Here is a 1,037,489-nt window from a genome sequence, read left to right on the forward strand (position 1 = left end):
AATGGGGCTGCCAGAGATGTACAGCACAGGCATCATCTAAATCGTAAATGAAGCCATCACCACTTCAAAAGATACGTACCTCTTCATCCCGATCATTCCCCACTTTATGACCGATCAATCATGTCAATCTAACCTCGGCCCGTCTCTTCCCCGATCTGCGTCACTTCCTCTATCAATTCGCCATCGCATTCTCAATACCATACTCAATATCACCAAACAACCACTCACCCCTCAAACTACACGCAAAAACAACGAAAATGTCACGCCTTCTCCCCCGCCGCATGCTCTTGACGCCCCTCCGCACAACACGCCTCTCCTCAACCTTCCAAACCCGCCCCTCACCACCCAAACTGCCCGCCGACCAACAAGCGGAATTCGAGCGTCTCCAGCGCGCAGCCTCTGTATCATCCGCCTTCCAGCCCGAAGAAACACCCGCTGCCACCACACCTGCCACATCGCAAGTTCGTCACACGACTACGCCTGAGAAGACAGATGATGTAAACGTTGGCTTGTTCCGTGGCGCGCCGCCTGAGTTTGAGGGTGATACGAATCCCAAGACCGGAGAGGTTGGAGGGCCCAAGAATGAGCCTTTGAGATGGGGCGGAGAGGGCGATTGGTCTTACAACGGACGAGTTACAGATTTCTAGAAGCATTGGCGAAGCTTTGCCTACAAAATGGGAATTGGTTCAACATATGGTGGTAACTGTACAAAATTGTATCAAAACTAGACGAGGCGACATAGACTCAAAGGCCAACGCCTTCTGATTAAACTTGTTATTATCATAAGAGGGGTATTCTAGTGCTACAAGACCTTGGTTTCTCTGCCCTGCAATGCAATGACACCAACGCCTTTTAATGAACATGTGACAAATCGTGACGATCAGGTCATTGATCCGTCTTCTCCTCTGTAGCTGAAGTTTCGGCAGCATCATCCATCTCCACGTCCTGAGCCTTTTCCTCGCTCTTTTCTTTGACTCCTTCGTCGTTTGCAGAGGACTGGTTCTCCTTGTCGCCTTCTGCCACGGGGTCATTATTCTTCGATGTGGATGATTCAGGCTCCTTTTTTCTCCATGTGGCAGATATTCCTCCTCTTATTTGTCCCTCTTTGTCTTTGTCAAGATCAATGCCGTTGATGTTGTCGAGGCCTCCTTTGACCTCGCGCATAGCTTTACGCATGCGCTCACGTCGGGCTTTGCCTCGAAGTCGAGCCTGTGGTTGTGCGCCGTTCTCAACCCATCGTACACTCTTAATCATGTAACTGATTCCGTCGTGAACCGAGTGGCGATGGCCGTAGTCTCCACCGAATTCTCGACTGGAGATCCCGTGTCGCGTAGAAGCATAATATTTGACCAATCGAGGAAGGATTAGAACGTTGACGTGCAGATCGCGTTGCGCAGGGATCGACATGGGTCCGCTGGGGGGAGGGGTGGTGATGAGGTCTTCGGATTCTAGGTCGACAGTCGAATTCACTGGCTTCTTACGTCGCTTGTCGCTGGCTCCCTGATCGATATCCAAAACTGAGTTGTCAACATCCTCAGCCCATTCTCCCTTGATCCAACCACTGTGGATGCAGGCCGCAACTACATCGGAATCGTCCGTGTAAACGTCAGTGCCCCATAGATAGCCTCGTGACGTTATCTCTTCTCTTGCGATTGACGAGAGATGAATTCTTGCGACCTTGACTGTTAGGATACAATTCTCCTTGTTCTTAATCATATCCCATGGCAACGGTTTGGGGTTGGAAGCAAAAGCCCGGTGTGTAGAGGTACTTGGTACTAATCGTCCAGGTTTCAGTCCAGGATCGTAGATAAAATCTCCAAGATGGTGCCTGGGTCGGTCTGAGACGGATTCCAATACAGCCTTCGATGATATAATTGTTTTCGATTTCGGGGGGATGATCGGAGCCGAGTTCGTCACAGCTTGTTTCGCTGGCTGGTGCTGGTGTGTATGCATAGGTCGAGGAGGGTGGTGGTGATGAGGAACAGGTAGGCCCTTTTCGCCAGGGGGAGCACCAGTCTTGAAGTTCTTGAAAGGCGCAGCACCAGTCAATGGCGCGGAGTCGGCTGGATGATGATGGTGGTGGTGCGGATGACTATTACGGTCAGCGAAATCAAGAGAAAACGGCAAGCCAACGTACTGATGATGATGGTGATGCTGGTGAGTCTTGGGACGCTTTGCCCTGTTTGCTGGAGTCGCTCGTCCTGAGCTATCATCATCGCCCTTTCCATCATCGTCCTTCAGCTTTCTCCTCCTGCCTTTGGTGCCCTTGCCTGCCGCCTCTGTACCTGAATCGGGTGTTATGTTCTCCGAGTCCTCGCGCTTAGCGAGACTTGCATTTGTAAAAGGCATGGCTGTAGAGGCGATGGGACTTGAAACTCCCATGACTCCATTACCAATACCTGCAAACATGCGACCGAATTCGCTCTTGATTCCAGGTTCACCAGTTGGTCCAGGTTGTTGCAATTGCGCACCCTGTACAGCTTGTGGGAGTGGTGAAATTCTGCCCTTTCGATTCATCTCCTGAATGGCTAACAAGTTACGCTGGCCGTTTGGGGCTGAAGCGTCGTCGCTATTCCGATGTCGGGGGGAGTCATATGGTCCAGGACCATGAGCTCCATTGTAGGCAATTGTTGGTGGTGGTGGCCCTTCCTCTGGTCTTCGATGGGGATGTTGTTGTGGTTGCGTAGGAATTAAACTCATACGCGCTCGGTCGGGGGACTCATAAGGTGCCGGTCCAGGTGGCATATTTTGAGGTGGTGGATGTGAGGAGGGCGCATATCGATCGGGTGGGGGCCCTTGATAAGAGTGGCCATGAGGAGGATAAGGCGCGCCAGGGGGATAATCGGGATGTCGCTGATGATCCATGGGTGCTCGATAGCTGGGATCAGGGCCTGGGCGACCCCATTGCGCATCTCTAGGATCTCGCTCGCGCATGTCTCTAGGGTCACGATTTTGAGGATCCCGATGGTCGCGGGGATCTCTGATGTCCCTCGGGTCACGATCAGGCGGTCGACCGTACGGTAGAGGATTCCGAGGTGGTTCGCGGTGCCCATAGTCGCCAGGGTGTATCGAGTGTCTTCCTGAATCGCTGCCAGAGTATGCGCGCTCTCTTCTTTCGCGTTCGCGTTGCTCTACTTCACCCATTCGCTCGCGTTCTGCCCTATATCGATCCTCGTACGGGTTAGGTCGCAAACCAACTCTTTCAGGGTTGTATTCCATGCCAGGCGGAGGTCGGCCCATATCATCTCGTCGCCCATATGCTTCTTCCGGTCCCGGTGGTCGTCCCATCTCCATCGGTCGAGGCATTCCCGGATACTTAGGCTGGCTGCTCGGCCTTGGAGGGGGTCCCGGTGGTAACCTGCCAGGTTCTCTTGCATGATCTGCAGAGCCTGAGGGGTGCCTTGAATAGGTAGAAGGTGTGCTGTAGCGCGGGACTTCGGATGTGGGGTAGTGTCCAGGCGGTGAGTTTCTGGGCTCGTAAGGTCGCTGATGATCGGGAGTATGGGGTCGACGAAAAGGCGGGTAGTTGGAAGTAGCAGAGTGCATTCGCGGTGAAGCATGTACTGCAGTCGCGAACCCAGGGCCAGAGACGGGTGGCCCAGAATGAGGAGGATAATGCGATGGCGGAGGTTGCGATTCGCGCATGGCTGGAGGTGGACCGCCCAACATTGACGATATCGACATGGAGCTGTTACTGCTGCCTGATCTTGCCAGCGCGCCGAGAGCAGGAAGTTCGCGACCTGAAGGAAAAGACATCGGGGGACCGACAGCAACAGGAGGACCAGGTTGCGGAGGAGGTGGACCATAGCCCATCATGCTGTGCGCCTGTTGAGTTTGCGGCGGTTTCGCCCCCGGTTGAGGAGGCGACGTCGGAGGGGGCATTTCGCGATTGAGAGTTCGAAGAGAGTTAATGGCCGTAGAGTTTTGGAAACGCGCGTGATTTGATTCGTGGCTTGTATGGTGGATCGTTTGAGTATATATGGAGGTGTCGGAGGGTCGTGGTTGGGCCAAACTATGAGGAGCGGCATACGCAAGGTTTTGATCGGGGCTCAAATTCTCAGCATGAGGATGATGATAAGGTTCGGCGCGCGCGACTCGATAAGAATGAGGAGGAGGTGAGACGATGGGATAGAATACGGCTGCTGTCGCGCTGGCCGAGGCGCTACCGGCAGAAGGGATCGTGATGACGCCGTTGAGTGTTGACGATGGTTGTTTTGTTGTTGTTGGAGAAGCGGAAACTGGAGCTGGATTTGGAACTGGAACTTGAGGGAAAGGAGAAACAATAGTGTATGGCGACGGCGAAAAGGGAAGCTTGGGCGGATGCCGTGGATCCATGGCGCCAATTTTTTAGCTCCAAAATTCCCTTTCGCTTTAGCAAGGAGCTTTTCCTCTTTGGCTTGAATCCACCCAATCCTGTTCCCACCCCAGGAAATCTCCAAAGAAAAAAAATGCCAGTCAGTGGAGGTCGAATCCACTAACTCTAGTCAAGTAATTCAGCGTTTTGAGTTGTCAGTCGTGTCGGTCTGCGATAATTGGGTTTGCGCTGAAGGGAAAACAAAGCCTGTGCCTCGGGAAGGTGAAGTAAAATGCGCAACTGATGATGTATGCGCAGTGAATCAGATCGCACAAGAGCGCGCGCAATGTTCAGAAGCAAGAAAGCAAAACGTCTGTGATTATGCGACAAAAACGCGGCGGTAAGTAAAAGATGTACGGTACCATACACGAACACGCAAAAAGCAAGGGACACACCCATACGACACGTGCCAGATATGCGAACAACGTGATACTGACGAGACACACAAAAATGGTCGAAATGTTGGAAATATCGATGTTTATCTTGAAGGAGTAAAGGTAGATGGCTTCACGAGGTGACAATCCACCCATCCACTCATCCACTCACTCACTCTACCACACACAGTTGAAACTGAGGTGTTGTGCTGGCTGGCTCAAAGCAGGACAGAGGCGTGATCAGAAACAATCACATCACCCAATGGATCGACTTTGTTGTTACACTGCTGTGCCCCAGCTGGGGTGTAATAAGAATCTGATTTCGTACTAAGATCGAGACTAACAGAGAAGAATAGCAGGGTTATAAGTTGATATCATGACAAGTATGAGCTCAGGCCTTCTTCTCTTATCTGTCTACCACAAAATCGAAGATATCTCCTCTACTCACTCACGTTCACTTCGTCTTCACGATAATACTGTATGAATACAGTGTCTAGCTCATCATGGCTTGAACGCCCAGGGCCCGCGCCGAAAAGATGGACAGGGATCGGGGCATGGGGAGTATGGGCCAGGGGGAAGGGGGGGTACTTGGGAAGCGGTGGGCGCTAAGTGGACAGTGAGACATGGGTGGGCGAGTGACACACACAGCACACACAAGATGGGCAAAAGACCCTGTTGGTGGTCTTTTTAACTTGAATCAGGTTCAATTCGATGGTTGGTAGGTACAGTACTTGAGAGTCAAGAGGGGGAGGGGGGGGGCTGTCTGTCAGAAAGGCTATGCACAGTGAGTAAGCAGAACGGCAGACAGGAAGCTTGATGTGATGCGACATTGAACCCAGCGACAGCTGACTCGGAGCTGGAGCTGGAGTTGGAGCTCTTATTGTCACAAGCAAACTCGAGTCTCTCGTATATTTTAAGTTCAGGGAATATCCGCTGCATGCCCCTCAGTATGGTACTCGATTAGAGTGCTCCGAGTGCTCAGCTTCGACTCCAGCTCGCTCTTGAGTCTCTTCATGATCACCATCTCATCTCATCTCATCATGCCCATGACGCCAGAGAATGAAAATCTCCAACAAAAAGCTTTCAAGCTAAACTAGTCCCAGTTCGCCCCAAGCCTTGTCTGCCGTGGCCGCGGTCCATCTGACGAATGAGACGACACTTGAAATACCCTCCCATAACAGGGGTCATGTGTTCCACTGTCTGTCTGTTGTTCATCTGTTTATCCTCACATTCCCGAGACTGGTCTTAGTATAATTGACAAGGAATAGAAAAGAATGGAGGAGATAGACATAGCTCACGAATGTGTTGACTTTCACCAGGTGAGATGCCCCGTTAGATCGACGAGCACGACTGTCAGACAGTAAATACAGGGCTGGTTTTGCTCTTCTCTGCCATGACTTGTAGTGACGTTACCCCATATCTTTTGGTTGAGAGCTGGCATCTCGGCATCCAATCACCCCTGACCTGTTTCCATTTATGGCACACCCGACCTCAGCGAAATGAGCGGAGCAAACCCTTTCCTTTCTCTTCTTTTTCTTTTTCTTTTTTTGTTGTTATTTTTCACCGCCTTACGATTCACGGCAACATCATCCGTCGTTCCGTCATGCCAGGTTCTTACTCAAGAACAAGACCAACAATATTCTTTTTTTTCTCTTTCCAGCGGAAATCTCAGTTCTCATGCATCTACCCGCCTTTTTCTCATCGTATTTTCATGCTGTGCGCTTTGTGGTGTTTGTGTGGTGTCGATCCCATGCAGCTGTGCCTGCGGCTATCCCGTTCTGATTCTGATTGACGAACCATCACCGACCGTGCTTGATTCAGATACTGACAGGGTTTCGCGACGAGATTGTTTGTTGATCAGCCGAGGCGTTTACCGGCAATTGGAAACAAAATGATTGCTCGACTTGTGAGTATCCCTTTGGCAGATCGCGTACAAACAAATCCATCATTGTTCATCTATGACAATTTACAAGTGAATGTTCCTGTCAATCTCAGAATGCAAAATTCGTTGATCATGTGTCATAGCTCGATCTTCTATATATAGCTTGATTGGTGAATATCCCTGTTCAGCATCACGGTCCTACCATCTCAATGTGCTTACCCTAGAGAATATCGCAACACCTGAAAAAGGAACTCTCACGATTCCTGATTTCATTTTATGCGCTTGTTCATAAATAAATCATTGCTCAAATCTAGCACGTTAAATTATGTGTGCGCGTACCTCGATTATTACCTGTTCCCTCCTGGTGTACGGAAGTGTCATGTCATAAACACCATTTCGTTGAGAGACCACGGGTTTGAACAGTCATTTAAGCACCGCAAGCAATAGCTCGCTCCAATGTATATATAAACTGTCGAATGGACTGAGTAACAATAAATCAAATCATCTCTCGACATTGTTTTCACGACAGTCACCACGCTTTTCCACTAGCACATACAATTCCATCGTGGGTTACACTAACATTAACAAAATTACACCGAATTGGTTGGAAGAGCAAGAGGGACGACTCAAACTTCTAGTTCAAGAAGTTTTGCTCATTATAAGTGTGTCTATAAAATAATTATTCAAGTCAGCCGTCATACTTCATACTCTGTGCGCAGGCCACAGCTGTGAATCACAGTACCTGCCATCAGCGCGTTCATTTGAACAGCCGACCATACTCCTACATAAAGGTATCTCACACTGACTCCCTTCGTCATGAGTTCTTCCTCTTCCACAAACCCTCAACCAACTTCTCAAGACGCAACTATGGCTCCCCGACGTCTTGCAGACTATATCGAGCGCATCAATGAGACTGACCAGACTTCATCGCAGACTACCGCTCGCCCCTTCAACAACAACACGGCAACACAGCATCCTCTTATTCGAGGTCGAGTCAACCGCATCCTCCTCTTCCCTGGCTCTTTCAACCCACCTCACCAAGGTCACCTTAATCTCCTTAAGCATGTCTTCTATAATGCAGGACAAGATCTCAACATCATTGCAGCTATCATCATCAACACTGATGATGAGAGACTGAAGATGAAGATGGATAAGAGGGAGACCGGTATCGTCCTTTCTCGTGAGCAGCGAGCTGACCTCTGGCGTGGCGACGGCATCCCTGTCGACTGGGCATGGGTCTACGACAACTCTGAAGCCAGCTGGGCGGGGTTCAGAACCAAGCTTGTCAATGAGTTGAAGAGGGATGGTATAGACCTCAAGTTCGTTCTTCTATTTGGTCCAGATGCCATTACTGCAGCGGGCGGGTATAACCCTGTGTGTTGGGACTGCGGCGATGCTATCACCAGTGACATCTCTCGCCCCGTCGACTTCCGCTATCCCAACACTCTCCGACAACTTGCGGGCTGCACGCCCTGGGTAAATCTCCAGGATGGCCGAGCTCGGTTTGACAACAAAATCTCGATCTGTCGCCAGAACCGGGTCCGACCCAGGGGCACTGTCCGATTCATACCATGTGATTTGGATCGACGGCCTGAAGATGCGCCTAGCTCCACTAAGATTCGAGAAATCATTGAGAACTTGCCCCAGGAAGAATGGGAGGAGAAGTTGAATGGTGTCGCACTCCACCCGAAGACTTTGGTTAAGTACCTTAAGGAGCTTCCTCTGCCCACAAAGCCTACCGAGTCAAAGGAGGACCTTGCGAAGAAGCAGTGGGAGAGCATTATTTGGTAAACACCAACGTTGATAGATTTGTACTGAAAGGATTAGCTGGCAATTGACGGCCATGTCTTGTGATATATGATGGAGTTGGTCTGGAACTGATCATGAAGAGATTCATACTGAAACAGAAGTATATGTAAGGAATTGGGAGTTCCCAGAGCGAATACATAGATAGAACAAAATACAAAACACAAAAACACGAAACTCATATCCCAATCCGTAGCGATGTCCCTAGTAAAGTCAGAAGCCGGATCCCTCATCACCCTGCACCGTTCCTCCATGTCGTAGTAAGATACAGCTATTTCTTAAGCCCCAACTTAACACGGCATGAAGGTGACCGTGAAAGATGACGAGGAATACGATCCTTTCTACTAAAATATTTCCCACAAGCTTCACAAGTTCCACTAGGATCAGGGATCTGGTTCGCTTGAGCATATTCTTTGTGAGATACCCAGTAGTGACGATGAAGTTCCTTCTTATCTGCTCCTAGATAGTTGCAGCTATTTTGGAAGACACATTTGAGGCGACGGTTATGTTTACGGTTGTAATGCTTCCTGTTATAAAGTTAGATGGCTTGGAAGTTTATTGAGGGATGAGGTGTTCTGACCTGTAGCTGGCTCCTTGCTTCCAAGATCTTCCGCAACATATTACCTCCCCAGTGCCTGACACTAATTAGTCTTTGCTGAGATGACGATGGAAGAGATTCAACTTGCCCGTCCCATACTCGTCTTCACTCCGACTCTCAGATCTATCATCCTCGGAACCACTACTATCCAACGACAATCCCGCTTGTAGACCGGCCAGTCCACTGACGTGTGGATCAAAGCCGTAAATACGTGCATGATTCCCAGACTACATCTGAGGCCTGGGAGTGCTGTAGGAAGTGTTGGCTGACGTTTGCTCATTATTGCCATAGTAGGTTGAGTTGTAAGAGTCAAAAGTATTGACATCTTGGGTTGGGTACTGGTGATAGTTCTGAGCAGAATTGCCAGGAAAGTTGTCCTGATGCTGTTGAACTGCCCACTCAGAACTCGTCACCATAGACTTGACCTCTAATACCGTGTCAGCTTCGTTTCATGTGACTGGAATACTAAAGAGAACTCTTACTATGGTCCGGAAAATCTCGCTCAATGTCAATGTCGTTGAAAAGCCCCATCGCGACGATGATGGAAAGATCACCAATTTAAAACGCCCGCATAAGAATCGCAGCCTGACGTGACCACAACAGCGGTTATTGCTTCCGACAGCTTATATCAAGCGAAGCAATGAAAACTGACACCATTGAAGGAGTGCAGTGCGCGCGACTGAGTGAAGTTTATATACTTCCCTCTCATCAAGCAACTCTGCAATGTCCAGTTCAAATATCTTATCACCGCCCAACCACAGCCTCACTTTCAACCCGGGGGCCGGCCATTTCATCATCCAAGCCGGCCAATCTTCCAATGCGAAACACGCCTCGCGGGCTGGCATAACAGGCCAACACGCGCTGGCTGTATGCATGATTGGCGAGATACTACAAGTTGGTGGGAAGACCCTGGGCCTGCACATGACGGCCCCCGTTCTTTTCTCTTCGAACATGTTCGCTTGATCTATGCTTTTTTGAAGTTGAAATTTAACTCAAGGGACCTATAGAGGCCCCAATATGACAGAAGAAATAACCAGATAACCAGATAACCAGTATAAAGAGTTTTATAATACTATTGTTACTTTGTGATTCTAAGAGGCTGAGCCTATCATCTGCTCAGGGCCTTGACTGTAAATCCATATCAGCGATAGCCATTTTAGCAAGAGCCTCCCACGCCGCATCTTGCACTACTGGAATCTCGTGAACCGTGAGCGCAACCCATAGACTCTTGTGTTTCTCCCATTTCTCCTGGGGCTGCTCAAAAAGTCCAGAGATAGGCCAAGGACAATTCTTCGTTTGGCGAGGCGCATGTATAGCAATCTGCGAGGCGACTTGAGTGAAGTCTTCGGGTCGCACGCTCGTACCATCAACTACGAGCTCTAGTAATCTCATTGCGTCTTGTCGATATGCAGCGAATGCCCCAAGAAAGGCATTGTGGCCTACCTCCTCAGCGAGTCGAGCTACGAATATGTTGACGTTGACACGGGCTTGTTGGCGAGGAAAATGAACCCCTAAGCCCAGAGGATCGCCCTGTACAGGGTCGTAATCCTTATAGTAGTCTGTAAGTTGAGTATGTCAGCAAGTTGGACACATGGTAGTCAGTACACGTACATGCGTTCAAGGTATTCCAGACTTGGTGCTAGCAGCTGAAATTGCGCCAACAAGTTTCAGAGCTAAGGATGTCCTGGCCGTACTCCCAGTTGTCGTTTTGTCGACGCTCCTCGAGCTCCTTTTCTCGTTCTTGAATGGCGAGTATAAGCTTGATGATGGCAGATTGACGCTTGGGTTTGAAAACGGCGAGGTTATTGAGGTGGTACTAAAAGCCGCGAAGCCTGCGCTCCAAGTCATTAGGGGTCAATAGAGTCGATGCTGTGAATCGTGTGATGCCTGATAAATCGAAGGCACTGCCGGACTCGTAAGCGAGATAAAGATCCAGAAATTGGCGCCGAACGTCTGTGACGGGGTCCATGTGGAGCATGAGGTCTTGCATGGAATCGAAGATGATTTGTGGCATGTTGCGCTTTATGTGATTCGGAGAATGATGTTGTTTGAGAAGAGACTAGTTGGTCGATGGTTGCCTTTTTAATGCAAAATGTCCTTGCACTTTCTGCCTCAGATAAGGACGCTCTCCGTAGAGAGAAGATAGGAAGCCATGCCCTTGTTTTACTAGAAGAATTACCCTAGTCGATATATTACAGAGTATTGAGTATGCTGATAATTACTTAGTAAATACATGAAATAAGTGAAACTACGTAAAGATATTCCAAAGAAACAGAAGTTTGTTTTATACAGGCTATTTTTGTTGTCATCTTGGGGCCGCTACAGTTCACTTAAGTTAAAGTTTAATCCCCCGGAAGGTGGACCCTCGCTAAATGCCCCGAAAACACCAACTACCGGCGGAGGATCGGCGAAGCTCCACGTGACGGCGCCGAGCCATCGGGCTGGTCTAATTTAAGGAGTTTCTATTTATTTACCTTGCACCATCAACAGCATCAAATCATCATTATCTCTCCTCACATTCGCCGAGCATGTGTGAAGATGGAGACCCAGGATCTGATCACGATCGCCTTCCGGGGAAGCCGTGGTGTGCTAGCACTACATTTAAACTGACCCTTCCGCTCGTTGTTGTTCTGACGATTGTTATGCTTGCGCCTCAGGTTCATTTTCTTTTTAACCTTGGGGCAACGGATATGAAGCTTACAAGTTCGATTGCTGTTTGTCCGGCGTTGGCTATGGCGAGGAACGTTACGTTTTATACGGATGATGCCCTGGTTCCGACTCCACTACCTCCGGCTCATGCAGCCTCAGATGGACCGGATATTATACACGTTTTTCAGTTATTGAGCCGCTCGACTGTATGGAAGAGTATTGCAAACATTACTTTTGAGGGCGACATGTTTGAGCCTGAGGGAATGGTACGTTTGGGCGATGATCGTTACGTGGTCAGTTCAGGGCATTGGACCGTGCCGACTGAAAAGTACGGCAAGATCATCAATGGAACAGACCGAACAGCTGGTGCTGGGCTAGCTCATTTGTTGGTGTACAATGGAGAAGGAAAGCTCCTAGCTGATGCGACCATTACGGAAGAGGGGAGTGATGAGTATCATAATGGAGGAATTGACTTTGATGGACAGTATATCTGGGGAACCATCGCGCAGTACCGACCCAATAGTACTGCGTATGTATATCGGACAGATCCAGCGATCTTGGTACCGGAGCGCGTACTCAATTATAATGATCACCTTGGCGGCATTGTTCACGACACTCGCGACAACCTTATTACAGCCCTTAATTGGGGCGCACGAGACGCTGCAACATGGGATCTCAAGAGCGCCGAAACAGGATGTGATGCAGCACCGAAACCTGAAAGAGTCGTACGAAATCCAAGTTATTTCATCGACTACCAAGACTGCAAATGGCTGGGCCACAGTGGTTTCTACGGCGGAAAGAGTGTCATGCTGTGTTCAGGTGCCGCGACAATTGGCGGTTACAACCTTGGCGGTATTGCTCTCGTGGACGTCAAAACGATGATTCCTCTAGCTGAAGTTCCAATTGAGCTGGAGAGTAAGCTTGGGGTGAGATTGACTCAGAATCCAATGGATGTTAGCGTCAGGGATGGTAAGCTGAGGCTCTACCTACTACCGGATCAGCATAACAGCACTCTATACATTTATGAAGCTCAGCCTTGATCGATACAAACATATATTAATGATATAAACTAAATGGGTAACCTTGTTTGAGGGTCGCGCTGGTATTTTGATGCCTATCGAGGTGACGATAATGCTGACGAAGCCGATTGGACTAGCTTAAGGCAGACTCGCATTCTCGTATCACCGAATTCGGGTGCCTGACGCCCGTTTATAAAACATGCTCCTTTCACCAACAACTATTCCGAGACACATCAGTATTTCACGTTTCATCCAAAATTGCAAACAACCATGGCTTCTACTGAGGATTCGAGCTCAAGTCACTTTCGACTGGAAGGTCTACCACCTGAGCTTAGAGATCTCATCTGGAAGTTCACTCTCCCTGACTGTCGTCTATTTCACGTAAAGAAGACCTCAAAACAAGAACCTTCAACCAACCCAACAGTCGACGAACTGTTCTTTCTCTTTCACATCCATTACGCACCTCCGATAGCTCTTCGAGTATGTCGGGAATCTCGCGCTGTCGCACAGCGTGAAGGCTTCTTTCTCTCACCTCACGGAGACAACCCAGGCGTGTGGTTCAGACCAGAAACAGACATCCTCTACTTTGACCGGAACCAACGGGTCACCCTAAAGACCAAACCACATAACTCAATAATCACAATCCATGGTTATGATAAAGTTCTCAACGTCGGCATTGAGTGGCGCGCTTTCTTTCGAGATGTTCCCCGTCCAGCTGCTAATGAGACCATGGCTGAATACTGGAGAGCTTCTATAGAGTCGTTGTACGACTTCATGCCGGGCATGCGGACTTTGAACTACATTCTTCCTGAGCTGCGCCATAGAGGCGGTATGGTCTGGGGGCGTGAGCCGTACCAGGCACAGAGTTACACGGCTGTGCTTCTACCGCTACCAGAGAGGGTCAAGATTCCCTGGGAGACAACGCGAAATCGGGGAAATGATCGGGCAGCCATGTTGAGTGAGTTTCTGGTTAATGCTTCACATGGGAACAGAGATACGACACCGCTTATGGTGACCTGGGGAGAGGTCAAGAGTGATATTGAAAAGGGTATTCAGGAGGATCCCGAGCGAGAGTGTGTAGGGCATTATCCACTCGAGGTCATTGGATGGTGGTTGATAAGGAATGGCATTCCTGAAACGCAGGAGAACCCACAGGTTCAAAGATTTAAGTCTTAGGCACTGTGACGAAGAGAACAATTGGATAGGGAGATTGATCAAGGCAACACTTTTATAACTATCACTTTGTTCACTGACCTCGCTTCCATTCAGTTCTTCCCCCCACACGCCAACGCCAACCCATTCACACCCAATACACCGCTTTAAGACATGTGAAGTACTTCAATGTTGTTCCCAACAGGATCAAGAACAAACGCCGCATAATACCCGGGTCTATACTCCCTCAGTCCGGGCTTTCCATTATCAACAGCCCCAGCCTTACTACACCAACCCAGTTAGCATCTTCATCATATCTTCAAATTGACAGTTGACTCACATGGCAGCATCATACCACTCATCAACATGCTTCTGATTCTCACCATCAAAAGCGATATGAACTGGTGCAGTTCTGTTCTCAAGATTCCCGTCATATTTCTTCAAGTCAGGGCCACCGCCGCCAAGCCAAAAGTCTGGAGCGCCATTCTTGACACCAAAACTGCAGTACTGAGCTCCTTTGGTGCCTGTTCCTTCGAACTTGAATTCATAGCCAAGAGGAGCGAGGATGGCCTTGTAGAAGTCGCGCATTTCGACGTAGTGTTCGCCAACGGGGAGGGCAACGTGGCTGAAAGGCATGATGAGAGTTATTGACTATTTCTTGAAGGTTGTTATTTTGAAGGTATGAGTTGATGAATCAATTGAAAGATATTAGGAGTTTTCAGCTCTTATATACTTATTTCTTACATATTCCTAATTCACGGTCCAACTACACATTTCCCCTCCTCAGCGTGAACCCCCCTCACGTTCGTGGCGTTTTACAGCGATGATCCGACCCGGACTTGAGATAAAGTCCGCAATCTATCCGAATGCCAATGTACAAGTGTTTCATGAAATGCACGGATCGTTGTACCGTGACTCACACGGTAATGAAGATTACAGAAGCAAGATTGAGCTAAAGGGTTTTTGGTAATGTTTTCGAAGCTGTCTGAACGAATTGACGAGTGGTGAGGTTCATGTTAAGGTTGGAATGATCCACATTTAGCTTGGTTGCTTATTTTCCTATTTGGGAAAATGAGAAGTTCACGGCCAGGGTTCGTATTGTACGAGAACCGAGAATGGGTGTAAGCCGGAATTTGTTCGAGTTCCGTGGAGGAAGTGATTTTATGAACCCAGCTGGGTTTTTGTTTCTGTCAAGCTATGAATGAGCTCATTCGCAGACTGGTGTAAGTGAAACCAACAATAGATCAACTGGACCAGTATTTCACCAAGAATAGAGTCGTTGCCCAAGCTTTAACCACCACGATACATAGCAACCAATGTTCAGATCACACAAGGCGTTTGCGATGAATCCAGAAGCCGTGTTTATGGCTACAGGAATCACCTCGAAGAGATTTCCTCTTACAGTTACGCTGGCACGATATAGAAAGCGCATCGCTACACCGGCATGGACGCAAAACGCAAACCCATAGCATGAGGAAACAGGAAGAAATGAAGAGCCGCCACTATCTATTGTCGATGCTATGTTTATCATTACTGAGCACGCCCTCCACAGACATCGAACGAAAACAACGAGACATCCGAGGAGCAACTAGCACGCGAAGAACGTGCCTAGGCTCGCTGCGTTGTAAAGCGAAGGGAAGCATACAGAGGAGTTGATGACATTTATGGATGGGGCCAGAAGTATGGCTATGTCTGTTACACGTCTACTGAAGCTGAGCAGTGACTGCCGCAGCAAAGGATACGTGGCTGGCTGTGTTCAATGGCGAATTTCTTTGGGAACAACGTCCATCTGGGGGATATGAATGGGGTGCGCACATGACGATAGGAAATTTTACCGACAAGAGCACGGAGGAATGTGTGACTCCTTTGTGGAAGTAGTCTTGTCCAGTACATGGAGTCCCTTCTCAAGACCAGCCGTCTGCATTTAGAAAGTGAGTTCATACCTGTCAGACTTCAGAATCTGTCCCAAGTTTATTAATCTCCTTTAGGCATGTCAGAAAGATAGCAGCACCAAGTCACAGGAGCCCATGTATGCCACTGAACACATTTCTTGTGCTTCACAGCGACTGTATCTGACCTGAGCTTGACACGATACCTGAAGATATTAACCCACCTCCTCCGCCTTTCCCTTTGAATTGGCCTCATGAAGAAGATTTCGAGAACCCTCCCCGACTACCCTTGGCCTTTCATCCGGGTTTATGACTCCAAATGCTGCAACTCGGGAGCAAAGTAACTAAGGTAACTTAGGGATCCACATGTCAGGGAACTTTTGCAGAAGGTTACGGTGGTGCTGACGCAGACGGTTATCAAGGTCGAAGTCAACATCCTATTCAGCCGGCTCTATTGGGCAAGATAGATCTACGATGATCTAGATGACTTGATGGATATCTGGCGTAAGACCCAAGACATGGGAGATCAGATCTGGACTTGTGGTTTGGACGGATTGATGCTTTCAAGCCTGACAAGAGGATGCCTAGACAGCCACCGGATCCGATAGAAACTTTTGGCCATTGATGACTAGTAGTAAGCGCTGCATATGAGGCTGGCTTGCGTGCCAATGGACGACTAAGATGGGCAATAGGGTCAGCTCTAAAGCAATTCCGGCATATCTAGAGATTTACTATCCTATGACATGCATATATGATTAGTCTGAGCTGATATCACCACCAAGTGAGTCCGAAATGGACACGGAAAGCAGGTCTCCCGTTCAAATCGTTTTCTACAACATCGATATTTACGGAAATTGAAGGGAATCATGCCCCGTCTTCATCCGAGACAAAAACTAGATAACTTGTTATACCCTTCTGTATCATCGTGGGTTCAAAACAAGTTATCGGAATCTCGGAATTGGGGGCCATATAACTTTGATCATCTTATCCTGGCCCTCAAGCATTCGGCCAATCAGTTAATGATGCTGAAGCTAGCCTCTCAAAATAACCTTAAGGATTGGCTGTTGATTCAGACCAAGTCATTTGTAGATGCTGACAGCCAAGCTTATTAGTAGCCAAATCAAGGCCTCAAAACATGTCAGCCTTACCAAATTATCGGTGAACTATTCCAAGTTTACCGAACAAGCTTCACATTCAATCATTGTTTCAATCGAGTTGACCGAATGTTTTAATATAACGGTTTTGGGCAGAACCGCACCTCATGATTCCCATTGAAGCCGTAGTGTCTAAGAACTGTCCTCTTATACAGCAATGCTTGAACCAACATCGACAACTTGACGGCAATTGCACCCGCTTATCTCAGCCAACGTACATCGCATGCTATCCAACCATATCTTGACAGTTTTCGAGACTCATCCCAAGTGCTATACCTAGCGCTGACCGAATTTGCGAAAATATGCTTATTCTGGTGCCAACTCCGTGGTATGGCACAGAGCTGAGAGTGTCCGCCTTGGTATAGCCCCCAATCTTGTGCAAGTCCAAGTAAAGCCAACAATTGGAGCTACTGATTGGCTTCAGTCGTGATGTTTAGGGAATCACAATGTAACTTTGTGGCGTAGAGGGTTTGTCATGTAAGATGATGTTGTTGTAGTGTGCATTCACCGTCGGATGGATATTGTGGGAATAGGAAGTCTCCGAGTACAGTATATTACAGCGCCGGAACCCGAGTACCTTCGTCACGATGAAGACATATATTCGGCCGTCGATCCTTTCGTTTATTTGATTGGAACTTGAGTGCAGGTTCTGCCCCAGTACTTGCAATATGTACCTCTCACTTTCTTCTCTGATATTTCTCCCCTTGCTCCTCCAATCGTTCATCACATCAGTATCAGCGACTTACTGGAACAACACCAAGAAGTTTGATCTTACTATAACATGGGAGAACTACGCCCCAGATGGCTTCTCACGAAAGATGCTGCTCGTCAATGGGCAGTCTCCTGGGCCTGTGCTTGAGATCAACCAGGATGATTTGGTGATAGTAAAGGTTCATAATCAGTCCCCAGAAGAACTCACTATTCATTATCACGGTATGCCCCTCTTCTAACCTAAAGTGAGAGGTACTGACAAGCCAGGGCTGGAAATGAAGGGTACGCCATGGACTGACGGTGTTCCCGGCGTTACACAACATCCCATCAAACCGGGATGCAGTTTCACATACAAGTTCCACGCCACACAATACGGAAGTTTCTGGTATCACTCTCATCATCGAGGCCAAATTGAAGATGGTCTCTACGGAGCTATCATCATCCATCCACGACCCCACGAGCCGAACCCGTTTCACCTAATCTCAGATGATAAAGAAACATTGTATGAGATCGAAAAGGCAACGAAACATGTCAAGCCTATCGTTGTGTCTGACTTTGTGCATCTTACTTCGACGGATAAGTGGGATATGACGGTTGCCGCTGGAATTGAAGATTCATGCTATGATTCCATCCTCTTCAATGGCAAGGGAAGAGTCGAGTGTCTATCCAAGGATGTTGTGGAAGCCAATCTGAATGAGATTCAGAAGAGTTATCTTCAGTTGGTACCAGGCGGTGCTGAGTTCACAGACAAAGCGTAAGTCCCCAAAACAATCAGTATTACTCGTCACTGACATTTGCAGATGCCTTCCTGCTTCTGCTCTTAACGCCATTGCTGGTGGTCAAGGCAACGAAAAAGCTCTCCTCCCAGGAACATTCTCCGGATGCAGAGAAACAAAAGGCCAAATCGAAGTCGTAACAGTCTCCAACAAACATCACTCTTCGTCAAAATGGGTCGCTTTCGACATAGTTGCTGCAGTCAACTTTGTTAACGGTGTCTTCTCCATTGACGGCCACGATATGTGGGTATACGCCATGGACGGCTCCTACATTGAACCTCAGAAAGTCCAAGCCATTGCCGTCACAAACGGAGATCGATACTCAGTTCTTATCAAGGTTGAAAAGTCTGGAGAGTTTAAAATGAGGTTTAATTCAAATAGTGCACCGCAGATCATCACTGGTCATGCTATTCTCTCAGTTGAGGGATTCGGTTACGCACAAGAGGTTGAACCTTGGATCAACCTCGTGGGTGTTCCCGTTTCCAAGGATGTCGTGGTGTTCAACCAAATGGTGGCATTTCCTTATCCCCCAGTGTCGATTTCGCCAACTGCTGATGTCACCTTTAATCTAAGCATGGAGATCAAAGGTGCTTCATATCTATGGGCTTTGAACAGCACAGGTCTTTTGTCAAAGGATCTCGACGAGCAACGACCTACACTCTTCAACCCTCAGCCCGACATTCAGAACAACGTTACCATCTCAACGAAACTCGGGCAATGGGTCGATCTTGTCTTCGTGGCAGCTATGTTTCCTCAACCTCCACACCCAATCCACAAACACGGTTCAAAGATGTACATGCTAGGCACAGGAACTGGTCCTTTCAGGTGGAGTTCTGTTGAAGAAGCTGCGAAGGAGATTCCTGATCAGTTCAATCTTGTTAATCCACCTCGAAGAGATGCGTTTCTGTCGGCACCGGCGGATACGGAGCCGAGTTGGGTTGTTGTTCGATATCATGCTGCTGATCCCGGACCTTGGTTGTTGCACTGTCATATTAATAATCATATGGTTGGAGGTATGATGATGGTTATTCAGGATGGTGTTGATGCTTGGCCGGAAGTTCCTGAGGAGTATGCTGAGGGTGGTGATGGAGAGTGATATGGTAGAGTCGAGCAGTGGTATAATCTTTGACTTCGTATCGAGACTAGGTCTCACCATTTAACTATTGATTTGTTAATAAACACCTTTCGCCTATAATCCCTGCCTGAAAAGGATTGAAGCTTGGATCGCGATGGCCACGCTCATGCGCCCATGTAGGTCTGTAAATCACTAGATTGAGAGAGGGATTAGGAAATTCATCAAATTGCAATGCATCATGGTATCCTAACAAGTCATATCGCGTTACCCTAAAACAACCAAGTAACCACACTCTTAACCTTGGCCTTCCACCCAGTCTCCTCAGTAACCTTCTCCTCAATCGTATAAACATCCGTCTCCAGATCCATCTCACTCAGCCCCACGAACTTTGTCTTCTTGACAAGCTTCCACACCACAAACATAAGCAGCATGACGGGTAGCTCAATGTAAAAGCTGACGAAGCTGACACCGTCGAATTTGGGACTGAAACAGCTCCAGCCTTGAACAAGAACAAGGAAGCTGTTGAGAATGACGCAGATCCAGGGACCGTAGGGATATGTCCAGTTCTTGAAGGGTAGGAGATGAGTTTTGCCTTGTAAGGCGAGGGCTTGGCGGAAGCGGATTGATGTGATACCGATGGAGATCCAGCTGAGTTGATTCGATACACCGACAATGCTGTGACTGTTAGCTGTGATCGAGATGTACATGTCGGTGCTTGACTTACTTCTGAAGCCAATTCCACAAATCTCCTGCTCCAATGAAACTCGAGCCGAAGCAAAGGCCAGCTACAAATCCTGTCACTAGGACAGCAACCCAAGGTACTCTGTTCCTGTTGAGCTTTCCAAGAACCTTGGGCGCATGGCCCTCGATAGCAAGAGTGTACATCAACCTCACACCAGCGAACAGCGCATGGTTTCCAGCAGAGAGAACACTAGTGAGAATGACAGCGTTGATGACACTTCCAGCAGCTTTGGCGCCCGTCATCTCAAAAACGATGGTGAAAGGAGAGGTGCGGGTCTCTTTGGAGTTGAGATCGGGATAGTTGTATGGGACGTTGAGACCGATGAGAAGGATTGAAAGGAGGCTGGTTTTGTTAGTGAGGTGAGTGGGTGCGAGTTGAGTGAGACGTACTAGAAGAGAATGATACGCCAAAAGACGTTCTTGACGACCTTGGGGATGTTTCTCGTGGGATCCTTTGTCTCACCGGCCGTGATGGCAATACTCTCAGTTCCACCATCTACGCCCGTTAGTTTCATTCCAAATGAGATTCACATGACGACTTACAAGCAAAAGAAGCCGTGACAAAAACAGAGGCAAAGCCACCAATGCCTCCAACAAACGGCGCACCAGGGATATGCCAATTCTTCCCGCCAATATACTCTCCCGTCTCATTTCCACCACAATTAACAACGATGCCCATGACGATGAAAACAACAATGGTGATGACCTTTAGTAAACTCAGCCAATACTCAAGTTCGCCATATGCTTTGACGGAAATAATGTTGACGCCGATGAGAACAACCCAGAAAATGAGACTGAGTGCCCAGCCGGGGAAGTTGTCGGTCCAGTATTGAAGAACGAGTTGGAGAGCGACGAGATCTGAGGCTGTGGATACGGCGTCGTTGAACCAGTAATTCCAAGTGAGAGCGAAGCCAAACGCATCATCAACAAAGCGTCTATTCTCATTAGTAACTCAAGTCACCCATCCATAGACACTGCAAAACTCACCCTGCAAAAGTACAAAAACTTCCAGCAACGGGTATAAACGCCGCCATCTCTCCCAAAGCCAACATGGTCGTAAACACAATAGCACCCACGATAGCATAGGCGATCAGTATCGACGCTGGCCCACCCGTGGCAAGGGACTTTCCAGTACCGAGAAACAGACCTGTCCCGATCGTACCGCCAATGGCAATCATCTGCACCTGGCGCGCTGAGAGCGAACGCTGCAACAGATCTTGTTGCGTGGGTCGAGGGACATCGCTGTGCGGTAGATTCTCGACGTCATCGTCAGGAGATTTGCGATGTTCTTTTTCTGGCGGGAACTCCATTGTGAACTTGTTTTAATCACAAATTGTAATAGAAAAGTCAAGACATGTAAGTCAGAATTCTATAGAGATACAGGTTTCATCTCCTGGATAGATGTACTTGATTCGAGATCCGCAAAAACGAGGCACGAGGAATTGCGTGCTCAGAGGCAAATCCACTCTCAAATGTCAACGAGTTGCAGTTACGTACTGTAAAAGTGTATTTGGGTGGTATTCTACTCTATCCCTTCCTTACTGAACCATGTCGATGGGATCTTCAGAGTGACAAACTTGAACCCGCTAAGGGAAGGTCGCTAAGTTTGGATCTAGCTAAGCACTAAAATTCTGTGGTAACGTCGCATGAACCCACATCTCGACTGAATTCAGCCTGTTGATAGGAAGAGATGTTCTCAAACAGGTAGGTAGGTAATAAGATATGATATCTATCTACTATTTCTCTAGTTCTTGACCTCTTCCCCAACATCTCTAGATACCTTTCAACTTCATATCTGTTGATGTTGAACGGAAATACAGATATCAAGATTATACATAACCCACCAAAGGTCACTACGGCGATTTAGAGGGTCACTCTCGGCTCCATCATGCCGACGGTTTTTATATACAAGTTAGGTTACCTTGCCGAATATGCCAGAAAATCTCTGCTTATTATCTGAAGGATTCCAATGGCATGGTTCAGTGGTATGTTGAAGGCAACCAACAACATCTTACATCTGACTACCTCTATATAACTTTCAATGTCGCAATTCCTTTCTCAATGGCAACACTGCCCATGTCGACCTCTTGAAGATGTTGAAGAGCCTCTCGTGATGTTCGGCATGGGTCGAGTCTAGTCTGGCCAAGCCGGAAATTAACATCTGAGCCAAGAATCGCCAAGATCTCTTTTTTCGCTTTCGTCCTCTTCTAGAAGCTTGCTCGGGTTAATAAGCAGAAAGCAGCTCCGAGATCAGGCAACTTATTCCCGTGTGATTGCCTCTCTATCACTCCATGACTCTGCCTATATCGCCACTGTAAAAGGACCCTCTCACTTGGTGCCTTTGTTGTTGTATTTAATGCTGCTGAAGATGTCACCTCGTAGGTCACACAGACTTTTTGTCGCATGAACACCATTTTTCTACAGACTGTTCCTCTGTATTAACATCATTTCCACATGGCATGAAGCCATAGACAGGTCGCAATTATCATCATCTTTCGCTCCTCTTGTTTCAATCTTTAAGCCCGACTTGCTACCACGAAATGCCCAGACCAATTTCTGGCTTATTCAATCCAAGCTAGACTGAAACATTTGACCAAGCGAAATGTACTATGGGTAATAAACTATAGGCATGTGCCAGTGCACACCTTTTGATGTGATGTGTTTTCAGAGTTCATGGTTGGGCTATATTCTTCCAGCTCATCAACATATGACTATGAGAATCTGCCCAAGTTAGTATGAATCTGAAGCCAAGCCCAAGTAATAGCCACATATCCGTATTTCAACGGACCTAGCTATCACAATCCATGCCAAATGTGTCTTCTAATCTTTTAGCCTTGGCTGGCGCAATTTGATCTCGTCGGTTGTCAGGCTGCAGGCTCCAAGTTGCAACTGACCCAGGCTAACTGGATCCTTCAAGGCTACCAAATTAACATCACAGCCCAACCAAGCATCACTATCACCAATCTGTCCTCAATTCAGTAGCCTAACACTACCTCACATTAATCGATACTCTGTTCTCATCGTAAAAGCCTAGCTGTCACCGGCGTAGGACTTGTGGTGGCTGGATCTCTACACAGCCACTCCCTCCCATCCCAGCTCATAGGCAGCAACACCAGCAATAAAAACAACAACATATTGTCATAAAACTGTCCTTTTTAGAAAGATCTACTTAATAGGCATCAATATTCCTCTCCCAAGAAATTCCATACTTCAAATCCTTCTCAAGATACCCCTGTTACAGTGCTTACTTATAAAATGCTATCCAACATTGCCGCAAAACTAGGCCTCACCTCCAAACCCGCACCCCAATCCTTCCTCAAACCACGCGACCCTTCAAAAAACATGCTTACCAAAGTAGAATACACATCAAACGACATTCTCATCCCCGATACTTTCCTCTCTGCTCCACCTGAAACACCAATAACTTCTTACCCCATCGACTTTGCAAACTCACCTCTTCCTCAATACGACGGTCACACCGCTATCGTGCTAGACAACGTCCTCTCGCCAGAAGAATGCAAAGAACTTCTCGCACTAGCAGAGGCGTCGGTTCCAAGACCTGATGAGAGTGCGCCGGCTTGGAAACCTGCTTTGATAAGCGCCGGTCCTGGATGGGAGGCTCCGGCACCGGGGTATAGGGAGAGTGATAGGATTATATGGAATCAGCAGACTGTCGTTGATAGGCTCTGGGAGCGTTGTTTACTCTCTGAAGGTTTGCGGGAGCTTTTGGCTGTTGTGCCGCCGCAGCCTTATATGAAGGGTGGGAATTGGGTGTTTAGTCGGTTTAACGAGAGGATGCGATTCTTGAAGTATTCACCTGGGCAATTCTTCAAACGTGAGTCAAACTACCTGCTATTATTGCATAGCTAACATATTCCAGCTCACTGTGACGGTCCCTTTTACTATACTGAAGGTCCTGGTAAAGAGTTTGAGACTTTCTACACTGTTCATCTTTACCTCAATGACTCTATTGAGAATGATCCAGCATCACAGCTTGAAGGCGGTGCAACTTCGTTCCTTGACAGAAGGGGAGAGAAAAGAGTCGATGTGAACCCCAAAGCTGGAAGCGTTCTCATCTTCCAACATAGAGGACTCTTCCATGAGGGAGCAACAGTACGCAAGGGGATCAAATACACCATGAGGACAGACATTCTCTACGAGTGGGTGCCTGATAAGGAAACAGAAGAAAAATCTGAAGAGGCCAACTAGGAGAGGTAAGAAACCTAAACTTAGGACATCATCCTAAGCGACAGAAAGATTTAGGCAAGCTTAAGAAAACTTAGGACATGTATCCTAAGTAATAAAAAACTTGGGTAAATTAAGTAAATTTAGCAAATTCAGTACAAGTTGAGAGGCCTTTAGACTAATTATGTTTATTACTCGGGATGAAAATCCTAAGTTTTCGTAAATGTTATAAATTACATGACTAGAATGTACCGCCGTAATGAGAATATGTACTCCGTGCCCGCAATAACTACATTATCGTTGCCTTTGTTTTGGCATTTTCTTCTCCTCCATCGCCTCAATATCCGCCTTTTTGTGAAAATGTGGTGCTAATTCAGTTAGCCACCTTGGCTCGATCGGCATCACACTGCGCATATATTCCTTGGTCGTCTGCACAAGCTCAAAGTACACCACCATCTTCTCCGGGGGGTCAACGGCCATCAAGACGCTGCTAGGATGGATCCACACAGACGTGTTGTTTTTGACTGTCCTGTAACCATCGCCGCTCTTCTGTAGCCGTGCAGCATTGGGGAAGAAGCCAGCTGTGATGGCTCGTTTAATGGGGCGAAGGTTGGAGGCACCGGACGTAGAGGGCGCGACTTCGACTCGCTCGCACAGCTTGGCCAGTTGGTCGCGGACGTCGCGTGCCCTTGTGAGAGAGCGTTGCTGAAGGAAATTCTCTTTCGCCCAGATGGGGGAGAAGTCGCTGTCAACCCATTGGTTCCAGATGTTGAGGAGTGTTATGTGGTCACCACCGTCCTTGATTGTGAATCGGTTTCGGGCGCTGTCTGCGTGAATCTTCTTGTCCTTGGGTCGGAAGAAAAGCGCAGAAGCTTCACCAAGCATCGAAACAATAGACAGAACCTCCTCGACGCAACCCTCCTTGTCCGCAGCTAACACCGCCTTGGCCAGCATGGGATCTGTAGGAAATTCTGCCATTTGTCGGCCAACCTTGGTCAACTCTCCGCGATGGTTCAACGCTTGCAAAGCAAATAACTGATTCAGCGCGCCAATAAGGGCTTCTGTTGGCGGGGGATCCATGAATTCGAAATCGAGTAGTTCATTAATACCTAGGGACTTCAGTTGAAGCACAACACCGTTCAGGTTTGTTCGCTGGATTTCTGGTGTAGTGGATTCGTCCATTTCATTCATGTATGCGAATTTGGTGTATAGACGGAAACACTTTCCTGGGCCAACACGACCTGCTCGACCACTTCGCTGGTTTGCGGAAGCTCTCGAGCAAGGAACAACAACCAGGTTCGACATGCCGGTGGCGGGGTTGTAAACGTTTTCCTTCACATAGCCTGGATCAATAACATAGACAATGCCATCAATGGTCAAACTAGTTTCAGCAATGTTGGTAGCCAGCACTACCTTTCGAGCCCCGTCTGGTGTAGGTTCGAAGATCTTAGATTGTAATTCTGAGGGAAGGTTTGCATAAATTGGGCAGATGACAAGTTCTTTGATGCGATTGCCGAGCTTTTTCGCTGTTTGAGCAATTTCAAGCTCAGCGGCTTCAATCTCGTCTTGACCGGTCAAGAAGATTAGAATATCACCCTTGGGTTGGGTTGTATGAATCTGGAATGTTGTCGTGATGGCCGCAGCCAGGTAATTCGCTTCGGGAGCAGGTGTGTAGTAAATATCAACTGGATATCGTCGACCAGGAATATTGAAGATGGGTGCATCGTCGAAATACTGTGCGAACCTCTCGGCGTTCATGGTAGCTGACGAAATCAGCAGCTTCAAATCAGGTCGCGATCTCGATAGATCCTTGATTAACGACAAGAGGATATCGGTATGCACTGTGCGTTCGTGGGCTTCGTCGATCATCAGCGCTGAATAGCCTGAGAGCTCTGGGTCTGTCATAAATTCTCGTAATAACATTCCATCAGTCATATACTTGAGGATGGTCTTGTCGCTGGTGCAGTCTTCAAACCGAATCGTATATCCGACCTCATTACCGACTTTGACGCCTACTTCGTCAGCCACACGAGCTGCTACACTCATAGCGGCCACTCGTCGAGGTTGTGTACATCCCACCTTCATGCCGTTCTTGGTATAACCCGCCTCGTGAAGATATTGGGGTAGCTGAGTCGTCTTTCCACTACCAGTCTCTCCCACAATAACGAGAACCTGATACTGCTCCAGCGCAGCGAGGAATTCATCTCGATATTGGTAAATGGGCAAACTCTTTCGTGTCTCTTGAATTGATAGGGCCTTCTTCTCAGCTGCGTCGATCTGCGCCTCGAGGAATTGTTGTTCTTTGGTCAATTTTCGACCGTCGCCAGGCATTCGCGCATCTAGATTCCACTGGATATATTGCGAATCATCCATAACATAATCGTAATCGTCGTTCTCCAATTCGGCGCGCTGGATTTGGGCTTTTGCCTTCGTCGCTTGTTCCCGTTCCCATTCTTCATGCTCCGTAACGAATTTCTCCCGCCCGAACTGGTCTTTTTCAACATGTCGCTTGTAGAGTGCCTCTTCTTTCTTCTTGCGATCTAGCCTTCCCTTCTCGGTGATGTAGTCTTCGGGCATGTAGTATCCATCTCGATGGTCGTCAATATTGAGTCGTTCCTCGGCCAGGCGCAGGATCTCTCTGTTCTTGGCAAACTCCGCCTTCTCCTTCTCCGACAGCCGCACGCCGCTCCTCAATTCAGCCGTTTCCTCTGCAACTTGCTTTCGCAGGAGAGCAAGTCGTTCGGCCTCTCTTTTCTTGAGATATTCTTGTCGCGATCGTTCTCGAATATCGGGTAGCGCCGCCTTGTTCCGTGCAGCAGCATCTTCGGTCTTCCTCTTTTTCGAAGGCTGCTTCGAGGACTCCCCCGTGTCCTCTCCCGCTTCTTCCATAGGAAGAAAAGCGTAGCGTTTGGCGCTCATGATGTGTTGTTGTCGGGTTGAAGTGAAATAGGTGGGTCTTGGTGCCTTTAGATGTAGCGGGTCACGTGAATCAGTCACAGCCCAGGATGTAGTGACAGTGAATGAATGGAACGGGAAGAATCACTGTTAAAGACCGGAAGCAAAGCGTCTTATCTACCTGTGGATATCTAAAGTTGGATGCCTTGATTAAACTATGAAAAGAAAGTTGACGTGTCTGAGGTGATGACTGTTAATAACTATCTACTTAGTCTAAAGGCCTAAAAGTTATACTTAACTTGCCTAAATCTTTATATCGCTTAGGCACTCGATCCCAGGGGACAAAGAGGTGTAGGTAAATTACTAAGAACTTATGACATCTTTTGATGGGTTTATTTTGGCATCCTATGTCAGGTCTCGAGTTTTCTTGCTTCTCGAGGGGAGTCGTGTATCTGCACCTTGGACCATGAATGCTTCAAGCGCAAGTTATTCCCTGTTTGCCCCTGGGGCTGTGGGGCCAAGAGACTCGAGATGAATGCAAGAGCTGGGTGCGACATTAGACTTGACAACGGAGAAAGCATAATCCGGCAATGAATCAATCCTCACGGCCAGTCACAAGCTCTCGATAAGACGCCACTTTGCAGGGGTTTGCTGATAAGCTTGCTACCGTCCCAAAAAGTGTAGCAAGCACTTGATAACACGCTGGTGTTTCGAGGTTCAGGCGACTTCTTTGTTCGTTCTCTATCGAGTCAACTCACCCTCTTTTGTCCTTCGCAACTATCTTGACGTCTGTCCTTCTTTACCCCTCAGGTCGGCAGTTTGTTTATATAAAGTCTCTTTCAATTTTTCTTTTTCTTTTTTTATATCTGCAGGAAGAGACAAGATGTTATTCCATACAGCGGCCCTCGTGGTCCTTCTAGCTCTGGTCCAGCTAGCTGTATGCGCCCAGGACTATTACAAGGTACGCCAATTTTCATATGCTTTTAAATATGCAGATTCTAACAGTTGCGCAGGTTCTCGGTGTAAACAAACAAGCAGGCAAGAAGGAATTGAAGCAAGCATATCGTCAATTGTCGAAGAAGTTCCATCCAGACAAGAATCCGTATGCCCCTCCATCCACCATCTGCTTGATTTCTAATACTGACCTTTTCCAGTGGCGATGATACAGCACACGATAAGTTTGTCGAAGTTTCCGAAGCCTACGATGTCTTGAGCGATGAGGAAATGCGCAAAGTCTACGACCAATACGGCCACGAGGGTGTTCAACAGCGCCGCCAAGGAGGTGGAGGTGGTGGTGGTCATGATCCCTTCGATCTCTTCAGCCGCTTCTTCGGTGGTCATGGTCACTTCGGACGAGCATCCAGCGAACCTCGAGGTCACAATGTCGAAGTCCGTGTCGAAATCTCCCTCCGCGACTTTTATAACGGCGCCACTACCGAGTTCTCCTGGCAAAAGCAACACATTTGTGAGGCTTGCGAAGGTACAGGAAGTGCAGATGGACAGGTCGATACTTGCCACGCTTGTAGCGGTCACGGTGTACGCATCGTGAAGCGCCAGCTCGCCCCTGGAATGTTCCAGCAGTTCCAGCAAAGATGCGATGCCTGTGGTGGTAGGGGCAAGAACATCAAGCATAAGTGCAAGGTCTGCCAGGGTGAACGGGTTGAGAGGAAGGCGACGACTGTTCAACTCAACGTCCAGCGTGGAGCTGCTCGCGACTCTCGTGTTGTCTACGAGAACGAAGCTGATGAGAGTCCTGATTGGGTCCCTGGTGACTTGCTGGTGACATTATCTGAAAGGGCTCCATCATATGACAACAATCCCGATAAGGCCGATGGCGCATTCTTCCGTCGCAAGGGTGATGATCTGTACTGGACCGAGGTTCTCTCTCTTCGGGAAGCCTGGATGGGCGGCTGGACTCGCAACCTCACTCATCTCGATAACCACGTCGTGCGGTTAAGTCGACCCCGCGGTAAGGTCATTCAACCCGGCCATGTCGAGACTGTCGCTGGAGAGGGTATGCCCATCTGGCACGAGGATGGCGACAGCGTGTACCACAAGACCGAGTTCGGAAACCTATACGTCGAGTACGCGGTTGTACTGCCCGATCAGATGGATACCAACATGGAGAGCGATTTCTGGAGCCTCTGGGAGAAGTGGCGACTCAAGAACGGTGTCGATCTACATAAAGACAGCGGACGACCAGAGCCAGCACACGCTAGAGACGAGTTATAACGAGAAAAAGGTGATCGGCGTCGAGGATGAGGAGTTAGTTGTATGATTTATAAAGAGGGGGCTATATATATTAGTGTCGATACGAAAGGATACCAATGGCATGTTTCGGAATATTATAGACGTTATGAAAATGTGTTTAAAGTATCGGGTACAGGAAGCTTAAGGGTCCGTTGGTGTGAGATCCAGGACACCGGAACAAAACCTCCATTAACTCATCCTGGTAATGATCTGACCCACAGAATGCAACATCAACTTACAAGGAAACACCCAGAACAATCTAACAATCTCACAAAAGTCAGAACCTCATATCATACTATCACATACCGAAAAGAACTAATCCTCCAATCAACTATATCTCGAACCTTAAGCGAAACTTCTACAACATCCTTGTTCCAACTAATGTGGCTTAGACCTCTCCATAAATGAAGCTATCACAGCCCAACAGCAGCACCTATCAGATAACTTTATAAATCTCAATGTAATCAATCACATCTCGCCTTTTCTTCTTTTTCCCTCTCTCTTCTTTTCCTTTTTCCTTTTTTCTCCTTGATAATCATGACAGTAACTACTCCTTAGAACATGTCAAGTTCAGACTCAACCACCGCAACCACTCCTTCAGACAACACCCCCGGCACGTCGACTCCAGACGTGATAGAAGTTCCCCGCTCAGACCTTGTCGCTGTTAAGGACACGGACTACCACACGGACAAGTATCTTATCCTCTGCGGGAAATGTGGCGGCATTCTAAACGTCGCTAAATACAGCTGCATGTGCGAGCATGGTTCTGATGTTGCTCGCGCTGCTTGATTGGTTTATAACATTCGATGTCTGCGAAAGGCGTTACATCTGAAGGAGACCCTTTTTTCGAAACAAGCGATATGCATATACGGTCCTTGCAAAATAATATGCTTGTCTCATTAAAGCATTCGTCCCAATCCGCTCGAGGTAATACAAAGGATCGAGCTTCAGCTCTCCTACAAACAACACTCTGAATAATGCATAAAAAAAAACACTTCAGTCACAAGCAATACTCACTCAATCAACATTGCTATACAGCTGCAGTGCGGCTCCATTATCACGTCTGCTTATAGAGCATCACCTTTCGCAAGGCATATAGAGGATTACAATTTGGAAAGGTTAGAGACAAATATAGACGGAATTGGGACATCATATAAAAAGACATCAAACCGTGTTTCTCTATATCGGCCGTAATGTATAATAGTCATAACATCATATCATAAAGCTCGACTTGAAAAGCAGACCATTAATCATATCCATCCAAAGAAATCGTTCCCAAAATCACAGTCATCAAGTCGTTAATCTCTGTGTCTCCTTCTGTGTCTTCTTCTTTCGTGACCTCCATCTTCAATTGCCCCTCGTTGTTCTGGTTCTTGTAGTCCTCCAAGAATATTTCCAATTAGACCAAGCCATCCGCTTCTGCCTTCAAGTGCACCAGTTACACCGCGAACGAGCTGATCTACAGCTTGGCTATCCGTTCCAGCTACTTGCCAAGCACCTTTGATATCCCAATCATCTCGATGTCTGGGTTTATACTGAAAGTCACCTTGTCTGCGTTTCCAGCCGCGGTTCCTACTCGATCGTTCATCCAGGGGCCTACCCTGTCTGTCAAATCGGTCAGGTAGTTCTTCGATAGATTCATCCGAACTAGAGTCATCATCTCGGTGACGGCGTCTCCCAAAGTAATCGTCCATTTCCATAGCAGGGGGGGTAGACTTCGAACGTGGCCTAGCAGGCACAAGACCTTGAAGTAGGTCATGAGCCTCTTGTTCTTGTCTCTCCTTTTCTTCTTTGGCTGCTGTTTCCTCACGGTGTCGCTTCATGGTCATAAAGCTCTTCGGTGACAAAGGACCAAACACCACCGACTTGGCCGGTTGACCCTCATCAGACGAGTCTAGACTATCTGTTGCAGAGTCAGCTTCCGTTCCTTCTCCTGTGCCAACAACCCTCCCAGTACAGTCGGACGCACCCTCATCAAGGCCTCTTGAGCCAAGGTTGTGGACAGGATTACTCACATTGTCAGGCGCTCTTGGACCGCCAGCCGGTGGAGGTCCCGGAGGTCCAGGAGGGGGCGGTGGTGGCCCAGGAGGTCCTGGCGGTGGGTAGTTGGCGGGTCCTGTCGAAAGTCCTCGAGGAGGTCCAGGAGGTGGCGGAGGATAGCCCGTGTAGTCTTGAGGAACGTAAGGCTGGAAGTCAGAAGAACGGTCCGGAATATTGGTGTAATGGTTTCCAGGCGGAGGAGTAGGATCCATGGGATAAGGTGGGAAGCCAGCGCCACCAGAAGCCATAGGTGGTGAGCGAGAGCGAGGGCGACGATCATCATAGTCATCAAATCCTATTTCATAGTGGTCAGTCAACACAGTCACGGTCACTCAAGGACTGCTCACGTTTCCTGGAACGACTTCGAGATCGTGATCGTGAAGGAGATCTGGTAGCTCGACCACGACGGTCTCGCTCATCTTCTCGCTCGCGTTCTCGTTCAAGTTCGAGTCGTCGTTCCCTAGAGCGCTGCTCTCTTTTCTCCCTATCCTTCTTATCCTTGTATTCCTTAATACCAAGGGCTGCAGCTCCTGCGGCTGCGGCGGCCCCGAGTCGGCTTCTGCTGCGTTTACGGTTATGGTCAGATCCCGCAGACGACGCGGATCGACTACGGTCGCGTCGTCTACGGCGTCGACGTCTTGCCTCCGCTTCGGATTCGTAGCCTCGCGACGTTGAGGCTGGCGGTTGCGTCGCGAGGGGATCGTTGCCGTATTCAACTACGGGGCCTAGCTCAGGATCAGTCCCGCCCTCTGAACGAATGGATCTGGCCTTGGACCTGCTCCTGCTCCGGCTTCTCGAGGGGCCTCGGCGGTAGTACTCATCATCGCTGCTATTGTCACTGCCATCCTTCTTTTCCTTGCGCTTCTTCCAAACGTGGTGTGCAGCCTTGGCTGCTACAGCTGCACCAGCGATCTCGGCACCGCGGCGAAGTCTAGACTTGCTGCGGCTCCTCGATCGGCTGCGGCTGCGCGAGCTGCTTGACCTACTGCTGCTGCGGCCTCGAGACGACTTGGACTTGGACCTGTTACGAAGGTGTTTGGCAAGACCTGCAGCAGCAACAGTTCCCAGAGCAGCCTTGGCTGCCGTCGACACACTGCGACGACGGCTGCCGCGGCTAGTGCTCTTTGTCGTCGTGGTTCTTCGAATGATGGATCGCGAGCGAGAGCGCGAGTAGTCATCAGAGTAATAACCACGACGACGGCTTCTGCCTCGAATCGCCTCCTCCTTTTCAATTTTATTGGACTGGTAGTATTTGGCGGCACCAGCAGCAGCTAGAGCAACAGCAGCGATTCCGAGACCCTGCTTAAGCCGAGAGGAGCGGTCGGGAGATTCATCGTCGCCATGCCAGCGGTCACCATAAGCGCTACGAGCTCGGCGGAAAGCCTCAGTGCCAAGAGCGCCAAGAGCAGCTCCAGCAATGACCTTGCGGCCGCGGTTTTCGGGCAGTTCACCGTAGCTGTCGCGGCGACTGTTGAGAAGAGCTGTGACACCCGCGCCAGCGAGAGCGCCCTCGGCCAGGTGTCGCTTGTGGTGGGGACTTTCGCTGCCCTCACGGCGACGAATAACCTTGCGTCGGACGTAGTAATCATCGTCATCACTGTGATAGCCATGATCGCGGCGTCTACGGTCATATCGCTCAATGGCGTAGTCACGATCTCCACGGGAGTCGCGATGCTCATGGCGATAGTAATACTCTTCCTCCGAAGGGCGATGTCGGTGCTCGTGTCGGTGCTCTCGATGCTCCCTTCTAACTACAACCTGTTGCCTTTCAGGCTCTCTCTCACGAATGACAACTACACCAGGCTGCTGTTGCTGGCGGGGAGAAACGATAACTGGAGCTGGAGGAGGAGCTTCTTGAACAATGATCTTCTGCGGTTCAGGCGCGCGCTGTCGAATGATGACGGGAGCTGGAGGAGGCGGTGGGTCGTAAGGGGTGTAATATTCCGTTTCCTTGCGGTATCGCTCAACGTCGCATCCATGAGTGTCGTCGATGTGTTCCTCAACACGCTTCTCAACGCGGTACTCGCCGTTATCTCGGCGTTCAGTCTTGACCATTTGGTTTTCAACCTTGACATCATCGTCGAACAAAGCGTCAAAGCGAGATCGTCGGTCCCAGTCACGCTCAACTTCCTTGGTCTCTACGAAGACTGGCGCACGAGATCGATCTCCCACCTGAGAAGGCGCAGGCATTGGCATAGGCGGGGGTGGAGGAGGATAAGTCTCTCGTTCAGTTTCCTTTTCGTAAACGTAAGATCGAGGAGCCGTGTCTCGACCACGGTCCTCGTGAAAACTAGCATGAGAAGGGGCTCCTTCAAAAGCAGAGCGAGGGCGATCCGGGACGAAAGAGCGTCGGTCGTGTTCAGCTAAGTCGCCAGAAGAGCGACCATAGCGGGAGAAATGAGAACGTCCATCATCAAATTCGGAACCTCGTTCGAAGCGATCAGACCTGCTTGGTGCGACTTTGTATCGTCTGATTGTGGTTTTACGATAGCGCTCGTCGTCTGAAGAGCCATCGTCTCGCTCCCAGTCCCTCTCACGATAGACGCGAGACTCTCTGTAGACGTCACCCATCGCGGGGTGTGACAGGTGGGGTATAAGGCTATGCGATAAAGTTATGCGGATCCAAAAGAGGGAATTTCGTCAAAAATGGAAGTAAATCCAGAGGTTTAGTAGAAAACGCCTAACGAGAAATCAACAGCGAAATCTAGGTTTGTTTGTTTGTATGAGGAAGAAGGGGACGGGAGAAATGGTTTGGTGGAGGGGGAAAAGCTGGGAAGTAACCAAGACGAGCTATGACGGAACCTGCTGAGGGAAGAAAAGAACTGGGCACCCGGAACGAATGGCTGGGCTTTGATTCTGATTCATCCAGGCGCAGTTAGCGTGGACATGGACATGGACATCAGTGCCCAGCTCCAGAGTGTGAGTGTGCGTGGAGCCCTTAAACTTCAGTGGACGGCTTTTTGACAGGGGTTGGGAGAGAAAGCCTGCTGTGGCTATGATGGAAGATGATGCTGCTTGTGCAGTAGAACATGGCACGGGATTGGGCGAGATATCGTGATGGGTGGCAGAAGGTCTCTTGTTCTGCCCGGCTGATGCTGGGCGTTCTGGGACCGAAGCCAATCAAGTCTTAGGTAGAGCAAACTTCAATGCAACCTCAGATAGAATCTGCTGTAGTCTTGGGGAGAAGAGAATGGTTCTTTTCTGGGCTGTCTCGGGCAGTTTCTTGAATCTTGAAAGGCTCAACTGTCAGGGATCGTTTATGCCCGAAATACGATTCCAAGATCCACAGATCATACCAAGAATATCGAGTCCATCCAGTCCAGTTGGGCACAGAGCCTCGCCAAACGCTTTGACTCAAAGTGCCAAACAAACATCCAATACCTAGGTAGTTATCCAATAGTTCAATTACTTCTTTGTGTCGTCTCAATTAAACCCCCAACAAACTTGAAAAGTCCAAGGACAAAGGCAAAGGCCAACTCATACGGGTCACCCTCCACCTCGGGACCAAGGCCCAGTTCTTCATCGACAGGGACATTTCCTAGAACTCAAAGAAGAAAAAGAATGAGGCGACGAAGCTTTCCTTTTCCCTAAGTTATGAGAGACTGGACGTGCCGAACCGTGAACCTTGGTCGATCTCGTACGAATAACTATGCTCATGCATCATCATGAACAAGGTCTCCACTCGGACTGGGCTGTTGCTGGTGTCGTCATAGGCATTTAATGGAAGAACCCCACCTCTTAAAACCCTTGACCCATTAACGATCAACATCTTGGTTCTTATTCTTACCAGCGGAGTCACCTCACCTCAGCCAAGATCCATCCCATTTTTAACAGTAATAAAAAAGAAATCATAGATAAAAATAATTAGGAGAGACAATTCCAGTTTCATCAGGCTCCGCTTTTCAAGGTCAATTGATTACGCGGTCTCTTGAGGTTTGAGTCACCAGACTCTCTTTGTCAAGACCACATGCACAATCAGATGCTGACAGCCTTATTCCACGCACTACAATCGTCGAGAAGGGTCTCCGTCTGGTGGGCTTTTCCGTGGTTCCGTTATGTTCTCATGACTGGAATGTTCTATGCTTCAGAAGCCTTTTCCCATATCAGCATGGCGGCATTTTCAATACGACCGTCTTATGAAATCGGGCAAAAGCACTTTAAGTCCAGGGATGGGGAGTAAAAGTATTGGTTCCTTGTTATAGAGATGAGGCGTTTGGCTTTGCGCTCTCTAAGCCGCATTTCATTATGCATCCTTGCTACGAGCAGACGAATGATGGCCCGGTGCTTTACAGGGTAGTCAACCTGAACATCTTGGCAAATTCACAAACATTGGCTAATGCTTTATGCAAATCCGTTATCAATTCTCTTATGCTAAACCCGAATTCCCATGTTTTAACCTAAACTCCATAAATCAGTTGTATATAACTCCAAGCCCTAACTCCTTCTGCTTGGCTCTGTACCAGCGCTGTATGATACATGCTTGTGTTCCCATCGTACGTCCTTTCATCTACTGATCAAAACCCTCCTTAGTTCCCAACACACCAACACCGCCGTTGCTGCGTCGTCGTCGGCCGATCACATCGTGGATCCAATCGCTGATTGTGAAGCCCCAGTGTCCAGCGACGAGGACACCGCTCATGATGTTGATAATCTTGACCAACAGGCTAATGATACCGTCGCGGCTCTCGTGAACGGTCAACAGGATCGGCTCGATGTCATACTTGAAGAAGATACCAGGGATGTATCGCTCGTCGACCGCCTTGCTCTGCTCGGTAACGGCATATTGGTTGGTGAGGATAGACTTTGAGTTGACGCTATACACGGTAGGCACAACCGAGAGGTAGTATTGGAACTTGTGGAAGTTACCAGGAGCTGTGTTGACAGTTCCGTCGAGAGGGTTGACCAGCGAGGGGTAGAATGGGCCGTATGAAAGCTCCGAGATGATGTGTGAGAAGTTGAACTCTGTGACTGGTTAGCACACGACATGGATTACCATTCGCTGGACTTACTGCTGTGGTCGAGATGCTCGCCATTGCCCCTATAACCATGGCCTCGCGCAGTGATATGGAAATCACCCTGCACCTTGTTCAAGTCCAGGCTTCCATAAATACGACAGCTGTCGGCATTGCCCCTGAACTTGGGTGTCTTTGCCCACTTGGCTCTCTTCTTACCAAGCGCAACAATATCGTGAACGTGCTCCTCGCCGAAACCCTCATCCTCATATCCCAACTCGTTATATCCAGAGCCAGTGTTGACGCGACCTTGGCTATCCCGTCCAAGCTTGTGCATGCCCTTGTTGTCGACCCATTGGCTCCAGAGTGTCCTGTCGGCTTTGAGACGCTTAGCAGCCAGGATATGATCGCCAGACGCATCCTGGACGTTAACATGGATATCGTCACAGTTCATCTTAACCACGATGTCCAAGTTGATTTGAAGTTCTCGCGAAACACCAGCCTCGACTTCGAAGTTGTGAGACTCTGCGCCGCGCCACCAGCGACCGAGTTCGCCCCAGATGAGGATAAGTGAGATAATAGACACCGCGACTGTCCATTTTCCACCTCCCGATGTTCGTTGAATGTATTGCGGTTTCGATTTGGCTATCGAGAGTTAGCGCACATGAACCTAGCAGCAATGAGAGACATACGGAATGCATCAAAAGCGCTGACCAAGCTTCCCTCCTTAGGACCAAACCTGTCCTCGTCATAATCCGACTTTTCCGTTCCGTTCATCATTGTGGCAAAGTTCTTCTAGTCCCGCTAGCTCGAATAGATACAATGAAAACTGTCTCGATGTCGTGGGCAGTCGAAATCGGTCCCGTCGCAAATAATGGTCTAGAGCCGCTTGATCGACAGCAAATGCGCAAAGGTGTTTGGGCCTACTGCCGCATGCCTCGGTGAAAAAGGTCGAAGGACTGGAAACCAATTGGAACCGGTTTCAGTGGTCTTGGGTAATTCGTTTGAAAGTCGACCAGGATTTTGTTAGTGAACGAAATTGGGAATTATCGATGTCGTCGCTTCGTTGCGCTGACAGCCGCAATCAGAAAGGACAGCTATCTGTAACTAAACTCATCCCCTGAAGCAGCGTCGTCAGGGTCCAGTCGCTGATTGGTTGACAAGGCCAAGATGGGATAAAGTGTCGCCGAACCGAGCTTGTTCCTGAACCAAGACCGGCTTTAACGCGGATTTACGTGGTTCCACTACAAGCACAAATGGCGACATCGCTGCGTCTATTCAAACCCTACTTATTAGCTTGAGATCATCAGTCCTCGTGATGATCTATCAAATCAGTAGTTGCCTCTAATCAGCCTGGTAAAGAGCTTCGAGACATCAGCTAGGAAAATGGGTGCACCGTACAACACAATAGAACGCACCTGTATCCAGTGAAAGGCAAGGGAAATTCATGTATGAAATTTCAAACCAACAAACCAGATATTAGTCCGAAGTTCATACTCGAAGATTGGTATTTTCTTCGAGGAGTGGTCGCGAGATTGTGTTTGAACTGCTTTGGATTACTGGCATGGTGGCCGTTTCAGTGTACGGATCTTTCTCTTATCAATATCCGTCACTCATCATTGCTGCGATCGGAACAGAGGCCAGTCCTTGAAATTGGCATGAATTGATTTCAGATAATACATGTCTTGATATTCCTTAATATGATCCAAGTACAGATACCATGCAACCTGTCGAATCTTGTACCGAAGCTATGTTTTTCCAACATCGGACTCATGATATGTAGATAGTGTTATGTCGTAACAAACTGGCAATTGAATGAACAGAGCCAGTTTTTATAACCAATTACTTTGCTATGTATCTCAAAGATCATGTTGCGAGATTATACGCAGCTCTATTGTGAGATCTCAAGATTCAATAGGCAAATACTTGACAGTCACAAGCACGTACACTAAGACTGTCTTCCTCGGCCATTTGCAGAAAGGCCGCATTTGAAAAGGTAGCAATTTACTACTCTAGCACGAGATATCTAATATCTTGAAATAAAGATCATCTTTATGTTGTACTTGGTAAGCACTTCCTTAAAGGTTGAGCTGCACTCTCTCGACTCATGCGAAGCTCAGAAAGTATTTAGACCTAGATTTTCAAAGAATCGAGCATATTTAAGTACCTGTAACCTCGACCAGTTTCTGAGGAATATGACACTTAGCTGTCACGTTTATGACAGAACAAAAAGTCTAGAGAAATAATGCGACAACGATTTGAGTGGCGAGAATGCCATAATGTTCTTCACAATCATCATATACATCAATTGAAGGGGGTAAAGCATTCCAAGAAGCATCGCTAGTTGGAACTACTCGGTCCGACTATCTCGACAAAGTCGATCATCTCAGCACTGTTGAATGAATACTGGGTCCGTCATCCATTTTCTGGGGGATTTTCAAGGGCAGAGTTGGTTCGGACCAATTCCCCACCATCTCGATCCTCTGAGATAAAGTAAATGGAGAATATGGAGTAGTAAATGGGTCGAGCGTTGATGTGCATGGATGTCAATTGCTTAAATCGAGTTCACATCTTTAGATGTCTATGGTTCCAAGAAATGAAGTCTGTTCAACCCGATTATCGGGAATACGAATCACGTGCTCTCCCTACCTGTAGTCAATCATCTCGGCGCCGAGACGGGAGGCCACGCGAACGACAACGGGACAAGGGAAACTTGGCTTCTGGGCATCTTGGCATACCAGACCCTGGGTCGCGAATCGGTAAAGTGTGCCGATAAGCGCCTTGGCATTGAACAAAGATATCGACGACATGTTTGTGTTTGAAGCATTACAACACCAAAAGCGCGCTCAAGAATGAGAAAGATATCATGGAGATGGGTATTTAGGAGAGGCAAATAATGATCAATTAGGTTTCCGGCAGAAGTGAAAGAGATGGGTGAATCGGGGAGCAACCTTGCAAGGCGGGCTCCTCCATTCAGGCAAGGTACGGTAAGTCTGGATTCCTGGCGTCGTACGTTGGTTGTAATGGAGACCATTCTTTGCAACGGCATAAACCTTTCCAGAATTCTCAACGGTCAGTCTCCATCTTGAGTGTCGTACGCAACAATATGGAGTACAGTACTACGTAGTATAACGTAAAGAATACGGAGGGTCGAGCATCTGTAGCTGCAGCGCAAGATCAAAACAAGAGCCATCGATTCAAACCATTCCCAACCCCTGATTACCTTCCTTCGTATCAATGCGTAATCATGCCCCCCGCCGCAGCAAAAATAGGTACCTGACGCCGCTAATGTGACGGTTCCCGGGTCTCGCTCACTCCGTTTTAGCCACTCAACAGCTCGTGTCACCCTCCTTCTTCCCGATCCACCGTCAATCTCATTGGTTCTAGCCTCTGTTTCTCCCTCCCTCTTTCGCTCCCTTTTAATTGCATTGCGCTGCTGCATGTACCACGCACGCATTAACCCCCGTCGCCCGTTTCCATTTCTTTTCCTTGGCACTTTGAATTCTTCAACAACATCGATTCATCACAGACTTTACGTCGACCTTTTGTCCTTTTGATCTATTAGATCGGCTCACACTCTTTGACTGCTCGGTCAGTTCACGATAGAAATCAGCTTTATCGACAATTTTATCAATATTTTCGACCGAGCCCTCGCTGGGCGCGTCTACCGCTCGTTCCTGTTGATTCCAATCGCTCGCTCTCAACTTCGCTCGCTTCATTTTAATCGCATCCGCCCACGATGAAGTCCCTTTTTCCAACTGGCGCCGTTGCGCTTTTGGCCTCGACGGGCTTTGTTAACGCCCAGTCGCCTTATAGCATTGCATCCACAGGTGCGATCCCCCAACCGTTGGCTCAGAGGTAAACAGACATTAACTTTAGCAACAGCCGACATCAAGAAGTCAGCCAAGCAACTCGCCGCTGACTTGATCACATACTACCATGGAAACGACCCTGGCGGTATTCCTGGTATTCTGCCTGGCCCCCCTCCCAATGGTGACTACTACTGGTGGGAAGGTGGTGCTATGTGGGGGACGTATATGGATTACTGGAAGTGCACCGGCGATTCTACCTACAACAAATTGGTGATGCAGGCTATGCAGTTCCAGGTCGGTGATGATCAGGACTACCAACCCGCCAACGTTACGCTATCTCTCGGAAACGACGATCAAGGTTTCTGGGGAATGTCTGCTATGTTGGCTGCTGAGCTGGACTTCCCCAACCCTGCTTCAGACCAGCCTGGATGGCTTGCCCTCGCTCAGGCTGTTTTCAACACTCAAGCCAACCCCGATCGACACGACAGCACTTGCAACGGTGGTCTTCGATGGCAAATTCCTCGAACTAACAACGGTTACGATTACAAGAACAGTCAGCCCTCCTCTTGAGATATTTATCATGATGGACTCTATACTAACTTCTGAAAGGTATTGCTAACGGCTGCTTCTTCAACTTGGGTGCCAGACTTGCACGCTACACTGGCAACAAGACTTATTCCGACTGGGCTGAGAAGACCTGGGACTGGATTGAGGGCGTTGGGTTCCTTGACCCTACCACTTATAAGATTTATGACGGTGCTCATGTCGGAACTAACTGTACCGATATCAACAAGGCTCAGTTCTCTTATAACTCGGGCGTCTTTCTCCAGGGCGCTGCTTTCATGTACAACCACGTAAGTCGACCTAGAGCATGATACTGATGGCAACTCGCTGACTTCTCCAGACCAATGGTGAGCAGAAATGGAAGGACCGTGTGAGCAAGTTGGTCGACGCTACTATCAGCAACTTCTTCCCCAAGGATATCGCTGTCGAGATTGCCTGCGAGAACCACGGCACCTGCACCACCGATATGTACTCATTCAAGGGCTACGTCCACCGCTGGATGTCTCAGGCAACACATCTCGCTCCCTTTATCAAACCCAAGATTCTTCCCGTTCTCCAGACATCAACCGAGGCTGCCATCAAGCAATGTACTGGAGGAGACACAAAGCGTGCTTGCGGCTTTAAGTGGGCCAGCGGTGTCTACGATGGCAAGACAGGTGCCGGTCAGCAGATGAACGTCCTTGCTGCCGTGTCGTCTCTGCTCATGGAGGACACTCCTCCTCCTGTCACGGCCAAGACTGGAGGTACCTCCAAGGGTAACCCCAACGCCGGCAATGTCGGAGACGGCAAGATTGACAGGACCTACAAGCCTTTGACCACTGCCGACAGGGCTGGTGCCGGTATCATCACTTTCTTGGTTCTGTCCTTTGCATGCGGCATCTTCGGCTGGATGAGCATGGGCAAATAGAGGATCTTTCTTGATTTCTGATTATGCCTAAAGACGAAGTCCGGCATGCACAATTGTGCTTCTTTTTCAGCCTTGTATTTTGGAATCTGAAGAAATGATCTTCTGGGCGTTGGATGGAGTATACTTGACCTAAATAGCCTGGCAGGCTGGATATTTATTCTTCTAAATGTTATAATGTTTTACCATTTACTTTATGACTTGCAGCTAGTGAGAACTTTGATACAAATTCTACTAATGTTGACAGGTCCAAACACTTTGCCATATGATAGCAACTTCCACAGGTACATCAATAACATGGTCTAACTTCCCGTCAGTTCACTCATTGACCGAATTGAGCATTTATTGGAACGTTGATGGATTTTCGTCATGAACACGCGGCTCCAATTTGAGAGACTGGGTCATAGACTCGATATCACAACACAATAGAGTTTGACAGAAGTCGGTGTGTTTTGCACCGTGCTTGCGCAGATCCTGAAAATCTCCATATAATATCTCGCTTTCTGGATACTCGGCAACTTGATCATTGCTGTGAAACGGAGGCGGTATGAAATGTTGGCTTGATGCTTTCAACGGTCACCTTGAAACGTCAATGGTTCGGGGTTAGTATGATTGGTGATGGGGTTGTGCCATTGTGGGACTGAGACAAGCAGTCTTTTTCTTAACAGGCCTTATAACACCCAGGAGAAGCCTTGAAAGAATGACGACTGCATCTTCGAGCGCCAGCTGTCGTTGTAAAGCATCGTCGCGAGGTCCAATAGTGGGGTGAGACTTTCTTTCTAGAAAATCTCCAGAGGCGCTGACAAACTGGCACATGACCGACTACGCAGTCTCCAGCGCCACTGCGGAACGACAAGCAACATGCCACATCAAGAGAACGTCCATTTTATGCTGAAAGATGGAATGGCATGAGGTGAACGTACTATAGTAGACGCTGTGTACTTACGAAACACCTCGAAATTGGACAGTGTATAACCGACATTTTCGGAATACTCGGAAGGTCGGAAAGTTCGGTGTTGATGAACTACCCTCTTACTCGCTATGTCTATTTTTACTACAGAATAGTCTACGGTATTCAAATGGAGCATATCCGTTTTGGAACAAGATCTGGGGAAGAGACGTAGGCCAAGCAGGGCTCAGATCTGATAACATGGGCAGCTTCGAGTTCTCGGTCAGAGTATAGCACAGTTGGTAAGACGATAGGATATCAACGTTTCTATCTCGTAAAAGATGGGAATTGGCTTTCGAAAATGAGAAAGACCATTGTTGAGTTAAAGATTTGAGGGACACAAACTAGATCTAAGGCGGGAGTGGCCGTTGCTAGCTTGTTGTCTTTAAAGATCTTGAATGTAGATGTGGTAGCTTTCCTTGGGTATTTACGCATCAGAATGTGGTCATGTTTGTGTTTCTGAGGTGGAGAGTTGTTTCAGCCAACTGTTCCATAGACTCTGAACTCACGATACATGGCTTGGAGTCTATTGATCACTCTAATCGACTTGTCTCAGAGTCTCAAGGTCTCACCACCAAAAGGCTCGCTCCATTCAATTACAGAGTCCCGTTGACAACGTGTTCTGTTACACTTCCCCTCATGACGACGACATCACAAGGCAAAATTGCATGGAATTATCTGGTCTGGGGTTGCCATATCCAATATCCAAAGCACGTCGTCGTCTTCCAAGATGGAGCTAATGCAAAGACGTCCTAGTCGTGGATCCCTACATCCCTGCATTAGCCAATAGTTTCGGGGGAGCTCATTTCTATGGGGTAATTTTTACATACTAAAAACTCTAGACATCCAGGAACAAATTTGGTAAAATCTGGGGGGACCGCGTGACAGCGCCATTTCTCTGGGCAAGGAACAGCTTAGATCACACGCACAGCAATGGTTGCCGTTAACTGCAAAGCGTAATTGACCCAAAAATGTCAGGAGACGAGAAAAGCTCTGACTTTTCGCCTTGCTACACTGGCGGAGTATCAACATGTTGGGTGATGAGTCTCCTGTTTGGCGGCTATGGGATGGCGGGTATTGACATGACGATCTAAAATGCGGGGAGAAGCGAAGGAACAAGAGAGAAAAGAAGAAGAAAAAAGTCAAACATGGGTCCATTTGTGGGGTGAGCTCAAAAGTATCAGGAATTGCGTTGTTGTGCTGTGTTTGTTTGGCTTGGGCTTGGCTTGGCTGAAGGTAGGTCACCTTGCCTAAGGTAAGGTTGTGTGTTGTGGCCCCCTTGAATAAGCTTGAGTCGTGGTATAACTACCAAGCTCTTCCCATCATGACAACCTCTCTTTTTCTCCCCAAGCTCTACTTACTCTTGACAATCCAATCTACAACTTGACATTGAATCAATTATATATTCTTCTCATCCTCAACACTGAGAAACTATCACAACCTACAACCACCTCACTTACACAACCACAATGCCCAGCTACATCCTCACTGAGCCCTCCCCCTCCACAAACGTCTTCGTACGTTCCGGCCGCGGCGGTTACGGCAACATCTCCCGCGCGTCAAAAGACACAACATCATCCTCAACCCGCACCGTCGTGACCCCCAGCACAACCACAACCACAACTACTACCCCGTCACGCCGCTTCTTCAGCGGCATTGGTGGAGCGGGCAACGTCCACCGCGCAAGCGAGCAACCCTCTGTGTCTCTTGACGACGAGTACGACCGCATTGCTGCTCGTGACCAAATGGCAGCTGGACATGTCGGCATTGGCGGCGCGGGCAATGTGTTTCATCGCAAGGATAGCGATGCCGGCTCTGATGCTAGTGACAGTAGCTCTATGAGCTCTAAGACCAAGCTTTGGGCTCGTGTTAGCAGCACTTTCAGCCGAGACTGAACGACAAAGCAAACAAAACAAAAGAGAAGAAAAGAACGACAGGAGGTGTTTGTACGAAAAAGATATGAATTAGCGATTGGCGTTGTTGGGATTTGATATTTGGATGAAAATATTGGCGGGGACCTCAGAGCAAATGGGTTAACGACATGCCCTGGATGTACGGTTGGCACTGACAGTTGAGAGGGGCGATATGAAACTGCCCTTCTACTCTTGCTTTGCCTGTATGATGTTTGTTCTGGTGAAGATTTATATACCCCCGAGCGCAACTCTCTTCTATTATAAAAGCATCATCACTTATTACTCATTTACTTCTTACCTTGTGACTTGTATCATGATGCTCAAAGACTCTTTGTTTGATAAATTACAACTTCACAGAGACAAACACTTTTCAACACATCAGGGTATCATTAGGCTTCCTCTATCTGGCAAAGGTTGTCTACAACTGCACTGGTATCTCTACACACCAAACAGCACTAAATCTTCCATTCCATGCAAGGCTTCTGCATCGCTCTATCAACAACAGCAGCGCGTCAAAGGGGGTTGGTTTGGGTTGTGAGGGCTTGCGATCACAAAAGGTCAAGGTCATCTCGATCATAAAGGTCCAGACGGCGAAAAATCAGGGTCGATGAGCTGAGGCATGTTCATGTCCGACTGTTTCGTCGTTATGGTCTGCATCACAAAGATGCAAAGTCAAAGGGTGACAGGGATACGCCGTTCTTATGTGAACTTGGTATGGATAATGTCGGGGTTCTCATGCCAGTCGTCAATGCTCACCCACATCTGTTACACGTTAGTAAAGTAATGAAAGTAATCACGATAACATCACTGACCTTTCGGAAAGTACTCAATCCAGCCAGAATACTGCCTCCAATCCAAGTAGAGTACTTTCTCTCTGGTGGCGCAAAGATCTTGATTCTCATATCCTTAACGGCCAGTTTTTGCAACTCTGTCAAAAGACGATCACCAAAGCCCTTTGTCAATGTGCTGCCTCCAGAGAGCACAATGTTGCTGTAGAGGGATTTTCGTAGGTCGAGATCTGTTCGGTTGATAGCATCAACGACAATCTGGTGTACACCAGGATATTCGAGGCCGATAATCTCGGGGTCAAAGAGAATCTCGGGTGCTCTAAAGCGTTCTGCGCCAATCTTCAATATGTTAGCTTGTTCAAACATTGAGCAGAGAACAAAGAATCTCACCTTGAGCTTGAAGCCATCTGGAAGCACGTATTCGGCAAACCTGCTCTCATTGGGCTTCACGCCGACCCAATCCCTTTCCTCTTTCCGTGGATCATGAGCAACATAAGAAACGTTCTCCTTAATCAACCTCACGACTTCCTTCTCAGCACTCGTGTGAAAGACATAACCACTCTTCCGTAGCAACGTCTGCATGTACTCAGTCACGTCTCGGCCTGCCACGTCGATTCGGCGAATACTGCTAGGCATAGCGAAACCCTCGTAGACGGGTACAGCATGAGAAACACCGTCACCAGAGTCGAGAACAATACCGGTCGTTCGGCCACTGGCATATAGTGATAACACGGCTTGGATAGATGTGTGGAGTGCGGGGACGTTGAATGTCTCGAAGAGGATCTGGGCAGCCGTGTCGCGATTGCTTCGGGGGTTCAAGGGAGGTTCTGTCAATAGAACGGGATGCTATAACATGTCAGTACAGTTGAACAGCTAGTTTCTTCGGCAACAAACCTCTTCGCTGAGAGTCTTCAATCCTTCACCGTAAACATACTCCCAGATCCTCTCCATATCGTCCCAGTCGGTGACAATACCATGCTCGAGGGGATACCGAATCTTGAGTAACCCTCTCAATTCCGTGGACGCCTTTTGTCCTATGAATACCTCGCCCTCGAGGGCACCCGCGAGAACTCTCAGATGCTTTGGTCGACCAACCCACGAAGGGAAGTAACATTTTGGTAGATCATCTCCTGCAAAACCAGCTCGAATAGTGCCAGATCCGTTGTCGAGGACTATAGGCGCATTATGTAAAGAGTCTGCCATGTTGTGTTGGTTTTAGAGTATCTCTCTGAGTGTTGTATGTTGTCGCTATCATATATCGTTCCCGACTTCTTTGTTGTTACCATATGGGTCCCTTCTGAGCTCCCCAATGTTTGGTCGTTTTGAGCTCACAGCGAGTAATAGCGTCGAGACTTCGAGTATTAACTAACAGACAAAGAATCCCACAGTGCGTCTGCAGCTCGTGGTATCCATAAAGTGTCCTTCAAGAAAGTTCCGAGTGTTGGTTGGTATTGTCTAGGTATTTGTTTGTTGTACCCCTGCCAATCAATCGAGGCCAATGCCTCGCCCACTAATCTGCCAGCTTCAGGAGACGCCCCGTGGCAGTACTCGGGTCACGTGAGCCCGAGGGACCAATTCAACGCCTCAGGCAGCAGCACTTTAAGTGCTTCGCGTGAAGGCGCGTCTTGTCAACCGTGGACCGCGTCTTTGACGTGCACTCATATTACCTAGGCAACTTGAACCTTGGGAAGAGCTTTCGGCGATACTGCAAAGTCCATTTGCAACGTTCAATTCGGCCTCTGTTTTGCCGCTGATGCTTATTACGAGCTCTATCTTGCCCTGCTAACCCTACCGATCAATCCTCTCCGCCCTCGTCTCATCACCATCGCGCATGGTTCCAGAATTGCTTCATCTTAGCCGCCCACATGGTCAAGGCCAATGCTAATGCAGCAGCTGCTGCTGCTTCTGGACCTGGCGTCTACAGCGCAGTATATAGTGGTGTAAGTTTTTTTCAGTAATGCTGAGACCTCATTTCTGTGGCTTTATCGGTGCATTCTTCTCGACAGCTTCGCTCGTGGATGGAGTGTCATGAGCATAAGATGTCGTCGATGGAGTTTGCCCCTAATACTACCACCCCCACCAGTACTATCGATGCAATTCTTTTACTAATCAATTCTCCCTAGATACCTGTGTACGAATTCCAGTTTGGTGGTGACCTCAAGGAACATGTGATGCGAAGGAGACACGATAACTGGATCAATGCGACACATATTCTGAAGGCTGCTGGATTCGACAAGCCAGCACGAACCAGGATTCTCGAACGAGATGTGCAAAAAGACGTTCACGAGAAGATTCAAGGTGGCTATGGAAAATATCAAGGTTCGCCATCTCCTCAAATACGCCGTTTCTCGACTAACACCGTTACACAGGCACTTGGATACCACTCGAGAGCGGACAAGCATTGGCAGAACGGCACAGTGTAATCGATCGATTGCGACCCATCTTCGAATATGTCGCTGGTGCGGAGAGCCCACCTCCTGCTCCCAGGCATGCTAGTAAACCCAAGGGACCAAAGTCAAAGCCTCCGCTACCGAAATGGAACAGTATGTCGACTTTGATACCAGACTGGGTTGTCCCACTGACAGTTATTAGATCCTCCCCCTCCTCCTGCTCCTGCGCCCGTGATTCACGATGACCCCGATACGGTAATGGGTGACGAAGATACACCAGATAATCTCACAGTGGCATCAGCATCGTACATGGCCGAAGACGAACGTTTTGAGATGCCCCAAGTGCCAGGCACAGGACGGAAACGCAGAAGAGACGACAGCAACTTGCAAGACCTTACCGAGCAACAGCATGCGCTATATGGCGACGAACTTCTCGACTACTTCCTCCTCAGTAAAACAGATCAACCAGCAGTGAAGCCTGATCCACCCGCCAACTTCCAACCTAACTGGCCGATCGATGCGGAGGATCATACGGCGCTTCACTGGGCGTCCGCAATGGGAGACGTTGATGTTGTCAAACAACTAAAGCGATTTAACGCATCATCCACTGTCAAAAACATACGCGGCGAAACACCGTTCATGCACTCAGTAAACTTTACGAACTGTTACGAGAAGCAGAGCTTTCCCGTCGTAATGAAGGAGCTATTCGAAACATTCGATGCTCGTGACAATATGGGCTGTACAGTGATACATCATGCGGCTGTTATGAAGAACGGCAGAGTATTCAACTCATCATGCTCACGATATTACTTGGACAACATTCTCAACAAACTGCAGGAGACCCTGGAACCAAGCGCATTCCAGCAATTGCTCGATATTCAAGATAACGACGGAAATACAGCATTGCATCTTGCGGCGCAGCGGAACGCTAGGAAGTGCATAAGGGCATTATTAGGACGCAACGCTTCATCGGATCTTACGAATAACGACGGAGTCAGGGCAGAGGATCTTATTATGGATTTGAATGCGACGAAGAAGGATCGTGGACCTCAACGGTCGTCGTCTCCTTTTGCCCCTGAGTCCCAACGGCATGCTTCTTTCAAGGACGCACTGCTCGAGAAGGCGAATCGACAACCCCCGGTGGCTTTCCAGTCTGCCGCAGCAAACACTGTACAGTCTCGGATCACACCCCTGATTATGGAGAAGTTCCAGGATCTAGCTAAGAGCTACGAAGAGGAATGGCGAGAGAAGGATGTAGCAGAGGCAGAGGCGAAGCGGATCTTAGCGAACACCCAGGCAGATCTAAATGCTCTCCGACAAAACATAACAGACGTTGAGGGGCAGCTAGAATCAGAAGAAGCAGCATCCAAAAACAACCAAGAAGCCAACCTAGCTAAGCATCAGGTGCTATCACTCATCACACACCAAAACCGCTTACATGTTCAGCGGTCAGTGGACAGTGAACTCAGCCGCATCAATGGCGATGGAGGGGTGCAGGAAGAGTCATACGAAGAGAGGCTGAGTCTCGCCCGCCAACTAAGCACATTGCTTGCTGAGCAACGGACAGCTGAGACGGATTATGTCGAGGCGTTGAGCATGGTGGGCACGGGCGAGAAGATTGAAAAGTATAGGAAACTTCTCAAGAGGTGTCTCGACCCGAAGGAGGGCGAGAGCCTGGACACGAATCTCGACAGCTTGATCGAGATGATGGAGGAGGAGCGGGACGAGGATGGTATGGTTGGCGCTATGGAGCCCGAACCAATGGAGCTGTCAGGTGGCATCTAGGGAACATCATTGGGCTCTCCGTTGCGGATCTAGCCCCTTTATTCTCTTTCTTTTGTTTTGACGAAGGTACTTATATATATCCTTATTGGTTGGGGGCGCGCAAAGTTATGGGCTTGGTTAATCCTTTACTAGTCTTAGGAAGGATTCAGCAGAAGCAGACTTTCTACGAAGGAACGGGCGATGGGTGTATGCAATTTTGCACGATAGACCTAAGCGCAAGCGAGGTGATAGTTGCCTATGAAATATACTTGCTCTTGAACTCAGAACTAGCTTTTTCCGGGGAAGTCGGTCAGTGACACTTGAGAACCAACCACCGGGTCAACGGTCAGAGTTAGTTAATCAAACTAAGATGCACTGCCGGAGACGGCTTGACGCCAAGGCATTCGATAGAGGGGAAATTCCAAGTTATCGGAACCGAGGCACTCACTAATTTCCAAGTTGTGAAGATGGCGCCAAGGCTTGTCAGCCAGCCTCATGCTTCTGTGCCTTACCGATTTGCTCAACTTGGCTATACTGCACCGACAAGAGGGGCTCTAGCTCCGATGTTGCGGCTGATATTGATGTCCACGAGCGGTGATCCGTGAGTTGTATTCTCAAAGAGGCTTGGTCATGCGCAAGCCATGTTCTTCTTTCCACCTAAGAGAAATATGTTGGGGACAAAACTTCCTCGAATCAGATGGTTCGCGTAATGTGTAAGAGGACCACTCGATATCCTATGATGGGAAGATAATTTCGGGGCAGTCAGAGCACCTGCATTCTTCTGTAGGGCAGTCTCTTCCGGTTCTCTTGCATAAGACGTCTCTCATAAACCAGCAAAAAGGTAGTTCACTCGTCAGAGTGATCGTTGCAATGCGTAATCTGGGAATCGAACCCAGGGCTCCCCGACGCTGCTCGAATGGCAACGGAGAATTTTACCACTAAACCAATTACGCTGTGGTATTCGATGCCTGGTATGTTGTTGTTGAGCCTCATAGTCCCGCTTTGCTGATCTTGGTCGAAGTCGCTGTACTTGCATCCAGTTCTCCAGTACAAGGATGTTGAGGTTTGTTTGCTTTTCATTAGGCAAGAAATTCGGCTACTGTGGCTGACCGCATGAGTCTAAATCATGTGAGTTCATCAATTCATGTGAGTCGATACACAACCTAAGTGTTCAATTCAGCCAAGGTTGAGTTTTTCTGAAATAAGCATAATTAACGGCCATGAGGATCGGGCGCTGCGGAGTCAATGATGAAGTTCAATATCCGAGTTTTAGTGGCATGAGGTATCAAGAGGTTGGTTAGATCCGCGCTTAGGCCAAGCGGTGAGATGTAATGGCTGGTTCATGGTTGGGCATATCAGGTGGAGCGAATGTCATTGTTGATCGCAAACCATTGCTTGTGACGATGATGATTGGGATGTTGCTAGACGCGCCCGAATTATCTGGAACTGGACACGAATGCGAGTAATTGACTTGTGAGAGTGGCAAGAGTCGTCGCGTATCTTGCGCAATCAATGAGGCCGAGCAATCCGTTGCTGTCGAATTGCGCCGAGCTCGTTCTCCGTAAGTGTTTTTGTTGTGCTGCGCCAGTCAGACTTGTGTAAGTCTTTTCCTTGTCAGCAAGGCCTCGAAACACGAGGCTGGAGGCAACAATTTGCCCACTCTCAAAGGGGCAATTTGAGCGATGGCGATGGATGACTCGAGGCCAAGAAGTGGAATAAGACAAGTATTATACCCCGGATGCATGAAGCATTGGTTCGAAAAAAGTCCTAGACAAGGTATATATCGGTGATGCTTGATATGATTTGAAGGAGCTTTCCGTATCCGTAGGAGGTTCTCCGCCAGTATTTGTTTGTTTTACAGGGTTGGCGAGGATTGACTGGACTTGAATGTGACGTTGACAAGGATACTGACCAAGGTGGTGGGGACAGGCTCGTAAGGCTGAACAGGGTGCTATTTTTGAACATTGACCAGTGAGTGGTTAGTTCATGTTAGTCCCAAAGCCAGGCCAGGACGAAATGGCGGAGTTTGGATCCCCGTGTCAGAATATCGGCGTGGATCCACGGAGGAAAGGATTCTGTCTGATCCAAGTTGCAGAGCGGCCGATATTTCTGTTAGAGGCACTTGCCGAGACCAGGGTTGTATGAGAGGAAGACTTGCTGTTACACATTGCGAAAATCGACGTTGTGTTGAGATGCGGCGTATGTTGCCATCCACCACCAGTAAGACAGCCACAACTATGCTGTTGAAAACGCAAGACAGCCACCCACATGTAGAGAAAATATGGAACTCGCATTACACCCTTGTCTTGTCATGATCAAATCGCAGGCGATAATCATCGTATCAAAAACGTTAGAAATCTCAGCCACCACCCCAGACAGCCCAATGAAGACGCTACTGATGCGCATCTGAAGATCGTTGCTTGATGTGTACTATGGCCAAGCAAGCATGATGATGTAGGAAACGGATCCCATCACGGCTGAAAACCCATTCAGAGTAGGATTCCTGCATGCACATGAGGTCCCTTGGATGAATGGGGTTCTCGGAACGCGCGGGGTTGTCTTATTAATGTTTGTAAAGACGGGTTCATCCTCGTATTTTCACTGGCCTCAAGGGCAACCTTTTTTATTTGGTCTAAACCTTGGTTGCGACAGAGATTGCGTTGCATGCGGCGCAGCCGCATCTCCTACAATACGAAAAGACGCCCTAATTTGCCTTCTAGAAGGCAGTAGGGTAGTCGGTTTACCCTGGGGTGGGTGCATGTCGTAGTCACGACTGACTCGGTGGGAATTTGATGAATCCGAGTTTCTGCGGAGGATAAAAGGAGCCTGAATAAAATTTATTGTTAGCGATTTACCCGCGACTTTCTTTAATGGCAACTGACAGTTCACTGCCTCGGCCCTTGACAAAAGCCCAGACCCCATCGTATTGACAGTGATTCCAGCTGGGCAAGGTTACCGCCGTCGCCGATCCTTAGCCTATGATTGGCTACCGAAACGCTGGAGAAGGTCTACAGCGCCAGCAGGGGAAAGGAGAGACATTGGCTTGGACCGAGACTGATAAATTGTTGTCGTCGATGTTATATTGACGGTCAACCTGAACCACGCGTCTGTGTGGCTTGTTTGATGTCATGAACTAGTATGCGATGGCCCGTCCGGCCTTGCAAATAATCAAACATGGTTCGAACTGCTTCAACTGAATGTTAGAACCTAGCTGAGTTGAGAGAGGGCATTCGGAGACGGACACAACCAACCGCCGCGTTGCAATGCAATGAGACGCTTGGCAATAATGCGCGGCGATATCATAGTTGCGAATCCTTGTCATAATAGTACAGATGCATCATGCATCATGCAATACATTGACGAACCGAGTCACGTCTTTGGTTGAGTTTTTCGATAAAGAAAGATCTAAGCGGCATCCTTTAACTTGGTACAATGTGGGATGTTGGATCTGAGTGTCTCCTTCCTTCCGTGGTTGGGTGTGAACGTCAAGTTTCAGGCGCCCCTTGCAAGCCCGGCGCCAAACAAGGGAAGGCGCCCCCCATTCCTTTCATTTTTGTATCCAATCACGTGTCGTAATCCCATCGTTTCAGCTGAGTCTGTTCTTTCCAGTGTCACAATCGAGACTGCACTGGACGATCCCCAAGAGCAGAGCATCCACCACAGAGCAACGATATCGGTTGGACGGGAATATCTATCGATGGATGCATTGACAAAAACCGAACATTCTAGTTCGGAAGCAAGCACTTCCAGCTGCAATGACATGCTGTCCCGCGTCGTGCCGTGTCATGTACAGCGGCAGGCATCGATCTCTGCGTGGCATGGGTGGTATACAGCCACGCGACACGTCTTTTGATGCATCAAATCGGGCAGAAATGCTCATTAATCATCACTCAGCATAGGCATAATCGAACTAACAAACCTATCAAACCAACAGATTCCACAATACGAGACCCCTTCAGCCTTCAAAGCAACCCCCGAAATGACGCAGAAACCCATGATGAGGCGCTTCACCAGTCAAAAGGAATTCGAGTTGCATATACTCTTCCGGCCTAACAAAAGTTCATGGCAACCATCGTGGTTAGCTCCACATGCAATATCACTTACGCCTTTTCCACCGAATGCAGAGGCAATCGAATAATGACAATAGCCCCGCCATTGATGCTCTTGTGATGACTTCCAATGGGCTTGGCTGGCTAGAGTATTGATTACAGTACGCGGAGGCGGGCTCGCTTGTCTCTCCTTGGGGAGAGACCAGTTTCGTCAAGCGCCCTACACTGACACTGGACAGGGTAATTGTGCAATAAGCAGAAGGATTCCTGATAACCTTTATGACCGCGACCGTTACTACTACTCTACGGATATCGCTTGTTCAAGGTTGCATTGGAAGCGCCTCATGCAGGGACATAGTCGACGCCATTACACCAGTATTGAAAAAAAGTACCACACCGCTCAGCCTGACGATCCAGATTCGCAGGGCTTCTTTAGAAACCCTATCGCGATGTGAGCACTTTCGTCGATCCCGTGCGCCAATACAGTACGTGTCAGACCAAGCCAATTGTTGCCGCCTTAGATCGTTCGAAAACGGTTCGATAGATGCAGTACGGATTCCTTCTCTACAGAGGCCTGAGACTTGCCCGATTCCCATGCCACTAACGTAGCCTTGTCTTGCCCAAAAGGCCAAAGGCTCGACATCGTCCCATCTAGCTTGACCAATAGCCGCTTAGACACATCCCTGGTCTGGAACAAGCTCGCGACAAGGGTCTGTCTCTAGCCCATGGCGTTGCTACAAGTAGGGCTCACCTCAGCTGAAATGCTCAATTTAGCCCAACTTCTGGCGTCACTCCCTCACCAAACTGGTCAGATTTGGGTTTGGTCAGTAAACTAATCTGTAGGGTTCGGGCCCTGGGGGCTCGAAGCAGATTGCAGTGCGATCGTGGGGCATCATGGCCCAGGGACGCCCGGCTTGGCCAAGCGACTTTTGTGCCTCTGACGCCTTCTTTGAAAATCTCGGGCTGAAAACAGGGATGCCAATCTTGTGCAGACTGCAGCAAACGACTCTTACAGCACGCCCTAGGGGTCTGGTACGACCCATTAACCAATTTGCTCTGACTTTATTCGATGACCCCATGGCCAGCTGCAACTTGATGGTTGGAGACTTTTTCGAGCACGCGGTTCATCGAGTTCCCTTGATCAACTTTGGTTGAGACGATCCAGCCCGGCTCAGCTTGCGATGACATTGCAATCTCACGCTTGCTTCTAGGATCTCATTCCCTGCCCCCGATTAATGTTTCATCATGAAAACCCCAGTCATTTTTGAATTACACATGAGATCATGCCAAAAATGTCGCAAGGAACGATCGACAAAAGACTCGTCCCACTGGCAGCTCTTGTCGAAGTCTCTTCAGTGACAACTTCTTAGAACTCGGGCAACCTTAGCCAGAGCCACACTTATTCGGTCATTTTCAAATCCTTCCAACGCCTCCAGAAATCAATACTCCACTTGTCAAAGCCACCCCTACAAGTCAAACGTCGTACCCACGTCCCGGGACAGAAGCCACAGCTAGTCTTGATTAGTAGCCCCTTCGAAAGAGGCTGTCTGAAGCATTTCTTTCCGCTCCTCTACAAAGAGAATCCATGTATTTTCTCCATATTCCTAGCCCAGACCCTCGAATTGCAGGGTGTGGTCGAAGGGGGGTGTCGTGCTATCCTTCGACATTTGGCCCGAAGTTCATCAAGTGATGCTCTTGGCTTGGCTTGCTACATTGACCTTACTCGAGAGTTTCCATCAGTTCATGAACAACCATCATATAAGACTCAGTACCCCCAGCTAGGTAACCTTACTCAGATAGTCGGTATTGCTTTTGCACTTTGATCCTTTGACTTCTCTTATATGCATCTCATATAACAGGCTTCACGCTACGCCCTATCTACTCAATCACGACTCAAGCATCGCTTTGGTGATCCAAGACAACCAACAGGCCATACCATATTCGTATTGCTGGGAAATAACCCGACGACGATCCTCTGGTACAAGTCGATATAATCGGCTCCAGCAATACTGAGCGTTGAGATTTGCGACGGGAGTTATTTCGTGATCGAGTCATCAACCAGATAATCTATCTGATACAAGCCACCACCAAAGTCTGGAGACACACAAGGCTTACTCAGGCGCCCTTTTCTCCAAACGAACATACCTCGTTTTCTCTTTCTGACAAAGCTCCCTTAAACGCGGGTGTTTGAAGCATAGCCTTGGATCGACCGGATTCACGACCAACAACCCTGTCTATTCAGCCCAGCCCAGCCTTCTTGTCTACAGAGTCGACTCCGCCCAGCCAACCCAGACGAGGATTGTCAACGCAACGGGCAAGCATACCCCCAGAAAGTCACCGTCTGACCGCAGAAAGTAGAGTGACCTTTGGCCCCGCAAAGTGACCGACGGCGCCAAAATTAAGTTTCCGCGAACATATCAATCAATCACTGACATAAACGACGCACCATGCCCGTAACTAATCGAGGTGTAACACAACTTACACCTGACACCACCACCTCAACGTCAACTCACAGCAACTACTTGAACAAGTCGTCTTCCTCCTTTCAGACTCTTCAAGCTGGCCTCGCAATCTTTGCAGTTGTTGTCATCGCACGCTTTTGCGTTTTGCGACTCTACCTATGGTTGCGACAGATGCGCGGCTTGGATCAGCAAACCCTACCCATCTCATCGTTGTCGCATACTCGACGACTTCAGTCGCAACCCTTTTGGGCTATGAACGAGAAGACTATGACACCGCCTGCTAACCAGGAGGATATGGCCCCTGAAAATATGTTGCACGCCAAGCAAACAGACAAGAAACTGGCCATCGACCCCAACTGGCAGAGTACAGACAATTTCATGTCCAAACATGTCATGTCGCGACCACCTCCTGCACCACCTCTGACGCCGCCTGAGCTGAGCACTGCCGTCTTCACTTTTGATGACCGCCCACGACCAGGCGAGGATAGTTTTATTCGTCAGCCTAACCCCGATTACATGTCGTCGACAGCCAACGCTGTTCTGCCTGACAACTCAGCATCAACCTCGGTCACCCGCCGGCGCTCTTACAACAAGACTCTTCCTATCGGAGTGCCCGTGTCTCAGTCATCCCAAGGGATGTCGGATGCTGCCGATCTCACCTTTTCGCCCAGTTCCTACCCACCTGCAAGCCCGTTGCTTCCACCGGCCCCACCAAACGCAGGAACCGTGGAGATCGGCGTCCAGGGCGAGATTATTGGTGTTCTCGACTCCGAAGGCGCCGGATGGACGAGACATACGCGTGTCTATGGCGGCGGTGTCTGCCTTGCGTGTGCGGCCTCCGGTGGCAACCACGGGGGCGGTTTCTATGGAGCAACGGTCCGGCCTGAGGAGATGCGATGACGGGTTGGCAGTTTCGTAATGACCATGTGTACTACTGTCAGTTGACTTTTCTGACCGAACATAATTGGTACTTTTGGTCCGGCATAGGGGTCCATGTGTAACGACCGTTTACGACTTATGTTAGAGGTGGACGTGGTGCAACAACTGCGCTTCTGGGCAAAATTTCCTTTTCTTCTGTCTTACTTCAATGATCCACGGCCTGCGCCGTTGTTTTGAAGCGACGCAATGTCTCACTTGTTTTGATTTTGGATTTGGGCTGGATATTTGTTTTGCACTGCTCAGTATAATATACCCCTTAAGGTACTCATCTACTTTATTGGCTATTAGGCTAAGGGCGCATGGAACTGAATATGTATTTCATAAAGTTTTTTATGTCGAGGTTTAGATCTTGGCTCATGATGATATAATGACCTGTTTTTTCTCAATTTTGTCTTACTCTTGTTTTCTCTGCCAGACATAGACATCGTAGCATGATCACTCAATCCTTTTCAACATCTATCTACACATGCAAAGCCCCACATTGATCTCATCCCCCAAGCCACTCGCGAATACCTTCAACAAAGCCCCATAATTGATGGAGACTTTAACTCGGACTGCTCGGGTCGCTGTTCGAACACGTCTTCAACTCCTTGTGAATGTAAGCAGCCTCGAGGACATATCACGAGTTTTGTACCATGAAGCTCTCGTCAGCCTTACAGAGGAGTCTGCCAAAGTCCATACCTTGCAAGTGCTTATCGTAGGACTAAGCCCCGGACATATCCCAGTGAAGATACCCGATGCCCGAATGGATCACCAAATGCAGAAACAACCTAGAAGATCACCAAAGACTAAACACTGTTGCAAAGCCTCATGCGGGAGCGGAGCACCCGCGCGTCATACAGCCTATGCAGGTCTAGGGCCGAAGATCAAACCAACGACTTATACACCTTTCACCGAGTTCAGGTGATTACCCGCCCGCCCTTAAGCTTACCTTGGGTGTATGATCGGCGATGTGTGCCGAGTTCTCTTGGCCTATAATACTCCCGCAGAGTAAGCTATTGAGGGAATAGGGGGGCTTCGTTCTGCTTGGGATAGGCGAGTATAAAGGCGGCTGGGAAGAATTTAGAGATCTCACGTCAGACGCGAGGACATTATCTCGAGGGTCGTGTGCGGCGAGCGGGTGATCACGGGGGGGGTAGGACATGTGCTCGTGAGAAGAGGGGGTTTAAAGGGCTGATATCGAGAGATTGAGTTGTCACATGGAGTGAGAGCTAGGTACGGGATACGATCAGATGAAGTCTCAGTCCTAGTCTACGTAGTTAGTTCTGTCAGAAACAAGAACAGACTATTTCCCCCGTGCTGGTGGCTTTTGTGGGGAGAGATACGCTTGGGCTAAGATAGAAAGGTTTATAACAAATTCCGGCTGTGGGACTTTTGCAACATGTCCGCATGACGTGTTTCGTGCATCTGCATATGTTATAGGGCCTGGGATATTGAAACACTTTTTTGATATGGTCGCAGATTTGGCCTGGCTTTGTAAGTGGATGACTAGGATGGTCGAAAGATGATGCCCCTTTTGGATGCTTCTAGCGTGTATGCTTTAGGTGTTTGCAGATTCGAAGGGGCAAGTGTCATTGGGGGATGTCGTGAGAGGTTGAGCATGGATGTGGTGTCACTGACAACTTGCAGCTTGTATACATTACATATGGCCGCTTTGTGTTCCTTTCCCTGTTTTGTGAGAGGACCTTATTGGTTCAGAGGTATTGAGGTTTGTGTATCTGTTTAGTGTGCGTTGTAGTGCATCTTTTTGAGGTTCTGCAGGATTCATCTCTCTCCGTCGACCAAGGTTCGGTCCGAGTTGATACGGAGTTTATGATATGACTTGATTAGTACCTTGATAGCAAGCCACGTGGTGATGAGCAGGGACAGCGAACCGGGAACTTAGCATCCTCTTCCTAGTGTATATCACATCAAGTCATTCGTATACTTGTCGTCATCGTTGAAGAGTTTGCAGCTAGATGAGGGAGGGTTACTTGTTTATTGTCCAGTTCAAGATGGAACTTGAAATGGCCAAGGTCGATCTCGCCAAGGTTCTAGTCATGCTTGGCGGCCTAGGGCTGAACTGGGGGTTAGCTATCTAAGAGCAAGCGAGCCAGTATGAGGTGACTAGACATGGTCACTACATTCTAGTAGGTATAGATACAAACTATGTATTGAAGAGAACTTTAGTTGTCACGTGTTTCTCATTCTATGGGAATCCTTGTATCAACGAAATCCTTTCTAGTGGCCATCATGCCGGTTCGATGCTGGCCATTATCCCACACCAACGTTCTGCTCGATGCTACACATTCACTTCACATTACTTCGCTCTCTAAGCTTAGTTACCTCGCTCGAAGAGGTATATACTTCTGAGCCTAATAGCATGACTGTGTTGAACTTGTCTCCTCAAACTCAACAACACAACAGTGATAGCCCGTTGGTAGCCAACCATGAATATGTTGGTTTTTAAAGATGGCCACTTACTCAATTATCCCACTCATCAAACGAGGTTCTCGTTTTAATTTATGGCTTCTTCCTTATCTGGTCAGAATGTAGTCCCTGAGATCCCAGGCTGAGATCGTCATGTTGCTATAAGCTATTATGACGAGTCCCCGTTGATCTTTCAAATTTACAGATAACAAACCCCTTCTCAACGGTTTCATCTTACAGTTCTCTCCATTTCGTCCATCTGTACACTTTCTAATCATTCTAATAACTGGTGGTGTGAGTATCTTCTAGACTCTGGATGATCTTTCTCAAGCAACATCGTTGGAATCGTCAAAGGTTCAGCGACGCTCCAGAACATATCTTGCAAAAGGCTGAACGATACTCTGGTGAACATATGCTGCTTCATAAGATGGATAGTTGGGGCTTTACAATATATATAGGGTATATGCCGAGCTTATGGTAACTTCAATTGCCGATGTGAACTAAGTCCATGTTCGCCCAAGACACAACTCTTACAAAAGTGCAACCCCATTTCCACTTGAGTACTTTATTTCTGTATATTTCGGCCTCAAGTGAGCTATACATCACAATGATGTCGTTGAGCTTCCAGTGTTGCATGTCAGTCCGCTGGTTTGATATGTCACATCACAGAGTTACTTGCCGAGTCTATCACAATCTTAAGGACAATCAAAACTCAATATTGGTACATGGCGAACTACTGGACGTCTTTGTATCAAGATCCTGAGTCCCACCATGTGGTTGAGGTGATAGACGAAGCTCATCGACCCCACTTCCAGATAGGTCATGGCCAAGTATAGAGTTCACGACAACACAGAATAATAGTCATGACCTTGTCGAAACTCGGAATTTTCCAGCAGAATCGTTCACATTCCTTGGTCACATATTTCTCAAGCGCTCTCGATAGCTTCTCAACCTCCCACGAACCCAGCCACGGGAAGACCAGTCGAAACTCATCTCATTCACATCTAAAGACATACCCGACGATCTGGTCTAAACTTTACCGAACTGCCGGTATCCGCTTTGTTTGATTGAAGTACTAGTTCACAAAAGTTTGACTTGTGACAACGTGTCAATCCGATCTGCCGAGTGAGGCTCCTTGTCAAATTATACAGAGTTTACTAGGGATATGGAACTTGCATGTGTCTGGTGCAGTTACGACAGAACTATTACAAGTCGTCGACGTACGAGTAATGCGAAGCAGGTAATGTCACAGAGTCGAAAGAGAATTGGTAATTTGGACTTAATAAGATTTCCAATAAAATTTTATGTTGAAGTCGTGACACATCGCGGACTTAAAGTCATCCTGATGCAGGGTAGGTTGATTGACTCGGGATGTGCCGCAACTGACCTTGGAGGGGATCAGAAGAGACGACGGAGTAATTTTACCAACTCAACGGTCAAAAGCATAATTAACTCTTGCAATTAAAGATTGCCCCTCTAATTATGAAAATAATTGGGTTAATTCAATAGCTTCTACGCTATCGATTCGACTACTCGGGCATAACCGCGACGGCGGCTGCAAGGTCTCAGACAAGCAAATCACAGCAAGCAAAAGCTCTAGGCCTTCGGTTACACGCACTTCACGCTAAATACTACATACGGTATGTAAACAGTGCATGAGCCCCTTTTGTAAGCGCCGTGAGCTTTACATGATGGCTGCATATCTGCATGCGGTTGCACATTGTGATGTTGTGCTTCTTGCGTCTCATGGTGATTTATTGGTGCTGCGCCGTTGGCAACCGCGTAAAGGGCGGCTGGAAGCTTATGATATTGGTTGTTAGACGCGATCTGCAAGAAATACTGTACAATTGAAAAATTGTACTGTACGAAGAAGGAGGTCTGCAAGTAAGCGCGAGGATGAGGAGATGCATATGCGGCAATAAATGAATGGTTCGTGATGTGGGTTGAGAGACGAAAACATTATGGTTGAAGCCAGTGTTGGTTGCGCTCAGGCGCCAATATGCATACTAGATACATGGTAAGAGCATGGTATTTGTCAAAAATATGCAGAGAACCAAGAGAACGGACGGTAGCCTGTAGCTCAAAACTGCATGTTTAGCCAACAGCTTATACCACTGAAACAACACAGAACCAACACACATGCCCGTATCGGCGCCAGTGAAGAATGACGGATGGGTTTCGGTATCTCCCCGTGTAGAATAAGGGAGATCAAAACATGTCTATGTCTCTGGTAAACCCAGCTAGGGCTCAAGACATGGAGCGGGTAAATAACCTAGTTCGTTTTTGGGTTATGTTGTCTTGTTCGTGATCGCGTCTTGCAAGCTGTCTCCTATCATCAAAGCCCCTGCATAGAATGAGACGAACACGACCACGTATCGCATTAGGGTTCAAGTTAACCTACACTGACACAAACCCGAAAGTTTCTTTGTGTGTGTTTGTGTGTGTGTGCGTACGGTTGCATGTACCTGCGTTTGGACAGGCTGCAGGCAGTACCCTCGCTTGTCCCATCGACTTATTTGGTGGCTACGGTGCCGTAGTGTTTCGTTTCTCAATGGCTCAAGACAAGGTTCCAGTCCACGGTGCGTCAAAGCTCATTCCAAAACTTGCGCCATGTCTCTCAAGCTGCAGCTCGACCAGAATGAAGAAACAAGGGGGAAAGCCACTGAGCTATTCATAACAAAAACAAATACTTGCATCCGCTGAAGATGCAGATACTAATTTAGTAGCAAATAAACAAAAAATCCATCACCTCGGTTCGTCTGAGAAATAGGCAGCGCGTCACCTTTTCAAGGCACGTGTCGCGTTGAGCCAGGGTCTTCTTAGTGCTGGGCCTAGCATCGAACTTAGCCCCCAAAGTGGACAGGGTAAGGTAGGGCAGGACGATGGATCGAAATGGGAAATGGACAAGGAGTTCTGCGGTGATGAAACATCTCGAGACGTGGGGAAAATACGAATCGAGTTGGACACCGACAAGGGGCCTCGGGCGTTGTTGACCACGATGGGCATAAAGCTGCCGAACTGATAGCCCAAACAAGGAGAACGGATGTGCTACAACACTGATACTCATGTTTATGCTTTTTCAAGCAAGACGGGATGGTCCGTTCCCCAAGATTCAGGTATAGGTGGCCGAGGCCCTGTGCTGTGCTGTTGGGATGAATTGAGCAGCAGCTGTCGGTGCTAGGGCAGGGCTAACGGTCACTCCGGTAGAACGACTGCCTGCGAGATACGGGCTCTGGGCAAGCTGAGGCAGGCGTCAAAGAATAACAAGACCGTGCTATAAGCAAAGCCACGATAAACAACAACAACCGCCCTGTTGGATGAGTCCGGGCATGACGACAAAAGCAAGCAGACATGCTTTGCATGGACGAAGCCCACTGCGGGCGATCCGTGACAGGGTTTGAATTTGACATTGATGTTGACACTGACAGGAAAGAGATTCCCAACGCGCCAGGTATTTCCCTGTCGCTCACCGGGATTCTTAATTGCGACTGGCAGTCTGGCACTCCTTCTTGGCTATTTGACGATTGTGTTCCTCGGGACCCGGTTCATTCCTCAAAGCGCTGAATATATCAACCTGTGGCTGTTGTCATCTCCGGTGTCTCGCTTCCTATAATATTTCGTTTATGGAGTAAAGAAGTGACGCTCAGACCTTTCTGCGTGCGTGCGTGTCTGTATGCTATCGTGACAATTCACGAATCCTCCATCAACGTGTCGTGATCTCTTTGATCTTGTCAGCCAGATATAGCAACAATCAAACCAAGAAAGAGGCACAGCTTCAACGAGACTGGCCCTTGGAAAGAATGGATGGATGCCGATCAGGCCGTTACGAAAAGCGGCAAGGATCCATTGTCCCATCACATCCGATGCTTCAATCCCCTGAAAGGCCTCGTATGATTGGCGGCATCAGACGCCAAAACGCCGCCTTGAGACTGTATCCCCCTGTCATCTACCCCTTGGAGGCTGCCTCATGTCGGTCGCGGCGCCCGCAGCCTCCTCTGATTGGAGATGATGAGTCTTCGAGGACCCCTTGTCACTTGCATGTAAGCTCCAGGGGGGCGTCTTTGTGGATGAGCTGTCCAGTCCTACCCACCAGAAGGAGGTCCTTCTCAGGTCCTTACTGGATTGTCACGCGCTATCTCGTCAGAGACTACTGCGCGACCAAGTTAGTATCTTCAGGTGTTATTTCGAGCCACAATTGGCCACCACCAGAAGGTGGGAGGTTTTGCCTTCTGTCGAAGCTTTCCTTTTTGGTATTTCAAATGAGCTGCTCCGTTTAGTTATTCGTATTAAAAATAATCTTGCTTTTGTGTGCATACGTACCCTAACATCGTCCCCTGCGAACAAACGTTTGATGGGGTCAACTTCGTCATCAATATATCTTTTTGTGAGTCAGTGCCCGAAACCAAATACATGGATTAACTCAACCGAGCGTGCGAGCATCAAGAAGAAATCCATGTTCCCCAGGCATAAATGAGGTGATCGATCTCGTACTGTGTTCAGGCACTGTCGATACAGGCCATGGCCCCCTTGCCTGGCTTGTTAGTGAGCAACTGGGCTCTCAGTAGCGCGTTGGCCGCTAAGTGAACGTGCCTTAGCCCTGTAGCTTTCATTCCATCCATCCAACAGCATCGTTTAGACTGCTACCGGGCGCCTCTACCGTCGTGTCGACTCTGGAGATGGAGGGAGAGAAATGATGGAATAGGGAATATCCAAAATTGGCCCAAGGGGCTGGCACGTATTCTCACTGGCTAAGATGGCCTCTAATCTGCGTGTGATGCACTGTATGCTTTCTGTCCATTCACAGTCTTTGAAACGAACGTCGCTCATGGCGGTGGGAAGGCACACCTACGGAGTACAGTAGGTCCCTAAAGATCTACTGTATCGTGGCAGGCTTCATCGGGTCATCGCACAGTGAGCATACAGTATCGCCTCCGTTCCTTCCTTTCCCCAGCACGCCCAAGCACACCCGCCCGCCAAGCAAAGGGCTTCTGTAGTCTCCACATTTCTCACTCTTGCTCGTTCTCCATTTGACACTCGCTCATCCTCTCCATTCTCCACTCCTTCCTTCCTTCCTCTCCTCTAGTATCCGTGTTAGACTTAAACTCCACCACTTACTTCCTTTTTTCCTCCTTCCTTCCTCTCCCCTTCGCCTACTATTTTGCGCCCTTCCTTCATTTCCATCTCTCTCCTCTTTCCCTCCTCCCTCTTTCCCGCGTCGTTTCGGCTGCATCGCAATTCCTCAAAGAAAGCTTTACGCTTCCGCGTTTGCGAGACAAGTCAACTCCATTCTCACTCAATTTACCGCACGCATTCGCTCTCGTCCATCCGTCCGTTTGCCCGCTTTGCACACCACAAAGAGAAAAGAAAAACCACAACGACACCACGGAAATTTGTAGGAACAAGACCAAACTTTGAGGCTCTGGAAGGCGCATCCATCTACTGGTGATTGATACCTGAAAACTCCCATTTTAATCTCTGTATTATTCTTTTGTCGATTCTTTGCCTTATCGCCTATTCCGCCTTTGGTATTCGGATACATCATCATCACCACCACAGCTTAATCTCGACACACCGTCATCGAAATCAGACTGCGAACAGAATTTCCACTCAGAATAATCGAAAACATCAAAAAGTTTTATCAAAATCCCACACGACGAGGCTTCGATAGAAGGCAACACCTGGACCATTCACATCTGGATAGGCATCGTTTGGAGGACGTTGTCTGCTGAACTGTCTTGGAAAGACAACAACCAGCTGGTGCTCGCGTTTCAGGTCGTGTGTTAATCACCCGACTCGCCGCTTGAGTGTGAATAAACTTGAAATCGACCACATTCCCTGGCCCTTTTGTCACCTGATCACGGTCTGAGCAAGTACTCAACCTCTGTTGAAGCTTGCTTCCCTCGATCCTTTTCAACAACTCTTCGCTGAGGGATCTACCGCTCGACATTTCGATATCTTTTCACTGATCACGTATTCGCATCGCCCTTTCATTCATCAATTTTCACTTGTTTACTCTATCGACTACTCTGGATTTAATCTTTGACAAGCTTTCGACTCGTCATTTGACACTGTCGACTTTCTTCTGTTCGATACGCCCGGCTTCTTGGATTTGCCTCTTTTGGCTTCTCGCGACGCTTCCTCGGCATACGTTCTGCATCGACAATTCATCGGAATCCAATATTTTGTCGATTTTATCGATATACCCACATCGCTTAATTTGTTCGGCTTGATTTATACAAACGCTACCTTCTAATCCGACCGGCTACTTTCTTGAACGCAAGAATTAGTCGAACCACGTTCTCTGTCTATTTTTCTTATCTCTCAAATCTTTAGATCTACGAATCCCGCTTTGAGCCAAGGACGCAGGCGGTCTCGCTCAAAATGTCTTCCAACGGTTTCGCTAACGGCCTCTCCATGCCCACTGGTGGCCTTGCTGCCCGCCGCGGCGGCCAAAACCCCAAACCTCTCTCGGTTGAACTCATCAACCAGACAAAGGACAAGGACCCTGGTGCTCCCACCCCTCGCACCAGCCGTTCCCATCTCCTTGCTGGTCTCAGAACGGCCCCCAAGTCCGCTACTGCTGCGTCCTTCGGCCCTCAATCACCCACGACTGCCGGTCCCACGCAGCAGTATGCCCGGAACTCCATGGCTGGAAATGCCTATGGCATGGGCCAGGACAACACCTACAACGCCCCCAAGACGGCCTACCCCCAATACGCTGCTCAGAACAACTACAACTCAATGGTAGGCCAACATTACACCGTTGAACAGGTTTTGGCGCCCCCTGAGCTCCCCATGGATGAGCAGAATCAGGAGGATCCCGGCCTGTATGCCCAGCTTCTTGCTACCAACATGTACCTGGCTCAGCAGCAGCAGCGCCTTCAGCAGCAGCTTAGGAATGTCCAGGCAGCTGCTCAGCAATTTCAACAGCTGAACCTGAACAACTCTCAATTCACACAACAGCAGATTGCTCTGTATGAGCAGCAGCAGCAGCTCCAGAACATGCAGCAACAGCTTAATGTTCAGGCTGCTCTTACCCAGCAGGCTCAACAGCAACAAGCTCAGCAGCAGGCTCAACAGCAGCAGCAGATTTACTACAACCCCATGACTGGCCAGTATTTCGTTGGAGACCCTCAGCCTTCTGTTCAGGTCACCTCGCCTTACAACGAGCAGCCTTCGACCCCTGGCTTTGGCGGCTTCCACCACCAGCAGAACACACCCTCAGTGCAGGTTTCTCCTCCTGTTGAGTCTCAGCCTTTCTCGTTCCGCAGCAACTCGCCTCCCAAGCGTTACGAGTCCCCCACTGAGGTTGCCCCTCTTCCTCCTCCCTCTGCTAATGCTTTCCGTCGTGGACATAAGAAGGCCTCATCTCTGGCTCCCGTCAACAGTGCTCTGGCTGCTTCTTTGTCTTCTGACGCTCCTAAGTCTGCCGGACCCAAAACTTCTACTTTCCCTATCACCCCCCTGACTGGTGGATACGGACCTGGTCAGGCCCGTGCTGGAGAACATCCTATCCGTCAGCCCCGTGGACCTCCTTCTCTGGACGAGCTTAAGGCTAAGCCCACCGCTAAGCACGAGGGAAGCAAAAACTTCTCTGCTCGCACTCGTCGTTCTGCTGTGCACAACCTTGTTCGTGCCGGCCTTGAGCGTCGCAAGGGAACTGGTAGTTCTTGCGGCAGCATGAGCCCCGTTTCCGAGACTGCCGAGGAGTCTTCGACACCTATTACCGATAACGAGTCCGATTCCGGCCGCAGTGGATCCGGTAGCCTGGCTGGTGATATGGAGTGCCCTAGCTCGCGCACTTCTGCTAGTGGAAGCTGGGGAGCTATTGGCTCTGATCGTCCCAGCTCACGACAGAAGGCTCGCAAGAGTGTGGACAGCGTGGAGAGTGTTGCCTCAAACACGGAGAGTGAGAACAGCTCTTTTGCCAATGTGTTTAAGAACGGCGCTCTGCGAGCCGCCAAGGCACAAGACTCGGCTGATAGCCAGCGCAAGGCACCTAGACTGGTGCTCACCAAGAGCACTCCCGCTGCTTAAAAGGTGACGCTTCGGCTTGAGCCCTTATCACTGTCACGATTTAACGCGCCCGGACTTTTTCTTTCTGTTCACACGACTGCTTGGACTGGCGGACTGCATTTTGATGGTTGTCGTTTAGTCTTTTTCTGATCACGTTGGGAGTCCTGTTACCATCTGCATGGGGTGGATGAAACACGGTTTCCTTATCTATTTCCGCGAATTTTACCATTACAGAAGTTTTATAATTCACTTCACAGTCTCTCCTTCAGACTTTTCTTCTTCTTCATCACGACATTGGGGGGGGATTGCCCGGGGATAATCTTGTCTCAGCCTAGATGAACGAATGGGTTATTTGGGGGGTTTGATGAGGAATCTTTATACCAATGAGGATGAGAAACCATCACCGGGGAACAAAGTCTGGACTGGTGGCCTCTGTGAGGCAATCAGCCAGCCCCTGATGTGATTTACGGCCGGCGTTCCCACGGGGACATTGTTTCGGCAAATTTGACATTTGCTTTCTTGCATTCGTTAAGGTACCACATGCTGTCTTTTCCCTGCTGGTCATGGCCCAGGTCCTAGGAGACTGGGTTCTTTTGACGTCGAGGGGTACATATGCAGTCAGGAGACCTGGTATGCTATCATGGACCGATATATCAACTGGCAAGGGATAGGCATATTCATAGATTAGTTTTACAATGGCACAATCACAATTTGAAAGCCACTTGATATTTGTTTTCATATATCGACATGTCTTTGTGATACAAAACGCCAACCATTCGTGTAACAGGCACATGGTGATTATATCCATCATATGACACATCTTCAGAGATGAGTCCAAGGAATCCTGGTCTAAACTCCTCACATTTAACCTAAGCATTTGTCAAACTCTTCATAAGTTTAGGATACTTTATGATGAGCAGTCGTGATTTCATCTCTTCTTTCTCTCGCTTATTCTCGATTGGTTCAAGTTCCCCAATCCCACATCGCCCTTCAACAATCACATCTGGACGGCTTCCGTAGCTCAGTTGGTTAGAGCGTCGTACTAATACCTCAATCCGAGTGTTCGGTAATGCGAAGGTCTCAGGTTCAAGCCCTGGCGGGAGCAATCCCAACAGCCCTCCAGATTCATTTTTTGCTGTTTCTAATGATAATGTGATATCTTTTCTCTGGCTGTGTTGGGATATCGTGAGGTTGCGTTGTGGTGTTGAGGTTGTGTGGATATTTGGAAGCAGGAGCGGAATAGGAATGAACAAAATGAAAATGAGTGGGTAGGGTAGTATTGACAAAGTGAATTGCTTCATGATCTCTTCTTTCATTTATTTATGGTCTTTTCTCTTGTTTGTTTGTTTCTCATGCAATCGCAGTTTCACTGCGTCTTTGTCCATTCTCATGTCTATCATGTACAGCCCCTGAAGTATCATATCGTGCTCTTCATGCATTCCGCTCATCTCTCATCTCTCATCTCCATCCCGTCGTTGCCTCTTAATTCGTCATGTCCATTTGGGCTCTCCAGGCATTCGACTCCGTCTCTTACTTATGCCCACTCGTTCTGCTACCTCCGGTAACCCTGGAGATGCCATGCTGCCATCTCTACTGCCGAGCCCGTCTCTACTACTCAATCCATCTCTACTGCTCAACCCATCTCTGCTTCTGAGTCCATCGCGACTGCTCGGCGCGCGGCCTACGTTCTCCTTATTGCTCAAGCTGCTATCGCTTCGGGCACTCATAGTAATATCGCTGCGGGAGCTGAGGGCTGGACTGTTGCCGTTGGCACTGATCCCAATGGCTGATCTGGAGCTACTCGACGTAGCCAGCGAAGTCCGAGGGAGCCGACTCTTTGCAGATACAAATTCGCCGCTGACACGTCGGGGGATACCTGTTGGCCCATCCCTACTCCGGGGCCTGTATAGTGCTCCCTCTCGTTCTCGTTCGACAGCAGCTGTTCGACGCGGACTCGCTGCTACTTCGATATAAGTATTACTCGCAAGACTACCACGGCTCCTATGCGTAGGTGTCTGCGGAACTGATGCCGACGAGTGTAAGCCAGGGGGTGTATAGCTTGCACCCCGTCGGGATCCTGGTCTTCTGGATGATGATGAACTTGGTACAGCACTGGACGCACCCTCGCCGGATCTTCCGCTTGGCTCGATGTTGGACCGCACCAGTTCGGACGCGAGGTTTCGCACGAGGACAGCCGAGTCCTTCTCTGATAGAGTCTGAATGGCAGCCATGAGAGATCGCACTTGAGAGCTGTTGAGGGATCTCGTTCCATCGCCACTGCCCAAGCCAGGCTCACAAGCATCCATGATAGTCCTCACTAATCTCAGGAGGTTAAGTCGCACAACCGCCTTCTTGTGAGTCAAACGCTGCGCAATGCCTGCAAACATTTCGGGCTTCGCCAGCGAGGCCGCAACTGACGGGCTGAGGCGTAGCAGTTTGAGTAGTGGTTCCAATAAGTTGGAATCAAAGGCGTTCACCCTATTGGTACTAAAGCAACTAATAATCGCTCGTGTGAAGTTACCATCAGCAAGATGAGTCTCTACATTAGCTGTTTCCTCCTGCAGCCAGACCAAGATGGCATCGAGCGCAGTAACCTGCCAGTACTGGTCTGTAAGTAATGATACGTAAAAGTTGAGACCCTTGTTCTGCCACAAGTATCTGCGGCCCTTGGACCCTGAGTGCGCCATATCACAGAGTATTGGGAGGGCAAACTCTTTCGGGGGCCGGTCGGTCTGCATGATTCTCAGGAGTAGAGGAATAATACCACCAACAGCAGCGTCCTCCTGGCGTTCCTTGCTCAGGCGGCAGAGGTTAAATAATGTGTTGAGAACCTGATTAGATATTTCGCGAAAATGTGTTTGGCCCTTCTTCATGCTGTAACTCAGAAGGTCAATCAAGAATTCGATAGCATCGGCTGAGTGCAGCGACTCAATCGTTGTCGAAAGCATCGAAAGGTTCTTGATGAACTTGAGCATTGTGATCTGATGTATTGGCGTCATGCGCCGTAGATCTTTTAGTACACTCTTCAGTACTTGCCGATCTGCTACGACCTCCTTGACGTAGTTCTCTGCTTGACTGAAGAGATAGAAAATGTTGACGATTCGTCCTTCCACTAGCTCACCAAGCTCGTCCTCGCCCTCTTCATCAAGGACTCGGTGCAAGACAAGTGCCAACGGATATAGAATCTTGCTTCGTGAGAAGATTCTGCAAAAGTCGTTCTTGGGGGTTGGTCCTTGAAGCTCAAATACGTTCCAGATACCGTTGACCCCAATAAGAACAAGGTCTCGAGTAACGTCGTAATCCTCGTCGAGGAACTCGACCAGCACGTTCAGACCACCCGCAGATACAAACATCTGGAGGGTCAATGTCGATGTTTGATACATCTGACGGACAAAAGCAGCTGCTTCCAGGCGAATCTCATCTGAGTATTGTCGTGCAGCAAACTTGGTAATGATGGGTATGCCACCAACGAAACATAAGTTTTCTTGAATTTCAACGTCGTCCAGGATGATCTGAAATATTAGCAGGCCGCGGGTATATTGCAGACGCTAGAACTTACTGCGTTGACGACCTTGAGGAGCTGCAGGATCATGTATTGCCTGCTTTTGACAGTACAAGGCTCCAAAATTTCAAGAATCGGTAACAATCCATGAGCGCTGATGATTAGATTCTTCACCTCATTGTTCTCCCAAAGTAAGGCAAGCTGTGATGTATCAGTCACTCGTTTCTGGGTGTCAAGTATGACAAGAACTTACCAAATCTTCCGAGAACTCAGCCAGGGCATCCTCACCCTCAGTCGTTTTGAGAGATCTCACCAAGTCCTCTACCCTCTCTGCTAATCTGGCATGTCGGTCTCTGGCAATGTTGGCCTCCAGATCCATCTCATCCCATCCTGGATCCATCGATGCGAAGGGATCATCTTCGTCTTCGTCGTCCCCTAACCAGGAATTGCTCGACACACGAGACATGAGCATCAAACCGCCATCCTCGGATCCCTTTTCGCTCTCCTCCTTCTCCGCTATTGATGATTCAGGTCCGAAAACATCGCTAAAATCTTCGTCGTCATCTTCTGCGAATTTCTGGATTTCTATTGATGATCGTGTCCGTCGCATTGGCCTGTCGGGAAGAACTGACGGTCGAGACAAAGGCTTCTTCTTCATATTACCAGAGCCAGATTCCTGCATTGACCTCGGTAATGATGTAAGATCGGATGGGTGAAAGAGTTGTGGTGCATCAGCCTGTCGTGAGTTCTGTAGACTTGTGAGCCTTGGGCGCATGAGGTCCAGAGATATGTAACTTACTCTTCTGACAGCTTGATTCACATTGTGGGTGAAGACGTTGTCGTTATCCACAAAGAGATCTGAGAAGTCTTCCATACTTTGTTCCCGGTAGATAATATCTGGTCTTGGTGGAAGCTCGAACTTGTTATTGAGATTTGATTTCGTGGGCGATCTGGTCCGGCCTGCGCCAGCGACCTTACTTGAGCTCGATTTATTTCGACTGTGCGTTTTCACAGGTTCTGAGGATTTCGTGGACTTCTTCGGCAATGGTCTGATTGTCTGCTCTTGTGGATCGATGTCTTGCCAGTGGCCTAGCCCCTTTATCGTCATCAACTCGCCCTCAAAGTCGTCATCGTACGAATTACTGTCATTTCTTCCATCATTCACTGAAGCAAAGGCTTTGAGGCGATCACTCGATAATAGACCGCCGAAGTTGTCTTGTGGCTTGAGGTGTGGTAGTTGTAATGCGCTTGGTGAAATAGCTGTCGCAAAATCATCGTCCCAGTTGTCATCATCTGTGATACGGTTAGGGTTAGGCAGAATACTCAGACATCGAGACTTTAACGTACCAGCTAGTTCAGGCTTACTGAAAGCTCCTGCACCAGGACGTAGTTTTGCAAGTGATAGACCTCCCTTGGCAGGAGTTCCACCAAGAAATCTTGACGAAGGCCCGGCATCAGAGCCAGTCGATTGTCGAAGTCTTGGCCCGGAGGATTTTAGAGCTTTGTTCCATTGCTTCACTTCCTCCACGGCATCGCTGAAATTGGCTGGTGTTTTTGATACAGGTGCTTCAGTTCGGCGACAACCTGTAATCCAGGCATGACGAAGTAGTTTTCGGGCAGTGACACGAAGATTGGGGTCTTTTTGGAAACATTGCATGAGAAAATCACGGGCGGCCTGGCAAGATCAGCAAAAATAACCCCAAATACAATCGGGGAGACTCACAGCGGAGATGCCTTCAGGCAGTGGGGGGTGATCGTCGTTGACAATTGCGAACAGAGCAGGCATAGCAGCCAAGTTGTGATAGGGCGGTTTCCCTTGAAGAAGCTCGATAACAGTGCAGCCAACACTCCAGATATCCGATGCGGAACTTGCTCCAGAAAGCTGAATGATCTCAGGGGCCATCCAATATGGTGTGCCGACAACCTGTGCCTCCTTATCCTGACCACCAGCAAGGGTGCTGGTTGAAACGCCGAAGTCTGCGAGCTTGACCGTGCCGTCTTTTGTGGTGAGAATGTTGGCGCCTTTGATATCTCTATGTATGACACCCTGGTCGTGGAGGTATTGAAGTCCCTGCAGGACCTGCGTCATGTAGACCCCAACCAGATTTTCGGGGAACTTGCCATATGCCTTGCATATTGAGTGCAGAGAACCATTCTCGCAGTATCTAGATTTGTTAGTTCCCGGGCATCAAGAGTAAAATCGAATCGCATACTCTAGGATAATGTTGAGGGCGTCAACGGACTTGACAAAGCCAATGTACTTGACAATGTTATCATGCTACTGCTTGTCAGCCTTCACATATGATACTATTTCAGACCAGGATTCCTACATGAAGATTCTTGAGCAGATCGATTTCACTCTAAACAGCACTCACTCATGTCAGTTCGTCCGAATCACAACCATTGAGCTTTAGGGTAGAGCTCAGAAACAACCCACCTCGATCATGCGCAACTCGCTCTTGGGAAGATCTGCGAGCTTGATCTGCTTCACAGCAACCGCCTCGCCATTTCCCCAGTTAAAAGCCTTGTACACAGATCCAAAAGCACCTTTTCCGAGGCATTCACCTAAACGCTAAAAGCAGAAAAGGTAAACATTAGCGACAACTTTCACTAAACCCTGCTGCTACTCTCGCTTATCATGATATCCGACTTTCCAGGGATCGGGATCAAGCACCGGTGATATCGGTAGTTGGAAATACGCACGTAGTCCTTGAGCCCTGGATCTTGAAGGGCAGAGCTTTCTCGTATCTTGTCTTTTCGTGAGGGCGTTCCTGGTGTATAGGGTCGTTCGCGGGAGGCCACGGCGGCGCGGCCATTGGCGTGGTACTGCCGCTCGGGCATTATCTCTCAGGCGCTCTCTAACTCAATGATGCTCTGATTTGGTCGTGACAAGCTGGGTTATGCCTCCTCGGTGAAAGCAGAGGCAGTTCGGCGGAGGAAGGACAAGGTTCAGACCAAGACGGAGATATCATTCCCGGCGAATATCGAAGGAAGGGAGCGGAGCGGCGCAGTGTAATTCGTTTCTACATACGAGATCGGGTTCGGTAAAGAGCTGTCGTCGTCGAGTTTGGCGAATGTAGTTGAGCTCGTTGAAAGCTTGGTCGACGTCGTCAGCGTGATCGAGGAGGAGAATGGATGGACAAGGTCCGTTCGTTCATTCGTTTCGTTTCGTGCGGTCGCTAATAGAACAGCCCAGGGTTAAAGGAGGGACAGGATGAATAACCCGGGTGGGCAAGGGATCGAATTGCGTGAGAGTTTGTTGTTAAGAGAGGGAGTGAGTAGAAGGGTCGTAAGTAAGTAAGTAAAAAAAAAAAAAAAATTAAAAAAAATGAAGTGAACTGGAAAAAAAAAAGTAAGGTAAGAAACTGGGTGGAAATTCGGAGCTGGACCAAAAAGCCACTGATCTCCAATCAATCATGCGCTGGACTGGACTCGACTGAAGGTGTTGTTTCTCGTCTCAGATTCACCTCTAGTCTACCTAAGTAGGTAGTCACTCACTACTACGTAGTAACTGATCAGGCAGGCTCGCAACCCAACCCAAATCAGCCCAGGGCCTGGGGCAGCCCCGTAAGGTAATGGTCGGTACATCCATTGATGGTCGAGGTACCTTGCGCTGCGTGACGGGGTGCCCGGGGGGCCCGTGCCGCCCTGCAAGTCCAGCGCTCTTCAACGCCCAGCTTCAACTTGCAGGGCCATTCCCCACTAGCTCGCTATTCAGTTCTCCACCTCGAGACCAATTGACAAGCAACAACACGATGACTTGTAAAAACAATTTATTGTTAGGACCCGATGATGATGTCAACATCGATTCTCAGCACCAGTTTCAAGAGACAAGTTCTTAGCATGTTTTAGAGTTCTTCACTTACAAGGAAAAGTCCACATTTTGAAACAGTTCATGTTCCTGCCATGCTATGCCATGCCATGTAAGCCAAGGTAGTGGATGCATTCAGACACAGGCACCAATGCTGGCATTCTTTTCCAAGTCAACAACATATCTCATCTCCGCTTATTATTAGACAAAAGTACCAAGTTCATAAAAAAAAAAGCATAACTACATCCTTCAAATTCCAACAATGGACGAATATGCTTACCACACTTCAAAACAAGCCTCACCGTCAACGATCAACTTGGAAACTCATCCGTCACACAAACTCTATAGCCATCCGGGTTATTCTCTTTCAGCCAGCTCCTCCGACGCCTCAAATACTAGTCAAGTTATGTCTTTCCCTGTCAGCAACAACCAACAACCCAATCGAAATACCCTGCTCTCGAGGACGACGCCGATCTAACCCTCGAAGCCACTAATGCGTCTCATATCATCCCAGCTCTTTAGACCCAGGTAACTCAACTTAACTTGACTTGCTTGATAAAGTTAAGTTACAAGGCGTCAATGCCAAGCAGGGAAAGATATCGTATCTCACCGTCGATCGATATCGTGCACGGAGATTTTCTTTTCTTGTTTTCGTTGTGAGCTGAACCGTAAACTAAACTGAGATTGCAATCTCATTTTTGTTCAAAGCGCCTCTGCTTGGCTCGGCATTACGTGACGCTGTCATGACGATACTTTACGCCCTCCACGGACATTGGAGTTGGCACATTCGCCAATACTATATATCTCAATTTATGAGTTATAACATTTCATTTTACCCTCGATCAATAGTTCGGCTGCAGGGCCATCTTTGAGTTTGAAATATCATGTCAAGAGCCGTGCTCAACAACCCCTTATACAGTCTCAGGAGAGGCTTATGCCGGCAAATGGTGTGTGCTTTCACCAGGTGAACAGCAAGTATTGGACGACAAAAGAAAATCATATCATCTTGATGCCTTATGTTCTCGTATTTCTTCACCGTAGCTGTACATATTGCAGTTGGCAGCACGTAGCCGTCCCGAAGACAAGGCCCTTCAAGCCACATCAAGATAGATCTACCAGGATCTCAAGATGATGTGCGTCTAAGCGTGGCCGCTTCATGGACCATAGATCCCGGCAGTTATCCATCATATCAGTCTGTGGTAGCATAAGCAACGGTCCAGAAGAGTGAGTTCGTTCAACATCAACTTTCATTAGATATTCTCCCTGCTCACTATCGAGCCAAAATGTTAACAACCGTACAATTATGATACAAATCATTGCCGACACTGCTCGGTTTTCCGTTTTAACGCCATCTGACCAAATCTGTAGCAAGCAATCCTGTTCTTTTATATCCCGCTTCAAATCGAATTCAAACTGGTTCCATGTGCCCTCTTTATTCTGTCCCGTCCCCTGGCAGTGTTCGACTGAGGCCAGCCTCAGCCCACCATTCATCGGGAATATCTTCACGTCGTGCTAGGCTACGCACGATGCGCTGCATTCCCATCCAGTCATCTTCAACGTTCGTGTTGCTTCCCGATGTCGTTGAGCTCTCTCGGTTCTGTCTGTTTCGTTCCGGTCCTTGCTCGTCGTCCGAGTTGCCCACGGACAAGTGTCCCACCCAGGCGGAACGTGATCGAAGTGAGCGCTCTCGGCCCCATCTCCTGAGCCTGTGGCGATCATCACTGGGCACTAGCCCATCCGGGGATCTTCGTTGTCTAGAATCGGACCTGACCGCGTCGTTATCTCGAATGGCGCCTCCATCAACTGGGCCGTCTAGGCCAGCTTCAGGTATTCTTACGTGAACACGTCGCATCTCTGCTCGGCGTCTTCTAATTCGATCTAGGACGCTAAGAGTTTGATCAGGGCCTTCAGTTTCGGAGCCTTCGCAACCCGACTCACAGGCCTGGTCAACTAGGGCGTCAGGGTCTTGGTCGGGCGTGGTGAAAGAGGTGCCTGATGTGGCACCGGCACTCTGAGATGCAACATTTGATGCAAAAGAGGAACCTGCGCTAGGTGGTTGAGGGTCAGGGGTAAGTGTAGATAGAAGAGTATCCCACACCTCTGGACTGAGGCTCCTATCACGGTCGCCAAGCCCGTCTACACGTTGCATAGGTGCGAATCGCTGATGCCTGTTTGACGCACGGAGAGCTTCGCGCATTGCCGAGTGGTGAGCTCGGCGCTGGCCCATTTCTTCAGAGTCATCTGTGCTAATCAAGGGGTACGTTACAAGAGAAGGAAGTCTTTGCGGTTGAACTCCATTCTCTTCAGGAGCTTGTCTGGGAGGCACCGGCACCACCTGAGTTAGTTGTTAGTAAAAGCATACAAATTGGACACTTGGTCCAAAACATCATGGATGATAGAACTTACCACTGCAGGGCGAGAAGGTCGAGGACCCTCATGCCAACCCAAGTCCAAATCCTCATATGAGAGATGTGAGTTGGATGTGTTTCGATCTTGTGAGTTGCTGCCATCCCTAAACAGCGAGTTTATGCGCTCTTCAAGCATGTCCCTTCTGCGATCATCCGATCTAGCCATCTCTCTCAGAACATCGCGAAACGGTCTGGCTCGGCGCAGCCCATCGGGACCTCTCGTAGTCTCAAGATCAGGTGGGAATCCAGCTTCAGCCCATGGTACAGAGCGACCATCTCGGCCGGTCAAAGTACCGGACTGTTGTAGCGAGCCGTCATTTAAGCGGTCGCGAATTGAGAAAATACGGCGATGCGCGGCGCGGCGTTCAATTCGTTCAGTGCGTATATTGCGACGAATGGCGGAGCGGGGTGGCGACGTTGCACTGCTCTTCTCTGCAGCTTTAGAAGGGAGATCTGACTCAACGGGGGCAACAAACAATCTGCAAGACAAGGTTAACAAGTGCACGATATTGAGAGAACGAGGCCGTCACTACTGCGACGAATATGCAAAGCACGAAGCGCGCAATATCAAGCAACGACTGTGCGCATTCGCGATGTTTGCAGCATGCCTTTGCGTTGATATAGTGAAGCGATGGCGACAACGACAATATCGATCGACCGGGGCATCACTACGTTGGCGCGATGGCAACAAAGGTAACGGACGGGGTAGAAAAAACAAGGATGCGCTTACGGGAGGCCCATGGCTGATTTAGTACAAAGTGAATGACGAAAATGAGCGAAAACAGCGATATAAGGAATCAAAGAATTAAGTCGTAATGATTGCAAAGTCCAAAATTGTTGTCATTGATGAAAAGTTGATGAACAGTGATGACGATGCTGCCTAGAGTAGCAAGGTTGATAAAAGCCAGACGACAAATGCGTGAAGCGTGAAGCGGGTAATTAACCAGTGGAGAGGATGAAAGAACGGAGTGGCAACGGGCAAAGGGGGTGCGGGGGGTTCAAGATGCAGCTCCAGGGCAGGGAAGACTGCGACGAAATTAGGTGACCAATCAGAGGATCCAAAGCTCTTGAGGCTTAAAGTCCAAGGCGTTCAGTTCGCGTGCGCGTCTGATAGTGCCCTCTACCGTGTCGCGATAAGGACTGTTAGTGGATGACCAGCTTCAGCCAATCAACACTAACAAACCACATCTGATCATCCACTGAACAGATTAAAGACTGCACAGCCACAGAGCCACATCAGACCACTTTCATCGGCTTTCGGCGAGTGTGGCTTTCAACACCCCACCCCATGCCGACATGAATTGCCCCAAAGTGAAAAATAATGGACGAAGTAGTCTCGCTCATGTCGTGACGTCTATAACGAAACTCAACTCATAATCATCACCAAATACGCCAATTCGCCCTGGGGCTGACTCAATCAGCATCTCAGGAGCCTCACACGGCACTTTCCATCCCCAGCGCCGGGCTCCGATGAGATGCCGTCTCACCTAAATCTTCATCATGTCTTCCACTCAGGAAATCCAGTTCGCCCTTAACCGCATTAATCGGGTCTTGGCCAGCAAGAGGACGCCAGGTTACAGAGATATTCGACTAGGCCTGGATCGTATCAATCGTGTCATACCAGACAAGCAAGAGTGGAAGGGTATTCATGTTGCTGGCACCAATGGTAAAGGCTCAATATGCACCTTTCTTGCTGGTATGTTCAAGCTCGCTGGTCTCGGTTATGGAAGCTTCACATCTCCCGCCTTTCCAGAGAGGCACAACGGAGTCACAATTAATGGTCTTTATGTGAATCCGCGCATGTACGACATGGAAATGAAGCATGTTGAGGAAAAGTACAGTCGTATTGCTGCTGGTTGGAAATACAAACATGGAGAGGAACCTCAAAGTTTATCGCCTTTCGAGACCGAAACAGCAACAGCATTCCGAGTATTCAACAAAATGCACGTTCCCTATGGCATCGTCGAAGTTGGTATGGGCGGTGCTACCGATGCGACCAATGCCATGAAGCAAAAGTCTGTCACTATCATTTCCAAGATCGGCCTCGACCACCAAGAGTACCTTGGAAATACCCTCGAACACATTGCCAAGGTTAAAGCTGGCATCATGCGAAAGAACGTCCCTTGTATTGTTGACCACACTAACAAGCCTTCTGTCGTCCATGTTCTACGAAAACATGCTCGAGAGGTAGGAACAGACATCATCCTCACATGGAAAGGCGAGCCTTTACTGTTAACTCTCGACAACTCGAAATGGATGCTTGAGAGCTACCAAGTCCAGAATCTTTTGTGTGCAGCCATGGCCTTCCGTCAACTCTTCCCATTACAGGAGATCAACTTGGATAAGCTCTTGGAAACCGATCCTTTCTTACCTGGTCGATTGGAAACAGTTCAAGTCAACGCGCCGCTTTCTGGTATTGAGCCACGAGAAATTCTGGTCGATGGTGCTCACAACATGTTGGGAGTCAAAGAATTGAGTAAATATGTCAACAAACGCCTACGAAAAGATGACCAGCCAGTGACTTGGGTCATGGGTATGTCATCGAGCAAGGACAAACCTTTCTTTAAGATGATGGACAAGCTTGTAGAGCCTCAGGACAACTTTGCTATGGTTGAATTTACTCAAGGTCCCAATGATCCTCAGCCTTTGCCCGCCTCATTCGGTGCCGAGTACGCCAAAACGAAGCAACTCGGTCCTGGCAATGTATACTCTGGAACGCCCGACATTGCGAGTGCTCTTCCATGGGCTTGCAAGAAGAGCGACGGTGGTCCTTTAGTGGTCACAGGAAGTCTTTACCTGATTCGACAATTATTCAGCCTCAAAGGCATTCATCGAACAAGAGAACTAGGTACGAGAAGACCTGGCAGAGCTCAACTCTACCGATATTCCAAGATTGCTCGAGAGAGAAATCTGACAGACGAGGAGGCACGGGAGTTCAAGCAGGCGAGACGACATCACCACCTATCACCGAAACGAAATAAGGTCTTTGCCCAAGTACGCGCCGGCGGCCCTATCCAACCACTACAAGTACCCATTAAGACAAGAGAGTTGCAAAGGAGGGCTGCGTTTCATAAGAAACAGGCAGAGGGGTATCGGATATCTATCGTTGCTGTGAAGAGGGATATGGAGAGCCCAAAGAAGGAAACAGATAAGCCTGAAACGTCTGTGGAGAACATTGCCTCCCGCCTCGAAGACTTGGAGGCACAGGCTGCGAAGCACAAGGCAGAGTATGAAGATGCCATGTTCAAAATCAGGGGACGACGTGCACTACCGCACATGAAGTACAAGAGTCACCGGCAGGTGTTTGGGTATCCGAAGACACCCAAGCCTCCAACAAAGTCCCCTTTCCAACCAACAGAGGAGCCAAAGAAGCGCAAGAGCAAGTCTAATATAGCATGGAAAGACCCTAAAGGGAGTTTCAGCGATCAACTCGCTGCGGCTGAGAAGCAAAGGGCACAGGAGATAAAACAGGCTAAGACGAGGGAGAACAGTGACCCTTTTGAAGCAAAGCTGGCTGCTAACAGGAAAACGGTGGGAAACTTATGATGACTTGGAATGTTTGAATATCTATAACGCGAATGTACTATCACAAAGCGATTTATGCATTGGAAGGGGAAATGGAATGGGGAGATTCAGTAGGATCTATATGTACAATACCAGGGTAGAGGGGCAAAGTCTATCTCAATTTATCATGAAGCTTCAGTCCTTCAATGTGAACACTGTAAAGCCCACTTCATCTATTGTATCTCACATTTTGACAGCCTCAATTCTTTTGTTTCCTTAATTTTCTTCCAGACTAGTTATCACATGATCAGTCCCTTACTTTACATCCAGCCTGTCCAACTTCTGAATCCCCTCATCTTCCATCTCACCGCCATGCCACCGTCACATCTCATCATTGTCTGCTGCCACGGAGTTTGGCTCAGTGGCCCAACCCTCGGCCAGAATGAAAGCGAATGGTTAATCGCCGACTTTCAACGTGGTGAAACCCCGACTTTTGTTCAGCATATCAAAGCTGGCGTAGAGGCCCTCACTCAGGATCGTCCTGGCTCTGTTTTGATGATTTCTGGGTATGTGACCTGGCTAACATTTTTGTGCGTGTACTGACCATGATAGAGGACCGACGCGCAAAGAGTCAAGAATTTCCGAAGCAGCTGGCTACAAAAACATCGCAACCAAGAACAACTACTGGGGACTGTTACAGGACGAAGATATCAACAATGCAGTATTGTTAGAAGAGCGCGCGCTTGATTCGTATCATAACGTCCTCTTTTCCCTAACGCTTTTCTACTCTCACCACAAAACATGGCCAACTCGCATCACCATAGTAAGCCATGGTTTTAAGAAAGAGAGACTTGTCGATGGGCACTGCGCAGCTATTGGCTTCCCTCTCGACCGAGTCACATTCATCGGTATAGATCCGCCCGGTATGGCAACTTCTTCAAAAAATCAAGATAAAGAAGAAGCGATGAAGGGTGCCACGTTGGCCATGGGTGAGTGGAAGGATGACCCTCATGGACGAGGGGAGAGTCTTGCTGGGAAGAGAGTGAAGAGGAGCCCTTGGGGTGTATGGCAGGGCGTGTTTCCAAGTAGAGATTGCGATCGCGGTGGTTTAGTCGTCAAAATGAATAATGGGAGCGAGGTTATAGACGAAGAGGCACCACGGCCTTGGTGATGCCTATCATATCTATGTCTATACCACAAATCTATAGAACACTTTTCTCCCCCTCTCTAACATGTGCCTTGCCTCTCGGTCCCTTTCCCACTGCATTAACCAAGAACCACACAGCATCTTCCACCATCTTAGGACTGAACTTATGTCCAATACCCTCATAAACTCTATCATCCACCTCCAACCCGCCATCACGATACCAGCCTTTCTCACTCACAGCTTCCTTCAACAACGTCGCAAACTCCTTGGTGTTTGCGTACGGGACCAACTCATCGTCACCGCCCGAGCACAGGAGCAGCTTCTTGCCTTTGGCGCGTTCGTCCAGGATAGCCCTCAGGCGAGTCTGTTCGGCAGAGGAAAGTGAAGATGGGATAGGTGAAGTACCGAAGCAGATAGCTTTGGGGTCATGTTTGCTGCAAATCTCGATAAGATCCTTGGGGAAATACTTGCTTCCGATAAAATCAGCGCCACAGTCGAGTTTCGCTCCCGCAGCGCGACCAGACATGAGTCCTATTTTGATCAGTTCATATTCCTCGCATTTGGCCAGAATAACTCACCTGTAAAGTCAGGGCATCCGATGATCACTACAGCCGCATCAATCCTCTTCTCTCCAAAGAAAGCCTGCCAGGCACCATGTCCGCCCAGACTCCAACCAAGGCACACATGACCATCAATTTCACGGCCAAGATACCCCGAAACAAGATCCATGAGACCGCTCATATCTGATACTCCACCCTTAACCATACCAAACATATCAAGCGCATGTGTCGCATTTCCTTTACTCCAAGGATGGTTCGCTGACTCGCTAACCATTCTAGTTCCGTGGTTAGGCATATCAAATGTCAAGGCGATGAGGCCTCGCTTGGGATTGGCTCCAGCTTGTGCGCCCCATGCTCCTATAGTGCGTCTGGCGATATCATTCATAGTTTCTCGTGATCTGGTACGAGGGTGGAGAAGCCATAGGCATGACACAGGGACATTGGGAGGGAGTTCATCAAGACCATAAATATCGACAAGCAAGCCTGCCATGGGGATGGTCTTGAGAGAGATTTCTGGGGCGGCCGGAAGGCCTTGCGTGACGTATTTGTTAGCCATATCGAGAGAATGATCCGTATGAGGAAAATGAGTAGAGACTGAAGTTGCTGGTTTGAAGTTATGTCCACGGATATCCATTATATCCGATCTTCCCCAGGATCGCCGGTGGGTCTAGGGTAGCGAAGCCGGTGTCGGCCCCATGATTTCGGAGAAGTATCATATCATAGACAAGGATTGAGAGCACTAACATGTAAATGGTTATTCGTATTCTGAATATTTCTCATGGATATTTATGCCTTAGAAAGTACAGTATGTGGTTATGGAAACGTTGTGTGTGGTGAACGTGTGAAAACCTCTCATTTGAGGTTGAAGTTGAAGTTGAATAACTAACACATGGAAACTTTGCTAACGAATTCAGACTCAAGACTCGATTCAGTAATTTTGACGAAGTGACTAAGGATTCACTACACTCATTCATATTTAATTGCTCCATTTCTCAAAGTTTCAAAAAGTATTATTAATTCACGCCGTGCTGCTATTGCTTCACGCAAACTAACTTATATAAAAAAGGGGGTAAATAAAACCAACATCATCATCCATCGCCATGCTGCTATAAAGCAGAAAACAAAGAAACAAAAACCTGCCAAGCCCTTCCTCAACGCCATGTGCGGTATCGTGCCAGTCCCGTTGCCCACTGCCCTATCCCAGTCCAGCCCAGTCCAGTTCCGTATGCTGCCTGCGAAAAATAATGTGTGCTGATTCGAAAAGAAAATCCATATCCTCCATCTTCTAAGTCCGTTCTACGGTTCAGTACTTCCTGAGAAGTACATCGAAGTCGTGTGTAATGGTCTGCTGAGCAGACTTCTGTAGTTTTGTAGTTCTAGAGTCTGTGACTCTTAGTCAACCTTCCAGTGGTCATGCTCGTCGGAGCCCAGATAGAGTTCGACACCATACAAAACCATAGTCAGGCCGATATTGGCCCACTGCCAGTTGCTGCCCTCAACATCACCACCTCGGAGAGTCCAACCGTCTGGACCGTCGCTGGTGGAGAAATGTTGTAGGAGCAGACTGGTGTAGACTGCTATTAAAATTGACGGCGAGAACCAGCTGAGGAATCCCAAGAATTTACTTGCAGTCTCAGAGTCCTCCCAATCAGGTTCTTGCATCATGGCTCGCGCGCCCGACTCGCGGATTGAGGGGATGATCCGTGTAGCGCAGTAGAATACCAAAGAGCGGTATGTTAGCGAAATGATGACTGATGGCGTGATAGTCTGGAAGGCGGCATATAGTAGCGCCAATGACGAGTGAACAGCGGAGGGCAGTGAGCCCAGCATGTGGAGGAAAGTCGAGTAAGATGCCATGATGACAGGCGGTAAAGGTGGAATATCAGACTCTGAGCCATCCTGATCTTGTGTGTGGTCTGCATTTCCTGATGGCAGATAATCGGTGAAGATCTGGTAGATGCAGAGTACAATATAGGCAAATAGAAGCGACGACTCAATAGGATTGCCGCGACCACTGCCGATACCAAAAGCGCACAGAAACACGGCAGTTGTCATTGCGATGCCAATAAGCGTAGCATCAAGGTTGCCGATTTGAGGGAATTGTGCTACCCTCCAGAGGAAGTAGACGGCGCTAGCCATGATAGAGCTGGAGAGAACCAGAAGAACGATCTGCGCCCGGGTTAGCATTTGCCAGATTTGAAGATTTGATATAGACCTTACCAACCAAGTGTCACTTCTTCCACGGTTGACAAGCCATCTTGTGAGCTGCCCCGCTGCCTGGATGACTAGCAAGGTACAGAAGCCCTCCAAGAGCTGGAACACGGGCCCCGAATACCGCAGCACATTATCCCATCCACCCAACGTGACCGTCTCTACCAATCCGTCTTTGCCAAACATCCATTCCCTCCAACTCGTGCTCTTGGAGTTGAACAGACTACCGACTGTTCGCTCCACCCAATTTGTGTTGTCGGCATCGACAGCGAACTGTCCCAGCGCCCAGATGAGGAGGGCGGGGATGATGATCCACTGCGATAAACGTAAAAATCCAGAAAGGAAATACCGCGAGCGTGACTTTTCGGGCGTCAACAACTCGAGGCTAGAGTATGTAAAGTAGAAAAGGAACAGGGCTAGACTGTAAGCCAGCCCACTATCGCGACCGCCAACATCGAAAGCGACGGGGATAGAGAGGACGATGCTGAGCAGGAAGATAGAGCTGAATAGCGCCCTGAATAACCACCACATCGGAGCGAAGAGATGGCAGGCGTAGGCCGCGCCGAGGGGAGGGTATCGAGGTCGTTCGTTGCGTTCAGCAGGTGGGCATCCAAGTGCGATACGTCAGGCGATAGCGAAGAATATCGTGACAGCTGAGATCTCGCCCGGTGTGCGGAGTAGGTAGTTTCAAGGGGAGAATTTACCCATCGATAAGGCTCGTTCGTCTCGATTTCGTGAAAGTGCGTGCGATATATCGAAGGTCGGTGAATAGCGGCAGAGCTAAAGCGGGACAAGATGAAGCAGTCTGAGGTTGAAGAGTTTAGGACCAAGATAAATGGCCAGTTCTCCAAAGTTGGCGGTTGGTCGGTCTAAAATTCACGGTAGGGTAAAGGTACGTAGTAATTTGGAGCTCCCGTCTGTCAAATTTGGGCTCGGCTGTTGCTTGATGTTTGAGTGTGACTTGCGCACACAGCAATGCAATGTGGCTAATCGAAGTAGCGGCCAATTTTTGCTTATCGTCTGCTATCTTCACGTGGCAGAGGCAGCTCAGGCCTAAGGTGGTCACTTGGCCGCTAAAATCAAGTTAAGTTTGGTGGGGGGGAAGCATTTCATTTGATTATTGGCACGTGTCAATCACCCCGATATTCTCTTATTTTATGTGTTAATTTAATATACCAAGTTTCATGTTTCAAGAAAGTCAGGTTTATGCGTTCTGTTTTTTTGACTGATCGACCAAACAGATGCTGCTAGGATGACCTGGGTTGGGTGGTGCATAGCATCACATCAACATGATAGGTTAGCAGGGCAAGATCTGGGACAATGACAGCATCAAAGGGTAACCTCAGCACTGAAAACCTTACGGTCTAAGTGTTATCACCAAAGCCTGCAGGTTCTAAATGTGTAATGCATCACCATGCATGCAAAATCCTAAATCAACGAAATCAAGGTCATGAAACTCAACTCAACTCAAGAACAGGTTAATTATTTCCAGCCTGAAGATAAGACTCATTCAGCTTAGCTTGCTTGTCCTGCTCAGCGCAAGTGGCGTCTTGTACTTATCCGTATATGCCTATAACCGACCCCACCTCGTGATCTGCAAAACACGGCCAAAACCCTACGCATCTCCACTTCAGGTAAGAGTTTGTCTCCACGTCGTGTTTGAGCCTCCTCATTCCTACTCCTTCATCATCACAACCATCCACCCGTCGACAATCGCCCTTTTCTTCCGATCGCCGTCTCAAACAATCTTCTCTTCGATCCTTTGCCGTCTTGACAACCTTTTCGTGTTCTTGCGCTAGTGCCTTGATACTCGTGTCTTGTTATTTTCTCCCCGATTTAACCACAGCCCTTGCATCCATCCATTAATTACCTTGCTTGCCCATGATTTGAAAATGAAATGAAAATGCCGCTCAAGTGGTGCTGAAATGTCCTTGCTTCTATCGCCCTCCTTCTTGCGCGAAATGATTTGGAACGCAAACGCCGACTCCTTACCCTCCTACCGATCGAGAACCCGACGCGACACCGATAAAATATTCAGAACAATTGTAGCAAGTGTTGCCATTGTAATGAAGAGGAAACTGTAAGTTGGACCTGATGTGCGGAAGAACAATCTTGAACAACGGGAAATCTTGGTGTCTGTTGTATCAAGTCAAGACTACACGATGTTGTTGGGGCATACAGCTGTACAAGTGCTGTGATGCTGGAAGTTTTATCATATATAATGCAAGCGCATATATTTTAATTCCCCGTTTCTCAATAGCTTGAGAATTATTCCATTCGCATGTCTGCTGTCTTATGTTTTGTTGTCGCTCTATGGTTGTGGTGATCACTACGGTCGTGATCATATTGGATGGTGGCGATAGCCTCAACATGCTGTGAGAAGTAATTTGGGCGTGGGGATGCATCGCGATAACTTCAAAACACCTTGGAATCATCACGGCGCTGTGCTGGGCGGGGTATCAAGAGCTTCACGTCGCCAATGGCCCACGATGCCGCTGAAGGCTGCCCACCAGTTGGCAAAGCCCCAGCCGCCCAGCAACACGCCGGCAACCCCGCTGGCCTCACCAGAGCTCACAGCACCACCACCCAAACTCGCACCGGGATAGACATGACATGAGGAGGGTATATAGCTTGTTCTAATTCACCTCTTTTCCAAGGGGGAGCAGGAGGCGCCGGGGTAACCGGTCAGGACAAACTGCTCTCGCCTGGTGGATAAGGAATTCGAAAATCCGACGACACCCCGAGTTCGAAACCCGACGACAAAGAAAAAACGACGAATGGGGGAGCAGACGGCGCCGGGGTAACCGGTCAGGTCAAACTGCTCCCGCCAGGAGGAGAAGGCTCGACGACAACCCCGACGACAAGAGATGTAGGAGGCTTAACACCAGCCTCCGAACTCTTTTGCCAATTTGGCATATTTTATTTTTGCATATGAGCTCTATGTATATTTTTATATTTTCCTTTTTGTAAGACTTTAAGACAGACTGAATTGAATTTATTGAAATGAAACTACTAACTAAGTTGGATTTAACTTCATTGGAATCAAATTGCTGGCTAAGCTGGAGCAGACAATATATGTTGGTGCTGCGCTGCCTGAGTTGTCCAGAATGAAGTGGGCGAAACGATATGGCATGTGAATTCGATGTGCGAAAATCATACTGAGTAATTGAAATATTGTTGAATATCAATTCTTGAATGCTTCTCTCTATATCTGATATTGACAAGAATTGACTGACGTTGAATGCGATGCTTCATTATTGGCTGGAGACTCGATCGCCCAGAGATCGCCCAGCCCTTGGCACTAGCTTGGCGATAACCTCGCTGGCTGTGGATATCAATCACCTCAGACAACACCACAGACGCTCACGAATTGCTTCGCGAAATAAGCTTAAAAGCCCCACATGCGCACAGGACATTGCGCTCTCGCGTTCTTGAGAGGAATCCCCGAACTCCCCGAGACTGATGAAATGAGAGCAAAACAGGGCAATGGGCAAATGGCGGAACGCTTTTACGTGAGAGAATGACAAGACGATATGGCATCAATTTCACGACCCAAGAAAGCCCGATGAGCCGCAATTCTTTTCTCCTAGCCTAAATGACGCCTTTTAAGGATTCGATGATGTGACAGCAGGGTCTAAAGTGAAAGACCAAGACGGGAATGGCACCACTCTTATTTCCATCGAGAGGGGGTAAACGCTCCGGACCCTCGGGACGTGGTTCGTTGGTCGTCGCAAACTTCAAGCCCGTTGCCATTTTTGGTTTCCTTCGACACTAGCGATTGCATCATTCCTGGAGAGTCGGGCCATTCTTGATCATCTCCCCGTGAGCAACGGTGATGAAGATTAGGGCTCAACGGCTAACGAAAGATAGTTCGATCGAAACATTCAGGGACTCTTCATCAAGAAACGGGTTCACGGACATCACCCTCTGATGAATTGACATCGATGTGACGTTGGGCCTGCATAAGCCTGTAGCGAAGATTAGAACCTCAATTGCTTCTTGTTGGTTTGTTTCAAGCACCCTTTTCTCTTGAGCTTAGATCAATGTTATCACAGCTGACCACAATCACATCCGATCATCCACCTGGTCAACGCCTCATCAATAGTTGATTATTGCTCAGTATCCGGCCGAATTGCGTGCGATGTATCAGTATCAACTTGCAGGAACAGGCTTGCAAAGTCGGACTCGCCTCCATGGCTCATGTACGTAAAAGCTACGTTACGCATGCACCACAGCTAAAGACCCCACGCGTTGGAAGACAGTGATCCAGTCAGGAATGTTGAAATCACCTTGTTTTGAGCCCCTGCCCAGGCAGCAGGGAATACATCTGGGATCGACCTGACGGAGATTCCGGTGGATTTGCAGCTTGGACGATGATGCGACCCAAATGGGCCTTTACTGGCTGACGTGCAGCTTCAGTCTGGGTCGTCGGGGTTGTTAGAGGTCTGATACGGATGTTCGGCACATGGCGTGGACCGAGTGGGGGCCCCGTTCGCCGCTCCGGATAGATTTGCGGCCTATGGCTTCACTTCATTTGTCTGCTCATATCTAACGTTGATAGGCATTTGGCGACACTCCGGTGTGTGGAACATCTGATCCATCGTGAGTGGTGTGCTGTGTTGCAGTTTGTCGTTTATTACTATCCTAGCGTGAGCTTTGATAGATGAGAGGGCCAAAGAGGATCGATATGGGCGACGTCCGAGGGGCTCGATGAAGAGACTGACGACTAAAAGACCCCATTTCTAGTTTAGTAGTGAGCTTCTACGCCGAGGATGGAAGCAGGCCCTGAACCTTGTTTGTGTGACCAACAGCCAAGTTGGTAGGGATCGTAGGATCGCAGCCTCGGTGTGGTATTATGTCTGTGAGTTGAGATCTTCGCCCTCTTTAAATGCAGCTCGTTTCCCAGCATTTTCTTTCGCTCACACCTAGCACTCGCCTAGTTTGTGATTTGTGCCTGGCCCACCTTTCTTCTTTTGTTCTTGTTGCGATACCGTGACATCTTGAACTTGGTCAACATCGTGGTGTTTCAATTCAACACAACACACCTTCAGCCCCGACAAGCTCACACTCTCCCCTTACGCTGTCATAATGGCTGAAAAGACATCTCTCGGTTCTGCGGGTGGAAGCCCTGATCCAGAGCGCCGCCAATCTGAACTCCAAACTCCTTCGTCACGATGGGCGTCTCTGTTTGGTGGCGAGGGTGTCACTGCCGGACCTCGAATTGCCCAATTGCCCGAATTTGTGAGGCGTGATCTTTCAGACTCTGAGGATTCAAGCTCTGCCATTCTCAACAAACAGCTGGCTGCCGAACAAGGAGAACAGATCCAGTACCGCACTTGCTCATGGCAGAAAACTGCTGGTTTGCTTTTCAGCGAGTACATTTGTCTTGCCATTATGAGTTTCCCCTGGTCGTACAGTGTCCTCGGATTGGTGCCTGGCATTATCCTGACGATTGTGGTTGCTCTCATCGTTCTTTACACCAGTCTCGTTCTCTGGGAATTCTGCCTCCGCCACCCAGAGATGCGCGATGTTTGCGATATTGGACAGATGCTATTCTGGGATAAGAAGTGGGCTTGGTGGGCAACTGCTGTGTGCTTCATTCTCAACAACACCTTCATTCAAGGTCTTCACGTTTTGGTTGGTGCCAAGTACCTCAACACCATGACCGAAGCCGATGATGTTGGTAGCTGCCGGACCGTTATGTTTTCGGTTATTGTTGCTGTCATCAGCTGGGTCTGCTCCCTGCCCAGGACGTTTGATATGATGGCCAAGCTCGGAACAGCATCGGCCTTCTTTACCTTCATTTCCGTTCTGCTTGCTGCCATCTTTGCCGGTATTCAGGATCACCCATTCGGATACGATCCCGCGAAGCTGGGCGAGCCTATTGTTACAGCTATCCCAGTTAAGGGCACGACATTTGTCAACGGAATGTCCGCTTTTCTCAACATCAGCTACACCTTCATCGGCCAGATCACCCTGCCCAGCTTCATTGCGGAGATGCGAGATCCTCGGGACTTCCCCAAGGCTCTTTGGGCGTGTACGATTGCTGAGATCATCGTTTTCAGTCTCGTTGGAGCCATAGTATATGCTTATACCGGCAACCAATATGTGACCGCGCCGGCTTTTGGTTCGCTCGAGAATGTGTACAAGAAAGCGGCCTTCTCGTTCATGATTCCTACCATCATCTTCCTTGGCACCCTTTACGCCTCAGTATCGGCTCGCTTCGTCTTTTTCCGACTTTTCCGAAACTCTAAGCACTTGAACAGTCACACTCTTGTTGGTTGGGGATCTTGGAGTGGAATCCTTCTTGTGACCTGGATCTTTGCCTTCATCATTGCCATGGTCATCCCATTCTTTAACTCTCGTAAGTATTTGAAGCGGAATTATTACATCGATCGTTGCTGACCATTGCCTTCCAGTGCTTTCCGTCATGTCGTCTCTCTTCGATAGTTGGTTTGGTTTCATTTTCTGGGGAGTTGCCTATTTCCGAATGCGCAAAGCTGATAAGGAGATTGGTCGACGGCATGGCAAGATTGCTGATCTTACTGGAAACATTGTTAACCTCATCTTGATTGCGATTGGTATCATGTTCCTTACTGTTGGTACATATGCCAGTGTACAGGGCATCATTGACCAGTACGAGGCTGGCACCGTGGCTGGTGTATTCTCGTGTGCGTCTAACGGTCTTTAAATGAAGAGGAGAGAAGGGAGAAGTTGTAGAGAAATACGTTATGCAATGATACCCGAGCTGGAATAATACACGCGGAGTTGGTCTTTCTTGATCGAGACGGTCATGGGCTGCTTTCAGTCACGATCGGTCCCGTTACGGAACATACGAAGTTGTAGAACTGGATCCACTATGTCGAATCGTTGAAGTAGCCGCTGACATGTCGTAGATGTTGAAGTAAAGTTGAAGTGGAGGCTGAGGCTCTGCCTGAGCTTAACCTTAGCTCGACACCCACGCCAACCAATTCTTGCTAAGAACGCCCAGAACTCGTTGTCACATGCACTTTCCCCTTCTGATGCATTTCCTTTTAAGCACGTTCATATCATAAATTATCAATCAAAATCGATTTTGATTAGATTCTAATGAGGCAAAGTTGCTGCAGACCGTGACGTGCATATATAGATGTCGATTATAGGCATTTGACAGCATTGACCTATCGTTAGATCTGGTACATTCGGATGGATCTTTACCTAACTTCTAAACTATCTTGGATGTCAAATTGATAGGAACACTTAAAGAAGCCTTCTTCATATATTCACTATACATACAATCAAGTTGAGCACTTCGGAAAGACACGTTGACAATCTAGTATTCGTATTCGCACATTCATTAGTATCACGAACCGTTTGCTGTTTATCCTGATCATATTGGTCCACCTATTAGGGGAACAGCCCTACCAGATTGCCGCAATTACGCATCTCGTAAATAGAACTGAGAGAGTCAGAACCAGGGAGTTTCCAACAAATACCGAATAATCGTATGGTCTTGGTGTTTACCAACGGAAATTGACGGTCCCGAATGGCACCACTCGAACCATTTCCCCTCTTCTCGTTCGACAACTTTATTCATAGAATAAGGATTGTTTTCCTCTCTTTCTTTTTGTTATTGAGGTAAGAAGTAATAGTGATCGAGCCAGCTCAGCGCAGTGCACACCAAATTTGATCTTGCACAGCAATCGATCACTGCTGGGCAATGCTGCTCAATTGCTCATGATACACACAAATAAAGCTGATCTCAAATGCCACGCCATACAATTCGCCTCTCTGAGTGGTCTGAACATGCCCCGCCTTCTTGAACCCCTCAAAAACCATCCCCCACCCGCCAAATCTAGCCCCTAACTAAGCCATCATTGGCCAAATTCCCCCAATTAACATTTGGACCTGGATTTTCACCGCCTTCCACGTAGCTTTCTCTGCCCCCTGTTTCTGTCTCCCGCGCCGCAGCTACAAGGAGGCAAATGTACCACATTCTTTTTTAATTCAACCGTCCTTGCACTTTTGTTCTTCGGGGGGTTTTAACTTTCTTTCACTTTTTCAAACTATCGAAGGAAAGATGCCTGCGACGAATTCATCTACGGTCACTTCGAGGGCAAAGGGCGATAGCCCTTCCCCAGCTCCTGCGGCAGCTGAAGGTGCTGATAAGAGCCACGATTTCTTCTGGACATACACAGAGGAGCCTCATCGAACTCGTCGTCTCGCTATTATCAAGGCTCACCCCGAGGTTCGTGCTCTAACCGATTGGCCCCGCTGTGTCATGACATATCGCTAATCTAGCCTTCATCTACAGATCACCAAGCTCTGCGGTCCTGAGCCTCTCACGAAATGGGTCGTCCTCGGTGTCGTCTCTCTTCAGGTCTTCCTCGCATGGATGCTCCAGTCGACTCCTTTCTTCTCATGGAAGTTCTGGGCTGTCGCCTATGTCTTTGGCGCCACTGCCAACCAGAACCTTTTCCTCGCCATCCACGAGATCTCCCATAACCTGGCTTTCCGAAGTGCTCGTCTCAACCGTCTGATCGCTATTTTTGCCAACCTTCCCATTGGTATTCCTTACAGTGCTTCGTTCCGAGTATGTGACCCAGATCGCATTTCGATGTCTGAAATAATGCTAACTCGATACAGCCATACCATCTTACCCACCACAAGTCCCTCGGCGTTGATGGCCTCGATACCGATCTTCCCACTGCCTTCGAGGCCTTCGTTCTGGATTCGATTCTCGGAAAGGCCTTCTTCTGCACTTTCCAGATCTTCTTCTACGCCCTGCGACCCATGGCCGTCTACCGCATTCCTTTGACTGGAGTCCACGCCCTCAACATCGCTGTCCAGGTCGCCTTCGATCTCGTTCTTCTCAAGTACGCCTCTATCAACTCTTTCCTCTACCTGCTGCTCTCCTCCTTCTTGGCCGGTAGTCTTCACCCTCTGGCTGGCCACTTCATCGCCGAGCACTACGTGTACGAGACCGTTGCTCCCTCCGCTCGCGACCCGGAGAACAAGATCCCCGTCCCTGAGACCTTCTCTTACTATGGGCCTCTCAACTGGTTCACCTACAATGTCGGTCTTCACAACGAGCACCACGACTTCCCCGCAGTGCCCTGGACTCGTCTCCACAAGGTGCGTGAGATTGCTCACGAATTCTATGATGACTTGCCCCGCCACGAGAGCTGGTGCTATGCCATCTGGCGCTTCATCTTCGATGAGAACGTTGGCATGAGTTGCCGCGTCAAGCGTAAGCAGGGTGGCCGTCTTGTCGGCGGCGGTGCTGTTGCCGACTGGAAGCAGTCTGAGATCGAGTCGATTTAGAAGCAACGCAAAAGTACATAGAATTCCTTGTAATGCAGCTGTTTTGATATTTTGATACTGGGTGTGGCATATCAAGGCCAAGGTCAACTCACATTTTTGCTACTTTTGGTAACCTCTTGGCTGAGCTACACAGCATAGATTCAGACAAAAGCACCATAGAATACAGATCTTGCATGGCGTTTTAGGGTATGGACAAATAAACAAATACAGTCTTTTGAGCGATCACAACACTCCAAGAGTCCTACTCTGACATAACGATTTATCACCTTCGGTACCTGTGTAACGACTCCAGACTTTCAGTCGGTAATATGTAAATGATGGAGCGGTTAAGGTTGCAAATGATCGGGAGACGTAAAAGATGAAAAGGAGAGTCAACGTAAGGTACAAGTTAGAACTCCAAATTTATCAGTTAACGCAAACAGAATAATACGACACAAGAAAATACGAGAGCCATGAAAGGCTCAAGGTAAGAGTGTACAGTCAAAGCTTCCGCCTCGGAAGCCACATCCTCCTCCCATCGCTTTTAAACTCCTCAGCGCAACTTTCAATTCCAGCCGCAAGGCGTTCGTAACCCTGCTGACCGAAGCCACATTCTCCTGGCGACACGGTTCGCTGTCTCAAAGGTATCCTTAAAGTGGTTTTCGAATCATGTTGAGCCGTGAATCCTGCAGTGTTCCGCCGATCGTATGATATGCTTCCTGATCCTATGCTTTGTCCTCGCCGTACTTTGAAGATTTATGCATCCGGGGATCCCAAGTCTCCGGCTGATTTCTCATGAGCGTCGTCAAGCCTGTCTATTAATTTCGTTTGTCGAAAAGATCCAAGGACTGCCACTTCCTCCTTATCTCTAGAAGAAGAAGTAGGCAAGCAGGAAGCTGACCAAGCAAAGAATGGCCGCCATCTGCACAGGGACACCTTCGACGGTTTGGGTGACAGCTTGGGCGGTCTGCGCGAGAGGTCGTTTGTCATCATCGCTAGAGGCGGACTTGACGTTGCGCTGTCGAAGACCGCTATCCTTGAGAGCCACAAGCTGCTGTTCCGCCTGGGCAAGCTTAGCCTTAAGCTCCTCGTAGGTCAGCTCTGCAGTCTCCTTGATGGCTGTTGTAGCTTGAGCAATGGTGCTCTTGACTTCGGAATCCTCGTAGGTAGATTTGGGTTTCTCGTCCTCGTAGGAGGATTCCTTGGGTGATTGGTAAGGAGGGGGCGCTGCCGAGGATGAGGGCGACTCATCTCGAACGCCAGGTGAAGAAAATGTACGCGAAACGTCGGGAGTGTCGTTGATCTAGATTATACGATTAATTGTCAAATTCCGAATCCGAGTCGGTGAGACTTACGCCGTTAGCAATAGCCTGCTTGTTAGGTGTGGACAAAGGTCGGTTAGGAGCTTGGTCGGCGTCGCCAGCCGCGAGCCAGTTGACTCGAATCTTGCGCTCGATAAGGTGGGCTTTGTCGGTTGTTTCAAGCTGGTAATTTTGTCAGTTTATCCCAGTCTGGAGTTTGAAGGCGATTGGCCACGTACGACATTGGCAACGCTGGCAAACTCCTTATCGGCGGTAATGGGGGCGGATTGGACAAGGAACTTGTCACGGCACTTCGCGTCAGGAGCGGGATCCTGCTTCATAGCTTGAAGGAGGACTATGTGATTGTTAACGGCCGTCGGAATGCGCTTTGAAGAGCAGACTCACCAGAGACATCGAAGCTCTGGCCGGCCTCGATGCGGCCTGCATTTGGTCGTACACAGTATCTAATGAGGTGTCAGGTATGCGATCGGAAGGGCTCAGTTAGAGGGGCAAGCATACTGTTTGGGGGCGGTGGTCTTGACCTATACTTCTTGTTAGTAAAGCCGCCGTATGGGAATCGCCGATCGACTGACCTTGAAAGCTACGGGGGTAGGGTTGGGATTCTTCAGAGTCAAGGTCTGGGAGACCTCGGTGGTAAAAGGGCCTAGCAATCATGTCAATCCTCGGAGGCCCGTCATCGTTCATCGCAGATCACGCACGTCTAAAGGACAGCTCAAACGGCTCGATATCAACCGACATGTTGACTTGTTATCGTGGTAGCGGTAAGAAAATGCTGAAGTTGTTGTGGTTTGTGGTATCGCGCGATGGCTCCTCGGCGGTAACCAAGTGGAAACGTGGCAACGGGAGGTAGAGTACAGTATGAATGTCGTTGATTAGCAAAGGGGGGAAGTTTGATTAAAGGTAAGTTAAAAGTATAGCGACACGAGGCAGCACCGAATCGATAAGATTTGAGGAAGTTGGTCGCGTGGGAGAAGGAAGAAATTGGTGACGAAATGAAAGATTAGTAGCAGTGGAGTGGAGTGTGGTGAGTTGAGTTGAGTATACCTAGGACTCGACGGGAAGGGGAATGGAAGGCAGGTTGACGTTGGTTTGTGTCTTGGTATCTCCTACGACGTAATTGCTTCTGCTATGGCGCCCTATTCCTATTCCCAGTTGAGTCGGCTCAACTTCAGGTGGTTGCTACAGGGCGCACGAGCCATCAGGGGGCTTAAACTCCGCTATCAGTCACTATTGGATCTCGTCCATGCTCCAAAAACTGTCATTGATTTCATAGATATCCATCGATTGAACGTTGATGAAGCCACCACATACCTTATTCTCATTCAAACGTCATCTTTGCATTTTACCTTTGCTGTTTACTCCATTGACCTGCCGTTGCCCACTATCTTTTCAAGTCTCCGTTTGCTGTCCACAAAAAAGGGTCCAGCTGGTCCATGATATGCAGGTCCTTGTATTGGTAAGCACCTGAACGGTGAAGCGTCTCAAATCAGGGAAGTGAGGGCATCATGGCACATGGTATGAGAACAGATGTGGAGGGCCGAGGCAAACGTGAGGTAGCGTCAGTGCTTGGCAGGTCTGTTAGCGCAGCCGTCATGAACTCTCTATTCTTTGTTGAGCATTGACAAACATTCTCGAACGGTTTTGATACCCACCTCCATATAGATTGAAACAATAAACGACAAGGAATGAGCATAGTGATATCTTGTGTGGAGAATAGGTAAGTTTCGTTAACTGGTCTGAAGTAAATGAGGTCTGCGAATGAGTTGAGTTGATTTGAGTTAACACTGCAGACCAAAAAGACTTGACACGAGGACTATATATAACAACTGGTTAGCAAGCCTCCTAGGTTTATTTAAACTTGACCAAGTACTTTTCTTACTTGTAATCGAAGTCTCGAGTTTTCCTACATTCTATTCTTGAGCCTAGGTATGTGAAAACGTTTCTTCAGAAGTCAGCGTGTGGGGGTTGTAATAATCCTTGGATGAGTGAGTTCTTCAATGACTTCAGTTGCTGCCCAAGCAAACTTCGTTGAATATTCTCGAACTGATGAGACTCGACAGGCTGTGCAACTCTAGAACGAAAAATTCTTCCAAGTGGTGAAACCTCCAGTGCATTTTATTGACTCTAAATGCTGACAAGAACGTGGTCAGCTCGTGGGTGGTGGCAGTCGGTAGTTATAAAGGCTGAGTTGCGTTGCAAACATCACCAAACGATGCTCAACTCAGGCACAAGAGGCTTCAATTAATGAGCAGTTGGCGGCTGGAGCGATGAACGACTTGACTAAATATCACGACATCTTAACCAACCGCTCACACTTAAAACTAGCAACTGTTCGAGGGATAAGCCGTCTAAAAATATCCTAAACATTGAATTCCGACGCTACGGATAAGTCAGACTCAGCCTACCACAGTCCCCCAAACTGAACAAAAAGGTGGATAGCAAGGCTCACAAGAACGCCATCTGCGGGTAGGACCCTCGTATTTGATCGACACGAGGCGGTGCCACGGGCGGTTACTCCATTTCTCTGCTCCTACGTTACAGTAGGAGTAGAGAATCGTCCTACGACTGACTGAATTCTTCTGGAACAACCGCTTATGGCGCAAATATGTGTGTCCTACTCCTGTCTTAAAGGGTGCAGTAGGGCTTCTCGGCACTTGGCTTTGGTATTTATACGAACAGATCTCCAGAGTCAGGTGGACTGAATCCGAGAAGATCAGCTCTTTATACGATATCTAGATAGATCTCTCGTATCTCTTGCAGTATAATACTCGATATTAACCCAATATTGTTTCAACCTACCCTTGCACAACTCTCACCACTTTCATTATGGGCTGCAACAACTCTCGCCACATCCTCGAGATGGAGTCTCGACCTATCCGTCCTGTCACCCTCTCAAGCCATTCAGTTGGCTCTGTCATGACTCCCTCGTCCATCTTTCAAGATTTTCCCGAAACCTCAGAACTGAGTCGACAACAAATCATCGACGCCTTCCAACACATGGCCGAGTACCTGAACGAATGCGGTACATATGTAAAGTGTGCTGTCGTCGGCGGTGTTGTGAACACACTCTATCTACGTCACAGAGAGACAAGTCCCGACGTCGAGTTTCTTCTTCACGATCCTGCCTCGAAAGAGTACATCACCCTCAGCAATGCTGCCAGTTTCGCCAACAAGAAGGCTCAGGGAACTCTCGGAGAGCAGTGGTTCAACAACTCGATGCAATTCTTCGTGCCTCGAAATGTTCAAGTTGATATTCTTCAATGGGCAAAGGACCAGCGTGAGGTCATCTTCGAGCATCGCGGAAACTACGGCGGCTTGACAGTCTATGCTGCCCCGTGGGACTATGCGCTGTGCAGCAAACTCAACAGTCTCTACGACAACATCCGAGCCGATGATATGGAAGATGCAGTTGCATACCTACATCGATATCTGACTCTTACTCAACAAGAGTCTCTCAATGGAAACCAAGTCAACGACTGGTGCAGGAAGTACCATCAAGATGTTTCGCGAGAGGTGCTGAATCGTCTTGGAGAGGCATATGCTCGAAAGCACGGCAGCTGGCCGCTTCAGTGGTGAAGACGGTTGCGAGAGGACTAAGAATTTGTCTGAATGCTATATAGACGGCATGAACTTATGATGATACCCAAGGCTCATTAGCGAGCCCACTTAATGATAATAGCTTGTTTGAATCGGTAGATACTGGTTGCATAGATATGAAGTGTGACTGTTTGGTTTTGTAGACTTTGTTCTATGAAGCTTGTCTCTTGCAAATGTTCGTGTTTGATTGTGTTTTTCCCGGCTTCTAGTTTGTCAACCTGGAGGAAATAAAGTCTTAAGCTGTAATATCCATCATGAGAAGAGTGAGAAATTACTATATCGGAATTTCAGTCATGATTACGCCCGTGCTTAACCGTAGTAAACCCGGCGACGTCACTGAGGCAGCGGCTTGAATGACGTTCTTAGGCTTCACTTTACCTAAGCTTTGGTTCTAGCATCAAAGGACAACTCAGTGCATAAAGCATATTCCGCTTCAATTTATTCTGGACTGGGAATCTTTGTCTATTCCACCAACTTACTGATACTCAATAACCAAGATCTCGTCTCTTTTTGTTCTTTCCAACTTCATCTACTCATCAATAGTTGCCCCTCATCCAACCCCACTACCACCAACTGTAATTAAACAACACCGCCAACATGCCTTCCGATCTCGATACCTTGCTCGATATGGGCTTTGACAAGGAACGTGCTGAGATTGCCGTCAAGAAGACTGGAGGCCGTAAGTTACAATATTCCATGACTCGTTTCACGCTGACTTTAGTAGTTCAGGGCGCTCTTCAGTGGCTTGAGGATAACCAGGACAAGCCTATTGATGAGATCAAGGCTGCTGCCGCTGCGAAGGAAGAGGATGATGACGACGAGGATACGGAAGCCAAGATCGCAGAGCTCGAGACTGGCACTGCCAAGTCCTTGATCTGCAATGATTGTGGAAAGCGATTCAAGAACCATGATCTGGCTACCTATCACGCGACCAAGACGTATGTCAACCTTGCATAAACATCTGTCGGAGAACATTTGACTGATTGAGACTGTAGCGAGCACACTGACTTCTCGGAGTCAACAGAGGAGATTGCCCCTCTAACTGAAGACGAGAAGAAGGCCAAGCTTGAGCAACTTCGCGAGCGTCTCGCCGCCAAGAGAGCTCTTCAATCTGTCAAGGACAAGGAAGATCACAAGCGCAACGAGGTAACAAACTCATCCAGTCGCACCATTCGCTAAATTCTAACCTGTCGTAGCAAATTCGCCAAAAGTCTACCAAGGAGAGCCAGGAGGCCAAGGAAGAGCTGGCCCGTAAGCAGGCAGCCAAGGAAGCAGCCCAAAAGCGTCAAGAGAAGCTCGAGGATCAGGAGGCCAAAAAGCGCATCAAGGCAAAGATCGAGGCCGACAAAGCTGAGCGACGCCGAAAGGCAGAGGAGGCCAAGGCAGCCCGTGAGGGTCGAGCTCCTCAAGCCGAGGCTGCTGCTCCTGGTGGCGCTGCTGGTGTCGCTGCCGCATCCAAGCCCAAGAGCAACCACAACGAGGCCCGACTTCGACTACAGACCGATGGTGGAAACATCACCAAGACCCTGCCCGCTGAGACAACATTGTTCGAGCTGGCGCAGCAGCTACAGAGCGAGACAGGGAATGCTGTGTCAAGCTTTACGACTACGTTTCCCCGCAAGACCTTTGAGGGTGACGTCGATTTCTCCAAGACCCTGAAGGAGGCGGGATTGGTTCCGTCATCCGTCCTGATCGTCAAATAAATCTCTGACGTAGACATGAAAGATTGTGCATGGCGCGGCGTTGGTGGGGACATGGGAGATGAATCTGTAGTACTACGAAGAACAGAAAAAGTCCTTTAGGTAGAAATAGAACAGATGAAAGACGGCAATGATTCGTCTTGGTCACAATCACAATCGCTGGCACTCTGGCGAGATAGTCACGCTTTGAAGAAAACCCAGTTGAACTCAAACCACCCATGGCGGGACTTTTTTTTATCAGAGCCGTATGAATTGACCAATTCTCCCTCCGCGAAACTCCGTTGAGTGCGTTCCTCATAGCATCGTATGAAAGAAGCTACTCTGTCCAGGGCGCAGGTTACAGTGCCCGCTCTCCATCCTGTATGATCGATCGATTGGAAACCCCGAAGCCATGCAGTCGAAGTACAAAGAACAAGGAAACAGTCGTAGCGGCGTAACTTCTTAGTCGAAGAGACCGAAGCCCATGTCCTCGTCAGACTCCTCCTTCTCTGTAGTGGTTGTCAGCAATCCGCAGTCATTTGTCGAGCTTCGTGGGTAGACATACCCTCCTCCTTGGCCTCCTCAGGGGCAGCCTCCTCAGCGGCACCACCAGCAGCGGCGGCACCACCGGCAGCAGGGGCAGCACCGCCACCGGAGCCGACGTTCACGAGAAGGTCCTTGACATCCTTGCCCTCGAGAGCCTATTCAAATAAAATCCGTCAGAAAATCGTAGTCCTGGATATGGGCGCATAAAATCGCTGGAATTATCGGTTCGTACCTTGGCGAAGATGGAGGTCCAGATGGGCTCAACCTCCTCGACCTTGGCGGCCTTGATGAGGGTCTGGAGCTTGTCGGCCTGAAGAGTCGCGATGACGATGTTAGCTATCAATCACCTCACGCACACACAAACGTCGACAGAATCGCGGGGTTAAAACGTACGGTGATCTCAACACCGTCGTCGGCGAGGATCAGGGCCGCGTAGGACGAAGCGAGCTCGGCGTGAGACATTGTGAATGATTTTGACGTGCGGGTGGGAGATTGTAAAGTCTGCACGAAGTCGAGTCGGTTGTAGTTTGAAGTCGGAATATCACCAAATGGATGCTTACCACAGAAAATCCTGGTCGAAATTCGGTTGGAGGGCTTCAAGACCTAAAGGAAAAGTGGAGGTTCCTATCGATTTGAATTAATCCGCTCCGTGGGTGCAGAGTGAGTGAGTCACGCCTTTGATTGGGTGGTGAGTAACGAACCAATGAGGATTGTTTCCAGGAATGTTGTTTGTGAAGGCGCTTTTTACCCCACCTTTGGGAAACAGACAGAGACATCATGAGAGAAGATGTTGTCTATGAAGACATGATCATAAGAGGATGATTACAGTTTAATATCATATATTGTATAAACTACAGGCCTATAGTTCTCTGAGTGCATGGCATTCAACCCCCACTGACGTCTGATAAACAATCAATGGTAAAGACTAATCCTCTATCAACTCCTCTCCTTTGCCCACCATCGCTTGTTGGGAACCCCCACTAGCAAACAGCTTAGCCGTTGTCGTCTGGCTCAATGCCGCAGAGTGCAGACGTAGGGCGTACCGAGTACGGTAATAGGTGAAGTGACTGCAGGACCTGATGGAGGGGTCGGTCTAGGCCTTCCAGTTGCCATGATTAAGTGACAACATCCATTCTTGGTCGAGGCAAAGAAGATCAGGTCCAGCTGAAATGAACTGAACTGGACTGGCCTGTAACCGTGATATCTTTTCTCCACGATCTACCATCCACTAGTCAACTTCTTCCGTCATCAACTATTTTATCTTCCATTGCATTCTCATCTCCGCATTCTCCCTCCAGACTAAGGGACGATTCTTCATCCATCGCTTAGTTAATATCTTGTGACTTGTATCGCGCCTACGTTAGTTAGTTCACCACGACCTCCCCACCAAAAGCCGACTCAACTTCCCTGGATCTTGAGCCCCGCCGCCACTCGTCGACTTTCGTCACTCCTCGGAGCCTCGGAGACGTTGCGCAAGGCACAAACAACAAGCCAATACACTTCCAAGCTCAATAGCGAAAAACTACTACTCTTTCAATCCTTTACATCACATAAATCTCTGCGATACACCCATAGGGAGCTCGGAAACAGCATCTATCAACATGGAGACTCCAGCAATCCCAATGCCGCGGGACCCCCGGGAGCAAGCTATCCTCGAGAAGCTACAGCTGGTCCGAGATCGCCTACTGCTTCTTAAGCAGGATCGCACAAACTACATTCGAACGCAGGATGTCATGCCATTGTTTGATGAGACCATGGATCAGGTCAAGGAGTTGGCGGTTGTGCGCGCCGAAAGAGGCGATAAGGAGGAGAACAGATGTATGTCACCGTCTTTGTCGCATCCAAATGCGAACATGCTAACGATGTTATTCCAGTGGACAAGGTCTTGGAGAGCTGTTTCCAGCTGCTATCCCTCTTCTATCTCACGATCGGACGAAACAATGAGGCACCAGCAACATACGCTATGACCTCAACTGTCAAGCGACTACTCGATCACCTCACCGAAGCCGAGCTCTACTCAGCCAAGGATCTCGGAAGCATCAAGTCTACACTCGAGGATCTGTCTAAGAGCATCCATGATGCCGCCACTGATCCATCACCCGATAAGCGACACCCTCCATACATGCTCGCACTACTTGAGAACCGCGTTGCGCTCTGCAACTCAACCTTGTCGCGACTTCAGAAGAGGTTAGAGCGATTGCCAGATTACCTGCTGGAGGCTCATGAGAAGCTCATTTCGATCTTGCGATCGATCTCGTTGGCCAACACCAAGTCCAAGGTGAGCGAGACTGGAATGGAATGGAATGTTCCGAGATGTGCTAACGTTACTAGTTCTCCACATCCGAGGTCAAGAAGCTACGGAACCAAATCTTGGAAATTGGCGAAAAGCACAATGGGGGCACGTTTACCGCAGAGGATGGAACTTTAGAGGAGGGAGGTGAAGTGCTTCGAGACTTGTACCACCGCTGCGTCCGCTGGTCGGACATGGTTCTTGAGAGGTGAGATTGGCGATATTTTACATGAAGATTTACTGACCATTTAAAGACAAGGAGAGGTAGCTGAGCAATGGCGACCAATCTATGACCAGCTTATCCAAATTCGCAATGACCTCGAGAAGCTTTCTCTTACACAAGCATGGTCGCTCCGAGAGACGGATCTGTACGATTTCCAACGGCAACTTGACAGAATTGATGAGAGTCGACAGAACGGGAACTGGGTAGACGAGCGGGGGCGACCAGCTGATCTGTGGACTCAGCGAACTTTGCTGTACCTGATCCGACGGTCGTATGCGTACATCTACTCATTTATGCTGGCATCCGAACCAGTGTCTGAAGCTCTGTTGCCAGTTTACAACCAACTGCAGACACTGAAGCGTTGCCTCGTTGAGGTCAAGAAGAACGGGGGTGTCTCCTCTGTGCGGGAACTCTACCCCTACAGCATGAAGGTATGTGGATGCATCGTAGCATAGCCTGGATCTCTCTAACATGAAACAGCTCAACTCCCTTGATAACATGAAAGTTGACGGCAAGTTTGTGGTAAATGGCGACATTCCCGAAGGACAAGGCAGTGTTACCGAATTGTTGGCCGAATGCTTTGATCTCAACTACGAATTGAGAGTTGCAGCCGAAGAAGCAGCAGAGAGCGGTTCAAACGGCAACGAAGCTTAGACCACGCACGACTTGGTGGCAGGCCATACCAAAGGAGCATGGATATGTCAGTGTACGATGGCGTTACTATTACTTGAATTGGAATCGGAATTTTATAGGTCAGATAGCTCTTCCTCGCGGTTTTTGATAATGGCTTGAGCTCGCTTTCGTTGAGCTGGTAATGGCACTGGTATGCAGGGGTTATTGAGGGTCGGTATTAGCAGGCGGTAGGGAATGACTGATCACAAAGATTCGAGGTTTCAGCAATTGACGGATGGACAACAGGAACATCATGGTGATGTGTCATGATAACTAGCAGAAATGGTATCAGTTCACTGTTCTGAATAGGGGCTCTATCGTGAGTCTATGGTAATGGTATTGACTTTGTGCATTAGTTCATTCTGAAGGCAGCCTTGAAGGGGTAGATTTGGACCTGCATATCACATTAGCAAATTGTTCTCTAATGGATTCACGTTTCGTTTACCTTGTCCATGTCCCAGACGCCTGATGTAGCATAGATATCTTTGCTAAGTTGCTCTCGGACCTCTTCTACGGATTCAGCAATACAGACAAGGGTGCTGCCAGCAAAGTCTAGGCTGTCGACACTATCGTCTTTGGGAACACTGTTTAGAATGGCACCTAGACACAGCATTAGTCTCATTGTTAGGATCCAGCTCCTAGGCCTGTTTGGAGGAATACACACCTCCCATCTTCCAGCTTCCATTCTCAACGTTGGGAACCATGTTCTTAAAGTGGGTTCTTCGGCCTGTTAGCTCAAGCCACATGTAATACAAAATTAAAAACTCACCCTCGAACCTCGAGTCTCTTCTCCCGAACATTGGGCTTGTCATGGACGACTACGAGAAACTCGTACTTTCCGGGAGGAACGGTAACAGATGAAGAAGCCATTGTTCGGATAGTAGTGAAGCGAGGCGCAATTCTAGCTCTAGAGAGTGAGAATGCAAGACGAGAGTTCATGTTTGGGTTATGGTGATGTTGTATTTATATATCGAACGAAGGATGAGGTGATATGGAGATGGCTCCGAGTTGCGGGGTGGTGATTGCCGTGATTGGTGGGGTAAGCTTTGAAGGGCGTAGGAATTGATGATGATAGTGCGCCTTTGGGTTGATATAGTGGATTATCGTGTCTTGGCCTTTAATTTCAATACTGGGATCTATTCTTCGTGCTATCATTACTTGAATTGGCACGTATAATGAGTTCAATGGCTAATTTTGAGGTACTAGGTGATCTACGTCAAGGTTAAAACATCCCGAGAATACTAAAGAAGACTACCCGGCTCAAGGGTCAGACGTACTAGCAAATATATATCCATTGTTAGATATGCTGTTAGATCAGCCTTGTTGATCTTCAACTCATCTGATTGGGAAGTTTCCGATGTGGCAACTATACCACGAAAATGGCGGAATATAACGTTTCTGATCCTTACGGGATTGCACTTTGTGGCTTTGTTCCTGCAGTGTCGACGTATAATATCAACCAACTAACGGTTGGTTCCAGTTATAACCTAGTAATGGATGTGCCGATGTGGGAACTACCATCGATACGAGGGATAAGTGAAGGTTGTTCTCAACATACTTCTTATTTGTAGACCTCGGTTGACCCTCTTCGCAAAAGCAACTGATTGGACAGAGGATTGCAAGTAAATTAATAACTAATCTGATCTTGGGATGGTCCATGCGAAAAAGTGAGACGAAGCAAAGTTTCCCATATCTTTAGGGTAGGATCGTCACTTGCAGCCATAACTCGCTCGCTTTCTGTCGACTTATCGTACCCAGCTCTGTGAATTAAACTGCCTACTACTAATACAATACTTCACTTAAATCAAATCTCATCGATCATCGGCAGCTAGTGCATCTAAATACTAAGGTAGCTCCAGATCGGAAAGTGGAATGAGCTGGCGGAATCTCCTTCAGCTCTCCCTAGTTATCGTTTATAACAGCTCAGATTCCCATTGATTCTTAATCTCGATATTAAAATTCGATGTCTCTATTCAAAAGCCATTACCTCGACATGGAAGACACTGAGCTGCCATGCAAACGTGCACCAAAGTTGTTCCACAAAAAGTCCCGTACAGGGTGCCAGCAATGCCGAGGTCGTCGTGTAAAGGTAAATACATACTCGCCTCAGTTATAAGTAATTGCATACATTCCATAATTAACTTGGTACTCTCAAGTGCGATGAATCAAAACCTACATGCTCGCATTGCGATCGTCTCAGCTTGCGATGCATCTATGATCGAAGCCCCCCATCACCATAGAGCACCAGATCGTCAGGTTCAAGCCCGACCAACACAGCCATTGAGTCTCCAGAATCAGATTCTCGAAGAAGACAGGAGCTCAAGCTTTTCCATCAGTATATCACTGATACGGGTCCTTCACTCGCTTTCGATGAAAGCGCGAAACACTTCTGGGTGACCGCTCTGAGTCGTCTGGCCTCGAATCCGATGCCCTGCTTTACTGCATGTACATGGTTGCTGCGCTGCATACCGAGAAGCGCAGCACCTTTACTGATCTTGAAGCTAACGATATATGTGCCAAGTATCTGAGCTTAGCGATTCAAGAACACCATAAAGACTTAACGGAGCTAAGTATACAGAATGTCGACTGCGCATGCCTGGCTTCTAGCATGCTTCGCATCCACAGCTTTGCTCGCCTACAAGCTCGTCCTCTAGAACCACATACTCCTCCTCTCAACTGGCTACGTATGTCTAACAGTATCAGAGATCTATTCCTACGAGCTTTGGATCTTGTCCAAGACAACCCCGAATCTGTCGCGTACGTCATGATTGATAGTGTGTCCGAATTCCTTAACGACAACCAAAGCGAAGAAATGCGTCGGGATTGGAAACACTTACTCAGTCGTGAGGAACCTCACAAGTTAGAGGAACCGTGGGACTCTGAGACGGAAGTCGCATATGCTGGAGCATTGAGTGTATTAGGGGGACGTGGAAGACCATGGGAAGTAAGAAGCATAGTGCAAGGAGCGTTTGCCGCAAACTCATCGTTTTTCCTATGCTTCTACATAAGCGCTTCGCCGATATGGTAGAAGAGCTTCGGCCAAGGGCCCTCGTCATACTCGCACATTACTTCGCGCTTCTATCAACGGTCAGTAAGCACTGGTGGATAGGCGACTCCGGGTTTAGGGAGGTTCGAGCAATTTGCCTGATTGTGCCTGAAGAATGGCAGAGTTTACTTGATTGGCCAAAGAGGATTTTGCTGGAGCAAGATGTAACTATGGACGAAATATAACAGCGGCAGTTGAAGATGTAGCCTGATATGAGATTACGTGAGAACCTTAAGCTGTTAGTCGTGATCGTCAACACTAGTGTAACTCAGCCACTACATTACCATCATCGCTTACACTTGTTCTTAGTTACTTATGATTGGCTGAGAGATGATTTCGTCGAATTCGTTTCCTCATTGGGATTCGACGTCGAAAATGCTTTCCATAATGAAGAAAGGCAGTGTTGAAGACGCAGCCAGAAATGGAGTCACGGTAATAGGTATAATAACGTAGAAATATTCGTGCTCTTGGCAGTCTTTATCGAGACAGACATCACAACTCACAACGATTTCAACCCTTTTCCTCCTTCGAAATGACAGACTCTACCTCAGCGGCTAAACTAGCCATTTACATTATTCTCCTCCAACCTGCTCTGTACTGCCTCTTCAAGCATGGAAAGACTGGATTTATAGGATGGCTTTACGTCCAGATATTCTGTGTCCTCAGAATTGTTACTGGTGGCATTGGCCTTCATGAAACAGACAGCTCAACTGGATCAATTATACTCAACAGTATTGGTCTTTCTCCCTTGCTGTTGGCTGCTTCTGGAATCTTGCACGAGGCGTAAGTACCGACCTCCAATAGTTTCTTGCACTCCATTGACCATTGGTTAGTCGACGTGGAACGAACCCTAGACTCAACAGAAAACTTGATGTTATTCTCGAGATCAAGTATCATGGTCTAGTTGGAGCAGCTATGGCCCTCATCATCGTGTCTGTTGTCGGTTTACAAAATGGTGACTCTATTTCCACCAACAAGACCTTGCTCAAGGTTGCCTCTGCACTCATTGCATTGGCATGGTTCCTTCTCGCGATCTGGGCTTTGTGGTCTCTCGGAAAGTGTCAAAGATCATCTACAAACAACCGTGTATCTTCCTTTCGCGGTGGTAAGCTAGTAAGCCAAATCCTTTACCATCGCCAAAATCGAGACGCGGATACTGACACTTCCAAGCTTATGTATGTAGTCTTTATAAATCTTCCCCTCCTTGGGTTGCGCCTTGCATATGGTATCGCATATCTCCAGCTTAAGATCTCACACCCAACTTCAGGTTTCTTGACCTCGAAAGCAGTTCAGGTCTGCCTGAGTGTTGTACCAGAGATGCTGATCACGACGATTTTCCTCTTGGTTGGAGTTATGACTCGAAATCTGAAGCATGAGATCAAGAAACTTGACTCTGCTCTTCCAGTTGGCGACGAGTACGAGATCCAAAGGTGACTAATAGAGGCCTAGTCATGAGCGCACTGTTTATCATACTGGTCAAGATTTGGCATTTTGATAGATTTGTTTGCAATGGAAACTCTGGTCTGGAGACTTCAATCAAGGATATCGATGTAAGTGGGAGGAGATTATTCTTGTATACTTGTATATTGTAGAGTTTATTACATATTTGTTAGTAATAAATTGCAGTTTCTTTTGTCGAGTATAAACCGTCATCATTTTCGCATCTCCGAAGGCTCCGATATTTCTCATTAGAAACAGACATCCTATGGTTCCGTTTTCATGAGCAATTGACTCAAGATGGAAAAACAGAAGATCGCCGATATACGGAGGATGGGACGCGATGTCAAAAAGCTAAGCCGTGCCCCATCGATGAGGTCAAATGATGATGTATTTATTTTCAGGGGTAGCTCTGCTAAGCGAGCGAATACCTGCTTGGACCCTGACCCAACAACGAGACCCTGTTTTTAAGCAGTCAATGCCATCGGGAAACTCGGCGAATCTGATTCTGTCTTGTTCCCGAGATTATAAACTTTCCGAAAACTCAACGTCACTGTAATGAACCTGTAGCATTTCTAGGGCCTGAGCATTATGATGAGATCTCTTTCGTTTTGTTGAGGTCGTCTGCATCGTATGTCATCATGCTGTGTATCATCCTTGCTAGTAAGATGGATATGGTGGATATATCGTGCCATGATGGATTTCTGGGGTCACTGTATCTGGGGATGAAGACTACAATGAAAGAAGAGGTTCTATCTATGCCTCAGCTCGCAACTTGGCGGTACAGAATTTTTCATATCATGGGTTCAAAACTTACATCATAACTTGATTCAATCGGCGACTACCGGACGGACCGGAGTCGTTAAACCCGGGCTGGCTCCGCTTCAGCTCCGAAGCTTCGGCGTTGGTTCTCCGTACTGCGCAATTCGCCCCCCACGGGGATCTCAGGCCTCGAGATGAAGCAAGTGAATTCGGCCGCAACGGACTCGAGAAGAACTGAATAGGTAATATGCCTTGCTTGCTAAACCTGGTCATACTCTCGCCTCATGAGCAGTCACACCACTTATGACAAGCCAGAAGTCGCGCAATTGCTGGCGGGGGAGGGGTCTAAGATAGATGCGTCTGTACCTTAGTAGATGCTGGTTAGGTCACCTGGCAATTGGATTGTGTCAGTGGAGGCTCGTGCACGCATGAGGTGGGATCTGAATGTGATATAATATCTCAGCTTCACTCTCTTTCTTTTCCCAACCATACTCACACAATTGAACAAACATACCACTACTACTCAACAATTACACACAATTACACACAACAACTTATGCCATACATTCTACCCGGAAACCACACTTACCTCCCATCCCCATACAAACTACGGAACCAGCCTATCATGGCTCCCTCAGTCTACATCCTCCTGCAGCGCGACACAGAGTCCAACGTGACAATCACCTCTGTATTTCTTGATCTTCAAGACGCCAACGCTGCACTTCTTCACCAAGCACAAGAAGCAGGCGTTGACCCTGCGAGCGCCAAGCCCGTGGACGGAGACGCCAAGGACTCACTTACCAAGGCACCGCTGCGATGGGAGGCAGCTGATGGCACAGCGGCTTGGGTTGAGCGACATACTGTGACGAACAGAAAGGTTCATGCACCGGGTGCTGAGAAGCCCGGATTGAAGAGGAATGATAGTCGGCTGTACATCAACGATGACGATGATGTTATTGAGGTTGCGGATCATGATGGACAATACGATTAAGGGAAAAGATATCGGATATGAGATTAATGTGGAGGAGTTTGTCGGCATCTTACGGGACGGGATATAAAACGAGGGGAATGGTGGAGGTCATTGGTCACGATCATGACCAGGGAATAAACATGCTAGACAGCGTGGGATAAATCGATTTTAGCCGCATTTAAATAGCGATGCTTTATCAATTTTGGAAACAATTTCTATCCAACTTCTTCTAGACTCTCTTCCTGTAATCTTCTAAACTTGAAATCTATGCGACTGTAAAACAAACAGCACATTTACAGCTTCGCCTTGGGAGCGCTCATCATGGTCTCGGCAACGATTCTTCGCTGGATCTTGCCAGTTGCGGTCTTGGGCATGATCTCGGTGAAGTAGATCTAAATCACTGTTAGCACTTGCGCCCTCTATGAGTTGAGCGTATTTCAGAGAAACTCACCTTCTTGGGCACCTTGAACTTGGCAGATCGCTCAGCGACCCAAGCCTTGAGCTCCTCAGCAGTCAACTTCTCGCCATTCTTGAGGACAACAGCAACACCAATGTCCTGACCGTAGACCTCATCGGGAATGGCGAAGCTGACAGCCTCGCTGATCTTGGGGTGACGGGTCAAGACATTGTCCAACTCAATGGGGCTGATCTTCTCGCCGCCCTTGTTGATAAGCTCCTTGATACGGCCGGTGATGATGATATAGCCATCCTCGTCCTTCTTACCCTGGTCGCCTGTTCGGAAGAAACCGTTCTTGTGGTAGGAAGAAGCATTGGCGGAAGGGTTGTTGAGGTATCCCTTGGTAACGTTCTCGCCAATGATGCATATCTCACCCTCGGAGCCTTGAGGAACCTCCTCACCCTGCTCATTGAGAATCCTAACCTCAACACCCTGGCCAATACCAACAGTTCCGGCCTTTCTCTTGGCGGGAGGAAGAGGGTTGGATGTCATCTGATGAGCAGCCTCAGTCATGGCGTAGGCCTCAAGAACAGGGGCGTTGTATGTCTCCTCAAGCTGCTGGAAGACGGTAGGTGACAGAGGGCTGGAGCATGATCGGATGAAGCGAATCTCGGGCTTGGGGCTTGGAGGAGGGTTCTTAAGCAGGATCTGGTGGATCGTGGGAACGGCAGTGTACCAGTTAGCCTTGTGGGTGTTGAAATCTGTCCAGAATTCCGAGGCGGAGAACTTGGTGGGAACGACCATGGAGCCACCGGTGAAGAGAGGAGCGAGGAGACCACAGAGAAGGCCGTGGACATGGAACAGAGGCATGACCAGCATGGTTCGGTCCTTGGATGTGAGTTGGTATGTGTTCTTGATGTTGTCTATGGCAGAGTCAGTAAATGGGGTGAAAGGAGGTGTAGTATAGCGTACTCATGGTTCGGGTCAGGTTACGGTGAGTGAGGGGGACCTATTCATGTGAGTATAGACTGTCAACGAGAATCACAAGTAAGTCTACTTACCACCTTGGGTCGCGAGGTAGTACCGCTATCAAATTGTTAGTTATGGGCTTATATCATAGTTATCATGAGAACTTACCTGGTGTGAAGGATAAGAGCAACATCATCAGGCTCAGCTGTGAGGACCTTCTCCTTCTTACCCTTCAGAAGACCATAATCCTTGACATCGAGCACAACCTCGCCCTTGGCAGCGTCCCAATAACACTCAGCGACAGCAGCGTTAAACTTCTTAGCAGCCTTCACACTGGCCGCACCAGCAGCCCAAGCACCCTTAGGAACAAGCACAATAGCGCTCTTGACATCTTGGATGTAGAACTCAAACTCATCCTGCTTATAAGCCGGGTTAAGAGGCGCCGCGATACCGCGCTGCCACGAAGCAGCAAGGAAAGAGACAATGAACTCGTACGAGTTGACAAGCGCGATAGATACGGGCGCGGCTTTTGTGATGCCGAGATCGGCGAGCTTGCGCTGGAAGGCGGACACGTCGGTCTCGAGGTTGGAGTAGCTAATGGTGAGAGCCTCGGGCTTAGATGGCACGATAATGGCCGCTGCGAGCGGATTGCTCTTGTCAATGGCTGTTTGGAGTGTGAGTGCCATGGTGATTAAGTGAGATTGAGGTTTGTCTTGGCAAGGGGTATCGCTGATAAGAAAAGACACGATAATGACTGAAAGGACAACAACTGACGATGAAGAAGTAGAGTTGAGAGAACGGTTTTAGATAGTAATAACGGTCTGATAGTTTTAGTTTCGCATAGGCGAATTTTAGGAATAAGGCACGTGGAAGAATACGCCAACCCGGATTTGTGTAAGAGAGACGCTATCCTTGTATTAAGCTATGTATAAATCCATCTCTCCCTGGTACTTTAATAGAGACACCCTGGTGTGTCATAGTAGCGCTCATATTTAATCGCTATTGTATAGTAAAACCGTAGTGTTTGCTGAAAAGAGGAGTAGAGTGTGTCTGGGATGCTAGATGAACTTATAATAAGTTATATAGGAACTCCCAGACTGTCCAGAACTTTGCTGCTATGGGTTCCTGAACGTGTATCTAAACCGACTAAAATAAAATTAGGATCATATTGATATGTCTATACCAAGAAACTTACCCAGATACCGCAAGCCGAGCTGACATATTGGAGCATCTCCTAGATGGGATGGCGGAACATTCTTCTATACCAGGGCATATTGGCAACTAGATAGTGAGTTACTGGCTTGCTATAGTAAGGAAAAAGACTTACTAGCGGCATCTTTGGCAATAGCTCTATCGTACAAGTGTCGCTGCATCTGCTCAGTAGAGGGGTATTGGCCCCGGAGATGAGAGTCTGCTGGAGGCGCCAGGAGCTTTGGAGGCGGCGATCGTCGAAATAGTGAGGTAAAGATTGAGCGAGAGAATCTTGGAAGCATTTTGATATTGGGATGTCGAGAGACAGAATGGTGAATAGTAAGTGATTAAATGAGCTGATATGGTTGGTGCTGTTATGATGGAGTTGTGAAGTTGAAATGAGCGAGCAAGCTTAATGAAAATGCGCGGCGCCTGGCAAGACCAATGGCCGACTGTGGGGCGCTTTATCGAACCTACATGAATGCGACTCTGACAAAGTGTCATGCGGCTCAGACAGGAAATCGGCAAAGTCTTCCCAAGCCTAAATTGAAAGGTCTTGGGCTTGCTCAAAAAGTCAATGAAACCCTCCTCGTCTTCTCTCCATCAATTCCTAGACTGGCGTCGAGCTGGGGCGCATGATGGGGGCGCCCCCAATATTTCTTCATCGGCGGGGTTTTAGGCTCTGAATGCTGCAAATTAGGGGCGCTAGAGCCTAAACTGACCACCTACTCCATACCTGCAGGGTCGGGCGTTCTATCGGCTGCCCACGCGGCGCGGTGCGGCGGCGCCTTCTTCCTTCTTCATTAGTCTACTCTTCAATTGTAGTTAACTACCTTTTAGTTATTGTATCCTCATAAGCTGCGCCTTATCTTCCCCCGCTATCGCTGGCTGTCATTGTCCATTATAACCTCACTTTTACAAATAACCACCAATTCTAAGCTTATTTCATAACTCAGGCTATTACCTCTCGACACATCTTCGGCCTCGATTCTGCGATCTCGTACATGTCTCCGTCTCATCCGCGCCGACCGATTACCCCTCGCTCCTGAGATCGATTTGAATACATACGTTGCCCATCATGGCTGAGGTGGACGCGATGCCCACATTTGGCTCAGAGCTCAAGGTTGGTTGCCTACTTGGCTAACGGTAGCCTGTTGTTGATAATTCATCATCGCGGCCTCCTTTTTGTCTTGCGCCTGCATTGGAAGCTCCTTTCACCTGCTCTCTCAACATTCGCATGGCTAACAGACAGCTTCCTAGGATGGCTTCAAACCCGCGAACGCATGGCTCGGTCATGGTATCGCCTGGCTTGAAGATATACAGCAATTCTACCGCGAGCGCGCAGCCATCGAGAAGGAATATAGCGCAAAGCTTACAGCACTTGCTAAGAAGTACTTTGACAAGAAGAACAAGAAGACGGCCCAGCTTAGTGTAGGAGACACTCCTGCCATGACGCCCGGCTCCCTCGAGAGGTACGAACGTAATCCCCCATGAGTTGGCTTGAAAACACGCTGATCACTGTGCGACAACTACAGTGCTTCTTTGACCACATGGACAACCCAGCTTACGACGCTCGAATCCCGCGCCAACGAACATGACCGTTACGCCAACAATCTTATTTCCCAGGTCGCCGAGCCGCTCAAGTTCTTTGGCGGCCGTTTCGAAGAATTGCGCAAACGACACTCCGACTATGCCACCAAGCTCGAGCAGGAGCGCGATGCTTCATATGCCTCACTCGCCAAGACAAAGGGTAAATACGACACTGTCTGCCAAGAGGTCGAGTCTAAGCGTAAGAAGACCGAGTCGCATTATGACAAGGCCAAGGCTCAGAATGCCTACCAACAACAGCTATTCGAGATGAACAACGCCAAGAACACCTATATCATTGCGATCAATGTTACGAACAAGCAGAAGGAGAAATATTACCACGAATATGTACCTGAGGTTATGGATAGTCTACAGGATCTTAGCGAGTTTCGAACGACGAAGCTGAACAGTCTCTGGACAGTCGCGACCAACCTCGAGTCTGACATGTTGCAACAGAGCAACGGTATGGTCCAACACCAGGGTACCGAGATCCAGAGGAACTTGCCGCATCTCGACTCCATGATGTATATTCAACACAATATGGGAGCGTTCAACGAACCGCCCGATAAGCATTTCGAAGCCAGCCCGGTTTGGCACGATGATGGTACCATGGTAGTTGACGAGACCGCAAAGGTCTTCTTGCGCAATGTCTTGGGCAAGTCCAAGTCACAACTAGGAGAACTACGGAGGGAGGTTGATAAGAAGCGAAGAGAGGTTGAAAGTCTCAAACAACTCAAGCAACGAGTAAGGGAAGGAAAAGAGAAGAAGGACGAGGTGGAAGTTGTTCGCATACTCTTCTCAATGCAGGAAAATCTGCATTCTATTGACCGACAACGACTGACGGCTGAAGTCGAAACATCGACAATCACATCTGTGGTGGGTGATGTGACGTTAGGTGCGAAAAACCACAACTTCAAGAGTCAAACGTTCAAGATTCCCACAAATTGTGACCTGTGCGGGGAGAGAATTTGGGGACTGAGCGCAAAGGGATTCGATTGTCGAGACTGCGGCTACACATGTCATAGCAAGTGTGAGATGAAGGTTCCCCCTGACTGTCCTGGCGAACAGTCCAAAGATGAGCGCAAGAAACTCAAGGCCGAACGCCAGGATGCCGCGAATAAGCTCCTCAAGCCCAGCGCTACGATGACATCGGTGCATTCTAATGCCTCAGATGGACCCGAACTCACCCGTTCCAATACCATGACGTCTCTAAGCTCTCACTCAGCGCGCCCATCTCTATCGGGGTCCATATCTGGGCAGCTTAGCCCATCAGAGGAGACACCACCAGACGCAGGACGACCAAGCATATCTTCGGCCAAGTCATCTGGCACCTTGCGCAAGAACAGAATCATGGCTCCTCCGCCAGCAGCTTATGTCACAGGTTCGGGCGCTGGTGAGACAAATGGTGGCGCGAAGGAGGAGAAGAAGGGCAAGATGCTGTATGCATTCGAAGCTAGTGGTGACGGTGAACTTACAGTACAAGACGGCCGGGATGTGGTACTGCTGGAACCTGACGGTAAGTCTATAGCTTGAGCGATTCAGTGACATATCTAATTGTACCATAGACGGCTCCGGCTGGGTCAAGGTCCGCGCAGGCTACAAGGAAGGCCTTGTTCCATCATCATACGTCGAATTTACCACCGTCACTACACCGGCTGCTCCCGCTCCTGCAGCCCGACCATCATCTACTTATTCCACCTCAACAACATCCTCCCTAGCACCATCAACGAAGAAGAAGGGCCCCGCAGTAGCGCCCAAGCGCGGCGCAAAGAAGCTCCGTTACGTAGAAGCTTTATACGAATACACAGCACAGGCTGAGTCAGAGCACTCCATGGCCGAAGGCGAACGCTTCGTCCTTGTGCAGGATGACCCCGGTGATGGCTGGGTCGAGGTCGAGAAGGCGGGCGTCACGGGAAGTGTGCCTGCGAGTTACGTGCAGGCCGTCTAGAGAACGAGCAGGGGTTGCAGATGCGGGTTTTGTCGGCGCACGATGAAGTCTACTTGAAAGTAGTTCCAACTTTACCTTGTACCGATTTGGTTTCTCAGCATGAGACCTGGTTCGAATGTATATATGAAGCGGGCAAAGCGGAGCTGCATGATTCTTCCCAAAAGAAAGAGAAGGGAAGACAGGAGCTATGTATATTTTGGGTTAAGGATGCGTTCATGGGGAAGAGGTACATAGTGCATAAACTCGGGGTTCAAAATGGAAGACATGCTGAGCTGTATTGGTATGAGCTTACGAAGCAATTTGCGGTGTCTTTGCCACTCTACCGAAGTTTCCGGAAATAAGAGTCATAGCATCACGAGCACAGAAAAAAGCCAAGGAGAGAGTTTAGAGGACGAAGAGCTTGATTTGAAACATGAGAACGCCAATAGCGTTCGATATGAGAAGAAAAAGGATGTGTACAGCATCCGTCTAGCATATATTACAGGGATATTACAGATAAAGAAGCTCAACCGTCCGACACCATTGGTTCATTTCTCATGCATACTTTCAGGTATACGATCCCGTTTCCTAGCCCCTAATCCATCTGCCATTCTTTCATTGATCATATAAATTTTGCGTGTGCATTGCGGTTGTGTATCAAATAGGAGGGGGATATCATTTCTTTCAGTTCCAGTACCTTGGAATAAACGCCGTGCCAAAAAAAAATTGAGAGTAAAAGTGCAAAGAGTCAAATCAGGACTCATACTTGATGTGAAACCATGAGCCCCATGCATAGAGCCGAACGCCGAGTGGAGTGTGTATAAGTTGAGAGTGAAAGGAAAAGGAATTGTGAAGAAAGAAACTTCGCGGGAATACCAGGGATTTGTCTGATCCAGACCGCGTGTGATCATGTTCATCAGATCTTGATCTTCTGCTCATGGTAAATTCAAGTTGGGGACTGCCAGGCGCAAGATTGGATTCTAGATCATCTGTGCAGTGGGAGCTCCCAGGGAATGTCCGAGACCTTCACGCAGAGCGTCCTGCAACTCAGCGATCTGGGCCATCATAGACAGAGAATGCTGGGAGTTTTGGTTCATCTCAGCCCTCAGCTTCTCATTCTCCTCTTTCAGGCGTTTGACTTCTTCTCTGAGCTCGGTCAGCTCCTCGGTGGCCTGCTCGCTCGAGTGACGCTTGCGCTTCATGCCCGTCTTTTCGCTGTCGTTATCGCCAGGTGATTGAACGATTTCGGTAGGAGTAGATCCATCAGGATTGGTGTGAACCCGACGTAGGTGCTCGTTCAGGTTCTCCTGTCTTGAGAATCCCTTGCCGGTGTGTCGCTTGCAGTTAGGATGAGGACAGTTGACCGTGTTCTTGGGCCCTCCATGTTTGCCATGAACCTCGCGTTCATGCCGAAGCAAACCGCCAGAGTAGGTGAAACCAGGGAGATTCTCGCATCCTTCGGCAGGGCATCGATACGGTCGCTCATGCTTGTCCATGTGCTTGCTGCAAAATAGTTAGCAAAATATTATGAAGTGCGGATACGGGAAACTTACTTCCACTCGCATTTACGCGAAAATACTCGGACTTCTTCCTTACAGTCGTCCAAGGTACAGTGAAATTTGCCGTCCGCGCCCTTGATTGCTTCTCTCTCGGGCTTTGGAATGGATTTCACTCGAGAAGAAGAAGGAGGAGGAGATTCGATACTCGGGGAAAGATCTTTGTCGTCGGGTAGAGGATCGAGTGATGGTGCTTGCATAGCGGCCTCGATCGGAGATGGGAACGTGTGGGGTCCTAGGTCGAGCCGGGTTGCTTCTTGTACAGCAGCAGCGTCCTCTGGCATCATCCCTCTGTCATCTCCAAGAACGCCTGTGGAATCCGGAAGCATCGACGCCTCAGTTGTGTAATGACTGAGTTGCTCGGCTACATCACTGTCTGTAAATCGTTGGTCCGCACCATGATCGTGGTCGTCGCCGATGGGAGGATAGCTCCCATCATGGATGAAGTTTCGAGGCTCGAATGCGACACTCATGGTGCCTGTGGGTGACTGATGTTGCTTTGCGACAATCGGAGGCGACGCAGAAATCGCGGTCGCAGGAGTTTGTAATCGGGGGGCGCGTGAATTAAAAGCGGTGCTTGTGGTCGAAGGCGAGGCTGTGCTTTATAAAGAAAGGGTCGTATGCGAGAGTTGGTGTTGAGTGGTAGGCGTAATAGTAAATCGTTATGCCGATGACTACTCGCTCGGTTCGGGTTGGTTATGGTGAATGAAGCTTGAAGGTTGGAGGCCTGAAAATTCTGGTATGAAAAAGCGGGAGGCTACGGGTAGAACAAGGTGGAGTAAAATATGACGAGAAGGTAGGATTAGTCAAAGCTACCACGTGACATCGCGTATGCGTGGCTCAGCAAAAGCAAGTATTGTGGCGCCGACAGATCCGAATTGTTGAGCTAAAGTTTGTTGCGAACACGACTTTATTAGTATTTGACTGTACTCCAGGCAGACAACGGGGTAACGATGACTCGATACGGCAGGTCCCATAATAAGCAAAGTCCTTGGACTTATGCGGAAGCGTTAAAATCGTGACTCACGCGCCGTGCCTCTTTTAGTGGCGTCGCATAATGGAGGCGTGGAGAAATGCAAGGCTACGACGACGACCAACAGCACGCAAGTAGACTTTCTTGTGTGTCCGCCCATTAATCGTATTCGTTGCCTTTTCTGATCTTCGCTCGAAGATAGTATAGTTAGACATGAGGCTGTGCGGGCCGCGTCTATGGATCCTTTGTAGATGCATTCCGATAGGATCTCGTGATCTTATTCACAGTCTCTGGATTTAAGCCAACTTTGCTTATTGGAGGATTCGTATCATCTGCCAGGATTTTCCAGGTTCAAGTCCGTGACGTGCACTTAGAAGTGACTTGTGTGACCCTGGCTCTTAGGACTCAATAGGCGTCAGGCTGCTATCCGTGAAGTCGCTAACAGTTCCAGTGAAGGATCTCTGTTTCCGAATAGTGCTTATTGGGCATGAGAAAATCAGATAAATCAAGGCAGCTACGATGACTGGCCGGCCTTGTCCAAGTTAGTCTCTCATAGGTGCCTGACTCATCGTGCCAGGTTGGTGTTGGTCCTTTTGGTTGTGAGGCCTCACAACCTTATTTTCCAGGTGGCAACAGTCGAGCATAAAGTGGACAGCTTTGTCCAACGGGAACAATATCAAAGGGGATGAATGTATCAACGTCTAGACCACTGAGTCTTGGACGCGACATATCGCGGCTTGCTAGACTGGTAGTCTAAATCAATGCTAGTTTGCGACAGGCTTGCGACTTCCAGCGTATCGCGGTGTTTGGCGTGGAGTTGTTGCGTATGTATCAGAGCACCAGCATGTGGGTGGCACAAGCAGATGACGCTGGTGGTGACGACGATAATCCCCAGTGAGGCATTGGCGAGCTAAAGATGAAAGTCAGTCCGTAACGATAAACGAGTAAAGATTCTGTTGATTCGAGAACATTTGAGTCGCAAATGTTCCCTGGTGATAACGGTTTTGAGTGTTGAGAGAGGGGAAATTGAAAACGGGTGAGAATTTGGAGATTCGGGCGCCTTGTTGTTTAGGTAGACTAGATTAGGGGACGGGAAGGAACGATCTGAGTTCTAAGGCATTTGTGCATTTACACCAGAAATATGAGGTTGAACCTCAGGTTCAACGATACAACCTGACCAGGGCCAGGCCTGAAGCAGCTAATGCTTGAGCTTGCGAGGATGAGCGATGAGCCACACGAACTATGCGTATCGTTATTGGTTTATTACGACGATCAGAGCTGATCTCAAGAACCTTGTCAGAGTCTATCAATTGAAGAAATAAAAAGGCTCGTATTTGAAGGTTTCTTTTAACCTTCGCCCTTGAGCAATTTCAACCCCACGAATTCATCATCTTTTCTGCCCACATAATGGTTTGAAGGGTTGAGGTCCAAGAGGATGGAATGCTATCTGTATAACACCAATAATCTCATGTCGGACATTTGTCTTCCGTCTTATGCTGAAGCTGAAGCTTTCCCCGCTCTCAGTCCTCAGACCCAACAGAGACAATTGGCTTGACAATGCGATAACTAACGCCTCTAGATGAAGTGGCTTACAGCAAATGCCTTTGTTCACGGTGCTCCAACAGTTTGCTGTGTTATGTTGTGAAAGCCTTCATCTGTGCATTTCCTGTATTTTGCTAACCCTTGATGATTATTGACCCAAGTCTTACGCCTCAATATGTGAACAATACTTCTGACACAAGCCACTGGAGTTCACGGTGTTGGTTTGATTAACGACACAGGTCTATAAAGAAGATGTGATTTCTTCCTCTTGTCCTCAAGATCATACCCACACCCTATTCAATACTCTGTCATATAGTCGATCATCACTAAACACCATGTCTTTCGGAAAACTCACTACTTGCCTCTGGTTCGAGGACCAAGGCGAAGAAGCAGCAAACCACTACGTCTCAATCTTTGCCCCTGATTCCAAGATCACCACCATCCAACGCTACACTCCGGCCGGCCAAGACCAACACGGCCAAGAACCTGGAAGGGTCATGGTCGTCGAATTTGAGCTCCGAGGCCGTTCCTTTGTCGCTCTCAATGGCGGTCCAGCGAAGTGGAAATTCAGCGAAGCCATTTCCCTCATGATCGACTGCAAGGATCAGGCTGAAGTTGATCACTTTTGGGAGAAGCTCGGTGAAGGTGGTGATGAGGCCCGCCAACAATGCGGATGGTTGGCCGACAAGTTTGGCGTTGCTTGGCAAGTTGTGCCTTCAGCTCTCAAGGAAATGATGGGATCTGAGGACAAAGGTGCTGCTGGAAGAGCGACTATGGCTATGATGAAGATGAAGAAGTTTGATATTGCCGAGTTGGAAAAGGCGTTCAAGGGCTGAAGCACACCAGGCGAAGTTGTCAGTAGTCAGTTTGATGTACTCCATTCCTAGCAGTGATATTTATCATAGTATCCATTCATTGAGTTTCATAAGATGTCTCCAGGTCTTATAATATGATATTATCATTTGGAAAGTGTGTGAAGATTGAGCCTATGATTGGACTTAACTGTCTTGGTCAAAAGATTCTTTGGACCCTAGCTGCAGGCACTTTGCCTTCCCCCAGACATCAGATCAACGGCTGCAAAGCCGAGAGTACTCCGGACTGCACCGAGCATTTCTAGAATACCAGACGTTGCCTTTCAGCCGAAGATAGGCTAACAGAGATCACGCTGTCATTTTATACAAGTTTCAATGACTATTGCTGTTCCGATCGTCGGTGTTGGACTCGGTAGATTGCCGAAGAAGCTCTTATACGGTGGTAATACCGAAGCGGCTCTTACCGGGCCGTGTCGTATCCAGAGCATTGAAGCTCTATATCTACAATTGTTGAGACGTAGTTTTCACCTCTAAATCATTCACCTTCCTCTGATGTCTTCAGAACACCAATAATTCGATTGGTGCAAAATCATCTGTGTCTCTTCATATTCGGGTCCGGAGTGAGTAAAAACCAGCCGATCACGTTGGCAAAGCCTACGGTCAACAAGAAGGGTTGGGTTAAGGGTTGATAATTAGCTCTAAGTAGCCGCATTTAGTGGGCTATAGCTACCCCAACTTGCAAAAGCTATCCCCCAAAAGTAAATCTGCATCGGTTTTAGCGGCCTAGATCGGCTCACAAACCACGGATCTCATCCAATAATCGATTCGGACCCTCAACTTTTTTTCTTCCATTAATAAATCCCCTCCACCCTCTTCCTGTTTTCTCTTCCCCTCAACATCAGTTTCTTCTTCATCTTTACTTTTGTTTTTACTACTAAAACCCTCTCGACTGGCATTGCCTCTCTTCCTATTCAATCTGCTGCTGTCACTGTCACTCAAATCATCGCCAGACTTATAGCAAGCTCCTCCATTGCTTTCAAGTCTTGTACTTCCAATGGCAGAGTCAGCTCATAGCTCGCTCGCCAGTGGTGGCCAGCATGATGACCCCGCGTCCAAGCCCCATCTTGCTTCTACTGGGCTTGAGAATCAGGAAGAGGGAAATGCCCGAGAGGGTGATTATGACGTTGAGACGGTAGAGCGTATCTACAGGTTTGTGACCAGTCTCTTCCCAAATCGATATATACTTACCAATTAACTTATAGAAAGATTGATCGTCGTATCATTCCTGGTGAGTCCCCTCCTGTATTCTCTGTGAAACCATACACTAATAAGTTCTTAGCTTTCTGGGTCCTCTACTTCCTTTGCTCAGCCATCAGGTCCAACATTGGAATTGCTCAAACCATGAACAAGGACAAGGGACACGATCTCATGACTGTCCTTGGAATGACTCCAAAGGATGTCTCGACTGCTCTCGCCCTCTTCTACGTCGCATATGTCATCTTCGACTGTCCCTCCAACCTCATCATGAGCAAGCTCAGCCCTCGTCTTTGGATGGCACGCATTGTCTTTGCTACCAGTGTTATTGGTACTTGCTTTGCTGCTGTCAACGATCCTTGGAGCGTCAAGTTGCTGCGATTCTTGCTTGGACTCGTCATTGCTGGCATGTGGCCTGGTATGGCCTTCTATCTCACTTTGTTCTACCCTCCTTCGCGTACTGGACAGCGAATCGGCTATTACTTCACTGCTTCTCAAGTTTCTGCCGCCGTTGTTGGTCTCGTGTCTGCAGGATTCCAACTCATGGATGGAGAGAGAGGCATTGTGGGCTTCCGTTGGATGTTTATGGTTTATGGTCTTGTCGGTGTCGTTCTGAGCGTTATCCTCCTGTGGTGGCTCCCCGACCGTCCTCTTGCACCTGGCCAAACCAGACCCAAGACTGGTATCTTCAAGTGGCTCCCTGCTACCCCTGAAGTTCTCAAGGGTCAAGACGCTGTTATCCACTACCACGACCTTCGACGTGTTTACCACGCTCGACCCTGGAACTTTAGGGACTTAGGTCTTGTTCTGATCGATTGGCGTCTCTGGCCCCTGACTATGATGTATTTCGGTGTTGTCGGCGTCGGCATAGGTACCCAGATGTACGGATCCGTTATCATCGCATCCATCAGACCTGAGGCTAGCGGCGTCGAAGTGAGTCTGCTCTTTGCGCCAATCTGGATTATGGATCTCATCGCCATTCTCATCGTCACTCCTATCTCAGACCGCTTCCACCGATCTCGCCCTTACTTCTTCTCCGCTGCTGTCTGCATCCAGATTTCCGGTCTTCTTACAACCACTCTGGCAACTAACAACGGCTGGGCGCGATATGGAGGTCTTCTTATGGTCGGTTTCGGTCTTGGTCCTACTGTCCCCATCTGCATGGCCTGGAGCTCTGAGATCTTCCAAAAGCGCCATGGTGAAGTCGGAGTTGCTGCTGCGACTGCTCTCGTTTCTGGTCTCGGCAACTTGGGCAGTGTCATGACAACTTATGCTCTTTACACTGGCTGGCCTGAGGACGCCGCCCCCGGCCCTCACCAGTACCGCAAGAGCAACTATACCATGATTGGAATTCTGTGCATGAGCATTCTCAGCTCGTTCGCGATGAAGGCTCTTCTCACATACTTTGGTAACCCAGCCAGCAGCAAGCTTCAGTCAGACTCGGCTAGTGAGTTTGAAGATGGCGCAGCCCGACGAGAGGGTCAGGAGCGTGGTTTCCGATCTCTTCCTTGGAAGAAGTCGAGCCGCGTTTAAATCTACGGGACTCCTTGGATTCGCCCGCCTGGACTGCATCTTCAACAATTACCCTGGTTGACGACTCCCAATTGAGCAGCTGGCGGTAGCCCAACCTGCTGATTCAGCTGCCTGTATCAACATGGCTATTCACTCATGATTTGCCTTGACGACATTCACTTCTCACCTTCATCCGGTAGGGATCGATCGTTACGCCTCGAGGCGTTGCCACATCTTCAACCTGATATACATACCACTAATGTGACGGCCTCGACAACGATTTATGCTCGGAGGATCTCCTGGTCTCGCGAGCAGCTTGGTGACAATGCTTCAGCGCTATCATCCTGCTCCCCCCGCAAGTTCAGACCCTCCGAGCATTACCCCATCGGACTATTCTGACATTTTACTTTTATCTTTACGCTCTGTTTTGCTATTTATTATGATACCCCATCAGCGTTTGTACACGCTGTCCTACGAGTTTCCCCGTTTCCCTCGGCAGCGAAAGTGCTTCTACGCCATCGCTTTGCGGATAGTGTGTTGAACCAGAGCTCGCGGCGACAATGCTTGTTACGCTATCGTTTGGCGAGTTCTGTGGGCGTTTTGTGTTTTTTTGGTGGGAAGGGTTGTATATAGCTCCATGAGCTTGAATACGGAGACGGCATACTATTCGGTCTTTATTACAGTCTTGGTTAGCATATAATATGAACAAGATATAATGCTCTCCATCTTGATTTTGCTGTGTAATGGATGATTATTGAGCCCAGAAGCCATTAGGTTCATAATACTGATATGGTATCTCTATTCCCTACAAAAGGCTGTTGCACCTCACTCTTCTTCACATCATTCACTGGCAAGCGACTTAAAATCGCATGAAATGGCGTTCTGTATTCTCTAATCCAGGCGGTACGTACATCGTGTTACACGCCCGCAGGCAAAATCATAAGCACATGAAGATAACCAAAGGGACTCAAAAAAAAAAAAAGTTTCAACTCCAAATCTCAATATTTCTCATTCCTCTTCGTACCGTCATCCTCCCTAATCACAAAATTTCCAGTCACAGACCGAAGTGTGACCGCGGGAGGATGACAGTCGCCGCCCTTTGAAAAGAACTCCTCCCCCCAAATATCCTACACTCTAAAACCTTTGTGTGTTGTTTTTATCCCAAAGTTGTGTGAAGTTGAATCGAAAAATGAAAACTGTGGTCAAGCTGCACTTGTTTACCAGGAGAAGCCGAGCATGCGGCGGAAACGCTCGGGAGCGGGCACGTCGCTGTGAAGACGGGCGGCTTCGACGGTCGCGGTCACGTAGACTGTCTCGGGCTCAGGGGCACGGGTAGTGGCCAGGGTAGTGGAGGCAGGGCAGGCGGTGACCACTGAGGTGATGACCTTGGCGGTCTCCTTGCCGGCACCACAGGGGACAGTAACGGTCTCAGTGACCTGGTTGGTGAGGGTGACAGTCTCGACGCCAACGGTCATGGTGTTGACGCCAACGGTGACGTAGGACGTGATCTGGTTGGTGACAGTCTTGGTGATAACAGTCTCGCCAGCAGCAGGGACGGTAGTGTCCTGGCCGATGGCACCCTCAGAAGTCTCAGCGGGAGGAACCACAACGGTGGTCTTCTCACCCTCGCCTGGAACAGTGACGACACCAGTGCCAGTAGGGACACCGTTGGAGACCGTGATAGCAGTGGTGCTGATCTCACCATCAGACTTGGTCATGGTGATAACAACAACACCGGAGGAAGTAGCAGTGACAGTCTCATCAGCCTCAGAGGTCTCAGCGCCAAGGGCAGTAGAGCCAACGGCCTCAGAGTCACCAGAGGTCTCAGCAGCAGCGGTGGTCTCGGCGCCGAGAGCGGTAGAGCCGGCGGCCTCAGCATCGGAGGTAGTCTCAGCAGCACCGGTGGAGGTAGGGCCCTCGATGACGGGGGTACCATCAGAGATAGCGCAAGACTCAGAGACAGTGAGGGTTCGTGTGGAGATGACAACATGACCGCCAACACCAGGCTTGGTCTTGCCAGTGACCTCAGCGTCAGAAGGAAGAATGACGGAGGCGGTCTCAGTGGACTCCTTGGTGATGGGAGTAGGAGCCTTAGCAGTAGAAGAGGCATCAGCACGGCAGATCTCACGCTGCTTCTGGCAATCAGAGACCTCAAAGTTCTTTCCGGCGTTCTCAGAGCAGTCCTTGAACTGCTTGTCACAAGCATCAGTGAGAGCCTCGCCGAGCTCAGGGAAGGTCTTCTCGTCAGAGCCGGTACCGACAACGAAGTCACCCTTGTTGCCACGCTTGACAGGAGGGCAGGCGGCACCGATGACGACAGTGCGGTGGAAGATGGTAACTTCGCGGATTACAACGATGACAGGCTTGTTCACCTTGCTGACAACAGCGCTGCTGGTAGCGGCCTCAGAAGAAACGGCACCGGGGAGCTCGTCGGAGCCGGTGGTCTCGGCGCCAGCGGGAACAGTGGTGTTAGCAAAAGGACCGGGCTGAGTAGCGACAGTGCTCTGTCCCTTGCCAGTGGTGAGGATGATAGTAGTGGGGATAGGAGCCTCAGTCTCAGTGCTGGCCTCAGCCTCATCAGTGGCAGTGTTGGCAGTCTGAGTAGCGTTGTCAACATCGGTGGTCTCCTCAACAAGGGCAGAGGTCTCGGCAGAGGTCTCAACAGCGTCCTGGGTAGCTCCAGTAGTCTCAAGAGCAGCGGAGGTGTCAAGAGTGGTCTCGCCAACAACTCCTGTGGCAGCAGTCTTGGTCTTACCGCCAGCACACTTGGTGCAAGGGATGGTGATGGTCTGGTTGACGTAGCGGGTAGTACCACGGGTGATGAAAGAGGTAGGAACAACAGTGGTCACATCAGCAGTCTGCTCAGTGATGGAACCGGAGTCAGTGGCCTCAGCAGTGGAAAGAGTCTCGGCCTCAGTGGTAGCAGCCTCGGAAACGGTCTCGCTGGTAGCCTCAGAGACAGCCTCAGAAGTACCAGCAGCTTCGGCATCACCAGAAGTAGTGGCCTCAGCAGTGGAGAGAGCCTCGGACTCGGAGACGGTCTCAGAAACAGCCTCAGAGGTACCCTCAGCATCAGCGTCGCCGGCAGTGGAAGTAGCAGTGCACTTAGAGCAAGGGATGGTGACAGTCTCGTCAACGAAGATGGTGGTGCCGTCGGTGATGTAAGAGGTAGGAATGACAGTCACTTCAGCGGTCTGGTCAGAAACGTTGCCAGCATCGCTGGTGATGACAGTAGTGATGACCTCGGAAGTGACCTCAGCGTCGGCATCACCAGCAGTTGAAGCTGTGCATCGAGAGCAAGGAATAGTGACAGTCTCGTCAACGAAGATGGTAGTTCCGTCAGTGATGTAAGAGGTGGGAACAACGGTCACCTCAGGAACATCAGGCACCTCATAAGGGTTGCCAGCGGTAGTCTTTGGCTTCTGGCGAGTAACAGTCCTGGTGAGAGTGACCTTCTCCTGGGCAATGACACCTTCAACGAGAGCCTGCAGGCTGACAGCCGCGATAAGAACGTTGCGCATGAACATGGTGAAGCAAGTAAATCGGAAGGGCGTGAATTGGTTTGGTGTTTTGTTGATTTGGCAAAGAGTGAAAATGCTCTATCAAAGAGCAATGTTTTGTTAACTTGGAAAAAGGCGACCAAAGCACCTGTCGGAAGAGAACGACTGAGAAAAGAAGCCCAAACCTGGGAACAAAACGGAAAGAGAATGAATGAGAGTTGAATGTGAAGAATTGGACTCCAAAGAAGCAGCGAGAGCTTCGTCTTTAAGGAGGCATCTCGCCTGCCAGTATTAAGTCCCCCAGCGTCAAACTGTGACGGGTGGCGGAGTAAACGGACATCCTTGACATCGATCGGGACTTAATTAAAGTGGCCTCAACATGAGACGTGATGGATATGTAGGCGCCCCCTCATGTGCCTTGATTCAGCGAGATTCTAGGATCAGTATAGACGAGACGTGGTTTGGAAGCAAGTGGATAACTGAGCTTGGACAGACATTACCATATTTGGCTCGAGGCCGTAGAGCGAGTTGCCTTGTGGACTGGATGATAGACGTGGAATAGCATGGGCCCCAGATGCAAGGCTCGCGTCCTCAGCAGATAGTGGAGGGATTCAAGGCCCCTGTCACCGTCCATCTGGTCATGATGAATTATCCGGTAGCCAATGGCAGCCAAGACAAATAGTTCTCTCACGTTGGGGACTTGTTGATGGTTCTATTCGGTTGCCTCGGTACTTTTGGAATCAACAGGCGTTCACCGTTTGTTGGTATACGGCCGACTGTATAACGGTGAAACTATTCCCGCCAGATCCAAAAATAGGACGGGCCAGCACTTGCTGGCAGACAATATGGATGAGACAGCCATGATGATTATAGAGAAGAGCTAAGTTTGAAGTTGTTTATTCGGGCCAGTGCCGATCCTCCTAGTAATTTAATTTGCCGTTCAAACAGATTCGTTGTTTGTGATGTGACGAGATCCAAGGTTGGATGGAAATAAAATGAATGCGGAGTGGATGGATGAGGTGAGGTTCAACGGAAGAATAATTGTCAGGCTAAGGTCACTCTAGAAAGGATCGTATGCAGGGATGCGATGCATGGGAATATGCATAAAGTGGATGTTGCAAGGGGTGGGGTTTTAACGTCGCACGAGAGACATGGGGGAGACAAGGGTTTATCGTTTGCTTTTCCATATGACGGGAATATCAGAAATACGAGTAAACATTGTATTACAGTACTAAATCATGATATTGATAATATTACTTTCGGATCTCGGTTCAGTTGCATCGTTGTTTTGACGATCTCAACCTGAACCACTTACAACATTCTCGGCCTCTTTCAACTCACTTCTCATACAAAACAATGCCAAGTAACATATCGGACTTAGACTCCGCAAATATTTCCTTTTTAAAAACCTTTCCCTTGGACGACAGATGAAAAGATTGGTGATGTTTAAAAAGACCCTGGTCCAAGCGCTTCATCTCTTACTGTAGATGAATCAAAACCAAGTTTCATGGTTCCCCAACCTTGCCTCGCCCTTGTTTCAGAACCGACTCCACGACCCGAATTGAGGTGTAGAGTTCATGCGCTTTGTCTCTGTTTTCACACGAATAGCACTCTTTCGTCTACACTCAAAACAAGCATAATCTCTTCCTGAAGATGCTGCAATTGCGCCTCACCCTTTTCCCTGGAAACAAACACAGCCCCCGTCTCACATCGGGGACATGGTGTAGTAATAGGCATGTTCCGAGTGTTTGTATCAAAGAGTGTTATTTTAGTAGCATGGCCAGTCTGTTTCCGTCAACAAGGATTATAACTAACTTTCTTGGAAATCCTTTGAGGCTCATAGCGGCACACACATATACATACATACACACGGATGGATGCACTTCGGTGATGAGATGATTTTTCATATAAATTGATTCGAACCCAGGATTGAATCAATGCGTCAGCGCTACTCACCACGCTTGGATGACATTTACCTTGTCAGAGCCACTCGTGAGATCCCGCTATGATTACTGCACGACCGGATCGCCGCATTTTTAATTTACGTAGCTGCAGCTTCTCATCCTGTTTGCTATTTTTCTGAATCAGCTTGTTTCTGTTTCATGAAACGGGATGGGGGTTCATGATCCTTCGTAATCAATATCAACATGATTTCTGCTCTTGACGCGGCTCGATATGAATCGAATTACGGGAACTTGAGATTCTGATACCATTTGCCTTGGATGCGGATATCTCGGAAATTGCGTCACTATATGGGCCGTGTAGCAATGAAGTTTGTTTTGTTTGAATCCTACGTCTGCTCATATTGAGTTTGATCTTTGAGTTGATGCTTTCAACAACCATCTACTAACACCTGTAATCCCTGTTATAGAGCCGGCATAGCTTTTATCGGGAACGTCACCGTCGTCGTCATCCTCCAAATTATCAATCCAAGGATGCTCTCGAATTTCCTTTTCAGCCACAGGGAATCCATTCTCTCCCCGTAGCCATGTGAATATGTTCCGTGTTACCATCTCTGAGTCTTCATCCTCCGAATCAATATCGTCGTAATCAATATCAGCGATCCCGTCAAGCTTGATCGTTGGACTACACTTCAAGCGAAACGATGTCGCAGTTTGGGAGCCTTGCTTCCTCGTTGCTTGGTCCGTAGATACCCATGCAAATCTGATAAACACAAGACGGTGATCTTTTCCACAAAGCACATGCTCACGGACATCCAAGTTAGTATCACTCAGCCTTGTGAACCCAGATGGTTGAAAGGCAACAATGGGAGAGCTGGTATAGGAACTGCTGTGGCTCAGGTATAGTAAACGACATTCGTCTGCACGAGAAACTTGACCTTCCAGGCCTGCAGAAGCCGAGATCGGTTCTTGAATGAAAGACATGGACGTGTCCGTCCAGGCTGCTACGTTGAGGTCTATATCCCGCCAAGCTGCTTGAGCCCTTCGCAAACATTTGTGGTGGGCACCTGTCATAAAGGCACCGACCCAAAGGGCACCAATGCCCGGATCGCGTCTGATGAGGGTTCGTAAAAGAGCCTTGCCATCGCTTAACTGGTTCAAGAATGCAAAGGAACCTTGTGACCAAATACCACATACGTTGCATTCAACATCGGGTTCGTAAAAGATGCTGCATAGGAGTGCTTTCATCCCCCTTGGATTGCAGCTGAGGTAAGGAGCTTGTCGAGCTGAGACCCATCTATGAGATATGGCTTGCTGCAGCTGGATTCTCTCCTATCTTTCCCATAAGACAACACTGGCCTTGATAACTCGATAGACCTACCATCGTATTTAGCAACTGGTATTAGCAGAGCGGCCATCAAGGCTGCCTGCTTCTGATCTTCGATCCGATGGAGAGAACAGTAGTCAGACAAGTAACCACAGGCGGCAGCTGATGATGTAGGAGTACGCACTGTTGCACAGCTTTTGGTTATGATCTCCGCAGCGATAGTAAATGGCCCGTCCAGCGGTCGTATGGACCACGGAGAATACAGGAGTTTGCCGTTAAGGCCCTGGATAGTTGCGTCCCAGCCGCCATCGTTTGACAGAATAGCACTCCACCATTGAGCAGCATCGTCTTCAACTTCGCCAATATTAGCCACTGTGGAAGAACCGCCAGGATTCAAGGATTTTTTCGAGCCCTGGTTGATGGGGTATGGTCCAGACTGAGACAGTTGTGCCCCGTGGATGGATCAACTCTGTCCAACGTGCTGAAAGGATGTATGCCCAGGCACGGATAAGAATTGAGATATGGTCTTTCTGCCCATCAAGAACATTCGCAGAAGCTGCATTCAAATTTTGAAGACTTGGGTCGATCTTGAGTTGTGTCGGTTTGTCCCAAACTACTTGAAATATGGCTTCTTGATCAAAATGCGGTATATGATTCATATCGCCTGTAGCAGCCCATATTGATATTCCTCGAATTATAGCAACATTGGCGAAGACTTGATCGATCTTGATGCCTTTGAGAAATTAAGGGTGCTTGGGAAATGCTGTTTGTATGCTTGATAGACAGTCGCTGATAAGCGGGTCATTGTCGGACGCCAGATCTCGAATATTGGACCATATTCGATATCCTCGTTCATACATGGCACGTACAGCCTGCTCGCTGGGGCGTACTGCATCTTGCATCTTCCAGGGAAATTATCCTCGCGTGAATGCGAGAATTCCGAGAGGTGTCATTACATGGTCAGTTGGATTGTTTGGTTATGGATCATACAAAAGTCCGTTTCCGATCGCCTGTTGGTTGAGGTCTATAATTGACATCTTGGTGAGCACTTCCCTAAGGACATTCAAAACCCACCAAGATCATTGTTCTTGGGGGCATATCTCGAAGCCAGTTTTGGGGGCGACATTTCAGATCTTTTTATGCCAAAAGAGTGGCAATAGCGCGACGAGAGTTGCGTGATACTAACGACACTTCCATTACTCGGGGTATATGACGCCGTAACCTTCTACTTACACGCACAATGCAAAAGAAATAACTCAGATCGAGAAAAGAACAACTCCTCTTTATTTCCGAATATCTCTTTGTCAAACAACTCCGCCCAACTATACCCAATAGGTCTCTAAATCATGATGGTATGGGGTAAGCCGCAGAGGAGATTAGATTGATAAGATGAGATTGTCATGGCCCCCGACACCGGAACGATCTAAACAGCCGTGTCGCAATTTTCTGCTCGCACATTGCAATGAAGCTCAGGCTAAACCTGTGTATTTTTCTAGAAAATATCGTTGTTGTACGTAACGAGATGCGTTGTTGGGAACTGAATGGTGAACCCCTGCATGATTGCCATGATGCAAACAAGTGAAATCTTCTCGTCTCATGACAGGTAAAAAAAAACACGTGGGGTACCCTCGTGACATTGCACAAGTTCCATAAAGAGCGAGTGGTATTTTTGTATTCGTTTGTTTATTCGGTGTAATAGTATTACATTGCAGCTCAGCACGACATAGCCGTCACCGCCGGATTATACCATAAGTATTATGCATGGATGTTTACATCGGTAAAAAAGTTGACAGCACTAGATCCACTTGAGCTTTCAGGAACAAAGAGGGGCAGACGAGACAAGACTCGCTTCCATGATAGGTTTGAATCGGCTCTGAACTCGAGGGACTTTGGGTTTGTTTATGCTATTCTTGGCAATTCTGACAAGCTTCAGGAATTGGTCCTGGACTTTACCGTAGATATACTAGTTTGGGGTCGTTATCTAACTTGATTTGAGTCTGGTCGAGCTGTGGCTGGTATCAAGTGACTGACGTATCATTGACGAATCTCATTGATGCAATCGATCTCACTGCCACTCTTCACTCACTCATTCGTTTACTCACTCACATTCCATTTCTTCAATCTCACTCACGATCTTCTGCTCAGATCCACTGAGAGCGACTCTGTTCTGCAGTTTCAATGGCTGCTCCTAAGCTCGTATCATAACTCATTCTTCTTTTTACCTCCGTGATTCTTTCGTCCCGCTTCGTCTCCCCGCTTCATCAACTCCCGGCCTCCGTTCGTAACATCGATAACATAACATAACCCACTTCTTTCTCACTCATCATAGCCCCAGTTCCAGTTCCAGTTCCAGTTCCAGTTTCCAATTCCCCTGCAGACAACATTAATCCTATTCTGTAACTAAACATCACCTTCTCTTTTCATACCTACTCTCTCTTCTTGCATACCTTTCTCTGCCGTGTCTAGCCCCCGATCAGTCAAAGTTCCGCATCCCGGGCCCTCTTCCGGCCTCCAACATCCGGTCTATCATTCTCGGACCCCCCTCTTACTGACTCGAGCCCCCGAAATTTGATACCCCCCTCCCATCCCCTCTGCTTATCAGATCCTGGGGATCGTGGCTCACACTGTACCTACTGTTTTTTATGTGCCAAGACGCAAGTCACTAGTAAAAGAAACAAAAGAAAGACCAATTCAGCCATGGCGCGTTTTGTGGATTTGGAGGATGATGAGGATGTTGGAGCGGGCCCTGGCGGCTTTACCGTCAACGATCCTCGTGCCGCTCATCATGAGGTCGTGCCGCCCATTCCGCCTCCTGGTCCTCTTCATCATGACGACCCCCAACAGAGCGAGCTTTCTCAAAAGGATCAGCATCTTCTTCTTCTCAGGAAGCTCCAGTTGTTGTCTGCCAACAGCCGGAATGGACCTTGGCCTCATTCATTGTATAACCCAGAGCCGCTAGGCACCATGGACTCTTCTACCTTTCAGGCGCCTATTACCAACGCCTTTCAGTGTTATCCGTGAGTGCAAACCCTTCTTAAATCAATTTTCAGTCCCAATGTTTAAAGTGATTCGTGGATGAAGCTGTTGGCCTTCATCATGATATCTGCTGCGTCGTTTAATACCGAATTTGACATGTCATGACAACTCTCGCTGACCCTCCACATAGTGTCGTCGAAGCCATTGCATCTTCTATCGATCTTAATACCCTCGACGCTCTTTCACGTACCTGTCGTCTCATCCATCATGGCCTCATTCAGTACCGTACTACTCTACTCAACTCTACCCTCCACTGCCGAAATGAAGAAGTCCCCGTTGATGGCTCCGAAACCTTTCGTTACCGCGCTCGCGCTGGCAATTGGTTCTACATGGAAGATGGGCGCAGTTACAATGGCAAATCAGGCGACTGCGCTCGCGATATGGTTGGCGAGTGCCGTAGATGCGGCGATGTGATATGCCGGGTATGTACAGCGATCTGCGAGCTGCCGAGTTTTGGCCCAATCGCGTGTTACTGACCATGAACTCTGCAGAACTGCGCCATCAAGCCACCGGCTTCCGTCGCCCTTAAGGAGAGGCATAGAAGACTCTGCAAACCTTGTGTTCACGCACCTATAGCCACTCTTATCAAAGCTCCTGTAGATCCAGATGTACCACTGTCATCTGAGTTGGTGTCGCGAGACGTCTGTAAGTGCGCCGACGAGGGCGTTTGGCTCTGTCAGCCATGTGGGCGAAGCATTCGTGCCGCAGATCATGACTACCAGCGGTATGTGCCAATTCCCAAGCAAACTTACTCTCTTACTGACCAGATGGCTTAGTATCTGGCGCTGGCGAAACCAATACGGTGAGGTCCTCGGCGGTCTTGGAACAGGCATTGGCGAGGGCGTCCGTGGCGTCGTCTGCGGCCGCGAAGCAGATTGCTGCGCCGCCAAAGAAGTCGAGCATCAAGTAGACTGCGACGCCGAAGACGCCCGGGACGGCAATGTCGCCCCGGCCCCGGCCCCGCAACAAGCTCCGGTTGATGCACTCATTGACCAGCTCCGTCTTACACATGAGCGTACACCGTCGCCGTCCCTCGGCCCCGGGTACCTTCGTCATGAGATCGAGGGCATTGGCGGCGTTGTGAAGCGCAAGCGTGTCCGCATGGTGCGTGTTGGCCATTGTGTTCCTGAGTGGGATGATGAACGTACCAGTGGCAGCCGTATCCTCGGCCGAGAGGTTAGAGGAGAACGTCGTTCGTGGTGCGGTTGGTGTAACCGTGTGATCCCTGGTGAAAAGGATCTCTTGAATGAGCCACCCTCTTCATCATCTTCAAGTGCTGGAGGAAGCCGTCGCACATCAACGTCGACTACTAGATCGACTGAGATGAAGTTGGATTAAAAGTTGCTTCGTATAGTTTTCCTTGGTTGATTTCACGAATGTTCATATATAGGTGTGTATCGACGTCTTGGGTTAGCTTTAATTGTTTGCTATCTGGAACAAGGGGTACATATGGGACACAATTGGAGACCTGTTGGTCATCGAATGTCATAAACTCGTTGGCATACACTATTCATGATACATGAGACATATGGAGACAGGGGTCATGAATACAAGAGGCTATTGTATTGAGGGAGTTTTTGGTATTTGGCAATTATACAGAATTTTTGCCCTCCCATTGGGCCGAAATCAATACTATTCGCATTTCACTTCATTCCCTATCATCATAATCCTACACAAGATCCAGACGATTTTCTATGTTTGTACAAGTCTGATAGACTGTGCCACACCGACACACCGGAGAATAAACTCCTTACAACTCGCCACGGTACAGCATTTCTGTCCTCCTCTTGCGGTCCTCTCTCGCAGCGGTTCGGATAGCACCCCATCGTGATTCCCTCCTCTCCTGCTTGCGCTTAAGACCCTCAACATGTGTCTTGGGTGCAGGGGCAGCCATCTTGACGAAAATAGGCGAGCAGCCAAACTTTTCAGCCAGCTTATTTACACTCCATGTAACGGGGTCGTCTGCCCTTAGTCGCTTCATCTCCCTGATATCCTCAGCCTTGAGGTTGTATACAGGATTGCGGCGAGGATAGTCCATCTTTGGGGCAAGTTTGCCGGGTGCGATAGGTTCCAGAGGAGAGCCGGGGGTGTGTCGCATTCGTGTGAGAGCGGCACGGCGAGGATCGTTATGTGGGAGGAAGATGAAAGGTGTGTGAAGAGGAGAGGCCTCGGAAGAAGGAGGGTTGTAGATAATGGAGTCGGAGGCGGGGAAAGCTGCCTTTCGGTCGGGGAGGAAGGACTCGTGAGGAGCAATCTTCAAAGAGCGTTTTGTTCGGCTTGTTGTCTTGTGGCCACGGCAAGGAACGATAGGAAGGGCAGCACGAGGGCTGAATAGCCTGGCGGCTGGCCGGACGAGGCTTCGAAACTCCATTGTGACCGATAGTTTGTCGTCGAGGATCCCGTGACGAGGAAATAGATGTAAAGGTGACCTGAGGTCTGATTCGACTTTGTATGGACCTCGAGTACCGGGTTGAAGGCGATTGGCCGCGGCAATTGGCGTATCGTGTGGTTACTGCTGGACCCTGCAAACCACCTGAAGTCGAAGATCTGAAGTTTCTGCCACTCACAGCTACGCTTACCTAAGGCATCTTACCTAATGGTTTAAGTCACGTGTTTATATCAGCTACAAAGTCACATGGTACCTTATGGACTGGCCGATGATCTTCCTCCCAGCTCTCTTCGCAGTTAGCTCCATACCTGTAAGCTGATGACGTCGGCCCCTCACCAGGAGGAATGCCCCTCAACATTGACCCCTCGTGGCTATTAACTCCCACTTACATACAGTAAGTACAATGAGATGAAACTTCAAGCTGACGAGTCCCTTGTTTCATTTCTTCATGGTCATGGAGATCTACAGAAAATTCTAGAGAAACTGGAGAAATTGTGGAAGATCTATCAGTCACCCTTATCAGTGGCAAATTATAACAGGGAAAAAGGGGTCAACGGGGTCGGCACATGGGGCCTGTCAGAGCTTAGAGTAGCCAAAACAGGGCTGAATTGGAAGCCCAATGATGCATCTCAGATTGGGTTTTTGGTGTTGTTGACGTTTGGAACCAAAAAGCAATCAACGTTGGATAAAGCAGGGCAGACTTTGTCTTCTTCTCCCTCGTTGGTCATCATTCTGATGCAGATACGCGCGGATCTTTATCCCTTATTAGCCTGTTCCGCCAGGGCAAGATGAAGAAAGTGCCCTGAAGGAGTCGTCACGAGGTCCATGTTGGTAGCGGGGCTGTAGCCAGGTTGGTGATTGACAGCAATGGGATGTGATAAGAGGTGACCAACTTGGTGACCATGGACACCCAACCGACCGTTCCAAGGCAGAGCGCTGTATAGAGCTGCAGGCTGAAGGGGAAATGGAGTGATGAAGGCTGATATAGCATCACATGTTATCAAGGCTGTGACTGTACGAGGGAGAGAGCGAGAGCAATATCATGTCATCTCAAGGTGAAGGGATATTTTGAACCCATCGGATCAGTCCCTCAGCATCTGAGATAGGCAGCACAGGGCTGACCTTGGTATTATTGGGAGAAAGTCCCTTGGATACAGGCTCTGGTGCCTGACTTGCATTGACGAGAGTCCCATGTCGAGTGCATGCATATGGATGGATTGGTGCTGCACGATACTAGACAGACGTAACATTAAATGTAGGATCACAACATAGAGACCCAACAGAGAGAGCATCTGGGAGGACGAGATACTAAAAAGTGGTCACAGTCTCGGGCCCTTGTATCGCATTTACGGCATGGCATCTCGATGTCTGCCGTTTCAAGCAGGTTTTGCTAATAATGCCTCTCTCGTCCATCGTCCGTTGGCCAAGTTGGCAAAGGTCCCGTGGTCAAAACCATTTCCCATCTTCCATCGTTTACATTGGATCCATAGAATTAAATCTCTCGTCCCTGCAGACGGTGGAGGCTTTCATCTGTGCGACTCACATAAATTGCCCCATAAATGCCCTGGATAGTGCAATCATCCCGCCTACAGTTGGTCCCGTGCCTTGATCAAAGTGCGCTGATCTTGTAAAAAGTTGAAGCTTGACTTGACCTCTAAAACGAATTGTAAGCCACCTACGCCGCCGTCAGCCCCCCCAATCATTATCAATTCCATTTACTTTTTTAACCCTTCGAAGCTCATCCCATCTCATCCATCCCCTCTTCTCGAGTTCTGACTTTTGCCTCCCTTTCATTGTTCATTTCGGCAGACAATAAATAGAAGATCCATCTCGAAATAACCCTTGCAATTACCTTTAACGGGCAACGAGGCGAGCGACATCCGACAAAAGCAATAAACTTATTTTAGTTTATTGTCTTCGTACCCGCACCTGGACTTACGCCTTCAGGCAGAGCTCTCTCCCTCCCTTGGCACCTACGAATACGCTCCAGCCATAGCCATAGCGCGCCCAAAGTCTCAGCCCGCTCTGCCCTGCCGTGCATTGTACCTAACTTATCTACAATCTATCTCCGACTCTTTTTGTCTCTCCTCAACTCATTCAGCATCGACCAAATCTTGGAATCATTGTCTCGACCACTCTCATCAGCCACAAAAACTCAAGTGCATCACGCAGACCCTCAGACCGAGACGGCGTCAAGCGGACAACGGCATTGCCGCGATTAGCAGGTCCCTAAGAGTTAGCGCTGGCCGTTGCGGGTCTTTGTTTACGGAGTCCCCAGTATTGTACCGGGAGCTACGGACTGTTTTACAGGGCAGAAATACCTAGGTAAGTTCCATGAGGTGCTCTATCTAATCCAATATTCAATGTTTCTCCCATCCAAAGGGCAGCGGAACATCGACCAAAGTCAAACTCAAAGTCTCAATTCCACAACGTCACATCACATCTGACTTTGTTTTTTTCTTCTCTTCCCGACTTTCTCATCCGATACCTCACGCCCGCTACTTAAATATCTCCCCTGCCTGTCTGTCATCCGTCGTTGCTCCTCCCACTTGACATAGACCTGCATTCCACGACTTTCGTTACTGACTCAACCTTATTGAGCAGTCCCATACAATCTTTTGCATCTGCAAACGTTCTCCGTATATAGTTTATCAACAAAAACCGTTGGCAACGCCTAACCTCGAACCCTCAACATCTGGGCTCATCTGTCAACATGAGTCTCGCAGAAGCTGCCCCCATCACTCGTGATGACCGTTTTGCCAACCCCGAGTCGGTCGATGACCAGCGGTTAGGTGACTCAACCCCTCGAGCCAGCGATTTCAACAACGAGACAGATCAAAGAGAAGATACAAAGAAGGACGGAAAGAGCAAGATGCGTAGCTTGTTCGGACTCGGCAAGAAGAAGCCCTCAGCGCTTACGAAGTCTGACTCCAAACCCGACACAAACGACTCCAAGCCTGAAGCCCAACCCGGATCTCGTTCTGAGTCACAAACTCCTTCCAACGCGAACTCCAACCCTGCCAGCCCACCTCTATCTCGAGATGCTTCCAAGCTGTCCTCGAACCAGCCATCATGGCCTCCTACTGGCGAGCAGAGCTTTGCCCTTCCCTCATCTCCAGGCCACGGCTTCACCGGCTCTCCACGACTTTCTTCGCCAGCCACGTCACAGATCTTTGAGCGTGATGTCCAGGATAGCACTGTGCTCAAGCCCAACTCTCCAGCCATCCCAACACATATTCAGACCGAAAACTATATTCCTCCCGTCCTTGACGATGCGTCCGAGGCCATCACGAACGAAAAGCTTGACCCTGACACAGTCGAGATTGTAACTCACAGCTCGCATCAACCCGCCGCTGTGACAGTTACAGGAGCCAGCAATGTTCTTCCCTCGTACGACCTTGGAGCCAGCGAGTGGGCAGCCGAGCTCGCTTCCTTTGCTGACCGAGAGGCTGTGTCGGCCGACAACGCTTCCAACTACGGTTCCTTGGATTCTTCCGATGTCCGCCGGTTATCATTCATTTCGTTTGCCGACGTTGTACAGGCTGAACACAACCCTCTCTCGGGTGTTGCGAGCTCCCGCGACAGCATCCATCTTGCAGGGCTTACGTCTCTCCCAGCAGCGGTCAACCGTTCGCCTTCGCCCATTCGATCACCCGTGTCGAGCCAAGGACCCGAGACAAGCCCTCCCACAAGCAACCCTGGCAGCATGAAGGGTATCGAGTTGAGTCCAACTCGAAGACCCCTAGGTAGCCCAACAAGCACAAACAACCTCAAACTCAACCCTTCAGGGGGTGATCTGAACATCGAGACAATGAGCCAGGCCCTACGACGAACCGGCAGCAGTGATCTGAGCCATGTTCGCAGCGGCCCTGCAAGCCCAATTGAGGGAACTCACCTTCGTTAATTGCATTTTCAGCACGACAGGAGTACGCTATTCAAGAAGGAAACGATGATATCCACACAGCAAATGCAATATTTTTTACAATTTGGTGATTTTAGTTCACTTTTATTCAATTCGACTACGATGCCCCATGGGGATCGACATTTTTGGGAGGGATTGAGAACGAGGATACTGGGATCTGGCAATGGGAGTTGGAAGAGAGAGTTTTTACCAGGCGTCGAGACTTTGCGCGATACAGGCACCATGCACATATCATGCTTTCTTGGTCTTTTTCGTCTTCTTTTCTGACGCGAGAAAATACAAAGAAACTGCCCAAATTGGTAGTTCCGTATTCAACATATTTTGTTCGTTTCACTTTCGCCTGGGTGATTTCTTGCGGGTAAGGGACGTGGTGAATCATGATGTTGTGTCATAGTCATGGAAAGTTTGAACACCAGACGTTGAGAGAAGGAAGACGGCATATTAGCATGTTATGTGTAACTACTACCGCGTTTGTTGGCGATCAAGGGATTCTTGCTACACAGGATGAACACGAATATGACCTTTCTTGGCATGAGGAAGTTCTGAAACGATGACTGCAGCTGTTGTGGACCATGATGAAGAAGTCTGTAGCTCCCTTGGTGAAATCATAGTCTTCAGCATAGTGGGGCTTTCGTCTCATGAGCAGTGCCATAAGTTTCTAGAATATGATATGTAACCTATTGCTGGCCTCAAGAACCAACATGTCAATTCTAGATCCTGATCGACAGTCGTATATCTTGGAAGATTAGAACACTTCCTATTTTGAAATAAATCACTTCGATCGATTGCGTGGCACCACATGAGACAAGGATATAATATCATGACGAAGCCCTAAGAAGGCTATGCATGGAAACACATCTAGGCTCGTCAAATAGGCACTCATTAATAGAAGCGGTGTGATTCGGAAACTTGTGTAGCCTGAATTATTGCACTTTGTGAGCTGATGTTTCGAAAGAATCTTGGGTTAGGTCGAGAGATGGACTGTGCTTGATTACCCGGGGTCAAAGGAGGTCACAAATGGGGACATGTCAGGCAAGTTTTAAAGTTAAGAACCATGATATTGTCGAATGATTGGTTCCCGGCATTCGAAAATGGTTCTCTCACGCTGGAACACGTCGACACAATCAACTCGACCCCTGACTGACGTTGAAAAAGAAACAATTGCCTTGGAGGTAAGATGCGTCTTTCGTGTAAGCGAGGTTTGTATCAATGGATTAGATACATGGTAACATCGGTGACTCATGGAGAAGAAATAGCACAGACTCAAAAGACAGGGCTGTCCGATGACACGTAAGATTCATCTCAGAACCTACGGAGTAGACATTAACAAAAACAAAGAATATGGAGATGAGAGTTTTTCTAGATGCCACACGTGGGATCGTCCCACGCCAGCGGGACGGGACAGCGAACCCAGTGCTGTTAGAATCAACAGCCTCATGTTCTATGCATATCTTTCCTACATATGCTCAATATCAGCAGCGGGCGTTGCATCGTAAGCTCAGGGGTTTGAACGACAACCCAACATCAGTTATTCCCGATACCATAGACATTATCCGGATAAGATTTTCAGGAGAAAAGAGGAGTAAGTAGGTAACTATCGTGAACGGAGATACACCATGGAGAACGCTTTGACGGCCTTACTTGCTTTTGAGGAGACCTTGGGGGTTCCTTAGCCTTGCCAAGACCCGTTGGTCACAAGAGGAGATGTCTATGTGGGTAAGGCAGGCCTCAAATCTTGGTTTCTCTACGATAATGCCAGGAACATGAATTCCCATCATCTCATTGGAGTTTATCCGTTAGACTGAGGGTTTTGTCAGCTTGATCTTGCTTTTGGCTGTCATCACCCCCAGCATGCTTTTGATTGCAGATCTCGTACCCCTGAACCACTCAGAGATTGTCTTTAATGGGAGATGTGATGAATTCTCGTGCTAGGAAGCTAGTTCCGCGAGAGTTCTTGGACTAGCGGCGCTCAGGTTTGAGTTTCGTTGATGCTAAGTGCGTGGGATATCAGCCCGTCGTTGCGGGCGAAGGCTGATACTTGCTGGGTGACATTCTGACTATTCCCATGTTATGGCCGCATTATGGCTGACGCCTTGTCATGCTAGGAACTCAGATTCCCTGTCCCGCGTGTCTTTGAGGCACTCTTTTCTGCATCTTGACACCGAGAATCATCATCAGCTCGAGTCATTCACTGTTAGCTCTCTCCACGAAAACCTAACGAACGTTGAGATTGGATCGACTATCATTAATCATCTGAAGCCCTGCCCCCAGCTAGCGGGTCTGTAGCCAGGATAAGGGTTACTTGCACAATCGCAAGAAAAACCTTGACTGGAAAAGCTCATCCGAAAAATGACCTCTTTTGGGGAGGGAGGAAAGCATCTGAAGATCCTGGCTCGGCAGGACAGGGTGATTGTCCGGGATTTGATGGAAACACTGGAAACGCTGGACGACTTGGGATGAAACTTGAGAGCAGGGAATTTGATGTGACGCTGTGTGATGCTGTTGGTGTTGGATTGTGGGTTTATCAGATGGACAACTCATAACCAGTCTGACGGGTCCATGGTTCCATTCTGATGTTGGACAGAGTCTCAGTGCATGATACAAAGAAACTTTGAGGACAACAAGGTTTCTGAAATGAGAACCGGATCACTCAGAAGATATCCGGCGGCCTCAATACTAGTAATATCTCAGTTGACTATTGCTTTCCATAGATAGATACATACGTACATCATATGTCCTGATATTGTAATCATACAATCACGGTAAGGGAATTAGACCACTTCCTATTTTAGCATTGTAACTCTCTATCAAAGAGATCCGCTCTCTTCCATCAACCAACTCCACACTTGTCCTCCACTGTTGCGTGCTGCGTTGCGTGCCCGGGACAAGGCCAGGTCTTAGAGTGGGATCCAACTTGCAGGGCACATCTGTCAGGGAGACCCTGCTGCTTCCCCCACTGCGTCGGGTCTGAGTCTGAGATTCTGGAAAAAAGGAATGAAAGGAACTTGAAGAGGTCTATGCATTGTGTAGTTGAGACAAGCCACAGACAGACTCGTCAGCAGTTGAGATATCTTCAGAGAGTTAGGTAGGTAGGTAGTTATCGCCACAACCCGTCTTGTCTCGGCATCTCTTACAAAGTAAACGATTGGACATGATCCCTCGCCCGAATACTAAAGCCGAAAAGGCTGCATGGCGTTCCATTCTGCGCTGTGATCGGCAGCAAAAACCGTCCCTAGTTATCCCCCGCTTCTCGAAGCCGGATCCAAGACAGAAGAAGCAGGTCAATCGACTTGATTACAAAATGTGCCCATATGCAAACCGGAGAGAAAAAAAGCAGAACCCTGATGTTATCTCACGATATTATGGTTTAAACTTCCGGCAGTTGCAAAATACGTATTCCTTTCTAATATCACTGAAGCAAGGCAGACCCGGGCTGTTTTCATCCTGTCAAACCCTTTCAAGACCCCTACAGGTAAGTCAAGTCAAGTCTGGGACAGACAGCGTCAAGGGTGGTTGGAGAAACAAGGGCCAGTTGCGCTTAAGCCTGAGCTTAAGGACAGGCAAAGTCATTGGTTCTTCTGTGTAGGTGCTTGATTTACAGAAGACACAGAGAAGAGGCGTTCACTAACTTAAAGTGAGTGTGTCGCTGAGTTGAGCTGTGTTGCGTGTGTGGCAACGTTTAACTCGAATTTAGCCTTGTTAATTTCTCTTCCAATTCCCGCCATTGTCTCGTCTTGTCTCGACCTTGGCCTTGTCTAACTTGTCTTGCTTCTATAAGCAGCATAATTGAACTCACCGCAATTCGATTCTTGTTCTAAAACAACCGACGAGAGAGAGAACAGAGCCCATTGTCTGAGCGCACCTACGCTTATCGTCATCCCATTTACATCCTATTTTCTACTTATTCCTCTATTGGATTATTCCTACTCTTGGTTTCTACTTCATTTTTTTATCGGGTCGATTAGTGCATACCCAATCCAATTGTAGTGGACTTGTACTGGTACAGCTGCTGTGTAGTACTGTAGGTGTGTTCCCCTCCCAGCTTCCATTGCGATTCTCGCCCAGACTCTAGACTAACAAGCCCTCTCCCCGCAACCAGTCACTGACTGATTTGTGAGAGATCCCTCATCTCAACAATCAGATACAACATCTGACGATAACAAAGATAGTCGCACTATCTTGTTACAATCGACCGTCATATTCAAACGATTATTTGCTGAGGTCACCATAATCGAACCGATCACATCGATAATCCCCTCCCTTGACTAGTCTCCAACAAAGAAAGCCCTCGACGCCTCCACCCGTCAATCAATCACCAAAGCACCGACCTATTCACAAAAAAACAACTGCTATTGCTTTCTCTCTCCTCAATGCGGAACTGGCGCTTGTATGTGGACGTGGACACACAATGGCTTAGGCTTGCGACCGCCAAACATGGACGAACAAGACCACTCACGATCTGGCACCTCCAGTGATACCACATCCTGGAACCAGGCCTCCACCTCCGACCTCAACCTACCCCGGGACCCAAAGATGGAGCGCTCCAGCGCATCCAACCTGCGGTCAGCCTTTCGCCATACACTGATAAATGCCACCTCCACCGTTCGCGCTGTCACACCCGATCCCGTCGAGCCTCCAACTGTCAGTGTGACTGCTGAGTCTCAACAGTCCCAAAGAGGTGCTTCTTCACAGCAGAGTTCGCCCCGGACTATACCTCCGGGCCCTACAAGAAGACAAGGCATGGTTTTCAACGAAGTTTTCAGCGAGTCGTACGAGAGCAGCGAATCTAGCCCTCCGAGACAACATTTACGGCATACGAGCGGCAGCCTCCGGCCAAGGACGCGCACGATGGATACATCTATGCTGGCACAAAGAAGTGTACCACCGCCGACATCAGAACGACACCGGGTTGGCAGTGTGAGCTCATCGGGGTCATTGCATCCTTCAGATGAGCTAAGGCCACAGCTCAGCTCATTAGACTCACTACATCACGCTGTGATAACGGGGCGAGAATCATTAGTACCAACGAAAGACAAAAAGTCAAGAAGACTTATGAAGCGACAATCGTCCAGACCTACCTCACCTCTCATTTCTCCACCACCTACCGTCGACTCACTTCCATTACCTATAGCTACTGATGACGCAAACAAGGTCCTGCTTCTTATGAGAACTCTATGCGGTCGAATGCGTGGCGAGATCGAATATCAAGGCGAAACGGGCGGTCCTTGGCATAGTGGCGTAGCTTATATTGAAGAGGAGAAGGGCTGTCTCATGTTTGACTCGGGACAAAATGGACCCTTTCATATCCCTCTTGTTTCTGATCTGCGCGGCTGCAGGGTCCTCCCTGTCGATTATCCCGAACTAACCAAGGAATGTTTGGAGTTGGTGTGCCTGTCACCTCCAGTGGAAATTCTAATATGTCCTTTGGTGACAGAAGAGTTCGATTTGTGGCTGGCAGCTTTACTATGCTGGCAGCAATTACGCCCAACGGGTATTAAGCTTGCCAATGGAAAGCCAGCCAACCAGGTGACGCCGATGAGGCCGGAACTCAAGAGACATGGTTGGTCACAAGAGAAGAACAAACCTACGAATATTATCAAGGTCGGCAAGGTGATGCTTTGGGACAAGGGCTTAGCTGTTTCACCAAGGGCGATTGTCAAGAGACCGTCAACGAGAGACCTTCGATCACCTACGACATCCTGGAGGAGAGTTTCCTGCATTCTCCAGGACAGCGGCGAGTTCAAGCTCATGACAGAGAATGATGTTACGGTTCTTTCCATTATCGACCTTTCACAGCTCTCCCGATGTGCAGTTCAACAACTTGACCGTACAGTACTGGACGAGGAATACTGCATCGCCATATTTCCCATCTATTCTTCGACATCCACTCACCTCTCTATCTTCCGACCTGTTTACTTGGCACTCGACAGCAGAGTTCATTTTGAAGTTTGGCTATGTCTACTCCGAGCATTTGCGGTACCCGACATATACCGCCTTGACGACCCCAACACATCACAAATTGTGGAACTAGAGGATATTGAATCAGAGTATGAGGGCGAAGTTTTCCGGCTTGAAAAGACTATCAGCGTCAGGGTTACTGAAGCCAAGATTAAGGCTAGGCCGAGCGGTGGTGGAGGAACTGAGCCGACAATTCCAGAACGACCCGGACGACCGGAGCCCGATCCCTTGATTGGAAACTATCTTGCAGAAGTTATTTTAGATGGCGAAGTGAGAGCACGAACAACAACGAAGACAGCCACTAAGAACCCCTTTTGGAGAGAGGAGTGCGAGTTCACTGATCTACCGCCAACCACGCCATTATTATCCATCGTGTTGAAGAGAGTGGAAGGAAACTTGGACAGCTCGAGTAATCTTCTCCAAGCATCCGTTGGACTGCCTCGGACACGTAATCTGCAGGAGTTTGTGGTTGGTGCCGTCGACATTTCTCTCGACCAACTGGACCGCGGAAAGGACAGCGAGCAATGGCTTCAGATATTCGACGAGAAGCACCAGTCAGTTGGACAGATGCTGGTCAAAGTAAATCACGATGAACATGTTGTGCTTTTGTCGAAGGAATACCAACCTCTCACGGACTTATTACACCGATTCCCAGCAGGATTGACGAACCAGGTATCAGCGGTTCTACCCGGACAGCTACGTCGATTGGCAGAACTATTCCTCAATATTTTCCAAGTGTCGGGTTCCGCCAGCGAATGGCTCATGGCATTGGTTGAAGATGAGATTGATGGCATTGGAAATCAGACCACCATGAAGAAATATCGATTCAGCAGCCGGCTAAAGTCCAACGATTCTATTGACGCTGCAACTGATCGTGAACTCATTGTTCGAGATATGAGCAAGTCACTTGCTGGGGAAGCAAACCTACTCTTTCGAGGCAACTCTCTACTTACACAATCGCTCGAATTTCACATGCGCCGCTTGGGCAAAGAGTATCTAGAGGAGATCTTACAGGAGAAGCTGTTTGAGATTAATGAGATCAACCCCGACTGCGAAGTCGACCCCAGCAAGATTCCCCACGAATCGGATCTCGACCAACACTGGACTGTGCTCATCCACTACACCACCGAGGTGTGGAAGTGCATTGCCAACTCAGCCAACCGATTACCGCCAGAGCTAAGACATATCCTCAAGTATATCCGGGCAGTTGCTGAAGATCGCTACGGAGACTTCTTGCGTACTGTCACATATACCTCTGTCTCTGGTTTCTTGTTTCTCCGCTTCATCTGTCCAGCTATTCTATCGCCCAAGCTTTTCAATCTTCTACGCGACCACCCTCGACCTTATGCCCAACGAACATTCACACTTATCGCAAAAGCACTACAAAAGCTAGCGAACTTGTCCAACTTTGGAAAGCGAGAGGAGTGGATGGAGCCGATGAACCGATTCCTCAATGTGCAGCGGCAGTCTGTTCGTGACTACATCGACCAAGTGTGCAGTATTCCAGCGGACCGCAACGCCAATTTTGTTCCTGCCGGCTACAGCACACCAGTCACTATTCTCGGCCGGCTAAGTCCTACTTCCAAGGAGGGTTTCCCCAGCCTTCCATACTTGATTGACGACACGAGAAACTTGGCGAGTCTTGTTAAGCTATGGGTGGACGCTAGGCCGGTTGACGACAAGAAAGAGGAGGTGGATCAAGAGCTTCTTGCATTCAACGACGTCTGCTTCGCTTTACAACAACGCGCCGACGCCTGTCTCGCCAAGGTGGAATCTGAGCGTGCCAGTGAAACAGCAACCTGCGCCACTACAGAAGACATCGCCGAGTCCATCGAACAAGCATCACTGATCGAATCGCTCTCCATCTCCTACGGTGGCTCCTCAACAGCATGGAACGACGTCTACGAACCCACGCCCGGAAGCTCAGGCAGCGAAGTCAACGACGACAACACAATACGCAACCGAAGACGAAGCAAAGAGCGCCGTCGTCACCATCACCACCACAAAGAAGGCTGGGAACATCGAAAGCAGCGACATGCAAGCACAGGTGGAAGTGCGAGTGCGAGCAACACTGTCAAGTCTAAAAACGGCCGTGTTGGACGTACGATCCTCAGCGGTATCACGCGCATAGTTGGTCGCGGTGAGAGTCCTGAGGGAAAAGATTCTTCGAAGCATTTTAAGTGAAGAAGAAAAGCCATTTATATCCATCTATACTATACATATACACATTTTATATACCTTTTGATGACTAGATGGGAGACCTAGTTATTCATGATTGAATGAACAATACAACTTCTTTGAAATACCACTTTCATCTTTTCTCACACTCTCCTTATTTATACTTGTTTCTTCCTTTTGTCATTACTATCACGGATCTTGGAAATGGCGGGCCATTTCTTCGTGCTCGCATAGCAGACGGTTGGGTACATCTCGGTTCACTGGTTGTATTCTGTTTATCTGGATTTGTTTACTTCTTTGTTTTTATTTATCTCTATTTTCATCGAAAGTTACCTAGGAGAAGGCTTTTGGTCCGAGGTACCCTTCATGCTCGGCATGACCAATAGACATATAAACTCTGGAGGAAAGGAAGACATATGATCCATCAATTTCCCCCCAGAAACTCAAAACATAATTAGAATTATCCCCTTTTCACTGAAGCCATATATGATGTATGCGTGGACACCTTGTATGACTTACGAAGCATGTATGGGAACTGGAAAATGGCCACAGTCAGCCAATCACAAAGCTGATGTCCATGATGCGTCATCCCTTTATAGAGTATTGCAATATTTGCAATTAGATGGTATCTCATTCAGCGCCGACTCCTAAGTAACCCGCTTTTCCCTCGCATGGGTTATGTTACAAAAAGACTGACCATGTCCTCCGCCCTGATTCCATATGAAACATGGCTATAATTTTCAAATACAACTGGCGTTCTATCCCGCTCATAATGAGTAAAATGACGCTCTCTATTTTGCGCTGCGGTTTCTCTGCAGCCGCTTAGGCGAAGAACTTCTTATAGGCAGCCTTCTCCTTGGCGGCGCGAGCAGCAGCCTTGGTTCGGACTGCGTTGAGCTCTCGGGTGACAGCGCTATCGTTAGGCGCAAGAGTATTAGCCTCGCTCAAGTCACGCAGAGCAGCCTCCTCGTCCTTGAGGCGGATGTTGGCAAGGCCACGACGGTAGAAAGCCTTTGCGCGGTCGGCGTCCTTAACACCTTGGACGTCAAGGGCAGCAGAAGCGGAGCGAGCAGCGTCGTCCCAGGCCTCCAGTTTGATGTTCAAAAGGGCCGAATTATTGTTGAGGGAGAAGCGCAGAGCCTGGAGCTCGTCCTTGATGGACTGGGGTTGGTCCTCAAGCTCAGGGTCCTCGTTGATATAGCGCAGACCCTTCTGGTACTTATCGAGACCGAGAGAATAGTTGCCCGACTTGAAGGCAGTGTTGCCGTACTCCTTGCAGGCCTTGGCGATCTTGACGACGGCGACGGCGTCGAGAGTGTCGGTGCAGTCTTCCGGGAAGTCCTCGTAGGGGTCGCCAAGGGCGTCGGGCTGCTTCACGTCGGCAGCGACGGCGGCGTCACCCTTGAGCTCGCCGCAGTCGGCAATGAGAGCCTCCTTTGCGGGGCGGTCGCCGGACTGGGTGGTAAGGTTCTCGATTTGTCGAACGACGGACTTGCCGTTAAGGACCTCTCCGAAGACGACATGCTTGCCGTCGAGGTGAGGGGTAGGAACGGTGGTTATGAAGAACTGGGAGCCGTTGGTGTCTGGCGGGGTAATTCGTCAGCGTCATGACCCGAATTGAGGAGCATCATAGAACTTACTGGGACCAGCATTGGCCATGGACAAGAGGAAAGGCTTCTCATGCTTCATGGGGAAAGCTTCATCGTCAAACTTGTTGCCATAGATAGACTCTCCGCCGGTGCCATCACCAGCGGTAAAATCACCACCTTGGATCATGAACTGCTTGATGACGCGATGGAAGATGGAGCCCTTGTAGTGCAGGGGCTTTCCCGACTTGCCGATGCCCTTCTCACCGGTGCAGAGAGCACGGAAGTTCTCAGCGGTCTTAGGGACAAGGTCGGCATAAAGTTCCATGGTGATACGGCCGACGGGCTTGCCGCCGAGCGAGATATCGAAGTAGACGCGGGGTCGCGCGGGGGAGTTGCCTTCGGTAGCCATTGCGATGGGTTGTGAGGATAGATTGGGTGAGGAGAAGGAAAGGAGATTAAATCAAGGCGCTGGAAGAGAGAAGATGTGAGGTTTATTGCTTGAGAGAATTGAAGAGTAAGACGGGATCACAGTGTGGGGGTTTATTTGGGTGTTGCCAGTTGGAGGAGCAGAAGCAAACAGAAGGGAACAGAAGAGGGGAGCTACCCTGCCAATTGAGGAAAAGTCGCGATGCAAGTGAGCCCGAAGATCGTGCCGCTTATAAGTGGGTAGTCCAAGTAAGGATACCTATATAATGACAGCTGAATAGGTAATAGTACTTTATTACCGGGAACATCACTACCTATATATCTATACAAAAGGCTACTGTAGGTAGGCTATCCGTTCATGCAATTGACTCAATCAGATCATGCTTGATGATTCACTCGCAGACAAGGTACATTTCCGATATCCCTCGGACCAAGCCAAGCATGGATGTGAATATCATAACCAAAAGACAATTGCGTATGCGGGGTGTCTTTTCTTTTTCCTACACCGGTGATGAGCAAAAGAGATAAGACGGGCAAACTAGATACCATAACTAATCAGTTGATTACAATAAAAAACAACAAACATCATCAACTGAAACGAGACAGGTTCAGCCGAGAACTTTGAAGCCCAAACAGATACTGGTCTGCAGTGAGGCTCAACCTCGCCCTGCAGTTGAGGGTCAGATACGTGGCTTGTCATGCAGCAATTGTAGTTGTGTTTCAATTAAAGAGGACACATGGTAATTTGTGTAATGATAACTGCATGACTATGACCAAATTGTCTCTCTTGCAATCTAATCAACAAAAAGTGAGAAAAGAGAAAACTCTCATTAAGGCGGGGGAGGGGGGATATTTCATGAGAGAGACAGGGGTCAAGATGGCTTAAGCCTCCTTGCAATAACGCCTTCAGGGCATTGTAATCCGAGTCAACGAGTGCCGATATCAAAAGGAGAGTGAATCATGATTGGCAATGGTTACACAAATTATCAAAAACACTTACTGGTCTTATTACTGATCAAATCTCACCTTCTATATCCTACTCAACTATTGCCCGCCAACTCATACCCACCAACCAACGCACAACATCCATCTCACCTACTGTAGCGTCTACTAGGGATATCCCGATGCAAGAAATCGACGACCAATCCGATTTAATCGCCCGGATCAAACTCCCCCGTTCAACCCTGGCCTATATTGGATCCCTGTTAGAGAGGAGAGACACTTTTCGCTTTGACCACCTCTGAATTGCTTCTTTTTACCACAAACACGGAACTTTCACTTCACTTCAGCCCTCGGTTGCACAGCACATGATGCAGCCCATCCGCTAATGCATCCAATTAGAAACTGACAATACATGAAAATGGCTGTGTTGGCTGTTGTTTGCTGTAAGATAATTGCACTTTCGGATACAGTCCCGTCGACAATTGATCCTATCAGGTTGTGTGCTGCAACACAATTTGTCAGACAAGCTGAACTCTTCAAAATCATATCATGTTGATTATAGACGCCAGGGCTGATTTCGAAACATGTCTCTATTACCGAACCTATAGCAGATCCGTCAATGTAATATAATCACTTCGCTTCTCTTTTGTCTACCCGTCCGTCTATCTTCAAATAGCCTATCTCCCTATACTTCACATTTCTATAACAGCCACTCACCGTCTCTATTCCGTCTTGGCGCCGTTCTTCAATTCCAGAGTAACCTATGATGTATCCCGTGGTTAGCACAGACCCCTCCAATGTAGAAAAGAAGGCTTTCACCACTTACCGGCCCGTCGTTGACGAGAGCAACCTCCATCATGGCCTGGAACTGTCCATCCTTGACTCTCTCCTCCATGTAACCCGCCCTGACCTTCTGCACAAAGTAATGGTATAGCCGACGTGCTTCCTCCGGGTTGGCAGCACCGTGAAAGTCAGGCTTGGCTCCCTTCTTTGTGCTAGCCAGCAGCGTAAACTGCGACACTGTATCTGGTCTCAGCCACTGCTGCTACCCTCACACGACCGGCCGGGGAGAAGAGAAAACTCACCGCAGAGAACCTCGCCGCCAATGTCGCTGACGCTCTTCTTCCACTTGAGAAAGCCTGTCAGATTTGAAACCACAAATGAAATTATCGGCCCAGCCTCTTTATCTCCTTACCTTGCCGCCCTCTTCGTCATCCCACAGCTTCATCCTCAGAACCTTGGCCGCCATCAGATCAGCCTCTTTCTCCGTGTCCCCGGGGGCTACGGCTGCAAAGGCCAGGACGCCCTTGCCGATGGAAGAGATCATCTCCTTGTCGACTGTGACGGACGCCGACAGGACACGCTGCAATATGACTGTTTGAGTTGTTGGTGAGCTTATGTTTCATTTGTCTTTGTGTCGGTGATTACTCTGTACTGCACGTACCCTTCATATTTGTGATGTGTAAGTTTTTGTGACTGGAGATGCAAGTTGAGTGAGATATCAGACTGTTTTGACTGGCTTGAGTCAAGGTCTTTGTATGTAGACATTACTCCGTAGCCGGATCGGCATCGGTCCCGATTTACCGTGTATCACAGCAGACAAAGACAATCAAGATTAGAATTTTTTATGATACTATGTAGTAAAACACAAAAACTATTAAACGAATAGGCTTATATGGATTGAAAGCCACCAAGTTTAGAATTTTCCCTAGAGTTTTCAATATTTATGATATGATACTGGCGTCAGTTGTGATTGAGTTCCAAACTGGACTATCTAGGTATGGCCCATGGCCTAAACTACTATGCACTGAGGCAGGGCACTTAATTGCCAGCAAGGTACCTAGACGCTTAGCGAAAAAAACCACGTCATTGAGTGCATCCCACAATATTGCAATACCCTGAAATTTGTACCACTATTTGGCTTGCAATTTAAGATTACACAGAAATGCCATTATTGTTACAGATTGACTAATCATCTCCAACTATTACAGCCTTTTCAAGCCTGTAGATGCATGTTCAACCCTCAATTTCCACTGCAACACGTTTCAGCAGCTAACCGCGCCTCGCCCCAGTGAACCGCGGCCCCTCAGCCAATCACGACACCGCGGTTCTTTGGCCTCATTGGATGGCTGCACCTCCCACCTTGAACTAACCTTAACCACCAAATCAGTGCTCGCCAGCCTTACTTCTAGCAACCACATCTCATCTACCATCGGCTCCCGGCATTGACGCTCAGGACGACGGACACTGTATTATCACCCTATTATAATTAACGACGACTATCGGATTGCTCCCGCGACGCGCCGTTATATCATAATAACCCTTCCCTGCGCTGCCACATCTTCCTGATCGGTGCTGGCAGAGACGCACAACAACTGAATCGACAACAACAGTCGAACGAGAAGATCCATACGAGCGACTAGACACTGCGCCCCGAGTGGCTGCATTTTTCTACTCATAATGGCGGCGAGGAAACTGGCCCAAGAGGTCGACAAGTGCTTCAAAAAGGTCTCCGAGGGCGTGGCCGAATTCGAAGCTATTTACGAAAAGATCGAACAATCGAGTAATCCTGCCCAGAAGGACAAGCTAGAAGATAACCTGAAACGCGAGATCAAGAAGCTCCAGCGACTGAGGGATCAAATCAAAACATGGGCCGCCAGCAACGACATCAAGGACAAGGCTCCCTTGCTGGAGAATCGCAAGCTGATCGAGACGGTTGGTCCCCGCCACTGACAACGGAAAGCCATCCAGTATTTTATTGACGGTTATATCGGGTTTTAGCAAATGGAAAAGTTCAAGGCCGTGGAGAAGGCCATGAAGACGAAAGCATACTCCAAGGAAGGTCTGTCAGCTGCCGCTAAGCTCGATCCCAAGGAGCAGGCAAAGGTTGAAGCCAGCGAATTCTTAAGCAGTATGGTCGACGAGCTGGAGCAGCAGATTGAGACACTCGAGGCAGAGGGCGAATCGATACAAGCGACCATGAAGAAGGGCAAGAACAACACCGCCAAGGCCGAACGCATCGCCGAAATCGAACGCATTATCGAACGACATAAGTGGCACCAGGGGAAGCTGGAACTTATCAGGAGATCCTTGGAGAATGGCGGAGTTGAGCCCGAGCAAGTGACCGACCTGGAAGAGAGCATTCGATATTATGTGTCGGATGGCATGAACGAAGACTTTATGGAAGATGAGGAGATGTATGAGGAGCTCGACCTTGAGGACGAGGAAGGTACCTACGGCATGGGTGCGGATAACGAGAAGAACTCTTCCCTGGATGCGCAATCTGTGCAAGAGGACATTACGACCGACACTGACTTGCCAAAGACACTGACGAGAAAGGCGCAGAAAGAGGCTGACCCAGTACGGAGGACATCTTCCCAGACAAAGTCACCTTTACCTGCACTCGCGACACTCCATGCTCCGTTACCAACCATTAGCAATAGCAATTCGGGTACACCGGCTATGAAGCCTGCATCAGTACCTACAAGGCCTGCAGGAGAAGGACTCAAGTACGCATCAGCAGCCGCTGCCGCCGCCGCGAGCGATAAGAACAACGTTGGTATCGCTCCGTTACCTCCGCCGCCTGGTGCCGCATCATCAAGCATATCTCCATTGCCGCAAGCCCGAAGCAGTGCGACCAACTCTCCTGCGACATCCTCTGCCCAGCCCGCTTCTCAACAACCAGAGTCCAAGCAGCCCACGCCAGCTCCTGCTCCCTCCGAACCAGAACCTGTACCTGCACCAGCCCCTGTGCCTGTGCCTGTGCCTGTCACCACGAAACAGTCCAAGCGATCAAAGGCTGCTGGAAAACAAGCGGCAGTCCCCGAGGCTGCTCCATCTTCAAAGAGTATGTGTGTAAGGCAACTTTGTATGACTTGAATAACTGACTTTGATGTAGCTCCACGAACAAATGGTACAGCCAACGGTGTCAAGCAGACCGAGGAAGAGGAAGAATGCATCTACCACTTGCCAGCGTCGTTACAGGATCTTGTTGATACATACGAGACGTCGAGAAAGCGGCTATATCCTCCATCTGCGCCATCAGCTCTGCGCATGATGACTGCCAGCCAGGCCAGCTGCCCCGATATTGTGGATGCCGATGTTCCACGATCATACCGACCCGACCAGCCGGTACCCCCAACAGGGTCAGGTTTTCCCCGCGAGCCACTCGCTATCTTCGATGACCCGCGGTTGTACTCCCGTATGGACCCTGACACTCTGTTCTACGTATTCTACTATAAGCAGGGTACTGCCCAACAGTACATGGCAGCCAAGGCTCTGAAAGATCAAAGTTGGCGATTCCATAAGCAGTATCAGACTTGGTTTCAAAGACATGAGGAGCCTAAGAACATCACTGAAGATTTTGAGCAAGGCACATATCGATTTTTCGACTACGAGAGCACATGGTAAGTGGACTCAAGAATGCCAAAGTGAGGCGTGCTGACATGAATGTGCAGGATGAATCGACGCAAGGCTGACTTCAAGTTTGTCTACAAGTTCCTTGAAGATGAGGTCTAATCAACGGTGCTTCTCCACTGGACATTCAAGTCCATTGGCCGTGTATGAGAAATATGGGACGGAGCTATGGGTTTAGGTTGGACGCACCTTGGTTTTGTAAACTCTTGGAGAGGGCCTATCAAGAGCACAGAGGGAGTAAGAAAGGACTTGAGCGGCAACCTCATCTTGCTTTCATCATTTGCTTTTGATGTGCTTTCTGGAACAGGTAAATATGCAACATGCTACACGGGGCGTTATCAGCCTCATTGTTTGAGATATGAATACGAACCTTTCGAGTGCAGGGCACTGTCGCCCTGGACGACTATTCTGTTGAAGTATCTGGTCAAAATGTGTGTGGCTTGTTTGCCTCATTAAATCCATGGTCAATGTCCTTCCAAAAGGAACTGGTTCCTTGGGTGGTCTAGACCTTCCACAGCTCGACAGCCTCTCTTTCAGCCAGGGCAGCCTCAGATTTGGTAGGCGTTTGAGGCAAGGCTCTCTTAGTGACGTACAATGATGTGAGGTGTTCCATGTCTCCGTGACTGACTGTAGCGTGCCTGCGTCGACGTGGCACGTCCTGAATCATAGCCAAGGTGAAGCGTTCAGACTAGTGGAATTTCAGGTGAAATTGGGTGAAGAATCCAACATCTGATGGCTGCTGCATTGCTGCCCGAAGGCCGAGAAAAGAGTTAAGGGTTTTTTTTTATTTCTCGACTACTTGAATGTAGATAGACCCGATTTCCATGGGAAGACGGCGAGACACTCTTCGGGTTTATCAGGTTTCCTCTCTTGTTGTCTCAACGATTTATACACAACCGGCGTGGGCTGGTCGCGTTACCGCTATAGGGGCGATGCTACACCTGTAGCACATTTCAAGTCATTGCAGACAACGTGGCTTTCGGATATGGGAAAACAGTCGAGTGGACAAAGCACAAGATGAGGACCCTTGCCGCCCCAAGCGACACAATTGCAGTTTCGTTTGTCCTCTTAGCAACTCCCTTGGATTGTTGAACCCGAGCTGACATGTGTATGACTTGATCATTGATGACACACTAGTTTTCATTGCTCTTCATCAACGATAAGGTCGCCAAAATTGCGTCGTCAGTTGGATTCAAGGCTGGCAGAATGGGTGCTCCGATTGCCTTGTCGCCTGTGACGCGGGCGCCTTTTCCTGTGTCATCGTCATTATGCCTATCAGACTCTGCCGAGGCGACTTTCAGCAGCGTCCGTCTTCCAGCGCTCTTGTCGGTCGGTGAAGGATACCCTCTTTCAAATGACAAGCTTGCGGCACAGCTCTACGCTTGGTGCCATATCGTCGAAGGCACAAAGTTAAAGGTGGCCATTTGGGTAACAAGATCGTCGCCCCCAACTACATCGGCGTTCGCCGTGCAAGTTGACTAGGATTTGAAACGAAACCAATGCACGATGCAACAGGAAGGTTTCTAGAATGCTTCCATGCTTGTCAACTTCTCAAAGATTCGGATACGAGAACCCTGGCAAGCAAGTGTCAATTCGTGGTTCGGGTGGCATGGGTTGGCTTCCCGGCGAGCTTGTCACAGATGGGGAAACGGTCTTAGGGCGTGTGATGAGTACCTTGTCGAAAACGATCATGATCTCATAGCGGGCGAAACATTTTCAACTGCTTCTCTTGCACTTGACACTTGCTACTCCAGTCAGCCTCACTAACACTCCTCGAACTTTCCCCTGAGAGCTCAACTATACCATTCGGTGTGTTGACTTACCAGGCACAACACATTGGTAAGTTAGACACCTATCTCGGGGATTTCCCCAGCGTTGTCTTGCAGATGCCGGGTAGGGATCCGGTAGGACTACAGGTGAGACAAGGCCTTTTAGGGCGTCCAGGGTGGTTCTCGTTCAGGCGCTTGCTATTTTTGCTGATCATTTTAGGTGTTCTAAAGAACCGCCTCGTCAAATATTGAGACATGTCAGATTGACCATGAATACGCCAGGCTCTGATAGACGCAGCGAGTTACACAAGCCAGACCACCAACCTTGTAAGTCAAGCAGATAAGTGGCCGATTTGTGGGGATCAGAAAGGTGTGTGGGAGATGCTAGAATGACGATGCTGGGTTTAATTTTGTCTGTGCTCTGTTCTGCTGGAGACCTCGAAGGTCATTGTTGTTGGCCATTTGTCCCATGCTGCCAATTGAGCGCTGGTATGGCTCACAGGTGCCATGACCAAAGATCAGAATTCCTTTGCTGGTCCGAGCCTAGGCAGCAAAATATCGTTGTTGATTGAGTTAATTGATCGACACTGATGGCAAAGGGCTCTCTGCGTTATTGGTGCATCTGTTGGACTTCTCCATAGCGTTGAGGCTCGTGCTTGTGCTTGTGTTCGTGCTCGTGAGCATCGAGAAGTTGTTTGATGCTTTGCACCGCCAAGATCGACAAGCTACCATCCATAACCAGCGGTTGTCTTGGTGCTAATGCGAAGCATTACATTTAGGCCACCGCATAAAAGTGCATTTTGATGATGTGATGGATAAAGAAGGCAAAGTCAAGATGGCAGATGGCAGCTTGACCAATACGACGCCGACGTTTAGAAGGCGCAACCCTGGGCAGGGTTTTCCACTACCGTCGCAGGGGCCATCGACAAGGCAGGAGCAGGAGGGGTAAGGAGTGCGAGCGATGGATGTGACAGCTGGAGGCAGGTGCTGCCCTGGAATGGAATTCTACCTCCACTCTTTACCAGACCTTACAGTGCCTTCCCTCCATGTGTAAGGTGGTACCTACCTGATGAAAGCCCATTGCATAATTGCATTCTGCCTCGTTAACAGTCCTGAAGTCCTTTGTTCCATCTCATTTTCAACCCAATATCGTTGACCGATTGCCGATGAAACAGTATGGACGAATTCCTTGTCATGTTGATCGAATACCTCAATCCTCCCGTTACCGAACACCAAATTTGTCCTGTTCCGCTGCTGTCGACGACCCTTCAAGTGAGCTTCTAGCGGCACATGCACGCAAAAGCGCATTGGCCAAGCCAACTTTCCCTCTGGTATTGACCGAAATCTGCTGAGCTGGCCTAGCACAGCCCCTCTTAGTCCAGCCTTTGTGCGGGTTCTCGGTTATCTGTCGTCAAGGACAGCTCGTTGTTAGGGATGCGCATCATGTCAAATCATTCCCGCATCCACTGCCGCCAGCCCGTGCCAGAATCATTTGCTACATGATCTTCAGCCCCAGCGCATCGCCACGCCCTGTTGGAACTTGCCCACCCAGCAAGTATGATCATGACCACTGTAGCGAGCTACCAATACCGCACTTTTAGCTGTCAATTGCTGGGCGCAACCGCTTAGACTCATCGTTGTCTCTCTTACCGAAACAGGCACTTGGCCAGTTTCCTAGTTCCACACGAGCAGTCAAGGCTGGCTTTCTGGTTAGTTTCCAATCTGAAGTTTGCAGTTGAAAGCATCCTTCCACGGCTTATGGATACACATCCTGAACCGGCCAAATGCACACATTACACACCTCCCATTGGATTTGTCCCGGGCTTGTACCTCCATGCTGTTGCGACAATCACAGATCCCGGTTGAGCCGGTATTCTATAGGGCAACCACCAACTTGTAGCTTTTTATGCAAGCCAACTACTGCTGTTCCTGGGGACCTCGAGCTGACCTCAGAGTGAGCTATCTTAGCTGCCTACATTTGCTACTGTTGTATCGCCATCTATCTCCCCTTTCCCCCTTAGGACACCGGCCAGGACCACACCACTCTTGATAGGGTGTCTCCAGCCTTGACTCGCTTCTCCATGCTTGTTGTTGTTGTCTCCATCAAGCTTGACTTTACCCTAGTCTCCCACCCAAACAACAAGTGTCGATTCGCACATCACGAGCCAGCTTGCGCCAGATGCTGCTTCGCCTTAGACCCATGCCTGTCCGTTGTACTGCCACCCTTGCCTTTCTCCAGTCTTCGGTCTTAGAACTGGTTATCTCTTGGCTGTATTCTATCAAGCTACCTAACTATGTTTCTATCTGATCAAAGGTTGGCCCGGGTGGGATCCGCTGTGTTCCCCCCGACAGCTACCCTAGCCATGTCATTGACCCTGGAGCATTAGAGCTCTAGCAGTACAAGCTGGTACTCTCTTCCAATTCCGACCGCGGCTGTTTCTGGAAATCGGCGTCTCTACAGTTTCAAGTCTATACTGCCTTTTACCTTTGTGTATTACACGGATGACTCCTACCTTCGCCTCACTAATCAATGTGCGATTTGAGCCTCACCTTGACCAATATCACCCTGGACTGCACTAGTTGTCTGCCCCCCTTCACTCCTTTACTCTCCCAAGCATATAACCACCTCTCTGATCCCTTCCATTGCTTCGATTGTTAGACCATTATCATAACATCAAGTCTCATGCACCAAACTTCTTCCCTTCCCTTCCAGGACCGCCATCAAGATATTACTTTGGTTGCGGCCTATACTTGTTCTATCTTTACATCATCTACTTCCCTTCGTAAACTTATTCACAAGCCCTTGGCTCGTCCTCTTAAGCACCCGTGCTTGCCGCCTTCTCGTTGATTGACTTGTACTATAGTCAGCTTCTTTGCTCAAGTTTCCTCTACCATCAGACACAATGGGATCCAACTACTGGAACAACAACAGCTGGTATGATGCCTCGTCACCGCAGGACCAGGCCTCGTCGCCATCCGGATACTCCTTCGACTATTATCAGTCACAGCCTTTGGTCAGATATGGTAGTTCTGGCAGTAACTCTCAGGCTTCCACCAGGGGCCCCGAGTCACCTACAGACGGCAGCTACTACACTCTGCATGGCTCACCAACTATGGACGATGGTATGTACCAGCAAAGCTCTAGCTATCAACAACATTACACCTCTGGTCAGACAAGGACTGGAGAATCTTCTGTGCCACGGGGCGAATCGTAAGTCTAATTCCTATTATGCAATAGTGCATTGCTAACTCTTGTGTTTCTCAAGTGGAAATGACTGGCCAGTCTCTTGCCTTCACCCTGGTTGTACTGCTCGCCCTTTCAAGCGTACAGCCGACCTCATTCGTCACTATAAGAACACGCATGCTCCTGAATCGAGCAAGGATGTTTATCTCTGTGACTATCCTCGGTGCACTCGCTTCCGTGAGCCATTCCACCGTCGCGATCACTTCCGAGACCATCTCCGCGAGTACCACTGTGAAGATATCATGAAGCGCGGAGCCACTGTTAACGAAGAGTGGCTCGAAGGTCGCTATACTCCTTCAACTTGGTGGCGCTGTCCCCGATGCCTTGTCAGAGTCAACATCTCAAAGCACGGCTACGAATGCCCCGGGTGTAAGACATCGTGCGAATCTAAGCGCAAGGAGAAGCGCCGCAGTCGATCTTGAGGTGTGTGGACAGAGGTACAGGCCTTGCCCACACAATCAGCCAACCACAAGACACCAAGTATCGCATTGGATGGCTTGAAACTACAGTTCTGTTTCACTCTGGGCTTTCTTCTATCAGCAAGCTTACCCAGACAAATCAGTGACATAGTACTGATCGCCAGTTGTGCATTATTGCTTTGGCCAGCTCACCGACACTCAACACCATCTCGCCATCGACCCAGCTGAGCAGCCAGCAGCTCTTGTAAACATATTGTTACATCAAGGACAGAAAAACAACCTTCGCAAGGCATCTTTTTCTTTTGATGCATGGACACGCATCGAGGGAAGCATTTTCTGCAACCTCGTCTTCGATGCCAGGCTTTCTCAGCCTTGGCCTTTTCTCTCCTTCATTCCTGCCATCCACACTCACACTCTCTAAGACGTCCTCAATATCAGCAAAAACGCCTATGCGTTGCAGATCTTATCCCCACTAGGGGGTTGCATCACGCTGAGGCTGACTTGAGAGAATTGTTCTAGAAGCGGGGCGGTTTGCGGGGATTATTTCAGCGTGGCTGTGTGTGTCATGCACGATGCTTCTGTCATGCTTCCATTCCTTCTTTCGAGTTTCTTTTCTTGGCTAAGACTTCTGGGGTCTTACTGGGGTCCAAGACTACTGAAGGCACCGAGATAAGACGTCTTGGTTATTGGAGGGACGATCACGCAGTGACGTTTATGATGATATATGAGGTCAATCCTATTTCTTAGAGGTTGGTGTTCTTTACATAGACGGTGGGAGTTTTGTTCGCTCTACAGTTTTGTGTTTTCTGGCGCATTTACGGATAGAGGATTTCTTTTACTGTATACACCCCTGTTGTATTTTACATGTACATATGATCCCATGATAGCTACAGCGTCTTACCTCGGAAATGTTAGAATCTTTGTTATCTCTTTACCCTTCAATGTGACACACATCTACTGTGGTATTTTCCCCTGGCTTAAGCATGTGCGACGAGGCAAGAGACGAGTTGCAATCAAGAGGCTGATCGCTCCTAAACGACCCCTGTCTAAGATACTTAAGACGTTGAACCGTGTTCCCCGCCATACCTCAAATGTAGTGGATGCCTTCCACAGCATCCGGGTGTCTTCCCCAGGTAACATTGCGCGATATGGCGCACTACATTTCCAGCTCGTGACCACATACTTAGTTTGCGGCTTTTCTAGCATGGACGTCCTCTGACTCACTTTTGTTTTGATGCGCTAGAACAAAAGGAAAGGGACAACTTGCCTGAAGTCTTAAACGTTGCAATTGCTTTCACCTGGTCCAATGAACCGGGGTCGATCCATGTGAACTTAAAGCGCAGTAAGAAGTATCATGAACAAAAGAGCGAGCCTTCTCGATTTGGTTTGTTTACATACATCTTTCGAAAATTATAGGCTTGTGATTTTGGAGAAAGTGGCTGATATGAGAGTTCCAGCTAACTTCCCGTTAACCATCTTATCTCCGAATCCCTAACGCTAGTCCTCCTCAATTGGATCGTCATTGTAGTTTGGCATGATGCGGAAATCAGGCCGCCCCTTATCCCTGCGCCTTCTAGATCGTTGCCGTCTTCCCTTGCTCCGTGGCGCATCCAAGTAAACCGGCGATTTGGTGGAGGGGACGTCACTAGCTAATCTACCAACAAAGAGCTGCGGTTGATGGAATTTGAACTCGGCCTGTAACGGTTGAGGCGAGGCCGGTTGAGCAATGATAGAGTCGGCCGCGTCCGCGATATCTGCCCTTGCGGCGGCTTCCGATGACGGGACTTCCAATTCTGCGCCTGGTAGATCTTGGATTTGGTCATCTGCCAAAATAAAGTTGCGTTCTAAAGTTGAGGGTGCTTCTCCTCGGGATGCTGAAGGGGGTTCTGCGATATCGCTTGGCGGTGCTGTCGAACCTGAAGACAAGGATGATTCTATAAACATCCGGGGAACATTTGGCTTCTTCCAACCCAGTGCGCATTTCGTTTGTTCATGTGCCTCCTCTCGGGCCTTACGGCTGGTCTCAGCGCTATCGTTGTCAAGAACGAACTTCTTCCAAATTTCGTCTTCGTCGTCAGTATTTGGTGTTATTTCTTGTTGCGTTTGGTTCTCAATATTTGGCTCCTGCTGTTCCTCGCTAGCAATCAAGAGGTCTAGTAGGTCTTGAACATTGGGAATCACAGGCATGAAAGAGCCCATTGGGATAACCAAGTCGCTTCCAGTTTTGGGAGAGGTCTCACTTCTTTCGTAGCTTGAGCTTTTGGGTAGAGCGCAAGAACTTGTTGCTGGCAGGATACTAGGAAATGGATCTCTTGTTTGTAGCTCAGGTAGTTCTTGTTCGTCATCTAATGGCTCGTGTTGGCTCTCAGATGCAGGTATGCTAGATGGATACGTTTCCGAAGACCTGGGTTGTGGCTCTTCGTTCGCATGCGGTGAGTTCTGTCCTTGATTTTCGGTGCATATCAGACTTCCTATATGCGACTTGTCATTGGAGGTGTTCAAATAGTTGCTTAGACTAGGGCTGATGGGCCTTGAAGGCCCCTTATTTCGACTTGGCTGGGCGTGCTGCTGTTGTCTCGATTTAGTTCTTGATTCCAACCACATGTTCCATCGAATATCTTCAGCTGTGATCCGATCAGAAGGTCTTAGGGTACCGAGAACAGCTACGGCACTTGCACCTTCATCTAAGTCGGGAGACTGAGTTTCGATCACCCGGTGCCGTCGCCGTGTTGGCTGAGGTTGATGAATGATAGGCGTATGAGTTTGCACAATGTATCTCGGCTCATCGGCTTCTCTTGCTAACCATTCCTCTTGCCCTGGGGAACGTGTTGCAGAGGAAAGGCTCAGGAGTGGATTGCTTCGCTCGTCATGGGGTCGAGATCTATGAGAGCCGTGAGCTCTTGGTAGCCTCTCTTGATGACGAAGAGTTGGAGATTGTTGGTAGGAAGATACAGGCGCCTGACTCGTAACATTATTGGAGTTTGGAATCTCAAGACAGGGTAGAAGATCCTGTCGTGTAGCAAAGCTTCGTACTGAGTTGCTATCCCTGCTCCATCGCAGATTCTGACTCCCGATATTGATCTCGATGTCATTCTCGGAAAGACGACCTAGCGTTCTCTTGTTGGGTTGATCCTTCGGATAAGGACTGTACTTCCATCGGTGGTCTCTCCCGGAGGTTGATTTCGAAAGCAACTTAGTGGATCGATCCCTCTGTCGGAAGAATTCAACTGTTACAGGCTTTTGAGTAATGACGCCGGTCCAGTCTGCCTTCTCTAGTAGCCTGCGTCTTTTCGTTGCTATGTCCAACTCTTGCTTGTGTTTATCTGGGGATGTTGTCGAAGAGTTCTCGGCGTCTATCTCCTGATTTCCGATACACGATTCTCTTTCTCTTCCATGTCTTCTCCTGTGTGAATTCTCTGTCTCGGATTGTCTGTGCATAAGCTTTCCTTTTGGTGCTCTTTGCTTCCTCCGAGGGGTCGAGGAGTTCGACTGACGACCTTGAGATGATGCTGGCTTTGGAATATAATCAGGTACGAAGGATGAGATATCAAGGCCTTTGCTTGTAGCTGGAGCATTCTTTCTCACTCTGGCTTTAGCAAAGTATTGCTTTTGGCGTGCAGCGTCTTTATCCCAGCCTTTTCGACGAGAATGGCGGGCGAGAGCGCCTTCAGTCCAGTTCATCGTGGAGTATCAGATCAATCATTCAGTGTAAGATAAAGCTTGATGGTTACTGAAGATCGCTTGTTTTGATGGATGTTTTTATGGTGCTTGAGGGGCACGTGAAAAGTTGATGCAATATGGCAGTTATCATCAGTATCGCAGCTACCCTCTGCTCGCATTGGAAGCTCACTTGCCCAACTTGGATTACACAGGTAGGCGCCCAAGATTTGATGGTATCTTATGGCTGACAGGAAACCATAGCCCCAATCTATCGAAGACTTCGGTCGATCACAACTCGAGATAGACCAGTGCAACATTGTTGGACTCATCAAGCAAATACAATGGATTGTCATGCCGGATCCAACGTGCGGTGCCCTAGTGATCGTATGAAAAGGGCTCAATAAAATATGATTCTCTATAATTTTATCTCGAGAACCTCTTCAAAAGTATGATATTGCATATTGCATATACTCGTGACCTCATGTTAGGAAATGTGTTTTGCTCACTTACACGATCATCTACACAGTGCTAGTTGGAGGCAAATGACACATGCACGGTACATGCACAGGCCAGCTAAGCTTCAACGTGATGACGGAGCTCCCTTCAGTCAAGTCCCTGAACGTGGAGCTACATTTCCATTAGCATTTAGCGCCAAGACGACACATTTCAACAAGAACGACAACGCACCCCATACAGAATTGAATTCATATACACTGAACCCAAATAACACCTCATCATGGCCGACGCAGAAGAGAAGGCCCGCAAGGAGAAGATTGCTGCGGCCAAGAAGCGTGTTCGATTACCCCTCCCTTCTTATTCAGGTTACTTTCGCTAACATTGCGATCTCAGGTTGAGCAATTGAAGAAGAACAAGAATAAGAAGGCTACTCCAGCAGCAAAGCAGACAAAGCCAGAACCAGCCGAAACCGCCGCGCCCGAACCTGTCGCCGAACAGGCTGACGCTGCCCCAGCGAGCGAAGAGAAAGCTGTCGAAGAATCCAAGAAGAAAGCTCAAGAGAAGCCACCTGCTAAAGAGCCCGCGAAGCCACTTAAAGTAGAAACCCAGGAGAGCAGCGACGAAGACGACGATAGCGATGAAGACAGCAGCAGTGATGAAGAGACCTCGGCTTCAGCTACTCCCTCCCTGGCCCAACAGTCGAAACTGAGATCTACATCATTCCGCGCCGGCTCCATTACCTCAGGAGGTGCTGCGCCTGCCAGCCCTTTTAGTCCCGATGGCGAAACTGCACCAGATATCTACAGAAAGCACATGGCTAGGATCGAAGAATTAGAGAAGGAGAACAAACGATTATCCAAAGAGGCGGCGGACTCAGAAAAGCGATGGCAGAAGGCCGAAAACGAATTGGCCGACATACGAGAGGCTGATGGTGAAGATACTGGGAAAGCAGGCGGACACGAAGATGGGCTTTGGGATAGTTTGGTAGGTGACAACACATGCAGCCACAACCGCGCTCGATCTGCTAATTCTTTCACAGAAGAGCCAAGTCGCCTCGCTCCAACGTCAGAATACTCAGCTCCAACAACAGGTATCGCGAGGACCTGGTCATGGTCACCGTCCTTCCATGTCTGTGGCCTCACCTCCAGCAGATCTTAAGGCTGAGCTCGAGGCCAAGACAGCAACCATTGAGTCTATGGAAATTGAAATTTCAAAACTGAGAGCACAGGCAGAGCGACACGCCAGTGGATCATCGTCCGAAAAGGAACAAGTTACTGCTCTGGAGGACAAACTAGCCCGTGCTGAGGCTGCGGCGGGTAAGGCTCAGCGCGAACTACAGGACCTCAAGCATAATCTTGAGAGGACAGCTGAGAAGGCAGTCCGCGAAGGTAGCGAACGAACAAGTGCTGAGACCAAGATCAAGACTCTCGAGCATGAGCTCCAAGAGGTAAAGAGCGCTCGCGATGAGCTGGAGAAGAAGGCTGAGGCATTGGATAAGAAGGCGACAACCCTGACTACATTACATAAGGAGCAAGATTCTCGCTTACAGGCGATCAAGAAGGAGAAGGAGAAGGCAGAACACGATGTCACAGAGTTGAGGGCACAGGTCGAGAAGCTTGAGAACGAAAACGCAAAGCTCCGAAGCAGGAAGTCCATGGAGGGTGGCGGTGGATTGGACGATGAAGGTGTTGATGAACTTGAGGATGAGGAACGTCAGAAACTCAAGAGAAAGATCCGAGCGCTGGAAAGCGAAGTACATGAACTTCGAAGTGGAGCATGGATTGAGAAACGTCGCGAACTGGAGGCAACTAGTCCAGGCTTCCATGATGTCGACCTCTCTCCTGGGCAAGTAATGTCTCCAACTCAGCGTAGGAAATCCGGACCTGGAGGAGGAATTGGGGATTTCTTTACCAGTGGTCTCAATGCTCTTGCTGGTGGCAATGATGATGATTTCCTTGAGGACGATGATATGGACTTTGACGAGGATGCATTCCGCAAGGCGCAAGAGGAGGAGTCAAAGAGACGGATCGAGCGGATCAAGGAGATTAAGAGATCACTTAAGCATTGGGAAGGTTGGAGGTTGGATATAGTTGAGAACAGGAGGGGGGGAAACGAAGGAGTTGGTGAGATCTTCGACGTTTGAGCTGATGCTGGATGTTTGCAGTGTTGCTGGGTGGCCGAAGCTCAAGTAAGGAATGTATATTAGAATAGAAAGAGATTCCGGGACGGTAAACGGAAAGGACATTGATGATTGTTTTCAGCCACTATGGCATATCTGTTTCCGGTTTTGTTTCCGAGACTTCATAAAATGATTGATGATCTCCTACCCTGGGGCTGATAGACACAATAGGATGGAAAGGCGGCTGAGCTCTGCTACGATGGCACTTGGTTTTCAATAGGATGAGGTATTTAAATGCCTGTTCATTCCCTATTTGTCGGAGGGCCCGTGAACTCTGATGATTCCCGCGGGACCTTAAGTACGTATCCGATTCGAACAACGGAACGTTTACCAAACACACAACTGGTATGAAGCATGTTGGCAATGTGCTTACCCAGGCGATAATTAATAAGGAACCATATTCGGAAGCTCGCAATCACTACATATCCCGATTATAAAACCCGGCATCAAGTATCGGTATCTCATTCCCTTTGCTCGGACATCAACCGAATATCGTCCCCCGATGACGGCGCGGAGAGTGGATACTCTTACCGGAGATCCGAGTTGGAGAACGGAGATGCGCTCCGCGCCGAGATGCAAGAGGCCGGGAAGTGTTATTCCCGGTAGAGTGTGCCAAAAGGGTTTATATAAATCAATCATTATGAAGCTCAGAGCATCATCATGCTACCTGCACCAAATTGAGGTTCTGAGGCTTGCATCGGACCCGCTTACTTCCGGCTCATATTCTATGGTCTACCACCTGTAACCATATCACAATGCAACTGAAGCCTCTCGCACTCGGCGACAGTAACACCGAGATGAGGCAAAAAACGAGAGCAGCTGTCATGCACGAGATATAGCGCCTAATTTAAAGCCAAGCAACCATAGCGTCCGGCGGTAGTCGTCTTCCCCCACTGAGCGGGGGACCAAGTGCGGAACCCATCGACACTAGTGTTAACCGTCGAGGCTGGGACTGGCTGGGCGTTTTTTCTCTCTGCTTGCAGCTTTTGATGCGGTGCCCCAGCTCGGTCAGGTACCGAGCCTCATCCCCAAAAGAACCTGGCAAGAAGAGAAAAAGAATACTCGAGACACACCCTGAGAGTTGGGGGGATGTAATGGAGGTTACGAGGGGTCTAAAGACTCTTGAAAATCATCGTGAGATGGTCAATTGAGGTGAAGTTGAGCTTCACGTTGGACAAGAACGTCATATGTAGACACTTTAGATAGAGGGACTCGACCCCTGTCATATCACAGCATGCGATTGTCTAAAAAGATCATGTCAGCCACGTTTGATATCCCGCACTGCATCATCCGTCTTCGGCCTTGAACCCTACAAGGCTAAAAGGAAAAGAGAACAGTCCGTTGTCGGAAGAATTGGATTTGAATGTTCCTTTGTCCTTCCTATTTCTCTCTCTCTATTTCGGCTGAAATCCCATCTCTACATCATCAACATTGTTTCTCGTCAACAGCTTCAACACCAGAAGAAAACGACGTTTCGATCGAATCTTGTAAGTGCAGCTTTTATATGTCATGTCGTTGCTAGCTTCGCTAGTTGTCAGTGGTCAATTGTCAGCCACAATAGGTGTCATGATACAGTTGTATCGTCATTGACCAACGATATTCCTCATGAGCATTTTAGAAGACCACAGGTCTTTTTTCTAGATTCGCCTCATCTGAGGATTTTAGCAGCTAAATAAGATAGATCTGATCTCAGATTGGATCATACCTATTTCTGCTGAATCAAAGAATACACTACCAAAGCCTCGTGGTCTTCTAGACGTTTCCTAAAACTCACACCCCTCAAGAGTACAGTACAGAGGACAGAGGCAAAAGAAAACACTCAAAACATGAATCGCCTCATAAACCATTTCCCCTCTTCCCATTCTTGCTTACGCGCGCATCTGTAACTAACACCTGACGAAATTCCCCAGCTTCCAATCGACTAGCGGCGCCTCTTGATCAAATTCACCCCGTCTCATTGGGGGGAAACCACGCATCCATCACACCTGCCTACCTTACCTTACCCCATATTCTCTCGCATCGTCGGTTTTCCTCTCGGTCGCCGCCACATCAACCGACAACCTATCCTCGGTTGAAGTCTGAGAGTGCAAAACCACACCCTGAACCCGCTCCACTTCCGACCCCAAACCAACCGCTTGCCCGTCCGTGTTGCAGTTACACCCCGCGCTGGGCACTTGCACTTGCAGTTTGTAACGACTAGCGACTCAAGGAAGGTCCCAAGTCGAGCCAAACTTCCGGCGACGATTCCCGAGTCTGGTTCCCGTACCTGCCTGCCTTACCGTACCAGACCCTTTTTATACCTCTTTTATAAACTCCCAACTTCTTCCTCTTCTTTTTTTTCGCCCATCATGCCCGCCGCTGTCTTCGCCTCTTCCGTTCAGCGATCTCTTCTCTCGTCTTCGCTGCGCCGTGTCGCTATTACTTCATCCGCCGTCCGCCCTGTCCGAGCTTCCTTCGGTGCTATCCAAACCATCTCTCCCTTCGCCGTCCGCACAATGGCTTCCCACCAGAAGATCAAGGTCAAGAACCCCGTCGTCGAGCTTGACGGTGATGAGATGACCCGCATCATCTGGCAGGTCATCAAGGATAAGCTCATCCTTCCTTACCTCGACATCGACCTCAAGTACTATGATCTTGGTCTTGAGTACCGTGATGAGACCAACGATCAGGTCACCATCGATGCCGCCGAGGCTATCAAGAAGTACTCCGTCGGTGTCAAGTGTGCTACCATCACCCCCGATGAGGCTCGTGTCGAAGAGTTCAAGCTGAAGCAGAGTAAGTTCATTCCCATTCCGACCCTGTCTTAGTTCGCGTTGCGCCTCGATGTTCACCCCACCAATCGCAACCCCGCATACATGAGGCATGCAGGAAAAGCAACATGAGGGGAAACAAGCAGCAGTAAAGCGAATGAAACCTGCAGTAGTAAGCTTAACAAAATCGAATTCGGCTAACTTACATATCCAGTGTGGCTTTCCCCCAACGGAACCATCCGAAATGCCCTTGGTGGTACAGTCTTCCGTGAGCCCATTGTCATCCCCCGCATTCCCCGTCTTGTTCCTGGCTGGAAGAAGCCCATCATCATTGGCCGTCACGCCTTTGGTGACCAGTACCGCGCCAAGGACGCTGTCCTTCCCGGCCCTGGTAAGCTTTCCATGGTCTACACCCCTGAGGGTGGCCAGCCTCAAGAGATTGAGGTCTTCCAGTTTAAGAACGGCGGTGGTGTCGCTCAGACCCAGTACAACACCGACGAGTCCATCACTGGTTTCGCCCACGCTTCCTTCAAGCTTGCTCTTGACAAGGAGCTCCCTCTCTACATGAGCACCAAGAACACTATCCTCAAGAAGTACGATGGTCGATTCAAGGATATCTTCCAGGAGATCTACGAGTCCACCTACAAGAAGGACTTCGAGGCCAAGAAGATCTGGTACGAGCACCGTCTCATTGACGACATGGTCGCCCAGATGATCAAGAGCTCTGGTGGTTACATCATGGCCCTCAAGAGTAAGTCAATCCTTCTTCGCGATCTGAACGCTTGTTCAGGCTCTGTCTACTTGAAAACGCAGGAAAACTAACAACTACAGACTACGACGGTGATGTCCAGTCCGACATTGTCGCCCAGGGCTTCGGCTCTCTCGGTCTCATGACCTCCGTTCTCATCACTCCTGATGGCAAGACCTTCGAGTCTGAGGCTGCCCACGGTACTGTCACTCGCCACTACCGTGAGCACCAGAAGGGTAACGAGACCTCCACTAACCCCATTGCCTCAATCTTCGCCTGGACCCGTGGTCTCGTCCAGCGTGGCAAGCTCGACGACACCCCCGAGGTTGTCGCCTTTGCTGAGAGCCTTGAGAAGGCTTGCATTGACACTGTCGATATTGACGGTATCATGACCAAGGATCTTGCCCTTGCCACTGGCAAGTCTGAGCGCAAGGACTATGTCACCACCAACGAGTACATGGATGCCGTTGAGCGCCGCCTCAAGCGAACCCTCAAGGAGAAGCTGTAAACGCATTGTCATCTGTCGTTTTTCACAGCCTCCCTTTAGCCTCTATTCCGCTTCCACTTCCTGGCCTCTTATGCCTCTGCAAAGAGTAGCCACTATTTCATGAACTCTTAAGAATCGGCGTCGAATATGTTGTCACAGCCTGAATAGCATCTCACAGTCTTGAGAACCACAAGAGCGTCACCTCTTGCGATCTCTTGACCACTCATTTCCTCAGCAGAAAGGAAGTTGGCGTCGTCAAGAGCAATCATGAACCGGAACCTTCTGCACGGACACATGCAGTTGGCTAACGACTTATGAAAAGCATTCCTCCATCGTCATTGTGGTTGGATAGGATGTTGGGTTTCTGAATATGTAAAAGCAAAGATTTGAGGAGGAGACAGCATGTATCATGCTACCAAGTACTGGAAAGCAGATGTCATGTAGAAAGCAAGCTTGTTCTTCGCATATAGACAAGATGGGATACCCAGCCCTGCTTTATAGTTTTCTTCACCTAGATCTCCCCCGGCCATTCGCATTGTGACTACTCGTTCCCCATAGTGCATTCCTCCTAGTCCTTCTTTAGTCGCGGATCAATGGGTGGTAGAGTCATAAGATGTACTCAAATTGAGCTTAAAGCAAATCTATTGGACCTTGAAACATGTCCCTGCACCTCTTCTCACATGTACGATACATCAATGCACAGCTGCTCTTGGTAGATGCCGCTTCAGACGCCTCTTTTTGTCATATTGCTTGCTGTCAAACCTCGGTAGTTGTCCGTAGCTAGCGTAACCGACACCCAATCTCCAAAATAATTCCCTGTTTCAGAAAAGCAAGAATAACAACCAACTCCCTATTTCCCTTTTCCCCCCTTCCAAAGAAAACAGATGTGCATGTTCCTAGCTTCAGCGTCTCTATGCAGCCCCATGGTGGGGAATGCCTCGGCCTAAGCCCGCACGTGTATATAAAAATGAAAAGAATCGTATAAAAGGCTGACATTGAAGGCTGACAAGTACAGAGGATAAACACACCCGTAGGCCCGGGTTGACCCGATCGAGATGGCCTCGGTTGGCCGGAAGGAAAACCGCGGTTGTCGAGGCATGCGTTTCTGATGCCGGGGATTTTGCTTACATACGGATTCTGTCCGTAGTGCTCAGTTCTTCGATTTCGATAGTAATACAATTTTGCAAGCTTTGACCACACAGTCGAGAGCGGTTACTCTCGCTCTAACAGTAGCAAGTAGCACGTATCATGGTAAGGTCACGTATCTAGACACAGACGTATCTGATCAGTCCTATGCCGGACCTATTCCGCAGAGGCTGGAGGAGCCTCCTTGTCTTTCTTAGACTTGCGTGCGCTTGGTGTCCCTTCTGCTGCTTCGCTCTTGCGCTTCTTCTTCGTTGGCCTCGTTGATGAGCCGCGAGGCTTGTATCCCGTATCGTCTTCTGCATTCCTCTTGCGCTTGCCCCGACCAGCAGGTGTTGAGGCAAATTCTTGATCCTCGTCCATGCTCGCGTCCACATCGCGATCTGCGGCTGCTGCTGAGCGAGCTGCAGCGCTGACACGCTTGCCCCTTGTGCTGGCTCTTCCGCCGCGCTCACCTCGTGACCCACGCGTCTTACGCCCACCGGTATGACCACCTTCAGCATCGTCTGCGTCCCCATGTGCTTCTCCGTCCTGGAGGAAAATCTTGGGAGCATGTTTGCGCAGCCAATTTGTGACACTGGTAGGATTCTTGAGATGTGGGTGTGACTGGTGATGATTGCCAGGGTGAGCGCGGGGAGCGAGTGTGGGAAGCATATTCTCAGGGTCGAGGGCCATATCGATTTCGTAGATGTAGTTGTCGATGTCATCGGCAGATAAGAAATCGGCAGGATAGGTTTCGCCATCGACAGCCTTGAGATCGTTGACGATTTGTGGTAATGTCTCCTTAGCACTGCTATATGATGAATGTGGTACACTCTTGACGAGGTCTTCAAGCTTCTTCTTGGGTGTGTCTTTATGTAGCTCATGTTCTTCATCCAGGGGATGGACAAGCGCATCAGACTGGGATGGCGGCTCGAGGGATACATCGACCTGTTTCTCGGGAGGAATTTGGGGAGAATTGTTGATTTCGAGTAATAGATCCAATAGACGGCTATGGATAGTATGTCAGTATTGTATCTGTTGGTGGTTGATGGTTTGGAGATAGCCTACTCATTCTCTACAGCCAAGCGCTTGACCAATGCGGCAGCCTTGTCTTCTTGCTTGTGCAACTCCTCACCGTCATGCATCTTGTGATCAAACACGATGCGCATCTTTCTATACTTCTTCTTCCATGATTTGTATCCAGCGCGATGACGAGTGGCGCCCTCTGTTTTCACGGGGGACTCGTCCATTGCGAGGGAGGCTGTGATCGACGCGCGACCGGGCGAGAGATATCGTCAATGAAACGCGCTGGGGGTTGCGAATATAATCGAGATACGAAATTATTAATCGCGCGGTGTTTGTTGATGATATGGGTTGTCGATGCTGTCGATGCTGAGGGAAACAATGGAACAGGTAGAGAGTGACAGGGTTTGCCAATAAGATTTGATGTTTTGGCGCATTCAGTTCTGTTCAGGGCCAAACCAGGCCGTGACGGGACCTATGGGTCTCCTCAGGTGGTGTTGTTCTCACGTTAGATTGGTACGTACCTTACAGTAGCTCAGGCACCCTTGGCAGTTGCCCCAGATCAGCTTCTCCCACTCCCGGTTCTAAAATGTTCCGCGCATCGACTTCAAGGAGAGGCCTAGGGTAGCACGCGACAGTAAATGCAACTTTGAGGATATCATAAGAGGTGTAAGGTTGACGAAAGAAGGAAGTTGGAGAAAATTGTTCTTGTTAGATTGCTTGCTATTCTAGTAATTAATGTTGTTTTGGTAGATCCACATAGGTTCAGTCAGGGAAGGTAATTAATTACCTTAGTGATTCAGAAACACCTGAAGTCAGCGAACTATCACACAGTTGATGAGTTATGAGAGAAGACTTTGCAAATAATGGTTTGGAGCCAAGTTGTTAGCTTTTATTGTGCCTTTATGATTTGAAAATCTCATTATCTATTCTTAAAAGTCAGAGCATTATGATGCCACCTCCTTTCCTAGTGTGTCTAGTTCCTCCTTAATGAATTCCGCAGCATTCACCATCTCTGTGCTGCCATATACAACCCTCTTCTTGACCCTGTCGCCTCCAGCTCGGCTTACCCACTCTTGCAGGTTACCATACTCATCCATACTGCCACCGCCAACTGTGAACACGACTGCTTCACTGAAGCCTTGTCTTCTTTGACCAAAGCTAGCAGTCTGTCCAGGCACTTGAGAGCCAGGCATGCCGCCTGGTGTGGCTCCAGCGCCAGATCGCATGGCACTTGGTGGAGGCATGGTACCTCGAGCATTGGCGGATCGAGGATCGTAGTAGAGGTAGTGCTCTGTCTTGGCAATAGCTGAAGAGGAGGCTGATGAGGGGTCCATGATCGATTCGACGATCTTCGTAACAGTAAAATCGCGATCGGCAGGAAGGAAGTTTTTCACACCGCTGATGAGACTCTCAAAGTTTGATGACAGACCAGTGGGCACACCTGATTCTTTGAGGCGGTCAGTGAGACGAGATGACATCGATGAGAAGCGGCCGAAGAGATCTGAAGTTTGAGCGGGTTGAGCAGTGTTGTTGTTGATGGTAGTGAGTTGTGTCATCTTGGTCGTTGCGCGAACCCTGTCATAATCAGTATGCGTAAGACAAATCATTGCATCAAAAACTTACTGTCGAACATAGGGCAGACATGACACATCTGCGCCAGCTTCTGAGAGGGCCTTCTCGAAGCCCTCGAATTCTTGTCGGCTCACTTCTTGTTCTGTGCTCAAATACCAGATGATGAACAATCGCAGCTTATCAACGGGTTCAGAACCCTTGGTACTGTCACTAATAATTTCCATAATCTGAGGTTTGGTCTGCTTCACAACATTCTCCTCCAGTTGGAAATAGTTGTCAAGTTGGCGGTCCTTAATTCCTGTCAACAAAGCCGCCAGGATATTCATATGCATGTCGAGAATGCCTTTGCGCTCTCTCATTTCAGGAAGCAACGTTATCGCCTCCTTGAGATGCTGAGCGCTCGCGCTGGTATCGGCCTGCAAGTCCTCAAAATTTGTAACACCAGTCCTTTTCGTAATCGCAGCAGTTTCTTCTTTGTATTTGGTCAACTCAGCATCGATGTCCTCCGCTACCTGAGGGAAAGGACTGCCAGCGTTTTTGGCCCAGAAGAAGTCGTTTGTAGTCAAATCGTAACCCTTCTTCGTGGGTCCCTTGGCAGGGTTTCCTTCTTCCGCAGGGCTTTCGATGGTGATGCGATTGAGCTTCATGTTGAGAACATCGTGGACCAGACTTTGATATGTCCAAGAATGAGAAAGCATTGGCACCAAATCAATGTTTCGATCGAGAAGAATGAGTACGGGCCGGGAAGAGTGAGTACTGGATGATGCGTTCGTTCGGGGTCCTGAGAAGAGGTTGTCCTTTGAGTTGAGGATATGGTCTCGGAGTTTTCGGTCGAGTCGCGCGGCGACCATCTCTGCAGCAGCGCCTTTGGGGCATCGAATAATGGGAATGACTCCTGTAAGATGTATCAGCATAGTGAGCATGAATATAGAATGTCAGGCATACCCATAGTAGCGACCACACTAAAGAGACCGCTCACGATCTTGTCCACTACGCGATCAAGCTCCTCATCACTGGTGGCTGCACTGTTCAATGCCCAATACGTATGCTCTTTTTGCATGCCCAAACTGAACAGATCTGGTTCAGCGACAATGAAATTTAAATATTGGTCAAACAGTTGAGCAATGTGTTCGGATGTTCCAGCAGCAGCTGTTTGTGTAGCGAAGTCCTCGAGAAGGACACGGGGGAGGGAGGAGAGGAAGTTGATGTAAGCGGGAGTGTAAAGTCCCTTCTGCAAGTCGGACGTAATGGCTTGGAGGTTTTGCGCATTCGGTTCGAGGAGGTAGATGACTGGGACATCGGGGATAGGGTGCCTTGCACCGCCAATGTGCCTGCGCAGTTCATGTTAATGTTGTATATCTTCGCGGGGCTCGTCAACCTACATGTGCATGGTCACGCCCATTGACCGCAAGTCGCTGACGCGCATGACACTGCTGATAACATCACGACCGAGGTCATCAAAGACCAGTACCTTCCAGATAGGGTTGCCATCAGCATCGAGGATAGGCGCAACAGGAGCAAGTAGACCGTTGGCATGGGCTTCGTCGGCTTCGGACGATTCGACACTCTCGTTCAAGTTGAGGATTTTCTTTAGCGAAGCTGAGAAATACATTAGTCAAAGAACGAGCAGCGCTCTGAATGTTCAGCATCACAAACCTATTTGGCGATCGCGCAGAGAGTTTCCCTTGGTTGCCATACTGGCAGATGACGTCGGGGCGTCGAGAGCTTAAGATGGTGATAGTGGGATGTAATTCAGGAGAATGGCCAGGTCGCTTGTTCACAGCAGACTCGATTGTAAGAGGATACGTATGTCGAAGCAAGATATTGTAGCCTTGAAGGAACTTAGGTACAAAATCTTCAGCCAATCTTCAACTCAAGAAACTGTAGCGATTGATGGCAGCTTGAGGCCACGATCCAATACTAGTACGGTTGCTGGAAAGCTCCCCCAACGGCGCGCAAGCTGGAAGCACGGACCGATACAAGCGCCGACACGATTGGACATGGAAAGTGCCACGGTGCTGGGCCCGCTGGTTCCAAGGGGCACTTGCCAGTTCAGTTGCCCACCGTCATGATCGTGTTTGTGCCTGAAATATGGGGCCACATCATAGCCAAACACGTCCAGGTCCGTTCTCTGAGTTCCATGCGAAATCGCCAGGGACTTCTCTTCATTCTCTTCGATCCGACGAACTCTTCATCAACCACCATCAACCATCGCGACAAACGCTGACTGGCGCTCAGCAGGTCAAACGCGTTTATATATAAGCTGCGCTTGGTATTTTTAATTCCCATCTTTTCGTGTTCATCCTCCCGATCTGCGCCCACGTTAAACGCCTTGTCCTGGCGAACCAACGGGTCACCCTTGTGCTGCTCTCTTTGCCTCTCCAACAGGTCACACCTCCGTTCGATAATGTTGTAAACACCACGCGACTTGCGCAATATACAGATGGCATAGAGCTGCTCTGCATCTTTTGGTAGGAAGACGGACAGAGTTACTGTACTGAAGGAACCTTATCTGAATCAAAGGGTATGCCCAAACTTGACCCCATTCCCTTTTCCACCCTGCACCCATCAACCTCTTTACCTCTGTCGCGTCATTCTGCATGGCTCGGCCATATCGCCATCATGAACCAAAGCAGCAGCATTGTATCTGTGATTTCTCTATAACAATGGAACCAACCACTTGGACTCTCTGCAGCATTTAAATTGCAAGAGGAAGAGATGGTGACCGTCGTGGAGACTTGCTTGGAGATAAAGCTCCTCAGCATCGTCTTCTAGGGGCGAAGAGCTGTGGGCTGGGTAACCCAGAGAGAGAGCCAGGTGACGAAAACCAGGCATCTACAATCTGGCCAGTTTGCAGGCGAACGCGTACCTAAAAAGCCGCGGCACGAGTATTTGATGATATAAAGAGCATTCATTCATTCATTCATTCATACAGAGTCAAAAAGGGCGTCATGGCTGTTGATCATCGTCTTTGCGACGTTGCAGGCTTCTGTCTTTCGGGCGCTTGCTTGGTACAGGGGGCTGGAAATAACGCTGTCTTCAGCCCCAACTTCTGCTCAGCAGCACCCCAAGACAGCAACATCACAGGGACTACGCTACACTAAAATGCGGGTGCACACGCATCTGAAGGAACAGTGGCTCCACCACCAAAATCATTCCAGAATGCCACTATTTACCAACAAAGCAATTTGAATTGCTTCAGAGGCCAAATTATTGCGACAAAGCCAATCTGTTAAATCTGGCTCCCTGAGTTTATCATTCTCGAGTTTTTTTTTCTCGAGTTTCTTTGTCGACGAGCTTGTCGCACTCTCAATTCTTTGTCCAACCTTTAATCAACCAGCCATACACCCTTTTTTAACCAACGACCTCTTAATGGAAGATGGATGGATGCTCTTTATCAACGCTCTCTACGCCATAATTTTGCAGAACACTTACGGGAATCCCTTTATATTATTCTTTCACATCACTCATCACACTACTGACCTTCTAGTTCTTATTGCAGACTTTGCTGATGGTTTTTTTTCTTGCTCTAGACTTCAGATTCAATCACCTTGTCCCTTTCCCCAAGACCTGGACCCTTGTCAGTTTTCCGTTTATCGACTAGCGTATTTCTATGGTGGGCCACCTGCAGCTGCGATAGCCGAAAGCCTCTCCCTAACAGCGAGACACTTGCATAAAGTCTCTTGCCAGCTTAATTTCTGTATGTCAGTACGTTATTTTTCGCTTTCTTGATACATGAATGGTAGCTCCAATCAAGGCTACGTCAACCCCCAGCCACAATTTCCCACACCTTCACGTTGTTGCACGAGGCTCAACTACCTTACTTATTTCCTTCATCGAATCCTTCGCGTTTACACATTCGCACCTCATCTAAAGGTAGCAATGATTGCTAATACCATGCGCTAGCTCTTAAAGCTGTTCAAAGATAATTGATTCTTGGTCTCTGTGGTCGTATTGCTGTTGTAGCAGCTGCCTCTACTAAACACAGCATCAATCACAAGATGCAGTCTTGGTCAAACAATGGCCAAAACGGCGCCGATGAGGCACAACAACATCAATGGCACAATAACTATGCTTTTGCAGGCCAAAATGGCCAATTTGACCCTCATCAGCCCTGGTCGCAGTCTGTGAGCGACCAGGCTGCTTACTCACAACTTAATCCTCAAGATGCTTCCGCGTCAAACTTTTTCGACTCTGATCAAAGTCATTCCTTCCTGTCAAACACTCTGCATGGCTCTCAACAGGATCAAGCAGGCTACCACCCAAGCCATGACTCTCTCTCTATGAATCAACAATTTTCACAACAGTCACAAGATGTAATGGATACAGATTTTAGTGGAATTCATCCTGATATCTACGGCCAGCACAGAAAAATGAACCTGGATAACGCCATGGCTGGTCTTGGACAACTATCAAGTCATCATCATTCTACCAATTTTCCATATTCTATGGCACCATCGAACGAGTCATCCTTCGAACCTTCTATCCAGCAGTTTTCTCAGCAACATGTAATGCCACAGACAAGTAGGCAGCAGAGCCACACACCAGTCCAGCAGTTTGATGGTATCTCGCCTGCTTATGGCCAAGGTCATAATTTCAGTCAACCGCCCCAGCAATCCCCGGTTCAGAATCAGCAACAGTACAACCAAGCTGCCTTTTCACCTCCAGTGAATGGTCAGACGCCTCAACAGCGACCGAATGAACAGCTGAACTTCCAACAAGGTCATCCGCAAGCACGACAGCAACCTCCTCCTCAGTCTCAACAGCAGATCCAACAAAACCAACCACAACAACCACCACCGCAGCCTCAGTTCGCCCCCAAGCAAGCTGTGGTCTACCCCCAGACCTCGCAGCCGTTGTCTGGCCAGAATTTCCAGCAGTCGATACATCATCAGCAGCCACACCACTTCATCAACAACGCCTCATCACCATCCACAGCTAACACTCAATATCTCATGTCACAACCTGGCACGAATCAAGATACTGGGGTCCCTCAACCCGTAACGAACGAACCACCTCCTAAGAAGAGGAAGAGAGCAGCTAAGAGTGAAATCAACACTCCTACCCCCACTCCAGAGCCCACCTCAGCTTATATCGACTCGCCTGTTGGGTCTCCTGCTGTGAAAAAGATCGATGATCTCGATGGCCTCTCAGCTCCAACTCCCACGCCTGAAGAAGCCCAGTTAATCAATCAATTTAATAAGCGCACTAAGGCCGCCCAAGCCAAATTTCCTGCTATCAAGGGGCTTCCTCATTTGGTTCACGAGGGAACAATTAAGCTTCCCGCACCTAAGAGCTATGACAAGCTTGCCCCTCTCGTGGCACTGCCAGCTCGTAGTGGAAGACAGATGGTCCCCGAACTTGGTTACAGCCTCCCATGTGAAGTCCAGGGGCGTTTCACAAGCCAATACCGCCCCTCTCCAGACAAGGGTGGGCTTGATGAGAGGCGCATGGAGGCTAAGGTGCTTTTGGATGACTTTGATCGTTCCATGAAGGGCTTAGGCAAACGGCGTCCCAAATACACGGAATACCCACATGCTTTCAAAGAGCAACTTAAATCCGATGAGGCTTCGAAGAACAAAGCTGAGAAAAAGGCAAAAAAAGAGCTTGAGGAAGAACGTGGTAAGCCAGTAAGTTATTCGATATAGTCATTCCTAGGCCTTGTGACTAACCACGTCCAGATCCGCGCAGCTACCCGTCCAGCCGACCCTGCTGAAGCTGCTGCCTGGGATGCCATCGGGATGGTGCACATCGAGCAGTCTGTTGCGCGTACCAACACCCTAATTGCAACCCGCGTTCAACAAGCAGGCGAGTATTTCATCAAACTTCGCAGTGAAATGAACCGTGCCAAGCAGGAACTCGACCAAGCTATCAAGGATAAGAAGCCTGAAGTTGTGATTGCAAGGGAACGACAGGACTTCGAGCAGAAGAAGGAAATACTCTACCGAGCTTTGGACGCCACTATCGAGCATGCAGATGATGCGGTATTGGATAACCTTGGTGGTCACCAAAAGCTAGTTTTAAGTTTGGTGAATGCGCTCATCATGTGTATCAAAGCGAGTGACTTTTCGGGCAAGCTCCCTAAGATTGTCCTCGAGATGTTTACACATTTTCCTATGACGAAAAAGATCGCCGAGACAACAAACTTTGAAACAGTGAGGAAACGGTTTGCCGACAAGGGAGACTCGGAGGTCAAAGAGCTTGTATCAGAGATTACAGTCAAAGTCAAGAAGCTCAAGGCCAGCGAGCTCGAAAGCACAGGCTATCAGGGCACTTCCGCGTCGAGCAGAGCAAAGGCTAAACCGGGGATGGAGCCTTCAGCCAAGCGTGGGCGAGACGAGGAGGCTGACACAAGAACGGTTAAGAAGATTGCAGTAGAATCAAGCGGCAATGCTCTTAGCAGGAAACTTGCCCAGCCCAAGATTCAACTTCAATCAGCATCCAAGACCAGTGCAGCAAAGGCAGCAGCAGCTTCTATTCTGCCTGGCAAACCCAGACCAGTAGCCAAACCTGCACCAAAGCCTGAAGCCAAAGCAGACGTGAAGGTCATAAGTGACGACAAGATAAAAACAGAACCGAAGCCACCGCGAACTGAGACGAAACCACCGGCACCTCGAAATGGGACCACTGCCGCTCCGACCTCAAGCTCAGCCAGCGCCCTGTCCGGCATTGCTTCGCTCTTGGACTCGATCAACGCACCCAAAGCCGAGATTCCTGTTGCACCGAAGGAGACAAGTGGCCCTGAAACCTCCGAATCACCTGAAGAGAAGGCCAAGCGTCTCCGCAAAGAGGCTCGCCGCAAGCTTCGAGTTAGCTGGAAGCCTGAAACTGAGCTCGTTCAGATCAAGATCTTTCAGAAGGAAGAAGCCGAGGACGAAGGACGAGAGTCGAACATGATCCGAGATGCCGCCGACGACCGATCTGAAGGAATGGTACTGAAACAGCGTGCGAACGTAGAGGAAGAAGAGGATGACGAAGACGTTCCTTATCAACCTTGGATGGGACCTGTCGCAATCGACCTCTCTAGGCTACCAACAGACGTCCGAAACAAGAACTTTGTTACCCGAGGCGGAAATGTCACCTTTACAACAGACGAACAGCAGCGCATTGCAGATAGGGAGCAACGGGAGCTCATGGCTATCTATACTGACCCCGACGACATACCGCCATCACCCAAGTCACCATTGCCCGAGGCTGCTGGAACTGATCAACAGAAGACACAATATCTGCCTGATGATTCTAAGTTCCAAGAGATCCAGCTTCGATGGCGCGATGAGCAGCAAATGGGATCTGATGGAGCACTCTACACGGCCCTACAACGTATCGAGGCGAAGAACAATCCAGGAAACCGTCTCGATTCGATCTTGGGCAACCTCCGAGGCGCCTCTTCGGCGCCCCGCACATCCCCTCAACATGCCTCCCACTCACACCACCATCCAGCCCTGGCTAATGATACTCTGCCTCTTGTCGCTGGCCGTACCGTGTTGGAACAGGTCATTACGCTGCTCAAATCCGACAAGGTCAAGAACTGGCGAGACCCTAAAACAATGACGAACGATGTTTGGCGTGCTTTCCATTACTCTGACATACCTACTCGCCTCTGCGGAGGTGCCATTGAGGGTGTGGCCAAGTCTCTCTCAGGCATGCCATTTCCCAGCAATTCGCCTCCAGAATGGATTCTCCATGATCAAGAGAAGGTCCGTGAGTGGCAGATGGGCCACAACAAAGAACTGGCAACTCGACAGAAAAGGGCAGACGAAGAACGTGCGCGCGCAGAAGCGGAGGCCAACGCCCTGCAAGCAGCCGCAGCGGGTGCTTCGTCTGGTCAAGCACCAGCCAATCCCCAGGACTGGGCCGCCTATTATGCTCAGCAGCAACAGGCTTATGCCCCTTACATGGCCTTGTTGCAGCAAATCCAGCCCCAGACGACAGCTGCACCTCCACAGCAGCAGCCGCAAATTCCTGACAACCAGCTCCAGTCCATCCTGGCCGCTATCAACCAGCCATCACAGGCTTCAGGTCAAGCCTCGGCCTCGACTTCAAATGCCGCTTCTTATCTCAACCCCAACGATCCATCATACCAGCAGTACATGATGCTCAGCCAAATGACACAAGGGCAACAAGTTCCCCCTCCTCCGCCTCCACCACCCGCAGCGGAGCGAGAATGGGACAGAGACAGAGCATACAGCCGAGATAGAGACCAAGATCGAGGTTGGGACCGAGAACGGACGTATGACCGTGATGATCATCACGGGGGCAGAGGGGACCGTGATGGAAAAGATGGAAGAAAAAAGAAGCCTACTCTACCACCACATAAGCCTGCTAACAAAGCACTCATTGGCACCAAGCCTTGCACTTTCTGGCAGCAGGGCAAGTGTGCCAGAGGAGACAAGTGTACATTCCGACACGACTAACGATGAGCTATATAAAGCTTGTTTACTATATTGAACCTGACTTGGAGTTTAGAAGTGGGATATATCATGGTGTATTTTTACTGTAACCAAAAATTCGCATCAGCCAAGGTCAATCGGGGATCAAGACATTGAATTTCCTACACTGTGTGCCTGCGCGCGTATTCCGTGCCATTACATGAAGAACAAAGATATTTCATATTTCACGTCCTTTGCATAATTGTGATTCTAATTTGAACTGTCCATAGGCCTGATAACTGCGACCAGTTTTAATCATTGATTGATGCTCTCAGCTTTTAGATATCGGATATTCTACCTAGATAGACGACCTACTCGGCAGCAGCCATCTCTGTGTCACCCTCACCAGCCCTTTTGACAAGCCCACGCAGACTCAAGTCGTAGACAACATCCTCGACTCTCTTGACGTCATACTTGACGGCATCAGCTCGCTTGCGGAGGATGTCGTTCTTGAGGTTGAGAAGCTGGAACCCGGCAAAGAGATCCTTGATGAACCCACTAATAACGAGAGGAAGCTCGAAGTCTCCGAGGGTGACAGCGTTGGGGGCCAGACGGGCGAGCTCGTTGGTGAGGTCCGTCAGAGAGAGGAGATACTCTTCGATGGTGAAGTGGAAGGCATCGCGGTCCTTGAGGTTTGTAGGGACTGGGGCATATTAGCTTCAAGGTTTTAGATAGGTCTGAAGATGGCTCACGAACCCTGGAAGACCTCGCCGACTTGCTCGAGAGTGAGAAGGCGGCCGAGAGAAGCAGGCTGGGAGTCAGAGCCTAGACCGCCGAGCCAGGCAGTGTAGACAGTGGTGCCGATGGCATTTTGGACAGCTCTCGCCCACTTGCTGTTGTATCTATCACCGAATCAGATTTTGAAGCCTTTTGACATGGCTGCGTGAACGTACTTGTAGTATGGGTGCTTGCTAGCCACCTCATTCAGCTCCTTCACAATAGTAACCTCTTCCTTGATAGCATCCTCAACCTGTGACACAAGCGCAGGGTCTGCAATTTCCTTTAATCAGCTTTGTGCATCACGAACTAAGACATGAGAAAAAACTGACAGCGAGCGCGGGGCGTAGAGTGGACGCGAGAGAGAAGACCTTGAGCGGTGGCAACGGCGCGCTCGAGACGCTGGATTATCTGGGTGAGGTTATCGCGGACGGTGGTCTCTTCATCGAGCTTCTCTTGTAGGTGGGAAAAGATGGAGGGATCGAGGAGAGGAGTGTCGGAGGACATGATGGCGGGTTGAGGGAGGATAAATGAGGCTCTGCGGATGAAACTCTGGAAGAGATGGAGGTTGGAGCTACGCTAGGGTCGTTTATTATTTAGACGACGGATATTATTTGCCTAGCACGAGGTTACGAGATGATCACGAAAAGAATCCACGGCGATAAAATGGAGGTGCAGAGGCGCATCATTAATTTAGCTACGGGCATTTACATTCAACCATTACCATCAGGGATTTCGACAAGCACCAAGATCACGGAAATGGAGGGAGTTCTTCCTCACTGCCCAGGCAAGCCCGAGCAAGCAACGAAAAACAAGGAGGTCAAAAAGTGCATTCGCGTCACCTGGAGGCAGTGTAATACCAGGGACACTGTGGGCGGAATCATGTGCAAGCACAGCGGAGACCACCCGTAGACCAAAAATAGGAATAATCACGATTGATGTCCTTAGACATCTTTCAGAGATTAAACTGAAAAGAACAGATACTACACTTGATCTAAGCCAAAAGGCAAAGAGAGCTAAAGAGAAAAGAAGAAAGGAAAAGCGAAGCTTAGAGGGGTAGGGCGAGATTATATACTGGCTCTGAAGGCGGTGAGGAAGCGAGTGATCTTGAGAGCGGCAGAATCTGGGCCAATGAAAATTCGGGATTGAGGAGGCTGAGAGTGCTGCCTGTTGATTCACTGTGGGTAGGAGCGCTCCACTGAGCGAGCGAGGGTACAGGGCAGAGAAGCTTGGTGTTAGGCCTGAGGCTGCTTGCGCTTTGCGAATTGATGCCTCAGAAATGAATTGCATGGTGATACAAGAAGAAGCTTTCTATGAAGCTAAGGCGAGTTGCTCATTTATTTGTATGGGCAAACACAGATAAAAGAAAACGTGACTACAAGCTTGCTTTCGTACTGAAGTGCGTTCATTGCAAGCCGTCTCGAAGAACATGGTTGTGCAGGTACAAACCGAAAGTTTTGACAAAACAATACCGCATTTCACAACCTCATCTCCCCAACGTGACTCCTCACAAATGTCGGCTTATTTCGAAATCCAATATTCAGCCAAGGCGAAGCTTGTTCCGTCGATTCGAACTTCCTTTCCTGAAATGTTGCCCTGATGCAGCTTGCTTGCCCAAAGCTTGGGGCTATGCTCCTATCCATGCCAACAAGGATTCACATCCTGACCACTAGAGACGACTTCTACGTTCACGATCTGCAGCCAGCTTGTATTTGAAAAAGGTCTAAATGTGCTCCGAGTTCCAATGCTCGCCAAGCTTCGACACCGACTGTTGGTTGTGTTGTTCGAATGCCCATCGTGCGTTGCGCCGTTTCAAGAACTTTTCACGAGGAAACCGGCCAGTCCGATACATGCATGCCTAGCTTTCCCAATAGTTTCTGATACTGGATACTATCTGCTATGCTTCATGCGTCCTCGAAACGGATGGCCTGAAGACTCCCGATGCGGCCCGCGAGTGGTTTCCTGGCATGAGACACCGTTGGCTCTAAAAGTGATCAACCAGCACATTCCAATATTTAGGCGGCATCATTGGTCTTTGCCCTCAGCTAATGGTTTGGCTTTGACGCAAGCATGCATTTATCCCCCGCAAGATATAGACGAGCGACGCCCCGACCCCTTGCCAAGCAAATATTAAGCATCTAAGGACCAACAGTCGAAACATTGGTCAACTGACGATCTTCAAGCGGGAAGACACCGAATGAGTCGGCTTACAGGTCAAGCTTAGACAGCATTTGGCCACCAGAGTAACGCAAGGAGAGGCGCAACGACCAGCATGTGTTGCTTGTGAGCGCCTCACGTAGGGAATGAAAGACACGAGGTCAGGGTTCACACATCAAAGAACCTTCGATAGAGCCTGGTAAGACCCCTAAACTCGAAGTCTTGATCTTTCGATGGGGATGTAATTCACGAGGGTGTTGATATGGCACGCGACTGTCGCAGATGTTTGTCTGCAGTACAGGCTGCTCCCGTTCTTCTAGAATATATGGTTTTACCAGTTCCATGGCTGAGGGTTGCCAACGCCTCAAGCTCCGTGCTTCTTAATATGGCGAATGATATTCAGCATGAAGAAAGGGGACCACACTTTTAGAGATTAAAGGGCTGTTTAGGAAGGAGTAATACCCAGGACCCGCTCTGTCGGAACGGTTGGGAAGGATTGTGTAGGTGCTGGTTGGTGGTACCTGCCATGAACAATATGAAGTGGCTTAGTATTGTTCTTCAGCTCCCACCTCCAGAATTGGAACAGGAAGAATAGCCACAACTCCAACACCAACATGCTCACAATTGAAGTGGTGATATGTGATTGATATCTTGCTTTTGATGTCATAATGTGATATCCAAAACTTGATATAAAGACAGCCAGTTCCCTCCGATAATTGAGCATATCAGCAAGCTCTCAACCTCAACTTGACGAGCAAACCTGCAATCTTCACATCGAGATTTCTTTATAACTCAATTTCTGTCGCCATGTTGGTGAACAACTCCCTCAAAATATGGGGTCTACTCCTCAGTGCCACCTGTGTTCTGGCAAGCCCAATTGTCCTCGAATCTCTGGATGAGACCCCTGCCGACTGGCAGGAATCCGACTCACCAGACCCTGATCAGATCATTGACGTCTCCATTGGCCTCCATCCTGAAGATAGTCAGTTACTTGATACTGCTCTCTATGGAGTCTCAGATCCCGACCACCCCAATTATGGCAACTATCTCTCTCGGGAATCTGCCAAAGCCCTCCTCAACCCATCTGATGAAGCTACCGAATCTGTCAAGCGCTGGCTTACAGATGCTGGAATCCCTGAGCATCATGTTCGCGACGAAGGCGAATGGCTTCATGTACGTACCACAGTCGGTCAGGCTGAAGGCATGCTAAGCACTCGCTTCTCTGTCTTTGCTCGCGACAGTGAACGAATTGTCAGAACCAGGGAGTACTCAGTTCCTCATGAGATCGTCCACCATATTGCAACTATTCAGCCAACCACATTCTTTCCTATCTTCGACAAAGCTGGGAATGTTGAGGGACCTGGACTTAGACTCACGAAGCGGGACGACAAGAACGGAAAGAAGCCACCGAAGGACGGTAATAATGGCGGCCCGGGACTGATCAACTTGGAGAAGTGCAAGACGGAACTGACGCCTTCCTGCATTCGAGAGATCTACAAGATGCCAAAGAACTATCCAAAGGCGGAGAAGGGCTCCTTATTCACGGTCGTCAGCTTCCTCAACGTAAGTACATTTGGTATCCGGGTAGGCTATGTACTGATGAATCTTAGATGACTGCCCAAAACGCTCAACTCCAGGAGTTCTTCCGACGCTTCGCCCCTGACCTCGAGGGCGTCACTTTCCGCAATGCATCTGCTGCAGGTGGGGAGAACCCGCAGAGTGCCAGGATTCAAAGCAACGAGGGAAATTTGAATACCCAGTATGCCATCTCTTTGGCCCACCAAGTCCCAGTAGAACACCTTACTGTTGGAGGCTTCAACTACGATTTCAACCCAGACTTGGAGTAAGTATCTTTGGGTCTCCCAAGAAATGGCACCGCTAACTGATGTCGTAGCTTGCTCAAAGTCCCTGGAGACTTCACTCGGTCCGTTGAGAATTGGCTCGGATTGGCGGAGTATCTCTTGAACCTGCCAGACAAGAAGCTTCCACAAGTAGTTTCCATCTCGTGGGGAAACTACGAGCAACATATCCCCAAGAAATATGCCCGACAGGTCTGCAACAAATTTGGTCAGATCGGCACACGTGGTGTCTCGATCCTAGTTGCAGCTGGTAATTTTGGCGTTGGTGTCTCATGCCAGTCAAATGACGGAAAGAACACAACCAAGTTCCTCCCGACCTGGCCCAGCGTTTGCCCTTATGTGACCTCCGTTGGCGGAACAGAGAGCAACAGCCCCGAGAGAGCTTGGCTAGATACTGAATACGATCAATCTGGTGGCGGCGGCTTCTCAGATCTCTTCCCTCGCCCCGCGTACCAGGACAAGGTTATGAAAGACTATCTGAAGAAGAATGAGAAGAAGTGGAAGCAATGGAAGAATTATATCAACAAAGATGGAAGAGCATTCCCCGACGTCTCTGCTCTCGCAAGTGGCCATCAGGTTATGGTCAATGGTCAACAGTTCACTGCAGGCGGAACCAGGTAAGTTGCGTGTTCGTGCGTATGCAATATAGCTGACATGAGGAATCTAGTGCGGCAGCTCCTACAATCGGTGCGATCATTGCTTTGCTCAACAACGAAAGATTCAAGAAGGGCAAGTCTGCGATGGGATTCCTTAACCCCTGGCTCTACAAAACTGGCCAAGCAGGATTTACCGAGTAAGTACCCGAATAGTTGGTGCTGTTGAACATTCGCTGATCAAGGCTCTAGCATCTTGGAAGGAAAGACCTCAGGCTGCCCCGGTATTAGCCTGGAAGGATTCCCTTCTTCCGAAATTCCCAACGCGGGATGGGATGCGGTCAAAGGATGGGATCCCGCTACTGGTTTCGGAACCCCGCGATTTGACAAGTTGAAGAAGCTTGCCACTTAGGAAGAGCTGGTCCCCAAGAAAGATAGCGGATCGACCAAGAAGCGACCGGAGGTGGGGAGTGACTGTAGCGAAATGCTCTAAAAGGGAAGAAGTGATGTGAGGTGGCTACAATGTACAAGAGGAGGTCAAGGCGTATACATAATTCGATTCAAGCTGATCTCTACGAGATTTAACATAAGTAACAAGAACCTTTTCGCAACAACTATATCCACAGTCCATCTTCTGTAGTGATCGCAGTAGTATTTAGACAATACCTTTCAGGGGTTTTCTCTTAAGATCCGAAGACCTTGGTCCAGTCCTGCCTCTTGAAGTAGTCCTCAGCAGTACTGAGCTTAGGCGCAGACTTAAGCTGAGCTCAGGTTAGTGATTGCTTGAAAGTAAAGACAGTTGTGAACTTGCATGGCGAGGATGAACCACAGTAGGGTCATCTCGACCCTCGTAACCGAACTCATTAAAGTACCCAAAACAGTCAATCATCTCGCCCAACAGCTCATCGGATATACCGGGGGGGATTGCGCCATCGTCCTTGATGGCCTTTGACGGGATACCAGTAGCCTTTGTGAAGGCAGCAGCGATCTCATTGGCGGATAGCCACTCTCTGTAGCCGATGAGGTTGTGACCTGCGGGTTCGTCGATGATGAGTGCCTTGACCAATGGACCGGAGTCCTCTTCAGGGGCGATGTAGGGGAATTTTGTGTCGACGTCAAGAGTTGAGACGAACTGAGCAACTCCCTCGGCGTTCTAAACATGCGTTAGCTGGGTTCACATACTGTGAATAAAGCATGGATTGACCTTGAAAGGCTGGTTCGGCGGCAAGAGAATGAAGTTGCTTAGAAAAAGTCCAGCTTGGTAGACACTTGTCTTGGCCCACAGATGAGGATGCTCCTTTTGGGCATACTCTGTCGCACGAGCCTTACCGTCAAAGTGGTATACACGAGTATATTTACCCTTGGACCACTTCTCCGAATGAGATAAAGACGAGAGAATGAAGCGTTCAAGCGTGGGGATCTTGGCAGCAATGTCAATGACGTTCTTCAACTGCTGCTCCTCATGCTGAGAAGCCCAGTCATTGAGAGCCTGACCAGGCTTAGTTCTGAATCTGTTGGCCTCGTTATAGAGACCCCAGAAGTCGCTGACAGCGAAGATGGCGTGAGCACCTTCAAAAGCCGCATTGAGTGAAGAAGGGTCATCGAGATCGGCTTGGACCACTTCAGCGCCTTTGGAAGACAAGGCTTGGGCTTTGGCGCTGGAGGTGTTGCGGGTGAGGGCGCGGACTTTCCAGCCTGGTTCGGAGAGGAAGGCTTCGGCGACGGAACCGCCTTGGTTGCCTGTGGCTCCGAGGATAACGATGAGCTTTGAGGGCATGGTTGAAGTTGTGATAGAGAGTTGAAGTAAAGTGAATAGAACGTCGTTGAGTGAAGTTGATGAGTGCTGTCTAAGTCGAGCGAAGCCCTTCTTATATACCTAATCTTATGACAACGACTGCACATTTGTGATGATCAATCTGCAACTCTGCTTTATCAGCATCAACAGAGTCTCTTGCTGTTGCCATCGATGGTCATGCCGTTACTGAAGATGTCGGGAGCGAATGCCGCTCTTGGCCCCATAATTGTCCGCTCTGCCGCTCGGGATGTTCCAGGAAATAGGCCGGCTTGAGCGGGGAGTGGGTCCGGAGCCGGCGTAATAAACCCAATCTCATTATCGTTTTCGAATGACGGAGGAACCAGCCTCCGACTCTCCAATTCTTTTTCGTGAGCGTTCAGCTGTGGTTGATATGGGGAGTGATTGTGCGAAGTGCTGTTTACCTGGTTGATGGTATTCACAGATCTAGCTGATGGACTTGGTCACTCTAGCCGTCGATGACTTAGTGGTGAACATGGCAGTCTGCAATGGTCAATCACGGTCTTTTGAAGGCCAATTTCAGATATAATAAGGACCGCAATGGCGTTAAACACCAACTACCCAGCAACAGAGCAAGTATCTCCCACCGAACAGCAATACAAAGCCCCATCATGGAACCTGTGGAACCTGCTTACCAAAAAGTGTTTGACCCCAATCTTCCAATTCACAAACACTATATTCCAAAGAAGCTGGTGAAAGATGAGTCTAAGCTTGATAACGCAATTATTGGACTTTTTGGAGCCTGGGACTTTAGCTTCGTCAATCGCTACGACGCAAAAGAGGAAATGATCACAGTCGAAACAAACGATGATCAATCGATAAACGTGAAAGAGTACCTGCAAAAGCTGGGAGTTCTGGAACAAGACTAGACTGCTCGATAGTGAGAATTGAAGGCTTTCTTCACTGATATGAAGCTGCTGGATTCAGTAGTGCAGTTGAGATGATGGATATCATGCTTGTATGCGCGTCCCTGACTAGTGAAATTGATCACTATCAAGTCATATCGTGAAGATATTGGTAGCCATCGACAATTCAAGCTTAATGATTCAGTGTGCCTTGAATTGGGTATAAATATCGCGTCAGCGGTATACTTACTACCTTACAACATAAACTACCTCACCATCCTAGACCAAACCACCAAACTGAAAACAAACAATATCATCATGGCTCCCGAATACGAAACAACCTTTACCCGCACTCTTCCCTTCGCGACCCACAAGATTCCCCAAGAGCTAGTAAAGAATGAAGAAGAATTCTACAAAGCTCTCTGCGACAGATTCGGGGCTTGGACATGGGTATGCGAGAAGAAGGAGGGAAAGTATGTAGTCGAAACAAACAAGGATGCGCCGATAGACTTGAAGAAGGATCTGCAGGAGAAGGGGGTCTTGAAGGGTGACGAGCACCTGGTTGAAGCCGCCCCTTGATGCGGGAGTGAATATGAGTGTCGGGTGGGAGACAACAAAGAGCCTATGGCAATGATTTGTAATTCGGAACTTTTGTTCAACATGAATGATATCAATTAGTTTATTGCAAAGCCTTGAATTTAAAGCGCCGGTGTTTTGCTTGCCTCAGTGCGGGTGATATTGACATGAGCGGACTCGAGCGGCCCTTGTCCGCTCCGTCCGCCCCACCCGCTCCCGCTCCAGGGCCTCTCTCGTAAAATGGACCGGAGGTCTTCCTCCCAGATAGATGATACCTACCTGTAGGTACTCCCGGAAGAAGCCATTCCCCTTAATTCATGGTCATATGTCATCATCCGATATGTAATAGCCCTGATAGACTCTTGATCCTGTATGAACGGATTTGGTCATGCGTCTGTCGCAATGTTACCTATACTCGAATAGCATCATCTCTTATTGGGGTTTTCGTATCCACCCCCGCATCTTCAATAGCATATATCATGTAGGCGTTATGATATTTGACAACCTTTATGACCAAGCTGTTGCATCGTAGCTTTCAGACTGAAGCGCAAGCTGTCACAGACGTCTGCCGATGAGCTGGATTACAAGGCCAAGTTCGGAGATCAGACTTCCGCTCCAGAAATTATAGACAGCTTATTCTGACATAAACCTTTTGTAAAGGAACATTGTGATGTACAAAGTAGCACGAGCGATAGACCTCCAAGCGAGAAGAAAGATACCTGATCACGAGACGGGTATGCTTAAGAGTCATCTACTTTTATACACCTGTAGGCATATGGCGAATGTTGAGGCACGAGATACGCTGTGGAGGTTTGTTCAAGTCACTGATGATATATTCTTGGCCAGATTTCCCTGAATGTTTGAAGATATATATAAAAAAAACATTGAAGCCGTGTGTAGTGTTATACAGTAGGTAACCCCAATTTGCCCTGATCCTTTATGCCAATACACCTTTACTCCGTTAACCAACCTCATTACAATTTCATATTTTAGTGTCGAGGCTCAAGAATGTCTAAATAATCGCCGCATAGGGTCGAAAAGGGAATGTATGTCTCGTTCTTGAAGTCTGTCAAGATACCACCGAGTTGATCCTCAGGTGCTCCTGAATCTGGGTATACTGTCTTGTAAACCCACTTGCGTCCGTCAATGAGCTTCTCAGTAATGGGCTCATCTTGCTTGGTAGCTTTGAAACCAGCCTGTAGCAGGGGGACGGCGTAGGGATGGAACCAGTACTTTTTGAAGTCGGAGATGAGGTTTCGCTTGCTGCAGGTGGCGTGGTAGAAACCGAAAATGCTGCGTGTAGCGACATTTGTGTCGAGGTCTAGGCTGCCTACCCAGTCACGGGCAGACATTGTGGCCAGCTCGGCAGGGAGAGATTTGAAGACTTTTATGAGAGATCGGTATACATTCGCTGGCATCTGGATGCGATAGGGCTTGAAGTTTTTGCCCACGTCGAAGACATCCTTTGACATGGTTGCCGTATTGTCCGAGTTGTTGTAGTTGAGCTTGTTCATCCATCTATGGGCGAAGCATCCAGTCTGCACGAAATCCGACTCGAAATCGATGGCGGCATGGTACTCGGTGATATTCTTCGTTTCGATAGTGGTGGCGTTGTCGCCAAAGCTGGCCATCATCGACTCATTCTCAATCTGCTCAGCGCGCGAGAGTTCCTGGCGCGCATAAAGTCTGGCGAGGTAAATCTGATCCGACGTCTTGTATTTAAAGTTAGGGTCGAAAGTCTCCTCCAAACTGGCAATACCAGCGTTGATAAAGTTGCGCAAGTCGCCTACAGGTCCAATGACACTTCCTGAATTGAAGTACTTGGCATCGCGATATGTGACATCACCGCCGCCAGTCTTGGGACCATAGACATTGCGAGGGAGATGCGATCCGGGGATCTTGGTGCACTGCGCCTCATTTAGGGCTGGCCAACACATCTTGTCGGCGCCCCAAAATAGAGTTTGCTTCAGTCCGCGTTTGTGGGCTTCTTCAACGGTTATGCCAAAACGGTCAGCCAACCGGCGGTCGGCATCAGCAGCAACCTTAAAGTAGCGCTCAATAATAACCTCAACGGGTAGCTGGGCCATAACATCGTATCCATCGCCGAAGAAGACGAGGTCGTCATCGTCGCCGCCTTGGGGAAGTTCGTCGAGGTACTTTTTGATCGAGTACAGCTTAGCGGTATGCGCAGCGGAAGCGTTGTATTTACCCTCGCCCTTCCAGCCGACCATATACGGAGCGGGATATCGGTTGACAAGGGCGGAGGTAACGATGGCGCAGAACATGTCATTCGGATTCGAGGCGGGCAGCAAGAAATGCAGCTGCGACGTCTTGATCACCTTCTTCTTCGGTTTCGAGGGCGCATGGACCGATGGTGAAGCCCCGGTCGATTTGGATCCGGACGATAACCCATGTGTAGGTGTCCACTGCGGCAGTGTCAGTTTACGAGGCAGCAAATGAGAAAAGGCCGAAACCCACGGCATCTGAATAAAGATAATAAGTCTCAAATAGGATAAAAAAGACCAACACGCATACAGCCACCATAGCCGTTCGGCGGTATGGCGATGTTTTTTCCGACATGGCAGCGATGGCCAATTTTTTTTTTCTTTTCACAACCAAGAAGCGAATGAATGATGCAAGAAACGAGCGACCCAGATCAGAAGAGGAGACTTAAAACATTGTGTTAAGTAAGGATCTCCCCAGGTAAATATAGATAAAGATAGGGGTTGAGTGTTAAACTTGATCAGGGAGAGAAATCGATAGTACACTACGTAGTAAGGGGGATGGCGTACAAAACCCCACTTGTCCAATTTCAGATCTGAGGTAAGCTCTAAGATTCGCTGCGCAGCGGTCTTGTCAGCGTGCCATGGCGTCGTTAGCACGCCCGTTGGCGTTTTTTCAGTGCAACCGTTACAGGTACACGGTCTTCTTCACGTGATGATAGTGTCTGAGCCAAAGAGATTCATTCCAGAGAATAAAAGAACCGTTTTAAAAAGTGGACAAGTATGACGAGAGTGCAATTGATACGAAACTTCAGCCCTGTTTTGACGTTACAGTTACACTTTAATTTATAGCCTTGAGGGGTCCCGCACCCTGTAACAGACCCTATATGCCGATCAATCCTGGAACGAGATTGTCTATTCCTTCAAGTTTCAGACTCTTCCCTCATGTTGGACCCCACTGTCTTTCGGCCGATTCAGTGATGATGGTGCCTGAAAAAGTATCCACAGCGGGGTATTCCGCTATAATTGCATGATATCCGCGAAGAATTTGAAAGCAATTTCTATTGAGCTTCGAAACCTCCTAAGATAACAGAAATAGTTGATATGGTATCATTTCTTCCGGTGATAGAAGAATATTTCAACTATGACGATATAAAAACCGTTGACCATTACTGCCCTCTGGCCGAGATACCCGGTAGCCTTGTTGCGACGGCCGCTGGAATTCTAGGATAACTGGCTTTGGCGTGTACTGATCACAGGCAGGTCCTGAAGAATATGGCGGTGGAGGAATTGGATCGTTGTGTGATGCAGTTTTTAATTGATAAGAGCTTGCGTTCTTTTCAGATGGCGAGTAGTACTGATTCGGCGAGTTTGAAGATGAGTTTCCTGATAAGAAGCTCTTGATATGGTTCATGACGATCGACATGTTGTAAAGTCAGATTTGAGCAAGGTTTATTTTGAGATGATGAGAAGCGGTGATGCAAATGATGGAGTAGTAGTGACGAATACAATGGAATGACCTATTCGAATTACCATCTTCTCAATTGAAGATTGAGACTTTATATAAGACAAAATCGTTATTTTTGGAGTCGTTGTCTCTACTGATCAGCATGATCATCTACGTAGCGTCAATGTTAGTCGTCGTGGCTTAGCTCGCCCAATATTCCGATTCCGGCTTACCCGCCCCTTCACCACTCGCCAGTTCGCCAATCGCGAGGGGCGAGTGAGGCTTATCCTTTGATACGCGTATGGAATTGGTGTGCTGCGGAATGCCGATAAGGCTGACACCTGCGTAAGACGCGCCGCAATGGTCTTGATCCATAATGGATACTCTTTCGGGAAGCAGTTTCGACATTGAGGATGCAATTATTCTGTCAATTGCTCCGAAGCGGAGGCCGAGAGCTCCGCGGATCAAACCATTGATGTTTGAGACTTTGAGTTTATGTAGTGTTTAGACGTTATACTAATCAATGGAGATGAAACTCAAGATGAAGGTTACCTTCGGCAGTTTCAAAAGTTGCGTCATTCGAGATACACTTCAGTAAAGGTTCATGAACTTTCTGAGTACGATTATAATGGCTAACATGACCATTCAATTTCAAGCTAAGCATTAAAGCACCCTCTTCTTATGCCTTCACAGGACGATACACAAAATAGCCAAATTCTGCCGACTTGCCATTCCCGTTCAAGTCCGAACAAGCCATACCGACAAATGCACCAGTGAAAGAACCTCCAGAACCTCGAGGGCCACAACTGCACTCGTCTGAAAGTTGAGAAGCGTCCAAGACAGGCCCGTACTTCTCGAGCGGCTTATCGTCAACAGAGTAGTAGAACTGTAGCTCTGCCTCCCTTATAGTAAGCGCCAACTTGACTTTACCCGTGGCTGGTAACGTGACTGGATCCAGATGGTGGATTCCGAGTGACCCAGTTGGCCAAGATTCTTCCGAGCTCATGATAGATAAGAGTCTCTCGCCATCTTCATTAGCTGTGATGTGAAGATAGAAAAAATTGAAGCGGCTGTAATAGGCAGTGAGGCCTGCAAACTCGCGTTCGTTCTCAGGCTGGAAGTCGATGACTGCCTCGGCGTCATATGAGAAATGGGTTTGGCGACGAGCTACAAGGGCTTGTTCGAACCAGGAGCCGATAGCATCACGGCCGTAAAGAACCAGTTTTGCGTCAGTGGAGAAGATTCTGTCTGGCTCTGGGGTGCGAAGCCATTGAAAATCGAGAGGCAGCCCATTTTCGAAAGTGTATCGAACCTCTCGCCAATTGTCGTCCTCATTTCGAGTACCTGGTACATCGACGAGTGTTGAAGGAACCGGTCCATTTTTCACGTATAGCCAGCCATCATCTTTCCAAAATGCTTCTTGGATAGCTGTTTCTCGTCCGAGGACACTGCGGCGATTCTCTGTTATCGGTCGGCTGAGAAGATGAACAAGATAGGTTCTTCCGTCTGGTGTCGCGACTAGATCTCCATGCCCAGCACGTTGGAGTTCGGTTGATGGAGAGTCACGTGAGGAAAGGATGTACTTGTCCGGGTGTAGTTCGTAAGGACCCCAAATGCTTCGAGATCGAGCAAGAGTGCATGAGTGATCGTATGAAGTTCCACCTTCGGCTGTAAGAAGGTAGTACCACCCGTGCCGCTTGTAGATATGTGGCCCCTCTGTGATACCAATCTCAGTCCCATCAAAGATCTTCTTCTGCGGCCCAATAAGCTTCCCAGCTTTTGGGTCAAACTCCTGTAGCATAATGCCACAGAAATGTTCTCTGTTTGGAAAACGATGGTCTCTTCGCTGATTGACGAACCACTTTCTACCGTCATCATCGTGAAATAGTGAAGGATCGATGCCTGAAGAATTCGCATGAATGGGGTCTGCCCAAGGTCCATAGATGGACTCGGAAGAAGTGATATAGTTCTTCAAGTCCCAAAATGTGCCGTCTTTTCTCTTCACATCAGTATACACAAGCCAAAACTTTTGACCGTCGTATGAAAGACAAGGAGCCCAGATACCACCGCTATCTGGATCTCCTCTCATATCTAAAAGACCTTTGCGATCCAGAGGACGAGTGATGAGTTTCCAGTTTGCAAGGTCGGTAGAATGATGAATCTGGACGCCAGGGAACCATTCGAACGTCGACGTGGCGATATAATAATCAGTGCCAACTCTGATTATCGAAGGATCTGGATTGAATCCAGGCAGGACAGGATTGCGAATCGTAGGCATTTTGGTGGCTCTGTAAAGTTGAAATTCAAAAATAGTTCAGAGACCTGAAGAAGTGAACATGCTTTGGCTGACGCAAGAACTTATACTCTGACCCCGCATGCATTGTACCGACCTGTCTGCTTTACTAACAGACCAAGAGCGAGACGTTTAGCCAGACGAGTCTGATTTGATCATCGGATCCATGATATATGGGCGTAACGCAGATCCATCGGACCATCTCCCCACTCTCGCGGAGTATCGCTCCTAAGTCATGTACGCTAAGAAACTCGACGAGAAGTTGTGACAAGCATGATATTATGGAATATTCATTATTCCCTAATAATGACGCTTATTCGAAAGACTCTGATCGAATTCTATTATAGAACTCACTCTCGCCTTTTGATATTCTTTCTATCTTTCAAAAGACACCGATCATGTCCTTAGATTCCCCGCGTCAGTTTATCGCGGAATGTCGCTTGAAGTTGCAAGGTCACGACATGTTGAGAGTCTAAATGAAAAGAAGTCGAAACCACAACAGCTACGAGAACTGATAAAGTCTGGTTGAGGTACAACCATTTGGGCGCTGTCCACATTCCATCTATGAATTGCTATGCTCACAGTGACCTAGACATAATGACCAAAACTACCAATCAACTCCCCCCAAGTTCCTTCACATCCATCTAGAGTCTTATCTCATGTAAAACTTTGGACGAGAGATTATCAAGTCGAAAGTGGCAGAGATTATCGGTTTGTCACAGCTGCACTGAGACAGAAAGTGCATCTTCAGAGACAAGGCCAGGCTCACATCCCTGAACGCAGTTGGCTGAGACTAAAACTCAGGGATTACGTTGATCCCAGCAATCTGCTCGTACCAAAGGGCATCCAGGTACTTGTTTTGTAGTTACCATTAGCGTTGATATGCAGAACTGAGACATACTGCGCACTGAGACAAAATGAAATGCCGCGGATGCTTTTCAGCCCATGATTTTAGCGGCGGATCGGGACGGCTGGCCAAATCAACGATGTCAACGCGAATTACCTAGTCAAATTTGCTTGGGCTTTCAGCTTGACCCTCAATATTTTCACCAACCAGATGTTGCAAACGTGAAGGGCAGAAGGAATTCAGAGACAGTCTGATCCTTTTCTGTGTAGAGACAAGGACTTGCCTCAGATCGAGGGACGAAAAGATACAGCGTCCGAGACGGGATACCGTCACTTGTCTTGATATCTAGCATCTGGGGAGCCAAAAAGGTATCAACACGCATTTCCTGTGTCATACAGGGCCGCAGAAGATCAAACTGAGTTCGAATGGGAAGTTATAATTCGTTGTTACGCAAGGGATGTAAAAATTTGCCTTTATGTTACACGACAACCTGCAGCTGTGGATAAGTGGAAGAAACTGGTGCTGGTTCAAGTCCCCTGACACAGGTTTTCGGAATCTCATCTTGCTATCCTGCAGATGAGATAACCGAGGTCTTTGGGAAAGTGAGGTAAGACAATCCTGGTCTGCCTATCACCTACAACTTGCAAGCCATGGAGCGGGGTCTGAAACACGGCAGAGTCGGGCCATTCAGCTTAAAGGGACAAGAGCAGGGAATGGGTTCCATAGGAACACAAGGCAGTGACTGTGATACTGAGGAAGAACTGTAAGAGCTTTAGAATGACCAAGGGATACTTTAGGTTTCCATGCAGCTGGCTGAATCGAGTTGACAGAATGGGTTGCGAACTGGCGATAACACCGATAAGGGATGTATCTCACACTGGCAGCTGGCCAATTTCGGGGATCGTCTTGGAGAGTCTGGGACAATGAGAGGGTCCTCATGTACTTGTTGAGGTAGATCTCGAAAGTTGTGCTCTGGTTAACATGAACTATTGGCTCAGCCGTCTAAAACAATAAAGCAAAGGGAATTCCATTCATCCTTAGCGGCAATATGGATATGCAGGAAAGACTTCAGAGACCGTACATGCCCTTATTGCTCGGATTAAGAGAAAACAGAAAAGAGAATGTTGCCTAAGGCCGTCAACAAGATTTCAAAAGGGAATTGACAGAGATGGAACAAGTATTTAAACCCTCGCACCTTCAACCATGCTCAGAATCTCTCACCACCACCATCTCATCCTTTCTTCCCAAGTCTTTCTACTTAGGATTACCCTTTATTCCTTTGTTACACCGCCATTCCTCGAAATATTCTCTTAACTTTTATAACTCTGATACTGCACTATTCATCACTATGAAAGCCTCAGCTGCTCACCTCCTTCCCCCTTACTGAGTGTCACTCAAGTTCAGGCGACATGTGTCCCAGGAACTCGTGAGATGATTAGTCCTGGCTACGTCGTCGAGTACAAATGTAACTGGCTACGCATCGGAAAGAGCCACAGTGGTATCGACTCTCCCGCAGAGTGTACCGCCCTCGCCAGAGACGCTGGGTGCCTCCGCCTCTACCTGCCATCCCCCATCCAAGAAATGTGTCGTTGGTAGGGAGGGTGGTACAGAGAAGCCAAACGATGATGCCTACTATATGGTCAAGGTCGAGGAAGACGTAGAAGATCCCTTCAAGGAGGATAAGGATGAAGAAGAAGACCCCTTTGCTATGACTTGTGATGAAGAGAAAGACGCCTGTCTTGAGCAAGAGACTGCTTTGAAGGCCGAGCCGGCCGCTAGCAAAGCAGAGTGCGATAGCATTCTGGCTGACTCTGCTCTTCTCAAAGACTTCCAACAGTCTAGTTGTAAGAGCCAAGTCTTCCTGAACCTAGAGTCCCCATGAACTAACATGATACAAGGCACTGGCCAGCATTCAAAGTACAGTACGGTGGCAGGAACCAGGTACCGCTTCTGGTGCGGAAGATGTAAGCAAGCAGAGGCACGACCCAGTTGCCATACGCAGCAAAATGGCTGACAGAAAATACAGTCCATGGCCCTTCTAGCCAACGGGAAACGCACTATGTTGCCACGATGGAGGCTTGCGTCAAGCGTTGCGCCTCCAAGCCTTGGTGTACCATGGTCCTCCACGGAATCTTCCGGCAAGAGTGCCAGCTTTATGATCGTAAGGGTTCGAATCGACGTAACTCCTCCTCAGCATGGACCCCACTGGAACTGTGCTGTCAATGACAGGGGTTAATTTCGTCACTGAAGGAGCAAAACTCTCAACTGGTCGAGGTTAGAGAAACGTCAATAGTAGGCTTCACTTTCTTGTGGATGGAAAACCACCTCGGTCTCATTATTTTCCTATGGTTAAATCTTAGGTTCAATGTGTTAATGTTATGGACCATACTTTATCTACAGTACTGACCATGATCTACGTCCCTTGAAACAAAGTGAAGTGTTGAACTTAATTAGCCAGTTAATACCTTGCAGGATGAGACTGTTAGATATCGTAACCATTATCCATTGAGGCTGTATTAGCTTCACTTAGAACTTGGTTCCACTGTCCAATGAGCTGAGTAGCTAGCCCCTGCAACCATGCGGCTATTTATGGGATCCATCTCCTCAAGCTGACTCCCCTCATTTTCTTCTTCCTTTATTGCCCTTCGCGATTGACATAGTATATTTATCATCATGTATCTTATCAACGCTTCGACTTTGCAACTTGAAGAGTTCTATAGCAATATTCCCGAATATGCAATCCTGTCACACACGTGGGGTCACACTAGTGAGGAGGTCCTCTTTCAAGAGATACGCACCAACTCATCCGACGTGAAACTGAAAAAAGGGTACAAAAAGATCGAATTATGTGCCAAGCAGTCTAAGAAAGACGGCCTCGACTACTGCTGGGTAGATACTTGCTGCATCGATAAGTCAAGCAGTGCAGAACTCTCAGAAGCTATCAACTCCATGTTCTCGTGGTACCGAAACTCGGCCGTCTGCTATATATACCTAGAAGACGTGGTCCATGAGGAAGAATCAAATCAAATAGATGAGTCTCTCGGAGAAGCACGGTGGTTCACACGTGGCTGGACACTACAAGAGCTCTTGGCTCCTCGAGTTCGCCAATTCTTCGATGCAAACTGGACAATGATCGGAGAGATATCAAAGAATCGTTACAGAGAACACCTAGTCAATGGTTTCTTTCGCATGGATATGACCGCAGAAGAAGATGGAGATCCCCAAGAGCTTGAGCGGATGAGTCTTGCCAGTCAAGTTGCTCAGATCACTGGAATTCCCAGAAAGGTCCTTTATATCGGCGATCTTGGCTCCTTCTCAGCTGCCACGAGAATGTCATGGGCTGCAAGGCGTGAGACGACTCGCATCGAAGATCAGGCATACTGCTTGCTGGGAATTTTTGATGTTCACATGCCACTCCTCTACGGTGAAGGGAAGAATGCTTTTATACGACTGCAAGAGGAGATTATCAAGAAGCAGCCCGACCATACACTATTTGCATGGCGTTCTGAGCCAAGCTCGCCAGCTCGAACATTCAGCGGCCTGCTTGCTCCTTCACCAAGGAATTTCTACAGCGATCAATGCCGTGGTATATTACCAAAACAAGTCGACATACCATTTGAAATGACGAATAAGGGCCTGCATCTACAAGTCCGTCTTGTTGAGCATGATCCGGGATCTGATGAGTTCCACGCCATTTTGGATATTACTCACCAGTCAAATCCGAGGAAAGATATATGGTACGGCATCAAGCTTGGACGGCTGGATAGTTGTGGTCAATACGCTCGAATCAACACGGGTGAACAGTTGGTTCGTGAGGTTGAAACGACGCGTACGCTTTCGATCAAGCCAACACATATTTATGTTCAGCATTTCATCCGCCACAACTCTCCACTCTATGGAAGAAACCGACCGTCTACGGTTGTTCTTGGTTGCGCTATGGAGACGATGTCATTGACAATCCTCGAAGCATCAGGATCAAAGAGCTGGGATTCGGAATCGTTTACTTTTCTCCCCCCTAAAGATGGTCTCTTTTATGCTAGACTTGCATTCCAAAGCAAGCCGAACCTGAAGGGTTCATCTCCGTTGACTATTGGATGGATAGTCAGGAAGGATGATATAGAAGGTATCAAGTCTCATCTTGCCATTCTTAAGGAGAAGAATGATTTGTACCGGCCTAATACTCTTTGGGAGAATGGAATTCGATCAGGGATGGTTAAGATATATCCTCAGTCGACGTATCATATTCGTGATGGAGAAATGGTGGCTATGATATCTCTTCATGATCAGATAATTCTCAAAAACTAAGTTTAGGTATCTCGAAGCTTGATACCTCTACTTCTGAGCCAGAAGAACCCAACTCTCGAACTTGACCCCCCCATAAGTTTCAACTTCCTTCTTGAGTACCTCATCAACAGCCTCTGGCCATCTTCTCTCCTCATCACTAGTATATCCAGCACGAGCAGGACGCATCAAGTCTCCCAGCATAAACTTCTTCAAACCATCTTCCAGTTCAGGTCCACTAACAATAATACTGTCCTCCACAAGTTTAAACTTAGAAGAGTCAAATCCAGCTTCAACGGTCGTCTTTTCCAGAACACCAGGTTCAAAGAACTCTGGATGAGGCATTTTCAAAGGTGGAAGGTCTGGTCGGACAAGTGCTTGGGCAGCGTGAATGAGTCCGCCAACTCCAAAGCGCTTCCAGCATGAGATGACGGCGAGACCATCAGGCTGGAGCGTACGGTGGATTTCCTTGACGCCTTTGACAGGATCAGCCAGGGTGTAAACACTGAAATTGAGGATACTGTGTGTGAAGTGCTCGTCAGGAATCCCCTCCAAGTTCTGAGAATCGAGGATCTTTGACTCGATCTGTGGGAGCGAAGTGAAAGAATCTTGGGCGGCTTGGACCATTGGTGGTACATTATCCGTGACCAGAATCTGAGGCAGGCCATCAGCCGCGAGTCTGTCAACAAGAACCGAAGCGGCTATCCCTGGACCAGCGGCATTGTCATGAACCACCGAGCCCTTGGCGACAGGTTTTGTGGCTTGAATGTCATCAAAGGCCAAGTCAAGGACACGGTATGTGCTTCTTCCAGTTTGTTGGAGATAATTTGCTGCAAATGCAGAAAAGAATGAGGAAGAGGGGAGGTCTTTGCTTTGGGATGTTGCCATTTTGTAAAAACTTGACCTGATGAGCTGTCGAGTTATGGCTTGTGGTCACCGTAAGCTGACACTGGAAGCCTTTATATACCAAGAATGGCTCTACTACTGTACGTATGATGTTGAGGGGTTAGAAGAGCCTTGAGTGGGGTCATGACAGCGGATGGAATAAGCACTAGGACTCTTTTGCCACGCATTCAAGTCAAACAACATGACGAGAGTGAGGACAGGAGAGCTTTTACCGGCTGGTGGGGTTGGATGAGATATAAACCCAATGATCTAGTCAAGCCCCGAGTTCTATCACGCAAAGTTCACTGCAAGACTCCACACCAAACTTTGATTATATCCTCTGAAGTGGGTATACTCCTGAATAATGTATTAGAATATTATGTCGATCTCACCCAATGAGCCAGAGTAAAAGTTTCCACTGAAGTGTTCAGGTCCTTCCGCTCCTTGTACCGAGTCCTGTTCTGGACTTATAATGAAATTATCATTGAAAAGTGATGTCCCATCATTTGATATAAACTCACCCAATGAATGAAGATCTTTCCATGAGAAGCTATTAAATGGATCGGAGTTCATATTTCCTTCACTCGATTCAGCCTGCGACTGTAAAGCTCCGTGGCTAGTCAAGGCCAAACAGTCTGATGGTCCTTCAACTTCAGGGTTCCGTGATCTTGACTTTCCTAGCATCTTCAACCAGAGAAGCCTAAGAGATCTAGCGTAGCGCTGACCGAGGCCTTGTTGATTATTCGACGTTTTCTGTAGACGAGAAATAGTTTCGTAGATGGCACGGCGCACACCTCGTGCTTCTGATGGTTTGATAGCCCCAGCAAAAATGGCCTGTAGACGATTATTATCAGACTTGCTCAAGAATGAGGTGAAGAAATGCTCACCTTGAATAAAAATACTGCAGCATAGATAACATAAAGATAAAACTTGAGCGGCATATACTTGAAAGCTTCAGTGGGGTCTATAAAGCTATTGAGCGTGCATAAGATAGAATTTGCTGCGTCGATAGACTCGTAGATGAACCTTGCATCTGGGGCAGCGGCAAGTTCCGAGAACAAGGGACCAGACGGTCTCTTCTTTGACCGACGAACAATGCGATTGAGGTTTGCTTGAAAAGCAAATGCGTTGATATATAGACGAAGAAAATCATATGATAGCATAAGAGATGCTTTGACGCGGGGGATGAAGCTGAGACCGCCCCAGGAGAGTTTCCATCTGCGGAGAACGGAGGAGAAGTCATCCTATAGAGTTAGCTATACGACGCTATGAAAGTTGGAGAGACATTTGCTTACAATGTATCTCACGTACTCTCCTCCTATGTATAATTGCTCTCTATGACTTGTTGATGAGTATAGAATGTCATGTGCATTACTGAATAGCTGAGTAATTTCAAGATGTGCTTGAAAGAGTAAGGCTAGATTATCGTTTCCAAGCTTTTGAGTTTGGAGATATGGAAAGTCGGCGGCTCGAAGGTTGACGGATGGGCCTGGACCACGAGACCAGAACCCTTTTCCGAGACGGATCGAAACTTGACGATCGCTCATATAGCAAGCTGTCTTCCCGTCAGTCGCCGAAGAGCGCCACATGGCGGAGATAAAATTACTTACCAGCCCAAGCTATCCTCTTTCTACAGAGATTATCTTGCGCACCTTCAACTCTTTGCACAAGTCCAGTCTGCTCAAGGTTCTGCAGATACGCGAGACGGATAGCAACACCAACTAGCATCCATGAACCCTGGTCCTCTTTGCCACAACCGATCATGAGGTTCTCCTCCAGTGGCTGAGGTGCCCATTCTGCTAGTATCAATAAAGCTTCAACGGCACCGACTGTGGTCGAGCCGGTATATATCAGCTTGGAGATCTGTGTCTCCATATGCCTAGCGCAGGCGTTATGGGCTCTGGACCACGAGGGATCATCTTTTGTGGCGACGGTGAGGATGGCTGTAATTAGGTATGGTTCGTGTTCGACGAGTTCCAGGATGCGGCTGGAGTCGAAGGCGGCGCTGTATGCGATGGGGAAGAAGATGTGGAAGTTATCATGGTAGCTTTATCGCGTCAGCCTGCATCAGAAATATGTGTATATATGAACTTACTGTTCGATAAGAAAGGCTGCCTCAGAAAGAGTCAATGCTCCAGAGGTAATGGGTGGATAGGCACAAACACCCTGGGATGTGTTTGCCATCCTTGTCGAGTTTTCAGGGTCACCTTCTGCGTCTTGTGTTTGTGCATGCCCCTCAGGTTCCATATCAGCCACATGAGCCAACAGATCCAAAGCATCAGACGGGTTTAAAAGATCTGACGATGTGAAGTGACCTTTGAGTCGCACCGCATCACCTGTAGGCTCTTCATCATCCTCGAATTGTTGATCAAGAGGTGATCCAAGATTTGACGACAACCATTCACTATGTTGGTCTGGTTCACGGGGTTCTTGTGCTGGCACCTGATTCATTCGGTTGATGGGTCTGCTTGGCGATGGTTGATGAGAATCATTTGTTGATCTAGAGTAACCAAGACGTTGGCCCTTGATGCGACGACCACCGCGTCGAGATGTAGCGAGGATACATTCTTGGTTCTTCTCGATGCATCGCCGACATGGAGGGTCTCCAGGCACGCCACTAGAATCACTTCTCACACGTCAACTGATTTCTTAGCCAGTGGAGGCAATTGCCACGACTTACAGGTCGCATCGGGTCTTACGAGATCTGCAGCTCACGCAAGCTCTCGAAACCCTCTTCTCGGTCTCTGGTCCCGTCGGTGGTGTCATTATGCGTGGAGGTTTCAAACACCGAGAGGAGAGGGGAACGCGGCATTTGAATATGATGAGGGTCTTGGTTAACTAATCATACGACGACATCGGTCTAAGAGGCCCAGATTGGTATGGTTTGGGTTAAGCTTTGAGCTATGGACAAGTACCGATGTCACAGGGCTTGAAGATACTGAGCTAGGACGGAATATTCCGCTACGAAAAGTGACTAGGGGGTCTAGATTCTAGAAAATGACATGGAAGCTGAGAATTATTGGTGATGGCTATTGAAGCTGAGAACCCTGGTCGTCAATCGTCTCACACTAAAGCGCGAGCTACTCCGAGGGTATGGGTCGGCTAAGGGAATAAGTTGTGGAATTTCCTCTTGCTCGGAGTTTGAACCACCTGATATTGAAAAGGGATCGGGAATAAGAGGATAAACTCGCAGCCAAAATGTCTTGATTTAAATCTATACGAGTTACACTGTAAGAAATATCTATTCTAGCTAATTTTACAGTTGATGCATTGCCCTTGGCTCTTTAATTGTAATCTAGTAACCTATTTCAAACCGCCGCTCAACAGGATATCCTGTCCGGTCATGTATCCATTTCTTGCCAGCCTATCGAACCTATTAGACGAGTGAAGGCTATTTGCGCTCAACAGGACTTACATGATGATCGCTTCACAAACCTCATTAGGCGAGCCTAGGCGATGGACTGGAATAGATGCAGCAATGGCAAGACCAGGATCAGTCTTTTTCAGCTCTTCCAAATCACATCCTTTACTCCAGGTTCTACAGACAAAGATTAGCCAAGTTGCAATATTGAGATAGCCCGAGAATCTTACTCTGAGATGGGCGGAGGAATCATGCCCGTGAAGCCAATCATAGCTGGCGAGACCTACACAAATCGTTAGTTTCCACAGAATTCTGATAGACAGCTTGAAGAACTTGCGATGTTCACTGTAACGCCTTCGGGTGCCAACAAAGTGGCCAAGTTCTGACCCATTGAACTATGACTTGTCAGCGTGACCATACGAGGATTTCCGTGTTACTCACGTCAGAGCACCCTTTGATGCAGCATAATGGCATCCATTCAGCCCACTTCCTCGGGCAGCTATACTTCCAACCAGGATAACTCGCCCCCAACCTTGCTGTCTCATACCAGCAAGACAAGCCTTTGTGACGACAAACTGGCTTCGACTGTTGACTTCCATCATCTCATCCCAGTCATCTTCTCCAATCTCCGCAACATCGCGGATCCGTCTTCCCAAGCCAGCATTTGCAATCAGAATAGATACTGCCTTGTGCTTGGAGGATACAACATCTTGACTCAGCAAGTTTGAGACTAAGGCTCTCGTTGACTCTCTTTGTGAAAGATCTGCATGCACAGGCACAAACAGCTGAGATGGGTATGTCTCACTCAGCTCATGTGCAAGTTTGTCTGCCTTTCCTTTACTAGAAGAATAATGCAAGCCAACATCACAACCTTGAGCAGCAAAGGCTCTTGCAACAGCGGAACCTATTCCGCCACTACAATCGTTAGCCTGGCTGACAATACACCTCCAACAACAAATACCAAACTCACCTTGAACCCGTCACCAAAGCCAATCGGCCTTTGAGGTTATTGTCTATCGTCTGCAATCGAAGCGACATCCTTGTATGATTCGCATTATCAAGTTTAATTGTACCCAAGTGCTCATCATTGACTTTACTTGCTCATTTTATAAAGGGCGAGAGCTAAAACCTAGTAAACTTAGCTCTGCCGCTATTCCGAAGCCATTTACCATCGGCAACTCCTTTTTCAAACACCGACGGCAATTGAAATTAGCTCTAATGAATCCTGGAGAAAGTTTGGTAACCCTTTCCCCGCAAACATGGGGTCCCCACGGAGTAGAGTCGTATTAAGCTTGGAATGTGGGTTTGTCTTTATTAACCCATCTTCCGTCTCTGCCTTTTGAATTTGATTTTCGTTCTCCACGATACAAGGCATATCAACACTCTATTTTATTGTTTGTTACACGATCAATTGCTCATCATGGAGTTGCAGGGCCAGAGCCTCATCTTGACCGTCAGTGTCTTGACGTCGTTGGGTTTTATGCTCATCGGTTATGACAATGGCCTCATGGGTGGTCTTGTCAACACTTCGGCTTTCAAGGACACTTTTGATAGTCCCGATTCTGATATGATCGGCGTTATTGTCGCCATTTTCGAGAGTAAGTTCCACTTTGCCTATGAACTATGTTAGCCACTTACATGTAATAGTTGGATGCTTCTTTGGTGCCGTCTTCTCCTCTATCTGGGGTGAGAAGCTCGGTCGTCGACGCTCTGTCTTTGTGGGTTGCGTCTTCTTGATCATTGGTGCCGTCCTCCAAGCTGCTTCTTATACACGAGCTATGATGATCGTCGGCCGTATTGTTTCGGGCTTTGGTCTGGGTACTGTCAACTCTACTGTTCCTGTCATGCAGGCTGAGTTTAGTCCCAAGTCAAGCCGTGGTATCTGTAAGTTATTGTCCTCGATAATAAGTAATACCTTTCTAATGTCTTATAGACGTCTGCGCTCAGCTTTCGACTCTCAACTTCGGTATCTTCCTCGTTTACTGGATCGACTATGCCCTGTCATCGCATACCGGCAGCTATGCTTGGCGCGTTCCCGTCATTCTTCAGTGTTTTCCTATTCTGGTCATCATGGGTCTCCTGTTTGTTATTCCCGAGACACCACGTTGGTTGGCAGCACATGACAGGCCTGAGGAGTGCCTCAAAGTCCTTGCTCAAATCCAGGGCACTTCCATTGATGATCCTGAGGTTCAGGTTCTCCATAGCGTCATCACCCAGACTGTCGCCTATGAGACTTCCATTGGTTCAGGTTCTTGGAAGGATCTTCTCAAAGAAGATAGCATCAAGTCTCGCAAACGACTTCTTTTGGCTTGTTTTCTGCAAGCTGCGCAGCAACTCGGAGGTATCAACGCAATCATTTGTAAGTCTTTACCTTGCTTTATTACGTTGTTGAACTATACTGATGATATATAGACTACTCGAGCACCCTCTTTGAGAAGAGTGTCGGTTTCTCTGCTCACATGTCAGCCCTCATGTCCGGTTTCCTCCAGACTTGGTTCTTTGTTGCCTCTTTCATTCCTTGGGTCTTGATTGATCGCATTGGACGAAGACCTCTTGTAAGTACACCTCGAACTTGTCACTATATGCTAAGCTAACTTGAGAAGCTCTTGTCTATGATCAGCGTCATGGCTGCTACTATGGCCGTCCAGGCAGGTTTGATCTACCAGGTCGAGAACAATACCGCTACGGCACATGCCGCGGGTATTGCAGCTGCAGCTATGCTGTTTGTCTTCCAGGGTGCTTTCACTATTGGTTTCCAGGCGACCGTCTGGGTCTATCCGTAAGAACTTTCCACACCAAACTTCCTTGTCCAATACTGACAGATTGCAGCTCTGAGATCCTTCCTCTACGCCTCCGACAGCGCGGTTCATCTATCTCCACGGCCGCAAACTGGATCTTCAACTACGTATGTCACCCAGTTCTGTAACACATAGCTATGCTGATATCCTTCTAGATGATCGTCCAAATCACTCCCATCTCCATTGACAACATTGGCTGGAGGACATACATCATCTTCGCAGTCTTGAACAGTCTTTGGGTTCCTATCATCTTCCTCTTCTTCCCTGAGACCAAGGGTCTTGAGTTGGAGGATGTTGATCACCTTTTCGGTGGAGAGGATATTATTAGCCAGGTTGATGAGAAGACTAATGCTGCTGTTGTCATGATGGAGTCTGTTGGAAACAAGACTGCTGCTTAACCTATCCAGAAGTCATATTGAGAAGTGAGAGCTGAGGATGCACTATTCACATGTTGTAAGATAGTTCTGAAGATTTAGTTGACGGGCTTCAAAGAGGAGAAAGGGGCGAATAGTAATCAATACGATTGGCATATCTTTAATGATGTCATGTGAAAGTTACATGAAAGGCGCTTACTGCCGAATAATGCTTGGTTGGATATTCTATCGTCCGTATGCATAGAGTTTACGTATTCTCGCTGTGTGGCTTCGGCATATGAGCCACCCGCTGCAGACATTTCCAGATTGGGAACGGAATTATGTTTGGCATTAGCCGCTGAGGGGTAACGGCAGGTAACCCAGCTCAACCTCCAAATTCCAAAGCCCGATGCCCAATATTTGTTATGTTATCTTCCTCTTCATATCCCGCATTTCTAGCTACCCCAGCACTGCAACCCCGGATACAACCCTGACTACTCGGCACGATGTCATTTAAGATTTACAACAATGGTGCAAATGCCATCTTTGACGCTTCTTCAACGATCGAGGTGATTCATGAGAACGACCAATATCCCTTTGCCCACGAAGCTGGAGTCTTCATTCCAGAAGAAAATGCCCTGTTCATCACGAGCAACCAATTCCCAGATCCAACGACCGGCCAGAAGACGATCCAAATAAGCAAGGTCCAACTCTCTCCCGATGGAAAATTCATTAGCTGCGAAGAAGTCAACTCTCCTGATGTTATCATGGCGAATGGTGGTGTGAACTACAAGGGCGGCGTACTCTTCTGCTCCCAAGGATCCTTGACTACGCCAGGAGGTCTTGTATTCATGCAGCCTATCGCACCTTACAGATGTGCAGCACTTGTTACCTCCTTCTACGGACGTGATTTCAATTCTCTGAATGATGTGGTTGTTCATTCTGATGGCTCTGTCTGGTTCACGGATCCAATTTATGGATACGAGCAGGGTATAAGGCCAGCCCCCCAACTACGAAACCAGGTTTATAGATATGATCCGAAAGACGAGTCTGTGCGGGTCGTGGCAGATGGATTTGGCAGACCGAATGGCATCTCATTCAGTCCTGATGAGAAGGTTGTCTACATCACTGATACCGACTGGATTCATGGTGATGGAACTACTGATGACACTAGAGCAAGGACCATGTAAGTCGCCCAACGCCACAAGACCATGGAGATAACCTGCTAATAATTTACAATAGCTATGCCTTTGACCTATCAACCATCTCAGGTGAGCCATTCCTCACCAACAAGAGAGTTTTCGCAATGGCAGACACCGGTATCCCCGATGGCATCAAATGCGATACGAAGGGCAACGTTTACAGTGGCTGTGGCGATGGCGTAAACGTCTGGTCACCAGGCGGCGTGTTACTCGGAAAGATTCTCATTTCGGGAGGCATTGCGAACTTTTGTTTTGGTAGAAATGGGGAGTTGTTTATGCTGAACGAGCACAAGATTTGGAGAGCACAGCTAGCCAGCGGCGTCAAGGGGGCGCTGCTCGGCATCTGAAGACACGGCTTACTTGGAGGGACTACTAGCCTCATGAGGTCACAAAATTGTATTCACTATTTCTATTGATATTACGGCAAATGATTCTTCATTCCATGCATCGAGGGGCTGATGAGAGGCTTGGCTATTTATGGAAGCATTTGCCGCTTACCGACATTCGGCCTCTGCTTCGGCGTCTGGAGCTAAAGCCGGCCGTTCTCCAAATAGTCTCAGTCAATCATGGGAACAAAGCCATAGACTAATTCCTCGGCTCTTACATCATGCGGCGACTGAAGTTCGGTAAATGACATAGCTATAGAACCTACCCCAAGTCACCGCTCTGCATAAGCCGACGATACTTTCAATCTATACTATCTAGCTACCAACATCGCGACGAGGTCCAAATCAATCTTCCAGAATAAACCCAACATTGACTACACACACTTCACAATGCCCAGCCAAACAAAAAAGCAAACGAGCAAGCCTCGAGCTCGCAAGTCAAGAAGCTCAACAACCAAGCAGCAAAAGTCCAAAAGCACAATTCTATCATCATGTCTCTTCTGTCTCCGTAACCGCAGAAAATGCGTACGAGTAAACGGGCAAGCACGATGCTCTGAATGCACAGCTCTATGCCAAACTTGCCACTGGCCAAATCTCCAGCAAAACCGTAAGCTATCTAACCAGACCTCTTGCAACCCTTCTAACATCACTGGCAGTTCATCAACTATTACACGAGAAGCAACAACTATATCTCCAGCGACGGTCACTATCAAAAAGCTTACTAGAAGGCGTCAGAGACATGGAGTTCTGCTCGTCCACGATAGAAACACAACGGACTTTGAAGCGGTTACTAGATGATATGGTTCATGTGGAACAAAGGGCTTTTCAGCTCGAGTCGGAGGAATCAAGACTTTGGGGTTTGAGACTCAAGGCTCAATATAGCGACGATATAGATTCGGAGGACTCGTCTTCAAATGAGAGTCTATCTGAGCCATCTCAGAGTCTCGATTGCAACTTTGCTTTTCCTTGGGTAGATTAATATCAAGACCTATGAGCTCAGCATAAAGTTTATCAGTTGGTGTTGTCATAACCCTCTATAATTGCAACAAAACGAGTATACTGAGAACAGGAAATAACCGAGGAGAGTAAACGAAATTGAAAGAAATGACTCCTAAACTAAGTCCCCTGGGGGAAACTCTGATCACTCCACATTTGATCAAGCTCCGTCTCAAACATCCCTTGTCCACTGTACCAAGGAAGATCCCCTCCCGCGGGTCTCAAAAAGGGATCACTCCCAGTCTCTTCAAAGTTCACATTTCCAGTCACATTTCCAGCCACGTCTGAACAGAAAAGTCCGTAGGTATCAGTGGCTTCAAGACGACCATGAGTTTCCCCGACTCCGATTTCTGACTGGTCCGCAAATAGTTCTGGGATCGGAGTGGTGGTGTCGTCGACTTTTATCAAGAGGCCAGACTGAATTGTGGTGATTTCATTCTGATCATACCCGGTGCCCCTCGAATCAAGTGTGTATGAGTGATCAGGTATGCCGTTTTCCATAGTCGAAATGGGTTGTGCATGATCAACTGTTTCTTCTTCGGAAGCTATCCGAGCGTTCATCTCAATGACATTAGCATTGAGGGCGTCCAAAAACCATTGTACTAATCTTTCAAACACAAGCTCATCAAGCCTTCTCCATATACGATTGAGTTTAGACGCAAGTTGAGACTCGTGTATCATATGGCGAACTCTGCGCTGCACAGATGGCCGACAGAAGAGGTCGTCTACTTTACAAAGAACCAGCGCCATCTCATGATCGAGGGAGTGGCTTGAAGGAATCGGCTCGTAGCGTAAAACAATTTTGAAAAGTCTCTCCCATTTCTCTTTTTGACTCATTCTAGGGTCGGGTCTTTCTTTGATCGCAGTTTGCATATCCATCGTGATGAGTCCTGCCTCTGGACGTGGCGGAAGATCATATATTTCGACGCATGGGTGCGGAGGGGCGTCAGTTGTGTCTTCGGAGAACTTTCGAAAACACTCAGGACAGTGTTTACCAAATTGCTTCTCTTGAATGTGCTTTCTGAGGCCATGTATGTCCCTGAGTTTCTTGACACAAGAGTGTCTGTGCTCTCTGGGATCCCATTTCATGAAAGGACAAGCCCAGAAGAGGGTGTTTTCGACAGATGTATCAGTATCGGACGGGCTTTGCCTGTTGCCACTAGACTCCTCATCCTCACTTCCCCCATCCCCATCAATAGTCTGACCTTTGCGGCTTCCAGCTTTAGCACCTTTCCGTGCAACTGATGCTCGACTGCTCCTGGTCGAACTACTGGAGCTTCGATCAGCCTGCTTGCGCTTTGCTGCAAGAGTCCGTTTCTGTGGCGCATAGGATCTGTAGTAGTCGTCGACAAGTGTTTCCACTATGTTTTTGATGGTCTCCTGCATGGCAATTTCCACGTGAGCTGGCAATCCGGCTTCGATGAATTCTCCGCGAAAGACGGTTTCAGACTGGGCGAAACTTCCAATACCAGCAATTGCAGATATCTGAAACTCGTCATTGCCACGATCGAGCCCTCCTATATGAGGCAAGGACCTGTGAGATAACGAGAATGCGTGCTCTGAGTCAGGGCCGGCTCTGGAAGATTGGCCATCGCGTGTTTCTGGTAGCTCGAGTGGCTGATCATCAAAACAGAGGTGAGAGCCCTGCCATGAAAACTCAGGGGTCCAATACAATGAGTGGTTGATCCTTGGTCCATCAGTTGAAGTAAGCAGCACTTCCTTGTGGTGTGAATTGCTTGCGTGTGAGACGCTTTGGGTTGGAACAGTTTAAGAAGGCCCTGAGTGTGAAGGCTCAGAAGATGACATGACCTCTGTGGGCCCGGGCTGTGGCAATCTAAACAGAAGCGACGACAGTACACCTGCCTGTGGAACATAATTCTCCGTTGTTTCCCAGGTCAAATCAGTGTATGGGTCACCTTGCCCGTCACCGATGCCTAATAGTGAAGGACCATCGGCCAGGTCTTGCTCACGGCTAGTCACACCAGTGAGGGCCGCATCTGGGACCTAATTTTATGCATAAGTATCTCTTTGCTTCTGCACGTACGTCCGGTCCATATGGAAGCAACTCACTCTTAGCGAAGGCTTTGTTAGGGGTGCGTCACCAGCAGCACCGCCAGCCTTGGCGGAATCTACCGAGTCAGACATTTTCTAGGTAGTAATAGAAATGTATAGTATGGCGGAGGTAGAGAGTAGAGACATGTGCATGATTGAAATGAAAAGAAAGGTAAGAATCCATTGCGCGACTGTTCAGCTTTTTATGGTAAACTGAATTCAAAATTTGTCGATTTTTTTGCCCGTGTTTTGGACGGTTTTTTGAATTGAGAAACCCTGCAAAAAGCATTGGTTATCGTGACTCCAAATCATATCTCCATGCCAGAAAAAAGCAACGAGGCATACAGCTCATCATCTCATTGGAAGAGGAAAAGCAGGCTGTACAAAGTGCATGCGCACGGGCTGACCGCTTGGTACTTGAAACATCCATGAGAGAAGCACAGCTTGATGACAGTTACATCATGTATTCATTCTGTATATCATCGAAGAGTTGCAAGTTACAACAGAATCTGCCTGTATTTTCTCTTTACATTGGCACCGTAAATGTCTAATAAAAATCAAGTAAATGCAATGATAACACCAGTACCCATACCCGTGCTCACATAACCGACAATGGCCTTCAGCATTACTCATCGCGAAAACCATCGCAAGCTCCTCATCTGAGATGTTCTATGACCTCTACCGGGTCTTGAACTCTTCCTCCTTTCTCCAACTGAACAGCAAAACTTAAGTCCCTCCGCTCTGTCATCCAATCCATATCTAGCACTACTTGCGTTCTATCCTACCAGCATGTGAGAATCGAGTTCCGGCGGTTGCAAATGTGAACAAAATAATTGATGTTCCGTTCAGCTTTAGTTTGTTTGCTGATATCGTGGATAACAACTCAAATTATCATTGCGAATGATTTGGATAGCTCTCTGAATGTTCTCAAGTCGGGTTGTCGTGCCCTAGAAAAGAATATTACTGATTATTCTTACGCATTGTCGTTGGCTTTCCTCATTTCGCATGTCGAATGTTCCTACCGGACAGAAATGCTCACTGGTCTCATCCCACGCATAACTAAAAAAAGATAAAGGCTGTGTGCTGAATCAACACAAAGCTATACACAGAGCTATTGAGTCCTAGAACATGCCCTACATCATGATAGCCACGCTCTGCAAGGCGATGGCACAGTCTCTGGACCATTCTGACGCCGATTGAAGCGCCTTGAATACAGTTGGATACTGGTTCAGAAAAGCTTCCGCTTTGCTCGATACCGAGGTCACCAAATTTGACCACCAGAAAAGGATAGAAAAGATTTGTTCCATTGACAGCCTCTGCTTCTATTCTCGACCAGAGGGGTATTTCATGATTTTCGAGCAAATACTGTGGAGGAATCCATCCGTAGATAAAATCGGGTTGGGATGTCAGCTGTCGAATCTCGTCTGTTGATTCCTTTTCCACCACATATGTCTTCATGTGCCTGTGGTCTGTATTCTTCAGGACATGGGCCTCGCTAATACCAAGAGTATTGAACTCAATGTTTCTCAGAAACTTTTCTTTCCAAGAGCAATCTTCTGTAGCAATACAAGCCTTGAAAACTTCGTGAGCGTCCTTCAACACTGTCTGACGCGCAGGCATATTACTGACATGGTGGAAAAGGCCAGCGTTGAAGGGACCCATTTCTCCAAGCGCAGTACGGTCTGAAAAATGAATGAGAACCGAACAGAGTTTCTGCCCGGCAACAACATGTGGCGCAACCTGTGCCTGAGGGGGCAAGAAGCCAGATAGATGATAAGAACAACAACAGTTCAATACACAAGAATTCCCCTTAACCAGTTCAACATGTACTGACGACAAATGGTGGGTGACACAATGTTGGTGAACAGGCATGCTACAGGTTACTATGGTTGGTTCGCCCAAACAAACAACCCAGCGATAGGCCGGCATTGCTTCGGTGGGTGGCCTCAGAATGATCAGAACTTACCTACAATTGTGTGTGTTACATATTACATACACAGTTTGGCCAAATATACCTATTTCTCTTGGCTAACTGTGATAAGGTTAAGAGGTTAAAAGAGCCTTCAGCCCCAACACAAAGGTAAAGAACACAAATTAATATATATAGGCAATATACTCTTTGCCCTCGCTGGTGCCTAAGATATAACTTTTGGCTGAAAAGTTAGATATCCTGATGACTGTCTCTAATAGTGTATAAATGACGGCCTGCCTGCTGCTCTTCCGTCAAGACGATCCAACTCAAAGCATACAAAAACACACAAGGTAAGATACCGATGCAAGCAAGTCTGTCTCTTGGCTAACATTACCTTTCAGGCATTACCTCAGAGGCTCAAAGCCTGCATTCAACAAGAGCGTGATCGGAACTTCGTTTGCCCCATAATTTCGCTTCCTTCTCATTCCTTGAGCAAGCTCAATCATTTTCACCTCATCTCTAATTCTTTGTCCTGATATTACAGCCGACAAATAAATTCCAATTACCTCCAGCATGCAGCGAGCGGCCCAGGACGGCCTTGAATGGCAACAATCATGGCTGTATTTGCTGCCAGTATGGACGCGAGAGCCTTCCATAGGCGACATTGAAAGCGTATCCCGTCAACAGCTCAAGATACCGTCAGATAATCCCTGCACTGTCACATTTCACGCAGCAGGTGTCTTCAACAAGGTCTATCTCGTTCGTACTGAGGGGAGTACTTTCATCATGCGCGTCACCTTGCCTGTCTACCCGCGACATAAAACACGCGCCGAGGTCGTTACCTTGAAATGGGTGCGCGACAACACCAGTGTTCCCGTCCCCAAGGTCTTCGCTTTTGACGATAGTAACGACAACGAGATCGGCTTTGAGATGGATCTTGATGGAGTTTATGCAGGGCACATCTGCGGAAAAGCGATGGCGTACCATGTCGATGGAGCAGAAGATCGCGCTCACGAAGCGATTTGCGACATTCCAGTTTGAACTATCAGGTCTCGAGAAGCAAGAATCAGCGTTCAAAAGTATAGGGACATTGGATTCTCCTGAGATTAACCTCGAGGCCGACCCCGAGGCGCCTGAAGCTACGGCGGCACCTGGGCGCATGATATCCCATGAGTTCTTCGAGGGGGATCATCTTACATACGACATCCCGAGGGGGCCATTTCTCTCTACTCATGATTGGCTAAGCGCCGTATTGGCAATCATCATACGCCATCAGAACTTGGTTCTAGAGAAATCTAAGGATGAAGACGATATTGAAGACGCGGAAGAGATCTTGCCAATAGCGCAAAGCCTTCTGGCTTATCTTCCTAAAGTTTTCCCTCCGGATTTGAGCAGGCCAGAGCCATCAGCTCTCCATCACCATGATCTCCACCTCGACAACATTCTCGTTGACGAACAAGGAGAACTCACAGCTGTGATCGACTGGGAATGTGTGTCGGCACTACCTCTCTGGAAGGCGAGGCAAGTTCCCAAGTTCCTTGATGACAAACCTCGTGAAGATGAGCCGCAGCGCGACGTATATGCGGACGAGACACCAGAAGAGGCTGCCGAAGAAGCGGGGAGGCGCAACGACCCAGATTACCTGGACAACGAAGGCAAGAATGAACTGTACTGGATTCACAAGATGGAGTATGAGACTACGCAGTTACGGAAAGTCTACAAAGCCAAATTGGATGACCTGTGTCCGGACTGGGTCGAGGAGAACCCTTTGAAAGACGATTTCTACGAAGCAGTCTTGCAATGTGACGGATTGTGGACGAAAAAGGTTCGTAGATGGGCGGAGTGTACTGAGAAGGACGAGTCAATAAGGTTCAAGGACGTTTAGGTGAAAGACTCCAAAGAGAAAACGTGTCGTCTTGTTGGCAGGGGGGACGTCAGCTTCGACGATAACGGTCAAAGAATTATAACTTGCTCGCATCGCTCAGTGGCTTTCTTCCATATCGATATCGGTATTACAGTTAAATTCTAGTCTGAGAGAGACGTAATCGTGTGCTCTGTCGGATAGGTGAAGATGCATTTGTATTCATCTCGAAGTTGAGGACTAACTAGTCAATAAAGAGGAATACTCTGGGTGCCCTAAGTTTTTGAACTGTATATAGACAGGTGGCAGTGCCATTTTCAACTTTTAAATGGCTTCTGCTAATTCCACGGCTTGCTGTGTTGGAACGTTGATATTTGATATTTACTTCATCTGCAAACACAAATTCAAGCGGCTAGCCTACTTTCCATTCGATACCTTTCTTCTTAGTTGACAAACTGCATAATATACCGTCTCAACATCATGGCCAGCTCTGATAAGGTCCAAGAGAGCAACTGCATCCTCCCATGCTCCAGCATACAAGACCTCAGTAATGGCAATGTGCATCATGAGCTTCTGTTCCATGTATTTAATTCTCTCCTCAATCTCATCTATCCCTGGCTCCGTGGACTTTTGCGAATTCTCTGTGTCTCTTTGTTGGTGTGGCATCCTTGATCTGATGATGTTGCTGTTGGTGTGGTACTGGTAAACGGTGAGCAAAGAGACAAAAGGTGACAGCTCAGAGTCTGCTCTTAATCAACCCTAAGAATAGCTTCTCTGATCTGAGATCGCAGTGATCGTTGACGCGACTTTTAATAGATGTTTGTCTTACTTGCGTCCGGTCACTTGCATAAACGATAAGTAACGTAGAAGGTTCTCCAGTAGTCGGCTTGACCATGCAATAAAGACAGTGAGAGGTATCTAAGGAGTGCTTTGCACCAGAGTTTGTAAAAATATTAGATTTTGAGGCCTAGATGTCTCATCTGATGATTGAGAGGCGTAGTCCCAGGAAACTAAAGGCATAAGAGGAGACACTTTCTTAAAACAAAGAAATGCCCACAACCATAAAACGTGCAAAAGACCGCAATTAAAACAAACTCTCAGTACTTTAAGAGTGCCATCATTTATTTGTGGAGTTTACTGCTCCGAAGCTTATGATTAGACAACTCGCGTAGTATTTATGACGAATATTGTTGAAGAGAATAGCTCGAGCTGTGATTGGCTGACCATAGCGGAGAGTGCGCCGGGACTGTAGCCCAATGAGAGGTATAATAAAAATAAAAGGAACTTATTCAGAAAAATATTGAAACATGATATCTAATTCTAGGAAATGAACTAGGTTCTTCTTTTGTGTTCTTTCCTCTTTGTCGTCCTTTATTTTTGAACCACCTGAGTCTATGGACTTGTCAACTCCGGCGGATAGCTCCGCCCAGCGAACAAGGGATCAAATTGACGTCTTGACCTTCAACAATTCAACCGCCTAATTGGTTTAGTGGTAAAATTCTCCGTTGCCATTCGAGCAGCGTCGGGGAGCCCTGGGTTCGATTCCCAGATTACGCATTAAATCTTCATTGTTCTGAGTGATTCATCTTTTGGTTGTATCGCATTCATCATTTTTGGTTGTGTTGTGGTGTTGGTGTTGACTGGTTCCTCATGCTTGGCTTTGTTCTACGCCGCTCGTGATTTCTGCCAAGAGTCCAGTGGCAGCAGTGCAGTTACAAATCGCCTGTTCCTGCCTTGCCAAGACTTTTGCTTCGCCCACCTTGTGAGGCAATATCGCCGATCCCGAATGAAGTCACAGAGCAGGACCTTTGAGGCACGTGTATGAACATCCAAAGCAGATCCGATGGCTGTGGTCTTAATGAAACGGATATAAGCAGCACCAGAGAAAACTCAGCCACCTTCTGAGTTAGGAAACGGCCGACGGATGAGGAAACGATACGAATAGAGTTGCAGGTTTCCCGCCTTAAGCGATTGGTCACAACTGAGTCCCCATACGCCACATTAGCCTTGCCAGGCTAGGCCAGGCAGCTAAAGCCTAACAAGTGTGCTGCTGCACAGAAGGTTAATTTTAGCATTTTGTCTCCTGTTTGAGGTGACGAGCGGTGTATTGATTGATGTATGTGACGGTGAGATATGGCCCAGACTATCCATTCACGAGGAATGTTGCATAGAAGAAAGAGTCATAAGTGTAAGCATTTAACCTCTTCTTCATCTTTAGGCTAGACAACGCATTGACCTAGACCGCAATGAACCAACAACTCAGTGGAGATGCTCTGGACCCTCGCTTCGCTTCTGCGACGCGATCAACCTGTAGCGCCCACTCAGCCTTGCCAGGGGTGATCTTCTGAATCCTCTGCCAAGATGAATCCCATTCTCCTCATTGGATACTTCCGCGGTTCCCATTAACTGTGCCTCGCAAAACTTCCCTTAGACTGGCCGGTGACTCTTTTGCCCAGGCGGGAATGGCACGTTGTAGCGGCCATGTCCTAACTCATCACATCGTGGGCGTCTACTATAAGTAGCCTGTGTCCTCACACATTGTTCAAATCATAATTCTCAAAGCATCTCTCTCAGAACATCTCTCTCGTTCACTCCTGAATATCTCGCTCGCTTATAACAAACAAACCACCAACATGCAGACCAAGTACATCTCTCTCCTTGCCGCCGCGGCTGCTACCACCGTCTCTGCCGCTGAAGTCAAGCGCGTCGATGTCGTTCACATCTTCGAGACTCTCCACGTCGGCAAGCACATCCCCAGCTTCACTCCCAACAAGCGCGCTGTCAACGCCATCTTTGCGCGTGACGACAAGGAGGAGTGCCAAAGCTCTGCCATCTCTATCCTTCGAAGCGCACCCACTGCCAACAGGGAGCTCGAGTCCTGGGCTCTCACTGCTGAGACCACCGACCCTTGCACTCTCACTGCTCCCTCTTCGCTGTCTTCTGACCTCCTGAGCTATATGACCGCTGTGGTTGATTGGTCTAATGAGAAGGCCGATGATATGCAGGAGCTTGTTGACAAGTGTATTGATGAGGACGACGCCGACAACGCCGGCGGACTGGGTGTTTGCTCTACTCCTGGAAAGATCCTCTTCACTACTGGCACCAGCACAGAGACAGTCCAGCTCAGAACTGTTCTCGAGACTTTCGCTACTCCTGGTGCTTCTTCTACTGGCAGCGCTGGTGGCTCTGATGACACCGACAAGACCAACGCTGCTGCTCCTCGTGGCGCCAACTTATTCGCTGCTGTTGCCGCTGTCGGTGTCGCTGGTTTCATGATTGCCGCTTAAGGGCTTGGCTTCAAGCTTTAATGGATGGATGCTTAATGGATGAATATACACGTTACGGAATTCCCATGTTTAGATGATGGATAGAACGGATTGACTTCTGTATGATATCCCGTGCAGAATACTGCACTTTAGATTATATATTTTAATGGTTCATAGACTCTTTACTTTTACCATACCCTGACTTCCTCGGTGATTTTGTGAAATAGGTGTGTGTATCTTTGACGCAGCATGTCAGCTCAATCCTGTGGTTATGAACAGTCCGCGACAAGTGTTCTGCCTAGCTTCTGACATCCAATCTCTCGGCGATTTCCTCTCAGCGCCTTTCCCTCACAGGTAGTTAACTGTCTCTATAAAAGGCTCAGCTGCCACTCCACCTTCATCTCACAACTTCATCCAGACTTTGAGCCAACAACACCATGGCAGAACCAAAATGTCATCTCCTACGCCTCTCCACGGAGCTCATTCTTCAAATCATGGACTACAGTCCTCCCTCAGCATATCTTGATATGGCCCTCACTTGCACTTCCCTACACCGCCAATGCCACAATCTCCTGGATCTTCACCGCGATGCTCACGCCAAATACAGAATCACATCAGACCTTTCACCAGAGACTGTGATTGATCTGCTAAAAGATAACACAAAAGCCAGTATAGAGAGATGGCATATTCGTGGACTGGAGATCTGGGGTAGCCGAGAAGGTTGGCAAGATTGGAGGCCATGGGCTCCAAAACTACCCGGGACTTACGGCCTTGCTGAGGGCTTCCCTACAAGGTCTGAGCTGGATCTACGAGACATGCAGAGATATATCCACACTGGACAAGAATTATGGTCCTTTTCAGACGATGACTCTGATGAAATCCGACGAAATCTCGAGTCTGGCCACGATGCATTCCTTAAACTGCTCCTCATCGCATCATGTCCTCGTCTTGACAGTCTTCGATTCGTCAAAAGAGGTCTCGATCCTCACACAACTCTGAAATGGATGACAAAAGCTATTAAAGAGAACCGTCATACAGAAAACTGGCCACAAGGCTTTGCGTCTATACGCAGCATCTCAGTTGGTATCGAGACAGATCAACGTTCGTGGAACGACGAAAGTGTCCATCGCGACGGCCGCGACTTTGCAGCGCTTCTCTACATACCGAATCTCGAAAGCATTTACTTCAACGATTTGCATTACGACCGCGATGAAGAAGACGATGAGGACTTCGATATGAGTGATCATTATGACTTTCCATACCGCACTTCTAGCGTCAAGCACCTCTTTATCGATGGGGCTTCAGGTTTCTCTACCGACCTTTACCAAGGCATAGCAGGAGTATCAGAGAATTTGGAATCAGTGGTTCTAAGGGTTGGTACTGAATTTGGCCAAGATCTTGACGATGTGGATGCATTCGTGGGCTGGCTTGCGACTGAGAATGCGGCAACCCTACAGAAACTCATCATTTACAATCCCGGTGGTATGCACGGCTACCGATGTACCAACTATCGACCCGAAGAGCTAGAAAGGTTTGGTAACAAGCTGAGGCTGTTCACGATGGCAGCCTCTGATATAGAACTTGATGGGCTTTACCAGCTGCAGAGTGACCCTAATGCAGAGCAACTTGCGGAATACGTCTCTGAAGCATTCCCTGCTAGTACTGAAGCTATTTATATTTGGGGACGATCGGATGAGTTTGTGGATGGCTCGAAGCCCAATGGTATACCAACAAATACCCTCGACTCAGCACTTGCGTCACTCATCGAATCTGGCGTCTATGAGAACCTGAAGGTCATATACCTTGCGGACGTCGAGAAGCGACATGCTCAGGATGATAGAGAGATCGCTCTTGAGAGATCCATCGACGCGGGTCTAAAGAAACTCATTCTGCAAAAGTCTGTCGCTGCAGGGTGCAAGACTGGTGTGCATGTGTGTACGCTCATGAACAGAGATGATGGTGGTTATTGGAGGAACTTTCCTGCTAAGCCGGATAGGTTTGACTTGAAGACTGGTCCTTGCGGCGAAAGACCGACATCGTGGAGGCTAAATCTTCAGACTGGAGAATGGGGACCGGATTGTGAGGGTTGTGGAGAGTGTAAGGACTGCTTGGTTGTGTATCCTGCCGAGTTGTGGAAGAGTGGTCGTTCATGAGAAGGCTGGTGATAGCATGGCGACTGCCATCGATACCAACAAAGGTGGATGGCCTGAGGCTTGAGTAGTACATATAACACATGGATACCATGTCCATCAAGAGCCTCGAGATCGAACTGCCGACGAAGGCCTGTGCTTCGATGTTGCAAATGTGAGGTCAATGAAGCCGAAGATGATATCAACGATCAAGGGCTCGTCATGACTCGGATTCAGCTGAACAAGCATTAGTACTAGTCCATTACCAATCCATCGCCTCAACTCACCATCTTAGCCTCCATCATGATCCTCCAGGCCGCGCGTACGACGCGTCTCTCACCACCCTCAACCACTTAACAACTCTTCTCCTCTCCTCTCTCATGTCCCAATATGATCACAGCTGGGTAAACTGTATCAATCATTCCCCTTCATACCCCATCCCCCTCTTCCACCAACCCCCCAAGCCCTTCTCATCCATAACCCTACCAAACTCCCTCACCGACTCCGTCTCATCAAACCCCGTCTTTCCCCCAACGCCCTCAGCCCTCGCAGGCTTCGCAACACATTTAAAGTCTTTATACCGCAGCGCTTGCACCGTAGATACCCACTCTGTCAAGCCAGCCTCGTCACGTCCCTCTGCAAACATTATCCCAGGCGATCCGCCGCTTCGTACGTACAGCCAGTCCACGTTTAGCTGTTGTGCTGCGCGGCGAACGCGAGAGAGCTTTTTGCGTGATGTTATATGGTGGGTGCGGATTAGACAGTTGAAGAGTGAGGGTGTTCGTGACATGATGGTACAGGGTGGTGTTGAGAGACGTTAGTGAGAAGGTTCATGATATCACGATCGGACTTTTATGGATCCGATGAAAAACACAACCACATCACGAGAAAACAGAGGCAAAATGGTATAGAGCGTAGTTAACGTAAAATCCATCCTCGTATGTGCACATCTAAGGATATAAACCTAGCCTAAGCAAACCAAAACGCCTTCCTGGTATGTATCGTATCCTCCGCAGCCGAGTCAGAACATCATGATATGACCAACATCAAAGTTTGTTTACATACACGTACGTTATTCAACAACATCAAGTCCCTCAATCCCCAGGGACTCCTCGTCATAAATGGGTATAATGTGAAGAGCTAAAAGAACTTTCTCGTTCCCTGCACCTCAAAAGTTCGAGCTAAGTTGCGCTGCGCCTCTCAGCTTAGACACCTCGGAACATGCGCACCACCAAGAACCACATCGCACCGATAAACTTGAACGCGCTCAGACCAGCCACACTCCAAAGGACGATAGACATGTAGATGTTGGATCGGCTCAGCTGTTCCGCTTCATGGTCCTTATCCTTGTTCGGGCTGATTCGATCCAGACCTGCAGAGCTCAGAACAAGCGCCGCCAGACCAAAGTTTGTGACCATCCAGATAAGGACGACACCAGTACGAACACCTCTGTAGTAGTCCATTTGCCTCTCCTGAAGCTGGCTGGGAGTAGGAGCAGTCTTGACTTCAACGTGCTTCTGTGCAAAGACAGCAAGTTCTCGCTGGTATTGTGCGTTCAAATCTCCTTCGTCTGGGAGATCCGTTTTTCCAGTACCATCCTTGGTGTTGACCGAAGGGAGCTTCTCCACCTTGTCGTCACCCTTGGTACCCCAAGAAACATCGTGCGTGTTGCAGAAGGCGTAAACGTTCAGAACGTTTGTAAATGTGGGCGTGAGAAGCATGTACTGGACCAAAGAAGTAGCCATGTGCCAGGGATCCAACATGATTAGCGAAGCGATCAACCAGATACCGAATGTCGACATGACTGAGATGATAAGCATGTAAAAGACCTTGTTCTTGAAGATGTCTGCGAAATTAAAGCCGTTTGCGTCGTTAACGTCAGCTATGATGGCTTTGACAGCGATGAAAATAGCAGCAAACAATAGATAGCTAGTCGGTTGTTAGTGTCAGGCAGCAAAAACATGTCAGTTAACTCACATCATGATAACAGCCCAGAACCAACACATGGCGGTATAGAGCCTACCAGAACCTGCTGGTCGATTGCCCAGAGATAAAACGAAGCAAGTAATCAAGAATACACCGTAGAGCCAGGTGAACACGACACCCAGAATTTCTCCTGTCCGCCCAAGTAGAGTATCATCTCCCAAACTTGTTGTGAGAATCTTGAAAACCAGGAAGAAGTTACCAATAGCAAACCAAGCGAAGATCATGTTAATAGTGTTGAAGATAAATTCGATGAAGAAGGCAAACTTTCGCAGGAAAGTGTGATCAGATCGGAGAAAGTCGAGGAAGTGAACAATAGCGTAGATAGCAGCGAAGAAGGAACCGTTGAGCCAACGACGACGCTGAAGAACAAGCTCGGTAACCGTATCGGGAACATCAGTCTCGCCAGTAGCTGACTTGACGTACTGCAGAATCCAATGGCAATTGCGCTTGGTAACAAGTTCGAAACAGAGAATACGATCTTCGGCGAGATACATGTTGGACTCGAAAAGACCAGCATCGCTTCCACCGTGGAGCGTCTCACCCAAGAAGTACTTCTCAAGAGGTCCCTTTCCGTTCTTGTCGTTTTGAAGAGCTACATAGCGGTAGGCTGAGAAGGCACCGGGCAACACAGAGATGAAACCAAAAGCAGATTCCAATGGCTTATCGAGAATGTTGCTCATCTTGTACTCAAAGTTCTGAGCAGCGACAAGCGGGTTCAGAAGGTATTTTCCACCAGTACCCAACATGGCCTTGATCTCGCCACAGGCACCACCGCACATGGGCTCGAGATCAAAGGCCTTCCAGAGATGGTAAATTGAGCTTCCACCGGGTCGAGTACCTGCATCGAGAAGCACACAAATGTTAGGGTCCAGGACTCTACCAAAGGCCGTAAAAAACCATCTGTGTGAATTAATCTTCTTGGCGTTCTTCTCCTTCAAACAGAACAGCATTTGAACTGGCTGGCGTCGGTGGACGAGCTGAACAACGTCGTTCTTGATCTGAAGGTGAGTTTGTGTGGTGTATTCGTAAATATGGGCTGTGACATCCTTTCCGTTGACCTGCTGCTTGGCGATACCCTCTTGGTAAACGCCCATACCGGCCAGTAGAGCCTTGGTTCTGGGGTTGATCTTGGAACGACCATCACTGACTACACAGACGACGATCTTCTTCCACGCGTCTTTACCCCATGTCTTACTGTTAGGACGGTTACACATGTACTCGATGTTCTTGAAAACACCGGTCATGGTTCGGGCAAACAAAATATCGTCCTCGTTATACATTGTCACGACAATGAACAGCTCAGTGTGGCGGGGCTTTGTGAAGAGCCTCTGTCGCAGTGTAAAGTCGTGATCGTAGAAATCATTGGGATCGCAAGTCGCAGCAGAATATCGCATGTGTGTGAATTCATCACGCTCGCCGTGGGGATTCTGCTGCAAAAGGACTGGCGGAACGGGACAGTCCAGAACCAGGTTACCGCGGTACAAGAGAACTTGCTTGACGGTTTTCCAACGTTTAATTCCACCACCTTGTTGCGGTTGGTCTTGGTATGGTTCGCTTGGCGCATCTGATGGTTGGTGTTGCAGCATAGGCCTGTGGTCATCGTAGGGTTGGTCGTACTCTTGGTCATAACCCTGATCATAGGGTTGCTGCTGAGGACGAGGCTCGTAGGGTTGGTTGTAGTAGGCATCGTGATGCGCTTCAGGGTTTACGGCGTAATCACCAGGAGGGCCGTAGCCAGACAAATTGTCGACGGATTGCTGCGACAAAGTCAGTTCAATTCTTGATTCCACGTGCGCAACGTTCAATGTGGCGAAGAAGACTTACAGCCGCATTGAGGTTTAGATGATCGCTTGGAGTAGGTAATCGGTGCTGGTCGGGACCCGAGGGCATAGCAAGGTGCTGCTGAGAAGGGCCATACTGTCCATATCGGCCATCGTCGAAGGGATTATCGTCGAGCTGGTAGCCTTGCTGGAGCGGTTGTCCTGGCGAAGGGGTCCGGTGTGGGTGTGGATGTTGCTGAGGTTGTGCCCCATAACGAGGATCCATTTCGTTGTTATAGTAATCGTCGTCTGAAGGCAATTGCAGTTAGACTTATGTGTTCAAGAGTATGTTTGTTGATTGAGTTGGCAACTGGTGTGAAGAGCAATTCGAGTGGGCGCAGGTAAATAAACCTGCGAATGGTGCCTCGGTGATGGGCGGCGAGACGCAGCAGCAATAAACCTTATCACCACAACCGAAGCTTGTTGCTGGTGATGATGATAAGACTATGGCCACTTTTGCTTGTTTGCCGAGTATCAAGAGCAAAAAGTGAACAGATGCCGAGTCGCAATGTAATGCAATTCTAACCAGGGGTGTTTAAGAGGGAGGGGTATGTCTCGACTGTCTCATATTGAGGGAGAAAGGGGCAGATGACGATGATCAAAGAAACGGGAAGGGATGAGGTGCTGTACTTGCCTAGGCGATTATACGACATGATTGCGATTGTTTAGGCGCACAAGAGGCGCTATACACATATGATTTTGAAGTATTTGGTTGGGTCTTATTTTGAGAGCGCGGTTACAGCTGCGCAAAAGATGGTTAATGGTTGATTCTTTGTTGCGCTGGTGGTTGCCCCGGGTTTCGGTTCCCACCAGAGACCAAGGAACCACGGGCGGGAGAGAAGTGTTTGCGAGGCTTGAGTGACGTTATGCGACGATGCACAGACGCAGAAGAAGCGGTTATAAATGCACCAACGAATGATACTGTGAAACGAATGCACAGTAAATAAAGAGGAGAGAACAAAAAAAGTTGGACAAGAAAAAAAAGATCTTGGTCGGTTCCAAAGCTGACGAAAACCAATGTCAGTCACTGTCAATGTCTGACTGCAGCCGCAGAGACAGGGATCAGGCGCTAGCTACCTCCAACTCAAGATGCGAGAGAGCGAACAAGTCTGTAGGTGGCTAACAGTTGCGTTGGATCTGTGGCTCGGCTGCTCGATATGCGCGTCCCAGTCTGCGAATGAATGGCGAAAACCCTCGTCCTTGTCTTGGCAGATCCGTTTACTCCGTTAAATCCAAGGACCGAGGAGTTGGAGGGTCCAGCTTGGCGTGCTCGAGGGCAACGGTCCCTGTGTTTCAGACTCTCCCCGAGTGGGATAGTAGGGGATGATCCTCCACTGACCCAGTGACGGATAAGGATATGAATGAGCGAGTGACGTTGGTTTGGGGGGGCTCGGCTTGAACCGCCAGCGGGGATAGGACGTTGCAAGTGACAGGGGTTGGATCTGCCTGTCCAGTCCTGTTATCGTGGAGGAAATGATGAAGTGCAAGAGAGAAATGAGAATCAATATCGACGAGAGGCAGATCAAGTGGTTATACAGAGAGGCTGACTTTAGTCCTGCAGCTGAAGCTTCCAAGGTAAGCTAGCTACTGCACAATAGCTCCTTTCCTCTGACCTGTCTCATCACACCTCAGCCCGATTACTTTCTGTCAGCCCAGGCGCAGCTTAGATCCATCCTCCAATTCCTCTCACAGTCTAGTCTCAAGCCGCGCCTCCGCCAAATATCCAACCCAGAAACATCCAGCCAGGCCTAACCTCGCGCCTTTCAAGCCTCCAGATAGAAGGTGCCTTTCAGCTGCACCCACAAGGCTCTCTCGTGCAACACATCATCGCATCTTGCCGTTGAATTTCAGGTCATGAACCAATCGCCAATGCTGACTAGCCAAGCCTCCATCATCCTCTCTCGCCCGAACAGCGTTAACCTGCTTACAGACGCATGCAGCCCTAGATGGAGTAATCACATCTGTGTCCCGTCCCTCCACTGTTCTGTTACTGATGCAGCCAGTACCTGATCAGCAGAAATCCAAAAATATCTCCAACGGTACATGAATCGCCACAGTTTGAATGCTCTTGGCTCTTGGCTGGTTCATCAGTCAGGTTTAGAAATGCCGCAGTCTTACAGTAATTAACTGCGCCACGACCTGTCAATAAGAACCCCTGCGCCAAGGCCTCGGATTCAAATCGTTACGAATTCATTTGTATTTTCGGATTTGCCATCACCTCCTCATATTCCCTTTTGGCTTTCTCTCCGAACTGTTGGGCTGTGTGCTTCATTCCGTTCAACCTTGGCAAATACAGCACATGACTCTTCCTGTAATGCTTGCAGTGTAGCTGAAAAAATGACCCCCCTCCAGAGGTGGAGATGACCAACCTAACTCAAAAGAGGCTTAATCCAATAGGACAAACCTTTTGTCTTCTCCCACGACCGCCATGACAACCCTTCAATATAAGGGATGCGGGACAGGAACGGGAGAAAGTTAAATAAACAATTAGCAACGTAAGAACCCAATCATAAACAACAAAATTGTCATTTTCAATAAGCTCGGCACTTTCGTCAGCCATCAGCCCTAAATTTGGTTGCTCCGGGTACCGCTTCTTGTTTATACAGCGGGAAAGGTCTATGACTATAAATCTGGCTTGGCCTTTTAGTGTTCGTCAGTACCTATATTTTTTGGTACAGTTCTGAGGGCTTGTCGAGAAAAACAAGCTCGTTTACATTTATCAGAGGTACACCTCTTCGTGCGAGTTGTACCATATCTTGTAGTGCTTTTGATTTGAGGTTAGGGCCTGAAGTTGTACCCAGCATTCTCATGGTCACGCCTGTCCTTGACTGGGAACTTGGTGATAATCCAGGTATGTTTGGGCATCTCATTGCAGCCATCAACTTCATGCCAGAGAGTTGTGCTGCCAGGTTTAGAAATCCGACGTTATTGGTTCTTAGGCTTTATGTACCAGCATTGCACGTAAACTCGGCATTATTTATTGATGAGAGCTGTCCTTAGAGCTCCCACAGCCTCTTGTGCAGAGTTGTACTCAAAATGCCATAACTTCTGGCTAACACCCTTGACAGGATTACTGTTACCAACGTAAGGATACTCCCCATCCATAAGTTTCTGCTGGAGTTCCTCTATCTCGATTGGACCATAAGGAACAGTCCATTCTGTTATCTCACAGATTGCGGTACCGAGCGCAAATAACTCCTTTTCAAGTATACTTCTAGTAGCAGAGTCCTCTTCTCGTCCTGGCACCCAACAACGAGGTTCACATGTAAAGAGAAGCTCGGGGAATCTGTCCTTCAGAATGGATCCAGCAAAGTCGCAGAGCTTGATGTGAAGATCATCGAAGACAAGAACATTTCGAGGTGAGACATCACCCCAAATGACTCCGCGGTCGTGGATGTATTGCAATGTCTCCGCAAAGTCGATTGCTACTTGCAAGCGACGAACCATAGTCGGGGGTTCGTTCTTCCCAATATATTCCCGTAGGTTACCATGCGGCGCCCGCTCAAGACGCAAAGCCCAGGCTTCCTCTCCATCAGGCATCAATTCGACACCGATACACTTAAGGATGCATGGGTGTGAGCCCAGAGCTTCATAGATAGCAGCTTCACGCTTAAACAAGTTGCTCGTGTCTTCAGCAAATGCGGCGTGGTCGTACATTTCACCGTCTAGCCAAAACCCAGCTGCCTTCAAAGCAGACTTGGAATTGCCTTTCTCTGTGTACACGATGCTTAGACCTGTTCGGCCGAGCGGCTCGAGTCTGGCCCGGATAGCATACGCAGCTTCCCGGTCAGAGAGTCGCATTCTAATATAAGTAGGTCGATTCAAACAGGTTCAAGAGTGAAGCTAGAATAGGTAGTATAGAGGAGAACGAAATGTATCTCACTGAGTAGGCAGGCCACAATTGAACAGGTTCTAAGTGGTGCGGGGAAGTCTAAGCTTAATTCTTAATCCAGTCAGTGTCATATATCCAGCGAAAAATACGTAAGGTGCAAATATCCAGCACCAACTTAGATATGAATAGTAGCCGTTCAAAATTGAATCAATAATAGTATTTCTCAAAATAAAGCAATGTTTAGCTATTTTCGCCTGGCAGCCCTGCCAAGTAGTAACAGCAGCCTATTATTAAATGCCGCAGCGCCCTCCTCTTCACGTCCAGGCGACTAATTCCCGTCCAATATACGAATATCCTATAACGAATAATTAATCAACTAGGCAATAAACTAATGCAACCATTGGAAAACACTTAAATTAGCCAGGGTGCCACGGTCACGAGAGGTCTCAGAGACCCTCTCGTCAACCAATACAATGCGGTTTCGGTCCGTCCCTTGTTGACTGCGGCTGAACTTCTAGCATACCTAATCCTTGTGCCAAGATAACCTCTTCCGCACCAGAGTCGAACGTTGTCACTGCGTTAGCCAATGGAAGTTTAGCAGTCATGTAAGTTGCTTGTCCAGTTCCGCTCTCTCGAGTCTTGCCTTTGAGAGTTGATAACTTCAACAGTAACATTCTAGTGGATAATGGTAGGAAAGACTTTACTGTAAGGTCTATACATCATGTTTCTTATCTAAATACCCCTTGCATCTTGTCCAAATTCCCACCGCCATCTTTAAGTGCCACTCAAACATCCTCCCACTCGCTGAGGCACCTTGCAGACATGGCGGTTTCATCTTCCATCGTGACTTCACATATACCCGCCAACTCTATACAGCTTGTGCAGTTCACGGCCCTATCAGAGCTTTGCCTTCTCAGAAGAACCAATAGAAAGGGTCCACCCCTGGCATAAACATAAACGGACATGCATTGGCGTGTATGGCTTCGATGCAGATCTCCTCAAATTAGCTAGGCCAGTTCCCGAGGGCAAGCAGGGACGAGAATAGTTCAGATACGGTGTAAAGATATGCGGCAATTACGGTGGTCTCTTATAGAGTTGATGCCCTGCTGTCAGTTGTGCGAGTAGTCTTCGTTCTGTTAGTCAAGTCGGGTCCCATTGTTTTCACTTACACATTCTCCCGCAGTCTTGAGTTGGAGCAATGCCAGCAACTATGTCTCGACTTCTTTCAGTCATTCTCCTGTCTCTACCCCTTGCCCTCTCAGCAGACTTCGAAAGCGTGACCATCAGTGCCAATCTCGACAACGTTGGCCACACATGTATTAGCAAATGTCTCTACTACACTCTCCTGTCCGATATGGGCAGGGCCATGGGTTGCGATGACCCCTATGACAATAACTGCTATTGCGCTACAGCTGCTGCATCTGCCAACAAGGCCGATGGCTTCATGTCCAAGTGTGCCACCTCGTTGTGTTCAGCTGGTGATCGCTCTCGAGACTTGACTTCCATGCAATCCTACTACGCTTCTTACTGTATGGGTGCAGGCTTCACACAGCCTGGTGCTACTGAGTGGTACAACCCTGCTGAAGCTACAGAGGAGTCGACGAATGAGCCTACTGCAGAGAGCAGTGGTGGCAGCGATGCGAAACCCAGTCGAACTGCCAACTCAGGTGGTGATGCGACCTCAACTCACATGACCATCGTTACACAGACGGCAGAGGATGGTGCTTCCAGGACGCAGGGTAAGTTCCTGCTGCTCATGGTGATGGTGCCTTTGCTGTTGCTTCAGGTACTGTTCCTGTGCGTACTCTACCGAGATCTCTTGCTAACATTCTGGCCATTAGTAATCGTCGAAGCAACTTCCACTTACTGGGTTAACCCGGACGGGTCTCCAGCATCATCAAAGAACGAGGATGATGGCACCTCTGTTGTCAAGATTGGCGTGGGCGTCGCTGTACCAGTGGTGGTTATCGCTGCTGGCTTGTTTGCTTGGTGGTTCATTAGACGAAGAAAACAACAAAAGGCACAATACCCCCCTGCTACTCAACCCCTCGGCGAAGTTACAACTGGCGGCGGCCCTGCTGTCGTGGCCTCTGTTTCCCCTTCAACACCTGAGAGGAGAGACACCCTACCAAGAAAGCCTGTCGGCGCTTCAACAATTTCCTCTGTTTCTTCTTTATCCAAGACCAACGAATTATCCGGTATCGGCGTTCAGCGTGAACTTTCTGGTCGTGAAGTTCATCCCTTCCCAAACATGACACCCAGCCCGCCGATCCAAGTCGCAGGACAACATGAGATGTCGGGTGAAGGATGGAGGCCAAACTTGGAGATGGATGGCCGTGATGCTCGTGTGGAAATGTCTGGTGAAGCAAGGCCTCCTGAGCTCCCAGGCTATACCAATTCGGCGAATGCGTACACGCCTCATGAGACTGTGCAGCGTTGGGAACTGCCTGACAACTCACAACAGAGATAGACCGTGGGCTTGATGGCTGGTATATGTTGTCTTGTATTCTCTTCTTACTAGTTATCGTGTCATTAGGGCCAATGTTCTTTTTCGGGCGGTGGAGTTGGGCGAGGGAAGGGTGTATCTAGGGCCTGGTCAGTTGTGCTGGATGTTATTGATAGGTGTAGAGGAATAAATTAATTACTATGGTATGTGCTTGCTTATATTTGCTGCGTGTCTATTTAAGAATCAACATCGTGGTTTGTCACGGTAGCGGACGCTGTATTCATTCTCTTGCTTCTTGCCTCGTAGTAGGCCGTCCAGTATACTGATGGAACAACTCGAGCGTCCATTGGCTTTGAACGAGGGGAGCCGCTTAACTCGAGTGAATAGTTTAGGTGATTGAGCTAACACTCGTTTTTAACACCCAAAGGAGGAACGGAGTTTTGCTCTCAGACATTGCTATCCCCTGCAATTCGGAATATCAACGCAGTCAACCAACGCCTTTACTGACACACTTGTTCGAGATCAAGATGTCATGAACCACTCCGCACCGCCAACATTCCCAGGTTCACACCACAGCCACCAAGGAGAGCGCCAACACAAAAAGAAACATTCAGAAGCTATATCAACTGCCAAAAGTGCAAAAGAAAGGGTCTGGCCGGGGATTGAACCCGGGACCTCTCGCAAGCTGTGCTGTAGGGTTGTCCCTAAGCGAGAATCATACCACTAGACCACCAGACCAGTTTGAGAGCAGGACATTTGATGATGCTGTTAGTGAACACCAGGATCAATAATGCGGTCTAAGAGCAGAGGCTCCTGAGAATGAGGCCTCAGCTCAGCAGAATGATTATGTCTGAGCTGGAATACGGGGTGGTCAGCAATTGAAAGACAGCCGAGGTCATTCAGACATTACCATGAGATGTCCAGCCCTCAGTAATCCCCTCAGTATCCATTAGATAATAATCATCAGATCAATCTTCAGCCCATCTGTGCAAGTCCGCTCCTCCGCAAGAATCTCCCTTGTAAGTGTTTGAAGCGGAATTAATAATCACATCCACGCCCTACCAACACCGCACAAAGTGGGTGTCGTGCAAGCCACAGCCGCAAAGTAGTGCCAAGACAAATGATGAGAAACTCCAATTCCAGCCTGCTGTCCTCTGGTTGGTCAATTCGCTGTCACAGCTGCTGAAAATGGACAATCGGGGTAATACATATCTTCAATCGCCGACCCTTACGGTGGCCGCGTGCCCCGAGATCACTTATTCACAAAATTGTGACGACAATGGCATCGTGGGTTGCGGAGTTGTGTTTTGATGTCGAGGGTATCGTTCAGATATATAAGGATGGATCGTATCTGTGAAAATGAAAAATATCCCATCATCAGCACCCAGATCATCAACACTCAATCATAAGAAACAATACTTGAAACATACCCTTCTTCCCCCAACTAAATCAAAACCATGTCTTCTCCCAAGCTCATTACTGTCTTTGGTGCCACTGGCTCTCAAGGCGGCAGTGTGGTGCAGTCCTTGCTTCAGAACAAGTCCCAGTCCTTCAAGATCCGAGGAATCACTCGCAATCCTGATTCCGAAAAAGCCAGGTCTCTTTCTGAGCATGGCGTTGAGATCGTCAAGGCTGACGGTGTGGTCAAGGAAGAGGTGATTGAAGCTTTCAGGGGCAGCTGGGGAGTCTTTGCCAACACCAACTCGGATGATCCTGTGAGTTACCAAGATTAGTATTTGATTCTCCTCTGACACAGTTGCAGTCAATGAACCAAGAAGGTGGCCCTACTGAACTTGATGTAGGTAAGAGCCTTGTGGATGCGGCCGCAGAGGCAGGAGTTCGTCACTTTGTGTACAGCGGTATGGCCTCTGCATCTGAAACCACTGGAGGTGCGGTTCCCAACAAGGCTTTTGACAGTATGTTATCTTCTCTTCCTTTAACATCTGCATACTGACTTAAACCAGTAAAACATGCTGTTGGGGAGTATGCAAAGAGCAAGGGGTTTGAGACCGTCAACATTGTCAGCCCAGGCTGGTACATGGAGAACCATCTCGTTGAAGAATTTGCCCCAGCGTTAGGCGGTTTCCCTTTCACTTCTGATGAGGAGGACTACTACACTCTTCATGTTCCCCGCTGGGGCGGCAATGAAGAAATCCCCTTCATCTCCATTGGAGACGACTATGGTGATCTTGTTCATGGCATCTTCCTCGAACCCAAGAAGTACAACGGACGTCTCGTCCAAGGAATCAGCGCCAGCGAAACGGCTGAGAAGCTTGTTTCTGAGTTTGAAAATGGTGAGCGCCATGTGGTTTCAACTGTTGTGTTCTCCTGGCTAATATCTTGTCAGTGACGGGAAAGAAGGCTCGATTTATACCCATCGAGGACTGGAAGACCATGGAGACTTACGGCGATCAATCCTTTGAGACTGTCAAGTACATGTTCGGTTTCTGTCAGCACTCTGGCGGTTTGTACTATGGAGTACCTAATGACTTGAGCCCTGCTGCTGAGCTAAAGGCGAAGGCGGCTGAGGCTAAGGGGCAGTCGGGCGATGCCAAGTTGATGGCTCTTGGGGGCTTTTGGAAGAAGTATTTCGCTTCTTGATCGTCGGCAACTTAGATCAGCTGGGATGAAAGTGAACACGGTTTGACTCAGGAGAGCTTACTCCTTGATCTGTAGTAGTCCGTCGTAAGTCTTTGACCACAGGTAGTTTGTGCTGGTGCTCAAATTTAATATTCATCATTTGTCGATACCTTCATGACTTGTTGGTATATCATATCATGGCGGCCATAGCGCATTCTTTCATGCATGCTTGCTTGGTAGATAAAATTAAGGGTGCGAACTGCAGCTTCCCGTTAGGATGAGCCAGCTGTAAGGGTGGGTGCATCCGGTGGAACATCGTTATTGGATGAGTGAAGGGGGAACAAAGATGGATCATGCATATACCAGGAATCTGGGATGAAGATTTGGGATAGGAGAGGCAGGTTGGCTAAGCCACATCACTTGAGCATCACCCGCACACATATAGCAGCCCAAACACCTGCGGGTATGAATGGCCTCCCCTGAAACGAGGACTCACTCCCCTCTACACTGACATCATTTTTGTATAAATGATCCCTAAGCTACTAAAATACAGGCCATTACATTCTGTGGCCTCCCTAAAGCTCATTTGGCTGCCACTGCAGAGATTCACGGCCTAGCCACATTTCTGTGCATATAAATTGTACCCCCACCCACTTCTCGCCTTCTCTCCTTCAACACTCCTCCACAACACCAAGCAACAGAACTTGGGGAGGCAAAACTCAGCACTCTCTAGTTACAGAGTGTTTGTTCTTCTATTTTCCTTCTATTACCTTGTTTGCTTTCTTTTCTTGACTCAACTTAGAGTCGCTGCACTTTATCTGCTTTTACAGCGCCATCTGTCAACACGTCTCAGTTTCTTTCACACATCCATCGCGGCCCATCGTTGCATCAAGCGCTACGTGGAAACGCGAGTCCTTCTTCACCCTTCTACAACATATTCCAATCCGTTCTGTTCACGTTCATCAGAATGAGCGACAAGCCTGACCCAGATGCCGTCAAGGCGGCCCTAATGGTAAGACTTCCTTTTCACTTCTCAATGCCATATGGCGACGCTATAACTGACAAATCCTGATAGGTCGACCTCTCTCGTTTTCGCCAGGAAGAACTTCCTCTAAGCGTTGAATCGAAAAATGGAAAGAGCACGTACGCACCAAACAGAAAGAATGGAACCGACCACTATTCGGATGCTAAAAAGGCTATGCTCGAGAACAAATGGTCTGCCAAGATTAACGATGGAGAGTCCCAAAGTATGGAAGGCCTGGAGCCCGAAGATTCACGGCCTTGGGCAAAAGGCCAGACTAGAAAGAGACTCTCGAACATCATGATTGACAGGTAAGTCTTTCTGCCTACAACATTGAGTTCTTCTAACACTTTCGATAGAGCTGCTCCGGCTATCCCTGCTTCTCACGGAACATTTTCCTCTCATCAGTCCCAGAGAACTCGTGTTGAGTTCAAACCTACAACACCTGGTTAGAAGCCCTGTGTTACAAGTTTGATAAAACATTACAATATTAATATGGCCACAGCGAAATGGGGCCCACCACCTACACAGACAGCTTCTGCAGCCAATCGTCAAGAGCCCATACCTGCTGCTACTAACAATGGCAGTTCTTCCTCTGCGAATGCTGCTTCTGTGAACGGCAATTCTCGCACACCTTTGGTCGTCCAAAAGCAGGATGCGCACGATCAGGGCCTCAATGCATCGGAGCACCTCCTGTACAGCAACCAGTGCCACCTTGGGAAGACTGAGGCACTTAGTATCGTCACAACTGTCGCCATCAAGATCCGAATCGCATATAACGACGGCATTTTGGAGCTTCAAAACGACTCTAAGGGCCTCCGAAGCCATAATGCCCTTGACATTGAGACACCTGTCCGTGACAGCGTCTTCTGTACAATCAAAGTGAAATCTAGGCCCTGGTCTGATGATCTTCGATTCGCCACGGTTGACGACGCGCAGGAGTTCAAGACTTGCCTGGCGAAGCTCCAGAGGTGTCTACTGAAGCAACAAAAGGAACAAGACATCGGCGAGTCTCAGGTTGCTAACAAGACTGAGGAAAGCAACAAGGCGGAGGACGAAAACGACCTCTTAATGGCCGCCAGCCCCATTGCGAGCACGGCATCTAATGCTTCCATTCTCGACTCCAACGGTACATCTCAACAAGTGACCACCATGGACCAAGTGCCCCTAATCATGGCGGACGATGACTGGGGAACTACAGCTAATAACAATATCCCCGGCCTGGGACATGAGACCGAACACCTGGGTCAGTTGTTCCACCAGGTTCTGGAGCAATTCGGTGCCCTGAAGAGTCACTCTGGCGAGACAATGAATGGGGTCGAGTATGAAATCCTCGAGCAGTCTCTCAGCCACAGTCTTCTTCAGGAGTGCGATGAGAAAGTTCGCAACGATACCCTGAACATTATCCGTTCCATGTTCGACGTGGGGTGTAAGCTCGTCTCTCGTGAGCTTGGTCCAGGCCTCGCAGATGACAAGGCAATCGGGAATACTGGCAATGGCATTGATCTTGGTCTCCGTCAGGGAGCAACCGCCAAGCAGGCGGAGGTTTCGACCAACCGCTCCGAGCTCGGTATGCCTAAGGGCTTGGGCTCTTCACGTTTCGCCAAAAAGCAGGTGGCATACGAAGGCAACTTTACCGGCCCGATCAAGTACTGAAACTGATGCCTCTATGTATGAGAACAGAAAGCTTGGGGAAGGCTGGTGGCTTAGTTTGGTGTAAAGGATCTCTCTTTTGGGCCTGGTAATTGGGGCATTTGTTGCGATGAAGGTTCTTCAACAAGGACTTTCACAGGCAGTTTTGGGGAGTTACCTATCTACAGGCAATGAAAGCGACTAATGGGCATGTTTGTAGAAAGTGAGATAGTCCCAGCGTACCCAGCGTAATTAAGCAAACTGTCTGGATCCTTTTCACTGCTGGTTGTGTGAATGTGTTTAGAATTGTTCGTTCTTCTTGTGACATCTGTCTTTATATGTTTCCAACAACTGTCTAGAGTCACGGTCGAGTCCTTTGCCATCCCTCAAGGCATCGCCAGCAAGTTGTTCAGCTTCTCTATAGCGGTGGAAGAAGTAGTGTTCTTCAACGGCATGGATAACCTCCTGGATGTCCATCTTGGTAGCGTCAGGGCCCAGTGGGAGCTTAACTTTCTGGTAGATCTTTTCCAAGTCAGCAGGTATCCATGTCTACGCCCAAAGTCACTTACATCGCCGTTCTCGACTTTTGCCCTGTACTCCTTCTGGACTACTCGCCAAGCTTCTTCTGACTGTCCTGTGCGGCGGGACTTTGTCGCCTCTGCTTCATCGGCTTCATCTGACGATACATCTGCGAAGGCGAAGTTGGCGAGAGGATCTTCTTCATCCATCTTGTGGTTTAGTTTTGGCTGTGACTGACGATGAAGGAAAGAAAGTAAAGACTGAGTTTTTGGGTTGATGATAGGACCCACTTGGATTTGTGATGTTGTGGTTGGATGACAAAGGCCTTGACTGTTGTTGATCAAGCAATCTCTGTATAAATTCAGATTCTCTTTCCTTTTTATGGAGGAGGCCGCTATGACAATATATATGCTGTGCAACTGAGTACCATTTCTAGTCTTGTAAACAGGATGGGGTATGGGCCTCGTTGACACAATTCTAACAAAGGCCTGGACCAGAATGATCAGGACAGAAGACTATTAATCAATTACAGGCAACGGAATACCTTCAGCCAATCAACAACTCAAAGGTGACATATCATAGTCTGAGTAACGGGGAATAAGTATGAGATAAGTTACACTTCATTGTCAAGTACAGTACTGCTATTAATCCCTGGATTTACAGGGGTGGATAGCTGTGATGTAACGACGTGGGGCAACGTCTTTGACGCGGGGCATATTCCAACGACATTCGCTCTTGATCACTTCTTCAACTCAATCCATTTTCATTTTACAACATAATTCACAAAAATGGAGAGCCAGGTTGAAAGGCTCGTCGAAAAGGCGTGGAAGAAGTATGAGGAAACGCCAAAGGATAAGAGATTATGTGAGTACCCGTCAACACTCAACTTCTTTCAACAGAGCTCTCATGAGCTGAGACGTTACTCTTCTTGACATATATACTTCACTTTGAAACAAATGGATTATCTGGCTAAACTTCTTAGTGATTGGCGTTGCTGGTATCCCCGGCTCAGGTAAGTCAAACCATCCGACACAATACCTCGTTACTCACACTCTTCAGGCAAAACAACATTCTCACAAATCATCACCGATCGAATCAACGCCCGAGCTTCCTCTTCAGATCCCTCCTCTCCTCCTCCAGCAACATTCGTTCCCATGGACGGCTTCCATCTCACCCGCGCCGCCCTCTCCGCCATGCCAGATCCCGATACAGCCCATTTCCGCCGCGGCGCAGCCTTTACCTTCGATGCGCCCAAGTTCCTCACCCTTGTCCAAGCACTCTCCAAGAGACCAATTCCATCAGAGCCTATTCTTGCGCCATCCTTTGATCATGCGCTGAAGGATCCTCGAGATGGTGATATTGTCGTCAAGCCGGAGCATCGCGTCGTTGTACTTGAGGGGAACTATCTTGCGCTAGATCAGGATGTCTGGCGAGATGCAGCGAAGCTTCTGGATGAGGTGTGGTTCGTTGAGGTGGACTTTGAGGTTGCGAGGAGGCGGCTTAGGGAGAGGCATGTAAGAGCAGGCATCGTGAAGGATCTGGAAGAGGGAGATCGAAGAGCGATGGAGAATGATCTCGTCAATGGTAAAGAGATCATTGACTTTAGACTCAAGGTAGACGAGGTGATCCAAAGTCGTGAAGACGGAAGTTGGGTCCATGAATAGAAGACCTGAATAGAGAAGTGATAAATACTTTATGCATTCTATCGACCAATATCAAGGATATCTCATCTAAGTCTCTCTAACCATATCATCATAGTCTTTCCAAAACGCAAGCTATGCCAAATAATAACCAAAACCTACTCCAACGCTGTAACAAGAACCAGCAATGCTCCAATTCGCTCGAATCCGGTGGCACACTCAGATGATAATCGCATCATGTTTCGTTCGATGTCCTAGATCGTTCCGCGCTCAGCTTGCGAATCTCTTGCGCCATGCTATGTCCCTTGCCCTTGCGCGCTGAAGTGATTGAACCACGACTCACATCCCGTCCAGCGGTAGCGGTCTGATCCAGGCCCAGCACTTCAATGAGCTCAGGAATCTCAGCGTGATCGCGCGTCGTCTTCATGCGATGGCACCATGTGACTCTCTTCTCTTCGTTTCCATCGTGGTCTGGGCCTTGTTCTTCTGCCTCCTCAAATGCGCTAATGGGCTGCGCCTTTTCGTTTCGTGGTGTTGAGACGGGTGTGAGGATGTCTCGCGGTTCAAAGAGGAATTCGCCGCCAACTTGGCGCTGGTCGCCCATCTTGAGAACGTTTCCAGTTGGGATTTGCTTCACTCCTTGGACTATACTGCCCACAATGCTGTGCATCATGCTTCGGCGCATGTAGGCTGGCTTGGTGCCTAGTTGTAGCGTCTTTGACATGCCAAGGGCATCGAAAAGAGACCTTGTCGGATCGGTATATACAGGGAAGCGACATCCTGTCTCATTGACATACATGTCAATGAGCGCAGGATCACCACATCCAATGACCGCAATGAATGTGCTCACTGGTAGGCGCAAGAGAGCTTCGGGAGTTATAGCCTCGGACAGAGAGCGCAGAAACTCTTGGCAGTTCTAGAAGGATAATATCAGTAACTTGAAACGACCACGAGACGAAGGGGTCACGACATACGCCACAGAAGAAATGCCTGACAAAGATGATGAGCACGCGTCGTGCAACGTTGCTACCAGTGTAAAGTGTCTTGAAAGGGTGTGATTTTCCATGTCTGTCGAGAACGATGTAGTTTTCGATCTTCTTGAGGGTTTCGGCGGAGGGTAGATCGTTGTTGGTCGCAAGTTCGCCTTCAAAGTCTTCTGGTTGCGTCTTGTCGACCTTGATCGGTGTAGGAGGAGATTTGCTTCTGGTAGAGGCGGCTTTTTGAGGTACAGAGCAAGTATCGCATTTTGGAGCTTCAGAGGTCTTTTCGTCGGAGTCTTGCGCTGGTCGTGGTGGAAGAGTCGGGGCTCGTTCGACGGAAGGATTCTCAGGAGGGATGCCTCCCACGGGCTTGCGCTCAATGGGAGATTTCGTGGTGGTTGAGGCTTTAGCCTCTGTGTGATTATCCGTCATCTTGGTCCAGAAGAAGATCTTCAAAAACTAAGAGAAATCGCGAGTCGTGAAAGACCAAGGTTACAGTAGAAGTTGAGCTTAATCAAGTGAGGAAACCCAATCGCAGAGGGGCATACAAGCGGCCCGTGAGTGGCGCCGCTAAGAGAACGGTCTCCAGCTTATAAGGGACCGGCCGCAGTGGAGAAGGAGTTTCACTGCGTCGTAAGCGTAAACGGAATGGCAGTGGCTTAGATTTGTGAAGAGGGAGGTTTATGAAGTTATCACGAGATTCCTGGTTCTGAGATAAGAGGGGAGACGTGGCGTTTTAGGTCGGGTCAGGTTTCCTGTCCATGAAGCGGCAAACTGACTTATGACCTGGTGGCTACCCTTGTTTGGCTGACGATGCCCTGAATTTCAGCGGCAGGGTAGGTTTAGCTTGATTTTTTGGCTGCTTGTGAGGTCATACATTGGACCAGTCGCAAGGGGATTGGATACCCTAGAGATGTTGTAAAACCGTTGATTTTGTACTGAAGGCATGAAAAATATCTCCGTTTTTAGCAATTCTATTGTGGAATAAATTATGAGTGGTTCTAATGGTCCCTTGGTACAAATTGGGTACTGCAGGATCGCGGCGTGAGAAAGGATCAGCGTCTTGTCACAGGAATAGAAGTGCTTCTGAATTCACTGAAACACTTGACGGCCATGACTACTGCATCTACCTACGCCGATACAGTGAAACCAAGCCATGAGGTAACACAGATCATCAGCCATCATTCATATCCAATAAGTCGTCACAAGAAAAACTAGAGTTTGATGTCTGGTAAAGGTATGAGTGTAAGTGATGGCCGATTACGACAGCTTGAGCGTTATTTATAAACATCAACGGTAGCAATTGTGATCCAATCCATGTTCGAGGCACCACTTGTTCTCTGACAATTAACCGCCTCGCGTATCATTGGCATGGATGTCCAATCCACTTTCATCATGTCAAAAATCTGTCAGCGGGGACTAGACCAGACAGAAATGCTCGTCCCCATCAATGCAAAGAACTGTTCGAGTATTTCTGTCGATATAAGTCAGATTCTTGGTGGGGTGTGACATCTTCCCACTCATCCAACCCTCCCACCAAATTCTCTCTCTTTTTTGCAGCTCTCACTCATGCGCAGTTAGCCAAGATGGCAGCTCAAGTCCCCACTGAAGCTCTCAAGGAGCTCAACGGTAAGTTCCTACGTATATCGTTCACTCAGCGGTGAACTATCATGTGAAAACGTCTGAGCCAAAAAGACTGACAACGATTGCCCCGCAGTGGCCGATGCTTCTCAGAAGCCCGGCACAAACACACAGTCAAAGACCGACGCTGCCGGAGACGATCACGGCGAAGATGATTCCGAAGACGAAGCCAACGGCGCTGCTCCTGCCGAGGGAGCCGCCAAAAAGAAGAAGAAGAGAAAGCCCAAGAAGAAGAAGAAGAACCCTACCAGCCAGAGCGACCCTCCTCGAGTCCAGGTCAGCCAGTTGTTCCCTAACAAATCCTACCCTCACGGAGAGGAGGTTGAATACAAGGACGAGAACAACTACCGTACTACCGATGAGGAGAAGCGCCACCTCGACAACCTGAACAGCGACTTCCTTGCCGATTACCGTGAGGCCGCTGAGATTCATCGCCAAGTTCGACAGTGGACTCAGAAGAATGTCAAGCCCGGACAGACCTTGACTCAGATCGCCGAGGGTATTGAGGATGGTGTTCGTGCTCTTACCGGACATGCTGGACTGGAGGAGGGTGACAGCATCAAGGCTGGTATGGGTTTCCCTTGCGGTCTTAGTCTCAACCACTGCGCCGCGCATTACACTCCCAATGCCGGTAACAAGATGGTTCTTCAGCAGGAGGATGTCATGAAGGTTGATTTCGGTGTCCACGTCAACGGCCGCATTGTTGACTCTGCTTTTACTATGTCTTTCGACAACAAGTACGACAACCTTCTCAAAGCCGTCCAGGAGGCCACTAACGCAGGTATTCGCGAGGCCGGTATCGATGCCCGCGTTGGTGAAATTGGAGGTGTCATCCAGGAGACCATGGAGAGCTTCGAGGTTGAGATCGACGGAACCACCTACCCCGTCAAGAGTATTCGCAACCTTACAGGCCACAACATTCTGCCCTACAGCATCCACGGAACCAAGGCCGTGCCCATCGTCAAGAGTAACGATCAGACCAAGATGGAGGAAGGCGATGTCTTTGCCATTGAGACCTTTGGAAGCACTGGTAACGGATACGTCCGCGATGATATGGAGACGTCGCACTATGCTAAGCGAGGAGACTCGCAGCACGTTGATCTCCGTTTGAGCTCGGCCAAGTCGCTGCTCAACGTGATCAACAAGAACTTTGGCACTCTGCCGTTCTGCCGTCGATACCTGGACCGTCTTGGCCAGGACAAGTATCTACTTGGAGTATGTATTGGAGTTCACATTGAAATGAGCTATTGCTAACAGTTCAAAGCTCAATAATCTGGTCAACGCTGGTATCGTCGAAGCATACCCGCCCTTGTGTGACAAGAAGGGCTCGTACACTGCTCAGTTTGAGCATGTAAGTGAACCATTAATGCTTTACAGATGACAGTGACTAATAAATCTTAGACCATTCTGATTCGACCCACCGTGAAGGAGGTCATCAGTCGTGGAGATGACTACTAGACGAGTTTCTGGCATGTCATGGAGTGAATTGTGAGATGGACTCTGAAATACGACTCTCCTCTTTCGATGCGAACACGTCTGACTATGTAAATAAACTCAAAATATGATTTTACGTTAAGCATATGTGACCGTTATTGCATTGTTAACTATGTAGGTTTGTTGTTTGGTTCATGGCGTAAATGATCAAGCATTACAGCGGTCAATAGCCTGAATACCAGTAACATCATTATGCAAGAATCTGGCAAGTTATGCATTGCTACATTGATAAATTGCGTAGTTATGACCGCCAAATGCAACAACTGCCCATTTTGACGGCTGCAAGATGATCGATCGATCTATCTAATCTTGGAATACCACAGAAATGATTGATGCTATCTTGAGCTTCTGTATCGATTCTTGTACATTCCACAGACCAAGACCCTTGACACCCGCGTTAATCCCTTCCCCATATCGAGCCTCACGGTGACAAATTGACCAATGCTTGACATTTGATCACCAACGCTTAGCTTCATCGTTCTCCGGTTTTTCCCCATCATTGACGCACTCGCCACTCTGTGGCACAGTCACTCTTTCAGCAATGCACGAGACCAGAAATCGAGCTCCGACCTCCTCCTGCAGACCGAGCCAATCACAGCCTCTTAATAACCCGAGGCTTTATCGCGATCGAGAGGCTTTGCCGTGTAGAGTTAGTGCTGTGTCATATCGGGCTTAGTGGCTGAACGCGGATGTGCTCGGGCCCAGAGCCGATGGCCGGCGATAGCGAGTACCCTCCTTCACATGGAATATTTTTTTCTTAGAGGCTGTGGAAGGAGGAGTCAGGGCGGTGTCCCCAATTAAAAAGGCCGCATCCCATCCATCGCCATCCATCTCCATCGAGTGCTCATCTTTACCCTCACTTCCGTCACTCTCCATCGCCACTGGAGCATCTTGTATATCTTCGTTTTCTGCGACTGATATAATAAGAGAGGCGTCTACTTTCTTTCACATCTTTGATTTTTCGACTCTTCACATAAACGAGTCTCCTCTTTCTTTGAAAAGCTTTTAGCTTCTACACGTGAAAAAAAAAAAAAAGTTTCTGACTCCCACGCGAGCAACTTCTATCTTCCGCAACAACTTCCGACAAACCCGACGAGCCTTCAACCCATCAAAATGAAGGTCTTCAGCAACAAGGTCACATACAACTACTCCTGGGACGAGGTGTCCACAGCCAACTGGACAAAGTACGGCCCTTGGAACAACAAGTCAGAGCATGTCATTGCAGTCGACACCCTCTCCCGCGAAGTCGACCCCGCAACCGGTATCCTTCGCACTGAGCGTCTGATCACCTGCAAGCAAACCGTGCCCGATTGGATCAAGACAATTATCGGTGGTACTGGCGACGAGAGCTTCATGTATGAGGCTAGCTACGTCGACCCCGTCAACAAGACCGTTACGATGGTTAGCCAGAACTTGACATGGAGCAATCTCGTCAACGTTCAGGAGGAGGTCGTCTACAAGCCTCTCGGCGACCACCAAACACAATTCATCCAGAACGCCAACATCACTGCCCTCTGCGGTGGCTGGCAGCGAATCAAGAACAGCATCGAGGATACTATGGTGCATCGCTTCCGCGAGAACGCCGTTAAGGGCCGCGAGGGCTTTGAGCGCGTTCTGATGATGAGCCGCAAGGCTTTCGCCGAGGAGAAGGCGCGCCAGATTCTATGAATTTACCATCACGTATGAATTACGCCTTATCTCCGATCAGCAATCCTTATCTCCAAGGGTTGCACACGACACCAATCTCCACTACTCACCGCTACACTATTTAACGACGACACGGCATAAAATCGGGCGCGCGACATTAAAAAAGAGGAGTAGATGACACTTGCAGCATTTTATTGGCGTTTAGAAGGTTGTTCAAAAGTTATACATAAAAAGAGGATTTTGCTTATTTGGGCATGATACATTAATGCCTTGCGTTTTGGAGTTGTTCGGACTATACCCCCGGTCTATTAGACAGTCGAGAGCACATGGACCCCGAGGAATTGCCTCGGGTTCATCGCCTAGAACGGGCTTCTTGATAGAGTCACTGATTAGAATACTTAATCATCAAACCTATTACTAGAATGTACAATCCTACCGTGATGACTATTCAGCTACTATTTCTTATCCTTGGTACTAGAATCTAGCATAGCCGCTTCGGCTGAACCGATCTCACACACCATATGCACTCACCCACACTTGATCGCTTCTCAACGGCCTTTGCCCGGCATTCGCTATTTCTAGTGCCGAATGGCTCACACCTTTGCCTCTCCGTTCCCATCCGGCCGAGCTTCGGTGGTTCGTGACCCTTTTATCCCCGCAGCAGCCGTTTTGAGGGGGTGGGTGACTAGGGAAGTTTAAAGATGGGGTTGTCGGAAGTCGATGCTTCGTTCCATGATTAGATTGGGCTTGAATGAAACTCTATAGTTTGTGAGTTGAGTGTGGCTTGAAGAATAAAGACGGAATTCGGTGTTGGTCCGAGTACTGGGAAAGTAAATCATGGAAAGTTCCTGAGTGTCATGAAGTTCAGATCATAGAAACTTTTGAGGCTTGGGACTTCTTACTAGAGATGAATGAGATATCGCGATATTTATATTCAATGATCACTAAACTGCCTAATTTTCGGATCTCAAGTCAACACGTAGTGACAGTTTTTGTGTTTAATATACCCGTAGTCTTACACTGCAATTTACACGGCATCTTTGTTACTTTCTAAGAACCCAGGCTTGTTTCGAGTTCTTGTGGCTCAAAAGCATACATTCAAGGAGGCTGCCCAGCTCCAATGGCTGTCGCTGTCATGATATCAGAGGCGTTAAAGGATTGCGCCTAATGGGGATGATTAATTCATATAGCCAGCCCCCAGGGAACGAGAAAACTTCTGACCGTATCAGGGTGCCAAAATGGACTAGTCTAAAGGTCTACTAAATATATACTAAATTCACCCAAGTCTTTTTGTCACTTAGGATAGGTCTTACGTTTCTTGTCTCCCCTAGCCAGATTATCCATAACTCTCAAACTTGGGTATTAGATGCATTGGAACAAGACTTCCGTTTTGAAGAAGTGGTCTGAATGCGTGTTGAAAACAGAGTATTTAATCAACCGCATCTTGCCGAGAGGGTACTTCCTTTGATCACCCAATACTATTCGTTAGTCCTGGAACACATGGCGAAGTTGTTCAATTCTGGGAATATACTACGAAAACCATGAAAGTTCGCTAGCCAGTGTTGCCATCTATGATATAGCAACTAAATAAAATTTGCGCTCATCTGCCCCAATTCCAGAACCTTACTCTGTTCTTTGCCATCTGCTCTCAAATCCTTGTCGAAGTACTTTGTTGGACTTCAATATTGATCCCCTTTCAAGAAATGGATCACTCTTCAGTGACGTGCAATACAAATGAGACACCAAGACCAAGATACCGTAAAAGAATGAGTTCCTTAGTTTTCGTAGTGATCAAACATAGGAAGATCAGAATCATCAGATTCCTCAGACTCATCATCACTGTCATACTCGCTCTCACCATCGCTCCCCATGCCAACCTGACCTCCACGAGTATCTCCCAGAATGGCCTCAAGCTCCCTTCGCAGTTCCGCATTCTGCTTGCGGATCTCGTTCCTACGGCGTCGGAGCATGTCCTCACAGTACACAACCAGAATATTATCCGAAGATCCAGGTTGTCGAGGCTCCCAATTCGCAGCAGCCCGAGCTGCAACATGCAATAGCTGACGAGCCTGACGGTGCTGAATTTCTTCAACATCACCCTCCTGAAGCCCATATTCCGTGTCAAATGCGATCCTATCAGAAGTCTCGTGAAAGGATTCGACAGTCTTGATGCAGAGCTCTAGGGCAGACTCCTTTGTCATACCAAGGGATGTAGAGCTGGAGCATTCGAAAGTAGAGTTCTCAGTCACTTCCTGCCACACAGCGGACAGAACCTCACGTTCCTTGGCGACACGCTCGACTCGGTCGCGGTGATCTTGAGTAAGAACGTCGGTGACGTAGACGCCGTTCATGAATTGGTTGTGGTTCGCAATCTTGAAGTCCTCGGCATACTAAGCGGCGAGAGCATTGTTGAGCTGGTTGCGAAGAAGACGGACGTGCATACGGTAGAGAACAGTGTCGCGAAGAGTACCAGCCCAAGTACCCTGCTTGAAAACAAGAGGAATATCGTCAGGGATCTCAGGGCGAGAGTTGTAGACAAGGTTGAGGTCCCAGATACGGCGGATGACGCGGAGAGAAGTCTCTCCATACTTGATGACGATGGTCTTGGAGAGGCCGTACATCTCATTGTTGTCTTGCTTCTGATACTGGGCGATCTCCTCGCAGAGGGGACCGATGACGTCCTTGAGGGATCGGTTGTCGAGCTCTTCAGCGTAGCGAAGCTGGTTAAAGAGATGAGTGTTTCGGATGATGGCGTGGGGGACGGTTAGAGAGAAGGGGTCTGGAGATGGCTCGGATCTGCGCGAGTAGGCCTCGACGTTGAGGCCCTCGCACCAGGGGACGGTGACGAGCTTGGAGGGGAGCTCGGGGGGAGACATGATTGATAATCGATGAGGTAGTGATGCTGAGTGAGAAATCGTTGGTAGAGAATAATGGGATGTTGCTGAGATATATGTCCGGATGGAGTCGATGATGGGAGATGGAGGGGGGAGTGCGTAAATTCATATGCGGGTGAATAAACAAACGAGGCAGAAGAGTGAAACCCAAGCACTGCAGAAGGACAATAGGGGTATTGTCACTATTCAAACAGTATCGTCGTGGTCACGGCATGTGGTTCTTTATTGTTGACTGTTAGTCAAATGACGTTTGGGAAGAGCAAAACCGGAGCGTTGAAACAATAGAAGACAAAAACTACCAACAATAAAAGAAATACGTATAAAAGGGTATCATTGACATTTACCTAAATAACTAACTTAATCCTCCTTTGAATATCGCCCTGTTTGTCTAAATGCTCTGGCGGTCCAGGCGGCTTTTTGGAAGCCTGGCTTTAGCCATCAAGGTGAACAGAATGGCGACAGGTTCCTTTGATCCGATAATCGCTGAGGCTCAGGAATGAATCCTACCTAGGAGCATCATCCGCGTCGTCCTGAGTGTGGTAGAGTCGTAGGCATGTGCTGTGAATGATCTTGCTTTGTGATATGGCCCATTCCACCACGTCCTGCATCCCAACCTCGGGGCACCTCTTAACGTATAACGCATATGTTGCCCTCTGCCAATATACCGACCGCGTGTGCTCCCGTACAGCACTCGACTTGGTCGCGATACTCTCATGACGCTGGAGGATGAGGGTTATTTCCCACCGTCTTATACATATCCCTCAACTCGAACTCATCATAACCCCCCTCAGGAATCTCCCCAATAACCTTAGCCGGCTGTCCTGCAACAATAGAAAAGCTCGGAATGACCATACTCGGCGGCACAACCGTCCCATCCAACACCTTGACGTAGTCCTTTAAAATAGCAAACTCACCAATCGTACACCCCTTTCCGATCTGCACATGATTTCCCACAGCTGCAGCTTGCACTACTGTCCCTTGGCCAACAAAGACGTGGTCTCCTATGCGTAGTGGCATGTATGTAAAAGCGCCCTTGTATATGCGGCCCGGTGGACGCAGTAGGACGCCTCGAGCTAGGAAGCAGTATCGGCCTATTGCGACGGCTGTGTTGTTCGCTGGCGAGCTGCCAGAGGATGACGATGTGGCTGTTCGAGCGAGATCACCGCGGATCATGACTTCAGGTTGGATGACGGTTTTGCCGCCGAGCATGATGTTTTGGGTACCAACGAGGATTGCTTTGCGTGCGACTTTGTTACCTGTGTCCTATAACAGCATTAGCATTGAACCGTTTCAGAGGGAACAGGGAGCTTACGGTCTCGATGTACTCGCCTTTGGGAGGTCGGCGAGACATGATGGGCGGTTCTTGAAGCCGGTGGACGGCCGGAGCGGAGGCGGAGACGGAGATGGAGGAGAGATCGGGCGGTGTTGGAGTTGTTTTGGCGGTCGCTAGGCCGATGTCATGGACAAGTGGGGCCGCATTTACGCAGGCGACGGGGGCCTCAATTAGATGCAGTAAAGCCAAGGTAAGGCAACGCGTACCAAGTAAATAGAGGCTGTAATTATCGAATCATATGATATGCCGTGTAACATGAACTAATTTTTTGTTGAATGGTTGAGTAAAGAGATAACTGAGGGAGTAACTAGTAACTAGGTACTGTTGCCCAATCTTACCAACATGATGCTATTTCAGAACAAAGAAAGCCTTACTGAGCCTTGAAAAACGGTAGAACCAACACTGAATAGCCTTTCAAGCGCCGTCATGACCAACAACAGGTAAACCCAACAAGCGACGTGTTTGCCCACCGCAATCAGTAGATTACCGACCAATACATCACCAAGCATCTCCATATTTTACTACCTGCATATAACAAACATCCAGAGTGTGTCACAAGATTGTAATAATTTACACACTTATTCCAATTGAGTCTTGTCCTACACCAACCTCTCAACTCAACTCCTCGAATTGGACAGCCAATGATACTCTGACCATAAGCTAACCGTAAGCTAAGGAATTGAATCCTTTGAACTAAACGCAAACAGTTTAGTTTACAGACGATAAAAGAAACGGACTCCAACCTCCCGCTAAAAAAGTGCAGTTCTTCCCGTGCCGCAAGCCAAGGGAAGGGTGCGCGGAATGAGCCACTTATAACTCTCGAAGCGGTTGTGAGCGGTTAATTTCCCCAATTCGTCTCTATTCTCGTCTCTCCTCTGTATTCTCAACCATCTCCATGTTGCATTTTTAAATATTGGATTTAATTTAATTTTTTAACACGGATTCATGTGAGGAGAATGCAGTGGAAATGAGATATAAAGTGACTCGGTCGTTTCGTGCAGTAGCGTACACTAGAACATAGCTGAAACTGCCAGGGCCCGATGTTTGAGATAAATTAAATGGCTTTTTAGATTTCTCTCATTTTTTACTTTTTATCTGCGTTTCTCATCTTCAGGTGAGACTTGTAGAAACTATCGAATTCCTACCTAGATCCTACTCTGTATCTCCTGCATTACTCGTAGTCCGTACATGCTTTGATACTACATTCTAGATGCAGGTGGTTAACCCCGGACCTGAACCCGGACCTTGTTTATAATATTGGATAACTATGTTTGTTCTCTTACGATTCTTGCATCCTTGCCCTTCCCGCTTATAACATCGTGTCCTTGTCTTAGTAGCATACTACGTAGACGATAACTAAACGTCTTGGCCCGCGGGGCGCAGGGCGGAAGATGCTCTGTCCGATCTGAGCCAAGGATTACAAGAGTTGATACCTGAGAGGTTACAAGTTCAGACGACGGTGGGTGATTCTGCGTTTCATCGACAGCGACTGATCCTCTTGTCGTTATGGTAGTAATAGGATGAAGACAAAACAGACCAAATCAAACCAAACCGAACCAAACCAAACCGTAAACATCAAACAGTTTGTCTAATTAACCATTTTAGCCATTTCCTATTCATGCCTCTTCTGACATCTCAGACTCTCAGACTCTCAACTGAGACTCTTGCTGACGGCAACACCAAGTCGAATACAACTATGATCCCTGCTAATACACCTCCAGAAAACGACGCTTCCGCCTGCGCTAGGGTCGCCTCTCAACGCGGCCGCCCTTCCATTAGATTATTTCCCTCCCCCCCCAAAAGCGAAAAGCGTTGCATTGCACTAGATTTGATCCCTACACCCTCCACTTACAAGGATTGGAAGGGTCTCGCTCTCGCCTCCGCCCGCGTTTCGAGGCCTAGTCCATGTTTGCATCTCTTCGTCTGACTTTTTGGCGAGGGAAGAAACAGAAACGAAGGAGAAACTGTATTGTTCTGTTCTGTTTGTTGGGTTTCGTGTCTATCTCAAAATCTGCCTAGATAGGGCGCAGTAGAGTTTGAGCTGTTTTGTATATAAAGTCTATCACGACCTCCTCTCGTCAACCACAGTCAGCACCAACAATTCTAATTCCACTTCTCTCTGGTCTTCTTCTATTCTTGTTCGATAAGTCTTGTCTGGTTCTGGTAACCACTGCATTTCTTATCCCCGCTTCTTCTTCTGCACGCACCACACCAACTCTCAATATAAGCGCCCAGGTGGAAACGCCCCGTCCACTTAGACCCCTTGCTCGTTGCGTTTATTATTAGCATTGCCGCCCTTGTACTCGTTGTTGCCGCCGATTGTATACAAGACCGCGCTCTGCTCTTCCTCTACCACCCTTTCTGTTCTACTATCACTGCTTCTTTAGTCGTTGTTAGTGCTTAATTCCTATTACACACGATCGACACCATCTTTTACCTCTTTAAACGCATTGTCATAGTCCGGCGTCTCAGAAAGTTGCATTCGATCTCCTACATCAACACATTAACCATGCTCGCCAACTCCCTTCTCGTCCTTGCCTCTGCTACATTGGCTTTGGCTTCTCCTCTTGCTAGCTTTGGACCTGGTTCTAGCTGCAAACCCGGAAAGCCTGCTCCTGTCCTCCCAGTCAATGGTGGCCGTAAGTCTTAACTCAACCAACTTATAGATCCTCAGTTTCACTAACATTACTTAAAGCTTCTGAACTCCCTGCTCCTCCTCAAGGTGTAGCTCTCAAGCACATCGCTTTTGGCTTTGGTATTCAGAACTACACCTGCGCTGATGCCGCTGCTACTCCCGCGGCCGTTGGTGCTCTGGCTGTTCTCTACGATATCACTCATCTCTTCCCGGGCCAAAGTCCTTCATCTCTGACTCCCGATAAATGGGCATCTTTCACTGCCGACGTCCTCAGCACCGGAAAGGTCCCTCTCAACCTCAACACAAACGGCGTCGGAGCTTCTACCACCAAGCCCTTCCCCAAGAAGCAAGACCTCAAGGTTCAAGGTCTCCAGAAGAAGCTCCCTTACCTTGGACATCACTTCTTCAACGCTGCTGGAGTTCCTACCTTTGACCTCGATAAGGCCAACCAACTTCTCGTCTGCAAGAAACTCGACGGCATCAAGGCCCCTTCTACTGCCTCCGCTGGCCCTGATGGTACCGGTGCTGTTGACTGGCTTTACCTCGGTGACGCTGGTGGTAGCATCGGTGTCTCCTACGTCTACCGCGTCATGACTGCTGGTGGTGTTTCCCACGGCTGCAAGGCCAAGGGCACTGACAGCACCTCTTACACCACCCTCTACTGGTTCTACGGTTAAACCTAGCCAGTTACGACTTTTCATCTTTCACTTCTTAATCACATATTTTCTTAGTCAGATAGAACGGCGGTTCATCGGAGTTCATAAAAGGTCACAATCGCTTTACATAGGATACTCATACGTTTCACGACGATCGTTTACAGGTACAAAATCTCGGGTTTTGGGAACAGATACCATGGTTTATTATGGGTGTGAATGCATCATTGCCCCAGAGGACATTTAGGGAACAACATTTGGCGTTTTGCTTTTGATACGAAGGGATTGGACAGTGAAGATGAGTTGGAACGCAGACGGGTAGTTAGCCATTGTCAAATGGAAATATATTGCATGAAGTCCGTTAGGCAAATCTTGAATGCTCATATAACCGTGAATGATATGGCAAACTTGTGTGAACAACTAGTATGCACAAAGACGCTTCAAGTATATCAACTAACTCCCATCGCAAAGAACGCTAGACAATCCATCATCAAGAAGGCAAGATAGTACAAAACACGTCACTAAGCATCCTCCTTTCCGTCAACATGCTTCTCATGCTCTAGGCTTTCCCTCTCGCAAGCAATAACCACACTGTTCATATACTTGTGACACTTGTAAGTCAAAGCCGTACACCAGATGATCATGGCGATGCTAACAGCAATCATTGCCCACATGCCTCGCTAATAAAATGTCAGTACTCTGTCCAGGCTAGTCGATATTGGATGATGGAAACTTACAATGAACCACGGAGCCATTGAGGCACCGTAGAAGACGATACTCCACCAAGCATTGATGGTATTGCTGCCCGTGTTCATACCAGCCAATACGATACCTCGGAACATGGCTGATTCATGGCGCATGACATCGTTGCACCAGGCGAAGAAGGTAGCCTGGCACGCGTAGACAGAACCAGCCCAGTAATAAGCTGCAAATACAACGGTGGTAGAGTGTGGGTTTGTAGGATCCTTGGAAGCAACCAAGACCATGATAGCTGTGGCGATTCCAGTAATGCCAATGAAGTATCCAACAAGATATCGCTTTCCAGACAAAAAGTCGGTCAACGTTGCCCAGAACAGTGTAGATACAATGCCAACGGCTGGTACGCCACTGGGGTAGTTGTTCTTCTGGGCGACAGTGTACGTCTTGGTCGGGTGGTTTTGGAGGAAGAGAGCGAACAGAGCGTTGGTGCTGAACGACTCGGTCTCACCGGCGATGACCCAGAGAATAACAAATCCCCACCAGAACCACGATGTGAGAACCATCTTTCCATAGCCGAATGTGAGTTTGGGTCGTTCTTCAGCGGGAGGAACACGCGACCTGGCGAGGGCTCGCTCCTCTTCGGAGAGGTAAAAGGCGGTAGTCGTATGCGGTGTATCGGGGAACAGGAAGAAGCCGTAGATAGCAATGGGGATGGTGATGAGGCCATCAATAATGAAAAGCCATCGCCAACCAGTCAATCCATTTCTACCATCCATACTCGAGTGAATACCCGTCTGGATGAAACCTCCAATCATCGTTCCCGCCAGGCCAGAGGCAGTAAAGATACCACTTCGCTTGCCTAGTTCTCTCTCTGTATACCAAGATCCGAGAATGTAGTGTGTGCCGACAAAGGTTGACGCTTCGCAGATGCCCTGGAAGAAGCGAATTGCCATGATGGACTTGGGGCTTTGGACGGAGGCGGTGACCATGGTGAGGCAGCCCCAGAGAACCATCATGAGAGGGAACCAGATGCGAGGTTTGATGTATTGGAGGGAGAGGTTGGAGGGGACTTGGCCGATGACATAACTGTGAACTGTTAGAATGTGTACACGGTGAGAAGAAGATGGTAGCGTACCCAACAGTGAAGCAAGTAAAGATCTGGTTCAGTTGATCGCCCTCGAACCCAAGGTCCTCCTTCATACCGGAGACGTAGGCATTGTTGATGTTGTTTCGATCAAGCTATACAGAGTCAGTATATGAGTCAAACAGGCAGGGTATGACAACTTACGTAGTTGACAAGGTAACTCAAACAACAAAAGGTCAAGATGAAAAAATCAATCTTTTGAACAAGACGTCTCTCTCCGGGCTTGTAGTCAACATGAAGATACTCCTTCAGTTTCGACGACATATTGATGACTTGTAAGAAAGAGTCTGAAGTGGCGAGTATGATGATGATGAAGAGTGACAACCAAGGGGTCGAGACCTGGTCTACTTATACATGCCGAGTGAAGCTGCAGACAATGATAGTCATTGGCAGTATTAGTTTCTAGGAAAAGACAAGACTCAATTATACCAACCTTGGCAACGCTCCTATTCCGCTGCAGTATCAGAGTCAAGTCGCGTGTTGAGTGACAAGGTCAAACGATTTCGGCCAAGTTTAGTCTTAATCTGCCGAAACGATAAGCAACCACAAAATTGGGAATTTGCGGGGAAGCGATAGGCTAGGACGTGCAGGGCGTTGATCATCCCTGAAGATACGATTTCTCTCCGCAATTGATTGCTTGATTCGTTTCCCTTTTCGGAAATGTATCTATATGATCCTTGTAGATAAGTTCCTTGTTAGTGAGATAGGAGATGCCGGGCGAGTTTGGCGGATGTTACTGAGGTATCGGGATGGAGACGGGGGTTGATAAACAGCTGATATTAAAGATAGCTTAATTGGATAAGTGACGGGAGTAAGAGATGCCAAGAATTGTATTTCTCTGTTCCACGATAAACAAATAGTCAGTGTTACAGAAAGAAAGTCAGTTTATATTATTGGAGTTTAGAATAATTCATCATCTCTACTATAGTCAAGCGAATCCTCAACCGTTCACCGGACATATTCACCCAAAAAGGCCAAAACATGTCAAAGATACAGCTATCAACAAAGAATCCGGATCCTTGTTCTATTACCGAGTATCTGGTATTACCCCAGATATTCGTATCTAATTAGTGTGAACACCTCGTGATAAGCTGCATTTCCCCTCATACAACCACACTCTCCATTGATACCTCTCCCCATCAGGAAGGGAACCAAAATCACTAGTGCAACACAGTTAACTCCGGACCGGCAATAACCTAAATAGGAAAGATATCTATTACACTACTACAACCCTCAACTTACGCCTTAGACTAAGATATCTCAGACTAGATTTAAGCTGCCTCTATTCTCTATCTTCCCTTGGCTAACCCAAGATATTGCACACCAATAGTCTCACTCACCATGACTCTCACAACCACCACCACACAAACAGCCACCCTTGATACCACTCCTACGTGGAAGGATATCAGCGAGAAGAAGATAAAGGCTCTGAACTCTTCTATCCCTGAACAATGGCTCATTCCTAAAGATATCCTTCCTCCTGGGGATCAAGCCGATGTTACCACTTGGCCAGAGTCTTCAGGGTGGTTTACGAAAGAAGAGCTCGCTATCACATCTTTAACTGCTGCTGAACTCCTTGAGAAACTTGCTTCTGGGGAGTACAAGTCTGAGCATGTCACCAAGGCATTCTGTAAACGAGCATCTGCTGCTCATCAACTTGTAAGTCGGCCACATAGTGAATTTTACGTTAGACTAACACGATGCAAAGACAAACTGTCTTGCAGAGACTTGCTTTGAGCGCGCTCTCCAAACAGCCCGTCAACTAGACGAGCATCTCGCCAAAACTGGAACTCCCGTCGGTCCTCTCCACGGCCTTCCCATTTCTCTCAAAGACAACTTCAACCTTGAAGGTCTTGATTCAACAGTCGGATTCACAGCTCATGTTGGAGATCCGGCCAAGTCTGACTCTGCACTTGCAACAGTTCTTCAAAAGGCCGGTGCTGTCTTCTACGTCAAGACCAATGTACCTACAGCTATGATGATCGCAGAGTCTGTGAACAACACTTTTGGACGAACTGTGAATCCTAAGAATAGGAATACTACCAGTGGTGGAAGTTCAGGCGGAGAGTCAGCCCTTATTGCATTCAAGGGAAGTCCACTTGGTGTTGGCTCTGACATTGGTATGTTCTACGTTCTCAAATATGCAGCAATAAGCTCACACTGCTATAGGCGGATCATTGCGTATTCCTGCTGCTTGCACAGGCATCTTCACCATCCGCCCTTCAGCAGGTCGTTTCCCAGTGCGCAACTGTCGCTCCGGCATGCCCGGCCAAGAAGCCGTCCTCTCCGTTAACGGCCCCCTAGCACGGACTCTCCAAGATGTTGAACTCTACAGCAAAGCCGTCATTGACTCTCAACCCTGGCTCGTCGACCCCAAGTGTCTCCCCATTCCCTGGCGCCCAGCTCATCTCCCCGAAAAGCTAAAGATCGCATTCATGTGGCACGACGGCATGGTCCGACCAACACCACCTGTAACCCGAGCTCTCGAGATCGCAAAGAAGAAGCTCGAAGCGGCGGGACATACCATTGTTGAATGGGATCATGTTGATCAGAAGGAAGGCAGTGATCTTCTTCAGCGCATGTTCACTGCTGATGGTGGACAAACCATTCGAAAGGAACTTGAGCGTACAGATGAGCCTTGGAGGCCTGAGATGGAGGCCTATCGCGTTGCGAGAGATTTGAGTACATCTGAGATGTGGAAGCTTCAGCTCGAGCGAACAGCTTTCCAGAACCGTTATCTCGATCGTTGGAACAAGGCGGGCATTGATGCTATTATCAGTGCAACAACTCCCTACAGTACAGGAAAGCATGGAAGCCTAAGACATGGTAAGTCTCCAGGTCATTGATGAACGAGTTGACATTCTAACAATGAATAGTTGCTTATACTGGTGTTTTCAACGTCGTTGACTACTCAGCTGTCTCTTTCGCTACAAGTATCGACGTCGATAAGGATGTTGACAAGCTTGACGCTTCTTACGAGCCGTTGAGTCCGTTGTGCAAGTCTGTCAATGAAGAATGTGAGTAGCCCACGTCAGTCATATGGTCGAATAACACTAACACCATACAGACGACGCAGAGTTGGTCCATGGACTACCAGTCAGTCTTCAAATCGTTGCACGTAGGTTGGAAGAAGAAAAGGTCCTCGCTATGGCCAAGCTCGTACACGAGACTGTTGGATGAAGGGAAACACCGTAGAATAGATTTTACCACGTAGACACTGCCAGGTCCTGGGACTATCATATAAAGTAACGTTTAATATCAAGGACGGGCACAGATCTTGTAACAGATAAAGAAATATAGTATTCATCTTGTTTCTCGTTTGGAAAAACAGACATGGAAAATGAAGACGAGGGAATCGCTTCTCAACCCTCTCAACCCATGTAGAAGCATGCCTCATCAGCTTCTTGAGGCTGAATCCTCCTTCTCTCATCCTTCTCATATCAGGCATTAAATTCTTGAAATCACCAAGACTTGTCCTTGTTTCCCTTTCCTAAAGTAACTCTCTCATTTTGAACTTGAAGCCACGTCTTTGAACCTCCTCTAAGACACTATCCGACTCTTGTCATACGCGAATCCATTTCCTTATCTCCTGGAGGCGTCCAGTCCTCCCTGGAGATCCTGCTCAAGCCCCGTGTTTCCATGACCCTGATACTCCTGTGGTCGAGGGTCCTCCGCTGTCCATTGGCTGTTGCCCTGCGGCAGAGGAACGGGCACACCCTGCTGGTTCTGGAGACCAGCGGGGCCACCTTGACCGGGAACAGTGCGAACAGTCTGTCGGAATCGCGACACCTCATCCAAGATCATGCCTCTCATCTGGCCAACATCCTCAACGACCTCAAAGTCGAAGTTGAATGTGGTGGGGCAATCGGGCTCGTCTGAAGCATCGTGCCAGATGTGGAGGTAAGGGTGCTCGAGAGCTTGCTCTACACTGATACGAGATGAAGGGTCGAAGGCGAGCATCTTGTCGAGAAGGTCGAGAGCGTCAGGGTTGGCCTGAGGGAACAGGCTAGGGAATGGCTTCTTGGGCATGAAAGGTAGGTTGCGGACGTATTCCTGAGCACGGGGTGAGCCGATACGAGAGAGAGTCTCTTCATTAGGAGTTCCAAGAATGTGAAGAATCTGGTTGAGCTGGTCGACGTAGTCACGGCCCTTGAAGAAAGGTCGGCCACCCAACAACTCCGCAAGAATGCAACCAACAGACCAAACATCGACTATATCGGGTCAGTAAGATAATCCACTAATACTGTGATTTCGGGTCACACATACTCGCTTTGGTGTAGCTCTGGAAGCTCAACATGATCTCGGGCGCACGGTACCATCGGGTAGCAACGTACTCGGTCATGTATCCGGCATTCTCCTCGGGATCGACAGAGAAACCTCGGGCAAGACCGAAATCGCAAATTTTGAGCTCGCAGTCGGCGTTGACGAGCAAGTTTCCAGGCTTGAGATCTCGGTGGAGCACATTGGCGGAGTGAATGTACTTGAGACCACAAAGGATCTGGTAGATAAAGGATTGGAAATGGGCATCGGTAAGAGGCTGGCCAGATCGAATGATAGCAGCCAAATCACACTCCATCAGCTCTACGCTGTGTCAGCTTATGGTCATTGTTTCTTCTCGGCTCGTCACTGACCCTCGTACAGGTACGTCTCGTTGAAGTTATCGGGTCGAGGAATGTCCATGTCGTACAGACATGTGATCTATCGTGAGCATATTAGCATACGCGTCCTTGCTTGGCCCTGGTACTCGTTGCGCCGAGGTAGAACTCACGTTGCGGTGGCCTCGGAAGTGCTGAAGCAACTTGATCTCGCGCAGAGCGCGCTTGGCGAGAATCTTCTTGCTGAAGACATTGGTGACCTTCTTGATGGCGACGCCCTCGTTGGTTTGGTTGTTAACGGCGGCACTGAGAGGCGGGGTCATCGTCAGCAAATGCAGATGCGGCGGGGTAGAAGACGAGTTTGGAGTCGCAGCACGAGAGACGAGTGTCACGAGTAACAGGATGCGCACTCACCAGACGATACCGTAGGCTCCCTGTCCAAGCTCCTTGGTGACCGTATAGCGCTCGTCGACGATAAAGTCCTGGTTAAAGACCTTGAAGACCTTCCGTCCTTGAAGGTCCGACATGGTGTCTGATCTTGGATGCGGGGCAGATAGAAGCTTCGAATGCGACAAGGTTTGGTCAAGAGGAACGACCGTTTGCGTCGGTTGGGGAGTGAACTTTATAGGGAAAGACCAGGTATAAAGATGAAAAGTTAGAAATGCTGTGTAAGAATAAGACAAAGAAACAGTCAGCGCCGTCTTTGCGATATATGTACCTTATGTTGCTGGTTGGCTGGGTCCCGCGGATTGAACGAGTGGAATGGGAAATAGCTCCCTCAGCTGCTGAGCCCATCTCGGACTGCTACTGGACGAAGCATTGGGTTGCTGTTTTAGCAGGGGCTTTCAGGGCTGCTGGAACTGATCCACAGTGACCCGAAGCCGCTAAGGTATGAAAAAGGGACCCCGCAGCGAAGTCACCGCCTGATGATGTGGCTGATTTGCTCGGCTTGCGGCCCCCACACGCACTGGGCCAATGAGAGAACGAATCAAGTTCTTCACTTGATAGCCGCGCGACAACGACCCTTGTTCTCAAGTCGCAGTGATGCATGTAACGGCTCGGCCTCATCTACTGCAAAAAGGGGAACTTGCCGTGTTGAACTCTCAGAGGACACAGACTCAAATTTGATGATTCAAAAACACGCGTTCTTTTACCAAGTCCAAAGTTTATCTTCTCACAAGAGACAGCCTAACTATCTCGGCATTCACCTCCCGCTTCGCTAGGTCGTGTATCCAGCCGCACGCCGTCCTGTGCCACCAAGGGGCTGAGTCTGTTCAAGTCATCACCGATGGTCAGCATTCTCATCCAATCTCACCCGGCATCTGAGAGATCCGCCTCACGTAAAGCCTCCACTGAGAATTAGGATCCAATACCGTCAAGTTGCCAGGTGTACAATATGACCTCGTGTTGTTATCATAGTCTCTGGGTCCGGCGTCACCGATGCAACATGACAGAGATGAGAGACAGTCAGTGAAATCAACAAATTGAATGACGCCGTTCTTCAGCCCGAGTTCAAGGCCGCCCACTAGGCCGCTGCATCGTCAGCCCTGGGAGCATAGGGCTGAAGCTTGCCAAGTGGGACTGTCTGAACTATCAGGCTGCGACATTATGGTGTATTTGTTTCTGATGTCCTTGGCAATTCTCCTGGCCTCATTTGGCCATTGTTCAGGCAGTAGAAAAATTCAGCAAGCGTGTGATTATAGCATCTTGTGACAAGTGACCCAGAGGAAAGTTGGCCGAGTTTTCTTCTTTTCCTTGCTTCGAGACCAGCATCCATGGGTGTTAATCTGAAACCGACCTCATGGATTCTGAGACACATTCTGTAGGATCGGCATACAATAACCTACCCTCCAACTTAATCGAACCGTCTTGCTGGGAATCATTCAGCCAATAATCATCAACTTTGTTGAAATGTCAATAGTATTCTAATCTACCTAGTCCCCTCTAATATGTAACCTAGTTTCCCTTCATTGATCATCTGTATGTACAGGTATCGGGTATTAAATCCATCACCACCCCCCAACTCCATCCATATCATCCATTTACTCTTCTCCGAAAGTCTCCTTCAGGAAGTTCTTGGAGAACCGTGTGCACTGCTCATACGCCTTTGCGAAACCGTCGTCTCCGCCGTAGTAAGGATCGTTGACGATCTCGGGTCGCTTTGTTCCGCTGAATTCGCCGAATAGCATAACCTTGGCTTTGGAGTCTGGGGCGTTCTTCTGCAGTCTGTGAAGATCGGAGAGGTTCGATCTGTCCATGGCGAAAATGTAGTCAAAGGTGTTGAAATCACTCGGGTGGAACTGGATATCGTGTCAGCAAGATTGCGCCGCGGGTGAGATGGGAAACGTACGCGCCGCGCGAGATGGTCGTAATCATTTATACCATTGGCTTCGAGAGTAGCCATAGTTCGGTCATCCGGAGGTTCTCCGCTGTGATAGGCAGCTACAGCCAGAACGGTCAGTTGAATACTGGTAAGTTATTTTAATATTCATACCTGTACCGCAAGAGTCGATGCGCCCAATCTTATCCTTGAGATTCGGCTGCTTGGCAAGGCTCTGGAAGATACCCTCAGCCATGGGTGAGCGGCAAATATTACCGAGACACACAAAGAGGACGTTTATTTGGTCCGGCATGATTTCGACGATGATACAGTGATACGAAACAAAGTAGGTCGATCGCGAGAAGAGAAAAGAGTACTAATAAGCTTATTTATCGAGAAAGGAGGGAAAAATGAAAAGAACCGAAATACTGATGATCGCAATGGGAGTGAGTGACGTGACGGGCCGATGCGCATAATCTAATCTGCCCCGCCATCTCAGAATTCCAGGCTTTGGAGTGGAGAGATGGAGGGGCACGGGCACAGTATTAGAAGCCATGACCATCGAGAGCTGAACTAATGAAGAGGATAGATTATAATCAACAATATTTCCGGTGATATAGACAAGCTACCTATAGCACAACCAAACTTCACCTCTCAATCCCCAATTACCACCGTGTCTCAGTATCGCTTGACATTGTATCAGATCACTTACACAATCTGAAAAATAAACATGTTTCAGTGAACCAAGCACTGTATGGCCTTTACCAAGCAACACGTGCTCTCGTGCTCAGCTGGCGTCCAATACCCCTGTTAACATGGCTTCTCAAACGCGTTCCGATTGTCGAAAACGTGTAAGCATTGTCACTTAGCTCAAGCCATCGGCCCAAAGTCTTCCCATCTTCACCGCTAGCAATGTGACAGAGAAGCGTGAATGAGCGTGAATTCATTATGAAGGGACAGTAAGATGGGCTATAAAAAGGGCCTCGATACCTCAATGGCCTCAGGTTGAACTCTCCTCATCATCCTTCACTCTCAAACACTCTCCACTCTTCTCAATATCATCCAAATCGTCCAATATGTCTGAATGGAAGCCACCGGCCTTTGGTACTCCCGTCTGGATGAGCATCCCTGCCACCGATGTCAACCGTGGTATGTCCTAGCCAACTGCCAATTAGTCTTGCTCTTACACCTCTATAGCCGCAGAGTTCTACAAAGCTGTGTTCAACTTCACCTACAAGGGCCCCAATGACAAGCAACCTGAAGATGAACTCAGGAGATTCGACTTCAACCCCAGCCTTAGCTTGTCAGGTGGTATTCAAAAGGCCCCTGACCACACTGGAAACTTCCACCCCGGAAAAGGAGGTCTCTGTGTTTACTGGTTTGTCGAAAATGTTGACCAAATCGGGCCTATCATTGAAAAGGCTGGTGGTAGAATGTTGACTGAGAAGGAAAAGGAGGGCGAGTTTGGTCTGTATAGATTCTTTGAGGATACTGAGGGATCTGTTGGTGCCGTGTACCAGATGGCTTGAACATCTAGTTAGGGGCCAAGGCTTACAAACATTGTGATATTGAATCAACTATACTCCTTTATTGCTCATTGCTCTGATCTTCCCCTAGTATGTTGATACAGGTATTCAACGGCGATCACCAAAGAGACAGGGTGGTGTGTTAAAGGTCTCGGGAACAGTAATAAGGGGTCGAAGTATAGAGGCACTTGTAGGTGAAACACGAGGATTACAGAGCTAGTCAGAGGTATCAAAGTGATATCAATAGTAGTTTATATACATGAGGGTTAGGGAAGAAATGAGGGACCAAAGCCGAGATCCAGGGGGTGGTAAAATTGAAGGTAACAACTGGAAGGTCATAGAAGAAGGGCCCGTCGCTATGAGAGGGAGTTATTATGTGAGTGAACTGTATAATTGTTAGCTTGTGTGGAATATAGAATAGCAATGCCCGCTGATTACCGTCGAAATAGGAGTTGTTAGTGTACTGCACAGAGCCATCATCAAAAGTAACCATGACAAGGGCGACTTCAAAGCTTCCGCCATCTGCCTTGTTTCACAGTATGCTTTGTCAGTAGTACCACGATGGACAGCAAGTCTCCTCGTGGCAATCTCCCTCTTTCTCCCAGTCAAGAACCAGGCGGCCTTGATGTCCGTAGTTATCAACATCACCCATACGAGACCAGATGCGATTGTCAACCGACCAAGGATGACAACATAGCTTTATGGTGCGACATCCGTAACAGCTTGTCTAAGAGCTTTCGCAGGTAGCCCTCCTAATATCTGGCCGATATCACGCATGGAAAACCACATAGCGAAACGTACCACTGAAAGAAGCACTTAGTGTTTGGGGCAGGAGTGCATCACTGAGACCCAGAGTCTAAGATATAATAAAGGTCCCCATATGTATACATCTACCATGTAAGTCAGCGAACTCAAATATTCAGTGGCTGTCTAAGAGCTTGGGAACATACATGATCCAAGCTTGCGACCATAGCTGCCGGGCAAGCTGAAACCTCACATCAACGTGGTCAATCACTGTAGACAGAACAAATTTCTTTGAACTTTTGTTTCCATTCATTTTTCATACACAATACAAGAGAGGGGATGCCACATGTAGTAGAGGCGCCGTGTCATCGCATGTTATTCTGTCCCCTCATCCGCTCCGCTGGCCGATTCCAGCATCGCCGTCTCCAGATTTTCTCAGATTCCCCTACCCAAAAAAGACACATACGCCATGCTCAGGTGAAAAGCAATAATAATACACAGAGCGTGCACAGCCCATCAGGAACCTTTCCCTCCCGAGGTTGTGTTGCTCGAAGGCCGTTGTCGTTCATTGTTACAGTTGGTCGTATCGTTATGCGTTCAGGCGAGCTGTCGTTGACGTTCTCGCCGTATCGTCTCGAGGACTCCCATTACACCGTTGTTGCGTAGTCTCTCGAGGACGAGTTTCATGCCATCGCGGCTTTTACCCATTTGATCCTGCGTCTTGGTAGAGGCGATGCTCTCGATGCTGCGTTGAATACCCTTCGTGCCCCAGCCGCCAATGATGCCATTCTTGAACCAACCGTCCTCTTGAGCTTGTCCCAGTTTGCCCCTAATTTTATCCCCAAGTCTTGACCTGAACTGAACCATAGTCGTCACAGCAGTCTCGTTAGGATTCTGGGCAACGCCTTCGGTAGGAACGTTGAACTCCTGCTTCTCAATAACAGAGAGCACACCCGTGAAATTGAGGTTTCGGCTCTCCGTCTTCATCCAACCCTCCTTGATATCGACAACACTCGTCTCGAGGATGTACGAAGCCTTGTCTCCAGAGCCACCACCAGTAACACTGGCAGGAAGCAACTTGTATACAGCACCAGGCATTCGACTTTTCTTCAAATGGATGCGAGTTGTGTGAAGTCGACGGGTTTTTGGGTCGACATAGCTCTCAATGGTGTCGGTGCTGAGAACATGGGCTGCGAAGGGGTTCAGTTGAGGCGAGGAGTATCGGAGGAAGTAGGCGAGAGTGACAGTCGGGAACGGGTGGTTATAGTTATGGTTTGTCGTGTGAGTGAGAACCATTGTCGCGGGTTCGAGCAATACTGCTCGTCAAGAAAAAAGAATCGAAGTGAAGCGACGTAGAAGAAGAGGTTCAATTGATCGAGTGGCAATTGGTTTGACCTCTCAATCGTATGGAGAGGCTCTAAAACAAACTTGTAGAGCTATTTCAGTCCCCAGTTCCTATCCCAATGAGCCGTAAGCTCGATGATGCTCTTGGATCAAGTTGATCACTAAGAGGTTGGTGGTTGCGGAAAATTGAGCCGGCGCCTCGGCTTAAGCACCAGCACTTTCTTATCTCCGGGGCGCGGAGCCGGATATGGGAAATCGACAAGAGAGCAGTAAGACGGACTCAGGAGCGGAGCTCGCAGCTATGTCGGGCCGCGAGAGATTTTACACGAGGGAAGAATAATACAGTAAAAGAGCTGATGATGGAGTGATCAAGTTTAGATCTGGGGACCCTCGCGACCACGACAAGCAAAGCAGAGCAGAGCAGAGCACGAGACTTTGGCTGTAGCAGTCGGTACTCGACTGGTCTGGGCTTCTTTCTCCGCTGTGGAAGAAGAAAAGAGGAGGAACTTAAAGAGAGTGGAGGCAAAAGCACGAGCAATCGGCTGATTGAGCTCGTTTTAGCCAATCAAGAGCTTCTTGATCACCAAACTCACAAGTTTCCGATTGGGCCGTGATGAGGGGTCGGTTGATCTGGGGAGAGAATGTGGCGATTAACACGTGATGCTGTATCACAGCGTCATCAGATTGCAACACCAAAGCTTGGTGAGATGACGACAGTTTTGGAACTCACGATGCCACGGTGTAGGAGTATGACGAATCAATGTCACTTGGTCTGCACAATGACATAGCATATATAGCAGTTGCTATCTGAATGTTAGATCTACCTTTTGCCTAGAGATCGGTTATACAAAATAAATAAATCATCGTTATCCCATGCATTAATAAGTATTCTCGCTAAACTCGCCAACATGTCCCAAAGCTTTCCTTGCCTGTGTCTAATAAAAGGCATTTTGTAAAAACTCCAATTCTATCCCTATATCCCAACCGCATTAAAGGTATTCCCAACGCCTCGCAAATGCATCTCACATAAGTCCATTATAATCCATTGCAATAGAACATTCCCCTTACATGAGGAACTCACTTCCAGCAAAGTGCTTCAAAACAACCCAACCATCTGCGAAACTCTCCTTATCCATGCGCACAACAATAGCCGCGTGACTATGTCGGTGCTTCTGAATATGAACAGGAAACTTACGCCAACCAGCTGCATCCAAGTTCTCAATCATCTCGAACTGATCAGGAGTCAGCGCAAGCGTGGGCTGTCCTGGAGTCGACATCCTGCGCTCTTTCTTCAGCAACTTGCGATCCTCAGCATCATAGGCCAGATCGTCTTCTGAATCTGACGCTGCCAAGTATTGCTGGTTCTGTGAGCTGTTGAGAGCCTCGTAGGCCTGTTCGACTTCTTCTCGAATCTCCTTGATCCGTAGGGGCATGCGGTACTGCTCGATCTTTAATCCAGCCTCTCCTGACTCGTGCGCCTTGATTCGATTGGCACTTCGAACTGTTTGGACGGCAGAGTTGGCGAGGAAGACAACAACTCCGACCGGAATTATAACACCGACCGTCACCATGAACGGGATGCTCTTGACCCACTTCTTGAGAGCTTCGTAGTCTGTCAACAGCGTATCTTGTCGAACTTTCGGTCGAGGCGCAATAGGATGGTCAGGGTCAAGAATTACACCCTCGTATCCCTTGACGTAGTTGAGATTGACTTTTTCGATATCTGTATAAGGATCATGTTTGGTAATCGCAGATGTGTAGTGCACAACACTTCGATCGTTGACGATGTTTGTGTATAGTGTGCGGCGCTTAAACTTCTTGAGGCCAGACATGAAGATAGAATCTGGATCGGCGAGTACTGCGAGAAGAGGTCGATTGGTGTCGCGGAATTTATCGATGGTAAAAAGTTGGCGGCCGGACATTGATAGTGTTCGAGCGCCGAGGACGTTCCAGATGTTGTTGAGCCATCCTTTTAGTGGTGTTCTTACTCCGAGATGGGGGGATGCAAATGTGGTAAAGTTCTGACAGGATTGTTAGTTCATCCAATTTTTTCCTGTTACCTCTTCCCCTATTGTGCGACTTACCATGCATTCGAGATCATCGAGAATTCCCTTCGCATATAGCAAACCCACCGCATATCGCGAAACTAGACCACCGAGCGAATATCCTGCAATACTCAACTTGGTGATCTTGCCTCCTTGCTCTTCAATGTTGCGCAACTTCTCCTCGATCTCTGCGCACACGCGCTCGCCACCAAGCTCAATGCCGTCGTATGTGAAGCTACCGCAGTTCTTCTCGGCAGGCAAGATATATAATTCGTCTTCGGAGTATTCGTCGCGCAAAGCCTTAGCAACATTGCGCAAATGACTTGGGTTTCCCCAAAGCTATTATATGGTCAGCGATGCATGACGTATAAGGATTGATCGTCAGGGGTTGATGCTTACGCCGTGAACTAAAACACAAAGGTGAGTAGCCTTTGCGCTTCCGCCAGTAACGTCTTCAAGAGCGACAGGTTTAGACATGATGAAAGATGTGCGATAAAATTGCAATGGCTAAAAAAGAGACCGAGGCAGAAAAGTTGCCAGTCTTTTAAGAATAAATTAGTTGAGGTTTCTCAGGAGATGCAGCCCCCAACGGAGTTTCGGATTGCGTAAAGTCGGGTTGTCTGAAGTCCGCTCAACTGCAGAATTACGGAGGCAGCACGGAGTTAAGCCGTTAAAGTCCCCACCAGAATATCGATGGCAACTATCGACGTCGACCAAACACGCGACAGCATATGCCGTTTTAGGAATACAATGTGGTTGCTGTCAACGGTGTTTAACGAACATTAATACCGTGGGGCTGAGTTGAAGACGTGGTCGTCGAAGCCATAACAGCAGAGGCTTCATTCAGTCTTTATAGTTGCGGACTTATCGCATTATACAAGATATCTCGGATAGATGCGAATTCCGACTCCTGCCAATAGCTGGCTTTGGTTTATCTAGTTTACATGAACTAACTACCTAGTCTAAGGATCTTATTTCATCTGTTTAATCGATCCTCAAAAGTGGCGCTTTCCCACACCATCACAGGTTGGTTCTCGATTTGGGCGAGCTGAATTCCTATCATGACGCCTACAAAGGGGTGCGAAACCGAGTGCGAGCCGACTTTTAGGGTGTACTATGTAAGAGCACTCAAAGCAAGTTTGGCCTTGGTGCAAAGGAGCCAGATCTGTTAAAGTAGGTATGTGGTCAAACTAGTACACGTATCGTCAGCTGCATTCTTATAATTCTGTGACTATTACTAAGAACCAAAGTCCTTCCCTTTGTTCAAGTTGGTATGAAGCGTCATAGCTCATGAGCCTCTATAATCATGGTGGAGTTCAACACTGAAGTGCTTACTGCTAAGCTAAAGGTGGGTCTCATGATGAGAGCAACCGCTTGACAGCTGAACGCTTGGGCTAACTGCAGCTCTTTCTTCAAGCTCAGCCTCATTTGTACATCAAAGGCTTCAATTAATACAATCTCAATTGAATCAAAACGACGATAATTTGATACTTCGCTCTTTTTGTTCCTTTGGCCCTTCAAGAAACTCACGTGCGTTTATATAAGCACGGTCTTCCCTTCAACCTCTCCACAACAGCTCACCTCGCTGCAGTGGATAACCTCCTATTGTTTCGTCTCACCAAGCACAACCACCCTAAACCTGACTTCAACCTCCAACGTCGGTTCATCCATTCACACTCAACGATCTCTATAGCATCATTAGAAGTTCACATGATCACGAATGCCGACACAGAGCTCCCGTCGGAAAACCCTCAGCGTCACTTTAAGGTGTCGTCACCATGAGTTTATTTAAACACATCCCCTGTCCCAAGGGCGATGATTGCGCAGCGAGCCTCTGTCCTTTCAACCATCCAAAGGAGAAATATGAACCGCCATCACAAGGACTCTCATCAGATGATACAAGTAATGAGACCACCGCAGCAAACCAGGATGTACCACGCAAACGTGTGAGGACAGATCCCTTTCATCCACCTCCATCACCCAAAACTCCCCAGGATGTCGGACAGAGCTCTTCTGGAACATCTCGTGGGGGCTCAACGGATGATATTCCAAAACCAGTAGCCAAGAAGCTTGAAACAGCTGCTCGGCCAGTCTCTCCTCCACCACTAAAGCGGAAAATGGACACTCAGGATGACACTCCTAAAGCTTCTTCAAAAGTTGCCAAAATAAGTCGTTCTACCGCTGAATCACGTCCGTCTTCTGCTCGAAAACCTGTACCAGCAAAACCCAAGAAGGTCGAGACACTGAATCCGAGACTCCTTAAACGTTTACCTGCTGCTCATGACATCCGTCTCAGACTGGTCAAAATGCTTCACCAAGAACTTACCCGACTAAACAAAGAACTCAAAAGTAACGCCAAAAAAGACGAAACGAAACTTCTACTATCAGATCAAGACCTCATCGTCCGAACACTAGACGAAGAGGAATACGTTGCCGTTCACAAAACCGCTGTGTACTCTAATGTTATGAAAAACAGAGTCATGCAATACAAGCGAATGAAGGTTGATCAGTGGAAGGCTGAAAGAGAGGATGAAATGAAGAAGAAGGAACTCGAAGCAGCTGGAAAAGATCCTAATGACAAGCCCTCGGAAATAAAGACTGGCTTGACCCCCGCTCAAGAGGTTGAGCTTACGAAACGCATATTGACTTCTATCGACAAGCTATCAAATCATGGCTATGTTGCTAGCATACCTTCAGAAGCGGATGTCGAAAAGGCGAGACAAGGTGTAGCAACAGCCGCAGGATGGGAGAAATGTGACCGTTGTCAACAACGTTTCCAGGTCTTTCCTGGAAGACGTGAAGAAGACGGTGCACTCACTTCTGGCGGAACATGCACGTTCCACTGGGGAAAGACCTTCATCGCCCCTAAGGCTCCAGGTGACAACACCAGGCAGCCCAAGCGATATCAGTGTTGTGGTCAAGAAGTCGGAGACTCTGTTGGCTGCTTCACTCGCGATCACCACGTATTCAAGACCTCAGATCCCAAGAGACTTGCCTCTGTGCTTAACTTTGCAGAAACCCCTGATAATCCTCTCGTGCCTACGGACAGGGCAGTGGCTTTTGACTGCGAGATGGGTTATACAGTTTTCGGCATGGAACTTATCCGTCTAACTGCAACATCATGGCCGACAGGCGAGGAACTGCTAGATGTCCTGGTTCGACCGTTGGGAGAAATCTTGGATCTCAACTCGCGATACTCCGGTGTCTGGCCAGACGACCTCGCCCAAGCTGAATCATGGACCGCGAACAAATCGACGAAGCCAACTAAGAGTAGCGACGACGATGTGAGTGAAGATGGCGAGCTGAAGCCTAAGAAGAAGCAGCTCACGATCGTCTCATCTCCAGAAGTTGCTCGAGATCTATTATTTCAACTCATCTCTCCAACTACACCCCTGATCGGACATGGCCTCGAGAACGATCTCAACTCAGTCCGTATTGTGCATCCAACACTGATTGATACCGTGCTGCTCTTCCCCCACAAAGCTGGTTTACCATATCGGTATAGCCTGAAGATGCTTATGGATGTTCATCTCAACCGCAAGATTCAACAGGAGACAGGTCCCAAGATGCTAGGTCATGATTCTGCTGAAGATGCAAAGGCAGCAGGAGATCTTGTTCGTCTCAAGATTAGGAATGAGTGGATGGATATGCAGAGAGAGGGCTGGAAACTGGTGGACGGTAATTTTGTGGCACCTGGAAAAGCTGCTGGATTGACGGAGGCGTTCATTGAGGCATAGTTCTTGAGAGCCTAGGCATCATACGCAAGATAGATAGGCACGTGAATTTTCATGAGATTAGAGAGCATTGGGCATCATAGATCTTGAGGTGTTATGGACTTGGTCACAGGTTCAGCGTAGTTAATGTCGTTTTGGAACGGGAGAAGCCGTGAAGCCACCGGCGATTATACATTGTGAGATAGGGTTGATATTCCCCGTCTGGTCTCGTTCTAGAAATACATAGTTGGCGCTTATGAATAAATGTTTTCATCGCCAACGATAAGCGGGGATTTCCCAGTCATTTCCTCAACATCCTTCACATCATACAAAGTCCGTTATTTTAAGCCCTGCCCACTGACAACAGGTACTGGCCACCCTGCTTTCCGCTTCCACCAGGCAGGTAGGCAACGTTGGGGTTTGATGAAAGAGTAGCAGCAATCTCACGACTAGCCTCGATCTTTCGGATCTGGATGAGGCCGTCACCAGCCTTCTGGATGGCCTTGCTGATGGCCTCGGCGGACTCGGACTCACCCTCGGCACGGATGACGTTGGCTTGACGCTCCTGCTCAGCACGCTCGACGATGAAGCGTGCTCGCTCGGCATCTTGCTGGGCAATCTGCTTCTGCTCGACAGCCTTTGTGAACTCACGACCGAAGGTCATGTGGGTGATGGAAACATCCTCAAGAGCGATGTTGAACTCGGCAGCACGGAGAGTAAGGTCGTTTCGGATTCGTTCAGAGACAGCCTCTCGCTGAGTGATGAGCTCTGCGGCATCGAACTGGGCGACGATGGCCTTCAGGACTTCGTTACCAATGGAGGGGAGGACTCGCTCATCGTAATCGGCACCGAGGTTCTATCAGAGTCAGTCATATGATCTGAACCAAAGTTTACTTGTTCATCTTACCTGGTAAATCTTGGGGAGAGCCTTGACATTTGGTCGATGCAGCACTCTCAGTGTCAAGCTAACCATCTGCAAGTCTTTGCTGCCAGTGGTTGTTGCGATATTCCTGGGCTTGGTGCGGACATCGAAGATGATGCTCTTCTGCAGCCAAGGGATAAGGAAATGGGTTCCTTCGTTGACGACGGTCTCCTTAACACCAGACAATCTGTCAAAGATCACAGCCCGAGTTCCTCCTTTGACGTCGTATAGAGACTGACTGCCTAGGAAGACGACAGCTGAAGCGGGGACCGCCAGGCGGTACATGAAGTTGAGGGCTCTCGCAGCGGCCGCCATTTTGATATGATGTGATTAAGTCTTGCGTTGTGTATCGCTTCAAGACGTCGGTCAAAAATGGTGGTCGTAGAACCTAATTATCGATGGGAACTAAGACGTAGCTGAAGCTTTTCGGAGTCAACGGACGGTGATGATGATTTGAAGCTCTTAGTCCACCTTTGGACAAATTCACAGTACGATTCGTTGGTTGGCTGTTAGATTCCTTCGGGTGGGTGTTACTCGGAGCTAAGCTCGTTCGGGAACGCTCGGCTGATGGGGAAAGCCTGCATCTGCGCTTTCCTTTCTAACCCGAGAAATCCTCAAGTGGCCCTTTTCTGCCTTTCGCCTCCAAACCAACGACTCCAAAAACCACACGCGAGAGACTTCGACTTTTCGTGCCGAATCTGCCAAAATGAGACCGACTCAGATGCTCCGAAGCGGCGCTGCCGACCCCAAGAACGGACAGTACGTGAATTGCGATTGAAGGAGGGCAATTGGTGGTGCTATTGCATGCGGCTTTTCCAATGGTTAATGGTCGATCAAGCAACACCAGGCTCTCGAAATATCCCCATCGATATGGAAATCAATGCTAACGGACTTTCAATAGCTACATTGGTAACTGGGGTCACTTCGGTAAGTGATTGCTCCCACGATGTGCGAACGAGGAAACTGGATCGATGAACGCGACGGACCAACGGATTAATGACGATGCATGAGGAGGAAGCAATTGGGTCGACACAGCACCAAAACTCGATGCATGCGCATAATCGGTCTCGAAATTCATCAATGGGATATTCTCGGGGATTCATCAACGTCATCAACGAAACTGGACACTAACTCGATATCAGGTGGTGAGAAGCAGCGTGGTATCATCACTTACGGTCTGTCCGCCAACCGACAGAACCCTTGGGCCGGTGCCTTCCACGATGCCATCTTCAACACTTTCCGCCGAACCAAGGGCCAAATCTTCTACTGGCTTCCTCCCATGGTTGCTGGTTACTACATCATGAACTGGGCTGTCGAGCGGTACGTTAATACACAGCGTCCGACACAAGCAAAATACTAATTCCAGTTATAGAAGCGAGTACCTTAACTCCAAGGCTGGTCGTGCCGAGTTCGGTGATGAGGAGGAGTAAATTGGTTAAATTATTGGAGCAAAACCACGGCGGATGTGTTGGAGTAGGTCCTCTGGACTCATTGTACATCATCAATACCTAGACCAGGAGGTGCAATAGACAGCAGTCACACTATTTCTTTTTCATTTGATCTTTCCACGTTCAAACACTGCAATTGAATTGAAGTCTCTGACGCAGTGATCCCATTAATGTCATCTCTCTTGCTGATCCGAATCGCTATCGTACCCACTGGTAATAGTCATTGCCGAGAGCGTGATTGGACTCTTGATGAGGTCACGTGAACACATAAACTTCTTGCGGAACCGGCGGTACGTAACACCGAACCTCTTTGCGGTAGCTCTTCTTCTACTCGCCGAAGAAAAAAAAAAAGTTAGAAAATTTCGAGGTCAGTGGAGTGCTAACAGAAAACACGGTAACTTTGCGACCACCAACATTGCCGCGGAACCTTCAATTCGCACACACAATCTCCGTGCGACTCCAAAGAAGACACAAGTAATAACTTAAACGAAGCTTCCTCGAGAGAACCGCAGCAATGGCCGCCGAGAAGCCCGATAAGAAGGAGAAGAAGGACAAGAAGAGAAGCGACGAGTCCGGCGTCTCAAAGTCTAAGAAGGAGAAGAAGGATAAGAAGGATAAGAAGGAGAAGCTCGCCGCTGCCCTTGAGGAGAAGATTCAGCAGGATGCCCCCGTCGCTGCCGCTGCTGCTGCCAACATGGACGAGGACTCTGATGCTGAGGAGGACAAGGCTGCTGAGCTGCCTCTTGAGCGCACTGTCGTTCCTTTCGCCCTCCCCGTGGCGGATGAGAAGGGTATGAAGAAGGTCTACAAGACCATCCGAAAGGGTATGCGACTACAGAAAACGATGTGTTTCGGACAAATTGCTAACATTTCACAGCTGCCAAGAACAACACCCTGAAGCGCGGCGTCAAGGAGGTCGTCAAGACTCTCCGAAAGTCTCCCCCTTCCGCCCCCGGCAACACCTCTTTCCCCGGCGTTGTCATCATCGCCGGCGACATTTCTCCCATGGACGTCATCTCTCACCTCCCCGTGCTGTGCGAGGACCACAACGTGCCCTTCATTTTCGTCACGTCACGCGCTGAGCTCGGCGCTGCCGCCAAGACCAAGCGTCCTACATCCGTGGTCATGATCATGGAGAAGGCCGAGGGCAAGAAGTCAAAGGACAAGTCTGCTGACAAGGATGGCGAGGATGATGGTGAGGCGTTCGGCGAGAGCTACGCGTCGCTCGTCAAGTACGTGCAGAAGGAGTATGGCAAGCAGGCTTTCTGGGTCAAGGGTGGAACCAAATACTAGGGGCAGAAGGCCCATCGACGACGCGACAGTGCTGTCAGTATAGGAAAGGTCCCAAAGATCAAGAGAGAGCGAGGTTCCTCTGGGATGGATGGCGTGGTGTGTTAGAACAAGTACAAGTCTGGATGTATTATACCAGAACATCTAGCCGGAGAACCAACGGCTGGATGAGGGCTTTGGCGGCGTTCAGGTTTAGCTATTGCATTAAAATGGGACATGATTATCAAGGGCCCTTGAACTTGACACATGGCGGATCTTGAGCTTTGAGCTCGTGATGTTGATGCGTTCGCGAAATCCAGATCATTCGTCAAGCCACGGCACGCGATCCAATCCGCAACACCACCACAATATCCCCAAATGTGACAGCGCGGTACCTAAGCATTGTCACTGCCTAGCCCTTCTCAGAACACTTGCCTTAGTCTGGTTTCGTAATTCACAAACTTGAGGACGCATCGCAGCCTCGGCATACTATATGAGTCTTAGGATAACTTCAGCTCCATATTTACAAATAGCAGTCGCTGAAACTCTCTTCATAACAGGCACACCATCTCATAGCTTTCCAGTCGTCGAATTTCATGCATCTGAATAATTGACATCACATCATCGGGCGGCAGCTTTTGTTCATTTGTGTGGTATTACTTTGCCTTATTGGCTTTCTGTTATAGGTACATCGTCCCTATTCCTATCTCACACAGGCCCGAAGCCACGGTATAACAAATTCATCATGAAAACCCCATCCCGATCATGGGGAGATTAAGGAACCTTGGTCAAGAGAGGATTTACTCAAAAGGGTTGGTTCGGGTTCCCCACCAGGTGAGGAAGACGGAGAGACCGAGGGTCTCAACGAGCTTGGTAGCCAGGCTGACGCCGACGGTGTCGAGAGGTCGCTTCTCAACGAAGATCTGAGCAATGTACTGTAGAATGTTAGATACTGAATGGATACAGTAAGAGGGGGATGTGAAACATACGCCGGGAGCAGAGGTAGCGAAGAAGATGAGAGATCCGAGGTAAGCAGCGCCCTTGTAGCTCAGAGTACCAGTGGCGTTAATGAGAGCACCGACACCATAAGACTGGAGAGCAGAGCCGATGAGAGAAGAGCCCCAGGCGAGAGCAGCACCGGAAGCCTCCTTGGAGCGGATGAACTCCTCCTTGGTGTTGGCAGCCTTGGCGCGCTGGTAGGTCTGGCCGAAGATGGGAGCGAGGACGGCGAGCTCAATGCCGTGGTTGAAAGCTGTGCCGAGGGCGATGGCAGAGGGCTTGACGGGGGGGAGGTAGTGCAGAGACATTTTGAGTTGTGTTTGTTTTGTTGTGGTTGAGTTGAAGTATTAAGAGATGGGTATAGCTTCAATTGGTTGAGATGAGTTAAAGTGTGAAAGAATAAGGTGGTAGCTCTTTAGATTGGATCCTTCCCAGTATTTGTACTCTCGAGCTGGTCACAGATCTCGATCTCGCATCATTGAGAAAAGCGCTTCCGGGTGGCTTGCCTTGACTGTTTCTCGGTTCTCCCCTCCTCCTCTGCCCTTGTGTCGTCACCAGATGTGATGATGTCACCATTTGGTGAGACAAATTTCAACTCTGAGCCGTTTTCCTCCATGTTCCAGCCACTGCAGCTTCTCTACACTGCCACTAACCAAATGAATTCACTTCACTTCACTTATTGCGGGGTGCATTTCTTTCCTCCCCTGCCAACTTTGTACCTGATCTGACGTTTACATGTACGACTCAGACATGCCAAAGCAGAGCTCACTCTTACATACTACTCTAGGTACTCATAGCTGTAGTTGGAATCGGAGCTACAGCAGGAGCTTGATCTCCTGTGGGCGGGGCAAAAGATGGGGAAGCTTGGTCCAGGTCCAGGTCCAGGGCAAGTTTCTTGGTGACCAGGGTTTGTAGCTGCTCTAACTTCAGCAGAGTTCAGTTCCATGAAAGCAAGCAAGTCTTAGCGGGGAACAGCGCCATAACCAATCTCTAGCACAGTACCCAGACTTTCTCAGAAGTGACGAGTGACGGTGTCACGGCGTCATTTGCATCTATTCCTTTCCTTCCCCTCGGCTCTCTCTCACAGTGAACCACGGTAATATCAAACCCGGTCACTGACTTTCTTATGTGATTGTGTCCCTTTACAGCCGAATTCCCTTCAAGAAGCCCCCAGCTGAAAAGTTCCTGATGTGATCCGCGGAGCCGAGGCCGGTCCAAAGCTTGTTTTTTATTCCCCGTTTCCAAGTTCATACAAATTCCCATCCAAACCATCGTCAAAACTTCTAAAGCCGGTCCTGCCCTCCCGAAAACAGCCGGCCCGGCAACACACTCCGTTTCGAGCTAACCTACAACTCGTGTCTCAGACTTTCACCACATGCCTTTGACACCAGACCCTGTCCCTGAACATCACAATTCGAGTACAGAGGTTGGAATGCCATGACGGATTTGACGGGTGATTGTGGATGGACCCTTGTTCTTTGTTTGTGAATAGATTGTGTGTTGTAAATATTGGTTGGTGCATCACAAGACATCAGAAAACCAGCCTGAGCTAAGATGCCCCAAAACTCCAAGGTTATGGTAATCTTGCCAAATCTTAGGGTTATCCTAGAATTGAGAAGCATAGGGGAATTATGGATAACTACAACTATGTCATCATAAGCCTTACCCTAAATTAGATGATAGTCAAATAATATCATCATAAGTTTACCTCAACTACGTCAAGCCACCCGTCTAAGCTGGGGTAGCATGGCGGTTGCTCTCCCGCCACATCTAAGGTACTACCAACTTTATCCACGTGAACTACAGCAAAAACGAGAAATCAACTCCAGATTAAAATACCTTATCATAAGTTATGCCTAATAGATATCAAAAGTTATGCCATATGTTGACCATCTTCGCCACCCCTCAGGGCTAATAACGCCCTGACATCATGAACATACTGCAGGCCCTCCAACAGCGGCACCAAATGCATCAAGTCTGTATCCGTTGGATCATTGATCCAGCCCTGGATAGGAATCGCATTGTCTAGCAAACGAATGTTAACAATCTCTCCCCTGAATAACCCGACTGAGGCACCTTACCTTGATGAAACAGATAACTCAACGGACTATTGTCCAGAATCATCACCTTGCTCAGGTCTGACTCGACCGAGCTGAGGTCCTTGATGAAAGCGCCTTGCCGGAATGTGCAATGCTGACGATAGTATCGCGCTGAGAAATACTTCCTCTCCGCCTCTAGCCAGTCAATCACCGGATCTGCGTACTCCTGCACCGACGCAGTGAAAACAACCAGGTTGTACCACTTGCACACTCGCCTCAAAAACTCGTCGCAATACGGTCGCTTGTTAACCCAGTATAGAATCGGATGCTGCGGTCCAATCGATGTCTGTCCACCAACCCCCACATATGTTGTGTTCAAGCGCACCTCAACCATGTGTCCGGTACTCATCCTGCCGCCCTTGGACATGCTGTGTATCAAGGTTTCGTCTAGATCTAGAATTAAGGTCTTTTGCGGGCTCGTCGGCGGCTCGAGGTTGATGTAGGACGGCTGTCTGCGAGGGATCAAAGGTCGAGGTGGTGCCGGTGTCTTTGGGTACTTGGTGAGCGCTGCAATAGGGGAAGTGGGAGATTTAAGATGCGCCGAAAGGTCGCCGCTGCCCAAATCACTAGCCTTTGTTCGCGCGACTGCCGATTGCGTTTTCCTATGCTTCCGCTGCCTGAGATCTTCGTCGCTGTTCAGCTTAATTCGAATTGACCTTCTTGTCGGTCCGGTTTCCTCTGCAGGCTGTAGTGATTTCGATCGTGCGTGTCGACTGAGACTACCTGACCGTGATCCATCTGATTCCGACTCCGATGAGAGACCTGATGACGTCGAAGATGACGATACTGGCCTCGGTCTTGGTGCTAGCCTCCTATATCCTGTAGTCCTGCCGTAGTCCTTTTCAGAAACATTCTCAGGTTCTTCCATGGTCTTGTGTCGAGTTCCGTGTAATCCAAAAAGTTTCCCGAGCTGCGTAAAGGGTGCGAAGTTGCCGTACTCGTCATAGAAACAGGCAATGAGATAGACACCTGGGGATGCCAGTGTCGCAAGAACCCATCTAATAGAACCAATAATGCTAGAAGCAAGACGTCGAGGGATAGAGTGCCACCATGAGCTTCGTTTTTGATTGTCGCCTGTGTCGTTGAGCAGTGGTGTACTCTCGTCAGCCGGCTTTTCGGTATCGAATCGCGATTCGTCGATAGTATCCTGGGCAAAGGATTCAGTCTCGTGACCGGATGATCTATCGTCGCCGTGCTGGTCTTCCGAGGCCAACCCAATTGTGCCAATGGGACCTCCTATGCTGTTCGATCGGGATTGAGTTGGACTCGGGGGCGGCGATACGCGGGCCGTTAGGATGTTGAGGGAGTTCATCGCCACAGGCTATCGCATTCCATGAGGTAGAAGAAAGCAGTTCAGGGGATACGCTCGAGTCTTGAAGGCAGGTAGGTGTAAAGAAGAGTTCGGAATCGATCTGTGACGGCGGACGGAAAGAAGGGAAACGGTCCCGAGGAACGGATCGTCGGGCTATTGGCCGGCCTGGTTTCGCGGGAAGGAGAAGCCGTCGATACAAAAGCGATTCTGACAGAAAGTGAAACGAATGTCAAGAAGGCATCGAGTGCGGCCAAGCGAAAAAATAAGGATAGAGACAAGGACCAGGACAGGGGCGCAGTACAATCGCGATGGTAGGGCCAGGGAATGTACAAATGGCCTGGTTAATGGTAAAGAGCCCCAGGGAGGAAATAACAAGGGCACTTTTTTGAACGACAAAGCCCAAGCAGAAACAAATCCAATCCAAAAGTACAGATGTCTTGAGTGGTGAGACGATTAGGTTAGCCTGGTCTAGTAACCTGTAGGTTGGTTGTATGGACTGCTAGACAAGACAGGCAAAGCAAAGACAAGCCGCCCTCGCACGGTTATCAGCGAGTATTAACTGTTTCGTGGCGTTGAGAGGGGAGCTGGCTGCTGGACAGAGAGTTCTAAGGCTAGGGAACCTTTTGTTGGTCAACTAAGTTAGTATGGACCAAGATCGGATTCTTCCAAGCTAGAAATAAGCAGCCCTGCAGCGCTAGTTGTAAAACAGTAGCAAATAAGTAAGTACAGCGGGTTATCGACGGGTGAGGCGGGGAGTCTTTTTTTCTGGCTTGTGAGAAACAAGAACAAAGAAGCCCGTGGCGATTGATTGAGAGGAATAAAGATAAGATGAGGGGGCAAGTTTCCGAGCCGCTTTGAGCGCGCGCAAAGAGAGCGTGAGAGAGCTGGTCAAATCAGATCAATTCAAAAAGGAGTGAGTAGATCACAAAGGGAGTGAGATGTGAGAGAATTTGCTGATGGGTGGCTCGATTGACGACGGATGATGGTTGAGAGGGATGGCACGTGTTGGGGATTGAGGTGCCGAGATGCTGGGGAACTGCCAGGCTTTGGAGTGGAGGGGCTCCAGCCTACAAACTTGAGTTTCTAGGCTGTTTTCAGTGCATCTCTGGTCCCTGCTACAGTAGCGCTACAGGGGTTTTTGGATACCGCGGCTCGTATCAATTACATATGCTCTTACTGAATTCCTCCCGAGTATCATAAATCATCTATTACAATAAAAGACGTCTTCCACAATCAATTATAATCAGCGCAAGTATCACCCTAGTTTCCCAAACTCCTCATGTCACCTCAGTGACCATATTTCCTATCGATGACAGCTTCGTTATGAATCTTCCTTAGGTCCACTGGGCTCGGCTTCCACTGCCCAGGCCTCTTTTTGCAATATCCCTTCCTTGCGTATCTGCCTCAGCGATGTAGGATCAATCACACCATCAGGCAAACGGAGATGATGGATGGCATCGCCATGAGAGATGATCTCGCCCTCCACTCGCTCGATCCTGAATAGGAGTTGGCGAGAGTCGCATTGATCAAAATATCCTTGAAGAGAATTACATGCGCAGGCAACTTCCTGCCATGTCTCAACCACCTCTTTACTGAAATCGAAATCGCGTGTTCCTCGCCATGTCAGAGTCGCCGAACCATATCCCTTTCTGTCACCCTTGTCGTTCTTGTGAAAGATGACTGCGCAAGCATTGACCAGCAAATCAGATATACGGTCCCGAGACCCTTTCGTCATGAGCGGCGTTGTGAGTATCAGCGATCGGAGCCGAGGCCAGTCACTGAGCATCTTGCAAGATCTGAAGAAGTCTCGAGCATCGATCATAAACGACACAGAAAGATGTTCGAGGTCAGGGCTCTTCACAGCGAACGCTTTCCCCAGCTCAGGTTGTGTAAGTCGGCGGGTCTCTATTTGCATAAACATATTGATACTGGTCGGGTCCATGTCGTTACGAATAGCCTCCATGATCTGCTCGTTGAAATCTTCGAAAATAGTCACTGATCTGACGTGCTGGGGCAGCCGGTTAAGCATAGCCTGTGCCACTATTGCAAAAAGGATGTTAGATACGGGGATATGCCTATTATGTCTGTCGTCGACTTACAGAAGTCATGACGCCCGTAAATCGAGCCATGTAAATCCAGTGAGTGGCACAGAACCCGCCACGGCTCGTAGTTGATACTCTCTACATTTGGAAACTGCCTCAGCAGGCGGGAGAGCGTCAACGGATCGATTCTACGTCGCATCTGCCGGCGGATCACAATCCCCTTGACTGCAAGGACTTGTGGGGTTTTCACGCCGCCCGCGATTTCTGGATCGATTGTTTTGAATAGCTGCAGGATAGCTGCTGCGTTTGGAAGCGCTACCTGCTTCCCTTTGACCCAGCCGTGTTTTGGATCATCCCAAGTTTTCTGCTTCTCGAGGAGATGTCCATCATCTTCATTTTCGAATCCGTAAAGATGGTTCTTGAACCAATGGTCTGAGTCACTGGGTGAGTATACATTCAGTTCCAGCGTTATACGATTTGTGGGCTCCCAGGTTTCGAGCGCTCCAGAGAGCTTTCATAGCGCCTCTTTGATGAGCCTTGCAGGCTCCCTCGAATGAGAGGCTCGCTGACACCGGCGATAGGTATAGGTAGGGAGCTCAATGTTGAGGTAAAGTCGGTGAACGAGGTGCCTCTGCAGAATGATCGTTTTCAAGCCCTCGGCGGATGCTCTGTTCAACTCCAGTCGGTTGAGATTCTTCGGTGCAATAAGGGCATGCCATTGTTTGCAAACAGCGGAGGCGCAACCCCATCTCCTTTGACGAGAGATCTCCTCTAGGATTAGATGGCGGACCTCTTGGGGTAGAAAAGCCCAAGACGAGCGTCTGGTCTTGTCTCTTGTGTGGCTACGAAGCGTCACCATGATGAAAGATAAGGTTAGGGCATGAAGAGGAGAAGAAGAAGAAATGACAGCAGAAACTTTTGAAGGACCTCTATCTGAGTTTGTAGAAACATCGGATTTACTGTCTGCCTAAAGTTGGTACATTGAACAAAGTTCATCAAGTTGTGAGGCTATTGGTATATATTTCGCTGTGGTGCCAATATGTAAAGGCTGTCATCCCTTGTAGATGCTGCAAAGTTTCATGAAGAACCGAGAAAGGCAATATGAAACATTCAACTCCCAGGATGTGGCGCTTGTCGAAGGAAGAAGTAATAATATTGGTGAATGTTGATAGATTCAGTACTGCACTTACACGATGCACTTATATCCATATAAGGAACAAGATGAACTCAGCGAATGTCCCACTTAGATAAACCAATACAAGACTCAAAATATGACTAAAAAAGAAAACTATAAATAACCTATTAAGCTTGATCTTTCTTCCATATTCTGATTCTCTGATATATAAACAATATGCAGCGTTGTCGTGTCTTCCATAAAGCGGTCCTAGGTTCGTTGACAGCTGACATGGGTTGAGAGCAAGGGCAACTCGAACCTGGTCAATGCTGTGGATCTTTCGTTTTCGTATTCAATACTTACAAAACGATCGAATGGTTGAGGGCTCTTTGCATGTGAAGAGGAGTCACCTTGCTAATCTGGTGAATAGATGATGCCATTAGTAAAGAGTAGATACCAGCAAGGATGCTAGCCATAGCAATGTTTTTACCGATGAGCTTGAATATCCCTTCAACCTCATCGTAGCCCGTATTTTGGTATCGTTGATGAGCCGATGATTGCGGGAAAACAGTCTTCGAGACAAAGGCTGGGAAAAATTAGATTTCACCAACTGAGGTCTGAATAGCTTCATGGGGACTATTACAGCATCTTCGAGGATTTGCATTTCGGCAACTAAGCTTCGACACGCGTGTATCAGGCTCAATCTGATGTTGAGTAGATTTCCTCCCTGTACAGAGAGAAATAGCATCAGATCCAAACAGCTGGAAGCAACCCGATTTAGCCTTTTTCCCTGCCATATCCAGTAACATTAGCGATACAAGACAGCCCATCCAAACCCTTGCAACAAATCCACCATCAAGGAGGGCAGATTTTTAGTGTGAACTCTGACGATGATCTTCTCCACTAAAGAACGAGTTCTTAGCTCGGCATCAAAAAGCTGCAATGCTTCTTGAGCAAACTGTGGGTCTGCTTCAGTCAAGAGCGTAGAGGATTCCCCGGTGACTTGCATTTCTAATGTTTTTAGGTTGTTGCATTTTTCAGAAAGAAGACCTAGATTCTTCAAGCTATCTTGTCTGATATTGACCTCCTTGGTCTGACCTTGTGCGACTGGGAAACTGATTGATAGGTGGGAGAGTAAGTTGGCATTTGTGGAACCAATACAGCTTAGAAACGATCGCAGAAGGGCATCGTGTTGTTTCGGCTTGTCCATCATAAAAAGCGATTCTTGCTATAGAGGACCTCCGTAGCCTCGGTGTATATTTGCTTTTTGGTATACAATAGGGCGAGCCATTGTTTTGGCTTGTCGGGTGCGAATGTTTCTACCCGAGTTCCGATATCTTGGAAAAGATAGGGTGGTGACCTGAGTACGAGAAGTTGTTTGTATATTTCAAGACGAATGTCTTCGGTCAGGTCTAGGGAGTTGAGCGGGCCTGACTTTACAGGCTGCGAGACCTTTTTCGGGTTTCGAGACGAATATAGAAGAGAGGTCGGATATTGGGGAACCCATGATCGTCAACGGTACTGTACTGGCTGATGGCTTACAAGTCCTGTTGATGTGTGAGATAAAGAAGCCAAATCGGGTGTACAGACTTAACCCTTACAAGGTTAACTTTTAAAATGTGAAAAAGAGCATATAACAGGTTAATCTTTATTTCATGTTATCAATGGATATACATATAGGTATATATGTTCCGTCGAAGGAGAGGACGTATGTGCTGAAAGTGAACGCGGAGATATGGGGAATAACAGATGGGAATAGGATCTGGGGAAGATCGAGACACGGAGATGAGGGGTTGCACAGCTCAAATGTAAAATTTAAAGTGGTGTACAAGCTTACCTAACAATTTACAAGAACCAACAAGCAAACAAACAAACCAACAGACGCCAAGGTTGGTGATAGCATGGATGATATTACTATTGGTTAGATCTGTGGAGTACAGTAGGAGTTGTGAAGCATGTAGGAAATCGGATAGGATTTACGTATTGCTTTTTCTTGATGTAAAGCATGTTATACACCTTTGAGAAGATATTCAAATTGCGAACGAGTAACGAGATATATGATAAGACCTCTTCACTGTCCGAGAATAGATATAACAAGACAAATGATAGACACTCAGGAGTATTAGCCGTTGTAAACCTATCGCCGTTGGAGGCTGACTATCTCGGCTTGAGATCCGGAGAAGAATTGACCATCATCTTTAATCATGAAGAATTAGTCGACAGCTTACGAACAACCATAAGTTAGTTCACAATGGTCACTATAAGTTTGCAGCGATAATGGGAAGTTCAGGAGGACCCTTTCCATGTTTGTGCCGCTTGACACTTTACACGAGAAACCTCTGGCCTCAACTGCTGAGATGAATGGGTGTCATGCCAGCAACGACGAAAGGGATCAGAGACAAATGAATAAGAAACAATCATATCTGAAAGTGTGGATCTGCTGTATTTTCTATTTGCTTGGGAACTACCAACTGAAGATGCCAATGCAGAAAAATGAAGGACTGCATCCATTAATCTGGACCAAGCAGGTCTCTGTTGAATAATGGTGTATGTATGATGGCTGAAACTCGAACCAATTTGAACCTTTTCTTGGCAATAGGAAAGAATTGAATCGAGCCTCGGAAGATTACTCCGTAATGCCTTGAACGTTGCCAGCTCATCAATTGCCATTCTTGAAGTTAGTGACAGCTCATAGATGATGGCGGTGAGTCCAACTCTCAAGTTTGACAGCGAACATTGATAAGCTACATATATCCCGCCCTTCGTTGAAAATCTGTGATGTTCTCTCAAGGATTCTTTCGATAACCAAACTCATCTTATTAGTGCTACTTCTTAGTAGAATCTGCCCCTGTCCCATTGTCGTCATGGCTTGCAATCGGGGTGTAGCCCCACAGAGTGACAAGGCTGATGGCCCCCACCTGAAGCCTTGCACAAAAAAAGGCTCCGATGCGAGGAGGAATTGATTGACTCATATTCACAAACCGTACAATTCGATCAAAGCAGCACAATCGTTTGTCTGTTCAGCAACGTCGACGCTTCGCACAACGCCTGCGAAATCTCTCACTCAAGATTAAACAGAGAATATTTCAGTATCTACAGATCGAAATCATATTTCCTCTTGGCCGATATTTGTGTTTGACTCACAAATCACCCCTCCATTTCACCCCGCGAATCGCAGACATCCCACCCTGGCTTCACTACCTAGCAACGACCGCCCGCGACTGTGACTCCGACCGATACACCTCCTAGTAGATATGGCCCCTCTTTCTACAGGCTACGCGCCTGATCTTGAGAAATATCTCAGGTCTCTCAAGGGTCAAGCACTGGAATCTTCCGTTGAGAGCCTCATCTGGTGAGACACCCGCCAAGTCCTTTGCCAAGATGCTCGTTACTAAGTGTTCGCGATGCCTTTAGTCTCCTCAAGCGACGACAAATCAAGGGCTCTGAGCCCTGTGCCGTTGCTACAGCTCACATTCTACTCCAAGTCGTCGCCCGATCGAAATGGCTCAACGTTGACAGCTTGATCGACAACGTCTCTCGAATTGGTCGTCGCCTGGTCGAGGCTCAGCCCAAAGAACTCGTTATTGCCAACATTGTGCGCCGAGTCCTAGGTCTCATTCGCGACGAAGCTGCCGAGGATAGAAATGAGGGCGCGAGTGAAACCCCCAGTGACTCCCAGATCACACCAACCGATGCTGTCCCGAACCCAGATGCCCTTTCTCACCAATGGCCTCCTTCGACATATGGCAAGCAAGATTCTGCTGGAGACTATATCACCAACAGCGCCAAACCTCCTCCCGCTCGGCCTGGTCCACTGTCCTCCTACAGTTCCGTTAACGTGCCCAAGACTCTCTTCCACCTCCTCTCAGTGTCTACACCTGGCGAGCTCGCGCCCAGCAGCCAGGGATCACCTCTAGGTCTTTCAGGGGCATCTACTCCTTCATGGAGAGCTCCTTCGGCTCAGGTCCACGCTCTGAGATCAGAGGTCATTGACGGTATTGAGGAAATCAAGGATGAGATCAGCTCAGTGGACGATCAAATTGCGGCCTTGGCTGATGTCCAGATTCACCCTGGTGACTACGTGCTTATTCATCAGCCCTCACCTACAGTCGAGCGATTTATTCTTCGTGCAGCTTTGAAGCGCCGATTCACAGTTCTCATCGCGACCGAGCCACCGAAAAAACAGACCCCAGATGTCCCGCATGCCTCATTCCGTAAGAAACTCGCTTCCGCGGGGATTACAGTGATCAACATCATGAATGGAGGGTTGATGGCATACATGTCCCGAGTGGACAAGGTCATTCTGGGGGCGCACTCGATTGTCGCCAGCGGTGGTGTTATGGCCGATGCAGGTGCTGCAGCTATTGCTCGAGCTGCAAAAGAGCGAGGACGTGCTGTTATCGTCCTCGGCGGCGTTTATAAGCTCAGCCCTGTGAATCCTTTCAGTGGAGAGCTTCTGATTGAGTGGGGAGACTCTGCCAGCTTTGTCAACTTTGCGGACGGACACATGGTGAACAGCGTCGAGGTTCGGACTGCTCTTAATGAAATGGTTCCTCCAGAGTTGATCGACATATACATCACCAACCTGTAAGTCAAGAGGTCGTTGTGTAAGGCAATCCACTAATTCTTCATTTAGGGGGACACACTCAAGAGATCACTTGTCGAGTCTCATCGCAGATCATTACAAGACGGAAGATGTCGATTTTTTCCTCGACGGTGAATGATGGAGGAAAATCAAAAAATCAAAGGAAAAGAAAACGTCGCAAAAGTTGTGCCATTCATTCATTTCTCGGCGTTGAGCGAGACAGGGTTTCCACTATCCAGTCAAGGAGTGAAGGTACCATAGAATTTGCTTGATAGCACATATCACCAGCGTTTAAATTTCAGCCATATTGGGTTGAAATCAGCCTCACACAAATCATCAGATTACACCGTACCGTATGCATCGTATCGAGTCGTATGCGGTGTATGAAAGCAATGACGACGACGTCTCAAGTCAAGCATAACTTTAGAGTATTGCCAGAGTGATCAGAGGCCGGGAATGCGGCACCACAGCTGTCAGTTAGTCTAGGCTCCCTCGCTCGGCCGCGTAAGCACCAGCTCGGCCATTGGGCGCAGGGGATCCTGGGGAGTCATAGGGCTGCGAATGCGAGTTGCGTAACCCCCTGTAAGGCGCTGTAGGGCATTTTCGCAGTTCGGTGATTTGATCAGCCCGTTGAAAGCGTTTCCTGTTTGGTCATGATGTGAGGTGATGGCTGAAAAGTATTGACATAGGTTAAATAAAAGATAATACCCTTCTTTTCAGGCTATGATGCAGTCACATCCATATAGCTTTCATAGCTTAGGTTAATCAGTGTGCTGTTGTATCACACCATCAGCTCTTACCTATTCTCTCCCCATTAATACCCCTCCTCCTCCTCTCATCATGACAACTCCATCACCAGCCATGGACTCTACCAACAGAAACAATCCTCCATATCTCACAACTGGCCAAGCCCCAGCGACAGCTGACGATGCGCCACCGCCTCCATACTCAGAGACAGATATTTACTCTACCTCTTCTCAGCCCCCGCACTCACCACATGCTGCCTCCATCGCCGGCTCCGGGCACGGCCCCGCAGCTCCCGGTGACGATACCGCCTCCCGCATGTCTTCAACTTCAACTACAGAACCCATCTTCACTCCGCCACTTACGCCTCGCACCGAATCTAATGTCAACGCCACAACACCTACAACACACGAGATCCCTCTTTCTCCCAGTGTAGCTCTGTACTTTGAGACCCGGCCTGTTCCAACATCAGCGTCTCAATGGGAGCCTCAGATTCACAGCATCGCTGTGAAGCCGAACTCTGTGCCCGATGACATTCCTTATCCGGAAAATTGGGCGACTTCATACGATATCACAGCCCAAGATTGGGCGACTTTTGTTAACTTTCTCCTCCCTGATCACGATTCCGTACGGAATGAGGCTATCCTGGGTGAAAAGGGCAAATCGGAAGATGGCTCAGATATCAAATCATCTATTGGCGACGGCAGCGTCAAGTCAGAACGACACACAACTGATCCTAATGAACTACGTCGCAAACGCGCAGAGGTCGAAGCTATCGTGCAGCAGTGGAACTCTGGCTTTTTTGCTCCCCGAAATGTCATGGTAAGGCTTCAGCCCGAAGAGCGATCACACATGCCAGGAGGATGGGAGACCACATTCGATGATCCTCCAGTGCAACTCCCACCACAGGCCGGACCGTCTTTTCAGAGAGAGGCGATGCCTCAGCGCAGACCTAGCGGCTGGAACGGCTCTTGGGGCGGCTTCCAAGTCGACAATGACAGCGTCCGATGGGGAGACAGATTTGTTGCTGATAGCAATGGGCTTCGCATAGGAAACATTGTCATGGACAGTAGGGGAATTCGCATGAATGGGCAGCCTGTAGGGGCCCCTTTTGGCCCTGGACCATCACAACCACCACCCCCAAATGCTCGCAACATGCCCCCTTTTATGCCTGGAAACCCAGCTTGGCATCATGGCCCTCCTGAAGCCCGCGCCTTTCCCCCACGAGGACGAGCAGCTAGTCATGATCACCAAAGACGCCGCTCCCGGTCATCATCTTCATCTTCTTCCTCATCCTCAGATTCCTCTTCTGGCTCAGAATCCATCGGTTCTCTTCCTGACTACGACGATCTCAAGGACCAGCAGCTACCCGTCTACATCGCGCGTCTCCAACAATGGACAGCTAATCCTCTCGAAGTGCGCAGCAAGGCTGATGTCAAGCAATTGAAAGCTGAACTTAAAGCCTCAAATACAAATGGCGCTGCTCCCAATATCGACCGAAAGGCTCTCAAGGCGCAGGGCAAAGCCCTTTCACAACAATGGAGGACTTTAAAACGTCAGCAGAAGAAGGAACGGAGAGATCGAAAGAGAGATCTTAAGAAGAAGAAAAAGGCTGAGAAAAGGGAGAGGAGGCAGCAGAAGAGGGAGATGAAGGCTGCTCGCAGAGATCATAGGAGGGGCCAAGGAGGTCGAGGCCATGTTGAGCAGCCTCCTGCTCCCGTGGTGCCTCCTTTCCAAGTTTCCCCCGTTCATGTTCCAGAAGTCAATGTTCACGTTCCTCCTGTCAACGTTCCCGGTGTTAGAGTTCCTCCACCGGCTCTCGGTGGGTGGGGATGGTCAGGCAGAGGAGCCGGCCGAGGAGATCGAGGCCACCATGGTCGAGGCAGAGGTCGAGGTTGGGGTGGCTGTGAAAGCCAAGGTGCCTGGGGCAGAAATCGAGGAGGCTTCCAAGGAGGCTGGCCAAACCACTGTTCGTTTGGATCTCCAGGCCGAGGCGGTTTCGTCGGCGGCGGAGAGTGGCCATCTCGCTCAAGAGAAGGTCCTCCAGGCTCATGGCCAGCAGACGCCAACAAAGATGGCAGTATTCCACCGCCAGGTGCGGCATCAGCTGCAAAGTACAACACTGTCTCTGGAATAGAGACTGAGATTGAAACAAAGCAGAAGGATCTGGAGGTGAAAGAAATAACTTTGAGTGAGCGCAGGGCGCTAGAAAAGGAGATTGAGGCTCTGACGGAGACGATGGAGAGAACGAGGCTTGAAGCTGATGAGGCTTATGCTCGTGAGTTGGCTGAACAACTTGATGTATAATGATGGTTTTCAACTTCTTATGTATTTATATGGATAACGATTTCTTGAAACTTGTGTTAATATATGTCGTCAAAGCGACTGTCCGTCTCCAAATCAGCTATATCGAATTATCTGTGTTGTATACCTCATTTGTAGGGTCATTTGCACCACTGTTCAGTCTGTTTACCTTGCAGTCCTTTTGCCAGAATTATTCCTTTTTCTCGTTTTCATATTATATGAATCTTTATGCCTAGGCACAGTGCTTGTGATTTACGTTCCATTGTAATACTTGATACATCAAACCCTTCACTCCTCAGCTGTACAATAGTGTCCCAAGCGTAAACTCATCAACATCATAACTATCTTCCAACTACTCATGACATATCTCACCCGGACATCACAACTTTTTATCTATCCGTCTATTAAAACAAACATTCCCCCCTTTTTCATCTTCTCTTCTCCTTAATGCTTCGAGTCATCCTTTTCAACCAACGAACCAACGCCCAATCCCCTCCCCACAGCAACCTTCATCTTCTTCTTGTCCTTGTCCTTGCCCGCTTCAGGATCACGGCCAACCTCACCCACGGCTTCACCCTCGTCCTCGGCTTCAGCTTCTTCCTCTGCAGCAGCCTCGTCGACTTGCTTCTTGATGCCTCCGAGGTCTAGACGCATACAGAAAGCATCTTCACCGTCGGCGTAGTATTTGGACTCGGTCTTCTCGTTGGTGAAGCCGAGGGTGTTTTCGTAGAGGTGGCGAGCTGCGGCGTTGGAGACACGGACGTGGAGGGAGACGTATTTCGCCTGGAATGTCTCTACCATAGCCAATTCTACACATGTCAGTTTCTACTCGGAGAGCAGGATATCCATATACGTACGACTTTGGCGCATCAACTTCTCAGCAATACCCAGTCTTCGATGTGTTCGCATGACGCTCAGACTCGTAATGTGGCCATGCGGAATGCCGTCTGAAGGCTCCTCCTCCATCTTGGCAAGGACATATCCGACGATCTTGGGGTACTCGTAGGGATCCTTCTTGGGTCGCGAGACGTCAACGGCGACGTAGCTCAGTTGGGGCCATGAGAGGGCATGGTAGAGGTAGTATTTGAGGAAGTAGTTCTCGGGGAGGTTCTCGAGGTTTGCGTGCTGAATGAGGGGCAAGTCTGCGTTTGTGAGGAGGCGGATATCCATGGCTGCTGGGTGATTCTGTGGTGGTGATGAGGCTCAAAAGTATGTACGTAGTATGTCGACAGAGAATGGTATAGCTTCAGCCCACTTCAGTTCAATTCATCAAGCGGAATCGGCCCCTCAATTCACACGGCGGGTCAACAAGTTTGCGGTCAAAAGTCAGCCCGGAGGTCGGCAGTAAAGCCCCCCGCGCCGTAGAAGGACAACCCCACTACGATGCTCTGAAGAAGAAGACCTAGAACGCTAAGCCAGGCACCAATTGAGTGCCCCTCCACTGTAACACCCGAGAAATGTCCCCTCGTGGAAGCGCACCTGTCAAAGACAGCAATGGCCGCCACGGGACTTGGGCAGAAGGTGGATTATCGAGTTGGTGCTTTGTCTCTATTGGCGCGACAATTGCAGTGGACTCTTGAATTGTGTCAGTTGTGTAAACTAACATGTAAGAGGGCCACGACAAGAACGGTCTAAGGCTGTAGATAGATATAAATATAAGGAGATCATCGTCAGTTCTTGTTCTTCTAGACAATGTGTTCTTTTTCCTATTCAATTTGTGTTCTTCTGTTGTCTTGATACCCGGCTCATAGTGCCTCGCTTCACCACCGACTAACACATCACCATCATGGCTCTTCCTCTTACTGGCAAACTTGCCATTGTCACTGGTGCCTCTCGAGGTATGGTCTATTACCTTAATCTATGATCAATTGGGCTCTACTGATTTCAAAAGGCATTGGTCTGTCCATCACCAAGGCCCTTGCTGCCCGAGGCGCAAACCTCGTCCTCGCCTACACATCCGCCAGCTCTGCTGATTCAACAGCTAAGCTCGCTTCTGAACTGTCTTCCAAGCACTCTATCAAGGTTGTTCCCGTGCAAGCAGACCTCGGCACCGTGTCAGGTCCTGCCTCGCTCATTTCTCAAGCCGCCGATGCCTTCAGCCCCCTGCGCATCGACATCCTCGTCAACAATGCTGGTGTTGCTTTCAATGATAAGGTCCCCGACATCAAGCCTGAGGACTTCACAAAGAGCTACAACGTCAATGTACTTGGCCCTCTTCTTCTCGTCCAAGCCGCACACCCCTACCTGCCCACAGACCGCTCCGGCCGTATCATCAACCTCAGCAGTGTGAGCGCGAGCCTTGGTTTTGTTGGTCAAAGTGTCTACGGCGGCACAAAGGCTGCTCTCGAGGCTATGACACGTACCTGGGCCCGTGAGTTCAGCGAGAGAGCTACCGTTAATGCCATCAACCCTGGCCCTGTCCGCTCTGAGATGTACTCTCGAAACTCGGACGAGTTCAAGCGTCTCATCAAACCCTTCATCCAGAATGCGCCTCTCATGGCTGCTCGTCCTGGTATTGATGATCCCGAGGTCGTCGAGGAGGCCAAGACTGCTGGTGGACGCGCAGGTGAAGCTGATGAGATCGCTGGCATCGTCGCTATGCTTGCTAGCCCTGAGAGTGCTTGGTGCACTGGTCAAGTCATTTGTGCCAATGGCGGTATGATCTTTGGTATGCAATAGAAAGTTTCATCATGGAGTAAAGGAAAACAGAAGTCAGATGTTTGTCACGGGTATGTTCATTAGAAGGCATCTTTCGTAGTAAATTCTATGTCAGCCAGTAACTGTGTTGCAATCAAGGTTAACGTGATGGGCTGCTGTGATAAGTTCAAGTGCCCCGCCATTTGTTAGTGGGCGGTGGCGCAAATTCTGCCACTCACTCACTCACTCACTCACTCACTCACCTAAGTCTCAACTCACTTACAAATCAGTGAGTCAAGACTCAACCCAAAAGAACACACACAAGATATCATGGAAGCAAGACAAACAGACTCCTCTGATCCCTTTGAGGACGTCCTCAACCTCGAAGAGCGCTTCTACTCAGAAGGCTACCAACAAGGCATCAAAGACGGCGTTCAAGCGGGGCGAATTGAAGGGCGATCTTTTGGTATGCAAAAGGGCTTTGAAAAGTTTCTCGAAAGTGGTCGTCTTGCCAGCAAAGCTATCGTATGGGCGAACCGGATACCACCAAAGGACGGTACTGCTTCGGGAGAGACTTGCACTTTACCACCTTTGCCCAAGAATGCAAGACTGGAGAAGAACATCAACACTCTGTATGCTCTCGTAGAGCCAGATACACTTTCGACTGAGAACTCGGATGATGCAGTTCAAGACTTTGATGACCGTGTTAAGAGGGCACAAGGAAAGGCCAAGATTGTCGAAAAGATGGCGGGAAGTGGTGGACGAGAGGCATCGGGAGCATCACCAACATCTTGAGAACATCGGAAACGGATTTGGAGTTTGGTTTGGCGCTTGAAGGCTGAGATCAGGAACATCGATGTCAAAGACTTTCATATCTGAAAAAGGAAACTCATCTGCATTGTCAATGGAAATTCTATACCTCACTACCTCATAATTTGTATACACAACAACCCCCTTCGCTTCTAATTTATTTGAATGATCTGCAAGGGTATCTGTAGCAGTTAGCACACGTTCTCTTCGCGATTCCTCAGCGTTTGCAACCTACCCTTCACCATAAGATGTCTCTGTCACCTCATACTTGTGCACATCCCACTTTCCAGTTGCCAAGGTCTGGCCACTGGGCAGAGGAGGCAGACCGTTAACGAACACATCCTTGGTCGCATCGGTCGCCTTCTCAAGAGCCTTTGCCAGACCAGTCTCGGATTCCTGCTTAACAGCCACGAGCTGCTTCTCACCAGCCTCGCCAATGAGCTCAACCTTAGGAGCCGCCGCGCTGCCGACAGTGAGGAGCTGAGCGAACTGGGATTGGTTGACGACGCTGATCTGGGGGTAGTTTCGGCGGTTGTCGCGCTTCCAGTAGGGGTTGTCGGCGATGTCGCCGGCGGGCAGCGTAACGGGGTCGTCGTACTCGAGAGGAGGGTTGGCGCCGGGTGTAGGGTTTCGGAAGTGAGGGTTCAGAGGGACACCGTTGGATCGTTCAGGATCGATGGCCATGAAGCGACGGAAGGCCTCCCAGATGCCTGTCGACTGGAGGGTTTGCTTCTGTACGACAGAGGTTCTATTAGCGGGCTGTATGCCATGTATTGGCTTTCATGATGTGCGAGGTAATTCGAACGTAGAGGCTGCTGTCGAGGGGCCATTGGGAGGCATTGGGTTCGGGGAGATGTTCTCGAGTCGTACCTTGGCGATGCTGACCACGTTGCTGGCGGCTTTGGCCACTTGGGACGACATGATGGCTGTGGTAGGCTGATGAAGGCTGTCGTTGAGGTTCGGGTGATGGAATCGATTCCAAGTTGAAATGGCGTCGTGATTATTGGCTGACCAAGTTGGTTTAGCCGAGGCTCCACCGAGACATATCAGCTACCCTATAGATTAACAATTGGAGGAGCTGTTACTGTACATGAGTCTTCGTTCGCATAAACAACGATGGGCTTTATGGTAATATTATTTATAACGAGTTCAAGTATCTCTTCTGGTAGCAGGTGTGTTGTGACGATAAAAGTAAGCTGCTCTCTTTTAGTGGCTGCGTTTAGGACAACAACCCCATTGTCTTTGAAAGAGCTGCCTCACAGCTGTGTTTTCAAGTTTAGAGTCGAGATTGAAAAGCTTGTCTAAAAATAAAACTTGGGGTACGAGAAACAACTATGCCATCAGCTTGCTGTACGTACATGATTCAATGGGCTGGAAGTGCCATTAGAAGGCTTGGTGATCGAGGACTAAACCAATCCTCGAGTCAACACCAACACCAAATACAGACCAAGGTGGGAAACGTGAAGCATTGATATTACTCATGTTACTATTGGTCTATGAACCCTTTTAATTTGCAGAAAGATACGAAAACAAAAAGCCTGTAACACAGGCATATCAAAACCCCCGATTGTTCCCACTAATTACAATCACACTTATGTGTGCCATCAATCAGAGGCCTCATCCTTATTTGCTAGCCAGCTCTTCAACCAGTACCTGAACGCGATCAAGAGTGCCCTGGGGGCTTCCAGCCTCAGCGACCAGAATCTTGCCCTCCTTGCTAATGACAAAAACACCGCGCGTCGTTCCCTTAGGAGCCTTCTTGAGACCGATGGCCTCAATGAGTGTTGCCTTGGGGTCGCACAGCAGTGTGTAAGGGAGCTTTTGCTTCTCCTTGAAGGTTGTGTTGGCCTTGGGGGAGTCGGCGCTGAGACCGTAAATGGCAAGGCCGTCCTTGGTAAGAGGCTCATAAGAGTCGCGGAAGAAGCAGACTTGCTTGGTGCCTGTGGGAGAGTCAGATGAATACTCGGATGAGAAGGTTTTATCAACTTACAGCCGGGAGTAGATGCCTTGGGGTAGGTGAAGAGGACGACACCAGACTTGCTCTCATCAACAAGCTTCTTCAGTGTGGTCTTTTCACCATCATTGGTCTCAATTTCGCCTCCAAAGCCATCAAGGTCCACAACATCGCCAACCTCAGGCTTGCCACCGGTCTTCTTGGACTCCTCCGCCTTAGTTTCCTCAACCTTGGGCTCCTCCTCAGTCTTCTTCTCCTCCTTAGCCTCCTCAGGCTCTTCCTTCTTCTCCGTGACCTTGGCAGCGGCCTCCTTCACCTTAGCAGCCGCTTTGGGAGCCTTGGTAGTTGACTTCCGCTTCACGGGAGGAGGGGGAGGGGCAGTAGATGCCTTGCGCTTGCGAAGTTCCATAGGCATGGTGATATCTGGATGAAACGAGAGGATTTATGTGGTTTGCGATAATGCGATGCGATGCGCTGAATGCAACGAATGAAGAGCAATGCTGTATCCTGCAAAGCTCGCAGATGAATTTGTGATTAAAACCACGGCGTGAAGGCTACGAAACGCGTAAAGAAAAGGCGGATGAAGGAGACAAAAACAAAAGATGAGGTTGGGCGCTTGGGGGAAATGGGACTGCCCGTCCGTCGCAGTCGCATTCGAATGAGTGCCTCACCCCGGTTTGGGAGGTCTCGTCTGGGAACCAATAGAGACTGTTCCAGGCCCTTTCAAGCTTCCGGGAGCTTGGACCACAAGCTGCTCGGCAGCGGATGGCGCACGGGCCATGCCTTTTCGCTTAGATGATTGATAGTGGAGACTCTCTGCTCTGCGATTGCGGAGCTGAAAAAGACGTTGAAGAGATGCATCAATTGAAGTTATGCTTTTACTGCGCACCAATAGAATACCTGCCGAAATCATCCGTTTACTTTCAATAAGATGAGATGAGATGTTCACCATTTATCTTCAACTTTAAATTGTAATGCCAAGACTTATAATATGAATCCCCGAGTAAGTCCCGTTTTAGGTAAAAAAAAAAAAATCGTCTTATTCTAACCTAAATTTCTAGAATTTTATGGCCCCAGGGGCTGCTTTCACCATGGCCTGCGTCCTGCTCGTGTGAGTAAAGAAAGTGGCGTGTTCTTCAGAAGTGAAGATATCGCAACATATCCTTCTGTTTTCTCAATTTACTATGCATTCTCAAAAGAATGGTCGTTGGCCAAAAAGTCCGGCACAGTCTTGGACTTTTTCTTCGTTTCAGTGTTCTACACCAAGTGATATATACCCTGAATCTTGTGCTTAGCACTGGGGCTTGAATGCTGGGAAGTGTCACGGAGGAACATTCCTTCTTAGACAAGACTCTAAAGACTTGCGATATCACCGGAAAGCTGATGATTTACAGATACACCCGTTCATCCATTCACTCCGCTCGAGACCAAGCAGTACGTCCCTCCACTCAGCTTCATCAACATCAACTAACAAAACACTTTAGCAGAAATCTTCAAAACTACCAGGGAATGGAGAACATGCCCCAAGACGTGGTTCATCATGAGTTCGGAGCAGAGTAACTTGAAGCATATATCGGCGTATGGGAAGCAAATCGATTACCCCCTGTCACTAGACCTAAGCATCAATCATTCGGCAAAGCATATGAATTTGAACATATGGTATTTTTATGATTTATTGTCTAGTTTCTCAAACATACATCATGAAACAAACTCCATTTGAATGCCTGCGCTGCACCGATTTCGCCATGCCTCGACTCATCAGCCCCTTAATGTGACCCAGAAAGTCAAGCTCTCTGTTCTTCAGACAAGATAAGAAAGGGGTTGTGCAGCCATATGCGCCTGCTGTATACATTCCTCTGTGTATATGAAAAGTGGAAATGATAGGAACCATGTCGCCGCAACGTTCGCCCCATATGTCCCATTGTGAACCAGAAAATTGTCTAAGCCTTCAGCCGACTAAGGGTATTTTAGCCTTGCTTTATCTCCTATTCCTATACCTTCCATGAATCCATGTGTACAGTCCTTCTCCATGATCTTTCAACTCCTATGATTTCTGATGTTTTGCCCAAACTCAGGACCGTTGTTGAGCATTCATGGCTCCGCTGTAGGATCCAGCAATAAATGCCGTGCCTCAGCCCTGGCATGATATAATTGCCTCATGACATATTCGTAAGTCAGCATCGTTACTGTCGCTGCTGGGACAGCCCGCATCATATTAGTACCAAGACCGGCATAGAATGCTCGCCAACCTTCCTCCGCTAGAATGGTTCGGAAGGTATGGACAACGCCCTGGTACTTAGGCTTCTCCACGGGAGCCCTACTCCTGGGGCCTGTACTTGCCACACCCATCCCTTGAACGAACTCTTCGCCGGCAAGTGGGCGCCGTTGGGTTTGAAGACGGGTTCGGATGACTTCGTGAGGGTATGTGGCGGTGCTGGCGAGAATCTTGGACAGAATCGAGGCCCCTAATATTCCGAAAACGTGAGTTTTATCATCTTCCTCATTCGATTCACCCATTCCTTGGCCGGTAAACTTGGTCTTCAAGTACTCGTAGGTCGGGAACTGTACAGCAACATGTGTTAAACCGAGGAGTGCTGGTGTTAAGCCGGAATAAAATGAAATGAGGCCTTCTGAAGTGTACATCTTGCGAGCTGCATCTACTGTTGATCGGTAATGCCAGTCATGCAGTGTTGGCCGTGCTGTCGGTGTGCCCACGGCTTTCGGGTAGTATGTAGAGTGGTGGTCTTGTGTGTTGTGGCGGATATTGCTCTGTGACATGAGCCGAGTTTTAATGACCCATATTGGGTTGGTGACGATTGTACTGCTGGCGCCTGCTATGATAGACGACCAAAAGTTGACTATGTGACTGTTGTCTGTTTGGCGAAAACAAGGTCAATATGCCACTCTCACCCACGGGACTATGCGCACTTACCAGAATGCTGTGATATATACCCCTTGCTCTTGTTATAAACAGTAAACCATACAGCCCATGTTGGCAAATAACCCATTACAATAGGCCCTAGACCGCGGTAGAGACCTCTAATCCCTTCCTCTCTCCATATGACCTTTGCTGAACCAACGAGACCGTTGTATAACTGCGGGTGGCCGACATGTCGTCCCTTATTCAAGGCAGCGTAGCCACCCTGTGCCTGAAGCTTGGTCTTGATGACGTCGAGAGGGCATGTCACGACACCTGATGTGAAACCGCCCACTGCACCGGCGACAGCGTTGAACTGGGTATCTGAGGCGTTGAGTGCCCATCGGTGTAAGGGGGTGACCGTCGTGGAGTGCATTGGAGCGTCGGAGGATGCGTAACCGTAAGATGATGCAGCATAGTCTGAAGACGGCGACTGGGCAGCTTCGGGAGGGACCTGGTCAGTTGACGACATCCCAGTCGTCCTTTGTCAAGATTGTCTCACTGGTCGTATTTTTGATACTCGATGCTTGCGATACAAAGATTCGAGAATGAAATGTGGCAGAATTAGTATCTGCGTTATAGCTCAATCGTGTGAAATATCTCGGGCGCTCGTCTTGAAAAATCGTCTCGTCTCGATATATCTTTGTCTCCCGGTCCGGCGCAGACGTCAAGTCAATGTATTTCGGGAGCCGGGATTGACCCAACGACAAGTCCTACAGGCCGTAGATTGTTCGCAACCCAATATGTCGCTATCACAGTGGTCCCTCAATGTCCCAACCCGATTCTGCCCCCAAAAAATCAGAAAGTCCCGTCTGTCGAGAGAAACTGACGTCTGCCGCTGTTGGAACCTCGCAGCCGGTACGAAGGTACTGCGGGGGAACGCTCCCACGCGCCGTGACCGACCGCTTCCCGCTCAGCGAATGGCGCCGGCCATTGACTTTGGAACTCGAAAAAAGCGATAGCCTGGGGACCAGAGAAACCGGTGAGAGTTGAAGGCTGACGCTGAGAGTGAGGGCAGAAAAAGGACGAAAAAAGAGGTTGGGACGATAGAAGGAAAAGAGTTGTATGAAGTTGGAATAAGTGTGAGGAAGTCGAGGGAAGAAGAATCAAGTTTCCCCGATGGCGAAACGGAGCGGATGGAGAAAGCAGCGCGGGCGGCGGCGGAGGGAAAGTCAGGACCTGCACTGGACGGGGCGGGCGGTTGATCAACTGGAAGACGCCCTAAATGCACTATAACCCACTATAAATGCAGTACAACAGCACCTGCAGGGTTTGATTCCGTGATTTTTTGTTGATATGGAGTCCGCTGAATGCTTGTTCAACAAAACCCCGAACTATTATTCCAGGGCAGAAAACGCTATCATTTTGGGTATCTTACAGAATTTCTCTTCTAACACGGGCTTGTCACCTTTTTTTGCACCGCTGCAAGCCGGTATTAGCGGAGACGAGGGATAGCTTAACGGTCGAAATGAAAATGACGCAGTGTAAACTAACAGACACTAAAAAAAAGTAGACAGTTTTTATCTGTCAAAGGGAGATACACAAATGGGAAGGGTAATGTGATTGCATATGGTGTGAGAGAGAGCACAAGCGTTGGCGGCTGCAACTTGCGTGCAAGGCCCGGTATCTCTCGAGGACAAGCTCCGATACCGATCTTGAACCTTGCTTGACGTGGGATGACGACGTTGGGCGGTTGTATTCCGAGGCTTGAGGTGCAGGATGATATTATCCGAGGCATGAGACGAGTGTTACTACATATTCTGTGCATGATATCAAGTGTTAGTCTAACATGAAAGAGACTCTCACTGTCACAAACTCATGCTTCATTTACACATGTTCATTCAAGTTAACCGTTCCATCCCGAACCGGTTTCCCACGGGACAGGGACATTTGAGGTGACCCCCACATCGTCATTCTCCATGCATGGCATGCCATGTGCACCGCCCGCCACAGCCTGTGCCACACATCACAATCTAATCTCCAGCGCCACACAGGTCCTTAGTCATCGTTTTTTGGTGGTCCTTCTGCCCGATCGGAACCTTGTAAGCCAGCCAGAGAACGACAAAGGAATGGTCATCAAGACCACGTGACGTCCCGAGCTCTCCTAGGAAGTTTTGCAGTTGCTCGCTCAGCCCATCCCCAATTCGCGCCATTTCCGACGAAACGACGACGACGACAACCACGAATTCCAACCCAACCTCGGAACGTGTCAATCGATCCTCCTCCAAAATGAAGTACTCGCTCGCCCCCTTCATCCTCCGTAGGCCGTGGCTCGCCCGCCTCTTCAAGCCCGCCGCTACCTGGTACGTCAACGCCGCCGGCTACCGCCAGCTGGGCCTCAAGTATGCGATCTCCCTTCCCCTGCGAACGCCAATTGGACCTCGAATTGTTGGAATTGGCGATATTTCGGGATATTGTTGGCTGACCGGAGTCCTCAATTGGTTGAAATAGATACGATGATCTCCTCGAGGAGGAGAACGAAGTTGCCCAGCAGGCCCTTAAGCGTCTCTCCAACGTCGAGTCTTATGAGCGCATCTACCGCATCCGACGTGCTGTTCAGTGCAGTTACCAGCACAAGCTCCTCCCCAAGGACCAGTGGATCACCACCGCCACGGTATGAATGACACCCTGCGATCGAATCTCTCTGCCGGCCCCTCCTCGGCAAACAAGAGTTCACGATCCCGAGATATCACGAATAGATAGAATATCAACGACTAATTCACCACGCTCTATAGGATAAGCCTTACCTTCAGCCCCTGATGGAGGAGGTTGCCTCCGAGAAGGCCGAGAAGACCGAGCTCGACTCGATTGCTGTCGTCCGAAAGCACTAAATCATTATTGGGTCTCGGATTGGGAGATCAGAAGGGGAGGTTGAATAGTAGCAGGACGGTGGTTGAGAGGGAATTGGCGCCTCCTAGAAGAATGGTGGCCACACCTCAACGGACTAGACAGTTCCCGTGTATCCTATGTATAGACGTCGTCTGACTTGACTCATTTTGCACATATCGTCATGACTTTCAAATCTTTGTACGCATGTGAATATTTTATAAAACTATCTCATGCACAATTTTGTAATTTACAATGTACCCGCTGGGAATAACCTCGCGAGAAGTTCATCTCCAGGCAGCTCTTGTGTTGCTGTCCAAGGAACTCTAACAGAAGATGCTGATATACCGCTTCATCCAGAGGTCCTACCTAAGCTTCTTAACGGATCCCATATACGCTGGCTGATCAGCCTTTCACAGGCATCATCTCACCAGCGCCTCCTCTGTCCCAGTCCAATCAGTAGGTATCCCTTCCTCGACGCCATACGCCGAGCATCAAGCTGGATACTGAATATCACCGACATGCAGCTTTTCCCTAGTTTTTCACCTCCCAACATGCGACTCCGTCTGAAAATGCTGCTTTTCCCATCCAAATATGGCCGTTAAGCTCGTGTTAAGTCGTAACGCCCTCCATGACCAATGCTCGACATGGTGGCATAGTGAGTGTGATAGTTAGTGAATAGGTAAGGTGATGATAAATCCTTACACTCGCTGGTAGAAGAGCAGGTAGGCAACCTTGTTGTCCTTGATGTTGTCCTTGACCTGCTTGGCCTTGGTACTGCCGTTACTAGTACCGTTGGCAACGCTGCTCCATTTCTTCGCTCCTCCGGCAGGGCTGGTGACCTTGCTCCATCCGTCATCATCTCCAGCATCCTCGTCTAGAACCGCTCCAAATCGGTTTCCAGCAGAACCAGAAGAATGACCCTCCTTGCGATTGTCTTTGATTTCCTCCTCTTCGCCGCCCTCGGCAACATCCTCACTTCGGACCCTGCGAATGACGGTATCGTCAATGCGAATCCACTCGCGTCCTTCTTGACGCCGAACATCAACAGTATAATGCCCACCGCTGGCGTTCTTTCCGTGGTGGTATACCACGCTGATCAGCCTGTATTTGGGCATGCCGTCGTCACCGTACGTCTGGCGTTTCTGCCGCGACAGGGCTTCACGGGGAATCTCAAGCTCCAAGGGGTAGCCGATCTTCTTCCAAATTTTGATAGTCCCATTACCTTCTGCATCAAATTGGAAGCGCTTGAGATGAAGGATGAGGACAGGAGGTAGCGTGTCAATGAAAACTTGCTTGGTGGCCGTAACATCCTTGCCGCGGGGTGAGTTGAAGTCTCCCTGAAGACGCTCAGGACGAGTAAGGCCACGTAGAGCGTCTACTACATTGCGCACGTCAGGAGATCCAATATCCAGCTGAAGCGGCTGATAAGGCTCAGTGGTGATGGAGTCCTTCAAGCCTGGCACACGGAACTCCGACCTTAACGAACCACCAAAAATCCTCGAGATGGGGCTGAATGAATTAGGTCCTGAGGATCGAGAAACGGCGGCTTTTTGCTTTCTGCCTACTTCAAGCCAGTCATCACCAGCACCTGAACCAGAACTGGCCCTACGTTCTTGATCAGGCAGTGTGGAGTTCTTTAGGACTGCAGTGCACTCGTCATCAAGAGATTGCAACAGGAAGCCAAGGAATTCCTCAGCATCTTGCTGATGACCTCGCTGTAATCAGTTAGCAAATATTCGTGAATATTTCGAGTGGTCAAGAATAACATACCCTCATACTGGCGAATCTTGGAAGCTGCCTTATAGCTTCGTAAACGAATTCAGGTGTGAAAGGATCACCATAGCGCTCCAATTCCTCGTTCTTGAGAGTGGTTCGCAGAGAATCAATGCCAGCAGCGGACTTGATGGTCTTGAATTCATGCATAAACATAATCCTTCAGGAGCCTGTCAGTGTTTTGAGTCATAGAGCCTAGCTTGGATGCACAACTTACATGGCATCGATAAGAGGAGTATCGCTCTTAAAGCTGTGAACAGCACGCTTGCTGATCTGGCTTAGGAAATCATAGAAGGGAAGACAAAACATCAAAACTTGCAATACCTGCCATTGGTTAGCTTAGTATTGGGATCAATGAGGGCATTGAGACATACAGAATTCATATAACACATGTTCCCGGTGTTGATTAGGCCGCGAGGCTCGAGGAAAGAAACCTGATCGGCGAGACCAACATGGAATGAGTGAATAGCCTCCGCAACAGAGCTTGCGTTGGCTTTAGTAAAGCTGGAGGTAGAGCCATTGGTGGCTCCAACAACATTATCAGTACTATGGCCGTTGACCGGAGTACTAGAAGAGGCAGTACCATTAACCGGATTAGACTTTCCAGGAGCGGTAGCAGCAGGCTTCTTCAAGAGGTCCGCCCAGTTTGCGGGGGGAGGTTTGACTGCTGGGGCAGGTTCGGCGGCGGGCCCAGGCTCAGTAGGCTTCTCAAGGGCGTCCTTCTCGAGGACTTCAGCTTTCGTTGACCCCTCAGGGGCAGTCTCCGGGGCTACGTCGCCGTTTGCCGGCTTTTCAGCACGCACGGGCTTAGCCTCCTTAGGACTGGCCTTGGGGAGAGACGGAATAGCAGGGGCAGGGACGGCGGAGGAGCGTGCGGCAGGGCGGTTCGTCGCGGTCGAGGCAGCGCTGGTAGCAGTGTTGGTGCGTGATCGTTGCTGGACAGGAGAGACGGGAGAATCAGCAGTCTTTATTTCAGCAGTCTCAGAGGGAGCAGCCGAGGACGCGGGGGTGAGAGCTGAGTCCGAATGCCTGGGAGCATTAGCTTCAGGAGCATTGACATGCTCTGTGGCCGCCTGTTGTTGTTCAACTGGTAAAGATAAAGCTTCACTGTCAGCATTGAGCTGCCTCCTCCGTCTTCTCGACTTTGTGGCCCTGGGAGGGAACTTGAAATCGGGGTGGGATGACCATGGCAGCTGATAGGGTTAGTTTGAGCAAGATTTGCTATCGGTCGAACAACTTACAGGTGCACGGAATGTTTCCTTAGGAGCGGGAGGAGGCGAAGGTACTCGGGCAGGCTCGGCAGGCTCGACAGGCGCAGGAGGAGCGGAAGGGAGTGGCTCAGTCTCCTGGGGGACCGGGGGAGTCGGAGGAGGAATCATCTGCGACGAGTGGGTGGAGGTGGGAGTTTGGGGCGGGATTGGAGCCGCAGCCGGAGGTTGGTAGGGATTCGACAAAGCAGGTGACTGTTGCTGAGCTGGTCGAGGAGTGTAGCTCGGGGGAACGCTCACGCCAGACATGGGAATGTACTGAGGCATAGCAGGTGGTGATCGTGCGAAGTTCTGGTAAGGCACATATCCAGGAGAATGCATTCCAGCATTTTGATACTGTGCGGTTTGATATTGCCCATTCTGATACTGTCCAGCCTGATACTGTCCGCCTTGATACTGCGCGTTAGGATACTGTGCGTTCTGGTAATGCTGACCCTGGTAGTGTGGCTGATAGCCATAGTACTGCTGGTTGTAGGCCATGTAGTTGTTAGGATACATGACATTCATGTGCTGGTGATGGTGCTGGTACGGAACATAGGGAGGAGGCTGCCTCCGACGAGGCGCTCCAGGACCGCCGACCATATCAGCGCCGTGAGCTCCTCCCTGTATATTCTGCCCAGCCGGCAGATGGCGGTTACTCATCGTGCCGGCTTGGGGATTGAGTGAGGACGGGAGTCGCCCAGTTGATGCGACACCCGTGTAGACAGCGTTTGAGCCTCCTCTCGCGAACGGTGCAGGTTTCGAATGCGGCGGGCTTCAGTTTGACGAAGCTTCTCGGGTCGATACGGCGAGGAACCTTGCGACGCGACACGAGCTGTGGGCGGCCTACGTTGACCGCAAAAAAGTAAGTTGATGGGTGGATTTGTCAAGTCGGCACGGGCGAACAAAGGCGGCAGAATCAAGCCAATAAAGCCGCACAAACAAAGGATGGAAGACGAAACGCAACAAAGAATTCCGAAATAAAATTGAATAACTTGTTTCAATGAGCGCAGTCGAAGCCGAAGAGTAGACGCACTGAGAGAGAGGATGAGGGAGAGGGAGAGGATTTGCCGAGTTGCGTCAGGCAAAACGGGGGACGCTTGACGTTGCGTTGCGATGGGTTTGCGTAGGAGGTAGCGTAAAACGGAGGTCAGTCCGCTCAGTGTGGAATAATAAACTTATCCAAGGCGGGCTTCTGCAGCGGCAGGTATGGCTATGGCTGTGACCTATGAGCGCTGACAAACTCAAGCCGCAACGCACGCACGACAGCAAGCAATAGGTAAGTAAGCCCAGGGCCAGCACTGCACGAGCCAGTAACTAAAAGCACAAGGTTCATAGACTGGGGGCAAATGTTGCTGTCTGAGGCAGAAAACTGATTCCAAACGAGGGGACTCGGATCCACTCATTCAAGGCCAAGCCCCGGCATCGCTCGTCAATATCAACATCCTGGCTAAGATCAATAGATGGAAACTACAACACAACACAAGTCATGATGATAACGGATAAGTAATAAAATATTCAATTATGATTCAGTTTACTCCTTGTACCTGTACCAATGCTTCATATCCCACCCTGTAAACTTGATACCTGAACTCCCACAAAGACAAAAGATATACGCTCAATATCCTTACAATGATTCTCGTTCTCCCAAATCTACTCATCGCGGAACAGCCATCTACCACCAGGGCGCATAGCCTCCCGGTGTCTGTCTCGGACCGTCTGCTTTTCTCGCTGAGCAGCCTCTGATCTCTCCTGCTCCAGCTCCTGTGTGTTCGGAAAGTCTGCGTTCCAAAAGCCTGGAGGACTTCGCATTCTTGAGTAGTGGAATCGGTGCGTCCCATATCTATTGGCAAGCTCCTGTGTCTTGGCCTCAACCCACAACTCATCTCTTTCCTTCTTGTCCATGGTTCCCAAGCGGTATGCAGAATCACCCAGATACTCCTCCAGCAACTTCTGCTCCTCTTGTCGCTGAGCAGCTGTCAAAGGGGAATTTGGACGCTCAGAGACAGCGAGGGCCCGCCAATCCTTCCCGCAACAGTGCATGTCGGTACAGCCTTGCATGCGAGACCTCTCGTTTCTGTTGCGCACCACATCAGAAAAAGCAAAATCGTGACCCTCATTGGCTTGGGGATTGATCTTGAAGTCGTCAGGGCGTAGTTCCGATATTGGTTTGCGTCGCAGAGCCCCTTCCTTCGAGCCCAAAGGAGACCGCATATTCTGGGGTATAAACTTGGAGGCAGCGCCTGTATCGGTAGTTCGACTCGGAGTATTAAGCTGTTGGGCGGGAGTTCTGTCTCTAGCTCGACTCCCTTGTTCAAATGGTAATACTCGTCGTCCTGGAATTGCAAGGTCTTCTGCGGTTGTGCTTGGTCTTGATGCCGTTCTGGGGGTAAGTCGACCAGTAGGTGAGTTCTGGGCGGCAGGACTGTTCAACAATGTATCAAGTCTCCCCCTAGGAGTTGAATTTGCATCCTTGTCCTTTCTGTAGGCTTCGCCATCTTCAGCCAAAGTCGAGATACCACGTCCCAGCCCCTTGTTGAGGGGAGTGTCTGGTTTTTCTCGGGTTGACTGCACCACCCTTCGATTTACACTCAACGGCGTGAGTGCTGAGGTTCGCTCAATTGGTCGAGCCGTCTGAGGTACATGATCTGGTCGAACGAAGAGAGGCTTAGGGGTCGTGGCTGTAGCAAATGCTTCACTATGCATTTGTTCCAATTTTTGAGTCTCTTCTAGCTCCCGTCGTTTCCTGGGCGTCAACAATCTCTGTGCAACGTCTCCTAAATCTATACTCTCTTGTGCGAGGAGAGTAGCAGGCCCTAATGGTTGTATGGGGCTCGAAGATCGCTCATTGGGCTCAACTTTCACTTTTTGTAATGGCGATTCATTGGGGTCTGCATCGTTGCGTTTCCTCTTTCGCACTTCTCTTTCTGACACAACAAGTGGTGTGTCGGATGTCGGTTCTTGCTTAATTTTCACTTCGCAGACGTAACCCTGAAGTGGTAGCTCTGGTAGCTCCTCGTCGTGGTGCCTCGATTCCCCCTCGCTTTGTGTGGAATCTGAGCTAGGGTTGGCGGCTGTTGTGTCGGGAAGAGGCTGGTTATTGTCAGCATGGAGAGATGCTGCGGCCAGAGGTGGAAGTTCCAGATCTGCTTGCTCGAGGCCAGCCTCCGAAGTGAAACTGGTACTGGTACTGGGAGCAGCATCTTCTGTCCTCGCCACAGGGAGAGTGGTTGCTCGAGAGCTTCTATTTTGACGATCTGTGATGCTGATTCGATGCTCGTCCTCAGCTGACTTTATCCTTTTTTCCAGCATCGTCGCATGATTAATCCATCGATCTCGCTCCTCTTTTCTTTTTCTTAAGGCATCCTTTGCCTGTTTGAAGTTTGCCGAAAGTGCCTTAAACTTGTGGCTAACTTTGGCACACTCGAGCTTCCAGTCTGGTTCATTTTCTGATGTTTTGCTCTCTGTCGATTTTCGCTGGGCTGATGCCTGTGCGTTCTCTGCCGTCTTGGTTGTTGCTTGCTGTAGCTGTTGCTTTAATCTAGCGTTTTCATCCGCTAACTCGGACGCTCTAGACGCGTGATCATCCCGCTGCTGAAGAGCTTCGTTAAGTTCCTTCTTGACTATTTCAAGATCTAAAGCGTGTTAACCATCTTATTCACGGCATGTCATTCAAGTTAATGACGTACCTGATGCAATCTGCTGATCAATTAAGTCACACGCATTGTTGATGGCATCAAAAAGAGCCGGGCGACCAGTAGCGAACCAACTTGTCATTGTTTTACATAGAAATTGAAGACATTTCCGTTAAATCGTCTTTTGACTCTGCGTGTAACGGTTGAACTGTACCTTGGCTGATGCAACCTCGACGCGTCTCCACATTTTACCGACGCGGCGATTTCCACTTAAGGGACGCCCGTCGTCGGCGGGCACACGTGACCACCTTCTGAGGACTCATGATGAGATATCAAGACTTTGTACCACAAGATAATGGGAAAGCTAGCAGACTGGAGATTCTAATATTAATAATAAAGCACTGGCAAGTATATGATATTATAGACCGAAAAGTACAATTGTGGTCTTAACAATATCTTCCAAAACTTTCTATACCTCCAGCTGATTCTATTCCAACACCTAGTTTGTACGCCATGACTGTGACATGCATCTAAAAATACACTCGCTATAATTATACAACTGATATTATTCAGTAATCTTGGTCCTTAGCAAGTGTCCAGCACTTGCGCATTCCAGTACCCATGGACTCTTCATCAACAGCTTCAGGAGTCGCCCATCTCAATCGACTTGAAGTAAGAGACTTTGTGTCATTCAATTCACCATCTTCGAGGGTGAACAAGTGTACATGCATCGTTAGCTTCAAATGAGAGAATAGCCAAGGTACACTGCCCAATTCCTCCACGTGCTTGGGTTTCACTGCTTTGCCTCCGTGCTCACCTGCCAGCTTGGAAACGTATGACAATGCCTTCGATCTTCGTTTTGCGGGCGTGTTACCCTCTTTCGAGTCTTCGAGGATATAGCTGGGAAATTCCCACAGGCCAGCGAGAAGTCCTTTCTCTGGACGTTTCTGAATCAGATATTGCCCGTCTCCCCGGCGAATCACACAGACCAATGTCTCTTCTTCTCTGACTGCCTTTTTGATGACTTTGAGTGGAAATTTGCGTGCGTGATCGACAATAACCTCCATATCGCGAGGACTTGGGCCCGTTTCCGCTTTGGTTGGAGGCTTCTTATCTCCAGATGGTCCCTTGAAGGCAAATGCAGCCAAGGTCATCTGCTTGCCTGATACCCCATTTGCCTTGGCCTTTTTGGAGGTCTTGGCTTCCACCTTGACCTCTGGCTCATCTAAGGCCGTTGCTTCTTCGAAGGGCTCGCACAGGTCGCACAAATCTTCGATGTCCCCTATCTTTGTATCACGGCCTCTGCTTGGGATCAGTGTCTTTCCTTCAGCGTAGGCACGACAGGTCGAAGTAATGGGGCACTGAGAGCAATTTGGCTTCGGTGTACAGATTGTACTTCCGAGTTCCATGAGTGCTTGCCCCCATCGTCCAGGGCGATCGCTTGTTTCAACTTCTTGGTTATTTTGAGCATCAGTCCCATCGCGCGCGATAGCTTTGACTAGAGCGTCGGCAGCAGCCCAGAGTGTATCTATCACGACTTTGTTGGTTTTCACGTTGCCAAATAGCCCGAGTTGTCGGCTCAACACGCGTAAAACGTTTCCATCGACCATCGGCGCAGCTCGCCCAAAGACAATGGCTGAAATGGCACCGGCAGTGTATCGTCCAACACCAGGAACCTTTGCCTCGAGATCTTGAGTGCAGGAAGGCAACAGTCCTTCCATAGTCGAATCGTTCACCACAAGTTTTGCCGCCTCATGAATTCTTGTCGCTCTGCTGTAGTATCCCAAGCCACGCCAGGCACTGAGAACATCATCGGCACTTGCAGCAGCGAGATCGTGGATCGTAGGCCACTTTTCCATCCATCTGTTCCAGTAGTCGATAACCACAGCAACTCGCGTCTGCTGCAGCATGATCTCGCTGATCCAGACCTCATACGCTCGTCGTTCCAGGAGATTGCGAAGTTCAGTCTGACCGTGATCCTTTGGATTTATCCAAGCCTTGCGCCACGACATCGAACGTTTGGTACTCACACCGTCAAACCAACTGAGAAGTGCCTGGCGAGAGGAAGACTCTTTCAGCAATAGGGGTCGGTGATATGAGAGAGGATGATGCCTTGACGGAGGGGTGCATGGCTTTTGGCTTGTCTCCCCTTCAGATGAAAACAAAGTCTCATGAATCTTGGCGTTTGCATTTTTGCCTCTCGCGGGCTGCGTTTTCCGTCGCTTTGTTACAGGCTGCTTGACATCGTTTTCTGGCGTCGCGTCTCCTTCAGACGCGTCAAAGTCTTCGTCGTGAGAAGGTGAAGAGCGCTTAGCTGCGCGCTTCTTAGCTACAGAAGTCTTCTCATCTTCCGGCTCCAGCTGAGACAAGAACTTTTGCGATGCATTGATTGCACTTGAACGCGTTGCTCGCGCTTGTGTTTTCTGCAAGAATTTGTCCATGATGCCTTGTCTCTTTGACAGTCTCTGTGGTGAAAGTGAATGCGCTGTTAACGAAACAAAGTACAAAGATAACCTTGTTTAGTGATACATGATGAGATTAAGTTAAAACAAAAGTATTCATAGAAAAACTGGTAGAGAAAGATGTCAATAATCGTGGTGTTGCAGTATTCACGATCGAGGTTCGGTGGGTAAATTAATTAAACTTAGCGCTCCCGACGCCTAACAAATTAGCTGCCTGTGACCGAGACATCCATACCTCCCACCCAGAATTCTTCAATATTGGTGACCTCGACAGAACCTAAACTGCATTTGTTAATCTTTCCTCTGTAATTCATCACTTCTTATAAGTCGACTTCCGTCGCGGTTATAAAATACGGACTGCTCGGAGATGCTAGATGATGACCCTGGTCCAGGCCAGGCTAACAACCTGCAGCCTGCAGCCGCCCGACAGGCCTCATCATGCTCCCTATAAGCGCTCAAGTCGATATTCCCTCCTTGTCACCTCATCTCATCTCGACCTAAACTGTGTTGACAGCTTCTAATACTCGTCAACGATTGTACACTGAGCCATGCCCTTAACAGCCACACCCTCGAACTTTTGCAAAGCATGTTCTGGCATCTTTCAGGGGCATTATGTCCCAACAAATGTGCTGACCGAGAAAGACTTGGTTGATGTTCAGGACACTGATTTTGGAATTCCTGGCTTCACAAAAGTCGAGACTGAATGGAAAGTCAGACTGGATTACGTAACAGGACAAGACAAACCAACTCCTTATCTCCATCACAGCCTCCGTGACCTGGCCGAAAATGCGGACAAGTGTAGTCTATGTGCTATCATGTCGGAGAGGATACAGACGGATGAACAACCAGCGGCTATTCCTCAGAGGTTGAAAGAGATGAAGGAAAGGGGGGAGAATATAATCGGAATCCCCATCATCAGGCCAAAACCGGGAACATTTTCTGGCATGTTCACTCTTGGGTTTCTGTACGTCACTTGGGATGGAAAGAAGTGGCATGGCCATACCTTTCGAATATACCATGCCTTTTTGTCAATCGGTGAGCTGGTCTGTATTGTCCATACCAACACTTCTAATGAGTTCAGACACTTCGAAAGGGGACAATCGTTTCATATGGAAACCTAAGTACGATCGCCAAGAATCGTTACTACGAATCAAAAGTTGGCTTAGTTCGTCGCCGACGATATCAAGATTGACTCCTCGGCTGCCAACAAGGCTGCTTCACTGCCAGCCATCGACGGAACCAGGAGGAGACCCTACAGCCAAACTAGTAAATACGACTGGTTTTGACGTATCTACTCGCTACATCGCCCTCAGCCATCGCTGGGGAGCAGTACAACCACTCATGTTATTAAAGTCTTTGAGAGATGCATTTTTTAAGAACATCCCCTTTAATACGATCCCACCAACATTTCAAGACGCCATCAAATTGGCCAACGCGCTAGAAGTTGAGTATATTTGGATTGACTCACTCTGTATCATTCAAGATTCCAAGGATGATTGGCAGACCGAAGCTGCACACATGGCCTCTGTTTACTCCCTGGCCTATGTCACAATCTCCGCTACTGCTGCCCAAGATTCTGCAGCTGGCCTCAGAGAACAACATCCAATGCTCAAACATCCTTGTGAGATCATTCCGTCTTGGACAGGGTTTGAGAATCAGATTCCAGCTGTTCCTGTGAGGATCGTAAACAGGTCTGCTTTCTGCGACGAAGTTCTTGCCCAGCCTCTGTTTCGTAGGGGATGGGTCTTCCAAGAATGGATCCTATCACCAAGGACCATCCACGTTGCTCGAGACCAGCTCTGGTGGACCTCAGCCTCGGACATGACATCTGGAGGGTTTGCCGCAAACGAGACATGCGAAGGCTTTGACTTTGACGTTCATCGAGAATACATCTATACAATGGCTCCAGGAACCCTGTATTCCATAGAAGGCCAAAGCGAGGAGAGTCTCCAGCTCGTATGGCATACTCTACTGCAAGAATACATGTCACGATCCCTCACATTTGAGTCTGATCGCTTGGTTGCATTTGCCGGTATTGCCGGTTTCTATCAAAGCCATGCAAAGATCCCACCAAACTCATATTTGGCAGGAATATGGCGTCATGTTCTCCTTCAAGATCTATTATGGACTATAAGTGAGGGTAGAAAAGTCTCCCCGCCCCAGAATTATCGCGCCCCATCGTGGTCCTGGGCGTCAGTTGAGCCAGCGCCGGATACTAAAAAGAAGTTCCTGATCGGAAGCAATGACATAAATCTAGAATTGTCAGAGACGGAACTGCCTTGGGTCTCTACAGCCACTGTTATCGAGGCATCTGTTGAAACGATAGGGTCGGAATTTGGGTCTGTTTCTGGTGGGTACATTGTTCTCCAGGGGCCGCTGATCAAGGCTCGCCTTTCTATGAACATGATCGATCTATCGAATCGTCTCACAGAAGAGCAGGCTTTGGAGTTCGTACCAGGCGGGAAGTTGCGATATGTCCAAAATCGTGTTACGGTACCAGGGGGGCCAAGTGTGGCAACAATGGGGGCATATACAGATTTGTTGGGAACCATGGCTCAACTCGATGATGTTATCCCAACTGTGCTGGCTGAAGAGGTTGTCGATATTTACCTGTCTGCCTTCTACTGCCGCTTCAATCGTGATGGAAGCCCTGTTGGCCAAGCATTGGCTCTCGTTAGAGGCATCCAGAAAGGCGAGTTTCGTCGAATTGGCCAAGTTACCATGACTGGAGAGACCATAGAGCCCTGGGCTAAGAATAGGGAATTCAGTGAGTTTGCGCCTCTTGCGAATGATCAAGAATTTCTTAGTATGGGGGATCGACCTGGGATCTACAACTATCGAATTGTCTAGTCTATCGTTAAGCAGCCTCATTAAGATTCATCACCATCTCGTCCAGGCCAAAGAAGCTTCCTGCGAATCACCGCTGAGATCATTCCATATAACACAATCAACCACATAATCACGAGCAAAATCGTCATTATACTTGACACCCACTTAATCCCTTCACTCTGCAGTTCCTCACCAATGTATGCCGTAGCTAGTGTGAAACCAATATTTGGGAAGACAAAAGCCCACCAACTCATGCTGAACTTTAATTTCCATCTTAATGCAGAGGAGAGAACGGCGAAGAGGCTGAATCCAAGGAACCAGAAGCCGACACACCAGATCCATACGCCAGTCCAGAGTGCCAGCACTCGGAGGATTTCGTTCGCCATTGGATATGTCGCAAAGTAGCCGTAGCCTTCTGGAAGTGACCTCGACATACCGATGATGGCCACAGCTGTGTATCCTGCTGGGCCTACAGCGATAAACATGCCAGGTCGCATCGCTGGTGCTGGAAGACCATCCTGCATCAACCTGCCTAAGTATAACGGATACATGAACAGAGATACGGTCCATCCAAGACCCTGGAAAGTCAGACCAGCGACTAGCATCGACATCCGGTGTTCCGGACTCTGAGAGGACATGAGGGCAGAAGCGAGAGTCCCGGTGAGCATTGCCGGGAATACCGGTAGAATCCATGCTGGTGTCATAGAATGAATAGGCAGATGAGCACCAGTAAATAGGACGTAGAACTGGACTATGGCTGATAAGATTGAAAGACCTGCATACAGCCAGAAACACACTCGCAACGCAGTAGTCAGCCACGGCCCAGCAGCAGGAATCCCATACACAGTTGCATTCGCAATGATAGTAGCGACGCTGAGTAGAGAGCACGGGAAGAAAAGACTCTCAGTGGGATGCATCAAGCTATTCCTCAGCGCATACGGCGTCTTCGTGAAGCGAAAGATAAGACCGGATACGATAGTAACAAAAAGTACCAACGTAAGGATAAAGTAGATCTTGCCGATAACCTGCAGCCCTCGAAACTGATGTGGCGTTGAATGCAGCAGCAGCGCAATACCGCCTGTGCTCATGACAAATGTGAACCAAGCCCATGTTATATGCTTGAGGCGTTCCACGATTCGTACGTTGGCTGTAGACTTGAAGCGTTTTTGTCCTGCCACTCGTGTATGGCCTTCTTTCCAATTATCATTGTCCATGTCTTGGACGCGGCGTTTGAGGTCGAGCCGGCCATCGCCGTCTGCGGAAAAAGACATTCTGAGACCGATAGAGAGTGAGGAATCATGAAAGACGAAAGCTTGAAGGGTTCAGTAGAAAAGGGCTGAGCTCGTAACTGGAGAAGGTCCACTGTTTGATCAAGGTCGTGACGGAAGTTTAACTTGGTTGGGTCATCGTTAGTCATGATTAGGCCAGGAAGGCTGAAAGGCGAGGCTCTTGATAAGCCAGTTATTAAAACGCCTTCAGTGAGATTTTTAGAGATATTGAGCGTCGATCAAAGGTTATTTAATGGCGTTGTACTAACGTTAATTGAGGTTGATTAAAATAGCGTGAAGCAGCTGCCGTTTGAACGAGCGAATGGGATGATGTCAGCTCATGACGAGCAGACATCCACCATCCATCGAGATACCACACCATGTACAAATAATCTGCTTTCGTGACACTCCAGTTGAAGCTTAATGCAAATGCAGGTTTCGTATAAATCCCACTCAATCTGTCAATTTAACCCCTGTCAATAACCCATTTCTTATTCTTCGTGTGGAAATATGCCGGTATCATATCATCTAGAAGCGGGCGGATATGTTTCTCTGTCAGGTCTTCGAACTCTTTGTCGAAAGCAAAGTTTCTGATGTTGAGCACCACAGCAAAGTCAAAATCCCCATTGCTCTCTACGTGAGTGCGGGCGCCTTCGAGGTTACCTCTACGATAACCGTTTCTTCGACGCCCAATTCCGCTAACAGCTATATAACATTGTTAGTTCAGAGACAGCTATAAGGTAGAAACTTGGTGCTTACCGTGGGACCCAGCAAACTTGGTAATGGTGCTGGCGCTCGCTCTGAGAGAAAATGCAGCAGCGCATTCTTCCATAATAATACCGTATCCCCCGTACACTCCATCAACTAACCTATTCGACAATGGACGCAGCGGATCTAACCCAATCATGCGACTTTCCTGGATAATGTGATCATACCTGTGTTCGTATGGCGAAGCCCCGAATAACTATGCATCCAAGCCTTGAAGGATATTCTTTTCCAAGAAATCCATATATGGCATTCCTGTAACGTTGCTTACCAGATACCCAAGTAGCATAAGTCCATAATTTGAATACACTTTCTTTTCGCCCGGTGTGAACTGTAGAGGTTGAGTGAGCATATACTCAGTAACGTCGCGAACAGTGGCTGTTCTGTTTCCCTTTCTGGGGAGGGACATTGTAACTTTGTTAAAATTTATTGATATCCTCGCCGGCTTCGCCTCGATCATATCCTCCTTTATGGTCGAGCAGATGTTTGACAGTGATATTCTTAGCCCAGACGCTCATGACTTTAGTCTCGGGGGAGAGTTTGCCGCTGTTGATGAGGATGTCAACAGCAGCAAAAGTGAACATCTTGCTCACGCTTGCAAGAAGAAAGATATCGTTAGTTCTGGCGGTCTCGCGGTCGTCTTCGGCCCAGGTATAGGCCCGCTCGGTCTTGATTATGCCTTTCGATGCTATGGCCACTTGTGCTTGTCTGACACCATTCGTCTTCATGATCGAGTCCAGTTCTTCCTCGGCATCTTCGGTTGTCGGGGGGTGCCGTACGAACGGCAGCCTTGTATTTTCATTTGTAATCCTGCTTCGCTTTTCTAGAGGAACGGTACCCAATCCTTGATACCACAATCAAGTGTCCAGACGGTGTTGTTTCTGTCATATTCCATAACGCCAGCAAAGATAGCTTCCTCTTCAGGACCAGTAGCGGTAACATGGGTAAGCACATAACTTCTGTTTCGTAGCCTTTCGACCCATGAATCAAAGACCTCCTTGGGTACATCATGGATCACCTGGAAGTCTGGGCCAATTGGCTCAAAAACCCAGATTGCAGAGTAACGGGCGTCATGAGGAGACCCGTGAGAACTTAGCGATATTGGTCGATACCCGCTCTTTGTAAGATCTCTACGTCTCGCCGAGTGCTTAATTTTAGGGACACCATTGTAGTATTCAACCCGCGGATGGGAATGACGAGGGAGGATCGTGTTGGGATGTTTAGAAGCTTTCACTGAACTGTGGAATGATAGGAGGGTTGCCAAGAGGCGCCCTATCATTCGGAAATGCATGAGAGAAGATCAGCAACGAGACCTGTTGTGGTACTATCGGACTGATGGTTGCAAGGAATCTTGGTAGGAATAAAAGTGTGCGAAATGAAGTAATAAGTAATAAGTGGAACAGATGAGAGGGGATGGAAGGAGACATTCTCGCGTTGATTTCCCAAGAGGGGCTGTTGAAGCCAGTTTTTCATAAGGTTGGCGGCGTCTCGAGATATCTCATATCGCCCTGTAGATGTAGATGTAGATGTAGATGTAGATGTAGAGAGACTTATACCATATTTGGCCTCACCCTGTCCATTCATAAACGCCCTCGAACGTGATCTTCACGGCCCATTGGCGTATCAGAAATCCAGAGAGTTTCGGAAAGCATTCAATACTACCTTATGGCGAATAGCCTGGGACACGAAAGAGAACTCCATTAATTTCTTCCAATTTTAAACTTTGAAGATAAGCATTTACAGGGTTCATGAAGATGACTGGTCCAAAGCATGAGAATACTTTACTGAAATATTCTAATCTCATGGGCTTTAACCATGTTCTAGCCTGATTAGATCTCAACAGAATGGTGGGTATTCCCGGCAAGATGATTGATGGCCTCATACTAGTAGCTACTTCTCTCACAAGCCCAGTCACCAGGTGCTCGGCGAACTCAGCTTTGACCCCTGTTATACAGTATACGCCTGCCGAGATCCCGTGTAAGTATCTTCAAGGAACCATCATCCATTTCCCCTGGAACGAGATTCCAACAAGAGATTGGTGTTGACAGTGAAGACGCACTTCTCACATGGTCAGTGTGTATAAATGGACCGATAATAAGAATTAACAGGTAGTTTCGAAGCAAATCAAGTCAGTTGATGGATAATACCATATGGAAAAGCAGTTCTGAAATCATGGGCGATATTCTCCAATTCAAGGTCCAGTCTATAACGTCGTTTGATTTCTTCTCGTTGTCAGACATCCTGATGGCCAACTCTTCATAGAAAATCAGAACATCTGAGTCTTATTCAGAGGAGGCAAGAGCGATCTCATCATCTAAAACAAGTCGGCGCTTTAGACTGACCGAATTCGTCGTTGTCGAGGAGGCTACTCGAAGTTGCACAACAGCTTTGTGTCACACCCTGCTACCAAGTACGTACAATTCTCCGATTACAAGGTCGCACGGCATATATGCTGAGAATGAACACAAGTTCCAATCGGAGAACATCAGACAGCCGAGTTGTCTCCTTGAGAGAGACAACATTCTCTGACCTTGATCGTAAGCCCCCAGTAAGGCTCTTAGCCAGCAAAGGATCAAAGACTATTGAAGAATGAGGTTATCGGAACAAATGGCTCTGTTTTTTTTTTTTTTTTTTTTTTTTTTTTTTTTGAAAAGAACTGTCTCTCATGTATTCGACGTAGACTGAGGGCATCATGCGTGCCTCTGTTGATAAATCGTCTCATGATGTTGGCTGGTGTTGTTATGTTGCGTCGATCTGGATCTCAAATTATAGCTTCACAGACTATACCTGAAACAGCTAGAACCTCCACCTTGCCCCATCTGTGCGGTCCCGCCACGTCTTTGGCGATCTCGCCTGATTGTGCATGGTTAGGGCAACTGCATTTTATCACGTTACAGCGTTTGATGCAAGGTCATTTGACGACGTTGGCAAGTGTGTTAAAGAGTGATTTCTGGAAATATTTGCGATCGAGGTTTCAAAGTATCTCATCTGACATATCTTGGTACCTAAAAGGTCACAGCTGCTGTACCTATCTGCTTGGCTCGGCTCTGATAGATGGTTATGACCTATCACACTCAGCCTCATAAGCACAAGTCGAGTGATACAACGTGATGATAGCCATAATGTCGCATCTTAAACCCGACCTTGGCATCTTGCATCATCTTTGTACAACGTCGCCATATAGGGCTTGAGTACCAATAGAACAGCTGTAAACCTTGCGTAACAGCCAACTCAGACGACATCGATCCATCCATGATAAACGCCTTGTCAGACTGACATTGTACATCCTCGTTTGACTCGAAGTTTTCGAGAACAATGGCAAGCGAGCCAATGCCTGTTGAACACAATAACAAACCAATTTACTTAAAGCAATTTCTCGGGTAGTTACAGGTCAATTGGCGTTGGAATACGAATATCTGTAGTAAAATGTGATCGGGTGATTGCACAGTGCCCTGGCCAGATCCAAATCCACGATGTTAGCCCAGTGGATGTGCTCGCTGCAAGGGACGACTTGCAGCGGAAGGGCCAACGATTTGAGCCCTGAAGCGAGAAGTCAGGCCTCCACTGTGGATTGAGAAACGCACTGGGCCAGGGACGTTAGACTAGGTACCTTAGACGGCAGGGCAGGCGGGCAGTATGCAGCTTCGACCCGCACTTACTCAACCCGTCAAAGCGCGTGAAAACTCCCCTCAACTTTGAACTCGGCCTTGATTCTCTCTTTCACACATCACCACAAACTTTCCTCAAATTCTCGTTTGATCCTCTCCTCTTGCGACCGCAAGCAAATCAAAGATCTCGGTAAGTTTTTGAGTTCACATTTTCAGAAATCAACACGCAGCCTCTTTACCAGCAACTCCCACTTCACTGCCGTTCTTTCGCATCATCATCTCTCAGCGCTCGCCTGAAAAAAATCCTGGAGGAAAATTACCTAGGAAATCTCTGCACCCCGCCCCCGCCTACCACTTTCAGCTATCAGAACGTTGTGAGTGGGCTCAAGACTCACTGTCCACTGTCATGACAAGCTTTGGGACGAGCCGTTGGATTCCATTGTCGGCAGTCAATCACTATTTTAACGCGACTACAGCTCCAATTGCAAAGTTCAAGAGCCTCTGAATCACCCTCATGACTTTCTCACGCCTCTCAGCCATTTTGGTTCAAAGAGTCTGTGTTTTCACATCCGCAAAGGAAACCTTTCAAATTTCCTCCAGTCCCCCCTCTTCTTACTACAACTCCGTCACCACAAATCAGCCCCTCGCCAATCTCTTACCTCTATCGGATCTCGGAGGCGGGTGACCACTCTAGCTTTTACCTCAACACACTTTCATACTTTCACATCCGTGCCTCACTTCTTGGACTGACTTCGAGAATTCAGAAACCCTTTCACACAACCACTCAGTTTCTCAAAATGGATTCTTTCCAGCAGCAACAACAGCAGCAGCCCCGTGGCGCTTGCTACTCTTGTAAGTCTGATATATTTCATTCAGACTCGTTCATCAGCATATCACGCACCAAGACCTGTTTCCAGATCAACACGAGCTTCTGCGCTTAGTCTTGTTCCAAAGACGATCCAAAATAGTGCGCTGCTTCTTTAGGTTCTGAGCTTGGTGTTGTGGCTTGCCCTTGACGTGTTAATGCATGCTCCGGCTGGTCGCGTGCCATACACTCACCGCAGTCCCGGCTTGGCAATGGCTTTTGAATTCCATTGAGCCTCGGTTGCGATGTCTTGTTTCCACATAATTTTGCGTCCAAACTTGAATCAGCACTAACATGATTTTCAGGCGGTTCTACTGGTCACCAGGTATGATACGCGTTTCGACGTCTTCATCTCAATCCACTCACTGTTCTCTCTAGGCCCGTGACTGCCCTACCAAGGGTCCTGCTAAGTGGTAAGTGTTTTCTCAGAGCTTTTGAGTTTTTCTTTGCTAATTGAGACCCAGCTACAACTGCGGTGGTAAGACCTGAGTTTTTTTAATGCTGTAATTTTGCCGACTAACATGTCTTGCTATCAGGCGAGGGCCACATGAGTACGTTTCTCACCTCTCCTTGTTGACTTTTGCTAATCCATCACAGGCCGTGACTGCACTGAACCCATGAAGGACAACAAGTCCTGCTACAAGTGCGGCCAGCCCGGCCACATCTCCCGTGACTGCCCCATGAGCGGCGGCAGCGGCCAGGCTACCGAGTGCTACAAGGTGAGTTTCTTTCTCCTTCAGACTACGGCTCCTGACTAACAACCATCAAGTGTGGTGAGATTGGCCACATTGCCCGCAACTGCTCCAAATCCTCCTACGGTAACAACTATGGTGGTGGCTTCGGCGGTGGCGCTGGCAAGACCTGCTACTCTTGCGGTGGTTACGGCCATATGTCTCGTGAGTTGCACTTTTATTTGGGAAGCATTTGATCCCAGCTAACCAACTAACAGGCGAGTGTGTCAACGGCATGAAGTGCTACAACTGCGGCGAGTCTGGTCACTACTCCCGCGACTGCCCCAAGGAGTCCGCTGGTGGTGAGAAGATCTGCTACAAGTGCCAGCAGCCTGGACACGTCCAGTCTCAGTGCCCCAGCAACTAAAATGGGGCTCGTTACTCAGCATCGCGACTGAGACGAGGTGGACGTGGAGACCCGTTGATACCCACGGACGATTTATTTCCTAGTTCTTTTACGGCATTTTGACAAAAGTTCAATTTCTTCGCACGACTTCTTATGATCATCACGGCAGAATGGAGGCTCACAAAACAAACCGTGCGCAGTTCTCGACGACTGGCTGGCGGCGCCCAGCTTTGATTGGAACATATCGGCATTGGATTTCGTTACACAACAAACGAACGACTATGACCATGAAATCGACTCGACTTTGAGACAGACGGATGGTGATGGGTGGGGGGTGACGAGATCAAACTGAAAATATCTGGTGTCTTGCATGCAATGTTTCACAACACCTCTGGTGCTCTGCTTACTCGCTGCAAGTGGAGAGCCCAAGCTGGGGAGAGCTGGGTGTGCTCCTTTGGTAGTCAAGTCGAGATGAAATGCGTTGATCCCGACGTTGTGGAAACTCTAACCTGGTGTGACTGTTTGTGTGTTTCGATATTGCCGACCTATGCTTTGCGTTACTAGCAGAAGCAGGCGTGTAGAATGAAGGTGAACAAGGCTCAGAGGGTGGCCGGTTCCCCTTGGACGCTTCAGCGTGACCGGCCTGTTGCTATAGAGATAGTAACTGATTAGCAGCATGCTATTAGGATGATAGGCTGTTCAGTCGGCTTGGTATGAACAAATGGTGAGCGAGGTCACGCAGACGGAACTCGCCAGGGGTATCTGTGTGACCAAGGTCTAGATATAAAATGGTTCAAGGCTCCGATTACCCGAGGGCTTCTGGCGTGGCTTGATTACGTCTCATAATAAATCCACGGGCCAAGATATGAATCCGGCATGGTTGACCTTTTACAACAAGCTTGACCGAGTATTTGAATAACGAGCCGATCCAGGTGAAACCCAGCAAGAAATTTAAGGCTTTGCTACGGAATATACCTGCAAATCTAGAAGATGAATAAATACCTATACAGCTTCTGAAAAAGCTCTTTCTTTTCAACTCAAGCCAATCAAGTGCACCATAGGAAGCATTGTTTGATTTTGGTACCACAAGAATATCATTATGCAGACTTCTCTATCGAGCTGCGTTGAGCTAAGTTGTCTACTTTACGCTTATCCCCTGGCTGGGAATCATATCTAGAGTCATACCACACTTATTTTGACGCAGGTGGTTTCAAACTGCCAATATATAAATGCGATTTTGATTCAAGTTCGGTGTTTGTTCATGTCTTTTCTAAACCGCTGAAGATTCGAATATTGTCATTTTGATCTGTATATTGGAGAGCACTTACTGGTATCATTCGGTAGATAATGCCAGGTTCAGGCTTTTCAAAAAGCGAAAAAAGACTCAGGGGCTGGGATCACTGGATTGAGATCGAAGTTTTGGTTGTTTTGTGAGGACTGCATGGCTAAGCCCTACAGGATAAATCTATACTGCTCTATATTGTGTTTACAAGTCTCAATCGACTTGTTGACAGGGTTTGCCTGAACGTACTTTGTTACCAATACTTGGTTATAATTTCACCTTGGCCTTCGCGTCCTTCCCCTGGCCCCTGGAGAACGGTCAATCATCACGAGCGGCACCTACATTTGACCTATGATCTATATATGATTATTATTCATGTATGGAAGTTTGTATACATCCTGTTCACTCTTCAACTGACGATATAGGAAACACGAGGTCCAGTCTTAAGGCTCAACTAGCTTCGAGATGGGGCCCATGTACCCATCAGGCAAGTTTGAAAACGGTATCGTAAAAGAAATGCCGACTTCTAGTAGCTGCAATAGACTCCAAGTAGTTCAGCTGATCAAGTAGATCATGCTCAGCCACGATAGAGAGACATTAGCTTCAAAAAGCTGGAAGCTTACACCCTAACCAAACAAAGTTTCCTAAAATCAGCACATCAACTTATTTGCCGAATTCACGTTGACAGGTGACGACGATGAATACTAAAACACACAGAAGAAAGCCAACGGCTACAGTTCCAAGGGTATTAATGCAAGATTGTACCCAATGCGAAATGTTCAATAAGTTTGATCATGATATATATCAAAAAGGTTGCGTTATCGCAGCCTAGCAAGTAATTCATTATCACATTTCCTTCGCTTGAACAAGAAGAAATAAATTGCTGAATATTTTCCAATAATACATGGTTTAAACTATAGCCGTCTTGAAACACTGCACCGTAGTCTTACAACATAGCCTTGGGGAAGTTTCTCATGGCCTGTCTCACACCGAGATCTGCCAACACTTCCTCGGCACCACCAAGAATGGCATCAAACTTGTATGTTCGGTGGAACATCTCGATGAACTTGCCCATACCAGTCTGGGTAATACCACGGCCACCCCAGATCTGCACGGACTCGTCGGCAACTTCGTGGGCAGCGCGAGTGGCGCTCATCTTGAGCAGACCAATGGGGCCGGCAAGGTGCTGTGCTTGTTGTGAGTAGGGCATGTGGCACATTTGGTAGGTGACGGTTTCGAGCCATGACTGGTTGGCCTCGATGAGCGCGATCATCTTTGCGAGCCTGGAAGGCGTTAGCAATTGAGGAAATATGCAGAGTTTAGGAAAACTTACTTCTGACGGATGACGGGTTGGTCAATCAGTGACTTGCCGAACACTTGACGTTGGTTACTCCACTTGAGACACTCCTCAATGATGGATCGTGACAAACGAAGACTTCCGCCTATTGGATAGAGGTTAGTTCTGATCTACATGGTTATGCCGAGGCTGAGAAATGGTAACACTTACAAACCATGTACCATCGCTCGTGGTTGAAGTTGCTGAGAATGACCTGAATTCCCTTGTTCTCCTTGCCCAACAAATTCTCAGCGGGGACCTTGACGTTGTCGAATGTCACAAAAGCTGTACCAGCTGTTGTAGAGTAAGAGGTCTTGATCTGCTTGGTCTCAACACCCTCGCCACGCTCGATGAGGAAGACACTCAAGCCCTTGTCGGTTCGGGCACCTGTGACGAAGTAGTCGCACCATACACCGTTGGTGATCCACTTCTTGGTACCGTTGATGATCTAGCTTGTGTAAGCGCTTTGTCTTTAACCCTCAAGCAGCAATTGACTTACATAGTGCTTGCCATCGGGTGTCTTCTCAGCAGTTGTACGCAATCCAGCGACATCTGAACCAGCAAAGGCCTCGGTGATGGCGAGACAGATCTTCTTCTTGCCGCTGAAGACCTCGTTGGCAATCTTGTTCTTCCATGCCTCGTCGCGGGCGAAATTGAGAACCGCTGTCAGTCCAATAGTCATGCCCGCCATGTTTCCATCAGCGAAACCTCGAGCCATAGCTCGCGCAAGCTCCTGTGCCACGATCAAGTCATGGAAGTAGTCGAACTCCTCACCCTTGACGGCGCCTCCCATGAGATCAACACCGTGGAGATGCTTTCCCGGTCCAATACGCATATGCAAGATGCCCAGCTCGCTCATGCGATCAATCATCTTCTGGCTAATGTATCGTCCAGTCGCCTCGCACTCTTGCGCCTCCGCGTAAAGCTCACTATCGACAAACTCTCGGAGCTTGCGTTGCAATCGCCTGTGGCTGTCCTTGTAGTAGGGCGAACGGAAGGGCTCTGCAAGCCATAGAGGCTCGGCGTAGGGGACCTTGCTGAGGTCACCAGGCTGTGGGGTAATGACTTGAGGCTTCTCGCCCTCGATGGTGCCAACAGCGAGATCCTTGTACTTTGTCAGAACTTCATGTCGGTGGAGGTTGTAGAAAGCGGTCGTAGCATCTTGACCGGCGACTTGTTTTAGGACAGTCTCACCACCGGGATGAGCGTCGACGAAGTCTGTGAGATCGTAGACTGTGCTATCGATGATGCACCAGAGGGACTCGTCGGTTGTATGGGAGCGGACCTCCTCGCGGGAGAATGTATCTGTAGGAGAGCTCATGATTGATATAGGATATTACAGTGCAACGCGGTATCACAATATTAGAGGAGAACAAGTGAGAAACAGACTTGAATGAAATGGAATTCGGCTTGCTTTAGCTGTTCTCAAGCCCCAGACAAACATTACCCCAGACGATGATGACCTTGAACCTCGGCACCGACTAAGTGGGCCTGTTGTGATGAAATACAAAGTCTCCCATTGGCTTCAGCGGCATCACTTCCATTTTGTGGGGGCGGGGCCGACGCATTTGCACATGATGGAATGACTTGAATCTTGACCAAAAAAAGTGAGACATGAATGGAGGGTCACTCGAGTTGAACCTTTCCTCGGTAATAAACCTCGATAACTCATTAAGCGAGGTCTCTATCCGCGGCTTATTAAAAGCCCATTACCGTCCTCATCTCGAATGGCCTGATGCTATGGGTCTTGTACTTCATTGCATAAGGAACTGTTCATAACTAAATGCCTAACCAGTAGGATCTCCTTTATCCCAAGGACTTCCCCTGCAAGAATTCATGACAAAGGCCATACATGTTCCGCTCATCTGATTTTATTCGTGATTGGCTATCTACGGGTGAGGTCATAGACTGAAAGCAACGCAGGTAAAGCATTTGAGGTGCCTAAAACTGCTGTGAAGGATGGCTATCGAGGACGACGTTCAGCATCCAGTATAGAGCGATGCCCCGAGAGTCACTCATCGATACGCTTCTAATGGTACTTGTGCTCCTTCTCACTTGAGTGGCATTGAGTACAACACATTGACAATCCTTACAAAGACTGCACCTTTACCTACGCCCAATGTGAGGTTCACTCATTATAAGCTGCTCACTTCCATTCTTCGCAACCTGACCGACGCTTATATTTTTAACGTATGGTTACTTAGCATCTTCTCACTCGCTCTCTTAACTGCGCAAGCAACCTGGATTATCATCAAACACAACATTCTGTGTACTCCTGTCTCTGTATTCGTGAGCTCCGTACCGCTTAGTTCAACCTGTACCAGGGACTTTGAGCACTTGGACATGATGGCTTGACAGTCTCGTGGGTTCGTGGATAAGTCGTTGGAGAGCTCACTTTCTGCAATGTATTTAGCTCGAGATAGTATCAACCCTTCATCCAAAGACGCCAAAGATACGAAGCAGACAATCAAGTTTCTTTACTTTTGCGGTGAATCGCGTTAGTCATGGCCCCACGCCGCTAGAAGCCGATAAAGATAAAACTTGAGGATTGCCTCAGAATCTTTTCCTCTGAGCCTGAATCGATTCTTTTTATGTTTCATAAGCTCTTTGAAGAGTAATGCGATATTCCCTCTTTCGTCCTGCTCTATCTCATTTGCACCCTCGATTCTTACTAAAGTACGTATCAGTCTTCGTTCTCACCCCTCGTTTTCTCTTATCACTTTGCCTCGCTCTTACATAGCCCTGCTTGCGCTCGACTTGACAGCTATGAACCGTTTTTACAACCTCCGTTTCCTAGAACTAGTGTGGCTTGGCAAACGGGAGGATCCACGATTTGAATCTGGATCTGCACAGGCCTTTTGAGGGGCATCTTGGTTCTATATCAAACGACGGGCCTTGTCTTGTCCCCGTGTTCCCATGAGCAGCAGTTCAGAGCCGCCATTGGATTGGTTATTTGCGGGTTTTTCTTTGTGTATCTTTTTTTTTTCGGTATATTACTCTTTTTTGAACCCCGGACCTGCATCCGTGAGACAGCCATGTCCATATCCGCCTCACTTTGGTCTTTTACATACTGTCGAGCTTCCTTATCAAAGAGGTTGCTCCAATGGCGATGTTGCTAAGCTGAGTTAAAAGCTCATACTAAAGCACAGAGGCGTGCATGGCGGCGTTTGCCCCTGCGCCCGTTTTCTCATCAACGGTTTTGCAATTTAGCACCAGGGTCTTGTTCTTATTGATGTTTCGCGATTGGCCCTTCTTCGTTATCTGGGGTTTGTAAACCGCTCAGGTTGCCGCAACTATCTCCAACTTTGATCATTGGCTAGAAATTGCCTTGATCTAAACACCATAGGAGCTAACACACACCCGAGACACCACACGCTCATTTCCCTCCCTCCATTATGCGGTGGATATATTTCCCTCGTGATCGTCGTCATCACGGTATCTAGCTTGTTACGAGTTGTCATCTATGCTCCGGGAACCTTGGTGGCCAAAAGTCATGTCTTGTCTGACATGACTTTGACACCTGGTGACCTCCTTGTCAACCGTTGAGGCTTATATCCCTCCGTTCTGGGCTACACCTGTATCCCCCGCCCTATCATACCTTGTTATATCTTTCTATCTCGATCCTCTTTCCCTACTGGAAGTCCAGTTTTCCTTCTTTTACCATTGCTCTACACCCATCCCTAAACGCATATTTTTCGACCATACATCTTGAATATCTCAGCATGGATGCTTACTCGATATGTTGCACTAGTCCTGCCGCTAGGCATACATCCAAGATCTACCAGGATCTTTGGTCTACCCGTCCACATACTCGGGTTGGGTATGATCAAGATAAGATCTTGAGGAAATTTGTCACTATGGATAGTTTGAAACAGGTATGTACAAAATCTGCACCAAACCTGCCGTTGTTAAATGTCTCATATTGGACGCCACTTATGGGCTGGTCAATGGTGGCAGTTTCATTTTCAGCCTCTTACATACTTTGAAGACAATGCTGATTAACAAGCTTGCAGGGTTGGAGGGGTGATCTGACCTCAAAACCACATATTGGTGTAGTTGGTGCTGGTCTCGCTGGTCTACGGTGCGCAGATATTCTCATTCAGAATGGCTTCAAAGTCACTATCATTGAGGCCCGGAATCGAATTGGTGGCCGCTTACATCAAGAGGTCCTTCCAAATGGCCACTTGGCTGATGTTGGTCCTAATTGGATTCATGGAACCAACGATAACCCAATGCTAGATCTGGCCAAGCAAACGAATACTGCCATCGGTGATTGGGAGTCAACGTCTTGTGTCTTTACCGAGTCTGGCGAGCTCTTGTCCCTTAAGGAAGGTGAAAAGTACTCCACTATCATGTGGGATATTATTCAGGATGCCTTCAAGCACTCTAATAGCAACTCGGCAGACATCGATTCGAAAGAGAGTCTTCATGACTTCTTCGTCCAGAAGGTGACCGAGAGGGTACCTGATACTGAGGCCAACCACGAAAGGATACGAAGCATTGTCATGCAAATATCTGAGATGTGGGGTGCTTTTATCGGCAGTCCTGTCTACAGGCAGAGTCTGAAGTTCTTTTGGTTGGAAGAGTGTATAGAAGGAGGTATGTGGAATCCGAATTATATGAAAGCAATCGGCTAACTCGATCCAGAGAATCTGTTTTGCGCCGGCACATACAAGAGGGTTCTTGATGAAGTTGCGAAACCTGCTCTTGGGGGAGCTGAGATCAAGTTTCAGACGAAGGTCGACAGGATATCATATCGATCAAATCCTGAGGAAAAGGCCAAGGTTAGAACAGAGAGCGGCCAGACACTCGAGTTTGACGAAGTTGTTGTCACTGCACCCCTTGGCTGGCTAAAACGAAACCTCGATGCTTTTGAGCCTGCGCTACCTGCTCGAATGACCAAGGCAATTGATGCCATCGGTTACGGATGCCTTGAGAAGGTCTACATCAATTTTCCCAACCCTTACTGGCTCGGAAAAGAAGGTGACGACCGAAAAGCAGAGGGATTTGTGCAATGGCTCTCACCAAACTACGTTCCTGATCTGAACCCAAGACGATGGAATCAAGAAGTCGTGGAACTTGCGAGCCTGGGCCCAGAAGTTTCACATCCAACCCTTCTCTTCTACACATACGGCGAGCAGTCGCAGTATATCACGAGCGAGCTACTGAAAATATCGGATCCGCAGAAGAAGGACGAGTTTCTCCTCAACTTCTTCAAGCCATATTACTCACGACTCCCGCATTACTCGGAAAGCAACCCTGACTGCAAGCCGTCTGGCTTTAAGGCTACAGATTGGCTTCACGATGAGCTGTCAGGTTTCGGAAGCTATAGTAATTTCCAAGTCGGTTTGGAAGAGGGTGATGCTGATATCCGGACAATGCGAGATGGTTTGCCAGATCATGGATTGTGGCTGGCAGGCGAGCACACGGCGCCGTTTGTTGGTCTAGGCACAGCGACTGGAGCCTACTGGAGCGGTGAAGCTGTTGGTAAGAGAATAGCGGAGGCTTATTATGGACGATCCAAGTAAGGGACCTTTGAAGATTTGATGGATTCTACAGCGAGAAGAGACATGGTCGTTTGTTTGTGGTTAGAGTGACAATAGACAGCATGCCTAAAACGGCCGTTAAAGAAATCTTGGCAAGGGTATGCGCGTGATAAGCAGTGAATATGTCGTTGTCTCAGGCTATCAAGGGACTGCATAGAGATCGACGATGCATTTGTTTGAAGCTGCAGCTGCCTTGACTCACCAGATTTACCCAAAACAGCAAAGGCGATCTTTCGTAACAAATCGTGTCAGAGCAAACCACGTCACAGTTGATCAAGGCATTGTAGTATCCATGACGCAGGCAGCACAATGTGATGGTGTTGCGCGGTGAGTCGACCTTATCGATTGAGTTACCTAAGTTACAGTAAAGGTTGCGCGAGTCGTATCACCCACTAAAAGCGAAATTCACAGGTCAAATGACGCCCCTAGAGATGCCCTCGGGAGATACATTATGGACCAGCTGCTTTGGTGCACCGCTCGAAACGATCCTTGAAATTGAGTCACGAGCCTCATGTGTTAGTGTTTTAGCGCCTTGAGGGGCGATTGACAGGGTCTCTTCCAGGCCTTCTATCGCCTGGAGCTCGTATGGATTTGGCAGTACAGGGCCCCACTGAAGGTCTATCTCCCCCACTTGCCCGCGCGTTGCCGTCTCAGCCATCGTCCATGCCCATGCAAGTCGTGACTGTGTGACGCTGTCTGTGACGGTGACCCGACTCTTTGGGAAGTGTGCCTCGACACCTTTTGTCAACCTTAGTTACTTTACCTTTCTTGAACCCAAGTTTGTATCGATCAAACCTTTTCAGCCTCGCTGGTGCCTCGCCCTTACTGCCACGATTCACATCTCCAAACTTAATTAATTTATCCGATCTCAGGGCGAATTTCTTTCCTCTTACACCTTCTTCTCATGGCCTTCTCCCATTTCCTCTAAACATGTTCTACGGCCCCGCATCTGGCCGGGGTCCTCAAGCTACCGACTGATAGACGCCGACGTAGGCCTCTGCCTAGACAGCAACGATACTCTGTCGATAACTTACACCATTTCGATAGTCGATATCCATCTGTCGTCTTCTATCATCCCTCCCTCTTGGGCTGCGTGGGCAGTCATCGCCACTCCGCCCATCCACTCGATCGCATCCCACGAACGACGACATCATGGCGACCCTCTTCCAGTCATTCCGGAGCTCCTCGATGCCAAAGAGGCTGCTACGATATGCCCTTTCTCGACTGGAACTTCTCGATGCCGAGGCTCTCAATATTGATAATCTAGATTTGGCAATAGGAAGGAATACAGTCCTCGAATTTCGCGATGTCGGGATCAAGCTAAAGGTAGGTTTATTGACTGTGCATTCTTCAACGACTCAGAAGATCATGGTCACTGATGCTCCGTCGTAGAAACTCAACAAGCTGCTACAGCTTCCCGACACATTCAGATTGCAAAAAGCCAAGGTTCTGCTTCTGCGAGTCACCATCCCGATGGACTTTTATACGAGTCCTATAATAGTCGAGGTCGATGGTGTTGATATTGCACTGCAAGTCATAGGAACGGAATCCAAACCGACTCGCTCATCGGGCACAAGGACACCCGAAGAGACCGCCGCTGTACCGAACACCGTCGACCTTGCGCAATCATTCCTCGAAACGCAGCCACGATCAGAGCGAAGGAAACTCGAGGATGCTTTGGCCGCCGAAACCCAGGATCTTGGCGCTTCCGTCGCTATGAGCGATGATGGCAGTGAAGACGATTTGGCATACGGGACAGGCCAAGCCCTTTCCCTTCCAGCATTTTTGGCCGACTTTTTGCAGGGCATCGTCGACCGGACGCAGGTTAGGATAAAAGGTGTTAATTTTCAGCTGGATGTTGAGGTGCCTGTTGAGCCAAACTCCACTACGACCGAGATGGTGTCATTTCAAGTTGCACTTGAGGGTATCGATGTCGAGGGTGTTACCACTGCCTCTGATAACGCTGAAGGGTCCCCCATCATCGTACCAAAGGAGGGCAAGCGTCATGTTTCATTGTCAAACGTACGGGCGTACCTCATTTCAGAAGCAAATGTCTTTTCTGCTTTGGCGAGATCACCTTCTATCACTTCACCATCGCTTGCTTCTTCCCCAGCTATGACAAGGAATCCACCGTCACGCCAGGCTACTACACTCTCATTGAGTAGCCTTCATGAGGAATCCGTAACATCATCGCAGGCAAGCATACGATCAGAAGAGCGGATATCTTCACCACAACCACCTTTTCCGCAAGAGAAACCCCTAGTCCATTCGCAACATAGCATCGATCAACGACTCGTGGGCTCACGCCAGAGTCTTCAGTCCGATAATTCTTTGGCTGGCTCACAGCAGAGTCTTAGAGATGAATACTCCGTCGATCACGAGTCTCCAGAGCACGAATACCCTCTTGGCGACAGTGAGGATGCACTTGGAATCCCATATGAATTCTCAAGCCCTCAGGGCGATGACGCAGAAGACAGCCCAGTGACCCCCCGGGCATCGATGTATCACGATTTCAGTAACAGTCCCAACGACGAACCTGTATTTCACTCAACGTTTCTTCCTGGAGAACACGGCTCTCATTCAGCTGCGCTGGAGAACGAAAGACCTCAGTGGACGATAGCAGAACGGGAAGCCAGATCTGCACCGACACTCGAGACGCCGACGACACATGTTAATTTGGAAGCTTCTAGCAGGGGCATTTCCAACGAGCAGCTTAGCCGGACTTCTTCAAGTGAGAGTTTTGGTGCGAGATCGGCTGAAGATCTGGCAAAGTCTCATATGTACACACATGAAGAAGCAGAGAGTATGTACATGAGTGCTTTCTCACAGACTAACGCTCAATCAGCGACCTTTTTTTCACCAGTTGCTTCTCATAGCAATACACCTTCGCCAAAACTCCAAAATGAATTGACCGAAGAGGTGGAACAATTATCTGAGCCAACTAAACCTGTTGAGCCAGTTGAGACAGCGGTAACTCCACCTACGACTGCGCATACACCTGTGGCAAACGAAGAAACCAAGCCAGACACCATAGATGCAAAGCCCGACATGCCAGAAGTGACTCCTTCTCAGACATCGGATGTCAAGCCTTCGAGCCCCGAGTTACAAGAGGCTCCAGCCACTGTGCCAGTGGAACAACAGTCGAAGCCTTTCATTCCCGGCGCTTGGGAAGATGATGACGACGATGATGATCCTTCAGGGAATGTTATGGCACCATCCACTACCTTGAGACGCTCGATCTATCGGAAAGAGGATCAAGCAATATCATCAGATGCTTCAGATAGCGAATCTTCAGAGCCTGCGTTTTCAAGGGCATGTCTTACTGATGCTGACCCAGAGAATCCAAGTACGCCTATCAGACAACAGGAAGATGTTGCTACTCCCAAGGGACCGACGCGTCTTGTCAAGGAGATTTTGAATTTGAAAACCATCTCGATATATATCCCATCACAGCACCAGCATCTGCATGTTCAGCCTACATCGCCAGAATCTGTAGCCCAACTTCTGCAGCCAATGGGACGGTCTACATACCACCAAGCTCCAGGTGCCTTTTCGATGCATGGGGCGGCTTCCATGCACCAGAACAAGGCTACATCAGGAGCTTCGAAAATTGACGAAACACTAGAGGTGAATTTGTCACCCATAAGTCTTCAATTCGATGCCTCTTTGGGTTTCTTACTCGCGATGGTTGTTGGGAAGCTTCTGGATGCTGTGAAAGACAAGAAAGCACCCCCAGTTGAGAGCACGAAGCAGGAGACTAGCCCAAAGAAGATGCCTAACCTCAAGATAACATTGGAGGAGATCAAACTCGACTTTATCAATCGCTTGGGGGGATCTCAGATACACCTGAGCGTTATATGGATCCATCGGCATTCATTTTCGACCAGGAAGTTCTGCTCAACACAACTTTGCAAAACTTGGTTATTTTCATCTCCGAGACTGAGATATCAACACCGCCAGTTATTAAGGGCAAATTGGCGACACAGCCAGCTATTCTGACCAAGATAGACTTGCAGAAGTTCCGCTTCGGGTATGCAAACGGCGACATCATATCCTTCGACAAGGGCAAGCCGATGGGTTCATCAGTTAGAGAAACATTTCTATCAGCAGGCTCTGATATTGGAATTGAAATCCTTCAATCAGGCGGCAAAACTAAAACAGAGGTCCAGACGCTACCCCTTGTTTTCCAACTTGATCTGCGACGGCTCGATGAGACATTCAGCTGGTTCGGTGGCCTTAGCAGCTTCCTTAATATGAGTGCTTCGATGGCCTCGAGCCCTGCCCCAACACCCAAGCCAGCTGCTCCTACACCAAAGCCTAGAGGGGTTCGATTCGATACCCCAGTTGATCCGAATGACAAATCCATGGCATCACAAAATAAGATTAACGTGCGCTTTGGAGGCGCTTATGTGGAGCTCATCGGAAAAGACTGCAGCATGCTGGTTGAAACCAGTTCCATTAAGGCTGTGAGCCGTGATGAGGTCATAGGCTTGGGGTGCGGCATGATGCGAATATCAGGGCCATACTTAAAGAACTCAACAGCAGATCCTCCTATTAACACCGAGATCACCACAGTTCGAGTCGAGTTCTTGACGACCCCTAATGATTCAGATCTCGAGAAACTTCTAGAGCTTATCATCCCTTCAAAGCATCAATTCGATGGCGATAACGACGAGATCATGGTTGATACTTTGCTACGTCAGCGAAGAAAGGGCTCCGTATTGAGACTCTCGGTCGATGGTGTGAATGTTCGCGTTCAAAACATGACCCAGCTCTCAGTTCTACCGAACCTTGGTGAGGAAGTTGCAAAGCTTTCTACCGTCGCAAAATATTTGCCTGAGGATGACCGACCCGGCTTATTGACGTTGACAAAGATCCAAAAGGTTGCACTGAGTCTAGACTTTGGCGGCAAGCTTGGTCATCTCGGTGCGGACATCAAAGATCTTCATGTAGGCCATATCACGGTCCCTTCACTTGTTGCCATAGCTATACACGACCTTTCCGTGAAGAGGAATAGGTCAGAAGAGCTGGTTAGCACGTCAACATATGGAACCAAGGAAATCTCACTTCGTGGTCCAGTCTTGATGGCGCGGATGATCGGCGACGAGATCGAGCCAGTTATCAAGTTGAAGATGCAAGATCTGTGCATTGAGTACCGCGTCCCTACGATCATGGATATTCTCGAGCTTGGAGAAGACGCCACACCCCAAGATTTCGAAGCCAGCCTTGCTACCTCAGTAGCAAACCTCGGTGACCAGGCGCATCATGCTTTAGCTGGGCAGCCTGGCTCTCCCGGTGAGCAGAACAAGGGTGGGAAGCCGATGACTCTGGATATTGGGTTCCGAGATTGCCTTTTGGGACTTAACCCGCTGGGCCAACCCTCGAAGATGGTGATCGCTCTCACAGATGCTCATCTTGTCGCTGTATTGCCCAAGGACGTAGAAACCAATGCTCTCTTCACCATCAACAAGTCGTCCATCTTGCTGATCAACGACATTGCCGAAGTTGCAACAAGCGAACTTCCAGTAACTCAAAGACCGCGAGCCTCATCTTCGACATCTCGCCAGGTAGCGGACATGTGCGCGAGAGGATATGTGGACATTTGCTACATCTCATCCGCTAAGGTCGTAGTCGATGTGAAGGAACTTGATGATGGAGAGAAGCAGCTTTGTGTTGAGCTCAAGGATGACCTTCTTGTTCTGGAAACGTGCGCTGATTCAACACAAACACTGATCTCCTTGGCGAATGCGCTGAAACCTCCAACTCCACCAAGTAAGGAGAACAAGTACCTTACAGATGTAGTCCCCATGCAGGATCTACTCGCTTCTATTTCAGCTGAAGCTTTCGGTAGGCCCGAGGGAGAGTACGACTTTGACCAAGACTTTGCTGGTGCTCAGGAGATGGCGGGGAGCGATTCAGAGGCGGACTATAACACAGACAGTCCGCTGCAAGTTCAGTCACAATTCTACGACGAGGAGCCAGTGGCCGAGGAACTTTTCGACGCCACGAGTAGCTCTATTATCTCACATGGGACGCACCGCTCCGGGCCTCAGATGAAAGATACCAACGAGGGCGTATTGCTGACTGGGTTTGGATCAGCGAGCCAGCAAACAGTTGACTCTGACGATCTTGTGATCCAGGAAGACTACTATGGTAGCGGCGCTTCGAAGGACAGCAAAGCCAAGATCTGGAATTCGAAGAAGAACAGCTACGATCGAGCACCCAGCGACTTGGTGAAGCGCAGCCCTATTAAGGTATCTGTACGAGACGTACATGTTATATGGAACCTTTTTGATGGCTATGACTGGGTTCACACTCGAAATGTCATAACGAAGGCAGTTCAAGATGTTGAAGCCAAGGCATACGAACGACAGGCCCGTGCTGGTCAAGTCCACGTCTATGAGGAAGAGCTGGAGGATGAAGAGGCCATCGGAGACTTTCTCTTTAATTCTATCTACATCGGCATCCCAGCAAACCGTGATCCCCAAGAACTATCTCGAGCTATCAATGAAGGCTTGAACGACAATGCAACAGAGACTGAATCGGTTGCAACCACGGCTTTCACTTCTGCTACCAACAGGACAGCACGTGCTCGTCAACCAAAGTCGAAGCGACTTAAGCTCAAACGCAGCAAGCATCACAAGATCACTTTTGAGTTGCGAGGTGTTGATGCGGATTTGTTTGTTTTCCCACCAAATTCAGGGGAAACTCTCAACAGCACAGATATCCGCATTGACAACCTGGACATATTCGACCACGTCCCAACCTCAACATGGAAGAAGTTTGCAACCTATGATCAGGACATGGGAGAGCGAGAGATGGGCACCAGCATGGTTCATCTTGAACTGCTCAACGTCAAGCCGCAGCCCTCGCTGGAGGCGTCTGAGATTGTGCTAAGAGCGACCCTACTCCCTCTGAGGCTGCATGTAGATCAGGATGCTCTTGATTTCATCACACGCTTTTTCGAGTTCAAGGATGATCAAGTGCCTGTTCACACGTCAAAAAGTGATGTACCCTTCCTTCAGAGAGCTGAGGTCAACAACGTAGCAGTAAAGCTCGATTTCAAGCCCAAGAGAGTTGACTATGCTGGTCTTCGATCTGGACACACCACTGAATTCATGAACTTCATCGTTCTCGAAGAGGCGAGAATGGTTCTGCGCCATGTCATCATCTATGGTATCTCTGGATTTGAGAAGCTTGGTAAGACCCTCAACGATATCTGGATGCCTGATGTCAAGGCAAACCAGCTGCCTGGCATTCTAGCTGGTCTCGCACCTGTTCGTTCTCTCGTCAATGTGGGTAGCGGTTTCAGAGACCTCGTTGAGGTGCCTATTCGCGAGTACAAGAAGGATGGACGTGTGATCCGCAGTATATCGAAGGGTGCCACTGCCTTTGCTCGCACGACCGGTACCGAACTGGTTAAGTTGGGTGCCAAGCTTGCTGTTGGTACACAATACGCATTACAAGGTGCCGAGGGCATGCTTTCAGATCCTCAACAAGCATACGAAGGCTGGGATGAGGATGACATGGACCCAGAAGAACAGAGACAAATCTCTCTCTATGCAGATCAACCGACGGGTGTCATCTCGGGCATTCGAGGCGGATACCGATCTCTTGCCAGAGATGTGAACCTCGTGCGTGATGCCATCATTGCGGTTCCTGGCGAGGTCATGGAGAGCTCTTCAGCTACTGGCGCCGCAAAGGCTGTACTAAAGCGAGCACCGACGATTATTTTCAGACCTGCTGTCGGTGTCACCCGAGCAATCGGACAGACTCTAATGGGAGCGACCAACTCGATTGATCCCCACAACAGACGAAGGATTGAGGAGGTAAGTCAATATGGATTAATGCTAATGAGCTTGACTGACAAACTGCCAGAAATACAAACGATACTAAGTCGCTTCGTTGGCTCGGTGAATATATCTAGAACACGACAAGAATGTTGGCAACATATGATGGCGCAATGATTTTGAGATGCCAATCACATCGGAGTATCACAGGTGTCTCTGGTCTCCCATGTCCTCTTCATCTTCATCTCGGTGTTTTCTCACCGATTCTGCATATAGCGGTGCTCGGACCAAAGGGATGTTTTGTTCTTTAAGAAAGAGGCATGTTTTCTTCATGCACTCGTCTATGATAGATCGGCAAAAACAGGACATGCATTTAGATGCATAACATAGACCCTGGGGGGGACAGACATGCGTTAAATGATTTTTTCTTTTCACATTTAGCTAGGAGTTGGATTATGCCTTGGAAGGTTCTTTGTCTCATGGATGTTTCCTATTGTTGGGACTGGATTTGATACTATAGATACCTGTAACAGAATGAAAGAGTGATCGCCCAAAGTTTGTTGCTTATATTCTCTATTCAACCCATGTGCCTTCAGCTCAATCGCTTGAACTATCACCTAGCCACAAACGCCGTGCTCCTGATACTGTCACTTCCCCCAACTCTTTAGAAGCCATCATCAGGGACTCCCTTCTCCTTCTCCAACTCTTTTCTGACACGGTTCGCATCAACCCACCACTTGTGACTCTCCTCTTTGCCCGTCCACTCGCCCTTCTCGTTAATCTCATCCCAAGGTTTGGGGCTCAAGATGTAGTGAATGTTTTTGACACTCTCATCCCTCCAGATAGCATCATGGACTCCTTTCCACCGCAGTGTCTTCAGCGCATTATAAATGTACGGCAAAGGAACCCATCGGTCCCGATATAAGTCTGAAAGAAGTGACTGATCCGCAAAATCCATATTGGCGGCGTCGGCCTCCATATGTGCCAGAATTTGCGCATAGAGACCCTGAGAAGGGTTGACAACCTGCAAACCACCGTTCATAAAGCCCAAGGGTCCAACTGACGGATCCGCAGCCTCAGTTTGCGCGGCATCGGGATTTGAGTGTTGTGAGGTAAAGGCGCAATTCTCAGGAACCCAGTCCTTGGGATAGTGAGGCTTCTTGAGGGGATTACATACACAGGCATGACCGGCTGCAAAGACACGTTTGCTGATCGTCTTATCACCTGTCTCAGCAATCGAAGGAGGGTCTAGCTCGAGATCCATCAACTCGTCCATGTTGCGCAAAACAAGCATGTCGGAGTCGAGCTGGACGACGCGTTCATATTCAGTCAAAGAAAACGGCGCAAGCTTGCTCCAACAGTCGTAGAACCGTGGATCGTTGGAGTAGTCCCTGCCCTTAGTCGGTAGTAAGTACGGAATATGCTGGACGGGAATGCCACGAGCGCGGAGAGCTGCATGACCTTCAGGAGGGAATGAATCGGTATATAGTGCCACAAGAGGGTAACGAGATTTGGCGGCGCGAAGAGAGTGATCGAGCGTGAGAAGGCCAGGCAAGTAATCCAGGTTCGTGATGAGACTCGTCCATACTGAGGGATTGTACGTTAGAGCTTGTGCTACGCATGTTATGGGCCCCTTACCTTTGGGCGAATCAACGGCTCGTTTCCGGGGTTCTGAGTCTGCCATCTTGCGAAATCTAAAGATTTGTCCTGGAAGAGTCTGTTGTTGGGTATTTTGAAGCGATATCGCAAGAGTATTAGTTGAAGCGGGGGAGGGGTAATAATAGAATCCAAAATTGATAAGCAACAGTCTATTCTCTTTGGGAAAGCGAATAGGACACTGATTTTCTATGAAAGGATGAAAGAGCAGATTCTCTGATGTTTCTTCTACTTAGAAGTCACATTCTTCCACTGCTCTTCACAAAAAGGCGCATATCATGAGTCGTCGATGTCCAGATTTAGATGCTGTACCTGACGATGGCGGGGTATTTTTGGGGTTCTTGACACCATTGGCGATCTGGTCTGTAGCCTCGATTGGAGAAAAAAATGTATACTCATAGATCCTGCAGATACTCAGGAACCGGAGTCAACTGTCTGATGGGACTAACATTATCACCTCTTCACTTGAAGGTAGTAGTCCTTGTCAGTTTCAAAAGAATTGTAGAGAGTTTCGCATATGCAATGCAGATGCAAGGCACAAAGTTTGAATCTAATCGATCAATCAACCATGGGTAACCCAAGCTGCCACGTCTTGATCGAACCTCGGATACTTTCATCATACCCTGTGGGTCCAGTGCCATCTTGTCACATCCCATGAGCATCAGATATGACTCTTCCGTGATTTATCTTCCGAACCGGACATTATGTCCGTCATGTCCTTCTTCTTGAACTTTTCTTCCAAGGCCTTCGGCTAGAAGCCGAGGTCCTGGACTCCATTGACTGTATACCGAGATCAAAGAAAGCTGCCATATGTCCGATGAATGTTCAATGTCCTATGTCGGCCTGCCATATGACGGCAATAAGTTCTTGGTCACTCCAGTCCTTGCTGAAGCAATCATGGTCTGCAGCCTGCAATTAGGTGCAGCGATGACCTCCACCAACACAAGATAAGCCCGGTTCGCATTCAGATTCCGATGCTCAGAAAGTGATAGATTGTTGCCATGCAGCTGTTCGACGTCGAAAGACTGATATCGTATCCCGGCAACATCTAGTTGTTATCTCATATTTTGATCCAACCAATTTCTGACATTGACAACCAAAATCAAAATTTCGAGATAACACAGAGATGGATCATCATAGACATACAGCCACAGTTTGATTGGCGGATCTTGTTTCTGTTCAAGATATGATACTCTGTCTATTTTTGTTGCGCGTCGTCATAACCTTCTGGTATCAGCCCCTGAATCAACTCGTAATCGGGTATCTTAAGAACGGGAGGAAATCCGATCGCCGCTGTTTTCGGTCAAGCACATGGCGGTGTCAAGGTCACAGCTATCCAAGATGAACTAGGGGCCCTAGCTCTTACGGTGAGGACAAGGTGAGGAAGCTTTGAAGACAGGCCCCGTTCAACAATTTTTGTTGACCAGCGCCACCGTAATTCCAACAATAGCAATCGCCCCCTGGTTTAAGCCCCTATGGTTCGGTTCTAGCTCTGTCTCGTTTGGATTTGGCCAGGGATTTCCTTCTGGAATCTGAATCTGTGCAACTGAAATCAGCCGCCAGCGCAGCTCAACAATCTCAGACGCGCGCGAATCCCAATATTCACACGGTCCTCAGTTTATGCATGGGTCAGCCCAGGACCCAGGAGCCAGATTCGGTCTTGACTGTGCTTGCTCTTGGCCCCGATTAGTTCTCGTGACTTCCAGATCTTTCATCTGATAACATTGAATGCCGAATCTCTGACGTCGGAGGTTTTCCGTGCTCTGAGCCGAGGCAATTCAGAATCTCAGTTCGCAAGAAAGGGATCAAGTAATTGCCGGTAGAAAGCCCAATCGAGGTGTAGGAAACAGGGCCATCTGTGTACGGAGTCCGCTCTGTCTCCCCGGCCCAAGGGGGACTTCCCGCCTCCAAGCAACCGACCGAGCTGGCGGATTTCTAGAAGTGGACCGGGAGACGTTTGACTCCCTGTTCACTGACAGCTTTGGGGGTGTCACGGGTCCTCTCCCGCTCTTCAAACCTTGCTCAGTGCCGCGCTGCCATACACTAATCGCTACCATGCCGCTTTAAGCTGTACGATCGGCGTGATCTATAGTCAGAACCGCGAGATAGAAAGAAGTCAGTGGCTGGCTTCATTTCAAGAGATTGCAATGGTATCGTAGCCAAATAGGCTGGATTAGGCCTCGCGTAATCGGATTCCGAACTTGACAGCAGAGTGACCGACGCGTAAGAGGTGTCTTCAGAACGGTGTATCCAGTACAGCTGGCTTCTGACCGCCCTGTTAATGCTAGACCAATAATTGGTTCAAAGACTGGCGATCTCAAGAGCGACAGGCACAATCCACGTGCATCAGATCAGAGTCCCCTGCCGAGACTCGTCAGCAGCCATTGGCATTTGTTGGTGGCAAGCGAAAGGTTGAGTGTAAGGCAGGGGGTGCTAAAGCGGTGCTGTTCTGTTTGTACTGTAGACCCTTGTCTCACCTAAAGTTACAGTAGCTTCGAGCTCAACGAGTTCCGCTCACGCATCTGTTTCGATGTGGTGATGGTTTGAAGGCTGTGAGGATGGTGCCATGTCAATTCTTCCGGCGGCACATTGCGACACTCTTTGCATAGCGTTGGTATGCATTGCACACAGTATCTAAAGTTGTCGTAAGTTGGCGCCACTGTTTCTCTGATCTGATACTGTTATCTCTGGACGTTTGTGATGAAATAACCTGAGCCACGCACAGGGTAACTTTGGGATTGGCACCTCTAACTCTGGTTGCCTCAACCTCTACTTTGATAGCTTCATGTTTTCGGGCTTTGACGGCTCAAGCAAGCTGTGGTTCGATATAACGAGTGATCGAGCTCGAGATCTTAGTTTAGGACTTGGAGAAACCCCATAGTCGCCTCCTTTTCCAGCCCGGGAGTGGACCGTGGACCCAATTTCTCAGCAGAACGAAAACTGGAGAAGACTATCTTGAAGTTTGATGAGGAATCAGCAACGCAGTGATACCCTCCCTATCAGCTGGCCCGTACGGTGAGTGCTGTAAGTGCTGTAACTGTAGCCTGGGTCTTTTTTCAAGGCTGTTGATTGGATCTCAACATGTATTTATTAGCAACCATGGGTGTGTTTAATGATGTGCCACCTGCATGAGGGACCTTGTTTGCACTGGGCGGCATTCGGTATTTCGTCGCCGAGTCGGGGACTGCCATTATATTATGGTATGGTCATTGCTTCGTATCCTTGCTGATTCTGGTGCTGATGCTATTTGCTTGTTTGTTTGCAACGATCGAAAGAGATATTATTAGAGGTTTCTGATACTGTGATGTTTCGCAGGGAAAATAGCTGTTTGAAAGCTCATCAGTCGTTACAGTAGGATGGATATGCTGCAGGGTGAGAGTTGTTTGACACAACCCTTCCTTCTGTTTTGGTTCTATCAGAAGCACAGCTTCCGACTGTACCTGCTCTCCACACTCCATTACCTTTAGCGGGATCAACGCTGTTGTCGCTAAAATAAGGTGAGCTAACAGGGCGGGATCGGTACCGTACCTTCCAAGGATGTGGAGGCTGTGAGCGAGTGAAGTGAGTCTTTCCTCAACCCCGTTGCTGTTCCTGTTGCTGTTGCTCATTCCATCCCCAGATCACACGGGCCTCCCGGACAAGCATCCGCGCCTGCTTCACCTTGAGGTCAAGCTACCAGAAGTTCCCTCCCGCCTTCCCCCTCCTCTAGCTTATCTTACCTGGTGTCTCAGTCACACCCACCTCAGATACATAAACCCTCCTTCCCTCCCTCCAATTGAACCATCCAATTACTTCTACTTATACCTGTGCCTGCCTGTATCATCTATCCATTGCATCCGTGGACCCTCCACTCTTCTTCATCGCCTGATTGTAGACCGCTATCCATACACTACCTACCAACCACACTCCATCAGATCCATACCTACTACGCCAAACGTATAAGTAGCTGGACACCGCCAACACTTTGCTACCACCACAACAAACCTCTGTTTTTTTTTTGTCACATACAATCTCCTTCACAATGCCTAGAATCACCGCTCCCGTCTCAAAGCTCACTCGCTCTCTGGCCGAGTCCCAGCGCCATGCCGGTATCGCTCTCATGCCCAAGTATGCCGAGCTCCTCGGAGCTCCTTCAGAGCAGTCTCAGCACTCTGAGGTGAGTTTCTCGCTCTTCCAATTGGCCATTGCAGCTCTGATACTAACAATGCTTCCAGTCCCGTGGTCTAAAGACTACCCACCGACCTACTCCTCAGCCATCTCTTTCTGGTCGCCGAAGGCCTCTGATGCAGAGCTTCCACTCTTCCACACCTTCTCGTGCTCCTGTCAACCACGTCGACAGCACAGTCTTGCCCAAGATTCACGCTACCCCAAACTTCAACGAGCCTCTCCCTCGCATGCCTCTTCTCCCTGACAACTATGGCGCCTACCACAGCTCAATGTCCGATGCCGCCGACTTGTATAGCAAGCGGCCCGTCATCTTCGCTGTCGACCCTGATGTCGTCGTTCCCGGTGCTCCCATGGCTACCATGGATGCCGTCAACATGGACAGCGTCGACGTCAAGTTTGTTCATGAGCAGCCTGCTCAGGAAACCAAGGCAGATGACTCTGACCGAAGTACCTTTCTCAGAGACGTCTTCGGCGGTATGATTCAGGATATTCTTCCTGGACCTGCGCTCAGGAAAAACTAAGAGAATGAAGTGAAGACACGAAAGGGACGATAGAGTGGAGTCTGGTTATACCAGCTACTCATAAAGAGAGCTGATGATCTATTAAGCGTTTTAATCTGTTTATGCGAAGCAAGGTGCGGTTGTATCAATTAATAGCCCGTTACAAGAGGCTCCTGTGGCTAGGAACCATCCTTTTTTATACAACGATACACAATGATGAACTACAAGCCCAAGTGGCAGACTGGAATCAATACATATCCTTTGTTATCCTTCCAACTCAAACTTTGTAACTGTGAATAAATGTCTATGAGATCATCGACGTATTCGTCCACATGCCGACTGGCTCATCTCCTTGAGATACGATATGATAACACGAGCGAAGTTGAATGCCATTGGATACTATGCCAGGTTTGTGTTGATGTTTTGTTGCATATATGGTATCATCTCTCGTAAAACACCACCACCTGCATTGCCTTGCTCTTTTTGGTCGAAACTCAACGTTCCATCCTTTTCGGCCCTTTCCTGTCAATCTTGGAGTCTTCACCAATTGTGGTACAGTACGTAATCGCAAGAACGCAGCTAACTATTAATCAACCAACGAAATCCATTCCCTTCCTATAGCCCGTCTTCTTGATATTTGCGTGATTCTTTATCGCTTCTTGAGCGATGGTCTGGGCTTGCACTCGTCCTGGTTGACAGGGTGCAGCATTACCTTGATAGGATAGTTCTGAGTGTTGTGCTGGTAGCCCTTGGCCCAGTCGTAGCCCACAGCATAGGCGAAGATAGAACCGTTCTTGTTGAAGGTCGTGGAAGTGATGCTGCCACCAACGTTGGGGTAGCCCTTGAGACGGTGCTTGGCGTCCTTGTCCCAGAAGTGGAATGTTCCATCGGAACCGGCAGTGCTGAATGTGCCATGAACGGGGTGGAAGGAAATATCGTTGACGGCGTAGACATTGGTGACGCTGTTGGCTGGGGGGTCGCGATGACACTTGAAAGAGAAGTTGGAGCTGCAATATGTTAGTCTAAGCCGGTCAAGAGATGTGTACCCGAGGAGCTTCTTACCTTGCGTCCTTGTCCTCGACATATTGGATAGCGCAACGACCTTCGATACTACCGATAGCAAAACCAGCAGAGTCCGTAAAGCAGCTAACCACCCTGGTCTGCCATTTGAGAGGGCTCTGCAGGGTTTTATAGAATTTGGTAGGGTTCTTGAGATCGATGACATTGATGTATCGATCGGCGGTGCCGACAACGCAGAGATTATCGCGGACGTCCATCGTATAAACTCGCTCCTGGCATTGTACGGTTGCCGCAGGTCCCTGTTGTCTAAGATCCCAGTACTTGATCGTCTTATCCCACGAGCCCGAAACCACCATGTTGTTGCCCTCGCTCAGGAAGAATCGACATGTTCGCACTGGCTGGTCGTGTGTGCCGATAACGATGTCCTGCTGAGAGGCAAGATCGCAGACCTTGACGTTCTTGTCGGCGCCAGCAGAGGCGACCTTTGTTCCATCCTGGAAACCCAGTTAGTTGCTATTCTATTTCGCTCGATCGTCATAACTCCGTACCTTGGAAAAGTCGCAGTTCAACACAGGCTGACTGTGCTCGTAGGCGTGTCGCCCCTGGCTCTGGCCATTGGCGGCAATCTCGTAGATGCGGACCTTGTTATCCCAACTGGAGATGGCGAGAAAGTCAGGACCGTTTGGCGCAGGAGAGAAGGAAAGGTCGGAGATGGTATCGGTAGGGGGGTCGGAGAGCGCAACATCTTGCTTGAGATCGCCAACAGTGTTGCTTGTCGTCGCTGCGGCCGAGGCACCACCAAAAAGGGCCGACATGGTTGCGGTGAGTTGAAGGGGAGAAGTTGAAAGCCAGTCGGTGGCCCTTTTTTCTGCCTTTTTGACTTTGGATAACAACTCCTGAGGCTCAAAATAAGTGACTTCTCGGTGAACTTTCCAACTGACTAAGCGACGTATCTCAGGTTAAAAAACAGGTCTTTAGAGAATTTGATGTCTGCACTGTTGAAACTGGTTGCGCCGCGAGCTTTGTATTTCGAATGAATAAACAGGCACGAAGGCAGCGACCCAGCCTTCTCAACGCGAATTCGGATTGGCCAGCCCGCGTCAGACAAAAAAAGGCAGCTAGCTGAGGTACAGCCACATCTGGAAGCTCTGATCCATAGCGCCACACTTCAGCCCCATTTTGTGCATAAAAATTCAACTCGACCCGGATACAGTTTTTTTTTTCTTCTTCTTTCTTCTCTTCATCCGCGCCCCTCGCTCAATAAATCGCCATTCGAAGCTCACAAACAGAGACATTGCGATTTATCGCAGCGTCTCGCATTCTTTCTGGCTTTGGGAGAAAGTCCCCGGACGTCTTCGTTTCGACGGAGCTTGCGGAAACGCGCCGCCATAGAAGCACAGCGGCTGACTTCTGCACCCAGGCCCTCGCCCTGCGCCGGCCCTGCCCTCCGCTACATCAATTTGTTAAGGGCTCTGAATCACGTTCTCTGCCGCTCTCGGTCCTCTTGGATGAAGATATGAGTCCGCTGCCGAGAGATTGGTCGGTTTCGAGACAGACGGGTCGTCTGACAGGTTGATGGTTGGTAGACGCTTGGTGCTCGCGCGTGTGGTATCGGGTCGCAGAGGATTTGTTGTCGAGATTGATAGGTATGCGATTGCTCGGCGAAAGCTGGGTTACTCGATGGGGCTCATTCTTGGTGCGAGGGGCCGGCATCCCGTTGACCTTTGGGTGACGGTCTTCTCCTTTTTTACACTCTAAACTTCGCTGGAAGTTCCCCTATTTGGGAGAGACCTGAACCTGGATGAGATGGGTTGAAGTTTTTGTGATGATGACCAAACATAGAGTCAAGCACCGAGTCAGGAAAACCTGGCGTTGTGGACCACCAAATTATGTCAACTGAAAAACTTCAACTTTCTCGTTTTGGGGACGGATGTCGATGCCAGGATTGATAGTTAGCTAGACCTTTGACTGTTGATCCTTTGATCTGATATTGAACTTAATCCGGGTTGCGAGGGTTTTTCATCTTGTGTTCAACGGAGCCGACCTATCCAACTTTCCTTATGGGATGGTTGGATGATTTGCAAGGAAAGCTACTGGAATATCCCTTGTTCTACCTCCGTATATTTGACTGACGATGTATTGGGGCTGGAGTAACGATTGAAGAGATTTGTTCAAGATCTTGTACATCTTGATAGCCTTCGATACTGTCATCAAAACTCATATATTTATGAAAGGTTCATCTCGAGGAAGCACTCGAGATTGTGCCCTGATAGCTTTCCCAACTTTGACGATCCGTCTATTTAACGCCAATATCCAAGAACGGGTTGCTACCCATTTATATGTTCTACTTCTATTTATCCAACTTTGTCTTGTCTAACACATTCTATCACGCTTGATTTAGGGTGTGAACTTGCCAAGAGCGCCTTCATTGCCTCCATCAAACAAGTCATGCAAGTTGTCGAGCTCCTGGAAGTGCTTTGCGTACTCCATACCCTTACGTCGCTGCGCCTCAACACGTCGCCAGTCCCATTCTCCAGGAACATCCAAGTCCACATCAGAGATATCAGCAGAAAGATCGCCGAGTTGTTGTTCACCAGATGTCCAGCCTCCAGGTCGCTCGGGCAGAAGACCAGAGGCGCCTCCAAGCATGATAGCTGGGTTGACAGTGAAGCGACCCAACTTGAAAACGTACTTGCTGATGGCTGTAGCATAAATTTTCTTCTCCCATCCACCAGCAGCATCTTGGGGGCCTCGCGCAGAAACCTTCTTAAACGTGGGGTCGAGCCATGATGTTGGCTTAGCGGCTCCCTTGGGGATATAATGTGTCACGATGTACAACCACTTGCGGTCCCAGCATAGAATGCGGCTCCACATCTCGAAGCTTTTATACGCAGGGATCTCACGCTTGAAGCTACACTCGACAGCCCCAAGTATGATGCTCATCTGGCCCTTGATAGGCTTATCGGTCTTGGGGTCCAGGACAATCTTCGTCTTGGTGTTCTGGGCGAGGGTAATATAGGATGCGCGGCAGAGGTAGGTAACAAGGTGCGATCGCGAGACGTCGAGATCGGCAAAATAGGTCGAATTAGATTTGTGTAAGTTGTAGTCGATCTCGAGAAGAGGGGCGTGGGTGGTAGAGATCATGGGTTTGAAGAGAGCTTCGGGTCCAAGAGTTGGCGATTTGCGCCAGAAGGTATGGTAGAAGATCACGTAGAAGACTCGGTACTATATAGTGTCAGGGTGTTGTGCAGAAGCTAGAAGAGGCCGTCGATACTTACAGTCCAAGCAAAGGGCATGCTCTTCCAGTTGAACACAACGAACAGCAGCAACAGGATCCGCGACGTCCGGCCAGGTCCTGTAAGGAAAGCCTTGATCAGAGGACCCCAATTGACCCGATAGGCAGCATATCCAGCAGAACCTAGAGCGAGAGGCATGATGACAGGCACCACATGGGAAAGCCCGAACATTTTCTTATTTGCGCCAGCCATGATGAGCGATTGTGATGTTTGCGACAACCTTTGGTATGGATGACAAGGATGGAATTCACCCGGTATTTATCTCAACCGATTGCGGTTAATAAAAACCCGCGCAATCTCGTGCGACAGAAACTTGCCAATCAAGGAAGCCTGTGGTAAACGCCGAGGATGCCGTAGGTAGTGAGCGTCCAACCCTGAAGTTAGTTGCCCCTTGAAAAGTTCAAAGCTCTTTTGCGATATGCCACTATCGATTAGTGAAGGAGCCGAGGCACGGAGTCTTGGTGGGAACGCGACTCGGCCGAGTTGTGTAAGCGACGAAAGTGTTGGGAATATCAACGACAAATAGAATCATATTCTACCAGAGAACAACGGATAGAGAAAGGGAGCATAAGAGCGTTATAACAACGAGGTCTCGCCAGATTTATGCTGGTTTCCTTACAACATACATGCTGACTCAGTGAGCATTCAACAGGCAAGATACGGCAAGATATGGAATCTGACAGCGATTTTATCCATTTATCACACGTCAGCTTGCCGCACACCGAGAGGCATGCTTTCTATTGGAAGAACATGCATTGAACAACATCATAACAAGTAACTTGGACGTTATATGGACAAAAAGATTCAAGTTGCCTGGATTGCAAAAAGAGGATATATGGTGGAATCTAACCACCTGCAATGGACGAACAGGGAATCGAACCCTGGACCACTCCCAGATTATTCGGTCGAATCATGCTAAGGGAGTATTATACCACTAAACCATTCGCCCGGTTATTTGATGAGAGTTTAACTGTAGATCAGGGTTTATCAAGCTCAGTCACATCACTGCGAGTCTGGTTCTATACACAAGATGATGTGCAAGATCACACAGCTCTAGAGTTAGGTTGTGCACTGATTTTAGTCCTATGTTTGAAGTTTACATTCTTCTCATCCATTCTATACTTTTCAATGCTTATAGCGACTTCTCAACCTCATCAACAGCATCAATGACTCCCTTCCACTTCGCCCACTCAGCATCGCCACCGGGAATGCCACCCACGAGCGGCAATCTCGTACCGTCTGTATCTCCAAATCCTCTCAGTCTGCTAATAGCATCCTTGATACCCACAGTACCAAACTTTACCACAAGCTCCTCCATTGAGCTAACCTTGAACTGTAACAGTCTTCGCTCCTGGACCTCGGCATCTGTAGGTTGGGTCTTTGACGACAGCTCAAAGAGTCGTACTAGTGACTTGGGGAAGAAACCTGCTGAGCCGTCAATGGCACCGGCAAAGCCAACTGAGATAACAGGTAGGAGCTGTTGACCGAGACCTGTGAAACAGTGGAAGTGGGTGTGATCGATAGATGGGTTGGAAGCGACCTGCGTGGCTACGGAGATATCGCCATGAGAGAGCTTGCAACCGACGATGTTGGAATGCTTTGCAAGTGTAGCATAGGTCGAGGGCGCAACTTTGACGTTGTTTGAGACTCCGGGGTAATGGTAGCTGAGCCATATGTTTAGTCTGGGGTTATTGGTATAACTGGGTCGATACGACTTACATCATGACAGGAATGGGACTTTGGTCAGCAACAGCAGTGAACCATTGAATAATACCCTCTTGTGTAACTGCACCGGCATTGTACCCAGGAACGAGACACAATCCCCATTGAGAGCCCGACTTTTGAGCATCCTTGAGTTGTTCAACAGTCTCTTCGACGCTGTTTGTCGCTGTGCCCGCAATGATAGGGTAATCCTTGAAACCCTCCTTCTCAAGGCCAGCCTTTATACCACTGAGGATAGCGTGGCGATCCCTGGGATGAATATGAACAGCTTCGCCTGTGCTGCCGAGGACGACTAGACCCTTGATTCCATTCTTGGCCAGGTAAACAGAATGAGCGACCTGTGTTTCAATATCGATGGGTGGAGTAATAGCGTTGTAGTTGGCAGTCTTCTTAGAAGCGAAGAACGTGGGAACGGGCACGTAGATACCCTTGGGCGGAGGAGCAGACATTTTTCTGGCAGTAATTTCTATGTCACAGATGAATTGAGAAGTACAGAGGAATTATCAACTCGTGAGGGGTTCGCTGAGGACATTGTTTATTATAAGCACGCATTTGCCGTCTTGCAAGCCAGACCTCGGTTCTTCGGGGTAGTTTACAGCGAAACTATAGTCCTGTAGTTGGGGAACGGTAACGGTTCGGCCTATCGAGACTTAAAGATGGTAAGACCAGCCGAGATCGGTGGAAACCTTCCCCTCAATCTGGGACAGTACGGGATAATTTCCGGTTCAGTTGCCGGAATCATGAAGTCGTTGTGAATTGTTGCGTGCCAGCCAATGGTTGTATATGGACAGGAAGCCAACTCGCCTACACTGGCTTCTGAACATCGGATCAAGCAGAGCTCAGAGTATCTATTAAGTCAACAGAAATTCTTGTTACTCTGTGTAAACATCGATTTTCATCTCCTGGTCTTGAGCAGGTAGTATGTAATTAGGCAATAGAATGCCCAAGTGCAACGCTGTTCACAGATGCCGAAGTGGAACTAACCTAAAGCTACACGAGATACTCGGTCGATACCTTTCTTCAGAGAATGGAATATTAGCATCATAAGACCCTAATATTTGAAGGATTTCTGAGTTTATTCTGAAACTAAATATCTATCTCATAATGACGTTCAGTCCTCATTAACTGGAACTTCATAGTACAAGATTGCCAGTTTCATGGACCTCTGGTTCGACATATCATGCACACACGATACCTTAGTTAGCCACTCATTTTCCCTTGTTGAATTAAAATTTGTGTCTATATTTTCCTTTTATTGCGTTATTCTCATTGAATCGTTCTCACATACTCCGTGCCTGGGCGTGGCCCTCTATCCCCGTTTCCCAGAAGTTTGCCAGCCAAACATGAATTCCTCTAAAGTGGTCCACATGTCCATGCTTCCCAGTCATGATATTGATTGCAAGGGGGTATTTTAAGCATCATCATGGTTATTTTCTTCACTCTTGTATGCTCATGAGCGAATAACATGTGTACCCTCAGCCGGTTCAAGCACCATCCATTGGCACGGCAGATCCTTCTTCTCGTTGTGTTCCCGCAGCTTAGCAATAATCTTGGCGGCGATAGCCTCGAAGTTGTGCGTGGCAAGAGCCAGAATGGTAGGACCGGCGCCGGATAGACAAACACCGAGGAAGCCCTCGTCGGTCTTGGGAGACATTGTTTCGACGATCTCGGTCAGACCGGGGATGAGAGTCTGGCGGTAGGGTTGGTGAATCTTGTCTTGCATGGCAAGATGGATGAGCTCGGGATCGGGAGGGGACTGGCCCAGGGCGACGGGCAGAAGGGCAATTCGCTGCAGGTTGAAGACCTAAGGCCGTGTATTAGCTTCATCATGACCAGACATTCGGAGTTTGACATACCACATCGGGACGAGTGTAGTTCGCAGGCAGCACTCCTCGCGCAGCATGTGTAGCAACCTGGAAGTCAGGGATAATAGCAACAGCCTTGATCTCCTTGGCCCAGGGGAACTTGATATGGTGACCAATTCCGTAGGGAGGGTTCGGCGGCTTCTTGCCCGTGTCCTCACCTCCGGCTGGCGCAGGGAGAACTTCACTAAGCGGAATTTCGGTTCGGGCAACGTCCTCGGGGGTCAAGGGCTTGAGATATGTTCCGACGAAACCTCCGTAGAGGGCAGCTCCGACATTGTCAGGATGTCTCTCTAGAATTGCGGTTAGTTGGTAATTGAGAGTCGATCGCGGGGTTAGCTTTACCAATCATGAGACAGTAGTCGAATAGTCGGTCATTGTCAAGATGCTTCAATCCTCCAACTTCCTTGCCTAGAACAACACCAGCAACAACAGCGGCACCTGAGCTACCAAGGCCACGACCTAGAGGAATAGGGTTCTTGACATGCACGTGGGTCTCAACTGGGAACGCCCTCTGGTCGTTGCAGCGCAGAACATAGAGCGCTACACGTGTGATAAGGTTGACCTGGGGGTCAAGGCTAATCTCATCCTCGCCCTCTCCCTCGTATGTGATCTTGCAGTTGAGCGGGTGCTCGGACTTTGTCTTTGACCGATCGATGGTTACGTGAAGCTCAAGGTAGACGGACAGGGCAAGGCCAATGACATCAAAGCCAGGACCAATGTTTGCGCTGGAGCTGGGGGTCTTGATGATGAATGATTCCATGACTGCTGCTGCTGGTGGTTGCTGCGGTGTGTGCCGAAGTTCGGAACTGGAGCTTGTTACTTGGAGGAAAGTTTTGAGACAAGATAGCAAAGAGAGGGTCTAACGGCGCGAAGCAAATCGGGGCTAGTACAATTCCAACGCCTTTTTCTGACTTCTCACGACAGAGGAATTCGAATTGCAGATTCAAGATTGAAATGTCACGTTAGAGAAGATCTCGCCGATAGTGGAATTGTCTATTACTGTGACTGACATGATGGTCAAAATCTCCCCGATGACGGAGCTCTCCACCACATGAGCAAAAAAACATGCGGTTTGGGCGCCCTATCACTGAAAATTTGCTTTAATACCAGCAGAGTGAATGGCATTTGGCGGGGTAAAATACTCTGGCTCTTCAGTCCAGAACTGTTGCGGCGGGGTTGAGTTCATCTATCGAAAGGTTATCTATTGGTCGATAAGAGAGTTTCTTGAAGGGATTCTGATTGCTAAATTTGGACATTGAATGGTCTGAGCTGAGCTGGGATATCGGAGTGGTTTGCATCGGGCCATCGGGTTACTAGTCTGATGGTGATAATCTTATCTGAGCCATTATGCATATGGAATATGTTTGTTGCCTTGACGTAGCTTTTCGATACGAGAAGAGCCACTCTTTTAAATCCTTGGCTTCTTTTGTGAGGCTCAGCTTGATCCTCTATATCTGACGTTAACGGATACGATGTTGCACCGTTGTCTCTGCCCAACGTATTGTTTGTGACCTGTATGTGTGTTTGTGGGCCTCAATTTACATAGTAGAGAAATCTTGAAGCTTGTAGAAATCCGTGTATGCATTACTTGGCTCTAGTAAGTCCACTGCTATGCAAGCTGTCATACCCTGTCAAAGAGTAAACCAATTTTTAACGATCCCATCTCTGGGTGATTTATTTTTCATGATCTGACATTCTATCTAAAGTTATATGAACTACCCTAATTTTAATACAGTATCTGTAGATCATTTGTGTCATGGAGCTATTCAATTCCTACTCTTTGGCCATTTCAATGGTGTTTTCCGTGAACAAGTGACCGACCGTGCGACCCCAACCGGCAATGCCGACAGCCCACTACTCAGAGGCTTCCAGAACTTCCAAGCCTCATATCCCAAAATAGCACAGGACCTCAATTAGCATCTCACCACCATGATGTCAATACCAGTAGTGCATCACGGGTTCTCACGTCGGATTCACTTTTCGGGCACAAACAGAACAGGACCAGACCCTGGATCCGTCTCGTAACTGCACCAGTGCCGGAAATTCCGGCACTTGAACAATGGATCCTTGAGGTCTTTTTGTCCAGGAAGATCGCTGAGCCCATGACGTTCAAATTCTCGTGTTCTCTTGATGCCCCATGGGATCATCCATGTTGCTAAAACTCCCATTTGCGGAGTTTTTATCGATCCACAATCCGATGTTCTTGGCCTGGTGTTTTTGTTGCTTTCACGATGCAATACAACGTCAATAGCTCAGACCATCTTGTCAATTAATTCCTGTTCGGGGTTTCCCTTATTGACGGTTCTTTGATGCATCGACAACGCAGGGGAAGAATACGAGCAAGACTAGTCTGAGATAGACAGGTAGGACCCTTGAGATCAGTCATGCTTCTTGAAAAGACGTGACTAGTCGTGAATAGATAATGCAGCTATTCGGCGGTGAGGTCATGGGATCACTGGCTCGACACGTTGATCGAACGAGGTGTTGTCCTAATCCGTGACACTAATTATTCAACATTGAAGCTTCAATACTAAGGTATTTCCAAAGTAAAACTAGAGCTATGACCGGCGATTCCGCGACAAGGGCAGCATGATAAGCTCAGTGTAGCCTTACTATGATATTACAGATCTTAGTGAGCCTGAGCCTCTTCAATGCGCTGGAGCTACGTTACGTCGGGCTGTTCACAGGATGACACTAGCTTTAAGCTGAGCTCAAGAATACGAGATATTCCTCACCAAAAACAACCTAACGTTACCCCACAATGCCCCAAAATGGCGGCCATGACCGGCAGAACTCAACCCCTACACCCCTGTACGACGGGAAATATTCTGGATCTTAAGTCTGGGCCTGTCTATAGTCAACTGTAATGCGAGCAACCTTTCGGCACGCCACGTCCTTCCTTTAGGCTCTAGGTTCTGTATCCGCTCCTCGAAATAGCATACGGCGTAGCCTAGCCTTGCTCTGGCATCCGTTGCTAAAGTCAATTTTGGCAGCGATGGCACCTGGAGATGGTCAATACGATGGAGCTTGGGTAGCTTCTCGGCCGGGTTGTGATAGTCCATCTGCCATTCAATGCCAGCTATGACGCTATATGGAGAAAATCTAGGCTTGTCCAGCCTCCAGCCTCCCCGTTGTTTTCTCGATTTGGCTGTGGAAAGGCTGGTCACCCGAGGCTCGTGATGGGTAACGTTAGATGCATGGTTCGTTCGTTCGGTTTCTTAGAGAACATATGTGAGAACTCAAGTATAAGAAGAGCCCTTAGTCTCGTCCAGATATCTCCTCTCTTCTTGTATCATCACTCTCAACAACAATCAACCACTCTCATCCTCTTCGAGCTTCCAGCCAAACACTCCTCTCAACACCACCACCACTTTCCTCTTCACTTACACACAAACAACCCAACAACAACCGTCAACATGAAGCTGTCCGGTGTCCTCTCTGCTCTTGCTCTTACCTCCGCCGTCTCGGCTACCACTGGTGAGTCTATTCACACTATTCTCTGATATATCTTCACCCACTAACAATATTCAGTCTCCTACGACACCGGCTACGATGACAAGTCCCGCCCCATGACTGCTGTCTCTTGCTCTGATGGCAAGAACGGTCTCATCACCAAGTATGGCTGGAAGACTCAGGGCAACATCCCTACCAAGTACGTCGGTGGTGTCAACATCATTGAGGGCTGGAACTCCGCCAACTGTGGTGGCTGCTACCGCCTCGAGTACAAGGGCAAGAAGATCAACGTCCTCGCTATCGACCACGCTGCCTCTGGCTTCAACATCGGCCTCGATGCCATGAACGCCCTCACAAACGGCCAGGCTGTCAAGCTCGGCCGCATCAACGCCCAGGTCTACCACGCCAGCCCTTCTGACTGCGGTCTCAAGAAGTAAACGGCGCAGCTCTACGATTTTATGAGATGCATATGAGGCTTTTTCGATAGCGGATATTCTTATTCTTTCCCTCCTTGAACTATAGGTTTAATACTTGGCATTGGCTGGCGTTTAGACTACGATCTTACACATAATCTACCTAGATACTACACATGAATGAACATAGAGCTTAATTGCTTTCTCTTCAATTTTCTACTTTGCGATGCTACTAAGTAAAGTGAGTAAATGATAATTTGAGACCTTAAACTAGCCATGCGGTTTGCTCCTTTTGGTCAGATATTCTGGAGATAAAAGCAGCTTGAAGAAACCCCACTGACATGCTGTTACTGTCATCGAAAAGTGTCAAGCTGACTCTCCCACCGTAGTTCTTTTTGTACATGCGAAATCGCTCTTATCTCATCCCCTTCCTGATCCAGCAGCCTTTCTGTTTTGTTCCAACTGAGCTTGATAGCGACTTTTATTCCCACTCCCGCAGCGAAGGAGGGGTCTCCGCACCCTTAGACGAAGAAGACGACGACGCATCTAGATCGTCCCAGTTCTGCAATGAAATTTCATCAATATCAGAGGGAGGGTCAGATAGAGGAGATGATGGAGTGTGGATCAAAGGAGATGGTGGAGGGTCAGATAAAGGAGACGAAGCAACCGTCACTGGGCTCCTGGCGTTGGTCGAGTTTATGTTTGACAAGTCTTCATGACTGAAATTGTTGTCATTTGTGGCATAGACATAGTTGGGCGTTGGCATTCGTTTGGATGTGACAGGTTCGGGAAGTTGAGGCTCTGTAGCAAGCTCGGTGAAACGGCTTCCGCCTTCTTCCTGTTCTTTCAGCAAAGTTAGTATATAAGTGCGAACAGATCCCCAAGGCCTAATGGATATCATCAAAGTCGAGACTCGTTCCTGGGTGTAGAGAACAAGCGAAACAAGGAACGAGTAAGTTGAGTGGAACTTTCTCCGAGTGTTTCTGTCTCCCCAGTGCTTGAGAGCCTCAATTTTCCTGGTACAGGGGAGATGGGAGTACATACCGCTTGGTGAGTTTCCAATCCACATAGCGCACTCGAGAACTTCAACACGAGCCACAAAGTCCTCATACTCGAGGCCATGTTCCAGACCACCATGAGGCATCCGGATTTGTTCTGGGGCTTTCAGGATTATCTTGACTTCTTTTCCACCTGCGACTGACTCTGCGAAGTCTATGAAGTCGTCTATCAACCCTCTCTCACCCTTGAATACCACACATTTCTCTTCGGGGCAATATCCTATGAAGTTGTCCGCAAAGGTGTCCGATAGTTTGGTGATGTGCAGGTCGGTTGCAGCTTCGGTCTCAGGGCAGCGCGAAACTATGACAACAACCTCGGATGATGGAAGCAGGTATGTCGAAGAGGGACGGGGTGAGCCTTCGCGAAGATCTGTGGATATGAGATAAGATTCGTAAGCCGGCTCCAGAATAGCAGCTCGTTGCTGTGCAAAATCAGAAAGATCCCCTGTCAGCAGGGAATCCAGGTTGCCTTCGATAATCGTCGACATTTTGAGTGTTGGTAGATTAATGGAGAGAAGATGAGAGATTGTTCAGACATTTATAAGAAGGGTATTTATCGCGGACTTTGAGGCAGCAAAGAGTGACACTGCCATGTACCTGCCGAGGGCTGGCAATCGGAGGGAGGCAAGGAGAGAAAACAATAAGGGATTCAAACGGAAGGAGCAGATTGTTCGGAGAAACATTAACTTGCCTTTCCTGCCTTAACTCTCCTATTGCTAATCTTCTCTTCCCGCAGCTGAGGTAGCTCATCTCTTCACACTGCCGTGTTGACATCTGATATCGATTCGTATATGGTTTCCTTTGTATCGGTACGGACCGTACAAGAGCACAACATTGATGCCCCTATGCGCCGTGGCCCATACACCAAGGACTCGCTATGGCAGAAAGATATAAAGTGAGGGAACAACATAATGTCAGATTTTTAGACCTTCTGTGAGTTCTTCAATGACACCTTGAGTGTGGATATCATTCACCTTGCCATAGGAAATCTAGTATCCCTTTCATGCAAGCTCACGAGACAAACCATCGTGAGAATAATGTTAAGTGACAAGGTAAGGTGGAAGAAAGACGGGTACTTGCAATAACCAAGCTTCAAAAGTCGTTTACAGTTTCACAGTCCGCTGTTTGTATTCTAGCAGCCGTAGGGAGGGTATAAACAATTCCTTGTAGTCATTTACAGTTTACAGACACTTGATACGTCGGCCAGTATCCGTTTGGATTTCTTGCATTGATATGAAACAGTATATGCATATCCAGACTGGTTGATGTATGTGTTTTATAAAGCTCCAATCATATGTCTTGTGAAGCAACAAAGCTCAGTCTTCTTATAGGCTAGCTTATTTTATAAGTTGCATTCTAAACGCTTACAGCTTCCTTCAGACGCACAGTCTCGATCTACAAACACCCAATCAAATTATCATTATTCCCGGGATATCTAAGCGAATCCGAGTTGATGCACTGTACCCGAAGTTATTAGTGACCTGTGACGTGGGGTAATCCTAGTCCGTCATCAGATCGTCGTACTCCTTTCAAACAACGACTAGCAGAAACTCCTGTCTTTCCAAAATGCAACTCCAACCTGTTTTTGTTTTGGCCGCAATCAAACAAATCATGTCCCAGATCAAACCATGGCTTCGCTGAACATGCAGAATCTTCCAAACGAGCTCGTTGTTCACATCCTCAGCTTTCTTGACTCTGAATCTGATTTACAAAGGCGCATTTATCTGGACCCTGCAAAACTCACCAGGCCGGTACCATCCGGTCCAAATACACCACTCAAGAACGCTTCTTTAGTATGTCGTCTCTGGAGAAGTTCTGTAATAAAGATACTCTTCCGTCATGTTGTTTGGCCATTTCGGCGTTTTTACAAGCCAGTTGCACAAGATGCCGCATCACAAATCGAGGTTCTGAATTTCATCCGAAGAAACAACCTATCATCCTCCGTTGAGAACTTCACTATCATGATCGATCTTCCTCTCGGGTCAGGCCAGAATCGATATCCGGATGGCCAATTCTGGGGCGTTCTGCCTCCTGTATCTCATCAGCCGGAGACGCCAATGTCCTGGAATCTGTTATGGTCTGTTCTGAATCAAGAGGACCGAGACGCCGAGGGTAGTGACACAAGGACTGAGGAAGACAGGGCACAGTGTTTCTGGGATAACAACTGGCTCTGGCATACGATCTTTGATGTCATTGACCCCCTGAGAATCACCATGATCAGCTCAATAGACATTCTCGCTTCCCTTTTGAGCCGAACTGTCGATTTGTCGAGTCACTGGGCTTTCAACAGCACTTACTATGTTCTATCATTATCGCGACTATCACGAAGTATTGCCGAGTCTAAAAGAGTACAGATTCTGCCTTCACAAATTCCTGGACCAACGAATCGCATCCCTTGTGACTTGTTCCATATCAGAGACTGGAACTCAGTCCTCATCAATGAAGGATCCTTCGCCCCAGTCTATTCGACCTACGAATTCTTTCACTACTCAGCAGCTACTCTTCTTCCTGCAATCTTTGACTCGTCAGATCCTTCCTTCGATGCTCTATGTGTAAACCTTCATTCGTTGTCCTACATCGCCACATTCCCCCTTTCTCACCATATTTCCGACCATCTCATCCCTAATTGTCCGCCTGTGGAGCATCTCTATGTACAGCTGATGCCCAAGAATCATGATTTCTGGGAGAGCAGCAGTCTTTCACGGGTGAACCTTTCTGACTTGTGGCTTGAGTGCGATACATCTTACGCATTGCTTGTGCGTCAGATGCTGGAAACTGTTCCTCAACCGGGTTGGCAGAAGCTAAAGGTATTCGAAACAGGTGATACACCTGCAGAAGGAGTGTGGAAGATGAATACCTACGATGGCCATATCAATGGTTCAAATGGGTGGAGAGAAGAGAGCGAGGGTGTTTTTGTCAAGGATGATATTCAAAATAGTGATGAACAAACTACAGCAGAAGAATCATAGTTATGCGACCGAAAAATTGACAAAGCTAAGGTCAAGTTTATGATTAACAGGGTAGCATTTTATGATATTTAAGTTCACAGGTCGTCCAGCAATTCTATGATTACCTTGCAACTTTATGAGCACTCTTTAAAATAGTTCCCCGAGTCCAGTAAAGCCATAGAACCTGGGCTCCTTTTATGCTACGCAGGAAGAGCTCCGAGAGATAGCATACTGGCGCGGATGTTGTTGATCATCATTCATCTACATCATGCTTTATCTTGGTAGAATATGAAATCTATCACTCATCCACGACTATATTGATCCAAGTACCAGGATCTTGGTGAACCTTCAGCCTCCCAGGCTTCTTGTAGATGAACCCTAAATCCAGACACAAACGCCTCTAAATGATGCACAAAGCAGCCGGTAAAGTCTGTACACAATAGATACACCGCCAGAACCTAGTCCCCGGCCGTTCCCTAAAACCCAAAACGCCATGTTGAGTACACAAATTCTAATCTTCGTCACTATCGATGTCGCCATCCTTGTCGCTGTCTGAAAAGTCCGGGACAGGCTCCATCGCTGCATGCTCCTTCATCTCCCGATACGTGCTCCAAGTCAGGCCCAAGAATGCGACAATGATCATGGCGCCTCCAGCAATAGCGGCAAAGCTCAGAGGCTCACCAGTAATCATCCAGTCCACGATGGCAACAATGAAGATGGTGAGCAGCGCAGCGACCGATGACAGGACAGGGGAAGTCAGGGAGATGAGAACGAGGAACGAGCCGCTGAAAGTGGCATTGGAAAGCACCGCGAGGAGAATGAGCCAGCACGTAGAAGCAGCTGGGATCTCGAACTTTTCAATGTTGAGCCAGTCGAGAATTGGGAGAGGAAGCCAGAGCACCGTGAGAGTGAAAAGCCCAATCAAAGAACCGAAGGTGTTGGCAAAGATCATACCCCTGCCAGGTGAGCAGCCCTCGGGTGGGCAAGCATAGCGCTTGTACAACACCTCGTACAGACCATACAGAACTGAACCCACGCCAATGACGAGATTGCCAAGGAATCGGTTTCCAGCCTCGACACTCTCGCCCCCCTCCTTGGTGTCACCATAAGCAACGACGAGGACACCGCCAATAGCGATTAGAACAGCAATCGACTTGTCGAGGCGAAGGGGCTCGCGAAGAAGTGGAACGGAAAATACGTATGCGAAGAAGGCAGAGCAATTGTAGATGGCCGTCAGATCCGATGGCGTTGTCAGACTAACGGCAATGTACCAACTCAAACCAGCGACGGTCAGCGAGCAAGTAATGATGGCAGTGAATCGAACAAAATAAAGAACGGGTCGCGCGCGATGCTGAATCGATATATGAAATACATCCAGGGTCTGCTTTTCGATCATAATGGCGGTGGTGCGTAATTGTTGCTTATGTCGCTTCCAGAATACTGGCCATGGTACATCGCGCTTCTGGAAGCGCAGAATAAGGAGCTGAACTGGCCATAACACAATCCAAGAACCGTGGGTAAAGTACATCATACAGTAAGCCTTGTCCCAGCCAAGGTCGTGTTGGATGTATGCGCTCAGTTCTGTCTGAACGCAGAATGCGATCAGGCTGACGATGAGGAAGAATCCTGCGTACGTGTACCTCTTCTTGGTCGAATCTTCGGCAACAGCGGCGGCGGTTTGAGGGCTTCGACTGCGCATCGTGGATCGCCGACTGAGACTTGGTCCTCCCATTGATTCTCCGGGGTGATATGGGAGATCGTCTTCGCTAGACTCCCTTGACCCCTTTGATCCACCATTAGGAGGCGAGTAACCAGCGCGGCCACGCTCTGGGTCATCTTCCTTGTAAAGGAGAGGAGTTCCAGATTTACCATCGCCATGACGATGGTAATGAGGTCGGCGAAGGTCATTGGGATCCATATTGTCCAATTCCAACCACTCGCTGTCACTGTGGATGTTTGTGTTCTTGGGATCGTGGCGCTTCGTGTCAAGATCGGAAGCGTCGCTCGGATGGTCGGCGGTGCCACGGGCGCCAACAATGTTTGGTCTGGCAGTCGAAGATGGACCTGGTTCGCATGTGGTGTCGTCGCTAGATGATGTTGAAGAATCCGAGTCCGTAGACGATCGATTGTGACCTTGCAGAAGGCGGACTTCTTGGTCACTGGTATCACGCCGAGGCATGAAGGGAGAGGGAAGGGAAGGGGTACTTCTATATAAAGATAAAAACTTGACAAAATTACGAATACAATAGGCGAGGGGTGCGATAAAGGAGTGAAACGGCTTAGCTGATTTTGGGCCTGCACCGGGTTTGGTCTTTTTGGCAAATCGAGGCGTGGTATTGGATCCGTGGTATGTAAAGGTGGTGTTGAAAAACAGCCATGGATGGTCCGGGGCGGAGACAAGCGGGTCTCGAGACCCCGATTTTGCAGGGGGTTTACTCCGCTGTAGCGCAGGGGACCAACAGCGCGGGGAGTTGGATGACACAGGGCGGGGGGGTTTCCAGCAGGGTGCCGTCATTGTTGAACCTGGAATCCACTGGAGAACAGGCTAAGATTGTTGAACCATGAGGTGATTGTTTCGAATCATTACCGTTGATGAGTTTGTTACTAGCGACTCAGTGAGGTTATCGCGGTTACAGCTGAAAGGTTACGGCGAATAAGTTACCGTTAACCGTTGAAAGTATTCACTAACAGCAGAGATTAGGTAAACTCTCTGCTCTCCCACGTGCGGAAATAAGCTTATGCGTGGTACAAAAGCACAATCCTACTTTGCACAATAACAGGTTTTGACCTGTCTCTTGGATCTCTGTAAGATCTGATTGCATGCTACCTTGTCCTGCAAACAAATGACGCCTTCGGTCATGTGCCGTTCGCATTCTCTCCACGCGCCACAAAAACCAAGACAGCCTTTTTGAACGGTATGACCATGCCACCAACAGAAATGACTGACAGCACGTGAGTTTAGAGTCCAGTGTCTAAGGTAGTCTATACCAAGCTCTGTATTACTTCTTCTGCCTATTGCTATTTTACTTGGCCGATGCACCAAACAGAGCCTCGTGCACATTATATGTATACTCCAAATCCCCGTGCCAGTAGTTGGCCGTATCTGCCTTGGAGTACAGCCACGCCTGGTCAAGTGCCTTCACCACCTCGTCCGGCAGAGGTCCCTTTTCAACGAGCTCAAGGTTCTGCTCGAGCTGCTGAACGTTGGACATACCAATAATAATACCATCGTTGCCGTTTGTGACTTTTAGTCCCGAGTGGTGGATTATCCATCGCAGAGCTGTCTCAAGCATGCTCAGTCCATTCTTCTCAGTAGCTTCCTCAATAACCTTCAGAGCCTTGAATGTGCTCTCTCTGAAGTACCGCTGGCGATATGCGGTACCAATCTTGCTCTGATCAGAGAAACGGCCGCTCTCGGGCTTGATGTCCATCGACTTGATCTTGCCAGAAAGGAGACCACCAGCGATAGGGTTATACACAACGATGTCGAGGCCATATCTCCTGCAGGCTACAAAGAGCTCTGCCTCGATAGAACGGGTGAGACAGTTGTACATGCCCTGGTAGACCGTGGGCCGGACCCAGTTGTTGTACTTGCAGATCATGACCACTTCTGCGACCTCGTACGCGGTGAAGTTGCTGATACCGAACTTGACGAACTTTCCATCTTTGTGTAGCTTGTTGATAGCCTCGAGGGTTTCTTGGAAAGGAGTGCCGCGGTCAGGACGATGGAGGTAGAGCAGCTAATGGGCGTGTTAGTGCATGCAACTAAGCTTATCGGGACATGCCACTTACATCGATGCAGTCAGTTCCCAGCTCCTTCAGACTGGTCTCAACCGACTCGATGACCTTGTCGTATGTGTTCTCGCCAGGTTGGGTAGGATACTTGACCTTTGTGTCCACAGTAAGTCCTCTCTCTTTCCAGTTGGTCTGCGTGCCAGTCCAGCCCTCCTGTTTGCCGCCAACATAGATGCGGGCAGTGTCGACTTCGTTGTAACCCTTGCTTTGGAAGATATCAAGGGCCTTGTTGTAAGTTTCAGGGTCAAAGATACGCGCGTCAAGCTGTTCACTGCCAGGGGGTCCAAAGGTCATTAGACCCAGGATAACACGAGGCTTGACGTTCTGGGTTACGAGAGGCATTGCGGCGGTTGATGGTGTTTTTTGGTATATTAATGCAAGACTACACAAATAGATGGAAGATGGAGGGGTCAAGCTCTTTATAGTTCCTCGGAAATGATTTGCTTCGGAGATGTGACTCTTAAACTCCAGCTCTTATAGTCGTGCCTTTCCACGACCTCCAGCTCATCATAGCACCCCACCAACGTCTGCGGCTTCGGGCGGGGTATGATTTCGGTAGATAGTTACAGTCAAGAGCGCCATGAGAGTTTAATCGGATGATCATCCGAGACGCTTGATTACTGGCCAGGACAAGGCATTGGTGGAATAATAGTGCTGTGCGTTTCAGGCTTTGACCATCGATCACAATGCCGTGATAACGAAAGGAGCTGAAGGAGTTGAAGCTCCTATAAGCTGCTTATCAGGGTTAGCTTCATGACGTAGATCCACGATTGTGCTTTGATCCATAGCTTCATCGGACTTAAGCCCTGGTGGAACTCTACGGCCATTGAACTAGTCAGAACAGCAAAATATTGTCTTATGAATTCTGAGCCACCGCTGAATCCGAGGACCCATTATGTAGCTTACAGTGACTTGGTTTGTATCTCAACCCATGTTCTGGTGAAGTCGTTAAAACTTAAAATGCTGGATACCTAGGTAGGTAGAATATCCATCAGGGTCAAGGGTCTGTGAATCCGAACAAGTTTGAGCCTGCTTGGTTACTATGATTTTCCCATATAAGAAGATTAATGGTTTCGAAAAGACATCAAGAAATCATCTTATAAAAAAGCATCATTGAATAATGTATTGCGGAGGTGGATATGTAAACTTGATCGGATAAATATCGGCGACTGATATTCCGCACTTCAACTCCAAAATCCAAGTGTCGCGATCGGATTTTGAGCTTCCCAATTGCCGAGTCCATCTCCCGTCGTACCATTAGTGAATGTGCCGGTTCAAACATGCTTCTGTAAGGATCAATCGGTATCGCTCGTGTTAAGCATTGGCTAATTCCCTCAGGTTCTCCTTCTCATAGACTAATTCCATCATGAGGGCGCAATTGGCCCGCCATGCTCGACGGGTCCTTATCCAACAAGTCCGATCCCCGTCTTGCGCTGTCTATTCAGCTCCCCTTCGACGAAGATGCACACCTAGAGCAATAAACAATGGCTATTCAAGACGATTCTTCCTCGACGGTCTGTTCTCCAAGGCTCCCCGCGAGATTCGTCAACCCGAATTCGAACCAGGATGGCAGAAGATTATGATTTGGAGGAGTCGCATGCTCGATAATTTACGGCCTCCGCCTACAGAAGAGCTTATCCAAGCATGGAAATCTTTCTTTGAAGGAAAGCTGTCTAGTCGAATGGCATTGAACGGTACACAAGCGATGCAATGCCGTCGACTCCTCGAATATCTTGTTCAAGAACGCGAATTCCCGACCCAGGCCAAGATCGAGATCCCCGAGCTTTTAAAAGCCCTCACTGCTCTCGAGAGCCTCCGACCTCGCGAGAGAACCGAGCATCATCTAGATTTTGCCAGAACCCTTTGGTCCGCCATCAATAACCCGAAGCTGCAGAAACCAAACTGGGTGACTAGTGGTTCAATATGGTCACAGTACCTCACTGTGCTATGCACTTTTGGTGGATCGAAGGAAGCTCTCGAGATTGTCTACGCGAAATGGAACGATGTCATGGAATTCTGCAAAAAGAAGACAAAAAATCCGATATTATCCTTAGCGGATGGACTTGCCAGGGACGGCTGTGAAGAGGACCTTGTCGAGCTGATTAACTATGCCGAGAAAAACGGTTATCCCTATGATAAACATCTTCAGCGCGTTCTGGTCACTTATTATGCTCAGAACAACCGAGTCTCCGAGACAAGGCAATGGTTCGAGAAGCCACTTTCATCTGGAAGCCCGTCAAACAAGATCATACCCCTGATTGCTTCTTTTGCTGCCCGTAATAACCTGCAAGAATGGGCGGTTCCTTTTTTCCTTGAGATCGGCAACAAGCTCAACGAGAAACCGGAGCAGCATTACTGGGATAGCCTGTTGCAGGCGATCCTCATCATTGGTAAAGGCTTACCAGAGGTGGAAAAGATGATATCACACATGGACAGTTCTCAGCAAGTTATCAAGACGACCACCGCCACTATTAACAGTCTTCTCCGAGCTGCTCTGGGCATGAACGACTCCTTATTAGCTGAGGAGATTCTCTCGCTTGCCACAGATAGGGGTCTCCAGCTGGACGGTGAATCTCACCTTATCCTCATGGAGATGCGACTTCAAGCAGGCTATCTGCCGGGAGTTCATGCAGCATACAAGAAAGTCACACACCACGAGCCCTGGCATGTTCAACCTGATCTCTGGTGGGATTTCGGCCGACTGGTAAACGAGTATATGATGACTCTCACGACGCAATCAACACCAAATTTCAAGATCATCGGCGAGATCATCGAGATGTGTGAGGAGAATCAGGTACTCCTTGAGCCGGAGATAGTTGCTTCGCTGTGTATCCGATTCTTGGAGAATGAGCAGCACTACGAGGTTATGGATATATTATCTGTCCACTCATTCCAATTTAGCGCAGCGGAGCGAGAGGTTATTCAGGATGCATTCACCCAATTCTGTGTGAACCGCGGAACTAGCACTTCGCGAGCATGGAACGGGTATCAGATTTTACGGCAGTTCTTCCAAGATCTTAGCTTTGAGCATCGTGTACAGCTGATGGAGGCCTTTTTTGAGCGAAAACGTCCAGATATGGCATCCCATGTCTTTGGTCACATGCGACAGCACCGAAATAACGACTACCACCCCAAGCGTGAGACATATATCTCGTGTTTTGAGGGTTTATCACGATGTCCAGATGAAGAGCCTCTGGATATCGTTCACAACATGCTCAAAATGGATACGACAGTTGAGCCCAACACTCAGCTCTATACTTCTCTCTTATTAGCTCATGCGGCTTGCGGGAAGACTACTCAGGCGATGGACTTTTGGCAAGCGATCACAGCCTCCCAAGAAGGACCTTCTTATGCCAGTTTAGAAGCCGTGTTCTGGGCTCTTGAACGTACACCGAATGGCGCAAGGCAAGCACACATCATCTGGAAGCGGATAAAAAGTATGGACATTGATGTGCCACCGGCAGTATACAACGCATATGTTGGTGCCGTTGCTGGCAGTGGAGAGGAGGCGGGGGTTCAGGATCTTATTATGCGAATGAGCTTGGCGACTGGGGGTGAGCCAGATGCAATGACGTGAGCTCCAATCCTATCTCCTACTGATACAACAAATCGCTAACATGAAATAGACTGGGCATTGCTTTCAACGCTTTACCAGGACAGACGCTGCAGTCGAATTTCAAAAGCTGGGCTCAGACGAGGTATCCTGAAGCATGGGCTAGTCTTGAGTCCAAGGGCAAGCGACTCAACAAAGATTCGCTATGCCAATACAAGCTCAACAGGATAATAAGAGCTTGAATGTATCACAAAGATTTTGCATAAAACGAAGAGATGTTTGGATGTAGACAATTGTATCAATATGTTACATAGAGGTTGAGGCTGTTATACATATGACCAAAAATAATGACCATGACATCAATCATCCCAGACAACATAAACGCCGGCACAGACAAGTCGTTTCCCTTTCTACATACGACTGGTCTACTTTTGGCGTGAGAAGAATTGATCTCGGAGCATCTCGGGGTGAGCGTGCACGCTGGGGTAGATACCCATGCCCTGCACTCGGCGGACCATCTTGGCCACCTTGCGCTGGTTGACGGGTCGAAGACGTGTGAGTTTGGAGTGGTTGATCATTCCAGAGGAGGATGTGAAGTGCTCGATAAGAGAGAAGTTCTGGGTAAGATGTTAGTGTGTGTAACAATTGGTTGGCGATATGAACGCACCTTGTACATATCAAGAGGGCTAATTCCAAGAGCATCGATAACATCGTTGTTTCGCACAGTCTTCTTCCTCCATTTCTGCATCTCGACAGGACTCAAGTCATGCGGCGAGTAGACATCACCAGCCTCCCATCGTCTCGGCATCTGTTTGAGGAAATCGTTTGACATCTTCTGGTTCTTGAGGAACTCCATCTGTGCCGACTTCTCCATAGTGTACGTGTTTGTCCGCGACTTGAATCGCTCTAAAAGCCTCGAGGCAGCATCTCCGCGTACTCCTCGACCAACTCCACCCTTGCTACTGCTGGCGTTCAGACCGGCCAGACGGTTGGCATGTCCACCGGAGGGGGGGTGTCGGCCGGGAGCTGAAGTAGCTGCTGAGGTGGAAAAGGGACGGATGATGCTGCGCGCAATCGTTGAAGCCGTCGAGGCCGTCGGTAGTTGAGGAGGCATTTTGGGCGGTCGCAATTGAAGCCGTCGGTCGAATTGGCGGTTGCGAGGCTCTAGAGCTGATTTTGGTGATGTTCGACGTTGGAGGTTTTTCGACCAAGCGGAATGCGGCGGGGCAGATTCCGCGACTCCACTCAGATTTTATCGTTTTCTCATCCAACCTTGAACTTTTGTATAGCGGGACAGCAACGATTTCCTCTACCAACAACTGCGCCGCCGACACATAAAAAAGGCATCGAACGAGTGTCACGGGGTGCTTAATAGTTGGAGGCGAACAAATACCGCAATCATGGTCCGAAAACTCAAGCATCACGAGCAGAAGCTCCTCCGAAAGACAGACTTCATTACATACAAATCCGACAATGGCCATCGCGACAAGGCCGTCATGCGACGGTACATGATCCAGAAGCCCGAGGATTATCACAAGTATAACCGTCTTTGCGGCGTAAGTCACTTCTATCTCGGGCGCATATTCATTGTACTAACAATCGCAGTCTCTGCGCCAACTCGCTCATCGCCTTTCCCTCCTCCCTCCCGAGAACGCAACACGCCGCAAGCACGAAGAGCTTCTCCTCAACAAGCTCTACGATATGGGTGTTCTTTCCAGCGCCTCGAAGCTCTCCGCCGTCGAGAACAGCGTTACCGTTAGCGCCTTTGCGCGCCGTCGCTTGCCCGTGCTGATGACAAGGCTGCGCATGGCTGAGACCGTGCAAGCGGCGACGAAGATGATTGAGCAGGGCCATGTGCGTGTGGGTACAGAAACCGTTACGGATCCTGCGTATTTGGTCACAAGAGGCATGGAGGACTTTGTGACATGGACTGTGGGCAGCAAGATCAAGAGGAACATCATGAAGTATCGCGACCAGCTGGACGATTTCGAATTGCTGTGATCTGGCTGTTTGGATGCCAGAGGATGGAAAGGGGAAGGGGAGGGAAATGCATGGGCAATTGGGAGTTCGGGCGTCTTTGTATGTGCTCTTCTTTGGAGAACTCCACCATGATGGTTCAAAAGTTTGAGAATGACTCTCTCTCCGATAATAGACGTTTGGTCAAATCTCAAAGCTGTATCTCGGTTGTATGGGAAATACAAGTGTGGCAGATGATGTGGGCAACTCCTTTTCCTCCATCCCTGGCTTTCAGGTAGTGCTCTCCAAGTTTCTGCCTTGACATCCCCTTGGATCAACCAAAATCTTACATAGATGGCGTCATGGACGACCATGAGGGCAAGCCTGAATTATTGTTCAGGGATTTTCTCAGATAAGAACCATTGTCCCAGGCAGCTCAAATCTTGAAGAGAGTTTAGCTGAGACATCTGGGTATAAGATAAACCAGGATTATAATTCTGTTTTGGAGAGACGTGCCCAGGATCAGCATCTGCAAAGGCACCTCCACATTCTGCAGAAACAATATCATGCTACACCACACAATTCATAGGCTAAGAATAATACAGTGACAATCATGATTGCTGTGGCGCCTTCGGCCCCGCTCGGCTCCGTATCCGGGCGGCGGAGAACTTACAAAACGAGCCGAGTCCCGTGTGTGCGTCTAAGTCAAAAGTTCCCCATCCTACTCTATATAAAGCAATTCTTCCTCCTTATATAACACCCGCATACGCATGTTTCATGGTCTTGGTGCTTGGATCACTGTGACTCATTGCCCATCATGGCAGTTCTTTCAACCCTCAAGGAGCTCATAGAGTGCCTCACTGGCCCCTATCTTTTCATGGGAATAGCTATGCGTTTCCTTCCTGGCACTCTTTTCGAGGTTATCAGAAACAAGGACTTCCGAACTCTGTTCTCGCCAACCCGCTTCAAAGATGTTTGGTTCGGCAACTTTTGGGCTTTCATCGGGCCACAGGTAAAAGCCAACGCAGAGAACCGTGTCATTCCATTACTCGAAGGTCGTGTGAGAAATGGTCATATGGGAGACGAGGTTGTTGGAGAGCCCATTAACGGCGTCGTTCTTGAGATCGGTGCGGGGACCGGAATGTGGGCGGATGTGTTCGCAAAAGTCAACGTCGGAGTGAACACCCAAGGAGATGCTGATGGAGAATTGAGGCGAAGAAAAGGAGGCAATGGCTTGACTCGCGTGTACGGCATTGAACCAAATCCCAAGTCTGCGGCAACTCTGAGACAACGAGTGAAGGAGATTGGCCTTGATGATATTTATGAGGTTGTCCCAGTGGGCATTGAATCCCTCAACGATCCAAAGGCGTGGGATGGGCGCATTGAGCCAGAAAGTGTCGATTGCATTGTCACAATTTTGTGTCTCTGCAGTATTCCTGAGCCTGAGAAGAACATCAAGCTTCTGTATCAAAGTCTCAAGAAAGGGGGTCGATGGTATGCCTATGAGCATGTGCGCGTCAATGAGAACAGGGGGGTCCTCTTGCGTGCCTATCAATGTGAGTCAGTCATCCAGCCCAGAAAAGCAATTGCTGATAACGATAGGGGTTACTGGTCTTGTGTGGTCACAAGTCATGGGGTCGTGCCGCATTTGCCGATCAACAGGGAAATCGTTAAGAGAAGCCGGGCCATGGGAGAATATTGACCTAGCACAGCCTGAAGGAGAAGCAAGATTTGGAATTCTTCCCCATGTTGTTGGAACACTGACCAAATAAAGGGCTGTCCATAGTCTTTCACGCACATCGGAACAATGTCGCGGCTGGGAATCAAAATATGAGTCATGCATTATGGGTATCAAATCGAATGCGCCAACGCCCATCACAGCTCGTCGTCATCATCGTCATCTGAGAGAAATATCGAGGTCCTTACACTCGACCCCTGAGCCTCCGTCTTGATCTTCTTTTCATCCTCAATCTTGGTGTCAACAGTCTCCATTTTTGTAGTCTCCGTCTTCACCAAAGCATCCTTAGTATCATGCCTTTTGATGTCTTCTTCTGTCGGGGTCAGCTTAAGGTCCTTCTTCTCATCCTTGACCTCTTCTTTGGCATCAATGTCGTGCTTAGTCTTCACTTGAGCAGCATCTTTCACATCCTCCTCCTTGACAATGCCTTCTTGTATAAGCTTCGCAACTCTCCTCTTATAAAAAGTGTCCAGACAATTTCTCCTTGCCTCTTGACTCCAGCTCTCCACAACAAGTGCAAAGTCTGTTGCGTTCGCAAAGCCAAACTCTCTGGCCATTTCGCAGAAATGTCGGAGCATGACTTCTTCAGGGGGATTGTACATGCTGTGTAGGCCGTCCCCTTGTTCGTCATCACTCTCCGCGAAAAGGGCGCTCTGTCCATCAACATCTCCAGACGAGTACGTCGTCATGACAGCTCGTCGTGAGAGTTGTTCCTCGACTTTGGACGTTCCAACCACCTCACTATTGTCGTGTGTATACTCGACACCCGCAGAAGTGAGGATCGCTTGGATCGCGTCGCTTTTTGGCTTTTTGGCCTTTTTGGATTCGATCATTCGTTGCTGGTTCTCTGCTGTGAGCAGAGTGGCAAGTTGACTCATGCCACCATCTTCAGCATCTGTTTCTTCATTCTTCACTACGGCAAGGTCCTCTCCATCCTTGGCCGCCTGCTCCATGTTGACATCCACAAGATGCACACCCGCCTTTGCTTCGGCAATATTTGTCTTGTTTACAATTTCCTGCAATAGACCACTATCGTTATGGTAGGTAAAGATGTTGGCAAGACCAAATATTTCGCCCTTTCGATCAGTGTCCTGTTGGACACCCTTGAAGTAGCGACGTTCAGATGACGCAGTGTAGCCAATGTTTGCTTGCTGCTGTTTGTAAATCTGACGCGCGTACACAATCTCCTCGACTGTCCCGAGCGAGACAAGGCGGAAAACCTCAACATCGCGAGTTTGGCCGATACGATAGGCTCGATCCTGGGCTTGAAGGTCATAAGACGGATTCCAGTGAGGATCAACAATAACGACTTTATTCGCAGATGTGATGTTGAGTCCCACGCCGCCAGCTTTGGTTGAAATGAGGAAGACAAACTGCGTCGGGTCGGAGTTGAATGTGTCAACAACTTCCTGGCGCTGTTCATAACTCAAGGAGCCATCCAAATAGCTAACAGTGTAGCTCGTATTGGTGAATAGGTGCTGGAGAATACGAAGAAGTCGCACACTGTGAGAGAAGACAAGTACCTTGTCGCCATTTGAGTGCCAGAATTTGAGCAACTTCTTCAGAACTTTCCATTTTCCACAAAACTCGGGATTAACAAGATTCTTAATCCGATCCCGATTATCGTAAACGTATTTCCAGTCCTCAGGCAAGCAAGTTCGAAGAGTGTTCAAATCTGACTCGTGTTTACCCTCTAAGTCGGTGGTTTGTGGTACAAGGAGAGTGAGATGATTTGCCATCTTTTGCAGAACAATCATGCTTGGGAAAACAATGTTCTGCCAACGCACGCCGCTAGAAAGGAGGCGATCACAGCACCATCCTCTCTTCTTGTCTCCACAGCAGGGCTCAGAAAGACTGCGAAGAAGATCGATATCCGCACTTTCCAGAAAATTCTCGTATGCTTCCCTCTGGAGATCTGTAAGAGGACAGAAGACGACGCGGTCGGTTTTCTTGGGTAGTTGCTTCGCTATGATGGTCTTCATTCGCCGAAGGAAATACTGTGGTAGCAGGTTGTGAACGAGTTTGTCAGCGGTTGTTCTTGCCAGGCTGAGCTGAGCTTTCGTTGCGTCGTGAGACTGGCCAACAGTCAGGGGCTTGGTAACTCTTTGTGTCCATTCTGCCAGAGTCCCGAAGTGTCCAGGGTTAGTCCAGTCCAGTAGTGTCCAGAGCTCTTCGTATCGGTTTTGGATCGCGGTACCAGTGAGGCCAAGACGACAAAGCGCATTGATCTCATTGAGAGCCTTGGTAGTTTCTGAGTATCTGTCTTTCAGCCGGTGACATTCGTCAGCAATCACTGCGTCCCATTGAACCATGTTGATTGAGCTTCGGCTGTTTTTGTATGTGTCGTAAGTAGTGATCATAATTTCAACTAGCCCTGCACGAGCGGTACTCAAGGCATCGTCTTTGTGGGATCCGTGGAATAGGTCAGTATGCCACCAGCCCCAGCGATCTAGCTCGTTCTTCCAATTCACAATGAGAGACCCGGGGCAAATAATCAATATTCTTGGGTACCATCTGTCCGGATATTGGCGGATTTGCCTCAGCCGCTTGGCGTCACGCTCGTCGCCAGTCTTGCCAAATGCAACTGTTAGAAAGGCAGCAACTTGCACCGTCTTTCCAAGTCCCATGTCATCTCCCAGTATGCCGCCTTCTTGGTAGACAAACTTTCTGTGAAGAAATGAAACGCCGGCAACTTGATAGTCTCGAAGGTACTGGGCGATCGATGCTGGAATAAGCCCTGCTGACTGGGGCAACTCAATATCTTTGTACGGTCGTGACGGTTTTATGCCACTGCTTTCACTAAACTTGGGTCGCTCTTCCAGCTCTCTGAGTCTTCTCGTTTCTTCAAAGTGAATTCCCGAATAATCAGGAGGTACCATGAGAGCATTATCGTGGTGAAGTTTCCTCTTAGTGTCAAACTTGCGCCGTCGCTCGATCAGATAATCGGGTAAACCTGCCAGCTCATAATCATCTTTGGGTGCTTCATTCTCTGCGTGTACATCATCTCCTTTCTTTTTTCGAGTTGATTTTCGCCCACCACGACGTTTCTTGGGCTTTGCAGGTAGGTCGTCTTCGTCTCCAGTCCATTCAACCTTCTCTTCAATCTCAGTCTCGTGTTTTCTTTTCTGCGCAGACTTTGAAAAGTATGAGGTGTTGTCCTCGGACTCCGAAGCCGTGCCGTCATCGTCAGGTATTTCTATTACATCTGGTGGTGCTGGAGGCATATCGAGGAGTGAGGTCAATGGTGAAGTACACGATATGTTGAACGCGTGGCGACGCGTTGTAGCATCATAAGGAGCGAAAGCACGTGACTATATTTAAGCCTTAAGCATTATGTCATATTTTAGCGACTCCGACTGCCAAACTCTCAACCAACGGCTTAGGGTTAACTATGATGGAATCAACCTCAATTACAAAGTTGATACGCGTATTCGCGCTTCGAATTTTTGTCTTTTTGTGGACAGTCAAAAAGCCCAAGCTCCACCCTTGTTTCTATTTGAATCCATTGAACGCACAGCCACATCGATCGCCCCATGATGAACCCGCTCGACAATGCCAAATGATCCTGATGAGTCGGCAATCATGAGTTTAGTGATCCTCATCCCTTTCTTTCTTGGACTTGACGACGAGTTACAAAAATCCCAATGATACCAAAGTTCCAACACTAATGTAAGACAAGGCAAACACTTCCAAACATAACCAAGTTTGTACTTTGGTGCTACTGTTTTCATCTAATCAGTGGTTTGAGTTTGGCGTGTCTTGAAAAGTGTCCGCCTATGGATAGCGCATTGTCCGTCGAGAACAGGGGACCCATGTTACACACATCTGCCGATGCCAGTCTGTACAACGGGACGAAGACAGTCACTTGTTGTTTGCTTCAACTTCATGTCGCGGAGTAAATGTTGGGGTAACAATAACATTGACGTGTTAAGGGATTGTTGGATTGACGGGTATCGAATTAATTACTAAAAAGCCCAGTGCATCTTTGCCTTGAGAGCCAATCCAACATGCGCCTCCATCATGTCGTAACTAAACAAAGGAAAAGAAGAAACTTGAATCGCGCCCATGCCAGTCATAAAATCAGCATCCAGCGCCAAGCGCGGAACACCGGCGTAAGGTATCAAAGTGAGGAAAACAACCTGCACAGCTCGTCACAGCGTCGTCGGCAGACAGCATGCGCCCGGATTGCTCGGCAGTCATTGGTGTCTTGGCCGTCAGACAAGGTGTCGCATGGATAATGACAACCGATGGCTGACCAGTCTTTGGCGATTAGAAAGCGGGGCAGCCATCATTAAAGCGATCCGGGAGGCGCCGCATAGCTGAGAAGTAAGGTGCAAAGAGGCTTAGTACTTCAGAATGATGTACAGAGCGTGGATGATACCGGGGATGTAACCTGCAGCGGAACGTTAGTAAACTGCTGAGCAATGTTCAAGGGATGGATAAGCCCCAAACCACGGAGGGGTCGGATGCGGCTGGGTATAGGGGATTGGGATGAGAGACAAGAGGAACGTACCCAAGATGGTGAGGAGGATGTTGATGAAGAAGTCGGCACCGCAGCCACGCTCGAGGAAGACACCCACGGGAGGGAGGATGATGGCAAGGAGGATCTTGCAGATGTCGCTATTAAAAGTGTTAGTCTATAATCTTGTTGATTGTTCATATCGACCACAACGACTCGAGTGTGCCATCCTGAGCTACCATAGCAGTCATGTTGCGACAACCCTAACTGCGGATCTCTCGGGATGACGTCGCGAAGTCGAGTATGGTTGAAGAGGTCGAGCTTACCTAGCAGTGAAAGGCATGTTGTCGGTTGTGAAGGCGAGGTGTTACTCGGAAGATGTGTAAAGTAGTAGGTGGTGGTTGAGAGTGAGAAGATAGAATAGCTTCGTTGGACTGAGTTTGTATGAGATGGTAAGGACAAGTTCGTGGTTGAGAGGGAGATGGTTTGTCTTTTATACAAGGCTCCGTCATAAACGGGCGGGCCAAGGACGGGCATGGCATCACATCACTCATTACACACCCATTCAACATTAGAAGGCAATCACTGCCAAACCAATTTCGTTCCGTAGCTTCCAACTTTCCCTGTCCAAGTAACATCAAGCGTCCGCGCAACCTCAACCGCACCTTCTTTCTGGGCACTGCGTCATCGACTGACTAGGATGAGGCAAGCCACAGGGACGAAGAAGAAGAAGAGAGCGTGGGCCAAGCAAAATGGGCCCTGCTTTCTCTTCTTTCCCGCCTGACCTTGTAATTTGGCACATGAGTTTACAAGTTTGGCAGTTGGGTGACCCCGTGCGGAAAGAAAAACAGCGGGTTACCTCGCAGATATCACAATAACAAATGCTACGTTGAACTGTATTATACTCTCTAAACTGATTAAATTAAATACTGAAATAACTCTAGAAAGCTACATTTGTTCACATATAAGTTGTATATCAATCTCTATCAATATGTGCTTAATATGCCCCAGTGAGCAATGGTATAAGTGCCTTTGCTTTTCTTTCCATCACCCCAGCCAACTTGTCGCGGAATTGACAAGGTTACTCGGGCTACGTCATGAGGCGAATGCCGCAGTGTGGCTGGGGCGAGCCTCAATCAATGGCCAACTGGGCTTGATCTTAGCGAAGTGGTTGACGATGTAAAGGATTCGTTAATCGCTGTGGCTGAGTTATCGAAATCCTTCATTCTCGATGCCAAATTCAACCTCAAATCTTGATATAGATCTCTGTATCATGTGCTGTGGCCACTCTGAGCCTCTCTGATATCGTAACTGAGGGTTCATGGTTCGAGAATGGATGTTATGCAGTGTGCCTGACGAGCAAGATTACCTGACACCCAATTGTCGTAATCAGCACGTTACTGTGTGATTACCACTAAAAGATGCCGAGTCTACCGACTCCAAGCCCTTGCAACAGGGTCAATTAAAAATGCCCTGCCTGAAAAGGAAACATGATTGTTGCTAAAATTTTCTTTGGTCATGCCCTGGGAATAAGCGCCCGAGCTGGCCTGCAGTTTCTAGATTAACCTGATTTTGACTTGGCTTGTCATGGTCTCCGCTGGCTCAGCTTGGCTCTTGGCTGGTTAATCTCATGTTTCAGAAGATTCGAGCGCACGCGTCAGTGCCAAGCTTAAACTAAAGTTCCAAGCCCTCTATCACGGCCTCACCGGCACTTGAAGGTGGAGGGCCAAGAGAGGACGAGTCGCCAGCCCCATTTCGACAAGTCTGGCCCTCGCCTGTAATCTCTCTTCTTACGGTCCTTCCAAGGAAAGCGTCACGATAAGGATGAGTCCGTCAAAGTCTAACTTTAGGTCATGATCTCAGAAGATGATACGATGATATCAGTGTTAGCACATCAATAATCTGGGGTTGTAAAGTTTGAGCCCAGCTGTGCCGAATATGCAGGGTTGTGGAATACGGTTCGCCCAATGGCGATCAGTCCTAGAGGATTTTCGCACTGGCAGACGCAAGCCGAGCTATTATCGTTCGCTGTCCAGTCAATGTAGTCGAGTGTGAGAACGGCATTCATCAGACTATTGATATTGGTACTGAGATTACAAGTTCATCAATTATGAGACAATATCGTCCTCTCATATGTCAGGTAACTGTCCAACTATCAGCGTTTGCTCCACCAGTAATCTCTGAATATGGCCTTCTAAAAGCCGTTTGGCAAATGAACATGATGCCTTGATATACGTCCAATTCGTCCAACCATGTATACACCAATTACGTCTGAGCCAAGGTAACTAAACCGGCCGCCAAGAACCAGTCGATTTGGAGATGTTGAGGGAGAACTAGTCTTTACGTATGCTGAGACTTGATTTTTTTTAATAATCTCATAACTTGATCACATCCAGTGTAGTGCCAAGCTTGTTATAGACTATCCTCAGGGAGCAAGAAAACTTCTGACATTTGATTAAGGTCCCAAAAATAACTAGTCTAAGAACCTAGATAATTACACTAAATTTACCTACGTCTTTTTGTCACTTTGGATATAGGTCTCAAGTTTTGCCTCCCCTAGACTATCTATACTGGACAAGAAAGCATACCTAAACAGTGCCTGGATCAATGACCTAGCCATCGTTACTCTCAAAACAATTATATCAATATTCATAACATAAGTTCCACAGCATGATGAGAATTCGAATGACCTTGATCCCAAACAGGATGTTGCTAAGGTATAGGGTATTTCACATGCACTACCTGGCATGTCATCCCCGGACGACATGATGAGCATTACCATTAAAATAGAGTAATGAAGGAAGATAGCTCCGGTCAATGATACAGCATACATGTATCTGTCTGTCATGATCCTGAATTCGTATTTGGTCAGAGAAGTAATGGCAGGCCAATGCATTGTATTCATTATTATGTATTCTTATCGCTATGATGGTAGGCGATGTCATTATATCAAACTTTTTTACCATGGTACATTACAATGTATCCACAGCCATAAATATCTCTGTAAATCCCAGTCAATCTGCCATACAGGCATCTTACAACAGCGCTTGTCCTTGTCGTGAACCAATGGCTTATTCCTCCTTGATCTCAGGAGTGACTTCCCAGCGCTTTCCAAAGAAAACGGTGCCCAAGATCTGAGATCCAACGATGTATCCAATGTAAGCACCGACAACAATGGTGACGGGCCACTTCTGCCACTCGCGATCCCAGTCGAGAGGAATAGGAACAGCTCCAAGCCAAGCTCCAACCACTGTTCCAATAAAGCCGCCAAATGTCTGGTCAAATGGAGCTGATACACCAACCACGGCCTGAAGAGGCACGGGGTCGGAGCCACGAACGTAGAAGACAGGATAAATCGCGAGGACGGCGATATGCGCGCAGCACAAGAATGTATGAGGAACATGTGTAAGGAAAGGCGCGCCAAAGAGGACAAGGAGGAGATGAAGAGCCGGTGTCAGGATTAGAGCTAGGAGCAATGAAATAACTGCGGTCTATACCATTGACATTAGTTTTGTGGCTTTCACGCATAACATAAATACTTACAGGAATAGCCTTTGCCTCCCGTCCATCTGACTTCTTCTTCTCACCAGGACGAGGCTTCCTCGAAGAGCCCGAGGATCCCGCTGGCGGGAGACTCAGTATAAGATAGACAGCCTGAATGGCAGCAACAACTGGGAGGCCAGTCTGAAGAGTCGAGACGGGATCGGCCACCAGGGCATCGAAGCGCCAGTAGAACAGGCCAGCGAGCAACAGCTGATGAGCGACTGATGCGGGCAAAGCGGCAGGAGAATTGACGAGCGGAATCGCGGGCACGACGGCCTTGGGCGCGGGTTGTTGGGCGGCGGTCCCGCTCTTGATAAGTGTTGTCGACATGGTGACGGGGTCGACAAGTGGCATTGATGAGAATTGTAAAGGAGTGTATTGAGCAATTGCTCGTAGCTTGTCTCGTCGCGATCGCCAACAGGGTGGTTTAGCTTAGCTTGAGTTGACAGCTGTAGCTGGCCACGGAATCACGTTTTAGGTCACATGATGCTGACAACTAGCCGAATGTTCGGCACCGAAATTCTCTCCTCCGCGCCGTTGCCTCCTAAGTTCGCTTACAGCACCAACTGGGTGACTCCTTTGAGCTAGAATTCTCCGAAAGAGACCTACCATCGGCACGGGAATAGGCAGACTAAGAATAAACCATGGAAACGAATGAACCAGAATCGGCATCGGCGACAGCCACGGCAATCATGGCATGGTTATCATCATCTGGATCTCATGCGATCAAATCTGGGCTATCCTGTCAATCTGGACCAGAACCTAGAACTTGACTAGGTAGAAACGACAGGGCAGATACATTTTGGGGTAAGCATGAGAGCCTTGTGAGTGGTTGAATGACTATCATATCATGGCAAACCCTGGTGATATTTGCAATCCAGGCTCAGAAATGCAACCACTTGCTCTTCGCCGTTCCCCGGAAACAGCGCAGGTCATTGCTTCGTTTGGGATCCAGAAATTCTGAAATCCTTTTTTGGGATCCTTCAGAATCAGTCGATAACAACGAAGTGTTGACGGGAGAAACAGGGTGTAGGTAAGGATGTGCCAATTGACCAATCGCCAGCGTCACCGGTCCCCGCCGACCAAATCAGAATCGCACCACAACCGCCCTCGACGCCCTAGAAATCGTGCCATGCACCTCTGGGCTGTTGTGCTGACTGATAGTTTACGGTGAAACATGATTGGCCAGCTGTCAAAACACCCTCCAATACCCCAGGATCCAGGTCTCTACAGTGGCATGATGGTCGCCAAACCAGATGAAATCTGACCACAATGGATGTATCCGGCTGCACGGGTTCTGGGAGGTCGCCGTTTAAAGGAATCCTTGACCAAATTTGTGATCTTTAGTAAAAAATGATCGGCATCTTATTTCTGTATAAGAGGATGCCATATACCGTTCCAAAGATAGTCTCTTCTCTCATCATCAGCAGCATCTGAAGCATCAACAGAGCAATAACAACTCTCCACTCAACAAACGTCTTCACCACTCAATTCGATTCTTGAGTATATTACTACTGGGTTTCCTGCAAGGACAACTTCAAATCGATTCATCTCAAAGCAACTCAACTCAACCAAACCACTTACACCAACTCAACTCCTTAAAATCAATCAACATGTCTCCCATCGTTGTTCGATCTGCCGCCCGCGCTGTCCAGCGCCGCCAATTCTCTCTCCTCACTGCTATGCGAAACGCTGGCCGGGCCATGGAGTCTCACCCATTCGAGCGTCTTCCCATCACTCAGCAGCCTGCTAAGCCCGACTACGCCAAGATGTTCAAGCGAGTTGGAAGCCAAGCTCTCTTGTAAGTTCCTCTGACATCCAAGACTTAAAACAATATCAACTAACACCGTCCAGCTTCTTCCCTGGCTTCGCTGTCATCCTCGGCTGGCCCCTCGCTGCCCAGTATGCCTTCGACGGTAGACTGTAAAGGATAGATAGACAGAGACACCCCAATCTCTTGGACAGACTTCGACCGAGCAAGACTCGACGGTACCACTACTCGATAAACACATGCACTCATGGATACTTGGATATTGGGACCAATTGTGACAATGCACAGTCACTTGTACATAGCATGGAAAGGCGTTGAGGTGCATTGCAGGAAGGGTGCTTAAAGCAACCCATGTATAACGATAATTTCTATAGAACCGTAACTGAATTCTTCTCCTTGCTCTTGATTAACTATACTCGTGTGATCCTTCCCCTTGCCATTGAATAATAATGCTCATGTGTTAAGAATCACTTCCCCGTCGCTATCCTCGACAGTGCCATCCTCTTCTTCCCAGTCAACCTGTTCTGCCATCAACTCTGAGCTTCGCTGAAGCTCTGCAAGACCTGAGAGCTCTGCCACATAGTCCTTGTTGTTCAGTGCTCTTTTCACAAAATCCCATCCATCTCTGCGATAGGCATCAAGAATCTTGGGGCTGCATGCGCTGCAGCAGTCGTAAGATTGACCCCGGAGAACAATGGTCTGAAACGTCGGGAGGAAGCCCCTTATTTGATGCGGAACCAAACCCAGAGGATGGTCAGAGGGGTCTCGCTCTGGAAACACTCCAGAAGTTGGCTGTGATCCTGGAGCATCTTTACCCTGGGGATGTTGTAACAAGCTTGTCAGAATTTCGACAAGAATGCCAGACGCGAAACCTGCAATACCGGGTCGAGTGATAGTGCATTGTTGGTCCAGAGTCGCATCCCTTTGAGACTAAATCAATGTTAGATACGTTGGCGGTCAGATAAATGAGAACTTACATCCGCTGGTGCCACAACGTCATTACAGAAATAGCAGCCAAGCGGTGTCTGCCCCTCGGCATGGCTTTCAGAACCATGTCGCATAGCAACAAAAGAGTCGAAACCCAGAGCAGCATTCATGACAATCTTTCCCTTGGCCTTTCCCATAACTGTTGGTAACCATCGTGACTCTCTTGAATCCAAGAGCAGGAAAATGGCATCGTGTTCGTCGATAAGCTTCTCCAGCTTTTCGTAATCCTCTCTCGTCTTCGACTCGTCTATGTAAGAGTGACCAAGCATGGGAATCAATAGCTGGTGTCCTGCACTGTCAATACCTGGGAACTTCTCTTTCAAGACTTCAGCAGCTCGAGGTGCTTTTAGCTTTCCTCCATCAGAACAGTCTTTCAAACTGTACAGTGGCTGTCGTACGGGATTGGAAAAGGATACTCGTCCGTGATCCACAAAGGTAATCTTCCGAACTCCCCAACCCATGAGAGCTTGTGACACATTACACCCTAGTGTGCCAGCACCTAGGAGGAGGCACTTCGTGTTCTTGATAGGATCCAGCTTGAGATTAGGGGCGACCCTCCATTTCATGAGCTTCAGATTCATGTCGACAGCATCGTCGGCCAGTCGTAAAGGATCCACATACTCTCCTACGTTGATGCGCTGTGCCTGGATTTTGCCGTTGCTTGCCCGAACCCAGCCAGTAACTTTGGGCATCTCGGTGATCTCCAAGTTCTCGACTGAGCCCATCTCGAGTGGAAGAATAACACTGCGAGCCTCGTGTCTCCTAGCTTGAGTATCTCGGTAGCAAATGACTTTTGCCTTTGTAAGACGGAATCGCTGTCGAATTAAAACCAGGAAATTTCTCAATGGCCACCCAGGATCTTCTGGGTATGTTGAAGGGTCAACAAATGCGAAGTAGCGGTCCTCTTCAGCCACATGGTTGAAGAAGCCATTTTCGAACTCGCGCAGCGAGGCAACCTCCCATCTGAATGGAAGCCCCTGGGCAGCGTCTGCAGCATCCGTATCCTGCTCTTGGACGTGTACCTTCTTCACCAGGAAGAATCCATGCTCGCGAGTGTCAATACTGTATCTCCAAGTTCCGACTCTGTCGGCAAGTGCCGTGCTTTCCTTGGAGTTGAGCCGTTCAGCTGTACCGGATCGGTTCCACGAAGGCTCAGAGTGCAGGGTGGGAAACGCGAACCAGTACGTGAACGTATACTTCTTAAGATCGGCGTATGACAGTATGATGAATGATGAGAGCAGGGATGGAATAGAGTAGATACTCCCATCTTTGATCGCATCGAAGATCTAGAGTTGTCAGTGGTGCTCCAGTGTCGGTGGGTTCATAAATACCTGTTGGCCAGCAGTCTTAAGCATGGCAGGCTTGTCTATGTTCTTGAGATCCTCCAATGTATTAGTGTTTTTAATGATTCCCTCGGCCCTCATTTTCCCGAGAGGTGGACTGGGCGCATTAGTGCTGCCATGGTCAGAGAAGGACTGTGCATAAATCAAAGAGTGGACTTACCTGCTGCCCGTGAGAGCATTTCCTGATAGGTGCACGCGGCAGCTGGATTCTGGTTCTTCCAAGCGGGGTTCATAGAGGCCCAGAACGCTACGCACTGAGTCGTCGAGCTTGTCGTGGTTCAGCTTTGAGCTAAAGAGCGCTAGGTAGAACGACAACTCTATCTCTGGGATGAAAGGGACAAACTTCAAAGGCGCCGCCATGTTGATGATGCTGGGAATGATGAAGCTCCAAGAAGTGATGGTGGATGATGAAGGTTCCAAGTTCGTGTGACGCTGGCAAAGTTGTTAAATAGCAGAGCAGAAACGTTTAAGGCAGGTGCGGGGTCGACTGAAGAGTGAGGCAGCCTTTTGGGTGGGTTGAAGGAAGAATGGAAGGTTCGACCCAGCTAGGTACTGAGAGCTGGTATTTGTAATGCTTGGTTAAGGCAGCAACTGCGTCCTTGAGGCAGTAAACCTTAGCTGCCCTGGGTTTGACTCCTGTTTATACTAAGGTACTGTTATTTAAAGTTAAAAGGCTGGACGACCTCTTGTATGGTTGAAAGCGGCAGGGGGGCAAATTAGGATTGCTGTTCACCCCTCTTCTCCAACAGAAGATCTTTGGTGTTGTGCGGGGTCGACGTCACGATCACTGTTACGAGGGACAAAGCAGCAAGGTTGAAGTTTTGATGCTGTTTGCTGAGGCGTATATGTATGTCTCTTGGTTGCAGGTTTACTGCTGTGATATGTTTCTTAGTCCGTTGATGTTTGTTGGTGTTTTTTGAGGGTGTAATCGATATCCTCTGATACAATCTGTCGGTCCTGTTCAACAAAGAGCCTGTCGCTGTCCTCGTCGCTACTGTGGTCGTTAAGGTGAACAAGTCACTAAAGCGATAACACTTTTAGCTTTTGGCTGCAGAGTGTCTTCTCGAGGGCTCATAACCTGTTATAGTTGAAATATAAGGTCATAGTTGTGTGTATTCCGTGATCTCGAAGGGTTCACCTGAACGGATAAGATGACCGTGACTGGTGACCTGTGGAGCTCCGCCTTGGGTCACAGGCAGGCGTCAGGGAGCAAGAAACTGAGGACCTCTATCCTTAGTGATAAAAATATTGAAGCAAATTTAGTGTAGACTTAGGAGGCCTTTAGATCAGTTGTTTTTATCACTTAGGATAAATATCCTAAGTTTTCTTACCTCCCCTGCGTAACAATGGCCCCACCGCGGGGTCCTGGGCATGCACCTTCCTCCTGTCACGCAGCCTAACTTACCTCTCGGGCCAGGCCTTCCATTATCGCCATTTCAGACGTCCCTCGTGGAGTATATGTGGTTATAGGGTAAGTAAAGGTCCTTGCTGTTGGTGGCTGCAACGCGGCGAATGTGTGTGTAAGTCAGAATGCCCATGTGAAATAAAAAAGGACATGGCAGTATTAATAGTCTTCTACTCTGGTTTTCTTCTTGAATCGTCATAATAGAGTCATGCTCATGTCTATTTAAAACGTTGTCATATCCATACCTCAGATCGACGCTATGGATGTCATCCCGTTGAAGATCTCCCAACTACATTGATGGGAGGTAACCGACCGAAAGCAAGAAGATATCACCGTCAGTAAACCAGCTTCGAATTTTACCGAGAAAAGGAAATCGATATTGCAATCCCCATTATTTCCATCCATCATAAACAATAACCCTTAAGACTCATTTACCATCACCTCAGCTACAGGAGAAACACGTTCTTCACAACCAGAGACTCGGTATATCGGAAGTTATCAAGTATACACCCGTTCAGATTTATTTCCACCTTTCACTTGAAGAATGTGACCTTCATCTCGAGGACGCCATCTCATTTAACGAGAGATTTGTGTCTGAAACATTCAAGGGTTCAAGCTTTCTCGGGACTCCTGGAATGTGCGCTTTGATCATAACTCACAGCATCTATATATATGAAGTGTCTAACTAGATCGAGATTTGCACGATAACTCGTAAGATGGAGAAACAGACTTGTCAACTCGTCGGCCGCTTTCGAAGTCGAGTTTGCGACACTTGTCAAAGGGTTCTGTAGACATTCTAGAACGCCAACGGTCACAGCCGCAAACAGTGCACCCCACACCCTGCGACGCGCTTACAATAGTCGCCGTACGCGTTAAATGGCCATACGAAAATCTCAGCGTGAGGCATGATACATCACCCAAAGCCTCTTCCTGACTTTACCTCTACAAACTTCAGAACAAAACCACAGCATCAAACCACAACATGCTCATCGGCGTCTGCGGCAGTAAGAACATATCACGAGCTTCCCACGTCAAGTCATAAACTCACAACGTTCAGGTATTTGCTCCGGCAAAAAGACAGTGGCCCAATATCTCGTTGAGCATCATGGATTCAAACTCCTCCATCTACAGCCACAATCGCAGCCAAGACCCTCGAATTCCTCGCTTGGAGCCGAATCCGCATCATCCGCGGAACACGGTGCAGAGTCTCCATCACAGTCTACTGACTCGACAGCATTCAAAGGCGCTCTGACCTCAACAGCGCTCACCACCAAGAATGGTCACCAGTCTGCTTCTGAAACCACGCTGACTCTCCGGGATGGTCCGCAACACGTGTTTTCCACAGCTGAGGAACTCCTCGACTTTGTGACAAAACGCTGGCGTAGCCGCTTTGTCACTACCGACATTCCCACCGAGGCCGTTCTAGACGTCTTTCTTCGTCGACCATTCTTTTTATTGCTCTCCGTCGATGCGCCATTGACGGTCCGCTGGCGACGGTTCCAGGACCGCGCGAGGCAGAGGCATGCGGGAGAGCCTGACATGAGTCTAGAGGACTTTGTCACAGAGAGCGATGCCCACCTATACGACGCAGAGAAAGGCCTCTCACCCCTTATCTCGCGTGCTGTTGTGAGACTTCTCAACACGTCATCCTCTCTAGCCCACCTCTATGCTACCCTTGGCAAGCTGGACATCCCAAATCCTGATCGTCTTCGTCCTTGCTGGGATACTTACTTTATGGAATTGGCATCCCTTGCTGCACAACGCTCCAACTGTATGAAGCGTAGGGTCGGATGTGTGCTTGTTGGCAAAGAACGCAGGGTTATTAGCACCGGCTATAATGGGACTCCAAGGGGACTACAGAATTGCACTGAAGGAGGCTGTCCAAGGTGCAATGACGGCAACAGCTCCGGAGTGGGCTTATCGACTTGCCTGTGTATCCATGCCGAAGAGAACGCACTTTTGGAAGCGGGACGAGAAAGAATACGCGAGGGTTCTGTCCTATACTGTGACACGTGTCCCTGCCTCACATGCAGTATCAAAATCTGCCAGGTGGGCATTAGCGAGGTTGTCTACGCTCATACATACAGCATGGACAACGACACAGCCCGGGTGTTTAGGGAGGCTGGCGTGAAGCTGAGACAGTTTATACCAGTAAGTACATGAACCCTCCCTTCGAGTCCAGATCTGGACGAAATTTTGTCATTCACTAGTGCCCCTTGAGAGTTTGATACTGACTCAGATCTAGCCGCCAAATGGTCTGATTCATCTCGAGAAGATGGAACTTTATTAGATCTTCGGTATCTCGGCCGTCTCACTATAATCCCCTACTATGCCTTTGTGGGGAATCTTGAAAGAAACGCTGGATTTTGCCCAGAATGTGGCTTATTGAAGCAGAACACGACACTGGAATTGCTTCATCAAGATTTGATGCCAGAAGACTACGTGCTCAGGATCGCCCACTTCAATTGGCATGCAAAATTCGCTCATCTGGATCCTCCCTCCCTCGCGAGGAGGTGCATATGAGACTTTGGTCAAAGGCTGGAGTTGACATGCAAAGTTGCTGTACCCCTCGCTGACTCCCTTGCGAATGTGCTGTCGAATTGCCCAATCAAACAGTCTATGCTACGCTCGCTCATGCAGTGTCCGCCCTGTCCCGAGTCCACTTGAAGCATTGCATCGCTGCATCGAAACCTTACAGGCGAAATCAGGCAAGCAGACGGCCCGTCGAGATGCATTTTGCATTGCCAGCGTGGCCCGTTATTGAGGCCAGCAGGTTTCTAAGCCCCAATGACAGCGAACCCTAGAAAACTATAGGGTAGCCATAGCCCACTTGGCCGCAGTTATGGTAAGACGAGAATGAAGCCACTTTGCGTCATGGCGTTTGTCTGTGTCTTCCGTTTCGGATAACGGTGCGCTTGGGTTCAAGTTGGTTCTGTTCTTGACGGTCTCTTATGCAAAACCAACATTTTAACGCACATGAATCAAATCAATATCTACATCCTTTATCCGAGCGCTTAATTTCGACTACAAGCTGAGTTGTGCATAGTTTTCGTGGATGTGTAGGCTGTAACTAAACTCTTGCTTTGTTTCATCACGCTTGAACACATCGTGGGTTTGCATCGCAACAACTGGACAACGGCTACCATCTGCAGGAAATAGTATGTGAATAGGGGCTCAGGAGTAGGTTTAAGCTGGTGAAGCTGCGCTGAAAGATGTAGACCGCTGCCGCCAGAGGCCACTTACACGGCCCTTATAATATGAACTGCATAGGGGTTCATTTACAGAGCCGCAGACTTGTGCGGTGTGCTTCAACGGCGTGCTAGCTGCAGCGACGTCCCATAAAATATGCAACCAAGTCAGGCGGTCAACAAAGTTGGCACTGATATGTTGTGCACAGCCAGTTGCATCCCCTGTCTAGTGTAAAATATGCGAGCGCGGGGGATGCATGTGAGTGAATTGAGTTGAGCTGATCTGTTGAATGTGAATAATGAAGGACCTTTCATTATGTCAGTGTAAGTGACGATGATGATCCGTGTAAGTCGATATATGAGTTGATCTACAACCTCCGATCAAGAAGCACGGAGCAGCAACGGTAGAAGCAATGCCGATTGAAGGCCTTGATTGGCAGTTGATTAGATGGACGACATGCCAGGGGCTTCAAATCTCAAAAGTACGATGCGTAACTTTTCGATTTGATGCGCTTTGTGGTCCCTCTGGCCTAGGCCCCAGGCTCACGAGCAGGGCTTTTGTGCCTCTTCTCGTCCACACGCAGGCCCAACAACTGACGAGCGCACAGAATTGAATTGTTAGCGCGAGTGCCCTCTCGCATATAGCGGGGGCCACCCCGGACTCACTCATAAGAAGCGAGATGACATGGGCTGGTGGGCATAAAGAGCACAATTAAAGCTCAAATTGCCACCGTCAGCTAGTGGGGGAGTGCACAAGAGGATAGGGGAAGCAAATCGTTTGTTTGTTTTGATCAGAACGGGAAGATTTCCTGCGCGTCATGAGAGGGGCCGGCATATCGGGATGTAGGTCAGGACATGGTTGACACTGATGCTGATGCTAGCCTTGGAGGTGCCTGTGCCCGATGCGATGAGCTGGCCTGGCCTGGTATGGCCATGTCATGACTGCTACTGATTCTGCTGGTGGAGGCAGAGAGGGCCTGAAGAAGAGGGCCACTGAGCGACAGTAAGAAGGAGAGAAGACTCTTCCATTGGAAGTGGCTAGGATGAAGAACTCGCTGGTTAACGAAAACTAGGTCCTACTGTTCCCATTGACTAGCCAGGGCTGACGTTGTCTCTGTTGTACACGCTGTACAACACAACTCACTCACTTGTTCGAGGTAGTCCAGTCCTGTACGAGGCGAGTGATGGGACCCGGGATAAAGCATGCCCACCAGCAAGTGATGGCGACGATCATGACGCTGAATGGTCTGAAGGGGACGGGAGCCAGCGAACGGGTGGGCTCTAGACACGGCCCCAACCCCCCATCCCAATCGTATCTTGCTTTGGACTCGCTGCAACCTGCGAGTGCCAGTGCAAGTGCCCGAGCTGCGACCCTCGATCTATCTTGGGACAGTTACTCCAGCGTCTAAGTTGATACTGCTGTCCTACAATACCTGCGACCTCTAGACTGACCAGCAGAAGCGCTCGTCTTTTTTGCTCCATTGAGAATAGACCTCATGCCATTCCACCAGAATTCCATGCCATGTTAGAGGCGATCTTCAGTCCAACGAGCGCCATCCCATGCCAACTGCCAGTGCCATGGGATCTCCCCTGGCTGGTAAGAACAGAGCTTGAGGGGAGGTCTCAGGGGTGAAGTGGCTTGCGATGGCTCGAGGAGCGTCTGAAGGACGGGGATACCCCTGAGCACTGGCGCTGAGAGGCGCCCAGTGGGGTGTTGACGAACCAGGGCTTTGGATGTCCGACTTACATGTCAGTCTCTTGAATAAGATGATTTCCACACGAAGTTTGGTGCTGTTAGAGGCTATTTCAGCTTGGAAGATGTGAGCAAGAAGGGCCAGACTTCCTTTACAAGTGAACATATCTAATTACATCCGTATACATCTTTCTTTCTTGTAGACGCAGAAGGGATGCTGGTCAGTCTGAAGTTTGAGGTTGGCTTCAGGAACCACTCCAGACTCTACCCATGGATATCATGGTCCTCACTTTTCAGTGTCCTAGCGCAACAGGCATCGAGGCTCAACAAGTCCACGGGAACAATCAGTCACAGACAGCCTGATTTTCCCTGACGATCAACGATCGTCGTTATTCAATAAGTCGGTTGTCCTTCCTACGGATGACGAGGAGGAAGCATCAAGACATAGAGAGAGAACCTCTGGATATGACGAAGTCACGAAGGAATGTGATTGTTCCGATGAACGTGCCATCATCGATGAGACAGAGAGATCAGTGCTACTCTACCTGTAGAGTAGAGTAGCAATCAGTAGCCCAGAGGCTTGAGATGGAACATGGGCGGGCCATGAGCGGGTTGAGTTACGGGGACCAGCTCCCGGCGCCATCCTTGAAGGAAGCCACTCGCTAACAGGGCCTGCCTGGAGGGTGTGTTAGTGAATTGATGTCTGTATGTTGTTGCACCCCTAGCTTTTGTTTGGAGAAACGCGTCTTTTCGTGTGACACTATTCCTTTTTAGGCAAACGAGTAAACAAATGCGTCACTTGTCGCGCGCCTCTACCCCAGCTTGTTATTTTCCAGCCTCTTTAATATAACGAAGAGATTTTTAATTGTAGAGTACGAGTACGGATACACAAAACTGAATTTGCCTCCCTGGCGGAGAGTACGCGCGTTGTTTTCCTGTTGTGATATTGACTGTTCTAGTGATTCTCCCGTTCCTCATCAATCGATATATTGATATTGGTTGAAGACGGGAGGCTTGTAGACAGCTGGAAATCCCCCACTAACTTAACCTGAGCTGCCTGCTATTTTTACGGGGCGTGCGCCAAACCGTTAGCCTCCAGCGCCAACACGCGCCATCCCTGGGCTCCCACGCTCCCTATCCCCATCCATCCATAGCGGACCCCCTCTTCCAACCACTCCAGGCTGTCTTGTCCATCCTCTTTCTTGCGCGCCTGCCCTTCCCTCTCATCCCATCCTATCCTGTCCTACCTCACTAGTATTTTGTCACACCCTCTGGGTCTTTTTACTTGCAAGTCAACTCTCGTCTGCACCAACTTTCCAACACAGACACCAAGAAAGCCCAGACGAGTGCATACCAGCTTGACTTGCCACTACCAGTCGTTGTCCTTTCGACCTGATATTCTGAGTCACCAGACCCCCGTTGAAGTATCCACGTTATGCCCTGAGGAAGGGTTCTTGGGTTTCAACGCAGCCACACGAGGGGTATTGTACACGACAGGGCAGTATAGTATTATTGCTCTGAACTCTGCTGCTTGTGGATTCAAACAAACCACAAAAACAAAGACAGAACGAGCGAGAGCAAAGTAAAAGCGAAGACAAGACCGGACGACAACTGCAGGGACAATTTGCTTTTCATTAGTCTCTTCTTTACAACTTCTTAGTTTGTGTCAGGATCAGTAGCCCATGCCCGTTCACGAGCGCCATGGTCCAACTGCCACACACTAACTAACTAGTTAACCTACCTTACTCTCTTGTCTTCCCGTTCGTCTCTTCAACCCGCCCACCCCCAAGTCCAACCCGGACATCTTCTACGAAACACGACACTACCACCACCACCTGCAGCACGACTACTCCTACAACTGCTTAGTAGTTTCAACTTCTACCAACTTTCCTCCTCAACTCAACCTCACTTTTCTTGTCGACAATCACTCATATTTACTCGACACTCAACGCGAACTCACGTCGGCCCACTCTTATCTAAAGGTATCTATCTGGCTGCCTTGTCGACGACATCACCATTCGGGCACTTAAACGGAAGCCTACACTCAACGCACTTCTGCCTTCTGCCTACCTCACTTTAGCGTCTGATTTACCTTCAGTTGTCGAGTCATGATATGACCTTCGACATCCGAGTGAGACTGGCATAGCTTTTGCGATTTGTAGGGTATCGCGTCGAGCTGCTTCTCACATCTTCGGCTTGGCCATTTCACGCAATACCGTTAACGTCCTGTACATTTGGCTCACCAACGTCCGGAACCTTTATTTCTCCCTACTGCATTCTTCACCGATCGCTTTATCTATCACCATCAGTAAATATCGATAAAGTCAAGTTTACTGTTTCCATCCATCAGCCTTACTGCGTCATCTGCTCGCGCAATACCGCAGCGCGCAGCACTTCACAACCTCACAATGTCCTTCTCGAACAGCAGCGGTGGCACACTCGCCCTACCATCACCAACACACGCCCACCACATCGACGTCACATCGGCAGTTCGCACCCTCCGACGCTCTATTTCACGATCACCTTCGAAGTTCTTGACGCGCTCTAACTCCCAAAACTCGCTGAGCCCCGAGAGCCCCCACCAAACCTCACCTCAATCGCCTTGTCGTCGATTTGGCGCAACACCGCAAAATCAACAGCTTCTACCGTCGCACACTCGCTCAGCACCTCCTCACGCCAACGGTGCCCCGCATTCAACCGCCTTTACACCTTTCCGCCCCAGCGTTAGGCTTTCGTTGCGTTCCGCCAAGGCCTGTAAGACATCGCCTTCGAGACCGTTGACGCGAGCACGCGCATCTCCTAAGAGCCCTCTCAAGAGGGCACTCAACATGGCTCCCGATAGCGGCAACTCACTACCTGCGATGCCTTTGCCTTCGGTTATCGACGCATCAGGGCAGGAGAACAACGCTCTGGGAGCCACGAGCCCCATCTCCGTCAGTCCCGTCAAGCGACGCAGCCTCACTCTAGACGTCGCTGGATCTTCGCCGACATCATTTCTCAAGTCTCTTGATTCCAACAGTGACGGCCAGATGGTCCCAAACAACGGGTCATTAAAGCGCAGCGACGCAACCATGAATCTGGACCAACCGAGCCAGGGAAGCCCGGTGGCTAAGCGACGGAGCTTGCATGGAATATCGGGGCTGGGCCAGAACGAGGACCAAAATATCTTTGGCGCCAACACGACATCTTCACAGGGCTTCTATATACATGAAGATTCATCTACCGAGTATGAGATTGCGGGCACTAGCGGATCACCATTCCGCGATCCCCTTCCCTCACCAACACCTGCGACGACGAATGTTCCTAAGAGGTCATCGTCCCTACGTAAGTCAACTCTACAACAAAGATATGGGGAGCGAGGATCTTGGGGAAGACGATCTGGTGAACGACAGCTGGCTCAGATGAGCTCCGAATTTTCTCCTGTCCGAAGTCGACCTCGCCTTTCTCTGGACCAATTTGTTCCTCCTCCTGTGCCTCAAGAGAGTCCCTTTGTTTCTACAACGCCGACCTCGAAACCACCACCCACTACTTTCTTTGGCGACAAGGGCCACCAACCACATCCTCTATCGAAGACACTGACGACATCGTCTTCAGGAAACAGCCTAACTGAGGAAGCACCTATTTATGCTCCCGTGGCCCGGATGCCAGATCGACCTAGACCTCACCTTTTCTCACGATCTCTACCCCTCAATGCGACACGACCTACTCGCCCAAATGACATGTCCAAGGCTATGGCGACACCCAGCAACTCGCAGTTGTGGGTGGGCGCCTTCAATTCTACTGGACTTATCTCCAAGGTCAACCGAAACCCCGAAGAGGATGCCGACAAGAAGATGGCCCCTCCCGATACACCATGCAAGAAGCACTCTAACCCGTTCGCCACTTTCCCTCCACCGGCCGGGAGTGCCATGAAGAAGAGGGGTAACAACCGGAATTCTTTTGGCGGTCTCCCTTCCACCCCATTTGGTAACAGCACAGGTCCCAACAGCTTCGGTAGGCCAGGAAAGGGCATGTCGATATTCCAGCGTGGCAGTGCTTCTAGGAGTGCACGTCGCGGCAGTGTCCTTAGCCTGGATGGCGACGAGCACAAGCTCTTTGGCGAAACGATTGACTTTTCGACACCCATGGAAGGCGACGCTCCCCCTACTCCAACTAAGAACACCTTGACTCCCAGCCTTAGCAAGGTCAGCGAGTACTCATTTGAGAGTCCCCATGATAATCATAGCCCAACTGCCAACCGAACATTGCACTCTACTACTCCGGTCCTCGGCAACTCTATTCCTCGGGAAGCAACTTGTAAGTCGGAAATCCCAACGACGGACGGACCAGCTGGAACAGTCGACAATTCAAGTCGACTTATCGATGCTGGACGTCTGTATTCCCCATCTTCGCACCTGCCTCTATCGTCGTTTGGCCGTTCCAGGGCTCGACGAGGATTACACTCTCCTTCTCCACTAAGCACAGTTTCTTTGAGTCATTCCCTCAGTTCTCCTCATCAGACATTTACTAAATCGAAACTCTGTGAATCAGCGAGCCCCCTTGATGGACGAAGAACACCGCAGACGCCTCGTGAAAGTTTGCTGCCTCTCGACACCAGCCGATTGTCTATTTCTCAGATTGGCGATGGCTTCTCTGATAACATGCCACCTCCCGTCACACCAACAGCAGGACGGGACTTGCGATCATCTACCAGCCTCCTCGTTACCCCTGTGAATGCTCGTACTAGTAACATTGACATTGATGCAAGCCTATCCTCCCGATTTGACAAGGTGGAGCAGATTGGAAAGGGTGAATTCTCCGTTGTCTATCGTGTCACTCAGGCGGACCATCAAATGACATTTGGCAACCTCAGCACAACCCCGACAACAAGCCCCACCAAGGGAAGAGTGTATGCTGTGAAGAAGAGCAAGCATGCGTTCCAGGGACCAAAGGATCGGGATACAAAGGTCCGAGAGGCCGAGATTTTGAGGACTCTTAGCTACTCTGAGCATGTAGTCCAGTACTTCGATCACTGGGACTACAATAACCATCTCTATATCCAAACAGAATACTGCGAAGAGGGTACCCTCGACAAGTTCCTGGGTAATGTTGGACGTGGTGGACGACTGGACGACTTCCGCATCTTCAAGATCCTTCAGGACCTTTGCTTGGTAAGTTATAACCCAATTCGCTGCATTTTTACGTACTGACCTTTCTATAGGGCCTGAAGGATATCCATGGTTCAGGTTTCATGCACCTGGACCTCAAGCCGGCCAACATTCTTGTCACCTTCGAAGGTGTTCTCAAGATTGGTGACTTTGGCCTAGCCCAGTCCTGTTCATCTGCCGAAGGCGTGGACGTTGAGGGCGATCGTGAGTACATGGCCCCTGAGATGCTCAAGGGCAAATCGTGCCAGTCTGCGGACGTCTTCTCTCTTGGTCTCATCATCCTTGAGACAGCTGCCAACGTCGTCCTACCTGACAATGGACCCACCTGGATCGCCCTTCGCTCTGGAGATCTTTCCGAAGTGCCCAGCCTCACCTGGAACCCCTCGATTGAGGTCCAGCGAGATGCCACTGGTAACCCTACCGAGATAATGCACAGCGATGATTTCACAAGTGGCAAGACCCACGACCCAAGCAACTTGTTTGGCCCGTCCAAGCGATCGGAACTATTGCAACCTCCCGAATTTATGGTTAATGCCACGCACAACAGTTCCCTCGATTTGATTGTGCGATGGATGACAGCTCAAGAGCCCAGTGAGCGACCAACTGTGCATCAGGTTCTGGAACTTGAGGGCTTGCAATGGGTTGGTCATCACCGTGCCGCACCGGCAACTGTTTATGAAGGAAACTGGGGACCTGACGAGGAGTTGATCCCTATTTCTATCGCAGAGGGTGGTGACAGTGACACAGAGATGACCGACGTCTAGAGGAAATTACCTGGTTGCATTGCACTCTGGATAGCACTGGAGTTCTGCTGAGAAGGAACTTTTTGCGATTTTTATAGGAGGAAATACGCCTGAACGATGTTGGAGAACCTGGCTCGAACTAGGAACATAGCACTCACGACCAGGAGGAATTATGTGCTCTGACGATATCTACCTATTTGCTACTACGACACGACACGAATACCATGAGGAATGGAAGCCATTAGCGGGAGATTTATTCCCACGGCGTTTTGTTGAGTTCTTTATTCAACCTTCGATCCGGAGGCCGTCGCTACCAGGGACACCACGACAGTTCCCCGAATCGACTATTTTTTTTCATTTGTCAACTTTTCTTTGTCTGCCACTGGGAGCGAGAGCACGATTTGAAGAATGTGCCCCTCTCACCAAGATGGCTTGAATATTTGGCGTCTCAACATCGAGACTGCGTGTACGAAATACCCCGGAAAGCATTAGACATGCTGTGATTACAGCGCATATTGGGTGGGAGTAATAATCAAAAGTTCCGGCAAACCTCTGCAGGATTCAGCAGAGAGGGGAAACAGCACAGGACACAGCATATGGAAGAGCCAAAAAGAGACGGTTGTCTTCAATAACTGATTGTATCGAGTCATTGGAAGGTGCAGGATTTGCTACATGAGACGCTGGAATATTGTAAATTATAGTAATGTCTCTTTAAGCAAGCATGCAAGCATGGTGGAAGGATACTTTAGAAGCCCACTGCCGAAGCAAGGCAGAATGGGATAGATTCAAAGGGTCACTGGACGGAGGAGGTTGATCTGATAGCTGCTGACGATTCTGACGACGAAATGGCATGAATAATATGATCAACTCACAATCAACACTTCGCTTTGGCTTTGTATTAAATTGCGTGATGTCTTGGAATGTATGCGTGATATCTGAAAGCCTATGATACTGCAGCTCTCTATCATATCAGTCTATCGAGCTCCTATGCATGCGACTGATGAATACGGAAATCTACGTAACACGTCTAATGTCACGCCAACGCCCTCCAATAACTGCCGTCTAAGGCGGGGTTTACCAAAGCAAATTCACATTCGATGCATAACCCGCCGGCCTTTCAACTTACATCTCCGCAACTTACCTCAACTCATATCTAGTCTCACATCAGCATCCACATATACACTTAATACGCCTCAGTAAACAATGACAATCCCCGCGCTACTACCAGGACAGGCCGAATTGCCTAGCATTGAGAGCACAAAATCGTACTGGCACCACAAACCATCGGAGAAGCTCCTCGGGCATCGCACTACAGCAGAGCTCCCTTCCACGGCTGACGTTGTGGTCGTGGGCAGTGGTATCACGGGGGCATTTGCAGCGAGAGAGCTTGTCAAAGGGGGCTGTAAGAATGTGGTGCTTCTCGAGGCAAGAGAGGCCTGTTGGGGAGCTACAGGAAGAGTAGGTTGAGTCTGGTGAGAGTCTTTTTATACAGGTTTACTGATTATTATCAGAATGGCGGCCATTGCCAGCCTCTTATTTACGCCGCCAAAGCTCCAGTAGCTCAATTTGAACTGGACACTTTCAACTTCTTAAAGCACCTTGTATCAGAGCACAAGATCCCTTGTGACTGGGAGACAGTTGGAGGCGTGCATCGCATTCCTTCACAAGAAATCCTCGACATCGTGACCCGACATCTAAATCTTCTAAAGAAAACCAATCCTGACCTTGCGAACGATATCAAGGTTATCACGGATCAGGAGCAGCTGAAGAAGCTGCGAGTTCCAGGGGCATCTGCTGCCATATACCAGCCCAACGCTGCTAAACTATGGCCCTATAAGCTCGTTAGCTGGGTTCTCGAGAGCCTCCTTAAAGAGAACGACTCCGGCGTCTTCAATCTTCAAACAAAGACACCCGTGGAGCACCTTCAGCGGATAGGTGACTCATGGGCCCTCCACACCCCTCGTGGCCAGATAGTAGCCAAGAAACTCATCCTAGCAACTAATGCTTACACTTCACACCTTATCCCAAAGCTATCTGGGTACATCGTTCCCGTACGTGGTCAAGTTGCTGCTCTCACCCCTTCAGACGGCAGCTCACCACTGGAGCATAGCCACGTGTGGTGGACTCCAGCTGGAGGAGATGACTATCTTGTCCAGAGACCTTCGGGTGAACTTATCACTGGCGGTGAGAGGTTAGGCTCATCTGACGGCCAAGTTGGACTATCGCGGGACGATTCAATCGACCCAGTTATAGCCCAGCGATTGCGTGCTTCGCTTCATGAGGCCGTCAAGCTAAGGGCACCAGAAGAATCCGAGGACACTTCTCTGCCAGCTACTTATGAGTGGACTGGCATCATGGGCTATTCGAAAGATGGCTATCCCTGGGTTGGTCAACTACCCGCTTCTCTGGGCGGTGAAGATAATGGCCTGTGGGTTAGTGTTGGATATACGGGTCATGGAATGCCAGTGGCGGCGAGATGTGGAATAGCGGTTGCCCAGGAGATATTGGGAATCGCCGATGGTGTGAAGCTGCCAGGCCAACATCGAATTGATGGAGGTCGAGCTGATAGGGCTCGAGATATGAAGATGCCCTCAACACTGTTAGACGAGGTCAGGATGATGGTTGGTGATGGAATTTGAAATATATGTCTCATGGTAAGGGCATGTTGAGGCCTGTGTGGACGATCAATGGAAACAAAGTTATGCCTTGAAGAACCATGAAAGATGCTACTGTTACGTGTTGAGACAGCCCCCCTACCCTAGGGGTTTTATGCAAAGGGATGCAATAGATTAGCATGCGCGCCCGTCGCCGCCGCTGACCTACAGCTTGGCGCGCACCTCAAGGCCGTTGCTAACTTCGCGTTTTGCTCGCTCACGAAGAGCCTTGCGCAAGATCTTGCCCGACTTGGAGTGACAATATGTAAGCCTCGAACTTACAGCGCCTCATAATGAGAGGGGTCATAGACTTACAGGAATTTTGGGGATAGCGTGAACGAAGACCACCCCCCCTCAAGTTGTTTGTATTTGACAACACGACTAGCCAGCCAGTCTGCGATGTCTTCTTCAGATGTGTCTTTTGCTTTTGCTGATTTGACGACATAGGCTCGTGGGAGCTCTTCACCGTTGATCTTGACTCCAACAACTGCGGCGTCGGCAACATCTTCTCGTTCAAGTAGGAGAGACTCGAGTTCAGTTGGAGCAACTTGCATGCCTTTAACCTTGATTAACTCCTTGACGCGATCCACGATATGAAAGAGAGACCCTTTTGCGTATTCCTCCACATATGCGACGTCCCCGGTACGAAGCCATCGAGTGCCGTCAGAGTCAGTAACAAATGCGTCTTGGGTTGCACTTGAGTTTCTCCAGTAGCCACGCATTACTGTAGGACCCGTGATCCAGAGTTCTCCTGGGATGTTTGCAGCCGTAATTTCCTCTCCAGTTTCGATATGGACCAACCTGGCTTTAGAATCTGGCGTCAGCTCACCAGCCGCAGAGCTGGGAGCTTTGTTAGGGTCCCACGACAATGCGGTGCAGGTCGCTTCAGTCATCCCCCAACCTTGCCGTACTACTGACTCGCCCCCAGGTATCATCCCGGCTATCTCGCGTTGTGTATCCTTCGCTAACGGGGCAGCACCGGATGCGATCATGTCGATGCTACTCAGGTCGGCACGACGTGCAAGTGGGTTTTTCGACATAAGAACAAGAATAGGGGGAACAGCTAGAAGCTTCGTGATGCGGAAATTCTGAATATGTGCGAGCATTTTAGGGAAATCAAAAGAAGACATGATGTATACAGGAACTCGCTCGCAAGGGAAGCTGGTGATGAAGTAGCCTTGACTAAAGGCGTGATACATGGGGAGGAAACACAGGGCAGCAGCACATTGGCGTCGAGCTTCGTAGTCAGGATGGAGCTTATGGAAAAGAGTCACACCGCAGCTATTCGCAACATGATTGTAATGTGAGATCTCGACACCTTTTGGTATTCCAGTCTACTGTTATTAGCTTCGCGGCACTAATTCAGGATTGAGACAAAGTTGAAAGCATAACTTACAGTGCCTGAGCTGTAATTGAGAGAACAGACAGAGTCTTTAGAATCCATTGGCTCAGTCCACTCGAATCTCTCGCCTTCTGGCCTGGATGCAATGAGCTCTGTCCAGTGTCGACTGCCTTCTCTAGGTTGTGTCTCAACAGGTGAATCTGGCCATGTCGAATCCAACAAAAAGACTTGTGAAGCTTCCATACCAACCTGTGAGGCAGCAGCCAATGCCACCTCCATGCCACCCTCCGCAGCAACGATGAATGATGCCTCGCTATCCTGAAGTTGATGGGCCAACTCTCGAGTGACATACCCAGGGTTAGCTCCTGTGAATATGCCCCCGGCCATCCAAATGCCCATCACAATGGTTGGGAAGAATAAGCTGTTACTAGCGAAGAGGAGAACGCGGTCACCTGGCCTAAGACCATTGTTAACAAGACCGACGGCGATACGCTTTGCAAACAATCGAGCTTGGTTGTAGGTGAAATAGCGTTGCTCAGGGTTATCAGCTTCGATGAAGGCCTTCTGATCTGGCAATGGCCCCGAAGGCGAGCCAAATATCCATTGTTGAATCGAGCAGTTAGGAACCGAGACCGAAAATCGCGACTCGATTGGCATGATGCGGTGTTATCGACAAGTCGAGATATCGATGCTTTAAGAGAGATGGATTTCAGAGTGTCTAGTCAGCTGAAATTGAAGGTTCTTTTTGTTTGTAAGATGGAAGGAGGTCCAGCTCAGACGAGTTGCAATTGCCTAGAAGTATCAAGCCAAGCCAAGCTGAAAACCTCAGGAAGGAGGTGCGCCATCTACCTACCTCCTTCCGTAGTTCATTTAAGATCTGGCGCCTCCAAAGTGGCTCTAGAACTAAGATATTAGCTGAAAGATCCTAGCTCTTAGTTAAAAACAAGGGTCTCTCACTTTGAGACCGAGACGATAGAGTTGAGCCAGGGGTTGTCAACTCACGATAAACGATGGCACCGGAACCAAATGAATGACAGATCCAATAATTACAACCGTGGCTGGATTATTGACGCGAATAGGCTCAATATTATATACATGAACTGTTTGTACATGCTGTAATTCCTCAGCCTTTTTTAGAGAGTAATGAGGACGCTTAACTAAAATTAGCTACATTCGTTACTGGACTTCAGCCATCACAACGCCGGCTCCCTACTCTATTCTGTACCCGCCGCCTGAAACCTACGACGACAACAATCGATACCACTTCAACGCCCAACAAATTATTTGCTGGTTCTATGCGCCTGGTCTGGTGAGTTATCAACTACAGGACCAGTTGTCATCGGTAGCCCCGTGTTATGAGCCTCCAGAGCCACAACATAAAGGTGGTGATACCTCAGCACCCAATCTACTTGATGTCTCATTGCAGGAGGGAAGCCTCTAGCCGAACGAAACAATTGTGCTTCCCAAAAGATCGAGCGGAATACTTTGTAACAATGCGCGGTGACAAGATTAGCTTGACTCGGGTTTGTCTTGTGGTTGAAAAAGGTTCAAAGACAAAACCCTTTTAAGCTTATATTACCCTGGTCATGTACGCTGTCGTTTAACTTTCGCACGAGAACAAGCGAGTATAAAGCAACACTTGCGCATATAATCGAGTATGCTACAACTCTTCGGTTGTCCTACCTGAAAGATCATGAGTGAAGACATAATTCAGTAGTGGATGGCTTGAGTTTCGGTGTTGTTTTACGAGCATCAAAGAGATCGACGTGTTGGATCCTGCTTGTGCCATGAAAAGGAACGAATCCAATTGGATATCGTTTCAAATTCAAGATTCCAAAACGAATGCTGATCATCGTTCAACAGAACCCACCTTACAGCAAGTTGGGTTATAGGCTATTGAAACCGCATCGTGATTCACGACATGGCCAGTGGTTAGGTAGGCATACCAACAGGTATGGAGATCGCGCACAAGGACAGAGGAGCATGTGGTACCACCAAAATCGCGAAATTTGTCTTCATAGAGTGTTATTTGTGAGTGTTGAAGACGGAAGGTTATGGGTTGGCAAGATAGGTAGGTTCTGTTAGCAAGGAGGGCTACTGTTACCCAAGTCCATCAACGTTTGCTCACGTTGGTGGCTGATTGGAACTCTTGCGTGGCTAAACCAATAATGATGATTTATAGGAGGTTAACCATTTAAGCATAAATGATGGAGATCTAAGGAACGAGCTGTTACATGGCAATTGAGGTACAAGGTAATGGATTAAAGATGAGGAATCACAGCTTGAGATACCTAGACCAAGTGCCTTAGAGAGCTTCATGGAGGCGGTACGTACCTCTCCATCGGCCCACACCGGGACGGCTAAACCTTGGGCCAAACGCACCAATCATCGATGTTGATTTTGCAAGCAGCTCCAACTTGAATTGCAATGCTCGCTACGACGGCGACATTTTGACAAGATCCGGAACCGACGACTTTAGAAGCCCTCCCGCCCTCGCGACGACACCCGCTCCGCTCGCTCAGGAAAAGCATCAACAAATCATCCACAATGGCGAGCAAGCTCACTCCCTTCATCCGCTCCGCCATCCGGCCGGTGTGCCGGGCTGCCCGCCCTCAGTCTCGCGCCGCCTTCTCTCTCACAGCCAGCCGACGAAGCGACACTCTCATGGTGGTAAGTAGGCCAATTGGCGCTGTCAATTGCGACCCTGGACCCTAGATCATGGTAGATCTATCGGCGTGCGATTGCTAGCGATGAGAACCAACTTGTCTGACCTATGGCCGTATGACAGCATCGAAACACCGAGGACAACAACCCCGACATCCCCTTCAAGTTCAACGAGAAGAACCAGACCGTCATTGCCGAGATCCTCAAGCGATACCCTCCCCAGTACAAGAAAGCTGCTGTCATGCCTTTGCTGGACCTCGGCCAACGCCAGCACGGCTTCACCAGCATTAGCGTCATGAACGAGGTCGCCCGTCTTCTTGAGATGCCTCCCATGCGAGTGTACGAGGTTGCCTCTTTCTACACCATGTATAACAGAACACCCGTGGGCAAGTATTTTGTCCAGATCTGCACTACGGTATGTTTTTTTCCTACATGAAGCATCCCCTTGTCGACGGCAATTGCTTCACACTAGTCTGGCAATGACGATTAGACGTCATTGAAGATTAACGGATAATCTAAGAAACATAACCCACTAACATTGGCCCCAATAGACACCTTGCCAACTTGGAGGCTGCGGATCTGATGTTATCGTCAAGGCCATTAAGGAGGAGCTCGGAATTGAGCAGGGCCAGACCACTGCCGACGGTCTCTTCACCATTCTCGAGGTCGAGTGCCTCGGTGCCTGCGTCAACGCCCCCATGATCCAGATCAACGACGACTACTATGAGGATCTCACCCCCGCCTCCGTGAAGGACCTCCTCAAGTCGCTCCGGGCCCAGGCTACTGCTTCCGATCCCTCTACTGTCAACGTTCCTAAGCCTGGTCCTCTCAGCAGCCGAGATACATGTGAGAACAGTGCTGGTCAAACAAGCCTCAACGCGGAGCCCTGGGGAACCGAGACCACAAGGGCGGACCTGTAGAATTATAACATTATTATCTCTCTTTTTTAGTTCAATAGCAAGAAATGCAAAAAGTGTCCGGCGGGAGGAGGCTTCAACTGTACATAACACCATGTCAAATGCTATTTCAGGTATAGAATGCGTGGATTCTTGTCAATAACAATATGATATGCTGTGTGAGGTATTGTGTCTGCATAGGATCTTGTTTCTTCGTTCCATTCGTTCAATTGATACAATCGTCAAAAACATGTTACGCCAAAAAGGAACACTACATCCAAACCGGCTATTTGTTCAATCTCTCATCATTTTCACCTAGGAATCGCCCACTCGCAAGATCCAACCGTCTCCAAGGCGCTGATTGTCTTCGCCTAAACCTCCCCAAATCAAAATGCCGCTCTCCTCAAGCTCACCCATAGGTGCACTCGCAAGCCAGCCTCTCGCGACGGGCATCTCATCACTGTTATCATCGTCATATGGCTCAAGATCAAGCTTTGTCCACTTGCCCTCACCTGTCTTGCGGCCGACAGCTTGCCACATGGCAGCGGTAACGCTGGCGGCCGTCATACCCAGAGGCGGAACTTGGAAAGCCCAGACATCATTCAAGAACTTGCCTGCACCTTCATGACCTTCTGAGCTGGGGTCACGTTCACCCATGGTTAGGACAAGATACTCATAACCAGCACCTGAAGTGATTGCCTCCAAAGATGCGACACTTCGGGGTTCTGGCCAGATCTGAGCTGGTTCGGCGTGGATTTCAGTTGAGTCGGTATTCGGATCACTCTCAAGAATGGTTTGCCAACCACCACGGGCGCGAACAGCAACCTCACCCTTGGTGCCTCTATCGTCAAACGTTTCAACTTCGAGGTGGAGGAAGTCAAGTTGCCCTCCGAGTTCACTTTGTCCATCAAAACCACCGAAGCGGAACAGGCGGGTCTTGCTCACACAGATGGCACTGCCGCCTCGAGCAGGGCCTGGCGCAGCAGGAAGCTCAGTCCAAGTACGATCGTGGACGTTGAAAGCCCAAATATCGTTGGTGCGCTCGCCATTGGCGAGGCATCCAGCATGAATGAAGAAGGTACCGTAGCCATCCGACTCTTCATCCACAGCATCTTCAGCAACATTACCAACAACAGGAGCCTGAGGAATGCCCGTCTTGGAGGTGTCCCCGAGTGCCCACTGTCCCCAGGTCTCAGGTTCCTTGGGCCGCTTAGGAGCAAAGTCTCGGGGGCGGTCGATCGATGTGGCTGTGTGATAGCTTCGCGGTGCGGGTTGGGGTACAATTGCACCACCTGGAACGACAGGGGCAGGGTCAAGGTATGTCCATGTGTTGGAGCGGGTGTCAAAGACCCAAACACGGCCACCTTCGTTAAGAGGCTGCATATCGGGACCCCCGCGACCACCAAAAAGAAAAATACGGGATCCGATGACGGCAGTAGCATGGCCGACTCGTGAAGCTGGGACATCACCCAGTTCCGGCTGTTCGGGACCAGCAGGCTGTTTACCCTTGGACTTGCTCTCGACCTCTTCATCTGAAGACTCGTCGTCTTCTTCATCCTCTTCGTCGTCCTCCGCCAGAGAAACTTCATCGAGCTTCTTCTCAATCTCCTCTTCGTCCTGCTTCTCGTCGGATTTGACTGGCTCCGGAGCCTTTGGCTGAACGGGTTGCTGAACCTCAGTCTTCCTCGGCTGGGCATCTGGTTTGGCGGGAACTGCCTTGATCTTGAAGTAATCGGCGCCGGCACTGCTCCAAGGGAGAGTCACTACATGCATATCATTGTCGACGGGCTTCCGGGGCTCGATCTCTCCACCAAAGAGGTAAGCGGTTCCGTGGACGATATTGAGAGAATGGGAAGAACGGGGGACGTCAGGAGCATCAATGCGCTCCCATGTTCCTTTCATAGAACTCTTCTTCTGGTGAGTTGCCGAGGGGACGGATGGAACGGAAGGCATAGGCATAGAGGGGAGGTTTTGCTGGACATTGTGGAGGAGGTCGGTGGTACGACGCTTAAGTAGAGAGAAAGATTCCATGATGAAGGATTTGGGCCTGAGGGCCGATAAGATGTGAGCACTATTGGTGTTTGATTGAGGTCGTAGGTTTACGTGCACTTTGACTGAATGAATGGGATGATGTCGGAGGAGAAAATGAAACATGCAAGCCCAGTCAGCGGCGGGGGGAGCTTACAGTACGAAGTGAGATGATGCTGGCGATAATGACGGGGATGACGTAGGCGTGTTTACGTCTATTTACAAGGGTCTCTATGGATAATTATAGATCTTGAGGATCATAATGACTCAATGAGGCACTTGTTATTAGCACTAAGCTCCTCGATTCTTTTATCCCTTCATGCCAAACCAAATGCTGGACTCTTTTTGTTGATGCATGTGATTCAGGCCATGCTTTGCATTGGATCTGACGGGCTGAGCTTGCAGTGGACAAGACGGACGTTGAAGGGACCTGCGGGGTACTGTAAGGGACCTAACGCAATTTACCTATCTCTTTGAGCGGCATAAGACTGCCACAGGTCACTTACCCCGCTTTTTTGCAGGTACCTGCAGGGTATATAAAGTTCCTGTTAGATAGCTTCTTCTTTTAATACTACTAAAATTATTAAAATCCTTATATAAATTAACCTTAATAAATCTTAATTAAAATAATAAGCTCTTAAGAGATATATATATTAAATAATTATAACTTTAATAGCCTGCCTTTTATAATAGCTATTAATAACCTTATTAATATAATTAATATTTTACTTAAAGAGGGCTATAATAATAATTTTTAATCTTTTAATATAAAATATTATAATTTTTAAATTAACCTTTTGCCCTAGCTATTATTTAAATTATTTTAGCTTTTTATATTTATTTCCTTTATATAATTATAAGTTAAATATATTAAAAACTAGGCTTTTTTCTATATTAATAATAATACTAAAGATAGCTAAAATACCTCCTTTTTTAATTATTTATATTTATATACTTAAAAAGGTATTTTTATTTTAATAGCTTATATATAGCTTAATATCCTTATTTACTTAAAAATTTATAAAAAAATATCTTTTATAAATTATTAAAAGGCCCTTAGCCTAGGAGATTAGTATTTCTTTTATTTATTTATAAAGTTTATATTATTATAAAAGTTTAAGCTAATTATATAATATTTTTATACTTTTAATTATATTAATCTTAATATAAGTAATAAAAAGGATTTTTTAAAGACCTTTTAAGTAATTAAAAAGTAATTTAAATATATATAAAGGGTATTTATTAAACTTTATTATTTAAAAACTAATTTAATTATAAATAAGTATATAGTCCCTTTTATAAGTAAATTAAAAGAAATAATACTTATTAAGGGAAAGTCTATATTAATAGGCTTTAAAATCTAAGTTATTATATAATAAGGCTACTTTTTATAATAGCTTTAATATATAAAGGCATTACTAATTATAATTATAATAATTAAGGTAAAAGATATATTAATACTATATAATAAAAAGGAAAAGCTATAAACTAAAATCCTTTTTAATAATATATAAAGTATTATAATTTACTTATTAAAAAGGCTATTAATATAAATATATTATATCTTTATTAATAACCTTTTCTTATTATTATAGCTTTTTTACCTACTTTAATAGCTTAAATATAAGGCTATAGGTATAATATACCTTAATTATAATATTATTATTAAGATAAAGTAAATAAAAGAGATTAAAAAGCTTTTTAATAATAAGCTATTATTATTTAATAAGGTATATTTAATTTTAATAAAAGATAAATAAGTATAAATAACTTTTAGCTATATTTTCCTTATTAACTTATTTCTTTTCTTATTTTTTAAATCCTTTAAATTACTTAAAAAGATAGCTTTATAATACTCTTCCTTTTAACTATATATAATATAGCCCCTCTTAACTATATACTAAAAAAGAGGAAATTGCCTGCTAAAAGAGGTATAAAGGTAAAGGCATAGTGCCTAAAGGAGGTCTTTAATTAGAGATTAGGCTAGGATAATCCTTATTCCTTTTATTATTACTTAATATAATAATAAAATAAATTATATAAATTATAGTAATTAAATAAGATCCTATTCTTTATATTAATATTATTTTTAATATAGTTTTTAATAAGTATTACTTTAATCTTTCCTTTTTAATATTATATTTATAAATAGCTTTATTTTATAAAAAAAAACCTAATATCCTTATTAAAAGCCTTATAATATACTTTAAGACTAAAAAGAGGCTATTTATAATATTATTTTTAATAAGTATAATATTAATAATAATATAAAAAAGAGATATTATATAAAGAAAGAAAAAGATAATAAAGATTTTAAAGTATAGTAAATTTACTTATAAAGAGATATTAATTATATTTATAAAGGCAGAAAAAGCTCTTTTTCTTACTTAGCTTATAAAGGCCTTTAATAAGGATAGCCTTAGCTAAAAAAGTAAAAAAAAAAAAGCTATTTATAGCTAATATTAAGAAATTAGTAATAATTATAGACTAAATATAGCTATAAAGTATATAATATAGCTATTTATAATAATACTAACTATTAGTACTTATATAATATGCTATTTTAGGTATAGGTAGAGGTACCGGCTATTACGGTTATTTTGATTGGCTCCCTACCCTGGTCGTGACCCCGTGGCAGTCTTATGCCGCTTAAAGAGATAGCTTGGGCTACTCTAGCGGCGGAAGCTGTATAGCTTGGGCTCAGCCAAGACACCGTGTAAAAACTATTCTGGATGTTTATTCTCGTTTCTTCTTTTAGACCACCCTGTTATAAAGAATCGATGAGTATACCCACTTGGTGACGGTACGAAGTCGAGACAGAGACTGTTTCACAAAGGGAGACACCAAAGTCTCGACTAACGTACACAGAAAATACTATAGTACTCAGTGGCAGTGCAAGCTAACAAGCTGACATACCGCATTCAAGCGGAGCTTCAGCTTCAGCTTTACAGGCTAGATCCTATTGAATCTCGATTATCCTAATCAAGAAAAAGGTAACAGAAAATCTGAAAATGGATCAAATATGAACAAGCGAAATCGGGAAGAAACAACAGTCGAAAACAAAGCATCGCTTTGCCTCGTTATTGATTCGACTTCTAATTGACGCCCAGCCCATCTCAAGAAGCAAGGATTCTCAACCCCCCATGTCTCAATGCTCTGGGGCGATTGGCTGCCCCGAAACGGGCAGGTTTCCTCTCGGACACTGGGCGATGAGATGCAGCTGAAATGAGCAGCTGAAGCGGCAGATCGCCAGCGGTTCGCCAGTATCAGCAGACTGGACGCCTTCAGCTTTCATTTCTCAGCCCTCCTGGCCATATATACAGACGATTCCGACATGAAAAACGCCTGGTCATCTGCATAGCACCCGCAATCAGCCTCACAAGCCTCTCGTCTCATGCGCCGAGCCGCCAGTCTGCCTTCTGAGACGCTAACGCTCCGCACACATGGATGAGATATACCATAAGATCGCCGAGTTCAATTCGCGGCGAATCGTCCAAACGCACGATGTCCTTTCGTTCAAGTATAGTGAGCTTTGGTGCAGGGATGATACTGGCATTGTCGACTACTATGAAGGGGTCACCACAATACCTGATGTCGCCTCCTGGCTGGCCACAGAGACACGAACAGGAACGACAGGACCAGAGTCACTAATTCTGCGGCTGATATGGCCTAAATTCATCCTCGACGATAACTGTGTTGAGCTTCCCGAAGATGCCAAGAATCAGATTCTAGAGAAGTTTGGACTTGAGCTTGCATACAATTACTTCTCGAGTTGTGTCGCTGGTGTCAATGCCTTTCCTGAGATTGTCAAGCCTGAAGCAAACCAGCAGGCCTACACTTTTTGCTATGCGCCTAAACTTGCGTCTATATGGTCACATACTCGCTTCAGGCCACCTTCTTCGCGACCAGGGGTCACATATGGCATGATTCTGGCTGGCGATAAGGAGCAGCATTATTTGAAGAAGCTTCTAAAGAGCAAAAGCAAGTGGAGTCTTAGCACAGCAAGCCATGCCATGTTTCCTGCGTTTCTCTTTGCTTTCATGTTTCATGGAGAGATTGAGGTAACGCAGAACAACATGAAACCTGGCATTCAGCAGATAGAAGCGCGGACAGGGTACTCAGACTTCAAGACTGAACGGAAACATATCGCGGCTGGTGAGCTGGGCACACTCAGCGCACAGATGAGTGGATTCGCAGTCCGCCTAGCGAGTACAGAACGGAAGGATAAGACGTTACAGAAGCTTCTCGAGTTTGTCCAGCAACGACTGAGCCTTGGCCACAGCTCGAACCCCGAAGCAGACGAGCTGATGAAGAACCATGTCGGTGTTCTCCAGAAACGGTTGATGATGCAGGCCATGGACAGGGAGTATACCCTGAAGAGAGTGCAAATCCAAATCGATGTGGTATGTCGGCCCCAAAGAGATACATCATGAGGATACTGACTTTTTGCCAGTTGAATAATCTCATATCAGAGAACTACAGCCTTTCCAACTACATCATCTCTATATCTACTCTTCGCGACGCTGCATCCATGAAGACGTTGGCGTTTGTGACAATGTTCTTTTTACCAGGCAGTTTTATTTCGGCGCTCTTCTCGACTGATCTCTTCGATTGGGACAATGCACACGCTGATGGAGGAGATATCGGGATCAAAACCACACCACAGTTTCGATTATACTGGGCCATCACTATACCACTTACCCTCATCACGTTTATACTCTATTTTATGTGGGCTGAGTTCTCCAGCTTTGATCGGAGCCAAAGAAGAGAACGGAGAAGATGGGGGTTTCCCAGAACTGAGAGTATGAAAGCTCAAGACCAAACCCGGTCACCTATGCAAGTATTGAAAGATCAACGCGAACGTGTGAGTGAGGCGTATGCGATGGCTAAGAGGAGACAAACCGTCTTTGGACAAGGCGATAAAGATGAATCGATAGGTGCAAGGAATGAATAGGCCAAGCATTAATTGCTGAGATACCACTTGTGTATACTAGATTGTATGATAGCGACGTTGGAGTTGGTTGATGATTTGTATGCTTAGAAATATGATGGTGGAAAGTCTCAATCAATAAGTATTGTTCTCGAACTATGGCATTGTTGAAATAGCACAATCTGTATGAATGGAAAAGAGGAAATGTTATGTTGATCTAAAGTTCGAGGTCTTTTTGCCCCACGGTCGAGACTCTAACCCATGTAATGTTTCAACAACCAACAATGCAAATGGGCATGCAAATGCAATGGCATTCTCTTGTTCAGACCTTCCCGTTTCCATCTCTTCGGTCCAGCCGTTGAATCTCGATCCCATCTGCCTTCCTCGAGTCCCGCATGACGCAACAGCTCAATTGGCCATTTTCATGTGCCCAATCATGTTGAAGTCGGGGTATAAACTCGGACCAAACATATCCGCCCGCATGATCGATCGAGGCCTGGGCCTCTAACAAACAGATAGATCATAGATGTATGGCACAGTACACGCCAAAGAACCAACATCTAGCCTGATCCTTCTTCCCCTCATTCCCTTTTCCTTCCTTTTTACACTCATTTTCTTGTTTTCGGCCGTTCATCTTTATTCACGCCCGTTATTCTGAGGCGTCTTGACGGTTTTGTGAGCTTCATTGGAGGCTTGCTTGTGCTGTTACGACCGCCGATCTACGTCAGAATTGATTGGGAGTGACGGACTAGTCACATCAGCTCCAGCGCAAAAAATCAAAACAAAGCAGCAAGATTTCCGAGGCCTTCGCAAGACGACAGGACGCGGTACATTGCCATAATGGCCTCGCGTTCAGCTTCAGGTACTGCTAACTCAGCACCGGGAACTATCGTGCCTGCGCAGCTCGGCTTCCTCGCCATCTTCAACCCCACGCTTGGCAATACCGACGAGACCATCGAGGATCAGATTGTCTACTATGCCTCTGTTACAACACGAGCCGCGCATAATAAGCGCAGGTGCACTCGTGGCCAGCCAACCCAGAATATCTCTACAGAAGAGCGAAATGAGCGTTTGCGACAGATTGGCCTGGCCCAGGGCATGGCTAGTTTCAGCCGCGGTTTTGCGAGCGGTTCAACAGTAGACACTATCGACACCGAAAAATCAAGAGTCATACTACATGAGCTCGAGCCTGGCTGGTGGATCCTAGCGGTAAGAATATCACGACTCTGTTATGTTCAACACCATACTCACCGATATTACTAGAGCATCGACCTCACCAAACTACCTCTCCCTCCTCGACTCGCTACTAAGAAGAGTGAAGCCGCCGAAGAACGATACGAATACTCCAGTCGCGAGATGAAACCCGCGAGCCTGTTGTTGCGCGATCTGCTGCGAGCTCATAGCATATTCCTTATGCATCATGACTCCTCGTTAAGCGCCCTCTTCGTGCGTAACAAGAGAACAAAGTTCATCACTATATTGAGCCGATACTGGGATCTCTACCTTTCGACCTGGAATGTCATGATGCATGGGAACCCAGCTCGTGACATCTTCGGGGGCATCCCCATTGCTGCCTCTGGGGAGCTAGGCGTAGGTGTTGGCGAGGAAGAACGTGGTAGCGGCGAGCGAGCCGTATTGGAAGGACTGGTCGGGAGTATAGAAGGGCTCGTCGATTTAGTTGTTTCCAAGTTCGGGGACTACAACCCTGAATCGCCTCCTCCAAGCGACCCATATGGCGACCCTGAGCAATGGTTAGGAACAGGAAGAGAACCCGGTCCTGATGACGGTGCCATCTTTTTGGGTACCGGCGCTCTGTCCAGAAAATCAGTGAGAGACGTTACACACTGGATGGAGGATCTATACACCTGGGGCGATCATGCTTACGGCATCATAGAGAGTCCAACATCGGTTCGGCGCGCAAAAAGGAAAAGGGCAGCTGATCGGCAGCAAGCGGCTCAAGATCAAACACAGGCACCAGCCAGTGAACCCACGAAATCCTCAACAGGGAAACAGGCTGGGGAGAGTTTCAGCAAAGACCAGCCCCAAATTCAGGTGACCGAAGATGGCAAGCTGGATAAGATGGTTAGCTATCTCAAGTTGGGTTATGGTACATACTGGTCTTTGCCTGGCGGCACTGGTAGTGGTGATTCTCCTACCAAACAGCCCGAGAGTCCGCAGCAGGATCCTAAAACTACTCAAGACACAACCAAACTGGCACGACCTAGCCTCGCGGAACGCACGCCTTCGTATGAGGCTGCTGGCCACTACCTTATCGGTCTGAAAGGCGAGATCAATGAGGATTATAGCGGAACAGACAGTGCAAGTTCTGATGATGCTGGTGAGGGGGTACCTAATTCTCGTACTGTCTTGCGAACGGTAAACATTGAGCTTGAAAGTGAGGCTCTGGATAGACCAGAGGCCATAACTGTGCGTGACTTTGAGCATCCAGCCAATGCTCTCACGCAGTCGCAAGTGGTAGGGAATATGATACCTGGGTATGACTCCCACGATCTCAACAAGGCCAAGAAGCTGCGCGTTGTTGTCTACGTCAACCGACCATTCATGTTCACCTTTCTGTTTAATCTACGAACCGACTCCCTTGCCATGGATTCCCTCTATCGCTCCCTTCATCATCAACTCGCTCCTCTACGCAAGCCTCTTCTCCTCTCAACAAGTTATCGCCCGGAGCGACCTGGCACCGATGCAGGTTCTGGTAGCAGCCACTCGGGAAACAACATATATGATCTCGTCTGGGATCCCGTCTCATTGACGGTCCATTCATCAATACCAAATATACCAGAAGTTTACGATGATACGGAACCCTGGTCCCGTCCTGATGCTCTCAACACTCATCTTCACCTGGTCAACCTCTATATTGGTACTCGATCCCGTTCAACAGCTCTTGAGCGGACCGAAAAGTCCAGCCGTGGATGGTGGATCGTCTGGACACGTCTGCTCGACCGTCAAGAAAATGCTGCCACAGGGAATCTCTCTACAATTCACGAAGGCGGAGCTGGCTCAAATACAGACCAGAACACCTCTCAAGATGAAGAAGAGAGGAAATATTCTGGTCCCGATCCCTGGCATCCGGATGTTGCCAAGGAAATCTTCCTCATCCGCCGCGCAAGCGATCACGTCGGCTTCCGTACAGATTCCACGGAGGGTGCAGGCAAGCTCGCTCAGGGCATCGGCGTCGATACACGCCGCTATGTGGAGGAACTATTGAACCTGCTATGAAGGTTTCAGAATACACTGCATACGAGTTATGACTTGGAGTTGCCGTTGAAGGCCGTGCTACATGTATCAAGCCCCTCTTCTTGGATGAGGATGAGAATACGCAAACAATAAATGCGGTACGATAGACGTACTGTATCCATACATACATACATGCAAAGCATACGCACGGCTGGACGGGAGTCTTGAGAGTCTGTCAATGCCTATATTTGTATCCGTATCGATAGCTCGTATTCAAAACGCCTCTGTAAGGCGAAGAATCATTAACTAACCAACCGTGTCCCTTTTCTCCCCTTCCTTTATCCTTTTCCAAAAGGGCAATCGGAATCCTTTCGTGTGACGCTACCTGCTTTCCAGCCCTTTAACCCTCACTGAGGGGCCATCAGTAAAGTCCAGCTGAAGGGAGTGGCTTCGTTACACTGCTTCCAGACAGGTGCCCTCACTCACCTCTGGATACCAACTGTTTATTGACTAACCGTGCTATGACATCGACCAACACGACAAGGAATTTGTTTTAGTGCAATAGTTCGTCATTATTAAGCCGAGCGATATTCATTAGCAGAGTCAAGTTCCCCATTTCTGTTGGTTGATCGTTAAATGCTCAAGTTTCAGCTTAAACGAGAATTCATTTTAAAGTTGATCGCACATAGACCCTGTTGAAGACATGGGTTGGTTGACCAGGTCATAGTAGACATGGAGTAGCGACCAAAAGACCAGGATCCCCAAATTAGAACCCGCTCGCTTCATCTCAGCTAAGATTAGATTCAAAATAAACAATGCTAGACATGTCACAACAATTGAGGGACAGTCATATAACGTAATGTAATCAAATGTGCAGTCCCCGATTGAGGGTGCTGTATTGTTTGTCTATCCGAACGGCGTATCCAAAGTTATGTACATAGAAGTCAACGACTGTCAACCGTAGCTGATCCGCCTAAGAAACCAAAAAACACCCCAATCCAGAATCTCCAGGTCTAGGTCCAAGAGGTACCCAAGTGCCTTTTTTATGTCTCACGCCCCAGCGCCTTAAGGGGTGAAGAGATTCCCGCTTCATGAAAAGTACAAGTCGTAAGAAAAGGGTATCCTTCGTAGTGTTTTCATGATTCAAGAAAACATGTTTGTCATGGCGCTTAGTTGAACCACCACTCGACCTCAGTGCGGCCAGAGTCGAGGCTGCCCCAGATCTCCTCGTAGACCTTTCGGCTGACATCGATGTCGTTGAGAGCGCAACCCATACACTTATCGGCGACGGTAGCCTGGGCAGTCTTGCCGTTGGCCTTGATGGTGATGGTCTTGCCGCACATAGGGTTGTTGTTGGAAAGCTCACCCATCAGGAGGTGGGAGAGAGCGACGATGTTGATAGAGTCATCCTTGCCGGAGTCGTCCTCACCGCAAGCACCTTGACCAATGTCATAATAGGTGAACTCGCCCTGCTTGGCGGCAGAGCTGCCGCCAGAGGAGCTACCGCCAGAGGCAGGTTTGGCAGCCTTCTCCTGCTGAACGGGAGCGACCTCAGTCTCGGGCTCGGGCTCCTTCTTGGGGGCCTTGACAACAGGCTTGGGAGCCTGAGTGGTGGGCTGAGGAGCAGGAGCCTGAGTAGTGGGCTTAACGGGAGCAACGTACTGAGAGGTGGGCTCAGCAGCAGCCTCGGCCTCAGTGGTGGGCTCAGGAGGAGGAGGGGGAGGAGTGTAGACGCTGGTGACCAGAGTAGTGGTAGGGGCGGGAGGAGGAGCAGGCTTCTTCTCCTTCTTGGGAGCAACCTTCTTAGGAGCAGGCTGAGTTGTCTCGGGCTGAGGAGCTGTAGTAGGCTCGGCCTCAGGTCGGACCCAGACGGTGGTGGTGGCATCGACCATCTTGGTAACGTACTCGATCTCGGTCACCCACTCAACCTCGGTGACAACATCGCGCTTGTCGTTCTGGTGGTGACGGCGGTGGTGGTTTCCGTGAGGGTTGGCATGGGGCTGGGCAACGGCCGCAGCGGCGAGGAAGGCAGAAGCAAGAGTGAAAGACTTCATGTTGATATATGGATAGTTTGTTGTTATTGTTGTTTCGAGTTCTGTTGTTCAACCAAGGAGTGGCTGTAGCTGTGATACGTCTGGTGTGTAGACGAAAGGGTATCTCAACGCGATGGATTGCTAGGCAAAGGAAGGATGGTTTAGATTCTATTCCACAGGAACGAATCTATTCAAAAAAGAATTGAAGGAATGGATGTTGATCGTCGTGTGAGGGAATGTGTGCGTGAGAGTGAGAGAGTCCTGCTCAGTGCTCAGGTGGGAATGAGTGGTGTTTGAACTCGAAGAGATCGTAGGTGAAGAAACGAAACAAGGGGAGGAACCGACTCTTCCTTTAATACTACGCCTCGCCGTAAAAGACGGCGCCGGCTCATTATGCTAGCTCTTAAAAGACTTGGCTTTAGACTAGTACCTTACTCCTAGCCAGGTACCGAAGACTGAGGTGTGCCATCCATAACCAACGCTGCACGCAGTGTGTCCTCAAGCAACTGTGAGTCAAGGGTACCGCAACTGTAAGCAAAAGAACCGCAGGCGGCGGCGTACCGGATTCATCCCCGGTAGTAGAAGCTGAGAGAGAGTTCCGCTTTGGGGGGGCCTGGCCACGCGTGGTTTTTTCCAAAGAAATCCACCCAGGAGCATAGCCCACCCACCCAATTCCAAGCTAGTCTTTCTCGTGCCTGTCCTTGTTCCGAGGTGGATGGTGGAGACGAAACGGGCCACAGCACGGACGTGGCAAGCTGCCATCTCCTTCGCTCTTCAGGAGGTTTTCACTGGGCCATTGGGATCTGCTGAAGCCAGCCATAAAACACTTCCCTGCATACATGCATAGTAGTCTGCCCTAACAGCTACGTAAAAAAAATAAAAAATAAAAAAGCCAGAGCGCTACACAGCCTGAGAAGGAGGCCTGCGGAGAGGACAAGGAGAAGCAAAATCAACCCTGTCACCCTCCAGGGGTGCCGTGGCACCATCAAGGGGCATTCATCGTATTGTGCTGCAAAGTTGATCGCCAGCCTCCTCATTCAGAACTTCAAAACCCGTTCTCAATCAGCTAGCTGCCTCATCTGAGAACGTGTTTTCGGGGAACAGCGAGTCACGTAGTGCGAGCCGCGTCATCTCAGTCCAGTGCAGTTGGAGAGGTCGTCAACGGAATCATCAGAGTCATATCGCCGAGCAACTTTGATTTTGTCAGGTCCCTCACAACCTTTACAGAGCACGCACGCAGTTCAGTGGTCCGACTCAAGGCATATTTTCTCACCCAGGACGTTGTGATTGGTCAATCTGCAAGGGGCCGCCCTGTCGTCAGCTTCCGAGTTAAATCTTGTCAGGGCTAAGAGGCAGCCAATGACAGTCTATATGTGCCTGACGATGGCGGGGTCTGCGGAGCGAGAAAACAAGGAACATCTGACACTGATGGAGGACCAAACTTGGTGGGAGGGGGAGACAAGGTGAATCGATCTCTGAGTTGTCCTGTTCGCTGGCGCCCTGTGCCTGGCCCGAAACGCAGAGGCTTGAGAGGCTTGAAAGCACTCAACGAGTCAACTTGCGTCGGGGAGGTGTGGAGGAAGCCATGCGCCAAGTTGAAACAAGACCCATTTCTTCCCAGGTTCAGGACAACGTTAATCTGGGTGCCACTTCATCCACTAATAAACAACCCAACGGCTTGCTTACACGGCTTGCAGCAGTAAGAGCAGTTTTAGAAGCGTGAGAAAGTACCCAAAAAACCGGTGGTGTGAGGGAAATAAAAAGTCTTCTTTGCCGCCTTCTCTTGCTGGGTCGTTCGGCATAATGTTGGCGCCAATGCATGCGTGACGTTCACACTTGTTGAGTCGGGCTTCAAGGCCTTATTCCCTTTGCTTCGTTGTCTGTGTGAACATGTATGCGCTTTCACTGTGATGCGATGTGATCAAAATCTTGCGGTGTGCTTGAGATTTCTCAAGACGCAAAGGCTTCCAGCCCGCTTCCACAAGCGCTACATTCATCACTCTCAAAGCTCATGGACTTTGTTTTCTTTGCTAAGCACAGATATCATTGGTCCAGCTTGTACTGTGTCTTTTATTATAACAAAGGCGATAGACAAGTTTCAGGCACATGTCGCCCGGAGGATAGTCAGTAACGCAGGTGTGGGTGCTCTACATTTCTTTTCTCTCTTGCACGAATTCCGAGCCCTCGAATCGGTTGGAAAGTCAACAGTTTGAGGGCCCATATAGCTCCATCATATTGATACTTAGAGCAATACGTGAGGCGGACAATCATTGAATCGACTCAAGAACCCTCGAAAAACCCCTTGGCGACGTTACATAGAAGTCCTGTTGGTCAGACTTACTATGCAGTCCTATCAGCGTCAATGTGTTTCCTCATGAAAGGATCCAGTCGGGTCTCCGCGCGAGGACTCAACATGCATGGTCAGTTTTCAGGCGCATGCCAATAAAGATGCTGTGTAGACAAAGCATTTCCTTGACCTTTTTTATCATCTTGACAGCTGAGGTTGACTTTGGTTTTTGGTGGCTTTCGTTTGGCTTGTGCTTGGGCGGCTGGTGAAAGAAAAGAGGAAAAGACCCTGGCGCTGGAAAATGGGTCTATCCTCGTCGAATATTTCTTCAACCTTGAACGCTTTCTTAGCCATTTTGACAAAGGTCATGTCCGCGCGTCTCCTCTTCTTGAAACAGAAGTACACGACAGCTGCGGGGTTGAGCTCTAATAGAGCCTTAAGAGTAGACATCAGGAGAGGGAAAGCAGGTTCGAAATAGACGCATTCGCCAGCCAATATCACGTCTGGCTTTTGCTCCAGCACAGCAGCTGGCAAGTCTTCGCCCCTACATGAACAGACCAGTCAGCTTGGTGGCTCGCCTTCATCTGACCAGGGGATTGGTTTCGCAGAGTAGGAGGTTACACGTGATAATAAATCCGAATTCACGTACCAGTTGAGCACCATCGCCTTGGCTTTGTCTTGCAAGTTGTTTAGCTCGATGTTGTGCTGCATCAGCTCATACATCTCTAGCTGGTCCGTCACTAGCAACTGATTTCGAAGTTGACATTCTAAGGCGACGGCGAGACCGATGAGACCACCGCCAGCTCCAAGTTCCAATCTGCGGCCAACGAGTCAGCATGTCTACTCCGTCTTTCATTATACTCACACTGTCTATGCAGACCAAGACAAAGGACCCAGTCCAAGTCACATGCATGCGATAGCAGTGTCGAAGTTGAAGAAAGAGCGCGAAACTCACATCCGAGCGTCAGCAAGTCGGTCTTTGTGGTAACGCAACATATGCTTTCCGAGAAGCATTCCCGCGGGCCACGTTTGCCCACCACAACCAGATCGGACATCTTCGTGCACCTTGAGAGGACTGGAGAGGACGCCATCGAAATCGACAGTCGCAACACCACTGGCCTTGAAGGACGGCAATGGAGCAATATCCTCGCTGATAGTGACTGGGTCCATCAAGGGGGACGATGGTGGACTACTCATTGCGAAAGCCTTGTTGCTGTTCTTCCCTTCGACTCGAGTTCCTTGACTTTTGCAGAGGGTCAAAGAAAAATAGGCTGCGTGTAGTAGTCGGATCTATCACGACTAGTAAGCCCTCAAGGGATAGTGTTGAAGGGATATAGATGCAGTGGAGCTTGAGAGGCACTGCCCTGCAGATAAATCGAGGAAGATGGCTCCGTTCTATTCAAATGAAGCAAGAGGAATAACTTTCTATGACTTTGCTGTTCCGGCCCTTCAGGTAGGCTACTTCCTCTTGCACCTGCTAACCTAGAATGAGATAGGCTTCTACCGAGTTATCTGTGAAAAGAACAACTGCCCTGTGTCACCTGCAGACTTTTTTTTCTTTCATATCAACCTATGGCATCTCTTCCTACTCGACTGCTCCTCTTTTGCCTCTTCAACTTGGGCCGATTAGACTGCTGTTTTTTCCACTTGCATACGTGTGCGATCCAGACTCAAATAGACCCTTTTGTTTTTTTTTGGCCGTCGATCAAACGGTGCGCTGCATCCTCCGCTTAAATAGTCATCGAAACAGTTGAGCGATTGGCTCGTTAAAGGCTCTACGGGACTGACGATAGCGACTAAACTATCACAAAACTCATACTCCGTTTGGATAAGGGCTCCTCCACAAATTAATTCGCCGAGTTGCCCTTTAACAAGAAATCGCGAGTGATCCACTACTACCTCACTCGAGTGAGTGTTGCTACTAAGAGAGTTGATAGATACCGGGGGTCAATTCATGTTACATCAGGTTGACGACTCCTTGGGAATGGCCATGCTGAGTTTAATGATCAAGGGAGGCGATATATGATTTCATAGCCAATATATGCTCTTTTAACAACACCATTGCTAATTATTGACTCTCCCTCTCCAGCCTTCCTTCCCTAGCTCGGATGGAGACAGTATCCTGTCAACCCTCAAGATTACCATGTCGAGTTTTTCATCATGCCGAGTGGCTACGATGTCTCACCCGTCTCTCTGGGCTGCCAGGCCTTCCATAGGAATGTGACTACAGCTGTATCAGCCTGGAGTACCGCTATTTTATCAATGTCTCTCCATCTCACGGGAAGCTATAGTTAAACTGAGACATCTTGCCTCCTCTTGAAATGGACGAATGGATTCAACAACGATTCCCTTAATTGACTATCACCACCAATTTTTCTCCCGTGGTTCAAACTGGCTCAGTGGAGAAGCTATACAGGAATGAAGGGTTCAGTATTCCTCTAGTTCAAGTCTCCAGCTTACCAGCCATCAACATGTCATTCACGATATGCCTTCGTACGGTCGTCTGCCTCCCGGCCTTCCTAACCCTCACTCTTCTTCCTTTCATCCTTTCGGCTCTATCCAGCGCGTTCCTATTCACCTGGATGGCGTTTCATGTTATTCTATTCATACTTCAACACTGAACAGTGTATTGTCATGCCATGATGACTTCCTTTATACTCGCTGTTCTCCTTACCATCTTAGGACTCACAAGTTCTCAGCCAACAATAGAGTACCCGATTAACTCTCAGTTACCACCAGTAGCCCGGGTAGACGAACCTTTCTCTTACGTCTTCTCTCGATATACATTTCGATCAGACTCCAAGATATCATACTCACTGGGGGATGCGCCAAAATGGATTTCCATCGACAGCAAAGATCGCCGTCTTTACGGCATACCGACCATTGACACCGTTCCCAGCGGCGATGTGGTAGGCCAGACGATCGAAATCATTGCTAAGGATGATGCTGGCTCGACGTTGCTAAGTTCGACTCTGGTCGTGTCGAGGAACAAAGGCCCATCGCTGAAAACACCACTTCTGGAGCAGATTGAAGATTTTGGCCAGTATTCGCCGCCTTCATCACTGATATCATATCCTTCTACGGAGTTCAGGTTTACTTTTGATTCCGACACATTTGAATACCAGCCTGATATGATCAACTATTATGCGACTTCCGGCGATGGCAGTCCCTTACCTGCTTGGATGAGGTTCGATGCTGGTTCATTGACATTTAGTGGCAAGACACCTCCTTTCGAGTCACTTATTCAGCCTCCTCAAACTTTTGACTTTGAGCTTGTCGCTTCGGACATCGTTGGCTTCTCTGCCGTGTCAGTTGCCTTCTCTGTCATCGTGGGTAGACACAAGCTCAGTGTAGACAACCCCAACATCACTCTGAATACGACCAGAGGCAAGAAGCTTGCATATAGCGGGCTGGCAGAGAGCATAAAGCTTGACAACAAACCTGTGAAGATCGACGAAATCGAGGTTTCAACAGACGGCATGCCGGACTGGCTATCCCTGAATAAGAAAACATGGGATATTGAGGGGACACCAAAAAAAGGCGATCATTCGACCAACTTCACAATCACACTCCGTGACTCATACCAAGATACACTCAACATATACGCCACTGTCAATGTCTCCACTGCTCTCTTTCGCTCAACTTTTGACAGTATCCAGGTCGAGGCTGGAAAAGATGTCGATATTGATCTGCGGCCCTATTTCTGGGACCCTGATGACATTGACCTTCAGATATCAACTAAACCGAAGAAGGATTGGCTAAAGCTTGATGACTTTAACATCACCGGGAAGATCCCAGTATCGGCTTCGGAAGATCTAAATATTTCCGTGACAGCTTCGTCAAAGACTTTAGACGACACAGAGACTGAGGTTCTAAATTTGAACGTGATACCGTTCGAGTCCACATCCTCATCGACAACTCAGTCTCGCACTTCATCAACATCTACGGGCACATCTACCTCTGTCGCACCGACCGGAACTTCTTCAGAGCCTGATGTACAGTTGTCTGATTCTGATGGGAGTTTAACAACCGGTACCCTCCTCCTTGCGATTCTTCTACCTCTTCTAGTTGTCATATTTCTTTCGATGCTGCTTGTTTGCTGTCTCCTTCGCCGCCGCCGCAAAAGACAAACATATCTCTCGTCCAAGTTTCGCCTTAAGATCTCTGGACCTGTTCTCGAGAGTCTTCGTGTCAACGGGGGCTCGACGGCAATGCGAGAGGCCGACAAGGTCGAAATCATAGCAGCTGCAGGCAAACAACCACGCCGCCCGATAAGGACGCCGCATTCTGAGATGGATTCGGAGACGCTAGTCATGGCATCTCCAACATTGGGGTTCATGGCGACACCTCTTGTTCCTCCGAGATTCGTCGCCGAGGACTCTAACACCACACTCTCTCGGTCCTCCGTTACATCCAACAGTGAGGACGAAAGAAGATCCTGGGTCACAGTTGGAACCGCAACTGCAGGGCGGCCAAGTCATGACTCTTTGAGGAGTCAACGATCGAACTCGACATTATCACAGTCAACTAGTCAACTGATACCACCACCGGTGTTTCTATCAGATGCAAGAAGGAGATCTTTCATAGGTAGCAACGACGCAGCTAACTCCTCGCTCAATGGGCTCCCCAGTATCCAATCTCAAAGAGCATTATTCCACCAGGGCTCTGACTACTACACAAGCGGCAATGAGAGCTCATTAGCCTTCGCTTCTTCGCATCTGTCGAGTCCAAGGCTCCTAACTAGGGTTCCAATACGAGCGCTAGATACTGGACTCGGTTCTCATGCCTTAGTGGGTGATGGTGAGGGCTCATCAATAGGAGCAACTCAGAGTCTGCCAGCATTAAGACGACCGGAGCTAGTACGCCTGTCCACCCAAGAACTGCTTGGTGAGGATGGTCGCCCCAGTAGTAGGCCATGGTACGATTTGGAGGCTCCCAGAGGACTTTTCAGTGACCCCTCGTTTGGTTCAGGTGAGAATTGGCGAGTGTACGAATCCCAGCGCGATGAAACAGGCATGTCATATCACCAGCTTGTGGATGGGTCGCCGTTCCATCCACTTCGACCAAGCACGGCGATGAGTTCGAGCCGTGATGGAGCACAGCCTGGAGAGCGGGCAAGCTCGGAGCTGATATCACCAAGCCAATGGGGTGACGCTCAGAACAGCATCAGGGGTTCGATCGCATCGTTACGGCAAGGCTTGGGGCATTCGATGAGCAAGTTGTCTCGCCTAAGTGTCGATCCGCTCAGTGTTCCTGGTAGCAGAAACTCGAAGCCAGCAGGAAACTCGTCGGTGAACTGGAGAAGAGAAGACTCGGGCAAGTCAGAAGGTGGCAGCTATGCCTTTCTCTGAGTTAAGGGACAGCGAGTTGGAGTCCTGTGTTGAGGATGTATATGTTGGAGCATGAGATACCCTGGCGCTTTGTATTTGTTTTGATATATTGATGGTTTCTTTTTTTTTTTTTTCCTTTGGTGTGTTCCTTGAGCAAGGATAATTCAGATATTGTTCTTGCTGTAGACTGGTTTTACGAATATGTATTTGGTGTAGATAGTATAAGCCCTCAAACGACAACCATAATTCCATTAGATAAAATTACAGAATCAGACTGCATTTAATACTGGCAAGAGACACTCGAAATATGACCAAGTCGTTCTATACTGTAAGGACAGATGGGCGAAAATAGTCTTCAATAGTAAACGTTTTAGGGTAGGTTAAAATGTTTATTATACAGATGTTGTGTGCAAGTAATCTTCAAGGTATTCTTGCGTACCATCGGAATTGACGGCTTGATGCCTAGATCTGTCTCTTCTTAGAAATTTAAAGTAACCTGCATAAAAACTACATAAGCCCTTCACTTAAAGGCTGGTTTCTCGTGACCTAATTTCTCTGCCTCGAGTCCCGGGAATAGCATCAATCCTCTAATGAAAGAAGTAATCAGCCACAACCGCAGCCACAGCCCTACTGTTAATCAATAACTCAATCACGCACGGATGGGGAGAAGAAACTGGGTTTTTTTTTTTTTTTTTTTTTTTTTTTTTTTTTTTTTTTTTAAATTTTTGGAGCCGGACCGGACCGTCATCAAGGGAAGGGCACGCGACCTGATCTGAGGCTCATGTGTAGCATCCGATCAAATCAGGTTCTGAACAGGTAATTCTCAACAGCCACTCAAAGCAGGCAGAGTGGCACAGCGATGTATTATAACACACGCGGCTACAAGTGGCGAGGACGACATGGAAATTTTTCACGCGTGACAGCGAAAAAAAAAAAAAGGGAACGAGAGGGGACTGTTTAGGCGCCAGCGGCTGACGGAACTCTTACACGACGTACCTATGCAAAGTTTTTCCCTCTCAACTAATTTTCATGCAGTGGGCGGTTTTAAAAAGGCTCAACTTATTTTAGTGTATCAACGGGGTGATAGTACCTATGGATGCGTACATCATAGCCACTGACGTGAGGTCATTGTGCCACCTCGAGTTATTTGATACAAAGCATGGCTGTCAGTGGCGGTCCAATTCCTATGAAAACAGGGGTTAGCAGAAGAGCAGACTGATGATGTAGGAACAGGAACAGTTCAGTGTATTTGCCCCTGCCTTGGACTAGAATGGTGCTAAGACCAAAGTACCTTAGTTGAGCTCCTTCAGATGGAGGAAAGAGATGTCATGGTTGAAAACACCTTGATTGGCACATGTTCGTTGATATCATGCTGTACCTAAGGTAAGGTAAAGTAGTCTGTCTATCTGGACTGGAGTATGCCTCGAGGAGCACAAGATTCAGTGATACGTAGGTGGATACTGCACTTCCCAGTTCCCCCGAGAAAATGCTGTTCATCCAATACCTGCGATACCCCGCCTCATTTGATTTTCAAAGTCCGCGCCTCGAGCCCAGCTAAGAACGTCCATCTTAGGGTGCTATTGTTAGGCAACCGCTCACCTGGAGAGCTCCAAATTTTGGTGATCACCTCCACTGAAGCCTAGCGACCTAACAGCTAGCTACAGCACTAGCCCCTCCGCCATAGGTGCGACCGCCCACCCGACCTCACCTCAACAATCCACACATCCAGATCCTATCTCTCGCACGTTGAAATCTCCCTCTTCCGCATCAACAGAGAGCGTGAATCCACCTTTGACCACGCTCCCGGCGCCGGCATCGTAGTCTACCCCATTCATCTTCTTTTCTGCCTTTTGCTTTTGCTATAGTCTCCTCTCCTCATACTACTCATACTCGTACCTCTTGATCTTCCCAAATAACTAAAATTCTCTTGTCGAGCGAGATCTTATCTCGTCATCCCCCCCTCTTCAAACGACCCTCTCCCCCCCGCCAACCCCTCGTCGGTCGATCTTCCTCCTCTCTTCTCTCTCTCTTCCGCTCGCCGTCCTGCCTCGTCCCAGTAACGCCTAGGCTTTCTTTCGATCGAACCAGCCATAACAATCTATAGCCATGGGTCAGACTCTATCGGAGCCCGTTGTCGAAAAGGTGCGTCTTGTGCCTTTGAATTTTATGTGCTCGTCTCGATCAACTGCGCGGTTCTATTCGGTTTTTTTTGTTTTGCATTTGGCCATTGGGATTCAGTACTCGGACCTGGCGCGAGAGGGGCAATCTTGCTCAGTCATGAGCCCCTCACTCAGCACTGGCGCTGGAGCCCACGCAACACCAACTTTACCAGCCGCGCCTATATTCTCAGCCTTGTCGGGAATATGCAGCAAGTACAAGAGACTTGAGGCTTCTGATTTGGCTCTCGCGATTTTTATTTTCCCACACCTCTCTTCTCATACTGATCTCCGCTTCTCCGATGTTTCCGCCAGCTGCAATGTCGTCAGACCAAGTCCCGCTAACGCTTCTTTTCTATCCCACAGACTTCGGAGAAGGGTGAGGATGAGCGCCTCATCTACGGTGTTTCGGCCATGCAAGGCTGGCGCATTAGCATGGAGGATGCTCACACCGCAGTACTCGACCTCGACTCAGCCAAGTCTCACTCCAGCAAGCTGTCCTTCTTCGGTGTTTTCGACGGACACGGTGGTGACAAAGTGGCACTATTTACCGGCCAAAACATTCACAACATCATCTTCAAGCAGGACACCTTCAAGTCTGGTGACTATGCGCAGGGTCTGAAGGACGGTTTCCTCGCGACCGACCGCGCCATTCTCAACGGTATGCGCCAGCTTTTGGTCTTTCCCATTTTCCGCCATGCTCAATAATGGACAAATGGTCGCCTGGCCTATGGGATAACAAATGCTAACGTGTCATGTTTCGCCAACACCAGACCCTAAGTACGAAGAAGAAGTTTCCGGTTGCACAGCCTGTGTCAGCTTGATCGCTGGCAACAAGCTCTATGTTGTCAGTTCGCCCCTCGCCTTTGTTCCTCACTTGTGCTTCGCCCTTCAAACCCCATTGGAGGAGGGCATGCGACATCTCTATAAGAAGCTGACTCGTAAATTCAGGCCAACGCTGGTGATTCAAGAGGTGTTCTTGGTATCAAGGGTCGTGCCAAGCCTTTATCTCAGGACCACAAACCCCAACTCGAGAGTCAGTCACATCACTCATGCAACACGAGCGATAATGCTGACATCCCCGCTAGACGAAAAGAACCGAATCACAGCTGCCGGCGGCTTTGTCGACTTCGGCCGAGTGAACGGAAACCTCGCCCTCTCGCGTGCTATTGGTGATTTTGAATTCAAGAAGAGTGCTGAGTTGTCCCCCGAGAACCAAATTGTTACCGCCTACCCCGACGTTGAGCAACATGATCTTACAGACGAGGATGAGTTCCTGGTCATTGCTTGTGATGGTAAGCTAAGTCGGCTCGAGTGATGAGGGAATAACAGTACTCACTAGCATAGGTATCTGGGATTGCCAATCCTCCCAAGCCGTGGTTGAGTTCGTCCGACGAGGCATCGCTGCCAAGCAGGAGCTCGACAAGATTTGCGAGAACATGATGGACAACTGCCTTGCGTCCAACTCTGAGACTGGTGGCGTTGGCTGCGACAACATGACCATGGTCATCATCGGCTTCCTCAACGGAAAGACCAAGGAAGAGTGGTACGAGGAGATCGCCCGCCGGGTCGCCAACGGAGATGGCCCATGTGCTCCTCCTGAGTACGGTACGAATGAACCCAGTTCTGCGATTTTAAGTTGGACGTCAAGACAGAGACTGACATGAAATTTGTAGCCGAATTCCGAGGACCGGGAGTCCACCACAACTTTGAAGATAGCGACAGTGGCTATGAGATGGATCCTGAAAACAAGGGACGAAGCTTTGGAGTTGGTGGGTACCGAGGCCGGATCATTTTCCTCGGCGATGGCACTGAGGTTCTTACGGATTCAGATGATACAGAGATGTTTGACAACGCCGACGAAGACAAAGACCTCGCCAGCCAGGTCACCAAAAACCCGTCATCCGCCGAGAAGGACACCGCTCCTGTAACCGCCCCTGGCGCCGCCGCCGCCGCCGCCGATAACGCTTCCGCCGATACGAAACCCGCCGATGTAACCGTTACGAAGCCTACCGACAAGGACGCAGCGGAGGAGGTGAAGAAGGAGGCCAGTGCCCAGGAAATCAAGAAGGAAGAATAGGTTGTGGTCTGAGAATATGGGGTTACGGGTCTGAATTCAACCCAGGTGTCGCTTCTCCCTTGCACCTCCGGTTATGTTTCTCGGATCCCGACTTTCTGGGAAGTTTAAAGGGCAAGAGGTAGATGGTGGTCACGAAAGGAGGTTGTGATATTCTCATGTTAAGTCTTGCATCTCAACTTGTCGGTGTATTGGTGTCAAACCTGGATCTGGATCGTGTGCTCTTCATCGACTTGCCGAGGCGCATCACGAGAAGAGCAAGACTCGGGAAGGATATCATGTTCTGGGCTGAGGCGGATACAAGGAAAGAAAGAAAGAAGAGCGAGAGAAACCTTTTTTTGATGTTTACGCACGCATGGGGTTCCCATTTTCTTCACATCGCCATGAGATCATCAGTCTCATTTCAATCTTCCGTTGCGAATGCCAGCTTTCTTTGCCCACAGTGCTGGGATGATATGCTCGAGTATGGTTGGATTGCTTTTAGAGGGGTTAAGAGGCAGTATAGCATATACAGGACACTAACTGACGGCCCATTGTTTTTATTTTATTTTAAAGGTAGGCTCGGTTTATTCAGACGTGAGTTAGGAAACATTTATATCCATGCATTTCCAGGAGCTTTCATTGTAATTCCACAAATATGGTACTCATGTAACGTGGTGAACATGTGCACTGATCCCAGGGGCAAGACAGACAGTAAATTAGTATGAGAGGTGCATGTTTGTGGTATTATCATAACTTCGTTTTTGTTTTATTTATGTCAGAGATTCTGTCTCGCCCATCCTCTTCTAAAATGTGCTTTTTGCTAGTGTACATGGTATGTCTGTTACTTTCTATCATAAGATGCCCTTGAAAGTACAGGTAAATAGGTAGGTATCCTGGAAGGAGATGTAATATACATGGTGGAGTGATACATTGTGCTGACAATATGATACTGTGTTATATAGGGGTTGTATGTGGCGCTTCTCGCAGATTCAACAAGGCTCAAATCTAGTTGGTTCTTCGACCTTTGGCAAGCTTGCTCTCAAGCTCCCCCAGAGCAGCTTCAGGGGAAGGGGTGGAATCTGGTCCTTCAGGAGGACCATCTTGACCCCCGCTAGGCGATTCTGAGTTTGTCTCGGGCCCTGCCGACAGAAGCTTTGGAGTATCATCATCAACATCATCGCCATCAGGCCAACTGTCAGGTTCTTCTTCCTGTACTATGTTCTGTTGGTCTGGATCTGCCAGAGACTCATCCCAACCCTCAATCATATGTGCCGGATCGAAGCGACCCTTCAGACGCACGTTGATTTTCCCAGGTTGACCATCGGCTCTGCGAAGCTTGACGATGAGATCTTGCACCTGAACGGGCTTGCCAGCGCTGATCTGGGAGTGCATGGGCAGGTCATTGGAACGATATGAGAGTTCGAGGGCATATTCGAGGGGTTTAAGGGGAACATAGCCTGCCCACTTGTCGAGGATGACACGCTCGACTCGGGACATTACGACCCAGAGACGAGGGATCTTGTTGGCTCGAAGATCAGGGATTGCCTGTCTAGGGAAAATGCCTGGCTGATGCTCAAGCTTTTTCCAAAAGGGGTCTTTGTGTGTGCGAAGGAGGACTTGGCTCAGCAAGTTTCTCGAGCCCTTCTGGAGCTGACGATGGAGGACGCCGTAAAAGTAGATAGTTCCAAGAGCATGTGGGGAGCGTGTTCGGACCGCAAGTGACATGAGAGCACCATAAGTCTCTTGGTCAGGTTCGCAGCCGGCGTCCTTGAAGAGTGACATAGCCCAGAGAGCAGTATCCCAATCTCGGGAGCGGGCCGCATAGCTGAGGAAGATGTTGATGGTCTTGAGCTCAACTCTGTGACCTGAATCGATATAAATGTTGACCAGTTTCTTGCAGTCTTCGATTCGAGGATCCTCTGGACGGTGGAAGCGAAGTAGTTCAGTGGCAATATCATTGAGACCATCAATCGCTAGCCAGCCCTCACCATAGCGTTCCTTCTGCTCGGCCATGAAACCTTTCAGAGGTATTCCAGCTTTGAAAGCAGCATATGCATCGAGAGAGGCCATTACATCGGCGATCCCGCGACGCGTGGCCTGGTGATTGAACATTCCCAGTTGGTACATGGCCACAATGACCTGCCTCCTCTCGTCCTCACCCCTGACCAGTCGAAGGAAAAGCAACCATGTTCGAATGTTGGGGTGATGATAGCGCGCCTTCATCCTTCGGAGAAACCTATAAAAGAAGCCAATATCACGCTTGTGAGTGTAGCCTTCAAGCATGATGTTGCAGATATCGGTGTCCATGGGAATACCTAATTCCTCTCCCAATTGTACAAGACGGTTGGCAGAGGCACGATGTCCACCCCGGAAAGCCATCATGGAAATAGCCATTTTCAAAACAGGAACAGTAATGAATGGTTTTGCAGCAGGGTCCTCAAAGGCATCAACAATGAGCTTAATCCTGATGCCATCCGTATCGATATATCTTCCATTCACACGCCTCTGGCCGTAGAACCTGATTGCTAGATGAGGAGGCACTTTGCCATAGCACAGTGTTGAGATATAGTGTTCAAAGTTGTCATGTGTCCATACAGGGGGTCGTGGGACCTGCTCGTATGGCATATGGATAAAGTGAGGTTGGTACTCTTTGTGCACCCAGATATTGTCGTTATGATCATCAGGGAGCGAGGCACCTCCGTTTGGCGCATTTTCAATAGTTGGCCACAATTGCCTCGTCTTGTAATCCGACGCCGCCACTTCTCCCAGTTCATAGATTTCAGCTTCTTTGCAATGCCTCACAATCTCGTCGGCCACCTTGACCAATATCTTGCTCTGTCCACGCAGCACAATGGCAGAAGGGTTACGATCCACCGCTGCCCGCAGTTTCTGGAGCACACCCGTCGCAGAATCGACGTACTCGAGGTTCTGGTTGTTGACTTCGATATCCCACGTTTTGGGTAGGACAATCCTTACAGCCGACATGTTGGCCCTTTCGCTCCATTGCGGTGTCATGCGCTTCATCAACCCAAAACACTCCATCCATTGCGGAACTGTCTTATCGAAGTGGCTCCAGACCACACCTAGGCCGGCCTGTCGTCGTGTGTCTCGCTTATGCTCCTGCATGCTCGCTTTGTTCGCCTGCTCGTTTGGATATTGAAGCGGTTTCCCAATCACAGGTTTAAAGAGCTTCATGGCATCTTTGTCTTCAGCCATTCGTGGCGCATCGATCTTGAAGGCATCTTTAAAGACTCGATTGCGGGACTCGTGAGTATCGTCTGTAACTAGGCTGGCAATGACCTGCTCAGGCTGTTGCTCGCTCACTTCGAGGTTTTTTTCGGGAAGTGCAACAAGAGCTGTTTCCGGAGGATCGGTTGAGTTTGTCCCATCAGGATGCGCTGTCGCTGACTCGAGCCGGATAGTCATATAGGGATTCAATATCCTGGAGGGCAATGGGGCCCTTGGTTTCGGGAAAGGTCCTGAGAAGGCAGAGCATCGCGACCGAGCCCGCCATATTGACTTGATCGCCAGGGACATTTGTTATAAGTCACGCATCGTCGAAGGTGTCTTAGTTCGAGAGGCCCCTCGTTGAGAGCTGGGTCCTTGGCCACTAGGTACCTTGGTATGGTAGTCTCAAAATATGGCGGAAAAAAGATTGGCGCGGGCGGGCGTTATCTGTTATCGCGATAACGGACCCGCGATGTCGGCCATTGCATCACGTGGGCACCCGAATGATATATCTCGACTTGACTCCCCGTGTATAAGACCATGTCAATGTGATTACCAGAACGAATCATGTATGTAGTAAACATCAAGGTATTACAGCAATGACCAAGTAGCTTGTCGTTGCCAGCATCAAATCGCCAGCTGCACCAATGCAATAACGCCTTGTCTGCTTCCCATAAGACGCCCATGTTTCTTCGCTAATCACAAAAATGAAAGTTGACAACCGTTTTCATTTACGTCTCCGATGCCTCCTTTTTACCGTCAACCATTGCCCTTTCCCGCATTGGATGAGCGCCACCGCTCTGGTCGACACCTTCCCAACTTTCATCCCACCCTTTATCTTCTTTGACTGCCTCTTTTGCCTCGCCGCTCTCGGCCATTTGCTTGACATCACTCCAGTAGGCTAGCTTGCGAACCTCTTCATCAGCGTGATGGACGGCATCCTTCAATGACTGGTTTCGCTCTCGTAATTCAGAAGTGTTAGTCTTCTTCATCTGGGCTGTCGTCTCGTCATGAATCTCCATCAATCTGCTGAGCAATATGCGACGTGATTGTTGGAAAACAAATAAAGACATTATCTCATGCATCTCGTGCTGAAGGTTTTGGAGGTCCGTTGCATGTTCCATGTAATTGTTGACAGCGTCAAGCTTCTCCCGGTCTATCCTCGCTTGTCGAAGAGCGCGCATGAGGTCGTCTACGTTATCGATATCGGCAGGTTTCTCGTCCGCGTCTGCAGCCGACATCTGGCTCATACTCGAGCGACTTAGACGACTGCTAGTCACACTCGCTCGAGACTTTGGTGATTTGTGAGAGGCTGACCGTATCGTGAAGTAATCCGTGTTGAGCATGTGTGGATCGGCAGACACGTCCTCCGCTCTCTTTCGTACCCTCTTGCGAATCCAGGCACGTCTTCGAACAAACGAGTTCCACCACTTGCCACTATGCCAGGAAAACTTTTTTGAAAAGTGAAAGGAATATTCCCAGCCATGTTCATCGACACCTTTTTGATGATTGATCCGCCATTCGGGCCATGCCCATTCCCATGTGGGGTCAGGAACTTGTGCGTTGTGAATGTTGCTCGGTGAAGCTTTATGGTACCCGTTGGCTGAAGAAAGAAAGTCAATGTCTACTCGAAGAAGGTAAATCGTGTTTCTGGGTTTGACGGCTTACTCCAAGCAGGTGGATCAAGGCCTCCCAGAGCTTGCGAAGAAAACAAAGGAATGCCGCAGAGAAAACCGCCCCTTTCGTTCTCGTAGAGGATGTCTATCGCTGTCTCGCGTTCAACATGAGGCTTCTTTGGCTTCACATGCGGATGATCTCCATGAAAGCCGTCGGGGGTTGGTTCTGCCGATACGTCAGACGAATTTGAGATGCAATATCGTGGGCGTACTGACCTTGGACTTCAATTGATGGTCTTGTTTGTGTAGGTGTTGAAGGTTGGCCGTTCTCAACGCGGTTCGATGATGGACGGGTCTCGGTTTCACCCTCAGTATGGGAATCGTCATGCTCATTGGCTTGAGCATTGTTGGGTGTATTACTCGATGGGTCCTTGTGGCCCCCATCTTGCCCGTCACGATTTTGCTGTTGTTCCTCCTCGTGTTCCTCCTCGAGGTCCAACAATCTTGAGGTTGTTGAGTATCTTGTTATATTATGAGGTTCGGGCGTAACTGACCCTGTCGGCGTCGCAGCGGCATCGTGATCGACTAGGGCAATTTCATGATCGTAATCTGTAGGCTTGAGTCCCGCGGGACGACGCGAGCTCTTGACCCTCGGCATTGCAGCTGTGCCGCCCAGGGCTGACTGCCCGGCCACAGATAGGAGAGAGCTTGATTAGGTTGTCAATGATGGCGGAGATGAATTACGTATGGTGATTGAAACGAGTGATGGCACGTGGGAGGGTATTTAGCCGCGTCTCCAGACAGCGATGGAGAGACAGTTGACACTAGGTGATCAGAGTGTCACTTAGAATAACGCTGTGATTAAAGTAGAAGATGAAAAAAAGTGAATTGCCAAAAAGCAGGCTAGGAGAGACAATATGGCGTTGTGAACTTGGAGGAGGCGCTACTGGCTGTTAGGGGCTCCAACCTGCTTTGGGAGGCTGTGGGGGGTGTTCAGCTGAGGCAGCTTCCGTGTTGATAATGATGTTCTATTATTGTAGCAAATCTCTAATGGAAAGTTTCATGAGCTAATAATACAATTCTTTCAGTTGAGGGACAAGAACAAGTGGCAGCAAGCAAAAGCGCAGAGCTAATGATTGAAATACTCAACTGAAAATATAACTGAGCCGTGTCGTTCATGATCGATCGTCATCACAGCTTAAGCCAGCCCAGGAAGAATAACTAAGTTCGATGATGTAATGCTGGTTTGCGGCGGGTACTTGCATCTTTCGGTGGGGCCGTTCCCTGGAGGAAATCCATGAGGTGCAGCTCCGTCGGCGGCTCATCACTTTAGCGTAGAATGTTCGATCAACAAAAAAGTCTAGGTTCAATTCTATCACTAGAAGTGAATCATATTACGACATCAAGAACTGGATGTAAATTGAAGGATTTCATGTGACCACCACAAACGATTGGAATACGCCTCTGTGCATCTTGTATCACAGGGAGCTTTACACCTTCAGTGAAGATCTTAGACTACTAGAACGAACAAAACTAGTGTCATGATATCTCTACCATAGCACCATAGGGAATGCTTTGTCCGTCAAGTGTCCATAGCCTGCTCACCAATTGAAGCCCCTAGTAGTATAAGTCCACCAAGGTTACAGTACGTATCCGCATTCAGTTCAGCCATCACTCATCACCTCATGATCCGAGCAATTGGTCTCCCCGCCCTCGTTACGTCATGTACTTGCAACCATCCTTTCCAGGTTCGCATATGAGCACATGGAAATTTGATTGACGAAGAAGAGGGGCACTACCAAGTAATTTTGACTTGCAAGGGAAACATCCTACCTATGAGGTAGCTCCGAGGTAACCAAAAGAGCTTACTTTCCTTTCCGTTATAATAAATAAATACCCAGCCATCATCTCCTCATCCGTCATTGCATCTTGTCACTCTATACTCAACTCTCACGACACAACACAACACACACTTTCGCAAATAACAACTACAAATCAATCAAAATGTCCAAGTCCCGCACTCCTCTCATTCTTGGCGGCGCTGCTGTCTCTGGTATCGGATACTACCTCTACGCCGCTGGCGGCAACCCACGAGCTGCTGAGAAGAAGGCCGAGAGTATGCGCAATCATCCCCAATGCCAATAATTCTGCTAACATCTCAATAGGTGACGCCCATAGCGTTGCTGCCGATATCAAGAGTCACCTTCCCGGCCGTTCCCCCAATGCTGAGGGTGAGCTGAAGGGAGCTGGTGCCGCTGCCGGTGCCAAGATTGACGGTGTTGTATGTTTATTCCCTAGAACTTTACAATCATGTCCTAGTCCATTGCAATTATATCCTAACGCAATCGCAGGCTGCCGAAGCCGACCGTCAGGCTGGTGTCATCAAGAGCAACGTCGAGTCTGTCGCAAAGGACGCAAAGGCCGAGGCCATGAGAGTGGTCGACAAGTTCGACCACCGCGTCGAGGCGGAAGCCGCCAAGGCCAAGGGCGGTATCTCGAGCTGGTTCGGTGGCGGCAAATAAGTGAATTGTCGACAATCAAGAGCCAGGATGAAGCAACTGTATTATTTATTTAATCAAAGTCGGAGCCTAGGGTATCACTTTTGGGATTGAGCGGGCGAATGGTCATGGCCCAGCAGCATGAGACTGGCCGTGTGATAGCTCTGGGTCTCTGCATGCAATGTAATTCAATAGTATAAGAGCAATGAATCACGGTCAACAAGGAGAAGACGCACGTGTTCTGGTGACATCCGGTGTTTAAAGACTATCCACCGTTTAGAATATTGTCTAAGCTCATTAGTTTCATATAACCAAGTCCAGAACTCCAATCCATTTATCAGTATAATCCCTGGTGATCACCAGTTGCCGGCCTCTCTAATATCGACAACCCTATTGCTCCAATTCCTCAGCCACCAACTTGAGTATTTCCTCACAGCTCTTTCTCGCATTTGTGGGCTTCTTCGCGATCGCCTGCCACACTTCGCCGTGTCGAGGTTCATTCAGCACGCACTTCGTCACCACATCTGCCCGCTTCTCCTCCGTACCATGTTGGCACAAGAACCGGTAGTACCAAGCCCAAGAATCGCCGTAGTCGCTGTCCAGCACAAGAGCTTTTTCGAACCAGTTTTGCGCCTTCTCCAGCTTACGGTCGCCCCAAAAGATGCGCGCCACAGCCACAAACAGGATAGGATCGCTGTCCACCTTCTTGATAGCTTCGAGACTGCGGGCCTTGCGCTGTGTCCTGGGCTCCAGATGCCAGATCTGTTCTGCCCAGAGGAGACCACTCTTGGGAACTTCTTGTTGCGCCTTTGCCATCATTGACTTGGCCTGGGCTGTGTTGCCTGCTCGACGTTCTAGTCGTACTGACTCGCACCACAACTGCGCATTCTTTGGCACAGCGAGTCGAGCACGGTCAAGCACCGATCGAGCCTTCACGGTAAGGCCGGCCTGCTCCTCAAGCCTGGCATACAGAAGCCACAAGGGAACAGACTTGGGCACTGCCTTGACTCCGGTAGCAAAGGCCTCTCTCGCTTGGCCAGTCTTGCCGAGGTCCTCGTAGATTTGTCCCTTGAGCATCCAAAGCTTGGCTGCTGCAGGGAACAACTGAAGAGCCTGGAGGACAAGATCTAGAGCAGCCTCGATGTTGCCTAACACTCGTTCGAACACAACACTCTTCATCCATACACGATCTGTGGGAGCCTTCTCACGGGCGATCTCCAGAAGCTTCCGGGCTTGTTCTCCATTGCCATTTTCTGACTCCAGCTTAACAGCGGAAAGCCAAATATCCTCGTTGTTGGGGTTTTGGTTGAAAGCACGCTTGAGAACGAGACGAGCATTATCCACCTCGCCAGCCTGCCACTTCTCCTTGGCCAGCATCATCCATAGATCCTCGCTCTTGGGGCACGCCTCCACAGCCTTCTCCAGCACTTGCCATAGCGACTCTCGGGTTCCGTGGTTCCTTTCCAAGTCTGCTGCTGCCATCCACATCGTTTTACTGTTGACAAATATCCGCAATGCATAGGCGTAGATAGCCCTGGCTGTCTCATATTTACCTCGATTGATACTAGCCCTCGCATCTTCCATCCATGTGTCTTTGCGATCGTCGTCCTCGTCTAAGCTCCAACCGAGAGTCTCCCGAATGATGTTCTGGCAGGTGATGATGGCACCCTCCTCTTCGCATCTTTCTGCCTCGGCAATCCACTCCTCGCGCTTGGGCATCGCAGACTCCTTCGCCAGGACCTGAACACCACGCTTGATAACGTTGACCTTGGTGCCCTGTCCAAGCTGTTCCTGTAACCGTGCAGCCGCAATCCAAATTTCGTGTGATGTAGGACAGGCCTTTCGAGCCCTGTTGAGGACCTTCTGGGCGTTCTCTGGCGTCTCCAGTCGTGCCAAGGCCAGCCAGAGATCAACAGAGAGAGGGATCAGTTCGGTGGCCTTGGCTAGGAGCAGCTTGGCATCATCGGAGTTTTCCTCCAGATTCACTGCCTCCTTCCATAAAGCCTCCGATTCAGGGATGTGATCAAGCGCTTGTCGAATAACTCGCTTCTTGTTGCTTGGAATTGTCTCTAGCCTCATAGCCTCGACCCATAGTCTGACTGATGTGTTGTTGGCCTCAATAGCTCTTCGCGCAATAATCTTTGCATTTGGAGAGTCGTTGTTGAGTCGGATATTCTCCAACCAGGCGTCTTCGCTTTTAGGACACTGTGTACAACCCTTGTCGATCGTCTTTCGTGCCGTTACACTCTTGCCTGCCAACTCCTCGAGTCGCGCCGCCGCGATCCAACCCAAAGCATTTGTGGGATTCGTCTTCACAACAGACTGCAAAAGCTCGCGAACACGATTGATATCTCCAACTTGAGCTTGCGCTTCACTCATCTGCATCTTGTTGAGGCTAGTGAGATAGCCTTGAGGGTCGATACTAGTTGATGTACCTGGCGCAGCAGAATCGCTGCCAGCTTGCTCCAATCTGGACTTGAGCACCTTGTCGCGAGCCGCGCCGATCTTGGCAAAGTTGGTCATTGTGCCATCTGCAGCATCGCCGCCGCCAGCGCTCGATGAAGTGCCCTCATCCATAACAGTTGTTCCCATCTCGCTCGAGTCGCGCGCTGCCGCAATGACGCTGTCGGGAACAGCATAGAATCGTTGTCGCAACGCTTGCTTGCTACGCCGGTTCTTGCCTGTCAAGTCGCCAACCTCGGGTAGGTTTGCCCATTCATCATCAGTAACAGTCGCCAGAGCTCGCTTCAGGTCGGAAAACTGCTGTTGGATTTTTGGGTTGTTTCGTTCGTATTCGTCCTTCTCGGCCTGTTCTCGTGCTTCACGCTGCTTTTTCCTTCTGTCCATTCTCTCATCCACCCATTCCCAGATCTTATCGGCCTCCTCATCATCTTTGTCGTATACACCGCCGGCGAAGAGTCCAACTTCGTTGTCAGGATCTTGATATCGTTCTTCGTCGCCTCCCTCATCTTCATCCTTTTCTTTATCCTTGCCCTTCTTATCCGGCGCAAGACCTAGCTGAGCGGCACGCTTAGCAAGAGCCTCCTTGATTTGGTCCTCGCTGGGTCCATCTCGAGCAGGGCCAAGATCGGATCGTGTCGTAAAACCTGTTGCGCCTCGTCCGAGACCAGCGACATAGTTCTCAGGGGCAGCCTGATTGAGGAAATCGCGTCGCCCCGACATGCTTGCGGCGAGTCCTTTGCCTTGCTATTAGAATGAATGAGTGTGTCGATTGACTCCAATCCGAGGTTTGAAGAGGGAAGATCAAGGTCGCGCGAAGCTCAGATGAGGATGGAAGCAGTCCAAAACATAAATGCGGGTCAAAATTAGAGAGCTCCAGGCTCCACAGTCCGCCACTTTCCGCCGAAATCTCTCTACGAACGACCCTGTAGAACGTTCATTGGCAAGCTTATCGATAACATATAAATATCAAGAGGCTTCACGCCTACTACATTTCGTCACGACCACGATATTGTCTCGAGTCTACGGGAGCGCCATAATTTCAGAGCAAATTCCCACGTCCACTAGATATATGCCTCTACGAGATACACCAAGGAAGCGGACCCAAGATGGCAAAGACATAGCACGCCAAGCGTAGCGGCGCATCAAGCTCACCACACGAGCACCGAGCTGAAATGGCGGCGACATCCAGCGCCAAGAGCAACGTCTTCAAGTTCAACGCAAACTTCGGCCAGTATATTCTCAAGTACATTGGCGTTTCTGATGCTATTGTCGAGAAAGCTTTCCTGAAGCCCACTGATACTGTTCTTGAGATCGTGCAACTTGACCGTTTGCATCTTGGAACGCGCCAAGAAGGTTATAGCTGTGGAATATGACGCTCGTATGGCCGCTGAGGTGACCAAGCGAGTTCAAGGAACTTCCGAGCAGAAGAAGCTTGAGGTGATTCTTGGTGATGCTGGGGACGACAATGGCATGCACGTCGACGCTGGTGACACTCCCCACTTCTTCAAGGAGGTGAGAGACTCGGCCGCAGACCAAAACAAAGAGCAAGCAGAAGAAGACAAAGGTGGCTGAACTGGTGCGCGAGAAGATCCGCATAGTTCTTCAGGACGTTACAGAACTTGCTGATCAGCGATCTAGAAAGTGCGATGAGACCGATTTCCTGCGTCCCCTATTCGCTTTCCACAAGGAGGGTATTCACTTGTCATGATCTCACGCTGAAGAGTTGGGATCAGAATGCTCTACTCATGAGATCCAGGGATGGCATATAAAAGCGATGGCGTTTGGCGTTTTCACGATAAGAAGCGCATCTTTCAGGTAGATTTTACAATGATATCTTTTTTATGACAATAACAGGCTTTCTGTTGAATTCTTTGTTCAACGAGAATATCGCTCTCTTCTACCCGACCTAACTACGAAGCATTTGATATGTGCTCCAATCCACATCTTCCTCTTCAAGTCGATCTGACTTTCTTTTTTCTTCTCGTGTGTTGTCATAAGCCGTTACAATTACAACGTATAGTTGCCGCTTTTCCTTCTATGGGTTTTGTGAAACGAAATCAAAGCAATAACTCCATCCCTAACCATCCTCGAAGACTACTCCCAGCAAGCAAATGTGTACCGTACCACACGGCACAACTTGTACATGCTCACCAGGTAAGTCTTGGAGTGAAAACAGCCCAAGAAACACCGGACACGAAGCATAGGTGTTAAACCTTTCTATAAACCAATGAACCAAACAATGAAACAAAATCTTGAAGCTCCATGTCCCTATGATGTTCAGCCATAATGTGGATGGTGGTTTACATCCAACGCCGCTGCTCCCTAATGTGACATGCGATGCACGCTCAAAATCCACAAGACAAACGGTGGCTTGACAAAAGAAAGGCTAGAGGGGCTTCTGCCTGACTTGGGGCAGCCTCCCATCTAGTTTGAAGGTTCAACGTTGGTACTATTCGAAGGATCGTTCGAAGAATTTGGACTGACTGCCTTCCTCCCTGTTACAGTGGCGCTGCGGATACGGGCACTCATCGGAAGAGTATATTTAACCACGCCCTTAACGATCAGGTCAAACTCGTTCTGGTAAATTCGTTCCCAACGTCGTGAGCCCCCTACTGTATTGTTCAGAGGGTATTCAAGTTGCATCTCTCCGGTTGAAGAAGAGGTGCCTTGATGAAAAAGAGAGCCCTCGAAAGTGAGAGGACTATCGAATTCCGTGATCCGTCCCAGAAGAACGTTTGGTCTAAGGTCGTCATCTGGGTCGGGGTCATCCAGTGGAGGGTCGTTTTCTGGGTCATCCGACACACGTATATCATCTGGGCCGTGAGGGAAAGGTCGCGCCCACCAGTCTGAATCTGTTCCCGTATACTCAGATTTTGCAAAAACTTCGAGGTTTGCGTGATCTATTGTGACGACAACGATATTAGGATTATGTGCTTTGACGGTCAAATCGAACATCAATACTTGGCCACTGGTCACCACGTTGTGAATAGCAGTGATTTCGATTCCAGTCATGGGCTGCGAAGTAGCAAACATGAAACCGATAGCGCCAGTAATGACAAGCATGAACATCATGGTAAGTACTAGACATGCCGCAAACCGATTCAAGTATGACGACCGTCTTGCAAAAGTTTGTGACTCGGCCTGTCGTAGGTTGTGCGGCCCACGACGGTTTCGACCTGAACGACCTGAACGGACCGAGCCGAGAAGAGGTGTACGCTCATCATCTGCGCCTGTCGTGTCATCCATATCGTAACTGGACGACATCTGCATCGCAGAACGTTTATGTCCAAAGTGGCGCGGAGCGTTGGATTGAGCGTTGCGCGGGCTCGGTGGCCCTGAAGAATTGCGAGAATTAGGTCCAGCGAGCTTCGATCTCGCAGCATTCGGAAATGGTGACTCATTATCAAATAACGAGGCATGGCCGTTACCAGGTTGTCTACCCCAGCGACCAATGTGGTGATGGTGTCTCGTCGTACCTCGTGTTGACCCACTACCACCACTGCGGTTAGAGCCTTTGCCATCCTCGGTTTCGACTGCTAAGCTCTCATTTCCGTTGCTGGTAAAGGTGTTGACGAACTTCATCGTCTTTTTGGGTCCATGAGCAGGTCCGCCACTCTCCATCATACCATAAATCGATCGTAGATTCTGGCGATCAGCTTGGCTGGCCATAGATGTAGCACTGGGAGTCCTTGAATGAAATCGGCGTCCAGCCCGATCATTGCCATCCGGAGGGTTAGAGTCGTAAACAAAGGTCTCTTCAGAATCCGAGGTGTTTGCTTCGTCAACAGCGCTAGCAATTGTTGCCTCGAAAACATCAGCTTTGGAGGATGCTGCATACGAATTAGCAAGATCACTCAAAGTCAGTGTCACTCTTTCAGGCTCACCATTTCCTGCGTTTACTGGAGGCTGTTTGCGTGTAACCTTCTTCTTGTCCTTTTTCGGTTTTATTGTCTCGGTGCTCTGTTTCGTTTTTAGAGTTCCATTTGTTCCTTCACTCTTCTGAGCGGTTGTGAGCGCAACCTGTGGCACGCTTGGAACGGTCTCGGTCTCAACTGTCATGGTCTGTATGGATCCATCCTGCTTCGACTTCATTTGCTTATTCGACATGGCACTAGACTGCCGAGTAATCATGGGTGGAGGAACGGATGTTGGTCTTCTTGTCTCCGCCTTGTTGTTGCTGGTGTCACTTCCACTTTCTTGACCAACCAAGCTGTTCTTTGTTCGTAGGGCCCGTCCATCGGGAAGGGCGGTATCAGAATAGTTGTCGGTGCTTGATAACTTTTCTTTCACCTTTTCCACTAAAGCCGACCCGCTTGGAGGGTTGGGAGAGTTTGGTAAACTGACTTCTTGAACCGTTTCCAACGCTCCGCGAGCTGGAGTTCGCATACCAGATGGATATTGCGACTCCTCCATCTCGCTCTCTGATATTGTTTGTTGCTCCATGGGCTGCGGCGACGGCGTAGGTCGTTCAACACTAATGGAAGGAAGATCCTGCTCGCTGAGGCGTGCAGGAATTGCTGGTCTGTTACTAAACTGGGGGGAGGCGATCGCAGGCGGGGCGATACGGGCCATCGCGGGCTGTCTTTGAGGTCTACGTTAAAGCCTGGCTTTTGTGGAGTCGGTGCTTGGATCTGTTGTTGTTGTTGTTCTTGGGAAGGTGTAAGTGTTGGAGTGTTGGTTGAGGACAATGAGCGCGATGGAGCAGCGGAAGACAAACTTGGTCGTGTCGTGCGCGAAGGACTATTATCGGTTTGGCTATTTTTACGAGATCGATTGCCTGGCAAGCGGTTCGCTGAAGCAGTCCTTCGAGGACGTCGCGTGGGGGAAGAATCTCTCGAGGCCAAGGGCGAAGGGCCTACAGAATTGTTGGCAGAAGATTGTTTTGAGTTCTGGCTTCTTGTTGCGCTTGAGGATGTTGCAGATGGGTCGGTCACGTTACGAGACGCACGACCGACGCCAGATGTGCCGTCCAAGACGGCAGATGACTTGTCCATGATGACGGTGGCCTGTGGGAGTGGTGGAGTGAATGCCTAGCGAGCATACCACCGGGACGGGCCTTAGCAGGGACAATGAATTGCAAAGCAGATTTCAGAATAGATCATTGTGGTTGGCTCGTCATTGAAACAGAATGGGCGTATGGCCAAGATCGAGGGCCGCGAGAATGTACAGGAGGGAAAGCCTGCAAAGAGAAGCTAACCCAACCTATTCCGGACGGCTGCTGGCACCTGTCTGTCGAGTATATGGCAGACGACCCAAGCGGACGGGCGGGATATGGCTGGGCAGACAAAGGACGAGGGTCGATGCAGGTTGACTAGATAGGTAGGAAGAGTATCGAACTAATCGAGAGCGAAACAGTCGGATGGTACTGGATAGAGAAAACGGTGCGATGACGAGATGTAGCGAAATCGTTTATCGTCGTAAAAGTGGTGGTGTTGAGGTCAAGTGTAATTAGTAGTGAGCGAACGAGCGAGCAAGTGAGTACAGTATGATGGATGGTAGTGGTTGGCGGGAGTGACGGTGGGTGTAGGCGAGAAGATGGTGGTGGACGTAGTCTTGGCCGTAATGTGATGGATGTGGATGTGAGAGAAAAGGTGACGCTGGTGTTGTACCCGGCCGTACCTATATCCGCACTCCCGTCAGGTCCTGGCTAAAAATGATTACTGACGCAGCCAGGTACGTAGATCAAAGTACCTTTTTTCCTGCCCTTTTTTTTCCCGCTCACTCAGAGAGTCTTCCGGAAGAGCAGCGCCCCCAAAATAAGAGACATGGACTGGCTCCCGGGATGGGGCCTGGAAAAGAACCAGAAAGGAATCACGTAGGGGCAAGTTCTGGCTGGGGTAGATCAATTGGATTGGTCAGTTACAGTTAGCGTTGAAGCATGACACAATCTGTCGGGTCGCCTTGGTACGAAAGCCCTGGAGACACAAAGAGTGAATGTCTTGTTGGGTTGAACGAGTCTAGATTGAAGGGAGGATAGCGTGGGTGTTAAAGCTGACACTGATTTACATCCAACATCAAGCCATGATTTAGGGCAGAGAATAGAGCAACAGGAAAAGAAAAGACGAAAAAGAAAGCAGACCTCACAAGGTATTCAGAGTTTTCTATCATAATAATGTCGCAATTCTTTACAGTGTATTGGATCCCCGACAAGGATGTTCTCTTCCGCTTCTCCTCACTGAGTCAAGCGGGTGTGGTTTTGGTTGTAAGTGACGGATTGTGCCGCCTTTGACATTGATATGATGAAAATGTTTGTTTTCTACCACTGTTATATGCACATTGCAGAAATATTGTGTCTGTCTGTATTATAGTAACTGACAACAGGGCTGAATAAGTAACACTATTAAAGTGTACTCATAAAGCCTTCCAACGTTGTAGCCCACTCACTGACTGATGGCTGTTTCTCAGCAACTGTCAAAACTGGTTCCTGAAAGTCAATTGTAATTCAAAAAGATCAACGCCGTGATAAATGCACATGTGACTCGAGTAAGGCGAGCGAGATTGACGACTTTCCTTGACAGACATGGTAAGCATAACAAGCTCAGGCTAGCCAAGACCATTCAGCAAGTGATGCTGAACAATGGCGATAATGACGATGGGAGTCAGAATAAAGTAGCCACTTTGTGACTCTAATTGTTGCCCCTAGTGATTAGTTTCCTTTGTCTATGTATCAAATTCACACTGAGTTGCTATATATCTCAACCCAACAACATCTCAAGCCTCAAAATGCTTCTTCAACCGCAAAGTCCCGTCCCTTTCAAATTCGTACTCGCAATAACCCCTGCAACCGGTTCCTGGCACCGGGCGCGACATCAAGGATCCAATCGTAAGCAGAGCGAAGAGCCCTTGTTTGGCGGAAGCCATCCCTGTAGCCGGTACCTGATTGCTCCCACACCAAAATGCCTTTTCTGCTTGCTCGCTCTCAGATCGTCGCAAGAGGACTTCCATTTCGCTTCTTTGTCTGAGCAGTGGACTTAGGCGAGTGGCTAACTTATTCCAGTTACAAAGCTCCATTCTCTTCATAGGTTATCAGGTTTGTTACACCGCGACTGAGAGAATAGAAAAGTCTTGTCAATTTCCAATCATCGGTGTTTCTGGTCTGAATCTAAGCTTCGCAACAACGCCAAGTCTCAAGTCTCGGATATTCTCAGACAATGTCACTATCATCAGGGCAACACAGAAGCATCGGCAGGGTCCGCTGATTATAAAGACGAGCAGCAGTGGCTCTCCAGAAGGGACCTGGACCTTACAAAGACGGTCAGAAGTGAAAATTCAATCTTTCTAGCCCTACTCCTCCACTGCACGATAGTCTGCTCCGTACTGCTGGGTACTATGCGATGCAGTGTTTGTGACACCCCAGTGAGGGCTTGTCTTGTTGACTGCAACTAGCATAGCTAGAGCTTCCAGAGCCACGTTGACAACGGTTCTGAGTGGGCCAGTCGTGGGATGGGATGCAATGCGTAGTGTTGCTGTACGGCTCATCAGCATGATCATGTGGACACTTCAAGCCTGCATCATCTTCTCTTTTTGACATTCACTCATTCACATTGGATTGTTACGAATCTGAATCTGCCTTGAACATATCCGAATCCTCAGCCTGCACGTCATGGACTTGATCCGTCGTAGGACAAGCCCCCAATGGCAATAGCCGGTCATCCCCTGACACACTGTCCCAGCAGACCGTTCTGTTCTGACCGGGGCAAATCCGCTAGCAGAAAGAAAGCCCCATTCGACCAGCCAAACCAGGCGGATACAACCATCAAAGTACCCCGGAGACCGCAGAACGCTTCTGAGGCCCTCGTTCTGCTCAAATCTCAGGCACGACGGCGGTCCTAGCCCTAGTACACTGACACTACAATACCTCACCGACTCTTGAACGCCAGTTTCAGGTATACTCTGGGTATCGCGGTTTAAACCCCGTGACTGCTCTGACCGCACATTTTGATGATAATGCTTGCCTATCTCGGCTACCCGGGGACCGGAAAGAATTGTCCGGGACTGTCAGATGTGAAGGTTTGTTGTGGGTGAAATCCTGGTTGATGCTTGCTTTGTTGATCGAGGCGGAGGGACGGAGTTAACACAGTTATTCCGTATATATGTAAGTATATGCCGCTGATGCCGTCAGCCATGTTTCCCCAGAAGTTGAATATGCAAGATAGATGGTCATCGCCAACGATACTACATATTGTCACAAGGCATGTAGGTATGTGGTTGCACGATGCCAAGATATTGTTCTTTGCTGGGGTCTTGTTGCTGGCCTCATCATGACAACAATGCCTCGGCTCCTGTCTTGAAAACGGTCTGAGGCTTATCGATATGGAACAGACAATCATATGTGTTGTTGGGATCTGCTAAATCTGCACTGCAAAGTCTTGTCTCTCTCTGCATTGTTAATCATGCCCCATCAAACTCCTCTTGCTCGAACTACCCTGGATCCTGTTGATGAGCCTCGGTCTCAGACATGGACCAGCATCATTTGAAAGCATGCACATAATGCACGCGTCGGCATCCTCTCGTCATGCATGGAGGGGTAACAGTAACTTGGGAGGGATACCATCCGTTCACCCTTCCGAGACGCGGATCAAGACCGTTACTGTCAACATCTCGGATCAGAGATTCGGCTTCCGTTCACTGTAGATTAGAAGTCTACCTATACTCTGACATACGTCAACTACCTCCTGCCTAAACCAAAATCCAACAAGAAACAGTATTCAGCTCCTTTCAAGTCACAGCCACTATTCTCAACTCTTCAGCCTCTCAGAGTCTGACACGAGTATCATCCTTCCCCACCAAGGTTGCAAGTGTGCCACATGCTTGAACAGCAGATGCTCAAGTTCAGGGTAAGACTCAAGCCACAATTCCAAATGTCTTGGTCAGAACAAGCTCAATTACGGAGGACAAGATCGATATAGCCAAGACACAGAGGGAGTGAGTGGCCTGTGTATGGCCGTCTACATCCTGCCTAGCGTCCTATCGAGGATCAAATAAGAGCGGAACATAATACATCTCTTTCTAAGATTATCTTACAATCTTACGATGAGTTTTAATCAACAATCTAGGCACAAGGCTTTAACACTGGGTATGCAATGATATGTTTATAATTTAACTGGTCTTGATTCTGTATCTATAAGTACGAAACTGAGCCTTTCCCTCTTTCTTACACTCACTAGCCTGCTTCGTATCGACACCCCAAAACCTGCCAGAGAGTCTCTAACCCTGGCTTGTGTAACATGAGAGTAGCCAAGTTCATGCAGACAAACAAGACAAGTTTCGAGATGCTACAATAAGAAACCCGGAATCTCGATTCAGCCTTGATAGGCATCGACTGGTGCTATTCAGTCTCCAAATAGAATGCTTAGCCACCTCAACCGTCTTGGCTTTGATTCCTTCAACGGATTTTGTGAGAATAGAATCAAGATCAGAGTCAGCTGCCAATCTGAACCCTTGTTGGTGGTGGACAAATAACAACCACAAATCACCATCAACATAACGCATCATCATAGTCACTGTCACAATCCCGATCGCGCCCTCTGAATCACAAAATAATACGTACCCTCCACATGCGTTATTTCTTGGATTCTTTGTCCTGCTTGTTTTGTATCACCTCCCCCCATTTCCAAGGCTGACATGTCATGAACATGGCCTATCGCCTCCTCGGGTTCCTGCGTAGATGATCATCCCGCGTCGCGCCGTCTGAGCTGTCAACGGGATGTTCCTCGTGCCACGGACCACTTGTCCCGTCTTATCACAATCACCCTGAATCCCCAGGGGCTACAGTATGTATGTTGTGTTGTCCAGTCGTGATATATGCGCGCGCTTACGAATAGCTGCCTTACACATCATGGCTCTTGACTGAAATCACGCAACTTGTACATGCTTGTACACTTATTTGCTCGGTTAAGTAGCATCGTAGAGTTGCCCTGGGAAGAACTATCGATTCTGTACAGGATGCATGTAGGGTCTGATAGGAAACATCATCTCACTCAACTTGACAGTTCAGCAGCTGGTCAACTTGCAGTTGGTCAGATTTGATATGTAGTATTCCATTGCATATGAGGCCAGCGATGGTTAGGAAGATGGGGTTAAGCTTGTGATTCAATGACGTTCAAGATTTGATACCACTTGTAATTTACGGAATCAAATATGGCCTTCACAGTAAGGCTGTGCCGCTGTGTATTCATTCTATACTACGCCTAAAATGCCAACCCAGGAAAAGACACAACACAACACTATTTCACATTATCCAAGATTAATAAAAAAGCCCCTGGATTCGCAAAACCAATATCGTCAACTATATTCATGATTGTAACCTCGCTATACGAGTGCTTTCCATAAGTCTATATCTAGAAACCTCATGCCTCCATTCTCAGTTCGTCGTCACCAGTCATGTGCTCCCATACTAGCCTGGAATTACCCATCACCTATCCCAAGCACAAACAGGACAATCCTTAAAACACCACCCATTGCTTGCGAGACGGCGTCGATACAGCCAACGATAATCCATGAACCAAACGCCGCTATATCTAATGACGTAAATCGTACATGACCAGTCATCAGTCCCTAAGGATGCCCCGTGAACATACATATCCAACCGTCACGTCTCATTAATTCTGTGTCACTGCATGGCATCTTCTCTCCAGTCTCAGGCCCTTCCTACAGCCCCATCCCGCTCTACTCGGGAATTGGGTTGCCGGACGGTACCTGCTGCTCCTCCTTCTTGGCTCCCCAGGTGAATGGCGAGTACCAGCTGGATCGCTTGTTCTCCTTGACAGCATCCTGGTTCTCCTGGACCAGTCGAAGCGGCCTCGGTTTGCCTCCCGCGAACGACGTTGTGTGCCTATCATTATGAGACCGGGGTGGTGACTGCGAGGGCGGTGTCGACATGGATAACTCTCCAGACTCTCCGCTCAAGCTGGACGTCTCACTCCGCATCCCAGGAAAGTTGCCGGAGGTGGCCACCGAGGCTCCGCTAGGCACCCGGGCGGCCGCGTTAGGGTTGCCCGAGTTGTTCGGCGGGGAGAAGAAGGTTTGGGAATGCCGTGGAGTCCCAAGTGGTGGAGAGACGGGGCCGTCTGGCCCCCGATACATCTGGCTGACCAGGCTGGCAGCCCCAGTATATTGGTCGCTCTGAGGCCGTGGACTCCGTCTTGTACTGGTTGAACGTGATAACCCGATCGGTATACTAGGTGCCTTGTCAGGGTCGGTGTGGTTTGAGCTGGTGGAGGGTTGCATGACGGAGATTGGCCTAGGCCTCGGTTTGGTAGGCCCGACCGCCATGGATTTGGCTCGCTGGAGAATTGTTGCCCCAGGCTGTTGCTTGTCGGCGGGGGCTGGCGGAAGCTCCTTGTCGGTATCTGGGAGGCTTTTCAAATCGCTCGACTGATCGAGGATGGACTCAAAGTCCTGATGTTGAAGAAGACGCTCAATAATCTTGTTAATATATAGTGTGAGCGCCTTGTTCTGCTCCTTCATGGACTTCAGCTCGGCTTCAAGACGGCGGTCAGCATCGGAGACAGACTCTCCCTCAGTAGCTTCAGACAACTCATCAGCAAGACTAGAACCAGCCGCCTTGCCCTCAAGAGCAGCCAGGGCGTCCTGATTGGAGTTGCTGCCCATATAGCTGAAGTCGTTCTGTCCAAAGTCACCCTTGAGTGTTCGCTCTTGTAAAAGCAGCTGGTAACTCTCGTTGTCCTCCATAAGTCGAGCGTTGGCCATACGAGCCTCCATGAGAAGTCGTTCGACCTCGTGTAGGCGACCACCACCCTGGTTCTCTGACTCGACCAGCTTAATCTGAGCCTCAGCGAGTTCCAGTCGTAGAGACTCGATGAGCTTATCTTTCTGAAGAATGAGTTTTGAGCTATTCCGCGAGTCGCTACGCTGTATAGAGGATGGAGGTGCGAAGCTGCCGTTTTCGAGGGATGGCGATGAGCCGGCAGAATCTGGATAACCAGTAAGCGGGGAAGATGGCAGAGAGAATGAATATGTGGACATACGTTGTCTCGAAGGGCGAGCTTCTTCCGCCGTGTTGTTTCGTTGGGCAAGGCTGTCCTTGAGCCGCTGGATCATGGCCTGCATCTCCTCTTCTCGGCTCGCCATTTCTTCCTTCTCTTTAAGAATCGAACTGCGTTCCGCTTCGTAAATGGATTCCATCTCACGCATCTGACGAGTCATCTCCCTCTTCTCGTTACTCAGAGTCTCGATCTGCTCTTCATATTCATGTGCTTTCTCCTCCAACTTTGCCGACTCCTTGACCGCCTCATCGAGTTTGGACTGGAGAACCTCAACCTGGCGCTTGTATTGAAGGGAAGACTTCTCTTCATTCTCTAGACGCTTCTGAAGATCTTCAACGGCGGCAGCAGCTTCGGCTCGAGCATCTGATTCAGCAGCACTCAGTGTATCCCTTCTGGCGATAGCAGCACGGGCCGACACAGGTGCAGTTGTTCGTAGCGATCGAGTGCGGGTATGTCCATTGCTGGTAGGAGTAGAAGATCGTGAGTTGGAACGCGAGGGAGAAGGACTTGTTGAAGAATTAGAGTCGGTATGAGAAACTCGGCCAACACCACCCGCCGGAGGCTTCTTTGTAGCAGCGGACATATTTAATTGTTTTGTTTGGTTGGGCTGTGTTGGGTCGTATGCTTTTAGCGATGTAGCGTTAGAAAGAGTTGGCGGTGTCTCAAGGGAGCGAGAGCAACACCAGGTTGTTCGAGGTCGAGTATAGATATTGTACGGCTTAAACCTGTGGTTGTGTCTTCTGCTTGCGGCCTATTGTGTTGCACGTTCACCCGGTGATCTGGAACGTACTCAAGATAATAAACCCAACAAGAAGGGTCGAAGCTGAAATAGGAGTGTGTCTTGTCTGTCCAATACAGTAACGGACAGTCCGTCTGCGCCTCAGAAGGGACGTTGCCAGGTACGGGGTAGGGGCCTGCACTTTAGCGTGTGGCGTCGGCGTCCAGAAGGTCGATATTTCTGGGGCAGTCAATCAGTCAACTAACTGTTGAAACAGGCTACGCCAGGCCAGGAAATACTGTGTTATACTGTATTGATAGTGATGAGTCGAAGAAACGACTCCAGTTTGGGGTTTGTCGCAGAGGAGCGAATGCCGTACAGATCTCGAAGGACAAAGCTGCAGATTCACTCATCAGTCAAGGACAAAGAATTCGATGGGTGTTGGCTGACCTGATGTGCAGAGACTCACACTCTATTACCAACAGCCTCCCTCCATTATTGTTTTAACTACGGAGTATCATTAGGTTTCGACGTAGGTACAGTTAATCTTAATTATTTACTCATACTGTAGCGGCCAATCTATATCCGTAACATTGCTGGCGCGGTAGCGTCGTAAGAGGTAACGTGTGGCTGTTCAATGTTATTCTGTCGTGTCAATGAGTGGAACGGCTCCTTATATGGGCCTTTTTATTAATGAACGTCACGGATGTTTCCCCAGAAGGTGTTGGGATATTTGCTTGTGCCTGGAGGTTTTCCCGCAAACAACAGGGCCATACTTGATCCATGCGTACTGTGCATGACCTCTGATAAAGTGTCTTATGTGATGCGCCTGGAAATTAACACGGAAGATTTGTAATGGGAGATTGGCAACTGAGATTCTGATAAATTGACCGTCAATGTATCACTTGAGTGGCTGAGGAATGAGCAACAGGAAGCAACTCATGAATGCCGCGTCAGAGCATATCTTCTAAAATTGATCATGTTATATGTATGCCACGTAGCGGTTGACTCACAGCCAGCTAACCTAAGTCCTCGAAATTCTGATCGCAACACAGGTTAGCGTGGTCACAGCACATTCAAGGCCTGAACCTTATGGTTTGCAATTAAGTGAGTGGTCCTTGAAGTTGTTAAGGTCATGCGTTCCCAGTAGCTGGTTGCTCCTTGACAACCTGTGCATTCCTACCCTCGAAGGTTTAATGCCCCCCGAACAGGGATAATACAAAAGATCATATGTTGACTTATGAACTAGGAAACCATGTTCAAGTATGGATAATCAGCAACGAAAGGCTATCTACAAGTGGGAGGAGATGCTTCCGTTTTGAGTCTTTGACAACGGAGTGATTAAGTTCTTCCATCAGAGCTCTGTTGTCGCAACACTCGGCACAGCATTAACAAGTGCAATTGCATGACAAACTAATGTTACAATCACGAGGAGAAGACAGATATTGGCGGGGAACAATGTTCATGAGCTTTATTTTTTATTGACTTGAACTGGTAATCGATACCAAGTCCAATGAAGCCCAAGACGCATAGGTCAAGGGGAGAACTGCCATGCTTTCTTACATCGCATGTTCTCACTAAGAGTTGTCGCTTTTCATCACTCAGATTGGTATATTCTCAAATGCCCTGGACCCATTTTACCCCAAACGCCATAAAATGCATTCTCTATCAGCTAGACATTTAAGCCTGCTGGTCGCTGAGGATGTCGGAGTCACCAGCGTCGAGGATGGCCATGGTGGAGCAACGGAAGAGCTTACCGCAGGCGGTACCGAGCTCAATCTGTAGGTGGAAGTGTAAGCCTATGAACCCTCCAAAGTCGGATGACTTCTTCTCTGGGTAGGCCGCAAGAACTCAAGTTCTTGAGACCAAAGAAATGTTGTCTAACAAGCCAACATTTCCGAGAAGGGTCATGCTACAGTTTCCCGCAACATGACGATTTTTGTAAAGAGACCTAGCGATTTGGGACTTACGTTGTTGCCAGAAAAGTGGTGGATGGGGGCCTTGGACAACATGCTGTAGTACTCGAGCTCAGACTTGCGGAGAGGAGGAGTGTTGCCAGCAATGATGATGAGCTTGGCCTTGCCGGATCGGAGGCTCTTGAGGGTAGACTTGTAGCCAAGAGTGACTGTAAAATTGGTCAGTCAAAAGTTCGTTTTTGATCGCATCTCAGGACTCTGCGCGTACCCTTTCCGGACTTCATAACAAGCGCCAACTTGGAGTTGATGCTGTTGGCATCCTTCTTGCTCTTCTTCTGGGGGGCCATTGTGACTGTTGGGCGACGGGTTGGCGGTGACTTGTTGATGCTGGAAAGGTTGAAAGAAAAGTTGAATTTATTTTCTCGAGGTTTTGAGTGGGTTAACCCTGTGGGCGCGGAGAGATGATCACGTGGCCATACCCTCGTTACATAAGCATCACCACGTCTCTTCTGGAAACTGAGTAGGTTTCCATATTTTATTAGTTTTACAGGGAGTTTATGTCATTTTAATACTGAAATTTGTCTACCTAGTGTAGTCTTGATTTGATTTTGATTTATGCTTGCTATGAGCGGTGTAATCAAGAAAGGGCCGTGATGACCAGAACTATTCGATGTAGGATCATATCACTCAACTCAATTCTTGCAGAAGCGGCTAAGTTGTAGCCAGGATAAAATCATTACAGAGCTTGATCGTCATGCCCGAATAGAATCGTAGGTTGAAAAATGTCACTGTACTTTGTTCCAGTATCAATGTTGCCGAACTGTAGAAAGATCTTCTCAAAATCCAGTGGAAGTAGGGGCTGACAAGGCTGTTAGCCTAACTAGTAAGTAGCCGATGGGGTTGACCAGTTGAAGCTCACTCTCAATGTCAAGAGGGACGCCAGGGCGGTGCTACCATTGCGGTGCGAGATAAATAAGCCAAGAAAGACAGCTGGTTTGGAAGGTCGGCCATCTAGTTGCGTCCCTACATGAAGATGCCAGTTGGCTAGCCTGACGTCTTTGCGTTCCTCCACATGGATAGCAGTTATGCGACTATAGATTTTTGGCTAAGCATGGAGCTCCAGTGTTTTGAGTCCTCCATCCTAGTACTCTCTCTTATCGCTTTCAGTCGTTCTTTGTCAGTTGAGTCTCGATTGACATATTTAATCGCGCGCGCTCAATTGGCCTTGTTTGCCGTCTGCTGTTGGTGAGTCTAGTGAAGCGAACAACGTCTGTTTTGCCAATTCTCACGAGCGTAATACCGCTCTTTTTGTTCTACCATGTTATGTGAACGAGCACCATATTGTCTCTCCTGTTGAAGCGTGGCGAGCTTTCCTTTGGTTTCTAGAGTCTTTCAGACGCAAGTATATAGGTTTGAAGTTATCAGGTCCGAAACGTGCATTAGGTATGCAACTTGGTGATATCCAATGTGACCAAGAGCTTAAATCATGCACGTAAATTGGGCGCTCTTGGATTCGAGAAGCTGAACTTGTCGATTGGGCCGGTATCTGGAAAATCAGTATTCCTTGTCCTCGCCTACTGGTGACGATAATGGAACTGAAGCCTGGGTAACTGCGCTCAAGGTGCTATGAATAGGGTCACTGAAGACGACAGTGTATAAAGAATCCTCTGGCTTCATGAAATCCTATCGTGTTGGTACTCGACAGCAAGGTTTGTAGTTCACTAACCTGGTTGCAATCGGCAATTCGGCCATGTTTCACAGTACCTTATATGAGTGTGATTGCAGGTTGTGGAGTGTATATCAAGGCTGATACTGGTTAGAGTTAACTAGACTGCACAAAGCTGTTAAGTCTGGTGGTAGAATAGGCTGTTACATAATAGGAGGTAGTGCAAGGAGATATTACCAGCGTTTTGAAGCCTGGACAGACATCACACAATTATACTGACGTGGCATAACACAGAAAATCACTGAGCAATGGGACAAATAGGAGACCAAAAAGATTCATTTGTATTAACCCTCCTCCCCAGACAAAAGCCGAGTGCTCATGTCAACATGATTATTTCGTCGCAGAAGTGATGCTTTTTATTTTATTTTTTTATTTATTTTTTTAAGAGGGCAAAGAAACCCGCGGCGCTGCAGATTCATCGACGTCCATCTCCCCCCTAGTGTGGGAGATGCCATCATCGCCGTTGCCATTGGGGTTGGTGCTGCCATCCGGGGCCATGAGGAAACGCTCTAACCACTGAGCCACTTCGCCTTTTTGTTGAAATACAGGTTAGCATTTAGAACCTATATACCTTTCGACCGTGGAACTACCTGGTATGGTACGTCTAGCGCCGCCCGTCATTCTTGCCAGTTGACAGTGCGCTACCACTGCTATGTTCCCCTGAGTCTGCATCTTCTTTTATTGGGACTCTGAAAAACTGCTTCTGCATTTCTTCATCAGTAACTCATTTAAATTATACTGGTATCGTTGCGGCTACCTCAAGATCTCCATGGTCAACTTGCTTTCCCAGTTAACCCCCCTTTCCCCCCTGCCCTCTGACAGAAATCATTCCTATATTAAGTTTTTATAGAAACACTTGGAGATTTATCTTAACTATATCTTGCTTTAAGAGCCATAGTCTGGTCTATATCTGGCTTGATTTAGATTAACGTAATATTAACAGAACTTTAGGAAACATTAATCCATGTGGCCAACGTCTACAGGAAACTACAACGACAAACAATACCCGATTTCTCTACAGTATTTAGGGCTTCACTATGCTCAATTGAGATTATGCACGGCTTCTAGTGATGATTTCCAGCTGTAGACGAAAACCTCCAAACCAATTCCATTCATTCCGGATTTGTTGCAACATCATATGCGCTTGAGTGTCGTGGCTACTTATGAAATGCCAAGCAAGCATCGGCGTATCACCAGGACTCTCGACGAGGATGGCTCCGTGTAGTAATCTATTACGGAGCACCTCGCAAAGTCTTGCTGTTTTGCTGGCTCTAAACATATTGCTAATTATCTGTATTCAGGAGCAAGGGTGTGTTGCTTCCCGCAGTTTCTAACTCTTTCCCACCAGCAACAAGAGAGCATCTCTCTGTTGCCATTGCTCCTTAATACATAAGTACCAGGCAGGTGCCTACTATTTTGAAGTAGGTAGACTCCGTGGAGTACACGGTGAGTAGGAAACGAGGGGGGTATCAATACACTCTCGCCAGTATTTCGGAGCATATTGCAGCAAGTCGACTTGTTTCTCACTCCTACCTTCACTTCGTTGATGCTTTGGAATATGGCAATATGCATTGATCAACCCTGATCTACATAATCTCATAGCATCCTTATACAGAGCCCCCTAATCTAAGTATTTATAATATGCCTCCTGTGCTCGGCCCCTTGATTTGAGTTAGGCCTTCTGATTCCATAGAAAGCTTGGGCGTATCAATAATCTCCAGCGTGACATTTCAAGTCTTCGAGAATACAAGGCTTTTCTCAAAGTGCTATCATCACCCCCCCATTCTTGGTGAATGGCTCAAGAACGGCCAAACCATGGAAGCATTCTGTTTCGTATATGTGAGGGTTGCAAACTTGTGTCACTGGATGAAGCTGTATAGTTATACTAAACAGAGACTTCTGAAGCTGTTAGTTAGTTGGTTATTCATTTGCCTTTTAAACTCCTTCTATTCTAGACAGTCTCTGACTCTAGTTCTGGATAAGAGAAAAGCATTGCGGCTTCTCGCCTACATCCCTGTTGCCGGGGCTGAATCAGATGCAGGTTTAACTTTCCCTAGGTACCTCAGCCTCGACATTCGACTGAACCTCTCATTTTCTGGACTGGGATATCCTTCATGGCAGTGGTAAATAAGAACAGCAGCAATGTTTCCAGGAATTGCAACATTAGTGGCGAAAATATGACCTCATCGGCATGTTTTGCTCCAGCACCTTTGAGCATCAGCGAGATCACTCACTACCTAGAATTCTCGAATTTCAGAATTGTTTGATGCTATTCGTCAACAAGCATACAGGTTTTCTACAGAAGTTCAGAGCTCCTCGATGTATTAGCGCTTCACCATCTCGAGCACCATCTAGTATGACAGCCGTAACATGCCAGTTGTAATGTCGAGCATTAGTACCTTACGTGAGCGGGCGACTTTCTGCTGACTAATGCAAAGAGGGTAGTGGCCACGTGACTCCCGCCACCAATTCACAAGTTGAGGTTCCCCCAAAATTCCTCTCTTTGACACCCAAACATCCACCCGTCAACCACCAAAAATCTGACAAAATGGCGCGCCGTCCTGCTCGTTGCTACCGATACTGCAAGAACAAGGTGAGTTTTTCTTTATTCGAAATATCTCCAGAAATACTGTGATTTTGATCTCGCTGGGATTATTCCCATGACGAAATATCCAGTGCTGCTCCTTCGCGGGGTGGTCTCTGATTATCAATCACAAATTCCTTCAAGATAATCTCATACTGACTCTCCCTCCAGCCGTATCCTAAGTCTCGGTTCAACCGTGGTGTTCCCGACCCCAAGATCCGAATCTTCGATCTTGGCCGAAAGCGCGCCAATGTTGATGACTTCCCCCTCTGCATTCACCTCGTTTCCAACGAGTATGAGCAGCTGAGCTCCGAGGCTCTCGAGGCCGCCCGTATTTGCGCCAACAAGTACCTCGTCAAGAACACCGGTAAAGAGGGTTTCCACCTCCGAGTCCGCGCCCACCCCTTCCACGTTGTCCGTATCAACAAGATGTTGTCTTGTGCCGGTGCCGATAGACTGCAGACCGGTATGCGTGGTGCCTGGGGTAAGCCCAACGGCACTGTCGCCCGTGTCAACATTGGCCAGATTCTCATGAGCGTCCGCACTCGTGATGCTAGTATGTGTAATCCGTTTGCCACTCTGAAACATGTTACTAATCAACTATCAGACCGTGCCATCGCCCTCGAGGCCCTCCGACGATCCCAGTACAAGTTCCCTGGCCGACAAAAGATCATTGTCTCCAAGAACTGGGGCTTCACCCCTCTTCGACGTGAGGAGTACCTCGACAAGAAGGCTGCTGGCCGCGTCAAGGTCGATGGTGCTTACGTCCAGTTCCTTTCCAACCACGGTTCTCTGGAGCGCAACATCCGCCGCTTCCCCGATGCCTTCAAGTCTGAGGCTTAAAGAAATGATGGACAGGATGGAATCTGGGTTTTCTGGCGTCAAATGGCTTGTCAAATAAGGACCTCTCGAGACTCTACTAGTTGAAAGGTGCCGATTAGGCAAATTGAAATCTTGCATTCAGAACTGTGTTTCCTCCACCGTGCACCTCATTGCAATGATGATATCATTCAAAGAATTTCTCACTTTGACTAGAGTGATAGGTCTTATCTAAGCACGGGATACGGTTTCTGAGATAGTTGTTGTACTGTGAAATGTGCCTCTCAATTTCTAAGCCATGTCATGCACTGCTTGGCTTATCGTAGTCAGACAGTTGCTCATCGATCAACTCAAGCCTGGCATTCCTCTCATGTTGGGGCTGGTGATTGGCGGGTCATGCTGTCCGCATATCCACTCGTACTCTCTGCCGAACATGGTGGTGTACTCCCGCTCACCTTGGGGGATGTTGATGCAGGAGTAATACTACCATTTCTTGGTGCTCATATCTAATTTCAAGATACTCGTACTTGTATGCATGTAGAAGATTGTTCTTCAAGAGTATTGGCAGAGACATTCAATGTCTTGTTGGGGCAATTTCGCAGTACAGCTACGCTTGTATTCGGACCACATGACTTCACTTGGGTGATTTGTGACGCCATAAAGGTCACAGGTAGCGCACGTCTTTTTTCTCACTTTGACAGAAAGTATCAGGGGTTATCGTTGGACGAGACGGAGCCCCGTTGGTTAGGTCGAGGAAACATGAATCGTAAGGTTGTATGAGGTGAGGATTCTTTTACTCATCGTTCGGGGACCTCTTTGTTCTTTATTTGTAAAAAATATCCTGGCTCAGTCATAGCGAGATACTTGATAGTCGGTGTCTCCTGTGTGGCGCTGTTACTTATTAGGTCGGTTTTAGTAGCATCCATTAGCACAGTCAGATGCAGAATGATATGAGAAAGTGGCTGGCTAAAGCTGGCATTGGACAAACGGGATGGAGGGCCTGGGGATCATGAAAGCACCTCACCTGCGGTTGTGTCACCTTGGGCGGGACGGCGGGCAGACTAGCTCGTAGGTACCTCAGATCTGTCTTTGCTGGCAGCAACTTATCACCCTGCATCTGATCTTGGCTGTGGATATGTGCCGGGCCCTTTTCCCTTCTCGAAGAATGTAACGATGCTTTAACCGTACGACTTCTTATTAGGCATATCAACTTACGGCTGCGGTTGAAATATCGGTCAGCACGGCATGAAGTGATAAGCAGGCCCGAAATGCCATGAAGTTTGTTCGGGCTTCGTTGCAAGATTGTTACGCCTGTCCACGTCAGAAGAGAGCTAGAATCAGGGTTGTACGTCTTAATGCGGTCTTGGGTTTGTCTTATCCATCCGCGTCTCGCGACTCATGCGGGTGGACTCTGTTGGGTGGAACGCATAGTTTTAAGACGTCTTAATTCTTAACATATCGATACCCAGCATTATGCAGTGGTACTTTCTAACCGTCTTTCCGGGTACTGTACATGTTTGTTTCTCTCTGTCTTGTTGAGCTAAAAGGCAGCTGAGCTTCACTGGCTAGGCGGATGGATGGATAACTGAACACGCGAGCGTCCCCCCCTCCACCCGCCGATCAACCCCCGACTACAGCGTCTAGATGACGCCTATGAGCGTAGCATCCCTCTAAGGTACGGATACTGGCCTAGCTTCCTTTAGTGCAGTTCGCTTTGCTCTGAGGTGCTTGACTGGCCCCTCCAAAGGTTCCATCTGTAATCCTCCCGCCTCTCTTCTCCCTATCTCTTAGTGATACTACATAGTACAAACCCTTTCTTCCCCCAACATCCTTGTTTTCGACTCGTCTTTTCTTTTACTTCATATCTTCGCTTTTTCTCTCCTTGGTCTGCTCGAGGTCGTCAACCGCGAGCGTCCAAGTTATCTATTACTTGCTTTGTTCCACTTTGCCGCATATCGCCTCCTCCAGCCCCGACATAGGCGGATACAGTTATCTAGGGGGTCCACTTCCATCATCAACGCATCTTATCTTGTCCGCCATTTCCTTATCGGAGCCAACCTCGCGACTTCACGACAATTGCAACGAGCGCAACAATCATGGCTTTTCATCAGCCGACTCGACAGTCGGTTCAGCGCGTCGTGCGGGCTCCTGTTGATGAGCAAGAGATCTCCCGAAGAGAGGTGCCCATTACCCAAGAACTTGAACCAGAACGGTCGCAGACATGGGTGCTCTTCGCGCCCACTGATGTGACAACAACATCATATCTCACCGAGACGGAGCACTCATTGAAGACTCCTGGAAGGTCACGAGTGGGCGATTTGGGCAGCTTGAACTCGGCAGCGAAATCGGAGGCCGAGTCACGCCAATCTGTATCAGCATCTGGCCTTGATGAAGAGGATGACGCTGAGCTGGATAGTCTAGATGGCCACTTACCTGGCTTTCGCTCAATACCTGGAGTGCAGTATCAGCCCCAGGACGAACAGCACGGCTCGGGACCTGTATTTCCCGGTCATGATGGTCTGGGCTCCTTCCACCTTGACCAGCCCACCTTGGGGGCCGAAGCCCAAGATCACATCTATCAATTCGAACGTTTCAATCCCAGACGGCAGTATCAACGAAGAGAGAGTTTTGATTTGCGGCAACTCGATGTGGAGCATGATCAGGTCCATGAGGCAGAGAAGCGCCAAAGGATCGAAGCTTGGCGACTAGAACACAGTCGAGTACTGCTGGGTGAGATTCAGCGCGAGACAAGGAGGAGGCGATTTTCGCAAGCATCTATTCCGAAACGCCCGTCCTCCAATGTGCCTTCTGTACCATCGGCCCTTGCTTATGATGGAGAATCAGACAACATGACATGGCACGACGAGGATGCCATTGGAACACCATCAGATTCAGAAGGGTTCTTTTCTAAAGTTACCAGAAGATTCTTGCGAGACGTCGTTGGAATGGACGAACGATCGATTTCGGTATTCCTGGGAGAGACGGTACCTGAGGATAATGAAGACTTATCTTCAACACCCCGCGCCTCCCAAACCTTGGCATGGGAGTCGCGACAGTTTGCTTCTAGAGAGGAGTGGCAGCTGGACATGCTGGAGAGGATGTCAAGGGAGCTTGGTTCACTTGTGAGCCATATTTCGCATCATCCTGGTGCATTCTCAACCTATATCCGAGTCCAGCAGATGCCACTTCCCTACGCTGGTCTTCCAATCATCCCAGAATCCAACTCATCTCATTCCGCCACAGACAACATTCGACCAACGGAACACGAACACGCGTCATTCCCACAATTCAAACCAACAATTCAGACATCATCACAACCCATCAACATTCATGGCAGATCCGAACCATCGGCCGAAGCAACACAAACATCACGACAAGACACTCCTATGAGCAACACTTTCACTCAGGAGGAATGGGAGAAGGATCTTGATATGAAACTGGTGTTCAGATATCTACGTTCTCGTTTCATGCCACGGAGCAGCAACCCTCCTCCATCAACACCAGCTCATCTGGCAACGTCGAATAGTCAAGACACAGCCGCAAAGCTGGCGCGCGTCCGTCAACACCACCCGCTGGTTTCACGCATGCGACCTCCGGCCGAACGCCGAACGTTCAAAGCTACAACGCCCGGAAGTCCAGTGGCAATTCGGCATCCGAGTAGTTGCGCGAGTCAGAGCACCAGACGATCCGCCCGCCGTAGCAGTGTCTCATCTCGACATTACTGGGACATAGGTGGATCCCTGGGTACAGGCTCTGTAATCGCATCCAACGGCCCGATGGGTAGCTGGGGCGAAGTGTGATGATAATTATGATGTCTGTGACGATGAAGGTGTGACAGATGTTGACGCATGAGCTATGACGGGCGCATTATAACGGCAGCATTAGGAGTATTATGAGCATTTGCCCGGTTGCAGGTTAACTACTTGATGTAAGTTTTAAACGATGGAAATCACCACTATTCAAAACTATTCAAAGATGAGGGTTGGAGTTTTTCTGGGTCATGATAGAGTTTTATTTTATGATTTTACGGACTTGTCCTTGGGCAGGTCCCCCATACTCAATTGAAACAAAGAAACAATTCCTTTATTTTGCACACTCAAAATGATTTCGATCGTCCTAATGCTAATTCCCTGTGATTTTATTTCTCTCTGTCACTAAATGTTCTGGTGTCACACAGCCAGCCATTGTCCAAGGCGAAAGACCCGGTTATCGCCTCACTGAACGAGTCGGGATCAAACGCCATGGGAGATGACAATCACGACAATCTTGGAAAGAAAAGGTAACAGCAGGAGAGACTGAGAGCCAGTTGCATTTCCAGCCTTGTGTGACAATTGCCTCATTGAGGCATCTTTTTAATTCTTTTGCACGGTTTGTATTATTTTTAGTGAACGGAACCCCATCCTGTACCTCACTAGAGAGGTTATCTTGTAAGTGGTTTAAGTCCTGAACTGCGTATCATTCACACGTCGTAACGGGCATAGGATGGTTCTTCAATCAAAAGTTCTGACAATTATGACTCCTTCTCTTCAAAACACACTATATTTTTGATGCCTTACTGAATTGTTCCTTTCAAGAGAACATTGTCCAACCGTTCATTTGATTCAACTTAGACCAACGGGGAGAAGAGGGAGGCGCCGTTCCCTCCCGTAGCAAGGCGGGACTAATCAAGTGCGGAAGCACCCTATTGGTTAGAAAATCCTTATCTCGAAGCGCTTCCCTGTGTTTATGTAGCATTTAGTGAGCGTGCACTGGCGTGAGCACTTAATTTGGCGGGGTAGAATGAGAGGCAGCTCTGAAAGTGACTTGGTGAGGAGCGCGCTCTGAGACAAGTGGTGCCGCTTTAACAAGTTTCGTGTATTCCTTGCATTCAAAAGAACAAGACGTTAGAGGCAGACTTGATGCTTCGTTTTCTTCAACGGTTGACGTTATTGAAACCCTAAAGAGTGATCAAGTCGGAGAAGATGGATTCAGCCACTCACTATGAAACTAGAAATCATTATTGTGCTCATAATTTGCGTGATTGAATTGTCCTGGATCTCCTGTATTTCTGCTGTATTTTCCACTGTAAAGGCAGCTATGGTTACTTGCCATTTACGGCAATAGTGCATCAACAGGGTGCGCGTGTGTTCGAGGCGTGTCTTGCTGTGGGGGAATGAATTCCTATCCCCGTCCCCATTCTTGTCCTATCTCATCTCGTGAACCACTCGAAAAGCAGTCGCCTTGTTCGCCCTGTTCCCTCCTCCATAGGCAGGCAGACATTTCGAGTCCCCTCCATCTTGTGCCTCGTGCTCTTGCGACTTTCTTTCTCGCCCACTCTCTCCTGTTCGCCTGCGATTTCTCTTCGTCTCCTGAGCTTCCATCGTATAAATTGCGCTGTCCCCTCCATCAGCGCTCGTGTGCTTTCCCTTCTCTGTTCGCGCTTTGGTCAGTCTCCTCCATGTCTTGGAATTCTGTTCCATATTCTCGCCCAGTTTCTATGGATTGCGCCTGGATATTTTTCAACCTCGACGGCCAGGGCAGCTCTTCTAATTGATCTTATAGTGCGATGAACTGAAATTAGGCGGCCGTTCTGCCTGCGACCCTGTCCAGTTGGGCCTGGTTGAGGCCCTTGACACATCATCACGGCTGTCATCGACCAATTGCCATACCATATATATATCTTATATAGCTTTCCCTCCCAACTTGGACCTCAATCCTCGAAGGCGCCCGAGCCTATCTACCCATTCGCTTTCGATTCCGACCTCGCGACATGAGCGCGTGTAGCTCCCAATGGCAACGACCCCGTTCGACCCGTCTCACTTCACCCCAAATGCCTTCGATATATACACAGATGCTGTCGCGATCAGGGCGCCGACTCCCAGCTTGCCAGGAGGAGCTTGCGGTTTCGTGGACCTAAATCCTGGTGCCAATGGAGCCCGATGTGGATGCCGGAGGTTCTGGAGTCGTTGTCCAACTGGCAATCTCGTACCGGACCAATCCCAATGGTGCATGTGCAATCACCACGCCTGCTATCATGAGGAGGGATCTCGTGATGTCCAGCAGCCCGAGGTGGGTATATCAGGCCAAGAGAATGAAAGACCCAGGACCGGAAGAGAACCGTTAAGCCCCGTAGTGGACATTGCCATCAAGACGCCCCCTGTGATACCCGGAATGGATTTCTCGAGTTTTAATGCAGGAGCCTTATCTTTCATCCAAAGGACACCGGACCAAAGATTGTCGGACCAGAGAATACCCGTGGATACCGGCCCATTTCCAAGGATTCCTGCCAGCCAAAACCTCGGTGCCTCTGCCTCAATCCCGGATACCTTAAGCTGGGGTGGCCTTCTTCAGTCACAGTCTTGCCCTTCTGCTATCCCACCAATACCGGCCCAGTGTTTGATTACCTCTCAAACTGCATCAACAACCTCATCCGCCCAAGCCAAATACCTCCGGCCCTTTGCAGGAAAGGGACTTCACACTCTTAATGGGCTTTCAGCAGACAAACCTTCATCTCCAACCCAGGCCAATACCCAGGATGTTCCGCCAACTTCTGTGCCTCAGAACCAGGCGCCACCAGCTGACTCCTTTACGTGGACTTCCCAGGACTACAAACCACCTGACACTCCCCGCGCAAGCACGCCAACCCAGTCTGAACCCCGAGCTACAGCATTTAGTGCAGCTGTTTCGCGCCGCGCTTTCAAGAACCTATCTGATACTGTTAGCGGTCACGACCAGCGCTTAGATCGGCTGGAGACAGTCTCATTCACAGCAGCGGGACATGAGGAATGCCACGAAAAGCATGACCACGCCGATATTCGTATGACTGATCTAGAAAGTCGAGTTGAGGAGGTGGAAAAACTTGTCAGTGATAACAAGAGCGTCCTGAACGACAGCAATAGCGTTACATCTCGTCGTGGCGATGATGCCAGTGTGATATCCGTATCGACAAGCACTACGAGTCGGCCAACTCACTCACAGGAGCTCTGGAGTCAGGTCCAATCTCTACAAGCACAAGTGGTACAATTACAGTCGCTGATGCCATCCCCGAATCATCCATTCGAGATCGAGGTGGTCTTTCTGCCTTTCCCCCTTAAAAAGGTGTGGCAGGAGGCACAGCAGTTCAAGAATGAGCCACAAATCTCCAACGATGACTGGACGCAATTACCCATGACGCACAGCACTGCAACTCTACGGTCTGAGATGTCGCTTTACCCTGACTGGATGGTCTCGGATCAAGATACGAAATGGCTCCTGCCCAAAGCTTGCGCGGACAAGGGCGTTATTGATCGACGATTGCGCAGCCGTGGTCTAATCAAGACGATATCTGTCAAGGGCTCGGACGCTCGTAGCGTTACCATGGCTATGAACGCAGCTTTCGGCCACCTCTTTCGCGAGATGAACATTTTCTCTCGTCCCCAAACGACAGATCCTCGCTCATCATCTTTTTTGGGACTTCAATCCACTTGGGTTCCCCTTCGCAAAATCCATAAGGATTCACGATTACGTTTTCTCAGCCCTGCTGAGATGATGACTCCAGCAGTGTGGGATGTTCAATTCCTGAGCCAAGTCATGATGAGAGCTTCTGAGCCTAGACTGTTCGTAACTCATCCTGATGCCTACCTTCAGGACTTCCAGGCCTACGAAATGGGCTGGACGTGGCAGATGCTCAGGGAAATGAGTCCAGTCGCCCCTGATCCATCAGCCTCACTAGACGAAGGCAAACCCTTCGAAGAGTGTTGGTCCTGGGTTGAGCAGCTTGACGAGCCACCAAGTGCAAGCAGCTCTATGAGCGTGCGAAATGACAAGGCGCCAACCTCATCATCACCATCACAGACTTTTTATCCAGCTTTGCAGTCCATCAAATCTGCAAGTCCGTCAATGACACGTGCTCAGTCACCGTTGCTCAGCAGACGGGGCTCTCGTCCACCTCACATTAGAACTTCTTCAATGCCCATGTCTGCTCCAGTACAAGCCTCCCCTGCGCTCAGTAGACGCCGCGTTGCGTCATACGGACAGAGCCGTCGCTCATCTCCAGCTCTGCAGGCCAACTCCCAGTCGGCAATCATGAAGCGTCGCCGTACAAGATCACCTAGCCATCGTTTCACACCTAGATGGACTGCCTCACCGAGTCCAATGCCTCTTGGGATTCATGATCGTCAACCAGCGCGTGGCACTACACCCTTTGCCTATGCTACGCCGTACAGCAATGCTCCTCTCCAGGAACGACCTATTCGCGCAGGAAGTGCTGCTCTTGTTCCCGCCCAGGATGACTTCGACGATGACTCTGACTTCAACATCGAGATTTATGAGAGCGGATCCGAAGACATGGAAGACACTGAGAGTGTGAACGACATGGAGGTCATCACACATGACCAAGCTTTCGCAGAGCAAGGTTCGCAGGGTTGGCAGCTTCCAGAAGATGAGCCGTGGCCTGGGATCGAGGACCAGCGCGAAGCCTCAGATGGTGAAAACATTGATCCTCACCAGACTGATCCTGGCAGCAACGTCAGCAGTCAGCCATCTGAGTATCCCAGTACACAAAATGCATGGCCAGATAACAACACGGCCGAGTTTCACATTCACGAAGATGACGATAACAAATCATGAGGTTTTCGAAGTACGTTATATATGATCACTGCCTTACGAAAGGAAGGCAGCCCTATTTTCAACTCTCTGTACACCTGTCCATCTCCACCAATGGTTGGCAGTTTCATTACATTATGTGTTTAGAATTATATGCTTGGCGTTTTACGGGAAGGTTCTGGTTTACAAGGCGTTCCTGCAATCAAGGTTTGGGGTGAATGGAGCTAGGGGAGGAAACAAGGGCGTACGATATATGGGCTGGATGAGTCAATGCTATTCGGAGGAAGTTGGGTATCCTCTGATTCTGGATATCGGAAGATTGTGCCTTGATAGCGGGAAAAGTTTGTAAATCTAGGAAGGATCTTTTGTATCACGATATCAGCTCACATCCTCCTCTTTGTCTGAGCTTGTTGAAGGATATACCAAACAAGCGATCTGTATTATTCTATTTGAACCCGTGGTCCTTATGCTCTGGCTCATGGTGAGAGACGAGAAAGGGAACTGACTTCAACAGATAAACCCACTCAGTTATCAACTGCGCTCCGAGGTTTGTTTCAAGTGACCAGTGTGGATGCGTATCGTAGCTATGTATCCCCATTTGAACTGTCAATAAGCCATTTAGCTCAGAATTAAAATCTCCATGGCCCGCTTCCAATATGGAGCATGCTGGGGTGAAGATCAAGTTACCACAAGAGGAAATATATAGAGAGATAAGTTCAGCTTTGCCTTTGATATTCAACTCTCCAAAGCGAGGTTCCACCACCCCACGTTGTGCTATGCTTTGTTTGACCCTCTTGTCCTGTCCCACTGACGTGTTAGTGCGGTTAAGCCGAAAAAGGCAGCAATTGGGCAGAATAATGAGTTACAAGATTTAACGTTAGCTTTGACCAAGTACAAGACCAGTACAGCATGGTTTAAACGGCCGAGGCGTTATATCATGACTCTATTGTACTCTGTACAGTGAGACAAAGTTGTCTAGGGTACCCAGTAATGCCTCAGCAGCCTTGAAATCACCGCCTAATTATCGTCCGGGGCCCCAATCGATCGATGCCCAAAAAATGACGGTGCCATCACCAGTTTCTGTTTCTGTGTGGGCGGCGTCAAATTTTTTACCCGCTAAAGCCATGGCTGTGTCTCCACTAATCTTTACGACCGGGAGCTCTTGCATTCACGGGCGCGGACGCGGGTACCTGTACAACCGTGTACAGCAGCTGCTCCAGAAGCAACGGAAGCACCTTTTTAAAAAGTCAAGACTCCCGCCTTTTTCTTCACCTCCACGAAACATCACCACTTCAACCTTGGGCTCGTCGCTTGCTTTTACGCCACGTCGAACTTTCTCTTCTTTTTACTCATCAAACAACAAAATGTCTTCTGAGGAGATCACCCACCCTACCATCAAGGGTATGTTTTTCTTGCTGTTCATGTTTTTTTTTTCAACTGCCCCGCGTTATCCTGCCCCTCTCTCATGATGATCATCATGCACATGTCTGGTCACTCAATTCTCGACGGTTTTTGCGGGAAGATGAAGCCTATGACCTGATGATTGGTTCTCATAAGAGTTTGAGTTCAAAGTTTGAGCTTATCGTTACACAATGGCGATAGCCTCAGCTTGATGCTGGGCTCTCCCTCCATACAACAGGATCTTTACCTACACTCCAATTCCCTCAGAGTTTTCAATTCTTGTCGGCAAAAGCTAACAATCTATTCAGATGGCTGGTTCCGAGAGATTTCGGACATGTGGCCCGGTAGGCACATATAATCCATACAGATAACGGCTTCAAATTCTTACCCAACCAAATAGGCCATGCCATGACCCTCCGCGTCGAGAAGGTCCTCGTCCACGAGAAGAGCAAGTACCAGGATGTCCTCATCTTCAAGTCCACCGACTTCGGCAACGTTCTGGTCCTCGACAACGTTATCCAGTGCACCGAGCGTGATGAGTTCTCCTACCAGGAGATGATCGCCCACCTCGCCCTCAACTCCCACCCCAACCCCAAGAAGGTTCTTGTCATTGGCGGTGGTGACGGTGGTGTTCTCCGTGAGATCGTCAAGCATGACTGTGTTGAGGAGGCCACCCTCTGCGACATTGATGAGGCTGTTGTCCGTCTCTCCAAGGAGCACCTCCCCTCCATGGCCTGCGGTTTCGACCACCCCAAGTCCAAGACCCACATTGGCGATGGCTTCAAGTTCCTCAACGACTACAAGAACGAGTTCGACGTCATCATCACTGACTCCTCCGATCCCGATGGTCCCGCCGAGGCTCTCTTCCAGAAGAGCTACTTCCAGCTCCTCCACGACGCTCTCCGTGAGGGCGGTGTCATTACTACTCAAGGTTGTATGTTCCCTATTTTCTTGAGGAGAGTAACTGGCGTCCCTAGGAACGGCAGAATCGGGGAACCCTCCCGGATCAAAGTTGATCGCTGTGGCTGGGATCTCCCTCGATGGGTACATTTTGGTGCCGCTTCCCTCCTAGGGACTCCCAGAAGCTAGTGCTGCTTTCCCAGCTCTGCTTCCGGTAGTCCCGCGATAGCATGCATTTCGTTTTTTGTTTAACGTGTGCCGCGTTCCGTCCGTTCAGTTCTGCTGTTCCTGATCCGCCATGTTATTGTTGTATTGCGTAGCAGTTTCTTTTGGGACTACACTGACTCGTTGACTTGCTTATAGCCGAGAGCCCCTGGCTTCACCTCCCCCTCATCACCCGTCTCAAGAAGGATTGTCAGGCTATCTTCCCCGTCGCCGAGTACGCTTACACCACCATCCCTACCTACCCCTCCGGTCAGATTGGCTTCATGGTCTGCTCCAAGGACCCCAAGGCCGATGTCAAGACCCCTCTCCGATCCTGGACCAAGGAGGAGGAGGACGCCAAGTGCCGATACTACTCTGCTGAGATCCACAAGGCCAGCTTCGTCCTTCCCAAGTTCGCCCAGAAGGCTCTGGAGTAAGGCCGTTTGTTATGTCTGATGATCTTTGAGTGGGATGGGTGGCTACTTTTATGAGTTTACGCAGGAAAGGGATCAATGGGGATAAAAATGACCAAGGTGGTCACATAGATTAACACGGACGCAAAGGTATATGTGTTCCAAAAAGGAAAAGACTCTGGCGTTTTACTGCAAATTGAGTCATGAAATAAAGGATTTTGGTCCCTCACTTAAACCGTCATTGTCCGGTGATCACAGTTCGATCTTGACTTTTAGATGCCGCTCAAAGGGGTAGCCGGTCTCGACTCTCAGGGCTCCTCAAACTGGACCTTTCCCTCGCTTACATCAGGATATACATCAAACCTTCGCTGGGTGTTCAATGGGATGTTCTTTCTCGCTTCAGTAATCTTCTCAGGGTCGAGTTCCCAGTCGACAGTAGTCTCCTTCTCGTCTGCTTCAACCTGGACTTGCGCCATTGGATCGGCAACAAGACTGTGGCCATAAGCAGGATAGCCTGTTTCAGCGCGAGCGGGGCTGCAGAGAGCTACATAGAGCTGGTTGTCGGCAGCTCGAGCTCTACCGAGCAATTGCCAGTGAAGAGGGCCGGTTGTGGTGTTGAAAGCACCAGGGTAGATAAGGGCAAATGCACCCTTTCGAGCTGCAATGGTGGCTAGTTCAGGGAAGCGAACGTCGTAGCAGATAGCGACAGCAATCTTGCCGTATTCGGGAAGATCAACAAGTGTCACCTTGTTACCAGGGCTGAGAATATCTGACTCGCGGAATGTAATCTTGCCAGGGATGTCGATATCAAAAAGATGCACCTTGCGATGTGTGCCTAGCAAGGCACCGTCGGGTCCAAAGATGAGAGTTGTGTTATAGTACTTCTTCGTATCCGGGCTGTATTCTGGAATTGACCCACCAACGAGGTAGACTTTGTTATCAGCGGCCATTGCAGAGAGGGCGTGATAAGAGGGCGCAGCATCGCTAGATGGTGGACTAGGTAGTAGAGTCTCTGCGTATTGAGGGAAGTGATCTGTTCCATAAGGCGAGTTGAAGCATTCTGGCAGAACAACAATCTTTGCTCCCGAAGAAGCTGCACGGGCGACGTGTGAGGCTGCACTATCGAGGTTGGCCTTCTTGTCGGAGTCAGAGGCGAGTTGGATGAGAGAGAGCTTGACACGCTGCTTAAGAACTGGTTCAGTGATAGACGACATCTTGCGGATGGTGGAGGGGTTGCTTCGTTGGAATAGTGAGAAGGGTGATGCTGAGGTCGTTAAAGATCGAGATGTTAGTGCGAGTCGGCGGAGGACAGTTCGCATTGTTTATGAGTAGAATCAGCAAGTTATGAAGATGGCGAAAGATATAGTGATGAGGGTTGGTGGAGGCCGGCATCGGGATATGAGTGATGTGATCCAATGGAAGTGGGGGTGGGGTTCATTACAAATAGTAAAGAACTCTCAGTATGACGCGGGGCAAGAGGCGGAGATGTTATTCGTCAAATGTTGTATAAATGAGTTGACCAAGAGACAACCATTGAATAGCCTACAGTTACCACGATAATTTGAGAGGTTGCTTGGGGGAGCCGCAGTGTTATTAAGATAAGGAGATACGCATGAGTTACACAAGAACCTCATACGAATTACTCAACAGTCGGCGAGCATGGCAAATCAGCTAGCCGTAGGTCTCAGGTGCTCTCAGCTCGACGTCAATGATGCGAGTTAAAAAACAGGTCGGCACAGCTACAAATGTCTTGTTTCGAGAGAAGTCTGTTTCTTAAGGAGTGAGATTGCTGCCAATTGTTGCTCCTGTAGCAGCACGGCTTCATCCTTCCAACCAAAGTTCAGAGTAAATCAAGTCAAACCTCAAAACGAGTGGCACCAGACAAAAGACCACCATAATCAAAATTCCTCCATAGATATAATTCCATTTCAATAAAAGCAAACAACATGGTATCTCAAGCGATTGAGTGTGCACACTTGTATGTAGCCTGATCCGGCTGTCCTCTCTTATACATGTCCTGAAAGACATTTCTTAGCAAGACTGACCATAGTCTGCCATGAGGTAAAGTATTCAAGAACGGCAACCATAGACACTGAAGCCACTTGAGCCGCCGTGAGAACTGTCATGCTGGCCACCCCTGGACGGAGGAGGTGGCGGAGGAGTGGTACCTCCTTGAACCTGGGGAGGGGAGGATCCTGTAGCGAGATAGCTGTAGGAAACTCTACGAAGTTTAGTTCCATGGCAGGCCTGGCATAACCCACTGCTTCAGAGTCAGTAAAGCTGGGATACAATGAAGAGGACAGTGAACATACGACCCACGCTGGAAAGATCCAGCACATAGATCACAGGTGATCCAAGTCATGCCTTCATCATCAAAGACATAGGAGGAAAGAGAAGAAGTCATTGTAAGTGATGTCAGGAGTTGTTGCCGTTTGTGATGTCTGAGTTTGGTAATCAGTTGAGTTTCTTATTTTTCCAAATCTTTCATTTCAACATCAGGAAGGCCCGTCGATATATATAGTCTCAACCTAGAGAGCATCAGCTTCGACCATAGTATATACCATACAGCCAATTTGACAGAGGCTGTGTTCATCTCTCAAAACGGCCACCAACACACCGCCTTACAAACACCACGAAGCCTAGAATTGACATGGAGCGTCATATCATGTCTGTCAGAGTCGGTAGCCGTTGTCAAGATGCCGGCTGCAACCGGGTCTTGTGATGGCGATCGGGTCAAGGATGCTTGGTTGCCTTAATCGGGCTCAAGTCTTTAGACAATCTACTTCGTGCCCGAACTCAACAGCCCTCATCTGAGCCGGGATCCAAATTCACATATCTGGGGTCCTGGGTTTGGGCCTCATTTCCAAACGCATATCCCCACACTAGCTTCTGTCGGCCCCAGGCTACAGCACACACTTGACCGAATAGCTGCACTTTGTGGCTTTTGCACTTCATGCAACTTTCCTTCGGTCTGTACCAAGAGCGCCTCCTGGACCGTGTCGTCGGTGCTTATATGGAGGTAAAATGCCTCGAAATCTTGACCGGTTGCGGAGGAGCCCGGCAAATCAAATCCATGCTGACCAACTCTGACGGCTTGCTGCATGATCGCAAGGTTGTGCCTCATACCCCGAGCTTCTGCGACGAACCAGATTAAGCGGACTCTGTGACTTCGGCTGAACTCATGCAGCTTCGCGGGTATTGAAAGGTGTCATTTCTCAAATAGCTGTGCTATTGCGTGCACGCCTAAGTAGTTGCAGCAGCCACGAATTACTTACCCAACACCCTTAATAGATGATGGAAATTCTGGAAAGCGTTCCTCTGGTGGGTGTCACATATTGTCTCTGAGAGACAGATCGACCGTGCTTCGTGAAGTGTCAGCTAGTAGCCTTGCTTGAAAGGGGGCGTTGAAGGCGATGTATTCGCATCACCTGAAATCTTGATATCACGTTGGTGTATAGTTTAAGTGTACGAAACCGAGGTCCTGAAAGAGAAAGCTGGTCTTGGCCATCATGCTGTGCCCATCCTGTCTCTTATCCGGTGCAACCTCCCGATGAGCGTCGGGCCTCTCCAATTGGCATGGTTCACCAATTGACCGACTTTCATGATGGCAGCCGCGTTTGTGGTTATTTGCTGCATCAAGTGAGCCCAAAGGTTGTCCAAGAGACAGAACCAAGTACAAGAAGCCACGACATCGTTGTCAACATGCCACTCTTGTACGCCCATCAATAAACTGACCGGTCAAAAGACATCTGTTATCCATCGGTCAAGCCAAGACCGGAAATAAAGGAAGGAAACAGTAAGCTTGCTGTGATCTTTCGATACGCAAGGTTATGCACCTCTTCGTTAGCTCTGCCTTTGTGCTACCCTCAACTACTTCAAACCTTCTCTGTTGAGCCCACAACTGTCTGCCCACCAACGCTTTGTAATTAGGAAAGTCATAGCCAACAAAAGCCTCAACCAATCTTGGCTGTCTTATCGATCAATGCCGCCGCTTGCTTTGGCTCGGCTTAAGATGTTAGAAGGACGAGACTATTCACAGTCTGACCACCCTACCCATCCCGTGTTGTTTCAAATGGGCGATAACGGGTACATTATCCATTACTAAGGTAAAGGATAGTCAAAGATAACGAGGGCAGCGACGTTGATTCTGGGGTTGTTGCACGGATGGCCTTGCAGGCACTTTTGCCGATTTAACAGGATACTTCTTATCCTGACCCTCCAAATCATGCACATTCACCGTGGGATGCTTATTCGTGCTTGGTGACGTCTGAGCTCATCAAAAGACCGTCAGATGACCTCGACGCGGGAGGCTTTTCAATCACCAATCAGAGAAGATACCTAGTGGCTAGAATAGTAGCTTTTCTTATCTCTAGTAGTATCCATCATAGTATCTCAGCCCTAAGATCGGTGATGTCGATTCAAAAAACCTGAGAGTCAGCTGAACCATATACGATATCCGGTGCTCGCTGTTGTTAAAGGGGGTGGAGCCGTCAAGGGCTAGCAGCCAGAATCCATTCTGCTTTGGTGAAGGCTGCAGTCAGTCCCGACTAACCTGATGACTCAAGTATGATGACAGTGAAAAGAATGTAATTCCTCCTGTTTTGAGGGTCACGTAGGACATGTTGTGTATGTCTCAAAACTTCCGAAGGGCTTGATGTCAACAGGCTGTATTGAACCTCCAACGGCGTCGCACGACAGTTGGACCTGCGTCTGTGATGTTATCGTGAAATGATCTGATAATTCAGCTCGAAATCGGTTTGAAATTGACGCAGGCAAAGGGGGCCATTCTTTGCCATAGTCATTGTGCAATAACTTCCAGTTGGTACACTCAGACATACAGCTCAGTGGCAGAATGAGACCGTATTCCCGTGGACATTTACTTTCTGTTCAACAGGCGGTCACTGCACTTGCAGCTGTTTGAACAGCAGATTCTCATTTCCTTCAACATTCAACTGTCCATTTTCTTGTAACTGCGTGTTACAACGGCCCGACCACGCGAGAATGACAAGTTGACGTGACCAAAAATGGCTGGGTCAGTCATACCATCTGCTCTACCAGGAGCTGTTGTTGATGCAAATGCTCCATGAGGTCGGCAGGCAGGTGTTGCTGAACGAGCTGCAGACACGGGTGATGGCATGGGCAAAACCACGATGAGCCTGTGCGACCGGTTACACAAACAAAGCCCGTCACACAAATGACGCCCTTTTTAGACAAGATGTGTCTCCTGGTTATTTGGCGAGGTCCTGCTAGAAGTTTCTGGCCTTTTCGGATGGACTTTCGGTCGAACTTAGTCTGCATGATCTTTGTGGTATGTACTTGCAAGAGTCCACATTATAGCGTAATAGTTCACAAACGCTGCAACGAACCAAGCTGAATGCTCGGAGATAATCATGTCGTGGTAATACTTGATGGATTGTTTAAATGTTTGAGAATTAACTTTGTTGTTAATGTTTATGTTAGAGAGTCAGTTGTTCCTATTATGGAAGGATGATGTGACGTTGCGCTACCTGAGGAAGTCATAGGATATTGTTTAAGTGCATAGCTCGGTTGTTGCATATCATGTCCATGCGCGCCGTTCTTCACGGTGGAGAGGAGGCTTTGGAGTAGGGAATTAGAGCTTGGAAACTTAATAAATGCTTTGTTTCTCGGCTTTCATTGATAAAAAGTCCTGAGACAACTATCAAGACCATGAGCTGAGCTGACGCGACTGATTTTCCGTCTTCAAAATGTCTGTTATTCTCTGCACAGGTAAATGCGACTCTTCTATCAACATATCCTCCAGTACAAGCTAACCCACCTTACAGCTGGCTATGACCATACTATCAGGTGCGATATGATGCGCTTCTCGACTAGTAATCACAAATGGCTGACATGCAGCTTCTAGATTCTGGGAAGCCTTGTCGGGTATCTGTTCACGAACAATTCAACACCCTGACTCCCAGGTGAACCGTCTCTGCATCTCTCCTGACAAGCGATACCTTGCCGCCGCTGGCCACCATACCGTCAAACTTTACGATATCAAGTCTACGAACCCGAACCCGCTGTTGACATTTGAGGGCCACACTGGAAACATCACAGGCGTCGCATTTCACTGCGAGGGGAAATGGATGGTAACTAGCTCCGAGGACGGAACCGTCAAGATCTGGGAGACACGGACCGGATCGATTCAACGAAGCTACAACCATGGCTGTCCAGCGAATGACGTGGTGATTCATCCCAACCAGGGTGAGATTATCAGCTGTGATAGGTCTGGAAGTGTCAGGGTGTGGGATTTGGCTGAGAATAACTGTTCCCATGAGCTCATCCCTGAGGAGGACGTCTCAGTCTCCAGCGTTACAGTCGCTAGCGATGGGTCCTTGCTATGCGCTGCAAATAACGCCGTAAGTAGCATTCAAAAGTGCTGGAAATTAATCTCTAACCACTTCACTAGGGCAACGTATTCGTGTGGAATCTTATTCAGAGCTTCGACCGCACACAACTAGTGCCAGTAACGCACTTCAATGCCCACAAGGAATACATCACCCGTATTCTTCTATCCCCAGACGTCAAGAAACTCGCCACTTGTAGCGCAGACCACACTGCCAAGATCTGGGAGGTGAAGAACATCGAACCAAGCACAGATCCGGAACCCAAGCCGTATCCCCTGGAAGCCACTCTTACCGGGCACCAGCGCTGGGTCTGGGATTGCGCTTTCAGCGCCGATTCTGCATATCTGGTAACTGCTTGCTCCGATCACTATGCGCGATTGTGGGAACTGCACAGCCAGCAGATTATCCGACAGTACAACGGACATCACAGAGGGGCTGTCTGCGTTGCCTTGAACGATTATTCGGAAACACGATAAAGGGGTTATATGGAGCACGGTATAGCACTAGATTCAAGCCAGGTTGGCGGGAGAATGGCGTTGGTTCGATGTTTTCAAGAGGGTTCGGATATTACTGTTTGAGGATTGAAGCTACGATACAGACATGTGCCCTAGATAGTGAAAGACATCCATTTGTCAACGGAAATCGCACCGTAACCCCTGAAGGATGACAACAAGTAAGTGATACACTGAAGGGGTAATAGTGCTGAACAAGCCTTCATATGGAAGCATTAAATAGATCATTCATATGATTTCACTGTGCCACACAATCTATTCACAAAGCAGTACAATTTGTTGACAGTATCAATTGTCCATGATTAAGTTATGCCCTTGGTAAATGCCAGGGCCTTCCAAACATTCGTGGGTTAAGGTCGCTTGCTAGACATGGGCAGCATCAAAGTGTTTAGAAGCCCTCCTTGTCAAGACGCTCCTGGGCATTCTGCTTGGCCTCGTCGGAGACATTGGGGTTGTTCAGAGTACTATTGTTATCAGCCGGTAGTCAAGTCTAAGAGATCCATGAACTTACGCCTTGAGACCACCAGCAACATTGCCAGGGTTCTTGTCCTTGTTGTCCTCAGCACCAGTAACTGTAAGATGTTAGAATGGGACTTATAATGGGAGGCATATTGAGCTTACCCTCACCATCGTTGAACTCGTTCTCGAGAACCTGGCGGGAGTGCTCCTTGGCCTCCTCAGAGGTGTTGGGGTTGTTGATAGTAGCCTTGTGGCCACCGGCAACCTGAGCATCGGTCATTTTGAAGGTAGTGTATGGTGATCTTGGTAAAGAAGGAAGTTGTTGTGATAGCTGTTGCTTGAGGGTTGTCGATGTGTTGATGATGGGCAGTGATGAGTTGGTGGAGGACAACGGGACTTATTATAGCTATTTCTCAGCACTTGCTTGGTCTCTCATCGCCGATCCCATATTGAAAATCAACTTGAAAACATCAAATATCATTTCACTGACGCAACTGATGAGCCGGCCGATCAGCCAACCTCCTCTTATTGCGATGTTTCTGTCGGCAAGCTGCTTTGTCACAAGGCAGCTTGCATGTTGACCGCGTACCCGACGGGATTATTTGCTTCTGGTGAGGAATTATGCGGGTACGGCTTGTTGTGCGGTGACGTGTAGGCTGCCCCTGGGCAAGGGTTTCATCACGGACAAATACTCGATCATGGTGTTGAAGCGTGATTAGTGACATGCCGACATGTGTGCGATATCAGAGATTTCAAGTGCATACATCCCGGGGAAAGCTTGTGCGCATGTTATTGGTTCGATCGATAGTGAAGTCCGATCTTGTTGCACCTATAGCTTAGTCTTTAATGGTCCCCTTGCAGATCATCTACGATAATGCAAGATGAAGTGTATGGTTCCGATCAATACCACGGTAATGACGAAATTAGATAAATGCAAGTTGTTGGTCGAGATCAACAACAATACTACAACTGTCTCTAACCACTATAACGTTCCTGGACAAAACTGTATTGACCTACAGATCATGACGCATCCATTCATGCTTGTCAGGCACTCATCGCCAATTAACAACAAACATTCGTAGTATCACGGCTACCAGCTTTAGTGATGATTCCAAAAACAATCAAAGATGAAAAGACGGCCTGTGCAAGTTAATGAATCATGGACGCGTATCATGACGTAAGAACGTGTCGCAAATATAGGTCGATCACGACGAATGCGCGAGGTCCCGTGAAATACTGGAGAAGGAAAGAGACATATGAGGAAGTATCAGGATAATCACAGAAAGGGGTTGAATATTCGCCCCTTGAGTTTGCTCCAGACTTAGGTTATGGTGATTGGATCAACGGATAAATAGTGACGGACCACTGAACCTATGCAAATCTTGAACTCTCAAAGCATTGGTGAGGAAACAATCTTGAATAGAAACATGTCTAAGATTAATGAGCCCAATCGCAACCTGACCATATTCTGTAAGCAGTATCAACTCAACTGATCTATCGATTCCGTTGTCTGTCTTGTGGTTGGTCAAGGGTAGGTTGATCATTCGGAACTTTGCATGATCGACAAGCTGAGACTTTGGGTATGGTTCGGACAATTCCGAAGGAAACATCTCGAAGAGTGTCTGTATTGACAAATTTTCCAACCGGCGCTGGCCGAGTTATGCGCACATGCGGTCAAATTGAAGCCGACGTACGGATTGACGATCACATAATCCTGTGTTCTGTGTCGTTGAGCTTGAAATAGCCCCGAGACCGAAAAGCCAATCACAGAGCGTACCAGCTTTTTAGGCCGATCCGAAACTTAGACGAAACCACTGTAAAGACACTAACTGGCTCTAGCATATAGCTGATCCGTCCTCGTGGGACAGCGAGACATGTTATGTCGATCCATCTGGATATGACAAGTGGCTCATCGGCGTGTCCGCGGCAAAGGGAGCGAATCAAACTCAATGGACCTCCTTTGAGCGGCTCCTGGCAGTTCATCTATCGAAGTTCCTCATCGTCGGAACTGGGTCTCTCCCTACAGGACCTATGTTGATCACAAGGAGGTAGGGAGGCCAACCACGGGCCTCATGTCCAACATCCTTATGACGTCGCATCAGAACTTTATGTCCCCATGTCCAGCTGAACAGGGATCATCGCCAAGAAGCCCCGAGTGACCGGGTCGACATGTGGATTTCTCCTAGCAAGCGGTGACAGCATCTTACACCAAAAAGAATAAGCGATGTGTCTGTGTGAGAAAAAGCTGCCCATGATGGATGGTCGGGTCGCTTGTCAGCGCGGGAATGCGGCTAAAAGCACTGACCATGCGGGGAGCGAAAAAACGCCACACTAGCTGGCCCAAGCCCCCTGGGTCCATCAACAGCCCCCTGTAAGGATAGCGTTCTTAGTGGATAGAATTCCCCTAGGGCGAGGCTGAGTTGACGACCCCCGCCAGCCACGTTGACGCCTTAGCCTCCAGTAATATTTTTAGAAAGCACCTCTCCCGCACGATTCTGCCCTTGGTTCAATCTCAACCTCCACACAACCACCACAACCCGACGTCTAATAGGTCTCGTGGACTAATATCAGCCCTTTCTTGACGAACGCACGAGCCTCGTGTTCCCTAGTTTACGTTCACACCTCTCTTTGATTCCTTGATATTGAAAATCTAGAACGCAGGGGAAGCTTGTGTTGCATCATCACCATCATGGCATCTGCAGACGAGAAGCCACCAGTCTTCAATTACATCCTCAGCTTCGTTCTTGTCGGCCTCGCGTGGGGCTTCACAACCCCTTTCATCCGTCGTGCCGCTCAATCACATAATCCACCTGCGCATCCAGTGCTCGAGAGCCCATCAGTCCAATCTAGCTGGCTGAAGTCAAAGTTATACGGAGCTTTCTTTGCGGTCATTGACCTCTTGAAGAACCCTCGTTACGCGATCCCGTTGGTTCTTAATCTTACGGGAAGTATCTGGTTCTTCTTGCTTATTGGACAGGCTGGTAAGTTATGCTTTCTAAACTCACCTGTCAAAGGTTGTCAGGGTGCCGATCGCGGATAGTCTAGTGAATCTTTGCCACACCGAGGTGTCAATCGCTAATGACGACAATCAGAATTGAGCTTGACTGTGCCGATTGTAAACACGCTGGCGTTCCTCTTTACCGTTCTGGGTGATTGGTACGTTGATGGTAAGGTGATCAGTAAAGGTGAGTTTTGTGTTCATTCATAGCTATCTGTCTATTAACCATTTTAGATACTGCTGTTGGAATGGCTCTTATGTTGGTTGGAATTGGCTTGTGTGTTCAGAGCAAGCGTTGAAAGACTACGTAATATATATTTGAATGTCAATGATTTTATATAAAAGAAATGCCTTCTTCGGATTGGTTACCAAAGAATGGGAGCAACCTGCATGAGAGACTCCACTTCTGAGGGGACTTATTTGGTGAATATGAACCACAATCGTTAATGGGGCATGTAAGACAGCTATTCAAAGCATGCAGGAGGAAAGGTAGAGTAAATAGTTATGTTATTGTTCTGCTCCAGGCAGTTAATGGAGCCCAGCCCCGTTCTCCTAAACCGAGGCCCTACAAGACCTAGGAGTTCCTCTCCATCTATCTCAAAGTGTGCCCATGCAACACAAGTCTGTATCGTTTACATCCAGTAAAACAAACCATGACTCATCAAGTCATGAAGAAAATATAACAAACATGTTATTCCTTTGCGTAAATCACACCCCAAACCTCAACTCTCCCCCTTAAATATCCGGTCGTCAAGGGTATTCGTTAAAGAATCGTAGGCGTCAAAGAAGTAATAGGAAGAAAGTTTTCATGATTAGCGTAGACGTCGTTCGCTTGCTTTTGGTTCTCTTCGTTTCGTCTCTCGTTCATCACAATCGTTGGTCCTGGGGGTATCTTGGATCGTACGTGGTAGCTTCGTCGTTTCTGTTTCCCTGGCGTTTTGTTCACCGGCGTGCTCGGAGCCAGCGGAGCACGCTTCGGAGACTGGGATCTTCTGCCGTCCAGCGGCCCATTCCTTCGTCCGAGGCCTTGAGCTCGGCGTAGATTACTTCGTCGGCGATTGCTGAGAGTTCCTGTAGCAAGAATTAGTTTAAGCTGGCTTAAATTGATAAGGCTATCGAGAGGTAGTAGCCTGTAAAGGGTTATCGTACCGCTCGCAGTTGACGATCGCATGCTCGAAGTTGAGACTGGTTGCTCGAGTTTGGTACGCCGCCCTGCAGCACCTGTTTTCTGTATTCAACCCATCGTTGAGCCGCCGCTTGTCGAAGGTAAATCTTCTGTCCCTCGTGCCGTCTCGCGTACGCGTCCAGGAGAACCCTTCAAGGTGGTTAGTAAGCTTGTCCCGAGTTTCTGTCTAGCAAAGTTGAAGACCTACTGCTTAAGCTCGGCCTTCATCTGCTCTTGCTCTCCACCAGGGGGGGTTGGTACGCTGGTGTCCGCACCACATTCCAGAATGTGTTGTCCATCCAGCGCACATTGTCGAAGAGCAGCCCATCCTTCGGTGTAATAGTCTGCAGTATCCTCAGGGTCGACAGGAGCAGCAGCTATGTAGTATTGCAGTGTTCGGAAATCAGAGAGAACTTCAGCAACTCGCATTGTGCGGAACTCGTTTACTGTAGAAGACAACAAGTTTACGTGTCAGTGTCTCTGAGTCTTTAAGGGGGGCTGTGGTGGTGCAAAGATCCCAATTGACCACCGTAGGTAGTTGCCAAGCTGGCCAGGTATAACTTACACCCGTCCATTATTTCTTAGCGTTTAGTTGGAATTGTTTTCGAAAGGTCAAGGTGATCAGACTAGCTGTGACACGAAGACAACGAGGCCAAATTGGTAGCAGAGTTAGGAGATAGAGTCGTGATGTATTCGAATCAAGTAAAATCGATTTGAATCGTAAAATAGTCGGTGATGAAAAAGTTGACGAAAATGGTAGGCAAGGAAATATTATAAGAGCTTTGTCATGTCGATCACTTGGTAACAGTTGAGAGAAGCCGGTTCTTCAATGCTTGCTTGATTGATTGACTGAACAATCGAAACAAGCAGCAGAACCGGGCATCCTTTTTGTATTGTATTATCGTGATGGTCGTCGAAGGCCTCCCAGATGCTCCATCGAGAAACTAGAAACAGACACAGACACAGACAACAAGAAGAGTTCCAAGAAGCTCTTGCTCCAGAAAAGTCTCCATCTAGTCTAACTTGAGTCTACAGCTCGACCTAAGCTTGCCAAAGGCATGCAGTGCTCCACCAACGGGAAGCGAACGGCTACTAGGTCCAAGGGGGGATACCACCCGACATCAAGCACCCCCCTCTCTCTTCCTGGTCGAAGAGCCCCTATGGCACACATGAGAGGCTCGGCAATTAAAGCCAGCCCTTTGAGACAGAATCTTGGGCCACCAGTGAGAGGGTCGAGATGTGCCTCCACTCAGAACGTCCCTTTGCAAGCGCATGTCCAAGTGCAAGCTCAAAAACATCGACGACCCCGGACCAGCTGGTGGCAAACCATCATGCTATCGAATGGAACCCAAGCATAAGGCCAAAGCCTTACCCTCAGCCCTACTCCTTACCCTGTCCTGCCCCTGGATATATGCAGAGTACTGCAGGGCCCGGAGAGTAAAGAGCCCCATGTAGGTAGTGTGTATGTGTGTGGCACGTCATGAGCATGGCATGGCATGGCATGGCATAGTGTTGAGGGTGAGGATGAAGTAAATGGGTGTGTGTCCAGCCACACCCGGTTTTTCTCTCCCAATAGGGTCGAGCATCCGATATATTCTAGTTGAGAGGCGTCAAAGAGGCTTTTCTCTTTCTCGGCTTGTAGTTTAAGCACGATACCGTATTCCGTCTTTAGACAGAGCGGCGTGGGTCAAGACTCATGCCATTGCGAATTTCACATATCTTCAGTTTTCCGACTGACTAAAACATCCTAAAAAGCATCTTTGTCCGAGCAAACAAAGTTAAAAAAAAACACTGGGTATGTTAACGTTATACGCTAGGAAAAGTGCAGTCACTTTTCCTGCAGGGGTGTGGTTGTCAGAAACAAGTCTCCGCAGAGAGATGCTAAACCTATCATACCTGCCCTTGCGTGTAGAAAAAAGAGACGGTCAAAGTATTTTGATAGAGAAAAATAAATGTGTAGGTTGTTGAATAGCGCAGGTGGATGTGGTGGGTTGGCGCCGGCTCAGCTACCCATGAGCCACCCACTAGTTGCTCCCGAATAGGAAACGCCCTGTAGCTCTATCGGGCCAGCGAGGCCAATAGGCGCGCGGATGAAGCTCTCACAACTGTCTGGGGCGAGCTGATGGCTGTAAAAGGTCAAGCCTATCTACACGAGGCCGTCTGAAAGTGAATGTAACCCTACAAGACATGGGCACGACACGACACAAGACAAAATCAAAAGGCTGAGTCAATAGCGGTGATTCCGATATGAGAAGTTATCGAAATAATGATTCATGTTATTTACCCGAGCGATTGACAACACTTGTCACCGACTTCCACGTTTGATACAGAATGTAATGCTAGATTAGATGGATGACATGGGGGGTAGTCCATGTCAAGTCAGATCTGAAACCAGCCCGGGCATGCTGCATCTATCACAACTAGTTTGCTTACTTGGCTTGTCAATTCCAGCTCGTCCAGGTTCATTTCAACAAGGCATATCGCAGATATTGCAAGACATTGGACTTTTCCCCAAATCGTGAGGCACAGAGTCGTCAGTTGACTGCATCTTCACTCACTATCAGGCATTCACAATCCAAAGAACTGGTCCTGGTCCACGCTGTGGCGTCATGCCTTCTATTTTTTGCATGACGCCGTTTGAGGTCGCTCACATTCTCTCCCCCAACCAACATCATTGCTCACGTTCTTCAACCGTTATTGACTTCACCAAACTAAAACTTTAGTCTGCGAACTCTCTACCGTTCGCCTTCCCAACGTTCGCCTCCCATCCCATACCATTCTCAACACGAACTCCCCCGTCTCGGCTACTTTCCATCGCTCCCGCTCCCGCTCCCGCGCCTTGGTTCTGTAAACAACTTACATCAGAACTTGATCCTGTTTTTGGATTGGTCGTGGCTTGTTTTCTTTCAGCGCCCCTGGAAGGCTCAAATCGGCGCTTACTATAGGTAGCCAGCCATCAAACTCCAAGGAGCTTCCCAGTAAACTAGGGGCCCCTGTAAAGACGTAGTAGTAGATCCCGATCGACCGGATGGATGGCTTTCACTTTCAGATCATATTTTACAAGCCTTGTCAACAAGTCTGTGCATGTCAGGAGAAACATTCTTTACCAACCACTTGTTTTCCAAATCTGTGCATTGGCATATTCGATCCCATATGATTATCACTTCCAAGGATGCGATGAAAGTACTAGCATATTTTGGGATAGCTCTGTTCGCATATTCATTCAAACTTGAAATCATACCTGTCAGTCACTCGTCAAGAAGCCTCTTTTGTCATTCGCGTTCTAGATTCTCGTATGACTTAGAGATCAATACCAATTGAGCTTGTTTTGGAGAAAGTAAATGACATAGGTATGCGCATTGACCAAAATTAGAACAAACCACGCTAGAACAAACTTGCACCAAATCGAACTGGCTTCGCTGCGAGGCTTGCGTCCTTGATCATGTCTGAAATAGATCCACTATTGAGAAATATTGGTTTTCTCAACACTCACAACTGCACTGCGCTGCATGACCCACTAACTGGCATATGTTAGTCCCATCGTAGGCTCTTAGTAACTTGGCGCGAGGCATACTCGTCCTCAATTGGGTCATCAGGCGCGACAGTTGTTATTTGCTCAATTGAAAAGTCTCATCAGTTTCTATTGCACATGGTTAGGACGGCTAGTGACACACTGACGAGGACCCACGCCCACGACGGCATCCAAGTCTCTGATCTTGATAATCCATCCCCCTGCATTGGTATTGCATGGCCCACGTTCCTGGGAGCAGAACGTCGTCCCTGCAGCCCACGAATCAGGCCTCTGATTCCTCACGACAAAGTGTACCGACCTCGTACTATGGCCAGTCGACTATGTTTCATCCATGTTCCATATCATTCTCTCCACTCGCTCAGTCCTTCTCTGCGATAGCTTGTAACCGGTCGTCAATCTCGTCCTCAGTCAATGTTCGGAATCCCGAGTAGGTTCCCTCTTCACCGTCAGGTCGAGGTCCACCCACAATACCGATCTCGATCTCTCCCTTCTTGAAGTCCATGCTCAGAACTGTGCTCAGTGTTGTGATGGCCAGCTCAACAACCTCCTCCCAAGATCCCTCCGCATGCTCCTTGTTACGGAGCTTCTTCTCAAGGTGGTTCAGCGCCTCCTGTTGCTTCGGGCCTGCCGCAGTTCCCTTGTAACCGATGTAGTATCCAGCAGGGTCGCACTTGAACAGCTGGGGGCCATATTCCGAGTCGAGCGAAATCAGAGTGGTCGCAACGCCGTAAGGTCGCATGTAAGCCTGGGGGTGAGGTCAGCATATGATTGGTCGCAATTTTGAGGATGAGAACATGCTTACTCGTTGAGTGTAGACTTGGCTGATGTTGGCAAGACGCTTGGCCAGTGCATCAGCTGGCATCTCATAGCCATACTTGTATCGAAATTCTGCTGCTTCGCCCTGAGCCCTTTGAGCGAAAGCTCGGGCATCTGCGATGGATCCTGTGATGACGCAGCCTACTGAGGGAGAGAGCTGGAAGATGTGGGTGACAGAGGCTGGGTCCATAAGCTTGTCCTATTGTCTTGATCAGTGCTGATCATGAGATTGTCCAACATTATCAACATACGGGGACCTTCTTCTGAGACAGGACAACAGCACAGTCCTTGCCTCTCACACCAACGGACATAATATTGGCAGCTGTGATCGCCTTGAAGGCGTACTCTACAATCGTGTCAGTCCTGAATCATGTATCCATCAACGTCATCGGTCAAGGAAGTCGTAGTGTTCGGTGCTCTTGACGCTCGGGGATTCGCATACCAACTTGGTACAGCCGACCATTGTCAGCGAAGATGGTAATGTGTCGATCGTATGCGCCGGCTGTTTAATTGTGTTAGCAAGGATGCCATGGATTGGATTGATGTTGCATAGCATACCCGACATTGTGGAGGATTTGTGGTATTTAACGGTTCGGTATTGGGTAGAATTAGAGGCTGAAGCTCAAGAAGAACTCGACAAGTTCTAAATGAGGAGAGTTTGAGGTGTTGATTGACGTTGCGGAGGTTGAGGGGAGCTGTTGTGGGTTGAGATAGTCGACGCGTTAGCAGGAGCTTGCCTGGAGCACAGTGAGGCAACGGAGCTCAATGGGAAGGCTGAGTTGATGCCTCGCTGGCATTAGGTAATCCTCAGGCAGAATGTGGTAGGCGAAAGGGTGACACAAAAGACAGACACCATGATACGTTGTCATAAGAGCAGCTTGGGGTTCATTCATCTACTGAAATATTCTTACACGGGTTTGAATTACACACGAGGCTGTATAATACTAGATCCCTGGTATTTTATTCATCGAAAGAGGCCTGAGATACTGAAATCTCTCAGTCGGTCGCCAATACTCTTTCCTTAGGTATAATAATGTCATCCAAGCTCTCCACACTCCTTATCTTATCGCAATTCCAGTCCATTCAGAAAAAAAAGTTGCTGCTAAACAACCAAGGAGATCCGGCCCGCAACAACACGACATTGCATATCGGCCTTGCACTTGCACTGCGCTAAAAGGAACTTGCAGCATTGACAACTCAGAGTCCCCCTTTAAGCTTTGCGCTGTTGTTATTGGCTCTTTGAAAGTCAATAGAGAATCCACCGCTCACACAGCAGCTAGAAGAAAATTCAAGGACCCTGGCAACTGCAGCAAATCTGAGGAAGTTGAAGAAAACACAAACCTCTAGATCTCAACTCTGAGAGTCGGAGTTTGTTCTTGTTCTTGCTACCACTTTCTGGACCTCCCCTTCAAACCAATTGTACAAACACCATCTCACAATGTCTGGTCAAACTCCCGCCTGGAAGAGATTGGGCTTGAAGCTCAAGCAAACTTCTGATGCATCTGAGCCCAGCTTTGGGCACCCAACCAGCAGTACAAGCACAAGCACCCAGTCAAGTACAAAGAGAAAATTCGACGCCCCGCCGCCTTCCAATTCCTCTCAGGTTGCTAAGCGACCACGTCAGGAAGAAGCCACAACAAGTTGGAATGCGCCAGGACAGTTAAAGAGGCAGAAGTCAGTCACCTTCGCCGATGCACCACCCAACAACCACTTTGCCAGGACACCATCAAAGCCCACCAAACAGAGCAAGGCCAAGAGCAAAGGCCCCGCAAAGAAGCCTAAACCCCAGGTTCCTACTGATCTCAAGCCTGCGCTTGAATACTTGAGGCTCTGGAAGACTGCTCGCGATAGCTGGAAGTTCAACAAAAACCACCAATCAAACCTCATCAAGCACGTTTTCGATGCCGATGGAGTCCCCGCCTCTGACATTGAAACCTTCTACGACTACATCCAAGACTTGAAGGGCTTTGTGAGGATGCGACTACTGGAGAATGCTCGCGAGGTTAGGGATCAGGATCAATCGGATGGAGCAAAGGTGTTCCCCGAGGGAACCAAAGACCTTGAGGCTACTCAACAACGATATGAGGAGGTCCTTGCTAAGATTCTTCAAAGTCACCCAGTGGGAACTAAGAGAAAGGGTTTCACCGAGGTCGATTACCTCTCGGACTCGGAAGAGGAGGATGTTATCATTCGCCGACTTGTGAAGCGCATGAGAGCTGAGCTGGTCATTGATGAACTTTCCGACGGCGACGACGCCGAGGCCAGCATCGCATCATCACAGACCATCACTGCAAGCGATAACAACGTCACATCAACTACAGATGCAGAGAAGACCGTGAAGATCGCCGAGGGCGTTCCCGGAAAACGTCGACGAAAGCTCCGTGTGAATGTCGAAGACAGCGACTCCAGCAGTTCCGAGTCAGACTCGGACTCTGATTCAGATAGTGACTCCGACACCAGCAGCAGCGGGAGCTCGTCATCGTCTGAGGACGAATCCGAGAATGAGGCACCAGCACGACCTTATCGACAACCCGGCGAGGAAGACTCGAGCGATTCCTCGTCTTCTTCGGATGACTCGAGCTCTGATGGCAGTTCGAGTGAGGATGATTCGGACTCTGAGTGAGGATTATGATACCCGTCTTTGATGACACAGGATTAGGACAAAGGTGGAGCTCGGATAGACTGTAAAAGCCATGTTCGCATACTAATTTTTATCGACATATCTACGGATCATGTTTCAATGTATGTCTATTGGCATACTTATATTTGGACGTAAACAGATATAGAGGCTCCAAGGAGCGTTGCAATGGTACATGTTTCTCGTTTTTGAGATCGTCTTATTCATTTAAGCATACAACTTGGTGAACCCTTCGTTTGGTGGCTGAAGCCAATTCTTCTCGTCGTAGTCCCTGTCTTGTCCTTCAATAATATGGAACGTGTAGATAATTCGTCCCTTCTGACTGGTGTTCTTCTCACTCTTGTGCAATAAGTTGCCGTGAATGAGAACTAGATCACCAGCCTTGACTTCTCCAGGGACATACTCATGTTGCCCGTCTGGCGTCGCCTGTCCATAGCCTTCTGCTGAAGGGAACTTCGGTCCATCATTATCTACCATCTCTGTACCGACATTACCTGCCTTGCGAACGAGTCTCTTTTCAACTGGTGCCCAGCGATGTGAACCAGGCAGGAAACTTAGACATCCATTCTCAAGCGTGGCATCTTCAAGGGCATACCAGAAACCCACAGCCGAGGGAGGGTTGGTATATAAGAAAGTGCTATCCTGATGGATGTTAGCCAGTCATTAACAGAAGCAGCCTGACATACTTGATGGGGAGGCACGGCCCCTCCTATTTCTGGTTGCTTGCAGATGACCATGCTCTGCAGACACCGAGGGTCTTTGAAGCCAAGACTACGTGCTACAGCAGGTGGACTGACCTTGCTTGTATCGTGGTCCAGAAGGCGAGCAAATGGAGGGGACAGAGCGTGTAAGTAATGTCCAATCTTGTTAACAGCCCGGGCTTTGGGTTTGTTAAGTCTTCCATCGTCGTCAAAGGCGTCTTCCTCAAAGAAGAATCGGACCTTGTCGCCTGAAGTCAGGAAGTAGTCGTCACCAACATGGTCACGTTTCTCGCCGGTTGAGAAACGTGTGAGAGGGTGATCATCTAATGAGAAACTTTCGAGAAGATTGTGAGTTTCGTCGAGTAGAGATTTGACTGTTGAGCTGGAGAGGGCACCAGGGAGGATGAGGTAGCCATCGCGGTTGAATGCTTCCAGTTGTTCTGGTGAGAGACCTGGGGTATCAGTAGTCATGGTGTTTTTGTTGTTCGAGGAGTTAAATAGTGCCTGGGTATAAGTTGAGGTGATTTATCTGTATCTGAACCGAGGTTGTGTGGGATAAGTTCATGTTGATAAAGAGTCCAAGGTGGGGAGCTACATATACCCCGCCTGCATCACCACATGCCTCATACGGTTACGACAAACACAGCAGTTGTATCACTAAGAGAAGGATTATAAGCTGACTTGTTTTGTGAGCTCCCGGAGTTCATATTTTTGATTACCCGTAGATACGATTGGTTGTGTTATATACGCCATGGTTCCTGGTCGCATGCCCAATCGATGAAATTCTATCAATTTACTAGATCTATTTAAAGGTAGCTACAGCAGAGCCCCTTTTCATTAAGATAGTCTAGACCAGCACCATATAAATGTACCAGACATCTAACACCAGAGACTCTTCACTCAAAAACCAAAACACCGCCCGATGAGAACGATAGACAAGAAAATATGCAACCGACAAATCCAAGCATTAGTTATTGAAGACTTCCTAAGCATCGAGAGGGTCCGACAAGAAATCGTATCCCTCCTCGGGAGGAAGAAGGTATGCCGAGAAAGCAATACCAGTAGCAGTCAGAAGACAAATGACTGCCGCGGTGGTGCTTAGGTAGAACGACGTATCGAGCGACCACCCAGGAATATTGAACTGATCATCGTGATCATAAAGGTACGCCTTACATGATTAATTTGTTTTCGAACTCTTCCACATTGGATTTACTCACCACAATAGAGATGGCCACAAATTCCATAACAGAAATCAAGGTCAACATGCCAGCGGCAAAAGGCCATCCTGTCTCGCGCTTGTATTTGCCACCACACATGATGACAACAAAAGTCACCAAACCGCCCAAACATAAGAGAGTCGCAAATGATGCTAGAAATCCAACGGTCCTCCACATGGAGCAGAAGTATCGTTCACCTCCTTGGCAGAGATCCTTGGGGGGAAATGGTCGACAGGATGGATCATCCAACGTTGAACAGCTCTTGTGTAAACCGATATGTCTCTCGACTATCTCGCCGGTGGCCGAAGTAACGGAGTATGTCACCCAGTTGGGGAGCCATATCGGGATTACTATCATGACCGTCGCTATTGTTTGTCAACTTGAGATGAACCGAGCGCATACGTCATTGAAGGCGCGTGTGCTGTGGACAGAAAGTGGGAAAACTTACCAGCTACAAAAGCCGCCAGGGCCGAAGTGTATACTGAGACTCGCGTCATGGTGTTAGATGCAGTTTATCGTCAAGCTTGAAGATAAATTAGACTGAGGTTGTGTGGTAGATAGAAGAAGAAATGTCGATGCCTTGTGGTGGCCAGCCTCGAAAACAGCCCAGTTCATGTGCCAGGATAAGTACTACAGCTTATGAGTGGTTGATGCCAAGTTTCATTAATGGGTTTGGCGGGGGTCAAATTGTGGCTTAGTTTGCGAAACAAGCAACGATAAGCGACCAATAGAATATCACGAAGCAAAGATATGTGCTACGAGTTATTGAAGAGAACTGAACAATGTCTCGCGAGAGAAACAAGCCTCAAGAGGTTAATGTGATGGCTTTGAGCCTTAAACGCTAAGTTACTGCTATAAACAACAAAAGTTATGCTCTTCTTCAACTCGGAATCACGACACTAAAATCATCGCCAAGTAAGCATGTGACAAATGACTTTGAAGACGCTGTATTGATGGAAATTACTGGCAAAACAAACTCATCAAACATCGCCGCTTGAAAAACATGCGGATAGAAAAGCACACAAAACACGATCATCCGTTCGTTTATTCCGACAATATCGTCGAACAACCGGCCAAGGCCACATGCCCCTCGGAAAACCCTCCATGCAATAATCACCCAGGTATAAAGTCTGTAAACGCCTGCAAAAACACCAAACCCTCAGAATTGCCCAATGTAATGTAGTTGTCCTATTTCTTAGGGGACCTCTTCGCAACTGGTCCCTGATCGCTAAAGTCGGCGTCACTTAGACACTCGGCAACGACAGGGTTGTCAAAAATGTGCTTTTGTAGGTGTCCTCCAAAGAGAAGTCTCATCATGTCGATTCTGGAAGAGAGTGACCACGAATCGATCACGGCGACGTAGTTACCGAGGCGGAGTTTGTGACGGTATCCAAATTCAATGACACCATCCTCATTGGGCTTGGAGGTTTGGCGCTTATCGCCCTTCTGAGGTGTATAGCCAGCTGACGAATATCCTGGTCCGACACCCTTCTCCAGAGAGGTGATAGCACTCATTAAACTATCTCGTAGGTCGCGACGATCCTTCTTTGAAACTGATTTGGAGCTCTGCTTGGCGAGCTCTGACATGCGGCCTGTAAGCTTCTCTGGGTTGACGGGAAGATCCCAGGATTCTCCTGTCTCTTCCTCATGGTTGCGCGCTGCCTCAAAAATGAGTGCAATGCAGGCAGCGGCCTGAGCTTGAACACCGACATCAACGCTGTCAAGCTGTTCATAAAATCCATCCAAAGCCATGGTGGCGGCATATGAAAAGTCGTCCACATGGCTAGCAACAAAGGCCCAACCTCGAAGGGCAGCTGCAACAATGAATCCATTGTCATAAGAATCGATGTTGTCTCCATCAGACTCAACAATAGCGTATAAGTAGTCGAGCAGTTCAAGAGCCTCCGTCTCGCCACCGCCGCCATAAAGCACAGTGAAGCACAATGCGTAGATGCCAAAAGCTTTGCATTCTTCGTCGTCGTCGTCGGCAATGATCTGCTTGAGAGTTCCTTCAGCGTGCTCGTAAACATTGGCGTCCTCCGAGGAACTGAGAGTTAAAAGATATGCCTGAAGGTAAAGTAGTCGCTCCCTGGCTTCCATGCCGCGATTAGCGCCACGAATGAAAAGCTCTGCGAGTTCGTTGGCCGACTCATCAAGCCACTCGTGAGTGGCAGGGGCAAATCGATGTCGCAAAACCTTAATGTAGAGTTCCAACAGTTGAGTTCGCGCATCGCTATTGTTGTGCTTGCGATCCTGAAGTTCTTCCATAAACTGCTTGGCGTCGAATGTGTTGGTGCCGTCTTCGTTGGTATCGACTAGAGAGCTTCCGGAAGCAATGCTCATGGTATCGTCGTATTCGAAGTCATCTTCACTTTCGTCAGAGGCAGCCCTGCTTGGGGCTGCGGAATGCGCGGGTGACGTAAGAAGTGAGGCGAAAGGAGAGCCTCGAGGAGTCAAGCCAGCAGAAGCACGACCTGACTTGATGGCTTTCTTTGATGTGGTCTTTCCATCGCCCTTGAGAGCCTTGACTCGAGCGTGGTTCATCATTTTGCTGAAGTGTCGGAATTGAGCCCAAAAGTGGTATTGTAAATGCGAATGCGCAAAAAGTACTTAGGTTAATCGACGAGGAAAACTTGCAAAATTCGAATATAGGCAAGTTTATAACGATCAAATGATCAAAAGCTGTGCAGCAAGTGATCCTCGTCTAGTTGAAAATTCTGTCACTTGGGTATAGTTTTGGGTCTGGGTCGACTGATATGTGTGTAGTAGGCGGAGGTTCGTGTTACTTTATAGGCGTATCGAGTCATAAAGTCCATGGGGAAGTTCGCGCGACAATAATAGGGATTCGGAGATAGGTGTTGGCAAGATGGTTGCACCTGAATTTAAGCAAAGTAAGGGGGAAGAAGAGAAGGAAGTGGACGAACGGCGATAAATATTTGTCTAAATCCAGTGAGAACTGGGTTGTGGCGTGGCACCAGGAGTGTGAACTGCCCTGTGAACAGTGGAACAGTCCAGGTGGAACATGGATCAGGCGCCGCTGAGAAATTCCCAGGCTTTTAGTGGCAAATCATTGGCCATGAAAGCTTAAAGTGCCTTGAGTATGCAGGTGAAAGCCAACGGTTAAGAGGGTTTGTGACTCAGGGGCTTAATTTATTACGCTAGGGTACATGCTCGATGCTTCTGGGTGTTCCTGGTATCTGAGGATCTCATGCATTCTTGTCATTTAGTTCATGAGGTTCAAGAACACACATATCACATGTTTCTTCCAGTTCTTCAAATGACAGCATAGTGGGTAGCATCCCCAGAAAAGGGACAAGGAATGCCAACGTCAGTCCCGCTTGTTCCACTCGCCCGCTTAGCTGTTCTCCACTTGAGTGACCCTTGTCTCGGTCAGCGTCATCGATCATCACTTAACTCGCTTAGTCCCTTGCTGATAGATGTCTTAATGCCTGAGCAATGTCGAATGCTGCTTTGAAGTTCGGACTTCTGAATATAAATTTCGCAAGTCATCAATAGACTATAAAAAGTGGTGTGATGAGAAGATCTAGTTAGGTAAGCTCCCTCCGAGTCAAATGTGGTTAGGAAGAGCGAATGTGAAACTTGACACGAGAAATCAACCCCAACGCTTCACTTTTAACATTAATCAGTTCCAATCATTTTAGATAATGATACCCGTGTCGATATTCATTCGCCAGTTGGGTTAGGCAGCACTGGCTTGCTGGCTTGGAGTTAAGGGACAACGAGATCGCATAAACCGAGACTTGACTGAGCCCGTGTGGATATGCAATAGGGAGGGTTAGATTGTAATAGGGATGTTCAATGACAACCTGAGGCATGGAAGTGCAAGAGAAATCAAATAGAATTCAGTAGATGGCACAAACAAAAGATCACAGACGAAATAGAAATCCTTGATTGAAACACATTGTGCAACTCCTGCTGCCTTGGCTGGCTGAAGCACGGAGGCTTCTATCCGAGCCATACGAAAGTGCTCTCCTTGCCTAAGCCTCGTTTACGAGCACCCAGTAACTGAAGTCCTAGCTTCACAGTGTATCATACTTCACTCAAAAGTGCAATGTACCCCTCACCAGGCTAGAAGCATACCATGCCAGCTCAGACTCTCTTTATAATATTTCTTACAGGAGGGTTGAAACAAAATCAAGCTGATGTTTATCTGGCGGACGGCTTGGCGCCCCATGACCTTATCATTCCCCAAGCAGGCTGAAGCTCGTATCAGGTTCATGCAAGTGGTTGAGCTGGCACAGTGACTAGAATTTAAGTCACTGCCTAACAAATAGCAAAATGGCGTCAGGTGATAATCTTTGGCACCAGCGCTATCAGGAGAGATTGATACAGTGGGCGTGAGTTGGCTTCCAAGCGCCCAGTTTAGTGCATGTTGATAACGACTCTGTTGCACTATTTTATCCATGATCTCTTCACTCAAGCCATCTTGCCATCGGTCCGATTTTTAGCTTTGGTACTGAATTTTATTTGGTCTACGAGTCTTCGAGGGCTGGTAGCTTTGCTTTGAGAAAACCAGTAATTCATTAAGCTGGTGAAGTGGTGTCAGATCGCGACATTCACTTTGATCAGTACTCAGGTCCAGGGTGTTTCGGCAGTGTACAGTGCGACCCACTTGAGACAGCTGCCATTAACACCTAAAGCTCTAGATCCAAGCTAGACCCTGAAACTGATAATACTGATTCAACGTCAGCGGTGATACTCTGTTCTTACTTCGAAATACACCAGATACTCATGGGAATTCGATTTTCTTCTAATTATTTTTGTGAGTAACTTACTCACACTCTGAACCCAAAATTGAGAATTTCTTCTGCTTTCTGGCGGGGTCTCCCTTTCACCCCGCAAGCACTTGTAAGTAGCTCCGATAAGTGGCGGGGCTTATCGCTGCCTGCTGGCTGTCACCTGTCTGCCTGTTACGGCAGTGACCTTGCACTTCTGCCCCACTTCGCATTCACCTTCCGAACTTCCCAGCACCTCTTACCTTCATCTGTGTTGCCTTTAATGCCGTCTCTTTAACTTTTATCTTTCAACCTTTCTCCTGCAGCGAACCAAAAAGGGTCTTTATCCCCTCTTTGATGCTCTTTGTTTAGTTATTAACCTCGCACAACTCATCTTGAGTTTGCCCTGCTGACGTCTAATAGGTGGGCCCAGCGTGGGTATATGAGACAGTGTGCGCAGCAAACCATCAAGAGCATCCATCACCACGCAATATCATCTTCACTCGAGAGACCGAATATTTTCTTTGTTGGTACCAACAAGCAGCCAAAATGGCGGTACCCGAGTATCGTGACGAAGGTACGACAATATCCAAACGACAGAACAATCCATACTATTGTATACACTGATCACTAACATTCAACAGTCTCCATCACACTCTCGATCGCTGACCCCCCGGCCAACTTCACATTCCCAACTCGTCGTATCTTTCTCAGTAAAAAGAATCCGACGATCGAAATCGGCCGAACGAGCAAAAGGAACACCTCTTTTGAGGCGGCCAAGAGCAATGCTTGGTTCGATTCACCAGTCATGTCTCGAAAACATGCACTATTCACTCTTGACGCCGACAAACAGGTAAGGTTTTTGGAGGCAAAACACTCTACTACTTTTGGGCTAACATGTCATCTAGAAACTTTATGTCAAGGACACGGGTTCTCTCCATGGGACCTATAAAAACGACGTTCGCCTCGACACGAACGTGAACTCTGAAGTGGCCAGTGGTGACAAGCTCAAATTTGGTGCCTTCATTGAACGACCCCAGGATAAACACTACCCTTGTGCCATGATAGTCCGTCAAACATACGGGTCCATCAAGTATGCCATCTTTCAATATCTCATGTCTCTCTGCTAACTATTTTAGCCCCGACCTGCGCGGCAATAGCTTCCGCGTTCCTGAAGATAGCGATATCGAATCTCTGATCAGTGACGATGACCAAGTGAACAACAGCTACGAGATGTTGCGCACCAAGAACTTTGTCCCTGCCAGAATGGCTACTTCATCTTGTGGTCATGGTCCGATCGATTTGACAATGGATGATCACTATCCTCTTTCCAATGTTAGGGATGGACAGGTTACCGCGGCCTCTTTCGACAACTCTCCTCACATTCTAGAGATACCTTCCCCCAAGCTACCAGGTCCTGTCTCTGTTTCGGGTCACGAGTTTTCCGACTTGGAGAATGAAGAGCCCGAAGAAGGGGTAAATGACTTGTCACCAAATTCTATGGACACCGATGACTCTTATGGTGGCATTTCAGAAGATGGCCAGAGTATCGACTATGCAATGTCGTCTGTTGCAGGGGACTCCATTGTTGATGAAGAAGAAGACTTTGCCGAACATGATGAGTTTGAAGAGGAGCAAGGTATGTTCATGTGGTACAGCGCTGTGGACCATTTTGACCATTTTCCAGTCTACACTCAGGAACCCGCCCCTCAAGGGAACGGTCATCTTGAAGAGGCTACTATCATGGCATCTGTACTGAGCGAGAACCCTGAAAAGCTTACTTCGTGTTCACACCCGTTGGCCAACTCTTTCAGCACTCAGACCCGGGATGTTCCTCAGCAGTCCGATAGCGCCAACCCCCGTCAGTTGGACAAGAGCCACTATACGTGGAAATCCGATCTTGCTCCTATGATGTCGATTAATGGCACGTCGTCCCTGAAGCTTCCCTCACTTTCCGAAGCAGTCTTCGACACATACAATCCTGAGATGATCACACTCTCTACCGCTGAGATTGTCGGTAGAAAACATGGAAAGTACGAGTTCTTTGCTGCTAGAGAAGCCAATGCTTCAGCTGCCCGCGCACAAGCTCAACCTCGACCCATCGACCCCGTCCGTCAGGCACCAGTTCAGGAACACTGTCTCGTGCGGGCAGAGATGGGAAAGCAAACCCAAGTGCAACCAGTAGATGAAGTTCAGCAGGCCAATAAAGATGAAGTTCAACCACGCACTTCCAGTTTGGTATCTTCTGGTCTTAAATATCTAGCAACGCCTCCTGAGCACATCGAAACCATCACCACATCTGTGGAGCCAGAGTTAGACGACTCATCCGCCTGGGCTTTTGAAGAGAGCAAGAAGTCTTCTGGTGTCGAGGTCCCAACCGAGACAACTGAGAAGGCGGTGACTCAAGAGAATGATACGGATGTTGTAGAGGGTGGTGATACTGCCAAGCCAGCTGAAGCTTTAGAAGCAGCTGAACTGGTCAAACCAGTCGAACCAGTTGAGCCAGCGAAACCGGTCGAAGCCACGAAGGTAGCTGAATCTGTGGAGATTCCAGTACTAGAATCCACTGCAACCAAGAGAAAGGCCGAAGCAATTTCTCAACTTACCCCTGAAGAACAAATATCTAATGACCGCTCATTTCGACGACAGCCATTCCGCAGAAGCAGGATACAGTCGACTGGAAGGCCTCGCCACACTGCAGCATTGGCACCACCACCAAACAAGCGTCTTCGTCGTATGGCAGAAGCGGTCGGGTACGTCGCCCTCGGAGGAGCTGCTGTCATGTCGGTGCTTATTGCTACGGCACCCGCTCTGTAATTTACAGACAAAGAGGCCCCAGACCACGCAACAATAGCTTATGAAATTTTATGGGAGTTTACGAATTCGGAATCAAGGACAGGGAGTCGGCTGTTCACTTCAGTCAATCTTTTGCTTTCCACTTGCTGGCTTAAGGAACCAAACGCATGTTGTTAGGGGTATTTTAGTCGTGCTTATATGAATCTACACATTTCCTTCCACAACTAGCAGTAGACCGTTCTCGCGTGAAGTGCTATGATGAAATACCATTCATCAGAAATGTATTAAACTTGATCCCTTCTCGGGTTACCGCTTCTCTGCACCAAACGCCAGACCAATATTGCCCAAGTAAGCTTTCCAGGATTCCACCCATCATTGACAAATTCTCATTACTGTACGCTTCCATTCATCAAGCTTTCAAGCTCCCAAGGACTCAATGTGCTTCTACGTCGCGATGCACTCTTGCTCATTCGGCGTTCACGACGTCGTTTTTCAGGCTTCAACTGATCATCAGCCGGTACTGGGTCCCTCTTTACAGGGTCGACATTCTCAAAATCATTTCTTTTTTCGTTTTCGTTTGTGGATTCGGTAGCCTGGTCAGGCTGAGATGAGGTCATGGTTGGTTTCTTGACCCCACGAGTTCCACGGGCAGCTCGAAGTTTAGCTCGAACACGGGCAGCATCGGCTTCACGCTCTGAAGCGGCCAATTTGGCGGCAATAGTCGCCATAGTGAGGGGACTTTGCTGAGGAGCAGGGTCGATGTTTCGTGGGAGGGGGAGACGTGATGCTGTTCGGCGAGGAGAACGATTGGGTGAAGTCTGAGTCTCGCTTTGGTCGTCGCTGCTGCGGTGGGAGCTTTGGTGTCGGGGAGTAGAGATCTTCATCTCGTTAACTTGAGGGGCAGCTTCTGGTGACTTGACAAGGAGGACTTCGTCGAGCGAGGAGGAAGATGACACGCGATCGCGAGGTTCTTGATCATATTTAAGAGGAATGGGGCCTGCTTCTGTAGCAAGGTCCCATGTGTTTTCCTCGACAATAGTGGTGAAATCTCCCTTGCCATGTTTGCGTGGTTGAGAGCCTCGGTTTCCAGCGGATGCAGAATCTTTCAAGGGGCTGAGCTGGGGAGGCTCTGGTAGTGGTGAAGAGTCTCGGTCTGGATGGTAGAGGGGAGCTGCTGTGGACTGCTGAAGGATTTGCACATTAGGCTCCTCAATATCATAGTCGTCGATTGGGATGTTTTCGTCGTAGTCGGATTCGACATCGCTTTCCTGATCAACTTCATCCTCAGGCTCTGACTCTGGGACAAGCTGTACGCGAGGGGAACAGCGTGAAGGGCATGGCGAGTCGATAACATCCATCTCATCTTCGGGCTCCTCAGCAACAGCAGAAAGTCTCAGAGCAGATGCGTGCCTTGTCTCTTCTACATCTCGTACCCTCACAGGACTCAGTCGCAGTCCCATCTGAAGTTCTTCGTCGCAAATTGGCCGTCCATTAGCAGCCATACGCTTCCGCCAGCCATCAATCAGATGAACTGCCTCAGTCCAGCGACTTTCCATCTTGACCCAACCATCCTTGAGACGACTGATTTCCTCCTCGCGAACCATGACCTCTTCAATTGGTACGAATGACGGATTTGTTAGGATAGTTCGCATGTGTTCTAGCACAGAGTCCAGCTCTGAAGCCATGCCCTGCCACCCTTGCTGCTGAATAACAAGGTTATCCTGGTTCTCGTTGTTCCACTCACTCATGTCCCGCAGTTGCTGCATCGTCTTGCGCATTATAGAAAGAATAGCTTCGTTTTCCTCACTAAGATTCTGAGCCAGGTTGGCCAAGAATGCATTTGTTTCGTTGCGCAGATCATAATCATCTGCTGCTGTGGTGCCTCCGCGACCTGTAGACTTTTCCTCACCAACATCGCCTGTGACGATGATTGAGGTTACGCCGGGGTTCGCTCGGGATCCTCGTGCACGTCCAGCTTCGGCGAGCTGTTTCTTTAGGGTATCGATTTGGCGGTCCCGTCTACGGACATCTGTTGCGCATGCAGCTCGTGCTTGGGCGACTAGTCCCTTTGTACGGGCGACTTCTTCCTTTAAACCGCGTATGGCGGCGTCTGCCGACTTCATTTGTGTTTTGAGAGCAGCTTCTGAAGCTTCTGCAATGTCCAGCTTCCTCTTTGCTTCGGTGTGTTTCTCTGTGAGTCGCGCGATGTCGTTGGTATGTTTGAGGTTATCGGCGCGTAGGGTGCGCATGGTGGTTGAGAGAGATTCGCGATGTTCTGCATCACGCTGTGACTGTTAGTTGCATCAAGACATATGAGAGTCAACGTACATCTCGTCGGAGTATTAGATCGTTTAAGACGCTCACGATCCGTCCCATTGTAGCTCCAGATTCATCACCATTGAATGCCGCGCCGGCGAAATCAATACTCTGGCCATCGCGAAGTAGACCTCGGGATAGAAGCTGATTGTTGATATACAGCGATGCTGTACGAAGATTGTCGGTATCGATCATTGTGAAAGGTGAGCGAGTCCAAAGTTGATACACATGTCCTCGATTGCTTGAGGAGATTGACTTTTTCTCATCAATTTCCTGCGCAAGGTACTAGTACTATCTCTCCTGTATAAGTGCACAAGCTTGTGGTCCCTTTAATTGTTTTGGTGGGGAGAGCTGGTTGCTATGTGGGGGAACAAAGTAAACAATGCGTCCGCCAATGAGATCCCTGTAAAAGTGAGGCGGGCCTGAACGAGAGACCAGCCAGGGTGATCCTTTTGACAAGACAGCGCTCGACAGGTGGCAATGCAGATGATCAAGTTTTTTCTGTTTTTAGGTGAAAAGTGAGGGTTTTGGAATTTGCTGGTGAGGGTCGTTGTCTGGGTCGACAGTCCCACCTGTTGAACTAGAAAGCCTTGATGAGGATGCTGATGGGCCAAAATTGGGCATGTTTACAGTATACAGCCTAATCAAGATACGGATGAGAGGAAAGATGTGGTCAAAAAGTGGCCAAATGTCATAGCAATGGTGTTGTGTATATGTTTCCATGGACAACTTGACATTGATGCAAGCATAGACATAGCTGCTGGCATACATGCACTGTCAACTCAAAATCTCAGTCTGAAACATGTTCGAGCTTTGAAGCCGCACTGATCTATATTTTCTATATCTCCTCTTTCCTGACAAGGTCCTCCCCGCCTTGATAGCTTCTTGGTCAAGGCGAGGCAGAGTTAAAACGTGGTAGAAACCAAAGGCCCGAATGTTGCCTCGTGGCAAATTTTTATCTCCTTCTGGACTCTTATCTTGAGGGTATTGACCCGAGCGGCGATGACAGGATTTTCAAGTCGTAATGGGCAGAATACGAGAGCCAGAATGACTCGTGGGTATAAGTTGCGCGTCAACGTGGATATACTTTGAAACAGCACCCTTGTGTAGACCGAGCTTGACATGCTCTAGAAACCGCTAGGCTTGTCAGTGAGGTTCACGAATAAAGTCTGACAGAATATGGAACAATGTCTTTGTCTCAGACAAATTTGAGAAGATTGTAACGCGGTTGTTTTCGGCACCCAGATGGGAGACCAAAGGCCTCGCTACCCCATCATGTTCGATGGCCCCGCGACGTCATCATAAAGACAAACAATAAACACCATCATGACTTACATGAACAGTAGCTTTACCAAGCGTCTCATGTCTCTGGTCGGAATCTGCCCCTCTTCTCCCGCATCGCTTCCACCTTCCTCTTATCCTCTTGGAACCTCTTCATCAAAGCCATCTGCTCCGCCTTGCGTCGCTCTCTCATCTGGAAGCGGTAGAAGTCCTTGGTTTCAGTCTTCTTCTTGGCATCCCTCTCGATCATTCTGCGCTTGGCCTCCTCGGCCTCGTTTCGGCTGGCGGGAGCGGCTCGTCCACCGCGAGTCACCGTAACGAAACCATCCTCGTCTGGCTCATTGCGCAGTCGCTTGGCCAACTCGATAGCTTCCTTCTCCTTGCGGTTGAATGCAGTGAAGAAGGCGTGAACAGCCTTTTGGGTGGCTGGCTTGTCGACGCGCGAGAGTTGCAAATGCGATGCGATCCATGATGAGCCGAGGGAGGGGACATCGTCGGAGAGATCGCTACCCCATGTAGGATACTTTTTACTCTTTTGTAGCTTGGCGATAGCCTTGAGTATCAATTGCACACTCTTCTCGTCTGCGAGAAGCACAATGGCTGTGCTGCTGCTGCGTTGTACGCGCCGCGACCAGATCTGCGGTAATTGCGCAGCTTCCTCTTCTCGCTCCCGCTCTTCCGCCTCCACGTCGCCGCGTTTTCTCTTTTTCGCAAAGCCTGCAACTTTTGTGGCTTGCGCAGGATCAATAGGTAGCAGCGTTCGCGATTCGTCTTCGAAGGTAATACTCTCAAAGCGTCCAGCGCCTACAAGTTGTGTAAAGACGGCGCGAAAGTGAGGTTCTGTGCTGTCTGCGGGAATGTTCTTGAGGAATAGACTTCGCGAGTCGTTGGCGGTAGGTATCTTGGGCGCATTTTTCCGTATACGAACTTCGTGAATGGCGGTCTCTGGGTATGACGGTGTGGCGGGTATTTTTATCGGGAGGACGGAGAACTGATCTCCGGTTTCTTCGACGGGAGCCATTTTGAACAATGCGGTTGATGAGCTGAAGGAGTATTGATGGGGTCCAGATTGAAGCAATCAAGAAAAAAAGTTGGGCCCCACATCAGATAAAACCAGTGTTATCTGAGAAGTAATTAGCACGGTCCACTTACACGAGAGGACAGGGGTCTCTATCTGAAGCCTGAAGCTATTAATTATAAAAGTTCTCATAAGCTTGAAAATTTTTGTCATAAATCTTGGGATGAAGGATTAGGTGAAGTGCTACACTATAGGAGGTTTCTTTAGTTAGAAAGGATTCCTCATCCCGGCGGAAGAATATGCATATTTCTCATTCTTGTCTAGTAGTAGATTTATCGACACATTGATTGTGCAACGGCTCCTTTTCTCCTCATATATTCCCTCTTCTACATTGGAGCGAAGAAGCCAGATCCCCTTTTACAGGGGGATAAACCCTGCATGCGTTCATATGTTTGATAACCGGTACGTCCATACATGTGAGTTGTGATCAGCTAAGGTCCATAGCGGTTTCTGATATGCATATAATACTTCCGTGATTGTCAATGATAACTGTAACTGGTGATAAAAACACATAAACTTATATCAACACGACCTTATGCGTCAAGTTCAAGCTAGGTATCTGGGATTGACTTAATCTTTACATCTACTTCCTCATGTTGATCACTCAGGGGTTGAGCTATTCTGCGTACCTATTACCCTTCAAGTCCTGGAGACTTAAGCACTCATAGGGAGATGAAATAACAATATGATATAGGCCGTTAGTTAAATAATGCAAACCGCGAAAGCTAGTTTCCCATTGATGGCACGGGAGTCACCAGTGTCATCATTGGATGTAAGTCTCCCCGATGTTTCAAGAGTGCATTGTCCACCAATGAGTATCTCATGGACTCGGAAACTGCTTGATATGTAGGTCATGTTTTCAATGGTAAAAGCTCACCTATCTTCATTTTACCTAAATCTCATGGTCTACCTTACTGAAGTCAGTTGTGTTGTTGTCAAGCGCGAATCTGTATCTCGAGTCGCTTACCAAGTTAATAGCAAGCTTAAGACATAGTGAAGCCAATATTGTAATTATAGGCCTTAGAATATCTTAAAAACTTGCGCCACTCCTGAAAATCTGCTAGGAAGAAAAGATTGGTGTGGCTACCAACACTGCTTAAAGTTGAAGGGGATATCCCTCGCCAAGCAAACGATCAATGCATTCTCATAAAACAGACTACATATTGTGGGAAGCTATTTACCAAACATGCGTTGTCTTTATCTAAAGGGTCTGGTCTTGTAATTGTTTTTTCTGTTCTTCGGGGCATCTTGAAAGTGCCATCATGGACATACATCAGGGGCCATTCATACATCAGCCCATGGCATTGAACAGAGCTCTACCTGTTCATCAGGGCTTCAGATCCAGCGTCCGGGTCTTTCGGCAGTGCAGTTTGTGCGAGCATAACTCCTCAAACTATACACTGGGGCTCTTCACGTCACCGCTGACACGACAATGTGTTTGTAGAGGTTGTCTTTCTGGGCAACAAGCCGTGTCGTGAAGAAGATTGGTGTTAGTTGTGTAATGACCAATTCCAAAAAAACAGCGCCGAGCGGGGGATTTCAACTCCCACCATCAGCTGAGGGAATTCAAAAGGCGAGCTGAAGTCGTGAGAAGGACTTTTGGTGCAGCTACTTGCCTCGCTGGAAGAGACAGTTATTGCTGTCAGAAATTCTCATCGTCGGCTGACATGAGAATTGTGACGACGCCGAAAGTGTGACAAAGTATTGTGCGACAAAGCCTTAGCCGACAAAATATGTCTTGCTTCGACAAAAATGACTTCCCCAATAAACCATTCCACAAAACTTTTACAGAGAAACCCTGCTCATTACAACGAAAACCTTCTATCAAAAATGCAAGAAAGAAGGGAAAAACTACAAAATAATATTTCTACGCGTATCGGCTTACAAGGCAAAGGTTCTTATCCCACCAAGAAGGATTCCAGAAACGGATTATACTTTGTCTTTGATACATCGTAGTGCCATGGGCGTCTGATTGATGGGGCCTCAAGCCCCAGATGTGCCTCAATGCAATGCGCGACTCCAACAGCACACCTTATCACCACTCAGCTAGCCCGACCCTTTCGAACCCCAACCCGACTATAAACACCGCTCCTTCTTGAACCTGACTTCACCATACCGATCTTGGTTATACCATTCCAGGAACGCTGAGCATGAATATCAATCACCACGAACAGTATCATCCATCATCAGCGAAAGGAACTTCAATCAGGGTTCGGGTCGGCCAGTAAGATCCCGTCAAATTTCAGGGAATGGGTCAGGATCGCTGAGTCGTCTATGCTACGATACCGTCATCAAGGAAATCAGTCAGTACTGCGGCGAGAAGCAATACTGAGATGCTTACTGACCATCCTAGTAACAGGCACATCAACAGCTGCTCAGCCTCAAGACTCGCAAGGCATCAATAAAAGGGAACAGCCACCAAAACCCACAAGATTAACAGCTGAACAGAACGGCTATCGATACAACCATCCATACAAGTTAATAGTCCCAATTGGCGACATCGACACGATTACCAGCAATTGCTTATCAACTATGCCTCCAACGAGCATTCCATTCTTCGCTTGACTAAGCCAAGCTTGTGCGATTTCTAACGTTTCAACATAAGACAACGAAAAGCAAAACAGCCATTGCTTTTCGTTGCTATGCTGATAGACATGTTGACCATGACAAACACTCCGTTGCAAATCCCCCGTTGCCGGTTTCTCGACAGCAGGTATTGTTCAAAAAAGCAGATAACGCTTCGCAAACCAAGCCTTCAACAATACAAAGCGACATCTACTCCCAGGGTTGCTGTATATGAGTTGGTCAAAAGCGAAGGATAATAGAAACTCAGACAATGTCACGGGTCAATCGAAGGCTATGATACAGATCGAGCATCAAACCACCACAAATTACATGCATTACGAAAATTGGGATTTTCGCCATATGGTTGGAGACTAGTTTCACAGAAGCCTGGCGAAGGTGGGTGGAAACACTAGGAGACCACGACCCAAGATACAACGGCCAAGATACGATACCCGAGATATACCGACCAAGAAACACAAAAATATTGGTGCAGAATACAATATAACAAGAGAAGCACACGGCTCGACAGAAAAGGCATGCAAGATATTAGCCGAAAGCAATATCACACCAGACTCAGGACGGAAAAGAAGTACAGACACGGCAACCAAGCATACGACAACCAATTATATTACAATCGAGCATACAACAACCAGCCATACGACAATATATAAGCGTGGGACCAAAAGAAAACTCTAATCAAAGGATGATGGCAAGACGAAACCAAGCTCTGGAGAAACACAAGTTGAAAAGGGGATGTGAGCACGGCACAAGAGATGAGCACAACTTAAGATCAATTTCAGGTCAAACCCAGACCGAAGACGGACACAAAAGAAGCTCAAGTAAACAAACAAGATCAAGGGGTAGAATCACCACTTGAAACGAAATGAGACCAATAACAAATGGCGCCGCCCCAAACACCAGACGGAAATAAACACAACATCGATGACGTTAGAATTAAAGAGAAGAACGCCAAGCTCGACATAACACTGGACTAAGATTGAGACGAAACATGAGCCCAACACCAGCATCGAGAGCGGCACCATCATATTACTCAGAGACCCAAGTCGAAGGTTTTCACGAAACCATGCACAGCTAATTGCCCCACGATCTTACGGTAATAAAGGCTAACCGAGGGGAGTTTCCATGAAGCTTGAATTGTGATTCCGGTGGCCTCAAAAACAAAGCTGAGAACAAAAGACAAAACTGAGGAAAAGCAAGAAACACTTCACATACGAACGAATCGTATACCTATGCGGCAGTCGAAATCAAGCTACGACAAATCTAAAAGGATAACAAGAGAGGAGCAAGAGAAGGGAAATAATAGGAGAACATGGGGATTCAGGCAGAGAAGGAGGAGATGATAGGAGAGGCCGGAACAAGCTGGAGATATGTGAGAAGAGGAAGAGAAAGTGAATGACAATTGGATAGTTGGAGTTGTGCCAATTTGAGCACGGGAGGAGGAGGAAGGGGCTCAGGAGAGCAGAAGGGACGATAAACGACAAACAGGTGACAGTCAGTCGATGATTTTGGATGACGAAAAATGGAGGAGCGGAAGTGCACGACGAGAAGGGATGACCACGAATTACTAGACCGCCGAGACCGCCGAGATCACTGAGATCAGGACGACAGACTGAGGCCAACGAAGCAGTCATTATCCGTCAAGACGGAAGGACAGCGGTTCGCAAAAATAACACGGCCGCGAACTAGACACATCCACACCCCGGCCAGACTTTCAGCACATCTAGAGAGCCTTACACAGCATGATTTCAGGACACGATCTATCATGATACAACCATCAAAACATGAGTATCACCTCCTAGAAGCCAATACCGATACAGAATATTGAGAGAGAAAACAAACACTCAAATGATTGCTCGGCCATTTGCCAAAATACAATCGCCACAGAACAACCATCATCTACAACGCAACAAATGACAAAGAAAGAACACCAGAAGACTCAAAACTCAACAAGCAATTACTCTTGGATCGATTGTACTTCACGTGAAACTGGACTCTCGGCCACCAGTCATGATATATTGCCACCATTTTACGATGTCTCATTGATCTTATAACTCTTGATCTGAAGGGTTACATGTCCATGGTATCTCGCATCCTTCAAACGAAGAGCCTGTCTTGGGTCACATTGCGCATCCAAAGCAACAACGAGTCCTGTTTCTCCCTGTGTCAACTTCACATCGAAAGTCACAACCAGACCAAAGACCAACAAACAACAAACAAGACGCGAATATTCACCTGCTTCAGACTCCTTCAAGGGTGGACCCTATAACATCTGGTCATGTCTGATTACCCAGACCAACAAACAAGCTATTATCAGCTTTGTCTCCAAGAAGTCATAACATTCAACAAATTCAGTTTCGTATCACAAGTCTCTTTGCTTATCGAGTTCGGGTCAATTTCCTTATCATCGTTTGTTTTCAAACTCCATTTGGAACATACTCTTATGAATCATCCACTTCGGACAGTTTCAAGAGAAGGTGTATCATGTATATTAGAGAATCTGAACTTCTATTGGAGAAAATGTATTCCCACATGCTCCTTTCTTTTCTCTATATTGGCCAATTCATTACTGGCAGAGAGTCGTGTGCAAGGATGAAATGGTCACCATTGCTATGAGCGAGGTCGTGTTATATAACTCGAAGAGCAAAATCAACACCACAATTTTGAAGATCCCGCCATGAGTAGCTCAGCACTGAAAAACACGTCTCTGGGCACTGGCATATTGGGATAGCCATTGATCTTTCACAGCATGAACTAACATCCAAGAACTGATGAATTAGGAAAACAATGGCAACGGTCAGCTTGAGCCAGCAGAGACTATCTTCTCTTCAAACTTGAATCACAATGATAACTTAGCTCATACGTAACTGTAACCATATTTTAATTTGAGTATATTTATTTCCTTGCTAGAGTAGGCATGATGCGTCATTGGAACCCTAGACGGAACTCTCAACGGCCGTACCTGCATTGGAGGTTTACTGGCCAATCGGTACCACGTAACAACCCCAGAAAGTGAATCAACAAAATGGGAACAACGTGGTCATGGACACGTTTCCTCCTCGTGGGTCCTGCCGAATCGTCCTGCCAGTGCATGTATGCAGTTGCTTGAGCCTTAGCACTTGCCTCAGCCAATGTTATCTCAGCTCAAGATTTTCTCTCATTGTTGACTCAACGCACGTTGGCAGTGGCTTCATCGCAGGTGAGAAGCTCAACAGTATTTGTTTTTAAAAAGTATGTCAATCTTGAGTCTATATTATCCTAAAGATAGCTCAGCCTTTTCTATATATTTGTCAAATCTAGGACTTTACATTTATAAACTTGGACTACCTACTAGAGACTTTATTTTAGGTCAGGAATAAGAACCTAGTCAAGAATTTGTGATCTTCTTGTTCTTGAATGCCACTTCCTCTTTTCCTCATAGCAACGGCAGAATTCTACTGGGTTTCGTCCAGGTCACCCTCGCGCTTGGCTTTGTAGTTGTATTCCTCCTTGAAATGGCGGTTCGACGTCGATTGTCTTTTTCGACACTGACTTCAGAACTTCTCCGGCCCCCTCGGTTCTTCCCCCTTGCCACCAGCATCCCCGGAAGTGGGGAAATTGTTAGTGGTGAGAGACCTTGCGGGATCTCCAGTCTAAATAGATTCTCTTTATTTTTCAGATGATAGTTGTTGCCATCACTCCCCCTTTGATATTCAGGATAACAAACCCGGGCCTTGCCAAGGTCAAATTCACGCGATCAGATCTTCGGAGGTAAGTGCTGCAGGTATTCTTGTTCCACTATTTCAACTTTAGAATGTGCGCTACGGAAGGTGTTTACCGTCGCATTTAAAAACTTGCGAAAGTTGAGGAGGACGCAGTGAAAACATATCTAATTATTCAACAGGAAGCACAACATTAGTGCCTACTAAATCTACATTCCATACTCATCGTCAACTGTGGATGGAGTACCGAGCCCAGTCGTATGCGAGTGCTGATCAGTTTCACCTGCGATAAGCAGAGAGGACCACCAAACGGATCCAGCATCACAGATGTAGGCTACGCGCGGCAAATCAAGGATCTCATCGCGAACTGCATGACACTTAGAATACATATCAGTTTAGCCACCGTAGCAATAATGTTCGGCCAGGCAATCGAATACGCATGGTACCGGAAAGCACCTGCCACAAAAATTTGGGTTGTAACTTATTGGTTACCGGCCACAGGCCAGCGGGGGTAGTCACGTGGCTTTGCCCCACGTGTTGAAAATAAGCTTAAATTGGACGGCATACCATCTTTTAACAGCAACCATCATTGTAATTCATTTTGCGTCCCTCGTCTTTTTGTGCAATGGCCGGAATTAGTGGTCACACATTCTAATTGACTAAAGGCGACGGCTCGAAACTTACCTATAATTTGAAAAAGTAAGCACATACCCACTTACAGTCACCTGTCCACTTACATTCACCAGCCTGAAAAGGAGCAACATAAAAGCTAAAGATGATTTACTGGTTGTTTGTCATTACTGTCCTTCAGGACTAGTTGTCATGCTATCTATATAATCAATAGTTTCCCATACCCTCGCGCCGTAAACCATGAGACGAAAACCGTCAGACTAAAATAAACTTCTAAAACACGCTCTAAGCCATGGAGAACTGAAGCAAAACCTTTGTGACACGGTAAGGGTCAGCGTTAGAAGCAGGGCGACGGTCTTCAAAGTAGCCATAGCCCTTAGCAGCGGTTTCGCGAGGCACGCGGATACTTGTGCCGCGGTTGGCGACGCCCCAAGAGAAACTGTCAATCGATCCAGTCTCGTGACGACCAGTCAATCGCAGTTCGTTGTCCTCGCCGTATTCGGCAATACACTCGACGTGGTGAGGCTCCAGCTTCTTCAAAGCCTCCTCGATGACCTTCATGCCTCCCTCCTCGCGCATAGCCTTCGTAGAGAAGTTGGAATGCAGGCCAGCACCATTCCAGTCCCCGGCTATCGGTTTAGGATGCAGGGAGACCTTTGCACCGAATTCCTCGGCGACCCGATGCAAAAAGAATCGTGAAACCCAAAGTTGGTCACCCACTATCAAAATTTGGTGGTTAGCGGTTGTATGGGGTTTTGTGGGGCATTCCAAGGTTTAACCGAAGAGCCCCACAAAGAGAAGAGCAAACTTACTTTCAATGCCAGTGCAGGGACCGACTTGGTACTCCCATTGAGCAGGCATGACCTCGGCGTTGGTTCCGGAAATCTTGATGCCGGCATCTAGGATTTTGTTAGCCATGGCCCGTAAACAGTGATCGGGAAACGGCTACAATATCAAGACTTTATATCTTGATAGAGCACATTCACAGAACTTTACTTACACAAGCACGCCTTGTAATGAGCCTCAACAATATCGCGCTGGACAACCTTGCCAGTACCGACACCACAGTAATACTCGCCTTGGCTGCGATATTGTCAGTTAATGCATAAAAGATGCAGATATGAACTTACGGAGCAGGGAAACCACCAGCGGGCCAGCCGTAAGGTCGGTTGTCAGAGCCCAGGAGAGTGTACTCCTGCTCCAGACCAAACCAAGGCTCGTCGTCGGCATATGTATCCATGACCTTCACGCAGTCGTGACGGAAGTTGAACTTGTTGGGGGTGCCATCGGCGTTCCAGCACTCAGCCAGAACGATGATGTTTGGAGAGCCGCGGAAAGGATCGGGGTAAACGGCGCAAGGGCGGAGGTAAACATCGGAGTTCTCGCCAGGAGCCTGGTTGGTAGAAGAACCATCAAAGTTCCAGACGGGAAGATCCTCAGCCTTGTATTCTTTCTCGGGGAGAGTCTGTGATCGTGTTAGTAGATGTACCGAAAACTGGTTGCAGCGTTTTCGTGATTTTCCCAGCCGGATGTCGTAGTATACCGAGGAATCGGAGATGTGGGGCGCCGGATCGACTTACTCGGGACTTAGATCGGGTGCCACCGTCGGCATCAACCCAGACGTACTCAGCCATGATCATGCCCTTCTGATCAAGTTTGAGATACTTCTGGAGAGTCTCCGTCCTTGAGGTGATGGGAGCAGCCTGCAGCGCATATTGTTAGTTGGCGTTATATCATCAAGCCTTTGTTGGTGACGAACCATTGTGAATGTGGTTGTGATGGTAGGAGGATAAGGTGAATTCCAAATGAGAAATACGAAAGGAGATACAAATGTATCAAACAATTAAACGGATATGTGTAGGATGACCGAAAAACAATTCTTGGGAGGTCGGGGCGTCGCGGGTTTTATGTTTACGGATTCGAGCCGTCTTCTAAAGAAAGGTTGACACTCTCGCCCGCCAAAAGATAAGGATTCCCTGTAGCCGGATGCAGGGGCGTGGCTGTTACCGGCTTTCAGAGTGGGGTTAAATGTATTCCGTCACAATCCTCGATTGGCGTTCGGCAGGGCCTCTTTATGGAGGGGGGGGGCGTAGACTTATAATTTCACAAGACACCACACACAGGGAAGATACCTGTTTTCAATATAGATCGTCTTTTTCTTCGTGACGAGTACGTGCTGTAGAAAAGACTATATGCCTACCGCAACGGACTCCCGTGTAATTCTTATAATGAAATCTTGCAACGCTACTCGAGAGCAAATCAAGAGGAAGCCAGTAACCTCATTAAGTGGAACGTATCTTCCATCATTGCACCACCGTCTCCAGTTCGTGAATGCTTCTCCGGCAGCCGGCTGAATGACAACAGTGCCTCCTTCAGTGGGTAGTATCGCTGTCGTAGCGAAACTTTCAGGGCACTGCCGCCTCGTAATAGCGCAATATAGTGCTGAATGCCGTATGACATAACGGGGCGGCTTCGGCGGAGACGGTGTGTGTGCAAGGTACTCATGATTTTTCTACACAGCCGCTCGGCGGGTATCCCCAGCGGTATAAGGCGGTGCTTTTTATCGACGTCCTATCTAATCATCACCGGGCCGGCGAGGTTTGCTTGGTGGTTTAGACGACAATTCGGCTCAGTGCCGGCTCAACCTGTTAATTGACAATTAGTTATCTGAAAATAGGCGGATATGAAGCGCTTTGCTCCGCTTACGGAGCCTCGACTCCATTGAGGAAATGCGACCCAGTATACCGCAACGATTTGACCCAAAGTCTTATCGCAACAATGGCCCATTAACACGTTAAAAGTAGAGTTAATTGCGTGTGTGGTTGTGCGTATGTGGTGCGCATGCCCGGATAAGGAATAGTGGGGGTGAAATTGGTGAAAACCATGTGTTCCCAGCTTTGGGAATTCAGACCAATTGTATATCCTGCATTCAAAAGCTTCGTGCAGTCGTCGCTGAGTAGGTCAGTATATCCGTAAACCATAGATAAGAAGACTTCCCGACGCACCTCCGTCTTCTTCCCCAGGAAATTGAACCCCCAAAGTTCCCTCCCACTCTCAAGCAGAGGCTATCTGATGGTACCCGCGTCTTTCGTGGGCAAACATTCTGGGGTTGGGTGGGACAGGTGCAATCCTTGTAGCATGGTACGTCTGGCCCACATTCGCACATGCTGCAGGACACAAGCAACCAAGGTGCACACAGGGCATGTCAGAAACAGATCCAGGACCAAACTGCGCCCCAAGCCTTTCTGCCATGGATGCCCCGAAAATACTCCATGCCCAGGAGCCAGCTATTTTGAGAACTGCTAAAGGCCTGGTGCTTGTGACTCTCCAGAAAGCCCGACAGCCTCGGTGGTTCCGGTTTGTCCCTGATCTGTTACCAAATCGTTTCTTGAGCCCCTGGCGAACCATACTCGTTTTGGTAAGAAGGCCCTGTTTCTTTGTTTAACTTGTCCAACCATGGGCAGCAGTTCCTTCTACCACCGCTTCTTTTTTGGGGTTCATTCTCAGCGCTGCCCGGCGACGAGTCGGTGTCTCTCCAAGCACGCCCAGCCTTGTCACCAACGCCACCCCAAAAAAAAGAATACCGTACCCAACGAACCAAAGCCACACACCCGAGATGGACAGGAACTTGCAGGCTCTTATCATTGAGACGTGATTGGCCCTGGGCATGTTCTGCATAATGCCTGTTATCTCACGTTGGGCTTCGACCGACGGCTTCAAAGCCGTTTCAGATATCTTTGTCTCTGGTTGGCTATTTTCACTACTTACCGAACTGTAAATCGCGCATCAATTCCGATTTTCAGGTCCTCTTCCATTTCCCCAGACCGTACGAAATTGCAATGTACAGTATCTTTCGGGACACTCCAGACTTTCAGGCACTTCTCCAGGTCTGCCCTGTCCTGAATTGGGAGGCTGTGGTCTCCGGCTTCGGGGATACGCGATGAGTTGAATAATTGAATTGCTGGGGTTTTGCCGTCAGTTATTAGCGTCGGTCCGGTCGTGTCACTCGATTTTGCTCACCTCTTCTTCCATTTCTCCTTGGATAAATCATAATTGATCTAGAACGGGAGGGACTCATTCTGCCGGGTGTCAGGGTTCAATTATTCCCGAGCTGAATCCGACTGGCTGTAACGAACGGTTCTTGTCAGTGGGCTCACACGCACGAGACCATGAGAAAAGATAGAGCCCCTTGACGATGCCAGGGGTAATGCATATTCCGGCAACTTAATTAACATGCTCTCAAGTAAATGTATGGTAATGATAAGGCAGGCCAAGAGGAAGAATAACACCAAGGGATTAGGGCGCGTTTGAGTGAGTCTTTTCAGGAGAGGAGATGCATGTCCAGAAAATTTTCTTCTTAGCCGGGGGCTTGTGTGAGCTTCCAGTGAAGGGAAGCAGAGTTATGCAGACCGTTCCTTCTCTGTGAGTGGAAGAATATTATCTCAGAGCAGGTGCAAGTGCTCGAAACTTTGGTTTGGCAGCTGAGCCCAAGCCCCAACAGCACAGTTGCGCCTCCCGTTTCTTTCTTAGACTAAAGTTATCCTAAATTTTATCATAATCTTCTAAAATATTACTACCTTCTCAAAACATATCATAATCTCTTCATAAGTTTCTCTGGTCTCAGAATGGCAGAATGGCTACTCAAAGAGGCAATGCTCCTGCTCAATGTTCCACACTGCTGAGATGGAGATCTGCCGCCCCCCGCAATCCCCATTTTGACTCATTGCAAAATTGCCAGACCAATCAGACTCAAGCTTGAGACTATTACACATTTAAATGAGCAACAGGAACTGATCCGATTCTGGGCTTACCCCAGGTTTCCGTCGATATCTTGCTATCTCTGGAAGAGAAAGAGCAATTAATCTCGATCACTAAAGGCCTCATGTCTATTGGATCGCCAGAAGGGATGTAAATCGTTTGGCTTTTCTCGCTCCCACCCTCCCATCCTCCGAGATCTGGGGAATTGGGTGATGGAATCACGTTCAAATAACTCGTTGCGCGAATGAGGTTGATTCTAATTGTAGAGATACCATGCCGGCTTTTGAAATCAAAATCTGCCGGTTTCGCATTGGACTCAAAGTTTACCCACCTCGGAGTCAACTCCGGGTTTGGCGTCCCGAGGGACTGCGATTCACGCCGAGACCCGGCGGGGATTGACCGGGGGTGACGGACGTTCACCGGGGGTTGGCCGTGCCAAGCTGGAGTCACTCAGCATGTGTGTGCGTCTTGACGCAGTTCAACACCATCCAGTGGCGACGGATAATGGTGGTTTAAATCTCGTGATGGATCAAATAGTACCAGAAGGGAAAGCGAGTTGCTTTTTACATCACTTTATTCTCATTGGTCTTGGCAGAAAGGGGCCAACGTCAAGAATTGCCCTTGACCCTCAAAATGACGTCGCTAACTTGTGTTTCTACACACCCATGACGCTCTGTATGGGCACGTCCCAATACCAGCTGGCTACTGCCATGCCGCCAACGCTCATCGTAACCGCCATGAGGAAATTGACATCATTGTTGTCCAGAAGATCCCACCCGGTTTCGATGGCCCGCGATGGTCGCTGATCACCAAAACTTGACTTGCGGTGCTTGTCTTTATGATCATAGATACCAGCATGAGCATCGTCATCGTCCACAATAGCGGAACCACCAAGCTTCTCTTTTGCCTCGCTCTGCATGGCGTCGGTTTTGACATTGGAATGAGCGGCCGCGTCCGTAGCAGATTCGACTACTAGGACGCGGTTACCACCTTCTCCCTCGACAATCTTACCGGACCGCACGTCCCTGACTGACCGTTGGAACAGGCCACCCAAAAAACTATCCAAGACACTGCCAAGAGCACCCCAGATCACCATGAACCCCATGAACTTGCGTCGCTCCAGCATCGTCCATGGGGCGCCGCCTGCGGGCGTCTGAGATGACTCCTCACTGCAGGACGGTAGGAATATCATGGATGCGGTGACAATAATCATTGACCCCAGCAATCCTGCACCCAAACCCAGCAGGGTGACACCACCGTTTGTCCCACGAGGCACCTTACGGAGTGTTGGTGATGTGATCAGTCGAGGTTCTCCTGAAGACAGGATACCAAGCTCGGAGCTGAAAGTATCGGCCGCGACGGCCGCATAATTGGCAATGATTCCAACGACCAGGAGGTCACCGCCCCATGAAAAGCATAGTGATCCCGTGGGATCCGGAGTATTAGGATCGGCGAATGCGGCTTCTCGTTTTCGCAGTTGGTTCGCGTGGAGGACGGAAAGGACGGAGGCCATCAAACTGTTGGCGAGGACTTGACAGATCAGTCAATTGTGATTCGTGTATAGCTTCAAGTGCTTACCTTGAACATGCGTTCTAGGCCCTTCTCCTCCAGATGTACCCTTTGAGCGAAGCGTATAGTTGGCCTTGATGCCTTCTTTGATCTGAGGCGTCGTCAGACATCTCCCTTGACATCCGTATAGCGGGCGCAAATACTCACATGTGTTACGCGTGTTCCGGCAAGGAAAAAGACGCATAGGAGTGCAAATGGAAGATTCCATGGGTGGTAGGCGTGTGCGGCAGCTGTCAGAGTTGCAGCGAAGATGCCAGCGGGCGTCAAAGAATTCCTGCTCTTGGCGCGGTAGATGAGCGCGCAAGTTGCGGGGAGAGCATATAGCAATCTCATGGCTGATGTACTCAAGCGCTTAGAATACTGAAGTTTCAGGGCGCAAAAAGTGAGCTGAGGTTTGTCGTTGTCGAGCTTCCTTGTGGTTAATTCAATTGCAAGCAAGAGCTAGCCAATTTGGCATCAAGCTCCCCTAGTCAGCTGACGTCAGCGATAATGGCGTGGAAGGAGAGATACAGCCACGTTTGAGAATTTGAGGAAGAGCGACCCTCGACAACAATAAAAATGTCCGGCTTTGAAATAGAAGAGGGGGGCGTCGTATTTTATAGCTGGAATTTCCAGACTGTGTCTAAGAGGTCTCTATCGACTTTTCGACTACCACGTAGTTCTTTGTAATACATTCCGTGACTAGTACATCATTCCTTGTTCCTTCCCTCTGAAGAAGATGGTGATGGGTTGAGGTTGCACCGGGAGTTTTGAATCGACAGCGAAGACTTGGGCAGAAGACCTGCTATCTTAACAAAGGTACCTAGAAGAAAAGAAGATCGAGTTCCATACAAGGTACTTGAGTGTTCGCCTCAAAAGAGACTACCCTAAACCTCGGAGTTCTTTTCTGAGTGAAAAGCATCCGGTTAAAGCATGATACGGGGCCACTGTCTATCATACAGGCCATATCTTTTCGATAGGTTTGTTGATAACTTCGCTATCTTGTCAACCTTTACAGGTCATCATTTTTGAGTTGATTTCTTATCCAACTCTTTGCGCACCGAAATGTTCGGAGGAGTTCCACTTTTCCGGTCCGAGATCCCCGGGACTGGTCGGATCCCAAGCGGACAGATGGTAAACACATATAACTTCACACATGAGTGAAATAAACAGGGTAAGAGAATAGCTTAGCATACAAAGGATGAGGTATTATCATTTAAGAATTTCGATGCTGATTCAAATATGTTATTTGTAGTCTTTGGGCCATAACTCCAAACCAAGTCGAGTTGCAAAATTCTGTGTTGAAAATTCAATTCCAATGATAAAGAAATATGTTGACCCATTTAACCATAAGTGTCTATTGATGAAGCATGTCACTGTATCTCCTGCCAAAGTCTGATAAGGAATTCAGTTTATGGTGTCTTGATTGCCGCCATGATACAGATACGGAAGTATGATGAACACTACTGAACGATAACTGTTGGCCATGTACGAAAGTTAGATGAAACTATAGATAATATGATACACAGGCTCTGCTGAAACGCCCCTATCAAGTTTTCTAGTTTCTCTCCCTCAACACTGATTAAAATATATACATGATACAAATACTGATCCAGCGCACGCAATACTCAATGTTAAGCAAACATCGATGCCGCCAGCGGCGAGTCTCAATTTTAGAATGCGCCAATAACCAAATAACACGCTTCATTCTGTTTTGTCCGTTATCATGATAATCTTGCATTCAACCAATATCCGAAACTTTGGCGACCCACGAATCATCCTCAAGTCTCATCCATATCTAGTGATTGGAAAGACATGTATGGTGCCTCTTCGCCACTTGTGGATGGCCAAGCCCACTGGCTATGTTGAATAGAGACTGGACCCGCGGCCTCAAAATTCATCATAGGGGGTGCTTGCGAGTACCACATGTTCTGCATGGGAGCTCCATCCTGAATCCCTTGCTGAACAATAGGGGGAGAGTTCATATTGGTAGATATCATCCCATGAGAAAAGGTCTCGTTGATTGGCCATTTGTTAATCTCCTCAAACGGGGTGAATGAGTGAGTTGACACGCTGGTAGAGGAGCCTGACGAAGATTGCATAGACGAAGATACCCTCGAAGAAGCTTCGGCTCCTCGAAAGGGTGATGGCATATCTACCAAGGCTTCATTACTCGCGATGAAGCCATTCGGAGGCCTGACATTGCTCTGAGGGGAGTGCGACATGGATCGCATAGAGTTTATGCTCGGCTCCAACAACCCAAGTGCATTGGTAGTGCCATTACTACCGAAAGCACGAGCACACGACTTGATCTGCTTCCGCACACTACGCAAGGTTGTATCTTGGTAGAATCGCTCGTCTTTGCTGATTGTATACAAGGAGCTTGCCAAAGAACATAGACGATTATCCCACTCTGGACGGAAGTAGCCATGATCAAGACTAAGCCCTAGGTTATCTCGAAGGAGGTTGAAAGCTCGGGAACAAGTGTCCAGGAGAGTACAGAGAGCTTTAGAGAGGGGTTGCTGGAATGTTGAAGTTGAGTTGTGATTGAGTTGTCTGGTAGTTGGCGAAAGGGAGTGTATGATTTGCTCTACAGAAGAGCAGAATTGATGAACAGTCTCAGCCGGGACAATCACTTGCTCGTAGAACGAACCATGTTTGGGGAAGAGGAATTGAATGATCATGGTATGGTGAAACGCAACAAGTAGTTGCCACAATCTGTCATCATCTAGACCTCTTGCTTTCGAGTCATTTGTATTTGTACCAAAAGAGCGTATAGCTTCTTTGCAGATGCCAACGCCGTGTTTTGATGTAGCTTGGTCTGAGGTTTGGGAGAATAGGAATGCAACCGTGCTGACAACTTGGGCAAGTGGCCGCATTTCTCGAATGTTGCCCTTTTGCTTTTGCAAGGTATTGAAGTTCTCAGAGACGAGGTCAAGCTGAATGGTAACCGATGAAGTCGAGGTCACGGGGAGAGAGTCGAGGTCAAAGGTTGACAGTGTGGTTTTGGGTAAGACTCCTGCTTGGATAGAGGTCCAGATGTGAAGTGAATAGGTTGTCCACCAGAGATTGGAGACAACTTCTTTCTCGACATCACGGACGTCAACACCATTTATGCGACTGGAGTTTGGTTGGGAGACATCCTTCGACATGCAATCCTTGATCTCGGTAACCAGCTTGCTTGCAACTTCGATATAACAGATCGCTCGGCGGAATTCGTGCGAAGATAGGGCGTTCCAGGCCAAAAGAACCAACGTCTGTGCTGTGGTAACTCCTTTATAAACCCTCGTAGGTACACCAGAGTATACAGCATCGTTGTCCTCAGAAGGGTGATAGCAGGGTCGCATCTGTAGCTGAGTCTTGGCCCACTGCAAGAGTTCATGTCCACGAGCAACAGTCGAGTCCTCTCCGACGACGAAACTAGCATCGGCAAGCATCACCGCCATGAGGATTTCGTCACAGGTATCTTCGCGGATTTCTCGAAGCAGCAATGTCTTGGAGATGAGAAATGTTAGGGGATGTGCGGAGAACCAGACGTCGATGAGCTGGTTTCGCTGTCGATGACTAAAGGTAGACAAAGGGCTACAATATGCTGAAGGATTGTCGAACATGTTGGTAGAAGTATCGTTGGATAATCCAGACCGGATCAATTGGTTGCTTTCATTAGACTGAGGTGGCCCCAAGTCGCTATATCTCTGGCCAACAGAAGCGACGAGGTCGAAAGCAATCAGAGGCAAAAGGCCAGTGAACCTGACTTCTGTGCTTTGCTGTTGATTGGGTTTTCCTACTTCTCCAAAAATCAACTGGGAAAATTTGTCCTGAAACATCTGCTCAAGGGATGCAGCAAGGCTCTCAACACCATCCGCCAACGGGGCTAGATCTTCGTGGGTTCTGCCAGGAGACATAGAAGAGGCAGAATTGGCAGAGCACGATCTCCTTCTCTTACTGTCAGGTAGTTCATGTTCACTCCGTACCTGTAGATGGTTGTTGGCCTTTGTGCTGTCGAAACTCAAGTTCCGCCCCTTTGGTCGTGGAGGTTCAAAGTCGTAAATGCAGTCGGCACCTTGCTTACGACAAGCTTCGCAGATAGTTTCGTTTGAACACTTGATTTTTCTCGCCCGACAAAAAGCACACGATCGTCTCAAGGGGTGTTTTGAACTCATCTTGCTCAATGGGTATAAATGTTGGAGAATTTGTTTACCATATGTCAACAAATCTGGGGGTCAAAGAACCTGACAGCTCTGGGGGGTTTGTCAAGAAGGGATCTGAATTCGGTAGAAAAGCCGAGGAGATGATCTTTGTATGAGGTTGAGATGGCGTCGGCTACCTGGGTTTAGTTTCGAAATAGAGTAGCCTCAACAGGAGCTAAACAAGCCCACACTGTAGGGTTTAGATCAGATCAACGCTCAGGGCCTCTAAGAAGGTTTCTCCTCTCATTGGTAGGTAATATTAGTAGTAGCCGAAAAGCTTGTCAAGCATCCATGTCAGAGGCCTGCATCATTTAGGGCTGATAGCCTCGATTGGGTGGCAGTGGCAGTGTTTGGGTCAAGTGAAGCACCACTCTGCTGGTAACTTGGAGGGAGAGACCTGGCATGAACTAATAGATAGAAAATACGTATTGGATGGACTGAACACGCAGCTAAAGATGACACAGGCTGGGGGCAGTGTTGACAAGCGTCAGATGCTTATTCTTATTTTGAGGGTATCGCATCAAACAAGAACGTCCAGCACGCTGTCAGGCTCCCGGCGAGGCATCTCGGTGGATCCGGTGTCATAGACACGGCTTACATTGCATTATATACGAAAATTATTGCTACGCGAAGCTTGGTCTTACTGTTCTTCGTGTAGCTCTCGTAAGTCAGACTGGATCCTGTTTTGCAACAACACGAAAACTTTACTGTGAATTGAAGAGCAGGATCGTGATCTGGTTTATACTCAATGCTAACTCTCTTGGATCATACTTAACTCATTCCAGAGAAGCCTATCGCATTGCCTGCCTAATACGGATCAACTGAAAATAGTTCAATGTCTTGCAGTACAACTTAATTTAGACCATCCGAACCTGTACGCAGTTCAAAAGCAAACACTGTACGGAAGAATGCGTCAAGCTTGGGCTGTAACCTGTTATACTGCCATCAAAGAGGAGAAACATGGCCAGTGATTTAATCCTCCGGCATTGATCTCACTCGGCATCTAACACAGAGCAAGGATGACCTCAATGGGCGGTAAGGGGTCAAACGGTGCCGTTTGCTAGTCTTAGTGTGGCGCCGAGCCATTGGTTCTCGCATTGCTAGTTTAGTTGGGCTGAGTCTTACATGGCTTTCTCGTGGCTATCTGGTTGTGACCAATGATGAGATGCCGATGCGTGTCCCCATGTAATAGGATCCTCAGCTGAGTGATATGTTTGCTTTGTAGCATGGATGTTGTTAATGAGAATATGACGGTTGAGTTCGGCAGTTAACTCATCCATGTAATGCAAGGGTTTCGCGAAAGGATTTTCATTTCTCAGCACACAATCATCTTGCAACATTACTTCATAAAGCGTCGTAGCTCAAATAAAGTTGATACAGCTCCAACAACCCCCACACGGAACGTCGTCATGCCGGTGGCCCATGGTTCGATTAGTTCTAGACCCTGCGCCAGAGATATCAACGGGAAATGCCGATGCTGTCAAGTCACACTCACCCTCACACTAAAAAAAAGGCTTGATATTGTGGTGGTAGAGTTACTGGCCAACCACCCGGTTCCGGTTCTACCTAACATTAGATGGGCCCTACCAGACAATTTTGTGGCTGTATGCAACATGCACAATGGCAAATTCCGTCGACGCCTACCACGTAGTATGCATGATGAGACTGCATTTCCAGCCAAGGCAGAATCGTTCTTCAGCTACGGCATTCGCATTGACAGTCATATTTGACGGTCATAAACATGCTTGTCCTGTTCTGGTTGAATCAACTCAGATCCAGACTTTCAGAGACACGATGGTAACACAAGACACTTCATAAATAGTCCAAATCAAAACTTGATTTAATTGCCAATAGGCACATGATGATATCCGCTAAACCAGTCCCGCACCATATGTTGAAATGTCACGCCCTAATGCTTCGCCTTCCAATCCGTTCCCACGTTGAGTTGAGGGAGTACAGTACCGTGTACCTCGCTTCCGACTACATCCATTACGCATCGGAATTCTTTTAGTTTAGAAGAGACCTTCGATCTCGCCTGTTTCAACATTGACATCAACATTGAGATAGCCAGGTGCTGTTGGCAGACCGGGAATTGTCTGGATATCAGCAGCAAGGGCGTACCTGGTAATTTGTTAGTTACGTTACGTTACGTTCGAATAAGACAATAAGCTTACAGGTATCCTGCTCCGGCAGCCATCCTGACATCACGAATGGGGATTGTGAAGCCAGTAGGAGCACCCTTCAGGTCGGGATCGTGAGATAGAGAGTATTGTGTCTTGGCCACGCAAATAGGCAAATGACCATATCCTTGGCGGGTGTATGTGTCGACCTTCTTTTGGGCGAGTTCGCTGAACTCAACCTTCTCGGCACCGTACATCTTCTTGCCGATAGCCTCAAGACGCTCCTGAACAGTACCCTCCAGATCGTAGGTCAGCTTCAGGTCCTTGGGCTTCTTTGAAGCCGCAATAACACCATGAGCCAGGTCAACGGCACCCTTACCACCCTCAGCCCAGTGGTTAGCAAGGATAGCATCCTCAGCACCTGCGGAGATGGCCTCCTCGCGAATGACTGCGATCTCGGCCTCTGTGTCGGTGGAGAACTTGTTGATCGCTACGACGACAGGAATACCAAAAGACCTGGCGTTAGCAATCTGCTTCTTCAGGTTCACGCAGCCAGCGCGCAGAATGTCAACATTCTCCTCCTTGTAAACGGGGCTGAGCGCAGCGCCGGGGGCGATGGGAGGTGCACCGCCGTGAACCTTGAGGGCTCGGACAGTAGCAACAACGACAACAACATCGGGAGCAAGGCCAGAAGTACGGCACTTGATGTTGAAGAATCGTTCACCACCCATGGTAAAGTCGAAACCAGCTTCGGTAACGACGAAACCGGCCTTCTCATCGTGGTCCTCGTCAGGCTCAGTACCAGCAAGCTTCAGGGCGAGCTTGTCGGCAAGAATAGAGCTCTGACCGATGCTGATATTAGCAAAAGGACCAGCATGGACAAATACAGGAGTACCCTCGAGTGTCTGCATAAGATTAGGCTTGATAGCATCCTTCATGAGAGCAGTAAGAGCACCGCCCGCACCGATATCATCGGCAGTGACAGTGTCACCGTTTCGTGATGTAGCCACCACCATTGAACCCAGACGCTCACGCATCTCGGCCAGACTGTTGCTAAGTGCCAGGATAGCCATACACTCGCTAGCAACAGTGATATCGAAACCAGTCTCTCGGGTCTGGCCCTTTTCAGTAGGGGCGGTTCCAACTGTAACTCCTCGAAGGTGACGATCATTGACATCCAGAACTCGTCTCCAAGTGATGGTCTCGGGATCGATGTCCAGTCGGGCAAATCGGTGAATCTCGTCTTCAGTCAATTCATCGGGGTTGGTCTTGTCAATTCCGAGCTTCTTTAATCGGCGGAACATGACGGGGGCGAATTTTCTCTCGCCGTTCTTTGTGGGGACTAGTCGCTTATACAGAGGACCGTCCTTCTGAGTATTCTCGTGGAAGATGCGAGTCTCAATAGCAGCGGCCAACAAGTTGTTGGCAGCGGTGATGGCATGAATATCACCAGTAAGGTGCATGTTGAACTCATCCATAGGGATGACCTGACTGTAGCCTCCTCCAGCAGCACCTCCCTTGATACCAAAGGTAGGTCCTTGACTGGGTTGTCGAACGTTGGCAAAAGTCAAACGTCCAACGTGAGCCCCGAGAGCTTGGGCCAAGCCCATAGTTGTGGTAGACTTGCCTTCACCCAGAGGTGTGGGGGTAATGCCGGTGACAACGACATAGCGACCGTTTCGACGGTGCTCCAGTCGCTGCAGGAGGCCAAGGTCAACCTTGGCTTTGTAAGCGCCATAAGGCTCCAGCTCATGGGGAGCAATGCCGACCTCAGCAGCGATGCGTGTGATTTCCTTGGGGGGTTGCGCTCGTGACACAGCGATATCTGAAGGAACGGGCTCCTCCAGTTTCAGGGGTAGGGGGATGGTCTTTCGGAGCTTCTGAGACTCGAAATACCACGTTGTAGCATCGACAACATTTTGCATCAACATAGCAACAGTCATGGGTCCAACTCCGCCGGGAACGGGGGTGATGGCGGATGCAACTTCGACTGCGGCGGCGTAGTCGACATCACCAACAAGTCGTTGACCAGACTTCTTGGTGGCATCGGGCAAAAAGTTGGTTCCGACGTCAATGACAACGGCACCAGGCTTGATCCAGCTGCCCTGGACGAACAGAGGCTGGCCAATAGCAGCGACAACGACATCTGCATTCTTGACGTATGCTTCGATGTTTTGCGTCTTGGAGTGCAGAACGGTGACAGTAGCGTCAGCGTTTCGCAATAGGTAGCTCACAGGGCTACCGACAATGTCACTTCTTCCAAGAACAACAGCGTTCTTTCCCTTCAGGTCAATCCCCGACTCCTTTAGAAGGATCATGACACCCTTGGGTGTGCAGGGCACGAAAAGAGGTTTGCCGCCCCTCTTGGCCAGCTCTCCGATGTTCTTGGTGCCAAAGCCGTCAACATCCTTCTCGTCTGCCACAAAAGATGTGACAGTATATTCAGAGATGTGCTTAGGGAGGGGCAGCTGAACTAGGATACCGTGAACAGCAGGATCATGGTTGAATTGACGGATATGGTCGAGAAGCTCCGCCTCTGTGATAGACTCAGGGTAATGCAGCAATTGGCTGTCGATACCAGCCTTGGTGATGAGTCAGTGAACGTGCCCAACTATAGCTTTATTATGACTCACCTCTGCAGCAGCCTTGAGCTTCATACGAACATAGGTAGCTGTATCGCGGGTTAGTGGTGAGATGATCTCATGATGGCGGGGCAGGATTATGACGAACAAGAGTCTGAACGATCACCCACTGTGAGACAATTGAGTCAGCGTTGAACAAGTAGAGTATTACGAGTGTCTTGGTAATACCTTGGATGATCTTGAGGCATGGCTTAAACCTAGGGTTGAGCTTCTGTTTCTCAGTAACCTCGGCGCGGAGCTTCTCCCGGATCGACTTGGCAATAGCATTGCCATCGAGCTTTGCAGCAACCATTGTAGTCGAGGAAAAGAGTCTTTTCTGGTGTAAGAATGGCTTAATAAAAGAAAAAGACTTAGACTCGCCAACAGAGGTTGAAGCAAAGTTATTTCGTTGTTTGTTGACTGAGAGGCAGTCTCTGTATATGAAGTGGGCTGTCGGGTTGTGAGGGGGGGCAGTCCGAATAGCGGCGTTCACGAAAGGCACGGTCGACACGGAAGAAACGACCGAACACGTGTGAAGGGAAGTTTGCCTGTGCGACTTTGTGCGTAAACACACCTGTGGGTAGGTGAGAATCTGACTTTGCTGGGACCCGCCTAATTCTATTGCGGGTTCGGCTTGGTGCGTATACAATCGGCAGCTCAGCCGTTGATGTCCAAGGCTTATTCTCGTTGCATATCGTGATATCGGTATCGGTATCGATAACGTTGAAGATAGAAACCGCAAATGCCGTTGCTGTCTCGGGATCACTCGGGAACTATTCGAATCAAGCCACCCGGCGCAACGGAGGACCGCGCCGTACATGATCAACTAGAATATGATATTCCTAGTTGTATGTAGATGTGTATGGTATTAGACCCAATGCCGAACAATCTCCTGATGTCCGACGGATCAATGGCGAGAGCATATACATGTAGATCTATGCAATGTAATGCAAGCCTTTCCACGAGGAAATGTTCTAAGCCAAAGTTAAAGAAAAGAAAAGAGAGGAAGCGAAATCATCAAACCAGCAACACGGTTGTTGGTTGATGGTGACGGTAATAACACAATATTGTACAGTAACGCAGTCTTTCAAGTCGATAGACTTGATCTTTTGAAGAATCTTTAGCCAAGTGAACCTCTCTTTGCAACTCGTCCATATTCGAATACTTGCAATCAGTCCATATAGTTGGTCGGTCGTGTGACTGACTTTGCATTAACGCAGGATGTGATGTGAGAAGTACATGCCTCGAAGAAGGGTCATCAAGGTGACTCTTGACGAACCGAACACAAGACCAATGAGATCCGATAGGTCGTTGTGTTGTGATGCCTTCAGTTTGGAGTGGTCTTACAAGATTGACAAGGCCAGAATTCTAGAATTTTACCCGAGTTGTTGATGCCTCAGGATGATTCGCTGAGAAGTGAGCTGAGACCAGAGGAGGGTCATAATATGAATCGACTTCAATGTTTCTATAAAGAACAACTCAAAATATGACTCTTGAATCCTTCAATGACTCTTCTCAGACTCATCTCAATCCATGATAACTCGAAATAATAGGCATCACAATGTGCCAAACGTGGTTAAACTCAACTTTAACACCTCTCCCCCTACAAATCAGGCATCAGCCCTGTGCCCCTCATAGCTCAGCTTAAGGCGGGGGATGTGATTTCGATTTTTGCCCCACCAAAACGCACAACCGCCAAAAATTCCATCGCGAAAGCCCTCGCCATATAACCATCCGCTCCGAATCTGCCTCCGCCATCAACCCCTCCTAGTGCCCCTCAGACATCGACAACATGAGGCCCATTCTTCTTGCCGGGCACGAGCGTGCGCTCACCCAAATTAGGTACGTCTGAGTCTTATTCTGTCTCTATACATCTGTGGTATAGTCACAAAGACGAGGGGGGAATATCTTGCTTGATACAAAGCTTGGGAATAACTTCACCTGCAGCCTCGACTAACCTCCATCTGTAGATTCAACAAAGATGGCGATCTCATCTTCTCCGTCGCAAAGGATCAGCAAATCTGCGCCTGGTTCTCCCACAACGGCGAGCGACTTGGAACCTACCACGGCCACGTAGGTGCCATCTGGACAGTCGATGTTAACCCCACCTCAACCATGATCGCATCCGGTTCTGCCGACAACACCATCCGTCTCTGGGAAGTCAAGACTGGCCGCCTCATCAAGACCTGGGAGTTCCCCACCGCCGTCAAGCGAGTCGAGTTCAACGAAGATGCCACCAAGTTGCTGGGAGTTACCGAGAAGCGAATGGGTTACCTCTCCAACATCGTCGTCATCGACATCAACCCCGATCTCAACGCTGAGCAGACCGACGAGAAGGCTCTCACTATTGTCTGCGACGAGAGCAAGGCCACCGTTGCTGGCTGGAGTGCTCTTAGCAAGTACATCATCGCCGGTCACGAGGATGGTAGCGTAAGCCGATACGACGCCAAGACCGGTGATCTTCTCGACAACGTTCCCGTCCATGAACTCAATCAGCCCATTGTCGATCTTCAGTGGTCTCCCGACCGTACCTACTTTATCACCGCATGCAAGGACAAGACTGCCAAGGTATGTCTGATCAGACTGTTCATATAGACAAATACTAATTTGTGAAGCTCATCTCTGCCCGCGATCTCGAGGTCCTCAAGACCTATACAGCCGACACACCCCTTAACAGTGCCACTATCACCCCCAAAAAGGAATTCGTCATCCTCGGTGGTGGTCAGGCCGCTATGGATGTTACCCGAACTTCTGCCCGTCAGGGTAAGTTCGAGGCTCGTTTCTACCACAAGATCTTTGAGGACGAGATTGGTCGTGTGCGAGGTCACTTCGGTCCTCTTAACACTGTCGCTGCCGATCCCACAGGCAAGAGCTACGCCAGCGGCGGAGAGGACGGATACGTGCGAGTTCACCACTTCGACAAGGGCTACTTCGACTTCAACTACGAGGTTGAGAGGGAACGAATCAACCGAATGCAGTAGATGCGTTCTTTTCCTGTGTGCTTGCATAGTACGGCGTTTGGGGGACAAACAAATAAATGTTTTTGTTCAAATGGGGCAAAAAATAAACGGGAGCTGGACGTGATGGAAAAAGAATTGGAAGTGTAAGGGGAGATAAGAGGTTGACAAATGGGCTTGTAATTCTTACCATCTCTCCAGGGTTTAGGGAAAGGTCGAAATGCACGATTGATCACGTTACTACGACTTTGGATACATCCATCATCCTTGTTGATCATGCAATCACGAACATCAGGGTTCGCTACTTCACAGCACGTCAAGTTGAAGATATCAAGCAGACAATCAACCAGATGGTTCTTCTGCTCAAGTAACTCTTTTCATTGTACTATCAGCCATTCTCACGCCTGTATCCTCCCACCCGCCGAGGCATCGTGTGATGCATCTTCTGGCCCCTGGTACAAACGGCCATGCTAGATTAAGCAAATACGTACACGTTGGCTTCTCTTATAAGTCCTCAAAGCAACCGAACGCCAAAAAGTCTATCCCTTTGCCCACCCAGCATACTAAAGGCACTTCCATATTCCCTCACTTCTTTTTACCCTTCTTGCCCTTGGCAGAACCTCCTGCGGATACGGTAGAGGCAACACTAGATGCTCTTGATGGAGTGGCGGAGCTATTCTTGCTAGACTTGACGGACTTGACATTATCAAGTGCCTTGTTCTGTAAAACATGTTAGTAATAGACAAAAGAGAAGACCAATCATTGACTCACCTTGACGCCGTTTTTGGCCTTCTTCTTTGCTGGTGCCATTCCAAGAATGCTATCTTCGTCATTCTCATCGTCAGGCTCTCGCTTGGATTTTCCATTCACTCCGTTTGAGCCACGAGCAGGAACGTCTTCAAACTCTTTGACAATAGTAGTGATCAAAGTAGTGCATCGACGAGATAGCTCAATTGGTGTTCGGCTGAGAAAGAACCAGTCAAATCGGAACAGAGGCGACTCTCTGATGTCGTCTCGCATCTTTTCATAGAGACCTTCCGAATCAATGCCATATCGATCAAGCAGAACCAGAAGGAATCGGTCCTCTTCTTCAGTATATACCTTCTTGTTGGTAGTCGAGACAGAATAGTTGATCTTGAGCTGCTGCAGAGGGACTCGATACTGTTGCATCTTCTTTCTCAAAAGCTTTTGGTGGTGACCAATACGGCGAGTCCGCTCCTCGCCATCTTCGATAGTCTTGATGTATTTGGGGTAGTCGGCGATCTCGGTATATCGTTGCCAAAAGACCTTTGCATAAGCCTTAATTTCTGGGGCTGACTTGCTGTCGATCTCGTTAGAGATCCCTTCGTAGTCGGTTCGCCCGTATTTGCCTGATCCGTTGACAAATTGCTGAAAGTCTCGTTTGTTCCAGTCTCCGAAACCTTGTAGCGACAACTTCTCCTTCTCCTCTCTCTCCTCCTCAGTCAAAGGTGTGGCATTATCAATCTCCTGCTGGTCGAGGGCTCTCTCAGCCTCTCGTTCTTCAAGGGTTTCTTCATCACCGTCAGGTAGAGGGACCTTATACCCAATTTCCTTTCGGTAGTAAGCAGTCTCCCTATCTTGGAGATCTCGCAGGCGTGAAGGATAAAATTGGTAGTCATGAACAGGAACTTGCTTTGGTGCTCGGGGTGCCTTTGGCTTAGCATCGGCCTTAGGGTTGGGGTACATGGTTTGTCGGAAGTACTTATCCATCGAGTATGACTGTTCCTTTCGCTCTCGCTTGGCCGGGTTGATCCAGGTCATATTGATGTTCTTCTTCGCATTGGCGAAATTCTCGCCATTCCATTCGTAGGCAGACTCTGAGGTAAACTTTTGCAGATCGTCGATTCCCAGCTTCTCATATTTTGCGTTCAGCTCCTTTGTTCGGTTTTCACCTTTTGCAAGGATCTCATCGATATCGTCATCACCAACTTCGCCGTCCTTGGAGGCCATGTTACCGGTAGGTCCCTTGGACTGGAAGACCTTCTCGGCACCGTGCTGGATCATGGAAAGAAGCTCGTCCTTGTTGGCTGCAGCTTTGGCAGCTTGTTGGGCACGGCCTTGTTGGATAACCAGTTGATCCAGTCGTAGCTTCTGGGCGGCTCTCTCCAAAACTTTTTCTTCGATGGCGTTATCCGTAACAAATCTGTATACAACAACCTGCTTAGTCTGGCCAATACGATGGGCTCGATCCATGGCTTGAAGATCAGCTTGAGGGTTCCAATCACTGTCATAGAGAATGACAATGTCGGCAGTTGTCAAGTTAATACCCAGACCACCGGCACGTGTTGTAAGGAGGAAGACAAACTTCTCCGAACCAGGTTTGTTGTACTCGTCGATAGCAGCAATTCGATCTTCATGTGCTGTGCCACCATCAATTCGGCAATACTTGTACTCTCGGAAAACACAATAGTCTTCGAGAATATCCAATAATCGACTCATTTGAGAGAATATTAGAACACGACTTCCCTGCTTCTGAAGCCGCTTGAGGAGTTTGTCGAGGACAGCCATCTTGCCAGCGTTGTAAACCAAATGCTCGTCGGTTGTGTAGGGAGGTCCTGGCTCAGCACCTTCGAACAGATAAGGGTGGTTACAACATTTTCGAAGCTGCATTACGATGTTGAGCAGTCGCGTCTTTGACTCTCGTTTGCCCCCTGCACCGTTAACAGCATCAATATCTTTCTCCAGAATCTTCTGATACCATTTAATTTGCATCTCCGACATGCCAAGATAAACATTTACTTCTTTCTTAGGTAACAGACTCTTCTCCACGTCGCTCTTCACGCGACGCAGTAAGAAGGGGCGAAGAACTTTGTGTAGTTGTTGTACGACCGTATCTTGATCACGGTCTTGACCAGAGAACCACTGATCAAATGCTTCAGAATCGCCAAAAACATCGGGAAGCAAGAAATTCAGGAGAGCCCAGAGTTCGTGCAGGTTGTTTTGTAAAGGTGTGCCGGTGATAAGTAATCGGTTTCTGGAGGAGAACAATCGGATAACTTGTGACAGTGATGACTCCTCGTTCTTGATACGATGTGCCTGGATATTCGTTAGCTAATGAGACTCTCAATCGTTCCAAAATTACGTACTTCATCAATAATAATGTATTCCCAAGCAAACTTCTTCAAATGCGCTTTCTCTCGAAGCACCATCTCGTAACTGGTAATGCAAACATCAAACTTCTCGTCAACAAGCCGATCGTTGATAAGGTTCTGTCGCTCATCTTTGGCACCCTGAAGCACCAAAACATCGACCTCAGGCGTCCATTTGGCAAACTCTCGCTTCCAGTTATCGAGTGTAGACTTGGGTACAATAACCAAGTGTGGTCCAGTAATATCGAGGATATGTCGCAGGTAGCCAAGAAAAGAAATGGTTTGCAGCGTCTTTCCGAGACCCATTTCGTCGGCAAGGATACCAGAAATACCATTCTCGTGCAAGGAAATTAGCCAATTGAGACCGGCAACCTGGTAGTCTCGCATGGTGCCGTGGACGAACGGAGGGGATTCTCGGAAGACTGTCTCAGCGGATCCGCCGTGCTTCTCGTCTTTCAAAAGTTCGGCGTCTTCTTCAGCTTCGGTACGTCGACGTCGCTCGCTCATAGCGCCCCCTTGTCTTCCGGCACCCTTCTTGCCCCGCGCAGATTCAGCATTCTGTCGATCGATTTCGGTCATGATATCGCGAATCTTGGGGTCGGGGTTTGTCTCGATGAAATGGCGGAATAGATCGGTCAGGCCGAGGAGGTATCGAAATCGACGAATGGTGTCATCTTCCTGCAGGCTTGATTAGAACGTTTCGGATCACAGCCTTGTCTTAGAGTGCGACAAACCTTGGATTCGCCCAGTCGATCGTGCTTCTTTCCAAAAATGCTGCGACGAAGTTGGTTGACTTCTGTGCGGCGCCTACGGCCATCCCCAGTAGGCTCTCCGGCGACGCTGCTGGCAGTGGTGCTAGGGTTCTCGGTATCAGTGTAGTCGGGGGTCTCGTCAACTTCCTGAACAACCCATCAGCATAAGCTCTTACCCACAAACGAATGAAAATTTGATGAAGAAGGCAACTCACCATCTCTTCTTCCTGTCGATGCTCCTGCGCGTCAGACATAGACGCGTCAGTATCGACAGCTTTGGCTCGAGATCGAGGCGCCATTGCGAGTCGAGTTTAGGATAAACCTCTTTACGCGACTGGCGTCCAGAAGACGCGTTTTGAGAGGTTGCAGTGTGAAACGGAAGTCAATGCAAGTAGTCAGTTGACTTTTGTAGCGTGGTTTATGGATTTTGAGGGGAATGTGGTGTATTTATCACAGCCACGTCGCTTGAAGGTTTGGAAGAGAAAGTGTAAATGCTGTTGCGAAGGTGTTGGCGGGTAGAATCTAAACGGTCACCTCGAAGGGGGCCAATCTGGGCTAGCGGCGTGCATAGACCCTTGTAAATGGCAGTGGGCCCCACGATGCTGCAAGGGAAGAAGAGATATTCCGATAATATTTAACGACGTCACTGTGTCTTACTGGTCTTGCGTTAGGAAGTCACTATATATTCAAAACACCAAGATTTTATCTTCAAAAGGTGGCCTTATCCTATAGACTCATTCAAATGCATAATTTGAAGAGATTCTGGTGAGTTTGCTGCAAGATCCAATTCTGAAGGTTGTCTGAGCATCCATCAAGTCACGTGGCTGAAATCCCCCCACATCTACAGGTACCGACCCCTCGGTTAGTGCCGTCCATCAGGCTCTGCCCATGCTCCGTTGGAGTGGATGACCTGGGCAAACGCTTCGTGACCCCAACCTTTGCCTCGCCCAACTGTCTTTGAACTCATAGCTCTTCAGGAGCAACATACCCATCTTGTTTGACTCTGGTGTACCACGAATACAAAGCATTTTCTCTCCTATCTAGGAGCCTCTTCTGATACCAAAACTACTCTCCTCTTACCAAGTGAGGCGATTTCCCCCTGGACGTTTTAAAACATATCTGACTCTTCATTTCCAGCTTTCCACAACCCCCTTCGTCGCTTAATCACGATGGAGCCTATGAGGGGCGTCTCTGGTAGCATGGGCAAGCAACCTGCTCAACAAGAAAGCCCCGAACAACTCCTCGATGTCTTCAAGGCAGCTGCCCTGTCGGTAACCAAGCTCTACAAGATCTCGGCTGCAGGACAGTCAAAGGCACGTGCCGATGGATATCAGGATTGCCTCGATGACCTTCTACAATTCTTGGATAAAGAAGGCATGGGTCTGGGCGATGGAGAAGGGTGGAAGATCCGAAAATGGGCAACAGAAAGACTCGATGGGCGTGAAAGCAGCTCTCTGAACACTGAGAGTGAGGACGAGGTCGAAAAAGCAGAAACAGCCTCGTCACCTGAACTCACTCGAACGAGTATCCCTCCGCATCCGGCGAACCAAATGCGAACCGACTCTGCACCACCGAGTATTCCTCCTATTGCCGAACAGCCTACGCCGATAGTCGTTCCATCTCAAGACAACTTTACCTTTCAGTCCTCACACCCGTACCCGAATATCGCTACCCTGGACCTGTCTGACTCAAGACCTCACGATGACGTGCCTGCTCCTACACGACCAACGAAAACCAGGCTTGCGGGTGGTCCGAGTCGATCTTGTCCGAGGGGTCCGGGACACTTGGTACAGCGGGCTGGGAGCAAGCGCAAGTTGAACTTTGAGGAAATATTCGATCTCGGCAGTCTTAGCGGAAAGGATCCTTTCGAAAAAGGAGGGAAGCGTGGTCGACATGCTTGATTTTCTAGCGAGATCATCACGTTTCCTTATCTTTACACAACAACATAAAGCATATTTGTCTCGGAGCACTGGGTACTAGATGGATGGGATGGAACGAGGCATGTTTACAGACGGACGCATTGACTAGCGAAGAGCATGGGCGGCGTTTGGAGGACGTAACGATTGCATTTGGGGGTGTCTGGTTTTCATTTTGTGTCTAGCGATTGTCACCTTTTCCATAACACGATAAATTTGACGATGATGAATCTCTAGCTATTCCTTCTGAACCAACGATGCTTCTTAAGTGGTTGCATGTGGCTCTGGTTATTCTGTCATGCTACGGTACATGGCAAGGCTCTATAACTTTCCAGGTCGAGCGCTGTTGGTGATAGAAAACCAGCCACGTTGTTTCATAATCGTAGAATATAGGTAGTCTATAGAATTCTATTTATTGTTGTGCTCACTGCTCCAACTTGTCGGATTATCTTTGGGTCCGAAGCCTGGCTACGGGCGGGACATCACGAGCTTTGGACTGCCTTGCAGGGAACTTTGATGCAGCCCAGGACTCGGGACAGGCGCTAGATGAAAGGTACAATTGGTAGCTATGTACCCCGGCCTTGACCTCATTAATCGTGCATTTTTATTGTTCGCGAACTTTTAAACTCCTTCGCGCTTTTCTTTTCATATACTTGCTTTGTCACTTCTTTTCTCCCACTCGCATCGCGAAAGGTTTGTTCCACAGCGGTACGCATTTCCTTTTTCCTCTAGCATTCAACGTTACACTATTTTACCCCTTCACACAATGATGTCAAGGCTGTGTTAAACTCGTGCGCATGATTCGCTTTCTCCTCTCAACACAATCCAGTCTTTTACTAACACTGATTCACGCAGAAGTATCATACGCGAAAGACACTACTAGATTTTTCTCGACCTAGTCAACATGGCGGACTCTGGCAAACAAGACGAGAAGCCTACGGGCGAGCACGAGATCGATCATGACCGCGAGCACGATACTGAACATGAGCAAGGAACTGAGATGTCAGGGGCTGAGGAGGTGTGTTAGGCGCGCAAAGAGGTGGATTTAAGAAGGAAACTGACGCCACACCCTTAGGAAGAAATCACTGCCATGAAGCGCCGCGTGGCAGAGATGGAAGAGGAGGCCAAGAAGCTTCGCGAGATGCAAGCAACTCTGGAGCAGCAATCTGCGGACCTTGCGGATGACAAGGAATCCATCGATGCGCGCAGCATCTTTGTTGGCAACGTCGATTATTCAGCCTCGCCTGAAGATATCCAAAGTCACTTCCAGAGCTGCGGCTCCATCAACCGAGTGACCATTCTTCTTGATAAGTTCACAGGTCAACCGAAGGGGTATGTTGGCACGCGGGGGCTGTTGAGCATTGCTAACATATCGTTCTATAGCTACGCCTATGTCGAGTTCACCGAGCCCAGCTTGGTCGCGCAGGCTCTTGTCCTCAACGAGAGCGTCTTCAAGGGCCGCAACATCAAGGTGACTCCCAAGCGCACCAATGTCCCTGGCATGAGCCGTGGACGCGGTCGCGGTGGGTTCCGCGGTGGCCGAGGCTTCCATGGTCGAGGCAGCTTCCCTCGCGGTGGTGGTTATCGCGGTGGCTACCGTGGTCGCGGACGAGGCTTCGCCCCCTACTAGGAGCAGGGAGGCGCTTTGCCCATGGGTCATGGTCGACGATCTGAGCAACCTAGGCCTTTCGAGATCGAAGTTGAGGAATCTCACGGGCTTGAAAGCAACCCCTACTTGCATGGGTATGTCGGCCTGTAATGGAACAGTTTCTATTATCCATTTCTTTCCTTGAATCTAGGGTTACGGTTATAAGGAGATGGGTGCTTTACTAGCAGAGAAGGAACGGGGTAATACTATCAATCATCCGGGAGCAGGAAAACACACAAACAGCCAAGAACGCCGAGGAAAGGGATAGGAGTTTCGGTCTTGACTTATATTTCGTCTTAGCAAAATCACACTATGGAATTGACATCATCCGGCTGTATTTGTGTATTTGTTCCTACCATTAACTTTGTGCGAACTTGATCTGATATCTAAGCGAAAACGCAACCATATCAGCTACGGTGACAACTATCTTAAGTGTAAGTGGGTAGTGTGCGGAAACTTATTTTAAGCAGCTTCGAATATGTAGGAGGCTTACAATAGTGACATGTTGCCACGCGTTCCTCTCGAAGCTTCATGGATGCGTGTGAGGCCGCCCGTTCTGGTGCCCCCCACATCAGTTCGTGCCAAGGCTTGAGTATTGGCTGGAATGACTGTGATTGCCATGAGACAAATCTAGTGTCAGGGTGCATGATAAAGGAAGATCTGACATCCTTCACTGACGTGAAGATCGGCAAGCTAAGCTACTATGTAATTCGTTGGACAATCCGTGAGATTGTATACAGTTTACCCTATAGCTTTGATGCGCTCTCTAGGCTCTCTACGTAAAAATGTTCCTGATTACGGAGTCTTATTATGTAGTGCTGCAGCTGGCGTTTTCGGTTTGATTGTGTGGCTAATTCAATTTCCCTGAGCTTCTTCTTGAGCATGCTATTCGTGCGTAGCTGAGCTGGCGTTGAGTAACCCTAGACATTGTACACCCATACAACTCTACGTATCATGCAAATGTGACACTCCTCGCGCAATATGCTATAATTAATTGTTTATCATCGCATGGCTAGGACATGAGTCGTCATTCTTGACTACCCCAGATTACGGCACCGTTCTTGATGTGTGCTGTCAACGCAATCAACAAGGTGTCATTGACGTTTCTTTTGTGGCTCAGCAGTTGCACAGTCACAGAGATGCAAATACTGTAAACAATCAAGTCATGTACGGACTTGCGGCCGTAGTCTGAGCCGAAATTGTGAGCATAGAACAGGGAGACCCACAAGGGCACACATTGGTTCCTGTGGCACATGTGTGTATGGGCCAGGTTTCATCGTGTATCCTGATAAATGCAGACTCTTGATATCCATGATTCGATGATGGCCAGTCTTTGAAGCCCAAGCATCAACTTCAGCAACCTAGCTGCAAGGCATCACAGGACCCTGCTTAAGCGCTCGATGTTGACTAGGCGCTTGATGAAAGCTGTGCCGGTAAGCCGTACGCCGCAATTAGGCTCAAAACACCTGTTCATAAACCATTACAGGTGGCTGAGATTATGATTCCATAGCGGCACTGTCGCTTTATTTACTGCCGAGGTTGTACTAAATACGTCGTAAAGCGCAGCCGTCGATTCCGTAACCTAGGTAGATATTATAAGCATTATTTGACAATTTCTCAGCAAAAGTGGCAACAAAATACTGGGATTTGAACATCCTTGAAGTCATTGCTCAGCCTAACAAGTAGCTAGAACGTGCGAGAGCTCTAGAATTAGGCAATATCAGACAGATACTTTGGATCAAAGTATACAGGTTGATTCTGGAACGTTCATCTTTGATCGCGGGTTTCATAGAAAACTTTCAAAAGAGCGGAGGCAAAAGAACCTCTTGGTTACCAACCAACCACTAATATAAGGTAATATCGGGTCGTCTAGTCATCTGTAGGCCTCCATTGCAGCCCACTAAAAGGCCCGGATGCAGAATACAGGGTGTATCAAAAAGTACGGGCTAGGATGTAAGAAAATATAGGACCTCGATCCTAAGCGACAAAAAGACTTATGCAAGTTTGCTAAAAGCTTGGGACGCCTTTTGATACGTTCATTTTGGCACCCGTTCTCAAGGATCGAAGCTTTCTGGCTCCCTGGCTGACGGGGTCGGTCCCATCTGGACGGGATCCTTTGATCTGGGCGTTAATATAGGCACTTATTGAGCTGCCTTTTGTTGCTTGGTGAGGTGTCTAATAAATTGCTAGATTTGAGTATGTTTGTAGTTGATATACTTGCATGGTCTTAGAGGAGCACCATCACCGTGTTGTGAAAGACGTGCACGTAACGGCTATATACAAACAGGTGGCAGGTACCTACTATCAGGTTCCCCTCCCCCACCGACTACACCACTACCTTAACAGATATCCCCAGTCCATGAAACCGTACTCAAATTACAAGGCTCCAAGGTTCCTCAGGCCAGGTCGGGTCGATTGATTATCCTTCCAGCATCATCAACGCCAACCACGAGATAGAGAGCATTGAGACTGAACCCACACAAAATCGTGGCGATCAACTCCATCAACCAACCTGTCATTGTGGCACAAACTTCTCACCATTTTGTCGTCGATTTCATGAATATTCATATCAGCTCAATTACAACAACGTGGTTCGTCTTGCTTTGCTTCTCACAATAGGTAGTATACGTAGTCTGGCCTGAGCACAGCTCCCTACCCTGGATCTTCCCGTTCCGGCCGCTGTCGCTCTCGCTCTGGAAGCGGGGAGTCCGTGTCTTGGCCTTAGCCTCTCAGTCTTGGGTCTTTTGGGCTGCCCGTGCACAGCCTCAACCTCCCCCCATAGCCCCAAACCAAGCGTCGTCAACTTTCTTCAGTGAACCCTTCAACCTCCACTGATCACGTTCCGCGAGCGCCTTCCACGACAAGGCTTCATTCATTTGTCTGGCTCCGAACCTATTTCTCCTTTCACCTTAGGAATATCGATTATTATCATTGTTGTCGCTGTGACTTAGTCCCTCGCTGCGCAGCGCAAGAGGTGACACCATGACCAGTCGCACCGATTCTAAGTAAGTCCTATCCCAGCCTTTCGCCCATCGCATCGCGTCCAGCTTCACCTTCAACCTGAGCCTTTACCACTCTTCCTCTTCATTGCTACTACGGTGACTGTGCTAATACTCCTTATAGCAGGCCCAACCTTCGGGTTACCAGTGAGTTACAGCTATACAATCTACCCCACCGTTCGAATTGATTTATTGACATCATCCAAGTTATCGCCGCCGATGGCCTATACAAGAGGGATGTTTTCCGTACGTACTAGCATCCAAAACTTCACTCGACCTATCCGCTAACTTGAATCAGGCTTCCCTGACCCTTTCGCTGTCGCGACCATTAACGGGGAGCAAACCAAAACGACGACTGTCAGCAAAAGAACTCTAAACCCATACTGGAACGAGAGCTTTGACTTGTAATGTACCCCGCCGCTTTAGACAAAGAATTTAACCAACTCAAGTCTATTAGTCGCACCAATGAAGATGGCATTCTTGCAGTTCAAGTTTTCGACCAAAAGAAGTTTAAGAAGAAGGACCAGGGTTTCCTAGGTGTCATAAACATCCGCGTTGGAGATGTCATCCCTGAGCTCAGCCCAGATGCCGATGGTCAGTCTACTCGATCCCACAGCAGAAAACGTGAAGGGACTTTCTGACATGTACATGCGCTTTAGACCAGATGCTTACACGAGACCTCAAAAAATCAACCGATAACCTCGTCGTCCACGGCAAACTTATTATTAATCTGTCCTGCAATCTCAGTGCACCAGCCCGCGGTGGCCAGGCATCGACCGCACGACCATCTCTCGGCACCGGCCCTTCGAACGCTTCGAATCTCTCCGCCCCTCCACCGGATAACCGGCCAGGATCTTCACTGTCTGGGCCAAACGGCGCGGGTGGCTCACAAGTCAACCTGGCCCATCGTCCATCCAGCATCAACTCTGTTGGTGGCGCCAGCGCTCCAGGACCGAACGCTTCCGGACAAACTCGACAAAGCAATCAGCTCAGCCCATTCGAAGATGCCCAAGGGCGACTGCCCGCTGGCTGGGAGCGCCGCGAAGACAATCTAGGCCGTACCTACTACGTCGATCACAACACCCGCACAACGAGCTGGAATCGACCCACTGCTTCTGGCGCTCAAGAACAACGAAACGATCGAGAAGCAGCTACCCAGGTTGAGCGTCAGAGACATCAGAACCGTACTTTGCCAGAAGAACGAACCGGCTCCAATTCACCGACGCTGCACGCTCAGCAGCCACAGCCATCAGCATCGCCAGCTACTAATGGCGGCGCAGTGATGCATACCGGAGCGACGAGCCCTGGTACGGGAGAACTCCCGCCTGGTTGGGAGCAACGATGGACTCCCGAAGGCCGACCATACTTTGTTGATCACAATACAAGAACAACGACCTGGGTAGACCCACGTCGCCAACAATACATCCGTATGTATGGGGGCCAGAATAACGCCAACGGCCAGATTCAGCAGCAACCCGTATCACAACTTGGCCCTCTGCCTAGTGGGTGGGAGATGCGCTTGACAAACACTGCTCGAGTGTACTTCGTTGATCATAACACCAAGACTACCACTTGGGACGATCCTCGACTCCCATCGTCTCTTGACCAGAATGTTCCTCAGTACAAGCGAGACTTCAGACGGAAGCTCATCTACTTCCGCTCACAGCCAGCAATGCGAATCCTCAGTGGACAGTGCCATATCAAAGTGCGACGATCTCACATCTTCGAGGACTCTTTTGCCGAGATCACACGCCAGTCCGCAACGGATTTGAAGAAACGACTTATGATCAAGTTTGATGGCGAGGATGGTTTGGATTACGGTGGTCTCTCGCGAGAATTCTTTTTCCTTCTCTCCCACGAAATGTTTAACCCCTTCTATTGCCTATTCGAATACTCCGCCCACGATAATTACACCCTTCAGATTAACCCACATTCCGGTATTAACCCGGAGCATCTCAACTATTTCAAGTTCATCGGCCGTGTTGTCGGCTTGGCTATCTTCCACAGGCGATTTTTGGACGCCTTTTTTATTGGCGCTTTGTACAAGATGATGCTTGGCAAGGCGGTGGCTTTGGCAGATATGGAGGGTGTGGATGCCGATTTCCACCGATCATTGCAGTGGATGCTGGATAACGATATTTCGGGCGGTATTCTGGAGCAGACTTTCTCGACCGAAGACGAGAGATTCGGAGTGATGACTACTGAGGATCTCATCCCTGATGGACGCAACATCGATGTCACCAATGAGAACAAGAAGGAATATGTTGATCTCATGGTCAAGTGGCGCATCGAGAAACGTATCGCCGAGCAGTTCCAGGCTTTTAAGGAAGGGTTCCAAGAGCTTATCCCTCAGGATCTTATTAATGTTTTTGATGAGCGCGAGCTTGAGCTTCTGATTGGAGGTATTGCCGAGATTGATGTCGACGACTGGAAGAAGCACACCGATTATCGAGGATATACCGAATCCGACGAGGTCGTGCAGAACTTCTGGGCAACAGTACGCTCGTGGGATGGTGAGCAGAAATCTCGTTTACTGCAATTTACTACTGGTACTTCTCGAATCCCAGTCAATGGTTTCAAGGATCTCCAAGGCAGCGATGGCCCACGACGATTTACAATCGAGAAGGCGGGAGAAATCACAAATCTGCCAAAGGCGCACACATGGTAAGTCGATTGTGACATCTGACTTTGACATAAAATCACTAACCGATCAACAGTTTCAATCGGCTCGACTTGCCACCTTATAAGAGTCTAGAAATGCTTCAGCAAAAGCTTACCATCGCGGTTGAAGAAACTATGGGTTTTGGCCAAGAGTAGACGATAACGACATTATTTTCAGCAGGGACACTGAACTGGAAAGGGTTAAACTGCACTCAATTGTACTGCTGTGTAGTTTCCGCAAGACAGCAACTTCTCTTGTCTGCCCCTCATAGGTACCCCCCTTGCTAACATACACGAACTTTTGGGTATTTGCTTCAGTCCCAAGAGTGGACAGACCCGGTCGTTTGGCGCTGGTGGGATTGATTTGCCTTCAACATGCGATGCAACACCTGCTTCTTTCTGTCAGCTCAGTAAATAGACGATTTAACAGAACTCGAGTGTTGCCGTTATTACAGACGCACTTTGTGGAATCTGTTTCGTGAGGAAGCATTGGCGGACATTTTGGAATTACCGGGGGCATACGCCGGGTCCTCGGATGTGATGATGCTTGACAGAAGAAGAAAAAAAGAAACTGTACTTAGCTATGTATTACGTGTGACGTCGGTAGTGGCACTGAAGCCAGCGTGGTTGGGCTGGAAGTTTAAGAAGAAGGATAAGGTTATAGCGCTTCATTTCAACTACTTATCACATATATATCACTTCACTACCTATATTCTGAACGTATTTGGCTTGGCCGTCTTACGACTGATCTCAAACACCATATGTATATCAGCAGAGCCTATGCCGGTAAACATAGCGAAAAGGAATGCGCCCAAGTCACACAATGACTCAATAGACCAATTTTGGGCTGATTTGATTTCTAATTATTGCAGTGCCCTCGCAAGACCGACCAACCCCCCTATTCGGGCCCCTTATGTCAGCCGAACCTGGCTGCATCTTGATGAACAAAAGCATTGGAAAGCCGCCCAGTCGAACCAAAATACTGAAAAAGCAAAAACAAAATACATGCGGAATGAAAAACCCTTCCGCATTATTATACATGGTTGACACCATCTTCCTTCCCATCACTTCGCCGTAACTTTGGCGGCGTTCTAAAGTCTTCCAAACCTTCCGTGCTAAGGGTAAAATCTGGTGTGATGTCTTTATCGTGAGTAAGGGTGAAAGCCGCGGTTTCCACCTCGTCCTCCACCACGATAATTAGCTCCAGGTTTACCAGCATTTTTGGGCCCCGTTGGCGCGTTGGCGGGTGGTGCATGTTGGGGGTCAGAGTTCCCACTGGCACTGCCAGCACGGTTGAAGCCACCTGAGCCTTGGTTGGAATTTGGCTGAGGGACATCGTCATACATGCCCTCCCACGAAGTAGGGGCTCCGCCTCCGCCACCCATACCATAACCTCCATGACCTCCATGACCACCGTAGCCTCCACGACCTCCACGACGACCCCCTTGAGTTTGTTGGTATTGGTTGTAGTTGTTGTTATCATATCCTCGACCACCGCCGCCGCTGGCAGAGGCAGTGGGACTAGCACTACCGGAAGCAGCATCTTGACCACCTTGCTGGCCCTGCTGTTGCATCATCTGCTGCTGCATTTGTTGCATCTGCTGCATCATCTGTGGGTTCATGTTCTGCATCATGTTCTGAGCATTGGCACCACCGCCTCCTCGACCCATCATCTGTTGTTGCATTTGTTGCATCTGCATCATGTTCTGCCACATGGCTGGGTTCATGGGCATTCCTCGGCTCATGGCCATTTGTGACTGCATCATAGCGAAGTACTGTTGCATGCGTTGAAAATATTGGGCCATGACTTGGGGTGTCATGCCGTTGTTGCCCATCTGTTGGCCCATGGAGCCCTGACTTGACTGGTCGCCGTCCTTTCTGAACTTGCCGCGTCGTGAAGCCTCTTCTTCTTCTCGAAGGTTGCCTCGAGGCTGGGCCTTCTTGACCTCGATAGGTTTTCCGTGGATTTCTAATGGCACGTTGATACAAGCATCGACGCCTGCTTCGTTTTCAAACGTAACGAACCCAAATCCTCGTGGCCGGCCGGTATCTTTGTCCATCATGAGAGTCGCGTCCACAACGCGGCCGAATTGTGCAAAGTATTCCTTGAATTCCTGATCGGTGGTTTCCTGGCTGACACCTCCGACGAAGATCTTACTGGTCTTCTCTTGTTCGTCTCGGGGAATGGCGCGTTTGGGGTCGATCTGCAAGGCAATTAGAGTGGTGAATTTGACCACATATTACGATATTGACTTACGATCTTCCCATCAAGGAAATGCTCCTTGACCATGACGATGTTGACTGTCTTGGCGTCCTTAAACGTCAGGAAACCAAATCCTCGCGACCGGCCGGTGCTGCTGTCTCTCATGACTGTGCATTCAACGACTTCACCGAACTGTGAGAAGTAATCCCGCAGTGATTCTACCAGCAATTGTTAGTACAAGTTTGGAGAGTTGCATGTGTTTGTTACTTACGATCGGTGGTTTCCCAGTTGAGACCGCCGATGAACATTTTACTATACAAACATGTCAGTGTACTTGTCATTTTCGAGTTGTTTAGGCATTCTGAATATCAAGGCTGTTAAAAGACGGGTCTGCTAGGCTTGACAGAACAACAGGATCCAGGCTGTAGGCGAAGTGGCTTGCTTAGAAAGGGCCGGGAATTTGCGAATAATCAATAGCTTGCTGAAATTGCAACTCTGGCTTAGAGAAAAGAGCAGACAATCGAGACCCGAATGCCTGATATAGCAGAAAATCAGATGGCTGCAGTTTGGCGATTGCAATGTGATCAAGGAGTTTGTATCCTTGAAAAAAATGGGTCGTGCAGGGCAATATGGGTGCATGCAGAGGAGGCTACAGCCCAGCAGAGTCGATTGATCTGAAAAATCCCATTTCTTCGGCTTGCCGTAGATGTTGGCGGTAATTCCTGTAAGATTCCTGCGTGTGGATGCATAAAGGCCAACATAACAAGGACCATGGTTGACAAACGTTGATCAAACAGCCATAACAGTCGAAAGTACGGCGCAGACATTGCAATGAGAGATGCCAGATCAGCTTGGTCGAATAAAATTTCGTCTTGTGCTATCGTCTTGACTGTTCTCTCTGTCTCTGTCTCATGCTAGGTACTGGCCTCGAGCGCTATTCGCTGCGAATCTCGCTATAGCACTCGAGAGTGTTTACCACTTCCGTCGGTTCAATAAGATCTCTGCGACTGAGGGCTATGGAAGACTCAAGTAGTAGTGTCTTTCGTCTGGACTAGTGCCGGATGATTCATCTTGGGATGTCCACAGGGTGTATCCCAGTACTGACTTTGACATCCTCCTCTTCCTCTCATGGCCCATAGACAATAGTAGCGGACTCGCCTCAACTGGTTATATCTCTTGATCCACATATCCTCTTGAATGAGTTGATGGTAACTCCTCCAATCTGAATCTTTGCCGTTTGATGTCTCTGATAGCAAAACCTCTTTTTCTTAATTTGACCACGACCCTCTCTAGCCAAGCCAACTTCCGAGATGTATGCAAAAGCTAAACCGATGGCCACTACTACGTGGCAACGTGGCAGTTGCCATGAGGATTCAGGGTCGTAAACACGCAAGGCAAACCATGATATTTTCTCAAGGGTGAATTCAAGGGATGTAATCACAGCGCAGAAACAGTATAGACTTACCCATCTTCTTTGGCACTCGCCTTGTGAACAGTTCCGTATGGGGGTGTTGGAGCGTCGTCATGCATACCAACCTGGCCTGTGTGACCGGATCCGCCGTATCCTCCTCCTCCACCGAGATTGAAATCGACATCATCATCGTCGTCGTCTTGATCTTGAGTCATGTGTTCATCACCACCTGTATCTTGATGTTGTTGCATCCCGTTATGATCGTCGTTGTCGTTGTTGTGATTGTTAGTAGGAGGCTGAACTTCTGGGACAGGGGGAGCTGCTGCTGCAGGAGCAGCTGCTGGCTTTGGGGCATCGTTATCATCGTAGCTGTCCAGAGTCAGTATTCCAGGAAGACGCATAGAGTGCTTATGCTCGCTGCTTATTTTGCAATGGATACTTACAGGTCGGCGAAGAGATCATCTTCGAAGTTCTCGGGCTCGGTCATGGTGACGGTTGAGGTTTGGCGCGTGTTCGTGATAAGGACAAAAGATGAAGGAGCGCGAAAGAAGCGCACAACGGGCTTCGCGCACTCGACACTAGAAAGCTCTTACGGGTGAACAAGGGTAAGTGAGGAGTGATGCGCAATATTGAAATTGAGAACCAAGTCGAATCAAGAGTCAAAGAAAGGAAGAGGAGGCGACTGAACCATGAAGGTAAAGGTAGGTTCTTGAGCAGCGGAGCTAAAATTAGCCTAACTCACTTTACTGACTAAGCCAGCAGTGGACCAACCAGAAATCAGCACCACTCCAAACAAACAACAATCCGAGTCTCGGGCTCTTTCTAACATAACTGAGACTTTGAAGATAATGAATCTGAAGATGATAATCAAAATTGACTTTTTCCCTACAATTTCAAGACATTTTGTCCTCGCAATCTTATGCTTCTCCGTTACAACCCCTATATTCCTATGCACATACTCTGCAAGCTCCATTGTCAAGAAGCGCGTCTTGTCTTTAGGCATTAGGTTTTGTTAATCTGGCTCCAACCACATGCGCTCGTTGGTGAATTGCTCTGCTCTGTATGCGTGCCTAGGCTCGTACCGTTTGTTGGGCGAGGAATCCGCCTCGAGGCTAGCTGAGGCCACAGGGTCAAGGCACAGTTCTCAATTAGCGGACACCCCCGCTATGAACCCGTCCAAACCCGCTATTTCCAAGCCATGGTAGTGCTGTTTGCGGGGTGATCTCGTGGTTGAGCCAGGGCAGCCTAATTAAGCCCGTTTCCATTATGTTTGATCGATCCATAGTAGAATAGGTCAACCAACCCAACCTACTGACTTTCCTACACTTCACAACATCATTGCGTTGCGTTACATCGCAGCATGTAAAATACTTTCCAAGGCTCTTGTCCACGGCCTCTTTTCCTCTTAAGCGAACCATGTGGTCGTCATCTGCGAGCGGCAAGAAGCCCGCGCAATCTGTAAGTCATGACTATCAGCGTCGAAGCTCTCTATGCTCACGAGACTCGACGTAATGGCGCCCGCCTCTGCTAACAGCCCCACCGCCGCAGGAGATGGTCCAAGTCGGTATGTTCAGCGAGGAGTTGTGAGATGTCGAACCTTTGCTAATACAAGCTCAATTGCTTCGAGACAGACCGATCAGAGTATGTATTAGCTGACATGGAGTTCCATATCCTCTAAGCTTGTGCGCTGAAGCTTATACAACTAGGTCCGTATCGCCTTTTTGGAGACCGCCACCACGAGACAACTCTACAACAAAGAGAAACATCACGTCGCCCACCGGCCATGGCTCAGGTCTTGTTGTTGGCGCTTCATATTCGCATGCGGATATGCTCAAATTCGACTCTTTGTCCGTTGGCTTGACCTTGCTCAAAGCTTAGTTCTTGTTTGCTGACATCGATTCACAGAAACCTCTCCAACTCCTCTCGACCACGGACACCTCCTTCTTCCTCCTCAGCTAGAATCCGAATTCAAGAAGCTTCCCCCCCGCCGAAGACAACGCCTGGAAAGAATGGCTCACCTCCCTACAAGAGCTATATCAACTTTCTCTCCAATACCAACGATGACTGGAAAGCAGACGAGGATGACATGCTGGGATACGAGGATGATGATGGAGATGACTTTGGTCTGCCGAGTTTGTCGAGTATGAAGAGAAGAACCCGGCGCATTGCCACACAGAACAAGACCGAATCAAGTACATTATCACCGACAACAGAGGGGCCTCCTAATGCTCTCTCGGCGAGACGATATTCAAATAGCGCCGACATTGCGATAGAGCGACCTGCACCCACATACCCCATGCCCAAAAAGAGTGAGGGGAAGATTCTCCGGCCTCAGTATAAAGAGATCCTAAAAGGTTTGCTGCTCGCACTTCAAAGCGCTGTCACAGAAGTACTGACGATGACAATCAGACCCCGCCAACGCTCTACATCTCATCAACTATCCCACAGTTCCTGCCAATGCTACCCCTAAGGAAGCCGATGCCATAAACTCCCGAATTACACGTATTAATAAGTTCAAGAAGCTGTTACAAGCTTCTACTATTTCACTGCCTGACTTGAGGTCACTCGCCTGGTCTGGCGTACCACAAGAGGTGCGCGCCATTACCTGGCAACTCCTCCTCAGCTATCTTCCTGCGAATAGTGAGCGCCGGGTCGCCACCTTGGAGAGGAAACGAAAAGAATACCTGGACGGTGTACGCCAGGCATTTGAGAGAGGAGGAAACGCCGCAACCACTGCAGCCAACACAGCCCCTGCCGGCCGAACAAGGGGCCTGGACGAGGCCATCTGGCACCAAATCAGCATCGATGTACCCCGGACAAACCCGCATATTGAACTATACAGTTACGAAGCTACGCAGCGATCACTTGAGCGCATTCTGTATGTGTGGGCTGTACGACATCCTGCCAGTGGCTACGTGCAGGGTATTAATGACCTTGTAACGCCTTTTTGGCAAGTCTTTTTAGGGATTTACATTGGAGACCCTGATATAGAGTCGGGCATGGATCCAGGACAGCTCCCAAAGTCTGTGTTAGACGCTGTCGAGGCCGATTCTTTCTGGTGTCTGACAAAGCTTCTTGATGGCATCCAGGACCACTATATCGTGGCGCAACCAGGTATTCAACGCCAGGTTGCCGCTCTACGTGATTTAACAGCACGTATAGACGGCAACTTGTCCAAGCATTTGGAACAAGAAGGCATTGAATTCATCCAGTTTAGTTTCCGTTGGATGAACTGTCTCTTGATGCGTGAAATCAGCGTCAAAAACACAGTTCGCATGTGGGACACTTATTTGGTTTGTCAATATCCATTTGCTAACAATGCCCAAAAACTAACTACTTTTCAGGCTGAAGAACAAGGATTCTCTGAGTTCCATCTATATGTGTGTGCGGCCTTTCTTGTGAAATGGTCCGATAAGCTCCTGAGTATGGACTTTCAGGAGATCATGATGTTCCTCCAATGCCTTCCCACTAAGGACTGGACGGAGAAGGACATCGAGCTATTATTGAGTGAGGCTTTCATTTGGCAGTCGCTTTTCAAGGGTTCTGCCGCACACCTAAAAGGCCAACCTGCCCGCGAACCTGTTACGAACCTACAACTGTGAAGAATTCCGTTGTGTTGTACAGGCTTGAATGCATGTCGGAGTGATTTTCGGAGTTGGTTCATAATGGGCGTGGCGTGGCATGGTGAAGTGCTCTAGGGCATGGAGTTGTAAGAATGGGGCATTGCTACAATATATTGGCATCGTAATGAGGATGGAAATCATGACCAGCATATTCCTTTTGTACCTTGTTCCTGACTGTATAAACCTGGCAAAACATGGGCCTTTATGACAGGATTTGGTATCATATTTATTATTTAGGGTGGATTAGCCCAACTTTCTACAGTCGAGAATTAAGAATGAGAGGACCCCTTCTATTCCATCTCTTCCTTATCTTTCATTCATCCAACGTCATTGGTGTTGTGGTATGCCTCAGTTACATGATTTTCCCTCCCAAGGTATAGAACGTCAGACGGTCGAGCGTCCTAAACGCATTGTATGCCATCCACATTATCTCACAGATATCCAGCCCCTCGTACACAAACAATCCAACTCCAGAACGCCAGGCCGTGAATATTAAATATATACGTGAGCACCTAGAAACCACCCAGTTTGGCGCTGGATCAAGGTGTAGTAAACATGTGCAGTCCAACCTTAACTCAGGGTTATCGTATTGAATCCTTTCTGGGCTCTATCAAGTCTCTTATGAATCCGAGCTTCTCGCGGTCTTCATCGCAGACTCGAGCCCACTCAAGCAAGAGGCGCCAAGTGTACAGTCGCATATCTTCGCGACGCAAGACTTGGCTGGCCCAGTCTCTTCCTCTCTCAGCAATAAATCGCGCGGCGGTATCCCCGCCGGCTTCTTCATCCGTGAAGAATTCGAGGATGGGATAGAGATCCTGGAAAGTATTATCGAAGGGTACAAAATGAACCCATGGAGTAAGGCGGTCATCATGCCATTCAGCATAGATAGTAGCCTTGAGAGGCATGCTCGAGGAACGCAAGAAGCCACGAAAACGGGCGCTGAATGAGTTGCCGTCGGTATCAGGCAAAAATTTGTAGCGGTACTGCTCCTTCATGGTCATATGCTTCAATTCGCGATAATAAGGAGCAACAGGATCGCAGCCAACTTTTTCACATAGAAGACGTTTGAACCCGCAATCAGAGATCTGCTTCAGCCATTGACCAATAGTTTTGGAGGCGCGATGGGTGCTGTTATAATGGTCGGGGTTTGGCAGTTGAAATGTTTTGGGCTTGACGCCTTGATGCTCAACACTGTCAACATATGAACCATTAAGCATCTGGATAAGACGGTGACGATGGAAGCGATGCCAGACATCAGCTCTCGGCTCGCCGCCAGAAGCATCACCTCTCCAAACAATGCCGGTTTTCTTGGCGTGCCATGCTGGACCCATCTTCTCCCCTCCAGAATAGAATTCATCTGCAGTAAGGTACATGGCGCCAGGGATCAGGATCTCATTGTTCATAGGAAGCTTAGATCCGCCAAACAACGGGATCAATTCGGTAGAAGTAGACAAACTGAGAGGCGCAACAAAGCTTCCGTGCATTTGGCGCAGATGTGGTTGTAAACAAGGGTCCTGGGCAGCGGTCCAGTTTTTGATATAACCCTTATAAGCGTACTCAGGGTCCCAATTTGAGGGATATTCAACAGGAGCCTTAAAGTCTGAGACTTGTTGAACATTGCGTGACGGAGCGTTGGGGTCACACGTCACACGCGCGAGTTCCCAATAGTTAGCTGAGCTATTGTACCAGTAGGGATCGTAAGGCTGAGGTTTTTCGTCGTCGAGCTTGGACAAAGTCTTAAACTTTGTGAAGACCTCCTTCATAGGAGCGATGCGCCGATTGTCGCGTTCTTGATCGACAAGTTTGGATAATTCGTCGAAAGGAACAAGAAGTCGAGGTTCATCCATGTAGTTGATTGGCATATCGACATCGGGCAAATCCTTTGCAAACTCTTTGACGAGGTTGGTCCATAGTTCAAGCCACGGCACACGATCGGTTGCATCACCAACACCCGTGGCCTCGCCATTGCGAACTTTCACGACCCAATGCCAGGCAGATGCGCGCCTAGCTAGTGTGTGAGCGTCAAGCGCCCAATATGGAGCCAAATCCTTGTATATGCGATCGAAATAATCCTCTACCACAATGCTATTGGAAGCGAGCGCAGCCTCCATCCACTTGTCGAAACCTGGTGGTGGGTGACGTCCTCGGCGGGCACGATAACGCTCGGCAGCATCATAAAGATCATGGCTTCGTTTTGAAAGGAGGCTCTCATGGCGAGCGCGGGCATCTGCCATGAGCTTCTTAATTGGATGCTTTGGGCCCATGGTGACTGGACCCTTGGGTTCTGTCACATCCCAGCCCTGACTGCTGGTCCATAATATATAATTGGTAATAGCGAAACATATGAGAAATAGGGTGCTGAGGTAGCGGAAGACCAATCGAGACGGCCAGTTCGATAGCCATTGTTTGAACCGAGGCCACATCATGGCCACGGATATGATCTAAGACAATGCAGGAGGCGGAGGAGACGGATAGTCTATGCGCGCCACGGAGGAGCGGGAAAACGAAGCATCGACGGAAGATCGCAAGCTCAGAGAGCGTAGCCCGAGGGCATTTTTAGGCAGGATATTATTCGGATTTGCGACGGAGAAGGATGCGTTCGATGTTGCTCTCGGTAAGAAATCGGTGGATCGCGGTGACTTTGGTCGTAGGAGGAGATGGAGAAGCCGGAGTAGATTAAACGGAAGAAACCAAGAGACAATGAAAGGTAAAGAAGGGTAAGATCAGACAAGTGAGGTGAGAATTGGTGAGTTGAGGTTGTGGTGTTGAGAAAGGTCAGGTGGAACGGGAAGGAGTTCCAGGACAAGTACCTGCCGCCTTGTCGAGGTGGAAACTGGAAATCGCCGGGAAGTCGCAAGTCAAATCCCAAGAATTGGCCCTGAGTGGAGGGGGCGTTGGAGCGTGGAGAAGTTACTTGGAGATTTGCGGAGCCACCTGCATATTAACTCGAGCAAGGTGCTATAAAGCCAGGGTGGTATTGGAGCTTTGTCGTTGTAGAGATTGTCAATTGAAGAGACCAGGGTTCGAGGAGACAAAGAGAGAATCAGCAGCACCGCTAGGCTCTTTCTTCAGTTATTGTCCTTCTAGGGCGAAGGTTCTTAGTTGGATCTCAACAGGATATCTAAGCTGGCTGCGAAAAGACAGCAAGCTAATGTCTAATGTCGTTAGTCAAATCCTCTGCATGTTAGTCACCATATGAAGTCCGCTTCTATGGAGATGTATCGCGCCCCGGTTAATAGGTTAGAACTTCGCTTCAGGGGAGCACCATGTGCTGAAGAGTTTCCGAGTTCAGAGGTCTTTGGAGACGTGGTCAAGAAACATAATTAAGTTGTTTCATGTGATTCAGTAACACCCAAAGTCTAACCTAAAGCTTGGGCTTATTACCCCTTGATGCTCGCATTTTTCAAGTCTTGGTCTCGTATAAGACTTTCCACGTAGTACTATCCATCCTTCAAAGACGCCCACTTTCCGTAGGAGGTGATAAAGTGACAGTCTGCAGCCAGAAAGGGGGAACCAGAGTCTCAGAACGGAAACTACTGTCCTGCCCGCGCTTAGCCATTAGCGGGGTGGCTTGGCGTCCATGTTAGTGATCGCAGGCCGGGTTTGATCCACTGACTTTAGTCTGGAATGCTATTTATGTCTTTAGAAACTATCAAGCGAATCCACGTCCCTTGTGAATCTTTCACTTATGTATTATTTAGTCTTTGGGAATTGCTCTTGTTATTGTAACGATAGAATTGGATGTTAAAATCAGCATCTTCACCACCGACTACCTAGAATACACCTTTATGCATATCAGATTAGTCGCGTCTAGTTTTTGCTTTGGCGCGTGGTGGCTGACTTTTATCCATTTGCATACCCAAAGTGACATAATAGCGGATGACGAGGAACGTGCAAATCGTAACCATAAATGTCTTTCTTTCTGCACTACACTACGTGCGGTGTCTGTACGCGTTCAGGGTTCAATGTTAAGCATTTTGAACCATGAAAACTGCGCTTGGTAATGCTTGTCACTTAGCCGACATTCAGTCCAGGGGTGAACCATCAACCAATATAAATCACTTACGGGCCTACGGTCATTACGGTCAGCCGCGATGTGTGCAAATGCAGAGTCGCTTCATATCCCCGTGTGTTAAAATCCTTGAGCGGCGGGTCAATGCGAGCAGCAACCGAGACTACAAGCATGGATCATAAAATAAATCTAACAACAAGTCCACTAGGTTCCTCGAACTTAAAAGACTCAATTGGTTCTCTCTTTAATTTTGAAGATCTGAAATGAAACCACTGTGACCCTACAATATGTTTTGTGCATAACCGACCTGTGACTGAAGATGCAGCTATCCCCGGCTCCGAATAAACAATCCCTGTCACTGATCCAAGTCAACTCATTTGTTTAGTTCAACCGCTGGAGCCAACCACGAACTGATTTTCACAAACTTCGTACCAGTAGGCAGCCGACGACCCCTTTCTCGCGTGGTAAGGGTGAGAAACTCTGGGGAAGATCTTCAGAGTAGCTTTATTAGTTTATTTTCCACGCATATTTAGATTATTAACCAAAGATTATTCATCCTTCTTCGTTTTACTGATAATCGATCAAAAATCGTTACATGCTCGGTCAGAGACAGGAAGTCGAAACACTATCCTCATATCCACAGTTAAGCGTAAACTCAAGAAGCAATACCCATGGAAACATATGATATCGGGTTGAGAACTAATGACATTTTATTGAAGCCTTGTGATATTCAAGTCGTTGACCAAACCCTGAACACGCATTCCATACTCTTCCACCGTCTCCTTAAATGCATATACTCAATTCGACACCACTTGTCCATGCAACTATTGAGGATGACAAAAGCTGTAACAAAACGGTCTCTAAATTTCATTGACTAAGGCTCGTATGGAGGCGAGAATAACGGAAATGCATTTTCTTACATTTCCAAAACTCCGACATTTTGATGTGTCTGCGGATGAGTTGAACTCAAGGTCCAATGTTAAACCAGTAGCACTCCCATCTTCTCGCCCAAAAAGTGAAGATCCAAATCGACAAACACCAGGTATTTGCCACTGGCTTCAAGCACCAGAACACAGAATTTCATTTCAGCTCATGTCGATTGGAGAACATTCGCTTACTTCCCGTCAAGTGGTCTAGAGGCAATGTGAACGTCATGGATTTGGCAGCACGAGACCTTCTGAACCCAATGACAGTGTGAGGCGAAACGATTCCCAGTGAAAACGTCAACAAAGAAAAAATATCAAACCTTCGAATTGTCTTCTCTCCTACCGCAGGAATAACTCCTAAAAGTCATCAACTTTTGACATCCAGCTTTCTTATAAGGTCGCCGAGGTTATCGCCAAAAGAGCATCCCCACCACGTCGGCTAATCCACGGCTTTCAAGAAGCCCAAATCAACCAATCAGAATTGTCTTATTCCTGGTCGGCAAGCAAAGAGGCGAATCATTCAACATCAACCAAGAAAGCTTCGCTCCGCCAACGCCGTCAACCACGCCCGCGCCAATCTCCCCTCTTCAGGCTCTCTGATATCGTGCGATCGAGGTTCACTCCTCTGCCGAATCGTTCTTTCGCCCAAAATGCTCTCTTCTACGCGGTCCGCGGCCTCAATGGCCCTCCGAGGTGCGTGCCTTGAACTCTCCCGGCCAGGCGGGCTTTATAGCTCAAACAACGAATTCGATCATCGCGACGCCAATATATGTTGCTGACTTTACTTGTTGCGATAGCCAAGCCTACAACTGCCATTGTTCCTTTCCGAACTACCGCTGCCGCCTTCACGACCAACTCTCGCCGCGATGCGAGCGCCCTCCAGACTCACTCAGCAACTGGTCTAGGCAAGGTTCGCAGAGAGGTTCCGCTGCCCAGCGAGGTTGCTCCTAAGGGTGCTCTGCAGTATGCGCTGTATGTTACTCCTGCTACCTTCGTTTTTCTCGAGAAAATCGCCTTCGCCACCCAAATACTGGACTGCACTAACCTGTTCCTTTCAACAGGACCACGCTTGATGCCGTCACCAACTGGGCTCGTCAGTCCTCCCTTTGGCCCATGACCTTCGGTCTGGCCTGCTGTGCCGTCGAGATGATGCATCTTTCCACCCCCCGATACGATCAGGATCGCCTCGGTATCATTTTCCGTGCTTCGCCACGACAGTCCGATGTCATGATTGTTGCCGGTACTCTCACAAACAAGATGGCTCCTGCTCTTCGACAGGTTTACGATCAGATGCCTGATCCCCGCTGGGTTATTTCCATGGGTTCGTGTGCTAATGGTGGCGGATACTACCACTACAGCTACTCTGTCGTCCGAGATATGTCCCCCCCCCCCCCCCCCCTTTTGCTCATACAGTCCAGCTAACAACCAGGCAAGGTGTGATAGGGTAGTTCCTGTTGACGTATATGTACCGGGCTGTCCTCCTACGAGTGAAGCCTTGATGTACGGAATCTTCCAGCTCCAGCGGAAAATGAGGAACACTCGCATAACCCGACATTGGTACAGAAAGTAAGGATTCAAAGGCAGAGGAGTCGATCAGGAATCAAGATCCAGCCAAATTGCGTCAAGGCAGTACTTCCAATGGATCTAATCAATGGAAATGCAGTGGGATGGTTGTCGTTGAGAAGGATGGCGCCCATGGAAGCATGTACAATTTAGACAGCTCCATCTCCTATGTCAAAGTTTGTAGAAGTTACTTTCCTTGCCAGAGAACAAGGAACAAAATGCATTATTCTCAGTTCATTAAAAGTTTTGGTGCACTTTGTGGTTGAGTTGGCATGTTCGCTTGAGCTATATACCATCCACATAGAGGTAGAGCGACCTACTAAACGCGCCAAGTCAAATACTTATCGCTTTACGAATAGACTACCATCTATAATCACTTCACTAACTAAACCCGAGTCCTTTTTATAAGTGTCGGCTCTGACCGTAAAGTGACCGTGATAGCAGTAGAATTGGTGTTCCCGTTAATGTGAGTAGATTTATTATGAGAATTTTCAAATGTTGATAAGTATCCTGGTTTCGAAAGCTTCGAAGTGCAAAAACGAACTTCTAGATCAGTCCTGAGTTCAGAGCATGATGCAAATTCATGTCGAGATTTGTATTCGGACTGGTACCTAGACTCGGGGGTAATTATGCATAGTTCTCCTGACAGCCACCAGGGAAGCACCAAGATAAGCCTTATATTACTGCTTCCTAGGGATAAAAGGAATGCTTAATGAATAGGTTTGCAAGCATGTAGACTATTATTCTCCTCGCGCTCCCACGCTTTGGCTTCCGACTGTGACCATTCCGGCTCTTATCGGCTCGAGCGAATGCATCTTCGAACAAATCCATCTCCAGGAAGCCAGTTAACTGGTCTTCCTCTTCCTTTGCCACCATCTCTCCATTCGTCCCTGTGTTCTTCCATTTGATGATCTTTTGACGGGTAATCTCTCTCACGAATAACTCTTATTGAAGTCCGAGACTCGCCGAGTCTCAACGGCGTCGTGGTTCGCGCAGACGATCCCTCGAGCCTCGTAGATATCGCCGATTTTCGGATCGATATCTACGTTCTTGATCGACGACAGCTTTGACTGCGAGTCCCGGACTTGGAAGAGAATTTACACTCTTTCGTCGTGAAGAGCTCCAGAGAAGTAAGCAGCGGCGCCGTTGCGGCGTACTGGTGATGGAGGCTTCATCTCGCCATCTGAGGTTCTCTTTAGAGACTTTGGAATCAAGTCTTGGTTCCAAACTCCAACGCAGGGACCAACTTCCTTAGCCACCCTCTTCGGAGAAAGGGGCAAGGAAGAAGATTCCGTTAAGCCGTCCCAGCCATCTTCGAAGATGGCTTCATAGAACTTTGATTCTATCTTGTCGGTCAATATCGGCTTATCTTGCCGGGTGGGCCCGATTCCGTGGTATGCGTACACAGCGATGTAGTTGTCGTATCTTTCGCATTTGCCTAAGCATTTAGGATGGGTGATATTTTGACCTGGACAACGATTCTCGGTGGTATTCTCTTCACCTATTGCTCGGCTCCATAGTGACCAAGGACATTGATCCTGTTATGGGTTAATATTTCTTGGTTTCAAAAGTGGACTTGGCTACCTCGGACTCTGACTCTTTCAGAGTCAGAGCTTGCTTCTCCATCATGAGATTGCTTTTGTAAATGGCCATATGAGGAGTAGGATGATAGAAAATAAGCAGAGTTTGGAGGTTCAGGAGAGGCGGTGAATCGTAGGCGTGAGAAACCCCGTCAGCGCAAAGCGTGGGAGCGCGAGGAGAATAACAGTCTGCATGATTGATATTGCGTGTGTGGGTGTATTCATAACTGGTGGTGGTGATATGGAGGAGGGAGATAGTTTTTTACAACAGGAAGAAATGCCCGGAGTTAGACCTAAGCTTAGGATAATACTTAGGATAACTTTAGGATATAGATCCAAGATTTATGGAAGTTAATCCTAAGTTTAGTGCTGTTAGCAATGTAGCAACGAAATCAGGTCGATTCTCAGCACCGCTTACCAGCTGCTGCCGGCTCTATGTTTGTGGAATCCTTTACTACTACAGATGTGTTTTCTCTTTTACCAACCACTCCTTACTATGCAGGTAAGCAAATAACCCACGGGAGTTTGTCAGTTGGACAAATGCCTTTATGAAACATACAGTCGGTGTGCCAATTGTGTTCAATATCCCCTGAGCAGGGGAGAGCGGAGGCCACTCAACGGAGTAAGCAAAACATGAGCTGCGTATAAGGTTTTTGTCATTGTTTCCATTAACAAATAGATATCTCTCCTTCAAGCGACTCACGACATTCACCCCTCAAGCGATGGTGGTAAACACTGTTGGAGTGGTGGCACAGTTTCTGCTTCCGCATCTTACTTCTCCAACACACACCCACAGGCTGCAGGGCATATTTGAAAGGCCACAAATGATCTCATCAAAACATCTGAGTTTTTCACCTTTTTCTTCTTTCTGGAAACACTTTCTCGGTCAAAGCCTTTCCCGCCGACAGGCTCCTCTGTCTCTCAGGCTCTTCCCGCGCCTCAAACAGGCCGCACTTAATTCTTGTGGAGAGTCTCCAGGCCATTTTCAAAAGGATATTAGATGATAGTATCCTAATATCATCCTAAATATCCTCATTAATTCCCCACTAGACAACACAACACGCGCCCCCTACCAATGGTGGCAGCAGAGGCGCAGAATGAGATGCATGTCGTGTTGCCGCCAGGTCTCCTCACTTCGACCTTGGCCATGTCTACTATGAAACTGCGCGCCCTGTATATAAAAGAGACTTCGTAGATGAAGAAACTCTCGAGACACTTTACGGCCAAGTGCTCGTCGAAATCTACGAACGGGCTGGCGTCACTAGCTATCCTCGCGAACATCTTCCAAATTACCACAAAGCTGCCCGTAAGGTGTTGATGAGTGGTCATGGTCTGATTGGGACAAGCTATTTCACGAAGTCCCCCAACTATAGAACCTTCTGCAGACAGGCTGAACGCGTCTCTGAAGTCGAGAAAGGCAAAAATCTCCCTGCCGTCCTCGAGGGTTGCATCCCCTGTCCAAATGTGCCTGTTCTGTTACCCATTGTGGTTCTGACTTATATTTCAGATGCCACCCACGGTAAAGCCCAACCAGAACGTCGTTTCGATGATCTGCAGCAGCCAAGTTGTCAAGTGGATGAACCTAGCGATCAAGATGCCCGAGCACCAAAACGAAACCATGATGAACATCATCAACCCACGAGTCAAAGCCCTGGTGAGGGATGAGAAATGAAAATTTTCCGACGATTTTAGCGGACGGAGAACCTGTGCCCAGATTTTGAGTATCCATAAATCCTGAGCGGAACTTTCACCACACGCATATCGAAGTTGTTATTCTCAAGTACAGCCTCCCCTGTAGCAAGGCCTAGTCAACAAGAGTGTTACGCAGCAAGGACCAGAGTTCTAGCCAGGGTAATCTGTCTTCTTCCGCCATACTCTGAACTACAAGTCCTGTTCCTTCCTGCGGACTTGGAGATGCGAAGAGTCCCGAACTGCACCGACAATGGCACCTACAGAGACCGACACATCTATTGATATCGCCACCAATCCCTCAAAGGTGGCTCTTATCCAACACACCGATACCTTCGTTCGGCAGACCTTCAGTGAAAGTCTCCAACTCGAGTTAAGTGTACTGTCCGAGTATGCACGCTCGAAGGCTATTGATGACCCCAAGGCTTGGCCTAAAGTTCACGACGCCTGGAATGATCACTGTTGATGAGGCTGCACGACTGAACGAAAACATGAGACTCATAGTCCAGTAATTCTAGCAGAGTGCTCTAAAAACTTCTGTTGATACAAGGCAGTTCTCACTCGCTCACGGTCAATCAGATTCCAAATCTGTTTACAGCCCCAAACGACAAATCAGTGTGTTCGAGCGAATGGAAGCCACCAGTAATGCCACCTTCGTGCTCAAGCGCAACCACCGTGCCTGGCGCCGCGCTGCCGAATTCGTGACCGGGGCGTTCTACGGCCGTGACATGTCTATTGTCTATCGGATTCCTACTAAAGCCACTGGATCCTTCAAGGACTGCTTGAAGGCAACATTCGGCGCCCGCGGCACCACCATCATGCTGCGCCCCAAAGACGTTGGTTTCTCATTCGCGAACCATTACCATGCGAACTACGTCGTTCAGTTGATCATCCAAATGTATCGCGGCGGGAAGATCCTGAATGCAGCCAGAACAAGACTTTTCCTGTGCGACGCGGTTCTGCTCTGATAATCGATGGATACAAAGCGCAAAGAATATATACCAAGGACTTCTGGCTAGTAGATGAGGCGGAGATGCCCAAGGGCCTTGTCGATATTCGAACTGCCGACGAATCTCCAAGCTTCCAAGCTGATGCCACCATCTACGACACTGGGATCGGCTGGGGATTTTCAACCACGAATCCCGCCTCACTGTCGCATTGAGCCGGGCCAAACTAGGCACCATCATTGTCGGCCGAGAATAAGAACTGTGCAGCACCTCCCTTCTCGCTGCTCATCGGGTACTTTGAAGCACGTCAGTCGCTCATAGAAATCTCTAGCAAGGTCGATTTCGCCATGAGGGCCATCATGTGTGAGAACTGTATCCAGTCAGGCCGAACCCTTACACACCTCGTTGTGTTCGATGCTAGGGTAAGCGTCACAACTCACCACTTCACGAGAGGGAAGATGCCGGCTGGACGGTTTGGCATCTCAAAAAGGAGGCTGGGTCTGTACCAAGACCATGTAGAATCTTATGATTGCCCTAAAGTTATCATAAACTTATCCTAACTTCATCCTAATATAATAATAAATTATATGAACTTTGTATAATTATCCTAAGCTTAGGTCCAACTATGCCTTTCTTTGAGTCCTGTGAACGACACGAGCCATCCGTTCCCCATTTCAATATCTGAGCCCCTGATAGCATTGGATCTCAGAAACATTCAACCTCGTTAATGATACCAAAAGAGTCAACGAGTTTGCCAAAATTAATGGTAACGATTGGTCAAGTCCCTGATAGTGCCAATACATACAGCTCACGGCTTTGTAGCAACAACTCAAGAACCCCCTAAAGATATCACCCCCTACCATTGCGCAAAATATTTAAGTTGTTCAAGCCAATATTCAACTCTCCAAGTCGACTATTGCAACTACCGTAGTATGTAACAGATGGATCAGAATACGCTGTGACACAATCCCACTGTGACCTTCTAGTCAAAAATTTCAAAGAACGAGCGAACATAAGCAGCTCGGGAAACCCCATAGACTTACGATCTATCAGCTTCTGAGTTGACGTCCGTCAGGATATTAGATTCATAGGGCTGATTGACTTAGTAGAACTAAGATGCTGATAATTCAGGAAAGCTCTCTTTATTATGTCTTTAGAATGGTGCTGTGGCTGAGGGACAACCGCGTGTTAGTCAGTCAGGCGATTTGCACATCGCAGCAATTAACTCGAGTGATAGAATTGCGTGGGCAAAATGTTTATCCATTCACCAGATGGTTATCTATTTGCCACCCGAGCCCAGAGTGAAGCCTATCAGTTTATTAGATATCACGCAATAGGTTGCATTTCCCTGAAAAACATACCGAGATATGCATACATGCCAGCATTCACTGACTCCTTGGTAAATAAGGTAGTCACATCATCAGCACTAACTAAATAGACTTGCAACACAAATTCAAAACCTGGCAAGTCATGAATTGACGTATAGAACATGTGTCAGCTTAGCAATGCAAGCCCATTCAATATTTCATCCATGGCAATGTCATTCCCATTGTCATCTCTATCACCGTTGTGAGTGATAGATACCTGAACTGTGCTCACAGCGTTCTTGACAGCGGAGACAAAGCGGTTCTCAATAGTACCGAGAGTACTACTGACAGCCTGATCAACAGCAGTCTTGGCAATCTCACGCTCGATACTGGTGCCGCCCTTGACTGCCTCTTCGAGACTTCCCACCCCTTTCTGGTTACCTTCATTGATGGAGCGCTCGATGTCCGTCTTGAGAGGGTTCATATTTTCCTGGGTGTCAGAGATGGCGCTTAACATCGGCGTAAGTTTCTCGTTGATAGTATTCGATATCGACTTAATAGTGGTAGCATTAGCCTCGACGACCTCTTTGAGGCAACCTATCTCGCGCTGGGTCTCCTCGACTGCCTTAGACATCGACGCCAGAATACTGTCATGTTCCCCTTTCAGACGCAATGATTCAGGGGCCATGTTGTTATGGATGCTTTTGACCAGCCCTGAAACTGACAGGAGACTCTTGACAGAGTCGGCCAGGAGCAGCAGCTTTGGAGCTTCCTCTGCACACTCCAGGAACACAACCTCATGTCGACGCAATATTTTACTGATATCCACTACTTTGTCGCCGGAGCTCGTAACACCATTGGCGGCTGCGTCCACAGCGACACATAGCCCATTGACTGTCTTAGTCAACGACAGGGCATCAGAGTCACGGGGCTGAACCGACTCATTGGATGTGACATGCTGGTTGTTGGAAGGACTGTCAAGTTCTCGTAATCAATGAAGCCAACAAATTCGTCTCGTTCTCATCGGAGTCAGACGCAAAGTACTGGCCAATGCCGTGCTGGAAGACTGAGTCACTGATAGAGTGGCTTCCGACTGTGATAAGGTACAACCGAGACCACGTCGTCTACCTTACTCGGAAAAGGATTCGGGAATTCGTCAAGGTTGAATCGAAGGGAGCTGGCGGCTTTCCCAAGCTTAACCAGAAGCACATGCTTAATTAAGGAAGGAGATCTCATGAGGATATGGAGGATGCTTTCAGCCGGGCTATTGACAATTATTACCGGCATGAGAGAAACAAGGTCTTGGGGTACAGCAGAGACATTTTGCAAGCATTATGCGCAGACGTATATTTACCAGTTTGCAAGACTGGGCTGGTGCTTCAACCATTCATCAACCGTGCGTGGATTCCTGTTCTGCCGCTTGTCCTTGCAAGTGACTTTACAAGTCGCATGGCAGACTTTGGTCTACAACCAACACTCGACGAGGCTCTCGACGACCTGAAGGTCGGCCTTCATGATTTCAAGCATATGATCACTATGGAATGAAAAGGAGCAGGCAGGTTCGGGGTAGAAGGCCTAGCCACATAGCATAGATATCTATGCATCCAGATGTATGCTAAATAATCAAGAAGGATTTACTGAAGCTATCTGGGATTGACATAAACAGCAAAAAGGAACTCCGGTACAGGGAATCGAACCCTGGGCTCCGCGGAACAGATCTCTCAGGTTATGAGAGCGCGAAATGTTAGCCACTACACCATACCGGATAGATATGAGGTTTTGTTGGAGAGCGCGAGATTAGGGACCGCCAAGTCGATACAACACGCGGCTTGCCAACTGCAACTTCTGACTCTGACTCGATTGTAAAATGGCCTGGATCATCAAGTCTAATGTCTATCCTTCAGTCATTCAGTCGCATTACAGCGGAGAGGGTTTCCAAGGAAAGAATGCTTGCCTGATCTTACCTGGCTCAAGAAAACACCAGGAACCCCTTTCACCTTTCCCGCCCATTCAACATCGACACTAGATAGCTGAACCTGAGAGTATTGGTCACAGCAACACCCTCTTGGAAACAGGCCAGTTCAGAGGTACTTGTGACATGACTTGCCACTACAAGTCCAGCATGAGGATGTCTGCGGTGCATCGAAGAAGCAGGGAACAATCGCCACATGTAGACAGAAACCCGCCATGATGCTGTCAGGCACAGCGTGAAAAAGACTATCCAACTCGGAGACATCAAAGATACCTTTATAGACCTCTACAACCCACTCATGAACACGGTCAATTAATGGAACAAGAGCACTGACTTGAAATAGCGATGGGCCTACGACTGACTTGACCAATTGCGAAGCCTTATCATTTCCTACTGATCGAATGGGAAAGTCGAGTTGACTCCACCCCATGGCCTTTGCCAAAAAAAAGAATGTCCAAGCCGCATACGCTATGGCACTATTCATAATGCCGAAGTTGTGGACTCCAACGTTGAGGCGACATCTGCTGACAGAACGCAAGAGTCTGTTCTGCTGCGGGTATCAATAGGCAGGGGGTTGTCCAAGTTGTCAATATCATTACAGGTCGTACAGAATCGACCATTTTCAAGACCAAAACCATGCTGTACTCCCTGAAGACTCAATGTGTAGCGGAGCGAGCAAAGCCACTCAGGGTTTATAAATAAGCGGAACTCAATGGATTCTAAAGAATACGCTGGAGAGCGTGCGAAGGGCCCAGGAACTGACTGTCAATCAATTACATTTCATTATATCAAGGTTCAAGTAGCTGCTGGTAAATAGCTTTCTATCTTCCTACTTGGCCCATGGGATGGGCTGTTTAAGAAATGATCAGGAACAAAGGTACTGCAACATGAACAAGGAGCGACAACTTGAGGGCAAGTCTTAGATTTCAGAATGAACCATCAGTGCTAAAAAGCACATCCTTCCCTCCAGCCCTCATAAAATCGACAAACTCGCTTCCTTCTATACCAGCCGACTGTCTCCAGCTTCAAGGAGCTTGCCAGCACCAATGACGATTTCTGTCTCGAATCCATAATGAGCGATGGCTGACAACAATAGCCGTCTACGCGTGAACCCGAGTCTAGATGTGCTTGACGTTGAGTTCCATGTACCAGTTGACGCTGGAGTGGACTTGGTGGAGTATCAACAAGCCATGCGAGTGCTCAACCTTCAGCCATATCTTCGGAGCGTTGCGTATTCTGTACAAAATCTCGGTGTTGTAGCCAAGAATGTCCGATCGATATCAGTTGTCGTTGACGGCTGGAAAGGGGCGAAGATGTCAAGCCAGAATCGATCCGTAGCAACGCCTAAATGTCGATATAGTGATAACCAGAGTGATTTTGGGCTTTAAATGAATACACCAACAGTCCGGAGTTGAAGTCGCTAGGGGAAAACACATTAGATATATGAAAAACATGGGAAGGCTGGTACAGCGATGACTTACAAATGATGGGCAGTTGGCGAAGCCCGAAAGTACAGCGAAGGAGACGCAGCAACATGTCACAAAGAGTCCCGTCATGAACCGGTTGCCACTGTCACCCGTTGCAAGATTAAGATCATGGTGGTTGACTTGGGCTTCCGGCAACCCGTATTCTCAGCCTTGGCAATTCAGATATAACACCTGTTCCTTCAAGGCCAGCAGAGTCACGTACTGCGAGACTCTTGGGTATAGCCTTGCTCGGCGGACTCCTTTGTAGTGTTGGCTCCGAATGCGATGGCATGGTCAGTGATTGGAAGAAAGAGAACGATATGAGTGAACAAAACAGCGGGCGTGTGTCTCTGCTGTTGAAGGAAACTTTGGTCCAGATACCCGTTAGAAAACGTGCAACTCCGAGACAACATCTCGGCCGCTGAGCAAATCACCCGGTATCACCAAGTCAGGCTTTGGATGACAGGCAAGCGCGAGGGAGAAAGATGTGTCTGACTTCCTGGTAGAACAATGCTATTTGATCCAACTAACGTTGGTTTGGTCTCCTTAATTGAGCTTGACAAAGTCTGTGGGTAATGTTGTGGCCAGGTACTCTGGGCTGCATCCATTCCACCGAAAGTGAAAAGGCAAGATGCCAACGCGAATAGTTCTGTTCGACAGAAGGCAGCCTAGTCCCAGCAACCAGTGTTAGGGTCCTGTATTCGCAACAGTTCATCCCCTTGACTCATAGAGATTTGACCAGGATGGCCCTGCATGAGGTTGGTTCCATGAGCCTACTAGTCTAACTGCCATGGCGGAGGAAAACTGGATGATCTGGAAATCGACATCTTGATGAAGAAATACATCATGTCTCCAGGCAACGTTGTTGTTCCCTATGCTCGTCATGGAGGAATCTAGCGCCATCCATATCGGTTGCTGAGCTACCCGTCTCTGTATCAATCTCACCGAGATTGCGATTCATCTTGCGATAAAACACACCTTGGTGGAAGTCATGGTTAGTCTCAGGCTGTAAAGAGCCTGGATCATCCCATACAAACGATGGCAGAGATGAGTTCGCGAAGGGGCGGAAAGGTATCAGAGTAGGGTCGAGAAGGCATAGACAGTCATGAAAACAGTGGTGATGTTCGATGATCCATATGACGGTTTTGGACAGTCGATGATAATCATTGAAGGCGAAAAATAAAATAAAACCCAAACACCAACCCGAAAATCGGGGGGCAACGTGGTGATGGACGAGGAACAATCAAGCGCGTTTCGTCCGACGCGCGCCTCAAACCTGGTGCAAAGCTAATTATTGCATGAGGTATACCAGAGACAATAAGGACGAGTCTCTGGCTCATGTTGCTTTTTGAGCCAACCAACCAGCAGTTTTCATGCTATGCAGATTATCCTCGGGCTCCTGCAGAAATGTAGTTCCGAGCTGGGATTTGTGAAGGGGTTTGTGAAAGAAATGCTTTGCTGTTGATCTCGGAAACAAAACGAAAATAGAATGTTTATGTAAAATAGTGAATGCTTTGTGCGATAAATGCGATGTGCAGAACAGAACAGGGAGAAGGTGTTGTTTTTGGTTTTGATGCTGGGTATAGAAATGAAAAGGCCATGGTACTGTAAAAGGAACGAGTTTTTTTCTTCTTTTTTTTTCTTTTTGTCGCAGGATAAGGATCTCAAGAATCAATATCTACTTGAATCTGACCAGATCCAATCCTAGGCTGTTAGCATTTTGCATATAGTCATTTGCTTGGTGTACTTACAAGTTCCTTGTTTGGGCGGGTTGTCTCAGTAGAAGAGATGTTGGATAAAAGTAAAACTCCGCAATCGATGCCAGCACGAAATGCGGTACGCTTGGTTGCGAACCAGAGGGGACCAGTTACTTAGGCCCTGTCCTTTTCTCAGAGATGAGGGGCTGAATTACCAGAGACGACTCTGGCTGGCTTGGGGTTTGACCATCGGGCTCATTCTCCTCCTCTTCTTGAGCGACCCCCAACATCGCGGGGCAGGGAAACAGCGGTCACTGTTATCTCGAAGTGTCAGCGCTATGTTGTCCTCAATAAATCTAGGGCGTGCGTATGGGAATACTGTACTTACCAGGTTGTGGTGGTGGTGGTGATGCTGAGGAGGAGGGAAGAGTTGGAAGGAGAAGGATTTGTAGCGAGAGAGGCAACCGAACAAGATTTTGTTTCTGCAGCAACAATTCAAAACAATGTGCGCATATGAAAGGGGGGGTTACTTGCCCTAAGGTTGGTAGGTAGGTCATCGGCCGTGGGTGACTCTGTTGACAGTTGTTGACAGTCGTTGACAGTGCCATGGCACCGCAAGGGGAAGCGCTCCAAGAACGTGCGCCAAACTTGACATCTCCTGTGCAGGCCTTGGGCGGTAGTTCATGCAGATATCTTCAATGCTGTTCTCTTCCAGGCAGTCTTTGTAGAGTGTAGAAGGTCTTGGTATGCCCCTGAATCACTGTGCTGGCCAATTTCCGATGGCTCTTGAACCTCAGGAAGATATTTTGCCATATCTTGACGAAGGCTTACTGCTTAGAGAAAGGCGACTGACTTACCGTCGACAGAAAGCACTTCAGGGAGACATCTAGGCGATAACGTGTGATATTTTTAGGTCGAATCTTCAACAGCACAAAGGCGTAGAACTTAGAAGTTATTCCAGATTGATAAAAGAAGCCCATGATGGAGGACGTAAATAAAAAAGTTACTGGTTATGTTTGTTAGGCAGAATGTCTTGGGATATTCACTGATAACTTAGTTCCAATAAAAACAAGTTTTCATCATTGCTTTTAAAGTACCTAACTCTCTAGTCTTTTTGACATTTCTAGGCACAAGCTCTTTATGAAGTATTCCTCTGATACGCCTCTATCCACGGAGACGATGGTTGAACTCCCAAACCGTCTGTGTTGAACACGCCTAAATCTCATTATGCAACGCCGATATGCACCAGTTTTCCCTTCGTCTTAGTCTATCGTCTTGTCGTGAATGAGTGTCTAGGCATCACTGGCCTTTTCTTTCTCCTTGTCATCACCAAATTCATCACCAAACTCCTCAACGATCCAGAGACAAAACTTCTCCCACTCGATCTGCCACTCCTGCATTCTCTTGGCTTTGACGTTCGTACCAAGGCTAGCCTGCTTGATGTCGTTGATCCAGTCAGTCTGGCTCTGGTCCTCGAAAGCAGCCCATCTGACGCTGTTCTCTGCGAGGCTGCCAAGGCCTGCAAGACCAAGGTTCTTCCACCCCTGGAGAGCCTGCCAAAAGTCGTGTGACATGCCGGCTGTGTCTTGCCCGAGCATAGCGGGATCATCGTTACACAGACTGCAAACAACACCACGCGCCAAAAGGGCGGGCAGGGGATGGGCTGTTACGGAGCCACAGAGGCGGAGGACCTCATTCGAGATGGGGCACGATTCGATGAGGATGCGTTTCTCCTTGACCATATCAATCAGCAGGGGGTGCTTGAAAAGACTGAAGCCGTGTCCGATGCGTCGGGTGCCAAGCAAGATTGCATCAAACAAGTTGGCATCAGTGTCAGTGCCATCTCCAAGTGTCTCTCCCGCGTGAAAGAAGAAGGGAAGGTTGACACCCTCCATGGCGCACTGCTTACGGAACCAGAAAAGCTCAGGGAGGAGATCAGACAGGGGTCGACCCAGATCCTCGGGACCAACCAAATCATAACCAGCAATGAGGTCAGGGAAAGCAATCTTGGTAGCGATGCAGCAGTCCATGTTCTCGATAATGAGACGGGTGGGCCAGCTTCGTAGGCAGGTCCAAATGGTGGTGAGGCCCCAGAAACCCTTGCCCTCGGGAGATTTCTTGAAGTTGTCGATTTCTTCGCGCAGAACCTCAAACATGTGAATGTAGTCTTTCTCGGGCTCCTCTTGCTTATCACGGCAATAGTTAAGTGGCCAAGTGAATCTATGGCTGTTAGAAGAAGATCAGAAATTGCTGGCTTATGACTTACCGAAGTTCAGCCCAGTTGACACCATCATCCTTGAGGTTCTTCATGAGCTCGCGGAGGAAGATCCGGAACATAGGTTCATAGTGAATGATGGTGGCGCACACAAGGAAACACTTTCCAAACTTGACCCAGATGGCATCAACTCCATGGTGTTGCTCATGGCTGTCTGTGACGGAGAGAGTGCATCGGCCTTTGAGCCACTTGAGAAAGCCGGGCCTTCCACCATGAGGAAACTCATCTGCCGCCTTTGGAAGTGACACAAAGGTATCAGGCTTGTAGCTCTCTTCCCAAATAGATCCATCAGTGTCCGCCTTGGTTCTATATCGGAAGCTAGGAACTGCATCCTCTCGAGATTCTTCAGTGTTGAGAGGCTGATCGCTGCACATATGCATTCCTGGCATTTTCAGAAGCTCATCGAAGAGAAAGTCAAAGTTGACCATAGCATCCATGTGAGCGTGAAGCAGCGCACCTTTTGGCATGCGGCGAACGATCTTCCAGAGATTTGTCTTCTCCATGCGGTCTTTGGCAAGCATGAACATCATTCCTGGAAAGATGCACTCGTTTCCTGCTTGAGCGAGCTCTTCCTCAACTTGAGGGGTCCAGATGGAATCATTCTCCTGGTCGCGGATGCGGTCGACAATGTCACTCGCGCGCTTGGCAATAGGTGAAAGAGAAGATCTGAACGAAGCATCCGTGCGAGCCTTTTGTTCTTGACTCATGAGGTTTGCTCGGCCTGTGAGATATTGCTGAAGGAAGGGGTCCGAGAGTGAGGGGATGTCTTGAGAGACTTCCTCCCACTCTTCGTTAGACATGGTATGTTCGTCCGCCATGATTCCTTGGTGGCTTCGGAGAAGTAGTTGCTCTCAAGTGTTCGGTTGAGATTTATGAACAAGTTAGAGCTAGAAATCGTCTGAGAGCGGTGAAACGGTAGGATACCGTAGGTGGATTAGGCAGGTCGAGGAAGCGTGCTAAGCAGAGGATCGCTGAAGTCAGATGAGCTGCTTATGATAACGAAGGATCAAAACAAGAACACGTCAGATGTGGTGAGGCATGATTTGATGAAGAATACGGCACATCAATGTAGAAGAATACACCGTTGAAGGTAAAGTGAAGCGTTGAACGTAGAGTTAAGGTTGTGACGTAAAGGCGCAAACGGTTACACTTTGAGTTGAGCGTAACAAACGGTGATACACCACAGGCCCTCGCCGATAACCGACATCTTGTTTCACGTGACTGTACAGTCGTTACACCCGCAGCGTGATTAACCGCATCGCAGCCTCTGATTGGCTGAGCTAGTCTCACAGTAGACGCACCTTATCACCTCCAGGATCATGCATCGTCACATTTGACTCCCTGTAACCAATCTTCTCCTCAAGATATTCTCCCCGGCAGTCTGTGGCTGGACGCCTGAAATGAAGCTATCCCCGCTTTCTATCCTGCGGTGAAGAAGAATACCCCTGGTCTGTCACCCACCTTGTGCCTTGCATGTGGGAGCATGAACGGGATAGCACCAGCAATCACGTCGAATGCCACTCTACTAATTAGTTCGCGGCTGTTCCTGACAAGCCATTCGCTCCTGAGAGTGGCCCTAGTTTTGTTCGTCCTATAGCGCGAAACCCCGGGACTCCCAATGGAAATCGTCACGTCCATCACTTGGAATCACCTGCACGGGACATCACAGCTTTAGAGACCGACTTTTCACAATAAATGTGACTTTCTGCTGACCATCGTGAGCCAAGTGGCTTCCTTTCTGACTCAATACTTCGACCAACGTGCATTCTCACATTCGGTTGGATGCCTTTGAATGGATTTATTTCTGCTGATCCTAATGAATCCGAGCCTGATGGGCGAGGGACAATGGGGTCTCCAGAATTATAAAATGTGAGGGAATTCTTGTGATGTCTACGATGTTTGAGTTCTCTATTACTATCTTCAACACTTGAGCTGGACTCAATAATCCTACGAGTTCATACTATACTTAATCTACACTACTCACAACATCCATACCCTCGTCAAGATGAAGTCTTTCACTCTGGTCACTCTCTTGTGCACCATGGCCACAGCTGCAGTCCTCCCTCGTGATACTGTCTTCGATGGTTATTGCTGCTTCACGTTACAAGATGTGGCAACTGGTGCTACGGTTCAACAAAACAGCGACGGCAACTTGCTGCTCAATGCCGGCAAAACCAACGGCTTCTACTGTATCGATCTGTCCAACTCGCAAGACATTCTTCGAGATAACGCCTTCAACGCTTGCTTTCTCAGCCCAAGCGGTGCTCTCAAATGTGTCGATCCAACACCTGGTTTCCAATCATGGACGTTAAAGAAGAGTGGCAGCAATACGCTTCTTCAGCACGATGGAGGAAGCACATTCAACTCCTGCTCAAAAACTTCTACAAGTGCCAAGGGTACTGTTCTATATGGAGACAATCACACTGATGCTACGACGTGTAAGAGGGTTACACTGAAGGCGAAGAATTTTAAGGGCACATGCAAGAGTTTCAAGGGTTGATGAGGGACAGGCACACAACTACATAATTCTCATTGTTTACGATTAGTTCAATATTCTCGGTTTCTCGTGAGCTTTCAATTTATATGTAACATGGACAATGCTGGCCCCAGATTCGCAGAGACGAGTAAAGTGATACAATCATGAATCAATACCAATGGTGATGTCAAAGCTTGGCAAAGATCTCGTTCCCGGCGCCTCCATACACAACTGCGAAGTCCTTCGCAAGCTGTTCTTGTGCTGAGACCTTTTCTCGCTTCCTAGCGACATTCTTCCCTTCCAAGAATCGATGGAAAATGTCCAGTGACACTTGATCACCATCACTACCAGCGTCAACATAAAGCAGAACAGATACGAGTAAATCTGCCACGGCCCAGAGAACCTCCCTAGCATCTCCCATTAAGTCTGCCAAGGACTCTCGTTCAATACGCTGCCTCAAGCTCTTCCAAACATCCAAAGGATTCCAGCCTTCAGGCCAACATACCTTTCCTTGGAACGCCATACCTTTCTTGATAGAGTCTCCGAGGGCGTCCAGAGTATCCTGGCCAGCCTTAGGATGCTTAATAGCCCTTAAGAAGTCAGTGCTCAAAACGTCCGTTGTGCCCTCCCAGATAGGCAGTACAGCACAATCGCGATGAAGACGGGCGATATTGAGGTACTCTTGTTCTTCATTGGCAAGGTACCCAACACCACCGAGCGCCTCCATGCAAGAGAAAAGTAGCTGTACAGATGCTTTGCAAACGTAAGCTTTTGTGAGCTGAGTAAGAACCCGAATCAATGGCGCAGCATGTTGTGCAGAAGGTGTCAGCGCCTCTAGCGCAGGTGAAAGACTTGCGTCTGACACTATGTCGTGCTCCGAAACGCCGAGGACATACGACGTAAATATGGTAAGAAGCATGAGGCCACGATACTCGGAAGATATCTTTGAAAGGGTCCTCATATGTAATGAACTCTCTGTGAGCTTCATTCGAGTTCCCTTTCCGCCACCAACCTCTCGAACTTGAGCATACGCTCTTGCAATGGCAAATCCTCTGCCTAAATAACCCACAGCAGCAACTGAAGAGTGAACTCGAGTCAAGGTCAAAATTGTTGCGATTTCTTGGATGCCTCGGCCTTCTTGACCTAAAAGCCATGCCCGCATATCCTGGAGAACTAGTTCAGCTGTTGGGAGACTCTGTGTGCCTGATTTGTTCTTTAAACGTTGGATGCGAACTCCATTAAGTTGCTCTCCGTTGCTTTTCGGAATTCCGGTAGCTGTGGTAGCATTCGCATCGTGTTTGTACATAGGGGCCATAAAGGTTGAAAGTCCGCCTTTAGATGTTCGAGCAAGGAGGACAGTCATCCTTGAGTCCGTCGCCGACGAGAACCACTTGAAGCCGTTGATACTCCATGGTCCCAATGGGATGTATTCATCTTTTGAGGCGAGTTGAATCTCAGAAGTTGGCTTGTGTACTGCTGTTGTTTCGGTCAACGACACATCACTGCCCCCTGTTCGCTCAGTCATCCACTGGCCACTGGTCCATGCATGCTGTGGGTTGCGCGAGATCAGATGATTGAAAGCGTTCTCAAATACTTTCTTTTGCTCATCTGTGAGTTTCGCAATAAGTTCTGGGCTACTAAGGTGTGTCTGTAGAAGTCGAGCAGCGCCATCCTGCATAGCGGAAGGACAACCGACGTTGGCACACGATGGCGTCCAAAGTTGTATGCGCATGAACTGATATGCGCGTGCAAATGCACCATATGGAGTATCATATCCAGCGGCGACAAATCTATATCATGTTAACAGCTGGTCAGTCTACTGCGTATGTGTCTTACCCTCTAGACAGACCAAAATTCTGGAGACCACGCCACCCTTCACCAGTGACTAAATCACCCTTCCACTGGCCGAACACATCACGGCCTGATCCTTTAAGGAAGGGTTTGTTATGTTCAGCATCCGTGATCCAGGCAAAAACTTGGTCGGAGAGGACGTCATCTCCAAGTGAAGCCAGTTCAGCTTGGACTTGATGGGCGATATGTCGTGGAAGAAACACTGTGCAGACAAGTAAGCACAGCGCTCTGAATAATAGCAATTGACATTAAACTCACGCTTGAAGCATCTCTGAAAGGTCACGTCGTCATGAAACTGGTTGTTTAGAACAGGAGGCTTCTGAAAGAAGCCTTTATCTGCGCCTGAAGCCTCCATGACTGAATCTGAGGTAAGAGAAGAGAAATTCGAACATGTTGGATCCCGCCCGAGGTTGCTTTATTATCACTGTTGGTCTGCACTGCTAACACTTGTCAGGACATTCAATCACAAGCCATCGACTATATCTCATCGGGGACCTCCAGTGGGGTCAGACCCCCAACTCGAGCCAGTATTCCGCCATTTTGGGTAGGTCGTGCGGAAGAATTTCCGTCAACATGGATTTCTGGTGTTTCCAACGCGGAACTAAGAGTCAGAAACGGAATGTGAACCATGATCGTTGGTGGAATTCCTCTCACAACCATGCATGTTTTCTCCGCATTCTTAACTGGGATCATATATTGTCCCGAGGTTTGGCTTTCCAACCTCCACATGAGTCTATTATTGGGCCTGGCGTCGATCCTTGAGACTACCTACAAGGTCGTATTCTTGGAAGAAGGCGGAGTTTGTCACGGGAAATACAAGCCTACTTCATAGGATTCAGGTTTAGTAATTAAGGTAAAGATTGTCGAAAATCATGAAGTCATTCATCATAGTTCGGCCAGGATTACTCTGAACTTATCATGGTATCAGTATCAAGTCATAGAGACAAATTTGTTTCAACAATTCATGCAAAGCGTCCAAGTACTTGCTAAGTTTCTTTAAAGTGTGGCCGCTTGTCGTACATGATCTGTCAATGTCAAATCTGCTGTTCCTTTGAGTTGATACTTCTTTCACACGGTGTATTTCCAAAAAGGACCTGTAACAACGAAGACTAAAGACCACAGAGGGTTCTATGAGCAACTGCAATAAAGAGTGAAAAGCGGAGTTTGGTTCTTTTCGTTACCTAGATAAATAACAAAATATAAAAGACCGCGATACCAGCCGCTAATTTGTTGCCTTGTTGCTACCAGTACCAACACACAGCACAGCTGCAAACTAAATAAAGTGAACATCCGTCGACACAACATAGTCAAAGATTGTAATACTAACACACATAACCAAAGAAGCCAGAATAAACCTCCATAGTGGATTTATCCTGTAAACTGTTCACTCAGCCACTGGCGAAAGCTTCTCGGCTGCACATTGACGAGGTCATTCAACGATGCATGGCCAAAGTCGTAACGCCCGTCAACAGTAGCTTGGAGCTGTTGATAAAAGGCAACTTTGACGTTGTCTCCCTGTTGATAAAAACCACTCACAAGTCCTGCAATATCTGTAGCTTGCCATTGAGAAAGAGAAAAGGCCGCTGAATGAGTTAGCATGATCCATCCGTACTTATGCTGTTAACTTACCGTTCAGGGTTCTTGAGCATTGACCAACAATGCCACGAAGTGACAGACGGTCTCCCCTCATCGTAAACTCGCGAGGCCAATTTTCAGGTCCCAAATCAATGGCAGCAACGATGAATTGGACAACATCATAAACAGATGTCATGCAGACACGGACAGTATGCCCTCGAGGGTTCTTCTCCACGCACTCTGCAGTATAAGTACTCATGTCAAGAACGTAAGATCCCACGTTGGCCAAGTTTGAACCATAGCCAATGGCCAAACTTCCGAGCCCCTGAAGGAGGAATCTCTCCATGAAGATGCCGCAGGAGAAGACGGTCCACTTCATCTGGGATGATCTTGCACAGCGTCTGAGATGCTGTCTCGCTTGGGATGAGTATAAATAGGGGTCGAGTTGATCGTTTTCGGGTCGTTTTTCGAGACTTCCTTCGAACTCGGACGGGACAAAGAATTGTACACCGCTTTGGACAGCTGCAGTGATCAGATTGATCTGTTCACCTCCTGAAAAGGTGCAGATGACAAGATTAACCCCATGAAGTGCGTATGCTAGGCTATTCTCGTCATTGTAGTCAACAACCATGACTTGAACATCAAGTGCTGCATATTCGGGACGTGACTGTGTTGTTAGAAACATCATATATATAGGAGTAACACTTACAGAACGTGAGAGAACAACAACTTGATAAGCGTTTGCTGCTCTAGAGAGATGGCTTGCCAGGAGATATCCAAAGCCAGAGCCCCCAGCTATAGCTATTCGCATCATGGTGAAAGTATTACACGTAGTTTCAGTAAAGTGTTTCAGGACAGCGTACAGATGCCAAGATAGTCGGGAAAGAGCTAAAGAAGGGATGACTGAGGTTGAACTTTTGGGAAATTAGCGTCCTCTAAATAGCTTCTTGTCTGAATCCTGTAGTTCAAAATATTGGGGGCACAGTTGAGCCTCAAGTCTAGACAAACGCATGGCTGAGTACGGCAACAAGCATTGCATGACCAACTTAGTGAACAAGGCTCATCGGAGAGGCCTCAGTTACAGGCAGAAGCAGGGCAATAAAACATTGGGAGTCTGAGTCCAAGAGCCTCGACTGGCTCGTGATAAGTTACCGTGGAGTTAGTAACGGACGAATGTCTGCACGTAGACTCACACAGTTTAGCTTTGGACCGGTATCATCAACCTCCTTATCGTCACAATTGTGGGGTGCACCTGAGTTCCTGCTTCAAGTAATAGGTCCTGAATGGTGCTGAAGTGCCATGTGAAGTCACGGGTCTGTGAATAAGGATGCCTAAGAAGCTCAAGGGGCCAGGAAGTTGTGAGCAAACTTGAACCACTCGGTCTCGGATTGGTCAGATTAAGCTACAACAAGTGACAAGAGACCTTACACGGCATTTGTCTGGTCGATAGCTATAGGGTACAAAGGCAGTACACATTGAAGCACAAGACTTATCGTGGTCACATGCAACTTGCGGGTTGCCTTGTTAGCCTTACGAGAATCAATCCGTTTGGTTGATGTAGCATGGCTGTGTTGAGGTTCACGGTGGATATGGATGTCTCGTTCTTGAGAACTCGATGTCAAATCATGACATTCTCAGACCCTCAAACTGACAAGTCGTCAATAACCAACCACCTGATCGATTTTTCCTCTTTGATCCTTGTTCTATGCTTCCGCCACAAAGGAAATGCATAACTCTGCGTCAGTCGTGGTCATGGTTGAAGTCGATCAACCAATCTTTAACCTGGACTTATGGAAACCAGGGTGTTTAAGCATGAGACAATAACTCTGGCTCGTAGGTTAAACGCCTCACATGCATACAGAATGCCTTGTAAAGTTAAAGAAGAGGCAATTCATGGTTCGTGGTATGCAGATGTAGTTCAACGCCCGCCCCATCCGCATTGCATCGGACAAGCCGTCATTGGCTTAAAGATAGGCTACACTGATGCTAGCAAGGCAGAAGACACTGTAGCCTGTTCTAGGGTGAGATCGCAACGAGGCTCTGGTTCTCGGGGGCAAAAGTATCAAGTGTAGATCAACAACTCCAAGGCCCATATGGAGATTGGGGGCCAAGACCCTGGCCCATCAGTGGTTGAGCTAATGCAGCAGCCCCCATTATCCATGTCTATTCCCCGTAGGGCTGACTGGGGTTGATAGGAGTGGCGAGCAATTGGACTTATTCATTGGATGTTGTAGATATTGTTTCGGTGGGAGACAAGTCTTATTCTAACGTCCTTCTTACCGTGTGGCACCGGTGACTTGCATAGCCATTTTCGAGAAGCAGTACAGTTATGGTGTAGTTTTTTGGCGATCAGGGGGGAACTGATCGGAAACGGCTGTTATTGAACCAGTCTATCGGGGTTAATATGTGATTAAGATTGGTTGTATGCAAGTGTGTGTGCGCGTGTGTGATTGTTTGTGTTGGAGGTTGTAAGCTGCGATGCAACACAGAATTTTCAAGCACCTCTCTGCAGAGGGAGCCAATTCACCGATTCAATCTCTCTCAGAAGAAACCTCCTTGTTTTCTCTGCGAAAATTGGGAGCTAAGGCAAAGTTTCCCTAGTGATCGATGCATCAAGTCGCAGCATGATTATCCCTCATCTTGTCGCCTTTCAGAAGTTCCACGTACCGTACCTACTAATGTACCAATAGTAGGCTTGAAACTTCAAATTAGAAAATACAGGTATATTTTCTTGCATGTCCCATCTAGGCAAGGCCCGAACTGTCTGAAATTCTCAGTGAAACACCCAACTTAGAAAAGATGGACACTGCCATGGATCCATGCAAACGATCATAATGCCTGGGCACCTATATCTCCCAATCATATGTTAGTTGGGCTGCATACCAGTACTGTGGATGCCTTGTCGTGGTTACGGAGCTGCCAACAAGACTCGTCGGTAGCTTTTTAACACTCACAAATGTGACCAGCGTTATCTCAATGACGCGATGAGACATCACGGTAGAGGACGAGATGTGAATGTCTTATCCTTCAGGTTAAAGTTCCACGGTGACACATGCATGGATTTCACGATAGCACCATTGTGTCACCTGCCTCTATTTGGTGGCTTCAAATGAGACATCTCCAGGCTACACAAGCTGAGTTTCAAAGCATTATGAAACCGGGCTTTCAAAGCTCTCTTGGACTTCCACCAAACCTTACGACGGCCTTTGACACTCGCGGACAGAAATTTTTTGTTTCATAATCTTCGACTCTTCGGTTCTTTCAGCCTCATCCCGAACCAATTCAGGTTCAGCCCAATGTTAGGCAACCGAACAATATCACATTTCACCCTCTCTAAGCCTGGAGTGCAGTCTCATCCCTTGTGCTACCACTACCTTTCCTCCAGCCCTCAGTATGGTCAATCTTCTTCCTAGCCACACTCTCAGACCCCTCAGCTCCCCATGCACCTCCTCCAGGTGTGCAGATAATGATACGATCTCCGGCCTTCATAGCAGCTGTGTTTTTAGCCCCCATGTTGATACGTCTCTCCTCGTATTCAACCTCTCCTGCATCCTCTTTTGTGTGAAACTGTTTCAGAGAAGTCTCCCAGTTGGCCTTTTCAACCTTGCGCACCCACAGGTTCAGACCACATTCTCCGTCGCCGCCACCATTCAGCCCATACGGGCGGTAGACGCGACGCTCACTGAGGATGGACACCTGAAGGGGAATTCGGAACTCAATGTCACGGATGACGCCGTCACCACCGCGATGTTGGCCTCGCCCTCCTGAACCGGAGCGAATAGAGAACTCATGGAGAAGTACAGGATAACGGCGTTCAAAAATCTCTGAATCTGTGATTCGAGTGTTTGTCATATGACAGTGAACACCACTGGTCCCCTCCCAGTCAGAACCCGCACCGCTTCCGCCAGCAATCGTCTCGTAGTATCCGAAACCCTTGACAGCTTCGGTGCCGTCTTGGTTCCCGCCAAATCCGAAAGTCAAGTTATTACAGCACCCCTGACTGGCAGCACAAGCCTGGAATGCTTTGAAGATAACATCTGTAATGCGCTGACTAGTAAGGACATTGCCTCCAACAACTGCAGCCCCTGGCGACGGCGACAGAATGGACTTGGGAGGGATCTTGACATGAATCGGCTTTAGGCATCCTTGATTAAGTGGGATGTCTTCGGCAATCAGGCATCTCAAACAGTAAATGATAGCACTGAACGTAATAGCTTGAGGTGCGTTGATGTTTCCGTAAACTTCGGGGCCAGTACCTGAGAAATCAAATTCCGCTTCACCCTTTTCTGGGTCAATGCGAATTTTCAACCGAATGGGAGAACCATCGTCCATAAAGTCAACTGCCGAGAGGTCCTTGCCTTCGAATCGCTTGTAAACATCTTTGAGTAGTCGGCGCACACACTGCTCGGCATTGTTCTGGATATGGACCATATAGAACTGCACTGTCTCCTCGCCATACTCTGCGATCAGAGTCTCAATTAGTGATATTCCCTTTTGATTGGCCGAGACTTGAGCTCTCAAGTCGTTGATGTTGTCAGCCAGACAGCGTGTTCCACTGCAGCCTGGGTACTTGGCAGGTTCTTCGTAGAACAACTCAACAACTCGTTTCTCGTTGAACTTGCCACCACTCACAAGCTTCTCACTTCTGATTGAGGCGCCCTCTTGGTAAAGCTCTCGGGAGTGAGGTGGCATGCTTCCAGCGCTAATGCCACCAATATCAGCATGATGAGCTCGAGACGCAGCGTAGAAGAGGATGTTTTCTCCCTTCTCATCAAAAGCTGGCATCAATAACGTCACATCCGGAAGATGAGTTCCTCCATATGAAGGGTGGTTAGAGATTATGACATCGCCCTTCTCCAGTTTCCCTTTCCAAATCTCAGCCTGGCGTCGTACACAGGTAGACATTGAACCAAGATGGACAGGTAGATGAGGAGCGTTGGCTACAAGGCCACCTGTAGCATCGAAAATAGCACACGAGAAGTCAAGTCTCTCTTTGACATTTGTGCTAACACTCGTCTTTTGTAAGGCGCGTCCCATCTGCTCAGCAATTGCCATAAATCGATGACCAAAAATGCTGAGCATGATGGGATCAACCTCGCGATCCTCAGATGACTTGGCAGACCTAGGCCCATTAGAATGACAAGAGACTTGTGATCAACACAAAACTTACTCAGACTTTGTTCCCTCCTTCTCCAGATTAATGACTACATGAGTCTTGAGAATGATTGCAGTTGCTTTTGGTGTTACGACGATGGTTTGAGTACCATCAGCAAGCATGGCTGGCCCAGGGATAGAATCGCCAGTATCTAGATCTTCAAGCTTGAATATGGGAGTTTCCTTCCTGCTGCCCTCAAAATATACCTGTTGGCTGTCAAGCTTCTTCTTGTCGGAAACCTTCTGCTGCTTCAATTCCTTGAGTTGCTTGTCAACAGTATCATCTTTGTGTCGGAAACTCTTGCCGATACCACGAACACGGACATCATCAACAATGATGTCTCGCTCGTCAAGCGTAAAACCAAATTCATAACGATGCTGCTTCACGAAAGCTTGGCCAAAATCCCATTCTTTTCCATCGAAATGCTCCTTGGCCTCCTCAGGTGTCGGTCTGACAATCATGAGAGCTGACTCAGTACCACGGTATCTCATGTTGAGGTATTCCTCAAAAGCAATTTCATCTGCTTGGAAACCTTGATCTCTTAGGGAGTTTCGTGACTGGTCCTTGAGCTTCTCCATCTTCTTCTTCAGTTCATTAACTATTTTGTCATCGTCCTTCCATACCAAAGAATCAGGCTCTTGTCGTTCATCAACGACATCTGCTAGGGCCATGCCGTATGCGGAAAGAACTGAAGAATATCGATGAACCAGAATTTGTTGGATGCCCAGAGACTCCGCGATGGCGACAGCGTGCTGACCACCAGCACCACCAAATGTTGCAAGTCGATGTTTTGAAGAATCGTGACCCTTGGCTTCAGTAATCGATCGGATGGGGCGAGTCATTGTCTCATTAGCGACGGTCAAGAATCCATATGCAACTTCATCCACCGTCAGGTTCTTGTTGTTCTCCTGGTTCACTTGATCTGCGAGCTCTTGAAGAACCTTTCGGCTCGCATCGATATCCAACCCTTGGTCTTCATTCTCTCCAAAGATCTTAGGAAAGAATTCGGGAAGCAGACGGCCAAGTACCAAATTTGCGTCTGTGACTGTGGCTGGACCTCCTTTACGGTAACACGCAGGACCTGGGTGAGCGCCTGCGGACTCGGGTCCAACAACGAAGAGTCCGTTCCTGAAAAAGAGGCGAGAACCGCCACCAGCAGCGACCGTATTGATGTCCAGTTGTGGTGACTGAATTGTAACACCAGCAGTCGTCGTCTCGAACACATGTTCATAACGACCTTCGCCATATCTCGAAACATCAGTGCTTGTGCCGCCCTAGTCAAGTTAGTATGGTGTTTTGAAGTCATCTCTTAACTCACCATATCGAAACCGATGACCGGTGTCTTTGTTTCTTCATCGTACGAAGTGATAGCGTATCCCACGACACCTCCTGCGGGGCCTGATAGAATTGCCTTCAGGCCAGTGAACTTTTCCACATCTACGAGGCCACCATCGCTCTGCATAAACTCGCATCTTGCTCCCTTGGCACCCTTCTCCTCCTTAACACTACGGGTTCCAAGGCCGCCTTCGAATCCAGCCTGGAAGCCATCAATGTATTTGCGAATAGCCGGCGTGAGATAGGCATCAGCACAAACAGATGTAGCTCGTGAAACCAGCTTGATCATGGGCATCAGCTCGTGACTAAGTGATATATGTTGGAAGCCGATGTCCTTAGCTATCCGCCCAATCAGAGCTTCATGGTCAGGATAGGTGTAGCCGTGCATCAGACAAACAGCGATGCTGCGGATGCCTTGATCGTAGACATCTTTGAGCTTTGATCGAATGTCTTCTTGCTCGGCTCTTTTGAGAATTCTGACTGTTTCGCCAGACAAACCTCGAACAAGAGTCTTGCCTTCGGCTTCTTTAGTACCAACTTGAGCCTCTGCTTCAGTTTGCGTTCTTTCGGGATCCTCAGCGTAATCTTCAAGTGTAACTCGCTCGTCAATCTCAATAACTTTCTCGTATAGCACGTCAGGCTTGCGAATTGCAAGGTCAAAAATTTTGGGTCTCGACTGATTTCCGATGGTCAGGCAGTCCTTGAATCCCTTGGTAACGACCATAGCGATTTTTTCTCCCTTTCTTTCGAGCAAGGCGTTTGTGGCGACAGTTGTTCCCATCCGAATCGAGTCAATCTGAGAAGTGTCCAAAGCTTCACCTCGAGGAATATCTCTGCCGAGGAAGTGGCTCATGATGCGCCGAATACCCTCAAGCGGGGCATCTTTGTAGTTGGCAGGGTCCTCGGATAGAAGCTTGATGATAATTTCCTTTCCATTGCTCTCGCCGACACAGTCGGTGAAAGTGCCACCTCTGTCGATAGCAATTCTGATACCGCGCTGTGATGTTGCTGTCATGGCGGATATCTTTCGGGATACTGATGAGGGGAAGAGGGGTTAAAGCGTGGGCCTCGAGAGCATCAAAACGTGAGTATGCGTCAAATGATTGAGATGTATGTTAGTGGGAAGAAGAAGGGTCAATTATCTTCCACTTGGCGGTCTTACGGAACAAATATGCATCGCCCTTTGTGCAAGTTGAAACTACTTGGATGAGACTCTCAGGCGGCTATTATGTCGTCACAAACCCCACGTTGCGTGATTGGTAATTGATAGCTTCAATCACCCGAATAGGCAATTTTAAGGACAGTTATTCACTGATATCAATGCCAGGTATTTTCAAGGACAAAGTTTTCCTTTACAGGTATGTTTCCATAACCACAGGTTTGCTGAGGAGGAGAACAAAACACTAAAAGAGTGGCTGAGAATGAAGGTTTTTACAACCATGTAATTAACATCAGCCAAGGGCAAATATGCTTGCAACACTTGTAGGATTTTCTCCATTGAACTGTTCAAGAAATTTTACTTTGAAAGACAAGCCCCAAGCCTGCAATGTCCCTATAAACACAGAGGAGCGTATATACATAATAAGGCGAAGAGCAATCTTTTGCAAAAAATAATTGAATGAATACACGATCATTGATCACGATTTTGCCGTCAGCAAGACTCGAACTTGCGTTTTCAGTGCTTTCAAGTAGCCACAAACTGATGTACTGACCCCTATACGATGACGGCTTTCAGTTGTTTGTTGGGAAACGAGGCGTAAAAGAAGTTTATGAATACCCTGGCAAGCATTAGATGAAGCAAAAATCAAGCAAAATGACAAAAGGTTTGCCGTCAGCAAGACTCGAACTTGCGTTTTCAGTGCTTCGAAGAGCCACAAACTGATGTACTGACCCCTATACGATGACGGCTGTTTTCCAGTTGATATAATCCCTGTCATTTATATTGGACTATAGCCTAGGCGTCGTTTGGGGTGTTTTGCATTTCACCCATGTTCTTGCCGGCGATTGATCAAAACATAAGAGCAGCTTCCTTTACTCAAATGAATAAGACATACGGAGTAGAAACATAGGAAATGCCAAACCCGGACACTTGGAGCTTAGTTAAAGAGAAAAGAGAAGCACTAGAAACCCCAACTTATCGGGAGTGGCGGATCCTGACTCAATCTAGCGGCGAGCTCACCAACAGCTCCAAGACACCGGAAAGCTCCAGAGAGTTGATGCAGTGTTGCGAAAAGGTTTTACTCGAGCTGAGGTCTATTCAATGTCTTTGCCGTTGCATATGCGGGAACTATTCTAGCCGGAGTCCCGGGTCCGGCGTCTCCGGAGATGCACGGAGCAGGTTACCGGAGACATGGGACGCGGAGGACGCCGGACGGCTCGAACGTGTCACGGAATAGGAAGAATAACATGCAGCTAACAATCTTTTTTTATCTGCCGGGAAATAGATATTGAAGGCTAAGTCAATGCAAGATTTTAATCGACTGTTCGGTGCAGAATTTGTGATTGCCAGGAAACAGGCCACGAGTCATACAATATGTATGACACGACTAGAACTCGATGGGATTGTCGTATTCAAAATTCAGTACGATAGCGCATTTGTAGCTTCAAATCTGAGCTCGCTGATGAACTCTGTAGTGTTGACGTATACATCCATCCGCCTGGCGTCATTCCTTAATAACTTCAAACTTGAAGGAACTGTCTGTGCCCCACTAGCGAGATCAGCATGAAGTGAAATCTTATGGATTAGTGAGGCTTGCTCCAAGCGCTCATCTCATCTCCAACGTCTCGAGATTGGAGTTGCTGGGATAAGGTGCTGTTCTTATTGTTGTCTCTCATCAACTGATTCACTGACAACACACTCCCACCGCCTATTCCTCTAAGCGCTTGAATCGACTTGATGATAGGTATTGCAGTACAGCTGAGCCAGTCGATTCATGGCCCTAGACACACTCGAGCTAGACCTGACTCGTCCGACCCCGGCTCCGAATTGTACCAATGATGCAGTGGCTAGGTTACCAACTGCCAGCGCGAACCTACATGCTTGTTGGGGGGCCGATCCCCATGCATTAAGGCCATGTTTTTAAATCCCTTCTGTTAACCGATTGGAGATGAGGAGATTCTCAAGATGCAGGGTAGCGAGCATTGACAAGGTATGAACCCTTATCCCAGTTCCTCTTGGTCCCACGACATGGAACCCCAGGAATTTATCGGAGACACAAACAGTGAAGCACACTGGCGGTAGAACTGTAGCACGTTACGTAGGCCGTGGGAGGCCTAGACCTCGTGGATACGAAGCTCAGGCTCAAAAAGCAAGGGGACCACCCAGTAGCTGCGATGAGCATCTAGAGCGCCAGGCGCGGCGATAAGCGTTTGGACGAGAGTTGTTTAGGAACGAGGATGGACACTGTAGCAATGCAGATGCAGCAGCAATGCATCAGATGAAGCCATTAGCACTTTGCTAAGAATGTCTCATCAGTGTAACAGTCACAGCAACGCAACAACACGGCTGCAATAAGACTGAAAGAGCCTGAGATGAGAGTTATGAGAGTTACTCACTACCCCGTCTGCCGTCATCGCCGGCCTCAATTGTGTTTCCATGTGCCTTGGGTTGAAACGACGAGACAGGCCAAGTTTATTAGCCCACCTGATCGACGTCACATCTCTCGCTCTCTGGGCCCTTCTTCCAAGTCTCAGTTCAGTACTGTACAGTACAGTACAGTCACGGCCAGCCCCGCCCAATTCTATTGCCTCCACCGCCCGCTTTCGGAGCCTCGCGGTGAACGAACAAGAACCCATTTTCTCGCTATTGATTTAGAGAGACGGGTCCGGCTTGGTCATTCCTGTTCCCCCCAAAACCCAGCGCCTCTGCGGGTAAAAGTGGCCCATCGAATTCAATGGGGTCCCATAATCAGTCAGCCAAAGACGGGAGAGACATGGAGGGGGGTGTGTTTCCACGAGCTTCCGCAGTTGTTGTCTTTGTCATTATGTTCAATTGCCTATCAAATTGGAAATCACAGGGCAAACTTTGGCGGTGCCTATGTATATGTCACCTAAGTAAGTGAGGGATCGTACTTGTGCATATGCAGTGCATGTGTAAACAAACGGCCGGCTGGTCAACGTTGTTCATTGCTACTGTAATAAGCAAGCTTTGGTCCCTGTATCTGAGCATGGGATGGACAAACTAGACCATGCATTTCATACTGTGTGACAACAGCTTCTTTAACGATGGGACTCAACAAGGTAAACAACCAAACTTACACACCTCCCCCCTGCCTATGGCCGCGGCCTGAATGTGGTGAGAGCGATGAGCTGGAGGCGAACTGACCAGCCGCTGGCTCCACCAAGGCATGATTCATTCATCAGCCGCCTTGCCTCGCCTCGCCTCGCCGCTCCTTATAAAGTCCCGACCAGGTCCGTCTTCCATTGCCAGCTTCTGTTTTGTTTTGATCGGTTTAACTTCTGTCACTGTCGTTGTGTGAATGAATCTTTGATTCGGTTCTTGCTTTCCACGGATTTCTCGAAACGCCGTCACTGCATCCGATTTTCTATAAAGACCACATTGCTTGGTTCAACTTCTTACCGCTTCCAACATTCTTATTATCCTACACTCTCACCGACTTAAGGACGTGTTCAGTTGATCCCTCAGAAACCTACTTTTTCCACAAATCCAACAAATCAAACAACATCATGCCTCCTAAGCGAATTCGTTGCACCGCTGCTTCGTGCCGCGAACCAGCTCAGCGCATCGTCGGCGACTGCACCTTTTGCCAAGGTCATTTCTGCGGCAAGCACCGCCTACTAGAAGACCACAAGTGTACCGGTCTCGAGGACGTAAGTTCAGCATCTCTTACAAACCCATGGTTGCAGACCCGCTAACCCACATGCAGTGCAAGAAGCAGTCTCACGAGCGTAACGCTGCACAACTCGAGTCGGAACGAACCCAGGTTATCCGGGGCGTGTAAATCGACCAACGAGAGTTATCACCTTACCTGCCTATCTATGGTTCGGACGGGAGACTGGCGTCACTCCTAAAGTCCACAATGCGCATTCTGACGGCCACGACGTAATGAGATTGGATTCCGAGACAGCATCTGCATTAGATGCATGGCGTTATTCGCCGGTGTATATTTCTATTCGGATAGTTGAGGGTGCGTTGGCGTACAGGATATGATATGGGAACAATGTTCCCTCCTTTAGCGGGTTCTGAATTGATTCATCTCTTCCATCACAATCACAAAACGAAATGTGTCCATTGAGATTTGGTAATCCTTGGAATATGTCGATCAACGGACGATTTCAGCCGACTGTTGTAGAGGCGGTGACATTGCTTGACTACTTGACTCAGAATGGAGTGAAGATCCGTCGTCTTGGCTTGATTACGTGTTGCTCGAGCCTGGCCTCTAATGCAATTAGGGAACCACCAGGACCCTGTCTTGTTTTACCGGCTTATCTCCGATATCGTATCGGGCCCATCATTGATCTCGTGAGCGTCTGGCTAGACCGCGCATTCGATAGCGCCATCTGGGCTAGACCACAGGAGTGCGCTGTTAACAGACTAATAACTTCGTTTCTGTAGAATAGGGTATCAATGGGTATTAATGCGTCTGAGGGCAGTCTTTTCTGTCAGTTCTCAACGCTAACCTTCACAAGGGCTCATACACGTGGTCAAATCGACTTCTGCCAGCAACTCCAGGCAATTCGATCCTGGGGATTATTATGGGGTGGTTGGTTCCGGGGGCGGGGCCGCGGATGGGGATTAATTATCTGTCATGAGAACCTGAGAACCCATCATACAACACCCTCTTCTTTGATTACAATGTCTTGTGAAACCTCCGGTTTGACCAATGTATCGTTTTGAGCCTCCGATTCTATTTTTTCGGCCTTGAGCTTACGTCCTGCAGACACCTTTGCTCGATCGGCAGCTTTGCATAGTCCTTCAAGGCCAAGATCACATTCGCCGCACTTGCGACCGACAGGAAGACATACCGACTGTCCCAGCCCCACGAGAAGATGGTTGATCTCATGCCATCGATCGTGTGGGAGCCATGACTGAAGTGTTGTTCGTGTCTCTTCTGGATTCTTGGTTTTGTGCCAACCCCAAAGGTTTGTGATACGATGTACGTGCACATCAACACCAATCCCCAGATGTTTACCCCATGCTACGGACATGCAGAGATAGGCCATCTTGGGTCCGACGCCTGGTAGCGATACGAGGCCCTCGATCGTGTTGGGGATATCGCCATCCCATTTATCGCGGAGAATCTCAGCCGCTTGCTTGATATACCTGAACACCAGTCAGTCCAATCTCGATCAATCCATACCGATCGGGTGACACAAACTTTGTCTTATTGTTGTGAAAGCCAACCGCCCAGATGAACTCGTTCAGAAGTTTAGGGTCGATTGCCAGTATGTTATTTAGGTTTAGTCCTGGGGGCGCCCCGGGTTCAAACGGTGGCAGCTCAGTTTGCATCTTCTTCATAACCACGGCGTTCACCGTATCCTTTGTCTGACTCGATAGCATGAGCGCCACCAAGGTGTGAAATCTTTGGTCTTTTGGTGATGCGTTTCGATCCGCCAGGCGTTCGCATCCCATGGTGTCAACAGCTGCGCCGTAAGCTCGCCCACCTGGTGCCCGCATCTTCCTCACTGTATCATATACAGCTTCCCAATCCGATGGAGGTTCCATCTTTGTTTCGCCAGTCGTTGCATCGACAGCTTTGCGAGCGGGCTTACGAACCCGTCGCGCTTTTGCTGGGGGTGATGGAATATCATCGAGGGCTTCGTCGACCACTTCGGATTTCACGGCTTGAGCGGATGTCGAAATTTCGGTCTTAGTCGCTACAACGCGCCTTCGTTTACGAGCAGGACCTCCACTATCTTCAATATCGGCGAGCGTATGTTTGGACTCTTCCGTTGACGTAAAGGCGAACTTGGCCAGCCCAGACCTTGTCAATCGTCTTGGTGGTGAAATAGGTTCAGCTGTACGATCGAATAGTTTCGAAGCGTCTCTTGATATCCGTGATGAGCGCATTGTGTCTCTTTCGTCTGTTTCGTTTGGTAATTGTAGAATGATCTCCGTCGCGTCCTCAAGGACCCCTTTAGACAAATGAAATTCAACGGATTGCAAAATTGTCCCCACCTCCAGCGTTAGTGGAGATACCCCGAATTTCGGTCCAGAACGATGGTTTCTAAAAGCAGGCCTGGAACGCTATTAAACAAATAATACCTAATTGAAGGAAGAAATTTCTCTGCTTGCATTTTTCAGGAGTCCCATATAGCACTCGAGGCTCGGGGTCTCAAAAAGGCATTTTCCAGAGGATTTGTAGGAGCCGCACTTGTAGCTTCATGAGATGCCTAGCATGCCAATCGTTATGACCATCAAGGTGCCATTTTCATAAGTGAGGTACGGATGGATACCCAGATTAGTTTCTTGTCCTCCAATATTAATAACTTTACTCTATATAACAATTTAATAGGCATATCTAGCAAATTCATTCTTGTTCTTGACTGTTTTCCGATTGCATAGCCTTGGTCCCTGTTGATATAGGTTACCAAGAATGATTGACAATTTACCTATCCAAATAACCTCACAACTACAAGGTCCCAGAAAACCTCTGCAGAACCTTTATCCTAACTTTTAGTATGATGATCAGTTTAGGGTAATTTAGGGCACTTTAGTCCAACTTAGAATAAACTTAGCAGGCTCTTTGGCTAGCTGTTTCTCGCCATGATGCAGGGTTTCAAAGCTTCCGACACCACACAATGCCAAAACAATTGTTCCTCATACACTTGCTACCGAATATCAGTGGAGTGACATGTACGCATCATTTATAACACTGTATCAATCGCACAGGGCATTATTTGTCTATCAAGGTCCTCAAGTTTGTCACATAATAAGAGCAGCTCCCGGTGCAGAGAGAAATGGTTTGTCATTCAACATAAAATTTTGATATCATTCATCTATACTACATTTTGGGTCATTAAATCTTAGGCTCAAGCTTTTGCATATCGACGACAGCACGGATGCAGTCACCCTGCTTCATCGTCTCGAAGGCGTTGTTGATCTCGCCGAGAGTCTTGCGGTGGGTGATGAACTCGTCGACCTTGAGATCACCCTTCTTGTAGTCGGCGACAAGGTCGTTCAGCTGAGAGCGGCCCTTGACACCACCGAAAGCACATCCTCGCCACACCCGGCCAGTAACAAGTTGGAATGCTATAGAAAGTTAGTATCTTCGAATCCCAATATAGTTAAGAGTGAACTTACGTCGAGTGGAAATCTCCTGGCCAGCGGCAGCAACACCGATGACAATGCTCTCACCCCAACCCTTGTGACAAGCCTCGAGGGCAGCACGCATGACACCAACGTTGCCAGTGCAGTCGAAGGTGTAGTCACAACCACCATCAGTCATCTCAATGAGCTTGTCTTGGATGGACTGGTCACCGAGCTCGGTGGGGTTCACGAAATGAGTAGCACCGAACTTCTCACCCCAGGCCTTCTTGGAGGGGTTGACATCAACAACAATGATCTTGCCAGCCTTGCGGGCGGCGGCACCCTGGACGACCGAAAGGCCGACACATCCGGCACCGAAGACGGCCACGTTGTCACCCTCCTGAACGTTGGCTGTGATGGTGGCAGCACCATACCCGGTGGTGATACCGCAGCCAAGCAGGCAGGTTCGGTCCATAGGAGCATCGTGCTCAATGGCGACAACGGAGATGTCGGCGACGACGGTGTACTGAGAAAATGTGGAGGTGCCCATGAAGTGAAGCAGATCCTTGCCCTTGCACTTGAATCGAGAGGTACCGTCGGGCATCAGACCCTTACCCTGGGTGGCTCGGATCTTGCCGCAGAGGTTGGTCTTTCCGGACTTGCAGAACTTGCACTCCTTGCATTCGGGGGTGCTGTTCAAGAATAAATTAGCTTTTGCGATGTTGATGAAAGTTGGGAAAGCATACTAAAGAGCAACGACATGGTCACCAGGCTTGACGTTGGTGACGCCCTCACCAACGGACTCAACGATACCAGCACCCTCGTGTCCGAGGACAATGGGGAAGGCACCCTCAGGGTCCTTACCGGAGAGAGTGTAGGCATCTAAAAACACGTTAACACACTATTCTTGAGCTGATTCGCACAACTGAAGAGCTACGATAGCTCGATGTCGTGGGTAGAGCATACCTGTGTGGCAAACACCAGTGTAGTAGACCTGGATACGGACCTCGTTGGCCTTGGGAGGAGCAACCTCAATGTCCTCAATGGAGAGAGGCTTGCCGGCCTCCCAGGCGACGGCGGCCTTACAGGTGATGGTCTAGTTATAGCATCAGCAACTCGTCTTCATGATGCTTCTCGTTCAAGGCGGGGCGTTGCGTATGATGAGGGGTAGTTAAAGCTCATGAAAGTCACATACCTTGCCCACGGTAGACATGTTTTTGTATTATGAGATAAAATTGACTGTCGATGGAGAAAGAGAGAAGTGTATGACAGACAGACAAACAGTTTGAGGGGTAGATGAATCTTCAAGGGGAAACTGTTTATGTACGTAGAAACAGTAGGAAAACCGTCCGCACACTCAGATCCCGATCACCGAGCAACTCCGGTGGGCAACAACGTACCCCGCAATTGGAGCTCCAATCCACATTCACATCCACACTGAGATAGGAAAACAATCGCGGCTTCGGGCATGAGATCAATGCTCATTGGGCGTATGACGCCCAATTTGACTCTCTTTACGTGAGAGCATTGTGCGGGGACGTTGGCGGAGTATGCCAAGGTACTGCGCCATTGGTGTGAGGTGCTGAGATGGCATTAGCAGAGATAGCCAGACAGCGCCAAAGACGGAATACTCTTTCGGCAGATGAGACCGATCTGGCCGACGGTAGGGGGAGAAGCCGACCAGTGAGTCAGTACGAAAGCTCCTTGCGGTTTCACGGGGTCGGAAGACCTTCCGTTCGACGCCGTGCCCACTTGACGTGATCAATTTAATCATCTTTGGCTTGGAGGTTAAAGCGGTCTTGGTTCCGAACGCTCGGGAAGAGGAAGATTAGAGATTACTGTATTTCAGAATTTGGATAGAAGCAATTCAGATCTTTGACAAACTTCGATCAGACAAGCTGGCCCCACCTTCAGTGAATGCTCTCTCTTTACATTCCGATTTGGTTATCACTCATTATACCAAGGAAAATCACAGTTGAAAAATGTGATCGAGTATTGTTATTCGTCTCAATGTTGGTTTAATGGTATCTTCTTGATTTGCAAGAGCTCAAATACTCAGTCTTTGTATGCGAAGTCTTACAAGTCCTACAGACGTGCAACAAAGGAGCAAAAATTTCAACTTTCATCAACTGGAAACAAACATGTCTGATCAACTTTCACATTTTACTGGGAGGATAACTATTGGCTTGGTTGAGTTAATAGAGGAAGACGATGTCATGTGCAAGGGTCGCGTCGGATAAACAACGGCTAGTGTTACCCATCGCAATAGCTCCAAAAAATATCCCAAGCGCGTTCAGCTCAGGCAAACAGGAGCTTTCAACTCAACATCGCTTCAACAATTTATATCCATTCCACCACAAAATACGATCATCGCATGCGAAAACAGCGCAAGCCAACGTGAGGGAGCGAAGAGCCCAGCTTTATTCACGCGCCGATACGGCCAAGCCAAATTCAGTCTAGCATCATGTCGTCTCGCTTCATTGTTCCGGACTCTAGTCCTCCTGCAAGCCCAGCGCCATCGACGCCAGACAAGAACGGCCGCGGCACAGGTTTTTCGTTTCTTGCCGATAATCCTTCAACGACTCCAGCTGGACCACCTCCATCTTCAGCCGCTTCCTTTACACCCGCGGGTGCCCCGTCTGATTCATACATGGGAAGCTCTTTCATGCGTGGAATGACTGATACAAAGCCTTTGAGCTTTGGCGTATCCAACAACTCCTCTTCTGGAAGAAACCTTTTTGGCCGCACAGGCGCCTCGAGCAATCCGCTTGGTCGATCCATAAGAGGACGACAACCTTCAGGATTGAGCCGCCAGTTCAGCGCGGCGGATGAGGAAGAGGAGGATGAAGAAGAAGATCAAGATGCTGAAGGAGATGTGGAGCTCCCACCCCCTCGAGGTAATCTTTTTCGCATGTCTGCTGTTCCAGACGAACGCCTCGAGGATGACGAAGTTGACGCCGAGATCGAACGCTACATTGACCAAGACATTGCCGGTGAAGATGACGAGAGAGAAAGCTATGGGGAAGACGACCATGCTTTCGGGCGTGAAGAATCCGAAGAACCCGACATGTTCTTGAACATGAGACACGACGATCGACCCTATGGCCAGCCTATGATTGGTGATGAATCCGACCTCATGATGCTCAACACACCAGCCGCGACAAAGCGAGTGCGCCAAGAAGCGGAAAGCATTTTCAGACAGACATCAGCCCATCTTGGCATGTCAGGGCGCCAGGAGGGTTTCCATTTTGCATCAATCGCCAAAAATCTTTATAACCAGCACGAACATGCACCAGTTGTCGAACCCGCAGACATGATCCTCGAAACCGAAGAACTCGTATGTAGGCTATACGAAGAGGGTGTTGGACCTGAGGAAGACGTTGAGAAGATGGACAATTCTTTGTCTAACATCACATTTCGCCTTACTGAACTATGGAACAAGACCGTGAATGGACTGCCACAACCAGAAGGAGAAGATTTTGCAACCATTGGTCCTGGTTCCAACAGTGAACCATTCGAGAAGGCCGCCTATGTCGCACAACTAATACTTCGAATGCACCACACTCGCTTCGGCACTAATACCGATGAGGAGAAGACGCCACCGCTACCCGAAATCCTGTTCGACTGGATGCATAACAATCATAACCTTTATCCTGATCAGGTGCGTGAGGTCAGCCGCCACAATCCGAGCCCTGCATGCCATCCTCTATTCTGGCAGACGGTACGATGCTCCTTGCTACGAGGAGATGTTGGCAGCGCATCCCATCTACTGAAAGAAGCTGGCTGGCAGAATGTTCGCCGAGGACCTAGAAGTGATTATGCGTACACAGGCAAAGCTCTTGAGAATGTCAGGCGTTTTGCCGCTGCCACTAGTGAAGTCCTGGACCAGTGTCCAGGTATAAGATCAGAATGGGATATCTGGAATAGCAATTGGACCCTTTTCCGAATCCAGGCACGCGGATCCCTGAACCGAATGACCCTTTTCGCCGAAGGAAGGGAACAGGATGTCCAGGATTTGATGGATGACGAGTTTGCTCCCCAGCAACAATCACTATCCACAATGGCTCGGAAGGCCTCCAGTCAAATCCCTTGGGATATCTACGAAAACTTGCAAACCGTGTATGGTATCATTCTTGGTAACCATGAGGCTATACTGGAAGTTGCCCAGGATTGGTGCGAAGCAACAATAGGCCTTTTTGGGTGGTGGGATGATGGGAATCAACGCCACAAGGCTCTGAGACTCTCACAATCGCAGTTGCTGCGGGCATCGTCTCGCTTCGCTGGCTCCGAAGACTACTTCGATCGCCTGGCAACTGCCTTCCACATGGTTGTGCAGTCAGACCTTAACCCTAATGTTTTGAACCCCGTCGAGGTTGCTGTGGCCTCCGCTTTCGAAGGAAACGTTAACGCCGTGCTGGGATTCCTGAGAATATGGTCATTGCCACTGGCATGTACTGTGGCAGAAGTCGCATCTCTAGGCGAATGGCTCCCCGCTCCTAATGGTCCCAACCTGTTTCCCACTGACAGTCTGGATATGGACGATCTTGCGCTACTGGGCGTGACGCAGCCAGGACCCGATGAACTAGACGGCATCAAAGACACAACTCTTGTCCTGTACGCTAGGGAATTGGCAGGCATAGAGCAACTGTCACCAGAGCGCGATGGGTGGGAAATGGCCATACAGGTGTTAGGTCGAATGGATTCGCCTGAGAGATCGGAGGAGACGGTTGGTGAGCTCCTTCGAGATCTTCTTGCTACGTTGAATGAGAACTCAGGACGAACCGTGGATAAAATTTGGACAATACTGAATGATCTCGGTATGATTAACTACGCCGAGGAAACAGCAGAGGTAAGCAATTTTGAGCATAATACTGACCTAAGCTAACTTGAAACAGACATTCGCAGAGATCCTTTCCAAGGAGTCTCATCGCTACGGCGAGGCTCTCTGGTACTACGCACTCTCCCACCGCCCAGACAAGGTCAGAGAGGTGCTGAATCTACTAATGTCATACTCGCTTGTCCAGTCCACAGTCTACCCCTCAGAGAAGGATTTAGATCAATATCTCAAGGACCTACTACGAAAGCGAACCGAGACCCTGGAGAAACGAGCTAAGCAGGACCTCGAAGCAGCTCAACTGCTTGGCCGAATGCTCAGCGGTTACGCCACACTACGCAAGTTTTACGAGCTCCGCGATGCTGAGGACTTGGAGAATATCTCGCCTACAAAGGCTATCAAATTGAAGAAGCAAGCGGCATCTGCACTAGTTGCTGTCATTTCTAGTTCCGATGACAACATCCGTGGTGGACTTTACGACGACACGCGGGATGCAGTAGTCAGCGAGGACTTCCTCCTGGCCCTCTTGGGAGAGGCAACTGTCTTTATTAATCAATCCCCAGCCGTCATCACACTGTCCCAGATCGATGTTCTGCTCAAAGCCATCGAGGATTTACAAACAGTTGGTGATCGAGTTTACTCGGCGTGCGATGATTTCTTCAATCTTGTGTTGGCATCTGCACAAGGACTGAAAGGCTCTACGCCACAAGATCTAATGGCCAAATCAACAGCTTCTCTAGGAGGAAGCTTCATGATGACTGGAAGCTCCGTGTTGGTGAATCATCTGCACAAGTCGATCTCGGCGGGAACAAAAGTTAATAGAGGATGGGACTGGAGGAAGGGCTGGCTTGCAACAAGCAAGGGCGAAGATGTTCTTCGAAAACTTCGACTAGGGTTGGCAAAGGACCTGGCGGCACTTTGGTTGGAAGACGCAGATGGTGTCGTTGCCTACTAGAAGGCATGTATTTGAACAAGAATGATTGTTGATGCTTTGATATATGAGTCTGGACTGGCGAATGGAAGGCGCCTTTGGTAATACAAGACATGAGCGAACTGCAATAAATGCCCCCATATTCTCAGGATGAGAAATCTATCCACAACGATTTATAGCTCCGACTTTTGAACACATATCCGTTCTATTCCGAGGTTATAACATATGATACGGGACCCATCTCCGCCGGTGTTCGGATGGTGGAGGCCCCCACATCCCCGGACCTCAGTTTTAAACGCCAATCGGCTCCTGTCAATTTACAATTGACAAAAAAATCCGCCCCGACTTCGCCCCCACCACAAATATAGGGAATAACATCTGTAACAAGAGGACCAAAGAGTCAACTTGCATCGTTACCGTGTATAGCCCAACATGGTTTCAATGGAGGTCGCCAGCCGCTCAGGCGGTGCCATGACGGTAAGCTACACCGATCTCATGTTAATTGGAAACTTTTCTACGGGAAAACATAGATACACAAGCTGACTCTTATGCGCCGTAATAGCAACTCTTGCGACGTTCCGGTCCTAATGTCATTCGCTCGACCACCGGTCTATCCAACAACCCAAGGAGGAACTTCTCAACCGCGAAGTCTCTTCCCCCTACCTACGAAAAGCTTTACACCAAGTACACCGACGTCCGCCGAGTTCTCGGCAAACAGCGTCTAACCCTCGCCGAGAAGATACTTTACAGCCATCTCGACAACCCCGAGGATTCCTTGCTCAACAACACCGACAATGGACGAAACATCCGCGGGAAGGCCAATTTGCGCCTTAAGCCCGACCGTGTCAACATGCAGGATGCTTCTGCTCAGATGGCTATTCTTCAGTTCATGTCCTGCAATCTCGCCAAGCCTGCTATCCCCGCAAGCATTCATTGTGACCACTTAATTGTTGGCTCCAAGGGTGCTGAGGATGACTTGTCTGCTGGTATCCAGACTAACAAGGAGGTCTTTGATTTCCTTGAGTCTGCAGCGCGCAAGTATGGAATGGACTTTTGGCCCCCTGGTGCTGGTATCATCCACCAGACCGTTCTTGAGAATTATGCTCTTCCTGGATTGATGATGCTTGGTACTGATTCCCACAGCCCCAATGCTGGTGGTCTTTCTACAATTACCATTGGCGTGGGTGGTGCGGATGCTGTTGAAGCTCTTGTCGGTGCTCCTTGGGAACTGAAGGCTCCCAAGATTCTAGGCGTGCAACTTGTCGGCAAGCTGAGCAACTGGGCTTCTCCCAAAGACGTCATTCTCCGTCTTGCTGGCCACCTCACAGTTCGCGGTGGTACTGGCTCCATCATTGAGTACTTCGGTGAAGGTGTCGAAAGCCTAAGCGCCACTGGCATGGCTACTATCTGCAACATGGGGTAAGTTTGTACTATGGCACGGGGGATCTGGTTTATACTGACTTAATCCAGCGCTGAAGTCGGTGCCACTACCTCGATATTCCCTTACACCAAGGCCTCAGCTAGATATCTTGACTCGACTCGACGATCCCAGGCGAACAAGAATATCGAGGCTCTCGAGAGCTTCGCCAGCAACATCTCCGACCCTGATGCTCGATGGCAATTCAAGGCTGACGAGGGCGCTGAATATGACGAACTCATCACCATCGATCTTTCGACTCTCGAACCTCACATCAATGGTCCTTTTACACCGGATCTGGCCACTCCCCTCTCCAAGTTCAAGGAAGTTGTGAAGGAACAGGACTGGCCCCAGGTTCTTTCCGCTGGTCTCATTGGTAGCTGCACCAACAGTTCCTACGAGGATATGACCCGAGTCGAGAGCTTGCTCAAGGACGCCAAGAAGGCTGGGCTTAAACCTGCTGCTGACTTCTACATCACTCCCGGAAGTGAGCAGATTCGTGCCACTCTGGAGCGCGATGGTACTCTCGAGACATTCCAGGAGGCCGGTGGAATTGTTCTCTCAAACGCCTGTGGTCCCTGTATCGGTCAGTGGAAGCGACAAGATGGTGTTGAGAAGGGCACAAGCAATGCTATCCTGACCTCGTACAACCGAAACTTCCGTGGCCGAAATGATGGCAATCCTGATACCATGAACTTTCTGGCGTCTCCCGAGATCGTTACCGCCATGGCCTTTGCCGGATCTACTACCTTCAACCCTGTGACCGATAGCATTAAGACCCCTGATGGCAAGGACTTCAAGTTCTCGCCTCCTCACGGTCTCGAAGGCCCCCAGACTCCTTTTGAGTCCGGCAACGCCGAGCTTGGTGTATTATCCCAGGCCCCTGATCCTAACACCAAGATCGCCATCTCTCCCACTTCTGAGCGTTTGGCCTTCCTTGAGCCCTTTGCTCCTTTCCCATCGTCTGATCTCTCAGGCCTTCGCGTCCTAGTCAAGGTCACAGGCAAATGTACTACCGATACCATCTCCGCAGCCGGCCCCTGGCTCAAGTACAAGGGTCATCTGCCTAACATCAGCACCAACACTCTCAACACTGCCATCAACAAGGAGACTGGTGAGGTCAACGCTGCCTACGACCTCGACGGATCCAAGCACACCATCCCTGAGCTTGGTCAACTCTGGAAGGACCGTGGCCAAGAGTGGCTTGTCGTTGCTGAGCACAACTATGGTGAGGGCTCAGCTCGTGAACATGCTGCCCTGCAGCCTCGCTACCTTGGTGCCCGTGTCGTCTTGACCAAATCGTTCGCCCGCATTCACGAGACCAACCTCAAGAAGCAAGGCGTTGTACCTCTGACTTTCGAGAACGAGGCTGACTATGATAAGATCGCCGCTGGCGACGAGGTTGCCACTGTTGGTCTATACGAGATGCTCCAGAATGGTGGCAAGGGCGACGTTCAACTCCGTGTCACTAAAGCCTCTGGTGAGGAGATCCTCATTCCCACCAAACACGCCGTTACCAAGGACCAGGCTGGTTTCATTCTTGCTGGCAGTGCTCTTAACCTGCTATCTAAGGGCATATAAGATGAGCCGCTCTCTTTCCTGAACATTAGTAGATAGATCTTTCAGGTCACAGAATGAGGTACTCTCGTGACACCTAAAATGCCTGAGTTATATGTTGGACAGGAGAAAATGGGCGTTTTTGGTCGGGTGAAAATGTCCGAGTGATAGATTGTTTATACCAGCAATACCTGTTGTTTTTGTTTTCTAGCCACTCACATGATTTACAATTGAATTAACATGCATTAAATATGCGTATATGTTTTCGTCAATTGGTAAGATACCTGTATTGCTTCTTGGAGAAGTAGAAACTTCGTAACTGTATAACTCCGAATTATAATTCCTTGACTCCCTGTGGCATATTTACATTCGGGATTGTTGGAACCATTTGTCACTCCGTTGTTAAGAATGAAGCTGGCCGTTTGCCTCAGATGCGCCTAGTCAAAACCCAATAAGCCCCCTTGACTCCCTTGTAATGCCCTGTCATTATATATCATGTGAATTCATCAAGCGTTCAAGCTCTGAAAGTAACTCTCTGTCTCTTTCGTTTTGTTGTTGACATGTCGCTGGCGTGCAGTCGCTTTATCCTCACATTCTCTGAACCAAGCGCAGGCTTTCAACCAAGCAGGATTACTCCGCACATATTCAGGCAGTTCCTCCTCGGGCAAGTCCCCAAAGTCAAGAATACGCTTGACACCCCGCGGCTCTGGTGGTCTGTAAGGGGGAGTAGTCCCATCCTGTTGAGCTTGTTTGATTTTCTCCTGCTGTTTCATCTCCAGAGCCTGTAACCAGCGTTGTCTCTCCACGACCTTGCCAAACCATTCTTTGCGTTTTGGACGCCGTCTGATTTCGTCGCATTTCTTTTTATACCAAGCACGGGATCGCTTATGCATGTGATGGATTGCTGGATTCACCGGAAGATAGAGTGGCTTTTGGTCGCCGAAAACTGGGTTGTACTTGACGATACGCGAAGATACAGTAACATACGGGGGTGGTTGCTGACTAGACTGTCGATATATGAGTGAATCGAATGCCTCGGAATCGAACTCGACCAAAAGCCTCTTTTTGCGAGCTTCTGCTTTGGCACGGAAGGATAGTGGGAGGGGTTTGGCCGGCTTTGGTTCCTCGTCAATGTCACTAACATCGGCCATATTCACCTCATCATCGACTTCGGCGCCTACTTCAGGTAGGGAATCTTGAAAATGACGTTTCCTGACTGGGAGCCCTTTACTTGTCAGAGGAGCCGAGCCCTTAGTGGGAGTTGATGAGAGCTTCGCCATCGAACTCGTTCGTGTTTCTGGATAATGATGCTCCGAATGTTTCTGTATATTGTCTTTCTTTGGCTTGGTTGTCCGAGGAGAAGACTTAAATTTGACACCATCTTCAGAAATAAATTGCATGTGATTCACAGGAGTGGTGGAAGGAACGCGCGGTTGAGAGCGAAGGCCTGGGGAAGGCTCGGCCTTCTTTAACCCTTCGTTTGAAGGAGCCCCCTCAGAAGTTGCTTGCGCCGTCCCAGCCAAGTGTTGGCTGTTAGTTGCATGGACAGTTTGCCCATTCTGATGCGCGTCCATCTTGAGATCCTCTGTGGGAAGCGTTTCCGATCCAATATTTGAAGAATAAGTCCGTTTTTGCCGCAAAAAAACGGGGCCGAGTAGCTCATTTATCGCCTTCTCTGTCTCGGCTTGCAACTCCATTCCCGACCGCGTCTTCGTGTTCGGTATAGTATGTGACTTTACCTGGCCAGCAGAAGGGCCCTTGTCAGCTTTCGCTACATCTTGGGTTACCTTGATCTGCGCCGAGTTGGGCGTTGGTCCAACGTGGCTGGCTCCGTTCTTCTCTTGCCGGAGATGGTGGCTCCTGTCATTTGTATCAATTGATTTATCTCGTACCAAATACCAAGGAGGGGCCTCTTGTTCGTTTGCTTTCGAAGACTGTGTTACGGGAGCGCTAGTATCCGGACTAGAGGCATCTTGAGATGGTGGATCTTGCCTAGGAAAGTGCCGCGAGGGTGTAAACATGAATTTGCCTCGACCTCTTTTAGCAACAAAAGTCCGGTTGGAGGGTCGAAAGCCCTTGGCCATATTCGTAGCAGAGGGATCTCTGTTGGCCACAGTTGGCTCTAATGCGGAATGCTCATCACAGTAATGTCTGGAGCTGAGCAAAATGATCTTTTCACAAGTGAGAACGGCACAAGTGCCGCCAACATGTGTGGAGGCAGTCATTCAGAACCTCGTTGATGGGCCCGAAACGCAGAACTGTTCCACCACGCGCAGGCTTTACGACGGGATTGAGTCATGAGGCGCGTAGATCAAGGATTACCTAGAAGCCATGTTAGCAACATGCGTATGATATATCAACGGAAGGCTAAGGGAGTATTGAATAAGAAGTCGAATCAGATCTTTTCAGTTTTGAATGGCCGTCAAGCTAGGCACCTCATCGGTTGGCACACAATCTCTTTTGACACGTGTGTTAGTTCAATAAATCAGCTGTTTGTCGCGGCCTTTGGTCAAGATCCGTGGCGTAGACGAGGAAGAAGACTCCATTGTGCGACATTGAAACTCCATTGCAATCGGCCCCAGCGCTCTACGAACAAGCTTGGAATGTAGGAGAGCAGTTAGAGCTGAGGCGCGGTATAGAATGACAGGGTTGATTCGGACAACAATGTCATGAACAGAGTCAGAAGAGAAGATGGCGCAACCAGAAGGGTTCCGTTCAGTCAGACCTTTTACCATAGGCATCATTTGACGAGTACATAGAGTAAGACCAAGAAATAGGAATCAAAATACCGTACCGAGGTCTGAGACCACCCAGAGAAAAGTTTCTGCTCCCGTATTCGTACGTTGTGCTTGTTGTGCTAATCGAAAATACTGCGCAGTCGATAATGGGTATCAGGTGGAGGTAAAAGGACAGTGTTATACTGCAATAGAAAGAAGCAAAAGGAGCTAGGTCGCGTCCGAGACAGGTCCCCGCAGCTGCCCTGTATCGAAAGAGTAAGAATATGTGCGTTCTGTTGATCTTGTATATGGGTTGACGAGCCAGCCGACATCAGGTAAAGGATAGAGAACAGTGAAAGAATGAAAGAGATCCCAGTCGCCAGAGGCAGAGAGGCGTATGACTGTGGTCGTTGGTTTCGCGCCTTTCATTGCGGGCTGGTCCTGTTACTGCTGGCTCGCTATTGGCCCAAACACCTATGATGATGAAGGATGGGGGTGCAGAGGCGCCGGGAAGACCAGGTTCCCGAGGTGAGTCGCCTCCAGCTGGAAGACTAATTCTTCCGCCCCGGCTGCCATGCCTACCAGTGGAGCCCCACAAGCTAACTTACACACATGAGAGCGTCCAAGAAAAGGAGGAAAATACCAGTTGATTCAAGAGATAAGGTAGACAATTAATGAACTAACTTATGCTTGTATTCATAAAAGCTTACTGAGACCCAAGACTTACTTTAGGTAACCTATATTCTGTCGTTGATGAGCATAAACTCACTGTAAAGATAAAATATCCTATTCTAAGTCCAGACCAGCCACATTCCATGATGCAAACAAGACGCCTTCAAAATTCATCTATCCTAAGTTCAGTATTAATCGTCTTCAGCTTTCTGATAAAACCAGTCACTTTCATTTTAGAGACAGAGAAATGTTCCGCTCAAATGTGTACCTGATCTGTATTCATAGTCTTTTCAGTTCTGGACTACCTGAGCTAATTCCCTTTACTGCCCAATTAGTGGTGGTATAATTAGAGACCTCAACCACAGATTTCACAGAGTTATATATCTATATATCATAGCCTATCCAAACTCCTAACTTTAGTGCCTTGGTAGTATGGTCTGGGCTCTTACATGGTCAGCTGGATTAGGTAACCTTGGACACCCCTCCATTCCCTGTCTTGCCTATCCAGCGTTAAACTTATCAGGCACTAGCGCGGGGGTTGAGCTCCCTGACGTACAGCGCCAATAACCACGTTGCGCCTCTTGAACCAATATATTATTCGTCTACAAACAGCAATATTTTCGACTTGTACATATGTCGATTCTCAACAAAAATCGGGGGCTAACTGCTTGAGTCCTAATAGAAGTTCTAGATTCGCCTCATTGGAATGAACTTTCTCAAATCTGCCGTGGCCTCGGCCATTGCACAAGGCCCTCCCTTTCCATACAACTTTGGCGACAAGGTTGATATCGATGAGTCTATCTGGACACTGTACAATGGTACTAAGAGGGTAAGCTCAACATCACATATCGCACAATGTGCACTTACTGACACTTTCTGAACAGGAAGATGGTTCAAGCTGCAGCATCTTTTCCTTCGATATTACCACCAACCGATCCCAACTCCCCCTAGCCAAGAATGCCCTAAAGAAGCTCCGAACACTACGGCACCCAGGCGTGATCAAACTTCTAGATGCAGTCGAGGTATATGCAAGACTTCCGGTCGGTCTAAGAGCAGTCCGCTGATAATATCTGACAGACAGAAACGTATATCTACATTGCGACCGAGCGAGTAGTACCCCTACGATGGCACGTTCGAAGAAAGAGCCTCAGCCCCGAGACGATAAAATGGGGCTTACATAGCGTTGCGGTACGGCTTGTTATACCAGTCTTCTAATCGGATATTAATGATGTTGCAGCGGACGATAAAATTCATCAACGAAGACGCTTCCTCGATTCACGGCAGCATAAAAGTTGGATCGATCTATACTTCAGAGAGCGGCGAGTGGAAGCTCGGTGGCTTTGATGTTCTCAGCAGCCTCAAAGACGATGAGTCTATAATATATGCAAGAGGTCCCCAGATATGTACCCATATACTCAGGCTAACAGATACATAGACATACGGTAGCTTGGTACCTGATGCGGGTCGATATTCTCCTCCAGAGTTGGCGCGAGGTGGGTGGGATGTCATCAAGAAGAATCCCCATACAGCAGTAGACGCATTTAATCTTGGAACATTGATCTTTGAAGTTTTCAACGGCGATTACAATGGAGCTGATCAGGCTGGCCAAACGAAGAGCATCCCGCCTTCAATGCAGTCCAGTTATAAGCGCCTGTGTAACGCCAACCCAAAAGCTCGAATCAGTGTGGGAGCTTTCCTTGATCAAGGCAACCGAAATGGCTCTTTCTTTGACAGTTCTCTCATCAAACTGACCGAGGGTATCGACAACCTGGACATCAAAACACCAGATGAACGAGAAGAGTTCCTTGCGTCAGTCTTTAACTCCCCCCATACATCCATATTGCTAACAATTCGAATAGTGGACTGGATGAGCTGAGCGATGACTTTCCAGAAGAGTTCTTCAAGCTAAAGGTGATGCCCGAGCTAATGAAGTCGGCTGAATTCGGTGGTGGTGGCCCCAGGGCCGTATCCGTAGTTCTTAAAATCGCATCTAAACTTCCCAAGGACGACTTCGATTCAAAGATTACACCCTTCATCATTCGCCTGTTTGGAAATCCCGATCGGGCTATCCGGGTGTGCTTATTGGATAGCCTTCCTTTGATGATTGATCAGCTATCACAGAAGACCGTCAATGATAAGATCTTTCCGCAATTGGTACAGTCTTTATTACTCTACTTTAAAGGCAAGACTAACATATATAGATCACCGGCTTCACGGATGTAACACCAGTAGTACGAGAACAGACGCTAAAGTCTGTTCTGGTCATCATCACTAAGCTCTCGGACCGCACAATCAACGGTGACCTCCTCAAACAACTTGCAAGAACCGCAAATGACGAGCAACCGGGTATTCGAACAAACACGACTATCTGCTTGGGAAAGATTGCAAAGCACTTGGGTACTTCGTCCCGTTCAAAGGTTCTGATTGCCGCCTTCACAAGGTCACTCAGAGATCCATTTGTTCATGCCCGAAATGCTTCCTTGATGGCTTTGGGCGCCACTGCGGAGTACTTCACCGATGAGGATAGCGCATGTAGGATCCTGCCCGTTATCTCTCCTGTCTTGATTGATAAGGAGAAGATTGTTCGTGATTCTGCTGCCCGTACTCTGGAGATATATCTCCAAAAGATCAAGAAGGCAGCTTCTGCAATGCCTGAAAGTGTTTTGCCTCCTCCTCAGACTACTGATGGCTCAGCTCCACGGATGAGCACTCCACAGCCAAACGAAAACACCACAGGTGGCTGGGCAGGCTGGGCAATCTCTTCTTTTACAAACAAAATCTCTGCGGCTGCGGGCGAAATTCACGCGGATTCAGACTCCCGTGCTGCTTCACCTGGGCCCGCCGCCTCACCTAACTCCGAGCAAAAGAAGCCGGCAACGAGCACCGCCTCATCACTTCACCGCCAAGCAGTCAAATCTCCCCCAGCAAATCTCTCACGAAACTCTTCACATACGGCAAGCGTGGTAGCCGACTCATTCTTACCTGCCGATGATGGTGACGATGCTGGAGACTCGTGGGGAGATATGAATGATGACTTCGACAGCTTCGACTCTCCCGGCCAATCTTCCAAGCAGCCTGCGACAGCGACGGCATCTGCTGCCCCTTTTGATGATGGTGAGCCTGATTTTGCTGGTTGGTTGGCTGCTCAATCACAGAAAAAGCCCTCCAAGGCCTTACCAAAGGGTCTGTCAAAATCAACAACGGCTAAGAAGCCTGCGGCTAAATCGGCTGCGAAACCAAATGCTGCGAAGAAAATTGATATGAAGCCGAAGGAGACAGATGACGATGATGGTTGGGGCGATGGCTGGTAACAGTAGACTCAAAAGTCAGAAAGCTTTAAAGAGTCGGCACCTTTCATGCAATATCACTTTGTCATAACCGCCTTCACTGTTGGGAAACATCAGGATACCATTCTCGAGCATACACTAGCATGTCAATTGTTGATTGAAGCTATTCATAACATATTGGTTGGACACATATAGACAGCATTATCCGCTAATGCTTATAATACCAGTCATAAGTGTTCAAAACTGAAAAATAGATTTTAAACAAGTAATCCATATTTTATCAGTGAAGGTCAATCGATATCTGTAGTTCATAATAGCTCACCTACCGAATGCTCACCTCGGTGAACACAAAGCCCCACTAAACTCACTCACCTTGATTTTTATTTTTCCCCACCACACCCCATCAGCCTTCAACTCTCTTTTTCTCCAACCATCCTGCGCAACCACCAGATTCACTCCCAACATATCTCAAAATGGCTCAAGGCACAGTTAAGAAGCTCGGGCGAGCAACCCCCGCCAAGATCACACACTCAAAGCGCCAAGCATCGAAAGTGCATAAACCCAAGAAGACAAAAGCAAACGTCGACAAGGTGCACAAGAAATTCACAAGCGGCATGACGGCGCGCACAGAAGCCCTCCTCGGTGAGCGCGCAGGACATCTTGAATTGCTCGGACAGGGAAAAAAGAAGACCGACAAGAAGACGACTCAAAAGGGCGGCTCGAAGAAATTTGGTTAAGGATTATACGAGGATGCCGAAGGCGGACGATGATCGAACTTTTTTATGTTTAAACAAGCGACTGGGTTTCCATCAACAAGCACCAACGACGGCCTCTACAGGTACGGCTAATACATAATCTACCTCACTTAAAGGCGTTCTCAGATGGGATACTTACCAAGACCTTTCGAGCCTTCTACAATTCGAAATCCTGAAATGCCTACCCGCCCAACTGCTCTTTGTTTTTGGAGGGTAAAATTCCGGAACCAGTCACCGTCACATCTTTGCTGCTGCTACAAGGGCATGCCCAGGGGAAAGGACATATACCAAAGTCACCTTCTACCCTCCCACGAAGAGTGGTCGAGTGGTATCTACCTATGAACCTGCAAATTCTAAAAACCGCTCCTAAAAACTTTCTCCCGTCGACCACTCTTCGTTTTTGCCCACGACTGAAACCTGCTTCTGCAGTTTCCTTTTTGCTATAGACCCCAGTCAGCAGCAATGTTGTTTACCAAATACATATTTCACTCCTTACCGAAGCGCGGCTGAGTAGCAAATCTTTCTGTTTTCACACAAACCCAAACTCCTTAACACCTCTCCTTGAACCTGTTGATGGCCATGTGTCTCTTGTAGGCCATGCATATTACAATGTTTTACCTCCCTTTGACGACTGTGGGATCACCGTTCTGGGTGTAGCAGTTAACTTATGGCTGTTTATTCATCCCAAAACTCCCCTTCAATTAATCAAACCCCTGTAAACCACAAATGAGCTTTCTATCCAGATTTCAGCAGTTGTTAATATCGAACACCTTTCCCTCGGCCACGTGGTTCAAGATAGAAGTCACCACCTTGAAATCCCTGGCCACATCCACCATCCAGTTCGACACAGCCATTCGCACAGCCTTTTCTCCCTTCCAGCTTGTACCACTCACGTACATCTGCCTGGTCCCGTTGATCTTCTGAACCAGCTCATCATTCAAACTGGAATTTTTGGCGCGGAAAAGAACAATCATGAAGATCTCATTCAAGTTAGCACCATCGTCGGGAAGTAGCTCGTAGTGCTCCGAGTCCCTCAAGAACGCAGCGACTTGGCGGGATAAAGCAGTCATATTGGCCAGCAAATTTGCCATACCTGGTCGGCCTTCACTGAGGAGAACAGCATATGCGGGAAGGGCACGGAAACGGCGTGAGTTCTCAAGGCCAATATTCAGGGGCGAGGGGATAGTGGACGCGCCTCCCGTGGAAAGGTATGCAGCATTGGGATTGGTGAAGACGGACTGAAGGATAGCAGGTGATCGCGTGAGGAACATGCCGCAATCGTAGGGCTATATCAAGTTAGCGATCCAAGACCGGTCATAATCAAGCCGAAAGGATATGGAATACTCACAACATTAAGAAGCTTGTGCCCATCAACAGTGATACTGTCTGCCAACTCGATGCCCTCAACACGATTACGAAGAATTTGGTAAGCGCCCTCCTCGGGAAGAGCACGAGCAAAGATACCGAAAGCTGAAATGTTAGCATGAACTGCATCCTGGAAAAGGGGACTGGATCTTACCTCCATCGACATGAATCCAAGCTCCATACTTGTCAGCCAACTCCCTTACTTTACGCATCTCTTCCACCCCTGTTAAAGCATAACGCCCAGTGTTGACCTCTCCAGCACTCAAGGCAATAATGCTTGCGGTGTCTTTCTTCTGAAGTTTTCTTTCCAAAGCCTCAAGGTCCGATCTCCAGGGCTCACTATCGTTGAGTCTCAGCTCCTTCACAGCTCCTCGTCCGAAGCCAACGACACTCGCTGCCTTGGACAAGGAGCTGTGGCCTGCACTTGTGAGGATTTGGAGCTCCTTGACTCCAGCTGAAAGACATGCGGCAAGCAAGCCGACTTCACCAATACTCTGCCCCCGCTTCTCCAAGATGGCTTCGCGTCCACATGCAAGTCCAAGAACGTTACTGCCCGTAGCTCCAGTTGTAAAGGTGCGACCTTTCCAATCTCTAAGTCTTAGTAGCGAAACGAGCATTTCTAACGCTGCATCCTCCAATGTAGTTGCAATTGTCTGCGCTGGCAGGTGGACCTGAACATTCTGATCCAGGCGGGAGACTACATTGTCTGCCCACTCAGCAATAGGGAGAGTACCACCGGTGACAAACCCGTAGTAACGGGACGAACTGCCCTGACCGTTACACGCGGGAACAATGTCCTGTATGATGTGTCGTACAACATCTTCCTGCGAGACACCTCGGAGGTAGCCCTCCGAATCAGGACGGGGGAGCTTGGCTTCAGCGGTTTGGATGGCAGATAGCTCTGGTAGAGTAGGCGCCAGAGCGGAGCCGGGCTCGGGGCCGTGACGGCGGGATAAACGGGTCCGTTGGACGTCGAGATTGAACAGGTCGCTCATTTTTGCCCAGAAGGTAGTTCAAGTTGATGATAATGTATAGATGCCTCTCAAGAAATCGTTCAACTTCAGGTTTTAAGGAACCCGAGTCACTAAATTTACCGCTATCTCACACCGTTCATGTAAGCCCCCCCACTTGTCTTCGCCGCTTAAGCCGCAGCTTGCGGCACGATCCTTCGACGACAGACGATGATTGTCATGGTGTTGATTCCTGCAGTTGTCTCGGCCAAGTTATCCGACGCTCCTTTCGGAAGGTGGAATAGTCCGATACAAATGTTTCCGAACTTAGCAGGGCGACTTATATAAATGCACGTAGTGGATTCAAGTTCTCGGTTTATATGAGTATTTCTTTACTCTATGGCCTAATATATTCTGGTATATCAAACCATCCGCGACTTGCTTCTAGGCTGAGATCTTTGAACTCGATACAAATCCACCCATCTAGTGTAGCTTAATCCAACATGTGGTATGCGCCATGCCAAAATCAAATCAAATCAGAAAAAAGTGCTCGCTGCCGTCTTTGAGTCCCAGAGCTGGGTATCTCTATAGCTTGGCGCTCTCGCCAACAGCGCCAATCTTGAGGTCCTTGCCATACTTTTCCAGGACATGCTCGTTGTGATACTTCCAGAAGGCCTTGGTAGCGTTCTTTCCGGACCAGCGCTTCAGGATCTTAGCACCACCAGGGTGCTCATCGATGAACTCTGCGGGTGATTGTCAGCATTGTGTTGCGAGCTTGGGTTCGGTTGCTGTACTGGTCACGTCGTAAACGTCATTCTCAACAATGAGCCAGAAACCATTGGCCTCATCCTTGTGCTTTCCAACCTCGGCGGTAGTATATGTCTCGGACATTTTGGTAGGTAGATATAAGAGTCGAGTTACAAGAAAAAGGAGAAGTTGACGAAGGAATTGAGCTGTGGATGAAAGCGTAGATAAATAAATTCAGTTGATAAGCTTGGAAAGAAACAAGGAGTTCTTTCCGGGGCGCCGTCGGCAGGTGGGGGCTTGCCTCGGTTCACGGTCACGAGCAGCACTTTCCCCCATTGCAGAAGCCCGGGGACCGGGGTAGCTGGGGAAGTGCGCTAGGAGAGCTAGTAAGCCGGGGGGGTCTGCACCTATCACAGCGAGGTAATTATCAACTTTCACAAGGGAGAATGCGATTTGAAGCCCCAGTCGGTCGAAACTTGGCAGTATGACCATATTAGAGTCATTGAGTCCGAGCTTCAAGGAACGAGTGATCTACTATAGGAGCATGTCGATATATACTTCCAGATTGTATGCAGAATTTATGGGAATGCTTTCTAAACCAAAACTCAAAGTCCCATGCTGTGACGCCGTCTTTCGCTGTACTCTGATGTGATCTTGGCTCTCTATCCTTGACTCGTTGGCTTATACACGCTGGTCAACTTATTATACGACCACTGTAGTAGATCTTCTTCGGATTGCATCACGGAATCGGTCGGCAAACGCTGCTGTTCCGCGACAATCACTCTCCGCTCGTTTCTCAAGCGCCTTTGGCAACCATTCACTAATCTTTACAATCCTATTCTCATTCTACGTCTCGTCAGTTTGCCCGAAGTTCACATCAACATGAGATATACTTACCGAGGGATGAGTGCTCAGCATCTCTGGGGCTTCTTGTCCACTGGCATGCTGAAGAGCGTGCATTCGCTGCCAGAAGCCCAAAGCTGCGCGGGGATCATAACATGCTTCGGCCATCATCATCAGGCCGATGTAGTCTGCCTCGCTTTCCTGCTTTCGGCCCATGGGAAGGTAGAAGAGCAGATCTTGTAAGTAATACCCTCCCACGACATTCCAGAGTCCAAAGAGCGCAAGGCCAGGTAGAGCTCCAGCGAGGAAGAACAAACTTCCTGCTGTAAGATTTCCTACCCATGCAGCAGAGAGGCGCTCTGCTGCGTGAGAGGCTGTATTATGCGCGATCTCGTGCCCTAATACTGCCGCGAGGGCATCTTCACTGCGGCAGACGTTGATGATACCACTATGTACAAACACTTTACCCCCAGGGAGGACAAAGGCGTTTGCTGTTCCTATGGCCAAAGGTCAGCAGCCCGACAGTCACTGCAGCTGATCGCAAAACATACGATTATCAGCTATCACGAATATCTCCCAGTTGAGATCCGTCATGCCGCTCACGGGGATTAATCTCTTCATTACTCTCCTAACCAATATGGTCCTTGGATCCCATTCTGATAGGAAATGACCACCTTGCGCTCTAACCTGCTCAATAACCTGTGCAGCTGCTTTCGAATGCGCACGTGCGACCATAGAATCAGAAAGGAAATTGAACCTTCGACGGCCCGTGACCGGCACGGTTTGGGAGTTATAGAGGTAGAAGCCAATGGCGGCGACAACAGTTGCTATGACGGTGAGACGCGAATTACGACCACTGCCCGCTTGTGTGAACTTGCGCGCTGCGCGATGAGGGACGAGGGGTCGCGCAGCTTGTAGGCGCTCTTGTAGTTCTCGTTCGGAATGTTGTTGGAGGCGAGAATGGCATTGCGAGAAGGTCCTACGGCGAGAGATAGAGGATATGGCGGTGCGATGAATAAGGAGCATGGTGGGACGGTTTATGCTCAGTGACGAGTGTTGGAGTAAGCGAGGGGCAGTCATTGTCGGAGTCGGCGGCCGGAGTGATTCGGTCAATTGTCGTGCCGTTATTTGGGCCTTTTATGAGAAGAACCGACAGGTAGAGTAAGTTATCACGAAGCAAGCGAGCCGTGAAGCTGGCGATTGTGTGCTTGCTTGTGTGTTGCCTTGTCTCGTGATAGTTTTTGGTGTTTAGCACAAGTTAGAAGCTCCATCGTTTGCGTCATGGCTCGCCTGGAGCTTCGGGTTCCCACTATCACGGACCACATCCTGGACAAGAAAACTTCAGACCTCTCTCTATCCTAAGCGATAAAAATACGTAGGTAAGTTTAGGATCAGTTTAGTGGGCCTTTAGACTAAGGTCAGTACCTCCAGACCAACAACCTGAAAGCATGCACTCGTTAAACGAACGCGTTAAACGCTTGAGGTTAAAGAAAGAAAAATGCAAATAAAAATCTTTGTTTCGTTTTCATCAGGCTACATGGTTACTTATAATCGAATAAGAAAATAGAAGTCAAGGTGTTCCTCACCATGGGATGGAGGATCGTCTTATGGTCTTGTCATAAGTTTTTTAGTGACAATAGCTAGGCTACTACTCCGTACAGGCAGCGCAATTTTCTTCCCGTTCTAAGGACCCTTGGACTCAACATCCACTCATGAATACACCAGCGTATAGCTCTCTAAATGCTGCCAATGGAATAACAGATCAGTCTGATCATGACAGGCACCTAGTGCTTAATCACCGACACACCTTTTTTTCCATCCGCACCAAGTCTTATCCTCATACAGTGGTCAGTGCATGTTGCTTAGGATTTCAGAATAGTATCACAAACTACACTAACGAATTGCTTCCCCAGCACAAACCCAACAGCTGACATCAAGGTTCAAGTTTTACTATCACACAAGAAAAATCTGTCATATACAATCATTCAGAGCGGTTTGCTGTTGTAGGCATATGACCCGGGAACTACGGGCTTGGCCTGACCACCACGCGATGGAGCATCTTCACCACAGGTAGCTCGTTTTAGGGCAACCCTGACATCATCTCAGCGACCTTAGTACAAGCTCCCTGCCAAATACCAAACACCCATTTTCCACCTCTTTATCCTAATTTGAGTTTGTAATCCTTCCTGGGAGGTCAGACTCTGGCTTACACCATCCTCGTTTGCCAACTCGATACTAGCTTCTTTGAGTAGTTTTGAATCCTGCATCACACCAAGAGGGTCTCGTTTTACAGGCATTCTTATCAAACATCCCGTCACATTAGTGTGTACGCAACGGCCGTGAACTACGCGTTCAACATGCCATAGTCGAGTGCGTAAGCTCTGTCAACTTTACGCTATCAGGCTCTTACTCACTGTCTATTCAGGGGTATAAAAGGAGCTCTCTATCTTCATCTACTGCCAACCCAAAAACAATTTTCATTTTCCATCCATATTCTCAAAACTGCCTTATTTGATACCAAACACAAAATGGGCGAATTTGTCAACGGCGAGCCTGACTTGGGCACCATCAAACCTTCATTCACCTCTTCATCCGAACCTGAGAATCCTCGATCAAAGTCCCTCATCCAGGCTCTCTCCTTAGAGCCCCATATCGAAGGGGGTTACTTCCGCCAAACCGATACGAACCCTACTACCATTCCTTCGCCATATTCATCCGAGGCTCTCTCCCATGATACGCTAGCTCTCTCGGGCCCTGCTCGCGAGGGTTATAGGGCGGATACACGACGCCTCTCTACCACCATTTACTACCTACTAACCCCACGCCACTCTCAGGGGAACTTCCACCGCAACCGCAGCCGTGTAATTCATACCCTGCATCGTGGACGGGGACGCTATGTGATCATCCACCCTGACGGGCGTATCGAGTCCTTTATTGTTGGGAATGCGGTTGAACGAGGCGAGCGTATGCAATGGATCGTCGAAGGTGATGTCTGGAAGGCAAGTTACTTGCTTCCCAACGAGCCAGATAGCGGCCATGGGTCAAACGGGGAGGAAACTGAGGGCCTGCTGATTTCGGAGACGGTTGTCCCTGGCTTTGAATACCACGATCATGCATTCCTCACTCAACAAGGAATCCGAGATCTACTCAACGAAGAACAAGCCCGCGAACTGGACTGGCTCGTGAGAAGATCAAATTAAATGCCTGAGGATAATGAATGAGTCCGACAGTTGCGAGGGCGGAGACAATTGAATGAGAAACTGGACACTTCGATAGCATTTTTGGAAACATGAAACGTCATCTGACAATATAGACTCCATAGCTTAAAACAGGCGGTTATTAAAGGTGTAGTTCGGTACGATCTTGTACCCAAACCCAGATCAATACATTATTCTAGTCATGTGCATCGTATCGACATTATCGGGTATCGTGGGTATAAAAAACCAAAGTCGTCCCCATTGTCGCTATGCATCGTTGTTGTTGTGTGCTTTGTCAATGTTGGAGTTGGTCCTTCTGAACCGTGTGCCAGGCTCCCTTCCTCAACTATTAAGATTCAAGGGGAGGTATTTCGTTCCAGTCCCTGGCGCTTTTCCTTCACGTAAACGACGCTCGTGGGACGGATCGTTCACCTGGGAATGGCTTCCTGCCAATGATGACGTGTATTGGTATATAAGCGTGAATCCGCGTATCGATCAGCTCTCGTCGGACATCAACCAGTGCCACCTGCGACTGTAAGTCAAACGAATGGAAGAAAAACCTTTACAGGATGCTCACCTCGATTTGCGCAGGAGTTCTCTCATAGACGCGGTTGAAAAGTGCGAAAGAGAAGCCGCTGAGGCCCATCAAAAAGTTCCTTTCCCACATGCGCCCAAGTTCCTTTAGGCGTTCATCCTTTGGCCAGCCATTCATAGGCATTTTGAAGATTCGCTCTTGAACATCAACAAAACCTGCCTGGACATATGCTTCACGAACATGAGCAGCAACGCTGGTTGGCCGGCCCATCAATTCTGAAGCTTCGTTGATTTCGCGGAACCATGTTGCAAGAGGTCCGTTCAGTGGAAGACTTTCATCGTCAGACATTATAATGGCATCGTATTCCTGCGACTCAAACCACCCTCCTGGCTTCAGCGTTTGAAAGGCTTGGTCCGCGATCTGCTCCTTGAAACTAGCCCAGCAGCCAGATGTGACACGAGTATGAATATAATCGAAAGGCTGAGAGTAATCCCAAGGCTCAGAGCTAGAAAGCAGTAAGTTTCAAAGGGTCTGCCTGATGCTTGGGTGTTGACATACGAATCTTCGACGTAAAAGTTCACGTTTGGGGGTACTTTTCGAGGCTGTATTGGTGAGAGGTCGGTTGCAACGACTTCTGTTTCTGGAAACAGGTCGCCCATTTTGATTGCCCAGTCACCAGTACCAGTAGCTACATCGAGGATATTTACAGGCGGTGCTCTCCTTGACAGTGGTGCAAAGTAAAGGCGCTCGCCGAAGAGCTTTACTAATGCTTCATTCTGTAGATCAAGGCGCTCGCGTTCTAGTTCGTCGTTGGGAAATGCGTATGCTGAAAAGCGACATTAGTTGGTAAATGGTAGGTGGCTCATGGATAGACAGAGCTTACAGCCAGCCCGGTAGGCATGATAGGTGCGACCGAATTCTTCTGGGAAATTCTGTACGCTGTCTGTGAGAGATTCAGAGTCTCTGACAGTTCTTGTCAGCTGGAACTAACACGGTGAAAGGTGCCCTATGGGGTTCTACAACTTACATGCCCTGAGCATCAGGCTACACAAAGTCAGCAATCCCTTGAGCTAAATGTAAAGAAGAAAAGCACATACATCAGGCTCAATAAAACTGTTCCCTCCGGAATTTGAAGCAGAGCAGTTGAAAGTAAATTGAAAATGGTTAAGACTTGAAGGTGATGAGTTAGGCATACTGTCATGGCTTGGTGAGTGAGCTGTTTCTCTGGCCATTACAGCTGGCGCCATGAGAGAGTCACAGTTATGTGTGGCAAAGACGAAGCAAAAAAAGGGCTGAGTATCAGGTAATAGCACAGAAGCGACTCTGAACTGAGGTCATGAAGAGAAAAAGCAACTCAATCCCAGGCTGGAACGAGTACAGGTGCCTGTCGAACTAGGAACTGAGAAATGCTGAGACTTTCCCTAGTGGCGAGCGACCCACACGCTGCCGGCTGTTCAAAAGATTGAAAGGTCCTGAAAGTCGTTCTGATCTACAACTTGATAGTCAATCATAGGATATCGACGCAGAGTCAAATTCCAGTTGTGACATGAATCGAAGATGCGCGTGGGTGGTAATGGCGGACAGAAACACGAGACAAATTCGACAAGGAGGTTTTGGTGGTGTCGTGGAGCGTGCAGCACAATGAGGGGAAAACGGGAGTAAAGACGATCGACGCTGTTGAGTTGTCTCTTTAAGAAGAACGCCTAGAGCGGCATCAGGAAGAAACACTATGTAATACCGGCAAGGTCAGGAGAGACCGGGAGCTAGAGTAGGAGAGTCGGGAAATGGAAGCTAGTTATGGAAATGGAGAAGGGCGAGAAGCTTGAATGGAATCCCCGCTCTCTGTAGAAACACCATAAGAAAAGGAGCCAAGCCTAGTAGAGCAATGCAGTGATGAACCGGCCCCAGTTGGAAGGGAACGGGAAGCGACCCAAACACCTGGTGCGACCGAGGCTCGACGAGTGGATTCAGTCAGGGTAACCTAGAGGATGGAGACAAGAGACGGGGACAAGCAGGACCAGGACCAGGACTAGCAGCTTGGGACCCAGCAGCTTGGGACGGGTATCTAGCTCTCGGCTTTCTTGGCAAAGCCACAAAGCCCTACCAGAAAAGAACTGCAAGTGGAACAAGCGCTTGTTGCTGATGCGCCATTGGTATTGGATGTTGTGTTGTCTTGGTGTGTTGACTACCCTGGTCTAGAGCGCCAGTACAAGAGGCGACCCGCTCAGTCGGGAACAGTCGTGATACTGGGACCCAAAAAGTGAATTTTAAGTCGTGTGTGTACAGCCCACCACACCACACGTATAATCCAGGAGCTGCCTGCCTTGGATTTGCCAACTGCTCTCCAAGAACATACACGGGTAACTGGATGCGAGAAGAGGAAGAGGTATGGCGGTAAGAAGATATGCAATTATGTGGCTGTCCACTAGAGACCAACACGCATACGCGATCCCTTAGCTCACAGGTAATATTCCGATGAATGGGTCAAAATTGGTAACCCTTGTGAGGAGACGAAGTGAGCAAACAAGGCTGAGTCAACATTGCAGCGCAAGCAAAGCAACGTTCTGAACCAGGACGGAAACGACCTTCTGGCGTTTACTAAACCCTTTCGTGTGTACTTTCGGCATTAGCGTTGTATCGAGTTATGCAAGGAAATACCATTGGCCACGGTAGTTCCTCTGAGCCTGCAAATGACTTCGGGTACGCAAAACAAACTCCCGTCAAGATCCTGGTCCCTCATTCAAGGGGCTTTCGGGCGGTCCCAACGACGTGGGTGGGCTAGCTCAAGCCTAACAACTGGCGCTGGGATGAAATCCGATGGCCTGGGTCGGACAAGGTGCAACCAACTGGCTTTCCGACGGCTTGGGAATGGTCACGATCCTTGTTCTCATGTTGATAGACGCGTATCTTGGGAGAACTTTTCAGCATTATCTACCGCATGCCCTGTACGGAATTATGAAGATAGAAGGGTGCAGCTGATTCAGCGAGCATCATCTTAGGACCCGTCAGCTGGTTATTTCAGCTTAGGTCGGCGCCTATGGACTTAGAAGACTGCGGCTCACAAGAAGCCATAACAAAGGTTTGTGCCACGTCAATGAAACCGACGACACGGGACAGAAGAGTTTCCTAGTATGCTGATGCGAAATGATATGGTGTGATGTGATGTGATTTAGTGGGTTGTTATCAAGGGAGAGAAGAATAGGAGGAGATTAGAGATCCGTGGGAGTGGATGAGAAATGGATGCTTCTGATCAATGAAGGAAGGTACAAGTCGATGCGTCACCGACCACTATAGCACCTGCCAATAATAGATGTACGGCCCGGACTTCAATTTTCGCTTGGAGAAATACCATGATGGAGATTTCGTAGAACTACTGGTACAAGACTGATTATGGCAAGAATGATGGATGATACAGGCCAAAAATATCCGTAAAGTCCTCGCTATTTTATCCTCAGGCATGTCAAGCTAGAGATGTCACTGAAACAAACCTATCAGTAGTATGGCGTCCGTTTACTCTTTCTTGAAAACATATAATCATTTTTTATTACAAGATCTGAAATGATCTGATATGTTTTATCTCTCCTCATCATGGGTTACCGGGCCCCCTTCCTTAGTCACGTAACTGAAGTTGGTTCTAACTCTGAAACCGGTAGAAACTCAATCTGCCCACCAAAGGACCGTCCGTGAGCACAATTAACGCCATGATTTGGAAAAACTTACCTAGACGCCCACCTCCCAGTAGCTGAGGAATATTTGTCATAACAGGCTTTCTGCTGCTACCGGCATCGCACCGTCCCGCGTTTCATGTCAACTTAGCTACAGTTTTTGACGTAAAGTTAGCGGTCTCTTCCAAACTCAATGCATCCTTATGTAGTATGCACATGTTTCTGCGTAACTTGGCAACTCAGAGTCAATGCTTTACCGCTGGAGGCATCTCTTTACGTATTTCCTCGTACATAGAGTTTTAATTACTTCAGCCAATCCTGGCCTCTCAAACACTCCTTGTCCTTGTCAAAGTTGTGCCCGGAAGATATGCTTCTGCTGATCCCTCCAGGTCTGCCTTCGCACCTTTCAGAAACCTCTTTTCTCATTTTGAGTTGCTGTTAATAAGCGGGCCAAATGAGACCCTTGTCTCGTAAACATTTCCTCCTTCGGCGTTTTCCTTTCCCCTCTTCTTCCCTCATCCCGGTTCAATGGTATTTGTCTTTAACATTGGGGACGTGATAACATCAAGGCTGTAGTACAACATGCGCATTGACATTAATCGAGATTCAGTTAAAAGTGACAGCGGATAGGCCACACGTGGAGGGGACGATCCGCCAGTCTGGGTCAGCAATACTTTGCTCGACAAGTGAAATGTTCGCTATAGCATTCACAACCAATAAGGGACCTGTCATCAACTTGAGGATTTCAATGTTGATCCGGCACATGTTGTCAGTTCCGGGAATCTGGCCTGTTACCTGTATCACCATCGTCGTTGTTGTAATGAGTGCTATTGAAGTAATGATGGCCCAACGTTTGACAGGATACCATTATCCAACAAATCGGGGCATCTTCGGGGCATCACTGAACCAATCGATATGCCGTGTTGCTACCCATGATGTATGCTCCTTGACCGTTCCCTATACGATGCAGGATTTCGCTACGTATAATTGGCTCATACATACCTCGGAAACACATCTCTTCGTCAGCGACCAACAAGAGCCCAGGTGTTCGGTCCATGAATCACAAATTTGTACGCTCATTTCCGATGTCCAAGGGACAAAGGCAGGCATATCAACTTCGTTTCTTCTTGGGGAGGTGATATGGTCGTGATTCATAGTCTCGATCCCCAATACCATCCCCTGGGGCTCCGCCAGCACTTAAACTCCAAACCTTAGTAATCGGACATAATCTCGGTATAAGTTCCCATGCCCAGCTTCATACCTCCGTAATCGACTTCTCAATAAACTCGGGGGGGGGGGGGGGGGGGGAACCCCCCCAACTTTTCCTTGCTTCGCTACAAAGCCGTTTCCCTGGGTATCCCTGGTCTTATATCAAATTTATAACTACCTGCGGAAGATGCCCTATTGGATACCGGAACGGTATGATCTGTTCCGTCCCAGCTCCTGCACTGGAATCACAAGCTCAATGCAAGCCCATTCATGCGTTGTCAAGGGTGAACCACCACTATAATGCCGAGATTACGTATCTTGCAGCCTCTTAGTATATCGCTTGCACAACTCTGAATATGCGCTGCATGCGTGTTTCACCACGTACAGTGTTATACATCATGTTGTACTGCGGTATCACCGTTGCATGCGTTGTAGGTGAGTATCACTTGCCTGTGATAAGGAGAGATCCAACATATTTGTATACCCATACAGGTGGCGAACTTTTGTAGCTGCCCTCGGCTTTGATGTTGTTATGTTGACTGTCTATAGGAGGCAAGAAAACTTGAGACCTATATCCTAAGCGATAAAAAGACTTAGGTAAGTTTAGTATATACTTATTAGGTCTTTAGACTAGTTATTTTTGGCACCCCTTATCAAATGTCAGATATTGTCTTGCTCCCTGAGGACTGTGTTATATAGCATGGGCATAATAGAGCCTGTACTTCACAATATTAGTCTCCCTTGCATTAGCACGATTGAGACTTTGTGGTATTTGACTTAGCATAACGCTGATCCTCACATGATAGCCGGTAGGTGTAACAACACAGGTATAACAGAGCTTTGCCGATGCTCCACAAGGATACTCAGCATTGCATCTGATTTCGGCCATGCTTATGATTCTCAATTGATTCTTTTATCTAAGATATATCCAAAATTTTAAAAGCAAATCTACATGATCGGCGTGCCCTCCTACTCCTGTGGGGGTATAAGTCATCTCATCTAATTGACCATCCAATAGTTACAAAGAAAAACATTTTCCCAAGAGGACGTTGCAAGTCATTACTCTCATAACAGGCTCACCCTGCTCTAGAAATCGCTCCCGGGGTAGGGGCTGGCTATCCCACTTCCGGGGACGCTGTCGTTGCTTGACATGTATGTCTGATCGATTCGGAAGATCCAGTCCATCTTATCACGCTCGCTCCGTGCCGCGAATAGCCAGGTGTTGTCTGTCCCATAGATGGCAAACACTGCGGACTGCATCCGCTCTGGTAGTCGTTGAAGGCCTGGCCCCCCTGATGAGGCACCAGGTCCACTGCCTGTCCATATAGTAGAGATAACACGGCCTGAAGCAGTTCGTCGATGTCCTGGTGTGAAATCAGGTCCCCCGTCCTGACCTTGCGCTCCAGCATCGTCGGGCCCCTGAAGCAGACCCAACACCCCAGGCTGGCTGTCAATGCGAGAGTTTCGTAAACTTATGAGCCCGACCTCGTCACCATCAGTAGCAGAATGCAGGTGGAGGTACGGTCGCCGCAACTCGACGAATCTCTTGACCCAGCGAGTCGAGTCGCTGTTCGGAATCATTAAGTACCCACCTTTTAGAACTTTGGGGTTCTTTGGGACTCGAATAACTGTTGCAACAAGTGTCGGTTGCGCTGGGCCGTCAGTCATCAGACCGTCTGTTGGAGGTGCCATGTTGGTCGGGCTAAGGATGTTGTTCGATGGATCAGGATATTTCTTCCATAGCTTCAGACACTTTGTCAAGAGATATGTCTGGTCTTCATCATACTCGGGTTTGAGCAGCGGCTCTTCCACAGTAATGGTTTCGTCCTCCTCGACTTCCGTAGCTTCTGGTGTCTCCGGTGAGGCCTCTTCCGTGTCTTCCTCGTTTGACTCTTCCTTTTCAGGCTTGTCCTGTTCATCAACTTGAGGTTCTCTTGTTTCAAGCTGCTCCAGATCAGATAGGTCCGTCTCAGGTTGCTGTGCTTCCTTGAAGAGTTGAGGTTGAGGTTCGTTTGCGGGAGGCTGCTCCTCGTCATCAAGAGAAGGAGTCTGTGAGGTTTCTGGTGTATCATTAAGTAGGTCATCGTCGCTTGGGATGATTGGCTTTAATTCTGGGGAAGGTTCAGGCTCGGGTTCTTTCTTCTCAGACGAATTATTTGTTCCATCCAAGCCAAGTTTAGCTAAGACGGCCTCCGTAACCGACATATCCGCGGCGCGTCTTTTCTTCTTACGAGCCATGAGGAAATCGCTGACCAGCGACACACCTCGAGGTGTCCAGCTTGTCAAGTTTTCCTCGCCTTTGACATAGTCATGTTGGCTATTTAGCCTCCACAAGTCGCCGACTTTCTTGACAGGAGCAGGACGCATGGCAAGAGTGAAGATGCCAGTCGAGGAGCGCACGAAGCGAACGTTTTGCCAGAGTGCTGAAAACATTGAGGTCTGTCGCACGAAAGTTCTTGACAGAATCTGCACGCAAACCTTTTGCGAGAACTTCATCGGCTCAGCCAACTTCTCAGAGCTGACCTCCCATGAGATTGTCATTTGAACTCGATACTTGTCCTGCGTCACTCGATCAAGCAGTAGTGAGTTGTGCAAGCTGGAATCCCACTGAGCGTAGATTGTAAGGCTTTTAGTACCGTTGGCGTTCTCGCGAAAAATCGGGCTTTGGGACAACTTCAGAGAGATATCAGGCTCATTGGCTCCCATGTCAGGTATCTTCCCAGCCGAGTCAACGAGTCTGATCTTTCCAACGCGAACGGCAGTGACGCCGCTCCATGGAAGAGCATCGCCAGAACTGTGAGAGATGTTGATGCCGATTCTCCGTTGCAACCCCTGATGGAGCTGAAAAGTTCCCGTATCAAGCTCGCTGGTTTGTGTGACTTCAACGGCGCCATATTCGCCATTCTCATTAAGCTCCATGATCTGAATACGGGAGAGTAGATCGTGCTTCTCTTGGGTGTAGAATTGCGATTCATTGATTCGCGATGCTTTGGCTTTGTCTTCTCTTACAGGCACAGCATCTCGCATATCATCCCAGCTGAGTAGCTTATCCAGGTGCATCGTGGAGACCTTAGCGAAGATAGCGACTCTCAAAGTGACATCCTGGGGGGCAAATAGAGGAATGCTCATGCTATGAACACTCTCAAAGCGAATGGGTCCCTCATCAAAGTCTTTGATCATTTGGGTCGTAGTAATACCATCCTCTTCAGAGATGCCTGGGATAAAGAGCTGTGCGTGGACTTCTGTGCCTTCTCGTTCAGCAAACCCCACCAGCTCGTGCATAACAACATTGAATTTGAGGGTGTTTGTTGGTGCACGAGCATGTGATGGTTCAAGGGAAAGCTTGATGATACCGACAACATGCGATGTGTAAGGCGATAAGACATCAAGAGTGGAATCTTGAACCCGGCACTCGAAAACTGCCTTCAGTGGCACATCAACTTCGCCGACAAGCGTATATGATGGCATACATGTCTCAACAAACGGGTTATCGAGACTGAGGTGTTGTGCATATTCCGGTTGATCAAGATACTGGTGCATCTGTCGCATCTGCCGCACGCGGTCGTGAAGTTTCTCCAAACTCCATAGATGGACCACGCTGTGCTTGTAATCAACCACACGAATGCCAATGCACGGCTTGTGGGCTTCCTCCAGCGCCACATCGTCGCCCTCGCCAGTGAGGCCATTGAGCACCATATCATAGGACGAACACAAAACATGACCGACATCAACCGCCGCAAATTGGAAAACGACGTGTTCGTCAAGTTCGTGGCTCATGACCTGGGCTTCCTTGAGAATGGATGCGTTTTGCAACACCGCCTCAGCCATCTTCACAAAATGTCGGCCTCGCCAAGTCTTCACAGTCTTCTTTGCCATGTCGATCTCTTCTTCCGAGAGGGTCGGGCTCTTCTTTGGCATCTTTAAGGGATCCATCTTTTCGATCTTCTCCTCAAATTGCTTCCGCTGTTGGTTTAGCTGTTTTTGCATGTCTTCCTTCAACTCCTTTAACGCTGCTTCCATCTTGACTTTCTCTTGTTTGATTTCTTCAATCTCAACGTTAGCAGCCTCAGCGCTCTTTAGTTGGTCCTGGTACTCTTCCTTCTGTTTCTCCAATTTGCTTTGCAACTCCTCTCGGACCTCTTTCAACCTATCGTCGGGCTCTCCTTGTTTCGGGGTTGAGGGCATCGTCAAAGCGGTATCCAACGAGAAGTTGTCCATCGTACCGTTCGACAGGTACTTATCCCTGATCGGATAAGAAGACTCTGAGTCGTCCCCATCCTCGCGACCATTCACTCGTTCCGCCCTTGCCCTCTGCACATCCTCGAATAAAGCATTGAGCTCTTCGTCGGTAAGACTGGTGAGATTTTGATCGGATCCAAGAATTGCACCAGCGGCTTCTCGCCTTGCGAGCGACCAATCCGATTCCCTACCACTCCTCTGGAATATCGATGGAGATTCTGGTCTAGAGATGTCGCCAAATTCGGAGACCCTACTAAATGATCGTTCGTGGCCGGGTCGGGGACTTGGTGAGGGCGAGCCTCGATCCAGTGCCTGGAGCTGGCTAGCTGTGATGGAGTGTCGGAGCAAGCTCTGTGGTCTTTCTGGCACCTCAGCCCGCTCTGCTCTCGCCTCCATAGGGTGATTAAATCGGAAGATATGGAAGTCACCCAGAATGACACGGTAGCCAGAATGGAGTTGCGATGGCTCCGTAATACGCTTTCCGTTGATCATGACTGAAGCACCCTCGCTAGGAGTAAGAGTTACAGTCCCATCGGGAGCATTTTCAAAAGAGCAATGATCGTGCAATATCCTGGATCCGTTAAGTCGGATATTCGCTTGGTGATCGGCGTTGGTATCGACATTGCCGACTGTTGTGGTACCAGGCTTGAGGTTGTAGACCAGGCACTCAGCCAGAAGCGGATCGTCGGACAAGTTGACCAAATGCGGCATCTTCTTTGGCGTATGCAGGCCAACGAAACCTTTTTCAATACTGACACCAAGTTCTTCGAGAGCTGCTTCACGTTCTTTGTGAATTTCCTCAGTTTTTAACAGTTTCTCCTCCCATGTCTGATTTAGATCCGTGAGCAGCTTCTCACTCTGACTCAATTGCTCCGCGATCTCTGCCTTTGAGACCTTCTTCAGAACACCGTCCGAGCCAGTGATACTGACCATCTGCTGATCTAGGGGTGTGCCTTCAGGATAGGTCTCTCCAGAAACCAGTCCACTTCCTGCAGCTCCACCAGGAACAGGACCATTCCCAAGTTTGCTTCTCAATAGCGATAACTCCTCCTTCAACTCTCTGATCATACGGGCGTTAGCATCCTCGTTGACAACAGCGTGGTTCTTGATTCGCTTAGCGGAGTCGGCATATCGGAGAGTGCTGAGTGTTTCATCAAAATTGATATCAGCCGGACTGACGGCTGCAATCATTGCCGTCATACTGTTACCACCTAGTGAATCTTTCAACAACCACGTCAGGACACTGTCTCGGTAGGGAACTTGTCCAGTGCCTTTTTTCTTCTTGCCACCCGTTGACAGGTCAGCCAAAGCAGCAATAACACGACCCAATGTCGACAGCGATCGGTTGATCTCAGCACCCTCTTTTAGTCTCGCACCGGTGGCACCGGTTGATGTCGCTCGTTCAGAGCCTGCCAAATCCACCAGACTGATCTTAGCGACCTTTTCCATCTCCATCTTTGTGTCAGTATCGAATTTCTTCTGTGTCAACATGAGGGTGAAGACGGCGTGACTTCGACTTGATGTTTGGTTCATATTGGTTGCGGCGACCGTTCGGGCCTTGTTTCCTTCATCCATCAGATGTTCAATTTCCTGGAATCCGTTGACTGCAAGCTTGGCAAGATCTTCAACATAGGGACCTGTGGAAGGGTGTTCTCGGACTTTGAGGTTGCCCTTGGTCGATGGATTGAGTAGATCTCGGACGCGTTCGTTGTAGATCTCGAGATAAGAGACTTCGACTGTGCATTTCGTTGTTTTATCCTTTTGTAGTTCATCGATCCTTTTGAACATATCCTGACAAATCATGGGAATGATACCTATTTCCTTCCCGTAGCCCATCATAGAATATGATTTTCCCGAACCGGTTTGACCATAAGCAAAGATACAGTTGTTGTAACCCTGGAATGCATTGTCGAGAAGGGGCTGTCCCAGATCGTCGAAGAGATTCGATTGACCAGCGTAATTGGGGTCGTCTTTGTTGAATGACCAGTACGAACGATCGAACGCAAAGGCTTTTGGCCCACCATCTTTCACGCCTTTCCCTTCAGGTGCGGTAATCACCGTCTGGTTCCCTTTCATCTCGACAATACATTTTGCATTTCTTTCGATTTCTGCGTCCCAGTTCAGCACCGCTCTTTATCTATACAAGCCCAAACCGGTGAGCGCTACTTACCTCTGCTATTGAACGGTCGACATCTCACCACCACCTTGATATTTCCTCCTCCGGCGGGCGGCATGGCTGGAGATATGTCTAGGGGACCCAAGTCGGTCCCCTCTAGACAAGAGCTTGGCTGTTGGGAATGCGCGGGGTTTGGAGGGGATCAGGGCTGTCCCCAATGCGATATATATCGATAGCTTATAGTTTATTGTAACGGCATGTGGCTCCACGACGTAGTCTCCGTCCGAAACTTCAGCGCATTGTCTCGTCGTAGGTATCGCTATGTAAGGGGGTTGACCGTCCCTTGAAGCACGGGCTAAGAGGTACGTATCCAGAAATGACGACAGTGTCGGATTTGCTATCGCTATTAAGCTTTCGACAGGGGCTCGCAGTGAATAAAGCTCGTCTCGCTGGGAGCTACCGTCCTGGGAGTTGAGCCGCAAGAATGCTCGGCCGTTCGTTATCGGGGACGAGGTAACACCTTGCGATGGTTGCTTGTCAACAAATTTGGTGGGCGCGGTCAGAGGTCGCGCAGCAAGCTGCTTGGTCCAAGTCCCGTGCTTTGATTGGCAGCTGACGCATGAGCAGGGGATCTGGGGTCGTTAGGAGAAGTTGGAGTGGAGGATTCACGTGAAAGAGACTTCAATCTTGTTGAAGGACGCTAACTGCCGAGCATTAACCGCGAGCCAGCGATAAACCGTCCTCGTCAGCTGTTGAAATAGCCACGTCTGTACACAATGTAATTGGTTTGATGGAGACAATTTCATGAAACTTATAGCCTTCATGTTTTCTCCAAATCGTTTCGCTTTTCCGTCCAGCCTTTGATGTTGGCTTCTGCTTCTACTTTCGCTTCTGCTCCCGTTCCCCACGCTTCATTTGTGGATCACATCCACGCACTGGCCATAGCATGCATTCATGGACAAATTCAACATCTCAAACCATGCAAACCTTAGATATTATCAACTCTTTCATTCAACTTCGCGTTAGTCGTGATTCTTTGGCGGTCCAATTCGGTAATACAGTCGTAAAACTGTCTCGCGTGCGTATAAAGAGAAACAAGACGGAACGTTTGAGAAACGCATGGCGTCCCTTGATAATAATTTCAAAGCCGATAAACACATTCTTCATCGTGAGATTAAGTGCGAACACTGCCCTGATCATTGCCAGCGACTAAGACCTCTTCGTCCCGTTACTCCGGAAGTTGGGGCATATGAACCGAGATGAAAATGACTCACAGAGACATCTCGCTTGCAAACGCAATCCATTGAAACACCCTGAAACTCATGTACGAGAACGGGGTCTCTCTGTTGCGTTTACCTGACTAACAAACCCTCATACGGCTTGTAGCCAGACTCGATGAGGACAACTCGAGACATATCCGGGATGCCGCAACGTAATCCTTCAGATGCAGCGGCGCTTCCCATATTCCAGGATCAACCATGTTATTTGTCATGATGGTTCTTTTCAGGTCAAGGCCAAAGGACTGATGATGGCAATTGGTGTCTGATGCTCGCTCGCCTGCAACATCATTCAGGAATGATAATCAACCGAAGCTCCGTAGTCGATCCAATGAATGAAGAATGAGCTTATAACATTAAGGTTTTCGAATGCTAATCGCAGCATCGCGACCAGGACAAGGGTTTGAGGATCTCCAATTGACATTCGCAGCGAAGCAGTTCGCCTTAGAGCAGATCATCTGGATCCAACGGCGTGGTCGTGCTAGCATTTCATGAAAGAGATCAAATTGCTTGGCTTTTGACAGTTTCGAGAAAGAGAATGGGGTCCTGTGTCGCTTACAAGATCGGCAACCCGCAGACTTATCGTCCAAGTGGCTTTGCGTGCTGTTGCCCCTAGATCAAGAGATGCACATGGCGCTTGCTTCACCCAATGAGCCTCACAATCGTTTAAGGCTTGAGCGGGTGGTAAGCGCAGATCTGGATTCGCCCGAATAAAGGACGACTCTTGTCGACGCGATCAGCCTTATAGACATCCGCAACAACCCCACATTAACTTGTTCAAATACGTATTTGAGTAGTAATAGAGTCTGGATTCAACAAGCGTCCTTTGAATTCACTTCACGCGGCGTTATTGGCACCAGATGCACCCGTTCGATATTTGCCACGCTGGCAGGGCGGACGCTGGACGCCGCTCACCAATGACCAACCACACCTGATTCGCCTCACTTTCAAAGGCTCACGGCGTATGGCAGGGGTTTCCTGCCATATTGGTTCCGGTTACAAGGAACGACAAAAAACACATGCAGCAAATCAAATCTAGGTACCCCTTGAGGACTTCCAGATTCGTGTTGGGATATCAGCCTGTGGAGCGGTGAGCATAGTCACACGCAAAAGATTAACATACCTTGGGTTCGCATACATTAGTATGGAAGTTACCCTCTAACCGTCAGGCACATCGTAACCATATCTTGTAACTTAGCAGGCTGTGCCGAATTTGGATAAATACCCTCCCTTGGCCCAGTTCATATCTCTTTATCCTTCCCAGCCTGTCTCGATATTCGTAGATTCCTCAGTAGAATCGATTGTGCGACCATGTCCTCTTCAATGAACAAATACTGGATCCCGCATCAAGACATTCACAGAAAAGTCATCACTCAAGAACTCCAGTATTATCTAGGACCCCAGGCTACAGTTCGCCCATACACGTTGGAGGTATCTTTTTGTCAAGCTAGCCCAACGGCTATCCTGTGCTCATGAATTCGAACGTAGGGAGAGGATGGTTTCCTCATCACCACTCCCGGATCCTGCCTGACAGATGTTGGTCTCTGCTGGTTTGTAAAACGCCCTCGGTTGGTTGACATACCTGATAGGAACAAATCGATGATATCTGCCGAAAGTCGAAAGATCTGTGGGATCGACAGGCCGCAGCTAAGGTCCAACAGAATCCTGAGAAATTGCTGAAACGACCGCTACACCAGCCTGTCATTGTTTCGAGGGGGTCATCCAGAGACTCTCATCGACGTTACCACGACCGACGCCGGCAGGATGATGATTGAGCCCCAACATGACTCAGCAGTTAAGACCGTGTTACCTCTCCACCTCTCCAGGACGCCAAGGGAAGTCTGGCAGGCACTTGTGGGGGTATTTTTCTGCACATCGAGGGCTGGTAGCTGCAGCCATCACCTCAGACTTTGAGGCCTGTGAAACAATTTGTGTTGGAATGTTAGAGTGCGGTGAAGCAAAGGGCTGCAGGCTGGAAATAGCCATGAATTAGAAGCTGTCCGGTGCCCAAGATAGACATGTGGAGGATGAGATACCCAATTGAGCCAAATCAAGCAAGTGTCATGATGGTTGCCATGTCTGTCCACAGATGCGGTGCCATCTGGCATGATTCCAACCCAACGGAAACCATATGATTGCAAATACTGCCCAAATTACATTTGTTTTAGGCATGCAGCAGGTCAAGCTGGAGCTGCACGAAAGTACAGTGGTGGAGTTGTCGAATTCGGGACCCGGCAGTCTTCGTGTTCCAATCGGATTTTAAGTTGTATGCTGCCATGGATTCTGCGATCGTGCCCAGGTTTAGGTTGCCATTTCAAAACCTGTCCATCGCATTTTGACGGGAAATAGAGATGAATCAAACTTAGATCTGATAATCCCATAGTCTGTCGGTTGCACGCGTTACATGCCTTAAGCTAACTCATTTGGGATCGAGAAGCTTTTCGTACTTCTGAAGGTCCATGGGACCAGTTGACCAGAGGGCTATGGCTTGCACACACACCTGTTTCGACTCTTGGTATGGTTGTTTCTTATCACGAGTCAACTTTTGCTCTGTGATATACCCTATCACGTTGACAAACTCGCCGACACGTGTTTGCTCAGCTGTAAGGGATTCTAGAAGCAGGCTGACATCCACCAAAGCGGTGACATTGCTATCTCTTGGATAAAGATGACTGAGGAAGAGACAGGCTGAGGAGGTTGAGTAAGAAGTGACACTATCTTGTGTTAGCCAACAGTACGTGCCGTGAATGAATGTGTGAGCAAGCACAACATTGCAAGCACGCAAAGAGTGGAAATAATCTTCACTGGTCATACCATCCGAGGAATCTGACTTTGTCACCGATAGGTACAGCAGGGAGATTTGACAGCAAGTGAAGCTGAGAGGGAACTGGGCCCCGCGACATGCCCGTTGCGCGTGGCTACTGGGGGCCTTGCCGGGGGATTTTGAGGCCCGAAAGGTGTGATTATGCTGCAGCTTCAGAAGAAATCCCTCACAATTCGAATATATTAATGACGTAAAGGATATGGGGTAGTGAAGAGAGTTAATGGAGGTTGAAGATGCAGTTTACGTTTGATGTTAACTTCACGTGCAATGGGCCATGGAAAACTATGTGTACAGTGCAAATTTTCCGAGTCTTGGCTATTGTTGTATGGGTTGCGGGTGATACAGTATGAATTCACACTAACTCTAAGTGCCCTATATCACCAATGCCTCTATTTGGTGGGGGTCCGACTACATCTCTTTTCTTCATACAGTCACGTATTGGTTAATACAACCAGAATGTCTGCCGAATCACCTCCAAGGTACATTTACAAGATTGTTCCTTCACCGCCTGGTGACCCTTTTCCTAAGGAACACCCTCTATCGGAACTCGACCAGACTGATGGCTTTGTTCATCTAAGCACATCCACTCAAGTGAGCGTTTTACGTATACGGTGTCACAGTTTACTTATGCAGCTTAGGTACCTAAGACCGCCGACTTATTCTTTACTAGATCATCCTCACTTTGGGTCATCAAACTCGAATTCAGGCAATTTGCTGATTTCATCAGGTGGGAGGGCGGTTTTCCCCATTTGTATGGTAACTTCGGGGCGGAAAATGTCGACTCCACTATGAAGTTTGTTCGTGAAGAGAGTCAAACATGGGCTGAAGTCATGGCAAAATCGGAATGGCTGGACTGAATATGTTCTTTATTTTGTAATGGCAGCGGACTTCTGGGGACTGCCTCTCCGTCTGTCTGCTGATAGTCACATATCTAAAGGCTCAGATCCTTCTCGACCATACCCTTACAGATGGGATGGTAAAAGTCCTTGTTCTTTTCGAATGTTTGCAGTGCCAGCTGTCTGTCCACCTTGTTGAGGGCGCGGAACAAGGGGCGCACAAACTTCATTCGGCCAACTCGTCCAAGCAGGGTGGCGGTGTCTTGGTAGATGGCAGAATCCTGAGCTTTGAGAGCAATCTGATAGTATGATGACAAAATCTCGACATTCTTAGACGATAGAAAATTGTAGATTTTGCCCATGAGCTGAGCTCGGTCTGCGCTCAGCTCACCGGACTGCTGTACTTCAGCCAAGAACACAAGTTTCTGGTTCGCAGTGAAGTTCTCAAGATCTTTGACGCTTGGTGCGAAGTTCTGATAAAACGTCAGCGTAAACATAGCACACCAGAGACGGCTAAACGTACGGAGTCTTTCCACTTAGCTGCGAGGTCGTAGCACTGGTTCGCCAATGTAGTGTCGAATTCAGGCTTAGGGGGTAGGCCGGGCGTGTAGAATTTCTCCTCCCAGTTGATCTTGGCGACCTTCTTGGAAATTTCCTCGTCTCCAAGGTTGTTAAAAAAGTCGAGGAAGGTTTGCTTGAACTCGAAGGAGTCAAGAGACTTGCCAGACCACTTGGTGAAGTAGAAAGGAATGAACTTGTCAAAGTTCTCTCGACCAACAACGCCCTCTAGGTAGTAGAGGAAGTGAAAGCCCTTTTCGTATGCAACGGTACTATAGACATCCTCGGGGTCAACACCCTCGTGCTTTATGATAAGCTTGGTGTATTCATGGTCCTCGCCGAAGAGTTCCACCGCATCCTCTGTGATATGGTCAGCCAAAGTTTCATTGGTAATGTAGTGTTACGCACCAAGAGCTTTCCACCCGATAATGGAAGAGAAATCAAACTCGGCATCACCGTGGATGGCTGCTTGAATACGACGCTCAAGGTACATCGTCCAACCCTCATTTAGCCAGCTGAACCTCATTAGCACCATCACTTCAGGCGATTGGTCATCTGGAACTTACAAATGTTCCCAGCTGGCATTGGAAACCAAGTTACCACTCCAGCTATGGCTCAATTCATGGGCAATAACGTCCACATTTTGACGATCACCACTGATGATAGTAGGCGTAGCAAACGTGTAGATGGGGTTCTCCATGCCTAGAGTGATCTGGGTCAATGTTTGAATGCCTCTAGCTAAGAGCAGAACCTACCTCCATATGGGAAGCTCGGGGGTAAGACCAAGACGTTATAAGCTCCCCACTTGTAGGGGAAAACGAGTTTCTCTGCCACTTCCATGAACTTCTCCATATCACGCTCCAGCTCCCACTTGCATTCTTCCAGCTCATTGGGACCTGTGGCGACAATACTTCGAGGGCCAATAGGAGCAGTGACAATATCGCCAGAAGCTACGGCGAAGAGATAAGAAGGGATAGGGACCTTTTGCTCAAACTCATAGAGCTTCTCTTCGCCAGGCGTGGCATTATGGTCTCCCACGGGAACACCACTCGCAACAACTGGCAGAGACGAAGTGAGCTTGAAAGTGAAGGTTGATTTCACGTCAGGAGTGTCCTGACAAGGAAATATAGAGCGGGCATTGATAGCCTGGCATTGAGAAAACATATACGGGTGCTTCTTGTTCGAGGTCTGGGCAGGAGTAAGCCACTGCAGAGCAGTGCATTTGCTCGTTGTCTTAAGGTCAATGGCAAGATCAATCAGCTCACCCTTTGCAACTCCGCCTGGCACAGAAATGTGAAGAGGGGCACCAAGGGGTGCATTATAATCTTTCAGTTCCCACTTGGACTCTGTTGAGTTGATACGGATGGCAGAAATATCCACATACCGAGAGTCAAGAATGATCTCGTTGCTCTCTTTATCCGTCTGTGACTCAAGCTGAAGAACAACCGACCCTTTGAGTGCCTTCTCCTCAAAGTCGATCTTGAAGTTAGCAGTCGTATGGCGAGTTCGCCAGGCCCTATAGTTGGAGAGAGTGCTGGGATCACGATTGGCCGTCATACTGACTGTTGCGAATGTTCGTCTTAGATTGTGATTTTGAGTGATTTTAACTTGACAAGTCCGCAGAATGGTAGGTTTCTTGAGTGACGAAAACCACGACATGAGGGTTTGTTGAATCGCCAATGACACAGCTCAATTCCAGTGGGCTCAGTGAGGTATGACAACAAGCCGTTTCCATTCAGATTCCTCTTCTAGAATATCACGTGAGATGACCCGCGCAGTAGGCCAGCCACCTTCCAAAAGGCGTATCAAACATGAAGATAGTGGCTTTCTCACAGAGGGACTTTTGTACGTGAACTAGATATATTTACGACGCCACATTGAAACAAATTGCTCCATTTGTTTCGGTCAAATGATGCCGTGTTTATGTGTCAGGTAAAGTTATCTTCAGGTCTGGTCACGTGCAGTAGACCTCAGGTAAGTTTCGCTTCTTGTCTAAAGGAATCCATCATTGAAAATGGCTTCCATCGGAAATTGGCATGGCATTGTCTGCAAACACGGAATGTCATGCTGAATCGAAATCATAATTTTCCCGCCGGAAATGTCTCTCACGACTGACTATTGAGTCCGGCTCCTGATTGTAATTTAGAAAGGCCCCTGGCTGTCTTTGCAAAGACATTCCTGCCATTATCATGTGCTGTCATTGATTACCATTCTCAGCCCAAGATGCCGACAAATATCTATAACCAACTATAACCAGCGCTATTTATCCCCAGTAACGGGCTACGGGACTAGGAAGCTTAGGCTCGGTAACAGGCTTGGCACACCTGAACAGGGTTATCATGGAAGTCAGAGGCGAGAGAAAACGTCCGGAAGAGAAACTCTGATATCCGTTCTAATTATATCTCAAAGAAAATAGAGCACCAGCCAAAGTCTGTCCAGAAGGTGATAGGTCTGAAGCTCTCACCATTGTATGCCCTCATTCTGAAATACATAGTGTTTTAGAGAAGAGACACATAAAACGAGCAACTGCTCTGACTGCAAGGCTAACGTTAGTGTTTTGCATTACTGGGAGCTACGGATTCGGATTTTCAATTCGTATCTCCTGGTCTGGAAAACGAATTCGACTCAAGGGTCCAATCAGGCTAGATCAGCCGTTGATGGGAGCTAGGTTTTCGAGAATATTTCTATCCTAACGGCCAAATTGTCATGATATCGAATGTAATATTTGGGCAGATATTGTCATCTCCGAGACTTGACAGGTTCTCCGATGTCCCGGTATTTTACAGTAGGAGTAAAACTGAGGGTCCTTCATAATCCTTGCCTCGGACAAGGGATCACTGAGGGCACTGAAGCCCTCACCATACAATACCCATTATCTTGTCTCTGGAGAAGCTTGCTCCAACCTCTGTCGCAAACAAGGCTATGACTTCAACCTCGCTCACTAAATCAAAGTTGCCACTTCACAATAGCGGAACCTTTCCCATGTCCATGGACAAGGCTGGGGACATACCTCCGTGTAGGACACCATGACGGGCTACTTGGCGCTGCTGCAGGAGGCGTCATGGTGAGGGAGCAAATATCACCCCACGAAACCACCAAAGCGCAAGCGAGCCTGGGCCGGGTCTGCGGTGGCAACGGTGTGAGTTGACGGGTGGGGGATCCCAGCTGTTGATTTAATGCAGGGGACGTGCAGAAGCAGTAGAGGCTTAGATTCTTGCAAGCTATCCTAGGTAGCCCTGTTTAGTAGCTTCTACCCTGGTCTTAGCATGCGAGTGCTATCGAGTTGAGTCAGCACGGGCATTGCTACTCAACATCTTGACCTTGACGAAACCGGCTTTTACATGAAGCGGTCTTAGGAAGAGTCAGATGTAGGGTTGCCACGCTGCCAAGCCTCCGTATATGTCGAAGACGTGCAAGTGATTGATTGATCAACGAAGATCTTCGCAAGAACATCCAACGACGAGGCCTCATTCTTGTTTGAAACATGCTCTCCATCTTGACCGGGCTGAATCGTTCCGATAGGTCCATTGTGCCTATCTACTATGTTTGTTTGCCTGCAACTGCAGTCTCAATGCTGTGATATATAGACCCAAAAGATCATAACATAGGGTAGATCTAATTTCCCTGGGATCACTCAGAACAGTGTCCCATCACAGAGTTGCTGCATATGTTATCTCTCGGCAAATTCCTTGTAGGTGTTACCTATGAAGTCAATGCCCATTGTATCTGTAACCGAGGCCTTAGACAGGAGAATGAAACCGACTATCTGTGTGCTAGATATCATCTAACTACAATCTGGTCAATGATCCGCGATGTCTAAGTTGGCATGTAGGGCTGCACCTAACTTCCATTTCCACGTGTTCTACCCTGGGCACATACGTGAAGCGCCACAAAGTCACCCAGACAGCTGGAAGTCTTATTCAGCTTATTAATGGTTGGGCAAAGGGAGCACTTGGGCAGTAAAAGATCCGGACCAACTGATGCAGGTCCCTGAACGTCATCCTCCCTGTCATTCGACCCTGAGCTTACCCGATTGTTCAGATATGTGTTCCTGAAATGGATGCCATGTTGAAGCTTGTTTCATGTCGAGGGGCTGGGCGAGTCTGGGTTGCCTCAAGGCTTGGCTTGAATCACTGGCGAACCATATCAGACATGCAGGATCTTGTGTTATTGCGCAGGGATAGCTGAAGGGTAGATGTGACGGGAATACCCAATGCCTAGAAACCGATATTGTTGCTTCAGATTATAACTGTGCCGCCCAGGCGGGTGAACAAGAACACTGCCGGTTGGCTGGTACTATTTTCAACAAGGACCAATGCCAATTTGTCTCATTCACGTCCCGCACTTGCTTTCAAAGAACGAACTTTCAATGAGTATAAGCAAGATACAGGCTTCTGTTATGATCAGTGAGTAAGGCAAAAGATCTTCAACCAGTAACAGCTGAACCTGACGCTGCAGGTCTGAACACAGACCAATATTGGCTGCTGTTGACTCAAGACAGCTATCACTTTGCTTCAAGATCGCTCACCTTGATGGAAAATTTCACCTGTATGAACATGGGTGGTTCAATTGGAAACACCGGCGTTGAGGATGTGTGCCTAGATCTGAGACCTTCTAAAACCATTGGCAAGGGTGATTTGTTCTAATTGACCCTTGACCGGGTGGATAACCCGGACCGACCGCAAGCACGGGACAGAACAAGGGGCCCATGCTTTCTGGCAGCTCACCATAAGCGAGCTCAGCTATGAGAATTGAAAAGGGCACAGCGCGGTAGATCAAAGACGGTTCATGGTGAGGGGATGGTGCAACGGCTTCAAGATGTTACAGCGCAGTGGACCTGTCCCTCGAGATGGCATATTAAGTCATTGTATAGCTATATGGACGATAATATTGCCCTCTGTAGGGTCGTCCCGATAACACAGTAGTAAGGGATATGCATATCGGAAATTATGAATGTCTAGTCACTTGATCAATAGCTGTGCCACCGAACAACCAAGACAGTAGGAGATTCGTGATGTATGGTTACTGATGAACAAAACAACCCGCACCGGATACGAAATGAACGACTAGCTCCGGAAACGGTTATGTTTCAAGAGGCAACACGAGCTCACAATATACTATAGGTAAGGTTATTTAAATATTCCGGCCAGGGTTGCATGTAGAGCTCCGGTGGACAGTGGAAAGAGGAAACGAAGCGGGAAAAGCAAAGAACAAAAAAAGGGTAGTTATGTAAGATTTAATGACGTACAATGCAGTAAAGAAACTTTAGGAAACACCGGAAACATGCCACACTTGTGAGCATGTTTCGAGCTGTTGCCAACGACCTATGCAGTATTGGGGGACGGGACGAAGGGTCTTCATCTTGGCCGGAAGTCACAGTAGGATTGTCTTTATTTTCAAATACTACGAGCATTGTCGATCGACTCTCTGTAGATCAAGCGGGAATTCTCTGTTCTCCCTAGTTCTAGTGGACGTTGCATCCGGGTTTTGCGTCTAAGTGATCAACGTTGCCTTTTGTCGGGGATAAAGCAACCATTGCTATCCCTGCAGCCGTTGGAGGGAGAACAAAAGCAAAAAACGGCGTAATCCAGCAACAAAACTATCACTTCGTCAAGTCGTCATATTCGTGTGATATCCCTATTATACTACATTTATATGACGAACAAAGGAACCTTGACTATCAATATCTTAATATGGTGGGGGCAACATATCCTGCAATAGGTACTAGTAAAAATGATAGCTAGGAAAACAAGACGGCATGCAGCGGCATCTTCGCAATATGTGACACGAGACAACTGAAAACTCTAAGTGTAGTATTCGGATCCTATCATACAGAGACGCGTTAATAATCTACATCGGATAGTCGACTATCCGCACCGCACGTAAGGGAACATGAATAATGAAGCCTTCAACTGTGATGGGCAACTTGATGATATAGTTGCAGTGCAGGTTGAGCTTACTCGTGTAATAGTTGCTATTGGCTCATGCGAGATTGGTTTTCGAAACTGCTCTATCCTGCTGGGAGACATCTGCTGTAACCATAGAGCATGTCGGGCGAAGCAACCCAATGGAACCGCTAGCCCGTGGGGCGTGCCTGCCTTCCGTTTTAACCTCTCCTTCCAAATTTGATACGTCGTGGAAACTGAAACACGCTTTCCACGGGGAGTGCCTCTGTTTGTAGAAAGCCACTACCCAACTTGGAAGGACATGATGCATTGAGCTTTCAATTTTCCCTTATGACAAGATGAATTCATCAAAAAAAAAAAAGTCCCTCCTTTTCTTTACCTCTCGCTTGTCGAATTTGTTATTCTTAACCCCATCACGATGATAAAGAATCACACGAGCCACAGTTTTTCATTTCTTCGTGGACGATGATTGATGGGAAGTTTCCGCCTTTGCTTTGGGAGCTGCGTGCCAAGACTCTCCGGCTCAACTAGTCACAGCAAGTCTAGGGTCTGATCTCTGTCCGTCATGGTGGAGGTGACACCCTTGTCCCGGTTCCGCTAACGTCGTAGCCGAGGTTGGGTCCAGGGGCAGCACGAGACATGGGTTGACTAAGGAGTTCTAGGGAGTCCAGGGAGTGATGGATGGCAAACTAAGAGCAAAACCGCCGAACGAGGCGTCGAGTAAAAACCGTTAGCAGCCACAAAAACAACTTCAAGTTTCTGACAGGCCCTGTTGATCTATTCCTCTTTGCGATCCCACCCCGATCCTGGTTGACAAAGTTTGGACCGTCCTGTGCCTTGCGGGGAGCATGGACCATCCGTCATGAACCATGGCCTTCGTCTGCTCGTCAACTTCACCTTTGCTCCTGGTCCCGTGTGCCCCAGACCTCTTTGTGCTCCTATCCCATGCTGATATCAACTATTCTGGATGTCTCTAGTCTCTGGGGGCGTGACACCATATCCTTCAGGCGGGGCCACGAGTTCTGACCAGGATTCAGGCCCAGGGCCTGATATCCCATCATGGATTGTCCAGAACAAGGGGTTGATTGAGGCTGCTCTCCAACCACAAACGAAGAAAGCTAGCCGGAGAGCTCACAGCTTGGCGCAGAAGCAATGTCTGGGATCCCTTCCACAGCTAGAACTGTTATATACCATCTGTCCCAAGGAATCCGAAACACTTAAACCGGACCAGTATTCGTTGTACTTCATGCTATACCTTATTGCTCTCATTTCGACGGTAGTGTCATCTCGCCGTGGCAATTAATCTCTGACACCCTCCTACTTCCCATTGTGGCAGTCCGATCTGGTAGCATTGTTTCGACACAATGGCTCATATTGCTAAGTGCCTCGTCGATATCGACACCACCTATATAACCAAGCAAGCGTCGCAGTCACCCAACGACTCGGTATGAACGTTCTCTTTGTGTTTCACTATCTTCTTATTTAACCCGAGCTTACCTATGCTTTCTTTTCAGAAGTTGTCACCATTACCTCCACAGGAGAAGCCATTCACTTGGAGAATGCAACAACCTGATCCGTCGAAGAAGTACCAACTTTTTCCAAAGGAGAGGAAACTGCCAATTCTCAATAGCAGCAAAGCAGTAGACCCGGATAAGGCAACCATGGGACCTTCAATTGCAGCAAGTGATAAGACAGACAACCAGCAGACAACACTCAATGGCTTAAAGAAGCGGTTGAATCAACACAGCCTGGCTCGACGACGCAAAATCAGTGTGCCTGAAGTTGGACCTATGACAACAGTTCAAGAGCTTTCAATGGACTCTCGTAAGTCACGCGCTTGGAATAGATTGCCGGTTTCTATACTAACAACCTTATAGCAACAATTCCTGGTCGCCCACCTTTCCACGAGCGCTCCATAAGCGCACCTGGCAATTCCTCCAGAAACTACCATCTTACCGATACCTTCCTTTTTGCATCGAGCGATGACGAGGGCCCTGATCCTCAGGCTTCGAAGAAGGGTGAGATCGAGGCGGATTCCAGAGGTGCAACTCCAACTTCACCGAGGCACCTGGCCCCTTTGGTCATCCCTAGACGTGGAGGACAGTCGCCTTTACTCCGTCGCCAGCAGTCTTTGAATTGTTTTCCTGCAAAGAACGAGCCTCTCCGACGGGGTCGCGCTTGCGACTCATCTCCCCAGAGTTGCACCTCTTTCACACCGAACTCTTCTATGCCCGATCTTACAACACCAAAGTCCGCATCGACAGGCTCAACAACTCCCATCCCAGTGTCTGCACCACTTATGGAGCCTCAAGCTGAATCCCCTCAGCTTTCTGATGGTCGTTATACCCCTCCCGTTGATCCGATTCGAGCAGGACATCGAAGGGGTGGTTCAGAATCCTCAGTGATGGACAGAGGTCGTCCTAGAAAGAGGCGTGATCAGCGCACCAACAACGGATCGATCATCCAGAGGACAGAATCGAAGAGCAGGCTTACTTCAGAGCAGAAGGCCTTTGAGAAGCTGCCAGTTGGTGTGAAGCATACGGAGGCTTTAGAGAAGCTTGAAATGCCAGAACTTGCGTTGCTCCAGAAGCAAGCCCACGAACAGGTCGGGCGCTTCGAGGTCCTGAGGGCGGAAGACGTTGAGGCGCTCTCAAAGGAACTCCGCCATTTGGACGAGAAGACCGAGTACCTTCGCCGCACTTACACTGCCCTTCGTTCGGGTCGCAAAAATCTCCACTCCCGCATTTGCCAGTACCTGCGCTCGCCTCGCGTGGCCAAATTCAGCAACGAGTCTATGCTGAAGCAGGAAGAGGCACTTACCGAGCTGGATGCCTCCATTGACGACTGGGTGAACAAGCTGGAGCAAGCTGAAAACAGACGCACTCGTGTTCGCCAGAAGTTGCTTGAACACGTTGCTGCAGCTGCTTGTCTCCCTCTTGGCGGACCAAACATGATACGTGAGCCTGTAGTGAGTGGCCCATCCTCATCTGGCATTGGCAATATCTCAACCCCACCTCGGAGCCCTTCGAAAGAGACCTCTATCTCACCTCGTACTGCCAGTTCACCTTCTCCTCAACGTGTTGTGGCTCAAGTTCCCAGCACCATCCTGGAACAGCCTGTGATCGAGGAGGAGGCCACGAAAGAAAGCGCTGAACGAGTGAACAGCACCGGATCTCTCAATCGCTCTGATGTAGAGAGCATTCGCATCTATGCTGGTGACGACGTTTACGCTCTGTTAGCCGATGTTGAGGATGAAATTACCAAGATGGGCAAACAGCCAGTATACGAGCCCGTTCCTCCCAACAATTTGATCGAAACGAAACGCATTGAGCTCAACCGTCAGAGAAGCCACGAGCTACTCAACGGGCTTTCTGGAGAAGCCCACACGATGAAGAAACGGGACTTCTCTGAATGCCGAGCCATTTCTCCTCTTGCATCTCCACCAACCTCATCTGTCACTAAACAAAACGACCAGACGGAAGATGACCTTCCTCTACTGACGAATGTTGTCTATCGACCTTGATCACTTTCCACATATCCTGATATTTACCACAATAGTCCTGCCAAAACTGTATCGCAATTCAACGATTCACGGCCAAACCATTTACAATCCTTTGATACCCCTACGGCATTTTCTACATCTATTTGCATATTTGCGCTACGTCTACTCATGACATTTCACGGCTGCAACAGCATATTATGCATTCATTGTTTTATCATGTACCATCATAGGGCGCAAGCTGGAGGCTTTTGTCACTTTTCACTGTATTCTCTTTCTTTGAACTGCGTTCACTTCTTCATATTGTATCAATGCACGCACTGCTAGTTTGTTGCATATACCACCCTACCATAGTACTAAGCTTAGTGCCTTCCCTTCATAATGATATAATCTTGGCATGTTTTCTGCCAAGCCACTTCCAACGTAACTCCCTATCTTCTCCTCTTTAAAGTCAGGACGGAAGAAGCCCGTGATGTGATCAAAGAGGCATGTAGTATCGAAGCTATTCTTTGTGGGTTTGCGATATAACGGGAGATGTGGGCATAGACAAGGGTATTATGCAACCTTTGGGGGTTGTCCGTACCAAGATGGCAAGGAGATATGGTACGTACTATGCATACACCTTTCATTGCCAAGCAACTTTAGGTTTAAGAAATTGAGCCTGCAGGATCGTCGGCTATAACAAGATGATATGTGATAGTAGTGCAGGCCAAATGTGACAGACTGAAAGCCAAACAAACTATGCATCCTGCAAAAGCAACAAGTTTCCTCGAATCTAACTCATGTTAGAAGCTGGCTGAGATATTAATTGAGAAGACGTATAATGGCCTATAGCAGAACCGATACTCAAGGCCACATTAGTAGATGTGGCACTTCGCATACTCTCGTGATCCAGCTTGCTGCTACCGCCAAACATACCGTTTATGCTTCTATTCCTGTTCTTGTCATCCGTACTCCCCTGTATGCCGTTCATCCCAACCCTGACTTCCCTGCGGGTCTTCCTTTTCTTCTCCACGTGCAAACCAAGTGAACGGTCAATCATCGACAATTATCGTACGATATGATTTATCTCGCCTCTGGTTTATCTGCGATATGCCGAACATCTCCCCCTTTAAGCACGCAGTGGAGAGGCCCAGTCGGAAATTAGTGAAGGACCCTCATCGGAAGACGATCTGCACTGTTCGGAAACAAGGGCTTTACTATGTAAAGCTCATAATGTGGACACTCTCGATGTTGTGATTACACGGAGGTCGAATTATCCGTGGAGTGACTCTTTTTGAGTTTTCTTCGCGGATGCTTCAACGACGGTGAAATGGGGGCTTGACTGAAACGCATGTTGCAGTCTCTTGGCGTTTGGACGCGATGACGCTCGGTTCAAGTCAGTCGAACTTGTTTATAGGTGTTCCATATTAATAACGACTGAGACCATCTAGGTCTTCTCGTCTGCGTATCTATCATTACAAGATGCTCGCCCCTTGTGCAATAACGAAGAGTAATAACCGTCAGTCCCTTTGCTCCATTCCGTTGCCAGTTGTTGTCTCTTCAAAATTCGTACAATCCACCGTGCACTTCGTGAGATGAGCCAGCCCTCGAATGCACCAAACACCATTCATGCTTCCCATCACATTAAATATTACTCGCACCGATTCTCTAGTGCGTCACAATTCGAACAACCTGTAAGATCAGGCCAAAGAGAAGTCCCCTTGCCACTTCTTCAATTTGTAGACAGTCAAAGACTCGGCCGAGTGCTTCGCCTGTCGCCGCCTGGCCCATGACACCCATCAGAGCGGCTGGAAGGCCACTCTGAATAAGCAGTCGGCGGGCTTTGACGCGGAGCTTCTCCTTCTCATCGGCTGTAAGTTCAGCTGGCCAGCCCGCAAGCTCCTGCTCCGTTGGCATCATGTTTTCTCGTATCTTGCGAAGCTGTTCCGCAATGCCTGAATCCGATGTATTGGCGTCAATGACCGATTTCTGAATCAGTGACTGCACAGTCAAGAGAGACGGGTTGCCGGGTCGCAAGAGAAAGGATTTTGCAGCCGTTAAAAGAGTACGTCGGATATTCCACGCTGATGACAGAGTGTACATCTCGTTGATGACAGCGAACAGAAGCTCAACCGCAACACGAGTCTCGGGCTCTGACAGAGGGGTATACTGTTTACCAGGCTTCAAAGATGCCCTCTTGCTGTCAGTCACCGAAGGGGGAGGCGTTGGGATTTGCTGAGAGCCTTTGCGGTCTTGCTGTCCCTTTCCGCTCTGCATATCAACATTGCCTTCAGGCGAACCATAGTCGTCCGCAATCTGATCCGGCGGGGGCGGAAGTTTAGTGAAGTCGAGGCTGGCAGCTGATGGGGATCGCAGCTGAGCAAGGCTAGGTGCACGGCTATGCTCCCGACTAGGAAGAGCACTCGCCGACGCTGAAGCAGATTCTTTACATTCCGAACGGCTCGTGCGAATGTCCGCATCCGACTCGCTTTGTGACTGATAACTAGGACGACGCTCCATGGGAGGCATTTTCCCTGGCTGCAATGATACAATAGACGAGCGCTGGCTGTCCATGCTGTCTCTCGCAGAGCGAACGGGAGATCGTACACCGCTAAGCTGGCTGGGAGGTGTCGAGATCGAAAGTCGGCTAGAGTTAGCCGTCAAATCTACTGACTGGGTAGATTTCCTGCTGAGACCAGAAAATGTGCTGCCAAAAACTCCAGTAACACCACCCACAAGACTCTTGCCACCCTCCATAGCACCCTTAGGACCTGATGTCAGTGCGTCCAACATCCCCTTGCCCATAGTTTCCCAACCAAAGCCTGCTTTGGATTCGCTGTGGGTATGTCCCTTTGACTTTTCGAGGAATCGCTTCATGCCCTCGCTTTCAGCCAAGCTCTGGTACCAACAAGCATCTCGAAGGTACCTCTCCAATTCACCGCGCAGAGATTCGCGAGTGTGAAGCTTCCAATCAGGCAAGTCTTTATGAAGTTCGGTGAAAGCAGTTGCACCAGATATGTTGGCAATCCGTCTGAGGATTTCATGCAAGGTTTCAAAATCAGCATATCTTCGTACTATCATCCACCCAGGATACGCAGTAGCCGACGGCTCAACCTGCACCCAGTAGTCCCAGTTAGGTTTGCTGCGAATTCGGTTTGGTTCGCCAGGGGTATCATCATGAACAGTTATTGTAGCATTGTGAAGGGTTAGTGGAGCTTTCTTAGGGGCATCCTCTTCTCCTTCATCTGCGACTTGTCCTGGTGGTACGATTTGATCGAAGCTGGTGAAGCGAGTGCCGTCGGATCGACGAGGGGACGACTCGGGGCTGGAGGAATCCATTGGCGATCGAGGTGTGATAGGAGTTTGGACTATGTCACTCTTTGATGAGAACCCTTCTGTTGATGTCGCTGATGGTAGGGGCATATCGTGTTTCGTAGCTGCTGAAAGATCTGGCGCGCCAGACAATTTCTTTTCAGTATTGTTTAGATCCATTGCTGAATCATGAAAAGAAACTACCGAAGCGCGTTTCCGGCGTGCTTCTTCTTCAGCAATCATTTCGTTCATGCGTTTCATCTCTTGCATGGCTTCATCCATCTCTTCCTCCGCCTTGCTCAGCTTCTTCTTGTGTCCAAGGGGCTCCTTGCGTCGAGCCCTTTCTGTCTCCAAAGAACTTCGCCCTGGCTTGGCGATCCCAACGTTTCCGACATTTCCATCCAAATCAGCAAAGACGTTAGTCGCCGCTATGCTCGACTCTGGGGCTCGCTGCATGCCAACATCGATAGCCTGATTTAGGTTTGGTTCACCAGCTTCTAACAAGTATACGATCCACCCGTTAATCCAATCGGCTTGACTGCAGGTATGTAGTGTCTTTTCAAGAACCGAGTTCGCGAGGATCTCACGTAAGAAAACCCTGGCAGGGTCGCAGTTATACGAGTTTCGGTCCAGAAAACCAAGAAGGTCCTCAGCCACCATTTTGAATTTTGACGCTTGCTGACGTTGATTCAAAAGATTGGCTAAATGGCAGTCGGGGTTGGATGCCAGATAGTTGTAAACGGCGTCAGCAGCAGTCGTACTGCTATCTGGAGGAAGTTCGGAAAAGGCGGATGCGAGCTCGGACATGAACACGATGATGATGGAGGACGAGTTAGTAAGAAGATCGAGAAATGCATCAGCAGGTCGCTTCCGGCTGAGGTGGCTAGAAACAGAGAGAAGGTAAGATGTGAGCGTCTTGCGACATGCCAAAGGAAATGAGTGATCAGTCGGAACAATCGGATTGTACCACCACTTAACATAGTCCCTAACAACAGCATCGACAAGACCCCCAAGGGCTTCACGAGTCTCTGGCCGGAACTCGTCAAAGTTCTTCAAAGCAGGCTCCTCATCATCGCTGCTGTCTTCGCGTTTCTCTCCTGCCCGGTTGTTCTTGACCTCTAGAAGACGATCTACAACGTCGATCCCTCGCTCTCCTCGCACAGCTTTAGCGAGCTCTGGGTTGCGCGCTTCCCACGAGATGAATCCGGCTACTCCGCCAAAAGCGCCGATTAGAACGAGACCCAAACGTCCCATAGTGAAGTATGTGAAGGCAGCGAAACCAACTGCGACGCCGGCGAGTGACTCTGGAGTCGCTGTAGCAAAAAAGTGGATGACTTTTGCAATTGGAGTACCATCTTCAGTTGCAGTTCTTGTATTAATCGTTTCGGTTTTCGTAGTATTCGTAATGGGGCTGTGAGAGGTCATTGCGTCGTTTGTTGTAGTCATCTTGTTAGCAAGATCATTTGCATCCGATGGCTTGTCTATTAACAGCGGCTTGTCGTCGTCTTGTGTCTGTGAAAGTGTAGGCAATGGAGAGCCATTGAGTGCTATAGCCTTCGGCTTTGGCGGGTTCGTAAGGGAAGCGCCTGGCTGAGGCGCATTCTGGTTGGGGAATGCGGTTGGACTCATGGGGAATGGAAGGTTGTCTAGGATTGTTTCGGTACACAACCCAAATGTTGTAGCTCTCCCTAACGAACGAAGACACTGGAACCGAAGGCAACTCGCGTAAGCATAGCCAGTTGAAATAGAGAGTAGAGTGAGGAACGAGAAGAAAAGTGAAACCGAGAGCAAAAGGAGAAAACAGTAGACTAGATAAAGTAGGGAATGAAATGAAGAAATCGTGCGAGGTTTGAAATTTGTCTGGAACGCTGGGGGTAATGGATGTGGCCGAATTGCAGCAGGTACAGTGTAATAGCTGGTGTCGCGTGTCTAAGGTGCCAGGTGGGCGTTTTTAGCCTCAAATTGCCGAGCATTGGAATTGCTTGTCTTCAAAACTTCAGGGTCATGGCCCCTAAACCCCAGGGTAGGGCTGCAACCAAGTACTGAAGAGAAAGCTTGATAAAATAGCTCGTGAGAGGGCATGCTGATTTCATCCTAACTCTGTTCGAATATTTCTATCACCCAAAATCGAGGTATCAAGTTCATGCTGGTGCTGTCCGTGTCACAAAATAGTGGGCTTCAACTGCCATCGTGCACTAAAAACGGCAACAAAGTCTAATGCTGCCCCTGATTTAACCCCACTGTAGAGTTACGGCGTCCAATCTTTGTTGTGTGATGTCTTGTTTCGTTTGATTAACCTTGCCAGGTTTATGTACCCTAGGCCGCCTTGACGTGATCGGTCGATCTTTAATTTACTTGATGTAAGATGGTGAATATTCAAGTGAATACCTATTTGAGGTGACACGAGAGCATAGTCCGGAACCTAAACGCCAATATCCAAGGTATATATCGAGCTGGAATGAGAAATTCATAAATTTTAGCAGTTGAGTTTCTGGTAGATAGGTTCACATTCGACTCACATTCATTGGCTGCATCATACAATAACTTGGTTTTGGTTTCTAGGTGGATCCAATTTTAAGGTAGCACGTGCATTGGTGTCACATCAATCATGCGCGCGTAGCTTCCAATCGCGTCTCCTGAGAGGCCAATCTGATTCGAGGCCAACTTTCAAGTCAAAAGTCATCTCGACAAGACATCTCAAATCACCTTTCAACAAACTAGCATTCGAAGGTCTGAGCATTCCGTCTAGCTCTTGAAAGAGGGTTTCACGATTCTCATAATGGCCCGTACATTTGCTACCAAAAAGCGCGCTGCCGATTCTGATAGTGAGCCAGAGACTGTTTCCAAAAGAGTCAAGAGTGGAACATCACTTGAGGCGGATGGCAAAGATGATGATGGAAATCCATACTGGGAGGTGCGCGACTTCGAAGAATCTATCGTTGGGCTTGGGCGCTAACATGACGTGTCCAGCTCTCAAACAAGCGCCGTGTTGGTGTATCAGACTTCAGCAAGAAAACCTTTGTCAATATTCGAGAGTATTACGACAAGGATGGCAAGACCTTACCTGGCAAGAAGGTACTTGCGAAAGCTTCATTTCTCTTGAACGTCTCACTGACTAGTCAAATAGGGTATTTCGCTTTCCATCGAGCAGTACAATGCCTTTCTGAAGGCTGTTCCACAGATCAATGCTGCTCTTCGCGCCAAGGGTCTCGTCGTTGAGGGCGACGTTGCAGACGAGCCTGATACTGCTTTGATTCCAGCTGCCAAGGCTAAGAAAGAGCGAAAGAAGTCACCGAAGGCGAACATTGAGACCACCAGCGAGGAAGAGGACTAGAGCGATGTTTCTGATTTGTTCTTCTCTAATTTTCTTTCGAACATCTTTTCGCCCATGAGCTGGGTTTGTGTTAGCACTATGTATACCACGCATGGAGTTTTTGGAGTCACGGGTGTCACGCGCTTGGGACCCAAAATGTGATTTGTGAATGGGATCACCTACTGGCTCTATGTCAGAATGATAGATTTCAGAAAGTGATAACAATATAATCAACTTATCGTCTCTGACATAAACCTTAATCCAGGATGGACCCAACAGTGTAGCCATATCAGATCTTTTACGAAAAATATTATGTAAATAAGTTAATTCAAGTTATCATATATAGCATAGCCAAAGGTTTGGACCCCCGGAATGCAGCAGATAGACTCTCTTGGAATATATTAAACCAAGAATTGCATTGATGGTAAGAGGCCTTATTTTGAAGGCCAAGCCATGGGTTCGTAGGGGGATTTATCTGCAACAAGGGTATTGGCGATATGAAACATGGCTCAGGGAATCAACAAGCAAAGGTTCGATAAATAACTTACTGGGAACATCTTATTTGTTAAATGGGAATGTGCGCCACACCGGTTTATCGCTCAGGCGTTGAACTATCGCAATGATATGGGATGGCGCAGCTTAAGCAACTATTGTCCTATTCCAAGTTGTACCCCTTTGGCTTTGTCATTCTGAGATAAGGAGATCTCTATTATCATTCCATTACAGGGGGCACTGTCGGGAGGACATCCGAGGCTAATGAATGAGAGCTGCTTCTAGAACTTCGACGCGATCGAGGATAGAATTAAAGCCCAACAAGACCCGAATACGGCTGGTAAATAGGGTCAATATGCGGATGGTTTCTTGAGATGATAATTCTTATGTGCACGGTAGAACAATGCCGCACAAACCCCATGCTCATCTTGGTTTCAAATCTTGAAAGGGGCGGGTCGACGCGCAAGCCTTATTCCCGACAAGCTAGCTTGGCCTCGATCAGAACTTACAATCCAAAGTTTAGCAGCAAACATTCACCTATCAAAGCTCTCATTCCAATTGAAGGTCAAAAGTCTGGAACAATTCCACTGCTGTGATTAGGAGAAAGTATCAGGCTTGTTGAACTCGATTTTGAAAATGACTGCGCCCCGCTCACTCAGCGCTTCGACTGAACATCATGAAGTTGATCAGCAACTTTGGGACATGGCAATGTCGGCTGCGGCCTGGCAATGGTGATCTAGTAGCCAGCCACTCTACTCAGACTATCACTATTGGTCTCTGTGAGCGTTCACTTGCATGGCAGCTCTTATCAGGAGCTAAAGAACCCAGAGAGACGTACTAAGTTGCTGCTTCACGAAGAGTTATCCTAGCAAAGGGCCCAATGCCATGTTTTCTGGGAATGCCTTATTGTCAGGAACATAACCATCGATATACAAGATCATAAGCGGTAACAGGCCTAAAATGCCAAGCCCCCATAGAACGGGAGATGGATGGGCCATGATGCTGATGGATGCCCGGCTTTGGCGCCTCTCAAGCCCCTGGACCCAGCAAAAATTGGACCTACGGCCTCCTATTTTGGGCTACCATATTATTACTGGTTCTATCCACCTTGACTTCTGACTTGTCCTCTCATCTCCAAGACTGTGCCTTGTTTCACCCTCTCATCAACTGTACAATTGAGTCCCTTGTTTTCTTTTGTTGATTCTTACAGTACTCATACTCTCGTCACTCTTTGTCCTATTCATTCTACGCGCAGTTTCTTTTACAGCTTTCTTGCGGCTCCCAACAAGACTATCGGAACGCACGATCGGCTCTTCCGTTTAGTGACGCAGCTCAACAACAAACCACTATAATACTTCCCGTTCAAGCTCTTTTTATCAGTCATCAAACCACGGGTTTATCTCATCTTTCAAAACCAAATTGTCTCTCGTGTGTGAGCGGCAGAATCACGTGCATCTGAAAATATCTAATCTTTGTTTGATGTTTGTGTTACTAAAGTTATAATCATCTTTTTTAAAGTACCAGCCTCTGAAATGCGCATTTCATGGCGACTCGGCTCCGGGTACGTCGAGTCGGTGGATGACTACATCGGCGTGTTGGTGCCTTTGGAGGAAGCTCATCTTTACAGCCAAGCGGCTAAAGCGAAGGACGCAGGCCATGGGGAAATGCGGGAAGAGGGTGAGATGGATGATCTGGAGATGAAAGAAGAACGCGAGGGCATGCTTGGAGGTGATGCTGCTGAGTATACAGTTGATGGTCTACGCAAAGAAATGAGAGAAGGGCGACGAGGGCAATGGACGACATATGAGAGTGAGTGCAGCATTTAAAGACTGCTGCATTATAAGCTAACGAGGTTTCAGTCAAATCAAAGCTCATGAACAAGGCAATCGGAGATATCGGCATGGGCAGTTACAACTGGCAGCTATTCGTTCTCTGTGGATGTGGATGGTTCGCCGACAACCTTTGGATGCAGGGAGTGTCACTCTGCCTCCCATCTCTATCAGGAGAATTTGGTGTGGATGAAAAGACAGTTCGATACACCACCAGCGCCCTGTTCGTCGGTCTATCGATTGGTAGTTTCTTCTGGGGTATTGGCTCTGATTTCCTCGGTCGCCGCATTGCCTTCAACACTACTCTGCTTATAACCAGTGTCTTCGGCATCATGTCCGCTTATGCCCAAAGCTGGGGCAGTGTTTGCTTCTTCTTTGGTGCCCTGGGTTTCGGCGTTGGCGGCAACCTTCCTGTTGATGGTGCTCTCTTCCTGGAGTTTCTCCCTGATGCTTCCAGCGCTCTGCTCACTCTGCTGTCCGTCTGGTGGCCCTTTGGACAGCTTGTCTCATCTCTGATTGCATGGTACTGTATCGGCAACTGGCCAGTTGAACAGGGTTGGCGATACTTCATTGTCACTATCGGCATTGTCACTTTCGCCATGTTTGTTGTCCGATTCTTCGTCTTCCACCTCTTCGAGTCACCCAAGTTCCTTCTCAACAAGGGTCGTCAACATGAGGCAGTGGCTGTCATTCACGGTCTGGCATACCGTAATGGTACCAAAACTTGGCTTACCTCGGAGCTCCTCGACATGGTTGCTTGTGAGGATGGCGAGGATCTAGCCCATGTTGCAGAGAAAAGGATTCCTGCTCCATCGACCATGGGTTTCCTCCGCGAGAAGCTCCAGTCATTCTCTGGAGAGCGTCTGCGACCTCTATTCCAGAATAAGACCCTCGGCATGGCAACTTCTTTGATCTGGTTCTGCTGGGCCACAATTGGCATGGGGTATCCCCTTTTCAATGCCTTCCTTCCTCAATACTTTGCTCGTGCGCACAACGAAGCGTCAGATAACATGCAATCCGAAACAGACACCATCTCGTCAGACACATACCGTAACTACGCCATCGCCTCTGTCATGGGTGTTCCTGGTTCTCTTCTCGCAGCATACCTTGTTGATCACCCATCCCCCTTCCTCGGTCGTCGAGGAACGCTTGCTAGTTCCACGCTCCTTTCCGCGGTGTTCCTTTTCCTCTTTGTCTTCTACGGCACTACATCAACTGCCCAACTTCTCATGTCTTGTGTTGAGGCTTTCGCCCAAAACATCATGTACGGTGTTCTGTACGCCTTCACCCCTGAGATTTTCCCTGCTCCTGTTCGCGGTGCTGGTACCGGCGTGGCCAGCTTCCTGAACCGCATTACTGGCCTTATGGCACCCATCATTGCTGCTACCGTTCCTGGTGATGGTGCTACCACTCCTATTATCATGTCTGCAGTCCTTATCTTGTCGGCTTTTATTGGCATTTGCCTCATCCCAATCGAGACAAGAGGCGCTTCACGACTTTGAGCCCTCAACTTTCACTTAATTGCGGTCCCGCAAGAGTATTAGGCACCGCATAACCTTTCTAGTTACAACACACGCATACTAACGACCTGGAGTCAAAGAGTGGTCTTGGGTATGGCTTGCATTTCTGATGTCATTTACAACGGGGTTTGGCAGTGGTTTGTATTTGGTGCTATTCATAAAGTTGCCTGTTTAGAGCAAAGTTTAAATCTTCTCTATTAAAAATGTACAACATATATTGATAAAGTTTGCCTATCTGTTACCTTTTGCACCTGCTGGTGCATCAACTCGCCTCTTCCTCAGTGACGTTCCCATGGCATCTCTGACCATAGGGTCTGCTCTAATAGTATTCTGTACAAGCCACTCCCTCATCTTGCCCTGTAGATTGGACGTTGCCTCAGCGTCACCCTTAAAGGGCGCCATTTCCATATCCAACAGTCGTACAGCGTCTCCGTCAAGTTGCTTCGTCAACATTTCAAGGCGATGTAGGCTTTGTCTCAGAGCCTTTTCGTCGTCCTCCTCAGACTTTTCTGGGCCCGTGATCATAAACGCAATGAGAGGTCCTATCTGGTTGAGAGCAATGTAGAAAGTGATCGTCAGTCTCCGGGCGAGAGAGATGATCTGGAAAGGTAGATATGGTGGCAAAGATGTAAATCGGGTGAGGATGGCGTTGATGGCGTTGACAAAAGGTGGGAAGTCGGGACGTGTTACGGCATGGAGCTCGAATACGCAAAGGGCGATCAGAACTAGCCACCGGTAGTATTTACCAAACTCCATATAGCCAAATAACCCAAGAATGTAAATTGATGCGGCAGCAACAACATAGTGAGGCAGGATGCCTGAGACGACGCCACGAGTAACATAGTCTCTGATAGTAACGCATTTTTGCCAGCGTGCAATCTCAGGTCCAAAGCGTTCATATGCAAATCTCTTCGCAGTATCCTGTAGCGTATCACTAGCAACCTTTAGGTGCATGAAAAAGGCGGCAGAATCACCGGCGTCCTTGCCTGCTTTGTCTGGGTGGTGCATGGCAGCCAAGCGGCGGAAGCGCGTCTTGATCTCGCGATCGGCAGCGTCGAGTGGCACTCCAAGATCTGCATAGTATGAGGATATACGGCGCTGTTCATAGTCCGCTTCGAAGATTGTGTAGCAGAGGTAGGCAGCGACAACGAGGATATGAATGGTGCGTCGATGCGAGTTATAGCGGGCAGAGCCAGGGGCAGGCTTGGGGTCGCCGGCGCGAATGGTAAAACCGTAGTAGATGGACTGAAGCCATCCTGTTGCAAGCTATGAGGTGGTTAGCAGGTCAAGCAAGTTCCTTAGAACGGATCTCATACATTTGGGAGAAAGGCCCAACCTAGCATAGACAAATAGCCAGACATGGTGGGCAGCGGATCATTGGTAAATGTTTAGTGAGTTTTGGGATTATATGTGAAAGTGTCAAAGGACAAGAATATTTTTGTCATAAAAACAAGTTGAGAATACCTGTGCAAGTTGGTATTTGATGTGGCCAGGTTGTACCATAGTAAGGAAGTTGCAAAGGATCGCGCTGGCAATTGTTAGTTGGTGTTTCGAGCTCCAGTGCGTCAGAGTGGGTCTAGAGTCTTACAAGCCGAAGCCATTTCTTTGTCATTGCTCCCATGACTCCCCTCTTCAGCTTCAATTATTCATACTACTTTCGCTGATATAGCACCGAATCGTGTATTAATTGTTGAATACTTTACTTTTATGCTCACTCCATGCATAACAACCGCCACAATCAATTGGAAGCCCTTGGCTTCGACGTTGGTCCCGGTTTCAGCGTCTACGATGCAGAGCAAATCATCTCTCTTGAGTAAACCTCAAACCATCACTTCCTACCATTCACACCATTAGATGTTATCGACACTTCATGATCTGCTCTTTGCATGGATCTCCAAAAGAACGCTATGTGGCTGATGAGAGCTATGCGACTGGGATTCTGAGCCAACCATCTCATCGTTCCATTCTACCAGCCCTTACAATGAGTGGATGCATAAAGAAAGTGCCGAAAATAGATGTTGTGACCGTCGAACTATTGATCATATTATTCAACTTGTGGTAATATCTCTTGACATGATTCGTGGCTGCAAAGGCTTGAAACAACTTGCTGGCAGTCAGCATGAGTGTGGCAATTTAAAGTTGAAGATACTGTTATATTGCCTTGAGTTTTCTCAGGTGGCTTTGTTATCACTCGCGGTCTCCCCAGACACTCTCTTTCTGTTTTCTCGCCATGCGACTTTTAAGGATATCGCTGTTTTCTACGGCAGTTTTGGCAGCATGCAATGGTCATGATGAACTTTGCAAGCGCAAATATTCGGACATCACTTTCGTTGGCACACACAACAGCGCTTTTGTTGGAGAACTTCCAGTTCACAACCAATATATCTCGGTCGCAGAACAACTCGATTTAGGCGTACGATTCTTACAGGCTCAGACACAAGACAAGGATGGCAATATACAAACGTGCCATACTTACTGCTGGGAAGTGGATGCTGGGCCATTGCAGAGCTATCTGAAAGAGGTATCAGAATGGATGGGAAAGAACCCAGATGAGGATGTGACGATTCTGCTGACGAACATCGATGCCCTACCAATCGAAAAGTTCGACGACGCTTTCAATAGTACAGGGTTGAAGGACATTGCATTTCGACCCAAGAAGAAGCTCTCCCGAGATGAGTGGCCAACTCTCCAAAAGCTTCTTGACGATGGAACTCGACTTGTTGTATTTATGGGTATGCTTTTGTTGTGTGTATTCGTTTCTTGAGTTTACTGACTCTCCTCAGATTACAACATGGACGAGAGCAAAGTCGACTACATAATTGATGAGTTTGACTATTTTTGGGAGACGCCATTCGGTGAAACTGACTCCTCGTTTCCAACCTGCGAGGTGGATCAACCCGAGAAGGGGGATCCAATTCAACTCATGGGAATCATGAATCATATGTTGAACGACGAGGTCCTGGGCATTGTAATCCCAAATCAAGTCGATGCAAAGACGAATTCAGAGGATTCTATCCAGAAACAGGTAGACCTTTGCGAGGGCAACTGGGGCAGGAGACCGAATGTGGTTCTTGTAAGTGGCTCATAAACTCCATGAAAGGTTTTATTCAACTGACTGCCCCAGTTGGATTGGGTTAACGTTGGAGAGGCAATGGTCGTCCAAATATCTCTAAATGGTTTGTGAGGATTGGACATTTACAAATCTCGCATACGAAGGTCACACCAACAGTTATTCACATAGGCACTTTCCAGTAAATCCACCGAACTACCCACAGATGCATATAACCCATTTTCACTCAACACCATCCAACGACCACAGCAGGACGAGTTACTTGGCCACTAGCGTAATTGGTTTAGTGGCAAAATTTCCCGTTGCCATTCGAGCAGCGTCGGGTTTTTGCATATCTAGAATAATTCCATTCAGTTGAGGTCGTCATATCGTGGTTGTTTTTGGCATGGTGTTGTTGTGTTGTTGATCGAGGGTGTGAGGCGGTATGTAAAAACTTGTCGTTGATTGGTAGCTCGTTAGGTACCTTAGTTGTGAATAGCGGGACGACCCAGGGGTGATGTACCTGGCTAGCGCAGGGGTCATCCCCTGAACAAACTCTATTGCATCCATTGGACCAGTACCGTTGTTAGGTAGTCAACGGCTGGATGCCTCATTGTGTTTACTTGGCCCGCAAAAACAAAGAAAGATGTAATGAATACCCCAGAATACGAGTCTGGAGGCTTTTCTCTTGCCTCCGTGCTGACACCGGCATGATCTGAGGAAAAGCCACGCGATCAGTGATAATGTATCGCACAGGACTAAGACAAGACATGCCAAAGCCCTCGTCAAAGAACCCCTTTTCACAGAACGGAATGCGGAATCTGAATCACTTGGGCTTTTGCTTGTGATGTAGATGAGTATCTTGGCCAGGCCTATGTAGACTACAGCCTAGACAAGATGGAACAGACTTAACTTTCCTGATCGAGCCTGCAATATCACATCCATTCTTCATCTACCTATTGGGGTAACCCATTTGCCGTCCCCTCTACGGTCTACACCTCATCTTAGTGGCGCGCCTCCTTTTCCGGCTATGTCTCCCTGATCTTCCTACCAGCCTTAGCAAATACTCAATTTAGCATCCAATTTGTGATTTCATTTGGTATCTTTGGCTTTCTTTCTCCCTCTTCACCTTCATTTGTTTTCTCTCCCCCATCATTCTATATCTCCCCCACATCTTCAGACCCATACAATGTTGCTTCGCAAGCTCGGGCATGCCCTGGCTGCGACAGCAGGTAGGTTTGCCCTCTCTTCTGGAAGAGAACTTTTTCTCTTTCGTTATTGCTGCTGACAATCTTCTTTCGCAGCCCTGTTTCCAGTCACTTTTGCCAAAGACAAAGATGAAGGCGGCCAATCCACCTTTGTTTCCCCAGATGGAGACGTAGCCTTTGCGATTGATATTGGCGAGAACACCAACACCGAAGTCTACTTTAGTCTCCGCGTCAAGAAGAATCGATCATGGGGCGCTGTTGGCCTTGGAAGCGAGGATATGCCCGGAGCCCTATTCCTCATGTTATACAAGAGCCGAACCACCAACAATGTTACATTCTCCCCGCGACTCGCCTACGGCCATTACGAGCCCTATTATTGGGATGAGATGGATTACGAAATTCTTAATACCACAGGTATTATCGACGATCACATGGTAGCCACAATTCGCTGCAAGAGTGGATGTCGTAGTTGGCCATCGCATGGTGGACAGAAGGGGTACCTCGATGTATACGATCACAACAGCAAGGCCGTATTCGCTTTTGGACCAAAGGAGGACTACTACAGTGACGATACGGACGCACCTTTGAAGTATCATGCAGGATACGGCACTTTCTCACTCGACATCAAACGAACACACGGAAAATCCGAGCTACCATCTCTTAGCGATTCAACAAAAGATGTTGGATCCGAGCTTATTTACGCGACGAAGGCCAAGCCAAACTGGGCATCACCGCTTCACGGAGTCTTTATGGTCTTATCAATCATATTCCTTATGCCAGTTGGCGTTGTTCTGCTGAGGTCTGGAGGCTGGGTCAAGTGGCATGCTCTGAACCAGTCCATTGCGACTCTTGGTGTTTTTGCGGGGTTTGGTATTGGTATTGCGAACAGTTTCTATTATCAAAGAGTAAGTCCATCCTGATGGATCTGGACCTGTCACTTACGAATATCACAGTCTCGAAGTTTTGATGATCCTCACCAAATTATTGGATTCGTCGTCACGGGCTTATTGCTTGGGCAATTTGGATTGGGAGTAATGCACCATACTCAATACAGGAGAACACAGGCCCCGACCAAGTATGGCAAGTTTCATCTTTGGGTTGGCCGTATTATTCTATTCCTAGGCACTTTGAACGCATTCCTGTAAGTTGTCACATTCATACATTTGTTGCCCAGTGCTAACCTTCATCAGCGGCTTCACTTTTGCTCTGAACCGAAAATTTGGCATGCTCCTCGCTCTTCTCATCATCTTCATCTGCATAAGCAGCCTCATCTTGATATATGGCCGCCGATACATGGACAAGCGCCGTCTTGGTCCTCGTGGCCCGGGTCTCGCCGGCCCTCAGCAATACAGTGCACCGCCATGGCGAGAGCCTCCTCCCCAACACATGGGCTATCCATCCGATCCTCCGCCAGGCTATCAACCGCCATCAAACCAGGCTGGGCTTGGCCAAATGTCACCTGCATTGCGATCGCCATCCCCGTGGCAATCAAATGACAAGGATGACGATGCAGATTTGAATCTGGGACGTGAGCAGCGACCGAGGGAGTTTTGATGAACAGTTTGAGTTTGGGTACTGGAGTTGGTGTTTATGTTAGCTTTCAGGCAATAAAGAGAATATGTGTGATCGAAATGTTGGTAGTAAAGAGTGAGACCGTGACCTGTTGTCTATGTCGGCCTGACCTGAAACCATGGGATATAAACGACACATTGCTTCAAGGTCAAGTGGGATTAAACAGCAACGGATTTACCAACTCGGTCTAATACAAAGTTTTCGCCCAAGAATGTAAGCAAGGTCAATCAGTAACTTAAATTCGTACTGTACGTAGTTGAATGGCCTCGATGTGAGTTTTATAAAAGGACCACAGTTGTTTATCCTCGGAATCTTCACTATGTACGGAGGTTTAGGGTAGCTTGGAAGTTATTTGTAGCACTTGCAGTAATGGTACATCAAGCTTCATTTCTTGAGGGGAACCCAGTAGTTACTTTTCAAAGAAGTGGTGTCTTTCGTCACACTTGGAGTGGGTGCGTTGCGTTGTGCTGTAGTTGGGCTGATGCATTACCGACCTCGGATCGCGATGCCGTACCTCAACTCATCTTCGTCTGAAAATTAACTCAACGACAGCAAACAGTTCCCTCTCCCAACATCAAGTCACAATAACACTCCTCAAACGGCAACCATGTCAGTCAAAGTCAACGTCGAAAACTTGAGTCTTCGGATTAGGGCCACTCCCCTGACACAAGAGGAATTCGCACCATTTGGAGATGTTGTCTCCAACCCACGACCAAGTCTTCTTCCATCAAAACACGCATCTGAAGGTGGTTCACTCCCGTACAACGGCACCACTGCCAATCAAGGAACAGCAATTCGCTATGCCGATGTCAGCAAGCCTCAGGATCTCCTCTCACAGGCTCCTAGCAGCAATAGCCGATTGATCATGAGCCAATTCGTCTGCGAAGCGAGAACTTTGGCACCTGCAAGCGATGATGCTTCACAGAACGAGTTTGCCGTCAACATTCTTGAACGACACCCATTCACTTCTCAAACTTTTGCTCCCTTGGCCTCTACCGCTTCAAGCTACTTGATCATCGTGGCCCCATCGCTGCCCCCATCTCCCCAAGATGATGGTCTACCTGTACCAAGTGGAGAGGGTCTACCCGGTAGAGGTCTCCCTGATCTGAAGGGGTTGCGTGCGTTTGTAGCAACAGACCGCCAAGCTGTGACTTATGCGGCTGGGACATGGCACGCTCCAATGGTAGCTCTCGGTAAGAAGGAGACAACGTTGGATTTCCTGGTTATTCAGTTCTCCTCTGGGGTTGATATCCAAGACTGTCAGATCGTCACATTCGAGGGGCAAGACTCCAAGGAACCTGACATTAAAGTGCGCGTCCCGCGAGGCGGAAGAGTTACCGCCAGACTGTAGCCAGACCAAGACACGCGATATTTGAGGATCACACAATGCGTAACCAGACGGTGGCTGAGTACAAATAGTTGGGCATGCAATTTAAAATATATGCTTCGTTTACTCGAGGACTACATGTTACGATATTAAAACCCTAGGCTTTACCGTTTCAGCTAATCTTGAATTGAACAAGCTCAGGTTGGCCAATATAATGACAGCAATAATACGAAAATGACAAGAATAGTTCTCATATCCATAGACAACACCACGTTGCCAAAAGCTTAGTCATCGTGCATTCCTATCATAAGGCGAGGACTTTTAAACTGTTCTTATAACTAGTCAGGGCCATTCGTCAATCAATCTATCGTCTTTGTAGAATCTGGGGGGAACATTGCAAATCAGTTGACAGTTGCAACAAGCTGTGTTGTATCCTGAGCCAAAATGGTAGCCCGATTTGAAGCTGCCGAGGCTCGCAACAAGCTGGAGGATCTCTCTGGAATCCAACTTGAGCCAGGCGAGAACCCATACAACGCCCTCATCAAGGCCTGCAACAACGAACCTGTAAGTGGCTTTTTATTCGAACTTGCTGTTCCCAAGCTCACGATGTCAGGCTGAGATCCAAACTTTGTACTCTGTCCATCGGACAAAGAGAAATGGCCAACAGGTGGAGAAGTTTTTGTCCTCTGACTTCAAGGAACTGGTCATTGACCAGACACTCCTGCGGCTTGAAGACCCGACTGTGGAGCCGGGCTTCCGTGACAATAGGAACTGTTTGGTCATCTGGGCCAGACCCCCAGACCACGTTATCCGATTAGCCTCCAAGGTCAATGAGTTACTCAAGAAGGCCGCACCTAGTGAGGGGATTCAATTCTAGAGTCAAACAACAGATGCTAACAATTAAAAAGGCGTCTGGCTTATGCCCTCGCATAGGATGCATCTGACAACCCTCGAGGTTGCATTCTCCAAAACACCCCAGGAGATTGCTGCTTTCGTATCGACTCTGAGGCCAGCTATCCCTGACATTGTGAACTACCCATATCATCACAGGTCTCGCCTTGTTAAGCCTATGGTTTCTTATGATTTGTCTGCTTTTGCCCTCTCGTTCCTCCCTGCGTCAGGTGAAGCAACACTCTCCCCTCCTCTCACCGAACCTGTTGTCACAGAGGGGGTCATACAGGGAGACGACTACACATATCATCATCTACGTCGCGATGTGTACGACAAGGTGCAGGAGAGTGGTGTGGTTGTTGGATCAAGATATCAAGTCCCCAGTGCACACATCACGCTTGGACGCTATCTGAACCACGATGACCATGACACGCCAGAGAAGAGGGCAGCCTGGGTTCAGGCTATTGATGAGGTCAATGCATGGCTAGAGAAGGAGGTCTGGGATAATCCAGACTCCGAGTATAATGCCGGCGAGTGGCTAATCGGTCATGAGAGAGGACTGGATGCACGAAATGGCACACTCTGGTATGGAGGCGGCAAGACTATAATGCTGGGGGAAGGATTTTAGAATAGCATCAGAGCATTAGACCTATAGACCGATACATCCTTGCTGTTTTGAAGCTTTCTCAACCATGACCATGACTCACGGGCCCTATCCTGCTTGACGTTGAGGGGTAATGACTCAACCCTTAAATTTTGTTCATCACCATAAAGGCATTTTCTCGTGCTTTGCTTTAGAAAAGTCGTGTTGGTGCAACACAGAGAGTTTTTTTTCATTCGTTCCCTATGAAACATGCCTCAAATCGAGGGCGTGTACCTCCTTTCGCCTGTGTCCATCCATGATGCCCAAATGCCGCCGAGGTAAGCATAGAAATGGTGACCCTGAGACCCCAAACACAAAGCACTTAGAACACCAGAGCAGCACCCTTCGTCTTCTTGTCACCACTTTTTTTTAATGTCAGCATATTGTAGAGTCTGTGGAGCCAAGAGATCACGTACCCAAGCTCGAAGTGCTTGCATCGCTTCAGCGCCAGCTGGAGCTTGGTCTTGCACTTGACACACTCCAATCGCAGAACAACCTTCTTGGTGGTCTTGGCCTTCTTGTGGAAGACAGGCTTGGTCTGACCACCATAACCGGACTGCTTGCGGTCGTATCGTCGCTTACCCTGGGCGAACAGAGAGGCCTTGCCAGCCTTGTACTGGGTGACCTTGTGCTGGGTGTGCTTGCGGCACTCCTTGCCCTTGCAGTAGGTGTTGCGGGTCTTGGGAATGTTGACCTGTAGGAGCCAGAATGTTAGCTATCTGGTGATGTTCGAGTATCAAGACCTCTGCCAGATCTCAGCATATCGAGTCGCACGCCCACGAGACAGTTTGAGAGAAAAGATCGAATCGTCGGAAAGGGCTTCAAAGGCGCAACAAGTGACGCCTTCGAGTATCGTCGGTTCGAGGTTGGGCGTGATCGTTTCGAGTTCGTGTCCCTTCAGGTTGCTCCGAAAATTCATCCCACTTTCTCCCAGTGACTGTCATAGTGCGCGGGTGGTCGAATGGCTCGAGAAAACGGCATTGCATCCTTAACAATACGATGATGCTATTGTTGATGCTGGTAATGAGGCTTTGGGCTGCAGCGACGTACCATTTTGACGACGATGTACGGTGCCGTTCTTTGGGTGTGTTTGGTGATGCAAGTTCCAAAGACTGGCTAAAATTGGGAGGTTTTGGGTGAATTCTCACTTTGTGGGCAGCCGACCCTACCTAGCCCCATTCGGGCGGTGTGGCACTCGCTTGTGTCAGCCACAGTTGAGCGCCTGAGATATTGGGCAATCGTGGTTAACGCCTCATCCCGGTGAGGCGAAGGTGAAGGTACGTACCGTGGAGCTCACCCCACGATGAGATGGAAGTGGAAAGGACAGACTACGACCGGCCCCACCATTCCATTGGGATCCTATGCGCATCCTAGGTGTTCTCAAGGGACGTTTTCAGGGACAACAGTTAGTCACATACAGGAGACGATACAAAAGCGTTAATCAAAATGGATCCCTACTCGGCCGAAGGCGAATTGATCAATATTCACAACCATTTCCATCAAGGCCAGTATCAGGAAGTTATCGACTTTGATACCTCTTCCTTCTCCCCTGACAACGCCCTGCCCGCGCGCATTCTCGTCCTCCGAGCTCGATTGGCTCTTGGACAGGCAGAAGATGTTCTCGATGACGTGAAGGGCGAGTCTGAACCTGAGCTCCAGGCCCTGGGTGCTCTTGCTGAATTCAACTTGGGTAAGGCCGATTCTGCGGTCCAGACGATCGAGAAGCTGGCCTCTTCAGCTGCCGACAACACAACGGTACAGGTTATCGGAGGAACGGTTCTCCAAGCTGCTGGAAAATCTGAGGAGGCACTTTCTCTTCTCACTCAACATCAGGGAAGCCGTAAGCTCACCTAGAGGTCGAATCATGCTTAGAATGCCGCTGACCGCTATTATTCAGTCGATGCTGTCTCCCTTATCGTCCAGATTCACCTGCAGCAAAACCGAACCGACCTCGCACTCAAGGAAGTCTCTGCCGCAAGGCGATGGGCTCAAGATAGTCTCTTGGTCAACCTGGCCGAGTCGTGGGTTGGATTAAGAGTGGTAAGTGTTCAATAGGTATGGGAAATACATTCACTAAGACGGTGTAGGGTGGTGAGAAGTACCAGCAGGCCTTCTACGTCTTTGAAGAGCTCGCCCAAGCTCCCTCGACCTCATCAGTTCGAAGTCTTGTTTCGCAAGCTGTCTGCGAACTGCACCTCGGCCGAACAGAAGAAGCCCAGGCTGCTCTCGAACAGGCCCTGGAGAAGGACGCTAACAACGCCGACGCGATTGCGAATCTGCTCGTTCTCAATGTTATCTCCGGCAACCAGTCCGATGAATTCACACAGTCAGTCCCATTATCCGATCTCCATCTTTAAGCAAGTTTATACTCATATTTGCTAGGAAACTGAAGAGCGTCAAGCCTGACCATCAATTCTTAGCCGACTTGGAGGAGAAGAGCGCCTTGTTTGATAAAGCTGCCACAAAATACAGCCCCAAGGTGTCGGCATGATTTAGACTATGCGTATGAATTGCTAAAATTAATGGCGGGCGCATTATTAATAGACGATTGGACCTCCTTGGCAATGGTTATTGAGATCTTGTACGTAAGGCGACAGTACGTCCGAGTCACAGAGAAGGCCAGGATCATGAAAACATATCAAGACTTTTGACTGCAGAAGAATTAAACTCAAACCTGGCAAGGGAACGGACAACCACTTATGTGCGGGCTTGTAATTCTTAAACCTTCTGAGCTAAGGATATTCTGCATATGGGATAAGCTGTTCTCGCAAGATCTGACATACCTTCCGAAAACCAATTTTGTCAAGATAGGCCGCCGATTCGTCCATTTACCGTGTAAACAAAGTGCCGACCAATGTAGCTAACGACTGTTGATTGTTCTCTGAGTTGCTGAATCTCAAAAGCATTATCGTCCATGATGTCGTCACGAGACACTAGTAGGGATACCGACTAGTAGTCCATATTGTTAGATTCAGCTCAGTTCGTCGCACCCAAGAAACAGGATGTGCTGCTGTAACAGCCTGAGATTGCACGAGGGGATAATTTATTTGGGTGAGCAGGCGTATTAGCTCGCTCAAAAGTTCAGAAACTAGAACATCCATATCATAAAAGGAGTCAATTCTTTCCGTCACCGTCAATCCTAAACCCCGTGATAAAAAGAGAACAAGTCTCATGTACCCATGTCATAAAGCATCGTGACGGCTCACACGAAACTCCCGAATTTCCCAACCAAGATGTCATCATCATTCGCTAACGCTCAACTCGGCTCTGAAGCCCTCTTAAATTCTTTTGTCTAAGCATTGGACGTAATTGCTCATTTCTTCTTGTTGGGGAACTTGGGAGCGCCAATGTCGCTGCCTCGCAACTTGACATTGAGCACTCGCTCCATGGCGCCGAGCACCTTCTGATCGGGGGCGGCAGTGCCTCGCTCGAAGTCGGCGACGATAGCCTGGGTGGTGTTGCATCGGGTAGCAAGATCCTTCTGGGTCATCTTAGGCTCAACTTGCTGGCGAGCCTTGGAGATGACATCGCCAACAGTCTTGCCGATGGTGTTGGGCTTAATGATGTCGTCGGATCGATCAACCTTTGTCATACGCTGACCCTCTGGTGCAGAACCCTGCAAAATAGTTAGTGTGTGCTACAGAGAGATGATAGACATGCTGTACGTACGGCATTGGCAGAAGAGTACTTCTTCTCGGTAGTAAGACCGCCAGCTCGTTGGGCAGCGTTCAGAGCAGCCTTTCCTCGAACAACAGTCTCTCGCTGGGCAGCGCCGGAGCCACGTGTGCGGCTACCGATCTTGGTGGTGGTATCCCAGTCATCCATTTTGAAGATATGAAGTTTTGTCGAACAGAAGATGTGTGCTCTAGAGCGAGATTTGACTCGATGCGACGATGTGGAAGAAGTGTTGTTTGTTGAGAGTAAGAATGGAATATAGATCAAGCTGAAGTTCTGGGCGACAAAGAATTTATGGGGAAAGTGATGGAATGGACGGAGGGGTTTAGACTTGGACTTGGGTCACTGAGTCAATCGGCGGGGGACTATAATTGGCACCGTGCATTGGTGGCCTCTCTTTGCATGCGCCTTGTTATCCCAGCGGTAAGGCTGCCTCGGATTTGGTTACCAAGCCCTGGAGATAACAGTGTGGCCAGACGTGTTAATTTTCACTCGCACCGCCACTGGTGGCTCATGTGTCGCCTCTTCGCAGCCCATAGAAGGTGCTAGACTTTCTGGATCGGACCCTTTTTTGCAAGGGTTGAGACGGGGCACGGAGACGCCTATGCCGGTGCTGATAATACACAGGCAGACGGGTCCGGCCTGACTCTCTGAGTGAAAAGACTCAATGACGATGAAGCGGGACCCAGACGTGCTTGACGAGGTGACGTGCTCTCGTGCTCTTTCATCTTACACTACACGTAAAGATTCTATCGCTCCTAGGTTGATGACTAATGGCAGATTGATCCTTGGAGGCTCAGCCGCTCAGTGGTAGATGAAGTGTCCATCCCGTAAAGCCAACTACGGTACCTTGATGGACAACTTTTAACCTCGGACTTGCTTAATAGATATTGAAACAAAGACCTTTAAATCTTGGTGCTCGGGTCCTCCTTTATCTCTTCTTCTCCTGTGTCACTCCCATCCCGTTAGGCTGGGGGAGGTTCATCTTCACGGCTTTTTCGACAGATGCATGACCGACCCTTGGCTTGCCTATGGACGGCTTGTCTGAGGGCTCGCCGCTTCTATTGGCCGTCCTCGTTGCAGACTTTGTTGATCGACTCTCGAAGAGATGGTGGTATGTTTTTACCATCTTGACTACAGCTTGGGTATATTTTGCTCTTGCAAAGAGACTCGATATTTTACTTACCCTAGGCTTTGTTGCTTGGAAACATGCTTCTGTGATGGCCTCGCTTGTAAGCCACATCAAATCAAGGTACATCACGGATGTCGCCTTTGGTATAGGCGCAACATTTCTAGTTGGTTGTTATGTCTCAAGATGGACTTTTCCTCGCAAGGTCAATCCCTCGACTAGTACTCCTCATCCACTGCTGATTCCTAGTCGCATAACTCATCATAGATTTTATCCCAAGAAGCATTCTTTTTCTTATCCATACCTCGTGGTTTGCATCCCGATAGGGGTCTCGGATAATGCCAGTGGTATTCTATTTGCAAATATCCACGGCCCATGGTCTTGGTTCACACACTTGTTCGGATTGAGAGCCTTGTTCGATGTTTGTCCTGCTGATCACCTACAATGCAAACAGTCGGACAATGGCTTGCGCGGAAAATTGGAGGCATATCTGGAGCCTGAGGTTTGCTGCGCTCCCTTACAGTCGAAGTCAGACTGACAAGCGTAGGGTATTGATGCCTCGCGATATCCGTATGCTTATCTTTTGACTGCGGCACAACTTTCAGGCTTTCACTTTAACCCGGTAAGCTGCTGGTTCCTTTACTCATCAGATAAGGTCCTTGAGGCAATCATTCTGGAGATAAACAATGTCTTCGGGGAGAGGCACCCCTATCTTCTCGTGGGAGAATTACAGAAACAAGAAGAAGAACATATTCAGGATATGACCCATAACGACCAAGTTCTTCAGCGCGCTCAAATAAAAACATCATGGCGAAAGAGATTTCATGTTTCGCCTTTCAACTCGCGAAAGGGGTCATACTCTATACTTGTGAAAGATCCCCTCGAGCCTGGAATGCAAGGATTTCGAGGACTTGATATCTCTATCACTCTCTCGTCGTCAAAGGACCAGCCGAAACTTGTTGCAAAATTGCTATCTGAAGGCGAAGCTATTAATCCCTACAGAATGAGCATATTAGGAAGGGTCGGTTTCATTTCCAGCTGGCTATGTTCGGTTCTGACTATCCTTCCTCGATTCATGATGCAATCAGCCATCCTCTTCTTCAAGCATAATATTCATTTCTGGTATCGACCTGAACCTCTCAAGGACAGCATAGGACGTTAGGCAAATGGGATCGAGAAAATTCTCGAACAAGTATTTCGTGAATACTTGGAGTATCTTGCCCAACAGTCAACCGCCCCGGTCATTATCCGATACATGCCCGGGGGAGTTGCTGAAGCTTCGGAAGAGACATTCATCTCACCCTCAACATACGACCCCGGAGACTCTACTTGCGAGATCAAGCTCAAAGTGTTGACGCCGCTTTTCTATTCACGCTTCGTTTACTATGCACATGATTCTGAGGCCATCTTCTGCGAGATGGCTGAAAGCTGTACCATTTGGACTGACAAGCCGGAACAGCTGACAAAGGTCTTTTTGAAGAAGGGTTCCCCACCTATTCATGCTTACAATCTGCTTGATTACATGCACTTTCAGCTCATCAAAAACCTAAGACGCCGACCAGATAAGGTCGAGAGACCATTGACTTCTACCAATGGACATTCGTCCTCAGTGAAAGGCATTGATATCCGGGAGTTTCGAATGTCATCAATGGACGCCTTTGTTCTTGAACAAGTGGATACCGAACTCAAAAACGCGTATTTGAGGTCTGTTGTTCGCCTCTTTGTGGCTGATCGCATTGCTATGAGAAGTGTCGGGCTACTTGGCATGATGGAGTTCATAGGAAGAGTGGGCGCCTCATGGGTGCTAGCGTTGCTCATCACGCAGGCCATTTTGGGCTTCTCATGATAATCATTCTTTTGGTGGACAGAAGCACGGGAAGCGCCCATCCCTTATGACCGCGCCATATCGTTCACAGGTTAACGTCCTGCCTCCAACATACATTCGGCACAACTGATATTGATACGTTTGGGACGATTCAAAACAGGCTATAAACCGACGACGATTTGAGATTGTTTGAGCTGACCAATCAGCACCACGAACTATCAAGTCCCAGGCGTTGAGCTCTCCACTGCCCCGCGATTCTTATCATCATTCTGATCAAGCTGTCACTGAGCTTGCTGCCTCGAATTTGAAATCGAGAGCTTCTCAAAGCTTTAGGAATTGCTTGACCGACAGTAATCTGCTGCCAGACTGTCATTGCAACTCCAACTATACAGTACCCACAGCCCCTGCATACACTCGGTATATTTCAAATTGTCTCAATTCCAAATACTATACGCATGAAGCGGGGCTTCGTGCTTCGTCTCCATCGAGACTACTCAATGAAGAATGACAAATATCTCTGTCAACGTCACACAGCACTTGGTAAAAGTACCAGGGGCGCCCGACGAACTAAGGCTGACGATGCGACTCACCAATGGGACACCGCTGCCTATCGGTAACCGTATTTTAACGGACTGAGGATCTGGAATTGAACGATGGCCTGTTTAGAGAATCCGGGTATTTGGAAGTGTCAGACCAAAATCAGACTAACATGCGAAGGATGCAACGCCTCTCAACAGGCTAGCTCTCATGCCATGCCTTGTTACCAACATGAAGCTCAACACAAATGATCGAAACATGCAGCTCCAGTTTACGCCCGTCGTTCCTAGTTCGACAACGCATCCTTTAACCTGAAGATCATCTTCAACGTCATCCAATCACCCCCCCACCACCAAGTTCCCGGTCCTCGTTCATCATACTGTACCGTTACTCCAAACACTCCCCATCACTGACAAGAGTTCGGGATTTCCCTTTACCCCGCTATGGCCCCTCATGGAGCTTTCGAGAGCTTCGCTCAAGCATTAAAAGCTCTCTGTCCCCCGTTCTAGAGGGTGCCTTTTAGCTCAGACATCAATTCTCGACTTCGTACAATAACTTGTCAACACACTCTCGAACAATTACAATGCCTCTCTCTGGACACTGCCTTTGCAAAGCCGTCACCTACAAGGTTGACGACGAGCCTCTTCTGGTTGGCTACGATCACTGTGACGATTGCCAGCGCCAGAGTGGTTCTACCTACTGTACGCCTCAGCTCCACGAGCCAATGATGATTAAATAGGTCAGGCTAACATCTCTTACTTTAGCTCTCGTGGCTGTTGTCAAGAAGGACAAGCTCACCATCAGCGGCCCCGTCAAGACTTACTCTGGCAGTAAGGGCTCTTCCGGCAACATTGTCCACCGTCTCTTCTGTTCCGAGTGCGGCTCTCCCATCGCCCACGACCCCGATGCTGCTCCTGAGATCATTGCGCTCAAGGCCGGTACTCTCGACACCGAGATCAAGAAGAACTTGAAGCCGGTAAGTGCAACTGGCCCATGTCGATGCTAATGGTGACTAACATTGACCATAGGATACTGAGATCTGGACCGTCAGCAAGCTGCCCTTCTGTCAGGAGCACCTTGCTAAGCCCTTCTCCCACATGCCCGAGTAAAGAACAGAACATTGGAAGGATATGATAATGAGGAGTTAGCGAGTTGTAAAGAAAGGCTACATGCCTGCAAATAGTTCAGAAAAATACAAATTTCTTAGCACCTTCTCTTCCCATTATATCCTTTGGTACTGGAATTCATCACGGGTTTACCAGTCTAGAGCACAGTTGTGCCGCAGCACTCGATGCCATGATACAAGTTGTAAAACATGGATTGATGTGGTTGTTGAGTATATTTAATAATTCATTCTCTAGATAATCTAACAGCGATCAAATTTACATAAATGCTTTTTCATCCACCCAGAACTCATCCGACATTAGATCATTATAGTCTACACCCTCATACAAGCGCAATACACAGCATCACCATCATCACCACTGTGATAGCGGGCTTCTCATAGCTGGCTGCATCGGCTTTAGGAAACTCCTTCTGTACACGGCCGGTTTCACTGGCCTGTGCCGTGAAGCAACTCGCCGTGCCGCAGTCATATCCATCTGGACAGCATCCAGCCACAGGGCCGGCATCTCGACCACAGAGGAACCAGCCATCTGCGCAAGTTGATGAGGGTCCTGGAGCAGGTGGAGCATCGGTTGCAAGGACGACGACAGTTGCGCCGTCTGAGACGATAGTTGTCGAAGGAGCAGGGCAATCGTGAACATCACAGTTTCGACCTGTTCGACAACATCCGCCGCCGTGAGTGGCGAGACAGCCGTAGAAGCCCGTGGGGCAGCCTGTTTGGGTCTCTCCATCGTCGCTTGATGTTACCGAGGTGCCAGTTGGGCGGTAGGGAGCGATGCCAGTGGCTGAGCCTGTAGCTGTAGGAGTCGCGGTCTCAGTACTATCTTCTGTGCCAGACTCGGTTTCAGTTTCAGTCTCGGCTGTGGTTCCAGCTTCGGAAGCCGTTGTAGGCTCTGCAGTTGTCTCAACCTCTGGTTCTGTTTTGGTAGTAGGCTCGACTGTGGGTTCCTCAGAAGTTGTGAGGACTGTCGTTTGATCTTGAGTTGCGGTTCTCGTCTGCGTAGCAACAGCACTTGGGACGCCTGATTATAGTCAATATTGGTTTGCGAAGCATTGCAGGTATTCACTCACAGCCCAGCCCTTGGCAAACATATCCCGGAATACAACACCCTCCGCCAAGCTCTGCAGAGCAGCTCGTAGCTCCATCAGGACACGCCCCAACACCTCCACCACAAGACGCACCGTCAGGACAGCACGCGATGCCTCCCGCCACAGTATTTCCAACATTCACACAATACGTCCCCTCCTGACAGCACTTGACTTCGGAGTCAATGTCAGAGCAGCTGTTCATCCCCTTGGGACAAGACGACCTCCTCTGCAGCAACGCCAATGCCTCTGCGGCTCGGCGCAGCAGGCTCTCGTGAGACTCTTCACTATGAGGGGCAAACGCTGGACGGTAGAAGCGCTCTGTGCCATTGAGGCTCAGAAGTTCGTCATCTTGCTCGTCAAGAAATGATATGGCAGCAGCGGCAGCTTCGCGCGGAGTAAGAACGTGCAGTGGTGCGAATGCGAGATGCTCCCGAAGGAGCTTATCGTGCGAACCAGGGGCGACTTTTCTGATAGCTATTGGTGAACATGATTCAGCGTAGGTTTGAGGAGGAAGCAATGAGGCGAGACACAACAGAAAAGCCGATATGGATCGCATTGCCGTATACTGAGTAAGCTGGAGAGCTCAGGTTCTCAAATTGTCTTGCGTTCAATTCTCGTTGGGCTCATAGAATTTCAAGTGACGGCGGTGAAATAAATGTGTGATGGGTATTATGAATGTTTACACCGCCACACAGTACGAGCCAAATGCCGTCGTTAGACACAGATTCAAGAACGTCAGGAAATGTCACTTGGCTATTGTTCAGATTATAAGATACCCGTTGAACGAGACAGGGTATGATGCTGCCGATGGGTATGACAATGACAACTCAGCCTTTTTAGGTGGCTTGTAAACAATTAATTGGGTGGCTGGGAGCCGGGTGGGTGAAGGTATGATGGGGCCACAAGGTGGCTCTATCGCTAGCTTGACAGATCCAATTGCGTGCTCCAGCACTCGGTTAAGTTATAGTGAGGCCCAGGAATCCTACGAATAGATCATAGCTCTGGTAGTTTACACGTATGAAGGAGAGAAATTAAGAAAAGTTTGTACGAGGAGGAGTCATGATGGCGGGCAGCGTGGCGTGCAACGTCATGCAGGGTCTCACAAGCTAACCTTATGAGGCGTCCTCTAACAACCAATGATCGAGCAAGTTCTCTGTAATTGCTTGGTAGATATCGTTGTCCTTTCCTATGTGTTTCGTCTAGTATACATCGTGATGGTACATGATTTCTATGCCCCCAATGCCTAACACCCAAGCGCCACCCATAGCATCGTGTTGTACATAAGTTATTACAGTCGCGGCACTTAGGCCCAGTTCAATGTTCTTAGAACACCAAATCGTCAGATTCCTTGAGCTTTTGATCGTCAGGCTGCTTTTGCTCTGCTTCTGTAGCAGCATCGACTTCTTCAGGTTCCCCACCAGTCGTCTTTTCTTCAGAGGAATTTTCACTTTCAGCTTCAATGAGCTTCGCCCCAGTCTCCGTTGCTATGGTCCTGCTCTCTACTTCGTCAGAATTGGCCTGCGACTCTGCCAGATTGGCCAAGGGCTCAACCGGCTCTGGTGCAACAACCACAGGTTCCTTGACAAAGGAATGACACAAGAGGCCTGCCGCAACACTGACGTTCAAACTATCCACACAGCTTCCTTGGACAAACCGAGGCACTGATAGCTCATAGTTGGCAGCAACCTTGATAGATTTCGATAATCCATAGCCCTCATTACCAAGAATTAGTAGACAGGGATGTTCGTTTAGTGGGCTTTGTGCCTCAATCGTGTCTGTTGACATGAACTTGCTCCCATGCTTTCGAACAAGCTTGCGATCAGGCGGCGCCACCGCAGCGTATGATTTCCAGCCAGCTTTCTGGGAGTCTTGGATGAACGTCACAGGATCATCCACCGCGAATAGCGAAACTTCCTCCACTGCACCGGCGGCGGACTTGAGAACAACCGGTGTGAGTGCGGAAGACCCTCGATTCGTGATGCCGACAGCGTCAACCCCGAGATAGCTAGCAGTGCGGATGATACCACCCAGGTTCCCCGGGTCGACAATCTCATTGAGCAGCAGGACAAAGGGCTTGGGCATCACATCATTGGATCGTCGAATAAAAGTGTCGGTGCCATTGATCGTTGCCTCTTCCTTGGTTTGGTGATCAAGGTCCACGTGAAAGCCCAGGCGACCAGGACTCTCCTCTAACTTGCCGAGAGACTTGATGGGGATTTGAGGTAGAGGGGAGGCTTCAAGCACGAAGCCATTATGAGGTCGTCCCATGCTCATCTTATCCATGATCCGTTGCTCTTCAGGAGGCACGATTGTTATGGAGACGTTGAGTTTCTTCGCCATTCGTGTCAAGGTAACAGTATCCTTGTTATATTTTCGGTTTTCATTGGCGTGGATGTAGAGGTTATATAACTTTCGTCGGTTCTGCTCCAGTGCTGCCTTGACAACTGATCGGCCGTATAGGAACTGTGAAGCAGCGGTCGTGTATTTGAGGGTCATGGCCATCATCTCTTTCTTCTTTCCACGCTTAATATCGACAGAATCGTCTCCCTGGTCATTCCGTCGGTCTTCTCGAGCGTTGTCATGGCGAAAGTCGCTACGCTCTGAACGATCAAATCGCTGCTGCGATCCGTCAAATTGACCATTGGACCACCTACCTGAGAGATTTGACTGACGATCTTGACGGTCGAACCGACCAAAACTTTGTTGTGGATCTTCAGGACGTCGTTCTGAACGATTGAATTGCTGATTTGATTTTTCGAACCTCTCGTTCGATGGCCCAGGTCGCTCGTCTCGTGCAATATCATCATCCCCATCCCTGGACCCAAACGCTCGCTCCTTTTTGTCTTCACGGAATGATCGCGGCCGGACAGGTTGCTTTATGTTCAGATTATCGGCCACCTCTTTGAGATCGCCATATTTCATTCGGTGTACGAAGCTGCGATTTCCAAATTCGTTTTCAGGATCAGCAAATCGCCTCCTTCTGGTTCGGCGGCCTATGCCTAGCTCTTCTCTCTCTTCTCGTGCCTTCTTTTCCTCCTCTTTTTTCCTTAACTTCTTCTTCAGCTTCTGTTCCTGACGCCAATTTCGTGTGCCACTTGTTTTCAAGCCGGAGTCAATGGCTCTTGCACTGAACTTTTCGAAAAACTCGTCTCGACGGGGGGGCTCTTTGACACGAGTGAGGCGCCCTCCTCCAACTTTTCGTCGACCGGTATCATGTTTGGCGCTGCTGTCTGGGCCTTTTTGAATTCGTTCAGACCTGATCGCACCTCGGATAATGGCTGAGAGACCTTTTGCGCGAACAAAGATGGGGGCGAAACTCCTGGTAGCGGGATGAAGCCTTGCCAATGGACGATTTAGAGCAACAACCCTTAGTTGTGTAGGAGTAAGCATTGCATAACGTGGCTATAAATCGCTCGACAAGAATTTTCCTAAATTTTTCGTTTGCGTTTGTCCTGCCTGCTGCACTGCAGGTTGTAGTTGAATTCGTTCAAGAATCCCTTCAGTAGAAAGTTTCAATATTTGCCCCGCTGAATTATTTTTCTGCCCCATTGACTGCGTTTAGCGGGTCAAGGGCTGGGCGGTGAGACTCGACGGCAGTGCATTATGGATTATTGCCCCGTGGCCCAGGTGTTAATTGGGCCATAACTTTAACGCGTTTGAATGCGACTGTCGCGTTTCCCGATGCCAATGAAAAGTGAACCTTAAGCAACTCAACAATCAAAATCTCCGTTATGGCGTTTCAGCCATACCAGCAAGCTTATCAAGTTACGAGCCAGCTCGTCAAACTAATCTAAACAATTTGTACACCTAGTCTTGATTCTGACGGACAGTACTGTATACCCAGTGACCTATACACCCCGCCAGGTCTCGATCGCTTTACGAACATCTCCTTTGCGATTTATGCGACGCACCCGGCAGCCACCAGATGGACGCCGAGAACTCTTTCTACGAACCCCTCGAGAGCCTCATAAATCAAGATGATAACGCTATTGAGCGGTCGCTAGAGTGGCTTCTGGCGGATCTCAATGGAACAAACGGTTCTCTGCCTGCTAACGTAGATATGGATAGGGGACGGCAGCCAACGGTGCATGGAAAGATGAACGCTCGAGATGATGATAAGGAAGAAGGAATTCCCCAAATCGAGGGCGATGGATCAGACATTTTCAGACTTTCTCGGCCCAGCTACAGGTTCGAGGTTGCGATTCCGGAAATGCCTATTGAGAAGCGCAACGAGTACTCGGCCGTTCATAGCGATATCGTCGAGTTCATATTTGGGGAGCTCCCGCCAGATCATGGCATTATCAAGTATCGTGTTGAGTTTACAGATGGGCGACAAGAGTTGGTAGGTGGATATTCTTTCATTCTTTCATAAGGAGATGCGAGGCTGCTTTTTCTGCATGGCCAAGAAACGCTATTATCTATATGCTTGAGTACCGCTCAAGCTATTATTCTGCAGCCTCAAGCTCGAGCCGCAAATATAATATGCGAGCTCTTGTTCATAACATGCCTTATTCACTGCCTAACTCGCAAACATATTCTTCTCTATTGTGCCCCCCCCGCTGCCGCTCTTCCTTCATCACGCCTTTTTCCCCTTTTCATTTCTTTACCTGTAACACACTTGCACACTCCCCTTCTCAATACCCTCTCTTCCACTTTCACCGCAAAGCACTGATTTATCTTCAAGATATCTACAGCTGAACTCGTTACCCTTGAGAACGGAAGAGCTGCCTTAGCCCGATTCAGCCAAGGCCTATTGCCACACGAACTTGACGACATGTCTACCCGCAAGCGAAAATACATACCAGATGATGAGTGGGATTCTGGACAGGAGTCTGTTGTTTCTGACCGTATGGAGATTGATGCGGAGGAGGATGACGAGCCCGTTCAGAGAAAACGCTCGTCTCGAAGCGTACCCCGACGCCTTCGCTCCAGGGAGAACACCAAGCAACTTTCACGTAGTCCTGCGATGATGGTTGACGAAGATGATCTGGAAGATCTACAGCCAGAGCCTTTAGGGGCCACTAGATCGTTGAGAACTCGGCAGCCAAGACAACTGACTGGGATGTCCTTTAAGAACGGCATCAATAGTCAAGACCAGGACGAACTGCTTGGTGATGCCCCTCTTGTTTCATCGGGCGAGGAAGATGATGATTTCATGCCTATGGTTGTCTCCGATCTTGCCCCCAAGAAAGGACGCCCTAGCAGGACCCGACAAAAATCGAGGCGTCTTCAAACGGCGAGCATGCGACAAAAGGCTCGATCTCAATTGCGCCAGAAGTCTCATGACTCAGACATCGAGTTTGAAGCACCTCGGCGTTCCTCCAGAGCGACAAGGAATACCCTAAACATGCGAGATGATACCCAAATGGACGAGGATTCCTTCTATATTGCCGATGATAGGGCCCCCAGCGCTCCGAAGATCATCTCAATCAGAGAAGTTTTTCAACCTCTTCCCGCCGACTCAGAGTTTGCTTCCATGCACATGGATACTTGTCACAGTTGCGGTGGCTCACGACAACGGGGCCAAATGATTTACTGTCAGGGCTGCACATTGTCCTACCACAAGAACTGCCTGGGATACCGCAGTGCTCGCGAGCATATGGTTACCAAGGTCGGTGAGGATGACTTTGTCATGCAGTGCAGGTTCTGTATCGACGTCCCAAATAAAAAGGACGACAGTGCTCCCAGGCATAGCATGTGTCAGGCATGCAAATCTCCAGGTCGCAGCTGCGCTGCCTTCTCTGAAAAGAAGACATCTCGACAAGAGGAGAAGCTTCGTGAACAGAACGATGGCATTGACCCAATCACTCATGTTCCTCCGGAACTTCTTAACAACGCTGATGCTGTCCTCTTCCGATGTGCTTCATGTCATCGAGGCTGGCACGTTGATCATCTTCCGGGCGCTAGAAGCGGAACAATCGGAACAGATCTTAAGTCTGAGCGCCTGCAGGACCATTCGATTGACTGGCAATGCAAAGAGTGCGCAAATGCTAGGCACAAGATTCATCGACTCGTGGCATGGCGTCCGATACCGATAGAGTTTGCCAAACAAATCCCTCGACCGATGTATGCTGAGATTCGAGAGGACGACAAAGAATACCTGATCAAGTGGGAAAGTCGATCTTATGCTCACTGTGACTGGAAGCCGGGTGCATGGGTGTACGGCGTGGCAGCGTCCACGATGCGTACATCCTTCGGAAAAAGAGACATTGAGCAGGATTTGATGAAACTTAGTGAGCAAGAAGCCATTCCGGATGAGTTTCTTATGCCAGACATAGTTCTCAACACCAGATTGGACCCATCACTTCCAAGACCAAAGACAAAAAAAGACGAATTAGAGAACTTGGCCAACGTCAGCAAGATCTTTGTCAAGTTTCAAGGTCTTGGCTACGACGACGTTGTGTGGGACACGCCGCCATCAGAGGATGCAGGCGATATTTATGCTTCCTTTGTGGAGGCTTACTATGAGTATGTTGAGGGCAAATACTTCAAGAGTGAACCTCAGCACAAGATCAGAGAACGAGTCAAGACTTACAAGGCCGAACCGTTTGAGGAGATCAACGAGCAACCTGCTGGCCTCAAACGCGGAAAGCTCATGGGATATCAAATAGAAGGAGTCAATTGGTTGTTGGGGAACTACCATTCAGGCCGCAGTGTGGTTCTCGCAGATGAGATGGGCTTGGGAAAGACTGTTCAGGTTGTAGGTCTTGTGACTTCATTAGTCCAAGACAGCCCCAAGGTAAGGCACCGGCGCCCAGGAAGCTGACGGCAAGTAAACTGACATGATAATAGTGCTGGCCTTTCCTTGTTGTTGTTCCGAATGCCACATGTCCGAATTGGCGCCGTGAGTTCAAGCAGTGGGTGCCAGAGCTGCGAGTGGTCGCCTATCACGGCGGAAGAGAACCGCAGGCACTTGCTTACAAGTACGAGCTGTTCCCCAACGGATCTACTGACATGAAGGCACACGTTGTGATCATGTCCTATGATTCAGCACAGGACCCCGCGACAAAAACCCTTTTCAAGTCTATCAATTGGGCAGGGCTTGTGGTTGACGAGGGTCAGCGCTTGAAGAATGACCAGAACCTTCTATATGGTGCTCTTCGCTCAATGCGAATTCCTTTTCGACTTCTGCTTACTGGCACACCACTCCAGAACAATAAGAGGGAGCTGTTCAATCTTTTACAGTTCATTGATGAGAAGCAGAATGCCGAAGAATTGGACGCAGAGTATGCGGTTCTTGACAAGGAGACGCTACCGAAGTTACACAACAAGATTCGACCATACTTCCTTCGCCGAACCAAAGCAGGCGTTCTCAAATTTTTGCCTCCCATGACACAAATCATTCTGCCAGTCACAATGACTGTGATTCAGGAGAAGCTTTCGAAGAGTATCATGGCCAAAAATCCCGAGCTCATCAAGGCCATGTTCTCTAACAGCAAGATGAACAAGAAGGAACGTGGATCTCTCAACAACATTCTAATGCAGCTGCGGAAATGCCTCTGCCATCCTTTCATGTACTCCGAAGCTATCGAGGAGCGTCACCATGATCCTACAGTAATTCAACGCAACCTGATCGAGGCATCGGCCAAGCTCCTACTTCTCCAAGTCATGCTTCCGAAACTCCAGGAAAGAGGGCATCGCGTGTTGATCTTCAGTCAGTTTTTACAGCAATTAGATATTATTGAGGATTTTCTCAATGGCCTAGGCTACGATTTCCGCCGTCTCGATGGCAGTATCAGTAGTCTAGAAAAACAACGTCGCATTGATGCCTTCAACGCCCCTGACTCGCCCATCTTTGCGTTTCTGCTTTCGACAAGAGCTGGTGGTGTTGGTATCAATCTCGCTACTGCAGATACAGTTATTATCCTCGACCCTGATTTCAACCCACACCAGGATATCCAGGCATTGTCCCGTGCTCATCGTATTGGACAGAAGAAGAAGGTCCTTTGTTTCCAGCTCATGACCGTAGACTCGGTCGAAGAAAGAATTATGCAAATCGGTAAGAAGAAGATGGCTTTGGATCATGCCCTGATTGAAAGCATGGATGACGACGAACTTGCTGGTGATGATCTGGAGTCTATATTGAAACACGGCGCCCAAGCCTTGTTCAACGATGACTACGAAAAGAAGTCTATCCACTATGACTCTGCTGCTGTTGATGCACTTCTAGATCGAACAGGCGATACAGAAAGCAAAGCTGACGATGGGGCATCCTTCTCTTATGCCAAGGTATGGTCCAACGATAAGTCCGGCTTCGAGGCTGGACTTGCTACCGAAGAGACGGCTGAGCCAGAAGCTATCAACTCAAGCGTTTGGGATCGTATTCTGGCTCAACGTGAGGCAGAAGCACAGCGTCAAGCCGAAGCAAATCGGGAGGTTCTCGGTCGCGGTGGTCGACGTCGACAGGTAGGCTATTGGTTTGTAAACTCCTAAACATCATCAGCTAACCACTAAACAGGCTATCAACTACAAGACGAACGCCCTAGATAACCCTATCCCTGGCGATGCCGAAGCTGAGCCGTCAGACTCCTCCGATGACTTTGCTGGCGGTGACTCTGGAGAAGAGTCTGAGGAGGAAGATCCGTCACTGACAAAAGGTAAACGCCAAAAGATTTCATCTGTTAATCAAACAACCCCGTCCACGACACCAGTGAAAAATACAAGCCGCAAAAGTAAAATTAACAAGACTGCAACACAGACGCCGAAGCAGACCTCCACAACCTCAAAGCATCCAACGCAGGTAACGCCAGACCGCAGCAAGTCGTTGGCGACCAGCAAAAAGCCAGTCGCAGGACCCGGCAAGAAACGCCAAACAACCACACCAAACAGCAAAAGCAGCAGCCAACGGGGCAAATCAGTGACACCCAAAACTCCAAGCAGCAACGGAGTACCCAAGACAAACGCACAGCGATCCCCGGCTACCCCACGCAAAACCCCTACCGACAAGCGAGTGGCCCAATAAATACCGGAATGCCTATTGACTTCACACGATACATCAAGGGTAATTACCTCTACCAGGGCAAATCTACAGAACCTGTACCACCTGAGCGGGTGATTCCCACCCAACCCCATGCTCCTAACAACCAAATAGTTGATTACAGATATATCCGCCTTCGCTCAGAAGCCGAAGTTAGAGTAGCCCTTGATTGGGTCCAACGTTCGGAACCTGAGACTGAGGTCAGGAAACAACACAAGGCGGTTCTACTAAACCGTCTAAGGTCGTTTACCGCTAAGGGCGGAACGCAGCACAAATGATGTTACTTTGGACATAGAGAAAACGTGGTTGCTCAGTGCAAGCAGCCGCGCTGATACAATAATTCCCCCACATTTGGTGTGAATTAAAAGTGGACAACAAGTCCTTTGCTTTGCCAGACATTTTGATTTATGCTTGTTTGCATGCCAGGCGGCATCATGCACGCGGAGCTGGGTACCCAGTGAAGGAAGATGGCAAGCTATCAAGTAACCTTGGAAGTGAGCGGCATGACTAACCTCCTCAGTATAGGGAGGCCAGATGATAGACAGCATAGCACAGGCGAAGGGCTTCGGAATGAAAACTTTCATGAATGCACACATGAGCCTAGTTCCTCATTTGATATTTTCGGTCAAGTGTTTGATGGCAAGTGACGGCAAACTCTAGCTGCAGGTAACCGCAGTCGTGGTATATGTCTTGCAAAGCACGCCTCAATTTTAAGCAAACATGTCATGGTGATGACCGTATTCTCAAGTATAAGATGTGGTCAAGCCTTATAAACCGCCCGCCTGAGATTAATCAGTTATCCCCATCCCCATCCTCTTACCTATACCGTGCCCTCGAGCCACCCTGGTAGCCTTCACACCGTATTGTTAAGCATAGGCGCTGCCCTCCGTTTGCTGTTTGCCAGCGCATGTCTCGAAGTTATAACCCGTCTTCCGTTACCCGTCTCCCAGCTCCCAGCTCCCAGCCGCTTGATAAGCCGTGCGTTGGTGCTCCTGAAGCCAAGGTTTCTTATAGCCGTTGGATGCTACACTTCTTGAATCGTTTAGAAAAAGACTGTCTATGCGATACCAACCCTGACTTCGATCATCCCCGGATGAAGCATTAGTCTCTTTCGCCTTCCCATCAAATCAAATTTAACCCTTCTCTTCAATACATTATCAAAAGATCTCGTGTTCATCGCTGGGCTCAAATTCCGTCCCAACACCTCCTCATCTCTCAACATTATGAATCGACCAAGTTCTATGGATCTTTCTCAGCCTTCCTCCAACAACCACTTTCATGTGGTTGGTGGCAGCGGTTATCCTGTTCAAGTGTCTTATGGAGGCTGGCAGCAGAACACTCAAGTCTCCCAGCTTTCTGCTCCACGAAGCATGATATCTGGCAACTGGCGAGGTTCTCCGCCATCTGCAAATCCCATGAACAGCACTGTTCCCGGTACTAAGCACTCGCTCATGGGTTCTCCAGCTAATCCCTCTCCTTCCAACGGCGACGGCGGGCCCGTGAGCATCTCTGATTGCCTCAACGGCTATGCGTACTGCGTGAAGCGACCTGACGGGCTGTACACGAGACTAATTCCGGCAGACATGGTCCCAACCCTCATCGAGCTGCCTGCTACCCAGACAAGCGCCCAGGGAATGATACTGCTCCCGAACTTACACATGCAGCCACCGCGAGGGGTTCCTGGGATGAATCAGCCTGTCACATTCAAGGTACGTGAATTAAATATAGCGCACACAGGTAAACGATGCTGAGTGTATAGGCTCCAACTGGCCCAGCATCTGATATCCTCCAGGTAATCAGCCTCTGGCAGTATTTCGTTATTTTTGTTGTGATTGTCCTTTCCTGGTGCAAAACTAACATCGTTTTATAGACAAGGATTGATCGTATCGTTGCAACATCACCCACTCAGCAACGCAGAACCAAGATCTATTGCGACAAATGGATTCACGACGGCACTTGCGCCTTTACTCAGCAGGGCTGCAAGTACAAACACGAGATGCCCTTTGACAAGGCTACGCAACAGTCTTTGGGCCTGTTCCATGGGTTCCCCAAGTGGTGGCGAGATCACCAGGAAGACCTTCAGAAGCACCGCAATCAAGACTTGCCGGCCAGTAGCAGCCAAGCCATCCTTCAGCCTGGCTGGCGAGCTGATAGCAACGAGGATGCCCCTCAGACCGTTACAGTCCTGTCTCCCATCGGCCCTGAGAGAAATCAGAAATCAAGCAAGGGAAATCGCCGCTCTCAGACTCGTGAGGGGCTGTTTACTGCTCCGGCATGCGAGAAGCGCCTACTAGCAGGTTCAGAGACTGACTGGTTCATGACTTCACCGGCAATTCAGGGCTGGAACGGATCTTCGCCTCGCCCTTCTTCCGTCTCAGCTGGTCATTATATTCGCCAGTAATTGTGTGTTGGGCAAACTACCTTCCTATACGAAGACAAAGAAAAAGGAACATTTCGACTAGACTTTCGACAAGGTTCAATGGATTAGAATTAAAAGCAACGGGAGTGACTCATTCACTCTGTTTTTATGTACCTGCTGGAAATCTGTCAATGTACATGGCTCATTTCCAAAGGCTGTTCGATTGATGTGTTGTCCAGCAACTTAGATATTACTCTCTTTTCTCTTTGATCATTTCATATTAGATACGAACCACATCTTTAGTATAATCTCTGAAAGGCAATGTCTGGGACGCTGCATTGGGACTTGCTTCGTAGATAGCTGAATGATCTGTGGTTTTTCTGTCATTAGCCAACCACGTTTTATGAGAAGTCACTCCGATGGGGTTACATAGGCTTTGGTGAGCTGACCAAACGATTTAGATTTCAGGCAGGATCTATGTGTTACATGAATTAGATGAATACCTGCTGTTAGGCTTAAGTTAACGTTGTGCTTGGCCATACGATGCTGGTGCTTGTGCAATGTGAAGTCTAGTTGTGGGATTTTTGCGCAAGTGGGCCAGAATGGCATGTAGGAGACAATGAGCGACGTCTAGACCGAGATTCGTTTCTGTAAAGGTTTCGTAGAATCATGCTTGTCTGGCGAACAGAATTTCCAAAAACCCCACTATAAGACGAATGAAGCTATCTCCAACCCCCCACCTAAACCTTTGGTGGTGGTGGTGGGGCAGCTCCTTATCGATATCCGCCGGACGATAAGCTCTTTCGGCTAATTCCCGGACCTACAACGTCACCACCCCTCCAATGCGAGAGCTGTGCTCATGAGTGTTGCCTATGAGCTTGGAGAGAAACAACAAACTTCACATCATCTGATTCTCCGTACCTCAATACGAAACGGGAGCTTACAATACAAAGTTCTTCGTTGTCACTTTGAATTTTTGACGAGCATGATAGGGAGAAGATCAGTGTGATACTTTCATCAACTCAAACTCCACAGTTTCACATAAACTACATTGAGAATCAGCCTGAGTATCCAGAGCCCAGCTGAGAATGGACACCGTTGCGGCTGTTTTAGCTGCCTTCACGCCAACTCAGGCCGCCGCGCATTCCGTCAAGAAGTATGATACAGCTATTAGGGACCATGTCGCAGCTGTGAAGTCGCTATGCGCGAACCAGCGGGAAGTCATCAGTGCTAATGCTAGCCAAATTCTACAAGTAAATCTCACAGTATCTTTGTTAATTCTAGCTAACGCTCCCAGAACATTGACCCCTCGAGTGACTCTATCACAATTCAAGCCATCCTCCTTCTCTTACTACAAACATCGAGCCCCCCACCTGATATCGAACGAAGCACCCTCTTAGACGAGATCCTCCGATTCCTTCTCAACTTCAACCCTCTTCAGATACGATATGTGGGTTCTGAATTCCGACGGCTGCTTGAATATGTCGCAGCAGGCACGTTGTTTACTGTATGCGCCATCTCTCCGTGACATCGCAAGGCGCTAACCATCATGCTACTAGACAAGTGTTACTGTAGAGGCTTTGGCTGCCGCCATACTGCGACTCGATCCCACAGGAAGCATGTTCACGTCTACCCATCTTACAATGATCAAAATCGCTTACTCGACATCCTGGATTGAGCCCGCTCTCAAGGTTCTCGATTGCGATGTTACGTTCTACCCTGGCATGGCGGGCCAGAAGGACGCTAAACTCTTGTGTGATAGTAGTATCCATTCCGCTTCCTTCATCTCAGTCGATACAGGCCTGACTGGGGATGTGAAGAGCTCTGCCGTCTTGGAGTATAATCACCTGAGCGCGCAATGCTACATGTCACGACGAGACTGGACCAAAGCCTACCGAGCTCTCGAGCGCGTCATTACGCACCCGTCAAAAGATAAGGGCGTTAGTAAGGTCATGGATGAAGCGTACAAGCGGTGGTTGCTGGTCGGGCTACTTAAGGATGGAAAAGAGCCGAATCTTCCATCATATACTGCCACTATGGCCAAGAATACCTACTCCATACTAGGAGCGCCATACAAGAATATCACCACTCAGTTCACAACCACGAATGCGGGACAGCTCAAAGCGGACATTGAGGCCAATCATCAGGTCTGGGAGGAAGACGGCACCTCATCGTTGGTTGCGGAGGTAGTGGCCGCGTACCCAAAGTGGCAAATCATCAACCTCCGCGACATTTATACAAGGGTGTCCATTTCCCAAGTGCGTCTATCAACACTCAGTGCCGAGACGGGTGAAATCCTCACGGACGACGATACTACCACACGCTTAGTTCAAGACATGATTGATTCAGGTCTACTAAAAGGCGAGCTACAGCCGGGCAACAATGGGGACGAACTCTATCTCCACTTCCACGACGATAATGAGGCGATGACAGAGGCAAAGTTTGCCCAGGAGATTGCCCAGCGTTACCAGAACATCGAAAATCTTGGTAAGCAGTACAAAGCAGCCAACGAACGGCTGGGCAATAGCAAGGAGTACGTGAAACACGCTGTTAGGGAGCAGAAGCGGGCAGATAAGGACCCTGCAGATCCTGGAGTTGGTTTTGATTCTCTAATAGAAGATGAAGACCTTATGACTGGCATCACACCAACTGCCTGATTCGATTACGGGGAAACGGGCATATTGAATTAACCCCAAAACGGGTATCTGGCAATAACCTATGGTCAGCAGTATGAGTCTATTCTTCTGAAAAGCAGCCATAGTTCTTTCTCCCATCACAGGACGCGACATGTTCATTGGGAGTTGGCTAACAATGCTGCTCACATGAGTTACGGTAGATGAAGACGCAGCGTATACTTTAGATGCATTAGATAGTTAATCAAAAGAACTAGCTGTGGTCAAGCACCACTTGATGAGGGTGTCCTGCCCCCCTGATTTCGTCTTCTGCTCCAGATTATATCTTCCTCCTTTGTTCCCATTTCTCAATTTTGAAGGACATCTCTGGAACTCTGGAACTCCATTTACCGTTTGTCACTATCGCTCTAATTCCTGGTTCTATTTCTCCTCCTTAATTCTCTATTCATGTTCCTTTCTGTGTATCTTGGGCCCGTGATGGAGCACAATACGACTCATAATCACGCCTCTCTGTGGTACGCATCTGGTTTACCAGCCTTTCCGTTGATCTCGAGAGTCATTTCTTCAATATCTTCATGTGCCCTTTCACCCCACGTGCCCTCGCCAGGAGGATGCTGGTGTTCGTAACGCTTCACCTGCGCATGGTAAGCTCTTTGTTGCCTTCGAACTTCCAATTCACATTGTCCTTGCCAGCCTTGTACAGAAGCATAGGCTCAGGTCGGACATCTCTCCGATGCCCCTTCCTTTCCCACTCTTATAATGGTTTGAATAACGTCTTCCGCTCTCATATTGGGCGCTGTGCCTCGAGAGTGCTTCTCCAATACTTTGCCACTCGCCGCAGTATACTCTCTGCCAAAGAATCAGGTTCTTAAACAAGTTTGATCTTGCGGGTGTGGGTTTTTTTTTCTTTTTCTTTTTTTCTTTTTTTCTCTTCTTTTTTAGAAATATCTAAGAAGTTTTCTCTGGGATGAATGCCGTCGGCGCCCCTTTCAAGGATGTCGAGAGGAGCTCGAGCTTTGAGCATGTCATGGTGCTGCTTGAACCGCGTATGACAAGATGACGACCATCAAGGCTGAACCATTGGCCAAAGGGACCACAGTCATTGTATAGTTCACTAGTGGCCGTATAAAGCCAGTGGTGTTTCTTGCATGAGTAGATGTGCTAGCAGAACACACAAGAAGTCAAGAACTGTTCCTTCTATGGTCGTATTACTTATTCATTGTCAGTTGCACGAGATATTATCTTGTGTTTTGTCAATATTTTTGCTGAAATATAATCACCATGAGACTTGAAATCTCGTGACATTCTAGGTGACGTATGAAGTTCATGAGTTGTGTGCCAAATTGCAAGAGGTTGAGTGTCTCGAGCTCAACGACGCATATTCTTCCATCACGAACAATGTATTAGCAGTCCTTTGAGGCACTCTCATGGCCATTAAGTATTATAATTAAGATCTTCACATGACAGAAGGTTCAATTGAAATCCAAAAACGATTATTATGACGCTATCTTTTCTTCAAAGTGTATTGTATTATTTAGGCGGAAGAATTCATAGCCCACCTCAGCGCCGTGAAAGAATTTCGTCCGCTTTGGTAGAGCTCAACACAATCATGTTGGAAGGCCTACCCCCTTGACCTCGCCCGCCTGTCTATACCGTGATATCCTATGTACTATACGTCCCTTATGCTCATGGCGACAAACATCTAAAATGAGTATTCTCTATGCAATTATTCCCTGCTCCGCGTAATGCAATGAACCAAACAGTCTAAATAAGCGCGCAATTCTGGTTGTTGCGCAGGCTTTTGATTTCATGTCGTGTCCCAGAACTTAAAGAGCCTTAGCTTCTCAACGATCTTGGAATTCTGGGCCGAAGGCTTTTTCTCCAAATTTGTACATCAGCAGGGCCTCGAAGCTGAAGTTAGATCCGCATAGCGTCCTACGACGAATGTGATGAAGACCTATGCCTTCTTCGATGACGAAGGTTTGGATGCGCCGCCCTCATCTCTCCCTGAAGACACTGCGGCTCATCCCTGTTAGGTCTACAACAGCAACCCATAGCAGCATGTAACAGGAATGCCACATCGGTGAAAATAGCAGCCAGCCACATGAAGACAAACATCTTGATGCCAATGTTTGCCCTGATATTGAGTTGATCCTGCGCCGTGAGTGCGACCTTAGCAGCAACACTTATGACAGTTGCAATGATAGCTGCGAGCGAAATAAGAATCGCTGTGCAGAAAGCGAGAACTGTTATTACCAGACTCCACCAACGGGTGCGAATAACGAGAAGGCTTAGTGGAATAAGGACAAAGTCGATGCATATGCCGGCCATGAAACATCCATACATGATTCTAGAGCCTATCTTGAGCAAGTTGAGGACGGTGACGGCCTCAGCAGGGAGTGCAATCTGGGCCCCAGCGAGTAGTTCGCTGACAAGAATCTCGACGGGGTTGAACCAGTACCACTGTTTAGGATTAGAGCAGTACGTAACGCCTCTGATTTGTGGTGTTAGCTATCGTATGCCTCATGAGAAGATGGAAAACATACTCATCGTTGTAGCCTTCGCAGAAGTTCCAGAGTCCAACCTGGTAGAAATCATGCAGACCTAAACTCCGAGCGACAGAATTGAGAAGTCTCGAATTATCGACTGAGATTGGTATAACTTGAGAAACATCAAGTTTAAAGAAGTATATGTCGTTCAATGTCGAATTGATATGGGTATTACCGATTATGACGAGAATCAAGAAGGGTATCGACAGAAAGTACAGCGTGCTAGCAGCTATAGCTGTGTTTCGCCTATGCACGTTCGCCATCGTACCTAGGCACTGCGGTATCGGAGTAAGCTACCAAAGGGCTCGTTCGTATGTTGGTGATGCCTTCTAGTTGCTTGCTGGCTGTGCTGCAAAATACTAGTGATGAAACAAATAATGAACAGAACAAGAAAGATGAAAGGAAACGATAGTCACGGAGTGGTATGCGGTTGAATGTCAACGCAATCCACAAAAACAAAAGAAACAAATGGGGTTACGAAAGGCTTCGCACTCCGGAGAACAAAAGAAAGATAGCGACAGGATAATGAAGAAGGTGCAGTAGAGAAATGCGTTGCGAAGTGGGCCAGCCAAATGATCAACGCCAGCTGTAAGGTACTTGGGGGAGCGAGCAAGGAGCGACCGCTTTCACAGTGATAGTGGAGCAATCGTCATGATGAAGGGAAAATCCCAATTCCAAGGATCTTGCCAGAAGACATGGATCCATGCAATCCATGATCGAAGAGGCGCCTAAAGGGTCGTGGGCCCTTCCGAAACCTTGGCCTAAAATGGTTAGGCGACATCCATCGGTGGAGAGTTTTTGTGCTTCTAGTGGAATGCCCCCTGCAATACAGCCCCCTGGGGAGCGACATTGCAGCGGCAAAGGGAAGGCCTAGGGTCTGTGGGTAAGGGGCATCAGAACCTCGGAAAGCTGAGCGATAGATCTCTATTTGTCTACGTATTGAAGCTGGATGAAGAACCTGGACAGCCGCCCGTATTATGATACCATAAGGTAGTTGGTATAGAGCTAAGTATAGTACCTACCTGAGTAACAGGTCGAAAAAAATGGAAAGTCTTTGTATGGGCGCCTAAGAAAAGGTCTTGGATGTACCGACTAAAAAAACACAAGTTGCCATGCCACCATCATAGGTTATTGGTGCTTGGCTTTCGCTTTTGTTCTCTGGTATCCAATCCAATCCATTTCTACTCTAGCCCCAAACTACCGAGCCTCAGGTGAAGAAAAGGAAGTGATGTGCCGCGTTACCGGCTGGGTCTTAGCTGCGGCCCAATATGATGACGCGTTTCAACACCATCCAGCAAAAGTCGTGAACAACAAGCGCTGTGGTTACGATTACTCGCTCGGATTTTCGGGTACGTATTTGACACTCTCTTAGCGCTACGGAAACAGTCAGAAACTCAACATGACTTCTGCGTCTATTTTTGCGGCTCAACATTGGCCAATTGACACTGTCAATTCATGCCATTATTACCGCTAAATAGTTAGACTAACCGTTTATTCATAAACACATGTCATTATGTCACAGCGGGTGAGGCCGCATCATCAAAGAAAGCACTAACAACCTACTAACCTAAGCCAATTCATTCAGTATTTTTTACTCTCATGCCAAGCAGCGACAAAGCAACTATCACACAGTCGTTCTCCTTTTCCCTTGGATTCTTCCTTTTCATCTCTTTTTATTCGTAATCTCGTCTAAGGTTGGGATACTCTTGACTAAAAAGCCAAGCAAGGCAGTGCAGAAAGAAGGTTTCCCATCCGCCGCACGTATCACATCCTTTCACTGGTCTCTACAGTGACTACTCGAGGCCTTCTCTTCCTACGTATCATACCCACTTCATCTCGCCGATCTGTCGTTACTCGCAAAAGTGGCTCTCCTGATACTGGTCTGGTGTTTCTCAAGCAGGGATCATAGACAGGACTGCGCAAGTCGTCGCAGATCGCACTAGGTTCGATCTTGTTCTACCTCATCAAGAGCACGATTCACTTTTGTTTCTTCTTTTTCTTCGGCCTGCTTTATCTGCAAGAACTCCCTTGGTCCTGTACCACTTTAAATCAACGCGGCCCCGGCTGCAATAGGTGGACCTTGAGCTCCAGTTGTAAAGCTTGTTGCGACTAGCGAGCTCCTTCCTATCGCCCTTCCAACTTATCCTGTGCCTCGCCAGAGATATTCTCGCCTGTCACAAATTCTTCAGGATCAGTCTCCCGTCATGAAGCTCTGCAGCTCAATTCTCGTGGCTCTGGCTTTGGCTTCCAGTCATGTAGCGGCTCAGACAGTCGATTTATCAGCTTCTTCAGACCTCACTTTCATTGGAGGCACACGAACACAGAAAATTACACGACAAACCGGTCCTCCCACAGGCGCATATTCCTCCTACGCCTCTAAGATCACACTGCAGGGCTCCAGCGACACCGAATCGGACGAACTCACGAGCACCCTCACAGGCCTTTTCCCCACAGATGCCACAGACAGCACCACCATTACCAGCAACCTGACAGAGACTGGCACAGGAACCGCCACGACAAATGGTACCTCAACTGCCACGACGAAAGCAAAGCCTACAAACACACAGCCCTGTAACAACTATGTCGAGCTTTGCAAGCGCAAGTACGGTAATATCACAATGGTTGGCTGCCATAACTCACCCTTCGTAAGACCGGGTAACTCTGGTTCCAACCAGGAGCTTGAGGTTGAGACACAACTTAATGATGGCATTCGCTTCCTTCAGGCCCAGATCCAATTCCCTAGCAACTCGTCAGTTCCACACTTTTGTCATTCAACCTGCGATCTTCTTGACGCGGGTCCCATCACCGACTGGCTCACCAGAGTACGAAAGTGGGTTGACGACCACCCATATGATGTTGTCACTATTCTTCTTGGAAACGGAAACTACTCCCATCCAGATCTTTACGTACCGTACATCAGAGAGACCGGCATCTTAAAGTATGTCTACCAAGCGCCTTACCTCCCAATGGCCCTTGAAGACTGGCCCACTCTGGAAGACCTGATCATTCGTGGCAAGCGAGTTATCATGTTCATCGACTACGTGTCGGACCAGAAAAAGTACCCCTGGCTTCTCGATGAGTTCACGCAGATGTGGGAGACTCCCTTTGACCCTCTGGATCGCGACTTCCCCTGCACTGTTCAACGACCTCCAGACCTGAGCGAGAAATCTGCGAAGAACCGCCTGTACCTCATGAACCACAACCTCAACGCCGAGTTCAACGTCTTCGGTGCTGAAATTCTGGTCCCCGCTGTTGCACTACTCAACGAGACTAATAACGTGACGGGATATGGCAGCTTGGGTGTTGCGGCCAACAACTGCCGCTCTGACTGGGGTCGGGCTCCCAATATCCTCAACGTGGACTACTATAATTACGGTGGCTTCCCTGGCTCTGTCTTTGAGGTTGCTGCGCAGATGAACAACGTGACATATAACCGTGACAGTTGTTGCGGTACCACCAGCCTAGCACCACATACATACCAAGCTGCGTCTATGACAGCTCTGGTGGCTGCATTAATGTCAGCGTACCTCATGTTCTAGATGTGAGCATGGAATATATGGCCGTATTTGTTACTGGTTCTGTTCGCATAGCGATAGAAGCGCTTTGATTTTTGTTTAGCATAGACTGGAGGTTTTGGCATCAAAGACATCATACGAGCAGGTTCATCACTCACCACAAACCTATACTCCTTGTATTGAGGATGGGGTTCTTGGATATAGAACAAATTTTCGTTTTCTAAATAGAAATTCTTAATTTAGAACAGATCGATTCACCGAGTATCTCGCCCTATTCAACTTGGGAAATGGTCTAAGTGAGCAGGAATGAATATCTACTTCAACTTCGATAGGCATTATCCTTGAAGCATAGCCTGATCTTATCAAAAATAAATTGCTGGCCTTATGCCGATATACGATGTAAATTTATTGTGGCATTTGGACATTACAACCAAATGTGCTCATCATACATGTCAATAGGTAGACAATATGAATCCCGCACCTGTGTAGCTCACTATATTCAACGGAAAAGGTCCTACTCGATTCGATACTCACATGCGAAACCGGTTCAAGGTATAATTCGCGCTACCCGACAGTAGTTCCTAAGCTCTGCACGGGAGAAGAGAACTGTTCATGTAACTATTTTGATACGAAATCGCAGAAGGAGCATATAGGGTATGTATCCCACATGGCATAGGCCTTGATCTCCGCGAATAAGTCCTCAGACTTGTTCAGAGCAACAGAAAATGGGCTTCGAGAATGCACTTATCGTAAAGTGATTAGTCGAGAAATCGATGATCACAAAATCATGTGCCAGAATTCTAAAAGTAACGGCAGAATGATGCTGAGTGAATTGTGTTCTGCTGGTATTCTTTGCTGAGGTTGAGGCTTTTGATGGAAAGTGTCGACGCTAGAGCCCGTTACAGATACCATTGCGCAAAGACTGACCTACCTACATGAGTATGCAATAATTGGTCAGATCGGTTCTATTTATACCATAGCCAGACAAACATCGTCGATAAATCAGGGGTCTGCAGACAGCCCACCATCCAAGACAACTGGTCATGCATGCACTTCTAAGGGCTGGCATCGGCCAGCTCACTACAATGGGAAAGGATACAAAAGCCAAGCCTGGCCTCCAAACGAATGCGAGAGTGGTAGCGTGCCACGAGAAAGACGGGTACCACAACAGCGGGAGAGAGGATTCACAAAAAGGTACATTGTGTAGGGTTGCATTGCAGCATCGACGACAAAACAACTCAGCAGCGCAATACCTGCTGCGTTTGACCGTGAAAAACCTCATGCTCTTTCGCCTCTTCCCGATGCCCTCAGGCTTAAGCACAGACAAGAAGAAGAAGCAGAAGAAGGAGGAGGATAAAAGGGTCCCTCAGCTTTGCTAAGAAGAACAGAAGTAAGTAAGTATCGTGGAGACTTCCGGTAGCTGATGACAAGGCGGTTTAGCTAGACTGAACCTAGTTGCGCCTTTGAGGCTTGAAGCTGAAGTCGAATGACCCCTCGATGTCTTGGACACAGTATCCGTATTTGTGCGATAAAAACAGTAGGATTGCTCAGGAGAGCCAAGGGCGGAGGCCGCCTATATTGAGTGTTGATTGGATATCTAGATGATTACTGTAGGTATCTAGATCAAAGAAAGGAAACTACTAAGGCATGAAGGATTGCTTTCGCCTCCATGGGCTTATACAAGATAGCCGCCGGGCGTCTGGAGCGCTTAGATGAGAGTCAATAAGCAACTGGAGAAATAATACTGCTTAATTATCGTGTTGTGTTACAGCGCATGAGACACAGTTGAAGAGGGTTATCACGGCAGTTGGACACAATATGGGATCTCACATGATCTTTCGTGGGGGAAAGACCCAGAAAACAGGTCCAGCCCCAGCCTTATAGAGGTTAATGATCCGCCCGATCTCAACTAAGCCCCTCAGAGGCTGGACCAGGTAGCCTAAGGCGTCCCTAGTCAGCGTTAGTTTGACCCATCTACAGTAGGTAGGTATGGATTAGGTAGTCAATGGGACGTTCATTACCGTTCATGGCTGAACGGCTGAAGCTGCTCATCAAGGGGCAGGCTTGTCCATTCCATATCATATCTTCCCTTCTCATCCCTTCTGCCTTGTGTAGTTCTCGTTTATCTATCGTTCATTCCCTCTCGATAACCGACAGATTATTAGCATCGTCAAATCCTTCATTGTTCGATCGGCCGTCCCTCTTTTGCGCGTCGTGCCCCGCCCACTACATACCGCGAGCGATCGATTCGTATCATAGCGTAACGTTGGAACTGTTGCCCTGGGCCGAGAGCCATTGTCTTGAAGAAACATTCAATACTCAATAATGAGAAGAGCCGTGCAATATGGCATACCAAGATGACCGAGCTGAAGAGCCCTTTCAAACTTACGAGCCATATCATTCTGCTGGCTTTGCAACCACATCGCAAAGGTTCGCAACGAGCCAACCACATCTGAGCCATCGCGTCTCTGCCATGACGATATATTCCGACGATAATTCGTACCCTCAGCTTCACGGTCGCGAATCCATGGTGTCTCTAGACTCCTATGCAGGACACTCTAGCCCTCCCCAACAGGAATATGACGGACATTCGTACGCTGCTGGATCTGGCTGGTCCACATCATTTGGCTATAATGGAGCGGGAGGATCGTATGCGCCCGTGTCTGCAGCTGGACCTCCTCCTTCACGGTTCCCTTCTAGAGCCAAGCGTGCATACAGCTCACCTCTCGGTGGAACCATTCCAGAAGAGAATATTGAAGACGAAGCATACGATTTGTCATTGCTTGGTGGTGCAGCGCCTATGGGACACTCTGGCCGCTATGACCCGATAAAGGAGGACGAGGACGATGTGTCTCCTGGCTTCGATTTGAGCGCCGCGCTAGGGCCAATGACCTCGCACGATGAGGCTTTCGTGAAGAAGCTTCAGGCGCAGGAGGCTAGCGGTATGTTGACAGGAGGTTTGGGTCAGGGCTTCCACGCGGACGTCAAGATGCGCGATGCCGAACTTCTATCGTCGACCCCAACTGTCCAGAGGAGTCTGTCGCGATCCTTTTCGCGCCGCAAACCACCTGCGCATCTTGGCCGATTCGAGACGATTCGACAGAGGGGACAGGACGAAGCCAATCGGAAAGGAGAAGTCATTGAGGTGATATTAGAGGAAGGACCAGGCGCCGACCTGAGCAGCATCGAGGGACTCAGCACAGTTGCGTCTAATGATTTCCGCCGATCAACTTTCCCAACTAAGGAGGGCAAGACGGAAATATTTTATCCTCAGCCGAATTGGAAGCCTCCAACAATGCGATGGCCCTACCTCACATTGCTGATTATACTCTCGGTCGGGTTGGCTGTTGCGCAGGAGTATCTCTTTCAACGATTTCACAAAAAGCCCATAGTGAAATTCCGGTCGCCCAAGGATATTGACGCCTTTGTCTATTTTGCAATCAAATTCTTACCGACAGTAGTTGCGGTCACTTTCGGCGTATTCTGGCAGTTTACCGACTTCGAAGTCCGCCGCCTGGAGGCTTTCTACCAGTTATCCAGACAACAGGGTGCTCTAGCTTCCAAGTCAATCAATGCCGATTATGTTACAAGCTACAGCTTCTGGCGACCTTTTCGTGCAATCAAACTTGGTCACTATGCGGTGGCTTTGTCTTCTTTCGCCTCGACAATGGCCGTTTCTCTCGTACCGACCTGTGCAGCTGCGTCGATTATACTTACACCGAGCCGAAAGGAGCGTATGGAAAACCCCAGTGACATGAAGGAGATCTTTGTCGCTTCGGTCTGGTCTCGACTTTTGACGGTTACTTTGGTGTTATGTGCAGCCATGGGTTGCGGCTTACTATATGTTCTACAGACTCGACGATCAGGCTTACTCTCTGATGTTAGAGGTATTGCTGGTCTTGCTAGCATGGCTGTAGTGAGTCATGTCTTGATGGACTTCAAAGATATGGACACAGCCAAGCATAAAGACATTCACCAGAAGTTGAAGCGTCGTCGATACATGCTGAGAAATTCTTCGCTTGCACCTTACGAGGGCACAAGCACAAAGGTGGAAACGGACAGCGAACAGGATGATGGGACCCATCTCTCTGAGCACCCACATCCCCTGATGCTACGTCCAATGGGATGTATCCCTTTCATCATCGGGTTGATCATTTTTGCAGTATTGATCCCAACCTTTCTCTTCACCCCCGCACAAATCATCACAGACAAGGCTGCCTGGGTTGTTACAGCGTTGGCCGTCATCCTCAAGCTATGCTGGGGCGCGATGGAGACATCCGTTCGTATGATGGAGCCTTACTATATCCTTTCGAAGCGACATGCGCACTCAAAGGTTCTTACTCTTGATTACACCGCACTGCCGTTTGCTTATATGCCACTGCGAGCGCTCTTGAACGGCCACTTTCTAGTATTTCTTGTTGGGTTTGGTACTGTCATGGCTGAGTTCCTGACGATCCTTGTGACCAGCCTTGCAACGGTGGATGGGCAAGATTTTATGACAGGATATGGAATGAACAAATACAACAAAGGGAAGTGGAAGGACGACAAGGAGGATAGCGAACTACTCAACTCTGGACAGGAGACGATACGCTCATTCTATATCACCCTCGGCGCCACATTATTTATACTGATCTACATGTTTGTTGTCTCAAACATGGTGTTCTTCCGCCGACGCCATCCTTTCCTGCCGCGTCAGCCCAACACTATTGCGTCAATTCTGGCTTTTATCCACCAGAGCAAGATGCTGTACAACTTTGTGGGAACCTCGAAGCTAAACAATACAGAGATGGCGAAGAAACTTGATGACGGTAAGACGTATGGACTGGGTTGGTTCACCGGAAGAGATGGACAGACACACTGCGGAGTGGACCAGGAGGAACTGACCAGTTCTTATAAACATGGTGTCGACTATACGACGATGAACAATCCGTGGAATGCACAATGGGACGTGCTGTAGAATGCGCAATATGCAACTCGGCACATGTATGTTTATGATTATGCATTCAGATCTGTGTATGGCCATAATTCGGCAGGCACTCAGAGCATTTGGACGGGCTCAGGGCTAGAGTTTAGTAAGTTAGACGTCGGGCGTTGACGATGAATTCAATTATGCTTCTGTTTTATCCATTCTTATGCTGAGACCTAAGTTGCTGGAGTTTGAGGATGTTCTCAAAACATAAGCATCAAGACAAAGGCATGGCTTTTGTTAGGAATGTGATGAGCGAAACATGTAATGAGACTCGGATGAAGATGAACCGGAATGGCTACGATTCATATTCTCGCTTAGTGCTATACTCTTTGGTTTAACACGTGCTAGGCATGAATTTTGATGGAGATAAATACGTCGATCATACTTGCTGTCTTCGTATCAGTGGGTTTCGAGTTGACGCGTCCATGCTCCATATTAGTAGTTCTTGACGCTTATGTTTGAGAAATGTATCGCCTGTCCAGTAACAAAACCTGTGACATTCCCCAGTGGATTATGCTGGCCATTTCAGGCGCAGTGGACCCCCTCTCTTTGATCTCAATCTCGCGTGAAGGCGTTTATTACAGTAGCACATCATTGAAGACGATCTGCTATTGGCCTCTGGAATGGGTACCCCTGAATATCGGGGCTGTGAGGGGTCGGGGATGTTGGAGATCTGGAATGTCAGATATCCAATAGGGAAAGAGAACAGACGATTCTGAGTTTGATGAGCAGACTTTCCTCTGTTGAAACTGACTACGACAGTGTGGGAACGGGTTGACTGTTGAAACTCAATTGTGATTATTGGACTGAAAATAGAACGGCAGTCACGGCATCGTTTGCGAGTTTGAGATCCATCTGATAATTCTAGTCAGATATTCTCCGAATATAGAGAGATCGATCTAAGTTAGATAATTGCCAGGAGGCGTTACTCGTCCTCCGTTTGTGTTGTGTTCCCTTTCAGGATGCTGGCCACCAATCTCATCTGCCAGTGAGCTTACTCTATTTGAAGCGGAGTTTTGGCGATTTGCAGGTGACAGAAGAACACGAGTCTTGGCATCATCATTGATGAGATTGGATCCATGAAAGTCTATCGATAACTCAAAAGTCGAGCTTGATTTCGACATTTCTTTTGACAAGCTCAGATGGGTGCATGAGTCCCGTTGGGGCAAAAATATAACTGTCTCAGAATAGATATTGTCCACATTCCCCCAACTCGTAATAGTGAGCACATTCATGCGAGATTTTCTCTCCAGACAGACGGAGATGCCGAGAGTACATACTGTTTCCAAGAAAAATACGATATTAGCCCAAGAACAACCAAGACAGGACGCGACAGCACTTGAGTACACAGCCTCTTCGCGCATGACCATCGTAATTCGCCCACCATCGCTCTCACTGTGCTCTGATATCGGTGCGCTTTTGAAGGCCTGAGACCTGAATTGGCACACCTGAAGAGAACGAAGTAGGATGCACAAGGCATTGCAGCAAGGGCCACCCCTTCGGGCATTGGCAAAGTCACAGAGAGTACCTGTAGGGAGGCCCTGAGGCTGTGCAAGCCTCAGTTAATTAAACACGTCCTGTAACAATGCGAGCTGCCTCCCGTACCGTGACGAATTTTGGCTTCTTATTTTCTTTATTGTTCCAACATTCACTGTTCGTATTCTTCCGAGAGAATTGGATGTCGCCCAGGTCTTGGCCTTTGACGGCTCTGTTGGCAAACCTGCTATAGACCAACCACGCAACCTTTCAAAGCCGTTGACATAAAGATTGGTTACACTACTGCATGTTATGGCACAAAACCGGAAGTGTTGATGTTTTTCAATACCCAAATCGTTGATCATGCATCGAATCACCAAGTAACGCCTGCTGACCTTGTTTATCTTATGCAGCGTGATTCCGCTTTTACTGTAGCAACTAACCAGCCCTGCCAGCCTCTTGATTGCCAACTTCTGTTGACAGTTGATTGCGTTGTCACTACGAACGCAATCAACACAAGCTTGCGCCAAGATCTACGGCAACAATGGGTCTCTTGTGACTATAACCCTCACATTTCATTCAATCCACGTTTTAGCCAGCCCGAAACATCCGCTCTCAGTACGTACAACATTTATCACCTTGTACACGGAGTGAATAGACAAATTTGGACCTCGTCTTCCAGGGGTAAGGCCTTGTCGCTGATGGGTGACAAAGTTTGTACCCACAAAGTATATGCTGTTAGAGTCGATACGAGATCGTCACCCCATACCCGGGCATGCATCCGTGTCATTGACTTCCACTTGGCCCAGCGCTTGGCCTACATTCCAAGTACCTGCACAGCCTCCAGATCCTTGACCTAGGGGGTCTGGGCCTGAGACGTGCTAGCATTGATACACTGCGTGTGGTGGTTGAATACGACGCAGCGAATGTGAATACGACAAGAACTATTATTTCTGGCCTTTACCTTCACCCTTGCGGCGGCTGAGCATTGCCAAACCACTTCCACTACTGCTCTCAGCAAAGCAAAGAAAACACTCATCAAATAAACAGGCTCTTCAGAGACAAAGGCCGTTTGTCAAAATACAAGACTCCCCTATCACACGCAGGGCCCAAGACCAAACTAAACCAATCCTGTCCCTCCAGCCCCCGCTTCACCGCACTTGTGAAGGACCACCCGCCCCCCTGTCCCCTTCGACTGTACCGCATATGTATCAATTTACTCGCTAGGTACTTGCCGCTATTACGAGCGCCGACCAGGTCAGGTCGTACCTGCTTCCTGCTGCCGCTACCATCGCTACCCAGGTTCCTGATCCCTCCTTCCCTCCCTTCCATCTCACTCCTTCCCTTGGCCGTTGCCGCTGGTCTTCCTTTTCCCTCTCGTCTTCCCCCACCCAACAAATCCATTTCATTCATCATCCGCGACAACGGGAAAAACCAACCCATATCGACGACGACGAGACGACCAAACGCTGTCTCTTTCAGCCACGCCTCGTCGCGGAGACGATTTCTCGCCTCGGCCTCTCGCTAATTAACTTTACTTCTTTCTTTATTATCGCCTTATTCCGTTCCTAATTCTACGCCTATTTCCTCGGCTTCACTCTCGCTATCCATCTACCCAAAGTCAGTCCAGAAGAACGTCACGTCTTTTGAAAGCCATAATTCGTCGCTATTGCCGATACTTTGTCGACCACCGCCTCCGCGGGCTTTGCTTAGACTCGTACTAGTAATCTTGACTATTGGAAGGATTGGAAGTGCACTGTCAACAACTCCGGACTTCTAAAACGACGATAACCACCTTTTGACCGAACGAAACGACTCGATCGACAAAGAATTCAATCGTCATCACTAGGATACCTGGTCACAATGTGGTCTTGCATTATGAAACCACTGGCGGTCCTCGCCTCAGTGGCTGCCCTGGCCTCGCCCGTTTCTGGAGAGAAGATTCTTTACTCCAACTCGCTCAACAGTTGCCAGAAGGACAATGGTTTCAAAGCTACGCTCTTCAACGTCGCCCTGACACCAAACAACGGCTCTGCCTTTGTCAAGGCTGTGGCAACGTCATCCATCCAGGGCAAGGTTATTTTCGATATTCGACTCTCGGCATATGGCTACCAGTTCCTTCAACAGACCGTAGACCCTTGTACAATCAATCTCGCTGGTCTTTGTCCCATGGTTTCTGGAAAAATTCCCTTCAAGTTCAACTTGCCAGTCGGCAAAGAAAATCTCAAACAAGTACCTGGAATCGCCTACAGTGTTCCCGATCTCGACGCTACCGTCCGTGTTTATGTCAATATGTCCAGCACTGGTGAGAGTGTCGCATGTGTCGAAGCTGATTTCTCCAACGGAAAGACGGTTGATCTCAAAGGTGTCAAGTGGGCTACTGCCATTATTGCCGGCCTTGGTCTGATTTCTTCTGCCGTTGTTTCCGGGGTCGGTCACGCCAACACTGCTGCTCACGTCGCTTCTAACTCGCTTTCCTTGTTTGGCTATTTTCAGGCCCAGGCCATTCTTGGTCTTACCAGCGTTGGACTCCCCCCCATCGTTTCCTCTTGGACTCAGGATTTCCAGTGGTCAATGGGAATCATTCGCGTTGGCTTCATGCAGGACATTTTTACCTGGTACCAACGAGCAACTGGCGGCACACCCGAGTCTATTTTGTACAATGTTCGTCAAGTGTCGGTTGAGGTTCAGAAGCGAAGTTTGCAGGCTGCTTCTACTAGTATCGATCTTTTCAAGCGTAGTGCCGCCATGATGCCTCGAAGTATCACGGAGCCCATTGGTCATGCTGCTGGGGCACTCGCCAAGCGCGCCAATATCCAAACCGAGGATGGCACTTATATCGTGTACGGTATTCAGCGAGTTGCTTTCAAGTCTAGGATTGAAACCACCAACTTGTTCATGACCGGCCTCACTTTCTTTTGCATTTTCGTGGTTATCACATGTCTGGCTATTGCTGCCTTCAAGGGGGTTTGTGAACTCTGCGTTCGTCAGAAGTGGATGGCCCCAGACAAGTTCTTGGAATTTCGAAACGGTTGGATGACTGTCCTCAAGGGCATCCTCTTCCGTTTGACGCTCATCGGCTTCCCTCAGATGGTCATCCTTTGTCTGTGGGAATTCACTCAACAGGATTCGCCTGCCGAAGTCGTTCTCGCTGTCTTCTTCCTCTTGGGAATGACCTTCACACTCGCTTGGGGTGCTAGCAAGGTCATCCGCATCGCTCGCCGTTCTGTCGCCATGCACCGAAACCCAGCCTATATCCTCTTCTCGGACCCCCAAGCCCTCAACAAGTGGGGCTTCCTCTACGTTCAATTCCGAGCTTCTGCTTACTACTTCATTGTTCCCGTCCTTGTCTACACTGTGGTCAAGGCCATGTTTGTTGCATTGGCTCAGAAAAACGATGTGGCGCAGGCAGTTGGGTTTATCATCATTGAGGTCGGGTTCTTAATTGCCGCCTCGGTTCTTCGACCCTGGATGGATAAGCCCACCAACTCGTTCAACATTGCCATTGCTGCTATCAACTTCATTAACGCCATCTTTCTCCTCATCTTTTCTAATGTCTTTGGGCTGCCTAAGATTGTTGTTGGTGTCGTTGGTGTCGTCTTGTTCGTTTTGAATGCTGCTTTCGCACTTATTCTTCTTCTCATGCTTATCGTCTCAACGGCCTTGGTCTTCTTCCGCAAGAACCCCGATGCCCGATACCAGTTCATGGCCGATGATCGTGCCTCGTTCATGAAGTCTCAAACCCAGGTCAACGCCACAACCGAGCTTGATGCTCTTGCCGCTACTGCCCGAGGTGACAAGGCTGGGTATAGCAACAAACACCTTGATCTCGATGAGGAGGACTCAGTGTCTTCTGAGAGCTTGAGAAGGCGGGCAGAGATGAACAACCAGTCCCAAACATCATTTCAACGGGGTGACGTTCCTCCCCGATCTCCTGTGAACCCCGCCATGCCACTTTTCCCTGCTGACGGACAACGACCGGCAAGCCCGTTCCGCAATGCGTCACCAAACCCATACCAACAGTCGGCATCAAATCTCTCTCAACAACGGTCGGCAGGTGACAGTAGCCCAGGCGGTTACAGATCACAGAACAATGCCAGGTAAGCTTTCACGCATGACGAGTAAAATGATGTACATGCTGACCTCTCTTTAGCCCTTGGCAGCGCGGTGCTGGTTACGAGCACTAATTGATGTAACCGAAGATCTCTCCATTTTTTCATGACAAGCTTACATCCGAGACCTCTATCATCGGCGAAGGCTTTGCATTTGACGAATTTTTGTTAAACACGAGCCAGCCCAACAGCATTAAACCGTTGAATTTTCCGCTGTGGACGATGATAGTTAGGTCTCGACTTAGAGCCGTTAATTGACACTGACCACGCCAAGACCGTGTTGTCTTTTTTCTTGTTTGTTTCGTCCTTTTCAAATTTCTTTTTGGATGGTTTGTCGAAAGCATGACGACGGCGTCTGCGATGAGACCTGGCGTTGGCGATTATCGAAACCCTAGTGCTCTTACGAGTATTTGCTTTGTATATATAAACAGTATTGGGAAGGAATGAGGAATGTGCTTTTTTTCACTGGATTGGGATGGCTCAGGCACCAGTTCAGGTTCGATATCTGAGAGAGTAGGCTGCAGCTTAGAAGATGTGGCAGTGGGGAGCTTGACTTCCCATTACTTGTATCCAAATAAAAAACAAAAAATTCCAATAACGGTAGTGTTTTCAGGTGAATAACAGTCGTCTTCAACAGCTTCCTAGGTCAGCCTGACGTTTAGGGGCGAACACAATCCGAGGAAATTGCGGTTTACTTTATTTGTCTATTGAAAAAAGGTCTTTCGAGCGACTGGAACTTCCGTGGCTAACGGAGAAGTAATTGTCCATGGAGCTTGTACCAAATGTACCTAAGCTCAGTACTTGGTATGGATGATGTAAAACCAGCCATCGTAGTGATTGGAAAGCCTTGCAATCTCATCCACACCCTCCATGTAACACCTAGGACATTGAAGAGGGAAATACCGAATATTCAGCCTCCCCAACGATCCTTACAAATATAATAATTATACCATATCTGAGTAGAACAGCAAGGCTTTGCGTTCAAACGAGAGGCTTTGAGATGCAGTGAGGAAGAGACAAAACAAGACTACTCTAAGTCCCGTGGTATGACTATTGATACACGAAGAATGGTATATATAAGCAAACAAGCAAGCAAACGAATCAAATTCAAGAAATGGAATTTTGTGAGACCGCAGACGACTCTGGACTAGTAGGCTTTCAAAGTCGCAAGACTTGTTGACGAGAATTTTAACAAAGGGAATACCTAGATAGATATAGTTGATAGGCTGATGAGGTTGAGGATCTCTCGTGTTCGATTCGAATCCGAAAAAAAAAGAAAAAGAAAAAAAAAGCGCAAAGGCTTGAAATAAAGTGAAGATGGAGGAAAAGAGAGATAGAAGATTATTGAGGAACGCCGTCGTCGAGTTGTGATAATGAAAAGGGCAGTGCCTGTCGCAGTTGGCGATGGATGTCGTTTGTTGTCGTGATAAATGTTTGTTAACCTCCTAGAGGTAAGCTCCCTCCATACCCCCTTTCAACGCCCACCCCTTCCTTTCCTTTAGCTCCGATGCAAATTGGGATTGTCTCACCGCCAACACCAACACCTGCCACTTGATTTCTCAGCCCTCCCATGTCAATTCATATTATCCCCCCTCACCTTTCTTTCATCTCTGCATCATCAAATCTTTATTGATAATATGAAATGCGAAGTCGCATATGAAAACCGCTGCGGCAAGTCCCGACAGCCACATACGTGTTCTCATGCAGGAACCAGGAACCAGGAACCAAAAAAATCAATAGACCCAGATTGGTTCGAATTTGAGGGGTTAAAATGCGAAACCCTGCTCCATCAGCTTGTCGACATCACCACCTGCTGCTTGCACCGCTTTCATGGCCGCCTCGCTCAATCGTCGCCTTCGTTCCATCGCCTCACGCTCTCTTCGCGCTTTGGTCTTGGAACTGCCGCTCGGCGCAACGCCTGTCATTAGGAGACCACCATCGCTGGGCGTAAAATTGACGAATCCGATCTCCCCGCCGCCTCCACTGCCGCCGCTTGCATCTCGAGATCGTCGTTGCTTGCGCATTGCTGTGGGAGTCCCAGGTACCATACCTCGACCCGAGGCGCTGCGAGCTGATGCGACGGACCCGTTGGAGCTGTGGCGCGAGTGTGCTGTGGCCGGCGTGGGTGGAATGGACGGTTGGCGTGTCTTGCGAATTGGGGAGCAGGACAAGTGTCGTGCTCCAGAAGACGGGGCTCGTGGCGGACGATGCCGTTCTGATGTTGGAGGGATAGGCGGTGGAGGGAGGTAAGTCTGAGTGTTCAACGAAAGGTCGTGACTAGGAGCCGAGGCGTTTCGTGGTTGTTGCATATGGATCATGAGGCCAGCCGAATTGGGATCGTGAACCTGATACTCGTACGGCAACTCCGCATGCTGGGCGTGCATGGCAAGATTAAGGCTGGCGTTTTTCTGTTGTTGCGGATCGGCGACAACATATTCGCCATTCTGGTTTAAAAGATTCAGATCCCACCACCCGCTTTGATGAGGATTTTGAGCCATATACTCTTGTCCCGGCCATGTCTCGGGTGCAGAACCTACCACAGCAACAGGTTGCTGGTGTGGGTGAGGGTGGACATGGGCCTGAGGATGGGGATGGGGATGTGGATGTGGATGAGGATGAGGATGTGGATGAGGATGAGGATGAGGATGAGGATGAGGATGAGGATGAGGATGAGGATGAGGATGAGGATGAGGATGAGGATGAGGATGAGGATGAGGATGAGGATGAGGATGAGGATGAGGATGAGGATGAGGATGAGGATGAGGATGAGGATGAGGATGAGGATGAGAGTGTGAGTGCGGGTGCTGCTGATGCTGCCAAGCTGACTGAGGAACTTGCGTTGCCATGTCGGGATGGTAAAGGCCAGGTTCAGTCTTGACTCCGGGAGATTCTGCTGGTGTGTGGATTCCGTTGGTACTGAAGAAGCGGAGAGAGTTGTTCGGAGGTGGCTGAGGAATTTCACTAAAGGGATCGTCACAAAACCCATGAACAAAGTTGGTGCTATCCGGCCCGCATGTCGGTGATGGGGGGAATGCGTCATTGCCGTTGCTATATTCGTAATGCTGCAGTCGCAAGGCCCGAGGAGGATTGTCCATGGTTGGAGAGCCTGGGCGGTCCATGGCAATGAGCTTCTTGGGTTTGCGAAGTTTACTGGCCTTACGAATCGTGGATGAGAGTGCCTCGACGAATTTGTTGGGTTTCCTGGCCATTGTGTTGGGTGGGGTTGGCGATGATGGTTGCGAAATAGGCACTCGCTTTCCAGGTGAAGAGTGTAATGAAATGCCATCAACTCGAGGCAGTTCTGGGTCTGACATGGAAACTCGAGGCACCAGGGGAGGCTTCTCGTCCGTCAGTCCACCGGTACTCGTAAGTGCGAGGCTTCGGGGATCAACCTCATGCGATGCACTCGCGACAGCGGATGAGGCTGGCTGAGAGGGGATTGTCGCGTCGACCTGAGAACTGCAGGAGAAGAAATCGAACTCATCTTCAGTTGTTGAGACGCCCGATGAGGCAGATGCAGTGGACTCGGCGGGATGATCGAGGATAAGTCCATTTGCTAGGGTCGGCATTGATGGGTTATGGCCGTGTGGATCGGCCATAGAAGATGGGATTTCACTATCAAAGTTGAGAAACTGACCAAAGAAGTCGTTTGATCCATCGTTAGGTCCATTGTCGATATCCTGCCAGTAAAAGCCTGGGTCGCGGTCGACAGCCTCAACCCGATAGGGCAAGGTCCAAGAGGCCATTGGGATACTGGACTGTTGTTCTGCAATAGTAGTTGAAGCTGATGTGTGAGGATCCAATGGAGGTGTGGTCAGCCAAGCGAGTCACCTAGGGCTGGCAGAGAGAGTTAAGGAAGACGACGAAGATGTCGAAGTGGAAGTGAAGGTTGATGGCATGAATGAGATGAGAGCCAAAAGAATGGCAGCGGAGGGAATGAAAAGAAGGAGCCAGACCCGGAGCCTGAGGAGCCTTTGAGTGATAGTGAGAAGAGAGGCGAGAGGCCTGAGCCAGTCAGAGGCAGCAAAACAAAGTTCAAGACGAGCAACAAGGGACTCGGCCGGTAAGCGAACGAGACCTGGCAAGGCGTGGAGATGGCCAAAGTCAAGTCAATGGAGCAACGGACAAGCTAGCAACGGGTACCAGAGAAACGGGCAAGACACAGAGGCAAAAATCAAGGTTGGCCTTTACTGAGATTAGTAGCAAGATATTGATGAACAGGATCAGAATCAGGGTCATGAGAGTAAGAAAGAGAGGACTACGAATTTACTCTGGCGCAGCAACGAGACCGTTGGGTCGGGTTGCTACTTGGGAGAGGGCGATTTGAGTGCGACAGTGGGAGGAATGCACGGGGCTATGAGGGAGCATTCCATTGAGAAAGATTCTCGTGTCATTGACAGATGGTCGACCCCCCTTTGTCTGTTCTAAATGGGAATTAAAAGAGGACGATCTCTTTGTGTTGCAAATGTTGATTGATTGAACGAGTGATATGTTTATATATATTAAAAATCAGATTCAAGAAAATGAACGATACTGTCCATGGGGTTGGCGATTGAGCGTGACTGAAGAGTCATGACTGACATGACCCTCCTGAGACAGCAAGTGGTGATGCTCTGGACGCCCAAAGCCACTCGAGACTAAGTGGTAGAGGCGCTGGGACGGGTTAAAGTAGAGTTTACGGGTGTACCTACGTTAGCCTAGCATTAGCATTAGTATTTGTGGACGGGAAGGGCGAAGGCGAGAGGGGAGAGGAGAGCGTGTGAGAGTTTGAGTTGGGCCAGTTGATCATGAGCGGAGCGTTGCTTTCAACTGGACACAGGTACAGAAGCGTAGAGTTTAAGAGGTCGTTCGAATTGATCGAAAGATTGACACTATGACGTCCAGCGATGATCTCCCCATGATGGTATCGCATCGCATTACGTCTGTTGCAGCACATCATATCTATCTTGGTTTTAGTTTTGATGTTGATTCTTTTCCGGGCTGACCAAGCCCCTGCCTGTGTTCTTGTGCCCTGGTCCTGACTTTGTGTACCTTGCAGGCCGGGCAAAATAAATTGGTTGCATTGCATAGTTGCATCTGACATGACATCCAATACAGGGGGCCCTGTTGATCAGATCTGACAGGCTCTAGGCCCCCTAGGCCCGTCTCCCCTCCACTATGATTGTCGTTCAGTCCCCCCTCTCCGATCGATCATCGCCCTCACCCGACACATTCAATTAAAACAATTACATCTTCATCATGGATCTTTCTTCCGTGAATGTCTCATGTCTCATGTCAAGAATGCTCCTTCAGCCTGTCCGACCTCGTCGCCTCATCAACGCCCCCGTCCTCATGACTCTCAATAGTAAACAAATGAATTTTCTGTTTCGTCTGAGGCCTCTTAAATTACAGAATCGCTGTACCTAGAATGGTTCTCTTCCCCGTTTACCCGCGTCATTGGTGAGCCCAGACCGATGAAACTCTTTCCGGAGGCTTGCGCTGATCTGGCGTGCGGCTGTCGACGGCACCGATGAATAAATTTATATGCGACAGTCGCTCATACGATGGGCAGAGATCACTCACTGTGTGTGATGCGTGGGAAAATGAAGACGCCTTTGCCGGCTTACACGCTAGACATTGCTTACGTATCCTGATGATTTGTCAGTGGACACTCACGGCCTTGCTGAGTGGGCGTCATAATTGCCCAGCCCGGTTGGTGATGGCTTCACCAGCCGTGCCCGATAAAGATTACAAGTCATCCGATTGAAGTCCGACACATAATTGACTTCTACTTCTTGTCATTCTTCCCCTCTTCAACGTGACACCCCTGGGTTCGGAACTTCACACAAAAGGAACACCCTGCCTAACACTATGTTTAGTGTGAGAATTATACACGATTTGTTTCATTTCTTTCGTTATATCATACGGGGGATACTTTCGTCTGCTCATGGAGACCAGACGCCATGTGATGCTCTACTAACGTACAATAATACTAATACCTATATCGATTTTGTCCGTCGTACAATACAATGCAACAGTCTCATCTTGCCTCCCCGGCCATAACCCTTGAACCTTGGCCATAAATTCCCCAGCTGATGATGATGCGCCCCATGCTGGTCCTGTCTTCCAAGCATATAAGTCCCAAACGCCTTTGACATTGCCCATAAAAGAACAGAAATATTCCTGGTCATGATACCAAAACTCCAGGCTGTGGTTTCCATAAAACAAAAAAACAAACCCGAACCGGTGTCTGACCTCAAAAATACTGCAGACGCCTTTGCCCAGTCATCCATGACTGTGTCTTGGAGGGCAGATGCTTCGCTCGTGTAAATGCTCCATCCGTGTAACTCCGTGATGCCGTGAATCAGGTCCTTGAAAGAACTACTCTGTACCATGTAGCTTGCGCCCACCGTGTACGCTGTTAAGATATGTTGAGAAAGCACCGCAGATATTTTGGGTGCTTCACTGTGTTGAATTAATCATCTGCGAGGTCTGTGAATCCGAGCGGCCTCTCACGGAGCTCGCCGTAGAGTGGGGTTGCGATTGCCTGCTTCTCTTCTTGTCACGCCGTCGCATTCGAGGTACACTATGAATTGTGTTGCGGCAACGACTTGCAGCATCAGCGGATCTTCGATACCCAAGCTCGTAACGCTTCTTAATTCCGTCAGGTGTGCCAGTCGTTCTTCGCGGTACAAGTGGTTGAAGCCAAGAGAAATCATCCTCGTCTTCACAGTATCCTTCATCCACTTCAAAGCCGCCATTTGCATTGCGTCTGTACATTGACCCTGAGGCATCCCCCGGACCTTCAGCAAGAGCGGTCAGATCAACAGCAATGGGCATAAATGGATTGAAAGGCACATCAAGAGCACAGACGAACTCCTCTTGGGCTTTTGTCGGAGGATGTTTACGAGATTCCGCAGCATTCACGTCCTTGTAGGGATCAAGCTCCATGGAGTCGGAACCATGATGGCAGAGCATCAACTGAACATTGACGCAGTCATCGTCGGGCAATGAAACAGGCGAGAGAGCGGTTTCCGGAAGCCGTGTAGCCGAGCGAGAAGAGTCGTAATGGAAATGTTCCAAAGAAGAGCTGCCAAGTTGTGAAGCAAGGACATCAATTGATTGGGGTTGAAGAGGCCGAGTAGACTGGAATCCAGAGGCTGATAATGATATCAATGACGAGACGGGCGGTGAACTTGGTGGTGATAATGGTTGTCGGGCTGTTTGCGCGTTTTCGGGGGACATAATCGTAGTCGAACCTGGGCATGAAGGAGTGATATTGATATCCTGCTGGTATTGGTATCGGGGTGCCTCTGAAGGCGAGTCTCTCCACTTGTTTCCTGTGTGAGGCTCGCACATCGCTAGAGGCAGCTGGGGATGATGACTTGCCCCATGGAGTTTAAGTAATAGGGAGGTATAGTGGTTAGAACTTGAGGTGAAAGATGAAATTTAAGACGGGAATAGATGAATGGAAGATGATCAGAGGGAACAGAGACGGAAAGGGAACTAGGGAAGAGCAGGGCAGGGCAGGGCAGGACAGGTAATATGAAGGCATCCTCGTTGCGCTAGAAGAGCAGGCGGCGTTGACGCCGCTTCATTGCTGGGGTGGACCGTGGAGCGGACTATCTTATGGTGGTGGTAGTAGACTAAGGTTAGCCTTGGTACTTGTTATAGTAGGTAGGCTATCTAAGCTGCTAACTCTGTGTAGGTTATGTTTTACTGGATTTAGCTTAATGGTCCGACAGGATGGTTGGGTTTTTTTTATTAGAGGACACAGCCCATTGGATATCACTGAACAGACTACTGCATGTATCTCTGTCAGCGTGTAGTGACGTACCTGTATTTCTTTGTTTCTGGCAGATTGTCTGCGTCCATGGATGTCTCTACCGAAGGCGTAGCTGTTACGCCCGTCCAGTGACCGTCCTGCTGGAGTAATCAAGCCTCCTCCACTGCTCTAGGTTGTACCGACAGCCGGGTCTCTAAACCCGACAGCGTGTCCTAGGGTGGTCCCAGTTGCGGTGTAAGTGGAGCTACGGTCTTTTGTACAAGTTCGATTGGTTCATCGTAGCCTTGGCGACTTCTTGGCGCTCCCTCTGTTGGCGCGAGTTGCATGGATGCAAATGCACATCAGCCCATGTTCATGTCCTTTTTGTTAAGGGTGAGCCTATCAGGAGTCTCTGCACGCCTCGATGCAGTTCAGGCTCAAGTCGAGACAAGTCAAATCAGCCCTCGCAGTCGAATATAAATCAGTCTGTCCGGTAATACCACTGTCCAGTCTGTCGGAAATAGTGGATATGATTCGTTCACACATGAATTTTACTGCAGATCTTGCTAGTCCAACTGTAACGGCACAGTTCGATCTCAATCTCACCCCTGAAATCATACATGAAAAAGGGCTGACCGTCTTGGAGGGTTGTCAGCTCGAGTCTTGACCGCCCACTGGCGTCAGCGTCTGCACCACGACGCGGGATTCGACCCAAGGAGAGCCCTAAATGCCGCCTTGTTTGTTACTGTCACTGTTTCCATACCACCCCGCGTCTCCCCCTTCGCCATCACTTCAGTGGGAAAAGGGTTAATTTCTCGGCGTTATCTAGCGATTCGACCATCCCAAAGCCTAGTGCCACCCACTTCCAAGGCTCAGGTTCCTTTGCTCTGGCTTGAGTTGGTGATTCTGACATTTCAATCGGGGAGGCTCAAATCATGTTTCAGCAGGACCATCTTAACCACATCCCCGTACGGTAAAGCTGGCAATTCAAGGTGCCGTTTCCATTGACAAGGTCTTGGAATGTTTGTGCCGTGAGCATTTATCGATTACGACACAGCAGGAACAGTACAGTATCTGACAGTAGTTACGTGATACATGATACGGCACTGAGATACACAGACATCCACGATCCCATGTGCTCAGACGTCTGATAAATATTGTTAGTTGCAATTGCCACAGCGCCTCATGCTCACGATCCAACATCGAACCAACAGATCCAAATCCACAGACACTAAATGTCCGATTTCACATCCAATCGCATCTTTCCATTTCCTTGGGTCTATCCCCGCCAAGATCTTCAGCTTTCCGTTTTTCCCTTGATAGATCACCCGCTTGTATCAAAGCCAAGATAGCTTCAAAAACCTTCAACAATACCCATCTTTCTGGGCAACTTCACTAATAAGTTACCTGAAACAGTACCGTGATGCGCTATCCAGTGTCTATCAGCCCAGGTTCTATCACGTCCCTGATCACGGAGAACCAGGGAATAGCCTGGCTCTTGGCTTTCTTTAGCACTGAGCGCTAAGCTCTTGTGAGCTGAACCTCCGAAGCCATAAGTCGTTTCGGTGCCGAGTGTTAATTAATGAGTCAGGAGATGAGCAGCGATCACACAGCAGCTATTCGTGAAGCCTCACAAGATTTCCAGGGTTTCAAACAAATTGGGGTCGTGGAAGCTTGGCTTCAAAGGCGTGGCTCTGCTTCGTAAATTTGCAAGTCGGAATTGGCTTGTTAATAATCAGACGTCTGATCGCGCCGACCCCGTCGACCCCGTCGCAACAAAGACGACAGCTCATGAAAGCCTGTGACGGACCAGGAACCATTTTCGATCGGGATCAAGCTTGGCAATCAGCTACTTTAGCAGAACCAAATCGTATGCTTAGCTTGCTGCAATCTGAAGGAGCTGATTCCCTGTTTGCATACACCGCGATGCCCAAGATACCGATGTCGATCGGCTATATGTGTGCTGATCAGTTTATATCTCTGGATGTGTTTTCCGGCCAAAGAATGGATACCTTTTCTGCAACACAACTCAAAACGACATACTCGAACACTTGCTAATTGGTTCAAACGGAGCTTCACGAGGTGAGGCCTTGTCAGTCTATGCAAGTCAGCATTTCGAAACCGACGATGCGGTCCTAGAGCGCTGGTCGGCACCAGAACGGCAGAACCTATTTTTGCCCTTTGTGAACCAGTACCAACGCCAGTTCAGCGTTCTAAGGCCAAATCCAAAGACATGGTCCTGGAGCCCTACTGCATCGTTGACCGACACACTCACAATAAGCCTCATCTCCGGACCACGGTGTTGGTAATGCTACCGTTATTACTAAGAACAGGAACAAACAGGCCCGACCCAAGGTGTTGGATTGTGGAGTGCCAATGATTCGACAGCTCCTATCTAGTAACAATCAAGAGCTTGGACAATGTTTAGAAGGAGCCCGCAAGGGGCTAGGCCATCCTCTTGCCCTTATTTTCTGAACGGGACTTAGGTCTGGGCCTCTCGCAAAACTCAAGGGATCAGAAGTGAGCGGCCGCCGTGACCTCTCTATCTCGCAATGCAATGTTCCCCATGTGTTGCTATCACCGCTACTGGTATATGGTTCCTCACACCAGGTGAACTAGCTTTTTTGGTATTGCTCAGACCCAAAAACTTAAACGCAACTTGCTTCTCATATCATCACAAGCCAACATTCATCTCGAAAAGGAAATCAGCTCGCTTCGGCTATTAACCCACGGACTCAAGATGCCAGATCATGTCTCACCCAGGATTGAACTTTCAGGCTCCCTGAAACTAGAGGGATTCGTCTGACAGGGGCGGGGGGGAATGCAAGACGAAAGCAAGGGGGGACATAAAACTTGAGACTCAAATTGGTGCTAGATCGCTGGATTTTAGTGAAGGCCAGTCTTGCGCTTTCTGTCCCGAATACTGGAAGTAAAGTTATCAACCACTTGAGCTAATCTGGAAGAAACTCATCTACGATCTGCTATCCACTTTAGCCCGCTGATCTCTCTCGGGAAGTTCTGGGCCACCGATGCTTATTAGCATGAATCTCGACGCTAGGCTGTTCTGCGAAGAGCAGTAGGCATAACAATGAATGTAACGCATGGGAAGACCTGGCTGAAGTACTGCGGACTCAGGAAGGCAAACCGCTTTATCAAGTTTAGTACAGGCCAGACTATCGACGGTTTTTTGTACGATTCTTATTAATCATGCCGGGGCCTCAGCTTAACATGGTAGTTATCCATGCCTTTGGGCCAGACGCACAAATTGAGATATGTCATACTGGATGTCTTGTTTTGGGAAATTTAGTCGCTGACCTGATGTAGATATGTCGGAGCTTGCGTTCCACCTTGACGTTGCAATGCCTGTGACGTTTTATTTACTCTAGGGATGCATACAGTATTTTACTCTTCGACGAAGTGTGAGATGGGCTCTCTGCCCAGAGACGCTATTGTTGTGCCTTGGAGATGACATGCTAAACTACTATGCGAGAACGCTACTGATCTTTCGACGTCCCGGGAAAGCATGCCTCTCGCCTCGACGGAGATTACATGGCTTTTACGCTTTGATGCTGGTTACTTGTTGATGTCCCTGCATGAGACTGAAAGCCGTTCATTTGACAGGTTGTAATACGATCTGATAATCGGTACACTGGTGTTCATTCTCTAGTTCAACCTTCGTCTAGTAGTCCTCACACCCTAACTTTGGTAAGCATTATCATCAACAGTAGGCGCAGCTTAACATCCACAGCGCCAGTAAGGCAGTTCGGCGAACTTCAAAGTCCAGGATGCTGTTGAACACCAGCAGCCATAAATACCATCCTTGCAAACAAGTGGCGTCTGGCCTTCGGTTATCAAACCTGCCAGTTAGGGACAAAGTCTCTTCGACATGCATCGGTTGCAACTGTGCTTTCAATAGTCAAACTTTAAAATCACATCTACAACGCCTTGGTTCCCGTTTGGGTATCTCGTAGGTTTACCAGCGGCCGTATTGGTCCAGCCTCGCCTTGCTATGTCGAAGCCAACGGCCACGAGGTTGAGCGGCGCAAGGAATCAACGGTGGAGTTGGTTTGTTTGACGCAAGGGCCATGTTGTTCAAACGTCTAGAGAATCCTTGTTGTGGCCCAGGACTAGGGAAACACATAGGCCATTTGAATCGTCCAAGGCTGTTGTGGCGACCAAAAAGGCTCATGTGCTTCTCCAGCCATCACAGAAGAACATATCCTGCAGGGCGGAGCGGAACGGAACGGAGCGTCCATCTAATTTTTAGTGATCACTGCCTTGTGGCGCCTGAAGTGCCATCATGGGACCCACGGATGTGGTTCGGCCATAGTAGAAGAGCAGAAGGACAAAGAGCCATCTTCACAAGAGGGTCTGTTATGGGTAAGCTGAAAGCTAACTGTTCACGATAAGCACAAGATGAATTCCATCTCAGATACAGATGCCACTACCGGGTCGTGGTATTCCCGGGCCATGGAGCCATCTCAGCGTCACAAGCATGCAGTATCTCAGTGTCATTGGGCGAGTCGACTTCTAGCGTGTTCCACAATGTCGATCTTAGATCGTGTCTCCAGCAATCCATGATACTCTGCCAGATCTGGTAGGCCCGGTCAATATCCTGCCTGTTAAATTTTAGGTTCAAGGATGATTTCATCAGTTCGCACCCTTAGCACGATCGCTAACCCAGCTGAAGCACTCCCATACGTGGCTTATCGTGCTGCATGCCTAAACTTGTGGAGTTTCATGGCTGATATCCCACTCTTTTGGAGATAAAACTCTCCAGAATTGGATCCTTGGCAGACTGCTTCTCGGGCCCAAGAACAAGATGAAGCATTCATCTTGTACTGGACCTGTGGTCATGCATGTTGGGTGAACTGAGGCTCTGAGGCAGACAGGTCTGGATGGGTGTGGACAAAGCGGGTTTGGCCTCTAGGGATTCCTGTTATTAAACTTTATGATGCATAGGAGCTGAAACCGCCATGTCCTTGGCAATGGGAATAAACACATACCCCAGAAGATACCAGGAAATGGCCATGTCGATGGAATGAGGGTACCATGGGTAACGAGCCATGGCTTGTTGTAAACAAACGAAATTCGGGGTGAGATACTCGCGCCCCGGTATGCAAAGAGACTTGATGCCTCTGATTAGGATAAAAAAAAAAAAAAAAAAAACAGTTAGAGTCTAGGATTTGCTCACGTCGAACTCATCTAAAGCTGGTCCAAGATTTCCATCATCTAAAACTGAGGTTCCACGTTTTCTTGCCTCAAAACAATACCCAAGTACATCACGTGTCAAACATCGCTACTGGGCAGACACCAAGAACGGGAGACGCATCATGGCTTACCACGTGACGATATAGAATAATGGCAAATCTTGAAGTCTGAGGTCAGGTTGGTTCTTCTTTCCGTCGATTCACGGCATTTGATCCAGAGCTTCCGAATGGAGGAGAAAGTTGTGGGCTAATTTGTCTCTCAAACCAATGGGCTCATGGAGATGCTAGCTAAGCGCTGACGATGTGCCCCGCGTAGGCGCTTACAGTCAAACTGGCCACAGAGCTCATTGAACAGGGGGTCAATGACTTGATGGCACTCAGTGATTGGGCATGGTGTTGAATAGCACTCGCAGCTTGCGTTGCATTTGTATGAAGGGCGGGAACTTGGTCGTTCGTGACGCGGCCGTTTCGTTTCGACGATGAGACAAGCAAATACCGAAACAATACTGGAAGGCGCATGGCAAGGAACTATGTAGATGATGAGACTTTCTCTGAAGTTCCGTAGCTCTTCTCATTCGGGGATCTCCAACATCAAACTCCAAAACTCAAGTATCGTGGTAGATGGAACCCAATATCGATGCGGGGCTACCCTAGCTTGGCACATGTTACGGGCGGCTAAAGGAAGCAGAGTCGAGCTGTCCTAAGAGGGCTTCCTCAGGGTCTGAACATTTTCCTCCTTTCTTCATTTTATCCTGCAATTCGGAAAGTCTTATATTCTGTATATCATTGTTTTGTTGTTCGTACAAGTTATGGCGAGCCAACAGCATTACTACCCTCGTAGGTCCACATCAATTTCCATATCATGACAACGAAGCTGATCATGACACCTCAATAGCTCCGCCCGGCGCGATACAGAGCTCAACAGGTTCGCAAAGCTCTCCACAAAGACCATCTGGTAAAGCTGACCATGCAATCTTTGAACAGCTCCTCAACCGCAGCAACAGCAACATCAATACGCGCTACCACCGACCTCTCCTCCGGCTAATCGCATACAATTCTATCCTCCTCCGCCTCAACCTCAGCCTCAGCCTGGACAAGCTGTGAACTACCCTCCTCCTCCTCAACATACACCATCTCCCCAAGTTCCCCACCAGCCGACGCCGATTCACTATCCGTCTCCTCCCCAGCCTGAGCAGCAGACTCCCTCTCCACAAGCCAAGCATCACTCCCATAGTTCCTCTCAGGGCTACTATCCTCCTCCTCCAACTTCGGCACCAGCGTACCAACAGCATTTCCAGCACAACCTGCCTCAGGCAACACCTCCACCTCCGCAAAATCAGTATCATGCGCCGGGCCAACAGAGCAACTTGGCCATGAGGCCTGGGCCAACTCCTCCAGCAGCGACTCCCCAGTCTACTCAACAGAACTTCGACCCGCCCCCGCCAGTATCTCCTCTAGATGAGAACCAATACCCCATTGAGAAGCCTAAGCAGGAACCGGAACAGCAGCAACAGCAGCAGCCTGGAACTGCAGTTGCAATGACTGTGTCTGGTGCGCCTGAAGCAGGTCAATTCGTTGGGGCAGCGGCCACATCTGATGACGTTGGAACATTCAATGGTGGTAGTTACCGTATTAGCCACCGCGATACTAACACAATTCTCACTATCCAGCTCGCAATGGGCTGTCCTATGTCGGGCAAGCCAGGTGCAATGATTGCCATGTCGCCCTCTGTTACTCTGAAAGGCCAAATCAAGTTCAGCATGAAGAAGATGATCACCGGAAGTGACATGTCAAGCTCGACATACATTGGTCCAGGAGAGGTTCTTCTTGCGCCCCACAGCCTTGGTGATATCACTACCCTTCGCCTCACAGGCAAAGAGGCCTGGTCTGTAGGTCACGATGCATTTTTGGCTTGTACTCAAGGTGTTATCAAGGACTTCAAGAGACAGGGATTGGGAAAGGCTATGTTCAGTGGCGAGGGTCTCTGGGTTTATAAGATCAGTGGCGTAGGACTGTTGTGGGTTTCGAGCTTCGGTGCTATCATTCATAAGACAGTAGGTTTCTTGAACATGTTTTTCTTTTCAGGGGCTAACATATGAACTAGCTTGTCGAGGGTGAGAAGTACATCGTGGATAATGGGCATCTAATTGCCTGGAACTGCAAGTACGTCATGGAGCGTGTTGCCTCTGGAGGTATCATCTCAGGTATTGCTTCAGCAGAGGGTTTGGTTTGCAAATTTACCGGTCCTGGAACGGTCTACATGCAGACTCGGAACTCGGTAAGTGATCCGTCTGTCAACAGTCATTTCAGTCACTAACGATGCTATAGAGGGCATTTGCTGCTTTCATGGGTGGGCAGCAGTATCAGGGATAGTTGTGCTGTGAAATCATGAAGAGCATGCGAGAGCGAGAGCCTAATATTTGTGTAGTGTTTATTCTTCTTGGGCTAATCTGGAGTTTTCTTTCACTGGGTTGCTGACAATCTCTGGCTACCTCTAATTACCTACCTTCCGTACTTTGCTTTGGTTCCGCTCACAAGCCCGTGTCTATCAGATTTCCCCATAAGGTATGTTGCGGATTTGTACTATGGCAAAAGCCTTTGTACCTCTCTGCCTGTGACCGGCGCTCGAGGTTTTCTCCTTCTTGAATCAGTTCTGTCACCCAGTTGGCTTTTGAGTGTGAAGGAAAGAGTCCTTCTGTGGTGGAAAGAACAGACCAATGCCTTGCACTTAAATTCTTTCTTCCGTTGTGTATGATTACTCCCATCGCGCCTTCCACATTCTCAGCATGACTGTCATCGTAGTCATTTCACAACCTCCCTCACGTATTTGCTGTTCTCCATCTTCACCATCATAGCTTGGCCTTCATTTGCAAGACAGCCAAACGCCCCTTTTTGGACAATCTATCCCGCTATACGCAGCATTAAGACAACTTGTCTATGGCAAAGACGCCTGAACAAAAGCGGATTCACTTGTCAGCGACCGCCCCCGAAGCTTATCAAGTCCTCCTTTTTGGCATCCCATCTCTGAGAGAAGCTTAGAACCTTTGCTGCGAAGAGCCTGGCCACGCAATTTCCTGTTTACGAGTTTCAATTGCATTGTCCGTATAGTCTTACCAGTATGTTGCCCTGAAAGTTACCGATCGGTTCGCTTTTATGACTTGGGATGCTGGTTCTCTTAAGCAAAAACCAAGACTGACACTCGATATAGGCACAGCTCAACGTTTCCATTACTAAGGCTACAACTTTGGGCTAGAGATCCCCTCCTATTTTTCAGGCGTATTGAAAGAAACACCTTACGACAAACAGAATCAACGGGCTTACAACTTTAAATCCGAGACGTATGCACCGCTGAGCACCAAGACGCGCAGAGGAATCACTAGCATACTACTCTAAGCACTTGTTCTGTGTTTGTATAGAAACATACGGCATCTCTCATACTGGCAACCTTTGGCAGACTATCTGCACCGTGGCCAATTTGAGTAGGGTTCTTGCTGCATCTGACAATCCCCAGTCAACACACTGAGGCACTCAAGATTCAAATTTCGGCATGTCTTTCGAAAAGAGCTCTCGAAGCCGAATGGCTCATTCCACCATTTCAACTGACACAACCACTGACGATTCTTTTGAGGAATTATGTTTAGCACCATCTCTCTCGCGGAGGGAATACTCAGAAGAAAGCTTTGCAGGTTCAAAGTTTGCTGAAGCAATGAACAACCCAGATTGGCGTCGTCGACGCGATGGATACAGCGTTTCTGAGGTTACTGACACAACCAACAGCACAAATCAAGCCAGCCCTCGCAGTCGTGAGGTTTCCCACAAAGATATAGAAGGAGGGTCTGTCTCCTATATGAGGAATGGAAACATATCTCCATGGACCTTCGTTGACAGTGCCAATCAATTCCAGCCTTGTCTTTGCAGTTCTGAGACTGATATCAAGGACACAACTGTGTCTTCTACCAACCAAGAACATAGAGGTTTGGACCATTTCAATGTGCAGCCAGCCGATGCCATTAGTGGATTTTGTACTGTACGACTCAACATCGACCTGGTCGGTGGCCGCTACAAGGACCGCCAGCTCCGCGTTTTTCAGGTCTCACCCCTTCCTACTTATGCTGCTAGCCCACAGGAGCATGGAACGGCAATCTCGAGTATTGACCGAGAGGCTCCTATTGCTTACGTACAACGTGTAGCCAGAAAACAGCGAAGAACTAAGCAAGGAACTGATAACCGACCAGTGGAAAGATGCCGAAGTCCTCACCATATTTTCCCCACAGAGCTCAGAAATGAGAGTAAGCTCGACAAAGAAAGAACCGACAGGGCCAGGCAAGCTGTGCTCAAGGACCCAGCCGTTGCCAACATCGGTAGCACACACGTAAAATCCCAACCTAAGATACTCAGTGGCCTGCCTTCGCCAGTTGAGCAAGCCAGAAAGAGCGGAGAACTCGAACGCAGAAAAGCAGCTTTCACGAAAATTCTGCAAAAGCTCCAGCAAGGGTCGAAACATGAGACTGAGAACACCAAGAGAGATAGAAACAGGCCTTTAATCGGCCATGGTTGTCCCTGGGGTCCAAAATCAAGCCAGCAGCCGAGCTCATTTACGCAACAAAGCTCTGATTCCGGCATTGGCTCTCTATATAGTGACCCCCTGAGGAATAAGGACACTTCTAATGACTCCGGAATTCGTATTGATTCTGATGTCCTCACACACGGGTTGAACCCGAGAGCAAGGGAATTCCTGTCATTCAAAAGAAGTTTCCCGGCAACACCGCCAAGTCAGGGAGTTATCAACTTTCCAGAAGACGGACTTTCTAATAGTATGGTACTAGGTCAGAGTGAGACTAGAAACGAAGACACTGTTGGAAACACCGTAAAGACCGCATCACGTAACATGGACGACGTTTCTATCCCCCCCCTACAGTCCGGCATTGGTGTCAACAGTACAAGGGGTACTTCGGTTCCAGAGGTAACTACAGCCGACACTATCGAAGACGATCCAGGAGAGTTTAACTACTCATCAAAGATATCGCCGCCTGCCAAGTTTAGATTCCCGGGCGGTGCTTGTGACCCTCCAGTGCGAGATATCCTCCCCCCTGGAGTGCTACCTGGTCTTGGGCTGGGCGGAATCCTGGCAACGCCTGCCACGTTCGGCAACACGCCTAGCCTAGCAATGTTCGGTCCTCTTCTACAACAGTATCCGGTTGCATCAGGCCCCTTTATGGGTACTTCTGCAGCGCCCCAGGTGCTCTTTAACTCAATGCTGGGAGGTGGTTGTTTTTCAGCTCGCCCGCACCCTGTTCCCAAACCAACGAATCCTGACCCAATTCAACAGCAGCAATATGAAGAATACATTGAATGGCGTAAAGCAAATGAGCCTGGATACGCACTTGCATGCAAAGGTCGGCAACAACGCCGTGCCCAACGTGGTTCAGCCACGCAACCTGTATCAATGCATCACGCTTCGTGCGATGGAGCTCAAATGGTGCAATGATTAGTTCGAGTGATGATTGTAGGGAGAACTTTTTGGAAAAGAATGCTCTGTGGCCTTCGACTCTACCTTTGTGCAAGACAAGCACGACCCGCCCGAAAGTCTTCCTGCCTCCATCACCGAAACTTACCGGCTGAGAGGCGAACAACTTGAGAACAGTACTTTTGTTGCTTACAAATTGAATACGCTTGAGTTCGAAGCTTATTGATCCAAGATTTTGAGTTGCGCCCCTTCAACAGTGGGCTTGCGTTGATCGGCCGAAGATTGACGATGAAATGGGTATGGTTTTCTAGGAATAAAGAGGCTGCTCTTGTTTATTATATGGCATACATAATGGCGGCTAGGGATAAATAGGCCGGGTTGCTTCTAAGCAGCCATTGATCAGTGATTGATCAGAATTATCGAAGTTTAAAGAAGCGGTGGTACATAGCAAGAACAGACAGTTAGATACCTGCGTGGTACGGTTATAGGACAGGGGAATAACGATCGAGCATTAGCTAGCCAAACCCATAAAGCATGCACTTTGAATTAGTCATGATAGCATCTGATTAACTTTGTGCTAAAATGAACTGCATATGCAACCATTTCATATCTGTCACCTCTGTCATACAAGCCGCGATCATTAACTCTCCGACGAAGGTTGAGGTTGAAGCAGTCACGAGACTTGCAAATACTGACCCAATGCCAAACGTTGGAGTCTATATGGATATTGCCTGCGATTGAAACGGGCTGTGGTGTTTGTATGACTGTGTTATAGTGAAAGACTAGAGGAAATTCAGCTTTGGGGAGAACAAGCCGCTTATTGATTCCTCTTAATGCCAAACACGTAATCCCGTCATATTGAGCTCAAGGCACAGTGGCAGTGGCATCCCAGTCTACTGAAGGTTTAGAGCTCCGACTCTTCAAGACACAATAGGGTATGGTGTAACGAGTCTACCAACAGAGAAGTGAGTACTCCCATGTTTACCAGTACAGGGGATACCCCTAAAAGCTGGGCCACGGTAAGTCGTAGGTTTGACAAAGTATGATGCTCTTTGTAATCGAGAAGTGAGATATACAGGCGGCGAGGCTTTGATTCACATCTGAAGAGGAAAATGTTACGGCAACGGGATAAGAAGCTCCTATTAATTCTTGCATTCGACCCCTCCTGGTATCCATTGCCTGTGTAACATAGAACTTGAATTCAGTCCAATATTAAAAACCATCATGGTTGGGAACCTGTATATATGATGGTGGTATCATAGTTGAAGAAACGCCAAAAGAGAAACACCTTAAATGCGCATACGTTTTTTGCAACTCGTCGCCATTGCGACCCCAATTTGCAGATATATAAGAACGCATTTGTGATACCAATTCGAGAAGTACAAAACGTATAAAGATTAAGAAATGATGCACTGGTTGTATGAAGCCAATCGCGTGACCTCTAGCATTCCTCACCTTCTGCGTCCTCATCCATGCCTCCATCATGAACGCTGGTTAGCCTTGATAGCTCGGTCTTAGCCGCCTTAAGCGGTTGACATGTCTCCCATCCTTCGCTAGTGGACACAATGACACGAACGTTGGGGTGGGAAGCCCATTCCGTGAGAGCCTCGTCGTTTGTACCCCCGAAAGCGACTTGTGGCTCCTCGTTTTTGGCAGCACACTCAAGGTGAACAGCGACATGCTCCATTCGGTCATCCCAAGTCTTATGGCCGTTATTGAAGACTGCTGTGCAGTCTTTAGCTGGGCAACGCATGTAGTCTGGCAATCTGCACCGCTGTCGGAACGCTTCCTCCTGTAACTTCTTCTCCTGGACTAACCAGTCAGGAGGAAAGGTCTTGTTTTTCTTGTCAGCCTTGACAACCTCTTCAGGTGCGTGCATCCGGCGTATGTGTTGTGTGTAGAGGTCTTTTCTTTTAAAGACTCTGCAATGTGTAGCGGTACCCAAAACACCTTTCAATGGGTTTGAAGAATATCCGCAGGCACCAGTTGTACAAAGCCAGTAGTGTAGGTTCACATGCTGCGCCGAAACATGCCTTTTCCATTCGTTTTTGTTTGCAAAGGCCTGGTTACAGCCCGCAAAATGGAAGACGCAGATGAAAGGACGAGTATGCATGGCATTGATATGCTTCTCTAATGATACGTCGTCGTTGAACATTTTCTGACAATGTATGCACAGCATGCTTCCACATGATGAGAGTAGTTTTCGCGCTGTAGTACCGTGGGTAACAGGCCGTGATTTGGTAACCTTTCCTCTGCTCGTGTTGGCACTAGAACTTAGTCGTCTGGCGCGGCCACCTCGGCTGCCACCTTTGGCATTTCGAGATGACTTGGCTCTGCAATTGGGTCTGTATTCGTCGTCGCCATCGTCGCCGCCGATAGTCTCAGCTTCATCTTCGAATTTTGCGTCCACATCCATGCTGTCAGGATCGGGGTAGGCCGCCTTCGCATCGGCTTGAGGATATAATTCTAAAGGTGAAGGGTCGAAAGTTGATGGAGGGCTCGAGCCGTCGCCTTGGTAGATGGAATTGGGAGTGGCACGGTCAAAATCAGCATTCATGTCGAGAGTGAAAGCATTAATCTCTTGGTCCCCTTTGATTCCAGAGAAAGTTTGACTAGGTTCAATGACAGCCGGGTCCACACATCCTTGTGGTGCACTTGATAATCCGTACAGGGAGACACTAGGTGACAGTGAGCCTGAACCAACAATGTTCGGGGACAAGACTGCAGCATCGGACGGCGTAGACGGGCCTCGAGTGCTGGCATGTGCATCATTATCTATCCAATGGGGACTTTGAGGTCCGCTGGCCGCTGATGATGGCTGATAGGACATTGGAGAACCCTGGCGGACCTGTGAACTGTGATGAAGAGGATAACTCATATCAGGGTAGATTCCAGTATAATGAGTGTTTGGGATAGCAATGTTTGACGATGCGGTAAAGTAGTTGCTCTGAGGCTCCTGTAAATATCTCTGCATGCTGTTGGTGCCATAGTAGGTATCTTCGTGGCTGAAATAGGGTGTTGTATGTTGAAGAAGGGGATCAATTCGACCGGCGAAGTCTTGGTGATTGATTGAGTCAGAGCTGGGACAGGAGAAATAACGTGTGTTGGATAAACATCCAACCCCGTCGGTCCTCTCATGGTGTGGTTGGAAAGTCATGGTGTTAGTAGCTCCCCTTCTTTAGAGAGGTACTGTCGGTAAGGCTCCTTGTGGGAAGAGGAAAAGAGAAAGGGCACGGTATGTCCCACTTTACAGAGCGAAGAAAGCCTGGAGGGGGTATTGGCCACTGAATTGTTCAAATTCTAGCGCCGAAGTTAAGCACTATCAGTTCTGAAATGGTGAATGACCATGTATATCATGGGTGCAAGATGTGTGAGCTGGTAACGCAAGACGTTGGACATGTAAGTCAGGTAGCGCAAGCTCGGGGAACTAAGCCGAATGGGAGACTTGGTGTAAATGGGAACGGGAAAAGGCAAATCCACAAAGTGTCGACCAGAAAAGGATTGCCTGGACTGTTGACCAGAACGGAGAGGAATCGCCATGGTGGAGGGCGAGGGCACGCATCTTAAAGAATTATAAATGGCCCCCAGACTTGTATGGCCAGAAGGTCTCGCCAGCCTATCTGGAGGGTTCCACCGACGCGGGCATTGGACACTCCCTGAGTTGGTCGAGCAGAGCCGCAAGTACGTACCCCGGCCTGAAGAGGCATCGATAGAAGTGGAGCGTTGCGCTGATCCCATCTATTACTCTTCAGGACGACCTGCAGCAGCATGGGACTCCAGACCTGACCCTGGCGGCCTGGCCCTGTCACCCTTGGGATAAGATGGTGTGTGAACCGGGATGGAGCCATGAAGCTGGGGAGTACTGTATGTAGTAACAATGCCAATTTCAGTCTCGTGGCCGAGATGGGAGATTGATGACTTGTGGGATGTAGCTGCTAAGTGAGGTGGAATTTATCTCATGGGCTCGGTCCCAGGTCGGTATGCACTCGAATTCGAATAACTGTTGGACATATTCGAACTGACGACGGGTACGCGCCGTCGAGAGAAGTCATATTGAGCTTGTCTTCAGTCATTGGCGGCCATGGACAAGGCCACTAACGTTAGTCCAAGGCACACGGGGTGAGTGAGTTGAACGCCACGCGACAGGACGGTAAGGCCCGCTCAGCCGCCATGTCAGTACCGTACCGATGCGGACACGCGCCAGTGTGAGTGAGTCCAAGCATTGCTTGCAGCCGCAATGGCGATGTCGATGGCGATGCGATGCTGGCGTTGAATGTTGATAGGCGGCAGTACACGTAGAGAGCAGGAACTGTGTCTGTGCCCGAGAATGCGTAGACCAGGGGTGAGTAAAGCAAAGCACAATCCCCCCACAAGCTGTTGGCTGGCCTAAGACAATTTGATGCAAGACGTCTCTTCTTGGTGACTGTTACCTCGAATTAGGGCCATCATTGCGCGAGCGTGGATAGACGCCAAGTCAGAGAGAGCCTGCAGCGTGTTAAATCCAGTAAAATCCGCGTTAGCGGGTTAGGATCGCGATTAGTGGCGGCTAATATCTTCCAAGAATGACCCTTGAAACGCATCATGACGATTACGTGTTGTATCATATAGTCTAGTCAGGGATGAAGATGAAGATGATAATGATTTGGAGAACTCGATGAGAAAGTGCAGTATCCCCGGAATGGTGATTTTGGCGAAGCTTTCCTTGGACCCAAAAAACGAGATCGCTTACGGTCCAGGCAAATAAGATGGTGGCGATGGACGGGCCAGCGGCTTGCCCATCCACCAGCGCGAGCTGGAGCTGGAGCTGGAGGATCGACGACAGGCGTTAATGAACGTTCGTTAATGAAGGCAAGGAAGCGTCGTTCCAGCACTTAGCCTCTGTGGGCTAGCTCAGTGTCTACACGGATGAGCACCTTAAAAAAAGAAAGAAAAAAGGCGGCCATCGCCTAGATCTTGACCAATAAACAAGTATTAGAGGAGAGACTAGTGCAATGCTAGAGCCAACAGACTTACAAGCATTACCTCGCCCGAGCTGGGCTGGGTCATCGCTGTCACTGTTTGTGAGATCCCGCCCCATGCCATCCCGTCTGACACTAACACCAACAGCCAGTACCTTAGTGTACACCGTACAGTACAACTGCTGGGGGCAGGGATAGGTAAATCGGTTATACCGCACGGGTTTGGCTTTCAGCTATTAATCCTATTGGCACAAAGACCCTTGCTAGTATTGATGTTCAATGACACCCAGTTCCTAGTCTGATAGCCAAGAGTCCAACAGCAGAGTCTCGAGAATGCCTGTCCATGTACTTGAATTCTTCAGCGCCTGCTAGTTAGGTACTCGTCTATGTCATAAGGGAACAAAGGAACTCGTTTGTACCTTAATCAAGACCAAATTCTCTGCGGTTGGTGCATCGCCAGAAATTGAAAGACCAGGGCAATATGAACGAACCATGGAACCCTCCCCTGTTCGACCTCACCTGGATCCACGCACTCGGTTCATCCAGTCAGATCAAGATGCGGAGATGGCAGATGTAAGTTTACGTATTCGTACATCCATGACTCAAAATAGATAAATTCAACATCCAGCTCGCTTCAGCTAAAGTGTGGTACTCGATATGCAGTTGCCATACAATATCACGGGACAGCCCCAAGATTCATATTGGGGGCTATTAATACTTCAGCCATGCACATAACCTCGCAGACATTAATCTTGGATCTATACAACCCCCATGGCGTATTTATGCGGATGGAGGTCTAGCTATGGACTCAGCCCTGCTGCCGTATTGCCATGATTCATAATTGATATCTGTCATGAAGAACAAGGCCCGTACCCTCGACCTGCTCCCCGAACCAATAGTGAATCATGGCGGTGACTTCCCCCCAGATCCAGCTCTTCAACCTCTTCACAACCTGGCTCGAGTCATGTTAGCCCTTCACCACTCTGGATTAGAAGATGCAGCCTGTCAAGGTTAGATGTCAAGCGGAACAGTTAGCTGTCGTTTTAGACGTGAACTCATTTTCCCCCAATAATATGGCAGCTTTTTGAAATCTACCTCAAGTGTAGGGGGAACCAAAACTCTCAGTCATCCGCGTTGTCCATTTTACAACTATGGAGACGGGTCTTTCTCATGGTGATCCTCCTCATGGGTGGTGCAAAATCTTTCGGCCCCTGTAAAACACTTGATAACAGTCTTTGAGGTGCATGTATTGGCTCACTCGACCCTCGGGAGAATCTGTCTCTTCCGCATACATGGTGCAGATCTTATCTTCCGCGGGTAACCCCTGCGAGATAGCCTGTTTACTGTATTTTCTTCAGCCCCAGGCCCCTGTTTGGGGTGCATGGACCATACTAGTGGTCTCTTGTGTAACATGACATATGATGTAGACTACCCAACGCAGCTCTTGATGAAATGAACAAAAACCAGAAACTCACAGTGGTGACTTGGCTGACCCCTACGTTTCGCAGGAAACCTACCGGTATGGTTTCTTTTGTCGTCACTGAACCAATGTCAGCCTGTGGCGCACGTAGAATAGATACCCGGCGAGGCAACTCGTACGTCAGGTTCAGCTCCGAAACATCCCATCCACATAGACCTCATGGCTGGTCTTGATCACGCCCCGGGAAGGTATCCGGGGTGCCTGTTGGAGTGGCTTGAAACTGAGACAATAGTCCACGCCATGCCAGTCAGTGGTCAACTAAAGTGGAAATACGTCGTATGCACTCAGGACACTATTCAAGTATATGGACGGCACTCGAAGTTAGCCGATGTCCCTCTCTTCTTCACTTTGTTGATTTACAGGGGCTGGTTGGTAATATCCTAAAGAAGACTTTTACTTGTAATTCGTGATATATCAGGAGCATAGTTTCCCAACAGCTTATGATTACCCTAGCTATGTCGTCAGCCTATAGCATTGTTGTGGCTGGGGGACGCGCATTGGAACGCTAACAAGCTCTTGATTCCCATCATTCTAGCCTTTTTGAAAGCTACAGAAGGCAACAATAAGGTCAAACTCATTCTACTATAAATACAACCGCTTCTCATGCAATAACGACCCTCTGACTTTTGTAAATTGTGAATATTCAAACATGCCATATGACGGGGGTATATCATTCAAATCATAAGAACACCCGAAAAAGAATATCCACCGATTATAATATAAGATTGACGGACTGAGCAGGATACGCTAACTGTCGCTGGTGGACGGAATCGCATGCCAAGTACAATTTTTGCACGAACGTCGGTTGCACTCACAACACAACGTGTTGTTGCTGAAACTGTTTTCAACAGCACAATTACACTATTTGAGTGTGTCAGCTTAGTTGCAATTGACATTTGGGCTTGAGCTCTACTCACACATGTCCACATATACATATCCTTCTTTCGGCCTCGGCGATCTTCACCACTGTTTTCAGTGGAAACAGTGCTCTGAGGAGATATCGGATCAGATGGGGATGATCCGGATGAGGATCCAGACTGATCTACCTGGGGGGGCGAGGTGACAATTCTGTGGTCCTTCTCATGTACCCACTCGCTGATGTCTTTCTTGGGTACACGACGACCAGAGAAATGGTCGTCAATATGATCGCAACGTTTCGCCCAGGTGTTGTCCGTTTCTTTAATCTCAACAGTTTCCTGACAGAAGCCGCACCAAAAGTGAGCATCGCAGTGACGACCCTTTCGACAACCATCAACTTTCTCTTCGAGCTTGCTAGTATCTGTGATCTCATGCTCCTTCGAAAGGTGGTTCCGGAAGCTCTCACGGCGATAGCAAACCTTGCCACAAGGTTCAGCAGAGTCAGACTTGGCACAGTCGCATATCCATGTCTCAAGCTGGTAATGCTGAATGCTTTCATGTCTTTTCCAATCGTTCTTGCTTCCAAATGTCTTTTTACAGTCGGCAAAAGTGCAGCCGTATGGCTTTGAATGCCTCTTCTGGTGCTTCCTATAGATTGTAAGCTGAGGTATTCGACGTGGAGGCCAACAAGACTTACTTCAGCTCGCACAGACGAGGAAACGCTTTATCACAATTCTGACATTTGTGAGGGTATGTTTGGCTCTTGTTGCTCACCGTATCCAGTTTTGAAGTCTCCTCCCCGAGGCCTCCGAACCGCTTCTTCAGATAGCTTGCAATTAGCTCTTTGGGTATTTTGTCGAGGAGGTAATCGTATGCTGATTCTGGGCTCACATCCGAGGGGCTTTCACTTTCTTTCTCGTGTGAAGGAATCGCTCTGGGAGTTCGTTGGGCTTCGTCAGCGTCAATCATTCTGACATCAGCCTGTTGGCTTCCTAAGTCTCCACTGTTGCGAGAGACGTCCGTATCTGATCTTTCACCTTCCTGCACGCCGTCCATGATTTCTGGTGTAACATCGTCTGGCTGTCCAGCTTCAGAGGCGGTGATATCGTCGCCGGGCGCATCCTCCTCAGAAGCGGATACCGGCCATTGATTCGGTGGCAGAGTACTGCGTCCGTGGATAATGTCAGGGTGAATGAAGTTCTCATCACCTTCTCGTACTGTTGCGAGGCTTGATGCATCTCGATCAAAAGGCAAAGAGGGTGAGCCTCGAGGAGGATTATTGACACCGGATTGAGATTGTGAAGCTCGTCGTTCACCATAGGGCCCACGGAAGGAGAGAATAGTTGAGGGATGGGCCAAGCCAGGCGAATGTTCCTGTGCCTGGAGATATGCCATAGCACTCCCTCCCACACCCTCGAGGTCTTGTGACGGAACTGGACTGTAGTTTGTTAGCTAGCTCCGGGTACTGAGGTAAAGTAGGAGGCTAAAAAAGAAAGGGGAGAAAAGGCATACCGATGCACATATTCGGACAGGTCGTCATTGGCTGAATATATCTTTGAGTGAATTCTCTGCAAATGTGACCGGAAGTTATCTGCCCTTGGCCAAACTTTACTCTTCTTCGCACAATTGCCAATATTACACACGAAGGTGCGACCAGAAACTGTGCGATCGCTATGTACAGTTCTCTTATGTCTGTCAAGATCATTCTTAGAAGTGAAGCCTTTCTCACGCGAGCAGCCTGTAACGTCGCAGTGCCAAGGAAGGGAATGTTTCAGTTCGTGTTTTCTAGACTTGATTAGCAAAGGGGTGTTTTATGGAAGTCAGTTACATATGCTCACCTTAGCTCGGAACGTGTACGGCATCGCTTCTGGCATTCACCACAAATCCAACGCCGTTCTCCACCAACCGGAGCCGTTGCAATACTTGCGGGAGGATGAGGTCGGACCCATTGGTCTTGATATAAGTGAGCATCGTTTGTGGCTGCTTGACATTGCAGTTGAAGGGTTTCTAAGTTTCTGTTGACAAGCTGCGCATCCGCACTTTGAGGTTCCAGAGTTTGGACATCGGGGTCCATATCTTCACCATAAGCAGAAGGGTTTCCAATGCTATGAGTCAAGCGGCTTCCGTAAGCCGAATCCTCCGGGTTGGTGTCACATTCCGACAAAATTGGTTTGCTCCGGTATTCTTGATATGACGTTTGAAAGTTGGCAGATCCAATAAGTTGTGAACGGGTCTGGCCATCATTAGGCGCACCGAAGGCAAGAGGATTCCATGGATCATCTCCAGCCCAGTTCTGCCAAAAGGGGTTCGTGGCCTGATGTCTCTGCTGACCCAGAGCAGCCAGGTTCGAGCTCTGCTGTTGAGCCGCCTGTGGGGATACATTGGCGCCGGCTCGCTGGTCCTGCGGAGAGCTAAAGGAGTCCATGGCGAGGGTGCAATGCCGATACTGGTATCAATGTGGGCGAATGCAATAAATATATACAATATCGAGCCGTACTGTGTGTCCGAGCAACGCCGATAGTGACGATAATGGGGAGCCCAGGGATGATCGAGTGAATGAACAAAAGACGTCACAGCGATTCAAGAGGGGCTAGGACCTCTAGTTAGCCTTTATATTGCAGCAGTGTATCATGTTCGGATCGGGTTGATGCACTGGAGGACTAAAAGGTCATCCAAATCTGGAGGGGACAACAAGGTTCTCGACCAAGCAACGGCGATCTACCTGGGTAGAACGCTGGGACGAAACATAGCAACCAGAAGAATCAAAGGAATAAAAAAGCATACATTGAGCTGGGGTCAATAGCTTGGTCCAGCAAACAAGCGTTGAGTCCAGAGTCCCAACAAGGGATCCAAGGCGGATGACTGATCGACAGATACTAGCGTGAGGTTTGTGTCAAGACAACACCGAGTCTGAAAAGGGAGACTGCTCAAGGCCAAAGAGGCCCCCAGGTGGTTGAGCGAGTTGGTAGCTGGGTACACTAATGATGGTCTATGTGGTGTTGCGAGTTGCCGTATTGTGCTTCGTGTCAAGATGTCACTACCAAAGTAGTATGAGCCATAGGTAGGTAGGCACCGAGAACTATGGGTTGGCTTAGAAGAAGGCAAGAGGCAAAGGAGGATGCAGAAGCGCAAACGAAGATGAAAGTGGCGGGGGGTGATGGGGAAATAGAGGAGGGAAGAGTCACCGTGATGAAACAAAGTAATAGACCGGAGGTATTGTATTTGGCAAAGTACAATTCCAGATGATGTATGAGCGACTCTGTCTTCCCTGAACCGCCTCACTTTGAGGCTTTGCGATGAATTTAAACCAATCAGCATTCTTCTTTCAACCCCCAAGATACTAGGCATCCAGCGAGGCAACCTTTGTTCGCCCGCTGAGGAGACTTAGCAAAAAAGGCGTATTTGCGAACCATCAATTAATGATGCGGCTCAATCTACAATGATTATCATCATATGTCTAGATACGTCACCAGTATATGACTAGAACATCTCCGTATGAGACCATTCGATGTTCTTTTTCACAACTTGACGCTACGAATCAGTACCTGTCCACTTACCTAATCATTCACGATCATCAGGACTAAACAAACGATCACGACTATCGCCGTTATTTTGTATCATCTACAAAATCAGGGCGTGCGGCTTACCATGTGGTTGACTGTCCCGATTCAAAAATTTGTCAAAATGCTCAAAAGCTCTACAGTTTCCGTTGATTCCCAGATGGATATTGCTCAAAGTCAGCCTACCGAAAACACCCCTTATTGCACACCAAGCTCTTTTTCACATTACAATTATGGCAATGATGCTCCATTATTCATGAATTTTCTTATATCTAAGATGAATAATCAGTCCATTACGGGCCTATATCTCTCTAGGACAGTCACTAGAATACCCAATGACACCAGCTACACGCCTTTGTATGTCTCAATATCTGCACATCTCTTCATAACTCCACGATGTTGTCCGTTGTCTCTTCTCTCATCTGCTTTTTTTTATCCAACTGGATTTGGCTACATGCATTCGCGCGGTTCTTTAGTAACCTTGGTAATATCTGCATCTTGCCGAAAATCCCACTCTTTATCCTGGATCAAAATCCTCGAGTCCGAATGTGGCTGAACGAAAACGAACCAAGAGATCTTTTCATGATCAGGCTTAAATGTAAATGGCAGTGTTAATCTCTTGGGGGAGCAATGTATATCGTGCGAGGATTGTCAGCCATACTTCAGCTCATGTCTAGGCCCGTTAGGTTGAGAAAGATAACACCAGTACCAGCGACTACTACGTATGCCTGTCCCTCTCAAGTTTAACCCTCGGCCAATACGAAGCCACAACATCCCATGACTCTCAAGTGAGAGGTGGTATTGGTGTTCTTGTTGATACGGCATTCCAGCTGCCGCCAAAAGAAGCTCTTCAGCTCAATTTAAATAAAAATATAAATAAAAAAACCTCCGCCAACTACCATGAGACACACTGTAACACGAGACTCGAATCCTCACTGACCCCACGTTCGGATAATCACTTTTGTCTCTGCAGCCAGCTCTTTCCAGCAGCTGCAAGGAAGATGTACAGCTGAGACCATCCTTGGTTGCAGATAGCCCATTGAATAAGTCATGCGTTATGTCGATTCCTCAAATATTTTGGAAGTCAATTGGATGACGGAGACTAGAACCCTTGTATTCTGACCGACAGCTGGATGAACCAGGAACCGGGAAAAGGAGGAAACGACAAGAGAAAATATTTCAATGAACGAACTCTGGAGCCGGCGTCGGCTCTCTTACTATAAAACATGCAACCTTTGCCACTGATTAGTCGTTATCACCAATTCTGTTCGCTGTCATCTACGGATTCAGTTTGTTAGTCACTTACTCATAACGTTTAGCCTCATAATTCAGACTCCTTGCTGCGACTCAGGAAACTCCTGTAAGTATTAACTGCCTAACATCGAAGGTCGTCTAAATAACATAGTGCACATCAGGATTAGGCAAGACAAAAGCTATTGCCACAATAACAAAAATGTGCGACTGGGAAGAGTTTCTTTTCGCATGCAATCACTCAACCCTTCGCCTCAAATCATACTGCCACTTTGCTCGCAACGACCCTAATCATCAATGTTTTGGCGTCAAAGTCCTTCGCAAGTCATGGAGACAATGCGTTCCCTGTGACAACTGTGCCATCGCTTGGCGGGCAAGTGAATCTCAGACGCAGAATAACTACGATCAGGGCCAGTCTTTGCACAGACATGGCTCATAAGTTTGGAGGCTTTCGATCAGTTATTCATTTGGGTTGTCAATGTTTTATTAGTGTTGTTGACTAAGGATTTCATCTGGTTCATCCCCTTGTATGAATATTGGGTTCTTAAATGCCATTACCTCTATTTTTGTCAATCATGTCGTATACATGAGTAGAAATCACCACCGAGATAGTTATAGACGCAGCACACGTGTGGGTCAAGCTACACTGTAGGACCAAGCCAGCAACATGCATGAACCTTTTTTCGGTCACCAAAGATCTCATATGTGACACGTAGTGACGCTCAAGAGTCGCCGTCCAAGTCTATTCGTCCAGAAACCAACATTCGTGTGAAACTGGGCTGTCAGGCGTGGATGCCACCCCTGGTTCTTCTCCGGTCAGAGACAGGCTACAAACCGGTCCCGAACAGCGCCACAGACGAAATGATGGAACGAAATGGTGATGTCTAGGATAGAAGCGCTGCGGGCCCGTTTTGTGTAACGCTGTTTGTGTGAGAGAACTAAGTTGGCAAAACATGAAAGCTGCAAGGGGGTGGACTTACAGCGGAGGATCTACTACCTATGACCAGGGTTTGTCTCAATTGAGTAACTATACAAGGACATGTTGTGGCTTGAGAGAGAGAAGTGGGCGTTTGTGTCATGGGTCTTGAGACAGTCTCTCGACATGTCGACCAAGTACAGTATCCAGTCATTGGGCGAGATAATGCAGTGTAGATCCTTCGAGCTTCCATAGGCTCACGGCAGCGGAGAATAAGGAATTCGAATCACAGCTGACAGTACACAAAAAGAAGACATTGGAATTGAAAATGGAGAATTTATAACTTGACTTGAGTACTCGGAGGGCACTCGGCTAGTCAGTCAAAGTTCGTAGCACCTTCAACAACACCAACGACGTTGTACCGCTTGGAAAAGAAAGTGATCCAGTCATTCAATACGCCCTTTTCCTTCTCATCCAAATCCTGCCACTCTGGTCGTGCGTCCTCTGGCTTGGTCGAAGTCTTGCCGAGAGCTCTTGAGGCATCCTTGCCAGCAAAGACTAGTGGGAACAGTTAGCTATCCTGTGTTGTAGCATATGCAATTAGAAAATTTACCATTGTAGGAAGCTCCAGGAAGGTAAGCCTTGTTTCCAGTAACGTCGTAGACCTTGCCCTATGTTTGACGTGATCAGTCGTGCGAGGATCAGACGGGTCATGCAGCGAGTTGCTTGCTATGGGAGATTATACCTTGATAGCTACGTAGCACTTGTTTCCATCCGCACCTTTTTTAGGTTAGTAATGCTCAATACAAAGGTTCCAGATACAGAATTAAGTCAAAGTCGGCATGATGTCTTGCTGAGCATCATGAGGGGGGCGGGCCGTACCGTTGGCCTTAGCGAGCTCTTCTTGAGAGATGATGTCGTCCTTTGGGGGGTCGAGGTTCACGGGAACCTTAGGCTCAAACTTGCCAGCCATTATTGTGGTTGTAGTTGTGATTGTAGTGTAAGATTGAGTAATAAGGGAGTAGGTTTGATAGTTTTAGGACCTTTCTTGAGATTCCGTCATATGCAATCTCTCCCCTCCCCCGCCAAAACCAAAGACGACCCTGAACTTTCCCGTCCAAAAAGCCTCGGCCAAGTCAACTTTAGCGGGTTCCGAAGCTGCCCTCCACTAAAGAATCTCATTGATTGGAAACGCACAGGCCAGTATTCGTCCAGGAAATGGTCTGTGCGTAACCATGATGAGCTCCATGTTGACATCCACTTACAGCTTTTCAATCTCTAGGCTCATCATCATCACCACAACCACACGAAAAGAAGCCCTGGTCGTCGCTCGCCAAGCGACTCATCAACCGGCTTGCCATGTCGGTCTCAGCAGTTGCCTCGCTGAGGCCCCTCCGTTGGAGGTGCTCGCAGCATCCGGCCTCTGGCCTGCTATCTGTCCAATTACGGTCGCGAACAGCCACCGTCAACTTTCGTGCCGTTGTTCACCTCCGGCCGGACCAGCGTCGATTCCAGACAACCAATTCGTCAAATAATCGCCATGATGGAGATCTCGAAGCCAGAAAGAATCAGTTGCCCAAGAAAAGCCAGCCAACACAACCACAGATCACATTCCGCCAATTCGCAGGTCGTGCTCTTGCTGCTGGCCTACGTAGTCTCGTAGTCGCCATGAGTCCAACCGGTATCAAGACAGCGTTCCGACAGAGTCCAGGCGCTACAACACTAGGAATCTTCATGTGAGTCCCATAGCACACCCTTGGCCAATCCCTATGCTAACAATATAAGCCTCGGCGTGGTGTCAGTCATTGGCGCATACACCGTCTACCTGTACTTTAACTACTTCTACCACTACCAATTCACAAGATACCCGAAGCCCATCGCAAACTCTTTACGACGGGCCCTATACTATACTAACATCAGTCCCGATTCCGAGCTAGCTCTCAAGTATTACAAGCGCGCCATGGATCAATGCGCCGAGCATGGCTTAGACCCTTACTCCGACGAGGTTCTTGGTATTCGTATCCAGACTTCACACTGGCTGCAGAAGATCGGAAATTACAGTGGCTGCTTGCAGGTCCTTGAGGGTATCCTTGCCGATTGTAACAGGTGGATTCGGGTTATGGAGCAGTCCGTCAAGGAAGGCAAAGTCAACGATGACGGCAGACTTATCAAGCCTGCATCCGAAACTCTTGAGGCTTCTTCGACCCATATTGCGAACGATGCCACTTCTCCCAATGAGCAAGGGGCGACTGACGAAGATTTCGTACCCGAAAGCCTATGGCATAAGAGGCAACGTCTTCTTACTAAGACTGTTGGGATTGCTATCAAACTTGGAGAGTTATACGCCGACGAACACGTTCTTGACCCTGACAACTCTCAGAAGCACCTCATATGGGCTGTTGAAACTGCTTTAAAGGAATTCCGCCGCCGCAAGGAGGAGGGTATCAAGCCTGGAGAGGGCGATTGGCTAAACCCAGAACAAATGGGTGGCGCTATGGAATCTTTGGGTCGTGACTATGAGCGCAAGAGCCAATTTCACCTCGCGATCCCTCTCTTCTTCCAAGCTCTTCGTCTTTGCGAAACACCCTGCCACCGCCCCATCATCATGAACAACCTCGCTGCCAGTTTCGCCCAACACCCCATATTTGTTCCGCCTACCAGCGAGCCCTCCGAGATGATTAAGGAGCTGCATGACCCTGCCATGCCCGCAACTCGAAAGGAGTGCTTAGAAGCTGCGCAGAACTGGGCCAAGAACGCTTATAAGCATGCAAAGGATGTTAGTGGCGACGAGCGTACAGCCGAGTGCGACGAAGCTTGCGCTGTTGCTCTGTGTAACTGGGGCGATGTCGCAGCCATGTTGGGCAACAATGACTTGGCTCGCAAGAAGTACAAGCAGTGTATCGAGATGGCAGGCAAGCTTGGTTTTCCACATGCAGTGAAACAGGCTCAGTCGGGACTTGCTAAGCTGACTTGAAAGCAAAAAGAAAATATATAAATCACTTTCTCTACCTTGAGTAGAGCATCTCAAATGTCTTCAGGAGGAAGCACATGTACATCAACTAGGCTCGGCCATGTAACAATAGAATGATAGATGAAATAACAATGTGTCAATGATGGCAAAACATTCAGAGCGGCAGCTTTTGTCACTTGTTATATCATTCTCAACACCATGACTCGGCATTTCTACTTGTTTACAACACACAAAGTACAGATCGTAATTTCTAGACAGTAGCTGGTATTTGACAGCTAGTTCTAGACCCCAAGTCGCATTCCGTTCCTTATTTAATTCCTTAAAAATATCCCAGACCTGAGCTCCTTGCAAACACAAATCCTTGGAAACACCGGTACGCCTAGCGATCATGCCGTTCATTGCCTGTCTGAACCCAAACTTCAGTCCAAAAGGTCTATGCCATCTTCTGTCGCTTTGCTTCCAATCCGCTTGCTGCAGTTGGTGCTGTCCCTCCATTTCCGTTAGCAGGGAGGTCGGCTAGGGCAGCTCTTCCATCCGCTGGAGGGGGTCGTTTCATTGCTGGTGGTCGATAGCTGCCCCTGTTCGCGAGTGGACTGCCTGGACCAGAAGGTGCGCCAATTCGACGAGTCTGATCGAGCGAAGGGTTTATAACATTTCCCCGCGCGCTCTGGGAGCTGGGCATGGATGGTCGCACTGGGGTAAAGCTATTCGTGTTAGAGCGTGTAGCAGGTGCCACTGTTGCTTGACTATTGGTCGGGGCAACGTGTTGGCCATTCTTTGCAACGGGCTTAGATGAAGTGTGATCGATACCAGGGGTCTTTCGAATAGATGGACTTTCTGCCTTAGGGTTGAAGGCCTGCTGCCCCTGTGGCAAAGCAATACGAGCATTACTCGAGCCTTCCAGAGTGGATTCCGGCAGTTGATTCACGGCCTTTGCAGAGAAGAACCCTACGGTTTCGGGCATGTTCTGAGGTGCATTTGGTGGTGGGCGAGGGTTGCCAATCTGGTTTGGAGTTGTTCGTCCCGAAGGTCCACCTTGTGGGCGATTAGAAAGTGCGGTTGCACCATGGGGGGGATTTGGACGTTGCTGTCCATGTATCGGAGTTTGCGGTGCTCGATTCGGAGGCGCAGTAGAATTCGACCTGCCAGTTTGTTGCTGGATTTGTTGGGCTGTAGTTCTTTTGGAGGGTTTCTCATTTGCAGATTGGCCCAAGATTGATGTTGAAAGCATAATTTCGTCCGGGTGGCCATCTTCTGGAACACAGAAGTCTGCCTCGTCGAGCTCTACAGATATTCAGCCTCGATTTCCTCAAATCCATCGGAGGACAAGATACCTCCAAGATAATCGTCAAATGACTCTGCAACAGGGAGTGGCGGCGCGGGTTCTGTCTTGACCACGGGCGCAGCGGGCGCCGCTGAAGTAGCGGCAGCAGCGGGTTCTGTTCTTACAACATCACGCTTGATGAAGTCGGCGTGGCGATGGAGATTATCCTGATCGAACTTCTTAACAGGCTCGGCTTTCATTTTGGTGACTTGTTTCACATAATCTTTGTCGTATATGCAGTTGCCCAAAACGTTACCAAAGCTCCTCAAGGCGCGTTTCAATCCGTCGGTAGTGCCCTCCTTCTTAGCCTTTTCAAAAGCCATTGCCTTTCCCTTTGCGTTCTCGATGGATCCGTATCCAATATCCTCGTGGTAGGTTCCATCGCGTAGTGTAATTCGGACGATGACTGATAAGCCGATACTGACGCGCTGTGTTTGAGGGTTTTCATCGGCAAAGTCAACCTGAATGTTTTGGATGGAGGACGACCATCCATTAAAGCCAAAAACTTCATTCGCTAAGGTGATACACTTCTCAGCAGTTAGGTAATGGACCTTGGTACCACCAGGACCTGCACGGGCAGAAATGTACTCCGGGCCAAGTTGTTTATCCAGTTTCGCTGAGATAGTTGCAATGTCCTTGGCAGCCCATTCGGCGACTCGTGGACGCGGCTCCTCGAAAGGATTCGTCACTGCAGTGTGCTGATCGCCTGGGCTGAGGAAACCGTTAGTGATAAAGAACATTAAATGCGACACGTCTGGGGACATACGCAGGCATGGTGAATGATTCAACACTGGACAAAATTTATGTAAACATGAAGAACTCAGCAAGTGTCGGCAATGAGGGTCCGTAGCAACAGAGAAAAACTGAGGCAGTATAGAGTAAAGGGTAGAACTTGGCCAGCAGTGGCGGGCTTGACATTGATTAATGAGCAAGAGCGCGTTAACGGTCAATCCAGGCAGTCGCGCCTCCACTTCAGAGTGACGGGAGAGCACGTGACACTACTTAGACAGGACCACTGAGGACGCACCCTTCATCAGGTTGGTAGATCAGATAAGTGTTACCTACTACCTTACTATTGTGTACTCTTCAGGTAAGGTACTAGGTTAGTAGTCCGTGTTTCCTATACTGTAACTACATACGAATGGAAAGTGCTCCGCTGCCACCCAAGATTTATATACAATTGCAACCAGATTGTCAGGAGCCCACGATTGCCCCTCATGTCTTGAGCTGTCTTGACACTATCCAGGTTCAATGGCTTATTACCTAGTAGGCAACTTCTTATTACTAGACCTTAGCACCTTCATCACGGATTCGATACCTTGTGACACTGACTTTTAATGTACAGAGGTTACCTACCTACCTAAGGTAGGTAGGTAGTCTCTTCAAGCTCGCGAAGTGGATCTCGATGACAGTGAGAATATCTCAAAAGAGGAATGCCATTTCTTACAACTGGAAAGTTATAAATACACGAAACTCGAGACGCAATTAGGATCCAAATATCCATCAACATTTATCTGCCTTGAATAACGCAGTGTTCCTCTTGGACTTTCTAGCCATAGAGGTTTTGCCTTAATACACAATATAGCTTGCCGACCTAGTCTTAAACAACTATCTGATAAACATTCATTCGATCCATTGACGTCACCTAGATACCAACATTGAAGCGGCTATCAGTCTGTAAATTTCGGTTTAGTGATATAAACGGAATAAAGCCGGATCATTTCCATAATTCTAGGAGATCCGAAAGAAAGATACTGTTTACTCAAAGATATGTCCTAGTCAGGGAGACATATTTGGCTGACGATAAAACATATGCAGGAATATCAAGACGTTGCATCGACGCTTATCCAGTAGTAGTTGTCACAAGAAACGATCAAATGAGGTTCGTCGATAACCGTCTGCAAACTTTCTGCAAGAGACTATCCAGAAAACAAACGAAATATATCAAATTTCTACATACAGGCACGCGCAGTCTGTCTGCGCTGTCGAGGTTGCTTGCAATCAACCAATCCGTATAACAGTAATCCCTGCTGGTTCACAAGTGAAAGAAAGGGATATATAAAAATATGCACGCAAAACGCCGACCACCCTGCCGTAAAATAAAGAAATGGGTGCCTCAAGTCTATGCCGCCTATGCTGCCAAATGAAAGTCGTCGTAATGATTCGGTCGTAATATGTGCGAAGATGACTCGTCCGGTGCGCCGCGATATGCAATCAGTATCTTGGAGAGCTCCAGGTCACAACTGTCCCTACTAGGGCCCAACTCTAACGGGAGCTCCATAGGTACCAGACATGAGCTGGTTGAGAATAGAGTTAGGGTCAGAGGGACCTCCGGCTCCTGGGTTTGCATTGGCGCCCATCCATCCAACACTCGTGGACATGGCGTTGATTGCGGAGGCAAGACGATCGCCAGATTGTTCGTTATGTCGAGACAAGATTTGGTCCCATCCTCCAGTGTGCAAATTGAGACCGCCAGCCCTCTTGCCAGCCTCGTTGATGACAAGTGCCCAAGCCTTCGATATCTCCTCATATGCAGTTTCCTTATGATGTCGGTATGTCTGCGGCTCCCAATTGGGAAGTCTATGAATGATGTTTGTGGCCTCATCCAAGAATTCAAGTGATTTGGTAGGCTGGGTTTCATTTGGTGGGAGGAATTGAGGGGTGAAGTCAGATAGTGCGTCAATCAGAGCAACCAGCGGCTCTTTAATCCGATAGTAGGTGTATTCGGGACTGGTTTCGCCGTATGGAATAGCGTCCTTCAGTTTCGCCTCATAACCTTGCAAAACTTGCAGGGCGGACGGAACTGAAGGTCGAGGAGCTTGTGAGACAACTTCATGACCAATATCGGGATGGCTCTCGCATATGCGCTCAAGAACGGTTCTTAGCTGAGAAGTATCAAGAGTCTCGAGAAGTCGTGGAAGTGCAAGAGGTCGACCGATGACTTCGTTGGATCGAACTTTCTTGGAGGGTCGAGCGAGAGGTCGAGCAGAGATGGTAGGAGAGCTCCTGGGTGACATGGTCTCATCGCCATCTTCGTCGGCTTTTCGCTTTCGAGAGGTCATACTGTGAAAGGGAGACACTAAGTGTGTTAGTGGCAAAGAGCAGTCAGGGTGGAAGGGTTAAGTGAGTTATCGCATCTCGAATGGGGAATGGTTGGGACAATAGAGCACTTACGGGACCGCTGAGGGGAGAGACGAGGGTTTTCGTGTTGATGAGGGAAGACAGGAGGCTGCGGCGAGAGCAGAACATTCATATTGTCGCAAGTTCCAAAGCATCCAATGATGAAACGGGAGCGATCCTTGTTTAACAGTCAATGAATGAATAAATCACTCAAAGACAGTGCAAGCCGGCTTAATCAAAATTGATGACGAATATGTTTGCCGATAAAGAGGCTTTGTGTGCTGGCCGTTAAGACACCAGCGGTGGGTTCCTAGTGCTGGATGTTAGGAACCAAAGTTCCAAATTCTATCGTCGGTTGCGAGAAGACGAAATGGGTCGAGGGTCAGCGGTAAGCGCAGTGATTATATGACCGGAGCGTTTGTCGGGCAGAATTGTTGTACCAAACGATACGATATGTCAAGTGAAATAAAGGAATCGTGGCGGAGGGTGAATGGCGTAGAAAAGGGTTTTAGAAAGGTGGAGGAGGATGAAGAGGTGGACGGAACTGAGTGAAGTTGGGGTTGGTCAGGCTTTGAATGAGGGAGAGTTCCAAGGTTCCAGTGTTTTTGGTCCGTTGTCTGGGGCTAGTGAATTTTGCCTGGGCCTAGGTCGACGAGGTCACAAGACATCTCATTCGCTCTGGCCACACCTGAGGCCCCCGTCGCAAGCCGCCCAGGCCTGGTAGCCACACGTGAGCAGGGACCCGTTGAGGGGCATCTTCACAGTCCCCAGTATTAATTTAGCACCTTTTTGGGCTCAAGTGGCTGTTAGTTGGTTTCAATTTTCCTTCACCGCGCTGGCCGGGTCTTCGCCTCTGTGTCATGACTCTCGCAAACTTTCGTTCAGTGTCGATTCGGTATTTTCTTTACAGTTTATATTTCAGAAGCGGTATAGGATTAGGAAATTCGACGGGGTTCTTCACGGATATACCCACCAATCAACACCACGGCAAAGTTAAGATTAACTAAGCCCGGGCCGTCTTGACGGGGCCGGAACGGGTCCTTTTCCTAATTCGTCCGCCACAACCAGTCTTCGGCCGGCGACGGCCTCGGCGATGTATGTCGGGCCTGTATTCCTTAGGCCCCGGAGCGCCGAATAGCAGGCGTGAATGTTCTCATCAATGCATCGACTTATCAATGATGTCGACAGATTGACATGATCGCAATAACTCATGGTTGAGTCGCGATAAATGATACTAGCTAATGATGAAGATACAGATGGCATAAGTCCCATACAGGGCCGTAACTGTGGTAAGCTAGTTCCATGGATGATTCACTGGCAACTTTGCTTGATAAATTCTGCCATTGGATGTTTGGGCAGTTTCTGAGACAGCGAAACCCCTGTTACTATATTGGAATAGTAACACCGTCCAGGCGGTGAATGACATGATCTCCAGTTTATTTGTCCTGTTGCCAAGAAATGCGACATAATAGCAAATGATGTATTTAACTCCAGCCTCGATTGTTTCCACTTCTATGGTATTATCACCAGGCCCCCGGGGAGCAAGAAAACTTCTGACATTAAGCCAGTGTGCCAAAATTAGCTGGTCTAAAGGCCTGTTAAGATATACGAAACTTATCTAAGTCTTTTCGTCACTTAGGATAGAGGTTCTAAGTTGTGTTGCCTCCTCTAGCCAGGGGACTTAGGAAACAATATATTCTTGTCACAAACGTGATAGCATACTATATAGGTGGTACCTAGCTAGCCTGGAAGATTACTGCCTTGGTACTTGCCAATAGTGCACGGGCGCCATAATGCCACTGCTCCCATCCGCAAGCATCAATGCCCATAAATCGTTGAGTGAGTCTGTAACTTGGCTATTCATCTCATTGTTAGTATCGTGTTTCAGCACATGTTCAATAACTGCCCTTGACTGCCCTCCTCATCACCTTTACAGAGGTTAAATAAGCTTACTGTGTTGGGGCTTGGCACCACACTGTGAGAAGTTGACTCTCCCTCACTGCTCAGCCCAAAGTACTCAAATCTCACTCAAGTCTTTTCCCTTGTTGAACAATCTGTAAGCTTCTCCCTTATTCCGGGGGGTTGATTTCTTCAACGCGGCGGACAACGGACAACGGACAACACATTCAATCGGTACTTGACAGGCCCACAATCGGAAATGCCCTTGCCTTCCAGGTTTTCAAGGGTCCAGCTTCGGGCCGGCAGACCCACTTCTCCGAGTTTCTTATCGCTTATCGCAACGAAACAGGCAGAAAATTTCTGGCAACTTTATCCTTAGACTTGCCTGTCAACCATCACCTACAACCACAATGGCGACAAAGGAAAAGAAAGAGAAGAAGTCCAAATCTTCTAGGTCGGAATCAAAGACCGAGAAACCCGAGAAGACTGTCGAAGTTGAGAAGGTCGACTCCACAGAAGATACTGAGATGGCAGAGCCTGAAGCCGCCGCATCCTCTTCCAAGCGCAAAATCGAAATCGAAGAAATCGAAGTCGACGTAGACGCACCCGAGCCCCCGTCTAAGCGCGCAAAGCGTGCGCTCAAGAAGGGCAAGGCATTGCCTTCGAAACAGGACAGCGATGACGAGAAGAAGGGCGATAAAGATGGCAAGGATAAGAAAGCTGCTCGGTCAGAGCATAGTGTCTGGATCGGTAACTTGCCATTCCATGTCACGGCTATGGAACTGCGGAAGTGGCTTGTCGATAACTCCGGAGGTGTCATCACTGAAGAGATGATCACTCGAGTCAAGCTACCAACCAACAAGGAACCTGGCCGGGATAAGAGCGTCAAGCCAGCAAACAAGGGATTTGCCTACGTCGATTTTACAGAAATTGGCCCTAAAGTCTCCGCCATCTCTCTCACGGAGAGTGACCTTGGTGGTCGAAAACTTCTCATCAAGGATGCGACATCCTTTGAGGGTCGGCCCAAGAAGGAGCCTGAGCCCACTGAAGAGAACACCGCAGAGGGAAAGACCAGCAAGGAGCAAAGGCAGGATGTCAATGCCAGCCGCAAGATTTTCGTGGGTAATATGAGCTTCAAAACAACTGAGGAGGACCTATACAGAAACTTTGAGAAGTGCGGCGAGATCGAATGGGCCAAGGTTGCTACCTTTGAGGATACTGGGAAGTGCAAGGGCTTTGGTTGGGTTAAGTTCCAGGACCCCGATGCTGCTGCATGGGCCGTTAAAGGTTTCGTCAAAATTAAAGAGGAAGTCGAGACAGAGGAGGATTTCAAGGACGACGAGGAGAAGGACAGGTCGCAGCAGAAGCAGTTCAAGACACGTAAGTGGTGGGTAAACCGAATGCTAGGTCGCGAGCTTAAGGTGGAATTGGCCGAGGATGACCAAGTACGGTACAAGAAGCGGTTTGGCAAGGATCGCAAGGCACTTCCCGACAAGGACAGCAACCCACGAGGTCGACCTCCGCCACGCAAGTATGATCAGACAAATGGCGGAGCGCGGGAAAGTAATGACGCTCCTGAGGGGGGTGCGAAGCCGCTCAAGGAGGCAGAGGATATATCTGTTGCGAGATTGACGGGCGCGGTTGTGAAGCATACGGGTACGAAGATGACGTTTGACTAAGTACAGCGAGATACACTCCATGTTCCGAGATACCCATTTATAGATCCAATGGTTCCTGGTGTCCGATGTGAAAAGATGTATTCGTCATGTGTGAGAGTTACGCGTGGGGGCTCTTGCGAATTAGTTGCAGCTCCGTTATAGATCCGGAGGCCCGGTGCAATTTCCCCGCATTTACATGCTAGCGATCTCAGTCCTGAAATGAGTGTCAGATACAAGAGATGCAATATTCATTCACCTCCCGTAGCAATTCATCATGTACCAGTCTCAGATCACTTTCGTTATGGACACCATTTGTCCTTGGTATGATGCCTTTTCGAAGAGAAGGAGAAACATGGCTAATATATCTCAGGACGTACCTTGGAAAGAAGAGGTATATCGCCCATCTTAGTGGCTCACCTTGACTTCAATAATCGCTTAACGTCTCGGCTACAGACTTGATGAGGCCTTGACTCGGTTCCGCTCCTCGCCCTTTTCATCCTCCATCTCCTTCACGCTCCATTTCGCGTCTTATCAGCCCAATCCAACCCGTCCTGAAACAATCCCGGACCGAGCTGCATATGCCCTGCATAAGAAGCATAATGACAATCAAGAGGCCCAGAAAATCTTCGAAGAGCACATGCTCTCACTTGCGCAGCCACTAAAACTTCCCATAGCCTTTACGGGACCAACTGGTAACTCGTTTCCTGCACATCGGGTTATCCAACAAGTTCAGGAGTCCCATGGAGCTGAAGTAGCGAACAACCTCGTGGACGCGGTGTTTAGGCTGTACTTTGCGGAAGGCCGACATCCTGGTGCTGACGATATGTTGGTCGAGGCATGTGTTGAGGCTGGTATAGACGAGAAAGTGGCAAAGAGCTTAGTGGAAGATAAGTCCAGAGGTGAAAGGGATACCAAAGAAAAGATCAGAAGTATCGGTATGGATATCGATGCCGTGCCGACTGTAGTCATTGAGGGGCGAAGGAGAGACTTGACACTCACGGGCCTGAAAGAAGTCTCAGACTATATCAAGGCTATGGAGGCAATCACCAAAGAAAGTTCATGATTAGGGATGCTTATGATGAGAGGTAGCTAGCTCATTGGTCATAACATAATATTCGTGTTCCTTGGAAAGAAATGCTAATAGTAAATACATGAAGAAACGAAGGACATGGTATCGTTATTACAAGAGTTTTACCACTATCTCCAAGTGCTCATCATCATTTCATTCATATTTCTCGTGCTGCGTTCACTTCATGAGCGACTGAACATAAGGGGTACCAATACACTCCGACTCTCCAATGCTCTTCGATCCTCCATGACCATGCCGGGGCCAAATGCCGTACCAATATCCCGACCTGCCAGAAAGCGACATGCGTTAGCTTCACCGACACGAGGTTTCTTGCTATGACAGAACTCGCGGCTTAGCTTGGACAGGACAGCGGCCTTGGCCTTTTGCAAGGCGCTCACTCTCGCGGCAGCATCTTCGGCTAAAAGACGGTGAGTCTCTTCCTGTTCAATATTGCGCTGAACAGGAGATATGCCTTCATCCGGGTCTCGACTGGTATTCTTCCTTGCAGTTGGGTCGTAAGTTGTGGGTTGTAGCAGTACGGGCTGGGGATCACTGATCAAGAGCGGGGCGGTGATGTTGGGGACAGGAGTTGAGGGGCGGAAGATGTGTTCCTCCACAGAAGGTTGGAGTCGAGGACGAGAGGTCTTGTGGCGGCGTGATAGGGAGTTTTGGGAGGACTTGGGTGAGGAAGACGGTGTTTCAGGGGCGTCGTCATCACTGCTGCGATGCTTCCTTCTGCGGCGACGAGAGCGCTTCTTTCTAAGTTTTGTGCTGAAGCCGGCATCTGATTCATATACAGGGGCAGAAAGATGTTCATCGACAGTGATCTCTTCGGTAGGGACGTCATCAATGACTTCGTTTTCAATATCGCCGAAGGGGAAACCACCGAGGTCCATGTCCAAGAGCTCGCGACTAGCGGCAGTTACAGCAGCACTTGGGCTAGGAAGATGTTCTGAGCTGGGACTTGTAACAAGACTGTATTCTGATTGGGCGGTCATGCTGTTGCTTCGAGACCATGAATCGTCAGTGTCGATGGGCGCAAGGACGTCGTCCCAATTGCCATTGTCAGCAAGAACGACACTCTCGAAGTCGAATTCTTTGACTGTTGGGCGGTGTGAGTTAATCAAGTTGCTGAGTTGAGGTGCGTTCATAACAGCGTTGCGAACTTGAAGGTATCGCAATTTTGGGAAGTAAATGGCCCCCTTTCCAGGAGTCTCGGGTAAGGGAGACATAGGAGATGTGACCTCGTGGAAAAGTTTCTTGGAGGCACGTGGCGGTGAGAACAGGGGATCAGCAGCCAGAGCAACTGGGCAAGGGCCTTTGCGACCAAGCCATGTGAAGGCGAACTTCTCTAGATTGGGAGCAAAGGTGCGGATGTACTCATCCAAGATCTTCAAATGGTCACGGCCAGGCGATGTTCCATAAAAGTCCCAAGCATCCACCGAGATGGAGAGCTTGTTGATCTGGCGCCAGCGTCTTCCGGCCGATGGGACCGTTCCAAAGCCATTGACGTGACGAAGGTAGTTGAAAGCCGCAGGATGCAGTTGAGAAAGGGACAACTTGTGAAGCTTCTCTAGAGGAGCACGCTCAAGGGAGATACGCAAGCTGATAAGAGCATAGTCGACAATGTCACGGCGATATCGCTCTCTAGGATCCTGTCCAGGGCATCTGATAGTCAGATGGCGCATGTTGGTCAGACTGCGCATGGCGTTGATAAAGCTAGGGACATTGGTGGCAGCATGAAAGAGAGGAGGATACTGCTGCGTAAGGATGTCACCAAGCTCAGCGTTGGCGTACTTGGGCCGAGAGAGAACAGAACCCATGCTCGTGTGAGGGGTATATAGGAAGCATATCTCGTTACCAGAAACGGGATGAATGAGAGGGGGGAGAAAAGTAGCGTCCGAATGCGGGAAGTAGAAGGTAAGATGCTCAATATGATGGCCGATACGAGCGAGAGCAGCAACTCGAGCTGACTTGGTAAAGGTCGAGGCTGAGAAGGAGACGTGGATGCGGGTGAAGATACGCTTAGTAAGGAGGTTACAGCAAGCCGATGAAGATTGACGGACGTTGCAGAGGTCGGTGGATGAGAGGTGAGGAAGAAGAGAGTCCTTAATGTGGTCACTTCTCAAGATGGCGAGAAATAGTTGTTCTGTTGAGGACGCCATTGTAATCGCATGTCGCGGAGGACTTTGGCCTCGTAGATCAGTCGCTTATGTTTGATACCTATTGGTGCTCTCAAGTGCCGGTGCAATGGTGATGATGATGTAAAATGGTGTGATATCAATTTTCTGATCCAAAACAAGGTTGAGTCTTTGTTGTAAGTCGAAATGGGCTGTTACTCAAGTAACAACAGTCAATGGAGAAAAGGGCAAGTAGATGAGGATAGTAGTCAATGACGACGGTCTGATAAGTCAACAACAGATAGAATAATATCGAGCAGATTTGTTCAATTACAGTGAATCAAAAAGACAAGAAGACCAAGTCAGTCAGCCCATGAGCGCCGGGTCCGGGCGGCCGAGATATATCTGTATCTGTCTCGCTACGGTCCCTGAGATCAGCCTCGTTCTTTTTCTGCCTCAAAGGAAAAGAGAAAAAATGGAAATTCCCCTTTCCCAACTCCATTCTCTTGCTTTAGCCTCTCTGCCAGCTGCAGATTCGTGCATTGGTCCTATCCTATCGCGAGATGTCACCCTCTACCAGCGACGACTGGCTGTCGGTGACTCAGAAGCTCAAATCACCCTGGTCGTGTCCAGATCGAGGTATCCATACTTGTTCGCGTTGGACTGGACGTTGGATGACTGACCGACAACGCGTTGCGATCGTTTCATGATTGGTTGGCTCATCGTGGTTTGTTCTGCCGCTATCCTTGTTGCTGCAGATCTGCCGCGAGGGGATCATGGCATTGTACTTCGGGAGTACTTTGCTAGCCTCGAGATCAACAACCACTCGCGAGACCAGCTGCAGACACTTTCGATGCAGATGCTTCCTAGTTTGAATCTCGCCACTTCTATCAGGTACACTCCTCCTCTTCTCCAATGTTCCATTGATCCTTCAGTTCAGGCCTCCCACATTCTCGACACAAAGTATCTTAGAAGTACTTTCCAATGCATCGGGTGTTTATCGATAGCGCTTCTCGATTGTGGGGATGGTCACCCTTCCACGTCTTAGAAACATGCATATGTTATTTGACCAATCAATTGCGTGACCAAGAACGCGGTAGTCGCGTTGTTTCAACCATGCTTGTCGCGCCATGATTGGCTATTCTCACAACACTCGACTTCCATCGTGATGTAAGTCATCGGCGGTAGGTAGGTATCTTGACTTTTAAACAAAGCGGGACGGGACGATGGGAGTCAAGTTCTGCGCTGTTTCCTGTGGGTTCCTGAACTGCAAGATCTCATTTTGGAAACTGTCAGAGTCTAAGTTCGCTCAATCTAGCATTTGAGTGTGAATCATACCATTACAGGATATCAACTATTCATCGCCGAAACTCGTATGTCTGCCCAAAACGCATCCAAGGACGAATCATGCAGGTTTCCCTCGCAGGCGAGACGTAAATGCGCAACACACATCAAATGCATACAGCACATCTTTCTGCTAGCATGTCATCCATTCGTTGCCATCCATCCCAGCCCATCATATCCTTGTTGGTACAACCTTGCTCTCAAAAAGATCCATTGAAAGCAAAGGTTGAGAAAGCCCCAACCCTAAAACATGCATCTCCATTAAGCTTCTTGCTCTCTCTCCACCCATCCCTCAGCACAGCCCTGTATGAACGGGCCCTCTAGATGACTACCTCTTAGACAAGACTAGTAAACGACACAATTCTATCGCGTCCGGACTCGTGGCAATAGGTCCCTGGCTACACTCGGGGCACTGTGAGTATGCTTCGCGAATGTGATGCTGCATTGTCACGAGTTCTTGTCACACAGACAACCCCCCGTCTTTTTCCTGAGGGGACCTCGTTTAACTGAGTGCTGTCCCTGACACCTATCTGAAGATGCAGTTCCACTTTCGGGGGTCTCCGGTGAGATAGCAAGTTGGATTTTTATCTCAAATACTTGCTTCCACTTGAGAAGGGGGGTTGTATTCAGCCAGGCGCAAAAACTCTAGTGAAAAGACGACTTGTGGTGTCTGTCTGCAAACTACGACCAGTATCCGGCCCTATGCATAACCCTTGTCCATCAATGCATTGACGAGAAACTGTGTGATTAAGCTAATGGATACAAGATATTTCAACTCACGTTGCCATTTGAGCTTATTGGCATATTCAAGGTACGGCCCTCATTCGTAACGTATGTTTATTCATAGCTTGAAAACCACTGAGGATCGTGGTTCACTGTTGTTTCCCGTTTTGTTTCAAGAGCAATGGCCAATATGAGTGCCAGGTACTGTATAAATCAAGCACATGCTGGTGGGTATCAAAATCGAAAAGCCCGTTCGCCAAGTCTGGACAGGTCCCGCTCTGGGCGGACAGCTCGGCTTTTGTGCGCCAACCAATTCGTAGGATGCCCTACTCTAAAAGCATCACAACTCTCCATCGTCTCTAGTTCAATTCCAACCAATGTATGTGTGTTGGTGCTTTGTTCAAACCACAAGCATTTCATCTGCCCCTCCCTCTGCCCCTGCCCCGTCCACGACCTCCACGACCTCCACGTCCACCTCCTCTAGGCTTGGACCCTTGTGGCCCGTTGCTAGCATGCGACCTCCCGGGTCCCTGAGAGCCTTGGTGAGATGGCGGGGGGACGTTCCTATAGTCTTGGGCAGGAGGCTTCCTGGGCAGTGATGGAAATTGCCTGGACGGAGCACCCGGTGGAGGGGGGTACCCAAAGGACCCTCGCATGGGCGGTAGTCCAGGGGGAGGCCCAGGAGGGAGAGGAGGTTGGACTGGCGCGCCATTGTGTCTGTTATGTCGTCTCGACCCTCCGTTTTGCATGTTTGGCATCTGAATGTTACTGGCCATTCGAATTTGGCCGATCGCTGGCTTCTGAACGCGTTTGTGGCCCAGAAACTCCACTTCCGAGTCGTCGCTCTCTGAGTAGTGAACATTGGTCGTTCGCGCAGCGTGACCGCGAATCTTAAGGTCGGGGGTTCTCGTGGTCCTTGCATTTTGCTGTCCTCCCGTCTCCCCTTCGATCGGCACTGAGCCACAATCGGGGTCAATATATTGATCGCGGTTCTTTACAGACCATGTGGGATTAGAGAGGCCATTGCGGTGCGCATTGCAGTCCGAAGAAAAGTGCCTATCACTACCGCATACAGCGCAAGATGCAGGAATAAACGCAACTTTTCTGACCGTAGATACATCCGGGTCAAACGATCGCCACACCTGTGTACATTGTTCCTCAAGATGTTCTATTGAGCTGCAAAAGACACAGGCAAGACCTTCTTCCTTTGTCAAAACCAGTTTCTCAGTGCATTGGCCTGCTTGGTGGCCAAGTTGGCGGCATTTGTTGCATCGTTCCTTTTCAGGGCAACAGATTTTTGAGTGTTCTAAACTTCCACATGAAGAGCAGATAAGGGATGGACAGCTAGGTGCCAGATGTGTGTTCAGCCCACAGAGAAGACACATCTGGGCAGGATCGTCGGCTGACGGGAAGTATCTGCGCTGTTGTGCCAATGCATTATCACCGGTGGGAACATTCCGGTGAGTGTTAATCGGTGGTAAGCTCTGGCAATTTGAAACTTTGGATGTTGAGTTGCCGTTTGCATGTATATTCATGCCTGATGAGTACTCTTCCTTGGCATCTTCTCCAATCCTCTCACTCTTGCTCAAGGTTGGTTCGTACTCAGCTTCGCTCTCAGAGCCATCCTCGTCCCTTTCGTCAATTTCCCCCTCGCTTACGCTAGACGCGCGTGGGTTTTTACCTCTGTTGAAAGGTTCCGGTCGGGGCTGCCTTGTCGCCCAGCTGTCCAGAGTTGACTGATTAGGTCCGCAATCGCTTGAGGAATGGAGGTTTCGAAGCAGAGCCTCTAGTTCGCCAGTGCTTTCGAGCTCCTTTGCAACTTGCTTCGCATTCTTCCTCTTCTTGGGCTTCAAACCGGCATGACGATCGATATAGTAGACATAAGCAGAGTAAGTTAATGATGAGGTGATGGCATCACACTTTCCCGCATTGAGGGCGTGGAATGCCTTGACCCAGTCCTTGAACCGTTTAAGCCAGGAACCGCCTTTCTTATCCACGAGATTGGGTACTTTGAAGCTAACCCTGCCTTGCTTGTAGTCGGGGATTTCACCAGAATCTTCGGGTGCAGATTCACCAGATGAGCTTGACTGTGCTGAGGACTTGCCAGCGACTATCGACTCTTCGTTGGGCTTCGATCCTTCTACAGATGACTCCTCAATTCTGGAGACTTTGGCCGCACGCGCATGACTCCTCAAGCGCTTGGGCTCAGGTGTTGGATCATCCTCGAGAGGCCTTTTCTTGGCAGCTGCCGCTGCTTCGTCTCCGCTGGACAAGTAAATGACCTCACCTGGGTCAAATTCTTCATCTGCCATGCCGATGCGCAATAGGGTCCGGCGCGACTCTCTATATGGTACCAGCAGCCCTTATTGAATTTGAGAGACGTGCCAGCTTGACCGTAGTATCGTATGCGAGTCTGCGGGCTTCAGACCTTGGCGCATCCGACTCAACAAGAAACTCAAACTCGAACAGAATTCTCAGCCACTCGGCTTCTTCAAAATTGTTCGTGACTATCCTGGTCAAAGAAACTCAATCAACAATGCTCACCTACAGTCACAGAGAGCGCGGATGCATCCCAGTCAAGATCTAGCCATAAGGTGGTGCGATGAACAATCATACACAGCCTCCATTTGGCTTGATGAAAGCTAGGGGCTTCCAGGTGCGAATGCATCTATGAACGTACCTGAGCGTCGCGGATGGAAATACCACTTCCGAAAAGAGTCTGCCAGCAATACAAAAGCGTTTGTTCACGGCTTATGAAACTTATGATGGTTCCGTAGTTGAGAGTTTAAGTTTCGCAGAGACAAGATGCGATGAGGTTGTCTGACTGTGCCAGGAAGATGTGAAATGAAAGCTGTGATGATATCGATAAAGCAGTTAAGTTAAGTTAGATCCCAGTTGGGAGAAAATTCCGCAGCCAGCCTATCGGAGATGCAGGCCCACAAGTGAAAGACGGTGTCCCAATTTCCGTGGCTATATTTAATTCCGAAGATTATCCAAACCTTCAGGGTAACCACCTAATCCGGGCTATTACATGAGTTACCATGAACGCCTAGATGTTCTGAGAGACATTCGATGTCAGCCGATTTCCAACGATGCCTACGCGCCAGTTGAGGTATCGTGGGTCTATATCAGCTGTCTTGCCTTCTGTTTCGTGGTCATACTTGTAGATGTTAAGATGGTGACGACGACCAGTCGGTCAGAACACAGTCCATGCCAGCCGCTTTTTCTGCAACATTGACACGCCATTCCACACCAGCTCCGGATAATCATGGATGATTTTTTCTCATCTCGGGTAAGACATAGATTCTATATATCGCACTGCAATCTCGCTGGTAAATCTGATACCCATGGAACCTTGCCAGATCTCGCTTGCCCAGGCTTGTTGCAACGTTTCCACGGTTCACGGGAAAACAATGTGATTATCCTGACAAACCTCGCATGCCAAGCAATCGCACAAGTCATATCTCATTCAGATATCTTAATTGCCGTTTCCTGTATATCAAAACACCTAGACTGCTCTGAAAGACTTTGGCGTCGCAGGTCGTATTGGCATTGAATCCCCATTCTTATCCGACTAGCCTCGTTCTGGTCAAATTTCGGATTCCTGTACCTTCTAGGTTCTCTGGACTTCAAGACGGGCAAAACCCCTGTTCTGATCGAATCGTTGACTTCTCGATTCTAATCACCACGAGATACAGATATCTAAGTCGAGTTGGTGATACCGTAAGTCCCCCCTAAAGAATTCCCGCGGGTTCCTAGGTCCGAGCCTTCTATTGGAGGTCCCCTGAATAGAAACCCTCCCGGACTAACCATGCTCCAGTGAACTACTGCTGCAAGCTCACCCGCTACGATCACTAATTTCAGCAGTGGGCTCCACTGTTCCGCCTAACCCGACCTACCCTGCGAAGTAGCCCCGTTGCTCGTTCTGGTTGCATTGCGTGTCCCTTTCTCTTGCTGGCTGATAGGCTGCTGCTCCTTTCCATCTCATGAGAGTGGCTCCTCCTGCCTTGTCCAACATCATACGGGGGACATTGAATGTTCCGGTTCGGCGGCCCCTCTCATCTCGTCCAGTCCTTTCATATCCATTCCCTTGATCCAATAACTTTCTACTGTCTGCTATTCTCGACTATTCTATTCTGCGCTCTACATCTTCTTACTTTGCTCTATTATCGCGTTTGACCGACTACACCGTTCTCGTTATTTAGCATCAAACATACACGCCAGCTCTCTTTTGCCCTTGCATTGGCCTCGCATTTGCTTGCCTCCGAACGCCTTCGCCGTGACATCATTAGGGGGAGCCTCTGCAGCTACTTATCTTTGAACTCAAACCGATAGTGAAATCCATCTTTTATCGACAACGCAAACTCTGGGTGTTTGCACCCGTGTTGTTCCCCGCCGACCCTCCCCTCCTCCCACTCGACTTGCGCTTTCTGCAAATTGACCCCGTCAATACCGCCAAGCTGTCTTCCCCAATCTTACTCCAGCGCACCGTCTCCTACGACGCGGCGAACAAGCCTCCGCGTCGGGGCAGCATCTATCTCAACATGCCCGAACGAAACGCAGCGGGGGGAGCTGGGGCCCGAAGGAGGAGATCTAGCAGTATCCTCCAGGTTTACCATGAACCTCCCGAGACTCTTGAGCAGATCAGCGACCAAGCTTCTCTGCCTAACCTCAACGCCAACTGGACAAATGCTAAAGGTATATCTGGCCCCTTTTGCCGCGCATCTGTATCTTCATTTGCACAATAGTTACCGAGAGCCACATGCTAACGTGTATTGCCCCTTAGGTGCCTGGACCATTCACTTCGTCCTGATCGTGTGCGCCAAAATCATATTTGACGCCATCCCTGGTGTCTCGCAGGAGACTTCATGGACGCTTGTCAACATGTCATACATGTTTGGGTCCTACATCATGTTCCACCATGTTCGTGGCGTTCCCTTCGATTTCAACAGTGGCGCGTTCGACAACCTCAATATGTGGGAGCAAATTGACAATGGCGCGCAGTATACGCCCACCAAGAAGTTTCTTCTCGGTGTTCCGATTGCACTGTTCCTCGTCAGCACCCACTATACGCATTACGACTTGACATACTTTACTATTAACTTATTGGCTGTCCTGGGAGTCGTCATCCCTAAGCTTCCCTTTGTACGTTGCCGTGCCACCCCTCTATTTGTCTGCGTCTCTGCATCCATGACATGTCTTCTTTGTTTTGTTTGCATAACATACTTTTCCGTGGGCGTCATATGCTAACACAAGCTCAGAGCCACCGAATGCGATTTGGGCTGTTCTCAGGTCCACCGGAGGAATAGGAGACCGAATAGAGAGCAGAAACAGAAGCAGAAGCAAAACAACTACCGCGGGTCCGATTTGCTGTATTAGTATCAGGGGCGTTAGGGTAAGATTATCTTTGGCGAGAAAGAAAATGGAGGGATTGCGAAAAATAAGAAGAGGTCGAGATTGTGCAAGTCGATAGCGAGCAGAATTTACAACGCGGCTGATGGGCGGAGTGTTCGGTCGTTCAGCGGTAGCTTCAAAACAGCAATTGGATTTGGACATCGGCATATTTTCTCAACATTTTGCCATCCCTTGTTCCACTCGATGTTCGCTCCTCATCTATTACCCTTCGATTCATCCGCCTCCTTACACTGACAGGATGGTGATGAACTCTGCCGATCGGCTTCTCCGTGTTGACGGGGAATGCTCATAAATATGAAGTCATTGGATTGTCCTCAAAGCATAAACGAGTGTTTACCGTCTCATGGAGTCTTGATCATACGAGGAGGCAAGCCCAGAGATGATTCCATGGCGAGATGGCGTTCCGTCTCCTAGGCAATTGGATTCTCCTGTCGTATCTCGGAGTCATATTTGCAGTGCAAGTTCCCCTCCTTTGAAAGATCATGGACGGCATACCAAGTATAAATCAAGAACCTGGTCCCGGCTGCTTTGCTCTTCCCAGGAGTTCTCCAGCTTCCTCAGTTATTTAAGTATACTTCAAACAAAGTTCTCCGCTCTCCTTTGCGTTTACTTCTTGTTTAAAAACATTGCAGTACATCAACATCAGCATGAGATACAACGCCTTTGCCTTTATGGCCCTTGTCAACGGCCTCGCTCAGGCCAATCGTTTCGACTGGCAGAGCGAGTCTAAGGCCGACGTTGCCAAGCACGGGCACAAGAACACTGCCGCCCCTGTTTTTAAGGTGGAGGTGAACGAGGGTCACCGTGCTGGCAACAAGGGTCAACTCGAGGCTGGGAAACTGAAGAAAGAAGAGGAGAAAGCCGAAGAAGAGGCCAAAAAGCTGGAGGAGAAGCTTCAGAAGAAAGAGGACGAGCTTGAGCTCGAGGCTGCCCAGGCTGGAGGGAACCGCCATCACCACCACACCCACCCCTCATCCTCCCCTGATCCTACCTACGACCCTGCCACAAAGACTACTGGATATCATCACCATCACTCAGGTCACCTCCAAAAGGGGCCTTACACGCTTGATGGAGAGAAGTTCGACTATATCCATAAACCCAAGGTTCACTTCCACACTTCTTACACTACCCACGCACCTACTCTCAGTCCCGGATGTGTCGGTGACAAGTGTGCTCGTAAGCCTTGCAAAGAATGTAATGGCAACTGGGCACAGCCTGGCTGCTGGCACTGCAAGAATCATGGAGCCACTGGTGAGGAGGCTGCTGAACAGGCAACGAAAACCACCAAGCATGCTCCTGAAAAGACCAAGGCCAAAGAGGAGAAGGAGGAGAAGGATCCTCATGCAAAGACATACACGCATGGAGACAAGACTGTCATTGTTCCCAAGGAGACCAAGGCCCCTGAAACTAGTCGGCCTGAAGCTCCTCAGATTGAACAAACTCATAAGGAGGGCCCCAAGTTCATTGTCATCGAGAAGCCCAAGAAGGAGTCTGAGGAGGAGAAGAATTTTGAAGAGAAGAAAGAGGAGAAAAAGAAGTACCCCGACGAGAAGCCCAAGCATGATTATCCCAAGGAGGAGCCCAAGCATGAGAACATCTGTAACAAGGCACATCATCATGGCCAGCCCAGCATCTGTGACAAGATCAAGCATCAGCACAAGGATGAGCACCACAAGGTCCACGAACCTAAGAAGGAGGACATCTGTGCCAAGTTCAAGGGCTGCCATCCCCACGGTCAGGCTCCCGCTCCTGCTCCCGCTCCCGCTCCCGCCCCGGCTCCTCATCATGAAGTGAAGCCTGGCCCCGCACCCGCCCCAGCTCCTCATTACCCTGAGCAGAAGCCTGAGATTGAACCTGCCCCCATCCCGGCCCCTGGCCCTCATTATCCCGAGGTCAAGCCTGTGCCGATCCCAGCTCCAGCTCCCCAACAGCCTGAGCAGAAGCCTGGAGAGGTTCAGCCCGCTCCGGCTCCGGCTCCAGCCCCTGCTCAACCCGAAGGAGCCAAGCCTGAAGAAGGCAAGCACGGCAATGCTCCCTCAGTTCCTATAACAGTGCCCAAGTCTGGAGCCACCTACAACCACGTCTCTGTCGGCATCGCCGTCTTTGCAGGTATTGCCAGCATGATGCTTCTGTGAGCTTCAAGTTTAGTCTGGTACGAAAGTGAGCTGAACGAAGCATCACTGAAGGGATTTGTTGGAAGCGGGAAGATGATGTTTATCAAAAATTGGTGTTATGTCCGCAAGATCTTTGGAGTAGGGCCTTTGAGATTCTCTTTGGATTCATAGATGACTAGTAGCCTTCAATTGATCGTCCCCTCCTTTTGTTTCACTTTCCTCACACAATGATGAGAATAACATCCGTCAATTGCCCGTTACTCAGCGGGAATTTAGTCGGAATAAGCATCGGATAGAGAGACATACCGCCGACCTGATGCTTTGTCATTCCAAGCTGACGTCAATGTACCAACCAGTGCGGGGGAGGATCTCCTCGACGCCCTGTAGACGGCGACTTCCTCTGCCACTATGGCACATTCCCGTTAGGGAAAGGCACGATATTTGACGACCTCATATGTCGTAGGAATTTATGGGATCTGACATACAATCTCTATTGGGGACATTGTTATTAAATCTTATGAGCCAAATAATATAAAAGTTTTCGAGACATCAAGCCATGCTCCCGTTATCTTGACCGTCATTTCCCGGCTGGCTGGAGTTCGAACAGGTCTTGTTGGACTCTGTACTACTGGCAGAACCCCCTCCTTCGTGGACATTTTTATCTCCGAGCTACAGTACCGAAGACCAATGTATAAAACAACGCCTTCAGGTTTCATTTACTTCCTCTGACACCCGAGGCCACCAGAAAACAATCTACTCCACAATCAAGCCAAGATGAAAGAAAACAGCACTCCTCTTTATACCTCGCCTCAGCTGGGCCAAAAAGTTACTGACTACGCAGAGCAACACTCGACGCCGTTGCCTAAGCACATCAGTGATTACCATGCGGATATTTCTGCCAACAGAGAGGATTCTTACTATATGAGCTCTGTTTTTCAGTCTCAATACAATACCTTTCTTGCAAAATCCATTCGTGCCACAAGGGGTAGGTCAAGACACCTTAACATGGAACTGGATTCCTTGAGGCTTTTCTCATCAGCTAGGAGAACCAATACTGATCACCATTCAATAGTTCTAGAAATCGGCGTCTATGTTGGCTTCTCTGCTCTCGTCTGGGCTGACGCTGTAGGACCGAGTGGACTTGTGACTGGCTTGGAGTTCGAGCCTGAGTACGCCGAATTATCCAAGAAGGCTTTCGCAGCAAACGATGTCAATAATGTTGAGATCATCGTCGGCCCTGCTTCCGAATCGTGAGTTATTCATATATGTATCATGTTACACCACAAAATCACTGATGGTCGAATAGTTTACCCAAACTCAACCCCGCCGAGCCCTATGATCTTGTATTCATCGACGCAGATAAGACTGGATATCCAGGATATTTGAAGCAGCTGCTCGAGCTGTCGAAGCCTGGTAACTCGAGCAGAATCCTCCGGCCAGGCGCTCTCATCGTCTCAGATAATGTGCTGCGCCGAGGCTTAGTTGCAGACGACAAGGCGCTGGGTGACGACGAGCTCAAAGGCGATCAATTGAAGAATGTTTTAGCTGTGAGACAGTTCAATGATTTGGCACTGCAGAGCCCACGACTTGAGACATTTGTTCTGCCGTTGTGGGATGGCGTCAATGTCTCCCGTCTTCTTGATTAGTGGTAGCACTGTCTCGATTGGAGGGCAATCAGGATGGTGTATAGTTATATATATTAGGGTTAAATAAATACAAAAGCAACAAAAAATATCGCCGTGACATATGCCACACTGGTATCGTCTCCATAAATCTCCTACGAACTTCATGATCTCATATTTGAATACTCATTTCTGGGTATTGGTAAATTCCAATTCTCGTTATTAACCACCTCTTTCCGATTGGCGGTAGGTGTCTGAGCATGACGAACACTATCGAAATTTAAATTGTTTGATTAGTAGCGGGTAGGAGAAGAGTTGTAGGCTGCCATCTTCTTGTTCTCGCGGTTGCGGCGACGACGGCCAGAACAGCAGGTGACGAAGACGGTGATGGTGCCAATAAGACAGAGAATAGCGGCGGCGAGGACGAGCCAGATACCGACAGACCAGCGAGCACTGGCAGAGGTGTCTCGGTTGATACGTCGTCTGACAATGGAAAATCCAGCAAAGTCACAAGCCAGGGCAATGATAGTAACAAAGAAGGCCAGGAGTGAAACAAGCGTAGACATGAGAGAGCCAAAGATGCCGGCACCGAGAGCCAGAAGGAAGGCAATGAAACAAAGTCCAGCACCAATAGGATGCAGGACCATGACATAGGTTAGGGCCTTTGCAGTGTCTGAGCCAGCATTGGAGAAGTTGGTGCCGGCGACTGCATTTGAAGGGTCGTAGCCAATGCGAGCCTTTGTACAGCTATCACTATGGTTTGTTAGACGACGAAATCAGACACAGCGTATATATGTGATATAAACTTACCTCCCGCTACTTCTTGTGACACAATACCCAAAAGTTCCAAAATTTACCCCATTTCCTCCTCCAGAGTTACCGTTCAAGTTGACCTTGAGGAGGGCAATGTCATTGACAACAGGAGCTGTAATGCTCACGACAATGAGCATGACTGTTGCTGCCAAGAGAAAAAAGGCACCGATATGGTGGATGAATCGTCCGAGGCCCATTTTGATGGTGTTGGCGTAGTTTGGAAATAGTGGTGGTGTTGAGTGTCTTCTGCTTAAGTATTGCAAGAAATTATACAGTTATTAAAAGGAAACGAATCCGGTTGCCGATTGGAAGTGGTGTAAGACAATACGAAAATCACAGGCAAGAAACCGAGAGAAGAAGGCCAAGATATATAGTCATTCAAGTCGTGTGAGGGTTCCCATGCCATGGATTCGTGGACCCAATGCCAGGAACTAACATTGTGCAGAGTCGTTACGTGAGACGTCATCACTAAGCCCTGTTCCAGGTCTCGTGTGTGCCGAAATCCGCCATGATCAAAGCCAAGCCAGGCTATATCGTAGTATAGCATCCTCGTCGCAAGAAGCCGGCTCTACTACGTAGTGACGTAGAGTTGGTGGCTTTGGTCGAATCGTGGCTCATCTACCGGGGTGTGGGCCGCCCCGAATTTCTTGATTCGGGTGTCTCTTTCATGTTAATCAGATCAATCTTGGCCCTCTGACCCTGCATTTCAAACCAGACTAACCCACCCGGGTCAGATCATAACCAAGATCCTTGTTTGGATGCTTTGCTTGTTTCTTTTTCCCAATCAGCGTCACACTTATCTTGGCGTGAATTGTAATGTGGTGTAGAAAAGCAGGTGGGTGAATACTGTACATTAATACGACGAGGGGGAATCGCTTGTTAAAGACTACTCGGTGAACCCCGTTCCGTGTCCAGCTGCCTGTGCGTGGTTCGTGTAATTATGTTTGTGTCTCGGTGCATGTGTATTCTTTTCTCCCTGTTGTGCGCTGCATATTGCGACAACTAGCCAAGATCTGCGCTATGTGCCAGAGGAAGAACCGACCTGCCAACATGGCTGAGTTAATAAGGTGGAGAACCGTAGAATTGTGTTGCGCAAGTGCCGCCTAAGCCTTGGGCATGATGCTGAGATTTAGATGTCTTGGTCTTCAGAAGTGGTACGCGTCTCTTCCTCATCCGCCTTTGATTTTGACTGCCGGCGGCGCTGCATATGTCGACGCTCCCATTCTCCCACTGCCCGTGGCACTGGCTCTCTAGGCGGTGTTTTTATCTTCGTTGGAATCCAATTGCGGGTTTGCACTCTGTCAACCTTTCTGGAATCCATTGTTGTTTCTTTTCCGAAATCAACGTCCCAATGGCTCAAGCCCTTGGCTGCGATACTATTAGGGAGCGACTGTCGCAAAGTTGTTGAAGCAAGCGTTCTATTTCCTGTGACAAAATCTGGCCAGACTCTGGCGAGAAACGAGCTTGAGCTGCCCTTATGGTTATATGCGGGAGATTCCGTTACCTCGATGACAAATTTGGTGTCTTCTGGGTTAGAAGGTCGCGAAGGTTGCTTTTCAAACCGCGGTTTTAACCCGTCCACTTTCACAGTAGACTTTGGCTCCTTACAGGATGAAGGAACAGTGATGTTGATTGGGCTTGAACAGACGGCTTTGGCGGCAGCTTCGCTTTCTTTCATCAGAGATATGAAGGCAGAACCCTGACCCTACAGTTGACATAGTCAGCGAAAACAGCTAGTATCCGCACAGTTCGAAATTAGCCATACCGGCATGAGTTTGAAGAACTCTACTGGGCCATATTGTTCAAGCGCTCTCAGAACAGAGCGTCTCTCAGCAAAATTGACTGGCGCGGGCGAGACGTAGAGACGTATAGATCGCTTCCCAATTTCTATATTCTTGAGATGTGTCGTAGCCATACGCTCAGCTTTCACAGCCAGTTGTGCTGCTCTGTAGGTTTCCGAAGCAGACATTTTGATGTGAAGTGAAGAATTCAATGTTAAGGAAAGGGATCCACTACATTTCATGTTCAATTTGTAGCTCGACCTTTTCCTCCACTATCGGTTCGGCTTCGGTGGGGCCGGACCGCAACTCAGGTACAGCCAGAGCTCTTTTGGATCCGTCTTTATTGTTCCCAACCTGCAACTCCAAACATTTCGACTCTTGAACCAAGCGACCTTTTAATCTCCCAGCTTCCTTGTCACGACTCCGAGCCATCGCTGAAAGCGTAACTTGCCTATTGACCCACCATATTTTGCACTCTCCTCATATAAGAGACACAACTCTATTCGCGCCCTCACAAGAGGGCATCATCACTTTCGCGATGGCGACACCAACAGCCGCAAAGCATGCTTCACAGCAGGGTCGAACCCCCTCGCAACTCGCCGCCGCGACTCCTCCTGTATCAACTCCCTTCTCCAATCCTGCCCATGTCGTCTTTTCGCCTAGGGGGCCACGATCATCCCCTCAACAATTCAAGAAGTCACCTGCCGCATCAACCTTGATGGCGCACGCCTCGAACGCTCCTCTCAACTTCGACAGCCCTTCCACAGCTGCCGCGATGGGCGCCCTCGGAATTCCCAGTGGGCTCGATATGGGTCTTGATAATGTTGGTGTTGGTGGACTGGGCTCATTAGGTGCTCTGGCGAGTGAGGACGATAAGTTGAAGCGGTTGGAAACGATCATAGCCACCTTAGATGTAATGATTTTGTTCCCTGTGATTGGATGTATTGCTAATTCAGTGTAGCAGAAGAAGGGACTTGTGAGTGAGGCAGGACTCGAGCGTCTGGCGCAGCGAATAGGACTCGACTGCCTTTCGGAGGATCATACAGCACCTGATGGCCGAAAACAAAGAACTCTCGTGATAGCAGGCTCAGCCATTCAGCTGGATATCACCCTGGACAATAATATTGTCGAGAATATATCACTGGCCTTCCCAGAATCTGCTCGCTCAGTCACCGACCATGTCAGCCGAGCAAGCGAGATCCTCCTGAAGGACTTGCAACTTCTTCCAAACCAGAGCCCATTAACAAAAACTCTTGATAGGTTCGCGGTCAATCTCGAGCGACTAGCCGTCCTCGATAGGCTTAGCATCATCCCTGGTCTCGACTGTCACGAAGCATTGGCTGGCATTTATGTGAGCTTGGAAAGGCTTCACAAATGGGATGTTGCTCGGCTTCGTGATGAACCTGGAATGGGTGGCAAACCGGACAGCGAACTGTCTACCATGGCGATGTGCACACGACATGGCTACCCCGTTATGCATTCAAAAGACCGAGTAGGCCTCGCACTCCAGTACTGGAAGGCCCTACGCCTCGTCCAACCAACCAATACTAGGTTGGCTTCATTCGCTTCTTCTCATGAACCGGTCTGGTCTCTTCTTATTGGGTGTGCTTCAACAGGAGGCATGGGCCATATGCCTGTTCGAGTCTCTGAGGACTGGATCTCTAAGGACGTGGTGAAGGCAGAGCCCTCGATGGATCCTAAGCGTCCCAACCTGGACTGGCAAGAACCCGATAACGTCGTGCTTCCGCACTCAGAAGAAAATAAGGATACTAGCATGGAGATGCTCCAGCCAGATCTCTCAACAGCCAGGGTACCACAGGTTATGTTCGTTGCCACCTTTGACCCTCCTGTCATCCTGCCCCAGAATGACTGGCTCCGGTTGCACTCATACGCCAACGTCAACGCAAACCCATTGTTTGGGTACTCTCCAACTTTCGACAGTCTTTTCTTCCCTATCCCCCCTGGAAGTGCTCAGGACCCTAGCGAGCTCCGGGCAATCTCTCGCAGCCGTGATGTCCGCATCTACGACAAAGATCAGAAACCTATCATTAAGCCTCATCAGAACACACTGTATATCTATAAGCAAATATATTCACAAGTGGTGACTGAAATCCCATTCTCTCATCCTCAGCAGCTTATCGAAATGCTCCCACTGCTTCGACAGTATGCTTTTGTCGCAACTTTGCTAGAGAACAGCTTTGGATCACAGACGAACGAAGTCAAGAGATTGCCCAAGCAAGGAAATACCGCAGCGCCGGCGCCAAAATTGAATCTAACTACTAGAGATGAGTTGGCGGAGTTTATGAAATCAGCTTCTGTAGCCGACGAGTATACCGCTGCTGCGCCGGAGGTCAAGCTTGATGTTACCCTGTGGGTTCATCCAATTCCACACCTTCAAGTTGTCTTCCCATTCCGAAATTCAACTGCCAATATTACCTTGAAGGTACTCGAGGATGGCATTGTGGAAGTCGTCGAGGAGAATGTCATTCCTCGTGGCGAGGATAGTAGAATGAAGGGTAAAGAACTTACGCGGGCAGATCTGGGCAAGCTGCTAGAATATATGGAGGATCTCTGCAAATGGGCAGAATGGATTCGGACAAGACTTGCATGAGTGGTTGAGACATGACATGGTGGTTGGAAGGGAGCAAAGAGTTGAATGATACCCTCAGAGTGTTATATAAAGTGGATAGGCGGAGATAAACTGAACGACTTATGCTGCCATGGCACAAACCATCTCTTTCCTCTACACGACTCATAACCTGATTCTAATGTTCACAAATAGAATAGATCTCAAAACCTGGGCCTAGATTTGGTCATCAGCGATGTAGCCCCTCAGTCCCACCATCGCATTACGCTCCGACTTCCCTTCCTCCTTAATCTTCTTCACATGAATCATGCTGTCGTCCAGAGTGCGGATAGCACAGCTACCATCGCCTTGATCCCATACCCGAGTCTCAAAGATACCCTCAGTGCCCTCAATGAGCCGGACTTTTGCTCCATCATTCCTGATATCCTTTGAAGATATGATCTCAACATCTTGGAAAATCAGACGCTTTGTATCTCCCTTCTTATTGACAGCGTGAGTCCATACAGATCCAAGAACTCGTACCCTTCGCACAATCTCATCCGCTGTCCACTTAGTCCATTCGATATGTCCATCAGCCTTTGTGACCTTGGGCGCGTGGACAAGCTGCTCTTCACTGAGTTCTTCTGCTCTCCATCCTTTATTCTGGCGCGGCGTCACATAGACTCCATCTCGTAGACCTTGAATTAACATTTGCGCTCCAACTGGTGCCAGGAGGTTTGTGAGTTCTTGGACGGTGCAACCTGGAGGTATCGATACTCCGGGGCGAGGAGTTTGAGAAAGTACAGTTCCATGATCGAAGATTCTGTGGTCTAGTGTTTGCAAAGAAATTCCCGTGTAGTCGTATCCTTTGAGGATCGCATGATGGATGGGAGCAGGTCCACGAAGACTACTTCTCGTTTAGGGTCCTGGCAGAAGTATGCGGCATGAGACTTACTCGGGGAGCAGAGAAGGATGCACGTTGAGGCCGCCGTATTTGGCCGAAGTCAAGATCCTAGGCGGGACGAATAGTCCGAAGGACACTGCTATCACAAGATTTGTTCTTTCAGGGAGCTACAGTCTTTAGTCACCGAGTTCCCCGGGAAGTGCTCAATGAGGAAGCACGCAAACTTACATCCCATCCTGTGAAGGTTTTACGCTGGTGAATATTCAATCTCAAGTTTTCTGCCAGCAACTTACAAGGTACTAAACCGATATAAGTTAAACGTCGTGCTTTTCTCATAGATTTGGCGTACCTTCTCTCAGTGTTTTGAACCCTCTTCCCATGCGTCTTGGCGGCAAAACCATAACATCCACCGATTCAACGAGCTTCTTATTCTGGCGATGCTCTTCATGAAGAGCTGTCAGAGAAGCGCAACTGAACTCGTCTGATCCGCAGAAAAGGATGCGCAAAGGGTCTGACGAGTTTCGAGGCACACTTTGCGAGAAGAGCCTTCGCCATTGAGGAATTTGCAAGTCAAGCAATGACCTGGATCTGGCGACACTCAATAGAATCATGCTCTCAGTTCATCATTGAATCACTTTAAATTTGGTTAGTAACTTCTCGGCGTATCAATACACGTTGGCAGCCTGAAGGGACTATAAAAGAATCGCGTTTGTTGCATCTCCGCTTATTTGCATTGAATCTTGGCTTAAAGGAAGACCGATATATCTCACTCGTTTGAATTGAGCAGAGCTTGAGAACGGTTCACAAGGAACTTTACGCCACACACTTATTCATGTTATAAAATCTGGCAATTCTGTCAAGTTGATATGTGCTTTGTCTGTTCTTTATCTGTTCATTTTGCCAAATAGGTTGTTGTGGGGTAAAGCCATCGCCCATAAAGACGGTTGTTGAATATAGGCACATTTGGAAGTGACTCAAGAACTGATGGGCTATTGTGTATTTGAGAATTACATAGGCAGGAGCTAGATTAAGCTGGGGTTAAAGGGAACCGGTTATTAACTTATGAACCAAAACTCAAGACCGTCCAAAAGTAGCGTACGTGGTTCATAGGCCAGTAATTGAGTTTTTATTGCTATTTTCACCCGCATGTAAACATATTTATCTGGCTAACAACTCACTACACAAGATTTTAGTTGACAGTCCACCTGCATTGTCATGAAGAGTCACACTTATTGAAGCGATGTTTAGGTAGCCCCTAGCGTTGGCAAAGAAAAGCCCGTCTTGTACCCAGCATGATTCAGACAATGGAGTAACATGTTTTATTTTGTTTTGTTTAGAAAAGATCATCCACGGCCTTATCGGCATCTTTTTGGATCAATTCGACCATGCCCTAAAGAAAACTGTTAGATTCTGATGAGCATGGCTAAACGGATTCACAAACCTTAGGCATGATAGGCTTGCCGTCTTCACTCTGGACATATCGGAAGGGCATCTCGGTACTCTCGTGTTCGTTGAATTTGAGCTCAGGGAAGTCCAGGTAGGGCACCTGGTCAAGTGGCACTGGTGGTGATCGTGAGCTTCCAAGCTGCAGGGGCCCAATATGCGGATAACGAACCCTTGTCTTGAACAACAATACGAGTAACTCGGACGGCCGTATCTGTTGTCATCTGCTTGGGGCCGAGTCTGCGGCCCTCAAAGCCCTTCTTTCGAAGCTCCGAAGTACGGTCTATGATCTTCGGGTTAAAAGGTATAAATAAATTCATATTGTGAGAGTTACAGACCTCGAGGAGGATCATCGCCTACCAAACAAACATGAAACGTCAGTAACAGTACATCAGCTGTTCCTCATAATTTTTACGTACCAAGGATACCTCCGAACAAGAAGGCATCAAAGTTCTCACCGTCCTCAGGAGAGAGATCCTTGGCGGCTGAAGGATCTAGCAAGCAAACTCGCGACTTGTTGGCGGCATAGAGCTCCTCAACACCACGCTGCTCAGCAGTGAAGGCGGGGTTGCTGGCCAGGTCTGTTGGAACCTGGAACGTAGAAGGCAAACTGGAGAGTATGAAAGAGCCATGAGTAGCCTGTGTCTCGCGTGCGATGGCCAGATATTCGAGTTCGGACCAAGGGCCCAGCTCTGGGTCGAGATGCTCGACAATAAAAGTCTTTCCAGAGACTGCCATTTTTTCTTTGTTCTCTGGTGAGGGGCAACGCTGAGTTTGAGACAGCGGCGTGTGCACTAGGCAAGTAGTGGTGGTAAATACTGAAGCACTGGGATATTGATCGATCTCTTCTGATATTGATAAAAATTCAATTGCGCCTTGAATATGAGACTTTACAAAAGAGAATGTGGTGGAGACTCCGATTGGTTTAGCTGGAGAGGGTTTCGAAATTCCCTATCCAACAGTCTTAAGTTAGGTAGTTCATCGCCTGAAGCAATCTACTAGTGATCGTCGTGGATGCACCAAGCTTTGTATTTCATTCCTCCCGCCCTTCCAATATTGAATATCAATACTTCTTATTAATCTGAACCTGATCGCAAACGTAAAAGGATGCCAGAAATAAAAGCCGCAGAGTAAAGCCGGTCATTGATTGATCATTGAAGGCCGTACAGTCGATGCATTGACAATGCATGCCTTTGACTGATAGCGCGTGCCACTTGTTGGTACTATTGTGTCCAATCTTCATGGAGCTGTTTCTTATTGAGTACCAATATGAGCAACGTCAACAGCGCCACAGTACGAAAAAGACAAACATAAGCAAACCCGCTAACATGCATCGGCGTAAAAAAAAAAAAAAAAAAAAAAAAAAAAAAAAAAAAAGAAAGTAAAAACTACCTACCTTAGGTATGGATTTATCATTGATCATGTTGGAGTTAGAAAAGAAATGCGTAGTACCTACCAAGGTGGGTAGTTATGGGCTCCAAAGTGAACCAAATTAGAGGTAAATGTCCAGTGGACCCTTGCCCGGAGGAATTACCTACCTATCCACTGCAACCAGAATTAAAACGCCAAGCCACCGCTGCGACCAGCGACAGTACGGAAGCTACAGCCTGGCCCCCACTAGAACCCGTCCCGGGGTCCCGAGGGGCCACCTCATCTCTCCTGGACTAGGTCCTAAGTATTGGATTGTCCCTTTATCAAGCAAGGCACCTTCATTCCAACAGCAACTCTGATTGCTTTCCATGTCGTCGTCGAGGAGGACCTTCAATTCTTTGTCTGTTTAATCTTCATAATCCGTCGTCGTATAAATACTTACCCTTCCTTTCTGTGTTCTTTCAACATTACCCGCGGCGTCTTTCGTCCGCAACTTCATCATGGTTCTCAAATCCATGATTCCGTCCCTGAGACGATGGGCTGCCCTTGTCTCCCTTTGCCTCGCACCAGCTTTAGCCATCGCTGTAAACGATGCGACTACAACAAAAGCTGCAGCTGCCGACTACTATGTTCGCGACCTTCCAGGTTTACCCACCGATGGGCCCGATGTCAAGATGCATGCTGGGTTAGACAAACCGTTTCCTCCCTGTGCTCCAGGCTTACTGACACGTCCGTGTGCTTTTTAGTCATATCGAAGTCACCCCAGATACACATGGAAACTTGTTCTTTTGGCATTTCGAGAACCAGCACATCGCCGATAGGCAACGGACCGTTATTTGGATCAATGGTGGACCTGGCTGCAGTTCAGAAGATGGCTCCATGATGGAAATTGGTCCCTATCGGCTGAAGGATCAAGACCATTTGACCTACAACAATGGCTCGTGGAACGAATTCGCCAACTTGCTGTTTGTCGATAACCCTGTAGGCACCGGCTTCAGCTCGGTCGACACCAATAACTATATACACGAACTGAAGGAAATGGCGGACCAATTTGTCAAATTCCTTGAGCAGTGGTTCGCTCTCTTTCCTCAGTATGATCGCGATGATGTGAGCAACCCTTTCCTTATGTGCATTCCAGTTTGCTAAGAACAATGCAGATATACATCGCAGGCGAGTCTTACGCCGGACAGCATATCCCCTACATCGCCAGGGCTATTCTCGATCGCAATACGAAGAGCCCTGCAACCGCATGGAACCTGAAAGGGCTGTTGATCGGCAATGGCTGGATCGATCCAGTCGAGCAGTATCCCGCCTACATTACATATGCGATTCAGAAGGGTCTCATTAAGAAGGACTCCGACGAGCACAAGCAACTGCAAGGCGATCTGCGCAATTGTGAAAAAATGATGGCCTCGGATGTTGGCCATGTGGATTACGGCGAATGCGAAGCAATCTTATCCAACATGCTCAGGTTAACCAAAAACGGTGACGGCGATAATGCATGCGTTAACATGTACGATGTGCGACTCAAGGATTCATACCCCAGCTGTGGCATGAACTGGCCTCCGGATCTGGTGCACCTGACCCCTTACTTGAGAAAGCCCGAAGTTACGAAGGCCCTTCACGTCGATGGCATTAAGAAATCTGTCGGTTGGACCGAGTGTAACGGTGCTGTTGGAGGCGCCTTCAACGCAAGGAAGTCTAAACCCTCGGTTGATCTGCTGCCTGCCCTTCTTAAGGAAGTCCCCATTATGCTCTTCTCAGGAGCTGAAGATCTCATTTGCAACCACATTGGAACCGAAAACATGATCAGCAAGATGGAGTGGAATGGTGGGAAGGGTTTCGAAGTAACACCCGGTAACTGGGCTCCTCGGCGCGACTGGACTTTTGAGGACGAGGCAGCTGGTTTCTGGCAAGAGGCCCGGAACTTGACATATGTTCTTGTCTACAACTCTTCTCACATGGTCCCTTTCGACCTTCCGCGACGAAGCCGAGATATACTGGACCGCTTCATGGGCGTTGACATCAGCAGAGTTGGTGGTGATCCTGCTGACAGTCGCATTGATGGCGAGAAGGGGCCAAAGACCAGTGTTGGCGACGCTAAGAATAGTACCAAGACCGCTGACGAGGAACACCAAAAGCAGTTGGATGAGGCCAAATGGGCAGCTTACTACAAGTCTGGCGAAATTGTTCTGGTTATCGTCGTCATTGGTGTCATCGTCTGGGGATACTGGATCTGGCGCGAACGTCGCAGGGGCGCCGCCTATTCTGCTTTGGCTGATCACGATCTTTCCAGCCGCCCCAACGGCCATCGAGCCAAGTCACAACCTGGTGATCTTGAGTCGGCGGCTTTTGATGAAAGCGAACTAGACGATTTGCATGTAACAACACCGGGAACTAGCAACAGTGCTAGATTTCCAGCGAATCATGACAGTAGCGAAAAGTTCGTCACCAAGTACGCCGAATAATGGACAACCAGAGGCCACGGGCCTTGTTTCTACCTGCACAACATTCGTACGGTTGTATAATTTAGCTGGCGCCCTGGTTCTTTTGCATAAAGTGGTTGGTTCTGTCACAGTTGGGAGGTCTGGCGTTTTCCTCATATTCATTATTGCGAATCAAGTTAATTTTATCATCATCTAAGTTGGTAATCCTACGCCGACAAACTCCGTATCTAGATCAGAGCCCTCCGTAAAACCTTGCCCCGAGATCCTTGTTTGTGTGACTTGCAGCCCGTGTATCCTGTTCCATGTTCCAAAGCAAACAATCCACCCACCAAGTAAATCTTGTATTTACGCCTGCAGTGCTGCGCCGTCGTTGTCCATGAAGAAAGAAAGATTTGTATGAGCCAAAGTTTAGAGTTGCACATCGTTGTTGAGCAGGCGAACTTCTTCACCTGGCTTGAAAGGAGGAAGGCCGATATAAGGGCATCCGTCACATCGGAAAGCATCGCCAAGGGAACAGTTGCCGCATGAGCCGACCTTACCTTGCACGGTGAAGTCGATCTCAGCCAAGTCGTCTGTTGCCAGCTTAATGCTCTCAAGTTTCTTGTCGGCGGTGGCGCGCTTGTCGGCGTCTTCGGCAGCAAGACGTTCGGCCAAACCACAGGTGCAGTCCTTGCAGGCCCGACGGCGTTTGCCAGCCTTGGGTTGACATTCAGCAGCTAGTAGATTGTCAGGATGAGATTCTATTATGAAGCACTTGCAGGGGTTACCTACGGATATTGATGGGTCTCGCGAGATCCGCCTCAGTCATGAGAGTGTCCTCGTCAATTAGGTCATCGTCATCAAGGTCGTCCTCGAGATCGATGAAGCCGACCCCGGCGGGGACCACTGGCTTTGATTTCGCCTCAGTGGGCTTCCTCTTAAGATTAAGAGGAACAGAGCCATCTGCGAGAGGAGCCGGCTGGGATTTCTTCTTGCTAAGCTTCAAGGCGATGGCTCCGTCATTCGCACCGTAATCGGGTTTCTCAAAGCCACCCCGCGACGATACCAGACCGGCCAGAACCGCTTCCTTTGACAAAGTGGACTCCTCCAGGCTATTGCCATCTTGAGATTGTAGACGACCGCTAGGCTTGAGGGACTCGGCGACGGGGCCAAGGACAGTTCGGTTCATCAAAGCGACGGATTCGTCCAGCATTGAAGAGGCATCGGATAGGACCAAGACAAGATCGTAGGTGGAAGAAGGCAGTGTGACCAATCCTAAGGAGAGACGGTCAAGCATCTGGAGATCGGTGACGGAGCGATCATAATCGGCGAGGACGGATGTGAGAGCGTCGGAATTGGAAGCAAGAGAGGGAGGCGCCAGAAGAAGGGTTCGCTTGGGTGGCGATGTAGATTGGACAGACTTTGTGACAGGCATGACGAAGTCGTCACTAGGATCGATCATGAGGGTCGCGGGCGCCATTGCGAATGAATGCACAGCAGAAAAGCAAAGTCAATGAGGGATGAGGGAACAAGAGAGTAGGGAGAGATGAGGGACAGGACGTTTTTAAGATCTGTAAGGTATGTTAGACCCAGACTTTTTGACTCGGCGGTCGTTGGTGTCCCGGATTAGTCAAAGAACAGCAGTACCGTGCACGGCCAATACAAACTGTGCAATCTGCCCTAGTATACGAGGGATCGTACCGTGTGGCCTGACTATCAGATGAACGGTATTGCATCTGATATCAGGGTTGCGGGGTCATTTTTCTGCTTTTCCACGGCGGGGGCTTTTGGCTTCTTCGAAAGGGCCCTTATTCCGACTGCGGAGACGCGGAGTAGTCTACCTACTAAAGGACGTTACGGGTGCCCATCATATTGGGAATGGCTTTGCAACCATGCAGTCACAATCAGTTGCAGCTGATAAGTTGATAACGAAATAGCCTCTAACGGTTGGTGTTTGCCTGTTTGCATTTGCACTCCCCGGAGATGCAAGAAATTTGTGGTCTTTGACGGCCTGAGAGTTACCTGTCAAACCATACGACTCGGCCTTTCTCGCCCCTGTTTGGTTTCGAGATCGCTCTTCTTTTCTTCCACACTTTAATCTTAGGTACCTACCCAGGTAGCTGACATATGATCATTGGTAATCCGAGCCAAGGGTGGGGGAGACGCGGCTCGGAACCACCTACCGTAGATATTACAATACGGGTCGGCAATGGGCGGTGGGCGATGTCGGACCAATCCCGAACAGTACGATTGCTGTTTGGTTTTGATATGCACGATTGCCATAGGTTGTCACTGTGCTCCCGGCTCAACCTCGTGAGCGGATGACACGGGCGCGAGAGCCGCGATCCCGGCCCTCAGCTTGTGGCCTGCGGCCTTCGAGGCCTTCCGTTTTATGTGCAATTGTGGAGAGTCTCTTTTCTGGGGTATCAAAGTTGGAGCACTTATGAGGTTATCCCCCTTTTGAAGTTATGAGGCTCACGGTGACTGGTGTCTCGCTGAAAAGGCATGTTTCTGGTGTTGCACAACAAGTTTGCTACAACGCAAATCTCACTTGATCTTTTGTACTCAAAACGTGCTGGGTTATCTCATGTTTCTAGACTCATATAGTAGTTCGTGAAGCGTCGTTGGTTTGAATATACAACTTGATTTACTTCTCGTCTTACACAGTTTGGGTGTGACAAGGTCTTAATTTCTAACATTGAGCTTCATAAGAAGAAGACTAGCTCAATTTTCTTTTAATAGTGGCAGTAGATTAGTCTTTGTGCGTTACCGGTATATTCTCTCAATCAGTATGAACCGTACTGAGTGACTGGCGTGCTACGTTCGAGTATCGAAAACTAGCCATATGATATCTTCCCTAACTAATAAGAATATATTAACAAGGGAACACTTCATATCACATCGTCTTTCTATATCAAGATGTGCAATATTCCGATGCTTCGGTACCTGTACTGCAGCCAAGTGTTTGCCAGGGCTTGCAACTGTCAGTGATCGGCACCTCTCATTCACTCCTTCTCGATTTCGTCGGATCATGGAATGAGCAAACGCGTGTTTGTTTCCAATATGCGCTTGCCCCAGGCAACAGTGATTCACTGCCTCTTTCCATCCTGCTCTTTTTTTCCCCTCCTCCTTCACCTCTTCTTCTTCCTTCCTTCCTCAACCACACTTGCATTCATCAACATCTCTCATCCGCATAAGAAGGCACAGGATCATTGTGCTTGCCTTTGAAAGATATCTCCGAGAAAAGGCTCTGTCTTCTTTCTCCTCTTTTCAACTCTGAATGCCCTCGTGCTGAGAATCGTACAAACTTGCTTTTGTCACTTGACGATTCTATTGGTACCTAGTACTCAGACAATACTCAATCCTCAAGGTACGTAGAAGCTCGATTTTCTCTTTCATTTCATATGTTTTCTTTCCATCGGAATTCGCTATCGTCGGAACCGTTGTGAAACACTCTGCTGCTTGATTTTGTGGCTATTCACATTTCGCAGTACTCGTTGGCCACTTCTCCGCGTTCTGCTTCTCATCTTGGATGCTGGAGAAACATGTTTTCAGCTGCTTGCTGTTCGCTTCCCTTTCCAAAGTGATTTTCTCCCTTCTCAGAACCCAGGAAGTCTTTGTTACTTCATCTCCTTCTGCATCTGTCGTTGCTAAACATTCATTTGTTCTCTGCTCGAATATAGTAACAATCGTGTTTAGACTTGAGCTGACGATCTACTTCCATCATGTCGGACTGGAACAACGATAAGGGTGGTGCGACCCATGCGAACATCTTTGACCAAGAGAACTGGGCCAACAGTGGCCAAGCTGAGTATGTTCTCTCAATTAGACCTGTGCGGAACCTAATATATTGACTTTCATAGCAACGCATCTGTCAACAACGCCGGCTTCGGTAACGATGGCTTTGACAATGGCGATGGCTTTGAAAGCGAACAGCCCAAGGGCGATGAGAAGTGTTTCAGCTGTGGCGAGACTGGGTAAGAACCAATATGCTGGGGAACAATACAATCTAACATATTCAGTCATCAACGTGCCGAGTGTCCCAACCCTCAGGAGATGACCTGCCGCTTCTGTAAGCAGCCCGGTCATATGATCAAGGAATGTCCCGATAAGCCTCCCATGATCTGCGAGAACTGTGGTGATGAAGGTCAGTTTCATCCATTCCGGCGTGATGCTCTAGGCTCATATGTTCAGGCCACATGCGCAAGAACTGCGAAAAGCCTCGCAAGATCAACCGCGACCACGTCGCTGATGTCAGCGCTGATGACGCATGGAACAAAATCAAGCAGGCCGTCATTGAGCGAGACGTCGACGACGCCAAGGAAGCTGTGCAGGAGTACATCAAGGCAGTGGATGGCGAGGTCACCTATCGCGAGCTCCAGGAAGCGTTGATCGACCAAGGCATTGGTCTCTGGCTCATTCCCACTGAGCGCTCTCTCATCCAAGTTTTCACCAACATGGATCTCCAGGGACACATTGACAAGAAATACACCATTTCTTATCGCTTCCTCGAGAAGGCGGATCGTCCTCGCGAGCTTGAAGGGTGGCCCAAGACCCGTGATGAGCTTCTCTCTCGTCTGGACGACGCTGGCGAAGTCGTGGATCGAGGTGTTCCCCTTTGCATGAACTGCAAGGAGCTTGGTCATATCTCCAGGTTTTGTACTCAGGAGAAGACGGAACGCAGTGATGCAGTCAAGATCTCCTGCTTCAACTGCGGTGCAGATGGTCATCGCGTCCGAGACTGTGAGTACAACCCATTGGCAGTCCGCCAACTGAATCTGATACTAATCCCTTAGGTCCTGAGCCACGTGTGGACAAGAATGCTTGCAAGAATTGCGGGTAAGCATTGAACAATGAGAATCTGGGACTGTGAACTGACAACATTAGTAAATCTGGTCACCGGGCTGCTGACTGTGAGGAACCCCCAAACCCTGCCAATGTCGAATGCCGCAAGTGCAACGAGGGTAAGTTTATCTGACACATCTGCACTGGTCTTATTCTAATTGTTGCAGTCGGCCACTTTGCCAAAGATTGTCCTCAAGGCGGTGGCAGCCGAGCTTGCCGCAACTGTGGTCAGGAGGGCCATATCTCGAAAGACTGTGATCAGCCTCGAGACATGTCCACTGTGACTTGCCGCAACTGCGAGAAGCAAGGCCACTACAGCAGGGAGTGTCCGGAACCAAAGGATTGTGAGTTACTTGCGTTGCCTATTGTCGTAATTGTGACTGACCAGTCTCCAGGGAGCAAGGTCCAGTGTTCCAACTGTCAGGAGTACGGCCACACCAAGGTTCGATGCAAGGTCCCTCCTGTCGAGGAGGCTGACGGCTTCGGCGCTGGTGGTGACGGTGACGGTGGATGGTCCAACGCTGATGCCATGGGAGGTGGTGATGGCGATGGCAACCACAACGCGGGTGGCAACGACGGGTGGACTGCCTCCGATAGCAAGGCCATCGAGACTGGGGGATGGTGAACACTATTGATGGCATGATGTTGCCCGGAAAGGCAATCTCTTCTGCGATTTTGGTGGGTATAGTCGGTGAACAGCATTTAGCGGACGAAACGAAGTGGTAAAAAAGGGGTGATGTAGGAAGCGATTTCGTCAGAGGTTGGCCGTTGGAAGTAATTAATCCATGCACCCAGGTAAATGCCTAACCAGGTGTGCGGTCGCAATCGTTAATATCAGTCGCTTTGACAACGCAGCGAAGTCTTTTCGTGGCATGCTTGAATGGTTACGGTGTTGTGAGATCAGGTATGTTCAGAACATAGAGGCCCATTTGGGCATTGGGTTGTGTCCATTAGAATATATTCCTATATGCTCATAGCTACCTGATTTTCACATCTTCTCGAGTGCAACGAAGGGTTTCAAGCTGCTGTTGGTCTGTATCATGCTGTGGAAGGGCTTATGAGTCGGACATACTTGTTGTGTTAGGCGTCCAATCACTCAGATGAAATGAATTAACCAGAGCTGCAATGGAGACTAGGAAATAAACCTTTTCGGTTTGTGATCTTGTCTACTATGATAACACAAGCTTACTCTGATGTGTTCTGATAGGACCTTCTGTTGCATTCAGCTCGAAACTTTGTAGCAGCTCGTTCGTGTTGCGGGGCTGTTGTCGACAATGATGCCCCATGTGCCCTTGATAGTGGGAGACTGTTAGTGCATGTGGTTCCATTCAGCTTCGTGGCTTCTTTGGAAAACAGCTGGCATTTTCGAGTTATTTAATGGGTACATGTGTTGATGATGAATGTGTTGTCTAGGGCTCGGCATGGGCATGAACAGTCCAGCGATTGCATCACCTGACAATGTTGTCGTTTGGAGGACTTGGCGGTTTAATGGGGCTGAGTAATGGACGGATAATGTGGTGAATTGTGCTAGGAAATAACAGGAGAATAAAGACATGGCGTTCCTCAGCCCTACCGCTGGAGATCTACTAATGTTTCAAGAAGGACTGATAGCATGTAACCGTCTCGACAATGTGTTCTGGACCTGTTACGAAATATGTAGATCCGACTGCAAATAGATTGTGATTACCCATACCCACTGGGTAGTTAAAGCACATGTTGAATATTCGAGTTCACACCCGGTAGGCCAGTGTTGTAGTGACCACTGTTCACTACGTTCATGGTTCTTCATACCTGCCTACCGGAACTCCATGCTAATATCGCAAAGCACGTAGTACACGGGAGGATGTCTTTTCCATCTCGTCTCTCTTAAAGATGTTAACAAAAACATAAAAACAATGAATGAGATAATTAAACCAATGAAGCCAATTAATGACAGACACAGATATTACCACAGACGCAAGAAACAGATTGGAAAGCCGTTATATAGGGTAACCAACGTCAGGGTATATCTAATCACATATCAGGAAATGACTTCCAAGGTCCAAAGTATTGGGTCAAGCTAATAAAAAAACCCGAGTCGCCCTAGGGCAGCAGATCCATATCGAAGATTCCCGCCGCTGGGATCTATCGTAACGGCCGCCATACGTCAGAATCACAGCAAAATTACTATATATGGACGTATGCCAACCAACATACTCAATGAAGAGCTGGTTAAGGCTTGTCACATAGGAGACAGACAACCTCCAACATTGAATGCAAGGCATAGGAGGCCATTAGATCACGCTGCACACCAATGTCGATCATATGTAAACAGTCCATCAGGATCTCGATTGTCACGCAATTGTCGATCGCGTTGTGAGACGGAATACTGTAAGGGCGGTCAGTAGATTCATTTCTCAGACGGACCGACACGGCAGAGGGTGATGACGGATCATTTGTTCCATAGCTGTGTAGCTCGCAGCTGTAGAATTACTAGAGAATTGACAATTCGCAATGCTATGTTGATCTAAATGAAGGCCTTGAGAGTTGGTTAAGCAGGAGATGTTGTTGTGTTACTGAAATGGTTGGTGCTTGGCTCGGCCGAGTCCACTTAAACGTCATGTTAAGGACATGGGGTATCAAATTAGAGTTGTGGAAGCGGCTCTGCTGCGTGCCTGGAGTTCCCAACCTCAACCTTGACCGAAATTTTGGTTGGAGCTACAGATCCATTCGAGATCCATGGATATCAATGGCCTAAATTCAAGTTTCCGAAATGACGGGTTTGTCCTGGTTATTTGCAACACACATTTAAGTGAACTCATCGGTGCGTTTGCGTCATAACTCAACACTTGCGGGTCTTTTCCTGGCCCTTGCATGGGAAAGCCGATTAATTGCATGGAAGCCATAAGAGCATCTAGAGCATCCCCATTGTCTATGGATACGCCAAGTCTGTATCTTCGTCGAACTGCTACTTATCGCAGGCTAGTAGAGAACGAGAAGCAAGTCCATGCTGCTCTGATCCCGCGTTCCCCTGGGCCCCAGACAGGCGCTTCGGCGCCAGTGCTAACTTATGGAGACCGCTGGAACTATGGTGTTTGGGACGGTGGAAAAGCTTGGAAATGGACGTCGAGAAATGCAAGGTAGTACCCAGGCGCCAGGCTTCAACGGAACGTAGGTCTTAGAACGACCAACCTCGAAAAGGGTGGGAGGAAGGTCAAGTGAAACTGAACGGTAACGGAGGCTTAGGAAGCGTTCCTGAACATGTTCAACAGGTTGGCCTTACTGTGGGTGAGAAGAGGAGAATATAAGAAAATATCTACCAGAGGAGTGCACTGTTGTCAAATAAGAATATGGAGAAGGCTATAGAAGTATGTAAGTGCTCCAACTTGTTATCGAAACATATATCCTGTGCTTACTGTTTTGCATCTATTTGTTGACTTTGATGCGTACATGAATTCAATTAATATTGATACAATTAATAACGGTGACAGACAGAAACGAAGCCGTTGAGCACCTGATAAGTCCCATGTCTCAACTGTGAATGGTCGAAAGAGCTGACGTCATGAGCAAGTCATATGGCGCCTCAATAACTGCTGTACGAGTTACTGACACAGTGTTTTGTCCTCGAGCATGTCTGCCTTCAAGGTGACACTGTGTATCTTCCCCTCCGTACGCCAGGTTTTGCATGATTGGATTTCCTATCACGCCTGCTATTGTCCCATTGAAGGCCTATCATCGGCCGAGTGCTCACGTACCTCCTCGCAAAAATGCCGAAGGCACTTCTTGCATATCCCCGAAAACTCGAACGCCATCAGAGTTTATCATGATCCGAGAATATCAATGGACAGTCTCAACAGACGACTTCACAGGACAACGCACACTCGTGCGTGAACACAATGCGATATTGCTTGTGAATGGCCAGGGTGGACTGAGGACCCAACCCAGTCCAGGGGGTCATGCCATTAGCGTGCAGCCTTGATTTCTAAGGTGGAACTCGCCTGGTGAAAGATACAGTATCAAATCCAAATGTCAAAGTTCTTGCGAATCCGCCCCTGGCAAAGAAAGGGGCTTGAGGACGGATGAAAGAAAATGATCCCGTAAGTTGGGTGCTGATTGAGATAGACAAGGACATGAACAAGAGTCGGTCTGGTCAAAAGACGCTTGCAACAAGCCGTCAACAGGTTCTCCAGGCTCAAGACAGTCCGTCCTCTTCGCGAGTTAGGTGTGTGTTCTAGAGTTCAGGGGGTGTGTTGCAACCAACGTCGATCCCTCAACGACGCCTCCGACTTATAAATCCATGAAGACCGTGAGGGGTTTTGAAGTACACATAAGGTAGAATGTTGCAGAATTGATAGAGATTCGTGGGGTCAGTACCAGCCACGAGCAAAGAGCCTGATACAGAAACGTGACTTTGAACCTTCGTTTCCAGAATGAAGGTCAGACAAGGGGCGGGAGCGTGCCCCAGACTGGAACCTAGAGTTCCAAGAGCACGGAGCTTTTCAACCAGCAACATGGGCCTCAAGCTTGGCTCTTGGTATCCAATCTCAGTCTAAATCTAACAAATCTAAAATCTCAATCAAGATTGAGACAGTATTCGGGTTTAGTCAGGGAACTGAAAACGGATCCAGTCGCGAGATTTCCAAGATTGAGGGTGGTGAAGGAATTATTGCTGTTGTCAAGATGAGCTTGACGAGACCACTCCTTGCGTCATCATAGCAAAATGCGCCAATTGGATTGAATGAGGTGGGAATGACGGTGGTGCTCCGGTCCAAGTATCCACTTGTTTTACTGGCTCCTGCTGGAAATGGGGTGTGGAGACAGAAAAAATGCTAGCACGTTTTGCACCCGCACAGTGTTAGAAACTGAACATCTCATTTCATGATTTTGGACCTATCCTTGGAAAAAGTATGTAACCAATTATGACTTCCAACGTTGAGTCTATTTTGAACGATTGTTTCGCAGTCATTTCCAAGCCATGATAGATAATAAAGACGATTTACCTGTAGAATACCATTATACCTTATGGCTTAACCACATGACACGGAGAGAGCTCGGCGGCATTAAGCTGTAATCACCGATTCGTGGGATGATGCTCGCCCATCACGATCGACTCTCTCTTATTCTGGCGTCCTTCTATGACACTTCTGTTTACAGATTGATGCCGGGGTTTCTAATCAGTGAAACGTTGTCCCCTGGGCCCCAACTTAGCTTACCTTGCAACTCAACAAGTGATTCGCCCAAAATACACGCGTCTGGTTGGTTCCCCGGACCTTTTTGGAGGGGAGGATCGAACGATGCAATCAAATACAGTGCCTACAGTGTGGGAGCCGGGATGCCTACATTAGTACCTTAGGGTGTATCCAGTAGCCAGGCGCGAGGCCAGTGCCTGTCGGTTTTGTCAGCCGGCCTAGCGTCCCCCTCAGTCAAGTCCTTTCCCTTATTTTTTCGCCCCCCCAGGCCTTCTCAAGTCGCTTTCAGGAGCCCAGCCGCCGCCGTCTCTTTTTTTTCTGCGCCTTCTTTTCCTCGTTGCCCACAACGTCATCTCTGACGTCTTTTCTCAATCTAATCCTTTCACAATCCTCGTCCATCGACGCAATCCCGCAAGCATAGCAACACCCGCTTTGTCGCTCTTCGAGATACGGCGCAAATCTATCGTATCCTTTTTTTTTTTTGCTTCGACAGGCACGAGCCTCAACTCCACCACGAACGCCTTTCGCGCCTGTTTTTCCTTATCCCCTTTCTTAACCAATCTTTCGCTTAGTACATCGTTTGTCTCTGTCTACAGAAGAGACACGCGCGCGCCGCTCTTCCGCTTCTGCTTCGTTGACGTCGAGTGTCGAGTATAAGCAAATTTCCCTTTCACATCCACGCTCGAGCTTTTAGGACGCATTCCCTTGGTTGGAGAAGTTTCAGAGCGTATGCTGTGCGCTGTCTGCGCTATTGACTCGTCGAAAAGCGGCCATCGCCCCTGGTCCAACTCTTAAAACCGTGCCGTCCTATAGTAGAGTCTCAGACAGCTGCCGCGCTGCTTTTCTGTTCTTCCTCGCCTCTGACCTCATTTGACTTTTTCGTCTTCCTCCATCTTTGCTACTCTACTGCCACCCACCCCACACGTCCAATCCAACCAGCACTGTTCAACCTTGCCGCCAGCCCCAGATATAATACATCATCGTCATCATGGGGACTACAACTGAAGCCTCTGCTGGAGGTGAGTCGAAGTCCCCCAAGCAATCCAACAGCTCTCCTGCTCAACCTGGTATGTTCTTGACTTTCCCCTCTTTGATCCTCTTGTTCATCACAGCGTCGACTTTACACATACATATCTTCTGCCTTACCCTATCCTGTTGCAATGACGTATACTCGTCATTGGCATTGAGCATCCCTACTCTATCTTCATCTCTGTCCACTTCCGTCATCGCTTTCCTTCTCCGTCTTTTGTCCTCCGTCATCGTCAAACCAAGGCCCCTTGCTTTGATTGACTGCAACGCCTGCTTACATCTTGCCTTGTCGCAGAAACCACGACCGACACGAAGGCAGCCGATCCTACCGTGAAATTAGAGGCTGCCAATGCCGAACAAGCCAAACCTCTTGCCCCTCCTCCTCGACCCGGTCAACAACAAGGCAACACCCCCGACTACTTCGCGGTTCAGGCCGGCGGATCTCTCAGTCTGGAGCCCAATCCATTCGAGCAGTCCTTCGGGGGCGCTCCAGAGACACCTGGGGGAACAAAATTACCTTCAGTTGCTGCATTGACATCACCGTCCTCTCTTCTGCCTGGTAGTAACGCGACACCATTCAATTGGGGAGGAGGTTCTTTACGTACTGGCCCTTTGAGTCCGGCAATGCTTTCTGGTCCGGCTAATGATTATTTTGGCGATACACATCATCTTCGCGGCGGATTTCCTACTCCTAACGAATCCTCCTTGAGGACGGGTTTGACACCAGGTGGCAGTGGTTCTATGTTCCCTGCCCCCAGTCCTAACTCCCAAGCACTCTTCGCTCAGCTTGCTAGCGGTGGAGCAACACCCAGCACCCTCGATTTCCATCGCACTGCTATGAGTGCTGCGGCTAAACGTGATCAAAACGGCGCTGCTCCACGGTCTCAAGCACAGCAAGCTTCCCAAGCACAGCAATCCCAACAACCTTCTGTCACTTCCCAACCCCAAGAAATGCCCAACGGTGCTTCAAACAATAAGTCCGAAGCGAAGCCAGCGTCCGGGCCCTTCGACCCTCACGATAACGACGCTGCAAACGGCCTTTTTATGTTGGCCCAGGGTCGAAACGGAGCTCAAAACGCGAACCAATTCGCTGTGACGTCAGGTGCTCCTGGTCACGCTCATCCTGCCCCTGTCGCGCCTCAGAACATGAATACTTCACCACAAATGTCAAGTGTTAACGGCGGCTCTATTGGCTCCGCTCGTGGTATGAGTGAGGGAAGCATGATGTCGGATGAGAGTGAACAGGCACGACCTAATACCCGTGGCCGTGGCAAAAAGAACCCCCCTGCGGTGAATGGCCGAAGGAAAGCGGACGAACCTCCCTCCAAGGCTCCTGCTAATAAGAAGTCCAAGACTAACAATTCCATGTCTATGGATATGGATATGTCTGATGACGAATCCAAAATGAAGTATGAAGATGGTGGTTCCAAGTCCAAGATGACCGACGAGGAGAAACGCAAGAACTTCCTTGAACGCAATCGGTATGTATATGACAGTATCAATTATTACTCGTGTCACTAATTGCTTTACAGTGTCGCTGCTCTTAAATGTCGCCAGAGAAAGAAGCAGTGGTTGGCCAATCTGCAGACCAAGGTCGAAATGTTCAGTACTGAGAATGACGCCTTGACGGCGCAGATAACCCAGCTCAGAGAGGAAGTCGTCAACTTGAAGACACTTCTTCTTGCCCACAAGGACTGCCCAGTCACTCAGCAGCAAGGAATACACGGTGCTTTTATGTCCCAGGTTGTTGAGCCTTACAACCCTCAGATTAACCCTTATGGCATGGCAGCACCTATGCCAAACCAGCAAGTTATGGCTGGCCAGGGTGTCCAGCGGCGTTTCTCATAGAACGAGTTACAGCCCCAGTTAGGACCGTTTGTCAAGGTTGAGCAAAACCACGCTTCTCCATCGAACCATATAATGCATGGACTTGACGACCCTTTCTTTCCTCAATCACAACACCATTCGACCTCACCGAGGTAATTATTTATTATATGCATATACAAGGTTTAGGTTATTGCACTGGAAGCCTACCGGCTCACAACTTCATTTCACATTTGAGCTGTACAACATTTGATCGGAGGCAACATAGCATCCAGACGGAGGCGATGTCTGAGACCAGGAGTTTGTCGAGCTTCACTTGGAGATCACTTGACGCTCTTGTTTTGCGCGAGGACGCCGCTCTCTCTTGAGTGTTTCTTACTAGAGGCAGCGCCGTTTCAACTTTTAACTTGTACGTAAAGTATTTCCCAGCAAGGTACACGGAACGTGCAGTTCAAAAAGGTGTTTGGCCAGGTTGACCTTTTTGCCAACTTGGGTGGGGGGCGTTTTGGGGAATTCGGCTCCTGGAGATCAAATTCTTTGGTGTTATGGTTTTGTGATTTTGTACGTAGCTGCAAGCAACACAAGCTGCGATTGAAACGAACGATAGTTGCACTTTGAAACACGAAGAGTATATATTATGTCTTTTTTTACCGGTGATTTGACAGTGTTTGTTTTTACGTGTACCTTAGATGGCAGCATCACTTAATCAAAGCTATACATTTACCTAGTTTCTATAAGCCAATTGGGTTGCGGACGACTTTCATTGAAGATGCTGTTAGTAGTAGCGCATGCCATTTTTGACATATCTATTCATCCAGATTTCAAACATTGAGCCAGCTTCATAATTCATGGCTGTCGAAAGTCGTCGTTCGAGTTGGCATTGACGTTGTTTGAATTTGGGCTCCACTAGCTAGCTCATGGTGAACCTCTAGGCAAGAGCGAGTTCAAGGTGGGGTCAGGTAGCAGTCCAATTGGGTTTAGCGTTGAACAGGCAAATCATCTCTCATGTAAACAAGGCGATGCGATTAAACAGTCACACCAACGTCGCGAACCGCACATCTCCATCTATGAAGCCATAAACTGACCAAGCCGTCACGAATTGCGTTGCGATAGCACTTGAGCGTTTTATACAACATTTTTAAGCAGCCAGTACACGTGAATCGCGACGCGACGCGCCTCTTTGACCCTGCGCGACAGTTTCAGCACCTCCACCAGTACCGCACCGCACCGACAACTCCCCAGCATCACGACCCCAGAATAAAAAAATCGCATCGTCAACGGTCCCGAATGCGCCACCCATGACGACTCTGGTGACGACTCGGCGGCCGCTTCAAGTAATTAGCATGAGCAACGAGCACGGGCGACGATTGAGCAAGCGTCTCGCTGGTAAGTCAATTGATGACGACGGCGATGAAATCAAGAAGGGACGACGCGCTGACCGCCAAAATGCAGCGGCGGCGACAGATTATGAGCACGACGATGATTTCGCATTTGTTCGAAAATCGAAACGAGTTAAGACGGATAAGTCAGATGAATCAAACGCAGAACCAGTGCCAGAGCCAAAGGCGGAGCCGGTGAAGAAAAATGCGAAGGGACGACCTCCGAAGCAACGCGCTGCTAAGGCGCCGACAACAAATGGAACCATTGCGGAGGAGGAGCCTACAGAGATAGAGACGAACGCAACGACAAAACCTGCGACAAGGAAGAGTAGTAGACGAAAAGCGAGTGTTGACGCGTCGGATGAGCGACAAATTAATGTTCCTAAAAGACCATCGACTAGGAGAAGCACACGAAGGTCGGGGGATACAAAGGATGAAGTCGTTCCTCAAGCAGCCTCAGCACCAGAACCCGATCCCGGGCCCCAACCAGAGGCAGTACCTGAACCGGTACCAGCTCCCCGTGTCAATGGAGCATCTAAGAAACGGGGGACCCGTGCAAAGTCTACTCGACCGCCTCCGGACTGGGACAAGTCGCCGCAACGCGAACTGCCCGCGCAGTCGGCCACGATCGCTCTGCCAATGAGCGACACGCCCATTATCAACCGGAATAAAGAGATGCGAAAAAAGGGGGGCAATTCTAACAGGCGGAGCAGCCTTGGTAACCGTGGAAGAAGAGCGAGCTCTTTGATCGAGAGTGGACAAACAGCAATACCTCATCGAGAGGTCAACCCGGCGGATTTCTATAAACACATTGAAGCCGAAGGCTTGACAGAACCTCGACGTATGAAGCAATTGTTAACATGGTGTGGCGAGCGCGCCCTGTCAGGGAAGCCCCCTCATGGCACACCGAATTCTAATGCCATTCTCGGTGGTGAGTGCCATTTTCAGATAACACATTGTTCTTGAATACTGACTACAAATAGCTCGTGCCATTCAGGACCAACTACTAAAAGACTTTGCGGCTCGATCTGAATTCTCGGACTGGTTTAGTCGAGAGGACGACACCCCTAAAGCTCCTGTTGTGTTGAAGCCCAATCCTAGAAACATCGAGTTGGACGAGAAATTGGCTCAGCTGGAAATCAACATTAAGAGGTATGTCTATTGAAATAATTGACTGGACTCCGGACTAACCTCGTTCATAGATTACAAGATGAAAAGAGGGCGTGGCAAGCAATACGAAAACCTCCGCCGGAACAACCACCTCTTTTTTCCGAGGATGAGACCGGATCTATTGTTCTGCCCGATTTTGATCTCTTAGACTCAGATGAAGGCAAAATCCGAGGCTTTCTTGCAGATGAGAAAGCCTCATTCGATGCTGTTCGGTCACAGGCAGAATCAAGGTTACGCAGTATCCAGTCATCACTCGAGTTCCAAATTGACGAGCTTGCCGATAATGTTCACAAGCTCGAGCAGCGGGTTCTGGTTGCGGGCAAAGAAGCGGACAAGGTCCTCAGTGTGAGCGCGCTTCGTCTTCGACAACGTGAGGAGCGAGAGAAAGCGAGCGCAGGAACCAGGGACATGCCGGTCATTGAAGTTCTAAGGAGTCTAGGGAATATTCTGCCGGAAGGAGGCGGGTGACGGAGCAAAACCTTGGATTTGGAACGAACGGGCTTGATACCCTCTGTTTTTATTCATGGCCCCCTTTTTTCTTCAGCCTATGACATTGACGATGAGACGATACAAGACAAGATTATGCGCCCCCTTCTCCTTTCGAGCCCGCTTCTTCATTTCTGCTGCTTTTTTGTCATGGCCTACGAACAATTCCTGAGCCGTATTTGATTGTTGTTTGGTGGTTTTCTTTCTTTGCATTTGTTCTAGGGCTGAGGTCACAAGTCGATATCCTACGGAGTTTGCGAATCAGGTTCGAGGCATGAGGAGTCTGGAAGGGTTGGTTATATGTGTTTTATCAGTTGCCAATATGCAGAAGAGACTTCACACATGGTGCAGCAGGTGGAAAATTCACTCGAATCCACATGAATCCACACACTGCTCATTTCGTCCCCTAGGTGTATTCAGTGCTCCTCTAACTGACATGGACGTTCTATCTTGATATTCAGAATTCTAGACCCCATGGCCGTGATAATACATGATGCTAGGCGTATAGTACAATGACTTTGCGTGACCTTTTTCAAAAGCAATTTCCGACAAATTCCTCCTACGCGTCCCATTTAAATTCTAGTTCTTGAGCTCGGGAGGCTCAAGGGGAGGCATAAAACCCATACCACCACCCTCACCACCATCAACACTCCGGCTTCTCACATGAGCCCTCAACTTCTCAAGAATTTCACTGTCCTTCCAGCGCGCAGGCACGGGCCTGTAGGCGGGCTTAAAGTTGCCCACAGTCTGCGCCCATTCGCCTGAAGGAGGATGTCGGGTAATCTGATCGCTCTCAGGCTTTGCGTCGATGTCAGTGGTAGATGGTGACTGGGCGGACGAAGGGTTCGTCGTGGACAGTTGCTCCTTTTGCGTGGCCCAGTAGTAAATATCCCAGTCGTTCTCGTCGAGGAGTAAGTCATACTGGTCGAGAAGTTCCGGGGACAGGGTGGGAAGATGGGCGGCTGCGAAGGTGGATAGAAGAAGATCAGACTCCAAGGTGCCTCGCTTTCGGGACTGGTCTATTGAACGGAATCATTAGTAGTTCTTTTGATCAACGAAAAGTTGAAAACGTACAGACGAGGCGAGCCCGCTTGGTAGAGTCATCCTCGCCCACCCGGCGTAGAGGCTCGACTCTGAACTTGGCACCCTGAAGTTCGCCCACCTTGAGCTCTGAGGACGAGACATTGTCGGATCGCCGTGAGGCTGTTGTGGTGAGGGGTCTAACGGGCATGGAGATAATGCGGCGTACGGCGGCTGGGCGCATAGTGCGCGAAATGAGAGAGGCCATGGTGGCTTTTTCTTGAGGGAGTTTTGTCGGGCGATCGAGATATAGCAGAGTGATGTTGTCTTGTGAAGTCGAAAAAAGACCAGCACTCGGGAGAATAGTGGCAAATAAGAAGCGCTTGTCGTTGACGTCGAGATTCCGAGACTTTCAAGAGCCGAGGCCGAATAATAATTTCCAAGCCGGAGCGGGTGGGTCCGGGGGAGGCGTCTCATGCGACAGGGTTCTATATATGACCCTGGGGAGTTAGAAAACTTCAGACGTTAAGCTAGGGTGCCAAAATTAACTGTTCTAAAGGCTTTGCTTAGATATACCAAACTTGCCTAAGTATCTTCGTCACTTAGGATCTCTATCCTAAGTTTTCTTGCCTCCCATAGATAACTTACACAGGGAATAACTTTATGAAGAAATGATTAAGAAGAATTTTTACGGCAATAGGGCGTCTTGACACATACACAGACAGACGTGACTCCATTTTATTCGTAAATCTTGTTATCTTGCTTCCTCCAACGAAGGAAACCCAACTCTCCTGGGCACGACGTCTAGGCCGACTTCTCCGCAGTACGGTCAGGCAACTCAGTAGTCTTCTTCTCGTTATTCTCCTTCTTCTTTTCCTCCTTTGGTTTGGGTTCTTTAGGCTTGGGGTTTGGGTTTCCACCCCACTGAAGTCTTCGAGGTTTCATGTACGACTCAAGGACCTCGTCAGTGACAGCCTTTCTTCGATCTTGAAAGGTCTGTACAACAGGCTGAAGAGCCTCAATTGCCATCTTCTTCAACTCGCCAGTGAGAAGAGCGCCGCTCTTGTAGTCGTCGTAGATCTTCTGAAGCTTCTCATCATCGTCCTCAAAGTAAGTGAGGTAGATGTAGGCCACATCAACATCGGGGTTTCCCCCCTTCTCGCGATGCTCCTCAAGCGTCTCACGGCCACCACTGAAGGCAAACTTATTGATCTTATTCTGTAGTAAATGAGTTTAGCTGCTGCCCATCAATTGTATTACACACGGCCTTACCTTGATCTGCTTAGCTGTATCAGTCATGAAAATCGCCGAGTTTGGGTTCGAGGATGACATTTTGCCACCAGCACCCTGCAGGGCAGTGAGAAACTTGGAGTGAATCAAGGCAGGCTTTGGCGAAGGGTTCTTCATGCGGTGGGCATTGTCACGGACGAGCCGGAAATAAGGGTCCTGGTCGATACCCATGGGAATGAGACATTGGATCTTGCCCAGTTGCTTGGTTCGAACGGGAGAAGGCTCGTCAGACCAAATCTCGGGGTAGGATGTAGCGAAAGCAGCGACACATTGCACTGAAGGAAAGAAGATCTTGCCGATGTTGGTGCTGTGTTCATTTAGTGATGTGGTAAGTTGATACGTGGACAATTCGACCTACCTCTCGTTGAAGCCAAAGGCTCCACGGACCTGGTTGAAAGTAACCAACTTGGAAAACTCCCAGGCGTTCATGAGGAAGTGATTGCTCAAGTACTTGAGATCACTGTAGAGAAAGGTCTTCTTAGCATCAAAGCCAAGCGCAATGATATCTCTAGCGTTCTCCATAGCGTATGCCAGGGTGTCCTCGAATGTCAAGCTGTCCTTGAACAAAGCCTTCTCATCATCCGTCAACATGAAAACCAAGGGCACGTCAAAGACATCCTGCAGCCACTTTGTGAACTCGAGCGGGATCGTGTGGCCAAGGTGAAGACTGCCAGTACTGGGTCCTCGGCCAGTGTAGAGGAAGAAGGGCTCGCCGTGCTCGTACTTTGTTAGGATCTTGTCGAAGTCGCGATGGCTGAAAAAGAGGCCGCGTCGAAGCCAGCGATGAGGCTTCTTGCCGGTCACCTGTTCGAATCGCTCGAGAAGCGCATGGTCGATCTTTGAGGTCTTCCACTTCCTTTTTGCAAACTGTTAGTCACATCATGCTCAAGTCTATTGGGGTAGCGCGTACGAGCAGATGGCGTCGTAGTCGATGGCAGCAACTTCACCATTCTCGCCCTGAGCTCCCTCGACGGACCAAGGATTAATATCCTGGTCCTGAACGGCGGTTTTGGGGGGGTTGAGGTCCGCCATATTGTCCAAATTCGACTTTGTTTTCCTTGTCCAGTTGAGGCACCGCGGGGTCTTCCAAGTGACAGTGGCAAGAGTGGGTATGGAGGGGCAGCGTGGGCTGGGCTTCAGCACCTTCCCAAGTTGAGTCAGAGCTGGGATAAGTGACAGCGCACCAATCAGAATGGTGCCCCAAGGACCCTAGACAGGTATCTCGGAATACACGTCGCATATAAACATCGATATCCTTCCTATGGCTAATGGAATAGCCATTTTTGTTGTTTTGAGACTTGAAGATTGGATGGATCTGAGAAGATAAGAAGAGGGTTTGGTCTTCTGTCACAGTCACTGAAGGAAATGCCCTTATATAACTGTGGAAAACAAGGTTGGTCTTTAGAAAAGTATATATTTCTTTTGGTTTATCTATTGAAGATATCTATTGGCCACAGGCGAAGTGTATATCCCCTGAAGTGTTTGAAAAATGAGGTGCTATTTTTTATTTGTTGCCTATCTCACAGAGAGTTATTGAAAGGGCTAAAACCAAACTCTGAGTGCAGAAGGCAAGCAATGCCTTCTGTTGTGTTATCTGATTGGATGAAAATAATGCTCTGCCTGGCAAGAGAATCACTGTGTTACATATGATTGGACCACCTACCTTAGGTAGCTAGGTAGTTAGTCGCGTGCATTTTCAACAGGCTCAACACCTCATGTATATACGTAAAATTATTGCTCTTTCCATGACTTTTGTTACACTTAGCTCTTCAAGACACAAAGACCCTAAACCGCCAAGGCCCAATCCTACATGCTACGGATTCCTAACACAAGCATGCCCGGAAACCACTAACATGGCCAAACGAAATCAAGATGGAGGGTCACAGTCACGTAGGTAGCTCCAACGCCCTTTTATAGGTCTTCAGGACCCGAATGCCCGACTGTTCGAGGCTCGAAGGAGGTTCCCGACCCGATAGACGACACACATGCAAAACCAGTCTCTTAAATAAGATGCTTGGATCGGAAGTAGGCACGGAGATACATGATCTGCCAGGCCCAGAGACCAATAAGCAACCAGGTGGTGGCGATACCGAACCACTTAACACGGTTGTTGGTGCTCTCGTTGGTGTCTCGAAGTTTTTGCTCTCGGGAGCGGAGGTACTCCATCTCGGTGACAAGCTCACCAGTGATTTCCTCGATGCGGCGGAGCTCAGCCTCAACAGGCTTGAGCTTCTCGGTGGCCTGGATGGCGGACCAGTCCTTGGCGTCGGCGCCAATGTCGATGTCGAGTTCAACATGGCGGGTAGGGTTGTTGATTCGCTGAGCTGAAGAATTGTCAATATGTTAAACAATAGATTAGAGCGGAGCATGCAAGGAAACCACCAAACATGCTGCAATCAGGGACTATCACATACAACCAGTAACAATATTCTCGAAACAGACATCAAAGGCAGCGTCGGCATGTGATGTAAAGACGGTCCTTGATTCTCCGACAACGTCCTTGGGCCGACCGTACTCGTTGCCAACGGCATCTCGAATCTAAAGCCATATCAGTTCTGCTTTGTAACTCATATGCATCTGTGCGCAACGTACGTAGAGATTCACCACCATACCATCGCCCTTGTAACCATCGACAGTCGCTGTTACCACGACGAGTGTATCCTTTCCGACAAAGTTGCGCACGCAGCGTTCCCTCTTCGAGCTCTCTGCTTGTGCGATCAGGTCGAACTTCAGAGCGCTGGCAGCGCTGGCAAGCAGCAGGACGCTGCAGATATACTGCAACAATGTCTTTTGGACAGCCATTGTCGGTCGAACGTTCTGTAACAAAAGTTGGTCTCCCTCTCCAATAATCGTATTATATCGTATCGTGGATGGTAGGTCGGAGAGGAAAGGCTACGTAGAGTAGTTCTTTAAGACAGACAAGGGGCTTCGACATGAACTTGGGTCTAACTGAAAGGTGTCCCAGTTGAGCTGTGCCCCACATGCGGGAGAGAGGCCCCCTAAGTTTAACTTGTGACCAATTATATGAACTTTGGCACTTGCCTTGTCGCCTCCATCACGTGTGGGTCCAGCCTCGTCAACTTTCAGGGCGTTTTCGCGCCTGAACATCACAGTCTAAACATAAACTGGCACTATCATCTACTGATATCTCAAAAAGAGTGATCGCGCAAGTTTTCAAGATGCCCAAGTGTAAGCCTACCTTCTAATCAATCACTTATCTCTAAGAGAAAACTCTCGCTAACTCAATATTACAGTCTTCTGTGAGCCCCGTCCCTGGTGCGCCCGAATCGATAAAGACCCCTCCGACTGACCTCTTGCTCCCAGGCGATTATTGCGATGTCTACCTCACGCATGATTCCATGAGCGTGCGCAAGGCTCATAACAGTGGTCGAAACCATCTACGAAATGTAGTTGATTATTACCAACGTGTGTTCAACCTAGAGGCTATATTATAGTCATGGAACTGACACCCTTTGCAGAAATCGGCCACGAGAAGGCTCAATCCGTTATCGACTCCATCACCTCTTCTTATGCTGCCGAAGGCCAGGCCCACGCGAACCCTATGCTTCCTCAAAACCAACCTGGACAGGGCTTTCCTCCCCCTCCCTTCGCCTTCCCAGGCGGTAAGAATCAAGATACCGTGATAATTAGACACCAGGAGCACTTACACATGATAGGTATCCCTCCTCCGCCTTTCCCAGGAATGCCAGGTGCACCTCCTGGACAGTTTCCTCAAGGACTACCTCGTAAGCACCTCTTTTTTCCTAAAGGAAGAAATCATTTCTGACAGAATCCAGCCCCTCCCGGCGGTGGTCGAGGCATGCCCCCCATGCCCCCATTCCCTGGGCCCAATGGCATGCCTGTTCCTCCTAACGGTCTTCCATTCCCTCCTCCTCCAGGCGGCTTTCCGTTCCCTCCTCCAGGTGCCCCAGGAGGACCTGGTGCTTCCGGCGGTGCCCCTCCTCCTTTCCCTGGCATGCCTGGTATGCCTCCGCCCGGCCAAGGATTTCCACCTGGCGGTGTTCCCCCACCCGGATTTGCCCCTCCCGGAGCAGGCGCTCATGGACATGAGAAGCGATGAGTGTCATTTCTGTGGCAAGGACGAGATTTGGGCTGATTTTACCCATAGCATTATTGGCGAATTAGGCGTTAGAGACAAGAACTGGGAAAATGGAAAGTATTGCCAGTCTGAGATACTGCGAGGAAAACGTTTTGTTTAATAAGAGGTGGGCTACTCGAGCGCGAAATGAGCATTGAACGTCTCACAATTTAGGCTTATTATGGATAGTTCCAGGGCTACATGGTTCTGTTACTGCCGCACTAGTCTGACAACTATGGTGTATATATACTGTATTCATGTGTGTGTGTGCGTGTGTGTGTGCGTGTGCGTACGGGTAATTATCATACATGAGAGCCACTCTCTTTAATGTGAAAGCATCCTCCAACTAGCCTCCCATATAGAATATCTTCAAAATCAAATCTCGAATAGCAAATCATAAGCAACATCATTTTCATAACCCTCCATCATTCGTGTCGTAAAGCGTGAATCATCAGTCATGAACCTTTTGTCTTATATCTCCTGTACCGAACAGTGGAAATCGTTTACCTCTCTCGGTAGACCAAGAACACGATCTGCGCCAGTAAACCTAATCAGTAGCTCAGCGTGATGGCGTCCTATCGAAGGACTGGTAATGATCGCGAGCTGTGCTCGATCTGATGACTTCTCCAACCCCATCACGAACTTCCTTTGGCCCGCTTATCTTCTTGCGGAGCTCTTGTGATCGCTTCTCACGCCGCCTCTCGCTGAATTTGCGCGGGAGGTTCTGCAACTCCTCTAATCTGCTTCCCAGGGAAAGCCTTCTCTTTTCCTTGTTAGCTCGCCTCTGGATGTTATTGGCTCGCCAGAATGATCTCTTGACTTCACCATCCGCCGAATGTGGCCTCTCATCGTCGTTGTAGTCTCGTCGTAGAGATTCGAGACTAGACCGATGTCTCATAACTCGGAGGTTACCACTTGGAGTTCGCCCAATTGTGCGACGCTCAGTAGTGGGCCAATCATAGCTGGTGTAGTAGGAACCATCACGAGGCGGGAGGACGGCAAATGTGCGCTTCATCCTGGAACTGAAGCTTCTCTGAGGTCCTTTCGGTCGGTTGTCTACCAGAGGATATCGGTAGGTTTGATCACCCAGTTCATCCGACCAATGAAGATCACAGTCATCGTCACAGTACCCATCGCACTCGTCTGAGTCCTCACTAGACCAATGAGGACGCCAAAAAGGGTGCAACTTGTCTTCTTCTACTGGACTGTCGTCGGAGCTAGGATACGCCGGCTCACGTTCCATAGTGGGCATTCCTCTGATCCTCCCAGTACGTGAAAGGGACAAAGTGCGCGACAAGAAGCTCGAAGGTCTTCGGGTTGACGGTGTATAATCAACCGAGTGGCGTCGTGTACGGTTGAAAGCACGGCGTACCACAGAAGGACGGCGAGGGGGCTTTTCGTTCATTGACTCGAAGTAGTTGCCCATTTGAGCCATTTTCTCGTGAGCTGGAGTCGTTCCTGATGGGGTGGCAGGGATGAAGTTGATAACTGGTGGGTGATTGGGTGGCTCGGGAGGCGCTCGGGGATTCCGAAGAGGAGAGTCAACATCGTCGAGAGAAAATTTTGGCTGGGGAGGTGTGGCGGGAATGTCCTCTGAGGAGTCAGTCGGCATTGGCACATCCAAGACTTCCTCCGCCTCTGATTGAGTCTCATCTGGCGACTCAGAGGGTTTCGTCGAGTGATCTACCATCAATAGGGATGAGTTCTGATGAGGGTACATTTGGACTGCGAGTGCTTCTGATACCACTGGATTGGTCCCATTTGTGTCGACAGAAGCCAACGAGAATGGAGTGTTTTGCGAGCCATATCCCTTTGCGTTCAAAAAGTCGTCGTGGCGTTCAGAACTTGACCGACGGTGACTTTCTGACGCATTGGAAATCGTTCGTGCCCCTGGCGTCTCTTCTGAGAAGCGAAGGTCGGGCACTCTGGGTGTATCCTTCTTCTTGTTGAGGTATTCTTGTAAGGCGTTGTGGAGCTTCATACTCTCGGTTGTCAGGGAACTGGCTCTTGAACCGTTACGGCTGGTAGGAGCAGATAGAGAAGACGAGCGAGCAGGCACGATAGGTGGGTAATCCATGGTTCTCTCATCAGAGCTTTCGGACATGGAGTAGGAACGACCTCGCAATTGACGCCGTACAATGGGAGGCTCATCTTTCGTTGATGATCTATCATTCAGTGTGGGGCTGGCGCTGGTGGTGCGGCTCGACTTTCGGCTAGAGTGCGACCTCAGTGACGGCTCTCTGGACTTGGTTTTGTGCGATGACAGCCGACTAGGGACAACCACCACAGGTATGCCCCCTGCTTTCCAAACTTCGCGTCGAGCCCTGCTGCTCGAGATAGAATTAAGTGTCGCGTTTGAAGACTGACTCTCTGACTTCGGAGCACTTGGACGGTTTCGACCGCGTGGATCAGTATGCGATCTGTCCGACTTTGGGGAATTTGCGGTTGAGGTGGAGGATGCATTGGTCGGATCTCTCAGAATGGTCTGTTTTCGCACATGACGCAGTGTCCTCTGCCTCTTGGGGGCTGTGTCCAAAAGATAAGCCTCCACAACAGTTGAGACAGTGGATTTGGTAGAGATAGCCGACATCCTGCGTGGGTCAGAAGTTGCGATTGTACTCGATGTAGCTGAGGGGGGGACATCACGGCTCGAAGTGCCTCTCGAGAGTGTCTCCGTTGTCTGGTGTAAAGGCATGCCGCGCACAGCTTTAGCTGCTTGTGTCGGTATGATTATGTTGGGCTCGACGACTCTCGCCTTATTTGGGCTTAAACGGGTCATGTTAAGTGCTTCAGGTCGCTTCTTGACAGTTACCAGTCTTTGCAAATTGTGGTCCCATTCCTGTTCTACCTCGCTCACGGAGCCCCAGTCGCTGTCGTTGTGACCCCAATCCCCTACTAGTGACCTGGACGTACTGCTCCCTTCTGAGGGAGGTGCCAGGTTGCCCAAAGCCAAACCAAGGGTTTCAGACCTGGCAATACGAGAACTTGGGTCTGGGATGTTGCGTAAAGCTGGTCGTGAGTTCTGATTGATAACAGGCTTGTCTTCATCTTCGGATGATAAAGGCTCTTCTCGCGCAGTGGTAAAGGAACCAGATTGGGATTCACCAGCAGTAGTACTTGAACCAGCACGGTCAATGATAACGGGTCTTAATAATTGCGGGCGACTTGTGGAATGAGGCGGTGTCACATCGGGCGTAGGCGGAATCTTCTGATTAGGAGGCGTGGTGGGTGGACGCAGATACGATGGCTGGGGAGTTCGTAAGGCGACATCGGTTGCAGCTGGACTATTTGTCTTGCCAGAGGAGTTCTCCGAGGGCTGGCGCGAATGTCTCGGCGGAGTTGGTGGTAGATCTGGACCACTACTTATCCTTCGCGACTGATGTTTAAGAGTTCGTGGGCTCGATGGATGGTTGCCATTGCCAGAAACAGAAGTGTTGATAGCCAGCTCATGCCTAGTCAAAGGACTAGAAATTCGAATTGGCAAGGAGGAGATCCTTTCGGAGCGAGGTCGTGGAAGAACCTTGTGCTTTTTGAATTGTAATTGACTGGTTGGGCTGGTCTCATATTGTGCTTGGGGCGGATAATCGGCGGGAGATGCCATCATGACTGGCGATGGGATAGAGTGTGCTGATAGCATGGCTTTGATTAGATAGAAGCTTTCTAAAACTTTTGACTCGCGGCAACGATGTTGGAACGGTTTGGTGTTGGCATGCTGGCTGCCATCGGACGGGAAGCAGGGTTTTGGAACAGTTGCGGAACACAACAGGAACAGGTTAGACGGTAGCCCGAGATATACAAGTAGGGAAGCGACGCGCTTGAAGAATGACGGGTCTTAAGCAAAGCGACAGTTGAAAGCAGCTACGAACGTGAACCGACACGCCGAACACAATCGCAAACTTGGCTTAGAGAGTTGCGTCGAGTGTCGAGCGCGAGAGTCGAGTGCGCATACTTGGGGTAGAGATGGGCGCAGTAAGAAGTTTCGAGTCGCAATCACGTCAAAGTCGGCACATGAGATGACGGTTGGTCTTTGGTTCCAGTCACTACTGACGGGGATCAAAGGAAGAATGCCAGAGATGGAACAGGGACGAGGAAATGAGGTGAGGTGAGATGACGAGAGAATTGGAGAGAGACTGATTGAGGAACAAGAGTACCTAGACTGCCTACTAAGATAGATGACGGGAGAGTGGAGGAACCCAGCCATGGAAGTCCAGAAGAAGCAAGTCCTGTCAAGGATCGAGAAGGAGGGGGGCACCTGGGGGACACGCTAAAGGGGGCGAGTTTCTAGCAGCCCTCAGTGGTCTAGAAGACATATTCAGTGGCCCCAGTGGTGCATTTCACGAGCTGCAGTGGCCCAGCGGCCCGGGCCAACAGGCGCGCTTCCTTCCCTCCACTCCACATTCAATGAGGTCGAGTCCACCCAGTGCAGGAGCGAGTCGTCGAGTCTTGTCCTTCCATTCTCAGTGAGGATTGGCGGTTCTGGTTTCTGGCATTGGACCACTGACGCAACCTCAAGCTGGGGGCCATGGTTTGAGTTTGAGGTGCCATTGGATTCGTTTCGTCTAAGTGCTAAATCTGGATCTCTATTTCTAGTTGCAGAGTCTCTGAGCTTCCTGCTGCTTCATGCGCAGGGAAATGCAATGCAATAATGGACGTGTCAGGGCTGTACAGTACATACTGTCGTAGCACAAATGCCGAGTCTTGCGAGGGGCCAACTGAATAAGCGGATGGGATCTCGCTAGAGTGTCTAGATGTTCCAAGGGCGCTGCCACATACGCAAGGGATGACATTGAGTTCTTTGTCTGTAGCTCGGTAGCTGGGTTATGCCGTTATGACCTTTCTATTGGGCAGAGCCAGACGTCTCAGTTAAAGCCTAGTTAGAACTCGAGGCGTTTCCTCATACTGTGAGACAGTGCGATGAGTTGAAAGTTGAATGGAGGGGTGAAGGGACATTCTGGGCAGATGCTTTCAACTCTGTGGGTAACGGTATGCAGCGTCAGAGGCCAGACTGGCTAAGGGGTGCAAGAAAACGAGAGAATGCATCAATGGGACTGAGGATAACGATAACAGGGTACCTCTAAATAGCCTTATTTATCTTGTCATACGAAGAAACACCATGAAGGAATAGTATCCTTTTGTGGTAAAACGAGCAGTTCATACTACAGATTTCTTAAGACCGAGGCTTGTCGTTCGTTAGTAGAGGTCAGGTATTGTTTTTATATAATGATTTTCTTGTCTTTTTCTCTTGCATTCACACAACTTTCCTTGATTGCCGAGAGAATGAAAAATGCAAGGATCATAGCCTGGTCAAGAGTGCAGGAAGAACAAAGTGCCCCACTCATATCGTTGGTGTGGTGGTGGTGGAAGAAGTAGTCCCAATCGAGTTTGTCCAGATTGATTGATGGCTGGCTGAATGTCTCTTTGACAACATTACAAGTTTTTGTTTTAGGATCCAATTATTGGATATCCTCGGGCTGGTAGGCCCTAGTATTCGTTTGTTTGTCCTCCGCCCTTCCTTTCAATGGATCTTTTCCACTGTGACACTTCAATTACAGTTCTGATATTCAACTCGAGTGCTTCGCATAACACCACCAACAAAGTTTCTCATGTTTCGGGGGACAAATCCGCAGTGATGGAGGTGTAACCCTGCCGGGTTTGGGACAAAGCCACTATGACCAAAGCTTGGGTTTCTGCACGCCAGCATAAGTGTTGTCTTGAGCAGCCAGTCAGGATCGAAAGCACCTCTCCCACTCCGTTCACTCACAGCCATTACGTCCATCTGTTCACCTGCCATTGCATGTCAGGATAATCGAATCAGAATCATTTGCTGCAAGTCGTGCAGCGAGAGCAATTACCGGCCTTCTTTCTTTCTCTCTTTTCCAATCTCGCGTCTTATCAGGGACTAATAAGAGAGGCAGGTAAATCGGCTGATATTCATTGACTCTTACATGGGTAAATTGCCGAATGTCTGAGCCTACACTCGATTCTACGCATGAACTTGAATGAATAACTGATGCTCAGTCAACCGCCGTGATCAGGGTACGATTTTATTGACAGAGCCCAGACATACACAATGCACTCCTCAGGGGTGCAGACCCCAACAAACAGTTGTGACAGGTTCTAAGACAAGTGTGCAGCGGCCTCACACGTCTCAGATTCAGCCCTGCAAGTGGACGTCAGCGTAGCTGATTGATTCGCTCATTGTGCAAATGTTTTTAATGGATATGATATCATGAAAACTCTCAGTGCCTGACTATTTTTGAGTTCCTGTCACTGCGTCTCGTAAGTGGTGTTTATCATGATCAAAACCCCCCATGGCCTTGGGTGGATGTCTACTATAAGGGAAGCGCTTTCCTGGAATATCACAATGGTGATATACAGACATAGAGCTTTGTTCCTGATACGATAAGAACACAACGTTACTACCTATAGGGTGAAAAATTCCGGTACTGTATGTATGGTGCGGTACATCTGAATATGCCCAAATACAGTATGATATAAAGTGGTCGTTTCACGCCTATGAACAGCTAGCTACCTTACCTACCTACCTAGCTTGTCATGACAGCTAGTATCTACAGAGTTACACATACTAGGTGAAGTTTGTAATGGAATTATCTGTGCCTGTGAATCTTCAGTATATGAAACATATAGATTTACTAAAAGGTGTAAGGAAAGGTTGGCTACCCCAGAGGTTGAATAATGTACTATTTCAAGTATATACTAGGCGTTCAACTCATAATTATTATTATTACTCAAGCAGTACTTCATTTTTATCATCCTGGCAAGCGATTGGACTACCCTGTAGCCATTCCCAAATTCCTACCAACCTATACTTGATATATCGAAACGTAAACTCAGCACTACAACTTAAGATCCCCAAACAGGTGTGAATATTCGATGATAGTCAAGCTTGCGTGTGGTTTCAGGCCCTTGTAGTTGGGCAATCTTTTTACTGGAATATTCACCAAGCCCAGAAATGTTCCAGGATGACGCGGGCGCTGATAAAATCAAGCAGATGGAAATCGTCGTATTTTATATGAGCAATGAACTAAGCAAGGGAAAAAAAAAGAAGAAAAAAAGGTAAACAACACCGCACCGTGAAGCGTGAGACATACAACTCAGTGTAACTAGAGAAATAACGAGAACTGCCTCCAGTTTATTGTATTTAGGTACTAGAAGACCATCTATCAGCCTCACCCCAGCATCCATGTGAACAGTCATACAAAACCACATAGTTTAGGACAAGGAATGATATGCTCATACTTACTAACAAGTCACGCGCGAGGATGAGAAAAACCCATCGTTGTTGTCACAAACCTCATCTCGCCGTAGAGCAACGACACAAATTTCTTCGTGCAGCACCACAGATCAACACCTGAACCAAACTATAGCATCCTTGCTCCAGCTCCCAAATCATCCACTATTTGGAAGGCTCGAGCGCCATAGCAGTACGCCGAAAGGGTTGTTCGGGTTGATAAACCCCCACTCACCGGTGCAGCTTGGGCCAAATCGACAGGGCAGCTCGATAAGCTTAGAGTGCAAGCAGGATGGCCATGCAGAGCTTTTCCACCTCGCCAACCTCGACAGCAAATCCCCGCAACGAAGGACTCTGGCCAGGAATTCGCTCCCACGAGATCTTGAGATCCAGAAGGGCCACCTGCGTGTTTGATAGCTGTTCTTGCACACAATGGGCCGATTATCGTCAGAATCGAGGTGAGTGGTCATTCAGCCTGATCTTGCAGCAATTGCGTGCGGGGATAAGGTGTGCTGATGGCGACAAAGATACGAGCCGCTGTCGGATTCGTATGGCCAGCCTTGTTAATTCCCTCATCTTGGGCATCGTGCCTTGTTGTCTAGTTCTGTCCTGGCCATACCCGCAGTATGTTGACTCGCCGATGTCACCTGAATAAAGGCTAGACGAACAGCTCACGTTATGTGGCGTCTGCGAGCTGGTGGTGAAGTCAAACTTGCTCTTCATCACGGATTTCTCTATGGACCGATTCCCACAATAGAGCCGGAGGCCCTGTTGCGAATCCGAACGGAGACTTGCACGTTATATTTATCAACGTCGCCAGGTCCAGGTCCAGTTCCCTAAAGCTTACTGGTAGATGGAGCCTGACGCTAGAACCTGAGGCTGAGTGCCGATGAGGCTGTGGCTATGATGCTAAGGGCAAGCCACAAAACCCTAGGTCCCGACGGGTAACCTAGAGCTGGTAAAGTTTGAGCAACCTTGGCAACGTTACTCCGAGAAAGTTTTTGCTAGCAGATTACGCACCCCTGTCACTGAGAGTTCCCGAGCCAGTGACGGTCGCCTGTTTTTTCTTTCTAAAGATACTGCAAGGGCGAGAAAGGGTGTGATCGATACGAGTCAGCAAGCTGATATCGAATTGATGTACGAATGGAGATGGAACAGACGGCCGCACCTTGTAAAAGGAAGGGCAAAGAGGGCTATTGGTAATGGTCACTTGCCCACTGAGTCACAATCACTCAGCAATTGGTCGTGTTCTTGATTTGCATGGATGAATGATGACAAGACCCGATCCATCTCCAGACTGCAGCACTTTATCACCCGATTATAGGTCACCCATGGAGATCTATTTGGAGGATCCGAGAATCCAAATTTGGGTTCAGAGCACGAGATTCGGAGGTTTATTCACGATGAAGTCATCGGACACTGGAGGCCGTTGAAACATTCCAGCTATTTCGGTTGTTTCTACCAGCAATCAGCAATCCGGGGACCTGCTCTGAGGCTCAGCTCAGATGGGTGGGCTCCACGCTCGTGGCCCGGCAACCCCGGCGCTGGGCACAGGGCATGTGGCGGACCGCTAGCTTGGGCAAAGAACGCCATTTTCCAAGAATAGCCCTTGTCAATTCTTGATGGCAGCCTTACACATCTGATTGACCTGACGTTACGTCCGCCATTTCCAACTGGATGTTTAAGCTTTTCCACGAGATCGAATCGTTACATACTGACATAGCCACACATGCGCGTAGGGTTCTGATTGTGCCACTCTATCCTGGACCCTCCGGTCGCATTACGAAATTCCCTAACAGAGGTGCATTGCCAAGTCTTTGGACCACTGTTGACGGTCAGGTCAAGACAAATTTTGAAATTGTAAGCTTGGTGAGCCTAACAGCTATCACCGTGGGTCCTGTATGCAGAGATTTGCTCTAGACTTTGCTAGGTGCAGCTGTGGACATGGCATGGCCCGCTGCTGGTTGACGATAACGAGAGCCAAGGAAGCAGCATGGCTCTTTTGGGTCTGTCTTCCTCTTTGGGACATGGGGGGAGTGCCGTGAATGGTGGTTAACAGCTGTCAGCAATACGGAGATCCAGGGTCTTGGCACCGGACAACCCACACCTCGTATCCATATCGCCATTTCCAACAGCCACTTCGCCATGGGCTTATCATCAGCCCTGCTCACAAGAGCTAGTCCCGTCATTGGCTTGGAATAGAATCGAATTGACGAAGACTTTAGTCGGCTCCGCTCTATCTCGCTTACCTACCCAACAAATTAGGCCACCAGGTCGATGAGATATAAGAAATGCTCTGCCTCGCCTCCAGCCCCTTCTCTCATCATATTATACACCGTCGTCTTTCGTTCAAAGATTAGCTCTGTCGATCTAGGATCTAGATTCCTTGACAAAGTACATTCGTTTAAACAAGCACAACCACTAAACACCAACCACCATCATGAGGTCTTCAGGAATCATCGTCGCTGCTGCGGCTGCTGTTGCCAACGCTCACTACGAGAACGTAAGTTGCTAAGGATTACTATCCATCTGTCAAATTTATACTGACTTACATGACTTAGCCTACCGTCGGCTTCACTACTGTCTACACCCATCCCGCCAACGTTACCAAGCCTACTGAGTACACTACCAGCACGGTCTACAGCACCAAGACCTATACTATCACTCAGTGCCCCCCTACTGTTGTCGACTGCCCTGTGGGTCATGTTACTACCGAGACCATCGCCATTTCCACAACTGTCTGCCCTGTCACTGAGGTCCCTACTGAGCCCAGCAAGCCTCATGAGCCTGTTTACCCCAACCCTACTGAGCCCAAGCCTCATGAGCCTGTACCTACTCACCCCGGTCAGGATGTTATCACCAAGACTCAGACCTACGCCTACCCTCATCCTACCAACCCTGGCCAGAGCGTGACCAAGACTATCACTTACACCGTCCCCAACGACCACGGCCACAACGCTACTGCTGTCAACCCTCCTCCTCACACCTACCACCCTGTTCCTACTGGAGGTGCTCCAGTCTACCATAATGGAACCACCCCCGGCTATCCTGGTAACCATGGTGGAAAGTCTCCTCAGGGTGAGGAGAGCGGCAACGATGATGGCACTGACAACGGTTCCCACGGCGGCAGCAGCAGCGGCAGCGGCAGCAAGGGAAGCAACGGTGGCTCCGAGTCCGAGGATCACCTGCCTTCCACATCCTCTGATGTTCCTGAGACTGTCCAAACTGCTGGGGCTCCCATGAACGCCGTCACTGGCCTCCTCGCCATCGTTGGCTTCGCCGCCGCCTACCTGATCTAAGATGGACACTTTCCGGTCCGCTGACTACAACACTTTTTCCAAAATTCTTACGATCCTTACATGATGCATGAAAGCATGGCATTTGGGCATGATTTGATTTTGTTTGCGAAAGCGAACGGCGTTTACAAACAGGGGTTATTGCCGCTATGGACACCAATGGATTGGGCCTAGCGATGACGGGATTGGAGATGCATTATATGAGATCTGAAAGCATATGCACACGACTTATATACTAATTTCTACATTTAATACTAGCGACCATTCATTTAGACTAGACTTTGATTCACATTATACCTAAAAGGGTGCCTTTTAAATATAGACGGTTGCTACAACGCATATTTGTCCTCGATTTGTTGCACTAGTGTAAGACTTATATAACATCAATTTTCTGAAACGCAAAATAATTATTGGACTTGAAGACAAGGAAATACTATCTCGCCCTTTGGTCCAATGTCCATATATTCGGTAAAAATGAAACCCATAGCATAAACAGCCTCAGTGCTATGCTTTGCTGCACATCGTACTGAATACCCAAGCCTGCGGTGCGTCCTGTTCGTTTTCACACTCGCTCGTATAACTCAAATAAAGTGCATAACGAAACAGAACCCCCCTCAACTCCTCTTTGCTTATGCTTCTCCCCACTCCGATCTGCCATTTATCTACATCCAACTTGACCCCATTTACACCCATTTCTACAGCCCATGACTGTCCGCGCAAGCCAGCCCACAGTGCCATTAGAAATGATTCATCAACGGGTAGGTTCTGTGGCACGCTGCATCTTGGTGACCAGATAGACGGTCGTCGACGGCGTCGTTTTGGATCTCGCGCGATCGTTATAAGAGTGTCTTGAGCAACGACTGGATCGAGAAATGAGACAAGGACTTCGAAGGTTCGCTTTGCAAGTATTGTGTTGAAGATCCGGGATGTAAGACGGACTTGCTTAATAGCTGGGGCTTGGAGGTTGTCGAGGATCTGGATAATGATTTCTGTGGGGAGCGTTTCCATTGTAACAGATCGCGAGGGAGCCATCGTAAGAGGTTCAATGCTGTGTCGTCAAATACGCGGAGTGAGTAAAGACGAGGTTAAGGAGAAATATAAGCGGCGACCTTTATGATGATGATTGTTTATATCTTACTCTAGGTACCTCCCTATTTGCGAATAATCTTCCGAGCTGATGTCTTGCCCGTCCTACAAACTCCCAATCCGTACAGGTTCTCATGTGAGACAGCCAACAAAGTCAACGTAGATCCACCAATTCGGTCAGGTACAAGAGAGCCAATTGGTTCGTAGAGGCACTCGTAAGGGTTCCCGTAAGGGTTCTCGTAAGACTTGTGGGGGCCGTAAGTCGACCAGACTGACTGTGCTTTTAGCCTACCGTTACTAGAAGTGTAAGACGCCATTGTTAACTGTGCTCGACTCGAGTCTAGGTAGATAGTAGTACCAGTAGATGAAAGTTTTGTTATCATAAGAAATTGATGGAATTAGCTTTCCATTTCTTGGCTTTGGGTTAGATTCATCAATTATTCGAAGACCACTTTACTCGCTAGTCTCTTCTTGCCACCATGCCTTCATTAAACGTAGCCTCTCCGTCCTCTCCCTAGCCATCCTCCTCCCCTCATCTGTTTTCATCATGCCCTCGAGCAATAGAAGCTTGTCATCAAAATGCTCCATAGTGTTCTCCAACGTCCGGCTCTTGGCACCTCCAAATGCGAACGTCCTCGCAATTCCCACCGCGCCAATGGCATCTAACCGGTCGGCATCCTGAACAACGGCCAGCTCCGGATACTTGTCCACAAGAGCCCGCGTCCGTGCCGGGTCCTTGACTTCGGAGGAGTAGCTGACGCCGAGGCAGATGGCCTGGACGGTGTCGGCAAGGGTCTGCGGTGCGCCGAAGGACATGAGCACGGATGCTACCATGCGAGAAGGGTCCTCGCCAGGGCGGAGGTATTTCTTGTCGCCAACGTCGTGGAGCAGCGCGGCCAGCGTGACCAAATTTCGGCGTGTTGAAGGGGTATGAGATTGGATATGCTGCGAGAGACGAAGGACACGCTTGATGTGGTTGAAGTCGTGCGATGCGTCATAATTGGACATATATTCCTCAACGTAATTTGTTACTTTGCCAACAAGCGCGCCATCAACTGGAAAGTCTTCCATAGTCATCGTGTGAAGAAGTCTGCGACCTGAGATGGCTATGTTGAAAAAAGGACGGCGAGTTTGGCGGTGCAATAGAGGAAACGTATTTGTCAGGAGATATCTCACGACAAGGTGAGATTGCCCCGAGGATGACTGAAGCAAGTAACGGTGAGAGGATCGAAATGAAGACACTAAGATTCTATGCCATGGAAACTGAGCCCGGGCACGATATGGGACTCCAACCAGCTTTTACAATCCAACGCTCTGATTTGAGTGTACACTGCAAGGATATATAATGTAATCTATAAGAGGGAAGTTCAAATAGATGCCTTGGGTCGACTGTACGACGCTTGTCCAGAGGATGTCGGCCGCGATGGATCAACGCGTCAAATGAAGGATGATCCAGAAACGCGACGGGTCCCCACGTGACAGACAACCGGACTTCCAAGGAGACTTAGTATTGCATTGAGAAGTCTCTGATATACATAGGCAGAAATGATAAGTAATCTGTTTCTGTTTGACAAAGCATTCGACAAGGTCTTGAACAAATCTCGCGATCCTCAACTAAGGTCTCTTATCTGATTGCTAGTATCTACATGCATTCTTCTATTTCTTTTGGGAAAACTGATTGAACAGGAATACCAAGTTGTGTAACTTGAGTTAAAGCCCTTTGACCACATTTTACCGTACCTTAAGGTAGCTGGGTAGGCAGCTGTGCATAAGTGCGTAATGATCAACTTTTCCCGCAGTATAGGCATTGACGGAGCTGAAACATGATCCAAATGTCCAATAATAGACAATCCAATAAGTTGTCGAATTCCATCATTCCTCGTCACATGTAGACTGCTATGATTATTCTAGAGGCATCTATGCCATGCAGCATGTCGATAGTGGGCTATCATTCTTCATGCACCTCGAGACAAAAACATATCGATACGGCGCCAAAAAATGTCATCTGAGAGAAAAAGTTCGCGGTATGCAAGACCATTCCGAGTGTAACCTTTTGTCAAGTGATTAGCACACTCTGTGGGAAAGTCGTGTGCCATACTGTCAATACAGTATCAATTAGAGCGACAAAAGTTCAGCCTCACTCCTCAATCATGCAGAGAAAGGGTCACGCTCTAACCCAAGTTCCGCAACAGAGATCCTTTCCTCTGAATCCCGCAAACTCATGAAGTCCCCCTCCTTCAACAGGCAGCCATCACAGGGAACGACCTGGTTACCCTGGCCTCCGGGGTGTCAGAAGACTCAAGACCTTACATCAGGGTGAGAAAATAAATTGGCCAAAGAGCCTGCTAACTTCACCATAAATTATCCAAATAGAGTCTAAATCTTTTTGTCGTTTACGACTTCAGTCCTTGGTTTTCTGCCACCTCCTAGACTGGTAAGTAGAGCGGTGATGGGCGCCTTCGTGGAAGTGTGACGGACCTCACATACCCGCCCAAGCTAAAAGACATATCATGCATAGAGATGGATAAGAGAGGACCGATGCTACCGATGCTAGACCCGGGAAGGTAGAATTTATCGGGCACACGCGGACGGGCCGTAGAGGGGAAGATGGAGATGGTATGCTTAGACCTATTATGCTTACTCCATATCGAATGGGCACCTGGTTTGGTAGATTTTGTCTGTGAGTCAAGATCATATACCTCAATGATGGCCGTGACTTTTTATCAGAGATTTCTGTCTGCATAGAAATGAGGAGCCCTTCAGGGATGTGAACGGAGGTGGCTGTATACGGGGATACAGAAAGACGAGGCCTCGATATGTATGTACCTTGTATGTGAAGGCCACCGCCAATTCGAATGTCCCTCCTCTGGGCTATGTACGTTATAAGCGTAGCGCAGACGCGGCAAGTCCACAATATCATTGTCGACTTGCATTTGAAGTGTGATATAGCGTATATACTACCGCCAATACGACAACAGCGGAGCATACAGTTCCGTTGTGATGCTGAGAGCAATCCGTCTTGTGAGTCAATTCCTGACTCGTCCAATCCTTCAAGTCGGCCGCATGAACTCGAGGGTTGCACTACAGTTCGCCCGACTAGAGAGCGGCCCAATAACGGCCAGAGGTGTCAAAGCAGTGCAGTGCAAGCCAGAGGCAGAACATCACGGCAGATGCGAGGCAAGGCGATGCGATGTGCGATGAGCTTAGACCTTGCATGATCCATAGATTTCAATGTGCTGCTGAGGCCACGAGAGTCGACAAATCTGGTGTCCAGACCGTGCAAGAAATGACACTGCTGTTGCGTCCTTGCATGGCTGAAATGCAAGTGGTTGAGGTGAGATGTGGTTGACGACTGCTGGTGATTGGCTGGGCTGCAGCGTGACGAGAGGTTGAATCTAGCGGTGCCACAAGCCAATGACAACGTTGGAATAGACGCTCTACGGGGGTCGCTCTTTGGGTCTGTTTAGCGGTAACGGGCTTCTGATTGGCGCAGTGTTTCTCCCCGCTCTGGACGGGCTGTCTGCCTTCTGGGGCTGCTTCTAAATATCGCAGCATTGAGCATGGGTTGGGCTCCACTATTGATGCACGCACTTTCTTGATCCACACTTTGCTTAACCGCCCACGCTTGTCCCGGGAGGGAAGAGGGAACGGTTCAATTGTGACGGGCCGAGTGATAGACAATGACATGAACTCGGCATTTCCTTGTCTGCAGTTCATGATTGGTTGCTTTTGTAATTGAAGAGTCCTTGTTTCTTGTGCATTTGTGTGTGTGTGTATGTGTAATTCGTAATTCTCAAGGCAACAGATGTTATTGACGTCCATCACAATTATCAATCCACATGGTGATGAATATTGGATCCATGCAAAATGGCTGTGGCCGCTATACACGGCCGTTCCTTATAAACAGGACCAACACCCGCCTCCAAAGCCTCTCTTCTTCTTTTTTTTCCTCTTCTTCTTCAGCAAGTCCTTTTCAATCGTAAATCCTGTTTTTGTTCTTGGGTCTCCTACCCTTCCCCCTTTGTGTTTTCGTTTGTTCACCGTGGAGCCGGTCTCTACTACTATCATTCTAATTTTCGTTGTCTCTAATCAAAGATATCCATCAACTCCAAAGCTTACTCAATAAGTTGCCGGCCAGCTTAGAGACATCAACTTTTTAACGACTATTCTGTTTGTTTTCGCTCATCGCCCCTGTTATAATCGTCTAATTACAGAAATCACGGATTTCACTTGCTCGCGCCAACTATCAAACCAATATTGCACTGATCAACTTTTCATTTTTCGCATCATCGACTCGCCAAACAACTCAAGCACATAATTGAATTAAATCAAAGCAAAATGTCGGCTGTTCAACTTTCTTTCTCTCTCCGCGTCTCCTCTGGCGTCAAGACTGTCCATCTTCTCGGCTCTTGGGACGGTTACGTCGGTCAGCTCCCTCTCTCCAAGGATAAGTCTTCCTCCAAGTCCGGCTCCTGGAAGGGCACCTTTCGATTCCAGAACTCAACTCTCGAGGCTGGCCAAAGATACTGGTACTACTACATCATCGATGGTTACCATGTTGCCCACAACCCCAGCGTCACCTCAACCATCGAGCCCACCACTGGCCGTGAGCTGAACGTTCTCGACGTTCCCACCGACTCTCACAAGTCTTCCTCCCATCGCTCTTCATCTTCCAAGTCCTCCTCAAAGTCGTCTTCCTCTTCCAAGTCCTCCTCCAAGTCATCGTCGCACAAGTCTTCCTCCAGCAGCAAGAGCTCTTCTCACTCCTCCAAGGACAAGGAGTCGCGATCCTCGCGATCCTCACGCCACAGCTCTAAGCTCTCAGTTGACATCCCCAAGGGCCGCCCCCTGTCAATCTCCCAGATTCAGGCCCCCAAGCCCATGTCTCCCCATGCGACCAAGCACATCTTGGATGCTTCCTACTACGACAACGAGGAACTTGAGGAGCTTGCCGACCGCTTCGGCAGCGCCAACATCGAGGACGAGTTCATCACTGACTTCAGCACATCGCCAATCTCCTCCAGTGGTTCTTCTCTGTCCTACCGCTCCGACAGCTCCTCACCCAACTCGTCCCTCTCTGGCTACAGCACTCCCGGATCCGACGTCAGCTCTTGCACTTGCGAGCGTTATGGTATCACTCGCAAGGGCGAGCGTGTCAAGCTCGACTGCGGCGGATCTCGCTGTGGCTACGATGACGATAGTGATTCCATCTGCTCTAGTGGCAGTGAAGATGAGTACGAGTATGAAGCCTCCGTCTCGCGCACCAGCTCTCGCCGCCACGGCGTGGTCGCATAAACGAGCCAGTGCATGGAGGGCTCTGTGGCAACAGGTTGAGAGAACCTCTAGCCGTTCATTCTTTAAATCGGGCATCCCCTGGCAGCACACTAGCGCCGGGATGACTCGACCTATGTTGTTGTGGTAATATCAACAATCATTTTCCTGTCCCGACCTGCGTCACGTTATCAGACGTGGGTGGTACGCCGAGCTGGTCTCGTTCGTTCCACCGCGCCGATGCGTTGATCGTCAGCTAGGTCGATGCTGCGGCCGTTCGGCGCAGTCCTCTTGTGGCTGCGCAGGCGTATTTCTTCTTCCTCACTCTGTTGGTTCTTGAGTGAGCTGGGAGGTCTCGAAAGAGGCTGCCCCAGAAGCAACAATGTCAACGCATGAGAATCTCATCTGTCCTGATGATGGGATCCCGTCTCTTGCAGACAATCTCTGGATGTGGTTCAAGGCCTGGCGATTGATGAAGGTCTAGACTAGCCATTACGAAGTATGAGGTGGATGATGAAGGACAGTCATGAGCAACGATTTGATGAATGAAATAGCTTAGCTGTCTAGGATAGATGACGATTGAATCTATTCATGAAACGAGATAAAACCTCCGCTAAGCAATAGAGTAACGTGACGCATATATCATCTTGGTGAAGTTACAGCTATCGATTTCGGTCTTTCGGTTCAATGTTACTCCCCACCATATTCTTTCTCCAACCAACCTATCTCAGTACCTTGTCTAGGGCGTTGTATACAATACTACCTGAGGTAAGTATCTTATAAGGAAACCTTCCGGAGGCGGGGATCCAATCCTATGGCGGGGTAACTCCCTATCATCGATTGGACATCCATGCATCGCCCAGCTGTACCTAGTATCACAAACTCATTTTCACCGTACTTGTAACGTCTTTTCTACATACAACATTATATTGATTTCTCTGGTTAATGTAATACCAGGCCTGAGGTCACTAGTGATTAGTCTCAAGTTCAATTGATTGCGTGTCAGTTTCTTCCTCAATCACACTCCACCCCACTCCTTCGTTCATTCGCCGAGCTTCAGTTAACACCGGTCCAATTTCAAGTCTAGCATCACCCAACTGCAAATATGTCCGACAAGCAAATCATACTCCCCATCATTGACTCCCATATTCACCTCTACCCAGCGTCCGAAACCGACTCCCTCGCTTGGTACACCCCCGATGGTCCTCTTGCCGGCCAACGTTCTCTTGAAGAATACCGCGAAGCTACCTCTTCGGCACCGTCCCTCCTAGGCTTCGTCTTTGTCGAAACAGACCGCAAGAACGATATTGAAGCTGGCGCAGCCGATGGCACTGGCTGGGAGCAGCCTCTAGCTGAGGTCTCATGGCTCAAGCGTGTTGCGCTTGGTCAACCGCGCGAAGGTGAGGGCCACACTCCCGAGGACGCAAAGTTGTGCCTGGGTATCGTGCCCTGGGCGCCACTGCCCAGCGGTCCTAAGGTTCTAGAGCGCTACCTTGACCGAGTAAGAGAGGAGGCCGGTGATGCTTGGCCTAAGATCAAGGGGTTTCGCTACTTGCTACAGGACAAGCCTCATGGCACCATGCTGGACGATAAATTCATCGAGGGCGTCAAGCTTCTTGGTCGACGAGGATTCGCCTTCGATGTTGGTATTGATCAGCATCGACGTGGAAAGAAGCAGCTCGATGAGGTGATCGAGTTCGTTGACCGTGTTCACGATGGTGTTCCCGAGGAGGAGAAGGTCACCCTAGTGTTAAGTTCGTTGCAGCCCTTTTCCTTCCCCTACTTCATTCCAATAACGTCTCTTCAGACCACCTCTGCAAACCCGACTTCAGCATCTACAACCTTACATCAGACCCCAGCTTCCACGCCTGGCGCACTGCCGTCTACACCCTCAGCAAAGACTCTCAAGTCTATATGAAGCTCTCCGGTGGCTTCTCCGAGATGCCCGACTCCCTACGAAACCAGGACCCCAACCATATCTTCGAGGCTACCCTGGGTTGGCTCGGTATCGTCCTCGCCACCTTTGGCCCCAGCCGTATCATGTTTGGGAGCGATTGGCCTGTCTGCACTGTCAACACCGAGAATGCCTGGCCTAGATGGCGCAGCATCGTTGAACGCATGTGTTGGATGGCTACACTGAGTGATGAAGAGCGCGCAATGATCTTTGGCGGTACTGCCAAGAAGGCTTATGGCCTCTGAGCCGAGGAACGGCATTATCAGGGCAAATAGTGTATATATATTTGGGAATGGAACAGACTGCGACAATGGCATATGAAGAAATGGGGTCGACATGAGCTGATATCCAATGATGAAAGCCTAGAGAAGGCTTCTTTAGTCGAGATACATGAGTATAAATAAACGAGAAGTTCTCATAATAAGATAACCATAACCTTTAATGTGAACGGATCTTGTGATTCACCATAGGCGACTTATATCCGGCCTTTTGATAGAAGCTCCATATCTCAGGAAGAAGAAGAAAAGAAATCAACTATGTTCGAGAATTATTCCAATCTACAACTAACATCCATTGTAAAATGCAACTCCGGGCGCCCATGACCATCAGTCGTAGAAAACGTCAATAAACAATGCCACGCCAGGCTCTAGAGTGAGCTCACAGCATTCTCTGAGCATATGCCACGCAGAAAAACAGGGTCCAGTCATACAGTTTTGTGTGTCATTAGTTGTTGCGTTCATCTGCCCTTTTGAGGCTCATTGCGTTTATCCCCGTCCAATATCACTCTGCTCCACGTCCTCGGTAGTTGCCCATCTTTTCGATCGAGCTCATAATGCCGCTACGGGCCATACCGCCTGGACGAGGCAAGCCACCTCCGCTCTTTGTTCGTTCGTGAGGTGCTCGGAGGCCCGAACCTGGCGCGCGAAGTCCAGAAGCACGACTAACACTGCTTCTAAAGTGATCTGCGCTTCGCTTAGGTGTCTTAGTCTCAGGCTCTCGGTCATGTTGTCTCTCATGAGGGTAACGAGACGCAGAAGGAGGTTGTTGAGGTTGTTGCTGTGGCTGAGGCTTTGGTGTCTGCGCAACAAAGCTCTGCATGCTCATCATCTCCTCTGCGAGTTGCACAAGCTCTCCCTTCTCTACGCGCTCCTTCTCTAGCATACTGCGCAGTGACTCATTGTCGAGCTGTACTGTATGGACAACTGCCTCAAGTCGTTGGATATCGGCGTTCAACTCCTTGATTGTTGCGCTGTCCCGGATTGCTTGGGCCTTGCGCTCATCAGCCTCAATGCTGTCGGGCTCAACTTTGGTCATTGTTGTATCTCGGCCGACGCGGAGACGTTCGTTCTCCTCGGCAAGTTCCCCAATCTTGCTTTCAAGCTCATGGACACGCTTCTCCCACCGAGTCTCGTATGACTTCTTGAGAGCAGTGACCTTGGATTCGTGCTTGCTCTTATAAAGAGCATGAAGCTCACGAGCCACTCGCTCGACTGCAATCTCAACTTCGTGATTGGTGTCGTTTGGGCTCTTGGGCTTTTCGGGCGACGACTTGTCGGTGTCTTTCCCGGCACGCATACCCGCCATTTTGCTCTCCGCCTCTTGATGCAACATCTCGGCTGCCTCACGTCGCTTCTCACTCTCTTCCAACTTCTGTTCGAGCTCTTCCTGTTCTCTTTGGCTCTCCACAATTTCTTCCTTGACCGTCCGTAAGACATTTTCCATCTCACGACCTCGGTTCTCCCAACCCTCTTTCTCAGCAGTAAGTTGCTCCTTGATAGAGCGTTCTTCACGAAGCTGCTCCTGGGACTCACCCACTCGCTTCTCTGCATCACCAACTGCGGCCTTTAGCGATTGCACTTCGGCCTCCTTACCACTCAATGAAGCTTTGAGTGAGCTGATTTCTGATAGAAAGTTTGACTTAAGAGACTCAAGTTCTCTCGCGGTGATGCTGGGAACGCTTCGAGGTGTAGGCATAGGGGGGATATCAAAGTCGATGAGGTTGGCAAATCCGCTACGAGAAGGCGTCGCAGTCACATTAGGTGCTGTGCGAGATGGAGAAAGCCCGCCCCTGGACGGTGACTTCTGAGGTGATTTCTGGGGGAAACGCAGCTGCTCTGTAAAGTCCAGAAGATTCGTTGTGTTCCCTGAGTCGTGTCTTGGTCTGGCTCGCGACGTTCGTGATGGCGAGGGATCAGCTCGTGTGTTTGCCCGAGGCGTGAGACCACCCATTTCGGACAGCTTGGTGGGAGTTTGACCGAGTTTGGCAAACATGGTCAGGTTGGGAACAGCTGAGAAGGTACTGAACGTACTGATCGCTGTATCATCAGGGCACACGGAATCGTCTACCTCCATTTCTGCAGGGGGGTCAACGTTGATGGCGCTAGTAGTGACGTCCATATCGTCTAGACCGTCCTCCAGGACGCTCTGCTCATCTTCAAAAATCTCAATTGCGCGCTTGAGGCCTTCATTTTGTCGCACCGCATCCTCCAGACTCATTGTGCTCTCTTGGGAGGCCGCGCGGGTTGTGTCGAGAGGATTGCTGATCTTAACAGGAAAACGCTTCTCAGGAGACACCTTTCTAGGGCTGCGAGCGTTGGGGCCCAGTCTATCTGTTGGTCTTCCGTCTCTCACCTCTCGCTGGTCGGCGAGGATCTTCAATGGTGACAGGGTCGCGCCAGAGAGGACCCGGGAGTGTCGTGATTTTGAGGGAGAATGGTTCTCCTGATCGGAAAGGGCAGTATCGTTGAGGGCAGACACGAAAGGGGATGATCCCTGAGAGGGTTGGCTCTGTGATTCTGAGGACGTGGAGACTGTTCGTACCTCGTAGGAGTTGTGCCGCTTAGCGGTTGCTGGTGTCTGGATATTGAGATTCGAATCTTGCGCCGGCGACAGTGGTGTTTCCATTGTGATGCACGCTGAAATCAAGGAAATGAGATAATCAAACAATTAATGTGTAGTCGCAGTTCTAGTCAGCAGAGGATATCGTTGACTTGGTGGTCTGGTTCAAGCCACCTTTTGAGTAGTGTTGCTTGTTGAGAAAGTCAAGTTCAACGGTCACACGCTAACATCAAGCATGTTTACTTTAGGTAGGCAGTTGACCCGACAACACCTAGCAGTGGATCTCTCACGTGATAATTATAATCATCATTCGACAACAAATGGTTCCCCAGGTAAGTACCAAGGCAAGGTACCTAAGGTAGTTAAAGGCACGACGGCATGGCATCCATTTCACTTGCCGTTGCTTGGTTACGTTATGCAATGATAATCTACCTTATCTAATAAAGCTATTACCAGACTGGATTGGAACGTACCCTAGGTCTCAGCTGCCTGTATACGTGTTTCATACCTACACTTGTCCTCACACTCACTTCATATCACTCATCGCCATGACACAGCTACACATGAATCTCGGCGCATATGATCCAACTCTCTAATTGTATCTATTCTCGAGAAGAAAAAAAAAACAGCTTTTATTGTTCCCTCATAATTCGTTACCTAATAAAGCAACACTTCCAAAAAAAACACACATTCTCTGTGCCCACGTTTTCTGGACCACAGTAAAACGCGAGCACAAAAGAAAAAGAAGTGAATAAATGAGAAATGTAAGATCGTAATTCGTAATTCAGAGCCTTTCCCAGGGTTTCCCTTCGACGTCTTGACTTTCCAACATTTTGGCCTGCCAAGACATCTCAGTAAACAAGGGTCCACTCCAAACTCATCATTCCCGCCTGGGCTCATCACAGGCAGTACTGTCCCATACCATGCGATCATATCGCATTTAGGAGTTAATCATCGAAAGGAAAAACCTTGCTGCGGTGACTCTTTCCAGAAATTAAGCCTCTATGCAGACAGAGACTCATTACTCATGTATATCCGTGACAGAGCATGCTAGGTTAACAAAACATCGGAAGTCGTGTCGTGAACTCGTCGCCATCGTCTTTGGAATCAAGGGCTTTCCGATGAGGGACACTCCAGTGCCCAACAAAGAAGGGGGAAAAAGGAAATTTCTTTTAAAGAAAAAGGAAAGTGAAAGAATGTGTCATCATATCCCTGAAATGTCGGAGATGAGACGTCTCATAATTTTCGCTTGCACTGTCAAATGAGTGCACATGGAAGATGCCACTGTTCCTTGCAAAATGTTGACAACCAAATACCGGGTGTCATTTGTCGGCCGTGAAAACTAACCGAAAGATTGTTGTCTTCGAGGAGCGTTGATGGCAGAGGGAGGTCGAGCACCGGCATCGTACACCGGGGCAGAAGGATACGAAGGAGATGCAGCAACAGTGGATGCAGGTCGAGCCAGGTTGTCATAAGCAGGAGCAGGGGCATAGGTGGGAGAGGTGCCGATGCTGGAATGAGGACGGTTCATGGCGTCATACTGGGGAGCAGGGACACTCGTCTCCATGGTCTTGTGTCGCTTCAGGTCGAAGTTGTTCAAGTGATCATGTACATTTGGGCCTGGTCGTGGCGTTTCCGCCTCGTCATCTCGTCGTTTGTATGGGCTCATGCCATTCATGACACCGGGCTGACCATACCCGTTGTGCAGGGTGTAAAATCCGCCGGGAGAAACCATGCTGTCATTCGATGTCACGGTTTTGCGCCGCTTTACTTCGAAGTTGCCTGCAGAATCATGTCCATTGGGGCTTGATCGGTGAATATCATCGTCCTCATCTCGACCTCGCTTAAGCATACCTCCATCCCCATTAGCAAGAGGCTGATGATGAACATTCGGTAGAGGCTGAGCATATGCATTCGGCAGACCAGGCATGCTACCAGGCATATTGTTCATGGTGTCGTGTGCATTATGCGCTGACCTGTGAGCCTCATCGTCTTCATCTCTGCCTCGCTTGAGCATATCTCCTCCATTCTGCATATGAGGCTGATGCACATTCGCAAGGGGAGGCTGCTGTGGGTATCCATTAGACATTGCATGCATGTTACTCATAGGATCATGTCCATTAGAGACTGGTCGGTGCAGATCTTCTTCTTCTTCTCGCCCTCGTTTAAGCATACCACCTCCATTTGGCATGGGGGGCTGTGAACCATTGGTGAGAGGCTGGGGAGTGCTTGTGAGAGACTGAGGACCGTTTGCAAGGGACTGAGGAACGTATCCTCCGGTTGGCAAACCAGGCATCATTGGGTGATGCTGTCCAATTGAAGGCAAAGCATTGGGAGCAGCTGGTCTCTGACCACCGAGTCCTTCGTGCTTTCGGCGCTCAGCAGCTGCCATGACCTGGCTGGTCCGGTTCGAGTTCGACGGATGATAAAGGAGTGCCCCTATGTTATGGACAAACAAGGGAAACAGGAGCTCTGTAATCTTCTCCTTGTTCGCAAAGTCTAGTGCACGGTCGTAAGGGATCCTTGGCCATGGTCAGTAAACACATCCAGCAATGGGTCTACGTATCCAACACATGAGGGTACTTACCAGACACCTTTCAAGTGCATGGGACCAATCTTGACAACATGGCGAACCTTTTCGCTTTTTAAGATGCCGTCCCTTCGACCTCGAGTCATGCCAGCAACGTTTAATAGTTTCGTGCCGTTAATCATGTGGTTATCTGTATTTGAAGTTAGCTGCTGTATAGAGCGCTTAGGGGCATCAATTCTGACCTTCTCTCCGCGCTACACAGATACCTCTAGCTTCCACCTGGAAGCAGAGGCTGCCTTCGTCTTCCCACAGAGTAGCCGTAACTCTGGGCTTCATACCGGGGGGGTTATGCTGGCCAGTTGTGTCGAAAGCGCCATTATTACTACTGTTGCTGTAACTTGGCTGCTGCATTGCTCCTTGGTTGCTGAGCGCTGAAGGTACTGGCAGTACATTCTGGGGCGCGGGCATAGGAGTGGAGACCGCGGTAGTTGGAGCACCATTTGTAGAATAACCATAGCCGTACTGTGGTGTCGAATAATGAGGTGAATAATACATGTCTGGCTGGGGATGGCCTTGGTTCATCGCGGAGGTGTTGTTGTTATTTTCAATGGGGGGTGAGGGGATGCGGCTGGTCTCAACGGTCGAGATACGGCGGTTAAGCACTCTGGTAGAGAGATATGGAGGTATGGCTGGCGTAACGTTAATATGGCAGCACAATTGCGAGGAGGAAGCAGTCGAGGAAGGATGACTGCAAACTCAAGGAAGAGGAGGTGGACGGCAAAAGGGAAAGAGACCGGCAAGGAAAAAAGAGAGAGAGAGAGAGAGAAAAGAAATAGAAAGAGAAAAGGAAAAGGAAAAAATCCCGAGAAGGTCAGGATCTTGGTGGTGAGAGGCAGAATGAAGAGAAGGAACAGAGGAGGCAGGTGAGGTACGTACCTCAACTTGCTTGATCAATGGCTGTGGTAGAGGTACCCTCAGTACCCTCAGGGCCTTGAGCAATACCCGCCCCTCAGGCAGGTAGGTCGGGACGGGGGGCAGAGAGGATGGGGAGTGCACTTTGGTGAGGAGTGTGAGGGAGTGTGGAGCATCAGAATCAGAATCAGAATTCATCCTTGGTGAGAAGGGAAGGGAAGGGTGTGGCAGATATCCACCACAGATCCAATCCTATCAAGGGCAAAGAGGGGTTAATCCTTAGTTTAGTTAGTCTAGTTCAAGAGTTAACGAGAGGCAGGAGAAGACCACCATCCATAGACGAAGTCCAAGAAAACCGTTTCCAGTGACCAGGCGAGATACGGAGAATGATAAAGGGTATTCCAAGATCAAGAAAGATTATTTCTCATGCAAAAGCTTTGAAAGGCCTGAATTGTATTGTTCATCTGACGAAATCATGTTCAACGGTCTGCGACACTAAAGAGAACGACCATGCAGTATGCACACGCACCCAATATGAGTCTATTTGGGGTGCAGTGGACCTCTTGCATGTTCTCCTGGTACCTTGAACTTCGCGATTTGTCTGCATGGCACAGAATTACTAAGGTTGACAAAGTCCAAAGCGATAAAGAAAAAGACACCTAATTTCTAAGGCTGATACCCCTCGCAATTCTCTGTGGGTAGCATATCTATCGTCTTTTGACTTTCGAATTACCGGCACCCAATATGGTCAACAATGAATTGTCTGAAAAATGAATTTGAAAACCCTTCTCACCGTACGAGCCGACATCGCCCTTGATTCTTCCAGGTGTGTGCTGGCGTGGATCATGAAATAGACTAAACTGTCTTTGGCCTGACGATGCACGGTACGATACCCACTGTGTTGTGCTTGGTTCAAACTGAGACTCAGTACCTGGGTACCTGGTGTCCTCTGGACTGAAGGTTTTTTATATCTCGTCTTTCCATAAAAAGTAGTCAGATATGGCCGAGTTGCATCGGGTTATTCTTTGGATATTCCTTCTCCTTCACCTCATGGTCTAGAGGTATCCAAAGAAATATACAGACAGTCCCTCCGCTTGTCGGACGCGCACTGGGCACTCTCCTGTCAACGCACAACAGAACCAGGGACCATCAAGCTCGCAACCTGCACACAAACTCGGTGGATGAAGGACTCTCTGTAGGGCGTTGTTAAAAGCCAAAGAGCGCTCCTAGCAACTTTGGTGGGTGGTGCGAGGGGTGCGGCTACAGGGGCTGAGGAAATCCCTTGGGGTGTAGCCAGAACAGCGTAGCACCAGGCCACCTCAAAGTGCGTTGGGCGGAGGAGAGAGTTGATCATGGGGGGCTCCCTCTGAGCGGTTGTTCGTACAGTTACCGACTCCTCAAGGTATCGCGCGACTGCAACTAGTACTGGGGTTTTTCCCTGAGCAGAGTGATCGGTCACCCAGAATCCCAGTGGCTACAGGAGGCCACGGGGCCGGCAGGGCTACCCAGGCCACAGCGTGCAAGGATAAAGGATCCCGGGGGGAGAACAGACGGGAGCGATGCTTGGTGTCATTAACCCCTGGCAGTCAAACTCCGCTTACTCGCGCCAGCAGTTACTGTGCACCCACAGTGCACCTCAGCACCCGCTTGATGCGACAGGAAAAGCCCGCACACAGCGTTGAATCAAGATCCAACTTGAGACCGGCAGAAAGTCATAACATACCATACTCAAATTAACCATTGGGCGATGCCCTGATCATCAATATCTTTGAAGTTGCGTCTGAGATACCTGGGTTCAACTTGCCAATTCACCTACGACTCAAGTCACCTCGATCATAAGTTGTTCTTCAACAGTGAGATTGACTACATAGATCACATTACAAGGATCAAGTGATAATTGAAATGCTGAGGCTCCCTGGGTATCTTCTCTCATACCGGACCTTGTTGTCATCCATTTCACTCAATCACATCAATCCATGGTTAGACACTCGGCCTGTATACACAATCGAGGTAATACCAGCCAGGTTCTTTAACTGCAAGCATTCTCTGGATATCTCCGACAGGCCTTCACGGATATTAGGAATTACGGTAATTAGCCCTTGTTTCATCAATAATTCTTTCAGACTGTAAACGACTGTTATCATAGCGGCCAAGAAAATAAATAAATAAAATGCATTGAGTTTATCTAATGTTGTCCGCGGCTGCGCTGTATCGCGTCAGTTTGTTGTGGGCTGGGCTTTTCTTATTTGTCTATCTGGTTGTGTTATTGCTTTCCTGTAGCCGTGTCGTGTCAGTGTCGTGTTATGTGCTAGCAGTGTGTCTTTGTTATTGTGTGCTCTTGTCGCTTTAACGCCATTCGTCGGCTTTCAAATCTTGGTTGACTTCTTTCGCGCTCTCCTTCCTTCTAGCTCTTAGTTGCGGCACAGCACTGTGCAAACTGCCTCTACTGTACCCGAGTACTTTGCTCAACCCATGTGAATGTACGGGCTGTATTGCGCTTGAGTTCCTAGAGCTCTTCAACAAGGCCCGCCCAATCAGAGACTTCGAACACGAACTAGAAGAGACCTAGACCAAAGGAAGGGAGAGGATAATGGCATCAGAGTTTGGGCTTCCAGATTCTCGGCGCTTCTGATCTTCTGCTTTCTTACCCCCAATTGATCGATCTGAAGGTAACTGCTTAATCGTAGTTCTCAACGGTGCGCCAAACCACTACGGGACCGTTACTTTGGGTTCCCTGTATTGCGTCAAATGCCGGAACAGCTTGTGCACCACTATTTCTGTGCAACTACCAACAACTCGTATTGAGAAAAGTTGAGAAACCAAACGCGATCAAAGGCCTTTCCATAGTGCCGAGAATTCAACAATGGGGGCGTCATGCAGACTAGGAGCGGAAAGGCTGTGCACTCTCACTAACTTCTGACTACGGGATTCGCTTGCGCAGGAACGGCCACCGATGATGAAGGGAAAGGTCTTAAACAGAAACTCATCAAGTTGAGTTCCTATTAGAGGCTCAATGGCTTTGGTTCGGCCCGAGATAATTGGTCTACTGTTGTCAATGCTCATGCTCTGCCAACCTCCTCCCAACCCTGACTGAGCAAGCGGTGTTTGTTAATGACGGGACTGAGCGAAATATGCAGTTGCTCAAGCCCAAGCCCACGCCCGTTCGTGCGGAGGTCCGTCAATGGCCCAGCAAGTTCATCAAGGCTCATGGCCCATGTTGCCATAATCGCATGGGTCGCCGCCGCTCTCCGAACAGCCCGGATTTCCCCTCTTTGACTGGGATGTTGGAACAAGCATCCGCTGCTGGCGCGTACTGAGTTTGATTCGTTGGTAAGGCATATATGTGGAATTTCCGTCGTCTCTGTTCTGCATAGCTGAATGAGAAATCATGTTCATCAAGTTATCTTCCTCGTGGCTGGGTTTCATGACCCACCACCAATGATGGATATCTTACACACAAGAAAACGACGAAGGGCCCAGACGAGCACAGTGCAGAATTACCAGCGGGGTCTTTCATTCATAAGAGCTTCTATCTACTAGTCCTGACCCATGGCCGAACGTCCTCGGGTCTGTGAGTTAAGCTGTGGCGGTCTCGATGAGCCACTTGCTAGGTATCATGTCTCACTTGAAATCAGTTTGTCTCTGCTGCTGTTACCTCTCCCTTGAGAAGGACTCGGCAACAAGGTAGCCTCCCGCGAGGATCATTGACGCTCAGACAAAGAACAAGCTCGCTCTGGGCCCAGAATTTTCCGCCTTTTGTTGAGCCTTTGACAATTGACCCGCTGCTTCAGCTTGATACAAAGTTTCGATGGTCTTTCTCATAATGTCCACTCCATTACCAAAACTCGGGGCGCCGGGTCAGCCACCCGGTTTCCCAAGGCATGTGACTTTTCTCTTCAGTAGTTTGTACATCCTGTCCTCTCTTTCAGTAGAGACGTTGATGTTTGCTTTCTTGGCTCCAACTCTTTGCATTTATCAAGCTTTTAAATACGATGCCACCGCCTGGCAGCCTCTCACGTCAACTATTCTTACGTATGACCATCGCGGGCCGGGCACAGAGGCATTGGCACTTCTGTTCAACTGCCTTTGACCCATCCATTGTGCCTAGCGAATATCTCAAAATTTAACACAAAAGGTCAAGAGTCTTGCTCGGGGTATTAATCCAACTGGCAAACTCTAAAACTATCAACAATATATTGTTCAGTACCCCAAAAGTACCTACTGTATCATACCGAGGCACTGATGAAGGGTTTGACCAGTTAATGCTTGGCTTGACACCATTTTGACCAGGGTGGTGCATCTGTGGGCGGGGATCTCTTAGTGAAAAGGCAAGTTTTATTCATGGTTCTTCCTCGGAGCGGCGCTATTTTCCGACCACGATGTTCGTGATCGTGGAGATGAAAACCAGATATCTGATAAAACTGCTCTAGAAACGAACAGCCTCGAAATATGCAAACTTAGCGAGTCTGTGGTGTAGATCTTATGCTGCCCACTAAGCCAACACTACTGTATGTGTGTCGGTCCTTACGCACCGTTGACCGGGACCTTATGCAAGACGTACAACAAGCTCGTGCAACCAGGGCCAGTGTGACAGGGCCAGGCTGCCACTCCCTCTTAAGGTGCATATCGATACATACATAAAGAAGCTGGTCCTGGAAGATGTGCATAAGTGGATGTATGATATTATTCGATGCATATGATTCACATAATGCCACGAGGCTGAACCATGGAAACGCCATCCCTTGTCTTGGCTTTCGGTTTTTTGGTTTTTTTGGGGGGGTTTTTTTTTTTGAAGTTATCTTGATGACGATAGAGAATACGTGGAGAAGACCAACATCCAACCCAAACCCTAAGGAGACTGAATGAACCTCCATAGCATCCCTCCCCACTCACAATAGACCCTGTTACTGACTAAAACAAGTTTCCGCAAACCTCGGCCAAGGCATCGTCATATGCCCGTCGCGCCCATTGCATCTACATTGCACGTAAATTTTGTTGTTCGAAAGGTATCTCGGCCGCACATGCTTAAGCTTCTGACGATGAATCACTACCTGCCTCATATGGCAAATGGCGCAGGTGTTCGGCGTTTTTATTCGATCCCTCCAATAAAGGATAACTGAGGCGTGTGACGAAATCTACCTCCAATCAACCACGACACCCTGAGATCCAGCCTCAGCTGGTTTTTCAGCCCTAAAATTCCATTATGAGAGCGCTGTGTTTACGTGGGTGTCTCGCCAAAAAAGCTAGCTCTCGTTTTTTTTTTTTTTTTTTTTTTTTTGGCTTGATCCTTCGGGAATCCAACATATCTGGTGGAGAATGTCAGTTGGCATTGGTGAGTGATAGAGGGCACACATAACGTACATACAAAGGTAATGTAAAACGTCGGCTGTATTTCTAGAAGCTTGCTATAAGCAACGGCACATGTCTCTTCTGTTGCACCACGCACTGAGGCGCCTAATGTACACACGGGTAGTGAGCGTACTGCAGCCTCATGCAAGATTTCCGCCGAGACCACGATGGGATATCATCGGTTCCTGCAGCCGAGAGAAAGGAGGAGGCTGGGTAAGAGGCTAACACGGGTGATGACGGACCCTAAAGACGACAATGGGCCTGAGGTAGATCAACGTCGCAGGTTATTCCTTGTCACAAAGATCCATTCGTACCAAGCAGGCGAGGCTGGGATTTGGCGCCAATTAAGTGACTCAGTGGCAAAGGAACTCAATTCAATACGCACGATCCTGGCCGATCTAAAAGGAAACTTTTCGAGGGGCTATGAGATAACAACGATTATCTCCTGGGGTTGGACTAAACTTTAGGCATGTTGCCTCAAGATACATAGCTGGGACAATGCTTAGGGTTGATGCAGGTACCATGAGATGCATATTGAGAACAACTTAGAATAGAGATCGGTTCGAACATGAGACGCAAACTCGGGTCTCGAGCCGCTATTGATGTGGTTTCACATCAGGGATTTAATATTGAAAGACCTATGGTCGGGGATCGATGTACAATCTAGCAGACGACCTTACCCTTGCGCTGGCAGTGTTGGACACGTGCATATTTGACTGAAAATTACTTTTTCTGTTCCGCTTCCTCTCAGTCAAGTAGCACAGGCTTCAGGAAGTGCACTTGAAAAGAAAAGAAAAAAAGGCAAGAAGCAAGAAAGAAGGAAAAATTCGTCCTCCTTACTAAACATTCTGCCTTGGTCTCTCCGATCAAATTGTCGAGACTCGCAACTTCCATTGTACCCAGACGGTTCTCCTTCCCCATCCTTCCTTCCTTCCTTTCTTTCTTTCTTTCTTTCCTCGAGTCTCGAACCGAGGGACGTCAACATCCGAGCACATCAACCGGGAAGGAACAAACGGCGCACCGTGGCAGGCATTTGCGATCAAAGTACCGATACTTCCGTCAACCTTACCCCAAAAAGAATGGAACCCTCGATCTCTTCCCGCTTCTAGTCTCCACCATCATCATTGCCAACCGTTATAGTCGCAGATTCAATCCGCCTCATCTATCAAACGAGGAAGAGACAAAACATGTGGTTGTTGTCTCTTTCCTATGAGGACAATCCTCACGCCCTGATCGAAAGTCAATGATCAACCATGATCCTCAAAGATATCTACCCCTCTGCAAGCAAAGTCTCCAAGTCAAGGATGTACTCTGCATGCTGGCTTTCAGCCGTTGCTTGAGCTAGCAGGGATGTGGAGCAAGACCGTTTTTTCTACAGAGACGCCAGAGAAATTGTGGTCGCTGATATCAATTTATTGATTCGCTAGCTTTCTACCGTCGTTCTGCTGTGTCTTTACTATCTTCGAGCGAGTTGTCGCCATCGCTCTCGGTCTGAACGTCAATCATATCGGCTATGTCCTATCTCCATCCAACAAAGTTGAACAGACGACTGGTCCGTCAATTCAACTGGCCGCCGTATTTGCATACTGGAGACCCTGACAGCTGGCCTCCCCCGACTGGCTACCCCACGTTGCCCAGCACGTTTCAATGGAGGACACATGTCCAGCCACACACAGCATGGCCCGAGTCTTTCAAGAAGACGTCCTCAATCTATTCTTGATACGGAATGCTTGTCTCACATACCATAGTGTTCTGAGCACGCGTTGGGCGGGTTGAGACAGGCCATAGTTCAGAAATAATCTCAATTCAGCAACCCCAATCTTTACTACGACACCTGGCATTCGATCAGTCAGCCCAACCTCTCACGTATTCCATTCTGTGATCAATCGATAGGCATCAATAACCCCGCACTGATTGGGGCTTTTCCCTGGATATGTCGTGGTTTAGCTGCCGGGCATGTCCGTGAAGCTATTTGTCGCTAATGATACTCTGACAGCACATGGGAATGCAGTTTTGCTTTTTCTTAACTTCATCGTACCATTTCCTTATGTCTGATCCACTGGTATACACCCGCTCCCTCAACATACTCCGTCAGAATTGGACCTGAGGCAAGCAATAAGTCTAGCACAGAGGACAATGGCCAAGATCCTCAATACTACTACGAGGTCATCAACCATTCAGGCACTCACTCATATTCTAACCGATCTTGAGACAGGCTTCAACACATGGATGTCAACTACGTACCGCATTGCTGACTTGATTCGGATCCATATCAGCCAATCTCAGCACTAGCCATACGATCCCTGAGGCACTCAGTCGATATCCAACACATTGCTTCCACGCCTGTCCATGTCACTGCAACTACAGGGTTCCTATCTTTTAACCATTCAATAACATCCACTATACTACATAACCCTGACAACTCTTTGTATGCTCTTCGAAACCTCGAAGAGACATCTGCTTCGTTGAATGCCCATAGGGTGCATATGGTCAGCCAAGAGTGTAACGCAGGGTCGAAAGAAGGCGGACGAAAAGGTCAACTTTTTGAAAGTATCATCTAACGCTCTGGTACCATGATCAAAGTGTCGTGACTTGGTAACTTGTTGTTTGACTTTGCAAAGCAACACGTGATGTGACCAGAGTTACTGTTTCGAGGACTTGATCGACATATGTGTTCAAAAACCACATGCCCCGACCGTGACCTGGCAGCCCTGGCCACGACCCTCCGATAAACAGTCCGGATGCGAAATAATTCATTGTTATTCTGGTTGCCGGAACTCGGAATTCACCTTGCCTTCGGTGCAAGTCGTCGCTGTGTGGTGGTTGATGATGCTCCCCATCATCATCCGTGTCCTCACAATATCCAAGAAGGGCTTGGTCTGCTTTGCATATCATTGAACCTGGCCTCCCAGAAGCTTCAGTCCCTGCAGCCGCCCTTGCTCCCGGTCGACAAGGGTGGCATGGTGGACATGCTGGCTTGAGCACTCGCATGTTCTGCACAGCGGCTATGTAGCTGCATGTCTAAAATTTGACCAATTACAACTGCAGCATCATCGGGAAGAACAAGCATGGGTCCCTGTTGGGGCGTTTCAAAACCACCAGCCGTCCTTAGGCCCGCCTGTGAGCCTTTTGAGTCTAAGCGGCCATGGACTGGACTGCTCCATGATGCCGTGGGGGGAGCCCAGTCGCCAAGACTAAACCAGCGAGTTGAGTCGCCACGTTTACCTTCTAGAGCCTTAGGGCGTCCACTACCTGGCACACCGGTGCCCGTTAGTCAGTCCTTGGTGGGGGATCCTGACTCTAGTCTACCCGTTCGTCGTGCTGTCAGATGCAGATTGATCAAAGCACAGTAGGAAAAGGACCAAGAGCTACACCTTGGGGCCTGTTGAGTGCTGACAAAAATGCCCCACCGAGTTTGGCCATGTTGAAGACTCAGGCGATTTTCGGTTCTCAGGCTAGCCTCCGGCCGAGAAACAATGTTGGGAGCATTCAAGTTCTTGGAGGAGGCAGGACAATTCCCTGAGACCCAACGCTTGCAGTTCCATGCTGTCTCCAAAGCGGTGATTCGACTACTGAGATAGCAATTGCAATGCTACAAGCCATGTACGACGAGTGTCAAGCTTCTCTTGTGGCCTACTAGGAAGCCATGATGGCATTTCGTTCTGGCCCAGTCACTATATCTCAATCCAATGAAAGCTCACCACGTCTCTGGCACACCACCCACCGCCGCCGCCAGCAACCCCAACGACCAGGACGCAACCTCGATAGACTCCGAGGTCATCAGATGAAGCTTCTCAGATTACTTGTCTAGCTTGTGTCCGTATCTTCTCAGTCGTTGTCTCTCGTCGGGTCGCTGGACGTGCGAATTTGACTACATTGCACATTGTGCAAGACCTGTAACCAATTCCTTGCCACAGTCCGGGAATAATCCATTGTGAACTAAACATGTAAAATGAAGTTCCGTGGTATGGTGAGGAACGGCTTGCCTTCAATCACCAGAGTACGGCGTAGGCTCTGGTGCTTTGAACAACTCCGGGATGTTTTGCCCAGTGGCATGGATGCTTACCCCGGCCTCCGGAGTTCGGGGCTTTGTCCACATACTGCCGCTGCGTTCTTAATCCCCAGATGCGATCTGGCAGCGCTTAGTGCGCTCCTGTAACTCTGCCTTGTAGCCGACCCTGTTGAGAGATCTGACCTATGCTGCATACGCACCAAATTTCATGCTGCGAGTTCTCCATCATGTTGATGGAGTAGTAGGTAGCAGTCTTTCCAGGGACTGTGGACTCTATCGTGTATCGTATCAAAACCATGTTTAAAGAGCCTTGAAGTGCCGTCGGTTTTTCGCGCCCCGATAGAGGCTTTTTAGAGCCTAGTGCTACCCTCACCGCTATTCTCTGACCCAATTGTACCTTTCAGTGTGAGATGTACTGAATTCTAAAGCAACACCCTTTGTGGTGACCTTGGGCGTCAGTCAACAGGGGTGGCCTTCTCATGATAACGGCACGACTTGGTTGCCAGCTCACTTCGGGCTCCACCAGGCCATAACCAAACAGATCTCGAGGGGAGCCAAGCCATGATAGCATCGTTCCCTGTCAGCATCATGCTGGTTGGAGCTTGACGGGTAGGTAGCATGTACTCCGCATCTGCTAGTGGTAGTCCACAAGGGCCTCAGTGAAAAGCAGACAGAAAGAGGCTTGTGTGACACAGGCTGTCCTCATCGAGATATTGCAGGATCGCATCATGATCATGGCTACGTGGGAAAGGTGCCACGGTTTGGATAGAAGGAAGGTCTCAGCCTCAGTGGACCACCTGGGAGCGATTCAATGCGATTCTGTATCTCGATAACGGGGAAACATTACATTGTGCCTAGTGCTTTCAAGTGCACTTTGTGAAGTGATATTGATATTATCGCGTTTCCATGTGCTGCCCACTACGTTAGCCTTCCCGCACATCACATCACGCAGCGGGGTGTTGAAGGGGCTGGGGGACATGTCTATCCACCTGCCAGCTAATGTACGGTACGGGAAGCCTTCATGCATGCACGTACGCGTGCATGCAGACCGGGCGACTGTGGTGTTAATTCGTAATGTACGAATATGTGTTTCAACAGATCACGAAAGGTCTCTGGCAAGCCATAGGGCATGACCTATCTGCTAGGGACACATGGAGGTCGGACCTCATGGGCTGAGGTGGCTGAAAAGTCGGGATGTCATAGCTCCTGACTTTGGTGGCCAAAGTCCTCAACGATGGGTTCTGGCGAAAGGGCCCCCGATCTGAGCAGTATATCTACAGAAGCACGTAATTAATTAAGAGAACAAGGACTTGATGAAGCAGATGGCCGCATCTCGTCGTGTGTATGCATCTGCTGGGGCCGCCATGTCAGTCACTGTCAGTCAACGAAAAGGGACGAAAGTGGAAGTGAGGAGGATGGATTCACAGTACTCCTGGTCAAAGATGCTGTTACCCGCCATGCCCACGGTATGCAAACTCTCAGGCAAGCCAAGGATATAGTACTGATGTACTGTACAGATACCTCTGTGCAATACGGCAGATTATGATATCTCTATTCTTTCGGAGAGGGGTGCTGCAGGTATGTTATGCATACTGTACTGTATGTACAGATGATTGGAGGTGGTGCTTGAAATGCTGGTCTGGATTATTGGTGGCAAATGCTTTCGGTTGTTGAGCAAGGAAACGATGGTTTTGGTGAACGCCTCACCTCGTCTTGGGTTGTATCGAGTTCCTACGATCCTGGTCGAGCCGTCAAGCGATCATTTCTTTCTGCTTCGTTTTCTCCGAATCGATGAGGAGTTTGAAGGTTGAGCCTTGGGGGCCAAGAAGGAGGAGGGGGCTAGGTAATCTAACCACTTTACGAAGGGGGAGGAAAGAGGAATTGGGCGGCCCAGGACCATGACATGACATGACATGACATTACATTACATGGTATGAGCTGGAGTTGCTGGTGCCTGTAGAGGCAAACTCGGCGAGACAAGACGGGCCGTTCACCAGGGGGATGTTCGAAGCCGAGTTGCAAGAGGAACGGGCCTTTCGGACAAGGATCGATGTGATGGAGTTGAGGGTGGCAGGGATACCTCAGATGTGTTGTGTGATTGACATGGCACCGACTGGTCCAGGCAATTCGTGTATCATGACAATGTATATTAGGTCTAGGCGCAAGGGTCAAAGGATGGTCAGAGGGCGACTGCGAGAGATTGAAGAGCTGAGGAGGGACTTGAACGGGATCGCCGCATGTCAGATACAGGCCTCAGCCCGACCCTCAGCCTTGCATGACACACATACATTAAGATGATAGATGAGAGTTGAGGTGACTTATCTAACTTAGGTACCTAGGTTGAGGTGGGCGCGCGGCTCTACCCGCCCGCAGCAGCGCGTGAGACAGGTTGCAAGCCGCGGATGCATTCTATGTCATGTAATGCCATGCCCTGCCATGCCATGCCATATCCTGCTACTTTTGCCTGCTGGGGGTTTTGGGTTTGGTTAATCAACATATCCTACCGCAGCAAACTATTGACCGTTTCATGTATATGACCTACTAGGTTCACCGTACACAGCACTAGTCGAACATGTACATTTAAGTATCCTAGGAGAAACTACCTTACAGGCACACCGATGCCCGTAATATTATATAGATCCAATGCACATCATGTTTGCAGCGGGCCTTTGCTTTGTTTTGCATTGGCATTCTCCTTCACCCAATAAGAGGACTGTGTAAATCCCCAGCCTATGGTCTTTGCTCTGCCCTTCGGAACCGGGTGATGGGAAGGAAAGAAAAGTATATACCCTGCTGTGTTAATTGAAGCTTTGATGATGGTGACAGGCTATTTTCATTCCGGTTTCCCTAATTTTACCCTCCAAATTCGACCATGACATGGCATATGGAATTGTACTTGGTACCTTGGTGTCTGGAGATTGTCAAGGCAATCAGTACACCCGAGTTGGAATCAAATCGGATTGAATAGCATGGTATAATAAAACACACCGGTTGAAGGACTTATGCGAACGACAAGGATAATAGTTTGGCCCACCCTTCAATGTAAATGTCTTGATGTTTCGATACCTTAACCAATGTGATGGTGATAGTGATGGTATACTAAAATCTAGGGTAAGCGCTTTAATCAGACTCATGTGACTACGCGTAGACGTGGTTGATATTTGGCCGCAAGCGCCAAAGCCAAAAGCGGAAACAAGACACAACGGCAAGAAAATGACGGCAAACACACTCCCACAAGGCAAAGAATGCTTCATCATCAACGCTCATTCAAAACTGGAATTGACGATGTTAAACCCCAACCAACCATAACCCTCCGTCATAAGCCCAAAAGTATAATATAAAAATGTCTCACCCTATACGAAAGGCCGCTGAGCCTCAGCACGCTGCGTCTTTTGACCCATGGAACTCATCGTCAACCGGTCACCAACGTCCGGAATCACGCCCCGGAACTGGCTGGTGCGAGTCCCGTAACCGCAAGCTCAACAGCCAATTCCGTAGCGGCTTATCTGGTGGCAAGCGTCTAAGCGACACATGGGGCGCTGGCTCAGAGGATTACGATGTGAAGCGCAAAATGTTGGTCCCCAAGGCTGTGAAAGAGAGGGCACAGCGGAGTGTGAAGGATATGCTCGTGCAACCAAGCAAGATGCGTGAGAGTTTGGGGGTGAAGGATGAGGCTCAGGGAAAAGGACAAGAAGCACCCATGGAGTCAAGAAAACTGGAGGATGAAGCGAGAGAGGCAGAACTGTCTTCCCGAAGAATGTTTGATGGAGTAGTTGTTTACGTGAACGGGAGTAGTTTTCCTCTCATATCAGATCTCAAGCTGAAGCAGCTTGTTACCGAACATGGAGGCCAGATGTCACTGCACCTCGGACGCCGGAAAGTCACCCATGTCATATTAGGAAGGCCAGCTGGAGGATACACGGGTGCTGGAGGAGGTCTTGCTGGTGGGAAACTAGAAAAGGAGATTCGGAGAACGGCTGGATGTGGAGTTAAGTTTGTTGGTGCTGAATGGTACATGTAACCCACATCTGAACTTGAGCTACGACTAATGACATCCAAAGGATTCTCGAAAGCCTGCAGGCTGGAAAAAGACTACCCGAAGCACGCTTTTCCAATACTAAGATAGCACCCAAGGCACAGGTCAGTGTCTATAGCCTCTTCTCGAGGCAGTCGAGTGGCCAGTCTTCTAAGGACTGAACTACCCTCACCTAGGGGTCATGTTTTTGTTTACCGGAGTTTAGGACAAGGGCCATAATCAGTTTCGGCCACAACCTTACACCTGCATCTTCGGGTAGGAATGGTCAAACATTGGAAGGTTTGCTTAGAGTAAACGGTCGGTAGCGTGGAACAGGATATATGTGATTACTAAAACGGCTGTGATGTAGAAAGCTGGAGTTTGGCATGTCCTCGCGGGCAACAGAGGCTCGTCTCGAATTGGCTTGCTCTTAGAAACCATCAATTTTTTAGTTGTAACAAGAATGAGTGTCTGGAATTTCATGAGAGCCTCATCTGCTAACTTGGCTCCGCATGACGTGGTCTAACTAAAGGCCGCTACCGAATCTGTAACTGACGCTTGATAAAGAAATCGAGTCACTGTATCTTCCCACCAATATCATGCCACTCACATCTACCAGAAACACCCGTTCTAGAGGCGAGCCTTCACCATACTATCCGTCTCGGTTTCTGCTCGTTCAAAGTACTCCCTGATCTTGGCACGAGCAACAGCCAATGTCGACACATCTTCAATCGTGCTAGGAACCGCCACTTCCTTTTCGAAGTCACCACGAATAGCGTTTTCCGCCATCTCCTTGAGTACCCGTCGTAGCATTTTGCCAGACCTTGTTTTGGGGATCATTCCTTTGCCCTGGATGATACCGCCCAATGAGGCTATAGCACCAACCTGACCGCGGACTAACTGCTGTATTTCCTTGACGACTGATTCACTTGGTACTGCTGGATCTGCGCAGCCTTGTCCCGAAAGCGCTACGAAGGCGAAAGGAAGCTGACCCTTGAGTGAATCTGGTACGCCAATAATGCAAACCTCAACGACACGAGGATGGGCTGCAATGGCCTGCTCAATGGATCCTGGGCACTGTTAGCCCATATTCAAACGGGAAGAAATAGAAACATACCACTGGATAGACGATGGGCGCTGACGTTCAAAACATCGTCGCTGCGTGCCATCACATGGATATAGCCTTGCTGGTCGATCCAGCCCGAATCACCAGTATCTAGCCACTTTCCCTCGAATCTTTTCAAGTAACCTTTCCAGAAGCGCTCTTCATCCTGCCACAGAGTGCGAAATCCTGTTGGAGCGAGAGGCATTGCCAGGACAATATTTCCCATGGATCCCCTCTCAACCTCGTTGCCCTCATCATCCACGATACGAACGTCAAAGCCTGGCATTGCTTTCCCAGCACTACCAGCCTTCAGGCAAGGAGGGGGGTGTCCACGAACGTCCGTCTTCCGATGTTTACCAGCGTGTGGGACAAGCGCTCGCCCAGTGATGGGGGAACCAACTTCCGTGGACCACCAGTTATCAACTACATGTGCGTTTTCAGCGCAATATCGGGTCATGAGCTGCTGGTAACTCTCAATAAGAGTAGGCTCGGAGCGCTCTCCGGCGAGAAAGAGACCTCGTAGACTCTTGAGAGCACCCCGTTTGCCGTAATCGATGAAGGATTGGTTATTGGGGTCATCGCGCCTGATGGCACGTAAAGCTGTTGGCGCTGTAAACATGGTGTTGACTTTATACTCTTCAACTATTCGCCAAAACGACGAGGCATCAGGGGTGCCGACAGGCTTGCCCTCGTACAGGACAGTTGCAGCTCCCGTGAGGAGCGGGCCGTAGATGATGTATGAGTGGCCGACGATCCAGCCAATATCTGAGGCCGTAAAAGAAACACATCCAGGTCCATGAATATTGAATAGATAGCTGATGGATAGGTGCAGACCAACAGCGTGACCACCAGCATCACGCAGTACACCCTTTGGGGATCCAGTTGTGCCTGAAGTATGTATGATATAAACAGGGTCGGTGCTCTTGACTGGCACACAGTCCGCCTTGATTCCTCGAGATCGGGCACTGTCAACTAATCTTTTCCAGTCGAGCTGACCAGCCTCGCGGCCGAGATTCCAATGGAGCTGATCCCTTTGCCAGACAATAACGTTATGGGGTTTATGACCAGCCAACCGGATTGCTTCCTCTACCAAGCTTTTATATGCAATTGGAGGTTTATTGCCGTCAATACCACAAGACGCCGTCAGAATAGCGACAGGGTGGCATGAATCGATACGTTGCGCCAGAGCATTAGGGGCAAAGCCACCAAACACGATAGAATGGATAGCTCCCAGTCGATTGGCAGCAAGAATACCTATCACGGCCGCGGGAATCGTAGGCACTATTACTCATGTTAGATGCCTGCAGTACTATGGGGATTGGTACATGGTCTACTCGCTGTACAGCATGACTACATCGCCCTTCTGTATGCCTTGCTCTCTGAGAGCACCAGCGAGAGTCTCAACCTCGCGAAGGAGCTGACTGTATGTATACTTTGCTTTTGTGTTTGTCACAGGACTGTCAAAGTATATAGCGATGGAATCACCATGTCCATCAAGTACATGTCGATCAACACAATTGTAACAAGTCGATATTTCGCCGTCTGGAAACCACTCCCAGCTGTCGTGTGTGACACCGTTCTTGAGGGTTTTCTGGGTGAGCTGGATGGTTGAAGAGTATGGCTTGTGCCAGTGAAGATGCTCGGCTTGGTGTCTCCAGAAGTCTTCAGGGTCCTCAAGACTATGCCGAAGTACCTCGTCCTGAATATGTTGATCTTCCTGGTTGTGAGGCATCGTTGGTAACTCTTTTTTAGCCTGAATCCTAAGCTCTTTTTTTAATGCTGTGCATGATAGGGATGAGTAACTTCGTGCTTTTGTCGACCCCAATGGTTTTGGCTTGGAAGGATATCTTGACAACAAATAACAGCCACGATGATGAAAGGGGCATATCGGAGGGGAGACCGATAGGCTACGGGGACGAGTGTATATGATAAATTGAATGGCTTGTCTTAGGCTCAACGGCATCGGGCCTCGTTACCGACAAATTCCGGGCCGTCTGTGACGGTGTATAAATAACTCTGCCTGGACGACGATCTCCTCCACAATAAAACCGTCCAATGGAGGTTTCAAAGATCAAGTTTGATGAGAGAAGTCCAGGTGAGGGAGTTTGACTTTGATACATGAATAGCAATATCGGATCAAAGGAAGTGCTATTAAGTGAGGAGATAGGTAATGTATCTTAAGGCGAGGTGAGTCCAGTGAAAACTACCTTGCACTATTGAAGACTGGCAGTGCCAAGTAACATTGTAACGAGATGATTCCTCCCTCAAACTCATTCCCATCCCTACCACCAGCTGCGGCTCTCCTCAGCTTGCTTGGCAGGGCGAGTGTAAGTGGTTCGCTGGCTTCATACGAGAAACCTCCCCCGCATTACGCCAGGATGGCCGTCCCATTTGTCCGGTAGGCCTTACCGGTAACGGTCGGATCGGTATAAGGCCGAGCCGTGATAGTTAATAATTGCTGTGTTCGTTGGTAATGTGTAAAGTTTATTTGGTGGTTTATGTCTAAGGCGGTGATATCCCGGATATTCGGGATTGTAGCTCTGATCTACTGCTGTAGTACACTTCTTAGGTAAACAATGTGACAGGGTGACCTTGACGGTATGCCTCACCGCATTAAGGGACTCTTTTTATTTATTTATTTAGAAAATGTAATCTCTTCGTATGCTGAGAAGACATAGCTATGCGGTGGTTGTATTCATTGGTGGTACTTTGTTCGATTCCATGTCGTGTTGCGTGAAAGTACATGTTTTCGGTAACCAAGCGCAAATCTACCAAAGTAACAGGAAATCATGCGCCCCTCAACAGCCCCTGGGCCCTTTGAAGTGAACGAACGTACTTGACAAGCTCGATGAAAAGTGCTCTTCATAGGGAGGTACTGCAGCTCTATACTATACCACATTCCTGCCAGTACCAAAGCACGGGTAAGTTATCAAGTGAACAAACGTTAGCTTTGTCTCGGCACATAACTAAAGACTGAAACAAAGACCCAAGACATTTTCACAGCGCAAACACGACAACAGAGTTAAAAATGCCGAGCCAAAACTGGCCTCTCAGCAATGCTTGCTTTGCCTTGACTATGATACATGGTTTTCCGGAGGCTCGCAACAACATTGAATCTAATTGACAAGAGACCATAAACACGCCTAGCTTTAGGGATATATATGTGCACCAGTATCCTGACTGCGAATATTAAAGACACTTGGCATCCCAAAAATATGTATCAATAGGAAAGGAGATTCGAGGTTGGAAATGCGTCTCTTGAAGTTATTGATGGAAGCAGAAACAAAGACGAACCGCGAGTGAAGCTAGACAATATCGTCATGTTTTGCTCAAGGCAAAAAAACACATTATATTCCCAGCCCCGAAAGAAGATCTCACACACAGGGAATATGCGAGCTCCTTCCGAACACCGAGACAAAACTCATATACAAGAATGTCTCAACTCCTGCAAAGCGTGGCCATCATTAGACAAGACTCCATAGAGCATTGCAGAGGTATACCGGTTCTCCCGTGTCGTATGTTCGTAACCCAAAATAAAAAGTTCTATACATTCCCTGAAAGATCGCTTGCATCCCCAACTGAAACGAAACCATCGCTAACTGTCCCACACCACTCCATCACGAATGATGGAAGCTCCCACGCGAATCAAGTATTACTGAGCGTAAAGCATCGTAGGCACGACGTGGAATAGGTTTGCTAGCTGTTGATTTACAGGAAAGCAGCGAGACCGACGACGGCAGCGAGACCGGCACCGGAGAGAGCGGCGACCTTGCCGGCACCGGCGGTGGGGACCTCGGAAGGAGCACCAGCGGTGGGGGTAGCACCGGGACCAGCAGGAGAGCCGGGCTTGCCGCTCTCACCACCGTGGCCGGGCTTACCGGTAGGGTAAACGGGGACAATGGTGGAGTTGTTGCCGTGGTGGGCGGGAGGAGGAGCGGGGCTGAGACACTGTTAGTATTTTGATAAGGCTGATGATGTTGGATATAACTTACCAGTCGTGGCAGACGACAGCGGAGGTGGTGATGACGGGCTTGGTGACGGTGCAAGGGCAGTCAGTGATGGTGAGGGTGGTGGCCTCAGTGACAGTGTAGGTCTTGTCGCCGTGGACGATCTCAGTGGGACCGGGGCAGTAGGTGGTGTAGGCAGTGACGACCTCGGTGGTGTAGGTAACGTTCTTGGCGTGGGCAGCGACGCCAGCAGCGAAAGCGAGAGCAGCAGCGAACTTCATTTTGACGGTTGGGTTGGGTTGGGATTAAATTAAGGTAACTCGAAAGTTGTATAGTTTGTAGATGTGCTGTAACGAATGAAATTGACTAAAAGTCAAGGTATGGTAGCGAATGAATGTGTGTGGGTGAAGAGGAAGGGAAGGGAAAAAAAATTCCTGGAGATCTGGAGGACTTGAGCTTTATATTAAGATGAGGTCTTCGCTCGACAGGGACCGATAGGGAGCCCTGGAGGTTGATGGGATTTTGGATATGGGGGGTGTGGGTGTGGCCCGCAATGAATCAGTAATGGAGGGTGGGACCTGGAGCGACAGGGGATATGGGGCATAGGGGGGTCCTTGAGAATAGCGATTAATTAAAACCTGTCCGAGCAGGCCATTCATCCAGTGTCAGAGGCCCCGTGCAAGTCTAGAGCGGAAGGCGAGACGAGCACGAGACGAGAGCCAGGAAAAGACAAAGATAGGGCTCATCTAGGCTCATTATTCCGGTGGCGCACTACCATAATGAGCTCGGCAGGGATTGACATGAGCTTGGGGGGACGCTTCAATTTTTCTCCCAGTTGCCATGTTATTGAGCCATAGGGGCAAATCATGCCAGGATTGCAAGTGTAGTTATTGCACTGTCAAGCATTTGTACAACCATAAGTTCATGAGTTGTTTCTTATCTTTCTGGACGCTGGCGTCTGGGCAACTTCCTGGCAGAGAAAAAAAAACAAAAAACAGAATAACCATACACTGATTCAAGCTTGAAACCAGTAGCTATAACTCTCTTGAATCGAATGCACTATTTCTAGACCATGTCTTTGGATCAAAGAGACAATGCACTTGTTAGAGGGTTCTTTATCACACCCTCTGGTATTGATGCATTTCCTGATTTGATAGCCTGCTGAACAGAGAGAGACATTCTAAGCCCCGTTTAGATAGTGTTGACTGTTGATATTGTGTGATTCCGTACTTCAGATTGTCAGCCAAGGACAAGAAAGGGGTGTTTTGCTGAGAACGGGCCCCGAGAACGTGTGTGTGTGGGGAGGAGGCCCTTCCACTTTGCCTCGTGCTCTGGTGTGGGAACCCCGGCAAATGGAAATGGATGTCTTGCGCTCTGACGGGTATTATCACCGAGACAGCTAAAAGGAACCAGTCAGTCTTGCCAAACATTTGAGGGGTGAAAGGGACCTGGAAGTCGGCGGACATCCAAAGCGCCTACGGATATGCATGTTCGACTTCCAATCTTCAAACCGAAATTACTCCCCCATATCACACTAGAAATAGACAAATAATACCGGGTTATATTGCGAGGAAGAAGGTACTGTGTACATAGTATTGCCATGCTGATATCGCTGAGCCTACTGAGGCAAGCGATTTGCGTCTATAATTATCATCGGATGAGCCGAAGCGGACCGACGTTCCACGTCGAATATCACAGTGGTACGACCAGAACTCCGGAGTCATGATGATTTTTTCCCTCTTGAAAGCCACACATTTTGACTCTTGCCTGTTTTGAAGTAGAATCATATTTCTCAAGAACGCATGGAGTACGATAATGAATGAGACTGAATTGCAGATAATGCTTGGTAGCCAAGGAAGTTTCGAAAGCTGATCACTCTGATCGATCGACAAGTTTCAATGCGTACGTATCGAAGGATTTGCTGTTTCCGAAGATCTAATGATTTGACTTTAGAAAAAATGAAGATCAAATGAAAAGCATGGACGGACTGTCGCGTGGATGCGAGGCAGCCACCCCGTTGCTCTTCACCAGGTAATGTCCAATAGACGACGCACCCACAATTTGGCCTTCCTATTCTGGGCACGTTCACTGGTCAGTTCCCCTGGCATAATGCAACGCTAATGCAGGAACAAATCTCTTCCCGCTGTCTTGCCAATCCCCTGATTTTTGCAGAATTCGCTACTGCCTGCATCCACGGCTCGACAAGTCCACTCCAATGAAATTGACCCACCCTTTATCTACCTTAATTGTGCTTTCATCTGAAGCTGCAGCGAATATCACCCGTTCATGTAGTAGCGGGAACCTCATACTTATCCACCCTGGCAATAATCGCCACAAGCCATGAGTTGGTGCTATCATCTGATTGGTCCACTTGATCATGCCATGCTTGAGCTTTGAATCCAATAGCATAGAGTAAACTGATAAGACCGCAAGGATTGGTTCATGGCAATGTCTTCTCCGATATCCATTGGACAGTATCGGCACGCACCGTGCGCAGAATAGTCTTGGACGCTCCAGTGGGTAATTATCCACGCGGTAGTCAATGGCTTGAATGGGTTCCCGCACACATGTGAAGCAGGGGTTAGGAGACCTGGGGGCGGTCTAAGCTGGAAGCCCGGAACAATAAACAGAGTTCTCACTGAACCCAAGCAACAGCGAACACATGGCTGCCACCGCCACACCGACAGCTTGTTCAAGCAGCAGAGTTACTCAAGGCCCTTGATATGGTCGCACAGAAGTTGTTGAAGAACAAGGCGGTGATATCTTAGCTGTCCACACAATGTCTTGGAGGTGGACCAGACCCTGAGTTGGCAACGGAATCGAGGTCTGTTGACTTTCCTCTTCAGGCTGCTCCGTGGTTGTCCCTGAATGCTTCAAAACAGTCGGATCCGTCTGACGGTCAAGGTCTTGACACCCACCCATACAAGCTCCCTTGTCATGTCAGATCTAGCTAGCCTACCTATTTACCACTCTCTACTTGCTGATCACTTTCCGGTAAGCAAATCAATGTCAGTCCGTAAGATATCACCTTGGATAAGGTACTGATGATAAGGCGGCTCGACGGTTCTGTTTGTTAGCAACCCTCCATAATTTCCATTTGAACCACTAAAACAGTGTCTAGTTATCAGACTGCCTGAACATCTATAACATTTCGCTGCCTTATCTTTAATTGAAGATGAGGGCTTGTTCACTCCCCTGGCTTTCGAGGCCAGCATTGAATTCAATCGAGGCGAGATCCCCTGATACAAGGCGAGGCAATTCGGTTCCAAACTGAGTATCGAAAGCATCATCCTTGTCTCGTATTTTCCCCATTAACCTCTTTCGAGTCATGGATTCTTGATGGGTCTTTCGGTTCGGCAGCTCTGTCTTGTCTTAGTTTCGACTATCACTTTGGTAAGTTTAGTTGACGACCCACGTCTCAAGTCCACAGAAATGAGAATCAGTGTCCAGGGGTTATCGGATACAGTAGTCTTCTGAAGGTCAACGACAAGCTTTTGGCCGCCTTTCAATCTAACAAAGCTAGCGAGGCCAGGTTCTCTGATCGATGCGATCCGAGGCGTCCCATGGAGAAATCGAAAGCTTGGCATACGATCAATTCCTGTACCTACCTATCTTTAAGGAATGCAGCAGATATGGCTTGCCTATTGCTATGCAGCATGTAGGTTTACGGGCCCGAAACTCTCTTTGAACAAGCTTCTTTTCTTAAGCTCCTATCTCATGCCCGAGTCTTTGTCTCCATTTCCTAAATGGTGTGCCAAGGTTTCTCACCATCCCTTTATGTCTCTTCCCGCTCACACTCTAAGCAAGGCGTTGGATCTCCCGCAAGCCTCTCAAGCCCACTTCGAGCATCGACTGAGAGGTATCGACATGCTTGTCAGTGATAAAGTTTCTGGCCGCCCAATCTGCGTGGCTGCATGATAATATTCGGAAAGGTATACCCGGACTTCATTTCCACCACTTGTCCTGGCCGTCAGATCATCCATGTCGGGTGCTTCATTCTAACCGTTTGAATTTATCCCGCTGTAACGCTTACTACGGTAGCATGACCACATCGGTGGCTTTGCATATTGAAAATTTCGATCTGTATCGATTGAGCACTTAAAATAAACGCCAAGGTTGTCTTGTTGTTTTGTTGACGTTGACGCGTGTTATTCGCCTGATTCGTTTTATATTACTCACCCAGACAACCAGGAAGACCTCATTTGCTAGGCCCACTCAGTAACGTACAGTAGTCAGTACTCGATGGTCCATAGTCTAATGGCACCAAAGCGCGGTCCGTCAAGTGGTGATTCTTAACTAACCGTAGTTTGATTGCACCCGATCTATAATTGGGCTCGCCAATTTGCCATCGCCGGGACTTTTGGCCTAGGTTCGAAGTGCGGAATAGGATCTAAAGTTAGGTGTTTCTCCATGGCTAGTCTCTAGTAGTTGAACTACTATCGGATTCATGCCCTGGTGGCTAACGACTAAACGATATTGGCTGTTGCCGAGTTTCCGGATGGCATGACTGTCATGATAATAAGGTATTGTTTATTAAAAATGTGCTAATCTATCTGGTGATCTACTTCAATCAAGTGAAACCGTCTCTGTTCGATTCGGAGGTTGGAATCGTGGATTTTGTCAGTATAAAAGTCTGCATGACTGTTAAAGAAATTGTGCTGAAAGGTCTTAGCCTATTCCTGTTCAATCCAAGCATTGTCGCTTTCCATTTCGCAGCGACTGAACTGATATAGAAATATCCGTATTTGAAACCTGTATTGACTGAGATTTTCATACCTTGTGAATGGATGCGTAGCTTAGCTGAGTATTAACTTCCTTTTTTCGTGGCGTAGATCCTGACGGACTGACTGATTGACTGTTCCTAAGAACTACCACTCAACAACAAACTGTTTCTGTGGTTGAATTGAAACAGAATCTCAGCCTGGCTCGGTCTCAGAAGACCCTTAGTCTAATTCGAACAAAACATTTTGGATCAACCTTTCATCCAACCCTATGTTTCAATCGAGTTTGCTATCAGCAGACCTACCACTCTCGTCGTCAATTACACACTCTCACATATGTCTGGTTACGCAGAGATGTCGTGTGTATTATATTTACAATGGGTCGGTCCCTCATATGGAGATCTTCCCGGCCGAAAGTTCGGCGGAAGCCAAACATCGTCTCCGATGCTTCCATTGACGTCTGCAAAGTTGTATTAGTAATGTACGTCATTGCCTCGGTGCAGGCAATGCGAAATGCGGGCGTTGCCTTCAAGACAGAGCCTCTGACTTCATAATTGAACATTCTTCCATCAACTTCAACTTTCAACAATCGAAAACCATTTCTGATACAATAAATATGCCCGAGTACATCAAGGCAGTCGGTATGAGGCTAACATGCCAATTTAAGACTGTGATGGCTAACTAATCCTCCCAGATATCCACGGTGGCACTGGCGAGCGTGATGCCCTCTTCATCAACGCCGAGACGCCTAAACCTTCTGCTGCTGAGGGGCAGGCTATCGTAAAGATCAAAGCTTTTGGTATTAACCGCATGGATATCATCCAGCGTCGAGGCTTTTACCCGCTGCCACCTCAGGCGCCTAAGACATTGGGCGTGGAATTCAGCGGCATCATTGAGTCTTTTGGACCCGGCGATCATGGCGCTTTCAAAGAAGGGGATGAGGTCTTTGGGTTAGCTTACGGCGGTGCGTATGCCGAGTACATCGCGGTCAGTACCCGCATGTTGCTGCACAAACCGGCTTCCATCGACTTTACCATGTGTGCTGGTATTCCCGAGGCTTGGATCACTGCAACTCAGGCGTTGCATCTTGTGCTTGGCTTCACGAAGGGCAAATCCATCCTGTGGCACGCAGGAGCTTCAGGAGTGTCGGTTGCCGGCATCCAACTGTCACGCATCGCTGGTGCCTCTGAAGTGTATGCCACAGCTGGATCTCAGGATAAGCTCGACTTTATCACTTCGAAGCTCGGTGCAACAGCTGCTTTCAACTATAAAACGCAGAACTGGGCGGAGGAGATCAAGAAGGCTACCGGCGGCAAGGGTGTTGACTATATCGTTGACTTTGTTGGCGGAAGCTACTTCCAGCAGAATCAGAATGTCGCTGCGCGTGATGGACGCATTGTGCTTTTGGGAACTCTGAGCGGCGCCAAGGTTCCTGATGCTGATATTTCTCAGATCTTGTTCAAGCGACTTCGTATTGAGGGCAGTACTCTTCGGAGCCGCGACGAGGCTTACCAGGGCGAGCTACGGGACCGACTGGAGCAATATCTGCCAGATTTCGAGTCTGGTAAGCTTAAGATCTTCGTGGATGAGGTCTTTCCGTGGCAACAGATTCAGGAGGCCCACAAGCATATGGAAGATGCCAAGAACCTGGGTAAAATTATCTGCACTATCTCCTAAGGTAGAGAATGATTTCAGGCCTCAGTATATGGAATTTCAATCTAGTCCATACAATTAACTTTCAGAACGATTTTTCATTTGAGTGTCAAAGCATGGATATCAATTCACGAGTACTTTGGGTGTGCAAACTTGAAGCCTATCTTCCCCGACCATGATAATTCCTATCACTTGCGTATATTCAACCAAATCAATAAAGAGACAAACGCAAATCACTACAGCGACCTACACGCCGCATGTGAGAAAGAAAAAGGTATAATGTTGTAAGTTAATGAGCCTTGAGCCAGTTGAGCATCTGGTCATACGCTGTGGCTTGAGCATCCCTGATTGATGAATCTTGGTACTCGCCTACAACTGCGAATCCTGAAGAAATCATTAGTTGCCTAAGGACTATGGTTCGAATTTAAGGTAATCTTACCATGTGGAACTCCAGGATAAACCTGAACCTCATGCTCAACGTTGGCGTCAGACAAACTGTCTTCTCCCCCTATCCGAACGCTATCAGGGAAGAGAGGGTCGTTCTCGACACAAACCAAGCTGAGAGGAACGCCAATGTCCTTGAAATCGTCAGGAACAACAGAAGCAGCATGTGCCAGAGCACCGGCCTTGATAAAAGGACCGTTCTTGACACCGCCACTCTCTGCATCTCCCTCAGGGGTCTTTGTCTTTTTGGCAAGTAGGAGAACAAATCGTGCACCAACACAGTATCCAGCGGCATAGATACCGTCGCCCTGCTTGATCGTGTCGGCGTACTGCTCTCGCGCAGCATCAATGACTTTGTGCAGGATGGGCATGACCCTCTCATCTGTGACGCGGGCGAGCCACATGTCAATGAGGAATGACTTTGTAACTTCTACGGCCTTCAGCTTGAACTGCTCGAGGATGGATGTGGAGTCGTCTGTAATAGCCGTGGCACCAGGAGCTGTGTCGCCAGCGAAGAGGTCGGGCATGAGGACAAGATAGCCCTCCGAGGCAAACTTATCGGCCTGGATCTGGTTGTTGGTAGACTTGATTCCTGTACCGCCGGTCAGAAGGAGGAGGAGTCGCGACGGCGCATGAGGGTAGTCGGTTGGTTTCGAAACGTAGACCTGAGTAAGGGAGGGTCAGCTTAGAGCTTGGGGAGCTTATTGGCCACGCACATCGACATCGTTGAGCTTGATGATTTCGCCTGTAGAGGACTGGCCCGAAGCTGCGATTGTTAGCGGCCTGCGGCGAAGCTATTCTGAGTGGTGTGGTACGGGTTGGTCTGTCAGAAACACAATGTTCGCCTACGACTGGAGCTTGTATGTTGTCGCTGGCCGCAGGGGTTTCCTGGGCGTCACTCTCGGGAGCGCGAGTAGCATTGTCTGCGTCAGCCATCCTGATATACTCCTTGTATTCTATTTGTTTCTTTTCTTTCTCTTTTTTCTCTCGGCTGGCTAGGTTGGCGGTACTGTACTGACTCCTCTGTGGGCTGAAAGACAATGAAAGAAGATGATGTTGCCCGTTGCACGTGGAGGGGCACCCTGGCGTACAAGGCCCAGGCTGGAATTTAACGTCATGTTGGAGGGGTAACTGACTGAGTACTCGCCATGTACCAGCAAGAACTGAAATGAAAGGTATCAGACAAGACCGGCAACCCATCTAAGGGATATGAGAGGACTTGAGACCTTAATCCTAAATTCTAGAAATACTTAGATAAATTGAGGCTAATGTAGTACCTATAGTTAAATTTTATAGGCTCTTCAACTATCAATTTTTGGACCAGGATTAAAGGTGTATATAGTTCCTGGGTAAATTTATAACCCGCCTAAAATATAATCCAAGAAGAGACTTCTTTTGAAAAAATAGGAGGAGATCATAACAGTCTTTGATAATTACCGCGCTAATGCTGTTATCAAGATATAGTATGTTGCTTCTGGCAGGACGGGATTGTACTAGGAAACCACTAGGTAAGGAATAACATGGCCAACGAGAAGTGAATGCTCTACCCTTCTTGGCCAATTGTTGCTGGTAATGCGGACTTAATGATCTTACTACACTGCAGATTTAGAGATTTCTTACTTCTCGGTCTCTTCGTTACTGAGTATTGGTTTTATGATAGCCCAAACAAGAAAGCCATGTTGGGTACTTGGCTTTCAGTGCATTCCTTATGGTGGTGAATCAGGAGTCCCAAAAAGGTCACAGTTTGTTGCCTTGAGATACCTTTATTAGCTACATAATAAGATTATCGTTCAATGGTATGGCTAGCTACAGTACCATGCCTAATGCTGCACTGGTGCCTACAGGCAAATATCGGTTGTCTCCTCTTTACGTAAGCCACAACCCCGCGATTACTTGCCACAGCGCGTTTCACTCAACGCGCTGAACGCGTCTTACGTACCTACCTAGTACCTTCTCGTTGACGCCTTTCACTCATCACCTATCACCTTCTCGACAGAACAAAACGAAAAGGCCCCCGTTCCAACAGCATACACAACCTCCCAAAAGAAGCGTAAAGCACAATAACCATGGACGCAGCTTCAGCGCTATCGCGAGGCGCTCTTGAGTATGTTCTTATCACCTAACCTCCCTGTCGTTGCTCGCTGACTTTTACCCAGCGTGATCTTCAATGATCCTGAAAAAGCCAGCAAGCTCTTCCCGGTACCTGTTCTGCAATGTCTTCAAGTCAAGCAGATGGCTCCGTCCGCTCAAGGAGGAGACCGATTTAGACTTGTAATGAGCGATGGGCAGCATTACGTCCAGACCATGCTGGCTACTCAAGCCAACCATGTCGTGCATGAAAACAAGCTGGTTCGTGGTTGCATTGCCCGAATCAAGCAATACACACCCAACAATTTGAAGGGCAAGAAGTATGTGTCTTCCCAGGTTTCATTGTCCGCCCCTAATACTTATTAGCATTCTCGTCATTCTCGATATCGAAGTCATCGAATCTCTTGGCGTCCAAGAAAAGATTGGCGAGCCCTATGCTGTCGACTCCAAGCCAGCTGCCCAGGAGGGTGCCATTGCTGGAGGCGATTTTTACGGCGTCAAGAAGGAAGAATCAAAGACACAGCCCCAGCAATTCCAACAGCAACAACAGTCGATGCCCTCACGACCTGCCATGCACGCTGGCAGTAACATCTATCCTATCGAGGGTCTGTCGCCCTTCGCTCACAAGTGGACAATCAAGGCCCGAGTTACCTCTAAATCAGATATCAAGACATGGCACAAGGCCACTGGCGAGGGAAAACTTTTCAGTGTTAACCTGCTCGACGAGAGTGGTGAGATCAAGGCCACTGGTTTCAACGACCAGTGTGACGCTTTCTACGACCGCCTGCAGGAAGGCTCTGTCTACTACATCTCCACACCTTGCCGAGTTGCCTTGGCTAAGAAACAGTTTTCCAATCTTCCCAACGACTACGAGCTCACCTTCGAACGCGACACTGTCATCGAGAAGGCAGAGGATCAGACCAATGTTCCACAAGTGAGGTTCAATTTCTGCTCCATCCAGGAACTCCAGAGTGTGGAGAAGGACAATACTGTCGATGTCATTGGTGTGTTGAAGGAGGTCGGCGAGGTTGGCGATATCACATCCAAGAAGGATGGCCGACCATTCCAAAAGCGAGAATTAACACTCGTGGATGATACGGGCTTCTCAGTCCGTGTTACTATTTGGGGCAAGTCGGCCAACTCTTTCGATGCTCCTCCTGAATCAGTGGTTGCTTTCAAGGGCACCAAGGTGTCTGATTTTGGTGGCAAGAGTCTCAGTCTCCTCTCTTCCGGCACAATGACTGTCGACCCCGATATTCCTGATGCCCACAGGCTCAAGGGCTGGTACGACTCTGCTGGTCGCAATGACACATTCGCCACGCATCAAAACATGGCCTCCATGGGCAATGCTACTGGGCGAAAGGAAGACCTCAAGACCATTTCTCAGGTCAAGGATGAGAACCTTGGCATGGACGACCAGGCTTACTACACTATCAAGGCTACTATTGTCTTTGTCAAGCAGGAGAATTTTTGCTATCCTGCTTGCCTATCTCAGGGCTGCAATAAGAAGGTCACACAAATGCCTGATGGCACTTGGCACTGCGAGAAGTGCGCTATCTCCCACGAAAAGCCAGAATACCGGTACATTCTCTCTTTGAACGTTGCGGATCACACCAGCCACCAATGGCTCAGCTGTTTTGACGATTCTGGTCGACAGATCGTGGGACGAACTGCCGACGAGATGATGGAGCTCAAGGAAAATGATGACAATAAATTCATGGCCGCGTTTGAAGAGGCCAACTGCAAGAAGTTCACTTTCCGATGCCGGGCGAAGATGGATAACTTTGGCGAAGCTCAACGGTAAGCAGGACGAACGTCTTCATCATTAATCCAATACTAATATCGCTTCTGCAGGATACGCTACCAGGTGATGACTGTCACGCCCTTAGACTTCAAGTCTGAAGGCACCAAGCTTGACGAGTTGATCAAGCAGTACGAGAACAGCTCGCTATGATGTGCTTACGAATTGCTAACCTGGGTTCATTGGAGTGCCGGCTGACTAAAACATGTGCTTCGGGAATTAATCGATACACCTTTTGCGAAGTCCGATGAAGAGGGATTTTTGTTATTGGGTCAATATTAGCATAACATAGAATAATGAGACAAATGCAGTAGCACAAAGGATCGCTATAAATGTGTTGAAACCGTGACTTGAACAGCCTACTATTTATATAGCTGATAAACTTTTACCCAACGCCTTCGTGATATGCCGTCGACTCTTTTTTTGCAAGCAGTTGTTTAGAGGGCCAACTTCTCGTGCTTCCAGGGCTTCTTGCCCTCTCCGTCTCCATAGTCAGCAGTAGCTTGGTAGTCGCCTCTGATCTTGTACTTGTAAATAGTTAGCCCATCGAGGCCAACTGGACCACGAGAGTGAATTTTGTTTGTGCTGATACCAACTTCGGTACCGAAACCGTAACGCATGCCGTCGGCAAGACGGGTAGCGGCGTTCCAGTATACACCAGCTGAGTCAACCTCGTTCATGAAACGCTCGGCCTCGGCAGAATCAGAACTCATGATAGCGTCGGTGTGGTGAGAGCCGTGGGTGTTGATGTGGGCGATGGCCTCGTCAATAGAGGAAACAGTCTTTACGCCAATGGTGAGGGATAGATGCTCAGTGTCATAGTCTTGAGGGGTGGCATCTTGAACACCTTCCAGTGAAAGAGAGGAAATGGCAGCCTTGCTGGGCTCGTCGACTCGGAGGGAAACACCCTTGGCGGCAAGAGCGGAAGCAACAGCAGGGAAGACGGTATTCAGAGCCGAATCCTGGACGAGAAGGGTCTCGACGGCGTTACAGGCAGCGGGATAGCTTGTCTTGGAGTCCACAATAGCAGTAGTAGCCTTTTCCTTATTGGCAGAGGCTGTCAAGTAAATATGGCAGAGGCCATCAGCGTGGCCGAGGACGGGAATCTTTGTGGACTCCTTGATGTAACGAACAAGTTCATTTGATCCGCGAGGAATGACAAGATCGATATAGCGGTCCTGAGCGAGGAGCTGGGAAATGACGTCGCGGGTTGTGACGAGCTGGATGGCTGAGTTGGGGACCTTTGTGGTCTCAAGAGCTGATGAGATGACCTTTGAGATGGCCACGAAGGACTCTGTAGACTCCTTTCCACCTGCGATAAGAGTGAGTAACTAAACCAGTGCTGTGATAATGTAGGTGAGTTATAATATTACCCTTGAGAATGGCAGCGTTTCCAGACTTGATAGCAAGAGAAGCGATGTTGGCGATGACTTCGGGGCGGGCCTCGAAAATGATTAGGAGGACGCCAATGGGACATGAGACACGCTCCATGATGAGATCATCATCGAGTTTTGTTCTCATCTGAATTTGGCCAACTGAAATATTGTTAGCCCCATGAGGCTCATAGTCTTATCACAGTTGCAATACTTGGGTCATTTAGATCCCTCACGTCCAAGATTCCCTTAAGCATATCCTCCCACTTTCCCTTCTTTCCAAGATCCAATCGCGATACAAGAGCCTGGCTAAGACCGCCCTCGCTAGCAGCTTTCCTTGCCAGCTCAAGATCCTTGGCGTTTGCCGCGAGGATCTCGTCTTTTGAGGCTGTCAAGGCAGCGTGTATGGCCTCAAGTGCATGGTTGCGCTCACTGGCCGGGAGGGTGGCGAGAGTGAAAGATGCTGTCTTTGCGGCGCTGGCTGCAGCCTCGGGGGAGGCATTTGTGAGAGACATTTTTAGTGACGAATTTGAGAGATGATGTTGGGGAGGTTGAGATTGAGGTTGTGGTCGCAATGTGTGAAAGTGACTCAGGTGAGGTTATGTTTAAACCGTGCCCCGCTGGTACTCCGTATGCACCCCGCCATTGTGAGCCTCAGCCGTTACATGGTCAACATTTAAAGGTTGAGTATAATTAATTTAGGTTTACGGCTTATTATATCTGAAAACGAAATCATAGCTGTTACTCGTGCCGTGGAAGAAATGAGACAGTAGCATTTCTTATGTCTGTCTGTATCTATATACGTAGTAGTAAATTGCTGCTTGCGAGGATACGCCCTGCGATATCGGCCGAGACAAGCCTCTATGATTTCAACTATTCTCCATACGTATCTGTTTAGTGTCGATGATTGACTTCTTGCAATTCCAATTAGCCTTTTCTGGCTGTTCAAGTCACTGTAACTCACTGTTCCCCGTATGGCTTTCGGACTAAAACATTACTATCAAATGTCCTTTGAATCACGAATCCTGATATTTTGTGAAACGGGCGTGCTCATCAATTGTTGTCTGTTTTGATTGAACATCAGCTGAATTGCACTCGCTTGTAGGCTACTCCGAGGTCTAAAACTCAGGTGCTGCATCATGAGTCTAGCCAGAAACACAACTCAGTATACAGCAATCTCAAACACTTCCACCTCATATGAGATTCTCGCATAAGAGAAAACAATACGGTAGAGCAATGCCAAGTCCCATATCAGTAACACTACCAAGTTCCAGGTTATCTCCGCGTTAACCCCACACAATCCCCATATACCTACCTACCTAGCTACCTATCGTCGGCACCGTCTTCGGCGTCCCCCTCTTCGGTGTGGTCCCGCGGACAATTGCCCAGAGATAATAGAACTATTGGTCATAATCAGGACCGGAAGCAGGGTAGTTAGTTTGTCTCTCCTCGCAAAAGTCGGCATTGCCTGAAGTGCTGGGATGGGCGATTCCCTTATTATTCATCTCTAAGGCGGAATCACTCTTCCGCACGTAACCATCCCTGGTCTTTTATAAATCCTTTCTCGTATTTTTCTTCTCCTTTCTTTTGCCAAGTGCCTGAATGGTTCTGAATATATTGGTGCCCTATATCTGAATATCAAACCATCTCAGAGTTAATCTTGAAAAAACCTTTCCGTCCCCTTTCCGGTCCGATAACCGCAACTTTTCGGCCGAGGCTTCTCCACATCTTCGGGCCCGGCCGTCGTGACCATGAAACCTGCAGGGAAACAACAAGAGATTATTGATGAAAAGATCGATATTGAGCGAGAAGAAGACGGCCAACGTCCAGGAACTGCTGTATCGAGTTCCATTAAATCAGAACATGATGTTCAAGATACCATTGAGCCAGTCGTGCTCGGCGAGCCCCTGGGACATATAGATACTCGACGATCTACCAAGCGTGCTCAGTCCAGAGCATCATCTGCACGATCGAGGACTCTTTCTGTTGTTCCGAGATCGAAGAGGCGTGGTCTTTTTGCAAAACTGACATTGGTGCCTGAGATTGCGTATCCTCCTGATTACAAGAACTCGACGAAATGGTTTCTCACCGGTATTATTGCATTGGCCACAGCTGCTGCACCTTTAGGCTCGACTATTGTCTATCGTAAGTCCTTGTTAGAATGACAGGTTCGCATCCAGAGTTAACAAGAATAGCTGCCCTTCCTGTGTTGGTGAAAGAGTTCAACACTTCTGAGACTGTCACCAACTTGTCAGTCGCCCTATACATGATATCCATGGCTATCTTCCCCCTATGGTGGTCCTCGTTCTCTGAAGAGTTTGGCCGTCGTTCTATATATCTCATCTCCTTCACGCTGTTCGTCATATTCTCCGTCCTCTCTGCCATTAGCAAGAACATCACCATGCTTATCGTCTTCCGCATGTGCGCCGGTGGCGCCTCTGCGAGTGCTCACTCGACAGGTGCAGGTTCAATCGCTGATCTATTCGAGGTGTTTGAGCGTGGCAAAGCTATGAGTCTCTTCTATCTTGGTCCATTGTTAGGGCCCCTGATTGCCCCTATTGTTGGTGGTGCGTTGACTCAGGAGATTGGGTGGCAAGCGACTATGTGGTTTCTCGCTATATACGGCCTCGTCGTCCTTTTGAAGATTCTCTTCTTCCTCCCCGAGACGTTACAACGAAAGCCTGAGGCTACGTTGCCTACTGTAGAGACTCAGGGACTCAGTCGAATGCGCACAATGGACTCGGCCAAGGTCAAGACCAAAAACTTCGCCAAATCTGCTCGACATTTCCTTATTGACCCTTTAGGAGTTCTCCTCTACCTACGATTTCCTCCCGTTCTTATCACCGTGCTTCTTGCTGCCATTGCTTTTGGTTCTCTGTACGTTGTCAATATTGCTATCCAGCAGAAGTTTTCCCGTGACCCATACAACTTCGGTCAACTTTCCATTGGTCTCATGTACATCCCCTCCGGTTTGGGCTACATTTGTGGATCGTTATTTGGTGGGCGCTGGATCGACAAAATCATGGCGAGAGAGGCCCGTAAAGCTGGTCGTTACGATGAGAACGGGAAGCTGATATATCTTCCCGAAGACCGAATGAGAGAGAATGCCTGGGTAATGACGACCATTTATCCTCTAGCATTACTCATGTTTGGTTGGGTGCTTCGTTACGGTTTACACCCTGTAGTACCATGTCTTGCCCTATTCTTCTTTGGAATCTCATCCATGCTTGTCTTCGTAAGATAATGCCCCCCTCTCTTGAGTTTACTAGCTAATAGGTTCTTCCAGTCGGTTGCTACCACTATGCTCACAGAGTTAATCCGTAAGCGCAGTTCTTCAGGCGTTGCCATCAATAACTTTGTTCGGAACACGCTTAGTTGTATTGGTGCCATTGTTGCTGCCCCATGGATTGACGCCATCAACGTTGGGTGGGTTTTTACAATTCTCTGCATATGCTGTCTCATCATTAGTTACGTCAGTATCATCTTGCTGAGGAAGAATGCCACGAAGTGGAGGAAAACTATGGATGAAGCACTGGCCCAGTGAGGATCATGGCCAAGGAGTGGGATATTATGCAGTCATGACAAGTCGGTGTGTAAAAATATGTACTTCATATACAACCAAGCAAATAGGACGAAAACAATCATAATCTATATTCAAGACTGCGTCTCTATCTTGGTCCACCAAATCAGGTCCTACTTGCTACCTTCGAAGAGCTTGCCAACAGCATCAAGACCAATATTACCACCACTGAACACCAGTCCGAGGTCCCATCCCTCTTGGCCAGCTTCCTGCTCTACCATTGATCGGAATTCCTCGTCAAACAGTGCCACCGCCAGCGGAACGCAAGCACTGGGCTCAACAACCAACTTGAACCGCTCAAACACCAGCTTCATAGCCGCCAAGATCTCTTCCTCAGTAACGCTGTACATGCCCGATACCAAGTGACGACCGTAGATGACCGACCAAGGATGCTCCCCCACGGGAGTGCGTAGTCCATCGGCAACTGTAAGAGTCTTGACCGCTGTGATTCGGGTGCCTGACTCGAATCCACGCTTTGCATCATCGGCACCCTCAAATGATGGCTCCGAGCCAAACACTCGAATTCCTGTACCCTCACAGCTCAGAGCAACACCTGAGAGCATACCACCGCCACCGCAAGGGGTCATGATAGCGTCTAGGCCACGGTTCTCCCTCTTGGCCCTCGGCGCCTCGTTGTCCCGCCCTGTAGCCGGTGCCCGGAAAAGTCTCCTCTGCCCGTCAACGACAGCATCAGCGGTCATCAGTTCGGAAACTTGCTGTTGGAATTCTAACCCCATGGTGCCTTGTCCAAGGAGAATATCCGGGTGATCATAGGGCGGCACAAGTCGAGCTCCTGTCTCAGCGATGACTTTTGCGGCCATTGCTTCACGTTCAGTGGACGTGCTTCCGCTAAAGATAACGCGAGCACCGTAGCCTTTTGTTCCAGCGATCTTCTTGGGGTTGGAAATCTCGGGCATGACAATATGGGCTTTGATGCCACTCTCTCGAGCCGCAAGGGCTAGTGCTTGAGCATGATTTCCTATAACAATTAGCCATCATCGTCGGATAAGGCATGTATATGACCAGTTACCGGAACTGTGTGTCACGACTCCTTTCTCCTTGCCCCCTCCCTCCAACCATCCTGGTTCCTTCTTTAGCCTCTCAATGGCATGAAAAGCACCTCTCGCTTTAAAGGCACCAATGCGTTGCATATTCTCGCATTTGAACCAGAGTCTTAGCACCGGCCGCGCCGGTGTTCTACCAGCATAACGAGTCCCTTCAAGCTCCTCCGCTGTGCGAGGGGTTGAAGCTAGCTTCGTGATCGTCTGGTTGGTCAGAACGGGCGTAAAGTGTACATATGGACTGATGAGCTTGTGGGCTTCAATGACTGACTCACGAGTCAGTGGGGGAGTTGTTGATAGGTCAGCCATGTTGATTGTGATAACGGTAAGTTGCAAGGGTTGAATTTAAGGTGTAAGTCTACAAGATGGACAAACTGTGGCCTTATGCTGCGCAGTTGAGGTTCTTAAGTATCACCAACTCTCTAGTCATGCTCCGGTTGTCGACTACTCTCAACTGCCTGTTTTGGCAAACGGATAACGTTACAATCTCGCCGCCAAGCAGACACTAGATGCTGCTTGTCGTATTTAAGGCGTGGGCAGGCAACAAAGACCTAATGGATCACAATCGAACGTCAAAGAATTAAACTTAACCAGCGAATAGAGCGACAAGATTTGTTTGTTTAACGTAAAATAAAAAATGGTATTCGTTTTGGCTTCAAGCCTGATATCAACTTTTGGACCAATTTTAGATCCCCCTCCAGAGCCCAGGAAATTTTTTAAAAGTACAGATAGAAAGTTCATGTGGTTCATAAAAGCCGTTTCCCAAACATCCCATCCCATCTCCATCTCCAGCTCACAAATTATCATTCAACATTAATGGCCGCTTACTTCTGGTTCTCGGGTCGGAGAGAACGGACGGCCTTGCCGGCGCGCCAGATCTCGAGTTCACGGATCTCCTTCATCTCAGCCTCGTACTTCTCACGGTAGTCAGGCTGGCTGTTGTACTCGAGAGATCGCTTGGTCTCAGAACCATCCTTGACGGCGTCGTAGAGGGAGTTGAAGACGGGCTTCAGAGCGTCCTTGAAGCGGGGGCTCCAGTCGATGGCACCACGACGGGCAGTGGTGGAGCAAGCCTCGTACATCCAGTCCATGCCGTTGGCGCCGATGAGAGGGTAGAGAGACTGGGTAGCCTCCTCAACAGTCTCGTTGAAGGCCTCGCTGGGGCTGTGGCCGCGCTCACGGAGGACCTCGTACTGAGCGAGGAACATACCGTGGATACCACCCATGAGGCAGCCACGCTCACCGTAGAGATCGGAGTAGACCTCCTTCTCGAAGGTGGTCTTGTAGAGGTAGCCAGAGCCGATGGCGACACCAAGGGCGACAGCCTTCTCCTCGGCCTTGCCAGTGACATCCTGGTAGACGGCGAAAGAGGAGTTGATACCACGGCCCTCACGGAAGAGAGATCGGACGGTTCGGCCAGAGCCCTTAGGAGCACATAGGATGACATCGATGTTGGAGGGAACCTCAACCTTGGTGAGGTCCTTGAAGACGGGGGAGAAACCGTGGGAGAAGTAAAGGGTCTGCAAGGTTTATATGTTAGAGCTATGCCTGGGCTGGCAATAGGTGGGGAGTGCTGCTTACCTTGCCCTCAACGAGCTGGGGCTTGATGGCGGGCCAAGTCTCAGACTGGGCAGCATCGGAGAGAAGGTTCATGACAATGGTACCACGAGAGATGGCCTCGTCAACGTCGAACAGGTTCTTGCCGGCAACCCAGCCATCCTGCTCAGCATCCTTCCAGGACTTTCCGTTCTTTCGGACACCAACGATGACGTTAAGGCCGTTGTCACGGAGGTTAAGACCCTGGCCGTGGCCCTGAGAGCCGTAGCCAATGAGGGCCAGAGTGTCGTTCTTGAAGTACTCAAGGAGCTTCTCTTGGGGCCAGTCGGCACGCTCTGTGAAATACTAGTCAGTATTCGCTGTCCAATTGATCCGGCAGCTGCAATTGGAGATGTAACTCACCATAGACGTCCTCCTTGTGGCCAGCAAAGTCAATGGTCTTGACACCACGAACCTGCTGCTGGACGGGGCCAGCGGCAACAGGTCGGGCAACAGCACCAACGCGAACAGCAGAGCGAGCAGCAGCAACGAAAGTTCGCTGCTGAACACGGGGAGCAGAAGCCAGTTGGCGGGCAGGGCCACGGAGGGCCTTTGTGAAGTTGCGAGAAGCCATTGTGAGGATGTGAGGGGACAGTTTGGGAACTGAGGGGAGAGTGTCTGAAGAGAGGATGAGGAGGAAGAAAAAGAGGGAAAGGCAAAGGCGAGAGTAAAGGTTAAGTAGGTTTAAGCTGTCACTAATTTTCTCCCCAGGGACGTCGCTTGGAGGGGGGACCGATTTCGGCTTGTGCTGTGAGGTGGGGGCCCTACGCTGAGCAGCGGGGATGGGTCTGGGGGCTATGTGGGTAGAGGCGACTTGACTGAGAGCGTATCGGGGTGAGGGGAATTGTGTACCATAGACATTTGACCTGGAGAACTCTGGTACTTGGGAAAGGATCTCTCACCTCGAGTCACGTAAGTTTCGGCCAATTAGCGGTGACTTTAATATTATCCAACCACCAAAGCTCTCTGTGTGCGTTTTCAGATGCCGTTGCATAGAGATCTGACCGCCAGAAGAAGGCGCACCCAGACACAGGAATAGGCAGTAATAACGCCAAAAACTCACTGCTCTTCTTGCTGTCCAATTCTCCAAGGATCCTCTCAAGATCATAGCCCTTATTGATCAATTGCGTGGCAAGATTGAACACTTCTCACCCGCACCATCTCAAGCTATCCCAACTTGGAGCTAATGCTTTGACGGGGTAACCCTCAAAAGAAATGGGCCCTCCTGCTCCGGAGTTCTGCTAGTTCCCCCGAGCTCATAAGCCGCATATCGTCCGACACACAAAATCACGGCCGATTCAGGCGTCTTGTCCAATAGGGCTCTACCGAACTCAACATCACGACTCCATATCCACGAGCGGCAACGGCAGCTGCACCGCACTCGGGGTCTTTAAGCTACGTGTCGGGGCTCTATCACTTACTCCGGTCGGTATGTCAGACAAGATAGTCTAGATCTGGCTCGATGTTGACTCTTTGAAACTCCACTTACTCCGGGTTGCGGACTCTTAGCACGTAGATGAGGCTCAATTCAGACTTCTGTACTCCACGTGCGTTGGCGGGATCATGAAGCAAGCCAGGCAAGCCACTCCATGTTCACCTTGAGCTGTTGATCCTACGTCGGCAGCCAGGGCAGCAAGATGTCCCCACCCAATAGAGTGTCACTGAACTACGAGCCAGCATTTACCATGACCCTCTCTGATTCAAAAAGGCAATACAGGTTAGGTGGTTACAGTAAGCTTGGAATCATCATGTAATTACCTGAGCACATATATCAAGCTCAGCTCTTCTCGCCATTGACTCCTCTCCACCAAAGCCCATCACTATCTGTAATCATGGAAAGGTTAGAAGACAAGGATTGCCTAGTCAAGATCATGGATTTATAAGACGCCACGCGATGCTCTTTGTTATCAAATGCTTGTCTGTCTCAAACACCCATTAAGTCGTTGTATCGTCCCAAATCTTAACGGCCCATCCCTGCAACTCTTGGTATTTGTCTTATTCCAACTCTATTTCAGGACCCTGTCGTATGTCCTGCCCTTGACTACTCCACCGCCCATGGCAGTCCTCACGTTGCGCTTGAATCCCTCTCGGTTGTTTCGTAGATCCTCAGCTGCCTCCTTGTTGAGCGGGTCCGATGCGTTGGGTTCGAGGAAGAGGAACTGCAATAATATTAGTCACTAATCCACAATCATATATACTTCGTATTTCACGTCTAATTTACTAAAGGCGCTTTTCTTTCTGGAGTCCATACCTGCAGGCCAACAATCACAGCATTCAAGTTCAGTACTGGCTTCCAGTCCTCTCGTAGAATGTTCAGGCAGACCTTGCCTTCAAGATCGATGTTGGGATGATAGATCTTTTCTCGGCATCGAACCTTGGGAGGCTCGTGGGGAAAGTTCTGGTTTATAGTGAAATCGAAGGTAAAACGGCTGCCTCGGTACATACCCTCATCAGGGTCAATCGTAAGCACGAAGTTAAGGATATCGTCGGGGTCGGGGAACTCTGTCTTCATCGTCGATCCGAGAGAAAGTTCTGAAAGATCTGTTGCAGAGTACGTCAACCTCTTCATCCCTAAACACACCGCTACACGTCAAGGTCGGGGCAGGATGAAGCATACCTTTTTGCACGCGCAGCTGTGCTGCAGTCACCTTCTTCTTCTTGCCACCCGTCGCCTGGCCCTCGGCGTTCTCTGCCTCCTTCTGCTCCTTTTTCTATACCACTGTCAGTGTCTAACTGGTTGGTGACGGCTGGTAGATAACTCACCATCGACCATATCTTCAACATCGTGGATGTGGGGGCCCAAACGTGGGCTTTATCATATGCGCCGTCGAAAGACCCTTAATGAAATGACAGAAGATAAAGTGCGAGAGCTCGGGTATGACAAACAGGTCAAGTTGTAAGATAATGTAGGACGAGTAGCACTGGAAGGTTCTAAGATTGGTCGTGAATGCGCTGAACTCAGTTGCGAGAAGGGTCTAGCCGTGCTTAGTAGAAAAGGTGATGATGCTTGATAAGATAACACAGCGTAAGGCAGCCACAAGCCTAATCCCTGAACCCCACCGAGGTTTAGGCGATACCAACAGAATGACGCATGAATTAGTAGCCAATGATGGGAGAAAACACAGGCAATAAATAAGGCAATATGAACAAAAAAAAATCATATCATTCAAATGCGTCATAAACCCCCAGGGGCAGATGCCAATCTGAAAAAGACTAAATAGAGAATGCATTTGCTCGTACTCAGATCTGGTCTGAATACCTTCACTTCCAATGTCCTCTTTTGTTGATGTCCCTCCATTAACTCAAATAGTCAAACCCTAGCGTACGTTACATAACAAAGGTATCCGGTACAAAAATCCAGTTTGTCTACTATGACAAGTGCCAGTACTTTCCCGTACCTGGCCTCTCCAGAAAAATGCGAGTGTCGAATACAACGAGCGTACACACGCGCGAAGCTTATCGTCTCGAAAAACAGCACATGATACCAGTCCTGCCCAGGAACCACAAGAAACCGAAAAAACGAACGAGCGAGAGCACGGCAGTAGCGTACAGGAGGAACTGGAAGTAATGCGCCTTGCGATCTGTGGCAGGTTCCTATCAAAATGTTAGTGTAGGTCACATATCGTATAGCCTCGGAAAAACTTACACCCCATCCGAGGTTATCAAACTTGTCGCTGGTGATGCAGACAATGAGGAGAATGTTTCCAAACAACCAGCTGACGACGAGACCTGTTCGGAAAGACTTGTAACCATCCTCAACATCGGCCTTCTCAACCTCTTCCTCCTCCTTAAAGGGAGCGAGGGCTCGGCGAACAGTCTGCTCGAATTGACTGTCGATATCCTCCTGCTCCTTCTCAACTTCCTCGACGACGATCTCGTTCTTCTCACCCTTGGTGACGTGGGCAGAGGGAAGTGCTTCGGCCTTGTCTGAACCCTTGGTACCCCATGAGACATCGTGCCAGTTGTTGAAGGCATAAACCATGAGAATGTTGATGTAAGTCGACATGAGAAGCAGGTAGTAGGGGAAAGAGTGGAACATGTGCCAAGGATCGAGGTACATGAACGAGGCTACAAAATTGAGTCCATAGATGGTGATGAGGGCAACTAAAATAACACCTCCAGCGCTTGAACCACCGAAGAAACTGTCAAGGAAAGCATCGGTCGAGGCGAACGAGATCTGGTCTCCAATGGGCGTATCAAAAGCACGAACGACCAGGTAGGCTGAGAGAACCAGGATGTAACCCTGAATGAGACTGAAGACCATGAAGGAAGCGATGTACGTGAACTTGGAACCCTTGGGCCTGTTACCCAGAGCCAGAATGAACTGGAGCATGACGAAGGCTAAGTAGAGGTATTGGAGCAGGGCATTAACGACAGGTGTACCCGTGTCGCCGAATGGCCAGGCGTGAACACCGGATGTAGCGTTAGGAGTACCTACAAGATCCATGATAACGGATGTTGTAAGCCAGTAAGAACCGAGAGAGAACCATGCGAAGAGAGTATTGAGAGTGGTGTAGATGAGCTGAATGTGGAGGAAGAACATGCGGATGATGTTATGACCCGATTTGTACATTCGTCCGAAATGCATCAGGGAGTATAGTGTGGCAGCGAACGAACCGTTGAGCCATCGTCGACGTTGACTAATGAATTCAGCTGCACCCTCAGGCACATCAGTTTCACCCTTGGCGGCCTTGATATAGGACAAGTGCCACTTCTGGCCAGCCTTGGCGACCAGCTCGAAACAAAGAATACGATCCTCGGCCAAGAACATGTTCTTCTTGAAAATGTTCATACCATCGATACCCTTCTTACCAAGCATCTTAGACAAGGTATGATCACCATGGAAATATTGTTCCAGCGGACGGCCCATGATGGCTCGGAATCGGTAGGCCGAGAAAGCACCAGGCAACACAGAGACATAACCGAAAGAAGACTCGAGGGGCTTGTCCAGAATGTTCGAAATCTTGTACTCGAAGTTCTGGACAGCAACGAGGGGGTTGAACAGCTTCTTGCCACCCTTACCCAACATAGCGTGAATTTCACCACAAGCACCTCCCAAGTCCTTATCGTTGTAAAAACCCTCCCAAAGAGCAAGGAGAGATCGGGGACTGGGCTTGGTACCCGCATCGAGGAGGATACACACCTCAGGATTCAAGATACGGCCGAAGGCGTTGAACAGCCATCGATGCGAGTTAATCTTCTTGGTGTTCTTCTGCTTCAAACAGAATATCATCTGAACTGGTGGCAAGTTTTGTGCGCCTTCGTTCGTGGGTCGAATAAGCTGCTGGTTGGGCGTGACGGAAAGCTGGGTGGTGTATTCAAAGATGTGAGCAACAGTCTCCTTGCCGTCGACATCCTTCTTGATGACACCGTCCTGGTACACACCGACAGTGGCGAGGACGTCAAGAGTGTTCTTGTCAGCCTTGTCGATACCGTCGAAAACCAAGCATACAACGATCTTCTGCCAAGCTGGGCCACCCTTGTTCCAGAAGGTCGACTTCTTCAGGTTGACGATATCGCGGATGTTCTGCATAGTGTGATGCAGTGTTCGGGCGAGAAGGACCTTGTCTTCGTTATAGTATGTAATGGCGATCAGCAACTCAGTGTGTCGGTTGTACATGCGAGGTCGCAAATCGTAACCGTTCTTGAGTGTGAAGTCGTTGGGATCACAAGTGGCAGCGGTATATCGCATTTTATGGAACTCTTCGGTGCCACTCTCAGCGTCGCGATACTGAGGCTGAACAGCATTCTTGATCGCACTAGGCACGGGATAATCAATGCTCAGAACGGAACCCTGAACCAGCTTGATCTTTCGGGTTTTCGAACGGCCAAGACCACCGCCCATCTGAGGCTGCTGCTGTCGCTCGACCCAGCTGTCTTCGGGATCGAAGGCAGAGTCGGGACGAGGGAAAGGGGCAGCGGCATCAAGGTTACCAAACTGACCAAAGCTGCCTCCATCACCATATCCAGTAGGTCCCTGGCCAGGCATGGTTGACGAGGCTCCAGGGGCATAGGACTCAGTGAGACTGTAAGCAGAGACGGGGCGGTCGGGGGGAGTGCGGGCGCCAAGTCGATCTTGGTCGTAACCCGAGTTCAAGAGGCCGCGGCCCTGCTCCTCGTCGTTCTCCTGAGGAGGGAGATGGTACTGCTGGAGGGGAATTAGTCCTTGTCGTTCAACAATTAAGCGACGGACAAAGAATGTGCACTCACGCTTCCGCCAGCAGGAAGGTCCTGCAAAGCATGTCCTCCATACTCCTGATCACGGCCATTGTACGCCATGATGAATAGTTATGCTCCCGTAGGCGCTCAGCACTGTTGGGATTCTAGTCGATGAGCTTCGGATAAATGATGAGCGATGGCGATGCGAAGTGAAGATGGTGTTGTGAGTTTTTCTCCAGTCGAGATAGGAGCTGAAACAGGAGGAAGGAAATGCGAATGGTGGTCACGGGCAGCCACCTATTGAATAGCAGTAGCAGCTTAGCAGCTCTAGCACCTTAGCCCCAGCAACAGTCAACAGATACAGTAGGAAACTTGAGGCGCCAGCCTCAAAAGAACGGTGATAGTTGGAGCGGGGGGAAAGGATAAGGAGGATGAAGTTGAGGATAGGAGGGAAGAGGGATAATGAAGGCAAAGAAGAAGGCTAGTGGCAGGGTTTATTTTTCTCCTCTCCTCTGAGAAAATGTTTTGATGAAAGGCCCTGGGAACGAATCTCGTTTTGCTCCACGACTGGGCTCACAGCTTGAGAAAGAGAGGTAAGAATAGGGGACTCATCTCGCGCTAAGCCTGCTGAGCCACTCCACTCCGCCATAACTTGGTACTTGGGGGGCGAGGATCCATCCCATCTCCAGCTGCCATCCCTGTCAAGAATCAGATACCCGCCCTCTAAGAAACGAGAATCTGACTGCAGTGCATTTTGGGCTTTGGTGAGTTCCCTGATAGCTATTCGCAGACGTTGACGACAAATGCGCAGATATCCTTCTACCTGGCTGAGCGTTGAGACGGGCATGCCGCCAAAGTTTACTGGCTTTCTGCACGTTGAAGCATTTCCCATGCGGTGGCCATGGCAGAACAGACTCAAGAGGCTTGCGGCTGTGAACTATCGAGAGATCTAAAATCTACACTGTACGAATATACGTGTAACTGGCTACAGACGTACGTACAGTACCGCTAGATCATCTTGTCAGCATTGAGCCCAAAGCCAGCCAACATTTCAGGGCGGAGAAAACGGCTGGTTCTTCCTTCAATTCTCACAACGAAGGCTTCAGCCACCGCAATATCTACATTGGTCTGCTCACCGTTCAAGCGGTCTCTTTTTTTCCCATCCTTTTTTTTTTCCCACTCCGTCTTACAGTTTACTGGAACCAAGTTCCTTGAATTGAGGAACTAGAGTGCCACAGGATATGGAGACAACTAAGGGACCCCCCTGACATTTTGCATTGTTGTCCATCCAAAGACCATGGGGCATGCTACTGACAGGAGATGGCCGATGCCTAAGCTGAGAATTGTCGGACTTGCATCTGCATTGCTGCTCGGGCCTGGCGCTTACCGTTTGCTCAGTACTAACTGTGTTGCACAGTACTCTGCCGTTTCAGCGTGTAGTTTAGTAGCTTCTGCGGGGGACGAACGTAAAATTCCAGAAGCCAAGTTTAATACCATTTGGCTCCCCTTTTCCTTCAACCGTCGACTTGCCGGAAGATCGTCATCCCCTTTCTCCCGCCACATGCCCTACGCATCGTTGTGCGGTACGGACAATGGTCCCTAATTTCCCCCCAAAGGCACGGGCTTTACAGTCTGGTTCCCTCAGGAACTTGCAGACCAGTAAGCCATCACCTTTAGTTTGGGAGTACCCGCACCCAGCCCTGTTGGCTTACGATCCTTTCCCTTTGACATCAGCCGCTGAGCCTACTGCAAGCCCGCTCACCTGCAAGTTCGCCAGGACCCGTCAGCAGTCAGATTTAACCATGTCCCGAATTGCAGCTTGGGTGCTTGGTTGCTGACCGCCAGCGCAGAACAAACAATGGGCTTCGTTGCTTAAAAAGGAAGCATGTGTTTGTGTTATTTCCCCCCTCTATTCCTCCCTATCCCCTATGTCTGGCAAGATCCCAATGGGTGACATTCAGATGGTTGCTCTGTAGCCAGTCTGAGGATTCCTCCCTTGTTTGAGGTCAGTTGGCTAAAGTGCTCGACTGGGTTAGTGTTTTGCCCGAAACACGGCAAAGAATCTGCCACAACAAAACACATGTTCTAAAAATAGCTGGTCCTGTCTTGGCGACTTGAAATTAGCTGGAACGAGCCGACAACTGGCTGGTTAGAGACTTTGATGATGATGGGGCGCAGGCAGGGTACGTACATGGCATTTTGCGGTCTTGTCCGTTACCTGTTCCTCTCCGTTCTGAATCCGATCCAATCTCGGACGAGTTGAAGGTGAGAATTTGTGGCCCGCCATTCTGACTGCGTCTTGCTGTGGTGAATATACAGACAAGGCCACCAAGAGGCGGGCTTTGCAGCTCAGTTGTTCTCAGCCGAGCCAACATCCAATGCAATGACACGCTGAATCCTTCGTCCTCACGTCAGCTGGCAGTTGACGAGAACCTCGGGCTCCCCAGCCCTACGGTTGAGGCATGCAGCTATCAAGTTTATTCAAGCTGTTCACATTCGTTATGGATTTAAGCTTTGTTGGACATTCGTTACTTGATCTCTTCTTATCTCGCATATGAGCTTGTGCATCTATCGCAAAACTGGTCGCTGGAGATCTTCCGGTACATCACTACATAGTAAAACTTTCTTTGTCGACAGCATTCAATTAGTCTGGCACAGTCCCTGGTGCACTCAATATCGAGTTGCCTGTGGTCCCCGTTCTCGGTTACTTTTCCGAGACATCGGCTGGCTCTGAATCATTGATATGAGAAACATAATAAAGTTCGTGGCCTGGATGCTGAGATCCCAATGACTGCTACCCTGAAGAGGCTCAGCCAGCAATGTAAGGGATTACCAAATGTCTGAGACCCTTAGTACTGTGCGGTGCCGAAGCAACACGAGTCATTCCCGTAATCATAGTAGTAAATGTTGCCAAAGGATAACGACAGAATCCAGTCAATGGTAAAATACTGTACACGAGTATCCATCATTTGCCTCGGATTCTCATAACGATAGATAGGTACTTAGGTTCTGCGCGAAACCCTTGTACACGCCCTACACAAGTTTAGCATTCTCCATGATGAGGAATCGACATAACGAATCTAAACAAGAATAGGATTAAGTTAAATACATAAAAACGAATTTGCATGTTCAGACTCCGGAAACACCGCAGAGTTGCAGGGCTGCCGAGAAGTTGGGGTCGAGGGTATGAAAACGGATAATCTCATGAGTTTTTGCTCAAAGCATAGATTTGACATCCCATAGTACCCAAGGGTGAAGTTCATATCTGGTGCCGCAATATCCTGTAACCTAAATCATAGTCAGATATCGGCACAGATCACCCACAGAGAACAAAAGTGAGAAACATGATACTCCCGCAGTGGGTCACAGGTCTCGATCATGCCACAACGGTTGAGCTGAGGGATATCTTCGCTTTCTTAAATAAAGACTTGATGCCAGGGTGAAGTATAATTGAATATTGCCAAGAAAGAAGCGAGGTCTCCGGTCAGATTGCATTGTTGAATTATGATTCGCCAATTGTGATATTTGATATGTATAGACCGCCAACATGACGCCCAGACAATAACAGCCAAAGAATAGCGTGATTGGCTGTGCTGATGATATATGTCAATTACAAAGCCGAAGGCAAAAGTCGAGCACATTGAAGTCGTCGTAAATGCATTCATGAGCGTTGCTTCTTAATAATCGAGCCCTAAGATGGAGGGGCGATGGCGACTTGCATCGGGAATTTGTTGTTTCGGATTTAGGGACGCGCGTCTGATGCAGACAATGCGTTTTCTGCAGAGTCCGCCCAAGTCTGGTATGCAAACTCGTGCCACTGTTGAGACTCCGTATCATGGTTGGCCAGAGTTGCTTTCACTGAGCATGGATTCGGGAGAACAGGCTGTAATTATGGAGTCTGATGGGGTATAACGTTTAACGTATAACGGACGGGCTTATCTTTGCTTGTCCTAATGATGCCGGTACGTTGCAGTCACGGTCTTGGACCTGAAGTTGCCTCATCTCTTCGAAACAGAACCGAGAAATTCACGAGTGGTGCGCTGTAGACTGATTGATTCTGCACGATGCCGTTTGTTCGTGTTCACCTGAAGCTGTCTGATGGTTCGCGGCACCTGAACTAATAGCTCAACGGGCGGCACTGGATCCAGGCCCAAATCGACTGGATAAGACAGTGTCTATCTAGGATTATCAGGGGCTTCTAGCACTGTTTAGTGGATATCATGCAGGGATACTGCAAGCTTTTTCATAAGCCAGTTTTCCCCTACAGAGCCACAATATCAGGGGCATATATACAGTGCGAGTAATTTAACTGTTTCGCCATCGCCGAAAGAGGCAGAGTCAAGCATCAACATCCCTGCTTGCACCATCTCCTCGTGCTCCAATCGATGTCTCGCACCCACCAACAAAGCAAGTGCGTGTGAGCGTCTGACCTTTGACTTGACCTCCTCCCACCTCCCGCCGCTTCCCGCTTGTGCAGTTGATTTCGCTCCTTCATCGTTCTTTGCAACCCCAGACGATCGCATCAATTTCTCCATCGACTGCCAACACTTCCACGCATCGATTTGAACCGAATCGAATCCTGAGAGAGAAGAAACCCGACTTTTCTTTCTCGTATTTTCTTATTCGAATCAATCGCCTGGTCGATTATGTCTCCTTGCGCCTCCTAACCAGCCTTCCTTTTCATCTGAGCTAGCCTCTGAACCCACACTCGTTTCTCACTCACCTCACTTCGACTATCACGGACTCGATTTTGGATATACGTCGACTTATTTTATTCTTGCTTGTGTACAGGAAATCGACTACGGGAAACAAAAAAAAACGACAGTCTTTCCTTCTGCATCTCTCCAAGCCCCGTCGCAGATCACTATTCGAGTCAGCATATCGCTAAGCATTGTCGATAAATCCACAACAACTCCTGCCCGATTGATCATCCTAAGCGATCGACATATCTCAACAGCTAAACATCATATATCATCACAGTAGCTCCAAAATCTTCCATACACAGACGTCACCATGATGGAGAGGTCAGGATATCTCGTCGCCAGGAACCTGGATGAGTTGAACCATGGTAAGTCAACCAGAGAGTTGCCGATTTGTTCAGTTTCACAGCCTCTAACAGTCGTCCCTAGCATTCCAGCTTGTCCCTCGAAGCAAGGACTGTGTGAAATGTGACGATGACGCCCAACTCGAATGTCCAAAGTGTGCAGATAACGAGGTCTGCCAGTTCACTGTTCCCCTCGACTGTACCATGTGCGCTACATCCTTCTGCGAAAAGGACTCGGACAATTCCAATAATAGCGGTGGTGGTGGCCCAAATGTTGGCGCTATCGTCGGTGGTGTTCTTGGTGGCATCGTGGTCATTGCTATTGCTACCTACATAGTATGGAGATTCTGTATCAAGCCGAAGCGTTCGCAGATTCCCACGTCTATATACATCGAAGACACAGACGCCATTCAGAATGAGAAGGATGCCGCCTCAAGAGGAACTCGTCCCCACTCTACACACACCGTCCACTCAATCGCATCAACAGTCCTCACACGAGCATCAAACATTATCCAGATCGCATATATCCCTGGCGTCACAAACCGAGCGACGCCGACATCGCCAAACGTCCTTGTCCCTCCAGTCCCACCAATCCCCATGCACCATGCCGAGGCCAACCGGGGCCTAGGACACGACGATCAGCATTTCTTTGTTCCTGGCGATCTCCGAGACTCTACTTACTCGGGGCTATCAGGCTACTCGGACCGAACATCATACGCTCGCACCTCTTACGCACCTCGATCTAGTGTGGCTTCTACGATCTATGGAAAGCAGGCTCAGGTGCTTACTCCTGCCCAGACTGGAATGCGAGCCAAGCCCACCGTTGTCAGTGTCAAATCAGTTGGTAACAACAACGGCGACATGATAGCACCGCCAGTCCCGACAATTGACTTTGAGAAGTTTGGTGGCGGCAGGCCCAAGAGCGGTGCAAGCGCCTTCAGCGTCGGGTCAACGTTCCTCAACAGCGCCAACACTGCTACGCAGGCTCGTGCACAGGTGGTCAAAGTTGGAACATTGAAGAAGGTCGACATGGGAAGCAAGACAGAATCAGACACATCTTCGTCAACTATAGCACCATCGCCGCCAACGACACCAAGCGGCCGCATCACTAGGGATTCGAGCATCACTGTTATTGATGAGTCGCCCTCTGTAGACCAAGGACCCTTCTCGGACCCCCCAGAGCGATCTACTCCGCAAAAATCAAACAAGGCCCCCAGTCTTGGTGCCGTTATGGAGGATTCAGTAGGCGAGGATGACAAGCCCCTGACCCTTACGCGGCGAGACAGTAGTCCTTTTGGGGACAAGCACGCGACAAAAGAGTAGCGACAAAAGAGTAACCACAACAACACTCTACTCTGAAATACTACAACTTCCTCACGAATATGTCACGAATCTAGCCGAATGTTAGTCAAAGGGCATGTTCTGAAATCCGTCTTTTATTTTATTTTCTTTATCTTATATTCACTTCACGTCAACTTTTATTGGACAGACAAACACAGAATTGTCACGGGATATGGCACCCTTTTTTATGTTTATAGTCAGGATAGCGGAGAGGGACTTTGGTAACAGCTATGGCGTCTTGGAAAGGGAACCATGGCAACGGCTTGAAGGATGCCTGGAGGCCACGTAAGTCTCTATGTGAATATTGAATAGAGATGATTCCATATGTTTGTGTATTCACGATTGGCGTTATACCTGATGAGCCCTTGATATGTGGTGGTACCTTGAATATGCCCTATAAATTCTTGTCATGGGAGATATGAAGGATGCAAAGATACATCGCATCACCTATCTCTGTACACTGCGAATGATTGTAGAGACAGGAACATTAATGTCGGCGCAAAAATCAAAACACAATGGGAACGTATCAAGACTAGTCATGGTTGTCACAACATGGTGCCCCAGGCTCGGTAGCTTGGGTACTTAGTGATAACGAGATCGATAGCTTACACTCCAGGTAGGACCAGACTTGGGATGAGAGGTATTGTAGGTCACTCATCTATTCCATTCTTTCCCAGCACATTGGGATTTTCAGTTTTTGCTGGTACTACCGTAGTATTACATCGAGTACGGATTTCGTCACACCCAGCATGAATGAAAGCCGGCCTCACAATCTGGCGGCTGTTAGTCCATAGATCGTCGTTTCTAGTCTGTCGATCTTGTGAGGTTATCACCACGACTCGGCCGATAGACAGCGCTGCCTATTGGCCACTAGACTGATCATCTTTATTGCAACCGTTGTGTTGTAACTTGAGGAGAAAGCGCCAATTCGATTGGCACAATGGTCTGGATCAGTTTTGGCAGGCTCCTCAAGAATTATACGAGGGAAATATTCCTCGCTTGGTGAAACGTGCTAGAGTGGGAAGGGAGAGTTTCATACTGGAATGGTTTTTGGCATAGTTGTTTCGAGTCCTTTTAGACGAGTGACATGTTTACTGGAGAAGAGTTTCGAAACATCTGATTCAACTGACTAAGGTAGTAGTAACTGATCTGCGATCTTCACCGTCGTTCTGTCGCCAACCAATGTCCTTGTACATGAATAATTATCACACCTGGGCAACCCTCTAGCTCATATACTCAACACACCGTGTCCTTACCCTAATGCAATTGTACCCTAGGGATTAAAATGAAGTAGGCGTCGCGAATGCGGGTCTACCCGTAACTCTAGTCTCTGGATATCTAGTTCAGAGCCAACATGTCTCTTGACATGACTTGTGAAGTGGTCGAGTTGGCTCCAAGAGCTTGTCATGAATGTCAATGCTATGGTACTGATAAGTTGTTGTTACTACCTAAGTACGTAGTACATACCTTACTACTCGCCAAAGTTGTCAGTACATAAATAAGTATTGAACCACGCCGTCTCTTATGTCTCCTCCAGGGCTTCTCCTTGGTTTTGTTCTGTCTCTTCTCTTAAACCCTAGCCTCGGAATTTCTCATCCCCTGTTCCCCGAATACGTTACGTTTGATGGTTTTCTTCACCCACTTCCGTTAGGTTGATTCCTTTGGATGGCTGACCTTCCCCTTCTGTGCATATCCCCAGCACCCATAAACTTGATCTGACCATCACAGTTGAGAGTCCTTTTCACAAGCAATTAATTAGTATGTATACTACTGGGCAATTAATCGAGACAAGTACAATTATAATATGCCGAACGCAACTGCCACTCGCTCCCTTTCGTTCAGGGTCATCTTAAACGCCCGCTGCTAGTCTGCTGTAGCCTCCGGCCATGACGCCGGTCTATATTCCGGTCCTCGTCCGCCTCTACGCCGTCTCTGCCAGACCCAACATGCGACGGGTTGCAGATGCCCAATGGCTTCGGAGAGCAGTCTATCCGACAGGTCCATATTATACTATACATACATACTAGGTAGTACATGCAAACATACAAACATACATACATACATACGTAGTACGTGATTTGCAAAAAAGAACGCAATACATAGCTTCTCTTATCCTAATGTAGCGCCATAAGCTTCCCTGCGTTAGACCAGACGCGATGCTACTGTGGCTCACCTCCAAGGATGAGTCCTAGTCATGGATCTTAATCCGAAGCCCTGCGCAATTCTTCGAGAAAACGAGGCCGGTAGTATCGGCATAGGCTTAAAGCCGCATAGAAACTTTGTTCGGCACTTGTCCTGTCACTGTGAAAGCCTAGAGCTCTACCATCGGAATTCCTGTGGGTGAATGACTAGGTGTCTATATTAGCAACAAAGGGACCGTGTTTAATAATCCCAGCCCTAAATTAGGTATCAAGCCGATGTCATGGGTCTTGGGTTTACTGTATCATCATCAGCCATCACTTCCAGCTACGTATCAACTACGACATTGATGCTTCCACAACAAAATGTGAAGCGCCACTGCAATAACATCCGCAATAGGGATAAATATACGTGGCACGCAGTCCATCTTTCAAATGACCTATTCTGCACTGCACCAGGTAGTATGTGACCGAGTAGTTGATCACTAGCTGCATATAAAGCCCTTCTTTCTTTTTCCATATCACGCTTTACGCTTTGGCGTCGTTGACAAGTGTCATGGTTCATGACAATTACGTGGGGTGAATGATTTGATAACTATCACACAAGTCGTGGGAAGCGTGGGAGTGCATTCAACGGCCATCCTCCAGCCAAAGACAGTAAGTGATGAGCTACTGTAGCTGCTCGTAAACAGAAGTATTCCGCAACGTCTCCATCGCTGATGGGGAACCTTTGTGGTTGAACATCTACTTGCAGCGTAGTGCGAACTCCTCCATTTTCGACTGCAACAACACCCCATTCATATCACCCACCCACGTTTGCACACTAGCAAACCCCACCAATTTCGCTATCAGATCAATCTCTACTTTACTGGCTTTCTGTCTTTGAGTTGTTGTAAGGCTATGCCACGTCTGGTGCAAGGACGGTTAAAGCAAAGTTGGAGCAACAACAGAGAGCAGCCTTTCGTATAATGGTGATAGATGAGATAGCATCTTCGATCAGCTCTGTGCTTCTTAACTTCAAGGCTCGCATATAAAGTCCACCGGCAGGGAACATGGTTCCGAGTCCTGCTCGATAGATGCCAAGGTACGCCGATGCTAACGGGGCTAACACCGTTTTCATGCCCTTGGTGAGTGAGCCAACATGACACAAGACACCAAAGGGAGGGGAGATCGTTCGTTGCATCTTTGCTAGGTCCCTTTCTTTTCCCTTAGAATAAACATCTGGTACCTGTCTTACGGGGGTCTGGGCCGGGCCTGTCTATCAGAAGGAGCTCGGGTTTTGCGAATACCACCTGTTCGTGATGATGACATGACTGTCATTACCAGTCTTTGCTCAATCAAATGTAGACAACTCACCGGACAAGACTCAGAATTTCATGAGGCTAGACACTGCGTCGGAATGACCCGAGAATTCGCCCAAAAACAGGTTGAAAGTAAGGAAAATGTGAATCCGATATGCGAATATGAATTGATAGTCATTCTTTTATCGGTGCTCTATTCTGTAATGGGTTGATTAATGTAAAAAATTCGAACCCCATGTCAAGTTATTATTTGCCAAAAGTTGACTATTAACCCGATATCATATGTAAATAGAAACCCTCGATCCAGTAGTCGAGATGTTTCCGCACAGAGATGAGAACCAGCTGACCGGTCGCTGGTAGCAGAGGAATGCCATTCAAATTTTGATCGTAAATTTGCAAAAAAAAAATAAAAAATAAGTAGTATAAATGCCAACAGATAACCTAGCGCCCCAAGAATATGCCTCTTTTTGTTCGTACGCCGTGCGCCGGTGCGGAACTGCTTCTGCTTCTGCTTTGGTTCGTCATTCGATGCTGCGTCGTCATGTCGCCCTAGTTGTTGGGCAATTGGCCATCTAGAAATCGCAGAAAAGTAATAAAGCCCGTCTCTTATCTTATCTTCTCCGTACTTCCCACGGTATCTCACCAATCATCTTGAAATCATCGGGCATATCCTGTGTGTCAAGAAAGATGAGGCATCGCCTCATGCGTATTTCTTGACGTTGGCCTGTTGTTGTTGTTGGCGAATCGATCTACTCGTCCGCCTCATTTTCCTCCTCTTAACTGATAGATTCCCAATCCGTAATGGGACGTATCCACTCATAATACCACACACTTGGACTTGCTTCGGTCCTTGTTCCTATTTCTGTGTCTTTCGTCTCGATCGCCACCCCTTGCATCTCCGTTGCCTGTTCGCGTCCGACCGCTCGATCTTTCCGAGGGGCGTGATGCTTGTTGTCGCTGACGACGTAGGATCCTAACAACATCGTAAAACGCCTTTTCAACGTTGATGCAATTTTTGGCCGAAGCTTCTACAAACTCGCAACCGAGCTCGCGGGCGAGAGCATGACCTTCTTGTGTCGAGACCTCTCTCTCGGTGACTCGGTCGCTCTTGTTGCCGACAAGCATAATGGGCACGGGCAATTGCGGGTTTGCAGCGGAGATAGGGGACCCGGGATAAGACGGCGATGAAGCGCACGATTCTTTGACTCGTTGGATCTGATGGTGGAATCGTTTGATGCGAGTGAAAGAGGATCGTGATGAGATGCTGTAGACAAGAACGAAGCCTTCGCCATCACGAATCCATTGGTCTCGTAGTGCCGTATATTCTTCTTGCCCAGCGGTATCGAGTACTTCGAGCATGCAAGGTTGACCATCGATGACAACCTGCTTTCGGTATGAATCCTCGATCGTGGGGTCGTACTGTTACAAAGGTGTTAACTCAATGTCATCAATAAAGCGGAAAACAAAACTGCCATATCCAACTTACAGTTTCAACAAAGTGCTGCAAACATAACTGAATGGTAAGAGCTGTCTTTCCCACGCCACCGTCTCCCAGCACCACCAACTTGTATAGCACCATTCGGCCGGCCATGATGATGGCGACGTCGAGTAAATCGACAAAAGGTAAGAGTCGATAAAAGAGGAGAGAGATTGGGTCTCGAAGGAGAGAAACACGACCCAAGCGACCGACGGACCGGAGAGGGGGAGGGTGGAGAAAAGAGGGGGTGGTCGGTAATGAGGCTCACGAGATGCAGTGTCGATATATCCAAGGTGGTTGGAGGTTGTGAGGTCGAGGTCGTCTTCACGGGTAGTAAAACAGAGACGAAGGGTGATGAACGGAGGAGGGGGTGGCTTGATGGAGCAAAGAGCTGTGACCAAGCGAAAGCGGCGGCAGTGGCAGTACCAGTAGCAGCACCAGAAAACGTAATGGAGGCAGGTAGGTACGGATACTGTACTATAGGTATGTATGTACTGACTTGTAGCGGCGGCGGTGGGCGTCAAGGCGTCAAGGCGTCAAAACGAGGCAGCTGGGAGGGCGGAGGGTCGAGGGCAGTGCAAGGCAAATCAATGCGTAGCGATGAATGCAAGGCTCAAAGACACGAGGCAGGGCGCGGCAAGGCAGCAACAGACGTCGACGAACAAGCGCCAGTGGCGAAAAAGGACCGCACTGGACTGGTCGGGTCTGGTAATAACAGTCTGTTGTGAGTATGTAGTGTCAATGTCGGTCCAAAAAAAGAGTTGGGAGTGGACAAGAGAGGTAGATGTTTGGTCTAGGTCTAGGTCGAGGCGTAGACGTGGAGCTGCTTGGACACTGACTGCTAAGGTAAGGTAAAAGGTAGGTAGGTAGTGGAGGTATGGAAGGTGAGTTACTACTGGACTGGAGGGCAAATGGAGGAAGTTGGCTTGCTCTTGGGCTGTTGAATTGGGACTGGGAGACTATCGAAAGCCCACCCCAGCCCACCTCCAGTCAAGCTTACCTTAGGTGGAGAACCCTTTTTTTTTTCTCTTGTCTTTTTTTCTCTCTCTCTCTCTCTCTCTCTCTCTCCCTCTCCCAACCTTACCCAAATGCTTGAACATAGTGGTTCTTTCACTCAGTGCTAGCAGGCCCTTGAAGGTGGGTGCCCTAGACTCCCAGGTTGCAATTGAGGCGGGGCGCCAGGTTTTACCAAATACCTGGGTGAGAGGTATCCATGCGATGGAGACGCGGCAGCGGTACTCTCTTCCTAGGACCCAGAGGAGAGGCTAGAGGTCCTTGGAGGGGTTCTCTAGGTTCTTTAAGGGGGGATCAGCAACCAGACAAGCCACTTCACCATGCAGACGGTCTGGTACCTTGCGTGGAGGATTTACATTGACCAGAGGTACTCCCTTTTCGACTGTGCACGTTTACGGATAAACCTACCTAGCGTGGATGGGGAATGCAGAAGCACACCCAAGATCAAAGATGCCTATCTCATTACTCCAGTCTAATCCTGTCCTTCAATTGCTACATAACCCGTCAAGAACAGCAAAATAGGGGATTCGTCGCCGTGGATCAATTGACGAGAAATTCCCCTGCAGACACGCAGCTTGGCGAATACCACGAGTTACCCAAGTCCCACGAAATGGAGCTGCCCTCGCCATTCATGGGTAGGATATCGGTTCGGTGGGTGCCCCGAGAAATGGGAGAGCGAGGGTGCTGTGCTAGGCTCCTGATAGGCGAGGGATGAAGCCGGAATGGCGAAGCGGTGGACGAGGGGCATGCCCTGGTCACAAAACCCGCTGTTGAGCGACTCCATTTCCCTCACCTTGTGGTGTTTATACCCAGCAACACCCAGAAATATTCATTTTGTTGTCTGCCGTACCTATCGATTAGTTGGAAAGCTGTAACATGAAAGCGCCTGGGACTCTCTTTGTCTGCTGCAACAATGCGGTTTCTTGATCATGCTTAAACTCAAGGATGTTCGGAACCCAAACCCAGATGGGTAGGTATTGTCGATTTCTCCAAGTACCTACTTATCAATCCGGGCCGTTTTAGGTTGTATGAAAGACTTGCCCTTCTGCCAGGTACATGATTGAGTGCCACCTTCGTCAGTGATGTGACCTCTGTTGCGGCTATTATTTGGAGTTAACAGTACTATAAAGTAGTTATTCATCGGCAGGCACCCGGGAGCCCGGGTCACGGCTCGGTTGTGTCGCGGCGGGCGGACGACTCGACCGGATCTAGGCAGCTTTACCAGGTTTGGTCTTGGTCCGTTGCTCGTACTGTAGAAATGGAGTGAATTAGAAGACTGTTCCGTGCTGTTATGCGGTGTTGCTGGGTTGTGACAGTAGCTTAGCTGAAAGAACCAACATGAACTTGACCTGGCTAGGACAAGAAACATGCGTTGCCTGTGCCTTTAGTGGTTTGAGTGGGGAATTAAAGGATTTGTTGTCACTGTCGTAATTCTACTCAAGACTTTTGCAAGATCAGTGTGCGTATGGTGTAGATGCGTTGACAATGCACCTTTTTGTTGGAGCTTCCACCTGAGATTTGTGATGAAGGATTTGATTGATCCAACAAGTTGCAGTTGGTCGTATTCATCGGCCGTCATTTGGCAATCAATCGAGAAAGAAAGAAAGAAAGCTGGAAACGGTTTCCCGGACTACCTTCTCTTTTCACAATGGCTTCATATTCCTTTCTTCCAGTTCTCTTTTGTTCTGTCTCTCAAATCAGCATCCTTGTTATTCTGTGGTCGTCTGCATGCTGCTGCAGCCCAGCCCACACACAGGCCAAGCGGTCGCAGGACGGGCAAGTGGTGTGGTTGTGTTCAGAGGGACAGGGTCCTTGTCTCCCCGGGAAGTCCAGTCCCATGGAGGAATAGTCGTATTTAAAGAGTGGTCGACCAGCCTTGGAGAAAAGGTGGTGGCCTGTGCGGAAGCCGCTCCCAGCTCCGAGCTCCCAGCATCCATCAAAGCTCTCGTTTCTTTCCAGGGAGCTTCTTCCATGGTAGCAAAACTGATGAAATTACCTCCACTAGGTACTGTTCCCGACAAGTAATCTGAGCTACCTGTGTACCGACAATGATACATTTCCTTCCATTTTATAAACACATGCTCTCTGCCAGTCAAAATATGCACATTACATCTCCACTAATCGCCCAGCCATGCCTTGAGAGAAACAAGCATCGCCAGAGCACCAAGCCCCAAGCATTTCCAGAGCCGCGCTTGTCGAACTCCCAGTGACAAGTGACCGGCATTGACCGTCCTTTCCTTTCGGGTTCTTTCAAGGGACCCGGCGCTACTGTACGGAGTACTAGGACGGGATTCCACGCTCCTACAAGGCACAGCGAGTAACGCCTCTGGCTGTTGTGCGTTGCGTCCCGTCTGCTCTGGGGTATTTATACCCCTGTCACTTGCTGATCTCACTCATCGGCAAGCTTTTAATTCTCCACCGAAATTCTGAGGTTGGAGAGAGGAGGAAAGAGAAGAGGTTGGATTTGGAGAGTCGAGCTGGTTGGGCACCAGACGAGTGGACCAGCCTCGGGAGAGGACAAGACGGAATCAGGTCTGTTGTGCTGAAATATAATTAACGAATGCGTTTCGGCGATTTCAGTTCTCACAAAGGCTTATCAATAATAACTAAGTTACTCCGTAGAGGACCCTAACATCTAGACCAGATTGGCCGACCGAGTCTTTGATGCGCCAAAATCAACGCCAAGAACGTTGCTCATATCTTTGCTTTTTATTTCTTCCCGCTAACGGTTTCCACGGCTTTACGTAGTAAGACACGGCAAAACATTATTTGCTTTTGTGGCCTTTGACGATAGCATCAACATCATGTTTTCCACTGTTCAGATAGCAAACAAGCAAGCGGACAAACAGCAAATCCCTTTTCACTACAAATCAGGTAACCCCAATACTCACTGCATCCTCTTGGCATCAGCTAGTCAGTCCACCACGTAATCTTCCAATCTTCCGAAACATGACTGCCTGCCCTTCTAGAGCAGCATGCCCATGTCAAATGCTACATACATGGGTTCAATATTTCACCCTTCTCGGTATTCCATAGAGACCCTGCTTTTTTACCGGACTTTCATGCTGGAGACGGACAAAGACAAGCTTCGGACTACAGCCTACCTGCGCATACGACAAATCGGAGATGACGGTGCCAGAGCATCATCAGTCACTCACTCAAATACGCGATTTGATGGATAGATCCATTCGAGTCTGGACACCTGATACTAACACAAGAATCGAGAAGCGGCGCCGCCACTTATGGTCTCTGGGAATTTAAGCGTCCGCGGGACCGGCGTTTATCTTACCTCGTCACGCCAGTCAGGGACCCTGCTCGTGTTCAGTTTTCACAGAGGCGACAACTAGGTCCACTGCATGGCATGGCAGCTGGGACATTCAGGGGCTTATGAGCCTCAGCAATCTCTAAAGACATGATGCTTGTTCCGTTGGCTCGGAACGAGTCCGTCACCTCTTGGAAGTGATATCTGCACTCACCTTACAGTATCAATCTCACTGCATTTTCCTGAAAGAGGATGCGCGTGAAGCAGTTGAGCTTGCTGACAGCATTGACCTCAAAGTATACCACCGTGATATGGTGTTCCATATCACGCGAAGCTTCGTTAGAGTTGCCAAAGTTTTGCCACTATCGAACTTCTCTCAATGTGGCCAACGTTCAATTAAACAATAACACGACTGGATTGGCTATCTTGGTGCGCCAAACACTCCAAGACCAATCTACCCCACACCCTAAACGTGCCAGCCGAAAGCTTCTGTAAGCGTCTCGATAGCTACGTAGCTCACCAATTCCAGTTCAAAAGCTCTTATTATAAAGTCGACAGGATCAAATAAGAAAAGAAACTAACACAGAAACTTATTTCCAGATACATCAGTTCTCATGTTTCGGGCACGGCTCGATGGCTTCCTCGTTTACTCTCCTCCTAGCTCCATCTTAGCTCATGGCTCTCGGCCCTTGAAGCCATCACGGATTTTGCACACCCTACTCGTGTAGGACTGATTGACACCCCATGGATACATTTTTCCGATCACACAGTTGGATAATTTCCCAGTCTCTATTTCGATCCGAAAACGCCATGAAAAACCCAACAAGCCTAGTTTAACAGGCTTGACTTGCGAGGGAAACTCGTATGTTGTCGGGCCGTTGTCATCTATGGGGTAGTATCAACGTTTCCCCAGACTTTCTGTAGGTGCAGCTCGTCGCCAACCGAATATTGGATATCATTGGCATCTGAACGATAGCCTTGGTGGATATCAAACCCAAGACCGGATATCATTTGCCCTGTTGTGTTGGCCCTGTGCTTTGCCGCCGGATGCTCCTCTTCTTGTTGCTCTCTGGTACATTGTAAATGAGACCGACTAACTTACGGCTGTTCGATCCGTTAAGCCCAACCAGTCACAAGCTGTGGTATCTGGGTTACAGGTTCATTCGATGTGAGAACAATCTCACACCCATCTTCGCGGGCGGGCGGGATTTACCAAGCGAAGATGGTTGGATATTGGCAGGGTTGAGCCGTTCAGAGACAAACTCTGCCTGGGATTGAATACTAACATAGACTATATGCTCGTACTACAAGAGCCGCAAAACCAGGTTTCAATAGGGCGTGTCTAGTTTAATGGCAGACTCACTTGTACGCTTTTGGCCTCTCTGCCACCTCGCTTCAATCGGATGTGCCGTAAAACTGCTTATCCCAATGGCCAAAAGTTCAGTTCCAGCGCTTTCTAGAGATAGATGCAGACTGGGCCACGTATTTCTCGCTTGCTCGGGTTCAGCTAGGCGGCTGAGATCACGTATACAGAATTGGCTAGAGCCGAAAACACCAGCTTCATGATCGTGAGGTTGTTCGAGTGTCACCTGTATCGAATTGCGTTCGTGCCCTGGCAGGTTCTGACGATCGGCGTTTGTGTGATGTACTCGGATCGTATGACTATAAGCAGGGACCTAACGATCACCCTCGTTCATATACGCTGATCAAATAAATCTCATGCTATTACTAGAAACAGAAGTCTTGTGGATGAAGTCCGAATTGGGAGTCAATGCACGTGAGGTCATATGGCTCCAAATAGCTTAGATGAAAGCTTCTATGATACTAATGATAGAACAACGATGTTATGTAATGATCCAAGTGGCTCTGGGTCGAGAACGAGGCAACTCCGAATTCATGCTACTTGGCACTTGAATGACCAATAACAGCAACACCAGCTGCTCGAAACTTTGCAACTATCTCATGCCAGCTCCTTAAGTCTCTGAGCCAAAGCCAGAAACCCTTGATCGTCCTCCGTGATCCAGATATCGACCCATTCTTTGGCCTTCTGGTACCTTTCGTCCTCCTTGTCCCAGGCTTCTTCTTGGGGGCGTTCGACATAGACGGTTCTCAAACCACAGGCTCTCGCTGCCTCTAGATCGTTGAGGTGCGCTGCAACCATAGATACCTCATGGGGCTCCAGTCCCAGCTCGCGCACAGCACCAGAGTATACGGTCGGGTTTGGCTTGTAAGCCCTGAACTTCTCTCCCGAGAGGAGAACCTGAAAGCCTAGGTTTCCAAAATCGTTCAGGTCTCTGAGTAGCGAGACATTGCCATTGGACAAGGTGCTGGTTTTGTATGTTTTACCAAGCTTATGAATACCATCTGAGGAGTCATCCCATGGTGTCAAGCGATGCCAGACGAGACTCAGGGATTCGATCTCAGTTGGGCTGTATAGATCAGCTAGATCCCATGCCTTGAGAAGCTCGACTAGACTGTCGTGGTGATGCTGATCAATAGTCTTCCAAGTGTGTTTTTCCGGGTCAAAGCCTCTTGTGAACTTCCCATATGAGTTCCTCCACTCCTGTGCGAAGCGGCCCCAGTCCTCTTCGTTGAGCTTCTGAACACGAGTTTTGACAGCTGGATCCAGATCGGAGGAAGTCTTGCGATAAGCCCGGAGGGTGAGTTCCTCGGTTACAGATGAGCGCCAGTTGACGACAGTGCCGAAGACGTCGAAAGTGAGGGCTTTGACTTTACTAAGCGGCGAGATTGCTCCTGGTGACATTCTGGGCGTTTGGCGCGATTGTAATTTCTTTGTGTATTGTAAAGAAGTTTTGATCTTGTATTGATATGAGTGCAGTAGTGTTAGGTGTTTGCAATACCTCTTCTGCAATGAATACATATCTACCTATTATCTACAGTTGCCAGTTACGTCACATGATGCCTACGCCCTTCGATGACAACAGGCACGAGTGATGATGGTGAGAATTACCGAGGCACTCAATGCGGGAAAATGGATATCACAGAATCGGCGCTGATTTGCACTGTAAAAGTGAGGGTAAGGTATGATCATTCAGCATATTGCTTGTGATTGCACAACTGAAGTCGTTGTTGTCTAGGGTACGCTCAGTCGAACGTCCGTGAAGCTTAAACACCACATCGTCACTCTTCAGTCGTCCTTCGAGCTATAACTTAACCCTTCCCTAAACTATAGTGCTTAACTTAAACAAGACACGTTATTGTTTTGTCTTTTTTAAGGACAGAAACACACTATCCTTGCCAACTACAATCATTATCCAGTGACATGGAGGAGTATCACGAAGTTTGTGTTACACTAATCTGATCAAGCCAGGCGGTACATCGAAAACAGCTTTCCGAAAGATGGAGAATACTCCTGCAAGGCAGAAAAGGATATTAGAATCGTGAGGAAATATATCAGAGAGACCCTAGATATCAGAATAATTGCCGGCTCTTGCAGCATTGCATACGACGCGACAGCAATTGCGTATAAAGAGTATGACCTATTCAAGACTGCAGGTGATAGGAACAGCAAAAACTAGGCACAAAGAATGAAACTCATGGACAATATTAGTTTATATGTTTAACGTAGTTTGTGGCTACCATAGAAGTAACTGATAGCCATTAAAAGGCTTATTATACAGTTCCGAACTGACTTCATTATGGATTGACATACATGTTTTCCTCATAACCATTGTGCTGTCACCCATAGGCTTCTCAAACCCCATAGAAACAGCTATCTCGTTCAATTGTCAGCTACTTTTGAGCAGACTAACCGTCCATAACGGATTATTTGATTGCCACAAGCAACTATCGGAGAAAGAACATAGACAAAACCGTGATCTCCAGCATGGCTTTTACTATGCGATACAAAATATTATACTGTACCACCGCATTGTTTGGCGACACCGCATGATGCAAAGCAGGTTACACCACACTATCGCTCTATGTGGTTGTAATCAGCTCGAATTGGCAACGGTGTGATGTCTCAAGCATGGTAGCCATTTTACCACGGTTCCCATCAACGCAGCCAGTTTACGGATTCACTCCTATATTCCATGCGAGGCGTAGAGGAAAACGTCCGACGTTTCAAAGGTTTTTGCACAAGAAGTAGAATGGGTGCCATATTAATCGCTTTCTAGGTAATGTTTCTAGGTAATGGACTATTTATAATAGCATTTGTTATGACTGCATTCTTCAACCCACGCCTCGTCGACTCGCAATCTTCGGAAAACCAGGAGGCTACCCGAGAAAGACTGCATTACTAGCTGCAGCTATGGTTGCACGAAATATTGCTGCGAGGCATCAACGGGCACATCTAATAAGCTTGTATAAGCACCCCCCACGTGATATAATATATTTGATATAACTCGCCACTTTCCAGTGTGGATAACAACTACCTGCTTCTCCTGCCTATCCTCAGTTGTTAAAGGTATAGAGGAAATAGGGAAGCAACTGTACTTACCACCTCGTTAGTTTGCTTTATAAACTCATGAGTAGTATATCGATGATATGTGTGGGACATGTACCCACTCGTTGCTCTATGCACTGATGAGATATTTGCAAGTAGTTGTTGAGTAGTGAGTTCTATGAGATCAAGGAAAATATTTCAGGAACCTTGAGCCTTAACAAGATCCTATCTCTAAGAGTTCAGTCTGGTACATGGAGCAGTTCTTCCTAGGAGCATCGGTTTAAGGGTCCCAGACAACAAAGCGTAGCCAGCTTGTTGCATAGGTATCGTTAGAAAGTTTGATGACCATACGATAATGATGCAGTTTTGACGAGTATGTCGGTGAGTTGTTTCCTGTATATTCATATGGATCATGGACTTATGAATTGTGAGCTGTGATATCCGTGAACATTAGTCTACGGCTGCTAAACTGGATACATAACCCATGTTGAGCATGTAGGAGACACCATGTATCAAGTTAATTGAGCTGCTTCTTTCTCCGCTGTTCAACGCTTGATTGCATCCGTGCCCCGAGGTACGTGGACCATGTCAAGTTGCTTTTTCTCCGAGTCGTATCATATCACGCCCATAAGACCGAAAGTCAAATAAAGATTAAATTGTCACATGAACGAACTTCTTTGCAAGGCACCACTTGCCAATTATCTTGCATACGTAGTATGTAACGACCGGCTGACACGATCGGTAGAGCACCAAGGAACGTATCCGTGAAGTGCCATCCGTCTTTGGCTGCGTTGAGACTTCAGAACCAGAGTACAATGCATATGCACCTTACTTGTATTTTGGTTTTTGGGTACGTGGCCGATTCTTTATGCAGCTAAATACATTCAGAAGTGCCATTACTACTGTTGCGTTCGGATTCACCGTGATGGACCAGAGCAGTAACTCAGAGCTTTGTGTTGAGCTCATGATGTGTCACGGTTAGCGAACCAGTATCATCATTTCCATGGTTTTAGAGGCCTTTTGCAAAGCCGGAAAGATCTGGCAAAGGTGACGAAACTCAGCTCTGGAAAGATTACCGGCTTCGCTTTGCTTTTTCTGCGGCGTGGCTTGGTTCTTGACATACGAGCAAAACCATGTGAAACTTGAGAAGACGAAGCGTTGTGACTGACCAACATATTCTGGAGGAGGTGGTCACCATTATTCTTCCAAACCGTTCTTTAAATTGATCGAATATGTATGTCTATTCTCGTCGTGTATGACGAGAATCCTTCTTCCTGGAGGTTACGTAAGAAACAACTCCTGTCAATGTGCGTCAAGCCAATGGTAAAGTAGAACGCTAAATCGAAATCCAACAGCCTTGAACCCGCTCCTCCCACTGAAGGGATTTGGCCTGCCTAGCCTGCATGGGTTCACCAGTAAGTACTCGAATACATGCTCCGTATGTATAACAACGTAGAATCAGAGTCCATGTTGGCCCACGTTTCTGACTGAACTCTCCATCACCCGGCAATGAAGCCGCATGTTTCATGTGGTAACGCGGCGCCGTCTTAGCGTGTGAGCCACGGGGGATTTGCAGGAACGAACCATCCTATCGGCGCCATAAACCCTTGGGGCGTTGAACTCGGTTAAGCCCAAGACCCAATGCAGCAAGGAAGTACTAGCCAGACAGAAGGATTATGTCTTGAATACCGTTTGCTTCCAAAGAGAACGCCACATTGACAATGTCAATCTGAACAGGAGCAGAGCTGAGAGCAAACATGACAAGGCCGATGACGGAGAGCACTTAAGGCGTCTCATAGACTCTGAGCTGCTTTGTTCATCAAGGTCGAAACGGGCCGCGCCTCAACTACTGAACCGGTAGCGGTTGGGGCAAAGTTTAATGATAGTAGTTCCTAGAAGCAACACGTTGAATCAGTATCTGGGTTCGACAAGTCTTGTTTTCGTAATTACTCCCAGGCATGTTTGTTAGGCCATCGATAACGCCATGAGGTAGTCGCGCTTTGTTTGGTGTTGGGATCCAGCGCCAACGTTCTAGTTAGCATTGGAAGAGGACAAGATCATCACAGAAATGGATTATGCTTGCGTTACTGTGTTTGCACGTTTCTCTCTCTGGCCCGGAATCAACGGGTGGCCTGTATTGGCGAGGCAGATGGTGACCGAAAGAGAGCCGGGGGGTACGGAGCACCAGTTCGGTAGTTTATTGGTACAAGGGCTGATCTTTGCTCTTGTGGGATTCATATTTCTCACTATGGAGACTCTATCTTGGGAATAAGGTGTTGATGCCTAACTGATTGATTGAAGAACGACATTGAGAAATACAATAAATAGTATAGTAATGTCGCTGGCCTTTACCAAAGCAAGGAGTCCTGCTGTGAGAATGGACTTCGTTCCCAATTGTTGACTATGAATGGGTTAGTGGTAATCAAAAAGTTTGCTTTTCAGAAGGCAAATAATCAAAAGTGAATCCATTCAAAGTGGAGCAGAAGCCGGGGCCCTGAGCAGTGGTCATCTGGGGTGCAGCTCGGTAGGAGATTGATTTACAATTGAATGTTGCTATGCTGTGCATGTATCAGAGTGATCAGACACTTGCCAGGGTGTAGATAGATGCAATGATTCGCAAGATGTGATGTCCTTCATAGACGGTACTCATCAATGTGAGAAAGCCTGAAGCTAAACCTCGGCGATTGAAGTTGTTCAGGTTTCGTCTTGATTGAGGACGATAGCCCCCACTTTCACGAGTAGCCGTTGGGCAGGGGCATGATTGTCGTCTTGACATGTCGGTAATTCTGTCCATACATGAGATAGGCTGGGAGGACTCTGAGTGACGTTAGAGATATTGATGGATCCTTACACTCTCCCGATCAGTATAAGTCGAACAGTCGAACAGTCGAACATGTTTGCATTTGCACATTCAGCCAGTTCAGAAAGAAGCAGCCATAGACCAGCCAGTTCGACACAGTCACGCTTGCACACAGCGTCATTACCGAGCCCATGGGCTTGTTTGCCAGTTCGACCCTGGAAGAAGTGGTTCGTGCATTGCTCGTCCCGTAAGCTAGGAATCTTCGAGTACCATGTGTTGGACCAGGCGTTGGCCTTGATTAGAGCTATATTGCTAGCCTCGGAGTAAATTGCGTTTACAGCACTGTCTCTGTGCCAGCATAATCAGAACAAGTCATTGCTTGCTCAAATCGTTAGTTTGTATCGCGTATATCGCTTACGCCATAGCTCAGAAACCGTTGTAAAGTTGTTGCTTGCTTCCAGACTTGCCGTTGCAAAGGAGGGAGTAAGGAACTTCCATGTTGTTGAAGATCGACGGCTCCAGCGTGGACGTCTGGGGGCTTCAAAAGGTCTGAGTGTGATAGCCAGGGATCAGATACGATACTCCTCCGACCATACAGTAACTACAGTACTTACATTGCTATGTACTCCGTAGGATCACCAGCATTCATCATCGATGAGAAGAGAGAGGAGATTGGACATCCAGCAAGGCCAACACAAAAAGCATGGAACTCCTATTCGATCATTGGATATCCTTGGAAATATGCAGGACCAATATTGCGGCGCCACAAGGGGGGCCCCTAGGTCGTGCATTAGCTTTCCCGGGGAGGACTCTTTAGCTCATCATAAAGGGGGGTCCGATGTTGGTCGTGTCTTGCTCATCTAGCGGGGTTCTGCGAAATGTGTTAATGAGAGGTTATTATTAGGCGAGAGCAGATGGATTTTCCTCCTGTGGTTTGCTGTTTGAGGCTTGAGCTGACTTGATTACGTGAAACCTCAGGCGGCATTGGGTATAAACGATTTACACGGATCACCTTCCTTCCGTCTGCCGGTGTTGAACTTCAACACCGAACATTAGTACCGTTCCTGCTAAATTACGTTGTCATACCTAGTTACCTAGGTAGATAAGTAGCTTTCAAAGAAGAACGGGCAGAGGCACAGCATTTTGAGGAAAGTGAGTTCCTACATTGGTACCTCGGTCGTACCAACTTTCCACAATGGAAATGAAATGATATGATGGAAGGCCTCAGTCATCAATTCCCTCAACGGTCGGCCCCTACTTCAGGAAATAAACGTTGTTTCAATGTTAACTCTCAGCTGCATCTCCTCAACTGTAAGCACACTCTTCAGCAAATCACTTGTCTTCTTCTTCTCGTTGTGCTTCCCGGGACCCGTTCCGCCAGCCAGGCAGGCCCAGGATGTACATAAATATGCCAGTGGAATTGCAGTCAACTTGCTGGCTGCAAACCCTGCCCTGCCTAATCACTTTCACAATCGACTACGACGTGCCTGACCGGGATGACTTCTCTTGGGACAACTAAGCTTCATTAGGCCAGGCGACCTGGTAGGGACGGGTCGAATCGAGAGAGGCGTTGATGGGTGTCCACCAGTCTACGGCACGGAATGGCCTAAAGTCAGTTATGACCAAGACCAGGCTAGACCATTTATGTTTGTTTGAGCTGACGAGAAAAATCACTGCAAGACCTGTTGGTCAACATTGCTTTGTTTGTTGCGAGGGTATGTCATCTGAGTTATGAGATATCGAGGTCGACGTCCAAAACTCGCTATCGCTCACTTGTTGTTGGTTTCTGAAATAAACGTCTCCTTTTCGGCATCACCCCCCTTCCCAATCCCTCATGAAAGCGTCCGACGTTGACACTGCTACCCTCCATCTTCCTCGTCAACCGATTGAGCAAGCCTCGTCGACCCTTAATCAAAGACAACCAAGTCCGATTTCTCGGGCTCTGTTTGGATACCCCACCTCCCGTCGACCACCAAGTGGACCATTCCTTTTTTTGCTCAAACTTTGCAAGGCCCCCATGCTTTCGCAGCAGCCCGATGTTGGCCTGTCTTGGTGAAAGACATGCAGCGTATGTTCCTTGTCCCCTCACTCGCCGCTGTCACCTGCAAGGCTCTGCTCTCTTGTCGTAAGCCATTGGCCTGGTTTAAGTGAACGCCTCAGAAGTGGATACTTAGCAAGGATCTGGTCTTCTGCGCCCGCGTGGGCCTTAATCACACATTTGGCCCTGGGGACAACCCGCGTCACTACTACCTACCTACCTTTGGACCCTCGAGATTCTCGATCGTCCATTGAACATTTCTTATCTTTCCTTTCTCGCCGTCATCCTCGTGTCCTTGTCTTTCGGTTTATTTTAGTCTCTGCTCGTAACTGCTCTGGGGTCTTACTGCTGGTGCTGGTACTAGCTTATGATATTCTTATTTTCAATCTTTGCACCGGTTCAACCTTCATACGCTACTCACATTTCTACGGCCTCCTGTCAGTCACTCATTGTGCTCGATGCCATGGCATTGCGTTAGTCTATATGCTTCTGAGTGGGCAACGAGGCTGATTCAAAACGCCAGTTGCTTGCTTATGCTGTAAGTCAAGACATGTTTTGAGATTGTGGTACTCGGCGCCAGTTTCAAGTTCTTCCCGCCGTCGCATGTATTCCTCTTGCGATTTTCCAAAATCTATATGTTCATTAGGATGTCTCGATTATCTGGAGAATTGCCGTAGCTAACACGTACATGCACAGTGATGGTGGAAATTACGTTACGTGATAGACAACGTTAAGATCATTTCTGTCAATCCTTGAGCGCATTTCTTTCCTGTCACAGACACTCCTTATTCAATTTCGAGAGTATACATTTTCGAATGTGCACCGGTTTGCACGGGTGCATCCACAAGTCACCTTCTACGGCAGTCTTTGAAACGAGGCTTAAAATCACCAATCCAGCTCGTTGGATAGATTCACAGGAGTCATTGAACGTCGATAGCTGCAAGGCTACCCACTGTACTCCATTATGGGTGTCTGGGAAACAGATGACGAGTATCTCAGTGGCCCGGCTGCTACTTCGCTGCCAACGCCTTTGGATACTCCCTATCGAACTCCTTCGAGAGCATCAAAGAGGTCCCGGCGCTCGGTCACACCGCCTGGAAAGGATGCTTCTGCAGCTCAATTACCAAACGAGACGAGCTCTAAGAGATCCTCACGAAATATTCCAACCGACGAAACCATCAGTATTCTCGATCCCCGACGTTTCACACCAACTCTACACGCCAACCTAGTCTCCGAGATCTTATCTCTTCGCCGAGACCAGGAGGAGAAGACGAGGCAGATTGAAACTCTCGAAGCATCCCTTCATGCGGCAAAGGAGGAAAAAGAGTCAGTGAAACAAAACCTCACTGAAACGAGTAAGGAGAGCAGGTCGCTCAAACGACAACTTTCCCTTCTCGAGGGTGGATCTTCCTCTGCATTAGGAGAACTTGCTCGGGAGAGAGACGAGGCTGCCGATTCTGTCGCTGATGCGAGAAAGCGACTAGAAACTGCCCAAAAGAAGATCCGGGCTCAGGAAGAGGACTCACAGCGGGTTCACGAATTATGGGCACAAGAAAAGGATAGCTGGGAAGATGAGAGGCGGAAGTTCGAGAGGCGAATTCATGTTGCAGAAACCCGCTTGAAGACTGTGCTTGATGAAGTCGCCGCATATCAACAAGCCCAAATCAACAATGCTCACGGTGGAGCTAATCATGGAACAGGCAATGGCCATTATAGTGAAGTCGATGAAAGTGGCCGGGAGAACGATGCGGCTAGTGTAAGGACCATGAGCATGACTAACAGCATCCGGTTTTCCATGACGAGTGGCACTGGGATAATGAGGCTGAATGGAAACTCTCTCGCTGATGAGCTCAACTTCGATGATGAGGATGAACAAAGCGACTTTGACGGCCGGGAAAGCGCCATGTCAAACTACGCAACATCATTCCACACTCGTAATCTCAGCCGCGACAGTCCTGTGAAACGGTTCCATGCTCGAAACCAGAGTTTGGAGAGTATCAAGAGAACTGGAAGTGTCACCCGGGGCAGACTTTTCATGAATCAGTCAGTGCCTGAAGCCCTGGAAGATGAAGAGAACGAGGGGAAAACTATCTCTGCAGCAGTTTCTGTGCCAAAGGTTTCGTACATTGACACAGGAATCCAATACTCGCCGCCACCTTCACCTAAGCTGCCTCCTGCGAAGCCAGCAACGCCCGAGCCCCGTGCTCCTGCTAAGTTGCCTGAAGTCGAGTGTTCGCCACGAGGCGATGGCGAGATTGAAGCAAACCAACGTCGGAAGCGTGTTCACCCCCCTCTCAACATCGAGCCAGCAGTAACTCGACGACTCATGGTCTCTAGCTCTGTCCAGACAACAGAAGAGCCGTTGCTGCCTCCGACTCCTAAGACGCCCAATTCGCCTACTCGGCCACCGCCGCCGCCGCCAGTACAGTCTCCTGTGATCGAAAAACCCTTGATGATCACATCTTCCACCCAGACTGAAGGCCCACCCACTCGTCCACCACCCGCTATTCCACTTGCTTTGCCATCACCGCCCCCTCTTGCAATTCCTAGTATCAGCGTCCACCCTCCTACCAGTCGCCCTAGCACACCTAAGGAGCCGAGATTGCCAGTCCTTTTCAAAGATTTTGGTTGTCAAGTTGCCCTGCCCTCTTCATCCTCTACAGCCGAAGCAGCGGTACAGACGGAAGGCATACAGACTGACAAGCGAATGGCACTTCTTCCACCCCATCTTCAGCCCTCTGCCATTTCCTCCCGGCCTACCTCACCAAACCCAACGTCTGGTGCGGACACAACAAAAAGCTTCACACCTATCCCTGGCAATGTCCCACCACGGAACCCGCGTCGACTCAATAGGCAGAGTTTTAGCGATCAACCTTCCTCGCCAATTTCTCTCCCTGAGGATGACACCCTTCATGATGCTTATCCTGGCAACAACGATGATGGCCCTCTCTCCAACCAGAAAGCGCCAGTGCGGCGGCCACATCGCTTTAGTAGCCTCTTCGCTGGCTTTGACGGAGGTAGCTCTGACGAAGCAGACGACTTTGGTGATGTAGATTTGAGTGATTTGGAGTACCGAACTGCATTGTCTGCACCGCGTCCCAAGTCTATTTCAAGTCGTCCTGGTAAGCGTAGCTCAACTGGCACGACTGAAACCAACGGCACAATACCCACATCTCCTGAACAGATTACTATGCGACAGGGTCCTCGCGTTACCACAGAAATCCATCACGCCTTTACGACCAAACCTGGAAGAGGCTTTGAGAAGGGCCCTGCTGCCATGCCATCCAACCGGGCTAGCGTTATGCGAAAAGCCGCGATGATTCAGAATGGTATTGCCAGTCATCAAAGTCAAGGACGGGCGAGGAGTCCAAGCTTGCCTGATAACAAAAACCCTCCCCCATTCCCGATCCCCACAAGAGCCAGCTCTAGGAACATGCCTCCAAGTGCAAGTGCTCCAAGCGATGGTCAGAGAAGCCCAACTCGAGGTGATTTCTTCCAGCGTCGTGGATCAGGTCGCGTCTACCGGGCAGGAAGCGTACGAAAGGTCAGGTCTGCCGCTGCATTACCGCGCAACCACCGACATCGTAAGCAAGGCAGTCGATCTTCACCTCCGCTGTCTCCTTCTACTGAAGCCCCTGAGAGCCCGGGTCTGCCTCCATTGCCCAAGAATGACATTACAACTCCCCGCACTCGGGCTCGTCATAGTGGTCAATTTAGACATCAGCATAAGCTTTCTACCAACACTGATAACACATTCAATACATTCAACACTTACAATACTGGCAACACGCTCAATACTTCTAGCACTGATCCGCCCTTCAATCCGAGCAGCCCTCAGAACACGAGTGTAGTCGATGCCATCGCACAGACCATGGTTGGCGAGTGGATGTTCAAATATGTCCGCAGAAGAAAGTCGTTCGGCGTCGCGGAGAGCAACGGCAAGGACGATACCGGCAACGATCGCCACAAACGATGGGTTTGGCTTGCACCTTACGAGAGGGCTATCCTTTGGAGTAGCAAGCAGCCGTCCTCTGGCAGCGCCCTAATGGGTAAGGCTGGCCGAAAACGTAAGTTGCTTACATCGATTCTACGAATGATACTGACTGGCGAACACAGTGACTATACAATCTGTCCTCGATGTTAAGGATGATAATGCTCCACCGAAGGGAGTCTCATCAGTGTTCAACCGATCAATTCTTATTTTGACACCACAGAGAGCCCTCAAGTTCACGGCAGATTCTGCTGACCGGCATTATATCTGGTTAACAGCTTTGTCATTCCTTGCACATTCATCACAGGCAGTCCCCGAAAACATCTCTGCACCACCGCCAATACAACAAACGCCACTACCAGAGTTTGAGGCTCCCCGGCCCAAATTGAAACGGGGCGGAATTAGAGACTCCATCCGTCTTGCCAAAGGCCGAACAGTTGGTCCTCGTGCTGGACCACCCAGTGTTCCAAGTATCCCAAGTATCCCCAGCGCGCCCTCTTCACAACTTGGAGATGTCACTAGTTTTCCCGTTACGGAATCTGTAGGAGGCTTCTCAAGTACACACTCTCGAGAAGACTCAAGAGATGCTGCAGAGCCCCCATTTATACCACGTTTCCACGATAGAAATCAAGGAAACCAGGTCAACGTCCATGGACGTAAGCGAAGCAACACAGGCGGTCATGTACCGCCGCCGCTCTCTTTCCGGGGCTTCTCTGGACCCATTGGAGGTGTTGGCCATCACCAGTCCACTAATAGTACTGCTGGTAATAGCACTGGAACCGCAGGTTCTTCTGATATCTATCAGTCCCAGGCTTCGAGCAACGGAACTTGGGCAATGAGCCAAGCAGGCTCACAGCGAACTTCTGAAGCATCTTCACGACCAAGCAACTTCTTTGATGCCATTGGCACTGTACGAATGGAGGCCTTTATCAGTCCGCTAGCATTTTCTCAGTTCGGCGACTACCCGGATGAACAGGACGAATTCCGTCACTCACTTCGCAGACGAAGTAAAGAACAACGAAGACGACAAAGCCGAAGTCGACATCGAGATAGTTATAATTCTCGCAGCACCCGTGCAACACACGATGACTATTACCATGGAAGCAGAACTGCCGGAGAGGAGGACTATTTCCGTGATGATCCCTTCAAGGGATTCTAGCATCCATTTGATTCCGCACAGTAGCCACGACGGCAATTTATCACTTTCATTATATTTCGCTTTCTAGGTCATGTTCATTGGTTATGGCAGAGCTTTACGCAACATTATACCCTCTTCTGTATAAATACTTTGGGATCGGTTTAAGAACTTGGCCCTCGCGGGCTAGTTAACAATCATTATGTGTGGAGTTTTGGTATTGTCTTTCTGCTAAATATTGTGTATACACTGAAAACCAGGGAAGATGTAGAGGCCGTGGGATTCGGAGGTTGATAGAAGTGAGGTAGATGACGTGTCAACAGAGAAGCGGTTCAAAGAAGACATACAAATCAGTCCAATCCGGCTCAAAGAAAACCAGGTTGGTCTTGAAAAGTAGATAGATAAAGGTAAAAATAGCCTAGCTCATCTTGACAGTTGTCGCCTCCAACTGATGTGTGACTTTCGCTTTGGACCTTTTGCTGCTACGTTGATGGATTGAAAGACGATTAAAGTATTCGTCATAACTAATTTATATTTTCTAATATTGATTGTCTTACGGTTTGATGGACATAATCATGTACAGTTGAGAGAATGCCCCACTGATGAAATTTCCCACTTATTTACCCCGCGATCATGGTGTAGCTCTTCAAGCTTCAGTATTTTCTCTTAACTTACCTACTAGGTACATAGAAGTCAAACAAGGACAGGACCACGTTTCCTCGCCTTTTACTGCAGGATATATCAAGAGTCGATACCTCAGACTACCTGAAACCTGCTTTCTGACTAAAGTCCAAGCCAGGCTAAAGCTAGTCGCAGCAGTCATGGACAACCCCGTGGCAACGGAAACTCTTGAGCAGGTTCAGACACGGCATCGTCGTGAGCTCAAGGACCTGCAAGGCCGCATAACGGGAAAGAAGAAGAACGCCACAAAGAAGACGCGGAAAGGCGTAAATGACGAATGTGCAGAGATGGAACGTCAGCTACGTGAAAAGCAAGCCACCGAGATTGCCGCTTTGAACACCAGCGATGGTAACAACGGTGATGAAGACGACAATACCGCTGCCGAAGCTCAAGACCAGCCCCAAGAAGATAGCCTAGTGGAAGAGACCGAAAGGCTCGCTGTTTCAGAACCGGCACAACAGCAACAGCAGCCGGGAAAGAAGCGCAATCGTCAGAAAGAGCGGCTTGCCCGACGTGCTGCTGAGCAGGAGGCTGAGGCGCAGCGTGCAGAAGAGGAAGCGTCCAGTATGACCAATCACCGAGCGAAGGAGAGCGAATACATGAAGTCGACGTTTGAGAAGCATGGGCTTGTGGAGAAAGATATTGCGCCTGATGGGCATTGTCTGTTTTCAGCGGTGGCGGATCAACTCGGCCAGAATGACATTCCCCTCGGAGAAAGGGATGCCAAGGAACCAGCATACAAGACGGTGCGACGAGTAGCTTCAGACTATATGTTGGAGCATGGAGACGACTTTGCGCCGTTCCTTGAAGAAGACCTCCAAGGCTACGCTCGCAAGATGCGAGATACTGCTGAATGGGGTGGCCAGCTTGAGCTCATGGCGCTGGCACGGCAGTACAAAGCGGAGATCCGAGTGGTTCAAGATGGACGCCTCGAGCGTATTGGTGAGGAAGAGGCAGCCGAGTCGGGCAAAACATTATGGCTGGCATACTACAGGCACGGCTACGGCTTGGGAGAGCACTACAACTCTCTCCGAAAGGCACCATCATGAGAGGGATAAGGACATCACTTTTGTTCTGGTGCGTACATCGGCGAAAGATCATATGGTGGTTGTTTGGTATCGAGACGTAAAAAAGAAGATTTGGTGGCCAAAGTATTCAGTCTGGTTATCGACTCCAGACCGAGAGGAAGTCAAGCACTGCGCCATCTGGGCTGGTGCCGGCCTTGTGCGTCCGAGTTGGTTTGAGAAGACTCAGCCGATGTAGGGCGTCGGCCCAAGGTTTTGAGCAAGGGTCTTCATGAACGGTACCGTCGTCGTTGTATGCAATTTCTTCGCCAGGAGCTGCTAGGAGGGCTTCGTAGAGCTCTGGAGAGACTCCCCACGGGGGCCCGTTGGCGGACATGGGTTTTGTCGAAGGGAATTCGAGACAGACGAGGCGACCATCGTGAGAAAGCAACTCGGTCATGCGCTTGGCCCATTTTGGTCTTGCTTCGCGAGGCAGAGCGCATAGAAACTATACAGTTAGTTGGCTTGCTGAAAAGTAGAGGCGCCCAGGATATGTATCAAGCCTGAGCTTCAAGAAGCGGAATTACCGTATAATCGTAGATCAGGTCAAACTTGCCATCAGCACCAGCACCTTTGGCCCAATCTTGTCTGAAGAAGTCACCAGTAATCCAGTGAATCTTTCCTTTATCCAACCCATCGACGGGTTTGTATAGACCCTCTGACTCGGCTTGCTTTTGGTTCCTGATTGCCTCCTCCTTTGCAGCAGCACTGAAGTCGAGGCCCCAGACATCATAGCCCCACGAGCTCAAGAGGAGAGCATCATGACCACGTCCGCAACCGGGGACCAGAGCCTTCTTCTTTTCAATAGCGCCTGTTGAATCCCGGAGGGGATGGCCGCGATGATCGTGATGTTGGGAGGGCGGTACGAGATCGGGTCTTTGAGCGAGGAGGTCATGAAGGGCAATGGAGGCGGTTCCGCGGTCCCACGGTGTTAAAGCCTCTCTCCAGCAACTATCCCACTTCTCGCCCTGCTCTGCGAAAGGAACAGTCGAGATGCGGTCTTGTAAAGGATTTTCGGTAGCCATTGGCGCTTATAGGGATACGATAGCGAGACTATGTGGCGGTGACGGAAGTTGAAGAATAAAATTTCTCGATTTGGGGACACAACCTGAGTCTTTAGATAGCGTGCGTTATGAGGTGAGGGGGAGGGTCCTGCCGGCTCGGGATGGATCGATATAAGTTCGGGATGGAATAGGATGGTGGGGTTAGACAATGACGAAAGAGGGACGTTTGTGGGGAGCTATGAAAGCTGTGGAGGTTAGCAATCGATATCAGTAATTACAGAGATATATCTTTGTATGAGGTAAGTAATGTAGTTAAGATACTGAGGTTGGAGATGAAAAGGCAGAATCAAGTCATTTCTTATTTGGTCGCGTGCGATACTCAAGTTTCGGAAGGAGAAGGAGTGGCACTTTGTACGGACATCCGGGGCTGCTGGTCTACTAGCGTATACGCTAAGTGAAGATGAAAGGCGTGGGCTTGGATTAAAGCAGTTTGATGCTTTTATGAATGCCTAGAAGCGATGTGTTGCATATAAGCTGTGGGAAGGTGAAACAAAGGTCGGTTATGATGTGTTTTTGGATGATGGTGGGGTTTGACAGATATCATAGGCTCTGTGTTTCAGTTTCGGAGTATAGGTAAGCCTCAATGCCAAAGGTACTGATGCATGAGCATGATCAACCTGTCGTCTGCTTAGATGACCTGCATAAAACGAGCGAGCCACCATAGTCAGATATTCATGTTGTGCTACAGCACACGACAAAGCATCTGCAGTAATATTTGATCACGACACCAAGTTGGATGATCAGTTAAAAAATAAAATAAAAAGAGTAATGAATTACACGAAAGCAAGTGAGCCCTTAATCAAACAGAACAAACCTAGAATACAAATAGATACTCACATATCCAGACAAACCTCCAGCTAATCATCAACTCGCTTTCTTGACCGTTGCCTTGAAGCGCGCAATATACTCGGCCAATTTCTGAAAATATGAACTCCATGCTCGAGGTCTTTCATCGTACTTGTTTTCAGTCTTGCCACCATATTGGTCCAGCGTCCAGAGAAGTTCAACAGTGAACTCCTCATCGTTGGCCGAATTCTTGTAAGGCTCTGCCTCCTCTTTGGGGATTTTGTTCTTGGTACCTCCACCATGTCTTTTGAAAAGGATGTGGAATTTACCTCTCTTCGCCTCCGAGGGAAATGTCGGTTCCTGAGAGGCATCCGCAGATGTTGCGAGTACTTCTGTTTGGCTTGACGACTCGTCAACTTTACCTGGACTTCCGTGCAAATAAGCCGAATCCTCAGAGACTGCAGTCTGTGTAACTGCTAGAGGTTTGACGCCAGTGATCTTCACGGGGGCTCTCTCCGACTCTTCGTCCTTCTCCCTCAAGTCTTCAATTCCCTTGAGTGTGACGTTGGTCATTTTCATCACAATGTCTTTCGCTTCATCGAAAAGCTTTCCCTCCAAGTCATAAGCAGGCCTGCGGACAAAGTTCTCCATGACCCTAACCGTGCTCATAATAGCACCTAAAGGCCCATTGAACCATTCCCTATGCCCTTTGCCACATGTTTTGCACTTGTCAATCCTTAGGTTGATATCTCTGAGATATACGTGTGCTAGTCTCTGGGCTTTCAGAGAACCTCTAAATGCTTCGTCGGATTCGTGGATGGGCTTGAGCACACATGATCCTCCGTAGCAGTTGCTGGGCTGTGATAGACTTGTGCTGACAGTGGTTGCGGTCCATCCAATCTTGAACAAGTTGTCTTGCTCCTTGTGCTTCAGAACGTACACTTTGCCCTTTCGCATCTGGTTCTGTGTCAGGGACCTGCCTAATTCCTTTATGATATCGGATTTGTTGCTTATGGTTCCGTTCCTCCTTATCCCGAGTTGACCAAGGGTCGGATGGGCAAGTCGCGGCTCATCAGTATCGGAGTCATTGTCATCTGCGCCTGCATCGTCGTCGATGGTTTCCACAATGCCGGTTTCTTCGGCGACGCCATCTTCCTTAGCGAGAATCGGGAGCCCATGCGAAGCTTCTTTGGGGGAAATGACATTGATCTCGGTGACGTTTTCCGCAATACCATCTGGCTTACCAGAATCGGCAGGCTTGTCTGGGGTCGAATTAATGCCGAGTGCCAAAACGGGAATATCTTTCGAGTTACCGTCAGAAGTTGACAGGTCGTCGATGTTGGGAAGAGGACTGTGGTGGTTGATCCTGCTTGGAGTGCACGGGACGAAGCTACCAAAGCTGGAAGCCGGACTTTTCTCTGCGGTTCTTGGTGTGTCATCTCCGACAAGAGGGCTTGAGGGAGGGGTATCGTATTCCACAGTAGGAGATTCAAAGACTTGATTTTGAGTTGGTGTGCCAGGTAGCGACGCCTCAGATGAAGCGTAACCCGAGTTCTCAATTCGGGACTTTTTCCAGTCATCGAAACGCTTTTGGAGGTAACCACTCCCTTTATGCTTGTTGCAGTGAATCAAAGGGAGAAACTCGATGATTTTGTCGTAGAATTTGACTTCATCTGGAAATGCTTCCTTCAAGTCTTCCCAGGCCCTCTGTGCTTCTTTTTCCCGCTCTCCTTTCTTACCTTTAGTGCCCAAACGGCAAAGCTCGGAGGCATGGCATTTTTTAAAGCTGGGAAAGTTGGGATCATCATCAGAGGGAGAAAGTTTGACGAGAGTCCTAAGCTCTTTGAAGACAGGTTGCTCAGAAAGAGGGGCCATTTTGATTTGAGCAGTTGAGATACACTCAACTCAGGTTCACGAGAATGCATTGCTGTACCTATGGACGGTCTATTAACTATGGAAAGTCAGATGGCTGGGAGCCCTGCTCGCAAGGGGGTTGAAACTGAACACCAGGGTCAAGATACTCAGCCTCGAGAATCACGTCGTTGGTTCGACTCTCTATGTTGCGAAGTCATGGTGTGATCATGGTTTATATGCAGTTGGTTGTGTCCTGCAGACGGAAGGATTTTCCCCGGGTCAGAATAGGAAATGGATGTACCAAAGCTGAAGAGTGTTGAAACGCCAGGGGCATGCATGTCAAGGTCTCCAACGCTCAAGCCTCACGAAGACGTTATCAGCCTTCAAGATGGCCTTGCCTGTCTGTATAGGAGAGTTTCAGTTTATGTAAGGTAGTGTGTGACCTCCACGCTCCTAGCCACCATCTTTGGTCAGATGGAGGGTTACAGCACCTAATCCTTCCGGCAACGAGATCCAGATAGACACGGAGTTGACCGATACATAGTCTTGCTACCTTGTCAGGTCTCTGCTGTGCCGTCCTAGAACCTCAGTCAAGTGCGCCGGGGGGGGGGGCATCACGGTGACCAGGCTTGGATAAGAGAAAAGGGAGGCGATAGGGGACCTTTTGCGATAAATCTCGATGTTCTGATATCCTGGTGACTTTGATTTTGCGGCACACAGAGGAGAGTTGCATGGTGATGTCGTTTTAGTTGCAACCTCTTCGCCTGGCCTTGGCTTGAATCTTGATGTTGAGTCTGGGTTTTAGATATTGGCCATTGCTCCTAAGCTCTGTCTCGAAGCAGGATAAGCCCATGCCAAGCGAGCTATGTTGCTTTGAGCGTATGCTTTCAACTGCGCTATTGACGATAGTGGGCGGCCGAATGTAAGATACAAGTAATGCTGATAGTTTCGCCTGGACAGTGGAGCTGACTACGTGCCAAGTGAAAGAGCCCAAGAAACTGGATAGACTACAAAGCTACTCACGTGCATTTAATTCTGAAAGGCAAAAAGAAGTGCCGACAGATGTGCCTGCCTCGGAGGCACAAGCTGAAGTCTAATACTGATTACCTTACACATAGCATCACAGTTCAGCAAAGAAACCTAGGTATGGTGAATGACTGTCTCATCTCATTATAGTACTGGACGTATCTATCTAGGCAGCCCATTCCCATTATAGCCGTAGCATTTTGATGTAAGATCATGAGTAATGCCAAAAACAACACAACCTGCCCGTGGTATATATATCATCCATCCAATCATCCATCTATGTAGTAGCAGTAGCAACACAGAATTATTCCGTTGTAGAAGTGGAGAGGGAAAAACAGAAAAGTATGGGGTCATTCATGTACCTCCAATCTTGAACCGAACGCCATAACCCCAGATGTTCGCTGTTATAAAAAAAAAAAAAAAGCAATACGTATGTCGAAAGCAAGAAATGCAATGCAATGGAGATGCTGTTGATATGACGACACTCCCCGGTTGCGTCTTTGTCGGTTGTTTGCGGAGAAGAAACCGAGCCGAGGATGGAGGCCGATCAGAAGAATGAAGGCTTAAACTTGCTTCGTCGGATAAAAAGCCGTCATCGCGTCAACGCCAAACGGAAATACGGTAGCCTCGCAGTGGTTCCCGGCCCGACAATCCCACGTTGAATCTAGTAGAACAGCCGATACTTTGGGTCGGACCAAGGGCCGAATGGACATGAATGAGGCCCACTTTAGATGCGAACGAGATAAATCGTTATCGTCGGGAAAACACATGCCGAAAGATACCATCGAACCACTTTCAATAATACCAAGTATTCATCGACAAGGGTTGCCTTGAGTTTTGTTGAGTTGAGTTGTCAAAGGACAAAGAATGTGAGCAAGGCATTAATGAGGCGTGATTGGTGAAATGTGATAAGCCAAACATGCCACAGTCGCATAAATCCCCCCCCACTGACATCTTGTCGTGATTCGCGGAGCTGAATAGGCTGTGTATGTCGAGACAGCCATGATTATCGCTTCTGTTTCTGGTTTTTCTTTTTCCCGTGATCACCCTTGGTAGAAGGGAGCATATCGCAAACATAGCAGTCAGAGGGCAGTCCGCAGTCCCTTACAGGCCACACTCTTCAAAATCGCGTATCATGATGGCCATTTGCGCCCGCTTGGCAGCCTCGGCAATGAGTGTGAAGTCCTGGAGAAAGGCGTCGGTTGAAGGACCGTTACCCTGAGCGGGAGCAGGTTGAGGAACCATCTGCACAGAAGGAGACTGCTGAGCCGAGGAGTTGGAAGTTGAGCTGGAGGGAGCGTCCATTATGATAGTTGATGGTGTTGATGATAGATAGTGACGGACTATGTTGGTATAAGCGAGCGGGTCCAGGTGTTGGTGAGAGGAACAGATATATAAGATAGAGTAGAAGGTCGGGGGAGAAGAATGTGGGAATGGGGTCGAATATGTATCTGGGAGGTTAGGCAGCCAAGAAATAGAGATACAGTAGCACAGTGACAGTTGATAAACTACTGTATGTGGGTGCGTAGGATGATGATGTGGAGGTGGGTGTGCTGTCGGCCCTGGCTTGGATATATGCTTATGGACGTAATGGTAGGAAGCACAGGTATTGCGTGGGGTAAAATGACGGGATGTCACTCTCTTGTTCCCCCTTTGGTCTGTTCTCAATAATATCGACTTGTTTCACACGCTTGCTGCCACCTCTTTCTGCAGGGTGACGTTCCGGTAATGGATGTACACTCTGGAAGTTGGCACGAGTGGTGACGTTCTTGACAACCAACCTCTACCTTGACGTTAGATTTTAGGTGTGGTTGATGTATTAGGCTGATGCCGCAAACAGTTGGGTGTACTAAAGACCCGCTCGTTAGGTGTTGACCTCTTTTTCTGCGCTATAGAATAATAAAGGGCCGAGTGTCTGGGGACAGGATGCAAATCAAATCGTGAACGGAGACGGAGACGCCGAAGTGTGGAGGAGAGGAGGAGGTAACGAGATGATAGAGAGGCTCAAGAATTTACGAGTACTTATAACAGTGGAAGATGCCGCCCGCAGTCAGATCGAATGAAGCCGAGGAAACTTAGTAGGCCAGGTATCATATGGATTGCACCAAAACTTGTGTCTGTGACAACCATCATTTACATTTATCCGCAAGTACCGACCGTCACCCGTACGGTAACACTAACACTAACAAAAAGCCCCAAGGTTACATGCAGCTGTAGACAACTGTTCTGTTCCTAGATCCTAGATAATCGCGCGGCGGGGCAGAAAATGGAACCGAGAGAAAACAAAAAGAAGTCTTCTCTGCATTACCGCAACTCGAACTCGGCCTTATGCCCGGGAGCTAACCAGAGCTAGGAACTGGGGTCTAATCTACCTACTATGTATGGGTATCATGTCCCTGTGGATCTGGGGTGCAAGTGGGAAGTGTGGGATCTCAGACCCAACTTTTCTTCTTCTTTTTTTCTCTTGTTCTACTTCCTCTGTTGTGGAGGAGCATTGGAGTCTTTTTTTTTTTTTTTCTTCCTTTGGTTCAAGGAGTAGAAACAAGAGACCCTGAAAAAGACCGAGAGAAACCTCATAATGCGAATAATAACAAGACGCTACTGTAGCATCATGACACCGCATGAGATTGGATCGAGCCCTACATACGCGCATTATTATCGCGGCACTGCGGGCATCTTGCTCCGCTTAGACGCTCACCGCTCGTCCCATCTAATCAATTACTTACTATCCTCTCTTCTCTTCTTTTTAGCCGTGATGCTCTGAAACCATTTCTCGGCTCGGCATCTGATTTATTATTTGTACAAGCGCCCACCAATCATTGGACCCTTAGACACAAGGAGCGTGGGGTGTGTCTTGTGTCCCCCCAATCCCCAATCTCTGAAAAAAGAGACAATATTGGCTGGCTTAATACCAAGCTCTTTGAACTTCTCCAGTGATAAGCAGGATCGTCAGGAATAAGAGGTCAGGTTATGAACAGAGTATTCTATAGTACGATAACCCCAGTATTCTTATTCAGGGACTCCTGTTATTTGTTTTTATAAAGTATTGATCTGCAGTGTTACCTCATCCTGCCTGCATATTCCATGCAGGTTATTTGTGCTCAGTCAGGAACAAATAACGTGATTCTTCCTTTTTGATACGACAAGTAACCATTTCATAACATCTAACCGGTCCGTTCAGCCTATCTGTATCTGTCCAACGCCAAAACAGCTTGAGAATACTCTCAAATCTCTCATGACCTTGCTCTTTAGCGAGCCTCATTCCGAGATAAGGGTCCGCACCAGAACCACTACAGTCTAGCTCAAGCCCGGGTTCTTTCGGAATTGGGTTTTCAGTTGGTGCGCTTGGCTCTTATAGTGGAGATCCCGAATTTTCCCCTTCTCTCGAGCCAGAAAAATCACCACAGGGACGCTGGAAAATCTGCCCACTATGAACCAATTCTCCGTTTTGCACGGCTCTGTCGGACATCATTCACCGATACTACCACTTCGTCTGCCCTGCCTCGGGCCTCTGATCCGTCATGTCTGGCCTGCGACCATAAAACGTCAGCCCAGAATTCAACGTTAGCAAAGAGGTGGATATCTCAAAACCTTGATAGAGCCGCTCTTGCGGAGCCGTCACTGAACCGTAGTTGACTACCTTACTAGACTACCTCAAGAGGTGTAGTGTCCGAGGCGCTTCTACAAGCCGACTAAAGCGGATCAAAGGACATTGTAGCCGCTGTTGAGGCCTCGGCCTTCAAATGATGGCGTAATTTGACGCAGACTCATGAATCGTGTACGGGATCTTCATCTTATATCTGATATCATAACACAACGGTCTAGCTTGACGGGGTGTTTGACACACCAGTATTCATCATGATTTGCATCATGAACCAACATGACAGGTGGATAAACAGTTCCAAGCCATTAGGAAGTTATTTTCGAGGCAAATGGGGGAGAGAAACGGTTTATTGATTCTCTCCATATCGATCAATTAACCTTCCCTCCGTCTTCCCTGGCCTTTGACATGCTCTCTTCCGGGGAAAGATACGTACTCCCGATCCGGGGTTTTGCCCGCCGCGCCGATCCGTCCTTCGGCTTGTAGCTAAAGCTTCAACCTCCAACCACAATGAAAAACACAAAGTCCACCGAGACACAGCCAACAGCCCCGGATTCACCATGACGTCCGCCGTCGACTCTCCACAGTCGAATCGCTGGTTTGTCGTCCCGGGCCCCATTCGAAACCTTTTCAACCACTTCCCCCTCCACGTATACAGCCCTGAAGACCTCCCCGTGAGGTCCCCCGCCAGCGTGCGCCAACGACCGGCCCTATATGTTTTTGTGGCAGATGAAGATGCTTTGATGGGGAGGCCGAGCTATAATCCTTCATGCCTGAAGTGGCAGGTGTGTTTTCAGTCGGTAGACACGGGTCGATAGAGTATTGTGCTAATGCTATCTCGACAGACTGTGTTGAGAATCGCTGGTATTGAGTTCGATATCGTACCTTCGAATAACCACGCCTCGCCCTCAGGCGCATTGCCTTTTCTACTGCCACAGTCGTCGCAAGTTTCGAAACCCCTTACTGGCGAAAAGATTCACAAATACGTTCGCGAGCACGCCGTCCACGAGCTACCCAGTATCTCATCACCCCGCCTTGAAGCCTACCAAGCTCTCCTGACACAAAATATCCGACCAGCTTGGGTATATAAACCACTGTCTTATAATTGGAATGTGTGCTAATATGGTATAGCTATACGCTCTCTACCTCCTACCGGCTAATGCATCTCTCCTCAAAAGTCTCTACCTTCCTTCCTCGATGCTGCTTCGCGCGCCTCTGCACCAGACACTCCACGCCGCGGCCACTGCCGAAATACTCAAGACAATACGACGCGCGACGATCTCACCGTCGCAACTTCTGGCTGACGCCACAACTGCCCTGCGAGCACTATCATCCCTATTAGGAGAGGATAAATGGTTCTTTGGTGCTGATGGGCCAGGCTTGTTTGATGCAGACCTGTTTGCATACACCTATTTAATGGATGGGAATGCTCTTGCTTGGGAGGAAAAGTCGTTGAATCGGTGCTTGGAAGGGCTGGATAATTTGAAGAGGCACAAAGAACGGCTATACAGAAAGTGCTGGGGGGTGGACAAATCCTGAATTTATTAGGGTGCTAACTACCCAGGAGGATAGTTTCATCCCATCGTCGTAGAGAAGACGAGACATGAACTGTATAAATATGTACTATATATATATATATCACGAAGGAACCGGCAAAGGAAAATAGATACGAACAAGCCGCCAGCTCAGAACCCCATGTCAGACAGAATATGCTGAAAATCGATTTACCGCTGATCGTCGACACTGATCTTATCTATGTGCTGGGCATTGTACAACCCGCCATTCTTTGCCTGCAAGAGGGGAGTTGTTGACCTATTATCCCATGATGAAGCCATCCCCGATTCCTTTACCCGTCTATAAGAGTTCCTCAGGAACACAGAACCTTCATATAAAATGCTTGATATTGACAAAGTGCCACTCTTAAACGAGCACAGTACCTTACAGGCTCGTGTGGTAAGAAGTGAGCAAAAACAAGAAGCAAAACACAAGAGGAACTTCATACTAATAGCATTACCCTTTAGAACGCCGATGACCATAAACCCCAAGAATGCAAGCCGACAATGAAGTAAAAATAGCCGGCATGTCGACGACGCTGGACTCAGTGTTGTGGAGGTTGTGGGATTCCCTTCAAGACATCATTCACTGAAGCAAACGCTCCTTCGCCACCGTCTTGACGAAGGTCTTCAAGGAGCACGCTGGTCTGAGCATAAACTTTCTCCAGTGCTGCTCGAGACGATTTGCCGAGAGAAACTGCTTATGTGTTAGTATTGTCAACAACTACCATGTTCCTTTGTTCGACTTACGTAGAATGGCTGAGTTTAGTTCCTCCGCAACAGCAACTCTACCGTTCCTGTCCAAGAGATGGCTGACTTGAGGTACCTTGAGTGGATTTTCATATGCCAACAACGCCCAAATCTCGGTCAGTGCCTTGCTGACTTCTACCCGTGGGTCGTTGACGTATTGTTCCTGGAGTGTCCGTCCGTACTCCAGCATGTTATGCTCAAGCTCAGCAACCACTGTCTTATTCTCACCACCATCAGCATCCCTTGAAGCATTTTCGCTGCCGTTAAGATCGAGATCCATCGTCTGAGGTGCGGGGTCATTAACATGCCCATTGCCCTTGGTCTCATTACGCATGTTGAGCTGGGCCGCCTTTCGCACCAATTCGATGAATTTGCGGCATTGTAGTCTGAAGTAGACATGTTCGTTGTCCTTTAGAACGTGGGGGTAATATGCATTCGTGTACTTGAGCGCCCTGTCAATATCCCCTTCGAGGATTGCACGCCGTATCCCTGTGTTGTGGTCAGAAGTAGAATAAGACAACAAGGAAGTGTGATCTTACGTTGGCGATTGTTTGCGTCTTCGTCATCTCTAATACTAACCCCGTCGACCTTAACTCCTGGATCAAGGCTTAGAGCTTCTTTTTGCTTCTTCATGTCTTCTGCAAAAGCCCGAGCTGTACCCACGTAGCCGTCATGTTGGAGGAACTGAAGAACAAGTGCCTGAATTACATCGGTTTCGCTCATGTTTGGGACGAGACTTGACGTGTCTGTAGCTTGAATATCTTTCTGTACTCTCTCACGCTCTTCCTAAAAGGGCATTAGTTATACATGCTGTGGGATGTGTTACACAAGCCTACCCGCATCATATCGTCGATGTTATACACAAAAGGGTTCTGTCCAAAATTGACTCGGATGGACTCGCCAGGCTTCTTGAGGCTAATCGCTGGGTAGAGCCTACCTCTGTTGACATCGTGGAATGCCGTGCCTATTGTTTGGTTAGTGTAAGGGGAGCAAAGTGCAAGCCTGCCTCGGGGAGCAAGAAAAATTAGGACCTCTATCCTAAGTGATGAAAAGATTTGGGTACTCTGTCCTAAGTGATAAAGAGATTTAGGTAAATTCAGTGTGGACTTATGAGGCCTTTAGATCAGTCTTTTTATCACTTAGGATAGAGGTCCTAAGTTTTGCCTCCCCTTGTCCCGGCTGTTAGTATGCACATACCTAGCTTGACTCCGTTTTTGGTGAAGAAGGCGTTGTTCTCCCTGAAATTCACACCACATCCAATCACGTCACTGGCGTTGTATCCAGGACCGTAGTGTCTTCCGATATTTGATCCTGTAAAGCATCGTCCGTCGTCGCCATGATAGCCCCAGGCCTCGGGTTCCCAGCCAATAGGTCGTGATAGATTGACAGTCTTAGTTGCAAACCCAATGCCTATAGTCGCGTCGTCGCGTTTAGCTGTTGCTATTTGCACCTCGAAATAATAAATTCCACACTGAGGGGGCATGTAGTGGTCGGCGCGGACTGCACAAGCCATGTGATCTTGGTCATGTTGGTTCTTAGGTCCAATGTATTTTACAGTACAGCCGTCAGCTTGGATCTCAATGCCTCCCCACTGATCATCCTTGTTCCATTTTGTTGGCAGAGGTGCAAGGTCGTCATCCTCTTCGAAGGCTGGGGGGCGTTCTATAACAGTATGCGACATGCCTCGATGCGAGCCGGGGGGCAAAGGATGTTGATTAAATGTAGCTGAGTGTTGGGATAAACCATTCGCTTGAGTTCGTGTCGAATCGCGGGACTGAACTTTAGCTTGGTGTGCCTCCTGAAGCTTCTGTACGTATGTTGAGTTCTCGAGATACGATGGGACAAAGAAACTCTCATTCTCGCTCTTGAAGCTATTGTCAACTGCCCCCGATTCCACAAGCATGTTAAAGGCCCGCGAGAAGGACGGCAGACCGGTCCTCCGAGTCTCAGCCCCAACAGTCTCCATGATGATGGTACTCGTCGGTTCGGAGCCGATGTCAAGCTCGCCGGATGTACTGAATATTGAAGTACGGGCAGGATGTGTATAAAAGTTGGGAATATTGGCAATAGAAGAGTTATGCGGAGGGGAGAAATGGGCGTGGCGAGTGGATGGCGAAGCTGGTTCGGGTCGAGCAGACGAGCGAGAAGTTTGGTGAAGGGGACTTGCCATGTCCACGACAAGCAAGAACGAAACAGGCTATCACCTAAGGTAGACAGTCACCCAACAGCAAAGGCAGGTGAGTTAACTGCCAGGTGAAGCCCTGGGATAGGTTCCAGCGCAGGCTTGTAGTGGGGTGTGAGCTGTAGCGTAGTCGGAAACAGTCGTAACAGTCGTCTGGGAGGTGGTAGCACGAGCTTCGGATGCGTTGACAAGTTGCCGACGAAGCTGGCAAAGCGGAGCAGAAAGCGAACGAAAGAAAGAAGAGCAATAGAACCAAGCAATCTTCAAGTTGTAGAGAGAATGAGTTGGCTTGTGTACTATATGGCGGTTGGTGGTTGTAGGAGAAGACGGGTGGATGGTGATGGCGATGGTGATGGACGGGGCGGGTAGAGGTGGAGGTGGTTCCCGTTAGAACAATAGCGTCACCGTTTACCACTCGCCAACTTCTGGCCGCAATAGAGATGTGGATGAATAGTGAATTGATAAAAAAAAGAAGGTACGAATGTATCTGGAGTAAGAAAACTCGTCGATTAACTATCATTAATAGGTGGTCAACATGAATCGAGTCATGACTTTAAAGAAAAGGCATGGTATCTATTATCAACAAAACAGCACGGTGCTGTACGTATCATCACTCATCATCGCTACCGACTTGCGCTATCTATCACGAGGGTCACTCTCCTCCCCCCCAGCGGTTTAGTCTTTAGTACCTGCCTGACCTGACCTGACCTGACCTTGTCTGTTAAGCTTTCACCTAGCAAACAGCTGCATCAACTTAACAGTGGAGGCCCAGCTTCCCCGCTGCCGGGCCGGACCCTTTCTAACCTGCATTGCTCCAGGTCCCCATGCAAATGGAATGGCCCCAACATGGCCAAAAGCTGAGACGTGATGATAGACGATAGCATGCATGATAGCATATAGTCCGGAGCCTTTTATTTCGGTCCTCCCCGTGATCTGAAAAGAACCATTCGAGTGATGACAGTAGCATTAGCGAGACCAACCCTGCCTTGGTGCAGAAACAAGTTGTGTTTTCTTCGCTTATACGTTGGCGAGGTTATTTGCTGACTTATTCCGATACCTCCAATGAGCATCTCCATCTTGATATGGATATTGGTTTGGGTTTGGGTTTCGGTTTCAAACCTGTTCGCTCAAGCCCCTCAAGGCATCATTCATCAGCCACCAATTTTATCCTAGAAACAAGATCCCCATTAACCACAGAACATTCAAAACTTGATAAACCAAATCAATTATAATTTGGGAAAATCCAGTTACAATTCCGTAGTCAAATGGACCTGAAAGTCACGAGACAGCTCTAGAGCCGATGACTAAGCTTTGTGCGCTCCCTGCGACCACACCACGACATCACGACATGACCCCGATGAGAAAGTTGAACGGAAATGTATCCACAGTCTGGCCATTGGGCCATCTCAATCCCCGAAAACTCTTCGTCGACCACTGAATTTGAGAAATCCCTCATGTTAGAGATCATTTCTAGTCGGAACCGACAATAATTTGGAGGCATGTCACTTTGGCTCTGACATTGCGATCATTCATATTCCATGATGAGGACGCTTGGGGAACTATTTTTTACATGAGGAGCTTTCGGCCACGTCTATTTAGGGTTATTGCGAGATGACATCTGCGTCAGCTTCTTTTAGACCTACGTGGCGCGTACTCTCAAGTGGTGAGCCATTAATGACTGAAATCATCGATACAACTTAGGCTGCGACAGGAAAACGGCGTGTGCAGCAACCACCGGATCAGCGCCCGTCTTCCAAGCTATGGGCGCATGGATGGCAACATCACAGCATAAATACGATGATCTTTAGAGAACAAATATTTTATTGCTCGTTTTAGGGAATTCTCTGAGTATATCTAACATTTTCCCATCATAATTGTAATCGTACATCAATATATGCTCTGCCAGCCCGGGTACGGTTTAATACCAATCCTTTTCCACAGCGTTCCATCCTCGCTGCTCCGTAACGCCAGCGACACCAGCGTCGCTTCTTGATGAAAAACATAATAGATTCTGAATGAATGAACGGTCATGCTCGGTCTGAGAGCATCTTGGTCTCACTGACAGGCCAAGAATGAGTTGTCTGCCAACCTAGAACGCCCGCAATATCTCGCGCTATAATAAAACATTCTCTGATATCAGAGAAAAATGAAAAGGTCGCATCGTAAGGGCAATTTTTATGAAGCAGCTGCAATAGCAAGAGGTGCCGGCGACGAGGCATGGTTGCTGGGCGCACTTTGCATCTCCACGTCGTTAGCAGTGTTGCTATTGCTAGCACTGTTGCTCTCGTGGCCGTTCTCTTTGTTCTCCTTACTGCTGCCCTCGGCCGATGCAGCAGCAGAAACCTCAGCGCTGGATTCGGGAGCCTTCTTTTGGGGTGCGACCCAGCGAGGGATCTCCCATGCAACACCAGTGAAGCTCTTGAGTTGGAATCCTCCCTTGGCCCATCTGCGACAAGGTTTGCCTGAGCGATCGAGAGCGCGAAGTCCGGCGTTAATGGCCCCTTGATTCGCCTTGGGTCCAAGCTTGTGGCCTCCAGCAGGCTTGGAGCCTGAGTGATCGATCGTTCCGTCCTCCCTGGAGGTAGTGGTCAGTCCAATGTTCGATATTTGTGGGGTTGCAAAAACTTACAGACGAGGCTTCTTCTTAGGACCAGGTTTTCCCCGAGGCTTGGGGACACCATCTATTGTACCATTGGCGCCAGCGGCAGATCGTTTGACGCCCTTCTTCTTTGGTCCATCGGTAGGCGGTCCCATGGCCGAAGGGGCCGGTGTTCCGTCGGCAGGAGTTACGTCAGGGACAGGAGTAGCGGCGTTGGAGTCCGAAGCATTGTCGCCATTTGCGTTGCTGGCTGGTGGTTGCGAACCAGAAGCAGACGCGGCATCGGTAGGCGAGTCGGCCTTCGCTTTGATGTCCTTGGAGGGAGATTCTTCCTTGATAGAGTCGGGCGCGAGTAGAGCACGCAGCTTGTCGGGCGACACCTTACGAGTAACAATCAAGCTGGCCTTGGTGCTGGACTTGCGTCGCGCGTCGGCGGACTTGGCTGGAGGAACCATGGTGTTGAGAGAGGTCGAGGTTACAAAGGGCTGACGGTGATGCTATAGTTTAGGAAGGGTTTGATGAAAAGGTGATGGGTGGTGTTGATTGATGATGTTTGCAAGCGGCGAAGGATAGTGGAAGAAGGTTAGGGAAAGGAGCAGGTTTGAGAAATAGACTGGTGACGGGAGAGGCGGCAAATAATCAAAGACCCGGTGGTGATCCCGTGGTGGACAAGACGTGGTCAGGGGTGGTGGGCTTTTGGGGCTTGCGTGGAGCGAGTCTTAGTAGTAGCGGGAGATTTTATTAGGAGGAGCTGAGTTGCGATCACAGACGTACGTCAGGTCAGTCTGCCATTCAGCCTGGTCCCGAGTGAAGATTTCAGAGTGGTGATGATGGGTTTGCGGTGGTGAAAAGTGGAAATGAAAGTGATGGAACAGAGGGCAAAAGCCTTGTCTTGTAAGGTTGGGGTCTTGGTATTGTTGTCATTTTTGATTCTGGTGCTGGGGCCGAAGGCGGCGCACAAGGAGAGGAAAAATCGGTTGGGTTGGGTTGGTTTGATTTCCCGCGTTTCTTCACACTCAGAGCAGCAGGAGCGAGAGCAAGTGGCAGTGGCAGAGACGAACAACTTGGGGATTTCAGGCCCAGGTCCAGCCCGTCTTCTCTGTTACCTGATTAGGTTTAGTGCCACTTCTGCCGCATGGTAGGGGTGCCGCTTCTTTCCAGCCAATCACAGTCCCGGTATGTCTTTAATCTCTCTCAAAGCAGTGCCTCGAATTCTATTGTTATTCCACTCCTCCTAGGCGACTGAGCGACTCAGCGACCGAAACCTCTTTTCAATCAAGCTCCCATGGTCATTTCATCACCTTCAGCCCCCGAATTGGCCCTGCAATTCATCAGCGATAATGGCCGCATACTTCAGCCGCCAAAAGAGGCACGGTTTTCATTGCCTCGCCCTCGGAATAGCCATTTGATCGCTAAATATACACAAGACTTTTCATGGCTTCATGTTGCGATGCTCTGTAATGCTCACCATGACCCTGATCAATATTCGCATGTATTGAAATATTGACGATACAGACAAAAATCAGTCCAGGTAACTCAACAAACACTGTAATTTCCATTTGTCCCTTTTTATTCCCCCTCATTCAGTTACATTTTCGTGATAGCCCTCCCTTAGCCCGTGATGACGGCGGAACACCAGCAAGAAATGGGGTCCCTCAATGTCACTCACCATGCCCCTGCAATAATCAGGGTGGCGGAACTCTACGATTCAATACACCTGCAGCATAACTTGGCGTTTCTTTTTATCATTCGGAATCCTCTGGCCTGTGAATTCACGTCTCATTTCTAGCGGTGAAGTCATTGGGATCTTGTGCATTCAATCGTCGAATAACTCACAATCCTCAGACGCGGATAACATCAAAGTTCAATCATTGTTTACCTACGAAACTTTCAGTTTCTATAACCAAACTTTCTCCCGGAATGACACATCGCGTGGTTGTAACTTGTGTTTGTAACAAACTCCGGTGCAACCGAGATCCATTAGTACCTTAGTCAAAGAATCCCGACCGAGAAATTACCTGACCAAGACCCAAGCGTCGTCACGACTCCGCCAAACAAATCTTGTGTCCAATTCTGACTTCCGTCATCCATGATGCACCGAAGGAATTGCACTGCGCATTGCCTCGATTCCCCGCAGCGATCAACATGACAGATAGGCTGCACTCGGCAACAATATCAAGAATACCTGCTTCAGCGTATCACCACGCTACAAAACTACCCACATGATCCATTTGAGGTGTCTCCAAGGAAAATTAAGCGTGATACTGCCATATCGTCTACCCATCACAGGAATGAAAGACCTCCTTGGCCCGCGGTGAAACAACAAGTGTTGATCTATTGTATGCCCACCCGAGGCTGAGACACCACGACAAGCGTTGCTATCACAATAGTTGGAATGTGTTGCTCCCCTACAACCTGAAGCCCGTGACAAAGATATATCATGGCAACCTGTCGGCCAGCCATGGAGTGGACAGCATCACACATTGTTAATTCAATTCTTTTTCATCACCAAATCGACACAATGATAAGATTATACATTCTTCTTTGCCTCCTACCATGTCTTTTCCTTACCACCCCATTCACCCATGCCGCCCTGCTGCCTCGTCTCAAAGCTTCGTTCAAACTACCAGGCGTAGTCTTTAATGAACCAGTGGCTCGATCTATCAAGGTGGTGCCTTTCAAAGAGCTTCCTGGGGAATCCCACCATGGTCATGGACTTCACCACACTCTCGGTCTTGTGAAGCGATTGGTTGAAGACCAGGGCGATATGGTTGAGGTTACCGAAGAATCCCTTCAGGAACTTCTAGATCAGATCAACAAACTCCATGAGCAGGTGAACAGCATGATGCCATCTGGTGCACCGGACAAAGAGCCTACTCGTGGAACGGGCGCCTCGTCAGGGGGCCAGTCTGGTCAGTCCGATCAATTACCCGCAGGTTCTTCTGATGAGTCTACTGGTAGCGAACAGCCTGAACAACAGCCTGCTCCCTCTGACAAAGCTGGTGTTCCTGAACCAGGCGTTGCCTTGGGTCCATCAGAAGTTCCTGTGGTTTCTGACCCTTCTCTACGATCTCCGTTGCCGTCGCAGGCAGACGCAGCCACGGTTGTCGAGCCTCAGGCTCCGGACGCTTCAGCTCAACCAGACGCATCGCAGATGGAAGATTCCAATAGGGAAGCAAAGGCCGAGCTGGCGCAGCCAGCTGCAAATCCCACTCAGGTGGCAAATGGTGAATCTACTAATCCGTCTAGCGAGCCTAAAGTTGAAAGGTTGTCTGACAATAGTGCTGCCGTAACCCTGCCGGAGGGTGCAGATGCTTCTGGAAAGGGGGCCACCGGAGAATCAGGTGGTCGTCCCAAGAATGCTGTTGCTGCACCGACTGGTGAAGTTCAAGCTTCGACGGGAACACAACTTAGCACAGCACAAGACGTTAAACCAACAGAGAAAGGAAAGGCCAAAGATTCTGGTTTCTCATCTGCTAAGCAGGTTGTTGATGCTACCAGTACTGCGCCCGGGGGTGCATTTGTTGAGAATCCTAATAGCGTTATCCAGACAGTCTCGACCGATATCAGCTTTGACAGGCAAACCGGTACCTCAGCACCTAAGGAAACCCAGAGACCATCTCGTGTCGAAGATGATGAGTGTGTTGACGAAGTAAGTGATCTACCCATCTTACGTAGAAACCCTAACTGCACACCGGGTAGAAGGAGCAAATCCTCGAGCGAGCCAGCACAAGACACCACGATAACCCTGGTCCTCGTACCTACTCCAGAAGCAGATCCTTCTGAAGCCTCTGCAACGGGATCCGGGATACAGACAACAGAAGACTCTCCTGCGACTGTCAGGGCCGAAGGAGTGGCTCCAGCATTAGAAACAGAAGCCACCTCCACCCCGACTATCAAGGCGGGAGACTCTCAGCAGCTCGCAGCACCAACTTTACTTTCAAATCCATCTGCTGTCTCCAGACCTGAGCCGACATCTTTAAGCCTTAGGACTCTTGTTTTCATATCAGTTCTTACAAGGTCTTCAACCATTCTCGCAACAACTATACGCACAGAGTTTGTCAATGCAAATCAACCCACTGCATCATTGAAAGCCCCCGGTCATGTTTTCAAAGAAGATGAAGACGCAGACACGAATGCAGCCTTCAACAAGGATGGAAAACTTGCTTTGGAGAGTAGCAATGAGGAAAGCACACCAGGTACAAACATTCATAATAAGATCGGGTTGGAGAACGCCACTAATCAGTTGACAGAAACCCATAGAGGAACACCTCTCGCGTTAGAGACTACAGCCATTGAGACCACAACGACAACTACCATCAGTTTGAGCCAAATTGATGTCATGACAACCCCTGAGCCCAGCCAAGAGCCTCTGTCTCTTTCTTCAGCACCATCTCATGGTGCTGGAGACATCAACGGGACATTCCATGCAACGCCAAACAGTGGGTTCAGAACAATTCCGAGGTCGTCGGCTAGTTTGGCGGAGAGAGCATAGATGCAAACGCACATTATTTGCTTTGGAGTTAATGACTTTAATGATATTTGGGTTTGGGTTTGGAATTTTAGAATGATCACTATGAATTTACGATGGATTCCCCTTTTGATACGCTCGTCATATAATGAAAATTAATTCGTGTTTCACTCACAGTACCGTGCCATTGGAAAAGCAGTAGCACCAGTATACACAGTCCTACGAATGTTAAACCCGGCCGCTTTGGAGCAGCAGTGAAGGAAGGGTAAGCGATTCGCTCACGGTAGCCATAGAGTAGATCAACCTTGGGCAAGGGGGTGCCAGCCTGAAAGAATCAAAGTATTTTCGGGCCTTAGGGAGTGATGGAGAGCAATAGAAGTATGGCTACCCAGACATGAGCTGTGCAATATATCCTTGATCCAAGGCTAAGAATGTAGAGGCAGCGTTCCCGTTGGTCTTTGGCATAGGATGCTCAGACAAGATGATCATTCATCGCAGTGAAAACACTACAGCCACGGATTAAAGAGTAAATAGAAGTACAGACGGCATTAATATTCAAGTAATACGGGCTCAATATCTATATCAGAGATATGATTCAATTACACCACAAATATTTGCCTAGTGAATGTCCTCCGAAGGTGTAGGCGGTACTAGTAAGGTAATCGTGAATGTGGGGAGAATATCGGCAGCCTGTATTATCACTCAAAGAATGCAGATATCTAGGTACTATACTTTATTCACCTTGCCCATATCGGGTTACTTGGGGACATATATAAGCAAGGCATACTTGGTCGTTCTTCTTCGTATCAGGCCAATGCATGATAGCTTTTCTCGTCGATACATGGCGGGGTCTTTCTTTTGTAAGCGCACTTTCACGATGGACGTTTGATTCTTGTCAGACTTGCACAGCAGCAACTCATTCGTACGTCTGTCTTAGTCTATTCTATTTACAAAAGACCTTCCTCCTGGGATTTGGGGTGCAGCTAAGCTACAAGGATTAGAGAAACTGAAAATCACATGCATAAATGCTTCTTACTCATCTTGATCAACTACAGCCACAGTTGATGCATCATGGATCGGATCGATTTTATCCTTTGTCCACCGCCATCTGATTTTGATTATCATATGTTCTAAGTCCCCATTCTCATGAAGTTTTAAGCCTCAATAGTATAATATATCAAATTTAATTCTCCGGTGAACATCTCAGCCTGAACTGACCATTGCGGGTTTTATACCAAGTTGGGCAATGTCATGTAAGCACTTGTGCCTTAGCCCCGTTGTAACGGTTCTCTGCCACGTTGTGATCAACCATTTCGTTAACAGCACAAGAAATGAATAAGAAAGTGGAAATTAACGTGAGGTACAGTGAACAACAGACCAATGATATGTATCCAATATGGTAGGGCAGGTCGCAAACAACGTAGTGGAGGGCTCAAGGGTACTGTCACTCTCCGTCGCACGTCGTCGAAGCGAGTTGATTCGAGTCTTACATGCATAGACCTCTCTTGAGTCTTGGCTCCCATCACATTCTTTTTCTTTGTTCAACTGCGCTCATAGATTTCCAGCTGCTGGTCAATTAACTGTGAGAGAAAATAGATTCCATACGAGATGCGACGATGAACACTGCGCTTTATTGAATCTTCTGTCACTCTTCCTTGCGCCGCTCAACATGAGGCTTCTCAGCTGTCTCGTCTTTGTCCCTCTCACTGTTGCGCATAACCCACGACAGTATGAGGCACTCCAAGCAGCTCCTGGCGACCTGATGCCGCGTTTCTTCATCGATCGCTCATTTCCTTTGGCAAAACGCGCAGGAGACTGTGGTTCAGATTCACACAACTGTATGTCCATGTCATAATACTCTTCGACACCAAACTGACTTATGCCACAGGCCTAGAGATTGGATTTCCAGATGATTGTTGCGACAACGACTCTTACTGCTACGTCAACCGAAAGGGCGACCCGAAATGCTGTCCAATAGGTTCCAACTGCTCCAGCGACTCGCCGTGTAGTTCGAATGCTTATTTCTGTACCCGCACCGTCACAAGGAGTGGAACTGCCACTGCGCAAGAGGGCTGCTGCGATCGCAAGTGTCCCAGGACGAGTCTTTACCTTTGTCCTAGTAGCCTTGGTGGAAACTGCTGCGGCTACAACTCTGAGTGTCGGGCGGGTGGTGATTGCGCCTCTACGAGACCGGCTTCGAGAACCGACCTCCTATCGCCCATACCTTCAGGCTGTACGACCTCTCAACATAAATGCTCCGATGGTGCAGGCTGTTGCGATAACGACCAAGAGTGCACCCAGGTCAGTGGTGAGGGATATTGCGCTCAAGCGACACCAACGGAAAGCGGTGTCACGATTGTCGACGATGACGACAGCAGCAGCGGCCTGTCAGACGGTGCAAAGGCTGGGATTGGCGTCGGTGTCGTCGTAGGAGCGAGTATCATTGTCGGCGGACTGACTTGGATGTGTTTGCGCAAGCGACGCCAGCGCACTGAATCAAGGCCGTCAGCATCTGGCGAAGGAGACGGCAGTGCGCCCCCTAGAGATACCATGACAGATATATCAGGGAGCCATGCCCGGTCAGGCTTGACTCAAGACTACTTTGGACCAGACCCATCAGCAGGACCATATACGGAGCAAGCAAGCTCACGGGTCACCTCACCTGGAAGAACTGCTGCTGTACCCATGCATGCACAATCCCCTGGCGATATCGCAGCGCCCGTCGAGATCGGCTCAACGAATAGGGACGGCAGTGATCTTCTATCACCCATGTCCAGCCCAAGTATATACCAGACACCCCTTTCCGAAACAATAGACGGCCGGTTCGAACTATATGGTAACGACTCAGCCATAACACCAGACCGTCCCTTGTCAATCGTCCCCACCCCGCCGCAGAGTGTAGCGGGGGATGTTGCACCAAAGCAAAAGCAATAATTCAAAGGAGAAATGCGTTCAGTTCTATTCTTTTCTGTTACTTATAAACGCCTAGCCAGTCCATTCGTGCAAAGAGATCATTCAAAACTCAACAGGTCCGGCGGAACGAACAAATGATTATGTGTACCGAAGTTATTACTCAGAACTCCACGCCAAAAGAAAGAACAAAGCATAAGGGCACCACCTAATAGTCCTTACAACGCCGTTGAATGAGATGTAACAGTAAATATGAAAACAGTATACACCACAACTTCATTCTTTACAGCTGCATTTAGCAGACAACACCGCCGAAAGGTGCGCAGTTCTGGAGGTCTTTGACAAGATCCTCTACGCTGCTCAGATGCTGGCTAAGCAGCTCTTGCTTCTCCTCTGTGGTGAGATAGATGTCACCTTCAGGATCGGAGCCGGAACGCTTGCGGCGTGAGTCGGCATTGAAGGCACCTGCGAGTTTACTAGGACTTCGCTGAAGCATAGCGGGAACACTATCGCGCTGATCGGCTCGGGGAATCGAAGGAATCTCAGGCATGAGGTAGAAGTAGAGGAACTCAACGAGCTTCAGCTTGACCTCACGGGCCGTGGATCGCGACTTGAAAAGGGAGGTGACAGTAAGAAGGCCATCAAGGCTCTCAAAGGTACGGGTGTTGATTGGGGTCTCGATAAGAGCAGTGACGAGTGTGAGGAGAGTCGCAGATTGGATCGCAGGACAGTTGAAGGGCTCGAGAAGGTCAAGGAGGAGCTACATGGTGTTAGTTTGTGGTATTTGGCGGCTTAGTGGTCGTGTACATACGTTCATATTCTGTTCTCGTGCAAAGAGAGACTTGCTGGGAGGATGTAGCAACAAGACTCCTTGTATGAGGTCAAGAGAACTCAAAATCAACAGGTCGTTTCCGCCATCACCACCCTTAGCCATAAGTCGATCGAGAGTGCTGATAAGGCGCATCGCAACGTTCCATTCGAATCCCTCCTGCAACTTGAAGAACTCTCGAAATGCCGGGTCGCGGGAAAGCTGGGAAAGATCCTTTTGAGAAGGTGTTGATCCTTCACTTCCATCATCGTCGGTATCTCGGCTTCGATGTGCACGGTCGTTTCGAGAGCTTGCTTTAGAGAGGCAGATCTGAGCTAGAAGGCCTTCGACCTGGCGAAGGCCCTTACGGACTTTTGGTCCGTCATACGACGAAAGGTTGTCGAAGGCGAGAGACAGAAGTGATTCCATCGTGTATCTGTTCGTGGGGAGACAATAATGAACGTTATGCCGGAGATGGTAAGGACGGGAAGGCTGAAAGAGTATCGACTTAATGCGATTGCGGTTGGTGCTTTTAAAAGAGTATTTAGGAAAACATTTGACGAAGATGACAAGAAGAATAGAAGAAATGGAAACTGAGTATCGCAGTCACACCGCCGAGAGTCACCGCGTCCAAGCAACAGTTTAAAGAAGTGGAAAGATGGAGGATCGTCGTCAGGTTGCTGTCACTAAACAATCCCACGGAGTGGCGCTATCGGCACAGCAACGGCTCAGGAAATTCCAAGATTTAAGGGTCGCCAGCTGACAAGCGGGCTGGCATGGTCCGGGGTTACAGGGGGCTACAGGGGATATGCAGCTAGGATCGCGCTAAAGTGGGCTGTCAACTGTCATCTGCGTCGTTGGTGAAGGGAATGTCCCAGTAGGTACAGGTGGAATCTTGCTTGTAAGAGATTGAGATGGAAGTTATGAATAAAGCCCGGACTCTAGGTGCGAGTCTAAGGATGTTCGACGAGATGGGAATGCTGGAAAGCTTGGTTGGCAGAGACTCGTGGACTTGTTTACACAGCAACACGGTGATACAAGGACTTCGGCAGTTATAGGCCCTGAGGAAACAAAGGTCCCCGAGGTATCTGGGTTCATATCATTCACTAAATTCCATGGCGAACTAATACTGCGCGTTTGGTAATCCTCAATTCACCATCTCTCCTGCTTCTCGTGTATAATTATAGGTATATCAGGTTACCACGGCTGTTTGGCATTGTCTCGGCCGAATGTCCACTCTCGGCCGATAATCATACGAGAATCCAGAATGGTAACAGAACTTGATTTACTCCCACTGGGAACATATTCTGTTAGAGCTGATCGTATGTTGGATGTGATTAGTAGATTTCTTTTTTTTAGTCATGGCGCCACTGGTTTCTTGCGAATTCTTGTTTACATGAAGAAGTTCAATATTGAAGTCTACAGTTACCTTCTCAGACTCCATGTTGCAGTCATCAAGCCCATCACTTCGATGATTACCGGATACCTATCTCTGATCGAATAGCCTCGTAACATATCCAATAACTAGTGTGTGAATAAGTGAATGACGGGGTTTATAGTAGGAAAGTCATCATAATCGAGCATAAGAAATCCTTGGCATCGCCCTACTTAACATCCTCAGACTGACGCAAGATTACCCGCACAGCTTCATCCACACCAGACGCTATCACAGTCGGCTCAATCCCCAGTGAACATCCCAGGGTATCAGCCCAACCTTTGCCATCTCGGTCGATCCATGCACTTTTGAATCCAAAAGCTACAGCACCAGTGATATCGAATGGGTTTGAGCTCACCAGCCAGATCTTATCAAGCTGTGACTTCATCCCTGCTGTCTCAGCCATGAACTCATACGTACGAGGATGCGGCTTGAACACTTTGAGAGGGTCGATGCTGACGACTTTCTCGTGGGGAAATATGTTGCTCACTCTCGACAAAGTTGGGCATGTATCGAGTGACGATGTCATCATGGCCTTGGTTCCGTTTGAGAAGATGTATGGATCGATAGATGCATATTCTGCCAGTTTTTCGAGTGCTTTATCCACATCTGGAAACGTATTAAGGCCATTATACGCATCCATGATACGTTCTTCCTGCTCAGAAGTGAGCTCAACACCAATCTCTTTGGTAGCTTGCCGAAATGACCATCTCGTCAAGTCGCTAAATGTGCGATAAGTGCCTTTATACGTCATCAGTGATGGCTTTAATTTTTGGCTTGTCTCAACTTACCCATACTGGTTACGCGCCATGTTGACTCAAGCTGATATCGCCTTGCTAGAGCGGCAATTGACTGAGCTTTGTCTTGTCCGTACAGCTTTGCCAATTCTCCTGCTATCGATCCGGTAGAGAGAATCGTGCCGTAGAGGTCGAATGCAATTACTGTCCGTCCCATGGCGATGGCTTTAAGTCAGAAAGATGGAGGAGTTACAATGTAGGTGGTTTGGGATCGACACAAAGAAGTTCCGAGCTTAAGAGTGGATGCTCACATAATCATCATGGTAATATTACATAGTTTCATGCATTTCATGCACAATTGCTTGAAAAGAAGATAAATGCATGTTCCGATATTTGATATACTAAAAAGAACCACACAAGCAGCCGAAACAGTTTGCTCTGTTACGCTTTGATCTAGCTACCTATGTAAGATTAATTTAAGTTCAGAGTGTTATTCCGGACCTGTCTCTAAATTGTTCAAGAATTATCTATCGGCTTCGTTGAAAAGCTCAGGTGTCTCTTCAGATGGAATCTTCAGTCAGGCGCATCTGCCGCTAGAACTCCCATGTCATACTAAGTCCTTATGATGCCCCTGAGCTTGAGAATACATATTCTATTGTTGTCGCTTGTTGGTCTATTTATATGTTTTTGGGCGAAGTGATTCGACCCCTGTGGCATGAAAAACACATAGGTATCAATTCGAGTCTCTTTCTGGGGAATCTGCTGGTCATCTGCTGGTCATCTGCTGGTCTTGGTGCTCGCGGAAATGTTGAGCTGTAAGTGTTGATAGTAACCGAGTATGGAGTGTAAGTCTTGTCTAGCAAATATTGAACGACGTTCATAAACTCACTCATATGGAAATTGTTCAGGTAAATCAGCAGTCTCAGCAAAAAGGTTTATGTGACATTTTCGATTACTGACGCCACGTCTAAGCTGACAGCTCCAAAGTGTATCAAGTATTGTGCTAAGCTGACCTCCAGTATCATGCGGCGGCCACTGTGGTATCCGAGCTACTCGGGCCATCTGAATGAGGCAAAACACTATTCCTCCGAGCAGTGAGATTGCTGTCAGCCTGTTCCTCATCCTTCTCTCTAGCTTCTCTCTTTTCCTCTGTAGGCGCAAACTTGCTTCTGATTCGAATCTGTTTACCATATCTGTAGAACAGAAACGGGATAATGGCTAGAACCGTGGCAACACCTCCGATTAGACTTCCACCGCCTCCAACTCCAAGTGTATTGAACATTTGTGTAGTGAATAACGGAGCAGCAGCTCCACACGCTGATCGAGCAATGGTATTGGCTGCAATAGCAGATGCCGCATACATGAGATAAACATCGACGAGATACGTCAGGAACGCTACGAAGATAAGCATTAAAGATGTTGCTAGAAAAGTTCCCGCCAGTGTCGGTACGATCCAATGGATAGAGCTGCGAGAACCAATGTCAGTATATATACATATATATTGGGAGAAGTTCGAGCTCTTGAGAGCGTGTGGTGACTTCAGACACGGGAACGATCATGATGTATCAGTTGCTTACTTGTACTCAGCCGTCCATGCAAACCAGAACATGGTCACGGCAAATCCAACTCCTCCAATCATTGCCAATGGCAATCTATCTTCGGGCTCCATTTGTTTGCCCCCATGCTCGGTCTTTTTCTTTCGAATTCGCGTATCGATCAAAACTATGCCACCACCGATGAATGCACCTACGAGTACGTTGGTGTAAGTTCAGTGTAGTTCTATCAACAAAAGGGACTCACCAATAACAGTTCCAATCAACGGCAGCTCTCCCACACCGGGGTTCCAGCCACGATGCTGCTGAAACACAATTGGATAGATGCTAAAAAGCATATATAATAACGTATAGACTACAGACATGTAGATTGCACAGAGAAATGATATAGTGTCAAAGAGGATAATCCACGGTCTGGTCAAGGCGATACGATACACAGTCTTCAGTGTACGATCACCCTCTTCAGAACGAGCTTTGACATTTTCATAACCAGGAATCTTTGCTTTTCGTATTCTTCGAGCTTTCTTGAGGAGAAGTGTGGGAGCATGTGTCTCGGGAATAGTCAACATGATGAGAGCTGTTGCACCACCAAGCCAGAGGAGGACATAGAAACTCCAACGCCAGTCCTTCTTGAGCTCGAGGAACCCGGCGATAACGGGACCTAATGCTGGCCCAACCCATACCATAGCAGAGAATCCCGCCATAGCATTGCCACGCTCGATTGGGGTCCACAGGTCTGCTAGTACACCAGGTGCATTGCTGAGGGGCGCAGAGACAAATGTTCCTGTGAGGAAACGGCCGACAAGGAGGGCGCCGAAGTTAGGTGCCCAGGCACACAGAAAGTTAAAGATGAGATATAGCGTAAATGTGATGTAGAAGATCCATCTTCTTCCGTAGAGTTCACTTAATGGTGCGAAGATGAGTGGCCCGGCACAGTAACCCAATAGAAACAGGGTGATGGTCAAGCCTGCTACTAACTCGGATACATGAAAGTGCTCCGAGATAGATGGGAAGCATCCGCTTGGTGAACTCGATGCAAAAGTAGCATTCAGTACGAGCAGCACAGCTGAGAACGTCACAGACCAGCGCCGAGCTGAAGACCAATTCTGTGGATTTTGAATGTCGCCCGGTGCAAAGTCGACGTAGCCATCCTCGTTCAAGTATGGGGGATTTTCTTCTTCAAGTTGCTTAGTTCGATAGGGCTTGTTATTAGCCGATGAGAATATTCGATGTATAGGCGCCATGGCTGTTAATGTTACAAGACATGGGGAGATTCGGCCAAGATGAGAGAGCAAAGAGTTATATTTATATCCAACGCACTGCGTATGTCATATCTGATATCGACTAGTGAATTCTCTTGAAGTCAATGACACTGTTCTGCTTCTAGGGTCGATTCTCAAGTCTCGGAAATAAATTAGAAATCAGGTCTAAGTCCGTTCTCTGATCTTCATGCCGCATCACCACTTTCGCTCCACCACTGTCGTCATACCTTGAGAGATCTTATTACACCATAGGTTGGTTGACCTGAACAACGGCAATTAATCCTCGTCTAACATTGAGAACTAGTCGAGAGGATGGCTCGGCCCTCGCGTTTTCGGATCCCCATTGCCGTATGACAAATGTTTCGGCCGATTGTGGACGGAGTTATCACCGTGAGCAACGTTAGGCATTGAGGCTTTGTGTGGTGAAATGACTGGACATGTTATGAGGTGATGTTGTAATTCTATTAACGTTGCCAGTTGCCTTCGGGGACTCTTGGTAGTTCTCATAATTATTAAGACACTACGGAGTACAACGCATTCAAATATTAATGAAGGCCTTGTAACCATGAAATGACTGGTGTGTTAACAATCTCACGATCCGCATTGGAGTTGAGGACAAGTATAACAGTTTCCGACCTTGCCGAAAAATTCGGAGCCTCGGGCAGATATATCAATGAAATAAATATTCAGAGAGATATCTACATAGACTAAAAGCATACAATACCCCAAGCATTAATATGGTCCAACTTGTCCAACTTACGCATGGAAATGGTGGTCTAGGGTAGGTGCATCAAGAGCTCCACGGTCCAGATTTAGACAGCAGGGGTTCTCAAGCAACATGATCTGACCCCATTGATCAGCTCGTCGGTGCACCTTTGATTTGCATGTGAAATCTAGAGTTATCTGGCGAGATCTCACGGTGCAGACGTGGTCCGTGACAAAGTGAAACCAGGGATGGATGGACTCAACGTGTTCGTCTTCGCCTTGCTCCTCAGCGAGCTGAGCATGGGCTTCGCAAGCCCTGATCTTACAATGGGCTGAGGTGGTGTGTTTTCTGTCCCAACGGATCAAACTCTTTAATGATTGTGAGTTGGGGTTGAAGATAGATAAAGGGAGAGCTGGTGCATCAAAGAATGTTTCTGCCTTTGTTTCATTTGCTGTCTCATTACGCTACTGTTTGCTGTATATTACGACTACCTACTAAAGTGTTTTTCATTACCACTAATGTAAGTATCTTATGAGCTCCTTCACTCAGTCCTGTGCTCGCTTTTCGCTGCTTCATCGTCATCATAACATAGGGCATGCCTTTGACTGAATATAAGTCGACATAACTATCACTTATAACCTGATTGACACACTTGCAGATAGATATTTATCCGTCTCTCAGCAACATCTTTGAACAACTCGATAACCAAAACATCAAAGGTATGAATAATTACACCCACGTCAACATGACTATCAACTGCAGCTAAGTATTAGAACTGAATGACCTGGCTTGGCTGCTTTTGGTTGTCAATTGGTTCTTCCCCGCAATCAGATTCACAATCCCACGTTGATCTTGTTCATTCGTCTCCCCCTGGCAAAGGCCCATTTTCCTGTCGCAGGGCCCCTCTCAACAACAAAGAAGAGGAAAGCAAAGCTGCGTTCCCGTCTCAGAGCTCCCGTCCCATTCATTCTGCATTAGCTTGTGATGAGAACCCCTAAAAGAGGCACGGCCGTGTCAGTTAGTGCTTGACATGCTGTGAAGGGTACCTGTAGTTCGTGCTGCGCCAAGGTGCAAAGTGGTGGTGTCCTTCGTAGGACGAACACGTACCTAACCCACACCCACACCCACACCCTCACCCTCACCCTCACCCTCACCCTCACCCTCACCATCACCCCTCACTCTATCACAAGACAGAGGAAGCTCTGGGCAGCTTCGTCCTTCTTGAAGTCCTATCTCAAACTGGATAGCTGCAGCCTGCAGGATTCGCTTTTAGGCTCCTGCTATTCAGCGCATGTGCAATTGGATTGAGCAGATTATCCACATTGCAAGCATGCGCACAGGCTCAGTGTCAACTCTATGACCCTTCTATCGTCGCATCAGGCAGGCTTAGACATGTATCGTCTGGATATTCAATGACGTCGACCACTTATAGATTCACCCGAGCATCCCGACAATACCATTCGCTATCAGTACGCCACGAGACAAGACACGGTCAAACACCACATATACGGCATTTGTTTATTATTTCGCTCCTATCCCATATTGATTTCTGCCTCTCTTTCTACAGTTAGCATCTCCAAATATCTTCAACAGCGTCATCGATTATCCGTCAAAAAAGACCCCTCCCCCTCCTCCTCTTCTCTTTCCCCCTAGACGAATCGCATGCTCTACCCCAAAAACTTAACACGCATGATCCCCACGGCCGACCCCATCCTCTCTCTCAACCCTGAGGCATTGCCCCCGTCGGCCTTACACATGCTGTCGCTCTCGCCAAAGGTAATGGAGAAGATGTCTGGTATTTCCAACCCACTTATGTCTCCCAACGCAATTCCACCTCGCACTTCGAGCACCGGCGTCCCAACCTCTCTCAACGCGACACCTACAAAACCTGTTCTGCGCCCTGTTCCAGAAGGTGACTGGTTGAGCCAGAAGCAGCTCTCTTCAAAGGCACAGATGTCAAACGCTGGTTACGGCGTTATGCAAGCTCCCAACCCGCCTCCAGATCCCGAGCGCTACGCCCACGAGGATCTCGAGTTCACGGCTAAGCGCTCTTGGACGGAGGAGAAGGAAAATGTCGTCCGCGGACCTTACGACTATGTCATTAGCCATCCTGGCAAGGACTTCCGCGCCCAGCTAATTGGTGCCTTCAACGCCTGGCTCGACGTACCCACGCCGAGCCTCGAAGTCATCACCCGAGTCGTTGGCATGCTTCACGAGTCTTCGCTCCTCATCGACGATGTACAGGATTCCTCGGAGCTGCGCCGTGGCTTCCCTGTCGCGCACAACATCTTTGGTGTCGCTCAAACCATCAACTCGGCAAACTACATATACTTTGTCGCCCTGCAAGAGCTGCACAAGCTCAACAACCCAGAGCTAATCACTATCTTTTCCGATGAGCTTGTGAATCTCCACCGAGGCCAGGGGATGGACCTCTTTTGGCGTGACACTCTTACTTGTCCTACGGAAGAGGACTACCTCGAAATGGTCGGTAACAAGACAGGCGGCCTGTTCCGTCTCGGTATCAAGCTTATGGCGGCGGAAGCCAACGGCCCTAGTCCTACGGACTGCGTCCCCCTCGTCAACCTGATTGGTCTCATCTTCCAGATTCGAGACGACTACATGAACTTGTCCTCGAAGGAGTACAGCCATAACAAGGGAATGTGCGAGGATTTGACTGAGGGCAAGTTCTCGTTCCCTGTCATCCACAGCATTCGCTCCAACCCTACAAATCTCCAGCTTATCAACATCCTCAAGCAGAAGACCTCGGACACCCAGGTCAAGCGGTACGCTGTTGCCTATATGGAGTCCACAGGTAGCTTCGAGTATACCCGCAAAGTTCTCACCGTCCTCATCGAGCGGGCTCGCAAGATGGCTGAGGAGCTCGATCAAGGGCGTGGCAGCACGAAGGGCATCCAGAAGATTCTGGATAAGATGGCCATTCAATGATAACCATACAACGTTCCGGTTTATTTCTTTTATCTCGTTACGATTCACGGATTTGACGTGTTATGAGCGAAGCGTATATAGAATGTTCTGGCAGGAATCAGAGACATATGACGACCTCCAATTTTGTGAGCATAGGAGAAGCCTGTTCAGCGTGATACCACTTGGACTCTGAAAGCGTGATTTCAGCGTGAGGATTGGATTTTTGGTATTCACTTTTCGGTAGCCCATACTGTCCAATTGAATGAGCAAAACTCAATAATGTAATTTCCGAATGTCATGTTGATTCTTATGCCAAAATGCCCATATTGGGCCACAATTGTGTAGATTATCTCATGCCCACGACCAACGCCTTGCATAATATGAAGAACCAGAGCAAGAGCACAATATTGCAGAGACGTATCAGATCAATTTGGCTGCGCTGGAGCCGCCTTACGCTTCACCAATCTGACCCATCGTCGCCGTCTCCAGTCTCCTCTCCGGCCACTACCATCTTCATTCTCCTCCCAGCTTGGCTTCGGTGTTGCCTTCTGTTTCCCTTTCTCGTTGATAGGAACGTCCACAACACCCGTACGCCCATCTCGCTCATCCCATATATCATAAACCCAACGCTCGCCTTCCGTCTCAACTTCAACGCCTGTAATAATACGTTCCTCTACCCATTCACGACTCCAAAGGTCTAGAGCCCATTTCTTCTCGCTCCATTCCCACGCTTCGGGTGGCATAACATCCTCAAAGAAGCGTGTGCCACGTGGTCGTTCACCTGCGATTCGAGGCTGTGACAAAGGATCGTAGGGTGAAGGACTGAAAAGCCAAGGCTCCCATTCGCCACCACCAGAGGTTTTGCGCTGTAGCTCGAAGATTTCCACTTCTCGCGTTTCAGGACTGGAGTCGAGGATAACGTCTGAGCTTATCCAGTTGTCTAACCATGACCGAGCTTTGGCCTCTTGTGGTTGTAGACGCTCTCGATGAGCGGCAGCGATGAGGCGGGCGACATGCGGATGACCCATGCCTACGATAACCCAACCGCCGAGAAGGAATATGAAGCGCCAGGGTAGGAGTTGGGCCGCAATGGTCATAAAGATGCCTGCGGCCGCAAGAAATAAAAATAGAGCAGAACTGAGAGCCTCATCACTAAAATTCGTCACGGGTACAAGTAGGGCGACGACCTCGTCATGTCCCCGACTAAAGTCATCCATGCAGTTTTGTAGGTCGCGCATATTCCGAAAGAAGTCCTTGCTGAGTTCCTTGACGGGTTTCACTGTCGCCGCAGGTGCCAAAGGTGGTCCCTGGGGAGAATATCCAACATTCTGTTCACTCGACAAGGTTCCCTTGGGCGGTGCTGGATGCCGTGCCAGGAACGCGGGGATGAAGACACCAAAAAGAAGGATGGCAATAGGCAGCACGAACAGGAGATAGGGATCCAGGCAGACAAAGCTATAGACGGCGAGGAGTGACAGAGTATGCGATGCGCGCTTCCAGGATAGAATACGTTCGACACGAGCCTGGAACTTAAAGACGACGCCTATTCGAGCATTGAAACGCCGGAAATTGTAGGACATAGTAGTGATATTGAAGTTCGGCCTCTCGGTACGAGTAGCTGTCTGTTCATCACCGGCGAAGTGAACGTCGGTTTGGTCATCGCTATCCGTGGGTATAACTTGCTGAAGAAGTCTACCGTGGCACCAGTCAGTAAAGCTGGGCATTACAGCGGCTCAGGAAGCTCAATATACTTTTCTACCAATCGGTCCTGCAAGCTAGCTTTCTGGCGAATAGCAGCAAACCCTCCACGTAGGCCCGTTTTCTGAGAGCTTGATTCAGCCTTCGGTTCGGGCTGCTTGTCATCGTTATCGTTATGGTCATTGTTGGGCCGCTGGCTTGAGCTCTCGGGGGAGTCAAGGTTGCGCCCAGAAGCGAACATCTCTGCAGTGAAGTCGTCCATGAGGAGAGATGTTTCAAGACATAGTGCGACGTCGGATGGTGGAGATTTCAAAAGAAACTGGGGATTCAATATACCCGCGTGGAGGTGTCACGGCACGATCGCGGGTGAGCATGTGACACTGGTGACATCACCTAGGCCCGACGGCTGGTGAGCATCTTGTGGTAACTAACTTCCATACTAACTTACCTAACCTAGACTGGCCCCGTGACAAAGGCTTCTAATAATAACGGAGGAGAGAAGCTAGCCTCGATTCAGCAGTAAATGATGTTCGTGGTGAGTGGGAAATCATTTGCTAGATACCCTCCATGATTCTGCTATCAGCTAGAGTTTACATTAGTGTCAAGCGGGCCGTAGCGCCTTCAGACCGTGTAATGTTCTCTGAAGTACAGAAATTAGATGCAGATAGATTGCCTTATTTGTTACAGTTTAGAAGACTTGACATTGATCCCAATAAAAGCCTGGAAGCGCTCACATGAGAGAGTTAATAAGTCCTGAGACATGGCTCATAATATATCTTATTCTAATTTATATGGATGCCCACAGCCATATCCATGTTCATAGAGCCTGACTTACCCCACATTCACTGAACATCGAATGAAGAAAGCATGACCCTCGTCATTTCGGTACTATTGCTACAGCTGTGGAGGTATTCAGCAATCCATTCCAGCGACAGCCTTTAAAACGTGAATTCCTGCCCGACAGTTTGATTGTGTCATCCACACTGAATGTCCCGGCTCGTCGGTGTCTGATATGTAGTTGATGATATCAAGTGACATCTCATAACCATGCATGGGCTTAATTCACTTCAAACAGAGACAATTGCCCATGACAACGACAACTCATATGCCAGATGCCAGATTGGCTATGCGTTAATCAGATGCTGCGTGCAGCTGTGAGCTGCCAACTATCATCCACCGCATAGACGGCGAAAAACAATAAACACGACTCAAGATGCAGGACCATCAGACCCTTGATGCTTGGCAGGACAACAATGCATAAGGTACCAACCGACAACAGCCTTAACAGGTCAGGCTTATTGGTCCGGCAAAATGCTTGGTAAATAATAAAGATGCATCCGTCTGGCCCTACCGGTTGAAGATGCCCGAGAAAGCTCCTGCTGGGGCCAATTGATGGGTCCTTGAAAATCTGAGACACGACTCAATCCTTGTATTCACCCGATGTTCATGGTCTGAGCGGAAGGCTTGAACAAGACATCTATCCATTAGCCATCCCGTCTCCCGTCAAGAGGACAGTCCGACACCCTTGACTCGAGACCTGTGTCTGGTTGCGAACAGCCTGGTTACGAAACAGCGGAGCACTTGTCAATGTCGTAGTATCGAATCGGGTAACCTGTCGTTTCGTGAACCCTAGCTATCTTTACCTCAGCATACTCGCATAGATAACTCCAATGTCAACATCCGATTACGGCCCAATACAAACACTGGATGTCGACCTGGGTAGCGCATTGCGCCAGTGCCCGTTGATGCGTCAACCGGTTCACGCGACTCGGCACTATGCGTGGATGGTATGGCTGGTAGCATTCGTTCGCGATACCGCTGTCTTCTCCACTGACCATGCAAATCTTCTACCTAAAACCACCACCATCGCCGCTCATTATTGGGTGGTTGTGCTATAGAGACCAGCTGGCAGAGCCGGGTAGCAGTATAGGTACAGGCAGGTAGGTAGCTTGGAATGAGATGACGATAAAACGTGACAAGTGCATCTAGGAGCGTAAGAGTCTTAGCCCGGAATTGGATTGGCATTCAATTGTTGTTCAGAGAATGTCTCATCTTTCTATAACGGATGATTGACGTTCCTCAAATATCTGCATCGTTGAGTTCAGGGGAGGCTAATAAAGTAAGGGGACGTTATTGAGGTACCGCATTTGAGATTACCTGCTGGGGAAGATACATCTGATGCGGGCAGAAAAGGTCCAAGGTACAGGTACCTTCCATCAACTTAAATGGCGGTAAAAGGCATCTTGACAACTGGTATGGGATCTCCACCTCTGGCACCTAATCCAGGGACCAATTTCAAAGCTCTAGTAGCCAATCAAATTGCCCTCTACCGTGTCGAGATCCGCTGTTCACTGTTCATTATCAACCATGATGTTCTTTCACAAGGCCCCTTCCACCATACCAACCTCTCAGGTGCTTTTCTTCACACGCTAGACAGTGTGATGCCCCTTAGCTCGCAAGTATTCCCCATGCCTCCTTCCGGAACTGTTTGTGGTCGCCTATAGCAGTGTTCCATGAACCTAAGGAAAGGCCACCCCGTCCAGAGGGAAAAAAACACAACCTTACCTAACCAACTTGACGACTCCATCTTTTTATTCTACTCCATCTCGCATCTTATTGTACCATCCCTTTCTCGGAGTGCCCACCGCAATCAATCACTCCGGGCTCCTTTCGCCTGTCGCCAACCGCTCACTGACTTTAACTTTGACTCTGTCTGCTCTCCTGCACTTCAATACTCTTATCGGTTCCGGAATGAGGTAGCCGTTCGAATGCGCTCAGCTCCCTGACCGGACTGAGTCTGTGCCAGCGACCCGACCCCGTGAAATCCACCTTCGTCGTCGCATTGCCAGCCACGCCCCTCGACCTTGGACCCCATGAGCCGCGACCACAAGGCACCTGCTGGGCCTCGACCAGCCAACTTTTCTCCAACGCGATTGTGAGCCTTTTCCATCTGACATTTTTCTGTTTGTTTCGTTCGTTTGACATATTGGTCAATGCGTGTTCTGGCACACCGCTGTCATCGTCATAACCAAGTCTTTTATCACACTGCATTTCTGCACATGGCCAAGCTGACCTTGATCCCTTTGTGACAGGGGCAAAACCGCCAACGCTCAGCCTCGACCACATATCCCCTCGACGAACCCTGGCTTTGCCTCCGACGATCCAATGCTCAGCGCAACTCCTTCCAATAATCATTCCATTTTCTCTTTTAGTCGTGATGGAGATTCAGGTCAATTAAATGATTCGACTGTCTCTTTCGATTTCCTGCCCTCTGTCAGCTTCGACGATCTACAGAGTAGCATCGAATCCGCTTCAACAGACTTCAAACTGACCCAATTCCCCTCCCCCAACGGCGAAGGGGGCATTCTCGACACACACGGGGTAGATAACGCCAGTATGTCTTCTGGATCTCAAGTAGCCCCGTCCTCGAATGGCGCTGCCACTCGAACTGCTGTCCAAACCAACACTCGGCCCGCTCGATCAGGCTCGCTACTGCGCCGACCTAGTAATCCTAACAGGCCGCCTGCCAATGCCTCCGGTGCATCTGGCCCAACTGATCATATCCACGGTCCAGGCACTGCGCGCTCTCGTCGACAAAGTCAATACCCGCCTGTGTCCAATACCGTCGTGCCAAAACCTCCTCGAAAATCGATCGGCCCAGGAATTGTTGGCGATGGGGACTACGGAGCTCGACCTCCCCAGAAACGGCGCCCCAGTCTCTTCTCTGAAGGGACGCCTGCCGGCTCGACAAGAGCTTCTATGGACGGCAATGCATCATGGCTCGATAATACAAGAAATTTTCCCAACTCAAGGGCCGCGAAATCCAAATCAGTACAACCGCCACCACGACCCAATCAATCCAATCTTGGTCTTGGTAACACCCTCACCCCGGAGCAGAACCGACACTCAACCCTGGCCCCACGATCACCTCGGGTCGGAGGCCGTTTGAGCACACCGTCCTCCGCCAACAAGAGAGTTTCGATGATGCCCGGCGCCCACCATTCATCACATGCGACTGGCCTCGGCGCGAGGACAATTAGTCCCACTGATACGAGGAGGATGAAGCGACTCTCAACAATGCCACAGTCATTGAGTCTTGGTCAGGTTTCCACCCCTCCGCCTCCACCACCAGTGTCGATGAACAACCAGCCTGAGAGAGCTGAATCGAAATCGCCATCCATGATTCCAAGGCGAACTTCTGGTACCCCGTCATCCTCCAGAACTACGCCAGACCTCCACCGTAAATCCTTCAACTCGAATCTATCCGTTAACTCGGGCTTCAGCCTGAACTCGGCCAGAACATCAACTGGGTCGTTACACCGTATATCTGGGTCTTCATCCACGTCGCGCTTGCCTGCACCGAAACATACGACAGTCCACAACCCTATTCCAGCTGATGATGACGAATATGTTCCGCCTGTCCCTGCTATACCGAAAGCCTATGAGTCGCCGAAAGACTCGCCCGCAGATACTTATTTTATGGAGAAGAAAAAGACTGCGCTTAGCAACATGGACGCCATGGGCATGAACTCAAACTCTACCGGAGTCATTTCTATGCCTGTCTTTCCTGAGCCTACGAAACTTCAGAGAAAGCCTAGCGCTCGAAAGAGCTATGTGCCGAGTGTGGCGGCTGAGCCTGATAGCAAGGCCACTCCTCCAAATAAGCGACACCTGCAACCTCTAAGACTGCCACCAATCAACCTAGGACCTTTGAGCACCCCAACTGCAAACAAGATTGCAGCGTTGCAAGACCACAGCAGCGTAGATAGGCATGAAACTCCACCGCCAGCTCGGCAATTGCCAAAGACACCCACAACCCCCATGACAGCTTCTAAAAGCTCATTTTTTGCCAAAAGTCGTCATGGCGATACTCCTGAGCTTCCATCTCTTAGGAGTAGCAGTTCAGCTCATCACACCCATCTCACGCCCACGCCCCCTGATGCTAGTTCAACTGAGTCGTCATTAGGTTTCAAGGAACTTGATCACAAGCAAAGCATGTCACCTTTTTTGTCATCCTCTTTACCCAAAGGGGGCGCAGACCATGGTTTCTTGAAAAGGTCTAAGACGGGAGCCGACTTCATGACTTTAGATGAAAACATGTTCCAAGATCAAGTTCATCAGAAGCCTGCGGGTCCTCGCGCGCCTAAAGAGGCAGAACCAACCGCCAAGTCTCCTCAACCGGAACATTCGCCGGATGAACCACAAACACCCTCTTCCATGAGCTCTATTCGACGAAAACTCAGTCTTTCTTGGAAACGTGGGAACTCTAAGAGCAATATTACTGCCCCTACAGATGTGGTTGAGAAAGCCAGCGCGAAGCAGCCAGAGGAACCTATGCCTCCTCCCAGGATCCCCATCTCCTCCACTTTAAACAACCTGTCAACCCTAAAGCAAGCCAGTCCTTCCCCGACTGTGAAGCAACCTCCTGGCGGATATCTTGAGTCGCGGAGGCGAAAGAGCTCTGGCGGAAGCCTCAATGGGTTCATCTCCCACGACAAGACAAAAAGCGAATCTTGGACAGCGAAAAAAACAGTGCCAGACCCTTCAACAATGCCTGTTGGTCGAAATACTTCAGTCATGCAGAAGATTCTTCGCCCCAGGAATTCTTCTGGCATGTCGAAGGGCCCTGACTCATACTCTGCAGACCTCGACAAGGATGATATGGCTGCAGAAGAGGAGATGGCCAAGTTGGGTTCTAGACGCAAGGAGACGGATGTTGCTGCCAGAACCCTGGACGCGCTCAGAAAGCGAGCTACTCCCAAAGAACGAGTTGGCGCTCACGAAGCTATTCGCATTGCCATGCTCAATATTTATGAGAGAGGCGAAATTGTGGACTACACCGACGTGTATTTCTGTGGGACACAGAACGCCCACAAGGTTGTCGGTGATCTCCAGTCTGACGCACCCAACTTTGGATATGACGACGAGCGTGGTGATTACACCATTGTGCCTGGAGACCATCTTGCATATCGATATGAGATCATCGATGTTCTCGGAAAGGGAAGCTTTGGACAAGTCGTTCGATGCATTGATCATAAGACTGGCGGTCTGGTAGCTATCAAGATCATTAGGAACAAGAAAAGATTCCATCAACAAGCTCTTGTGGAGGTCAATATCTTACAAAAGCTTCGTGAATGGGTAAGCCGGAATCACTGGTCGCCCTTCAATATCCATGCTAACTTGACACAGGATCCAAAGAATAGGCACAGCATGGTCAACTTTACACAAAGTTTCTATTTCCGTAGTCATCTCTGCATATCTACAGAATTACTTGACATGAACCTCTACGAGCTCATCAAAGCCCATGCTTTCAGAGGTTTCTCTATCAAGATCATTCGGCGCTTTACCAAGCAGATTCTCAGCTCACTCAACCTGCTCAAGCAGCACAAAGTCATTCATTGCGATCTCAAACCCGAAAATATTCTCTTGCGGCATCCCCTTCATGCGGAAATCAAAGTCATTGACTTTGGTTCCAGCTGTTTTGAAAACGAGAAGGTGTATACTTACATTCAGTCTCGTTTCTACCGATCGCCAGAGGTCATCCTTGGCATGACATATGGTATGCCGATTGACATGTGGAGCGTTGGCTGTATCCTGGCAGAACTATATACTGGAGTCCCTATTTTCCCGGGAGAAAACGAACAAGAGCAACTCGCCTGTATCATGGAGGTCTTTGGGCCTCCTGAGAAGCACTTGATTGAAAAGAGCACCCGAAAGAAACTTTTCTTTGATTCGATGGGCAAACCCCGTCTTACAGTATCCTCCAAAGGCCGCAGACGTCGCCCTTCTTCCAAAACTTTAGGCCAGGTGCTCAAATGCGACGACGAGGTATTCATAGACTTTCTGCATAGGTGCTTGCGTTGGGACCCCGAACGACGCATGAAACCTGAGGATGCGATTCGGCACGAGTTCATTACTGGGCGTAAGATGCCCGTCCCTCGTATGCCGCCAACCCGCGAATCATCACCCATGAAGCGACATAACACAATCTCGACGCCACGACCTCTACCAGAACCTCCAGGTGCTGGCGTCAAACCCCCAACTTCCCTGCGAACTGGAGCCAGCCCTCACAAACTAGTCTCTGGCGGTGTGCGAAAGACTTCCGGGACCACGGGACCCATCAGCTCCATGCCAACTAAACGAACGAGCGCTGGTACGACTGGACTTGCACAAGGAGCAAGTGGCTTGCCTCGAGCTGCTGGTAGGAGTGTGAGCGCGAAGCAGGACCTGGCCGCTGCGGGTGCAACGGCCGCAATGAGTCGACGAACATAGTATTTATTTGGAGGAAGCCTTTTCATCATGATTGGAGTTCAGGTTGCGTTAAACATTTTGTTTTGACCTTTGTGCATCTTTGGGTAACCGATACACTACGCTACGGCGTTGCCAGGGACACTATGACTTTGGTCTTCGCCTTACAAACAAAACTGCATAGATTATACGAGGGTAGGCGAAGGCATGAAGGATGCAGAAGAGGGAAGAAGGATTTGTGGCACGATGATTCATCTCGATGATTCATTTCAAAACCTGTTACCGCGCATACACCATGATCAAAACGTCCGCTTTCCGGTCCCTTTGAAATGGATCTGCGGGAGGCAAATTCGTGATACGGTGAGAAAGCGATTACTGAGTCAACTTAGCTTGGAATTGGGCGGCAACTGTTTTGGGAAGGGGGTATATCACGAGATTTGACGACTGTTTCAACGCAACTCAATAAGTGTCGTTGTCCTTACCGAATCGGAGAGTATAGAAATTAAGGGGGCTCGCAAGAAGGGGCCAGTCACCCAGACAGAGTATGGCTAACACCAATGAGCCTTCCAGGCATCCAGATAACTTTACACATAATGGAACATTCGAGACTAGGCTCATTGTTGACTCTTGATTGTTGACTGAGGCCTCCCTTCCATGATGGCAATTATTGGTGCTTGTGCAAGAGCCGCTAACATGTACGACGTCAGATGCTTACTTGATCGTCTAACAGCTGAAGTCCAGAAGCTCGAAGGATGGGACAATTTCGAGAAACGTCGCCGCGGTTGCAGATCAGCCTTACGCCTTATGATGTCGGACAGATCACGGGCCACGCCTAGGATCACGAATAGGATCGCGGCTGCGTCAAGATCAAAAGAAGAGGCGCGAGGCATGGCGGCAATGTTGTGCCAGGGGGGTCCATGTAACGACCTTGTGCTAACTGTAAGCAGCAACATTTTTCGCTGGAAGGCAAATACGAGTAGGGTTGAGGATGTAAACGCATCGGCAAACAGCCGCGCCGCCAGATGAACAAGTTAAAGGGGTGAATGTGAAAATGATTGGCAAATCAACGACGGGAACTGTGCTCATCTTAATATTAGAAACGGGTCCGGCCGAGAGTACAGTCTGACATCTGTCACAGTATGCTCAAACGACTGCATGTGTGACTGTATGGTATTAGTTGGGTTCATGAGTCCAAGGCAGACTGAGGTCAATATGAGTGTCCCTAAAAAGAACAAAACGCACAAGGGTGGGTCATCAAAATGCCTTGCGTCTTATTGTGACAGGTATGACCTTTTGGGCGTTAAGTAGTCGCTGCAATAGAACAGATGAGGATTAGAAGTTGTCATGATATGGCCGAACAGTATGTTGTAAGTCAAGCTTTCTCCGCCGGCGACTCCGGGACGAACAACGGGGGGCAAGCCACGGCGGGAGGCGCAGCCCGTGGGGCATGCAGTGGCGCCCCTCTCCGGGCTCCGATTATTGGGTGCGGTCGCCGGATGAGCATGGGACTGACCCATTCCCCGCAGACGACAGGGTTGTTCTATAGGTTCTCGGGCGAGGCTGAAGTTCTTGAATCGCTGTGCGACATGACTGTGAGGTCATTCAACCCTCCATGACGATGATAGTAAGCCGTCAGGGCCGTATTGGACATGTGTGATCTGTCTGGTAATTGTGTGTTGAGTAGAGACTGATTTTCACGATCTGATCATAGCACTCTAACCCCCAGACTCTGCGCAGAAGCGCAATCTTTTGGTATCGTATAGCAGCGAAGCAGTTTAGGCAGACGAGGAGTGAGCATTATTGACAAAGTGACATAGATGGAAGGTTGTGGCCTTCGTCCGTGCTCGCTCGTCATCTCCCTTCTGCCCCGGACTGTTTGTATTGTTTGGGCGTCTAACTGGACCTTCCTTAGCCAGTCACTGATTTCCTTTTTCTTGTCCTGCATGCGATGATGCTCTAGCCTGGGTGGTTTCTGGTGCCTGTTTAACCATGACTCCTTTTTGGCTCTGCATAGGGGACGTCTGACTCTGGCACTCCTCAGTTTCAACCGTAAACTAGGGTGTCTGCCAAGAATAAACCTACAGCATTTGTTATTCCGACAGAATGTGTACACACTACCATGCCAATAATGGCTTCATTGCGGACTTTGGCAAAATTTAGAGGAGACATGTGCCTGAGACACGATTCCTAATCAGGGCCAATTGATCATGTCTGAGCCAATTGGGCACTTTCTTCAAAAGGTGGTGTCTCTGTCAAGACATGTGAACGGCAACGGACCGTCGATGGTGGTGGCCAAGTGAGACATTGTGTAGAGATCGATTACCCTCTGTAAGAGTCCGATTGTATGTTTTAACAGATTTGATTATCGTGCCATGGAATTATGACGTAACAGTAAATGTTAGCCTATAGTTGGAGTCAACTTGAGCCTCCTTCATAGAGATATAATGTTAGTCCTTTTTATAACTCTTTTAAGCCAGGAATGCGTTGACCACATATACGATGTGGTCTATGCTGTGCACTCTAAGCAACACAATTGTCAAACGTTGATGGCGTGAACATATGTTCTTTCCCACTCAAATAATAGGCATGCGGGATTCAGAACATCAAATTCTCGTTATCTTGACAATCCATATGGCACCTCTCCTTAAGGCCTCGATGTCAGCGAACTCGCTGCCCACGTGAGGTAGGCCAGGATGCTGACCAAGGAAAGTCAGATGCCGGGCATTCTATTTGCAGCGGCAGGTAACACTGTTTCCCGTTCCAATAGGAATACAGGCTTCGCTTTTGGGTAAGACATGAGGCAGGGAGCGGTGAAATTTTCGGGAACTTGTCAGCGTCGTGAGGCATCTGTACAGATCACTCGAGGGTAAGAAAACGTACCTGAGTGTTCAGAATGCCACCAATGCAAGGCTGGGCTGGCTGCCTCCACACTTGCATTCATGAGCAAAGAGTGAATGTCGAACTGTGTAGTAGTGCTGACTGGTCAATCCTGCATAGTACTCGGAAGACTTTCAGGGATAATGGTGGTAGTGTGGATGCATGTCAATTGCGCGGAAACGTTGTATGACAGACTTGGTTGAGGTGTGCTCAGATTCCAACACCTTGGTCTTGGAGGGGAGTCTTGTTCGATCTGGGATCATCAGACGTATACACGATGAGTTCCCGAACGATTGTGCTTGCTCCGTATGTTTCTTTACAAGCTGCAACAAGGATGAAGCCCCATATGAATTCGCGTCACTTTGGAGACTCGCGAAGACCACGATTGATGATCTATACGGTATGAACGTATTATAAGACACCGTAACTATTCGTCAGCTTTTGTCAAAGTTGGCAACAACCCAAGTGTGCACTTCTGAAGAATGCAAGCATTGCCAAGGCCTGGGGTGGGATGCAGACACAGCCTTATGATGGGCAGGGGACCCTGTCGCTATGACTGCCAGCAGGTGATGGTGCGGGTAGTACTCTTAAAATTGTGGTTCCGAGTCTGATCCGTTTCGACCATTTTCCATCGATATCGGTTCATAGGCAACATTAAAAAAGTGATATTCCCAAGATGGCAAGTATGTCTCGTCCTGAGAGGGGCATATAGATTAGAAATCCAGCAACATGGCCGTCTGGGGCACGGTCGAATGTTCAATTCAGCAAAAGCTCTGCCGGGCGGTTCATGAAAGCTATCTTGCAATGGAAGAGAGTCGTTTGTGTCGATAATGTCATCTGTGGAATCGTGAAAGAATGAGCTCCTGGGTAATGATCGAGACCCATACGATTCTAGGCCCGCTAGTCGGTAGCTCCCTGACTCTAATTTGAGGTGGTGGCTTTTCCTATTGCACAATTAGAATTAGCTAATGCTTGTTGGTATGAAACGGGAAACAAAAAATAGAGAAACCACATCAGATTCCAGGGACTCCAGTGCCCTAGCACCGGGACGTTGGGCGCAGCAAGGCCTGCCCACCATCACCATAAGTGCCGAGTAACAAGGGCTAGCGCTGAGCAGTGGTACTGCGTGTGACGCTTTCTTAAGACGCATCTTGGTATTGATTGCACTTATTAGGTATCTGGACACTCGATCTTGGTGATTTCTTCGATTAGGAATCTTTCAAGATCGGATGGTAGACAGACGGCCTGCATTCCTGATACGGCATTTCAGGCATCAGTTAGTAATATTGTGGCTGAGGTTTTGCTATCGTGTTGCTACGTGTTTCAAAGTCCCATCGTGCTGCGTTTGGGAGGGTTGATGATTTGGAAAGGAGTAAACGTTGTTACTCATTGAGGACGAGAATAGAGTCTCTGCCTGATCTGCCTGCTTTGATTACCTAGTATTGAGGGCACGTGTGATGGCCAAGGTAAGGTACCTCCTAGTATTTGGCAAGTGTAACTGTAAGTCGACTTTAAATGGGCAAGAAGGGCACGATCCAGGCGAACTATTACCTTGAATGACTAACTCTCCAAAGTCCCCTAAATTTTGATGCCATTCCGTAATTTTTTCTCCACGTCCCAATCCTCCCTGTCGACAAACGAAAAGACCCTGATAAATCCATCCTCGTCATGTCCATCATGAGCGCATCTCATCCTTTGCCATCAACGCCCTGCGCTCCTGTTCTTTCATGGGTCTAGACCTCTTGATTACATGTCCTATCATTTCGCATACGTCATAAATCTGCATCTCTCGCCAATATTCATTGATGGTGTTTCTCTAAAGTATCGGGTAAGAGGATGGTCGCCGTCACAAGCTTTTGAAGTCACCCTCGGCCGATCAAGATTAAGTCGTTCAATCTGTCCTTACATGCAGCTACGATACTTGCAGAAGGTACCATGCCGGTACCATGCAGTATGATACTGAAGAGGGTGCATTTCAACTATCGTCATTGCATTGCATCACATCATTTCCAGGTCTGTAACCCTCCCCTTCAGCCCTGCTGCAGGTCAATTCAATCTCCCTGTCTCAGGCCAATTGATGACTCCTCACACCGAACCCAGGAACCACATCCTACCTATGGAGTCAATTATGGTCTGTCGCCGCCTATTCCCTGCACTTACTATGCTGTATGTACCTACAGGACTATAGGCTTTACACTACGGACTACCCCTGCTCTGGCCGTTGAATCCCTGTCCGGTTGATGTGGTACGGGTACCCAGTAGCCAGGCTCAATCATCCACACACACTACGCTGCGCCTTGAGAGCAAGCCCGTGCTTTCTCAGTCTCACACAATGGATAAGTTGAGTTAAGGCATGTTTCTGTTTCCTTCGGAACAGGAACCACCCGATGAAACAGAAGAAATCAGAGCACAGGGTACTTGACGCACAAGGTCCTAGGAGCCATAGCCTCCGAAAAAAGTAAAGCCCCCAAATTCAAAGGTCCATCAGACCCCTCCCCCTCCAGGCCCAAGGCATCTTTGGTCCTTCAGCGGTGGGTCTGCACTATCCCAAGCCTGCAATAGACGCGCCCCAGCCTTTGTCACCTGTCAAGACAGTCAGACTCAACTTGCGGCTATTGCTCTCACGCACTCTTACTGGCGTCTCTGGCGTCACTGGTGCCTTGACAAACATCCTGGTGATGTTCTTGGGGAGTGTTGTTTGTCAAGAAAACCCCCGAACCGGGGCGTGTCGTTTATGACCTTCTATGCTCTCATCCAGGCTACAAGCAGGCCTATAAGGCTGCGATGCCTCTTCGGACGTTAATTGTCTTATCCTCACTTCCTATCTCTCTATTCACAAGATTAATAAAGCAAGCGCTTCTCCATTGATTTTCACTGTCTTGCCTTTATGCTTCATCCTCCTCGAACATTGCCCCTTGTCCTCATTACGAGCCCGACCGCGTACGATTTCACCCTTTGTTGGTTCGCATACTAGATATCTCACTGGTATACAATTTCCTGTACTCTAGAACCAACGACACCAGGCCACCAACTTCACGGCCCACCACTACCACCATGTGTTATCAACTTGTCGAGCTCTATTCGGCTTGCCGATGCCCCTACTACACCCATGCTGTTGATCGCTGTGCTGCATACGGCCGCCCAGGCCATCCTATCCAGCAGCGAACGATCCTCGTTGGTTACCTATGCTCTGCACACTCGAGTCATGGTGCTCAGTATGCATCACCACATAGCTACTCAGACAGTGGCTACCACAGTGACTACTCAAGCTCAAAGGGCTATCGATGAACGATTTTGTCTTCGGCAATGGGATCTTACTCTCCGAGGCTGATAATATTTAAGTTCGACGACTGGGTTTTTTACCTTCTCTCCTGCAACCCATCGCAGCTCTCCTTCTTGCTAGCAGGATTTCGTTGGACTGGTGGAGTTCCGAGTGCGGTTCAACGCTAGGCGTATCCTTTTCGCAGAGTTCCTCGCTCTATCTTTGCCATTGGGGCTTCCTCGTTTTGTGGATGACCACTCTTGTTATGGGGATTACAGGAACGTTGCCGAGGGCGTGGGAATGAGATATGATGTGGATGAAAACGATCACGACGGAATGCCTTTTTTGGTAGGGAAAGCAACTTGCATTGCTGTTCTCCCTTCGCAAACCATTCTTTCTTTAGCTCATGGCCTTACTTTCTTGAACGTGCAGGGCGTTCTTTATTTGCTGGTCGGTTCCAGCATTCGTCAACGGACGAAAAATCTCCCAACTCACATTGTCAGATGGCGTTTGCGTTTTGTCCTTTTTTTTTTTTTTTTTGCCTTTGCACAGCGGTGGATTGCTTTGATGCCGCTTCATTTTTCGCTTGACTGGAAATAAGTCAGGATACAGCGGCATTGGGTTACATCTTGGGACAGCAGGTGCTGAGAGCCTCACGGCGATTTTAGACGGCGGGATTTCCATTCTTGAGCATCAAGGGCTGAGACATTACTGGTAATAAGTCTCCACCTCCGGACTACGGTACTGCTATTTGTTTTCTTTTTTTCTTCTTCTCCATGGACGTCTTTTTCGACAAAAGACGATCCACATTAGGGTCACTGGGATTTTTATCATGGTTTGCATTTGAACTGGCGGGGCTTACCAAAATGCTTGTAGCATTAGATCTGGACAACGGATGGCTGGCCATTATTTCTTTTCTTTTGGAGACGGTCTTTAGAAATCTCCGGTGTATTCTTTCTGTTTTCATACTATATCGCCATGGCCTGGGTCATAACAAAGCATTGATTGCAACAGTCACCCTTGTCATGTGGTATATAGGTTCTTTACTTGGGAACTGGATTCCCAATCGAACAACAAGCAGCAGGAAGTGTAACGTTGAACGTTCCACGATATAGAAGATACAAATCTATGTCTGCTCAATATTCTAAAACTCTTCTCGTGAATCGTTAAATTTGCATAAATATCCAAAGGTAAAAAGTATGATCGGTGCCTGTTTTACAGAGGCTTAGTTTCAACTCATCCTCCCGATCATCAGGCAAAGTGGGTCGTGTGAAGTCAACTTCTCCACAACTTCACAACCAAGCCTTGAAAACCTCGGCCGAAAGGGATACGTACCCATCATAATCATATGTTCAAAGGTCCTACATACCTGCTCTAACACAGATGTAAGACCTCGAAGCACTGGAAAATCGTCGCAACAGCAATGCCAGATGTGCCATGGGGAGGCCTCAGTTAAGCCACCAGCTCTAAGTGCTGAGTTGAGCATCGTACAGACAAGGCAGAAAGAGCTAAAAACACTTATACCAAACTAGATTGAGTCACAGCCTTGCAGTAGCAGTTGCAGTTTCGATAGTTTGTCTAAGCCCATGGGCACGGCAATGGTAACGGCGGCCGAGGTTAGCGTGTCCTATTATTAGGCCACCCACCCCGGCAAATTGGCCAGATCGAGCCACGCGGGAAGGATGGGCGTGTTTGGCGAGAGTAAGGCCAATCAGCCTTGAGAAGGATTTCGGCTGTTTTACTCAGGAAACCTTTGACGCAGATTACAAGGAGGGCTGGGGACTTGTGTGATTTGCGGGCGGTGCGCGATTAGGCGCACTGGCGCCATGCAGGGAACTATTCCAGGGTGTGAGACGATCGGTCGGTTGCCAAGGATATCGGGGCATTTGTTTTGGATAGATAGACAAAGAGTTTGTGTACTACTCCGTAATTAAGGTTGTTATGTGTTACTAGAACCTGCCCGCCCGTGCAGCATCATTGCGGAAGGGCTGGAGATTTCGCTTAGCACTCGATAGCCTATACTGCTGAATACTATGTTCCCAACACGAGCACAATAATCGAGATTCACATCCTAGGATTACGAATGTTACAATCCCATGCAAAGAAGGATCGCGAGCTTATAACCGAGCTGAAGGTTAGATGGAACATGCAGTGTATAAGAGGACCCGGATTCTTATGTGTAATTGGCCAGGACAAGACATGATCACCCCCTTGAATTCACGATGCTGACATGACGGAGAGCTACCTGAAGCTTGCATCTTTGAACTTAGCGAACACCGAAAGATGATTCGTCTATCGCTTAAAGAGCTCATCAAAGGCTGAGGTGAGCCAAAGCAGTAACGCTACATCGTGGTAGTTTCCAGGGATTAAATCGATTTAGGAATGGCACGACCCGGCTGTCAGAAACGGCTGAGGTCGGGTTCCATGCTGACGGCCAGAGTCCCCAGGAATTATACTAGACGATCCCTGGCTTGCCGAAGCCGGGCTGTTTGTATGCAGGGGCATGACGTCTGGTGGAGTGCTCAAGGCGTTTTTCCCGTAGAGGGGACAGGGGGTGGGCCGTCCAAGCTATGGGGTTGAGGCGGCTGGCGCTTGTGAGCAAGGACGTTCTGTAAGGGATGTACGTACAGCCCAAGTAAATGAGTTGCAGGTCTTGTTCCTTTCTATGCAACAGGCCTGTATCATGTTGGGTCCTTTGTCGAAACTCGGCTACGATCACATAAGACTCTGTGTCATGTTCAGCCTTCTACACGAGTCAGGTTTCTTGATAGTGTAGCTCAACATGTCGTCATGGTGATCTCGGGCCGAACTAAAGTATCACTGTAATATCTGATGCCATGAAACGAGATATTCACCTTGATTTGGGCATCCACTCGCTCCTTCCCACATAATGGCAAAGATGAGGGAAAGTGAACGTGAAGTCAGGTCGTGTGATCCTGGCGAAGGAAACTGCACTTGCACATCTGCCGCCATCAACACTTCAGTGACCTTACCTTGTGCACCGTGACTTGTAACTCTCCATCATCACCATCAACAACGGCCTCTCCTCTCACCCTTCTCCCCTTTCCGTCTTCCGCATCCTAACAACCGTCTCTCTTCCATAAATGATAGAATTAATCTTCATCTTCATACTCCTCCTGTGTTCATTCTAAATTTTGTTGGGAATGCCCTCATGTTCGATGATCGAGTGTCTCGATCCAGTACTTCATCTACTCAAATAATCGTCAAAAAATACTTTTCAAAGTCAACCTCTCCCAACACAGAGTCTAGTAGAACATACCTTCCACGGCGAAACTTCCTCATCATCGCCATACAGTCTCGTCACCAGCGTCCGTTAGTCAACACGACCACTTGCTGCAGCACACGATACGCGGAATTCCATCATGTTTTCCAATCTCATTGGCCACACTCGGGCCTTACTCCCTCAAGGGAACTCTAACGACCACATCGGAACTGACCTCGGTGACTTTGATCAAACCCCTCCTCCAAGTTCACGCACGTCCGTGGACATGTCAAGAAGCGAGGATATGGGATCAAAGGCTATCAAAGGGTTGAGAACGAACCATGAAACCGTATCCCTTGATTATCGTAAATCACCATTGGACGATCCAGAGGTTACTAGTGCTAATAAGCCGACTCCTCTTGCGAAGAGTCGGCAATTCGAACCCGCAGCAGAACCGACAAATATTCTCGGCGCTCTGCCTGTCCCCCTTTACCACGAAACATCTATATCACAGAACGGGGCGACTGTACAGCACAGCCGTCTAGAATATTCGGCGGGTGACCAGAATGACCACGAATCTGAAGACATTCCAGGGACTACAGGGGCTTTGCGCGCCGACAATGACCTCAAGTCATCACGAGGCGATATTGGCCCGCGGCCAACTCTCGAACAGAACTCACCTAGACCTAAGAGTATCTTGTCGAACAAAGACTAGAAGTCTCGGTCTCTTCCAATCAAAGTGCGTCCAACCTTCGACCTGCTTCTGAGCGATTACAGAAATCGTTTGAAAGTGGGAACCACGAAGAGCCAGAAAAAGACAAGCATAACTTGCCCTGGCGGAAATTCTTTCGAGAACAAGATCGCTCCTCCAGAAAAATATGTAGTCTTTTCGAAAACTTCAAGCGTTAGTGACCAGGATGCTAGACAAGTCTCATCGCTCAACTCAGGCACATGCCTACCCAATATGGCATCGTCAGACACACAGCTGCATGAGTTATACGACCAAAACAACAGCTCTCACGACGTGGATTCACCAGGGTTATCTCCGCTCGGAGCCCAGAGCTTATTAGCTACGAATACGAATAGGCCAGTCCGAAGCCAGTCCTCGGGATCTCTCATGAGCTATCTATGGAAAAGCCAGTGGCTCAAACGGCTATCGCGCACAACAATGCCATACAACTCACAGCTTACGGAGCTTCCACCTCGAATCAAATCAATCAGAGCTGATGATCGACGCCCATCAGAGCCCGTGTTGCCAAGCAGCATGGCGCTCCGTAGAATGTCCGCCTGGTCGACTTTATCTGGCAAGTCTGACCCTGGAGTTGACGGGATACTATTCAAGCGTGCATTCAGCGATCTCGAGAAGCTCCTTGATGAAGCTCTTTCCCTCGCCCTAGAGGTCGCTGACCATTCAGAAGCCGCAGCTCATGCTACCTACTCTGCCGTGTCGAATGAGTATGGTTTCGACCAGGGGTGTGAATCAAACGTGTCGATGGTCAACAGACCCCAAGGAAACGTCGAAGCGTTTCCTATGGATGGAGAAGATACGGCCTGCCTAGCAAGACCGAGCTGCAGGCGTGCTGCCACTTACACTGCCGTACGCGAGCGCCCACGGTTGGCCGATATAGTTGAGAGCTATTCTGGCACGTATCAGGAACTTCGAACAAGAACTCGGGCTGAACGAAGACGACAAAGTGGGTCCTCACGACGCTCATCACTCAGCAGAAAGTCCCGGAAATCTAATCAAGGGTTCAAGGCGGATCGTAGACGTAGGCCGGTTATGTTGAAGGATCTCCGCAGCACAAGTGCCCTTCTCGATGCCGGAGGAATGGACGTCCAGGGACAGACAACAGCTCATAAACGCTCGGCAGCTGCAAACGCATCATCAGCCGTTCGAAGCGGAACCGGCCGTGATGCTCTGCCAGAACATAATATTGCTGGTAGAAGACTACATGGCGAACATGGCATCAATCTTCGAAAGCGATCGCACGTGAGTCTACGGGACATGCAAGGGTTCAATCTTCCAAAGTCGCACATCAGGCAACCGATTGCGAGGGACTGGTCACCCGTTCGCAAGCGATTTGTGGCCTCTACTGCCTGCTTGAGCACAGCGCTCATCGGGGTGCTGCTTGGTATCTATACAGGTCTAGTTCCATCGATCCAGTACTATATCGTGGATCAATCACATGTCACTGTTCACGGCAACACCGGTTGTTTCCTTGCCCTTGCCATTCCGTCGTTCTTTCTCTGGCCATTGCCCTTACTCCACGGTCGGAAGCCTTACATAATGTCAAGTCTCATTATTGCAATGCCTCTTCTTTTTCCACAAGCAATTGCAGTCAGCAGTCCCAGGCTCACCAACACTGCATCTTGGAGGGCAATGCTGTTGGCCTCTCGTACCCTAATGGGCGGCTCGTTAGGTTTTGCTACTATGAACTTTCACTCAGTTTTGACAGACCTTTTTGGTGCTTCCCTAATGTGTCAACATCCCCATGAAGAGGTTGTTGATGATTTCGACGCAAGAAGACATGGTGGTGGCATGGGTATCTGGCTTGGTATCTGGACCTGGTGCTGGATTGGGTCTCTTGGACTTGGTTTTCTCATTGGCGCAGCTATCATTGATAAACACTCACCAGCATGGGGTTTTTACATCAGCATTATAATGATTGCAGTTGTCTTGATCCTCAATGTGATATGCCCCGAGGTTCGACGATCTGCATTCCGACGGTCGATTGCAGAAGTCCGAACAGGAGGAGACATCTCGCGTCGTCTGGCTCGAGGAGAAGTCATGATGCATCGAGTCAAGACAGGTCCAAAGTGGTGGGGACAGGAAGCATACCATGGTGTCCGTTTATCTTTGGAGATGCTTGAACAACCTGGCTTCGCGGTTGTAGCGGTGTATGTCGCATGGATTTATGCACAAGTCGTTCTTGTCATCATTCTGCTGGGCTCACTCGTGTCTCGATTCTATCGTCTGAGGTCGCCGTACGTCGGGCTTCATGTCGCCGCAGTCGCACTCGGCGCTCTACTTGCAATTCCTTTCCAAAAGGCCAGCATCTTCTCGAGATCTCGCAACCGAGAAGGCAAAGCCAACCGCGAGGTTATAGGCAAAAGGGTAGTATGGTCTTCACATCTAGTCCGCCGGGCCGTCTTCACTATTGCCCTTCCGATTGGTGGCGCCTGTTACGCTGCTGTTTCGTCAGGACCGCCAATCAGTTCTGGCGTGCCAACATTTTTTGCCTTTTGTATAGGTTTTCTATCCTGTCTCGCAATTTCAGAATGCAACGGCCTTATCATGGAAACCTTTGATACATCGGATCTGTCTCCCGGAATGGTTGGTCGCCACCGTGATCCCTCGGGTCAAGACCAGCGCCGAACCAATTACTCATCTTTTCCGAGAGTGACAGCAGGATTCGCTATGATACAATCCTTCTCATACATACTTGCGGCTGGTTCAACTGCGCTGGGCGGTCATGTAACTCGGAAGCTTGGCCAACAAGTTGCCACGAGCGTCGTAGCTGCGATACTCTTCTTGTTGACAGTCCTCTTGTTGCTTGTTCTCATTCGGTTCAAGAATGTGCTCATCATACCTCGTTCAAAATCAGAGGAGATGGAGAGAATTGCCCAAGCCCGTCGACGGTCTTCGAAACGTCGGGCTTCCATGCCCAATGACTTGCGTGCATTGATGGAAGAGGATTATGCCTGGCGACCCACAATGATAGGAAACCCGATGGGCAAAAACCGCCGAATGAACGTATTGGAAATGGGTAACCTGACAAGATGGCAAGACATTCGACGGAAAAATAAGCTCATAGATGCGGGTGTTCATCTCAATCGTGATACACTGGATCAAGGTCTAGATGCTCTAGATGTTGCACTCGAAAACCATGTCGATGACATGCGACAAAATGCATCTGGATTCTTCAGACGAGGAAGCTTAAGAAAGCACGGAAGCCGCCTCCGTCGCAGCAACCAAAGCAGCGAACAGACATTTCATGACTTAGAACTGGACATTCTTGATCCAGTGGGTACGCCGAGCGAATCATCCCAGCAACCTCGACAGTATGTCGAGAGGGAATGTGTTATGGGTCAAACAATCAAGGAGAACAAAGACGAAGCCCAGGCTGGACCCAGCACTTCGCAAAAAGATCATACTTAAAGGGCACGAAGAGCATTATTGCGAGAGGGCGACCTATAGAATTAGAATGAATGTCTAAGGTGGTTCAGTATAGGTGTATACAATGATTTCCGCCCTAAATTCGTGTGCGATCCTGGTGCATTTTCCTTCCATCTATGACCAGTACTAATGCTCATTATAGCTCCCAAATACTTTGCTATTGTACAAAATTGATCTGTGATCTAATCCACGAAACAACAGAACGATGGTGTATGTGCCGCCGAAATCTCTATATCTCCATTTTTATTGTACGTTCAAGACCAGGTCATCTCCTCGCCGTGTAGGGGTCAATGTCGGCTGCCAATGTGGCGACATAGGAAGGTTTGGTCGTGTCTTGTTTTGAATATCACGATTCCACTTTGAAGAGCCAGTTTTATCTGTACCGATAGCCATACCAGCGGCGCGATCTAAACCGACACGCTTAGCCAGGAGTGAATCCTGGCTATCAGAGTGAACAAGGGACGGGTTCATTGATTGAGGGGGGCGGTAACTCTGATATTGAGAGGGATGTATTTGAGTCTGTTGTGCGGCAGGATATGGTTGAAATGACTGGTAACCCCCTGGATTATGAGGGTAATGTTGTTGGCCTGGCCGAGGCTGGAAAGAAGGGTACATCTGTGGCTGTTGGTAGGGCTGCTGGTGCGGAAATGTGCGCTGATAGGGCTGCAGAGGCTGTTGCTGCTGGAATGACGGATATGTTGGGGGTATACGTTGTGTAGGCTGCCAAGGGTTTTGCTGCTGTTGCTGCTGGTTGTGGTGTTGTTGCTGGTGATTGTGTGAATGGAGTCTCTGGACGGGTTGCCAGGCTGCCTGTTGTTGACGAGGGGAAGGTTGAAACGAGGGAGGTCTCTGATATGGTTGATACTGCTGAGGTTGAGGACCTGATGCAGAACGGCGATGTTGAGAGGTTTGGCGAGAATGAAGAGGCTGAGGATATGGTGGGTCAAAGTAAAAGGGAGACGCCCTGATCTGATCTTGTTTGACAGTCGCGGGTTCTGAGGTCTCGTCTGGCTCCGGAGAAGGCTCTACAATGCGCATTGTCGGTGAAGCTGTCTGTAGCCCTGTATTGGCGACGGGTTGCGCGCTTTGAACGGCTGATTGAGGTTTCTGTTGCGGTTGCGCATTCAACTGTGCTTTGGACTGTAGTGCCGCGTAGTATGCACTAGGAGGCTGCATCATACCCAAAGTCGGGCTTGGCTGCCCAGGAGGGCTGTAAACTACCTGTCGCGTAGGAGGGGCAGCTCGCGGATTGATGCCGACACCAGGGTTTCCCATCTGGCTAGCACGCCGAGGGTCTCGTGGAGGGATCTGAGGCTGCTGCTGACGAGCTCGGACTGACTGGGGAGATTCGACAACAGGAGAGAGGCTGACTTGCTGTTCTGGTGCTACAGACGGAATGCTTGAGGAAGACTCGGTTGAGGTGGTGATGATGGTGGCGCTGCTACTGCTAGAGTCTTCACGTGGTCGAGTCAGGGGTCTTGTCATGGAGCGACGATTGGAAGCGCTGCGTCTCGGATGAGACTGGGAAGAGAAGAAGGGGGAGGGATACTGCGGACGAGGTCCAGCAGGTCTGGACTGTGCGCCACCAGGAATAATCTCAGCTGGAGGAGCCAGCGTTCTGGTGCCGCTTTGTTCTGCACTACCGAGGGGGCCATTATCATTGTTAGGTGGTCTTGATGCTCCCTCTTGAGAAACCTTGGAGTCCTGCGAGCCTCGTGCAATCACTGAGGCACGCTTTGGGTTTCCCAGGACCCAATTACCGTATTGGTCAGCAACATAGTAGGTGGTTGCCGAGAGAGGCGTTGTTGGCGGTCTCCAGACTTGAGTGTTGGCGTTTGGGGATATTGATGTACGATCTTCTTCAAACTCCGTCACGTTGCTCTCACGGTTGCTCATCCTTACAGCTGGTCCGTTCAATTTCTCAGCTTGTGGTATTTGTAGTTCCAGTGGTGCGGGGGGCGTCGGTTTAGACCTTCCTGTCAAAGCAGCGGCAGCAAGTGTTGGCGGTGGTATCGAAGGACTCTCATCTCGAGACGATTGTCCAGCATCTTGGCGTCTACCGTCAGCGTGTTCTGTGTGGAGAAGAGGCAAGGGCTTGTCGTTGGTGTCTCCAACAGATAGATCCGGTAGTGTTGGTTTCGCAGGGAGCAGCTTTGATAATCGCCTCAGTGGAGAAGTATGCACCGCGGTGTTGCGGCTCGAGGGAGGAGGTGATAATGCTACACCAATGCTTTCAGGCTTGACACTCCTCCGGTTATAAGCAGGCGGCGGTGGTGGGTGATTTGTAGGATCCAAATCAGGTCGTAGTTGATGGGCCATCCAGGAATCATGTCCACCGTTGTCAGATCGATCTGGCTTATAACCCCAGGTGTCCCTCATAGGGAGAAAGCCAGTCTTAATCTGAGGATACTTTCTTCGTCGATAGTATCTTGCCAATACGATGGCTCCAACTGCAACTCCCACTGCGGCAAGGACACCCACTGAGATACCAGCAACCTGTTCAGTGGAGAGTTTGTCTGAATCATCACTGTCCTCGTCTTTGCTTGCCCCACCTGCACCACCCGATACATCCGTGGTGGTCTCGATCTCTAAACTCGAAGTTGAGGTAGATGTAGAAGTCTCAAGAGTAGTGGGTTTGGTGAACGGAGGTTCGGTGATCGAGATTATATCTGAATCATCGGACGACTCAGTCGTAGAGTGTTCTCTGGCTGTCGATCGTGTTGTTGAGCTAGTTGTTTTCGTCGATGGTCTTGGAATCACAGGGGGCGAGGATGTATCAATAACCAAGGTTGTTGGCAATGTACGAATAGCGCTCGATGCATCCGCTCGTGAAGTAGTCTTGGTGGTCATCGACGGAAAAGTCACAACTCCTCCCGAAGGAGCCAAAACCAATGTTGCTGTGATAGTGAGATAAGTAGGGTGGACCGCGCCAGGTCTCCCGCTGCATATATCATATGCATTCTCGATGACTCTATCTGCTTCTGTGTAAGCAACACACTCTTTATATCTTATGTGGTTCGTAGTACATACCACTGGCTTCGACTATGGAGCAGTATCCAATGGATCGTTCAGCAGAGATGCATTGCATTGCACCCTCGCCGAGAGTGAATCCCGAGGCGCCCCTTCGAGAACACAAACAATCCAACAGGGATTTTCCGGTGCAAACATCTTGAGCATAATTGACGTTTAGAAAAGAGGCGAAGCATTCTCCGGCACAGCTGGGGATGAAACTCGAGAATTCGTTGGAGATATTGGTCGCCAGTACGACGGTTACACAAAAGATCAACCATGCCGGCACGAAGGAAAATGGCCAACTGGCCATTCTACAACGAAACATCTGATGACCAAGATCAGCTCCAGCTTGAGGCTGGCCATGTTGAGCTGATGAACTCACCTAAAGAGAAGGGTATCCTATTAAAGGAGATGGCCAGCATCTCAACGAAGTGGATTCATGAGCAGTCGTGACAAGAGAACAAAGGGAAAAGAGAACAAAGGAGAAATTAGTGAGTGAGAGTTTGTACAAGCGGTCACAGACAAGACGACAGAGGAAAAGGAGAAAAGAAAATGCGAAACACAGTCACAACGGATGGATGAGTTAGGAAACAAGGGGACATATGAAGACGAGATAAGGCAAGACAAGACCAGACTAGACTGCATATGCAGCATATACATTCTCAGCAGCCGCCGTCTCCCGCTACATCACGGAAGCTGATCATGTCATGAAGGCCAGCGCTTGCTGGGCGTTGTAAGTCCTGCATCTGCAAGCCTCCTCTTCAGCTCCAAGGCCTCTCGAGGACTATGGAGCCGCCAGAGCGGGCCCTCCATCGCTCTCTGCGTCATTATGGAAGAGGCTAGATCCGAGATATGCTGCTGCAGGTGCGTGCTATTTTTGCCTGGTGCAATGCAGAGGCAAAATACATACAGTACATCAGACGATCCGAAACTCGACGGATGGTGTATGTTTGTTTGGCGGCTAGAGTTCGAGCTATGACTGGCTGAGGCTTCTTGTAGCGCCGTTAGACGCGGGAGGGCCCTTTTGGGCGTCAGCAACTGACAGCCAACCAGCCAACTGGAAGCATGATGACTGATCACGTGAAACCATCTCCGTCCAATTACGGTGTCCGTATAGCCTCAGTTGGGGGCCTAGTATAGGCCACCCTCTGCAGATCGGCGACCTTTATTAAGCTTGATATTGTAGATGTGATGACTGCCCTTTTTACGTCTAGGCTGGTTTCGAAGTCAGTTGGATGGTCATATTGAACTTATCCTCTGAGAGTTCCTCTGAAACGGTCACCTTCAGGCCAACTGAAAGAACTCAGCGTTACTTCGTCTTGACTGTACTTAGACCTCTCGGTTCGTTGCAAGATCCTACTGTAAAAGACAGGATTTTGGGGCTGACCAAGAGACCCAACCCTTGTTTCAGTCGGTTCGGATGGACGTCCATGGATCAATCAAATAGCGATATGATCCACACTGTCTTGGCCTTCTTCATATCCTCATAACCAAACAATTAAGCACTGTCACCTTTTATGATACCATGTCGTGGCCAAGTATTCAACCGAGGAACATAAATTTATTGATGTCATGTTCGTATTCCTGTCCATTCGCTTCCTCTTCCAGTAACAAGACCCATCTTATTACTAAAACTGGGTGTTCTCATCACTGGCATTATATTATCTCAACAACAGATATGGCAACTTTACGGGATATATTCGCATTGAAGATCTAGATTCTCTCCCATTTCAAGGCTCGTCAACCATCACACAAGTCTCTGATCAAGTGCATCCTTGCCAGGCGTACTGTCATCAGAAACACCTCTGTGAGGTCAACGATGATCAAGCCGAATTGCTAGGCGAAAGATGGAAAGGGTTTCGTAAAAGATAAAGATCAACAACCTCAGACGCCGACGCCGACAATAACACCCACAATAGAACCACAAATCCGCCAGGGCACACGAAGCTCTGAATACCACTAAGCCGTCTCTTGTCTGTGGTAGATGAAAACGCCACATATAATGTAGCTTCGCCCTCAGTTCTGACCAACTAAATGCTATGCAAACATCAAATTTCTCTATTAGCAATCTCACATGGCCATCTCAGCCTGCAATTTCCGAAGTTCGGCTTCCTCGTCATCTTCTTCAACGGCCTGCTTCTTGCTTGACACGGCTGTATAATGTTAGTATTTACACAAAAGAGACTGGAGCTGGGGCACATACGCTCTGCGGTACCCACCGAGGGTAGCTTGTGCACAGCATCCGACACAGGGACGGTGCCTGTCTTCAGCATCTGTTCGTCGAGTTGCTCCTGTTGTAGCTCGTCCAATTCGTTCTCCAACTCATCCTCGTCGATCGGTTCGCCTAATGAGTTCGAGGTGATCGCGTTGACAATCTCATCGCTCATGGCATTATGCTCACGCAGTTCGTCCCTGTAAATCCAGGTTAGCCAAAATCACATCTCACACAAACCAACAGAAAAAATAAGCGTGGCATGAACGTACATTGTCGCATCAACCTTGTCCACCGTAAGACCTCCATAGATCTGCTTCATGGCCGCGTTGGCGTTGCTCATGGCCGCCAGAGTCTCCTTGTTGATATTGGCGGACTCGATCGAGTTGATTTGCTGCTCTAGTGTACCAATCTGTGCAACGGTTTGCTCGAGCGCGTGCTCGTGTGTCTTTTTGCGCCTCAAGGCCGCTTTGGCCGCTATCATATAGATCAGCATCTCTGCCCCGCATTACGAATCTCGTTTGAGATGATCATATACCGTTCTTGTTTGTGCTCACGTTCTTGCGTGCGGTAGCATCCTGCTCATCTATCTGGGTCTGGAGGTGCCTCTCGCGCTTCTGTAACATGTCAAGCTGTGCTCGCAGCCCGAGGATCGCATTCTTGGGCGTGTCCTTGCGTTTTTGGGCCGCGGCGCCACCGAACCAACCCCACATGTTTACGGTTGTTGATCGGTGAAGATTTGGGGAGAAGGTATGAAGGTTGAAGAGGGAAAAGGAGCGCGGGTCCTGTTCCTCTTGATGATCGATCTCGTCGTGTGGTGTCGGGGCAGAAAATGGCGTAATGAGCCTCGACTCAGTGTTGGGTAGTGGGGTCAGGCTGCAAGAGGATAATAACCCCCGGGGTTACGCAGGATATCGGAAGCTTCTAGTATTGGATGAATGAGAAGCGCGATATGCCCTGCAAGTTGTGATGTTCGTCGTCGTCAGCGTCGTCGTCCTAGGTAGTATAGAGTTAAGGTAGCCTGCGGGACTCTTATCGTTGCCTGTGTGATGACGGCACCTAGGCCTTGCCCGCCATTTCCTCTTAATTGCATATTGTGGGGCTATCTGCCATAATTGCAAGATCGCTCAGGTGCACCCCGTCTCATGTGACGCAATATTCACATGGCCAATCTGAACCACTCATGTCACTCCAACCAAATATGAGGCTATTCGCAAGTTAGGTAGATATGATAGGTAAATTATGTTTGATGATAGCTTGTTTCTTTCAGTCCGTTCATGCTTAAGTCGTTCTTCCATAAGCCAGTATTCGCTTTTCGGCCTCTCCACTGCTTGACAAGCTGGAATTGTATGATTACCTATTAGTTAAGTCCATCGGCTCATGTTCAAACATACTCGATGTAGTCTCTGTGGGAACTCCATTGGCTGATTATACTTATGATAATCGTCAGTGTATGCCCAACTCCAGCAGGCAACTCATACTATCTATATTACATCTGACTCCATACTCCGCCAGCTTGCTTTATATAAAGTTTCCTCTCCTTATCACACATTACTGCTGAGTCTTCATGACACAGCGCATTTCCTGACTGATAAAAAACCAGTTTCCAAATATTACAGAAAGCATCTGCTTCGCTTTTAGCCCCTTCCTCCAAGTGATACCCCTAGCGCCAACATTGACCGTATTAAATACACGACAGATCGAGTCGGAATCGAACGAAATAGTTACTTGCTGAAAGATAATGTTTTGTTGCTCATGTCCAACCCTTAGCTTGAAGGTGAACACCGACCGAGTGGCCTGGATAAATGTTGGAAACGTCAACGGCGTAACGTCATAGATCTGCGTATATGGAGTGAGGTGGTTGAGAATCGTCATGTAGCTAAGTTAGGTCAATGATCAACTCCACTTTCTCGTCCAAATTGCGGCTCTCATAAGTTACCGCCCTTCTCTTGCGTATCATAATGCCATACGATGTAGTTCGGGAGACCAATGACTTGATAACCGGCACGCTTGGCCATCTTGGCGAAGCCTTCGGTCTCGGCCTGATTTTCAAAAGCATAGGCTGGAAAGTTGATGCCTAAAGATGATGTTAACTGCGGGTTCATGGAACTTGATATTCTGTGACCACGAACCTGATCGATGAACGTCTGCCTTGACGAGAATGTTGACACCACCAATACCATCCAGTTGAACCTCAACATCTTTGTTTTCGCGCCAATCTCCCATCTTGCACATGTATTCGCGTCCAGTGTCGAATTCCTTGTAGCCTTCGACAATGACTGTGTCCTTCGGCAGGCTGTTAGCGAGCTTTCGGCCTTTGTCAGACTCGATCCATGAGTTGTAGTCGACTGCAATTGGAAATCAGTAACTTTCTCAAATCATACCTAGATTTAAGGAACTTACATCGGCCTTCGATATCAACACCCTTCTCGAACCTGTGGAACCAAATATCTCGGATGTGTCAGTGTCATGATGTCTCGGGATTTGCTTCCGAGGACTTACTGGGCACTAAAATATCTCTATCGTGCGCAACGAAATCTTCGATGATTCGCCTTGGCGCTTGTTCGATATCAACGTCACGCCAGTACACCCATGAGTGCTCTGGCTTCAGAGCTGTAGCCAAGAGGTAGTTTCTTGCCTTGGCCATAGCTTTGCGACGTGGCGCTTGTACCTCAAATCCATGTCTCTGCTCTGCATCCTGGCTGAGGTGGAAATGGAAGTTCTTTTCGACAACTGTAATACTGTTGAATGGCACCTCATCCTTACGCTTTTGTAGGTGATCAAGCTCGGAAGCAAGGACAGCAAGTGTATCGTCTTTCGAGTCAGATATCAAGAAGGCAAGATCTATCAGGCGGTGCGGATAAGTGAGCTCTGCGATAAGCTTGAAGTAGTTCTTGAGGAAAGGAGCAGCGTCTTTCAGGGGTGTTAAGATCAATACTCGTTCGTTTCGGATGATGGCCTGTGGGCTCGAGGTAATCGGGTTTAAGTCGATGTGCTGGATCGAAGGAGATTCGACTTTTAGCGGTTTATGGTGGTTAAAGAGGACTGGTGTCTGCATGTGCGCATTCCATAGAGCATGCTCGTTCGGTGTCATTTCCATGGGTGACTTATTTGGGCCCCAGCAGCGAACACTGTTTCCATGTTAGTCAAGTCCCTCTACTCGAAATGAGTTGACAGTGCAGACTTTTGTGGTCCCGGGAGTGGTGCTCGAAAAGTACGGTACAGCAGCATCATAATGCCAGTAACGCCTATTAGAAGAAGCAATCGTGATCGTGTCAAATTGCTTCGCAATACTCTGCTTGGAGGCATTTGGGCCTTTGCGGCCTTCCAGTTGAGTCCACCGCCTGGAAGAAGCATGGCGAATGCTTCAGGAAGTCGTTCTCTCGCTCTATTTCTGAGGTAGGGTAATCTGTTGTAGAAGCGATAACTGGGGCTGTCGTTACAGCTGTGCTCACGTTTTGTCGTCAGCAACCACGTGAGGTCTTCCAAGGTTCGCTGTTCTTTCGACGTACCCTCTGTCGCAACGGCTCCGTCTATCAACTCTTCGATCCTGTTCTGTACCGCAGACTCATACGGCTTTGTCGGCGCCGTTCTCGTGTAATTTCGTGCTTGGGCAGACGATACCCTGATACACCTTTATACAGGGGTTTTGCTGGCCGCTTTGAGGTTATTGCTGTCGCGCAAGGGGCCTAGCGTTTCCAAAGTGGCTCAAAAATCGATAATATTCGCATTGATCAAGAACAGGTGGTCAGACCGAAAACGAGTGTGTGGTGGTTCTCTATTATGAATTGGTGAAGTCGACAGGCACGGGTTGTAAGAATCCAGGTAAGAAAAACAAAAGCACTATTGACATGACATTAATCCACGTTGCGATAGCTCAGATCAGCACTTTGACTTTCGTTGGCTCAACACAACAGTCCGGGTTGTGGCCAGGACAGGGTCCCTGGAGCATCACAGAGCTTCCAGGCACTCCACTGACCCGCTGCAGGCTCCATTCTTCTTCAGTGGTTTCAGCGGCAGATAGCCCCTATATAAATGGGTGCCGTGTGGGCGGGTGGAAAAGCCAACGTCAGCAACGGATGTACTTACCCTGGAGAGTGCTCTTGGGAAGCAATTCAAGTCGTAATCATGGGTCTTTTTGACGAGATATTATTATTATTATTATTATTATTATTATTATTATTGATATTCTGTTGACCTTTAGGAGGAAGCATGTGAGGTGTAATACGTAGGACTGTGTTACAAGCGAGGGAGACTTCGTATCACGTCACAAGTGTTCTTTATAAACATTGTTGTACCACTGTCCCCTATATTGTCTCAGGAGTGTGACTAATCTGTACAGGGACAATCGCTAAACTCACCGAGGAAGACGCAAGCTCGTGTTAAGTCAAGAGGAAGTCCAATTAGAAAGACAGAGTGATACCACACATCAAGACATTCATAAAAGAGAGAATAAGTGCATAGCTTGCAGTTCATAATCGTCAGTCCGTTGTCTTGTTTGGTTATTCAGCCTGTGACGTTATTGGTTCCAGATACGCTTAGAGATCAACCAATGACATAAACAGGGCGCATCTCCCAGAGGTTCCTCTTATCCTTATAAACGTGAATAAGCAAAAGACTGACACTTTTGCCAACAAGAATACTAGCCGAATTCAAAGAACAAAGCCTCTGCTACGCCAAAGATAACTTGAGATTAGCGGCGTATCTATCGTGAACGGGATTGTGTTATGCCCACTTTGCTCTTACAGCGTCATCCCTCCCTTGTCTTACAGCAATTCACATCATATTCATAAATACTCGGAACAAGGACAGAACTCAGTTCGACGCACATCATGGTCATCACAAGGCGATCTTCACGCATTAGCGCGCAGCCTGCGACCAGGACGGAGTCATCAGAGAAACCAACATCGAAGGCTACAGGTCGGAAGCGTAAAGCAGCTGCCGTTCAGGATGAGCCTAAGGCACCTTCAACACCACCCCCAAAGAAGCGAGCACAAGGCAAGCCTGCAACACCAGCTGCTCCGCCGCCAAAAACACCGACGCCTGCTGCTGCTGGGCTTTTTGCTGAGCCGACCAGCATCACAAAGAAGCCTCGCACTGCGGCCGTCACACGACTTGCAAACCCCAAACTGACAAATGCAACGCTCCTCTCACCAGAGACATCACGTCTTGTCACCTCACGGGATATCGAGAACGTATCGCCCAGTAAGGCACCGCAGGTGAAGACAACAACAGAGAATCTCCTCAAAGAGGCATGCGACTATCTGGTCAAAGTTGATACTCGCATGAAACCCTTAGTCGAGAGCCACCACTGCCGAGTGTTCTCACCAGAGGGACTGGCAGAGAAGATAGATCCATTTGAGAATCTCTCCAGTGGCATCATTAGCCAGCAGGTATCAGGAGCTGCAGCCAAGTCTATAAAGGCCAAGTTTCTCACATTATTCGAGGAGCAACCAGGAATCCGATTCCCTCATCCCTCTCAAGTGGCCGCCAAGTCGATCGATGAGCTCCGCACAGCAGGCCTATCGCAACGCAAAGCTGAGTACATCAAAGGTCTTGCAGAAAAGTTCGTCAGTGGAGAACTCAGTGCTCAGATGCTCCATGATGCTTCGGACGCGGAGGTCATGGAAAAGCTGATCGCTGTGAGAGGCCTCGGGAAGTGGTCCGTTGAGATGTTTGCATGCTTCGGGCTCAAACGAATGGACGTCTTTTCACTCGGTGATCTAGGTGTTCAGAGAGGTTTGGCTGCATTCGTGGGGCGTGACATTGCCAAGCTCAAGGCCAAAGGCGGTGGTAAATGGAAGTACATGTCGGAACAGGATATGACTGAACTGTCGAACAAGTTCTCACCATATCGAAGTCTCTTCATGTGGTACATGTGGCGAGTCGAGGAGACCGACATCAGCACAATGGAATAAACTTCGGTTGCTGGGTCGGTGTATGTTTGTTGTCATTGTACCCCTCAGAAAGATCCCACATTGTTTTGATCGGATACATCCGCGGTTTCTACTGTGAGTGGTGATGTCATACTACAGATTTAATGCACGGATTTAGACGTATGCTCATGGCCTGTCTGGACCCGGTGAATAAAGTCCGACGTACGCGTCTAATGATACACAATGGGTTTCTCAAAACGCAATGATTTGGTGAGAACGTCTTCTCGTACAATTGGCATATTTCTTATTGGTGTTGAAGGATCACGATAGCAAACATAATTGGCTTAGCTTGCACAGAGAACATGATTCGCCATCGGCGATCGGCTCCAGGGGGCCCTGCTTTGTGGGTTCACCCTTATAACGGCGCGAAGACGGTTGCGCCACAAATCGACCAAAGGCGCCGCTGCCGAGACTGCAGCGGGCCTCGATGCATCTTGGTACATCGTGAAGGTTGCAAAAAAAGAGAAGAGAAAAGAAAGACACCGGTAGTGAGGATGGGTGTGTATCAGATCAGACCAGACGCATGGATACGTGTCTGACGAACAACGAACTCGACGTTAGCTCGCAGATCGCGAGAGCTAAATGGTTCAATGCGATAGCCAAAGGCATTTAACCTCTAGTGAGGCCCATAAATGAAAATCATGTGCAACCACTTCGCAAATCGTTGAGTCTCTACTGTCTTGGCAGATATTGAAGCGGGAAGTGGGAAGATGCTTAGTTAGCGACGGAGACGATCCCACACAAGCTGCAGGCTTGGCTGTCTGAGTGTGGAGAGTGCAACGCGTCAAGGGGCGGCGGATAACTTCAATTTACACGCCTCAATGGAATGGATGCGTCCGTCGTGGCCTCTTGGACAGCGGAAGATTCAACCGAGCAACTAACGGGAAGAAAACCAGACATATCCGAACTAAATTAGTGTCTAGACATATGTAGTGTCATTCATAACCGTGGGCCCTCAGTTGATAACAGTTTTCTCCCAGTCTGATGTCTGTCTGGTCCGAAGAGACATTCAAGGCTGGGTTTCGCAACGAGGCCCAAAGAACCCTGAAAAGCCATTGTCTGAGATGAAAGGAAGATGAGCATGCTCAACTTACTTTGGTACGTCACTTTGATTACCTGGATGATGATTATTATCATGATCATCCTCAATGGACATGTCGAGTCCGTGAAACTGAGAGATAACAAGCCCATGGCCATTGTAACATGGCATGAAAACAAATCAGGGGCGGATTTCGGTTAAAGGGCGGTGCGAGAAAGATAGTCCATTTTAAGATCGCAACCTTGGATCTATCCGCGGCATGTGCCCCAGCACATTCATATGAATGACAATCTACTGCGACAAAGCAGGAGCTGGGCTGGGCTGGGATCGATACAGGAATATCCCATCATTTGAGACTCACGTTGAGGAAGAAAAAGAAGCACATGGACCCCAGTGACAGTGACAGTTGGGTTGGATATCAGTCGTCCGAGACTCCGAATACTAAGGAGGCATATGAAAAGGGAAAGGGAAGCGAGTACGTGAGTGGAATGAATAGAAATAAAGGGAGAAGCATTGAGCTTTCATGTTGTTATCCCCGGAGCCTCCGGAAGTTTATGCCAAGAAAGCTCGTATCGTATTGTCAACAATAAGATTTGAGTGGTGTTTATGCTTGGAGATTCCAATAATTGATGCTTCCATCACTCGGGTCCGAAATCGATGAATGAGTTCGTTTAATTCACCTAATCAAAGATAGGTTCGTGTTCGGTTGGTCGAATAATTGTGATGTCCGTGACTGGACTCTGTACTATGCCAGGCATACTTGTCGCCCCTTGACAGGTTGGCTGTGTAACCTTCGCCTCCAACTGGCATCATGATAGCTTGATGTCCGCTTTTGTCTCATAGAAATGATGACGTCTCAGTGGGAGAAAGGAATTGAAGATTGGGAATCCAGGCCCAGGCTGGATCGTGAAATCATAGATGTACCAGCGGACATGGGCGAAACAAGACAAATGGAACAAGATGAGTTTGACAGGGAAGGCGGTGCAATGTCTCCGTCTGTTAGTATGTACTTTGAAGAGGGTGTCATGACAGCTATTCACACTATGGGATCGCTTGATCTCAAAGTATTTTATTATCAACACCGAGTTACCTCTTGGAGACATGGAGTTTAGGGCCCCTGCTAGTTGATGCGTAGAGTGGGTACTTCAACCAGCGTCCGTAGCTGAAAATGGGGTGCAAATCTCGCCTGCATGCGATGCGATGGAATTAGAGGCACAAAGTTGGAGAATGTAGCTAATTTGGGTGATGAGATTGTCAGGGAACAATAAGAGTAATCTACTCTGCTATCGGAGTGAGTTTAACCGAAGAATGATATGTCCATGTGCCTCCATAATAATGTTTCCTATAATGGAAGGTTCCCTAGAATTATAGGTGAATTCAAAGCTGGACAGTGTTGATAAAGAGATTCAGCAATGCGCTTGGAGTGGCCACAGGAGCTGCGGTGCCTGACAGACCCCGCTAATGCATATGCAACGCAGTTAAAGTCAAAGAGTGGTGGGTACATATGATAGAGGGAATGCACGTACTAGTTTCCTCTTCGGGAGGTGCTTGATTGTTTTGGTTGCTGGCCAAGGAAAAGGAAGAGTGTTGTCATCATTGTTGCATCTAACTCTGCTTACGCGGCCATTTGGGCTTTTTGGAAGCCGGAGGTTGGTATAAGATGGGAACGCATCAGGTCTTGGCTCGCAAGACAAGCAGAAAAAGGACCAACAATGCCTCAAACTCGTCGAACTAAAACGGATTAAAAAAAAAAAAAAACTCAATGGATTAGCTAGCGTCTTGATAGTTCAGTGGTGGTCGGTGTCAATAATTCACATCATGGTGAGTGGTGCACTGATAGATGAGGCAAAACCAAGTCAGTGGGCCCATGTCTCTGAGCCATTAGCAGGAGATTAGTGCCTATACCGTCCATCCCTATTTCTCACACCTGGTCAATGGGCCCGTCGCACCCGTCGAGTCCACACTGGAGTCCAGCTCGCCCTGGCATCGTCTTGGACCGGTACTGGTTCCCTTTGGGTTTTCACTGTCTGGGTGCCCCTGGGAAATGGGCCCGAAACTGGTGACTGGCCTGTTGGTGCCCTGCTTTTGCCCATGAACTTAGGTTTTGCCATCCAACTCGAACGCACCCTTGTAGCTCCCCTGCTCCCCCATGCCCCATGTAGCCAGCGCCGAATTCCCACCGTGCACTCATCTCGGTCGACCATCTTTCATCTCCTCCCTCCCGTCTCTTTTTCTCTCGCTCCTTCGAACTTCTTCTTTCCTCTCCTTGTCGGTAATATTCTCGTCCAGTTTTTCTCTTCACGCCACTCGTTTTCGTCAGGCTCTACTCTGCCAGACTTTATCCAGTTCTAAGAATATTCTTACTGTTCCGTGATATATCTCAGTCGTTCGCCGAGAAACCCTCAAGGATTTGAAGAATCAACACCATCCAACAAAATCACGGGATCCTTTCCCCTTACAAATTAGGTACGTACGAACGTTCATCGCTCGGTCGACTGCTTCGATCTATTGTGAGGTGCTTGCCGAGACGCGCATTTACTTGGCTTGTGCTCCTTGATTGGTTTCAACAGTCCCGTCCCGTCTTTCTTGCCGTCTTGTTTTCTTTCTTTCTTCACCTGCCTCAAATAATCTTTTTGTACGCTCTTCCTTCTCCATTCACTTTGCGATTTGGTCATTTCTTGCCTACGATTTGACTTGACGCATTTCCTGCTTCTGCCCCCCCTCACACATTCCTTCCAGGTTGGTTGCCATTGAACATCTCCTTTCCTCCCAAAAGGGGCGTCGCTATCGATATCTCCACGACATTTATTGCAGTTGCTCGGCACCAGCCATCATCAACATCGCTTCTTTCGAGGCGGTTCTACTTGGGAGCGACATTCATAGGGACCACCGCTACAACCAGCCCACAGGCTTCTTCACGCACTCGTGTATAATAAACGTTATCTAATTCTCTGTTTATTCAGGTCATAATGCATTCCGTTAAGGTCCTCTCGGCCATTGCGGCCATCGGTGTCTCTGCCGTTTCTGGTAGGTGAAATCAGATTCACGATCTTGGAATCCAACTAACAATGGCCTTGTATAGCTGCCACTTGTACCAAGGACGTCAAGATCACCGAACCTACACAAGTCATCAGCTGCGATGTTGTCGACGCCGATGTCATCATCGACAAGTCTGTTGCCGGCGCTGTTGTTATCAACGGTCCCAAGCAGATCAAGGGCAACTTCCAGGCCAAGAACGCTGGAGACCTTATCTCTATCTCCAGTACCTCTATCAACTCCATCACCGGAAAGTTCGAGCTCAACAACCTCGAGGCTCTTAACAACCTCGACTTCTCTTCTCTCGAGAGCCTCGGCGAGCTTAGCTTCATTAAGCTTCCCCGTCTCGGCGAGCTGAACTTCGGTACCGAAGGCGTTACTAAGATCAAGAGCATTCGAATTACCGACACTTTCATCAGTGATCTTAGCGGTCTCAGCGTCGCGAGTGTCGAGAGCTTCCAGATTGACAACAACCGAAAGATGAACGCTTTCAACTCCGACCTCGTTAATGTTACCACCCAGCTCCTGATCTTCGACAATGGCAACGACGTTATGGAAATTACCATGAACAAGCTCGAGACTGCTGCCGAGATCCAGATTTCTAGCGCCAAGTCCTTCAAGGTTCCTGCTCTCCAGGAGGTGACCAAGAGCTTGAAGCTGAGCGCCAACCCCGAGCTCAAGTCTTTCTCCGCTCCCAACTTGACCACCATCACGGAGACTCTGTCCCTTATCGACATGAACAAGCTCACAAACATTTCTTTCCCCGCCCTTGAGGAGATTGGTGGCGGTTTCACCATTCAGAACAACACCAAGCTTGAGGCTATTGATGATTTCCCCAAGCTCGAGAAGGTCACCGGTGGTATTGCCCTCCGAGGTAGCTTCGAGAAGTGAGTAAAATTTCCCCATGTCGTAATTTCAGGTCTAACGAGTACTTCCTAGGGTGGAACTTCCCAAACTTGACCAAGTTAGTGGCAGTGTCGTTGTTTCCTCAACCACCGATATCAAGGAGTTCTGTGATTACTTCGACAACCTCAAGGAGGACAAGAAGATCGATGGTGAGGAGAAGTGCACATCCAACAACAAGGAAGCCAACGAGGGCAAGGACGGTGGTGAGGAGAGCGACGGCTCTTCCGAGAGCAGCAACAGCGACGACAAGGATGATGCTGCTGGTATTGTCAGCGTTAACATGGCTGTCCTTGCTCTTGCAGGTGTTGCAGCTGTTGCCCAGCTCTTCTAAGCATGGAGATGAAGATCGCTGGCTTTTCTTTTAAAGGCGTCATTCCCGTCGTCATCATGTTTCCTGACTTTTCTCTACGACATATTGTGCTTGGTCATTATGGGGCACAAAATGCTTTTCATGGGGTGGGGTAACTGCGTGTAAAGGATAACCTGTTAGAGCTTAATAATCGATTGTATTTGGACTTGATTCTTGGGATCAGTATGTTCGCTGAAGCCTGAAAGCTGACATATCTCTTAACTCATCATACAAAACCATTGCTTTGTGGCAAGTGCTTCTTGTTTGACCTGTCCTTGGAGGGTTATCACGAACCTTTTGGTTCGTATCGGCTACATAGGATTGCATAGTTGCTGGACTATCCAGAACGTTATGAAATCCATCTCCATTCAGCCGATCGTAAACTATTTCATGTGTTTGGTTCTTATGAGGTTCCTTGGCTAAAGCCTCGAGTGAAACGTGCCTAAGGGCACATTTATGATCTCCAACCACGCCGAGGAGCTAACACCTTGGACACCAATTCTTGCCGCCATATCCCAATGCCCGCTCATGATACCATGTTGCAGCCACAATCTTACAGGAGACAGATGGCGAGCACTTCCGACCCGAGACAAGACTTCAGTCACCTACCTTCTAGCTTTGTCCTCCTGAGGGACATCTCACTCGAGAGAACACCAACGCCTGAGAGGAGGTCGTCAGGGCTATAAGGGTATATTGACTGGAATATCACTTGTTTCATGGTAAATGCCAATTCAGGCTGAGCGAATTTCCTTCTTCCAAATCTGCAATGAATATGTATCCATGTTGACAATATTTGGGTATCACGTATCTTCATGCCTGTTTCTGCCTCTTAATCTTTGCTTCTGTCCCACACCTAACCCTAACCTGTCGTGAGAAGCACATTGTTTAGTCGTATTTTCCCTGCTCAAACTTTTCTGTATCGAAGAATTCGGGAACTATCACATTGCCATTGAATACACGACCATCCAGTTCATTGACTGCCTGCATGGGTTGTCAGTTGTCTGCGGTTGTGAAAGAGGGAACTTGGTATTCACCCGGAGAGCTGAAACTTGGTTTGTGAACTTGATAAACACTCTGCGACTTTCCTGGTCGATATATAGTCTCTCCACGCGCCCGTACTGTATCTTTGTTAGTTTTATCACCACTGAAAAAGGACATAACTTTCACAAACCTTTTCTCCACACTCTTCGCCTATCTCTTGTCCCAAACCTCCTGCAATCTCCTCCTCGAGGTTGGGCATATTTTCAAGCATATTGCGTAGTACTATGACATCGCTCATAGTACCGAACTTGCCTGCATTCTCGTCTTTGCGCTTCCCACCAATAATTTTACCCTTCCCACTTGGCTCGGCCCATCCTCCACCATCTGCGTCGGCTTTCTTCCGCCTCTTCTCAACTTGAACACGCAGAGGATTGACGATTCCTGACTCATCAGCACCAAGGCCACTGCCTTTTGTCCATCCGTACTTGCTCATCAGTCGATGGGCAAAGCCGGACTGGCCTGGTCGGCTTGATCGACCCCGAGAATCGTCATCAGGCTGTTCCGGAAGAGTAGAACCAAGAGCTGGAGGTGGGGAATACGCATCGTCTTCGACATTGTCCCCTGTTGCGTCTTCCTCTTCATGAGGCTTTGAATATCTTACGGGAGCGCGTGATATGGTGGCTGAATTGGAAGGCTGAGAGGGTAATGGCTGTGCAGGAGGAGCAGCGTCCCTTTGAGATATAGCTAAGCGGCGAGCAAATGCATCGTCCCCAGTGGCATCGTCTGGAGGTGGTGCTGGGGGTGATTGAGGTGGTGGTGGTACGAAAGCATACGACGAAGGTGGAGCGAACTGAGCTGATAAAAGGTTAGAATTTAAGAAAAGAGGTTGATAATAGCGAACTCACTTGAGGGAACATGTCGGGTTTCTTCATCTTCGTCCTCATCTGAAAGGTCACTTTCGTCGCGTTTACGCCGATGCCTATAAAGCAAGGCTTTCCAATCTCTGACCTCTTGGACTTTCTCATCACTATGCAAGTACTCTTCAACATTAGTTGGGCGTGTAGGATCATAAATATCGTCCCAATTCGTCTCAAATTCTTCTTGTTGTCTCTTTTTCTTCTTCTTACGACCACCACGCTGACGCTTTTCACCCATACCATACATCCACTCATCTTCCTCAGTTGCGGCCCAGTCTGCAAGCGTAGTCTTCGGTTGCACAGGAGCGGGAGGAGCAGAATTCACAGCCGGCTTAGAAACAGCTGGCTTGGGGAATGCCGGCTTTAGCTTGGCTTGCTTTACCTGTGGACGACGTATAGGTTGAAAACGAAGAGCAGGATCAACAGGTTTCTTGACCGTAGTTTCTGCAGGTGTGTCTTCTGTTTGGTTGTACAGAATAGGAGCTGAAGATATTGTCGCTGAGGTTGAAGACGTATCGTTGGGATCCAGTAGATTCTCATAGAGGGAGAGCCCTCCTTGAGGTGGCGGCGGCGGAGCTGCCATTGTTGTTATTCAGAGCTATTGTATGATGTATCGAGCTATGAAAGCTTGAAGAGCCGAGCCTCAGTATTTCCTGGTTTGAAGGATGGTCGTATAAATTGGGGTTTGAGTTTTATGTCGAAGCTATCTCGATATATATAAGTCTGGAGTAGGTTTGGTTGATGTGAGAGCTTGTGACAGAGCAAATGCGCCGGGTAATTAGCGGTAGTCGCCAAGAAGCGTCAATGGACTCCACCTAATCGGTACTTAGGCACCTGCTGTAACTGCATGTACCCCTCCAATAACTTGGACCCCGCCAAAACTTTGGAGAAGAAAGCTTCCAAGTCCATTCACCTCCTATCACCGCGCGGTAACTGGCATAAGCTTTTGTTTATGCCTACCGACCTGCCTACCTTACCTAAGTATTTCTCTTGACTTAGGTTTTCCCTTACATCAATCTTTTTAATTTTTACATCTCTGAGGCCTTTTCCGCGCCAGCTCGCGCAGGATAGGGAACCATCGTAATCTTGCCGGGCAATTTGTTTTCTAGCGCCTGCTCCAGGGCCTCGAGGACTTTACCACCGCCTCCCCCACCGTACCGACTCATCTCCTTCACCTTGCGATCGCCGAAACGTATTCTTACAACACAACACAATACCTGCCATGGCTGATCTTGCGAGCCGAATTACAAAGCCTGATGAGGCTGCTGCGGATCCTCCCACCGACAGTGCTCCCGCCTCTACTGGCGAACTTGGCCAAGCCGACGGTAACATCGAGGACCTCGGTGGCTCTGGTCTCCATGAGCCTGAATGGGATGTTGAGGTTTCCCTGAGCGAGCTTCAGAACAATGAAGCCACGCCCTTCCACTCGGCCACCACCTGGCAGGATCTCGGCCTGTATGTGATCATCTCATTCTGGTAGAAACATCACTGACATATCTATCTCAGCCGCGAAGATATTCTGAAGGGCCTCCTTAGCCTTAACTTTCTGAAGCCCTCAAAGGTCCAAGGCAGATCACTTCCGCTGATGCTCAGCGATCCGCCGCGAAACATGTTGGCGCAGTCCCAGTCTGGTACTGGCAAAACCGCTGCCTTTGTGACCGCGATATTGTCGCGAGTTGACTTCAGCAAACCTGACCAGCCCCAAGCTCTTGCTCTTGCACCTAGCCGAGAGCTGGCCCGACAGATCGAAGGAGTTGTCAACGCCATCGGCCGCTTTATCGAAAATAAGAAGGTTGCTGCCGCGATCCCCGGTGCCCTCCCTCGTGGAGAACCCGTCCGAGCTAGTGTCATTGTCGGTACTCCAGGTACGGTGATGGACATCATTCGACGCAGACAGTTAGATGTCTCTCAACTCCGTGTCCTTGTCCTTGATGAGGCCGACAACATGCTGGATCAGCAAGGACTCGGGGACCAGTGCCTTCGGGTCAAGAAGTAAGTTCCCACGGAGTTGGAGCATATTGACGAAAGGCTAAAACCTGATAGCATGTTGCCCAAGGACATTCAGGTCCTTCTTTTTTCTGCTACCTTCCCCGAAAATGTCATGAAGTATGCCGGTAAATTCGCGCCCAACGCCCACAGTCTTAAGTTGCAGCGTAGCGAGCTCACGGTCAAGGGCATCTCTCAAATGTTCATCGACTGCCCAGACGACAACACTAAATATGATATTCTTTGCAAGCTTTACGGATTGATGACCATCGGCCAGTCGGTCATCTTCGTCAAGGTAAGTGGTACTGATTATCGTCAGACCTCTGCTCTAACCCCCCACAGACACGAGAAAGCGCCAACGAGATTCAGAGACGAATGGTAGCAGATGGCCACAAGGTCTCTGCACTCCACGCCGCTTTTGATGGATTCGAGCGAGATGATCTTTTGTCCAAGTTCCGCCAGGGCGAGAACAAGGTTCTCATTACCACCAACGTTTTGGCTCGTGGTATCGATGTTTCCAGTGTGTCCATGGTTATCAACTATGACATCCCTATGAAGGGACGAGGCGACACTGAACCTGATGCCGAGACCTATCTGCACCGTATTGGCCGAACCGGTCGATTCGGCCGTGTCGGAGTCAGCATCAGCTTCGTTTACGATAAGAAAAGTTTCGATGCCTTGAGCAAGATTGCCGAGCAGTATGGTATTGATTTGGTCAAGCTCGATACCGAGGACTGGGATGAGGCGGAGGAACGAGTGAAAGAAGTCATCAAGAAGAACAGAGCTCAAGCTTCTTATGCCCCTAGTGCGACTGAGCCTAAGGCCACCGAGGGTGCCTAGAACTTGCCCGCGTACGGAGTTTATCACGGATTCCATAATGGTTTCGGGAACAACGGACCACGCTTTAACGGTATGGCCTATGGCAGCATGAACCAGAATGGGATCGTCTACGATCGCATGAGATTTTGAGGCTACAATTGCCACAGTGCAATGGTTTGATTCAGCGAGAGGTGCGATGAGGCGACCCTGTCGTCATCGCCGGCCAGCGAATTCTGACCTTTTTGAAATGAGACAGCGTTAAGATGGACTGTGGGATATTGAGGATGCAAGCATAGTGAAGATAAGCTAGCTACCCTGTGTCTGTCTTTTACAGGATGTGAGATACCAATAACAAAAAAAAAGCTGTCAACAAAGCATGATTTATATGGCATTTCTTCTGCAGTCATTCGGAGACCTGTGCATCGTACATATTTGTGCAATCCTGTGATGATCCCTCAAAAGATGTGTCACAACAATTTCTGCCTTTTCACAAGGCGAATTTGGTGACCTACCTGCTAAGACAGGCTTGAAAGAAGCAGCAATTAGGTACACTGGAAATTGAATACCTAGAGCTGCTATGGGCCTTGTTTCTCATGAATTATATGTTGATGCCATCTAAAAAGCAAAATTGTGAAGATCTGTCGTGAAGCGACCCAGGTCCGTTCACATGTTGGTTGTAGCCATTCGTATTTCTCTCCAACTGCCACTTATCAATCCTTGGCAGCCGAGCCTTGGTCAAGACTTTTCACGATCCAGCCTCTCCATTTACAGTAGCCTTACTCACCGCTCTCCCCAACTTTCTACCGCCCATGACGCTACTGCCAGGAACAGATCTTGTTTGTGTTACAAAGCAAGACTGGCTACTTGCGGTGGAAGTTGTGGAGGCTGTTAATGGATTCAGAGGTGCATGTGTTGATTGATCAATACGGGACGCAAGAACAAGAGCTCCGTGTTATGAAGTGGGCCTCTCTATTTGAGACACAGGACATGGGCGCATACAAATTGATAATGCTGTTGTCCCTACATCTCAAGTTCAGCTCACGCGACGCCTACAGCGTCGACGGCAACGTTGCTCAACGGTCACAACGGTATGGTGGTGGAAGGGGTGGATGATATGATGCTATCAGATAATCAGGCTCGAGCAGCCTGAATCCGAAGAGCCAGTCAGCAGCAGGCGTGAAACGAGTTGGGCGCCGTCTCATGGAGAGATATGCGTTGTAACCAGGTCGTATCTGAAAATGCTGAGTATTGACAATGATTGACATGAATTGCCCCCACCGAGGGGGAATGGCCTACATACATATCTGAGGCCCGAGGGCTTCCGATATCGAGATGCATAATGGGTTTGCCAGAAGAAGCTTCAAAAGCGAGCCACGTTGCACATCTGGAGCAACTAAACCGCTCAGTTGCAGCCATCCACCATCGATCGACCTGCCAAGTCATCCAAGGTTTTGAGATGCCGTCCTCCATCCGGGACGTCCTGGTGAGGCCCGTACCGGGATCCGCCTGCTAGGAGCGGCCTTTGGCGTGGGGATGGCGGGTCCGGACAACCTTCGATATCGAAGCCAGTCCAGATGTCTTTGCAGCTGGCGGTGGACGACGACGGCCCTCCTCTACCTCTGAAGGCTCTGATATCCACCATGTTACCAAGCAAGCCGACCGGTATTGCACAAAGCTGGTCTTCTACTTGTTGCCCAATTGCAATCTTGCCTGCCTGGTACGCATCGCATCATGATTGCCTGTCACTCGTGCTGCTTGACTCGGGGTTGCTTGATTGTCATGCTGGCAGCGGCCCGTCCATGCAGGTCCGTACTGATTCTGCTATCCGGGCCTGGGTATTATTGGGCCGTGATAGGCCTCATCGACACTTGGCCAGATAAATCAAATCAATGCATCATTGTTCAACCTCGTCGAGTCCTCTGATGGCCCGCCCCGTTAGGCTCGCCTTACTGTACTGATACATACATCCATCCATGGAACCCAACCGCCCCAGCGACGTGGCGCCAGCCAACGTTGGCTCTGCATGGGCCAATTGCGCATGGGCACGATGCAGCACTCGCTGTAATCCTTGGTGTTTGGGCGCCTGTGGCCCATCACAAGCAGGGGACTGGGCAATCAGACTGGGCTTTGTCAGGCCTGCATGCTTTTTTCTCCAACAGTCCTGTCTTGAGGGAAATGGACCCATCCATCGCTCGCCTCAAGAATACCTCTCGTGAATGACCTCTCCGGACCTCCCACCCGTTCGCCCGTTATGATCCGAGGCTTGCATTTCGCAAATCAAAGTCACTGAGCTCACAACCCTTCTGTTTTCTGGTGCCGTCCAATAGACGTATTTGCCATATTTTTTGCTGAGCTGTCGCGCCCTGCAGTGCGCCGCATGATACCCCGACCCAACGACTAGACTATCCACCCCCATTTGTCCACCCATTTACTTCCTAGGTAGGTAGGAGGCTTAACGACTTCAGGGCCTCGAGAGACCTAATACTTGGTGGCCCTACTGCAGCTACCCGATTGCCTGACTGGCGTGCTGCAAGAAGCAAGATAATAGAGTTGCTCCCCAGATTTTTATCATTGAGATTTTTTCGTAATGTCAGCTGCGGACAAGGTAGAGAAAGTATGAGTTACGGCTACGGCTACGACTATTACCCTGGTAGTAGGACACAAATTGATTGGGGGCATGTACAGTTCTCCGATTTCTCAAATGTCCAATACTCCAGACCCGAATTTTCAGATGCGGAGGATGATCCTGGAAAGGATGAACATGAAGGTGAGTTGGGTTTAATGCTAATGGTTTTCTTCCATCACCCTTTGTACTGAGTTACTTACAGGCGGATACACACAACAATCACTAATGAGAGTGCCCACAGCACCTACACCATCACAGCCACTTTCAAAGAAAGACAAAAAGAAGTTAAAAAAGCAAAGAGAGAAGGCGGCTGCAGCCGCAGAAGCTGCTTTTGTGCCGCCTCCAGCACCAGACCCCCCAGCAGCCCCAGCCCCAGCTCCAGCAGATGATGAATCCCCAGCAGCCACAACATCCGCCAAGAAGAAGAGCAAGAAGAGCAAAAAGAAGGAAAAGGACTCAAAGCCTCTTCCAGTTCCTCCTCCTGTGCCAGTTCTCCCACCTCCAACTGCCGAGGAGAGCAAGGAGGCGGGGAAGGTAGAGGAGGAAGTAAAGGAGGAGACTGAAGAACCTGGATTGGCCGGAACACAGGACAAGGCTAATAACGAAGACTCACCAGCTGTGGAAGAAAAGGTCGCTGAGCCAGAGACAGCATCAAAAGAGATGGCGTCGAAGAGGGAGGAGGAAGAGGTAGAGGAAGCCCCCAAGGACACTGACGGCAAGGAGACACCCAAGGAACAAACATCCCTTGAGGAGGCATCCCAAAAGGAAGACCCCCCTTCGACTGATGCACCGGCCGCTGAGGCTGATGAAACACCTGTCAAAGAGGAAGCTCCAGAAGACCCCGCAGACGACGCGCCAAAGGATGAACCGGCAAGCGAAGAAGGCACTTCGTGTGAGAAGTCCGCAGTCGAAACCTCTGCATCAGAAGACCCTGCGATTGAGGCACCAAAGGATGATACTCCAACGGCCGACGAAGTATCTGCCAAGGAAGATGCACCTGCTCCAGAAGAAGCTCTCGAAGAGACCACACCAATAGAAGAGGCTACAGAAGAGCCCTCTACAACGGATGCCTCTAGGGAAGATTTTCCGGCGACTGAGGAAACGCCTTCCAAAGACGGGGTACCTGAAGCAGAGGAAGCTCCTGCTGGTGAAGAGTCTCCAGCTAAGGATGAAAACTCAATTGAGCCAGAAACATCCAGGGCACCGGGGAAGGATGATGATGATGATGATGATGATGGAGATGACAAGCTTACAGCTGCCGCCGAAGCAAAACCTCTAAACAAAAGTCAGAAGAAGAAGAAGAAGGAGAAGGAAAAGAAAGAGAAGGAAAAGAAGGAGAAAGAGGAGAAGAAGAAGGCAGCTGCAAAAGCCGAGAAGTCTCATCATCACAAGTCCAAACACTCACATTCTTCATCGAAAGATGCGAATAATTCCAAGGACAAAACACCCGATTCACCAAAAGCCATAGAGGATGAAGAAGGGGAGAGAAGTGTGACAGCTGATCCGGCCGAGAAGAACAGCGACGCTGAAATTGGCATTGATTCCAAACTTGCGGATGCGACGCCTCCCCCTCCAGAAGAGGCGACACTGGTTGGAGGAGCGAACTCTGGAGAGGAGCCTAAGCCTTCAGAGGATGTGAAGACTGCAGGAGAGGTTGCACCAACAGAAGAACTGAAGGCTGAAGATGAAGCTCCAGCGGAGGATTCAAGTCCTACAGAAGAGACTCCAGTCAATGAGTCAACGCCCATAGAGAAAGCCTCGGCAGAAGAAACGAAGCCTGCAGAAGGTTCTTCCCCAACAGAGGGAGTGAATCATACAGATGAAGCTCCAGTGGAGGAGCCAAAACCTACAGAGGAAACCTCGACAGAAGAACTGAAGTCTGCAGAAGAAGCTTCTTCAATAGAGGAAGCGAACCTTGTAGTTGAAGGCTCAGCCGAAGAACCAAAGCTCACGGAAGAGACCCCAGGAGAAGAAGTAATTCCTGAGGAGAACCCAAAGGACACTGACAAGAGCCCGGCAGAAGGAAAAGTCGCGGATCCCGAAGGAGAACGCAGTCCTACGGAAGACACACCTTCCTCTTCCGAAGAACTGGCACCTGGCAAAGAACTGACAACTGGAGGAGACCCGAAGCCTGAAGCAAAGCCTGCAAGTGAAATTCTAGCAGAGGACAAAGCCTTAGAACCTGAGGATGAGCCCCAGCCTGCAAAGGAGACATCATCTTCACCCCCGAATCCGCCATCAGATTCTGAGCTAGATCACTCAGGGAAAGCTTCGGCAGAAGAGGAGGGACCAGATCCAAAACCTATTCCTGCACTGTCCACGGAAGAGGCTGCTGCTGCTGAGGCTGCTGCTGCTGAGGCTGCTCCTGAGGCTGCCAAAGTTGACGAGGGCAGTATGACTCCCGAAGTGGGCGAAACTTCCAAAGCAATGGGCGATTCCATTGATGATAAAGCCGCAGAGGGGAACGAAGCTACTACTCCCGAAGCAGCCTTAGAATCTGATAATTCTGCGGGGGATGAAGCTGCAGCTGCAGCAACCAAGCCAGCCGAATCAGAAGATGACTTAGCATCAGTAGACACAAGCGCCGTGGAGGCAGGACTTGATGCTGCCGCAAAAGAGACACCAGCTGAAGACTCAACAGCCGAAGTGGAGAGCAAGGCTGTTGCGAGCGAGAAGGACCAGTCTTTTCCCGAGGAAACACTATCGACAGAGGACGCTGGAGATAACAAAGTGCCTGCCGAAGTCAAGGAGCCGAACGAGCCAGAGGAAACAGTAACTGGCGAAAAGGAAGGCACCGACGTAACAGAAGCTATTGATGTTGATATTAAGCCTGTCGAAACCGAAGTTCCGGCTGTTCCTGTTGCTACGGGGGAACCTTCTGGCGGCAACGAGTCACCTCCTGAAGAGGCCGAGAAGCCAGATGGCGGCAATGCTCCTTCACCTCCTGAGACGGAAATTGGCTCATCGAACGACAAGGAAACTCTAGCACCAGAAGATAAGCCCAGTGAAGAGGAACAGGTGGTTGATGCCAAACCAGCTGAAGTACTTGGGCTAGGAGCAGAAACCACTAAGGATGAAGCGCCCAAGGAGGAAATATCCAAAGAAGAGGCCTCTGAGGAAACAAGGCCGACAGAAGACGCAACAGCTGTTGAGGACACAACTGCTACCACTGCAAAGAAGAATAAGAAGAAAAAAAAGAAGAAAGGCGGGAAAAGCGGCGTCGCAACACCTCAGCCTGAGCCTGCTGTTGAGTCTGCTGCTGCCAAAGCTAATTCTGTCGAGCCAGAAGTCGAGTCGTCGACTGAGCCTGCGGCTGAAGAGGGCGTAAAGCCTGACTCTGCTACAGAACCTGCGGTCGACTCTGTTTCTGAGCCTGAAGCTGCCAGTAAACCTGAAGCTGAATCTCCCACCGAACCCCACGAAATTCCTTCTGAGAATGTGGCTGAACCCAAAGCTTTTCCACAGGAATCACTAGCCGATGAGCCTAGCCCTGTCGATGATCCAGAGGCCAATCATGAAACTATGGAGGCAGAAGGCTGTATTGAATCTGAGGTTGTGAAGCCGGCAGATTCTGGAAAGGAAGCAACCACTGAGACTGAGGCAACTGTCGTTACAACTACAAGTGGCGCTCTCCCAGGAACCACGATGGAACCTACAGAAGAGAGCGAGGAGGCTATTGATATGACCGGGAAAGCTGGTAGCGATGTAGAACACGGCTCCATGATCTCGTCTGGAGCTGAAGATGCCCCTGCAAAGGAGGAACCACAAAAAGCCGAAACTGATGCTGAGCCGATCAAGGACATACCTGCAGACGACCCCAGCAACAAGGAAGCAGACGCTTCAGACCCAGAGAACAAGGAGCGGGAACCGACCGAACATACTTCGATTGTTGACGAATCGAAGCTTGAAACTGTGCCTATTGCCGAAATCACCCCAGCCGAAGCTTCCCAAGACGATACCTCTGACAAACCAGAGAGCGGTGAACCAACTGCTGCTGATCTCAAAACGGAACAAGCTGAAGTGACACCGGAATGTGGAAGCTCAAGTGATGACATCCCAGGCAGGCAATTAGACACAACTGAGTTAAAGACTAGCGAGATCGAGGAGACCCAGGAAGAGTCGTCGAAGCCATCGGAAAAGGAGGACGAACAACCTGATACTACTACAGAGACTCCCAAAGAGGCTGCAGAACCCGAACCAACCGTCAGTCCCGATACAGATGCTGCAGTAAAGGACGCTGAGCCTGAAGATGCGGCTACAGGGGCGAAAAGCGACAGCCTAGCGGAGAAGAGCGAGCCTGAAGCTACGTCTAAGGAAGCAGACAACAGTGACACCCCTCCCACAGTGACAACACAGCCACCTGAGGATGGTACGGATACAAACAGTGACTTGATAGTTGAAACTGTCGTACAAGAACCAGCACCAGTCGAGAAGGATAAGCCAGTGGTGATAGAAGGAGAAGTTACTGGACCTCTAGCCACGGAGCCAAAGGATGAGCTTCCTACTCCAGAAATATCCACAAAGGAAGTCGATGAACTGGAAACTCCCACTGATGATGCGATTGAACCACTGCCAGCAGAGAAATCAACAGATGATGCTGAAGGAGACGAATTGTCCGATCCAGTCGCTGAGAAGGCGCCAAAGACAGCGGATGAAACGACTGGAGCACTCGAGGCCAATGCAGAGTCTCCAGGAGAAGAGTCAGAAGAACTAAACACCCACGAGGGAGATACTTCTAATATACCTGCTCTCGAGCTTGGTGCTGCTGATGTTTCTGAGCCTACTGCCGATAAAGATCCCGAGTTAGAGACACCAAACGAAACCATCGGCGCCAAGAGAGACTCCGAGGAGGATCATAAGGATTCTAGCACTCCTAGCGTATCTACTTTTGATGAGGCGAAGGCTGAAGTCAACATTGAGGATGGCGAAAGTCGGAGCCCCGAGGTAGAGGTTACTCCAAAGGAAGATACCGAAGAAGTCACACAAGATATATCAACAAGTGACACTGAAGCTACCAAAGAAGCAGAGGGCAACAGCGAAAGTACACCCGATGCAAACGACGAGGAAAACCAAGAACCAGCAATCCCAACAGAGGACGACAAAACAGCGGACGAAAGTACCTCAACCCCCGAGGAGGAGCCATCAGCATCCGATAAAACGGTTACTGAAGAGAAGACCGACCCGGTTGAAGAGACATCAATTTCAAACGAGAAGATGGAGAATAAATCGACGCACTCTGTTAGCAACACAGACCAAGATGAATCTGCCTCGAACGACAAAGAACGGGATGCGCCACAGCCTGCACAACAGGCAGCTGATAATACCAGTACCTCCGAGAACGATCCTAAGGAGGCCATACCTGCAGCTGGTGAGACAGGAACAACAGATGAGACTGTGCCAAGCAAACCAGAAGAAGTAGAAGACAGAACCCTTGAAGAAGAACCAATTGAAAGAACACTTGCAAACGGCCACGAAACAGAGAGGGCCGCTGAAACTTCTGACGAGAAGCAAGCGGAAACTGCAGCAGCGGCCGAGGCGCTTGAGCCGGTTGGAGTGGAGAAAGACGCAACAATTCAGGGAGAACATCCAGAGGAGGCATCCGAAGCTGTTGTTGATCCCAATGACATGGAAAAGTCCTCAGATACTGCAACTAATCTACCAAATGAGGCACCTGATGACAAACCTGCGGGAGCGGCGACGGATGCAATTGCCCAGACCTCTGAAGAGGAACCAGGCACTAGCGCTCCGGAGGCTGAAGACGGAGCCAAGGAGGAAACCAACCCTGCTGGAAAGGAGTCAGTTGTAGATAACCTTACTACTGACGACAAACCAGTGGAAGCCCCCGGAGCAATCGACAATGAAGCCACAGATGATAATTCGGAAGAACAAACTGGTCCCTCCGATAACAAGTTGACTCCAGAAATACCTACCGGCGATGAACCCAAGGAAGAAGAGCCCGCTAAAGAGACACCAGCGGAGGAGCTTACTGCCGGTGGTGAATCTCAAGAAGCTGAACCAGTTACAGAATTACCTTCCCAGGAGAGTAAGACAGAGGCGGAAGCGGAGGCAGAGGCAGAGATCAAGCCGGCCGACGAGAAAGCAGCACCTGAAGATCAACCGGCCGAGGAAGCACTGGCAGCTCAAGATGAGCCAGAGAAAGGCTCTGAAACCGCTGACAGCAAACCAGAGGAAGAGGCTACACCCGTCGAAGACAAGCAACTTGAAGACCCTTCAGCCTCTGAGGAAAAGCCTAACCAAGATGGCAAAACAGCAGAAGAAGCACCCGCACCCGCACCCGCACCCGCAGCTGAAGACGAGCCCAAGCAGGCACCACCCGCAGATGCACAGGAAGAAACCAACCAGATTGCCGTGGCTGCTGGAACTGCCGAAGAGCTCCCAACGCCAGAGGATACAGCTGTACCGGAAGAGATATCGGCCCAAGAACAGATGCCTGCAGCAACCGGGGATGCAGTTTCTACCGATGGCAAGCCAGCTGACGACCTCAAGATCTCTGAGGACGAGACGAAACCGGAAACACATGAGCCTCTTGCACCAGAGGAGGAAGCTAGGCCTACTGAAGAAGCGGCCACAGGAACTGAAGACACCACGGCCAAGTCGCTAGATGAGCCTATTGATGTGCCTCCTGCTGAAGCAGAAAAGAAGGACGGCCAACCAGTCAAGGACACAGCTGAGGAAGAGGCCAAGGCTAAGGAAGATGAAGAAAGCAAAGACACCCTTGGGCCAATTCCAGGTAACAAGAGACAGGCTAAAAAAGGTGAGGAACATGGTTCATTACACGATACCCCTATTGATTTTGCACAACACTTGGGAGTTTTCACAGAGTTGAATGAAGAGGTGGACAACGGCGTTTTGGAGTTACATTCAGACGATACCCAGGACCATCAAGGAATTCCACCCAGCGAGGAGAATACAGCACTCGAAACAATCACTCACCACCCGAGCCAGCTACCAGTGGCTGTAGCATTGGGCGATCAGAGTAACCAAACTGTTACAGAAACCACGATGCCAGGGTTACAAGAGCCTAGCTCGGGCGAAAAAACGAGCACTGCAGCAGCGGAAGATTACTCCGCACCCCTAGAATCGAAGGCCGAGATTCTAGATGATGTCCAAGAGAAGTCGATCTCAGGACATGTACCTCAACCAGGTCTGACGCCTCTGTCTACGCCTATGGACCTGGACGCTACCGATGATACCAGTCTGGCCGCGAGTCCCCCAGCCACCGAAGCCCATGACAGCACTAAAATCTCCACACCAGATGCTCCACACAAACAGGGCCTTGCAGACCAATCACGGGGCGTCGTCAAGGAAATTGCTACTGAAGTACCTGTAAATATTGGCCTCCAAGACCCAACTACGATTGCCGAGCCCCAGCCTCAGCAACCTGGGACTGAGAGCGAGACGTATGGCGAAGAATCACACTCAAAGCCAGCCCAGGACGCTCATGATGAAAATGAGAAATCTAGGAGAATGGAGCCAGACTTGCCATCCATAGTTGCACGCAGCACATCTTCATCCCCGGCAGCTTCGATAACCTCTGATGAGGATTCAGAAACTTCTGTGCACTCACACACCGCCGCCGATGAGCTCCAGCAGCAGCCTCTCGAGAGTCAGGACTGTGCCAGCCGCGTCGAAGCAGAAACCGATAAATCATCTCCAGGGCTGTTACAACCCATCCCCACGCCAGAACCCACCTCTTATGAGCCCAAAATTCTCGAAACCGACTTTGACAACGTGTTGCAAACGTCGCGAGAATTGACCCAAGACCCAGCTATGAGGCGTGCAGAGCCAGAAGCGCGAGAGGAAGAAGAATCAGACCATTCAGAGGCTGAATCGGTTGATAATGATGTTTCGACACTGGACGAGCACATGCAAGAACTTGCAGCTCCAAGTCACGTCCAAGAATTAGGGCCGTCAGAGGTAGCCAAGCCCACTGAAGCTCAAGAAAATGCCAAAATCTTGGACGACGCCACCCAGTCCAGCAAACGCGGTTCGACGGAAGAGACACCCCTTGGCGAGCTTGAAGAATCTGATGCCATCTCACGCGCCAGTTCACCAGATGAAGTTATTGGAATCTGGTCTGGATCCGGAGATCAGCCATCTGCTTCCACAGACGCTGAACCTGTTGGTATCTCTCAAAAAGCCATAGCTTCAGACGACGATTCAGATGATGATGCTAGTAGCCTCGATCGACAGAGTGTTGCCTCCGGACCCCCATCAATCGACCAGGCAATCTCGCTTGAAGGTCACCAGAATCAACAAGTTCAGGCAGAGCCTATTTCTCCCGGGGTAGACGAGCCGGTTGCTGTGGTGCACTCGGAATCATTCAAACTGGAAGATGCTGCCGAGGAGATCAGTGATCATGATGACTCTGGTTCCGAGGATGACTCAGAGGATGAGCATTCTGAAGCCGGCTCTGAAGCTGAACCTCAGCCAGCAACTGGTATCAGTATGCCGAGTGACTCGGTTCGGAAATTGAATGAATCTGTTATCGAAAGACATCCAAGCCCACCAGTCATAATTTCATCAACTATCATCAAGGAGGATGTTTCTGATTCTGATGAAAACGATTCCGACTCAGAGCACGACTCGCTGAGCTTGAGAGCTCAAGATGGTCCTAGGGAAGACTCACATGTGGGAACCCATGCCCTTGTTCCTGGTGATGAAGACGAGGACGAGGACGAGAATGATGATGATGATGACGAGTCTGATGTAGACCAAACTCATATCATCTATAAGGCCAACTCGCCAGAACTGGAAGCAAGCTCTATGTTGCAAACCACTGATGCTCCGCGTGGCTCGCCTTCTAATGATGAGGAACCGTCCGGTCCACTTGAACGTATAGAACTAAACCTGGCAGTCGTTGATGAGCAACCCCAAGACACTCCAGATCGCGCAATAGATCAATTTGAGGAGCTCAACCTGTCTGATTCTGCTTCAGCACTGTCGGTGGCTACAGATATTCAAAAAAAGGTAGTTTCTTCTGATCAGTCCCAGCCCAACTCTCCACGTCATAGTCTTCCGAACCCGGAGCCTGGGACTACCATTCCGGCGCTAGCCCAGGGTGAAGCCTCGTCTGAAGCCAAATCATCCATCAATCTTTCTAGGTCTCCGTTGCCTGAGTCTGTGGATGAGGAGCAGCTTGATAACGCCCCAGTCCCGCATAGACCGCTCGGCCACTTTGATGCCGACAGTGAATCCGAGGCTGAAGGGGCGGAGAACGAAGCTAAAACTGAACCATCGTCCTTACCACAGATAGTTCCTAGCAAAGACGATTCATATTTTGCTACTGGCGATGAATCGGAACATGCCGGAATACCTGCTGCTGCCGTATCTGTTGTTCAGCCAAACCACGGTTATCTTGACTCCGAGAAGATGGTGGAAGCTCCTAGTACAGTTCAGGATCGTGGACCTCAGGATAAACACGAATCCTTGGAAAGTGTGTTGGATGTCGAGCTGCCAGCCGCTTCTGACAATGGACTCCAAACCGAAAGCAGATCTATCGCCAGTTCCACAGATGACGAAGTGGATCGAAAGATGACAGCGACAGCTGTGACCGATGATGAGAGCGACGATGACCTCCCTGCCTCGAGAGAAATCTCCCCCATCGGCATCGACAGAATTTCTGCACCACACCAGCTTGAAGCAGTGGAACAGCCAATGTCTAAAGGAGAATCAAGTCAAGCCAAAAATGCTAGGGTGGACGGTACTGATTCTGAGGTAATGCCGCCTCGTGAGATTGAAAATATCTCGATTCAAAGAACCACTTCTGAAATCCCTGAGTGGCCCGAGAGTGAACCTGAGGACGATCGACCAGTGCACGGTGCCGAGTCTGAAGCGCCATCGGCTCTTAGTTATGCAACTTCATCAGAGGGAATGAGGGGGGTTGGAGATGAGTCGTCCTATGACCGTACCACGTTCGTTGGCCTTCGAGACCAACGTTTGCCATTAGTGGAGGGCTTCCATCAAGACTTGTCTGATCACATGTTGCACGAAGTCAAGACTCCTGACACGGATGACACTCAAGGTTCGGAGCCAAAGCCCGTGCAAGCCGCCGAGGTGAAACCTCTAGAACTCGTCCGACCTGAACACATGGCTGTCAAGGTTGTTGATATCCCTTCGCGCGATAAAGGCAAAGCAGTTGCTAGTATACCAGAGAGTCCAAAGAGGTCTAGCTCTACCTCACGATCAACACGCCTCTCCCGCGCTGAGCCACCTCGGACGTTCCTGACACAACAGCAGCGGCCACGAAGATCGCTCAGGGTTCGTCCCGTGACAGAAGTTTACACCAAGGATCCCATCTTCATCCCTGCCGCGAGCCGACCAGTGGACGCCAAGCCTATTCAACGGCCCCAGCCTCCTCGTGCTGAAAGCGAACCGGCCAAGGTGCCAGTTCGCCCACCGCTAGGGCATCGATCCTTGGAGATGCAGGGCGATCCTTCAGCGACGGCCGTGCGGAGTGAGATAGCCCCCAGACCTCGTTCTTTCCAGGCCGAAGGCGAGTCGTCCAAGGGCCATGTGAGGCACGATCTCAGGCACCCAGCAGTTACAATTGATGAGGGGCTTAGAGATGCTGCATATCGAGCTACCCCCTCAGCTGACTCGACTGTTGAGGTCGAAGTACAGCGATCGCCGAGCCCTGGCATCGTGATTCCAGATGCAGATATGATTGACCTACAGCGAGCCCGCACCTTACGACGCACACGAAAGACATCAATCCGACGTGCTGAGGATACGCTGGCCGCCGCCGTGGTCATATATGCTACTGCAGAGGCCCTCAGTCCTCCTGGCAGCCCCTCGCCTTTCAACTCCTACAGAAACGGGGGGCTTCCTAATCTGGAGCATCGGATGGATGCAGAGCCCAATGATTACAATTTTCCAGCTGTTTCTCCTTCCCCGAGGAGCTTTGATGATGAGATCGAAGAACTTCACAAGTCTAATGCTGACTTGTTTGCAGACGACAGGAGCAGAGAATCTGACTCGTCGCGAAACGATAGAGACAGAGATAGACCTCGTAGGCGCCGACATTCCCATCACTCGAACCGCTCCAGCGGAAGCCGTGGTGAGGAGGACAGAGAGCGCAGGTATCGCGGCGATGACGAGAGGCGAGCTCATCGGTCTCGGGAGGAAGACGAGGGCCGCCACCGCCGACTGTCTCACCGCGAGGGCGAGTCTCGATATCGTCGCCATCGTGAAGAAGACGAAACGCAAGCTCGTGACTCACGTGGTGAGGCTGAAGCTAAGCTCAGGAGCTCTCGCGCTCCCGAAGAGCCAAGAAGCAGAGGGTATCGCCGAGACGAGGACTCCCGACCACGCGAATCTAGGAGGGCTGAAGAACCAGCTTCACGTGCCCCTCCCCAGGAAGATGAGGGCCGAGAGCGCAGGCGGCGATCATCTGGTACTCATCCTTATCGACGCCATCGATCCGACACGGTCGAATCGGGCCCCCCAGGCACGCCACCCAGAACACCGCGACGAGATAGTGGCTTTTCTGCCGACAATAGTTCTGGAAGCTCTGGTCACAAACGTCGAACCCCTGAGGAACAAGCTGCCCATGACAAACGAAAAGCAGAAAGAGCAGAACGGCGAGCACGAGAAGAAGCTGGCGGAAGGCGTGAACCCTCGGGATATCGAGAGGAAAGGGAGAGCAAGGGCAAAGAGCCTGTCCGTGAACCAGAACCTGAACCTGAGCCTCAGCCTGAACCCGAGCCGGATCGACGACATCGCCGCTCGCGTCGGCATAGTCACTCTGAGAGACCTCGATATGAAGAACCCAGGGAACGTCCTCGAGAGGAGTCCATCCCCCCTGCTCCTGTGCCTGAAAAGAAGTTCTTTGCTGTTAAGAACTCAGAAGGTGTCTTGGGCAATACCACACCACCACATGAGGAGCCCGTGATCGCTGAACCTGTCAGGGAACGAACGAGAGAGGTCCCGCTGGAGGACTCACCTAAACGGTCTTCGACACGTCATAGACGCGCTCGCCCGTCTACCGATGAACCACGTCCTCGATCCTCGCGCCGCCCACGTGAGGAGCCTGCCCCTGAATCTACTCGAGACAGAGACAGGGAACGGGAGAGAAACAGGGAGAAGAGTAAGACGAGAGACAGAGATAGAGACAGAGATAGAGACAGAGACAGAGACAGAGAACAAGAGCCTCGACCTACCAAACACGTCAGGATGGACACAGAGGACTCTCGACGCAAAGCACGACACGAAGAACGACGCAGAGCGCAATTGAAGGAGGAAGATAAGAAGCCATCGGGCATCAAAGGTGCGTTCAAAAAGCTGTTTAGCAAGTCTTAAGCAGCCAAGAACGAGAGAAAGGACAGATTGTCTTAACTTCGGTTTTGTATTTTGATGATATTCTTTACGTATATATGTATATGTGACGATTGGGGGGGGGGGGGGGGGGGGGTTGGATTTGTTGTTATGATGATATGCTTTCTCTGGAATCACGACAGACATGTTTTCTCACGCCATAACTGCCATATAGATTGACGACAATTTACGATTCGTTTTATAAATGTGCTCGTCATCGGGGTGCTGTTTCTGCTGCCTCTTCTTAAATGACTTTATGGAATTGAGGGGAACTTGGCTGCGATATGGCCGGGCTAGCCGGGTGGACTTGATATGGTTATTCCGTGGCTTTATTGGCGATGTAATCAGGGAATTGTTGGGATTGGGCTTGTTTGGCAGATGTTTAAGTGGTTCGACTATACCCCTCATCAGTTGAGTGAGGGGATCACCATGCCGGTATTAACACTGAGGAATGGTATTATTGGCAGAGTGTTCCAGACACTCTGCAAAAGAGGCTTTGATCCAAAAACTCTCTGTCAGATCTTGTCCAAAAATGAATTCCCTTTGGGTCTATATAATATGCGCCTGGCCTTGTCGCTGGCTCTGGCCTTGCACAAGATACACCCACCAAGTCAGCAACTCAACTTGTCAGATCAATTTTTGTCTTCAAGATGCGTCTTGATCTCATTTTCCTAGTGGGCTTGGCTGGGCCATCAGCGGCAGTTCCCTGTCGCCTGAAGAGCTACATCAGCTTCCGAAGGTCATGGTCATCTGCTTCTACCAGGCTGAACAGCGTACTCGCTGAATTGCCCACCATCTATCCTGGTGGAGGAACCGTCCCTCCTGGAGTAGTAGCCTCTACCACCAGTACCGTTACTGTGTCTGGTACAAGCTCCTCTGACAACGAAGCTCTTGCTACCTCGACAGCCTCAGCCGGACCAGTCACCTCCGGATCAACATCAACACCAATAGCTGTAGTCACTGCAACTTCTACCCTTACCACTAGCGTTACTCCCTCTTCTGGTGACGTCGAGAGTGGCAGCGCTTCTGTTTCAGCGGCTTCTTCGGCTGTAAACCCACGCGCAACAACAACCACCACAACCATTACGACAACCAGACCAGCTTCAACCGCTGCAGCCGCCCCGGCCTTCACCACTGAAGGCCCTCATCACCACCACGCCGATCCTTCTGATCGTGAAGCAGACACATCTGACCATGATTTGGATCTCAGCGATCGTGAGGTTAACACGATTGAAAAGCCCAAGCTGCTCCGTCGTCACAAAGAAGAGGAAGATAAGGAGTTGCTTCTTAAAGACAAAGAGAAGGAAGTGCTATACCTCGAGAGACGGTGCGAGAGGCTGTGGAAAACGGCACATAGATGGGAAAGAGTGTTACACCACAACGCCACAGATTTTCAAAGGGCAATGATCAAGTTGAAGGAAATGGAAAATAGACTCGAGGAGGCACGGAAAGCCCTTGAGGGGAAGAGGCTCGTTTTGAAACATGTCTATTCGGTGCACAATCGAGCTCATAGTTACGCACGCATACAACAAAAATGGTTGGATGACGCCAAGAAGGAGCTTGAGAGGGCGCAGAGGGAGAAGGCGGCGAGAGAGGTACAGGGCCTGAGCCATGAGGAGATCCTTCGCAAAGAAGATTTTGGGAAACATGCTTCGAGCCACAACCCTAAGAAGCGTTCGGAATCCAAAAACACCGAAGAGCATGACAAGCATAAGCAGAAGGAGGACAAAAACGAGAAGGATAAGGATAAAGACGAAAAGAAGCACGAAAATGGCAAGACACACAAGCACGATAAGGAAGACAACAAGACCGATGCTGTCAAACAAGAGGATACTGACAAAGCCGCCCTTGAGAAGTACGAAGACAAACTCTATGGGAAAATTGGAGACCAAATCGAGGAGAAACTCGGAGACAAAGGTCACCACTCACCCATTGAGAAGGGGGGAAATCCCATCTACGTGATCACAAAGGAGTACAAGGTCTACAAGTGCGACGACAAGAAGGGCTGCAAGCAAAATTATGGTCCAGAAGAGGAAGTTGAGGAAGTTGAAGGAAAGCAACAAGCCAAAGACAAGGACGGGGAGAAGCAAGAAGAGGGTAAAGAGAATAAAGTGGAAGGAAAAGGAGAAGAAGAAGAGAAGAAGGAGGAGGAGGAGGAGGAGGAGGAGGAGGAGGAGGAAAACAAAATCCCGATGCTTGCTGATGGTGACGAGGCTGGGCAGTTGAAGCGTCTTTCAGAGCTCTACATGCAATACCGTGGCATGCTCGTCGAGGCTATTCGCAAGGACCTCGACCCGATCCTCAAGGACGATCAGTATCCGGAGGATACTCAGATGGCGGCGCAGCATAAGGAAGGGGACGAAAAGGAGCAGCGCAAGCGATTGAGCCATCTTTACATGGGCTATCGCTACATGCTTCTTGAAAAGTTCCAGAAGAAGCTCGATCCTATTCTTCATGAAAAAAACCAGAAGATCAACTGAACAGAGAGTCAGTGATGGTGGGGAGAAGGGGTGTTCATGTAACTGTCATGAATTTGGATTTGTTTGAAAGGGGACTTGATGGTGGTTGACAAGAGTTGGATAGTCTAGTCTCACCATAGAGTTACACAGCCAATCATAGTCTTTGCATGGTTAAGACCTAGGTATCTTGTCTCAGCTTTTGACTGATTTGAACCCATCACATAAAGATCATATCAACCATTTCTGCGAGTGCTTCTTCAAGATCTCGCAAGTTCTCCGTCTAAGAAGTATAAACGTCATGATAAAACTATAAGTATAGATAGTTGGGTCATAGACTACGCATGATGAGTAGGCATTATGCGGTCGGGCAGTTAAGATACAAGCTTTGAGCCTCCCAGCTTAATTCAAATCAGTCCGAATGCAAATGTTTATTCACTGCCGCAATTCCAATCAATGAAGCCACCAACTCTAGGGAGGTAGTTGATGTCGTGAAACTCAATGGCATATGTCCATGACGGTCACGTGACCTTTTGTTCCACCCCGCACAAAAAATAATCCGTCCAGAGCCCTAATTGAACCCACAGAATATACCTTACAGGCGCCTCAACTTTTACCTTGTTTCTTTCTCCCCCTTCAAGCGCAGGATTAGACTTCTTTGCGACAAAAACACCACAGTCCCTTTTCAGACACACAAATCCATTCCATTCGCAATGGCTCCTCAGGCAGTACGTACATGACATCGCTATGCTGTTAGGCCCTCTCCCGTATAGAGGAGAGGAGCCGTAAAAGAATGCAGTAGGCTAAGGTCATTTTTCAACAGAAGAAGTCGGGCAAGGCCCAGAAGCAGACCAAGAAGGTACGCGATACCCAACCCGAAATCGACTCCAAGACGACGATTGCGACGACGATTTCACCCGACACACTCCACGAGGAACACCATCGCTAACTAATCCTACCAGTACATCATCGATGCTTCTCAGCCTGCCAGCGACAAGATCTTCGACGTCTCTGCCTTCGAGAAGTTCCTCCAGGACCGCATCAAGGTTGAGGGCCGCACCAACAACCTTGGCGACAACGTTGTTGTCAAGCAGTCCGGCGAGGGCAAGATCGAGATCACCGCCCACAACGAGCTCTCTGGTCGTTACCTCAAGTACCTGTACGTGTTTTTACGTCTTGGCTTCGCTCGATGAAGCACAGGGATATGCATCAACAACATACTAACTGTGAGCAGGACCAAGAAGTTCCTCAAGAAGCAGCAGCTCCGTGACTGGCTCCGCGTCGTTTCTACCTCCCGAGGTGTCTACGAGCTCAAGTTCTTCAACGTCGTTAACGACGAGGCTGACGAGGACGACGAGTAAACGAATCAAATTGCATTGCAACGGCGCAGGAATGGATTGGTGAATTGGGACAGGGGATAACAAAAAGTTTTAAGGACTCGGCCAATAGACCCAGCCATTTTATGTGGCACTCTTTGTGGTGTTCATATCTTCTCTACCCAATCTCAGTGACTTGTAGACGTCGGATTCATGAATTAACTTGATGATGCTGTCGCTTCTTATAAGCGGCCAAGGGTATGTTTCATGCTATTATATCATTATGTCTGTGCCTCCTCATGGCAACGATCTCATGACACCCTCAAAAGCAACCAACGCCATGGCATTCGCCGGAAACGCCCTCAGAAAACATGGAACAAACCCTCTCCAGTATCCCTTCCAACCTCCCTCCCTATACACAGCAACCGCTGCATCCTTCCAACGAGGAAATCTCCTGACTCCATCGTTGAGTCCACCTCCCAGCGGATCTGTCATGATACGCTGCTTGACTACATCACTCGGATAACTAGTCAGCCAAAACACCTGCGCACTGAGGCCGCCCGCCCAGAAATTCACTGCCGGTGCGCTGAGGTTTGTCTTCTCGCGTAGTTGTCGAGATAAGATATCGTAGCTACCCCACCAGCAGAAGAAGAATCCTCTAAAGAGAAGGGTCGCTGAGAGGCCATGATATACGCCCTTGATACCATGATATCGGTAGATCTTGCGCAGACAATCAATCGGCCCGGCGTATAGTCTGTCGGCTTTTTGCGCTGCGTACTGAATCTGCAATCGTGCTTTGACGTGCTCGACTGGTGCGGCGATGAAGCTCACCGTTGAGCCAGCCATTATTCCCGCAATACCATGGCCGAAACTAGGTAGCGCTGTGTGACCCTTTGGTGCTGTCCCTGGTGAAGATGCCGTAACGTCGGTTCCTACTGGTTCAACGTTGAAGACATGTTCTGAGAGAAGACGGCGATAGACGGTGAGCGAACCCAACATGACCGAGTCCATGAACATCCATCCAACCAAAGGCGGCGTTGCGCCCTTGTAGAGCCCACGAAAGCCCTCATTGCGAATAGTCTGTGTGACGCATTGCAAAGGGCCACTGAAGCGACTTGGGTCTGTCGTTTGTAGACGGACTTTAATAGTATCAAACGGATGACCAACTGTAAAAAGTCAGTCAGTATTTGCATCTCCAGCCGGCATGATAAGAAACACACCTGAGAGCTTGGCGATGCCGCTGAAGACACCCGCTACAAAGCCTTTGTAATCATGTGCACCGCTTCCACCACTGACGTTATTTGTCTTCTTTACCTTTATCTTGATAGGTTCTGTCTCGTTCAACATGTTCTTCCCTTGCACGTCTGCAGCCATTGTGTATGTAATTTGGCTCTCAAGAGTCTATTCGTCATAAATCGTTTCAAGGTAGTGAACAGCACTTTTGAAAGAACTGGTGCTCCAGCTCAGCGATGTAATCACGAAGCTTCAGTTCGGGCCAAAAAGATATTAGAGAAAGATAAGATAATAAAGTCTCGTAGATATGGAAACATTCAGATTAAAGAGATGTCAGAGTCCCCGATTCAGAAGTCGAATGCTGACGCATACAACTTTTTGAAGATCGTTATTCGCCGAACCTGGGGGCTTTTGCACTGATACTTCTTCACCGAAGTCGGAGCGACGAGCGTAGCTGGAAGGCTTTAGTTCAAGGGGACCTTTAGTTGGTAGTTAGTCTCCGGACTATGAAGCCTTTCCCCGGATACTCTGGGGCCGTACCCATACGCTAAAACCTCTACTGAGAATACCCCAAACACTAACTTATTAGTGAAGGCCTAGACTATGTTGAATCCATTCTACAACGTTGACTTGAGAAGTGATTATTTGACGTCCATAGAAAACTAATATTGTGGTGGTATCCTTTCGGATTCATATCAATTGCATTCCTTCCGTTCCCAATTACAACCGATATGGGTGGTATGGTATCTATCTCACACTCACAAAGCCAAACAACTAAAAACACCAACTATCTAACTTGAAATATGTCCACGCACATCATGTTCATCCACTTGTGCTTGTGCTATCCTATCATAGCATCCATCCCCTTTCCGCTCATAATATCCAATCCGAGTTAAAATCATTGCTCGCAAATCAAACCATTGACGTATCGCTCTGCAGTAAGAAAGCCATGTCATGTCGTCGTCAAGAATTGAAGCAAAAGCCCCTGTATGCAAATATGTTCCTTTCCTCCAGCTTTTTTCCCCTTTCTTTTTTTTTTTTTTTGGTATTTTTCAACACCTGATATCCTTTTTTGCTTGCTTGATTGTTTGGTTGTTCGTTCTTTATTAAGCCCTTCATCTCGCCGCTGTTTCAGCTAGCCACCCCTTCGGTCTATAGCTGCCTTTTTCGCTAATAGCAAAGTCATCCGCTTGAAGGCCGTTTCATGTCCATAAAAAGTTCATACAGTTGACCACCATCCAGAACCTACAGGAGTAGGGTGAAGAATGATGTCAAGAAAAGCAAAGCACTATATCATTCTTTGATAAGATATCGATCAGCATCCCGGTAATGGACGGCTATCACGGTGATCCTCTTTCTAAAAGGTCTCTGTGTCATCCGTGTTATGAGATGCAACACTGCCGAAAGTATCTATTTTGAAGGTTAGCGACATGACTATCAGATACGGATCAGATGCAACTTACCTCGCTTGCGTCGGCGAGCTTCATCCTCGGGGCTCTTGGGGGTCATAGCCCGTGGCCCACTAGGTCGTCGAGTAGGAACACCCAAGGCAGCATTGAGGTTACGGTTCTCAGGCTTGGGGCTGCTTGTAAGGTGGCTGACATGAGTGCCACTCATAGTAGCATATCCGCTTTCATCACTGGGGTGGGGGGCGGGGCTACCCTTGGCCAGCTTGGAGATGCGGCTGCCCCTTGGGGGGGACAGAGCTGAGGGGCTACCGGTAGGCTCGATGGGCTCCTTGGGAGGTCGAGGGGGGCCAGTTGGAGATGTAGTCCAATAGGCAGGGTCCTGAGGAGCACCTGTCGATGATGCCTGGCTGTATCGGTTGGTGTTCTGAGCCATCTGGTTCAAGCTCGAAACCGAACCACCCCAATCTGCTGACCTAGGCGTCATTGGGACGTTGTACTCTTGAGCAGAGAACTCCAGAGCATTGCGGAAGCGCTCTGTCTGGCCTTGTCTGGGCTGAGGGTGTTGAAGGTTCAGTGAGTTTCGGTGAACCTGATATTTAGGTGCATTGCCTGGAGTATGGTTGATTTCGCGGCGGAGGGGCGCTGGCATTGCATCACTGGCATTGGGCGCCGACGCGAGCTCCTGCTGAGAGAATCCGGTATGTAGCTGGTCCTCTGCATACGGGGCATGACTGTAGTCCCCATCGTTGTACTCGCCTAGGCTAGAGCCTGAGCGCGAGGGAGGGTAGTCATCATACTTGGCTTCCTTCTTGCCCTTGCCGGCGCTAGAGGCTGTCGTTCCAGACCACCTGGAAATTTTGGGGAACCAGCCCGAAAGACCGGACTTGTGCTTCTTTTGCTTCTCTGTTGTACGCGGAGTGTTCTCGTTGCTCATTGGTTGAGAAACACCAGACGGTTGAGGGGGGGTATCAAGAGGAACAGAGCTTCCGCGCTGGAAGCCTGATCGTTCTGGTGTCAGCATATTGGGGTTGCTGCGCTCGCCAGTCGGGCTAGGGTGGGCGTGTTCGTATTCATCCTCATGCTCAGCAACAGTGCTGATGCGGTTATCAGAGAACTTGCGTTCGTTGGCAAGACGAGATCGGGAGTGGGAGAGGGAGAAGTGTCCAGACTGGCTGGGGGTGATTGTCGAGTTGCCTTCAGGCTCATAGCCTCGATCTTGCTCGAAGTGACCCTCAGGCTGCAGGTTGTCGAAGGAGGGGCCACGGCCACCACTGGTGGAAACAGGGGGGACGGTGCTCTGTCCCTTGAGCTCGTCAACCTCGCCGAGAATCTGCATGAGGATTTCTTCAATGCGCTTGAAGTCACTGGTACCCTTGTTGCTGAGGCCCTGGAAAGCTCGCTTGAATAGGTTCTTCTTAGCAGCGGCCTCGTTGAAAGTGTCAACCTGGGAGATACTCTGAACCGATCGAGCTCCAGGGTAGGGGCGAGGGCCATTGATTGCCTTCTGAAGCTTCTCGGTGTTCTCAACACCTGCGAAAATGACATCGTCACTAGTGTCCTGGACGAGGTTTCTAAGCTCATTCAAAGAAGTTCGCATCTCAAGAGCAGAGTTCATCAGCAGTGCAACGATTTCCGTGTCGCGGGCACTACGCTGAGCATCTCGGACCATGAGGTGCTGCATCAGAGCAACAATGTCCTTGTTCTCGATGCGGTCAATTCCTTGGCCAGTGGCTGCGTCGTAGAATGGCGATGCCATGCCTTGAGACATGCCACTAAGGTGACGAGCGTCCTTGGGGGCGTAGAAGGGATCCTGACCAGCATCGTTTGGAGATCCGGGCAGAGACAGCTGAAGAGCCTTGCCCTTGGGCTGGAGATCGGGAGTTCGGTTATTGCCGTTAGACATATAGCCTTCGTCATACTTGGGGCCGAAACCAGGACTTCCGGTGTGGTAAGGGGCTCCGAAATCCCGGGCTCCCAGAAGGTTGTCATTCAGGGCAGGGTTGGCGACAGGACTGGTGTCCTCGTATGGGTTTGTGACAAGAGTGTCTCGCTTGCGGTCGTCGGAGGTCCGCTGCCACTCATCTTGGTCCTGGCTGGGTTCACGGCTGTGAGCGTTGGCAGCAGCCATTCCAGCAGCCGCGCCCAATGCAGCAGCACCGGCAACCTGAGCGGCACCAGGTCCGTGACTGCTGGCAGCACTCTCAGCGTGTTGCTCGGCAACATTTCGGGGGATAGGAGTTGCTCGGCCTTCAGAAGCATCATCGCGGTGCTCGCCATCAAGACGCTCTTGGACAACTGAGGGGTTGGTGTGAACATCGTCGTCAATGTAGCCAAACTCAGGCATGGGGTTGTTGAAGTCGGGGAGGCCACTTGCAGTCATCTTGGGTGAGTCATCATAAGAAAGGCGGTCGATGCTGTGAGCAGGAGTGTTACGAGGCTCATGGCCCTCCAAAGTACGCTCCTTGAAGGACTTGTTACGGAAGACGCCAGCGCCTTGGTATTCCTCGGACTCCTCGGTAGCCGCCTGCTTCTTACCCTGCGCCGCCTTGAGAGCTGCAACAGCGCCAGTCGCAATTGCGACTTCTGAAGCCGTGGGTGACCTTGTACGGGGCACTTTTCGGCCATGCTCATCGAGGTCATACTCAGTGAACTCTTGTGATTTGTTATGAGATCTCGCACTAGGTGTAGCATGCCTCTCGGGTTCCAACTCGCTACCGTCCATGTAGTTCTTGTCGGGGCTTGCACCACGGCTGCTGTAAGTCCTTGACTGGTCATCGTAAGAGAGAGTTGAGTCGCGAGGACCAGGATAGTCGCTGTAGGAGCCGCTCAACATAGACTGATCGAGCATCGAGCCTTCAACAAGTGAAGCAACTGCTGATTCGGGTCCCATAGGAGGGTGAACCAGGTTGGGGTTGGCACCAACGCCACGAACAGCTTGTCCAGACGCGACCTTATCCAGCTCGCTGTCATCTGTGTAGGTGGTGTTGCGGTAACCTACACCGGAACTTTGAGGTGACATCTGGTCCATTTCTCGTTCTCGAAGGGAGTTTAGAGAAGGTGTAGATCGACTATTGCGACGATCCCCAGATCGCTCATAGTAAGCATCACTTGTAGAATGCATGCTCCTTGAGTTACGAGGGTGATACTCGCTGCCACCCTCAGTGTAACCAGAAACACTAGGAATGGGGCTGAGGCCTCGAGCACCAGCCTGGTAGGGAACATACTTTAACGGAGGAGGGACATCCTGGGTAGCGAAATATGAGTTATCATATCCACCCTCAGGATAATCGTTGTCAGAAATGTCATCCTCTTCATATTGACCTTGTCGTTCGAGAGGATGCTTCTGGCCGTACTCGTCTGGTTCATACTCTTCCACGTAGTCCTTCTGACCGCGCGGTAAAGCAGTCAAATCACCATGAGATACGTTGGCGTGCTGAGTAGATAATGTGGTCTCGAGATTTGAGGGAGTTGCTGAAGGTGTAGGTGTTGAGGTTCCAGAGACATATCCACCAGGAATGTTCTTAACAGGTGTGATTTCCTCGCTAGCCGAATAAGGTCTGTCAGTATCGGCAGATCGGATAGAAGTCCTGGTCATTTCTGAGGGGTTGATTTCACTCATGAGAGGCATGGGTGGCTGAGGAACCACGTGATCGTCGTCGAACTGATCCGCGTGATGGTCACGGCTCAGGCCACGGCTATGAGCAGACTCGGCTCTCCGACGCCGTCTTTCTCTCGGCTTTCGGTCGCCTTGTGTGCTGTCTGAGAGGAGTGATGAGCCAATGCCAGCTGCTGCTGCACCGGCTGCGGCAGCCTTGAGCATGTCACCACCACTTCGCTTGGGTGTAACATTCTCATTATCGTATTGATAGTCATCTTCAATAGAATCATGGCTCACATCAGAGTTGGCTTCGAGGACATGACGAGCCTCTCTATTGCGTCTATCCTTTGGCTCATTCCGTTGACCTGACGACCGCCGGCGGTCGGGGGCTAACTCATCCTTCGATACTGATGTGGCAGATGAAGTAAAGGAATCGCGTCGGCTCTCCCTCTTGCTGGTCTCTCGCTTTAGAGCATTGAGCTCAGGCAGAATCAAGCGGCGAATGGCGTCTTCAACTGTTTCGAGCAGCTTGGGGTTGTTGATCGATGATTTGGAGACATCTGAGCGTGAGGAATGTGTTGCGTGGGTGCGATGGCTGGGAGCCAAATGAGAAGCTGAGACATTCGAGTCAAGTCCCGACACATTAGATTCCTGTTGACTTCTGCTAGAGCGACGGCGATGGGCTTTAATAGGCTCCTCTGTCCTCTCAGAAACACTGCTGGTCCTACTCTTTGGTCGACGCTTTCTTTCCGCTGTCGACTTTTCCCTCGACGACTTTGTTTCCGACACCTTTGACCTGTCTCTGTTTCGACTCTTCCGGTTCTTCAACTCATCCACTGCAGCACCTGCAAGTGCACCGGCGCCAGCTGCTGCAACCATCTCTCGTGTTGCAGATGGACTGTCGCCCTTGGCGTCGCCGTCGAGAAAGCTGTCAGATGGGATGGCGGAGATGTCCGAAGCGTTGACGTTGTAGGTCTCCGAAGGGATCAATGGGCTGGCAGGTCGTCGTCGTCGTCCAGTGTGACTACGATCAATCTCAATGTCAATTGGATTTCTCGAGACGTTCGACTCTTCGGTAGCAGAAGCGTAAGAGCTCATGCTGTTGCCGTCGTCCCCGTCAAAGTATTCAGAATCTCCCAATGGTATCCGTCGAGTCACAGAGGTGTTGCGAGCGCCTTTTGTTTCTGTGACTTGAAGATGGTGATCGGAACGGCCTCTCTTGGATGGTGTAAGGCGGACACGGACACTAGGACGTCGCTCGCCTGTTGAACCGACAGTTGACTTGCCACCTTCGAAGTACTCGATGAGCAATGAGGTCTGAGATTTGCTAGCCTTGTGTCCACGGGTAGCAATGGTGACGGGTGTTCCGTCTTCGGGAATGGAGTAGGAGGACTTCTCGTCACCGGGATTCACCCCATCCACCGTTGTTGTGAGATCGGTGGGGGTGGTATTAGTCTCGGTTTCGGTAGGGGCGGGAAGTGGAAGAGATTTTCTGGAAGATACACCCATCGTAAATCTGGTGAGGCTCTTAAGTGGAGGTGTTTCGGGGCCCTTTCTTCCCAGGACTGCGATCCGGAGCGGATGCAGAGAAACACCGATGGGAGAGGAGGGGTTGGTTGATTAATGGTTTGATATCAAGACATGCGGAATCAAGACGCAACAAAGATTGTCTAGCAGGACATGTCAGTAAACCCGAGTGCCCAACGGAGGAGAAGTAACGGTGTAGGCCAATTATATGGAGTAACGAATCGCCACCGGCGTTGAAAGCGACTCGCTCGACTCATGAAGCGGAGAAGGGTAAAGCAACGGTCAAGGGAAAGGGAAGGATGAGAGACTTACAAACAAACGACCCGATTAAAAGAAAAGAAATAACTTTGAACGTCTACCAACTACCCAAAGACTGGACAGTGGATAACGATACCTACTTACTAGCGTCGACAACCGACACGACGCGACTCGACTCGACTTCGATTCGAATTTGACCTGGCCTTAGAAGCCTCAAGGTTCCGTGGGGAATTCGAGAAGGAGAAAGATTTGGGGGAAGGGTTGAGGATGCGACGTGCGGCGTGGTCGATTGTAAAGGATGGTGTGAAGGCTCATGGGATGTGGATCCCGTAAGGTAAGGTCAGGCAGCTCGGCGGGGGGACGCCTGGGGCCTCGGAGGGGGCTAAGAAAAAAGAATGGGCCAGCAAAGTTGCCCGCAGCAACCAGACCTAGCAATTAACAAGGAACTGAGAACTGAAAACCGCCAGATGTCAGTGTCAGACGGAGCGGAAGAGAGCCGAAACAGAAAATCGAGAAGGGGTATAAGGTGTGATCTAGACTGATTAGGGAAAAAAGGAGCAGGGCATTCAATTTAGGTGCAGTTGTGTCAAGGGGAATCGAGGAGGTTGGGTAAAGGGTCTGGGGGTTGGGGAAAACGGATTGAGTTGATGCAGAACGGGCAGGCCGTTTTTTTGCGATATTGACGGGATATGGAGTAGTTGGTAAACTCACTGGACGCACTAAAGGTTAAAGCTTTAATGAGCGAGGTTTAAAATTATCGATGATGTGTGAATTCGTTGTGTATTGAAAAAGATCTTGATGTCTCTGAGGTAGGTACTTGTTAGAGTCAGCACAAGTGGAACCAAGAAGCTTAAGAGGTTTTAGGTGTTGTCGATTGTGAGCATGGATCTCTCCAACCAAAGATGCAAACTCTTCTGTGTATTGCTCTAAACAACACCAAATTTACTCCGGTTGACAACATATATCGATTTGCCTTGTCCTCGAACTCTGGTCATCACATTCTATCCACCCAGCTCAGCGGCTGGGCCCTTGAGATTTTCATTTTCAGGCTAGTGCCTTGGGGTGATGAGTTGTCTCTGGCACCTCTGCCGAGGCGGGCTGTCCAATAGCGCCGGCCCGCCGGGATCCCACCTAGCTCAACACGCTATGCCCGTGGTTCCTCTGCCAATGGACGATCTTCCAAGGGCACGAGAAGAATGAGATATGCACCAAACGTGCAGGAAACATGCAGAGCAGACATGTACAGTAGCGAGGCCCGACGAGTTCATCGTAACGCTCCATGTCTGTGATGCGTGATTTGCTGTGTGTGATGTGATGACCATCCTCATCCCATCCACTCCTCTTTAGTATCGAATAAGCATCCTCCGTCTCTATCAAAACAGGATATTCCAACTAGCGGTCTCCAAGTTGTTGCGTTGCCAGTTGCCACGCAGAACCAGCCTCCTTACCTCTCCAGTATCAAACCACGACAGACAAACGTTGGGCTTCCATCGTCTCTGCTACAACAAAACCCCTGTCGTAAAACGATTCATCTTCTATTTCCCCTTCGAATCAGGTCCCGGCAATCGTCGCACTCCCAAACAATCCTCTTCCCCAGCCTCTCTTTTCACTTGATCACCCTCGTCAATCACTCAAACCCCTGTCCGCCTATTAGTCTTCAGCCGTCCGTCGTTCAGCGCCACGGCCCCAGCTTTGAGCCAGGATTGGAAAGGTGCGGCTGGGCCGGAAAAGAGTCACTCGACTGAGCCTCATTTATTTGACTAAAATAAATTCGACCTTGAGGGTGAAGCCTGTGATGAGGCTGCATTTGTTGACTGTCAGCGCTTCTCATGAGTTCAAAAGTTGCCCAAGTCGCTTCGTGAAGAGTTCAAGATACGCGATATTAGCTGAGCAATCTTATCAAGAAGATCACCAGAGTCCCAGTCAGACCTCCACTCGGATCCATGGATACTTATTTCGCTCTTCTGAGTGGATTGTAGGGCTGAACTCTCACTATACGGACCGGACTTGTCTTCCATAAAACACTCGCATTCCTAAGGAATAGCTTAATCACAATGCGACATTCTCTGAATAAAGACAGAGACATACTATTCTCAATAGGTTTCAGTAAAATCACCGGTTCCAAATTTAGTGTTTTAGAAGCTTCTTGGCCGAATCTAGCGTCCAGAGCAAATCTGGACCCTAACACCACCAACCTAATAGATTGACATGTTCCTGAAAATCATCCCTACCACGGCTCAACCTTACTCACATCTGTTTTTCCAACTTGTCGGAGCATAGCCCAAGTCAGAATGTTCGCTTTGTCGCTCACGTTCTGCCCATCGACATCTCCAGCCTCCTCTGTTATCACGCTAAGAAACCATGGCTCCATATGCTTAATTGGCGCCCCCTATATCCCTCCAACCACCTCTTTACTTCCTATTATGGCATTGGCTTATCCCGATCTGTTAGATTTCACTGCAAACAGATATTTGTCAAAATGAGGCGAACTGTGCTTTACCAAGCATCGTGTGAATATTAAGATCGCGCAAACTGCTCTGTGGATCCCCGAGCAAAGACCCTTTCACTCATGCGAGACACATCGAAAAGACATGGGACACCCCTGAAGTTTGGATCCAGGAAAATTTTCAGTTCCTCTGTCTCGTGTTTGACTTGCAACAAGTGTTCTCAGATACAAGGCTGATTCAGCCTTCTTCGCAAAATTCACAGAGTTTTCAAAGGCTTTCAAAAAGCATTACTCCTCAACGTTGCAGCAAGCCAAGGCAAACCGGTAGTACAAGCCCAGAAAAGGACAGTAACCCTTTCGTGGTTTACAGTCCCATGAGTACTGGTCCAGAGCACTTGCAATCTTAGGTTTTTGTAGTTCCTGACTACCTACTGTAGCCATTGCTGCGACCTCATGTGTTGAGTTTAGTTGCTCATCACGACATGCTACTTCCAACATGGCAAGGCCACAAGGAGAGTATCCTTCATCCTATCGGTGCTACTATCTCTTGTGGGAGCTGATCACGGCATCACTGGTGACACCGTCCTCGATGCATGCAGCCAACCGGGTCTTCTGAGGCCACTCGTGTCACACGCAGACGACTCGTATAGCACTCTGCTTCCGGTGGCTTGTAAGAGGGTGACTTCGTCATATAATCTGCAACGATGGATTCTTGGTTCTTCTGCTTGGTTTTTTCTCAAGTGCATTGGGTCGTTGATTCGCATACCAGTGTTCAGGCAAGCTCAAGGCCTAAATTATTGTAGAGGCTAAGACGGGAAAACTTGTCTGAAGAGAGAGAGGGAGTGAGTGTCAGTTCATTGTTCAGTTCAGGTTTGCCACCTACACTCGAGTCTCCTAGACATCTTTCCTCTGTACTACACTGGATGTCTAAAGTGGTCTCGCCAATCGGTCATGCTTGATCGGAATCACGGATATCGGCAGACCCAACTCGACCTCCGGCCCTTGTCTCATGAGATAAAAAGAAAGAATTGTTCATTGCTATACCAATATGAATCGCCTCGTAACCCCATTCCGAATCATTCATTTCCCCGAATACAGTACCCTCCCGGCTCATCCCTTTAACTCCGTTCAAAAAAGATAGGTATAAAACAGTCCAATGAACAAATATACGAGAAGTCATAATTCAGAAGCTAAATCTCAGCAATCAATTTCTTCGACCATCCGTCACTACAGCCGGTGCGGGCTCAGCAGGATACTCAGGCGGCCTGTTCCCAGCTTCGAGATCCCGCAGTTCCAAAGGATCCTGCGTCTCCTTTTTGCCATCGTACGGCGGCGGTGCCTGTCCCAGTTCATTGAGTCCTTCTTCAGACCTGGTGCCGTTCCATGGAGATCGCCGATTCGCCGTTCTTCTTCCACCGCGAAGACCTGTATATACTGGAGCTGTATTCTGACCGGGCCATTGGTTTCCACGACGGCGGCGACGTCGTCTCACTTGAATGATGGTGGCGGTTAGACCGAGGACAAAGATGACGAAGAGAGGAATGAGAACCCAAGCAAAGGGTTGGGCGCCAAATGAGAAGCCGGTATTGTCATCGTCATTGTCGTTTGTTGCCATCACAACAGCAGATGTGTCGTTAAAGTGTTGTTGGATATACTCAATCAGATGAGGCTGATATGTGGTAACTTGGCTAGATTATTTGGTATCTTAGACAAGGGTTGTATGCGATCGATTCTCAAATGGATTTGTATGTAACCAACTTCTTTATTCTTGTTATTTAGTTTGTGAGACGTCAGAAATCAAGGATCATTAAAGTGGTAGATTGTCAAGGTGTGAGGTCAGACAGAGACTTTGATGGAGTGGCGTCATCTAGTAACTCCAATTCCGACTCCAACCTGGACGGGGAGGGCAGCTCTTTGTACTTGTGCGCTCTCGGCTTCTACCTTAAACTTTTGCATTCGTATACCTCCATTACAGAGCCGCGTAGCCGATCATCCCCCACTGTCAAGGTGACTTCATCATAGTGGCTTAGTAGCTTATCTGGATGTAAGGACCGTTCAATGTCGCCGTCCGCCGGTGGAGCCGGGATAAATTGACCGTCCGTCACCTGTTCTGTCTATGATATCGATGATAGACACAGCCCAGTCAGACCTGCCAGATTGAAGAATGCCAAGAGCTAAACGAGAGGACTTGACATGAAAATCGAGCCATCACAGCTTCTCGACTCTGCCTTGGACTAGTGGCGTATTGAGTATGAGCAATGCCACTTACAAGGAGTAGTAATACGCTGCAACAGTCATGTATAGAATACGCCCAGCTACGGAGGCGATTAGATAACATTTGTTACCCGATTTGCCACATTATTTCGGTTTCCCACTTGAACAACTCTGCAAAACCAGGCAAATTACAGTGGCTATGCCGATGCGCAGGTGAAGGATGAATAAACATTATTTGGAATGGCCTCTGATGATTTCATGCACGCTCTAATAGCAGGTGGTCCGTGCATCATGCAAGGCTCCCATTAACTCCACCGTTTTTCTGGGGGAAGCGTCAACCATAACTTGAACTTAAACCTCATCATAATCCTTCGAGATTTTTGGGATATCTTGCTGCGCTTCTACCAATTAACCCAAGATGCCTCGCGCGATCAGAGGTTTGTCTCACACCATTTTCTGGCCATTGCATATCCGAGCTTACCTATCCTAGGCGTTCTTATCGAGTGCGATCCTTCGATCAAGTCCATCATCGTCAGCATCGACAGTGCTAACCATGACTACATCATTGAAGATCTCGATGATGAACGCGTGGTTGTGAAAGAGAACATGGTCTCAATGCTCAAGCATAAGCTCGAAGAAGTACGTTTGATTACTAGCATCCTCTTTACCCAAGTTACTTGCGACTGGAAATCGGCTTTGTTCGATTAACACATACACAGCGACTCAAAGAAAACCTTCCTCCTGAAGAAGAATCCGGCTCCGAATAAGCTTGAAGCTATGCAATCACTGAACTACCTACACGTACAAATTTCATGCCCGAACGACATGCGTCGATGGTCCTCTCGAACCCCTAAACTACAACTTCTCAAACCTCGGCTTCGTCTTCTTCAATCCACTCATCAACGCCAGGGAAAAGTCCTTGCCCTGTACAGCCGCTGCATTCCATACCTGTGTATACCTCAAGCTCTCAGCAACAGTATGATCCCTGCCGTGATTGAGCAGCTCCTTCGTTCCCTGTACAGCAACAGGGCTCTTGTCAGCAAGTGTGGTTGCCAGAGCCACAGCAGCCTGCACAGCCGCCTGTTTGCCCTCGTGAACCTGGCTCACGAATCCTACTGACAATGCTTCCTGTGCTGAGAAGTCTCGCGCCGTGAGACAAACATCCTTGACCCATGATGTTGAGCCAACAAGCTTGGGCAGACGTGCCAGGGTTCCAATATCAGCGGCCATGCCAATGTCGACTTCCTTGACGGCGAAGCGTGTGTTGGAGGCGCAAATGCGGATGTCAGCGCAGCAGGCGATATCAATAGCAAGGCCAATAGAAACACCATGAAGCACGCAAATGACAGCTGTAAATTTAATCCCATGTATAAGTAATCCATCTTCGCAAATCGTCGGACGAGTGACACTTACGTTTCTCACACTTCTCCATAGCACCAATCGAATCCTGAAACTCCTCAATGTGGTTTCTCACTACCTTTGCCTTTTTGGCAATATCCGCCTGAGAACCAAAGAGGATTCCATCACTAGACGCAGACTGCACGTCCAAGCCTGCGGTAAAGGCTCGATCGCCAGCGCCGCTGACTACAACAGCACGAACGTCTTCATCACCGCTGAGCTGCTTGAAGACACGTCCAAACTCAAGCCATAGTTCTTGGGTAAAGGCGTTGAGCTTTTGGGGTCGATTTATCTCGACATGAGCGACGAAAGGGTTTGGTGAGCTGACAATTATGTTTTTGTATGACGTGTAAGCGGGGAGAGGTGTGGTGGAAGACATTGTGGACCTTCAACTCAATTGCGATTACGTTGAAAAGAGAAGAGCATGAATGGTATTGTAAGAGTACTTATAAGGGATGAAGAATCTCGGGCTAAACTGTCCCATGGGGTAGCTTGATCTTGGCTGCGACATAGCCCAGGTCAGAGGTGGGCTACTGATGGAGATGCCGAGGTTCCTACCAATTCTAGCCACGCTCTACGGCTAACTCTCACTCACGTGCGATATGATTAACCGTTGCATGGTAGATACCTACAAACAACTTTATAAAGTTACGATTATACAGAGTATATTATCGAGGCAGTGGAGATTCTTATCATGTTAATGAAAGTCTATTGAATATGCTTCCGCACCAAATCCTTTTAACTGAAACGACAAAGGCGATAACCGCCCAGATAGCATTATAATCATTTCCGGGTCGTCTGCCCTGCCTGGGCTAGACGCCAATGCTCCTGGTGAAAAAATACGAACCCGGCGTGCCCAGCGGAGCGCACCTAACTAATCAAGCGCTCTTCCCCTGCATCTTGTGCCTATCATGAAAACCAAGAGGGGGGCCTAAATCATAACTCTGACCAAACGGCAATCCTCACACTAACAAGGAAAACAAATAAAGAGACGGCACGCCTGCCATCTACAGCAAAAGGGTTCCGACGAGGGTGAAGAGAGTGGCAGCAGCGGAGACGTACAGAGCACCGAAGCCAAGGTTAGCAGCACCGCTGTCGTCGTCATCACCAGAGGCAGAGGCCGAACCGGTGGATGTGGAAGAGCCCATGGCAACGCTGGCAGTGGCGGTACCGCTATCAGTGTCGAAGTGAGATCCCTTGCCGTTGATGCCGGGGCCCTTGCCAGCACCGTCCTTCATGTACTTCTCAGCCTCAGAGGGCATCTCGGGGAGGTAGCTGGGGTCGACCTGCCAGACGGACTCAGAGGTAGGGCAAGCAACGCCGTGGGAAGTCTTGGCAGCACCGCCAGTGCCAGTGGGCATGGGGTACTTGGAAAGAGCAGACTTGAAGAGATCGAACTCCTTTTCGGTCGTGACCTTGCCGTTCTTGATTGTGACGATACCGTAGTCGTTGTCCTCGAGGGAATACTCATACATGAGACCGCCGGAGTAGATGGAGGACATCTGGTCGTCCATCATGGGCTCAATCTCCTCGAACTTACGAGGGCGGTTCTCAATGCAACCATACTCGGACAGGCTAGTGCAAGGTTAGGATAGACCAACATGAGTAATGAATCGACTTACAAAATGGGGATACCGTAGTTGGTGAAGTTCTTGACCTTGACGTCCCAGCCAGAGGTCTTGAAGTCACTGTTGCACCAGGAGTAGTCGTTGAAGGCGAAGAAGTCAGATCGAACCTCCTCAGAACCACAGTTCATGTAGTGAGCGGTTTGCATACGGTTGGAGGCAACATCGGCAGCAGAGTATCCGACAGGAATCTGGCGGAGCTTGCGAGCCTTGATGTAGTTTCGCATATCACGAGTGATGGCCTTGACGTAGGGAGCGGACTTGTCGGTATCCTTCTCGTCGTTCATGACCTCATTTCCGGAGAAGAAAGCGAGTGTGTTGTCGTACTTGGCGAACATCTCGACGGTGGCGAAAACGCTCTGGATGTAGGCAGCGTTGTAAGAAGGACCGGGCTTGGCACGGTTGATGGAGTACTTGGGGTTGTTGACATCGAGAACGAGGTAGATGCCAGCGTCGTCGAGCGCCTTCATGCACGCATCATGATCGGCCTTGTTGTCGACAGCGTAGACGCGGATAACGTTGACGCCGAGCTCCTTGAAGTACTTGATATCACGCTTGCAAACATCAGGATCGGCGAGAGGATCCTCGTTAGCAGAGGCACCACCGGGCTGGTAGTCGATACCTCGGAGGTAGAATCGGTCCTTGCCAGTCCAGAAAGCTAATTGATTGTCAACACTGACTGCACATCCAACTCTGAGGCAATTGACTACTAACCATTGCCAGAAACCGAGACGGCGGGGAGAGAAGCGCGCTTGCTGGGAGGCTCCTTGAGGGTAGGGGTAGCCGAAGCGACAGCCGCCAAGGCGGAGAGGAAAGCAACGGTCTTCATTTTAGATTGGTTGCTCGAACAGTATGGCGAAATTAATACAGTTCAAGGTTTGTCGTTTAGAGGCGATATTGAGGGCGGGAAATGATCGAAATGAGCGGATCGGGTGAGGAAGCAGAATTACAGTCCAAGTAGAAGAAAACCAACAACGAGGGAGTTGGGAAGTGGAACGAAAGAAGAGAGAAGATCACGACCGGAGAGAAAACGACAGAAAGGCGTTAACCGGTTGAAAGGTAAGTTGAAGGAATTAAAAAATCAATGGAGGGAGGAAGAAGAGGAGAGGAAAAGAGAGCGTGATACGGAGGTTGGAATGGGGTTTTAAAATGGGAAGATGGGGTGTGGTACAACAGGTACAAAGTTACAAGTCGGGACCAAGTCAATCGACAATCACAGAATGACACAGCAGGATAGAACGTGGAGAGTGGTGGTATCAAAGGATATTGGATTGGACGGCAGGTAATTGATCCCTGAAATGGGCTGGTAGCTTGAGCACTCGGCATTATCTTGGTACCTACCAATCTAGGGAGAGACGGGGTGTCTCGATAAGTAAACTGAGTATTTTACGGTACCAATTCAAGCATTGGACGATGCAGACTCTTCCATTTCCATCTGGCTCCCGCCCGCGTACCAAGTTAAGAATGGAAACTGAGGTGGTCAGTCCAAGCGACTAACGCCGTCCACTGTGGGCATTTCTTCCTTGGAAAGCTTGGACTGACTTCCGTCGAATCCAAGGGGAAGCCATGGATTGGGGATTAAACGTGGGGCACGTCTGGTCCAGTAATTTCAGTTTCCACAAATTCATGGCTGGCACACCTAATCTCGAGGGCCAAGAGAGCATGATGATGGGTTGACGATCAAGTCCAGCGGCTAGGTAGGTAGTTATTGTGAAGCAGCACAATGCTCTTGTAGTTCAGTGCTGTGAAACTATCTTGTCAGATGAAACGAGTGTAGTTGAATTGCCATCTACCGGCAATTACACCGTCCTATCGTGTCTGGCTATGTTTACACTTAGACGACGGAAGTCAGGTACACGAATCAATGGGCTGTGCTAACCCGGCCTATCACTGAATGATTAGACTCAGTTGATGGTCTGTAGTCTGCTGATGTGTCTTCCCTTGTCACTTGTTGAAGAACAAACTGTTGTAACATTCGTAAACAAGGCGGTTACCAGTTGGTCATGAGTATGTGTACTTGTTACTACAACAGGATCGGCACAAACAAACATTTAACCATCTTTCCCTCTAGTCAAACTCTGTTCTCGTTATTTTTGCTAGTGTTGCCCATGGTGCTGCATCACTCGTATACAGTCAAGTTATACGTCTCACGTGTGTCAACAAACGTCTCAACACCTCATCGATGACAAGAAACTCCCAAGAGTGCGCAGCCACAAACCAAGAGCCTAACAACTCAATCTCTCCGTTTCTATGGCAAGTCCAAGGCCTATAGTGCATTGGTATCACTTGCTGTCTTCTCTTTTTCGTTTCTTGGCCTGGATTTCGCTCAATGCTGAAATTCAATTGACCCACCAAAGTCGTCGTAATGCTTTTTAAGCTATCGGCACACGCCCCCCTTGCTCATGCATGACACTCCCTTTCGGCTGGAGCAAGCGCCTTCTGATCAGCGATTGGCGCGCCGCTGAAACTCGTCTCGTAACCCCCCTGAGGCTCCTTTTTAAACGGCTCCAGCTGGTGGCACAGTCTCTCTCTCTCGCCTTGATCCTGATACTTGGTGAAAGCTGGTCTGGGGCTGGCATTAAATGTCTGAGTATTGAATCGTGGATTGTTAAGATATCAAGAATTTCATCTCATGTACAAGCTTAAAAGAAACTACCTAGGTATCTATCAACCAATAACACAAATAAGAATCCACTCATTCTCACCTGCAGATTCAATGATCGGCAGGGGCCATTCTGCCACTCCCGTCCCGCTAAACTTCAGTGGGGCCCTCTCAAGCCTATGGGCCATACCGTATTCCTTTGAAGAACAAGAATAGGAACTCAACCTCTCGAGAGTATGGTTAGCTTACTGAGATACTACTGGTTGTTGAGCACTCACTATCATTCTGATAGTGTTTCTCTGGACTATATTAAGTTACAGACAGATACAGTACATCTTGAGTCTGAGCCTTTCCTTCTTCTGGTATCAGTCAGTCTGAGCTTTGACTGTTGAGACTGGATGACGATGAGCAGAACTTGACATGGATTTCGCTTGGGTTTATTTTCTAGACCCGTCAAATCCAACTGAGACGCTGGCCAAATTTCAATCGTCACGTCGATCACTCAGCACTGCCTCGTCCCAAGCTCATCCCTCATCCCTCACAAACACTCGCCTCAGCATTCTCACCGCAACGCCAATATCACATCTCGCCTGCTGCATAATTAAACTCAAGATCTGGGCGCTCTCAGCCAAGAATGACCCTCGTGTGAAATACTGTGGTTCTTCACTATGCAAAAGGCCCTCTTTTCATCTGGTAATCTCGTCTGGGGTGCATCACATCCCCTGCCAGTCAATGCACCAAATGACGGGTCACCACTCTATCTCAGAGCCAAGAAAATGCTTGGCTTTTTTAAGCTGCAATAGGAGGTTTCAAGTGACACTTTGCCTAGTTGGGTCTGTAAGAGGAAGACTGTATGATCGTCATTAGAGTTTCGTCTTGCTCTACCTAAAATCAACTCTCAACGTCCATCTTAAGCTTTGCCAGCATTACCTCATAAGCTAGAACACGAGGGATGCTCTAGTCAGCCTTCTGTTGCATATGCTCTATTTCATCTTAAACACGCCACGTCATTTCAGTGACCCATCATGTTAACCAACATTTTTGACTACACAAGTCCAAAGAACTCTACACATACAATTCATTCAACTATGGGTATCGAAAACTGAATCCAATGGTTGTGTCTATTTGACTGTCATCAATCATCATGTAAGCTTAAAGAGGTCCTCAACCCCTTGCCAGCTTCCCTTTGCGCGCTCCTCCCAGTAACTATCCTTTCCTGTCTTGAGCTTCCATACTTCTTCTCCCTCTGGAGCGTTCTCGACCTTGACGAACCATCGAGGCTTGTATGTCTCACCTCGCTCTTCGAGTTCTCGGCGTCGACCGCGCTGAGCTTCCTCCAGCTTTTGTTTCATATCCTCAGCATCATCGATTGCGCCTTGTTCGTATGCGCGCTGATCAGGTCGTAGGCGACAGTCCGTAGGAGGGAGCTTGCCCTTCTCGATCTCTGTAACCTCATTCAAACTGGCAGCAAAAGTTGTGAGGCCAAATGTCTGGGCAGCATTTTCCACCAGTGGTCCAACACGCCAAATCTCCTGGCCGCCACCTTTACCTGTTGTCTTCAAGCTGTTGGTCCATGTGCCTACCAAGCCGCTTCCTGTGTTTGCTCCTTCAGGGTTGAAGATTTCCACACTGACATCCTCAATGCGTCCACCCCACATGCCCTTGCTCTTGAACTCAACTGCAGCCTTGTGACCAGTGCTGTCATTGACGACATGCATTGTGCCCACAGGCTCCACGTACTTTTCGCCCATGACCACGTTGCGCAAGAACATAGTAGCAATATTCCATGAATATCGCTCCTCGGAGCCGTTTGATAGACGTAACACAATTCGAACACGGCCATCAGTTGTGATTTCAGCGCTCTTGCCCCAAAACTTCTGGCCGGGGGCCGGTGATTGGGAGAACGACCAGTTGGCTGAGTCTGCTTGCATAGCCAAGAGAAGAGGTCGATGCTGGACCTTTTCGACTAAGAGTCTGAAACCTCCAGGCACCTCCTTTTCGCTTCGAACCAGTTCAAAGGTTTCGCCCAGTAGAGGTGTGAAAGGCTTCCGGATAGCACGTTCTTTGGCTCGTCCACTGCTAAATTGGGAGATTGCAAACGCTGCGACGAACAAGAGTCTGTCTGTGGGAGAAGATTGCTTTGCAGCTTGGTTTAATAGTTGTGCGTATTCCAGCTGTTCAGCCACCTTTTGGCACATGGATGACGGTTCGTTCGAGGTAACAGGCATGCTGATTGTACTAAAATCTTTGCCAACATTTTTTCTGAAGAACGCGATCAAACTTGGCGCAGCTGCAGCTGCAGGTGGTATGGTTGATCTTCTGGTAACGGCATGCTCAATAGGCAAAGGTGTAAGGCTCTTAGGTTTCGTGGGGAAAAGATGAGATGCATCGTCCAGGTTTGCTGTGTCATTCTCTCCTATAGATGACACAGAGGAATTGTCTCGGAATGAATCTTCCTCCTCGTCTTCTGGCTCTTCTGATCGTGAAGCTTCGTCCTCGCTGCCGTCAATTTTAAGAACGGCTGAGTTAGCATCCTCGGCATCAAAGAACTCGTCTGCTGTCGAGACAGTGTCTATACTCTTCCTTGACACGCCACCTGCAGACAAGGGCACTGGCATGCGACGGCGCTTACTGTTGTTGATAAGTGTTGTGAATTCAGACACAACTGAGTCAAGGTCTGTCAGAAGTGATTGACAATGATCCTGCAGCGAGTTCTCCTCTCTAACGAGCCCCTTGGATTGTCTCCTTGAGTGGTTTGGCACGTTGGCAGAGATAGTCGTGCTGACACCACCTGGTGCTGGCACTGCCAGAGCTGTTGGCGCTCCCAGTGTGGCAGGGGATATCGCAGGAGTGTTTGACTTTCTTCTCCAGAAGGAGCGCCTCTGTTCGGGAGGTGGTGTGAAATACGTGTCGTTCTCGTCGATAGCACTAGTCGCGGCTCCAGGTGAAAGATATTGAGGACTGGTTACTGGTGGTGGTTTTGCCTGAGCTGTGACCTCACGGGTTAGGCGTCGAAGAGCATCGCGTGTTCCAACGACACGGCTAACCAGAGATTCGACCTGCTCCCATTCTCTGTCTTCTTGTGGAGAGGACTGGTGAATAGGCTGAAGCTGGCGTGTATTGATTTTCAAGTGATCCTTCTTGGGAAGATCCAGGGTCTCCAATCCCCTTGCAACGCGGCTCGCCTTTTCGAGCGCATGCGCCCAGTCCTGGAATTCCTTATCGTTGGGGGCTCTCAAATGCCAGACCTCAGCGCCTGAATCGATGCTAATCTCTCTTCGTCGCTCATCCGCAGCAATGGCGGCTAAGCTTAGGGGAATAGCACCTCGGAGCGCAGAAGACTTAGGATTATAGTAGTACGACAGTGTGCATGTCGAGTAGTCAAGCGAGAAGAATCTGCGAGCGTAGCCTTGTCCCTTCTTGCGACGCCTCTTGTGCAGAACACCTACATGATAATTGCCTGAGCCAACCTCGCTACGACCAGAAACAGAGTTTGCGTTTCCTACGGCGTTGTGACTGTGAAGACTGTCTAATGAAGCAGATGCAACCCCGTCGAGTTTAGGGCTACTGTGTCGCCCAAGACTCGTTTGGCTGGCTCCAGCTTTCGGTGCTTGAAGATTAGGCAAATGTGATGAAGTCTGAGGAGGTGCCCCTGTAGGATATGTCATTACCACAAAAGTCGCCGTCTTGGATGTCTGTTTCGAGAACGTGTTGTCGAACACAAGGCCGTACATTCCGCTCTGGTCATGGTTGACCTCGTACGTGCCGATTGACACCTTGTCCGCTTCGCATTTACCAATCCATTTGATGGGTATAAACCCTTTGCTTTTTAGCAGCTCTTGTGCGTTTATATCTTTCTTCGAAAAGCGGCCAGACTTCCCGTCCGAGGTACCGCCCGACTCTTCAGCTCCATTATTCAGGTCTTCGGTTGTTGAAGATGCAAAAGTGGTGGCACCGCTACCGGGATGTTTAACAATGCCAAAATTGCTACAATCGTATTAGTACACAGCTTCATTCCGGAGCCTGGGAAGGCTCGCGCCCGACGGTGTAAGAGACAGGTGCGTACATGGACTTCTTGTGAGGTTGTACGCTCCACGATAGTGTATTTCCTTCGTCGACTTTGACCCAGCGAACAATATACGACTATAAAGTGTTAGCCAGAAGTTCGCGTCAATTCTTCATGCGGTGCCTGGTACGGCATCCGCAATACAGGGGAGAGCGAGTGACATGCCTTGCTGTGAACTTCGAGCTGTTCAATGCCCGCCATTTCGTATGATACTTGTAGACCGAATCCTAGCACAAGGAAGTTTTCGCGTTCGTCGAGTTTTCAAATATTCGAATAGGCTATCGGGAAGCTCGGTAGACGAATTCGTGGCGGGGTTGAGGATCTTCAGCAATTGACCATGCCGGCTCGATCGATATTCAGCTTAGGTTTTTCGGAAGACCGGAAACTGCGGATTGCGAGATGGCTCTTGATGTTGAAGAAGACAGGTTTCGACAGTTTAAGAGAGAAATTGTGTGTGCAGGGGGTGAAAGTGGCTGACAAGTCCTCCTTACGTCTGACCTTCTGGCATAAGTAGAAGCCAAGAGTTTTGCCTCGAATCCTGGAGGAGTCAAGGGGTATCCGTCTGCCGTATACGTGCGCTATACGTGGACAGCTCGAGCACGTACGCACGAGGCAGCTACCCAACAACTAAGCTAGTGTTTATGTAGTCGAGTCGTGGGCTCTGTATTGGGCCGAGCAGGGGCCTTGGTGGCGGGGTAGTATACCGTAAAGCGAGGTTTGGCCTTGCTGCTGACGTTGGAAACGCGGATTCTGTAGCTTGTACAGCCACCACAGCCACCGGGAGCCACAAGTCCAGTCCTTTTCTGGAAAGTCTTTGGTGTCAGGGACGAAACTGTTGCGAGGATGTTGTTCGTTTCAAGTGGACAATTCGAAGGTTGAAGTGGTTGGGAGGACAGGGCGGGCGGAGGTTGGGGATAAGAGCCCTGGCAACAGGGTGATGAAGGTGGCTGGAGGGCGGAACGATTTACACAATTTTAATGCGAGTGGATGATTGATGATCAAATATCACTGAAGCTGTCAGGAATGTGGAAGATTGCAGAGGTGGAATTTGGTTAAATACGAAAACTAACAAAGAGGACTCGCGATTACTATGTTAAGGTTCCTTGCCTCGGTAGGTTTGGTATGCGAGCGCCGCAAGGTGCTAGTATTACACGGCATGATATGACGTTGCATTCCACTTTATTCCGAGGTCTAGGGGTTACATCATTTCGAGTTCTGGGACTGAGCTGTAACTTGTGATGTTGCTAAAATACCTACTGTACCGTGATACTCAAGCCACAGCTTGACTTTATCGCTTCAACGTCTGTGGGAAATCGATATCTTGCATATTGCATTCTCCGCCGATGTTCCATTGTCCAATGTCTCGGGTGGAAGATCATGTCAACTAGGATGATCCTCATAAATAGCTTCTCGACCTTGAAGATTGGCCATTACCCCACGGGCAATCCTCATTCCGGGCGTTGCCGGTCAATCCGAGCTACAGTGGATTGGAAGATGCTATTTCCGGCACGTTTAGTCTTTGTATGGTCTGTTGATAGAAGGTGATGCTACCCGGAAGCCGAGCAAGTAACTTTCCAAGCACAACCTTCAGGTCACCTAATGGATGAAACTTAGGAGATAAAAGGTCTAACGGTTAGTAATTTTGTGTTAATAACTTTGTGGGAGTTTGTGAGGCAATTGACCATAGCATGAGGCTTGTCGGCAGATCTTGTCTTGTAAGAGGCTTCTGTCCCAGGAACAATTCAGCCTTGACACGTCAATCCCAACTAACCTCCTAAGTTAGTCTCCATAGGAGTCTACAAATATATGATCGACAATAGTTGTCAACTAGCCACATGCTCAGAGAAATTAGGCATGTGTTACCGTGGTGGTCAACTTCTTGTAATCGGGGCCTTACAATGACGTTCGCTTGTATCTAAACAAAACAATCAACTTTCCTCAGTTGCTCAGATATGCAAATAGAGTACTGCCGACGTATTTGCAGGTATGAACATGTTCACTTTATCAGGTCAATCTTTGAAATGCGGCTATTATAGCATACAACAACTGATGTTATTTAGCAATGATTCCATCAACGAATAACCGCACTCCTAGAGAAACAATCACAACCACATCTTCAGCCCCAATTACCCTCGAGGTTCATCGCTATTACGAATCGATATCGGTTCTTAACTCAAACCCTGTCTCACCCACGCGACCTGCCCCTGACGCCCGTCGTCGAGCCAAGCACCCAAGGCCGTCGAGACACTTCTACTGGTGGATGGACGAAGTGAGCGCATGCCTAATCCCAGTTGGGATAGACAGACGGGCCCTTAAGCAGCCAGACCTTACCTTAAGTAACCTGTCTTGCCTGTGGATCTAAGCGGGCAGCGAGATGGAACTCCACTGTGGTTTAGGGGACGAGTCTACGAGGAGGAATCTCTTCAAGCTAAGCCCAAGGTCCAGGCCAAGCCAGGGGCTTTTTTTTGAGTTGGTATTTGGCTGACCCTTAGTTAAAGAACTTGAAAACGAAATTTCATCTACCTCTAGTTATGTTGACCTGATTTGCATTTTCCCCTTTTTATTCTTGGGCTTTGGATTCATGTTCAATCTCATAGTAAATCACTGAAACGCTGCGCCAGAGTGTGGCAACTGCTTCTTCCCGCACCTGCATCCCGTCCGTCTTAAGGCACCTACCGCTCTGACCTGAATCGCACGGCGCAACAGAAAGGAAGTACCCTTTCTAGGTCAACTTTCATCTTTTCTTCTCCTTCTTTTCAATCTCATCAACGACTTGAACCGCCTCGCCTCGCATTGCATCGCTTCTTCTTTGTCCCTCCTTTTGCCTGCATTGTTGGTAATTAAGTGCTTTTCTTCATCCGCGGCATCTACTTTACATAATTGCTTGCTTCTTTCTGCTGCCCGTCGACGACAACCCCCGTCCCGGTCTCCGGCCTCCGTACTCCAGACCCCGATCACCGTGCTTGTACTGCGCGAGCCCTACGACCGACTCGAGACGGTTACACTGCGAGACAGGTTCCTTTGGTACTTCACGTCTTCTAGAGATCATTGAAAACTTGATCTATCAAGACCCGCCACCATGTCGAGTATCATGAGTAAGCGCCAGCAGGCGCGGAACGAAAAGGCCCTGCAGGATCTTGTGCAGAACACCCCGGGCAATAATATGTGCGCTGATTGCCACGCGCGTAATCCAGGTACGCTCCAGATGTACAAAGAAGCTCATCCTGGGCCGAGTACATGAGATGATCGGAATTTGCTAACATGAATTGTCAACTTCAGCTTGGGCATCATGGAGTGTACGGTCCCCCACCACATACGGGAACTGATCCAATACTAATATGTCTGTTAGTTGGGCGTTTTTCTATGCATGAGATGTGCTGCAATTCATCGAAAATTGGGTACTCACATCTCCAAAGTAAAGTCCTTGAGCATGGACAGTTGGACCAACGAGCAAGTCGACGTGAGCAGCAGCAACAACAACCTGGGGATCGTGCCCAAAGATAACCCATAGCTTACACGGTCTATAGAACATGCGAAAGGTCGGAAATATCACATCCAACAACATCTATAACCCCGAGCATCGCAAACCACCCGTCCCGGTCGACGCTGACGAAGCCGATTCTGCCATGGAACGATTCATCAGACAGAAATATATGAATAATACTGTTAGCGGAACGGGAAAGCCCAAATCTTCTCACATAGGCGAAGGAACACCTCCACCACTGCCGCCTAAGAACTCGAAGTTCGGATTCCGATCAGCTTCATCTATCTTCCCTCTGTCGTCCAAGTCGAAGAAGGACGCCAAAACCATTACAGCTGGGCAAGGTGGACGTAGCGAGTTTCCAAGACCCCCCAATAAACCATCAAAAGTATTCGGCGCCACCCTGGATCTTGATCAACCGGACGACATGGAGCAAAAGCTGGCTAGGCTACAAGACATGGGATTTCAGGACGCCAAACGCAATGCTCTGGTTTTGAAAGGTGTTAATGGCAACTTAGAGCGAGCGATTGAGACTCTTGTGCGCTTGGGTGAGGGTAGTGGTCGACCCTCACCTCTTCCCACACCTTCGCCTCGAGAACAGACTCTGCGAACATCAAGGTCTTTGACGCCCCTGACACCGAGTTCTGGCGGGCTGGGACTCGGCGCAGGTCTCAGTGTTCCCGTCCGTTCAGCTACGGACCGTCCCACTACTCCATCAAGTGCTTCGACAAATCCGTTTGACAGCCTAGGAACGGCTCAACCCCAGACGGCCCAATCGACAGGAAGCCTTCATAACCGGAACCCGTACGGCCAGACAAACCCATTCGGGGCGCCAGCCGCTCAACAGCAACAGCCGACCGATGCGTTCAGCCAGGCGTTCCAGAACATGTCTCTCTCACCTCAACAGCCTCTGTTCCCTCACCATACTGGAGGACCAGCACCACAGCAAGCACCACAGGTGACAGGATACCAACAAGTGGCCCCATCAGCACCAACAACCCCGAGTGGTTTCTCAACTTTGGGCTTCAGTAATAACATGACATACCCACAGCCGATCCAAGCGCAGGCGACGGGATATAATCCGTTTCTAGCGAACACAGCAGGTGCAATCCAGCAACAGTCGCAACAAGGGTCTAATCCGTTCCCTCAAGTTAACACCAATCAAGCACCTGCTGGATATAACCCGTTCGCTCGATCCCCAACTCGAATCGCATCGCCAAGCCTTGGTCAGATACCGGAGCAAACGCAGAGTTCGTTTCAAAACTCGTCTGTTTATCAGGGATCTGCCGTGTATCAGAGCCCAGCTCCTTTGAGTCCCCCAGAAACAACCACTAACCCGTTTTTCGCAACTGCTGGTCAGCCTGTGGCGCAAACAGGTCAACAGGCTTTCGTGCAACAACCTGTCGTGCAGCAGATGCAGAGCCAACCTCAAGCAAGCCACAACCCCTTTGCCCAGCAGCAGCCTGGACAACAATTCCTTGAGCAGCAGCCACAGATGTACCAGCAGCAGCAGCAGCAGTTTTACCAACCTCAGAGGCCAGACAAGGCCTCGATCATGGCTCTTTTTAATAACTACCCTCAAACGGTACAACAGCAGCCAGGTGCGGCCTCGGCTCAGCCTTCATACCATGTTCAGCAAGCCGCACAATATCACCAGCAGCCAACCATTCCAGAAAACCAGCCCCTGCAAGCTCCAATGGCATCCGCGCAGCAGCAACCAAGCGTGCCTCAGCATCTATCATCTAGCACAAACCCTTTCATGAATGGTGCGCCTTCTTCTGGCGTCGTTGCTAACGTAAATGCTGCGACCACTTCAGACCCATTTGCTGCAAGGAGCAGAGAGAGTATGAACCTTGGCCTTGACCTTGCGTGGACAAATGGGCGACACAGCCCAGATGCATTTGCGAGCCTCAGTGCACGACATGGATGATGGTACAAGACTAGAGGTAGTATTGGAATACGATATGTTCAGGATAGTACAAATGTGACACGGGAGATGTGGAGTACACTGTATGATAGTATTAACGTTGGTTCTGGTTGGTTGTTCAGACTATGTTATTGCCATTTGGCTGTGGTCTTTCTTTTATGTACTTCAGGGCAGGGGTGGTTGATAGGGATTGGTCAGGATTGCTGGGGTACGGCAAACCGGCTTGACTGAGCAGTTGAAGATTGAAAGACGGCATTGAGGATAGCATGGCATAATGGTGCGTAAAGACGGAGGGACAGACGATGATAGACTTCATAAGGTAGTCAACGGTGGCTCGAGCATTAAGGGAGTACGGATGCGATATTCCTCCTCCTATGGCATGGCTGTTGCTAGTCAACTAATTTGAGCTTTGGCTTATTTGCGAGTAAAATGGCTCTTATGAAATTGCTGCCTCTTCATGGATCTTGTTCATGAATGTCGACTCTGTCGGGCTGTCTCCACATACCATTGGTCTCGTGAGTAACATGATGCGCCCGGACAACGCCGGGGATCGAATTGAGTATCTCAATTGTTGATCATGTCTCTGGCTGCAGCAGAAATGCAGCCAGACATGGATGTTTTTGGTGATGGTCTCGGTCTGGATACATACCCGATAGAAGCAAAACGCGGGGTTGGGTAGTGGCACCACCACCATGGGAACCTAGCACATCCACCAATCAACTTACACGACAGAAGGGGGTTAATTAGCCTGCTTGGAGATGCACATGCGTAGAGTTGGTCGAGAAAGTGTGTATCTTGGAATCAGTTTCTTCATTATTAGTGGGCGAGAAGAGAATCATGAATATTTAGAGACCAATTTGGGTCACAGAATCATGATCGAATCAGGTGGTACGACGTGGAAGTTTTGATCAATAAACTGGGGTTTGTGGGTAACAAAAAACTGTAACGGAGCCAATATCATGCAAATCCGGAAGAAGCCAGCACGCAATGTGTCTGTCATTGACAATTGTGGCACAGCGGCAGCATCCAAAGCCGAATACAGTAATTGCTGTACAGTAGAATGCGAAACTGAGGCGAGTAGGTTGTTGTGTAAGCGCTTGAGGAACCCTTATTGTGAGATGATTGCAGAGGATTCTAGACTCTTCAGGCATGAGTGGCTGACACATTCGACGATCTGTGTGGGACAGTCTTGGAAACGTTGTGTGTAACGGTGCTGAGTAACCAAGAAGAATACGTGTGGTGTCTTCTGGGTCAGAAACCTTGAGACCCTTACATCAGGGAGAGAAAATAAACTGACCAAAGAACATAAGTATTTTCGTCACTAAGGACTGTAGTACTAAGTTTTCTGCCATCCCCTAGATTGTCTAGGGAGGCATACCGACCTATTAGATGAGGAGATTGAGGAGTAGCTTGGATAAGCGGGAAGTCAGTTCCTTCCTGTGATAATCAGCATCCTCAGTTTAAGACATTTTTACACACCAACGGGCTCAGTTCAGTCACTCTTGTTTGGATTAGACTCGTGGTCAAGGACAATCAAACCAGGCTCTTCTTTCCACTAAAGATATGCACGTACAGGTTGCTTTACAGTATCTCAGTTACATTTGCAGTTCGACCTCTGCATTGTTACTCTGCCAGCTGGCGTCTATCAACCAGTAGACTCGGCCATGTGCTGCGGAGGCGTTCGCATTAGTGCGAGACAGTGCGCTAAGTTGAGAGAATGCTTAGCTGAGATGGATTTATATCTGCCAAGAATGAGTTGAAAATAGTGATGATGATCATTATCATGAACTTGCTACCCATATGAGTCAATTCCTTTGACAGTGAATCTATAGAGTCTAATCATGTGATACCAAATGACGATATCAACGAGCACCCCAAATTATTTCTTTCCATTTCTCGAATTTGGTTGGCCTCGGCTTAGCTCATATCAGCGGCTGCCAAGATAAGATAGTCGCACTGTACTTGGCCATGAGGTGTTACCCCGGCTGCAATTGTGGCAACCCCTTCCTCCACTGTGGACTGTGGACTGCCTGTGCACAAAATTCCAGAGCCTCAGGTGAGGGGTCCACCTAAAACGCACTGTTCCTTGTGCCCCGAGCGCCCCGAGGTCACCAAATTCCTGGGTTCCTCTCCTTCCTCGTTCTTACTTAACCTCACCGCTGCCCAAACACCAGACAGATCTTAGGCTTACATCTACTCATAACGCATCCAAGACATTCTCCACAACTTACTCCTCCACGTTCGCCTCGAAACAAACAACATACAAATTCTTTAAAAGGATTTCTAAACCGCTGGTCTGAAGAGTCACATCACCACACGCTATCAGTCAACTTCCGCCGATCAACAACCTCGACCCTTACCCAACTTTGTCAACTTTTAGTCGATAACCCGGAATCATCATCAGAAATGGCGCCAATGAATAATCAGAATTTGAATTACAGTAGTAATTACGGCGAGGCCGCTGCCCAGAAGGTCAATGTCCTTGCCTCTTGCTACCTCGTCGACTCTGCCGCCAACCTCAAGGGCCTCCACTACTGCACTACCGGGGTTGCAGGTATGTTCTCTCCTTTCAGCACCAAATCTTATCACAATACTAACTCTACTACAGGGGCCGAGTGGTATTCCTGAGGTCCCTTCCTCAGGACTACCCTCCCCTCCAACAAGCCCCCCCTCGCCGCACTAACCTCGTCTAACGAGCTCGCCCTTCTGCCCAAGAGCAAGAAGCGCGAGATCCCAGGCCGGCGCCTGGGTCGACGAGGGGGGGCAGCACTTTCGATCAGGGAAGAATGTGAGAGATTCTTTTGCGAGTCCATGAAGGCGACTTTCCACGGTGAGAGGAATTCGTCCATGAATGGCTCCGGCCTGTCTGGTGCTTTTTTACCAACGCCGCCGTCCGATGACCGGCTTCCCGAACACTTCAAGCCTGTTTCTGATGACAAGCTATCTGCCTACAATATTACCGCTTGGCTGGAGATGTGGGACTATGCCGGCGGAGCGAGCTTCCGTGCCTTTGTTGCTGATGACGGAGAGGAGAAATCCCTCTTTGTTTTCTTTGATATCGAAGGCGTACTTGGCCGAGACCTGAAAAAGGCGTGAGTGATATTGTTCCCTAGTCTCTGTAGAAATGCTAAATTCTTGGTAGTCTGATGGCTCTTATCGAACTGGCCGACGGTCCTCTGGACTGTGCCCACATTGTCACTTGCATAGATAGACGCATCCCTGCGGACGACGTCCACTCTTTGACCAAAAGTCTACAGTGGGTTGGCTTCGACATGGTTACTCTAGACCACTGGGCTCATGGTCTTGATGTCACGAGCAAGAAGTGGATGTTGATGGGTATGGAGCTATAGGTATCGTCGCTTTCCTGTCTTTTGTGGAGTTAGGGAGTGGATGTATTTCCTTAGTTTCTGTTGTGTCATTTTTCGTTCGTCGGTGTTTACCAAATTTTGTCTGGAGGCTCTCTCGGCGGTTTGCTCTGCTATTCTTGGAGAGATCTGGCAGCGTCGGGCGTTGAGTCGCAGAAAAGTTCAACAGTCCCAGGGCTTTTGGCGCATCTCTTTTCTTTTCGTTCACGGATTTTAAGGGTGTAGGAGCTTATAGGTGTTTTTGTCATTCTGAAGCTTTCACGGTGATGACTTTCAACGTAGTACAAACCTGCTAGTTAAGATAATACTAAAGCAATCGTGTGCAAGTCAAAATAGTGTCTATTATTTGTTGTTTTGTTCTATCTTTGATGGTTCTAAAATCATTCATCGAATTGTCTAACTTTGAGACCCTTTTCCTTCAAGTAGTCCTTAACCTGTTTGACGGTGTACTCGCCGCGGTGGAACATACCGGCTCCCAGAGCAGCATCCGTAGTAGTTTTCTCAAAGACTTCTTCGAAGTGAGCCGGGTTACCAGCACCGCTTGAGGCAATGACGGGAATCTTGATAGCTCCCTTTACCTGGTTGATGAGCTCGTGATCAAACCCACTATTGGTGCCGTCTTTGTCAATGCAGTTGAGAAGGATCTCTCCGGCTCCCATTGCTTCAACGGCCTGTACAAGCTCGACAACATCCATGTCACGAGTCTCGCGACCACCTTTGATTGTGCAAGCGTACCAACAGTACTCCTCGCCCTTGGGACCAGGGAACTGTGTCTTTATGATGTTGTGACGGGTGGCATCAGGCTTGGGAACATAGACACGCTTGGGATCTATGCTCACAACAACGGCTTGGTTGCCGTAGGCGCGCGAGATCTGCTCAATGGCGGTATTGCCGAAGAGCTTGCGGCCTATAGAGTAGTACTCTTCAGCAGCAAGAACGGCATCGGAGCCGATTGAGACCTTGTCAGCGCCGGACTTGAAATACATGGTAGCGATCTCAAGGGCTGACACCTTCGTGCCGTCAGTATCCACGGTGTCACGAATACCACCGCCGATAGTCAAAGGCACAAAGACGGTGCGAGACGTTTGACGAAGAATCTCGAGCATGGGGAGATCGGCAACAGGGCAATCTCGGAAAGAAGTAATGTTAAGGAAAGTCACTTCGTCAGCGCCGGATTCGTAGTATTTCTTGGCCATCTCAACAGGCTTGCCGAGATTTCGCACGTTGCGATCGTCACCCTTCTCGCGAACATCGTACTGATCACCCTTTGTAACGACCAAGTCGCCCTGGTCGTTTGTCCTCACATCTAGGCAGGCTATGACTCGCCGTGTTAAGCTGTCCTCGAACTTGACAGGCGCACTGGCGACAGCCTCATCAACCACGGTACCAAGATTCTTTGCGCCTTCACCTGTGAGGAAAGCCCGGATGGTTTTTAAACCTGCAGTACCGGACTTTTCAGGGTGAAATTGGGTTGCATAAATGTTTCCCTTCGCAATGGCGCCTACAAAAGTCTCGGTGCCATAGGTTCCAGTAGCGACAGTCCATCCCTGAGACTCAAGCTCGCCCGGCTTATAGGGGCACTTATATGAGTGAACATAGTAGTACTTTGAGTCCGGCTGAAGATCGTACATGGTTCGTCCACCTGTGAAAGCATTGTTCCACCCGATGTGGGGGACGGATTTACTTGAGTCTTCGAAACGGTCCAAGGAAGCTGGAACGACTCCGAGGCCGGGGACGTCGGGGTCCTCTACAGAACCCTGGAACAGGGCTTGTAAGCCGACACAGACACCGAAGAATGGCTTTCCATCAGCAATGTGCTTTCGAACTGGCTCAAGATAGCCGGCTTGGGACAGTTGGGATAGACAATGGCCAAAGTGGCCGACACCGGGGAGGATGAGTTTCTAAAACGCATCAGTCATGATGAACGAGAAATTGAAGGAAGAATTGCCAAACCTCTGCCTTCGGAACGTCCTCCGGTGATCTAACCCATTCAACCTCGTAGCCAGACTTCTCAATGGCATTTACCAGGCTCCTGATGTTGCCAGCGACATAGTCCAACAGGTGAACAGTGGGCATCGTACCCTAGATATGATGGTAAAGATGTGAAGAAGATAAAAGTATAGAGACCAGATGTTGCTTTGAAAAGATTAATGGCCACTGATGTAACACGATGTATGTCCAGATAATTGTAGCGATAGATGACCCTATATCAAGTCCTGAGGTGTTAAGAAAACGTCAAGATAAGTGTGACTGTTTCAAACCCAATGAGACTCATCAAAAGGTTGTAACAGCGATAGCGGGGCAGTCGCGAGTCACAGAAGCTGCCCCGCCTGATCCCTGTAATTCTGTGCTTTTTCAGAAAGTGCCGCTGTTGACCGACTTCCAGACCCTGGGACATCCCCCAATTGGCAAGTACCTTAACCAAGCTAAAGTTTCGCGACTGAATGTTTGCAGTTTGTCAACAAAGCTATTACTGACTTTTCGAATTTTGTCTCCTTAGGTAGTGTTGTGTTTGTTTTTATCTACGAAGACGATCAAGTCATAGGAGCGCAGCATTCTCATATTCTTTCTTAAGCATCTAGTGGCTTTCCCGGCAGATTTTCTCATCTTACTATGGCTTCGTTGGACGAGGCAAGATTGGCAGACAAGGCAGCAATTGTCAACATTGAGGAACAACTTGAAAGGGATGAACAAGAAGAGTGGGAATACGAATATTCAAACACCGAAACAGAGGTACTGTTTTACCTTGGTCTCAAGATGCCCGTTGTACGCAACCAGCTGACTCCTTGTCAAAGACATACTATTTGACCGTCGATCTTTCATTTCCTGAATTTAAGGACCGACAGCCAAGAGCGCCTCACCACAGCCGAGGCGGGTATTACAAAACCTGGCTTGATCACAATCCTAGTTTGAGAGGTGTTCATGCTGGGGATGATAATGATGACGATAACGACAATGAGCCACTCCCAGAACGAGAGGCGGACGACGACGAACCTGAAATCGATCCGGCATTAAGCAACGACAAAGACAAAGGCAAAGTAATCGATAGAGACGAGGCAGAGGACGACACAAGAGACGATGTGGATAAAACACGTGATGGGAATGAAAATATCCAGATCCTCGAGCTACATTCAGAAAGGCCGGTCATATCATACAAAGGGCGCACATTTGAAGGTTCGTGGGCGGAAATCATTGGCACCGAAGCTATATTTGCAACACGCGATAGCGATCGCCCCCTTCCCGCTCTGCGCCATCTCGATGGAAATATTGATTTTCTCGGTGCATGTGCGTCGAGGATCGCGACCAAAGAGACTGTTGTCAAGCCAAAAGTTATCAGGGAGGATCCATTAGCCGCTATCAGGGAGGAATGGAACATTCGAATTCCTGTTGGAAAAGACAGGTCAGGAGAACGAGCTGAGCAGACACGATTCCTAGAAAACTTGATGGCGATCAAGAAGAGGAACAAGGAGAAGGATCAGGTCACCGTATGGGCTAAGGACGGCGAGGGTCAGGACTTCAAAGACAACCGAGATCCTGACTACAAACCTAGGCGAAGAAGAAGGTTACTTAATGAGGATGGAGAGGAAGTCATTCCAAAACGCGAGAGACGACGTGCAAGTGGGCGTAGGGGTGGACGTCCCAGACTTCGACCCGGGGTTAGTCGTGGGCGAGGTACAACGGCCCTAACACCATCGACAACTAGAGATCTGGAAAGGACTGGGAATGAAGGCAATATGTCAACTCCTACTCCAAGCAGATGGAATGAGCTGCACGGAAGAGCGGATGAATACATGGACCATTCTGACGACGAGGATGGTACGGATGATGATGAAGAAGAAGAAGAAGATGACGATGATGAGGATATGGCAATGGCAGATTGAATGGAAGAAATAGTTGGAACCCCAGAAGATGGAACATCTGGTTGACATTTAGCGCATGAGATTATGATACCCGTGGTGCACTCTCGCCTAGAAAGAATATTAGGACTTCTTCTACTCCACGTCTCTGGTTCACGTATTGAGCATGGACTGAGCATCTTATTGTGTCAGGTCGTAGCCATCAATATAACGAGTGTGTTAATGGTGAAGCTGCAAGGCTGACGTATGCTATACTTGAAGATCGCACGAGGTTTGCGATCAAGTTGCCATTGGCTGGTGGATCTTGAGGTCAGCCTTATGGGAGGAACTCCGAATGCGAGGATCCATCCTACAAAGTTACTCATAATTATGTGGCGGTGATAGAATTGGTGACTTATTGGGCAGAGATCTTTCGTTAAGCAGGGTCTCTCGATCAATCCATCGATTCCGCGATCTGTTCAGGGTGAGAACTTAACCCCGGAAAGTCCGTGTACACGATACTGCCAATTGCGTGATGCAAGAGAGTCTTTGAAAATTCGGAGTCTCCTTGGCAGGATCAAGGCTGATCGAGGGCAAATCAAACTGTCACTGTCGATATCACAAAACTCGTGCTGTGACCTTGTAAATTGATGAGTGATCATGAGTCTACCCCTAGTGTCTTTGATTTTCGCATTTGTGACTACGAAATCCAACAAGTCATTCACCTGCAGCTGTAGGGACAAATTGAAGTACCGTGACTCGCAGACACAAGAGTGATCGTGTCACTCAGTACCAGTTCCCCCACCTCTCTCGCACGTTTATATGTTCTTTGCCGCAGATGCGCATCTGTTGGGGAATTGTTTATTCTGACGGTGAACCAGATGCTGTTGTCTTTCTTATAGATCGTGAGAAAGACAGTAGAAGGTGTCGTACTCGGGACTGTAAGTGGTGGGTACTTTACCTGGTATACAACATGCCCTGGTCACTCTGGCTGGGTTTCCAATCTTTCGGTCAACAAGTGGTAGATACTTTATGCTGAATGGGAAACAGGGCGGGTTTGAATGTATCCGTTACACGATCTTTGAGCCTGTCGGCCCATTCCAGAACTGCAGACTGGGGTCCCAGATGGATCTTGGAGGCTCAGAAAGGGCCCAGCAAGAGGGGAATCCTGTCTCTGTTGCGCAAAAAGAGGGGTCCTTGCGCTAAAACACGATCAAGGAACAGCCCGGACAGGGCTGTGATGTCGTTTCTTATTTGCCCCAGCGGATTCAGTCAGTACGCAAGGTGCCCGAATTTTAGACTGTGAAGAATGTAACGCAGGCGTGAAACATTGGTGAAGAAGCTTTACGAACAAAATCTAAATTCGTGACATACTTCTCACTATCAAGAAATATTTGTCGGCAGTTCAGTAGTAGACACTTCCACTTGAGGCTGAGCAAGAGATCTCGGTATGGAGCATCCGTGAATGGATATATCCGCTTTCCATCTACCCCAGACTTGACGTATTCGTACTCGATGCCCAGACCATAACCAGCCATCTATCGTCAGATACAGCAGAAAAGGAACGCTCTATCAAGTACACTCTTACAAGCCTGCAAACTGTATACTGCAGTTCCATTGCCTAAAGTGTAAAGTATCTGTACCTGCATCCCCACCACCCTCCACCGATTACGTCTCACCAACACTCCGCCAATCGATACCCTTGCCCTGCCGTCAAACACGCAGCGACCAAAAAGTATCCCGTTCTAGACTATGGCGCGCGCTTCTTTTCTTCTGTTGACTTAGCGGGAGGCTTTGTCCTCCTTCCTTCTTCTCTTTCTCCATCCTTTACCCTGGCCTTACTCCTCCTCCCAACGACATGCCGCGAGCGGTGTCGTACTTCTCTCGTTCGTTCGTGATGCTCATATAGCCGGCCTATCCTGTCTTATTCTTCTTCCTGGCCTTACTTCGATACTCCCGTGGCTTGTCGTCGGTCTTCGAAATCGATTCTGTCCAACTTAAGTTGCTGCGCATATTACCTCCATGGGCCCTTGCTGCCCGTCATCGCTACAACCATGATTTGGTTACGCCGCTTCACCATATTACTATCTTTCATGCTGCTTATCTCCTTTGGCGCATGGCTGCTTCCTCGTATACTAGACCCAACGACGAAAGGTCCCGAGAGGCGCGCTAGAGATCGACGATGGGTGAATAGCAGCCCGTACTTTCTGGATCGTCAGGCCTGCCGCTGGATTAGTCTGTGCGGACTACATCACTTGCGCAGTGATCCTGCCTCTCGTGGGAATAACGAGGACGAAGAACCAGAATGGGGAGAGCTCAAGCGCCGCTCTCTAGCTTGGGAGCCTGATAAGATTCCCCGTCAGAATCACAAGAGAGATGTCAACCAACGACGCAGAATTCTTCGCGATATTCCTGACTATGTTACAAAGCATGCACCGTTAGTTCACCTCTACTCTGGGGAAGAGTTTTGGCCCTCGGATATTCGTCAGCACGTAGAACATATGACTGCGTATGCTGATGACGACCCTATCAATTCGACCGAGAAGTGGACTCTTCATAACTTGCACGAGCTGAATAAGTATTCTGGCAAGATCACTCTCCGAAGCGACGATGATGTTGAGTCTCGCCCAAATTGGCTGCACAGCCATTATAACGTCCCCAAACCGTTTCCTGACGACAAAGACAATGATCAAAACAGCGACACGCCAGTAGGAAACCCCGGGGGGAACCCGAAGCCCGGGAGCCTAGCACCTGGTATGATGTCGACAAAAAACGCCCTGTCCATAAGATTTCTGACCCCAGAAATCGCAAATTTCAGAATCGTCGTCGTTCGGAGTCCAATAGCCACAAACCGGATGCCAATGGTTATTCAACAGCTCCTGCAGTACTTGTAGTGGTTGATAAGGGGTCGGGCATTGTTGACGCCTTCTGGTTCTTCTTCTACTCCTACAACCTCGGCCAAACTGTCTTGAACATTCGCTTTGGTAACCATGTGGGTGACTGGGAGCACTGCATGGTACGCTTCGAGCACGGCATTCCCCGTGGTGTCTTCTTCTCAGAGCATGAGGGTGGGCAAGCGTACGCATTCGAAGCTGTCGAAAAGCGCGGTGAAAGACCCGTCATCTATTCGGCTGTGGGCTCCCACGCAATGTACGCGTTGCCCGGAAACCATGCTTATATCCTGCCATTCAAGCTTCTCAAGGATGTCACGGATAAGGGACCTCTCTGGGACCCCTCCCTTAACAATTACGCATACCATTACGACTACACGAAAGAGAACATTCATGATCTGGACGAACAACACGAACCTCAGAGTCTTGTTCCCGCGGCGTCCAATCCTCATGCACCGACGTCTTGGTTCCATTATCAAGGGCATTGGGGTGACGAAGTCTACTCTCTTGCTGACCCCCGTCAGTGGCGTTTCTTTGGTCAGTATCACTACGTCACTGGTCCAGATGGACCTAGGTTCAAAACTCTTAATCGTACAAAAATGTGTCAAAAGCAGAATTGTAAAATTCTCTACAACCTGGATCCAAAGAACACATGGTACTAGCTAGAGTGGAGATTCGCCAGTCGATTTTGTGTTGCACTGCGTGCAACTGGTGGAAGTGCTATATCGATATCATATCCTTGGTTCTACAAGTCAAAACGGAGTTTGACGGAGCAAACCTCTATGCCGGATTCAAAAGCAGCAATACATACGTGGGTGCATGCTTATCCGCAGCGGGTGAACCCGAGGGCCTTGACTGGAAGGACCGGATTCTTCGGCATTTGTTAGATGGGATACGGCGTTACATCAGGGTTTTTTCTCTTGGGATAGATTTCTTTCCCTCGTGTTTGGTTCGTGAAGAACAGAGCTGGAGGTCTAGAAGGTGCACACTGTTATGTTGGATGGGATGATTATGGACCTTTGATACCCAGATACCACTTTTGTTAGATGCCCAACTTAGATACGTCGAGATATTCCTTTTATGGTTATGAAGTATAGAATTCAAAGTATTGGCTCAGCACCTGCATGGTACCAAGAAAGGATCGATGCCAACGTTTAACAAGTGTCACTGTTGTCGAGGATGTGGACCTGTCGCAACCCTTGACGACTGATAAATGGCACACCAGAGATAAAGTGCGGCAAAAACCAGTATAGCTTTTTCACGGTAGGTGGTGGCATACGTCAGTATCTTGAATCTATTTGATACTTGTGTAAACCTCAAAAGGTTCAAAGTGCTGCAGCAGACTCAGCATAAGCTGTCAGGGCTGTGTCGGCCATTTTAACGCATAAACTATGATGAGACGTTTCGCCTGCTCGCCTCCCAACAATAAGCCATAATGTTAATAACACAGGTCCAGTTTCACTTGTATATGCGTTGCAACTGTGATAGCTGCAGAAGAATCCCAGAAAGGCATACATTTGCGCATGTGGCCCTTGAACTCAGTGTTTACATGAACTTGACCATCTCCGCGCCGCGTAGACTTTGACTCGGTCCGTCTTGCGTTTTGAAGGCAAAGAAACAAGTCAAAGGTCCTTGATATACGTAATAGTCGTCGCTCTTGGGCGGAGTTGAGGATGCCCATGCCAGAGCGGTCAAGGTGATGACCAGCACGGGAGTTACCTGGGGGCTTCGTTCGACGAAAAGCCTCCGGTTGTGTTTAGCAATCGCCTCTCGTGTGTTGCAGAGAACACATAGCACCTAGGAGATCCTTGTCAGTGTAGTAGAGTCTTGTATCAGCCCTGGTATGGCATTCGACTTGAGCAACCCATGGTGAGTAAGTCAGCAACATTATTATCTAATGCCTCGTCGTGATTTCGAGAGTCACAACTGCCAAACGAGCCTGGCACAGTAGCCATGGATGTCAATCATAGCCATATATTGTACGATGTATCGATCCTAGCTCAGCAATGCACATATCACTTCGGCCTGGTTTCGGGCGGTCTCTGAGAAGGTCAATGCCAAGATTTTTGACACGCTTTATATAAACTTACAACTACGATTTGTAGATGTAAGGGGTTATGGATTACTCCGTGGCTTGCGTCTGAAAAATCTATTCGTGTCGAGGAGAAGATCCAGAATGGATGTGGCTAAAGATTCGACAGGATCGTGAGACTGTAATGAATCCATTTATCAGCTTGAACTGACCGATAAATACGTCAGTGTTGGGATGTCGTTGTAAAACCATTTATCACGTCTATATTTATGTTTTATATGTAATCAAATACCACAATTAAAGATGCTTGTGCTTGGTATACCCAAGTATTGTCATCACAAAACGGCAATGTCCTGCTGAGGGCAGTGGCTAGAAACTGCCACTCTACAGATACGCAAACTTTAAACATGATGATATTATGGTACAAATAAGGTTGTGCAGGACGATTTAGTTGGCTGGATACGATCTAGCTCGGGCGTGCTGTTATTCAACGGTGCATATAGATAATCGAGATAGCCACAGTATTAAGCTTTGCTTTATTCATATGAGATCTCGCTTGAGTATATTAACTATAGAGTTATGTAGATCGAAGATGAGCCACTGGCACGGTGTTGAGGATTTCTTGACAATCAATTGAACAACAAGTTGCCGTTACTATTTGGTGTTTGGTGCTGTATTGTGTTGAAAGAATGATACTTCAACAGGCCGATGCCATTATGTCTGTCTCTCGGAAGCTCCGTATCCGAGAACAATCCTTGTTATCCCTTCTCCTTTACTGATTGCTCAAACGGGACATGTCAAAAGAGCCAGACCAGAGCGGCTGCGTTGCCCCTGTTTTCCTGCCATCCTTCAGTATCGATCAATGAAACGCAATCAGACGATGCTGATCTTCGTCGGGAATGGGATTGCTCCTATGTAACGTGGCCAGAGCTTTTGCAAGGTCAAGAGTTGTCCCTTTAGGTTGCCCGAGGTCAAGGAGTTTCACTCAGGCACACGGCAGTGGATTCGGTGTGAGAGCATCTAATCCTCTTTAGATGCCGTTTCCGAATTCCTGTTTTAGCGCTGATATTTGATGCTGTTGGTTGCACCTGATTGCCTATCACCCTATGTTCTCTAGCAGTTGGATGTGGTTGAGGTGATGTGTCGTTGTGGCCTCAGTCGGGCTCAATATTGAGGACGTAGGTTCTCGGGAGGTTTGACTCGTCACAAGTTACAGTATGCAGATACATTGCTTATTCTATGTGCCAAGAGTTTAGTCGAGCTCTTTACGTTGAGGCTTGCGAGAACAATACGGAGGCTGAAATAGACCAACTAGGTAGTTATCGGTTATTGGCCCTACAAGATGAACCGCTACTCAAGTGATATGTGCATCATATGTTTTGGTGTCGCTCAGGCAAAAGAATTCCCCTATTGTTTGATGGAGAACGGTATAAGCGAATAGTCCCTGCAACCGTCGACGGAGATGAGTGGAGGCGCAGCTAGGGAACTGAACCTGGCTCCTCGCAACAGGAACTCGAACTCCTGCAAGCCGAGCAAGGGTCAGGGTTGTTTGTATGTGATTCTTTGCCGTGGAAACCAATGAGAAGAGAGCATCGTGATGAGCTGAGAAAGTGTGCTCCGTATCAGAGCCCAAGTTGTCTCTCTTCTCAACGAAGCTCATAATCGAGCTCAAGCTCAAACCACAATGGGCAGATAGTAATAATTAGTGTCTCCGGATGTTTCTCCCTGATGCAGTAGCGCCTATAAGGGTCAAAATTCTTCAACACAGGCGACGGATCGAGGCTAGCAGTGGATGTGGCGGTCTTGTTGAATAGACAGGGGTCCACCATTGCCGCAACCACCAGAGAACTATCCAAGTTCAGTTAGTGTCGATGTTTCGAAGAACAAGCCGGAAATTTTCAGGCGGGATGGATGGTATTTGTTCTTGCTACGGACGGCTGTGAAGTTTTCGTATGAGAGACTTGGATGAGAGTCAGGTAAACCAGGGGCCATGAAAGGGATTGAATCATTCATTACCCGTAACTTAACCCTGTTATCCTTGGTCGCCTTTGCAAGCAAGCTGCTGGCACGTTGAGGAACGGTTGATTCACCAAGACAGAGTCATGTCGATCATGGATGATGGGCGTTTTTATGGCTTGAGTCAGTGTTCGGTGGCGGCCATCAGTCGCCGAGTTATGTATCAAGAGTGTCTAGAACAGCCTGACTTTAAACAAGAACCACATGGCAAGTTTAAGCACGGGCTTCTATGCATATAAATCCACAGCAAGAAGTAAAGACACAGACCAAAATCTGAAGCAATTCTTTCGATAATCGTGAGCTTCATGTTCAGCTTCGACCTTGAAGCGGCAGCACCGGCATGGCCATTGCATGTCACGGCACCCACTCACACCTCGTGGTGGATGGGGTTTATTATGAGAAGCGACAAGCGACGCATCATCTGTTGCTTCCGGTTCGTGGGGATTGAATTGGATTGTTTACACTGGAGAGGTGCACAGGTACATAGGGTACCTTAGTACTGTCTAGGTACCGTGGTTAAGTGGAGGTTTCTAGCCCCCGGCATGTCTCCCAGAGTCGTATCGCAGCTGGAGATGGAGAATAAAAAAGAAGATCACATCACATTTGACATCTCAACCACCAAAAAAGATGTGGTGTTTCAAGGGGCTTTTGGGCGACTTAGTCGGGTGCCGGGAACGGGGATAAACCTGGGAACGACAAGGCCAGGAGCTGCTACCTGCGACGTACCATTTTGGTATATTCCTGTGACTGTTTTGACTTTCTCTCAACTAGTCAATACCTTGAGGGAACCCAAGAAGCTATCGCCGGGAACGGCATCGTTTAGAAGCACAGATTTCATTGGTGCAGCAGCTTCCTTCCGCCGCCCAGCATCCACTCTCACGCCAGGCCCCCATTTCAGTCCCGCCAGGTGCTGGGCGCTGGGCTAGGCCCCCGGCCACTAAATTATGGAGCTGACCTGGCTGTACGTCGAAGTACAGCTCGCTAGCACAGAACAAAAAGTTGGGTATCGAGACCCTGCACCTTTGCGATAAGCAGCTAACAGACGGGAACCCCAGGGAGCTGTTCCTGCTGTGCCGTTCCGTTCAGTGCCCTGCCCTTGGCCTGGTCCCCAAAGGCTCATCCCGTCATAAATCGTACAGTGACCTCAAGTCAAATTAGCTTCTTTTTCTTTCGCCCATGCCCATGCCCATGTCACGCCTGTCATGGATGTTGTCGTTAATTAATAAATGACCCATCTCTTCTCTTCTTCCCTGTCTCAGAAATACTCTGGCTTGGCTTGTGTTGATTCGCTCTACCTACTGTGCACAGTCCTTTCGCTATCCAGCTCTATCGACTCTTTTCCCCTCCACACCAAACATACGCAACTTAAATCAAAGGCACTTCTTCTGAAGGAACGGGAAACGGATTGCTCTCCTGTCGAGACACTTAATCTTACCACCTACGTCGATACCATCGAGGCTCCTTCACTCGCATTACCCGCACCGATTCTCATATCGAATACATAACTCAAACCCCGAGTATCCGGCCGTTTTCGCGACCTCGTCCGGCGACTCGCCTCATGCTCTTGTAACAGCATTGACCTCAACCGATCTTTAAATATCTTGCTTCAGCTTCTGTTTGATCTGTCTCACTCTACTCGCTTGCGATAACCGAACTGAGTCCCGACTCCATCGAAAGACGGCATCTATTTTCGGCTGTCTTACATCTCTCCTCCAGCCAACCTCACCCTACGCCACAATTCCACCTCAAAACCCCATAATGTGCTTTGGAAGCCGGGACAAGGGTGATCGCGGCCTTGCGCGATCTCGCGATATCGACAAGCAGCTTCGTCAGGATGAGAAGAAGCTATCCAAGGAGGTCAAGCTCCTCTTGCTAGGTAGGAATGGTCTGGCCGCGCTTTGGCACAAATGAGACTGACACGCCATGCGCGCCCAACAGGTGCTGGAGAATCTGGAAAGTCGACTGTTCTCAAGCAGATGAAGCTCATTTACTCTCAAGGTTTCAGCAAAAATGAGAAGCTGGAATGGAAGCCCGTCATCTTTAACAACATCGTTCAGTCTTTCAAAGTTATTGCCGAAGCAATGAACGAGCACGACCTCCAATTCGACACCCCTGACAACGAGGTAAGTCAACTCCTTCTTTCCCACTATGATTGCCGAAACCACTATACTATTGCGACGAGAATTTTGAGTGAGGCGGTTGAGTGAGACATTCCCAGCAACTAACACATGCTACAGAAACATATGGCCCGCATCCTTGTCGACCACGAAATTAGCCCTCACGAACCTATGCCTGCTGATTATCTTGAGCCCATCAAAGCCCTGTGGATAGACAATGGTGTTCGAGCGGCCATTGGGATGGGCAACGAATATGCGTTACACGACAACCTGACCTAGTACGTATTGCATCATGGCATGATTACAACATGAAATTCTTGGCGCTAACGTATCCCAAAGCTTCATTGAGGACATCGACAGACTCTGGGGAGAGGACTACGTTCCCGATGATCAGGATCTTCTTCGTTCGCGATTGCGAACTACTGGTATCACAGAGACCATCTTCGATCTCGGCCAACTAACCTACCGAATGTTTGATGTTGGTGGCCAGCGTTCAGAACGAAAGAAGTGGATTCACTGCTTCGAGAATGTCAACTGCCTATTGTTCTTGGTCGCAATTAGTGGTTATGATCAGTGCTTGGTTGAGGACAAGGATGGGGTCAGTAACGAACAAAACTAGACAGCAAGCTACGAATCACCTGCTAACAGTGACACAGAACCAAATGAATGAGGCACTCATGCTTTGGGAGTCGATTGCCAACTCCCATTGGTTTGCCAGATCAGCGCTGATCCTCTTCCTGAATAAGATGGATCTGTTCAAGGAGAAGCTCCCCAAGAGCCCCATTACGAATCACGGGTTCACCGATTACCACGGACCTAAGGACGATTATAAGGCGGCAAGCAAGTATTTCCTGGACAAGTTCAAGGCCTTGAACCGAAACACCGAGAAGGAGATTTATGGCCATTTCACCAATGCTACCGATACGAACTTGCTCAAAATCACTATGGCCTCGGTCCAGGACATGATCATCCAACGCAACCTCAAGCAGCTCATTCTCTAATAAAGCATATTCTCGACTCGGAACTTGTCATACGGAGACACCCGATATTTATCAAGATATACACGACTATAATGGGGTTTGGACATTCCCCGGGCGATAACTGGGCGACTATACTTCAGCATCATGTCTTCACATACCAGCATCTGGTGAAGATATATCAGTGCTGTCGATCAGGACTGCTTTACTTTCTTCTTCTGGATTGTACTTATTTTAACCTCGTTACCGACTCGGGCCAGTCAAACTTGTGACATGTTCACATGCGCTCTATATATCCCTCTATGCCAATTCACCCAGTTGTCGGAGTCGCCTGGACTCCTCTCACATGGATGCAACACAAGACTTGATTGCCGCCCATGGCAATACTGGGATCATGGTCGGAAGACTTGCCCGGGCCGCAGTGCATAAGTCAAAGCAGTCAGAGACGAGTCATGACTCGCCAAGGCAAAGTCACCAGGCGCATCAGGCAGCAGTGGAACGATAGCGGAACGAGCGGTTTGACCGAATTGTGTTTTTTGTGCATTGCATTGCATGATACCTAAGGCGTACCAGTGGATTCATTTCGGTGTGTGTGTTGTTCAAATCGATTGTTCTAAAAGCAGCAGAGCGGCGGCTAGCCATCCCTTATTTCTTTTAGTGCTGTTAATGAGGCGCATGATATAAAACAACGAGGGGACTGATCGATTGATCGATTATGTACGAATAGATTAGAGTGACATGGATAACATAACTTGATACTCAGGTTCAGATCTTTGGCATCAAGCCACACGTTGTGCACTTATTAACACCGTGACACAAATCTCTCGCCTTGCCTCTGTTGAAGAAACATCTATATGCTATGGCTTTGACCTGGACCTTGACAACAGCTGTTGCATATCCGCGGCCACATGGCTGCTCGGACCATGTGTTGTGAGGTGTTCGCTAATGTTCGCTAATAGAGGTGGAAATTCGATCACGATTTTAGGGTCTCGTGTTTTCTTTTGTCTCTGGTAGGTTGGCTGTGTTTGAGATTAATGCAGAAGGATTCAAAGAAATTGTCCATGGAAGATGATGGTGTATGGATCATACATAGGTGACAAGGGTGTTGGAAGTATAAACTGAGACTGACCTGGGTTGTGATATTAGATTCTCGGGGTCGATTTGATTGAGAACTGCCCCCCTACCTCGGCATTGAGCATGCTGCTGCGACACCTTTGTATCGAGAATATGATGATATTGAATGATGTGTTCCCAGGGCCTGGTTTTAGTAATGCGCCTAAGGTACGTAGGCCAGCATACCAAGATGAGTATAGACAGGCAACTTGGATATGACTGTTTGGCATTTAGGTATAGGAGGATTGCTGTGGTTGTGTCATGTAAGGAACCAGTGTTGATGGACTTGTTGAAGCCGTGGGCTTAGTAATTGAATCGGGTATATCACTCTCGACCGTTGAATGGGTAACTTGTTATGGCATATCTCTTATAATGTTTGTCCCAAGTAACTAGATCGCATCTTACAGTACCTCGTCTAGCTCATTTACACGCTCCTATCGCAGCTCCATGAGCGGGTCAGCACTCTGTAATTCATAAGTTATGATTGGTGCAGGTTTATTAAAGAAACTGTGATTTTGTAACTACAAGCAGAACGAAAGAATTGGATTTCAAAGTTTTGTTCATCTACCAAGTAGAGGTAGAGCCTTGTATACCTACCTGGGGTAGGCAATCAATAAACGTGAAGCCATCCATAGGTTCGCCTGTGAGGTATAGTATTTGGATGTGCACTGAGAATTCCCTTACTGACATGGGGTTGAAAAAAATACACGGTATACACTACCTATGTTGCAGTACCTGTACAGAAATATCATTTGACCTAAAGATTGGATAAACCAGAGTACCGTAATACAAAACAACCTATTGATAGCTTTAGCGCCACTGCAGATCGTTGCGGTTTCATTACAGAGTTCTTGTGCCACTTATTTTTGTCCCCCGCACCTTGACAACTTCAACAACTTTTTCTGCCTCCTCCAGTCAACCTCTCGTCCTCAACCTCATACACAACCACAACCTACAAAAGGCGTACATGCTCCGTCGCCTCTTCACCACCATGGCCGAATCAGCATCCAAGCGCGTCAAGACCACGGGCAACGGTCCCCTCATCGGCACTCACAATGGCCACTTCCACGCCGACGAGGCCCTCGCCGTCCACATGCTCCGCCGTCTTCCCGCCTACTGCGATGCCTCCCTTGTCCGCACCCGCGACCCTGCCGTCCTGGCTACCTGCCACACTGTTGTCGACGTTGGCGGCGAGTACGACGCTGAGAAGCGCCGTTTCGATCATCACCAGCGCGGATTCACAACTACCTTTCCCGGCCGCCCTACAAAGCTCTCCAGCGCCGGTCTTGTCTTCCTGCACTTTGGCCGCGCCATCGTTGCTGAGCGCATTGGACAACCTGAGGACTCTGCCGATGTTGAATTGATCTACAAGAAATTGTACGAGAACTTCGTTGAGGCCCTCGACGCCCACGACAACGGTATTTCTGTTTTCGACCCTGCTGCTATCGCCGCTGCGGGTCTTGAAAAGCGCTTCAGCGAGGGCGCCTTCGGTCTTGGTGCCATGGTCGGACGTCTGAACCCCAAGTGGAACGACCCTACGCCATCTGACCCCGCTGAGGCTCAGGCAGCTGAGGATGCCAAGTTCAATGAGGCCAGCAACCGCATTGGTGAGGAGTTCGACCGAGATCTCGACGGCTATGCCGGTTCTTGGCTCCCTGCCCGCACCATTGTCCAGGAGGCCTTCACCAAACGCACACAATACGACGAGCAGGGCCGTCTTCTTGTCCTCGAGGGCCAGTCTGTTCCCTGGAAGGACCACCTCTATACTCTCGAGGACGGTACTCCTTCGGTGCTCTACGTTTTGTACGCTGAGAAGCCTGAGCCTGGCGCCAAGTGGCGCATCCAGTGCGTTCCTGAGAGCAAGGACTCTTTCGTCAGCCGAAAGCCCTTGCCCGAGGCATGGAGAGGATTCCGTGATGCTGAGCTAGATGGCATCAGTGGCATTCCTGGCTGTGTCTTTGTTCACGCAGCTGGCTTCATTGGTGGCAACAAGACATTCGAGGGTGCCAAACAAATGGCGCTCAAGGCTCTGGGGGCTTAAAAAGAGCATCACCATCTAGAAACCAATGGGTGTATGAACATTTCTACGAGACCACGGACAAATACAAAATTTCCGGGGAATACTACACGCGAAGACGAAAGGGGAAAAACAGGGAATGGAAATAGAAAGGATGCTTCTGAAACAAAGCAGGTAGCTAAACGACCAAATGAACATGATAAACATTTGCGGAGAGTGTGATGTTTCGCCCTGCCGCTGTCAAACAACCTATCCGATGATTCCAGATCGAGATATGTCCCCCCCATGTGTGCGAGCCAGATTGTCTGCCAATTCCCAAACGCCAACTGTGCGATCCTCGTAAGTCGTCAAAACCGATTTCGCAATCCACTGCAAGCCCACGCACAAGGCCTTGTACAAAAGAAACAAACGTTTCATGTTTTGCGAGACAAAAGTGAAAAAGACTCTTTCTTTGTTCCTGCTCCGCCGCACTTTTCTTTTACCATTCTCACGCAACGCTCTATCGTCGGATTGGGATGCCCTCACCGCCAGCGGCAACAGGCTCAGGTATAGCAGCGTCTGTGCCCTTGAGCTTGTCGGCGTCATTACCCTCGGTCTCGTCGGCGCTGGTCTCGCTCTTGAGGAAGCTGCTCTCCTTGATAGGGCTGCCAGCCTGGATGCCGGGCACGGAGCCGTGGTGGGCGTGCTTGGGTACGTTGGCTCCGGAGCCGTTCACCGGGGAGGAGAGGTGGGGAATGTTCTCGGGGACCGGGTGCTGAGAGCCGACGGCACCGGCATCAACGCCGTCGCCCTTGCCGGCCTTGGACATGGCATAGTCGCCCGAGTCGAAGTATTTGCGGTCCTTGAGATGCTTGGCGAAGTGGTCGGAGCGAGAGGGCAGCTTGCCGTAGAGGCGGAAAAGACGCTGCTCCTCGGGAGTGAGTGACTATAACGTGGGGCCGGCGTCAGCAAGATATTCGATACGTTTGAAGATCGTGTCGGTGTAGATGTTGCGGAGAGGGATTGGTGTTGACGGATATCATGGTCATCGAGTCATGCATGGAGGGGAGCTCGAATCGCCTGAGGTTGGTCTCCAAGGGCGGCTTACCTTGACGTCGACCTTGTTCTTCTGATGAGGGTTCATAGCGAAAGAAGTACTGCTGATATGCTCAGACCGGGATCACAAGTGACGTGAGGATCGAGTAGAAGGGCAAATGTGTGCAGTGCTCTCTTGGTATTTAGACAAGTGAAAGGTTCGTTTTGAAAGGGATCAAGATCGAGCGAGACTGGCGGGGGGATTTGTTGGAGGAGCCACAGGGTCGCAGGTGGTAGCAGTAGCGGTAGCGGTAGCAGCAGGGGATTAGGGATTGGTGATTGTGCCTGATTGGGGGGCTCGAGAGCAGTTGGGTATGATGTAGCTGAGAGCCTGAGAGCTTTAGTGGGGTTATAAGTTTCATACGAGTTACAAGGATGCCCGCTTGTTGCTTAGCTGGGCTGGGTTGGTGAGGTGTATGAAGATAGAGGGGCGGCTGCTTAGCTGTATACACGTCATAAGCGCATGGGGTGAAACGTGGACAGCCAACTCGATTTTGATGTGTACCTCTATTTCTACGAGGCTCGTGTTTATCTCTTCATGGGGATGATCCGTATCTACGCTTATCTTTTCTGAAAGAGTGACAGCATGTGCGTTCTCTGCTGTCCCATTTCTTTACTTTCACGTGTCGATTCAACTACAGCTTCACTCTCCAACGGCCAATATCAGCGCGTGATAAACTTACTGTACATGGGTGGCGACGTCAAATACTCAACTTCCATCAAGCTGCACCCGGCAACACAGTATCATCGGGTAACTACAGCAATGCAAAGATCCTCGCTGCATAAAATATGTCCATGCCTTTGCCCCAAGGATGACGGTGACCCATGCTTCTTTGCTTCCTGGTTAGGTATTGCTTATCCAGCAGAAATCGCAACAAGCCTTTCACATATAGTTTTATGGGTCGATAGTGAACTGCACGAAAGAACATTCTCACCGGGGTATCGAGAGTGACATTGACAGTACCCCGAAGTCACCAGGATCGTCAGGGCGACTTACTTGTCCCCGGATAGCTTGCATTGAAGTTAACATTCATTGATACCCAGTGAAGAATCAAAAGCCGCGGTCTCTGGGGTCAGATTGGGAGCCACAATTGGGCTGCCATACAGTGGCACTGTCAGGTATGCTGTGCTCGGAAACACAGCTTGTTGGGAGATGGGGTACGGTTGTACAGATGAGTCAAGACAACATCGAAGCGAAGCAAGTGACGCGTTGTCAATGAGTACTGTCTTGACGCGCCTAATAGGTGTCCTGCGTTGCATTACGCTCTGCTCTTGTCTCGTGCTTATCTAGAAACCTTCTCTTGACTGAATATCAGTGGATGAGGGCCGAGAGATTCTAGTAGCAGAGTTCATGGTTGGTTGGTTGGTTGGCTCGTTTCGCCTCGATAAGGACATGAGTTGCGGCTTACTTTACGTTAAGCTAGCCCGGGGCTCCATCGCTCACATGGCATTCTTTCTAGCGTCATCAGCCATCCATTGAGCTAGGAACGGAAGCCAACACACTGCGGCACCACAAACACCATCCTCGGCATTCCATCTCCGGTTTGCATTGCACTGTGTTTCCGTCCTCTTATCGGGATTGACACTCTTTTGTGGTCTGTATTCTTGCTGTCGGCTTTCTCCAAATACCATTTACCTCTGACGTGTTAACGTGAGTATCACAAACCATGCTTGTTGTTCTATGACCAAAGGACTCTCGCTGGAACCACAATGGTGATCGCCTTGAGCAAAAAATCAATGATACACACAGTGCTTCTTAGTTCTGGGTTTCGAGGCTTGGGGGGGTGCCGGCCGCTGATCGTCGTTCTCGGGATAGAGTTCGTTATGTTGGCGCAAATCGGAAGCTTGACGCACCCCGCAAGCTGGCCCACGGGTGCTAATGCAGAGGTACAGTTGAAGGTCTACCCTTCACCAGTATCCCCCATTGTGAGGAGGGTAACAGTGGCTTGTTGCAGACTTCCTGGTGGCGAGCAAGCTGAAGGTTTGGCTTGGCGTCAAAGTCAGAATCAGAACTAACGCTTCCTGTCGGCAGTTGATCAATCCATCACTGCAAATGCCACTGATCGAATTGCTGATGCTTAACATTATCAGTTATTGATCTTCTTGGCTCAGCCACCAAAAATGATGAGAGTAAAGTCTTGGGTCTTTGGTGTGCGGCGAGACTTGCTGGTTGCTAGAGAGCTAACTTATACTGGCCTTTGTCTTGAGACCAATGTTACGGCCCCTAACATGGGTATTTCAATCACTAGATCCCGAAGTCCGTCATTCCCATTATTGATGTATGCACATTCCCGAGGCCCAAAGTCGCTGAATGAGCCACCAAGGTTGGTAATTGAGGAGGTCCGAGATATGTTGATCAACACTTTGGAGAAATGGTTATTCACAGCATATTCCTTCTGTTGTGCATCCAAGAACAGCGTTGTATCATGTTATACCAGCTTTGGTGGTAATCAAGCACACCCACAATCACCCATCATCATGCAGCATCCTTCCGCGTGCCAGTTGCACCCTGTTGGTTACAGCTAGTGTGGCATGATTAAAAAACGACGGGCTCATTCTGTGTTGGCTGCAATACTAGCTACGTTGGAAAGAGGAGGGAGTGACAACTTACAGTGCTCTAGACCGGGCTGGGTTTCAGCTGTGACGAAGCAATCGCCAATGGTTTTTGGTGGAGACATGCAGTGATTTCCCTTTACCCGTGTTGATCTTGGATTGATCAATTCGATGAGGACATCGGATTGAAATCGACAGGTTTAACCATACCCGGTAAATTCATGGAAACCGACGGGGATAAGTCGGGTATGCTTGTTTTTGAAACAGGAGTTGGAGAGTCCAATCAGGTGTTTGGAACTGTGGCGGCAACTGAGTGAGATGACTGTTTCAGATGCATATTGTTTGGTTCTGGAATGATGTTGGAAGCATCGAGGTTGCTCGAGAAACAAACGCATTATTACTGTTCGCCATTATGAAGATTGTTGCAGTTCTGTAGTGGTTGAATACTCGTTGAACTACTGAGCGTTCTTTGATAGTAACATTGGCCCTCGACATAGTACAGCAAGGGTTACTGCCGGTCTCCCAATAGTCAGTGGGTTTACGTACGATCTGCTTCATAAATGAATCGTTGTTTTAGTAGTTTAACAATGCTATTGTAAGCAAGCGGATATCGGCTATACGGTTGTACGGTTACGCGGAGCCGAAGGCATTGTACGGGAATCGCATAGTCTAGAGACTCGGTATGGCTGACTTATACGGATTCTAACCAACAGCTCAGCAACATAGGCTCGCCATACAAACAACAGACTATCTATAAAGACCAACTAGGACAATGGCGACATAGCTACTTGGCTAAACAATATATAATACTTTCCCCAGTACCTTCTGTCTATCTACCCTAGATGATTACCGTACAAAATGCCGGGCAAACAGTGGTAAATGTCTCCTCTGAGAGCTAGCGCGATAAGTTTTCCAGAACCTGACCGGATTGGGAGGTCGGCCGGATGGCATCATCTGGGCCCTGTCTGATTTGATGTTTTTAACTCGATTTCTAAGCAGAAATATCCGCTTCTTAGCGACGCAACATAACGCAACAACCATCACAAGCCGATGGGTTTGAGGAGGAAGGACGAGGGGGAGATGATGAAATAGAAATGCAAATCGGGGGAAAATAGACGATAAGCACCCAAGTTGTTCCCACAAGAGACAAGTCACTATCCAACCATATCAATCTCTTTGATGCTCTATCATATCAAAGTTGATGCTCTTCGGCGAACCCGCGGAATTGGTCCTGAATCTCGGCTGCCAAAAACAAGAAAGACTCTTCTACTTACCTACTCTAGAAGTTTAAGCCTTTCCCTGTTCTTCTCTTCTCCTCTTCTACATATCCCCCTCTCCTCAAACTTCCCCTGGACCACTGATCGACACGGGCCGTTAAATTTTTTTGCTGTCTCTGTCTTTGACGTTCGAGACTTTTTTTGTTTGGTGACGCTTCGGGTCGTCGCTCAACCAGCCTATTTCTCTGGAACCTCGGCAGTCTGGTCAATCGACTGACTAGAGCGTGATTCTATTTATCGTATCAAGTTCCAATTAACGAGTTTTCCTTGTTGTTATATTCAAAAGTCAAACTCCGCGCCAACTCCGACATCGTGGAGAATAAGAACCTTTACGCCTAGCGTCCACTAACCCCCAGTTTCGCTTTATCAAAGAGTTTGTTCTCTTGATACTCTCCTCCTCAAAAACACCATTCTCGGTATATACGATACAACTGGCCCAGTCTGTTCAGCTAGATCCGGCCAGTTTACTGGTTCAAAGGCTCGTATCTCATCACTTTACCCGATTCTCATTACCCGGTTTCGTCATCTTGAACGAAATCTTTCCGAATACCGATCACACCTTACGGCAAGTCAAGCCAAGGTGGGCGCGCTCAGAAACCCCCCTTCAGAGCAAAACTCAGACTTTGTCTCACGATGGGTCTTCTGTAAGTCACAACTAATCACCCATGACGTTCCATAAGCTGACCCGACTGCAGAGCCTTGGGAACAGCCCTCGATTGGCCTGATGCCAAAAAGCGCGCCCCTCAAGTCAGAGAATGGGGTATCAAGGTAAGTTTCTTTTCTCACCCACCACACCTAATTATCCAGTGTAAGTGGCGATGGACGGCTGAATTTCTCTAGCAACTTCTGGAGATATGGAATAAGGCCAAGGGAAAGGAGCGCGATGCTCTCCTCTGGGGTGATGAGGTCGGTTGAACCACATAAAATTGAATCATCTCAACTAACATCTTGCCTAGGTCGAGTATCTTGTGGTAGTCTACTCAGAGGACAACCAGCGAGTGCTGCTATCTCTTCGTCAAGCGGAGATTCTTGAGGCACTGGCTACCGATAAGGAACTGGAAAAGCAAGGTGGTTGTGTCCCAGATCTTCAAGATGTGGACACAGCTGACACAAAGAAAAAGTACATCAAACAGATCCTAAACTTTTCGTATATCTGCTGACCGTCAAACAGAGAGAGGACGATACCCGTCTTTCACCCCGAGTTTGGACGCTTTATGCTGGAAGCGACCCCTGGTAAGCCTTGGGGTATCGGCTTCAAGGAGCTTCTCGACGTGGAACCAGACATGAAGTTGCGAAGAAAGATCGCCAAAGAGCACATGCTTTCAACTGAATACCCCATCACACTCACAACATACCCTCAAATCGGCGTTCCTGGACAATTCACCGATCCCTACTTTCCACCTTCGGGACCGCGCCTCCGCTCTCAGTTTGTCCCGGATGAGATCGCCAACCCCCACATCAGATTCCCAACTCTAGCAGCAAACATTCGATCTCGACGGGGCCGCAAGGTCCAGGTCAATGTTCCTATTTATCACGACAAGAACACTCCAAGACCCTGGAAGGATCCTACTGTGGACTTTGACAAGCATGACTGGCCCGAAGATGATGATGTACGAAATGGAGCTGCCCCTGACGACTTCATCCATATGGATGCCATGGCTTTTGGAATGGGTAGTTGTTGTCTCCAGATCACTTTCCAGGCCAAGAATATCACCGAAGGAAGAATGCTCTATGATCAGCTGAGCCCGCTTGGTCCTATCATGCTGGCATTGACTGCTGCTACACCTGTGTATAAGGGGTTCCTTGCCAATACTGATGTGCGGTGGAATCAAATCAGCCGCTCCGTTGACTGCAGAACCCCCGAGGAGTTGGGGGAAAAGGTATGTGTGCTCTCATGCTCTCCAAGTCGACCAGCATTGCTTACAATGGAACAGCCCCTCACAGAAGGTGTTCGGAGGATACCAAAGTCACGATACGCCTCAAACTCAACATATATTGCCATAGACCCTCGGTTGAGGAACGAGTACCACGACCCTGATCTGGTCTACGACTCCGACATTAAGCGGCAACTCCTCGAGGGCGGCATGGATGATCGACTGGCCACTCACTTCGCTCACCTTTTCATCCGAGACCCCATTGTTGTCTTTGAAGAGGATCTCCAGGAGTTGGATCTCAGCAAGACTGATCACTTTGAGAACATTCAGTCAACTAACTGGCAGCACATGCGTTTCAAGCCCCCGCCTGCTGACAACAGCATCGGCTGGCGAGTCGAGTTCCGCTCCATGGAGATTCAGATCACCGATTTCGAGAACGCGGCTTTCTCTGTCTTTATGGTTTTGGTCACACGTGCAATCCTGTCATTTGACCTTAACTTCTATATCCCTATCAAGAAGGTCGATGAAAACATGGAGCGCGCACATGCAGTTGATGCTGTTCTGAAGGAGAAGTTCTACTTCCGGCGCAATCCTTTCCCTAGCCGTCCCTCAAGAGCCAACACCACATTTGGTGACGATAGTCGTCCCGGCTCAGCACATCCTAGTCGACCAGCATCACCTGGAGGCCCAGTGGAGCACGAGTTTGACGAGATGACTGTGAACGACATCATCAACGGTTCAGAATCGGGAGAATTCCCTGGCTTGATCCCCATTGTCGAGAGCTATCTTGACAGCGTCAACGTCGATGTATCGACTCGATGCCATCTGTCTACATATCTCGATCTGATTTCACGGAGAGCTTCCGGAAATCTTGACACCACAGCCAGATGGATCCGCAACTTTATTGACGTGCACCCCAGTTACAAGCATGACAGCGTCGTAAACGATGAGACCAACCATGACCTTATCGGCGCCGTGATTGCCATCGGCGAGCGGGAGACGGCTGGCCGTGACTTTGCGGGTCTCGGGATCCACGGCTTAGAGCGTCTGTTGAACGGCTTCCGTGGAGGATGCGGCGGTTCAAGCACAGCACCCAACGGAGAGACCAACGGAGCACAGGCAGATGCTACTAATGGGTCACTGAAGCGCAAGAGCGAATGGATTGAAGGCCAAGAGAATGAGTCATAAGGGGAAGCGTCAATACACTTTGGGTCGGAGTTTGTGGTTGCTTTTTTGAGCATATTGGATGTATCTAGAAAGAGAAGAGCAGGGATCAACACTGGTTTCAGGATATAGTTGATATCTTGAAAGGCTATGCTGAGACACGGCACGGCTGTTACTGACGACTAAGGGGCAACTAACTGACGCTGCCACACCGGAAAGATATATAAACATTGGGTAGTTTTATGGTCGTTTGGGTGATATCTATTTTGCGTTCCCAAGACCCGAGGCTCGCCTCACATGATCTAAACAAAGTCCATCCTATAAGAGATTGTTCACTTGAACCAAGAATAGTGAAGTCTCAGTGTTGAATAGAGTTCAGAACCAAAAGCTCGACTATACCACTCTCCGCAATGGCCCTGACGATCATATGACTCCGTCTTAGTCTACATAGCACAGTTGACTTGTCAAGTTTGCATCACGGGAATTATCTCGTTGTCTCTCTCGGAGCTTTTTTCACAGCATGAGACAGAGCTAAGTAGGCAAGTGGGTAACAAGCAACTAACGGATGGACCAGATGGAGATGCCATCAAAACGCCTCCTTGTAAGCGAGCTGTATCCG

At 48.7% G+C, this 1,037,489-nt stretch overlaps 353 protein-coding genes and 8 non-coding genes across 361 annotated transcripts; 174 read left to right on the forward strand and 187 right to left on the reverse strand.

Annotated features, from left to right (window-relative positions):
* Nucleotides 1–281: 281 nt before the first annotated feature.
* On the forward strand, nt 282–647 carry BKA55DRAFT_508891 (uncharacterized protein; the record flags this gene model as incomplete). The annotated part of the gene is made up of 1 exon (XM_046187482.1): nt 282–647. The coding sequence occupies one exon, from the start codon at nt 282–284 to the stop codon at nt 645–647; it is 366 nt and encodes a 121-aa protein (XP_046050936.1).
* A 238-nt stretch (nt 648–885) lies between these two features.
* BKA55DRAFT_508115 (histone deacetylation protein Rxt3-domain-containing protein) lies at nt 886–4,335 on the reverse strand (the record flags this gene model as incomplete). The annotated part of the gene is made up of 2 exons (XM_046187394.1): nt 886–2,092; nt 2,138–4,335. 2 exons carry the CDS (start codon nt 4,333–4,335, stop codon nt 886–888), a joined length of 3,405 nt encoding a protein of 1,134 aa, XP_046050937.1.
* A 3,091-nt stretch (nt 4,336–7,426) lies between these two features.
* On the forward strand, nt 7,427–8,401 carry BKA55DRAFT_537782 (uncharacterized protein; the record flags this gene model as incomplete). Its single annotated transcript, XM_046189961.1, has 1 exon — nt 7,427–8,401. The coding sequence occupies one exon, from the start codon at nt 7,427–7,429 to the stop codon at nt 8,399–8,401; it is 975 nt and encodes a 324-aa protein (XP_046050938.1).
* Nucleotides 8,402–9,061: 660 nt separating this feature from the next.
* On the reverse strand, nt 9,062–9,545 carry BKA55DRAFT_688388 (uncharacterized protein; the record flags this gene model as incomplete). Its single annotated transcript, XM_046199200.1, has 3 exons — nt 9,062–9,197; nt 9,246–9,441; nt 9,497–9,545. 3 exons carry the CDS (start codon nt 9,543–9,545, stop codon nt 9,062–9,064), a joined length of 381 nt encoding a protein of 126 aa, XP_046050939.1.
* A 194-nt stretch (nt 9,546–9,739) lies between these two features.
* BKA55DRAFT_736742 (uncharacterized protein) lies at nt 9,740–11,028 on the reverse strand (the record flags this gene model as incomplete). The annotated part of the gene is made up of 3 exons (XM_046201345.1): nt 9,740–10,573; nt 10,677–10,830; nt 10,966–11,028. 3 exons carry the CDS (start codon nt 11,026–11,028, stop codon nt 10,131–10,133), a joined length of 660 nt encoding a protein of 219 aa, XP_046050940.1. The 3' UTR covers nt 9,740–10,130.
* Nucleotides 11,029–11,542: 514 nt separating this feature from the next.
* On the forward strand, nt 11,543–12,703 carry BKA55DRAFT_537784 (uncharacterized protein; the record flags this gene model as incomplete). The annotated part of the gene is made up of 2 exons (XM_046189962.1): nt 11,543–12,632; nt 12,693–12,703. 2 exons carry the CDS (start codon nt 11,543–11,545, stop codon nt 12,701–12,703), a joined length of 1,101 nt encoding a protein of 366 aa, XP_046050941.1.
* Nucleotides 12,704–12,952: 249 nt separating this feature from the next.
* Nucleotides 12,953–13,858, forward strand: BKA55DRAFT_537785 (uncharacterized protein; the record flags this gene model as incomplete). Its single annotated transcript, XM_046189963.1, has 1 exon — nt 12,953–13,858. The coding sequence occupies one exon, from the start codon at nt 12,953–12,955 to the stop codon at nt 13,856–13,858; it is 906 nt and encodes a 301-aa protein (XP_046050942.1).
* A 33-nt stretch (nt 13,859–13,891) lies between these two features.
* On the reverse strand, nt 13,892–14,595 carry BKA55DRAFT_563920 (Glyoxalase/Bleomycin resistance protein/Dihydroxybiphenyl dioxygenase). Its single transcript, XM_046192445.1, has 2 exons — nt 14,175–14,595; nt 13,892–14,119 (listed from the first exon to the last, which is right to left on the reverse strand). Exons 1-2 carry the CDS (start codon nt 14,468–14,470, stop codon nt 14,002–14,004), a joined length of 414 nt encoding a protein of 137 aa, XP_046050943.1. The 5' UTR covers nt 14,471–14,595; the 3' UTR covers nt 13,892–14,001.
* Nucleotides 14,596–17,545: 2,950 nt separating this feature from the next.
* On the forward strand, nt 17,546–19,460 carry BKA55DRAFT_509052 (multicopper oxidase-domain-containing protein; the record flags this gene model as incomplete). The annotated part of the gene is made up of 3 exons (XM_046187495.1): nt 17,546–17,810; nt 17,856–18,342; nt 18,389–19,460. The coding sequence occupies 3 exons, from the start codon at nt 17,546–17,548 to the stop codon at nt 19,458–19,460; spliced, it is 1,824 nt and encodes a 607-aa protein (XP_046050944.1).
* Nucleotides 19,461–19,708: 248 nt separating this feature from the next.
* Nucleotides 19,709–21,490, reverse strand: BKA55DRAFT_507906 (amino acid permease/ SLC12A domain-containing protein; the record flags this gene model as incomplete). The annotated part of the gene is made up of 5 exons (XM_046187372.1): nt 19,709–20,114; nt 20,164–20,523; nt 20,571–20,676; nt 20,724–21,115; nt 21,168–21,490. The coding sequence occupies 5 exons, from the start codon at nt 21,488–21,490 to the stop codon at nt 19,709–19,711; spliced, it is 1,587 nt and encodes a 528-aa protein (XP_046050945.1).
* A 2,032-nt stretch (nt 21,491–23,522) lies between these two features.
* Nucleotides 23,523–24,389, forward strand: BKA55DRAFT_592710 (uncharacterized protein; the record flags this gene model as incomplete). The annotated part of the gene is made up of 2 exons (XM_046195432.1): nt 23,523–24,015; nt 24,061–24,389. 2 exons carry the CDS (start codon nt 23,523–23,525, stop codon nt 24,387–24,389), a joined length of 822 nt encoding a protein of 273 aa, XP_046050946.1.
* Nucleotides 24,390–24,545: 156 nt separating this feature from the next.
* Nucleotides 24,546–27,300, reverse strand: BKA55DRAFT_563928 (P-loop containing nucleoside triphosphate hydrolase protein). Its single transcript, XM_046192446.1, has one exon. It carries the CDS (start codon nt 27,282–27,284, stop codon nt 24,660–24,662), a length of 2,625 nt encoding a protein of 874 aa, XP_046050947.1. The 5' UTR covers nt 27,285–27,300; the 3' UTR covers nt 24,546–24,659.
* Nucleotides 27,301–28,143: 843 nt separating this feature from the next.
* On the forward strand, nt 28,144–29,492 carry BKA55DRAFT_537790 (uncharacterized protein; the record flags this gene model as incomplete). The annotated part of the gene is made up of 3 exons (XM_046189964.1): nt 28,144–28,221; nt 28,274–28,362; nt 28,415–29,492. The coding sequence occupies 3 exons, from the start codon at nt 28,144–28,146 to the stop codon at nt 29,490–29,492; spliced, it is 1,245 nt and encodes a 414-aa protein (XP_046050948.1).
* A 1,316-nt stretch (nt 29,493–30,808) lies between these two features.
* BKA55DRAFT_688398 (uncharacterized protein) lies at nt 30,809–34,121 on the reverse strand (the record flags this gene model as incomplete). The annotated part of the gene is made up of 2 exons (XM_046199201.1): nt 30,809–31,845; nt 31,898–34,121. 2 exons carry the CDS (start codon nt 34,119–34,121, stop codon nt 30,809–30,811), a joined length of 3,261 nt encoding a protein of 1,086 aa, XP_046050949.1.
* A 1,936-nt stretch (nt 34,122–36,057) lies between these two features.
* On the reverse strand, nt 36,058–37,282 carry BKA55DRAFT_508056 (endoplasmic reticulum vesicle transporter-domain-containing protein; the record flags this gene model as incomplete). The annotated part of the gene is made up of 3 exons (XM_046187391.1): nt 36,058–36,512; nt 36,560–37,147; nt 37,195–37,282. The coding sequence occupies 3 exons, from the start codon at nt 37,280–37,282 to the stop codon at nt 36,058–36,060; spliced, it is 1,131 nt and encodes a 376-aa protein (XP_046050950.1).
* Nucleotides 37,283–40,241: 2,959 nt separating this feature from the next.
* Nucleotides 40,242–41,785, forward strand: BKA55DRAFT_537793 (glycoside hydrolase; the record flags this gene model as incomplete). The annotated part of the gene is made up of 4 exons (XM_046189965.1): nt 40,242–40,332; nt 40,382–40,867; nt 40,924–41,168; nt 41,219–41,785. The coding sequence occupies 4 exons, from the start codon at nt 40,242–40,244 to the stop codon at nt 41,783–41,785; spliced, it is 1,389 nt and encodes a 462-aa protein (XP_046050951.1).
* Nucleotides 41,786–43,126: 1,341 nt separating this feature from the next.
* Nucleotides 43,127–44,044, reverse strand: BKA55DRAFT_314838 (uncharacterized protein). The gene is made up of 2 exons (XM_046185657.1): nt 43,558–44,044; nt 43,127–43,497 (listed from the first exon to the last, which is right to left on the reverse strand). Exons 1-2 carry the CDS (start codon nt 43,887–43,889, stop codon nt 43,383–43,385), a joined length of 447 nt encoding a protein of 148 aa, XP_046050952.1. The 5' UTR covers nt 43,890–44,044; the 3' UTR covers nt 43,127–43,382.
* A 156-nt stretch (nt 44,045–44,200) lies between these two features.
* On the forward strand, nt 44,201–44,626 carry BKA55DRAFT_688401 (uncharacterized protein; the record flags this gene model as incomplete). Its single annotated transcript, XM_046199202.1, has 1 exon — nt 44,201–44,626. The coding sequence occupies one exon, from the start codon at nt 44,201–44,203 to the stop codon at nt 44,624–44,626; it is 426 nt and encodes a 141-aa protein (XP_046050953.1).
* Nucleotides 44,627–44,721: 95 nt separating this feature from the next.
* Nucleotides 44,722–45,358, forward strand: BKA55DRAFT_314852 (uncharacterized protein). The gene has a single exon (XM_046185658.1). The coding sequence runs from the start codon at nt 44,817–44,819 to the stop codon at nt 45,180–45,182; it is 366 nt and encodes a 121-aa protein (XP_046050954.1). The 5' UTR covers nt 44,722–44,816; the 3' UTR covers nt 45,183–45,358.
* Nucleotides 45,263–46,714, reverse strand: BKA55DRAFT_314746 (actin family). Its single transcript, XM_046185656.1, has 4 exons — nt 46,327–46,714; nt 45,823–46,278; nt 45,457–45,771; nt 45,263–45,406 (listed from the first exon to the last, which is right to left on the reverse strand). Exons 1-4 carry the CDS (start codon nt 46,633–46,635, stop codon nt 45,344–45,346), a joined length of 1,143 nt encoding a protein of 380 aa, XP_046050955.1. The 5' UTR covers nt 46,636–46,714; the 3' UTR covers nt 45,263–45,343.
* A 340-nt stretch (nt 46,715–47,054) lies between these two features.
* On the forward strand, nt 47,055–49,917 carry BKA55DRAFT_563944 (uncharacterized protein). Its single transcript, XM_046192447.1, has 4 exons — nt 47,055–47,372; nt 47,556–47,751; nt 47,802–47,975; nt 48,025–49,917. Exons 1-4 carry the CDS (start codon nt 47,298–47,300, stop codon nt 49,605–49,607), a joined length of 2,028 nt encoding a protein of 675 aa, XP_046050956.1. The 5' UTR covers nt 47,055–47,297; the 3' UTR covers nt 49,608–49,917.
* Nucleotides 49,918–50,457: 540 nt separating this feature from the next.
* On the reverse strand, nt 50,458–50,539 carry BKA55DRAFT_t150. The gene has a single exon. It is a non-coding gene; the product is annotated as a tRNA-Gly (tRNA).
* A 3,238-nt stretch (nt 50,540–53,777) lies between these two features.
* On the forward strand, nt 53,778–54,387 carry BKA55DRAFT_314924 (uncharacterized protein). The gene has a single exon (XM_046185660.1). It carries the CDS (start codon nt 53,915–53,917, stop codon nt 54,242–54,244), a length of 330 nt encoding a protein of 109 aa, XP_046050957.1. The 5' UTR covers nt 53,778–53,914; the 3' UTR covers nt 54,245–54,387.
* Nucleotides 54,388–55,886: 1,499 nt separating this feature from the next.
* Nucleotides 55,887–57,091, forward strand: BKA55DRAFT_314918 (uncharacterized protein). Its single transcript, XM_046185659.1, has one exon. It carries the CDS (start codon nt 56,083–56,085, stop codon nt 56,995–56,997), a length of 915 nt encoding a protein of 304 aa, XP_046050958.1. The 5' UTR covers nt 55,887–56,082; the 3' UTR covers nt 56,998–57,091.
* Nucleotides 57,092–65,826: 8,735 nt separating this feature from the next.
* On the forward strand, nt 65,827–67,482 carry BKA55DRAFT_508729 (uncharacterized protein; the record flags this gene model as incomplete). The annotated part of the gene is made up of 1 exon (XM_046187460.1): nt 65,827–67,482. One exon carries the CDS (start codon nt 65,827–65,829, stop codon nt 67,480–67,482), a length of 1,656 nt encoding a protein of 551 aa, XP_046050959.1.
* A 989-nt stretch (nt 67,483–68,471) lies between these two features.
* BKA55DRAFT_t140 lies at nt 68,472–68,566 on the forward strand. Its single transcript has one exon. It is a non-coding gene; the product is annotated as a tRNA-Ile (tRNA).
* Nucleotides 68,567–68,729: 163 nt separating this feature from the next.
* BKA55DRAFT_563969 (uncharacterized protein) lies at nt 68,730–74,275 on the reverse strand. Its single transcript, XM_046192448.1, has 10 exons — nt 73,667–74,275; nt 73,401–73,535; nt 73,294–73,323; nt 73,177–73,241; nt 72,687–73,128; nt 72,311–72,638; nt 71,763–72,256; nt 71,217–71,711; nt 71,021–71,164; nt 68,730–70,973 (listed from the first exon to the last, which is right to left on the reverse strand). The coding sequence occupies exons 1-10, from the start codon at nt 73,802–73,804 to the stop codon at nt 68,952–68,954; spliced, it is 4,293 nt and encodes a 1,430-aa protein (XP_046050960.1). The 5' UTR covers nt 73,805–74,275; the 3' UTR covers nt 68,730–68,951.
* Nucleotides 74,276–76,206: 1,931 nt separating this feature from the next.
* On the reverse strand, nt 76,207–77,923 carry BKA55DRAFT_537801 (uncharacterized protein; the record flags this gene model as incomplete). Its single annotated transcript, XM_046189966.1, has 3 exons — nt 76,207–77,109; nt 77,181–77,661; nt 77,913–77,923. 3 exons carry the CDS (start codon nt 77,921–77,923, stop codon nt 76,207–76,209), a joined length of 1,395 nt encoding a protein of 464 aa, XP_046050961.1.
* A 759-nt stretch (nt 77,924–78,682) lies between these two features.
* Nucleotides 78,683–81,857, forward strand: BKA55DRAFT_508293 (uncharacterized protein; the record flags this gene model as incomplete). Its single annotated transcript, XM_046187415.1, has 3 exons — nt 78,683–80,713; nt 81,017–81,252; nt 81,299–81,857. The coding sequence occupies 3 exons, from the start codon at nt 78,683–78,685 to the stop codon at nt 81,855–81,857; spliced, it is 2,826 nt and encodes a 941-aa protein (XP_046050962.1).
* A 2-nt stretch (nt 81,858–81,859) lies between these two features.
* BKA55DRAFT_563982 (uncharacterized protein) lies at nt 81,860–83,079 on the reverse strand. Its single transcript, XM_046192449.1, has 2 exons — nt 82,412–83,079; nt 81,860–82,364 (listed from the first exon to the last, which is right to left on the reverse strand). Exons 1-2 carry the CDS (start codon nt 83,025–83,027, stop codon nt 81,889–81,891), a joined length of 1,092 nt encoding a protein of 363 aa, XP_046050963.1. The 5' UTR covers nt 83,028–83,079; the 3' UTR covers nt 81,860–81,888.
* Nucleotides 83,080–83,785: 706 nt separating this feature from the next.
* BKA55DRAFT_688411 (ICE2-domain-containing protein) lies at nt 83,786–86,666 on the reverse strand (the record flags this gene model as incomplete). The annotated part of the gene is made up of 3 exons (XM_046199203.1): nt 83,786–84,562; nt 84,614–85,088; nt 86,605–86,666. The coding sequence occupies 3 exons, from the start codon at nt 86,664–86,666 to the stop codon at nt 83,786–83,788; spliced, it is 1,314 nt and encodes a 437-aa protein (XP_046050964.1).
* A 3,026-nt stretch (nt 86,667–89,692) lies between these two features.
* On the forward strand, nt 89,693–91,295 carry BKA55DRAFT_688412 (transmembrane amino acid transporter protein-domain-containing protein; the record flags this gene model as incomplete). Its single annotated transcript, XM_046199204.1, has 2 exons — nt 89,693–90,968; nt 91,024–91,295. 2 exons carry the CDS (start codon nt 89,693–89,695, stop codon nt 91,293–91,295), a joined length of 1,548 nt encoding a protein of 515 aa, XP_046050965.1.
* Nucleotides 91,296–92,663: 1,368 nt separating this feature from the next.
* BKA55DRAFT_507898 (fatty acid desaturase-domain-containing protein) lies at nt 92,664–93,907 on the forward strand (the record flags this gene model as incomplete). The annotated part of the gene is made up of 3 exons (XM_046187370.1): nt 92,664–92,831; nt 92,898–93,176; nt 93,230–93,907. 3 exons carry the CDS (start codon nt 92,664–92,666, stop codon nt 93,905–93,907), a joined length of 1,125 nt encoding a protein of 374 aa, XP_046050966.1.
* A 423-nt stretch (nt 93,908–94,330) lies between these two features.
* On the reverse strand, nt 94,331–96,141 carry BKA55DRAFT_315234 (PapD-like protein). Its single transcript, XM_046185661.1, has 7 exons — nt 95,907–96,141; nt 95,781–95,851; nt 95,707–95,729; nt 95,593–95,651; nt 95,427–95,542; nt 95,242–95,370; nt 94,331–95,189 (listed from the first exon to the last, which is right to left on the reverse strand). Exons 1-7 carry the CDS (start codon nt 95,944–95,946, stop codon nt 94,755–94,757), a joined length of 873 nt encoding a protein of 290 aa, XP_046050967.1. The 5' UTR covers nt 95,947–96,141; the 3' UTR covers nt 94,331–94,754.
* A 1,893-nt stretch (nt 96,142–98,034) lies between these two features.
* BKA55DRAFT_592726 (uncharacterized protein) lies at nt 98,035–98,784 on the forward strand (the record flags this gene model as incomplete). The annotated part of the gene is made up of 1 exon (XM_046195433.1): nt 98,035–98,784. The coding sequence occupies one exon, from the start codon at nt 98,035–98,037 to the stop codon at nt 98,782–98,784; it is 750 nt and encodes a 249-aa protein (XP_046050968.1).
* Nucleotides 98,785–99,402: 618 nt separating this feature from the next.
* On the forward strand, nt 99,403–100,508 carry BKA55DRAFT_688416 (ubiquitin-related domain-containing protein; the record flags this gene model as incomplete). Its single annotated transcript, XM_046199205.1, has 4 exons — nt 99,403–99,484; nt 99,530–99,743; nt 99,801–99,951; nt 100,002–100,508. 4 exons carry the CDS (start codon nt 99,403–99,405, stop codon nt 100,506–100,508), a joined length of 954 nt encoding a protein of 317 aa, XP_046050969.1.
* A 438-nt stretch (nt 100,509–100,946) lies between these two features.
* BKA55DRAFT_508043 (60s acidic ribosomal protein-domain-containing protein) lies at nt 100,947–101,492 on the reverse strand (the record flags this gene model as incomplete). Its single annotated transcript, XM_046187388.1, has 4 exons — nt 100,947–100,993; nt 101,050–101,185; nt 101,263–101,340; nt 101,424–101,492. 4 exons carry the CDS (start codon nt 101,490–101,492, stop codon nt 100,947–100,949), a joined length of 330 nt encoding a protein of 109 aa, XP_046050970.1.
* Nucleotides 101,493–102,140: 648 nt separating this feature from the next.
* On the forward strand, nt 102,141–104,650 carry BKA55DRAFT_564007 (uncharacterized protein). The gene is made up of 5 exons (XM_046192450.1): nt 102,141–102,848; nt 102,905–103,308; nt 103,362–103,528; nt 103,575–103,974; nt 104,024–104,650. Exons 1-5 carry the CDS (start codon nt 102,632–102,634, stop codon nt 104,195–104,197), a joined length of 1,362 nt encoding a protein of 453 aa, XP_046050971.1. The 5' UTR covers nt 102,141–102,631; the 3' UTR covers nt 104,198–104,650.
* BKA55DRAFT_688419 (uncharacterized protein) lies at nt 104,568–105,154 on the reverse strand (the record flags this gene model as incomplete). The annotated part of the gene is made up of 4 exons (XM_046199206.1): nt 104,568–104,609; nt 104,661–104,815; nt 104,880–104,935; nt 104,985–105,154. The coding sequence occupies 4 exons, from the start codon at nt 105,152–105,154 to the stop codon at nt 104,568–104,570; spliced, it is 423 nt and encodes a 140-aa protein (XP_046050972.1).
* Nucleotides 105,155–106,208: 1,054 nt separating this feature from the next.
* Nucleotides 106,209–107,446, forward strand: BKA55DRAFT_592729 (uncharacterized protein; the record flags this gene model as incomplete). Its single annotated transcript, XM_046195434.1, has 4 exons — nt 106,209–106,304; nt 106,456–106,608; nt 106,692–107,086; nt 107,137–107,446. The coding sequence occupies 4 exons, from the start codon at nt 106,209–106,211 to the stop codon at nt 107,444–107,446; spliced, it is 954 nt and encodes a 317-aa protein (XP_046050973.1).
* A 61-nt stretch (nt 107,447–107,507) lies between these two features.
* On the forward strand, nt 107,508–108,853 carry BKA55DRAFT_674301 (uncharacterized protein). Its single transcript, XM_046198051.1, has 3 exons — nt 107,508–108,044; nt 108,095–108,374; nt 108,432–108,853. The coding sequence occupies exons 1-3, from the start codon at nt 107,794–107,796 to the stop codon at nt 108,693–108,695; spliced, it is 795 nt and encodes a 264-aa protein (XP_046050974.1). The 5' UTR covers nt 107,508–107,793; the 3' UTR covers nt 108,696–108,853.
* A 1,232-nt stretch (nt 108,854–110,085) lies between these two features.
* Nucleotides 110,086–110,451, forward strand: BKA55DRAFT_537815 (uncharacterized protein; the record flags this gene model as incomplete). Its single annotated transcript, XM_046189967.1, has 1 exon — nt 110,086–110,451. One exon carries the CDS (start codon nt 110,086–110,088, stop codon nt 110,449–110,451), a length of 366 nt encoding a protein of 121 aa, XP_046050975.1.
* Nucleotides 110,452–110,615: 164 nt separating this feature from the next.
* BKA55DRAFT_564015 (uncharacterized protein) lies at nt 110,616–112,656 on the reverse strand. The gene is made up of 5 exons (XM_046192451.1): nt 111,965–112,656; nt 111,889–111,913; nt 111,800–111,836; nt 110,882–111,750; nt 110,616–110,822 (listed from the first exon to the last, which is right to left on the reverse strand). The coding sequence occupies exons 1-5, from the start codon at nt 112,480–112,482 to the stop codon at nt 110,724–110,726; spliced, it is 1,548 nt and encodes a 515-aa protein (XP_046050976.1). The 5' UTR covers nt 112,483–112,656; the 3' UTR covers nt 110,616–110,723.
* Nucleotides 112,657–114,065: 1,409 nt separating this feature from the next.
* BKA55DRAFT_507905 (uncharacterized protein) lies at nt 114,066–116,522 on the forward strand (the record flags this gene model as incomplete). Its single annotated transcript, XM_046187371.1, has 4 exons — nt 114,066–114,110; nt 114,248–114,459; nt 114,523–116,090; nt 116,140–116,522. 4 exons carry the CDS (start codon nt 114,066–114,068, stop codon nt 116,520–116,522), a joined length of 2,208 nt encoding a protein of 735 aa, XP_046050977.1.
* A 959-nt stretch (nt 116,523–117,481) lies between these two features.
* On the reverse strand, nt 117,482–118,530 carry BKA55DRAFT_688426 (uncharacterized protein; the record flags this gene model as incomplete). The annotated part of the gene is made up of 2 exons (XM_046199207.1): nt 117,482–118,004; nt 118,055–118,530. 2 exons carry the CDS (start codon nt 118,528–118,530, stop codon nt 117,482–117,484), a joined length of 999 nt encoding a protein of 332 aa, XP_046050978.1.
* Nucleotides 118,531–120,907: 2,377 nt separating this feature from the next.
* BKA55DRAFT_688427 (3-demethylubiquinone-9 3-methyltransferase-domain-containing protein) lies at nt 120,908–121,408 on the forward strand (the record flags this gene model as incomplete). Its single annotated transcript, XM_046199208.1, has 1 exon — nt 120,908–121,408. One exon carries the CDS (start codon nt 120,908–120,910, stop codon nt 121,406–121,408), a length of 501 nt encoding a protein of 166 aa, XP_046050979.1.
* A 1,030-nt stretch (nt 121,409–122,438) lies between these two features.
* On the forward strand, nt 122,439–124,171 carry BKA55DRAFT_508434 (major facilitator superfamily domain-containing protein; the record flags this gene model as incomplete). Its single annotated transcript, XM_046187430.1, has 3 exons — nt 122,439–122,593; nt 122,647–122,672; nt 122,724–124,171. The coding sequence occupies 3 exons, from the start codon at nt 122,439–122,441 to the stop codon at nt 124,169–124,171; spliced, it is 1,629 nt and encodes a 542-aa protein (XP_046050980.1).
* Nucleotides 124,172–129,950: 5,779 nt separating this feature from the next.
* On the reverse strand, nt 129,951–131,780 carry BKA55DRAFT_592735 (uncharacterized protein; the record flags this gene model as incomplete). Its single annotated transcript, XM_046195435.1, has 4 exons — nt 129,951–130,815; nt 130,845–131,290; nt 131,322–131,611; nt 131,663–131,780. The coding sequence occupies 4 exons, from the start codon at nt 131,778–131,780 to the stop codon at nt 129,951–129,953; spliced, it is 1,719 nt and encodes a 572-aa protein (XP_046050981.1).
* A 1,795-nt stretch (nt 131,781–133,575) lies between these two features.
* On the forward strand, nt 133,576–135,252 carry BKA55DRAFT_688431 (uncharacterized protein; the record flags this gene model as incomplete). Its single annotated transcript, XM_046199209.1, has 4 exons — nt 133,576–133,895; nt 134,045–134,336; nt 134,406–134,638; nt 134,691–135,252. The coding sequence occupies 4 exons, from the start codon at nt 133,576–133,578 to the stop codon at nt 135,250–135,252; spliced, it is 1,407 nt and encodes a 468-aa protein (XP_046050982.1).
* A 265-nt stretch (nt 135,253–135,517) lies between these two features.
* On the reverse strand, nt 135,518–136,459 carry BKA55DRAFT_564027 (mitochondrial ribosomal protein subunit L20-domain-containing protein). Its single transcript, XM_046192452.1, has one exon. It carries the CDS (start codon nt 136,283–136,285, stop codon nt 135,665–135,667), a length of 621 nt encoding a protein of 206 aa, XP_046050983.1. The 5' UTR covers nt 136,286–136,459; the 3' UTR covers nt 135,518–135,664.
* Nucleotides 136,460–139,016: 2,557 nt separating this feature from the next.
* Nucleotides 139,017–140,207, forward strand: BKA55DRAFT_508986 (uncharacterized protein; the record flags this gene model as incomplete). The annotated part of the gene is made up of 1 exon (XM_046187489.1): nt 139,017–140,207. The coding sequence occupies one exon, from the start codon at nt 139,017–139,019 to the stop codon at nt 140,205–140,207; it is 1,191 nt and encodes a 396-aa protein (XP_046050984.1).
* Nucleotides 140,208–144,659: 4,452 nt separating this feature from the next.
* On the forward strand, nt 144,660–148,367 carry BKA55DRAFT_508540 (uncharacterized protein; the record flags this gene model as incomplete). Its single annotated transcript, XM_046187444.1, has 1 exon — nt 144,660–148,367. The coding sequence occupies one exon, from the start codon at nt 144,660–144,662 to the stop codon at nt 148,365–148,367; it is 3,708 nt and encodes a 1,235-aa protein (XP_046050985.1).
* Nucleotides 148,368–149,089: 722 nt separating this feature from the next.
* BKA55DRAFT_315927 (cyclophilin-like domain-containing protein) lies at nt 149,090–150,683 on the reverse strand. The gene is made up of 2 exons (XM_046185663.1): nt 150,002–150,683; nt 149,090–149,944 (listed from the first exon to the last, which is right to left on the reverse strand). The coding sequence occupies exons 1-2, from the start codon at nt 150,357–150,359 to the stop codon at nt 149,184–149,186; spliced, it is 1,119 nt and encodes a 372-aa protein (XP_046050986.1). The 5' UTR covers nt 150,360–150,683; the 3' UTR covers nt 149,090–149,183.
* Nucleotides 150,684–151,851: 1,168 nt separating this feature from the next.
* BKA55DRAFT_564048 (D-Tyr tRNAtyr deacylase-like domain-containing protein) lies at nt 151,852–153,032 on the reverse strand. The gene is made up of 5 exons (XM_046192453.1): nt 152,763–153,032; nt 152,514–152,692; nt 152,404–152,446; nt 152,145–152,338; nt 151,852–152,079 (listed from the first exon to the last, which is right to left on the reverse strand). Exons 1-5 carry the CDS (start codon nt 152,767–152,769, stop codon nt 152,041–152,043), a joined length of 462 nt encoding a protein of 153 aa, XP_046050987.1. The 5' UTR covers nt 152,770–153,032; the 3' UTR covers nt 151,852–152,040.
* Nucleotides 153,033–153,405: 373 nt separating this feature from the next.
* On the forward strand, nt 153,406–156,129 carry BKA55DRAFT_564052 (Not1 N-terminal domain, CCR4-Not complex component-domain-containing protein). The gene is made up of 4 exons (XM_046192454.1): nt 153,406–154,033; nt 154,100–155,165; nt 155,217–155,724; nt 155,776–156,129. The coding sequence occupies exons 1-4, from the start codon at nt 153,779–153,781 to the stop codon at nt 155,834–155,836; spliced, it is 1,890 nt and encodes a 629-aa protein (XP_046050988.1). The 5' UTR covers nt 153,406–153,778; the 3' UTR covers nt 155,837–156,129.
* Nucleotides 156,130–160,406: 4,277 nt separating this feature from the next.
* BKA55DRAFT_688438 (uncharacterized protein) lies at nt 160,407–161,169 on the forward strand (the record flags this gene model as incomplete). The annotated part of the gene is made up of 2 exons (XM_046199210.1): nt 160,407–160,714; nt 160,770–161,169. The coding sequence occupies 2 exons, from the start codon at nt 160,407–160,409 to the stop codon at nt 161,167–161,169; spliced, it is 708 nt and encodes a 235-aa protein (XP_046050989.1).
* Nucleotides 161,170–162,315: 1,146 nt separating this feature from the next.
* On the reverse strand, nt 162,316–164,122 carry BKA55DRAFT_564058 (uncharacterized protein). The gene has a single exon (XM_046192455.1). The coding sequence runs from the start codon at nt 163,768–163,770 to the stop codon at nt 162,664–162,666; it is 1,107 nt and encodes a 368-aa protein (XP_046050990.1). The 5' UTR covers nt 163,771–164,122; the 3' UTR covers nt 162,316–162,663.
* A 1,317-nt stretch (nt 164,123–165,439) lies between these two features.
* BKA55DRAFT_564059 (uncharacterized protein) lies at nt 165,440–167,710 on the forward strand. The gene is made up of 3 exons (XM_046192456.1): nt 165,440–165,619; nt 165,676–166,266; nt 166,322–167,710. Exons 1-3 carry the CDS (start codon nt 165,563–165,565, stop codon nt 167,423–167,425), a joined length of 1,752 nt encoding a protein of 583 aa, XP_046050991.1. The 5' UTR covers nt 165,440–165,562; the 3' UTR covers nt 167,426–167,710.
* A 2,099-nt stretch (nt 167,711–169,809) lies between these two features.
* Nucleotides 169,810–171,467, forward strand: BKA55DRAFT_688441 (uncharacterized protein; the record flags this gene model as incomplete). Its single annotated transcript, XM_046199211.1, has 3 exons — nt 169,810–170,236; nt 170,426–170,962; nt 171,043–171,467. The coding sequence occupies 3 exons, from the start codon at nt 169,810–169,812 to the stop codon at nt 171,465–171,467; spliced, it is 1,389 nt and encodes a 462-aa protein (XP_046050992.1).
* A 1,281-nt stretch (nt 171,468–172,748) lies between these two features.
* Nucleotides 172,749–173,821, reverse strand: BKA55DRAFT_592744 (IEC3 subunit of the Ino80 complex, chromatin re-modelling-domain-containing protein; the record flags this gene model as incomplete). Its single annotated transcript, XM_046195436.1, has 2 exons — nt 172,749–173,580; nt 173,640–173,821. The coding sequence occupies 2 exons, from the start codon at nt 173,819–173,821 to the stop codon at nt 172,749–172,751; spliced, it is 1,014 nt and encodes a 337-aa protein (XP_046050993.1).
* A 720-nt stretch (nt 173,822–174,541) lies between these two features.
* On the reverse strand, nt 174,542–176,865 carry BKA55DRAFT_509101 (Sec1-like protein; the record flags this gene model as incomplete). Its single annotated transcript, XM_046187500.1, has 5 exons — nt 174,542–175,172; nt 175,221–176,064; nt 176,115–176,500; nt 176,552–176,768; nt 176,826–176,865. The coding sequence occupies 5 exons, from the start codon at nt 176,863–176,865 to the stop codon at nt 174,542–174,544; spliced, it is 2,118 nt and encodes a 705-aa protein (XP_046050994.1).
* A 2,305-nt stretch (nt 176,866–179,170) lies between these two features.
* Nucleotides 179,171–183,583, forward strand: BKA55DRAFT_508638 (uncharacterized protein; the record flags this gene model as incomplete). The annotated part of the gene is made up of 2 exons (XM_046187453.1): nt 179,171–180,799; nt 180,851–183,583. The coding sequence occupies 2 exons, from the start codon at nt 179,171–179,173 to the stop codon at nt 183,581–183,583; spliced, it is 4,362 nt and encodes a 1,453-aa protein (XP_046050995.1).
* A 204-nt stretch (nt 183,584–183,787) lies between these two features.
* BKA55DRAFT_564072 (Translin) lies at nt 183,788–185,010 on the reverse strand. Its single transcript, XM_046192457.1, has 4 exons — nt 184,648–185,010; nt 184,492–184,588; nt 184,295–184,440; nt 183,788–184,241 (listed from the first exon to the last, which is right to left on the reverse strand). The coding sequence occupies exons 1-4, from the start codon at nt 184,820–184,822 to the stop codon at nt 183,910–183,912; spliced, it is 750 nt and encodes a 249-aa protein (XP_046050996.1). The 5' UTR covers nt 184,823–185,010; the 3' UTR covers nt 183,788–183,909.
* Nucleotides 185,011–185,832: 822 nt separating this feature from the next.
* BKA55DRAFT_316442 (uncharacterized protein) lies at nt 185,833–186,541 on the forward strand. Its single transcript, XM_046185664.1, has one exon. The coding sequence runs from the start codon at nt 186,060–186,062 to the stop codon at nt 186,447–186,449; it is 390 nt and encodes a 129-aa protein (XP_046050997.1). The 5' UTR covers nt 185,833–186,059; the 3' UTR covers nt 186,450–186,541.
* A 738-nt stretch (nt 186,542–187,279) lies between these two features.
* BKA55DRAFT_592747 (peptidase S8/S53 domain-containing protein) lies at nt 187,280–189,336 on the forward strand (the record flags this gene model as incomplete). The annotated part of the gene is made up of 5 exons (XM_046195437.1): nt 187,280–188,035; nt 188,083–188,315; nt 188,367–188,948; nt 188,999–189,124; nt 189,177–189,336. 5 exons carry the CDS (start codon nt 187,280–187,282, stop codon nt 189,334–189,336), a joined length of 1,857 nt encoding a protein of 618 aa, XP_046050998.1.
* A 127-nt stretch (nt 189,337–189,463) lies between these two features.
* Nucleotides 189,464–190,911, reverse strand: BKA55DRAFT_674325 (uncharacterized protein). Its single transcript, XM_046198052.1, has 3 exons — nt 190,129–190,911; nt 189,736–190,077; nt 189,464–189,685 (listed from the first exon to the last, which is right to left on the reverse strand). Exons 1-3 carry the CDS (start codon nt 190,699–190,701, stop codon nt 189,608–189,610), a joined length of 993 nt encoding a protein of 330 aa, XP_046050999.1. The 5' UTR covers nt 190,702–190,911; the 3' UTR covers nt 189,464–189,607.
* A 153-nt stretch (nt 190,912–191,064) lies between these two features.
* Nucleotides 191,065–191,630, forward strand: BKA55DRAFT_564078 (uncharacterized protein). Its single transcript, XM_046192458.1, has one exon. It carries the CDS (start codon nt 191,226–191,228, stop codon nt 191,604–191,606), a length of 381 nt encoding a protein of 126 aa, XP_046051000.1. The 5' UTR covers nt 191,065–191,225; the 3' UTR covers nt 191,607–191,630.
* Nucleotides 191,631–192,840: 1,210 nt separating this feature from the next.
* Nucleotides 192,841–195,019, reverse strand: BKA55DRAFT_564080 (uncharacterized protein). The gene is made up of 2 exons (XM_046192459.1): nt 194,637–195,019; nt 192,841–194,584 (listed from the first exon to the last, which is right to left on the reverse strand). Exons 1-2 carry the CDS (start codon nt 194,736–194,738, stop codon nt 193,148–193,150), a joined length of 1,539 nt encoding a protein of 512 aa, XP_046051001.1. The 5' UTR covers nt 194,739–195,019; the 3' UTR covers nt 192,841–193,147.
* A 1,009-nt stretch (nt 195,020–196,028) lies between these two features.
* On the reverse strand, nt 196,029–198,242 carry BKA55DRAFT_640647 (glycosyl hydrolases family 43-domain-containing protein; the record flags this gene model as incomplete). The annotated part of the gene is made up of 2 exons (XM_046197130.1): nt 196,524–198,242; nt 196,029–196,312 (listed from the first exon to the last, which is right to left on the reverse strand). The coding sequence occupies exons 1-2, from the start codon at nt 198,103–198,105 to the stop codon at nt 196,029–196,031; spliced, it is 1,866 nt and encodes a 621-aa protein (XP_046051002.1). The 5' UTR covers nt 198,106–198,242.
* A 1,933-nt stretch (nt 198,243–200,175) lies between these two features.
* BKA55DRAFT_736800 (uncharacterized protein) lies at nt 200,176–201,193 on the forward strand (the record flags this gene model as incomplete). The annotated part of the gene is made up of 4 exons (XM_046201346.1): nt 200,176–200,511; nt 200,564–200,811; nt 200,866–200,931; nt 200,994–201,193. Exons 1-4 carry the CDS (start codon nt 200,399–200,401, stop codon nt 201,191–201,193), a joined length of 627 nt encoding a protein of 208 aa, XP_046051003.1. The 5' UTR covers nt 200,176–200,398.
* A 447-nt stretch (nt 201,194–201,640) lies between these two features.
* BKA55DRAFT_592751 (heterokaryon incompatibility protein-domain-containing protein) lies at nt 201,641–203,750 on the forward strand (the record flags this gene model as incomplete). Its single annotated transcript, XM_046195438.1, has 2 exons — nt 201,641–202,553; nt 203,734–203,750. 2 exons carry the CDS (start codon nt 201,641–201,643, stop codon nt 203,748–203,750), a joined length of 930 nt encoding a protein of 309 aa, XP_046051004.1.
* A 752-nt stretch (nt 203,751–204,502) lies between these two features.
* BKA55DRAFT_508852 (uncharacterized protein) lies at nt 204,503–206,899 on the reverse strand (the record flags this gene model as incomplete). The annotated part of the gene is made up of 6 exons (XM_046187475.1): nt 204,503–204,967; nt 205,021–205,377; nt 205,429–205,688; nt 205,744–206,180; nt 206,229–206,750; nt 206,814–206,899. 6 exons carry the CDS (start codon nt 206,897–206,899, stop codon nt 204,503–204,505), a joined length of 2,127 nt encoding a protein of 708 aa, XP_046051005.1.
* Nucleotides 206,900–207,379: 480 nt separating this feature from the next.
* Nucleotides 207,380–208,655, reverse strand: BKA55DRAFT_736803 (uncharacterized protein). Its single transcript, XM_046201347.1, has 6 exons — nt 208,465–208,655; nt 207,936–208,409; nt 207,832–207,889; nt 207,725–207,777; nt 207,549–207,671; nt 207,380–207,497 (listed from the first exon to the last, which is right to left on the reverse strand). The coding sequence occupies exons 1-6, from the start codon at nt 208,530–208,532 to the stop codon at nt 207,437–207,439; spliced, it is 837 nt and encodes a 278-aa protein (XP_046051006.1). The 5' UTR covers nt 208,533–208,655; the 3' UTR covers nt 207,380–207,436.
* Nucleotides 208,656–208,762: 107 nt separating this feature from the next.
* Nucleotides 208,763–210,885, forward strand: BKA55DRAFT_564090 (general substrate transporter). Its single transcript, XM_046192460.1, has 7 exons — nt 208,763–209,092; nt 209,142–209,378; nt 209,428–209,853; nt 209,907–210,049; nt 210,098–210,273; nt 210,324–210,399; nt 210,448–210,885. Exons 1-7 carry the CDS (start codon nt 208,915–208,917, stop codon nt 210,688–210,690), a joined length of 1,479 nt encoding a protein of 492 aa, XP_046051007.1. The 5' UTR covers nt 208,763–208,914; the 3' UTR covers nt 210,691–210,885.
* A 266-nt stretch (nt 210,886–211,151) lies between these two features.
* Nucleotides 211,152–212,194, forward strand: BKA55DRAFT_592755 (uncharacterized protein; the record flags this gene model as incomplete). The annotated part of the gene is made up of 2 exons (XM_046195439.1): nt 211,152–211,831; nt 211,888–212,194. 2 exons carry the CDS (start codon nt 211,152–211,154, stop codon nt 212,192–212,194), a joined length of 987 nt encoding a protein of 328 aa, XP_046051008.1.
* A 338-nt stretch (nt 212,195–212,532) lies between these two features.
* BKA55DRAFT_316501 (uncharacterized protein) lies at nt 212,533–213,281 on the forward strand. Its single transcript, XM_046185665.1, has 2 exons — nt 212,533–212,840; nt 212,890–213,281. Exons 1-2 carry the CDS (start codon nt 212,624–212,626, stop codon nt 213,210–213,212), a joined length of 540 nt encoding a protein of 179 aa, XP_046051009.1. The 5' UTR covers nt 212,533–212,623; the 3' UTR covers nt 213,213–213,281.
* BKA55DRAFT_725712 (uncharacterized protein) lies at nt 213,282–215,374 on the reverse strand (the record flags this gene model as incomplete). The annotated part of the gene is made up of 3 exons (XM_046201118.1): nt 213,282–214,979; nt 215,034–215,233; nt 215,300–215,374. 3 exons carry the CDS (start codon nt 215,372–215,374, stop codon nt 213,350–213,352), a joined length of 1,905 nt encoding a protein of 634 aa, XP_046051010.1. The 3' UTR covers nt 213,282–213,349.
* A 626-nt stretch (nt 215,375–216,000) lies between these two features.
* Nucleotides 216,001–216,516, forward strand: BKA55DRAFT_564094 (uncharacterized protein). The gene has a single exon (XM_046192461.1). The coding sequence runs from the start codon at nt 216,118–216,120 to the stop codon at nt 216,352–216,354; it is 237 nt and encodes a 78-aa protein (XP_046051011.1). The 5' UTR covers nt 216,001–216,117; the 3' UTR covers nt 216,355–216,516.
* A 1,002-nt stretch (nt 216,517–217,518) lies between these two features.
* BKA55DRAFT_662582 (uncharacterized protein) lies at nt 217,519–219,329 on the forward strand. Its single transcript, XM_046197637.1, has 2 exons — nt 217,519–218,045; nt 218,149–219,329. The coding sequence occupies exons 1-2, from the start codon at nt 217,767–217,769 to the stop codon at nt 219,076–219,078; spliced, it is 1,209 nt and encodes a 402-aa protein (XP_046051012.1). The 5' UTR covers nt 217,519–217,766; the 3' UTR covers nt 219,079–219,329.
* Nucleotides 219,330–220,529: 1,200 nt separating this feature from the next.
* BKA55DRAFT_t141 lies at nt 220,530–220,611 on the forward strand. The gene has a single exon. It is a non-coding gene; the product is annotated as a tRNA-Gly (tRNA).
* Nucleotides 220,612–221,687: 1,076 nt separating this feature from the next.
* On the forward strand, nt 221,688–222,341 carry BKA55DRAFT_537851 (uncharacterized protein; the record flags this gene model as incomplete). The annotated part of the gene is made up of 1 exon (XM_046189968.1): nt 221,688–222,341. One exon carries the CDS (start codon nt 221,688–221,690, stop codon nt 222,339–222,341), a length of 654 nt encoding a protein of 217 aa, XP_046051013.1.
* A 956-nt stretch (nt 222,342–223,297) lies between these two features.
* Nucleotides 223,298–224,875, forward strand: BKA55DRAFT_564098 (uncharacterized protein). Its single transcript, XM_046192462.1, has 2 exons — nt 223,298–224,686; nt 224,737–224,875. The coding sequence occupies exon 1, from the start codon at nt 223,325–223,327 to the stop codon at nt 224,471–224,473; it is 1,149 nt and encodes a 382-aa protein (XP_046051014.1). The 5' UTR covers nt 223,298–223,324; the 3' UTR covers nt 224,474–224,686; nt 224,737–224,875.
* Nucleotides 224,868–225,245, reverse strand: BKA55DRAFT_736810 (uncharacterized protein; the record flags this gene model as incomplete). The annotated part of the gene is made up of 1 exon (XM_046201348.1): nt 224,868–225,245. The coding sequence occupies exon 1, from the start codon at nt 225,237–225,239 to the stop codon at nt 224,868–224,870; it is 372 nt and encodes a 123-aa protein (XP_046051015.1). The 5' UTR covers nt 225,240–225,245.
* A 409-nt stretch (nt 225,246–225,654) lies between these two features.
* On the reverse strand, nt 225,655–228,481 carry BKA55DRAFT_508958 (chitin synthase-domain-containing protein; the record flags this gene model as incomplete). The annotated part of the gene is made up of 3 exons (XM_046187487.1): nt 225,655–226,378; nt 226,427–228,192; nt 228,260–228,481. The coding sequence occupies 3 exons, from the start codon at nt 228,479–228,481 to the stop codon at nt 225,655–225,657; spliced, it is 2,712 nt and encodes a 903-aa protein (XP_046051016.1).
* A 2,747-nt stretch (nt 228,482–231,228) lies between these two features.
* BKA55DRAFT_507822 (kinase-like domain-containing protein) lies at nt 231,229–232,056 on the reverse strand (the record flags this gene model as incomplete). The annotated part of the gene is made up of 1 exon (XM_046187364.1): nt 231,229–232,056. One exon carries the CDS (start codon nt 232,054–232,056, stop codon nt 231,229–231,231), a length of 828 nt encoding a protein of 275 aa, XP_046051017.1.
* A 1,241-nt stretch (nt 232,057–233,297) lies between these two features.
* On the forward strand, nt 233,298–234,557 carry BKA55DRAFT_508724 (uncharacterized protein; the record flags this gene model as incomplete). The annotated part of the gene is made up of 2 exons (XM_046187459.1): nt 233,298–233,826; nt 233,929–234,557. The coding sequence occupies 2 exons, from the start codon at nt 233,298–233,300 to the stop codon at nt 234,555–234,557; spliced, it is 1,158 nt and encodes a 385-aa protein (XP_046051018.1).
* A 179-nt stretch (nt 234,558–234,736) lies between these two features.
* Nucleotides 234,737–235,561, forward strand: BKA55DRAFT_564108 (uncharacterized protein). The gene is made up of 2 exons (XM_046192463.1): nt 234,737–235,388; nt 235,444–235,561. The coding sequence occupies exon 1, from the start codon at nt 235,066–235,068 to the stop codon at nt 235,258–235,260; it is 195 nt and encodes a 64-aa protein (XP_046051019.1). The 5' UTR covers nt 234,737–235,065; the 3' UTR covers nt 235,261–235,388; nt 235,444–235,561.
* Nucleotides 235,181–235,271, reverse strand: BKA55DRAFT_t149. The gene has a single exon. It is a non-coding gene; the product is annotated as a tRNA-Pro (tRNA).
* Nucleotides 235,562–235,990: 429 nt separating the features above from the next.
* Nucleotides 235,991–237,134, forward strand: BKA55DRAFT_688467 (uncharacterized protein; the record flags this gene model as incomplete). Its single annotated transcript, XM_046199212.1, has 4 exons — nt 235,991–236,248; nt 236,296–236,449; nt 236,498–236,827; nt 236,881–237,134. The coding sequence occupies 4 exons, from the start codon at nt 235,991–235,993 to the stop codon at nt 237,132–237,134; spliced, it is 996 nt and encodes a 331-aa protein (XP_046051020.1).
* A 946-nt stretch (nt 237,135–238,080) lies between these two features.
* On the forward strand, nt 238,081–239,790 carry BKA55DRAFT_688468 (uncharacterized protein; the record flags this gene model as incomplete). The annotated part of the gene is made up of 4 exons (XM_046199213.1): nt 238,081–238,125; nt 238,189–238,445; nt 238,494–238,582; nt 238,640–239,790. The coding sequence occupies 4 exons, from the start codon at nt 238,081–238,083 to the stop codon at nt 239,788–239,790; spliced, it is 1,542 nt and encodes a 513-aa protein (XP_046051021.1).
* A 276-nt stretch (nt 239,791–240,066) lies between these two features.
* On the reverse strand, nt 240,067–240,494 carry BKA55DRAFT_688469 (uncharacterized protein; the record flags this gene model as incomplete). Its single annotated transcript, XM_046199214.1, has 2 exons — nt 240,067–240,288; nt 240,336–240,494. 2 exons carry the CDS (start codon nt 240,492–240,494, stop codon nt 240,067–240,069), a joined length of 381 nt encoding a protein of 126 aa, XP_046051022.1.
* A 517-nt stretch (nt 240,495–241,011) lies between these two features.
* On the forward strand, nt 241,012–241,979 carry BKA55DRAFT_564111 (P-loop containing nucleoside triphosphate hydrolase protein). The gene is made up of 3 exons (XM_046192464.1): nt 241,012–241,149; nt 241,268–241,297; nt 241,345–241,979. Exons 1-3 carry the CDS (start codon nt 241,074–241,076, stop codon nt 241,947–241,949), a joined length of 711 nt encoding a protein of 236 aa, XP_046051023.1. The 5' UTR covers nt 241,012–241,073; the 3' UTR covers nt 241,950–241,979.
* Nucleotides 241,980–242,160: 181 nt separating this feature from the next.
* BKA55DRAFT_508430 (uncharacterized protein) lies at nt 242,161–243,337 on the reverse strand (the record flags this gene model as incomplete). The annotated part of the gene is made up of 3 exons (XM_046187429.1): nt 242,161–242,671; nt 242,723–242,841; nt 242,900–243,337. 3 exons carry the CDS (start codon nt 243,335–243,337, stop codon nt 242,161–242,163), a joined length of 1,068 nt encoding a protein of 355 aa, XP_046051024.1.
* Nucleotides 243,338–244,491: 1,154 nt separating this feature from the next.
* Nucleotides 244,492–246,004, forward strand: BKA55DRAFT_592764 (peptidase M24, structural domain-containing protein; the record flags this gene model as incomplete). Its single annotated transcript, XM_046195440.1, has 4 exons — nt 244,492–244,534; nt 244,623–245,761; nt 245,811–245,897; nt 245,948–246,004. 4 exons carry the CDS (start codon nt 244,492–244,494, stop codon nt 246,002–246,004), a joined length of 1,326 nt encoding a protein of 441 aa, XP_046051025.1.
* Nucleotides 246,005–246,792: 788 nt separating this feature from the next.
* On the forward strand, nt 246,793–248,110 carry BKA55DRAFT_564120 (PRELI-like family-domain-containing protein). The gene has a single exon (XM_046192465.1). The coding sequence runs from the start codon at nt 247,154–247,156 to the stop codon at nt 247,706–247,708; it is 555 nt and encodes a 184-aa protein (XP_046051026.1). The 5' UTR covers nt 246,793–247,153; the 3' UTR covers nt 247,709–248,110.
* Nucleotides 248,111–249,462: 1,352 nt separating this feature from the next.
* BKA55DRAFT_688474 (uncharacterized protein) lies at nt 249,463–250,563 on the reverse strand (the record flags this gene model as incomplete). The annotated part of the gene is made up of 2 exons (XM_046199215.1): nt 249,463–250,077; nt 250,123–250,563. 2 exons carry the CDS (start codon nt 250,561–250,563, stop codon nt 249,463–249,465), a joined length of 1,056 nt encoding a protein of 351 aa, XP_046051027.1.
* Nucleotides 250,564–251,292: 729 nt separating this feature from the next.
* Nucleotides 251,293–251,932, reverse strand: BKA55DRAFT_688475 (trimeric LpxA-like protein; the record flags this gene model as incomplete). Its single annotated transcript, XM_046199216.1, has 2 exons — nt 251,293–251,844; nt 251,894–251,932. The coding sequence occupies 2 exons, from the start codon at nt 251,930–251,932 to the stop codon at nt 251,293–251,295; spliced, it is 591 nt and encodes a 196-aa protein (XP_046051028.1).
* A 2,491-nt stretch (nt 251,933–254,423) lies between these two features.
* Nucleotides 254,424–255,226, forward strand: BKA55DRAFT_592766 (uncharacterized protein; the record flags this gene model as incomplete). Its single annotated transcript, XM_046195441.1, has 2 exons — nt 254,424–254,553; nt 254,610–255,226. The coding sequence occupies 2 exons, from the start codon at nt 254,424–254,426 to the stop codon at nt 255,224–255,226; spliced, it is 747 nt and encodes a 248-aa protein (XP_046051029.1).
* A 308-nt stretch (nt 255,227–255,534) lies between these two features.
* Nucleotides 255,535–257,561, reverse strand: BKA55DRAFT_564124 (major facilitator superfamily domain-containing protein). The gene is made up of 4 exons (XM_046192466.1): nt 257,190–257,561; nt 257,037–257,140; nt 255,940–256,987; nt 255,535–255,882 (listed from the first exon to the last, which is right to left on the reverse strand). The coding sequence occupies exons 1-4, from the start codon at nt 257,307–257,309 to the stop codon at nt 255,724–255,726; spliced, it is 1,431 nt and encodes a 476-aa protein (XP_046051030.1). The 5' UTR covers nt 257,310–257,561; the 3' UTR covers nt 255,535–255,723.
* Nucleotides 257,562–258,386: 825 nt separating this feature from the next.
* BKA55DRAFT_508905 (amidase signature domain-containing protein) lies at nt 258,387–260,225 on the forward strand (the record flags this gene model as incomplete). The annotated part of the gene is made up of 5 exons (XM_046187484.1): nt 258,387–258,704; nt 258,754–259,165; nt 259,215–259,871; nt 259,922–260,062; nt 260,113–260,225. The coding sequence occupies 5 exons, from the start codon at nt 258,387–258,389 to the stop codon at nt 260,223–260,225; spliced, it is 1,641 nt and encodes a 546-aa protein (XP_046051031.1).
* A 402-nt stretch (nt 260,226–260,627) lies between these two features.
* On the reverse strand, nt 260,628–262,167 carry BKA55DRAFT_537867 (kinase-like domain-containing protein; the record flags this gene model as incomplete). The annotated part of the gene is made up of 5 exons (XM_046189969.1): nt 260,628–261,256; nt 261,312–261,626; nt 261,677–261,743; nt 261,814–261,946; nt 262,055–262,167. The coding sequence occupies 5 exons, from the start codon at nt 262,165–262,167 to the stop codon at nt 260,628–260,630; spliced, it is 1,257 nt and encodes a 418-aa protein (XP_046051032.1).
* A 1,334-nt stretch (nt 262,168–263,501) lies between these two features.
* On the reverse strand, nt 263,502–264,512 carry BKA55DRAFT_564136 (phosphotyrosine protein phosphatase I superfamily). Its single transcript, XM_046192467.1, has 3 exons — nt 264,135–264,512; nt 263,991–264,082; nt 263,502–263,940 (listed from the first exon to the last, which is right to left on the reverse strand). Exons 1-3 carry the CDS (start codon nt 264,271–264,273, stop codon nt 263,683–263,685), a joined length of 489 nt encoding a protein of 162 aa, XP_046051033.1. The 5' UTR covers nt 264,274–264,512; the 3' UTR covers nt 263,502–263,682.
* A 414-nt stretch (nt 264,513–264,926) lies between these two features.
* On the forward strand, nt 264,927–265,602 carry BKA55DRAFT_316857 (uncharacterized protein). The gene is made up of 2 exons (XM_046185666.1): nt 264,927–265,109; nt 265,158–265,602. The coding sequence occupies exons 1-2, from the start codon at nt 265,037–265,039 to the stop codon at nt 265,487–265,489; spliced, it is 405 nt and encodes a 134-aa protein (XP_046051034.1). The 5' UTR covers nt 264,927–265,036; the 3' UTR covers nt 265,490–265,602.
* A 1,225-nt stretch (nt 265,603–266,827) lies between these two features.
* On the reverse strand, nt 266,828–270,096 carry BKA55DRAFT_592770 (putative serine esterase-domain-containing protein; the record flags this gene model as incomplete). The annotated part of the gene is made up of 5 exons (XM_046195442.1): nt 266,828–267,546; nt 268,305–268,346; nt 268,656–269,595; nt 269,659–269,958; nt 270,019–270,096. The coding sequence occupies 5 exons, from the start codon at nt 270,094–270,096 to the stop codon at nt 266,828–266,830; spliced, it is 2,079 nt and encodes a 692-aa protein (XP_046051035.1).
* A 1,301-nt stretch (nt 270,097–271,397) lies between these two features.
* Nucleotides 271,398–273,356, forward strand: BKA55DRAFT_508491 (uncharacterized protein; the record flags this gene model as incomplete). Its single annotated transcript, XM_046187440.1, has 2 exons — nt 271,398–272,907; nt 273,103–273,356. The coding sequence occupies 2 exons, from the start codon at nt 271,398–271,400 to the stop codon at nt 273,354–273,356; spliced, it is 1,764 nt and encodes a 587-aa protein (XP_046051036.1).
* Nucleotides 273,357–273,474: 118 nt separating this feature from the next.
* Nucleotides 273,475–274,746, reverse strand: BKA55DRAFT_640692 (band 7 family-domain-containing protein). The gene is made up of 2 exons (XM_046197131.1): nt 274,240–274,746; nt 273,475–274,188 (listed from the first exon to the last, which is right to left on the reverse strand). The coding sequence occupies exons 1-2, from the start codon at nt 274,567–274,569 to the stop codon at nt 273,676–273,678; spliced, it is 843 nt and encodes a 280-aa protein (XP_046051037.1). The 5' UTR covers nt 274,570–274,746; the 3' UTR covers nt 273,475–273,675.
* Nucleotides 274,747–274,782: 36 nt separating this feature from the next.
* On the forward strand, nt 274,783–275,798 carry BKA55DRAFT_564144 (cytochrome b-c1 complex subunit 8). The gene is made up of 4 exons (XM_046192468.1): nt 274,783–275,013; nt 275,156–275,181; nt 275,397–275,574; nt 275,627–275,798. Exons 1-4 carry the CDS (start codon nt 274,961–274,963, stop codon nt 275,682–275,684), a joined length of 315 nt encoding a protein of 104 aa, XP_046051038.1. The 5' UTR covers nt 274,783–274,960; the 3' UTR covers nt 275,685–275,798.
* Nucleotides 275,799–276,456: 658 nt separating this feature from the next.
* On the forward strand, nt 276,457–276,872 carry BKA55DRAFT_469417 (50S ribosomal protein L30e-like protein; the record flags this gene model as incomplete). Its single annotated transcript, XM_046186133.1, has 2 exons — nt 276,457–276,526; nt 276,580–276,872. Coding segments are annotated over 2 exons (363 nt in total), but the record flags the coding sequence as incomplete, so codon positions are not given.
* Nucleotides 276,873–277,771: 899 nt separating this feature from the next.
* BKA55DRAFT_507572 (uncharacterized protein) lies at nt 277,772–278,278 on the reverse strand (the record flags this gene model as incomplete). The annotated part of the gene is made up of 2 exons (XM_046187347.1): nt 277,772–277,906; nt 277,961–278,278. The coding sequence occupies 2 exons, from the start codon at nt 278,276–278,278 to the stop codon at nt 277,772–277,774; spliced, it is 453 nt and encodes a 150-aa protein (XP_046051040.1).
* A 1,565-nt stretch (nt 278,279–279,843) lies between these two features.
* Nucleotides 279,844–281,381, reverse strand: BKA55DRAFT_688489 (NLI interacting factor-like phosphatase-domain-containing protein; the record flags this gene model as incomplete). Its single annotated transcript, XM_046199217.1, has 2 exons — nt 279,844–279,995; nt 280,052–281,381. 2 exons carry the CDS (start codon nt 281,379–281,381, stop codon nt 279,844–279,846), a joined length of 1,482 nt encoding a protein of 493 aa, XP_046051041.1.
* A 1,321-nt stretch (nt 281,382–282,702) lies between these two features.
* BKA55DRAFT_592774 (uncharacterized protein) lies at nt 282,703–284,282 on the reverse strand (the record flags this gene model as incomplete). Its single annotated transcript, XM_046195443.1, has 3 exons — nt 282,703–283,421; nt 283,481–283,924; nt 283,994–284,282. The coding sequence occupies 3 exons, from the start codon at nt 284,280–284,282 to the stop codon at nt 282,703–282,705; spliced, it is 1,452 nt and encodes a 483-aa protein (XP_046051042.1).
* A 3,082-nt stretch (nt 284,283–287,364) lies between these two features.
* On the forward strand, nt 287,365–289,751 carry BKA55DRAFT_564171 (uncharacterized protein). Its single transcript, XM_046192469.1, has 3 exons — nt 287,365–287,889; nt 287,952–289,124; nt 289,174–289,751. Exons 1-3 carry the CDS (start codon nt 287,792–287,794, stop codon nt 289,259–289,261), a joined length of 1,359 nt encoding a protein of 452 aa, XP_046051043.1. The 5' UTR covers nt 287,365–287,791; the 3' UTR covers nt 289,262–289,751.
* Nucleotides 289,752–289,962: 211 nt separating this feature from the next.
* On the forward strand, nt 289,963–292,438 carry BKA55DRAFT_592776 (uncharacterized protein; the record flags this gene model as incomplete). The annotated part of the gene is made up of 2 exons (XM_046195444.1): nt 289,963–292,144; nt 292,413–292,438. The coding sequence occupies 2 exons, from the start codon at nt 289,963–289,965 to the stop codon at nt 292,436–292,438; spliced, it is 2,208 nt and encodes a 735-aa protein (XP_046051044.1).
* BKA55DRAFT_317488 (acyl-CoA N-acyltransferase) lies at nt 292,274–293,541 on the reverse strand. Its single transcript, XM_046185667.1, has 2 exons — nt 293,028–293,541; nt 292,274–292,979 (listed from the first exon to the last, which is right to left on the reverse strand). Exons 1-2 carry the CDS (start codon nt 293,338–293,340, stop codon nt 292,615–292,617), a joined length of 678 nt encoding a protein of 225 aa, XP_046051045.1. The 5' UTR covers nt 293,341–293,541; the 3' UTR covers nt 292,274–292,614.
* Nucleotides 293,542–293,799: 258 nt separating this feature from the next.
* Nucleotides 293,800–295,697, forward strand: BKA55DRAFT_736838 (uncharacterized protein). Its single transcript, XM_046201349.1, has 3 exons — nt 293,800–294,008; nt 294,062–294,838; nt 295,076–295,697. The coding sequence occupies exons 1-3, from the start codon at nt 293,957–293,959 to the stop codon at nt 295,600–295,602; spliced, it is 1,356 nt and encodes a 451-aa protein (XP_046051046.1). The 5' UTR covers nt 293,800–293,956; the 3' UTR covers nt 295,603–295,697.
* BKA55DRAFT_564180 (uncharacterized protein) lies at nt 295,698–296,585 on the reverse strand. Its single transcript, XM_046192470.1, has 3 exons — nt 296,488–296,585; nt 295,853–296,349; nt 295,698–295,799 (listed from the first exon to the last, which is right to left on the reverse strand). Exons 1-3 carry the CDS (start codon nt 296,536–296,538, stop codon nt 295,775–295,777), a joined length of 573 nt encoding a protein of 190 aa, XP_046051047.1. The 5' UTR covers nt 296,539–296,585; the 3' UTR covers nt 295,698–295,774.
* Nucleotides 296,586–297,240: 655 nt separating this feature from the next.
* BKA55DRAFT_537884 (thioredoxin-like protein) lies at nt 297,241–297,986 on the reverse strand (the record flags this gene model as incomplete). The annotated part of the gene is made up of 2 exons (XM_046189970.1): nt 297,241–297,557; nt 297,608–297,986. 2 exons carry the CDS (start codon nt 297,984–297,986, stop codon nt 297,241–297,243), a joined length of 696 nt encoding a protein of 231 aa, XP_046051048.1.
* Nucleotides 297,987–298,460: 474 nt separating this feature from the next.
* Nucleotides 298,461–299,226, forward strand: BKA55DRAFT_564183 (uncharacterized protein). The gene is made up of 4 exons (XM_046192471.1): nt 298,461–298,574; nt 298,633–298,682; nt 298,966–299,005; nt 299,056–299,226. Exons 1-4 carry the CDS (start codon nt 298,563–298,565, stop codon nt 299,113–299,115), a joined length of 162 nt encoding a protein of 53 aa, XP_046051049.1. The 5' UTR covers nt 298,461–298,562; the 3' UTR covers nt 299,116–299,226.
* A 436-nt stretch (nt 299,227–299,662) lies between these two features.
* Nucleotides 299,663–300,960, reverse strand: BKA55DRAFT_508123 (mitochondrial carrier domain-containing protein; the record flags this gene model as incomplete). The annotated part of the gene is made up of 2 exons (XM_046187395.1): nt 299,663–300,444; nt 300,504–300,960. 2 exons carry the CDS (start codon nt 300,958–300,960, stop codon nt 299,663–299,665), a joined length of 1,239 nt encoding a protein of 412 aa, XP_046051050.1.
* A 1,757-nt stretch (nt 300,961–302,717) lies between these two features.
* On the forward strand, nt 302,718–303,319 carry BKA55DRAFT_537886 (cytochrome b-c1 complex subunit 7; the record flags this gene model as incomplete). Its single annotated transcript, XM_046189971.1, has 3 exons — nt 302,718–302,830; nt 302,940–303,102; nt 303,224–303,319. 3 exons carry the CDS (start codon nt 302,718–302,720, stop codon nt 303,317–303,319), a joined length of 372 nt encoding a protein of 123 aa, XP_046051051.1.
* A 696-nt stretch (nt 303,320–304,015) lies between these two features.
* BKA55DRAFT_508370 (uncharacterized protein) lies at nt 304,016–307,000 on the reverse strand (the record flags this gene model as incomplete). The annotated part of the gene is made up of 5 exons (XM_046187420.1): nt 304,016–305,032; nt 305,088–305,250; nt 305,308–305,414; nt 305,465–306,283; nt 306,332–307,000. 5 exons carry the CDS (start codon nt 306,998–307,000, stop codon nt 304,016–304,018), a joined length of 2,775 nt encoding a protein of 924 aa, XP_046051052.1.
* Nucleotides 307,001–307,990: 990 nt separating this feature from the next.
* On the reverse strand, nt 307,991–310,114 carry BKA55DRAFT_508502 (DNA repair protein endonuclease SAE2/CtIP C-terminus-domain-containing protein; the record flags this gene model as incomplete). Its single annotated transcript, XM_046187441.1, has 2 exons — nt 307,991–309,972; nt 310,027–310,114. 2 exons carry the CDS (start codon nt 310,112–310,114, stop codon nt 307,991–307,993), a joined length of 2,070 nt encoding a protein of 689 aa, XP_046051053.1.
* Nucleotides 310,115–310,346: 232 nt separating this feature from the next.
* On the reverse strand, nt 310,347–312,565 carry BKA55DRAFT_564194 (DNA glycosylase). The gene has a single exon (XM_046192472.1). It carries the CDS (start codon nt 312,411–312,413, stop codon nt 310,542–310,544), a length of 1,872 nt encoding a protein of 623 aa, XP_046051054.1. The 5' UTR covers nt 312,414–312,565; the 3' UTR covers nt 310,347–310,541.
* A 417-nt stretch (nt 312,566–312,982) lies between these two features.
* On the forward strand, nt 312,983–315,284 carry BKA55DRAFT_592782 (heterokaryon incompatibility protein-domain-containing protein; the record flags this gene model as incomplete). Its single annotated transcript, XM_046195445.1, has 3 exons — nt 312,983–313,469; nt 313,516–315,201; nt 315,232–315,284. 3 exons carry the CDS (start codon nt 312,983–312,985, stop codon nt 315,282–315,284), a joined length of 2,226 nt encoding a protein of 741 aa, XP_046051055.1.
* Nucleotides 315,285–315,314: 30 nt separating this feature from the next.
* On the reverse strand, nt 315,315–316,534 carry BKA55DRAFT_508445 (voltage-dependent anion channel; the record flags this gene model as incomplete). Its single annotated transcript, XM_046187432.1, has 2 exons — nt 315,315–315,357; nt 315,387–316,534. The coding sequence occupies 2 exons, from the start codon at nt 316,532–316,534 to the stop codon at nt 315,315–315,317; spliced, it is 1,191 nt and encodes a 396-aa protein (XP_046051056.1).
* A 312-nt stretch (nt 316,535–316,846) lies between these two features.
* BKA55DRAFT_317867 (uncharacterized protein) lies at nt 316,847–317,661 on the reverse strand. The gene is made up of 2 exons (XM_046185669.1): nt 317,291–317,661; nt 316,847–317,236 (listed from the first exon to the last, which is right to left on the reverse strand). The coding sequence occupies exons 1-2, from the start codon at nt 317,436–317,438 to the stop codon at nt 316,998–317,000; spliced, it is 387 nt and encodes a 128-aa protein (XP_046051057.1). The 5' UTR covers nt 317,439–317,661; the 3' UTR covers nt 316,847–316,997.
* Nucleotides 317,662–317,715: 54 nt separating this feature from the next.
* BKA55DRAFT_688505 (beta-lactamase/transpeptidase-like protein) lies at nt 317,716–318,024 on the reverse strand (the record flags this gene model as incomplete). Its single annotated transcript, XM_046199218.1, has 1 exon — nt 317,716–318,024. The coding sequence occupies one exon, from the start codon at nt 318,022–318,024 to the stop codon at nt 317,716–317,718; it is 309 nt and encodes a 102-aa protein (XP_046051058.1).
* Nucleotides 318,025–318,119: 95 nt separating this feature from the next.
* Nucleotides 318,120–318,587, reverse strand: BKA55DRAFT_537893 (uncharacterized protein; the record flags this gene model as incomplete). The annotated part of the gene is made up of 1 exon (XM_046189972.1): nt 318,120–318,587. The coding sequence occupies one exon, from the start codon at nt 318,585–318,587 to the stop codon at nt 318,120–318,122; it is 468 nt and encodes a 155-aa protein (XP_046051059.1).
* Nucleotides 318,588–321,018: 2,431 nt separating this feature from the next.
* BKA55DRAFT_564203 (uncharacterized protein) lies at nt 321,019–322,389 on the forward strand. The gene is made up of 6 exons (XM_046192473.1): nt 321,019–321,094; nt 321,381–321,457; nt 321,669–321,756; nt 322,075–322,094; nt 322,148–322,182; nt 322,234–322,389. Exons 2-6 carry the CDS (start codon nt 321,419–321,421, stop codon nt 322,256–322,258), a joined length of 207 nt encoding a protein of 68 aa, XP_046051060.1. The 5' UTR covers nt 321,019–321,094; nt 321,381–321,418; the 3' UTR covers nt 322,259–322,389.
* On the forward strand, nt 322,317–322,527 carry BKA55DRAFT_564213 (uncharacterized protein; the record flags this gene model as incomplete). Its single annotated transcript, XM_046192474.1, has 2 exons — nt 322,317–322,320; nt 322,367–322,527. The coding sequence occupies 2 exons, from the start codon at nt 322,317–322,319 to the stop codon at nt 322,525–322,527; spliced, it is 165 nt and encodes a 54-aa protein (XP_046051061.1).
* A 2,547-nt stretch (nt 322,528–325,074) lies between these two features.
* Nucleotides 325,075–326,785, reverse strand: BKA55DRAFT_507932 (acyl-CoA dehydrogenase/oxidase; the record flags this gene model as incomplete). Its single annotated transcript, XM_046187375.1, has 4 exons — nt 325,075–325,411; nt 325,462–325,570; nt 325,636–325,912; nt 325,964–326,785. 4 exons carry the CDS (start codon nt 326,783–326,785, stop codon nt 325,075–325,077), a joined length of 1,545 nt encoding a protein of 514 aa, XP_046051062.1.
* Nucleotides 326,786–329,186: 2,401 nt separating this feature from the next.
* BKA55DRAFT_688508 (uncharacterized protein) lies at nt 329,187–330,992 on the forward strand (the record flags this gene model as incomplete). The annotated part of the gene is made up of 3 exons (XM_046199219.1): nt 329,187–329,339; nt 329,478–330,063; nt 330,112–330,992. The coding sequence occupies 3 exons, from the start codon at nt 329,187–329,189 to the stop codon at nt 330,990–330,992; spliced, it is 1,620 nt and encodes a 539-aa protein (XP_046051063.1).
* A 693-nt stretch (nt 330,993–331,685) lies between these two features.
* On the forward strand, nt 331,686–339,363 carry BKA55DRAFT_564223 (uncharacterized protein). The gene is made up of 13 exons (XM_046192475.1): nt 331,686–332,336; nt 332,403–334,862; nt 334,898–337,689; nt 337,729–337,768; nt 337,811–337,890; nt 337,930–338,007; nt 338,038–338,173; nt 338,207–338,349; nt 338,380–338,452; nt 338,486–338,677; nt 338,714–338,759; nt 338,796–338,839; nt 338,889–339,363. The coding sequence occupies exons 1-13, from the start codon at nt 332,163–332,165 to the stop codon at nt 338,904–338,906; spliced, it is 6,276 nt and encodes a 2,091-aa protein (XP_046051064.1). The 5' UTR covers nt 331,686–332,162; the 3' UTR covers nt 338,907–339,363.
* A 101-nt stretch (nt 339,364–339,464) lies between these two features.
* BKA55DRAFT_688510 (nucleotide-diphospho-sugar transferase) lies at nt 339,465–340,484 on the reverse strand (the record flags this gene model as incomplete). The annotated part of the gene is made up of 2 exons (XM_046199220.1): nt 339,465–340,387; nt 340,439–340,484. The coding sequence occupies 2 exons, from the start codon at nt 340,482–340,484 to the stop codon at nt 339,465–339,467; spliced, it is 969 nt and encodes a 322-aa protein (XP_046051065.1).
* A 3,787-nt stretch (nt 340,485–344,271) lies between these two features.
* BKA55DRAFT_318189 (uncharacterized protein) lies at nt 344,272–345,316 on the forward strand. Its single transcript, XM_046185670.1, has 2 exons — nt 344,272–344,612; nt 344,671–345,316. The coding sequence occupies exons 1-2, from the start codon at nt 344,478–344,480 to the stop codon at nt 345,142–345,144; spliced, it is 609 nt and encodes a 202-aa protein (XP_046051066.1). The 5' UTR covers nt 344,272–344,477; the 3' UTR covers nt 345,145–345,316.
* Nucleotides 345,317–345,772: 456 nt separating this feature from the next.
* Nucleotides 345,773–346,958, reverse strand: BKA55DRAFT_509142 (WD40-repeat-containing domain protein; the record flags this gene model as incomplete). Its single annotated transcript, XM_046187503.1, has 3 exons — nt 345,773–346,130; nt 346,186–346,637; nt 346,692–346,958. 3 exons carry the CDS (start codon nt 346,956–346,958, stop codon nt 345,773–345,775), a joined length of 1,077 nt encoding a protein of 358 aa, XP_046051067.1.
* Nucleotides 346,959–348,540: 1,582 nt separating this feature from the next.
* BKA55DRAFT_508377 (uncharacterized protein) lies at nt 348,541–349,631 on the reverse strand (the record flags this gene model as incomplete). Its single annotated transcript, XM_046187421.1, has 2 exons — nt 348,541–349,368; nt 349,422–349,631. The coding sequence occupies 2 exons, from the start codon at nt 349,629–349,631 to the stop codon at nt 348,541–348,543; spliced, it is 1,038 nt and encodes a 345-aa protein (XP_046051068.1).
* A 667-nt stretch (nt 349,632–350,298) lies between these two features.
* Nucleotides 350,299–350,388, reverse strand: BKA55DRAFT_t148. The gene has a single exon. It is a non-coding gene; the product is annotated as a tRNA-Ala (tRNA).
* Nucleotides 350,389–350,444: 56 nt separating this feature from the next.
* Nucleotides 350,445–351,651, reverse strand: BKA55DRAFT_564232 (uncharacterized protein). The gene is made up of 2 exons (XM_046192476.1): nt 351,159–351,651; nt 350,445–351,103 (listed from the first exon to the last, which is right to left on the reverse strand). Exons 1-2 carry the CDS (start codon nt 351,608–351,610, stop codon nt 350,572–350,574), a joined length of 984 nt encoding a protein of 327 aa, XP_046051069.1. The 5' UTR covers nt 351,611–351,651; the 3' UTR covers nt 350,445–350,571.
* A 960-nt stretch (nt 351,652–352,611) lies between these two features.
* Nucleotides 352,612–353,786, reverse strand: BKA55DRAFT_592791 (GHMP kinase; the record flags this gene model as incomplete). Its single annotated transcript, XM_046195446.1, has 3 exons — nt 352,612–352,965; nt 353,018–353,316; nt 353,369–353,786. 3 exons carry the CDS (start codon nt 353,784–353,786, stop codon nt 352,612–352,614), a joined length of 1,071 nt encoding a protein of 356 aa, XP_046051070.1.
* Nucleotides 353,787–356,442: 2,656 nt separating this feature from the next.
* BKA55DRAFT_592792 (Cerato-platanin) lies at nt 356,443–356,916 on the forward strand (the record flags this gene model as incomplete). Its single annotated transcript, XM_046195447.1, has 2 exons — nt 356,443–356,503; nt 356,558–356,916. The coding sequence occupies 2 exons, from the start codon at nt 356,443–356,445 to the stop codon at nt 356,914–356,916; spliced, it is 420 nt and encodes a 139-aa protein (XP_046051071.1).
* A 457-nt stretch (nt 356,917–357,373) lies between these two features.
* BKA55DRAFT_537905 (uncharacterized protein) lies at nt 357,374–358,438 on the reverse strand (the record flags this gene model as incomplete). The annotated part of the gene is made up of 2 exons (XM_046189973.1): nt 357,374–357,735; nt 357,937–358,438. 2 exons carry the CDS (start codon nt 358,436–358,438, stop codon nt 357,374–357,376), a joined length of 864 nt encoding a protein of 287 aa, XP_046051072.1.
* Nucleotides 358,439–359,416: 978 nt separating this feature from the next.
* BKA55DRAFT_564238 (uncharacterized protein) lies at nt 359,417–361,038 on the forward strand. Its single transcript, XM_046192477.1, has one exon. The coding sequence runs from the start codon at nt 359,579–359,581 to the stop codon at nt 360,917–360,919; it is 1,341 nt and encodes a 446-aa protein (XP_046051073.1). The 5' UTR covers nt 359,417–359,578; the 3' UTR covers nt 360,920–361,038.
* BKA55DRAFT_662618 (NADP-dependent oxidoreductase domain-containing protein) lies at nt 361,039–365,416 on the reverse strand. The gene is made up of 5 exons (XM_046197638.1): nt 364,691–365,416; nt 363,939–364,638; nt 363,740–363,772; nt 363,359–363,509; nt 361,039–363,105 (listed from the first exon to the last, which is right to left on the reverse strand). Exons 1-5 carry the CDS (start codon nt 365,033–365,035, stop codon nt 361,410–361,412), a joined length of 2,925 nt encoding a protein of 974 aa, XP_046051074.1. The 5' UTR covers nt 365,036–365,416; the 3' UTR covers nt 361,039–361,409.
* A 491-nt stretch (nt 365,417–365,907) lies between these two features.
* Nucleotides 365,908–368,535, forward strand: BKA55DRAFT_640761 (uncharacterized protein). The gene is made up of 3 exons (XM_046197132.1): nt 365,908–365,981; nt 366,032–368,266; nt 368,320–368,535. Exons 2-3 carry the CDS (start codon nt 366,060–366,062, stop codon nt 368,486–368,488), a joined length of 2,376 nt encoding a protein of 791 aa, XP_046051075.1. The 5' UTR covers nt 365,908–365,981; nt 366,032–366,059; the 3' UTR covers nt 368,489–368,535.
* Nucleotide 368,536: 1 nt separating this feature from the next.
* On the reverse strand, nt 368,537–369,431 carry BKA55DRAFT_674389 (ribosomal protein S18). Its single transcript, XM_046198053.1, has 2 exons — nt 368,914–369,431; nt 368,537–368,863 (listed from the first exon to the last, which is right to left on the reverse strand). Exons 1-2 carry the CDS (start codon nt 369,358–369,360, stop codon nt 368,672–368,674), a joined length of 639 nt encoding a protein of 212 aa, XP_046051076.1. The 5' UTR covers nt 369,361–369,431; the 3' UTR covers nt 368,537–368,671.
* A 215-nt stretch (nt 369,432–369,646) lies between these two features.
* Nucleotides 369,647–370,247, forward strand: BKA55DRAFT_688523 (uncharacterized protein; the record flags this gene model as incomplete). The annotated part of the gene is made up of 2 exons (XM_046199221.1): nt 369,647–369,802; nt 369,852–370,247. The coding sequence occupies 2 exons, from the start codon at nt 369,647–369,649 to the stop codon at nt 370,245–370,247; spliced, it is 552 nt and encodes a 183-aa protein (XP_046051077.1).
* Nucleotides 370,248–371,019: 772 nt separating this feature from the next.
* BKA55DRAFT_592797 (S-adenosyl-L-methionine-dependent methyltransferase) lies at nt 371,020–371,974 on the forward strand (the record flags this gene model as incomplete). The annotated part of the gene is made up of 2 exons (XM_046195448.1): nt 371,020–371,758; nt 371,805–371,974. 2 exons carry the CDS (start codon nt 371,020–371,022, stop codon nt 371,972–371,974), a joined length of 909 nt encoding a protein of 302 aa, XP_046051078.1.
* Nucleotides 371,975–372,077: 103 nt separating this feature from the next.
* On the reverse strand, nt 372,078–375,164 carry BKA55DRAFT_508277 (P-loop containing nucleoside triphosphate hydrolase protein; the record flags this gene model as incomplete). The annotated part of the gene is made up of 1 exon (XM_046187412.1): nt 372,078–375,164. One exon carries the CDS (start codon nt 375,162–375,164, stop codon nt 372,078–372,080), a length of 3,087 nt encoding a protein of 1,028 aa, XP_046051079.1.
* Nucleotides 375,165–375,261: 97 nt separating this feature from the next.
* BKA55DRAFT_564247 (uncharacterized protein) lies at nt 375,262–375,876 on the reverse strand. Its single transcript, XM_046192478.1, has one exon. It carries the CDS (start codon nt 375,669–375,671, stop codon nt 375,405–375,407), a length of 267 nt encoding a protein of 88 aa, XP_046051080.1. The 5' UTR covers nt 375,672–375,876; the 3' UTR covers nt 375,262–375,404.
* Nucleotides 375,877–376,283: 407 nt separating this feature from the next.
* On the reverse strand, nt 376,284–376,742 carry BKA55DRAFT_592799 (uncharacterized protein; the record flags this gene model as incomplete). Its single annotated transcript, XM_046195449.1, has 3 exons — nt 376,284–376,333; nt 376,454–376,560; nt 376,726–376,742. The coding sequence occupies 3 exons, from the start codon at nt 376,740–376,742 to the stop codon at nt 376,284–376,286; spliced, it is 174 nt and encodes a 57-aa protein (XP_046051081.1).
* Nucleotides 376,743–379,470: 2,728 nt separating this feature from the next.
* Nucleotides 379,471–380,272, reverse strand: BKA55DRAFT_537913 (GPI biosynthesis protein family Pig-F-domain-containing protein; the record flags this gene model as incomplete). Its single annotated transcript, XM_046189974.1, has 2 exons — nt 379,471–379,890; nt 379,943–380,272. The coding sequence occupies 2 exons, from the start codon at nt 380,270–380,272 to the stop codon at nt 379,471–379,473; spliced, it is 750 nt and encodes a 249-aa protein (XP_046051082.1).
* A 1,283-nt stretch (nt 380,273–381,555) lies between these two features.
* BKA55DRAFT_688528 (uncharacterized protein) lies at nt 381,556–381,869 on the forward strand (the record flags this gene model as incomplete). The annotated part of the gene is made up of 2 exons (XM_046199222.1): nt 381,556–381,743; nt 381,797–381,869. 2 exons carry the CDS (start codon nt 381,556–381,558, stop codon nt 381,867–381,869), a joined length of 261 nt encoding a protein of 86 aa, XP_046051083.1.
* Nucleotides 381,782–384,403, reverse strand: BKA55DRAFT_725791 (uncharacterized protein; the record flags this gene model as incomplete). The annotated part of the gene is made up of 4 exons (XM_046201119.1): nt 381,782–382,643; nt 382,691–383,986; nt 384,032–384,155; nt 384,204–384,403. 4 exons carry the CDS (start codon nt 384,401–384,403, stop codon nt 382,167–382,169), a joined length of 2,097 nt encoding a protein of 698 aa, XP_046051084.1. The 3' UTR covers nt 381,782–382,166.
* Nucleotides 384,404–386,143: 1,740 nt separating this feature from the next.
* BKA55DRAFT_318589 (cytidine deaminase-like protein) lies at nt 386,144–387,689 on the forward strand. Its single transcript, XM_046185672.1, has 2 exons — nt 386,144–386,452; nt 386,506–387,689. Exons 1-2 carry the CDS (start codon nt 386,431–386,433, stop codon nt 387,609–387,611), a joined length of 1,128 nt encoding a protein of 375 aa, XP_046051085.1. The 5' UTR covers nt 386,144–386,430; the 3' UTR covers nt 387,612–387,689.
* Nucleotides 387,690–392,737: 5,048 nt separating this feature from the next.
* Nucleotides 392,738–396,240, forward strand: BKA55DRAFT_688531 (uncharacterized protein; the record flags this gene model as incomplete). The annotated part of the gene is made up of 2 exons (XM_046199223.1): nt 392,738–395,479; nt 395,530–396,240. The coding sequence occupies 2 exons, from the start codon at nt 392,738–392,740 to the stop codon at nt 396,238–396,240; spliced, it is 3,453 nt and encodes a 1,150-aa protein (XP_046051086.1).
* Nucleotides 396,241–397,422: 1,182 nt separating this feature from the next.
* Nucleotides 397,423–398,858, forward strand: BKA55DRAFT_507618 (FAD dependent oxidoreductase; the record flags this gene model as incomplete). Its single annotated transcript, XM_046187351.1, has 2 exons — nt 397,423–397,677; nt 397,731–398,858. The coding sequence occupies 2 exons, from the start codon at nt 397,423–397,425 to the stop codon at nt 398,856–398,858; spliced, it is 1,383 nt and encodes a 460-aa protein (XP_046051087.1).
* Nucleotides 398,859–399,184: 326 nt separating this feature from the next.
* BKA55DRAFT_537918 (uncharacterized protein) lies at nt 399,185–400,872 on the reverse strand (the record flags this gene model as incomplete). Its single annotated transcript, XM_046189975.1, has 2 exons — nt 399,185–400,207; nt 400,270–400,872. The coding sequence occupies 2 exons, from the start codon at nt 400,870–400,872 to the stop codon at nt 399,185–399,187; spliced, it is 1,626 nt and encodes a 541-aa protein (XP_046051088.1).
* Nucleotides 400,873–402,631: 1,759 nt separating this feature from the next.
* BKA55DRAFT_564273 (thioredoxin-like [2Fe-2S] ferredoxin-domain-containing protein) lies at nt 402,632–403,924 on the forward strand. The gene is made up of 3 exons (XM_046192479.1): nt 402,632–402,885; nt 403,004–403,294; nt 403,431–403,924. The coding sequence occupies exons 1-3, from the start codon at nt 402,763–402,765 to the stop codon at nt 403,797–403,799; spliced, it is 783 nt and encodes a 260-aa protein (XP_046051089.1). The 5' UTR covers nt 402,632–402,762; the 3' UTR covers nt 403,800–403,924.
* Nucleotides 403,925–406,229, reverse strand: BKA55DRAFT_564275 (uncharacterized protein). Its single transcript, XM_046192480.1, has one exon. The coding sequence runs from the start codon at nt 405,927–405,929 to the stop codon at nt 404,091–404,093; it is 1,839 nt and encodes a 612-aa protein (XP_046051090.1). The 5' UTR covers nt 405,930–406,229; the 3' UTR covers nt 403,925–404,090.
* A 2,622-nt stretch (nt 406,230–408,851) lies between these two features.
* Nucleotides 408,852–410,840, forward strand: BKA55DRAFT_318736 (uncharacterized protein). The gene is made up of 2 exons (XM_046185673.1): nt 408,852–410,206; nt 410,257–410,840. The coding sequence occupies exons 1-2, from the start codon at nt 409,247–409,249 to the stop codon at nt 410,755–410,757; spliced, it is 1,461 nt and encodes a 486-aa protein (XP_046051091.1). The 5' UTR covers nt 408,852–409,246; the 3' UTR covers nt 410,758–410,840.
* A 733-nt stretch (nt 410,841–411,573) lies between these two features.
* BKA55DRAFT_508395 (uncharacterized protein) lies at nt 411,574–413,970 on the forward strand (the record flags this gene model as incomplete). Its single annotated transcript, XM_046187423.1, has 2 exons — nt 411,574–411,942; nt 411,997–413,970. 2 exons carry the CDS (start codon nt 411,574–411,576, stop codon nt 413,968–413,970), a joined length of 2,343 nt encoding a protein of 780 aa, XP_046051092.1.
* A 1,139-nt stretch (nt 413,971–415,109) lies between these two features.
* Nucleotides 415,110–415,367, reverse strand: BKA55DRAFT_472097 (RlpA-like double-psi beta-barrel-protein domain-containing protein-containing protein; the record flags this gene model as incomplete). The annotated part of the gene is made up of 1 exon (XM_046186146.1): nt 415,110–415,367. A coding segment is annotated over one exon (258 nt), but the record flags the coding sequence as incomplete, so codon positions are not given.
* A 2,943-nt stretch (nt 415,368–418,310) lies between these two features.
* Nucleotides 418,311–419,632, reverse strand: BKA55DRAFT_318779 (putative methyltransferase-domain-containing protein). The gene is made up of 3 exons (XM_046185674.1): nt 419,204–419,632; nt 418,898–419,065; nt 418,311–418,792 (listed from the first exon to the last, which is right to left on the reverse strand). Exons 1-3 carry the CDS (start codon nt 419,443–419,445, stop codon nt 418,447–418,449), a joined length of 756 nt encoding a protein of 251 aa, XP_046051094.1. The 5' UTR covers nt 419,446–419,632; the 3' UTR covers nt 418,311–418,446.
* A 1,234-nt stretch (nt 419,633–420,866) lies between these two features.
* Nucleotides 420,867–423,722, forward strand: BKA55DRAFT_564283 (uncharacterized protein). The gene has a single exon (XM_046192481.1). It carries the CDS (start codon nt 420,888–420,890, stop codon nt 423,597–423,599), a length of 2,712 nt encoding a protein of 903 aa, XP_046051095.1. The 5' UTR covers nt 420,867–420,887; the 3' UTR covers nt 423,600–423,722.
* A 1,962-nt stretch (nt 423,723–425,684) lies between these two features.
* BKA55DRAFT_507845 (phosphatase 2C-domain-containing protein) lies at nt 425,685–427,814 on the forward strand (the record flags this gene model as incomplete). The annotated part of the gene is made up of 7 exons (XM_046187367.1): nt 425,685–425,720; nt 426,101–426,395; nt 426,508–426,581; nt 426,686–426,770; nt 426,823–427,029; nt 427,082–427,342; nt 427,411–427,814. 7 exons carry the CDS (start codon nt 425,685–425,687, stop codon nt 427,812–427,814), a joined length of 1,362 nt encoding a protein of 453 aa, XP_046051096.1.
* Nucleotides 427,815–428,530: 716 nt separating this feature from the next.
* BKA55DRAFT_564296 (uncharacterized protein) lies at nt 428,531–431,453 on the reverse strand. The gene has a single exon (XM_046192482.1). It carries the CDS (start codon nt 431,328–431,330, stop codon nt 428,799–428,801), a length of 2,532 nt encoding a protein of 843 aa, XP_046051097.1. The 5' UTR covers nt 431,331–431,453; the 3' UTR covers nt 428,531–428,798.
* A 299-nt stretch (nt 431,454–431,752) lies between these two features.
* On the reverse strand, nt 431,753–433,295 carry BKA55DRAFT_688543 (uncharacterized protein; the record flags this gene model as incomplete). Its single annotated transcript, XM_046199224.1, has 4 exons — nt 431,753–432,624; nt 432,690–432,863; nt 432,914–433,140; nt 433,192–433,295. 4 exons carry the CDS (start codon nt 433,293–433,295, stop codon nt 431,753–431,755), a joined length of 1,377 nt encoding a protein of 458 aa, XP_046051098.1.
* A 1,346-nt stretch (nt 433,296–434,641) lies between these two features.
* On the forward strand, nt 434,642–435,159 carry BKA55DRAFT_688544 (uncharacterized protein; the record flags this gene model as incomplete). The annotated part of the gene is made up of 3 exons (XM_046199225.1): nt 434,642–434,753; nt 434,803–434,918; nt 434,989–435,159. 3 exons carry the CDS (start codon nt 434,642–434,644, stop codon nt 435,157–435,159), a joined length of 399 nt encoding a protein of 132 aa, XP_046051099.1.
* A 203-nt stretch (nt 435,160–435,362) lies between these two features.
* Nucleotides 435,363–438,471, reverse strand: BKA55DRAFT_564304 (PRP1 splicing factor, N-terminal-domain-containing protein). The gene has a single exon (XM_046192483.1). It carries the CDS (start codon nt 438,316–438,318, stop codon nt 435,526–435,528), a length of 2,793 nt encoding a protein of 930 aa, XP_046051100.1. The 5' UTR covers nt 438,319–438,471; the 3' UTR covers nt 435,363–435,525.
* Nucleotides 438,472–438,523: 52 nt separating this feature from the next.
* On the forward strand, nt 438,524–439,414 carry BKA55DRAFT_736886 (uncharacterized protein). The gene is made up of 3 exons (XM_046201350.1): nt 438,524–438,899; nt 438,949–439,174; nt 439,237–439,414. The coding sequence occupies exons 1-2, from the start codon at nt 438,771–438,773 to the stop codon at nt 439,168–439,170; spliced, it is 351 nt and encodes a 116-aa protein (XP_046051101.1). The 5' UTR covers nt 438,524–438,770; the 3' UTR covers nt 439,171–439,174; nt 439,237–439,414.
* A 501-nt stretch (nt 439,415–439,915) lies between these two features.
* Nucleotides 439,916–442,592, reverse strand: BKA55DRAFT_725808 (vacuolar segregation subunit 7-domain-containing protein). Its single transcript, XM_046201120.1, has 2 exons — nt 441,483–442,592; nt 439,916–441,428 (listed from the first exon to the last, which is right to left on the reverse strand). Exons 1-2 carry the CDS (start codon nt 442,168–442,170, stop codon nt 440,023–440,025), a joined length of 2,094 nt encoding a protein of 697 aa, XP_046051102.1. The 5' UTR covers nt 442,171–442,592; the 3' UTR covers nt 439,916–440,022.
* Nucleotides 442,593–448,266: 5,674 nt separating this feature from the next.
* On the reverse strand, nt 448,267–450,189 carry BKA55DRAFT_507688 (uncharacterized protein; the record flags this gene model as incomplete). The annotated part of the gene is made up of 2 exons (XM_046187358.1): nt 448,267–449,534; nt 449,589–450,189. The coding sequence occupies 2 exons, from the start codon at nt 450,187–450,189 to the stop codon at nt 448,267–448,269; spliced, it is 1,869 nt and encodes a 622-aa protein (XP_046051103.1).
* Nucleotides 450,190–452,004: 1,815 nt separating this feature from the next.
* Nucleotides 452,005–452,587, reverse strand: BKA55DRAFT_592815 (50S ribosomal protein L30e-like protein; the record flags this gene model as incomplete). Its single annotated transcript, XM_046195450.1, has 3 exons — nt 452,005–452,103; nt 452,295–452,449; nt 452,509–452,587. 3 exons carry the CDS (start codon nt 452,585–452,587, stop codon nt 452,005–452,007), a joined length of 333 nt encoding a protein of 110 aa, XP_046051104.1.
* Nucleotides 452,588–456,514: 3,927 nt separating this feature from the next.
* BKA55DRAFT_688550 (ribosomal protein L10e/L16) lies at nt 456,515–457,393 on the forward strand (the record flags this gene model as incomplete). The annotated part of the gene is made up of 3 exons (XM_046199226.1): nt 456,515–456,559; nt 456,722–457,106; nt 457,158–457,393. 3 exons carry the CDS (start codon nt 456,515–456,517, stop codon nt 457,391–457,393), a joined length of 666 nt encoding a protein of 221 aa, XP_046051105.1.
* Nucleotides 457,394–459,123: 1,730 nt separating this feature from the next.
* Nucleotides 459,124–461,463, forward strand: BKA55DRAFT_564328 (uncharacterized protein). The gene has a single exon (XM_046192484.1). The coding sequence runs from the start codon at nt 459,466–459,468 to the stop codon at nt 461,167–461,169; it is 1,704 nt and encodes a 567-aa protein (XP_046051106.1). The 5' UTR covers nt 459,124–459,465; the 3' UTR covers nt 461,170–461,463.
* Nucleotides 461,464–463,138: 1,675 nt separating this feature from the next.
* BKA55DRAFT_458480 (uncharacterized protein) lies at nt 463,139–465,079 on the forward strand (the record flags this gene model as incomplete). The annotated part of the gene is made up of 1 exon (XM_046186089.1): nt 463,139–465,079. A coding segment is annotated over one exon (1,941 nt), but the record flags the coding sequence as incomplete, so codon positions are not given.
* Nucleotides 465,080–465,226: 147 nt separating this feature from the next.
* Nucleotides 465,227–465,955, forward strand: BKA55DRAFT_507663 (uncharacterized protein; the record flags this gene model as incomplete). The annotated part of the gene is made up of 1 exon (XM_046187354.1): nt 465,227–465,955. The coding sequence occupies one exon, from the start codon at nt 465,227–465,229 to the stop codon at nt 465,953–465,955; it is 729 nt and encodes a 242-aa protein (XP_046051108.1).
* Nucleotides 465,956–467,295: 1,340 nt separating this feature from the next.
* BKA55DRAFT_688553 (Spermidine/spermine synthase) lies at nt 467,296–468,873 on the forward strand (the record flags this gene model as incomplete). Its single annotated transcript, XM_046199227.1, has 4 exons — nt 467,296–467,332; nt 467,641–467,676; nt 467,733–468,266; nt 468,596–468,873. 4 exons carry the CDS (start codon nt 467,296–467,298, stop codon nt 468,871–468,873), a joined length of 885 nt encoding a protein of 294 aa, XP_046051109.1.
* A 284-nt stretch (nt 468,874–469,157) lies between these two features.
* Nucleotides 469,158–470,063, reverse strand: BKA55DRAFT_507781 (carbon-nitrogen hydrolase; the record flags this gene model as incomplete). The annotated part of the gene is made up of 1 exon (XM_046187363.1): nt 469,158–470,063. One exon carries the CDS (start codon nt 470,061–470,063, stop codon nt 469,158–469,160), a length of 906 nt encoding a protein of 301 aa, XP_046051110.1.
* Nucleotides 470,064–470,855: 792 nt separating this feature from the next.
* Nucleotides 470,856–471,253, reverse strand: BKA55DRAFT_688555 (uncharacterized protein; the record flags this gene model as incomplete). Its single annotated transcript, XM_046199228.1, has 2 exons — nt 470,856–471,109; nt 471,169–471,253. The coding sequence occupies 2 exons, from the start codon at nt 471,251–471,253 to the stop codon at nt 470,856–470,858; spliced, it is 339 nt and encodes a 112-aa protein (XP_046051111.1).
* A 3,202-nt stretch (nt 471,254–474,455) lies between these two features.
* On the forward strand, nt 474,456–475,978 carry BKA55DRAFT_564341 (WD40-repeat-containing domain protein). Its single transcript, XM_046192486.1, has 4 exons — nt 474,456–474,597; nt 474,654–474,675; nt 474,734–475,229; nt 475,280–475,978. The coding sequence occupies exons 1-4, from the start codon at nt 474,576–474,578 to the stop codon at nt 475,691–475,693; spliced, it is 954 nt and encodes a 317-aa protein (XP_046051112.1). The 5' UTR covers nt 474,456–474,575; the 3' UTR covers nt 475,694–475,978.
* Nucleotides 475,979–475,996: 18 nt separating this feature from the next.
* BKA55DRAFT_319340 (Conidiation protein 6-domain-containing protein) lies at nt 475,997–476,569 on the reverse strand. Its single transcript, XM_046185676.1, has 3 exons — nt 476,351–476,569; nt 476,241–476,301; nt 475,997–476,193 (listed from the first exon to the last, which is right to left on the reverse strand). Exons 1-3 carry the CDS (start codon nt 476,466–476,468, stop codon nt 476,118–476,120), a joined length of 255 nt encoding a protein of 84 aa, XP_046051113.1. The 5' UTR covers nt 476,469–476,569; the 3' UTR covers nt 475,997–476,117.
* On the reverse strand, nt 476,570–476,984 carry BKA55DRAFT_319339 (uncharacterized protein). The gene has a single exon (XM_046185675.1). It carries the CDS (start codon nt 476,911–476,913, stop codon nt 476,671–476,673), a length of 243 nt encoding a protein of 80 aa, XP_046051114.1. The 5' UTR covers nt 476,914–476,984; the 3' UTR covers nt 476,570–476,670.
* A 1,659-nt stretch (nt 476,985–478,643) lies between these two features.
* BKA55DRAFT_564345 (uncharacterized protein) lies at nt 478,644–479,687 on the forward strand. The gene is made up of 3 exons (XM_046192487.1): nt 478,644–479,169; nt 479,281–479,373; nt 479,421–479,687. Exons 1-3 carry the CDS (start codon nt 478,878–478,880, stop codon nt 479,483–479,485), a joined length of 450 nt encoding a protein of 149 aa, XP_046051115.1. The 5' UTR covers nt 478,644–478,877; the 3' UTR covers nt 479,486–479,687.
* A 441-nt stretch (nt 479,688–480,128) lies between these two features.
* BKA55DRAFT_688559 (uncharacterized protein) lies at nt 480,129–480,780 on the reverse strand (the record flags this gene model as incomplete). Its single annotated transcript, XM_046199229.1, has 3 exons — nt 480,129–480,257; nt 480,336–480,501; nt 480,560–480,780. 3 exons carry the CDS (start codon nt 480,778–480,780, stop codon nt 480,129–480,131), a joined length of 516 nt encoding a protein of 171 aa, XP_046051116.1.
* A 3,461-nt stretch (nt 480,781–484,241) lies between these two features.
* Nucleotides 484,242–485,264, reverse strand: BKA55DRAFT_688560 (nucleophile aminohydrolase; the record flags this gene model as incomplete). Its single annotated transcript, XM_046199230.1, has 5 exons — nt 484,242–484,628; nt 484,686–484,898; nt 484,951–485,045; nt 485,142–485,201; nt 485,258–485,264. The coding sequence occupies 5 exons, from the start codon at nt 485,262–485,264 to the stop codon at nt 484,242–484,244; spliced, it is 762 nt and encodes a 253-aa protein (XP_046051117.1).
* Nucleotides 485,265–486,137: 873 nt separating this feature from the next.
* Nucleotides 486,138–487,322, forward strand: BKA55DRAFT_592823 (uncharacterized protein; the record flags this gene model as incomplete). Its single annotated transcript, XM_046195451.1, has 1 exon — nt 486,138–487,322. The coding sequence occupies one exon, from the start codon at nt 486,138–486,140 to the stop codon at nt 487,320–487,322; it is 1,185 nt and encodes a 394-aa protein (XP_046051118.1).
* A 192-nt stretch (nt 487,323–487,514) lies between these two features.
* BKA55DRAFT_564360 (uncharacterized protein) lies at nt 487,515–488,667 on the reverse strand. The gene is made up of 2 exons (XM_046192488.1): nt 488,024–488,667; nt 487,515–487,979 (listed from the first exon to the last, which is right to left on the reverse strand). The coding sequence occupies exons 1-2, from the start codon at nt 488,507–488,509 to the stop codon at nt 487,545–487,547; spliced, it is 921 nt and encodes a 306-aa protein (XP_046051119.1). The 5' UTR covers nt 488,510–488,667; the 3' UTR covers nt 487,515–487,544.
* A 9-nt stretch (nt 488,668–488,676) lies between these two features.
* Nucleotides 488,677–489,894, reverse strand: BKA55DRAFT_564362 (uncharacterized protein). Its single transcript, XM_046192489.1, has 3 exons — nt 489,704–489,894; nt 489,256–489,620; nt 488,677–489,206 (listed from the first exon to the last, which is right to left on the reverse strand). Exons 1-3 carry the CDS (start codon nt 489,750–489,752, stop codon nt 489,024–489,026), a joined length of 597 nt encoding a protein of 198 aa, XP_046051120.1. The 5' UTR covers nt 489,753–489,894; the 3' UTR covers nt 488,677–489,023.
* Nucleotides 489,895–490,443: 549 nt separating this feature from the next.
* On the reverse strand, nt 490,444–491,802 carry BKA55DRAFT_592825 (interferon-related developmental regulator-domain-containing protein; the record flags this gene model as incomplete). The annotated part of the gene is made up of 1 exon (XM_046195452.1): nt 490,444–491,802. One exon carries the CDS (start codon nt 491,800–491,802, stop codon nt 490,444–490,446), a length of 1,359 nt encoding a protein of 452 aa, XP_046051121.1.
* A 2,612-nt stretch (nt 491,803–494,414) lies between these two features.
* BKA55DRAFT_564375 (uncharacterized protein) lies at nt 494,415–497,005 on the forward strand. The gene is made up of 3 exons (XM_046192490.1): nt 494,415–494,844; nt 494,900–495,084; nt 495,131–497,005. The coding sequence occupies exons 1-3, from the start codon at nt 494,800–494,802 to the stop codon at nt 496,806–496,808; spliced, it is 1,908 nt and encodes a 635-aa protein (XP_046051122.1). The 5' UTR covers nt 494,415–494,799; the 3' UTR covers nt 496,809–497,005.
* On the reverse strand, nt 496,993–499,426 carry BKA55DRAFT_319538 (Afadin and alpha-actinin-binding-domain-containing protein). Its single transcript, XM_046185677.1, has 2 exons — nt 499,116–499,426; nt 496,993–499,072 (listed from the first exon to the last, which is right to left on the reverse strand). The coding sequence occupies exons 1-2, from the start codon at nt 499,296–499,298 to the stop codon at nt 497,177–497,179; spliced, it is 2,079 nt and encodes a 692-aa protein (XP_046051123.1). The 5' UTR covers nt 499,299–499,426; the 3' UTR covers nt 496,993–497,176.
* Nucleotides 499,427–500,069: 643 nt separating this feature from the next.
* Nucleotides 500,070–501,585, reverse strand: BKA55DRAFT_319720 (ribosomal RNA-processing protein 7-domain-containing protein). Its single transcript, XM_046185678.1, has 3 exons — nt 501,559–501,585; nt 500,439–501,500; nt 500,070–500,240 (listed from the first exon to the last, which is right to left on the reverse strand). The coding sequence occupies exon 2, from the start codon at nt 501,403–501,405 to the stop codon at nt 500,464–500,466; it is 942 nt and encodes a 313-aa protein (XP_046051124.1). The 5' UTR covers nt 501,406–501,500; nt 501,559–501,585; the 3' UTR covers nt 500,070–500,240; nt 500,439–500,463.
* Nucleotides 501,586–508,661: 7,076 nt separating this feature from the next.
* On the reverse strand, nt 508,662–510,138 carry BKA55DRAFT_537951 (glutamine synthetase; the record flags this gene model as incomplete). The annotated part of the gene is made up of 6 exons (XM_046189976.1): nt 508,662–509,095; nt 509,189–509,275; nt 509,377–509,459; nt 509,507–509,841; nt 509,957–510,079; nt 510,136–510,138. 6 exons carry the CDS (start codon nt 510,136–510,138, stop codon nt 508,662–508,664), a joined length of 1,065 nt encoding a protein of 354 aa, XP_046051125.1.
* A 3,651-nt stretch (nt 510,139–513,789) lies between these two features.
* BKA55DRAFT_537952 (integral membrane protein DUF92-domain-containing protein) lies at nt 513,790–515,036 on the reverse strand (the record flags this gene model as incomplete). The annotated part of the gene is made up of 3 exons (XM_046189977.1): nt 513,790–514,664; nt 514,713–514,794; nt 514,851–515,036. The coding sequence occupies 3 exons, from the start codon at nt 515,034–515,036 to the stop codon at nt 513,790–513,792; spliced, it is 1,143 nt and encodes a 380-aa protein (XP_046051126.1).
* Nucleotides 515,037–516,463: 1,427 nt separating this feature from the next.
* Nucleotides 516,464–518,845, reverse strand: BKA55DRAFT_507474 (uncharacterized protein; the record flags this gene model as incomplete). Its single annotated transcript, XM_046187342.1, has 1 exon — nt 516,464–518,845. One exon carries the CDS (start codon nt 518,843–518,845, stop codon nt 516,464–516,466), a length of 2,382 nt encoding a protein of 793 aa, XP_046051127.1.
* A 2,039-nt stretch (nt 518,846–520,884) lies between these two features.
* Nucleotides 520,885–523,926, reverse strand: BKA55DRAFT_537954 (formate--tetrahydrofolate ligase-domain-containing protein; the record flags this gene model as incomplete). Its single annotated transcript, XM_046189978.1, has 5 exons — nt 520,885–520,993; nt 521,047–523,574; nt 523,626–523,663; nt 523,723–523,743; nt 523,803–523,926. The coding sequence occupies 5 exons, from the start codon at nt 523,924–523,926 to the stop codon at nt 520,885–520,887; spliced, it is 2,820 nt and encodes a 939-aa protein (XP_046051128.1).
* A 1,479-nt stretch (nt 523,927–525,405) lies between these two features.
* Nucleotides 525,406–526,594, forward strand: BKA55DRAFT_508050 (WD40-repeat-containing domain protein; the record flags this gene model as incomplete). The annotated part of the gene is made up of 3 exons (XM_046187389.1): nt 525,406–525,455; nt 525,584–526,181; nt 526,229–526,594. The coding sequence occupies 3 exons, from the start codon at nt 525,406–525,408 to the stop codon at nt 526,592–526,594; spliced, it is 1,014 nt and encodes a 337-aa protein (XP_046051129.1).
* Nucleotides 526,595–527,155: 561 nt separating this feature from the next.
* Nucleotides 527,156–530,731, reverse strand: BKA55DRAFT_592833 (SWI/SNF family of DNA-dependent ATPase; the record flags this gene model as incomplete). The annotated part of the gene is made up of 5 exons (XM_046195453.1): nt 527,156–527,290; nt 527,342–529,627; nt 529,678–530,358; nt 530,415–530,579; nt 530,648–530,731. 5 exons carry the CDS (start codon nt 530,729–530,731, stop codon nt 527,156–527,158), a joined length of 3,351 nt encoding a protein of 1,116 aa, XP_046051130.1.
* Nucleotides 530,732–531,131: 400 nt separating this feature from the next.
* BKA55DRAFT_564398 (uncharacterized protein) lies at nt 531,132–532,570 on the forward strand. Its single transcript, XM_046192491.1, has 2 exons — nt 531,132–531,515; nt 531,570–532,570. Exon 2 carries the CDS (start codon nt 531,602–531,604, stop codon nt 532,331–532,333), a length of 732 nt encoding a protein of 243 aa, XP_046051131.1. The 5' UTR covers nt 531,132–531,515; nt 531,570–531,601; the 3' UTR covers nt 532,334–532,570.
* Nucleotides 532,571–533,252: 682 nt separating this feature from the next.
* On the forward strand, nt 533,253–533,978 carry BKA55DRAFT_592835 (uncharacterized protein; the record flags this gene model as incomplete). The annotated part of the gene is made up of 3 exons (XM_046195454.1): nt 533,253–533,366; nt 533,424–533,680; nt 533,732–533,978. 3 exons carry the CDS (start codon nt 533,253–533,255, stop codon nt 533,976–533,978), a joined length of 618 nt encoding a protein of 205 aa, XP_046051132.1.
* A 2,719-nt stretch (nt 533,979–536,697) lies between these two features.
* On the forward strand, nt 536,698–540,004 carry BKA55DRAFT_320140 (uncharacterized protein). Its single transcript, XM_046185680.1, has 7 exons — nt 536,698–537,001; nt 537,120–537,142; nt 537,203–537,241; nt 537,294–537,399; nt 537,453–537,589; nt 537,655–539,659; nt 539,713–540,004. Exons 1-7 carry the CDS (start codon nt 536,979–536,981, stop codon nt 539,810–539,812), a joined length of 2,433 nt encoding a protein of 810 aa, XP_046051133.1. The 5' UTR covers nt 536,698–536,978; the 3' UTR covers nt 539,813–540,004.
* A 746-nt stretch (nt 540,005–540,750) lies between these two features.
* On the reverse strand, nt 540,751–542,321 carry BKA55DRAFT_320205 (uncharacterized protein). The gene is made up of 3 exons (XM_046185681.1): nt 542,131–542,321; nt 541,914–542,077; nt 540,751–541,860 (listed from the first exon to the last, which is right to left on the reverse strand). Exons 1-3 carry the CDS (start codon nt 542,198–542,200, stop codon nt 540,799–540,801), a joined length of 1,296 nt encoding a protein of 431 aa, XP_046051134.1. The 5' UTR covers nt 542,201–542,321; the 3' UTR covers nt 540,751–540,798.
* A 2,192-nt stretch (nt 542,322–544,513) lies between these two features.
* On the forward strand, nt 544,514–547,175 carry BKA55DRAFT_564418 (rab-GTPase-TBC domain-containing protein). Its single transcript, XM_046192492.1, has 7 exons — nt 544,514–544,728; nt 544,813–544,834; nt 544,902–544,911; nt 544,977–545,117; nt 545,176–545,624; nt 545,680–546,563; nt 546,615–547,175. Exons 1-7 carry the CDS (start codon nt 544,687–544,689, stop codon nt 546,870–546,872), a joined length of 1,806 nt encoding a protein of 601 aa, XP_046051135.1. The 5' UTR covers nt 544,514–544,686; the 3' UTR covers nt 546,873–547,175.
* Nucleotides 547,176–547,474: 299 nt separating this feature from the next.
* On the reverse strand, nt 547,475–549,319 carry BKA55DRAFT_508188 (uncharacterized protein; the record flags this gene model as incomplete). The annotated part of the gene is made up of 1 exon (XM_046187402.1): nt 547,475–549,319. One exon carries the CDS (start codon nt 549,317–549,319, stop codon nt 547,475–547,477), a length of 1,845 nt encoding a protein of 614 aa, XP_046051136.1.
* A 2,857-nt stretch (nt 549,320–552,176) lies between these two features.
* BKA55DRAFT_320373 (uncharacterized protein) lies at nt 552,177–553,482 on the forward strand. The gene is made up of 4 exons (XM_046185682.1): nt 552,177–552,524; nt 552,629–552,803; nt 552,893–553,210; nt 553,266–553,482. The coding sequence occupies exons 1-4, from the start codon at nt 552,482–552,484 to the stop codon at nt 553,399–553,401; spliced, it is 672 nt and encodes a 223-aa protein (XP_046051137.1). The 5' UTR covers nt 552,177–552,481; the 3' UTR covers nt 553,402–553,482.
* A 528-nt stretch (nt 553,483–554,010) lies between these two features.
* BKA55DRAFT_736920 (uncharacterized protein) lies at nt 554,011–555,206 on the reverse strand. Its single transcript, XM_046201351.1, has 2 exons — nt 554,979–555,206; nt 554,011–554,932 (listed from the first exon to the last, which is right to left on the reverse strand). The coding sequence occupies exons 1-2, from the start codon at nt 555,045–555,047 to the stop codon at nt 554,492–554,494; spliced, it is 510 nt and encodes a 169-aa protein (XP_046051138.1). The 5' UTR covers nt 555,048–555,206; the 3' UTR covers nt 554,011–554,491.
* A 1,710-nt stretch (nt 555,207–556,916) lies between these two features.
* BKA55DRAFT_736921 (uncharacterized protein) lies at nt 556,917–558,171 on the forward strand (the record flags this gene model as incomplete). The annotated part of the gene is made up of 3 exons (XM_046201352.1): nt 556,917–557,124; nt 557,243–557,541; nt 557,595–558,171. 3 exons carry the CDS (start codon nt 556,917–556,919, stop codon nt 557,823–557,825), a joined length of 738 nt encoding a protein of 245 aa, XP_046051139.1. The 3' UTR covers nt 557,826–558,171.
* Nucleotides 557,737–558,171, forward strand: BKA55DRAFT_564431 (uncharacterized protein; the record flags this gene model as incomplete). The annotated part of the gene is made up of 1 exon (XM_046192493.1): nt 557,737–558,171. Exon 1 carries the CDS (start codon nt 557,958–557,960, stop codon nt 558,168–558,170), a length of 213 nt encoding a protein of 70 aa, XP_046051140.1. The 5' UTR covers nt 557,737–557,957.
* A 718-nt stretch (nt 558,172–558,889) lies between these two features.
* On the reverse strand, nt 558,890–559,874 carry BKA55DRAFT_736922 (uncharacterized protein; the record flags this gene model as incomplete). Its single annotated transcript, XM_046201353.1, has 2 exons — nt 558,890–559,811; nt 559,859–559,874. The coding sequence occupies 2 exons, from the start codon at nt 559,872–559,874 to the stop codon at nt 559,105–559,107; spliced, it is 723 nt and encodes a 240-aa protein (XP_046051141.1). The 3' UTR covers nt 558,890–559,104.
* Nucleotides 559,875–560,593: 719 nt separating this feature from the next.
* Nucleotides 560,594–560,683, reverse strand: BKA55DRAFT_t147. The gene has a single exon. It is a non-coding gene; the product is annotated as a tRNA-Glu (tRNA).
* Nucleotides 560,605–561,719, reverse strand: BKA55DRAFT_564435 (uncharacterized protein). Its single transcript, XM_046192494.1, has one exon. The coding sequence runs from the start codon at nt 561,371–561,373 to the stop codon at nt 560,999–561,001; it is 375 nt and encodes a 124-aa protein (XP_046051142.1). The 5' UTR covers nt 561,374–561,719; the 3' UTR covers nt 560,605–560,998.
* A 161-nt stretch (nt 561,720–561,880) lies between these two features.
* BKA55DRAFT_564436 (uncharacterized protein) lies at nt 561,881–562,460 on the forward strand. Its single transcript, XM_046192495.1, has 2 exons — nt 561,881–562,309; nt 562,371–562,460. Exon 1 carries the CDS (start codon nt 561,969–561,971, stop codon nt 562,275–562,277), a length of 309 nt encoding a protein of 102 aa, XP_046051143.1. The 5' UTR covers nt 561,881–561,968; the 3' UTR covers nt 562,278–562,309; nt 562,371–562,460.
* An 87-nt stretch (nt 562,461–562,547) lies between these two features.
* Nucleotides 562,548–562,847, reverse strand: BKA55DRAFT_564437 (uncharacterized protein). Its single transcript, XM_046192496.1, has one exon. It carries the CDS (start codon nt 562,766–562,768, stop codon nt 562,571–562,573), a length of 198 nt encoding a protein of 65 aa, XP_046051144.1. The 5' UTR covers nt 562,769–562,847; the 3' UTR covers nt 562,548–562,570.
* Nucleotides 562,848–565,110: 2,263 nt separating this feature from the next.
* Nucleotides 565,111–567,477, reverse strand: BKA55DRAFT_611976 (uncharacterized protein). Its single transcript, XM_046196666.1, has 2 exons — nt 566,319–567,477; nt 565,111–566,272 (listed from the first exon to the last, which is right to left on the reverse strand). Exons 1-2 carry the CDS (start codon nt 567,143–567,145, stop codon nt 565,345–565,347), a joined length of 1,755 nt encoding a protein of 584 aa, XP_046051145.1. The 5' UTR covers nt 567,146–567,477; the 3' UTR covers nt 565,111–565,344.
* An 855-nt stretch (nt 567,478–568,332) lies between these two features.
* BKA55DRAFT_688585 (uncharacterized protein) lies at nt 568,333–568,827 on the forward strand (the record flags this gene model as incomplete). Its single annotated transcript, XM_046199231.1, has 1 exon — nt 568,333–568,827. One exon carries the CDS (start codon nt 568,333–568,335, stop codon nt 568,825–568,827), a length of 495 nt encoding a protein of 164 aa, XP_046051146.1.
* A 27-nt stretch (nt 568,828–568,854) lies between these two features.
* On the reverse strand, nt 568,855–571,144 carry BKA55DRAFT_736925 (uncharacterized protein). The gene is made up of 3 exons (XM_046201354.1): nt 570,913–571,144; nt 570,640–570,856; nt 568,855–570,593 (listed from the first exon to the last, which is right to left on the reverse strand). Exons 1-3 carry the CDS (start codon nt 571,007–571,009, stop codon nt 568,991–568,993), a joined length of 1,917 nt encoding a protein of 638 aa, XP_046051147.1. The 5' UTR covers nt 571,010–571,144; the 3' UTR covers nt 568,855–568,990.
* Nucleotides 571,145–572,022: 878 nt separating this feature from the next.
* BKA55DRAFT_508011 (uncharacterized protein) lies at nt 572,023–573,043 on the reverse strand (the record flags this gene model as incomplete). The annotated part of the gene is made up of 3 exons (XM_046187384.1): nt 572,023–572,210; nt 572,284–572,896; nt 572,939–573,043. The coding sequence occupies 3 exons, from the start codon at nt 573,041–573,043 to the stop codon at nt 572,023–572,025; spliced, it is 906 nt and encodes a 301-aa protein (XP_046051148.1).
* Nucleotides 573,044–575,516: 2,473 nt separating this feature from the next.
* Nucleotides 575,517–579,952, reverse strand: BKA55DRAFT_320470 (Hydantoinase B/oxoprolinase-domain-containing protein). The gene is made up of 3 exons (XM_046185683.1): nt 578,703–579,952; nt 577,400–578,658; nt 575,517–577,351 (listed from the first exon to the last, which is right to left on the reverse strand). The coding sequence occupies exons 1-3, from the start codon at nt 579,732–579,734 to the stop codon at nt 575,563–575,565; spliced, it is 4,080 nt and encodes a 1,359-aa protein (XP_046051149.1). The 5' UTR covers nt 579,735–579,952; the 3' UTR covers nt 575,517–575,562.
* A 413-nt stretch (nt 579,953–580,365) lies between these two features.
* On the reverse strand, nt 580,366–580,448 carry BKA55DRAFT_t146. Its single transcript has one exon. It is a non-coding gene; the product is annotated as a tRNA-His (tRNA).
* A 97-nt stretch (nt 580,449–580,545) lies between these two features.
* Nucleotides 580,546–580,627, reverse strand: BKA55DRAFT_t145. Its single transcript has one exon. It is a non-coding gene; the product is annotated as a tRNA-His (tRNA).
* A 2,778-nt stretch (nt 580,628–583,405) lies between these two features.
* Nucleotides 583,406–583,680, forward strand: BKA55DRAFT_507472 (uncharacterized protein; the record flags this gene model as incomplete). The annotated part of the gene is made up of 2 exons (XM_046187341.1): nt 583,406–583,549; nt 583,606–583,680. The coding sequence occupies 2 exons, from the start codon at nt 583,406–583,408 to the stop codon at nt 583,678–583,680; spliced, it is 219 nt and encodes a 72-aa protein (XP_046051150.1).
* An 826-nt stretch (nt 583,681–584,506) lies between these two features.
* BKA55DRAFT_537971 (DNA glycosylase) lies at nt 584,507–585,749 on the reverse strand (the record flags this gene model as incomplete). The annotated part of the gene is made up of 2 exons (XM_046189979.1): nt 584,507–585,002; nt 585,040–585,749. The coding sequence occupies 2 exons, from the start codon at nt 585,747–585,749 to the stop codon at nt 584,507–584,509; spliced, it is 1,206 nt and encodes a 401-aa protein (XP_046051151.1).
* Nucleotides 585,750–586,698: 949 nt separating this feature from the next.
* BKA55DRAFT_688591 (chaperonin 10-like protein) lies at nt 586,699–588,141 on the reverse strand (the record flags this gene model as incomplete). The annotated part of the gene is made up of 5 exons (XM_046199232.1): nt 586,699–586,931; nt 586,983–587,620; nt 587,675–587,810; nt 587,895–588,024; nt 588,124–588,141. The coding sequence occupies 5 exons, from the start codon at nt 588,139–588,141 to the stop codon at nt 586,699–586,701; spliced, it is 1,155 nt and encodes a 384-aa protein (XP_046051152.1).
* A 1,251-nt stretch (nt 588,142–589,392) lies between these two features.
* BKA55DRAFT_508405 (uncharacterized protein) lies at nt 589,393–592,717 on the forward strand (the record flags this gene model as incomplete). The annotated part of the gene is made up of 2 exons (XM_046187424.1): nt 589,393–591,777; nt 591,824–592,717. The coding sequence occupies 2 exons, from the start codon at nt 589,393–589,395 to the stop codon at nt 592,715–592,717; spliced, it is 3,279 nt and encodes a 1,092-aa protein (XP_046051153.1).
* Nucleotides 592,718–593,032: 315 nt separating this feature from the next.
* BKA55DRAFT_640900 (aconitase family-domain-containing protein) lies at nt 593,033–595,911 on the forward strand. Its single transcript, XM_046197133.1, has 3 exons — nt 593,033–593,170; nt 593,256–594,112; nt 594,164–595,911. Exons 1-3 carry the CDS (start codon nt 593,126–593,128, stop codon nt 595,689–595,691), a joined length of 2,430 nt encoding a protein of 809 aa, XP_046051154.1. The 5' UTR covers nt 593,033–593,125; the 3' UTR covers nt 595,692–595,911.
* Nucleotides 595,912–596,173: 262 nt separating this feature from the next.
* On the reverse strand, nt 596,174–597,892 carry BKA55DRAFT_592849 (uncharacterized protein; the record flags this gene model as incomplete). Its single annotated transcript, XM_046195455.1, has 1 exon — nt 596,174–597,892. The coding sequence occupies one exon, from the start codon at nt 597,890–597,892 to the stop codon at nt 596,174–596,176; it is 1,719 nt and encodes a 572-aa protein (XP_046051155.1).
* A 1,695-nt stretch (nt 597,893–599,587) lies between these two features.
* Nucleotides 599,588–602,609, forward strand: BKA55DRAFT_564463 (armadillo-type protein). The gene is made up of 7 exons (XM_046192497.1): nt 599,588–599,885; nt 599,941–600,078; nt 600,134–600,244; nt 600,294–600,440; nt 600,492–600,865; nt 600,916–601,210; nt 601,258–602,609. The coding sequence occupies exons 1-7, from the start codon at nt 599,763–599,765 to the stop codon at nt 602,365–602,367; spliced, it is 2,298 nt and encodes a 765-aa protein (XP_046051156.1). The 5' UTR covers nt 599,588–599,762; the 3' UTR covers nt 602,368–602,609.
* A 1,235-nt stretch (nt 602,610–603,844) lies between these two features.
* Nucleotides 603,845–605,458, reverse strand: BKA55DRAFT_592851 (pyridoxal phosphate-dependent transferase; the record flags this gene model as incomplete). Its single annotated transcript, XM_046195456.1, has 3 exons — nt 603,845–604,384; nt 604,447–604,568; nt 604,618–605,458. 3 exons carry the CDS (start codon nt 605,456–605,458, stop codon nt 603,845–603,847), a joined length of 1,503 nt encoding a protein of 500 aa, XP_046051157.1.
* Nucleotides 605,459–605,998: 540 nt separating this feature from the next.
* BKA55DRAFT_688597 (cytochrome b5-like heme/steroid binding domain-containing protein) lies at nt 605,999–606,304 on the reverse strand (the record flags this gene model as incomplete). Its single annotated transcript, XM_046199233.1, has 2 exons — nt 605,999–606,156; nt 606,208–606,304. The coding sequence occupies 2 exons, from the start codon at nt 606,302–606,304 to the stop codon at nt 605,999–606,001; spliced, it is 255 nt and encodes an 84-aa protein (XP_046051158.1).
* A 558-nt stretch (nt 606,305–606,862) lies between these two features.
* Nucleotides 606,863–608,083, reverse strand: BKA55DRAFT_509050 (peptidase family M48-domain-containing protein; the record flags this gene model as incomplete). Its single annotated transcript, XM_046187494.1, has 3 exons — nt 606,863–607,006; nt 607,058–607,500; nt 607,555–608,083. The coding sequence occupies 3 exons, from the start codon at nt 608,081–608,083 to the stop codon at nt 606,863–606,865; spliced, it is 1,116 nt and encodes a 371-aa protein (XP_046051159.1).
* Nucleotides 608,084–609,531: 1,448 nt separating this feature from the next.
* On the forward strand, nt 609,532–610,203 carry BKA55DRAFT_537979 (RmlC-like cupin domain-containing protein; the record flags this gene model as incomplete). The annotated part of the gene is made up of 1 exon (XM_046189980.1): nt 609,532–610,203. The coding sequence occupies one exon, from the start codon at nt 609,532–609,534 to the stop codon at nt 610,201–610,203; it is 672 nt and encodes a 223-aa protein (XP_046051160.1).
* Nucleotides 610,204–610,302: 99 nt separating this feature from the next.
* On the reverse strand, nt 610,303–611,936 carry BKA55DRAFT_725856 (S-adenosyl-L-methionine-dependent methyltransferase; the record flags this gene model as incomplete). The annotated part of the gene is made up of 6 exons (XM_046201121.1): nt 610,303–610,726; nt 610,778–611,240; nt 611,294–611,561; nt 611,619–611,678; nt 611,763–611,779; nt 611,833–611,936. 6 exons carry the CDS (start codon nt 611,934–611,936, stop codon nt 610,598–610,600), a joined length of 1,041 nt encoding a protein of 346 aa, XP_046051161.1. The 3' UTR covers nt 610,303–610,597.
* Nucleotides 611,937–616,695: 4,759 nt separating this feature from the next.
* On the reverse strand, nt 616,696–622,082 carry BKA55DRAFT_537981 (uncharacterized protein; the record flags this gene model as incomplete). The annotated part of the gene is made up of 2 exons (XM_046189981.1): nt 616,696–621,956; nt 622,019–622,082. The coding sequence occupies 2 exons, from the start codon at nt 622,080–622,082 to the stop codon at nt 616,696–616,698; spliced, it is 5,325 nt and encodes a 1,774-aa protein (XP_046051162.1).
* Nucleotides 622,083–624,552: 2,470 nt separating this feature from the next.
* On the forward strand, nt 624,553–625,016 carry BKA55DRAFT_688602 (uncharacterized protein; the record flags this gene model as incomplete). Its single annotated transcript, XM_046199234.1, has 3 exons — nt 624,553–624,672; nt 624,730–624,777; nt 624,831–625,016. 3 exons carry the CDS (start codon nt 624,553–624,555, stop codon nt 625,014–625,016), a joined length of 354 nt encoding a protein of 117 aa, XP_046051163.1.
* Nucleotides 625,017–625,660: 644 nt separating this feature from the next.
* BKA55DRAFT_688603 (CST complex subunit Ten1) lies at nt 625,661–626,144 on the reverse strand (the record flags this gene model as incomplete). Its single annotated transcript, XM_046199235.1, has 2 exons — nt 625,661–625,955; nt 626,056–626,144. 2 exons carry the CDS (start codon nt 626,142–626,144, stop codon nt 625,661–625,663), a joined length of 384 nt encoding a protein of 127 aa, XP_046051164.1.
* A 40-nt stretch (nt 626,145–626,184) lies between these two features.
* Nucleotides 626,185–626,959, forward strand: BKA55DRAFT_320992 (uncharacterized protein). The gene is made up of 2 exons (XM_046185684.1): nt 626,185–626,656; nt 626,704–626,959. The coding sequence occupies exons 1-2, from the start codon at nt 626,315–626,317 to the stop codon at nt 626,920–626,922; spliced, it is 561 nt and encodes a 186-aa protein (XP_046051165.1). The 5' UTR covers nt 626,185–626,314; the 3' UTR covers nt 626,923–626,959.
* A 37-nt stretch (nt 626,960–626,996) lies between these two features.
* BKA55DRAFT_688604 (peptidase family M1-domain-containing protein) lies at nt 626,997–629,016 on the reverse strand (the record flags this gene model as incomplete). The annotated part of the gene is made up of 5 exons (XM_046199236.1): nt 626,997–627,374; nt 627,425–627,819; nt 627,868–627,974; nt 628,026–628,161; nt 628,215–629,016. 5 exons carry the CDS (start codon nt 629,014–629,016, stop codon nt 626,997–626,999), a joined length of 1,818 nt encoding a protein of 605 aa, XP_046051166.1.
* Nucleotides 629,017–634,817: 5,801 nt separating this feature from the next.
* BKA55DRAFT_321354 (Up-regulated during septation-domain-containing protein) lies at nt 634,818–637,092 on the forward strand. Its single transcript, XM_046185685.1, has 2 exons — nt 634,818–635,189; nt 635,243–637,092. Exons 1-2 carry the CDS (start codon nt 634,865–634,867, stop codon nt 636,886–636,888), a joined length of 1,971 nt encoding a protein of 656 aa, XP_046051167.1. The 5' UTR covers nt 634,818–634,864; the 3' UTR covers nt 636,889–637,092.
* Nucleotides 637,093–638,234: 1,142 nt separating this feature from the next.
* BKA55DRAFT_564501 (PXA domain-containing protein) lies at nt 638,235–642,093 on the reverse strand. The gene has a single exon (XM_046192498.1). It carries the CDS (start codon nt 641,785–641,787, stop codon nt 638,515–638,517), a length of 3,273 nt encoding a protein of 1,090 aa, XP_046051168.1. The 5' UTR covers nt 641,788–642,093; the 3' UTR covers nt 638,235–638,514.
* An 844-nt stretch (nt 642,094–642,937) lies between these two features.
* On the forward strand, nt 642,938–643,492 carry BKA55DRAFT_688607 (transcriptional Coactivator p15-domain-containing protein; the record flags this gene model as incomplete). Its single annotated transcript, XM_046199237.1, has 3 exons — nt 642,938–643,072; nt 643,129–643,233; nt 643,286–643,492. The coding sequence occupies 3 exons, from the start codon at nt 642,938–642,940 to the stop codon at nt 643,490–643,492; spliced, it is 447 nt and encodes a 148-aa protein (XP_046051169.1).
* Nucleotides 643,493–645,495: 2,003 nt separating this feature from the next.
* Nucleotides 645,496–647,294, forward strand: BKA55DRAFT_688608 (major facilitator superfamily domain-containing protein; the record flags this gene model as incomplete). The annotated part of the gene is made up of 2 exons (XM_046199238.1): nt 645,496–645,772; nt 645,823–647,294. The coding sequence occupies 2 exons, from the start codon at nt 645,496–645,498 to the stop codon at nt 647,292–647,294; spliced, it is 1,749 nt and encodes a 582-aa protein (XP_046051170.1).
* Nucleotides 647,295–647,543: 249 nt separating this feature from the next.
* On the reverse strand, nt 647,544–648,673 carry BKA55DRAFT_508777 (uncharacterized protein; the record flags this gene model as incomplete). Its single annotated transcript, XM_046187467.1, has 2 exons — nt 647,544–648,578; nt 648,629–648,673. The coding sequence occupies 2 exons, from the start codon at nt 648,671–648,673 to the stop codon at nt 647,544–647,546; spliced, it is 1,080 nt and encodes a 359-aa protein (XP_046051171.1).
* An 869-nt stretch (nt 648,674–649,542) lies between these two features.
* Nucleotides 649,543–650,496, forward strand: BKA55DRAFT_537988 (PLC-like phosphodiesterase; the record flags this gene model as incomplete). Its single annotated transcript, XM_046189982.1, has 3 exons — nt 649,543–650,044; nt 650,096–650,385; nt 650,437–650,496. 3 exons carry the CDS (start codon nt 649,543–649,545, stop codon nt 650,494–650,496), a joined length of 852 nt encoding a protein of 283 aa, XP_046051172.1.
* Nucleotides 650,497–651,342: 846 nt separating this feature from the next.
* On the forward strand, nt 651,343–653,503 carry BKA55DRAFT_322197 (uncharacterized protein). Its single transcript, XM_046185690.1, has 4 exons — nt 651,343–651,593; nt 651,666–652,474; nt 652,523–652,710; nt 652,760–653,503. The coding sequence occupies exons 1-4, from the start codon at nt 651,551–651,553 to the stop codon at nt 653,121–653,123; spliced, it is 1,404 nt and encodes a 467-aa protein (XP_046051173.1). The 5' UTR covers nt 651,343–651,550; the 3' UTR covers nt 653,124–653,503.
* A 245-nt stretch (nt 653,504–653,748) lies between these two features.
* BKA55DRAFT_508611 (ureidoglycolate hydrolase-domain-containing protein) lies at nt 653,749–655,987 on the forward strand (the record flags this gene model as incomplete). The annotated part of the gene is given in 5 exon segments (XM_046187451.1): nt 653,749–654,474; nt 654,811–654,892; nt 654,908–655,032; nt 655,082–655,325; nt 655,377–655,987. 5 exon segments carry the CDS (start codon nt 653,749–653,751, stop codon nt 655,985–655,987), a joined length of 1,788 nt encoding a protein of 595 aa, XP_046051174.1.
* Nucleotides 655,988–656,009: 22 nt separating this feature from the next.
* Nucleotides 656,010–657,335, reverse strand: BKA55DRAFT_564517 (40s ribosomal protein L44e). Its single transcript, XM_046192499.1, has 3 exons — nt 657,053–657,335; nt 656,419–656,696; nt 656,010–656,364 (listed from the first exon to the last, which is right to left on the reverse strand). Exons 1-3 carry the CDS (start codon nt 657,053–657,055, stop codon nt 656,325–656,327), a joined length of 321 nt encoding a protein of 106 aa, XP_046051175.1. The 5' UTR covers nt 657,056–657,335; the 3' UTR covers nt 656,010–656,324.
* A 113-nt stretch (nt 657,336–657,448) lies between these two features.
* On the forward strand, nt 657,449–658,493 carry BKA55DRAFT_537992 (coatomer epsilon subunit-domain-containing protein; the record flags this gene model as incomplete). Its single annotated transcript, XM_046189983.1, has 4 exons — nt 657,449–657,842; nt 657,900–658,042; nt 658,090–658,328; nt 658,385–658,493. 4 exons carry the CDS (start codon nt 657,449–657,451, stop codon nt 658,491–658,493), a joined length of 885 nt encoding a protein of 294 aa, XP_046051176.1.
* Nucleotides 658,494–659,315: 822 nt separating this feature from the next.
* On the reverse strand, nt 659,316–659,827 carry BKA55DRAFT_537993 (multi protein bridging factor 1-domain-containing protein; the record flags this gene model as incomplete). Its single annotated transcript, XM_046189984.1, has 2 exons — nt 659,316–659,618; nt 659,672–659,827. The coding sequence occupies 2 exons, from the start codon at nt 659,825–659,827 to the stop codon at nt 659,316–659,318; spliced, it is 459 nt and encodes a 152-aa protein (XP_046051177.1).
* An 855-nt stretch (nt 659,828–660,682) lies between these two features.
* On the forward strand, nt 660,683–662,652 carry BKA55DRAFT_592868 (uncharacterized protein; the record flags this gene model as incomplete). The annotated part of the gene is made up of 4 exons (XM_046195457.1): nt 660,683–660,791; nt 661,133–661,308; nt 661,354–661,963; nt 662,000–662,652. 4 exons carry the CDS (start codon nt 660,683–660,685, stop codon nt 662,650–662,652), a joined length of 1,548 nt encoding a protein of 515 aa, XP_046051178.1.
* A 953-nt stretch (nt 662,653–663,605) lies between these two features.
* Nucleotides 663,606–664,468, forward strand: BKA55DRAFT_321708 (Mss4-like protein). The gene is made up of 3 exons (XM_046185688.1): nt 663,606–663,869; nt 663,933–664,144; nt 664,197–664,468. The coding sequence occupies exons 1-3, from the start codon at nt 663,752–663,754 to the stop codon at nt 664,275–664,277; spliced, it is 411 nt and encodes a 136-aa protein (XP_046051179.1). The 5' UTR covers nt 663,606–663,751; the 3' UTR covers nt 664,278–664,468.
* Nucleotides 664,469–664,614: 146 nt separating this feature from the next.
* On the reverse strand, nt 664,615–665,938 carry BKA55DRAFT_508908 (uncharacterized protein; the record flags this gene model as incomplete). Its single annotated transcript, XM_046187485.1, has 2 exons — nt 664,615–665,315; nt 665,365–665,938. The coding sequence occupies 2 exons, from the start codon at nt 665,936–665,938 to the stop codon at nt 664,615–664,617; spliced, it is 1,275 nt and encodes a 424-aa protein (XP_046051180.1).
* Nucleotides 665,939–666,519: 581 nt separating this feature from the next.
* On the reverse strand, nt 666,520–668,972 carry BKA55DRAFT_564525 (uncharacterized protein). Its single transcript, XM_046192500.1, has one exon. The coding sequence runs from the start codon at nt 668,770–668,772 to the stop codon at nt 666,706–666,708; it is 2,067 nt and encodes a 688-aa protein (XP_046051181.1). The 5' UTR covers nt 668,773–668,972; the 3' UTR covers nt 666,520–666,705.
* Nucleotides 668,973–669,307: 335 nt separating this feature from the next.
* Nucleotides 669,308–676,760, forward strand: BKA55DRAFT_592871 (uncharacterized protein; the record flags this gene model as incomplete). Its single annotated transcript, XM_046195458.1, has 11 exons — nt 669,308–669,724; nt 670,067–672,121; nt 672,175–673,788; nt 673,841–673,979; nt 674,081–674,559; nt 674,786–674,841; nt 674,880–675,002; nt 675,036–675,040; nt 675,524–676,068; nt 676,119–676,151; nt 676,230–676,760. 11 exons carry the CDS (start codon nt 669,308–669,310, stop codon nt 676,758–676,760), a joined length of 5,997 nt encoding a protein of 1,998 aa, XP_046051182.1.
* Nucleotides 676,761–677,806: 1,046 nt separating this feature from the next.
* BKA55DRAFT_538000 (uncharacterized protein) lies at nt 677,807–679,375 on the forward strand (the record flags this gene model as incomplete). Its single annotated transcript, XM_046189985.1, has 3 exons — nt 677,807–677,971; nt 678,016–678,225; nt 678,278–679,375. The coding sequence occupies 3 exons, from the start codon at nt 677,807–677,809 to the stop codon at nt 679,373–679,375; spliced, it is 1,473 nt and encodes a 490-aa protein (XP_046051183.1).
* A 1,452-nt stretch (nt 679,376–680,827) lies between these two features.
* Nucleotides 680,828–682,580, reverse strand: BKA55DRAFT_736960 (SUR7/PalI family-domain-containing protein). Its single transcript, XM_046201355.1, has 2 exons — nt 681,898–682,580; nt 680,828–681,845 (listed from the first exon to the last, which is right to left on the reverse strand). The coding sequence occupies exons 1-2, from the start codon at nt 682,161–682,163 to the stop codon at nt 681,287–681,289; spliced, it is 825 nt and encodes a 274-aa protein (XP_046051184.1). The 5' UTR covers nt 682,164–682,580; the 3' UTR covers nt 680,828–681,286.
* A 1,524-nt stretch (nt 682,581–684,104) lies between these two features.
* BKA55DRAFT_688625 (PLC-like phosphodiesterase) lies at nt 684,105–686,794 on the forward strand (the record flags this gene model as incomplete). Its single annotated transcript, XM_046199239.1, has 2 exons — nt 684,105–685,417; nt 686,623–686,794. The coding sequence occupies 2 exons, from the start codon at nt 684,105–684,107 to the stop codon at nt 686,792–686,794; spliced, it is 1,485 nt and encodes a 494-aa protein (XP_046051185.1).
* Nucleotides 686,795–687,759: 965 nt separating this feature from the next.
* BKA55DRAFT_508386 (uncharacterized protein) lies at nt 687,760–690,372 on the forward strand (the record flags this gene model as incomplete). The annotated part of the gene is made up of 1 exon (XM_046187422.1): nt 687,760–690,372. The coding sequence occupies one exon, from the start codon at nt 687,760–687,762 to the stop codon at nt 690,370–690,372; it is 2,613 nt and encodes an 870-aa protein (XP_046051186.1).
* Nucleotides 690,373–693,723: 3,351 nt separating this feature from the next.
* Nucleotides 693,724–696,047, forward strand: BKA55DRAFT_688627 (uncharacterized protein; the record flags this gene model as incomplete). Its single annotated transcript, XM_046199240.1, has 2 exons — nt 693,724–695,960; nt 696,014–696,047. The coding sequence occupies 2 exons, from the start codon at nt 693,724–693,726 to the stop codon at nt 696,045–696,047; spliced, it is 2,271 nt and encodes a 756-aa protein (XP_046051187.1).
* A 1,691-nt stretch (nt 696,048–697,738) lies between these two features.
* On the reverse strand, nt 697,739–698,356 carry BKA55DRAFT_688628 (uncharacterized protein; the record flags this gene model as incomplete). The annotated part of the gene is made up of 1 exon (XM_046199241.1): nt 697,739–698,356. The coding sequence occupies one exon, from the start codon at nt 698,354–698,356 to the stop codon at nt 697,739–697,741; it is 618 nt and encodes a 205-aa protein (XP_046051188.1).
* Nucleotides 698,357–699,128: 772 nt separating this feature from the next.
* On the reverse strand, nt 699,129–699,718 carry BKA55DRAFT_688630 (uncharacterized protein; the record flags this gene model as incomplete). Its single annotated transcript, XM_046199242.1, has 2 exons — nt 699,129–699,173; nt 699,224–699,718. 2 exons carry the CDS (start codon nt 699,716–699,718, stop codon nt 699,129–699,131), a joined length of 540 nt encoding a protein of 179 aa, XP_046051189.1.
* A 2,695-nt stretch (nt 699,719–702,413) lies between these two features.
* BKA55DRAFT_688631 (uncharacterized protein) lies at nt 702,414–703,310 on the reverse strand (the record flags this gene model as incomplete). The annotated part of the gene is made up of 1 exon (XM_046199243.1): nt 702,414–703,310. The coding sequence occupies one exon, from the start codon at nt 703,308–703,310 to the stop codon at nt 702,414–702,416; it is 897 nt and encodes a 298-aa protein (XP_046051190.1).
* Nucleotides 703,311–709,735: 6,425 nt separating this feature from the next.
* Nucleotides 709,736–711,299, forward strand: BKA55DRAFT_688632 (tryptophan RNA-binding attenuator protein-like domain-containing protein; the record flags this gene model as incomplete). The annotated part of the gene is made up of 5 exons (XM_046199244.1): nt 709,736–709,763; nt 709,822–709,851; nt 709,911–710,980; nt 711,031–711,204; nt 711,255–711,299. The coding sequence occupies 5 exons, from the start codon at nt 709,736–709,738 to the stop codon at nt 711,297–711,299; spliced, it is 1,347 nt and encodes a 448-aa protein (XP_046051191.1).
* Nucleotides 711,300–712,473: 1,174 nt separating this feature from the next.
* BKA55DRAFT_508816 (uncharacterized protein) lies at nt 712,474–714,414 on the forward strand (the record flags this gene model as incomplete). Its single annotated transcript, XM_046187471.1, has 1 exon — nt 712,474–714,414. The coding sequence occupies one exon, from the start codon at nt 712,474–712,476 to the stop codon at nt 714,412–714,414; it is 1,941 nt and encodes a 646-aa protein (XP_046051192.1).
* Nucleotides 714,415–715,834: 1,420 nt separating this feature from the next.
* Nucleotides 715,835–717,550, reverse strand: BKA55DRAFT_508764 (uncharacterized protein; the record flags this gene model as incomplete). The annotated part of the gene is made up of 1 exon (XM_046187464.1): nt 715,835–717,550. The coding sequence occupies one exon, from the start codon at nt 717,548–717,550 to the stop codon at nt 715,835–715,837; it is 1,716 nt and encodes a 571-aa protein (XP_046051193.1).
* A 4,092-nt stretch (nt 717,551–721,642) lies between these two features.
* On the reverse strand, nt 721,643–724,114 carry BKA55DRAFT_592881 (uncharacterized protein; the record flags this gene model as incomplete). The annotated part of the gene is made up of 5 exons (XM_046195459.1): nt 721,643–721,669; nt 721,749–722,337; nt 722,387–723,127; nt 723,202–723,474; nt 723,528–724,114. The coding sequence occupies 5 exons, from the start codon at nt 724,112–724,114 to the stop codon at nt 721,643–721,645; spliced, it is 2,217 nt and encodes a 738-aa protein (XP_046051194.1).
* Nucleotides 724,115–727,792: 3,678 nt separating this feature from the next.
* On the reverse strand, nt 727,793–728,389 carry BKA55DRAFT_688636 (cytochrome b5-like heme/steroid binding domain-containing protein; the record flags this gene model as incomplete). The annotated part of the gene is made up of 4 exons (XM_046199245.1): nt 727,793–727,974; nt 728,030–728,087; nt 728,162–728,196; nt 728,299–728,389. 4 exons carry the CDS (start codon nt 728,387–728,389, stop codon nt 727,793–727,795), a joined length of 366 nt encoding a protein of 121 aa, XP_046051195.1.
* Nucleotides 728,390–728,775: 386 nt separating this feature from the next.
* Nucleotides 728,776–730,390, forward strand: BKA55DRAFT_508283 (uncharacterized protein; the record flags this gene model as incomplete). The annotated part of the gene is made up of 2 exons (XM_046187413.1): nt 728,776–729,152; nt 729,202–730,390. 2 exons carry the CDS (start codon nt 728,776–728,778, stop codon nt 730,388–730,390), a joined length of 1,566 nt encoding a protein of 521 aa, XP_046051196.1.
* Nucleotides 730,391–730,820: 430 nt separating this feature from the next.
* Nucleotides 730,821–732,485, reverse strand: BKA55DRAFT_688638 (uncharacterized protein; the record flags this gene model as incomplete). The annotated part of the gene is made up of 3 exons (XM_046199246.1): nt 730,821–731,671; nt 731,722–732,422; nt 732,478–732,485. The coding sequence occupies 3 exons, from the start codon at nt 732,483–732,485 to the stop codon at nt 730,821–730,823; spliced, it is 1,560 nt and encodes a 519-aa protein (XP_046051197.1).
* A 1,478-nt stretch (nt 732,486–733,963) lies between these two features.
* On the reverse strand, nt 733,964–734,964 carry BKA55DRAFT_508417 (Cut8 six-helix bundle-domain-containing protein; the record flags this gene model as incomplete). The annotated part of the gene is made up of 2 exons (XM_046187427.1): nt 733,964–734,790; nt 734,886–734,964. 2 exons carry the CDS (start codon nt 734,962–734,964, stop codon nt 733,964–733,966), a joined length of 906 nt encoding a protein of 301 aa, XP_046051198.1.
* A 2,176-nt stretch (nt 734,965–737,140) lies between these two features.
* Nucleotides 737,141–739,451, forward strand: BKA55DRAFT_538016 (uncharacterized protein; the record flags this gene model as incomplete). The annotated part of the gene is made up of 5 exons (XM_046189986.1): nt 737,141–738,386; nt 738,453–738,499; nt 738,654–738,709; nt 738,759–738,779; nt 738,842–739,451. 5 exons carry the CDS (start codon nt 737,141–737,143, stop codon nt 739,449–739,451), a joined length of 1,980 nt encoding a protein of 659 aa, XP_046051199.1.
* Nucleotides 739,452–739,639: 188 nt separating this feature from the next.
* BKA55DRAFT_508021 (uncharacterized protein) lies at nt 739,640–741,622 on the reverse strand (the record flags this gene model as incomplete). Its single annotated transcript, XM_046187386.1, has 2 exons — nt 739,640–740,588; nt 740,688–741,622. 2 exons carry the CDS (start codon nt 741,620–741,622, stop codon nt 739,640–739,642), a joined length of 1,884 nt encoding a protein of 627 aa, XP_046051200.1.
* Nucleotides 741,623–744,060: 2,438 nt separating this feature from the next.
* On the reverse strand, nt 744,061–745,956 carry BKA55DRAFT_592886 (uncharacterized protein; the record flags this gene model as incomplete). Its single annotated transcript, XM_046195460.1, has 1 exon — nt 744,061–745,956. One exon carries the CDS (start codon nt 745,954–745,956, stop codon nt 744,061–744,063), a length of 1,896 nt encoding a protein of 631 aa, XP_046051201.1.
* Nucleotides 745,957–748,188: 2,232 nt separating this feature from the next.
* Nucleotides 748,189–748,953, forward strand: BKA55DRAFT_688644 (ORMDL family-domain-containing protein; the record flags this gene model as incomplete). The annotated part of the gene is made up of 3 exons (XM_046199247.1): nt 748,189–748,342; nt 748,431–748,789; nt 748,906–748,953. The coding sequence occupies 3 exons, from the start codon at nt 748,189–748,191 to the stop codon at nt 748,951–748,953; spliced, it is 561 nt and encodes a 186-aa protein (XP_046051202.1).
* Nucleotides 748,954–749,706: 753 nt separating this feature from the next.
* Nucleotides 749,707–751,194, forward strand: BKA55DRAFT_592888 (uncharacterized protein; the record flags this gene model as incomplete). The annotated part of the gene is made up of 1 exon (XM_046195461.1): nt 749,707–751,194. The coding sequence occupies one exon, from the start codon at nt 749,707–749,709 to the stop codon at nt 751,192–751,194; it is 1,488 nt and encodes a 495-aa protein (XP_046051203.1).
* Nucleotides 751,195–751,588: 394 nt separating this feature from the next.
* BKA55DRAFT_564589 (S-adenosyl-L-methionine-dependent methyltransferase) lies at nt 751,589–752,905 on the forward strand. Its single transcript, XM_046192501.1, has 3 exons — nt 751,589–752,158; nt 752,246–752,423; nt 752,480–752,905. The coding sequence occupies exons 1-3, from the start codon at nt 751,948–751,950 to the stop codon at nt 752,817–752,819; spliced, it is 729 nt and encodes a 242-aa protein (XP_046051204.1). The 5' UTR covers nt 751,589–751,947; the 3' UTR covers nt 752,820–752,905.
* Nucleotides 752,906–753,088: 183 nt separating this feature from the next.
* On the reverse strand, nt 753,089–753,805 carry BKA55DRAFT_538022 (actin cortical patch SUR7/pH-response regulator pali; the record flags this gene model as incomplete). The annotated part of the gene is made up of 2 exons (XM_046189987.1): nt 753,089–753,542; nt 753,606–753,805. The coding sequence occupies 2 exons, from the start codon at nt 753,803–753,805 to the stop codon at nt 753,089–753,091; spliced, it is 654 nt and encodes a 217-aa protein (XP_046051205.1).
* A 932-nt stretch (nt 753,806–754,737) lies between these two features.
* BKA55DRAFT_592890 (uncharacterized protein) lies at nt 754,738–755,577 on the reverse strand (the record flags this gene model as incomplete). Its single annotated transcript, XM_046195462.1, has 2 exons — nt 754,738–755,313; nt 755,374–755,577. The coding sequence occupies 2 exons, from the start codon at nt 755,575–755,577 to the stop codon at nt 754,738–754,740; spliced, it is 780 nt and encodes a 259-aa protein (XP_046051206.1).
* A 350-nt stretch (nt 755,578–755,927) lies between these two features.
* On the forward strand, nt 755,928–758,000 carry BKA55DRAFT_507676 (mediator of RNA polymerase II transcription subunit 1-domain-containing protein; the record flags this gene model as incomplete). The annotated part of the gene is made up of 2 exons (XM_046187356.1): nt 755,928–756,302; nt 756,351–758,000. The coding sequence occupies 2 exons, from the start codon at nt 755,928–755,930 to the stop codon at nt 757,998–758,000; spliced, it is 2,025 nt and encodes a 674-aa protein (XP_046051207.1).
* Nucleotides 758,001–758,096: 96 nt separating this feature from the next.
* BKA55DRAFT_323430 (formyl transferase) lies at nt 758,097–759,595 on the reverse strand. The gene is made up of 4 exons (XM_046185691.1): nt 759,209–759,595; nt 759,088–759,158; nt 758,911–759,026; nt 758,097–758,862 (listed from the first exon to the last, which is right to left on the reverse strand). The coding sequence occupies exons 1-4, from the start codon at nt 759,468–759,470 to the stop codon at nt 758,193–758,195; spliced, it is 1,119 nt and encodes a 372-aa protein (XP_046051208.1). The 5' UTR covers nt 759,471–759,595; the 3' UTR covers nt 758,097–758,192.
* Nucleotides 759,596–760,192: 597 nt separating this feature from the next.
* Nucleotides 760,193–761,040, reverse strand: BKA55DRAFT_688651 (SAM-dependent RNA methyltransferase; the record flags this gene model as incomplete). Its single annotated transcript, XM_046199248.1, has 5 exons — nt 760,193–760,249; nt 760,301–760,419; nt 760,475–760,585; nt 760,641–760,658; nt 760,722–761,040. The coding sequence occupies 5 exons, from the start codon at nt 761,038–761,040 to the stop codon at nt 760,193–760,195; spliced, it is 624 nt and encodes a 207-aa protein (XP_046051209.1).
* Nucleotides 761,041–762,173: 1,133 nt separating this feature from the next.
* On the forward strand, nt 762,174–764,141 carry BKA55DRAFT_538027 (Alpha/Beta hydrolase protein; the record flags this gene model as incomplete). The annotated part of the gene is made up of 3 exons (XM_046189988.1): nt 762,174–762,358; nt 762,420–762,780; nt 762,831–764,141. 3 exons carry the CDS (start codon nt 762,174–762,176, stop codon nt 764,139–764,141), a joined length of 1,857 nt encoding a protein of 618 aa, XP_046051210.1.
* Nucleotides 764,142–764,528: 387 nt separating this feature from the next.
* On the reverse strand, nt 764,529–765,579 carry BKA55DRAFT_508220 (cytokine-induced anti-apoptosis inhibitor 1, Fe-S biogenesis-domain-containing protein; the record flags this gene model as incomplete). Its single annotated transcript, XM_046187408.1, has 2 exons — nt 764,529–764,836; nt 764,892–765,579. 2 exons carry the CDS (start codon nt 765,577–765,579, stop codon nt 764,529–764,531), a joined length of 996 nt encoding a protein of 331 aa, XP_046051211.1.
* Nucleotides 765,580–775,100: 9,521 nt separating this feature from the next.
* Nucleotides 775,101–776,989, forward strand: BKA55DRAFT_508897 (bZIP transcription factor; the record flags this gene model as incomplete). The annotated part of the gene is made up of 3 exons (XM_046187483.1): nt 775,101–775,179; nt 775,437–776,622; nt 776,674–776,989. 3 exons carry the CDS (start codon nt 775,101–775,103, stop codon nt 776,987–776,989), a joined length of 1,581 nt encoding a protein of 526 aa, XP_046051212.1.
* A 1,014-nt stretch (nt 776,990–778,003) lies between these two features.
* Nucleotides 778,004–780,128, forward strand: BKA55DRAFT_323826 (Mis12-Mtw1 protein family-domain-containing protein). The gene is made up of 4 exons (XM_046185692.1): nt 778,004–778,351; nt 778,418–779,275; nt 779,328–779,496; nt 779,547–780,128. The coding sequence occupies exons 1-4, from the start codon at nt 778,264–778,266 to the stop codon at nt 779,980–779,982; spliced, it is 1,551 nt and encodes a 516-aa protein (XP_046051213.1). The 5' UTR covers nt 778,004–778,263; the 3' UTR covers nt 779,983–780,128.
* A 451-nt stretch (nt 780,129–780,579) lies between these two features.
* Nucleotides 780,580–781,288, reverse strand: BKA55DRAFT_538032 (Flavinator of succinate dehydrogenase-domain-containing protein; the record flags this gene model as incomplete). The annotated part of the gene is made up of 2 exons (XM_046189989.1): nt 780,580–781,019; nt 781,075–781,288. The coding sequence occupies 2 exons, from the start codon at nt 781,286–781,288 to the stop codon at nt 780,580–780,582; spliced, it is 654 nt and encodes a 217-aa protein (XP_046051214.1).
* Nucleotides 781,289–781,824: 536 nt separating this feature from the next.
* Nucleotides 781,825–783,342, reverse strand: BKA55DRAFT_538033 (uncharacterized protein; the record flags this gene model as incomplete). The annotated part of the gene is made up of 4 exons (XM_046189990.1): nt 781,825–782,238; nt 782,293–782,617; nt 782,669–783,166; nt 783,221–783,342. The coding sequence occupies 4 exons, from the start codon at nt 783,340–783,342 to the stop codon at nt 781,825–781,827; spliced, it is 1,359 nt and encodes a 452-aa protein (XP_046051215.1).
* Nucleotides 783,343–784,311: 969 nt separating this feature from the next.
* On the reverse strand, nt 784,312–785,112 carry BKA55DRAFT_508623 (emp24/gp25L/p24 family/GOLD-domain-containing protein; the record flags this gene model as incomplete). The annotated part of the gene is made up of 3 exons (XM_046187452.1): nt 784,312–784,634; nt 784,725–784,848; nt 784,903–785,112. 3 exons carry the CDS (start codon nt 785,110–785,112, stop codon nt 784,312–784,314), a joined length of 657 nt encoding a protein of 218 aa, XP_046051216.1.
* A 298-nt stretch (nt 785,113–785,410) lies between these two features.
* BKA55DRAFT_564639 (U1 zinc finger-domain-containing protein) lies at nt 785,411–786,651 on the forward strand. Its single transcript, XM_046192502.1, has 6 exons — nt 785,411–785,499; nt 785,565–785,570; nt 785,635–785,736; nt 785,790–785,933; nt 785,988–786,056; nt 786,108–786,651. The coding sequence occupies exons 1-6, from the start codon at nt 785,490–785,492 to the stop codon at nt 786,389–786,391; spliced, it is 615 nt and encodes a 204-aa protein (XP_046051217.1). The 5' UTR covers nt 785,411–785,489; the 3' UTR covers nt 786,392–786,651.
* A 317-nt stretch (nt 786,652–786,968) lies between these two features.
* BKA55DRAFT_592900 (uncharacterized protein) lies at nt 786,969–790,010 on the reverse strand (the record flags this gene model as incomplete). Its single annotated transcript, XM_046195463.1, has 1 exon — nt 786,969–790,010. One exon carries the CDS (start codon nt 790,008–790,010, stop codon nt 786,969–786,971), a length of 3,042 nt encoding a protein of 1,013 aa, XP_046051218.1.
* A 6,091-nt stretch (nt 790,011–796,101) lies between these two features.
* BKA55DRAFT_538037 (uncharacterized protein) lies at nt 796,102–796,960 on the forward strand (the record flags this gene model as incomplete). Its single annotated transcript, XM_046189991.1, has 2 exons — nt 796,102–796,164; nt 796,223–796,960. The coding sequence occupies 2 exons, from the start codon at nt 796,102–796,104 to the stop codon at nt 796,958–796,960; spliced, it is 801 nt and encodes a 266-aa protein (XP_046051219.1).
* A 330-nt stretch (nt 796,961–797,290) lies between these two features.
* On the reverse strand, nt 797,291–798,137 carry BKA55DRAFT_564657 (uncharacterized protein). The gene has a single exon (XM_046192503.1). The coding sequence runs from the start codon at nt 797,987–797,989 to the stop codon at nt 797,462–797,464; it is 528 nt and encodes a 175-aa protein (XP_046051220.1). The 5' UTR covers nt 797,990–798,137; the 3' UTR covers nt 797,291–797,461.
* Nucleotides 798,138–798,496: 359 nt separating this feature from the next.
* Nucleotides 798,497–799,120, reverse strand: BKA55DRAFT_688663 (uncharacterized protein; the record flags this gene model as incomplete). The annotated part of the gene is made up of 1 exon (XM_046199249.1): nt 798,497–799,120. One exon carries the CDS (start codon nt 799,118–799,120, stop codon nt 798,497–798,499), a length of 624 nt encoding a protein of 207 aa, XP_046051221.1.
* Nucleotides 799,121–802,381: 3,261 nt separating this feature from the next.
* Nucleotides 802,382–803,338, forward strand: BKA55DRAFT_538040 (uncharacterized protein; the record flags this gene model as incomplete). The annotated part of the gene is made up of 1 exon (XM_046189992.1): nt 802,382–803,338. One exon carries the CDS (start codon nt 802,382–802,384, stop codon nt 803,336–803,338), a length of 957 nt encoding a protein of 318 aa, XP_046051222.1.
* A 1,081-nt stretch (nt 803,339–804,419) lies between these two features.
* On the forward strand, nt 804,420–805,513 carry BKA55DRAFT_592902 (uncharacterized protein; the record flags this gene model as incomplete). Its single annotated transcript, XM_046195464.1, has 2 exons — nt 804,420–805,068; nt 805,167–805,513. 2 exons carry the CDS (start codon nt 804,420–804,422, stop codon nt 805,511–805,513), a joined length of 996 nt encoding a protein of 331 aa, XP_046051223.1.
* A 167-nt stretch (nt 805,514–805,680) lies between these two features.
* Nucleotides 805,681–808,354, reverse strand: BKA55DRAFT_564668 (uncharacterized protein). The gene is made up of 2 exons (XM_046192504.1): nt 808,089–808,354; nt 805,681–808,040 (listed from the first exon to the last, which is right to left on the reverse strand). Exons 1-2 carry the CDS (start codon nt 808,170–808,172, stop codon nt 806,049–806,051), a joined length of 2,076 nt encoding a protein of 691 aa, XP_046051224.1. The 5' UTR covers nt 808,173–808,354; the 3' UTR covers nt 805,681–806,048.
* A 1,094-nt stretch (nt 808,355–809,448) lies between these two features.
* On the reverse strand, nt 809,449–811,218 carry BKA55DRAFT_507963 (transcription factor; the record flags this gene model as incomplete). Its single annotated transcript, XM_046187379.1, has 3 exons — nt 809,449–810,628; nt 810,694–810,826; nt 810,879–811,218. The coding sequence occupies 3 exons, from the start codon at nt 811,216–811,218 to the stop codon at nt 809,449–809,451; spliced, it is 1,653 nt and encodes a 550-aa protein (XP_046051225.1).
* An 11,055-nt stretch (nt 811,219–822,273) lies between these two features.
* BKA55DRAFT_538044 (uncharacterized protein) lies at nt 822,274–823,207 on the forward strand (the record flags this gene model as incomplete). The annotated part of the gene is made up of 3 exons (XM_046189993.1): nt 822,274–822,375; nt 822,427–822,487; nt 822,870–823,207. 3 exons carry the CDS (start codon nt 822,274–822,276, stop codon nt 823,205–823,207), a joined length of 501 nt encoding a protein of 166 aa, XP_046051226.1.
* Nucleotides 823,208–824,252: 1,045 nt separating this feature from the next.
* On the forward strand, nt 824,253–825,106 carry BKA55DRAFT_508464 (uncharacterized protein; the record flags this gene model as incomplete). The annotated part of the gene is made up of 2 exons (XM_046187435.1): nt 824,253–824,926; nt 824,971–825,106. The coding sequence occupies 2 exons, from the start codon at nt 824,253–824,255 to the stop codon at nt 825,104–825,106; spliced, it is 810 nt and encodes a 269-aa protein (XP_046051227.1).
* A 448-nt stretch (nt 825,107–825,554) lies between these two features.
* On the reverse strand, nt 825,555–827,761 carry BKA55DRAFT_592906 (uncharacterized protein; the record flags this gene model as incomplete). The annotated part of the gene is made up of 3 exons (XM_046195465.1): nt 825,555–825,994; nt 826,042–827,310; nt 827,368–827,761. 3 exons carry the CDS (start codon nt 827,759–827,761, stop codon nt 825,555–825,557), a joined length of 2,103 nt encoding a protein of 700 aa, XP_046051228.1.
* A 1,976-nt stretch (nt 827,762–829,737) lies between these two features.
* On the reverse strand, nt 829,738–830,257 carry BKA55DRAFT_688671 (uncharacterized protein; the record flags this gene model as incomplete). The annotated part of the gene is made up of 2 exons (XM_046199250.1): nt 829,738–829,969; nt 830,022–830,257. 2 exons carry the CDS (start codon nt 830,255–830,257, stop codon nt 829,738–829,740), a joined length of 468 nt encoding a protein of 155 aa, XP_046051229.1.
* Nucleotides 830,258–835,234: 4,977 nt separating this feature from the next.
* BKA55DRAFT_324893 (uncharacterized protein) lies at nt 835,235–836,741 on the forward strand. Its single transcript, XM_046185693.1, has 2 exons — nt 835,235–835,338; nt 835,392–836,741. Exons 1-2 carry the CDS (start codon nt 835,314–835,316, stop codon nt 836,372–836,374), a joined length of 1,008 nt encoding a protein of 335 aa, XP_046051230.1. The 5' UTR covers nt 835,235–835,313; the 3' UTR covers nt 836,375–836,741.
* Nucleotides 836,640–837,730, reverse strand: BKA55DRAFT_509016 (Alpha/Beta hydrolase protein; the record flags this gene model as incomplete). Its single annotated transcript, XM_046187491.1, has 4 exons — nt 836,640–836,734; nt 836,790–837,459; nt 837,511–837,560; nt 837,610–837,730. The coding sequence occupies 4 exons, from the start codon at nt 837,728–837,730 to the stop codon at nt 836,640–836,642; spliced, it is 936 nt and encodes a 311-aa protein (XP_046051231.1).
* Nucleotides 837,731–838,707: 977 nt separating this feature from the next.
* On the forward strand, nt 838,708–840,995 carry BKA55DRAFT_564698 (uncharacterized protein). The gene is made up of 4 exons (XM_046192505.1): nt 838,708–838,898; nt 838,951–839,202; nt 839,249–840,682; nt 840,737–840,995. The coding sequence occupies exons 1-4, from the start codon at nt 838,861–838,863 to the stop codon at nt 840,834–840,836; spliced, it is 1,824 nt and encodes a 607-aa protein (XP_046051232.1). The 5' UTR covers nt 838,708–838,860; the 3' UTR covers nt 840,837–840,995.
* On the reverse strand, nt 840,996–842,644 carry BKA55DRAFT_564705 (Aldehyde/histidinol dehydrogenase). Its single transcript, XM_046192506.1, has 3 exons — nt 842,271–842,644; nt 842,057–842,218; nt 840,996–841,995 (listed from the first exon to the last, which is right to left on the reverse strand). Exons 1-3 carry the CDS (start codon nt 842,569–842,571, stop codon nt 841,121–841,123), a joined length of 1,338 nt encoding a protein of 445 aa, XP_046051233.1. The 5' UTR covers nt 842,572–842,644; the 3' UTR covers nt 840,996–841,120.
* A 1,163-nt stretch (nt 842,645–843,807) lies between these two features.
* On the forward strand, nt 843,808–845,600 carry BKA55DRAFT_508564 (major facilitator superfamily domain-containing protein; the record flags this gene model as incomplete). The annotated part of the gene is made up of 3 exons (XM_046187447.1): nt 843,808–844,201; nt 844,252–845,291; nt 845,343–845,600. 3 exons carry the CDS (start codon nt 843,808–843,810, stop codon nt 845,598–845,600), a joined length of 1,692 nt encoding a protein of 563 aa, XP_046051234.1.
* A 100-nt stretch (nt 845,601–845,700) lies between these two features.
* Nucleotides 845,701–847,309, reverse strand: BKA55DRAFT_564709 (tryptophan synthase beta subunit-like PLP-dependent enzyme). The gene is made up of 2 exons (XM_046192507.1): nt 846,667–847,309; nt 845,701–846,615 (listed from the first exon to the last, which is right to left on the reverse strand). Exons 1-2 carry the CDS (start codon nt 847,004–847,006, stop codon nt 845,750–845,752), a joined length of 1,206 nt encoding a protein of 401 aa, XP_046051235.1. The 5' UTR covers nt 847,007–847,309; the 3' UTR covers nt 845,701–845,749.
* Nucleotides 847,310–847,521: 212 nt separating this feature from the next.
* BKA55DRAFT_507667 (6-phosphogluconate dehydrogenase) lies at nt 847,522–848,867 on the reverse strand (the record flags this gene model as incomplete). Its single annotated transcript, XM_046187355.1, has 3 exons — nt 847,522–848,217; nt 848,279–848,589; nt 848,657–848,867. 3 exons carry the CDS (start codon nt 848,865–848,867, stop codon nt 847,522–847,524), a joined length of 1,218 nt encoding a protein of 405 aa, XP_046051236.1.
* Nucleotides 848,868–849,850: 983 nt separating this feature from the next.
* BKA55DRAFT_325086 (ubiquitin-conjugating enzyme/RWD-like protein) lies at nt 849,851–851,172 on the reverse strand. The gene is made up of 4 exons (XM_046185694.1): nt 851,057–851,172; nt 850,911–851,004; nt 850,515–850,834; nt 849,851–850,452 (listed from the first exon to the last, which is right to left on the reverse strand). Exons 1-4 carry the CDS (start codon nt 851,075–851,077, stop codon nt 850,300–850,302), a joined length of 588 nt encoding a protein of 195 aa, XP_046051237.1. The 5' UTR covers nt 851,078–851,172; the 3' UTR covers nt 849,851–850,299.
* Nucleotides 851,173–851,749: 577 nt separating this feature from the next.
* On the reverse strand, nt 851,750–854,572 carry BKA55DRAFT_508176 (chitin synthase 3a; the record flags this gene model as incomplete). The annotated part of the gene is made up of 3 exons (XM_046187401.1): nt 851,750–851,887; nt 851,940–854,441; nt 854,504–854,572. The coding sequence occupies 3 exons, from the start codon at nt 854,570–854,572 to the stop codon at nt 851,750–851,752; spliced, it is 2,709 nt and encodes a 902-aa protein (XP_046051238.1).
* A 4,893-nt stretch (nt 854,573–859,465) lies between these two features.
* On the forward strand, nt 859,466–860,819 carry BKA55DRAFT_508456 (uncharacterized protein; the record flags this gene model as incomplete). Its single annotated transcript, XM_046187434.1, has 2 exons — nt 859,466–859,520; nt 859,582–860,819. 2 exons carry the CDS (start codon nt 859,466–859,468, stop codon nt 860,817–860,819), a joined length of 1,293 nt encoding a protein of 430 aa, XP_046051239.1.
* Nucleotides 860,820–865,092: 4,273 nt separating this feature from the next.
* BKA55DRAFT_592917 (ras family-domain-containing protein) lies at nt 865,093–865,867 on the reverse strand (the record flags this gene model as incomplete). The annotated part of the gene is made up of 2 exons (XM_046195466.1): nt 865,093–865,695; nt 865,763–865,867. 2 exons carry the CDS (start codon nt 865,865–865,867, stop codon nt 865,093–865,095), a joined length of 708 nt encoding a protein of 235 aa, XP_046051240.1.
* BKA55DRAFT_325429 (uncharacterized protein) lies at nt 865,850–866,900 on the forward strand. The gene is made up of 2 exons (XM_046185697.1): nt 865,850–866,212; nt 866,259–866,900. The coding sequence occupies exons 1-2, from the start codon at nt 866,011–866,013 to the stop codon at nt 866,606–866,608; spliced, it is 552 nt and encodes a 183-aa protein (XP_046051241.1). The 5' UTR covers nt 865,850–866,010; the 3' UTR covers nt 866,609–866,900.
* A 723-nt stretch (nt 866,901–867,623) lies between these two features.
* BKA55DRAFT_325306 (uncharacterized protein) lies at nt 867,624–868,316 on the reverse strand. Its single transcript, XM_046185696.1, has one exon. The coding sequence runs from the start codon at nt 868,134–868,136 to the stop codon at nt 867,765–867,767; it is 372 nt and encodes a 123-aa protein (XP_046051242.1). The 5' UTR covers nt 868,137–868,316; the 3' UTR covers nt 867,624–867,764.
* A 3,427-nt stretch (nt 868,317–871,743) lies between these two features.
* Nucleotides 871,744–872,975, reverse strand: BKA55DRAFT_564727 (HAD-like domain-containing protein). Its single transcript, XM_046192508.1, has one exon. The coding sequence runs from the start codon at nt 872,908–872,910 to the stop codon at nt 871,990–871,992; it is 921 nt and encodes a 306-aa protein (XP_046051243.1). The 5' UTR covers nt 872,911–872,975; the 3' UTR covers nt 871,744–871,989.
* Nucleotides 872,976–880,239: 7,264 nt separating this feature from the next.
* On the forward strand, nt 880,240–884,425 carry BKA55DRAFT_507939 (uncharacterized protein; the record flags this gene model as incomplete). Its single annotated transcript, XM_046187376.1, has 2 exons — nt 880,240–883,342; nt 883,392–884,425. The coding sequence occupies 2 exons, from the start codon at nt 880,240–880,242 to the stop codon at nt 884,423–884,425; spliced, it is 4,137 nt and encodes a 1,378-aa protein (XP_046051244.1).
* A 797-nt stretch (nt 884,426–885,222) lies between these two features.
* On the forward strand, nt 885,223–886,131 carry BKA55DRAFT_688684 (uncharacterized protein; the record flags this gene model as incomplete). The annotated part of the gene is made up of 1 exon (XM_046199251.1): nt 885,223–886,131. One exon carries the CDS (start codon nt 885,223–885,225, stop codon nt 886,129–886,131), a length of 909 nt encoding a protein of 302 aa, XP_046051245.1.
* A 115-nt stretch (nt 886,132–886,246) lies between these two features.
* On the reverse strand, nt 886,247–887,171 carry BKA55DRAFT_688685 (S-adenosyl-L-methionine-dependent methyltransferase; the record flags this gene model as incomplete). Its single annotated transcript, XM_046199252.1, has 2 exons — nt 886,247–886,594; nt 886,674–887,171. The coding sequence occupies 2 exons, from the start codon at nt 887,169–887,171 to the stop codon at nt 886,247–886,249; spliced, it is 846 nt and encodes a 281-aa protein (XP_046051246.1).
* A 903-nt stretch (nt 887,172–888,074) lies between these two features.
* On the reverse strand, nt 888,075–889,871 carry BKA55DRAFT_688686 (uncharacterized protein; the record flags this gene model as incomplete). The annotated part of the gene is made up of 1 exon (XM_046199253.1): nt 888,075–889,871. The coding sequence occupies one exon, from the start codon at nt 889,869–889,871 to the stop codon at nt 888,075–888,077; it is 1,797 nt and encodes a 598-aa protein (XP_046051247.1).
* A 5,166-nt stretch (nt 889,872–895,037) lies between these two features.
* BKA55DRAFT_508889 (uncharacterized protein) lies at nt 895,038–896,016 on the forward strand (the record flags this gene model as incomplete). The annotated part of the gene is made up of 3 exons (XM_046187481.1): nt 895,038–895,262; nt 895,323–895,559; nt 895,609–896,016. 3 exons carry the CDS (start codon nt 895,038–895,040, stop codon nt 896,014–896,016), a joined length of 870 nt encoding a protein of 289 aa, XP_046051248.1.
* Nucleotides 896,017–896,575: 559 nt separating this feature from the next.
* On the reverse strand, nt 896,576–898,950 carry BKA55DRAFT_538065 (uncharacterized protein; the record flags this gene model as incomplete). The annotated part of the gene is made up of 5 exons (XM_046189994.1): nt 896,576–896,727; nt 896,781–897,269; nt 897,320–897,566; nt 897,617–897,744; nt 897,978–898,950. The coding sequence occupies 5 exons, from the start codon at nt 898,948–898,950 to the stop codon at nt 896,576–896,578; spliced, it is 1,989 nt and encodes a 662-aa protein (XP_046051249.1).
* A 2,187-nt stretch (nt 898,951–901,137) lies between these two features.
* On the reverse strand, nt 901,138–902,016 carry BKA55DRAFT_538066 (INO80 complex, subunit Ies4; the record flags this gene model as incomplete). Its single annotated transcript, XM_046189995.1, has 2 exons — nt 901,138–901,537; nt 901,592–902,016. The coding sequence occupies 2 exons, from the start codon at nt 902,014–902,016 to the stop codon at nt 901,138–901,140; spliced, it is 825 nt and encodes a 274-aa protein (XP_046051250.1).
* A 5,685-nt stretch (nt 902,017–907,701) lies between these two features.
* On the forward strand, nt 907,702–908,966 carry BKA55DRAFT_538068 (uncharacterized protein; the record flags this gene model as incomplete). The annotated part of the gene is made up of 2 exons (XM_046189996.1): nt 907,702–907,870; nt 907,921–908,966. The coding sequence occupies 2 exons, from the start codon at nt 907,702–907,704 to the stop codon at nt 908,964–908,966; spliced, it is 1,215 nt and encodes a 404-aa protein (XP_046051251.1).
* Nucleotides 908,967–909,237: 271 nt separating this feature from the next.
* Nucleotides 909,238–910,179, reverse strand: BKA55DRAFT_507466 (cell division protein Cdc14; the record flags this gene model as incomplete). The annotated part of the gene is made up of 2 exons (XM_046187340.1): nt 909,238–909,702; nt 909,754–910,179. The coding sequence occupies 2 exons, from the start codon at nt 910,177–910,179 to the stop codon at nt 909,238–909,240; spliced, it is 891 nt and encodes a 296-aa protein (XP_046051252.1).
* Nucleotides 910,180–911,354: 1,175 nt separating this feature from the next.
* Nucleotides 911,355–912,139, reverse strand: BKA55DRAFT_592927 (HAD-like domain-containing protein; the record flags this gene model as incomplete). Its single annotated transcript, XM_046195467.1, has 2 exons — nt 911,355–911,926; nt 911,977–912,139. 2 exons carry the CDS (start codon nt 912,137–912,139, stop codon nt 911,355–911,357), a joined length of 735 nt encoding a protein of 244 aa, XP_046051253.1.
* An 804-nt stretch (nt 912,140–912,943) lies between these two features.
* On the reverse strand, nt 912,944–914,719 carry BKA55DRAFT_592928 (major facilitator superfamily domain-containing protein; the record flags this gene model as incomplete). Its single annotated transcript, XM_046195468.1, has 4 exons — nt 912,944–913,388; nt 913,500–913,668; nt 913,723–913,802; nt 913,839–914,719. 4 exons carry the CDS (start codon nt 914,717–914,719, stop codon nt 912,944–912,946), a joined length of 1,575 nt encoding a protein of 524 aa, XP_046051254.1.
* Nucleotides 914,720–917,132: 2,413 nt separating this feature from the next.
* BKA55DRAFT_508582 (geranylgeranyl pyrophosphate synthetase) lies at nt 917,133–918,389 on the forward strand (the record flags this gene model as incomplete). The annotated part of the gene is made up of 1 exon (XM_046187449.1): nt 917,133–918,389. The coding sequence occupies one exon, from the start codon at nt 917,133–917,135 to the stop codon at nt 918,387–918,389; it is 1,257 nt and encodes a 418-aa protein (XP_046051255.1).
* Nucleotides 918,390–918,640: 251 nt separating this feature from the next.
* BKA55DRAFT_564765 (integral peroxisomal membrane peroxin-domain-containing protein) lies at nt 918,641–920,604 on the reverse strand. Its single transcript, XM_046192509.1, has 3 exons — nt 920,515–920,604; nt 920,120–920,459; nt 918,641–920,060 (listed from the first exon to the last, which is right to left on the reverse strand). The coding sequence occupies exons 2-3, from the start codon at nt 920,326–920,328 to the stop codon at nt 918,794–918,796; spliced, it is 1,476 nt and encodes a 491-aa protein (XP_046051256.1). The 5' UTR covers nt 920,329–920,459; nt 920,515–920,604; the 3' UTR covers nt 918,641–918,793.
* A 2,335-nt stretch (nt 920,605–922,939) lies between these two features.
* On the forward strand, nt 922,940–927,338 carry BKA55DRAFT_688697 (uncharacterized protein; the record flags this gene model as incomplete). The annotated part of the gene is made up of 3 exons (XM_046199254.1): nt 922,940–923,001; nt 923,159–926,204; nt 926,256–927,338. 3 exons carry the CDS (start codon nt 922,940–922,942, stop codon nt 927,336–927,338), a joined length of 4,191 nt encoding a protein of 1,396 aa, XP_046051257.1.
* Nucleotides 927,339–927,388: 50 nt separating this feature from the next.
* On the reverse strand, nt 927,389–928,042 carry BKA55DRAFT_326150 (uncharacterized protein). Its single transcript, XM_046185698.1, has 2 exons — nt 927,797–928,042; nt 927,389–927,689 (listed from the first exon to the last, which is right to left on the reverse strand). The coding sequence occupies exons 1-2, from the start codon at nt 927,930–927,932 to the stop codon at nt 927,439–927,441; spliced, it is 387 nt and encodes a 128-aa protein (XP_046051258.1). The 5' UTR covers nt 927,933–928,042; the 3' UTR covers nt 927,389–927,438.
* A 5,574-nt stretch (nt 928,043–933,616) lies between these two features.
* BKA55DRAFT_326195 (uncharacterized protein) lies at nt 933,617–934,141 on the forward strand. The gene has a single exon (XM_046185699.1). The coding sequence runs from the start codon at nt 933,754–933,756 to the stop codon at nt 934,051–934,053; it is 300 nt and encodes a 99-aa protein (XP_046051259.1). The 5' UTR covers nt 933,617–933,753; the 3' UTR covers nt 934,054–934,141.
* BKA55DRAFT_564778 (uncharacterized protein) lies at nt 933,978–934,595 on the forward strand. The gene has a single exon (XM_046192510.1). It carries the CDS (start codon nt 934,230–934,232, stop codon nt 934,566–934,568), a length of 339 nt encoding a protein of 112 aa, XP_046051260.1. The 5' UTR covers nt 933,978–934,229; the 3' UTR covers nt 934,569–934,595.
* A 1,992-nt stretch (nt 934,596–936,587) lies between these two features.
* BKA55DRAFT_725970 (uncharacterized protein) lies at nt 936,588–937,407 on the forward strand. The gene has a single exon (XM_046201122.1). The coding sequence runs from the start codon at nt 936,837–936,839 to the stop codon at nt 937,389–937,391; it is 555 nt and encodes a 184-aa protein (XP_046051261.1). The 5' UTR covers nt 936,588–936,836; the 3' UTR covers nt 937,392–937,407.
* Nucleotides 937,408–938,732: 1,325 nt separating this feature from the next.
* BKA55DRAFT_564785 (uncharacterized protein) lies at nt 938,733–940,883 on the forward strand. Its single transcript, XM_046192511.1, has 2 exons — nt 938,733–939,077; nt 939,135–940,883. The coding sequence occupies exons 1-2, from the start codon at nt 938,964–938,966 to the stop codon at nt 940,833–940,835; spliced, it is 1,815 nt and encodes a 604-aa protein (XP_046051262.1). The 5' UTR covers nt 938,733–938,963; the 3' UTR covers nt 940,836–940,883.
* Nucleotides 940,884–941,096: 213 nt separating this feature from the next.
* On the reverse strand, nt 941,097–944,175 carry BKA55DRAFT_538077 (uncharacterized protein; the record flags this gene model as incomplete). The annotated part of the gene is made up of 2 exons (XM_046189997.1): nt 941,097–943,828; nt 943,884–944,175. 2 exons carry the CDS (start codon nt 944,173–944,175, stop codon nt 941,097–941,099), a joined length of 3,024 nt encoding a protein of 1,007 aa, XP_046051263.1.
* Nucleotides 944,176–945,935: 1,760 nt separating this feature from the next.
* Nucleotides 945,936–946,790, reverse strand: BKA55DRAFT_688701 (Snf7-domain-containing protein; the record flags this gene model as incomplete). Its single annotated transcript, XM_046199255.1, has 4 exons — nt 945,936–946,018; nt 946,069–946,277; nt 946,350–946,554; nt 946,616–946,790. The coding sequence occupies 4 exons, from the start codon at nt 946,788–946,790 to the stop codon at nt 945,936–945,938; spliced, it is 672 nt and encodes a 223-aa protein (XP_046051264.1).
* A 1,215-nt stretch (nt 946,791–948,005) lies between these two features.
* On the reverse strand, nt 948,006–949,434 carry BKA55DRAFT_688702 (Anp1-domain-containing protein; the record flags this gene model as incomplete). The annotated part of the gene is made up of 5 exons (XM_046199256.1): nt 948,006–948,154; nt 948,210–948,425; nt 948,481–948,528; nt 948,580–949,208; nt 949,262–949,434. The coding sequence occupies 5 exons, from the start codon at nt 949,432–949,434 to the stop codon at nt 948,006–948,008; spliced, it is 1,215 nt and encodes a 404-aa protein (XP_046051265.1).
* Nucleotides 949,435–950,909: 1,475 nt separating this feature from the next.
* On the forward strand, nt 950,910–951,995 carry BKA55DRAFT_508126 (DNA glycosylase; the record flags this gene model as incomplete). The annotated part of the gene is made up of 1 exon (XM_046187396.1): nt 950,910–951,995. The coding sequence occupies one exon, from the start codon at nt 950,910–950,912 to the stop codon at nt 951,993–951,995; it is 1,086 nt and encodes a 361-aa protein (XP_046051266.1).
* Nucleotides 951,996–956,021: 4,026 nt separating this feature from the next.
* Nucleotides 956,022–957,325, forward strand: BKA55DRAFT_592938 (uncharacterized protein; the record flags this gene model as incomplete). The annotated part of the gene is made up of 3 exons (XM_046195469.1): nt 956,022–956,079; nt 956,135–956,975; nt 957,028–957,325. The coding sequence occupies 3 exons, from the start codon at nt 956,022–956,024 to the stop codon at nt 957,323–957,325; spliced, it is 1,197 nt and encodes a 398-aa protein (XP_046051267.1).
* A 956-nt stretch (nt 957,326–958,281) lies between these two features.
* On the reverse strand, nt 958,282–959,824 carry BKA55DRAFT_508484 (uncharacterized protein; the record flags this gene model as incomplete). Its single annotated transcript, XM_046187437.1, has 3 exons — nt 958,282–958,461; nt 958,515–959,179; nt 959,230–959,824. The coding sequence occupies 3 exons, from the start codon at nt 959,822–959,824 to the stop codon at nt 958,282–958,284; spliced, it is 1,440 nt and encodes a 479-aa protein (XP_046051268.1).
* Nucleotides 959,825–960,463: 639 nt separating this feature from the next.
* On the forward strand, nt 960,464–962,067 carry BKA55DRAFT_507759 (P-loop containing nucleoside triphosphate hydrolase protein; the record flags this gene model as incomplete). The annotated part of the gene is made up of 4 exons (XM_046187362.1): nt 960,464–960,696; nt 960,748–961,233; nt 961,285–961,522; nt 961,570–962,067. 4 exons carry the CDS (start codon nt 960,464–960,466, stop codon nt 962,065–962,067), a joined length of 1,455 nt encoding a protein of 484 aa, XP_046051269.1.
* A 2,595-nt stretch (nt 962,068–964,662) lies between these two features.
* On the forward strand, nt 964,663–977,183 carry BKA55DRAFT_592941 (uncharacterized protein; the record flags this gene model as incomplete). Its single annotated transcript, XM_046195470.1, has 77 exons — nt 964,663–964,813; nt 964,875–965,564; nt 965,601–965,647; nt 965,696–965,791; nt 965,828–965,957; nt 965,994–966,161; nt 966,249–966,262; nt 966,305–966,380; nt 966,423–966,458; nt 966,492–966,589; nt 966,620–966,646; nt 966,683–966,821; nt 966,852–966,987; nt 967,066–967,078; nt 967,133–967,318; nt 967,349–967,531; nt 967,565–967,676; nt 967,710–967,714; nt 967,745–967,960; nt 967,994–968,057; nt 968,127–968,210; nt 968,241–968,294; nt 968,331–968,369; nt 968,409–968,584; nt 968,648–968,651; nt 968,688–968,717; nt 968,790–968,899; nt 968,963–969,041; nt 969,087–969,133; nt 969,164–969,285; nt 969,339–969,372; nt 969,428–969,431; nt 969,468–969,474; nt 969,511–969,602; nt 969,639–969,713; nt 969,747–969,788; nt 969,819–969,910; nt 969,971–969,998; nt 970,038–970,087; nt 970,154–970,219; nt 970,250–970,305; nt 970,414–970,565; nt 970,623–970,667; nt 970,698–970,715; nt 970,749–971,143; nt 971,180–971,347; nt 971,378–971,447; nt 971,505–971,527; nt 971,570–971,669; nt 971,703–971,850; nt 971,890–971,900; nt 971,949–972,019; nt 972,059–972,093; nt 972,157–972,250; nt 972,284–972,299; nt 972,330–972,424; nt 972,479–972,526; nt 972,557–972,610; nt 972,668–972,754; nt 972,788–972,818; nt 972,858–972,935; nt 972,984–973,000; nt 973,040–973,139; nt 973,206–973,237; nt 973,274–974,630; nt 974,661–974,913; nt 974,944–974,953; nt 974,984–975,082; nt 975,116–975,142; nt 975,182–975,337; nt 975,371–975,672; nt 975,709–975,975; nt 976,015–976,354; nt 976,388–976,546; nt 976,577–976,597; nt 976,631–976,961; nt 977,152–977,183. 77 exons carry the CDS (start codon nt 964,663–964,665, stop codon nt 977,181–977,183), a joined length of 9,120 nt encoding a protein of 3,039 aa, XP_046051270.1.
* Nucleotides 977,184–977,658: 475 nt separating this feature from the next.
* BKA55DRAFT_688708 (uncharacterized protein) lies at nt 977,659–979,488 on the forward strand (the record flags this gene model as incomplete). Its single annotated transcript, XM_046199257.1, has 1 exon — nt 977,659–979,488. The coding sequence occupies one exon, from the start codon at nt 977,659–977,661 to the stop codon at nt 979,486–979,488; it is 1,830 nt and encodes a 609-aa protein (XP_046051271.1).
* A 689-nt stretch (nt 979,489–980,177) lies between these two features.
* Nucleotides 980,178–980,825, forward strand: BKA55DRAFT_592943 (60S ribosomal protein L22; the record flags this gene model as incomplete). Its single annotated transcript, XM_046195471.1, has 3 exons — nt 980,178–980,192; nt 980,427–980,623; nt 980,699–980,825. The coding sequence occupies 3 exons, from the start codon at nt 980,178–980,180 to the stop codon at nt 980,823–980,825; spliced, it is 339 nt and encodes a 112-aa protein (XP_046051272.1).
* Nucleotides 980,826–981,077: 252 nt separating this feature from the next.
* Nucleotides 981,078–982,154, reverse strand: BKA55DRAFT_508421 (mitochondrial carrier domain-containing protein; the record flags this gene model as incomplete). The annotated part of the gene is made up of 2 exons (XM_046187428.1): nt 981,078–981,946; nt 982,001–982,154. 2 exons carry the CDS (start codon nt 982,152–982,154, stop codon nt 981,078–981,080), a joined length of 1,023 nt encoding a protein of 340 aa, XP_046051273.1.
* Nucleotides 982,155–983,370: 1,216 nt separating this feature from the next.
* On the reverse strand, nt 983,371–988,529 carry BKA55DRAFT_538088 (uncharacterized protein; the record flags this gene model as incomplete). The annotated part of the gene is made up of 2 exons (XM_046189998.1): nt 983,371–983,423; nt 983,477–988,529. The coding sequence occupies 2 exons, from the start codon at nt 988,527–988,529 to the stop codon at nt 983,371–983,373; spliced, it is 5,106 nt and encodes a 1,701-aa protein (XP_046051274.1).
* A 3,573-nt stretch (nt 988,530–992,102) lies between these two features.
* BKA55DRAFT_327202 (uncharacterized protein) lies at nt 992,103–993,130 on the reverse strand. Its single transcript, XM_046185701.1, has one exon. It carries the CDS (start codon nt 992,864–992,866, stop codon nt 992,456–992,458), a length of 411 nt encoding a protein of 136 aa, XP_046051275.1. The 5' UTR covers nt 992,867–993,130; the 3' UTR covers nt 992,103–992,455.
* A 753-nt stretch (nt 993,131–993,883) lies between these two features.
* BKA55DRAFT_688713 (TFIIH subunit TTDA/Tfb5) lies at nt 993,884–994,232 on the forward strand (the record flags this gene model as incomplete). The annotated part of the gene is made up of 3 exons (XM_046199258.1): nt 993,884–993,902; nt 993,956–994,104; nt 994,185–994,232. 3 exons carry the CDS (start codon nt 993,884–993,886, stop codon nt 994,230–994,232), a joined length of 216 nt encoding a protein of 71 aa, XP_046051276.1.
* An 88-nt stretch (nt 994,233–994,320) lies between these two features.
* BKA55DRAFT_592946 (ClpP/crotonase-like domain-containing protein) lies at nt 994,321–995,242 on the reverse strand (the record flags this gene model as incomplete). Its single annotated transcript, XM_046195472.1, has 2 exons — nt 994,321–994,814; nt 994,879–995,242. 2 exons carry the CDS (start codon nt 995,240–995,242, stop codon nt 994,321–994,323), a joined length of 858 nt encoding a protein of 285 aa, XP_046051277.1.
* A 314-nt stretch (nt 995,243–995,556) lies between these two features.
* On the reverse strand, nt 995,557–997,424 carry BKA55DRAFT_327198 (Glucanosyltransferase-domain-containing protein). The gene is made up of 3 exons (XM_046185700.1): nt 997,203–997,424; nt 996,486–997,146; nt 995,557–996,438 (listed from the first exon to the last, which is right to left on the reverse strand). The coding sequence occupies exons 1-3, from the start codon at nt 997,315–997,317 to the stop codon at nt 995,871–995,873; spliced, it is 1,344 nt and encodes a 447-aa protein (XP_046051278.1). The 5' UTR covers nt 997,318–997,424; the 3' UTR covers nt 995,557–995,870.
* Nucleotides 997,425–1,000,232: 2,808 nt separating this feature from the next.
* Nucleotides 1,000,233–1,003,357, reverse strand: BKA55DRAFT_592948 (Oxysterol-binding protein-domain-containing protein; the record flags this gene model as incomplete). Its single annotated transcript, XM_046195473.1, has 3 exons — nt 1,000,233–1,003,077; nt 1,003,157–1,003,233; nt 1,003,334–1,003,357. The coding sequence occupies 3 exons, from the start codon at nt 1,003,355–1,003,357 to the stop codon at nt 1,000,233–1,000,235; spliced, it is 2,946 nt and encodes a 981-aa protein (XP_046051279.1).
* A 2,416-nt stretch (nt 1,003,358–1,005,773) lies between these two features.
* BKA55DRAFT_725984 (uncharacterized protein) lies at nt 1,005,774–1,008,567 on the forward strand (the record flags this gene model as incomplete). Its single annotated transcript, XM_046201124.1, has 3 exons — nt 1,005,774–1,006,389; nt 1,006,573–1,006,616; nt 1,006,684–1,008,567. The coding sequence occupies exons 1-3, from the start codon at nt 1,006,236–1,006,238 to the stop codon at nt 1,008,565–1,008,567; spliced, it is 2,082 nt and encodes a 693-aa protein (XP_046051280.1). The 5' UTR covers nt 1,005,774–1,006,235.
* A 2,403-nt stretch (nt 1,008,568–1,010,970) lies between these two features.
* Nucleotides 1,010,971–1,012,228, forward strand: BKA55DRAFT_725992 (ornithine decarboxylase antizyme-domain-containing protein; the record flags this gene model as incomplete). The annotated part of the gene is made up of 3 exons (XM_046201125.1): nt 1,010,971–1,011,118; nt 1,011,194–1,011,656; nt 1,011,707–1,012,228. 3 exons carry the CDS (start codon nt 1,010,971–1,010,973, stop codon nt 1,011,912–1,011,914), a joined length of 819 nt encoding a protein of 272 aa, XP_046051281.1. The 3' UTR covers nt 1,011,915–1,012,228.
* A 21-nt stretch (nt 1,012,229–1,012,249) lies between these two features.
* On the reverse strand, nt 1,012,250–1,014,226 carry BKA55DRAFT_612235 (uncharacterized protein). The gene is made up of 2 exons (XM_046196667.1): nt 1,013,883–1,014,226; nt 1,012,250–1,013,830 (listed from the first exon to the last, which is right to left on the reverse strand). Exons 1-2 carry the CDS (start codon nt 1,014,003–1,014,005, stop codon nt 1,012,310–1,012,312), a joined length of 1,644 nt encoding a protein of 547 aa, XP_046051282.1. The 5' UTR covers nt 1,014,006–1,014,226; the 3' UTR covers nt 1,012,250–1,012,309.
* Nucleotides 1,014,227–1,014,340: 114 nt separating this feature from the next.
* On the forward strand, nt 1,014,341–1,016,011 carry BKA55DRAFT_564846 (uncharacterized protein). The gene is made up of 2 exons (XM_046192512.1): nt 1,014,341–1,014,662; nt 1,014,725–1,016,011. Exons 1-2 carry the CDS (start codon nt 1,014,543–1,014,545, stop codon nt 1,015,808–1,015,810), a joined length of 1,206 nt encoding a protein of 401 aa, XP_046051283.1. The 5' UTR covers nt 1,014,341–1,014,542; the 3' UTR covers nt 1,015,811–1,016,011.
* Nucleotides 1,016,012–1,017,819: 1,808 nt separating this feature from the next.
* On the forward strand, nt 1,017,820–1,019,779 carry BKA55DRAFT_726001 (uncharacterized protein; the record flags this gene model as incomplete). The annotated part of the gene is made up of 2 exons (XM_046201126.1): nt 1,017,820–1,018,473; nt 1,018,509–1,019,779. 2 exons carry the CDS (start codon nt 1,017,820–1,017,822, stop codon nt 1,019,316–1,019,318), a joined length of 1,464 nt encoding a protein of 487 aa, XP_046051284.1. The 3' UTR covers nt 1,019,319–1,019,779.
* Nucleotides 1,019,780–1,024,336: 4,557 nt separating this feature from the next.
* BKA55DRAFT_327536 (guanine nucleotide binding protein, alpha subunit) lies at nt 1,024,337–1,025,999 on the forward strand. Its single transcript, XM_046185702.1, has 5 exons — nt 1,024,337–1,024,580; nt 1,024,643–1,024,827; nt 1,024,942–1,025,099; nt 1,025,161–1,025,419; nt 1,025,478–1,025,999. Exons 1-5 carry the CDS (start codon nt 1,024,463–1,024,465, stop codon nt 1,025,820–1,025,822), a joined length of 1,065 nt encoding a protein of 354 aa, XP_046051285.1. The 5' UTR covers nt 1,024,337–1,024,462; the 3' UTR covers nt 1,025,823–1,025,999.
* Nucleotides 1,026,000–1,027,902: 1,903 nt separating this feature from the next.
* Nucleotides 1,027,903–1,028,952, forward strand: BKA55DRAFT_507720 (metal-dependent protein hydrolase; the record flags this gene model as incomplete). The annotated part of the gene is made up of 1 exon (XM_046187361.1): nt 1,027,903–1,028,952. The coding sequence occupies one exon, from the start codon at nt 1,027,903–1,027,905 to the stop codon at nt 1,028,950–1,028,952; it is 1,050 nt and encodes a 349-aa protein (XP_046051286.1).
* A 475-nt stretch (nt 1,028,953–1,029,427) lies between these two features.
* BKA55DRAFT_688724 (camp-regulated phosphoprotein/endosulfine conserved region-domain-containing protein) lies at nt 1,029,428–1,030,051 on the reverse strand (the record flags this gene model as incomplete). The annotated part of the gene is made up of 2 exons (XM_046199259.1): nt 1,029,428–1,029,853; nt 1,030,016–1,030,051. The coding sequence occupies 2 exons, from the start codon at nt 1,030,049–1,030,051 to the stop codon at nt 1,029,428–1,029,430; spliced, it is 462 nt and encodes a 153-aa protein (XP_046051287.1).
* Nucleotides 1,030,052–1,034,465: 4,414 nt separating this feature from the next.
* Nucleotides 1,034,466–1,036,894, forward strand: BKA55DRAFT_688725 (glutamate-cysteine ligase-domain-containing protein; the record flags this gene model as incomplete). Its single annotated transcript, XM_046199260.1, has 6 exons — nt 1,034,466–1,034,476; nt 1,034,528–1,034,600; nt 1,034,673–1,034,738; nt 1,034,789–1,034,952; nt 1,035,004–1,035,712; nt 1,035,767–1,036,894. The coding sequence occupies 6 exons, from the start codon at nt 1,034,466–1,034,468 to the stop codon at nt 1,036,892–1,036,894; spliced, it is 2,151 nt and encodes a 716-aa protein (XP_046051288.1).
* Nucleotides 1,036,895–1,037,489: the final 595 nt, after the last annotated feature.

The sequence above is a fragment of the Fusarium redolens genome (assembly GCF_020744475.1).
Source record: "Fusarium redolens strain MPI-CAGE-AT-0023 chromosome Unknown BKA55scaffold_6, whole genome shotgun sequence".
In the NCBI taxonomy this organism is placed as follows: domain Eukaryota; kingdom Fungi; phylum Ascomycota; class Sordariomycetes; order Hypocreales; family Nectriaceae; genus Fusarium; species Fusarium redolens.

Bases quoted from the DNA above. Each gene is read 5' to 3' on its own strand.
- BKA55DRAFT_563920 (XM_046192445.1), bottom strand. From the start codon at position 14,470: ATGCCTTTCAGCCACGTTGCCCTCCCCGTTGGCGAACACTACGTCGAA. The intron at 14,120-14,174 runs GTGAGTCAACTG...GGGTTGGTGTAG, and splicing joins GAGTGGTATGATGCTGCCAT to TAAGGCTGGGGCTGTTGATA.
- BKA55DRAFT_563928 (XM_046192446.1), bottom strand. From the start codon at position 27,284: ATGAGCGCCAAACGCTACGCTTTTCTTCCTATGGAAGAAGCGGGAGAG.
- BKA55DRAFT_314838 (XM_046185657.1), bottom strand. From the start codon at position 43,889: ATGGACCCATGTTTGACTTTTTTCTTCTTCTTTTCTCTCTTGTTCCTT. The intron at 43,498-43,557 runs GTAAAAATTACC...GCAGGGATGTAG, and splicing joins ATGTCTAGAGTTTTTAGTAT to GGATCCACGACTAGGACGTC.
- BKA55DRAFT_314852 (XM_046185658.1), top strand. From the start codon at position 44,817: ATGAAACTGCCCTTCTACTCTTGCTTTGCCTGTATGATGTTTGTTCTG.
- BKA55DRAFT_314746 (XM_046185656.1), bottom strand. From the start codon at position 46,635: ATGGCAGACTCTTTACATAATGCGCCTATAGTCCTCGACAACGGATCT. The intron at 46,279-46,326 runs GTTTGTTGCCGA...GACATGTTATAG, and splicing joins TGAAGACTCTCAGCGAAGAG to CATCCCGTTCTATTGACAGA. The intron at 45,407-45,456 runs GTCAGTGATGTT...AACGTGTAACAG, and splicing joins GATTGAGTACTTTCCGAAAG to ATGTGGGTGAGCATTGACGA.
- BKA55DRAFT_563944 (XM_046192447.1), top strand. From the start codon at position 47,298: ATGGTCAAGGCCAATGCTAATGCAGCAGCTGCTGCTGCTTCTGGACCT. The intron at 47,752-47,801 runs GTTCGCCATCTC...ACCGTTACACAG, and splicing joins TGGCTATGGAAAATATCAAG to GCACTTGGATACCACTCGAG. The intron at 47,976-48,024 runs GTATGTCGACTT...GACAGTTATTAG, and splicing joins TCCGCTACCGAAATGGAACA to ATCCTCCCCCTCCTCCTGCT.
- BKA55DRAFT_314924 (XM_046185660.1), top strand. From the start codon at position 53,915: ATGACCGCGACCGTTACTACTACTCTACGGATATCGCTTGTTCAAGGT.
- BKA55DRAFT_314918 (XM_046185659.1), top strand. From the start codon at position 56,083: ATGCCCGTAACTAATCGAGGTGTAACACAACTTACACCTGACACCACC.
- BKA55DRAFT_563969 (XM_046192448.1), bottom strand. From the start codon at position 73,804: ATGCCCGAGCGGCAGTACCACGCCAATGGCCGCGCCGCCGTGGCCTCC. The intron at 72,639-72,686 runs GTGAGTCTCCCC...TGATCTTGCCAG, and splicing joins TGCCTGAAGGCATCTCCGCT to GCCGCCCGTGATTTTCTCAT. The intron at 72,257-72,310 runs GTACGTTAAAGT...ACCGTATCACAG, and splicing joins CAGTAAGCCTGAACTAGCTG to ATGATGACAACTGGGACGAT.
- BKA55DRAFT_563982 (XM_046192449.1), bottom strand. From the start codon at position 83,027: ATGGATATCCGTGGACATAACTTCAAACCAGCAACTTCAGTCTCTACT. The intron at 82,365-82,411 runs GTGAGTTATTCT...TGATCAAAATAG, and splicing joins CGGATGCCCTGACTTTACAG to GACTCATGTCTGGTCGCGCT.
- BKA55DRAFT_315234 (XM_046185661.1), bottom strand. From the start codon at position 95,946: ATGTCGGTTGATATCGAGCCGTTTGAGCTGTCCTTTAGAC. The intron at 95,852-95,906 runs GTGCGTGATCTG...CATGATTGCTAG, and splicing joins GTTTGAGCTGTCCTTTAGAC to GCCCTTTTACCACCGAGGTC. The intron at 95,190-95,241 runs GTAAGTCTCACC...CGTATAATCTAG, and splicing joins AGCAGGCTATTGCTAACGGC to ATCAACGACACTCCCGACGT.
- BKA55DRAFT_564007 (XM_046192450.1), top strand. From the start codon at position 102,632: ATGGAGACTCCAGCAATCCCAATGCCGCGGGACCCCCGGGAGCAAGCT. The intron at 103,309-103,361 runs GTGAGCGAGACT...TAACGTTACTAG, and splicing joins TGGCCAACACCAAGTCCAAG to TTCTCCACATCCGAGGTCAA. The intron at 103,975-104,023 runs GTATGTGGATGC...AACATGAAACAG, and splicing joins TCTACCCCTACAGCATGAAG to CTCAACTCCCTTGATAACAT.
- BKA55DRAFT_674301 (XM_046198051.1), top strand. From the start codon at position 107,794: ATGACAGACTCTACCTCAGCGGCTAAACTAGCCATTTACATTATTCTC. The intron at 108,045-108,094 runs GTAAGTACCGAC...ACCATTGGTTAG, and splicing joins TCTGGAATCTTGCACGAGGC to TCGACGTGGAACGAACCCTA. The intron at 108,375-108,431 runs GTAAGCCAAATC...GACACTTCCAAG, and splicing joins CCTTTCGCGGTGGTAAGCTA to CTTATGTATGTAGTCTTTAT.
- BKA55DRAFT_564015 (XM_046192451.1), bottom strand. From the start codon at position 112,482: ATGGCACTCACACTCCAAACAGCCATTGACAAGAGCAATCCGCTCGCA. The intron at 111,837-111,888 runs GTAAGTAGACTT...TCACATGAATAG, and splicing joins CTACCTCGCGACCCAAGGTG to GTCCCCCTCACTCACCGTAA. The intron at 111,751-111,799 runs GTACGCTATACT...ACTCTGCCATAG, and splicing joins TAACCTGACCCGAACCATGA to ACAACATCAAGAACACATAC.
- BKA55DRAFT_564027 (XM_046192452.1), bottom strand. From the start codon at position 136,285: ATGGAGTTTCGAAGCCTCGTCCGGCCAGCCGCCAGGCTATTCAGCCCT.
- BKA55DRAFT_315927 (XM_046185663.1), bottom strand. From the start codon at position 150,359: ATGGCTACCGAAGGCAACTCCCCCGCGCGACCCCGCGTCTACTTCGAT. The intron at 149,945-150,001 runs GTAAGTTCTATG...TTACCCCGCCAG, and splicing joins CATGGCCAATGCTGGTCCCA to ACACCAACGGCTCCCAGTTC.
- BKA55DRAFT_564048 (XM_046192453.1), bottom strand. The intron at 152,447-152,513 runs GTAAGGAGATAA...GGCTTTCTCAAG, and splicing joins ATGACGAAGAGGGCGGCAAG to TGGAAGAAGAGCGTCAGCGA. The intron at 152,080-152,144 runs GTAAGTGGTGAA...GATACATCATAG, and splicing joins CTCTCGTCAACGACGGGCCG to GTTACTCTGGAATTGAAGAA.
- BKA55DRAFT_564052 (XM_046192454.1), top strand. From the start codon at position 153,779: ATGGCGGCGAGGAAACTGGCCCAAGAGGTCGACAAGTGCTTCAAAAAG. The intron at 155,166-155,216 runs GTATGTGTGTAA...ACTTTGATGTAG, and splicing joins GGCTGCTCCATCTTCAAAGA to CTCCACGAACAAATGGTACA. The intron at 155,725-155,775 runs GTAAGTGGACTC...ATGAATGTGCAG, and splicing joins TTCGACTACGAGAGCACATG to GATGAATCGACGCAAGGCTG.
- BKA55DRAFT_564058 (XM_046192455.1), bottom strand. From the start codon at position 163,770: ATGTGGTTGGAATCAAGAACTAAATCGAGACAACAGCAGCACGCCCAG.
- BKA55DRAFT_564059 (XM_046192456.1), top strand. From the start codon at position 165,563: ATGGCCGACGCAGAAGAGAAGGCCCGCAAGGAGAAGATTGCTGCGGCC. The intron at 165,620-165,675 runs GTTCGATTACCC...TTGCGATCTCAG, and splicing joins TTGCTGCGGCCAAGAAGCGT to GTTGAGCAATTGAAGAAGAA. The intron at 166,267-166,321 runs GTAGGTGACAAC...ATTCTTTCACAG, and splicing joins ATGGGCTTTGGGATAGTTTG to AAGAGCCAAGTCGCCTCGCT.
- BKA55DRAFT_564072 (XM_046192457.1), bottom strand. From the start codon at position 184,822: ATGTCCTCCGACACTCCTCTCCTCGATCCCTCCATCTTTTCCCACCTA. The intron at 184,589-184,647 runs GTCAGTTTTTTC...AGGAAATTGCAG, and splicing joins CTCTACGCCCCGCGCTCGCT to ACCCTGCGCTTGTGTCACAG. The intron at 184,441-184,491 runs GTACGTTCACGC...ATTCGGTGATAG, and splicing joins AGCAAGCACCCATACTACAA to ATACAACAGCAAGTGGGCGA.
- BKA55DRAFT_316442 (XM_046185664.1), top strand. From the start codon at position 186,060: ATGCTCGCCAAGCTTCGACACCGACTGTTGGTTGTGTTGTTCGAATGC.
- BKA55DRAFT_674325 (XM_046198052.1), bottom strand. From the start codon at position 190,701: ATGCCCTCAAAGCTCATCGTTATCCTCGGAGCCACAGGCAACCAAGGC. The intron at 190,078-190,128 runs GTCAATCCATGC...ACGCATGTTTAG, and splicing joins CGCCGAACCAGCCTTTCAAG to AACGCCGAGGGAGTTGCTCA. The intron at 189,686-189,735 runs GCAAGTTCACAA...ACCTGAGCTCAG, and splicing joins CTGTGGTTCATCCTCGCCAT to CTTAAGTCTGCGCCTAAGCT.
- BKA55DRAFT_564078 (XM_046192458.1), top strand. From the start codon at position 191,226: ATGGTCAATCACGGTCTTTTGAAGGCCAATTTCAGATATAATAAGGAC.
- BKA55DRAFT_564080 (XM_046192459.1), bottom strand. From the start codon at position 194,738: ATGTCGGAAAAAACATCGCCATACCGCCGAACGGCTATGGTGGCTGTA. The intron at 194,585-194,636 runs GTGGGTTTCGGC...ACACTGCCGCAG, and splicing joins ATTATCTTTATTCAGATGCC to TGGACACCTACACATGGGTT.
- BKA55DRAFT_736803 (XM_046201347.1), bottom strand. From the start codon at position 208,532: ATGTCGCTTCGATTGCAGACGATAGACAATAACCTCAAAGGCCGATTG. The intron at 207,890-207,935 runs GTGAGTAACACG...GACAAGTCATAG, and splicing joins GCATCAAAGGGTGCTCTGAC to TTCAATGGGTCAGAACTTGG. The intron at 207,672-207,724 runs GTAAGATTCTCG...CTTTGTCTGTAG, and splicing joins ATTCCTCCGCCCATCTCAGA to AACCTGGAGTAAAGGATGTG.
- BKA55DRAFT_564090 (XM_046192460.1), top strand. From the start codon at position 208,915: ATGGAGTTGCAGGGCCAGAGCCTCATCTTGACCGTCAGTGTCTTGACG. The intron at 209,854-209,906 runs GTAAGTCTTTAC...GATGATATATAG, and splicing joins AGGTATCAACGCAATCATTT to ACTACTCGAGCACCCTCTTT. The intron at 210,400-210,447 runs GTATGTCACCCA...ATATCCTTCTAG, and splicing joins CAAACTGGATCTTCAACTAC to ATGATCGTCCAAATCACTCC.
- BKA55DRAFT_316501 (XM_046185665.1), top strand. From the start codon at position 212,624: ATGCCCAGCCAAACAAAAAAGCAAACGAGCAAGCCTCGAGCTCGCAAG. The intron at 212,841-212,889 runs GTAAGCTATCTA...CATCACTGGCAG, and splicing joins GCCAAATCTCCAGCAAAACC to TTCATCAACTATTACACGAG.
- BKA55DRAFT_564094 (XM_046192461.1), top strand. From the start codon at position 216,118: ATGTTCCGTTCAGCTTTAGTTTGTTTGCTGATATCGTGGATAACAACT.
- BKA55DRAFT_662582 (XM_046197637.1), top strand. From the start codon at position 217,767: ATGCAGCGAGCGGCCCAGGACGGCCTTGAATGGCAACAATCATGGCTG. The intron at 218,046-218,148 runs GTGCGCGACAAC...GAGTTTATGCAG, and splicing joins AGGTCGTTACCTTGAAATGG to GGCACATCTGCGGAAAAGCG.
- BKA55DRAFT_564098 (XM_046192462.1), top strand. From the start codon at position 223,325: ATGACAAAAGCTATTAAAGAGAACCGTCATACAGAAAACTGGCCACAA.
- BKA55DRAFT_564108 (XM_046192463.1), top strand. From the start codon at position 235,066: ATGAACCACTCCGCACCGCCAACATTCCCAGGTTCACACCACAGCCAC.
- BKA55DRAFT_564111 (XM_046192464.1), top strand. From the start codon at position 241,074: ATGGAGAGCCAGGTTGAAAGGCTCGTCGAAAAGGCGTGGAAGAAGTAT. The intron at 241,150-241,267 runs GTGAGTACCCGT...TAAACTTCTTAG, and splicing joins GCCAAAGGATAAGAGATTAT to TGATTGGCGTTGCTGGTATC. The intron at 241,298-241,344 runs GTAAGTCAAACC...CACACTCTTCAG, and splicing joins TGCTGGTATCCCCGGCTCAG to GCAAAACAACATTCTCACAA.
- BKA55DRAFT_564120 (XM_046192465.1), top strand. From the start codon at position 247,154: ATGAAGGTCTTCAGCAACAAGGTCACATACAACTACTCCTGGGACGAG.
- BKA55DRAFT_564124 (XM_046192466.1), bottom strand. From the start codon at position 257,309: ATGTCGTCGAAACTGAAGGAGTATCTTCATGTTGACTACAAGCCCGGA. The intron at 256,988-257,036 runs GTACGCTACCAT...AACAGTTCACAG, and splicing joins TTTACTTGCTTCACTGTTGG to TTATGTCATCGGCCAAGTCC. The intron at 255,883-255,939 runs GTAAGTTTCCAT...ACATTTTATTAG, and splicing joins CAATGGCTCCGTGGTTCATT to CGAGGCATGTGGGCAATGAT.
- BKA55DRAFT_564136 (XM_046192467.1), bottom strand. From the start codon at position 264,273: ATGCCGGACCAAATAAACGTCCTCTTTGTGTGTCTCGGTAATATTTGC. The intron at 264,083-264,134 runs GTATGAATATTA...TTCTGGCTGTAG, and splicing joins CATCGACTCTTGCGGTACAG to CTGCCTATCACAGCGGAGAA. The intron at 263,941-263,990 runs GTACGTTTCCCA...CACGATATCCAG, and splicing joins ACGACCATCTCGCGCGGCGC to TTCCACCCGAGTGATTTCAA.
- BKA55DRAFT_316857 (XM_046185666.1), top strand. From the start codon at position 265,037: ATGTCTGAATGGAAGCCACCGGCCTTTGGTACTCCCGTCTGGATGAGC. The intron at 265,110-265,157 runs GTATGTCCTAGC...ACACCTCTATAG, and splicing joins TGCCACCGATGTCAACCGTG to CCGCAGAGTTCTACAAAGCT.
- BKA55DRAFT_640692 (XM_046197131.1), bottom strand. From the start codon at position 274,569: ATGGCGGCCGCTGCGAGAGCCCTCAACTTCATGTACCGCCTGGCGGTC. The intron at 274,189-274,239 runs GTAAGATGAACA...TGACTCTGATAG, and splicing joins CTCTCCCCAAGATTTACCAG to AACCTCGGTGCCGATTACGA.
- BKA55DRAFT_564144 (XM_046192468.1), top strand. From the start codon at position 274,961: ATGAGACCGACTCAGATGCTCCGAAGCGGCGCTGCCGACCCCAAGAAC. The intron at 275,014-275,155 runs GTACGTGAATTG...GACTTTCAATAG, and splicing joins GCCGACCCCAAGAACGGACA to CTACATTGGTAACTGGGGTC. The intron at 275,182-275,396 runs GTAAGTGATTGC...ACTCGATATCAG, and splicing joins TGGTAACTGGGGTCACTTCG to GTGGTGAGAAGCAGCGTGGT.
- BKA55DRAFT_564171 (XM_046192469.1), top strand. From the start codon at position 287,792: ATGGCCCCTCTTTCTACAGGCTACGCGCCTGATCTTGAGAAATATCTC. The intron at 287,890-287,951 runs GTGAGACACCCG...CGATGCCTTTAG, and splicing joins TCCGTTGAGAGCCTCATCTG to TCTCCTCAAGCGACGACAAA. The intron at 289,125-289,173 runs GTAAGTCAAGAG...TTCTTCATTTAG, and splicing joins GACATATACATCACCAACCT to GGGGACACACTCAAGAGATC.
- BKA55DRAFT_317488 (XM_046185667.1), bottom strand. From the start codon at position 293,340: ATGGATATCCGCCTCCTCACAAACGCAGACTTGCCCCTCATTCAGCAC. The intron at 292,980-293,027 runs GTACGTATATGG...TGACATGTGTAG, and splicing joins GAAGTTGATGCGCCAAAGTC to AATTGGCTATGGTAGAGACA.
- BKA55DRAFT_736838 (XM_046201349.1), top strand. From the start codon at position 293,957: ATGGCTCTTCCTCTTACTGGCAAACTTGCCATTGTCACTGGTGCCTCT. The intron at 294,009-294,061 runs GTATGGTCTATT...TGATTTCAAAAG, and splicing joins TGTCACTGGTGCCTCTCGAG to GCATTGGTCTGTCCATCACC. The intron at 294,839-295,075 runs GTATGCAATAGA...CACTCACCTAAG, and splicing joins CAATGGCGGTATGATCTTTG to TCTCAACTCACTTACAAATC.
- BKA55DRAFT_564180 (XM_046192470.1), bottom strand. From the start codon at position 296,538: ATGTCGTCCCAAGTGGCCAAAGCCGCCAGCAACGTGGTCAGCATCGCC. The intron at 296,350-296,487 runs GTACGACTCGAG...TCTGTCGTACAG, and splicing joins ACGTGGTCAGCATCGCCAAG to AAGCAAACCCTCCAGTCGAC. The intron at 295,800-295,852 runs GTAGGTTGCAAA...TAACTGCTACAG, and splicing joins GAGACATCTTATGGTGAAGG to ATACCCTTGCAGATCATTCA.
- BKA55DRAFT_564183 (XM_046192471.1), top strand. The intron at 298,683-298,965 runs GTGAGTAAAGAA...GATGATTTACAG, and splicing joins ATGGCCTGCGTCCTGCTCGT to ATACACCCGTTCATCCATTC. The intron at 299,006-299,055 runs GTACGTCCCTCC...AAAACACTTTAG, and splicing joins ACTCCGCTCGAGACCAAGCA to CAGAAATCTTCAAAACTACC.
- BKA55DRAFT_564194 (XM_046192472.1), bottom strand. From the start codon at position 312,413: ATGGACAAATTCTTGCAGAAAACACAAGCGCGAGCAACGCGTTCAAGT.
- BKA55DRAFT_317867 (XM_046185669.1), bottom strand. From the start codon at position 317,438: ATGATTGGGTTAGATCCGCTGCGTCCATTGTCGAATAGGTTAGTTGAT. The intron at 317,237-317,290 runs GTAAGCACCAAG...AATGTTATATAG, and splicing joins CAAGTTTGCTGGGTCCCACG to CTGTTAGCGGAATTGGGCGT.
- BKA55DRAFT_564203 (XM_046192473.1), top strand. From the start codon at position 321,419: ATGACTTTCTCACGCCTCTCAGCCATTTTGGTTCAAAGA. The intron at 321,757-322,074 runs GTAAGTCTGATA...CATGATTTTCAG, and splicing joins CCGTGGCGCTTGCTACTCTT to GCGGTTCTACTGGTCACCAG. The intron at 322,095-322,147 runs GTATGATACGCG...TGTTCTCTCTAG, and splicing joins GCGGTTCTACTGGTCACCAG to GCCCGTGACTGCCCTACCAA.
- BKA55DRAFT_564223 (XM_046192475.1), top strand. From the start codon at position 332,163: ATGGCGACCCTCTTCCAGTCATTCCGGAGCTCCTCGATGCCAAAGAGG. The intron at 337,690-337,728 runs GTTTGTTTTCCC...AACTCTCAACAG, and splicing joins CGAGGTGTTGATGCGGATTT to CACAGATATCCGCATTGACA. The intron at 337,769-337,810 runs GTCCCAACCTCA...ACCTATGATCAG, and splicing joins ACCTGGACATATTCGACCAC to GACATGGGAGAGCGAGAGAT.
- BKA55DRAFT_318189 (XM_046185670.1), top strand. From the start codon at position 344,478: ATGCCTAGAATCACCGCTCCCGTCTCAAAGCTCACTCGCTCTCTGGCC. The intron at 344,613-344,670 runs GTGAGTTTCTCG...CAATGCTTCCAG, and splicing joins AGCAGTCTCAGCACTCTGAG to TCCCGTGGTCTAAAGACTAC.
- BKA55DRAFT_564232 (XM_046192476.1), bottom strand. From the start codon at position 351,610: ATGTCTGCTCCTCCGCCCAAGGGTATCTACGTGCCCGTTCCCACGTTC. The intron at 351,104-351,158 runs GTAAGTCGTATC...CATATGGCTCAG, and splicing joins AGTCCCATTCCTGTCATGAT to CTACCATTACCCCGGAGTCT.
- BKA55DRAFT_564238 (XM_046192477.1), top strand. From the start codon at position 359,579: ATGGCTTCGCTGAACATGCAGAATCTTCCAAACGAGCTCGTTGTTCAC.
- BKA55DRAFT_662618 (XM_046197638.1), bottom strand. From the start codon at position 365,035: ATGCCTCTCGTAACCCAGAACGTCAAGCCTCGTGTTATCCTGGGTCTA. The intron at 364,639-364,690 runs GTAAGTGGCATG...CACGCCCATTAG, and splicing joins TGGGAACTGACTGCATCGAT to CTGCTCTACCTCCATCGTCC. The intron at 363,773-363,938 runs GTGCATCGGCCA...GCGCGTGGAGAG, and splicing joins TGTGCACGAGGCTCTGTTTG to AATGCGAACGGCACATGACC.
- BKA55DRAFT_640761 (XM_046197132.1), top strand. From the start codon at position 366,060: ATGAGGGCGCAATTGGCCCGCCATGCTCGACGGGTCCTTATCCAACAA. The intron at 368,267-368,319 runs GTGAGCTCCAAT...AACATGAAATAG, and splicing joins GGTGAGCCAGATGCAATGAC to ACTGGGCATTGCTTTCAACG.
- BKA55DRAFT_674389 (XM_046198053.1), bottom strand. From the start codon at position 369,360: ATGCCTCCTCAACTACCGACGGCCTCGACGGCTTCAACGATTGCGCGC. The intron at 368,864-368,913 runs GTGCGTTCATAT...CATCTTACCCAG, and splicing joins GCCCTCTTGATATGTACAAG to AACTTCTCTCTTATCGAGCA.
- BKA55DRAFT_564247 (XM_046192478.1), bottom strand. From the start codon at position 375,671: ATGAAAACAGTAGCACCAAAGTACAAACTTGGTTATGTTTGGAAGTGT.
- BKA55DRAFT_318589 (XM_046185672.1), top strand. From the start codon at position 386,431: ATGCTCATCGGCGTCTGCGGCA. The intron at 386,453-386,505 runs GTAAGAACATAT...CACAACGTTCAG, and splicing joins GCTCATCGGCGTCTGCGGCA to GTATTTGCTCCGGCAAAAAG.
- BKA55DRAFT_564273 (XM_046192479.1), top strand. From the start codon at position 402,763: ATGGCGAGCAAGCTCACTCCCTTCATCCGCTCCGCCATCCGGCCGGTG. The intron at 402,886-403,003 runs GTAAGTAGGCCA...GCCGTATGACAG, and splicing joins GAAGCGACACTCTCATGGTG to CATCGAAACACCGAGGACAA. The intron at 403,295-403,430 runs GTATGTTTTTTT...TGGCCCCAATAG, and splicing joins TTGTCCAGATCTGCACTACG to ACACCTTGCCAACTTGGAGG.
- BKA55DRAFT_564275 (XM_046192480.1), bottom strand. From the start codon at position 405,929: ATGTTTCATTTTCTCCTCCGACATCATCCCATTCATTCAGTCAAAGTG.
- BKA55DRAFT_318736 (XM_046185673.1), top strand. From the start codon at position 409,247: ATGGATGAGATATACCATAAGATCGCCGAGTTCAATTCGCGGCGAATC. The intron at 410,207-410,256 runs GTATGTCGGCCC...ACTTTTTGCCAG, and splicing joins TGCAAATCCAAATCGATGTG to TTGAATAATCTCATATCAGA.
- BKA55DRAFT_318779 (XM_046185674.1), bottom strand. From the start codon at position 419,445: ATGAGTAGTCCACCATCGTCCCCCTTGATGGACCCAGTCACTATCAGC. The intron at 419,066-419,203 runs GTGAGTTTCGCG...CGTTGGCCGCAG, and splicing joins CGACTTGCTGACGCTCGGAT to ATTGGAACTTGGAGCTGGCG. The intron at 418,793-418,897 runs GTACGTGAATTC...CTGTTCATGTAG, and splicing joins AAGGCGATGGTGCTCAACTG to GGGCGAAGACTTGCCAGCTG.
- BKA55DRAFT_564283 (XM_046192481.1), top strand. From the start codon at position 420,888: ATGATGACTTCCTTTATACTCGCTGTTCTCCTTACCATCTTAGGACTC.
- BKA55DRAFT_564296 (XM_046192482.1), bottom strand. From the start codon at position 431,330: ATGTCCCTGGCGATCAAGTCAATATGGCGGGCTCGGTCGCGATGCTCT.
- BKA55DRAFT_564304 (XM_046192483.1), bottom strand. From the start codon at position 438,318: ATGTCGGGGCGACGCGATTTCCTCAATCAGGCTGCCCCTGAGAACTAT.
- BKA55DRAFT_736886 (XM_046201350.1), top strand. From the start codon at position 438,771: ATGGCGGCGACATCCAGCGCCAAGAGCAACGTCTTCAAGTTCAACGCA. The intron at 438,900-438,948 runs GTTCTTGAGATC...GAACGCGCCAAG, and splicing joins TCCTGAAGCCCACTGATACT to AAGGTTATAGCTGTGGAATA.
- BKA55DRAFT_725808 (XM_046201120.1), bottom strand. From the start codon at position 442,170: ATGGCCCGTATCGCCCCGCCTGCGATCGCCTCCCCCCAGTTTAGTAAC. The intron at 441,429-441,482 runs GTGAGCCTGAAA...ATTCGTATGCAG, and splicing joins TCCAGTAAACGCAGGAAATG to CATCCTCCAAAGCTGATGTT.
- BKA55DRAFT_564328 (XM_046192484.1), top strand. From the start codon at position 459,466: ATGGCTTTTCATCAGCCGACTCGACAGTCGGTTCAGCGCGTCGTGCGG.
- BKA55DRAFT_564341 (XM_046192486.1), top strand. From the start codon at position 474,576: ATGTCTGTTATTCTCTGCACAG. The intron at 474,676-474,733 runs GTGCGATATGAT...TGCAGCTTCTAG, and splicing joins GGCTATGACCATACTATCAG to ATTCTGGGAAGCCTTGTCGG. The intron at 475,230-475,279 runs GTAAGTAGCATT...CCACTTCACTAG, and splicing joins TATGCGCTGCAAATAACGCC to GGCAACGTATTCGTGTGGAA.
- BKA55DRAFT_319340 (XM_046185676.1), bottom strand. From the start codon at position 476,468: ATGACCGATGCTCAGGTTGCCGGTGGCCACAAGGCTACTATCAACAAC. The intron at 476,302-476,350 runs GTAAGCTCAATA...AACATCTTACAG, and splicing joins CGAGTTCAACGATGGTGAGG to TTACTGGTGCTGAGGACAAC. The intron at 476,194-476,240 runs GTAAGTTCATGG...TGATAACAATAG, and splicing joins GTTGCTGGTGGTCTCAAGGC to TACTCTGAACAACCCCAATG.
- BKA55DRAFT_319339 (XM_046185675.1), bottom strand. From the start codon at position 476,913: ATGTCACTAATCACGCTTCAACACCATGATCGAGTATTTGTCCGTGAT.
- BKA55DRAFT_564345 (XM_046192487.1), top strand. From the start codon at position 478,878: ATGGCATCTGCAGACGAGAAGCCACCAGTCTTCAATTACATCCTCAGC. The intron at 479,170-479,280 runs GTAAGTTATGCT...GACGACAATCAG, and splicing joins CTTGCTTATTGGACAGGCTG to AATTGAGCTTGACTGTGCCG. The intron at 479,374-479,420 runs GTGAGTTTTGTG...TAACCATTTTAG, and splicing joins TGGTAAGGTGATCAGTAAAG to ATACTGCTGTTGGAATGGCT.
- BKA55DRAFT_564360 (XM_046192488.1), bottom strand. From the start codon at position 488,509: ATGACTACTGATACCCCAGGTCTCTCACCAGAACAACTGGAAGCATTC. The intron at 487,980-488,023 runs GTATGTCAGGCT...AACATCCATCAG, and splicing joins GGGCCGTGCCTCCCCATCAA to GATAGCACTTTCTTATATAC.
- BKA55DRAFT_564362 (XM_046192489.1), bottom strand. From the start codon at position 489,752: ATGACGCGAGTCTCAGTATACACTTCGGCCCTGGCGGCTTTTGTAGCT. The intron at 489,621-489,703 runs GTAAGTTTTCCC...GACAAACAATAG, and splicing joins CCTGGCGGCTTTTGTAGCTG to CGACGGTCATGATAGTAATC. The intron at 489,207-489,255 runs GTGAGTAAATCC...TAATCATGTAAG, and splicing joins TTGTGGCCATCTCTATTGTG to GCGTACCTTTATGATCACGA.
- BKA55DRAFT_564375 (XM_046192490.1), top strand. From the start codon at position 494,800: ATGTCTCGAAAACATGCACTATTCACTCTTGACGCCGACAAACAG. The intron at 494,845-494,899 runs GTAAGGTTTTTG...CATGTCATCTAG, and splicing joins CTCTTGACGCCGACAAACAG to AAACTTTATGTCAAGGACAC. The intron at 495,085-495,130 runs GTATGCCATCTT...TAACTATTTTAG, and splicing joins CAAACATACGGGTCCATCAA to CCCCGACCTGCGCGGCAATA.
- BKA55DRAFT_319538 (XM_046185677.1), bottom strand. From the start codon at position 499,298: ATGATCGATACCGACAATCTTCGTACAGCATCGCTGTATATCAACAAT. The intron at 499,073-499,115 runs GTACGTTGACTC...TAACAGTCACAG, and splicing joins ATCTAATACTCCGACGAGAT to CGTGATGCAGAACATCGCGA.
- BKA55DRAFT_319720 (XM_046185678.1), bottom strand. From the start codon at position 501,405: ATGGCTCCCGTCGAAGAAACCGGAGATCAGTTCTCCGTCCTCCCGATA.
- BKA55DRAFT_564398 (XM_046192491.1), top strand. From the start codon at position 531,602: ATGGAGCCTATGAGGGGCGTCTCTGGTAGCATGGGCAAGCAACCTGCT.
- BKA55DRAFT_320140 (XM_046185680.1), top strand. From the start codon at position 536,979: ATGACCAGTCGCACCGATTCTAA. The intron at 537,002-537,119 runs GTAAGTCCTATC...TACTCCTTATAG, and splicing joins ACCAGTCGCACCGATTCTAA to CAGGCCCAACCTTCGGGTTA. The intron at 537,590-537,654 runs GTCAGTCTACTC...CATGCGCTTTAG, and splicing joins GCTCAGCCCAGATGCCGATG to ACCAGATGCTTACACGAGAC.
- BKA55DRAFT_320205 (XM_046185681.1), bottom strand. From the start codon at position 542,200: ATGACAAGTACACTGACATGTTTGTATAGTAAAATGTTCATCGGCGGT. The intron at 542,078-542,130 runs GTAAGTAACAAA...AATTGCTGGTAG, and splicing joins CAACTGGGAAACCACCGATC to AATCACTGCGGGATTACTTC. The intron at 541,861-541,913 runs GTAAGTCAATAT...ATTGCCTTGCAG, and splicing joins ATTTCCTTGATGGGAAGATC to ATCGACCCCAAACGCGCCAT.
- BKA55DRAFT_564418 (XM_046192492.1), top strand. From the start codon at position 544,687: ATGTGGTCGTCATCTGCGAGCGGCAAGAAGCCCGCGCAATCT. The intron at 545,118-545,175 runs GTCCGTTGGCTT...ATCGATTCACAG, and splicing joins ATGCTCAAATTCGACTCTTT to AAACCTCTCCAACTCCTCTC. The intron at 545,625-545,679 runs GTTTGCTGCTCG...GATGACAATCAG, and splicing joins GTATAAAGAGATCCTAAAAG to ACCCCGCCAACGCTCTACAT.
- BKA55DRAFT_320373 (XM_046185682.1), top strand. From the start codon at position 552,482: ATGCTCTCTTCTACGCGGTCCGCGGCCTCAATGGCCCTCCGAG. The intron at 552,525-552,628 runs GTGCGTGCCTTG...TTGTTGCGATAG, and splicing joins GGCCTCAATGGCCCTCCGAG to CCAAGCCTACAACTGCCATT. The intron at 553,211-553,265 runs GTCCCCCCCCCC...CAACCAGGCAAG, and splicing joins TACTCTGTCGTCCGAGATAT to GTGTGATAGGGTAGTTCCTG.
- BKA55DRAFT_736920 (XM_046201351.1), bottom strand. From the start codon at position 555,047: ATGGCCATTTACAAAAGCAATCTCATGATGGAGAAGCAAGCTCTGACT. The intron at 554,933-554,978 runs GTAGCCAAGTCC...AACCCATAACAG, and splicing joins TGAAAGAGTCAGAGTCCGAG to GATCAATGTCCTTGGTCACT.
- BKA55DRAFT_564435 (XM_046192494.1), bottom strand. From the start codon at position 561,373: ATGAATAGTGCCATAGCGTATGCGGCTTGGACATTCTTTTTTTTGGCA.
- BKA55DRAFT_564436 (XM_046192495.1), top strand. From the start codon at position 561,969: ATGGCTGACAACAATAGCCGTCTACGCGTGAACCCGAGTCTAGATGTG.
- BKA55DRAFT_564437 (XM_046192496.1), bottom strand. From the start codon at position 562,768: ATGTTGTCTCGGAGTTGCACGTTTTCTAACGGGTATCTGGACCAAAGT.
- BKA55DRAFT_611976 (XM_046196666.1), bottom strand. From the start codon at position 567,145: ATGGCGGACGAACATACCATGTCTAACGAAGAGTGGGAGGAAGTCTCT. The intron at 566,273-566,318 runs GTAAGTCATAAG...TAACAGCCATAG, and splicing joins GTCAACTGGGCTGAACTTCG to ATTCACTTGGCCACTTAACT.
- BKA55DRAFT_736925 (XM_046201354.1), bottom strand. From the start codon at position 571,009: ATGGAGGCTTCAGGCGCAGATAAAGGCTTCTTTCAGAAGCCTCCTGTT. The intron at 570,857-570,912 runs GTGAGTTTAATG...TTGTCTGCACAG, and splicing joins CTTTCAGAGATGCTTCAAGC to TGTTTCTTCCACGACATATC. The intron at 570,594-570,639 runs GTAAGACACATA...AACATGATATAG, and splicing joins AATTTTGGTCTGTCTAGAGG to ATTTGTCGCCGCTGGATATG.
- BKA55DRAFT_320470 (XM_046185683.1), bottom strand. From the start codon at position 579,734: ATGACAGCAACATCACAGCGCGGTATCAGAATTGCTATCGACAGAGGT. The intron at 578,659-578,702 runs GTGAGTTAAGAG...TAACTTGACTAG, and splicing joins CGGTCATCGGTTTCGATATG to GGCGGCACAAGCACTGATGT. The intron at 577,352-577,399 runs GTAAGTTTTGTG...TAATGGGCCTAG, and splicing joins AAGGAGGGAACAAAGTCTGA to GTCTGCCAAGTCATCTGAGG.
- BKA55DRAFT_640900 (XM_046197133.1), top strand. From the start codon at position 593,126: ATGGTTTCAATGGAGGTCGCCAGCCGCTCAGGCGGTGCCATGACG. The intron at 593,171-593,255 runs GTAAGCTACACC...GCGCCGTAATAG, and splicing joins GCTCAGGCGGTGCCATGACG to CAACTCTTGCGACGTTCCGG. The intron at 594,113-594,163 runs GTAAGTTTGTAC...GACTTAATCCAG, and splicing joins GCTACTATCTGCAACATGGG to CGCTGAAGTCGGTGCCACTA.
- BKA55DRAFT_564463 (XM_046192497.1), top strand. From the start codon at position 599,763: ATGAACTTTCTCAAATCTGCCGTGGCCTCGGCCATTGCACAAGGCCCT. The intron at 599,886-599,940 runs GTAAGCTCAACA...CTTTCTGAACAG, and splicing joins TGTACAATGGTACTAAGAGG to GAAGATGGTTCAAGCTGCAG. The intron at 600,866-600,915 runs GTCAGTCTTTAA...CAATTCGAATAG, and splicing joins GAACGAGAAGAGTTCCTTGC to TGGACTGGATGAGCTGAGCG.
- BKA55DRAFT_320992 (XM_046185684.1), top strand. From the start codon at position 626,315: ATGTTAACTTCACGTGCAATGGGCCATGGAAAACTATGTGTACAGTGC. The intron at 626,657-626,703 runs GTGAGCGTTTTA...TATGCAGCTTAG, and splicing joins ATCTAAGCACATCCACTCAA to GTACCTAAGACCGCCGACTT.
- BKA55DRAFT_321354 (XM_046185685.1), top strand. From the start codon at position 634,865: ATGCTTTCTTTTCAGAAGTTGTCACCATTACCTCCACAGGAGAAGCCA. The intron at 635,190-635,242 runs GTAAGTCACGCG...ACAACCTTATAG, and splicing joins AGAGCTTTCAATGGACTCTC to CAACAATTCCTGGTCGCCCA.
- BKA55DRAFT_564501 (XM_046192498.1), bottom strand. From the start codon at position 641,787: ATGAGTCCAACCGCATTCCCCAACCAGAATGCGCCTCAGCCAGGCGCT.
- BKA55DRAFT_322197 (XM_046185690.1), top strand. From the start codon at position 651,551: ATGTTGCTTCGCAAGCTCGGGCATGCCCTGGCTGCGACAGCAG. The intron at 651,594-651,665 runs GTAGGTTTGCCC...CTTCTTTCGCAG, and splicing joins TGCCCTGGCTGCGACAGCAG to CCCTGTTTCCAGTCACTTTT. The intron at 652,475-652,522 runs GTAAGTCCATCC...CGAATATCACAG, and splicing joins ACAGTTTCTATTATCAAAGA to TCTCGAAGTTTTGATGATCC.
- BKA55DRAFT_564517 (XM_046192499.1), bottom strand. The intron at 656,365-656,418 runs GTACGTGATCTC...ATTAAAAAAAAG, and splicing joins TGCAAGCACTTCGAGCTTGG to TGGTGACAAGAAGACGAAGG.
- BKA55DRAFT_321708 (XM_046185688.1), top strand. From the start codon at position 663,752: ATGCCTCTCTCTGGACACTGCCTTTGCAAAGCCGTCACCTACAAGGTT. The intron at 663,870-663,932 runs GTACGCCTCAGC...CTCTTACTTTAG, and splicing joins CCAGAGTGGTTCTACCTACT to CTCTCGTGGCTGTTGTCAAG. The intron at 664,145-664,196 runs GTAAGTGCAACT...CATTGACCATAG, and splicing joins TCAAGAAGAACTTGAAGCCG to GATACTGAGATCTGGACCGT.
- BKA55DRAFT_564525 (XM_046192500.1), bottom strand. From the start codon at position 668,772: ATGCTTACTCCTACACAACTAAGGGTTGTTGCTCTAAATCGTCCATTG.
- BKA55DRAFT_736960 (XM_046201355.1), bottom strand. From the start codon at position 682,163: ATGGCGAACGTGCATAGGCGAAACACAGCTATAGCTGCTAGCACGCTG. The intron at 681,846-681,897 runs GTATGTTTTCCA...ACCACAAATCAG, and splicing joins TGCGAAGGCTACAACGATGA to AGGCGTTACGTACTGCTCTA.
- BKA55DRAFT_564589 (XM_046192501.1), top strand. From the start codon at position 751,948: ATGAAAGAAAACAGCACTCCTCTTTATACCTCGCCTCAGCTGGGCCAA. The intron at 752,159-752,245 runs GTAGGTCAAGAC...ACCATTCAATAG, and splicing joins ATCCATTCGTGCCACAAGGG to TTCTAGAAATCGGCGTCTAT. The intron at 752,424-752,479 runs GTGAGTTATTCA...ATGGTCGAATAG, and splicing joins GTCGGCCCTGCTTCCGAATC to TTTACCCAAACTCAACCCCG.
- BKA55DRAFT_323430 (XM_046185691.1), bottom strand. From the start codon at position 759,470: ATGATTCTATTGAGTGTCGCCAGATCCAGGTCATTGCTTGACTTGCAA. The intron at 759,159-759,208 runs GTACGCCAAATC...ATATCGGTTTAG, and splicing joins GTTCAAAACACTGAGAGAAG to TACCTTGTAAGTTGCTGGCA. The intron at 758,863-758,910 runs GTAAGTCTCATG...AACGAGAAGTAG, and splicing joins CATCCTTCTCTGCTCCCCGA to TCTTCGTGGACCTGCTCCCA.
- BKA55DRAFT_323826 (XM_046185692.1), top strand. From the start codon at position 778,264: ATGACGACTCTGGTGACGACTCGGCGGCCGCTTCAAGTAATTAGCATG. The intron at 778,352-778,417 runs GTAAGTCAATTG...GCCAAAATGCAG, and splicing joins ATTGAGCAAGCGTCTCGCTG to CGGCGGCGACAGATTATGAG. The intron at 779,497-779,546 runs GTATGTCTATTG...CCTCGTTCATAG, and splicing joins CTGGAAATCAACATTAAGAG to ATTACAAGATGAAAAGAGGG.
- BKA55DRAFT_564639 (XM_046192502.1), top strand. The intron at 785,934-785,987 runs GTAAGAATCAAG...TACACATGATAG, and splicing joins TCCCTTCGCCTTCCCAGGCG to GTATCCCTCCTCCGCCTTTC. The intron at 786,057-786,107 runs GTAAGCACCTCT...GACAGAATCCAG, and splicing joins GTTTCCTCAAGGACTACCTC to CCCCTCCCGGCGGTGGTCGA.
- BKA55DRAFT_564657 (XM_046192503.1), bottom strand. From the start codon at position 797,989: ATGGCTCCCTCGCGATCTGTTACAATGGAAACGCTCCCCACAGAAATC.
- BKA55DRAFT_564668 (XM_046192504.1), bottom strand. From the start codon at position 808,172: ATGGAAACACCACTGTCGCCGGCGCAAGATTCGAATCTCAATATCCAG. The intron at 808,041-808,088 runs GTACGAACAGTC...CAACCCTCTCAG, and splicing joins AGCGGCACAACTCCTACGAG to GGATCATCCCCTTTCGTGTC.
- BKA55DRAFT_324893 (XM_046185693.1), top strand. From the start codon at position 835,314: ATGCCCGAGTACATCAAGGCAGTCG. The intron at 835,339-835,391 runs GTATGAGGCTAA...TAATCCTCCCAG, and splicing joins CGAGTACATCAAGGCAGTCG to ATATCCACGGTGGCACTGGC.
- BKA55DRAFT_564698 (XM_046192505.1), top strand. From the start codon at position 838,861: ATGGACGCAGCTTCAGCGCTATCGCGAGGCGCTCTTGA. The intron at 838,899-838,950 runs GTATGTTCTTAT...ACTTTTACCCAG, and splicing joins CTATCGCGAGGCGCTCTTGA to CGTGATCTTCAATGATCCTG. The intron at 840,683-840,736 runs GTAAGCAGGACG...TCGCTTCTGCAG, and splicing joins AACTTTGGCGAAGCTCAACG to GATACGCTACCAGGTGATGA.
- BKA55DRAFT_564705 (XM_046192506.1), bottom strand. From the start codon at position 842,571: ATGTCTCTCACAAATGCCTCCCCCGAGGCTGCAGCCAGCGCCGCAAAG. The intron at 842,219-842,270 runs GTATTGCAACTG...ACAATATTTCAG, and splicing joins GAGGGATCTAAATGACCCAA to TTGGCCAAATTCAGATGAGA. The intron at 841,996-842,056 runs GTAATATTATAA...CTCTTATCGCAG, and splicing joins AAACGCTGCCATTCTCAAGG to GTGGAAAGGAGTCTACAGAG.
- BKA55DRAFT_564709 (XM_046192507.1), bottom strand. From the start codon at position 847,006: ATGGCTGACCTATCAACAACTCCCCCACTGACTCGTGAGTCAGTCATT. The intron at 846,616-846,666 runs GTAACTGGTCAT...TAATTGTTATAG, and splicing joins AGTCGTGACACACAGTTCCG to GAAATCATGCTCAAGCACTA.
- BKA55DRAFT_325086 (XM_046185694.1), bottom strand. From the start codon at position 851,077: ATGTTGAAGATATGGTCGATG. The intron at 851,005-851,056 runs GTGAGTTATCTA...ACAGTGGTATAG, and splicing joins TGTTGAAGATATGGTCGATG to AAAAAGGAGCAGAAGGAGGC. The intron at 850,835-850,910 runs GTATGCTTCATC...ACTCTGCAACAG, and splicing joins ACAGCTGCGCGTGCAAAAAG to ATCTTTCAGAACTTTCTCTC.
- BKA55DRAFT_325429 (XM_046185697.1), top strand. From the start codon at position 866,011: ATGAGGCTCACGAGATGCAGTGTCGATATATCCAAGGTGGTTGGAGGT. The intron at 866,213-866,258 runs GTAGGTACGGAT...ACTGACTTGTAG, and splicing joins AGAAAACGTAATGGAGGCAG to CGGCGGCGGTGGGCGTCAAG.
- BKA55DRAFT_325306 (XM_046185696.1), bottom strand. From the start codon at position 868,136: ATGTTTCTTGTCCTAGCCAGGTCAAGTTCATGTTGGTTCTTTCAGCTA.
- BKA55DRAFT_564727 (XM_046192508.1), bottom strand. From the start codon at position 872,910: ATGTATTCATTGCAGAAGAGGTATTGCAAACACCTAACACTACTGCAC.
- BKA55DRAFT_564765 (XM_046192509.1), bottom strand. From the start codon at position 920,328: ATGGACGACTTCACTGCAGAGATGTTCGCTTCTGGGCGCAACCTTGAC. The intron at 920,061-920,119 runs GTATATTGAGCT...GTGCCACGGTAG, and splicing joins CAGGACCGATTGGTAGAAAA to ACTTCTTCAGCAAGTTATAC.
- BKA55DRAFT_326150 (XM_046185698.1), bottom strand. From the start codon at position 927,932: ATGAGCCTAGTCTCGAATGTTCCATTATGTGTAAAGTTATCTGGATGC. The intron at 927,690-927,796 runs GTAAGGACAACG...AAGTTGACTCAG, and splicing joins TTTCTATACTCTCCGATTCG to TAATCGCTTTCTCACCGTAT.
- BKA55DRAFT_326195 (XM_046185699.1), top strand. From the start codon at position 933,754: ATGAGATATGATGTGGATGAAAACGATCACGACGGAATGCCTTTTTTG.
- BKA55DRAFT_564778 (XM_046192510.1), top strand. From the start codon at position 934,230: ATGGACGTCTTTTTCGACAAAAGACGATCCACATTAGGGTCACTGGGA.
- BKA55DRAFT_725970 (XM_046201122.1), top strand. From the start codon at position 936,837: ATGTTTTCCAATCTCATTGGCCACACTCGGGCCTTACTCCCTCAAGGG.
- BKA55DRAFT_564785 (XM_046192511.1), top strand. From the start codon at position 938,964: ATGTCAAGTCTCATTATTGCAATGCCTCTTCTTTTTCCACAAGCAATT. The intron at 939,078-939,134 runs CTAATGGGCGGC...GTTTTGACAGAC, and splicing joins TGCTGTTGGCCTCTCGTACC to CTTTTTGGTGCTTCCCTAAT.
- BKA55DRAFT_327202 (XM_046185701.1), bottom strand. From the start codon at position 992,866: ATGGCAACAAACGACAATGACGATGACAATACCGGCTTCTCATTTGGC.
- BKA55DRAFT_327198 (XM_046185700.1), bottom strand. From the start codon at position 997,317: ATGAAGACCGTTGCTTTCCTCTCCGCCTTGGCGGCTGTCGCTTCGGCT. The intron at 997,147-997,202 runs GTTAGTAGTCAA...ACAATCAATTAG, and splicing joins CGTCTCGGTTTCTGGCAATG to CTTTCTGGACTGGCAAGGAC. The intron at 996,439-996,485 runs GTAAGTCGATTC...ACCTTGCACTAG, and splicing joins AACTACGGTATCCCCATTTT to CCTGTCCGAGTATGGTTGCA.
- BKA55DRAFT_612235 (XM_046196667.1), bottom strand. From the start codon at position 1,014,005: ATGCCCACTGTTCACCTGTTGGACTATGTCGCTGGCAACATCAGGAGC. The intron at 1,013,831-1,013,882 runs GTTTGGCAATTC...GATGCGTTTTAG, and splicing joins AGGACGTTCCGAAGGCAGAG to AAACTCATCCTCCCCGGTGT.
- BKA55DRAFT_564846 (XM_046192512.1), top strand. From the start codon at position 1,014,543: ATGGCTTCGTTGGACGAGGCAAGATTGGCAGACAAGGCAGCAATTGTC. The intron at 1,014,663-1,014,724 runs GTACTGTTTTAC...TCCTTGTCAAAG, and splicing joins ATTCAAACACCGAAACAGAG to ACATACTATTTGACCGTCGA.
- BKA55DRAFT_327536 (XM_046185702.1), top strand. From the start codon at position 1,024,463: ATGTGCTTTGGAAGCCGGGACAAGGGTGATCGCGGCCTTGCGCGATCT. The intron at 1,024,828-1,024,941 runs GTAAGTCAACTC...CACATGCTACAG, and splicing joins TCGACACCCCTGACAACGAG to AAACATATGGCCCGCATCCT. The intron at 1,025,420-1,025,477 runs GTCAGTAACGAA...ACAGTGACACAG, and splicing joins TGGTTGAGGACAAGGATGGG to AACCAAATGAATGAGGCACT.